The sequence below is a fragment of the Pseudophryne corroboree genome, chromosome 1 (assembly GCF_028390025.1).
Source record: "Pseudophryne corroboree isolate aPseCor3 chromosome 1, aPseCor3.hap2, whole genome shotgun sequence".
In the NCBI taxonomy this organism is placed as follows: Eukaryota; Metazoa; Chordata; class Amphibia; order Anura; family Myobatrachidae; genus Pseudophryne; species Pseudophryne corroboree.
Genome location: NC_086444.1, coordinates 363355738 through 364427762, shown reverse-complemented (window position 1 = coordinate 364427762; position 1072025 = coordinate 363355738). Strand labels below are relative to the sequence as shown.

General features: G+C 45.9%; 2 protein-coding genes, 1 long non-coding RNA gene and 2 pseudogenes across 12 annotated transcripts; 3 read left to right on the top strand and 2 right to left on the bottom strand.

Moving 5' to 3' along the window:
• The first annotated feature begins 105152 nt into the window (after nucleotides 1–105152).
• Nucleotides 105153–105271, top strand: LOC134936739 (5S ribosomal RNA; annotated as a pseudogene).
• Nucleotides 105272–181540: 76269 nt separating this feature from the next.
• Nucleotides 181541–280348, bottom strand: LOC134884382 (uncharacterized). Its single transcript, XR_010168537.1, has 6 exons — nucleotides 280058–280348; nucleotides 212370–212440; nucleotides 206052–206303; nucleotides 182744–182799; nucleotides 182581–182659; nucleotides 181541–181722 (listed from the first exon to the last, which is right to left on the bottom strand). It is a non-coding gene; the product is annotated as an uncharacterized LOC134884382 (long non-coding RNA).
• Nucleotides 275053–962932, top strand: IGLL1 (immunoglobulin lambda like polypeptide 1). 10 transcript variants are annotated; one of them, XM_063912971.1, is made up of 4 exons: nucleotides 275053–275160; nucleotides 275305–275622; nucleotides 956658–956693; nucleotides 958025–958656. In XM_063912971.1, exons 1-4 carry the CDS (start codon nucleotides 275112–275114, stop codon nucleotides 958342–958344), a joined length of 723 nt encoding a protein of 240 aa, XP_063769041.1. In that variant the 5' UTR covers nucleotides 275053–275111; the 3' UTR covers nucleotides 958345–958656. The 10 variants fall into 10 exon arrangements, with proteins under 10 accessions (XP_063769041.1, XP_063769040.1, XP_063769044.1 ...); XM_063912970.1 differs by lacking the exons at nucleotides 956658–956693; nucleotides 958025–958656 and adding exons at nucleotides 960937–960972; nucleotides 962298–962932 and having other exon boundaries at nucleotides 275054–275160; XM_063912974.1 differs by lacking the exons at nucleotides 956658–956693; nucleotides 958025–958656 and adding exons at nucleotides 953019–953053; nucleotides 954449–955083 and having other exon boundaries at nucleotides 275054–275160; nucleotides 275305–275623.
• LOC135071006 (phospholipase D A-like) lies at nucleotides 280447–297340 on the top strand. The gene is made up of 4 exons (XM_063912968.1): nucleotides 280447–280524; nucleotides 295351–295419; nucleotides 295496–295708; nucleotides 296536–297340. Exons 3-4 carry the CDS (start codon nucleotides 295525–295527, stop codon nucleotides 297222–297224), a joined length of 873 nt encoding a protein of 290 aa, XP_063769038.1. The 5' UTR covers nucleotides 280447–280524; nucleotides 295351–295419; nucleotides 295496–295524; the 3' UTR covers nucleotides 297225–297340.
• Nucleotides 962933–1023024: 60092 nt separating the features above from the next.
• On the bottom strand, nucleotides 1023025–1023143 carry LOC134940666 (5S ribosomal RNA; annotated as a pseudogene).
• Nucleotides 1023144–1072025: the final 48882 nt, after the last annotated feature.

Sequence of the window (1072025 nt, the reverse complement as noted above, 5' to 3'; positions counted from 1 at the left end):
CTAACTTTCAGAAACTGACTAACCAACAAAGATTCAGCAGCATCTGCTTACCCTGAGAAGAGGCCTTATAAAGCAGGTGCTGTCCACGCCCCACTCAGACCTCACAGACTGTGAGCACAAAAACCAGCACCGGATCCCCTGCCATGCACAGAGCCTATAACCACTGCACAGCAAAAGACCCGAACCGGAGTATCAGCTGCGCTCAGGTCACTCCGCTAGCACTTGTCTCCCGGTTGCCATGACGACGTGGCAGCACAGGGCAGGAGACCCTAACAGTACCCCCCTCTGACGAGGGGTCAAAGAACCCCTACCACCGGGTTTATCGGGGAACTGCGAGAAGAAAGAGCGTATCAGTCTGGGGGCATGAAGATCACAACTGCGCACCCACGACCGCTCCTCCGGGCCATACCCCTTCCAGTGCACCAAAAATGACAGCCGACCCCGAACCACCTTGGAGTCAAGAATCCTTTCAACAACAAACTCCCTCTGGCCACGTATCAGAAGAGGGGAAGGTCTTCCACTGGAAGAAGGATTACTAATCGCCCGTTTTAAAAGGGAACAATGAAAGGTTTTATTGATACCCAAAGAACGGGGCAGATCTAACTGAAATGCCACCGGATTGATAACCCTGGTGATCTTATAAGGGCCGATGAACCGGGGGCCTAACTTATGAGATGGCTGTCTCAACTTCAAATTCTTGGTAGACAACCAGACGAAGTCTCCTAATTTGAAGCTGCAGGGTCTTTTCCGCTTATCAAAAACCCTTTTGGTCACTAATGACACAGACACAAGGGCTTTCTTCACTTTCCGCCAAATACCTCTAAGGACCGAAACCACAGAGGAACCACCAGGCGTGGAGTCCAGGGGGTCAAAAGAATTGGCCTTAGGATGATGCCCATACACACAAAGGAATGGAGAGATCCCTGTAGCAGAGTGAGCCGCGTTGTTATAGGCAAACTCCGCCATGGACAGATGAGCAACCCAGTCAGTCTGACACTTGGAGACATAACACCTGAGGAACTGCTCCAAGGACTGGTTCACCCTTTCAGTCTGCCCATTAGACTGCGGATGGTAGCCCGACGACAAGCTGACAGAAATCTGGAGATCGGAACAAAATGCCCTCCAGAATTTGGCCACAAACTGGGATCCGCGGTCAGAGACCACATCAAGTGGCAACCCGTGGAGACGCACAACATGCAGCATAAATAATTCAGACAGGCGTCTGGCCGATGGCAGCCCAACCAGTGGAACGAAGTGCGCCATCTTCGAAAACCTGTCAACGACAACCCAGATGGCTGTCATCCCCGAGGATTTGGGCAAGTCCACCACAAAATCCATTGAAATGTGGGTCCATGGCTTAGATGGGATAGAGAGTGGATGTAATGGGCCAACCGGAACCCCTCTAGGAGTCTTATTTCGGGCACAGATGTCACATGCCCGAACCCACTGATCCACATCCTTAGCCACCGAGGGCCACCACACCGCCCTAGATAGCAACTCCCGAGTTCTGGCAATACCCGGGTGACCTGCAGACTTCTTGGCATGGAATTCCAGGAACACTCGCTGTCTTAACCTAGGAGGCACAAACAAAAGACCTACCGGAAGGTCTGGAGGAGCCTGCTCCTGTGCTCTAAGGACTAATGATAAGAGGTCCTGGGTAATGCCCACTTTAATACATGATGGGGAAACAATGGGCAACGGCTCCTCGGTGGTCTCCTGGATTGGAGCAAAACTCCGCGAGAGCGCATCAGCCTTGATGTTTTTTGACCCAGGGCGATATGTTATCAAAAAATTAAAGCGAGCAAAAAACAAAGCCCATCGTGCCTGCCTGGCATTGAGACCCTTCGCTGACTCTAAATATGCCAGATTCTTATGGTCAGTGAGAATTGAGACCACAAACTTAGCCCCCTCAAGCCAGTGTCTCCACTCCTCGAGTGCATCCTTAATAGCCAACAATTCCCGGTTACCCATGTCATAATTCATCTCGGCAGGCGAAAATTTACGGGAAAAGTAAGCACAGGGATGAAGGCGATTATCAGACACTCCCATCTGAGAAAGCACTGCCCCAATACCCATCTCAGAGGCATCCACCTCCACCACAAAAGGACGCTCTGGATCTGGGTGTCGCAGCACCTTGGCCGAAACAAATGCCCTTTTGAGACGGGCAAAAGCCGCTTTAGCCTCACAAGACCAGTGAGCAACATCCGCCCCTTTCTTAGTGAGTGCCACCAAGGGCGCCACTATAGACGAAAATCCAGCGATAAATCGTCTATAAAAATTTGCAAAGCCCAGGAAACGCTGAAGCGCCTTCAAACTAGTGGGCTGCACCCAATCCAGGACTGCCTGTACCTTGGAACCCTCCATTTGGAAACCTTCTGGGGAGATAATATATCCTAGAAATGCGATTTGCTGAACTTCAAATTCGCACTTCTCCAGCTTCGCCCCAAGCCGGTGGTCTCTGAGTTTCTGGAGGACTAAGCGTACATGCTTCCGATGTTCCTCCAGGGAATGGGAGAAGATTAGGATGTCATCTAAGTATACAACTAAGAATCTATCCAAATATTCCCTGAGCACATCATTCATGAAATCCTGGAAGACTGCCGGGGCATTACAGAGCCCAAAAGGCATCACCAAATATTCATAATGCCCTGAGTGGGTATTAAAGGCAGTCTTCCATTCATCCCCCTCTCTTATTCGGATTAGATTGTACGCACCGCGTAGGTCAATCTTAGAAAAAATGGTGGCAGTACGAAGCTGGTCAAACAAGACCGAAATGAGAGGCAGTGGGTATGAGTTTTTAATCGTGATACGGTTCAATTCCCTGAAGTCGATGCAGGGTCGCAACGAACCGTCCTTTTTACCCACGAAGAAGAACCCCGACCCAACTGGAGACTGTGAAGGTCTGATAAATCCCTTAGCCAAGTTTTCCTGAATGTACTCTGCCATAGCCTGAGTCTCAGGACGTGACAGGGAGTACAACCTGCTCTTGGGAAGCTTAGCATTTGGCAACAAATCAATGGCACAGTCATAGGGGCGATGGGGAGGTAGTACCTCTGCAACTTTTTTGGAGAACACGTCCGCAAAATCTGCATAACACCCTGGCAATCCTGGCAAACTTAGCTGCGAGAGCCTGACTGGAAGGCTCAAGCAACTCCTGAAACAATCAGTACCCCAACTAAGAATCTCCCCAGAGACCCAGTCAAATTGAGGATTGTGGGCCCTTAACCAGGGTAACCCCAACACCAATGGGGCAAAAGTACAGACAGTCACATAAAAGGACAATTTTTCAGAGTGTGTGGCTCCAATAAACAAAGAAATCTGGCTAGTGCAAGAGGTAATTTTACCTTGGGATAATGGTTCCCCGTTTAACCCACAAATCTCAATTTCCGATGCCAGGGGTACTAAGGGAACAGAGTGTTTCAGGGCGAATTGGCGGTCCATAAAAACCCCGTCGGCCCCACTGTCCACAAAGGCCTCAGTCTTGACAGTTTGACCGAGGATCTTCAAGGTCACCGGAATGATAAAAGTCTTCTTGGGAAATTCTGACTTCTGGCCTGACAGGATATTTCCCATCACCCTCAGGCCCTGAAGTTTTCCGGCTTTTCTGGGCATGATACTACCACATGACCTTTATTCCCACAGTACAAACACAACCCCTGCTGTCTCCTCCGCGTCTTCTCACGCGAGGAGAGGCGGGTAGCCCCAATCTGCATAGGCTCCTCTGAAAATTCCTCAGAGTCTGAGGTTCCCTTGGGAAGGAAGGAAATCTCAGTCTCCCTTTCAAGCCTACGCTCTCTCAGCCGTCTATCCACCCGGATGGATAACTGCATGAGCTGATCCAAGCTATCAGGCAAGGGATATCGTACCAGTTGGTCCTTTATCTGGTTAGAAAGACCTCTTCGGTACTGGTGTCTCAGGGCTGGGTCATTCCACTGGGTATCATGGGCCAACCTCCGAAACTCCGTACAGTAAACCTCAACTGGCCTTCGCCCTTGCTTAAGGATCGAAATCTGAGCCTCGGCTGAGGCCGTCTTGTCAGGGTCATCATACAACATGCCCAGTGCCGTAAAAAAAGCATCAACACTTTTAAGCGACGGACAGTCAGGCTGCAACCCATATGCCCAGACCTGTGGGTCTCCTTGTAGCAAGGAAATCACTATGCCCACCCGCTGAATCTCCGACCCAGAAGTCTGAGGCCTAAGCCGGAAGTATAGCTTGCAGCTCTCCTTGAAACAAAAGAACTGCGAGCGATCTCCAGAAAAACGATCCGGGAGATTTACTTTCGGCTCCTTAACCCCTGCAGGTGCTGCTGCTGCGGGAGCTCCGCCAGCAGCCTGGGGAGGTGTGCATTTTAATGGACAAATCATTAAATTGTCGAGTCAGGACCTGCACCTGATCGACCACCTGTTGCAACGTATTTTGAGGGGTATGCTCCATATTCCCACAAAATTTCAACAGGAGTATTAGGCTGCTGAATATGTTATGCACACCAGTGCCTGCAGGAAAGTGCTGGTGTCAGGACTGTTATGCACTCCAGTGCCTGCAGGAATGTACTGGTGTTTGAACTGTTATGCAAAACAAATGGACTTACAGACAGACTGGGGAATATGACATAACGTACACAGAAGGTGATAGGTTAACAAAATACACACAAAGTGAACAGAGAAGCCCAGAGGCTAAGGAACTGGGTATCTCCCTTGTATTAGAACTGCTCAGATGGGAAAAGCAAGATGTTGTGTTTTAATACGTAGAGAACCCGAAATGCTGTTGCTAAGGGCAACAGCAAAACCCTAAAGGGTTACCAACGGGTGTGGCAGTAAACTCCTTGGTCAGAGATGGAATGATAGACACAAGGAGAGTCTCCACAATCCTAATTCTCACTTGCAGTGCACAGGTTCAGCTTACTGCCACTAAACTGACCCCTGACACCTAGCACAGTGAGACAGGATTAGACAGGCAAGTCTTAGAATACAGCCGCAAACTTGCTAAGTTCACAGAGTAGTAACAGAACCCCAGCAAGCTAAACAACTGACTCCAGTCCTACTGCTAGGTCTGGATTGGCAGAGTGTAATACCAAATCCCCAGGCCTATTTGCAGTAAGCAACAAACAAATACAAAGCTACACAGTACTGGCTAACTTTCAGAAACTGACTAACCAACAAAGATTCAGCAGCATCTGCTTACCCTGAGAAGAGGCCTTATAAAGCAGGTGCTGTCCACGCCCCACTCAGACCTCACAGACTGTGAGCACAAAAACCAGCACCGGATCCCCTGCCATGCACAGAGCCTATAACCACTGCACAGCAAAAGACCCGAACCGGAGTATCAGCTGCGCTCAGGTCACTCCGCTAGCACTTGTCTCCCGGTTGCCATGACGACGTGGCAGCACAGGGCAGGAGACCCTAACAGTACCCCCCTCTGACGAGGGGTCAAAGAACCCCTACCACCGGGTTTATCGGGGAACTGCGAGAAGAAAGAGCGTATCAGTCTGGGGGCATGAAGATCACAACTGCGCACCCACGACCGCTCCTCCGGGCCATACCCCTTCCAGTGCACCAAAAATGACAGCCGACCCCGAACCACCTTGGAGTCAAGAATCCTTTCAACAACAAACTCCCTCTGGCCACGTATCAGAAGAGGGGAAGGTCTTCCACTGGAAGAAGGATTACTAATCGCCCGTTTTAAAAGGGAACAATGAAAGGTTTTATTGATACCCAAAGAACGGGGCAGATCTAACTGAAATGCCACCGGATTGATAACCCTGGTGATCTTATAAGGGCCGATGAACCGGGGGCCTAACTTATGAGATGGCTGTCTCAACTTCAAATTCTTGGTAGACAACCAGACGAAGTCTCCTAATTTGAAGCTGCAGGGTCTTTTCCGCTTATCAAAAACCCTTTTGGTCACTAATGACACAGACACAAGGGCTTTCTTCACTTTCCGCCAAATACCTCTAAGGACCGAAACCACAGAGGAACCACCAGGCGTGGAGTCCAGGGGGTCAAAAGAATTGGCCTTAGGATGATGCCCATACACACAAAGGAATGGAGAGATCCCTGTAGCAGAGTGAGCCGCGTTGTTATAGGCAAACTCCGCCATGGACAGATGAGCAACCCAGTCAGTCTGACACTTGGAGACATAACACCTGAGGAACTGCTCCAAGGACTGGTTCACCCTTTCAGTCTGCCCATTAGACTGCGGATGGTAGCCCGACGACAAGCTGACAGAAATCTGGAGATCGGAACAAAATGCCCTCCAGAATTTGGCCACAAACTGGGATCCGCGGTCAGAGACCACATCAAGTGGCAACCCGTGGAGACGCACAACATGCAGCATAAATAATTCAGACAGGCGTCTGGCCGATGGCAGCCCAACCAGTGGAACGAAGTGCGCCATCTTCGAAAACCTGTCAACGACAACCCAGATGGCTGTCATCCCCGAGGATTTGGGCAAGTCCACCACAAAATCCATTGAAATGTGGGTCCATGGCTTAGATGGGATAGAGAGTGGATGTAATGGGCCAACCGGAACCCCTCTAGGAGTCTTATTTCGGGCACAGATGTCACATGCCCGAACCCACTGATCCACATCCTTAGCCACCGAGGGCCACCACACCGCCCTAGATAGCAACTCCCGAGTTCTGGCAATACCCGGGTGACCTGCAGACTTCATGGCATGGAATTCCAGGAACACTCGCTGTCTTAACCTAGGAGGCACAAACAAAAGACCTACCGGAAGGTCTGGAGGAGCCTGCTCCTGTGCTCTAAGGACTAATGATAAGAGGTCCTGGGTAATGCCCACTTTAATACATGATGGGGAAACAATGGGCAACGGCTCCTCGGTGGTCTCCTGGATTGGAGCAAAACTCCGCGAGAGCGCATCAGCCTTGATGTTTTTTGACCCAGGGCGATATGTTATCAAAAAATGAAAGCGAGCAAAAAACAAAGCCCATCGTGCCTGCCTGGCATTGAGACCCTTCGCTGACTCTAAATATGCCAGATTCTTATGGTCAGTGAGAATTGAGACCACAAACTTAGCCCCCTCAAGCCAGTGTCTCCACTCCTCGAGTGCATCCTTAATAGCCAACAATTCCCGGTTACCCATGTCATAATTCATCTCGGCAGGCGAAAATTTACGGGAAAAGTAAGCACAGGGATGAAGGCGATTATCAGACACTCCCATCTGAGAAAGCACTGCCCCAATACCCATCTCAGAGGCATCCACCTCCACCACAAAAGGACGCTCTGGATCTGGGTGTCGCAGCACCTTGGCCGAAACAAATGCCCTTTTGAGACGGGCAAAAGCCGCTTTAGCCTCACAAGACCAGTGAGCAACATCCGCCCCTTTCTTAGTGAGTGCCACCAAGGGCGTCACTATAGACGAAAATCCAGCGATAAATCGTCTATAAAAATTTGCAAAGCCCAGGAAACGCTGAAGCGCCTTCAAACTAGTGGGCTGCACCCAATCCAGGACTGCCTGTACCTTGGAACCCTCCATTTGGAAACCTTCTGGGGAGATAATATATCCTAGAAATGCGATTTGCTGAACTTCAAATTCGCACTTCTCCAGCTTCGCCCCAAGCCGGTGGTCTCTGAGTTTCTGGAGGACTAAGCGTACATGCTTCCGATGTTCCTCCAGGGAATGGGAGAAGATTAGGATGTCATCTAAGTATACAACTAAGAATCTATCCAAATATTCCCTGAGCACATCATTCATGAAATCCTGGAAGACTGCCGGGGCATTACAGAGCCCAAAAGGCATCACCAAATATTCATAATGCCCTGAGTGGGTATTAAAGGCAGTCTTCCATTCATCCCCCTCTCTTATTCGGATTAGATTGTACGCACCGCGTAGGTCAATCTTAGAAAAAATGGTGGCAGTACGAAGCTGGTCAAACAAGACCGAAATGAGAGGCAGTGGGTATGAGTTTTTAATCGTGATACGGTTCAATTCCCTGAAGTCGATGCAGGGTCGCAACAAACCGTCCTTTTTACCCACGAAGAAGAACCCCGACCCAACTGGAGACTGTGAAGGTCTGATAAATCCCTTAGCCAAGTTTTCCTGAATGTACTCTGCCATAGCCTGAGTCTCAGGACGTGACAGGGAGTACAACCTGCTCTTGGGAAGCTTAGCATTTGGCAACAAATCAATGGCACAGTCATAGGGGCGATGGGGAGGTAGTACCTCTGCAACTTTTTTGGAGAACACGTCCGCAAAATCTGCATAACACCCTGGCAATCCTGGCAAACTTAGCTGCGAGAGCCTGACTGGAAGGCTCAAGCAACTCCTGAAACAATCAGTACCCCAACTAAGAATCTCCCCAGAGACCCAGTCAAATTGAGGATTGTGGGCCCTTAACCAGGGTAACCCCAACACCAATGGGGCAAAAGTACAGACAGTCACATAAAAGGACAATTTTTCAGAGTGTGTGGCTCCAATAAACAAAGAAATCTGGCTAGTGCAAGAGGTAATTTTACCTTGGGATAATGGTTCCCCGTTTAACCCACAAATCTCAATTTCCGATGCCAGGGGTACTAAGGGAACAGAGTGTTTCAGGGCGAATTGGCGGTCCATAAAAACCCCGTCGGCCCCACTGTCCACAAAGGCCTCAGTCTTGACAGTTTGACTGAGGATCTTCAAGGTCACCGGAATGATAAAAGTCTTCTTGGGAAATTCTGACTTCTGGCCTGACAGGATATTTCCCATCACCCTCAGGCCCTGAAGTTTTCCGGCTTTTCTGGGCATGATACTACCACATGACCTTTATTCCCACAGTACAAACACAACCCCTGCTGTCTCCTCCGCGTCTTCTCACGCGAGGAGAGGCGGGTAGCCCCAATCTGCATAGGCTCCTCTGAAAATTCCTCAGAGTCTGAGGTTCCCTTGGGAAGGAAGGAAATCTCAGTCTCCCTTTCAAGCCTACGCTCTCTCAGCCGTCTATCCACCCGGATGGATAACTGCATGAGCTGATCCAAGCTATCAGGCAAGGGATATCGTACCAGTTGGTCCTTTATCTGGTTAGAAAGACCTCTTCGGTACTGGTGTCTCAGGGCTGGGTCATTCCACTGGGTATCATGGGCCAACCTCCGAAACTCCGTACAGTAAACCTCAACTGGCCTTCGCCCTTGCTTAAGGATCGAAATCTGAGCCTCGGCTGAGGCCGTCTTGTCAGGGTCATCATACAACATGCCCAGTGCCGTAAAAAAAGCATCAACACTTTTAAGCGACGGACAGTCAGGCTGCAACCCATATGCCCAGACCTGTGGGTCTCCTTGTAGCAAGGAAATCACTATGCCCACCCGCTGAATCTCCGACCCAGAAGACTGAGGCCTAAGCCGGAAGTATAGCTTGCAGCTCTCCTTGAAACAAAAGAACTGCGAGCGATCTCCAGAAAAACGATCCGGGAGATTTACTTTCGGCTCCTTAACCCCTGCAGGTGCTGCTGCTGCGGGAGCTCCGCCAGCAGCCTGGGGAGGTGTGCATTTTAATGGACAAATCATTAAATTGTCGAGTCAGGACCTGCACCTGATCGACCACCTGTTGCAACGTATTTTGAGGGGTATGCTCCATATTCCCACAAAATTTCAACAGGAGTATTAGGCTGCTGAATATGTTATGCACACCAGTGCCTGCAGGAAAGTGCTGGTGTCAGGACTGTTATGCACTCCAGTGCCTGCAGGAATGTACTGGTGTTTGAACTGTTATGCAAAACAAATGGACTTACAGACAGACTGGGGAATATGACATAACGTACACAGAAGGTGATAGGTTAACAAAATACACACAAAGTGAACAGAGAAGCCCAGAGGCTAAGGAACTGGGTATCTCCCTTGTATTAGAACTGCTCAGATGGGAAAAGCAAGATGTTGTGTTTTAATACGTAGAGAACCCGAAATGCTGTTGCTAAGGGCAACAGCAAAACCCTAAAGGGTTACCAACGGGTGTGGCAGTAAACTCCTTGGTCAGAGATGGAATGATAGACACAAGGAGAGTCTCCACAATCCTAATTCTCACTTGCAGTGCACAGGTTCAGCTTACTGCCACTAAACTGACCCCTGACACCTAGCACAGTGAGACAGGATTAGACAGGCAAGTCTTAGAATACAGCCGCAAACTTGCTAAGTTCACAGAGTAGTAACAGAACCCCAGCAAGCTAAACGACTGACTCCAGTCTTACTGCTAGGTCTGGATTGGCAGAGTGTAATACCAAATCCCCAGGCCTATTTGCAGTAAGCAACAAACAAATACAAAGCTACACAGTACTGGCTAACTTTCAGAAACTGACTAACCAACAAAGATTCAGCAGCATCTGCTTACCCTGAGAAGAGGCCTTATAAAGCAGGTGCTGTCCACGCCCCACTCAGACCTCACAGACTGTGAGCACAAAAACCAGCACCGGATCCCCTGCCATGCACAGAGCCTATAACCACTGCACAGCAAAAGACCCGAACCGGAGTATCAGCTGCGCTCAGGTCACTCCGCTAGCACTTGTCTCCCGGTTGCCATGACGACGTGGCAGCACAGGGCAGGAGACCCTAACAGTACCCCCCTCTGATGAGGGGTCAAAGAACCCCTACCACCGGGTTTATCGGGGAACTGCGAGAAGAAAGAGCGTATCAGTCTGGGGGCATGAAGATCACAACTGCGCACCCACGACCGCTCCTCCGGGCCATACCCCTTCCAGTGCACCAAAAATGACAGCCGACCCCGAACCACCTTGGAGTCAAGAATCCTTTCAACAACAAACTCCCTCTGGCCACGTATCAGAAGAGGGGACGGTCTTCCACTGGAAGAAGGATTACTAATCGCCCGTTTTAAAAGGGAACAATGAAAGGTTTTATTGATACCCAAAGAACGGGGCAGATCTAACTGAAATGCCACCGGATTGATAACCCTGGTGATCTTATAAGGGCCGATGAACCGGGGGCCTAACTTATGAGATGGCTGTCTCAACTTCAAATTCTTGGTAGACAACCAGACGAAGTCTCCTAATTTGAAGCTGCAGGGTCTTTTCCGCTTATCAAAAACCCTTTTGGTCACTAATGACACAGACACAAGGGCTTTCTTCACTTTCCGCCAAATACCTCTAAGGACCGAAACCACAGAGGAACCACCAGGCGTGGAGTCCAGGGGGTCAAAAGAATTGGCCTTAGGATGATGCCCATACACACAAAGGAATGGAGAGATCCCTGTAGCAGAGTGAGCCGCGTTGTTATAGGCAAACTCCGCCATGGACAGATGAGCAACCCAGTCAGTCTGACACTTGGAGACATAACACCTGAGGAACTGCTCCAAGGAATGGTTCACCCTTTCAGTCTGCCCATTAGACTGCGGATGGTAGCCCGACGACAAGCTGACAGAAATCTGGAGATCGGAACAAAATGCCCTCCAGAATTTGGCCACAAACTGGGATCCGCGGTCAGAGACCACATCAAGTGGCAACCCGTGGAGACGCACAACATGCAGCATAAATAATTCAGACAGGCGTCTGGCCGATGGCAGCCCAACCAGTGGAACGAAGTGCGCCATCTTCGAAAACCTGTCAACGACAACCCAGATGGCTGTCATCCCCGAGGATTTGGGCAAGTCCACCACAAAATCCATTGAAATGTGGGTCCATGGCTTAGATGGGATAGAGAGTGGATGTAATGGGCCAACCGGAACCCCTCTAGGAGTCTTATTTCGGGCACAGATGTCACATGCCCGAACCCACTGATCCACATCCTTAGCCACCGAGGGCCACCACACCGCCCTAGATAGCAACTCCCGAGTTCTGGCAATACCCGGGTGACCTGCAGACTTCTTGGCATGGAATTCCAGGAACACTCGCGGTCTTAACCTAGGAGGCACAAACAAAAGACCTACCGGAAGGTCTGGAGGAGCCTGCTCCTGTGCTCTAAGGACTAATGATAAGAGGTCCTGGGTAATGCCCACTTTAATACATGATGGGGAAACAATGGGCAACGGCTCCTCGGTGGTCTCCTGGATTGGAGCAAAACTCCGCGAGAGCGCATCAGCCTTGATGTTTTTTGACCCAGGGCGATATGTTATCAAAAAATTAAAGCGAGCAAAAAACAAAGCCCATCGTGCCTGCCTGGCATTGAGACCCTTCGCTGACTCTAAATATGCCAGATTCTTATGGTCAGTGAGAATTGAGACCACAAACTTAGCCCCCTCAAGCCAGTGTCTCCACTCCTCGAGTGCATCCTTAATAGCCAACAATTCCCGGTTACCCATGTCATAATTCATCTCGGCAGGCGAAAATTTACGGGAAAAGTAAGCACAGGGATGAAGGCGATTATCAGACACTCCCATCTGAGAAAGCACTGCCCCAATACCCATCTCAGAGGCATCCACCTCCACCACAAAAGGACGCTCTGGATCTGGGTGTCGCAGCACCTTGGCCGAAACAAATGCCCTTTTGAGACGGGCAAAAGCCGCTTTAGCCTCACAAGACCAGTGAGCAACATCCGCCCCTTTCTTAGTGAGTGCCACCAAGGGCGCCACTATAGACGAAAATCCAGCGATAAATCGTCTATAAAAATTTGCAAAGCCCAGGAAACGCTGAAGCGCCTTCAAACTAGTGGGCTGCACCCAATCCAGGACTGCCTGTACCTTGGAACCCTCCATTTGGAAACCTTCTGGGGAGATAATATATCCTAGAAATGCGATTTGCTGAACTTCAAATTCGCACTTCTCCAGCTTCGCCCCAAGCCGGTGGTCTCTGAGTTTCTGGAGGACTAAGCGTACATGCTTCCGATGTTCCTCCAGGGAATGGGAGAAGATTAGGATGTCATCTAAGTATACAACTAAGAATCTATCCAAATATTCCCTGAGCACATCATTCATGAAATCCTGGAAGACTGCCGGGGCATTACAGAGCCCAAAAGGCATCACCAAATATTCATAATGCCCTGAGTGGGTATTAAAGGCAGTCTTCCATTCATCCCCCTCTCTTATTCGGATTAGATTGTACGCACCGCGTAGGTCAATCTTAGAAAAAATGGTGGCAGTACGAAGCTGGTCAAACAAGACCGAAATGAGAGGCAGTGGGTATGAGTTTTTAATCGTGATACGGTTCAATTCCCTGAAGTCGATGCAGGGTCGCAACAAACCGTCCTTTTTACCCACGAAGAAGAACCCCGACCCAACTGGAGACTGTGAAGGTCTGATAAATCCCTTAGCCAAGTTTTCCTGAATGTACTCTGCCATAGCCTGAGTCTCAGGACGTGACAGGGAGTACAACCTGCTCTTGGGAAGCTTAGCATTTGGCAACAAATCAATGGCACAGTCATAGGGGCGATGGGGAGGTAGTACCTCTGCAACTTTTTTGGAGAACACGTCCGCAAAATCTGCATAACACCCTGGCAATCCTGGCAAACTTAGCTGCGAGAGCCTGACTGGAAGGCTCAAGCAACTCCTGAAACAATCAGTACCCCAACTAAGAATCTCCCCAGAGACCCAGTCAAATTGAGGATTGTGGGCCCTTAACCAGGGTAACCCCAACACCAATGGGGCAAAAGTACAGACAGTCACATAAAAGGACAATTTTTCAGAGTGTGTGGCTCCAATAAACAAAGAAATCTGGCTAGTGCAAGAGGTAATTTTACCTTGGGATAATGGTTCCCCGTTTAACCCACAAATCTCAATTTCCGATGCCAGGGGTACTAAGGGAACAGAGTGTTTCAGGGCGAATTGGCGGTCCATAAAAACCCCGTCGGCCCCACTGTCCACAAAGGCCTCAGTCTTGACAGTTTGACCGAGGATCTTCAAGGTCACCGGAATGATAAAAGTCTTCTTGGGAAATTCTGACTTCTGGCCTGACAGGATATTTCCCATCACCCTCAGGCCCTGAAGTTTTCCGGCTTTTCTGGGCATGATACTACCACATGACCTTTATTCCCACAGTACAAACACAACCCCTGCTGTCTCCTCCGCGTCTTCTCACGCGAGGAGAGGCGGGTAGCCCCAATCTGCATAGGCTCCTCTGAAAATTCCTCAGAGTCTGAGGTTCCCTTGGGAAGGAAGGAAATCTCAGTCTCCCTTTCAAGCCTACGCTCTCTCAGCCGTCTATCCACCCGGATGGATAACTGCATGAGCTGATCCAAGCTATCAGGCAAGGGATATCGTACCAGTTGGTCCTTTATCTGGTTAGAAAGACCTCTTCGGTACTGGTGTCTCAGGGCTGGGTCATTCCACTGGGTATCATGGGCCAACCTCCGAAACTCCGTACAGTAAACCTCAACTGGCCTTCGCCCTTGCTTAAGGATCGAAATCTGAGCCTCGGCTGAGGCCGTCTTGTCAGGGTCATCATACAACATGCCCAGTGCCGTAAAAAAAGCATCAACACTTTTAAGCGACGGACAGTCAGGCTGCAACCCATATGCCCAGACCTGTGGGTCTCCTTGTAGCAAGGAAATCACTATGCCCACCCGCTGAATCTCCGACCCAGAAGACTGAGGCCTAAGCCGGAAGTATAGCTTGCAGCTCTCCTTGAAACAAAAGAACTGCGAGCGATCTCCAGAAAAACGATCCGGGAGATTTACTTTCGGCTCCTTAACCCCTGCAGGTGCTGCTGCTGCGGGAGCTCCGCCAGCAGCCTGGGGAGGTGTGCATTTTAATGGACAAATCATTAAATTGTCGAGTCAGGACCTGCACCTGATCGACCACCTGTTGCAACGTATTTTGAGGGGTATGCTCCATATTCCCACAAAATTTCAACAGGAGTATTAGGCTGCTGAATATGTTATGCACACCAGTGCCTGCAGGAAAGTGCTGGTGTCAGGACTGTTATGCACTCCAGTGCCTGCAGGAATGTACTGGTGTTTGAACTGTTATGCAAAACAAATGGACTTACAGACAGACTGGGGAATATGACATAACGTACACAGAAGGTGATAGGTTAACAAAATACACACAAAGTGAACAGAGAAGCCCAGAGGCTAAGGAACTGGGTATATCCCTTGTATTAGAACTGCTCAGATGGGAAAAGCAAGATGTTGTGTTTTAATACGTAGAGAACCCGAAATGCTGTTGCTAAGGGCAACAGCAAAACCCTAAAGGGTTACCAACGGGTGTGGCAGTAAACTCCTTGGTCAGAGATGGAATGATAGACACAAGGAGAGTCTCCACAATCCTAATTCTCACTTGCAGTGCACAGGTTCAGCTTACTGCCACTAAACTGACCCCTGACACCTAGCACAGTGAGACAGGATTAGACAGGCAAGTCTTAGAATACAGCCGCAAACTTGCTAAGTTCACAGAGTAGTAACAGAACCCCAGCAAGCTAAACAACTGACTCCAGTCTTACTGCTAGGTCTGGATTGGCAGAGTGTAATACCAAATCCCCAGGCCTATTTGCAGTAAGCAACAAACAAATACAAAGCTACACAGTACTGGCTAACTTTCAGAAACTGACTAACCAACAAAGATTCAGCAGCATCTGCTTACCCTGAGAAGAGGCCTTATAAAGCAGGTGCTGTCCACGCCCCACTCAGACCTCACAGACTGTGAGCACAAAAACCAGCACCGGATCCCCTGCCATGCACAGAGACTATAACCACTGCACAGCAAAAGACCCGAACCGGAGTATCAGCTGCGCTCAGGTCACTCCGCTAGCACTTGTCTCCCGGTTGCCATGACGACGTGGCAGCACAGGGCAGGAGACCCTAACAGTGATGCTGAACATTTTATGAAGGGCCCATTACTCAACTAATGAAACATCCAGGACCAAATATATTGATGGAATTATGGATACAGTAAGAATTATACTAAACCATAGTCCTACAACTCTAAACGAATACATTCCAGTTGACCTTGTCATTGAGGCCCCGGGGCCAGAATGTATCCAGTCTCATAATCCACCGGGTCTCTTTTTCTAACAAGATTTTAGCCCTATCTCCACCTCTCAGTGTCGGTGGAACATGCTCTATCCCAAAGTATTTTAAAGAATTAATAGTGTGATTAGCTAATTGAAAATGTCGGGCCACCGGCTGATCCACCGGTTTGCCCCCCAAAGTCAATTTAATGGCGGAACGATGAGCCGCCATCCTTTCACTAAATTTCCATGTAGTCTGTCCAATGTAGAACAACCCACACGGGCAGACTATGGCATAGACAACATAAGATGTGCTGCATGTAATCACCTGTCTGATGGTATATGTCACATTACGATTCGGATGCTTAAAATCCTTGCAGGCAATCATATATCTACACGTAGCACATTTAGGACAACGGTAACACCCAGGGGATTTTTTGTGGATGATGACATCATCCAACTCCTTCATCCCCGAGATGTCTGTTTTTACAACAAGATCACGGAGGTTAGCCCCTCTCCTAAAGGCTGTAATAGGTTTCAACCCTCTAAAAGATGTCAAATCTGGATCTGATGCCACTATTGGCCAAAGGGCTTGTGAAGCCCTACGGACAATGGGGCTAGAGGTAGAGAAATCACAAGGCCATGGAAGAATGTTTTTACTTTCTTTCCGAGGCGGATGTAACAGTTCACTCCTAGACATTTGGAGTACTCTATTTTTTTGTATCTGTAATAAAGACCAATCATATCCCCTGGCTAGAAATTTACGAATCATATTATCTAACAACCCAGGAACTTTTTCCCTGTCACTCGTGATGCGTGCCACCCGCATCATTTGTGACAGGGGAAGTCCCCTCTTAAGGGATTCTGGGTGATGACTGGATGCCATCAATAACTTATTCCGATCCGTGGGTTTAGAAAAGATTTCCGTGGAAATCACACCATCCTTTACCATAATTTTAACATCCAGGAACGTGACTTCCCTCTCGTCACACATATAGGTGAATTTGATGGGAGAAGGCAAGGCATTAATTTCTGCCATCAAATCCACGAAAGCATCCCTTCCCCCACCCCACAGCAGGAACACATCATCGATGTACCTAGTGTACATTGAGATGTTATCGGCCACCCCCTGGTCTAGGAAGAACATTTTATGCTCTTCTGAGAACATGAATACATTAGCATACGAGGGTGCGACCGATGATCCCATCGCGCACCCTCGTAGCTGTAGATAAAACTCACTATCAAACAAAAAGTAATTCCTGTACAGGGTGAGCTCTAGTAAGGTAAAAAACAACTCATGATTAAATACAGTCGTAGCCAAGTGTTTCTCAAGAAAACTCCTACTAAGGTTCATAAGGCCTTATGTGTTACCCATCCCAAAAGCCCATTGCTATATACAATACCTAAGCTCCATAAAAATCAAACTAGCCCCCCTGGGAGACCAATAATCTCGGCAAGAGATTCGTTATATCAACCAGTGTCGCAGCTCCTAGATAGTATCCTCCAGCCACTGTTGCCGGCACAGAGAACTTTTCTAAAGGACACTATTTCTTTCATACTAAAATTGCAAGAAATACGGAATGTGGCCCCAGGCACCTTAATGTGTTGTCTTGACGTTTGCAGCCTCTACACATCCATCCCCCATCAGGATGGGATGAGAGCTATGCGGAGTTTTCTTGAGAAACACTTGGCTACGACTGTATTTAATCATGAGTTGTTTTTTACCTTACTAGAGCTCACCCTGTACAGGAATTACTTTTTGTTTGATAGTGAGTTCTATCTACAGCTACGAGGGTGCGCGATGGGATCATCGGTCGCACCCTCGTATGCTAATGTATTCATGTTCTCAGAAGAGCATAAAATGTTCTTCCTAGACCAGGGGGTGGCCGATAACATCTCAATGTACACTAGGTACATCGATGATGTGTTCCTGCTGTGGGGTGGGGGAAGGGATGCTTTCGTGGATTTGATGGCAGAAATTAATGCCTTGCCTTCTCCCATCAAATTCACCTATATGTGTGACGAGAGGGAAGTCACGTTCCTGGATGTTAAAATTATGGTAAAGGATGGTGTGATTTCCACGGAAATCTTTTCTAAACCCACGGATCGGAATAAGTTATTGATGGCATCCAGTCATCACCCAGAATCCCTTAAGAGGGGACTTCCCCTGTCACAAATGATGCGGGTGGCACGCATCACGAGTGACAGGGAAAAAGTTCCTGGGTTGTTAGATAATATGATTCGTAAATTTCTAGCCAGGGGATATGATTGGTCTTTATTACAGATACAAAAAAATAGAGTACTCCAAATGCCTAGGAGTGAACTGTTACATCCGCCTCGGAAAGAAAGTAAAAACATTCTTCCATGGCCTTGCGATTTCTCTACCTCTAGCCCCATTGTCCGTAGGGCTTCACAAGCCCTTTGGCCAATAGTGGCATCAGATCCAGATTTGACATCTTTTAGAGGGTTGAAACCTATTACAGCCTTTAGGAGAGGGGCTAACCTCCGTGATCTTGTTGTAAAAACAGACATCTCGGGGATGAAGGAGTTGGATGATGTCATCATCCACAAAAAATCCCCTGGGTGTTACCGTTGTCCTAAATGTGCTACGTGTAGATATATGATTGCCTGCAAGGATTTTAAGCATCCGAATCGTAATGTGACATAAACCATCAGACAGGTGATTACATGCAGCACATCTTATGTTGTCTATGCCATAGTTTGCCCGTGTGGGTTGTTCTACATTGGACAGACTACACGGAAATTTAGTGAAAGGATGGCGGCTCATTGTTCCGCCATTAAATTGACTTTGGAGGGCAAACCGGTGGATCAGCCGGTGGCCCGACATTTTCAATTAGCTAATCACACTATTAATTCGTTAAAATACTTTGGGATAGAGCATGTTCCACCGACACTGAGAGGTGGAGATAGGGCTAAAATCTTGTTAGAAAAAGAGACCCGGTGGATTATGAGACTGGATACATTCTGGCCACGGGGCCTCAATGACAAGGTCAACTGGAATGTATTCGTTTAGAGTTGTAGGACTATGGTTTAGTATAATTCTTACTGTATCCATAATCCCATCAATATATTTGGTCCTGGATGTTTCATTAGTTGAGTAATGGGCCCTTCATAAAATGTTCAGCATCACTAGTTGCAGTCTCTTGCAACACGGGGTGCTTAAATTTAGGGAAAGTGATTCTCTGGTATAGAGTAACCTTATGCTGCTTTGTTTAATGTGATTTATGGTATTGTTGATATGCAAGATAGTTCTCTCATTTTATGCTTTATTTTGTATGCACTGCACTGGATAGTTATGTTTTTTATATTTTTCACATGTACAGGGAGCAAACTCTGATTCCGTGTCGACCCGGCACCTGGTGATGGGGAGAGCAGCCAGTTGACTTGCGTGTCACAGCGGCTGTGTCGGGCTGACCGGCATGCGCCGGGTAGTCATGGCAATGGTGACGTAATGGGCGGAAGTGCGTGGCGGCTCGGGATCCGGAAGCGGGTTGGCGTGGAGGAGACACGGTAGCGGACACGCTCCGGGGGGTATTTAGAGGGGTAAGTGCTTTATGTTTGTTTGTTTGTGTATGTTTGTATTTGGCCTGAGGAAAGGGCTGTTGCCCAGAAACAGCTGTAGCCACTGAATACAATTTTTATTGCAAATATCTGTCTCCAGTGCCGTTCATCCTTTGGAGCTGCATGTTACTTTTGGAACTGGCACGGAGCACGTTGTTGTGGAGAGCTTGTGAGTGCCGACTGTTGCTGCAAGGATATATATATATATATATATATACATACACTGTATAGTCTCTGCCTGTCCCCCTCCTTCCTGTCTCCTCCTAGCACCCTCCTCCTGCTTATCTGATATCCCTCCATGGCCGCCTAATATTTTGCCAGGCTGCGGGGACTAGGAGCCTTCGAGAACACTGCAAATCCCGGATCGCCCAGCTTGTGAGACCATGGAGCTTCCTCCCGACCTACAGGTACTGTAACACCCGACCACCTCTCCTCATTGTGCTGCTGCCGAAATCTCTCTCCTCCATGCCTCTCTCCCTTGTGCTCTGTCCCCCCATGCCCCTCCCTCCACATGCTTTTCTCTCCCAATGCCCCTCTCCTCTCTCTCACCCTCCCAATGCTCCATCTCTCTTCATGCAGTGATAAACGCAGGATTTTTAAAGGGGGGTTTCCAGATATTGAATATATATATATATATATATATATATATATATGTCATTTTTGAAAGAGGGCACTCACCAATTTTTTAAAAAGGTCAAAGGTTATTTATTACCACATCATGAAGACAGTCAATGTTTCAATCACATCACAGTGATCTTTGTCAAGACATCAGCAAAGTATTGTAGACAGCAGGACACCAAAGGCAGCATGTCCAGCCAGCTAACCTCATGTGATATTTATACCCCCATCAATCAGAGAACACCAGACACGCCCACAACCACTTCCTGTATAGCGAAAACCTTTCAATAATGCTAGCTCTGGTGACTACACACACATAACAATATCCAGGGCACAAAGTGGTGGCTATACTAATCATAACTAATAGAGCCAGTCAATCACAAGCAGCACAAAGCGGGCCAAATCGCGTAAAACGCCAAACAGGAAGTGTTCGTGCGTTCCAGCACCTGGAACGCACGCCGGGGGCGGAAGTGACGCGACTAAGACCGGACGTGACATCACGTAGTCATAGCGACCACCGGAGGCCACTGTACAGGCTAAGGGCAGCTTAATGGACATTACTCATGCGTTCCACCGCATGGAACGCACGCCAGGGGCGGAAGCGGCACACCAGAGATCAGACGTGACATCACGTCGTCATGGTGACCGTCAAAAATAAATATATAGATAACATCAATTAGAAAACAGAGCGACAAACGCTCATAGTTATAGGGAATCTATGATAGGCAAAACGCTCCAAAGCCACTGAAAGTCAAAGCCTAAGATATATAGTAAGCCAAAGGCTTCACTGGGCCGATGGCCTAAAGTGGGCATGTCTGATGTCTCTAATAATGGCGACACATATTCCAATATTCTATAACATGAGACCAAATAAAACATAGCTTTTACTATTCACATTAAAAAACAGTAATCATCCGAAGCGCTACATGGACAGCCTGCATAAGTGATCACCATAGATACGGTGTCAATCATGCAAGTGTGTCCATGAGCACCCAGGATGTGAATATCAAATACACATAAACAAAAATACGTAAATGACTCTGCTGCAGGTGCTCAAAACACAACAGTAAAGGATTATACGAATTGTTTAACCACATCTACATCCACATAGAAAACTCAATGTCAAGACAAAAAGACGCCATAGCGATTAGCTTCATTAAGACCATGTGGGGTAATCGTACCGAGCTCAAAAATCCATCTGGATTCACGTTGTTTTAATTTAAGTTCTCTATCACCGCCGCGAATAGACGGCGGGATCTGGTCAATCAACATACACTTGAGACTCGATATCGAGTGTTTTTGTTGAAGCCAGTGCCTTGCTACAGGCTTATCTGTTTTGTTCGTCTCTAGTGCCTGACGGATGGAGTAACGGTGATTGGCCATCCATTCGCGAAAGCAATGAGTCGTGAGTCCAACATAATAGAGCCCACATAGGCAGATGATAATATATATGACAAACTCAGACAGGCATGTTAGCTTGTGCTTTATTGGTATCCGTTTCCCACTATGTGGGTGTGCAAATGAAGATCCACTTGCCATTGATCGACAGTTCGTACAGTTAGGGCATCGGAAACAGCCTGTCTTTTTCGTTTTCAACCACATTGGGTTGGTCTTTTGTGGTAGCAAAGCTGGTCGCATCAATAACTGGCGAAGATTTGGTCCTCTCCGGTATGAGTGCATAGGAGGTTTTTGGCTTATCCCTTCCAATTTAGCATCAGTTGCAACTATGGACCAATGTTTTCTAATAGCTTTCTCAGCAACTTGTGCATTGGTGTCGAAGGTTGATGTAAAAATCAGTCGGCTAGAATCAAAAGAAGAGACCGGCTTTTGTGTCGAATCTCTAAATCTGCCCTTTGCTTTCTTGAGGCATCTGGAAGTGACCTTAGGTGAGTACCCTCGTGCCAGAAATCTGTCAGACATATCGTGTAGTTGCTGCTCAGCGGATTCTTGAGAAGAATTATTGCGTAATACACGCAAAAATTGAGAAATCGGCATACTTACTTTAAGATTCTCTGGATGGTGGCTAGTAGCAAACAGCAACGTGTTGCAATCAGTCTGTTTACGATATAACGTGGAGCCTAGATGATTCTGTTCACGGAAAATTGTCACATCAAGAAAGTCCATAGATTCATAGTCAATCTGATGCGTAAAACGGATAGGACTATCAATAGAATTAAGGAATTGGACCATGTCACAGAACTCACTCTTAGTACCCCTCCACAAAATAAAAATGTCGTCTATATAATGCCCGTAATAGGCAAGCTTGTCAGCAAAATTAGGGAGGATATGGGTGTTCTCGTATTGATACATGAATAGGTTGGCATAAGACGGCGCCAGATTAGAGCCCATGGCGGTCCCCGTGTTCTGGATGTAAAACTCATTCCCATAGCAGAAGTGGTTCTTGCCAAGAACCAGCTCAGCCAGGGCCAATAGAAATTCAATAGGGGGACCGGCATGCGCACCACCCCCAAGCGCCGTCCGTAATGCTTCCAAACCGGCAGAATGCGGAATCACTGTGTATAAAGAGTTCGCATCTAATGAGGCCAACCAGATATCATCAGAGATATAAGAGAACTGAGATATTTTTTCTAAAAAATCACCGGTATCCCTGATGTAACTCAACATACCACTTACTGAGGGTTGTAAAAAACTATCCACAAATGTAGCAATCGGTTGTAAAATAGAATCTCTAGCAGAGATAATTGGACGACCGGGAGGGGCGTCCAATGACTTGTGGATTTTAGGAAGCATGTAGAGAATTGGACATACAGGGTGGTCAACAGACAAATAAGTAGCAATTTTCTCATCAATCCACCCATTTTGCAGACCCATGGTAATCGTGGTATCAACCAACTTCTTAATTGTAGGCATAGGGTTAGAACCAACCTTACAATAGGTTAAAGGGTCAGATAATTGTCGGCGTATCTCGGCGTCATACTATGGCCCCGCCTTTATCTGCTGGGCAGATAACAATTTGATCATTTCTCATAAGGGACTGTAGTGCTGTCCTTTGGGATTTACTCAAATTGTCATATTAATGCTCCACCCTGTGTGTCCGCATCTCTGGTTCAGTCAATCTGAGAAAAGATTTGATGCTTGGATTTTGTGAGATAGGGTCAAAGGTACTCGGTCTGGCAAAGACCCTTTCATGTGATGGGTCAGTGCTTTGATTATTGAAGTATTCCCTGAGACTCAACTTTTACCAAACTTGAAGTGGTCAACTGACCACTGAAAGGAATCATGTCTCACTGTAGGCACTAAAGAGAGACCCAGGGAAAGAACCTCCATCTCAGTATCGGATAATACACAAGAGGATAGATTAAATACCGTGGTTAGGTCTTTGCACCCCTGCCCTTTCTTGTGTTTCCTCCTGCCCCTCCTTGTCGGGTGTTTGGGGAGCGTTTTTCGGGGGGATCCGAGGTTTTGCGGGTTGCCCGTCCTAAAAAATTACCTCTAGGTGGTCGGGAGTCAGTGAAATCACTATCGGAATTGGATTGTGATGAACTGTCGTATTGCCTATGGGATCTCGCACGAGAATGCTGAAATCTACGTGCGGAATTCCTAGGGTCTCCCTTCAGCCACCTATACACTTGATGGTTAGAGTAATCAGAATTGACAATTTCAAGTTTTTTCTGTTTAAACGCTATAAGATCACGTTGATAAGACAATACCTGATCCTTTAACTTATCTATCCAATTATCAGATTTCTCTCGTGTAAGGGTATTCAAGTGTAGAGAGTTAAACTCAGTAAGCTCTTGTCTGACTTTAGTCAACTCAACACCAACCTCCTCTATTACGAGTAATATCAGGTCTAGCGAGCATTTGTTTAATACACCACACCATCGGGTACAAAATGCCAAATTATGGTGCCCGATGGTGGGGGTATTATTAACCCTGAAGCCATGCGGTATCCTCTTATTCCGATAATAATCGGACAAGAATTGCCCATGAAGAGTAAGATCTATTTCTCTTTTCCTCAGTCTAAGAGCTTATGATAAAGATCTATTGGTGTATCATCTGACAATTTTTGGAACTCACGGTGATCAAATAGTACTTTGTCAGCGTCATCATCAGTAAGAGAGATGAGATGACTCTGTGCCAAGTTCAGAGTTTTCTCATCCAAAACATTCCCTGCTCCAAGAGACATAGCACAACATACGGTCTATAACAACATACAGCAAATAACAATATGACCACTGTGTATGTCTCAACGGAGAGTGTATGTATAATACAATAAATTCATAAATAACCGAAACCCAGAGTGAGTCCTGTATACATGGTCACAAAAACACCTAGCAGCAGAGTCACAAAAAAAGACATCTATCATAAAGACACATATTAGACAATTAAAAACATCATGTTCAAGTGAACAAACTGAACATCAGCCTAAGGGAAGCTGTCACGGTCAAAAAAGCGCAGGATACTTGAATAGACACAAGTCCACGGGTGCTGGATGACGGCAGAACCAGATATTGCCAAAGGTTTGCCAATTATAGTCCCATGAGCATCCGCACTAATCCGTAATTCAAAGGCCAACCAGATGGTGCTCAACTCCAAGGAATGGTAGATTCCAAAATACAGTCATTTTTGAAAGAGGGCACTCACCAATTTTTTAAAAAGGTCAAAGGTTATTTATTACCACATCATGAAGACAGTCAACGTTTCGATCACATCACAGTGATCTTTGTCAAGACATCAGCAAAGTATTGTAGACAGCAGGACACCAAAGGCAGCATGTCCAGCCAGCTCACCTCATGTGAACTTCCTGTTTGGCGTTTTACACGATTTGGCCCGTTTTGCGCTGCTTGTGATTGACTGGCTCTATTAGTTATGATTAGTATAGCCACCACTCTGTGCCCTGGATATTGTTGTGTGTGTGTAGTCACCAGAGCTAGCATTATTGAAAGGTTTTTCGCTATACAGGAAGTGGTTGTGGGCGTGTCTGGTGTTCTCTGATTGATAGGGGTATAAATATCACATGAGGTGAGCTGGCTGGACATGCTGCCTTTGGTGTCCTGCTGTCTACAATACTTTGCTGATGTCTTGACAAAGATCACTGTGATGTGATTGAAACGTTGACTGTCTTCATGATGTGGTAATAAATAACCTTTGACCTTTTTAAAAAATTGGTGAGTGCCCTCTTTCAAAAATGACTATTTTGGAAACTACCATTCCTTGGAGTTGAGCACCATCTGGTTGGCCTTTGAATTACGGATTAGTGCGGATGCTCATGGGATATATATATGTTATGCACACCAGTGCCTGCAGGAAAGTACTGGTGTCAGGACTGTTATGCACTCCAGTGCCTGCAGGAATGTACTGGTGTTTGAACTGTTATGCAAAACAAATGGACTCACAGACAGACTAGGGAATATGACATAACGTACACAGAAGGTGGTAGAGTAACAAAATACACACAACGTGAACAGAGAAGCCCAGAGGCTAAGGAACTGGGTATCTCCCTTGTATTAGAACTGCTCAGATGTGAAAAGCAAGATGTTGTGTTTTAATACATAGAAAACCCGAAATGCTGTTGCTAAGGGCAACAGCAAAACCCTAAAGGGTTACCAACGGGTGTGGCAGTAAACTCCTTGGTCAGAGATGGAATGATAGACACAAGGAGATTCTCCACAATCCTAATTCTCACTTGCAGTGCACAGGTTCGGTTTACTGCCACTAAACTGACCCCTGACACCTAGCACAGTGAGACAGGATTAGACAGGCAAGTCTTAGAATACAGCCGCAAACTTGCTAAGTTCACAGAGTAGTAACAGAACTCCAGCAAGCTAAACGACTGACTCCAGTCTTACTGCTAGGTCTGGATTGGCAGAGTGTAATACCAAATCCCCAGGCCTATTTGCAGTAAGCAACAAACAAATACAAAGCTACACAGTACTGGCTAACTTTCAGAAACTGACTAACCAACAAAGATTCAGCAGCATCTGCTTACCCTGAAAAGAGGCCTTATAAAGCAGGTGCTGTCCACGCCCCACTCAGACCTCACAGACTGTGAGCACAAAACCAGCACCGGATCCCCTGCCATGCACAGAGCCTATAACCACTGCACAGCAAAAGACCCGAACCGGAGTATCAGCTGCGCTCAGGTTACTCCGCTAGCACTTGTCTCCCGGTTGCCATGACGACGTGGCAGCACAGGGCAGGAGACCCTAACAGTACCCCCCCTCTGACGAGGGGTCAAAGAACCCCTACCACCGGGTTTATCGGGGAACTGCGAGAAGAAAGAGCGTATCAGTCTGGGGGCATGAAGATCACAACTGCGCACCCACGACCGCTCCTCCGGGCCATACCCCTTCCAGTGCACCAAAAATGACAGCCGACCCCGAACCACCTTGGAGTCAAGAATCCTTTCAACAACAAACTCCCTCTGGCCACGTATCAGAAGAGGGGAAGGTCTTCCACTGGAAGAAGGATTACTAATCGCCCGTTTTAAAAGGGAACAATGAAATGTTTTATTGATACCCAAAGAACGGGGCAGATCTAACTGAAATGCCACCGGATTGATAACCCTGGTGATCTTATAAGGGCCGATGAACCGGGGGCCTAACTTATGAGATGGCTGTCTCAACTTCAAATTCTTGGTAGACAACCAGACGAAGTCTCCTAATTTGAAGCTGCAGGGTCTTTTCCGCTTATCAAAAACCCTTTTGGTCACTAATGACACAGACACAAGGGCTTTCTTCACTTTCCGCCAAATACCTCTAAGGACCGAAACCACAGAGGAACCACCAGGCGTGGAGTCCAGGGGGTCAAAAGAATTGGCCTTAGGATGATGCCCATACACACAAAGGAAGGGAGAGATCCCTGTAGCAGAGTGAGCCGCGTTGTTATAGGCAAACTCCGCCATGGACAGATGAGCAACCCAGTCAGTCTGACACTTGGAGACATAACACCTGAGGAACTGCTCCAAGGACTGGTTCACCCTTTCAGTCTGCCCATTAGACTGCGGATGGTAGCCCGACGACAAGCTGACAGAAATCTGGAGATCGGAACAAAATGCCCTCCAGAATTTGGCCACAAACTGGGATCCGCGGTCAGAGACCACATCAAGTGGCAACCCGTGGAGACGCACAACATGCAGCATAAATAATTCAGACAGGCGTCTGGCCGATGGCAGCCCAACCAGTGGAACGAAGTGCGCCATCTTCGAAAACCTGTCAACGACAACCCAGATGGCTGTCATCCCCGAGGATTTGGGCAAGTCCACCACAAAATCCATTGAAATGTGGGTCCATGGCTTAGATGGGATAGAGAGTGGATGTAGTGGGCCAACAGGAACCCCTCTAGGAGTCTTATTTCGGGCACAGATGTCACATGCCCGAACCCACTGATCCACATCCTTAGCCACCGAGGGCCACCACACCGCCCTAGATAGCAACTCCCGAGTTCTGGCAATACCCGGGTGACCTGCAGACTTCTTGGCATGGAATTCCAGGAACACTCGCTGTCTTAACCTAGGAGGCACAAACAAAAGACCTACCGGAAGGTCTGGAGGAGCCTGCTCCTGTGCTCTAAGGACTAATGATAAGAGGTCCTGGGTAATGCCCACTTTAATACATGATGGGGAAACAATGGGCAACGGCTCCTCGGTGGTCTCCTGGATTGGAGCAAAACTCCGCGAGAGCGCATCAGCCTTGATGTTTTTTGACCCAGGGCGATATGTTATCAAAAAATTAAAGCGAGCAAAAAACAAAGCCCATCGTGCCTGCCTGGCATTGAGACGCTTCGCTGACTCTAAATATGCCAGATTCTTATGGTCAGTGAGAATTGAGACCACAAACTTAGCCCCCTCAAGCCAGTGTCTCCACTCCTCGAGTGCATCCTTAATAGCCAACAATTCCCGGTTACCCACGTCATAATTCATCTCGGCAGGCGAAAATTTACGGGAAAAGTAAGCACAGGGATGAAGGCGATTATCTGACACTCCCATCTGAGAAAGCACTGCCCCAATACCCATCTCAGAGGCATCCACCTCCACCACAAAAGGACGCTCTGGATCTGGGTGTCGCAGCACCTTGGCCGAAACAAATGCCCTTTTGAGACGGGCAAAAGCCGCTTTAGCCTCACAAGACCAGTGAGCAACATCCGCCCCTTTCTTAGTGAGTGCCACCAAGGGCGCCACTATAGGCGAAAATCCAGCGATAAATCGTCTATAAAAATTTGCAAAGCCCAGGAAACGCTGAAGCGCCATCAAACTAGTGGGCTGCACCCAATCCAGGACTGCCTGTACCTTGGAACCCTCCATTTGGAAACCTTCTGGGGAGATAATATATCCTAGAAATGCGATTTGCTGAACTTCAAATTCGCACTTCTCCAGCTTCGCCCCAAGCCGGTGGTCTCTGAGTTTCTGGAGGACTAAGCGTACATGCTTCCGATGTTCCTCCAGGGAATGGGAGAAGATTAGGATGTCATCTAAGTATACAACTAAGAATCTATCCAAATATTCCCTGAGCACATCATTCATGAAATCCTGGAAGACTGCCGGGGCATTACAGAGCCCAAAAGGCATCACCAAATATTCATAATGCCCCGAGTGGGTATTAAAGGCAGTCTTCCATTCATCCCCCTCTCTTATTCGGATTAGATTGTACGCACCGCGTAGGTCAATCTTAGAAAAAATGGTGGCAGTACGAAGCTGGTCAAACAAGACCGAAATGAGAGGCAGTGGGTATGAGTTTTTAATCGTGATACGGTTCAATTCCCTGAAGTCGATGCAGGGTCGCAACGAACCGTCCTTTTTACCCACGAAGAAGAACCCCGACCCAACTGGAGACTGTGAAGGTCTGATAAATCCCTTAGCCAAGTTCTCCTGAATGTACTCTGCCATAGCCTGAGTCTCAGGACGTGACAGGGAGTACAACCTGCTCTTGGGAAGCTTAGCATTTGGCAACAAATCAATGGCACAGTCATAGGAGCGATGGGGAGGTAGTACCTCTGCAATTTTTTTGGAGAACACGTCCGCAAAATCTGCATAACACCCTGGCAATCCTGGCAAACTTAGCTGCGAGAACCTGACTGGAAGGCTCAAGCAACTCCTGAAACAATCAGTACTCCAACTAAGAATCTCCCCAGAGACCCAGTCAAATTGAGGATTGTGGGCCCTTAACCAGGGTAACCCCAACACCAATGGGGCAAAAGTACAGACAGTCACATAAAAGGACAATTTTTCAGAGTGTGTGGCTCCAATAAACAAAGAAATCTGGCTAGTGCAAGAGGTAATTTTACCTTGGGATAATGGTTCCCCGTTTAACCCACAAATCTCAATTTCCGATGCCAAGGGTACTAAGGGAACAGAGTGTTTCAGGGCGAATTGGCGGTCCATAAAAACCCCGTCGGCCCCACTGTCCACAAAGGCCTCAGTCTTGACAGTTTGACCGAGGATCTTCAAAGTCACCGGAATGATAAAAGTCTTCTTGGGAAATTCTGACTTCTGGCCTGACAGGATATTTCCCATCACCCTCAGGCCCTGAAGTTTTCCGGCTTTTCTGGGCATGATACTACCACATGACCTTTATTCCCACAGTACAAACACCACCCCTGCTGTCTCCTCCGCATCTTCTCACGCGAGGAGAGGCGGGTAGCCCCAATCTGCATAGGCTCCTCGGAAAATTCCTCAGAGTCTGAGGTTCCCTTGGGAAGGAAGGAAATCTCAGTCTCCCTTTCAAGCCTACGCTCTCTCAGCCGTCTATCCACCCGGATGGATAACTGCATGAGCTGATCCAAGCTATCAGGCAAGGGATGTTGTACCAGTTGGTCCTTTATCTGGTTAGAAAGACCTCTTCGGTACTGGTGTCTCAGGGCTGGGTCATTCCACTGGGTATCATGGGCCAACCTCCGAAACTCCGTACAGTAAACCTCAACTGGCCTTCTCCCTTGCTTAAGGATCGAAATCTGAGCCTCGGCTGAGGCCGTCTTGTCAGGGTCATCATACAACATGCCCAGTGCCGTAAAAAAAGCATCAACACTTTTAAGCGACGGACAGTCAGGCTGCAACCCATATGCCCAGACCTGTGGGTCTCCTTGTAGCAAGGAAATCACTATGCCCACCCGCTGAATCTCCGACCCAGAAGACTGAGGCCTAAGCCGGAAGTATAGCTTGCAGCTCTCCTTGAAACAAAAGAACTGCGAGCGATCTCCAGAAAAACGATCCGGGAGATTTACTTTCGGCTCCTTAACCCCTGCAGGTGCTGCTGCTGCGGGAGCTCCGCCAGCAGCCTGGGAGGTGTGCATTTTAATGGACAAATCATTACATTTTTGAGTCAGGACCTGCACCTGATCAACCACCTGTTGCAACGTATTTTGAGGGGTATGCTCCATATTCCCACAAAATTTCAACAGGAGTATTGGGCTGCTGAATATGTTATGCATACCAGTGCCTGCAGGAAAGTACTGGTGTCAGGACTGTTATGCACTCCAGTGCCTGCAGGAATGTACTGGTGTTTGAACTGTTATGCAAAACAAATGGACTCACAGACAGACTAGGGAATATGACATAACGTACACAGAAGGTGGTAGGGTAACAAAATACACACAACGTGAACAGAGAAGCCCAGAGGCTAAGGAACTGGGTATCTCCCTTGTATTAGAACTGCTCAGATGTGAAAAGCAAGATGTTGTGTTTTAATACATAGAAAACCCGAAATGCTGTTGCTAAGGGCAACAGCAAAACCCTAAAGGGTTACCAACGGGTGTGGCAGTAAACTCCTTGGTCAGAGATGGAATGATAGACACAAGGAGATTCTCCACAATCCTAATTCTCACTTGCAGTGCACAGGTTCGGTTTACTGCCACTAAACTGACCCCTGACACCTAGCACAGTGAGACAGGATTAGACAGGCAAGTCTTAGAATACAGCCGCAAACTTGCTAAGTTCACAGAGTAGTAACAGAACTCCAGCAAGCTAAACGACTGACTCCAGTCTTACTGCTAGGTCTGGATTGGCAGAGTGTAATACCAAATCCCCAGGCCTATTTGCAGTAAGCAACAAACAAATACAAAGCTACACAGTACTGGCTAACTTTCAGAAACTGACTAACCAACAAAGATTCAGCAGCATCTGCTTACCCTGAAAAGAGGCCTTATAAAGCAGGTGCTGTCCACGCCCCACTCAGACCTCACAGACTGTGAGCACAAAACCAGCACCGGATCCCCTGCCATGCACAGAGCCTATAACCACTGCACAGCAAAAGACCCGAACCGGAGTATCAGCTGCGCTCAGGTTACTCCGCTAGCACTTGTCTCCCGGTTGCCATGACGACGTGGCAGCACAGGGCAGGAGACCCTAACAATATATATATATATATATATATATATATATATATATACACACACACACAAATATTCTTAGTAAGAATGCACTCACCAGGCTTTTTCAAATAGGCAAAAGGGATCTTTAATCCAGCCTCACCTAATCACAGGGTCAAGGTCTTGACCCTGTGATTATGTGAGGCTGGATTAAAGATTACTTTTGCCTATTTGAAAAAGCCTGGTGAGTGCATTCTTACTAAGAATACTTGTGTTATGGGACCCTATCTACGTTGGAGAGGACTCTGGATGGGATCAGTTCGTGATACCGGCGGTCGGAATCCCGACAGAGGGGCGAGCGCAACGCACCCCCTTGCGTGCTTGCCGCGCTGTGGGCCCAGTGCCTAAGCTACGCTCGGCACACTAATTTATTCTCCCCTCTAGGGATGTCATGGACACCCACAGAGGGAGAATATGTCAGGATTGTGCCGGTCGGGATCCCGGTGTCGGGATTCCGACCACCGGGATGCTGTCCGGCGGGATCTTGACCGCATCCCCTCTGGATTATGCACCCCAGCAGCTGTAACCATTAAATCTGTGAGTGCATCTTTACATACTAACTATATATATACCCTGAAACGTTGAAATAAAGCACGGATTTGTTTCACTAAAGACTGAGTCTGGAGTGCCTCCTTTGTTGTGGTATTTAATATATATATATATATATATATATATATATATATATATATATATATAGTGTAACAGGAGTCTTGCTAGGATGTGCTCTGCTACAAAAATCCACCAACGACTGACTCCAGGCTTGCTCAAAAACAACAAATACCTTTTATTCAGGTAGCGCAAAAACAAAAATATACATAAAACAAAGATCACTCTCTTTAGTATAAACAACCAGGGCAGTTAGGCCCTGCCTCACTCCCTTTTACTAAATAAGGAACCCTTCAGGTCCTGGCATCCTGACACTAGTGGTCCAGCCCACCGGATCCTACTGTCCCTAGCAAACCTATCACCTGGACACTAACTGCCTTCAGGAGCCCCGACTCATGGGAGAGACTCTGATTTAAACCCAGCACCCAGGTGCTGGCTGATGAAGGCTTATAGGTTTCTTGGGCTAAGAAACCTATAAGACCTGGTCTGGGCAAAATGGATGGGAACCGGGTCCATCCACACTTCCCATCCACCCCCAGGACCCTGTGTGTAGCTTACAGGTGGCCAAGTACCTCTTCTGCCACATACCCTTTCCCTCAGCTTTTCTTAGCTCAGAAAAGTGGCATGTGACATTGGCATATTTCACATTTGCCAATTATTTTGGGCTGACAAATTTTTGTGACATAACCTGGGCCCATACACCTGGGTCCCAAGTTCCTCTCCCAAGTACATACCCAAGGCCCTTTTAAATGGCCTTGGAATCTATTTCCACTAAAGGTTGGTGGCACCGACTCCCCTGTGCCACCTTGCCTTTCCCTCCACTTTGGCATAGTGGCCAAAGTGGTTGTTTTAATGGACAACTTCCCGTTGCCCACTAAACTTTCTCTCCTCTTTACCTTCCCACCTTTAGGGATGTTTCCCTTATCGGGCTACTGAGGAAGATACCTGCCTTTGGAAGAAGACGCTCTGCTGGCGTTGAAACGCGTTAGGATACAGGTGCTTATTGTTGCTAACTTCACTTGGAGCCTCATCCAGCTTTACTCTGTGCGGGAGATCAGCTATCTTCATAAATATTGCTACTACGGTATACCACTGATTACGGACCAGCCGCCGCCTGAGTGTTCATCCACCTTCTATACACACTGGCAATTGCAGGGAGGCTCAATCGGAGCTGCCCGTGGGAGCACAGGTCAGCCGCCTGCTGTTGAGAGCCCATACATTGTACCACGCAAGGTAACAGTCAACCGTCCGGATACTGCAGCCGCGTGTCAGCTATACACAGCCGCATTTCATCCAGTCCGGCGGTCACTTCAGGTACGGCTTTCCACTCCCCGTGCAGGAGCCAGCGGCTGACCGCAGCAACATTGCTCCGGGCTCTCCCCCTTGTCACAGCGGCCAGTGGTTTACCAATTATGCATTTGCTCACAGCATCAACTACATAAGTTTCAATTTTATGATATAAAAGTCTGGTTTACTACAGGATCATTGGATTAAGCTTACAGTTATCAATGATCAGGACTGTTCGGTATTCATGTGGACCAAGTGAGTTTATGTATGTCCACACAGACTTTTTCTTTTTTCTTTTAACAGATAATATTCATTTCTGTTGGTAATATTATATTTAAAGTGATATCCCTGGGGTCATAAGCTCTGGAATAGTACTAATTTGTACTTCTGTTATAAAATTAGCAGTAGGTCTACAGTTATAGAGATGTCATTCTAAAGTGTGTATTTTACTCCCGGGAGAATTGTTGTTATCATAATACATTTTATGCATTAAAATAAATGCTTTTTTATTTGATTGTCTAGCGCAACTTGGTAATTTTTTCTATCTGTTATGGGACCCTATCTACGTTGGAGAGGACTCTGGATGGGATCAGTACGAGATACCGGCGGTCGGAATCCCAACAGGGGGGCGAGCGCAACGCACCCCCTTGCGGGCTTGCCGCGCTGTGGGCCCAGTGCCTAAGCTACGCTCGGCACACTAATTTATTCTCCCCTCTAGGGATGTCATGGACACCCACAGAGGGAGAATATGTCAGGATTGTGCCGGTCGGGATCCCGGTGTCGGGATTCCGACCGCCGGGATGCTGTCCGGCGGGATCTTGACCGCATCCCCTCTGGATTATGCACCCCAGCAGCTGTAACCATTAAATCTGTGAGTGCATCTTTACATACTAACTATATATATACCCTGAAATGTTGAAATAAAGCACGGATTTGTTTCACTAAAGACTAAGTCTGGAGTGCCTCCTTTGTTGTGGTATTTAATATAGATATATATATATATATATATATATATATATATAGTAACAGGAGTCTTGCTAGGATGTGCTCTGCTACAAAAATCCACCAACGACCGACTCCAGGCTTGCTCAAAAACAACAAATACCTTTTATTCAGGTAGCGCAAAAACAAAAATATACATAAAACAAAGATCACTCTCTTTAGTATAAACAACCAGGGCAGTTAGGCCCTGCCTCACTCCCTTTTACTAAATAAGGAACCCTTCAGGTCCTGGCATCCTGACACTAGTGGTCCAGCCCACCGGATCCTACTGTCCCTAGCAAACCTATCACCTGGACACTAACTGCCTTCAGGAGCCCCGACTCATGGGAGAGACTCTGATTTAAACCCAGCACCCAGGTGCTGACTGATGAAGGCTTATAGGTTTCTTGGGCTAAGAAACCTATAAGACCTGGTCTGGGCAAAATGGATGGGAACCTGGTCCATCCACACTTCCCATCCACCCCCAGGACCCTGTGTGTAGCTTACAGGTGGCCAAGTACCTCTTCTGCCACATTCCCTTTCCCTCAGCTTTTCTTAGCTCAGAAAAGTGGCATGTGACATTGGCATATTTCACATTTGCCAATTATTTTGGGCTGACAAATTTTTGTGACATAACCTGGGCCCATACACCTGGGTCCCAAGTTCCTCTCCCAAGTACATACCCAAGGCCCTTTTAAATGGCCTTGGAATCTATTTCCACTAAAGGTTGGTGGCACCGACTCCCCTGTGCCACCTTGCCTTTCCCTCCACTTTGGCATAGTGGCCAAAGTGGTTGTTTTAATGGACAACTTCCCGTTGCCCACTAAACTTCCTCTCCTCTTTACCTTCCCACCTTTAGGGATGTTTCCCTTATCGGGCTACTGAGGAAGTCGTTTCATTATTGTCTGGGTGTTTATGACACCTGACCTTAACTAACTCTGGACTGGGGAAGGTATTTAAGTTCACTCTGGGCCTAGTGGTCACCCCGGCCCTCACTGGTCTTGGCCTATAAGGACAATTTCCACTTTTTATGGCCCAGCTCTTGGCACCGGTAACACCTAGTCTCTTCCCTGACTTTAATTGTTCTGAGGTCATGGTCCAACTTTGTCCCCACCCTTTCCCTCAGAGTGAGGCACTGGTCCTGAGTCTCAGAAAGTCCTTTCATTTGTTGAACTTTTAGTGCTTCCTTCAGTCTTTCCAGCTTTGATAACATTTTCTTCATTAACGTGACTACTTTGTCCTCTGATCTCCCATCTTTGACCCTAGTCACCGACTCCTGCTGTTCTATGACCGGCACATAACCCATTTTGATTCTCTTGTCCAGGTCTCTTATTCTACTCCGTAGTTCAGGAATCTCCTTCACTACTTCTTTTAGCTGGTTATTACTTAGGGCCAGCTTTTGGAACTCTCCCCTCAAATTTTCCAGCTCTCGTGTCTCATATAGGGAACTCTCCCTGGGTAGAGCAACCTCAGAAATGGGACTCTGCACCAATTCCTCTGAGACAGGCTCTTGCTCCTTACTTAGTGCGTCCTTTATGAACTGTCCCAGTTCAGCAATTGGATCTTGAGCCTCTCGTAGTGGATCATGTCGGGGTGCAACAACCCGAAAATCGAAATCTTGCACCTTATTGTCCACATACATGAGTGGCACTCCTTCAGAAGCAGGTTCCCGGATGACTTCGGAAGTAGACTCCTGTATTGCCACTAGCTTAGCCATGACTAGCTCACATGGGCGAGACACCTCCAAAGGTACGGTCTTTGTCTGTGATTTGTCAGAGAAAGTCTCACATGTGCACTGGATGTCCAGATCCTGGGTTTCCAAGTCCTCAACAAAAGCAATCTCCAGCTCAGATAAGACTTCCTGCTTTAGGATGGGCTCTTGAGTAGTCATCAAATTTCCATCTGTCCAGGTAGATTCCTGGGGTTCATCATTCTGCCACAGATCCAGCAGATTAGATGATTCTTGTGTTGGAGGTGGATGATCACTTGACATCAAGTAAACCTCTCCCAGCTCTATTACCGCTTCCTCCTCACTCCCTGTCAACTGAGGAGCAGCCGGGCGTCCCACATCTTCATCTCGTGTCTCCATAAACACATTTTCTGTGAGCCCCTGTGGCTGCCATGCTCCATCTTGAACAGGTTCTACTGAACTCAGGGCTTTGTTCCACTCTTCACCCAAGCTACTACGACATTCTTTTTCCAGAGAATGAGGTGGTGTTGCTTCGGAGGAACTTCTCACTGCCATCCTAGGGGTTAACAGCAAAACACTGATATCTGATGTGGCTCTCTCTTCCTGCTTGAAAAATTTCAGTGGATTTTCTGTGCACTGCCCAATAATGGCTGCAGCTTCCTCCATGCTCTGGAATGGCAATGCCAACTGAATGGACATTAGTGCCTGTAAATGCTCTACCTCTGAGGAAGGGCCCTCATTTCCACTTTCCAGGCAGATGGCCTTACTAGTGGCATAGCAGGGAGCCTTCCGGGTCTTAGGCACTGTCAGCTCTGGCTCAACTTTCCTGTTCCTTCTGGCTGGAACAGGGAATCCAGTATAGCCGGGTTCCAATACAGTATGGTACCATTCTTCCGCACCCTGCACCACCGTTGGCATAATTTCCCCCGAAGATGTCATTTCCACTTCGGCTGATAATGTCTCTGACCCAACCTTCGGCATAACGTCTTCAGAAATTGGTGTAGCTACACCTGTGTCTGAACTGAAACTAGGCATAGCAAATGGTTTTAGCTTAGAAACCTCCTCCTGAAGCTCAGCCAAGTCTTGCAACAGAGCCTTATTGGCCAGCACCAAACTCCCATATCGTGTATGGTCACAGGAGACTTCCTCTAATACAGGCCTGGCCAACCAATGGCTCTCTGGATGTTGTGAAACTACACATCCCAGCATGCCCTGCCACAGTTTTAGCATTCCCCAATAGCAAAACTGTGGAAAAGCATGATGGGACTTGTAGTTTTACAACAGCTGGAGAGCCACAGGTTGGCCAGGCCTGCTCTAATAGTCCTTGGCTATGTATTACAAAGTTTTCAGATCTGGGTTTAGCCTTTGCCAAGGTTCTCTGCAACTCTGACACCTGGCCTGAGAGCTTGGCAATCTCTTCTTTACTCTTTCCCAATTTGGTCAGACAGTCAAACAAAAGAGATTCCTTCTCCAGCTTTTGCGTTAAGGTATTCACCTGCTCATGAAGGAAATCACATTTTTCCTTAAGCTCTGCTAGCTCCTGGTCCTTTAATTGGACATTGCTTTCAAGGTCACTTATCATGTGACACAAAAAAATAGGTTCCATGCTAAAATCTTCCCCAAGATCAGGATTACTCCCCAATAAGCTCTCCACTTCACTCTCCAACTGTGGGGCTTTAATAGGGTCACATAAGTTCCTGACCTGATGTTTTAGAGCGGTCACCCCTTTTGTTTTTTTAGCATGAATTCTCTTTTTGTTACCCAATTGAAGAGACACTTCAGAATATACTACATATCGGAAAATCTTTATTCACCCTGTTATCTTTGAAAACTGTAAGTGAAAGGGAAAATAAAAATTCCTTTTTTCTTTTTTTAGCACAGATTAAGCTTTTAACAAAGCGCTGAAAGGTAGCATGTACATAGTGGTCCCAAATACCTTACACTGGTAGTGCAAATAAATAAGTTCTCCCTTCAGGCTCTTAAAACTAGAACTCAGGGACTGCTGGGAAACAGTGCCACCAAAATTTCTCTATTTAAATAGAACCACATTTATAAAAGGTTTCAACTTTGCTTGATTGGTCTTAATGAGCTAATTAACAGGGACACCAGACTCCCATTACCAGGCACAGGTAAAAATAAGCTTGGAAAATAAATCCAGTCATAAATTATCAGCTACTTGCAACCCCTTAGAGCAAATCAGCACAGCTACTTTCAATGAATGGTGCAAAGCATATAAGACAGAACAGGCCATGCACCCTGTTTAACCTCTTTGCTGCCAATGCAAACCTTTGCACCACAATCAAACACATTCAGTTTAAACAAAACATATAATTATTTTTACCCCATGGAGTTGGGTTTAACCACTACTCACAACACCCTTGGTCTGGTACTGATGCCCATGAGTTCAGCTTGGTCTGGAGTTCACTGGTATGTGTGCCGTTACCTTGCAGCTGTTGGGTCCTCTGCCACGTGTGACACAACTAGCAGAACTGTCCCTGTTCAGGCGCCATTTGTAACAGGAGACTTGCTAGTATGTGCTCTGCTACAAAAATCTACCAACGACAGACTCCAGGCTTGTGCAAAAACAACAAATACCTTTTATTCGGGTAGCTCAAAAACAAAGATATACATAAAACGAAGATCACTGTCTTTAGTATAAACAACCAGTGAGGTTAGGCCCTGCCTCACTCCCTCTTACTAGAAAAGAACCCTTCAGGTCCTGGCATCCTGACACTAGTGGCCCAGCCCTCCGGATCCCACTGTCCCTAGCAGGCCTATCACCTGGACACTAACTGCCTTCAGGAGCCCTGACTCATGGGAGAAACTCCGCTTCAAACCCAGCACCCAGGTGCTGGCTGATGAAGCAGCTTCTTGGGCTAAGAAACCTATAAGACCTGGTCTGGGCCAAATGGATAGGAACCCGGTCCATCCACACTTCCCATCCACCCTCAGGACCCTGTGCTGTGTGTAGCTTACAGGTGGCCAAGTACCTCTCCTGCCACAATATATATATATATATATATATATATATATATATATATATATAGCAATATGGCGACACTCAGAGACTTGATAAAGTGCAAAAAGGATGCTGTTTGCTGATATAAATCGCACCTTTTGCAGTTTATCAAATATACTGCTCAAAAAAATAAAGGGAACACTAAAATAACACATCCTAGATCTGAATGAATGAAATATTCTTATTAAATACTTTGTTCTTTACATAGTTGAATGTGCTGACAACAAAATCACACAAAAAATATCAATGGAAATCAAATTTATTAACCCATGGAGGTCTGGATTTGGAGTTACCCTCAAAATTAAAGTGGAAAAACACACTACAGGCTGATCCAACTTTGATGTAATGTCCTTAAAACAAGTCAAAATGAGGCTCCATAGTGTCTGTGGCCTCCTCGTGCCTGTATGACTTCCCTACAACGCCTAGGCATGCTCCTGATGAGGTGGCAGATGGTCTCCTGAGGGATCTCCTCCCAGACCTGGACTAAATCATCCGCCAACTCCTGGACAGTCTGTGGTGCAACGTGGCATTGGTAAATGGAGCGAGACATGATGTCCCAGATGTGCTCAGTTGGATTCAGGTCTGGGGAACGGGCGGGCCAGTCCATAGCATCAATGCCTTCATCTTGCAGGAACTGCTGACAAACTCCAGCCACATGAGGTCTAGCATTGTCTTGCATTAGGAGGAACCCAGGGCCAACCGCACCAGCATATGGTCTCACAAGGGGTCTGAGGATCTCATCTCAGTACCTAATGGCAGTCAGGCTACCTCTGGCGAGCACATGGAGGGCTGTGCGGCCCCCCAAAGAAATGCCACCCCACACCATTACTGACCCACTGCCAAACCGGTTATGGTGGAGGATGTTGCAGGCAGTAGAACGTTCTCCTTGGCATCTCCAGACTCTGTCACGTCTGTCACATGTGCTCAGTGAGAACCTGCTTTCATCTGTGAAGAGCACAGGGCGCCAGTGGCGAATTTGCCAATCTTGGTGTTCTCTGGCAAATGCCAAACGTCCTGCACGGTGTTGGGCTGTAAGCACAACCCCCACCTGTGGGCGTCGTGCCCTCATACCACCCTCATGGAGTCTGTTTCTGATCGCTTGAGTAGACACATGCACATTTGTGGCTTGCTGGAGGTCATTTTGCAAGGCTCTGGCAGTGCTCCTCCTGTTCCTCCTTGCACAAAGGCAGAGGTAGCGGTCCTGCTGCTGGGTTGTTGCCCTCCTACGGCTTCCTCCACGTCTCCTAATGTATTGGCCTGTCCCCTGGTAGAGCCTACATGCCCTGGACACTACGCTGGCAGACACAGCAAACCTTCTTGCCACAGCTCGCATTGATGTGCCATCCTGGATGAGCTGCACTACCTGAGCCACTTGTGTGGGTTGTAGGGAGGTCATACAGGCACGTGGAGGCCACACACACTACTGAGCCTCATTTTGACTTGTTTTAAGGACATTACATCAAAGTTGGATCAGCCTGTAGTGTGTTTTTCCACTTTAATTTTGAGGGTGACTCCAAATCCAGACCTCCGTGGGTTAATACATTTGATTTCCATTGATAATTTTTGTGTGATTTTGTTGTCAGCACATTCAACTATGTAAAGAACAAAGTATTTAATAAGAATATTTCATTCATTCAGATCTAGGATGTGTTATTTTAGTGTTCCCTTTATTTTTTTGAGCAGTGTATATTGATATTCTGGCGTCATTACTCGATGGAGGGCACCAGAGCAAGTATATACTGCTGATGAGCACAGCAAGAGAGCACACAGAGCAGGAGAGAGAGAGAGAGAGAGAGAGAGAGAGAGACAGACACACATAGGAAGTGTGAGAGAGAGACACATTGCAAGAAAGAGACATGATGAGAGAGACCCCATCAGCTTAGGTACCATGATGATGCTCCCCAGTGCACCCCTTTCATAGATAGACAGCAAAATCACCATTATTTCCCCCCACACACACATACAGACAGACCATGATCATTCCACCCCCCCCCCCCCTCCCCCTTCACTCCTTCACTTCCTGCACTCATGCTGGTCCAAGAGCATAATTTAATACAGAAAACGAGCATCTGCCTGCCCCCGGCATATTCAGACACATTGCGCTGCTGCACAGGAGTTACTGAGTCACCTCTCACCTCTGAAGCCGCAACAGTCCACGCGAGAACAGCCTGTGAGCTCCCACTACATGTCAGCAGCCACTAGCCAGCTTCTCAGCATTTACACAATGGAGGTAGCCGCTACAGCCGTGCAGGGAGCCAGCCACACTGCCTGAGGCTGAGCTCCGGGGACTGTACTATTCTATAAATAAAATAAAAAAATCGGTCAGCTTCTGCGTGATAGATCGGTGGCCAGGTGGGGTTTCTAGATACTCGGAACCCCCTTCCCCTGTGTGCGTGTATGCAAGACCTTTCTCAACATACCCCTTATCCAAAAATAGTTTTTTAATGTCTCCCACCTGATCTCTGTATACTCCCTGATATGTACAGTTCCTTTTAATGCTGCAAAATTGACTACCGGGAACACCTCCCAGCAGCGTCGGACTGGAGCATGAAGTGGGTATGCAGTGGTAGGGGCCCATGATTAGAGGTGTGGCCAGCCTCCAAAGGGGGTGTGGCCAGCCACCACAGAGGTTTGGCTAACCATTATAGAGTACCTGGTCTGGACTCCTTGATAATTTATATAGTAATTAATGCTAGTGCATGCATGATAATGTGCCAGATTAATGAAAGCAATGTCAGCAATGTACTGTAGAGAATACATCATAATCCTGTGCAGTATAAGGTAACATATGTATAATATATAATTCAAGTGCACAGTCTAGAACCTGATCCCTAGAGGAAGAGGGCCCCAGGCAGTGGGGCCTACTGGTGGTTTCCCCTGTACCCCTGTGGGCCAGTCCAAACCTGCCTCCCAGCCAATTTGGATGATGGCTACTATTAACTCCAATAATGTTCTGCCATTGTTATATGGTCTCCCTGAAATTCACAAAATTAGGTTGATCTCCCTTTAAAACCAGTGTGGCAGGGATCAGTCACATACGATCTCTCACAAATGAGCAATCTCTATTTACAACCCATTGCTTGTAAGGGTAAGGGTTACCCCTGAGGAAGTCTGGAGGAGAGAACATAGGGGGTAAGCTGGCGTTTTTTTTGCACTGCTGCGACTAGGTAGTCGCCACCTATAGGTCAGTGGCGGATCTAGACTTAACTTTTAGAGGGGACGGTTTAAGAATTATGACTCCTCCCCCTAATCATAGCTCCTCCCAGTTAGAAATGGCCCTCCCATTCGCTTCTAAAATTTCCTATTGTTGCCATTACTAATAAAATGTTGCCAGTTAGTGGAGAGAACCCTGCGCACTGGTGCTACAGACTGGCGAATCGCCATTCCTGCATGCATCTGCACATTTGTAGATCACACATGCACAATCATGCAGTCCAGATTTGGGCTACCAGTCCACTTTCAGAGAGAGAAAAGTGAAATACATTTATTTTAGCAGGAAAAAATGCTTTATATAAATACTGATTTCTTTTACTAGATCCTGTGATGGTATAAGTAATAGGACAACAATGGTACACATTATAGCACACGGTATGAGCCAAAATTCACATTATAGCACACTGTATGAGCTGAAATTCACATTATAGCACACGGTATGAGCCAAAGTTCACATTATAGCACATGGTATGAGCCGAAATTCACATTATAGCATATGGTATGAGCCGAAATTCACATTATAGCACATGGTATTAGCCAAAATTCACATTATAGCACACAGAATGAGCCGAAAATTCACATTATAGCATATGGTATGAGCCGAAATTCACATTATAGCACATGGTATTAGCAAAAATTCACATTATAGCACATGGTATTAGCCAAAATTCACATTATAGCACACAGAATGAGCCGAAATTCACATTATAGCACACAGAATGAGCCGAAATTCACAATATAGCAAAACGAATGAGCTGAAATTCACATTACAGCACACAGTATGAGCCGAAATTCACATTATAGCACACAGAATGAGCTGAAATTTACATTATACCACACGGTATGAGCTGAATTTCACATTATACCACAAAGTATGAGGCGAATTTCACATTATAGCACACTGTATGAGCTGAAATTCACATTATAGCACACAGAATGAGCCAAAATTCACATTATAGCATACAGAATGAGCTGAAATTCACATTATAGCACACAGAATGAGACGAAATTCACATTATGCCACATGGAATGAGACAAAATTCAGGGAGAGTGACAGCAGGGACATAGGGACAAGGAGAGTGATAGTAGGGACATAGGAACAGGGAGAGGGACAGCAAGGGCATACAGTAGGGATTAGGGAAAGAGAAAGGCAGCAGGGCAAGATTACCTATTTAGCAGAGGAGGTGCTGAGGATGCTGTGCGGTGGATAAGGAGGCTGTGGTTAGCATGGTGCGGAGGTGCAGAGAAGGACTGAGGGCGGCGGCGGGGCACAGTTATTAAAGCAACAAATTCAGCCCGTGAGTACAAGGAGTCGATTGTGTTCTTTCTGCAGTTGTGAATTGGATCATCACCGTGCCCGCTCCTCTGCTGCTGTGAAAATGGAGCCTGCCCCTGAACGACGTCCTGAAATGCCTACTGCGCATGACAGTGTCGCACTGGTACATCCTTGTATGTACTAATAAAGTTTTATTGTCCAGCCCTCTTCCTGTTTCCGCCTCCCTTCCCTGCATCTCCGCTTCACCGCTGTTGGTTTCTATGGTGTACAGGGTGGCTCATATGTACTAACAGCCGCTGCTCTTATTTTGTCATTCTTTGGTCTGTGCACTCCGCCACTCCAGACACAGACAGGCGTTGTCATCATTGCAGGGGCTTGTCTTAGAGATCATTGTAGTTATCCTCTTAGTTTCAGTGTTTTTTAAAGTATAATGTAAGTGTTTTTTCTTAGTTTAAAATCTACTTTGTAATCTATTTAATGTATTTTCAGTTATCATTAAATTAAGTTTAAGCTTTAGCCTTACTACCAGTAATGCTGCTTTTATTATTAAATACATTATTTGAATTAAATTTGTTCTCCTGCTTACCCCAGCCTGGGCCGAGTAACGACCATCCATCCTGGTGCCGGCATCTCCCCGCCGCCGCTGAGAGTTTGAGAGCAACTTGCAAGGGGCCGGGGCAAGCAGGAGAACAAATTTAATTCAAATAATGTATTTAATAATAAGGAATGCCTAAAAGCAGCATTACAGGTAGTAAGGCTAAAGCTTAAGTTTAATTTAATTATAACAGTGAAAATACATTAAATAGATTACAAAGTAGATTTTAAACTAAGAAAAAACACTAAAACTAAGAGGATAACTAAAATGATCTCTCAGACAAGTCCCTGCAATGATGACAACGCCTGTCTGTGTCTGGAGTGACGGAGTGCACCCGGCCATACAGTACTTCCACCCGCCCCGGCCCCGATGATCATCTGCGGTAGCCGCAGCCATGCAGCACCTCAGTGCTGTCTGCGCCTGCCACAGATGATCGTCGTGGCGGGCTCCGGGTGGAAGTACTGTACGGGTGTGCTGCCTGGCTGCGGCTGCCGCAGATGATCATCGTGGCGGGACCCGGCCATCCATCCCGGCGCCGATATCTGTAGGAGAGGCTTTCGCCCTAATCACCCCCTGCTAAATCCGCCACTTATACAGTGCGATGATCTGGCCCGGAGCCGACGTCGGGAACCCTCCCTTCAAACGGCTGGACACCTGCATTTCTCCGGACACTCCTAGGAAACGGTCAGTTGACACCCACAAACGGCCTCTTCCTGTCAATCTTCTTACAATCGCCAGTGTGATCACTTTCTTCGGCCATCCCGTTGCTGTCCTGCACTCCCCGTCGCTGGGGGGACCTCGCACCTGCGCATTGCGGTGCATACGCATGTGCAGTTCATACCCGATAGCTGCTGAGCGATAACGCACAGCAGCGATCAGGTCTGAATGACCCCCATAGTTCCACATGAACGAAATGCGTTGGGTATTGGTTAAATGCTGACTCTCAGATAAGCTGTTTTTCACTTTCTCTAATGTAATTGCTTGGCTCATAAAGCTCTCAGTTTTGTTTTACTGGTTTACACAACAGTATGTAAGTTTTTATATTTATTTTTATGTATTCTGGAATAAATTGTTGAAAAAATTCCATCGGTGTCAGTGAACTGGTGAGGATCATCCCAAAGGACAGGAGTGATAACATGTCATAATATCATGTACATGGCACGGGTTCACTTACAGCCCTCTTCTCTCTTCTTCACACACGTGGTGCTTATATATATATATATATATATATATATATATATATATATTATGAGGCTAGCAGCACACATTTGCGTTCAACAGACGGAGTGCAAGGCTCATACAGGTTACGATGTGAACAAACATAGCCAGCAACATCCAATTTGAAAAGAAAAAATGACTTGGTATTTATTGCATATAGCAATGAAAAAGTGCAATGCATTTCAAATAAAGTGCATCAAAAACATGGGAGACCGGGTTAAGTCACATTCAAGTAGCATCATGAAAACAGGAGTACTTATCCCGCAGATGTCAGGGTGGTAAAACAGTGCCAGTCATCCCACAAGGTTTAACAGCTCGACAGCTGTTTCGGTGCTGCAACAGCACCTTAGTCATGAGCATAATAAACCATTGTGGAGTCGTCCTCTATATACACATGGAGTAATCAAATCAATAGAATCACCTGTGTGTAACAAACTGCACCTGTATTCCCGTTTATACGTGACCGGAAGTGCACGCACAGGTCTGAACAGGATGTAGTATACTGTCGCCTTAGCAACATTACAACAATGCGGAAGTGACGCGACCAAACAGGTGACGCAGCCAGACAGGATGTGTCCGCCGCGTTACTAAGGTAACAGGAGAACAGGACCAATAAACTTCCCCCCGTTGCCAAGGCAACCAGAGAATGTAAACACACTGCAAAACGTAACCTCAAATACATAGTTTCTCTGACGTCCTAAGTGGATGCTGGGGACTCCGTCAGGACCATGGGGATCAGCGGCTCCGCAGGAGACAGGGCACAAAACTAAAGCTTTAGGATCAGGTGGTGTGTACTGGCTCCTCCCCCTATGACCCTCCTCCAAGCCTCAGTTAGGTTTTTGTGCCCGTCCGAGCAGGGTGCAATCTAGGTGGCTCTCTTAAGGAGCTGCTTAGAAAAAGTTTTTAGGTTTCTTATTTTCAGTGAGTCCTGCTGGCAACAGGCTCACTGCATCGAGGGACTTAGGGGAGAGAAGTTCAACTCACCTGCGTGCAGGATGGATTGGCTTCTTAGGCTACTGGACACCATTAGCTCCAGAGGGAGTCGGAACACAGGTCTCACCCTGGGGTTCGTCCCGGAGCCGCGCCGCCGACCCCCCTTGCAGATGCTGAAGATTGAAGGTCCAGAAACCGGCGGCAGAAGGCTTTTCAGTCTTCATGAAGGTAGCGCACAGCACTGCAGCTGTGCGCCATTGTTGTCACACACTTCACACCAACGGTCACGGAGGGTGCAGGGCGTTGCTGGGGGCGCCCTGGGCAGCAATGTATAATACCTTATTCTGGCTAAAAATACATCACATATAGCCCCTGGAGGCTATATGGATGTATTTAACCCCTGCCAGGTCTCAGAAAAACGGGAGAAGAAGCCCGCCGAAAAGGGGGCGGGGCCTATTCTCCTCAGCACACAGCGCCATTTTCCCACACAGAAAGGCTGGTGGGAAGGCTCCCAGGCTCTCCCCTGCACTGCACTACAGAAACAGGGTTAAAACAGAGAGGGGGGGCACTTATTTGGCGATATGTATATATATATATTAAAATGCTATAAGGGAAAAACACTTATATAAAGGTTGTCCCTGTATAATATAGCGTTTTTGGTGTGTGCTGGCAAACTCTCCCTCTGTCTCCCCAGAGCATTCCCTGTGTGTGTGCTGTGTGTCGGTACTTGTGTGTCGACATGTATGAGGACGATGTTGGTGAGGAGGCGGAGCAATTGCCGGTAATGGTGATGTCACTCTCTAGGGAGTCGACACCGGAATGGATGGCTTATTTAAGGAATTACGTGATAATGTCAACACGCTGCAAGGTCGGTTGACGACATGAGACAGCCGGCAAACCAATTAGTACCTGTCCAGGCGTCTAAAACACCGCCAGGGGCGTTAAAACGTCCTTTTACCTCAGTCGGTCGACACAGACACAGACACGGACACTGACTCCAGTGTCGACGGTGAAGAAACAAACGTATTTTCCTTTAGGGCCACACGTTACTTGTTAAGGGCAATGAAGGAGATGTTACATATTTCTGATACTACAAGTACCACAAAAAAGGGTATTATGTGGAGTGTGAAAAAACTACATGTGGTTTTTCCTGAATCAGATAAATTAAATGAAGTGTGTGATGATGCGTGGGTTTCCCCCGATAGAAAATTATTGGCGGTATACCCTTTCCCGCCAGAAGTTATGGCGCGTTGGGAAACACACCTTAGGGTGGATAAGGCGCTCACACGCTTATAAAAACAAGTGGCGTTACCGTCTCCAGATACGGACGCCCTCAAGGAGCCAACTGATAGGAGGTTGGAAAATATCCTAAAAAGTATATACACACATACTGGTGTTATACTGCGACCAGCGATCGCCTCAGCCTGGATGGGCAGCGCTGGGGTGGCTTGGTCGGATTCCCTGACTGGAAATATTGATACCCTTGACAGGGACAGTATTTTATTGACTATAGAGCATTTAAAAGATGCATTTCTATATATGCGAAACTCTGGCATCAAGAGTAAGTGCGATGTCCATATCTGCCAGACGATGTTTCTGGACACGACAGTGGTCAGGTGATGCAGATTCCAAACGGCACATGGAAGTATTGCCGTATAAAGGGGAGGAGTTATTTGGGGTCGGTCCATCGGACCTGGTGGCCACGGCAACAGCTAGAAAATCCACCTTTTTTACCCCAAGTCACATCTCAGCAGAAAAAGACATAGTCTTTTCAGCCTCAGTCCTTTCGTCCCCATAATATCTGCCCAGGGATAGAGGTAAGGGAAGAAGACTGCAGCAGGCAGCCCATTCCCAGGAACAGAAGCCTTCCACCGCTTCTGCCAAGTCCTCAGCATGACGCTGGGGCCGTACAAACAGGTGCGGTGGGGGGTCGTCTCAAGAGTTTCAGCACGCAGTGGGCTCACTCGCAAGTGGACCCCTGGATCCTACAAGTAGTATCCCAGGGGTACAGATTGGAAATTCGAGACGTCTCCCCCTCGCAGGTTCCTGAAGTTTGCTTTACCAACGTCTACCTCCGACAGGGAGGCAGTATTGGAAACAATTCACAAGCTGTATTCCCAGCAGGTGATAATCAAAGTACCCCTCCTACAACAAGTAAAGGGGTATTATTCCACACTATATTGTGGTACTGAAGCCAGACGGCTCGGTGAGACCTATTCTAAATGGAGTCACTCAGAGCAGTGATAGCGAACCAGGAAGAAGGGGACTATATGGTGTCCCTGGACATCAAGGATGCTTACCTCCATGTCCAAATTTGCCCTTTTCACAAAGGGTACCTCAGGTTCGTGGTACAAAACTGTCACTATCAGTTTCAGACGCTGCCGTTTGGATTGTCCACGGCATCCCGGGTCTTTACCAAGGTAATGGCCGAAATGATGATTCTTCTTCAAAGAAAAGGCGTCTTAATTATCCCTTACTTGGACGATCTCCTGATAAGGGCAAGGTCCAGAGAACAGTTGGAGGTCTGAGTAGCACTATCTCAAGTAGTTCTACGACAGCACGGGTGGATTCTAAATATTCCAAAATCGCAGCTGTCTCCGACGACACGTCTGCTGTCCCTAGGGATGATTCTGGACACAGTCCAGAAAAAGGTGTTTCTCCCGGAGGAGAAAGCCAGGGAGTTATCCGAGCTAGTCAGGAACCTCCAAAAACCAGGAAAAGTGTCAGTGCATAATTGCACAAGGGTCCTGGGAAAAATGGTGGCTTCTTACGAAGCGATTCCATTCGGCAGATTTCACGCAAGAACTTTTCAGTGGGATCTGCTGGACAAATGGTCCGGATCGCATCTTCAGATGCATCAGCGGATAACCCTGTCTCCAAGGACAAGGGTGTCTCTTCTGTGGTGGCTGCAGAGTGCTCATCTACTAAAGTGCCACAGTTATGCATTCAGGACTGGGTCCTGGTGACCACGGATTCCAGCTTGAAAGGCTGGGGAGCAGTCACACAGGGAAAAAATTTCCAGGGAGTGTGATCAAGTCTGGGGACTTCTCTCCGCATAAATATACTGGAGCTAAGAGCAATTTACAATGCTCTAAGCTTAGCAAGACCTCTGCTTCAAGGTCAGCCGGTATTGATCCAGTGGGACAACATCACGGCAGTCGCCCACGTAAACAGACAGGGCGGCACAAGAAGCAGGAGGACAATGGCAGAAACTGCAAGGATTCTTCGCTGGGCGGAAAATCATGTGATAGCACTGTCAGCAGTTTTCATTCCGGGAGTGGACAACTGGGAAGCAGACTTCCTCAGCACGACCTCCACCCGGAATAGTGGGGACTTCATCGAGAAGTTGTTTCCACATGATTGTGCACCGTTGGGAAAGACCAAAGGTGGACATGATGGCGTCCCGCCTGAACAAAAAACTGGACAGGTATTGCGCCAGGTCAAGAGACCCTCAGGAAATAGCTGTGGACGTTCTGGTAACACCATGGGTGTACCAGTCGGTGTATGTGTTCCCTCCTCTGCTTCTCATACCAAAGGTACTGAGAATTATAAGACGTAGAGGAGTAAGAACTATACTCGTGGCTCCGGATGGGCCAAGAAGGACTTGGTACCCGGAACTTCATGAGATGCTCACAGAGGACTCAGGGCCTCTGCCGATAAGAAGGGACTTGCTTCAGCAAGTACCATGTCTGTTCCAAGACTTACCGCGGGTGCGTTTGACGGCATGGCGGTTGAACGCCGGATCCTAAGGGAAAAAAGGCATTCCGGAAGAGGTCATTCCTACCCTGGTCAAAGCCAGGAAGGAAGTGACCGCACAACATTATCACCACATGTGGCGAAAATATGTTGCGTGGTGTGAGGCCAGGAAGGCCCCACGAAGAAATTTCAACTCGGTCGATTCCTGCATTTCCTGCAAACAGGAGTGTCTATGGGCCTCAAATTGGGGTCCATTAAGGTTCAAATTTCGGCCCTGTCGATTTTCTTCCAGAAAGAATTGGCTTCAGTTCCTGAAGTCCAGAAATTTGACAAGGGAGTACTGCAGATACAACCCCCTTTTGTGCCTCCAGTGGCACTGTGGGATCTCAACGTAGTCCTGGGATTCCTCAAATCACGTTGGTTTAAACCGCTCAAATCTGTGGATTTGAAATATCTCACATGGAAAGTGACCATGATGTTGGCCCTGGCCTCGGCCAGGCGAGTGTCAGAATTGGCGGCTTTGTCTCACAAAAGCCCATATCTGATTGTCCATTCGGACAGGGCAGAGCTGCGGACTCGTCCCCAGTTTCTCCCTAAGGTGGTGTCAGCGTTTCATCTGAACCAGCTTATTGTGGTACCTGCGGCTACTAGAGACTTGGAGGACTCCAAGTTGCTAGATGTTGTCAGGGCCCTGAAAATATAGATTTCCAGGACGGCTGGAGTCAGGAAAACTGACTTGCTGTTATCCTGTATGCACCCAAAAAACTGGGTGCTCTTGCTTCTAAGCAGACGATTGCTAGTTGAATGTGTAGTACAATTCAGCTTGCACATTCTGTGGCAGGACTGCCACAGCCAAAATATATAAATGCCCATTCCACAAGGAAGGTGGGCTCATCTTGGGCGACTGCCCGAGGGGTCTCGGCTTTACAACTTTGCCGAGCTGCTACTTGGTCAGGGGCACACCCTGGCTGAGGAGGACCTGGAGTTCTCTCACTCGGTGCTGCAGAGTCATCCGCACTCTCCCGCCCGTTTGGGAGCTTTGGTATAATCCCCATGGTCCTGACGGAGTCCCCAGCATCCACTTAGGACGTCAGAGAAAATAAGATTTTACTTACCGATAAATCTATTTCTCGTAGTCCGTAGTGGATGCTGGGCGCCCATCCCAAGTGCGGATTGTCTGCAATACTTGTACATAGTTATTGTTACAAAAAAATCGGGTTGTTATTGTTGTGAGCCGTCTGTTCAGAGGCTCCTACGTTTGTCATACTGTTAACTGGGTTTAGATCACAAGTTGTACGGTGTGATTGGTGTGGCTGGTATGAGTCTTACCCGGGATTCAATATCCTTCCTTATTGTGTACGCTCGTCCGGGCACAGTATCCTAACTGAGGCTTGGAGGAGGGTCATAGGGGGAGGAGCCAGTACACACCACCTGATCCTAAAGCTTTAGTTTTGTGCCCTGTCTCCTGCGGAGCCGCTGATCCCCATGGTCCTGACGGAGTCCCCAGCATCCACTACGGACTACGAGAAATAGATTTATCGGTAAGTAAAATCTTATTTTCTCTAACTACCAAAAGATAATACTCACTACCATGTGTATATTCGGGGATGGCCCCACAACTACAATACATACACACATATAAGGACTAAAACAAAAACAAAGAATTGGAGAACATCCAATACAGAAAAGGAAGAGCAGCATCATTATCTAATACATTAACATTAGCATACTGACACCACCATCAGGCCCACCCAGTATAATTACAGAAAGCAATTAAAGGATAGTGCCTCATTGAGACCATTAGGGCTGACAGCGTTAAGTCGGTGAATCCACATACATTCCCTTTGTAGGAGGAGTTTGTTCCGATCCCCACCTCTTCTGAGGGGCGGAATATGGTCAATCGGTAAGCAACGAAAGTCCCTAAAAGTATGTTTGTACAGTTGAAAATGCCTTGCCACGGGTGGAGTATTAGAATCCATTTTAATCATAGCCTTTTTAATGGATGATCGGTGCATTGAGATCCTCTCTTTAAGTGTACGAATTGTTTTTCCCACATACACTTTATTGCAGGGGCATATGATGACGTATATTATAAAACGACTGTCACAGTCCAGATGATGTTTTATGTCATACACAGTTCCTTGAACAGGATCCACAAACTAGTCTCCCAGGCACAAAAATTGGCAATTAACACACCCATGACATCTATATACTCCATTCTTGGGTTGCAACCAAGTGGTATTTTTAATGGGCCCTATGTCTGATTTGGCCACAATGTCCTTGATGTTTCGACTCCTTTTATAACTAAAAAGGGGATTCTTCTGACAAAAGGGTCCAATGACGTCATCAGATTGAACTATGTGCCAGTGCTTTAGGACAGTTTCACGAATATGTTTGGAAGAAATCGAGTATGTGGTAGAAAACACCAATCTTTCCATATCGCGCTTGCGACATTCCAAAACTTGATCTCGTGATAATTCCATGCAATGTGCAATGGCATTTTGAATCTCGTGTTCTGCATAGCCTCTGTTTAAGAATCTCGCACCCATTTCCTCCAAGGCTTGTGGAAGTTCATTAACTGAGGTGATTCGTACCACTCTGAGCAATTGCGATAGTAGTAATCCCCGTTTAAGAGGTTCAGGGTGAAAGCTGTCAGCCATAAGAAATGTGTTTTTGTCTGTTTCCTTCCTAAAAAATTTTGTGGAAAGAACACCTTCTCTCAAGAGGACACAAACATCCAAATAAATAATCACAGTATATATATATGGGTGTAGTATGGTATTCCGGCGGCCGGGCTCCCGGCGACCAGCATACCGGTGCCGGGAAGCCTGACCGCCGGCATATCGACAGCGTGGTGCATGCCACGCTATTTAGTCTCCCTCCAGGGGGGTCGTGGCCCCCCACAAGGAAGAAAATCTGTTGGTATGCCGGCTGTCGGGATTCCGGCGCCGGTATACTGTCCCGACAGTCGGCATACTGAAGACATACCTCCCAACAGTCCCGATTTTCGCGGGACAGTCACATTGTTTTGGGACTGTCCCGCTGTCCCACCCACGGGCCGCAGTATCCCGCGGTGGGGGGGCAGTTGGGAGGCTCTGTCTCTCGCTGCCCTGCTTAGCAGAGCAGCGGTGAATAGACGCTGTGCGCATGCGCACAGCGTCTATTCAGTGCAGACAGTGGGAGAGAGGGCATGCCAGCAGCTCATAGAGCGCTGGCTATGCCGCCTCACTGACGGAAAAGGGGGCGTGGCTCGCAATCGCGGCCCTCCTGTGACGCCGTGCCCCCTTTCCCATAGGCCACACCCCCTTTTCGGGTGCGGGCGCCCTACGATGTCACTCTTTCATGTTCTTCAATGTTGGGAGGTATGCTGAAGACCACATATATATATCATACCTCCCAACATGACCCTCTCCAGGAGGGACAGAATGCTCTGCTCCTGGACTTCCCTTATAATTTATGATTGCAATTACCTGTGCTGAAACACCCTTCTTATCCATTAACCCAGTGGTTCTCAAACTCTGTCCTCAGGACCCCACACAGTGCATGTTTTGCAGGTAACCCAGCAAGTGCACAGGTGTATTAATTACTCAGTGACACATTTTAAAAGGTCCACAGGTGGAGCAAATTATTTCACTTGTGATTCTTTGAGGAGACCTGCAAAACATGCACCGTGTGGGGTCCTGAGGACAGAGTTTGAGAACCTGTGCATTAACCTGATCAAAACAGGTGCCGGCAATCATACATTAAGAGAAAAGTCCAGAAGCAGAGCATTGTGTCCCTCCTGGAGAGGGTCATGTTGGGAGGTATGTATATATATATGATCAAAGTGGACCCTTGGTGGGTTTTAAACATTTTAGAACTGTATTACAGTATATGTTCTTACGTCAGGATGTGTGTGTTTATATACCTCCCAACATGACCCTCTCCAGGAGGGACAGAATGCTCTGCTCCTGGACTTCCCTCTTACTCTATGATTGTTAGCACCTGTGCTGAAATACCTTTCTTATCCATTAACCTGTTCAAAACAGGTACCGGCAATCATACAGAAAGAGAAAGTCTAGAAGCAGAGCACTGTGTCCCTCCTGGAGAGGATCATGTTGGGAGGTATGTGTTTATAATATACAGCATCCTTCATGATGAGGTTTTGTTACATTACAAAACTTACATTAGCAAACACTAGTTGGTGCTCTTGTACCGGTAAAAATAAAAACTTAGCATGTAGATTTCATTCTACAGAACAAAGGCTTCATCTGGCTATAGCTAAGTTGTGTGTTTATAATGGACTACTTTACTATTCAATTTACTTAAGTGCTTAAGTGCAGATGTATCTCTTAGTACAAGATTTTACGTATTTTACATATGAAAAATGTATCTCAAACAAATTGTTTATATGTTTATATATAGTTATAGTTTATATGTTAATATTACAAGCTTTGCAAGGATCACTTATTAATATAAAATGCAATATGTGATAGTGATGTGCACCGGAAATTTTTCGGGTTTTGTGTTTTGGTTTTGGATTCGGTTCTGCGGCCGTGTTTTGGATTCGGACGCGTTTCGGCAAAACCTCCCTGAAATTTTTTTGTCGGATTCGGGTGTGTTTTGGATTCGGGTGTTTTTAACAAAAAACCCTCAAAAACAGCTTAAATCATAGAATTTGGGGGTCATTTTGATCCCATAGTATTATTAACCTCAATAACCATAATTTCTCTATCGTCCTAAGTGGATGCTGGGGTTCCTGAAAGGACCATGGGGAATAGCGGCTCCGCAGGAGACAGGGCACAAAAAAGTAAAGCTTTACTAGGTCAGGTGGTGTGCACTGGCTCCTCCCCCTATGACCCTCCTCCAGACTCCAGTTAGATTTTGTGCCCGAACGAGAAGGGTGCAATCTAGGTGGCTCTCCTAAAGAGCTGCTTAGAGAAAGTTTAGTTTAGGTTTTTTTTTTTTTTTCTTTACAGTGAGTCCTGCTGGCAACAGGATCACTGCAACGTGGGACTTAGGGGGAAAGTAGTAAACTCACCTGCATGCAGAGTGGATTTGCTGCTTGGCTACTGGACACCATTAGCTCCAGAGGGATCGAACACAGGCCCAGCCGTGGAGTCCGGTCCCGGAGCCGCGCCGCCGACCCCCTTGCAGATGCTGAAGCGTGAAGAGGTCCGGAAACCGGCGGCTGAAGACTCCTCAGTCTTCATAAGGTAGCGCACAGCACTGCAGCTGTGCGCCATTTTCCTCTCAGCACACTTCACTGGGCAGTCACTGAGGGTGCAGAGCGCTGGGGGGGGGCGCTCTGAGAGGCAAATATAAACCTTATACAAGGCTAAAAATACCTCACATATAGCCCATAGGGGCTATATGGAGATATTTAACCCCTGCCTGACTGGAAAAATAGCGGGAGAAGAACCCGCCGAAAAAGGGGCGGGGCCTATCTCCTCAGCACACGGCGCCATTTTCTGTCACAGCTCCGCTGGTCAGAACGGCTCCCAGGTCTCTCCCCTGCACTGCACTACAGAAACAGGGTAAAACAGAGAGGGGGGGCACATTAATGGCTATATATATATATATTAAAGCAGCTATAAGGGAGCACTTAATATAAGGATATCCCTTGTATATATAGCGCTTTGTGGTGTGTGCTGGCAGACTCTCCCTCTGTCTCCCCAAAAGGGCTAGTGGGTCCTGTCTTCATTAGAGCATTCCCTGTGAGTTTGCGGTGTGTGTCGGTACGTGGTGTCGACATGTATGAGGACGATATTGGTGTGGAGGCGGAGCAATTGCCAAATATGCAGATGTCACCCCCCAGGGGGTCGACACCAGAATGGATGCCTTTATTTGTGGAATTACGTGATGGTTTATCTTCCCTTAAACAGTCAGTTGAGGACATGAGGCGGCCGGACAATCAATTAATGCCTGTCCAGGCGCCTCAAACACCGTCAGGGGCTGTAAAACGCCCTTTGCCTCAGTCGGTCGACACAGACCCAGACACGGGCACTGATTCCAGTGACGACGGTAGAAATTCAAACGTATTTTCCAGTAGGGCCACACGTTATATGATTTTGGCAATGAAGGAGACGTTACATTTAGCTGATACTACAGATACCGTAAAACAGGGTATTATGTATGGTGTGAAAAAACTACAAACAGTTTTTCCTGAATCAGAAGAATTAAATGACGTGTGTGATGAAGCGTGGGTTGCTCCTGATAAAAAGTTGATAATTTCAAAAAAGTTATTGGCATTATACCCTTTCCCGCCAGAGGTTAGGGCGCGCTGGGAAACACCCCCTAAGGTGGACAAGGCGCTCACACGCTTATCCAAACAAGTGGCGTTACCCTCTCCTGAGACGGCCGCACTTAAGGATCCATCAGATAGAAAGATGGAAGTTATTCAAAAGAATATATACACACATGCAGGTGTTATACTACGACCAGCTATAGCAACTGCCTGGATGTGCAGTGCTGGAGTAGTTTGGTCAGAATCCCTGATTGAAAATATTGATACCCTAGATAGGGACAATGTTTTACTGTCGTTAGAACAAATAAAGGATGCATTTATCTATATGCGTGATGCACAGAGGGATATTTGCACACTGGCATCTCGGGTGAGTGCTATGTCCATTTCAGCCAGAAGAGCCTTATGGACACGACAGTGGACAGGCGATGCGGATTCAAAACGTCACATGGAGGTTTTGCCGTATAAAGGGGAGGAGTTATTTGGAGTTGGTCTATCAGACTTGGTGGCCACGGCTACTGCCGGGAAATCCACTTTTTTACCTCAAGTCACTCCCCAACAGAGAAAGGCACCGACCTTTCAACCGCAGCCTTTTCGCTCCTACAAAAATAAGAGAGCAAAGGGCTTGTCGTACCTGCCACGAGGCAGAGGAAGAGGGAAGAGACACCAACAGGCAGCTCCTTCCCAGGAACAGAAGCCCTCCCCGGCTCCTGCAAAAACCTCAGCATGACGCTGGGGCCTCTCAAGCGGACTCGGGGACAGTGGGGGGCCGTCTCAAAAATTACAGCGCGCAGTGGGCTCACTCGCAGGTAGACCCCTGGATCCTCCAGATAATATCTCAGGGGTACAGGTTGGAATTAGAGACGGATCCTCCTCATCGTTTCCTGAAGTCTGCCTTACCAACCGTCTCTTCCGAAAGGGAGAGGGTGTTGGAAGCCATTCACAAGCTGTACGCTCAGCAGGTGATAGTCAAAGTACCCCTATTACAACAAGGAAAGGGGTATTATTCCACTCTATTTGTGGTACCGAAGCCGGATGGCTCGGTAAGGCCTATTCTAAATCTGAAGTCCTTGAACCTCTACATAAAAAAGTTCAAGTTCAAGATGGAGTCACTCAGAGCAGTGATAGCGAACCTGGAAGAAGGGGACTTTATGGTATCCTTGGACATCAAGGATGCGTATCTACACGTTCCGATTTACCCCGCACACCAGGGGTACCTCAGGTTCATTGTTCAAAACTGTCACTATCAGTTTCAGACGCTGCCGTTCGGATTGTCCACGGCGCCTCGGGTCTTTACCAAGGTAATGGCCGAGATGATGATTCTTCTTCGAAGAAAAGGCGTATTAGTTATCCCATACTTGGACGATCTCCTAATAAGGGCAAGGTCCAGAGAACAGCTGGAGACAGCTTTAGCACTATCTCAAGAGGTGCTAAGACAACACGGGTGGATTCTGAATATTCCAAAATCCCATTTAACCCCGACAACTCGTCTGCTGTTCCTAGGAATGATTCTGGACACGGTTCAGAAAAAGGTTTTCCTTCCAGAGGAAAAAGCCAAGGAGTTATCCGATCTGGTCAGGAACCTCCTAAAACCAGGAAAAGTGTCAGTACATCAATGCACAAGAGTCCTGGGAAAAATGGTGGCTTCTTACGAAGCAATTCCATTCGGCAGATTCCATGCAAGAATATTCCAAAGGGATCTGTTGGACAAATGGTCAGGGTCGCATCTGCAGATGCACCTGCGAATAACCCTGTCACCAAAGACAAGGGTGTCACTTCTGTGGTGGTTGCAGAAGGCTCACCTATTAGAAGGCCGCAGATTCGGCATTCAGGATTGGATCCTGGTGACCACGGACGCCAGCCTGAGAGGCTGGGGAGCAGTCACACAAGGAAGAAACTTCCAGGGAGTATGGACGAGTCTGGAAAAGTCTCTTCACATAAACATTCTGGAACTAAGAGCAATCTACAATGCTCTAAGCCAGGCGGAACTTCTCCTGCAAGGAAAGCCGGTGTTGATTCAGTCGGACAACATCACGGCGGTCGCCCATGTAAACAGGCAGGGCGGCACAAGAAGCAGGAGTGCAATGGCAGAAGCTGCCAAGATTCTTCGCTGGGCGGAGAATCACGTGATAGCACTGTCAGCAGTGTTCATCCCGGGCGTGGACAACTGGGAAGCAGACTTCCTCAGCAGACACGATCTTCATCCGGGAGAGTGGGGTCTACATCCAGAAGTCTTCAACATGTTAATAGACCGTTGGGAAAGACCAATTGTAGACATGATGGCGTCTCGCCTCAACAAGAAACTGGACAAATATTGCGCCAGGTCAAGAGATCCACAGGCAATAGCTGTGGACGCACTGGTAACTCCTTGGGTGTACCAGTCAGTGTATGTGTTTCCTCCTCTGCCGCTCATACCAAAGGTATTGAAGATCATACGGCAAAGAAGAGTAAGAACAATACTAGTGGTTCCGGATTGGCCGAGAAGGACTTGGTATCCGGAACTTCAAGAGATGCTCACGGACGAACCGTGGCCTCTACCTCTGAGAAGGGACCTGCTACAGCAGGGTCCCTGTCTTTTTCAAGACTTACCGCGGCTGCGTTTGACGGCATGGCGGTTGAACGCCAGATCCTAAAAGGGAAAGGCATTCCAGAAGAAGTCATTCCTACCTTGATTAAGGCACGGAAGGAAGTCACCGTGAAACATTATCACCGCATTTGGCGAAAATATGTAGCGTGGTGCGAGGATCGGAGGGTTCCGACGGAGGAATTCCAACTGGGTCGTTTCCTACATTTCCTGCAATCAGGATTATCTATGGGTCTCAAATTGGGATCCATTAAGGTTCAAATTTCGGCCCTGTCAATATTCTTCCAAAAAGAATTGGCCTCTGTCCCTGAGGTCCAGACTTTTGTCAAGGGAGTACTGCATATACAGCCTCCTGTGGTGCCTCCGGTGGCACCGTGGGATCTAAATGTAGTTTTAGATTTCCTCAAATCCCATTGGTTTGAACCATTGAAAAAGGTGGATTTGAAATATCTCACATTGAAAGTGACTATGTTACTAGCCCTGGCCTCTGCCAGGAGAGTATCTGAATTGGCGGCTTTATCTTATAAAAGTCCTTATCTAATCTTCCATTCGGATAGGGCAGAACTGCGGACTCGTCCGCATTTTCTCCCTAAAGTGGTATCAGCATTTCATCTGAACCAACCTATTGTGGTGCCTGCGGCCACTAGCGACTTGGAGGACTCCAAGTTGTTGGACGTTGTCAGAGCCTTAAAAATATACATTGCAAGGACGGCTGGAGTCAGAAAATCTGACTCGCTGTTTATATTGTATGCACCCAACAAGTTGGGCGCACCTGCTTCTAAGCAGTCGATTGCTCGTTGGATTTGTAACACAATTCAACTTGCACATTCTGTGGCAGGCCTGCCACAGCCTAAAACTGTAAAAGCCCACTCCACAAGGAAGGTGGGCTCATCTTGGGCGGCTGCCCGAGGGGTCTCGGCATTACAACTCTGCCGAGCAGCTACGTGGTCGGGGGAGAACACGTTTGTAAAATTTTACAAATTTGATACCCTGGCAAAGGAGGACCTGGAGTTCTCTCATTCGGTGCTGCAGAGTCATCCGCACTCTCCCGCCCGTTTGGGAGCTTTGGTATAATCCCCATGGTCCTTTCAGGAACCCCAGCATCCACTTAGGACGATAGAGAAAATAAGAATTTACTTACCGATAATTCTATTTCTCGGAGTCCGTAGTGGATGCTGGGCGCCCATCCCAAGTGCGGATTATCTGCAATACTTGTACATAGTTATTGTTAACTAATTCGGGTTATTGTTAAGGAGCCATCTTTAAGAGGCCCTTTCTGTTGTCATACTGTTAACTGGGTTTAGATCACAAGTTGTACGGTGTGATTGGTGTGGCTGGTATGAGTCTTACCCGGGATTCAAAATGCCTCCCTTATTGTGTATGCTCGTCCGGGCACAGTACCTAACTGGAGTCTGGAGGAGGGTCATAGGGGGAGGAGCCAGTGCACACCACCTGACCTAGTAAAGCTTTACTTTTTTGTGCCCTGTCTCCTGCGGAGCCGCTATTCCCCATGGTCCTTTCAGGAACCCCAGCATCCACTACGGACTCCGAGAAATAGAATTATCGGTAAGTAAATTCTTATTTTCCACTAATTTACAGTCTATTCTGAACACCTCACAATATTATTTTTAGTCCTAAAATTTGCACCGAGGTCGCTGGATGGCTAAGCTATGCGACACAAGTGGCCGACACAAACACCTGGCCCATCTAGGAGTGGCACTGCAGTGTAAGACAGGATGGCACTTCAAAAAAATTGTCCCCAAACAGCACATGATGCAAAGAAAAAAAGAGGCGCACCAAGGTCGCTGTGTGACTAAGCTAAGCGACACAAGTGGCCGACACAAACACCTGGCCCATCTAGGAGTGGCACTGCGGTGTCAGGCAGAATGGCACTTCAAAAAAATTGTCCCCAAACAGCACATGATGCAAAGAAAAATGAAAGAAAAAAGAGGTGCAAGATGGAATTGTCCTTGGGCCCTCCCACCCACCCTTATGTTGTATAAACAGGACATGCACACTTTAACGAACCCATCATTTCAGCGACAGGGTCTGCCACACGACTGTGACTGAAATGATTGGTTGGTTTGGGCCCCCACCAAAAAAGAAGCAATCAATCTCTCCTTGCACAAACTGGCTCTACAGAGGCAAGATGTCCACCTCCTCCTCATCCTCCGATTCCTCACCCCTTTCACTGTGTACATCCCCCTCCTCACAGATTATTAATTAGTCCCCACTGGAATCCACCATCTCAGGTCCCTGTGTACTTTCTGGAGGCAATTGCTGGTGAATGTCTCCACAGAGGAATTGATTATAATTAATTTTGATGAACATCATCTTCTCCACATTTTCTGGAAGTAACCTCGTACGCCGATTGCAGACAAGGTGAGCGGCTGCACTAAACACTCTTTCGGAGTACACACTGGAGGGAGGGCAACTTAGGTAGAATAAAGTCAGTTTGTGCAAGGGCCTCCAAATTGCCTCTTTTTCCTGCCAGTATACGTACGGACTGTCTGACGTGCCTACTTGGATGCGGTCACTCATATAATCCTCCACCATTCTTTCAATGGTGAGAGAATCATATGCAGTGACAGTAGACGACATGTCAGTAATCGTTGGCAGGTCCTTCAGTCCGGACCAGATGTCAGCACTCGCTCCAGACTGCCCTGCATCACCGCCAGCGGGTGGGCTCGGAATTCATAGCCTTTTCCTCGCACCTCCAGTTGCGGGAGAATGTGAAGGAGGAGCTGTTGACGGGTCACGTTCCGCTTGACTTGACAATTTTCTCACCAGCAGGTCTTTGAACCTCTGCAGACTTGTGTCTGCCGGAAAGAGAGATACAACGTAGGTTTTAAATCTAGGATCGAGCACGGTGGCCAAAATGTAGTGCTCTGATTTCAACAGATTGACCACCCGTGAATCCTGGTTAAGCGAATTAAGGGCTCCATCCACAAGTCCCACATGCCTAGCGGAATCGCTCTGTTTTAGCTCCTCCTTCAATGTCTCCAGCTTCTTCTGCAAAAGCCTGATGAGGGGAATGACCTGACTCAGGCTGGCAGTGTCTGAACTGACTTCACGTGTGGCAAGTTCAAAGGGTTGCAGAACCTTGCACAACGTTGAAATCATTCTCCACTGCGCTTGAGTCAGGTGCATTCCCCCTCCTTTGCCTATATCGTGGGCAGATGTATAGGCTTGAATGGCCTTTTGCTGCTCCTCCATCCTCTGAAGCATATAGAGGGTTGAATTCCACCTCGTTACCACCTCTTGCTTCAGATGATGGCAGGGCAGGTGCAGGACTGTTTGCTGGTGTTCCAGTCTTCGGCACGCGGTGGCTGAATGCCGAAAGTGGCCCGCAATTCTTCGGGCCACCGACAGCATCTCTTGCACGCCCCTGTCATTTTTTAAATAATTCTGCACCACCAAATTCAATGTATGTGCAAAACATGGGACGTGCTGGAATTTGCCCAGATGTAATGCACGCACTATATTGTTGGCGTTGTCCGATGTCACAAATCCCCAGGAGAGTACAATTGGTGAAGCCATTCTGCGATGATGTTCCTCAGTTTCCGTAAGAGGTTGTCAGCTGTGTGCCTCTTATGGAAAGCGGTGATACAAAGCGTAGCCTGCCTAGGAACGAGTTGGCGTTTGCGAGATGCTGCTACTGGTGCCGCCGCTGCTGTTCTTGCTGCGGGAGGCAATACATCTACCCAGTGGGCTGTCACAGTCATATAGTCCTGAGTCTGCCCTGCTCCACTTGTCCACATGTCCGTGGTTAAGTGGACATTGGGTACAACTGCATTTTTTAGGACACTGGTGACTCTTTCTGAGGTCTGTGTACATTTTCGGTATAGAAATGGAACCTAGATGGTATTTGGTACCGGGGACACAGTACCTCAATCAAGTCTCTAGTTGCCTGTGAATTAACGGTGGATACCGGAACCACGTTTCTCACCACCCAGGCTGACAAGACCTGAGTTATCCGCTTTGCAGCAGGATGACTGCTGTGATATTTCATCTTCCTCGGAAAGGACTATTGGACAGTCAATTGCTTACTGGAAGTAGTACAAGTGGTCTTCCGACTTCCCCTCTGGGATGCCGATCGACTCCCAACAGCAACAACAGCAGCGCCAGCAGCAGTAGGCGTTACACTCAAGGATGCATCGGAGGAATCCCAGGCAGGAGAGGACTCGTCAGACTTGCCAGTGACATGGACTGCAGGACTATTGGCTTTCCTGTGTAAGGTGGAAATTGACACTGAGGGAGTTGGTGGTGTGGTTTGCAGGAGCTTGGTTACAAGAGGAAGGGATTTAGTGGTCAGTGGACTGCTTCCGCTGTCATCCAAAGTTTTTGAACTTGTCACTGACTTCTGATGAATGCGGACCAGGTGACGTATAAGGGAGGATGTTCCTAGGTGGTTAACGTCCTTACCCCTACTTATTACAGCTTGACAAAGGCAACACACGGCTTGACACCTGTTGTCCGCATTTGTGTTGAAATAATTCCACACCGAAGAGGTGATTATTTTTGTATTTTGACCAGGCATGTCAATGGCCATATTCGTCCCACGGACAACAGGTGTCTCCCCGGGTGCCTGACTTAAACAAACCACCACACCACCAGAATCCTCCTTGTCAATTTCCTCCCCAGCGCCAGCAACACCCATATCCTCATCCTGGTGTACTTCTACAGTGACATCTTCAATTTGACTATCAGGAACTGGACTGCGGGTGCTCCTTCCAGCACTTACAGGGGGCGTGCAAATGGTGGAAGGCGCAAGCTCTTCCCGTCCAGTGTTGGGAAGGTCAGGCATCGCAACCGACACAATTGGACTCTCCTTGGGGATTTGTGATTTAGAAGAACGCACAGTTCTTTGCTGTGCTTTTGCCAGCTTAAGTCTTTTCATTTTTCTAGCGTGAGGATGAGTGCTTCCATCCTCATGTGAATCTGAACCACTAGCCATGAACATAGGCCAGGGCCTCAGCCGTTCCTTGCCACTCCGTGTCGTAAATGGCATATTGGCAAGTTTACGCTTCTCATCAGACGCTTTCAATTTTGATTTTTGGGTCATTTTACTGAACTTTTGTTTTTTTGATTTTTCATGCTCTCTACTATGACATTGGGCATTGGCCTTGGCAGACGACGTTGATGGCATTTCATCGTCTCGGCCATGACTAGTGGCAGCAGCTTCAGCACGAGGTGGAAGTGGATCTTGATCTTTCCCTATTTTAACCTCCACATTTTTGTTCTCCATTTTTTAATGTGTGGAATTATATGCCAGTATCAATAGCAATGGCCTACTACTATATATACTGCGCACAACTGAAATGCACCACAGGTATGGATGGATAGTATACTTGACGACACAGAGGTAGGTAGAGCAGTAGCCTTCCATACCATACTGCTATATATACTGGTGGTCACTGTCAGCAAAACTCTGCACTGTACTCCTCCTATATAATACTGGTGGTCCCCAGTCCCCACAATAAAGCAGTGAGAGCACAGATATATGCAGCACACTGAGCACAGATATGGAGTGTTTTTCAGGCAGACAACGTATACTGGTGGTCACTGGTCAGCAAAACTCTGCACTGTACTCCTCCTATATAATATAATGGTGGTCCCCAGTCCCCACAATAAAGCAGTGTGAGCACAGATATATGCAGCACACTGAGCACAGATATGGAGTGTTTTTCAGGCAGACAACGTATACTGGTGGTCACTGTCAGCAAAACTCTGCACTGTACTCCTCCTATATAATACAGCTGCTCCCCAGTCCCCACAATTAAGCAGTGTGAGCACAGATATATGCAGCACACTGAGCACAGATATGGAGTGTTTTTCAGGCAGACAACGTATACTGGTTGTCACTGTCAGCAAAACTCTGCACTGTACTCCTCCTATATAATATACTGGTGGTCCCCAGTCCCCACAATTAAGCAGTGTGAGCACAGATATATGCAGCACACTGAGCACAGATATGGAGTGTTTTTCAGGCAGACAATGTATACTGGTGGTCACTGTCAGCAAAACTCTGCACTGTACTCCTCCTATATAATACAGCTGCTCCCCAGTCCCCACAATTAAGGAATAAGCACAAATATTTTTGCATCAAGATTAATAAACGGAGAGGACGCCAGCCACGTCCTCTCCCTAACATTTCCAATGCACGAGTGAAAAAGGCGGCGACGCGCGGCTGCTTATATAGAATCCCAATCTCGCGAGAATCCGACAGCGGGATGATGACGTTCGGGCACGCTCGGATTAACCGAGCCATACGGGAGAATCCGAGTATGCCTCGGACCCGTGTAAAATGGGTGAAGTTCGGGGGGGTTCGGTTTCCGAGGAACCGAACCCGCTCATCACTAGTATATATAAATATATATTTATATATGCACATACATTCATACACGTACACATTTATACATATATATACATATTGGATACCTATGCAGGCAGCCCTATAGGACAACTGCTGGAAAATTAAAGGGATATTTTTATCCTAAGTTTACAAGTGGATCCCTTCTGTTGGACTTCACTGATACTTTGAAAAACTGAGGAAATGCCAACCCAATGAGCCAAGAAAAATGAATGAAATATATATCTACATGCTGGAGAAGAATATAATTCATTAGGTGGCCTATAATAAGGAATCCCAATAAACGCTATCATATTCTGGGAATAATTTTCTTCAAGTTTTTTCAACTTGGTACAACTTTGGTTCAATTAGAACTTCATACCTATTGAATACTACAGTTATTCCAATATAAACAGAGAGCTGTTATTTAGAAAACACCCCTGAAGAAGTCGATATAGACGAAACGCGTTGGGGGAAAGCTCATTATATTGTTGTTTTTTTCCTTATACAAATAATATTGAAATATACAATTGTATCTCCAATGTAAAAGAAAAGGAAAAGTTTTATGATAAGTTTTCAATCAAAATCTTTTAATAAAGAGATATATGTGATTCTAATATGGGTGTATATTTTGATTGGTGCACAAATAAAGGCTATTAGTAGCCAATCACTGTGTCATTCACAAAAGCAGCTTTCAATGAGACTCACACTGCAATGCATTGTGGGTCATATAACAATTAAACTTTTACTTATATTGGGTGGATATAAGGGTGAGGATTATTATAGTGAATTAATCCTAATGATAAGAGGATAAAATTCATAGGTTGGTTATTTTATACCATTAATAATCAGGCTATAATTAGCCTTTATTTGTGCACCAATCAAAATAGGATATGTGATGACATCATCACCTTTCCCTTTATAAGGGGTAACATCTAGTCTGGTGCTTCATTGCACAGGTACTGAGCGTCCACTGCAGATGTATAGAAGGTGAGGGAATATGGCATCATTCTGAACAAAGCTCTATTTAAATATGTAAATGTCACTATGTATATTTTATTCATGTATATTTGCAATATTGCACTTTAGTGCTTTCAATGGTTGGATATATTCACTTTCACATCTCTTTTGATTTTGTGATAGTATGTAATTAAAAGTTTATTCTTTGATAATTCATTCCAGCACTTTTAGAGTCTGGGTTTAAAGATCAGCACTTTCATTATGTCAATCAATGAAACAGCTGGACTCATTAGAGTATTATAATTGCTATGGGCCAGAATGGTAGTAGTGATCAGCAATAGAGTTTTTTGTCTTAAAAACCTCCAATAAATGTTATACCTAAAAAGGGAGGTTGTTCTTTAAATACGGTTTCATTATAAAATGCATCAATTATCCTGAGTCAAAACTGATATCATTGACTAATTAAACATCTGATAATGACCATTCACTAATTTGCCCTAAATATGAATTTATTAGGTTTCCTTTCTAAGTGACCCTTCAATACCTTAGTTTCCGAATTTTTGTACAAGTTATCTCACCACTAGGTATGTGAGGGGACATTATGATATATTTTTATTACATATATAATATGAACACTCAGTATATATGATGGGGTCAATATCTTTCCAATTAGGCCACACTGATTGTTCATCAGAAAGCCTCAGTGTTATATTGAAGTTTCCATCATGCATGTATGAACAAGTTTTGTCGCATTATACTGTTTGTATAAACTACTGTACTTCTCAGCTGCTTGAGGTAGGACCCAAGATTCAATTGTAATTTTCTTCCTTTTCATTCTGTCTGCTCTGATATATCCTTGTTCTATTATAATGATATGTTCCTCATATATTTTGATTGAATGTATTATGCATTTTTATTAAGGAACAATTATTTTTAGTTCTGATAAGATTTTTTTACAATTGTAGAGATACCCCCTGATGAAGTCTTTTGTATAAGACGAAACTCGTTGGGTTGTCTGTGTTGTGAAGCTATCTCCGAACCAACTATAAGGAGAAGGAGGAGATTGTTGTGATCCTTCAACATTTGTATTCAGCGCTAAGAGTCATACATCTTAAAGTGTGGAATAACATATCTCCTCTGTATTAATTTGAATATGTTTTTAATAAATGTTTTATGATGGAACATGTTATTATTTTTTTTTAAAAGTATTAACCAATTAGGGGTTGGAATAGTGGGAGTTGATGCAACCCCCCTGGCGCCAATTCTTCTATTGATGTGTGTGTGTGTGCATATATAATAAAATATAATATAATTATAATATATAATTATAATATATAATTATAATATAATATAATATCATAGCGAGTTCGGTTCCTCGGGATCCGAACCCCCCAGAACTTCATCCATTTTACACGGTTCCGAGGCAGCCTCGGATCTTCCCGCCTTGCTCTGTTAACCAGAACGCGCCCGAACGTCATCATCCCACTGTCAGATTCTCGCGAGATTCGTATTCTATATAAGGAGCCGCGCGTCGCTGTCATTTTCACTCGTGCTTTGGAGATTGAACGGAGAGGGCGTGGCAGCGTTCTCTCCCTGAAAAGCTCCGTAATCTGTGGTCAGTGTGCTGAAAATATCTGTGCTCAGTGTGCTGCAAATATCTACGTTCTCTGCCTGAAAACGCTCCATATCTGTGCTCAGTGTGCTGCAAATATCTGATCAGTGTGCTGCATTGTGGGGACTGGGGACCACCAGTATATATACTTTTCTATAGCTTCTATACTGCTTGTCAGGACACATGGTCACAGTTACACCGCTGTGTACTGAATTATATACAATAATTTTAAATCATTTTCTATAGCTTCTATACTGCTTGTCAGCAGGGCCGGAGCAAGGTTTCTCAGCATCCTAGGCAAAATTTCAGCCTGCTGCCCCCCCCCCAAAACCACACACCGAGTCTTAATACATACAGGATATGCAGTAAAACCCAGGAAAGAGGTTTTATCTAGTACATCCCATCCAGCTGACTCTTAAGGTGCATACACACTGGGCATAGCAGGACACTATGGAAAGCCGCTCACCCCGCCGTTCATCTACTGGTAATACCAGCGATGAAGCAGGAGCGCGCATCAGTGCTCACCGCCGGGGATTATACACTGGGCGGTTTTGAACTGAAAGCAGCTCAACACACCAAAAGTGACCTGCTTTCAGCTCAAAATCACCCAGTGTGTATGGGCCTTAAGTGGGAACTTCAGGACAGATTGCTGCTGTAATGCTACAGGCGTTCTACCCAGGGTGCACAAGAACTGCTAGACTAGGGCTGGATTAAGCCTTCAGGTGGCCCATGGCACCTTAGGGGGGGGGGGGGGGGGGGTGTCCTTCAGTGTAGTAGGACCCCTTATACTGTCTAGTACTGATGCCCCTTTCACTTTATACCACACAGTATGAGTCAAAATTCACATTATAGCACACAGTATGAGACGAAATTCACATTATATCACACAGAATGAGCCGAAATTCACATTATAGCACACAGTATGAGACGAAATTCACAATATATCACACAGAATGAGCCGAAATTCACATTATAGCACACGGTATGAGCCGAAATTCACATTATAGCACATGGTATGAGATGAAATTCACATTATAGCACATGGTATGAGCCGAAATTCACATTATAGCACGCGGAATGAGCCGAAATTCACATTATAGCACATGGTATGAGCCAAAATTCACTTTATAGCACAAGGTATGAGCCGAAATTCACATTATAGCACATGGTATGAGCAAAAATTCACATTATAGCACACAGAATGAGCCGAAATTCACATTATAGCACACGGTATGAGATGAAACATGGGGGACAGGGTGTCACACACGCAGGGAGTGTACAGAGCACTATAAGGGCACAGGTTGTCATCACACAGGGCAACAAGGGTAGGGGAGCACTGGGTGACACACACACACACACACACACACACACACACAGGCAGCGGGGGGGGCACAAGGTGTCATACACAGAGGCAGGGTCCACACACATGGGGAATGAGAGGGGGGCAGGAGGGCACAGGGCTCTCCAGCAGTCACTCACCGCCACCATGTCCAGTCAACCTTAGCTTGAGCTGCAGGGTGTCACTGTCAACAAAGGAGTCCCGCGGCGTGTATCCAGGCACAGCCCGAAGAGGAGGCCGGCAGCAGGAGGATCCGAGTGCCAGCTTCTATGCAGCCCCATGGTGACGCGGCTGCCCGGTTGAGTAATTGGAGGAATCGAGGCACTCTGCACGAGCGGCTGCTGGAGGAGGGAGGGGGAGTGTGTGTCCACCGTAACTGCTGGGGAGTAGTGTGGCTCACAGCTCCGGCACCAACCGCCGTGACTGGGAGCAGCGGTGGGAAGAACATGAGCACGATCGGCCATAGCAGGAGTTGATAAAAAAACAAAAAACTTCCTGGTCTGTGGAGAAGTGCCGGTATGCCATATCGCCGCATACCGGCCCACTTCGACCACTATATATATATATATATATATATATATATACACGCAAATAGAAAACCACAGCACTCGCCACCCCAGAAGCGGGGAACAGCAATGCACTAACCACTCAAAGGGTGGGGTGCACGTAACACAGCACTCGCCATCCAAGAAGAGGGGTACACAGCTGCATTTACCACTCACAGGGTGGGGTGCATGTAGCCCATGACCACATCGCTCTAATACATACAAACAGAGAACCCAGCACTCACCAATGTAAGCTCACTTATCCTCAACAATTCAATAAATAAATGATGGGGGTTTAGTTAGTGGATTGGCCAATGCACGGAAGCCTGCAAACCGCTCGCCGAGGTACCCCACCTTCAAGCAGGTCCTACACTATCACAGAGTCTTAAAACTTGACTACTTCACTGCTGTTACACACATCATCTGCCTGCTAGATTTAAGGTGCACCTGCCACAGACTTTATGGCTTTTAAAGGTACACTAGTCACCTTACATTGGCTTAGATAGATTGCTAAAGAACAGCTGAGACAGGTTCAGGATAATAGAGTCCACACAGGGGTGCATGAGAAAGCTAGTGGCCACGGTTAATAAGAGTTAACCATAGATTAACCCCATCATTTATACGCAAATAGAAAACCACAGCACTCGCCACCCCAGAAGCGGGGAACAGCAATGCACTAACCACTCAAAGGGTGGGGTGCACGTAACACAGCACTTGCCATCCCAGAAGAGGGGTACACAGCTGCACTTACCACTCACAGGGTGGGGTGCATGTAGCCCATGACCACATCGCTCTAATACATACAAACAGAGAACCCAGCACTCACCAATGTAAGCTCACTTATCCTCAACAATTCAATAAATAAATGATGGGGGTTTAGTTAGTGGATTGGCCAATGCACGGAAGCCTGCAAACCGCTCGCCAAGGTACCCCACCTTCAAGCAGGTCCTACACTATCACAGAGTCTTAAAACCTGACTACTTCACTGCTGTTACACACATCATCTGCCTGCTAGATTTAAGGTGCACCTGCCACAGACTTTATGGCTTTTAAAGGTACACTAGTCACCTTACATTGATTATTGAATTGTTGAGGATAAGTGAGCTTACATTGGTGAGTGCTGGGTTCTCTGTTTGTATGTATGTGTATGTATATATATATATATATATATATTTCTCTGACGTCCTAAGTGGATGCTGGGGACTCCGTCAGGACCATGGGGATTAGCGGCTCCGCAGGAGACAGGGCACAAAACTAAAGCTTTAGGATCAGGTGGTGTGTACTGGCTCCTCCCCCTATGACCCTCCTCCAAGCCTCAGTTAGGTTTTTGTGCCCGTCCGAGCAGGGTGCAATCTAGGTGGCTCTCTTAAGGAGCTGCTTAGAAAAAGTTTTTAGGTTTCTTATTTTCAGTGAGTCCTGCTGGCAACAGGCTCACTGCATCGAGGGACTTAGGGGAGAGAAGTTCAACTCACCTGCGTGCAGGATGGATTGGCTTCTTAGGCTACTGGACACCATTAGCTCCAGAGGGAGTCGGAACACAGGTCTCACCCTGGGGTTCGTCCCGGAGCCGCGCCGCCGACCCCCCTTGCAGATGCTGAAGAATGAAGGTCCAGAAACCGGCGGCAGAAGGCTTTTCAGTCTTCATGAAGGTAGCGCACAGCACTGCAGCTGTGCGCCATTGTTGTCACACACTTCACACCAACGGTCACGGAGGGTGCAGGGCGTTGCTGGGGGCGCCCTGGGCAGCAATGTATAATACCTTATTCTGGCTAAAAATACATCACATATAGCCCCTGGAGGCTATATGGATGTATTTAACCCCTGCCAGGTCTCAGAAAAACGGGAGAAGAAGCCCGCCGAAAAGGGGGCGGGGCCTATTCTCCTCAGCACACAGCGCCATTTTCCCTCACAGAAAGGCTGGTGGGAAGGCTCCCAGGCTCTCCCCTGCACTGCACTACAGAAACAGGGTTAAAACAGAGAGGGGGGGCACTTATTTGGCGATATGTATATATATATTAAAATGCTATAAGGGAAAAACACTTATATAAAGGTTGTCCCTGTATAATATAGCGTTTTTGGTGTGTGCTGGCAAACTCTCCCTCTATCTCCCCAAAGGGCTAGTGGGGTCCTGTCCTCTATCAGAGCATTCCCTGTGTGTGTGCTGTGTGTCGGTACTTGTGTGTCGACATGTATGAGGACGATGTTGGTGAGGAGGCGGAGCAATTGCCGGTAATGGTGATGTCACTCTCTAGGGAGTCGACACCGGAATGGATGGCTTATTTAAGGAATTACGTGATAATGTCAACACGCTGCAAGGTTGGTTGACGACATGAGACGGCCGGCAAACCAATTAGTACCTGTCCAGGCGTCTAAAACACCGTCAGGGGCGTTAAAACGTCCTTTTACCTCAGTCGGTCGACACAGACAAGGACACTGACTCCAGTGTCGACGGTGAAGAAACAAACGTATTTTCCTTTAGGGCCACACGTTACTTGTTAAGGGCAATGAAGGAGATGTTACATATTTCTGATACTACAAGTACCACAAAAAAGGGTATTATGTGGAGTGTGAAAAAACTACATGTGGTTTTTCCTGAATCAGATAAATTAAATGAAATGTGTGATGATGCGTGGGTTTCCCCCGATAGAAAATTATTGGCGGTATACCCTTTCCCGCCAGAAGTTATGGCGCGTTGGGAAACACACCTTAGGGTGGATAAGGCGCTCACACGCTTATAAAAACAAGTGGCGTTACCGTCTCCAGATACGGACGCCCTCAAGGAGCCAACTGATAGGAGGTTGGAAAATATCCTAAAAAAGTATATACACACATACTGGTGTTATACTGCGACCAGCGATCGCCTCAGCCTGGATGGGCAGCGCTGGGGTGGCTTGGTCGGATTCCCTGACTGGAAATATTGATACCCTTGACAGGGACAGTATTTTATTGACTATAGAGCATTTAAAAGATGCATTTCTATATATGCGAAACTCTGGCATCAAGAGTAAGTGCGATGTCCATATCTGCCAGATGATGTTTATGGACACGACAGTGGTCAGGTGATGCAGATTCCAAACGGCACATGGAAGTATTGCCGTATAAAGGGGAGGAGACATTTGGGGTCGGTCCATCGGACCTGGTGGCCACGGCAACAGCTAGAAAATCCACCTTTTTTACCCCAAGTCACATCTCAGCAGAAAAAGACATAGTCTTTTCAGCCTCAGTCCTTTCGTCCCCATAATATCTGCCCAGGGATAGAGGTAAGGGAAGAAGACTGCAGCAGGCAGCCCATTCCCAGGAACAGAAGCCTTCCACCGCTTCTGCCAAGTCCTCAGCATGACGCTGGGGCCGTACAAACAGGTGCGGTGGGGGGTCGTCTCAAGAGTTTCAGCACGCAGTGGGCTCACTCGCAAGTGGACCCCTGGATCCTACAAGTAGTATCCCAGGGGTACAGATTGGAAATTCGAGACGTCTCCCCCTCGCAGGTTCCTGAAGTTTGCTTTACCAACGTCTACCTCCGACAGGGAGGCAGTATTGGAAACAATTCACAAGCTGTATTCCCAGCAGGTGATAATCAAAGTACCCCTCCTACAACAAGTAAAGGGGTATTATTCCACACTATATTGTGGTACTGAAGCCAGACGGCTCGGTGAGACCTATTCTAAATGGAGTCACTCAGAGCAGTGATAGCGAACCAGGAAGAAGGGGACTATATGGTGTCCCTGGACATCAAGGATGCTTACCTCCATGTCCAAATTTGCCCTTCTCGCAAAGGGTACCTCAGGTTCGTGGTACAAAACTGTCACTATCAGTTTCAGACGCTGCCGTTTGGATTGTCCACGGCACCCCGGGTCTTTACCAAGGTAATGGCCGAAATGATGATTCTTCTTCAAAGAAAAGGCGTCTTAATTATCCCTTACTTGGACGATCTCCTGATAAGGGCAAGGTCCAGAGAACAGTTGGAGGTCTGAGTAGCACTATCTCAAGTAGTTCTACGACAGCACGGGTGGATTCTAAATATTCCAAAATCGCAGCTGTCTCCGACGACACGTCTGCTGTCCCTAGGGATGATTCTGGACACAGTCCAGAAAAAGGTGTTTCTCCCGGAGGAGAAAGCCAGGGAGTTATCCGAGCTAGTCAGGAACCTCCAAAAACCAGGAAAAGTGTCAGTGCATCATTGCACAAGGGTCCTGGGAAAAATGGTGGCTTCTTACGAAGCGATTCCATTCGGCAGATTTCACGCAAGAACTTTTCAGTGGGATCTGCTGGACAAATGGTCCGGATCACATCTTCAGATGCATCAGCGGATAACCCTGTCTCCAAGGACAAGGGTGTCTCTTCTGTGGTGGCTGCAGAGTGCTCATCTACTAAAGTGCCACAGTTATGCATTCAGGACTGGGTCCTGGTGACCACGGATTCCAGCTTGAAAGGCTGGGGAGCAGTCACACAGGGAAAAAATTTCCAGGGAGTGTGATCAAGTCTGGGGACTTCTCTCCGCATAAATATACTGGAGCTAAGAGCAATTTACAATGCTCTAAGCTTAGCAAGACCTCTGCTTCAAGGTCAGCCGGTATTGATCCAGTGGGACAACATCACGGCAGTCGCCCACGTAAACAGACAGGGCGGCACAAGAAGCAGGAGGACAATGGCAGAAACTGCAAGGATTCTTCGCTGGGCGGAAAATCATGTGATAGCACTGTCAGCAGTTTTCATTCCGGGAGTGGGCAACTGGGAAGCAGACTTCCTCAGCACGACCTCCACCCGGGAGAGTGGGGACTTCATCGAGAAGTTGTTTCCACATGATTGTGCACCGTTGGGAAAGACCAAAGGTGGACATGATGGCGTCCCGCCTGAACAAAAAACTGGACAGGTATTGCGCCAGGTCAAGAGACCCTCAGGAAATAGCTGTGGACGTTCTGGTAACACCATGGGTGTACCAGTCGGTGTATGTGTTCCCTCCTCTGCTTCTCATACCAAAGGTACTGAGAATTATAAGACGTAGAGGAGTAAGAACTATACTCGTGGCTCCGGATGGGCCAAGAAGGACTTGGTACCCGGAACTTCATGAGATGCTCACAGAGGACTCAGGGCCTCTGCCGATAAGAAGGGACTTGCTTCAGCAAGTACCATGTCTGTTCCAAGACTTACCGCGGGTGCGTTTGACGGCATGGCGGTTGAACGCCGGATCCTAAAGGAAAAAAAAGGCATTCCGGAAGAGGTCATTCCTACCCTGGTCAAAGCCAGGAAGGAGGTGACCGCACAACATTATCACCACATGTGGCGAAAATATGTTGCGTGGTGTGAGGCCAGGAAGGCCCCACGAAGAAAATTCAACTCGGTCGATTCCTGCATTTCCTGCAAACAGGAGTGTCTATGGGCCTCAAATTGGGGTCCATTAAGGTTCAAATTTCGGCCCTGTCGATTTTCTTCCAGAAAGAATTGGCTTCAGTTCCTGAAGTCCAGAAATTTGACAAGGGAGTACTGCATATACAACCCCCTTTTGTGCCTCCAGTGGCACTGTGGGATCTCAACGTAGTCCTGGGATTCCTCAAATCACGTTGGTTTAAACCGCTCAAATCTGTGGATTTGAAATATCTCACATGGAAAGTGACCATGATGTTGGCCCTGGCCTCGGCCAGGCGAGTGTCAGAATTGGCGGCTTTGTCTCACAAAAGCCCATATCTGATTGTCCATTCGGACAGGGCAGAGCTGCGGACTCGTCCCCAGTTTCTCCCTAAGGTGGTGTCAGCATTTCATCTGAACCAGCTTATTGTGGTACCTGCGGCTACTAGAGACTTGGAGGACTCCAAGTTGCTAGATGTTGTCAGGGCCCTGAAAATATAGATTTCCAGGACGGCTGGAGTCAGGAAAACTGACTTGCTGTTATCCTGTATGCACCCAAAAAACTGGGTGCTCTTGCTTCTAAGCAGACGATTGCTAGTTGAATGTGTAGTACAATTCAGCTTGCACATTGTGTGGCAGGACTGCCACAGCCAAAATATATAAATGCCCATTCCACAAGGAAGGTGGGCTCATCTTGGGCGACTGCCCGAGGGGTCTCGGCTTTACAACTTTGCCGAGCTGCTACTTGGTCAGGGGCACACCCTGGCTGAGGAGGACCTGGAGTTCTCTCACTCGGTGCTGCAGAGTCATTCGCACTCTCCCGCCCGTTTGGGAGCTTTGGTATAATCCCCATGGTCCTGACGGAGTCCCCAGCATCCACTTAGGACGTCAGAGAAAATAACATTTTACTTACCGATAAATCTATTTCTCGTAGTCCGTAGTGGATGCTGGGCGCCCATCCCAAGTGCGGATTGTCTGCAATACTTGTACATAGTTATTGTTACAAAAAAATCGGGTTGTTATTGTTGTGAGCCGTCTGTTCAGAGGCTCCTACGTTTGTCATACTGTTAACTGGGTTTAGATCACAAGTTATACGGTGTGATTGGTGTGGCTGGTATGAGTCTTACCCGGGATTCAATATCCTTCCTTATTGTGTACGCTCGTCTGGGCACAGTATCCTAACTGAGGCTTGGAGGAGGGTCATAGGGGGAGGAGCCAGTACACACCACCTGATCCTAAAGCTTTAGTTTTGTGCCCTGTCTCCTGCGGAGCCGCTAATCCCCATGGTCCTGACGGAGTCCCCAGCATCCACTACGGACTACGAGAAATAGATTTATCGGTAAGTAAAATCTTATTATATATACAAACACCCACTATGTAATAAAATACCAATGCTGCTCCTCACCTGTGCGGGGGGAATTAAAGTGTTCTGCGTGCTTGCGGTGACTATATGGTGCACACAGCCACCGACACTGACATTACTGTTACGATGTTCCGTCATTTTGACGGGCCGGTAACTAGTGTATTATATATATATATATATATATATATATATACACTCTGTTTGTTGGACCGGCACTCACCCTTCAGCGTTGCTTGGCTCCGGTGCCCTCTTGAAATAATGCATATATATCTCACATCGAACAAGCAGCGGCACTCGGAGACTTTATCATAGTGAAAAATCAAGTGTGAATTTTAATCCATATCACAGCAAGGCCAACGTTTCGGGGCTTATCCACCCCTTTGTCAAGGTGAGTCAAAAGTGAAATACAAGTAAAAACACATTACCTTATAGGGTGAAGAAGACCCGCCCGCGGGAACTGAAGTGTGGGTTCGGGAACGCGCCATGCTTCCGTCCCGTGTACAGGGTGCAAAGTGATGACGTCAGTCCGCAGTGACGTGGTGCATCCCCATGCCATTGGTTGCCTGTATTACCATGGCAACCTGGTCGTGGTCGCGCTGAGCTCTCCCGGCTACCCAGTCCGTGCAGGCACCCGACGTCAGAGCTTCCACTTGATCACTGCGGTACTGCAACAATCATCCAGTGCATAAAGTGAAAACTACATGCATAATTGACAGTGGACATAATAGTGTTAAAACCTAGATAACATTCAATAAGTAATATATATGTATAACTATATAACCACATGACCGTACTATGCAACAATGGAAGCAATCATAAAACTTCTTATCTGTCACTATATAAATAAAAGTTGAATCAAGAACCAGACTACTGTCTAATCTATACGTGATCCTTGATACCCCGCATCTACTGATAAAATGCAGTGGAGTGTATTTTAGATAGATGCGGTTTGGCACCATTATGGATTGATTTACATCCATCGGATCATTGACATATGAATATCATCCCCAATGCGGGGTATCAAGGATCACATATAGATTAGACAGTAGTCTGGTTCTTGATTCAGCTTTTATTTATATAGTGACAGATAAGAAGTTTTATGATTGCTTCCATTGTTGCATGCTTGGTCGATGTGAGATATATATATATATATATATATATATATATGTATATATATGTATGTCATTATTTTCCCCCTTCCAGCAACCTCTACCTCGGCTCTTATATATTTAAATTTCCACCCCCCTTCACTTTACTGAACAAATTTACTGCTCCCCCACCCTGATCCTTTATACATTTAGTGAAGTTCTTACAATTGCACGGGGAGTTCGTGCTTCATGGCAGTCTGTTTTTATGGTGCGGGGCGGGAGTATGACGGGCGTTACCACAGAGAGGAGCGGAAGACAGTTGCTATAGCAACTGTAACAATATCCGGCAGCGCTGCTTCTTACTCTATGTGCATAGAGCCGCTGCCGATGGGTTACACAGCCGCTCACACTGTCCGTGCTAAAGGGATGCTGCGGCGCGCAGCCGCCCAACTGTTATCAGCTGCCAGCACAGACAGTGTGAGTGTACGGACCCCATCGGCAGCGGCTCTATCCATATAGAGTAAGCAGCGCCCTGCCGGATATTGTTACAGTTGCTATAGCAACTGTCTTCCGCTACTCTCCGCAGTAATGCTCTTCATATTCCTCTTAAGGAGAGGAGAAGCATTCATCGGCAGCGTGAGCTGCCGCCCGCAAGTGGCCGGTGCCCATAGGCAGCTGCCTAGTGGTGGCGCTGGCCCTGCTTGTCAGGACACACATGTGTCACAGTTACACTGCTCTGTACTGATATATACAATAATTTTAAATAATTTTCTATAGCTTCTATACTGCTTGTCAGGACACACGTGTCACAGTTACACCGCTCTGTACTGAATTATATACAATAATTTTAAATAATTTTCTATAGCTTCTATACTGCTTGTCAGGACACACATGTGTCACAGTTACACCGCTCTGTACTGAATTATATACAATAATTTTAAACAATTTTCTATAGCTTCTATACTGCTTGTCAGGACACACGTGTCACAGTTACACCGCTCTGTACTGAATTATATACAATAATTTTAAATCATTTTCTATAGCTTCTATACTGCTTGTCAGGACACACGTGTCACAGTTACACCACTCTGTACTGAATTATATACAATAATTTTAAATCCTTTTTTATAGCTTCTATACTGCTTGTCAGGACACACGTGTCACAGTTACACTGCTCTGTACTGATATATATACAATAATATATATACTTTTCTATAGCTTCTAGTATTACAGTGCAGCATTTTGGTGACCAACAGTATACATCTATAGTACAGTACAGTAGGCCATTGCTATTGATATATTACTGGCATATAATTCCACACATTAAAAAATGGAGAACAAAAATGTGGAGGGTAAAATAGGGAAAGATCAAGATCCACTTCCACCTCATGCTGAAGCTGCTGCCACTAGTCATGGCCGAGACGATGAAATACCAACAATGTCGTCTGCCAAGGCCGATGCCCAATGTCATAGTAGAGAGCATGTACAATCCAAAAAACAAAAGTTCAGTAAAATTACCCAAAAATTTAAATTAAAAGTGTCTGATGAGAAGTGTAAACTTGCCAATATGCCATTTACGACACGGAGTGGCAAGGAACGGCTGAGGCCCTGTCCTATGTTCATGGCTAGTGGTTCAGCATCACATGAGGATGGAAGCACTCCTCCTCCCGCTAGAAAAATGAAAAGACTTAAGCTGGCAAAAGCACAGCAAAGAACTGTACGTTCTTCTAAATCACAAATCCCCAAGGAGAGTCCAATTGTGTCGGTTGCGATGCCTGACCTTCCCAACACTGGACGGGAAGAGGTGGCGCCTTCCACCATTTGCACGCCCCCTGCAAGTGCTGGAAGGAGCACCCGCAGTCCAGTTCCTGATAGTCAAATTGAAGATGTCACTGTTGAAGTACACCAGGATGAGGATATGGGTGTTGCTGGCGCTGGGGAGGAAATTGACAAGGAGGATTCTGATGGTGAGGTGGTTTGTTTAAGTCAGGCACCCGGGGAGACACATGTTGTCCGTGGGAGGAATATGGCCATTGACATGCCTGGTCAAAATACAAAAAAAATCAGCTCTTCGGTGTGGAATTATTTCAACACAAATGCGGTCAACAGGTGTCAAGCCGTGTGTTGCCTTTGTCAAGCTGTAATAAGTAGGGATAAGGACGTTAACCACCTCGGAACATCCTCCCTTATACGTCACCTGCAGAACATTCATCATAAGTCAGTGACAAGTTCAAAAACTTTGGGTGACAGCGGAAGCAGTCCACTGACCACTAAATCCCTTCCTCTTGTAACCAAGCTCCTGCAAACCACACCACCAACTCCCTCAGTGTCAATTTCCTCCTTACCCAGGAAAGCCAATAGTCCTGCAGGCCATGTCACTGGCAAGTCTGAGGAGTTCTCTCCTGCCTGGGATTCCTCCGATGCATCCTTGAGTGTAACGCCTACTGCTGCTGGCGCTGCTGTTGTTGCTGCTGGGAGTCGATCGGCATATATAAAGTGGCTATAGCAATAAATAATTGAGGCTGAATATTTTGATATTTTCATTTTTAACTGTCTAATCACCGGCCAAGAGTTTATATAGTATAATGTATGTGTATGTATAATAAATGTTTTATGTATAAATATATTCCTGATTTAATAGTGCTTATTTTTTTTTAAGATTTGGCTCTATTTTTCCTTATTGTGGGGTACAGTGATAATTGAAGCTGCTTACACACACAATAGCCCCTGTAGTAGCGCTGCTTATACACATAATAGCCCCTGCAGTAGCGCTGCTTATACACATAATAGCCCCTTTAGTAGCGCTGGTTATACACATAATAGCCCCTGTGATAGCGCCGTTTACATATAATGCCCCAGTGGTCAAAGTGGAAATTTTGAAGTGGGAGTATGGAAAAGTGAAGGTTGCAATTCTGCCTCTCCGGAAAAGGGGGCATGGCCACTCAAAAGGGGTTGTGTCCATAAGTATAGTGTACCACACCATATACCCCTTATACACATTATATACCACAATAGTAGGATCCCTTATACTATCTAGTACTGGTGCCTCTTTCACATTATACCACACAGTATGAGCCGAAATTCACATTATAGCACACGGTATGAGCCGAAATTCACATTATACCACACAGTATGAGCCGAAATTCACATTATACCACACAGAACGAGCCGAAATTCACATTATAGCACATGGAATGAGCCGAAATTCACATTATCGCACACGGTATAAACTGAAATTCACATTACAGCACACAGAATGAGCCGAAATTCACATTATAGCACACAGTATGAGCCAAAATTCACATTATAGCCACATAATAAGCCGAAATTCACATTATAGCACGCGGAATGAGCCAAAATTAACATTATAGCACATGGTATGAGCCGAAATTCACATTATACTACACGGTATGAGCCAAAATTCACATTATGCCACACGATATGAGCCGAAATTCACATTATAGCACACAGAATGTGTGACAGGCACAGCAGCTGGCAGCAGCAGCAGAGGGCCCAGGTCCAGCACAGGGATGCAGAGCAGGGAGAGCGCCCCTCCCAAACTGGTGCCTACCTGCACTGCATCCCTTTACTGAGCAGGTAGCGCCGGGCCTGCTTTTGGATCCTATTCTGGGGGCCGCCATCGCTGGGCAAAGCCGCCCAGCATCATCACCGGCACCTCCCCCAGTTAAACAAGCAGAAATTGCGAACGCATTGCAATTTCTGCTTGTAAGCAGAAACTGTAGAAGCCTCCTTCCAGCACAGCTTAGCTGCGCCCTCAAAAGTCCCAATGCCATGTTTGTGATCATGATGGCTGCGTGTAACATCACGCAGCCGCCGTGATCACGCCCCTGTCATGCCATTGTTTGGCTGCCTCTGCCACTGTTCGTGACGCACTGCCCCAGCAACGCTCCGTCTCCTCCCTGGAAATGGAGCATTGGCCGCCCCCCCCCTTCCCGTGACCGCCTCTGCCTGTCAATCACGTTTTCTGCAGCCCCCCCTGCACATGGGCATGCTCTGCGCATGCGCCCACATCTTTTTCTCAAAAAATATGGTTGGATCGCACACTGCGATCCAAGCTGAATCAGGCCCTAAATCCCACTATATGTATGTCTACAAAGTCCACTATTAAATGTCCGGTAAACATATTGTATAAGGTCCACTATGTAAATATCCATATTGCACCTCAAAGAAACAAAAAGAGCAAGGAGTCATTCAATAAATACTAATCAATGCATAATAAATGAATCCTGTAATAAAAGAATGAAATAAAAACAACAGTATTAAAAAAGGCCACTTGGAGGCAATGGACTATACTACGTTAAAGAAACAATGGGCCTAATTCAGAGTTGATTGCAGCAGCAAATTTGGATTTCATTCAGGCACCAGGGATTGCTCTGCCCATTGGCTGGGGGAGAGGGGTCCACCGTCACTGACTGGTCCTGTGCCTTTCCAGTTGTGGTGCCCACACAGCTCCACTCCCTCAACAAGCTGCCTCAGTGCTCTCGTCTGACAGGAGGCTGGGGCAGCGCTGCTCATCCCTCCTGCCAATTCCCTCAGCACTCTCTTCCTCAGTCTGGGCTCACTCTTATTTAACCCCTCACGCTGGCTCTACCACAGCAGTTGTCCAATCAGAGCAGAGGTGAGAATCATTCCCCCTTCTATTACCATGCTGTAGGGGACAAGCCTGCAGGCTGAATCTCTGCCTGTCCACTGGGTCTTAATGGCATTCTCCTGTGGTTTACTGCAGGTGGGGGAATCAAACCCCACAGCTGTACACACTATGCCATATACTGTATATTTATATGTTTACACAAAGTCCACATAGCTATGTATGTCCTGGCATAAAAATGTCTCCTAACTTTAATGGGGTGCCACATTCTGACATTTCATGTCTACATTCTGAAACTCTGCCTGTTGACATTTTGACAATATAGACATTTTAACTGCTGTAAATGTCGACCTAAGACCTTGTATACCGGCTGGGGACATAAAAGCAGTCATTGGGGTAGGCTTCCATATGCATTCACACAGAGTTTTAGTATTCACAGCTGAATTCTTGCATTAGCAGGCACTGATCAACCATAACATTAAAACCACCTTTTTAATATCGTGTAGGTTCCTCATAACAGCCGTAACGCATTGAGGCATGGACTCCACAAGACCCCTGAAGCAGGACCAGATTCAGGGCCACATGGGTATGGAACTGAAAATGTGGCCTATACTGAACAGAGAAGCTGTGATCAGTATTGTGTGGGTGTGGCCAGTGCTATGTGGGCAAGTAAACCCCCATACTATTAGCACTAATGTCTCCATAAATACATAAAAATAAAAAAATTGCATAATTTTGAGAGAAAACTAGAAATACTATCATAATGCTTATAATACATATAATATATGACTGACTGTGCTGCTATGATGATGAGCCTATTTTTAAGTGGTGGCCTGAAGCTGGAGGTCTATCCAGCCCATTGTTATTCTGGCCCTGCTCTGAAGTTGTCCTGTGGTATCTGACACCAAAGCAAAAGTAGGAGATCCTTTAAGTCCTGTAAGTTGCAGGGGCCCACATAGCTTGGACTTGTTTTTCAAGCACACCCCACAGATGCTTTATACAATTGAGATCTATGGAGTTTAGAGGCCAAGTCAACTTCTTGACCTCTTTGTCATGTTCCTCAGAGCAGCCTGGATTTTTTTTTTGCAGTTTGGCAGGACACATTACCCTGCTTTAAGAGGCCACTGCCATCAGGGAATATTGTTTCCATGAAGGGGTTTACTTTTTCTGCAACAATGTTTAGATAGGTGGTACATGTCAAAGTAACATCGATATGCATGGCAGGACTCATGGTTTCCCAGCAGAAAATGTCCTAGAGCATCACACTGCCTCCGCCAGCTTGTACCTTCCCATACTGCATTCGGATGTGGTTCAATAGATCTACAGTAAAAAAGATATCCAGTCAACCCCAAATAGTCAATATGCAAAAGGTCTACAGGGTCAAAGTGTTGACAGGGTCAAAAGATCGACATGGAATAGGTAAACAGACAGCAGATATGGTCAACAGGTACAAAAGGTGGTCAGGGTCTAAAGTCTGACATGAAATTGGTTAACACAAGATTTTTTTGTTAATTTTGTATGTTTCACCATATTTTACCATGCTCCAGGCAAGGTTACTATTCCCAGTCATAGTCTATGTGGATGGTAAATTATATAAAAAAAGTTGAAATATATAAAAAAAAAAAAAAGTGTGCTGACCATGTGTGTCGAATATTGTAATGTTGACCTTTTGAAAATGTCAACCTTTTCAACCTGTCCATCTTTAGCACTATCTACCTTTTACCAATCTACCTTTAAACCTTGTCGACCTTTTGCATGTTGAACATTTGGGGTCAACTTGTTGACTGCTTATCTTTTTACTGTAGCTCTATAAATAGGATATCATTGCATCCTTGTGACATCTCTTCCCCATGTAAACAACAGATATGCATCCGATCAATCCATATGAAGAAAACATTATCCATCAGACCAGCCCACCTTTTTTCATTGCTCCATAGTCCAGTTCTGATGCTCACATGCCCCCTCCCGGAGCTTTCTGTGGTGGACATGGGTCAGTATGGGCACTCTGACTAGTCTGCGACTATGCAGTCCCATATGCAGCAAGCTGTGGTGCACTGTGTGTTATGACACCTTTCTCTCATAGAAACACCAGAAGTTGGAAACCCCGCTTTAGATCTCTTCTTGTTTTGTAGCAGTCATGTACTATTTGCTACTACAAATATCCAAGAAGGTAAGATGATTCATAATAAACAGCCTCACATAATATTTTAGGTTCCATAGACGGAAGTCTATAGGTTCAAAAAGGGTTGATGGTGCTCCCCAGAGTCAGATGAATAATCTGAAAACATAGAGGAAAGAAGACTCTTTTTGGGTGGCACTCTTAAAAATTGTTGTACACACTTTTCCAGAACTAATATATATAGAAATTAAGATTATTAATATTTATTAGATATGCATTAAAAACAGGAAATCAATTGAAGTCCATCAAAGTTCAATCTTATATATTCAATAGCAGTGAAGTTTTAATAAAAACTTGCTTTATTTCATAGACATCATTCAGTAAGTATATTAGCATAGGCAGAGCCGGATTAGGAAGGGGGGCAGGGAATACGTTAACCTGGGCTTCCCCGTGTCCCTGGAATTGATTGCGCTGGTTGCCAGCCTGTCGCCGCACGCACTGTGGCACTGGTAGGCTAAAAACATAGGGGCAGATTTATTAAGCTCGGTGAAGTGATAAAGTGGAAGGTGCTAAAGGACCAGCCAATCAGATCCTTACTACCATGTCACAGGCTGGGTTTGAAAAATGACAGTTAGTAGCTGACTGGCTGGTGCTTTATCACCTTGCACTTTATCACTTCACCAGGCTTAATAAATCTACCCCATAGTCAGTTACGCGGAGACGGAGTACATCACTTTGGTAACACTCCCTCCCGGTCACGTGTCCAGTCCTCGGCTCATACCGTGCTGCCTATGAAATTATGATAGCATCTCCTGACGCCCGGAGCAACGCACCCGCACTACGCTGCACCCGGCCTCCCTGCCTCACCTGCTATATCCCAGCAGTGACAGCGGCAGCAGGAAGCAAACGGACCTGGGCACAATCTGCAGCACTGCCGGTACAGCTCCACACAGCAAGCTGCAGGCATTGACTTATGAGGATGCTGACATTGAGACAGTGTAGTAAGTGTCAGCGTACTTTTACTACTTTATTTCCACTCTCATCAAATCTATCCACCCCTCCCCCTTTCTCTCCCCCCTTCCTTTCTCCCTCTTTCTTTCTTTCTTTCTTTCTTCCTCTCTCTTCCTCTCTATATCTAGTGGCAAACATAGGATTTAGCGAGGGGGGTTTCCGTGGGTGGGTGTGTATGTATATGCGCAGGTATGTGTAATAAATATATATATATAGATATACACACACACACACACACACACACACACACATACTTACATACTTACATACATACATATGTACGTACGGAGGCAGGACGGCAATCATTGAGACTGGTAAACCATAGAAAATCAGCACAGAACGCTGAAGCTGTTTGTCAACGTTTTAGAGTTAGACTCCTTTAAAAGAGTCTAACTCTGAAACGTTGACATACAGCTACAGCGTTCTGTGCTGATTTTCTATGGTTTATTAGTCTCAATGAGTGCCGTCCTGCTTCCGTACATTTTATCTGATTCTGACAGGCACCGGAGCATGTTGTGCAGTACTAGTAAGGCGTGCCATTCATCATTTGCAGATATATATATATATATATATTTGTGTGGTCTTCTGGCACTCTGGATGATAAAAAGCAAAGATGCTGGGGTGCCCTCCTGAAATTAATATAACTGGTAATCCTCCTTGGGTCCTGTGATAGGACCTCTATTGAAGAAAAATAGGCGGCAATCCAAGGACTTATATAAAGTCAAACTGTATTAAAAAAAAAAAAATTCATGGTGCAAAAAACAACGGCCCTCATTCCGAGTTGTTCGCTCGGTATTTTTCATCGCATCGCAGTGAAAATCCGCTTAGTACGCATGCGCAATGTTCGCACTGCGACTGCGCCAAGTAACTTTACTATGAAGATAGTATTTTTACTCACGGCTTTTTCTTCGCTCCGGCGATCGTAATGTGATTGACAGGAAATGGGTGTTACTGGGCGGAAACACGGCGTTTCAGGGGCGTGTTGCTGAAAACGCTACCGTTTCCGGAAAAAACGCAGGAGTGGCCGGGGAAACGGTGGGAGTGCCTGGGCGAACGCTGGGTGTGTTTGTGACGTCAACCAGGAACGACAAGCACTGAACTGATCGCACAGGCAGAGTAAGTCTGGAGCTACTCTGAAACTGCTAAGTAGTTAGTAATCGCAATATTGCGAATACATCGGTCGCAATTTTAAGAAGCTAAGATACACTCCCAGTAGGCGGCGGCTTAGCGTGTGTAACTCTGCTAAATTCGCCTTGCGACCGATCAACTCGGAATGAGGCCCAACGTTTCAAGGCTCTACAGCCTTTCCATCAGGTTATGCATTATAGGTGAGGTGAAAAAAACAGAGGTAATTTGTTTATTGTTTTTGACCTCACCTATAATGCATAACCAGATGAAAAGGCCGTAGAGCCTTGAAATGTTGTTTTTTGCACCATGAAATTTTTTTTGAATACAGTTTTACTTTATTTAAGTCCCTGGAGTGCCGCCTATTTTTCTTCAATAGAGGTCCTATCACAGGATCCAAGGAGGATTACCGGTTTTATTTATATATATATATATATATATATATATATAATATATATCACACATTTATATATACATACACAAACTCCCACATGTAAGCCCACATACATACGTACATACATACTGTACATACACAAGCACACACACAAACCCACATACATGCATACATACACACATGCATTCATATCATACAAAAACACACTTAAACAATGTCTCCGTCTCAAAAATGTTATTGGGGTCATCAGGGGGGGTTTCCAGGTACTCGAAACCGCCCCTGTGTGCGCCACAGATATCCCTCTCTCTTTCTCTCTCCCTCCGCTCCCTCTCTGTCCATCTCCCTTTCTCTCTTTTTCTCTCTCCCTCCCCCTTTCTTTCTCTCCTCCCTCTCTCTTTCTCTCTCCCTCCGTTCCCCCCTCTCTACTTCTCCCTCTCTCTAAGTGGTCGAGGTGGTGTGTGGGTGGAGGTTAAGGTGGTGCCCCGTGGGTCCCCAGAAATGTCAGTGTGTGTGTGTGTGTGTGTATATATATATATTGATAAAGCTAAAAATTGATCTTATATAAAACCCTTTATGAGGTCTAAGAACACTGTACGCTATTTACGTATGAAGTACCGTAAGGGTACGCTCGTTGCGTAACAATCGCTTAGCCGTAGTCGAGACGCTCAAACGTCACGTTTGCTCACGGCCAAGAGATCACAGGCAGGCACGCTATTGGCTGCTGACTAACTTAATGATTCGCTGTAGCGGACGCTCGGGACCACGAGGAGATCACCAGCGGCGCTGACGCTCACAATGTTAAACCTTTAAATCTAAACCATAAACAATGCAGTATGCTGTAAAACCTTAGTGTAGAGATAGGGTGTAGATGCAACACAGTGTAACCTTATTAACTCAAAAGCTGTTTGGGCGTCACCGACGCTCTGAGAATACCTAACACTATAAGAAATACACAGATACCGTGCTCAGGGTCCAACGCCTAATATATATATTATGAATGATATACTTGCAAAAGAATTAATACAAATACAAATCATACACTACAATATAACATAGACTACCTAACCAGATAACTACACAGGAAATACAATACAATTACTATTTAAGGGAAAATAAGAGAGAAAGAGGAGAAGAGAGAGAGAGAGAGAAATTGGCCCACAATAACAAGAAGATCAATATAGTTGCGGAGAAACACTTACGCACAAGGGGAAACGATCGCATGCGCCTCGATATCCAGCTCCCGATTATCAGCAATGAGAACCGTTGAAGAGAGTGAACTGGATATGGTCGGCCTGCCTATTTATGCCCCACACACAATACAATTCAATGGTCCCTACAATCTCATTGTTCATTGGACACAGGAATTCGGCTTCGCATTATAACAAAAGGTCATAGGTTGATTCATACAGGTGGGCCGTGACTATTTCCAACAGCTCAGGTGGGAGGGAAACTGGGTTTCCCGCCGCATGGATAAGTAAGTGCAAATACAGTAAATGTTCATAAACTTCTTATGTCCATAACTATTCGCACGAGCGATTAATCCGCTTCAAACCAACACCGGAATATTGCTAATTAAATACTCTTCCGATGGGTACTAAACACCACTGTATTACTCCTGTCTGACCCTTCGTATCAAACAAAGAGGGATTTCTCTGTTCACGAACATTCTATATTAACCAAACTTTCAGAATCTATCAAAGGGACCATGATCTACAAAATACATTATATAGTGAAAATATGTAACGATTGAGTCGCACGCTACGATCACATAAACTCTACCGTAAATACGCATACCGTGCGCCTGCGGGTGCCCGCGACTGTGAGTATGCGCACGTACGGGAGAGCGTACGCATGCGCAGCACGGACTTGTGTGAGGTGCAAATATGGTAGTGTGCATAGAGATATTTTTCTGACTTTGACAGTCCACCCTTTGGCAGTCAACAATAACTGCCACCTTCTAAAACATTTCAAAAAGAGAAAAATATATGTCAGGGGTTAATACATTTACATGGTTGGGTAGGGGAGGAGAGGAGAAGGTAGGAAAAGGGTATGACCTAGTGAGATAGCAGAAGCATGTGTGTATGAATCCGTGCTTGGGGGTCATGTATCATCGTGCCGTACGTGTTTTAAATCAAGCTTCGAGGTATTGCGAAGTATACATTTGAATTCCTTCTTATCCCGTGGTACGGGTCTGTGGATGGGCTGTCAAACTTTACCGAGCTCTTTTCGGTTTTGGTTGTAACAAAATGGGGGAGCACATTTTAGTTGATGATACATGAATGGGGGAGATATGTGATTGCTGATATCTGTGCCTGTATTCCCTATCGACTATGTGTGTCATTACCTGAGGGTTGTAGAAATGAAGAAAAGACATAATTACGGTAAATGCGGTGGTATTCTATGTCAGGTAAATGGACATTCGTCGATTGAGGTCTTGTTTGGTGTCTGTTGAATGCAGTCTTCTTTGTGCTTTTGCCATAAGGTGCGAGCAAAAGCTGTCAATGTCCATAGATTTACAAGAGTGTTGAGCTAGCGTAATTTTAAAATTTCTAGGGAAACTGGGGATCCATGGCATAGTTCATCAAAAATCTGTGTATCAGGTTGTCAAAACTTCTTCTTTAATCCCTCTGTTGTCTGTATATCGGCTCATCAAATTCCTCGTCCAAGTGGGTCTTTTTACCTTGGAGGAAACGGAAAAACAGGTGAAAGAAACGGACCGTAGAAATCGCATTTTCATCACATCATTGTTTCTACATTTGGGTCATAAATCAAGTCCATTGGAATTACAGTTTCCTCACTCCTTAAACTCATTACCCTAGTACGACGATTGCACCTCATTAAAGCCTGACCGCATCTAAATATCAAACCAATTGATATGACAACACCTAAGATACATAGGAGAAATTTCCCAACATCCATTATGACTCCTTGAGCCCAGTCTCCTAAACCAGAGAACCAATTTCGCGGGTTCAACCATGACACCCAACCAGTCAGCTCATTATCTACAGCAGCAAGAGTGAGATTGTGTCTCCTGCGAAATTCCCACTTCAGTTGGAGAATATCGTCCATCTTTTGGTCTATGACCTCGACCGGGTCCTCAGGGCTATTCGTAATATATGTGCAACATTTCACGCCGTATTGTGTTGCCAGTGTGACACAATATCCGCCTGTCACTGCTGTGAGGTAATTAAGAACCATTCTATGCTGTACCAGTTCTGTTTTATAAGCTTGAAGTTCTCTTCCAGTATACCTAAACGTGTCATCATACATTTCAGTGATATTATCTAATAAATTGGCGAGCGCAGATATGTATTTATAATTCAACACTCCTCTAGCGGTGCGAGTGATATCTAACGCGATTAGAAACTGAATCCCGGTGGATTCATGGATCATGTCAGAGGCCGGATGCTCTGTTCTTTCTATCAGGTGCCGTTTAACTACGTGCTCGTAATGGGTGTGAGTATAAGGAGTTTGGGCAACACGGTGTATGTCTTTCATTTTGTCATGTGATACAGTCATTACTTCAGGCAGTACTTTTCCAATATAACACAATCCTTCAGAGTTTGGGGCAAGCCACTTATACGCCTTTCTCCCGCATATGAAATATGCATCATCGGGGAGAACATATGGGACGGAGTAGGACATAACCATATTACACACCTTCCATGTGAAATCTCCTAACCCTAATTCTTCCATCTGCTTAGTACACGTATCAGGTTGTACGATATGTGCACAGTATCCTGGTGATACCTCTCCAACTCTCGTAATCCTATTTCCTAAGGTATACCTATACCGGAAAGATTTTCCTCTACTGGCTATGTGGCGTATAAGCTCTGTATCTGTAGGCATTCTATCTGCTCTATGCGAAAAGGTCATGGTTTGATTACTCCATGACACTTCCCAATTTCCCGGCTTTCGGGGATTGGAGATGTTAAAACATAATAGGGACCTATCCAGTGGCGGATTTAGGGGGGGGGCAATCGGGCCCGTGCCCCCCCTGTCATTTGGGAACACACCCCCCCCGTGCCGCCGCCGCCGCATACGGAGATGACGGGCGCCCGCTGAGATTGTGTTACCAGCGGGCGCCCGTCTCACTGCACAGCGGCAGCCGGAGGCAGGAGCTCAGTACTGAGCTCCGGCTTCCGGCGCTGTCACTGTGCGCTATGGGAGAGACGTCAGTCATGACGTCTCTCTGATAGTGCTGAGTGACTGAGGAGCGGACGCCAGGAGGAGGACTGCAGCGGCGCGGGAACGGGGCTCGGTAAGTATGTTTTTTATTTCCTTAATGCATCTACTGGGGGCTAACTATGGGGGACATTACTACTGGGGGCTAACTATGGGGGACATTACTACTGGGGGCTAACTATGGGGGACATTACTACTGGGGGCTAACTATGGGGGACATTACTACTGGGAGGCTAACTATGGGGGACATTACTACTGGGGGCTAACTATGGGGGACATTACTACTGGGGGGCATCAACAAGGGGCATTACTACTGGGGGTCAAACTACTGGGGGCATTATAACTGGGGCATCTACTGGGGGCATCACTACTGAGGGGTCATCTATTGGGGGCAGCTACTGGGGGCCATCTACTGGGGGCATTACTACAGGGGGGTCATCTATTGGGGCAAACTCGTAGGGGGGCATTACTACTGGGGGGTCATCTATTGGGGGCAGCTACTGGGGGACATTTTTCCTGGGGGGCATCTACTGGGGGCATTATTACTGGGGGGCATCTACTGGGGGCATTACTACTGGCGGGTCATCTATTGGGGGCAAACTCCTAAGGGGCATTACTACTGGGGGCAAACTACTGGAGGACATTATTATTAGGGGGCATCTACTGGGGGCAAACTGCTGGGGGACATTATTACTGGGGGGGCATCTACTGGGGGCCAACTACTGGGGGACTATTACTGGGGGCCAACTACAAAGGTGCTAACTACTGGCGGTGTAACTACAGGGGCATTACTACTGGCGGCTTAACTACAGGGGCATTACTACTTGGGGGCTAAACTAAAGGGGGGGTAAACTACTGGGGTCATGACTGCAGGGAAATTACCACTGGGGGCATAATGACTGGGGGCATTACTACAGGCAACATTACTACTGGGGGCAATACGGGCATTGCATAAGGGGCACCACTACTATGTGGTCTATATAAGGGGCACTACCAGTACAGTGAACATTGCATAACGAGCGCTACAACTGTGGGCATTGTATAAGAAGCGCCACCTCACGCAGCCGCACGCAAATGTACTTGCCCCTTCCATGGTGCCCCCCCTATCATTTTCTTCTGGATCCGCCCCTGGACCTATCCACATGGTATTGGTGGAGCTTCAAACTAGGAGGGCTGGAGATATTAAACCTCCTGTCCACCGGTCTCCCACCCCTTAACTCAAGTACCTCCCCTAACGTTAAAGGAAATGGTACTAGCCCTGATTTGCTATGACCTTGAGGTACTTGAGAGCATACCCAACAATCTGTTTTATTTAACACACTACCCACTAAGGAGTGATAGTCACTCAATGGATGCCGGTCCATATGGATATTAAAACTGGATTGGCATTTCTTTATGCACCCATCCTCAATGACATTGTTACAGAGCCGACAGATACAGTTTTCTTCAGCTAACAATCCTTCACAATTCCTTCTATGGTCAATGCTATCGGATCGTTTTCTGATACTCGCCTTTGCTTGTTGATTATGTTGTTCTTGGAAAACTACGCCTCCATCTTTATCATCAGAACCCATTCCAGAACCTCTCTCGACCTCCATGGTACTCTCGCCGGAACAGACTGCTCTGGTCAACATCATGGTCAACAGGAAAATCCGGATCACAGTCTCTTGGGGCAAGTCCATCTTGTAGGAGGAAACGGAGAAGAATGAGAAGGGGGAAAAAATAATTTGAGGGAGAGGAGATGGGAAGTTGGAGAAAAACAATAAAAGGGAACAGGGGATCGACAACTGCTTTTGGTCTTGTGATTTTCAACGCTCAGGTGCCGCCTCAGTCCTCCTGGAACAGACACTCCAGTGATACAACCTCTACCGTCTGTTCCTTATCACGGGGCCTCTCTGGATCAGCAACCTTTTTACAGTGGGACGAATGAACCCAAGTCTCTCTCTCAGCAACCTTCAATGCTGTAGTGCTAGTCAATAAGACCTGGTATGGTCCTTCCCATCTGTCAATAAGGCAACCTGAGCGTAGAAAATTCCGTATCATTACATAATCCCCAGGTTCAATGTCATGACAATTACTATCTGGTAAATCAGGAATCACTAACTTCAGATTATCATTTTGATTCCTTAACTGTTTACTCATGTTAATTAAGTATTTTACAGTCACTTCATTGTTACACTTCAAATCATCCTGAGGGTTAATCATAACATGCGGTTGTCGACCAAACAAGATTTCAAAGGGAGACAGATTAAGAGGGGACCTGGGAGTGGTTCTGATGCTGTACAGTACAATGGGTAAAGCTTCCGGCCATGTCAATCCTGTCTCTGCCATCACTTTACTCAGTTTATTTTTAATAGTGCTGTTCACTCTTTCCACTTTCGCACTCGCCTGTGGACGGTATGGAGTGTGCAGCTTGCTATCAATTCCCATCAATTTACACATTCCTTGAAAGACATCACCTGTAAAATGGGTACCCCTATCACTTTCGATGATTCTAGGGATACCATATCTACATACAAATTCCTGCACAATTTTCTTAGCAGTAAACATAGCGGTATTTGTGGCCGCCGGAAATGCTTCGACCCAATTTGAGAAAACATCTATACAAACAAGTACATATTTCAAATTTCGACAAGGGGGTAATTGAATAAAGTCAATCTGTATTACCTGGAAAGGGCCGCCGGCAGGTGGGATATGAGATGGTTCTGTAGGTATTGCCTTTCTGATGTTCTTTCTCAGACAGGTAAGGCATGACATTGCTCTTTTACTCGCATGAGATGAAAATCCTGGGGCACACCAATATGCTCTTACCAACTTGCACATCCCTTCCTTGCCCAGATGAGTCATCCCGTGAGCTGCCTCAGCTAAACATGGAAGGTATGCTCTGGGGGCCACTGGTTTACCGTGTCCATCCGTCCAGAGTCCTGAGGACTCCTGGCTATATCCTTTTGCCTTCCAGACTGCCTTTTCCTGTGTGGAACACAAATTTTGCATCTCACACAACTTCTGTGTGTTGATGGTATTAAATACCATCAGTTGTGTGGTGTCTGTCTGTCTGGGGGTAGCAGCTGCTAATTTAGCAGCTTCGTCTGCTCGGCTGTTACCAAGTGATACTGGGTCTTGGCTATATGTGTGTGCTTTACATTTGATAACAGCCACTCTGTCGGGTTCCTGTATTGCTGTTAGAAGCCTTTTTATGTGAGCTGCATGCGCTACCGGTGTACCAGCTGCCGTCATGAAATTTCTGAGGCGCCATAGGGCTCCGAAATCATGGACTACCCCGAATGCGTATCTAGAATCGGTGTAGATATTGGCTGATTTGCCCTTAGCCAATTCACATGCTCTGGTTAGGGCGACCAGTTCAGCAACCTGGGCTGAGTGAGGTGGGCCTAGCGGTTCCGCTTCTATGGTGCCTTGGTCATCTACGACTGCGTATCCAGTACACAAGTCTCCCGAGTCTGACTGTCTATGACAACTACCGTCCGTGTAGAACGTAAGTTCTACATCTTCCAGTGGGTTGTCACTGATGTCAGGCCTTGCGGTAAAATTTTGGGTCAAATATTCCATACAATCATGTGTGTCTTCCTTTGTGTTAAATTCTCCTTCCCCACCACTCTCATCCTCCACCCTTTGTGCCTGTCCAGGCACACCTGGGAGATATGTTGCAGGATTTAATGCACTGCATCTCCTTATGGTGATGTTTACGGGGGCCATTAGTGCCAATTCCCATCTTGTAAACCGCGCTGATGAGACGTGTCTGGTTTGGGCAGAATTTAACAAGGCTGACACTGCATGTGGTGTATGAATTGTGAGGTTGTGACCTAGCACGACGTCTTCGCTTTTCGTTACTAGCAATGCTATCGCAGCAACGCTTCGCAAGCATGTTGGGAGGGATCGCGCTACCGTATCTAGCTGAGCGCTGTAATATGCTACCGGCCTGCTGGCATCACCGTGCTTTTGGGTTAGTACGCCTGCCGCGCAACCAGCACTTTCTGTTCCGTATAGTTCAAAGGGGTTCCCATAGTCTGGCATACCCAATGCTGGTGCCTGCGTTAGGCACTGTTTAAGTCTCTCGAATGCTGTCTCAGACTCGTCTGTATGCGAAATCCGATCAGGTTTGTTTGAGGAGACCATCTCCTGCAAGGGTAACGCTAGAATGGAAAACCCTGGGATCCAATTACGGCAATACCCACACATTCCTAAAAATGTTCTGATCTGCTGCTGGGTTTGTGGCAGAGTCATGTCTCTAATTGCTTGAATTCTATCAGCGGTCAGGTGTCTCAGTCCTTGTGTTAGACAGTGTCCCAAATATTTTACCTTAGTTTGGCATAATTGCAACTTGTCTTTGGAAACCTTGTGTCCTGTGTCTGAAAGATGAAACAGGAGCTGTTTCGTATCCTTCAGGGATGCTTCCAATGAATCAGAACACAGTAGTAGATCATCCACATACTGTATCAATACTGATCCACTCACTGGTTGGAAAGACTGTAAACAATCATGCAAAGCCTGGGAAAATATACTTGGGCTATCTATGAATCCTTGTGGTAGTCGAGTCCATGTGTATTGGACTCCTCTGTATGTAAATGCAAACAAATATTGACTGTCAGGGTGCAGAGGTACCGAAAAGAAAGCGGAGCAGAGGTCAATAACAGTGAAAAATTTCGCAGTGGGAGGGATTTGCATTAGGATGACAGCTGGATTTGGCACTACGGGGAACTGACTCTCAACTATTTTGTTAATCCCCCTTAGATCCTGCACTAGCCGGTAACCCCTCCCCCCACTCTTTTTAACAGGGAAGATGGGACTATTGGCAGTGCTGGACGTTCTTACCAGAATGCCCTGTTGTAGCAAGCGCTCTATTACGGGATACACTCCTAACTCCACCTCTGGCTTCAGAGGGTACTGTGGGATTTTTGGAGCTATCCTACCATCTTTTACTTGTACAACTACCGGAGCTACGTTTGCCATTAATCCAGTGTCCTGTCCATCTTTAGTCCAAAGTGACTCTGGTATCTGAGATGTCATTTCTTCTACTTGGGAGGGAGTCCTATTTGTCATAATGGTATTTGACATTAATTTTGACGGGGAGGCTAACATGTCTCGCACTTCCTGAGCGTGATTCTCAGGTATGTCCAAGAATACACCTTCAGGAGTACAATAAATGACGCACCCCATTTTACACAGTAAGTCTCTTCCCAGGAGATTAGTCGGTGCCGATGCAGCCAGCAAAAAGGAATGCTTGGTATGTAAAGGCCCTATTGTAATCTCGGCTGGTTTGCTAACAGGGTAGTGCTGGACTACTCCTGTTACCCCTATGGCTGGAATTGTCTTACCAGTGGTTCTCATGCCCACTGTCGAATTTATCACTGATTTGGCCGCCCCTGTGTCTACAAGAAAGTTTAATGATTTACCAGCTACATTGATTGCAATTTCTGGTTCACTTCCAAGGCTTGCAATCAATTTTACTGGCTGCAGATTACAGGTATGGCCACACCCCTATTGGGTATGGTGACCTCCCTGAATCCCGCTGGCAGCAACTACTTGTGATGGAGTTAATTGGGAGCTACCAGAGGCTTGCCAGTCTCTGTTCGGGGGATATCTTTTTGTTTCCCCTGTATGTGGCTCATAACTCCGTTTCTGCGGACCCTGATCCCAATGTCGTGTGTCGTGTCGTTGTCTAGGGGGTTGGTATGAGTTTCGTGAATTCCTCACTCTACAATCTCGTGCCATGTGTCCCTGTTTATGACAAGAATAACAAGTAACCACATTTGACTTACCCACAGGGTTTGGTGATATAAACAAAGGCTGCCTTGTGGTCAGGGCCTGTATACTTACTGCCATTAATTTATCACCTTGTTGTTCCCTGTGTCTGGTGATGTTCCTATCGTGATCAATAGCAGCCTCTCTCAAAGTAGCCACAGACAGACCTCGCCAACATGGTTGTGTGGTCTGTACCCTAGTCTTTAATGATTCTTTTAAACCATCCATCAGTACCGATACTGCTACTTCTCGATGGTTTATGTTTGTTTTAATGTCCTCTATGCCTGTGTATTTTGCCATTTCTGATAATGCTCTGTGAAAATACTCTGCAGCTGTTTCTGACTCCTTCTGTTTAATGGAGAATATTTTGTTCCATTTAACTACGGCTGGGAAATACTCCTTTAACTGTAAACTTATTCTTTTTACATTGTCTTTGTTGTACACTTCTGTAAGAGGTACATCCTGATCTAATCCACAGTCAGCTAAAAATTGAGCTGCGTCGACATTGGAGGGTAAACATGCTCTCAGCAATATCTGCCAGTCTTTATTGTTGGGCTCTACAGTGTTACCTAGGTCTCTGATGTATTTTTGGCTGGCAACTAAGTCTTTTCTAGGGTCAGGGAATTCCGACACTATGGTCCTTAATTCCATTCGGGAAAATGGGCTGTACATGGCAATGTTCCTAACAGGAGTGACTCCTGAAGTGTCTGTTTTCCCATTTGGAACTACTATTACCTTAACAGGATTAACTCTAACAACCTCATTCTGTGTAGATTCTACAGGCTGTGGTGAAATAGTTTCAGCATAGTGTATGGTGCCGTACTTACCCGTTGATACGACCTCACCTATCCCTCCGCTAGGGGCCTTTGTTACTAATCTCGGGGGTGGAGCTGTGCCTACTGTGGTCTCTGCTATGGTGGCTGCTAGAGAGAGCGCTGAAATTGTTGCCGATTCGTCCTCTTGATCACACTCCTGAGGAAAGTTCAAAACAGGGTACAACTTGCACGGGTTAATACTTGCATTGGTTAATTGGTTAACATTATCTTTAACATTTACACAGTTGCTAAGTGTTTGTGTGTTACACCTTAGTGCGTCATTCTCCGCAACCAATTTCTCTCCTGATATGTATGGTGGCGGTGGGGCCGTGGCTATCAGTTTCCTGATCGAGCCAGATCCCGCCGCCTGAGCCAATCCTCTCTGTATGTCACCCTCCTGTTGCCACAACTGCAAATAATCATAATGCTTGATTCGTCTCTTTGCTGATTTAATGAGACATATCCTTCTCCTTAAATTCGTTAACACTTCTGTGCTGAAGCTACCTACTCTTGGGAATTTCTCCCCGTCATGTACTGTCATTCTCTCCCATTCATCACATAAAGCTTCTGTGTGACTTCCGTATTTCTCACACATTACGTACCTTGCCGACCCGACTGGTCGGTTCACTGAATCAACCCGAACCGAGGTTGATCGCCCCCTACCTGAACAAGTGGCCCCCATAGTTCGAAGGTGTTGCTTTATTCAGCCAACCCTTACGCAAACCAAAATGTTCAAAATAGGCTGACGGTGGCGGTTTACCGAGTACCCCACTCACTCGCCCACGCCGACCAATACGACCTGATCACACTGATATAGTGCTGGCGTACTCGACCCAGGGCCCCTGCGACCTGAACCTCTATTTACTGGAACCTGCGAGGGTTATCCGAAGAACACTTACTCTTTCCAGTAACTATTGGTTGTTGGATAGTTCCTGAGTGAGCAGCGAACCTCCCTTAAAATAAAAAAATTACACAAATCACGTTAGAATGTACAAATAGCGTTTATGACCTTCGTACACAAATAGTACCGGTCAGGTTTACTAATGTACACAATTACGTGCGGTACAATCGTTCAGCACATAAGCAACTAATCTTATGTACTGAGCGACCAACGGAATCGAAAATTACGGCTGCGAATTCCTTCAGCCAGAGCTTGTATGGCCTATATGGGTGTTGCACCAACCCTTTCTTGGTGTTGTGCCTGTGGACTGTATAGCGGACTTCCTTGTCTGCTGTACCTGAACCTGCTGGTCTGCTATGACCTCCTGGTCTGTTACAGTATGACCTCCTGGTCTGCTACACTCTAATGCTCAAATTGTATGTTTTAACCAGGGATGCCTCCCTAGCCACCATGTACGTCACTTACACGCATGTACCTCACGAGAACTCGACTTTTCTTGTGGTTCAACCTCAAAATTGTAAAAACAAACACTCACTCACCACATATACACTTTTGTTTCTATTTCTATTTCTGCGCAGAAATTTTCTTTAGACCAGATGTGTTACCAATTAGGAGAAGGATCTGTTAATTTAAATTTCGAATTTAAAATAGATTTGCGCGATTTATCGCCTTGCGTTATTTACCGCGTTGCGCTATTTATCGCGTTGAAAAAAAAATTAACACTTGTGATTTGAGTTACGTGGGCGTACCCGTACGCTCCGTTGCGTAATATACGCTGCGTGCGTCGGCCCTTGGGTTGCGTACGCAAGTCTCAGTCCTTTGTTAGAGACACGTGTACGCAAAGCAAAGATCCACCGTAACACAATTTATACGTTTATCAATGTAGATGATCCTTTATCATCTACCGCGCACCACACTGACTTCGCCTTGTCTCTCAGGCACAGCTGTGTGTTTGTCTATACTTTAACTATATTACCTTTACTCTTAAACTATGAAATAGCGGCAAATCTCTCTTAGCACGTTTATCAACTATAAAACTGGCAAACAGGAGAGTGATATATGAAAATACACAAATGAAAAAAAAAAGAAATGCAGATATATATGTGTGCGTGCGTGTGTACGCAAGACAGAAAAATAAACAGTTTTAAAAGAGACTAGCGTGTTGTTCTTACCTCCGGTTCCCGGATTCCTTCAGCACCCTTTACTAAGAGAAGCAGACGCTTATCCAAACAGCACTACGAGGAATATGATCTCCCGCCCTTTGCTGCTGGATAATGTCTGCTGAAATTACCTAGTGCAGATGTGTGAAGGACAGGACGAGCCCGCAATTGATAAAGCTAAAAATTGATCTTATATAAAACCCTTTATGAGGTCTAAGAACACTGTACGCTATTTACGTATGAAGTACCGTAAGGGTACGCTCGTTGCGTAACAATCGCTTAGCCGTAGTCGAGACGCTCAAACGTCACGTTTGCTCACGGCCAAGAGATCACAGGCAGGCACGCTATTGGCTGCTGACTAACTTAATGATTCGCTATAGCGTAGCGGACGCTCGGGACCACGAGATCATCACCAGCGGCGCTGACGCTCACAATGTTAAACCTTTAAATCTAAACCATAAACAATGCAGTATGCTGTAAAACCTTAGTGTAGAGATAGGGTGTAGATGCAACACAGTGTAACCTTATTAACTCAAAAGCTGTTTGGGCGTCACCGACGCTCTGAGAATACCTAACACTATAAGAAATACACAGATACCGTGCTCAGGGTCCAACGCCTAATATATATATTATGAATGATATATTTGCAAAAGAATTAATACAAATACAAATCATACACTACAATATAACATAGACTACCTAACCAGATAACTACACAGGAAATACAATACAATTACTATTTAAGGGAAAATAAGAGAGAAAGAGGAGAAGAGAGAGAGAGAGAGAAATTGGCCCACAATAACAAGAAGATCAATATAGTTGCGGAGAAACACTTACGCACAAGGGGAAACGATCGCATGCGCCTCGATATCCAGCTCCCGATTATCAGCAATGAGAACCGTTGAAGAGAGTGAACTGGATATGGTCGGCCTGCCTATTTATGCCCCACACACAATACAATTCAATGGTCCCTACAATCTCATTGTTCATTGGACACAGGAATTCGGCTTCGCATTATAACAAAAGGTCATAGGTTGATTCATACAGGTGGGCCGTGACTATTTCCAACAGCTCAGGTGGGAGGGAAACTGGGTTTCCCGCCGCATGGATAAGTAAGTGCAAATACAGTAAATGTTCATAAACTTCTTATGTCCATAACTATTCGCATGAGCGATTAATCCGCTTCAAACCAACACCGGAATATTGCTAATTAAATACTCTTCCGATGGGTACTAAACACCACTGTATTACTCCTGTCTGACCCTTCGTATCAAACAAAGAGGGATTTCTCTGTTCACGAACATTCTATATTAACCAAACTTTCAGAATCTATCAAAGGGACCATGATCTACAAAATACATTATATAGTGAAAATATGTAACGATTGAGTCGCACGCTACGATCACATAAACTCTACCGTAAATACGCATACCGTGCGCCGGCGGGTGCCCGCGACTGTGAGTATGCGCACGTACGGGAGAGCGTACGCATGCGCAGCACGGACTTGTGTGAGGTGCAAATATGGTAGTGTGCATAGAGATATTTTTCTGACTTTGACAATATATATCTATATATATATATATATAGGAGGTTTTTAGTCCGGCACTAGTCTGTGTTCCAAGTTTTGATTAAATAGCTCAGGTGCCCTCCGGGATGAAAATCCGTATATAGCAGCAAAGGATGGCGGCACTCTGAGACTTTACTTGTAGTAGAAAAAGATAGGCTTTATTGACTCAACGTTTCGGGTCCTCTGCCCGTCATCAGGATAAAAGAGTGTACAACACATACTGTACAAACAAATTGCTCCAATTAGAAAGCTGTTGGATCTTCATCCTCGATACACTGGCTCCTAAGGGGTTGAACGAAACCCTAGGCTTGCAGTGTTTTCTATAAAGAATAATAAAAACAAGGGGCACACATGCTTTGATCCTGACATTAGCCCTAGACATACAGTTTGTCCAGGAATTATAGGACATACTCCAAATATAACTCCTTCCCTCCAGTTTGGACAGTAGGCTTTTTTCAAACAGTAGCTCTCTTTTCTTTCTAAATAAGTAACTTTTAATAATACTGTTAAATGATAAAAACAAAAGGCGACAACCAGAACTTCTTACTAGATTTTTTATCTTTTTGGATCTGCACTTACGACAACATGTGTTAAATCTTCCCTCGTACTTGCGTGACACAACAGATGTACTTCAAAAACTACATGATGTCCAACTAGATGATGACCACCTGTTGGTAACACTCGATGTAGAATCACTCTACACCAGTATCAAACATCAAATCGGCATAAAAGCAGTTAGATACTTTCTCGAAATGGCTGGCAACAATGAGTTCCATGACCTATTATTTGAACTATTGGAATTTATATTAACGAGGAACTATTTCACCTTTAACGACAGGTTCTACCTTCAAACTCGCGGCACAGCGATGGGCGCGGCCTGTGCACCAACGTATGCAAACCTGTACTTAGGCTGGTGGGAGAGGGAAATTGTGATGCATCCAAACAACGAGAAATATACACGGCATGTAGTTGCGTGGTGGCGCTACATCGATTATATCATCCTAATATGGGAAGGAGACAGAAAATTATTACTTACATTCATTGAGGAATTGAACACCAATGAGAACAATCTCAAACTCACACACCACATTAGCAAGGACTCAGTATGCTTCTTAGACCTTTTGATTTCCAGAGCACCCAATGGCCAGATAGAAACTAAGCTGTATCGCAAAGAAACATCTACAAACAGCCTCTTACATCAGACAAGCGCACACTTCCCCCCAACAGTGGAAAATATCCCTAAGGGTGAGTTCTTACGCTTGAAAAGAAATTGCTCAGATTCATCAACCTTCTTGCAGAAAAGCATGGAACTAACAACAAGATTACGGGAACGTGGCTACAGTCACAGGTCTATCAAAAAAGCCAAATGGCACACCAGCCAGACACCGAGGGACACGTTGATCTTTCCACAGACAAAAATTCACAAATCACCAGGACAGGATAACAAGCTCAGATTCGTGGGGACTTTTTGTAGAGAGTGGAGGGAGATACAGGAATCCATTAACAGGCACTGGCCAGTCTTACTTCTAGACAATGACCTAGCAGAGACCATAGGACAAAAACCTTCCATGAGTTGGAGAAGGTCCAGAAACCTTAAAGACAAACTCACCAGTAGCCACTTTACCAAGAACCCTAAAAAACAGCCAACCATCAAGGGCTCCTTCCCATGCGGAAATTGCAAAGCATGCTCACATATGGTCAAGACATCGTCTGTAATTGATCGATATGGAGAGGAAAAACCAATCAATCAATTTATCAACTGCAATGCAGTTGGGGTTGTATACTGCATATCATGTAGTTGTGATATGAAATATGTGGGCATCACCACAAGAGCCCTGAAACAACACATTTTGGGAACACATAGGCTCTGTGAGAAATGCGTCATCCGATATTCAAAAAATGAAAAAATTAACATCAGTGGCACGCCATTTTTTCAACCATCATCAGGACAATCCTAAAGAACTTAAAGCCTTTGGTTTGGAAAGAATAAGCCTAGGAATACGCGGAGGAGACGATGCAAGAATTGCTAAAACATGAATTCGAATGGACCTTCAAACTAAACTGTCTTGCACCAAAAGGCATGAATGAACACATCAATTATGGAGTTTTTATTTGATGTTCTTCAATATACTTATACTAAGGATCCACAAACCCCCCCCCCCCTCCCTTTTTTCATCTGTCCCTATCCACTTTACCTCCTTATCCAGCACTTCCACCCATCCCCTCACATTCACACACATAATTAAAACCTACATATAACAACATTATAGGCACTCCCTCTAATACCCATATTCCCTCCTTTATCAAGATCTGCTATGTCAATCTGGCATACCAGCCAACCATTCTTTTAGTTCACATCCCACCTTTACTTTCCCAATCATATAAGGCTCACACCCTTTCCCCTACTATCCTTTCCTCAATAGGACCATCATTAGCACCCCCCCCCCTTTTTCCCAGGTTTCCTCTCTCTCTCTCCCCTTTTTTCTATAAACACATCCTTCCCTTTCCTCTAAACATTTTTTTACATTTAAAATAATTACCATACCCTGATTTCTGCAGTAGCACGGTACTATCTCCTATTCACCGTATGGTTACTTAGCAACCTCATAAATAAAAATATAATCACAGGACTCTTTTTGCTCTACTATAGGGGCTGCACTCAGTTTTTTCCTTTCCTTTTTCTTCAAAATAATTAAAGATGCAACCTTGCTGAACCCGATACCCCAATATGCTCCGATTGCAATCGTATCATCGTGGCTATTAAAATTGCAATTATCCTTTTCTCCTCACCTTTAACCAGCTACTCATAGTCATAGATTTTATAGTATACACTTTAATTATTTACCTTAACTCTCAATTCTGCACAAATATCATCTTTTTATTCACCTCATGGTTACCTAGCAACTTAATAAACATAAACATAACCATGTGATCATTTTTGAACCCTAATATTGGTTGCACACAGCTTTCCCGTTTTTTTCAAAACAGGAAGTGATTTAGCCATGCTTTGCCTGTATGATGGCGTTCTGACGCCACTTCCGGTCATGGAGCTATCACTCGGAATGCGGCCCCATCGCCCGGGTTACCAAGTATGTAACCCTCTACTCCCCTTCAGGCTCACTTAGTCATTCCCAGCCCAATGTAATTCTCAACTCAGCTGCACATAAACTCAGACGTGACGGCTTTCCACGCCACTTCCGGTCTTTGAAACCGGAAGTGACGCGTCAATGTCCAGTGACGCGCCCCAGAGAAGTCCAGTGATCTAAGGACTTCCGGTCATGGAGCTAATGCTCCAATCTTGGCCCCAGCATCCAAGTCAAATTTTCATTTTCTTTTATTAATATTTAGTTTCACCAAATACTTCAAGCCATATCTAACCACACACAGGCCTTTGATATAACACGATTAGACACAACTTCCGGGTTTTGAAACCGGAAGTGATGCGCTGTATGTCTCAGAAACATCACATGATTCATTCCCTCCTTCCTGTGAATGGCCCTTACATTGAGACCACCCCTATTTTGGCCTTAAATAGACTCTCTTCCACCACTACTTCACACAGTGAACAAGCCACCTTCAGGTGAAACGGCCGTCTGTGTTAAGTGGTGCTGAACAGTGCACGGTTCAGCCCACTCACCTCCTGGTATCGTATATTTGACGAAATTTTGGTCATAAAATTATTTAATATTTGCTAAATCTGCTATTTATTATTCGATTACAGTGTTAAACGTCTAACGCTTTTTAATGTTCTTTACTTTCATTCACATACCTCAATTAGTGATATGTAATTCATACTTATCACGTATGTTTATGGGATATCTCCAACAGCTGGTTTCGGTTCTCCATTGCTGTACCTTAGGGGCATCGCTAATAGCGAAAATTTTCTGCCCACTACTGTTAGGATTAAGAATATGCAATATCTGAATTCGGATGCTGTATTATCATAAGAAACCTTAAGATACCTGTGTAATTTCACACGAATATTCAATAGGCCTAGGTAATCCGCCTCTCTCATCTACTGTCCGCTATATTTTTTTATATGACAGTGGACAGCAGAAGACGGGCCCTGAACCTATACGTTTCCTATATCTTGCTTTTTCAGTACTCTCTCATCCTGACGCCAGTCACATAACTTCTCTGCAATGCAAAAGTAACAGAGAGACTGTGCGCAATAATGGACAGCAGAAGTACTCTTTCTGGTATGTGCCAATAACCATACACCCTCTCATTCACAATCTATGTGATATTACTGCCATATCTCACTGGTTACGCCCAATCTCGCCTGATCTTGGAAGCTAAGCAGTGAATAGCCTGATTAGTACCTAGATGGGAGACTGCTAGGGAATATTAGGTGCAGTAATAAATACCTCTGTATCCATGTGAAAAGCAGAAGTGTTGGAGCAACCTTTGACCCTTACCGATTTCACATCTATATTCCTTTCTTCTTATTCAATCATTTTTTCTGATCATTGACTCATCTAGAGCTTTTCTCTTACTGTACTTGTTGATCAGAAACTTAAAAATAGCAGATTAACCTTTACCAGGATATACTATTACAATAGGCATTGGTTGATGGACTAAAATCTTAGTCAAAACTTATTATATCAAATGCCTATGTACCACATGTCGGAAATTTTTTTTTGTTATGCTGAAATTAAATTCTTAATATTTTCATCTCAGGTGTCACTGTCACCTTAAATACTCATATTATTTGGAGAATTGTTACTCCTATTTATCCCCCCCCCCTTTTTTGACTAGTGAGAATCAGTTCTCAGATCAAAGAATACAAGTGGAGAGAGGCTATAATAATTTATTATGACCTTCTCCTAAAGTATTATATGTGTGTTTATCTGTGTACCATAATTTTATCATACTCTAATTAAAAGTTAAGTCTTAGTTTTCAAGCGTGCCCCAACACAGAGTCTCTCTTTTCTTTTGAAACTTAGATTTATAAATGGTTAACTGGCCGTAGTTTCATATCAATACAGAACATTGAAGTCAAACAGCATTGGTATATTTATCTATAATATGTAAGGATTTGACATGCAGCTGCTTTGTTGCTGTTTTTAGCATTGATTTTAAACACTTTTGATGTATTTGTGTTTGTTTATATTTGTATTGCAGTTGGTGTATAGGAGCGTTGGCGTTGCTATGGTGACAGCCAACAAGCTCTGAGATCCTCTTGGACAGATGCACCCCATTTGATAACGTCAGGGGAGCGACGGAGCAGTGCTGCTGCGGCACGGACGCCCGGAGGCGGCGGGAACGGTGCGCACCCGGCTGGACGGGATCAGGTAATTATGGTGTAGGTATATATATGTTTGTATGTGTTGTACACTCTTTTCTCCTGATGACGGGCAGAGGACCCAAAATGCTGAGTCAATAAAGCCTATCTTTTTCTCAGAGTGCCGCCATTTTTTGCCGATATATATATATCTATATATATATCACAAATAGAAATGGATTCTCGTGGGAGCCAATATGCCTTTTGTATGACAATAATTAAAAGTTTTTATTGTACAGAAACAAACGATATTTATCCTAAGCGTTCGTTATTGACACAACCTTCTAAAAATTCATATAAAACAATATTACAATCTTATACATAAATTACAGTTGGATGTGAGGATTTTACAGCCAGGTGATCACAGTCAGAACTCGAAATGGATGTATCTCCAACCAGATGTTTGTGATAAGGACTTTGTTAACCAGACGTTGCAAAACCCAACGCGTTTCGTCTGTTAGGACTTCATCAGGGGTTTGGAATCAGTTCTTATAGTAGGAGTGATTACCATTGATTAGAAAGGTTTAGAATATCCAATGATTACATCCAATCACATATTCAATTCGATAAATATAATATCTATTTTCAATCAAGAATGGTGGAACCTTATAGTCTACCTCTGTTTATACATGTCACCAAACAGAGAACTTAGGAAAATTTCAAATCCTGAACGAAACTATTCCTTTTTACAGGAACAAGTGCAACCTCACTGAATCCCAACTACAGAATTCAGTGAGGTTGCACTTGTTCCTGTAAAAAGGAATAGTTTCGTTCAGGATTTGAAATTTTCCTAAGTTCTCTGTTTGGTGACATGTATAAACAGAGGTAGACTATAAGGTTCCACCATTCTTGATTGAAAATAGATATTATATTTATCGAATTGAATATGTGATTGGATGTAATCATTGGATATTCTAAACCTTTCTAATCAATGGTAATCACTCCTACTATAAGAACTGATTCCAAACCCCTGATGAAGTCCTAACGGACGAAACGCGTTGGGTTTTGCAACGTCTGGTTAACAAAGTCCTTATCACAAACATCTGGTTGGAGATACATCCATTTCGAGTTCTGACTGTGATCACCTGGCTGTAAAATCCTCACATCCAACTGTAATTTATGTATAAGATTGTAATATTGTTTTATATGAATTTTTAGAAGGTTGTGTCAATAACGAACGCTTAGGATAAATATCGTTTGTTTCTGTACAATAAAAACTTTTAATTATTGTCATACAAAAGGCATATTGGCTCCCACGAGAATCCATTTCTATTTGTAATCTACTTTTAATACCTTATCTGACAGAGGGTATTTCTTGTTGGTTTGAGACTAGAGGTATAGCGCAAGATATTAGGGTTGATTTTTTGTTTTGTATATATATATATATATATATATATATATATATATTAACCCTGCTTAGACAGGAAAAAATAGAACCAAAAACAAGTCGCCCTCTCCAATATCATAACTATCTTAGAACTTCTTTAATATCACCTCTCCATGGCCCTCATTCCGAGTTGTTCGCTCGCTGCTACTTTTAGCAGAATTGCTAATAGGCTAAAATTCGGCAGTTCTGCGCATGTGTATGCACTGCAGGGCGCACGCGCAAAGTATTTTTACACAAAACTATGCTATTTTACTCACTGGCGAACAAAGCTTTTCAATCGCTCTGCTGATCGTTGACTGATTGACAGGAAGTGGGTGTTTCTGGGCGGAAACTGGCCGTTTTCAGGGCGTGTGCTAAAAAACGCAGGCGTGCCAGGTAAAAACGCAGGAGTGGCTGGAGAAACGGGGGAGTGGCTGGCCGAACGCAGGGCGTGTTTGTGACGTCAAACCAGGAACTAAACGGACTGAGGTGATCGCAATCTAGGAGTAGGTCTGGAGCTACTCAGAAACTGCAAGGAAATAGTTACTAGCAGAATTGCTAATCTTTCGTTAGCAATTCTATGCTAAGATACACTCCCAGAGGGCGGCGGCTTTGCGTTTGCATTTCTGCTAAAAGTAGCTAGCGAGCGAACAATTCGGAATGAGGGCCCATGTACGGAGGATTTATCCATTAGATAATAATTTCACAATTTCTTATCAGCAAAACATATTTCTTCACATACATGTTACACTAGGTCAGTGCCATAACTAGGTGTGTGCCGATGGTGCGCACATGCACTGAAAGCGCACCATCAGCAACACACATTTCGACTGGCTGCCGTAATGTGTAAAAAGGGGGACTGGCTGCCGTAATGTGTAAAAAGGGGGACTGGCTGCCGTAATGTGTAAAAAGGGGGACTATATGGTGTAGTGGCGCTACTGTGCACCGTAGTATGAATTGGTATTATTTTGTGGCCACGCACTTCCCTATGAAGTCACACCCCTATATATTTTACGCGCGCCTGCGGCGTGCACTATCCCTATCTTGCATGGGGGGGGGGGGGGGCGCCAATGCCATTTATTGCACACAGCGCTAAAATGCCTAGTTACGGCACTGCACTAGATGCTGTATGGCATTTAAATATCACACATCAAAACATGATTTATGCCTAGCAAGGCTTGTGCTCATCCGGAATAATGTCCCTTAATGTCCAACAATAGTAACATGTGTCATCTGTTGCTGTTTCACAAAAAGCATCTGTCACAATCCATAGTTATGGTGTCTTTAGGCTTAAACACCAGACAGTGTGTGTGTCGGTCGAATTCGGCTGCCATCCGCGCCGTTCAAGACAGAATACCTGTTCAACCTGACCGCTGGCGTGCGTTCCACACCACTGCGCATGTCTGTGCCAGGATCCTGGCGAAGGTTAATAATACCGAAATGTTGATTGTGAAGGAGATTCTTGTGTCCAGTTATTTGAATTGAATGCCATTCCTGTGCGTGCCACCCGCACTGCTGATATATTCCTAGAATGAGAGCTACCGTACCTATATCAGTTCTTAGGAGGCCCCCATGTCTTCAGTACCCCAGGCCTCCAGGAGCCTTAATCCGACTCTGAGCATAGGTAAACAGGCAAAATCAATTCACATTACTGCCTGATTTGTCCACTTTGCAACCTTGTAAACACAATTGCAACAATGTAGCAGGATGTTTGCACACTGCAACTGCGGGCCTAATTCAGTAAGGATTGCAGATGCAAAGCTTCTGCAAATGCAATCCTTTGCAATGCAAATGCAAGAGGAGGTGCATATCACATGAAAATATGTGGATCGGCAGATTAGCTGCGGATCCACGTGTTTTGTCGGATTTGCGGCCAAATCTGACTGGTTTTAGTCCCGTTTTCGACAATGTCTCTCCAACTTTTAAAAAAAAGTTGAATTGACATTGTCAAAAACGGCCAAAACCAGTCGGATTTGCCCACAAATAGAATACTGCATTGTCGGATCCTCTCTGTCAGAGAGGATCCGACATGCATTGAATAGGGTATCCGGTCTCTAGGTCGACAAGACTTAGGTCGACAGTGTCTAGGTTGACAACTATTGGTCGACTGTAACTAGGTCGACAGGGGTTCTAGGTAAACAGGGTTTCTAGGTCGACATGTACTAGGTCGACAGGTCAAAAGGTCGACACGAGTTTTTCATTATTTTTTTTACTTTTACATACTTTACGATCCATGTGGACTATGATTGAGAACGGGTCGAGCACAGCAAGGCACCTTGCCCAAAGTATGGTGAGTGAAGCGAGCCATGCTAGGGGACGCGATGCACTTATTGGGGTTCCCGGTCACTGTACGGCGAAAACGACACAAAAAGATTTAAAAAATCATGTCGACCTTTTGACCTGCTGACCTAGAATCCCTGTCGACCTACTTACTACCAATAGTGGCCGACCTAGACACTGTCGACCTAAGTGTGGTCGACATTCAATACCACACCCATTGAATAGACCCCTATAAGTGTTTCAATACTGGGCCAATGCAGCATGACTATTAAGACCGTATACTGCATTTGCAACACAGCTGAAATACTGATACACTGACCTGACCTCTGTGCACTGGCGTATCTATAATGGGTGCAGTGTGTGCGGTGCACACAGGCCCCTGGGTCCAGAGGGGGCCCACACCGCACACACTGCACCCATTTCTTCTATACTTAACTTTCCGGCGTCCATCGGCGACTGTGTGTGGGCCCCCTCCTCTCCTGTAGCCGTCACCACAGCGGCCATTTTTCGGAGTCCTGCGCATGCGCTGTTGACTCTGGCACTGTGCCAGAGTCTCAGCGCTGAAAGCGCTAGCAGCGGCAGTGACGGCTACAGGATAGGAGTGGGCCCACACACAGAGTCTGCACACGGGTCCCCTCCTCTCTAGAAATGCTGCTGCCTCTGTGATTATCCTTTGATGAGTGCTCACCAGCGGCGTTTTAAGAGATGAGGAGGCCCGGGTGCAGCCTCCTCCATTCGGGCCCCCTCCTCTCTGCCGGCAGCGGGGAGAGTCTGAGCACTAGAGCGCTCAGACTCTACTGCACATGCGCAGATCCCCGGGAAAATAGCGTGGTGGCCATTTTCCCTGAGATTTCTCTACTGCGCATGCGCAGAACTCCATGAAAATGGCCTCTGGGCTATTTTCACGGAGTTTTAACACCGCCGTGGACGTCGCTGTGGGACTCCGGAGGGGTGAGTATTCACAAAATGGGTGCAGCGTGTGCGGTGGGGGCCCCCTCTGGACTCAGGAGCCCGCGTGTACCGCACACACTGCACCCATTATAGAAACGCCAGTGGTGCTCACACACCTGATTGATCATTTAGTGATAATGCATTGGTAAAAATGTCTGAGAAATAAATGTTTATTAGTGCTGTGTACTGTTCTCTTTCAATCACCTGTATGACTAATGATATCACAGTGAACTGATTATAGCGTTTGTCTGCAAAATCTTTAATATGGAGTTGCAACTTCTCATGACACTTTATATATGAGCCTGACCTATATTAATTAACTGCATTAGCAGTCCGATAAATAGAAATAAACTCTGCAGCACTGTTAATCTCAGAGAATTCATGTATGATGTGTATCAATTAGACTACACGGACAGCTTTCAATTGTGTCTATAAGGTCACAAAGTGGATGAATCAGGCAGTCTTAAGGGCCCCATACACTAGAGCGATAATGTCCGATTTCATCCGATTTTGGGCATTCGGACCAATATATCGGATGAAATCAGGCATTTTGGAGGTGTTTCCGATTCGATCCGCGTTCCCGTGAGCATCGGATCCTCCAGATTGAATGTGCTGCACATTCAATCATGTCTGACTTGGGGGCATGGCTGGGATCGCCCAAGATGCACTGTATGCAAAAGGACAGCATACGATGTATCTTGGGCGATCCTGCCCCCCGGGAGGCTGCCGGGGTGGTCGCCTGCGATTGCCTCCGACATGTGGTCACATAAGTGTATGGGGCCCTTTACTGTGAATTGACTTTGCCTGTTTACCTATGCTAACATACTGAATGTTATCTATGAAATAAAGGCTTTATGACTGCATGTATATGGTTATGAGAACACTGGGAGACAATCTACAGGATTAATACTTTAATTATTACTATTGGGTCCAGAATTTGTTTTTGTCATTTGTGCATTTAAACTTTAACAAATAAAACACCACAACCATTTGAAGTTCTGATAAATATAAGTTTATGTAAACCTTTACTGCTATTGAATATATTAGATTGACTCCAATTGATTTCTTGTTTTTAATGCATATCTAATAATGTTCTTCATTTCTTTTTTTTTTTTTTTTGAAAGAATATTTTATTAGGTAATGCAGAATTAGGTTACATCAAGTAAGAGAAAACAGTAGACTTATTATGGTATCTCAGCAAGATATTGTTAAACTGTAAAAAGAGTCTGCGGTCTAGTAGACATCATTAGAAATCAGTAGAGGTGTAACCTATTATAATACTGAAATAGAACATAACATTTTGTTTATGTGAAGAAAAATATACTAGTCAAAAATCTAAACAATGTGCAACAGAATGTAGGAGAAAAGGAAGAAAAAGATAACACAGAACTTTAAAGATTATGTAAAGAGAGAGACAGGAAGGTCTAGAGGGTGTAGAGAGGGAAAACAAGAGAAAAGGGGGGAAAGAGAAGAAAAGGAGAGGTAGGACATGGGTTGGGAATTACAAAATCAGAGATGTAGCCGTAAGATAAAAGTTGTGAGGGGGGGGGGGGGGGGGGGGTTGCCAGTCGGGGTGTATCACCATGCTAAGGGAATTCAGATGGTTTCAGATGGTCGACAAGGGAGGTTCGGCATTGTTATAATCGGTCCAAGGTGACCAAACGCGAATAAATTGAGTCGGGGTGTCATGTATAACTGAGGAGATTCGTTCCAATCTGTAAGTTGACCATATGGCATTAATAGTAGCAGGGATGGGAGGGGGGGCTGTAGACTTCCAGTTGCTGCAATTTGACACTTAGCAGTGTTAAGTATATGATTAACCAATTTGTGTGTGGGGCGTGGGAGATTGGGGATCGGTCTAGCTAAAAGAGAGTAAAAAGGTGAGGAGGGCATATCAAAGTCAGTAATATTTTTTATTAATTTGTGTATTTCCTGCCAATACTGGCCTATACTAGGGCACGTCCACCAAACGTGTAATAAAGATCCCCTCTGGCCACATTGTCGCCAGCAGAGATCCGAGGCATCAGGGAAAATAGCACGGAGTCGGGTCGGAACTAAATACCATCTAGTATATAGTTTATATGCATTTTCTTTAATGCGCACCGAAATTGAACATTTTGATATGGCCAGTTTAATTAGAGACCAATCGTTGGGAGTGAGAGCCTCCCCCGTGTCATTCTCCCATGCCAGTTCGTGAGATTCCTTATCGGGTTGATTGTGAGATAATAAAATCTGATAAATTGACGATATAAGGCCTTTAGATAAGTGGTGTGAGCGACAAAGGGATTCAATAGCTGAAGTGGGTGTGAGGGGAGTGCCTGAAGAGGGGCGGTTAAGTGAGTGGTAAAGATGTCGGATTTGTAAAAATTGGTAAAAAACTCTGTGGGGAAGGTTAAAGCGCGATTGTATGTTAGCAAAGTCCGGAAAGGTGTGTAAGGGAGCTATGTCCAGAAGGAACAAAATATTATGGGCAGTCCACAATGGGAAATTACAGTGTTCCATACCGGGAATGAAAGTGGGATTGTTCCATAAGGGGACCAGGAGGGGGTGAAACGAGCGAAGTTTGTAGAAACGTGTACAGTAATCCCAGATGGATAGTGTGAATCGAATTGTAGGGAGCAAAGATGAAGTTGGTGGGCGATGTGCGCGTGAGCACCATAAGAGGGTAGAAGGGGAATATACCGACAATGTGTGGGCTTCTATATGTGTCCAAACTTTCTGGTTCGGCGGGGCATGCCAATGAATACAAGAGGCTAAGTGGGTGGCTCGATAGTATTTGATAAGATCAGGTATGCCTATTCCTCCTGAGGATTGATGTTTGTGCAGTACTCGCATCTTGACCCTCGGTTTTTTGGTTGCCCATATAAAATTTGAGATGTCTCGTTGCAAGTTCTTAAGAATTGAGGTGGGGATATGAATTGGTGGCGTCTGCCACAAGTATAATAAGTGGGGTAGAACGTTCATTTTTACCGCCGCGGTGCGACCGAACCATGATATATATTGTTTATCCCACGTTAATAGGTCCGTTTTGATAGAGGCTAGCAATCTTGGGAAATTGGCAGCATATAACCGAGGATATGATTTTGTTAGATAAACCCCCAAATATTTGAGCTTTTCAGGTTGCCACCGAAAAGGAAAGTCCGTTTGAAGCAGTGTTAGATCTGAGTATGGGATGTTAATATCTAAAAATTCTGTTTTATCTGTGTTGATGTTGTAATTTGAAAGTAAGCCATAAGTGCGAGCCTCAGCAAATAAGGTTGGGAGGGAAACAGTAGGATTGGTCAATGTCAGTATTACATCGTCCGCGTATAGTGCTATCTTATGGTCCGAGTGTCCCACCCCTATACCCGTGATGTTGCTATTAAGCCTAATCCTCGCTGCGAAAGGCTCCATGACGAGGGCAAACAACAGGGGGGAAAGAGGACAACCCTGTCGGGTGCCGTTTTTAATTTGGAAGGGCTCGGAGGTGAGGCCATTAACCAATACGGAGGCGGAGGGGTTATGATAGAGGGAATTAATACCATTGAGAAAAGCGCCTCGAAATCCCATATGACATAGGGTTTGAGTCAAAAACGGCCAGGCAACCCTGTCAAAGGCTCTTTCAGCATCGAGCGCCACCACCAGGGTCGACAGCGAGCGAGTTGTCGCTATTTGAATAAGATTGATCAGACGCCTCGTGTTATCGGAAGCTTGTCTGTTGGAGATAAAGCCCACCTGGTCCGGGTGGACCAAGGACGTCAATATAGGGGTTAGACGCATGGCAAGAATCTTAGCAAAAAGTTTTAGATCAACGTTTAAAAGAGAGATAGGCCTATAATTGCCCATCTCTAGAGGGTCTCTCTGTGGTTTAGGGATAATTACAATGTTGGCCCTGGTGGTGGCATCATCAAGCGTACCGCCCTCCAGTAGTGAGTTGAAAAAGGGACGAAGCATAGGAATTAGCGAGTCTGTAAATTTTTTATAGTATAGGGCGGTGAAGCCATCAGGATCCGGTGCTGCAGAGCGGCGTAGCGATTTAATAGCTATCCTAATCTCCTCGTCAGTGATCGCTGCATTAAGGGTTTGAAGCTGAGTCACGGATAGTGTGGGTAAAGAACATGAATCCAGGTAATGGGTGAGAGAGGTGATGTCTGAAGGCGAGGAAGAGGGGCTATGTGAGAGATTGTAGAGCGATTCAAAGAACTGGCGAAATTGTCTAGTCATTACTTGAGGATCGTGGGTAGTAGTGCCGTCTAGACATTTCAGCTTAAGGATACGGTTGCGAGTGTGTTTAGCGCGCAGCTTGCGGGCTAAGATGGTATCCGCTTTGTCAGATTTTTCGTAAAAAGTTTGTCGAACCCATAAGAGAGTTTGCGCTGCCTTTTTAGATAAAATTTGCGATAGTTGCCCCTTGACAGCGAGTATCTTTAAATAAGTGCGTCTTTTAGGATGATTGTGGTGTAGATCTGTCAGGGAGACTAGTGTCTTTTCAAGCTCTAATATGCGTGCCATCTCTGATTTCTTAGATGCAGCTGACAAACTGATAAGGGTACCCCGAAGAGTAGCCTTATGAGCTTCCCACAGGGTGGGTGAGGGGATACCAGGGGTAGTGTTGAGGGTAACAAAATCCGTGAGGGCTGTGGTAATAGCCTCAATATTTGATGGTTTCAAGAGGAGGGATTCATTAAGTCGCCAGTGGCGAACGGGGCGAGGGCCCATATGAGAAGAAATTTCCAATTCGATGGCTAGATGATCTGACCATGATACAGGGAGGATCTGAGCGCCAAGAAGGGTTTGGGATGTGGCACGGTCCACAAAAAAATAATCAATGCGGGTGTGTAGGCCATGGGGGGGAGAAAAGTGCGTGAATCCTCTCGCATTGGGGTATTGTACTCTCCAAGTGTCATATAGGTCGTGGAGAGCTAATCGTGACAAGAGCGCTTTGGACGTCTTGGCATGCCTGGGGGGAGTATCAGAGAAGTGAGATCTATCCAGTTTGGGGTCCATGATAGTATTGAAATCCCCTCCTATAATGGTAAATCCCCGGGGCAGTTGGGCAAGTTGATTAAAGAAGGTAGCATAGAGGGACCTTGTTGGCTATTAGGGGCATAAACTGAGGCTAAGATAATTGGGGCATGATTGTACATACCCTTAAGAATAAGAAAACGTCCCAGTGGATCAGAAATAGAATCATGTTTAGTGATAGGTGTGTTGTGATGAATGAGAATTGCAGTGCCTCGACGCCTAGCGTTCATTGAGGAGTGAACGGCCGTGGGATATTGTTTGGACGTGAGGGAAGAATGGGGAGTTTTAAGGTGGGTCTCTTGCAACATAATAATACTAGATTTACGCCTGTGGAAATATTGGATGGCCATAGCTCTTTTGGTTGGGGAATTAAGACCGTTTACGTTAAGAGTTAGAACTGTCAACTTCATGGTGGATCAAAAGAAAATGAGCTTAGTAGCAAATAGGATCCACATTCCGACTGGCGGGAAGGGCAGGGGGGGAGAACATGAAGAAGGTTAAAGATAGTGAGAGAGGGGTTAAGAATTAGGGAAAAGAAAGGGCGATCTACTCCTATAGTGGAGTCAGGTCCAATGTAGAAAGAGGGAGTGTCGCTATGACACATCCCACTGGAGACATGGGTGAGTAAGAACAACAAAATTAGCAGTATGTGAAGCTTAGTGAACATACTAGGTAACAACAAGAGCAAGATGACCTAAGGAAGAACAAGGGCCAATATTGATATATTAACATATTAACGCCTGAGATGAGAGTGAGTGAAGGGAAGGAGAGGGAGGGGGGAAAAAAAAAATTGGGGAGGGGGGGGGGGGGATAAAAAAGGGCGTATGGTCTATCTAGAGAGCAATTATCAAACTTATTAAACTTATTACTAAGGAGCATCAAAAGTGCATAAAGAATTAACATTAATAAGATGTAAGGCATAGCTTTCTATAATAACAGAACAAATGCAATTAAGCCGGGCACCAATCCTTCGACGGCGCCGCGGGTCTGTGAGGCGGAGCAGGTTGTCGGCATATTTCTGGAACATCTTCTAGAAGACCAAACGACTTCAGTAGATCATAACCTTGGGTTGGAGTCTTAACAGCGTGAGTCGTGCCATTTCTGGTGACCAATAATTGAAAGGGGAAGCCCCACTTGTATTTGATAGAGTGGGTTCTCAAAGTCTTGGTGACATTCAGTAGATCTCTTCGTTTCTTAAGGGTCGACGGGGCCAGATCCTGAAAAAGTTGAAGTTGAGACCCAGAGTGGGAGACCGTGGAGAGCCCTCTAACAGCGGTCATAATTTGCTCTTTCGCTTTAAAGTAATGAAAGCGGAGGATAACGTCCCGTGGTGGTTGGGTCGAGGGCGGTTTGGGGCGGAGAGCCCTATGGGCCCGGTCCAAATGAAGAAGATCTACAGCAATGTCAGGGACTATGTGGAGAAAAAGGTCCTCTAAATAGGCTGGAAGTGTGTCGGCAGTTACCGTTTCCGGGATGTTACGTATGCGGATATTGTGTTGCCTATTTCGGTTTTCAATGTCCTCGAGATGGTCTTTGTATGTTTCCATTTCAGCCCGCAGATCCGTGAATTCTTGGTCCATCACGCTCTGGTGTTGGCAGATTTCATCTACCTTCTGTTCGAGAGTGTCCGTTCTGGTACCTAGGTCATCCAGTTCCGATTTAAAATCTGCGAGGGCCGATCTCATCTCTGATTGTATCGTTTTAGTAACTATGAAGATCACATCCTGAGCCGATAGAGGGGGGTCAGTATGAGAGGCACCAGCCATGGTCAGAGCGCTCTCAGCCCCAGGCGATTGTTTCGGAAGAGAACCGGCTTTTTCCCACGCCCTAATGATGCTGGGTTTGGATGGAGCAGGGGCCTTTCGGCGCTTCTGTGGCATACCGTGGGGAAAAATAAAAAATAAAAATGGAAAGTTTTACAATGCGGGATAGATGTGATGGGGCTTCCCCTGATAGAATGGCAGTTACGGTCTCATGAAGATAAATGCAATAGAAGCAGACGGCATTAATAACAACAGAAACGTGCAGCTGAGCCCTTGTTCAGGTCAGGCCATCTCGTGAGTTAAAAGTAGATCATCATCAGGCGAGTTGAAAAGAGCATATGTGGTGAGGAACCGGGCACTGTAGTATAGGAAAGGAGGACACCATCCGGGGGGGGGGGGGGCACTCAATAATTGTATCCTTAGGCAGCAGTGCGTCGACCGGGTCAAGCAGATGAGGCGTTGCCCGTGTGCGCTCCCAGTAGTATATTGGGGGTTGCGGGTTGGCTCCGGACAGCAAGGTAGTGTCCAGGGCGTGTAGATATATATATATACTTGTTTATTTATTTTTGAGTTTTGTTAATATATATATATATTCCCCTCTTCCTCCTTCTGTTTCTTCCCTTCTTCCTCACCTCCCCCTCAATCCCTTTTTTGAGGGGTCACAGGGGACACGTGCCAGGAAAGCATGTAGAGCATGGGGGAGGATGGGCAATGGAGGATGGGCAATGGAGGGGGGGGGGAGAGAGCGGGGCGCAGGGCTGTGAGTCTACCGCAGTTTCACTCACCAGTCCAGCGGAAGCACACACACAGGGTTCAATGGGGTCCCCCTGCGGGGGGTGCGGCAGGCAGTGCGGGTCCCGTGGTGCGTGGTAAAGGTCGCGTTGGTAGTGTGGAGCTTGCTGCGGCCGTCCGCCTCCTCCAAGATGGCAGCCGGACGAGCCCGTATGTCGGGTGTATGGGGGAGGCGGCGGAGGCCGGCCGGGTAGGTTAGTTGGGTCCGGCGGTGAGTGGAGCCCGTGGCCGCCGAGTGGAGAGCCGCGCCGGGTCCGGCCGAGCAGTGCAGACGGCGGTGCGGGGCCTCAATGTTCTTCATTTCTATATACATGAGTTCTGAAAGATTGTGTACCACAATTTTTAAGCATGCCCCCCAAAAAGAGATTTCTTTCCTCTATATTTTCAGACCTTTCTATCATAGCCAACTTTAACTTTTTCAGCAATTTGTGCTACAGTAGCTCTTCTGTGGGATCGGACCAGACGGGCTAGCTATCGCTCCCTATGCGCATCAATGAGCCTTGAGTGCCCATGTCCCTGCCATACGCGCACGCAGGGGGGGTTTCTGAGTACCTAGAAACCCCCCCTGGACGCCGATCCATCAGAGCTGCTAAGTAGGTGATTTTTTAGTTCCGGTGCGTATACAGTGTAAGGAGCAGCAGCTGCAGCAGCTCCCTCCTTACACTAAGAGTGAGAGAAGCTTGCTGCCGGGTGCCTGTAGGGGGAGCTGCAGCGATAGCGCGCAGCTCCTCTCAGGCAGTAGGGTACTATTGAGAGAAAGACAGAGCCTGGAGAGGGAACTGTCGTACTCTGGAGGCAGTGTTTGTGTCCAGAACTCACTCGCACACTGACTCCAGGATAGATGCGTGTTACATATGTCGAGTGTGAAGGAGACGCAAGTGGTCTAATAAAATATGCTGGTTAAATGCTATTCTGATTTCTGCAGCAGTTTTCTGTGAGTAGCCTGTGGGGGGTGGGGGCTGTGCTTCCTTTTAACGGTGTGTGTGTGTGTGTGTGTGTGTGTGTGTGTGTGTGTGTGTGTATATGTATGTATGCTGTGTGTGTGTATTCTGTGTGTATGTGTACTGTGTGTATATGTGTGCTGTATACTGTATGTGCACATGTATACTGTGTGTATACATACAGTACACACACTATACATGCATACACAGTATGCAACACACATACATACACTATGGGGTCAATTCTATTCGGCAACTTAAGAATAGCGCCAGGAATTAGCTCCCGACGCTATTCAATTCAGCTGCTAGTGACACGACAAAAGTGCTGCCTCGCGGCCGGCGCGAGGCTGATTCTGTCGGGAATCAGCATTGCCGCGGGTAGTTAAGTCGGAGAATGCCCGTTCTCCCGACAAAACTACCTGTTAAGTCGGCGAGAACGGGACATCGCCGACTTAACTGGCGCTGGATTGAATAGCGTCGGGAGCTAATTCCCGGCGCTATTCTTAAGTTGCCGAATATGTATGTATGTATGTACTGTATGTGTGCTGTATACTGTGTGTGTGTAAGTATGCTACTGTATGCATATGTACGGCAGTCCCTCACTCCTCTGACATACAAAATGATACCCTCTGTAGTACCCCTTTCACACTGCACAAATAACCCGGTATCGACCCGGCATATTGCCGGGTCGACACGGGTCAGCGTGCAGTGTGAAAGGGGCATAGCTGAAATCCCAGGTCACCTGACCCGGCAATTCAACCCAGGTATAAAGCAGTTTTATACCCGGGTTGAATACCGGGTCAGTGGCTGCGTAAACGGGCTCCCGGGTCGATGCGACCCGGGACCCGTTTACTAGATAGGGAGAGGTGGCGCGGAGTGAAGCTCATCTCCCAGCACCGCCTCCACCTCCGCCACCCCGCCGCTGGCTCCGCCCCCCCTGCTGCTATGGCAACCCGCCCGGCATATTGCCTGGTCGGGAAAGCCTGCAGCAGCTGCCAATGCCGGGTCCCACCCGGGAAGGACCTGTTTCCAATTCCTGGGTGGGATCCGGCATTGGCAGTGTGAAAGGGGTATAAATAATTGTAATCCTGGTAAAAAAGCTGGTATCAACGTTTTGGAGCCTGTAGCCCCTACATGTTGGTATGCTGTGACCTTGCATCATTAACGTTTAAAAAAAAAAATCAGAGTGCCCCTGCCTTTTTTTAACAGGAATATATATATATATATATATATATATATATATATATATATATATATATATATATAAAAGTACATTTATATACACACACATGCATAATTACATACATGTACGGAAACCCCCCCATGGGAATCCTGCGTTTGCCACTGCCTGCCGCCAGTTCACCAATTGTCCTTCCTTGGACTACTTTTGGTAGGTACTAACCACTGCATACCAGGAACACCCCACAAGACCTGCCATTTTGGAGATGCTCAGACCCAGTTATCTATCTATCTATCTATCTATCTATCTATCTATCTATCTATCTATCTATCTATCTATCTATCTATCTATCTATCTATCTATCTATCACAATGTGGTCCTGAGAGTTCACTTGCTGTGTAATATTTCCCACCCTTTATTGGGTGTCATTGTAAAGAGACAATCATTGTTATTCACTTCACCTGTCTGTGGTTTTAATGTTATGGCTGGTGTATTGTAGCAAGCAATGAAATGTCAGCAGCGAATGTATCTTGGTTCAGCATCAACCACTATTATTTGTATAATGGAATTAGTTACAGTCTCTTTAAAATGTACCAGCTACTGTGCACCGGACATTTTTCGGGTTTTGTGTTTTGGTTTTGGATTCGGTTCCGCGGCCGTGTTTTGGATTCGGACGCGTTTTGGCAAAACCTCACCGAAATTTTTTTGTCGGATTCGGGTGTGTTTTGGATTCGGGTGTTTTTAAAAAAAAACACCTAAAAAACAGCTTAAAATAAGAATTTACTCACCGGTAATTCTATTTCTCGTAGTCCGTAGTGGATGCTGGGACTCCGTAAGGACAATGGGGAATAGCGGCTCCGCAGGAGACTGGGCACAACTAAAAAAAAGCTTTAGACTAACTGGTGTGCACTGGCTCCTCCCACTATGACCCTCCTCCAGACTTCAGTTAGGATACTGTGCCCGGAAGAGCTGACACAATAAGGAAGGATTTTGAATCCCGGGTAAGACTCATACCAGCCACACCAATCACACCGTATAACTCGTGATACAATACCCAGTTAACAGTATGATAACAACTGAGCCTCTCAACAGATGGCTCAACAATAACCCTTTAGTTAAACAATAACTATATACAAGTATTGCAGACAATCCGCACTTGGGATGGGCGCCCAGCATCCACTACGGACTACGAGAAATAGAATTACCGGTGAGTAAATTCTTATTTTCTCTGACGTCCTAAGTAAATGCTGGGACTCCATAAGGACCATGGGGATTATACCAAAGCTCCCAAACGGGCGGGAGAGTGCGGATGACACTGCAGCACCGAATGGGCAAACTCTAGGTCCTCCTCAGCCAGGGTGTCAAACTTGTAGAATTTAGCAAATGTGTTTGACCCCGACCAAGTAGCTGCTCGGCAAAGTTGTAGAGCCGAGACCCCTCGGGCAGCCGCCCAAGAAGAGCCCACCTTCCTTGTGGAATGGGCTTTCACCGATTTAGGATGCGGCAGTCCAGCCGCAGAATGTGCAAGCTGAATCGTACTACAGATCCAGCGAGCAATAGTCTGCTTTGAAGCAGGTGCACCCAACTTGTTGGGCGCATACAGGATAAATAGCGAGTCAGTCTTTCTGACTCCAGCTGTCCTGGAAACATACATTTTCAGGGCCCTGACTACGTCCAACAACTTGGAAGCCTCCAAGTCTTTAGTAGCCGCAGGCACCACGATAGGTTGGTTCAGATGAAAAGCTGATACCACCTTAGGGAGAAATTGGGGACGAGTCCTCAATTCTGCCCTATCCATATGGAAAATCAGATAAGGGCTTTTACATGACAAAGCCGCCAATTCTGATACACGCCTGGCCGAAGCCAAGGCCAACAACATGACCACTTTCCACGTGAGATACTTCAATTCCACGGTTTTAAGTGGCTCAAACCAATGTGACTTTAGGAAATTGAACACCACGTTGAGATCCCAAGGTGCCACTGGAGGCACAAAAGGGGGCTGAATATGCAGCACTCCCTTAACAAAAGTTTGAACTTCAGGTAGTGAAGCCAGTTCTCTCTGGAATAAAATCGATAGAGCCGAAATCTGGACCTTAATGGAACCCAATTTTAGGCCCATAGTCACCCCTGACTGTAGGAAGTGCAGGAAATGGCCCAGCTGAAATTCCTCCGTTGGGGCCTTCCTGGTCTCACACCACGCAACATATTTTCGCCATATGCGGTGATAATGGTTTGCGGTTACTTCTTTCCTAGCTTTAATCAGCGTAGGAATGACTTCCTCCGGAATGCCCTTTTCCTTCAGGATCCGGTGTTCAACCGCCATGCCGTCAAACGCAGCCGCGGTAAGTCTTGGAACAGACAGGGCCCCTGCTGCAGCAGGTCCTGCCTGAGCGGCAGAGGCCATGGGTCCTCTGAGATCATTTCTTGAAGTTCCGGGTACCAAGCTCTTCTTGGCCAATCCGGAACAATGAGTATAGTTCTTACTCCTCTTCTCCTTATTATCCTCAGTACCTTTGGTATGAGAGGAAGAGGAGGGAACACATAAACCGACCGGTACACCCACGGTGTCACTAGAGCGTCCACAGCTATCGCCTGCGGGTCTCTTGACCTGGCGCAATATCTTTCTAGCTTTTTGTTTAGGCGGGACGCCATCATGTCCACCTGTGGCCTTTCCCAACGGTTTACAATCAGTTGGAAGACTTCTGGATGAAGTCCCCACTCTTCCGGGTGGAGGTCGTGCCTGCTGAGGAAGTCTGCTTCCCAGTTGTCCACTCCCGGAATGAACACTGCTGACAGTGCTAACACGTGATTTTCCGCCCATCGGAGAATCCTTGTGGCTTCTGCCATCGCCGTCCTGCTTCTCGTGCCGCCCTGTCGGTTTACATGGGTGACCGCCGTGATGTTGTCTGACTGGATCAGTACCGGCTGGTTTTGAAGCAGGGGTTTTGCCTGACTTAGGGCATTGTAAATGGCCCTCAGTTCCAGAATATTTATGTGTAGGGAAGTCTCCTGACTTGACCATAGTCCTTGGAAGTTTCTTCCCTGTGTGACTGCCCCCCAGCCTCGGAGGCTGGCATCCGTGGTCACCAGGACCCAGTCCTGTATGCCGAATCTGCGGCCCTCTAGAAGATGAGCACTCTGCAGCCACCACAGCAGAGACACCCTGGTCCTTGGAGACAGGGTTATCAGCCGATGCATCTGAAGATGCGATCCGGACCACTTGTCCAACAGGTCCCACTGAAAGGTTCTTGCATGGAACCTGCCGAATGGAATTGCTTCGTAGGAAGCTACCATCTTTCCCAGGATCCGCGTGCAGTGATGCACCGACACCTGTTTTGGTTTTAGGAGGCCTCTGACTAGAGATGACAGCTCCTTGGCCTTCTCCTCCGGGAGAAACACTTTTTTCTGTTCTGTGTCCAGAACCATCCCCAGGAACAGTAGACGTGTCGTAGGGACCAGCTGTGACTTTGGAATATTTAGAATCCAGCCGTGCTGTTGTAGCACCTCCAGAGATAGTGCTACCCCGACCAACAACTGCTCCCTGGACCTCGCCTTTATCAGGAGATCGTCCAAGTACGGGATAATTAAAACTCCCTTCTTTCGAAGGAGTATCATCATTTCGGCCATTACCTTGGTAAAGACCCTCGAAGCCGTGGATAGACCGAACGGCAACGTCTGGAATTGGTAATGACAATCCTGTACCACAAATCTGAGGTACTCCTGGTGAGGTATGGTAAATGGGGACATGCAGGTAAGCATCCTTGATGTCCAGTGATACCATGTAATCCCCCTCGTCCAGGCTTGCAATAACCGCCCTGAGCGATTCCATCTTGAACTTGAATTTTTTTATATATGTGTTCAAGGATTTCAAATTTAAAATGGGTCTCACCGAACCGTCCGGTTTCGGTACCACAAACATTGTGGAATAGTAACCCCGTCCTTGTTGAAGTAGGGGCACCTTTACTATCACCTGCTGGGAATACAGCTTGTGAATTGCCTCTATCACTGCCTCCCTGCCTGAGGGAGTTGTTGGCAAGGCAGATTTGAGGAAACGGCGGGGGGAGACGTCTCGAATTCCAGCTTGTACCCCTGAGATACTACTTGAAAGATCCAGGGATCCACCCGTGAGCGAGCCCACTGATCGCTGAAATTTTTGAGACGGGCCCCCACCGTACCTGGCTCCGCCTGTGGAGCCCCAGCGTCATGCGGTGGACTTAGAGGTAGCGGGTGAGGACTTTTGCTCCTGGGAACTGGCTGTATGCTGCAGTTTTTTCCCTCTACCACTGCCTCTGGGCAGAAAGGACGCGCCTTTAACCCGCTTGCCCTTATGGGGCCGAAAGGACTGTACCTGATAATACGGTGCTTTCTTTGGCTGTGAGGGAACATGGGGTAAAAATGCAGACTTCCCAGCAGTTGCTGTGGAAACTAGGTCCGAGAGACCGTCCCCGAACAACTCCTCACCTTTATAAGGCAAAACTTCCATGTGCCTTTTTGAGTCTGCATCACCTGTCCACTGCCGAGTCCATAACCCTCTCCTGGCAGAAATGGACATTGCACTTATTTTAGATGCCAGCCGGCAAATATCCCTTTGTGCATCTCTCATGTATAAGACTGCATCTTTAATATGCTCTACGGTTAGCAATATAGTGTCCCTGTCTAGGGTATCAATATTTTCCGACAGGGACTCTGACCACGCAGCTGCAGCACTGCACATCCATGCTGAAGCAATAGCTGGTCTCAGTATAATACCTGTGTGTGTATATACAGACTTCAGGATAGCCTCCTGCTTTCTATCAGCAGGTTCCTTTAGGGCGGCCGTATCCGGAGACGGTAGTGCCACCTTCTTTGACAAGCGTGTAAGCGCTTTATCCACCCTAGGGGATGTTTCCCAACGTGACCTATCCTCTGGCGGGAAAGGGTACGTCATTAGTAACCTTTTAGAAATTACTAGTTTCTTATCGGGGGAAGCCCACGCTTCTTCACACACTTCATTTAACTTCTCAGATGGAGGAAAAACTACTGGTAGTTTTTTCTCTCCAAACATAATACCCTTTTTTGTGGTACCTGGGGTAACATCAGAAATGTGCAACACATTTTTCATAGCCTCAATCATGTAACGTGTGGCCCTATTGGAAGTTACATTAGTCTCATCGTCGTCGACACTGGAGTCAGTATCCGTGTCGACATCTGTGTCTGCCATCTGAGGTAGCGGGCGTTTTAGAGCCCCTGATGGCTTTTGAGACGCTTGGGCAGGCACAGGCTGAGAAGCCAGCTGTCCCATATTCGGTATGTCGTCAAACCTTTTATGTAAGGAGTCGACACTGTCACGTAGTTCCTTCCACATAACCATCCACTCAGGTGTCGACCCCGCAGGGGGTGACATCACATTTATCGGCATCTGCTCCGCCTCCACATAAGCCTCCTCATCAAACATGTCGACACAGCCGTACCGACACACCACATACACACAGGGAATGCTCTGACAGAGGACAGGACCCCACAAAGCCCTTTGGGGAGATAGAGAGAGAGTATGCCAGCACACACCAGAGCGCTGTATAACACAGGGATCCCACTATAAATGAGTGTTTTTTCCCTTATAGCTGCTTATATTATATATACTGCGCCTAAATTTAGTGCCCCCCCCTCTCTTTTTTACGCTTATGTAGCTTGACACTGCAGGGGAGAGCCAGGGAGCGTCCTTCCAGCGGAGCTGTGAGGGAAAAATGGCGCCAGTGTGCTGAGGGAGATAGCCCCGCCCCTTTTCCGGCGGACTTCTCCCGCTTTTTCTGGAATTCTGGCAGGGGTATTTTTACACCTATATAGCCTTCCTGACTATATATGGTGTAGATTTGCCAGCCAAGGTGTATTATATTGCCCTCAGGGCGCCCCCCCCCAGCGCCCTGCACCCATCAGTGACCGGAGTGTGAGGTGTGCATGAGGAGCAATGGCGCACAGCTGCAGTGCTGTGCGCTACCTTGTTGAAGACAGAAGTCTTCTGCCGCCGATTTTCCGGAACACTTCTTGCTTCTGGCTCTGTAAGGGGGCCGGCGGCGCGGCTCCGGGACCGAACGATCGAGGTCGCGTCCTGTGTTCGATCCCTCTGGAGCTAATGGAGTCCAGTAGCCTAAGAAGCCCAAGCTACCTCCAGTCAGGTAGGTTCGCTTCTTCTCCCCTTAGTCCCTCGCTGCAGTGAGTCTGTTGCCAGCAGATCTCACTGTAAAATAAAAAACCTAAAATATACTTTCTTTCTTGGAGCTCAGGAGAGCCCCTAGTGTGCATCCAGCTCAGCCGGGCACAAGATTCTAACTGAAGTCTGGAGGAGGGTCATAGTGGGAGGAGCCAGTGCACACCAGTTAGTCTAAAGCTTTCTTTTAGTTGTGCCCAGTCTCCTGCGGAGCCGCTATTCCCCATGGTCCTTACGGAGTCCCAGCATCCACTTAGGACATCAGAGAAATCATAGAATTCGGGGGTCATTTTGATCCCATAGTATTATTAACCTCAATTACCATAATTTCCACTCATTTCCAGTCTATTCTGAACACCTCACACCTCACAATATTATTTTTAGTCCTACAATTTGCACCAAGGTCGCTGGATGACTAAGCTAAGCGACCCAAGTGGCCGACACAAACACCTGGCCCATCTAGGAGTGGCACTGCAGTGTCAGACAGGATGGCCGATTTAAAAAATAGTCCCCAAACAGCACATGATGCAAAGAAAAAAAGAGGCGCACCAAGGTGGCTGTGTGACTAAGCTAAGCGACACAAGTGGCCGACACAAACACCTGGCCCATCTAGGAGTGGCACTGCAGTGTCAATCAAGACAGGATGGCACTTCCAAAAAATTGTCCCCAAACAGCACATGATGCAAAGAAAAAAAGAGGCGCACCAAGGTGGCTGTGTGACTAAGCTAAGCGACACAAACAACTGGCCCATCTAGGAGTGGCACTGCAGTGTCAATCAAGACAGGATCGCACTTCCAAAAAATTGTCCCCAAACAGCACATGATGCAAAGAAAAAAAGAGGGGCACCAAGGTGGCTGTTTGACTAAGCTAAGCGACACAAGTGGCCGACACAAACACCTGGCCCATCTAGGAGTGGCACTGCAGTGTCAATCAAGACAGGATGGCACTTCCAAAAAATTGTCCCCAAACAGCACATGATGCAAAGAAAAATGAAAGAAAAAAGAGGTGCAAGATGGAATTGTCCTTGGGCCCTCCCACCCACCCTTATGTTGTATAAACAGGACATGCACACTTTAACGAACCCATCATTTCAGCGACAGGGTCTGCCACACGACTGTGACTGAAATGACTGGTTGGTTTGTGCCCCCACCAAAAAAGAAGCAATCAATCTCTCCTTGCACAAACTGGCTCTACAGAGGCAAGATGTCCACCTCATCATCATCCTCCGATTCCTCACCCCTTTCACTGTGTACATCCCCCTCCTCACAGATTATTAATTCGTCCCCACTGGAATCCACCATCTCAGGTCCCTGTGTACTTTCTGGAGGCAATTGCTGCTGGTGAATGTCTCCACGGAGGAATTGATTATAATTCATTTTGATGAACATAATCTTCTCCACATTTTCTGGAAGTAACCTCGTACGCCGATTGCTGACAAGGTGAGCGGCTGCACTAAACACTCTTTCGGAGTACACACTGGAGGGAGGGCAACTTAGGTAGAATAAAGCCAGTTTGTGCAAGGGCCTCCAAATTGCCTCTTTTTCCTGCCAGTATACGTACAGACTGTCTGACGTGCCTACTTGGATGCGGTCACTCATACAATCCTCCACCATTCTTTCCATGGTGAGAGAATCATATGCAGTGACAGTAGACGACATGTCAGTAATAATTGGCAGGTCCTTCAGTCCGGACCAGATGTCAGCACTCGCTCCAGACTGCCCTGCATCACCGCCAGCGGGTGGGCTAGGAATTCTTAGCCTTTTCCTCGCACCCCCAGTTGCGGGAGAATGTGAAGGAGGAGATGTTGACGGGTCACGTTCCGCTTGACTTGACAATTTTATCACCAGCAGGTCTTTGAACCTCTGCAGACCTTTGTCTGCCGGAAAGAGAGATACAACGTAGGTTTTAAATCTAGGATCGAGCACGGTGGCCAAAATGTAGTGCTCTGATTTCAACAGATTGACCACCCGTGAATCCTGGTTAAGCGAATAAAGGGCTCCATCCACAAGTCCCACATGCCTAGCGGAATCGCTCTGTTTTAGCTCCTCCTTCAATGTCTCCAGCTTCTTCTGCAAAAGCCTGATGAGGGGAATGACCTGACTCAGGCTGGCAGTGTCTGAACTGACTTCACGTGTGGCAAGTTTAAAGGGTTGCAGAACCTTGCACAACGTTGAAATCATTCTCCACTGCGCTTGAGTCAGGTGCATTCCCCCTCCTTTGCCTATATCGTGGGCAGATGTATAGGCTTGAATGGCCTTTTGCTGCTCCTACATCCTCTGAAGCATATAGAGGGTTGAATTCCACCTCGTTACCACCTCCTGCTTCAGATGATGGCAGGGCAGGTTCAGGAATGTTTGGTGGCGCTCCAGTCTTCTGTACGCGGTGCCTGAATGCCGAAAGTGGCCCGCAATTCTTCGGGCAACCGACAGCATCTCTTGCACGCCCCTGTCGTTTTTAAATAATTCTGCACCACCAAATTCAATGTATGTGCAAAACATGGGACGTGCTGGAATTTGCCCAGATGTAATATTGCTGGCGTTGTCCGATGTCACAAATCCCCATGAGAGTCCAATTGGGGTAAGCCACAGGTTCTCAAACTCGGTCCTCAGGACCCCACACAGTGCATGTTTTGCAGGTCTCCTCACGGAATCGCAAGTGAAATAATTAGCTCCACCTGTGTTCCTTTTAAAATGTGTCCGTGAGTAATTAATACACCTGTGCTCCTGCTGGGTTACCTGCAAAACATGCACTGTGTGGGGTCCTGAGGACCGAGTTTGAGAAGCCATTCTGCGATGATCTTCCTCAGTTGCCGTAAGAGGTTGTCAGCTGTGTGCCTATTCTGGAAAGCGGTGATACAAAGCGTAGCCTGCCTAGGAACGAGTTGGCGTTTGCGAGATGCTCCTACTGGTGCCGCCGCTGCTGTTCTTGCTGCGGGAGGCAATACATCTACCCAGTGGGCTGTCACAGTCATATAGTCCTGAGTCTGCCCTGCTCCACTTGTCCACATGTCCGTGGTTAAGTGGACATTGGGTACAACTGCATTTTTTAGGACACTGGTGAGTCTTTTTCTGAGGTCTGTGTACATTTTCGGTATCGCCTGCCTAGAGAAATGGAACCTAGATGGTATTTGGTACCGGGGACACAGTACCTCAATCAAGTCTATAGTTGCCTCTGAATTAACGATGGATACCGGAACCACGTTTCTCACCGCCCAGGCTGCCAAGGCCTGAGTTATCTGCTTTGCAGCAGGATGACTGCTGTGATATTTCATCTTCCTCGCAAAGGACTGTTGGACAGTCAATTGCTTACTGGAAGTAGTACAAGTGGTCTTCCGACTTCCCCTCTTGGATGACGATCGACTCCCAGCAGCAACAACAGCAGCGCCGGCAGCAGTAGGTGTTACACTCAAGGATGCATCGGAGGAATCCCAGGCAGGAGAGAACTCGTCAGACTTGCCAGTGACATGGCCTGCAGGACTATTGGCTTTCCTGGGTAAGGAGGAAATTGACACTGAGGGAGTTGGTGGTGTGGTTTGCAGGAGCTTGGTTACAAGAGGAAGGGATTTAGTGGTCAGTGGACTGCTTCCGCTGTCACCCAAAGTTTTTGAACTTGTCACTGACTTATGATGAATGCGCTGCAGGTGACGTATAAGGGAGGATGTTCCGAGGTGGTTAACGTCCTTACCCCTACTTATTACAGCTTGACAAAGGCAACACACGGCTTGACACCTGTTGTCCGCATTTGTGTTGAAATAATTCCACACCGAAGAGCTGATTTTTTTTGTATTTTGACCAGGCATGTCAATGGCCATATTCGTCCCACGGACAACAGGTGTCTCCCCGGGTGCCTGACTTAAACAAACCACCTCACCATCAGAATCCTCCTTGTCAATTTCCTCCCCAGCACCAGCAACACCCATATCCTCATCCTGGTGTACTTCAACAGTGACATCTTCAATTTGACTATCAGGAACTGGACTGTGGGTGCTCCTTCCAGCACTTGCAGGGGGCGTGCAAATGGTGGAAGGCGCAAGCTCTTCCCGTCCAGTGTTGGGAAGGTCAGGCATCGCAACCGACACAATTGGACTCTCCTTGGGGATTTGTGATTTAGAAGAACGCACAGTTCTTTGCTGTGCTTTTGCCAGCTTAAGTCTTTTCTTTTTTCTAGCGAGAGGATGAGTGCTTCCATCCTCATGTGAAGCTGAACCACTAGCCATGAACATAGGCCAGGGCCTCAGCCTTTCCTTGCCACTCCGTGTCGTAAATGGCATATTGGCAAGTTTACGCTTCTCCTCAGACGATTTTAATTTCGATTTTTGGGTCATTTTACTGAACTTTTGTTTTTTGGATTTTACATGCTCTCTACTATGACATTGGGCATCGGCCTTGGCAGACGACGTTGATGGCATTTCATCGTCTCGGCCATGACTAGTGGCAGCAGCTTCAGCACGAGGTGGAAGTGGATCTTGATCTTTCCCTATTTTAACCTCCACATTTTTGTTCTCCATTTTTTAATGTGTGGAATTGTATGCCAGTATCAATAGCAATGGCCTACTACTATATTTACTGCGCAAAACTAAAATGCACCACAGGTATAGAATGTAGATGGATAGTATACTTAATGGATGACGACACAGAGGTAGGTACAGCAGTGGCCTACCGTACTGCTATATATAGTATACTGGTGGACACTGTCAGCAAACAGCAAAACTAAAATGCACCACAGGTATAGAATGTAGATAGATAGTATACTTAATGGATGACGAGTGACGACACAGAGGTAGGTACAGCAGTGGCCTACCGTACTGCTATATATAGTATACTGGTGGACACTGTGTCAGCAAACTGCAAAACTAAAATGCACCACAGGTATAGAATGTAGATGGATAGTATACTTAATGGATGACGACACAGAGGTAGGTACAGCAGTGTCCTACCGTACTGCTATATATAGTATACTGGTGGACACTGTGTCAGCAAACTGCAAAACTAAAATGCACCACAGGTATAGAATGTAGATGGATAGTATACTTAATGGATGACGAGTGACGACACAGAGGTAGGTACAGCAGTGGCCTACCGTACTGCTATATATAGTATACTGGTGGACACTGTCAGCAAACTGCAAAACTAAAATGCACCACAGGTATAGAATGTAGATGGATAGTATACTTAATGGATGACGAATGACGACACAGAGGTAGGTACAGCAGTGGCCTACCGTACTGCTATATATAGTATACTGGTGGACACTGTCAGCAAACTGCAAAACTAAAATGCACCACAGGTATAGAATGTAGATGGATAGTATACTTAATGGATGACGAGTGACGACACAGAGGTAGGTACAGCAGTGGCCTACCGTACTGCTATATATAGTATACTGGTGGACACTGTGTCAGCAAACTGCAAAACTAAAATGCACCACAGGTATAGAATGTAGATGGATAATAGTATACTTAATGGATGACGAGTGACGACACAGAGTTAGGTACAGCAGTGGCCTACCGTACTGCTATATATAGTATACTGGTGGACACTGTGTCAGCAAACTGCAAAACTAAAATGCACCACAGGTATAGAATGTAGATGGATAGTATACTTAATGGATGACGAGTGACGACACAGAGGTAGGTACAGCAGTAGCCTACCGTACTGCTATATATAGTATACTGGTGGACACTGTGTCAGCAAACTGCAAAACTAAAATGCACCACAGGTATAGAATGTAGATGGATAGTATACTTAATGGATGACGAGTGACGACACAGAGGTAGATACAGCAGTGGCCTACCGTACTGCTATATATAGTATACTGGTGGACACTGTCAGCAAACTGCAAAACTAAAATGCACCACAGGTATAGAATGTAGATGGATAGTATACTTAATGGATGACGAGTGAAGACACAGAGGTAGGTACAGCAGTGTCCTACCGTACTGCTATATATAGTATACTGGTGGACACTGTGTCAGCAAACTGCAAAACTAAAATGCACCACAGGTATAGAATGTAGATGGATAGTATACTTAATGGATGACGAGTGACGACACAGAGGTAGGTACAGCAGTGGCCTACCGTACTGCTATATATAGTATACTGGTGGACACTGTCAGCAAACTGCAAAACTAAAATGCACCACAGGTATAGAATGTAGATGGATAGTATACTTAATGGATGACGAGTGACAACACAGAGGTAGGTACAGCAGTGTCCTACCGTACTGCTATATATAGTATACTGGTGGACACTGTGTCAGCAAACTGCAAAACTAAAATGCACCACAGGTATAGAATGTAGATGGATAGTATACTTAATGGATGACGAGTGACGACACAGAGGTAAGTACAGCAGTAGCCTACCGTACTGCTATATATAGTATACTGGTGGACACTGTGTCAGCAAACTGCAAAACTAAAATGCACCACAGGTATAGAATGCAGATGGATAGTATACTTAATGGATGACGAGTGACGACACAGAGGTAGGTACAGCAGTGGCCTACCGTACTGCTATATATAGTATACTGGTGGACACTGTGTCAGCAAACTGCAAAACTAAAATGCACCACAGGTATAGAATGTAGATGGATAGTATACTTAATGGATGACGAGTGACGACACAGAGGTAGGTACAGCAGTGTCCTACCGTACTGCTATATATAGTATACTGGTGGACACTGTGTCAGCAAACTGCAAAACTAAAATGCACCACAGGTATAGAATGTAGATGGATAGTATACTTAATGGATGACGAGTGATGACACAGAGGTAGGTACAGCAGTGGCCTACCGTACTGCTATATATAGTATACTGGTGGACACTGTCAGCAAACTGCAAAACTAAAATGCACCACAGGTATAGAATGTAGATGGATAGTATACTTAATGGATGACGAGTGACGACACAGAGGTAGGTACAGCAGTGGCCTACCGTACTGCTATATATAGTATACTGGTGGACACTGTCAGCAAACTGCAAAACTAAAATGCACCACAGGTATAGAATGTAGATGGATAGTATACTTAATGGATGACGAGTGACGACACATAGGTAGGTTCAGCAGTGGCCTACCGTACTGCTATATATAGTATACTGGTGGACACTGTGTCAGCAAACTGCAAAACTAAAATGCACCACAGGTATAGAATGTAGATGGATAGTATACTTAATGGATGACGACACAGAGGTAGGTACAGCAGTGCACTCTGCACTGTACTCCTCCTATATAATATTAATTATACTGGTGGTCCCCAGTCCCCACAATAAAGCAGCACACTGAGCACAGATATGGAGTGTTTTTCTTCAGGCAGAGAACGTATACTGGTGGTCACTGTCAGCAAAACTCTGCACTGTACTCCTGCTATAGCTGCTCTCCAGTCCCCACAATTAAGCAGTGTGAGCACTCAGCACAGATATATTATGCAGCACACTGAGCACAGATATGGTATGGAGCGTTTTTTTCAGGCAGAGAACGGATAAAAACTGGTGGTCACTTATCAGCAAAACTCTGCACTGTACTCCTCCTAACAGCTGCTCCCCAATCCTCTCCACAATTAAGCAATAAACCAATCAACTTCTACAATAAACGGAGAGGACGCCAGCCACGTCCTCTCCCCATCATCTCCAATGCACGAGTGAGAAAATGGCGGCGACGCGCGGCTGCTTATATAGAATCCGAATCTCGCGAGAATCCGACAGCGGGATGATGACGTTCGGGCGCGCTCGGGTTAGCCGAGCAAGGCGGGAAGGTTCTAACCTGCCTCGGACCCGTGTAAAAAAGGTGAAGTTCGGGGGGGTTCGGTTTCCGAGAAACCGAACCCGTTCATCACTACTAGTAACACTCTCTCTCACTGATGATTCTCTTCATTTTAGCCCATAGGGCCTCCCCTGATTTATGTGCTCTGTACCTCTCAAACCCTGTAAGGACCTATTTCTCAATTAATATTTGCAGGATTTTTTCCAGCCAAAAAAAGTTTTCGGGTGGTACCCGCAAATATTAAGTATCTCCCAAATGTATCTATGGTAGACTGCAGCAGATATCGGCTGTGATCCCCCATTTTCATTATCAGAGATATATGCTGTGACATGCTGATATATGCTGGAATGCAAAGCACTCTTCAGCGTGGCCCCATTAGTTAATGCATACCTCCCAACATGACCCTCTCCAGGAGGGACAGAATGTTCTGCTCCTTGACTTTTCTCTTAATTTGTGATTGCCATTACCTGTGTTTAACTAACTAATAGATAAGAAAGGTGTTTCACCACAGGCAGAGGTGCCGATTTATGTTTTTGCTCAAGCCTGCCGGTGAAGGGTCGGGACCTTGGTAAATGGGCGTGTCTCTCTGAAATGGGCATGGCATCACAGGAAAAGACTACCTTACACCCCAGTTTTTGACCCTGCATCAACAGACCTCGGCCACCACAGGGGAAAAAATTCCACCATATTAAGCCATACTTGCCTACCTGACCCTCTCCATGAGGGAGAAAATGCTCTGTTCCTGGACTTTCCTGGTAATGTATGATTGCCATCACCTGTGGTGAAACACCTTTCTTATCAATTAACTAGCTCGCCACAGGTGATGGCAATCATACATTACCAGGAAAGTCCAGGAACAGAGCATTTTCTCCCTCATGGAGAGGGTCAGGTAGGCAAGTATGTATTAAGCCCCACACAGTAATGCCCCCTGCACCATATTATGCCATACACCACAATGCCCGTGATACATTAGGCCAAACAGTAAAGCTTGTAATTACTTTTAAATTACCTGTTTGTTGCCAAGGGTTTCACGTGCTGGGTGTCATGCTCATTGCCAGGGGTTTCATGCGCTGGGTGTCTTGCTCGTTGCCAGGTGTTTCATGCGCTGGGTGTCTTGCTCGTTGCCAGGGCTTTCATGCGCTGGGTGTCTTGCTCATTCACAATGCTGCCACAGTTACCCGGCTACAGATCCTTTCACAAGCTGTCTCCTCTACAGTTACCCAGCTGTCTCCTCTCACAGCAGCCTGTCTCTATCTGCCTGATGTAATGTGCTGTGATGAGGACATTGCAGCATCAGAGGGACCTGTATGACAAGTTCCCGGGGCCACCAGCGTGTCTTTATGTCGCCATATAGTAAGAATAGTAAAACATAAACCAGTATGTACTGAAAGTAATTTCATTAAATGGGGCTAACCATCCCATGTTTTATATAACTGTGCCAACTGTTATCAGTGTATTTAAAGGAAATTATTTTGTCCCTGCAACGTTTGCTAACAAAGAGCCTAATCTAATGGAGTGCAGATATTCTTTAAGAAGTGGTGGCCAATCGCCTTCAAAGTGCCCAGACTTTCACACATCTTTGTCTGTAATCCTTGCCGGTCTCCTCTCTCTGAAGAACGCTGCTGACAATTAAGATATTAAAACCAACATCACTTCAAACCATCAGCACATCGGAGAGCAGAGGTGCTGATTTATGGCTACGTCAGTACCTTCAGGCGGATGGACGCGTGAGCACAGCGCAGGGTGGGTGGACGTGGGATAACAGCGCAGAGCGGGCAGACAGCGCAGGGCGGGCAGGAGCGCGGTGTGACATCAGCACGTTGCATCATGAGCTGGCCATAGGGTGAAGATGGGTGGGCTGGCTGTGCGGCCAGCCACCCACACAAGTAGTGCCTGGACCTGGTGGGTGCTTATCAGTTTCCGTGGGTGCTCGGGATCTGGTGACCTTTTAATTAATTATTCATTTTAAATGTCACGTTTTATTAAATGTGTTTATTTTTTCATTCAATCCATCTGGTTTCATTAATGAATAATTATTAGCGCGGCCTCTCCTTTCTCTATTTTGTATTTCTTGTATATTAGGACTGACTAGTCCTATTTATGTAGCAGCAGCATTAGAACCATGGGGGTAAATGTAATAGGATGTGATTGGTCAAATTCTCCTGTTTTTTTTTTAAAGTGGCAATCATTTACAGAGCAAAATCAGCCTGGTTTTCCCATGTAAATGATTGCCACTTTAAAAAAACAGGAGAATTTGACCAAAATCTCTCACTTTCTGATTCTCACACCCTATTACATTTCCCCCCATGGTTGTATTTTTTTTATCTATTCTAACTTACTGGAGTTCAGTAGAAAAGTCATTGTATCTTGAAGCCGGTCACGGATCCAATGTTATACCTGCTGGGTGCAGTCAGTCATTAATTGTTTTTATATTGCTATTGCTGTAAGGGTACTGGTATGGTGTAATACCTACGACCGTGCAAGTGTACCGCTTCTTACCTCCAATTGCGTCTCGCGTTCTGGCCACTCCGTCTCGGCTTGTCCGAACAGAATTCCTCTTCAGGGCCCCCGCCCGAGGCTCAGTCTGGGAACCGACGGCTAGAGGAGACAAGGGACACTATCACTGTGTGCTCACTCCTTCCACGCCGGGGAAAAAGTGTCACACCGGGGTGGCCGCGACGTTCACCGGTTAGGTGAATGTCATCATCGGCCCGTGGGCCTCAGTCACCCAAACTGTCACCTACTCGGCACTTGCGCACCTAGGTGGGAGCGAGCCCGCTAGGCCTAGCGGGGTCTCGCGACCAGCGCTCAACGCGGACAAGGACACACACCCACAGAGAATACTCACACTGGTACTCTTGTCAACTTGCTCGTTGCGGACCTCTGCTCCTGGAGAGAAAATGACAGCAGCCTCCCTACAAACTAAATAATGGCTAACAACAGAACTGAGCCTATCTACTACGAACTACAAACAGTGTAACTTGGTTGGCTACTCCACCTAACTTCAATCAACAGGTCAAGCAAATACAGGTTCACAGTGTGAATACAATGCAAATGAGGGTTACCTTTCCAATCCGGTCCGATGCAGGTTCCGCTACCTCGCCCCAGTAGGACAACCTCGGATACGCCCTAACTCCCCGCGGAGGTCGCCGTCCACTCCGGCACCAGGGTATAGGCCGTGCAAAACCGGACGGTGTCTCCACAGCCCCTTCCGAGCACCAATGGCGCGTACAAGATGCGAGGGTCAGCCGACCCTCCGTACCCAACCTACAATGGGCCCCGCGTGAGCTGCCACACAGCCCACTCGCCTGAGTATCCAAAGGGCAGGGCTCAGCCTGTACTAGGAACGCCTCCCCTGGTGCGACTGTCTTGGGACAAAGACCCCCAACAGAGGTTAGGATTAGGGTCCGGTGTCCCCCCTGGCCTACAGCCAGTATTCTCCCCCCTTCCCTGGCCAAACCCGAGGCAGACAAACGGTGTCCTCTTCTTCCTGACTGTGGCACAGGCCTAGCGCCTGGCTGCAGCCTCAGGCCTAGTGCCTGCCCTACTTGCCGCTAGTTGGATAACCGGGGCCTAAAGCCCGGGGTTACCTTATGTTCCTTCACCCGCGGTTTTCCTAGGGCCTAATGCCCTCTATTGATCCCCCAGGCCTAGTGCCTGATGTGCCGCTCGGGCCTAATGCCCGCCTAACTGGTGCCACAGAGAAGATGGCTTGGGCCTAACGCCCAAACCACCGTGACAGATGATCCCCAACTCCTATCTGTGCTCGGGCCTATTGCCCGTGTGTGCCCACGGGCCTAATGCCCGAACACCCGGTGTCTAGGGAGGAATTGAGACTCGGCACAAGGCCGCTTACCGGACCGTAGGGAGAGGCTGCAGTGGGGAGCTTCGTTAGCTCTTTTGCCTCCCACTCACTGCAGCACTCTCCACCGGACCTCCTGGTGGGCTTCCCGGGCTCTTCTTCTCCGGCCGCCTCGACGTCTTCTCCTCCTCGGGCGCCGCCTCTTGCTCCCCACTGCGGTCTCTTCCTTCTTCTTCCGCCTCTTCTCTTCTTCGGCCGCCGCCGCTTCTTCTTCTCTTCCTCGGCCGCTTCTTCTTCTCGTTGGGAGCTCTTCACTGCTCCAGGTCCGGCGCCGACTGACTGCTCCCGCTCCGCAGCGTCTGTTATAAGACGCTGGGAGGGGGCGGTGCTATGACGCGACGAGCCCTGATTGGCTCGTCGCGGCATGCTCCCATTGGCTGACCGGGCGCGAGTCCTGATTGGCTCCCGCCCGGCGCCACACTTGCCTAGCTGCGCCGCGATTGGAGGGGCTTGAATCCCAGCGGATGCAAGCCCCTCCGTGCCGGAACCCCGCCGCCTCTCCCTGGGTCCCGCCGCTGCCTGTCCGGGGGAGACAGAGGTGAGCGACCTCCCCCGTTCCCCCAGCCCGGCGTCCCCTCACATTGCTACAAACCATACAATAATTATACCAATTTCCCAATAACTGGGGCATTGGCCTGAGTTCTTGTACAGTGTATACGAATGATCGTTTCACCATTTCGCCGATAAATCTGGAAAATCTTACAAGCATGACTGTTTGAATCAGCTCGATTGGTCAGGATTGGCAATCTCAGCGACAATCTCCCGATATCCTGCAGTGTGTGAGCATTCTCAATAATCTGACCATATTTCCCAAGTTTTTCCATGACTACATCATCCTCATTGTGGACGCAAATTCAGAGTGGTGTGACAGAAAATCGATTACTTGGAAAAAAAAAATTGCTTATTGTATAGTTCAGATTTTGGAGCCCTCAATTTGGCAAACAATTGCCTTGATTGTCGGGGAGAACTCTGACAGTGCATACTTAGCTTAACTGGTGCTGTGGAGCATGGCTCCAAGCTACCAAAGAAGGTCTGGGTTAAACTCTATTGGGACCTAGATTGGGATATTTGATGCACTGCAAATGTCTTGCATAAACCTGAAATGAAAGATGTGAGGTTAGTGGGAGGAGCAACCACTATATATTACAGGCAGGAGCCAGTGAGCAGACAGCACAGACCTAGATGTGTGACTGACTCCTGTTACTTCCTGTGCATCATGATCAGTTTACAGAGTCTCTGTTTCCTGACTGCCAGTGTCTTAGTAGCAGGTAATAGAGGATTATGTTTATTAGCAATGCAAATAAAGAAATAAAATGCCTGAAATCAGATTACAGAACAAACTGTGTATTTCTGACATTGCTGTTTAATTTCTAACAAATATCTTTGCATACTGTACATATTTACTGTGCTCTGTTTTCTGCAGTGTCCCAGGCTCAGCATTCAGTAACACAGGATCCCCCAGTGATAACAGAAACTGCTGGAAAAAATGTCAGGATGTCCTGTACCCTCGGAGGGGGTCTTACTGTCAGTAACAACAGGGTGGTATTTATACAACAAACACTGAGCAACAAACCCAGATACATTCTGTATTATTACACAGAATCCAACAAGGGGAAAGGGGATGGGGTTCCCGCCCGGTTTGTGGGATCAGCCTCTGGTAATATAGGGTATCTGGATATCAGTGGGGCGCAGCCGGAGGATGAAGCTGTATATTACTGTGCTACATGGACTGGAAGCCAGTGACACAGTGATAGCAGAGAACAAGGAAGTAGCACAAATACTGACACTGGCTCACTGGGACTGTTCAGAGCAATGGAGAATAACCCAGGTCACCAGGTTCACAATGGTTTTATCCTGTTTTCTCTAACGTCCTAAGTGGATGCTGGGAACTCCGTAAGGACCATGGGGAATAGCGGCTCCGCAGGAGACTGGGCACAACTAAAGAAAGCTTTAGGACTACCTGGTGTGCACTGGCTCCTCCCTCTATGACCCTCCTCCAGACCTCTGTTAGAATTTTGTGCCCGGCCGAGCTGGATGCACAATAGGGGCTCTCCTGAGCTCTTAGAAAGAAAGTAATATTTAGGTTTTTTATTTTCAGTGAGATCTGCTGGCAACAGACTCACTGCTACGAGGGACCTAGGGGAGAGAAGCGAACCTACCTGCTTGCAGCTAGCTTGGGCTTCTAGGCTACTGGACACCATTAGCTCCAGAGGGATCGAACACAGGCCCAGCCTCGGTCGTCCGGTCCCGGAGCCGCGCCGCCGTCCCCCTAGCAGAGCCAGAAGCAAGAAGACGTTCCTGGAAATCGGTGGCAGAAGACTTCGGTCTTCATTAAGGTAGCGCACAGCACTGCAGCTGTGCGCCATTGCTCCCCAGGCACACCACATACTCCGGTCACTGATGGGTGCAGGGTGCTGGGGGGGGCGCCCTGGGCTGCAATATAAGTACCTTACTTGGCAAATTAACACATAATATAGCCTTTAAGACTATATATGTGTAAAATCCCCTGCCATAACTGTATAAAAAAAGCGGGAGAAGCCCGCCGGAAAAGGGGCGGGGCTATCTCCCTCAGCACACTGGCGCCATTTTCCCTCACAGCTCCGCTGGAAGGATCGCTCCCCAGGCTCTCCCCTGCAGTTCCAGACTACATAGGGTAAAAAAGAGAGGGGGGGGGGCACTAAATTTAGGCGCAATCTGTGATATATAAGCAGCTATAAGGGGTAAAATCACTGTGTAGTGTGTATCCCTGTTTTATATAGCGCTCTGGTGTGTGCTGGCATACTCTCTCTCTGTCTCCCCAAAGGGCTTTGTGGGGTCCTGTCCTCAGTCAGAGCATTTCCTGTGTGTGTGCGGGGTGTCGGTACGGCTGTGTCGACATGTTTGATGATGAGGCTTATGTGGAGGCGGAGCAGGTGCCGATAAATGTGATGTCACCCCCTGCGGGGTCGACACCTGAGTGGATAGATATGTGGAAGGAATTACGCGACAGTGTCAACTTCTTACATAAAAGGTTTGACGACATATCAGATGTGGGACAGCCGGCTTCTCAGCCCGTGCCTGCCCAGACGTCTCAAAAGCCATCAGGGGCTCTAAAACGCCCGCTACCTCAGATGGCAGACACAGATGTCGACACAGATACTGACTCCAGTGTCGACGATGATGAGACTAGTGTACATTCCAATAGAGCCACACGTTACATGATTACGGCAATGAAAAATGTGTTGCACATTTCTGATATTACCCCAGGTACCACAAAAAAGGGTATTATGTTTGTGGAGAAAAAACTACCAGTGGTTTTTCCCCCTTCTGATGAATTAAATGAAGTGTGTGAAGAAGCGTGGGCTTCCCCCGATAAGAAACTAGTAATTTCTAAAAAGTTACTAATGGCGTACCCTTTCCCGCCAGAGGATAGTTCACGTTGGGAGACATCCCCTAGGGTAGATAAAGCGCTCACACGCCTGTCAAAGTAGGTGGCACTACCGTCTCCGGACACGGCCGCCCTAAAGGAGCCTGCTGATAGGAAGCAGGAGGCTATCCTGAAGTCTGTTTATACACACTCAGGTATTATACTGAGACCAGCTATTGCTTCAGCATGGATGTGCAGTGCTGCAGCTGCGTGGTCAGATTCCCTGTCAGAAAATATTGATACCTTAGACAGGGACACTATATTGCTAACCATAGAGCATATTAAAGACGCAGTCTTATACATGAGAGATGCACAGAGGGATATTTGCCGGCTGGCATCTAAAATAAGTGCAATGTCCATTTCTGCCAGGAGGGGTTTATGGACTCGGCAGTGGACAGGGGATGCAGATTCTAAAAGGCACATGGAAGTTTTGCCTTACAAGGGTGAGGAGTTGTTTGGGGATGGTCTCTCGGACCTCGTTTCCACAGTGATAGAGATAAAAGCTTAGCTACCATTCTTAATTATAATAATGCAATTCATTTTAATATTACAAAGAGATTTGATTAAACTAGCTTGAACATATGGAAAATATAAAAGCTTGTGTTATATAACATTGTGTGTGAAAGTGAACATCTGGCACCCTGCTCTCTCCTCAGAAACAGAAAATATCTATATGTAGCTCCAGATAAGCAGAAGGACAAGGGGCATATGAAGTTATATAATTGTGTTAATCATTTACTGCCAATATTTGTGTATAAATATCGAAGCTGACCAAAATAAAGCAGATTACTTATGAGACATGCGGCTGTGTGTGTCTTTGAGTTTTTTCAGCAATACATTATGACCTGGTATCCAGAAGTGACATGATAATCAAAGGGACCAACCAGAGCTACCTAGACAGCTCTATCATTTAATGGGGGCTCGTCCGGGATGACTAACACAAGGATAAGCATCTAATGAGAGTTTCTGTGTTGGAGGCGAATTGTTCTCAGGGACTCTGATTTCACATTGGGTGAGTAAAACGATGGGACTGCAGCCATATTTTGCTCAAAATCAGACTTCTTGAGTGTAATTCTAAGTCCATTATAGAGACAATGTGCATTTATGTTTTTCCTTGAACTGTCATTATAAAGAAACCCGATTATCTTGTCACACAGCCTAGATTACTTGAATTATGTTGTATTGCGCAGCTAAAAAGTATTGCTTGTTGTAATCTAAGGCAGATACAGGTGTATTGCTTGCGCAGCTAAAGTTTATTGCTTGTTGTAATCTAAGGCATATACAGGTGTATTGCTTAGCTAAGGTGCATTGCTTGTTGCAGCTACAGTATAAAGCTAAGGCATAAGGCGTAAGGCATATTGCAGTTGTTGTCATATGTTTGTATGTTCTATATGTATGCTGAATGACTGAATCTGTGTCTATGTCTTATTAGCGCATGCGCCCACAGAACAATTGGAATAGTATACAAAGGCGTATCTAGTTTGCAATTGTGTGCGGTACAGAGGTGTACTAAGGTTAATTATTATGCAGGATTTACCCAGTGTTTTTTGCAACGTAGATAACCATCTCAGAATAGGAAAGGCATTTTAACAGAATTTGCTAGTATTGTGGGATATCATTTGGATGCTCAATTGTTGTCAGTGCATAGAAATGAACCATATCCTTTATGCTTAGCTGATTAACCTACTGATCATTTTTTATTTTTTTAAATACCAGCAGTGTCCAACAAGTTGTCAGAAAAGTTAGAAGACTGAATATGGTGTTTTAGATTGCATGTATTGTAAATGTTATTTAGTACAGTCAGACAAGTTCAGTAGAAACAAAAATAGGCTGAGAAAGGTTTGTGTCCAGACAAAACTTATAGCCAGTGATACACAGATACTTCTCGTTCAAGGACATATCCCTCTTCACCGCAGGTGGATTCGGCCACACCCAGAGGGCTTAATTACCCCAATGGGAGGGAAAGGGAGTAAGATGAAGTGCTTAGCAGAACGTGAGGGAAGGAGAGACAGAGGCTTGGAAAAGGTTCCAGGCCACAGATAGTCACTGGTTACAAAAGAAAGGTTATTTGGACACTGTAAATATATGGCTTATTGTTTCACAAGAACTGGAAGATGAAGATTGTAGGTCTAATATAATACCACCACCCAATGTTACAATAACATGTTATGCTATTTATAATGATGGGAATGTGGAAGGGGGGTCAGCCCCCTCAGCAGTATCAATGCATGCAGAATCAAGGACACATGATAAAGCAGGAGTTTTAACTCCTTCAGCAACATATGCAGAACAAATGACACCTGAAAAACGTTATGAAAATACTTTAAGTTATAAAAAAAATCCAGAAGGTACACTGGTTCTTAGGGATGTTATCCACTACCCTGAAAGAAAGTGTCTTTATTGTGGGAGATGTGTTCCGGAGGGAAGTGAAAAATGTTTCTTTTGTGGTAACTGGGTAGAGCCAAATTCAGGACCATGTGAATCACAAAATGTTAAACCAAAAACTCCAGGGATATTTAGGAGGTTGTGGAACTTTGCTAGTAGTCCTAACAGAGATCCAAGAGGAATATCTCGTAAAAATTACAATGTAATGCCTGTTAGAGTTAGTAGTCATGCTAATCCCAGACATACAACTGACAGGTTACCTGGGGCTGAAGGTTATATTGCAGCATATGTGGAGCAGGAACAATACATACCCTGGCTCCCTTCAGAGGTTATGCGTACTGTAAATGACTTACCAGATATCAGAAAAAGTCCAGCTGAATTTGAAAAAAAGATTAAACAAGTGTATCTTGTGTATAGACCGTGTTGGGTTGATTTAGAACAGATTCTTAGAGCTTCCATAGGAATAGGTGAATATAATATGCTTCTTGCCATAGCTCCTCAGGAGGCAGATAGTGATAGAGGAGAAATTAAGGCAGCTCCCTCTGAAGCTAACCGTTATACTCTAGCTTCAGGCTCACAACTGTTGTATAGAGTACAAGTCAGATGTAAGCAAATCAGAGACACTGCACCAGCTGAACCTGATCTGGTACAAAAAAACCTCAGCATAAGGGAATACTCTAACAACGCCAGACTGTTTAAGACCTGGTTCCTTAATGGACTTAGACCTGAATACAGGCAGCAGTTGTATGCAGTCCGACCTGAAGCAAATTTGATGAACATTACCTCACTAGTAGAAGTCCTAGAAGGGATTCAAGATAACGAGAAAGAAAGGAGAGATAAGAGAACTTCCAAAGCACCAGCTGTTACTATACATGTAGTGCAGGCTGCCCAGTCTAACACCAAGGTAAATAAGGTCCAAAATCAAGGTAAAGGTGTAAATAACTCCAGGCCCTACACCACAAGAAATGTGCAGGGTGAAGACATGACTGGTAAATGTTTTTGGTGCAAGGTTTCAGGTCATCAGAAGAAGAAAAGCAGAAAATACCAGACATGGCTGAAATATAAGGACTCTGTCCCAAACTTCACGGTACAACAGGAATGACTGAATCCTGCTACGGGGTCCACCTACTCAAGTGACACCTACACTGACCGCATAAAAGGTACTGTTATGCTTACTCTACCTACAGGAAACACCCTAGAATGCCTTTTGGACACTGGAGCAGCAGTCACTGTACTTAAGAAAACTGACGTCCCAGAAGAACTCTTAACCAGCCACTATGTCGATGGGACAGGACTGGGAGGACAGCCCCTCCCTCTTCAAAGAGTGAATTTGTTGGGAGCTGATATCCTTAACATCATGCAAGCTACTATTCAGTATACCCCACAAGGAATCAAGTATACCAGCAATATTCCAGCTATCATGAAGCCTAGCATTGAAGCAGCAATTGAAGTTTATCTACATGCAAGTTTTGTATGACAGCACAAAGAAAGAGGCTTCAAGCTACACCACAGAGCAAGTTGAAGAAGCAGTTTGGAAACTCAAGGCTGCCATACCATCTCCACCGGCATTGGGTCTGCCAGACTACACCAAGCCATTTACGCTTTATTGCAATGAGGAAAGAGGTCATGCACTTGGAGTCATTATGCAACTGCATGGAAGCAAGCAACGCCCAGTAGCTTATCTTTCAAACAAACTGGACAACATTATCCAAGGAGCACCCACCTGCATCAGAGCAGTTGCAGCAACAGCAGTTCTCAAACAGAAATGCATAGACATTGTGCTTAATCATGAACTGATCATTCAGGTACCACATGCGGTGACTGAAATACTACAGCAAGCCAGAACCAAGCACTTATCAGCTGCAAGACTCACCAAGTATGAAGTAGCTCTACTAAGTGCCACAAATGTCACCATCAAAAGATGCACCACCCTCAACCCAGCAACTCTACTACCAGCCCTATTGCAGGAAGAAGGAGCAGAGTATGAATCTCTAGATTCAAAAGGAGGGAGAAGAGAGACATATAATATCTCTAGCAATGGTACCCAGAATAACCAGGATGATGAGGACCACATGAACTATGGGAATGCAGAAAGTGATGAAAATATTCACAATAAAAAATTTTTTTCCCATGACTGCATGGCTCTGATGGAACAAGAGACTCAACCAATACCTCATGTCACAGCCACAACCCTTCCTGATGCACAGCACAATCTCTATGTGGATGGTTCAAGATACTATGAGGATGGGATTCCTTATAACAGGATACGCAGTAACCACTAAACATGAAGTTGTGGACTCAGGATCCCTACCATCCCAGCACAGGATTGTGGGCCAGATATGGAAAAGCAGAGGCTTCAAGAAGGCAAGTGGCGAAGACATACAACGTGCGTCACTGATCAGACACCAGTTGAGAGCTCTGCAAGGGCCACAGAAAAGGTTGCAGTAATGAAGATCCAGGCACATGAAGAAATGACACTCCTGAAACAAGAGGCAACAATCTGGCAAGATGCTGAAGCAAAGAGGGCAGCAAAATGCCCCCAGCAGATAAGGCAAGCCTATACAGTAACCATTCCAGTGCCAGACCAAATGCCTGATTATGCTACGCTGATTGAACTTCAGAACAAAGCAGAAGAGAGTGAGACAGAAGCCTGTGGAAAGAGAAAGCAACGAAACAACCAGTAAAGGTAGCCATCTACACCACACATACAGAAGTAACAGAAAGAAGCAAAGCCTCAGATGCCTGATCTACAGGATTTGACGAAATTTCAGGAACAAGCAGGTCCTAAAAAAAAAAAAAAAAAAAGCAGCATGGCAGAGAAGAGGAGCCAGACAAGAAGAAGAAAAACTGGCTTATGGAAATTAGAAGAAAATTTATACTTACCCAGAAGCTTATACCCCCTTATGTGTTAAGTCAGCCATGGACTCACACACCTGGGAAATTATCAGATTGGAAACTTAGTCACAGAAAAGATGGATAGCTCCAGAATTTTATCCAGATGCAGCCAAGTTTGTACAAGCCTGCTGGATATGTGGAAATGTCCAATCCAAGACAGAAGGTCAAGACAACCCTTGGAGCAATCCCCAAAAGTTATTTTCCATACTGCAAATTGACTATAACTAACTGCCAAAGATGTATTGATAGTCACAGACATTTTTCAGTTATTGGCCAATGGCAAAAGCTACAGCAAGATCAATAGATAGAAAATTAAGTTCAGAAGATATTTGCAGATAAGGAGTACCAGAAGTTACAGTATCAGATTAGTGAGTGTGTCACAGAAACCAGAAAGGGATGCTAAAGTGTTCTTACTGAAGAAACTGACACCTCTGTGTTCTCTAGTTTTTTTTTATCTCCCAGATTCAGGAGCAGATCTGAATCCCCACAAGCTTTAACCAGGAGATTGGGTGTATCTGGAAAGACACGTGAAAAAGTCACTTGAGCCCAGATTTGATGGTCCATATCGAGTGTTTCTGACCACGCCCACTTCTGTGTCAATTAAGGAAAGAGAAACTTGGGTTCCACTGCAATTTTGCTCACGTTAAGTTTGAACGATGAAATATGCAAACATGCAAAGGAGATTGTTGAAATAGTGATGTTTTTTAGCAAATTGCATATATCTGAATTTAAGCTGCTATTTTTGTTTCCCTTCCTTTCAGCTTGAAAGAAATTTGTAAAGTGTAAACTCAAAGAAGAAACTACAGAAGAGCTTGGCAAGAAGGAGCCGTGAGCAGTCTACCTTAATGGATATGATGTGAACGGTTCTTTACCTTCCGTGGGATACATTGACAAGCACCGTCCTATGGGAACATAGCCTTTAGCACCATTATAGCTAGACTGTTTGCTTAGTCTCTTGTAGGTAGAGTTTATGTGATGCCTTGTAGCTCAACTGTAATGTCATATTGTAATACCAGATGAACCTGTAATGTTTGATTATTATAAAATAGGAGGGAAACTGATAGAGATAAAAGCTTAGCTACCATTCTTAATTATAATAATGCAATTCATTTTAATATTACAAAGAGATTTGATTAAACTAGCTTGAACATATGGAAAATATAAAAGCTTGTGTTATATAACATTGTGTGTGAAAGTGAACATCTGGCACCCTGCTCTCTCCTCAGAAACAGAAAATATCTATATGTAGCTCCAGATAAGCAGAAGGACAAGGGGCATATGAAGTTATATAATTGTGTTAATCATTTACTGCCAATATTTGTGTATAAATATCGAAGCTGACCAAAATAAAGCAGATTACTTATGAGACATGCGGCTGTGTGTGTCTTTGAGTTTTTTCAGCAATACATTATGACCTGGTATCCAGAAGTGACATGATAATCAAAGGGACCAACCAGAGCTACCTAGACAGCTCTATCAACAGCGACAGCTGGGAAGTCAGCATTTTTACCCCATGTTCCCTCACAGCCAAAGAAAGCACCGTATTATCAGGTACAGTCCTTTCGGCCCCAGAAAGGCAAGCGGGTTAAAGGCGCGTCCTTTCTGCCCAGAGGCAGAGGTAGAGGAAAAAAGCTGCAGCATACAGCCAGTTCCCAGGAACAAAAGCCCTCCCCCGCTTCCTCTAAGTCCACCGCATGACGCTGGGGCTCCACAGGCGGAGCCAGGTACGGTGGGGGCCCGTCTCAAGAACTTCAGCGACCAGTGGGCCCGCTCACGGGTGGATCCCTGGATTCTACAAGTAGTATCTCAGGGGTACAAGCTGGAATTCGAGACGTCTCCCCCTCGCCGTTTCCTCAAATCTGCCTTGCCAACAGCTCCCCCGGACAGGGAGGCAGTGCTGGAGGCAATTCACAAGCTGTATTCGCAGCAGGTGATAGTCAAGGTACCCCTCCTTCAACAAGGAAGGGGTTACTATTCCACAATGTTTGTGGTACCGAAACCGGACGGTTCGGTGAGACCCATTTTAAATTTGAAATCCTTGAACACCTATATAGAAAAAGGTTCAAGTTCAAGATGGAATCGCTCAGGGCGGTTATTTCAAGCCTGGAGGAAGGGGATTGCATGGTATCACTGGACATCAAGGATGCTTACCTGCATGTCCCCATTTACCTTCCTCACCAGGAGTACCTCAGATTTGTGGTACAGGACTGTCATTACCAATTCCAGACGTTGCCGTTTGGTCTGTCCACGGCACCGAGGGTATTTACCAAAGTAATGGCCGAAATGATGATACTCCTTCGAAAAAAGGGAGTTTTAATTATCCCATACTTGGACGATCTCCTTATAAAGGCGAGGTCCAGGGAGCAGTTGTTGGTCGGGGTAGCACTATCTCGGGAGGTGCTACAACAGCATGGTTGGATTCTGAATATTCCAAAGTCACAGCTGGTTCCTACGACACGTCTACTGTTTCTGGGGATGGTTCTGGACACAGACCAGAAAAGGGTGTTTCTCCCGGAGGAGAAAGCCAAGGAGTTGTCGTCTCTAGTCAGAGATCTCCTGAAACCAAAACAGGTCTCGGTGCATCACTGCACGCGAGTCCTGGGAAAAATGGTAGCTTCCTACGAAGCAATTCCATTCGGCAGGTTCCATGCAAGAATCTTTCAGTGGGATCTGTTGGACAAGTGGTCCGGATCCCATCTTCAGATGTATCGGCTGATAACCCTGTCTCCAAGGACCAGGGTGTCTCTGCTGTGGTGGCTGCAGAGTGCTCATCTTCTAGAGGGCCGCAGATTCGGCATACAGGACTGGGTCCTGGTGACCACGGATGCCAGCCTTCGAGGCTGGGGGGCAGTCACACAGGGAAGAAACTTCCAATGCTATGGTCAAGCCAGGAGATTTCCCTACACATAAATATTCTGGAACTAAGGGCCATTTACAATGCCCTAAGTCAGGCAAGACCCCTGCTTCAAAACCAGCCGGTACTGATCCAGTCAGACAACATAACGTCGGTCGCCCATGTAAACCGACAGGGCGGCACGAGAAGCAGGACGGCGATGGCAGAAGCCACAAGGATTCTCCGATGGGCGGAAAATCACGTGTTAGCACTGTCAGCAGTGTTCATTCCGGGAGTGGACAACTGGGAAGCAGACTTCCTCAGCAGGCACGACCTCTACCCGGGAGAGTGGGGACTTTTTTTCAGAAGTCTTTCAGCTGATTGTAAATCGCTGAGAACGGCCACAGGTGGACATGATGGCGTCCCGCCTCAACAAAAAGCTAGAAAGATATTGTGCCAGGTCGAGAGACCCTCAGGCAATAGCTGTGGACGCTCTAGTGACACCGTGGGTGTACCAGTCGGTTTATGTGTTCCCTCCTCTTCCTCTCATACCAAAGGTACTGAGGATAATAAGACGAAGAGGAGTAAGAACTATACTCATTGTTCCGGATTGGCCAAGAAGAGCTTGGTACCCAGAACTTCAAGAAATGATCTCAGAGGACCCATGGCCTCTGCCGCTCAGACAGGACCTGCTGCAGCAGGGGCCCTGTCTGTTCCAAGACTTACCGCGGCTGCGTTTGACGGCATGGCGGTTGAACGCCGGATCCTGAAGGAAAAGGGCATTCCGGAGGAAGTCATCCCTACGCTGATTAAAGCTAGGAAAGAAGTGACCGCAAACCATTATCACCGCATATGGCGAAAATATGTTGCGTGGTGTGAGGCCAGGAAGGCCCCAACGGAGGAATTTCAGCTGGGCCGTTTCCTGCACTTCCTACAGTCAGGGGTGACTATGGGCCTAAAATTGGGTTCCATTAAGGTCCAGATTTCGGCTCTATCGATTTTCTTCCAGAAAGAACTGGCTTCACTACCTGAAGTTCAGACATTTGTTAAGGGAGTGCTGCAAATTCAGCCCCCTTTTGTGCCCCCAGTGGCACCTTGGGATCTCAACGTGGTGTTGAATTTCCTAAAGTCACATTGGTTTGAACCACTTAAAACCGTGGATTTAAAATATCTCACGTGGAAAGTGGTCATGCTGTTGGCCTTGGCTTCGGCCAGGCGTGTGTCAGAATTGGCGGCTTTATCATGTAAAAGCCCTTATCTGATTTTCCATATGGATAGGGCGGAATTGAGGACTCGTCCCCAATTTCTCCCAAAGGTGGTTTCAGCTTTTCATTTGAACCAGCCTATTGTAGTGCCTGCGGCTACTCGTGACTTGGAGGATTCCAAGTTGCTGGACGTAGTCCGGGCCCTAAAAATCTATGTTTCCAGGACAGCTGGAGTCAGAAAGACTGACTCGCTATTTATCCTGCATGCACCCAACAAGTTGGGTGCGCCTGCTTCAAAGCAGACTATTGCTCGCTGGATCTGTAGCACGATTCAACTTGCACATTCTGCGGCTGGACTGCCGCATCCTAAATCTGTAAAAGCCCAATCCACGAGGAAGGTGGGCTCTTCTTGGGCGGCTGCCCGAGGGGTCTCGGCTTTACAACTTTGCCGAGCAGCTACTTGGTCGGGGTCAAACACATTTGCTAAATTCTACAAGTTTGATACCCTGGCTGAGGAGGACCTAGAGTTTGCTCATTCGGTGCTGCAGAGTCATCCGCACTCTCCCGCCCGTTTGGGAGCTTTGGTATAATCCCCATGGTCCTTACGGAGTTCCCAGCATCCACTTAGGACGTTAGAGAAAATAAGATTTTACTCACCGGTAAATCTATTTCTCGTAGTCCGTAGTGGATGCTGGGCGCCCGTCCCAAGTGCGGAATGTCTGCAATACTTGTATATAGTTATTGGTTAACTAAAGGGTTATTGTTGAGCCATCTGTTGAGAGGCTCAGTTATATTTCATACTGTTAACTGGGTATAGTATCACGAGTTATACGGTGTGATTGGTGTGGCTGGTATGAGTCTTACCCGGGATTCCAAATCCTTTCCTTATTGTGTCAGCTCTTCCGGGCACAGTATCCTAACTGAGGTCTGGAGGAGTGTCATAGAGGGAGGAGCCAGTGCACACCAGGTAGTCCTAAAGCTTTCTTTAGTTGTGCCCAGTCTCCTGCGGAGCCGCTATTCCCCATGGTCCTTACGGAGTTCCCAGCATCCACTACGGACTACGAGAAAATAAGAATTTACTTACCGATAATTCTATTTCTCATAGTCCGTAGTGGATGCTGGGGACTCCGTCAGGACCATGGGGAATAGCGGCTCCGCAGGAGACTGGGCACAAAGTAAAAGCTTTAGGACTAGCTGGTGTGCACTGGCTCCTCCCCCTATGACCCTCCTCCAAGCCTCAGTTAGGATACTGTGCCCGGAGGAGCGTACACAATAAGGAAGGATTTTGAATCCCGGGTAAGACTCATTACCAGCCACACCAATCACACCGTACAACTTGTGATCTGAACCCAGTTAACAGCATGATAACAGAAGGAGCCTCTGAAAAGATGGCTCACAACAACAATAACCCGATTTTTGTAACAATAACTATGTACAAGTAATGCAGACAATCCGCACTTGGGATGGGCGCCCAGCATCCACTACGGACTATGAGAAATAGAATTATCGGTAAGTAAATTCTTATTTTCTCTAACGTCCTAGTGGATGCTGGGGACTCCGTCAGGACCATGGGGATTATACCAAAGCTCCCAAACGGGCGGGAGAGTGCGGATGACTCTGCAGCACCGAATGAGAGAACTCCAGGTCCTCCTCAGCCAGGGTATCAAATTTGTAGAATTTAGCAAACGTGTTTGTCCCTGACCAAGTAGCTGCTCGGCAAAGTTGTAAAGCCGAGACCCCTCGGGCAGCCGCCCAAGATGAGCCCACTTTCCGTGTGGAATGGGCTTTTACAGATTTTGGCTGTGGCAGGCCTGCCACAGAATGTGCAAGCTGAATTGTACTACAAATCCAACGAGCAATCGTCTGCTTAGAAGCAGGAGCACCCAGCTTGTTGGGTGCATACAGGATAAACAGCGAGTCTGATATTCTCTGACTCCAGCCGTCCTGGAAACATATATTTTCAGGGCCCTGACTACGTCCAGCAACTTGGAATCCTCCAAGTCCCTAGTAGCCGCAGGCACCACAATAGGTTGGTTTAAGTGAAATGCTGAAACACCTTAGGGAGAAATTGAGGACGAGTCCTCAATTCCGTCCGAATGGAAAATCAGATAAGGGCTTTTACAGGATAAAGCCGCCAATTCTGACACGCGCCTGGCCCAGGCCAGGGCCAACAGCATGACCACTTTCCATGTGAGATATTTTAACTCCACAGATTTAAGTGGTTCAAACCAATGTGACTTTTGGAACCCAAAAAACTACATTGAGATCCCAAGTGCCACTGGAGGCACAAAAGGAGGCTGTATATGCAGTACCCCTTTTACAAACGTCTGAACTTCAGGGACTGAAGCTAGTTCTTTTTGGAAGAAAATTGACAGGGCCGAAATTTGAACCTTAATGGACCCCAATTTCAGGCCCATAGACACTCCTGTTTGCAGGAAATGTAGGAATCGACCAAGTCGAATTTCCACCGTCGGGCCTTACTGGCCTCGCACCACGCAACATATTTTCGCCAATTGCGGTGATAATGTTTTTGCGGTTACATCCTTCCTGGCTTTGATCAGGATAGGGATGACTTCATCCGGAATGCCCTTTTTCCTTCAGGATCCGGCGTTCAACCGCCATGCCGTCAAACGCAGCCGCGGTAAGTCTTGGAACAGACAGGGTCCTTGCTGGAGCAGGTCCCTTCTTAGAGGTAGAGGCCACGGATCCTCCGTGAGCATCTCTTGAAGTTCGGTTACCAAGTCCTTCTTGGCCAATCCGGAGCCACGAATATAGTGCTTACTCCTCACCATCTTATCAATCTCAGTACCTTGGGTATGAGAGGCAGAGGAGGGAACACATACCCTGACTGGTACACCCACGGTGTTACCAGAGCGTCTACAGCTATTGCCTGAGGGTCCCTTGACCTGGCGCAATACCTGTCGAGTTTTTCCCAACGGTTTATAATCATGTGGAAGACTTCTGGGTGAAGTCCCCACTCTCCCCGGGTGGAGGTCGTGCTGAGGAAGTCTGCTTCCCAGTTGTCCACTCCCGGAATGAATACTGCTGACAGTGCTATCCCATGATTTTCCGCCCAGCGAAGAATCCTTGCAGCTTCTGTCATTGCCCTTCTGCTTCTTGTGCCACCCTGTCTGTTTACGTGGGTGACTGCCGTGATGTTGTCCGACTGGATCAACACCGGCTGTCCTTGAAGCAGAGGTCTTGCTAAGCTTAGAGCATTGTAAATGTCCCTTAGCTTCAGGATATTTATGTGAAGTGATGTCTCCAGGCTTGACCATAAGTCCTGGATATTCCTTCCCTGTGTGACTGCTCCCCAGCCTCGCAGGCTGGCATCCGTGGTTACCAGGACCCAGTCCTGAATGCCGAATCTGCGGCCCTCTAGAAGATGAGCACTCTGCAACCACCACAGGAGGGACACCCTTGTCCTTGGTGACAGGGTTATCCACTGATGCATCTGAAGATGCGACCCGGACCATTTGTCCAGCAGGTCCCACTGGAAAGTTCTTGCGTGGAATCTGCCGAATGGGATTGCTTCGTAGGAAGCCCCCATTTTACCCAGAACCCTTGTGCATTGATGCACTGAGACTTGGCTCGGTTTGAGGAGGTTCCTGACTAGCTCGGATAACTCCCTGGCTTTCTCCTCCGGGAGAAACACCTTTTTCTGGACTGTGTCCAGGATCATCCCTAGGAACAGAAGACACGTCGACGGAACCAGCTGCGATTTTGGAATATTGAGAATCCAATCGTGCTGCCGCAACACTACCTGAGATAGTGCTACACCGACCTCCAACTGTTCCCTGGATCTTACCCTTATCAGGGAAACGTCCAAGTAAGGGATAACTAAAATTCCCTTCCTTCGAAGGAATATCATAATTTCGGCCATTACCTTGGTAAAGACCCGGGGTGCCGTGGACCATCCCTACGGCAGCGTCTGAACTGATAGTGACAGTTCTGTACCATAAACCTGAGGTACCCTTGGTGAGAAGGGTAAATTTTGACATGAAGGTAAGCATCCTTGATGTCCCGAGACATCATGTAGTCCCCTTCTTCCAGGTTCGCAATCACTGCTCTGAGTGACTCAATCTTGAATTTGAACCTCTGTATGTAAGTGTTCAAAGATTTTAGATTTTAGAATCGGTCTCACCGAGCCGTCTGGCTTCGGTACCACAATAGTGTGGAATAATACCCCGTTCCCTGTTGCAGGAGGGGTACCTTGATTATCACCTGCTGGGAATACAGCTTGTGAATGGCTTCCAAAACTGCCTCCCTGTCAGAGGGAGACGTCGGTAAAGTCGACTTTTGGAAACGGCGAGGGGGAGACGTCTCGAATTTCAATATGTACCCCTGAGATATTACCTGAAGGATCCAGGGGTCTACTTGCGAGTGAGCCCACTGCGCACTGAAATTCATTGAGAACGGGCCCCCACCGTGCCTGAGCTTGTAAAGCCCTAGCGTCATACTGAGGGCTTGGCAGAGGCTGGAAAGGGTTTCTGTTCCTGGGAACTGGCTGATCTCTGCAGCCTTTTTCCTCTCCCTCTGTCACGAGCAGAAAAGAGGAACCTTTTGTCCGCTTGCCAACAAAGGACTGCGCCTGATAATACGGCGTCTTATTTTGAGAGGCGACCTGGGGTACAAACGTGGATTTCCCAGCTGTTGCCGTGGCCACCAGGTCTAAAAGACCGACCCCAAATGTCCCCTTTCAAAGGCAATACTTCCAAATGCCGTTTGGAATCCGCATCACCTGACCATTTTACTGGTAGAATTGGACAACGCACTTATACTTGATGCCAGTCGGCAATTATTCCGCTGTGTATCATGCATATATAGAAATGCATCTTTTAAATGCTCTATAGGCAATAATATACTATCCTTATCTAGGATATCAATATTTCCAGTCAGGGAATCCGACCATGCCAACCCAGCACTGCACCTCCAGGCTGAGGCGATAGCTGGTCGCAGTATAACACCAGTATGTGTGTAAATACCTTTTTTTGGATACCCTCCTGCTTTCTATCAGCAGGATCCTTAAGGGCGGCCATCTCATGAGAGGGTAGAGCCCTTGTTCTTACAAGCGTGTGAGCGCCTTATCCCCCCTAGGGGGTGTTTTCCAATGCATCCTAACCTCTGGCGGGAAAGGGTATGCAGCCAATACTTTTTAAGAAATGATTAATTGTTATCGGGGGGAAACCCACGCATCATCACACACCTCATTTTATTTCTCAGATTCAGGAAAACTACAGGTAGTTTTTCCCTCACCGAACATAATACCCCTTTTTTGGTGGTACTCGTATTATCAGAAATGTATAAAACATTTTCCATTGTCTCAATCATGTAACGTGTGGCCCTACTGGAAATCACGGTTGTCTCTTCACCGTCGACACAGGAGTCAGTATCCGTGTCGGCGTCTGTATCTGCCATCTGTCTGACGGCCTATGAGACGTCTGGACAGGCACAAGCTGAGTAGCCGGCTGTCTCATGTCAACCACTGTTTTTTTATATAGAGCTGACACTGTCACGTAATTTTCAACAGTACATCCACTCAGGTGTCGACCCCCTAGGGGGTGACATCACTGTTACAGACACTCTGCTCCGCCTCCACATCATTTTCCTCCTCATACATGTCGACACACACGTACCGACACCCAGCACACACACAGGGAATGCTCTGATAGAGGACAGGACTCACTTAGCCCCTTGGGGAGACAGAGGGAGAGTTTGCCAGCACATACCAGAGCGCTATATATGTATAGGGACAACCTTACAATAAGTGTCTATCCCTTATAGCTGCTTATATCTGTTATTTTGCCAAATAAGTGCCCCCTCTCTTTTTTACCCTGTTTCTGTAGTTGCAGGATGCAGGGGAGATTCTGGGAGCCTTCCTACCAGCGGAGCTGTGTGGGAAAAATGGCGCTGTGTGCTGAGGAGATAGGCCCCGCCCCCTTCACGGCGGGCTCTTCTCCCGCTTTTTTCTGGAAAACTGGCAGGGGTTAAATACATCCATATAGCCCAGGAGCTATATGTGATGTATTTTTTGCCAACTAAGGTAAATTCATTGCTTCCCAGGACGCCCCCCCCCAGCGTCCTGCACACTCAGTGACCGGAGTGTGAAGTGTGCTGAGAGCAATGGCGCACAGCTGCAGTGCTGTGCGCTACCTTATGAAGACAGGAAAGTCTTCTGCCGCCGATTTATGGACCTCTTCTTGCTTCAGCATCTGTAAGGGGGCCGGCGGCGCGGCTCCGGGACCCATCCATGGCTGGGCCTGTGATCGTCCCTCTGGAGCTAATGTCCAGTAGCCTAAGAAACCCAATCCACTCTGCACGCAGGTGAGTTCGTTTCTCTCCCCTTAGTCCCTCGATGCAGTGAGCCTGTTGCCAGCAGGTCTCACTGAAAATAAAAAACCTATTTAAACTTTTACTCTAAGCAGCTCAGGAGAGCCACCTAGATTGCACCCTTCTCGTTCGGGCACAAAATCTTAACTGAGGCTTGGAGGAGGGTCATAGGGGGAGGAGCCAGTGCACACCAGCTAGTCCTAAAGCTTTTACTTTGTGCCCAGTCTCCTGCGGAGCCGCTATTCCCCATGGTCCTGACGGAGTCCCCAGCATCCACTAGGACGTTAGAGAAATAGATTTACCGGTGAGTAAAATCTTATTTTTTTTCAACTAAGACCTCTGCAATTGTAAAATAAATGTAATATGACTGTAGCTGAACATTGTAAACCAGGTGTACTGCCAGTGACACAGTGAGATGTATTTGGCACAGCATTTACATTTCAGAGCACCTTTAAATATTTGTGGCTTATTCTCCAAAAACACTTTTTTGGGGGGGAGGGGGTAACTGCCAATAATTTGTATCCCCAAATGTATTACTGAAGGAACGCAACAGATAACTCTGATACCTGCTGTGATCCCTCCATTCCCGCCAGCAGCTGCAACCTCCATAGGTTACCAACTTCCGGAATGCTGAAGATGGCGGCAGTCCGCTGTAGCCTATGGGCTATATATCACAGATGTAGCTGGTGGAGGGTTCCCCGGAACCCTCCCTGGCAATGGCTGCCGTGCATGTGTGGTTAGAGGGACCGCGCATGCACAGTAGCCCCGGCAGCACACTGAGCACATCACAGCGATGTCCCTGGGGGTATTCATTGATATATCCCTCTAGAAGAATTGCATCCGGCAATGTGATCTTGGGCATTAATGCACCCAGATCGCATTGGAAATTACTACAGTGCATAAATTCATCCATTGCTAAATCAGATTCTACTAGGTGCTTCATCGCGCCCTACGGGCGCTCTTCACACCGTCGCAAGGGGCTACGCCCCCTTAACCCTTGCATGCCTTTCTGGGGTTCAATATTTGTGTTATATGGAGTATCACCTGCATTCCTTTGTTAGTGGTTAAATATTGCACAATGAAAGGGTGTGCGATGGTGAAGGAGGCGCAGCCCCTTGCGACGGCGTGAACAGCACCTGCAGGCCACAATGTACAGAATGTAGCGGGTGCGGGGGGTACTGCGGATGGTGTCTGTAGATGCTGCGGATGGAGGGGGGGCGGAAGTGGGGGTGGGGCCCGGATGGGGAAGGGTTGGGAGGTGCTGCGGGTGGGGGAGGAGCAGAGGAGTGGGGGATGCAGATGGGGGAGGGGTCCGGAGGCACTGCAGGTGGGGGAGGGGCAGGGGTGCCATGGGTGGGGGAGGGGCAGGTGTGGGGATGTTGCAGATGGGTGAAGGGTTCCGGAGGTGCTGTGGGATGGGAAGGGGCGGGAGTGCCACTGGTGGGGTAGGGGTCCGTAGGCGCCATGGGTAGGGGAGGGGCAGGTACGGGTGTTGCGGCAGATGGGGAAGGAGGTCCGGAGGTGCTGCAGGTGGTGGTGGGGCAGGTGCGGGGGTGCCATTGGTGGGGGAGGGGTGGGTGAGGGGGGGACCGCGGATGGAGGAGGGTGTCTGCAGATGCTGCGGGTGGAGGGGGGCAGGTGTGGGGGAGACATATAAGGGGGGTGAATGGTGGAGGGGGCCTGGAGATTGCTGGGGGTGGTGAAGGGGCGGAGGAGTGGGAGCCACGGGTGGTGTAGGGGGTCTGGACGGACTATGAGAAATAGAATTATCGGTAAGTAAATTCTTATTTTCTCTAACGTCCTAGTGGATGCTGGGGACTCCGTCAGGACCATGGGGATTATACCAAAGCTCCCAAACGGGCGGGAGAGTGCGGATGACTCTGCAGCACCGAATGAGAGAACTCCAGGTCCTCCTCAGCCAGGGTATCAAATTTGTAGAATTTAGCAAACGTGTTTGTCCCTGACCAAGTAGCTGCTCGGCAAAGTTGTAAAGCCGAGACCCCTCGGGCAGCCGCCCAAGATGAGCCCACTTTCCGTGTGGAATGGGCTTTTACAGATTTTGGCTGTGGCAGGCCTGCCACAGAATGTGCAAGCTGAATTGTACTACAAATCCAACGAGCAATCGTCTGCTTAGAAGCAGGAGCACCCAGCTTGTTGGGTGCATACAGGATAAACAGCGAGTCTGATATTCTCTGACTCCAGCCGTCCTGGAAACATATATTTTCAGGGCCCTGACTACGTCCAGCAACTTGGAATCCTCCAAGTCCCTAGTAGCCGCAGGCACCACAATAGGTTGGTTTAAGTGAAATGCTGAAACACCTTAGGGAGAAATTGAGGACGAGTCCTCAATTCCGTCCGAATGGAAAATCAGATAAGGGCTTTTACAGGATAAAGCCGCCAATTCTGACACGCGCCTGGCCCAGGCCAGGGCCAACAGCATGACCACTTTCCATGTGAGATATTTTAACTCCACAGATTTAAGTGGTTCAAACCAATGTGACTTTTGGAACCCAAAAAACTACATTGAGATCCCAAGTGCCACTGGAGGCACAAAAGGAGGCTGTATATGCAGTACCCCTTTTACAAACGTCTGAACTTCAGGGACTGAAGCTAGTTCTTTTTGGAAGAAAATTGACAGGGCCGAAATTTGAACCTTAATGGACCCCAATTTCAGGCCCATAGACACTCCTGTTTGCAGGAAATGTAGGAATCGACCAAGTCGAATTTCCACCGTCGGGCCTTACTGGCCTCGCACCACGCAACATATTTTCGCCAATTGCGGTGATAATGTTTTTGCGGTTACATCCTTCCTGGCTTTGATCAGGATAGGGATGACTTCATCCGGAATGCCCTTTTTCCTTCAGGATCCGGCGTTCAACCGCCATGCCGTCAAACGCAGCCGCGGTAAGTCTTGGAACAGACAGGGTCCTTGCTGGAGCAGGTCCCTTCTTAGAGGTAGAGGCCACGGATCCTCCGTGAGCATCTCTTGAAGTTCGGTTACCAAGTCCTTCTTGGCCAATCCGGAGCCACGAATATAGTGCTTACTCCTCACCATCTTATCAATCTCAGTACCTTGGGTATGAGAGGCAGAGGAGGGAACACATACCCTGACTGGTACACCCACGGTGTTACCAGAGCGTCTACAGCTATTGCCTGAGGGTCCCTTGACCTGGCGCAATACCTGTCGAGTTTTTCCCAACGGTTTATAATCATGTGGAAGACTTCTGGGTGAAGTCCCCACCAGTGGCGTAAGTTCGTCCCAGTCGCCCGGAGGCATGATAAATGTTGGTGCCCCCCTACATATACACATACACACACATACCATATGTAGCTATCCGGCACTAAGGGTGAACAGTAGCAGCGTGCTCAGGTACCTTTCCCAGTAGTAATATAGATACACATACAAAGTGGACGCACACCAAGTCAGTTATTACAATAAAACAGACACCAGCATACCATTATAGTACACCTACAGTGCTCCCTCACCCGCCAGCAGGTCTCGATGGAGATGCTTTGGCGCAGTGGTGTGCCGATATAATTAGTGTTCACTGTAGGATTTTTTTTACGGCAGGGTGCTGATCACGGGGAGGGATGGGCAAACTTAGGTACATACTATAATGCTTGGTGCTCCCATACCTATGGGCCAAAACATGGACAGTGCGCGCCGAAGGCGCGCTCCAAAAATCTAGCGGCGTTGTTTCATAATAGGGGCCAAACACTTTATTACAACACGGTGGTGCACCTAATACACATTGCACCAGATAGAACCTCCTACACACTGCGACAGATAGAGCACGTTATACACACTGCACCAGGTAGAGAGCACTGAGGCACACTGCACCAGGTAGAGAGCACTGAGGCACACTGCACCAGGTAGAGAGCACTGAGGCACACTGCACCAGGTAGAGAGCACTGAGGCACACTGCACCAGGTAGAGAGCACTGAGGCACACTGCACCAGGTAGAGAGCACTGAGGCACACTGCACCAGGTAGAGAGCACTGAGACACACTGCACCAGGTAGAGAGCACTGAGACACACTGCACCAGGTAGAGAGCACTGAGGCACACTGCACCAGGTAGAGAGCACTGAGACACACTGCACCAGGTAGAGAGCACTGAGGCACACTGCACCAGGTAGAGAGCACTGAGGCACACTGCACCAGGTAGAGAGCACTGAGACACACTGCACCAGGTAGAGAGCACTGAGGCACACTGCACCAGGTAGAGAGCACTGAGGCACACTGCACCAGGTAGAGAGCACTGAGGCACACTGCACCAGGTAGAGAGCACTGAAACACACTGCACCAGGTAGAGAGCACTGAGACACACTGCACCAGGTAGAGAGCACTGAGGCACACTGCACCAGGTAGAGAGCACTGAGACACACTGCACCAGGTAGAGAGCACTGAGGCACACTGCACCAGGTAGAGAGCACTGAGGCACACTGCACCAGGTAGAGAGCACTGAGGCACACTGCACCAGGTAGAGAGCACTGAGACACACTGCACCAGGTAGAGAGCACTGAGGCACACTGCACCAGGTAGAGAGCACTGAGGCACACTGCACCAGGTAGAGAGCACTGAGGCACACTGCACCAGGTAGAGAGCACTGAGATTGAAGTTTACAGCTGCAAAATACTTACAAGGTTAATTTAGCCCAGGGGGACTCTCATGTGCTTACCGGGTCCGGCGGCGCACGGCTGGGTCTGGCGGCGTGGCGGGGTACGGCAGGCAGAAAACGGCGGGTTGGTAGGGCGCACAAAAACGGGCAGGGTGGGATTCATCTGTCTAAAAAAAGGTGCAGACACCTAGCGTGAACACTAGATATATATATAAAAAAAACACAAACGCCTCATTCACTTAAACACACACACACACGTCTCTTTCACTTACACACACAAGTCTCTCTTACATACACATGCCTCCCACTTACACACACATACATGCCTCTCACTTACATACACATGTCTCTCACTTACACACACACACACACATCACTCACACACATGCCTTTTACTTGAATGCACAACTTTCATTAAAAACACACACACACCTCACTTAAAAACAAGCACACACAAAACACAGTGCTTCCCCCCAAATACACCTCTCCCCTACCCCCCACACAGTGTCTACCTTTGGCTTTCATCATCAGGCTGACGGAGCAGAGAGCTTCCCTCGGCTGGCTAGAAGAGGAGCTGTGCTCTGGAGCTCCCCCTAGCTGCAGCCAGTGCCATCTCTCCCTACAGGAGGCAGCTTCCGTGTCAGTGACTGCTCCTCCGTCCACAATAGCAGCGCAGTTCTCAGGCTGCGGGAGACAGTGGAGGAGATGCGCCCCCTTGTGGTCAGGAGCCCGGCGGCAGCCGACTCCACTGCCTCCCACAGTTCCGCCCCTGGTCCCCACTCTCCCGGGTGGAGGTCGTGCTGAGGAAGTCTGCTTCCCAGTTGTCCACTCCCGGAATGAATACTGCTGACAGTGCTATCCCATGATTTTCCGCCCAGCGAAGAATCCTTGCAGCTTCTGTCATTGCCCTTCTGCTTCTTGTGCCACCCTGTCTGTTTACGTGGGTGACTGCCGTGATGTTGTCCGACTGGATCAACACCGGCTGTCCTTGAAGCAGAGGTCTTGCTAAGCTTAGAGCATTGTAAATGTCCCTTAGCTTCAGGATATTTATGTGAAGTGATGTCTCCAGGCTTGACCATAAGTCCTGGATATTCCTTCCCTGTGTGACTGCTCCCCAGCCTCGCAGGCTGGCATCCGTGGTTACCAGGACCCAGTCCTGAATGCCGAATCTGCGGCCCTCTAGAAGATGAGCACTCTGCAACCACCACAGGAGGGACACCCTTGTCCTTGGTGACAGGGTTATCCACTGATGCATCTGAAGATGCGACCCGGACCATTTGTCCAGCAGGTCCCACTGGAAAGTTCTTGCGTGGAATCTGCCGAATGGGATTGCTTCGTAGGAAGCCCCCATTTTACCCAGAACCCTTGTGCATTGATGCACTGAGACTTGGCTCGGTTTGAGGAGGTTCCTGACTAGCTCGGATAACTCCCTGGCTTTCTCCTCCGGGAGAAACACCTTTTTCTGGACTGTGTCCAGGATCATCCCTAGGAACAGAAGACACGTCGACGGAACCAGCTGCGATTTTGGAATATTGAGAATCCAATCGTGCTGCCGCAACACTACCTGAGATAGTGCTACACCGACCTCCAACTGTTCCCTGGATCTTACCCTTATCAGGGAAACGTCCAAGTAAGGGATAACTAAAATTCCCTTCCTTCGAAGGAATATCATAATTTCGGCCATTACCTTGGTAAAGACCCGGGGTGCCGTGGACCATCCCTACGGCAGCGTCTGAACTGATAGTGACAGTTCTGTACCATAAACCTGAGGTACCCTTGGTGAGAAGGGTAAATTTTGACATGAAGGTAAGCATCCTTGATGTCCCGAGACATCATGTAGTCCCCTTCTTCCAGGTTCGCAATCACTGCTCTGAGTGACTCAATCTTGAATTTGAACCTCTGTATGTAAGTGTTCAAAGATTTTAGATTTTAGAATCGGTCTCACCGAGCCGTCTGGCTTCGGTACCACAATAGTGTGGAATAATACCCCGTTCCCTGTTGCAGGAGGGGTACCTTGATTATCACCTGCTGGGAATACAGCTTGTGAATGGCTTCCAAAACTGCCTCCCTGTCAGAGGGAGACGTCGGTAAAGTCGACTTTTGGAAACGGCGAGGGGGAGACGTCTCGAATTTCAATATGTACCCCTGAGATATTACCTGAAGGATCCAGGGGTCTACTTGCGAGTGAGCCCACTGCGCACTGAAATTCATTGAGAACGGGCCCCCACCGTGCCTGAGCTTGTAAAGCCCTAGCGTCATACTGAGGGCTTGGCAGAGGCTGGAAAGGGTTTCTGTTCCTGGGAACTGGCTGATCTCTGCAGCCTTTTTCCTCTCCCTCTGTCACGAGCAGAAAAGAGGAACCTTTTGTCCGCTTGCCAACAAAGGACTGCGCCTGATAATACGGCGTCTTATTTTGAGAGGCGACCTGGGGTACAAACGTGGATTTCCCAGCTGTTGCCGTGGCCACCAGGTCTAAAAGACCGACCCCAAATGTCCCCTTTCAAAGGCAATACTTCCAAATGCCGTTTGGAATCCGCATCACCTGACCATTTTACTGGTAGAATTGGACAACGCACTTATACTTGATGCCAGTCGGCAATTATTCCGCTGTGTATCATGCATATATAGAAATGCATCTTTTAAATGCTCTATAGGCAATAATATACTATCCTTATCTAGGATATCAATATTTCCAGTCAGGGAATCCGACCATGCCAACCCAGCACTGCACCTCCAGGCTGAGGCGATAGCTGGTCGCAGTATAACACCAGTATGTGTGTAAATACCTTTTTTTGGATACCCTCCTGCTTTCTATCAGCAGGATCCTTAAGGGCGGCCATCTCATGAGAGGGTAGAGCCCTTGTTCTTACAAGCGTGTGAGCGCCTTATCCCCCCTAGGGGGTGTTTTCCAATGCATCCTAACCTCTGGCGGGAAAGGGTATGCAGCCAATACTTTTTAAGAAATGATTAATTGTTATCGGGGGGAAACCCACGCATCATCACACACCTCATTTTATTTCTCAGATTCAGGAAAACTACAGGTAGTTTTTCCCTCACCGAACATAATACCCCTTTTTTGGTGGTACTCGTATTATCAGAAATGTATAAAACATTTTCCATTGTCTCAATCATGTAACGTGTGGCCCTACTGGAAATCACGGTTGTCTCTTCACCGTCGACACAGGAGTCAGTATCCGTGTCGGCGTCTGTATCTGCCATCTGTCTGACGGCCTATGAGACGTCTGGACAGGCACAAGCTGAGTAGCCGGCTGTCTCATGTCAACCACTGTTTTTTTATATAGAGCTGACACTGTCACGTAATTTTCAACAGTACATCCACTCAGGTGTCGACCCCCTAGGGGGTGACATCACTGTTACAGACACTCTGCTCCGCCTCCACATCATTTTCCTCCTCATACATGTCGACACACACGTACCGACACCCAGCACACACACAGGGAATGCTCTGATAGAGGACAGGACTCACTTAGCCCCTTGGGGAGACAGAGGGAGAGTTTGCCAGCACACACCAGAGCGCTATATATGTATAGGGACAACCTTACAATAAGTGTCTATCCCTTATAGCTGCTTATATCTGTTATTTTGCCAAATAAGTGCCCCCCTCTCTTTTTTACCCTGTTTCTGTAGTTGCAGGATGCAGGGGAGATTCTGGGAGCCTTCCTACCAGCGGAGCTGTGTGGGAAAAATGGCGCTGTGTGCTGAGGAGATAGGCCCCGCCCCCTTCACGGCGGGCTCTTCTCCCGCTTTTTTCTGGAAAACTGGCAGGGGTTAAATACATCCATATAGCCCAGGAGCTATATGTGATGTATTTTTTGCCAACTAAGGTAAATTCATTGCTTCCCAGGACGCCCCCCCCCAGCGTCCTGCACACTCAGTGACCGGAGTGTGAAGTGTGCTGAGAGCAATGGCGCACAGCTGCAGTGCTGTGCGCTACCTTATGAAGACAGGAAAGTCTTCTGCCGCCGATTTATGGACCTCTTCTTGCTTCAGCATCTGTAAGGGGTCCGGCGGCGCGGCTCCGGGACCCATCCATGGCTGGGCCTGTGATCGTCCCTCTGGAGCTAATGTCCAGTAGCCTAAGAAACCCAATCCACTCTGCACGCAGGTGAGTTCGTTTCTCTCCCCTTAGTCCCTCGATGCAGTGAGCCTGTTGCCAGCAGGTCTCACTGAAAATAAAAAACCTATTTAAACTTTTACTCTAAGCAGCTCAGGAGAGCCACCTAGATTGCACCCTTCTCGTTCGGGCACAAAATCTTAACTGAGGCTTGGAGGAGGGTCATAGGGGGAGGAGCCAGTGCACACCAGCTAGTCCTAAAGCTTTTACTTTGTGCCCAGTCTCCTGCGGAGCCGCTATTCCCCATGGTCCTGACGGAGTCCCCAGCATCCACTAGGACGTTAGAGAAATAGATTTACCGGTGAGTAAAATCTTATTTTTTTTCAACTAAGACCTCTGCAATTGTAAAATAAATGTAATATGACTGTAGCTGAACATTGTAAACCAGGTGTACTGCCAGTGACACAGTGAGATGTATTTGGCACAGCATTTACATTTCAGAGCACCTTTAAATATTTGTGGCTTATTCTCCAAAAACACTTTTTTGGGGGGGAGGGGGTAACTGCCAATAATTTGTATCCCCAAATGTATTACTGAAGGAACGCAACAGATAACTCTGATACCTGCTGTGATCCCTCCATTCCCGCCAGCAGCTGCAACCTCCATAGGTTACCAACTTCCGGAATGCTGAAGATGGCGGCAGTCCGCTGTAGCCTATGGGCTATATATCACAGATGTAGCTGGTGGAGGGTTCCCCGGAACCCTCCCTGGCAATGGCTGCCGTGCATGTGTGGTTAGAGGGACCGCGCATGCACAGTAGCCCCGGCAGCACACTGAGCACATCACAGCGATGTCCCTGGGGGTATTCATTGATATATCCCTCTAGAAGAATTGCATCCGGCAATGTGATCTTGGGCATTAATGCACCCAGATCGCATTGGGAATTACTACAGTGCATAAATTCATCCATTGCTAAATCAGATTCTACTAGGTGCTTCATCGCGCCCTACGGGCGCTCTTCACACCGTCGCAAGGGGCTACGCCCCCTTAACCCTTGCATGCCTTTCTGGGGTTCAATATTTGTGTTATATGGAGTATCACCTGCATTCCTTTGTTAGTGGTTAAATATTGCACAATGAAAGGGTGTGCGATGGTGAAGGAGGCGCAGCCCCTTGCGACGGCGTGAACAGCACCTGCAGGCCACAATGTACAGAATGTAGCGGGTGCGGGGGGTACTGCGGATGGTGTCTGTAGATGCTGCGGATGGAGGGGGGGCGGAAGTGGGGGTGGGGCCCGGATGGGGAAGGGTTGGGAGGTGCTGCGGGTGGGGGAGGGGCAGAGGAGTGGGGGATGCAGATGGGGGAGGGGTCCGGAGGCACTGCAGGTGGGGGAGGGGCAGGGGTGCCATGGGTGGGGGAGGGGCAGGTGTGGGGATGTTGCAGATGGGTGAAGGGTTCCGGAGGTGCTGTGGGATGGGAAGGGGCGGGAGTGCCACTGGTGGGGTAGGGGTCCGTAGGCGCCATGGGTAGGGGAGGGGCAGGTACGGGTGTTGCGGCAGATGGGGAAGGAGGTCCGGAGGTGCTGCAGGTGGTGGTGGGGCAGGTGCGGGGGTGCCATTGGTGGGGGAGGGGTGGGTGAGGGGGGGACCGCGGATGGAGGAGGGTGTCTGCAGATGCTGCGGGTGGAGGGGGGCAGGTGTGGGGGAGACATATAAGGGGGGTGAATGGTGGAGGGGGCCTGGAGATTGCTGGGGGTGGTGAAGGGGCGGAGGAGTGGGAGCCACGGGTGGTGTAGGGGGTCTGGAGGCACAGCATGTGGGGGAGGGGTGGAGTGCCGCATGTGGTGGAGGGGAAGGTGCGGAGGTGTGGTGCATTGGGGAGAGGTCTGGAGGTGCTGCGGGTACTGTACCTGCCAAAAAGGTAGTTGGAGGGTATGCAGTAACAGGGCCAGGACAGGGGTGACAGGGTCAGAACAGGGTTGACTGGGCCAGGACAGGGGTGACAGGGTCAGAACAGGGGTGACGGGGTCAGAACAGGGGTGACGGGGCCAGGACAGGGGTGACGGGGCCAGGACAGGGGTGACGGGGCCAGGACATGGGCGACGGGGCCCGGACAGAAATGACAGGGACAGGATAGGGGTGACAGGGTCAGTGTAGGGGCGGCAGGACAAGGACAGGGGTGACAGGGCCAGTATAGGGTTAACAGGGCAAGCACAGGGGTGACAGGGCCAGGATAGGGGTAGCAGGGCCAGCATAAGGGTGACAGGGCCAGGATAAGGGTGAAAGGGCCAGGATAAGGGTGAAAGGGCCAGGATAAGGGTGGCAGGTCAAGGCCAGGGGTTACAGGGACACGACAGAACACAGGGCACGGGAGAGATTGGTATTAGGGACAGAACAGTGGTGACAGACAGATGTGTCTTACCGGAGTCACTGCTGCTGGCTGCTGCTGTTCCACTCCAACCTGTTGGCATCTGCTGCTGGTGGAGACTTGGCATGGCTGACTCTCTTAGGCTGTATTCCTACTTCCTCTGCCCGTCCGCATCACTCCCCCCCTCCTCAGTCACACACCGCAGACTTCGCGCAGCTGCCGGGCTCTGTGGTAAGGTGAGACTGGGAGTGACTGGTTAGCTCCCAGGAGACGCTGATGCTGGGGGGAGGAGGGGGTCATAGCATGCACGTGGAGCGGGCCTCGCGGCTGCTGGGCACTGTGGTAAGGGGAGACTGGGAGTGACTGGTTAGCTCCCAGGAGACGCTGATGCTGGAGGGAGGAGGGGGTCAGAGCCTGCAAGCAGCGCGGACTTCTGCAGCGCTACCCGCCGGCTAAAGTGTGTGAAGGAGCTGGGCGCAACTCACTGTGGGTGGCAGCGCTGCAGCTAGCGGTGGGGTCGCAGGGGCTGGAGATAACAGAGGCAGTACGGAAAGTGCACAGCGGCTGGTGACCCAAAAAACTACAGCTAAGAAGCGTGGAGTGTGCCAGAATGTGACGCTCCTCCCTGCCAGAGAGACCCTGCTGAGTATGCTGATGTGGGGGTCAAGTATGGCATACCCCCTCACACACCCCCATACCTCCCAAATGTCCCAATTTTCGCGGGACAGTCCCATTTTTGGGGTCTGTCCCGCTGTCCCACCCACGGGTCGCAGTGTCCGGCGGTGGGGGGGGGCAGTTGGAAAGCTCCTGTACTCGCTGTTCTGATTAGCAGAGCAGCGGTGAATAGTGGAGACAGAGGGAGAGGGGGCATCAGGGGGTACGGATTAAGGGGGGGTTCCAGCAGCAGAGCCGGATTAAGGGGAGGGGGGGCAGGCGGTACGTACCGTTGGCCCCACAGTTTTAGGGGTCCCCCCGGCTGGAGTAGCTCTGTCCCAGCTCAGAAGCTCCCCGTCCTGCCAGCAACAGCGGCAGCATTGTGTTACAGTCAGCGCACGCTGCTGCGTATTGGCAGGTCTGTGGTGTTGCAGGGAGGCAGCAGTCTCCCTGCTTTCTTCTGCCTGTGCGGGTGTGTAGGGGGGAGCGACCACCTCCTCTGGATTTAGCCCTAGCTGAGGGGCCAAAATTCCATAAAAAAAAAAAAAAAAAATCCCGGAATTTGCATAATGGGGCGTGGCCTCGCGTCCCGCGATTAGGCCACGCCCCCAAACCACAGCAGGCACAGCAATGAGATAGGGCTCCCCTGTCTCAAGTACCCTGTGCCCCCCGGACTCCTAATCAGCCCCTGGGGGCATGCCAGCAGCTCACAGAGCGCTGGGCATGCCCCCTCACTGACGAAAACGGGGACGTGTGTGTGTGTGTGTGTGTGTGTGTGTGTGTGTGTGTGTGTGTGTGTGTGTGTGTGTGTGTGTGTGTGTGTGTGTGTGTGTGTGTGTGTGTGTGTGTGTGTGTGTGTGTGTGTGTGTGTGTGTGTGTGTGTGTGTGTGTGTGTGTGTGTGTGTGTGTGAAGAAAGCTCATGAAGAAAGCTGGGAGGTATGCACCCCTGCCTGTGCCATGTCCATACTATCTGCTTCTGCAGCTGCTCCTAGTGTCCTGTAGATTTGGCCAGATCTGTGACTCATTTGACTAACTCCGCCCACTGTTGTGACTCCGCCCAGCGTTAGCAAATGAATCACAAGATCACAGATCTGGGCTATTATATAGGAGATAGGGCTGATTCAGAGTTGCATGCAAGTCGGTGCTGTGGATGGGTTTTGTGATATTTCACACTGCACATGCTCAATAGCAGAGCACACACACATACAGGTGATTCCAAGTCATACTCATCTCAGTTTTCCACTTATGGCTGAATGTGTGTAACTGGGTGGGAACAGGACTTCCGCAGGAAGGCTAAGGTGAGTGAGGGCATGTCTACAGTGTGTAGTTAGAAGTAAACGATATTACAAGCAGAGTCTCTGCCTCCAACTACCACAAGCAGCTACAGTGTGTATGAAATAAGATCACTCTCACCAGGGGCGGATCCAGAAAAAAATGACAGGCGGGGCACTGTGATTGGGAAAGCGTAGTTGTGGGGTGTGGCAGTGACGTTGGGTGAGGTGAGGCGAGGCAGGTGAGACAGAGCCTTTCCTGTCATACTAACGTATATGGAAAATACAAAGAATATATTATAAATATCTTTGTATCTAATCATTTTTCTCTAACGTCCTAGAGGATGCTGGGATTCCGTAAGGACCATAGGGATAGACGGGCTCCGCAGGAGACATGGGCACTTTAAGAAAGACTGACTCTGGGCAGGGCCGTTTCTAGCCAATTTGGCTCCCAGTGCGAGATTTAAAAATGCGCCCCCCCCCCCCATTCACAAAAGAAAAAATGCGCCCCCCCCCATAGATATAAAGAGGAAAAGTATGCACGCGCCGTAGACGCGCGCGCTCCCGGCAAGGGGGCGTGACCTCATTAAAATGGGCGTGGCTTTGTTAAGATGGGTGTAGCCTCATCTGATCTCATCATCACGGCCACCACACGATAAAAAAAAAAAAAAGTCCTCATTTTACACATTACAGCAGGCACGCGACCCCATTTTACACAGCACGGCAGGCAAGTGTCCCCATTTTACACAGCACGGTAGGCAAGTGTCCCCATTTTACACAGCACGGTAGGCAAGTGTCCCCATTTTACACAGCACGGTAGGCAAGTGTCCCCATTTTACACATTGCGGCAGGCACGTGCCCCCATTTTACACATTGCGGCAGGAAAGTGTCCCCATTTTGCACATTGCGGCAGGCACGTGCCTCCATTTTACACAGTACAGCAGGCAAGTGTTCACATTTTACACATTGCAGCAGGAAAGTGTCCCCATTTTACACATTGCGGCAGGAAAGTGTCCCCATTTTACACATTGCGGCAGGAAAGTGTCCCCATTTTACACATTGCGGCAGGCAAGTGTCCCCATTTTACACATTGCGACAGGCAAGTGTCCCCATTTTACACATTCCGGCAGGCAAGTGTCCCCATTTTACACATTACGGCAGGCAAGTGTCCCCATTTTACACATTCCGGCAGACAGGTGTCCGTGTCCCCATTTTACACATTCCGACAGACAAGTGTCTCTATTTTACACATTCCGGCAGGCAAGTGTCCCCATTTTACACATTCCGGCAGACAAGTGTCCCTATTTTACACATCCCGGCAGACAAGTGTCCCCATTTTACACAGTACGGCAGGTGGTGGTGGGGGGGAGGGAGAGAGGGAGAGGGGCTGACTTACATTTGAAGCGGTTCTTCCCGCTCTTCAGCCGCCTCTCCCTCGTCTACGCAGCGCTGGCCGTCTTGGCTCCCCCTTCTCCTTCCTCCCGAGTGCCCAGCTCGGGGGGCGGGGTTTCGCGGAATGACGCGATTGCGTCGTGACGTCACGATGCAAACGCGTCATTCCGCGAAATCCCGCCCCCCGAGCTGGGCACTCAGGAGGAGAGGGGAGGGGGGTTTGAAAGTGCTCAGGAAGTGCCGCGGCGGGCGCCCCGTGCGGTTGCACGACTCGCCCGCCGCAAGAAACGGCACTGACTCTGGGTGTGCACTGGCTCCTCCCTCTATGCCCCTCCTCCAGACCTCAGTTTGATACTGTGCCTTCGTGGAGACTGGGTGCATTTCAGGAGCCCTCCTGAGTTTCCTGTAAGAAAGCATTTTTGTTAGGTTTTTTATTTTCAGGGAGCCTGCTGGCAACAGACTCCCTGCATTGAGGGACTGAGGAGAGAGAAACAGACCCACTTCTCTGAGTTTAAGGGCTCTGTTTCTTAGGCTACTGGACACCATTAGCTCCAGAGGGATCGGTACGCAGGTCTTACCCTCGCCGTCCGTCCCAGAGCCGCGCCGCCGTCCTCCTCGCAGAGCCGGAAGAAAGAAGCCGGGTGAGTATGGGAGGAAAAGACCATCTGAGGCGGCAGAAGACACTTGGATCTTCACTGAGGTAACGCACAGCACTGCAGCTGTGCGCCATTGCTCCCCTTCACCTCACACACTTCGGTCACTGTAAGGGTGCAGGGCGCAGGGGGGGGGGGGCGCCCTGGGCAGCAATATAAACCTCTCTCATGGCAAAGACATATATATACATGTACAGCTGGGCACTGTACATGTATATAAAGAGCCCCCGCCATGTTATTTAAAAATTTGAGCGAGGTGGCGGGGCTTCTCCCTCAGCACTCACCAGCGCCATTTTCTCCACAGCACCGCTGAGAGGAAGCTTCCCGGACTCTCCCCTGCTTGACACACGGTGACAGAGGGTTTTAAAGTAGAGGGGGGGGGCGCACATAATTGGCGCATATACACAAAACAGCGCTACTGGGTAAACATACTGTGTTTTTTCCAGGGTCATATAGCGCTGGGGTGTGCTGGCATACTCTCTCTCTGTCTCTCCAAAGGGCCTGGTGGGGAACCTGTCTTCAGAAAAGAGCTTCCCTGTGTATGTGTGGTGTGTCGGTACGTGTGTGTCGACATGTCTGAGGTTGAGGGCTCACCTAAGGAGAAGGGGGAGTTTATGAATGTTAGGTCTCCGTCGGCGGTGCCGACGCCAGACTGGATGGATATGTGGAATGTTTTAAGTGCAAATGTTAATTTATTGCACAAAAGGCTAGACAAAGCCGAAGCTGGGGCACAGTCAGGGAGTCAACCCATGCCTGTCCCTATGTCGCCGGGACCTTCGGGATCTCAGAAGCGCCCACTATCCCAAATAGTTGACACAGATACCGACACGGATTCAGACTCCAGTGTCGATTACGATGATACAAAATTACAGCCAAAGGTGGCTAAGTGTGTTCGATATATGATTAATTATCGCAATAAAAGATGTTTTGCATATCACTGAGCAACCCCCTGTCCCTGACACAAGGGTACACATGTATAATGGAAAGAAACCTGAGGTCTCCTTTCCCTCCTCACATGAGCTGAACGAATTATGTGAAAAAGCGTGGGAAACTCCAGATAAAAAACTGCAGATTCCCAAAAGGATCCTAACAGCGTATCCTTTCCCGTCGCAGGACAGGATACGGTGGGAATCCTCCCCTAGGGTGGACAAAGCCTTGACGCGCTTATCAAAAAAGATAGCGCTTCCATCCCAAGATACGGCTACCCTCAAGGAACCCTGCTGACCGCAAGCAGGAGGTTACCTTGAAGTCCATTTACACACATTCTGGTACGTTACTCAGACCGGCTATTGCGTAGGCCTGGGTTTGTAGTGCTGTAGCAGCATGGACAGATTCCTTATCAGCGGATATTGAGACTCTTGATAAGGATACCATTTTACTGACCCTAGGGCATATAAAAGATGCTGTCTTGTATATGAGGGATGCTCAAAGAGACATTAGTTTACTGGGTTCCAGGATAAACGCTATGTCTATTTCTGCTAGGCGTGTCTTATGGACCCGACAGTGGATTGGTGATGCCGACTCCAAGAGACATATGGAGTTGTTGCCAAACAAGGGTGAAGAATTGTTTGGAGAGGGCTTCTCGGACCTCGTCTCCACGGCTACGGCAGGTAAATCAAATTTTTTGCCATATATTCCCTCACAATCTAAGAAAGCGTCTCATTATCAAATGCAGTCCTTTCGTTCCAATAAAAGCAAGAGAGCACGTAGATCGTTCTTTCTTGCCAGAGGTAAGGGCAGAGGGAAAAAGCTGCACAACACAGCTAGTTCCCAGCAACAGAAGTCCTCCCCGGTCTCTGCAAAATCGACTGCATGACGCTGGGGCTTCCCTGAGGGAGTCCGCTCTTGTGGGGGCACGTCTTCGACTGTTCAGCCACGTCTGGGTCCACTCACAGGTGGATCCATGGGCAATAGAAATTGTTTCCCAGGGTTACAAGCTGGAATTCGAAGAGGTGCCTCTTCGCCGGTTTTTCAAATCGGCCCTACCGAAACACCCCCTGGAAAGGGAGATAGTGTTACATGCGATTCACAAATTGTGTCTTCAACAAGTGGTGGTAGAGGTTCCCCTGCTTCAAAGAGGGCAGGGGTACTACTCAACTCTGTTTGTGGTCCCGAAACCGGACGGTTCGGTCAGATCCATTTTAAATTTAAAATCCCTGAACCTTTACTTAAAACGGTTCAAGTTCAAGATGGAATCGCTCAGGGCGGTCATCTCCAGACTAGAAGGGGGAGATTTTTTGGTATCTCTGGACATAAAGGATGCATACCTGCATGTTCCCATATATCCTCCTCATCAGGCGTATCTGAGATTTGTGGTACAGGATTGTCATTACCAATTTCAGACGTTGCCGTTTGGGCTTTCCACGGCCCCGAGAATTTTCACCAAGGTAATGGCGGAAATGATGGTGCTCCTACGCAAGCAGGGTGTCACAATTATCCCGTACTTGGATGATCTCCTCATAAAAGTGAGATCACGGGAGAAGTTGCTGAACAGCGTATCACTTTCACTGAATGTGTTACAGCGACACGGCTGGATTCTCAATATTCCAAAGTCGGAGCTGAATCCTACAACTCGTCTGCCCTTCTTGGGCATGATTCTGGACACAGACCAGAAGAGGGGTTTACTTCCGACGGAAAAAGCGCAGGAACTCATGACTCTAGTCATGAACCTGTTGAAACCAAAACAAGTGTCAGTAATACAAAGCCATTCCATACGGCAGATTCCATGCAAGGACCTTCCAATGGGACCTATTGGACAAATGGTCCGGGTCGCATCTGCAATTGCATCAGCGGATCACCCTGTCCCCCAGGGCCAGAGTATCTCTCCTGTGGTGGCTAAACGGTGCTCACATTCTAGAGGGCCGCAGGTTCGGCATTCAGGACTGGATCCTGGTGACCACGGACGCGAGCCTCCGAGGTTGGGGAGCAGTCACACAGGGAAGACATTTCCAAGGACTTTGGTCAAGGCAGGAGACTTGTCTTCACATCAACAACCTGGAACTAAGGGCCATATACAATGCCCTACGTCAAGCGGAGATCTTATTTCGCAATCTACCAGTTCTGATCCAGTCAGACAACATCACCGCAGTAGCTCATGTAAACCGCCAAGGCGGCACAAGGAGCAGAGTGGCAATGGCGGAAGCCACCAGAATTCTTCGCTGGGCGGAGAATCATGTAAGCGCTCTGTCAGCAGTGTTCATTCCGGGAGTGGACAACTGGGAAGCAGACTTCCTCAGCAGACACAATCTGCATCCGGGAGAGTGGGGACTTCATCAGGAAGTCTTTGCACAGATTGCAAGTCAGTGGGGACTACCCCAAATAGACATGATGGCATCCCGTCTCAACAAAAAGCTACAAAGGTATTGCGCCAGGTCAAGAGACCCTCAGGTGGTAGCTGTGGACGCCCTAGTGATACCGTGGGTGTTCCAGTCGGTATATGTGTTTCCTCCTCTTCCTCTCATACCCAAGGTGTTGAGGATAATAAGGAAAAGAGGAGTGAGAACAATTCTCATTGTTCCAGATTGGCCACGAAGGACCTGGTATCCGGATCTGCAAGAAATGCTCACAGAAGATCCGTGGCCTCTTCCTCTAAGGCAGGACCTGTTACAACAAGGTCCCTGACTGTTCCAAGACTTACCGCGGCTGCGTTTGACGGCATGGCGGTTGAACGCTGGATCCTAGCGGAAAAGGGTATTCCGGATGAGGTCATTCCTACGCTAATAAAGGCTAGGAAGGCAGTAACGTCTAAACATTATCACCGAATGTGGCGAAAATATGTTTCTTGGTGTGAGGCCAGGAATGCTCCTACGGAGGAATTCCATCTAGGTCGTTTTCTTCACTTCCTACAAACTGGAGTGAATTTGGGCCTAAAATTAGGCTCCATTAAAGTTCAGATTTCGGCCTTATCCATTTTCTTTCAAAAGGAATTGGCCTCTTTACCTGAAGTACAGACTTTTGTGAAGGGAGTACTGCATATTCAGCCTCCTTTTGTACCTCCGGTGGCGCCTTGGGACCTTAACGTGGTGTTAAGTTTCCTTAAGTCTCATTGGTGTGAACCATTGAAAACAGTGGAGTTGAAATATCTCACTTGGAAGGTAGTCATGTTGTTGGCCTTGGCTTCGGCTAGGCGAGTTTCGGAATTGGCGGCTTTATCACATAAAAGCCCCTATCTGGTTTTCCATATGGATAGAGCGGAGTTGCGGACCCGTCCTCAATTCCTACCTAAGGTGGTCTCATCCTTTCATGTGAACCAACCTATTGTCGTGCCTGTGGCTACTTGGGACTTGGAGGATTCCGAGTCCCTTGATGTGGTCAGGGCTTTGAAAATGTACGTGACCAGAACGACTAGGATCAGAAAAACAGAAGCACTGTTTGTCCTGTATGCAGCCAACAAAGTTGGCGGCCCTGCTTCAAAGCAGACTATTGCTCGCTGGATCTGTAACACGATCCAGCAGGCGCATTCTACGGCAGGATTGCCGTTGCCAAAATCAGTTAAGGCCCATTCCACTAGGAAGGTGGGCTCATCTTGGGCGGCTGCCCTAGGGGTCTCGGCACTACAGCTGTGCCGAGCTGCTACTTGGTCGGGGTCAAACACCTTTGCAAAGTTTTATAAGTTTGATACCCTGGCTGAGGAGGACCTCCTGTTTGCTCAATCAGTGCTGCAGAGTCATCCGCACTCCCCCGCCCGTTTGGGAGCTTTGGTATAATCCCCATGGTCCTTACGGAGTCTCAGCATCCTCTAGGACGTTAGAGAAAATAAGATTTTAAACCTACCGGTAAATCTTTTTCTCGTAGTCCGTAGAGGATGCTGGGCGCCCGTCCCAAGTGCGGACTATTTCTGCAAGACTTGTATATAGTTATTGCTTACATAAGGGTTATGTTATAGTTTCATCGGTCTTGGACTGATGCTATGTTGTTTTTTCATACTGTTAACTGGGTAGTATATCACAAGTTATACGGTGTGATTGGTGTGGCTGGTATGAATCTTGCCCTTGGATTACAAAAATCCTTTCCTCGTACTGTCCGTCTCCTCTGGGCGCAGTTTCTCTAACTGAGGTCTGGAGGAGGGGCATAGAGGGAGGAGCCAGTGCACACCCAGAGTCAAAGTCTTTCTTAAAGTGCCCATGTCTCCTGCGGAGCCCGTCTATCCCCATGGTCCTTACGGAGTCCCAGCATCCTCTACGGACTACGAGAAAAAGATTTACCGGTAGGTTTAAAATCTTATTTTATAGTCAAACCTTTGGAGTAAAAAGTCTATGGCAGGTGCCTATGGATGGACATCGCAAGCCCACCATCAAATGATCTTTTGATGCGAAAAAAGAATTAGATAGAAGAAAAAAAAAATCATATGATTAGCGCATGCGCAAAAAAAGTCCTGTTTGTGCATGCGCAACCCTCTGCAGTATGGTGGCCGGGGATCGGACTTGGGGCAGGCCCATCACTACACCATCAAATGTTTACCATTAGATGGCGGCAAACATCGGAGGGAAAAACCACTACCATGACAACAAAACATCGATGGTTGCAAACCATTGTGATGTGATGTCCATACATACTCCTGCCTACCTTTTCCGCACATCTCTGATCAAAGCTCACCAAATTTCCAGCAGTATCACCTGTGTATAATGCCCACATGTACATACTGATGCACCTGTGTATAATGCTCACATGTATATACCGCTGCACCTGTGTATAATGTCCACGTGTATATACCGCTGCACCTGTGTATAATGTCCATGTGTATATACCGTTGCACCTGTGTATAATGCCCACATGTATATACCGCTGCACCTGTGTATAATGCCCAGATGTATATACTGCTGCACCTGTGTATAATGCCCACATGTATATACTGCTGCACCTGTGTATAATGCCCACATGTATATACTGCTGCACCTGTGTATAATGCCCACATGTATATACTGCTGCACCTGTGTATAATGCCCACATGTATATACTGATGCACCTGTGTATAATGCCCACATGTATATACTGCTGCACCTGTGTATAATGTCCACGTGTATATACCGCTGCACCTGTGTATAATGCCCATGTGTATATACCGTTGCACCTGTGTATAATGTCCACATGTATATACCGCTGCACCTGTGTATAATGCCCACATGTATATACTGCTACACCTGTGTATAATGCCCACATGTATATACTGCTGCACCTGTGTATAATGCCCACGTGAACCCTTTGGCTCATATATTATGTGTAAATCTGGCTCTGGTAGTAGCCAGTGCGTCCTCAGCCAGTTGCCTCAACGCACATTCCTGCTGGACGGAGGCTACAGTAGGGGGATTGAAAGATCTCTCACTTGCTACTATGCCTCTTTTAGGCTAAAAGGAGTTTAAACCATCAGAAAATGGCGTAAACTAACATGAACAAACTCTGAAAAGCTTTGCTCATAATAATGGGGACTGCGATCTGTAGTGCTAATTAGCATTCAGCAAGAGATTTTGGGGGTAATTCCAAGTTGATCCCAGCAGGAATTTTGTTAGCAGTTGGGCAAAACCATGTGCACTGCAGAGGAGGCAGATTTAACATGTGCAGAGAGAGTTAGATTTGGGTGTGGTGTGTTCAATCTGCAATCTAATTTGCAGTGTAAAAATAAAGCAGCCAGTATTTACCCTGCACAGAAACAAAATAACCCACCCAAATCTAACTCTTTCTGCACGTTATATCTGCCTCCCCTGCAGTGCACATGGTTTTGCCCAACTGCTAACAAAATTCCTGCTGCGATCAACTTGGAATTACCCCCTTTGTGAAATCTCCTGCATAAAATTATGTGGAAACTTCAGTTTCTACATCATTTTATGGTAAAAAGCTTGACACATAGGCCCTCATTCCGAGTTGTTCGCTTGCTAGCTGCTTTTAGCAGCCGTGCAAACGCTAAGCCGCCGTCCTCTGGGAGTGTATCTTAGCTTAGCAGAAGTGCGAACGAAAGGATCGCAGAGCGGCTACAAAATAATTTTGTGCAGCTTCAGAGTAGCTCTAGACCTACTCCTAGCTTGCGATTACTGCAGACTATTTAGTTCCTGTTTTGACGTCACGAACACACCCTGCGTTCGGCCAGCCACGCCTATGTTTCAGCAACCACGCGTGCGTTTTTTCACTCACTCCCTGAAAACGGTCAGTTGACACCCAGAAACACCCACTTCCTGTCAATCACTCTGCGGTCAGCAGTGCGACTGAAAAGCTTCGCTAGACCTTGTGTGAAACTACGTTCGTTGTAAGAGTACGACGCGTGTGCAAATTGCGCCGCATACGCATGTATGTGCCATTTTTTTTACCTGATCGCTGCGCTGCGAACTAAAGCAGCTAGCGATCAACTCGGAATGACCACCATAGGCCCCATAGAGTGTGAGTAAGTGCTCTATGAAACCATTACTAGCAGTAAAGTAAAGTAAAATTGTTTAATTAGAAATGTTTTGAATACCATTGCTAAAAGACAGAATTTGTCTGATTGTAAGCATTCAAATCTATATTTTATTTTAAAACACATACATTTTCTATCTGCTATAGTACTGTATATCACCACAAGTATTCTCCATTCTAAATATAAATGCAGAGCACATGGATTTATTTAATAAACATTTTCCTGTATTTAAAATTCACAAAGATCTGTCATTAACGGTGATGATGTAAAGCTACTGTAATAACTGAAAAAGTAACGTATATACTCGAGTATAAGCCGACTTTTTCAGCACTTTTTATTTGTGCTGAAAAAGCCCCCTCGGTTTATACTTGAGTCAGTGGGAAGGAGGGACACGGAGGGCATAGCGCGCACCTCTCCTGTGTCCCTCCTGCGTCTCCGGAGGCAGCGGCGGGTCTTTTAAATGAAGTACGCGTTCGTGAGCTCTGATTGGCTCACGAACCGGCACTTCATTTAACAGACCCGCCGCCGGAGACGCAGGAGGGACACAGGAGAGGCGCGCGCTGTGCCCTCCGTGTCCCTCCTTCACAAGACAGCTGGGGAGCGGGGAGGGTAAGTTGTACCTGGCACAGGGGGAGCATATTTGGCACTTGGGGCATATGGCACTTGGGGCATATGTGGCACTGAGGGGGCATATCTGGCAGTATGAGGGCATACCTGGCATTGTGGGGGAATATCTGGCAGTATAAGGGCATATCTGGCACTGTGGGGGCATATCTGGCACTATGAGGGCATATCTGGCACTGTGGGGGAATATCTGGCAGTATGAGGGCATATCTGGCACTGTGGGGGCATATCTGGCAGTGTGAGGGCATATCTGGCACTGTGGGGGCATATCTGGCAGTATGAGGGCTGTGTACGGCTAGAGCTGCATTTCCCACCCTAGGCTTATACTCGAGTCAATAAGTTTTCCCAGATTTTTGTGGTAAAATTAGGTGCCTCGGCTTATATTCGGGTTGACTTATACTCGAGTATATACGGGTAAGCCAAATAATAAAGCACATTCTTTAGAATATAAAATTGGTCCCTGGAAGTTTTTTTTAAAATCTGTGATGTTATATATTTACAATATTTTAATATATGGCAACCAGGCTTTTACGTACCTACTCTATCAGAAAACAGGTCAGGAATGCGGCAGACTTTAGGATTTTAGCCTGCACCTATAAAACTCACTAAAGCAGACTAGTAAATGGATATCCCCAGAGCAGCACAAACATACATATAGTTGAACATAGGTGTACACACGGGGGGTGCCTTGTGCGCACAGGCACCCCCTAATGTCCGGCACCTCCCCCCCCCACCCCGCACATAACGCCTGCGAACCGATCATCGCTGTATGTGTGCTGCTGTTGTAGCACTGATCAGTGCTTCTATACAAGGTATTTAAGCAACATAATAAAATGAGTGAATAAATGAGTTTCATATATTTCTGTATGTTAACTAGTGCATGTGTATGTATTATATGTGTGTGTATATGTGTATAAAATATATATATATATACAGTCTAAAATGTATTCTTTACATAGATAGATGTGTGTGTGTGTGTGTGTGTGTGTGTGTGTATATATATATATATATATATATATATATATATATATATATATAGACAAAAGAAAAGGGTTCTCTTGGGAGCTTAACCACCACAGATATCTAATTCATATGATAAAAATATTGTTTATTAAAACAACATATTACATCATTATAATGATTAACTTGTTCTTTTCATCATATAACCAGACAGTTCATGGGATGTACACTGATAAACAAATTGTATGATGACTGTAAGAATAACATCTGGTTTGAATGAGAATGATCACATTGAAGATACTCAGTTGGTTAATTAAAGCGGTTATACATACCAAAAAATGGCTTCACCAAAATATGTCAATACAAACAAAGCGTGGAATTGCTGAGAATGTATTCCTATAAAGTAGAATTACACTCCCGTTATGTATATCCATCCTTATGCTAAATGTGAAAAATTTTATAAATATGAAGTACCGTTCTGCTGAGGATAATTCTTAACAGATATAACAATAGCCCCATTAAGCAAACTAACATTGTGATATTCATAGGAGGTATAATCTATGGATACATTAATTGAGGTTCGATATAGTCTCGAAAATTAATTTAATCCACAGCTAATCAAGGTCCAATGAAACAGATGTTTCAATAAATTCACATAACCCTTTCACTATACTGAGGTGTGTCTATATTACAGAAATTCATATATGATAAACCATTATAATTTAGATCAAATCATATATGATAAAATATTAGTATCCAGATTATATCCACATGTACATGTATATGTAGATTTATAAAGGACCATGCTGAAAGATAGACTGTTCCTATACAGAATAGTAATAATCTACTGTAATAATTCATGTATGGCCAGAGTATAAGGCTTCTTGACTGAGTATACAGAAGCTTTCAATTAGAAGTGTATGTTCCCTCTTATGAGGATAGTGATCCACCTAAAAACAGTGATTTAGACAACATAAGCTCACCTTTTAGGTACTAATTGACCTTCAATTTATGGGTGTGACCGAAGTAAATCAGTAGTATATCCGTATGCTTCCTATGAAATTATGTGATACTTCATTAGGATTAGGAGTTCATTAAACCTTGTAAAAAATAAGATACCCCCAGTATTGCAACAAATTGAATAAGGGGATGTAGCAACTAAATTTAACACTCGTGGCAGACTAAATAGGTCATATATACACTTATGTAAATAAGTAAAATATTTTATTTTAATTATTTAAGAGACAGGCTCACCTTTCTATTAAATCCTATTGGACTTCAAAAATAAAAGGACAAACCAGATGGATTCAAATAGCACTATCCAATCCACTCCCTATAAAAATGGGATATCTTAATTGAAAATCAAAATGTAAACATGTCTTATTCAATTACAGACTGGATAGGATAAGGAATTTACCTGACGTAGTGTCTCAAGGTCCACCTCACAGCTATAAGTGTGATTGACATAATTTCCTGTCAAAATAATTAGGTAAATTAATTAGATTAATTAACATCACCTACAAGACCTTTTTAGACTTGATAAACCTATTAGAACTTTTATTGAATGCATGCATGAATTCTTGGCGGTATTCTTGCAGGTATTCTTGGCGGGAGCATAGTGGAACAGGCATCTTCCGGGGTTGCCACGGAGACGGACCTGCGACACAGCCCCATGAGGTCATCGGAGGGAAACGCGGAAGTGCTGCTGGGCGTCCGGACGGTCATTCTGGCACCGTTGAGCAGGTGAGTAACATAATGCACTGATTGTCTGTTTGTGTCCATGTATAAATGTTTCACTGTGGTTCAGTTAGGGTGATCAAAGCCCTGAGGACGGGGTCTATCCCCGAAACATGTCGGTGAATTAAAACTGACCAACTAATCTTTTTCATCAAGCCTGCTTGAGTGCCGCTTCTTCATTCCATAACCGCAGCTCTGTGTCATCCTACCTGGTCCCACAACACAACGCCCTCCCCTTCCCACAGTTGATCCCTACCTTCAGCCTCCTTATGCTAGTAAGGAAACAGCTCACCAGGCTTGCACTGGGACAGCCGCTTTGCGGCTTCGGCTGTCCCGGCAGACAGATCCGGATAGACGTGGGCTGAAACCACTGCTGTGTGGGGCCCCTTCCCACACAACAGGAGGGGTCAGGAGGGAGAAAGGGGGAGCTGCGCTTACTCAGGGGACACTTGTTGTTGTGGCAACCATGTATGCTGCAGACACATACTCCGGCAGCAAATCGATTTCATTGCGGATGGTGCAACCACACAGCAAGTGCGCTATGTGTGAAGCACCATCCGCACACACCTAGTTACGGCTCTGATTTCTGTCCAACGTTTTCACTTGAATTTTTGAGAGTGCCCCCACAAAGAGTCTTATTTTTTCTTTGGTTTAAATTGGTATATGTCTAACTCTGGGGAGCACCGCCAACCCTACTAACAATGATACAGGAACTTAGTTATATTTTGGGTCCTGTGACTGTCATAGGAAAGTTAAGGTAGTTGGTCCGATATATATACATACATATATATATATATATATATATATATATATATATATATATACTCTACTCTTGGCAGTATATTTACACACTGCAGTGAACTGTGGAGTGATCTAGTGTGGAATCCCATCCCCTGGGTTTTTTCTATTCTGCATAGTCTGGCAGCAGAGTCATGGTTAAGCTGTGAGAGGGAAGGTTATGATTGGGCACTAGGGGGAGGCATTACTGTTAGAGATTAGTGATACTCATCACCAGTAGTCATAGTGATGTCGATGTCACCCCCCGGACCTGGAAGATATTGCTGTAACCACTGGACAAGTTATGTAGACTACCGGGAATGTTTTGTTGACATTCTAAATATGTCGACATTTCATCAGTGTCGACATGATGAATGTCCAAGTAATATGCCAACATGCTGCATATACCACACCTAGATATGTGTTTCACTGTAAACATCTTGGCTAAACCTGAAATGAAAGCTGTGAGGCTGTTTTGCTTAGTGGGAGGAGCAACCACTATATATTACAGGTACTGTAGGTGCCAGTGAGCAGACAGCACAGACCTAGATGTGTGACTGACTCCTGTTACTTCCTGTGCATCATGATCAGTTTACAGAGTCTCTGTCTCCTGACTGCCAGTGCCTTAGTAGCAGGTAATAGAGGATAATGTTTAATAACAATGTAAAGAAAGAAAATGCCTGAAAACAGATTGCAGAACAAGCTGTGTATTTCTGACATTGCTGTATATCTTCTAACAAATGACTTTGTATAGTGTGATAACTCTATTCTGTTTTCTGCAGTGTCCCAGGCTCAGCATTCAGTAACACAGGATCCCCCAGTGATAACAGAAACTGCTGGAAAAAATGTCAGGATGTCCTGTACCCTCGGAGGGGGTCTTACTGTCAGTAGCAACGGGGTGGTATTTATACAACAAACACTGAGCAACAAACCCAGATACATTCTGTATTATTACACAGAATCCAACAAGGGGAAAGGGGATGGGGTTCCCGCCCGGTTTGTGGGATCAGCCTCTGGTAATATAGGGTATCTGGATATCAGTGGGGCGCAGCCGGAGGATGAAGCTGTATATTACTGTGCTACATGGACTGGAAGCCAGTGACACAGTGATAGCAGAGAACAAGGAAGTAGCACAAATACTGACACTGGCTCACTGGGACTATTCAGAGCAATGAAGAATAACCTACGATATGCATTAATGCACAGGTTCTCAAACTCAGTCCTCAGGACCCCACAGGTTCCATGTTTTGCAGGTCACCTGTAGATTTTTAAAATGTGACAGTAGGTGATACACAGTGCAGCTGCTGGGTGACATGGAAAATGTGAATCGTGTGGGGTCCTGAGGACAGAGTTTGAGAAACACTAATTAATGTAATTTTAGCATTTACTACTAACATTGTAAAGCCATATTTTTTTTTTTTTTTTTTTTAAAGATTTATTTATTGGGAGATCACAATACATCAATAATACAGCTTTCAACATTCACAATCCAGTACAATAAAAACTCCTATAAAAAACTTGGGAAGCATGGTACTATCAAATTTCTGTATGTGATCCATTTTATCCGTTTTTAAAGAAATGAAGAAAAAAGAAAAAACAAACGTCTGGATAGTGTAGTTATTGGAAAAAGAAATAAACATAAAAGAAGCAGAGAGTAAGAAAAAAGAGAGTTAGAGGACAGAAGGAGAACAGAGGGTAAGGAAGAAGGAATGAGGGGGGGAGGGCTGGACCCTTGCCAAAAAGGAATAAAGAATTATACAATCCAGTATATTAATTAAAAAAAAAAAAAAAACCCAAGAGGATAAATATTAAATAGCAAAAGGAGAGCTGATCCCGTGTAGGGAGATCCACGGAGACCAAATGGCAATGAATTTTTTTGAAGAGTTATTGAGGATACTCGTCATGTACTCCATACGGTACACATACCAAATGCGGGACATTATAGTGTGCAAAGTGGGAGCAGTCGATTGTTTCCAGTCCAATGCGATCTGGCAGGTGACCGCAGAGATCACATGGCGCATCAATTTGTTTTGATGTTTGGATAACGTTGGAATATCTAGTGGTAAAAGAAAATATTTAGGGTCATTTGGAATGGGGATATGTAATAGGATTGCTATGAAGTTGACGACTTCATTCCACAAGCTAGCTATCTTGGGGCAAGACCACCATATATGCATAAATGAGCCTCTAAGTTACACCCTCTCCAACACCTGTCGGAGGCATCAGGATAGATCTTACTAAGTCTGGAGGGGACATAATACCAACGATATAATAACTTGTAAATGTTCTCTTTAATCTTGACGCATATAGAGCTAGAGGCCGCATTGTCCCAGATCTCTGACCACTCATCTTCAGTGAAAGTAGTGTTGAGATCCTTTTCCCAGGCTTTTTCGTAGGGAGGTTGCGGGGACGTGGAGCCATCAGAGAGTAATGTATAGAGAAAAGAAATCAGTCCTCTAGTGGAGGAGCGTCTGAGGCACAATGCTTCAAAAGCAGATAGTGGCCTGCCAGTGAGTGTATGTTTCGTTGAAGAGTGAAAGTGTCTGATTTGTAAATATTGAAAAAAATGTTTAGTAGGTATGTGGTTATCCTGAACTTGAGAGAATTGGGGGAAATTTTTATCTTTAGAAATATCATTAAGGAACAGAATGCCTCTGTGTTTCCATGGAAGAAATGCTGTACTATGCATTCCTGGAGGAAAGGCCGGATTATGGAGGAGTGGAATAACAGGGGAGGGAGAAGGAGCCAAACTATGTTTTCTATTTGCATAGTCCCAGATTGATAAAGAACGAGATACAATCGGGTGAGAAACCACACTTTTAGGACGGTTAGGTCTTGAGATCCATAAAAGAGAGGAGATGGAAGAGAGTCCTAGCTCTGCAGCCTCAATATCAACCCAAACCTTCCCTGCTCCAGCACCGCACCACTGCACACATTGTGCTAACTGTGCAGCGATATAATATTTTCTGAAATCTGGAATACCTAGCCCTCCACCATGAGTGGGGCGCTGAAGCAGTTGTAGGCGTATTCTGGGATGTCTATTTGCCCATATGAAGCGAGCGGACTGGAATCTCAAAAATTTAAATACATAAGCCGGGATAAAGATCGGAAGAGTCTGGAAAAGGTAGAGAAGTCTGGGGAGTATATTCATCTTAACCGAATTTATCCTTCCTATCCAGGAAATGAAGTAAGAAGACCATGAGAGTAGGTCTGATTTAATCTGGTCTAAAATACGGGGGAAGTTAGCTTGAAACAGTTGGTGATGTCTATGTGTTAAAAAAATACCTAAATATTTAAGTTTCTTCTTATGCCAATTAAATGGAAAAGAGGCCTCTAGGGTTAGTTTGGTCGGTCCTGGAATATAAAAGTCTAATACTTCAGATTTTTCAGTATTGATTTTATAGCCTGAAAGTTGAGAGTAAAGGCCAATTTCAGATAAAAGGGGATGTAAAGATTGGGTGGGGTTTCCCAGAGATAAGAGTACATCGTCCGCGTATAGGGCAATTTTATGTTCAGTCGGACCAACACGTACACCCAGAATGTCAGAATTATCACGTATTCTCGCAGCTAGGGGTTCCATGACCAAGGCGAAAATTAGGGGGGAAAGTGGGCATCCTTGCCTGGTGCCATTAGTAATCTGAAAAGGAGAAGAAGTGAGACGGTTAACAGAAACTGTGGCTGTAGGGTGCTGGTATAGGGCTTTGACGCCTTGGGAGAATTTACCGGTAAAGCCCATTCTGTCAAGAACCTGGAAGGCAAAAGGCCAGGAAATGCGGTCAAATGCCTTCTCGGCATCTAGTGCAAGGATCAAAGAGGGTAGTTTCTGCTTATGTATAGAGTGAATTATATCTATAGCCCTTCTAGTGTTGTCGGATGCTTGACGACCCGGGATGAAACCTACTTGATCTGGGTGAATTAGGTGAGGAAGATAGGAAGCTAAACGTTTTGCCAAAATCTTTGCATAGATTTTGAGGTCTACGTTAAGCAACGAAATTGGCCTATAATTGACGCATTTCGTGGGATCTTTGTCAGGTTTCGGAATCACCACAATGTTTGCTTGCAGGGAGGCTGGAGCAAAGGAGGACCCATTTAAAATGCTATTGAATAAATGGGTAAGGTGGGGGGTGAGTTCATGTACAAAAGTTTTATAATATTGGGCCGTGAAGCCATCAGGTCCTGGGGCAGCAGAGGACCGCATGGACCTGATAGCAGTCGTAACTTCCTCTAGTGATACGTCTGCGTTTAGTGATGTTAGTTGTGTATCAGTAATAGTAGGTAGAGGAGTGTTCAATAAGTATGTCCGTATATTCTCTAAATCAATTGAAGGGGAGGAGGATGTCGGCAAGTTGTACAGCAACTTGTAAAAATCTCTAAATTCATCCACCATTTCTGTGGAATCATACGTAGGACCATTTAATTTTTTGGTAAAGAGTTTATCAATAGTGGTTGAAGCTTGTTTGCGTCTCAGTTTATTAGCTAGCAAGGAGTCGACCTTATCTGATTTATCGTAAAATCTCTGTCTCAGTTTCTGCAAGATGTTCGCTGCCCGATGAGAAAGTAAAGCGTTCAATTGACCTTTGAGATTGTCGATCTGGGATAGGAGCGATGCAGTAGGAGATAGTTTATGTTGGGCCAGTAAAGTAGCTATTTGATTTTCCAAAGAAGAGATTTCACGTGCTGCTTTTTTCCTCATGACAGAGGTCTTAACCATTATGTGGCCTCGGAGGGTGGCTTTATGAGCCTCCCACACAATTCCAGGGGTGACGTCTGGAGTGCCATTTTCATCAAAATAGTGTTTCAAGGTCATTTTGAGGTCAGTTAAGGTCGAAGGGTGTAGCAATAATGTGTCATCTAGACGCCATTTACGAGTGGGTGGAGGGCCCTGGAGGAGGTCTAATAGAATATACACGCCGGCATGATCAGTCCACGTAAAAGGGGATATACCAGCATCCGCAATTAAAGAGGCAGTGGATTGAGAAATGTGGAGCATGTCAATGCGTGAGTATTGCTGATGAGGGGCTGAATAATGTGTGTAGTCTCGAGCCGAGGAGTGACATAACCGCCATGAGTCGCATAAGTTCAATTGTTTAAGAGACGAGGAAAGGGTGAGAGAAGCCTTAGAAGCGGTAACATCTTTCTTAGCACCTGGAGGGCCGGATTTATCCAATGAGTGATCAATAACAGCATTGAAATCCCCACCTAGAATTATGTGACCTTGTGCAACCTTTTGAAGACGCTTAAATAAAACTTGGAAAAATTGGGACTGGTCTTGATTCGGGGCATATATAGAGGCGAGAGTGAAGGTTTCGGAACGCAGGGAGCCAATTACCACAATATAACGCCCGTCCGGGTCCGTTATTGTTTTAGAGTGAATAAAAGGAATGTTGCGGTGTATTAAAATAGCGACCCCCCTTTTTTTACAATTAGCCGAGGCAAAAAAGGTCTGAGAGTACTGCTTGCCTTTTAGTTGGGTGTGTAGGCCCGTGAGATGTGTTTCTTGAAAAAAAACAATATCTGCCTTCTCTCTCTTACATGCGCTGAGAGCCACAGTACGTTTTTTGGGGGAGTTTAGCCCATTAACATTAATTGATAGTAACTTCAGAGCCATAACTGGGTAGCAAAGAAAGGGTAAGCTCTAGATTCCTGAAAACACTGAATGCGCTGAGAAGAGGAAAAGAGAAATAAAAAATAGCAAGGGTCCAACCCAAGAAAAGAAGGGTCGAGAAGAAGGGGGGGGAAGAGAAAGGTTAAGTCTATAAAGTAGGATGAAAAAGAAAAAGAGACAGAGGGTGCCCATAAGGGCGTAAACCCTAAAATTGTGGGTCCCGATAAGGGGCCGCTGTATCAGTAATGAACAAAATGCAATCTCTACAAACAAAGGGTGCATGGGGGTGGTGGGTTTCGAAACCGGAGCGACCAGAGAACTCTGGTCCCCAATCTGTCGGAGAGTTCCAACAGAACAGCAAGATTCCCTAAACGTAGGGAAAAGATACGGTGTACTACCTGTAGGAAGGGAAAGGGTTCACACACAAAAAAATAAAAAATGAAATAATTAAAAAAAAAGGGTGTGTGGGGGAGGGGGTTACACAATACCAAGCAGCGAATTAGAACAGTTCAGGTCTGCAAGAATTCTAACCAATAACACATAAGCAGTCATACAGTAAACAGATCAAAGGCGGCCCTATAACACCCAACAACATTTTAAAGGTTAACCAGACAAGCTGAAATAACTAATATAAAATCGAATGAAATAAAGAAATGGGACTAACTGGAACCTTTATGCGAAAGTCCGTACCAAAGACTCATAGAAAACCGGTTGTCTGTGACCTGTAGGGAGAGGAAAAAAAAAAAAAAAAAAAAAGAATAAAAAAAAAAAAAAACCACGTACATAACATTGGGAGAAAAGGACGAGAAACAGCCTAGAGAGACCGGGCAGGGCCTGCGACTTGGTGGCGAGAGCGGCCCATATATAAGATCAACTGCGGGCGGAGCTAAAAAAGATATGGCGGGGTTTGTTGGCCAATAAACTTAAACAAAACAAAGTCTGAAAAATAAACCAAGTCAATGTGTTGCGGCAAGTAAGGGTAGAGGCAGAGAGCAACCAAGTAAAGTCAAGGGGGGTCCGATTCCTCGGAACGTGGACGGCCCACTCTTGTCCACTCAGCTGCTGGAGGCTTCGGGCGTTGAGGTGTAGGCGAGATCGGTGGGGTGGAGGCATGGGCGGGGTCCGGGAGCAGATCCATTTTTGCTAGTAAGTCGTGACCTTGTGCCAGAGTCTTAATCGGGTACACGACATTGTTGGCAGAGACTTGGAGGAGAAAAGGGAAGCCCCACCTGTATCGGATATTATGCTGGCGAAGAATCCTCGTAACAGGCTGAAGGTCCCTCCTCTTCTGAATAGTGGAAGGGGCCAAATCCTGGTATATTTGCAGATGCATGTCTCGGAAAGGAATAGTAGGAGTGTCTCGGGTGGAAAACAAAATGCGCTCCTTGGATTTATAGTAGTGTAGGCGGACAATAACATCTCTGGGAGGCTGAGATGCCGAGGGCCTGCTCCTTAAAGCTCTATGGGCTCTGTCGCAGAGGCAGTCCTCATCAGAAAGGTCTGGTACCAGGTGCTGAAAGAAGTCTCCTAGAAACGCCTGTAAGGAAGGGCCAGACACAGATTCCGCCACATTCCGGATACGGAGATTATTGCGGCGGGAGCGATTTTCTTGATCTTCCTGCTTCTCCTTGAGTATTTCAATTTCGTCTTGGAGCTTAGTAAGTTCCGAGTCCATGCGCATTTGGGAGCGACATAGGTCGTCGGTCTTGGTTTCCAGAGCATCGGTCCTGGAGCCCAAAGAAGCAATTTCTGATTTAAATTCCGAGACCGCCTTAGAGAGTTCTTGGTTAAAAGCGGATTGCACGCCTTCTAGTAGGCTGGTCATCACCGCCTGTATCTGTGGGTCGATACAGGAGTCAGAGGATTGGGGGGAGGAAGGCGAGTCCAGGAGGGAACGCTGTGACTGTGTGGATTTAGTTTTGTTCCCAAAAAAGTTTGTGGGGGCCGTTTGGCCTTTCTTATTTCTTTGCGACATAGCGAGGGAGGGTAGGAGGGAGAATGTAGCCTACACCTCAGAGATAGGGGGGAAATAGAGCACAGGTAGTACTTTTATACAAATAGGGGACCAGAGGGAGGTATGGTCACATTAGAAAGACATGTCGTAAGGCCCCCAGACAGAGGTCTCGTGACTAGAGCACATCCCTTAGAGAGCGCTGATAAAGGATAGCTTAGCGTCACACTAGAGGTCAGTAAGTAATTAGCGGGGCTTCAGGTGCCAGCTAAAAAACACCACTGTAGGGAGAAATAAATAGAAGCCCCACGTGTCTAATCGTGCCAAGGAGCACTAAAATGGGGCAATCTATAAGCAATAGCAGGGCAATATAATGGCCCCAAAGTGGATTTGTGAGGGATGGGCAGTAGAGGGATCGGCTGAGGGTGGGCGTCTGCAGCGGAGCTCTCAGAGGACACCAGAGATTCCTCACTACAGAGCAAGCAGGCTACGGCCACCCAGCTAGATGATCCGGTGCACGGGTCAGACAGCACACACCACCCAGTAGCCGGTTAGAGCCAGGGGACAACAGCCTTAGAATAATCTGCAGAGAAGCATGCAGCACAGGGTGCAGTACTTCTGATCCCGGGCACCAGGGATCCACAGCACGCTGTCCCCCCAGCAGATGAACAGGTCCGGAGCCCAGCTGAGAGTATGCGGGTGATGGGGATCCACAGTGCGCCCCCCAGGCAGCAGATTGTCAGAAAATCCGGTCCGGGGCCCAGCAGGGGAGAGGAAGCAGCGGCACTTCCGGTCGCGGGTGCCGGAGAACACAGCGCGCCCCCAGGGGTATAGACAGCAAAGTCCAGGGCCCAGCTAGGGAGAACAGTCGGCGGTACCTCCAATCGCGGGCATCCGGGCTCCACAGTGCGCCCCCCAGCCGGCTGATGATCCGCTCTGCAGAAGGTAGCGGTCAGCGGCACTTCCGGTCGCGGGCACCGGGGACCCGCAGCGCGTCTCCTCCGGCAAAAGGCAGATGGGACCCGGCCACAGCAGACCAGGCGGCAGGCAGACGGAGGCAGCAGGAGACCAGCAGGGCCACAGGAGAGCCGAAGTCCCGGAGCTGCGGGCCGCAGAGATCACCCGTCGGGCAGCAGGAGAAATCCAATCCCCGGCTCCAGCAGGGTGCACAGGCCTCAACCCGCAGAGACGCAGGAGGCGTCTCCCGGCTCCGAGGACCGAGACACCCAGGACACTACAGCAGCACACAGGTAAACCCAGGGCCAGGGCAGAGTACCTGTAGCGTGTTAGGGCTATATATTAGAGGACTAGCCAGGAGCTCACAAAATACACGTCCGTTCGACTTGCCGGTCAGGCCACGCCCCGTAAAGCCATATTTTTACATATTTTTGCATACATTCATTCAACTCTAACGGCTAGATGCGTCATCGCTTGGAAAGTGATAAAATGGAGAGTGAAAAAGCACCAGCCAATCAGGTCCTAACTGCCATGTCACAGGCTGTGTTTGAAAAATGGCAGTTAAGAGCTGATTGGCTGATGCTTTTTCACTCTCCATTTTATCACTTTCCAAGCGGTGACGCATCTAGCCCTAAATTAGATTCTATGGAGCTGATTCACTTTTGCGGACACATCTTGTAATTTGTAGCCGAGTGCACACAGCTATAGGTGATACCGAGTTGTACACATCTCAGATGCATCTCCACTTGCAGCTGAATGGTTGAAACTGGGTGGCAAGAGGCCCTTTGCATGAAGGCTAAGCTGAGTGAGCGCATGTCAAGTTGGAAGATAATCATACCATACTACAAGCAATGCTTCTGTCCCACACTGACACAAGCAACTACAGTATCTGTGTATAAGACAAGATCATGTCACTGCCAACAACATTTTGTCCATGTTAAATGTGAGAGGAAAAAGGTAAAACATTAGGACTGTGTCACCAGAATCACCAATAGATCATTGAGTTTGGATGATAAAGACAGGTCCCAGACATCTGTGGTGCCACAGATTAAATGGCATATTGCAGAAAATAATAATGACATGCAGTAAACAATAATAATAATAATAATAATATATACAGTATATATATATATATATATATATATATATACATATATATATATTGATAAAGCTAAATATTTATCGTATATAATACCCTTTATGAGGTCTAAGAACACTGTACGCTATCTACGTATGAAGTACCGTAAGGGTACGCTAGTTGCGTAACAATTGCTTTGCCGTGATCGAGACGCTCAAGCGTCACGTTCACTCACGGCCAAGAGATCACAGGCAGGCACGTTATTGGCTGTTAACTAAAGTAATGATTTGCTATAGCGTAGCGAACGCTCGGGACCACGAGGAGATCACCAGCGGAGCTGACGCTCACTATATTAAACCTTTGTATCTAAACCATAAACAGTGTATTGTGCAGTAAAACCTTCGTGTAATATTAGAGAGTAAATGCAACACAGTATAACCTTATTACCTTAAAAGCTGTTTGAGCGTCACCGACGCTCTGAGAATACTTAATACTATAAGAAACACACAGATACCGTGCTCAGGGTCCAACGCCTAAAATATATATTATGAATGCTATACTTGCAAAAGAGTTAAACACAATACAAGTCATACACTACAATATAACATAGACTACCTAACCAGATAACTACACAGGAAATACAATACAATACAATTTAAGGGAAAATGAGTGAGAAAGAGAAGGAGAGAGAGAGAGAGAAATTGAGAGAGATTGGCCCACAATAACAAGAAGATCAATATAGTTGCGGAGAAACACTTACGCACAAGGGGAAACGATTGCATGCGCCTCGATATCCAGCTCCCAATTATCAGCAATGAGAACCGTTGAAGAGAGTGAACTGGATATAGTCGGCCTGCCTATTTATGCCCCACACACAATGCAATTCAATGGTCCCTACAATCTTATTGTTCATTGGACACAGGAATTCGGCTTCGCATTATAACAAAAGGTCATAGGTTGATTCATACAGGTGGGCTGTGACTATTTCCAACAGCTCAGGTGGGAGGGAAACTGGGTTTCCCGCCGCATGGGTAATAAAGTGCAAATAAAGTAAATGTTCATAAACTTCTTATGTCCATAACTATTCGCACGAGCGATTGATCTGCTTCAAACCAACACCGGAATATTTCTAATTAAATATTCTTCCGATGGATACTAAACACCACTGTATTACTCCTGTCTGACCCTTCGTATCAAACAAAGAGGGATTTCTCTGTTCATGAACATTCTATATTAACCAAACTTGCAGAATCTATCAAAGGGACCATGATCTACAAAATACATTATATAGTGAAAATATGTAATGATTGAGTCGCACGCTACGATCGCATAAACTCTACCGTAAATACGCATACCATGCGCCTGCGGGTGCCCGCGACTGTGAGTATGCGCACGTACGGGAGAGCGTACGCATGCGCAGCACGGACCTGTGTGAGGTGCAAATATGGTAGTGTGCATAGAGATATTTTTCTGACTTTGACAGTCCACCCTTTGGCAGTCAACAATAACTGCCACTTCCTGAAAACATTTCAAAAGGAGAAAAATATATGTTAGGGGTTAATACATTTACATGGTTGGGTAAGGGAGGAGAGGAGATGGTAGGAAAAGGGTATGACCTAGTGAGATAGCAGAAGCATGTGTGTATGAATCCGTGCTTGGGGGTCATGTATCATCGTGCCGTACGTGTTTTAAATCAAGCTTCGAGGTATTGCGAAGTATACATGTGAATTCCTTCTTATCCCGTGGTACGGGTCTGTGGATGGGCTGTCAAACTTTACCGAGCTCTTTTTGGCTTTGGTTGTAACAAAATGGGGGAGCACATTTTAGTTGATGATACATGAATGGGGGAGATATGTGATTGCTGATATCTGTGCCTGTATTCCCTATCGACTATGTGTGTCATTACCTGAGGGTTGTAGAAATGAAGAAAAGACATAATTACGGTAAATGCGGTGGTATTCCATGTCAGGTAAATGTACAGTCGTCGATTGAGGTCTTGTTTGGTGTCTGTTGAATGCAGTCTTCTTTGTGCTTTTGCCCATAAGGTGCGAGCAAAAGCTGTCAATGTCCATAGATTTACAAAAGTGTTGGGCTAGCGTAATTTTAAAATTTCTAGGGAAACTGGGGATCCATGGCATAGTTCATCAAAAAATCTGTGTATCAGGTTGTCAAACTTCTTCTTTAATCCCTCTGTTGTCTGTATATCGGCTCATCAAATTCCTCGTCCAAGTGGGTCTTGTTACCTTGGAGAAAACGGAAAAACAGGTGAAAGAAACGGACCGTAGAAATCGCATTTTCATCACATCATTGTTTCTACATTTGGGTCATAAATCAAGTCCAGGTTAATTACAGTTTCCTCACTCCTTAAACTCATTACCCTTGTATGGTGTTTGCACTTCATTAAAGCCTGACCGCATTTAAATATCAATCCAATCGATATGACAACACCTAAGATACATAGGAGAAACTTCCCAACATCCATTATGACTCCTTGAGCCCAGTCTCCTAAACCAGAAAACCAATTTCGCGGGTTCAACCATGACACCCAACCAGTCAGCTCATTATCTACAGCAGCAAGAGTGAGATTGTGTCTCCTGCGAAATTCCCACTTCAATTGGAGAATATCGTCCATCTTTTGGTCTATGACCTCGACCGGATCCTCGGTGCTATTCGTAATATATGTGCAACATTTCACGCCGTATTGTGTTGCCAGTGTGACACAATATCCGCCTGTCACTGCTGTGAGGTAATTGAGAACCATTCTATGCTGTACCAGTTCTGTTTTGTAAGCCTGAAGTTCTCTTCCAGTATACCTAAACGTGTCATCATACATTTCAGTGATATTATCTAACAAATTGGCGAGCGCAGAAATGTATTTATAATTCAGCACTCCTCTAGCGGTGCGGGTGAAATCTAACGCGATTAAGAATTGAATCCCGGTGGATTCACTTATCAGATCAGAGGCCGGATGCTCTGTCTTCTCTATCAGGTGCCTTTTAACAACGTGCTCGTAATGGGTGTGAGTATAAGGAGCTTGGGCACCACGGTGTATGTCTTTCATTTTGTCATGTGATACAGTCATTACTTCATGCAGTACTTTTCCAATATAACACAATCCTTCAGAGTTTGGGGCAAGCCACTTGTACGCCTTTCTCCCGCATATGAAATATGCATCATCGGGGAGAACATATGGGACGGAGTAGGACATAACCATATTACACACCTTCCATGTGAAATCTCCTAACCCTAATTCTTCCATCTGCTTAGTACACGTATCAGGTTGTACGATATGTGCACAGTATCCTGGTGATACCTCTCCAACTTTAGTAATCCTATTTCCTAAGGTATACCTATACCGGAAAGATTTTCCTCTACTGGCTATGTGGCGTACAAGCTCTGTATCTGTAGGCATTCTATCTGCTCTATGTGAAAAGGTCATGGTGTGGTTACTCCATGACACTTCCCAATTTCCCGGTTTTCGGGGATTGGAGATGTTGAAACATAATAGGGACCTATCCACATGGTATTGGTGGAGCTTCAAACTAGGAGGGCTGGAGATATTAAACCTCCGGTCCACCGGTCTCCCACCATTTAACTCAAGTATCTCCTCTATCGTTAAAGGAAATGGTACTAGCCCTGATTTGCTATGACCCTGAGGTACTTGAGAGCATACCCAACAATCTGTTTTGTTTAACACATTACCCACTAAGGAGTGATAGTCACTCAATGGATGCCGGTCCATATGGATATTAAAACTGGATTGGCATTTCTTAATGCACCCATCCTCAATGACATTGTTACAGAGCCTACAGATACAGTTTTCTTCAGCTAACAATCCTTCACAATTCCTTCTATGGTCAATGCTATCGGATCGTTTTCTGATACTCGCCTTTGCTTGTTGATTATGTTGTTCTCGGAAAACTACGCCTCCATCTTTATCATCAGAACCCATTCCAGAACCTCTCTCGACCTCCATGGTACTCTCGCCGGAACAGACTGCTCTGGTCAACATCATGGTCAACAGGAAAATCCGGATCACAGTCTCTTGAGGCAAGTCCATCTTAGGAGGAGACGAAGAAGAATGAGAAGGGGGGAAAAATAATTTGAGGGAGAGGGGATGGGAAGTGGAGAAAAACAATAAAAGGGAACAGGGGATCGACAACTGCTTTTGATCTTGTGGTTCTCGATGCTTAGGTGCCGCCTTAGTCCTCCTGGAACAGACACTCTAGTGATACAACCTCCACCGTCTGTTCCTTATCACAGGACTTCTCTGGATCAACGACCTTCTTACAGTGGGACGAATTAACCCAAGTCTCTCTCTCAGCAACCTTCAATGCTGTAGTGCTAGTCAATAAGACCTGGTATGGTCCTTCCCATCTGTCAATAAGGCAACCTGAGCGTAGAAAATTCCGTATCATTACATAATCCCCAGGTTCAATGTCATGACAATTACTATCTGGTAAATCAGGAATCACCAACTTCAGATTATCATTTTGATTCCTCAACTGTTTACTCATGTTAATCAAGTATTTTACAGTTACTTCATTGTTACACTTCAAATCATCCTGAGGGTTAATCATAACATGCGGTTGTCGACCAAACAAGATTTCAAAGGGAGACAGATTAAGAGGGGACCTGGGAGTGGTTCTGATGCTGTACAGTACAATGGGTAAAGCTTCTGGCCATGTCAATCCTGTCTCTGCCATCACTTTACTCAGTTTATTTTTAATAGTGCTGTTCACTCTTTCCACTTTCGCACTCGCCTGTGGACGGTATGGAGTATGCAGCTTGCTATCAATTCCCATCAATTTACACATTCCTTGAAAGACATCACCTGTAAAATGGGTACCCCTATCACTTTCGATAATTCTAGGGATACCATATCTACATACAAATTCCTGCACAATTTTCTTCGCAGTAAACATAGCGGTATTTGTGGCCGCCGGAAATGCTTCGACCCAATTTGAGAAAACATCTATACAAACAAGTACATATTTCAAATTTCGACAAGGGGGTAATTGAATGAAGTCAATCTGTATTACCTGGAAAGGGCCGCCGGCAGGTGGGATATGGGATGGTTCTGTAGGTATTGCCTTTCCAATATTCTTTCTCAAACAGGTAAGGCACGACATGGCTCTTTTACTCGCATGAGAGGAGAATCCTGGGGCGCACCAATATGCTCTTACCAACTTGCACATCCCTTCCTTGCCTAGATGAGTCAGCCCGTGAGCTGCTTCAGCCAAACATGGAAGATATGCTCTGGGGGCCACTGGTTTACCATGTCCATCCGTCCAGAGTCCTGAGGACTCCTGGCCATATCCCTTTGCCTTCCAGACTGCCTTTTCCTGTGTGGAACACAAATTTTGCATCTCACACAACTTCTGTGTGTTGATGGTATTAAATACCATCAGTTGTGTGGTGTCTGTCTGTCTGGGGGTAGCAGCTGCTAACTTAGCTGCTTCGTCTGCTCGGCTGTTACCAAGCGATACTGGGTCTTGGCTATATGTATGTGCTTTACATTTGATAACAGCCACTCTGTCGGGTTCCTGTATCGCTGTTAGAAGCCTTTTTATGTGAGCTGCATGCGCTACCGGTGTACCAGCTGCCGTCATGAAATTTCTGAGGCGCCATAGGGCTCCGAAATCATGGACTACCCCGAATGCGTATCTAGAATCGGTGTAGATATTGGCTGATTTGCCCTTAGCCAATTCACATGCTCTGGTTAGGGCGACCAGTTCAGCAACCTGGGCTGAGTGAGGTGGGCCTAGCGGTTCCGCTTCTATGGTGCCTTGGTCATCTACGACTGCGTATCCAGTACACAAGTCTCCCGAGTCTGACTGTCTATGACAACTACCGTCCGTGTAGAACGTAAGTTCTGCATCTTCCAGTGGGTTGTCACTGATGTCAGGCCTTGCGGTAAAATTTTGGGTCAAATATTCTATACAATCATGAGTATCTTCCTTTGTATTAAATCCTCCTTCCCCAGTACTCTCATCCTCCACCCTTTGGGTCTGTCCAGACACACTTGGGAGATATGTTGCAGGATTTAATGCACTGCATCTCCTTATGGTGATGTTTACGGGGGCCATTAGTGCCAATTCCCATCTTGTAAACCGCGCTGATGAGACGTGCCTGGTTTGGGCAGAATTTAACAAGGCTGACACTGCATGCGGTGTATGAATTGTGAGGTTGTGACCTAGCACGACGTCTTCGCTTTTCGTTACTAGCAATGCTATCGCAGCAACGCTTCGCAAGCATGTGGGGAGGGATCGCGCTACCGTGTCTAGCTGAGCGCTGTAATATGCTACTGGCCTGCTGGCATCACCGTGCTTTTGGGTTAGTACGCCTGCCGCGCAACCAGCACTTTCTGTTCCGTATAGTTCAAAGGGTTTCCCATAGTCCGGCATACCTAATGCTGGTGCCTGCGTTAGGCACTGTTTAAGTCTCTCAAATGCTGCCTCAGACTCGTCTGTATGCGAAATCCGATCAGGTTTGTTTGAGGAGACCATTTCCTGCAAAGGTAACGCTAAAATGGAAAACCCTGGGATCCAATTACGGCAATACCCACACATTCCTAAAAATGTTCTGATCTGTTGCTGGGTTTGTGGCAGAGTCATGTCTCTAATTGCTTGAATTCTATCAGCGGTCAGGTGTCTCAGTCCTTGTGTTAAACAGTGTCCCAAATATTTTACCTTAGTTTGGCATAATTGCAACTTGTCTTTGGAAACCTTGTGTCCTGTGTCTGAAAGATGAAACAGGAGCTGTTTCGTATCCTTCAGGGATGCCTCCAATGAATCAGAACACAGTAGTAGATCATCCACGTACTGTATTAATACTGATCCACTCACTGGTTGGAAAGACTGTAAACAATCATGCAAAGCCTGAGAAAATATACTTGGGCTATCTATGAATCCTTGTGGTAATCGAGTCCATGTGTATTGGACTCCTCTGTATGTAAATGCGAACAAATATTGACTGTCAGGGTGCAGAGGTACCGAAAAGAAAGCGGAGCAGAGGTCAATAACAGTGAAAAATTTCGCAGTGGGAGGGATTTGCATTAGGATGACAGCTGGATTTGGCACTACGGGGAACTGACTCTCAACTATTTTGTTAATCCCCCTTAGATCCTGCACTAGCCGGTAACCCCTCCCCCCACTCTTTTTCACAGGGAAGATGGGACTATTAGCAGTGCTGGACGTTCTTACCAGAATGCCCTGTTGTAGCAATCGCTCTATTACTGGGTAAACTCCTAACTCCACCTCTGGCTTCAGAGGGTACTGTGGGATTTTTGGAGCTATCCTACCATCTTTTACTTGTACAACTACCGGAGCTACGTTTGCCATTAATCCAGTGTCCTGTCCATCTTTAGACCAAAGTGACTCTGGTATCTGAGATGTCATTTCTTCTACTTGGGAGGGAGTCCTATTTGTCATAGTGGTATGTGACATTAATTTTGACGGGGAGTCTAACATGTCTCGTACTTCCTGAGCGTGATTCTCAGGTATGTCCAAGAATACACCTTCAGGAGTACAATAAATGACGCACCCCATTTTACACAGTAAGTCTCTTCCCAGGAGATTGGTCGGTGCCGATGCAGCCAGCAAAAAGGAATGCTTGGTATGTAAAGGCCCTATTGTAATCTCTGCTGGTTTGCTAACAGGGTAATGCTGGACTACTCCTGTTACTCCCACGGCTGGAATTGTCCTACCAGTGGTCCTCATGCCAACTGTCGAATTTATCACTGATTTGGCCGCCCCTGTGTCTACAAGAAAGTTTAATGATTTACCAGCTACATTGATTGCAATTTCTGGTTCACTTCCAAGACTTGCAATCAATTTCACTGGCTGCAGATTACAGGTATGGCCACACCCCTATTGGGTATGGTGACCTCCCTGAATCCCGCTGGCAGCAACTACTTGTGAGGGAGTTAGCTGGGAACTACCAGAGGTTTGCCAATCTCTGTTTGGGGGGTATCTTTTTGTTTCCCCTGCATATGGCTCATAACTCCGTTTCTGCGGACCTTGCTCCCAATGTCGTGTGTCGTGTCGTTGTCTAGGGGGTTGGTATGAGTTTCGTACATTCTTTACTCAATCTCGTGCCATGTGTCCCTGTTTATGACAAGAATAACAAGTAACCACCCTTGACTTACCCACAGGGTTTGGTGATACAAACAAAGGCTGCCTTGTGGTCAGGGCCTGTATACTTACGGCCATTAACTTATCACTTTGTTGTTCCCTGTGTCTGGTGATGTTCCTATCGTGATCAATAGCAGCCTCTCTCAAAGTAGCCACAGACAGACCTCGCCAACATGGTTGTGTGGTCTGTACCCTAGTCTTCACTGACTCTTTTAAACCATCCATCAGTACCGATACTGCTACTTCTCGATGGTTTATGTTCGTTTTAATGTCCTCTATGCCTGTGTATTTTGCCATTTCTGATAATGCTCTGTGAAAATACTCTGCAGCTGTCTCTGACTCCTTCTGTTTAATGGAGAATATCTTGTTCCATCTGACTACCGCTGGGAAATACTCTTTTAACTGTAAGTTTATTCTTTTTACATTATCTTTGTTGTACACATCTGTAAGAGGTACATCCTGATCTAATCCGCAATCAGCTAAAAATTGAGTTGCGTCAACATTGGAGGGTAAACATGCTCTCAGCAATATCTGCCAGTCTTTATTGTTGGGCTCTACAGTGTTACCTAAGTCTCTGATGTATTTTTGACTGGCAACTAAATCTTTTCTAGGGTCAGGGAATTCAGACACGATGGTCCTTAACTCCATTCTGGAAAATGGGCTATACATGGCAATGTTCCTCACAGGGGTGACCCCTGTTGTGTCAGTTTTCCCATTTGGAACAGCTATTACCCTAACAGGATTAACTCTAACAACATCACTCTGTGTGGGTTCTACAGCCTGTGGTGAAATGGCTTCAGCATAGTGTATGGTGCCGTACTTACCTGTAGACACGACCTCACCTATCCCTCCGCTAGGGGCCTTTGTTACTAATCTCGTGGGTGGAGCTGTGCCTACTGTGGTTTCTGCTATGGTGGCTGCTAGAGAGAGCGCTGAAATTGTTGCCGATTCGTCTTCTTGATCACACTCCTGAGGAAAGTTCAAAACAGGGTACAACTTGCACGGGTTAATACTTGCGTTGGTTAATTGGTTAACATTATCTTTAACATTTATACAGTTGCTAAGTGTTTGTGTGTTACACCTTAGTGCGTCATTCTCCGCAACCAATTTTTCTCCTGATATGTATGGTGGCGGTGGGGCCGTGGCTATCAGTTTTCTGATTGAGCCAGATCCCGCCGCCTGAGCCAATCCTCTCTGTATGTCACCTTCCTGCTGCCAAAACTGCAAATAATCGTAATGTTTGATTCGTCTCTTTGTTGATTTAATGAGACATATCCTTCTCCTTAAATTCGTTAACACTTCTGTGCTGAAGCTACCTACTCTTGGGAATTTCTCCCCGTCATGTACTGTCATTCTCTCCCATTCATCACATAAAGCTTCTGTGTGACTTCCGTATTTCTCACACATTACATACCTTGCCGACCCAATTGGTCGGTTCACTGAATCAACCCGAACCGAGGTTGATCGCCCCCTACCTGAACAAGTGGCCCCCATAGTTCGAAGGTGTTGCTTTATTTAACCAACCCTTACGCAAACCAAATGTCCAAAATAGGCTGACGGTGGCGGTTTACCGAGTACCCCACTCACTCGCCCACGCCGACCAATACGACCTGATCACACCGATATGGTGCTGGTGTACTCGACCTAGGGCCCCTGCGACCTGAACCTCTATTTACTGGAACCTGTGAGGGTGCTCCGAAGAACACTTACTCTTTCCAGTAACTATTGGTTGCTGGATAGTTCCTGAGTGAGCAGCGAACTTCCCTTAAAATAAAAAAAAAAGTTACACAAATCACGTTAGAATGTACAAATAGCGTTTATGACCTTCGTACACAAATAGTACCGGTCAGGTTTACTAATGCACACAATTACGTGCGGTACAATCGTTTAGTACACAAGCAACTAATCTTATGTACTGAGCGACCAGTGGAATCGAAAATTTCGGCTGCGAATTCCTTCAGCCAGAGCTTATATGGCCTATATGGGTGTTGCACCAACCCTTTCTTGGTGTTGTGCCTGTGGACTGTATAGCGGACTTCCTTGTCTGCTGTACCTGAACCTGTTGGTCTGCTATGACCTCCTGGTCTGTTACAGTATGACCTCCTGGTCTGCTACACTCTAATGCTCAAATTGTATATTTAACCAGGGATGCCTCCCTAGCCACCATGTACGTCACTTACACGCATGTACCTCACGAGAACTCGACTTTTCTTGTGGTTCAACCTGTAAAATTGTATACAACACACTCACTCACCACATGTACACTTTTGTTTCTATTTCTATTTCTGCGCAGAAATTTCTCTTTAGACCAGATGTGTTACAAATTAGGAGAAGGATCTATTAATTTAAATTTTGAATTAAAAAAAAAATTTGCGCGATTTATCGCCTGGCGTTATTTACTGCGTGGCGCTACTTATCGCGTTGAGAGGAGAGAAAAAAAACTTGTGATTTGAGTTACGTGGGCGTACCCGTACGCTCCGTTGCGTAATATACGCTGCGTGCGTCGGCCCTTGGATTGCGTACGCAAGTCTCAGTCTTTTGTTAGAGACACGTGTACGCAAAGCAAAGATCCACCGTAACACAATTTATACGTTTATCAACTATAGAGCTGGCAAACAGGAGTGACATACGAAAATACACCAATGAAAAGGAAATGCAGATATATGTGTGTGCGTGCGTGTGTACGCAAGACAGAAAAATAAACAGTTTTAAAAAGACACTATTGTTTTGTTCTTACCTCCGGTTCCCGGATTCCTTCAGCACCCTTTACTAAGAGAAGCAGACGCTTATCCAAACAGCACTACGAGGAATATGATCTCCCGCCCTTTGCTGCTGGATAATGTCTGCTGAAATTACCTAGTGCAGATATGTGAAGGACAGGGCGAGCCGCCAATTGATAAAGCTAAATATTTATCGTATATAATACCCTTTATGAGGTCTAAGAACACTGTACGCTATCTACGTATGAAGTACCGTAAGGGTACGCTAGTTGCGTAACAATTGCTTTGCCGTGATCGAGACGCTCAAGCGTCACGTTCACTCACGGCCAAGAGATCACAGGCAGGCACGTTATTGGCTGTTAACTAAAGTAATGATTTGCTATAGCGTAGCGAACGCTCGGGACCACGAGGAGATCACCAGCGGAGCTGACGCTCACTATATTAAACCTTTGTATCTAAACCATAAACAGTGTATTGTGCAGTAAAACCTTCGTGTAATATTAGAGAGTAAATGCAACACAGTATAACCTTATTACCTTAAAAGCTGTTTGAGCGTCACCGACGCTCTGAGAATACTTAATACTATAAGAAACACACAGATACCGTGCTCAGGGTCCAACGCCTAAAATATATATTATGAATGCTATACTTGCAAAAGAGTTAAACACAATACAAGTCATACACTACAATATAACATAGACTACCTAACCAGATAACTACACAGGAAATACAATACAATACAATTTAAGGGAAAATGAGTGAGAAAGAGAAGGAGAGAGAGAGAGAGAAATTGAGAGAGATTGGCCCACAATAACAAGAAGATCAATATAGTTGCGGAGAAACACTTACGCACAAGGGGAAACGATCGCATGCGCCTCGATATCCAGCTCCCGATTATCAGCAATGAGAACCGTTGAAGAGAGTGAACTGGATATGGTCGGCCTGCCTATTTATGCCCCACACACAATGCAATTCAATGGTCCCTACAATCTTATTGTTCATTGGACACAGGAATTCGGCTTCGCATTATAACAAAAGGTCATAGGTTGATTCATACAGGTGGGCTGTGACTATTTCCAACAGCTCAGGTGGGAGGGAAACTGGGTTTCCCGCCGCATGGGTAATAAAGTGCAAATAAAGTAAATGTTCATAAACTTCTTATGTCCATAACTATTCGCACGAGCGATTGATCTGCTTCAAACCAACACCGGAATATTTCTAATTAAATATTCTTCCGATGGATACTAAACACCACTGTATTACTCCTGTCTGACCCTTCGTATCAAACAAAGAGGGATTTCTCTGTTCATGAACATTCTATATTAACCAAACTTGCAGAATCTATCAAAGAGACCATGATCTACAAAATACATTATATAGTGAAAATATGTAATGATTGAGTCGCACGCTACGATCGCATAAACTCTACCGTAAATACGCATACCATGCGCCTGCGGGTGCCCGCGACTGTGAGTATGCGCACGTACGGGAGAGCGTACGCATGCGCAGCACGGACCTGTGTGAGGTGCAAATATGGTAGTGTGCATAGAGATATTTTTCTGACTTTGACAATATATATATATGGAAGAGGAAGTCAGCGGCACTCAGCAGACGAGATGATGAATTAAAATGGCTTTATTTAAGTCCTACGCCGTTTCGGGGACTAACCCCCGTCTTCAGGGACAAATCAAACACAAGTGATAACATACCAAAAACCATATATATACCCTCCCAGACAAGCACTCATTAATGGAATCCTACTCACCTGTCCAGGCGCCGGCGGCTACAGTATAACACACTGTGCGGCATCCAGGTCACGGAGTGGTGACGTCAGCCTGCTGCGTCGAGCGGGGAGTCTATCGCGGGAACGAGAATCCCGTTGCCAAGCAACCCTAAGCTCAAGACGTCATTGAAGACGCTTCCCTCTGCTTATCCTAGCCACTCACAGGGCTCTGTCTGTCGGCGGGAGCACTGGACGGGGATTACGTCTCCATTTCACACCGTTGCTGGGCAACCACTAAACAGAAAGAAAACATAATATAATATGCTGTGCAAAGCAAAATACAAAAAACAAAAGATACCCAGCTAATCTAATTGGACAATCGTCCATAGCTACTAATACTCACAGTGTCTATAAAAAATAAGATAAACAACAAAAGATATAATAATAAAGTAATAATACTAAAAAACAAACAGATATCGGCACATAAAATACTATAAAAAATACTATAAAAAATACTAACCTAACAGTATACATGAAATATACATGAAAAATATACGAAGAAAGAAGAAAAAAGAACACTAAGGGAAATACTAATCCCCAGCTTATAACTAATGGACCTTTTGTCTAGTATGCTTGTCTTAATACGGCCAATTGACATATAAATTAAGAGCAACAAATGTACCTAAGGAAAATATCATGTAATTAATGCCCAATAAATGACATAACTGGATTCATAGAAAGCATTGGAGACCTAACGTCTCGTTAAGGCCTCGTGGTTATAAGGTGTTGAGAACATAAATCCACCTACTCTCACGTTGTAAGAGGATCTTGTTCCGATCCCCACCACGGTGTGAGGGAGGGACGTGATCTATTATAATTGCCCGCATGCTAGCCACCGTATGCCTCGCCTGTATGCAATGGCGGGCAACCGGTTGTTCACTGGAGCCCCTCTCCAGTGCCTGTTTGATGGCACTGCGATGAAGTGCCATCCGTTCACGGAATTGCCTCTGTGTTTTGCCTATATAGGCCAACCCACAGGGGCACTTGAGCATGTATATTACGTGGGTGGTTGTACAAGTCACCCGATGCTGTATCTTAAACTGCTTACCCGTCTGTGGGTGACTAAAGTGTGATCCCGTCAATAGTGTATTACAAGTTGAGCAGCCCAAACACCGGTAACATCCAACCTTAGGACGCAAAAAGTGAGATTGTTCCACTTTGGTTAAAGGGAAAACATCCAATTTTACAACACTATCCGCTATACTTTTCCCCTTTGTATAGCTTGGAAGTAACTTAGACCCCAATAAAGCTGGTAATGTGGGGTCAGAGTTCACAATCGGCCACAATTTTTTAGCCTGTTTAACTAAAGTAGGGGTGGCCGTAGTGTATTTGTTAACCCACGGGATCCTAGGAGTCTGTTGTGTAACTCCTCCTTCAGAGTCACTAAATAATAGTGATTCTCTCGTGTGGCTTAAAGCTTTTGTTTTATTGGCCTCAAGTTCTAATAACGGGTACCCACGTGCCACAAATTAACCAACCATCTGTTCCATGGTCTCTATTGTTTGTTGTGGATCAGATATAATCCTCCTAGCTCGCAAGAATTGGGAGTATGGTAGGCCCTTACGTGTAAGCGGATGGAAACTTTCATTGTGTAACACCGAATTCCTGTCAGTGGGTTTCACATACAAATTGGTGCATATAGCACCTTCTTGTACGGATATCACCACATCAAGGAAATGTATCTGAAGTGCAGAAATCTGGAACGTGAACTTAATCACACTATTGGAGGCATTATGTGCTTCCAATAACTTACTCAATGTCTGTTCAGGGCCTGACCATAAAATCAATAAGTCATCTATGTACCTCTTGTAGAGGCACATAGATGACTCAATGCTAGGGCCAAAAAGTTGTGTTTCCACTGAATACATGTATGCGTTCGCGTACGATGGGGCTACCGGGGACCCCATCGCACAACCCGCCAACTGTAAATATATGCGCCCATTAAATGAGAAATAATTACGGGTCAACAACAGGGTTAATAATTGCAAAAATACCTCCACAGGTGGCCCTAAATATAATGGGTTATCTGTGATCAACGTCCGTACTGCCTCCACACCTGCATCGTGGGGGATGCAGGTATAGAGGCTGGTGACGTCAGCGCTGCAAAGCAGCAATTGATCGGGAAGTGGTGTCAATTTTTGTAACAATAACAATAAGGCGGTAGTATCCCTGAGGTATGACGGGACTGCCTGAATACAGGGATTTAAATACACATCTAAAAAAATGGAAACTGGATGGTATAGCGAATTTCGTGCCGACACAATGGGTCGGCCAGGTGGTTGTGACAGGGACTTGTGCACTTTAGGCACAGTGTAGAATAAGGGTACTGTGGGGGAATCTACGGTCATAGCTCGAACCTGTTCTTCAGTTAGAGTACCTGTGACTACACACTGTGTTAAGAATATGTCTAATTCCCTTTTGTACTGTCCAGTAGGGTCAAAAGTCAACAATTTGTAAGTAGAGGCATCAGAAAGCTGACGATTACTCTCCGCCACATAGTCTGTTAAGTCCTGTATTACGACAGCGCCCCCCTTATCTGCATGTCGTACTACCAGATCTGTTCTTAATGACAAGTCCTTTAATGCTTGCTGTTCCTGAGTTGAAAGATTAGGATAACTCTTGACATGTGTAGCTTGAGTATAGGACTGTTCCATCATCCTAGAGAAAGTCCGTATAGAAGGGTTGTTTGTATTGGGGTCAAATTTAGAACGAGGTGCTACCTTACGTAATTTAGCAGGAACCGTAGTATCACGGGGAGATTCCTTGGTATTGCCAAAATGTTCCTTAAGGCGCAAAGTCCTATTAAATTTATAATTTTCTACCTGTGCCAAGAATGCATCTGGTTTAGTAGTTGGCACAAAGGATAGTCCTCTTGATAACACCTTGACTTCAGCTGTTGTGAGGGGGGTAGCTGATAGATTAATTACGAGATCGGTTAGCGGCGGGGGGGACGTCGTGCGTTGAATCCTCTTGTTCTGCCCCGACCGCCTCGTCCGGGTGCTGGACGGTTGCCCGATCGTGTGGCCACCCCTAAAGGGTAAGGTGCTTGAGCTGAAGTAGAGGGAGTACTGGTAGGTTCATTCTCGCTTATTGATGTACTGGAGTCGGAGTAATCGTACTGCTGTCTTCTCTGCCGGTATCTCCTCTGCTGTGTCGAGCGCTCATTAGGGGTATTAGTATTGCCCAACCACGCATATACTTTCCTCTGTTGGTAATCAAGTTGTACTTTATGAAGTTTTTCTTTTTTATACTTAATCAAATTGCTCCTATATTGCTCAATCTGGACTTGTATCTTATCAAGCCAATTAACATTGGTGTCTGCTGCCAATGTTGCTTTATGCGCTTTCTCAAACGTGAGAATTTGTTCCTTAATAAGTGCTAATTCACGTGTGGATTCCTCCACTACTAATAGCATCAAGTCCATGGAGCATTTGTTAAGTATTGCTACCCAGCGCCTGCAGAAAGGGATACTGTACCGTCCTATGGTAGGGGTATTTCGGACCCTGAATCCCCTAGGGATCTGGTTATTCCTATAATAGTCCGACAAAGTGATACCATGATACATGTAATCACATTCGCGTTGTTTTAATCTCTGCCATTGGCGGTATAATTCCTCTGCTGTGGAGGACGGTGGATCATCATCCAAATGTTGTTTAATGAGTATCGCTTGAGCCTCACTGTCCGAGTAACTATAGCGTTCCTTAGCGTCTAATTGCGCTAGTTCCCATGCTGCTTCCATATCAGAGTCTGCCACTGACATTATGCTTGATCAAAGGGCCGGACCGCTGCTGATAAAGTATCTTCCACTTAGTGTTCACCACCCAATGTGGTTTAAAACAGTGATCACACACTGAGTAAAATAGAGTGACTGTCCAGGCGTAACATATGTAAATATATGAAATAACAGAGTTCCCTTAGGTGCCTTAACCCGGAAAAGCTGGAAAATCCACCAGTGTTCAGGTGGCTTTACAACATATCCAATATAAATAGCGGTTAGGTTCGGCACTCAGATGGGTATATAGCGAAATACTTGCTGCGGTGCCCTCTGCGATCTATGTCCCTGAAGACGGGGGTTAGTCCCCGAAACGGCGTAGGACTAAATAAAGCCATTTTAATTCATCATCTCGTCTGCTGAGTGCCGCTGACTTCCTCTTCTATCTTCTATCTACGTGGATCTTGCCATAGATCGCAGAGGGCACCGCAGCAAGTATTTCGCTATATACCCATCTGAGTGCCGAACCTAACCGCTATTTATATATATATATATATATATATATATATATCCATGCAGAGGATCCGGCACTCCAACCATAAATTGTTGTAGATGCTCTGGTGCCTTCTTTGAGGGGTCTGCGCCCCAGCACATGCAGCAATCAACAGGAAGCGGCACTCAGAGACGTGGTAACTCGTGCAAAAATAAAGCAACCAAGCTTTAATGTATCATCACATCATCAACGTTTCGGGGTTGTCCCCCTTCATCAGGATAACAAGTGAGCACAAAACAAACTTTATACCTTACCCCCACCAATGGAAAATTTTCAGTATTCCCGCCAGCATCCACGGAGTCCTCCGCCACTCCCCCCTGCATACACGGCTGTTGCCGGAAGAGGAAGTGACGCGGACCACCGAACAGACTGCTGGGTGCGTTACCATGGAGACGCGGCACCGCTCGTATACAAGGACGCCGTCAGCGTTGTCACGGAAACCCGTGAACCGTAAGATGGTTAAACTAAAGCATATATCAATGCATATAACAGCAAAACCTTGCTGGCCGCATCCCGTTTACCAGCAGTGTCAAATCATCCATCTTGCAACCATATACACACACAGAAAAATCATGACAAAAACTGTAACAGTATTACAGACAAATAAAACTAATCTGCATCCCATAGAATCCGCTGCTACATAGTTGTTAATTCTGGGTCAAATTTCAAGAATAACATTCTCATGTAATAAGTTATATATAGCTTGTGACACATAACACATGCCTCAACGAATACATACAGGTGTAATTATAAACTCTATATACACTACCTACACATATATACAAGGGTATAAATTTAAACTTGAATCAAATTTACTTACAATTAAATGTTACCCCTGTAGATATTTTATATCATGTCATCCTGCGTCAGACATGTGTACCACACCAGTCTGATATGGATATATTCAGAGAAAACAGTTAACCAAAACCAACTGTTTTCTCTGAATATATCCATATCAGACTGGTGTGGTACACATGTCTGACGCAGGATGACATGATATAAAATATCTACAGGGGTAACATTTAATTGTAAGTAAATTTGATTCAAGTTTAAATTTATACCCTTGTATATATGTGTAGGTAGTGTATATAGAGTTTATAATTACACCTGTATGTATTCGTTGAGGCATGTGTTATGTGTCACAAGCTATATATAACTTATTACATGAGAATGTTATTCTTGAAATTTGACCCAGAATTAACAACTATGTAGCAGCGGATTCTATGGGATGCAGATTAGTTTTATTTGTCTGTAATACTGTTACAGTTTTTGTCATGATTTTTCTGTGTGTGTATATGGTTGCAAGATGGATGATTTGACACTGCTGGTAAACGGGATGCGGCCAGCAAGGTTTTGCTGTTATATGCATTGATATATGCTTTAGTTTAACCATCTTACGGTTCACGGGTTTCCGTGACAACGCTGACGGCGTCCTTGTATACGAGCGGTGCCGCGTCTCCATGGTAACGCACCCAGCAGTCTGTTCGGTGGTCCGCGTCACTTCCTCTTCCGGCAACAGCCGTGTATGCAGGGGGGAGTGGCGGAGGACTCCGTGGATGCTGGCGGGAATACTGAAAATTTTCCATTGGTGGGGGTAAGGTATAAAGTTTGTTTTGTGCTCACTTGTTGTTATCCTGATGAAGGGGGACAACCCCGAAACGTTGATGATGTGATGATACATTAAAGCTTGGTTGCTTTATTTTTGCACGAGTTACCACGTCTCTGAGTGCCGCTTCCTGTTGATTGCTATATATATATATATATATATATATATAAAATAATAGTGATAAATGGCGCTAAAACAAACAGTGATTAAAAGGTGCAAATATTTGTGAAAAAATAAATATATATAAATTACGTCCCTTTTATTAAGCATACTGTGCACTTCCAGTATAATTCCAGTGGCAGCTCAAAGTCCCACTGATTCACATTGGTAGTGATGATCTGTAAATAATGATAAACAAGCGCATCCTAGTGCAATAAATCAATAATCCCTGGAGAATGCAGTAAAAGTGGTAGTAGATAACACACGTACCATATAGTAATGGCATTTTTTTTGTTGCCATAAACAGTTCTAGAACATCTCTTGTCCAAATGCTTGCCAATCTATAGGATTTTGGTACCAAACCAAGAGGAAAAACAAATTATGTGGATATTAGAAATACTTTTTAATAAAAAATATCCAAACATTCATTAAGTAAACGACATGGAGCTTATCTGAAGGGGAATCAATCAGTAGTGCACACGACAGCACAGAGGAGTCCACCAACGCTTTCGTCCCACAAGTTTAACTAGGACTTCATCAGGAGTATACTCTTTGAGAAAGGTGCACACACACTGAAACAGCTGCTGTCAGGGTGGGGGTAACTATGCCCCAAGCTGCTACTAAATGCCTGTACATACTTAATACATGTAATGTATAGTTAATTGCCCTTGAGATGGCTTTTAAATCTTGCCTTTGGATAATTGTGGTTTGGAATATTTTTGGTTGTGCTGGTCATTTCATCTACGAGCTTTTTGTGGTTCCATGCTGGATTTTCAATTTAAATAAATAATTAGCTGATAACAAACAGCTAATTATTCTAAATAATTATTATAAATAGCTGATGATGATCAGCTAATTATTAATAACAATAAATTGATTAATTGAATACATAATGAAGTACAGGAGCGATGCCTAAAATAATGCATAGTCAATATTCATATTCACAGATGCAAATCTACACTTGAACTTTATTAATGTAAACACGGGAAGATGGAGTAGATGAGAAGAGTAAATTGTAATTTTATATGGAGTTGTAATTCATTCTTTGAACAATAGGTGTCATTTTGTGTCCAGCAATAGAGTTTTAAACACAACAGCAGTGCTCGTTCTAACAATGTTATCAGCAAACAAGAGTTTATTCAGAGTATTCTCAATCACAGGTCTGTAAAACTGTGATCTCCTAACAGGGTTTTACTATCTGGTGTGAAGCTGCAGAGACCGACTTTGTTGGCGAGAGGAAGGTCCTGCTTGCTTCGCTGCTACCTAGCTGTAAATACAACTCTCTACAGATGGTGCGCATATGCTCAGTGTACCCAACTTACAACTATTCCACATTTTACAAAATTTAAATAAAATATAATTATTTTAACAATTCCTCAAATATGTTTTAGTTGGGGCTTGAGTAAAACTTTAGGGGTACTAGGGCACTGACGAGAGAATGCTCCTATGATCTTAATTTTAGAGTGTCATCATGCAAGAGAGTTTGAATAGTAGGTAGCATATATTAAAGAGGCAGCCAGACACCTCCCAATACCTAAATACAATGGTGCAAAAATATACATTTTTAATATTACATATGCAAATACACTATATGGCAGACTGTATGTGAATATACCTCCTTTTTAGTGTGTTTGGTTGTTTCAGACACATCCACTGCTAACAAGTAGACAGAAATATGTCCTCCTGTTAGAGGTGCTCCAGACAACAGTAAGGCCACACACAAGCTAGAAGTATAGATTGGGACCACAGAGTGCTGAAGTGCGTCTGGATGCCAGGCAATGTTTCCTGCCTGAATATATATTGCCAATCTGTTTTGCCAGGATCCCACAGTGTCATTCAAAGGAGAGGGAAAGGGGAAGGGGGGGGGGGGGGGGGGGTCTAAGGAAGTCTCTATAATAAATCTCTATCAAATTCACGAACTTGAGCTTGGGGCAGGCATGTCCAAACTGTGGCCCTCCACCTCCAACTACATATCCCAGCATGCCCTGACACAGTTTTGCTGTCAGAGAATGCTAAAGCTGTGTCAGGGCAGCTGGAGGGCCGCAGTTTGGACATGACTGGCTTAGGGGGTTATTCAGAGTTGGTCGCAAATTTTGCTCTTTTAGCAACATCTGCGACCACTAAAATTACATGCTGGGGGCCACCCAGCATTTGTAGTACAAGCCAGTGTAATGCCAAATAAAGGCTGACACCTGCATAGGCAGGCACACTGCCACCATGTTTTTGATCACAGGAAACGTAGGCTACATCATCTGCCTCACCAAAAAACAGCCACGACACACCTGCATTTCCTAATCCACTCCCCCCCCCCCCAATGCCATGTTGCCGCCCTCGGACGCCCGCCGCCTGTCAGTCATGATGTGATCCCTTCCGGGTGAGATCACATAATGATTGGCCACACATTCGCATCGCAGCCGTTGTGCAAGTGCAGATTGGTGAAAAGTGGACGTTTCAGCAATTGCAGCGTTTGCAACTAACTCTGAATAAGGCCCTTAGCTCACAGATTGCTGAGTACAGACCCTTGGCCAAGGGAATAGCCAGATCATTGTGGCCCAGCATTATTCTGAAGGAACTGCTGCTCAGTGCTTCTCTATAGAAGCACTGAGCAGCAGTTCCTTCAGAATAATGCTGAAGGAACTGCTTTAGCATTCTCTGATAGAGACACCTTTCTGCAGTAGTTTTTTATTTTATGTCCCATAGTAGTCATGTTTCAATTTATGCCCCATAGTAGTGCCCTGTTTCATTTTCTGAGCCATAGTAGTGCCCTAGTTTATTTTATGAACCCTAGTAGTGCCGTTGTTCACATTACACTATACATTACCCCAAGTTTATATTATGCCACTTTATAATGCAGCCAGTACACTTTATGCCACACAGTGCCCCAAGTTCACATGATGTCACACAGTGCCCCTGATTCATGATACACATGTGTAAAAATCCCTAAACACTCATATTACACATGTGTTATGCAGAGAGTACGCACAAAGACACTGCAATCAGAAATGTCTTGGAAACATGTTGGGTGTTCCTGGGCATTTACTGGAAAGTAGTGTACAACAACCATGGTCCATCTTATGGGAGTGTAGCAGGTATGTTGGTGAAAGTGGTTACATACAGACATTCAGCCGCTGATATAGGTGACCATACTCTGACAGAGAAACTGCACCTGCCATAGGGTTAGTGCAAGTTTTGTTGGTGTGACCTTTGGTGTGTCCAGGTATGCATCAATTGGGATTTAGTGTCTACAGATGATGATTGTAGGTGTCTCAGTCCTTGCACATTCAGGTCTATAGATGTACACAAGGGAAGGACTTTATAGCAGCATTTGCATAAAGTCACAGACAGGAGACAATAGATGCAGCCGCAGTCACTTCTGAATCAAGCCCAATGTCCCCATTATATAGTATGCCACATTGTATTGCCCCCAGTTCATATTATGCCACATTGTTGTGCCCCCAGTTTATATTGTCACATTGTAGTGTTCCTAGTTCATATTATAGAACACATTATTGGTCAAAGTTCATACTGTGCAAAACTACATTGCCATAAGTTCATATTACGCCACATTACAGTGCCCCCAGTATATAGTATACCAAGTTACAGTGCCCCAGTTCATATTATGCCACATTGCAGTGCCTCCAGTATATAGTATACAAATTACAGTGCCCCCATTTCATATTATGCCACATTGCAGTGCATCCAGTATATAGTATACCAAGTTACAGTACCCCCAGTCCATATTATGCCACATTACAGAACTCCCAGTTCATATTTGTCAAATTACAGTGCCCCCTGTCTATAGTATACCAATTACAGTGCCCCTAGTTCACATTATGCCACATTGCAGTGCCTCCAGTATATAGTATTATTATTATTATTATCATCCTTTATTTATATGGCGCCACAAGGGTTCCGCAGCACCCAATTACAGCGTACATAAACAAATAATCAAAACAGGAAAACAGCAACTTACAGTTGAAGACAATATAGGACAAGTACAGGGTAAATAAACATAGCTACATCAGCAGATGCACTGAAATAAGTATCAGGTGACAGGAGACTATTGATTTGGTGCAGTTGAAGATTCTTAAAGCAAGAAAAAGGATAAACACATGAGGGAAGAGGGCCCTACTCGCGAGAGCTTACATTCTAAACGGGAGAGGTAGACAGACAGGGGTGACACAAACGGAGTACACAGAGAGCGTGGAACAGAGGGTTAGGATGAGATTTGGCTTGGTTTGGTGAAGAAGTGGGTCTTGAGAGCCCGTTTGAAGTTTTGTAGAGAGGTGGAGAGTCTGAGGGGGAGAGATAAGGAATTCCAATGCAATGGAGCAGCATGTGAAAAATCTTGGAGGTAGGAGTGGGAGGAAGTAATCAGAAGACAGGAGAGTTGGTGTGCATTAGCAAAGTGAAGAGGATGGGTGGGAGTCTAAAGGGAGATAAGGTCATAGATGTAAATGGGAGAGGAGTGGGTGAGGGCTTTGTAAGTGAGTGTGAGAAGCTTGAAATGGATTCTGAAAGGGAAGGGGAGCCAGTGAAGGTCTTGTAAGAGCGGAGAGGTGGATGTAGTGCGTTTGGTGAGGAAGATGAGCCGGGCAGCAGCATTGAGGATAGATTGGAGTGGAGAGAGGTATTTGTCAGGAATGCCAATTAGGAGGAGATTACAGTAGTCCAGTCTGGAGATGACCAGTGAGTGGATAAGGGTCTTAGTAGCATCCTGGGTCAGAAAGGGTCTGATCCTGGAAATATTTTTAGATGAAAACTGCAGGTTTGTGAGAGGTGCTGAATGTGTGGTTTGAAGGAGAGGGAGGAGTCAAGGATTACTCCAAGACAGTGCACTTGGGGGCTAGAGGAGATAGTCATGCCATCAATAGATAATGAGATTGTGGGAGGTAAACTTATGCGGGAGGGAGGGAAGATGATCAGCTCAGTCTTAGACATCTTAAGTTTAAGAAAGCGCTGGGACATCAAACAGAGTTGGCAGAGAGACAGTTGGAGATACGAGTGAGGAGAGCAGGGGAGAGGTCCGGAGAGTGTCATCAGCATAGAGATGATATTGGAAATCAAGAGAACTAATGAGCTTACCTAGTGAGGATGTATAGAGAGAGACTAGAAGAGGACCAAGGACAGAACCTTGTGGTACACCTACAGTTAGTGGAAGTGAGGGGGAGATGGAGTCATGAGAGTTGACAAGGAATGAACGGTCAGAGAGGTAGGAAAACAGCCAAGAGAGGGCAGTATCACGCAAACCAAAGGAGTGAAGGATTTGCAGTAGGAGAGGGTGGTCCACAGTGTCAAAAGCAGCAGAGAGATCAAGAAGAATAAGTAGAGAGTAGTGGCCCTTAGATTTAGCAGCATGGAGGTCATTGCAGACATTTGTAAGTGCAGTTTCAGTGGAGTGGAGAGGAGAGGATGGAAGCCAGATTGGAATGGGTCAAGCAGTGAGTGTGAGGAAAGAAAGGAAGTAAGGCGGTTGTAGACAATACGCTCAAGGAGTTTGGAGGCAAAAGGGAGAAGAGAGATGGGTCAGCAGTTGGAGAGAGTGTTTGGCTCAAGGGTAGGTTTTTTAAGAATAGGAGAGATGAGTGCTTGCTTGAAGGCAGAGGGGACAGTGCCTGATGAGAGGGAGAGATTGAGAAGGTGGGAAAGATGGGAACAGCGGAGGAGGTGGGAGAAGATAGGGTCAAGTGGGGAGGTGGTGAGGGGACAGGAACGAATTAAAACCATGACTTCCTCACCAGATGCAAGGGACAAAGATGTCAGAGTTGGTGAGAGGGATGGGGAGGGTTGGCAAGGGATGGGAGGAGGCTGGTTGCTCATGGTCTGGTGTGATGTGATTTCTTGACATAAGGAGTCAATTTTGGACGTGAAGTAAGTGGCAAAGTCAAGAGCAGAGAGTGAGGGAGATGAGGTGGAGGTGGGCAGAGGAGTGAGTTGAGAGTGGCAAAGAGGCGCCGGGGGGTTGGAAGACTGGGAGGAGATTAGGTTCTTGAAGTATGACTGTTTAGCAAGAGAAAGGGCAGCACTGAAGGATGAGAGCATAAGTTTGAAATGGAGAAAGTCTGCCTTAGAGCGTGATTTACTACAGTGTCGCTCAGCAGTACGTGAGCATTTTTGCAGATATCTGGTGCATTTGGTGTACCAGGGTTGAGGTGTTAATTTGTGCGGGTGAACAGTGTTTGGTGGAGCAACAGAGTCAAGAGCAGAAGTAAGGGATGCATTGTATATGGAAGTGGCTTGCTCAGGGCATGAGAGAAAGAATAAGAGAGAGAAGTGAGTCAAACATGGAGGAAAGGAATGTGGTGTGAACAGCCTCAATGTCACGCTTAGTGATGGTAGCCTTAGGAGGTAGAGATGGGGAAGCAGAGAGAGATAGGTTAAAGGAGAGTAGGTGGTGGTCAGAGAGGGGAAATGGGGAGTTGGAAAAAATAATATTTTAAACCTACCGGTAAATCTTTTTCTCGTAGTCCGTAGAGGATGCTGGGGACTCCGTAAGGACCATGGGGATAGACGGGCTCCGCAGGAGACATGGGCACTTTAAGAAAGACTTTAGATCTGGTGTGCACTGGCTCCTCCCTCTATGCCCCTCCTCCAGACCTCAGTTAGAGAAACTGTGCCCAGAGGAGACGGACAGTACGAGGAAAGGATTTTTGTTAATCCAAGGGCAAGATTCATACCAGCCACACCAATCACACCGTATAACTTGTGATATACTATCCAGTTAACAGTATGAAAACGACATAGCATCAGTCCAAGACCGATGAGACTATAACATAACCCTTATTTAAGCAATAACTATATACAAGTCTTGCAGAAGTAGTCCGCACTTGGGACGGGCGCCCAGCATCCTCTACGGACTACGAGAAAAAGATTTACCGTTAGGTTTAAAACCTTATTTTCTCTTACGTCCTAGAGGATGCTGGGACTCCGTAAGGACCATGGGGATTATACCAAAGCTCCTAAATGGGCGGGAGAGTGCGGATGACTCTACAGCACCGATTGAGCAAACAGGAGGTCCTCCTCAGCCAGGGTATCAAACTTATAGAACTTTGCAAAGGAGTTTGACCCCAACCAAGTAGCAGCTCGGCACAGCTGTAGTGCCGAGACCCCTCGGGCAGCCGCCCAAGACGAGCCCACCTTCCTAGTGGAATGGGCCTTGACCGATTTAGGTAACGGCAATCCCGCCGTAGAATGCGCCTGCTGAATCGTGTTACAGATCCAGCGAGCAATAGTCTACTTTGAAGCAGGGGCACCAATCTTGTTGGTTGCATACATGACAAACAGTGCTTCTGTTTTTCTGACTGTAGCCGATCTGGCCACGTAAATTTTCAAATCCCTGACCACATCAAGGGACTCGGGATCCTCCAAGTCATGCGTAGCCACAGGCACCACAATAGTTCATAAGAAAGGATGAAAACACTTTTGGCAGGAATTGAGGACGGGTTCGCAATTCCGCTCTATCCATATGGAAAACCAGATAGGGGCTTTTATGTGATAAAGCCGCTAATTCCGACACTCGCCTAGCCGAAGCCAAGGCTAATAACATGACCACCTTCCAAGTGAGATTTTTCAACTCCACCGTTTTAAGTGGTTCAAACCAGTGTGACTTAATGAAACTTAACACCACGTTAAGGTCCCAAGGCGTCACCGGAGGTACAAAAGGAGGCTGAATATGCAGTACTCCCTTCACAAAAGTTTGTACTTCAGGGAGAGAGGCCAATTCCTTTTGAAAGAAAATGGATAAGGCCGAAATCTGAACCTTAATAGATCCTAATTTTAGGCCGAAATTCACTCCAGTTTGCAGGAAGTGAAGGAAACGGCCCAGATGGAATTCTTACGTAGGAGCATTCCTGGCCTCACACCAAGAAACACATTTTCGCCATATACGGTGATAATGTTTAGATGTCATGTCCTTCCTAGCCTTTATTAGCGTAGGAATTACCTCATCCGGAATACCCTTATCCGCTAGGATCCGGCGTTCAACCGACATGCCGTCCAACGCAGCCGCGGTAAGTCTTGGAATAGACATGGCCCCTGTTGCAACCGGTCCTGTCTTAGAGGAAGAAGCCACTGGTCTTCTGTGAGCATTTCCTGCAGATCCAGATACCAGGTCCTTCGTGGCCAATCTGGAACAATGAGGATTGTTCTCATTCCTCTCCCTCCTACCATTCTCAACACCTTGGGTATGAGAGGAAGAGGGGGAAATACATAGACCGACTGGAACACCCACGGTGTCACTAGGGCATCTACAGCTACTGCCTGAGGGTCTCTTGACCTGGTGCAATACCTCTGTAGCTTCTTGTTGAGGCGGGACGCCATCATGTCTATCTGTGGCAGTTCCCACTGACTTGCAATCTGTGCGAAGGCTTCCTAAAGAAGTCCTCTCTTGGATGCAGGTCGTGTTTGCTGAGGAAGTCTGCGTCTCAGTTGTCCACTCCCGGAATGAACTGCTGAAAATGCGCTTACATGATTTTCCGCCCAGCGGAGAATCCTGGTGGCTTCTGCCATTTCCACTCTGCTCTTTGTGCCGCCTTGGCGGTTTACATGAGCCACTGCGGTGATGTTGTCTGACTGGATCAGAACCGGTAGGTCGCGAAGCAATGTTTCCGCTTGCCGAAGGGCGTTGTATATGGCCCTCAGCTCCAGGATGTTGATTTGAATACAAGTTTTTTGACTTGACCCAAAGACCTTTGAAGTTTCTTCCCTGTGTGACTGCTCCCCCACCTTGGATGCTCGCGTCCGTGGCTACCAGAATCCAGTCCTGGATGGCGAACCTGCAACCCTGCAGAAGGTGAGCACCCTGCAGCCACCATAGGAGAGACACCCTGGCCCTAGGGGACAGGGTTATTAACTGATGCATCTGTAGATGTGATCCGGACCACTTGTTCCGTAGATCCCATTGGAAAGTCCTCGCATGGAACCTGCCGAAGGGAATGGCCCCGTAAGATGCCACCATCTTTCCCAGGACCCGAGTGCAGTGATGCACTGACACCTGTTTTGGCTTTAATAGGTTTTTTACCAGAGTCATTAGTTCCTGGGCCTTCTCTATTGGAAGATAAACCCATTTCTGGTCTGTATTCAGAATCATACCCAAGAAGGGCAGACGAGTCATAGGAACCAACTGTGACTTCGGGATATTGAGAATCCAGCCGAGTTGCTGTGACACCATCAGCGAAAGTGACACGCTGTTCAACAACTGCTCTTTTGATCTCGCCCTTATTAGGAGATCGTCCAAGTATGGGATAATTGTGACTCCTTGCTTGTGTAGCAGCACCATCATTTCCGCCAATTACCCTGAAATTGGTAATAACAATACTGTACCGTAATTCTCAGGTACGCCTGATGGGGTGGATAAATGGGAACATGAAGGTATGCAGCCTTTATGTCTAGATACACCATAAAATCCCCCCCTTTCAGGCTGGCAATGATCGCTCTGAGCGATTCCACCTCGAATTTGAACCTTTTCAAGTATAGGTTCAGAGATTTTAATTTTAAAATAGGTCTGACCGAACCGTCCGGTTTCGGGACTACATCCAAGGTTGAGTAATATCCCCTTCCTTGTTGAAGGAGGGGAACCTTGAGCACCACCTGTTGGAGATACAATGTGTAAATTGTATTTAATATTATCTCCCTTTCTGGGGGAGAAGCCGGTAGGGCCGATAAGGAAAACCGGCGAGGAGGCACCTCTTCGAATTCCAGCTTGTAACCCTGAGAAATAATTTCTATTGCCCAGGGATCCACCTGTGAGTGAACTCAGATGTGGCTGAAGAGTCAAAGACGTGCTCCCACTGGGGCGGACTCCCTTAGCGGAGCCCCAGCGTCATGCGGTGGATTTAGTAGAGACCGGGGAGGACTTCTGTTCCTGGGAACTAGCTGTGCCCTGCGCCCTTACCTCTGGTAAGAAAGGATCTCCTCGTACTTTCTTGTTTTTCTGCGACCGAAAGGACTGCATTTGATAATGTCATGCTTTCTTAGGCTGTGAGGGAATATAAGGCAAAAGATCAGATTTACCAGCTATAGCTGTGGAGACCAGGTCCGAGAGCCCTTCTCCACACAATTCCTCACCCTTGTAAGGTAAAACCTCCATATGCCTCTTTTAGTCGGCATCACCTGTCCATTGCATGTTCCACAGGACACGTCTAGCAGAAATCGACATAGCGTTGGCTCTAGAACCCAGTAGACCAATGTCTCTTTGAGCATGTCTTATATATAAGACAGCATCTTTTATATATCCTAGGGTCAATAACATGGTATCCTTATCTAGGGTTTCAATCTCCACTGATAAGGTATCTGTCCACGCTGCTACAGCGCTATAAACCCCTGCCGACACAATCGCCGGTCTGAGTAGTGTACCAGAATGTGTGTAAATGGACTTCAAAGTACTTTTCTGCATGCTATCTGCAGGATCCCTGAGGGTAGCTGTATCTTGGTATGTCAGCGCTACCTTTTGGGTAAACGTGTCAACGCCTTGTCCACCCTAGAGGAGGATTCCCATCGTATCCTGGCCCTAACAGGGAAAGGATACGCCATGAGAATTCTTTTGGGAAACTGCAGTTTCTTGTCTGGAGATTCCCGCTCTTTTTCACACAATTCATTTGGTTCATGAGAGGGGGGAAATGTTATCTCAGCTTTCTTCCCCTTAAACATGTGTACCCTTGTGTCAGGGACAGATGGGTCATCAGTGATATGCAAAACATCTTTTATTACAATAATCATATATTGAATACTTTTCTGCCAGTTTTGGCTGTAACTTTGCATCATCGTAGTCGACACTGGAGTCAGACTCCGTGTCGGTATCAGTGTCTATTATTTTGGATAGTGGGCGTATTGAGACTCTGAAGGTCCCTGCGACATAGGGACAGACATGGGTAGATTCCCTGTCTGTTCTCTAATCTTTTGTGCAATAAATTTACCTCAGCACTTAATTCCACATATCCAGTCAGGTGTCTGCGTCGTCGACGGAGACACCACACACACACACATTTGCTCCATCTCCTCCTTAGAAGAGCCTTTTACCTCAGACATGTCGACACACACGTACCGACACACTTCACGCTCAGGGAATCCTCTTATCTGAAGACAGTTCCCCCACAAGGCCCTTTGGAGAGACAGAGAGAGAGAGTATGCCAGCACACACCCAGCGCTAATACCCCAGGAAAAACACACAATGTGTTTACCCAGTAGCGCTGTAATACTATTATTTGCTGCCAATTATGTGCCCCCCCCCCCTCTTCTCTGAAACCCCCTTTCACCGTGGATAAGCAGGGGAGAGTCCGGGGAGCTTCCTCTCAGCTGTGCTGTGGAGAAAATGGCGCTGGTGAGTGCTGAGGGAGAAGCCCCGCCCCCTCGGCGGCGGGCTTCTGTCCCGCTTAAATATAATAAAAACTAGCGGGGGCTCTTTATATATACAGTGCCTAGCTGTATATATATCTCTTTTGCCAGAAATGAGGTTTATATTGGTGTCCAGGGCGCCCCCCCTGCGCCCTGCACCCTTACAGTGACTGCCGTGTGTGAGGTGTGTGGGAGCAATGGCGCACAGCTGCACTGCTGTGCGTTACCTCAGTGAAGATCATGAAGTCTTCTGCCGCCTCTGAAGTCTTCTTTTTCTTCTCATACTCACCCGGCTTCTATCTTCTGGCTCTGTGAGGAGGACGGCGGCGCGGCTCCGGGACGAACTCCAGGGTGAGACCTGTGTTCTGACTCCCTCTGGAGCTAATGGTGTCCAGTAGCCTAAGAAGCAGAGCCTTGAAACTCACAGAAGTAGGTCTGCTTCTCTCCCCTCAGTCCCTCGATGCAGGGAGTCTGTTGCCAGCAGGCTCCCTGAAAATAAAAAACCTAAGAAATATACTTTCTGTCAGGAAGCTCAGGAGAGCTTCCTGAAGTGCACCCATCTCCTCTGGGCACAGTATCAAACTGAGGTCTGGAGGAGGGGCATAGAGGGAGGAGCCAGTGCACACCAGATCTAAAGTCTTTCTTAAAGTACTATACAAAAATAGAAGGAAGACAGTGCGCTACCACAGCTGCTATCCGGGTAAACTATAAGGAGTTTCTCCGCCCTCCACTTCCAAATAGACATAAACAAACACATAGGATACCACTGAACCAGCGCTGCGTGGAGGTCAATAAGTTCGTATTCATGCAATTTCCTTCTTTTCAACTGACCACTATTTTATTTCATTTTTATTGAATTGTAAAATGTGATTTTGTGATATTAAATTTGTTTTAATTAGAAGGTACTACACTATGTTCCTCTATATCTTCTTTTTTTTGGGTACACTGAGTCAAAAGAAGGAAATTGCATGAATACGAACTTATTGACCTCCACGCAGCGCTGGTTCAGTGGTATCCTATGTGTTTGTTTATGTCTTTCTTAAAGTGCCCATGTCTCCTGCGGAGCCCGTCTATCCCCATGGTCCTTACGGAGTCCCCAGCATCCTCTAGGACATAAGAGAAATCAGAAATATCACAACGGTGAGTGAAGACCAGATACAGTGAGCTCCCATTCACATAAGAGGGCGAGGAGGTCCACTGGGAGAGACCAAGTGAAGAGGTGAGGTTAAGGAGTTTAGAGGCAGGGGATTGTGGGGATATCGATAGGTACGTTGAAATCGTCTAGGATAATGGAGGAAATGTCAGAAGAGAGGAAGTGAAATAGCCAGGAAGCAAAGTTGTCGATGAATTTGGAGGCAATGAAAGGGGTGGTGGTAAAAGACAGCTAATCTAAGATGGACTGGTTGGAAGAGGCGTATAGCATGAACCTCAAATGTAGATAATGTAAGGGATGGTTCTGGTGGTATGAGTTGGTAGGAGTAACTAGAAGGTAAAAGGAACCCAACACCACCCCTATGGCGACCCCCAGGTCAGGGTGTGTGTGTGAATGTGAGGCCCACAGCAGAAAAAGCAGCAGGAGAAGTAGTGTCAGAAGGTGTAATCCAGGTTTCAGTAATTGCTAGTAGGTGCAGGGAGTTTGAAATGAAAAGGTCATGAGTGGGGACCAGTTTGTTACAAACAGATCTGGCATTCCAGAGGGCACAGGATAGGGAGTATGAGTTTGTGGGAGAGTATACCAAGTTACAGTGCCCCCAGTTCATATTATAGTGCTGGTGCAAGTTTCCATGGTGTTACTGATGGTGGTGGCTAAAATTAGGCATACATGCTACGATTATCTGACTGATCTACCCAATATCGGTGGATCACCTAGATAATTGTATCATGTATGCGACTGATTGATCCGAAAATATAGATCGTTCGGGGATGCTGGATTATCAAGTTGGCCACATCAGGCAGTGTATGTCCTACTGCGGCCGACCAACGGACATTTTTCCTGTTCCTTCACATTGGAAGGAATAGGGCAATGTTTCCTCCCTGGGTGCGGAGTGATGATATCACGGCCAATGCTGATTACACCCCCATATCAGTAGCCACACACATACCATGCTGGTCACACCCCAATGCGGTGGCACACAGTAGGCCATTCAGAAATTTCAGCTCCAAGCCAATGTGGACCTTTATCTGGCATTGGCAGGTAATAGAGGATAATGTGTAATAACAATGCAAATTAAGAAAGAAAATGCCAGAAAACAGATTGCAGAACAAGCTGTATATTTCTGACATTGCTGTTTAACTTCTAACAAATGACTTTGTATATTGTAAGTGATAACTCTGTTCTGTTTTCTGCAGTGTCCCAAGCTCAGCATTCAGTAACACAGGATCCCCCAGTGATGGAAAAAAGATGTCCTGTACCCTAGGAGGGGGTCTTACTGTCAGTGGCAACAGGGTGCTATTTATACAACAAACACTGAGCAACAAACCCAGATTCATTCTATACTATTACATAGAATCCAGCAAGGGGAAAGCGGATGGGGTTCCCGCCCGGTTTGTGGGATCAGGCTCTGGTAATATAGGGTATCTGGATATCAGAGGGGTGCAGCCAGAGGATGATGCTGTATATTACTGTGCTACCGTTAGGGTCTCCTGCTCTGTGCTGCCACGTCGTCATGGCAACCGGGAGACAAGTGCTAGCGGAGTAACCTGAGCGTAGCTGATACTCCGGTTCGGGTCTTTTGCTGTGCAGAGGTTACAGGCTCTGTGCACGGCAGGGGATCCGGTGCTGGTTTTTGTGCTCACAGTCTGTGAGGTCTGAGTGGGGCGTGGACAGCACCTGCTATATAAACCCTCTTCTCAGGTTAGGCAGATGCTGCTGAATCTTTGTTGGTTAGTCAGTTCCTGAAAGCTAGCTAGTACTGTGTAAACTTTGTATTTGTTTGTTGCTTACTGCAAATAGGCCTTGGGATTTGGTATTACACTCTGCCAATCCAGACCTAGCAGTAAGACTGGAGTCAGTCGTTTAACCTGCTGGGGTTCTTTTGCTACTCTGTGAACCTAGCAAGTTTGCGGCTGTATTCTCAGACTTGCCTGCCAAAATCCTTTCTCACTGTGCAAGGTGTTCAGGTGTCAGTTTAGTGGCAGTAAGCTGAACCAGTGCACTGCAAGTGAAGACTAGGATTGTGGAGACTCTCCTTGTGTCTATTATTCCATCTCTGACCAAGGAGTTTACTGCCACACCCGTTGGTAACCCTTTAGGGTTTTGCTGTTGCCCTTAGCAACAGCATTTCGGGTTCTCTACGTATTAAATCACAACATCTCGCTTCTTTCCATCTGAGCATTCCTAATACTAGGGAGACACCCAGTTTCTTAGCCTTTGGGCTTCTCCGTTCACTTTGTGTTTATTTTGTTACCCTATCACCTTCTGTGTATGTAATGTCATATTCCCCAGTCTGTCTGTGAGTTCATTTGTTTTGCATCCCTCTCCGTTCAGACACCAGTACATTCCTGCTGGCACTGGTGTGCATAACATATTCAGCAGCCTAATACTCCTGTTGAAATTTTGTGGGAATATGGAGCATACCCCTCAAAATACTTTGCAACAGGTGGTCGATCAGGTGCAGGTCCTGACTCGACAATTTAATGATTTGTCCATTAAAATGCACACCTCGCAGGCCGCTGGCGGAGCTCCCGCAGCAGCAGTACCTTCAGGGGTTAAGGAGCCGAAAGTAAATCTCCCGGATCGTTTTTCTGGAGATCTCTCGCAGTTCTTTTGTTTCAAGGAGAGCTGCAAGCTATATTTCCAGCTTAGGCCTCAGTCTTCTGGGTCGGAGATTCAGCGGGTGGGCATAGCGATTTCCTTGCTACAAGGAGCCCCACAGGTCTGGGCATATGGGTTGCAGCCTGACTGTCCGTCGCTTAAAAGTGTTGATGCTTTTTTTACGGCACTGGGCATGTTGTATGATGACCCTGACAAGACGGCCTCAGCCGAGGCTCAGATTTCGATCCTTAAGCAAGGGCGAAGGCCAGTTGAGGTTTATTGTACGGAGTTTCGGAGGTTGCCCCATGATACCCAGTGGAATGACCCAGCCCTGACACACCAGTACCGAAGAGGTCTTTCTAACCAGTTAAAAGACCAACTGGTACAATATCCCTTGCCTGATAGCTTGGATCAGCTCATGCAGTTATCCATTCGGGTGGATAGACGGCTGAAAGGGAGACCGAGGTTTCCTTCTTTCCCAAGGGAACCTCAGACTCTGAGGAATTTTCCGAGGAGCCTATGCAGATTGGGGCTACCCGCCTCTCCTCGCGTGAGAAGACGCGGAGGAGACAGCAGGGGTTATGTTTGTACTGTGGGAATAAAGGTCATGTGGTAGTATCATGCCCAGAAAAGCCGGAAAACTTCAGGGCCTGAGGGTGATAGGAAATATCCTGTCAGGCCAGAAGTCAGAATTTCCCAAGAAGACTTTTATCATTCCGGTGACCTTGAAGATTCTCGGTCAAACTGTCAAGACTGAGGCCTTTGTGGACAGTGGGGCCGACGGGGTTTTTATGGACCGCCAATTCGCCCTGAAACACTCTGTTCCCTTAGTATCCTTGGCATCGGAAATTGAGATTTGTGGGTTAAACGGGGAACCATTATCCCAGGGTAAAATTACCTCTTGCACTAGCCAGATTTCTTTGTTTATTGGAGCCACACACTCTGAAAAATTGTCCTTTTATGTGACTGTCTGTACTTTTGCCCCATTGGTGTTGGGGTTACCCTGGTTAAGGGCCCACAATCCTCAATTTGACTGGGTCTCTGGGGAGATTCTTAGTTGGGGTCCTGATTGTTTCAGGAGTTGCTTGAGCCTTCCAGTCAGGCTTTCGCAGCTAAGATTGCCAGGATGTTATGCAGATTTTGCGGACGTGTTCTCCAAAAGAGTTGCAGAGGTACTACCTCCCCATCACCCCTATGACTGTGCCATTAATTTGTTGCCGAATGCTAAGCTTCCCAAGAGCAGGTTGTACTCCCTGTCACGTCCTGAGACTCAGGTTATGGCAGAGTACATTCAGGAGAACTTGGCTAAGGGATTTATCAGACCTTCACAGTCTCCAGTTGGGTCGGGGTTCTTCTTCGTAGGTAAAAAGGACGGTTGGTTGCGACCCTGCATCGACTTCAGGGAATTGAACCGTATCACGATTAAAAACTCATACCCACTGCCTCTCATTTCGGTCTTGTTTGACCAGCTTCGTACGGCCACCATTTTTTCTAAGATTGACCTACACGGTGCGTACAATCTAATCCGAATAAGAGAGGGGGATGAATGGAAGACTGCCTTTAATACCCACTCAGGGCATTATGAATATTTGGTGATGCCTTTTGGGCTCTGTAATGCCCCGGCAGTCTTCCAGGACTTCATGAACGATGTGCTCAGGGAATATTTGGATAGATTCTTAGTTGTATACTTAGATGACATCCTAATCTTCTCCCATTCCCTGGAGGAACATCGGAAGCATGTACGCTTAGTCCTCCAGAAACTCAGAGACCACCGGCTTGGGGCGAAGCTGGAGAAGTGCGAATTTGAAGTTCAGCAAATCGCATTTCTAGGATATATTATCTCCCCAGAGGGTTTCCAAATGGAGGGTTCCAAGGTACAGGCAGTCCTGGATTGGGTGCAGCCCACTAGTTTGAAGGCGCTTCAGCGTTTTCTGGGCTTTGCGAATTTTTATAGACGATTTATCGCTGGATTTTCGTCTATAGTGGCGCCCTTGGTGGCACTCACTAAGAAAGGGGCGGATGTTGCTCACTGGTCTTGTGAGGCCAAAGCGGCTTTTGCCCGTCTCAAAAGGGCATTTGTCTCGGCCAAGGTGCTGCGACACCCAGATCCAGAGCGTCCTTTTGTGGTGGAGGTGGATGCCTCCGAGATGGGTATTGGGGCAGTGCTCTCTCAGATGGGGGTGTCTGATAATCGCCTTCATCCCTGTGCTTACTTTTCCCGTAAATTTTCGCCTGCCGAGATGAATTATGACGTGGGTAACCGGGAATTGTTGGCTATTAAGGATGCACTCGAGGAGTGGAGACACTGGCTTGAGGGGGCTAAGTTTGTGGTCTCAATTCTCACCGACCATAAGAATTTGGCATATTTAGAGTCAGCAAAGCGCCTCAATGCCAGGCAGGCACGATGGGCTTTGTTTTTTGCTCGCTTTAATTTTTTGATAACATATCGCCCTGGGTCAAAAAACATCAAGGCTGATGCGCTCTCGCGGAGTTTTGCTCCAATCCAGGAGACCACCGAGGAGCCATTGCCCATTGTGTCCCCATCATGTATTAAAGTGGGCATTACCTAGGACCTCTTGTCATTAGTCCTTAGAGCACAGGAGCAGGCTCCTCCAGACCTTCCGGTAGGTCTTTTGTTTGTGCCTCCTAGGTTAAGACAGCGAGTGTTCCTGGAATTCCATGCCAAGAAGTCGGCAGGTCACCCGGGTATTGCCAGAACTCGGGAGTTGCTATCTAGGGCGGTGTGGTGGCCCTCGGTGGCTAGGGATGTGGATCAGTGAGTTTGGGCATGTGACATCTGTGCCCGAAATAAGACTCCTAGAGGGGTTCCTGTTGGCCCATTACATCCACTCTCTATTCCATCTAAGCCATGGACCCACATTTCAATGGATTTTGTGGTGGACTTGCCCAAATCCTCGGGGATGACAGCCATCTGGGTTGTCGTTGACAGGTTTTCGAAGATGGCGCACTTCGTTCTATTGGTTGGGCTGCCATCGGCCAGACGCCTGTCTGAATTATTTATGCTGCATGTTGTGCGCCTCCACGGGTTGCCACTTGATGTGGTCTCTGACCGCGGATCCCAGTTTGTGGCCAAATTCTGGAGGGCATTTTGTTCCGATCTCCAGATTTCTGTCAGATTGTCGTCAGGCTACCATCCGCAGTCTAATGGGCAGACTGAAAGGGTGAACCAGTCCTTGGAGCAGTTCCTCAGGTGTTATGTCTCCAAGTGTCAGACTGACTGGGTTGCTCATCTGTCCATGGCGGAGTTTGCCTATAACAACGCGGCTCACTCTGCTACAGGGATCTCTCCCTTCCTTTGTGTGTATGGGCATCATCCTAAGGCCAATTCTTTTGACCCCCTGGACTCCACGCCTGGTGGTTCCTCTGTGGTTTCGGTCCTTAGAGGTATTTGGAGGAAAGTGAAGAAAGCCCTTGTGTCTGTGTCATTAGTGACCAAAAGGGTTTTTGATAAGCGGAAGAGACCCTGCAGCTTCAAATTAGGAGACTTCGTCTGGTTGTCTACCAAGAATTTGAAGTTGAGACAGCCATCTCATAAGTTAGGCCCCCGGTTCATCGGTCCTTATAAGAAAGGGTTATCAATCCGGTGGCATTTCAGTTAGATCTACCCCGTTCTTTGGGTATCAATAAAACATTTAATTGTTCCCTTTTAAAACGGGCGATTAGTAATCCTTCTTCCAGTGGAAGACCTTCCCCTCTTCTGATACGTGGCCAGAGGGAGTTTGTTGTTGAAAGGATTCTTGACTCCAAGATGGTTCGGGGTCGGCTGTCATTTTTGGTGCACTGGAAGGGGTATGGCCCGGAGGAGCGGTCGTGGGTGCGCAGTTGTGATCTTCATGCCCCCAGACTGTTACGCTCTTTCTTCTCGCAGTTCCCAGATAAACCCGGTGGTAGGGGTTCTTTGACCCCTCGTCAGAGGGGGGGTACTGTTAGGGTCTCCTGCTCTGTGCTGCCACGTCGTCATGGCAACCGGGAGACAAGTGCTAGCGGAGTAACCTGAGCGTAGCTGATACTCCGGTTCGGGTCTTTTGCTGTGCAGTGGTTATAGGCTCTGTGCACGGCAGGGGATCCGGTGCTGGTTTTTGTGCTCACAGTCTGTGAGGTCTGAGTGGGGCGTGGACAGCACCTACTATATAAACCCTCTTCTCAGGTTAGGCAGATGCTGCTGAATCTTTGTTGGTTAGTCAGTTCCTGAAAGCTAGCTAGTACTGTGTAAACTTTGTATTTGTTTGTTGCCTACTGCAAATTAGCCTTGGGATTTGGTATTACACTCTGCCAATCCAGACCTAGCAGTAAGACTGAAGTCAGTCGTTTAACCTGCTGGGGTTCTTTTGCTACTCTGTGAACCTAGCAAGTTTGCGGCTGTATTCTCAGACTTGCCTGCCAAAATCCTCTCTCACTGTGCAAGGTGTTCAGGTGTCAGTTTAGTGGCAGTAAGCTGAACCAGTGCACTGCAAGTGAAGACTAGGATTGTGGAGACTCTCCTTGTGTCTATTATTCCATCTCTGACCAAGGAGTTTACTGCCACACCCGTTGGTAACCCTTTAGGGTTTTGCTGTTGCCCTTAGCAACAGCATTTCGGGTTCTCTACGTATTAAATCACAACATCTCGCTTCTTTCCATCTGAGCATTCCTAATACTAGGGAGACACCCAGTTTCTTAGCCTTTGGGCTTCTCCGTTCACTTTGTGTTTATTTTGTTACCCTATCACCTTCTGTGTATGTAATGTCATATTCCCCAGTCTGTCTGTGAGTTCATTTGTTTTGCATCCCTCTCCGTTCAGACACCAGTACATTCCTGCTGGCACTGGTGTGCATAACAGCTACATGTACTGGAAGCCAGTGACACAGTGATAGCAGAGAATAAGGAAGTAGCACAAATACTGACACTGGCTCACTGGAACCGGTCAGAGCAATGGAGAATAACTAGAGATGGGCGGGTTCGGTTCGTCGAGATCCGAACCCCCCTTGAACTTCACGTGGTTTACACGGGTCCGATGCAGCCTCGGTTCTTCCCGCCTTACACGCAAAACCCGAACGAGGGAAAACGTCATCATCCCGCTGTTGGATTCTCGCGAGATTTGGATTCCATATAAAGAGCTGCGCGTCGCCGCCATTTTCACTCGTGCTCAGTATCAGTGCTGCATTGTGGTGACCAGTATATAGTAGTACAGTACAGTAGTCCAGTGCTGTTCTTGCTGCTCCGTGTCAGTTCTAGTATCCTGAACAGTGCTCAATATCTGTGCTCAGTATCAGTGCTGCATTGTGGTGACCAGTATATAGTAGTATAGTACAGTAGTCCATTGCTGTATCTAGCTGCTCCGTGTCTGTTCTAGTATCCTGAACAGTGCTCAATATCTGTGCTCAGTATCAGTGCTGTATTGTGGTGACCAGTATATAGTAGTACAGTACAGTAGTCCATTGCTGTATCTAGCTGCTCCGTGTCAGTTCTAGTATCCTGAACAGTGCTCAATATCTGTGCTCAGTATCAGTGCTGTATTGTGGTGACCAGTATATAGTAGTACAGTACAGTAGTCCAGTGCTGTTCTCGCTGCCCAGTGTCAGTTCTAGTATCCTGAACAGTGCTCAGTATCAGTGCTGCATTGTGGTGACTCAAAGTCCAGTGTCTTGTGCTGCATCTTGCTGCTGTAGGGTGCTGTGGTAGTGTCCTGTCACTGTGCATATGTCATCATCATTCCAGTCACAGTGGTATCTGGTAACTATCTAGTGGTATCTATTTCTCTTACGTCCTAGAGGATGCTGGGGACTCCGTAAGGACCATGGGGTATAGACGGGCTCCGCAGGAGACATGGGCACTATAAAGAATTTCAGAATGGCTGTGCACTGGCTCCTTCCTCTATGGCCCTCCTCCAGACCTCAGTTAGATCCTGTGCCCAGAGGAGATTGGGTGCATTACAGGGGAGCTCTCCTGAGTTTCTCTGAAAAAGAATTTTGTTAGGTTTTTTATTTTCAGGGAGCACTGCTGGCAACAGGCTCCCTGCATCGTGGGACTGAGGAGAGAGAAGCAGACCTACTTAAGTGATAGGCTCCGCTTCTTAGGCTACTGGACACCATTAGCTCCAGAGGGAGTCGAAACGCAGGTCTCCCCTCGCTGTTCGTCACAGAGCCGCGCCGCCGTCCTCCTCGCAGAGACGGAAGATAGAAGCCGGGTGAGTATAAGAAGAAAAGAAGACTTCAAAGGCGGCAGAATACTTCAGATCTTCCCTGAGGTAAGCGCGCAGCGGTAACGCTGCGCGCCATTGCTCCCACACACTACACACACTAGCAGGCACTGATGGGTGCAGGGCGCAGGGGGCAGCAATAAACACCTCTAATTCTGGCATTTATAAGATTAGAGGCTGCGGAGGCAGTAATTCTATAAATCCCCAGTGCCATTTTCTCCACAGAGATCTGCAGAGAAGCTGGCTCCCCGGTCTCTCCCCTGCTGAACACGGTGAAACAGGGCTGAAAAGAGGAGGGGGGGCACTTGTAAGGCGCAGTGAGTGTATTACACAGTAAATTAATATAAAAGCGCTATTATCTGGGAGATTGTTTCCAGTGTCAGTTGGCGCTGGGTGTGTGCTGGCATACTCTCTCTCTCTCTGTCTCTCCAAAGGGCCTTATTGGGGAACTGTCTCATAGAAACATAGAATTTGTCGGCAGATAAGAACCACTTGGCCCATCTAGTCTGCCCCTTTTTTTTTTTTTTTTTTAATCTCTAACCTTAATTGATCCTTATTTCTTTGTAAGGATATCCTTATGTCTATCCCATGCATGTTTAAATTGCTCTACTGTCTTAGCCTCTACCACCTCCGATGGGAGGCTATTCCACTTGTCCACTACCCTTTCTGTGAAGTAATTTTTCCGCAAATTTCCCCTGAACCTCCCCCCCTCCAGTCTCAGTGCATGTCCTCGTGTCCTATTGCTTCTCTTCATTTGGAGAATGTTTCCCTCCTGGACTTTGTTAAAACCCTTGATATATTTGAAAGTTTCTATTATGTCCCCCCTTTCCCTTCTCTGCTCCAAACTATACATATTGAGATTTCTTAGTCTTTCTGGGTATGTTTTGTGATGTAGGCCATGCACCATTTTAGTTGCCCTTCTTTGTACAGTTTCTAATGTATTAATATCCTTTTGAAGATATGGCCTCCAGAATTGAACACAGTATTCTAGATGAGGCCGTACCAATGACCTACTGTATACAGTGGCATTATTACTTCTGTCTGCTGTTGATTCCTCTCCCAATGCAGCCAAGCATCTGACTAGCCTTCCTCATTGCTTTGTTACATTGCTTACCTGCCTTTAAGTCATCTGAAATAGTGACTCCTAGATCCCTTTCCTCCTCGGTAGTTTCCAGTATAGTGCCATTAATACTATATTTAGCCTTCGGATTTTTGAGACCCAAGTGCATGATTTTGCATTTTTTGGCATTAAACTGTAATTGCCACACTCTTGACCATTCCTCTAGTCTACCTAGATCCTTAATCATTTGTTTTACCCCACCTGGTGTGTCTACCCTGTTGCATACCTTTGTGTCATCTGCAAAAAGGCATACTTTCCCTTTAATGCCATTTGCAATGTCACCAATAAAGATATTAAAAAGCACTGGTCCAAGTACAGATCCCTGGGGTACTCCACTGGTAACCTTTCCCTCCTGTGAATGCACTCCATTTACCACAACTCTCTGTTTTCTATCCTTCAACCAAGATCTTATCCATTCAATAATCCTAATATCCAATCCCAATCTTTCAAGTTTATTTAGCAGTCTGCGATGTGGAACAGTGTCAAAAGCCTTACTAAAGTCTAGATAAGCTATATCCATGGCTCCACCTTTATCCATCACTTTAGTCACACAGTCAAAAAAGTCAATAAGATTTGTTTGACATGATCTCCCCCCAGTGAATCCATGCTGTTTGGGATCCTGTAAATTGCTGGATTCAAGATAATCTACAACTCTTTCTTTTAAGAGTGTTTCCATCAATTTCCCTACTACTGATGTAAGACTCACTGGTCTGTAGTTGTTTGCCTCTTCCTTGCTTCCACTTTTGTGCAGTGGGACTACGTTTGCTCTTTTCCAGTCCTCTGGAATTACTCCTGTAGCTAATGACTGGTTGAATAATTCTGTCAAAGGTGCTACCAGCACCTCTTTAAGTTCTTTTAGTGTCCTTGGATGTATCCCATCTGGCCCCATAGATTTGTCCACTTTCAGCTTTGAGAGTTCTGTTAGGACCTTCTCCTCTGTAAATGTACTTGTGTCATTTTCCTGAATATCCCTGAAACTTAACTGTGGCCCCTTCCCCTCTCTTTCAGTAGTAAATACTGAGCAAAAGAGATGATCTGCTATTAAATGGTCTCCCTCAACAAGACTCCCAGTGTCTGTCTTTAGTTTTATTAATCCGCCTTTTGTTTTTCTCCTTTCGCTTATATACCTAAAATAAGTTTTGCCTCCTTTACCCACTAACTGGGCCATTTTCTCCTCAGCTTGTGCCTTTGCACATCTGATTACCTTCTTAGTATCCTTCTGTCTAACAAGATATATCTCTTTGTCTTCATTATTTTGTGTCTGCTTATATTTCCTAAAAGCCATCTTTTTTGCTTTCACAATATTTGCTACTTCTTTTGCAAACCACACTGGCTTCCTTTTCCTTGTGTTTTTCCTAACACTTTTGATACAAAGGTCTGTTGCCTTTAATATTGCACATTTTAATGTTTCCCACCTCTCCTGCACGGCTTCCAAGTTCCTCCACTCTACCAAAGAATCGCTTACACATTTTCCCATCCCTACAAAATCAGCCTTCCTAAAATCCAACACCTTTGTTTTTGTATGGGATGAGTCAGTCTCTGTCTTTATGCTGAACCATACTGCTTGATGATCACTGGATCCCATGTTTTCACCCACTTTTACGTCCGATATTCTGTCTCCATTTGTAAGTATTAAGTCTAATATAGCGTCTTTCCGAGTGGGCTCCCTCGCCAATTGGTGGAGGGATGCTCCCTGAAGGGAATTTAAAATGTCCCTACTTCTAGTGGAACTAGCAACAGACACTTCCCAGTTTACATCAGGAAGATTAAAGTCTCCCATGATTATTACCTCCTTTTAATGCCATTTTAGTTATGTCCTGCACCAGGTACTTGTCGAGTTCCTCTTCCTGACCTGGTGGCCTGTATATCACGCCAATACGAATACTCGACTTTTCCCCTGTTTCTATGGTCACCCAAAGGGCCTCAGTTTTTTCTTCAATACTTTGTATTAATGTAGTATTTATGCATTTTTTTACATACATTGCTACCCCTCCTCCGATTTTTCCAATTTTGTCCTTCCTAAATAAAATATATCCCGGTATAGCTATGTCCCAGTCATGATTTTCATTGTACCATGACTCTGTAATTGCCACAATGTCTAGATCATCCCTTGTCATTATTGCAATTTAGTTCTGGGATTTTATTTCCTATTCTCCTAGCATTTGCACACATAGCTTTTAGAGTTTTGTTTGTGCTTTTCCTGTTCCTAGCTATGTTCCTCTCTCTGCCTATTTTTATTTGGTTTTGATCTGAATTATCTTCTATTGCTGTGGATATGCTACCTATTCCCTTTGCCTGCAGAAACAATACCTCTGTGTTGGGGGAGCAGATTTCTTTATTCTTGCTTGGTTCACTGCCCCCCTCTGTTAGTTTAAATAGTTCTTGATGAAGCATCCAAACTGTTCAGTTAGTATTCTCGTTCCCCTTGAAGATGGGTGCAGGCCGTCACTTTTGTATAAGCTCCTATCTTGCCAGATGGTGTGACTGTGGCCTATAAATCCAAATCTCTCCTCATTGCACCATGTCCTTAGCCAAACATTGAAGTTTCTGATGCGATGAGTTCTGTCTTCCCCTCTGTGTACTGGCAATACTTCTGAAAAAGATACAGTGGTTGCCACCTGCTTCAGAGCAGTCCCTAACTCCCTAAATTCATCTTTTACGGCCATGAGTCTCCTTATAACCAGGGCCGGATTAACAATGGGGCGGATGGAGCTGCAGCTCCAGGCCCCCCATTGTAAATAGGCCCACAAGATCCAATGCAGTGCGGCCTGTGTTGACAGGAAAAAAAAAATTCCTGTCACCACCAGCAACTCACCTTACCCACCTCCCAACTGCCAAAGGTACCACCAGCCGACGTGCCGAACACCCTGGCCTGTCTGTTACTCTGCTGCCACGGCCCCCATTTGAACCCCACCCCCGGACCCCCTCGAAGCTCCGCCCATGGATCCCCCGAAGCTCCGCCCCCAGACCAGTCAGAACCATTGTCTCCTAACCAGCCTAAGCTCCGTCCACGAACTCATATAAGCCCCGCCCCTGGACCAGCCGAAGCTCCACCCCCAAACAGTCCAATGTTTCATCTAATTGAAGCTCTGACCCTGGACCAGCTTGCAGCTCCACCCCCTGACCCACCAAAGCTCCGCCCCCAGGCCCTGACCAGTTTAAAGCTTCATCTTTATACCAACCGTATCTCTGCTGTCTGGCCTGTCTGAATGAAGTTGCTGCTTCTGATGCTAAATGAAAAGGGGAAAGACCTACACTGGTGAGTAGGCTGGATCGTGGATTTCTGTGAAGAGAGCTGGGTCGTGGATTTCACAGCCGAGCAGACATGCACCTGTTCGGGTGCAGCGCACACCAGGCCTGGAGGTCACCCTCTCCCCATATTTCAGTAAGTGGTCTCTGTCAGTAAGTGTGTGTGTGTGTGTAAGTAATGTTTGTCAGTAATTGGTGTGTGTCAGTATGGGGTTTCTATCAGTAAGTGTGTTTGTGTCAATAAGTATATGTGTGTCAATGTTTTTGTCAGTAAGGGGTATCTGTGTCGGTAAGGGGTGTCTGTCAGTAATGGGAGTCCCTGTCAGTAAGTTTTATTTGTGTCAGTAAGTGGTGTTTGTCAGTAAGTATGTATGTGTGTGTGTCAATAAGTGGTATCTGTGTAAGTAAGGGTATTTATCAGTAAGAGCATAGGCGTGCGCACGGGGGGTGCCTTGTGCGCACAGGCACCCCCTAATGTCCGGCACTCCCCACACTCCAGGCTTGCTCAACATTGTGATTGCTGAACGTGCGATCGGATCCCAGCCTGCAGAACAATCCTGTGCCTCCCACTGCACTTGCTTTGCCAGCCGCCCGCCCCGCCGATAATAAATGCTGAGTGGCCGGCGACCTCACAGGGGGACTGACGTTACACAGCACAAGCGCGCCCATGCTCTCCGCCAGCCCAACCAACCGCCGGTGCTCTCGCCCAGCCCGCCTGACTGTCAGTGCTCTCCTCAAGGCCGCCCGTGCTCTCCTTCAGCTCTCCCTCTCTCTTCTGCTCTCTCTTTCCCTTCCTCTCCTCCAGCTCTGCCAACTGCCTGCACTCTCCTCCAACCCGCCCCTGCTCTTCTCCAGCCCACCTGAACCCCACCCATCCGCGGTCTCCACCCACCCCCGTGCTCTCCAAACACCCACCCGCTTTCTCCAGCCCGCCCTCCCGCCCGTTCTCTCCTCCAGCCCGCATGCCCGCCCATGTTCTCCTCCAGCCCACCTGTGCTTTCAGTCCATGCCACAGGGAGTATTCATCTCAGAGTGACGCGGAGCCGCCGGACAACACATTCTGTTGATATTGCTCAACAGAGTCTCTGTCCCTGAGACAGACAGTAAGTTACTATTCCTGATATTTTTTGGTCAATTCTGCTTTAGCCCCATTGTCTGCAGAACATAAGAAAGCCCCACTGGGAGGCACTGGAGCTTAATTGAAATAATTATTTTAATCACTATTACCCTGCTGATCAGTACTGTATTAGTAGTCCCTGGAGGCCAGGTTCCTGGGTTAATCATGGGAGCGCATAAACCTCCTCCCAGCTCCTCCTCTAACTGTGCTATGTGGATGATGTAATGCCCCCGCATGGGCCCACGCTCTCGCTCCTCATTTGCCACGCCAATGCCACTGTGGAAGAGCAGCATACCAGAGGAGGACAAATTCAATCAAATTCATTGACTTAATGAATCAGCCAGCAGTTCAGCAGTACGGTCTGTAACTGTGAGTGGTTTTATGTGAATTTCACCTCATACTGTGTGGCATAATGTGAATTTCGGCTCACACTGTGTGGCATAATGTGTATGTTGACTCTGTGAATAAGAGGCACTACTGTCAGTAGCTGGTGAGCATGAGATCATGTGTGACAAATGCTGGTGTCCTGCAGAAGAGGGGTTTGACGTGCAAGTATGGCTCTGAAGGCACATGTGTAAATTTTAAACTTGTGTAAAATTTCCCCATTACTTTTCAGAGTGGCCGACTCAAAATCAGTGTGTAGGTGCTGGGGGTGTGTGCAAGGGGTGGTGTGTGTGTGTGTGTGTGTGTGTGTGTGTGTGTGTGTGTGTGTGTGTGTGAGAATGCATATGGATCTAGGTCCACCACACTCTAGTTCCGCCACTGGGTCAGAGATAGGTTGGGGAAGTGTAAGAAGTGATAGGGTGAAGCGGCAGCTAGGACTCAGGGTTATGCAGTACTGGCCTGTAGTCTCACCATTATATTTTATTTTATTTCTCTTGGGTGTATTATATCTACTAAGAACTAGGGAGAAATTAGATTAAGCCATGTCATTTTACTGAGAGAATGTAAAATAGTGTTAGACATGTCCCTGGGCGGTGCTAGCCATGCCCAAAACGCGGTGCACCCCCTAATAAAATTAGCTATGCACGCCTATGAGTAAGAGTTGTGTGTGTTAGTAAGTGTCAGTAAGTGGGTCAGTGTCAGTGTGTACAGAGCCGGCCCTAACCAATATGATGCCCTAGGCAAGATTTTGGCTGGTGCCCCCTAGCACCGCCACTAGTTCTGCAGGAGATGCCTGGCATGAGTCAGCTGGCAGCTCTGCTAACGTAAGGTGTCTTTTGTTTATGAAAATGCATCACATTATTTGCATTACTATGTGGCTAGGATGCACATGCAGCTTCTGCTGATTAAAATGATATGCAGCATGCCTATATTCTGTGTGCGACTGCGGCTGTACCTGCATATGAAATGCTACATTACAGTGATTTCCAGGAATACACTGCAATGTAGCATTTCGTATGCAGATACAGCCGCAGTCACACACAGAATATAGGCATGCTGCATATCATTTTAATCAGCAGAAGTTGCTGGTGCCCCTAAGCATACCAAATGCCCTAGGCATTTGCCTAGTTTGCCTATGCCTAAGGCCGGCTCTGAGTGTGTATCAGTTAGTGGAATATGTGATAGTAAGGATCTGTCAATAAGTATTTGTGTCAGTTAGTAAAATGGGGAAGAGATGGGGTTTTGACTGCATTTTCAAATCTACTAACCCCCGACCGCCCACTTTTCAATGTGGAGTGTATCACCAGCTTTTACGGCAATACCCTAAACCTATGGGTTTCTAACCACATTTCTCCGCCGCTCATGCCATCCCCTCCATACCTGACTACAGGCAGCCTCCCTGTCGCAGTCCCGGATATGTTCGACATATGCAATTAGCATCGCTGCAATAGCCGGCGATGGCCCGCGATTGGCATCAGTAAATCCCGCCCTGTGTGTCAGTAAGTGGTATCTGTCAGTAAAGGGTGTCCATGTCCGAAATACTGGGTACACACTGGACGATTTATTGGTCGTTCAGTTAAACGGCCAATATATCATTTACTAATCAGCGCGTGCATACCAACAATATGTCTGTGAACAATGTTTTTCACAGACATATCTCATTGGCCCTGCAGCACAGGCGATGACCAATATATTTGCAGATATATTGGTGCATCGTGCTGTGTGTATGGCAGAACTGCTGATCACACGATAGGTCGGCCGTTCAGTGCATTACCAGGATGGGCCGGGTTATGCTAGTGATGTCCTGGAGTCCACATGGGAGCAGCAGCTTCTGCACTGTAAGGCTGGATCACACTGCCACAAAGCAGAGTCTTCAGAGAATTCAGCGACTATGGGGGTCATTCAGATCTGATCACAGCTATGCGTTTTCGCACAGTGGGTGATCAGGTACTAACTGCGCATGTGTATGCACCGCAATGCTCTCAGGCGGCGGACAACAACGGGCATCGCCGGTCAGCGACGGGATGGTGCGAAAATTCCATTACACACTTGCATATACACTCCCCCTGGAGGTGCAACTATCTGAACGCAGGACAGCAAAATTAGCAGACAAGCGATCAGATCTGAATGACCACCATTGTCAGGTGAGTTCATAGTCTAGGACACAGGGGTGGGTTGGGGGGGTTGGTGCATGTGCTGTCACCATCAAAGTGGGGGGTATGGAGTGTAGGTGCTGTGACCTTGGGGGGGGGGGGGGGGGGGTGGCTGCAGATGCTGTGACCATCTGTGGTTGCAGGGTGGAGGGGTGGGTGCAGTTACTGTGACCACTGGGGATTGCGGGGTTGAGGGGTGTGTGTGGGTGCTTTGACCATCACTGCTGGTGTGGATACTGGATAGTACCATCGAGGGTTGCAAGGGGCTGGGGTTTTTGTGAATGCTGTCACCATTAGCCAGGAAAGAAGGGCAGAGTGGTGCGAGTACTGTGACCATTTGGGTGTGCTGGGGCTATGAGCATCGCTACGGGTGTATACATTCTTGATTTTAGCAAGGTTTTGCCGTACAAAAAAAATATCCAGTTTCTAATTGTTAATTATTTAATGTCTCAAAAACACAGGTTAAAATGTAAATAAAAATTGTATTTAAAAACTTTTCCAGATACTTAACATAAACATAAAAACACTAAACATCACAATTAAGCAGTTGTATATGCCTAAATATAATACATAGGGTGGAATTCAATTGTTGTGCACGGCAACTATCAGTGTCGGGAGCCTGACAGAGCAATTCAATTGTTGCTCCATATGGGCATAAACAGCTGCCAGCGCCGGCATTTGAGAAATGTGTGCTGTTTGGGTGCCAAAACAGCTCTTACCATAGCGCCCAATCGCCCAAATAAATTGAATAGCAACAGTGGGCACCCATTAATTAATGCGCCTGAAAAAACAATTGAATTCCACCCATAGAGTTGGATCTAACTATTACATGAGATCTCCACATGCAGTTTGGATAACTAGTTTGTCCTTCGTTAAAATGTATAGTATGCAGAGAATTACTACAGTCATTTCCAAGCGATAGATGACCCTTAATAAGGGTGAGCATAGAATTTATTTAGCAGAGGTCTCGGTTCCTTTATGTCCATTAAACGTAGGTTGGTAAGTGCGTTATATATATTTGTAGTAATATCTTTTTAGTAAGAGAGCTGGTGACAGCAGCTGTTGCCTACCTAATGCTAGGTACACACTGGCTGATATATTGGCCATTCGTGGTTGCATCGGGTGTGTACCAGCGATATGTCTGCGAATAACTTCGTACACAGACATACCATGTCAACTGTCCAGCACATATCTGCAGATATATCATGCTGCATGTGCAGTCAGCTGAACACCCATACACTTGTTTCATGGGCTGCCTGTGACAGACATCCCAATTTGGCAGGCACAAGTAAATGCCCGCCAACATTTTCTTGTTCTAGCTCCACTATTAAGTGGTTGAAGGTAGACCCTTGCTATGTCCGTCATAGAGACAGCCACACCCCTTATGTAGACCACACCCACACCACATTGGTCACACCCCCACATCACTAGTCATACCGTCACAGCACTTGTCACACATCCTGCCAAGGCAGAAAATAGGCCCTTCAAAAATTTCAGCTCCAGGCCCATGTGGACCTTAATGTGGCACTGCTTATAACTATATCCCTGTGTGTGTGGGGGTGTCGGTACGAGTGTGTCGGCATGCCTGATGCGGAAGGCTCAGCTAAGGAGGAGGTAGAGCAGATGATTGTGGTGTCTCCGTCCGCAACGCCGACTCATGATTGGATGGACATGTGGAATGTTTTAAATGCAAATGTGACCTTATTACATAAGAGATTGGACAAAGCAGAGTCCAGGGAAAAAGCAGGAAGTCAATCCACGGCTTCGACTGGGTCACAGGGCCCTTCTGGGTCTCAAAAACGTCCCCTATCCCAAATAGCAGACACTGATACCGACACGGATTCTGACTCCAGTGTCGACTACGATGATGCGAGGTTACACCCAAGGGTGGCCAAAAGTATTCATTATATGATTATGGCAATAAAAGATGTTTTGCATATCACAGATGACCCCTCGGTCCCCGACACGAGGGTGCGCATGTATAAGGAAAAGAAACTTGAGGTAACCTTACCCCTATCTCATGAGCTGAACGAGTTATTTGAAAAAGCTTGGGAAACTCCAGACAAAAAACTGCAGATTCCCAAGAGGATTCTTATGGCGTATCCTTTCCCTGCACAGGACAGGGTACGTTGGGAATCCTCACCCAGGGTGGACAAGGCTTTAACGCGCCTGTCCAAGAAGGTGGCGCTACCCTCTCCGGACATGGCAGCCCTCAAGGATCCTGCTGATCGCAGACAGGAAACTACTTTAAAATCTATTTATGCGCATACGGGTGCTTTACTCAGACCGGCAATTGCATCGGCATGGGTATGTAGTGCAGTTGCAGCTTGGACAGATACCTTGTCAGCTGACCTTGATACCCTAGACAGGGATACCATTTTATTGACCTTAGGTCACATTAAAGATGCAGTCTTATATATGAAGGACGCTCAAAGAGACGTTGGGCTGCTAGGTTCGAGAGCCAACGCCATGGCGATTTCTGCTAGGCGAGCCCTGTGGACCCGCCAATGGACGGGTGATGCCGACTCAAAGAAGCATATGGAGGTTTTGCCATACAAAGGTGAAGTTTTATTTGGGGAAGGTCTCGCGGACCTAGTTGCCACAGCTACCGCGGGTAAATCTACCTTTTTGCCTTTTTTCCCCACAGCAAAAGAAAACTCCACAATATCAGATGCAGTCCTTTCGGTCGCATAAGTCCAGAAGAGGTCGGGGCTCATCTTTCCTCGCCAGAGGTAAGGGTAGAGGGAAGAGAGCACCTGCTCCGGCTAGTTCCCAGGAGCAGAAGTCCTCCCCGGCTTCTACTAAATCCACCGCATGAGGCTGGGGCTCCACTGAGGGAGTTCGCACCAGTGGGGGCACGTCTTCGACTCTTCAGCCAGGTCTAGGTTCTATCAGACGTGGATCCTTGGGGTGATGGATATTGTATCCCAGGGTTACAAACTGGAATTCAAAGAGGTGCCCCCTCGTCGATTTTTCAAGTCGGCCTTGCCAGCTTCACTCCCAGAGAGGGAAGTAGTGTTAGCTGCAATTCAAAAGCTGTGTCAACAGCAAGTGGTTGTCAGGGTTCCCCTAGTCCAACAGGGAAAAGGTTACTATTCAACCCTGTTCGTGGTCCCGAAGCCGGATGGTTCGGTCAGACCCATTATAAATCTAAAATCCCTAAACCTGTACTTGAAAAAGTTCAAATTCAAGATGGAATCGCTCCGGGCTGTGATCTCCAGTCTGGAAGGGGGGGATTTTATGGTGTCACTCAACATAAAGGATGCATACCTTCATGTTCCCATATATCCTCCTCATCAGGCATACCTGAGATTCGCTGTACAGGACTCTCATTACCAGTTTCAGATGTTGCCGTTTGGGCTTTCCACGGCCCCGAGGATTTTTTACCAAGGTGATGGCAGAGATGATGGTGCTCCTGCGCAGGCAGGGAGTCACAATTATCCCGTACTTGGATGATCTCCTGATAAAAGCAAGACCGAGAGATCAATTGCAGAGGAACATGTCGCTCTCCCTGAGAGTGCTGCAACACGGTTGGATTCTCAATCTACCAAAGTCACAATTGATTCCAACGACTCGACTATCATTCCTAGACACGGATCAGAAGAGGGTTTTTCTCCAGATAGAAAAAGCCCGGGACCTCCAGAACATGGTCAGAGACCTGCTAAAACCAAAAAAGAGTGTCTGTTCATCAATGCACTCGTGTTCTGGGGAAAATGGTGGCAGCCTACGAGGCCATCCCCTTCGGCAGGTTTCATGCAAGGACTTTTCAGTGGGACCTCCTGGACAAGTGGTCCGGGTCCCATCTACAAATACATCAGAAGATAAGCCTGTCCCCCAGGGCCAGGGTGGGTCTCCTTTGGTGGCTGCAAAGTGCTCACCTTCTAGAGTGTCACAGGTTCTGCATTCAAGACTGGGTTCTGGTGACCACGGACGCGAGCCTCCGAGGATGGGGAGCAGTCACACAAGGAAGACATTTTCAAGGGCTATGGTCAAGCCAGGAGGCTTGTCTACACATCAATGTACTGGAGTTGAGGGCCATATACAACGGCCTAAGACAAGCGGAGGATCTTCTTCGCAACCTACCGGTTCTGATTCAATCAGACGTCACAGCCGTGGCTCATGTAAACCGCCAAGGCGGGACAAGGAGCAGAGTGGCGATGGCGGAAGCCACCAGGATTCTTCGCTGGGCGGAAAATCACATAAGCGCTCTGTCAGCGGTCTTCATTCCGGGAGTGGACAACTGGGAAGCAGACTTCCTCAGCAGACACGATCTCCATCCAGGAGAGTGGGGACTTCATCAAGAAGTTTTTAGAGATAACAAGTCTTTGTGGAATTCCTCACATAGCCATGATGGCGTCCCGCCTCAACAAGAAGCTTTGGAGGTATTGTGCCAGGTCAAGGGACCCTCAGGCAGTAGTGGTGGACGCCCTGGTGACACCATGGGTGTTTCAGTCGGTCTATGTATTCCCCCCTCTTCCTCTCATCTCAAAAATATTGAGAATCATAAGACAACAAAGAGTGAAAACCAACCATACTCATTGTTCCAGATTGGCCTTGAAGGGCCTGGTATTCAGATCTTCAGGAGATGCTCACAGAAGATCCGTGGCCTCTTCCTCTCAGGGAGGACCTGTTGCAACAGGGGCCCTGCGTGTTCCAAGACTTACCGCGGTTACGTTTGACGGCATGGCAGTTGAACGCCGAATCCTAGCTGGGAAAGGTATTCCAGAGGAAGTCATCCCTACTCTGATAAAGGCTAGGAAGGAGGTGACGGCAAAACATTATCACCGTATCTGGAGGAAGTATGTATCTTGGTGTGAAGCCATGAAGGCTCCTACGGAAGATTTCCATCTGGGCCGTTTTCTCGACTTGCTACAGACTGGAGTGGATATGGGCCTAAAATTAGGCTCCATTAAGGTACAGATTTCGGCCCTGTCTATTTTCTTTCAGAAGGAATTGGCTTCTCTCCCGGAAGTCCAGACTTTTGTAAAGGGAGTGCTGCACATCCAGCCTCCTTTTGTGCCCCCAGTGGCACCATGGGACCTTAACGTGGTATTACAGTTCCTAAAATATCACTGGTTTGATTCGCTTCAGACGGTTGAATTAAAATTTCTCACTTGGAAGGTGGTCATGTTGTTGGCCTTGGCATCTGCAAGGCGGGTGTCTGAATTGGCGGCCTTGCCTCACAAGAGCCCCCATTTGATTTTCCATGTGGATAGGGCTGAGTTGAGGACTCGTCCTCAATTTTTGCCTAAAGTTGTTTCTTCATTTCATATGAACCAACCTATTGTGGTGCCTGTGGCTACGGATGACTTGGAGGACTCCACGTCTCTGTATGTAGTCAGGGCCTTAAAAATCTATGTAGCCAGGACAGCTCGGGTTAGGAAAACAGAAGCACTGTTTATCCTGTATGCAGCCAACAAAGTTGGCGCTCCTGCTTCGAAGCAGACTATTGCTCGCTGGATCTGTAACACGATTCAGCAGGCTCATTGTACGGCAGGATTGCCGTTACCAAATTCGGTAAAGGCCCATTCCACTAGAAAGGTGGGCTCTTCTTGGGAGGCTGCCGGAGGCGTCTCAGCTTTACATCTTTGACGAGCAGCTACCTGGTCGGGTTCAAACACGTTTGCAAAGTTCTATAAGTTTGATACCCTGGCTGGTGAGGACCTTGCGTTTGCTCAGTCGGTGCTGCAGAGTCATCCGCACTCTCCCGCCTGGTCTGGAGCTTTGGTATAAACCTCGAGGTCCTTACGGAGTCCCCAGCATCCTCTAGGACGTAAGAGAAAATATGATTTTAAACCTACCGGTAAATCTTTTTCTCCTAGTCTGTAGAGGATGCTGGGCGCCCGTCCCAGTGCGGACAAAATCTGCAAGGCTTGTATATAGTTGTTGCTTACATAAGGGTTATGTTACAGTTGAGATCAGTCTTTAGCTGATACTGTTTTGTTCATACTGTTTACTGGTTGCGTATATTCCAGGTTATACGGTGTGGATGGTGTGGGCTGGTATGAATCTTGCCCTTAGATTAACAAAATCCTTTCCTCGTATTGTCCATCTCCTCTGGGCACAGTTTCTCTAACTGAGGTCTGGAGGAGGGGCATAGAGGGAGGAGCCAGTGCACACCCATTCTGAAATTCTTTATAGTGCCCATGTCTCCTGCGGAGCCCGTCTATACCCTATGGTCCTTACGGAGTCCCCAGCATCCTCTGCGGACTAGGAGAAAAAGATTTACCGGTAGGTTTAAAATCTTATTTTCCAGACATTACTGCCGCGCTAATTCCAGATATATTACTGGCATATAATTCCACACATTAAAAAATGGAGAACAAAAATGTGGAGGGTAAAATAGGGAAAGATCAGGATCCACTTCCACCTAGTGCTGAAGCTGCTGCCACTAGTCATGGCAGAGACGATGAAATGCCATCAACGTCGTCTGCCAAGGCCGATGCCCAATGTCAAGTAGAGAGCATGTAAAATCCAAAAAATAAAAGTTCAGTAAAATGACCCAAAAATCTAAATTAAAAGCGTCTGAGGAGAAGCGTAAACTTGCCAATATGCCATTTACGACACGGAGTGGCAAGGAACGTCTGAGGCCATGGCCTATATGTTCATGGCTAGTGGTTCAGCTTCACATGAGGAAGGAAGCACTCATCCTCCCACTAGAAAAATTAAAAGACTTAAGCTGGCAAAAGTCCAGCAAAGAACTGTGCGTTCTTCTTAAACACAAATCCCCCTGCAAGTGCTGGAAGGAGCATCCACAGTCCAGTTCCTGATAGTCAAATTGAAGATGTCACTGTTGAAGTACACCAGGATGAGGATATGGGTGTTGCTGGCGCTGAGGAGGAAATTGACAAGGAGGATTCTGATGGTGAGGTGGTTTGTTTAAGTCAGGCACCCGGGGAGACACCGGTTGTCCATGGGATGAATAAGGCCATTGACATGCCTGGTCAAAATACAGAAAAAAAAAAGTCACCTCTTCGGTGTGGAATTATTTCAACAGAAATGTGGACAACTGGTGTCAAGCCGTGTGTTGCCTTTGTCAGGCTGTAATAAGTAGGGGTAAGGACGTTAACCACCTAGGAACATCCTCCCTTATACGTCACCTGGAGTGCATTCATCAGAAGTCATTGACAAGTTCACAAACTTTGGGTGACAGCGGAAGCAGTCCACTGACAACTTGTACCCAAGCTCCTGCAAACCACATCACCAACTCCCTCAATGTCAATTTCCTCCTTAGACAGGAACGCCAATAGTCCTGCAGGCCATGTCACTGGCAAGTCTGACGAGTCACAGTGGAGAATGATTTCAACGTTGTACAAGGTTCTGCAACCCTTTGAACTTGCCACACGTGAAGTCAGTTCAGACACTGCCAGCCTGAGTCAGGTCATTCCCCTCATCAGGCTTTTGCAGAAGCAGCTGGAGAGATTGAAGGAGGAGCTAAAACAGCGATTCCGCTAGGCATGTGGGACTTGTGGATGGAGCCCCTCATTCGCTTAATCAGGATTCACGGGTGGTCAATCTGTTGAAATCAGAGAACTATATTTTGGCCACCGTGCTCGATCATAGGTTTAAAGCCTACGTTGTATCTCTCTTTCCGGCAGACACAAGTCTGCAGATGTTCAAAGACCTGTTGGTGAGACAATTGTCAAGTCAAGCGGAACGTGACCCGCCAACAGCTCCTCCTTCATTTTCTACCGCCACTGGAGTTGCCAGGAAAAGGATCAGATTTCCAAAACCAAACGCTGGCGGTGATGCAGGGCAGTCAGGAGCGATATCTGACATCTGGTCCGGACTGAAGGACCTGCCAACGATTACTGACATGTCGTCTACTGTCACTGCATATGATTCGGTCACCATTGAAAGAATGGTGGAGGATTATATGAGTGACAGCATCACTGTAGGCATGTCAGACAGTCCGTACGTATACTGGCAGGAAAAAGAGGCAATTTGGAGGCCCTTGCACAAACTGGCTTTATTTTACCTAAGTTGCCCCCCCTCAAGTGTGTACTCCGAAAGAGTGTTTAGTGCAGCCGGTAACCTGGTCAGCGATCGGCGTAGGAGGTTGCTTCCAGAAAATGTGGAGAAGATGATGTTCATCAAAATGAATTATAATCAATTCCTCCATGGAGACATTTACCAGCAATTGCCTCCAGAAAGTACACAGGGATCTGTGATGGTGGATTCCAGTGGGGATGAATTAATACTCTGTGAGGAGGGGGATGTACACAGTGGAAGGGGTGAGGAATCGGACGATGAGGAGGAGGTGGACATCCTGCCTCTGTAGAGCCAATTTGTGCAAGGAGAGATTGATTGCTTCTTTTCTGGTGGGCGCCCAAACCAACCAGTCATTTCAGCCACAGTCATGTGGCAGACCCTGTCGCTGAAATGATGGGTTTGTTAAAGTGTGCATGTCCTGTTTTTACAACATAAGGGTGGGAGGGCCCAAGGACAATTCAATTTTGCACCTCTTTTTTTTATTTTTCTTTGCATCATGTGCTGTTTGGGGATTATTTTTTTTAAGTGCCATCCTGTCTGACACTGCAGTGCCACTACTAGATGGGCCAAGTGTTTGTGCCGCCCACTTGTGTCGCTTAGCTCAGTCATCCAGCAACCTCGGTGCAAATTTTAGGACTAAAAATAATATTGTGAGGTGTTCATAATAGACTGGAAATGAGTGGAAAATATGTTTATTGAGGTTAATAATACTATAGGATCAAAATTACCCCCAAATTCTATGATTTAAGCTGTTTTTGAGGGGTTTTTGAGAAAAAAACACCCGAATCCAAAACACACCCGAATCCGACAAAAATTCTTAAGGCAGGTTTTGCCAAAACGCGTCCGAATCCAAAACACGACCGCGGAACCGAATCCAAAACCAAAACCCGAAAAATGTCCGGTGCACATCTCTAAGAATAACCCAGGTCATCATGTGCACAATGGTTTTCTCCTGTTTTTTTTCTTCAACCAAGTTTCCAGGGCCTCTGCAATTGTAAAGACCATTGTTAACCAGATGCACTGCCAGTGACACAGCGAGATGCATTTAGCTGAACATTTACATTTCATTTCACTTTTTGTGTCCATATTTTCTTACATACATTTGATACATAAATTTATTGAGCAATAATTTAGATTCTGTGGGACTGATTCCTGGTTGCATGCAAGTCGGTATTGTGTATTTGGAAATAAAAGATACTACAAGCAAAGTATCTGCCACCCACCACCACAAGCAGCTATCTGTGTATAAAATATGATCACACTCACTGGACTTCCGCTTCCGGCCGCCTGATGGGAGGCAGCTGAGCCACAGCGCTCCACTGCACCGGCTGCTCATCTAACCTATTTCTTGGCTTTTAAGCCTCTAATACTGAGCCCACACCTCCGGAGACTGCTGGGGACAAACTGCTGCATGGAAAAGTATTTCCTGGTCATGCACAGCGGAAAAGCACATGCACAGAAGGAGATAGAGCGGCACCGCACCCAAGCCAAGATGGCACAGGACGCAGTCTCATTCCACAGGCAGCATGATATCTAGCCCCTTTAACCCATGAGGATGTCTCCCACAGGGATTATACTGATGACTTCTCTGAGGGGGAATCGCTTCCAGATTTACTAGTAACCGCTGACAATGTAAAACACACTGCAGACAGGCAGGTTACACAATGATATGGTGGCCGCAATCAAGACAGCTATCAGCCCTATGGCCCTCATTCCGAGTTGTTCGCTCGCCAGCAGATTTTAGCAGCATTGCCCACGCTAGGCCGACACCCTCTGGGAGTGTATCTTAGCATAGTAGAATTGCGAACGAAAGATTAGCAGAATTGCGAATAGAAAATTCTTAGCAGTTTCTGAGTAGCTCGAGACTTACTCCTACACTGCGATCAGCTCAGCCCATTTTGTTCCTGGTTTGACGTCAAAAACACGCCCTGCGTTCGGCCAGCCACTCCCCCGTTTCTCCAGACACTCCTGCATTTTATCCTGGCACGCCTGCGTTTTTCCGCACACTCCCAGAAAACGGTCAGTTTCCGCCCAGAAACACCCACTTCCTGTCAATCACTTCAACGATGAAAATTCTTCGTTCGGACGTGAGTAAATCTACTAAGTTTTGTGCTAAAATACTTAGCGCATGCACACTGCATACCATGCGCATTTTTGCCTTAATCGCTCCATTGCGAAAATCGTCAACGAGCAAACAACTCGGAATGACCTCCTATGTTCAAGGGGGGTCAACCGAGTTGATCATAGCTGTGCTAAATTTAGCACAGCTACAATCAGGCACTCGGACATGCGGCGGGACATCCAGCATGTCCGCCTTCCATGTCAGTGCAGCGCCCCTCCTCGCAGAAATGCAACAGCATCGCACAGTGGCGATGCTTTTGCATCTCAGGAGTTACTCCCAGCCAGCGCAGCTCCTGCGGCTGGCCAGGAGAACTTCTTTGCTGCCCCGGGTCGCGGCGGCTGCGTGTGACGTCATGCAGCCGCCGTGGCCCGCTTCCCCAACCACGCCTGCGTTGGCCGGACCGTGCCCCCTAAACTGCGGCTTAACGCCGCCGTAAAGCCCCCTCCCGCCCAGCGACCGCCTCTGCCTCAGAGGCGATCACTAGGAAATGACGGCTGACATGCGCCAGCGCACTGCGGTGCCAGCGCAGGCGCAGTTCCGACCCGATCGCTGTGCTGCGATAAACTGAAGCGAGCGATCGGGTTGGAATAACCCTCAGGGAACAAACAGCTGATATAAGGAGATTTATGGTAAGAACTTACCTTTGTTAAATCTCTTTCTGCGAGGTACACTGGATTCCACAGGGAATAACATCAGGGTGTAGAGTTGGATCTTGATCCGAGGCACCAACAGGCTAAAGCTTTGACTGTTCCCAGGATGCCTTGCAGCGCCTCCTCTATAACCCCGCCTCCGTGCACAGGAGCTCAGTATTGTTAACCAGTCCAATGCAGTAGCAGGTAAAAGAGATGATAACAGTTAGTAGCCAGAGCGAACCACATTCTCATGACAGGAGAATGTACCAGCGGCTAATGCCATACAAACCCAAAAAGCTAAGTGCGTCAGGGTGGGCGCCCTGTGGAATCCAGTGTACCTCGCAGAAAGAGATTTAACAAAGGTAAGTTCTTACCATAAATCTCTTTCTGCAGCGGGGTACACTGTATTCCACAGGGAATAACATCAGGGATGTCCTATAGCAGTTCCTCATGGGAGAGGATGCACTGTAGCAGGCGTAAGAACCCGGCATCCAAAGGAAGCATCCTGGGAGGCGGAAGTATCAAAGGCATAGAACCTAATGAACGTGTTCACTGAGGACCATGCAGCCGCCTTGCACAATTGTTCTAGGGACGCGCCACGCGGGCTGCCCAAGAAGAGCCAACAGACCGAGTAGAATGGGCCTTGATAGTAGCAGGAGCTGGAAGTCCAGCCTGTACATAAGCTTGTGCAATCACCATCCTAATCCATCTGGCCAAAGTCTGCTTAGTAGCAGGCCAGCCACGTTTGTGAAAACCAAAAAGGACAAAGAGAATCCGATCTCCTAAGTTAGGCGGTTCTCTTCACATAGATACGGAGAGCCCGTACCACATTCAAAGATCTTTCTTTGGAGGACAAAGGCAGGAACCACAATCTCTTGGTTAAGGTGGAAAGAGGACACCACCTTAGGTAGGTAACCAGGGCGAGTTCTAAGAACTGCATGGTCATGGTGAAAAATCAAAAAGGAAGACCTACAGGATAAAGGCACCCAGATCTGAAGCCTGTCTAGCAGAGGCAATAGTCAGCAAAAATAAGACCTTAAGCGTAAGCCATTTAAGGACCACAGACTCAAGAAGTTCAAACGCAGACTCTTGTAGGGCGTCCAGAACAACCGATAAATCCCAAGGAGCCACAGAAGGAACATAGGGAGATTGAATCCGTAAAACACCCTGAGTGAAGGTATGAACGTCAGGAAGAGTCGCAATTTTTCTCTGAAACAGCTACAAGGCTGAAACATGAACCTTAAGGGAGGCCAGACGAAGGCCTGAGTCCAGGCCATGTTGCAGAAATGCCAGTAGTTTGGCAGTACTGAACTTGCATGCATCAAAATTCTTAGCCGCACACCAGGTGAAGTAAGAATTCCAGACCCTTTAATAAATCCGAGCCGAAACCGGTTTACGGACTTTCAACATTATTTGCAAGACCACCTCAGAAAAAACTTTGGCCCTCAGAACTGAAGTGTCAAGAGCCACGCCGTCAAAGACAGTCGGGCCAAATCCTGGTAAACAGAGGGGCCCTGAATGAGGAGGTCTGGGCATTGAGGAAATAGAAGAGGATGCTCTATCGAGAGACCCTGTAGGTCTGAGAACCAATGCCATCTGGGCCACACTGGAGCGATCAGAAGTAGGATCCCTCCTTCTTGCTTGAACTTCCTTATTACCCTGGGCAGGAGAGACACCGGAGGGAACACGTACGTCAACATGTCCCATCCATGGAATTGCCAGGGCATCCATGAACGCTGCTTGAGGATCCCTTGTCCTTGCTCCGAAGACCGGAACCTTGTGATTGTGTCGAGACGCCATCAGGTCTACATCTGGTAGGCCCCACTCGTCCGCTAGGAGTTGAAACACTTCTGGATGAAGGCCCCACTCCCCGGCATGTACGTCTTGATGACTAAAGAGGACCCCCGGAGTGAACACTGCCGATATAGCTGGCAGATGGCGTTCCACCCAACGAAGAATCTTTGACACTTCCAACATCGCCATGCGGCTTCGAGTGCCACCTTGATGATTTATGTATGTAACCATGGTGGCATTGTCCAAACGTACTTGAACAAGCCTGTTCTTTACCAGAGGCAGTGCCAGTTTCAAAGCATTGAACACTGCCCGCAATTCCAGAATATTTATCGGGAGGAGAGAATCCTCCCTGGTCCACCGACCCTGAAGAGAGTGTTGCTCCAGCACCACGTCCCAACCCCGCAGACTGACATCCGTCATTAGGAGGACCCAGTTGGAGATCCAGAAGGAACGACCCCTGCTCAATTGTTGGTCCTGTAGCTCAGTGACAGACGAACTTCAGGAGTCAAGGAAATCATGTGAGACCCGATCCGGTGAGGCAGACCGTCCCACTTGGCAAGGATTAGCTTCTTCAGAGGGCGTGAAATGGAGCTTACTCTACCATGTTGAAAGCAGACACGATGAGGCCTAGAACTCGCATCGCCGAATGTATAGACACTCGCGGACGACAGTCTACTCGCGGACAACAGTCGACAGCGCATGCGCTGTAGACTGGCACTGTGCCAGAGTCTCTAGCGCTCAGTGCGTTAGCAGCGGCGGTGAGGGCTACGGGAGAGGAGGGGGCACACACACAGTCACCGATGGATGCTGGAAAGGTAAGTATAGAAGAAATGGGTGCAGTGTGTGGTGTGGGCTCCCTCTGGACCCAGGGGCCCGTGTGCACTGCACACACTGCACCCATTATAGATACACCAGTGCCCAGGTGCACCATGCTCTGAGCAAGGACCAGGGATGATATCTTCCAGTTGATGAGCCACTCGTGGGCTTGCAGGAATTGGGCAGTCAGTTCCAGATGACAGGAGAACCTCTGGGAAGTTCACCAGGATCAACAAGTCATCCAGATATGGCAGGATCCCGATACCCCGACGGCGGAGCAGAACCGCCATAAACGCCATGACCTTGGTGAAGATGCGTGGAGCCGTGGTCAGTCAAAAAGGCAAGGCCTGGAATTGGTGATGTAGGTTTCCAATTGCAAACCGCAGGTATTGCCGATTCGATATGGCAATCGGTATAAGTAGGTAAGCATCCTGTATGTCCAGGGATACCATGGGCTCCTAGTCCATGGGCTCCAAGGCAAGAACAATAGAGTGAAGAGTTTCCATATGGAACTTGGAAGCCTTCACAAACTTGTTCAGAGACGAGGTTGAGAATGGGCCGGGAGGAACTAGAAACAGCATTGAATAGTACCCCCTGCCTCTCTGAGCCAGAGGCACCGGCACTACCACTCCTGTGTCCAGGAGGGATTGTAACACCAAATGGAGAGCTTTTGCTTTTACCGACCCCGAAGGGATATTTGTCAAGCAAAACTGGCGAGGGGGACCCTTCTTGAAAGAAATGGCGTATCCGTGAGTGATGACTTCCCTTACCCAGACATCTGAAGTGGTCTGTAACCATACCTGAGCAAACCGTAGAGGTTGGCCTCCCACCCTGGGATCCCCCAGAGGGAGGCCCGCTCCGTCATTCAGCAGGCTTGTCTGGTTTGAAAGCAGGCTGACGGGCAGCCCAGGAACATTTAGGTTCGGGCTTAGAGGTTTTGTAAGTGCAAGCCTGTTTTGGGTACGCCTGACCCTTTGCTTTACTTGGAGGTCGAAAGGAACTAAAGGTGGTACTCTTAGCCTTCTGAACCGAAGGATTAGTACTCGGCAGACATGCAGTTTTAGCAGATGCTAAGTCAGCAACAATCTTGTTCAAATCTTCCCTTAAAGGGGATAACCTCCAAAGTTTTTTTTAGAGTCCAGATCCACAGACCAGGACCGCAACCACAGAATCCGGCGAGCCAAAATGGACGTAGTAGCCGCTTTGACCGCCAGGACACTGGCATCAGAGGCCGCCTACTGTATATAATGGGAGGCTGTGATAATATATGAAAGACACTGTCTGGCATTATAAAAAAAATTAGAAGGTAGCTCCGCTTCAACTTCTTGAACCCAGGCTTCAATAGCCTTCGCAGCCCAAGAGGCCGCTATAATGGGTCTATGCACAGCACCTGCAAGGATGTAGATAGACTTCAAGCAACCCACCACACGCTTATACATCAGTTCCTTTAGAATAGTGACGGTAGTGACAGGCAGAGTAGAGGACATCACCAGACGTGCGACATGCGAGTCCACCGGCGGCGGTGTTTCTCAATTTTTACTTAACTCTGCAGCGAGGGGATAACAAGCTAGCATCTTCTTAGACAGGAAGAATTTCCTTACTGGATACTCCTAGGATTCCTGACGTATGTCAACTAAATGGTCAGAATGGGGCAAAACTAATTTAGTGACCTTATGATGTTTGAACTTATCGGGTTTCTTAGATGTATCTGGAGGTTCAGATTCATCATCAATCTGAAGAATCAGTTTGATAGCCTCCAAGAGGTCAGGAACATCCACCTGTGAAATACATTCTGCATCAGAAGCATCTGCATCAGTGTCTGAGGGATTAGTGTATACGCCATCTTCATCGGATGAAGTATCCGCTTAGATGGCCCTTTGGTCCTAGGAAGACGAGGGTTAGGTTTTTGTTTAACCAAAGACTGATTTAATTGCTGTAACTGAGTTGACAGATTATCTGCCCATGGCGGATTAACTGCAGGGACAATATGTGGCTGTAATGGCACAGGAGGTCCCACAGGGGGCGTAAGTCTCATTACTAGTGTAGTCAGCAAATTAGAAAAAGCAGCTCAGGGTGAGTCTTGGTGTGCCACCAGCGCGGCAGGCTGAGTGAGGGGTACTGAACCCCCAGTACCTGGACCCTCAGCTGGAATATTTTCTTCACGTGCATCAGCGGCATCAGCACTGCATGACACAGGATCAACCACAGATCTCCTGCCCTGTGTAGCAGACATTATGTGTGAATGTAGCCTTAGGGCGTAACAGTACAATATAGCCAGTCACTACCTGACAAAAACACCCTATGTAGTGTGACTGCAAATGCAGAGCACAAACAGAGGATTTAAGTGGTGTATGATGACTGAAATACACAGAGAAAAATACCAAGGTAGTATATCCTGTGAGACACATATGTATATGTATATGTATATGTATGACCCTGACGCATTTAGCCCCCCTCAGGGTACAGAATATAGGGATAGTAATATGTGTGAGATACACGGAATAGGAACCACACAGCAGCTATTGGCACACACAGCCACATGTACAATGCAGAAGTTATTACAATAACAATAAAACTGCACTGGACTAGCAATACTAAGTAAAGCTATATATGTATACAGATATAACAATGCACAGTAAATACTGGATGTATATCACAGGGTACTTGTACTGAAATATCCCTGTAGTAATGCACTTTTTCTTAAATAACACTGTCTAAACGACATGTAGAATACTTACGTATCCTGTAAATGCACAGCGCTGATGAGGCAGGCGGCTTTACAGCGGAGACTATGCCCAGCAGTCCCAGATCAGCGCAGCTCTGTGAAATGGCACCCAAACGCTGACAGGGAGTGAGAGAGATGCAGCTCCAGAGCGGGAACATTTGCAGTAAATGGCACCCGGGACTGGGGGAGGGGCTACAGGTTAGAGCCTTATCCCCTCTGCTGTACTTCGCCACCAGGTACTGTGGGGCCTATATCAAACTAATTTTAGTAAATCCGACCTGTGCCCCTTGCCCTGGTGGATATAGTGGGGTCCCTGCATGGCCACAGTGTCCACACCAGCGGCGCAGTCCATCTCCGGAGACCAAGCCGGATTGCGATTTCGGTGGGTCCCATCTGGGGGACCCTCTTACCTCCTCCCTGAACTTGCGGCCATGCGATCCCGGAGAGCAGCGGCAGGTGTGTGCCTGATGAAGCTGGAGCTACTCCGCTGTAAGTACCTGGCAACCAGGGTGCAGGAACATACAGCACCACTGGGGGAGGTGAGGGAGCACTTAGTGCTGCGGCCCTTGAAGTCTTCTTTCTTCAGAAAAGCTCTTTCCAGGTTTGCCTAGCGTAGCTCTCCCTGTTAGCTGCCTGCACTGCAGGCACCAACTTACAAACTGAGCTCCTGTACATGGAGGCGGGGTTAAAGAGGAGGCGGTGCAAGGCATCCTGGGAACAGTCAAAGCTTTAGCCTATTGGTACCTTGGATCAAGATCCAACTACACCCAGATGTGATTCCCTGTGGAATACAGAAAAATCGGCAACTAGAGCAACTCACACAGAGGGTCCTTGGAATTGAGCAAAGGTTAGGGGAGACATTCGCAGATGTGGCTAACCTTAAATAGTCAATCTCTCAGAATACCAAAGATATTCTTCACCTGCATAACAAAATACAAGATTTAGAAAATAGATCCCGCAGAGGTAATCTCAGGATTATTGGTTTACCAGAGAATGTAAAGGGTCAGGAGCTATTTGATTTCATAAAGAATTCCTTGCCTGAGATGTTAAAATTTCAAGATAGGTGTTCTGACCTTATTATAGAAAGGGCTCACAGATTAGGCCCTGTGAGACCGCAAGAGGGAGCCAGACCAAGAGCTGTGACTTTTAAGCCATTACACTTCCTTCACAAGGAACTGCTTTGGTCAACGTCCCGCAAACTCAAGCAGCTTACCTGGGACGGCCATAAGATTTTGATTTTTCAAGATTATTCGGCAGAATTGTCAAAGGCCAGGAGAGATTTAACACCCCTATGCTCACGCCTTATCCAGGAAAATAGGATATTTGCTCTCCTATATCCGGAGCGGCTGCGCCTGTATAACAGAACCTCTTTTAAAGATTTTCTGTTCCCTGCGGATGCAGAAGCATACTTTACCTCAGAGAATCATCTGAAGCCGATACGTTTACATTCAGGATGTCCGACTGCGAATAATACTCCGTTACCTTTCACTGCATTTCTCAGCAGAGCCATTTTTTACTTTGACTTTGGTTATGGATAATTACTGTTATATATATTGTTCCATCGTGATACTTAACTCTCAAACTTCCTGGATTCACACCAAGACACATAATTTTTTCAGATGTGATGGTAATGTTTAGATGTTACTCCTTTCCTAACCTGTATCAGGGTAGGAATAACCTTGTTCGGAATGCCCTTCCGAGCTAAGATCTGGCGTTCAACCTCCATGCCATCCAACGTAGCCGCGGTAAGTCTTGATAAGTGAACGGCCCCTGTTGCAGAAGGTGCTCGCGAAGAGGAATAGGCCTCAGATCCTCCAGCAGTAATTCCAGAAGATCCGCGTACCAAGCCCTTCTTGGCCAGTCCGGAGCAATGAGGATCGCCTGAACTCTTGTTCTTTATTAGTTTGAGAATCCTTGGGATGAGCGGAAGTGGAGGGAACACATGCACTGACTGGAACACCCACGGAGTTTCCACGGCGTACACCACCACTGCCTGTGGGTCTCTCGACCTGAAACAGTACCTCCGAAGCTTCTTGTTGAGGAGGGAGGCCATCATGTCTATTTGAGGTACACCCCAATGACTTGTTACCTCCTCAAACACCTCTGGGTGGAGGCCCCATTCTCCTGGATGGAGATCATGTCCGCTGAGGAAGTCCACTTCCCAGTTGTCCACTCCCAGAATGAAGATCACTGACAGCGCCACTGCGTGCTTTTCTGCCCAGAGGAGGATTCTTGTTACCTCTGACATAGCGGCTCTGCTCTTCGTTCCACCCTGTCAGTTTATGTAGGACACCGTCGTTACATTGTCCAACTGAACCTGAATGGTCTGATCTTTTAGAAGATGTGCCGCTTGTAGAAGGCCGTTGTAAACGGCCCTTAGTTCCAGAATGTTTATCAGAAGGATGGACTCCAATCTTGACCACTTTCCTTGGAAGTTTTCCCCTTGGGTGACTGCTCCCCAACCTCTGAGACTTGCATCCGTGGTTAGAAGGATCCAATTCTGAATCCTGAACCTACGGCCCTCGAGAAGGTGAGAAATTTGCAGCCACCAAAGGAGTGAAATTCTGGCTTTCGGCAACAGGCGTATCCGCTGGTGCATGTGAAGATGAGACCCCATCATTTGTCCAGGAGATCCAGTTGTTAGGACCGTCCATGAAATCTTCCGTACTGTAGAGCCTCATAGGAGGCAACCATCTTCCCCAGAAGGTGAATGCATTGATGAACCGATACCCAGGAAGGCTTCAGGACATCCCGGACCATTGACTGGATCACCAACGCTTTCTCCACTGGGAGAAACACCCTCTGTACTTACGTGGCGTGGATCATCCCCAGGAAGGACAGTCTCCTTGTCGGTTCTAAATGTGACTTTGGAAGGTTCAGGATCCACCCGTGATCCTGGAGTAGTCGAGCTGAGAGAGCAATGCTCTGTAACAACTTCTCCCTGGAAGATGCCTTTATTAGCCAGCAGATCATCCAGATATGGAATAATGTTTACTCCCTGCTTGCGGAGGAGTAACATCATCTCTGCCATGACCTTGGTGAACACCCTCGGTGCTGTGGAGAGGCCAAATGGCAGCACCTGCAACTGATAGTGACAGTCTAGCAGCGCAAATGTCAGATAAGCCTGGTGAGGCCAGATCGGAACGTGAAGGTACGCATCCTTGATGTCCAGGGATACCAGGAATTCCCCCTCCTCCAGACCTGAGATCACCGCTCTCAGAGACTCCATCTTGAATTTGAATTCCCTCAAGTAGGGGTTCAATGACTTTAGGTTTAATATCAGCCTTACCGAACCATCTGGCTTTGGTACCACAAACAGGTTTGAGTAATAACCCTTGTTTGTTATGCGAGGTGGAACTGGAACAATGACATTTGCTTTTATCAATTTTCGAATGGCTTCCTGTAGGACAGCACTTTCTCTCAGTGAAGCTGATAAGCCTGATTTGAAGAATCTGTGAGGTGGGAGTTCTCGAAACTCCAGTCTGTACGCCTGGGCAATGATGTTTTGTACCCAGGGGTCTAGGCATGATGATGCCCAGACGTGACTGAAATCCCTTAGTCTTGCTCCCACCTGCCTGATCCCCAGGGTGGAAGGTCCACCGTCATGCTGAAGATTTGGAGATTGCAAATCCTGGCTTCTGCTCCTGGGAACCTGTTGGTTCAGGTTTTCTAGATTTCCCACAACCATCTCTAAAAAAAGTGGAAGGGGGTTTGGACTTTTTAACTTTTGTGGTCCGAAAGGACTGCATCGTAGACGTGGGATAAGATTTCCTAGCCGGTGGCGCTGCTGAGGGAAGGAAAGTTGAATTACACGCAGTTGCCATGGAGATCCACGCGTCCAACGCTTCCCCAAACAGAGCCTGACCTGTGAAGGGTAGGTTCTCCACACTCCTCTTGGATTCTGCATCCGCAGACCATTGGCGCAGCTAGAGTCCTCTGCGTGCCGAGACAGCCATGGAAGAAGCCCTTGCATTAAGGTGGCCAAGGTCCTTCATAGCCTCCACCATGAAACCTGCAGAATCCTGTATGTGACGTAAAAACAAGTCAATGTCACTCCTATCCATTGTGTCTAAATCCTCTAGTAACGTGCCTGACCACTTTACTATGGCTTTAGAAATCATTGCACAAGCAATTGTGGGCCTTAAAGCCACACCTGTAGCTGTGTATAGCGTTTTGAGCGTAGTCTCAATCTTATGGTCAGCCGGCTCTTTCAAAGCGGTTGAACCAGGGACAGGTAAAACCACCTTTTTAGACAACCTAGATACAGAAGAGTCTATTATAGGTGGGGTTTCCCACTTTTTCCTGTCCTCTTCAGGGAAGGGAAAAGCAATGAGAACCCTTTTTGGGATCTGCAATTTTTTCTCTGGGTTTTCCCAGGATTTTTCAAACAAGGAGTTTAGCTCCTTAGAAGCAGGGAAGGTAAGGGAGGATTTCTTATGGTCTGTAAAGTAAACCTCCTCTACCTGCTCAGGTACTTTTTCAGTAAAATGTCCCTAATGGCCTCAATCATTAGTTGCATCCCCTTAGCAAGGGATGCATCTCCCCCCTGCATATCCCCATCACCGTCCCCTATATCAGTGTCGGTATCCGTGTTGGCTTGCATTATCTGGGCAAGAGCACGCTTTATATGGTATGTTATAGGGGCCTTAGATGAGGTAATGGGAGCTGAGTACTGCAAAACTGCTAGATTGTTGCCAAGCCTGCATTACATTCTCATTATGAGATATCCTAGATTAAATCTGGGATATCATTCCCCTTATAGAATCCACCCATGGGGGTTCGGACTCAGAAGGCTGACAAGGTACAAGGCAGTCCTGAGTACATGAAAAACTCATCAGAAGAAGATACACACTCTGCAGCACAAGATACAGAGTCCCTAGATATGTTAATGTGAGAGATATAGCCACACACACAGGAAAATGTCAGGCACAGTTTCCCCCAGAGTACCTTCAGAGAGTCACAGAGTATAAGGAGCCAGCCGCACAGCGCCCCAGTAGGCAGTTAATATACTGAACTGCCAGCGCTGACTGAGTAACCTTAATAGGATAAACAGTTCCAATAATACACTCCCCCCCTGTCTGTAACACCCTGGTACCGCAAACGATAGCTGGAGTTATGTGGAGGGCAGCGCTCCCTGTCAGCGTTCTTGTGATCTGCAGGGAGAAAACGGTGTTTGTGAGTGCTGGATCCGCTCTGATGAGATGCCCCGCCCCTTGTAATGGCGCGTCTTCCCTCACTTATTGTACTATACTGGCCCGAGGTAATTTGCAGCGAACAGTTGGATAAGTCCCTGGCAACCTTCTGTGACCAGTGTAGGGTGATTGCGCTGGCTCAGGATGCCCCTTACAGCGCCGTACACAGTGTGCCTCTGAGCCCTCTGGAGCGCAGCCTGTCAGAGCTGCGCTCCCACCCTTGTGCCGCCATTCGCGCCGGCGACCCACTTTCCGGGCCGCCGGCGTTATACTTACTACTCTTCTTTCTTAAGGCTGTTAGGCAGTGGCGGCCGTAAAGCGGGAGTGAGCGGTCGCCTCGTGGGCTTGCGATCAGCACCCTCAGGAGCTCAGTGTCCTGTCAGCGGAGATAAAGAACCATTAACTTCTCAAGTTGGTTCCTACTCCCCCCCCCCCCCAAGTCCCACAAAGCAGGGAGGCTGTTGTCAGCAGCCTTCCTGTACCTAACTCTTAGAAAAACAACAAAACTAGAAAAACTCCTAGGAGCTCCCCTAGCTGTGACCGGCTCCTCCGGGCACATTTTCTAAGTCTGATAGGAGGGGCATAGAGGGAGGAGCCAGCCCACAGTATTAAACTCTTAAAGTGCCATGGCTCCCAAGGGACCTGTCTATACCCCATGGTACTAAATGGAACCCCAGCATCCTCTAGGACGTAAGAGAAAAGGGATTTCTTATTTCCGCAATTTGCAGCAATAACGAATCCTTAGTAGCTTGAATGTGTTATTACTGAGTCACTGGGAGAGGGGCCCATCCCTGGAATTAGTACAAGCAAAGTGATCACGACCGCAATCACTTTACTTTCTATTTCAGCTGCGCATATACCAATGTCCTGTGGCACATATGCCAGCCGGCAGCAGTGATCCTATAAATCCCTCTCACGAATATTCTGCTAAAGTAGCCCATAGGCTACAATGTAACACCATCCAAAGAAAGTGATAGCTGCCAAGGCCACGCTCAGGAATGTAAATACTGTACACCTGCCTAGTCTCCTCCATAGATGCTTTTTAGGTAGCTTCTGATATGAAAAATGGAAGGCCCATGGTAAATATATACCTGCTGTGGCCTTTTCATGGTACATCCAAGGGATTTTTTATATCCAGCAAATATTATATGATAAATAAGGCCCCATAGTCCTGGGAGCAAGAAAGTGCTGGCGAACATTTGCCTCTTTATAATTTGCTAGCTACTGTGTAACTCTCACACACTGTGGGGTATATTTATTAAGAATCGTATTTGTGTCGATTTTGTGGGAGTTTCATCCCGAATTGTATCGGTCGTGTTTTTTTGTAACTTTTTGAATAAATTGCATGTAATTTACTAAGCTGCAGAGTTGTCTTCTTTCGTATTTTCCGATGTCGCTGTGATTCGTATTGTCGGGCAGTGTTTTACGGGAGTGATTAGTAAAACACTGTCGGACATAACACAATGAATCCCGGACGGATCTGTAAGATCCGTGCAGGGCTTCATTGTGTACAGTATGTGAAGTGTAAAAAGTGTAAAAAGTAAAAAGTAAAAAAAAAAAAAAAAAAAAAAAAATCAATGAAAAAAAATTGCGCGGGGTCCCCCCTCCTATGCATAACAAGCCTCGGGCTCTTTGAGCCGGTCCTGGTTGTAAAAATACAGGAGAAAAAATTACTGGGGTCCCCCCATATTTAAACAACCAGCACCGGGCTCTGCGTCCGGTCCTCGTTCAAAAAAAATACAGGAGACAAAAGACATAGGGGGCCCCCCGTATTTTTAAAACCAGCACCGGGCTCCACTAACCAGAGAGATAATGCCACAGAGCCCGGTGCTGGTTGTTTAAATATAGGGGGACCCCAGTCATTTTTCCCCCTGTATTTTTACAACCAGGACCAGCTCAAAGAGCCCGAGGCTGGTTATGCATAGGAGGGGGGACCACATGCAAATTTTTCCCTTTCACACCCCTTACCACAGATAAGCATGCACGGATCACACTGATCCGTGCATGCCTATCAGAATACGGATAATGAAAGCAGGTCTATTTTTTACGATTTGTAACATTTCCCGGCAGTGTTTGGCTATTGATGGCAGTGATTGTGAATACGAATTCTTAGTAAATTACCGAGATGTATAAAATAACAGGCGTGTTTGACCGATGGTGTATTCATTCGTATTTGTGAACTTTGCCGTTAAAAAAAAATCCGAATGCCCTCATCACTGCCGAGATTTCTGTTTAGTAAATTCCCGAGATGACACTTTGAAAAAAAAAAAAAAAAAAAACTCTGTCGAAAATCGGGAGCTTAGTAAATATAACCCTGTGAATTATTAGATTTTTCACTCAGTTTTAGACCATAGGGCCTCCAATCACCCAAAAACTTAGTCCAACTGTGCCCTTAGGAGTAAGTACAATTTAGTTGAAGACTAAGATTGGATTTTAAAAGATTTTCACATTTTTAAAGGGTGAATATTTTTTTTCTGTTTTATTAAACTCCAGTTGACTGGAGTTCAGTTAAAAAGTCAGTGCATTCTGAGCCAGTAACAAAGCTAAGGTAATACTTGCTGGATGCAGTCAGCTGTTAATGCTGCTTACAGACATGTGACCCAAGAGTTTTCTGGGTTTAGTAAGCCAGCAAATTCCGTGTTTCAGCTCCGTCACTATGGTCAGCAGCAGGGTTGTGGTACCAGGACATGGGGGGTCATTCCAACCTGATCGCTCGCTGCAGTTTCTCGCAGCGCAGCGATCGGGTAGGAACTGCACATGCACTGGTGCCGCAGTGCGCTGGTGCATGGCAGCCATCATTGCCTAGCGATCGCCTCTGAGACAGAGGCGGTCGCTTGGCAGGAGGGGGCTGGGTAGCGGCGTTAAGCCGCCGTTTAGGGGGCGCGGTCCGGCCAACGCAGGCGTGGCCGGACCATTGGGGGGGCAGTCCGCGGCGGCTGTGCGACATCACACGCAGCCGCTGTGGGCCGGGGAGCGATGAGTAGCTCCCGGCCAGCACGCTAAAGTTGCGCTGGACGAGAGTGTGACAGGACGGTTCCGTACGAAAGCACTCACCGCTTTCGCGTCCCATCCCCAGTACACGGATTGGATGTTCAGGTAACATGGGACCTGGCCACATAGGGAATTCCCGCTTACCGTCAGTAACCACCTGTTACTGACTCCACCCACTGTGCTGTTGACGGGTTTATGCTGCCACCAAACTCCTAACCTGCCATGGCGTTTGGAACCAAGGTTCTGCTCTGTATGTGCCGACACGCTGCCTTACCACACCTGTGTGGTATTGACGAATCCCCACTAGTCCTCTACCGGTAGCTGGCGGAAGGCGGAATTTCGAGACGTTGGTTCACCCGGGACAGCCGGTGAACGGGGCTAGGTTTTGCATAGCCCTGTAGGACACAAGATGATGCGGTCTTCTTGAGGCAAATGGTATTTATTTGCAATAGTTCTAAAGAGAACTCTTCCCTATTGCTAGGGGAAACAGCATACAGCAAGATGTTCACAACAGAAAGTAGTTGGTATAATACACTCTGGAGGCACACAGGCCTCCTTTTTATGTCAATTTTCCACACAGTACCACAGGGGGTCATGTCCCCCCTGAGTAATTTCCATCCAATCAGGAAATCTTACAAAATACAAATAAATAAATAAAAATATTTCCTCTTTCCTGGCACATACAAAGTTTTGTATAATTTAAACTCCAATTCCTACCACCTGGGAGTTTACACTTCGCCATTGATAAATTTATCACATAGCTTCAAAATACAAATGTTTCTGTCTCATTCACATCTCCATGCAAACCCAGTGTTTGGGATTACAACAGGAAAGGCTGCAACACAACAAACAATCTTCCTTCCACCTTAGTTTGCATTTCAACGATGTTTGGCCACCAAGAGGCCGGCTAATTGACACTTACTTGTACATAGCAAGTCTGGAGCTAGGACAATTACCATACGACTTCCTATGCAAAAAGTGTCTCTCAAACTATTTTCAAGGCCTTTTTAGAAACAAAATACCTTGTACTTTCCTCATAAGTGCCCTGTCCAACAGTTTTATAACTGTCCATCATTCTCCAACTGCGCAGCGATATAACATATGACACATTATTAAACATATTTTAAATACCCGGTGCCTAGCACCCACAATACATTTAAAGATGGCGACTAGCGCCAGTGCACAGTTTAAAAGTGACGCCAAGCGCCCATTGTCCTCCCCTTCAGTGCTGCGGCCGCCATTACACGTGTGGCTGGTTAGTCTCTCCGGCCACACTCCTCTCCTCCCCCCCCCCCCCCCTCCCCAATTCAAGTGGGAAAACCAGCAAGTCATGTCCCAACGATATGGCTCCTGGTCCCGCAATCTGTTGGGTTGTAGGGGACGCTACCTGGGGGGTGTAGGCTCCGGCCTAGACAGTTCATCCATATTATGGTGGCCCGATTCTTGTGGGGACACAATGTTCAAATAGTCCACATGAAGTCCAAGTCTCCACCACAACAGTCTGTCAGATTTCCCCAAGGTAGGTAGCAGCCACCTAACAGGTGGGTAGTAAGTCACCACTGTGGGGGGCCAGTTACACGAACAGAGTAAATACTGGTCCAGTGTACACACAAGTGCCACCCAAGGTGTCCCAATTGTGGCATACCCCACCTCCCACAATAGCAGTATTCTGCTCAAACAGGCCACAGGGTGCTCCTGCCCATATGGCTCCTCCTGGCTCGGTACTGCTCCCGGTTCGTGCAGTGGCGCAGTAGTTCGTAAAACACAGTCCTGGTCAAGAATGTGCGCCATCAGCACTGGAGCGGATACCAGAGCCTCCTTCAATGACTGGAATGCCAACTCGTAAGCGGGTGCAAAGTCCACTGACTTGGGAATGCCCTTCCTAGCCATCTCTGTAAAGGGGTTCACTACAGGACTAAAGTCAATGACAACGTGTCCGTAGGGCCTTACAGGTTCTAAGGTCAGTACCAGTCTGGGTGATGTGGGCCAGGGACAGCCTCTGGTTGCCTCTGCTTTGGGCCTACCCCTGTCTCTTCCCACACGGTGCCCCAGGCACTGCACCTCCATCATTTCTATCTGGAAACTGTCCGCCCTAACTGTCAGACCTGCCCTCCAATCCTCCTCTGTCGACCTATGACTCGGGAAACCTACCCCATCACCTAGGCCTACTCTTTCCTCCTCGCCCGGTACCTGTGGCACAGTGATGGCGGCCAGACCACCAGCCTCTGGATCCTGTGTGGCATTCACCACAGGGAGGCTGAGTGTCTTCCCCGATCTACGGTGCACAGGCAGGGGATCCGCTTTGTCCACAGCAACTTGCTGTAAAGGTTCTCCTATGGGCAGAGGCCCAGAGACAACACAACCGCTGGAGTGCCCCAGCTGCCAACGCATGGCACCAGCCTTACTGTTGGTCTGAGCATCATCTGACATTCCAGACCAGGGCAAGCTCTGTGACAGGCACTTCAGGGTATGGTCTATCTCCGGGTTACTGTCCAAAGGGGTTTCGCTGGCAACCGACACCAGTTGCGCAGGAAAGTTCCCTGGGGGACCAGTTGGACACATTCCCTATCTGGTCTATCCCCTCCCACTTTCCTGGCTACCCAGTACCTTAACCCTTCCCGCCAGGTCAAACTTCCTGCCCCAACCCTGTCAAGGCCGCTGCCAGAGTGGCGCCTCATGCCTTTCGGGGATGGGTCAGAGAGTTGAGCCTCCCTAAACTCCTGCCTGTGGCCCTCAATCTCTCCTAAATTGGGACACTCTACAGGGGGATCTAGGTGGGGACTACTAGGGTCAGTCTGGTAGGGGTCAGTCACGGAAAAGTCAGTGTGGTTTCTCATACTCACCGTCGGAGTTGGCAAACCACTTGGGTCAGGAGCATCATTGGGCACCCCCACAGGATCAAACAAGCTGGAACCAACATCCTCTGCGTTGCTAGGGGACGTAGGCATACCAGAGGCAAAAGGCATGCGGTGTCGATGTACCGATCTAGTCGCTGTAATCTTTTCCTCTGGGCTGGTTGATGCTGTGGTTGGCTGTGCTGGCAGTTGTCTAGCAGCTGTAGTCTTTTCCTCTGGGCTGGGCTGTGCTGGAGTAGCTGATGTCAATGGTGGTTGTGGAACTTGACTCCGGAAAATGGCGCCAGCAAACGTGGTGAAGATCCCACCACCCAGATCATTTCCTAGGACCACATCAGTTGGGAGACCATCCATGACGGCAACTTCTCGCAACTCTGGTCCAGCTCCCCAGTCCAGGTAGACTCTTGCCATGGGAACCTCTTTCTCCGTTCCATCTGCCAGGGTGACCTTGGCAGTGCGACCCTGCAATACTGCAGCAGGATCTATAAGGTGGGGGCTCATCACAGTGATTGAGGCCCCAGAGTCTCTTAGGCCTTCCCCCTGCTGGGGTCCCACGTGGACCGGCTGCAGGTGCCTCCACATGTTGTGTAGGGGCTGTTTGGCCATGCAGGTGACTATCCGCAGAGTGCACGTTTCTCGCCACACTCCATCGGACTGACTAGAAGGGGAACAGTCTCTGTAGGCTCATCTCCACTCGTCAAACAAGTGAGCCAGGCTCCAGCACTCGGATTTGGGGCACGAGTCTGGGGTGCTTGGGATGCAGGACAGTTCATCCTCAGATGTCCGATTTTCCCACAGCCGTAGCACTTCTTCTCCAGTCGTGGCACCGATGATCTCTGATCAGTTGCAGGGATTCTGCGATGCGGTTGCTGGCCAAGAGCACCCGGGTTGGAAGATGTTTGTCGTTGGGGGTAATGAGCTGAAGAGGGGTGTCCCCCTGGTGGTACAGTCTTTTGGAGCTGGCTGCTGGCTGGGCGCTTCTGCCCGTGTGGCCGAATTGCCATATACTTTTTGGCTAACTGGGCAGACATCTTTAAGCTGGGTGGCTCCCGGTCTAGCACCCACTCCTTCACTTCTGGGGCACACCTGCGGTAGAACTGCTCCCTGCAGATCAGGTCGATCAGTGCGTCCCATGTAGTGGCTTCAGAATCCTTCACCCCCTTTACCATGTACTGCCGCAGCTGGATGGCGAACTGCTCATGGGTGCTGCTAGGATTCTTGGGTAAGTCTCTGAACTACTTCCTGTAAGACTCTGGAGTGATGAAGAATCGCTGGAGGAGGGCCTTCGCAACTTCGTCGTAATCCCCACAGTCCGCCGTGGCCACTCCTCGATAGGCCTCCAAGGCCTCTCCATGCAGAGTGGGCACAAGGTGTCTCACCCACTCCGACTTGGGTAAATCATGTAGTTTACAAGTCCTTTCAAAAACTTGCAAATGTCCATCAATGTCCCCATCACTGTCTGCAAACTTGGCAAACTGAATGCGTCCCGATCTGTGTACAAGAGCTGACAACGGCTCCCGGGGTACCACGGCCTGTGGTGCCCGCTCATCACGCCACATCTGGTTGATGATCAAGCGCTCTTGCTCCGTTGCCCTCTCTCCCAATTCCGCTAGCCGATCCACTAGGCTATCCGCACCGCCCCCCCTGGGACGTTGGGATCCTGGCCCTGCTAGGGATTGCTGGGAAACATTGCTGCTGTAAGAGGGGGCAGGGCTTGTGGGTCTCACCGGTTCCTTACGAAGGTCCACTGTTAGGCAGTCCTCTCCAATGCTGATGCCCTAAGCGCTTTCCACCCCCGCCCGGCGGGACTCCTGCAAGCTCATGAGCGCCGCCCTCATGATGCTCTTGGACGCGTTGGAAGGGATCTGCACACCCTTCTGCCGACACACGATCTCCAGATCATCCTTGGACATTCCGCTGAATTCAGCCATCTTGTGCGTTCTCCTGCGTTGCAGTTACTCCTCTCCTGAATAACTCGGCTTCTCCAATCGGGTGACCGAAAAGCCACCTGGGATTATCCCACCGCTATGCCACCAATTTCTGTGACAGGACGGTTCCGTACGAAAGCACTCACCGCTTTCGTGTCCCGTCCCCAGTACACAGATTGGATGTTCAGGTCACACGGGACCTGGCCACATAGGGGATTCCCGCTTACCGTCAGTAACCACCTGTTACTGACTCCACCCACTGTGTTGTGGGTGGGTTTATGCTGCCACCACCAAACTCCTAACCTGCTGTGGCGTTTGGAACCACGGTTCAGCTCTGTATGTGCTGACACGCTGCCTTACCACACCTGTGTGGTATTGACGAATTCCCACTAGTCCTCTACCGGTAGCTAGCGGAAGGCGGAACTTGGAGACGTTGGTTCACACGGGACAGCCGGTGAACGGGGCTAGGTTTTGCATAGCCCTGTAGGTCACAAGATGATGCTGTCTTCTTGAGGCAAATGGTATTTATTTGCAATAGTTCTAAAGAGAACTCTTCCCTATTGCTAGGGGAAACAGCATACAGCAAGATGTTCACAGCAGAAAGTAGTTGGTATAATACACTCTGGAGGCACACAGGCCTCCTTTTTATGTCAATTTTCCACACAGTACCACAGGGGGTCATGTCCCCCCTGAGTAATTTCCATCCAATCAGGAAATCTTACAAAATACAAATAAATAAAAATATTTCCTCTTTCCTGGCACACACAAAGTTTTGTATAATTTAAACTCCAATTCCTACTAGTTTACACTTCGCCATTGATAAATTTATCACATAGCTTCAAAATACAAATGTTTCTGTCTCATTCACATCTCCATGCAAACCCAGTGTTTGGGATTACAACAGGAAAGGCTGCAACACAACAAACAATCTTCCTTCCACCTTCGTTTGCATTTCAACGATGTTTGGCCACCAAGAGGCCGGCTAATTGACACTTACTTGTACATAGCAAGTCTGGAGCTAGGACAATTACCATACGACTTCCTATGCAAAAAGTGTTTCACAAACTATTTTCAAGGCCTTTTTAGAAACAAAATACCTTGTACTTTCCTCATAAGTGCCCTGTCCAACAGTTCTATAACTGTCCATCATTCTCCAACTGTGCACTGCGCAGCGATATAACATACAGTATGACACATTATTAAACATATTTTAAATACCCGGTGCCTAGCACCCACAATACATTTAAAGATGGCGACTAGCGCCAGTGCACAGTTTAAAAGTGGCGCCAAGCGCCTATTGTCCTCCTAATGGCGCCGGGCACTAGGGGTTAACCCCTTCAGTGCTGCGGCCGCCATTACACGGGTGGCTGGTTAGTCTCTCCGGCCACAGAGAGATACTCTTGAAGTGCAAAGGCATCGCCGCTATGCGATGCCTTTGCACTTCTGCTGGCGGGATGGGAGGGCACTGACATGGGTGTCCCCCCGCATGTCAGTGTGAATGATCATAGCTGTGCTAAATTTAGCACAGCTACGATCAACTCGGAATGACCCCTATAGTCTTGGGTTGTTTCCTTAATCACTTTCCTGGCATAGTCGCATCAGATGTGAACATGCCTGCAAGTACTTTATCTGACCTGGTCGCACGGGGGGGGGGGGGGGGGGGGTCATTCTGACCTGAATGCATGCTGCCGTTCATCACAGCGCAGTGATCAGGTCAGAAGTGTTGTCATAGCCCAGCGATCGCCTCTGCCTGAATGATAGGCAGAGGTGTTCGCTGGGCGGGAGGGGGTGGCACGGCGGCATTTGGCTGCCGCTGTTTGGGCGCGGTCCGGCTGGCGTGGCCGGAGTGATCGTGGGGCGGGCCGCAGCGACCATCACAACGACGAGTAACTCCCTGCCAGCATGCAGGAGCTGCACTGGTAGTGAGTTACTCTTCAAGTACAAAAGCATCACCGCTGTGCAATGCTTTTGTACTTGTGCGGTGGGGCCGGGCAGTGGCGTAACTACTGCCCCCGCAGCCCTCGCGGTGGCTTGGGGGCGAGGGGCGCCACTGACTTAGAACAGATTGACATGCGGACGAGCGTCCGCATGTCAATCTGCAGGTCTCCTTCCCTCCGCTGCTGTAAGGAGGGACACGGAGCGCACAGTGCGCGCCCCCCTGTGTCCCTCCCTGGCTCTCCGGCTGTCTAATACAGGAAGTGCCGTTCGTGAGCTCTGATTGGGTCACAAACCGGCACTTCCTTTATTAGACAGCCGGAAAGCCAGAAGGGACACAGGGGGGCGCGCGCTGTGCGCTCCGTGTCCCTCCAACACAAAGGAGGGGGAGGGGAGCAGGCACTGTGGGGGACTATCTGGCACTGGGGGCATATACCTGGCACTGTGGGGGAATATCTGGCACTGGGGGGAGCAAGCACTGAGGGGGCATATGTGGCACTGTGGGGGAATATCTGGCACTGGGGGCATATACCTGGCACTGTGGGGGAATATCTGGCACTGGGGGCATATGTGGCATTGGGAGCACAGCCCTAGCAACAAGCACTACCCCCTAGCAACGAGCATGACACCCAGTGCATGAAACCCCTGGCAACGAGCATGACACCCAGTGCATGAAACCCCTGGCAACGAGCATGACACCCTGAGCATGAAAACCCCTGGCAACGAGCATGACACCCTGAGCATGAAAACCCCTGGCACCGTGCATGGAACAAAGAGCATGAAACCCCTGGCAACGAGCAGGTAATTTAAAAGTAATTAGAAGCCTTACTGTAGAACTTAATGTGTAATGGGCATTACGGTGTGTGGCATAATGTATCACGGACATTGCGGTGTGTGTCATAATGTGTCAGGCATTACGGTGTGTTGTATACTTTATCACGGGCATTGTGGTATAATGTCTCGGGGTCATTGCGGTGTGGCATAATGTATAACGGGCATTGCGGTATGTGTCATACTGTGTCACAGATACGGTGTGTAGCATAATGTATAACGGGCATTGCGATTCCTGTCATAATGTGTCGGGGGCATTACGGTGTGTGGCATAATGTGTCGGGGGCATTACGGTGTGTGGCATAATGTGTCGGGGGCATTACAGTGTGTGCATATTGTGTCATGTGCATTGTTGTGTGTGGCATAATGGCTAAGACCATTGCAGTATGTGGAATAATGTATACTGGGCATTACTATAAGGAAGAAAAAATGACAAATAATGTAAGGGGCATGAATCAGGATTATTTTTCTTTCCTGTGGTGGCTAACGTCTGGGCATGCAGGTTGCAAAACTGGGGTATAAGGTAGTCATTTCCTGCAATGCCACGCCCCTTTATGCGAAGCCACGCCCATTCCAACGAAGCCACACACCTTTTTGGCGGCGCGCGCATATTTCTCCCTTTACTAGTGCCAATTATGGGGGGTATGGGGCCGCCGAATAATTTTTTGGCTTGGGGAGAAAAATTTCTAGTTACGCCACTGGGGCCGGGCCTGACATGCAGGGCGTCCCCCTCCCCAGTGCTGGGCGTCCCCCTCCCGCATGTCAGTGTGGATCATCGTAGCTGTGCTAAATTTAGCACAGCTACGATCCGGTCTGAATCACCCCCAAGATGCGACCAGTGTTAGCAGCGGAAGGGAAGGTTAACTTCCCTCCGCTGCTGGTGTCAGAGGGACTGGAAGGTCCCTTTGCCTCCCTGCACTCTACCCTACTAATTGCCGTGCTGCTGATCACTGCTGATTAGTCAGCACGGCAAAACCCCCCTCCAGCAGCTGCAGACAATAGCAGCTGCTGGAGAAGTGTAAATTAACACCCCCCCCCCATGTACCTGGAAGCTGTCCCGGCTTCCAAAATTAAACCGCGATGGTCGCAAATGTTTCCGATGTTCCAATGGTCGCGATGTTCCTGATCGGTGTTCCGATGTTTGGGGGGGGGGGGGGGGGGGGGATAAAAAAAAATATTTTTTCAATAAAATCATTTTGGATAGGGTTAAATGAATGTTCTTCACCTAATTCACTCATAAAAGAAACCCAACAATTTGAGTATTTTTTGGGGGAAAACAAAATCATCTGTTAAGTGGTTAAACACATACAGAAACCCCAGGATGATGTGTGTTCACGTGCAAAAAGCCTGGATTTAACTGCATGTGTGAAAGGTGTATAATTGGTTTTCTATCACTAACTGGTCACAGGTGTATTAACAGAGGAGGAGGCCTGTGCCCATCCTCTTCTGTCGGGGGCCCCTTCCTTTGTAGCCAGTGCCCATCAGCACAATAGAGTCTCAGCACTAGAGGGAAACAAACTATTGTGCACGTGCAAATCTATAGGGAAATGCGGTGGCTATTTTCCTAGTAATTTTCTTACTAAACGTGGAAATCTCCGGAAAAATGGCTGCCACGCCATTTACCAGAGATTTGCAGAGAGATGCTGCCGCAGGCGGGGGACTCGAGAGGTGAGTATTTAAAAAATGGATGCAGGGTGTGCGGTGTGGCCCCCTCCCCCTGGACATTATAGATACGCCACTGTAACTGATGCGCCTAACAATCTGAGAAGGCAGGCCTGAGGTTAATGATTAGTAGCTTAGTGGGAGGAGCAAACCACTATATATTAGTCAGGTCCCAGTGAGCAAACAGCACAGACCTATGTGTGACTGACTCGTCTTACTTCCTGTGCATCATGATCAGTTTACAGAGTGTCTGTCTCCTCCTGAGTACCTTAGTAACAGGTAATAGAGGAAAATTCTTACTAACAATGCATATAAAGAAAGAAAATGCCTGAAAACAAATTGCAGAACAAACCATGTATTTTTGACATTGCTGTTTAACGTCTAACAAATTATTTAGCATATTATATTTACTGTTTTCTGCAGTGTCCCAGGCTCAGCATTCAGTAACACAGGATCCCCCAGTGATAACAGAAACTGCTGGAAAAAATGTCAGGATGTCCTGTACCCTCGGAGGGGGTCTTACTGTCAGTGGCAACAGGGTGGTATTTATACAACAAACACTGAGCAACAAACCCAGATTCATTCTGTATTATTTCACAGAATCCAGCAAGGGGAAAGGGGATGGGGTTCCCGCCCGGTTTGTGGGATCAGCCTCTGGTAATATAGGGTATCTGGATATCAGTGGGGCGCAGCCGGAGGATGAAGCTGTATATTACTGTGCTACATGGACTGGAAGCCAGTGACACAGTGATAGCAGAGAATAAGGAAGTAACACAAATACTGACACTGGCTCACTGGGACCATTCAGAGCAATGAAGAATAGCCTAACCTATACATTATTGCAACTTTAGCATTTACTATTAACATTGTATAGTGACATTTGTATTGTATGCAATTATGAGGCGTACATACCACAGCCTTTTTTGCCTGATACACAGCTGGCACAAATTCTAGTGTTGTGGATTGGATGCACCTTGAGATACTTGTGGCTCTACATAGTAATTTCAGTTCACTTTTTGTGTGCATCTTTTGAGATGTGCGGCGGGTACTTTTCGTGTTTTGTGTTTTGGTTCTAATTCCCTGCTCGTGTTTTGGTTTTGGGTTGTTTTTGCCAAAACCACTTTTCGTGTTTTGGATCTGGATGATTTTTGGGGGGAAAAAAAAAAAAAAAAAAAAAAACATAAAAACAGCTAAAATCACAGAATTTGGGGGTAATTTTGATCCTACACTATTATTAACCTCAATAACATTAATTTTACACTCATTTCCAGTCTATTCTGAACACCTCACAATATTGTTTTTAGGTCAAAAGGTTGCACCGAGGTGGCTGTATGACTAAGCTAAGTGACACAAGTGTGCGGCACAAACACCTGGCCCATCTAAGAGTGGCACTGCAGTGGCAGACAGGATGGCACTAAAAAAACTAGTCCCCAAACAGCACATCATGCAAAGAAGATAAAGAAGTGCAAGATGGAATTGTCCTTGGGCTCTCCCACCCACCATTATGTTGTATAAACAGGACATGCACACTTTAACAAACCAATCATTTCAGCGATAGGGTTTGCCACACGACTGTGGCTGAAATTACTGATTTGTTTAGGCCCCCACCAAAAAAGAAGCAATCAATCTCTCCTTGCACAAACTGGCTCTACAGAGGCAAGATGTCGACCTCATCCTCATCCTTCTATTCCTCACCCCTTTCACTGTGTACGTCCTCCTCCTCACAGAGTATTAATTCGTCCACACTGGAATCCACCATCACAGCTCCCCGTGTACTTTCTGGAGGCAATTGCTGGTCAAGCTGTTCCTGGAGAAATTTATAATTAATTTTGATGAACATCATCTTCACATTTTGCGGAAGTAACCTCCTACACCGATCGCTGACAAGGTTACCGGCTACACTAAACACTCTTTCGGAGTACACACTGGAGGGGGGCAACTTAGGTAAAATAAAGCCAGTTTGTGCAAGGGCATCCAAATTGCCTCTTTTTCCTGCCAGTATATGTACGGACTGTCTGACATGCCTACTTGGATACTGTCACTCATATAATCATCCACCATTCTTTCAATGGTGACAGAAACATATGCAGTGACAGTAGACATGTCAGTAATCGTTGGCAGGTCCTTCAGTCCAGACCAGATGTCAGCACTCGCTCCTGACTGCCCTGCATCACCGCCAGCAGGTGGGCTAGGAAATCTTATCCTTTTCCTCGCAGCCCCAGTTGCGGGAGAAAATGGAGGAGCTGTTGACGGGTCACGTTCTGCTTGAGTTGACAATTTTCTCACCAGCAGGTCTTTGAACCTCTGCAGACTTATGTCTGCCGGAATGAGAGATACAGTAGGCTTTAAACCTAGGATCGGGCACGTTGGCCAAAATGTAGTGCTCTGATTTCAACAGATTGACTACCCTTGAATCTTGGCAAAGCAAATGAAGGGCTCCATCCACAAGTCCCACATACTTTGCGGAATTGCTCCATCATAGCTCCTCCTTCAATTTCTCCAGCTGCTTCTGCAAAAGCCTGATGAGAGGAATGACCTGACTCAAGTTGGCAGTGTCTGAACTGACTTCACATGTGGCAAGTTCGAAGAGTTGGAGATCCTTGCACAAGACGGAAATCTTTGTCCACTGTGCTCGAGTCAGGTGCATTCCCCATCCTTTGCCTATATTGTAGGTGGATGTATAGGCTTGAATGGCCTTTTGCTGCTCCTACATCCTCTGAAGCACATAGAGCAGGCATGTCCAAACTGCTGCCCTCCAGCTGTCGAGAAACTACACATCCCAGCATGCCCTGACACAGCTTTAGCATTCTCTGACCGCAAAACTGTGTCAGGGCATGCTGGGATATGTAGTTTCACAACAGCTGGAGGGCCGCAATTTGGACATGCCTGATATAGAGTGTTGAATTCCACCTCGTTACCACCTCTTGCTTCAGGTGATGGCAGGGCAGGTTCAGGAGGCAGGTCCAGTATTCGGCATGCGGTGGCTGAATGCCAAAAGTGGCCTGCAATTTTTTGGGCCACTGACAGCATCTCCTGCACGCCCCTGTCATTTAAAAATAAATAAATTGTGCACCACCAAATTAATTGTATGTGCAAAACATGGAACGTGGTGGAATTTGCTCAGATGTAATGCATGCACAATATTGGCGACTTTGTCCGATATCACAAATTCCCAAGAGAATCTAATTGGGGTAAGCCATTGTGTGATGATGTCCCTCCGTAAGAGGTTGTCAACAGTGTGCCTCTTACGGAAAGCTGTGATGCATAGTGTAGCCTGCCTAGGAACGAGTTGGCGTTTGCGAGATGCTGCTACTGGTGCCGCTGCTGTTGCTGCGGGAGGCCATACATCTACCCAGTGGGCTGTCACAGTCATAGTCCTTAGTCTGCCCTGTTCCACTTGTGCACTTGTCCACATGTCTGTGGTTAAGTGGACAGTGGGTACAACTGCATTTTTTAGGACACTGAAGACACTTCTTTTTTCTGATGTCTCTGTACATTCTCAGTATCACCTGCCTAGTGAAGTGGAACCTAGATGGTATTTGATACCAGGGACACAGTACCTCAAACAATTCTCTAAGTCCCACTGAACTAGTGGCATATACCATACGTACGTCTAACACCAACATAACTTTCAAGGCCTCAGTTACCCGCTTTGCAAAAGGATGACTGCTGTCATATTTCATCTTCCTCACAAAGGACTGTTGGACAATCAATTGCTTAGTTGAAGTAGTAAAAGTGGTCTTTCGTCTTCCCCTCTGAGATGACGATAGACTCCCAGCAGCAACAGCAACAGACGGCGTACCACTCAAGGATCCTCCGGAGGAATCCCGGTTAGGAGAGGACTCCTCAGTCTCGACAGTGACATGGCCTGCAGGACTACGGACGTTCCTGACTGAGGAGGAAGTGGACGTTGAGAGAGTTGGTTGTGTGGCTTGCAGGAGCTTGGGTACAAGAAGAAGAAGGGATTTAAGGGTCAGCAGACTGCTTACGCTCTTACCCAGAGTTTCACAACTTGACACTGACTTCTGCTGAATGTGCAGCAGGTGACGTATAAGGGAAGATGTTCCTAGGTGGTTAACATCCTTACCCCAACTTATTACAGATTGACAGAGGCAACACACGGCTTGCCACATGTTGTCCGGATTTGTGGAGAAATAATTCCACACTGAAAAGGTGGCTTTTTTGGTATTTTACCCAGTCATCACAATGGGCTTATTCATCCCACGGACAACAGGTGTCTCCCCTGGTGCCTGATTTAAACAAACCACATCACCATCAGAATCCTCATCGTCAACTTTCTCCTTAGCGCCAGCAACACCCATATCCTCATCCTGGTGTACTTCAACAGTGACATCTTCAATTTGACTATCAGGAACTGGACTGTGGGTGCTACTTCCAGCACTTGCAGAGGGCATGCAAATGGTGGAAGGAGCCACCTCTTCCCGTCCAGTGTTGGGAAGGTCAGGCATCGCAACCAACACACTTGGACTCTCCTTGGGGATTTGTGATACCATCTTAGAATGCACAGTTCTTTGCTGTGCTTTTTCCATCTTAACGCTTATCATTTTTCTAGCGGGAGGATCAGGGCTTCCATCGTCATGTGAAGCTCAACCACTAGTCATGAATATAGGCCAGGGCCTTAGCCATTCCTTGCCACTCTGTGTCGTAAATGGCATATTGGCAAGTTTCACTAGATTTATACGGCAGTACCACTGGAATTATACGGCATGATCACTGTGTTTATACGGCAGTACCGCTGGACATATGCGGCAGTACCGCTGGACTTATACGCCAGGACCATTGTAATTATACAGCAGGATCACTGGACTTATACGCCAGTACTAGATTAAAAGTTATAGAAATACTTTGTGCGCAATACAAGCAGCTGATAAAGTGTATCTCTCCTATGAGGTCTCCTCCACCCCTCACCACATGTGCATAGAAAAAAAAAAAAAAAAGGTAATTTTGGAGAGTCCACTTTGCCAGCGCTATCCGTTATTCCTTTGATCTTTTTCACTCCGTGCACTTTTCAGTATTGGAGGTACAATGTCATAAAAACAATGAAGAAAAATTGTATATAGTTAAGTAACGTTTTAATACAAACACATATACATAAATAACATAGTAGGATCAGATTTTACACAATCCTTAGGCAGCATATGAGACAGGTAGTTACCAGAAAAAACGGGAACTGTGGCCAAACAGTCCCTATCAGCGCATGTGTTCAATATGGGAAATCCGGATATACCCACACGACTCGCGATCGTAACTGCTGCTTCCCGATCATAATGCTCCGCTCACTAGCGCCACCACAGGAACACCAACGCGATTCTACCCCCGTTCTAGGGTCTTTCTCAAGGTTCAGGTCAGAATACTGATCCCTCCATAATGGTCCAAATTTAAATATCCGTGCACCAATCCGAGTCCTGTATCCGCAGCTGGACCCTATACAGAAATCACTCCTACCCCCCCCCCCCCCCCCCGGGTCCTGCTGCGCATGCGTCAAAACCCCGGAGTCCATTTCCGTATACCCGGGTTGCCATAGTAACTAAACGCCCAATCACAACTTAGGAGTCGGGTCGTCGCGTCACTTCCGGTCCCTGTGCTGTGTAAAAATACCTCTCCCGTTACTCGTTTTGACAGGTACTGCATCCTCGTTGGTTTCTGATGTTTTAAGCCATCACATGTGTCTATAACCATAAAGAAAGAAGTCCCGTAATCTATTAGTAACAGAACGGCGTAACGTCACATCCGGTGACGTAATATGTAAACATGACCATTCTATCGATAAAACAGATAAAAAAAACTATTAAAATTGCATTATATCAATAAAAAACAAGTTATGCATATCCTAACATAAAAAGTGAACATATTCTCTAAAAACCACTTAACCTCAAAATCGGAATTTAACCCGCCCGGTTTCAAAGTACTTAAGTCAAAAATAGCTTTAATTTCAGCCTTAGCTAAATGATCGGCTATGTCATTCCGCCTCCAATGACCTTTTATATGTTTAAGACCGCAGAACATTTTAATGGTTCCTATATTGCCCTGATGGTGCGTCCTAAAGTGCTCTTCTTACAGGGAGTGAGTTGTGAGTCCATTTCGAATATTACGTAAATGCTCACTGATGCGTACCTTCAAAGGTTTTGAGGTACGCCCTATATACCACAACCCACAATTGCAGCTTACTGCATAAACTACATTAGAGCTGTTACATGTAATAAAATCTTTTATTTTCCATTTATTATTATTGATGGATAATTCTGTGATTTTACTGGTCCCTGTTTGTATACCCCTGCAACCTGCACACAACCCACACCGAAAGAAACCCTTTGATCTAACGGTGTACATTGGTTTTCTCAGTGGTTGGGCACTTTTTACCAAGGTAGTTTTCAGACTTGGTGCTTTTCTAAAAATACCACTGTAATTATACGGCAGGATCACTGGACTTATACGCCAGTACCACTGGAATTATACAGCAGGATCACTGGAATTATACAACAGGATCACTGGACTAATACTCCAGTACCACTGGAATTATACAGCAGGATCAGTGGACATATACGGCAGTACTGCTGGACTTATACGGCAGGATCACTGGACTTATATGGCAGTACCACTGGACTTATACGGCAGGATCACTGGACATATACGGCAGTATCACTGAACTGGATTTGTACGCCAGTACTACTGTAATTATACGGCAGGATCACTGGACTTATATGGCAGGATCACTGGACATATATGGTAGTATCACTGGACTGGACTTATACGCCAGTACCACTAGAATTATGCGGCAGGATCACTGGAATTATAGGGCAGGATCACTGGATTTATACGCCAGTACCACTGGAATTATACAGCAGGATCAGTGGAATTATACGGCAGGATCACTGGAATTATACGGCAGGTTCACTGGACTTATACGGCAGGATCACTGGATTTATACAGCAGTACCGCTGGACTTATACAGCAGGATCACTGGACATATACGGCAGTATCACTGAACTGGATTTGTACGCCAGTACCACTGTAATTATACGGCAGGATCACTGGACTTATACGGCAGGATCACTGGACATATACGGCAGTATCACTGAACTGGATATGTACGCCAGTACCACTGTAATTATACGGCAGGATCACTGGACTTATACGCCAGTGCCACTGGACATATATGGTAGTATCACTGGACTGGACTTATACGCCAGTACCACTGGAATTATGCAGCAGGATCACTGGAATTATACGGCAGGATCACTGGATTTATACGCCAGTGCTAATGGAATCGTACGACAGGATCACTGGAATCGTACGACAGGATCACTAGAATCGTACGGCAGGATCACTGGACTTATACGGCAGGATCACTGGACTTATACGGCAGGATCACTGGATTTATAAGCCAGTACCACTGGAATTATACGGCAGGATCACTGCATTTATATGACAGTACCGCTGAACATATACGACAGTATCAATGGACATATAAGGCAGGATCACTGGACATATACGCCAGTACCACTGGATTTATACGGCAGGATCACTGGATTTATACGGCAGTACCGCTGAACATATACAGCAGTATCAATGGACATATATGGCAGGATCACTGTATTTATACAGCAGTACTGCTGGACATATACGCCAGTATCAATGGACATATACGGCAGGATCACTGGACTCATACTGCAGGATCACTGGAATTATACGGCAGGATCACTGGAATTATACGGCAGGATCACTGGATTTATACGGCAGTACCGCTGGACATATACGTCAGTATCAATAGACATATATGACAAGATCACTGGACATATACGGCAGTACCTCTGGACATATACAGCAGCACAGGGACACCACCACTGGACTGATGCAGGACAACACAGCACCACTGCAATGGACTGGACTTATACAGCAGCACTGGCCATATGGCAGCAGAGGACACCACCACTGTGACTGGACTGATGCAGCACAAGACACCACCACTGGACTGATGCAGCACAACACAGCACCACTGGACTGGACTTATACAGCAGCACTGGACATATGGCAGCAGAGGACACAACCACTGTTTCTGGATAGATGCAGCACAAAACACGGACACTGAGGACACTGAGGACGGAGACACGTTCTCTCTCTACACTCTCCAATGCCGGAGTGAAAATGGCGGCGACGTGCGGCTTCTTATATGGAATCCAAACACAGCGAGAATCCGACAGCGGGATGATGACGTTTTGCCTCGTTCTGGTTTCTGAGTCAGATCCGGCCTTGGGTGGTGAAATCCGGTAGGGTTCGGTTCTCTGAGAACTGAACCTGCTCATCTCTACTTTTCCTACATATATGTTTGGTGCATAATTTAATCCATTGCTAAATTAGATTCTTTGAGGCTGATTCAGAGTTGCATGCAAGTCGGTACTGTGTATCGAACTCTTAATTTTCACACTGCACATGACCCATAGCTGTGCGTACACATCAGGGATTTGCGGCGAGGAAAATGGCTCAAAAGGCATTGGCTAGTACCAGAGCCATATTTACACACAATGGGGTAAATTTACTAAGATGGGAGTTTTATTTAAGATGGGATGTTGCCCATAGCAACCAATCAGATTCCAGGTTTTATTTTCTAGAAGGTGCTATATAAATGAGTAGTAGAATCTGATTGGTTGCTATGGGCAACATCCCATCTTAAATAGAACTCCCATTTTAGTAAATGTACCCCAATATATGAGCCAAATGATTCATGTGGGTATTATACAAAGATGCAGCAGTATGAACTGCTGGAAACTTGGTGAGTTTTGATCAGAGATGTGCGGAAAAGGTAGGCTGCTATAGACTTTTTACTCCAGAGTTTTGACTATAAAAGTGATTAGAATAATACAAAGAAAAAGAGAGAAAAGGATAAATTGGCCCAAAACACTGGGGCCATGTCACCATAATCACCAATGAGTTTGACACCACAGATTACATTGCATATTGCAGCAGATGATGAAAATGCAGTATACTGGCTACTGGATGAATCATAATAATTAACTGGTGACAGCCATCCTTTAATTGATTCATTTAAGGGCATAATGCTGAACAGGAATGATGCCTAAAATTCTGCATATGGCTGGAGTAGAAGAGGAGTAAAAAATAATTATATTGTATTTTTGTACAGCACTGCAATTCACTGTTTTGAACAACAGGGGTCATTCCGCATCCAACAATAGAGTGTAAAACACCACTTCAATTTTCAGCAACAACAGAGCTCACTACTGTATAACAAAGTTCTCAACAAACAAAAGCGTTTATTCAGTGTATTCTCAGTCACAGGTCTCTCAGGCTGCACTATGCTACTGCTCTATAACAGGGATTTCTTTGGGGTCAATGGTCTCCACAAGGTTAACATTGGGTATGATCTGGTGGAGACCAGGACTGGCACCAAATGTGGGGATGTGTGTAGGCGCTGGGGCAGTGTGTTCGCTCCCAGCGCCAGGCTTCCAGCAGAGTGTAGAGGATCTGTGTCCCCTGTAGTTCCAGGCTATAGACAGCGCTGGGGCAGCTTGTCTGTCCCCAGCGCTGGTTGTGCAGCGGCGGCGGGTGTCCAGTGCAGGGACTGTGTATAGGTTCCCTGCACTGGACCAGAAGTGGCGATTGACCGCACCGCGGTGGCGGCGCTTCAAATTTGGCGCCGATTCAGCAGCCAATGGGAAGCGCGGCCAGGGCATTTCAAATCCGGCCCCCTCCATGAGCCAATCACGGCTCACGAAGCACCGGCTAATCATGGGCGGCCACGGTGAGCCAATCGTCGCTCGCCATGTCATAGGACCCGCCCCTGGCGACTGACGTCAGACGCCGCCGGGACGGAGAGTGGGGAGGAGGCCGCGGAGGAGCGGCGAAGAGCTCCAGAGGCCGCGGAAGAGGCTAGAAGATGCGAGCATCCAGGAAGAAGATGTCCAGCGGTGGCTGGATGCACAGAAGAGGTGGCGGCGCTGCTGGCCAGGATGGGTCAGAAGCAGAAGAGTGAAGAGGAGGACCGGAGAGGCCACCAGGGGTGGAAAGGAAGAGAGCTGATGAAGCTTCCCCCTGGTGCCTCTCTCACCTGTACAGGAAGGCCCTCGGTGAGGGCGCCTGTCACCCACCCCTCCTCCCTAGTCCATCAGGGTACGGCACTAGGCCCGTGGGCATAGTCAGGCCCCCAGCCTGTGGCGCAAGGTAGGTGGGCACTAGGCCCGTGGGCAAGATCAAGCAATAGGCCTGTAGGACAATTAGACCCTAGGCCCTAGTTCAAAGTGGGGCCCATTAGGGAATAAGGTGACCCTGGGCATTAGGCCCAGGTCACCCATTTGACACCTATGTTAGGCGGGGTCTAGGGCCGTGGGTGATGTCAGGCCCCTGGTCTGCGTGCAGTTAGGAGGCGCTAGGCCCAGTTAATAAGTGCCTCCCTGGGTGGTACTGGGCGCTAGGCCCAGGCCACGCCAACGTGCCCAAAGTAGGTAGGCCCAAAGACCTGAGCCCCGTAACGTTCTGAGCAGTAGGCCCAATTAAGCAACAAGGGGAAGTGGGCAGGTTGTGCGGCGCCCACTCCCCAGTAATTTAAAGAAAGTTTTCCCCTGTGTGGAGGAGCGGTCCAGCTCCACACACGTAGTCACAATAGTAAGCAGATAGGAACTTAAAGGGACAGCACCGTTGTATATTCTTGTACTGTACTGTGTTATTGGATTGTTGTTTCCGTGCAGGACCGAGTTTGTTTACAGTTTGTGCATAGTTGTGTTGCACCACATACACCTGAGCTAGTTTGAGGGCTCTGTTAATGAAGCTAGTGTAGCGGATGCACACTAGGGTAGCTTTCGGCCCTGCATGGCTGTTGTTTGTTTTGCCTCCTTACAGGGACCTGTAAGTGAAGAGGAAGATCCCAGTACAAGATTGGCAACGGTGAGCATCATCTGTGTCTTTCTGTCCCTCTGTCCGTCTGTCTCCTGTGCGCCGGTACAGTGAACCTTGCACGGCCGTGCAAGGTTCAGGGTGCATCATAGCGTGAGAGCGCTGTTAGGTGAAAATTGAGTGGCTGAGGCTTTGGCCTGTGATGAGCTTTTACCCAACCGTGAAGGTCACCGCCACCCCTTGGGTATCCTCTTTTTCGGTGGAAGAAGAGTTGATACTCCTTAATTGGTTCACTTTTCTTCCTAGCTCGTCTGTCATCTGCATCTGGAAGGGGATCGCCGTGTCCAGGTCCAACTGAAGGTTCCAGGTCCGTTGAAGGTTCCGTGACCTGAAGGTGAAGGTGCGGCGCGAGTTGAGCAGCAAGACTACACCTGCACGGCAGCGGGCACTGCACCCGCACCGCCACTCTCACACAAGCAATAAAGCTTGGTGAGCCTTCCAGGATGCACTGGGCTCCTCTTCCTTCATATACCACCCCATGCCCAGGCACTTCATTTTCTTTTTTGGTGCCAGCATGGAGCTGGTCAAACTGAACAGGGGCTGTACACATCAGCCCAAGCTTTTACTTTTCTAAATTTTTTTTTTTTTTTCTTTTGAGCAATGAGCATCTGGCAGTCCAGAGGATGCCAGGCCACAACACAACTGGGTACGTAATTTCGGCAGGACCCCTGGCGATACACCTTCACTAGCAGACACACAGGGGCACCCAGGGCTGCAACCAAATCACTGGGGTACAGGTAATGTGGGTTCCTGCTTGCGGGCTCCACGTATAGCGCAGTCCATTTACTGCTGGTCTGGGGAGAGGACCAGCAGCGCTGAGGTGCTCCCGGACCATTAAGTGTTCCTGCGGGCACACTAGACCACCAGGGCTGTAATGTATACTGGCGCTGGGGACAGCATAGGAGAGGTCAGAGCTTCCCCAGAGGCCCCTCCCCCAAGCCCAGGGTGCCATTCCACAGCGGTCCTCCCGCCATGGGCTGCTCCTCCCTCATCCTACTCAGAGAGATGCTGGAAGCCATTCATTGACCTCTGCAGGTCTCAGGGAGTGGTGGGCAGAATCTCCCTGTATACCTCTACCACATAGCAGGTTATACAAAGCGCTGCATCCTACCAAGTCTCTTCTACAGAGCAGAGTAGTTGATATCATTACACATTGCAGTTAAATTGTTTATTCAGCATTGTATGTGATTATGCTAGTATTGCTGCATGTTTTCACATCTCTTTACTGTCCAAAATTGCCTTCCCCTTTTCTCTCAATAGCCCTTAAAAACCGGTGTGTTTTGGGTTAAAAATTGCCACACTATACTGTATATTTTATATTGTGTGCGCACTTTATCACATACCATCACTGTTACACACTGCACATTGTCATATTTGTGAGTGTATACCGTATTTCTGCTATGTTTTACAAGACCAAGCAGACTGGGACTTCTACATTGGTAGCATGTAAAACCTGTAACATAGACATTTTAGGTCCAGAATTGTCACAGGATGGTCAGTGCACAGCCTGTCTGGTGCCCCCAGCACCTCAGCCCCTCCAGCACTGGTGCAAGAACCCCCTTGGGCATCTTTTACTACATTGCTGACAAAAAATGCTGACCATGTTGCTTCTCCACCCGTGGCTCCCTCGATGGGTATACCACAACCACTGCAGTTCTCATGGCTCCCCCTATGGGATTCCAACTGTCAGTACAGCCTGTTTATCAGCAATTGCAGCCCCCAAACTGAATCTGAATGGGAGCTGTTGAAAATAATGGGTGCACCACCAATCCTATTCCCATCAATAGTAGATACAAAGTTTAACAACTGTGATATCCCAATTCCTAATAATTTCAGCAGACATAAAGTTTCCAGCAGCTCTGGAGACAATTCCAAAAACGTCACCAGTGTCCTTAGAACAGGCATTGCTAACCTCACTCCTAGTCTACATACACAGTTCTGGCCTGCCCAGCCTAGAGCTACACCAGCGGTCCCATTTTTCGAAGAATTTAGGAGTAAATCCACGTGTTTTGTACATGTGCCTCTCATGTCTAGCTACATCATTCACCAGTGCTCTCCATTGGCATATAGTAGGTGATTCAGCTGAAAACCAAACCCTCGCTATAATAACTTTTGCTAAAGTAGTGAGGCATAGGACGTATTTATATATTGTGACTGAGTGTGTTTCTTCAAGGTCCAACCCAAACATACATATACTAGGATTTAATGCAGGAAGGGAAGGAGTGGTCAGAGTTATATCTTGCCACACAGCACTCCAAAAAATGGAAATTGCAGGGCAGCCCCATAGTAAGTGCCAGAACCCGGCATCAGCAGCCTGGCATTTGGGACAGAAAGAATTATCTCTGAGACCAGCCCTTTGCAGAGATACAGGAGTGCGATATATTCTATGTAATACATAGAAAAATACCTGCTTATATCTAATACATGGTGTAGTATATTTAAGGGATCCAATAATTTGAAGCCATTGTTCATCAGATAGGGGTCCCAGATCTATTTCCCACTTAGAACGGAGACCATTTAATTGTTCCGGGTTAAGTCTATAATTCAAATTAGTGTACACGGCAGATATATTTCCCCTTTTGGCCTAATGTAGTTAGCAACGTTTTAACAGGTGAATCTGAAATTGTCAGCGAACCATGAGGAAATTGGGCTTGTACAGCATGTCTGAGTTGGAAATATCTAAATAGAGCAGTATTTGGTATATATCATATTCCTCTTAAGTGCTGAAGAGATTTGAATATTACATCATGATACAATTGACCCACTGTTCTAACTCCCTTAATAATCCATATATTATCTAGTGATAACTGACAAAGCTCAGAATATGAATTATTAAACCACAATGGGGTATATTTATCTTGACCAGACCAATCATAAAGAGTATGTGCATATCGCAAGATCAATAAAGCCTGACGTAGCAAAGGAGGCAAACCAGTAACCGAATGGCCAGAGAGAAGAAGTTGAAGAGGAGAAAGAGAAAAAAACAGGAGAGCACTCCATCCGCTCAGGCAGAGGTGGTCATTCCGAGTTGTTCGCTCGTTGCCGATTTTCGCTATGCTGCAATTTGTTGCTAAATGCGCATGCGCGTGGTACGCAGAGCGCATGCGCTAAGTTATTTAACACAAAACTTAGTAGATTTGCTGGTGTTCGTGCTGCGCTTTTCAGTCGCACTGCTGATCATTGAATGATTGACAGGAAAGGGGCGTTTCTGGGTGGTAACTGAGCGTTTTACGGGAGTGTGCTAAAAAATGCAGGTGTGTCAGGGAAAAACGCGGGAGTGTCTGGAGAAATGGGGGAGTGGGTGGCCAAACGCAGGGCGTGTTTGTGACGTCAAACCAGGAACTAAACGGACTGAGGTGATCGCAATCTAGGAGTAGGTCTGGAGCTACTCAGAAACTGCAAGAAAATATTTAGTAGCAGTTCGCTATTCTGCTAAGCTAAGATACACTGCCAGAGGGTGGAGGCCTAGCTTTTTGCAATGCTGCTAAAAGCAGCTAGCGAGTGAACAACTCGGAATGACCACCCGAAATCCCACCATAGTCAAGTCCATCGAGGCTGTAGTTCATCCAGATAGATGAGACAATTGCGCCGCTACATAGTAAATTCTCAGGTTAGAAAGACTCACTCCCCCTGTAAATTGTGATCTATGCAATGTCTTAATAGAAACTCATGCTGGTTTATTTCCCGAAATAAATGACGACAGAACACCCTCAATTACACTGAATATCTTTTTTGGAATATAAATTGGAGAGTGGTGTAGGGCATATAAAAATTTGGGTTGCATCACCATTTTAAATAGATTAACACGGCCTAATACGGATAAAGGCCATTTTTCTCATACGTCCTAGAGGATGCTGGGGTCACATCAAGAATCATGGGGTATAGATGGGATCCGCAGGAGACATGGGCACTTTAATACTTTGAATGGGTGTGAACTGGCTCCTCCCTCTATGACCCTCCTCCAGACTCCAGTTTTAGAATTGTGCCCAGGGAGACTGGATGCACTCTGAGGAGCTCTACTGAGTTTCTCTGAAAAGACTTATGTTAGGTTTTTTATTTTCAGGGTGAACTGCTGGCAACAGTCGGCCTGCTTTGTGGGACTTAGTCAGACCTACTTCTGTGAGTTTCAAGGCTCTGTTTCTTTGGCTACAGGACACCATTAGCTCCTGAGGGTTTGATCACTAGGTACGCCTAGCGGCTCATTCCCAGAGCCGGCCGTCACCCCCCTTGCAGAGCCAGAAGTCAGAAGACAGGTGAGTAGAAGAAGAAAAGAAGACTTCAGTGACGGCTTATGAGGTACCGCACAGCGATCACATGCTGCGCGCCATGCGGGGGGGGGGGGGCGCCCTGGGCAGCATATAAACCTCAAAAATAAGACTGGCAAGAGGGGACATAGGTGCCTAGGCACTGTCCTAACCCCCGCCAGTATAAAGATTTAGTTAAAAAAGCGTACTGAAGCGCGCCATTGAGGGGGGGGGGGCTTAGTCCTCTCAGCTCACACAACTCAGCGCCATTTTCTATGCAGACATGCTGGTCCTTCCTCACACATCTGAATAAATATCAGGGTGCAAAACGGGGGGGGGGGGGGCACATGCAATATATTTAATATAAAAGTGCTGCAGGTCTGGGGCATTCCTTAGTGTTTCAGAACCGGTGATTAGGCACTGGGTTGTGAGCTGGCAATCGTCCTCTGTGTCTCTCTGACAGACTTTACTGTGGGTCTGTCCCCTATATGCCCGGTGTGTCGGTGGGTTTTGGTACACGTGTGTTGGCATGTCTGAGGCTGAGTGCTCCTCCCACAAACGGCTGTGGGAGTGACCCTGTCCGCACCGCCGGCTCCTGATGGTACTTGGTACATGTGTGTCGACATGTCAGTGGCTGAATATTTTCCCCAAGAGGAAACGATATTAGGGACACAGACGTGTGTGGGTGGCCATGTAGGCACCACCAATATTTGACTGGGTAAAAATTTGCATATCAGAAAGGGCATATATGTGTGTGTGTGTGTGTGTGTGTGTGTGTGTGTGTGTGTGTGTGTGTGTGTGTGTGTGTATATATATATATATATAAGTAAGGTTGCATAACCCTGTGTCCCAAACACAGACGTAGGAATATCTATGGAGAATGTCATGTTCATAGCTATATTTCCCTCAGACCCTTCGGGATCGCAAAAGTGTTATTTTGCACAGTTACTACTCCCTGATATCGACACGGATACTGTTTCCTATGTCGACCATAATGTTTCCTGATTAGATCCGCCAAAAAATTAAAAAAATAAGAGCATTCAGTACATGAGTAGTGCACATTAAAGATGTCACTGAGGACTCTGGCTGTTCCTGACAGAGGGGTCTATGTGTGGATATGTATATGTGTGTGTATATATATATATATATATGTGTGTGTGTATATAATGAAAGCTGAGGTATCGTTCCTCCTTCTCATGTGCTGAGAGCTCTGTGTGAGAAAGTCTGGGTCAGCCCTGACAAGATTGTTTCAAATCCTCATGAGGATTCTGATTGTTTATTTCTTTTTCCGTCGCGGACAGAATAAAGTGGGAGTCGCCCCCTGTTCTGCACGGGGCCCTGTCACAAATCCAGCGGATCGTATGCAGGAAGCTACGTTATATTCTAGTTATGTGTCCACGACTACGTTAGTTAGTCCTGCCATTACATGCGCATGGGGGAGTAGCAGTATTCAAATATGGTCGGGTACCTTGTCATCCGATGTAGATACCCTGGGGAATACTCCTTATGTTGGGTCATATCAAGGACATGGCAGCATACTTTCATGGGACTGCAAGGGATATAGGACTCTTGGGTTCACGGGCCAATTCCATGGCGGTCTCGGCTAGGAGGGCGTTGTGGATTCACCAATGCAATGCTGATGCTGACTTCAAGAAAGGGAGTCTCTTCCTTATGAAGGTGAAGCCTGGTTGGGTGACGGCCTAGTTAATTTGATCTCGACAGCTGCCGCTGGTAAGTCCGCCTTCTTGCCCTATGTTCCCTCACTAGGGATGATGACACACCATTGTCGGATGCAGTCATTTCGGCCCAATAGATACAGATTCCTCTTTCTTTGCAGGTAGAGGAGGGAGAAAAGGGAAGAGGTCCGCAACCTCTTCAAGATCACAGGAGAAGAGATCATCCTCTGTTTTCTGCCACATACACCGCATGACGCTGGGACTCTCTTGCAGGAGCCCACACTGGTGGGACCGCGTCTAAAACTCTTCAGTCAGTCCTGGAACGGACCTGGACCGGGGGCTTTTACAAACAGTGTCCCAAATACTGGAGTTTCCAGACATTTCTCCTCACCAATTTTTCAAATGACCGATTCTTTTCCGGACGTGGAGGTAGTATGCGACGCAATACAAGGGTTGTATCAGGATCAGGTCATTGGCCTGGTTTCCCCTGTCACAACAGGGAGAAGGCTTTTATTCAAGCCTCTTCGTGGTCCCGAAGCCAGACGGCTCGGTCAGTCCAATCCTAAATCTGAAATCCCTCAATTTATACTTTAAGAAATTCAAATCCAAGATGGAATCTCTCAGGGCAGTGATTTCCAGTTTGGAAAAAGGAGTTTTTTTTTCATGGTCTCAGTAGACATAACGGAGGCCTAATTACATTTTCCTCCTCATTAGGCTTACCTGAGGTTTGCAATTCAGGGTTGTCATTACCAATTTCAGATGTTGCCATTTGGTCTGTCCACGGCTCTAAGGATTTTCACCAGGGTGATGACTGTAATGATGGTTCTCCGTCGCTAGTAAGGAGTCACAATTATCCCGTACTGGGACTGTCTCCTGATAATGGCGAGGTCAAGGAACCAGTTGGTGCAAAACATTTCACTCTCCCTGACAGTTCTTCAACAACATGGTTGGCTCCTGAACTTGCTGGAAGAACTACAGAGAGTTTTTTATTCCAGAGGAAAAGGCTCTGGAGATCCAGAGTCTGGTCAAACAAATTCCGAGACCAGGAAGAGTGTCAATTCATCAATACATTCGGTTGCTAGAAAAGATGGTTGCGGCCTACGAGCCCACTCAGTTTGGCAGGTTCCATGCCAGGGTGTTCCAGTGGGACTTGTTGGACAAGTGGTCCGGTTCCCACCTACACATACACCAGAGGATAATCCTGTCTTCCAATACCAGAATCTCACTCCTGTGGTGGCTGCGCAGTTCTCACCTCCTAGAGGGGCGCAGGTTCGAGATCCAGGACTGGATCCTAACCACCACGGATGCAAGCCTCCGAGGCGGAGGGGCAGTCACACGGGGGGAAAACTTCCAAGGAAGATGGTCAAGTTAGGAAACTTGTCACCACATAAACGGTCTAGAGTTAAGGGCCGTTTACAACAGTTTTCTACAAACGAAAAGCAGAACAGCAATGGTAGAAACCACAAGGATTTTCCGCTGGGCGGAAAAACATACAAGCGCTCTGTCGGCGATGTTCGTTCCAAGAGTGGACAACTGAGAAGCAGACTTCCTAGGCAGGCATGTTCTCCATCAAGGGGGTATATTTACTAAAATTCGTATTTTTCAGAATGAGCTTAAAGTTCAAACACGAATGACATCGAATGTGTAAAAGTGCAACTTTTTGAATGGATTACGACTCATTTACTAAGCTGTCGTATTTGAAATTTTCGTGTTTTCCGATGTCGATGTCATTCGTGTTTTTCAAAGGTAGAATGCGGCCGATTTTGTAGATTTGCGGCCGTGTTATGCGTTTTTTTTACCGACTGCGTCATTTTTCGGTTACGGCAGTGTTTATCCGTTCCCGGCCGCGTTTTTTTTCTAAGTTTCGTTATTGTCACTCGTCCGTGATTGATTTGTTTCGTGATGGAGGAGTGTCTGTGCTCATTACTATAAATCCACCCCAAACCGGCCACACCTCGTGGGTTTAGTTAGTGGAGAAGTGAGAGGAAGGTGTGTTAGGAGTTGGTGAGTTGTTTGGAGTTTTTGGCGGTTTGGAGGAGGTTCTTTGCAATTGTTGAGTGCTGTACTGTGTGTGTAAGTAGTCTTGTCATACTTGTTGTGTAGTTATTTAAAAGTCTGTCTAGTTTTTTGTCTTTGTTTTTTTTAACGTCTATTGCACAGGTTCTCAAACTCGGTCCTCAGGACCCCACACAGTGCATGTTTTGCAGGTAACCCAGCAGGTGCACAGGTTTATTAATTACTCACTGACACATTTTAAAAGGTCCACAGGTGGAGTTAATTATTTCACTTGTGATTCTGAGGAGACCTGCAAAACATGCACTGTGTGGGGTCCTGAGGACCGAGTTTGAGAACCTCTGGTCTATTGTCATTGTGAGTGTGTGTGTGTGTGTGTGTGTGTGTGTGTGTGTGTGTGTGTGGTGTGTAGTGGTAGTGGAGGAGTGTGTTTACTGTTTTTTTTTCTCAGTGTTATTTGTTGTTTGTCCTGATTATGTCCCAGTCAGAGGTGAGTGTGGTGGAGGAGGTGAGTGAGAGGGAGGAGGTGAGTGAGGTGGAGGAGGTGAGTGAGAGGGTGTGGTGAGGCAGACTGAGGACACTTGCCGAAAGCGATTTTATGACATAAAGCGCAGGGTAAAGGCAAAGATGGCCAAGGAGGCAAAGTCAGCCCGACAAACTGGGGGTGGCCATCCTTTCATTGCCACATATGCTGAGTGGGAGGAGCCCGTGCGTCGCATTATTCCACACGAAGTTGTTCGTGCCACTCATGTCAGAGATTCTGATCGGCCCAGGCAGGATGGTGAGTATTGTTTTGTTTCTTCTTATCAGTGTAATTGTTTTAATGTGGGCAAAATTGTTTTTAGTGTTTGGCATATTTGTTGCATTGAGGATGTGTTGTTTTAATGTGTTTGTGTGTGAGGGATATGTATTATGACATATGAAATGTTTGTGTTTTTTTGGGGGGGATTTTCACCATCATTTACGTGATGTAAAAGGAACGATCATGTGTGCCATATGGGGCTTAGACCATACTGTATTTTTTGCAATTTGTATGTTCCCAGTTTAATAGTTTAATGTTTAAACCTATTAATATTGGCTTACATTGTCTGGTACAAATTGTTGAAGTAGTGATGTGTGTAAAACGTTGTGTTCCTAGTTGTAACCATTACCTTTATCCATTTATGTTGAATGTGCTTAGCATGGTTTTTTGTTTTCAGTATCAGATGGTATATTTTCTGCAGCTGAGTTTTGTCAGTTCTACTGTATGTATAAGTTGTAAGCATATGTGGTATTTGAATATAGCATTTGTTATGTAGTGTTTTACTGCACATTCCTTGTTTGTGGCAAACATCTATGTTGTAGTAAGCATAGGTGTTTTTGGTAAAGTAAGCAGGTGTGGTCATGTTGTTGTATTTTTAGATGTATATTATATCTGTATATATATCTGTATATTATATGTATATTATATCTGTACTTGCTGACGACAATATATGGCGGACTATTTTTAATAACAATTTTCAAAACACAGGTATGGTTTTGATTTTCCTAATGGCTACATGGCTAATGTTGATTATCATGTTGTAAATGTTTTGGCAAAAATACATACCATAATGCTAAATATTTTTCAGTGTCACAAAGAAGAGCAGCCCGTAGTAGCAGGACAAATGTTGCACAGGAGGATGCTGCTGCTACTACAGGTAAAGTATCCTTTATGTTTTTTTTAGCCAAAATATATTTTTTTTAAATACACTAATGTATTGCGTTTTTCCATAGTCCCATCCAGGCCACACCTTAGTCCGCAAATGCGCAGAGGACAACCAACATCCAGCCGCAAACACGTGGCGTTGAAAAGACCACGGCCAGATCTCCCGAGGGCCACATCTGCATCTCCCCCTCACAGACGCATCTCTACTGTGTCCTTAAGGCCACCATCACAATTACTGGCACCTTCCCCAACACGGGAAGCAGAATCCCCTCATCTGGCTGGTGAGTCCATAAAATAACACATCTGAACACTTACAAACACAGTGTACTTCTGATAATTATGTCAACGAAACAAACACACAGTAATGCAGCGTCAGTATAATTTTTTTTTCTACTAAAACAAACATTAATGTAAAGGGCTGAACACCTCCTCACTAAAGCAACCAAACTACATGAGTGCACACTTGAGGTATACAGTAATATAATGCTTATTAAAGTGCACACCATAATCTGCTGGGCAAGCTTCAGCACATGAGTATCATTGCTTATTGGGTTTTAATCTTATTATTAATATTTTCCTTGATTTATATGGCGGCACAAGGGATCCGCAGCGCCCATAACACAGTACATAATTAAATCTGCAAACCTTGAAAAGCACAGTTATACTACAGGACAAAATAGGACAGGTTTAGAAAAGCCGGTGTTAGGTGCCATCAAAGGGAGTATGGAGTATAAGATAGTTTAAAAAATTAAAGAAAAGGAACATGAGGAAAGAAGTCCCTGCTCCTGCGACCTTACAAAAAAGAAAAAAATGTTAGTCTACTATGCCATTCATGTTGTGTTTTCTGCCCCATCTTACTTCAACAGGGTTTGTACATGATTGTTTTTTTTGTCTATTCCTGATTGTCTAATGTTTTTAAATCAATCAAAACCACGAACCTAAAACAAAATAGGGTCTTCCGTTAAGAAAAATATTTGTTGTGGCTTTTGTTACAAACATATGTGTGTTATTTTTTGACAAACAGAATAATAAATGCAGTGCAATATGATAGAAGTATAAAATACATGTTGCATATTACTACAATGTTGTATTCTTATACCACACACAGATGATGACAGCATGCCCACGGACCAGCAGACACTGCAAACTGATGCCACGTTTGTTCTGGATCTCCGCCCATTACAGACAACGCAACCTAGCACGGTACCTGTGGCCCCGCCTCCACAACAAACAAGTCCGCAACCAATAATGAGCCCAAGTACACCACTGACTCAAACTGAAGAGCAGACATTTTGGGCCAACTGGGCAAACCACCAGAGGCTCAATTCAGAGTGTCTGCAAAGACAAAATCAGCTGCTGGCAAGTCTGCCACATTACATGCCACGCATAAGTCGAAATCTCAGCAGAGAACATTTGGAAACCAGTCGTGTGGCGACTTGTCTGGAGCAAATGCGGGCAGAAAACAGCACCATGATGACCACTTTACAGCGAATTCTGGATGAACAAATGAGGCAACACCAAAACTACCTGCATCTCCTTGAAAGGAACAATAGCCTTACAGAACGTCTCGGTAGAATTATAGACAATAACACGGCCTCCAATATACAATTAAATGCTACACTCACTAACTTAAGCCACAACATAAGTGCTTTACACTCCCAACAAGTGAGCACTAGCTCAGGAACTACAACTCCAATAAATACCCCAGTGACCTCCCCAATAAGGAGGTCAAGCAGATCAAGACCTCATGTCCCTGGCGCCACCTCTGAAGCCTCCAAGGCTACACGAAAAAAATAAAGCCAGCCTCTGCAGATGGCAGATGCATAAGATGGGTAAAACACTGTCTGTTGACGTTTGCAATGTACACACTTTCACACTTTAATAAACATATTTGTGGTTTAAACATAAAAATGTTGTGGATAATCGTTATTTCTACCATTTCTGAGGGTGAGATGTTAATCTTGTACTTATTGACCTTTTAAAGTATCACAATTATATGCGTAATTTTTGGTGAGGGTGCAACACATGTAAACACGCTTTTCAAAAGCAGGTCTATTTTTTCGTCTTATTTTTTTACGATTCTATCTTGAACATGAACGTAATGGACCTTTCACGGTGAAAAATACAAATACGAATTCTTGGTAAATTACCGAGTTCTACCAAATAACAGGCGTATTTGACCGATGGTGTATTCATTCGTATTTTTTTCCGTTGACTTCAAAAAAATACGAATGCCCTTATCACTGCCGAGATTTGTGTTTAGTAAATGACCGAGATGACACTTTGAAGAAAAAACACCATCTCGGTCAAAATCGGGAGCTTAGTAAATATACTCCAAGGAGAGGGGAGATCTCCTCCAAGTAGTCTTTGAAGAGGTGACATGTCGTTGGGATTTCCTCAAGTAGGAATGATGGCATCTTGTCTCAACAAGAAGCTTCAGAGTTCCAGGTCAAGGGACCCTAAAACAGGAACAGTGAATACACTGGTGACACCGTGGGTGTTTTCAGTCGGTATATGTATTCCCTACGTTTTCTCTCATTCCAAAAGTTCTGGGGTCATAAAAAGGAAATTCAAGCGAGTCTCATGGTCCCAGACTGGCCAAGGAGAGCTTGGTATCCAGATCTCAGGAATTACTCATAGGAGATCCCTGCTTTTTTCCTTTGCGCGAGCACCTGTTGCGGCAGGGGCCGTGCGTGTATTAGGACTTACCGCGGCTACGTTTGACGACATGGCGGTTGACCACCAAGTCCTAGTCCGTAAGGGTATTCCCACGGAATTTAATTCTCCACACTTATTCGGGCTAGAAAAGGGGTAACGTATAAACATTACTGCAGTATTTGGAGAAAATAAGTTTCTTGGTGTGAATCCAAGAAGACTCCTATGGCAGAGTTTTCAGCTAGGACGTTTTCTCCATTTTCTACAAGCAGGTGTGGATGCGGGCCTAAACTTGGGCTAAATTAAAATCGGCCTTAGTGGGTTTCTTTTAGAATAAATTGGACTCCCTTCCAGAAGTTCAGACTGTTGTGAAGGGCGTGTTGCACATCCAACCTCCATCTGTGCCCCAGTGGCACCATGAGATCTTAATGGGGTGTTGCAGTTCCTTCAATCATTTTGGTTTGAACCTTTAAGTAAGGAGGAGTGAATTTCCTCACTTGCAAAGTGGTCGTCAGGTTGGCCTTGGCATACGCAAGGCGAGGGTCTGAGTTAGCGGCCTGGTCTCACAAGAGACCTTATTTGATCTTCCATGAAGATAGAGCAGAGTTGGGAACTCGTCTACAATTTCTACCAAAGGTGGTTTCTTCTTTCCACATGTACCAACCTTTTGTGGTGCCTGTGACTACCGATGCCTTTGCTGAGGCTCTGTTTGTCCTGTTTGCTCCCAACGAGATTAGGTGTCCTGCTTCCAAGCAGACCATTGCGCGCTGGATCTGTGGTACGATTCAGCATGCTCATTTCGCGGCAGGATTGCCGTTACCGAAATATGTGAAGGCCCATTCTACTAGAAAGGTGGGCCCGTCTGGGGTGGTTCACCGGGGAGTCTCGGCATTGCAACTTTGCCGAGCAGCTTTTAGCAAACAATTTGGCTAAGTAATACAGTTTAATACCTTGACCGAGGTTGACCTCACGTTTGGTCATTCGGTACTGCATAGTCGGCCGCACTTTCCCGCCCATCCTAGAGCTTTGGTATAACCCCATGGTTCTTGATGTGACCCCAGCATCCTCTAGGACGTATGAGAAAATAGGATTTTAATACCTACCGGTAAATCCTTTTCTCTTAGTCCGTAGAGGATGCTGGGCGCCCGTCCCAGTGCGTACTATATCTGCAGTGATTATTTGTGGTTACACACATGTTGTGTTACGTTTCTTGTCAGCCAGGTGCTGCAATTGGATTTTAAAAAGGAATGGATACATTTCTGAATGAAAAAGCTATCCAAGGTTATAATACTTTAAAATATCAACGTGGTTAATCCGTGGGTAACATGAGTCATAGTAGCTAACTAGTCATAAAACATTATTTAGCAAGTATGTAGAATCATCACAACTTAAAACAGGTTGAACACGATGGGCAATTTGCCTCTATTCAACCTCAAATACTATGTTACTATGTTACTATGATCGGGCTCTCCACAGGATACGCACAATCTGTTAGCCCATCATCTCTGCCTCTGCTGAGCATAAAGCTTAGATCTGTCAATATGCATAGGCTCACCAACAGATTCAGGGGATTCAACAATATGCTTATAAGAATGTTTCTTCCTGGATTGGGAATGCTCTAATTATCTTTCTTATGATCTAATATCCTAACTCATAGGGAAATAAGGTCATTCAGATTGGTAGGGATAGTCCTCATAGACACTTCATCTTTAATATTGTATGCAAGGCCTTGCCAAAAGAAAATAAAGCCTGCGTAAAACTCGCCTCAACAGCTAGTGTCTGAAAATAAACCAATATTGCCATACTGACAAACTCCTCTGTTTTTGTTGTAAAAATCGAAATACCATATAGAACAGTCTACCAAGCTCGTCAAATAGACGTTTGAATGTAGAATTTCCCATAATCGTGTTAGCTATTAGGAGGGAAGCTTCAAAAATCTTGATAAAGCTCCAGAAAGGGAAGCTAAAAATTCTTGATAAATTTGGCAATGGAGATTGCATTTGCGATCAAAAATAGAAGAACTGCAGTAGATATCAGCTATATCTTGAGGCTCTCTTAATACATCAGAAATTTAATAGAAAATCATCTGAAAACTGTAGTTTTTCAGAGGTTTTCCACAAAAGGTGCTTAATAAAACAGAATAAACTATTGTGTGACAAACATAGTTACTAAACTAGCCACATCAGATCAGTGCTTACCAAATAGTAGGCTAAGGAAGGACTTATGTGCTGAAATTGTAAGCACCTGGGTCCTTCCATAAGGCAAAGGTATGTGGAGTACTGTGGGTCTAATGATCTGCTGCAATTCTAGCTGATTTCTGGAAGTCTTCTTATGTAGTATAGGACCATTATGTTGCCTTCGTGTGTCTAGGGACAGGTTGACCAGTTTAATTTCTCTGTTTAAGAGTGAAGCTATTTGCATATTTAGCCAGACAGATACTGGAACTCATCGAGATACCAGTGTATTGATGTTTCCTTACTTCTTACTGCCAAACAAAATATCACCATTTTGACATGATATATTGTTTACTAAAGAAGGACAACTGGGCTGAAAAGTCTGAGGCTCTGGAATGGAAAGCAGACCAGGACAGAATGAGTCTTTGTAGCCATGTATAAAGTGTGTATATAATGATATGTATTAAATGATATATAATGGTGTATTGTTCATGTATGCATATGTATATGGATTTATTAAGTTGTGTGGTAAAAGATGTATAAAATAGTGTCAATATAGAGAGGTAGGAACTGCTGTACATAGTATAGAGGGACAAACACTTTCTAGCGGCGCTGAAGGGGTTAAATATACATTACACGGGGCACTGTGGAAGAAGCTGGGGAAGCTTCCAGAGTGTCCCCGCGCTCATAGAGCAAGGATTCACGCAGGCAGAGCGGGAAACAAGGGGGGCCACGAGAGGCTGAAGGGGCCGCGTGCCACTAACGGGGGAGAATATAAAAAGCGCTCCCCGACGGCGGCACGGCAGTATGCTGATTCCCTTGTGAGTGTGCACGTCTGAGCTGAGGGCGCTGCTTGAGGGCTGTAGACACAGCGACAGCTGGAGCTCAGGCGCTGCGGCCAGAACAAGGCAGCCCAGGCGGCGGAGAGCGGGGCGCAGCAACGGCCGCTAGAGAGGGATACATGGCTGTGATCTCCGGGTGCCGGGCGGAAAGGCGATGGCGGTGCGGCAGTGCTGAGGCGCCGCTGAGGTGCAGACCCCCACCGTGCCCCCCAGTCAAGCAGCGGCAGAAGGCGGAGTAACCAGGTGGAAGAACTCCGGCAGCCAGTGACAGCGGAGGAAGTGGCCGGCGCCATAGCAACACTGATGCCGGTGATAGCCACTTCTCCTCCCCGTCAGAGGCGGAGTTCAGGTGCTGGAGCTCTAGTAAGCGGTGGAGGGAGTGCCTGATGGGCTGGCTGGACAAGGAGTCGGGGGAGCGTCATACAGCGGTGCTGACAAGTCGTGAGGGGCTGTAAGTGAAAACTGCCACCTACACTGCATTTAACACTACAGCTGTTTGAATACACCTAGCAATGCAGCTTAGACTGTCGATGTAATGAGCAATAGCCTCAGTAACTGTCAAATGGCTATGCTCAGTGGAATAGTATGATAATATAGAGGACATAAATAGTGCAGGACAATACTGTCAGGCTGTACAGTAAGTGTGGATGATTTGAACTGTGACGGAGCCACACACTTACTATTATATAGCTTCCTGTATCCCTCAGTATTCATGCAGAGAGGAGAGATAGTGACTTTTGTGCCACACTGAATATTTATTCTTAAATGCCATATAGGTGATGTGTATATATACTTGAATAGAACCGTGTGGCTAGAATTGAAGACATCACAGACATCACAGCACTGTCATAACCTTGTGGTAGTTAATAAGAATACAGACTACTAACAGCAAAGAACTTAGGGGGTCATTCCGAGTTGTTCGCTTGCAAGCTGCTTTTAGCAGCTTTGCACACGCTAAGCCGCCGCCTACTGGGAGTAAATCTTAGCTTATCAAAATTGCGAATGAAAGATTAGCAGAATTGCGAATAGACACTTCTTAGCAGTTTCTGAGTAGCTCCACACTTACTCGGCATCTGCGATCAGTTCAGTCAGTGTCGTTCCTGGTTTGACGTCACAAACACACCCAGCGTTCGCCCAGACACTCCTCCGTTTCTCCAGCCACTCCCGCGTTTTTCCCAGAAACGGTAGCGTTTTTTCGCACACACCCATAAAACGGACAGTTTCCGCCCAGAAACACCCACTTCCTGTCAATCACATTACGATCACCAGAACGAAGAAAAAACCTTGTAATGCCGTGAGTAAAATACCTAACTGCATAGCAAATTTACTTGGCGCAGTCGCACTGCGGACATTGCGCATGCGCATTAGCGACTAATCGCTCCGTTGCGAGAAAAAAATAACGAGCGAACAACTCGGAATGACCCCCTAAGTCAATATCTTGTGACATCTGCATAAATACTTTATTGTTTAATAATTTGGTGGTATTTTAAATGAGCAAGAAAGTGATAAGAAGAAACTGTCAGTTAAAGTATACTATATAGTTCCATCACTAAGCTGAGGGACTTGAAAGAACAGAAACAGTGAACACATCTAGTGCCTAGCATGAAATATTTCTTAACCAGGATATCTGTTTAAAGGGCAGCCCAAGTATAAATCCTGCAGAATTAGAGGAGACTTACTGTGGAAAACAATAGGCTACAGCTTCTTTTGGGGAAAATATTACAATACAAAGTTGGATCTACAACATTTCCAAGGAGTTCTTTATATAAAAGTGCAGCTTCAATAAGTTTGAAGCCTGATCTGGGAATAGATCATATTACCCTTTATGTACGGAAGTTGAACAGTTATTACTCCTAAGGGACAACCATAGATCAGAAAATACAGACTGTATGTGAAATGTATATAACTTATATTTATGCTACTGGACAGTATTAAGAGCCTAAGTACTTAAGAGGGGAGTGAAGTGGAAAGTCTAATTTATTCAAACTGAGAAATAAATTCACTGTTTACTACATATACAGCTTAAGGCCGCAAAGGGTATTGTTGGCAACCTCATAAATTGCATTGTATCACCTAAAGGGAACTTTGCAGTGGAAGTGGCTAAGATTAATGCAGTCACAGGACACTAGCTGCTACATCAGGTAGAAACTCAGCAAGGGAAGGACACAATTGTAGCAGAGTGCAGGGCTACAATTGGGCTACTAAGGGCATCCACTTACAAATGTGGCGAGTATTGAAACATCACAGCAGCAACAGCAGAGATTGATACAGTTATTAAATACCAGCTGTCAGACTACATAGAACTTCAGGAAGAGAAGACACAATTGTAGCGGAGTGCAGGATACTTTATGCAGACTGTTTCATAGACATTGCCTGCTGTTCTTTATGTGGAGAATCTAGTACGATTAAGGAGGTGGACATCATACTACATATACAACTCACCCTATGACTGAGTCTTGGTGTGGATTTATGTAGTATACTACACTGTATAAAGCACCTTTTGCTATAATAGAAAAAAAGGGAATCTAACTCAACAAAAAGTGGAGGGCTTTCTGCCCATTTAATTGTGGATGTCATGCAAGGTATTGTCAAAGTCGAAAAATATTGTAATGCATGCCCCATGTACTAACCCCATGCACATGCCCGCTGCTCGTGCACTCAGTCCTCCGTATCCGCAATTTGCGTAGGATCTCTCCGGCGATCATGCGCGTGATATGGGTATTTACGGCGGAGTTTGTGAGCGCGTAGAGGGTTATTAGAACATTACATATTTAACCCAAATAGTGCACATTGTACACATAGCCCCCTGCACCACATCAGAAAGAAATAGCTGTTTAAAATAGTAACAGAACAAAGGGATTCACCTTTACAGGATAGGAGGGGACAGAACAAGGTTACAAGGTGGTGTTTGGTATCCAGCTGTAGGGTATTTTAAGGGAAACATTCTGGTGTTGGTTTGAGAAAGATCGCTTGTTCCTGCGTATAGTTATGTGCAAAAGTAGAATATGAACATTAACTGTGTTTACTGTATATTATGTATGCGGTGGGAATCCAGAGGAGACCACCCACAAGAGCAGTTGGGGAAAGACATCGCCCACCTATTCAAATCCACCTATGACCTCTCCTGTAATGTAAATGACTATCCCTGTGTCCAATGGACAAAGAGATTACAGTATCCATTGTGTTATGTTTTGGATGAAGTGAATAAAGAGAGCCTACAGCAGGCTTAGTCAGACAGAAGGCTCACAACGCTATCTATCAGATGGCGGAGGATCGGACCGGGTTGCGCTTGCGAAACATTCTCACGTACGTACATTCTCTGTAGCCATTATTCTGTTTAGATTTACTTGTTAGCCTGTAGTGTATAAATTGTATTGTTTTATCTTTTGGAATCAATCCACTGTGGCCTTAGAACCCGGTGGTTTCAACTACAATTCAGTGTTGTGTTTTCACTTTCCTGCATGGGCTTTAAAGTAGATTTATCTGTATAAGGTGTATAAGCATTGATAAGGTGTACGCACTGCGGGTACTTTATGCCGTCAGCGCTACTTAAGGTTTAAGATATAACATCATTGCGGTACTTTGCTGTTAAGGGTTTAAAGTGTAAGCATATCATTACATTGTATCATTAACAAGGTTTAAAGGTTATCAATTGTGTGTGCGCTCGCTGTGTGTTCTCTGTACACTCAGCGCGGTGTGTGTACGCCAAGTGCGTACCACGTGCAGGACTCTGTACGCAAATAGCGTACAAAGTACGTAGCACGTGCATTCAGTCTAGCGGCCATAGCGGCTCCACGGTAATAGTGTATTTAGAGGTATAGCTTTGCGGTCTAAGATAATATCGACATTATCAGTATTCACTAGTGTACACTAATTTAAGGGCCCAGACATTGCACTTATTTTTTGAGTACCCGGGTCAATCTTACACTAATATTACGGTAATTTTTGTGTATTGCATGCAAAACAACTTGTATAGGCTCTAGAGGGGGAAATAGTGGGACAGGATTGAAATGTAATTTGCCTTACTATGTTGGTAAGAAATGTTTGCCTTCAAATACTCTTTTGTGACAAATAAATGCATGTACTTATACTTACCACGTATGTTGATGTGATTTGGAATTCCATCCGGAGATCCTGGAATGCAAACAGAAGAACAGGTATAATATTATACTGCAATGAATGTGCACATATATACGCTTATAATACAGATAGACTTGTAGTTACTATTCATTATTAAAGAAAGGCTTACCCAGGCAAGCCCAAATAATTAGCTTGGGTGGAGGCACAGATACTGAACAACCATCCCCTAGAGAGGTAATTAAGAATCTCATGTTAGAGTGTTAGGGGAGGGGTTACATCTTGGATATTTTTTTGTTAACCTATCCAAAATCAATGTGCAAGTTGCCCTAGTAAGGATTATGCCATATTGAATACAGCATAAGTTAGAGATGTGCGGCACGCACTTTTAGTGTTTTGGTTTTGGTTCTGGTTCCATGCTCGTGTTTTGGATCTGGATTGGTTTTGCCAAAACCACCCTTTCCTGTTTTTGGTTTTGGATCTGGATGATTTTTTTTTTTAAACGCATAAAAACAGCTAAAATCACAGAATTTGGGGGTAATTTTGATCCTACTGTATTACTAACCTAAATAACTTTCATTTCCACTTATTTCCAGTCTATTCTGAACACCTTACAATATTGTTTTTAGGCCAAAGGTTGCACCGAGGTGGCTGTATGAATAAGCTAAGCGACACAAGTGTGCAGCACAAACACCTTGCCCATCTAGGAGTGGCACTGCAGTGGCAGACAGGATGGCAGATTTAAAATATAGGCCCCAAACAGCACATTATGCAAAGAAGAAAAAGAGGTGCAATTAGGTAGCTGGATGGGTAAGCTAAGCGACACAAGTGTGCAGCACAAACACTTGGCCCCTCGACTTATACGGCAGTACCCCTGGAGTTGTAAGGCAGTGTCAGACAGGATGGCACTTTAAAAAACTAGTCCCCAAACAGCACATAATGCAAAGAAGAAAAAGAGGTGCAAGGTGGAATTGTTCTTGGGCCCTCCCACCCAACCTTATGTTGTATAAACAGGACATGCACACTTTCACAAACCAGTCATTTCAGCGACAGGGTCTGCCACATGACTGTGACTGAAATGACTGGTTTGTTTGCTTCTTTTTTTGGTAGGGGCCCAATCAATCTCTCCTTGCACAAACTGGCTCTACAGAGGCAAGATGTCAACCTCATCCTCTGATTCTTCACCCCTTTCAGTGTGTACATCCTCCTCCTTACAGAGTATTAATTTGTCCCCACTGGAATCCACCATCACAGGTCCCTGTGTACTGGAGGCAATTGCTGGTAAAGGCCTTCCCGGAGGAATTTCTAATTCATTTTGTGAACATCATCTTCTCCACATTTTGTGGGAGTAACCTCCTACGCCGATTGCTGACAAGGTGAGCGGCTGCACTAAACACTCTTTCGGAGTACACACTGGAGGGGGGCAACTTAGGTAAAATAAAGCCAGTTTGTGCAAGGGCATCCAAATTGCCTCTTTTCTGCCAGTATACGTACGGACTGTCTGACATGCCTACTTGGATGCTGTCACTCATATAATCATCCACCATTCTTTCAATGGTGACAGAATCATATGCAGTGACAGTAGACATGTCAGTAATTGTTGGCAGGTCCTTCAGTCCGGACCAGATGTCTGCACTCGCTTCTGACTGCCCTGCATCACTGCCAACGGGTGGGCTAGGAAATCTTATCCTTTTCCTTGCAGCCCTAGTTGCAAAAGAAAGTGAAGGAGGAGAGGTTGACGGGTCACGTTCCGCTTGAGTTGACAATTTTCTCACCAACAAGTCTTTGAACCTCTGCAGACTTGTGTCTGCCAGAAAGAGAGATACAATATAGGCTTTAAACCTAGGATCAAGCACGGTGGCCAAAATGTAGTGCTCTAATTTCAACAGATTGACCACCCTTGAATCCTGGCACCATCCACAAGTCCCACATACTTTGCTGAATCGCTCAGTCTTAGCTCCTCCTTCAATTTCTGCAGCTGCTTCTGCAAAAGCCTGATGAGGGGAATGACCTGACTCAAGCTTGAGTCAGGTGCATTCCCCCTCCTTTGCCTATATCGTAGGTGGATGTATAGGCCTGAATGGCCTTTTGCTGCTCCTCCATCCTCTGAAGCATATAGAGTGTTGAATTCCACCTCGTTACCACCTTTTGCTTCAGGTGATGGCAGGGCAGGTTCAGGAGTGTTTGCTGGTGCTCCAGTCTTTGGCAAGCGGTGGCTGAATGTCGAAAGTGGCTGGCAATTTTTCAGGCCACTGACAGCATCTCCTGCATGCCCCTGTCATTTTCCAAAAAAATCTGCACCACCAACTTAATTGTATGCGCAAAACATAGAACGTGCTGCAATTTGCCCAGATGTAATGCACGCACAATATTGGTGGCGTTGTCTGATATCACATATCCCCAGGAGAGTCTAATTGGGGTAAGCCATTGTGCGATGATGTTCCTCAGTTTCCGTAAGAGGTTGTCAGCAGTGTGCCTCTTACGGAAAGCGGTGATATATTGCGTGGCCTGCCTAGGAACTAGTTAGCATTTGCGAGATGCTGCTACTGGTGCCACTGCTGTTGTTATTGCTGCGAGAGGCAATACATCTACCCAGTGGGCTGTCACAGTCATATAGTCCTTAGTCTGCCCTGTTCCACTTGTCCACATGTCCGTGGTTAAGTGGACAGTGGGTACAACTGCATTTTTTAGGACACTGAGGACACTTTTTCTGATGTCTCTGTACATTCTCGGTATCGCCTGCCTAGTGAAATGGAACCTAGATGGGATTTGGTACCGGGGACACACTACCTCAAACAATTCTCTAAGTCCTACTGAACTAATGGCGGATACCGGATGCACGTCTAACACCAACATAGCTGTCAAGGCCTCAGTTATCCGCTTTGCAACAGGATGACTGCTGTCATATTTCATCTTCCTCACAAAGGACTGTTGGACAGTCAATTGCTTAGATGAAGTAGTACAAGTGGTCTTCCGACTTCCCCTCTGAGTTTACAATCGACTCCCAGCAACAACAACAGCCGAGCAGCAACAGCAGCAGTAGGCGTACCACTCAATGATCCTCCGGAGGAATCCCGGTTAGGAGAGGACTCCTCAGTCTTGACAGTGACATGGCCTGCAGGACTACTGACATTCCTGACTGAGGAAGAAGTTGACGTTGAGGGAGTTGGTGGTGTGGCTTGTAGGAGCCTGGGTACAAGAGAAAGAAGGGATTTAGGTGTCAGTGGACTGCTTACGCTCTTACCCAAAGTTTCACAACTTGACACTGACTTCTGATGATTCCGTTGCAGGTGACATATAAGGGAGGATGTTCCTGGGTGGTTAACATCCTTACCCCTACTCAATACAGATTGACAGAGGCAACACACGGCTGGCCACCTGTTGTCCGGATTTATGGAGAAATAATTCCACACTGAAAAGGTGGCTTTTTTGGTATTTTACCCAGTCATCACAATGGGCTTATTCATCCCACGGACAACAGGTGTCTCCCCCGGTGCCTGATTTAAACAAACCACATCACCATCAGAATCCTCATCGTCAACTTCCTCCTCAGCGCCAGCAACACCCATATCCTCATCCTGGTGTACTTTAACAGTGACATCTTCAATTTGAATATCAGAAACTGGACTGTGGGTGCTACTTCCAGCACTTGCAGAGGGCGTGCAAATGGTGGAAGGAGCCACCTCTTCCCGTCCAGTGTTGGGAAGATCAGGCATCGCAAGCACCGACACACGTGGACTCTCCTTGGGGATTTGTGATACCATCTTAGAACGCACAGTTCTTTGCTGTGCTTTTGCCAGCTTAACTCTTATCATTTTTCTAGCGGGAGTATGAGGGTTCCATCGTCATGTGAAGCTGAACCACTAGTCATGAACATAGGCCAGGGCCTTAACTGTTCCTTGCCACTCCGTGTCGTAAATGGCATATTGGCAAGTTTACGTTTCTCCTCAGACCATTTAACTTTCTTTTTTTGGGTAATTTTACTGAACTTTTGCTTTTTGGATTTGACATGCCCTCTACTATGACATTTGGCATCGGCCTTGGCCGACGACGTTGATGGCATTTCATCATCTATTTCATGACTAGTGGCAGCAGCTTCAGCACTAGGAGGAAGATGTTCTTGATCTTTTCCTATTTTATTCTCCAAATTTTGTTCTCCATTGTTTTTCTGGAGTTATATAACACAATATGCGGCACAGGAGAGCGTACCCCTACACCACACAGGGCAATCTCTGTAAAAATTATATTTGGATTAAAGGAGGATCCCTCTTACCGGACTTGAGCGTAACACATATGCCGTGGAGTGTTATGCAGCAAACTCCCGTATCAGCGGCGGCTTTGTGCTGTCCGTAGAGGTATCGTGCAGTAGTAGGAAAAGCGGACTTGAACGTATCACATATGCCGTGAAGTATTAGCCGCAGACTCCCGTATCAGCGGCGGCTTTGTGATGTCCGTGAACTGCTTACTTGGATGTGCAGCCGTAGAGACACTTTCATTGAATGGGTTTGTTTGGAAGGTCCTTACGCGTTTCTCCGCCCCTTTCTCACGGCGGTTTCGTCAGTATTAGTCTGCGGCTAATACTTCACGGCATATGTGACACATTCAAGTCCGCTTTTCCTACTACTGCACGATACCTCTACGGACAGCACAAAGCCGCCGCTGATACGGGAGTTTGCTGCATAACACTCCATAGCATATGTGTTACGCTCAAGTCCGGTAAGAGGGATCCTCCTTTAATCTGCATAACTTGCTACTGGACACTGTCAGCTGAGGACAGACGGGGGTGTAGCATAGCGCCGGGACACCATCAGATCGGCGCCCTCCCTCCATCTGTTCCTTCAAGTGTGCTTACAATTAACTCACGGAGGAAACACTGCATGTTGGCGTGCTTGCCACTATATCCTCGTGTTGCCACTAGACTGATATATCATAAGGAGATAAGTGCAGTATGAGCTAATTATATCAAGACTCCTTAACCAATAATAATAGCTTTGAATTATTGCTAAACGGACGAATATATCAATAGAGACACGGATGAGATATTTATTTATTTATTTAGTTATATGTCTACATTTCTGATATATAAATTGCACATTATTGATTTTTTTTAAATAAATTAAATGTTTTTTGATTATAGCGCTTCCTGATATATTTATTATATCTTGTCTTCATATGTGAATAAATGTTTGGTATTCCAGCAGTACCATTTTTGGGAGCAGCTATAATCATATTATAAAAACGAGCAGAACGATTGATTTTACAAGCGCTAGGAGATTGTATATATTGTTTGTATTTGGATTAAATGTTAATAACCCCTTTATTTGGAGTAAATAATATACAGCACAGGACACTACCACTGGTCTGATGCAGGACAACACAGCGACACTGTAAGGGACTTATTATACAGCAGCACTGGACATATGGCAGCAGAGGACACAACCACTGTGACTGGTCACTGGACTGACTGATGCACAGGACACTACCACTGGTCTGATGCAGGACAACACAGCAACACTGTAAGGGACTTATACAGCAGCACTGGACATATGGCAGCAGAGGACACCACCACTGTGATTGGTCACTGGACTGACTGATGCAGCTAAGACCCTGCCCGATTTTTTAAGGGCAAAATCCGCCCTGCCCTTTCTGCGGTGCCCGGCTAAAACTGCCACCCGCTTCCTGTCCTCACAGTGTCCATTCACGCTGAGAGAGCGCTTGGGGGAAGCCCAGCACCTCCGTAGGTGCTGGGCACGCCCCCAACAGTGACGCCGCCGGCCGCCCATGCCCCCTTTTATTAGCTGAGATGGCCCGCCCCTATTTAGCATGACCACACCCCTTTTTTGCCACGCGCCCTAGTGTCCCTCTAGATCCAGCGCCCAGTCCTGCCCGGATTCTAGAGGGAACACTAACTACACTACACTGGACTGAGCAGCACAAGACAGCCCACTTTCCCACCCGCACAGACACTAAGACACTAAGGACAGAGACATGTCCTCTCGCTACACTCTTACTGGACTGGAGTGAAAATGGCGGCGACGCGCGGCTCCTTATATAGAATCTAAACCCCGCGAGAATCCAACAGCGGAATGATAACGTTTTGCTCGTTCTGGTTTCCGTGTCAGGCGGGAAAACCTGAGCCGGACTTAGATCCGGGCTCGGGTAGTGAAGTTCGGTATAGGGTTCAGTTCTCTAATAATAGTATGTGCAGGTTCTGTTGGCCATTGCTTTGCTGCAATTCTGTTGGCCATTGCTTTGCTGCAATTTTCAATATCTTAATTGATTAGGGTTGCCATAATATCCCATTAATCTTTGACTATTATTTACAGTTTCTGTGGCTGATTAAATCCAGGTAAAACATAGGCTTGGATTTAGCCAGTTACATAATCTGTGTAATGCACGGCTACGATCAGTTGCTCAGACATGCGGGGGGATGCCCAGCACAGGGGTAGTCAGCCCCGCATGTCTGGCTCTGCCCCGCAGCACAAGTACAAAAGCATTGCACAGCTCCTGCACACTGGTAGGGAGCTACTCGTCACTGTCCGAGTCGCAGCACCCCCACCCCCCATGCAGTCCAGGCATGCCTGTGTTGCCCGGACCGCGCCTCTAAAATGGCAGCCCGCCCCATCCCGCCCAGCGACTGCCTGTCAATCAGAGTCTAGTGTGCATGCACAGGTCTCCGAGAAAATGGCACGGCAGTAATTTTTCCAGTGATTTTCCTGCTGTGCTTGCACAAAACATTGCACCATTTTCCCAGTGATTTCTGCAGTGCTGCTACTGCTGACGCGGGACTCCGAATGGTAAGTATTCAAATAAATGGGTGCAAGGTGTGCAGCATGGCCCCCCCTGGGGCCCATATACACCGCACACACTGCACCCATTATAAATACGCCAGTGCTACAGGTTCTTCCATATGGATGACCTTTACTACATAAAATTTGACTACGTCAATTGTCCCCTATCTTAGCTAATTTGTCCAAACAACTTATTTCCAAAAAGAAATCCAACGATAGGCACACATGTGTTTAAACTCTTGGACGCAGTTATGGAACATATGGCCTGATTCAGTGGTGGACACAACCGCTATCGCTACTGTAATCCCATATGCAGTGGCTCTGAGAAAATATGCCAAAGCCGTTGCTGCAGAAATATATATATGTATAAAGAGAAAGACGCATAATCAGTTGCACATTGGTCACACCATCAGACCTCTGCCCAGAATATCCATCACAAGTGAGCCAATAGTGATGAAGTCACAGGCTCAGCATGCCCCTGAAATGGATCGTGACACACCTGGATTTGACAAGTCACCCCGTTACCCCTCCAAATGTTCACTTCCTATCACTCACTTTGTAAATAAATCCTCACTGCATCCGCCAACGCTAATGAATTGCTGCGTGTGCTCAGTGTGACACAAACGTGTGCGCAGTACAAAAGATAATTGCTCAACTACGCAAACATCAGCATTGCATCCACCTCTGACTCAGGCTCATAGCATACCTCCAAACATTTCTAAGTTATAATTCGTGTCCTCTCACGTTCTCAAAAACAGGATGTGGCCTCACATAGAAGGGAAGTGGCCTCACAGCACCTACCTCCCATCCCCAACCGCACACCACCATTTTCATCGCTCCGGGGGAGTTCACAACACTCTTGGAGATGTGAGGCTGCCCCCAGATTCTCTCTGCACTCTGAACAGGTGTCGTGTGCATGAGCTTGGCTTCTGTACACCCGCTGCTCTTCATAGTAGATCAAGTGCTCCTTCCCCCCTCCACAACTTTCCCCCCCACACTGAGGTCCGCAGGTGGGATGACGGGTCAGTCCCCAAAAATGGGACAGTTTGGAGGTATGCCATAGTGGATAAAAAAATATATAGCACATATGTTACGGTTCTTAAATATTCAAGATCTCTGTTTAAATGGGGTATATTCATCAAGCTCCGTAGACCACTTTCTCACACGGAGATGAATGTTAGATATCGCAGAGGGATGGTCTGTAAATCAAAAATGTTATATTACTAAAATATATATTATTTTATTTTTTTAATCTACAACTGAAAGCTCAAGCCTCAAGTGTACGTGTGACATGGTGACCTTTATTGACCAGTGGAAAACAATAAGTCTCTTCTTACCAATGCCAGGCAGTATCTCCAGGGAATTGCTCATCTTATCCTGGCAAATTGGACAGAAAAAGATTGTTGATCACTGTGATAAGCAGCGATAGAAGATCTTTTATCAGACATTATTGATAATCAGGCACCTGAATCTCATTTGTCACAAAGCCGAGGAGAAAACATAATTCAGTGCTAGTGTATATGCTGTAAACTGCGGTACATTTCTCAGGAATATACATGCTACTTAGAGTGTGTGCATGTTAAGACATAACTTGGTGCAGCCTTTTCTCTCTTAATGTTTAGCAGCCTAGAACCTACAGTAGGAGCACATTTGCATAATTATTATTATTATTACATTTTATTTATAAGGCGCCACAAGTGTTTTGCAGCGCTGTACAAAGAACAGTACAGGGAGACAAAACTTAGCATTACAGTAAATAAATAACAAAAATAGAGTACAGGTAACAAGGAGTACCACAATTCTAAAAACCTAATACAGCTAAGATGTAAGTAGCAAGGGAGTAATCATCGTACTACCAGGGGCTGGTGGCCATAGATGGAGATGAGCCTTTACCAGTAGGAGAAAAAGCGGTAAAGATGTTGTGTCTAGGTCATATAGATACAGTTGTGCTCATAAGTTTACATACCCTAGCAGAATTTGTGATTTTCTTGCCATTTGTCAGAGAATATGAATGATAACTCACAAACTTTTCTTTCACTCATGGTTAGTGGTTGGGTGAAGCCATTTATTGTCAAACAACTGTGTTTACTCTTTTTAAATCATAATGACAACAGAAACTACCCAAATGACCCTGATCAAAAGTTTACATACCCCAGTTCTTAATACCGTGTATTGCCCCCTTTAACATCAATGACAGCTTGAAGTCTTTTGTGGTAGTTGTGGATGAGGCTCTTTATTTTCTCAGATGGTAAAGCTGCCCATTCTTCTTGGCAAAAAGCCTCCAGTTCCTGTAAATTCTTGGGCTGTCTTGCATGAACTGCACGTTTGAGATCTCCCCAGAGTGGTTCAATGATATTGAGGTCAGGAGACTGAGATGGCCACTCCAGAACCTTCACTTTATTCTGCTGTAGCCAATGACAGGTCGACTTGGCCTTGTGTTTTGGATCATTGTCATGTTGGAACGTCCAAGTACGTCCCATGCGCAGCTTCCGGGCTGATGAGTGCAAATTTTCCTCCAGTATTTTCTGATAACATGCTGCATTCATCTTGCCATCAATTTTGACCAAGTTTCCAGTGCCTTTGTATCTCACACATCCCCAAAACATCAGCGATCCACCTCCGTGTTTCACAGTAGGAATGGTGTACCTTTCATCATAGGCCTTGTTGACTCCTCTCCAAATGTAACGTTTATGGTTTGGACAAAAAGTTCAATTTTGGTCTCATCACTCCAAATGACTTTGTTCCAGAAGTTTTGAGGCTTGTCTCTGTGCTGTTTGGAGTATTGTAAGCGGGATGCTTTGTGGCATTTGCGTAGTAATGGCTTTCTTCTGGCGACTCGGCCATGCAGCCCATTTTCTTCAAATGCCTCCTTATTGTGCATCTTGAAACAACCACACCACTTTTTTTTAGAGAGTCCTGTATTTCAGCTGTAGTTATTTGTGGATTTTTCTTTGCATCCCGAACAATTTTCCTGGCAGTTGTGGCTGAAATTTTTGTTTGACTACCTGACCATGATTTGGTTTCCACAGAATCCCTAATTTTCCACTTCTTAATTAGAGTTTGAACACTGCTGATTGGCATTCTTAATTGCTTGGATATCTTTTTATATCCCTTTCCTGTTTTATACAGTTCAATTACCTTTTCCCGCAGATCCTTTGACAATTCTTTTGCTTTCCCTATGACTCAGAATCCAGACACGTCAGTGCAAAAACATAGTAACATAGTATCTGAGGTTGAAAAAAGACAATTGTCCATCGAGTTCAACCTATTTGTGGTCTCCTATGCATGATGATTTGACTAAAATTTCTGACTGATGCTGCTGTCAGCGTTTACATTTTATCCCTATTTATAGTAACTATAATGCATGACTATGCACCATACCCCTGGATATCCTTATCCATTAGGAATTTATCTAACCCATTCTTAAAGGTGTTGACAGATTCCGCCATTACAACTCCCTAGGGCAGGGAATTCCAAACATGTATTGTCCTTACCATGAAAAAGCCTTTACGCCGTATTGTGCGGAATCTCCTCTCCTCTAACCTGAGCGAGTGTCCACGAGTCCTCTGTGTTGATCTAACCAAAAACAGGTCCCGCGCAAGCTCTGTGTATTGTCCCCTTATATATTTGTAGATGTTGATCATATCCCCTCTTAGTCTCCGCTTTTCCAATGTAAACATGCCTAGTCTTTCAAGCCTTTCCTTGTATTCCATCGTCTCCATGCCCTTAATTAGTTTGGCCGCCCTCCTCTGTACCTTTTCAAGCTCCAGGATATCCTTTTTGTAGTACGGTGCCCAGAATTGTACACAGTATTCAAGGTGTGGCCTCACTAGTGATTTATATAACGGGAGTATAATACTCTCGTCCCTAGCATCAATACCCCGTTTTATGCATGCTAATATCTTATTAGCCTTCTTTGCTGCAGTCCTACTTTGGGTACTACTGCTTAGCTTGCTATCTATGAGGACACCTAAGTCCTTTTCCAGTACAGAATCCCCTAATTTTACCCCATTTAGTAGGTAGGTGTAATTTATGTTCTTGTTACCACAGTGCATTACCTTACACTTGTCTGTGTTGAAGCGCATTCTCCATTTGGCTGCCCATGCTTCTAATTTAACTAAGTCGTTCTGAAGAGACTCGGCATCCTCCTCTGTATTTATAGCCTTACACAATTTGGTATCATCTGCAAAAATTGACACCATGCTCTCTAGACCTTCTGCTAGGTCGTTAATGAAAATATTGAACAATAGCGGTCCTAATACTGAGCCTTGCGGCACACCACTTAGCACTTCAGTCCAAGTTGAAAAAGATCCATTAACCACAACGCGCTGCTTCCTATTATCTAACCAGTTTTTGACCCAAGTGCATATTGTGCTTCCTAGCCCTGATTCTTGTAGCTTGTAGATAAGTCTCATGTGTGGTACAGTATCGAACGCTTTGGCAAAGTCTAAAAAGATTACATCCACGTCTTTACCCTGATCTAGGTTTGCGCTTACTGTTTCATAAAAGCCAAGTAAGTTGGTTTGACAGGATCTGTCCTTCATAAACCCCTGTTGATTCCTTTTAATGACCTTATTGGTTTCAAGGAACTTCTGAATACTATCTCTTAGAATACCTTCCAATACTTTCCCCACTATAGATGTAAGACTAACTGGTCTATAATTACCTGGTTCAGCTTTACTTTACTTTTTGAATATAGGCACTACTTCCACTATACGCCAGTCTTTGGGAACCATACCTGATATAACTGAATCCTTAAAGATCAAAGATAGCGGTTTTGCCAGTTCAGAGTGAAGCTCCATTAGAACCCTAGGATGAATACCATCGGGCCCTGGTGATTTATTAATCTTTAAATGTTTTAATCGGTCACAGACTACTTCCTCGCTTAAATAAGTACCTATCAGTGTGATATTCTCATTATTGAGATTGTGCGTTAGTCCCTGAATTGGGTCCTCACGAGTGAATACTGTTGAAAAAAAACTCATTTAGTGTGTCCGCTATGTCATTATCATTTTTGCTTAAGACTCCCAACTTGTCTTTTAAAGGGCCTATACTCTCCTTCTTTAATCTCTTGCTATTAATGTATTTAAAGAATTTTTTGGGATTCGCTTTGCTTTCCTTTGCTACTAGTTTTTCGGTTTCTACTTTAGCCGCTCTTATTTCCTTTTTGCAAATTTTGTTACATTCCTTATAGTGCTGAAATGACTCTGCTTCCCCGTCAGATTTGTATTTTTTAAATGCTCGCCTTTTCTTGCCCATAAGTTCCTTAATCTTTTTGTTAAGCCACATCGGTTTATGATTTTTATTCCTTTTTTTGCTACTCATAGGAATACATTTGAGTGTATTTTTAGCTAGCAGGAATTTTAGTACCTCCCATTTCTCCGTAGTATTTTTTCCTAAAAACAAACCTTCCCATTCAATATCCCTGAAAAATACCCTCATCTTTTCAAAATTTGCTTTGCTAAAGTTTAAAGTCCTAGTTGAGCCAGTATAGGGCTGTTTATAGAAACTGATATTGAATGTGACCATATTGTGGTCGCTGTTTCCTATGGGTTCCCCTACTATAATACCTGATACCAAATCCCAATTGTTTGTTAATACCAGGTCTAAGATTGCATTGTACCTAGTTGGTTCCTCAATTAGTTGGACTAAGTAGTTATCATTAAGTGTGTTTAAAAACATATTTCCCCTAGCAGTATCACATGAATCGTTTTTCCAGTTTATCTCTGGATAGTTAAAATCTCCCATCACTACTATGTCTCCTACTCCTGCTGCTCTTTCAATTTGCTTTAACAATTCATCATCAGATGCGTTGATACCAGGCGGCCTATAGCATACACCCAATACTAACTTTTTTATTCCTTTTTTCCCGCATGCAATTTTTACCCATAATGTCTCGACAGTGTCTACAGTCCCCTCCTGAATATCTTCCCGTATATTAGGTTTTAAAAACGGCTTTACGTAAAGACACACCCCTCCACCCTTTTTATTTAGTCTGTCTCTCCTAAACAGTGTATAGCCCTCTAGATTGACTGTCCAATCATGAGATTCATCCCACCAAGTTTCAGTAATGCCTATAATATCATACTGTTTGCTTGCTGCAAGTATTTCTAGTTCACCCTTTTTACCAGTAATGCTTCTGGCGTTTACATACATACAACTAAGATAAGTATTTTCCCTTGCGTTAGGGATATCTTTCACCTTATGTAGCAAGGATGACCTGTAATCGTCATTGGTTAGTGCTTTGGTAAAATCCCTTTTAGTACCCATGTTAGTAACCTTACCGCCTGCTCTTACCCTCCCCCCAACTTCTCCCCCATTTCGTTTACTACCGCCATCCCCACTATTCTCACTGCATGACCCGTAGTTTCTTCCTAAACCCTCCCCCCAGGCTCCTAGTTTAAAATCTCCTCCAACCTTCTAACCATCCTTCCCCCCAGCACCGCTGCCCCCTCCTCAGTCAGGTGCAATCCGTCACGACAAAAGAGATGGCGCCTGACTGAGAAGTCCGCCCAGTGTTCCAAGAACACAAACCTCTCTTTCCTGCACCAATCCCTAAGCCACACATTTACCTCCCTAATCTCCCTCTGCCTCCCTGGACTAGCGCGTGGCACGGGTAATAATTCAGAGAATATTACCTTAGATGTCCTTGCCTTCAGTTTCTTTCCTAAGTCCCTATAGTCTTTCTTAAGGACATCCCACCTTCCGCTAACTTTGTCATTGGTGGCAACGTGCACCAAGACCACCCGGTCTTTGCCAGCCCCTCCCAACAATCTATCTACTCGGTCCGCGATGTGCCATACCCGAGCACCCGGGAGACAACAGACTGTACGGCGATCACGGTCCCCGGTAGCAGATTGCCCTATCTGCCTTCCTGATGATAGAATCCCCTACCACCACCATCTGACTAGGTACCTCTCTATCTTTTATCCCAACCGCGCCAGAGGGACCGCACCTCTGGATGCTAGAGGGAGCAGTCTCCTCCGGCACCGTCATTTCTTCACTATCATCCTCCGATTCCTCGTCCAATCGGGCAAATTTGTTCGGGTTTGATAGTTCGGAGATGTCGTGCCTCCCCCTCTTTTTCTTCCTTCTAACTGTGACCCAACTGGCTACCTGATCATCATCCTCTTCTACCAGTGACTAGAGATGAGCGGGTTCGGTTCCTCGGAATCCGAACCCCCCCGAACTTCAGCCTTTTTACACGGGTCCGAGGCAGACTCGGATCTTCCCGCCTTGCTCGGTTAACCCGAGCGCGCCCGAACGTCATCATCCCGCTGTCGGATTCTCGCGAGGCTCGTATTCTATCGCGAGACTCGGATTCTATATAAGGAGCCGCGCGTCGCCGCCATTTTCACACGTGCATTGAGATTGATAGGGAGAGGACGTGGCTGGCGTCCTCTCCGTTAGAATAGATAGAGACACTTGAGTTGATTTACTACTAACTTAGTAATTTTGGGGAGCATTAGGAGTACTCAGAGTGCAGAGTTTTGCTGATAGTTACTAGTGACCACCACCAGTTTTATTTATTATTTAATATAATCCGTTCTCTGCCTGAAAAAAAACGATACACAGTCACATACCATATCTGTGCTCAGCCTCAGTGTGCTGCATGATAATATCATCTATGTATATCTGACTGTGCTGAGTGCTCACTGCTCACACAGCTGAATTGTGGGGGAGACTGGGGTGCAGTTATAGCAGGAGTACAGTGCACACTTTTGCTGCCAGTGTGACTGACCAGTGACCACCAGTATATTGTCTGCCTGAAAAAGTTAAACACTCCTGTGGTGTTTTTTTTTTTAATTCTATAAACGCATTCTGCTGACAGTGTCCAGCAGGTCCGTCATTCATTATATTATATAAATATTTACCTGCAGTAGTGTTATATTTTTTTTGTTCATCTCTATCATCTTTATCATCTCTATATTAGCAGACGCAGTACGGTAGTCCACGGCTGTGGCTACCTCTGTGTCGTCAGTGCTCGTCCATAATTGTATACCTACCTGTGGTGGGTTTTTTTTTCTATCTTCTTCATACTAGTAGTTTAGGAGTCTGCTGACAGTGTCCAGCAGGTCCGTCATTATATTATATATACCTGCAGTAGTGATATATATATATTTTTTATATTATTATCATCTCTATACTAGCAGACGCAGTACGGTAGTCCATGGCTGTAGCTACCTCTGTGTCGTCAGTGCTCGTCCATAATTGTATACCTACCTGTGGTGGGTTTTTTTTTTCTATCTTCTTCATACTAGTAGTTTAGGAGTCTGCTGACAGTGTCCAGCAGGTCCGTCATTATATTATATATACCTGCAGTAGTGATATATATATATTTTTTATATCATTATCATCTCTATACTAGCAGACGCAGTACGGTAGTCCACGGCTGTAGCTACCTCTGTGTCGTCAGTGCTCGTCCATAATTGTATACCTACCTGTGGTGGGTTTTTTTTTCTATCTTCTTCATACTAGTAGTAGGAGTCTGCTGACAGTGTCCAGCAGGTCCGTCATTATATTATATATACCTGCAGTAGTGATATATATATATTTTTTATATCATTATCATCTCTATACTAGCAGACGCAGTACGGTAGTCCACGGCTGTAGCTACCTCTGTGTCGTCAGTGCTCGTCCATAATTGTATACCTACCTGTGGTGGGGTTTTTTTTTCTATCTTCTTCATACTAGTAGTTTAGGAGTCTGCTGACAGTGTCCAGCAGGTCCGTCATTATATTATATATACCTGCAGTAGTGATATATATATATATATATTTTTTATATCATTATCATCTCTATACTAGCAGACGCAGTACGGTAGTCCGCGGCTGTAGCTACCTCTGTGTCGTCAGTCACTCGTCATCCATAAGTATACTAGTATCCATCCATCTCCATTGTTTACCTGAGGTGCCTTTTAGTTGTGCCTATTAAAATATGGAGAACAAAAATGTTGAGGTTCCAAAAATAGGGAAAGATCAAGATCCACTTCCACCTCGTGCTGAAGCTGCTGCCACTAGTCATGGCCGAGACGATGAAATTCCATCAACGTCGTCTGCCAAGGCCGATGCCCAATGTCATAGTACAGAGCATATAAAATCCAAAACACAAAATATCAGTAAAAAAAGGACTCAAAAATCTAAAATAAAATCGTCAGAGGAGAAGCGTAAACTTGCCAATATGCCATTTACCACACGGAGTGGCAAGGAACGGCTGAGGCCCTGGCCTATGTTCATGGCTAGTGGTTCAGCTTCACATGAGGATGGAAGCACTCAGCCTCTCGCTAGAAAAATGAAAAGACTTAAGCTGGCAAAAGCACAGCAAAGAACTGTGCGTTCTTCGAAATCACAAATCCACAAGGAGAGTCCAATTGTGTCGGTTGCGATGCCTGACCTTCCCAACACTGGACGTGAAGAGCATGCGCCTTCCACCATTTGCACGCCCCCTGCAAGTGCTGGAAGGAGCACCCGCAGTCCAGTTCCTGATAGTCAGATTGAAGATGTCAGTGTTGAAGTACACCAGGATGAGGAGGATATGGGTGTTGCTGGGGAGGAAATTGACAAGGAGGATTCTGATGGTGAGGTGGTTTGTTTAAGTCAGGCACCCGGGGAGACACCTGTTGTCCGTGGGAGGAATATGGCCATTGACATGCCTGGTGAAAATACCAAAAAAATCAGTTCTTCGGTGTGGAAGTATTTCAACAGAAATGCGGACAACAGGTGTCAAGCCGTGTGTTGCCTTTGTCAAGCTGTAATAAGTAGGGGTAAGGACGTTAACCACCTCGGAACATCCTCCCTTATACGTCACCTGCAGCGCATTCATCATAAGTCAGTGACAAGTTCAAAAACTTTGGGCGACAGCGGAAGCAGTCCACTGACCAGTAAATCCCTTCCTCTTGTAACCAAGCTCACGCAAACCACCCCACCAACTCCTTCAGTGTCAATTTCCTCCTTCCCCAGGAATGCCAATAGTCCTGCAGGCCATGTCACTGGCAATTCTGACGAGTCCTCTCCTGCCTGGGATTCCTCCGATGCATCCTTGAGTGTAACGCCTACTGCTGCTGGCGCTGCTGTTGTTGCTGCTGGGAGTCGATGGTCATCCCAGAGGGAAAGTCGTAAGACCACTTTTACTACTTCCACCAAGCAATTGACTGTCCAACAGTCCTTTGCGAGGAAGATGAAATATCACAGCAGTCATCCTGCTGCAAAGCGGATAACTGAGGCCTTGGCATCCTGGGCGGTGAGAAACGTGGTTCCGGTATCCATCATTACTGCAGAGACAACTATAGACTTGTTTGAGGTACTGTGTCCCCGGTACCAAATACCATCTAGGTTCCATTTCTCTAGGCAGGCGATACCGAAAATGTACACAGACCTCAGAAAAAGACTCACCAGTGTCCTAAAAAATGCAGTTGTACCCAATGTCCACTTAACCACGGACATGTGGACAAGTGGAGCAGGGCAGACTCAGGACTATATGACTGTGACAGCCCACTGGGTAGATGTATTGACTCCCGCCGCAAGAACAGCAGCGGCGGCACCAGTAGCAGCATCTCGCAAACGCCAACTCTTTCCTAGGCAGGCTACGCTTTGTATCACCGCTTTCCAGAATACGCACACAGCTGAAAACCTCTTACGGCAACTGAGGAAGATCATCGCAGAATGGCTTACCCCAATTGGACTCTCCTGTGGATTTGTGGCATCGGACAACGCCAGCAATATTGTGTGTGCATTAAATCTGGGCAAATTCCAGCACGTCCCATGTTTTGCACATACCTTGAATTTGGTGGTGCAGAATTATTTAAAAAATTACAGGGGCGTGCAAGAGATGCTGTCGGTGGCCAGAGGAATTGCGGGACACTTTCGGCGTACAGGCACCACGTACAGAAGACTGGAGCAACACCAAAAACGCCTGAACCTGCCCTGCCATCATCTGAAGCAAGAAGTGGTAACGAGGTGGAATTCAACCCTCTATATGCTTCAGAGGTTGGAGGAGCAGCAAAAGGCCATTCAAGCCTATACAACTGACCACGATATAGGAGGTGGAATGCACCTGTCTCAAGCGCAGTGGAGAATGATTTCAACGTTGTGCAAGGTTCTGCAACCTTTTGAACTTGCCACACGTGAAGTCAGTTCAGACACTGCCAGCCTGAGTCAGGTCATTCCCCTCATCAGGCTTTTGCAGAAGAAGCTGGAGACATTGAAGGAGGAGCTAACACTGAGCGATTCCGCTAGGCATGTGGGACTTGTGGATGGAGCCCTTAATTCGCTTAACAAGGATTCACAGGTGGTCAATCTGTTGAAATCAGAGCACTACATTTTGGCCACCGTGCTCGATCCTAGATTTAAAACCTACGTTGTATCTCTCTTTCCGGCAGACACAAGTCTGCAGGGGTTCAAAGAACTGCTGGTGAGAAAATTGTCAAGTCAAGCGGAACGCGACCTGTCAACATCTCCTCCTTCACATTCTCCCGCAACTGGGGGTGCGAGGAAAAGGCTCAGAATTCCGAGCCCACCCGCTGGCGGTGATGCAGGGCAGTCTGGAGCGACTGCTGATGCTGACATCTGGTCCGGACTGAAGGACCTGCCAACGATTACGGACATGTCGTCTACTGTCACTGCATATGATTCTCTCACCATTGAAAGAATGGTGGAGGATTATATGAGTGACCGCATCCAAGTAGGCACGTCAGACAGTCCGTACGTATACTGGCAGGAAAAAGAGGCAATTTGGAGGCCCTTGCACAAACTGGCTTTATTCTACCTAAGTTGCCCTCCCACAAGTGTGTACTCCGAAAGAGTGTTTAGTGCCGCCGCTCACCTTGTCAGCAATCGGCGTACGAGGTTACTTCCAGAAAATGTGGAGAAGATGATGTTCATTAAAATGAATTATAATCAATTCCTCCATGGAGACATTCACCAGCAGCAATTGCCTCCACAAAGTACACAGGGAGCTGTGATGGTGGATTCCAGTGGGGACGAATTGATAATCTGTGAGGAGGGGGATGTACACGGTGATGAATCGGAGGATGATGATGAGGTGGACATCTTGCCTCTGTAGAGCCAGTTTGTGCAAGGAGAGATTAATTGCTTCTTTTTTGGTGGGGGTCCAAACCAACCCGTCATTTCAGTCACAGTCGTGTGGCAGACCCTGTCACTGAAATGATGGGTTGGTTAAAGTGTGCATGTCCTGTTTATACAACATAAGGGTGGGTGGGAGGGCCCAAGGACAATTCCATCTTGCACCTCTTTTTTCTTTCATTTTTCTTTGCGTCATGTGCTGTTTGGGGAGTGTTTTTTGGAAGGGCCATCCTGCGTGACACTGCAGTGCCACTCCTAGATGGGCCAGGTGTTTGTGTCGGCCACTAGGGTCGCTTATCTTAGTCACACAGCTACCTCATTGCGCCTCTTTTTTTTCTTCTATGCGTCATGTGCTGTTTGGGGAGTATTTTTTGGAAGGGCCATCCTGCGTGACACTGCAGTGCCACTCCTAGATGGGCCAGGTGTTTGTGTCGGCCACTAGGGTCACTTATCTTAGTCACACAGCTACCTCATTGCGCCTCTTTTTTTTCTTTTTTGCGTCATGTGCTGTTTGGGGAGTATTTTTTGGAAAGGCCATCTGGCCTGACACTGCAGTGCCACTCCTAGATGGGCCAGGTGTTTGTGTCGACCACTAGGGTCGCTTAGCTTACTCACACAGCTACCTCATTGCGCCTCTTTTTTTCTTTGCGTCATGTGCTGTTTGGGGAGTGTTTTTTGGAAGGGCCATCCTGCGTGACACTGCAGTGCCACTCCTAGATGGGCCAGGTGTTTGTGTCGGCCACTAGGGTCGCTGAGCTTAGTCACACAGCTACCTCATTGCGCCTCTTTTTTTCTTTGCGTCATGTGCTGTTTGGGGAGTGTTTTTTGGAAGGGCCATCCTGCGTGACACTGCAGTGCTACTCCTAGATGGGCCAGGTGTTTGTGTCGGCCACTTGGGTCGCTGAGCTTAGTCATCCAGCGACCTCGGTGCAAATTTTAGGACTAAAAATAATATTGTGAGGTGTGAGGTGTTCAGAATAGACTGAAAATGAGTGGAAATTATGGTTATTGAGGTTAATAATACTTTGGGATCAAAATGACCCCCAAATTCTATGATTTAAGCTGTTTTTTAGGGTTTTTTGAAAAAAACACCCGAATCCAAAACACACCCGAATCCGACAAAAAAAATTCGGTGAGGTTTTGCCAAAACGCGTTCGAACCCAAAACACGGCCACGGAACCGAACCCAAAACCAAAACACAAAACCCGAAAAATTTCCGGTGCACATCTCTACCAGTGACCCCTCCCGCAACTCCTCCACCGTTCTGTCTAAACTACGCTCGAGATTGTGAATCTCCCTCAGTCGCGTAATGGTTTGCTCTAGATCAGTTACCTGGGCTTCCAGGGCAACAGTTCGCACACACCTCGTGCAGATGTAATCACACTGGGCCGGTAGCTCCAGGTGTGCATACATCTTGCACGACATGCACTGAGTGAGGTCCTCAATCACAGCCCCTCCCATATTGTTTGTAAGGTCTAACTCCCTGTTACTCTCACAGAAAAAGCAGCAAAAATAAAAAGTAGAAGACAAGCAATCTCACTTATACAATAAATTAAGCTGGCTTATACTTATCTATCTTTGTGCGGTTCTTGGTCCTTCACTTTTATGCAGCCGTAGTACTCTCTCCTGCGGCACCTATACTCCACTTAGCAGTTGCAGTTGTTCCAGCTAACTGCACCTCCTTTTCACTCGGCTTCCAGCTCCTGCTAATAAAAAAATGAGAAAAAAAGAAAGAAAAAAAAAAAATACCCCTCACACATGCACAATCACAGCCCCTCTGCTACTCCAAGTAAGAGACCCTCTTACTCACTCACTCACAAGGTCAGCCCCTTGCAGCCTCACCAGAAGTTTAATGGTACTGCAAATGTGTGTTCCTGATTGTGTATTATAAAACTCATCTTTTTCTGTATTCTAACTCACCTTTTTGCTGTTTAAAACTCACACTTAGAAGTCCAAGCAGCACTTGGAAGAGACAAGTCCACAGAGCAAGCTCCAAGAGTCTAGTCACAGTGCAGCACTGGATAAAAGATAAAAAAAAGCATTTTGCTTCCCCCAGCACCCTGAATGATAACAGTAACCAGATTTAAATCCCACATAATAATAGAATTCAGAGATCTTCGTTACACATATTTGCGCAAATGTGTGGTTAAGCCCCAAAGCCGCATCAAGACGTCTCTGTATATTTGGGATCCGTAGCGCTATATCTAGGTGCAGGGTGTGGCACCCCAAAACACCAGCATAAGCCAGAAAGCCCAGCGTAGCATACCAGTGAAAAACTATAGTGTTAATAAATTAATATTTAGGAAGCCGAAGCTATAGAGAGGGTGATACAAAAATGAAATGTAATTAAAATAGAGAAATGGTGTTAAAAAGACAAACATTGGGGTAATGGAGGTGTGAGGTGTGGTGCCTCTGGACTGGCTGAGCTGGATGGCTTTAGTGTGGCATACCTTTACATTCTATTAACACTTTTCACTTATTAATTTTCTAACACTATTTCTCTATTTTAATTACATTTCATTTTTGTATCACCCTCTCTATAGCTTCGGCTTCCTAAATACTAATTTATTAACACTATAGTTTTTTCACTGGTATGCTACGCTGGGCTTTCTGGCTTATGATGGTGTTTTAGGGTGCCACACCCTGCACCTAGATATAGCGCTACGGACCCCAAATATACAGAGATGCCTTGATGCGGCTTTGGGGCTTAACCACACATTTGCGCAAATATGTGTAACGAAGATCTCTGAATTCTATTATTATGTGGGATTTATATCTGGTTACTGTTATCATTCAGGGTGCTGGGGGAAACAAAATGCTTTTTTTCTTGCTCAGAAATACCCCTCCCTTTTGAGCACCTGAATGATATCACTAAGCTAATTGAGCATCTACCAATATATATGTTTGTTGTGAGAGGCAGAGAGGTTTCTGCATTAGGAGGGGGTGCAGGCCCTGACATGCCACATGGAGCATTATGGGATTGCTCCAAGGTAGGTAGCTCTTAGCTTAGACATATTGTAGTAAGGAGCCATTATCATGTGGCTCCTTGCTGGTTAATCTTAGACCCAGATTGGAGTAATGGAGGTGTGAGGTGTGGTGCCTCCGGACTGGCTGAGCTGGATGGCCTTAGTGTGGCATACCTTTACATTCTATTAACACTTTTCACTTATTCATTTTTTAACACTATTTCTCTATTTTAATTACATTTCATTTTTGTATCACTTTCTCTATAGCTTCGGCTTCCTAAATACTAATTTATTAACACTATAGTTTTTTCACTTGTATGCTATGCTGGGCTTTCTGGCTTATGCTGGTGTTTTGGAGTGCCACACCCTGCACCTAGATATAGCGCTAGGGACCCCAAATATACAGAGATGCCTTGATGCGGCTTTGGGGCTTAACCACACATTTGCGCAAATATGTGTAACGAAGATCTCTGAATTCTATTATCATGTGGGATTTATATCTGGTTACTGTTATCATTCAGGGTGCTGGGGGAAACAAATGCCTTTTTTTCTTGCTCAGAAATACCCCTCCCTTTCGAGCACCTGAATGATATCACTAAGCTAATTGAGCATCTACCAATATATATATATGTCTGGATAAAAGATGCAAGGGTCTTTCAGGAGTCCAGGAACTCACTGACCTTTTATACACACACACTGATTACAAGCAAACAGATCACAGGTGAGGATGGGTTACCTTTAGTAGCCATTCAAACCCGTTTGTGTCAACTTGTGTGCATGTTATCAGGCCAAAATCTCCAGAGTATGTAAACTTTTGATCAGGGTCATTTGGGTAGTTTCTGTTGTCATAATGATTTAAAAAGAGTAAACACAGTTGTTTGACAATTAAATGGCTTCACCCAACCACTAACCATGAGTGAAAGAAAAGTTTGTGAGTTATCATTCATATTCTCTGACAAATGACCAGAAAATCACAAATTCTTCTAGGGTATGTAAACTTATGAGCACAACTGTATATAAAGTTACTGTATAGTGTGATAATGTCACAAGAACTGTCCCACAAGCAATCATATTCTGGAGAAGCCTTTTCCTTCTCTTCATCACCTCTCTTTGTCCAGGTAAAATAGAAAAAGTTCCAATATAGCTTTTATAAAAAATTATTTGGAGAAAATACAATAATCTTGAAAGTTAAGGGGTACAATAACTGGAGTTATACCTGATTTCTAAATATGAGATCCTCTTCACAGTTATATTAACTTACATCTGACCACCAATTGATGCATTCACTGTGTAATCCTGGTGAGATTCTGTAACTAGATGGACAGAAACGATACCAAGAATGTCACAGACTATGAGATATTACTATACATGGTGTAATAATGCAGAATCTGAGCTATACCATTCTTTGTTCCAGGTGCCAGTGAGGAGGACATTTTGAACCAGACCCCATTTGTGATTGGCTGTGGCGGTGAGGAAGAGGGAGAAGGGGATGAGAAAGCAGACGGGGGAGCGGCAGGCAGCGGCGCGGGGAGTGATGGGGCAGAGAAAAGTGCAGTTATCGCGATGGCGGAGGTTAGTACATCCCGCCCTGTGTCACAAGGCGGGACAGTCAGACTACAGTGTGTTTATACATCTAAGTACAAGAGTGAGACCATGGGGTAAATTTACTAGGATGGGAGTTCTATTTAAGATGGGATGTTGCCCATAGCAACCAATCAGATTCTGCTTCTCATTTATCTGGCACCTTCTAGAAGATAATACTTGAAATCTGATTGGTTGCTATGGGCAACATCCCATCTTAAATAGAACTCCCATCTCAGTAAATTTACCCCCATAAGTAATACCCCTTTCACATAGTCAAAATAACCCGGGATATTTCCAGGTCACCCGGGTTGAGGTGGAGTGTGAAAGCGCCTTAGAAATGGTATAAGTTTGTACATGGAATATCCCCAAAGTTTGTGTATATGTATTATACCAGTAATGATCAGAAAAGAGGTGCAGGGATCCCAGAGAGATTCTCAGTGTCTCCCAACCCTTCCAGAAATCTCTGGGAATTAGCAAATAACAGGTGTGCAGCCTGAAGATGAAGCAATGTATATACTGAACCGTAGCACAGTGATAACTAAGTTATGAGAAGTAATACTAAAACTTTGCCATTAAAGAGGATTGTTAGAATTGCAATTTGTTAGTACAGAACAGTGCCTTAACTAGACATTTTAGGGCTGTGTGCAAGAAACCGCATCGGCGCCCTCCCCCTCATATATACAAAACAGGGCCAGTGCGCATCGTAGGTATGCATCAAAAATATAGAGGCGTGGCTTCATGGGGAAGGAGCGTGGCCACAAAATAATACAAATTCATATTCGCTGTACAGTAGTCTCTATTATTCAAATTACGCTGCACAGTAGCGCCACTTACACTCATTACACCAGGTAGAGCCCCTTTTATACATTACAACAGGTAGAGTACCCTTTTACACATTACAGTAGGTAGACCCTCTTTTTACACATCAGGCTGACAGAGACCCCTTTTTACACTTTAGGCTGGTAGAGACCCCATTTTACACTTTAGGCTGGCAGAGTTACAATTTTTTCACATTAGGCTGGCAGAGACCCCCTTTTTTCACATTAGACTGGCAGAGGCCCCCTTTTTACACATTAGGCTGTCAGAGACCCCTTTTTACACATTAGGCTGTCAGAGACCCCCTTTTTACACATTAGGCTGGCAGAGACCCCTTTTTACACATTAGGCTGTCAGAGACCCCCTTTTTACACATTAGGCTGGCAGAGACCCCTTTTTACACATTAGACTGGCAGAGACCCCTTTTTTACACTTTAGGCTGGCAGAGTACCCCTTTTTTCACATTACGCTGGCAGAGACCCCCTTTTTTCACATTAGGCTGGCAGAGACCCCTTTTAACACATTAGGCTGACAGAAACCCCCTTTCTGCTGTGGGGTACACTGGGCTCCACAGGGAATGACATTTATGGGTATAGAGTAGGATTTTGATCTGAGGCACCAACAGGCTAAAAGCTTTGACTGTTCCCAGAATGCATAGCGCCGCCTCCTCTATAACCTCGCCTCTGTGCACAGGAGCTCAGTTTTGTAGTTGGTGCCATGCAGTGCAGGCATACAACAGGGGGGCTGCTCCAGCAGCCCTGAGAAGAGCTTTTACAGTGAAAAATGAAGACTTCAAGGGCTGCAGCAGAGGCACTGTAAGTGTTAGATGTCAGTCAGAAATCTCCTGCTGCATCTCCATCACCTCCCCCAGCGGCACTGCACACTCCCGTGCCCTGGTTCCCGGGTACCTAGAGCGGAGGCTCCCGTTTCTCTCAAGTTAGTCACATACACCACCGCTGTTCTCCAGGATCGTGTGGCCGCTCTCAGGGAGGAGGTAAGTGGGTCCCTCAGATGGGACCCACTGGAAATCGCGATCCCACGCGGCCGGTGGGAGGCGGTCCGTGCGCGCTGGCGTGGACACTGTGGCAGTACAGGGACCCCACTAGACCACCAGGGCAAAGGCACAGGTCGGTTTTGATAAAAAAACATTTATTATATAGCCCACAGTACCCAGTGGTGAAGTCCAGCAGGGGGATAAGGCTTTGACCTGTAGCCCCTCCCCCAGCCCTAGGGCACCATTTAGAGTAAATGTTCCCACCCTGGAGCTGCATATCTCTCTCTCCCTCACTCCCTGTCAGCGTTTGGGCACCATTACATCAGGGTTATATAGTACAAGTACCCTGTGATATACATCCAGTCTTTACTGTGCATTGTTATATCTATTGTGTGTATAGCTATCAGTAGTGGATCTTGCCACGGGCAAGCAGGACTTTTGCCCGGGGCGCCGCCTTCCGGAGGGCGCCGGCGCCATCCGGAGGGCGCCGGCGCCATCCAGAGGGCGCCGCACCATGGCAAGATCTGCTACTGCCCCCAGCTGCCCGCCGCTACTGCCCCCAGCTGCCCGATGCCGCTGCCCGCTGTGAAGGGAACTAGACGTGTAGCGTCTAGTTTCCCTTCGTGGAGAGGACCTTTACTGTGCGGTGCGCGATGACGTCATCGTGCACCGCACAGCATTTCAGCAGCGCTACTTTATTGAACAGGAGGTGTAACTGACCATGCCCCCTGTATGAAGCCACGCCCCTATTTTCCGCCTGGGGCGCAAAAAGCGCTGGAACCGGCCCTGATAGCTATACTTAGTACTACTTTTATTGTTAGTCCAGTGCAGTTTTATTGCATGTCATAATTTCTGCATTGTACAATGTGACTATGTGTGTGTGCATATAGCTGCTGTGTGACCTCCATTTCGTGTATCTCACTCAGATTGCTATCCCTATATTCTATAACCTTAGGGGGCTAAGTGCGTCAGGTTTATCATTTAATATAGGTATTTCACAAGATATACTCAGTGTGTATTTTTCTCTGTGATTTTTAGTCACCATATACCTCTTGAATTCCCTGTTTGTGCTGTTACACTGCACAGGGGGTTCTTGTCAGGTATTGTGCTGCTGATATTGTACTGGAGCCCTGCATTGAGCTTTTGGATATGTCAGCTACAAAGGGCAATGGTGCTGGGGCTGATCCGACATTGTGTGGTGGTGAGGCTGCAGACGCATTTAAGGAAAATATAGCAGCTGAGGGTTCAGGTTCTGGGGGATCCTTACCACCAGTGGGATCGTAGCAACGGGGGTTCAAAATGACCCATCTTGGGCTACTCTCTCCACGCTATTGAATACGCTGGTAACTAGATTAATGCCCCCTATAGGACCTTCTGTGCCGGTACAACCGGTTATGGTCCCCGCGGTTAACCCGCCATGGGCAGATCAACTGTCTGCTCAGTTACAGCAATTGAACCAATCACTGACTACTCAGAAGTCTAACCCTCGCCCGACTAAGACCAAGGGGTCCTATAAGTGGTCCTCCTCACGATCCGCCAACGTCTCAGACACCTAGTCTGATGAGGATGGCATTTAAACTGACCCCACAGACTCTGATCCTGACGCTTCTGATGGGGAATCGGTTTCACAGGTGGATGTTCCTGACTTGTTGGAGGCTATCAGGCTCATTCTTCAAATTACTGATGCTGCCCCTAAGAAACCGGACAGATTTAAACATCAGAAAGTGGTTAAACAAGTTTTACCTCATTCTGATCATTTAGTTGACATACGTCAGGAGTCCTGGGAAAATCCAGGAAAGAAGTTCACGCCTCACAAGAAGATGCTGGCTTGCTATCCCCTAAAAAAATAAAAATTGGGAAACACCCCCGCCCGTGGATTCGCAGGTGGCGCGGCTAGTGGTATCCTCAGCTCTGCCAGTAACTACCATCACGTCTCTGCAAGAACCGACGGATAAGCGTGTGGAGGGTTGTTTAAAGGTGCTGTGCATCGGCCCACCATTGCAGCGACATGGGCTGCAGAGGCTTTTGAAGCGCGGGCTCAGGAGTTGGAAGCTGAGATGTCTTCCAACGCTTCTGATCATGCTAGACAATGATTATCGTATATTGTCACAGCTTCTCATTACATTAAAGAGGCGGCTTCTGATGCCGGTATTCTGGCAGCCAAGGCTTCTACTACATCCATACTGGCTCGCAGTCCTGGTCCGTGGATCTGAACTCTGAGAAAACCCTGGAGGTACTCCCTTTTAAGGGAAACAACCTTTTCCGGAGAAGACCTCAACAAGATAGTGGCTGACTTAGCTTCTGCTAAAACAGCTTGTCTACCTAGTACTGCTCCTTCGGTACCGAAGGCTAAGAGTGCTTTCTTTCGCTCCTTTCGTCCGTCAGGGAAAGCAAAGGGTAAGGCATACCCTAAACAGGCTCACACTTCGAAACCCAATAAGCCCAAATCCAAATGGACCTGGGCTGCCCATCAGCCTGCTTCAAAGACTGACAAGCCTGCCGCGTGATGGGGCGGGCCAGGGCCGGTGCTAGGGTGTTTGGCGCCTCCCTGCAAACTATAAATTTGCGCCCTCTCCCCCATACTTAATAAAGGGATAGCAAAAATGCGAAGGCGCACACCATAAAAAGGTGTGTGGTCTCACAAGGAAGGGGTGAGCCCACACAATAGTACCCCCAATTCAATTTATGCCACACAGTAACACAATCTTATTCAATTAAACCGCACGGAGTGACCGATTCCCATTACACCACATAGTGGTAATTTTTACACATTATGGCAGACAGCGTCCCCCTTTTTACACATTACGGCAGACAGCGCCCCCTTTTTACACATTACGGCAGACAGCGTCCTCCTTTTTACACATTACGGCAGACAGCGCCTCCTTTTTACACATTACGGCAGACAGCGTCCCCTTTTTACACATTACGGCAGGATAGATAGATAGACAGAATAGATGATACTTACCATCTTTCCGCTGGCTCAGGCAGTCAGGCTCCTCGGTGCTGGCAGTTCCGGAGGCAGGGGAGAAGGAGTAGGAGGGAGGGGGACTCAGGAGCTGCAGCAGCACAGTGTAATTGGTGGTGGCGCTGCTGCAGCTGTCCCTCTCCTTCCGCATTGGCTGGCCGCCGCCACTGTGAATGCTGGGATGAGGGAAGCACATCCCAGCATTCACAGCGGTGGCGGTCAGCCAATGTGGAAGAAAAGGGACAGCTGCAGCGGCGCCACTACCAATTTCATAGCGCTGCTGCGGCTCCCTCCCCCTCCTTCCTCCTCCTTCTCACCTGCCCGGGATCTGCTCCTCTCCTCCTCCGGCACACACAGGCGGCTTGTAATGAGTCAATTTGACTCATTACAAGCCGCTGACTTGGAATGTGGGCAGTTGCGCCCTCAGGGCGACTGCGCTGTGTGGCAGACATAACTAGCACACACGTAGTTACGGCTCTGCTCGCTACTCTCGTGAGATCTCACATGAAACCCGGAGCTGGCAGCCGCCTCAGCCAGGGCCAGCGCTGTCGAAATCAATAGCTGCAGGTGTCAGAACGGTCAGTGCCTTTGACCGATCTTACATTACCAACATATTGGCGTGCTATCTTACAAACAGCAGCGCCAATAATAACAGGGTCACCCTGCACACACCACCACAGTAATACACGGAGAACCGGTATCAGCGCACATAATATGTGCTGATACAACTTCCCTCCTATATCGACGCCTCATACATTTACCCCCCTGTATCATACTCAGCTCACTTCATCCTCTATTTGTGCACCAGACACCGCCTACTCACCATCATCCTTTCATGTGCATATACAGATGTAGCCATGCTCATCGTTGTGCTTTGTGGCAGCGAAGGCGTGGCAAGTGTGTCCGTGTCTATGGACACGTGCATGCATCCATTAAAACCTATGGAGCAAACGGCAGCTGCAACCAGTCGCAGCCAGGTGCATTTGCATTACGCTGCGATGGGTATGCCCGTGTGTACGCATTGCGGCATAGATGAGCATGGCTACATCTGTAGGTGCCGACACAACAGGACAGAATGTGGTCACAAAACAACACATTATTGTGCTGTCTTTTTTTTTATTCATGTCCATAATTGCCCCTTATATATATATACACACAAACTGTATATATGTGTGTGTGTTTGTTTTTTATCATCTCCAGTTTTTAACATTTTTATATGCGAAGGGAAAATTAGACACTGACAAAATATATATACAACTCTGGTAAAAGATAAAAAATTATGATACACTTGCAACTTGAGTAATTAGGAGCAATTGCTGACAAGGATTTCGAAGAGTTAAACTCACTATTGTGTTGTAGTAATTCTTGTCGGCTGCCCTGAACTCAGTCGAGGTCCCGTGCACTGCAGCAACATGAAGAGGGGGAGGGCTCAGAAACACGAGTCACAACAGTGCAGGGAGAACGGGTTCCTTGCCTCGCAGCAGAACGAAGCAGGAACAGAAAGTAACAGGTGAAGGGTGTGTGACAGCCCGTGCGGCTGATGCTAGGAGGCGGGTGGGAGTGACGGGAGATCAGTGGGTGGGGTGGAGCTTAATTCCGCCGGCGCCGCTGCTCGTTGCCAGCAATAGCGCACAGCGTGAGCATACATTAGCAGAGTATAGCAGAGCGAGGAGAGCTCCTCTCCTGCCCGGCGCCTACCTGCTTTGCAGACTCTGCTGAGCGGGTAGCGCCGGGCCTGGGGCGAGCCTCCCTCTGGGGGATCCCAGGGTGGGGGGGGCGACTTCTAGGGTATACTCAGGAATGGTTGAAGACCACTTCCGATGCCTGAGTACGGGAAGTCGTCACTCAAGGTTATGCCGTATCCTTAAAAAATCGTCCCCCTCATCGATTTTGCCTGACAGACGTCCCTTTGGATCAGATGAAGGCAAAAACTCTTCATTCGGTGGTACAGTCCCTCCTGGACACAGGAGTGGTAGTACAGGTGCCTCTGGCTCAGAGAGGCAAGGGGTACTATTCACCGGAGTTCCTATTCCCGAAATTGAATGGGTCATCCCGGACCATTCTCAACCTCAAGTCCTTGAACAAATTTGTGAGGGTCTCCAAGTTTCGTATGGAAACTCTTCGCTCTATTACATATAGTAGTAACATAGTAACTAAGGTTGAAAAAAGACAATTGTCCATCGAGTTCAACCTATTTGTGGTCTCCTATGCAGTCTTATTATAGGACTAGTTATTTTTGCGTTAGGACAAGTTATTTTAACTATAATGCGTGCCTACGCACCATAACCCTGAATATCTTTATCCAATAGGAATTTATCTAACCCATTCTTAAAGGTGTTGACTGAGTCCGCCTGTCACACGCTAGGGGCAGCGGTTGCCGCGCTTACCCCTGCGTGTCCGCTGGTCTTCCTGGCGGTCCCTGCCTCCGGTGGTCGCCGGGTCCCGGCGTCTGGCTGACGCTTCTCCCGGCGGTTCCCCGGAGTGTGGGCGCCGCCATTACGCCCAGCGTTCATGTGGGTGTAGTGGGCGGCTGATGTCATCGGATCCCCTCTACCAATCAGAGGAAGGCGGGGAATTCAAAAGTAGACGCTGGACAGAGCCCGGCGCCTGAGTATCGTCTCTTTTAGAAGTGAACTCCAATGCTCCTGTTGCAGTGTGCCTCTCTGCAGTTTGGAATCCTGTACTTCCAGCATTCAGCGTACCTTCCTGCTGTAGAGTCTCCAGTGTTCCCAGCATCCAGTGTATCTCTCTGTATACAGACTCCCGTGCTCCCAGCGTTCAGCGTGACTCCCAGCTGAACAGACTCCAGGGTCTGTCAACAATCAGTGAGGTTCAGCATCGCTCACAAGTCCTTTGTCACTCAGTGCTCTTCAGCATCGCTCACGAGTCCACTCAGTGCTCTTCAGCATCGCTCACTAGTCCTTTGTCACTCAGTGCTCTTCAGCATCGCTCACTAGACCTTGTCACTCAGTGCTCTTCAGCATCGCTCACAAGTCCTTTGTCACTCAGTGCTCTTCAGCATTGCTCACAAGTCCTTTGTCACTCAGTGTTCTTCAGCATTGCTCTCAAGTCCTTTGTCTCACAGTGTTCTTCAGCATCGCTCTCAAGTCCTTGTCATTCTGTGAATCCCCAGCATCAACTTTGGTTGCTGTTTAGTTTTGCATGAGGAAGACCTATATTCGGCCATCTCTACTCCGGCCCAACTGTGGTTCCTCTTCTCGATCACCGGAAGAACCCCCGTCAGTCACAGTATACTCAGGCCTAGTGGACCCGGGGGATCGGAACACAGAGTCAAGCGCCATCCAAAAGCTGGCTTCCCGAGTTCAGAGTCAGGAGGCAGCACAGGGCCAGGTGATGCAGTATCTCCAGGAATTGTCCGGCCATCTGGATCAAATTCAAGCATCCCTGGCTTCAGTAGTTCCGGCTCCTGCTCTGGTATCCGCTCCAGTAGCCGTTTCCAGTAATGTCCAACCCTCGGCTGGAATCATATCACGCCTTCAGCTCCCTACGCCCTCTCGCTATAATGGGAATCCAAAGAATTGCCGTGGTTTTCTAAACCAGTGCGAGGTGCACTTTGAAGTTCTCTCACACAATTTCCCCATGGATCGGTCCAAAGTGGATACATTATTTCCTTGCTCGAAGGTCCAGCATTGGATTGGGTGTCTCCGTTATGGGAATGATCTGATCCATTGGTTTCCAATTACTCCAATTTCATTGCGTCCTTCCGAAGAATCTTCGATGAGCCCGGCAGGGCGACCACCGCTTCTTCTCACTTGCTCCATGTCCGTCAGGCTCCCGTTCTGTGGGACAGTACGTTGTTAATTTCCAGACCATTGCCTCAGAACTGCGCTTGAATCAGGGCCGCTTTCCAGAACGGGCTCTCTGACCGTCTGAAGGATGAGCTGGTCACTAGGGATCTGCCGGATCCACTAGAAGAGTTGATCTCACTCTGCGTCAAGGTGGACCTTCGCATGCAGGAGCGTGGTGGCGAACGTAGTCGGTCGGATCGATCCAGGTTCCGGCTCCCTCCTCCTAAGCAAGCGGCTGTACCGAGTCCGGACGAACCTATGCAAATTAACCGATCCCGACTGTCTCCGGAGGAACGACAGCGCCATTGTGAGGGTAAACTCTGCCTCTACTGTGGAGCCGCGGATCACTTTATCAAGTTCTGCAAATCCCGTCCGGGAAATGGGCAGGCCTAGCTTGTTCTGGAGGAGTCAAGTTGGGGGTCACGTCCAAATCTTCTCCGATGGTGGATTGTCTACTCTCTGTGTCTCTGTTTTCCAAGTCAATTGCCAAACCTTTTAATGCCCTACTGGACTCTGGGACTGCAGGGAATTTTGTTTCTCTTTCTTGTGTTCAGAGTCTGGGTTTAAAGCTACAGCCTATCAAACGACCTATTACGTTGACTGCTATCAACGGTACCAAAATATCCAATGGTCTTATTACAAGTCGCACAGAGCCAATCAAGCTGCAGGTCGGAGCTCTGCATCAAGAACATTTGGAGTTCCTAGTGATTCCGGAGATGCCTCATGATCTTGTTCTCGGGTTGCCTTGGCTCAAAACTCATAACCCCCACGTCGACTGGAAGTAGTCACAAATATTGTCCTGGAGTTCGTTTTGTCACTCTAGTTGCCTCACACCCGTTTACCCGCTCCGTGCATCTTCCAGGTTGGATGAAGAGCTCATTCCGGAGGCCTATCGTGAGTTCACAAATGTGTTCTCTGAGCAGGCGGCTGATCAGTTACCACCCCATAGACCCTGGGACTGTCCCATTGAGCTTATCCCAGGGAAGATGCCACCCCGGGGGTCGCACGTATCCCTTATCATTACCTGAGACCCAAGCTATGTCGGATTATATTAAATCTAATCTTCTTAAAGGGTTCATCCACCCCTCTACCTCCCCGGCTGGAGCAGGTTTCTTTTTCGTGAAGAAGAAGGATTGGGGGTTAAGACCATGTATCGATTATCGTGGCTTGAATGATATCACCATTAAGAATAAATACCCCTTGCCGCTAATCACGGAGCTATTTGATAGGGTTCGTGGAGCCCACGTTTTTACGAAGCTCGACTTGAGAGGAGCCTATAATCTTTTACGCATCCGACAGGGGGACGAATGGAAGACTGCCTTCAATACCAGGGATGGGCATTACGAATAACTGGTAATGCCGTTCGGCCTCAGCAATGCTCCTGCTGTTTTCCAGGGATTTGTAAATGAAATCTTCCGAGATATGTTATACCAAAGCGTAGTAGTGTATTTGGATGACATTCTGATATTTTCCAAGAATCTTGCGGAGCACAGAGTACAGGTCAAAGAGGTACTTCTCTGTCTACGAAGGAATTGTCTCTACGGCAAGATTTCCAAATGTACCTTTGAGGTCCCTTCAATTCCGTTCCTCGGCTATGTCATCTCTGGTACGGAGCTTCGCATGGATCCGGAAAAACTCACTGCCATTCGAGATTGGACTCAGCATCTCTCTTTGAAAGCAGTACAAAGGTTCCTGGGCTTTGCGAATTACTACATAAAATTCATTAAAGGATTCTCCACCACTATTGCACCCATTACTGCATTGACCAAAAAAGAGTCCGATCCAAGTCTGTGGTCTTCCGAAGCCGTAGTAGCGTTTGCCTGGTTGAAATCAGCTTTTATGTCAGCTCCGGTACTCCAACAGCCAAATTTCACAGAACCATTCTTCTTGGAAGTCGATGCCTCCTCAGTCGGCGTAGAGCCGTTCTTTCACAGTACTCAGAAAAACAAAAAGCACCTGCGCTCTGTTGCTATAAGGGGTAAATCCCCCAACTGAATTGTATAGATAAATTAAAAATTGATAATCAATATAAAGGACGGTAGGTTAAGTTGAATTAATAAATATTCAATTTAATCAAAACAATGTCTAAAAATACAAGATGTCTTTCACATAAAAACGTTTCAATAAAAATAATAAATTCATAGGTCAGGACACATTCACAAAACCCCTTCGGAGAAATATATCATACCCTAGGCTAGGATTCCCTTCCTCAGGAGTGAGGAAACTGTCTGTCAACACCAGCGAAACGCGTTGAGACGACATTGCTGGACACTTCACAATTATCCCCTATATGAAATTGGAGAATTTTCCTATAAACTTTACCCGGACGGCATCAATTGGACTCTCTCCTTTGGACACTACCACCTGCGGTGAGATTGGAGATATCCCTACCTGCATGGAAAAGCTTGCACTTTGTGCTTAAAAGGGACTTAATGAACTCCACCACTCACTAATTCATCTATCCGTCAGTGTGGACTTTATTCTGGAGGGAATCCTAGCCTAGGGTATGATATATTTCTCCTAAGGGGTTTTGTGAATGTGTCCTGACCTACGAATTTATTATTTTTATTGAAACGTTTTTATGTGAAAGACATCTTGTGTTTTTAGACATTGTTTTGCTTAAATTGAATATATATTAATTCAACTTAACCTACCGTCCTTTATATTGATTATCAATTTTTAATTTATCTATACAATTCAGTTGGGGGATTTACCCCTTATAGCAACAGAGCGCAGGTGCTTTTTGTTTTTCTTTGTATCTTTACTCTATTGGGGATATACCACCCCCTGCACCGGCGGCTTTTGACAGCGCCCTCCATTATATTCTTTCACAGTAATCTTAAGATGGGATATTGCATCCCTGTGGTTTCCATTCTCGTAAGTTTTCCCCTGCTGAACGGAACTACACTATTGGAGATCAGGAACTTTTGGCAATAAAATCTGCCTTGGAAGAATGGAGATATTTATTGGAAGGTGCTAAACATCTAATTACTATTTACACCAATCATAAGAACTTGTTGTACATCAAAACTGCCCAATGCTTGAACTCCCCGTCAAGCTAGATGGGCGCTCTTCTTCACTCGGTTCTCATATGTTATTAAGTACCGGGCCGGGACTCTCAATGCTAAAGCTGACGCTCTGTCCCGTTCCCTAACTGCCTCAGATGAAGAGAATTCCTTTGAGAAGAGTTTAATTCTCAGTCCAGTCTCCATTTCTGCAGCTCCCACTTCTCTAGGTCCTCCTCCTGGGAGATTGTCCGTACCAGTTGAATTTCGACCAAAAATACTGCATTGGGCCCATATCTCCAAGTTCTCTGGTCACCAGGAAGTCCGAAAAATGTTTGAATTTCTGCGAAGGTCTTATTGGTGGAACACCATGAGGAGGGATATACAAGATTATGTTAACTCTTGTCCTCAATGTACCCAGCACAAAACTCCTCGTCTGCCTCCTGCTGGATTGTTTCGTCCACTGTCCATTCCTAGGAAACCCTGGACCCATATTTCTATGGACTTTATTACCGAGTTACCCCTCTCCAAGGGTTGCAATACCATCTGGGTGATTATTGATCGCTTTTCAAAAATGGCACATTTCATTCCGTTGACAGGTCTACCAACGGCTCCCACATTGGCTCTACTATTTATCCGAGAACACTTTCGTTTGCACGGCTTACCTCAGGAAGTGGTCTCTGATCAAGGGGTACAGTTCACAGCGAGGTTTTGGAGGGCTCTCTGCTCGGCCTTACAAATAAAACTTAAGTTCTCGTCTGCTTACCATCCACAAACCAATGGACAGACCGAACATGTCAACCAGGATTTAGAGACTTTTCTCCATGTTTCACATGACGACTGGGTGGAGCTGTTACCCTGGGCCGAGTTTGCCCATAATCATCTGTATCACTCTTCCACTGGCGAGTCCCCATTCTTCATCAACTATGGATTCCACCCACGAGTTCCGGAGTTACCACTCCTTCCTTCTGAGGATGTTCCTGCTGTGACTTCTACTCTACGGCACTTCAGTCAAGTCTGGAGTAAGGTTCATGCTAATCTCAAAAAAATCTCTGTCCGTTACAAATTCTTTTATCATCTAAAAGTACCCGCTATGAAATTTGCTCCAAGGTTCATCGGTCCTTACCCTGTTTTGCAAGTCCTGAATCCTGTCGTCTGCAAATTGGGTCTGCCCCCTCACTTTCGGGTACCCAATGCTTTCCATGTTTCACTCCTTCGGCCCCTCATTCTAAATCGTTTTCATTCAGAGTCCCCTAGTCCAGTCTCGGTGGAGACCGAAGTTGGAACAGAATTTGAGATTAAAACGATTCTCGACTCTCGTTACTACCACAAGAATCTTCAATATCTGGTAGAGTGGAAAGGTTATGGTCCTGAGGAGAGAAGTTGGGTAAAGGCTTCCGAAGTAACTGCTCCTCGACTAGTTCGGATTTTCCATTACAGGCATCCAACGAAGCCAGGGAAGTGTCCGGGGGCCACTCCTGGAGGAGGGGGTACTGTCACACGCCAGGGGCAGCAGCCGGCGCGCTTACCCCTGCATGTCCGCTGTTCCTCCTGGCGGTCCCTGCCTCCGGTGGTCGCCGGGTCCCGGCGTCTGGCTGGCGCTGCTCCCGGCGGTTCCCCGGAGTGTGGGCGCAGCCATTACACCCAGCGTTCACGTGGGTGTAGTGGGTGGGTGACGTCATCGGCTCCCCTCTGCCAATCAGAGGAAGGCGGGGAATTCAAAAGTAGACGCCGGACAGAGCCTGGCGCCTGAGTATCGTCTCTTTTAGAAGTGAACTCCAGTGCTCCTGTTGCAGTGTGCCTCTCTGCTGTTTGGAATCCTGTACTTCCAGCATTCAGCGTACCTTCCTGCTGTAGAGTCTCCAGTGTTCCCAGCATCCAGTGTATCTCTCTGCATACAGACTCCCGTGCTCCCAGCGTTCAGCGTGACTCCCAGCTGAACAGACTCCAGGGTCTTTCACCACTCAGTGAGGTTTAGCATCGCTCACAAGTCCTTTGTCACTCAGTGCTCTTCAGCATCGCTCACGAGTCCTTTGTCACTCAGTGCTCTTCAGCATCGCTCACAAGTACTTGTCACTCAGTGCTCTTCAGCATCGCTCACAAGTCCTTTGTCACTCAGTGCTCTTCAGCATCGCTCACAAGTCCTTTGTCACTCAGTGCTCTTCAGCATCGCTCACAAGTCCTTTGTCTCTCAGTGCTCTTCAGCATCGCTCACAAGTCCTTTGTCTCACAGTGTTCTTCAGCATCGCTCTCAAGTCCTTGTCATTCTGTGAATCCCCAGCATCAATCACGAACTTTGGTTGCTGCTTAGTTCTGCATGAGGAAGACCTATATTCGGTCATCTCTACTCCGGCCCAACTGTGGTTCCTCTTCCCGATCACCGGAAGAACCCCCGAGTTCTCAACACTCCCAACCCAGGTCCGTGACACCGCCATTACTACTCTCTCAGGCAGGGAATTCCAAACACGTATTGTCCTTACTGTGAAAAAACCTTTCCGCCTCAATGTGCGGAAACTCCTCTCCTCCAACCTAAGCGAGTGACCACGTGTCTTCTGTGCTGATCTTATAGAAAACAGATCCCTCCCAAGCTCTGTGTATTGACCCCTTATATATTTGTAGATGTTGATCATGTCCCCTCTTAGGGGGAGATTCAAATGTTTGAAAAGTCATTTGGGAGTCTGTTTTTTCCTGTCTAATAGACAGGAAAAAACAGACACCTAACCGACTTTTCACACATTTGAATCTCCCCCTTAGTCTCCTCTTTTCCAATGTAAACACACCTAGCCTTGCAAGCCTTTCCTCGTATTCCAGCGTCTCCATGCCCTTGATTAGTTTGGTCGCCCGCCTCTGAACCTTTTCTAGTTCCAGGATATCCTTTTTGTAATATGGTGCCCAAAATTGCACACAGTATTCAAGATGTGGCCTCACTTGTGATTTATATAATGGGAGTATAATACTCTCGTCACTTGCATCAATTCCCCGTTTTATGCATGCTAATATCTTATTAGCCTTCTTTGCTGCACTCCTACTTTGGGTACTGCTGCATAATTTGTTATCTATGTGAACCCCTAAGTCTTTTTCCAGTACAGAATCCCCTAATATTACCCCATTTAGTATGTAGGTGTTATTTTTGGTCTTGCCCCCACAGTGCATTACCTTACACTTGTCTGTGTTGAATCTCATTCTCCATTTTGCTGCCCATGCTTCCAGTTTAGTTACGAGACTCAGCATCCCCCTCCGTATTTATAATCTTACACAATTTGGTATCGTCTGCGAAAATTTACACCATGCTCTCTAGACCTTCTGTTAGGTCGTTGATGAAAATGTTGAACAAAAGTGGTCCAAGTACAGACCCTTGTGGCACACCACTTCGTACTTTAGTCCAAGTTAAAAATGATCCATTGATCACAACGCGCTGCTCCCTATTATCTAACCAATTACTGACCCAAGTGCACATTGTGCTCCCTAGCCCTATTTCTTGTAGCTTACAGATAAGACGTGTGTGTGGTACAGTGTTGAAAGCTTTGGCAAAGTCTAAAAAGATTACATCCACCTCCTTACCCTGATCAAGGTTCGCACTTACTGTTTCATAAAAGCCAAGTAAGTTGGTCTGACATGATCTGTCCTTTACAAATCCATGTTGGTTCCTTTTAATGACCTTATTTGCTTCAAGGAACTTTTGAATACTGTCCCTTAGAATACCATCCAATACTTTCCCCACTATAGATGTAAGACTAACTGGTCTATAATTACCTGGTTCAGTTTTGCTCCCCTTTTTGAATATCGACACTACCTCCGCTATACGCCAGTTTTTGGAAACCATATCCGATTTAACCGAATCCATGAAGATCAAAAATAGAGGTCTTGTTAGTTCAGCGTGCAGCTCCATAAGAACTCTCGGGTGAATTCCATCGGGACCAGGTGACTTATTAATCTTTAACTTTTTTAATCGGTCACTGACTACCTCCTCACATAAATAAGCATTTAGCAGTGGGACATTATCTTTGTTGAGATTTTGGCCCTCATTCCGAGTTGTTCGCTCGCTAGCTGCTTTTAGCAGCATTGCACATGCTAAGCCGCCGCCCTCTGGGAGTGTATCTTAGCATAGCAGAATTGCGAACGAAAGATTAGCAGAATTGCGAATAGAAATTTCTTAGCAGTTTCTGAGTAGCTCCAGACTTACTCCTACATTGCGATCAGTTCAGTCAGTTTTGTTCCTGGTTTGACGTCACAAACACACCCAGCGTTCGCCCAGACACTCCCCCGTTTCTTCAGACACTCCCGCGTTTTTCCCAGAAACGCCAGCGTTTTTTCGCACACTCCCAGAAAACAGCCAGTTTCCGCCCAGAAACACCCACTTCCTGTCAATCACACTACGATCACCAGAACGATGAAAAAGCTTCATTATGCCGTGAGTAAAATACTTAACTTTTGTGTGAAATAACTAAGCGCATGCGCTCTTCGAACCTTGCGCATGCGCAGTAAGTGACTAATCGCAGTATAGCGAAAATCGGCAACGAGCGAACAACTCGGAATGACCCCCTTTGTGTTAGACCCATCATTTGGTCCTCTCTGGTAAATACCGTTGAAAAAAATTGTTTAGTTTGTTTGCTATGTCATTATCATTTTTGATTAAGACTCCCCTCTTGTCCTTTAAAGGGCCTATACTCTCCTTCTTTAGTCTCTTGCTGTTGATGTACTTAAAAAAAATTTGGGATTCGCTTTGCTTTCCTTTGCTACTAGTTTTTCAGTTTCTACTTTAGCTGCTCTTATTCCTTTTTTGCTTATTTTATTACAGTCCTTATAGTGCTGAAATGACTCCACATACCCCTCAGATTTGTATTTTTTTAAATGCTCGTCTTTTTTGTCCATTACTTCTTTTATATTTTTGTTAAACCACATTGGTTTTGGATTTTTATTCCTTTTTTTGCTGCTGGTGGGAATAAATTTACGAGTATTATTAGTTAGCAGTGATTTTAATACATCACATTGCTCTGTAGTATTTTTTGATTGAAACAGAATTTCCCATTCAATGTCCCTTAATGCTTCCTTCATCATGTGAAAGTTGGCTTTGCTAAAGTTTAGAGTCCTAGTTGAGCCAGTATAGGACTGCTTATGAAAACTGATATTGAATGTGACCATATTGTGGTCGCTGTTACCTATGGGCTCTCCTACTTCAATATTTGATACCAATTCCCCATTGTTAGTTAATACCAGGTCTGATATTGCATTGTACCTAGTTGGTTCCTCGATTAATTGAACTAAGTAATTATCATTTAGTGAGTTTAAAAACATATTGCCCCTAGCAGTATCACATGAATTGATTTTCCAGTTTATCTTGGGATAGTTAGTCTCCCATCACTACTATGTCTCTTACTCCTGCTGCTCTTTCAGTTTGATTCAGTAACAATTTCTCATCAGACACATTAATACGAGGCAGCCTGTAGCATAACCCCAATAATAACTTCTTTATTCCTTTACCCCCACATGCAATTTCTACGCATATCGTCTCAATAGTATTTACAGTCCCTTCTTGAATATCTTCCCGTATAACAGGTCTTAGAAATGGCTTTACGTAAAGACATACCCCTCCACCCCGTTTATTTAGTCTGTCTCTCCTGTACAGCGTGTAACCCTCTAGATTGACTGTCCAATCGTGATATTCGTCCCACCACGTTTCAGTAATGCCTATAATATCATATTCCTTGCTTGCTGCGATGATTTCTAGTTCCCCCTTTTTACCTGTAAAGCTTCTAGCATTTACATACATACAATTGAGATATGTACTTCCCCTTATGGTAGGGACATCATAATTCTTATGCAGCAAAGATGACCCGTAATCGTCATTGGTTACTGTTATTCTAAAACCCTTTTTAGTTCCCATGTTACTACCCTTGCTGTCTGATCTATTCCTCCCCCCTACTTCTCCCCCATTTTGTTCACTAACGCCACCCCTGTCCATCTTACTGAATTACCCGTAGTTTCTTGCTAAACCCTCCCCCCAGGCACCTAGTTAAAATCTCCTCCAACCTTCTAACCATCCTTCCCCTCAGCACCGCTGCCCCCTCATCATTCAGGTGCAATCCATCACGACAAAAAAGATGGCGCCTGACTGAGTAATCCGCCTAGTGTTCTAGGAACATATACCCTTCTTTCCTGCATCAATCCCTAAGCCACACATTTACTTCCCTAATCTCCCTCTGTCTCCCTGGGCTAGCGCATGGCACGGGTAATAATTTGGAGAATATTACCTTAGATGTCCTTGCCTTAAGTTTCTTGACTAATTCCCTACAGTCTTTCTTAAGGACATCCCACCTTCCACTAACTTTGTCGTTGGTGCCAACGTGCACCAAGACCGCTGGATCATTCCCAGCCCCTCCCAATAATCTATCAATGTTCTGGCATTGAAACCTGGGGATTATATGGTCTCCCTGGACATACAGGATGCTTACCTGCATATTCCCATTGCAATGTCGCATCAGCAATACCTGAAGTTTGTGGTTGGCAACCTCCATTACCAATTTCAGGCGTTACCTTTTGGTTTGACCACGGCTCCGTGAGTCTTCACCAAGGTCATGGCAATTATGACGGCTGTGCGCCGCCATCAAGGTGTCAGGATCCTACCGTACCTGGACGACTTGTTGATCCTGGCAAATTCCCCAGAAATTCTCCTACGCCATCTGGATCTGACTATCCCGTTTCTGGAAGCCCACGGGTGGCTCATCAACTGGAAGAAATCTTCCCTGGTCCCTGCTCAGAGCATGGTGCACCTGGGGGTGTTGTTGGACACTCACAACCAGCGGTTGTTCCTGTCTCAGGAGAATGTCCTGAAGCTTCAGGACAAAATTCGATGCTTGCTATCCTGTCCGCAAGTGTCGATCCTTCGGCGATGCAAGTGGTAGGTCTCATGGTGTCGGCTTTCGATATGGTGGAGTATGCTCAATTCCATTCTCGCCCTCTGTAGAAGCTGATTCTTGCCAAGTGGGACGGCCTGCCTCACTGGATCAGGTCTCAAATAATCTCCTTGTCTCCGGAGGTCCGTCTGTCCCATAGTTGGTGGCTTCAGGACCAACAATTGAGCAGGGGTCATCCCTTCTGGATATCCAACTGGGTCCTGCTGACAACGGATGCCAGTCTGAGAGGTTGAGGTGCGGTGTTGGAGTCTCTCCTCCCGATAAACATTCTGGAATTGCGAGCGGTGTTCAATCCATTGAACTTGGCCCAGAATTTAATACAGAACAGACCTGTTCAAGTACAGTAGGACAACGCCACCACGGTGGCATACATCAATCATCAAGGTGGCACTGGAAGCCGCATGGCAATGAGGAAAGTATCAAGGATTCTACAGTGGGCGGAATGCCATCTGCCAGCCATATTGGCAGTATTCATTCCGGGGTCCTAAACTGGGAAGCGTACTTTCTCAGTCATCAGGACGTACACGCCGGAGAGTGGAGCTTCCATCCAGAAGTGTTTCAACTCCTCGTGGACAGGTGGGGTCTTCCAGATGTGGACCTGATGGCGTCTCGACACAATCACAAGGTTCCGGTCTTCGGAACAAGGACAAGGGATCCTCTAGCAGCATTCGTGGATGCACTGGCAATTCCATGGAACTTTCAGCTGCCATACGTGTTTCCTCCGGTGTCACTACTGCCCAGAGTAATAAGGAAGTTCAAGCAAGAAGGAGGATTCCTACTTCTGATCGCTCCCGCGTGGCCCTTCTACGTCCACAGTGCCCAGATCTCCTAATTCAGGGCCCCTGTATATATCAGGATTTAGCCCGGTTGGCTTTGACGGCGGGGCTCTTGAAGCTTCCGTCCTGAGGGCCAAGGGTTTTTCTGAGGCGGTCGTTCAAACTATGAAAATGTGGGTGTTACACTGCGCTTACCATATAGCTTTACAAGTGGCAAATTTTAGTGAAAAACTGTATTCTAATATATACAAAATCAAGAGGAAGCATGTAAATATAAAAAAATGTTTATCTCAATCTTGATCTCAATATATTTATTGAAGATAACAGAATTGAGACCAAAACATATGTCAAGAAAGTAGATTGTGATAACTACCTGAATGCTAAAAGCAACCATCATCCAAAATGGATCTCCAACATCCCCAGGGGCCAGATGAGAAGAATTAGAAGGAACTGCTCGAAGGCAAAGGATAGTGATATCCAGATGAATCATTTGGTCAACCTATTTGAAGAGAAGGGATACAGTCACGAAAAGCTAAAGAAAGATGTAGAAGCAATCAACAACATGGAAAGGAAAGACCTCCTGACTTACAAAACCAACAAAGAAACCAATCATCATGAACTTCTGTTTTTGACTAATTACTCCAGCCAAAGAACTCTACTGGAACAGAGCCTTAAGAAGCATTGGCATATCCTTACAGCCGATGAGGAGCTAAGAAGCATTCTCCCTACTGCACCAAAAGTGGTGTACAGAAGAGTACCTACCATCAGGAACAGACTTGTGAAAAGTTACCAGAAACAGGACAAGAAAGATCTGCCCACGTGGTTAGGGAATACAACATCAGGCTTTTATGCCTGCAACAACTGTGCCGCATGTAAAAAATCAAGATGTTCTACCACCAAACCAGTAAAAATCATTATTTCAAATACCACGGGAAAGGAATTAAGAATAAAAGATCACATTACATGCAACTCCGTTGGGGTGATATATCTCATCACGTGCCCCTGCGGCCTCCAATATGTTGGAAAGACCTTTCGGAAATTATGTATCAGAATAAACGAACATCTTAATAACATTAAAAACAACAAAGAGAACCACAATGTCCCGGACCATTTTAAGATGAAACACAAGAGTGAACCCATAGATCTAAAATTTGTAGGGATCAAATTAGTGAAGAAACCTGAGAGGAGGAAATTGGGACAATCTCCTTCTGAAAGAAGAAGCACGGATGATATTCGAACTGGAAACCCTCTCCCCCAAAGGTCTTAATGCAGAAATTGACCTACATCCCTTCCTATGCGAATAATCAATTTATGATATATGTGCTCTACTAGTATGTGCTTTTACAGATACATCCCATATACACCTCAGCTCCATACATCCATTCCATTCTATGTGTGTACTAAATAATCAATACATGGTATATGTGCTCTACTAGTATGTGTTTTTCCAGATACATCCCATATACACCTCAGCCCCATATATCCATTCCTGTTTGTATGTGCACTATTTAGTTATATTCTAGGCATGTATTATATATGAGTTACCCAACATATACGTTGCTCGGATTTATCATCTTAATTGGTGGTTCCTATCTCTCAGATCTCTGCAAATTACTAGAGTCATTTTCGATTACCCACTACTTATTACTAATATTACTTTTTGTTATTTTTATTATTATTATTATTATTATTATTATTATTATTATTGTTATTATTATAACTATTTTTATTTATTTTATATATTTCTATTATTTTCTTTATTATTTTATCCTACAAAAAAAAAATCTATACAAAATCTCCAATGAAATCTCTTATAAAATCTCTTACTTTTATCTGTTTTTCCTATAAATATCCATATGCCTTGTGTCCTATGTTTTATGTTGTCTGCGTTGTTTTTGTTTTTTATTATTATTTCTGTTTCTGTCCCTACCTTATTGGTTCTTTTTAAATGAAGATACTTGCAAATAACATAAACTGGAAGTCCCGTTTAAGAAGGGGACAAAATCAGCCTCATTAAACAGCATTAACTATAGTAAGGGCGGAAGTGACGCTCCGCATGGCATCAGAGTGTGGGCGGAAATACAAGGCTCAGCAGGGATATAATCCAGGAACATCACACTGCTCAGTTATCCTGATGAAGCCTGGGTTCAGGTGAAACCGGTCGATCTCAGCACAAGTGATTCAGTCTGCCGGCAGACTCTTGGATTTCTTCCCTTTTCAGCACCAGTGACGGAGAACTTTTCTGCATACCAGGGACAATCTTTGCTCACTATGGACACCTGTTATTACAGGTTGAGTATCCCATATCCAAATATCCGAAATACTGAATATTCCGAAATACGGACTTTTTGAGTGAGAGTGAGATAGTGAAACTTTTGTTTTTTGATGGCTCAATGTACACAAACCTTGTTTAATACACAAAGTTATTAAAAATATTGTATTAAATGACCTTCAGGCTGTGTGTATAAGGTGTATAAGAAACATAAATGAATTGTGTGAATGTACACACACTTTGTTTAATGCACAAAGTTATAAAAAATATTGGCTAAAATGACATTCAGGCTGTGTGTATAAGGTGTATATGAAACATAAATACATTCTGTGCTTAGACTTGGGTCCCATCACCATGATATCTCATTATGGTATGCAATTATTCCAAAATACGGAAAAATCCCATATCCAAAATACCTCTGGTCCCAAGCATTTTGGATAAGGGATACTCAACCTGTACTGTGAGTAAAACTGCTCTCGTATACAACATTGACTTTGATTTCTGGACATAAGAAACGGATGTACATCCCAGCAAAGGGTGTTTTATAGAAACATTCAGGCACTTATACTCGTGCCTCATTCTCCAGTTAATCCATTTGAACTTTTATTATGGGGGACGAGTAAAACGCAATTCTGTGTATCTACCCCACAAAATACCATCCTTTTTTATGTTTTGTGTTTGTCTATATGTTTTGTCCTACCTGTATAGTATACCGGTATTAGGTTATTATAATCTTTTATCTTATTATTAATAAACATTTTTTTATATTTACATGCTTCCTCTTGATTTTGTATATATTGGAATACAGTTTTTCACTAAAATTTGCCACTTGTAAAGCTATATGGTAAGCGCAGTGTAACACACCCACATTTTCATTGTCTATATCGGAAGGGAGTGTGGATCCCCTCCATTTGCTTGCACAGCTGCTGCCTAAATATAGCTGGTGATTAAGCGCAGCCCTCACCTCTACCCATTCCGGTCGTTCAAACTATGTTGAAGGCCCGTAAGCCGGCATCTGCTCGGATATACCATAGGGTCTGGAATGCTTACTTTGCTTGGTGCACATCTAACAATCATGACGTTCACAAGTTTAGTACGGCCAAATTATTGGTCTTTTTACAACAAGGCCTAGATTTAGGCCTGCATCTGGCCTCCTTCAAGATTCACATCTCGGCCTTGTCAGTTTGGTGTGCTGAGGATTCAGCCTCCTTATGTGCCACCTGTGGCCCCTTGGGATCTGTCCGTGGTTTTGGAGGCTTTACAAGAGACTCCTTTTGAGCCTCTTACCTCTGCTGACCTTAAGTGGCTTTCCCTTAAGGTGTTGTTTTTGCTGGCTATTGCTTAAGCTAGAAGGGTTTCGGACTTGGGTGCCTTATCCTATAAGTCCCCCTATTTGATTTGTCACCGTGATGGGCGGTTCTTCGGACACGCCCAGGTTATTTACCCAAGGTGGTGTCTTCTTTCCACCTTAACCAGGAGATTGTGGTTCCAGCATTTAATTCTCCTGAGTTGTCTTCCAAAGAGCGGTCTTTGGATGTGGTACGGGCTCTCCGTATCTATGTGAAGAGAACTTCCTCTGTTAGGAAATCCGATTCTCTTTTTGTGTTGTTTGGTTTCATAAACGTGGCTGGCCTGCTTCTAAGCAGACATTGGCCAGATGGATTAGAATGGTGATTGCACATGCTTATGTACAGGCCGGTCGTCCGGTTCCTGCTACCATCAAAGCTCATTCTACTCGGTCGGTTGGACCTTCTTTGGCAGCCCACCGTGGTGCGACACTTGATCAATTGTGCAAGGCGGCTATGTGGTCCTCGAGGAACACGTTTATTCGGTTCTATGCCTTTGATACTGCCGCTTCCCTGGATGCTTCCTTTGGACGCCGGGTTCTTGTGCCCGCTACAATGCGTCCCCTCCAATAAGGAACTGCTTTAGGACATCCCCGATGTTATTCTTTGTGGAGCCCAGTGTACCCCGCAGCAGAAAACGAGATTTATGGTAAGAACTTTCCATTGTTAAATCTCTTTCTGTGAGGTACACTGGGCTCCACAAGGCACCCACCCTGACACACTTAGCTTTTTTGGGTTGGTATTGGCATGGCCGCTGACACCCTCTCTGGTGGTGAGTGTGTGGTGTAATTGGCTACGAGCGGTTGTCGTCTCTGGTACCTGCTACTGGATTGGGCTGGTTAACTATACGGAGCTCACTGGCATGGAGGTGGAGTTATAGAGGAGGCGGCGCTGTGCATCTTGGGAACAGTCTAAAGCTTTGAGCCTGTTGGTGCTAAATTATCCTCCATTCCGTCAGTGGCCTCACTACCACGCAGTGTGGGAGAGGCCCCAACGTCGTTGCCACGTGTAGCAGACATAACAATGCGCACAGTAATGGGCAACCTGATACAAAAAACACCAGTGATAAGCAGCCAGCTGCCGTAGTTCACTGATGGAGGAAGCAAGGAGGAGGGAGAAGCCGGCCGCGTAGTATTCTGATAGAGGGAGCCGGTCTCCGTTGTCCTCTGACAGGGAGGAGAAGACGCCATGATAGTCCTCTGATGGGGGGAGTGCGGTAGGCTGGAGAAGCCAGTCGTTGGAGTCCTGATGGGGTACCAGCTGCTGCTTTGTGGAGGGAGCGTTTGTGCCGGCTTGTTGCTATCTACTGCGGGGGAAAAGGGGGAAGGATAAGGATACTGATGGCTGAGAGGTAGTGATGGTGGGAGGCGGTGTCTGTGCTTTTCCTATACTGCCCAGTGCCCTCATAATAAATATATACCATATCAGACCATATATATATATATATATATATATATATATATATAGTGCCCTCATAAATATATACTATGCCCCAATAGCGGATTTACAGATATGCAGCCGTCGACAGAGCTGTTTTGACAGCTGTGATTGACAGGCAGAGGCAGCCGCACGGCGGGAGGGGTGTGCCAATGGCATTAGAACACTGTTAGCAGGGCGCGGTCCAGACACGCGGGCTGAGGCAGCTGCGTGATGACGCTGTGCAATGCTTTTGCAACCTTTTGAGGGGCGGGGGGGTGTAAGGCCTGACATGCGGGGCGGACTAGCCCTGTGCTGGGCGTCTCCCTGCATGTCTGAGAAACTGATCGTAGATGTGCTGAATTGACCCCTCTGTCTTCAGTTGACAGAGGAGTGACATGTACGGCCATGTATAACCTGCGCTTCTACTTCGTAGCTCACCAATGGAGACTGGTGGGAAGTGCCGGTATACCCACCTCCCTACAGACCCCAGAAGATGGAGGCACCAGCGACAGCATCATACCAGGTGACGGAGTGGGAAACATCTGCATACCTCTGCAGTGTGCCCGCCCACCACACTGCATGTCCTGGAGGTCCATTGGGATGACCAACAACAACCACTCAAGGAGGCTGATGCAGTATGGAGCATTAGCAGTTCTTAGGGGCTCTACCTGATGTAAAGTGCCTAAGGGGCTCTACCTGGCACTACTTTATGGTGCAATGTGAATTGTTATTATTTTGTGGTCACTCCCCTTCCCAATGAAGCCTCGCCCCTATATTTTTGCACACTGGCTTTATTTTGTATATGGGAGGGGGGGGGGCATTGATACTGTTGGTTATGGAGGCTGTATAGTATCATACCAATCACGATCACATCACAGCAGTGTGCCTGCAGCCTGAGCATCTAGTGCTGGCAGCATCATACACAGACAAATATATATATAAGGGCATATCACTGTTGATGGACTACAAGTCCCATTGTGCCCTCTGGGGACTTGTAGTTCTCCAATAATTGGCTTTGGCACAGATTACCCACCACTGCTTTTCCATCAGTACATGCCTGTGCTGTGTATAGTTCAGTTGGTATTGCCAACATAACTGCAGCTATTGTTGTGACTTGCTGTAAATGCAGAAGACCTACCTATCATCACTATGGTACAGTGGTGTGCAACCCGAGGATGAAGCAGACTATTACTGCACGACGTATTATGATGAAACATATCAGTATCACAATTATACATAATGATTCCAGCTACAATGAAAACACCTTCCTTTTTTACTTACTGTATCTGGAGTTTTATGGCAGGTCTCCCTGTCCCACATTCCTCTCCTGCCTGCAGCTGTAGGCAGAGCCGGCCATAGGCATAGGCAAACTAGGCAATTGCCTAGGGCATTTGATATGCCAAGGGGCATCAGCAGCTTCTGCTGATTAAAATGATATGCGGCATGCCTATATTCTTTGTGTAGCATTTCATATCCAGATACAGCCACAGTTTTACACAGTATATAGGCATGCTGCATATCATATTAATCAGCAGAAGCTGCTTGTGCATCCTAGCCACATAGCAATGCAAATAAGATGCATTTTTATAAAAAAAAGGTGCCCGACATTAACATTGAGGCAAGAGTAATGAGGACACATCTGTATCCAAGCAGAGGCAGAGGTCACAGTGTCAGTGTGAGTACTGTGTGCATGTGAGTGGGTTGGTTGTGCAGTAGTGTTCGGAATATGTGTAAGGAGCATTATCTGTGTCATGTAAAAATGCATTAATAATGTGCAACATATGTGTAAAGGGGCACTATGTGTGTCATGTGTATAAGGGCATTAATAATGTGCGGCATATGTGTAAGGGACATTGGTGGTCATTCTGAGATGATTGCAGCTGTGCTAAATTTAGCACAGCTACGATCATTCACACTGACATGCGGGGAGACACCCAGCACAGGGCTATCCCGCCCCGCATGTCAGTGCCAGCCCCCCTCCCCCCCCCCCCCCGCAGAAGTGCAAAGGCATCGCACAGCGGCGATGCCTTTGCACTTCAAGAGTAGCTCCCGACCAGCGGAGCTTTAGCGTGCTGGCCGGGAGCTACACATCGCTCCCCAGCCCGCAACGGCTGCGTGTGACGTCACGCAGCCGCTGCAGCCCGCCCCCGTTTGCTCCGGCCACGCCTGCGTTGGCCGGACCGTGCCCACGAAACGGCAGCCAAACGCTGCTGTTCTGCACCCCCGCCCAGCGACCGCCTCTGCCTGTCAATCAGGCATTGGCGATCGTAGCAGCCCGACGGCCTTCGGCCGTAGGGCATGCGCCGGCGCACGCGCAGTTCTGACCCGATCGCACCGCTGCGATAAACTGCAGCATGTGATGGGGTCACAATGACCCACATTATGTGTAAAAGGGCATTGATAAAGGTTGTTATAAAGTGTAAGGCACATTATGTTTATAAGGACATTAATAATGTGTCTCATATGTGTAAGGGGCATTACTGTGTGGAATTATGGCCCTCATTCCGAGTCGTTCGCTCGGTATTTTTCATCGCATCGCAGTGAAATTCCGCATAGTGCGCATGCGCAATATTCGCACTGCGACTGCGCCAAGTATCTTTGCTATGAAGATAGTATTTTTACTCACGGCTTTTTCATCGCTCCGGCGATCGTAATGTGATTGACAGGAAATGGGTGTTACTGGGCGGAAACACGGCGTTTTATGGGCGTGTGGCTGAAAACGCTACCGTTTCCGGAAAAAACGCAGGAGTGGCCGGAGAAACGGGGGAGTGGTTGGGCGAACGCTGGGTGTGTTTGTGACGTCAAACCAGGAACGACAAGCACTGAAATGATCGCACAGGCAGAGTAAGTGTGGAGCTACTCTAAAACTGCTAAGTAGTTTGTGATCGCAATATTGCGAATACATCGGTCGCAATTTTAAGATGCTAAGATACACTCCCAGTAGGCGGCGGCTTAGCGTGTGTAACTCTGCTAAATTCGCCTTGCGACCGATCAACTCGGAATGAGGGCCTATGTGTATAAATGCATTACTAATGTGTGGCATTATGTGTATAAGGTGCTCTACTATGTGGCACTGTGTATGGAAAGGGCACTACTGTGTCGTCTAATGTGAATAAAGAGCAATAGGGTGTGGTGTAATGTGAATAAGGAGCAATTCAGTGTGATGTAATGTGAATAAGGGGCTCCACTGTGAGGAGTAACGTTTATAAGGTAAAGTGATACTACTGTGGGATGTAATATGAATTATGGACACTATCGCATGATAAAATGTGAATAAAGTTGCAGTACTGTGTGGTGTAATTGGAATTGGGGTTACTATTGTGTGGCCATGCCCCTTGCCAGCAAAAACACACCCCTTTTTGGGCTGTGCGCCAAATGTGCGAACTGTTCCTATTTAAAATATAGGGGGTACAAACACCAAAATAAGGACTGCTATGGGTGAGGGGTGATGGTGCTGGGAAAGAGGTGCAAGGTCAGAGGCGGAACCAGCGGTAGTGCTAGGGGGCACCAGCCAAAATCTTGCCTAGGGCATCATATTGGTTAGGGCCGGCTATGGCTGTTGGGGTGCTGCTGGCCTCACATACTATCATTGGGGTCACCAGATGGGCATCTTGTATTCTTGTTGTACCCAAATCCATATGATATGCATTGTGTGTATCTATTACTGTCTAGCTTACCCAAGCTGCTCAAGGTGCCCAACCAGAACTGTGTGTGTGTGCTACTGAATCGAAAAAATGGAAGCTGCGTATCTATTGCCCATTGTGGAAAATAATAATGTGGGGACAGAGGGTCAAGGTATGAGATCATATATATATGATGAGGGTAGGCCTGATACCTAACTAACTATTTAGGTATTACTCACTTCTATAGATTAGTATATTAGTACCCCAGGCAGCAGGAGACTGTAGCAGCCTGGTAAACATACTAGCTTAGGGAAGGAGTGAGCCTTGGAACAATGGCAGGGATGCAGAATAGGTGGGGTGGGATGGTATCGGTATCCTAGCGCTTGGGATGCCGGCAGTCATAATATCGTCAATGGCATCCCAACGCTCAGGATCCTGACATATAGTAGGTAAGTTTTCTTTTCATAATCCCTAACCTTTCTAACCCTAACCCTACTTATCCGCAGCCTGACCTTAAACCTCCCCCCCCCCCCCGCAGCCTAACCCTTAGCGTCCCTGGTGGTACCTAACCATAACCACCCCTCCCCCTGGAGCCTAACCCTAACCTTCCCCCCGCAGCCTAAACCTAACCTCCCCACAGCAGACCTCTCCGCAGCCCCGGCAAACCTTTGTTCAGGATCCCAGCTTCGAAATTGCGGTTTACGTCAGAAAGCCAGCGCAAGCATTCCAAGCAGTGTCGGGATGCAGGCGTCAGGATTCCTGACTGGATCCTCGTGGAGTGGGGTATGGGTGGATTATTGATAAGGCAGTACAAACGCTTCCCTAGGGTCCAGTGGGACTACCTGTCAGCAGCCAATGCCATGTTTTAAATGCATTTTCTTCTACAACTAATGCCAACCCTTGCTACTGGGATTCAGAATTGAAGATGCGTAGCCACTAGAAGAGCAGGTGGGGCTGGTAGAAGGGACAAGAAGGTAATGAGGTCCACAAGGAACTGAGGGGCAGATGTATTAACCTAGAGAAGGCATAAGGAAGTGATAAACCAGTGATATGTGCAAGGTGATAAAGGCACCAGCCAATCAGATCCAATATGTAAATTAACAGTTAGGATCTGATTGGCTGGTGCCTTTATCACCTTGCACATATCACTGGTTTATCACTTCCTTATGCCTTCTCTAGGTTAATACATCTGCCCCTCAGTTCCTTGTGGACCTCATTACCTTCTTGTCCCTTCTACCAGCCCCTGAGTGATAGGAAGGAGCAGATGCATGGGGAGATATGTTTGTACAGGCGGAGTGATCTTTGTGTGCGGGCTGAGAGATTTATGTGTGGTGTGGGGAGAGATGTTTGTGTAGACGGGGAGACCTGTGTGCGCAGACGGGGAGACCTGTGTGCACAGACGGGGAGGCTACATGTCCGGTAGTAGAGCTGTAGGAGTCAGGGAGCAGAGCTGTAGGAGTCAGGGAGCAGAGCTGTAGGAGTCAGGGAGCAGAGCTGTATGAGTCAGGGAGCAGAGCTGTATGAGTCAGGGAGCAGAGCTGTATGAGTCAGGGAGCAGAGCTTTATGAGGGAGAATACATACGATTTACTAATGGGCGGGATCCCGGCTGTCATGATCCCGACAGCGGGATGCTGGCCACCAGTATGCCGGCAGCAGGGCGAGCGTTAGAAAGCCCCTTGTGGGCTCACTGTGCTCGCCATGCTGCGAACACGGTGGGGAAATCATTTAAAAGGATAAACCAACATGGTTTTGCCTTTGAAATGATTGGCACTTTAAAACATTAGCCTTGCAGGGTACTCGCATATGCCTGCTTCACGCTTGCTGTTTCATTTACCCATTTGTATTTTCAGAAAAAACCATTAGTGTTTTTACTCATTCTACCACGTCATATAAAATGTAACCAAATTGACCAAGAATTTCTAGAAATTGATCCAGAAGCATACTTCATTTTTTTCTTTTGTAACTCCACAAATGAATATTTTGTTGTTCTTGCTTCAACATTAATTCCCTGTCCCAAAATTGCAACCACCATGATTCCACATAAATGTTTTCACAAAAAAATGTCATCAGTCACACCTCTTTTAAACAAGGGTTTCCTTACATGTGTGTGCAGTGACATCGAAATGGGGAAGAGCAGAGTAGGTATTAATTACCCAGGTTCTTCTTCCACATTTTAATAAGACAGTGGATTTAGGAACTTTTAGAGCAGCCTACGATGATCCCCTTTTCAAACTCAGTTAGCTCCTTCCAGCAAGACATATAGGCCCTCATTCCGAGTCGTTCGCTCGGTAATTTTCTTCGCATCGCAGCGTTTTTCTGCTTAGTACGCATGCGCAATGTTCGCACTGCGACTGCGCCAAGTAATTTTGCTATGAAGATAGTTTTTTTACTCACGGCTTTTTCTTCGCTCCGGCGAACGTAATGTGATTGACAGGAAATGGGTGTTACTGGGCGGAAACACGGCGTTTTATGGGCGTGTGGATGAAAACGCTACCGTTTCCGGAAAAAACGCAGGAGTGGCTGGAGAAACGGAGGAGTGTCTGGGCGAACGCTGGGTGTGTTTGTGACGTCAAACCAGGAACGACAAGCAGTGAACTGATCGCAGATGCCGAGTAAGTCTGAAGCTACTCAGAAACTGCTAAGTAGTTTGTAATCGCAATATTGCGAATACATCGTTCGCAATTTTAAGAAGCTAAGATTCACTCCCAGTAGGCGGCGGCTTAGCGTGTGTAACTCTGCTAAAATCGCCTTGCGAGCGAACAACTCGGAATGAGGGCCATAGTTAGCAGATGATCTAATCCAGAGCCGGCCCTAAACATAGGCAATCTAGGCAAATGCCTAGGGCATTTGGAATGCCTAGGGGCACAAGCAGCTTCTGCTGATTGAAATGATATGCGGCATGCCTATATTCTGTGTGTGACTGCATCTGCATACGAAATGCTATGTTACAGTGTATTCCCAGAAATCACTATAACGTAGTACTGTATTTCGTATACAGATACAGTCACACACATAATATAGGCATGCCGCATATCACTTGTGCATCCTAGACACACAGTAATGCAAATAAGATGCATTTTCATCAGAAAAGGCTCCCGACGTTAGCAGAGCTGGCCGGGAGGTGCCAGCTGACTCATGCCAGGCATCTCCTGCTGCATAGCTTATTGAGGCAGGATGTATGAGGACACATCTGTATCCAAGCAGAGACAGAGGTCACAGTGTTAGCAGCCATGTGATTTCTGTATGTAGGTGGGTTGGTTGTGCAATACTGTTCGGCATATGTGTAAGGGGCATTATGTGTGTCATTATGTGTATAGGGCATTAATAACGTGTGGCATATGTGTAAGGGGCACTATGTGTGTAATTATGTGTATAAGGGCATTCTAATGTGTGGTATATGTGTAAGGGACATTATGTGTATAAGGGCATTAATAAAGGTTGGCATAATGTCTAGGCGCATTATGTTTATAAGGACATTAATAATGTATGCTGCATGTGTAATTACTGTGTTTATTATGTCTATAAAGGCATTACTGATGTGTGGCATTATGTGTATAAGATGCTCTACTGTGTGGCTGTTATGCGGACTACAGTGTGATATGGGCTATCTGATGGTTCTTTATGATGCTTATGCAATTACCCCTGCCCAGCAGTCTTTTAGCCTCCTGCAGCCAAAGACTTCGCCAATAGCAGCCACCTTTCCAGGGCAGATTAGCTCCACCCTGTACTCAGATGCCCCCAAGTTTTATCTATAGACAAGGCAGCTATTGGATGCTGGGCAAAGTAGGTTGCCGTATGGTAAGACATACACTGAACCCTATCTAGATACCGCTGCACTACACACAGAGAGAAATAACTGAATGCACATGAGTGCAACAATGCATAGGTTTGAATATAATAAATAATTAGCAGTGAGTTTCTAAAGGAGCTTGGTAGAGCAAGGCAAGGTACAGATAACAAGCTTACTTAGCTGCAGGAGACCCCTGGATTCCAGGCAAGGAAGGACAAAGCAAGACAAGGCAAGGTAAGGCTGGAGCTGTCTGAAAGTACTTCCAGGCTAGGTCTCACATGTGCAGTCAGGAACTCAGGTGACAGGTAATGAGCTCAAGATTCTGGCAGGACAGGGTACACAGGATTATGACTGGACTGTGTATCACCAGTGTTATAATAGCACAACTGTACAGATTCTAGATTCACCAAGGAACAGGGGCCAAACACAGGTACTATCAGGAACAATAAGCTTCAAGCTATAACTGGCATAAGATTCAAGGCAGGCTGGGTAATATTAGGAGCAATTGCCAATCAGAGCAGCCAGGAAGACTAGGCCCTCTGATGAGGAGACTCAATGCATCTGTTCAGCTACACACACACACACACACACACACACACACACACACACACACACACACACACACACACACACACACACACACACCTCCTCATTATTCTGCAGCTGAAGCTGAACACACAAGGTACCTGCAGGAATATGAAATGCACAGAGAATGCAGGAAAACATGGCCTGATAATCTGACAGACAAAACTGCACAGACCACACACACAGGAGACAGGCTGCAGTTACACTTAACAGAAACAGGTATATAAGCAAACCTGGAATGCTAACAGAAATACACCAGACTCACTACATAAAAACATAAACAGGAATGAGCCACAGCGGTGGCTCATGACGGTACCCTCCCCTTGAGCGTGGACTCCGGACACCCCATCATGGCCAAGGGGAGCTGAAAACAAAACCAGTACACTCAAGATCTCAGACGAGACTTCTTCTTTTTACATGACTCTAGTGGTCTGACCAAGGTAAGTCCCCAAACATTATCTGAACTGATGGAACCTTCCAGCAAAGGAATTTCACTGGCTTCAGAATCATAATCCGAGTTGTAGTCTATGTCCAATGGAAGGATCATGGTGTTACTCTTGGAGACAAATGGTACCGAAGAAACATGACTTAAGTGAGCATAGGCAGACTGGACAGGTACTGAATACAGTGGATCAGACTTTTTCACAACTTCACAGGGTGCAGAAAGTGAGGCAAAACCAGCAGTTAACTTCCGGATAGGAGATCTTGATGAAGATGGTTCTGTATTGAGATCACTCTGAGACTGCGAGACCTCATAAGCCTGGTTCTTGTGAACTTGACCGTTTTTGTTGGACACCAAGTTCTTGGCCGATAAACCAACTTTCAGGAGATTCAGAAGCAAGACAGACTAAGACAGACACCCCTCCTGGGGCTAATGGACTTGATACTAAGACAGACGCCCCTCCTGGGGCTATATGACTTGATACTAAGACAGATGCTTAACATGGAGCTATAAGACTTGACATGGAGACAGACACCTCTTCTGAGACTTTGGAGTCAGTTGACCCTTCAGGGGATGCAGAGTCAGATGACCTTTCCAAGGCCACAGATTCAGAAGACCCTTCTGGAACCTACCCATTAGCCATTATATCCGATGCCCCTCCTGGGGTCAGGACCTCGGACTTCCCTCCTGGGGTCGGCACCTCGGACTCCCTCGCTGAGACCGGGACGTCGGGCTCCCTCGCCGTGTCCAGGACATCGGACTCCCTCGTTGAGACCGGGGCGTGGGACTCCATAGCCGAGACTGGGACGTCGGACTCCCTCGCTGATATCGGGATGTTGACTCCCTCGCCGAGACCGGGACGTCGGACTCCCTCGCCGAGACCGGGACGTTGGACTCCCTCTCTGGGTCTATGGCTATCGAGACCCCTCCTGGGGTTATGGCCTCTGAGACTCCTTCTGGGGTTATGGCCTTTGCTGAGGCAGTGATCTTCAGAACCTCCACTGAAGCTGTAGCCTTTGGAATCTCTGGTGAGGCTATGCTTCTTGAGTCCCTTCCTGGGGAAGCAAATTCTTGGGCCCCCTTCCAGGGCTATGCCTCTCAAGTCCCATCCTGAGGTAACGGCTTCAAGAACCCTTCCTGGAATTGTGTCTCTTGAGTACCCTCCTGGAGATGCAGGTTCAAAGACCTCTCCTGGGGCGGTGCCTTTTGAGTCCCCTCCTGGAAATTTGGCATTAGCGGCCCATCCTGGGCTTGGCAGCTCAGGCACATCTCCTGGGGTTTTGCCACCCGAGACCCCTCCTGGGATTTTGCCACTTGAGACCCCTCCTGGGATTTTGCCACTTGAGACTCGTCCTGGGATTTTGCCACTCGAGACCCCTCCTGGGTCTTTGGCTATGGCGACCTCTCCGGAATCTAGGACATCAGACTCCCCATCTGGGGCCGACATCAGAGACCTCCCCCCTGGGGTTGGCATATTGGACACCCTTCCTGAGGTCAGTATATTGGATGCGGTTCCTGGATCCTGAACATCGGGCACCACTCCTGGACCCTGAACATCGGGCACCACTCCCGGACCCTGAACATTGGATGTTTTTTTTAGAAGCTGAAACATCGGATTCTGCTTTTGGAATCAAAACATCGACCACCCCTCCTGGGACTTGAAATCAAATATTTTTTCAGAAGCTGAAACATTGGATTCTATTTTTTCTGTATTAAGAGAAATAAACATAATTTTCTGATTCTCAATCCTAGAATATAGCCTTACAGGACCCCAATTCTGAATTGGAGTTCTTTTCAGAGCAGGTTCAATAACAAGTTCCTCTGCCACAGTGGAGTCTGGAACAGAACTAGACACTTGATTTGACACAACATGATACATGACAGAAGACAGAGACTTGTCACCTGCTTCTTTGCTTGCGCGACCCACAGTCCTGAATAAAGTGGCCGGAGTCCCATAATATAGGCATAAATTTAAGTTTCTGCAACGCTGATGCGCCTCTTCTGAGAGCTTTGGCCGTGGCAAACTTCTAAACCTCCACCACCACCAAATAAGAGGATTCTCTGGTCACAAAATTTTGAGCAGGAACCTCTTTAGAGATAGACGAAGTCTCAATGAACTCAGGCAGGATGAGAAAAAATTTGGTCAGGAGGCTTTGCAGCTGTTTCAATGATTGCTGCAAAATTTCCAGCCATGCTGGTTTCAAAGCACTGAAAGCAGAGTTCAGGGCTGACAGAGATTCTTGCAGGGCTTGCATGATTAGACAGAGAAATATATCAAACTAGACAGATTAAAGGCAGAGGTAGTCAGACTGAACGGTGCTGAAAATGCTGGATATTGCGAGGCTGAATACTTCCAAATAACTACTCCATCTTTGGTTTTGTTTTGTTTTTGTTATGGCTGGTTATAATGTTATGCAGACTACAGTGTGATATGGGCTATCTGATGGTTCTGTGATGCTCATGCAATTACCCCTGCCCAGCAGTCTTTTAGCCTTCTGCAGCCAATGGCTTCGCCTATAGCAGCCGCCTTTCCAGGCCAGATTAGGTCCATTCCATACTCGGATGTCCCCACGTTTTATCTATAGACAAAGCGGCTATTGGAGGCTGGTCAAGAGTAGGTTACAGTACAGTGAGACGTACACTGATCCTATCCAGATACCGCTGCACTACACACAGAAAGAAAGAAATTGTCACGATCCGGGTATCTGGACGCCATTACTTGCCTTTTAGATGCCTTCTGAAGCTGGCTCAGCGTTCCAGGGCCGGATCTCATCTGTGTTCCTGATGTCCACACTCTGCATATCCCTTTTGTCACTCTGAGACGCTGTCACAGCGGCGCCATGTTTGAACCTAGTGTGGCGTCTTCCGTCCTCCGCGGCCTCCGCCGCCGCTCCTGTGTTCCAGTATGCAGGTTGTCAGAGTGGTGCCCCATGCCTGCCGCGGCCTCCGCTGTCATCCATGTGTCTCAGTGTGCAGTTGTCAGTTTGGCGTCTCCTGTCCTCCGCGGCCGGCGTCGCCATTACTGCTATGTTTCCACATGGTTTTCCAAACCAACTTTCCCTCCAGTACTAACATGGGCGCAGCCATGTTTGTTTCAGTCACATGTTCAATCTCCACCAATCCGCTGCACTGTGAATCTGCATGATTGGCCAGCCAATGCCTGCCCTGCAGCAGGTATAAGTATCCTGTGCCTGAACCAGGAAATGGTCAGTGCTTTGAATGTCAAACCTTGTTCCAGTCTCTCTCTCCTGTGGTTGTTTCTCCAGGTTCCAGCTCCTGTCTCCAGCATCCACTACGAGACCCGCACCTGCCTTCCATCCTGCGGTGCAGCCTGACTCTGCAGCCCTCCGTGGCTATTCCAGCTTCCAGCTATTAATCCATCTGCTTCCAGTGGTCAGCTTCTAGCAGTATCCAGTTTCTTTAAAGTGCCGGTGTTATTCCAGCGGATCCCTACTTACCAGCAGTATCCACTACCACCGGTAACCTCCTTTCAACTCTTCTGTTTCTACGCTCCCTAGCATCTTACAGTATCTACTCCGTGTCTTCATCACCTGGCTGGTTCCATAAAGCATCCACTCCGTGTCTTCATCACTTGGCTGGTTCCATCCAGCATCCACTCCGTGTCTTCATCACCTGGCTGATTCCATCCAGCATCCACTCCGTGTCTCTACCACCTGGCTGGTTCCATCCAGTATCTACAACAGTCTGTTCAAGTTACCAACTACATCTATACTTCTACTGGCGTGTTCCTCGGCTATCTTCACTACTACAGCCAGGCCTGGTAAGGTTATTCCATCAAAGGACTTTAACATCTATTCCTCAACCTACCAGTGCTCTGTGATACCTCCCATTGTTATAGTGATCCAGGAACTGTATTATTTGCCATTTGCTTTTATCAACTGTGAATACTGTTGTTTCTACACGGAGTCTGTTAATAAAACTTTTATTGACTTTTAACCTGGTTGTCATGGTCACACCTTCGGGTAATCCTTCTACACTTACATGTCCAGGGGTCTGATTAAACCTCCCAAGTTTAATTTCATTTCAGCCCCTACAACTGAGGCTTCCTCCTGTCAGCCTAAACCCTCAGTTGTGACAGAAATAACTGAATACACATGAGTGCAACAATGCACAGGTTCGAATATAATAAATAATTAGCACTGAGTTCCTAAAGGAGCTTGGCAGAGCAAGGCAAGGTACAGATAACAAGATTACTTAGCTGCAGGAGACCCCTGGATTCCAGGCAAGGAAGGACAAAGCAAGACAAGGCAAGGTAAGGCTGGAGCTGTCTGAAAGTACTTCCAGGCTAGGTCTCACATGTGCAGTCAGGAACTAAGGTGACAGATAATGAACTCAGGATTGTGGAAGGACAGGGTACACAGGATTCTGACTGGACTGGGTATCACCAGTGTTATAATAGCACAACTGTACAGATTCTATATTCACCAAGGAACAGGGGCCGGACACAGGCACTATCAGGAACAATAAACTTTAAGCTATAACCGGCATAAATTTCAAGGCAGGCTGGGTAATATTAGGAGCAATTGCCAATCAGAGCAGCCAGGAAGACTAGGCCCTCTGATGAGGAGACTCAGTGCATCTGTTCAGCTACACACACACACATAGACAAAACTCCTCATTATTCTGCAGCTGAAGCTGAACACACAGGGAACCTGCAGTAATATTAAATGAACTGAGAATGCAGGAAAACATGGCCTAATAATCTGACAGGTGAAACTGCACAGACAACACATACAGGAGACAGGCTGCAGTTACACTTAACAGAAACAAGTACATAAGAAAACCTGGAATGCTAACAAAAATACAACAGACACAACATAAAAACATAAACAGGAATGAGCCACAGCGGTGGCTCATGACAGTGGCATAATGTATAGAAAGGGCACTACTGTGTGGTCTAATGTGAATAAAGAGAAATATGGTGTGGTGTAATGTGAATAAGGAGCAATTCAGTGTGATGTAATGCAAATAAATGGAACTACTGTGAGGAGTAACATATAACAGGTAAGGTGGTACTAATGTGCTATGTAATGTGAATTAGGGACACTATCACATGATTTTATTTATTTTATTTATTACCAGTTTCTTATATAGTGCAGCATATTCCGTTGCGCTTTTCAATTACAAAAACAGTTGTAGAACAAAACTGGGTAAAAACAGATAGACATAGAGGTAGGAAGGCCCTGCCCACAAGCTTACAATCTATAGGGAAATAGGCATTGATACACAAGGATAGATGCTACCTGTTGCATAATGGTCCACCAGATTGCTAGGTTCTTAATGGGTTGTATGATATGATCACTTAGCAATGCTGTAAGACAAAATATGTGAGGTTATGTGGACTGTACAGAGAGGATGTAATTGGATAGGGAAGCATAGAAGGTTATGTGGGTGGGTCTGGAATTTGATAGGCTTGTCTGAAGAGGTGAGTTTTCAGGGAACGTTTAGAGACTAGAAGTGATTCGTATTGTGCGTGGGACGGCATTCCACAGAGAGGGTGAAGCCCGGATAAAGGGGGTTATACCGACCTGATCGCACGCTGCCGTTTTTCGCAACTCATCGATCAGGTCACTACTGCGCATGCGTATGCACCGTAATGCGCAGGTGCATTGTATGGGTACAAAGCGGATCGTTGCTGGGCGATGGATTTAACAAAGAATCCATTCGCACAGCCAATCGCAAGGAGATTGACAGGAAGAAGGGGTTTATGGGTGTCAACTGACCATTTTCTGGGAGTGTTTGGAAAAACGCAGGTGTGTCCAGGCGTTTGCAGGGCGGGTGTCTGACATCAGTTCCGGGACCGGACAGGCTGAAGTGATCGCAAGGGCTGAGTAAGTTCTGAGCTACAAATTATTTTTGTACCACTCGGCTGCACATGAGATCGCACCCTTGCACAACAAATATACACTCCCCATTGGGCGGCGACTATGCGTTTGCACGGCTGCAAAAAGTAGCTATCGAGCGATAAACTCAGAATGACCCCCAAAGTCCTGTAATTTTGAGTATGATAAAAAGTGAATAAAATTGCACTACTGTGTGGCGTAATTTGAATTGGGGGAACTATTGTGTGGCCATGCCCCTTCCCAGCAAGAACACACCCCTTTTTGGGCTGAGCACCGAATGTGCGCACTGTTCCTATTTAACATATAGGGGATAGGAACACCAAAATGAGGACTGTTATGGGTGAGGGGTGATGGTGTTGGGAAAGGGGTGCAGGGTTAGCGGCGGAACAAGCAGCGGTGCTAGGAGGCAGCAGCCAAAATCTTGCCTAGGGCATCATATTGGTTAGGTCCGGCTCTGATCTAATCAGTGCCCCTGTACCCGTTTTACACCTTCACGAACATGCTGGAGGATGTCCAATCACTTTTGTCTACATACCGTATTTATGATCATCTACACATCTTCATCACGTGTGTTATTAATTTATTTTTCTAATTATACTCCTAATATTTTTAATAATGAAAGGTATTTAAATAATGTAAACATGCACATATTACCTTTATCTTTACAATGTATTATCTTTTTTTGTCACCTAATCTGTCTATATACACTATACCACTGCAGTACTTTGAAGACATACCAACACTCTGGTACACTAATAATGTTTTTTTTTCTAAGTACATTTTTTTATTTTGAGGATTATTTAAAAAAAAAAAAAAAGACAATACTATAACTGAGAAATACAATTGCAGACATAAACAGTCCATAAGGCTACAATTTCCCCATTGGGAACAAATATGACCATAATCACATATGTAGGAAAACAGGTAACATAGGGCCTAATTCAGACCTGATCGCAGCAGCAAAATGTTTCTCTAATGGGCAAAACCATGTGCACTGCAGGTGGGGCAGATATAACATGTGCAGAGAGTTAGATTTGGGTGGGTTATATTGTTTCTGTGCATGGTAAATACTGGCTGCTTTATTTTTACACTGCAATTTAGATTTCAGTTTGAACACACCCCACCCAAATCTAATTCTCTCTGCACATGTTATATCTACCTCCCCTGCAGTGCACATGGGCCCTCATTCCGAGTTGTTCGCTCGCAAGCGGATTTTAGCAGATTTGCTCATGCTGAGCCGCCGCCTACTGGGAGTGAATCTTAGCATCTTAAAATTGCGAACGATGTATTCACAATATTGCGATTACACACCTCGTAGCAGTTTCAGAGTAGCTCCAGACTTACTCGGCATCTGCGATCAGTTCAGTGCTTGTCGTTCCTGGTTTGACGTCACAAACACACCCAGCGTTCGCCCAGACACTCCTCCGTTTCTCCGGCCACTCCTGCGTTTTTTCCGGAAATGGTAGCGTTTTTTCCCACACGCCCATAAAACGGCCTGTTTCCGCCCGGTAACACCCATTTCCTGTCAATCACATTACGATCGCCAGAACGATGAAAAAGCCGTGAGTAAAATTCCTAACTACATAGCAAATTTACTTGGCGCAGTCGCAGTGCGGACATTGCGCATGCGCATTAAGCGGAAAATCGCTGCGATGCGAAGATTTTTACCGAGCGAACAACTCGGAATGAGGGCCATGGTTTTGCCCAACTGCTAACAAAGTTCCTGCTGCGATCAACTCAGAATTACCCCCATTATCCTCTATAATTAATATTCATTATATCTTCAAACCACTTTCTGAATAGGGCCTAATTTCTCACAATTTCTTTTTCTTTACCTCTTCCTTCCCACTCAAATATCACATTTTTACTCAGCAATTTTTAGATTACAGAATTTTTGTGTCACGCTTGCTCACATTATTTATACACATACTGTATTTTTTCACCACTCACCAATATGACCATTCTCCTCTAACTACTTACTTCACATTATGCGTTGCTTGTTTTACTGTACACCTCAATTATTGCAATTACAATTTTCTTATATATTACATGTTTATATATTACTACCTTTTATTATTACCTTTACTACTATAACACTTTCAGTGTCCCTATTTTATTATTCATGTTATCACTATACACTACAATGACATGAATACTTACCGTATATACTCGAGTATAAGCCGAGTTTTTCAGCACATTTTTTGTGCTGAAAAAGCCCCCCCTCGGCTTATACTCGAGTGACGCTCACCCAGTGTCGGATCTGGCGGATCAAAACCACATGTCCAGAGCTGTTCCCACCTCCCCTTCTTGCTTTGCTCTCACTTAAACCCCCGCACTCCCGACATGATGACCGTTTAGAAGATCTGCTCCCTTTACCGGCTCCACAAACCTGCCAAGGAGGCAACGGAGCTGCTGGAGACCGAAGAGAAGGTGGGGGGCGGGACTTTCACCCAGTGCAGACAAGGCTTCCCCAACCACTGGCGGATCCTCCTGTCATTTCTGATGCTTTCCTTTAACTGGCAGCATGGGGACGGGCCGCGAAATTAACCCTTGTGGTCAACTTCACCGGGAGCTTGAGCTGATCCCCCGGCACTCCCCCCTTCCACCCTACAAAGCAAGTCAATAGGCGAGTACCGAGTAGCAAACAGTTCAGGGACATGCAGGCGCCGCACCATACTTTGCTCCCTGCCAGGATTGAGCTACATCCTCCCACACAGTGCCAGATATGCCCCCACAGTTATAGAGTCATAGTCCCCACCCCCCTCCCAACACATAGCCATAGTCCCCTCCCAGTAAATAGCCATAGCCCCCACCTCCCCAAGCAATAGCCGTAGTCCCCCCAGCACATAGCTGTAGTCCCCACCTCTCCCAACACAGTCATACAGTAGTCCCCATCCCCCTCACATAACAATAGTTCCCGGCCAGCATACATAGCCATAGTCCCTTTCCCTGCACATAGCCCCTCACCTCCTCAAGCACATAGCCATAATCCCCATCCCCATCCAAGCACATAGCTGTTGTCTGCCCTTAGGACATAGTAGTAGTCTCCCCCACTCCTAGCACATACATAGCCTCCCCACAAAGCACATAGCCCTAGTCCCCACCCCACAACATCCCAGCAGACAGCCGTAGTGTCTGGCAATACCTGCTGTGCTGAGCTGCCTGCGATGGAGGGCGGAGGATCGCTCTGCAGGCAGGATCTGGCGCCAGTGTTCGGCACCGCATTAAAATACGTGAAGAAACTGAATAAAAACCTACAGCTTCCAGCAGCCCTTGCCGCCGGGATTTCCCGACAGCAAGGGTTGCTGGGAGTTGTAGTTTATTTTCAGTTTCTTCCCTGTAGTGCATTGCGGTGCCGGACACCAGCGCCAGCTCCTTCCCACTAAGTGATCCTCCATGCTCCATCCTACGCAATGCACAGGCAGCTCGGCACAGCAGGTATTGCCAAGCACTACGCTTTAAGGGATTCCACCCATTGGCCGAGGGTGGCACTGTCGGGTGGCGCCCCCTGCTCGGCTGGCGCCCCTGGCGAGTGCCATCCTGGCCAATGGGTAGATACACCCCTGCTTGCGTCTTCAAGAATTTAGCTATGCCCTCATTCAGTACCTGGGCCTGTCACAGCTCTTGATGCACCTTCCTATGTTGTCCTCTTTTCTCCCAACATCTATTTTTTATCAAGTTATGGTATGTGCATTATTTTTGTTCTTTTTGCTCAAGGATATAAACATTCATCAAACACTTAGACCTTGATCACAATACAATAACTCACCTTTATTATACTGGTCTATCATTATTCCATGTAGATTCATGGCTGCATGGAAAAGTGGCTGCAGATGAGCCCATCTCAGAATCAGGCCCGTTGTGTTCATGGGTTCACACTTACACTACTACTTACTATAGCTTTATGGCCTTGACAGTTTTTATTTTTTGAGAAACCAGTGCTAAATGCATAAAACGGAAATGATAGTATGACTATAATATAAATACAAAAATATAAACATAATACATATAACAAGTAACTATACAGTATTAAAATAAAAATACAAACCAAACTGACAACATCAACACTAGTGTTCTTTTTGAATGCAAAACTTATTACTAATTAAATGTAGCCTTGTTCTACAGCCTCACTCAGATTTACTCTCTTGCAGCAAATCATTATTATTATTATTTTTATTATTTATTACCAGTTATTTATAGCACCTGGAGGAAACCCACGCAACCCATGACCTCAGTGCTGTGAGACAGTAATGATAATGTTAGGGTACTCTAGTGCTATTTTTGTGAGATCCCTAGAGCCAGTGAGTGTCTTCCACGAAATAACAGCTCCCCGTTGGTCCCTTAGTACATGACACGTATGTAACCCTCCCCCAACCTGTCAAGGTATAGGTTACCTAATAACTGGTTGCTCACTACTTGTGCCTCCACCCAAGCTAAATATTTAGGCTTGCCTGGGTAAGCCTTTTCCTAACAATGGGTAATAAATGTATATTTATCTGCCTCATATACATATGTGCATACTTTACAATATATTATTGTACCTGTTCTTCTCTTTGTTTCTCCAGGATCGTCGGACAGAATTTCATATCACAACACATATGGTAAGTATAATTAAGTGTTGTTTTTATTACAACTAATATATTTAAAGATTAAAGGCAAAACATTCTGTCAAGCACAACAAAGGAAATACATTTTCAATCCCATTCTACTGTCTCCCTTTAACACCTATACAAGTTATTTTGCATGCAATACAAAAAATATGGTAATGTTAAGGTTGGAGTGACCCGGGTACTCATGGGAAAGAAAAATAAGTGCAATGTATGGGCCCTTAATTTAGTGTACACTGGCACATAACTGGCTTGGCATCCAATTTTATATGAGCGGCAATCCTCTACTTTTCCTCTCTGTTGGGAGTAGTTCCTTTGTTTTTAATGAGCAGATTGTGCAGCGTTATATTGATCTCATTAAAAGGTAGCAGGCAATGTCTGTGATTCAGTCTGCAAGAGATATACTATACTCTGCTACAATTGTATCCCTTCTTGCTGAAAGACTATTTGTCATAGTAGCTGTTGTCCTGTAACTGTATCTTGCTCAACTGCAGATGATGTTATGTCTCAATTACTTGACACGCTGCAAATTAATGTCCTTGCCAAATCTCTTTTGTAACTTTAAAACTATATTTATATATATAATTATCCGGGTGCTTGTGCCTCAACTTGGCTAATTGAGACTTTACTTACAACTATCTTCTTGGGTACTTAACACTGTCCAACAATATATCTTTATAAATATTTAAATAGTTCTCCCTGGCTGATTTATAAGTGTTCCTCTGAGAAAATATCTGTTCCACCTCTAAATATAACAGGGTGAAATAGTAAATCTCCTGTCCAGTCTATAAATGCTTTATGGCAGTATCCTATATTAGGACCAAGGGCTGGCAGCGTTAGGCTCGATATTTACTTCAGCCCCCTTTACAGCAAACTGCTGGCTGATTCAAGCTGTTTTATATTACAAGAGCTAGTGAGGTGTAGTTGTGTGGTGCTATGCATAGTCTCACTTACAGCTTGTAGGATCTGCTCTGCCTTCTCCCCCGACTCCTCCCTAGTGGAGGACGGTCTCTGCTGGGCTGGCCCCTTTCTGCAGGCGGCGAATCAAGAGTCTGCAGGGATAGCTTCCTCTCAGTTACTATGGAAGCGCTGCCCTCCGTCCTTCCATCTAACCGGCCGCTCCTCCTATCTGCCTCCTCCCAGGATAGCCGTCACTTCTCCCGCTGAGCCTCCACTAGGCACCAGGTACTCAGGGTGTAGGCAGTGCTGGGGGGATCTCCGCTCACCACCTCCGCTCCCAGTCGCCGCTCAGCTTTGCCCTGTATTGGCCGCGCTACTCGGTCTCCAAGCGCTTCCTCACAGTTCTCACGGCAGCGCTGGGGACACGAGTGCACTCACGAACAGGGGGAACAGCAGTCTGACCTCACCGCCGGCGGGGAGCTCTATTTATCCTCCCCAGACCTCCGGCTCGTGCGGCTCCCTTCCCGCCGGAGCAGCGCGCTATCCCATAACCGCCGCCAATCAGCTATATCTCCCCAGGCTCGCGATCAGCCTTGTACCCCCCGCTCGTGGACCTGCTTTTCCCGCCCTGCAGGTTATTACTCCAGCAGCGCGCGGACCATTTAGTGACCCCATCTGCCAATCCTTGCTGCCCTGCAGGCTATTGCTGGCCCACAAGATCTCAAGCCTACCTCAAAACACACACCACCATTTCTATATTAAATAAATTATGGCAGCAGACCACCATTACCAAGGATGACACAACCACTCCACCTCCTCACTACCATGTGTATATATATATATATATATATATATATATATTTATTCTTAGTATAGCTATTGTACATTTCCCCTTACACAATACACTCATAGGAACCCCAAACCTATTGGATGTCACATGAACTACACATTTCCCGTAATACTAACATCAACTATTATTAAGTTAAGGCTAATTAATCAATAATAAACAATATTCATGTTACACTCTCCCCCTGGTGATCTATTTATCTCTCCCTCCCAGTTAATCAGATCACCAAATATCTTCCTCCTTCCAATACCCAAAGTAGGGCCAGGTAAGTACTATACTTGGGTGAATTATTTGAGGTAAATATGCAGGTTTACCTAATTCCGGATATGTTAATATTAAAGGAGGTCTTCGTTCCCTGAATGTCCTATAACTAGGCACTTTATCCTCACCAGCATCTAAGATCCTGGATTCACTACCAGAATCCATGCTTGGGTTAACCTCAGTGTCACCTATACCCCCTTCTGATAGAAGTCCCCACTCAGATTCTAACCCACCTTCCTCGTTATGAGTATTACCGGATATATTACCATCCTTTTCCGGGGATCTGTCAGCAAACATCCCAGGTGTGTTACAATCAGATAACAAGGGAATAGAGTTATCAGCACTGTTATCATAATAAAAATATCCTGGGCCTGGTTCCCTGTCCTCAGCATCCCCATTATATCCCGCTGGAATGTCTGGAGATTGGCATTGACCTGGAGAAGATCTTAACCTATTACTATCTTTCCAATTACATCTTAAGGGTGGCTCATTTTCAACATAGTCAGGGAGACAAAGATTTTGTGAGATGGGCAAAAGATGCTGTCGGTGGTATGTAAGAACTGTTCCCTCCCCTGACTCTGACCTTAGTTTATAAACTGGTATGTTAGGTAATTTTTCAATTACCACATATGGATCAGGTTTCCATCGATAAGCTAATTTTTGTCGGTGGGGGAGTCCTAATTTCTGCACTAGAACTCGATCTCCTATTTTTAATACATTTTCTTTCACTCTCATGTCATATCTTTTCTTGTGTTACAAACCTGCACCGGCCGCGGCGGCCGCGCTTGTCCCTACGGGTGGTCTGGTCTGCCCGGCGCCTCGTTCCCCCTGGCGGTCTCCGGATTCAGTGGCGGGTCGGCGCTGCTCCCCGGCGGCTTCCCGGAAGCAGGGACGCCGCCATCGCAAGTGAGGGCAAGCAGGCGGAGCAGGTCTGACGTCACCTGCCTGCTCCGTCAATCAGGCTGGGGCGGGGAGTTTAAAAGCGGATACCAGGCAGAGATCCGGTGCCTGAGTATCTTCGTTTCTCCTTCGGAAGCTGTGATTCCAGAGCTCCCTCGTCCTGTGCCTCCAAGCATCCTGTGCCTCCAAGCTCGTCCTGTGCCTCCAAGCATCCTGTACCTCCAAGCATCCCGTGCCTCCAAGCACCTCCGTGCCTCCAAGCACCTCCGTGCCTCCAAGCACCTCCGTGTCTCCAAGCACCCCGTGCCTCCAAGCACCTCGTGCCTCCAAGCACCTCCGTGCCTCCAAGCACCTCCGTGCCTCCAAGCACCTCCGTGCCTCCAAGCACCTCGTGCCTCCAAGCACCTCCGTGCCTCCAAGTACCTCCGTGCCTCCAAGTACCCTCGTGCCTTCAAGCACCTCCGTGCCTCCAAGCACCTCGTGCCTCCAAGCACCTCCGTGCCTCCAAGCACCTCCGTGCCTCCAAGCACCTCGTGCCTCCAAGCATCTCCGTACCTCCAGGGGCCTCCTAGCACGCCCTGTACTTCCAGCACCTCAGAACCCCAATACCGCGGAGCCTCCGACATCACGGTACCTCTAATATCTCAGTACCCCAGCCTTCAGTATTTCTACGAGTCTTGTCTTACAGGAGACCGTCAAGAACTCCTCTGTGCCTCCCGCCTGCCGACGTAGTCCTGCATGAGGAAGACCTACATCCGGCCATCCCTACTGCGACCCAGTGGCGGTTCCTCTTCCCGGTCATCGGAAGAAGCCCCGAGTCCACAACACTCCCAAACCAGGTCAGTGATAGTATACTCAGGCCTAATGGACTCGGGGATTCGGAACACGGACTCGAGTGCCATCCAGAACCTGGCTTCCCGAGTACAAAGTCAGGAGGCGGCGCAAGGCCAGGTGATGCAGTACCTCCAGCAGTTGTCCGGACGTCTGGATCAGATCCAGGCGTCTCTGGCCTCAGTAATTCCGGCTCCTGCTCCAGTGGTCGCACCAGTTGTCGTTGCCAGTAATGTTCAACCATCGGCTGGTATCACTCCACGTCTTCAGTTGCCTACTCCGTCCCGCTATAATGGGAATCCCAAAAATTGCCGCGGTTTCTTGAACCAATGCGAGGTACATTTCGAGCTACTTGCACACAACTTTCCTACAGACCGGTCCAAGGTAGCATATATCATTTCTTTATTGGAAGGTTCTGCTCTGGATTGGGTGTCTCCACTATGGGAACGGTCCGATCCCATGGTTTCCAACTATACCAACTTCATCTCGTCCTTTCGAAGGATTTTCGACGAACCCGGCAGAATGACCACGGCTTCTTCCGATTTGCTCCATGTTCGGCAAGGCGCCCGTTCCGTGGGCCAGTATGTGGTTCATTTCCAGACCATTGCTTCCGAACTACGCTGGAATAATGACGCCCTGAGAGCTGCCTTCTGGAACGGTCTTTCCGACCGGCTGAAAGATGAGCTGGTTACTAGAGATCTGCCGGATCCATTAGAAGATTTGATTTCTCTGTGCGTCAAGGTGGATCTTCGGATGCAAGAGCGTGGAAGAGAACGTAGCCATTCAGATCGTCCCAGGCTCCGGAATCCTACTCCTAGGCCGGTGGCCTCACCTAGCTCAGATGAGCCCATGCAAATTAACCGCTCCCGACTGTCTCCAGAAGAACGACAGCGTCGTCGTGAGGGTAAACTCTGCCTTTACTGTGGAGCCGCAGATCATTTTCTTAAATCTTGTAAAGTCCGTCCGGGAAACGGGCAGTCCTAGCTTGTTCCGGAGGAGTCAAGCTGGGAGTTGCGACAAAAGCTTCTCCAACTTCGGACTGTTTGCTTCCAGTAACTCTAGTCTCCAACTCAGTCTCCAAGTCTTGTGAAGCCCTATTGGACTCCGGAGCTGCGGGGAACTTCGTTTCTTCCATCTGTGCCCAAAGTTTGGGTTTGAAGTTACGGCCTATCGAGCGGCCAATCTCACTGACGGCTATCAATGGGACTAGAATTGCCAAAGGTCTTATAAGGTGGCGCACGGGGCCAGTTAAGCTGCAGGTCGGGGCTCTACATCAGGAAGATTTGGAACTCTTGGTAATCCCAGAAATGTCCCATGATCTAGTTCTTGGAATACCTTGGCTAAAAAGTCATAATCCCCACATCGACTGGAAGTCGTCACAAATTCTGTCCTGGAGTTCCTTTTGTCACACTAATTGTCTTACTCCTGTCTGTCCGCTCCGTGTCACTTCCAAGACGGATGAAGAGCACATTCCGGAGGCATATCAAGGGTACAAGGACGTGTTTTCGGAACAAGCTGCGGACCTATTACCACCTCACAGGCCTTGGGACTGCTCTATTGACCTTGTCCCAGGGAAGACGCCACCCCGTGGTCGCACATATCCTCTGTCTCTTCCTGAGACCCAAGCCATGTCGGAGTATATTAAGTCCAATCTGCTCAAAGGATTCATTCGCCCCTCTTCCTCCCCTGCTGGTGCAGGCTTCTTTTTTGTGAAGAAAAAAGACGGAGGGTTGAGACCATGCATCGACTACCGCGGCCTAAATGACATTACTATTAAGAATAAGTACCCTTTGCCACTAATCACAGAGTTATTTGATAGGGTTCGTGGGGCCCGCATTTTTTCCAAACTCGACTTGAGAGGAGCTTATAATCTTATACGCATCCGAGAGGGGGATGAATGGAAGACTGCCTTTAATACCCGAGATGGGCATTATGAATACTTGGTGATGCCATTTGGTCTTAGTAATGCTCCCGCGGTTTTCCAGGGATTCGTCAATGAAATCTTTCGTGATATGCTGTATCAGAGCGTTGTGGTATATTTGGACGACATATTGATTTTTTCCAAGAATCTTGTCGAACACAGGTTACAAGTCAAAGAAGTACTACACCGTTTACGAGAGAATCATCTCTACGCCAAGCTCTCCAAGTGTACATTTGAAGTAACATCTATTCCGTTCCTCGGTTATGTCATCTCGGGGACGGAGCTTCGCATGGATCCGGAAAAGTTATCTGCCATTCGTGACTGGACTCAACCTCTTTCCCTGAAAGCAATACAAAGATTCCTGGGCTTTGCGAACTACTACAGGAAATTCATTAAGGGTTTCTCCACCATTGTTGCGCCCATTACTGCCCTGACGAGGAAGAGTTCCAATCCTAGTCTGTGGTCCCCGGAAGCCATTTTAGCTTTTTCTCGTTTAAAATTAGCCTTCATGACGGCTCCAGTTCTCAAACAACCAGATTTCGATGAACCCTTCTTCTTAGAAGTTGATGCGTCTTCAGTCGGAGTTGGGGCTGTTCTCTCCCAGTATTCCTCTGATAAGAAACTACATCCGTGTGGCTTCCATTCTCGTAAGTTCTCTCCGGCCGAACGGAACTACACTATTGGAGACCAGGAACTCTTGGCAATCAAGTCTGCCTTGGAAGAATGGAGATATCTTCTGGAAGGGGCTAAACACGTGTTTACTATCTACACAGATCACAAGAATTTGCTGTACATCAAATCCGCACAGTGCTTGAATCCTCGCCAGGCAAGATGGGCACTTTTCTTTTCCCGATTCTCGTTCATTATCAAGTACCGGGCCGGGAGTCTCAATATTAAAGCAGATGCACTTTCTCGTTCACAAGTTTCCTCTGACGAGGATGAACCTCCGGAGCGGGGTTTAATTCTGAATCCAGTTTCTGTCTCTGTTGCTTTAACTACTCCAGCTCCTCCTCCTGGAAGAATGTCCGTACCAGCTAGATTCCGCTCAAGGATACTACTGTGGGTCCATAACTCCAAGTTTTCCGGTCATCCCGGCGCTCAGAAGATGTACAAGTTTCTGCAAAGATCTTACTGGTGGAACACCATGAGGAAGGATGTACAAGATTGCGTTAATTCCTGTCCCCAATGTACACAACACAAATCTCCTCGTTTGCCTCCTGCAGGGTTACTTCGTCCTCTGCCTATCCCTGTGAGACCCTGGACTCACATTTCCATGGACTTCGTCACTGACCTGCCCTGTTCCAAAGGTTTCAACACCGTTTGGGTTATCGTTGACCGTTTTTCGAAGATGGCACACTTTGTGCCCTTGACTGGTCTTCCAACAGCACCGAAACTGGCACTACTGTTTATCCGAGAACATTTTCGTTTGCATGGGTTGCCACAAGAGATTGTTTCTGACCGAGGAGTACAGTTCACCGCCAGGTTTTGGAAAGCCCTTTGTTCGACTCTGCAAATCAAACTTAAATTTTCGTCTGCTTATCATCCCCAAACAAATGGACAAACGGAACGTGTCAATCAGGATCTAGAGACTTTTCTTCGTCTGTACCTCTCTCCTTCACAGGACAATTGGGTGGAGTTGCTGCCTTGGGCGGAGTTTGCCCACAACCATTTGTTTCATTCTTCCACTGGGGAATCACCATTTTTCGTCAATTACGGGTTCCATCCCCGTGTTCCGGAATTTCCAAGCCTTCCGTTAGTAGAGGTTCCTGCTGTAGTATCCACTCTACGACACTTTGGACAAATTTGGAGGAAGGTTCATGCCAATCTTAAGCAGGTTTCGGCTCGGTACAAGTTCTTCGCAGATAAGAAACGGCGAGCTGCACCTCAATATAAAGTTGGGGACAGGGTATGGCTGTCCACACGGAACCTCCGGCTGAAGGTGCCTACCATGAAATTCGCTCCAAGGTTCATCGGGCCCTACCCTGTGCTAAAAGTCTTAAATCCTGTGGTCTGTAAACTGGGTTTGCCTGCCCATCTTCGAGTACCTAACGCCTTTCATGTTTCTCTACTCCGTCCCCTCGTTCTGAATCGGTTCCACTCAGCACTCCCTAGGTCAACGTCAGTAGTGGCAGAAGCCGGAGCAGAGTTTGAAATCAAAGCTATTCTTGACTCCCGTTATCTTCATAAAAAATTACAGTACTTGGTGGACTGGAAGGGTTACGGTCCTGAGGAAAGAAGTTGGATTGGAGCTACTGAAGTAATGGCTCCTCGTCTGATTCGGATCTTCCACTCCAAACATCCGACTAAGCCCGGGAAGTGTCCAGGGGCCACTCCTGGAGGAGGGGGTACTGTTACAAACCTGCACCGGCCGCGGCGGCCGCGCTTGTCCCTACGGGTGGTCTGGTCTGCCCGGCGCCTCGTTCCCCCTGGCGGTCTCCGGATTCAGTGGCGGGTCGGCGCTGCTCCCCGGCGGCTTCCCGGAAGCAGGGACGCCGCCATCGCAAGTGAGGGCAAGCAGGCGGAGCAGGTCTGACGTCACCTGCCTGCTCCGTCAATCAGGCTGGGGCGGGGAGTTTAAAAGCGGATACCAGGCAGAGATCCGGTGCCTGAGTATCTTCGTTTCTCCTTCGGAAGCTGTGATTCCAGAGCTCCCTCGTCCTGTGCCTCCAAGCATCCTGTGCCTCCAAGCTCGTCCTGTGCCTCCAAGCATCCTGTACCTCCAAGCATCCCGTGCCTCCAAGCACCTCCGTGCCTCCAAGCACCTCCGTGCCTCCAAGCACCTCCGTGCCTCCAAGCACCCCGTGCCTCCAAGCACCTCGTGCCTCCAAGCACCTCCGTGCCTCCAAGCACCTCCGTGCCTCCAAGCACCTCCGTGCCTCCAAGCACCTCGTGCCTCCAAGCACCTCCGTGCCTCCAAGTACCTCCGTGCCTCCAAGTACCCTCGTGCCTTCAAGCACCTCCGTGCCTCCAAGCACCTCGTGCCTCCAAGCACCTCCGTGCCTCCAAGCACCTCCGTGCCTCCAAGCACCTCCGTGCCTCCAAGCACCTCGTGCCTCCAAGCATCTCCGTACCTCCAGGGGCCTCCTAGCACGCCCTGTACTTCCAGCACCTCAGAACCCCAATACCGCGGAGCCTCCGACATCACGGTACCTCTAATATCTCAGTACCCCAGCCTTCAGTATTTCTACGAGTCTTGTCTTACAGGAGACCGTCAAGAACTCCTCTGTGCCTCCCGCCTGCCGACGTAGTCCTGCATGAGGAAGACCTACATCCGGCCATCCCTACTGCGACCCAGTGGCGGTTCCTCTTCCCGGTCATCGGAAGAAGCCCCGAGTCCACAACACTCCCAAACCAGGTCAGTGATATCTTGTTTGCTACAGTATACCAGCTTTCCTAGCCTTTTCCTGAGCTAGCTCATGAGCATATTTTAGCTCTTTCCGTAAATTATTAATATATTGAGAATGAGTTTGTCCCGGTGCATCTCTGGATGGAAGTCCTAAAGAGACATCTATGGGCAGTCGGGCTTCACGCCCAAACATCAGTTCATATGGGGAGTACCCAGTAGATTTATTCTTAGTGCAATTATAGGCATGCACCAGATGGCATATCCTTCTATTCCATTTTGTTTTGCACATGGGTCCCAAAGTGCCCATCATGTCAAGCAGGGTACGATTAAAACGTTCTGGCTGAGGATTACCCTGCGGATGGTAAGGAGTAGTTCGGGCTTTCTTAATCCCGCAGCACAGACAAAGCTCCTTAATAATTTTTCCCTCGAAATCCCGCCCCTGGTCAGAGTGCAATCGGGCCGGTAAACCATAATGAACAAAGAACCGCTCCCATAGAGTTTTGGCTACTGTAACGGCTCTTTGATCAGAAGTAACATAAGCCTGGGCATAACGGGTGAAGTGATCCGTTACTACAAGTATGTTACATTCCTTTCCTGGTGAAGTTTCCAAGGATAAATAATCAATGCATACTAGATCCATGGGACCATTGCTCTGAAGATTAATAAGAGAAGCGGATTTAGTGGGAAGAGTTTTCCTCAAAACACAACTACCACAGGTCTTACAATAGTTCTCAATATCCTGCTCCATTAATGGCCAGTAAAACCGGTCAGTTATCAGCCCTGATGTCTTTTCTACCCCAAGGTGGCCATGCTGATCATGTAATGCATTCAAAATAGTTTCTCTATAACACTGTGGAGTAACTAATTGTAATTTGAACTTCCCCTTGGATTTAAATAATTCACGATACATTATTCCATTCCTCAGAGTCAATTGCTTAATTTGCCGCATCAATAACTTAGATGCATGTGTCAAAGAACTGACATCATCACATTCAGCACAACCAGACTCAAGATAGCGTATGACAATGGAGATATCAGGGTCATTCCGTTGATCAATGCGGATTTGGTCTTGACTTAGTTGTTTCAAACCCCCTAATTCTAATTGGCCTAACCAGCAATAGGCCAGAGGTAAAGCCTTGTCAGTAGCTCCAAGGGCACTAATACATTCCCTACTTTCTGCAACTACACATGAGATGCTAAAGCATAGTCCCTTAATGGTAGTTGCAGGAACTTCAATCCACTCAGATCTATCTATTTCTTTATCAATTCTAGATAATCTAGACAAAGAATCTGCATCTATGTTATTGATGCCTGGGCGATATTTAATCTTGAAATCATAAATAGACAAGGCAGCTAACCACCTGTGCCCGGTGGCATCTAATTTTGCAGTGGTAAGCAAATAGGTCAAAGGGTTATTGTCAGTGAACACCTCAAAACTCGCTCCATACAGGTACTCATGAAACCTATCAGCCACAGCCCATTTAAGAGCAAGGAATTCTAATTTATGTACAGGATATCTCCTTTCACTATTGGACAATCCTCGACTGATATAAGATACAGGTTGCAACTTTCCGTCATGAGTTTGATACAACACGGCACCCAGACCATCAAAAGACGCATCCACATGTAATGTATACGACAGACTGGGGTCTACATAGGCCAATACAGGAGCATTGTTAAGACTCCATTTTAACTTGAGGAAGGCCTCTTCACACGCCTGGGTCCATCTATCCCCGAACTCTTCATATGGTTTGAAATATTTTTTTTGTTTTACAGGATGTGGCAGTTGTGGTTTTACCAACTGGCGGATACCCCTTTGTCAGATCAGTGAGAGGGCGACATATTACGGAATAATAGGGCACAAAGCGGCGATAGTACCCACAAAACCCAAGGAAGGATCTTAATTCCTTTAATTTAGTGGGTCTGGGCCACTCATTCACTGCTTCAACTTTTGTTGGATCAGTAGAAATGCCCTGTCGACTCACTACATGTCCCAAATAGGTAACAGAGGGCAGGCAGAATTTGCATTTGTCCAAAGAAAGTTTAAAACCTTTCTTCAATAATCTATCAAGTACCCGGAGCAGACGGTGGTTATGTTCCTGCAGAGAGGACCCAAAAACAATAATATCATCGAGATAAACTAATACCTCACGATAATTCATATCACCCACCGTCTGCTCCATGGTCCTCTGAAACGTTGCCGGGGCACCCTTGATTCCCTGGGGCATCTTTAAAAATTCAAAGAAACCCAAAGGGCAAATAAAAGCAGTCTTCTCTCTATCATGATGACTCATAGGTATTTGGTAATACCCACTCCGCAGATCCAACACAGTAAACCACTGACTCCCTTGCAAACAGTCCAATGCCTCCTCTACCCTAGGAACCGTGTACTGATCTGGCACAGTGCGCTGGTTAAGGGTGCGATAATCAATACACATTCTAATTTTGCCATTCTTTTTACGAGCCACCACAATGGGAGAGGCATATGGACTTTCAGAGTGTTGAATAACCTCTGTTTCCAAAAGAGTCTGAAGATGCTGTCTGACATCATCGAAATCTGCAGGACCTCTCCCTGAAAGGAGTCTCATCAGTCAGCTTTATACAGTGCTCCACACCTTTTGCTTTTCCCAAATCCCATTCCCCAAGAGAAAAGACATGCTTTCGTTCCAGCAATTCCTCACATAAAATATTTCTTTCTAGCAGCCCAATGTCACTCCCCTGGAAACAGGGATTTAAGTCTTCCAGGGACATACCCTGAGCAAGAGAGGAATTTCGGTGCTCAGACTCCCCGCTCCTGTATTCCTCATAGCAAGTCGCCATCGTAAAAGCAGTCACTTCCCTACACATTTTTAAACACCAATCACTGAGGACCCTAAATAAATGAGCATTAGTCCCAATGATCACTGGCATTGTAGTTTTATCACCTGGTGATTCTGGGCATACCAGAGCAATTAGAGGTAATGACTCTGACACACCCATAAACCCTTCCGGAAACTTTATGTTAATTACCACATAACCTAAATATGGATATTTCTGTTCACTCAATCCCCAAATTACCAGTCCTTCCAGGGGCAGGATAGGGACATCAGATAAATAATGTCTATACCAATGCTCAAATATAATGGACACCTGGGACCCACTGTCCAGCAAAACAGGGCAGGGATGTCCATTTAATTTAACAACCACACGTGGAGCAGGTCCTACCATACCATCCGGAATAGAACTACTCCACTGGGTACTCCCCATTGAATCTATATCTAATTTCTGGGAGATGGCGAGGGGCCCGCCAATCTCCCTCCATCGTTTCCCTGATGAAGAGAAGTATTGGACTGAACATTAGTTCCCACTTCATTCATTCCCCAGTCTATAGAACATTCCATTGCCCTATGTCCTAATTGTCCACAGCGGAAACACCCTCTGTTTATAAAATTTCCACCTCTCCTAAAATTTCCCCTACCACTGTCAAACCCCCTAGTGGAATTACTGGAAGTAATACTGGAGGGTTCCACCCTTTTATTTAGTGCCAGAATAAGCTGGTCTATTTTCTTATTTTGTTCCACTACCAGGGTGACTAACTTGTCTTCTTTTGACCCTTGGGCCTCAGGGGAGGGTACCACCATTTTGACAGATTTGGTATGAGTCTTTTCCCTATTAGCTATTAAAGCTTCTTCCTGTGTAATTTCCTTAATTAGATCATTAAGGGTGGGACTTCCTAATAATAAAGTTGTACAACGCAACCGCTGTGCTACAGGGTCAGTTGTTAATGCTCCCCTAATTAATTGTTTCAAGCGGCTACTATCCACTTCAGCGGGAGCTAACCCTCCTTTATCTACGATTTTATGGATTAATTTATCAAGTCTATACACATACTGTGACAACTTCTCCCCTGTCTCCTGATATGTATGATGGAATCTTGCAACCAAATCACCTACGTCCTCCAATGTCCCATATGTGTATTCTAAGGCCTGAAAGTAATCTGCCACAGCAGCCCCAGGATTACTTTTTCTAGTGGCTTGAATAATTCCCATAGCGGGTCCCCGTAAGCTCTCTACTATCCTTTGTTTCTTTATATGATCAGGGCAATGCCATTCCTCAGACTGCTGTATAGCTGCCTCCCTCCAGGCCTCATAAGGTTCTTCCCCAGTAGGCACAGGAATTATTCCTCAAAAAAGCCTCAATCGCCTATAACTACCCTCATAGTGCCACCGTTCCAATTGATGTACTACTTTATCAGCTATAACCTCTAACTGGTTACCTAATCTTTCTTCAATGCCCTGTGTTTGACTACCTTCTCCCACAGCCGCGGAGTGATCTCCACTGGCCGGAGTAGACATGTCACCCACAATTAATGGTTCAGCAGCCCTTTCACTTCCATCCTTTTCAGGCCATATAATTATCCACCGGCGTTCTGGGTTAGATCTCACAGCCACCACTTTAGGAAGCAATTCAGACTCTAAATCATGACTGGTAGTTATTAATACAGCACACATCTCTCCACTTTCCCTGAATTGTTTATCAACAATCCTTGGTTGCTTCACCCCGAACAGAAACAACATCTCTGTCATAATTGTACCATCAGTGGTGTCTGTGAGATCCCCCATCAATACAAAACTCCTTTCAGGAGTTACTCCCTTCCTTATACACCAGTCAAACACTTCACTCCTGGTATATTGTGGCATTCTGGCTACTGTGCTCACTTGCCCCTGAGTATCCTACAAAATGATCTCACGCGGTGCCTCCAAATGTAACCCTCCCCCAACCTGTCAAGGTATAGGTTACCTAATAACTGGTTGCTCACTACTTGTGCCTCCACCCAAGCTAAATATTTAGGCTTGCCTGGGTAAGCCTTTTCCTAACAATGGATAATAATTGTATATTTATCTGCCTCATATACATATGTGCATACTTTACAATATATTATTGTACCTGTTCTTCTCTTTGTTTCTCCAGGATCGTCGGACAGAATTTCATATCACAACACATATGGTAAGTATAATTAAGTGTTATTTTTATTACAACTAATATATTTAAAGATTAAAGGCAAAACATTCTGTCAAGCACAACAAAGGAAATACATTTTCAATCCCATTCTACTGTCTCCCTTTAACACCTATACAAGTTATTTTGCATGCAATACAAAAAATATGGTAATGTTAAGGTTGGAGTGACCCGGGTACTCATGGAAAAAAAAATAAGTGCAATGTATGGGCCCTTAATTTAGTGTACACTGGCACATAACTGGCTTGGCATCCAATTTTATATGAGCGGCAATCCTCTACTTTTCCTCTCTGTTGGGAGTAGTTCCTTTGTTTTTAATGAGCAGATTGTGCAGCGTTATATTGATCTCATTAAAAGGTAGCAGGCAATGTCTGTGATTCAGTCTGCAAGAGATATACTATACTCTGCTACAATTGTATCCCTTCTTGCTGAAAGACTATTTGTCATTGTAGCTGTTGTCCTGTAACTGTATCTTGCTCAACTGCAGATGATGTTATGTCTCAATTACTTGACACACTGCAAATTAATGTCCTTGCCAAATCTCTTTTGTAACTTTAAAACTATATTTATATATATAATTATCCGGGTGCTTGTGCCTCAACTTGGCTAATTGAGACTTTACTTACAACTATCTTCTTGGGTACTTAACACTGTCCAACAATATATCTTTATAAATATTTAAATAGTTCTCCCTGGCTGATTTATAAGTGTTCCTCTGAGAAAATATCTGTTCCACCTCTAAATATAACAGGGTGAAATAGTAAATCTCCTGTCCAGTCTATAAATGCTTTATGGCAGTATCCTATATTAGGACCAAGGGCTGGCAGCGTTAGGCTCGATATTTACTTCAACCCCCTTTACAGCAAACTGCTGGCTGATTCAAGCTGTTTTATATTACAAGAGCTAGTGAGGTGTAGCTGTGTGGTGCTATGCATAGTCTCACTTACAGCTTGTAGGATCTGCTCTGCCTTCTCCCCCGACTCCTCCCTAGTGAAGGACGGTCTCTGCTGGGCTGGCCCCTTTCTGCAGGCGGCGAATCAAGAGTCTGCAGGGATAGCTTCCTCTCAGTTACTATGGAAGCGCTGCCCTCCGTCCTTCCATCTAACCGGCCGCTCCTCCTATCTGCCTCCTCCCAGGATAGCCGTCACTTCTCCCGCTGAGCCTCCACTAGGCACCAGGTACTCAGGGTGTAGGCAGTGCTGGGGGGATCTCCGCTCCCAGCCGCCGCTCAGCTTTGCCCTGTATTGGCCGCGCTACTCGGTCTCCAAGCGCTTCCTCACAGCTCTCACGGCAGCGCTGGGGACACGAGTGCACTCACGAACAGGGGGAACAGCAGTCTGACCTCACCGCCGGCGGGGAGCTCTATTTATCCTCCCCAGACCTCCGGCTCGTGCGGCTCCCTTCCCGCCGGAGCCGCGCGCTATCCCATAACCGCCGCCAATCAGCTATCTCTCCCCAGGCTCGCGATCAGCCTTGTACCCCCCGCTCGTGGACCTGCTTTTCCCGCCCTGCAGGTTATTACTCCAGCAGCGCGTGGACCATTTAGTGACCCCATCTGCCGATCCTTGCTGCCCTGCAGGCTATTGCTGGCCCACAAGATCTCAAGCCTACCTCCCTCAAAACACACACCACCATTTCTATATTAAATAAATTATGGCAGCAGACCACCATTACCAAGGATGACACAACCACTCCACCTCCTCACTACACATCCTCTGCCCATTTAATTGACTGTTTTGTACCTAGGCCTGTACCTACATTCTTTCCCAGTGTATTAACTATTCATCTTGCATCCTATTGTTCCTGTAGTCATCCTGCAAGATATACCAACTGCACAGTGCCTGCAAGCCATCTACATAGCGCCTGAATTCCATCTCACACTGCCTCATCTGCCCCAGCTGAGATCCTGACCAGACCTCAACTTAACCCTCTGCGCTCTCATGTGTGAAACACCAGTTCGTAACTTGTGGTCTCTAATCTATTGTGTGAGTCCCTACTGCTGGAGGTTTAAGTCCAGGCGGAAACCTAAGTACCGGTGTACGTGTAACATGAATATTGTTTATTATTGATTAATTAGCCTTAACTTAATAATAGTTGATGTTAGTATTACGGGAAATGTGTAGTTCATGTGACATCCAATAGGTTTGGGGTTCCTATGAATGTATTGTATAAGGGGAAATGTACAATAGCTATACTAAGAATAAATATATATTAATATATATATATATATATATATTAATATATATTTATTCTTAGTATAGCTATTGTACATTTCCCCTTATACAATACATTCATAGGAACCCCAAATCTATTGGATGTCACATGAACTACACATTTCCCGTAATACTAACATCAACTATTATTAAGTTAAGGCTAATTAATCAATAATAAACAATATTCATGTTACACGTACACCGGTACTTAGGTTTCCGCCTGGACTTAAACCTCCAGCAGTAGGGACTCACACAGTAGATTAGAGACCACAAGTTACGAACTGGTGTTTCACACATGAGAGCGCAGAGGGTTAAGTTGAGGTCTGGTCAGGATCTCAGCTGGGGCAGATGAGGCAGTGTGAGATGGAATTCAGGCGCTATGTAGATGGCTTGCAGGCACTGTGCAGTTGGTATATCTTGCAGGATGACTACAGGAACAATAGGATGCAAGATGAATAGTTAATACACTGGGAAAGAATGTAGGTACAGGCCTAGGTACAAAACAGTCAATTAAATGGGCAGAGGATTCACAGGACTGAGAGAGTATCCGCAGGATCTGAGGACAGGGACCACCATCTAATACAGACAAGGCACAAGCTGTAACCAGCACAGAGAGCTGGGGTGACTGACTAATAAAGGAAACACTAACCAAGGGGAAAAGCCAGCCTGGGAATGTTTAATTAATTACAAACTTTATGCAGCTGCAGTGCTGCAGGCACACAAGCTCCACTGACAGGGAGCTGCTGCTTTGCTAGTCAACCAGGGACGCAGTAGCTGAGCAGCACTCTGGTTGCCTAGTGACAGGCGGGGACCGGCAGCCCTTGAGGTCGGAAGACTCGACATCCCGGTTGCCAGACAACAAACGGAACCTGCATAGGAAGCAAGCCGCTCGGCGGTTTGTGACAGCTAACCATTGCATCATCTGTGCTGCCCATCACTTACATGATCATATAACAGCTGTTGCGACACCACACAATTAACAAGAATGATGGAAAAAGGTCCAATGAGACAATCTCGCTCCATAATAGGTCTCAGGTAGGTTTTAATCAGATTGAGTTAAGAGAAGCCCTTTCAGCAGGAGCTACTGTAACAGGAAGACTAATAGAGATTCTAAAAGCTACACACATATCGGGATTCTTGGCAGACCTACATTTTTTGGGATCTAAATCTTGAACTGTTATGTGGGCCCCTTCGCAACAGCAACAATAGGGCAACATCCAACAAGGTCTAAAGGACCTTGCTGCCCCTGCAAGGACCTTGAAGCCCAAATGGTAGAAAATTGGGTGGTGAGGTAGAATCACCTCACTGGCACCCCCCTTTCAATAATCACTTCATAGAACACCCACTTCATTAATCACCTCACAGCACTCTACCCCCCCCCCCCCCTCCCCCTTCAATAAACACCTAACAGCACACACCACTCAGTGCCAGCAAAATTACCTTATTAGACACCTTATTAGACACCTCCCGGTGTCTCACCTTTTATTGCTCCCAGCCTCTTCTTAGGACGGACCCTCTCAGCTTCCGCCATTCTGGGGAATGTCACAAAGAGAAGTTCTGCAGGCTGTTGGGAAGAATTGTAATTTAAAACGGATGCATGTTATATGCTATTTACAGAGCGCAAATCACAGAGCTAGACTGCAACTCCCAACAGCTCCCAGCAGTACTAAGTGACGCGCACCCAAGCTGTAGTAGCAGCTATGCTGTTCTAGACGCCTGGTTGTCATGGTGTTATTTGTGACAAGCTGTATTCATACAGCACATAAAAATAAGAGGCAAAAAATTCCCCCTTCGGGATTAGGGACCCTGTAGCTTAAGCTTCATTAGTTTCATAGTAGATCTGCCCCTGACTGGGATAATTTCTGGCGGTTTCTCATGCAGGAAATTCAAGAGTTCCATTTCTATCATGTTTTTAGTGGCAAAGTGGGGTTAGAGCTGTGCTCAAGGTTTGACACTGCTCTAGAAACTGACATGATTATGCAACACTTTATTGCCCCAAGTACACGATTATGATATAAATTGATCCACCTCCAATTCACTCAACTATGTCAGACAATACTGCCCCTATTTCACGTTAATATGCCACAAATTGATGCCCCTTGTCATGCTGGTGGGAGAGGTCATGTGGTCATATGGCAGCTCCTTTGTCCATCTCCACACTGGTGTTGACATGGTGGATAGACCTGCAGCATAGTCAAAGGGTGCAAGGAGAACAACTACTCACTCTGCTGAAAAAGTCTTTAGAATTTATCTTATGCAGCCTGCCCCAAAGTGACTTTGTATTTGATCATGCTGATTAGTCTGTGGCTAATTTGCTCAGTGGCACGCGGGATTTAAACAGAAACTATAGGTCCCGGCAGCCACTATTTAGTACATATAAACATACATGCTATGATGTCTGTAATATATGTGCTGGCTTATTATCCCAGGGATTGGCAGTGCTGTGTCAGCTGCCATGCAGCACCCAGGACTCAATATTAAGCTTCACTCTCATTCTAAGCCAACCCCCAGTCTCCCGTGAAACTACCCAAACTAAGTCCACCCCCAGTCTCTAGTGAAACTACCTGGGGGCGGACTTAGAAGGAGAGTGAAGCTGGATGCTGAATCCTTGGTGCCACATGGGGGCCGGCACACACAGCACTGCCGAACCCCAGGATAACCAGCCAGTGTAACACTCCGGACTATTAAAAGTACTTTCTTATCTATGCGATGTCTGCCCTGGCTGGCACAAAGGTCTGTGCACGCTGTATCCACACATCGCTCCAAGAAGTCCACTGGCGCTGATCCAACATGAAGTCTCCGGCAGCGGCTGCTGCTTCTGTTTATAATACTTAACAGCGCTGTCTTCCATTGTTTCAGTGTTTATTTTTCATTGTGCTCTCTTTTTGGTGTTTGTGCCTAGTCAGAGCTTCCCTCCAAGTCCGGACATGGACGCTGCCATCTTGGATTCCATCAGCTGATTTTCCATTGTCCAATCCTGGAGTTCCTTTCGTCAGCTGACTGCAACATCCAATGAATCCATACTGCAAAGTATAAAGGTAACTTCCTGGGATTACCAATTCATCAGTACAAAAGTCTCTATCCAGGAAGTAACAGCTCTGTGCTGAGCTCCTTCATTCCAGTGACTTTGTATGATCCAGTCTGTCCCGATTCCACTCTGGCTACCATTGTTATATGGATTTTACCTTTCTTCAATGCCGTCAGTGTTAATATTCCGGATCTAGCCCGGTGAGCACTCCAGTCCGTTCCGGTTCCATTTCAAATTCTATTATAGTTGAACTGTGTCTTTCTTCAATGCTATAGTGTTAATATTCCGGATCCAGCCCGTTGAGCATTACGTCCATCCCGGTTCCATTCCAGATGCTATTATATTTGTACTCTGTTTTTCTTCAATGCTATCAGTATTAATATTCCAGATCCAGTGCAGCGAGCACTCCAGTCCATTCCGGTTCCATTCCAGATGCTATTATATTTGAACTGTGTTTTTCTTCAAAGCTATCAGTGTTAATATTCCGGATCAAGCCCGATATTATTGTTATTTGAACTTTGTTTTTTCAGTCTAACTCGGTTCCATTCTGGTCATCATTTCTGTGGTTAACCTGATATCTTTTGTCAGCATACGGTACCTGCAGTGAATCATGGATGTTGTTCTTTAAGAAAAAGCTTCATTTATTATATTTACGTCTGGGTCAGTCACTGCTAGAACACCAACTATTCTTTCAAGTACATGCACCCAGGGCTGCCACCAGAAATTGTGGGGCCCGGGACTGAAAAAATAGGCAGCCCCCACCCCTTCGGCGCACGCACCAAAAAATAGGTGTGGCCAAAAGCTACATGGGGAATGGCCAATGAAAATGGGGGCTTGGTACACATATGGGGGGAGGGGCAGATACACATATGACCCCAATAGTGCCAGATTTACATTGCCCCACAGTGCCAGATATACATTGCCCACAGTGCCAGATTTACATTGCCCCACAGTGCCAGATACACATTGCCTCACTGTGCCAGATACACAAATACTCCCAAAGTGCCAGATATACATTGCCTCACAGTGCCATATACACAAATGCCCCCACTGTGTCAGATATACATTGCCCCCCAGTGCCAGATACACAAATGCCACCACAATGCCAGATATGCCCCCAGTGCCAGATATGCCCCCAGTGCTGATACACATGCCCCCACAGTGCCAGATATGCCCCCAGTGCTGATACACATGCCCCCACAGTGCCTCCCACAGTGCCAGATATGCCCCCAGTGCTGATACACATGCCTCCACCGTGCCTCCCACAGTGCCAGATATACCCCCAGTGCTGATACACATGCCCCCACAGTGCCTCCCACAGTGCCAGATATGCCCCCAGTGCTGATACACATGCCCCCACCAAGCCTCCAAAAAGTGCCAGATATACCCCCAGTGCTGATACACATGCCCACACAGTGCCTCCCACAGTGCCAGATATGCCCCCACAGTGCCTCCCACAGTGGCAGATTTGCCCCCAGTGCCGATACACATGCCCCCACAGTGCCTCCCCCCTCTGCTTCTCACCTGCTGCTGTGAAGGGAGTAGAGCGCAGCGTGCGCCTCTCCTACCCCTCCGTCTCCAGCGGCGGTGTCTATCTTCAATTTGCTGCCGGCCCGTGAGCCAATCAGAGCTCGCAGTCCGGCAGCCAATCAGGAGCCTTAGCTGCCGCTCCGAATTTAAGATAGCCACTGCCGCCGCCCACCGGAGACGTCAGTGCGCTCTGGACAGCGGTGGCCGGGAGCGGATCGAGCCGCTTGCTGGCCACCACTGCTGTAGACAGTGAGTCACTGTGACTCACTGTCTGCAGCGGCGGCTGCCGCCGGGAATATCCACGGCTGGCTGTGTGTGCAGCCCGGGCCCTCCACTCTGTCAGAGTGGCCGGGCCCGGGACAACTGTACACAGGGCACCCCCTTGATGGTGGCCCTGCATGCACCATACCTTGTTAAAACCTCCTCAATTCATTGATATTCCCTCTGTGTCAGCTCCATCCACAAACTCCTGTCCAAACCAACCCCAACTCTCAGGTGTGACAGCCATCCTCAGGTGTGACAGCCAGCCTTCATTGGAAGCAGCACTGATAATGCTGTATGGTAATGCAGCAGGAGGAGTCTAGTACAAGCAGATGCCTCCTGCTGCAGTAGCAATACATCCTGTGTCCCAGTATTGAATCACTGACTTACTATGGGGATGCGCAAACCCCCTGTCGCAGAGGCCAGGAAATATCCCTGGCTTCTTCTTTCCCACTAAACAGCGGTGACATGCCTTCATTTTCACAAATGGAGCCCTTTGCCGCCCCTCTCTGCGTCCCACTAACATCAGCAGACTGTCACTCACTGACAATCTGTTGCTGTCCTTCCAACATCGAGAACGGGTCCCGCACATGCGCAAAGTACCGATAATTGGTACATTGCAGCAATAGCCCTCTATATGCACTGTGGGTCACAAGTATTTACTCTGTGAAGCTGCTGATTTGAGCTTCGTAAATAACCTCTAGTGTTTAAAGTAAGAATTGCAAACAAAGTTAAAAGGTTCATTAAATAAATTTACAATTGAGGCTTCTCTTTGTTTATCGCTCCCCAAACCACAAAACCAATAACTCAAGAACTGATTTGCATAACAATGAACGTCCCTCTGATGTGAAGAACATTTAAGGAAGCACTTTGTATGTTTCAATGAAAGATTTGCACTATGTCTTGGACTCCCCTCCACGTTGTCCTTGTGGTATTTTGCACACGTAAGAAATACTGAGCGAAAAGCATTAACGTAGAGATTATGCAAACAACAATAGATGTATTAAAGCATTTAATGTTGTATATACAAAAGAGATTAGGCTATACTTATAAAAAAAAAATAAGTAAAACAGGCAGTTAACATAGTAATTCTTAATGATTTGTTTCTCTCTCCTCTAGGTTGCTGTGCGCAGTATGTGCTGACCCAGGAGACCATGATCAGTGCATCCCTGAATGAAAGAGTCACGTTATCCTGCCATTTAAATACGGGCACTATAGTAGATGAAAACTACCCATATTGGTTCCAACAGAAACCTAATCAGACAGCTAAGTGCTTAATATATAATACCAATGCATGTCCCACAGAAATTCCAGATCGATTTTCTGGTTCCAAATCCGGTAATTATGCCTATCTGACCATCTCTGCGGCGCAGGCTGAGGATGAGGCAACTTATTCTTGTCTGCTGTGGTTTAGTGGTGTAGCTCACTGTGGTTAAGGTGCTTTGAGAGATCCGACAAAAATATACTACTAACGTTTCCTGTAGTCACTTCAGCACAGCTTACTTATTTTGCATAATAAAATTATGCTGTGCTTTAGCATTTATATATTGTCATCATGATAATCTTTAATATTTATTAAATACTTCTGTAGTATGATTGTGACAATAAGCTGGTCTCGTATTTGAAGCTTAAAGCAGTTTTACAACTTCCAAGCACCTGGGAATGGAGACTAGCTATGAGGGGAGGCATTTGATATGCCAGCTATTGGGATCCCGGCGCTCACCGTACTGATGCCGGAATTCCAACAGCCGGCATACCGACAACTATTCTCCCTCTTGGGGTGTCCACGACACTCCTGGAGGGAGAATAAATAGCGTGGTGTGCGTAGCGCACCGCCGTGCCTGCAGCATGGCGAGCGCTGTGAGCCCGCAAGGGGCTCTTTTGCGCTCACCCCGCTGCCTGCATGCCGGTGCTCGGGATCCCGGTGCCGGGATCCCAAGCACCGGCATAACATACTACACCCACTATGAGACTGTTCCCTGGTTGTTGTTAAGCTATTGTAATATCACACCAAACAATGGGGTAAATTTACTAAGGCGTGAGTTTTTTAGAACTGGTGATGTTGCTCATAGCAACCAATCAGAGTCTACTTAACATTTACCTAGCTGCTTCTAGAAGATGATAGATAGAATCTGATTGGTTGCTATGGGCAACATCACCATTTCTAAAAAAAAAAAAAAAAACTCCCACCTTAGTAAATTTACCCCAGTATATAGTGGGTGATTACTATGTGGCTGTATACATATTTATAAAGCGTATATTGCATGAATTTGCTCTGCACATGCTCAGACTATAGTGCACGCAAGTGCAGTAAATGCAGAGTTGTATGCATTTCATTCGTTTCTACACTTACAACCGTAGAGGTGGAACTGGGCTGTGTTGAGACATTCTCACATAGGCAAAATTCACTGATGGTGCATTCGTGCTGTGGACCAGGGAAGCCTGGAGACAGTTGCTTGGATGCACATCCTTTCCCACTAGTATAGGGCAAGTGCACACAAATCATGATGATGACTGGTGGCAAGCCGTGCACATTTGCTACATAAGAAAAGTCTATCATATGCATCTGATAACCCCTCACTTCCAATTCGATTTACATATGCCGATATGGTTGCAAACCCGAGATGTGACAACACTACAGGCCGGATGTAATGGATAGCGAAACGGCTGGTGCTCTGAGTCTCCGGCCGAACTCCTACGTTTTTTTAAAGCAGCAAACATTTACAAGGTTTGTTTTACCTTGTAGACATTTTCTACTTTAAAAAAACATACGAGTTCAACCAGAGTCTCGGAGCTCTGGACATCTCGTAATCCATTACATCCGGCCCTACATATGCTTGAATAAATACATTTTTACTGTGTTTGCCTCTTTTGAGTAATATAGACCCAAGTTACTGTACTTCCATTTTGTATTAATTGCATCTGTATCTAATAAAAACACATACTCCGCTCTATGCATTTAGTTTGATTAAATATTTCCATAAATACAGCTCGAAGGAAGCTGGTGAACCCTTCAACATTTCCTGTATTTCGGCATTATTATGGGAGGAAACCCATCCCCATCACAATCCTTTATCACAATGTAACTGACTTAGGGGCTTGAAAGCACTGGGGTGGACCTCCATACCAGTCTAGTATTTCAGCCTGTCATGTGGTGCAGTGTCAGACTGGGACATGAAGGGACCACCAGAGAATGCAGTTGTAGGGGACCAAGCTTAAGTTCTGTTGCAGTCATTAGAAGGAGAGTAGCCAGCCACCACAGAGGGACTTGGTGAACTGTTAGAGAGGAAATGCAAAGAACAGGGCCCTTTATAAAGGAGAGGACAGGGGAGTGGCAGGACCCCCCACGGTTATTGTCAGGAGAGCTAATCATAGTGTAGTCTCCATAGAAACACACCAAGCACCCAAGTTTATCCATGATCCTGCAGTGAACAGCCTATGGCAATGATGCAACTTTTACCATCCACATACAGTTTATCCATGATCCTGCTCATCCAAGAAACTGACACCTAGAGGAGGGGGTGGGGCCCTCAAGCAGTAGGGCCCACTGGAGATTTCCCCTGTACACATGTGGGCCAGTGCAACCTTGATGTGATGCTTACATACAACCTATGGAGACCTCCGTGGCCAGGAATTAGCCTATAAATTGTAACTTCTAAATCCATCTCACCTCATTGCTACAGCAACCCTGATAATCTCATTCACATCACTCCCCCAGACGCTTTCCATCATTCCTGTGCCCTCTGGAATGCCAGATCTGTCTGTAATAAACTGGTCCCCACCCATAATCTTTTCATCTCCAATTCCTTGCATCTCCCAGCCATCACTGAAACCTGGATTACCCCCTCTGACACAGTTTCTCCCGCTGCTCTTTCTAGCTGGAGGTCTCATGAGCCCCCCCCCCCTCCGACCTGGTGGTTGCCACGGTGGTGCTGCTGGACTCCTACTTCCCTCTAGCTACTAATATCAACTCATACCCCCAGGGACCGTATTCCCTCCCGCCTTCTTCACTTACAGAACCATCCCTTACATTCTCTACATTTGAGGTCCATGCTATACGCCTCTTCCAACCTGTCCTCACCCCCTTCCACATTCCAACCGGTCATCACCCCCCTCCATCTCCCCACTTGACCCTATTCCCTCCTGACTTCTCCGCTTACAGAACCATAACTTACATTCTATACATTTGAGGTCCATGCTATACGAGTAGCTGTCATTTACTGGCTCCCCTGCATGCCCTCCAAATTCCTTGACAACTTTGCTTCCTGGCTTCCTCACTTCCTCTCTTCTGACATTATCCAAAGTGATTTCAACATCCATATCGATAACCCCAGAAAATCACCTCTAAACTCCTTAACCTCACCTTTTCACTTGGTTTCTCCAAGTGGATCTCCTCCCCCTCCCATGTGAATGGGAGCTCACTGGATCTGGTCTTCACTCACCATTGTGATCTTTCTGATTTCTCCAACTCCCTGCTCCCACTCTCTGACCATCACCTGCTCACTTTTAACCTATCTCTCTCTGCTTCTCCATCTCTACCTCCAAAGACTACCATTACTAACATTGAGGCTATTAACACCACTTCCCTATCATCCCTGGTTGACTCACTCCTCTCTCCTATTCTCTCTCTCTCCTGCCCTGAACAAGCTACTTCCCTATAAAATGCATCCCTTACCTCTACTCTTGACTCTCACCCCACCGACCACTATTCACCCTCGCAGATCGACACCTCAACCCTGGCACATCAAATGCACCAGATATCTGCAAAAATACTCACATACAGATGGAGCCTCCATTATCTTAGCTGGCTGAGGCATTAGTCACTATCGGGCATACGATGCATGCCTGGGTGCAAGGAGGTGCACCTAGTCGTAGGTAGGCGCTCCTAGTAGTAGGGAGGCGCACAGGGCATTTGGCGTTACCTTTAAATGTAATACCTGTGATCATCCACCAGATGTCACTTTTTAAAATAACCATTGCGCATGCGTGTGGTCTCCATTAAAATACAATACTGACATACATAGTAAGAACTACTTTACTGGAGCATCTCATTACGCTACAATATGCTACAGTATGTCATACAGTATATTACAGTGTACAGACGTAAATACAGTAGTATAGTTTATACAGACGCAAATGAATGTGATAAAGCCACAGTATAGTCTACTGACGTCAGGAATATGTGAGCATCCAAGTCCCGCAGAGAAATCAACAAATAAAACCAGTAGTGTATACAGACGCAAACGAACGTGTTACAGGTACAGTGTGGTCTATTGATGTTAGGGATATGTTAGCGTCCAAATCCCGTAGCCATTACGGCATAATCAAAACCAATGGGCTTATGCATCTGTCACTCGGCGACATGTCCGAGTGGTGAAGTGTGATGCTTCCCATGCTTAGAGTCCCAGGTTCGATTCCCAAAGTGCGAATACATGTAAATTTTTTCCTGACACTTTATAAAAAAAAAATATTTTTATATCTATTGTACTGTACTATACTTTCACATTCAATAGAAGTGTACACACAAGTTTTACATAAAGCAGGGCAAAGCTGCAGGAGCGTATCTACTATAAAATACACAGCGGCTACGAGGATAAGGTTCTATGCACCGTACTTTACACATACAATTTTGTAGCAGGCCAGACTCGATTGAAATGGCTACAACCCGTGACCCCTTGCCTCGTGGAAGCCCTCAGCTATCGAACCAGCGACTGCATAGGCCCTGTAAGTTGCAGGGCAATGCTGAAAGAGTGTCTGAATACCCTAGCTAAAATACACAGGGGCGATAGGTTTAAACGAGCTCTATGCAGATTACGATACACTGGACTCGATCGCATAGCAAGTTGACAAAATGGCCACTGTCCGTGACCCCCCACCTCGTCGCAGCGCTCAGCTATGGAGTGAGCAATGGCATAGGCTTTTGCAGGCTACAGGGCAATGCTGAAGGAGCGTCACAATACCCTAGCTAAAATACTGCACATTACGATACACCAGCCTTGATCACATAGCAAGTTGACAAAATGGCTGTCGCCCATTATCCCTTGCCCCATGGAAACCCTCAGCTATGGAGTGAGCGATGGCACACATTTTGCAGGCTACTGGGCAAAGCTGAAGGAGTGTCTGAATACCCTAGCTAAAATACACAGGGTTGATAGGGATAGGCGAGCTCTATGCACAATACGATACTGTACCATACCCTCCAACATTTTACACATGAAAACCAGTTCAAATTAGGAAAGGGGTCGTGGTCACATGTTTAAAAATTTGGTGTGGCCACCCCCCTTTCCTATAGTTAAATGTTTATTTGGACAGTCAAAAATCGGTACAAAGCTATTTTTGGCAGGTGCAGACCATAAAAAAAGGTACTGTACCTGCCAAAAAGGTACAGTTGGATGGTACTGTATGCAATACACCGGACTCAATCGCATAGAAAGTTGACACAATGGCTGCCACCCGTTATCTATCCCTTGCCCCGTGGAATCCCTCAGCCATGGAGTGAGTAACGACATAGGTTTTTCAGACTACAAGGCAATGCTGAAGGTGTGTAAATGGTACAGTAGCAGTGATCCCTTCTCATAAAGTACAACACAGATTCTTTATCACTGAAGATCTACAGTACTGTGTTGCTCGAACAGTTAATTGCGTCAGGATACACTAATTTATATTTATTGATATGTCTACTGGTCCTCATTACCGCTGTGTATTTTAGATAGTGGAATCAGATGCGCCTGCAGGTTTATCCTGATTTATGTGAAACCTGTGTGGCGACTTCTATTGAATGTATTACAATGGATTACAAAGAAAAAACAATTAATAAAGTGAGTGTCAGGGAAAAAAAATACATTCACACTTTGGGAATCAAACCCAGGACTCTGTACATGGGAGGCAGTAGCCCTCACCACTTGCCCACGTCACTTCATGGAAGATACACAAGCGCATGTGTAAAAGTACTGCAAGCAGCGATTCCTTCCCATTGGTGTTCATTTATGCCATTAGGGGACTTGGGCGCTCATATTGTACAAAACATACAGTGCACTGTACATACTTTAAAGTTAATGAACTACATTATTCCTTTCACACATTAGTTGCCTCTGCCTACCTATTCTTAAAAAACCCACCCTTGATCCAACCACTCTCACCTACTACTGACCCATCTCTCTCCTCACTTTTGCCTCCAAACTCCTTGAGCGTATTGTCTACAACAGCCTAACTGGCTTTCTTTCCTCCCACTCACTGATTGACCCTTTCCAGTCTGGTTTCCAGCCTCTGCACTCCACTGAAACTGCCCTCACGAAAATTGCAATGACCTCCTTGCGGCTAAATCCAAGGGCCAGATATGCCCCCACAGTGCCTCCCACAGTGGCAGATATGCCCCCAGTGCCGATACACATGCCCCCACAGTGCCTCCCCCCTCTGCTTCTCACCTGCTGCTGTGAAGGGAGTAGAGCGCAGCGTGCGCCTCTCCTACCCCTCCGTCTCCAGCGGCGGTGTCTATCTTCAATTTGCTGCCGGCCCGTGAGCCAATCAGAGCTCGCAGTCCGGCAGCCAATCAGGAGCCTTAGCTGCCGCTCCGAATTTAAGATAGTCACTGCCGCCGCCCACCGGAGACGTCAGTGCGCTCTGGACAGCGGTGGCCGGGAGCGGATCGAGCCGCTTGCTGGCCACCACTGCTGTAGACAGTGAGTCACTGTGACTCACTGTCTGCAGCGGCGGCTGCCGCCGGGAATATCCACGGCTGGCTGTGTGTGCAGCCCGGGCCCTCCACTCTGTCAGAGTGGCCGGGCCCGGGACAACTGTACACAGGGCACCCCCTTGATGGTGGCCCTGCATGCACCATACCTTGTTAAAACCTCCTCAATTCATTGATATTCCCTCTGTGTCAGCTCCATCCACAAACTCCTGTCCAAACCAACCCCAACCCTCAGGTGTGACAGCCATCCTCAGGTGTGACAGCCAGCCTTCATTGGAAGCAGCACTGATAATGCTGTATGGTAATGCAGCAGGAGGAGTCTAGTACAAGCAGATGCCTCCTGCTGCAGTAGCAATACATCCTGTGTCCCAGTATTGAATCACTGACTTACTATGGGGATGCGCAAACCCCCTGTCGCAGAGGCCAGGAAATATCCCTGGCTTCTTCTCTCCCACTAAACAGCGGTGACATGCCTTCATTTTCACAAATGGAGCCCTTTGCCGCCCCTCTCTGCGTCCCACTAACATCAGCAGACTGTCACTCACTGACAATCTGTTGCTGTCCTTCCAACATCGAGAACGGGTCCCGCACATGCGCAAAGTACCGATAATTGGTACATTGCAGCAATAGCCCTCTATATGCACTGTGGGTCACAAGTATTTACTCTGTGAAGCTGCTGATTTGAGCTTCGTAAATAACCTCTAGTGTTTAAAGTAAGAATTGCAAACAAAGTTAAAAGGTTCATTAAATAAATTTACAATTGAGGCTTCTCTTTGTTTATCGCTCCCCAAACCACAAAACCAATAACTCAAGAACTGATTTGCATAACAATGAACGTCCCTCTGATGTGAAGAACATTTAAGGAAGCACTTTGTATGTTTCAATGAAAGATTTGCACTATGTCTTGGACTCCCCTCCACGTTGTCCTTGTGGTATTTTGCACACGTAAGAAATACTGAGCGAAAAGCATTAACGTAGAGATTATGCAAACAACAATAGATGTATTAAAGCATTTAATGTTGTATATACAAAAGAGATTAGGCTATACTTATAAAAAAAAAATAAGTAAAACAGGCAGTTAACATAGTAATTCTTAATGATTTGTTTCTCTCTCCTCTAGGTTGCTGTGCGCAGTATGTGCTGACCCAGGAGACCATGATCAGTGCATCCCTGAATGAAAGAGTCACGTTATCCTGCCATTTAAATACGGGCACTATAGTAGATGAAAACTACCCATATTGGTTCCAACAGAAACCTAATCAGACAGCTAAGTGCTTAATATATAATACCAATGCACGTCCCACAGAAATTCCAGATCGATTTTCTGGTTCCAAATCCGGTAATTATGCCTATCTGACCATCTCTGCGGCGCAGGCTGAGGATGAGGCAACTTATTCTTGTCTGCTGTGGTTTAGTGGTGTAGCTCACTGTGGTTAAGGTGCTTTGAGAGATCCGACAAAAATATACTACTAACGTTTCCTGTAGTCACTTCAGCACAGCTTACTTATTTTGCATAATAAAATTATGCTGTGCTTTAGCATTTATATATTGTCATCATGATAATTTTTAATATTTATTAAATACTTCTGTAGTATGATTGTGACAATAAGCTGGTCTCGTATTTGAAGCTTAAAGCAGTTTTACAACTTCCAAGCACCTGGGAATGGAGACTAGCTATGAGGGGAGGCATTTGATATGCCAGCTATTGGGATCCCGGCGCTCACCCTACTGATGCCGGAATTCCAACAGCCGGCATACCGACAACTATTCTCCCTCTTGGGGTGTCCACGACACTCCTGGAGGGAGAATAAATAGCGTGGTGTGCGTAGCGCACCGCCGTGCCTGCAGCATGGCGAGCGCTGTGAGCCCGCAAGGGGCTCTTTTGCGCTCACCCCGCTGCCTGCATGCCGGTGCTCGGGATCCCGGTGCCGGGATCCCAAGCACCGGCATAACATACTACACCCACTATGAGAATGTTCCCTGGTTGTTGTTAAGCTATTGTAATATCACACCAAACAATGGGGTAAATTTACTAAGGCGTGAGTTTTTTAGAACTGGTGATGTTGCTCATAGCAACCAATCAGAGTCTACTTAACATTTACCTAGCTGCTTCTAGAAGATGATAGATAGAATCTGATTGGTTGCTATGGGCAACATCACCATTTCTAAAAAAAAAAAAAAACCTCCCACCTTAGTAAATTTACCCCAGTATATAGTGGGTGATTACTATGTGGCGGTATACATATTTATAAAGCGTATATTGCATGAATTTGCTCTGCACATGCTCAGACTATAGTGCACGCAAGTGCAGTAAATGCAGAGTTGTATGCATTTCATTCGTTTCTACACTTACAACCGTAGAGGTGGAACTGGGCTGTGTTGAGACATTCTCACATAGGCAAAATTCACTGATGGTGCATTCGTGCTGTGGACCAGGGAAGCCTGGAGACAGTTGCTTGGATGCACATCCTTTCCCACTAGTATAGGGCAAGTGCACACAAATCATGATGATGACTGGTGGCAAGCCGTGCACATTTGCTACATAAGAAAAGTCTATCATATGCATCTGATAACCCCTCACTTCCAATTCGATTTACATATGCCGATATGGTTGCAAACCCGAGATGTGACAACACTACAGGCCGGATGTAATGGATAGCGAAACGGCTGGTGCTCTGAGTCTCCGGCCGAACTCCTACGTTTTTTTAAAGCAGCAAACATTTACAAGGTTTGTTTTACCTTGTAGACATTTTCTACTTTAAAAAAACATACGAGTTCAACCAGAGTCTCGGAGCTCTGGACATCTCGTAATCCATTACATCCGGCCCTACATATGCTTGAATAAATAAATTTTTACTGTGTTTGCCTCTTTTGAGTAATATAGACCCAAGTTACTGTACTTCCATTTTGTATTAATTGCATCTGTATCTAATAAAAACACATACTCCGCTCTATGCATTTAGTTTGATTAAATATTTCCATAAATACAGCTCGAAGGAAGCTGGTGAACCCTTCAACATTTCCTGTATTTCGGCATTATTATGGGAGGAAACCCATCCCCATCACAATCCTTTATCACAATGTAACTGACTTAGGGGCTTGAAAGCACTGGGGTGGACCTCCATACCAGTCTAGTATTTCAGCCTGTCATGTGGTGCAGTGTCAGACTGGGACATGAAGGGACCACCAGAGAATGCAGTTGTAGGGGACCAAGCTTAAGTTCTGTTGCAGTCATTAGAAGGAGAGTAGCCAGCCACCACAGAGGGACTTGGTGAACTGTTAGAGAGGAAATGCAAAGAACAGGGCCCTTTATAAAGGAGAGGACAGGGGAGTGGCAGGACCCCCCACGGTTATTGTCAGGAGAGCTAATCATAGTGTAGTCTCCATAGAAACACACCAAGCACCCAAGTTTATCCATGATCCTGCAGTGAACAGCCTATGGCAATGATGCAACTTTTACCATCCACATACAGTTTATCCATGATCCTGCTCATCCAAGAAACTGACACCTAGAGGAGGGGGTGGGGCCCTCAAGCAGTAGGGCCCACTGGAGATTTCCCCTGTACACATGTGGGCCAGTGCAACCTTGATGTGATGCTTACATACAACCTATGGAGACCTCCGTGGCCAGGAATTAGCCTATAAATTGTAACTTCTAAATCCATCTCACCTCATTGCTACAGCAACCCTGATAATCTCATTCACATCACTCCCCCAGACGCTTTCCATCATTCCTGTGCCCTCTGGAATGCCAGATCTGTCTGTAATAAACTGGTCCCCACCCATAATCTTTTCATCTCCAATTCCTTGCATCTCCCAGCCATCACTGAAACCTGGATTACCCCCTCTGACACAGTTTCTCCCGCTGCTCTTTCTAGCTGGAGGTCTCATGAGCCCCCCCCCCCCCCCTCTCCGACCTGGTGGTTGCCACGGTGGTGCTGGTGGACTCCTACTTCCCTCTAGCTACTAATATCAACTCATACCCCCAGGGACCGTATTCCCTCCCGCCTTCTTCACTTACAGAACCATCCCTTACATTCTCTACATTTGAGGTCCATGCTATACGCCTCTTCCAACCTGTCCTCACCCCCTTCCACATTCCAACCGGTCATCACCCCCCTCCATCTCCCCACTTGACCCTATTCCCTCCTGACTTCTCCGCTTACAGAACCATAACTTACATTCTATACATTTGAGGTCCATGCTATACGAGTAGCTGTCATTTACTGGCTCCCCTGCATGCCCTCCAAATTCCTTGACAACTTTGCTTCCTGGCTTCCTCACTTCCTCTCTCGTGACATTATCCAAAGTGATTTCAACATCCATATAGATAACCCCAGAAAATCACCTCTAAACTCCTTAACCTCACCTTTTCACTTGGTTTCTCCAAGTGGATCTCCTCCCCCTCCCATGTGAATGGGAGCTCACTGGATCTGGTCTTCACTCACCATTGTGATCTTTCTGATTTCTCCAACTCCCTGCTCCCACTCTCTGACCATCACCTGCTCACTTTTAACCTATCTCTCTCTGCTTCTCCATCTCTACCTCCAAAGACTACCATTACTAACATTGAGGCTATTAACACCACTTCCCTATCATCCCTGGTTGACTCACTCCTCTCTCCTATTCTCTCTCTCTCCTGCCCTGAACAAGCTACTTCCCTATAAAATGCATCCCTTACCTCTACTCTTGACTCTCACCCCACCGACCACTATTCACCCTCGCAGATCGACACCTCAACCCTGGCACATCAAATGCACCAGATATCTGCAAAAATACTCACATACAGATGGAGCCTCCATTATCTTAGCTGGCTGAGGCATTAGTCACTATCGGGCATACGATGCATGCCTGGGTGCAAGGAGGCGCACCTAGTCGTAGGTAGGCGCTCCTAGTAGTAGGGAGGCGCACAGGGCATTTGGCGTTACCTTTAAATGTAATACCTGTGATCATCCACCAGATGTCACTTTTTAAAATAACCATTGCGCATGCGTGTGGTCTCCATTAAAATACAATACTGACATACATAGTAAGAACTACTTTACTGGAGCATCTCATTACGCTACAATATGCTACAGTATGTCATACAGTATATTACAGTGTACAGACGTAAATACAGTAGTATAGTTTATACAGACGCAAATGAATGTGATAAAGCCACAGTATAGTCTACTGACGTCAGGAATATGTGAGCATCCAAGTCCCGCAGAGAAATCAACAAATAAAACCAGTAGTGTATACAGACGCAAACGAACGTGTTACAGGTACAGTGTGGTCTATTGATGTTAGGGATATGTTAGCGTCCAAATCCCGTAGCCATTACGGCATAATCAAAACCAATGGGCTTATGCATCTGTCACTCGGTGACATGTCCGAGTGGTGAAGTGTGATGCTTCCCATGCTTAGAGTCCCAGGTTCGATTCCCAAAGTGCGAATACATGTAAATTTTTTCCTGACACTTTATAAAAAAAAAATATTTTTATATCTATTGTACTGTACTATACTTTCACATTCAATAGAAGTGTACACACAAGTTTTACATAAAGCAGGGCAAAGCTGCAGGAGCGTATCTACTATAAAATACACAGCGGCTACGAGGATAAGGTTCTATGCACCGTACTTTACACATACAATTTTGTAGCAGGCCAGACTCGATTGAAATGGCTACAACCCGTGACCCCTTGCCTCGTGGAAGCCCTCAGCTATCGAACCAGCGACTGCATAGGCCCTGTAAGTTGCAGGGCAATGCTGAAAGAGTGTCTGAATACCCTAGCTAAAATACACAGGGGCGATAGGTTTAAACGAGCTCTATGCAGATTACGATACACTGGACTCGATCGCATAGCAAGTTGACAAAATGGCCACTGTCCGTGACCCCCCACCTCGTCGCAGCGCTCAGCTATGGAGTGAGCAATGGCATAGGCTTTTGCAGGCTACAGGGCAATGCTGAAGGAGCGTCACAATACCCTAGCTAAAATACTGCACATTACGATACACCAGCCTTGATCACATAGCAAGTTGACAAAATGGCTGTCGCCCATTATCCCTTGCCCCATGGAAACCCTCAGCTATGGAGTGAGCGATGGCACACATTTTGCAGGCTACTGGGCAAAGCTGAAGGAGTGTCTGAATACCCTAGCTAAAATACACAGGGTTGATAGGGATAGGCGAGCTCTATGCACAATACGATACTGTACCATACCCTCCAACATTTTACACATGAAAACCAGTTCAAATTAGGAAAGGGGTCGTGGTCACATGTTTAAAAATTTGGTGTGGCCACCCCCCTTTCCTATAGTTAAATGTTTATTTGGACAGTCAAAAATCGGTACAAAGCTATTTTTGGCAGGTGCAGACCATAAAAAAAGGTACTGTACCTGCCAAAAAGGTACAGTTGGATGGTACTGTATGCAATACACCGGACTCAATCGCATAGAAAGTTGACACAATGGCTGCCACCCGTTATCTATCCCTTGCCCCGTGGAATCCCTCAGCCATGGAGTGAGTAACGACATAGGTTTTTCAGACTACAAGGCAATGCTGAAGGTGTGTAAATGGTACAGTAGCAGTGATCCCTTCTCATAAAGTACAACACAGATTCTTTATCACTGAAGATCTACAGTACTGTGTTGCTCGAACAGTTAATTGCGTCAGGATACACTAATTTATATTTATTGATATGTCTACTGGTCCTCATTACCGCTGTGTATTTTAGATAGTGGAATCAGATGCGCCTGCAGGTTTATCCTGATTTATGTGAAACCTGTGTGGCGACTTCTATTGAATGTATTACAATGGATTACAAAGAAAAAACAATTAATAAAGTGAGTGTCAGGGAAAAAAAATACATTCACACTTTGGGAATCAAACCCAGGACTCTGTATATGGGAGGCAGTAGCCCTCACCACTTGCCCACGTCACTTCATGGAAGATACACAAGCGCATGTGTAAAAGTACTGCAAGCAGCGATTCCTTCCCATTGGTGTTCATTTATGCCATTAGGGGACTTGGGCGCTCATATTGTACAAAACATACAGTGCACTGTACATACTTTAAAGTTAATGAACTACATTATTCCTTTCACACATTAGTTGCGTCTGCCTACACTATTTAAATTTTTACTTTATTGTTTTGTCTACGGGACTTGGACGCTCACATGCAGTAACACAGCAATTCACAAGTGGTTTAACATGTTTGTTTGCATCTGTATAAACTATTTTTTTTTACTCTCTCCGTCTGAATATTGGTCACCATCTGTGTGTACAGTATGCAGTACAGGACTGTCTATTAACATTACAGTCGTCACTGACCATTTGCCAGAGCTTGTAGATCAATCCTCCGCTATTCGATCAAAAGTACTGGATTAGTAAAGCATTAGCCACCCAGTGATGGAGATGTGTATTTCATGCTGAGTATGTAGTCGTGCCTCAACACGCCTGTCCGTGATTAAACTCAGCAACTTAAGCTATCGCCTATGGGCGACTAAACCTCAATTTAGGCGGAGAAACAGCCAAGATTATGGAGGCTCCATCTGTTCCGCTAAGCGACAGTGGAGGAAATCACGCTCTAAGGCCGACTTCCTCCACTACAAATGTATGCTCTCATCCTACTTTGCTGCCCTTTCCCCCTCAAAACAATCTTACTTCAAAAAACCCCATCTTCTCTGAATCCTCAAACTCCCGGTGCCTCTTTGCCACTGTCAACTCACTCCTCTGCCCACCCCCACCTCAACTCCCCTCTTCACACTCTGCTCGTGACTTTGCTACCTACTTCACAACCAAAATTGACTCCATTCATCAGGACATAACATCCCACCTAATCTGAGTAACCCCTCTCCTCCATTTCCTGACCCCCCCCCTCCCCTTCCCTCCTACAAACTCTGACATCTTTCTTCCCTGTATCTGTATGGAGAGGAAGTCATGGTCCTCATCTGGTCCTCACCCCCTCCAACTCCCCACTTGACCATATTCCCTCCTGCCTTCTCTACTTCCTCTCTTTTTCTGCCTGTTCCCATTTTGCCCATCTACTCAATTTCTCACTCTCATCAGGCACTGTCCCCTCTGCCTTCAAGCATGCACTTGTTTCCCCTATTCTTAAAAAACCCACCCTTGATCCAACCACTCTCACCTACTACTGACCCATCTCTCTCCTCACTTTTGCCTCCAAACTCCTTGAGCGTATTGTCTACAACAGCCTAACTGGCTTTCTTTCCTCCCACTCACTGATTGACCCTTTCCAGTCTGGTTTCCAGCCTCTGCACTCCACTGAAACTGCCCTCACGAAAATTGCAATGACCTCCTTGCGGCTAAATCCAAGGGCCACTACTCTCTGCTTAGTCTCCTTGACCTCTCTGCTGCTTTTGACACTGTGGACCACCCTCTCATCCTGCAAATCCTTTATTCCCTTGGTCTGCATAATACTGCTCTCTCTTGGCTGTCCTCCTACCTTTCTGACCGTTCCTTCTCTGTCTCCTCTCATGACTCCATCTACCCCCCACTTTCTCTACCAGTAGGTGTCCCCGAAGGTTCTATTTTTGGGCCTCTCCTTTTCTCTCTCTACTCATTAGGTTAGCTCATTAGTTCTTTTGACTTACAATATCATCTCTGCGTTCCCGATACTCAAATCTACCTTTCCTTCCCTGACCTCTCCCCTGCTCTCCTCACTCGTATCTCCAACTATCTCTCTGCTATCTCTTCCTGGATGTCCCAGTGATTTCTTAAACTTAACATGTCTAAGATTGAGCTGATCATCTTCCCTCCCTCCTGCATAACCTCACCCCACAATTTCATTATCCACTGATGGTACTACTTACTCCTCTAGCCCCCAAGTGCGCTATCTTGGAGTAATCCTTGACTCCTCCTTCTCCTTCAAATCACACATTCAGCACCTCTCACAAACCTGCCATTTCCATCTCAAAAACATCTCCAGGATCAGACCCTTTCTTACCCAGGATGCTACTAAGACCCTCATCCACTCACTGATCATCTCTAATTTGGACTTCTGTAATCTCCTCCTATCTGGCCTCCCTGAAAAACGCCTCTCTTCACTCAAATCTATCCTCAATGCTACTGCCCGTCTCATCATCCTCACCAAACGTACTATATCCACCTCCCCTCTCTTGCAGGACCTTAACTGGCTACCCTTCTCATTCAGAATCCAATTCAAGCTTCTCACACTTACCTACAAAGCCCTCACCCACTCTTCTTCCTCTTACAGCTCTGACCTTATCTCTCTTTACATTCCCACCCATCCTCTTCGCTCTGCTAATGAATGCGGTCTCACCTGCCAACTGATTACCTTCTCCAATTCCTACCTACAGGATTTTGCATGTGCTGCTCCCTATGTCTGGAATTCTCTACCTCTCCCTATCCGACTCTCCACCTCTCTACAAAATTTCAAATGGGCTCTCAAGACCCACTTCTTCACCAAACCCAGCCAACTCTCCTCCTAACCCTCTTGTCTATGCTCACTGTCTACCCCTTCTGTGTCACCCTGTTCTGTCAGCCCCTCACCTTTTAGATTGTAAGCTCTCAAGAGCAGGGCCTTCTTTCCTCGTGTGCCTTTTCTTTTCTTACTTACACTATCCATACTCCATACTCCCTTTGATGGCACCTAACCCCTGGTTTTCCGTACATATCCATATCCTATGTTGTCTTGAACTGTAAGTGCTGTTTTCTTGTTTGGTCATTTGATTATGTACTGTGTAATGGGCGCTGTGGATCCCTTGTGTCACCATATAAATAAAGGATAATAATAATAATAATAATAATAATAATAATAAAAAATAACTGGAGGCATCTACATAACAGCAATTCCTAACATAAAATGCTTCCATGCTCATTAGTCAGAACATCATTTTGGCTTGAAGATTTTCTTCTTTGTAGAACTGCTTCAACTCATTAATGTGCTTGCTTTGTCTTGCATTATTTGCTCAGTTTAGTATATCTACAGTAGGTGCTTTTTGCTCAAGGATCATATAATGCCATCATACAAAAGTGCTACCCATGTGTCCACTTATGCTCCTGAATAATTGAAAACATTAGAATTACCTTACATAAAATATATCTATCCCCCATACTCTACCTTAACTGTTGGGATCTTTTCTGTTGAGTCTGTCTCTCTCCTGTAGCAGCCAGACAGAAGTGCTCAGTAAGCAGCTGACTGTCAGGTAGGTCCTACTAAGGCTACAGCTGAGAGTGAGAAAGAAGTGGGGCCATGCAGAGACAGACAGAGCAGACGGGCTGTGCCATGCACTATATTGCTGCAGAGCATGGCTCTTGGGAGGGGTTAACTGTAGGCTGGCCCACCCTCCCTGCTCTCCGATTTTCCAGCATCGGATCGCAGCTAAGGCAGCTGCACTCTGGCTCTGGCGCTGGTATTCCCTTTGTTCCCTATAATGCTGTCCTGCCTACTAAACATCAATATTTTTGTAGAAACATCATACTTTTTTACCAACAAGTGTAAGAATTTAGTTTAATCAGTTGCTGCCATATTAATTATTGGGTTTTAGACATAATAATTACCATATCTTATTGCAGCAAATTATAAATCACCTTATTTATCAAATTCGTATTGAGGTATAGGGATTGCTGATGTGATCATCAGCTACCGTGCATGCGTGGACTATTAACCGTACATGTGCCAGCATGGAGTGATGGGGAGGGATCCAGAGGATTCCCTTCATGGTATTTTTTGCATAATGTAGCCCACAGCAGTGAGATGTGGTGAGGTTAATGGCTGGGGAGGCACTGGCTAATATTACTGCCACATTTGCACACACCACATATATGATTTGGTGGTGATGTTTGACTATAACAATGATTACAATAATACTAAGATGATATTTATACGTTATAAATATCTACTTTGTATTATTCTTATTATTTTTATAGTCAAAACCGTGGAGTGTACTGGAGTATGGCAGGTGAGGCTCTGCCTCCCCTGCCCACATGTCACTGGTACACAGGCTACAAAGGCTGCTGGGACCAATTTGCCACTTTTTAGCATGTGGACGGTAGGCTGAGTTGAGGCATGCAGATTCCCAAATTGTACTGTATGTAAAAACCTTTTACATGTACAGTATTTTTCTCATAGTTTGGAGAGGAAGTTGAAAGAAAAAAAGTGTAACTCTCTCCTTTTCATCTTTTTCTTTCTTGATTCACTGTAGTACCACATTGGAAAAAATACCTAATGGTAAAGAAGTGCATCTCAGCCTGAAAATTGCTCTATAACCTATGCTCCCCAGCATGATGTGTGTGCATTTGTGCCAAAAAAAAAAACAAAGAAAGTGCATGGTGGGTCAAAAGCAGTCTTTAATCTGTGAAGCTGCCATTCTGAGCTTGGTAAATGACCTCCAGTGTTTTAGGTCAGAATTGAAAACAAATTTAAAAGGCACATTAAATAACTCTAATTCAGAATTATTTATTTTTATTACTCCACAAACCACAAGTTAACCAATAACATGAGAAATGATTTGCATACCAAGGGAAGTTCCTCTGATGTGAAGAACATATAAGGAAGCACTCTGTATGTTTTATTAGAAGATCTGCACTATGTCCTGGACTGTTCTCCACGTTGTCCTTGTTGTGTTTTGCACACGTAAGAAATGTTGGGGGAAAGCATTATGAGAAAGTGTATACAATCAACAAAAAAGGATTTACACCTAATAATATTGAATATGAAAGAAGTATTAAGTTATATGCTACAAAAACTTTGTACAAAAAAGCTTTTATCATAGTAAAATATAACATTTTTACAGCAATTATTAATGATTTGTTTCTCTCTCCTCTAGGTTGCTGTGCGCAGTATGTGGTGACCCAGGAGACCATGATCAGTGCATCCCTGAATCAAAAGGTCACGTTATCCTGCCATTTAAACACAGGCACTATAGTAGATGGAAACTACCCATATTGGTTCCAACAGAAACCCAATAAGACGCCTATACTCTTAATATATGATACCACTGTACGTTCCGAAGGAATTCCAGATCGATTCTCTGGTTCTAAATCTGGTAATTATGCCTATCTGACCATCTCTGCGGTGCAGGCTGAGGACGAAGCAACTTACTATTGCATGCTGTGGTTTAACAGTGCAACAACACCTCACTGTGGTTAAGCAGTTATGAGACACCCAAGCAAAAATATCCTGCTAATGTTTCCTCTAGTCACTTCTGTATGGCTTACTTGTTTTGTATAATAACATTATACTCTGCTTTAGCATTGCTACATTATCATATCCTGATAATTATACAAGTATGATTATGCCAATATGCTAATTTCCTCTATGAGGCTTAAGGGACTAATGCATTGAAAATAAGACAGATAGATCTTGCATCTTTTCATACTCCACATGCTCTGGAGCATAAGTCTGCCTACCATAGGAATAGGGGATTTATTTTTATTTTTATTGTAGACATAAATCTTCCAAGAAACATTGCTGATTTTATTATAAATGACAGTAATGTTGTATCTTCAATTTGTGCAAACTACATGTGGGAAAAGTGCTGGCTCCATAGGAGCCAATGAATATTGCAATTTAGGAGTCTGCCACTAGGTGGAAATGTTACACTCCAATACAGAGACAAGCCAGCATGCTTGAACTGTCCCACAGGGGTACAGGGGAAACCACCTGTAGGCCTCACTGCCTGGGGACCCACCTCCTGCTCTAAGGATCAGGTTCTAGACTGTGCTCTTGAATTATACATCATACATATGTTACCTTATATTGTACTATGGTGTATTTTCTACAGTGCACTGCTGTTATTAATCTGTTATTAATTTGGTACATTATCATGGATGTAGCATATGAATTTACTGTATATCTTTATGAAGAGGCCCAGACGTTGCACTCCCTAATGGTTAATCAAACCAATGAGGTGGCAGGCCACACCCCTAAACATGGGCCCCTACCACTGCATTCCCCCGGTGGGCCCTATCTGCCCCAGTCTGACACTGTAAGCCAGCATCAGAACCAGGAGTTACTTTTTGGAAAGGTTAGAAAACGAGAGATACTGTACAGAGGAGAAGACTGTAGAGCTGGGTGCGGTGTCCGAGGTCTGCTGATAATGATATGATTCTAAGAGGCAAAGCATTATCAGGGCCAAATCTAGGATTTCCGGCACCCGGGGCAAGGCAATAATTTAGCGTGCCCGCCCCCCAAAAAATGAAAACATAAAATAAAATGAATAAAACATATATACAGTATATATACCAAGAACGGTAGAGGGGGTGACAGGGACGGACTCCTGTTGAAGCTAGAAGCTAGGTGGATCTACCGATTGAATACCATTAACCCCCACGGCCTTAATGAGATTATGCCGTGGAATGTCTTTTTGTGAATGTGCTCCATTTCTAGACCAGACCCTCCCCCGCTATCATGGTGCCCATTGACTTTCCCCAGAAGGGATGTGTCATATTTCTTTAAATGTTACAGTTTATGACTATTCTATCTTCTTATACTTTGCATGAGTCTTCCATCTGACATTTCCTGCAAGAGATTCCCTGCCGCCAGTGCAGTGAGGCACCAGCATTCATAATCAGTATCCAGCACCGATCACATGTCACCACACTGACATTAGTTAATTATTTTTGTTCCATTCATTTTTATATCACCCCCTATGTCGGTATGTTTCTTCACTTAAGTTTCCAGCCACTTACCTCATGTGGTGGATTTTTATTTCCATTTTTATTTTCACTTTTACCATTATCATTTTTACCTACATGCTTTAGCCAGCTCTCGCTGGTGCTCACATCTGCTGTGTGCTATTATGACATGGCAGGCACTTTTTTGACTCGAGTTCAGTGCATATCACTACCGTTGGACTATACCCGTCCTTCAAAGAGCACTAATGCCTTATCAACGGGTCCGTTACACAGTGACACGGTTCCCGTACACTTTTTCACTGGTTACATGCTGTTGCCTTTAATACAATTACCATCAGGTCCATGCCTGGCGTGCAGGGTCTCTCAATATATGTTTCCACTGCATGACCCCTCTTTTGATCTCCGGGTTTCCAAGCACAGGTACTTTAGTTATTACACTGTTTTGTCTACTCAACGCTAGCTGACAGGAGCGCCAGGCGTCTTGATTTCCCTGACAACCCGACCTCTTGTCATCAATGACGCGTATGGTGCGCGCCGGACCAGGGCTCAGGGAATGGATCCCAGAGCGGCGCTTTTCACTTGGTGGGCTTCTTCCGGGTATTTAGGTAAGTTTTCTCTTATTCACTTCATTGCTGTTTCTCCTTGACAAAGGGGTGTGCCAACCCCAAAACGTTGGATATCAGGTTTTATTTTTAATATACTAAGATTTTTGCATTAAGTCTCTGAGTGCCGCAGTCTGTTTTGCTCGTTTTATATATATATATATATATATATATATATATAAAAATGGCAGATGAGCCCGGCACTCCCCACTTCCAAAACAACGGCTCCCAGTGAAACAAGTTCCACAGTACAGTGCAGTGAAGTAGCGGCGGCACTCAAGGCAGACTAACGCGAATGTGCAGTAAAAAGTTGGTTTATTGGGCCAACATGTTTTGGGGATTAGACTCCGTCCTCAGGGCCAGACAAGCCACATGTGTCAAACAAACAGACATTTATAGACAACAGAGATAGACATTAAAGCAAACCCTACTCACCTGCTCCACGGCGCGACCGTCCGCCAGTCCATCCAGCCACACTTCCGCATCGCCTTCCTCTGATGTCACGGTGCGCCGCGTTACAGGGGGGTTCCCATAGCAACCAGCCGGAGTTAAATGGGAGCTGATAAGTAAAACAGAAAAACAAAAAAACATTGGTGCATATATGATAAACACATAGAGGTACCGAAGGAGGACGTTCATTGATTATGCCATGACTTAACATAACTCTAACACATTCGTGAATATGATACTGTCACCAATATTGGTCTCAAAACAAAGTAGAAATGAACATCAACCAGGCTGCTAATGTTTACCTATGGAACCATTAGTTGCCAATTTTCAATATTAACTATGATCATGAATATGCTTTTCAATATAGTAATCAATTAATGCTACCCAATGATACAAGATGATGATAAAGGGAATTTATGGGAAAGGAAAAAGAGACAGGAATTAAGGAACCAGAACACTTTACAGAAACCATTGTAGACCAAGGTTCTCATTAAGACCCCTGGGTGACAAAGTGACCAAAGAATATATCCACCTGGACTCCTTCTGTAGCAATATCCTATCTCGGTTCCCACCCTGTAAGGTACTGAGAACATGATCAATGAGGAAAGCCCTAATACTAGCGACGTTGTGGTTAGCTACTAGACAATGTCGTGCAAAAGGCTGATCACTAGAGCCCTTTTCATGCACTTTTTAATGGCACTACGATGTAGCGCCATACGTTCTTGAAACTGCTGAATAGTCTTGCCTACATATGCAAGACCACAAGGGCAAGTCAACAGGTATGTGTGGTAGTACATGTCAAACAATGCTTGATCTTCATTTTCTTACCCGTTAAGGGGTGATTAAAGGTGACTCCCGTGATCAGCGTGTTGCACGTGGCATATCCCAAACACCTGAAACAGCCTGTTTTTAATCTCAGAAAATGGGACTCCTGATTCTTAGTTAGGTTAGTAACATCTAACTTAATTACATAGTCTCCTATATTTCTACCTCTAGTGTGGCTAGGTAATAAGGTGGTATCGGCCAAGGAGGACAAGGCCATATCGGTTTGCACAATTGGCCATAACTGTTTGGCTTTTCTAACTGTCCTCTCTGTAGCTGTAGTGTATTTGTTAACCCAGAAAAGTTTATTTTGTGCAGACTCAGCATGTCTAGCACTTGGGCATAATGGTGGTCATTCCGAGTTGATCGCTCTTTGCCGTTTTTAGCAGAATAGCGATCAGGCTAAAAATGGGCGATTCTGCGCATGCGTATGGGCCGCAGGGCGCACGCGCTAAGTAATTTCACACAAAACTATGCAATTTTACACAGGTCCGAGCGACGCTTTTCAGTCGCTCTGCTGATCAGTGAGTGATTGACAGGTAGTGGGTGTTTCTGGGCGGAAACTGACCGTTTTCCGGGAGTGTGCTAAAAAACACAGGCGTGTCAGGCCAAAACGCAGGAGTGGCTGGAGAAACAGGGGAGTGGCTGGCCGAACGCAGGGCACGTTTGTGACGTCAAACCAGGAACTAAACGGACTGAGGTGATCGTAATCTAGGAGTAGGTCTGGAGCTACTCAGAAACTGCATGAATTTTTTAGTAGCAATTCTGCTACTCTTTCGTTCACAATTCTGCTAAGCTAAGATACACTCCCAGAGGGCGGCGGCCTAGCGTGTGCAATGCTGCTAAAAGCAGCTAGCGAGTGAACAACTCGGAATGACCCCCAATGCCTGTTCTCTAGTCATGTTTAGAACCTGTGCTTTGGATATCTCTAATTCCCTCATGGGATATCCCCGTTCAGCAAATTTCATAAGCATCCTATCCATGGCTATTATGGTCTCCTCTGGGTCAGAGGTAATACGTCGGACCAGCAAGAATTGCGAAAAAGGCAATCCCTTATAATGAAATTGGGTGAAAACTCTGATGGTTTAATAATGTGTTACTATCGGTGGATTTAACATATATCGATGTGGCCAAAGTATTGTCTTTAAGTGTAATTGTCACATCGAGGTAGTTAATGGTAATGTCATCCACCACATACGGAAATTGGACCTCATTTTGCATGTTATTATGATTGTCCCAGAGAGCCACAAGCTGCTCCCTAGGGCCCTGCCACAGGACCAATAGATCATCTATATACCGTTTGTAATAAACCACATTCAGGGATACCTCAGGGTCCAGATGAAACATTTTCGTCTCAACCTGGTGCATAAACGCAAAGTCCTATTAAGCCGATACACCTCCAATGTTATTAAAGAACAACTACAGGCCTTTGAAGTGGAGCATAAATTGAGCCTTACCTCAGATACTCACTAATTGGATCCTTAAGCTAAGTGGCCAGATGGAGCAATACCATCAAGATCTGGTTCGCTTTAAAAAGGATAAACTTAAAGCGGTACAGAGGGACTACGAACAGCGGCAAGTCTACCCATGGTTAGGAAGTACTTGTCCGCTCCAGGACCAGAGATATCCTAACCGTCGACAACAAACACGCCGACGTAGAGAGCAACAGCAGGGCACCAGCACATCAGCTAGTGATTCCAAACACGCTATTGGGATGACCCCCACATAAGATGGCCAGCTCCCTTTAGGCCAACTCCTGCAGGGAGTTCAAACCCACTCCAATCGCACTCCAGCTCCAGGCCGTGGCAGAGGACGCGGCGGTCGAGCCAGAACCAGAGGATCAAATGTTTAAAGACCTCCTCGACCCTGAAGGACCTGGTTTTCAATTTATCATCCACTCCCCTCACAGACCTGGAATATCGACATTAGCTAAAGGACTGTCCTATGTAGAGATGAGCGGGTTCTGAGAACTGACCCCCCTCCCCCGAACCTAGGAGATCCGGGCCATCCGAGCCACAGCTCGGATGTCCCTGCCTGCCCCGGATCCCCAATCGAGGCAAAACCTAAGGATTCCACTGTTAGATCCTGAGGTTTTGCCTCGGACGCTGGTCTCCATAGTAACCTATGGAAGGCCCCTGATTGGCTGAGAGAGCTGTCTGTCACGGCTCTCAGCCAATCAATGTTTCCCCATAGGCTACAATGGCCCCAAGATGGATGACCCCACAGCGCTAATAGCGCCTTCCGCACTGCCGCCACCGCCACCCGCACTACCGACACCTCCGACCGCACTGCTGACACCGCCGCCCGCACTGCCGACACTCCCACACTGCTGACACTGCCGGCACCCCTGCACTGAGGACACTTCCAACACTCCCATACTGCTGAAACTGCCGGCACCCCTGAACTCCTGCACTGAGGACACTTCCAGCACTACCGCATTGCCGACACTGCCATCACCCCTGCACTGAGGACACTGAGGACACTTCCGGCACTCCCACACTGCCAACACTACCGCATCCCTGAACTCCTGCACCGAGGATACCTCCAGCACTCCCGCATTGCCGACACTGCTGGCACTCCTGCACTGAGGACACGTCCGGCATTCCGACACTGCCACACCCCTGAACTCCTGCACTGAGGACACCTCCAGCACTCCCGCATTGCTGACACTGCCGGCACCCCTGCACTGAGGACTCTGCCAGCACTCCTGCACTGAGGACACCTCCGGTACTCCCGCATTGCCAACACTGCCAACACCCCTGCACTGTCAGCACTCCCACGCTACTGACACTGCCGGCACCCTGCACTGGAGACACTGCCAGCAGTCCTGCACTGAAGACACCTCCCACACTGCAGACACTGCAGGCACCCCTGCACCGAGGACACTTCCAACACTCCCACACTGCCGACACTGCTGGCACCCCTGATTTCCTGCACTGAGGACACCTCCAGCACTCCCGCATTGCCAACACTGCTGGCACACCTGCAATGAGGACTCTGCCAGCACTTCTGTACTGAGGACAACTCCGGGACTCCCTCTTTGCCGACACTACCGGCACCCCTGTACTACACTGCCAGCACTCCTGCACTGAGGACACCTCCAGCACTCCTGCAATTGCCGACACTGCAGGCATTCCTGCAGTGCCGACACTGCTGGCACCACCACACTGAAAACACAGCTGACAACCCCGCACTGAGGACCCTCACAGTAAGTGCACTATTGGTGTATCTAACCTGCACTGTATCTGACCTGCACTGTAACCCATGCTGTATCTGACCAACACTGTATCCGACCCACATTGTATTTGACCTGCACTGAAACCCATGCTATATCCGACCTGCACTGTAACCCATGCTGTATCTGAACAACACTGTATCCGACCCACATTGTATTTGACCTGCACTGAAACCCGTGCTGTATCCGACCTACACTGCAACCAAACTGCATTGTATTCGACCCGCCCTATATCCAACCAACACTGTGCTTGACCTGTACTGTGTCCAACCCACACTGAGTCTGACCTGCGCTGTATCCAACCCACACTGTATCTGATCCGCACTGTAGCCTGCACTTTATCCGGCCCACGCTGTATATGACCCACAATATATACAACTCACAATGTACGCGACCCATACTGTATCTGACCTGCACTTTATCTCGCACTGTATCCGACGCGCACTGTATCTGACCTTGCACTGTAGCCAACCCTCACTGTATGCAACACACTGTATCCAACCTGCACTGTAGCCTACACTGTATCCAACCCACACACTGTATCCAACCCACACTCTGACCTGCACTGTATCTGACCCGTACTGTATCTTAAACTTTATCCGACATTGCGCTGTAGCCAACGCGCACTATATCCAACCCGCACTCCGACCTGCACTGTATCCGACTTGCATTGTGTGCGATCTGCACTATATACAAACCACAATGCATTCCATCTACACTGTAAGGTAAAGCACTGTGGGGCCAAGACCAGAAATTACACCTACATACTAAATGGGGTAATACTAGGGGATTCTGTACTGGAAAAAGACTTAGGCGTTCACATAGATAACAAATTAAGCAGCAGTACCCAAAGCAGGAGTGCAGCAAAGAAGGCTAATAAGATATTAGCATGCAAAAAACGGGGAATTGATGCAAGGGACGAGAGTATTATACTCCCATTATATAAATCACTAGTGAGGCCACATCTTGAATACTGTGTGCCATTTTGGGCACCATATTACAAAAAGGATATCCTGGAGCTAGAAAAGGTTCAGAGTCGGGCGACCAAACTAATCAAGGGCATGGAGACGATGGAATATGAGGAAATTCTTGCAAGGCTAGGCATGTTTACATTGGAAAAGAGGAGCCTAAGAGGGGACATGATCAACATCTACAAACATATAAGGGGTCAATACACAGAGCTCGGGAGGGACCTGTTTTCTATAAGATCAGCACAGAGGACACGTGGTCACTCACTTAGGTTAGATGAGAGGAGTTTCCGCACATTGAGGCGAAAAGGTTTTTTCACAGTAAGGACAATACGTGTTTGGATCTCCCTGCCTGAGAGAGTAGTAACAGCGGACTCAGTCAACACCTTTAAGAATGGGTTAGATAAATTCCTATTGGATAAAGATATTCAGGGTTATGGTGCGTAGGCACGCATTATAGTTAATATAACTAGTCCTATCATAAAAATAACTAGTCCTATAAGACTGCATAGGAGACCACAAATAGGTTGAACTCGATGGACAATTGTCTTTTTTCAACCTTAGTTACTATGTTACTATGTATCCGACTTGCCTTGTATCCACCTGCACTGTATCTGACCCACACTGTAACCTGCATTGTACCCGACCTGCTTTGTATCCAACCTGCACTGTGTCTGACCCTTACTGTATCCGACCAGCACTGTAACCTGGTCAATATTTAACTGTGTGTCTCAAAGTATTCCGCACTGTCCTACGCAGGTACAGAATGTTTTTTTTTTTTGTGATTAGGGAGACTTTGGGGAGCTGCTCGACAAAATGGCTGATTGAGGTTTTACAAGGGCACAGGGTGCCAGTCATCAGTGACCCAGGGCCCCCAGGAGGGAGGTACAGACTGGGCACTGAGAATAGGCATGTGCTGGGGGCATGTGCACTTGTGTAGGGGGCATCAATGTCCACTGTTGCTGTTTTACACATGGTTTAGGTTTTTTTTTTATTTGCTGTTTGGTAACTACTTCAGAGCAATGATATTGTACACACGATTCTGATGAAATTTCTGTGTTGGATTGTTTTCTATTAGTTTGATTGGTTATTCCTAATACATTACTAATTTTTAAACAGAAATAACTGTCGTGTGTTTGTGCCGCTGCTCTGTTGCTTAGTTTAGCCAGCCAGGCTTTGGCCTATGTTGGTTGAACAATATTGTGAGGTATTAGGTGGTCAAAATTGACTGAAAATGAGTGGAAATTAATGTTATTGAGGTTAATAATACTGTAGGATCAAAATTACCCCCAAATTCTGTGACTTTAGCTGTTTTTATGTTTTTTTCAAAAATCATCCAGATCCAAAACCAAAACCACAACACAAAAGGGTGGTTTTGGCAAAACCAACCCAAAACCAAAACACGAGTGGGGAATTAGATCCTGATCCGCTTGAATGGAAGGTGGAGGTGTGTAGGCTTAATAGGACTTTAAAGAGAAAGGAGTATTTTAACAGCCGCGAAAAAGAGTCTATCACATCTACCATTCCTCCTCAGCTACAGAGTGTAGTCCCTTGTTCTCAATTCGATCCTCCCAGTTTGAATCCATCTATCCGTACCTTTACATGAATGCTGGAATGGGAAGGCAGTCAGGAAGTAACAAATTCCATACATCCTAATATGATGAAGCAAGAAATGGCTACGTTGAAGGAATTGTCTCAAAGGACTGATATAGTTATCCGTAAAGCGGATAAGGGGGGGGGGGGGGGGGTCTATAGTCATTCAGGACTTGGGTGATTATGTCAAGGAGTATACACGCCAGCTTAGTGACTCCAAAGTGTATAAGCGACTTAACAAAGACCCCACCAAAGAATATAAAAATGAGTTGGATTTGTTACTTGCTAATGCTAAGGAGCAGGGTGTCATTTCTCCACAGGTTGTTCAAGCACTCACTGCAGATTTTCCTAAAGCACCATTGTTTTACACTGTGCCTAAGGTTCATAAAACCATGGTCGACCCTCCTGGTTGACCTATAGTGTCGGCCAGAGGGTCCCTGTATCATCCTGTATCAATCTATCTGGATGTTTACTTAAACCCCTGTATACAAACCTTGTCCTCTTACATTAAGGACACTATGTCACTGTTACTCCAACTACAGATGATCGGACCCCTACCAGATGGGCTACAGTTATGTAGTGCAGACTTCACAAGCCTGTATACCTGCGTCTCCCATGATGCAAGTATGGAGGCTGTGAGGCTGCTTATTGAGAATAATACTACTTAACGGGGCCAGAGGTTTCCTTTTTTTGTCACTTTTGGATAGGGTGTTGAAGAAAAATTATTTTGTGTTCAATGGTGGATTCCTGTTGCAACTAGCTGGATGTGCGATGGGGTCAGCAGTGGCCCCATCATACGCCAGTGCATTTATTCACCAGGTTGAGATGAAGATGTTTCATCTGGACCCTGAGATATCCCTGAATGTGGTTTATTACAAACAGTATATAGATGATTTATTGGTCCTGTGGCAGGGCCCTAGGGAGCAGCTTGTGGCTCTCTAGGACAATCCTAATAACATGCAGAATGAGGTCCAATTTACGTATGTGGTGGACGATATTACCATTAACTACCTCAATGTGACAATTACACTTAAAGACAATACGTTTGCCACATCGATATATGTTAAATCCACCGATAGAAACACATTATTAAACCATCAGAGTTTTCACCCAATTTCATTACGTAAGGGATTGTCTTTTTCGCAATTCTTGCGGGTCCGATGTATTACCACTGACCCAGAGGAGACCATAATAGCCATGGATAGGATGCTTATGAAATTTGCTGAACGGGGATATTCCATGAGGGAATAAGAGATATCCAAAGCACGGGTTCTAAACATGACTAGAGAACAGACATTATGCCCAAGTGCTAGACATGCTGAGTCTGCACAAAAGAACCTTCCCTGGGTTAACAAATACACTACAGCTACAGAGAGGACAGTTAGAAAAGCCAAACAGTTATGGCCAATTGTGCAAATCGATATGGCCTTGTTCTCCTTGGCCGATACCACCTTATTACCTAGCCACACTAGAGGTAGAAATATAGGAGACTATGTAATTAAGTTAGATGTTACTAACCTAACTAAGAATCAGGAGTCCCATTTTCAGAGATTAAAAACAGGCTGTTTCAGGTGTTTGGGATGTGTCACGTGCAACACGCTGATCACGGGAGTCACCTTTAATCATCCTTTAATGGGTAAGAAAATGAAGATCAAACATCGTTTGACATGTACTACTACACATGTGGTATACCTGTTGACTTGCCCTTGTGGTCTTGCATGTGTAGGCAAAACTATTCGGCAGTTTCGGGAACGTATGGCGCTACATCGTAGTGCCATTAAAAAAGCGCATGAAAAGGGCTCTAGTGATCAGCCTTTTGCACGACATTGTCTAGTAGCTAACCACAACGTCGCTAGTATTAGGGCTATCCTCATTGATCATGTTCCCAGTACCTTACGGGGTGGGAACCGAGATAGGATATTGCTACAGAAGGAGTCCAGGTGGATATATTCTTTGGGCACTTTGTCACCCTGTTAGGGTCTCCTGCTCTGTGCTGCCACGTCGTCATGGCAACCGGGAGACAAGTGCTAGCGGAGTAACCTGAGCGTAGCTGATACTCCGGTTCGGGTCTTTTGCTGTGCAGTGGTTACAGGCTCTGTGCACGGCAGGGGATCCGGTGCTGGTTTTTGTGCTCACAGTCTGTGAGGTCTGAGTGGGGCGTGGACAGCACCTGCAATATAAACCCTCTTCTCAGGTTAGGCAGATGCTGCTGAATCTTTGTTGGTTAGTCAGTTCCTGAAAGCTAGCTAGTACTGTGTAAACTTTGTATTTGTTTGTTGCTTACTGCAAATAGGCCTTGGGATTTGGTATTACACTCTGCCAATCCAGACCTAGCAGTAAGACTGGAGTCAGTCGTTTAACCTGCTGGGGTTCTTTTGCTACTCTGTGAACCTAGCAAGTTTGCGGCTGTATTCTCAGACTTGCCTGCCAAAATCCTTTCTCACTGTGCAAGGTGTTCAGGTATCAGTTTAGTGGCAGTAAGCTGAACCAGTGCACTGCAAGTGAGGACTAGGATTGTGGAGACTCTCCTTGTGTCTATTATTCCATCTCTGACCAAGGAGTTTACTGCCACACCCGTTGGTAACCCTTTAGGGTTTTGCTGTTGCCCTTAGCAACAGCATTTCGGGTTCTCTACGTATTAAATCACAACATCTCGCTTCTTTCCATCTGAGCATTCCTAATACTAGGGAGACACCCAGTTTCTTAGCCTTTGGGCTTCTCTGTTCACTTTGTGTTTATTTTGTTACCCTATCACCTTCTATGTATGTAATGTCATATTCCTCAGTCTGTCTGTGAGTTCATTTGTTTTGCATCCCTCTCCGTTCAGACACCAGTACATTCCTGCTGGCACTGGTGTGCATAACATATTCAGCAGCCTAATACTCCTGTTGAAATTTTGTGGGAATATGGAGCATACCCCTCAAAATACTTTGCAACAGGTGGTCGATCAGGTGCAGGTCCTGACTCGACAATTTAATGATTTGTCCATTAAAATGCACACCTCGCAGGCCGCTGGCGGAGCTCCCGCAGCAGCAGTACCTTCAGGGGTTAAGGAGCCGAAAGTAAATCTCCCTGATCGTTTTTTCTGGAGATCGCTCGCAGTTCTTTTGTTTCAAGGAGAGCTGCAAGCTATATTTCCAGCTTAGGCCTCAGTCTTCTGGGTCGGAGATTCAGCGGGTGGGCATAGTGATTTCCTTGCTACAAGGAGACCCACAGGTCTGGGCATATGGGTTGCAGCCTGACTGTCCGTCGCTTAAAAGTGTTGATGCTTTTTTTTACGGCACTGGGCATGTTGTATGATGACCCTGACAAGATGGCCTCAGCCGAGGCTCAGATTTCGATCCTTAAGCAAGGGGCGAAGGCCAGTTGAGGTTTATTGTACGGAGTTTCGGAGGTTGGCCCATGATACCCAGTGGAATGACCCAGCCCTGAGACACCAGTACCGAAGAGGTCTTTCTAACCAGTTAAAAGACCAACTGGTACAATATCCCTTGCCTGATAGCTTGGATCAGCTCATGCAGTTATCCATTCGGGTGGATAGATGGCTGAGAGAGCGCAGGCTTGAAAGGGAGACCGAGGTTTCCTTCTTTCCCAAGGGAACCTCAGACTCTGAGGAATTTTCCGAGGAGCCTATGCAGATTTGGGCTACCCGCCTCTCCTCGCGTGAGAAGACGCGGAGGAGACAGCAGGGGTTATGTTTGTACTGTGGGAATAAAGGTCATGTGGTAGTATCATGCCCAGAAAAGCCGGAAAACTTCAGGGCCTGAGGGTGATGGGAAATATCCTGTCAGGCCAGAAGTCAGAATTTCCCAAGAAGACTTTTATCATTCCGGTGACCTTGAAGATCCTCGGTCAAACTGTCCAGACTGAGGCCTTTGTGGACAGTGGGGCCGACGGGGTTTTTATGGACCGCCAATTCGCCCTGAAACACTCTGTTCCCTTAGTACCCTTGGCATCGGAAATTGAGATTTGTGGGTTAAACGGGGAACCATTATCCCAGGGTAAAATTACCTCTTGCACTAGCCAGATTTCTTTGTTTATTGGAGCCACACACTCTGAAAAATTGTCCTTTTATGTGACTGTCTGTACTTTTGCCCCATTGGTGTTGGGGTTACCCTGGTTAAGGGCCCACAATCCTCAATTTGACTGGGTCTCTGGGGAGATTCTTAGTTGGGGTACTGATTGTTTCAGGAGTTGCTTGAGCCTTCCAGTCAGGCTTTCACAGCTAAGTTTGTCAGGATTGCCAGGATGTTATGCAGATTTTGCGGACGTGTTCTCCAAAAGAGTTGCAGAGGTACTACCTCCCCATCGCCCCTATGACTGTGCCATTGATTTGTTGCTGAATGCTAAGCTTCCCAAGAGCAGGTTGTACTCCCTGTCACGTCCTGAGACTCAGGCTATGGCAGAGTACATTCAGGAGAACTTGGCTAAGGGATTTATCAGACCTTCACAGTCTCCAGTTGGGTCGGGGTTCTTCTTCGTGGGTAAAAAGGACGGTTCGTTGCGACCCTGCATCGACTTCAGGGAATTGAACCGTATCACGATTAAAAACTCATACCCACTGCCTCTCATTTCGGTCTTGTTTGACCAGCTTCGTACTGCCACCATTTTTTCTAAGATTGACCTACGCGGTGCGTACAATCTAATCCGAATAAGAGAGGGGGATGAATGGAAGACTGCCTTTAATACCCACTCAGGGCATTATGAATATTTGGTGATGCCTTTTGGGCTCTGTAATGCCCCGGCAGTCTTCCAGGACTTCATGAACGATGTGCTCAGGAAATATTTGGATAGATTCTTAGTTGTATACTTAGATGACATCCTAATCTTCTCCCATTGCCTGGAGGAACATCGGAAGCATGTACGCTTAGTCCTCCAGAAACTCAGAGACCACCGGCTTGGGGCGAAGCTGGAGAAGTGCGAATTTGAAGTTCAGCAAATCGCATTTCTAGGATATATTATCTCCCCAGAAGGTTTCCAAATGGAGGGTTCCAAGGTACAGGCAGTCCTGGATTGGGTGCAGCCCACTAGTTTGAAGGCGCTTCAGCGTTTTCTGGGCTTTGTGAATTTTTATAGACGATTTATCGCTGGATTTTCGTCTATAGTGGCGCCCTTGGTGGCACTCACTAAGAAAGGGGCGGATGTTGCTCACTGGTCTTGTGAGGCCAAAGCGGCTTTTGCCCGTCTCAAAAGGGCATTTGTCTCTGCCAAGGTGCTGCGACACCGAGATCCAGAGCGTTCTTTTGTGGTGGAGGTGGATGCCTCTGAGATGGGTATTGGGGCAGTGCTCTCTCAGATGGGGGTGTCTGATAGTCGCCTTCATCCCTGTGCTTACTTTTCCCGTAAATTTTCGCCTGCCGAGATGAATTATGACGTGGGTAACCGGGAATTGTTGGCTATTAAGGATGCACTCGAGGAGTGGAGACACTGGCTTGAGGGGGCTAAGTTTGTGGTCTCAATTCTTACCGACCATAAGAATTTGGCATATTTAGAGTCAGCGAAGCGCCTCAATGCCAGGCAGGTACGATGGGCTTTGTTTTTTGCTCGCTTTAATTTTTTGATAACATATCGCCCTGGTTCAAAAAACATCAAGGCTGATGCGCTCTCGCGGAGTTTTGCTCCAATCCAGGAGACCACCGAGGAGCCATTGCCCATTGTGTCCCCATCATGTATTAAAGTGGGCATTACCCAGGACCTCTTGTCATTAGTCCTTAGAGCACAGGAGCAGGCTCCTCCAGACCTTCTGGTAGGTCTTTTGTTTGTGCCTCCTAGGTTAAGACAGCGAGTGTTCCTGGAATTCCATGCCAAGAAGTCGGCAGGTCACCCGGGTATTGCCAGAACTCGGGAGTTGCTATCTAGGGCGGTGTGGTGGCCCTCGGTGGCTAGGGATGTGGATCAGTGGGTTCGGGCATGTGACATCTGTGCCCGAAATAAGACTCCTAGAGGGGTTCCTGTTGGCCCATTACATCCACTCTCTATTCCATCTAAGCCATGGACCCACATTTCAATGGATTTTGTGGTGGACTTGCCCAAATCCTCGGGGATGACAGCCATCTGGGTTGTCGTTGACAGGTTTTCGAAGATGGCGCACTTCGTTCCATTGGTTGGGCTGCCATCGGCCAGACGCCTGTCTGAATTATTTATGCTGCATGTTGTGCGCCTCCACGGGTTGCCACTTGATGTGGTCTCTGACCGCGGATCCCAGTTTGTGGCCAAATTCTGGAGGGCATTTTGTTCCGATCTCCAGATTTCTGTCAGCTTGTCGTCAGGCTACCATCCGCAGTCTAATGGGCAGACTGAAAGGGTGAACCAGTCCTTGGAGCAGTTCCTCAGGTGTTATGTCTTCAAGTGTCAGACTGACTGGGTTGCTCATCTGTCCATGGCGGAGTTTGCCTATAACAACGCGGCTCACTCTGCTACAGGGATCTCTCCCTTCCTTTGTGTGTATGGGCATCATCCTAAGGCCAATTCTTTTGACCCCCAGGACTCCACGCCTGGTGGTTCCTCTGTGGTTTCGGTCCTTAGAGGTATTTGGAGGAAAGTGAAGAAAGCCCTTGTGTCTGTGTCATTAGTGACCAAAAGGGTTTTTGATAAGCGGAAAAGACCCTGCAGCTTCAAATTAGGAGACTTCGTCTGGTTGTCTACCAAGAATTTGAAGTTGAGACAGCCATCTCATAAGTTAGGCCCCCGGTTCATCGGTCCTTATAAGATCACTAGGGTTATCAATCCGGTGGCATTTCAGTTAGATCTACCCCGTTCTTTGGGTATCAATAAAACGTTTCATTGTTCCCTTTTAAAACGGGCGATTAGTAATCCTTCTTCCAGTGGAAGACCTTCCCCTCTTCTGATACGTGGCCAGAGGGAGTTTGTTGTTGAAAGGATTCTTGACTCCAAGATGGTTCGGGGTCGGCTGTCATTTTTGGTGCACTGGAAGGGGTATGGCCTGGAGGAGCGGTCGTGGGTGCGCAGTTGTGATCTTCATGCCCCCAGACTGTTACGCTCTTTCTTCTCGCAGTTCTCTGATAAACCCGGTGGTAGGGGTTCTTTGACCCCTCGTCAGAGGGGGGTATTGTTAGGGTCTCCTGCTCTGTGCTGCCACGTTGTCATGGCAACCGGGAGACAAGTGCTAGCGGAGTAACCTGAGCGTAGCTGATACTCCGGTTTGGGTCTTTTGCTGTGCAGTGGTTACAGGCTCTGTGCACGGCAGGGGATCCGGTGCTGGTTTTTGTGCTCACAGTCTGTGAGGTCTGAGTGGGGCGTGGACAGCACCTGCAATATAAACCCTCTACTCAGGTTAGGCAGATGCTGCTGAATCTTTGTTGGTTAGTCAGTTCCTGAAAGCTAGCTAGTACTGTGTAAACTTTGTATTTGTTTGTTGCTTACTGCAAATAGGCCTTGGGATTTGGTATTACACTCTGCCAATCTAGACCTAGCAGTAAGACTGGAGTCAGTCGTTTAACCTGCTGGGGTTCTTTTGCTACTCTGTGAACCTAGCAAGTTTGCGGCTGTATTCTCAGACTTGCCTGCCAAAATCCTTTCTCACTGTGCAAGGTGTTCAGGTGTCAGTTTAGTGGCAGTAAGCTGAACCAGTGCACTGCAAGTGAGGACTAGGATTGTGGAGACTCTCCTTGTGTCTATTATTCCATCTCTGACCAAGGAGTTTACTGCCACACCCGTTGGTAACCCTTTAGGGTTTTGCTGTTGCCCTTAGCAACAGCATTTCGGGTTCTCTACGTATTAAATCACAACATCTCGCTTCTTTCCATCTGAGCATTCCTAATACTAGGGAGACACCCAGTTTCTTAGCCTTTGGGCTTCTCTGTTCACTTTGTGTTTATTTTGTTACCCTATCACCTTCTATGTATGTAATGTCATATTCCTCAGTCTGTCTGTGAGTTCATTTGTTTTGCATCCCTCTCCGTTCAGACACCAGTACATTCCTGCTGGCACTGGTGTGCATAACACACCCAGGGGTCTTAATGAGAACCTTGGTCTACAATGGTTTCTGTAAAGTGTTCTGGCTCATTAATTCCTGTCTCTTTTTCCTTTCCCATAAATTCCCTTTATCGTCACCTTGTATCATTGGGTAGCATTAATTACTATATTGAAAAGCATATTCATAATCACAGTTAATATTGAAAATTGGCAACTAATGGTTCCATAGGTAAACATTAGCAGCCTGGTTGATGTTCATTTCTACTTTGTTTTGAGACCAATATTGGTGACAGTATCATATTTACGAATGTGTTAGAGTTATGTTAAGTCATGGCATAATCAATGAATCAGTGAGGTCCTTTGGTACCTCTATGTGTTTATCATATATACACCAATGTTTTTCTGTTTTTTTCTGCTTTACTTATCAGCTCCCATTTAGCTCTGGCTGGTTGCTATGGGAACCCCCCTGTGATGCGGCGCACCGTGACGTCAGAGGAAGGCGATGCGGAAGTATGTATGATTGCAATAGCAGATCCCATAAGTTTCTATGGGGGCTGCAAGCTTGGACCTGGTAACTTAGATGGTGTTAGCCATTGTAGCCTATGGGCTACATATTGCAAATATCTGTAGGCTCTCTCCGGGACAATAGGCATTGTTGCATGCAAGGCCTGCTGACTGCACATACATACTAGTGCGACTGGCATCTGAGGGATAAAATTAACAATCACTTTACTTTTACACATCGCAGGCATGGACTACTATCAGATCCCCTGTCCCTAAATGTAATGAAAGGTATATTCCTGCAATCTTAATGCAATAAGCAGCAAAAAGAAATTATAATTATTATTGTCAGTTCTAAAATCCAATACTTAATATAAAAAGCCCCTTTATGTCAAGTTTACAGAATATTGGGGGTAATTCCAAGTTGATCGCAGCAGGAATTTTGTTGACAGTTGGGCAAAACCATGTGCACTGCAGGGAAGGCAGATTTAACATGTGCAGAGAGAGTTATAGGCCCTACACACATGCCAATATCACTGCACGATATGAACGATCTCGTTCATTAATGAACGAGATAACGTTCATATCGTGCAGTGTGGAGTCACCAGCGATGAACGATGTGCGGCCCCGCGCTCGTTCATCGCTGGTGACATGTCGGTTGTGCATGCAGGCCAATATGGACGAGATCGTCCATATTTGCCTGCACGTCTATGGAGCCGGGTGACGGGGGGAATGAAGAAACTTCACTCCCCCCGTCACTGCCCCCCCAGCCGCCGGGTCGCCCGTCGCCCGTCGGGCACCTCGGCGGCACATCGCCTAATGTGTAGGGCGCCTTAGATTTGGGTGTTCAATCTGCAATCTAATTTGCAGTGTAAAAATAAAGCAGCCAGTATTTACCCTCCACAGAAACAAAATAACCCACCCAAATCTAACTCTTTCTGCACATGTTCTATCTGCCTCCCCTGCAGTGCACATGGTTTTGCCCAACTGCTAAAAAATTTCCTGCTGCGATCAACTTGGAATCACCCCCATTAAAATAAGAATTTACTCACCGGTAATTCTATTTCTCGTAGTCCGTAGTGGATGCTGGGAACTCCGTAAGGACCATGGGGAATAGCGGGCTCCGAAGGAGGCTGGGCACTCTAGAAAGATCTTAGACTACCTGGTGTGCACTGGCTCCTCCCACTATGACCCTCCTCCAAGCCTCAGTTAGGTACTGTGCCCGGACGAGCGTACACAATAAGGAAGGATTTTGAATCCCGGGTAAGACTCATACCAGCCACACCAATCACACCGTACAACTCGTGATATGAAACACAGTTAACAGTATGAAACAATAGAGCCTCTCAACAGATGGCTCAACAATAACCCGATTTAGTTAACAATAACTATGTACAAGTAATGCAGATAAACCGCACTTGGGATGGGCGCCCAGCATCCACTACGGACTACGAGAAATAGAATTACCGGTGAGTAAATTCTTATTTTCTCTAACGTCCTAGTGGATGCTGGGAACTCCGTAAGGACCATGGGGATTATACCAAAGCTCCCAAACGGGCGGGAGAGTGCGGATGACTCTGCAGCACCGAATGAGAGAACTCCAGGTCCTCCTCAGCCAGGGTATCAAATTTGTAGAATTTTGCAAACGTGTTTGCCCCTGACCAAGTAGCTGCTCGGCAAAGTTGTAAAGCCAAGACCCCTCGGGCAGCCGCCCAAGATGAGCCCACCTCCCTTGTGGAATGGGCATTGACAGATTTTGGCTGTGGCAGGCCTGCCACAGTATGTGCAAGCTGAATTGTACTACAAATCCAACGAGCAATAGTCTGCTTAGAAGCAGGAGCACCCAGCTTGTTAGGTGCATATAGGATAAACAGCGAGTCACATTTTCTGACTCTAGCCATTCTGGAAACATATTTTCAGTGCCCTGACAACGTCTAGCAACTTGGAGTCCTCCAAGTCCCTAGTAGCCGCAGGCACCACAATAGGCTGGTTCAGGTGAAACGCTGACACCACTTTGGGAGAAACTGGGGACGAGTCCTCAATTCTGCCCTATCCATATGGAAAATCAAATAAGGGCTTTTACAAGACAAAGCCGCCAATTCTGATACTCGCCTGGCAGAAGCCAAGGCCAATAACATAACCACCTTCCACGTGAGATATTTCAGATCCACGGTTTTTAGTGGTTCAAACCAATGTGATTTTAAGAAATTCAACACCACGTTGAGTTCCCAAGGTGCCACAGGAGGCACAAACGGGGGCTGACTATGCAGCACTCCTTTTATAAATATCTGAACTTCAGGTACTGAAGCTAGTTCTTTTTGAAAGAAAATCGACAGAGCCGAGATCTGTACTTTAATGGAGCCTAGTTTTAGGCCCATATTAACTCCTGCTTGCAGGAAATGCAGAAATCGACCTAGTTGAAATTCCTCTGTTGGGGCCCTTTCGGCCTCACACCATGCAACATATTTTCGCCATATGCGGTGATAATGAGTTGCTGTAACCTCTTTCCTGGCTTTAGTAAGCGTAGGAATGACTTCCTCCGGAATGCCCTTTTCCTTCAGGATCCGGCGTTCAACCGCCATGCCGTCAAACGCAGCCGCGGTAAGTCTTGGAACAGACAGGGCCCCTGCTGCCGCAGGTCCTGTCTGAGTGGCAGAGGCCATGGGTCCTCTGATATAAATTCTTGAAGTTCTGGGTACCAAGCTCTTCTTGGCCATCCACGAGTATCGTTCTTACTCCTCGCCTTCTTATTATTCTCAGTACCTTTGGTATGAGAGGCAGAGGGGAGAACACATAAACCGACTGGTACACCCACGGTGTTACCAGAGCGTCCATAGCTATCGCCTGAGGGTCCCTTGACCTGGTGCAATATCTTTTATAGCTTTTTGTTGAGGCGGGACGCCATCATGTCCACCTGTGGCCTTTCCCAATGGTGTACAATCCTATTGGAAGACTTCTGGAGGAAGTCCCCATTCTCCCAGGTGGAGGTCGTGTCTGTTGAGAAGATCTGCTTCCCAGTTGTCCACTCCGGGAATGAACACTGCTGACAGTGCTAACACATGATTTTCCGCCTATCGGAGAATCCTTGTGGCTTCTGCCATCGCCATCCTGCTTCTTGTGCCGCCCTGTTGGTTTACATGGGCGACTGCCGTGATGTTGTCTGATTGGATCAGTCCCGGCTGGTTTTGAAGCAGAGGCCTTGCTGGCCTCAGGGCATTGTAAATGGCCCTCAGATCCAGAATATTTATGTGTAGGGAAATAACCTGACTTGACCAAAGTGCCTGGAAGTTTCTTCCCTGTGTGACTGCCCCCCAGCCTCAAAGGCTGGAATCCATGGTCACTAGGACCTAGTCCTGTATGCCGAACCTGCGGCCCTCTTGAAGATGGGCACTCTGCAGCCACCACAGTAGAGATACCCTGGTCCTTGGAGACAGGGTTATCAGCCTATGCATCGGAAGATGCGATCCGGACCACTTGTCCAACAGGTCCCTGTGAAAAGTTCTTGTATGGAACCTGCCTAATGGGATTGCTTCGTAGGAAGCTACCATTTTTCCCAGGACTCGCGTGCAATGATGCACCGCTACCTATTTTGGTTTCAGGAGGTCTCTGACTAGAGATGACAACTCCTTGGCTTTCTCCTCCGGGAGAAACACTATTTCTGGTTTATGTCCAGAACCATCCCCAGGAACAGTAGACGTGTCATAGGAACCAGCTGTGACTTTGGACTGTTTAGAATCCAACTATGCTGTTGTAGCACTTTCCAAAATAGTGCTACCCCGACTACCAACTGCTCCTTGGACCTCGCCCTTATAACGAGATTGTCCAAGTACGGGATAATTACAACTCCCTTTTTTCGAAGGAGTATCATCATTTCGGCCATTACCTTGATAAAACACCCTCGGTGCCATGTACAGTCCAAATGGCAGTGTCTGGACTTGGTAATGGTAATCCTGTACCACAAATCTGAGGTACTCCTGGCGAGGATGGTAAATGGGGACATGCAGGTAAGCATCCTTGATGTCCCGGGATACCATGTAATCCCCCTCGTCCAGGCTTGCAATAACCGCCCTGAGCGATTCCATCTTGAACTTGAATTTTTTTATGTTCAAGGATTTTAAATATAAAATGGGTCACACCGAACCATGCGGTTTCGGTACCCCAACCCGTGTGGAATAGTAACCCCGTCCTTGTTGAAGTAGGGGCACCTTGAGTATTACCTGCTGGGAATACCGCTTATTAATTGCCTCTAGCACAGCCTCCCTGCCTGAGGGAGTTGTCAGCAAGGCATATTTTAGGAAACGGCTGGGGGGAGACATCTCGAATTCCAGCTTGTACCCCTGAAATACTACTTGAAAGAAACAGGGATCCACCTGTGAGCGAGCCCACTAATTGCTGAAATTTTTGAGACGGCCCCCCACCGTACCTGGCTACACCTGTGGAGCACCCGCGTCATGGTGTGTACTCACAGGAGGCGGGGGAAGAATCTTGATTCTGGGAACAGGCTGACTGGTGCAGCTTTTTCCCTCTACCCTTGTCTCTGTACAGAAAGGAAGCGCCATTTGACCCGCTTGCTTTTCTGAAGCCGAAAGGACTGTACCTTTGTCTGTGAGGAAACCTGAGGTAAAATTATTTCTTCCCAGCAGTTGCTGTGGATACGAGGTCCCAGAGACCATCCCCAAATAATTCCTCACCCTTATAAGGCTCTCTATGCGCTTTTTAAGTCAGCATCACCTGTCCAGTGACAGGTCTCTAATACCCTCCTGACAGAATGGACATTACATTTATTTTGGATGCCAGCCGGCAAAATATCCCTCTGTGCATCCCCCATATATAAGACACCGTCTTTAATATGTTTTTATGTTTGCCAACTAGTATCCCTGTTTGACAGGGTCACCGACCACGCTGCAGCAGCACTATCTGCAGGTCTCAGTCTAGTACCTGAGTGTGTAAATACAGACTTCAGGATAGCCTCCTGTTTTTTATCAACAGGTACCTATTAAAGTGGCCGTATCCTAAGACGGCAGTGCCACCTTTTTTGACAAACGTGTGAGCGCCTTATCCACCCTAGGGGATATCTCCCAGCGTAACTTATCCTCCTGGCGGGAAAGGGTACGCCATCAGTAACTTTTTATAAATTACCAGTTTCTTAACGGGGGAACCCACGCTTTTCACACACTTCATTTATTCATCTGATGGGGGAACAAAACACTGCCTGTTTTTTCTCCCCAAACCTAAAACCCATTTATAGAGGTGCTTGGGTTAAAGTCAGAAATGTATAACACATTTTTTATTGCCGGGATCAAGTCACGGATGTTCCTAGTGGATTGTGTATATGTCTCCACCTTGTCGACACTGGAGTCAGACTCCGTGTCGACATCTGTGTCTGCCATCTGAGAGAGCGGGCGTTTTTGAGCACCTGATGGCCTTTGAGACGCCTGGGCAGGCGCGGGCTGCGAAGCCGGCTGTCCCACAGCTGTTACGTCATCCACCCTTTTATGTAAGGAGTTGACACTGTCGGTTAATACCTTTTACCTATCTATCCACTCTGGTGTCGGCCCCACAGGGGGCGACATCACATATATCGGCCTCTGTTCCGTCACCATATAAGCCTCCTCATTCAACATGTCGACACAGCCGTACCGACACACCGCAGACACACAGGGAATGCTCTAAACGAGGACAGGACCCACAAAAGCCCTTTGGGGGGACAGAGTGAGAGTATGCCAGCACACACCAGAGCGCTATATAATGCAGGGACTAACTGAGTTATGTCCCCTATAGCTGCTGTTTTTATATATAATGTATACTGCGCCTAAATTTAGTGCCCCCCCTCTCTTTATTAACCCTTTGTAGACTGCAGGGGAGAGCTAGGGAGCTTCCTTCCAGCGGAGCTGTGAGGGAAAATGGCGCCAGTGTGCTGAGGAGATAGGCTCCGCCCCTTTTTCGCGGCCTATTCTCCCGTTTTTTATGGAATTCTGGCAGGGGTATTTACCTCATATATAGCCCCTGGGGCCATATATTGAGGTATTTTAGCCAGCCAAGGTGTTTTTATTGCTGCCTCAGGGCGCCCCCCCCCAGCGCCCTGCACCCTCAGTGACCGAAGTGTGAAGTGTGTGAGAGGAGCAATGGCGCACAGCTGCAGTGCTGTGCGCTACCTTGGTGAAGACAGAGTCTTCATGCCGCCGATTTTCCGGACCATCTTCTTGCTTCTGGCTCTGTAAGGGGGACGGCGGCGCGGCTCCGGGACCGAACATCAAGGCTGGGCCTGCGGTCGATCCCTCTGGAGCTAATGGTGTCCAGTAGCCTAAGAAGCCCAATCCGGCTGCAAGCAGGCGAGTTCGCTTCTTCTCCCCTTAGTCCCTCGCTGCAGTGAGCCTGTTGCCAGCAGGTCTCACTGAAAATAAAAAAATCTAAGACTATTACTTTCTAAGAGCTCAGGAGAGCCCCTAGTGTGCATCCAACCTCGGCCGGGCACGAAATCTAACTGAGGCTTGGAGGAGGGTCATAGTGGGAGGAGCCAGTGCACACCAGGTAGTCTAAGATCTTTCTAGAGTGCCCAGCCTCCTTCGGAGCCCGCTATTCCCCATGGTCCTTACGGAGTTCCCAGCATCCACTAGGACGTTAGAGAAATTATATGAGTACTTGTTTTGGCTTTTAGGTACTCCAAATCATCCATTGGTGAAACTTAGTTCCCACCAGTGGCGGAACTACTATTGGTGCAGTAGGTACATTGCATCATGGCCCCTGAGGACTAAGGGACCCACTGCTGCCCAGACCAGCACTGAGTTATCGCCCCCCCACCCCCCCACACACAGACCATTTAGACCAATGTCTTGCCACCTATCAGCGCTGATGATCACAGTCACATACTGCCTCTAATTAACAGACAGCTGTACATTTTTTTCTGATTCACTGCTGTTTGTGAATTTAAAGCAACAATAACCAGAGTACCTGGCACTGTCAGAGTCTACCTGACAGAGTGCCAAACTGAGGAAAGCACAAAACAGAGCAGAGGCTGCTGTGTTCCTGCCCATACCAACGTACGTGGCTCACTGTTCTCTGTCACCAACTGCCTCCCCCTGTCACCCTCTGCCTACCCTTGTCTTCTGTTGTCACCATATGCTATTTTATATGTTGACTTCTGGATCCGCTGGCCTTATGCTGTAACTCTCTGCATCTCCCCATCACACACTGCAGTGTGGCATATTGTAAGCTTGGGTTGGGGTGGAGGAGAGGGACCCAAATAATATTTTTGCACGCGGGCCCAGTACACACAAGTTCCACCACTGGCTCCCACATAGAGTTCAGTAACAATAGTATTTAATTGCCTGTGTGCACTCTCCTTGTGTAACTCCTCCTGCTTGGAGCATGACATTTCTTTACTAAATATGTCACTGGATGCATGGGGAGTAAATTTAATGGGTGCAGGGTGTGCACCATAACCCATTACATACAGATATGCCACTTCCAAGCGAACCCTGAGGGGCCCACACTGCGCTAACACATTCATATAAAAAAAAAATATTTTTTATAAATGGAGTAAAGGGGCTTAAAGCAGTATATTGCCTAGGGCATCTTTGGGGTCTTATTCATGATCTGATCCTCTTCTAAACATATTAAGTTCAAGATAAGTACTCATGTTAAAAAACAAAATCATTTATAATGCAGATAAATAGCAATTTGATGGTACAGTTTGTTAATATTGAAATTAATATTGAAGTATAGGGACACTTACAAGACTTAAGGACCCACTCCAACTAGGTAGTAGTCAGCAAAAAAAAACATACATTTTAAATGGGTGTGGTTCATCAAATCGACAGTGTCTAGGTCGACCACTATAGGTCGACAGTCACTAGGTCAACATGGATGGAAGGTCGACAGGGTTTCTAGGTCGACATGTGCTAGGTCGACAGGTCTAAAGGTCGACATGAGGATTTTTTTTTTTTTGGTGTCGTTTTCTTCGTAGAGTGACCGGGATCCCAAATTAGTGCACCGCGTCCCCTCGCATGGCTCGCTTCGCTCGCCATGCTTCGGGCATGGTGCCTTCGCTTCGCTCGGCACACTTTACCGTTCCAATCGTAGTCCACGTGGATCGTTAAGTATGAAAAAATTCAAAAAAATAAAAAAAATGTGAAAAACTCATGTCGACCTTTAGACCTGTCGACCTAGCACATGTCGACCTAGAAACCCTGTCGACCTTCCATCCATGTCGACCTAGTGACTGTCGACCTATAGTGGTCGACCTAAACATTGTCGACCTAGACACTGTCGATCTTCAGACCGGATCCCATTTTAAATAATACTAGAAATAAAATAAATCTTAGTTGTACATATTGCTAAAAAAACATGTGTAGCATGTGATGTGTCATGCGTGCAGAAGACCTACCCAACCTATTATGTGCATCACAATAAACAACTACTGTTCAAACCTTCAGTACTTTGGTACAGTTCGTTGAATCCAGCATCATGTGCTGTTAACATGTGATAGAAATATCCTTTTGTAACACTGACAAAAGGTGCAAATGTGTTGAATTTGTGAATACATGCAAAATCATAACAGATCTCACTCTGAATATCAGCACTCACTATACACATCACATGTGGTGGAACTACAGTAGGTGCACTAGGTGGCGCACATACACAATAGCGAAGTGCAATGGTGCACTGTAAGTGTGGTGAGATATATTTGGAAAGGAAGAAAAAACCCAACATATATTTATTTCTAAGGAGGGTAAAGCATCCCTTATGGTGTGAGAGCTCTAGCATACCTGGTGTGAGAGCTCTAGCATACCTGGGGGTATATTTACTAAAATTCGTATATGTGTCGATTTGGAGGGAGATTAAACACGAATGACATCGAATGTGTGAATTTGCAACTTTTTGAATTTTTTACGCCACATTTACTATGCTGTCGTATTCTGCATTTTCGTTTTTTCCGATGTCGATGTCATTCGTAATTTCGGCCAGTGTTTTACGGGAGTGAATAGTAAAACACTGCCAACATTAACACAATGAATCTCGGCCGGATCTGTGAGATACGTGCAGGGCTTCATTGTGCACCTTTAAAAAAAAAAAAATTAAGTGTAAAAAATCAAGAAAAAAATTGCGTGGGGTCCCCCCTCCTAAGCAAAACCAGCCTCGGGCTCTTTGAGCCGGTCCTGGTTGTAAAAATATGGTAAAAAAATTGACAGGGGTTCCCCCATATTTGAACAACCAACACCGGGCTCTGCTACTAAAAAAATGATGGACGAACTCCAAGCGCTGCTATGAACCGGAACTCCTTGTGTCTGAAAAACCCTCGAAGGAAACAGAATACACAATATCCTTATGGAAACTTCAGCATACGGTTATTCACTTGAGATATCCTTCAATGACTGACCTTTATTATAGGCCCTATATTCACATAAGGGTATCTTTGTCTTCTATTAAATACACCGCAATCACATCATCTATGGTATATCGCTTATTGGAATAAAGCTCACCTTTATGATAAGCCCTAGGTACATCCAAAGGTATCTTTAACGAATCCGCCCACACTGGGATCTTTCAGTGGTCTTGTAAATACATCCACAACCTCACGATAGATAAAAACTCCATCAGTCCGTTTTAGATAAAAAAATTCTGATTTTCTTTAATTTTTACAATCAATTAAAAATCTTAAAAATCCATACAGAAAATGGAGGCACCCAATAAACTGAGCCGGCAGGATCACTTCCACTCACACCCCTAAGATGGAACTAGGGGAATAGGTACAAACCAACAAGGATCAGGGTATAAAGCCAATCCGGAGGATGTCCTAGTGAGCGGTCAGATACAGCCGGGGGTCCTCTACAGCAAACACCAACGCGTTTCGGATCTCTATCCTTCCTCAGGGTGTGATGGTGGAAGTAATCCCCTCGGCCTTTTATACCCACTATCCATATCACATGACAGGTTTAGCCAAAACGATTACTCCATCCTAAAAATCATACATTTCTATATGGTTATATAAATTCTAATCTATTACCATTATGTAATCACCCACATTAAAATATGTATATAAATTAAAAACGAAAATACATCAAGATAATAATAAAAAAACCTTAATTCATATTCAATTGGTTAACACTAAAGTGAGGCTGTGATTCCATCTCCAATATTATTGCCTATAAATATAATCCTGATCCTGGATTAATATGTCCAAGTTTTAACACAGTTCATTCCACCTTCTCTAAATCCCATAAGTCTCTGCGGTTCGTTGCTATGGAAACCGCACGTGTGTCCGTTATCATTCACAGCTCAGCTGAGATCATTCACTATCATCCGGACTTCCGCCCCCTCAGAGCTTCCGGCTTCCGCCTTGCGTTCCTCATACTTTTTGGTCTGTGACACGCTTGTGCTAACCGGATGTCTTAGCTGCGATACATCACATCCGGTTTCTGGAACGCATACCGGAAGTCCATAATTTGCTGAGGTGGAACGCATATCGCTATGCCAGTCTCCCCAGTGAAGTACATGGAGAAAAATAAACATCCATTAGTTGTGTCATCTTCATACATAGTTCAAATACACAGGGATCGCTCAATACACATCATATAATATTAGAGGTAAATCGTATCAAAGAAACCATTTAGTCTCGAAATCCATATTGAGACCCCTTGGATGCAATGTTTTTAATTCGAAGATTTTCCTCATCTCCGCTCTCGCCAACCTATCCTCCTCGTCCTTCCTACGCCAATTAGGATTTATACCCATAATAGCACAGAAACTAGCAAGATGGTTAGTATCACATTTATGTGTGTTCTTAAAATGTAATGAAACATTATGGGTTTCCATCCCTTTTTTAATGTTACGGATGTGTTCGGCCATACGTACTTTCAAAGCCCTAGTAGTACGTCCAACATACTGCGATCCACAAGTACATTCGAGCAAATATACCACATATTTAGTTGAACATGTTAAAAATTCTTTAATAGGGAAAGTTTGTTTGGTTTGACTAGATGTGTACTCAGTGATTTTATTTCTCTTATCACCACAGGTTCTGCACATAATACATGTGCCACATCTATAGAACCCTTTTGATTTAATTCTAGTCTGCATCCTGGGGACAGCTATCACACTGCTCACAATATTATCCCGCAGGTTTTTTGCTTTTCTATATATAAATCTGGGCCTATCGGAAATGTATTCTTTCAATACCGGATCTCTAACGAGGATATCCCAATGTTTGCCTACAATTTTTTCCACTTGTCTATATTGGCTATTATAGCCAGTGATGAAACTCACCTCGTTATTACCTTTATTGTTTTTGTTTCTTACTTTCCTTAAACAAGAAACTCTATCTAATTCGGCTCCTGTTTCTCTGGCCTTCCTTACTATCCCTGGATCATATCCCTTCTCCAAAAATTGTTCTTGTAAAACATTTGCATGTTGTTCATAGATTTCTATATCCGTACAATTTCTTCGAACTCGATGGAACTGACTTATAGGTATGCTGCGCAGCCAATTCGCATGATGGTTGCTATTGAATTCAATAAATGAGTTACAGTCTGTATCTTTACCATAATTACTGGTTTTAATGTTCCCATCATCTATATAAATCCTTAAATCAAGGAAATTGACTTCAATTTCACTTATATTAAAAGTGAGCTGGATGTTGTATTTATTGTCGTTTAGATGTGTGCAGAAGGAGTCCAGTGAGCTACGGTCACCTCCCCACACAAATACAACATCATCAATATACCGGTACCATGACACCAGGCTGGCGCTATGCTCATGACCCTTCCATACGGAATTTTCTTCCCAAAGGGCCATAAAAAGATTAGCATAGCTCGGCGCCAGCCTGGTGCCCATTGCTGTACCGGTTAACTGTAAATAAAAGGAATCATGGAACCAAAAAAAATTATTTCTCAAAATAAGCGAGGTACCCTCCACAATAAACTCCTTCATATCCTCCTGCATATCCTGTTTATCTAAAAAGAATTTAGTGGCCTCCAATCCATACTCATGTGTTATAATTGTATATAATGAGGTCACATCTGCTGTGACTAATAAGTGACCGGGTTGCCACGCAATTTCCATAAGTTTGTTAATAATGTCAATTGAGTCTTTGAGATAAGACCGGGTGGATTTGACTATGGGTTGTAGAATATTATCTATAAACATTGATAAGTTGGACAGTGAAGAGTTCGTCCCAGCCACTATGGGTCGTCCTGGTGGTTTTTCTTTATTTTTATGCACTTTAGGAAGTGCATAAAGTACTGTTATGGACGGATTTATAATTGTAATAAACTCACAATCCTCTTTTGTTATTATACCTTTAGACATATATAGAGCTAGAAAAACTTGCAGTTTTTCTTCTGTTGCTGAACTAGGATTTCCCCTTAATTATTTTTTTTTTTTTTTAAGTGGCTTCTTCCTGTAACTGTCTAAAGATTTCTGCATTGTAATCCTCTAAATTCATTATAACAATACTACCCCCCTTATCCGCAGGCTTTACTACTATATCTTTGTTTTCTCTGAGGGTTTTAATGGCATTTCGTTCTCCCTTAGTAAGATTAATTTTCCTATTTGGTTTCAATTGAATACTCTCCAGGTCACTTTTAACAGATTTCTCGAATGCCTCAATGAAACTCCCCTTTTTATGTTTGGGGTAAAAGGTGGATTTCCGTTTTAATTTAACCTCCCCTTTCCTTTTATTTACAGTTAACCGGTACAGCAATGGGCACCAGGCTGGCGCCGAGCTATGCTAATCTTTTTATGGCCCTTTGGGAAGAAAATTCCGTATGGAAGGGTCATGAGCATAGCGCCAGCCAGGTGTCATGGTACCGGTATATTGATGATGTTGTATTTTTGTGGGGAGGTGACCGTAGCTCACTGGACTCCTTCTGCACACATCTAAACGACAATAAATACAACATCCAGCTCACTTTTAATATAAGTGAAATTGAAGTCAATTTCCTTGATTTAAGGATTTATATAGATGATGGGAACATTAAAACCAGTAATTATGGTAAAGATACAGACTGTAACTCATTTATTGAATTCAATAGCAACCATCATGCGAATTGGCTGCGCAGCATACCTATAAGTCAGTTCCATCGAGTTCGAAGAAATTGTACGGATATAGAAATCTATGAACAACATGCAAATGTTTTACAAGAACAATTTTTGGAGAAGGGATATGATCCAGGGATAGTAAGGAAGGCCAGAGAAACAGGAGCCGAATTAGATAGAGTTTCTTGTTTAAGGAAAGTAAGAAACAAAAACAATAAAGGTAATAACGAGGTGAGTTTCATCACTGGCTATAATAGCCAATATAGACAAGTGGAAAAAATTGTAGGCAAACATTGGGATATCCTCGTTAGAGATCCGGTATTGAAAGAATACATTTCCGATAGGCCCAGATTTATATATAGAAAAGCAAAAAAACTGCGGGATAATATTGTGAGCAGTGTGATAGCTGTCCCCAGGATGCAGACTAGAATTAAATCAAAAGGGTTCTATAGATGTGGCACATGTATTATGTGCAGAACCTGTGGTGATAAGAGAAATAAAATCACTGAGTACACATCTAGTCAAACCAAACAAACTTTCCCTATTAAAGAATTTTTAACATGTTCAACTAAATATGTGGTATATTTGCTCGAATGTACTTGTGGATCGCAGTATGTTGGACGTACTACTAGGGCTTTGAAAGTACGTATGGCCGAACACATCCGTAACATTAAAAAAGGGATGGAAACCCATAATGTTTCATTACATTTTAAGAACACACATAAATGTGATACTAACCATCTTGCTAGTTTCTGTGCTATTATGGGTATAAATCCTAATTGGCGTAGGAAGGACGAGGAGGATAGGTTGGCGAGAGCGGAGATGAGGAAAATCTTCGAATTAAAAACATTGCATCCAAGGGGTCTCAATATGGATTTCGAGACTAAATGGTTTCTTTGATACGATTTACCTCTAATATTATATGATGTGTATTGAGCGATCCCTGTGTATTTGAACTATGTATGAAGATGACACAACTAATGGATGTTTATTTTTCTCCATGTACTTCACTGGGGAGACTGGCATAGCGATATGCGTTCCACCTCGGCAAATTATGGACTTCCGGTATGCGTTCCAGAAACCGGATGTGATGTATCGCAGCTAAGACATCCGGTTAGGACAAGCGTGTCACAGACCAAAAAGTATGAGGAACGCAAGGCGGAAGCCGGAAGCTCTGAGGGGGCGGAAGTCCGGATGATAGTGAATGATCTCAGCTGAGCTGTGAATGATAACGGACACACGTGCGGTTTCCATAGCAACGAACCGCAGAGACTTATGGGATTTAGAGAAGGTGGAATGAACTGTGTTAAAACTTGGACATATTAATCCAGGATCAGGATTATATTTATAGGCAATAATATTGGAGATGGAATCACAGCCTCACTTTAGTGTTAACCAATTGAATATGAATTAAGGTTTTTTTATTATTATCTTGATGTATTTTCGTTTTTAATTTATATACATATTTTAATGTGGGTGATTACATAATGGTAATAGATTAGAATTTATATAACCATATAGAAATGTATGATTTTTAGGATGGAGTAATCGTATTGGCTAAACCTGTCATGTGATATGGATAGTGGGTATAAAAGGCCGAGGGGATTACTTCCACCATCACACCCTGAGGAAGGATAGAGATCCGAAACGCGTTGGTGTTTGCTGTAGAGGACCCTCGGCTGTATCTGACCGCTCACTAGGACATCCTCCGGATTGGCTTTATACCCTGATCCTTGTTGGTTTGTACCTATTCCCCTAGTTCCATCTTAGGGGTGTGAGTGGAAGTGATCCTGCCGGCTCAGTTTATTGGGTGCCTCCATTTTCTGTATGGATTTTTAAGATTTTTAATTGATTGTAAAAATTAAAGAAAATCAGAATTTTTTTATCTAAAACGGACTGATGGAGTTTTTATCTATCGTGAGGTTGTGGATGTATTTACAAGACCACTGAAAGATCCCAGTGTGGGCGGATTCGTTAAAGATACCTTTGGATGTACATAGGGCTTATCATAAAGGTGAGCTTTATTCCAATAAGCGATATACCATAGATGATGTGATTGCGGTGTATTTAATAGAAGACAAAGATACCCTTATGTGAATATAGGGCCTATAATAAAGGTCAGTCATTGAAGGATATCTCAAGTGAATAACCGTATGCTGAAGTTTCCATAAGGATATTGTGTATTCTGTTTCCTTCGAGGGTTTTTCAGACACAAGGAGTTCCGGTTCATAGCAGCGCTTGGAGTTCGTCCATCATTTTTTTAGTAGCTAGAAAAGAAGTGGTGTTCTTTGGGACGTGTTTTCAAGCTGCGGCTAGGGCGCAAGCCATTGTTTCATTTTCTTTAATTAACACCGGGCTCTGCGCCTGGTCCTGGTGCCAAAAATACGGGGGACAAAAAGTGTGTCCCCCGTATTTTTAACACCAGCACCGGGATCCACTAGTCAGAGAGATAATGCCACAGCCGGGGGACACTTATCTTGGTCCCTGCGGCCCTGGCATTAAATCACTAACTAGTCACCCCTGTCCGGGGTACCCTGGAGGAGTGGGGACCCCTTAAAACCCCTTAAATCAAGGGGTCCCCCCTCCAGCCACCCAAGGGCCAGGGGTGAAGCCCGAGGCTGTTCCCCCCATCCAAGGGCGGCTGATGGGGGGCTGATAGCCAAGTGTAAAAATGAAGAATATTGTTTTTTGTAGCAGTACTACAAGTCCCAGCAAGCCTCCCCCGCAAGCTGGTACTTGGAGAACCACAAGTACCAGCATGCGGAGGAAAAATGGGCCCGCTGGTACATGCAGTACTACTACAAAAAAAATACCCAAATAAAAACAGTACACACACACCGTGATAGTAAAACTTTACTACATACATGCATACTGACACACACATACTTACCTATGTTGACACGAGGCTCGGTCCACTTCTCCATGTAGAATCCACAGGGTAATTGGAATGTGTAGAGGTGAGGGCTGCGCTTAATCACCAGCTATATTTAGGCAGCAGCTGTGCAAGCAAATGGAGGGGATCCACACTCCCTTCCGATATAGACAATGAATATGTGGGTGTGTTACACTGCGCTTACCATATAGCTTTACAAGTGGCAAATTTTAGTGAAAAACTGTATTCCAATATATACAAAATCAAGAGGAAGCATGTAAATATACACAAATGTTTATTAATAATAAGAATTTACTCACCAGTAATTCTATTTCTCGTAGTCCGTAGTGGATGCTGGGTACTCCGTAAGGACCATGGGGAATAGACGGGCTCCGCAGGAGACTGGGCACTATAAAAGAAAGATTAGGTCCTATCTGGTGTGCACTGGCTTCTCCCTCTATGCCCCTCCTCCAGACCTCAGTTAGGGAAACTGTGTCCGGAAGAGCTGACACTACAAGGAAAGGATTTGGAATTCAGGGTAAGACTCATACCAGCCACACCAATCACACCGTACAACTCGTGATAACTATACCCAGTTAACAGTATGAATAACAACTGAGCCTCACTGAACAGATGGCTCATAACAATAACCCTTTAGTTAAGCAATAACTATATACAAGTATTGCAGAAAATCCGCACTTGGGACGGGCTCCCAGCATCCACTACGGACTACGAGAAATAGAATTACCGGTGAGTAAATTCTTATTTTCTCTGACGTCCTAGTGGATGCTGGGTACTCCGTAAGGACCATGGGGATTATACCAAAGCTCCCAAACGGGCGGGAGAGTGCGGATGACTCTGCAGCACCGCATGAGCAAACTCAAGGTCCTCCTCAGCCAGGGTATCAAACTTGTAGAATTTTGCAAACGTGTTTGATCCCGACCAGGTAGCAGCTCGGCAAAGTTGTAAAGCCGAGACCCCTCGGGCAGCCGCCCAAGAAGAGCCCACCTTTCTCGTGGAATGGGCTTTGGCTGATTTAGGATGCGGCAGTCCAGCCGCAGAATGTGCAAGTTAAATCGTGCAACAGATCCAGCGAGCAATAGTCTGCTTAGAAGCAGGTGCACCCAGCTTGTTGGGTGCATGCAGGATAAACAGCGAGTCAGTTTTTCTGACTCTAGCCGTCCTGGAAACATAGATTTTCAGGGCCCGGACTACGTCCAGCAACTTGGAAGCCTCCAAGTCCCGAGTAGCCGCAGGCACCACAATAGGTTGGTTCAAATGAAACGCTGATACCACCTTAGGGAGAAATTGGGGACGAGTCCTCAATTCTGCCCTGTCCATATGGAAGATCAGATAGGGGCTTTTACATGACAAAGCCGCCAATTCTGACACACGCCTAGCCGAAGCCAAGGCCAAAAGCATGACCACTTTCCACGTGAGATATTTCAACTCCACGGTCTGAAGCGGCTCAAACCAATGTGATTTTAGGAAATCCAACACAACGTTGAGATCCCAAGGTGCCACTGGGGGCACAAAAGGGGGCTGAATATGCAGCACACCCTTAACAAACGTCTGAACTTCAGGCAGTGAAGCCAGTTCTTTCTGAAAGAAAATAGACAGGGCCGAAATCTGGACTTTAATGGATCCCAATTTTAGGCCCATAGTCACTCCTGACTGTAGGAAGTGCAGAAATCGACCCAGCTGAAATTCTTCTGTTGGGGCCTTCATAGCCTCACACCAAGCAACATATTTTCGCCATATGCGGTGATAATGTTTTGCTGTCACATCCTTCCTAGCTTTTATCAGCGTAGGAATGACTTCAACCAGAATGCCCTTTTCCATCAGGATCCGGCGTTCAACCGCCATGCCGTCAAACGCAGCCGCGGTAAGTCTTGGAACAGACAGGGCCCCTGCTGTAGCAGGTCCTGTCTGAGAGGCAGAGGCCAAGGGTCCTCTGAGATAATTTCTTGCAGTTCCGGGTACCAAGTCCTTCTTGGCCAATCCGGAACGACGAGAATAGTTCTTACTCCTCTCTTTCTTATTATCCTCAGTACCTTTGGTATGAGAGGAAGAGGAGGGAACACATAAACCGACTGGTACACCCACGGTGTCACTAGAGCGTCCACAGCTATCGCCTGAGGGTCTCTTAACCTGGCGCAATATCTTTTTAGCTTTTTGTTGAGGCGGGACGCCATCATGTCCACCTGTGGCCTTTCCCAACGATTTACAATCAGCTGGAAGACTTCTGGATGAAGTCCCCACTCTCCCGGGTGGAGGTCGTGCCTGCTGAGGAAGTCTGCTTCCCAGTTGTCCACTCCCGGAATGAACACTGCTGACAGTGCTATCACGTGATTTTCCGCCCATCGGAGAATCCTTGTGGCTTCTGCCATCGCCATCCTGCTTCTTGTGTGCCCTGTCGGTTTACATGGGCGACCGCCGTGATGTTGTCTGACTGAATCAGCACCGGCTGGTTTTGAAGCAGGGGTCTTGCCTGACTTAAATGGCCCTTAGTTCCAGAATATTTATGTGTAGGGAAGCTTCCTGACTCGACCATTGTCCTTGGAAGTTTCTTCCCTGAGTGACTGCCCCCCAACCTCGGAGGCTTGCATCCGTGGTCACCAGGACCCAGTCCTGTATGCCGAATCTGCGGCCCTCGAGTAGATGAGCACTCTGCAGCCACCACAGCATAGACACCCTGGCCCTCGGGGACTGGGTGATCAGCCGATGCATCTGAAGATGCGATCCGGACCACTTGTCTAACAGATCCCACTGAAAGATCCGTGCATGGAATCTGCCGAATGGAATTGCCTCGTAAGAAGCTACCATCTTTCCCAGGACTCGCGTGCAGTGATGCACCGACACCTGTTTTGGTTTTAGGAGGTCTCTGACCAGAGATGACAACTCCTTGGCCTTCTCCTCCGGGAGAAACACCTTCTTCTGTTCTGTGTCCAGAATCATACCCAGGAACAGCAGACGTGTCGTAGGAACCAGCTGCGACTTCGGGATATTCAGAATCCAGCCGCGCTGTTGTAGCACTTCCTGAGATAGTGCTACTCTGACCAACAACTGCTCCCTGGACCTCGCCTTTATAAGGAGATCGTCCAAGTACGGGATAATTATAACTCCCTTCTTTCGAAGGAGTATCATCATTTCGGCCATTACTTTGGTAAATACCCTCGGTGCCGTGGACAGACCAAATGGCAACGTCTGGAATTGGTAATGGCAGTCCTGTACCACAAAACGGAGGTACACCTGGTGAGGTGGGTAAATGGGGACATGTAGGTAAGCATCCTTGATGTCCAGTGATACCATGTAATCCCCCTCTTCCAGGCTTGCAATAACCGCCCTGAGCGATTCCATTTTGAACTTGAACTTCCTTATATAAGTGTTCAAGGATTTCAAATTTAGAATGGGTCTCACCGAACCGTCTGGTTTCGGTACCACAAACATTGTGGAATAGTAACCCCGTCCCTGTTGAAGGAGGGGAACTTTTATTATCACCTGCTGGAGGTACAGCTTGTGAATTGCCGCCAGTACTAGCTCCCTGTCCTGGGGAGTAGCTGGCAAGGCTGATTTGAGGTAACGGCGAGGGGGAGACGTCTCGAATTCCAGCTTGTATCCCTGAGATACCACTTGTAGAACCCAGAGATCCACCAGTGAGCGAACCCACTGGTCGCTGAAATTCCGGAGACGGGCCCCCACCGCACCTGGCTCCACCAGTGGAGCCCCAGCGTCATGCGGTGGACTTAGTGGAAGCAGGGGAGGATTTTTGTTCTTGGGAACTGGCTGTATGGTGCAGCTTTTTCCCTCTACCCCTGCCTCTGGGCAGAAAAGACGCGCCTTTAACCCGCTTGCCTTTCTGGGGCCGAAAGGACTGTACCTGATAATACGGTGCTTTCTTAGGCTGTGAGTGAACCTGAGGTAAAAATGTCGACTTCCCAGCTGTTGCTGTGGAAACGAGGTCTGAGAGACCATCCCCAAACAATTCCTCACCCTTGTAAGGCAAAACCTCCATGTGCCTTTTAGAATCCGCATCACCTGTCCACTGCCGAGTCCATAATACTCTCCTGGCAGAAATGGACATTGCATTAATTCTAGATGCCAGCCGGCAAATATCCCTCTGTGCATCTCTCATATATAAGACGACGTCTTTAATATGCTCTATGGTTAGCAAAATCGTATCCCTGTCGAGGGTATCAATATTTTCCGACAGGGTATCGGACCAAGCTGCTGCAGCACTACACATCCAAGCTGAAGCAATTGCAGGTCTCAGTATAGTACCTGAGTGTGTATATACAGACTTCAGGATAGCCTCCTGCTTTCTATCCGCAGGCTCCTTTAAGGCGGCCGTATCCTGAGACGGCAGTGCCACCTTTTTTGACAAGCGTGTGAGCGCCTTATCTCCCAACGTAACCTGTCCTCTGGCGGGAAAGGGTACGCCATCAGTAACTTTTTAGAAATCACTAGTTTCTTATTGGGGGAAGCCCACGCTTCTTCACACACTTCATTCAACTCATCTGATGGGGGAAAAACCACTGGTTGCTTTTTCTCCCCAAACATAATACCCTTTTTAGTGGTACCTGGGTTATTGTCAGAAATGTGCAACACATTTTTCATTGCCGTAATCATGCAACGGATGGCCCTAGTGGAATGTACATTAGTCTCGTCCTCGTCGACACTGGAGTCAGACTCTGTGTCGACATCTGTGTCTGCCATCTGAGGTAGCGGGCGTTTTTGAGCCCCTGATGGCCTTTGAGACGCCTGGGCAGGCACTGGCTGAGAAGCCGGCTGTCCCACAGCTGTTATGTCATCGAACCTTTTATGCAAGGAGTTGACACTGTCGTGTAAAACCTTCCACATATCCATCCACTCTGGTGTCGACCCCGCAGGGGGTGACATCACATTTATCGGCACCTGCTCCGCCTCCACATAAGCCTCCTCATAAGCCTCCTCATCAAACATGTCGACACAGCCGTACCGACACACCGCACACACAGAGGGAATGCTCTGACTGAGGACAGGACCCCACAAGTCCTTCGGGGAGACAGAGAGAGAGTATGCCAGCACACACCACAGCGCTATATAATCAGGGATTTACACTAACACAAGGTGATTTTTCCCTATAGCTGCTTTACATACACAGTTTGCGCCTAAATTTAGTGCCCCCCCCCCCCCACCACACTTTTTTACCCTTTGAGCCTGGAAACTGCAGGGGAGAGCCTGGGGAGCGGTCTTCCAGCGGAGCTGTGAAGAGGAAATGGCGCCAGTGTGCTGAGGGAGATAGCCCCGCCCCCTTCTCGGCGGACTTCTCCCGCTCTTATAGTAATATTATGGCAGGGGATTTTTGCACATATATAGTTTTTTAGACTATATTATGTGCTGTTTGCCAATGTAAGGTACTCTAATTGCAGCCCAGGGCGCCCAGCGCCCTGCACCCATCAGTGACCGGAGTATGTGGTGTGCATAGGGAGCAATGACGCACAGCTGCAGTGCTGTGCGCTACCTTAATGAAGACCGGAGTCTTCAGCCGCCGATTTCCAGGATGTTCTTCTTGCTTCTGGCTCTGCAAGGGGGACGGCGGCGCGGCTCCGGGACCGGACGACCGAGGTTGGGCCTGTGTTCGATCCCTCTGGAGCTAATGGTGTCCAGTAGCCTAGAAGCCCAAGCTAGCTGCAAGCAGGTAGGTTCGCTTCTCTCCCCTAAGTCCCTCGTAGCAGTGAGTCTGTTGCCAGCAGATCTCACTGAAAATAAAAAACCTAACAAATACTTTCTTTACTAGAAGCTCAGGAGAGCCCCTAGTGTGCAACCAGCTCGAGCCGGGCACAGATTCTAACTGAGGTCTGGAGGAGGGGCATAGAGGGAGGAGCCAGTGCACACCAGATAGGACCTAATCTTTCTTTTAGAGTGCCCAGTCTCCTGCAGAGCCCATCTATTCCCCATGGTCCTTACGGAGTACCCAGCATCCACTAGGACATCAGAGAAAATAAGATAAAAGATTATAATAACCTAATACCGGTATACTATACAGGTAGGACAAAACATATAGACAAACACAAAAACACAAAACATAAAAAAGGATGGTATTTTGTGGGTAGATACACAGAATTGCGTTTTACTCGTCCCCCATAATAAAAGTCCAAATGGATTAACTGGAGAATGAGGCACGAGTATAAGTGCCTGAATGTTTCTATAAAACACCCTTTGCTGGGATGCAAATCCTTTTCTTATGTCCAGAAATCAAAGTCAATGTTGTATACGAGAGCAGTTTTACTCACAGTAATAACAGGTGTCCGTAGTGAGCAAAGATTGTCCCTAGTATGCAGAAAAGTTCTCCGTCACTGGTGCTGAAAAGGGAAGAAATCCAAGAGTCTGCCGGTAGACTGAATCACTTGTGCTGAGATCGACCGGTTTCGCCTGAACCCAGGCTTCATCAGGATAACTGAGCAGTGTGATGTTCCTGGATTATATCCCTGCTGGGCCTTGTATTTCCGCCCACACTCTGATGCCATGCGGAGCATCACTTCCACCCTTACTATAGTTAATGCTGTTTAGTGAGGCTGATTTTGTCCCCTTCTTAAACGGGACTTCCAGTTTATGTTATTTGCAAGTATCTCCATTTAAGCATAAACCAAAAAAGTAGGGACAGAAACAGAAATAATAATAAAAAACAACACAGACAACATAAAACATAGGACACAAGGCATATGGATATTTATAGGAAAAACGGTTAAAAGTAAGAGATTTTATAAGAGATTTCATAGATTTTGTATAGATTTATTTATTTATTATTTTTTTATAAAATAATAGAAATATATAAAATAAATAAAAATAGTTATAATAATAATAATAATAATAATAATAATAATAAATATAATAAATATAACAAAAAGTAATATTAGTAATAAGTAGTGAGTAATCAAAAATGACTCTAGTAGTTTGCAGAGATCTGAGAGATAGGAACCACTAATTAAGATGATAAATCCGAGCAACGTATATGTTGGGTAACTCATATATAATACATGCCTATAATATAACTAAATAGTGCACATACAAACAGGAATGGATGTATGGGGCTGAGGTGTATATGGGATGTATCTGGAAAAACACATACTAGTAGAGCACATATACCATGTATCGATTATTTAGTACACACATAGAATGGAATGGATGTATGGAGCTGAGGTGTATAGGGGATGTATCTGTGAAAGCACATACTAGTAGAGCACATATATCATAAATTGATTATTCGCATAGGAAGGGATGTTGGTCAATTTCTGCATTAAGACTTTTGGGGGAGAGGGTTTCCAGTTCGAATATCATCCATGCTTCTTCTTTCAGAAGGAGATTGTCCCAATTTCCTCCTCTCCAAGGTTTCTTCACTAATTTGATCCCTACAAATTTTAGATCTGAGGGGTCACTCTTGTGTTTCATCTTGAAATGGTCCGGGACATTGTGGTTCTCTTTGTTGTTTTTAATGTTATTAAGATGTTTGTTTATTCTAAAACATAATTTCCGAAAGGTCTTTCCAACATATTGGAGGCCACAGGGGCACGTGATGAGGTATATCACCCCAACGGAGTTGCATGTAATGTGATCTTTTATTCTTAATTTCTTTCCCGTGGTATTTGAAATAATGGTTTTTACTGGTTTGGTGGTAGAACATCTTGATTTTTTACATGCGGCATAGTTGTTGCAGGCATAAAAGCCTGATGTTGCATTCCCTAACCACGTGGGCAGATCTTTCTTGTCCTGTTTCTGGTAACTTTTCACAAGTCTGTTACTGATGGTAGGTGCTCTTCTGTACACCACTTTTGGTGCAGTAGGGAGAATGCTTCTTAGCTCCTCATCGGCTGTAAGGATATGCCAATGCTTCTTAAGGCTCTGTTCCAGTAGAGTTCTTTGGCTGGAGTAATTAGTCAAAAACAGAAGTTCATGATGATTGGTTTCTTTGTTGGTTTTGTAAGTCAGGAGGTCTTTCCTTTCCATGTTGTTGATTGCTTCTACATCTTTCTTCAGGTTTTCGTGGCTGTATCCCTTCTCTTCAAATATGTTGACCAAATGATTCATCTGGATATCACTATCCTTTGCCTTCGAGCAGTTCCTCCTAATTCTTCTCATCTGGCCCCTGGGGATGTTGGAGATCCATTTTGGATGATGGTTGCTTTTAGCATTCAGGTAGTTATTACAATCTACTTTCTTGACGTATGTTTTGGTCTCAATTCTGTTATCTTCAATAAATATATTGAGATCAAGGAAATTTAGAGATTTGTTACTTATTTAGCTGGTAAATTCCAGATTTTCTTTATTATTATTGATTTTATTGATGAAGCATTCCAGATTCTCTTGATCTCCATCCCATACTATAAGTATGTCATCTATATATCTAGCCCATACAATCAGATTCGGTAGGTAGGTGTTGTTGGTCCAAATGTTCTCATTCTCCCATTGTGCCAGAAAAAGGTTTGCATAGGATGTGGCAAAATTTGTGCCCATTGCGGTCCCTTTAGTTTGGAGGTAGTATTTCTCCCCGTACCAGAAATAGTTATGATTCAGTGTAAATTTTATGGCTTCTATGATGAAGTCGACCTGTTGAGTTTCTAGACCAGACTCATTAATAAGGATTTTGTGAACATTCTTGCATACTTGTTTATGTTTTATGCTTGTATAAAGTGACTTAATGTCCTATGATGCCAAGAGATATGTCTCCTTCCATTCTAATTCTCTTAGACTGGTTAGTACTTGTGTTGTATCTTTGATATAGCTTCTTTGGTTAACTACTAGAGGTTTTAAAAATTCATCGATGTAACATGAAAGTTTTGAGGTAAGGGAGTTAATTCTGGCTATTATTGGTCTCCCTGGTGGTCTCTTTTCGTCTTTATGTATTTTTCGGTAGATAGTAGACTGCTGTCCTTGGATGTTCCGGATAGAGGAATTTGTATTCTCCCTTCGTAAGGATCATATCTTTAGTTGCTTGTTTGAGAATGTTATCTAAATCTTTCTTGAAACTGTCTGTGGGATCCCTTGTAAGTAGCCTATATGTCTCTTCATCTCCCAAAAGCCTTATGGATTCTTCCTCATAATCAGTCCGGTCCATGATCACCACTCCTCCACCCTTGTCCGCCTGCTTAATGATGATATCCTTATTCTTTTCCAGACATCTCAAAGCTTCATTTTCTTTTTTGGTTAAATTCCATTTTCGTTTGGTATTCCCAACATCTGATATATGCATAATGTCTAGTTCAACGAGTCTTTGGAAGGACTTAAGGAGAGGTCCTTTCAGGTGTGTAGGGTAAAACGAGGATTGTGCTTTAAACTTTGTATGAACAAATGGATCCTGGTTGTCTCCTTTGTTTTCTGTCATCTGTGTATCATCTTTCTGAAAGAATTTCTTTAAGGTAATTTTCCTAATGAATTTATGAAGATCAATGGTAGTATTGAATTTATCCAGAAGATTATTAGGGGCAAATTTTAGGCCCTTCCGTAGGAATTCAATCTCTGCTTTCGTTAGATGGTATTTGCTTAGGTTGAAGATCCCCTTTGCTGGTTCCTTTTCTTCTGTTGTTGTGACTTTTTCTTTTTTTTCTTTTGTCCCAGATTTGATTCCTCCTCGCTTCCCCCGCAAGTTGAACTTCTTTTTCTTCTTCTTCTTTTTCTCTTTTCCTCTGAACTTGATATAACTTTTGGTATTGCGCCTGTGCTTCTGAACGAATGGTTCCTCTGGGCCAGTTCTAAAAAGCATCCAAGAATTCCTCTGTTTGATCATAATCTTCCTCTATGTTGGTGCATACTGGTTCTTCAGATGGTAGGAGTTTCTTTCTATTGTTCAGTCTCTCCATAAGGGTTCTTGCAGAAGTTTCCATAATTTCCTGTTGATCTTGCCTGCCTTTGATGAAGACCGGATGTAGGGGACAGATGGAGACATGAATCTAGAGAAAGATTTAGAGCGAGAAGGCATTCACAACTACCATGGAACAGAGACCAACAGAGTTATAAGACAACACATAGAGGGTGGAGAAATAGATCTAGGACCATATCTAGATCAGGTTCTAGGTACAGAGGGAATTTTGGAATACAAGGGAGAAGAAACAACAACTTTGAAAACAAATACAAGAAAGAGATAGAGAGAATACAGGAGTATAAGACTATGAAGAGAGATAGGGTTCCCAACCACCATACTGATGATGCAAGAAGAACGAGCTTCATCAAAGGCAGGCAAGATCCACAGGAAATTATGGAAACTTCTGCAAGAACCCTTATAGAGAGACTGAACAATAGAAAGAAACTCCTACCATCTGAAGAACCAGTATGCACCAACATAGAGGAAGATTATGATCAAACAGAGGAATTCTTGGATGCTTTTTTAGAACTGGCCCAGAGGAACCATTCCTTCAGAAGCACGGGCGCAATACCAAAAGTTATATCAAGTTCAGAGGAAAAGAGAAAAAGAAGAAGAAAAAGAAAAAGAAAAAGAAGTTCAACTTGCGGGGGAAGCGAGGAGGAATCAAATCTGGGACAAAAGAAAAAAAAGAAAAAGTCACAACAACAGAAGAAAAGGAACCAGCAAAGGGGATCTTCAACCTAAGCAAATACCATCTAACGAAAGCAGAGATTGAAGTCCTACGGAAGGGCCTAAAATTTGCCCCTAATAATCTTCTGGATAAATTCAATACTACCATTGATCTTCATAAATTCATTAGGAAAATTACCTTAAAGAAATTCTTTCAGAAAGATGATACACAGATGACAGAAAACAAAGGAGACAACCAGGATCCATTTGTTCATACAAAGTTTAAAGCACAATCCTCGTTTTACCCTACACACCTGAAAGGACCTCTCCTTAAGTCCTTCCAAAGACTCGTTGAACTAGACATTATGCATATATCAGATGTTGGGAATACCAAACGAAAATGGAATTTAACCAAAAAAGAAAATGAAGCTTTGAGATGTCTGGAAAAGAATAAGGATATCATCATTAAGCAGGCGGACAAGGGTGGAGGAGTGGTGATCATGGACCGGACTGATTATGAGGAAGAATCCATAAGGCTTTTGGGAGATGAAGAGACATATAGGCTACTTACAAGGGATCCCACAGACAGTTTCAAGAAAGATTTAGATAACATTCTCCAACAAGCAACTGAAGATATGATCCTTACGAAGGGAGAATACAAATTCCTCTATCCGGAACATCCAAGGACAGCAGTCTTCTACCATCTACCGAAAATACATAAAGACGAAAAGAGACCACCAGGGAGACCAATAATAGCCGGAATTAACTCCCTTACCTCAAAACTTTCATGTTACATCGATGAATTTTTAAAACCTCTAGTAGTTAACCAAAGAAGCTATATCAAAGATACAACACAAGTACTAACCAGTCTAAGAGAATTAGAATGGAAGGAGACATATCTCTTGGCATCATGGGACATTAAGTCACTTTATACAAGCATAAAACATGAACAAGGATGCAAGAACGTTCACAAAATCCTTATTAATGAGTCTGGTCTAGAAACTCAACAGGTCAACTTCATCATAGAAGCCATAAAATTTACACTGAATCATAACTATTTCTGGTACGGGGAGAAATACTACCTCCAAACTAAAGGGACCGCAATGGGCACATATTTTTCCCCATCCTATGCAAACCTTTTTCTGGCACAATGGGAGAATGAGAACATTTGGACCAACAACACCTACCTACCGAATCTGATTGTATGGGCTAGATATACAGATGACATACTTATAGTATGGGATGGAGATCAAGAGAATCTGGAATGCTTCATCAATAAAATCAATAATAATAAAGAAAATCTGGAATTTACCAGCGAAATAAGTAACAAATCTCTAAATTTCCTTGATCTCAATATATTTATTGAAGATAACAGAATTGAGACCAAAACATACGTCAAGAAAGTAGATTGTAATAACTACCTGAATTCTAAAAGCAACCATAATCCAAAATGGATCTCCAACATCCCCAGGGGCCAGATGAGAAGAATTAGGAGGAACTGCTCGAAGGCAAAGGATAGTGATATCCAGATGAATCATTTGGTCAACCTATTTGAAGAGAAGGGATACAGCCACGAAAACCTGAAGAAAGATGTAGAAGCAATCAACAACATGGAAAGGAAAGACCTCCTGACTTACAAAACCAACAAAGAAACCAATCATCATGAACTTCTGTTTTTGACTAATTACTCCAGCCAAAGAACTCTACTGGAACAGAGCCTTAAGAAGCATTGGCATATCCTTACAGCCGATGAGGAGCTAAGAAGCATTCTCCCTACTGCACCAAAAGTGGTGTACAGAAGAGCACCTACCATCAGGAACAGACTTGTGAAAAGTTACCAGAAACAGGACAAGAAAGATCTGCCCACGTGGTTAGGGAATACAACATCAGGCTTTTATGCCTGCAACAACTGTGCCGCATGTAAAAAATCAAGATGTTCTACCACCAAACCATTAAAAAACATTATTTCAAATACCACGGGAAAGGAATTAAGAATAAAAGATCACATTACATGCAACTCCGTTGGTTTGATATATCTCATCACGTGCCCCTGCGGCCTACAATATGTTGGAAAGACCTTTCGGAAATTATGTATCAGAATAAAAAAACATCTTAATAACATTAAAAGCAACAAAGAGAACCACAATGTCCCGGACCACTTCAAGATGAAACACAAGAGTGACCCCTCAGATCTAAAATTTGTAGGGATCAAGTTAGTGAAGAAACCTTGGAGAGGAGGAAATTGGGACAATCTCTTTCTGAAAGAAGAAGTACGGATGATATTCGAACTGGAAACCCTCTCCCCCAAAGGTCTTAATGCAGAAATTGACCTACATCCCTTCCTATGCGAATAATCAATTTATGATATATGTGCTCTACTAGTATGTGCTTTCACAGATACATCCCCTATACACCTCAGCTCCATACATCCATTCCATTCTATGTATGTACTAAATAATCGATACATGGTATATGTGCTCTACTAGTATGTGTTTTTCCAGATACATCCCATATACACCTCAGCCCCATACATCCATTCCTGTTTGTATGTGCACTATTTAGTTATATTATAGGCATGTATTATATATGAGTTACCCAACATATACGTTGCTCGGATTTATCATCTTAATTAGTGGTTCCTATCTCTCAGATCTCTGCAAACTACTAGAGTAATTTTCGATTACTCACTACTTATTACTAATATTACTTTTTGTTAAATTTATTATTATTATTATTATTATTATTATAACAACTATTTTTATTTATTTTATATATTTCTATTATTTTATAAAATAATAATAATAAATAAATAAATAAATCTATACAAAATCTATGAAATCTCTTATAAAATCTCTTACTTTTAACCGTTTTTCCTATAAATATCCATATGCCTTGTGTCTTATGTTTTATGTTGTCTGTGTTGTTTTTGTTTTTTATTATTATTTCTGTTTCTGTCCCTACCTTTTTGGTTTATGCTTAAATGGCGATACTTGCAAATAACATAAACTGGAAGTCCCGTTTAAGAAGGGGACAAAATCAGCCTCACTAAACAGCATTAATTATAGTAAGGGCGGAAGTGATGCTCCGCATGGCATCAGAGTGTGGGCGGAAATACAAGGCCCAGCAGGGATATAATCCAGGAACATCACACTGCTCAGTTATCCTGATGAAGCCTGGGTTCAGGCGAAACCGGTCGATCTCAGCACAAGTGATTCAGTCTGCCGGCAGACTCTTGGATTTCTTCCCTTTTCAGCACCAGTGACGGAGAACTTTTCTGCATACCAGGGACAATCTTTGCTCACTACGGACACCTGTTATTACTATGAGTAAAACTGCTCTCGTATACAACATTGACTTTGATTTCTGGACATAAGAAAAGGATTTGCATCCCAGCAAAGGGTGTTTTATAGAAACATTCAGGCACTTATACTCGTGCCTCATTCTCCAGTTAATCCATTTGGACTTTTATTATGGGGGACGAGTAAAACGCAATTCTGTGTATCTACCCACAAAATACCATCCTTTTTTATGTTTTGTGTTTTTGTCTATATGTTTTGTCCTACCTGTATAGTATACCGGTATTAGGTTATTATAATCTTTTATCTTATTATTAATAAACATTTGTGTATATTTACATGCTTCCTCTTGATTTTGTATATATTGGAATACAGTTTTTCACTAAAATTTGCCACTTGTAAAGCTACAAGTAGTGGCGCAGTGTAACACACCCACATTTTCAGAATCCACGGGGTACCTGTGAATAAAATTATACTCACAACAATCCAGTTGTAGATCGGTCCTCTTCTACTTGTAATCCATGTACTATGCAAAAAAACAAACCGACAAACCCGAACCACGCACTGAAAGGGGTCCCATGTTTACACATGGGACCCCTTTTGCCCGACTGCCGGGACCCCCCCATGACTCCTGTCAAAGAGGGTCCCTTCAGCCAATCAGGGAGCGCCACGTCTTGGCACTCTCCTGATTGGCTGTGCGCTCCTGAGCTGTCAGTCAGGCTGCCCACGGCAGAGATACAATGTAGCGCATAGGCGCTCCATTCTATCCAATGGTGGGAACTTTGCGGTCAGCGGTTGAGTTTACTCGCGGTCAACCGCTGACCGCAAAGTTCCCACCATTGGATACAATTGGATATCAGTATTGATCTAGTCACTGTCGACCATGTGGTGTCGACCTAGTGACTGTCGACCTAAAGACCGGATACCAGCAGTTGCAGTTTCTATGTTTGACTATTGCCTCCTATGCCTCTGGCTTAATGTTTTTGAACATAGGGGGTCATTCCGACCTGATCGTAGCTGTGCTAAATTTAGCACAGCTACGATCACTTACACTGACATGCGTGGGGACACCCAGCACAGGGCTAGTCCACCCGCATGTCAGGTCGCCCCCCCTCGCACAAGTACAAAAGCATTGCACAGTGGCGATGCTTTTGTACTTGAAGAGTTACTTGTCGCTGCCCTGGGTCGCAGCGGCTGCGTGTGATGTCACGCAGCCGCTGCAGCCCACCCCTCGCATGGTCCGGCCATGCCTGTATTGGCCAGACTACGCCCACAAACATTGGCCAAAAGCCGCCCCTTCCCGCCGAGCGACCACCTCTGCCTATCAATCAGGGGAGGCGATCTCTAGGCAACAACAGCCGTCGGCTGTCAGCCATGCACCCGCGCACTGCGACGCCGGCGCATGCGCAATTCTGACCTGTTCGCTGCGCTGCGAAGAACTGCAGCGAGCGATCAGGTCAGAATGACCCCCATAGCCGTCTGTATTAACACACCTGCAACACTCCCATAACACACCCACTGAATGGACCATTTTGCGTTTATTTCTAGTCACACTCCCAATCACTGGCCACGAGTGCCCAGCACTTTTCCACTGCATTTCTGATACTGTCTGTCCCATTCACAATAGTTCCTTTGTGCGTGCACTCTGTGTAACGCACATGAAGTAGGACTTTTTAGACATTTTCGTACAGTTGCAAAAAATCGCTCATCTAAGTGAACATCACATTTTGTGTGGATTACATGTGGCTTTGATGTAGGCCCTACAGTATAGCTCTGCGAATATGCAGTTGTCTTGGACAAAGAAAACCGATGTGATGACAGCCAGCCATCCATAACTAGCAGACATATTTGTTCACACAGCCAGCCAACATCCTGCTGCTCCAGTTTGATTATAGGGGGTAATTCCAAGTTGATCGCAGCAGGAATTTTTTTAGCAGTTGGGCACAGCCATGTGCACTGCAGTGGAGGCAGATATAACATGTGCAGAGATAGATAGATTTGGGTGTGGTGAGTTCAATCTGCAATCTAAATTGCAGTGTAAAAATAAAGCAGCCAGTATTTACCCTGCACAGAAACAAAATAACCCACCCAAATCTAACTCTCTCTGCAAATGTTAAAATCTGCCCCCCCCCCCCCCCCTCTGCAGTGCACATGGTTTTGCCCAACTGCTAAAAAAAATTCTGCTGCGGTCAACTTGGAATTACCCCCATAGTGCTGAGTTTAAAGTAGAGATCAGTGGCAGATCCAAGGGAGGATGATCAGGGCGATTGCCCTGGTAACACACACACACACACACACACACACACACACACACACACGCACGCACACTACCTGATGCCTCATCTACTTACCATGGACGAGCTCTCAGTCAGTGGCTGACTGAGGAAAGATACAGATCCAGTTGAGGAGAAGGAGGCCACCCACAGTGGTAATCTGGAGAAGTGTGTGTGTGTGTGTGTGTGTGTGTGTGTGTGTGTGTGTGTTGTTCTGATCGCTTCCACCTACGATCTGCCACTGGCATAGATGGCGAATTGGTAATCTCTAATCAATCTTTTGGATTGATATGGGATTTGTATGTCCGTATTTAATACAGTAATTAACCATCAACATAAAATCAATGTTATCTTCCTGTATGTGCAGTTGGGAGTCAGCAATGGGTTGTACAGCAGTGACGTGCGGTGAGGTCAATGACTGGAGAGGCACTGGCTAACAAAACTGGATTTACACACTCACTGTGCCCCTACACACACGCACGAGCGCACACACACACACACACACACACACACACACACACACAATGTGCTCCCATATACTGTACTCACTATGTTCCCATACACACACTGAGCTCACACACACACTGAGCTCACACACACACACACTGTGCCCCCATACACACTGAGCTCACACACACACTGTGGCCCTATACACACATATATTATGTGCTTCCATATACTCACTATGTTCCCACACACACACACACACACACACACACACACACACACACACACACACACACACACACACACACACACACACACACACACTATGCCCCCATACACACTGAGCTCAAACATACACACACACACACACACACACACACACACTGAGCTCACACACACACACACACACACACACACACACACGCACACACACACACTGTGCCCCCATACACACTGAGCTCCAGCACACACACACACACACACACACACACACACACACACACACACACACTATGCCCCCATACACACTGAGCTCCAGCAAACACACCACACTATGCCCCCATACACACTGAGCTCCAGAGCACACACACACACACACACACACACACACACACACACACACACACACACACACACACACACACACACACACACACACACACTGTGGCCCTATACACATATATATACTGTGCTTTCTTTTTCTCACTATGTTCCCATACCCACACACACACACACACACACACACACACACACACACACACACACTATGCCCCCATACACACTGAGCTCTCTCTCACACACACACACACACACACACACACACACACACACACACACACACACACACACAATGTGCTCCCATATACTGTACTCACTATGTTCCCATACACACACTGAGCTCACACACACACTGAGCTCACACACACACACACACACACACACTGTGCCCCCATACACACTGAGCTCACACACACACTCTGGCCCTATACACACATATATACTGTGCTTCCATATACTCACTATGTTCCCACACACACACACACACACACACACACACACACACACACACACACTATGCCCCCATACACACTGAGCTCACACACACACACACACACACACACACACACACACACACACACACTGAGCTCACACACACACACATACTGTGCCCCCATACACACTGAGCTCCAGCACACACACACACACACACACACACACACACGCGCACACGCGCACACACACGCGCACACACACACACACACACTATGCCCCCATACACACTGAGCTCCAGCAAACACACACACACTATGCCCCCATACACACTGAGCTCCAGCACACACACACACACACACACACACACACACACACACACACACACACACACACACACACACACTGTGGCCCTATACACATATATATACTGTGGTTTCATTTACTCACTATGTTCCCATATACACACACACACTATGCCCCCATACACACTGAGCTCACACACACACACACACACACACACACACACACACACACACACACACACACACACACTGTGCCCCCATACACACTGAGCTAACACACACTGTGGCCCTATACACACTGAGCTCACACACACTGTGGCCCTATACACACATATATGTTGTGCTCCCATATACTCACTATGTTCCCATACACACACACTATGCCCCCATACACACTGTGCTCACACACACACGCACACTGAGCTCACACACACACACACACACACACACACACACACTATGCCCCCATACACACTGAGCTCCAACACATACACACACACACACACACACACACACACTATGCCCCCATATAGACAGCTGGACTCACCATCTCTGTAGAGCTGAGACTTCCTTGTCACATGACTGCTCAGCACCAGTCATGTGACCTGTATACGGGAGGCACACACAGCATCAGCTTCTTGAGGCTTCGAGATCACTTCTGTTACTGGAGCCGAGGCATATTGCAGGTCTGTGGCGACATTCACCAGTGTGGGGGGGGACAGCAGCGCACACATACACCAGCAGAGTAGCAGAGCAGGGAGAGCGCCTCCCTGCTTTGCAGACTCTGCTGCACCTGGAGAGGGAGAGAGAGAGAGACGGACTCTGCACTAGACAAAATAAACTTCCAATGATATAGATGACTGCGCTCTAAGGGCTGCCCTTCACTGCAAGTACCAGAGAAGTGTCTCTCCAAAACACTCAAATAGCAAATCTAACAAAAAAAGAGAGCAGTACTTGCTACAAAAGGCGCCACACCAGTGAAGAATCAAATGATACAAGATACGTTCCTTTATATGCAGAATGTCCTCATATTCCTCTTGCCCTTTACCATCATGCCGTCAGCACATGTGGAGAGAACAGAGATGCACCATGTGAAGTAAAGTCAAAAATATAAATTTTTAATTACATACACATATACAACATAGAAATATTAAAAGTAGATCCCCCTTTGATCCTTAGATAGAGTAGTTAAAAGCTGTGCAATTACCAGAATTTCTGAGAACTAGTGCTATTAGTTCTCAAAAAAGCATGTAAATCATTTACCGAAACAAGCCACCCGGGTAAGCAGTCTGGGATAAATGTTCTGGTTTCCGGACAGCAATCCACTTTTCATCCACAGGAATCTGGGGTCCAAGCAGCCAACGCGTTTCGACCCACCTGCTCTGGGTCTTTCTCAAGGCAATGTAAGTTCCCTCCTGTATCTGGGGTCCTTAATAAACCCCTATTAACCAATCACACCCATCAATCCTAAAAACTGCTAATTAACCAATCCTAAGCCATCAGCCTCTTTATCTTGTATTTGTATGGCTTGAATACTTGTCCATCATAGTCCATAATACCCTCCTCCAACGTGTGTCCCTTTTCCCTCTATTCCATTGGTCACAATAATTGTCACTCAAAAACTCTCGGGATCCCCTGCGGGACTACGTCACATCCGGACATACGGCCCTCCACTTCCGGATCCGTGACGTCGTCCGTCAGCGTGCGCCACCACTGGCCTTCTTCTCACGGCGCCTCGCCCCTGGAGACACGTCCTGGTTACCATGAAGCTGGTGACGCCGATGCCGGATGTGCGTCATCCCCGGACTCTCCGTCTAGATTATTTAGCAACGTAACGTCATATCCTCTTACGTTGCTATGGATACCTACAAACAACAGCAATGTATTTTAAAACCCATTTAAAACATTAAAACCTTATTCATCTCAATAAAACATAATGAAAATAGTAAAAACTTCTTTATCTCATATGTCTTAAACTGTTATTTTACATTCCATCCTATCTAAACATATTTAACGCTTAAAATTCATAATACTCTCTTAAACGGCCCCATAATAAAGTGCATCCTAGTTATATTATGCAGGTTGATTCTTTTCATGGCCCCCTCATATAATGCATTCTTTTACAGAAACCATTTTAATTCGAAGTCGCTGTTGATGCCGTGCGGATGCAGTGTATTAAAATCAAAAATACACTGCATCTCGCACTTAGCCAAAAGGGTTGCAATATCCCTTTGGCGATGGTTACATGTAACAGCTTTCATTCCTGCAAATCTGACTATGGCTTTCGTAGAGCACTGATGGTACTTTTTAAAATGGTTGGACAAGGCATGGGTTTCTAACCCCTTTTTTATATTGCGACAATGTTCGCCTATCCGAATTTTCAATAACCTGGAGGTGCGCCCTATATAAAAGAGATTGCAAGTGCACTCAATTAAGTAAATTACACTTTTTGTGTTACAGGTTACAAAGTTATTCCAGTTGAAAACCTTCCCATTTATACAAATGGTATCTAATTTCTTTGACCCATCGTGTTTAACTTCTCGGCATCCAGCACAAGAACCACATCGATGGAAACCCTTGGTAGTAATCCTTCCCTCTCGTTTTTTGGGTGGGAGGTAACTTTTCACCAATTTGGTTTTCAAATTAGGGGCCTTTTTATATATAAATACCGGATGGGCTGGAATCACTTTGTTCAGTACTGGGTCCTTTTGTAGGATTTTCCAATTTTTCTTAAATGATTTTTCTCTATGCTGGGAACTGAAGCTAGTGATAAACGCCCACTCAAATTTCTCTTGCCTATTCTTTTTAGGTGGGTTTTTTACAAGTAAATCCTTCCTATCGATTTTCTCTACCTCTTGTATGGCACGTTCTACATATTCTGATCTATATCCATTCTTCTCAAATCTTGATTTTAATTCGACAGCCTGTTGTTTAAAAACCTTGTCATCCGTACAATTCCTTCTTAGACGTTTGAATTGCCCCTGCGGAATCGAGTCCAGCTAGTTCGTATGATGGCAACTATCATATTCTATATAGGACCTCGAATCCGTCTGTTTAGTGAAAGTTCTAGTATGTATAGACTTTTCTTCAATAAATACAGTAATATCCAGAAAATCCACTTCCTGATCTATATTAAACGTTAATTCCATGTTTAAAAGATTGGTATTCAAATATGTGCAAAATTGATCTAAATTCTCCCTATCACCTCTCCAAATGAATGTCAGTATTGTCACTATAGCCCCGCCAGGACACCAGGTTCGCTCCAAATGGGTTATGGTTTAAAACATGATCCATCTCCCATTGTCCCATGAAAATGATAGCGTAGCTAGGAGCGAACCTGGTGCCCATGGCAGTGCCTACCCTCTGGATATAAAATTCTCCATTAAAAATAAAATAATTATTGTGAAGAATAAAACGTATGCCTTCAATGATAAAAGCTTGTGTTTGTTCTTCTAAAGTGCTGCTGCCTAAATATTTCATGATGGCTTGTAACCCATCCTCATTTTTGATTATTGAATACAGCGACCTAACGTCTGCTGTAACCGTAATCATATTCTCTTCCCATTGGATCTCAGAAAGGAAATTGAGGAAATCTTTCGTGTCCTTCAGATGTGAGGGATTGTTCATAACAAGTGGTTGCAAGAAAAAATCGATGTATTCCGATAGATTAGCCATTGCTGAATCGATACCGGATACTATCGGTCTGCCTGGTGGATGGGATGCATTTTAATGAATTTTGGGCAGTAGATAAAGTGCTGGAATAACCGGGTTTGAGTTAGAAAGGAAATTCACTTCTCTCTCCTCCAATACCCCTTTGTCTCGATATTTCCCAATTAGGTCTTGTAATTCCTTAACAATCTCTGCACTGAAAGTGACAGCAGGAAACAGTCACTGCTGATTGCTGGACGCGCTGACCAATCAAATCTGTCACACTGACAGGCGTGTGCTCTGAGGTGGGATGCAGGCATGCCCCTGCCACTGAGGCAGATCTGCTGGTGCCTCTACTCTACGTTTTTTTAATGGGCTTTTCCTGCCATCCGTTTGGCCACGCCGCCTGCCCGCCCCCCGCTCAGACACTTTAACATTGTCAGCGTGAGGCAGCGCTCTCAGCTGCCTCCCACCCACAGATTCCACAGCAAATACGATTAGAAAAATGCAAAGAAGAACGTGTTATAAATATCTTCTTTGCTTTTACTTCAGTCATTATGACAGGGGAGGCACTGCCTCCCCTGCCTTCCCTGACTGCACGTCCCTGTTGTACAGTACATGCGCAATTAAAAATAGAAAAGAAAAGGTCACAACAGGGGCAGATTTAGGAATCAGGGTTGCCCTAGACCAGTGGTTCTCAAACTCGGTCCTCGGGACCCCACACAGTGCATGTTTTGCAGGTATCCCAGCAAGTGCACAGGTGTATTAATTACTCACTGACACATTTTAAAAGGTCCACAGGTGGAGTTAATTATTTCACTTATGATTCTGTGAGGAGACCTGCAAAACATGCACTGTGTGGGGTCCTGAGGACCGAGTTTGAGAACCTGTGCCCTAGACACAACAATAGCTCTCAGCTCTGGGCACCTGTAACACAAGCAGGTCTGTGGACGGAGACTTTGCAGTCTGTGCTGTCTGAGCTGGGAGTAAGGTGTGTGTTTGGTGAGCTCCAGATACTGCAGCTGCATCCAGTGCTTGCAGGGAGATTGCCTACAGGTTTCCTCCAGGTAGATGGATCCTCCTGGGGGACAGGGCCCCCCGGCGGGTGCCCCATGGTTCTGGTTCTAAAGCATCCAAAATAAAAACTCCTGGTGCCCAGACAACTGGTGCAGCTGGCCAGCCTGGTGCATCAGGAAGAAACAGAAGTATTAGCACAATTTTTCTTATAAAAAAACACTGGGTAGATAGATTAAAAAGGGGGGTAGTTTCATCCAACCCACACTGTATCCGACCTGCACTGTATCCAACCCACACTATATCCTGCACTGTATCCGACCCACACTGTATCTGACCCATGCTGTAACCTGCACTGTATATGACCAGCACTGTTTTTATAGTTGAGGAGATTTTGGGGAACTGCTCAACAAACAGGCTGATTGATTGGGGTTCATCAGTGGCCCAGCAGCCCCAGGAGAGAAATCCAGATTGGACACTGAGGGCCAGATGTATTAAGCCTGGAGAAGTGATAAAGCAATGATCAAGCAGTGGTAAGTGCAAGGTGATAACGCACCAGCCAATCAGCTCCAATATGTAAATTAACAATTAGGAGCTGATTGGCTGATGCGTTATCAGCTTTCACTTATCACTGCTTTATCACTTCTCCAGGCTTAATACATCTGCCCTTGAGATCTTTATTTTAGTATGATGCAACCAGTAAGACTATATTTGTAACATTAAGGGGTATATTTACTAATGTTCGATTTTGTATTTGAATTTAAGGTTGATTTAAATCAACTGAATTCAAAACAAATTGACAGTCTGTTTCACTGTCCAAGTCATTCATTTGCTAACATTCAATTTTGAAATCAATTTCAAAAACTCAAATTCGATGTGTGTGGATTTTGACTAGTGGTTTCTTGTTCGGTTTTGTGTGTCCATTTTAAAATCGAACATAAAATCACCTGCAAATTGAATATAAAATCTAAAGAAATAGAACAAACACTTCTTTATTGGACAAAACATGTCACATGCAAGAAGTTGCTATGGTTTCTCTAATTCTGGTTGCATACATCTCCAATGGTGGGGCGCAGAGCCGGCCCTAGGCATAGGCAAACTAGGCAAATGCCTAGGGGCACATGCAGCTTCTGCTGATTAAAATGATATGCAGCATGCCTATATTCTGTGTGTGACTGCGGCTGTATCTGCATATGAAATGATATGCTACAGTGTATTCCTGAAAATCACTGTAATGTAGAATTCCGTATGCAGATACAGCCACAGTCACACACAGAATATAGGCATGCCACATATAATTTTAATTAGCAAAAGCTGCTTGTGTGTTCTAGTCACATAGTGATGCAAATAAGGTGCATTTTCGGCAAAAAAGGTACCCGACTTTAGTATAACTGGCCGATAGCTGCCAGCTGACTCATGCCAGGCATCTACTGCTGTATGGTGTATTGAGACAAGGTGTATGAGGACAAGTAGAGGCAAAGGTCACAGTGTTAGCGGCCATGTGAGTGCTGTGTGCGGATGGGTTGGTTAAGCAATAGTGTTCGGCATATGTGTAAAGGGCATTATGTGTGTTGTGTATAAATGCATTAATAATGTGCGGCATATGTGTAAGGGACATTATGTGTATAAGGGCATTAATAAAGGTTGGCATAAAGTGTAAGGCACATTATGTTTATAAGGACATTAATAATGTATGTCATATGTGTGAGGGCATTACTGTGTGTACTAATGTGTGGCATTATGTGTATAAGGTGCTCTACTGTGTGGCGTAACATATATAAAGGCCACTACTGTGTGATCTAATGTGAATAAAGAGCAATATGGTGTGATGTAATGTGAATGAGGGGCACTACTGTGAGAAATAACGATATAAGGTAAAGTGGTACTACTGTGTGATGTAACGTGAAGAATATAATGATATAATGTGAATAAAGTTGCACTACTGTGTGGCATAATTTGAATTGGGGGTAATATTTTGTTGCTATGCCCCTTGCCAGCAAAAACAGGACCCCTTTTTGGGCTGCACAGCAAATGTGTGCACTGTTCCTATTTAAAATACAGGGGGTAGGAGCACCAAAATGAGAACTGCTATGACTGAGGGGTGATGGTGCTGGGAAAGAGGTGCAAGGTCAGAGGCGGAACTAGTGGTGGTGCTAGGGGGCACCAGCCAAAATCTTGCCTAGGGCATCATATTGGTTAGGGCCGGCTCTGGTGGGGTGCCTGTGCTGGTTTGCGTATATCTCCAATGGTGGGGCACCTGCGCCTTCAGAGGAGTCATTCTGTACATGTGCAGAACGGTCCCTGCATCATCGCACACAGTGGCATCGCTATTAGAGTTTGGTGCATGCGCAATACCAAAAATCGCTCAATTGCAATAACATTTGCACAGCATCGGCATCATAATGAAGGTTTAGGGAATAGTATGTTGTTTAGAATCAAAAATCGCCTGTCTGTTATTAGTCTATTATTTATTTATTTTTAATTTAGATTTTATTGCAAAGCTTCATACGAGACCATACAGAATATGTGAAGTAGCACAAAGAAATCCAGGAGCAATATAAAACATATAACCTGGACTACAAAATAAGTTATTTTTTAAGCATCAAATGGGATTTCAGATGTTTTGCATAGATATATACTGTAGGAGTATATAAGGACCTGTACTAAAGTTCTCAACTTTCCTATAAAGTACATGAAAGCTGACTTCTCTGCACCAGGGTGGTCTTCAGATTGACGGCCGCCGGAATCCCGACAGCCAGCATACCGACACTTTTTCTCCCTCGTGGGGGTCCACGACCCCCCTGGAGGGAGAATAGAGAGTGTGTCGTGCTTAGTGAGCCTACAAGGTGCTCATTTGCACTCGCCACGCTGTCGGTATGCCAGCTTTCGGGCTTCCGGCGCCGGTAAGCTGGTCGCCGGGAGCCCGGCCGGCGGCATACCATACTACACCCCTGCACCATGGGGGTGATTCAGACCTGATCGTAGATGTGCTAAATTTAGCACATCTACGATCAGCTTCCGTGACATGCGGGGGGATGCCCAGCACAGGGCTAGTCAGGTCCTAACCCGTCGTACAAGTACAAAAGCATTGCACAGCGGCAATGCTTTTGTACTGTAGGAGTAGCTCCCAGCTAGCACAGCTCCTGCGCGCTGGCAGGGAGCTACTTGTCGCTGCCCGGGTCGCAGCGGCTGCGTGTGACATCACGCAGTTGCCGTGGCCCGCCCCCCCAACGGTCCGGGCACACCTGCGTTGTCCGGACTGTGCCCCCTAAATGGCGGCCAAACGCCACTGTCCCACCGCCTCTACCTGTTACAGCAGCAATCAGGTCTGAATTAGCCCCCATGTCCTAGACTGTCCTCCTCCTCAAAGTTTTTTTTACTGTTCCTATAAACAGCTGTATTGCCTGGTCACTCCAGGAACACTGTAAACTTCTTTCTTTGTCATATTTCAGATTCTGTGGCTCAACTCACATGTGATTTAGGGATGGCCATTGACCATCGAGGATTTGTTATATTGGCGATGTAGAATAGTTTTGCCATCAATCAGGGAGAACCAAATGGTTCCTCACCATCGATGATAACCAGCCACTGAATATTTATTTTATTTGTTTCAAGGTGTAGGGACATGGAGCTTAGCTCCACCTTCCGACAATCGAGCGAAGCTCTGCCCCCGGGCTCTTATTGGCCCACAACATATTGAATAGTAAAGCAGGGGTGGCCATCTGTGGGTGAAACCATTGATGGTTCTCTTGAGGATGGTTTCACACCATTGATGTTACATATCAATGGCACCATCGATGTTGACCATGGATGGGTAACCCACCGATAGCCATCCCTGCTGTGATTCAGGATGATGAAATGTTAATGTCTGCTGGACAAAACCCCCATCTGTCCTTTACTCAGAGTACAGGCTCTGTAGCAGCAGGTAATTACCCAGTGTGGTTGAATTTCTGTAATCTATATACTAGTAGTGACCATTGGCGCCGAGGGTGATGGGTGCTGGGTACTAATTACACTGGTCCAGAATTGTTGAAGGGACCCGGGTCCGCACTCCGCCTCACTTCTTTCTTGACTGTCAGCCAGCTGCAGCCTCTCTCCCCAGACCAGCACATGCTAATGTGTGCTGGGCTGTGGTAAATCTAGGAAGGCTGCTTCCTCTGAGTGCAGCAGTCTTCTCTGACTGCAGTGGGGGTAAGCAATTGCACTGATCACCCCCCCCCCCCCCCCCCTCTCCTTCACCACTCCTGATCTGTCCTGCCCCTCCTCCAGCATAGTCAGGCGCCACTCCAGGGCACATTGCAGTAGGCTTTTCATGTGTGTTTTTTAAGGGGGCGTGGCCATGCTTCTTAGTTTAAGCCACACACCCTGCTTTACCAGGGCCCGGACAATCTGTATGGCCCTGGCAGTGACAGATGCATAATGCTACAAACATATGGAGAAGTGGAACAGAAATCATAGTAGCAAAGCTCGAACTGTAGTGCATGCTCAAATCACCACATGAGGTTTTAATGGAAAGATTTGTATTTCATGAAGCATTCTGAAAACATGTACATGTTATACTGTATGTACTGAGATAATGAGTTTTTTATGTACATTTGCTCTTACAGAAGTGGGCACATCAGGAGAGAACAGAAGAAATGAAAACATTTTACTTTCCACTGTCCATACTTCTCTAATTCGGGAGGGGGCTGCCAGGTTTGCTCGGGGAGGGCACTGCAAGAGGTAGTGCTAGAAATTAGGGGTGATGCAGGGCGTGATACTGTGCTTGAGACTGTGCTGGGGACGTGGCAGCACAACTATGTTATTGTGACCATGTCCCCCCACTTTGTAATGCTGAGAATACTGGCATTGTAAAGTGGGGGGCGTGGCTATGGTGACCTGATTCAGCACGAAATGCGACATTGCCCTCTGGGTCCACCAGCTTCACTCAGCAAGTGAGTCTCTGGGTAGCAAGTGGAGGCTGCATGAGGAAGACTTGCCCTCTCTTCTGAGTGGTTACCCGATTTTCGTAAACCTCCCAGACGTTCCAGAAGCATAGGTAAATATGCATTAGAGAGATTATTCAGAAATAGAGTCTAGTCTGTCATCAGTGTTGCCAAGAGTAGAAGAAAGCCATTCTACCAAGATGGCATAGCCAAGCCAAGCAATGTGCAGAGAGGGCACAGTCATTTATACCATGGTATGACTAAACCCTGTGCATCTTCCTACGGAAACCCCAAAAGATCACAGTGTCTATAACCACAACATCCAGATGGGTACCTATGGCACAATTTCTCTCTATGAACTTCCTATCTTTCACCTGATTTTGGGGGTAATTCAGACTGGATCACTGCAGCGGCAGCGATCACAGCCTGAATTACTTTGTGGAGTGCGCCTGCGCACCCCGGGAGCCCAGTGAGATGCTATCAGCATCTCACAGGTGCGATCGCCTCTGCCTGATTGACAGGCAGAGGTGGTCGCGGGGCGGGAGGGTGTGTGCCAACGGCGTTAGAAGAATGCCGTTTGGTGGGGAGCGGCCCAGATAACGAGGCTGCGCCCTTAACAACGGAGGCCTGTGCAGCCGCAGCAACCCGGGATGTGGACAGTAGTGGCCTGCCAGCGTGCAGGAGCTGTGCCGGCAGGGAGCTACTCATCAGGTTCAAATGCTTTTGTACCTGAGCGGGAAAGGAGGGGGGGGGGGGGGGCAAGCCAGACATACGGGGCGGACTAGCCCTATGCTGGACGTCCCTTCTCATGTCTGTGAAACTGATAGTAAATGGGCTAAATTTTGCACATCTACGATCAGGTCTGAATTACCCCCTATGTGCTGATATTACCATACCATCTGTTTTGTGCTATTGTATTTGCTCCCAGATTAACTAGCAGTTAGCTTTTATTGAACTATTGCATGTTGGACAATGAAAGCAAGTTTGCTTGGTTGATATGTTATAATGGAAAATGTGCACCTACTGTAAATGCATTATGAGTAAATGAACACATGGCAATCACATAAAATGTGTTACTGTCATCCTGCATATATAAATGTAACTAGTAACCACTTATATTACAGAACATTTGCATATAGCGACACACCCTTATTCTGTTGGGCTCTAGTGAGAATATAAGGACTCTTGCCAACGTTGTGTCATTGTATAAAGATTAGCTCTCTCCTTCTACACCATGTCTTGGGTTACTTTCCTTGTTTTATTATGTCATTGTTCCTGTAAGATATAAACATCTGTGCAGCCTATAACCCCAGGAGACTCTCTGGGCTTCTTTACTGTATCTGTAACTTTCTTATGTTCTTCTTTCAGATTCTGTGGCTCAGTTTACAGTGATTCAGGATGGTGGCATGTCATTGTCTGCTGGTGAAAACATCCGTCTGACCTGTACTCGGAGTGGTGGTTCTGTAACTGGGGATAACTACCCAGCCTGGTACTACCAGACACCCGGGAGTGTTCCTAAACTTGTAGTTGGAAGTTATGGTACCAGCAACCAAAACTATAAACCCTCCACAATAACAACATCAGCAAGATTCACAGGATCCATATCAGGGGGATCAGCCATCCTCTCCATTAGCAGCCTCCAGCCTGAGGATGAAGGAGATTATTATTGTACTCTCTATGCTGGGAGTGGTGTATCTCACTGTGATTCAAATAGGTGGATATGTTATACAGGAATCTTACCTATGTATACATCAGGGTGGACACTAGGGGCAGCAGTGAACAAGCTCTCACAAATATTCTCTTTACTTTCCATTCATCATGTAACCTACAGTACAATGCCTTAATGTCAAACACTCATGGAAAACCAGGGGGCGTAGGGTTTACATATTTCCAGCATGACCGTCCGAAGCACAATACCCATCAAAGTGAAGTTTAGGAAAACAGGGTATGTAACAGAATCTACTGTCCAAGGTCCATTCTGACTATATTGTAGTACAGAATTGAACCATCAGCTATTGTTCTTAAACAGGGCCAGGTGTGATGTGTTATGCTGGACCAGTCACTAGACACTAATAACAGGAAGCTGGAAGCAGTTGGAGCCCTCTGAGGTCACAAATGACTATAAAAGGTTAAAACAGGGAGTGACTGGGGGGCGTGGCCTGACGGGAAATGGAGTAGGACGTGTTCTCCTAGCTCCCCAGCCGATAACATCCTGAATATATCCTGCACCCCCTGAGTGACTGCATAAGTGGCCCTGTACTGCTTCTAAATACCTGCTGCCCGTTCTGGGCCATGTTTTAAGAGGTTACTGTGTCCGGTGTCCCTGCTGGGAACGTTAGAGGGGGTGCGCTGATCCTGCCCTGCAAGCAGCCGGCGCCATCTTGGATAGTGCTGCAGGGGAGCTTCGTCATCCGTCTCCCACCCGGCTTGCCTGACTTACCCCGCGGCCGGCGAGTGGACAGCGCGGGGGCCCCGCCGCCTGAACAGCACCTCGATCTGCAGCACTTCCCCGCCGGACGAACAGGGCGCTCGTCGCGGCCGTGCTGAAACGGAAAGCCGCCGGGCGCCATCTTGCGGTTGGCGGGCTGCGCACTCGGAGCTCCGCTATCCGCCCCTGACGGCCCTGGGTTCAATTTGAAGAAGCCGGTGCACTAACTGGAGAGCACCCCCGCTGCCTGATACAGGAGCCCTTGCACCCCTAAGAGCTATATTATCAACTGGGCTTATTGTGGGGATTTCCGGGCGCCATCTTGTGGTTGGCGGCAGGCTCAGCTCTGCTCCTGTCCACACCCCTCCTGCTGGAAGTGCCTCTTACAGGGAGCTTGGGCAGCTGGACCTGACTGGAGGCTGGGGACTGATACAGAGAAGACCTGCATTGCTCTGCCTCAGGAAGGTGCTGGCTGTTCAGGTGGGAAATTGCCTGACTCCCTGATCCTGACCACAGCTCCCAAACCCATAGTGCCGACACGCAGCAACACTATCAGGAACACTGGTCCTTTTATATATATATATATTTGTCCCGCGCCTCTTGGCCCTCACACGGCGCGCTAGTGCCTGCGTCCCCTATCTCGGCCTGCATTGCTTTGATACATAATTGGGCGTGTACGGCGGCATTGTGTTGTCCAAGATGGTGAAAGGCCGCCAACAAAACGCGGCGGCAGGCGCAATGGAGAAGTTTGTCCGTAACCCCGGTCCCCAACAACAGAGGAGGGAAACTACACAAGCTGAGTCTTCGCCCCCCTCTCCTGCATACAGCTCTGCCTCATCAGAACCGCCTGATGCTGCGTTACAAAGAGTGTTGGATGCCGTGACAGCTAGTGAGGCCCGCTTGGCTGATAAAATTGGGCAGGTGCAGTCTGATCTCTCCATTATCCATCAAGACCTACAACGGGTGAGGGAAAGGGTGGATGAGGCCGAAACCCGTATCTCCAATGTCGAGGATACTATCACTCCGCTGGGACGGCGTACTGATACTTTGGAGTCTCAGATGACTGATGTGCACAAAAAACTAACGGATATGGAGGGACGCTTACGTCGCAACAATGTCCGTTTCATCGGTTTGCCCGAGAAGGAGGAAGGCTCATCTCCTGAAGAATTTCTAGAAACATGGCTTCGGAAGGCATTTGGTTCCGATGATTTCTCACCTCATTTCACCATAGAACGTGCTCATAGAGTTCCGATGCGCCCATTGCCTCCGGGGGCTCCGCCTCGTACCTTCATCGCCAAGTTCCTCCACTTCCGCGACCGGGACACTGTTCTGAAACTCGCCCGTACGAAAGGCCCCCTAAAATGGAACGGGTCGCCAATATCGGTCTTCCCAGACTTTGCGGTGGAGGTGCAGAAAGATAGAGCTCAATTTCTGCCTGTTAAAAGGAGACTCCGGGAACTTGATTTGCCATAAGCCATGCTCTTTCCATCACGATTACGAGTGGTAGCTGATGGGGAAACCAAATTTTTTGCGACTCCTCGAGAGGCGATGGTATGGCTGGACAGACGCTTCCCGGCGAGACGGGCTCTTGCTGATCCGTGATTAATTCCTGTGACTATGGTTGCAAGAGAGTTTATGTACAGGATAAGATTATCTGCATTTCTACTGGGGGGATACAGGATGTGGAAAATGTTTAAATATCTCAATGCTGCTCCCTGAAGGTGTGAGGGTGGTGGGGGGGATAATTACCTACCCTATTTTCTATCTTGTTACTTTTCTCACGCAGACCAATCATTATATGCATATTGTTGAGATGCGGGGGAGGGGAGGGCTGGGGGGAGAGGAGGAATATATTAGTGGTCCGAATATACCCGATTGTATTTTGTTCTTAAGTCCCGGGGGGTGACTTCATATGTTTTGCCCCCTTTTTCTATTTTATGGGGGCGATTCCGTCTAACGGCTGGGGATGTTTTGTTCGTGTTTTGTTCTCTCTTTCTTAGGGCCATTATATTCTTGGCTCCACCCAGAGTATAACTGGTTGTGTGCTCTGGGTCTGAGCCGGTGTTAGGTTAGGGGATCCAAGTATGCTGCAGGTTGGGAGTAGTGTACAGGGTGGGGGGAGGGGGGAAGTTAAAAGCTACGGTTGTTTCTGGTATGGATGTTTAGAATTTGAGTGTGTGTGGCTTACGAATCTATTCATTGAGCGGTGGTGCCGTGTACTTATATGCAGAGAGGATGGGCCTGGCTGGCTGTGGGCTGCAGCCTCTATTATTACTAAAACGACCCCTCATGGTTGGACTTAGGATGTTGTCATGGAATGTACGGGGACTCAATGACAAGATTAAGAGATCTCTGGTGCTTAGACAAATTAAGCAGTATGCCGCTGATGTGATATGTCTTATGGAGACCCACCTGGTGGGCAGCAAGACCCTGGCCATTAAAAGGCCTTGGGTAGGGTGGGCATTCCATTCTACACACACTTCTGCCTCTCGGGGGGTCTCTATTCTTGTAAAAAAGACTGTTCCCTTTGTATTGGAGTCAGTACAAACGGACCCATGGGGGAGATATGTGTTTTTAAAGTGTAAGATCCACTGTACCCCTTTGCTTTTGCTGTCCGTGTATGTGCCTCCCCCGTACTCCTCCGATGTCCTGAAAAAGGTTGCAGGGTTTATGGCCTTATCACCGGGAACACCCGTGGTTTGTGTGGGGGATTTTAACAATGTGTTAGATAAAGCGTTGGATAGATTCTCAGCTAATCCCTCTGGTCCACATTCTGGTAGAAATGATTTTGCTGATGTCGTGTCGGGGCTGGGACTGGTTGATCCCTGGAGACTGAGACATCCATCTGTTAAACAATATTCATGTTTCTCACACTCCCACTCCTCGTTCTCTAGGATTGACCTGGCCCTTCTATCGAGCGATCTGATTCCTAGGGTCCGGGATAGCAAATATGAGACTAGGGGTATATCGGACCACTCCCCTTTAACATTGATCCTGGATTTTAATTGCTCTAGAGGCCAGGCAGTGTGGAAGTTTAATCCGTTCTGGCTAGTACATATGGGAGATGGCTCCGATCTGGTGGCCGCGTGGCGGGAATTTTTCGAGATAAACAAGGCTGGACAGCCTATCTCTACTCTATGGGATGCGTTCAAAGCCTTTTTGCGGGGAACCCTAATTAAACGAGTGGCTAATTTAAAAACATTTTTCAGGCACCGGGAGTCCGAACTAGAGACCCTAAGTGTTGCTGCAGAGGCACAATATTTACAGGATTGCTTGGATAGTTCCAAATCTGCATGGTTGTCAGCTCAGGGGGAATGGAGGGAATATCTAAGGGAAAAGACTCAGCATAGACTCCTCTTCTCCTCTCACGCCTTTTACGCCTCCGGGGATAGGCCGGGATCATATTTAGCCTCCCTGGCACGGGGTGAGAGATCCGCTAATACCGTGGTTGAAATAGAGGCCTCAGACAGTACCACTTTACTGCAGACCCCACAGATTGCGTCGGAATTCGTGTCGTACTATAGGAGGTTATATAGCTCTAAACTAGACTGTACCCCGATGCAATTAGAAGAATATTTACAGACTATACAGCTCCCCTTGCTGACTTGTGAGGCACATGACTTCCTCGAGGCACCTATTTCACCGGAGGAGATTGTAGCTGCGATCAACGCTGCTCCCGGTGGGAAGGCTTCGGGGCTCGACGGCATACCGTCTGAGTTATATAAACGTCATTTAGATTTTTTTGTCCCCCAATTACTTGAGTTATATAATCAGATATTTACACAGGAATCACTCCCATTATCTATGGCAGAGGCATTGATTATTGTCCTTCCGAAGCCCGATAAGGACCATAGGAAAGTTGATTCTAACAGACCTATCTCCCTTCTTCCGACCGACATTAAAATTCTGGCCAAAATCCTGGCATGTAGATTAAATCAGGTCATTACACAGCTCATACACCCAGATCAGACGGGATTTATGCCCAATAAATCAACATCCATTAATCTCAGACGATTATTTACCCATCTCCAAGTCTCCCGTGAGGCAACCTCATCCATAGTAGTATCATTGGACGCCGCTAAGGCCTTTGATTCCGTGGAGTGGGAATATTTGTGGAGTGTCATGCGCAAGTTTGGTATAGGCCCCAGTTTGATCAAATTCGTCCGTCTGATGTATTCCTCTCCCCTGGCTAGAGTGGCGGTTAATGGCTTTGTATCACACTCCTTTCCATTGTCTAGAGGTACCCGTCAGGGATGCCCATTGTCCCCTACCCTGTTTGCTATGGCCATTGAACCCCTTGCTTGTCTTCTGCGAGCGAACCCTGAGATTGTTGGATATACAGTGGGCACCAGGGAGGAGAAAATAGCTTTATACGCCGATGACATCCTACTATTTGTAGATCGATATGCTGAGTCTATGCCTAAGATTTTAGATATTATTAATAAGTTCGGATGTTACTCCGGGCTCCTGATAAATTGGGAGAAATCCTCCATTATCCCGTATCAGGGCGAGGTCCCGGCCTCCCCATTGGTTGCTCTTCCACTAAGGTGGGTGAATTCCTTTAAATATCTGGGCATTTGGGTATCCAATGACCCTCATAAATTTACTTCCCTTAATATTACACCGCAAATATCTTATCTCCGCAATAAAGTGAAGGTCTGGGGGAAATTGCCCCTGACAGTTACAGGGAGGGTTAACTTGGTGAAAATGGTTTTTCAGCCCAAACTCCTGTACATACTACAACAATCCCCAATATACATCCCCCAGAAAACTTTCAAACAGATAGATGGTTTGATGTCCTCTTTGGTCTGGGCTAGTAAACGGGCACGGTTGAAACTTACTACTCTGACCAGGCCCAAAACGTCATGGGGGCTGGCTCTTCCCAACTTTCGTTTTTATTACTTTGCAGCACAATTAGCACATCTATGGGAATGGGTTAATGATTCTGACACTTCAAGTCTGCACTCGCAGGCGGTGTTGCGGGAGTATCCCGGTGGCTCCCCACTGAGACTACTTCTATGTGGAGGCATCAAAGGGTCGGCACTACCACTTATTAAACAATATATCACTATTTGGAGGCAGGCACACCGGATATTGCAGGGACAGGGCATTGACCCTGACACTCCGCTGGACAATAAATACGGATTGCCGGAGTTGTGTCAGCTTCAAGTCAGGGAGGTGTGGGAACCATGGGGAATAACTTCACTGGGACACTTATACACTGGCGGGTTTTTTAAATCCTTTCAGCATATTCAACAGGAATTCAACGTCCCATCAGCGTATTTTTTTCGCTTCCTTCAATTACGACATGCTATGTCTGCCCAATTCCCCGATGGCCCGCCGGCGCTCACTGATTCCCCGGTCAAATTGTTGTTGCAGACGGTGGGATCCAGTCACTTAGTCTCCAAAATATATGGCCGTTTACTTCAAATGCATCATATAGACCCCCTTAGCGCCCTCAAGACCAAGTGGGAATCTGATCTAGGTCTAGTATCGGATGATATGTGGGAGGGTGCTCTGGGATCGTGCCGGCTTTCAACATCGTCTGTCAGATATCAACAAATTCAGTTGTTCGTGCTACACAGGGTATACATGTCACCTCTGAGATTGTCACATATAGGGGGATCCCATAGTTCAAAATGTCCCAAATGTGGCAGTCTGGGGGCAGACTTTTGGCACATGATATGGCTATGTCCCTTGGTGTCAATCTTTTGGGAGGAGGTTATACGTGCCATGGTTGCTACGGGTATCCCCTCTACCGTACTTACCCCTATCTCTTGTATATTAGCAACTATGGATGAGGAAGCTCTAGATCCGCCCAGTCGACGCTATGTTGTAAACCTCTGTGCTCTGGCCAAGGTTTGCATAGCCAGACTATGGATGGCTAATGAAGCCCCAGCACCAAAATCCTGGATTGCTCTGGTTAATGCCTCTGTCATGCATGAAAAATTTGTATATCTGGCCAGGAATGCGGAAAAAAAGTTTATTGCTATATGGGGAAAGTGGATGAGCTCTAGTTATTTCGCTTCACGGATGAATAATGCTGAACCCTAGATTTGTTTAACTAACCGAAATGGGTGTTTTCTGTGTGGGATCTCTGGGGTGGGTGCCCCATGGCCAGCCGGATCCAAAGACACGATACTGCCGTGACAAAGGATAATATGATGTGTGTATAATATATAGAAAATCCAGGTCATCACTGCTCTGTCGCTATTTATGACTTTGAATGGGATACATAACACCAAGCCACTCTATGCTCTCTATGTAATACCGTAAGCATGTTGTTGATTTTATTAATTTCTATTTATATAAGTGTTTAAGTCTAGTTGATTTTTGTTTGTTATGGCTGCCGTATGCAATGTTTAAATGTTAAAGCATTGTAAAAACCAATAAAAATTTATTGAATTTAAAAAAAAAACAGGGAGTGACTGGCTATCTTCTCCTATCACCAAGGGATTAATTCATACTTGCCTACCTGACCCTCTCCATGAGGGAGAAAATGCTCTGTTCCTGGACTTTCCTGGTAATGTATGATTGCCATCACCTGTGGTGAAATACATTTCTTATCAATTAACTAGCTCACCACAGGTGATGGCAATCATACATTACCAGGAAAGTCCAGTAACAGAGCATTTCCTCCCTCATGGAGAGGGTCAGGTAGGAAAGTATGGATTAATTGCATCAAGATCCCATTGTTCTCCCCTAGGACAGAGTCAGACACTGGGGCATGAGAACAGCAGGGGGGATCTCTGCATGACTCATCTCTTTTACAGACCCTCATTGAGCTCTTCCAATCAGGAGGGACTTTGGTGGTGGAAATTGGAAGGTTGTTTAAAAAGGGAATGCAAGAGATCTCCAGGGTGTGTGTGAGTTTGGCTTCTAAAAGCTACTAGTCCTGGAGTCTCAGCTCCTGCTAGTGTGCTGAGGATTTTGCCTGGGAGCATTGTGGCTACTGGATTACCAACTTTTCTCTGGATTTGCAGACTTGCTGGCTCTGCTGTATGAACACTGCCTGAAACTCCTGTGATCCTACACAATTATATTACATCCGGAAAAGAGCATGTGGGAAAGTGCTGGGAAGTCTGATGGTAAACTGCTGTTTATTGGGACCTGTTGTTCTGGAGTTAATTTCAAATGTGTTTATCTTATATTTGATTTAGAGAGCTTGTACTAAGTAAATCCCTAACAAATATATGGTTATATCTTTATCTGTCTCCTGTCTGCGTGACCTGACCCAGAAGTCCTGGAGTACACTCTGAGTTTATGCTCTAATACTCCTGGTCTTCACAGGGTAATTTACAATCTCCAAAATATACAGAATTGCAAAACAATTACAGATTTTATGTATCCTCCTCTTACATAACAAGTAACCAAACTACTTACGTTCCTGTCTTTTACAACATGTATTTCACTGATGTTGCAAAGAAATAATTATGCCAAAACAGCAGCACTACAAAAGATACAAGTGTCATCAATTAATTACTATCCTATAACCATACTTGCCTACCCTCCAGAAAGCTGCGGGAGGCTCCCGATTTTTTGGGTAGTTCCCCGCACCCCGGAAGGGTAGGTGACTCTCCTGCATCCCACATAATCCTACTCGCTTCCTAGTGAAGTGGGCAGGATAAGGATAAAACAAATACAGTGTCTGTGGCTGTCTGAAAGGGTGGGGCTAATTGCATCATTTAGCCCCACCTCTACCCACAGACCATATCGCGGTCATTTCCTCCTCTTGCGGGGGGCCTAATGACATCACAGTTCGGTCCGGTCCCCAAAGTTGCCTGCTGCGTTTCCTTTCAATGCTTCTCATGGACAGGAGACTTAAAAGGTAGGCAAATATGCATATAACGATTAACATTACCAGGGTTGGACTGCCGCACAGAGATACAGGGGAAACCCCCAATTGGCCCCACTGCCTGGGGGCCCACCCCCTCCTCTAGGGATCAGGTTCCAGAATGTGCACTTGAATTATACATTATACATATTGTTACATTAATACTGCACAGGAGTATGGTGTACAGATGGGTCCACGGTTATCTTGGCTAGTTTGCTGCGCCTAGGCACAACATGGTTTATTAACATAAACCCTTCATCTATTGTTCTTAGCTGCAATACAATACAGAGAACAATACAGCAGGGGATTAAGTCCGACTGCCCAGTCTCAGTTAATCCTATTAAAGGTCAAGATAAACATGGACCCATCTGTATTTTCTACAGTGCATTGCTGTTATTAATCTGGTATATTATTGTGCATGTGTGAGAGGGTACCCTGCGACAGCGGGGTTCACTCACCCCCGATGTGCGGCGACGGAGCGGCAGGTAGCAGGCATGGATGATCTTGTGAAAAAAACAATTAGCAGCGCTAATAGGTGTATATATAAAAAATATGGTAGGATTGGGTGCTGATATATAGTAATTTAATCGAATTTGATCATTAACACAATAATAAAACACAATAAAATATAAAATGGATTACGTAATGAATAAAAATGATTTGCTAAAAAATTGAGGGATCACAATAAACTGCCTGCTATCTGTGTAGTCCGTTCCCAATTGATATAGACTGGATAGTGCACAAATGAATGACCAACCCTGGACTGACGGCGCAGTCTGTGGGATGATGATTAGTTACCACAATTTAGCCGCTGGAGGAAATAGAGTCCCTTCAAGTTGTTTATTATGGGTCCTCACTGCATCGCGGTGTCTCCTTCATTGTCAAGGAGTGGTGGTGGTTCAGTTGGGTAGAGTGTTCCAAAAGTCCTATTATTAGGCACAATGTCCAGTCCTGGTCCGGATACACGTGGCAGCAAATTTCCAATAGGTGATAGCCCCCAAAAGCTTGGTCCCTGACGCGTTTCGCTGCAGGTCCTGCAGCTTTTTCAAAGGTGGTTTGTATGGGTGAAGAGACAGGGTTTATATACTGTGTCTAATGATTAGATCAAAAACGGCTGTGCACCCAATCCTTCCTGTTTTACAAATGACAATACAAAACTAATCAAATAAAACAAAAAAATCAAAACCTAGGACAGACTCAATATCATTTATTATAAAACGTGTATTTATCTTAACGAAAATGATTTTATATTCAAACTAATTCAGCTTGTCGTGAAATTACTTCCGGGTCAGAGATTCTCTATTATACAGTTTCTATTTTTTATTCTTTATAATAAGAATTTACTTACCGATAATTCTATTTCTCGGAGTCCGTAGTGGATGCTGGGGTTCCTGAAAGGACCATGGGGAATAGCGGCTCCGCAGGAGACAGGGCACAAAAGTAAAGCTTTCCGATCAGGTGGTGTGCACTGGCTCCTCCCCCTATGACCCTCCTCCAAGCCAGTTAGGTACTGTGCCCGGACGAGCGTACACAATAAGGGAGGAATTTTGAATCCCGGGTAAGACTCATACCAGCCACACCAATCACACCGTACAACTTGTGATCTAAACCCAGTTAACAGTATGATAACAGCGGAGCCTCTGAAAAGATGGCTCACAACAATAATAACCCGATTTTTGTAACTATGTACAAGTATTGCAGATAATCCGCACTTGGGATGGGCGCCCAGCATCCACTACGGACTCCGAGAAATAGAATTATCGGTAAGTAAATTCTTATTTTCTCTATCGTCCTAGTGGATGCTGGGGTTCCTGAAAGGACCATGGGGATTATACCAAAGCTCCCAAACGGGCGGGAGAGTGCGGATGACTCTGCAGCACCGAATGAGAGAACTCCAGGTCCTCCTTAGCCAGGGTATCAAATTTGTAGAATTTAGCAAACGTGTTTGCCCCTGACCAAGTAGCTGCTCGGCAAAGTTGTAAAGCCGAGACCCCTCGGGCAGCCGCCCAAGATGAGCCCACCTTCCTTGTGGAATGGGCATTTACATATTTTGGCTGTGGCAGGCCTGCCACAGAATGTGCAAGCTGAATTGTATTACACATCCAACTAGCAATAGTCTGCTTAGAAGCAAGAGCACCCAGTTTGTTGGGTGCATACAGGATAACAGCAAGTCAGTTTTCCTGACTCCAGCCGTCCTGGAACATATTTTCAGGGCCCTGACAACATCTAGCAACTTGGAGTCCTCCAAGTCCCTAGTAGGTGCAAGGCACCACAATAAGCTGGTTCAGGTGAAACACTGACACCACCTTAGGGAGAGAACTGGGGACGAGTCCGCAGCTCTGCCCTGTCCGAATGGACAAACAGATATGGGCTTTTTTGAGAAAAAACCACCAATTTGACACTCGCCTGGTCCAGGCCAGGGCCAAGAGCATGGTCACTTTTCATGTGAGATGCTTCAAATCCACAGATTTGACTGGTTTTAAACCAATGTGATTTGAGGAATCCCAGAACCACGTTGAGATCCCACAGTGCCACTGGAGGCACAAAAGGGGGTTGTATATGCAATACTCCCTTGACAAACTTCTGGACTTCAGGAACTGAAGCCAATTCTTTCTGGAAGAAAATCGACAGGGCCGAAATTTGAACCTTAATGGACCCCAATTTGAGGCCCATAGACACTCCTGTTTGCAGGAAATGCAGGAAACGACCGAGTTGAAATTTCTTTGTGGGGCCTTCCTGGCCTCACACCACGCCACATATTTTCGCCACATGTGGTGATAATGTTGTGCGGTCACCTCCTTTCTGGCTTTGACCAGGGTAGGAATGACCTCTTCCGGAATGCCTTTTTCCCTTAGGATCCGGCTTTCCACCGCCATGCCGACAAACGCAGCTGCGGTAAGTCTTGGAACAGACATGGTACTTGCTGAAGCAAGTCCCTTCTTAGCGGCAGAGGCCATAAGACCTCTGTAAGCATCTCTTGAAGTTCCGGGTACCAAGTCCTTCTTGGTCAATCCGGAGCCATGAGTATAGTTCTTACTCCTCTACGTCTTATAATTCTCAGCACCTTAGGTATGAGAAGCAGAGGAGGGAACACATACACCGACTGGTACACCCACGGTGTTACCAGAACGTCCACAGCTATTGCCTGAGGGTCTCTTGACCTGGCGCAATACCTGTCCCGTTTTTTGTTCAGACGGGACGCCATCATGTCCACCTTTGGTATTTCCCAACGGTTTACAATCATGTGGAAAAAACTTCCCGATGAAGTTTCCACTCTCCCGGGTGGAGGTCGTGCCTGCTGAGGAAGTCTGCTTCCCAGTTTCCATTCCCGGGATGAAACACTGCTGACAGTGCTATCACATGATTTTCCGCCCAGCGAAAAGTCCTTGCAGTTTTTGCCATTGCCCTCCTGCTTCTTGTGTCGCCCTGTCTGTTTACGTGGGCGACTGCCGTGATGTTTTTCCCACTGGATCAATACCGGCTGACCTTGAAGCAGAGGTCTTGCTAAGCTTTGAGCATTATAAATTTACCCTTAGCTCCAGTATATTTATGTGGAGAAAAGTCTCCAGACTTGATCACACTCCCTGGAAATTTTTTCCTTGTGTGACTGCTCCCCAGCCTCTCGGGCTGGGCTCCGTGGTCACCAGCATCCAATCCTGAATGCCGAATCTGCGGCCCTCTAGAAGATGAGCACTCTATAACCACCACAGGAGAGACACCCTTGTCCTTGGATATAGGGTTATCCGCTGATGCATCTGAAGATGCGATCCGGACCATTTGTCCAGCAGATCCCACTGAAAAGTTCTTGCGTGAAATCTGCCGAATGGAATTGCTTCGTAGGAAGCCACCATTTTTACCAGGACCCTTGTGCAATGATGCACTGTTTTTAGGAGGTTCCTGACTAGCTCGGATAACTCCCTGGCTTTCTCTTCCGGGAGAAACACCTTTTTCTGGACTGTGTCCAGAATCATCCCTAGGCACAGCAGACGTGTCGTCGGGATCAGCTGCGATTTTGGAATATTTAGAATCCACCCGTGCTGTTGTAGCAGTATCCGAGATAGTGCTACTCCGACCTCCAACTGTTCCCTGGACTATGCCCTTATCAGGAGATCGTCCAAGTAAGGGATAATTAAGACGCCTTTTCTTCGAAGAAGAATCATCATTTCGGCCATTACCTTGGTAAAGACCCGGGGTGCCGTGGACAATCCAAACGGCAGCGTCTGAAACTGATAGTGACAGTTCTGCACCACGAACCTGAGGTACCCTTAGTGAGAAGGGCAAATTTGGGACATAGAGGTAAGCATCCTTGATGTCCCGGGACACTATATAGTCCCCTTCTTCCTGGTTCGTTATCACTGCTCTGAGCGACTCCATCTTGATTTGAACCTTTGTAAGTGTTCAAAAATTTTTTTAGAATAAGTCTCACCTAGCCTTCTGGCTTCAGTACCACAATATAGTGTGGAATAATACCCCTTTTCTTGTAGTAGGAGGGGTAATTTAATTATCACCTGCTGGGAATACAGCTTGTGAATTTTTTCCCATACTGCCTCCTTGTCGGAGGGAGACCTTGGTAAAGCAGACTTCAGGAGCCTGCGAAGGGGAAACGTCTCGACATTCCAATCTGTACCCCTGGGATACTACTTGTAGGATCCAGGGGTCCTGTACGGTCTCAGCGCCATGCTGAGAACTTGTCAGAAGCGGTGGAACGCTTCTGTTCCTGGGAGTGGGCTGCCTGCTGCAGTCTTCTTCCCTTTCCTCTATCCCTGGGCAGATATGATCTTATAGGGACGAAAGGACTGAGGCTGAAAAGACGGTGTCTTTTTCTGCAGAGATGTGACTTAGGGTAAAAACGGCGGATTTTCCAGCAGTTGCCGTGGCCACCAGGTCCGATGGACCGACCCCAAATAACTCCTCTTCCTTTATACGGCAATACACCTTTGTGCCGTTTGGAATCTGCATCACCTGACCACTGTCGTGTCCATAACATCTTCTGGCAGATATGGACATCGCATTTACTCTTGATGCCAGAGTGCAAATATCCCTCTGTGCATCTCGCATATATAGAAATGCATCCTTTAAATGCTCTATAGTCAATAAAATACTGTCCCTGTCAAGGGTATCAATATTTTTAGTCAGGGAATCCGACCAAGCCACCCCAGCTCTGCACATCCAGGCTGAGGCGATCGCTGGTCGCAGTATAACACCAGTATGTGTGTATATACTTTTTATGATATTTTCCAGCCTCCTGTCAGCTGGTCCTTGAGGACGGCCCTATCTATAGACGGTACCGCCACTTGTTTTGATAAGTGTGTGAGCGCCTTATCCACCCTAAGGGGTGTTTCCCAACGCGCCCTAACTTCTGGCGGGAAAGGGTATACCGCCCATAATTTTCTATCGGGGGGAACCCACGCATCATCACACACTTTATTTAATTTATCTGATTTAGGAAAAACTACGGTAGTTTTTTCACATCCCACATAATACCCTCTTTTGTGGTACTTGTAGTATCAGAAATATGTAACACCTCCTGCATTGCCTTTAACGTGTGGCCCTAATAAGGAATACGTTTGTTTATTCACCGTCGACACTGGATTCAGTGTCCCTGTCTGTGTCTGTGTCGACCGACTAAAGTAAACGGGCGTTTTAAAACCCCTGACGGTGTTTTTGAGACGTCTGGACCGGTACTAATTGTTTGTCGGCCGTCTCATGTCGTCAACCGACCTTGCAGCGTGTTGACATTATCACGTAATTTCCTAAATAAGCCATCCATTCCGGTGTCGACTCCCTAGAGAGTGACATCACCATTACAGGCAATTGCTCCGCCTCCTCACCAACATCGTCCTCATACATGTCGACACACACGTACCGACACACAGCACACACACAGGGAATGCTCTGATAGAGGACAGGACCCACTAGCCCTTTGGAGAGACAGAGGGAGAGTTTTCCAGCACACACCAAAAACGCTATAATTATATAGGGACAACCTTATATAAGTGTTTTCCCTTATAGCATCTTTTTTATATATTTCTAACGCCAATTTAGTGCCCCCCCTCTCTGTTTTAACCCTGTTTCTGTAGTGCAGTGCAGGGGAGAGCCTGGGAGCCTTCCCTCCAGCCTTTCTGTGAGGGAAAATGGCGCTGTGTGCTGAGGAGATAGGCCCCGCCCCTTTTTCGGCGGCCTCGTCTCCCGCTCTTAACGGATTCTGGCAGGGGTTAAATATCTCCATATAGCCTCCGGAGGCTATATGTGAGGTATTTTTAGCCAAAATAGGTATTCATTTGCCTCCCAGGGCGCCCCCCTCCCAGCACCCTGCACCCTCAGTGACTGCCGTGTGAAGTGTGCTGAGAGGAAAATGGCGCACAGCTGCAGTGCTGTGCGCTACCTTTAGAAGACTGAGGAGTCTTCTGCCGCCGATTCTGGACCTCTTCTTACTTCAGCATCTGCAAGGGGGCCGGCGGCAAGGCTCCGGTGACCATCCAGGCTGTACCTGTGATCGTCCCTCTGGAGCTGATGTCCAGTAGCCAAGAAGCCAATCCATCCTGCACGCAGGTGAGTTCACTTCTTCTCCCCTAAGTCCCTCGTTGCAGTGATCCTGTTGCCAGCAGGACTCACTGTAAAATAAAAAACCTAAGCTAAACTTTTCTAAGCAGCTCTTTAGGAGAGCCACCTAGATTGCACCCTTCTCGGCCGGGCACAAAAATCTAACTGGCTTGGAGGAGGGTCATAGGGGGAGGAGCCAGTGCACACCACCTGATCGGAAAGCTTTACTTTTGTGCCCTGTCTCCTGCGGAGCCGCTATTCCCCATGGTCCTTTCAGGAACCCCAGCATCCACTAGGACGATAGAGAAATATATATTAGGATCAGAGTACTTCTTAGATCTAGCTTAACATAATGCAATCAGCCATCGCTTTTATGTTATGGTTCGGTTAAAAATGATATCATAATAACGTTACATATGTTGAGAGAGCAAACATTTTACATTATTGTAGTTGTTTCCGGGTTGCGGTTACATCATTTCCGCTTGATGAACCGCAAACCACGGCCTTTCAATAGGTAAGAGAGAGAGTAATCTTCGTCCGTTCAAGCGGAGCTACATAACCGGAACTTCCGGGTGCGGCATAGTGCGTCATAATGCGTCGTTTCCGGTAAATGAAACGCAAGCCGTAATCACTATAAGGAAGTGTCGGATTGTTTCTTATATGCCCCGCTGATAGATGTAATGTAAAAAATCATTCCTATAGCACTTTTGGAGCAAGAATATTGATCTTATATCTATATTACTCTTGAGGGATTTCCTCAGCATTAAAATGACTTCTGATGTGTGCTGACGTTTGTGAAGGTCTACGACAAACCTTGATCAAACATTGGTTCATTGTATTTGTAATTTCTAACATAGGTACATACATAATTATCCATTAGTTAGTAAATGCTAAAGACAAATCAACCTATGATCTAAAAAAGATAACCACTTATCATTAAATCACAGCATTTAATTCTACAGATTCATTAAGGCCGTCTGGGAAGATCGTATTCATCCGGTACATCCAAAATACCTCCTGCTTACATAGTTTAATGAATCTGTCCCCACCTCTTGAGGTATGAGGTACCGATTCAAGCCCTACTACTTTTAGACACTTTGGATCTCCATTGTGAGCTACATCATAGTGTTTAGAAACACTATGTGTTTGTATTCTCTTTAGGATATTCCTCCTATGTTCTAGAAATCTAGTTTTAAGGGGTCTGGTTGTACGACCTATGTATTTTTTCTCACATCCACATATTAACATGTATATGACATATGTTGTATTGCAGTTAATAAAACTGCCAATTTCGAATGAGGTCTCTTCTGTATTATTAGGAGAGATCTTCTTTGTTCGATTTAGTATGTGGTTACAAGTTATACATTTATTCATCCCACATTTGTGACAGCCCTTTATTCTAGGTTGTTGATAATTTTTTAGCCAGTCCCCTTTAGTAGTACCTTCTTCTCCACTTTCTTTAATATTTCTAAGATGACTAGGAGCCAGTATATTTTTCAGGGACTTACTCTTACGAAAAATAAATCTTGGTTCGGAGGTTAATATAGTAGATAATTGGGGATCATGTTTAAGAATCCCAAAATTTTTGGAAACTATCTTCTTGATTTCTGAATGTGACCTATTAAAAGTAGAGATGAATGCTACCTCATCTATTTCATCTCCTTTTCTTTCTTCCTTGGTTTTTATTTTTAGTAATTCATTCCTGTCTTTATTTCTAACTTCTACAAGGGATGTTCTAATAAGTTCAGCTGGATAACCTCTATTAAGGAATGCCTCCGACATAAATCTTGCTTGATTATCAAAGGAAGTAAGATCTGAGCAATTCCTCCTGAGTCGTAATAATTGGCTCTTTGGGATGCTTTTTTTCCAGGGTATATAATGACTGCTCTTAAAATGCAAATATGAGTCAGTACCCACGTCTTTAATAAAATTTGTAGTCGATATTTGATTATCTGTGATCTCGAGGGAAATATCAAGGAAATTCATCTTGTGAGAGTGAAAAGAATGAGTGAACGATAAATTATACGGGTTGGAATTTAAGTGAGTGACAAAAGATAAAACTGAATCCGCATCACCATCCCAAATAATAAACAAATCATCAATGTAACGGCCATAGAGAACCAGGTTCGCGTCAAAGCCGCCACCCCACACGAGCAGGTCCTCGACCTCGCCCATGTAGAGATTGGCATAACTAGGCGCGAACCTGGTTCCCATGGCCGTACCCATCACCTGCAGATAGTGCTCATCCAGAAACAAAAAATGGTTGTGTGTTAATATGAATGATATTGAGTCCAAAATGAACTGCTGATGTAGGATAGTGAGATCTCCATCATTAGTGAGTTTATTAGCTATTGCCTTAATACCTAAATTGTGTGGAATATTAGTATATAGACTTTGGACGTCAAGAGTGAGAAAACCATAAGTGTCTTTCCATATAACATCTTTAATCAGGTTCAAAAAGTGAGTTGTATCTTTGATATGTGACTTGAGCATAGACACTCGTGGCTGTAAAAAAATATCTACATAGTGAGAAAGATTAGATGTGAGGGAACCTATACCGGAAATTATGGGACGACCAGGGGGTGCAGTGAGTGACTTATGGATTTTAGGAAGGTGGTAATATGTGGGGACAGTAGGGTGTGAATTATATAGAAATCTAAATTCTTCCCTGGAGATCAGATTATTACGAGCTGCCTTATCTAGAAGGTCATATAGCTCGGAGAGATATTCAGGGGTGGGATCCCTTGTGAGAATTTTATAAAACTTAACATCCTTTAGCTGCCTGTTTGCCTCCTTAATGTAGTCAGATCTATCTTGTAAAACAAGTCCCCCCCCTTTATCAGCTTGCTTAATTATAATTGAACTGTCTTTTGTTAGTCTATGCAGGGCTTTTCTCTCCCATTTACTGAGGTTATCTGATTTCTGCGAATTAGTGGTTTTGGAACATAAGATTTTAAAATCTTCCAGGGTCGTTTTATAAAAGCTGTCAATACTGGACCCCTTTGTTTTAATTGGATAGAATTCAGATTTTATCCTTAGTTCTTTTCTCCCGTTGATGTTAAATAATGGTTGGGTTTTTAAGGGGACATCGCTAGTATTTTCTTCTAAGAGGTCTGTAAGGGCTTCTAAGGCTAATGTATCTTCTCCATCAAGAACGATGGGAAAGGCTTCATCAGCATTCTTCAATAGTTTTTGTTTAGCAAAAAAAAAATTTCTGCACAGAGTCCGAACAAAACGGTTCAGTTCTACAAAAAGGGTAAACATATTAGGAGGTGCTGAAGGGGAGAATTTCAGTCCCTTATTTAGGACTTGAATTTCATTATCTGTCAGTTTTTTTGCAGACAAATTAAAAATGCACTTTTTTTGTGTAACTTTCCTACTCCTTTTTAGTTTCTTAATGGCTTCCTTCTTTCCTCCTCTTCTTCCTCGAAACTGATATTTCTTCTTTTCCTCCCTGTTTCTTTTTGCCACTCCCTGTCTTGATCCTGAAATCTTCTTTTTCGCTGCTCTAAAAAACTGCTGGTGGTCAGGGAGCTATCAGGATGTGATTTGGGCCTTGCTCCAAGGTCACTATTCTTAGGTGTAGGGGAGATTCCTATATCCACTTTCTTAGTGGGTGACCTATGTTCAAATCTTTCTTGGGGATCTTTGTTATTATACCTCCTCATCATCTGTTGGGATCTTGGAGTGTCTACTCGACCTCTTCTGTCTGATCTGTATTGTGAAACGGGTTTATTATAGTTGTTATGTGATTCTCTGAAATTAGAGTTTTTATATTGTTTAAAAGTTCTTACATTGTCTGTTCGATAGTCTTCCACATCTCTCTGAAACTTTTTACACTTGGTCTCTAAAATTGTCTGCTCAAATTTATTTACTCTCTCTGTAACTATCATGTCTCTCTCTTTAAATTCATTGCTTTGACTATGTACCTCAAGTTTCTCCTTTAGATTTCCAATCTCTGATTCTATCATTTTTAATTTCTCTGTCCTATAATCAATTACAATTCCCATAAGGGTTAATGAACACCGATCAAGTGTAGAGTCCCATCGTTTTTGGTACTCCACATTATCATGGAAAATAGAGGGTTTAGACAACCTGAGACCCCTGGGTATTATTTTTCTGTCAATATATTTCTGCATATTGATTGTATCCAACCAATGTCTTACTTCTGATTTTAGAAGATCTTCTAATCTAAAGAAGTCTTCCTTTAAATCATCACGACTTTCCGTTTTATTTGCAAAAGGGGTCTCCCATTTAGAGAGATAGCCCTGTCGCCTATTGAGTCTGTCCGAAAAATTTGAGAAACAGCCCATGCTGCCCAATCAAGACTATGTGTCGTAGCAAAGGAAATAATCTATCAAGTATGATAAATAGATCGGGCGCTCGTAGGTGCTGTTGCTCAAATAGCTGCTGCTATAAGAATTGGGTTAGTCACCCCCAATATATACACAACAAAGAAAAAAACAATTAGCAGCGCTAATAGGTGTATATATAAAAAATATGGTAGGATTGGGTGCTGATATATAGTAATTTAATCGAATTTGATCATTAACACAATAATAAAACACAATAAAATATAAAATGGATTACGTAATGAATAAAAATGATTTGCTAAAAAATTGAGGGATCACAATAAACTGCCTGCTATCTGTGTAGTCCGTTCCCAATTGATATAGACTGGATAGTGCACAAATGAATGACCAACCCTGGACTGACGGCGCAGTCTGTGGGATGATGATTAGTTACCACAATTTAGCCGCTGGAGGAAATAGAGTCCCTTCAAGTTGTTTATTATGGGTCCTCACTGCATCGCGGTGTCTCCTTCATTGTCAAGGAGTGGTGGTGGTTCAGTTGGGTAGAGTGTTCCAAAAGTCCTATTATTAGGCACAATGTCCAGTCCTGGTCCGGATACACGTGGCAGCAAATTTCCAATAGGTGATAGCCCCCAAAAGCTTGGTCCCTGACGCGTTTCGCTGCAGGTCCTGCAGCTTTTTCAAAGGTGGTTTGTATGGGTGAAGAGACAGGGTTTATATACTGTGTCTAATGATTAGATCAAAAACGGCTGTGCACCCAATCCTTCCTGTTTTACAAATGACAATACAAAACTAATCAAATAAAACAAAAAAATCAAAACCTAGGACAGACTCAATATCATTTATTATAAAACGTGTATTTATCTTAACGAAAATGATTTTATATTCAAACTAATTCAGCTTGTCGTGAAATTACTTCCGGGTCAGAGATTCTCTATTATACAGTTTCTATTTTTTATTCTTTATATATATATTAGGATCAGAGTACTTCTTAGATCTAGCTTAACATAATGCAATCAGCCATCGCTTTTAGGTTATGGTTCGGTTAAAAATGATATCATAATAACGTTACATATGTTGAGAGAGCAAACATTTTACATTATTGTAGTTGTTTCCGGGTTGCGGTTACATCATTTCCGCTTGATGAACCGCAAACCACGGCCTTTCAATAGGTAAGAGAGAGAGTAATCTTCGTCTGTTCAAGCGGAGCTACATAACCGGAACTTCCGGGTGCGGCATAGTGCGTCATAATGCGTCGTTTCCGGTAAATGAAACGCAAGCCGTAATCACTATAAGGAAGTGTCGGATTGTTTCTTATATGCCCCGCTGATAGATGTAATGTAAAAAATCATTCCTATAGCACTTTTGGAGCAAGAATATTGATCTTATATCTATATTACTCTTGAGGGATTTCCTCAGCATTAAAATGACTTCTGATGTGTGCTGACGTTTGTGAAGGTCTACGACAAACCTTGATCAAACATTGGTTCATTGTATTTGTAATTTCTAACATAGGTACATACATAATTATCCATTAGTTAGTAAATGCTAAAGACAAATCAACCTATGATCTAAAAAAGATAACCACTTATCATTAAATCACAGCATTTAATTCTACAGATTCATTAAGGCCGTCTGGGAAGATCGTATTCATCCGGTACATCCAAAATACCTCCTGCTTACATAGTTTAATGAATCTGTCCCCACCTCTTGAGGTATGAGGTACCGATTCAAGCCCTACTACTTTTAGACACTTTGGATCTCCATTGTGAGCTACATCATAGTGTTTAGAAACACTATGTGTTTGTATTCTCTTTAGGATATTCCTCCTATGTTCTAGAAATCTAGTTTTAAGGGGTCTGGTTGTACGACCTATGTATTTTTTCTCACATCCACATATTAACATGTATATGACATATGTTGTATTGCAGTTAATAAAACTGCCAATTTCGAATGAGGTCTCTTCTGTATTATTAGGAGAGATCTTCTTTGTTCGATTTAGTATGTGGTTACAAGTTATACATTTATTCATCCCACATTTGTGACAGCCCTTTATTCTAGGTTGTTGATAATTTTTTAGCCAGTCCCCTTTAGTAGTACCTTCTTCTCCACTTTCTTTAATATTTCTAAGATGACTAGGAGCCAGTATATTTTTCAGGGACTTACTCTTACGAAAAATAAATCTTGGTTCGGAGGTTAATATAGTAGATAATTGGGGATCATGTTTAAGAATCCCAAAATTTTTGGAAACTATCTTCTTGATTTCTGAATGTGACCTATTAAAAGTAGAGATGAATGCTACCTCATCTATTTCATCTCCTTTTCTTTCTTCCTTGGTTTTTATTTTTAGTAATTCATTCCTGTCTTTATTTCTAACTTCTACAAGGGATGTTCTAATAAGTTCAGCTGGATAACCTCTATTAAGGAATGCCTCCGACATAAATCTTGCTTGATTATCAAAGGAAGTAAGATCTGAGCAATTCCTCCTGAGTCGTAATAATTGGCTCTTTGGGATGCTTTTTTTCCAGGGTATATAATGACTGCTCTTAAAATGCAAATATGAGTCAGTACCCACGTCTTTAATAAAATTTGTAGTCGATATTTGATTATCTCTGATCTCGAGGGAAATATCAAGGAAATTCATCTTGTGAGAGTGAAAAGAATGAGTGAACAATAAATTATACGGGTTGGAATTTAAGTGAGTGACAAAAGATAAAACTGAATCCGCATCACCATCCCAAATAATAAACAAATCATCAATGTAACGGCCATAGAGAACCAGGTTCGCGTCAAAGCCGCCACCCCACACGAGCAGGTCCAGATGGGACAGATGGGTCCACGGTTATCTTGGCTAGTTTGCTGCGCCTAGGCACAACATGGTTTATTAACATAAACCCTTCATCTATTGTTCTTAGCTGCAATACAATACAGAGAACAATACAGCAGGGGATTAAGTCCGACTGCCCAGTCTCAGTTAATCCTATTAAAGGTCAAGATAAACATGGACCCATCTGTATTTTCTACAGTGCATTGCTGTTATTAATCTGGTATATTATTGTGCATGTGTGAGAGGGTACCCTGCGACAGCGGGGTTCACTCACCCCCGATGTGCGGCGACGGAGCGGCAGGTAGCAGGCATGGATGATCTTGTATCCAAAGGGATCAAGCTCATCCAATCAGGTTGCGGCAGGCCCGACCTGGTGACCTCTGTGAGCCAATCATGGCTCATGGGGTGACAGCCAATTGGGGCTCGTTACATCACAGCTCCGTCCCCTCTCAGCGTCTTATTTTAGACACTGCGGAGCGGGAGAGTTCAGTTAGATGGCGGATGGGGAGCAGAGAAAAGCTCCAGAAGAACAGAAGAGCTCCAGCGGACGCGGAAGAAGCCAGAAGGCGGCGGGATCAAGCCAGAAAGTGGCGGCCATGGAAGAAGAGGCAGTGGTGGACTGAAGAGGACGGCCGCTGTCGGCGCAGGCCTGTGCAGAATCTGAGGACCTCAGAGTACTGCAGTGGTGGGAAGCAAAAGAGCGTAACAAACCTCCCCACTGCAGGCTCTCCCACAGTTCCGGGTAAGTGGCCGTGGGCCACAACCACCCTCCTTTCTCTGACGTCCTAGTGGATGCTGGGAACTCCGTAAGGACCATGGGGAATAGCGGCTCCGCAGGAGACTGGGCACAAAAGTAAAGCTTTAGGACTACCTGGTGTGCACTGGCTCCTCCCCCTATGACCCTCCTCCAAGCCTCAGTTAGATTTTTGTGCCCGGCCGAGAAGGGTGCATTCTAGGAGGCTCTCCTGAGTTTCTTAGTAAAAGTTTAGTTTTAGGTTTTTTATTTTCAGTGAGACCTGCTGGCAACAGGCTCACTGCATCGAGGGACTAAGGGGAGAAGAAGCGAACCTGCCTGCTTGCAGCCAGCTTGGGCTTCTTGGCTACTGGACACCATTAGCTCCAGAGGGACCGAACACAGGCCCAGCCTCGGAGTCCGGTCCCAGAGCCGCGCCGCCGGCCCCCTTACAGAGCCAGAAGCAAGTAGAGGTCCGGAAAATCGGCGGCAGAAGACATCAGTCTTCACCAAGGTAGCGCACAGCACTGCAGCTGTGCGCCATTGCTCCTCAGGCACACTTCACACTCCGGTCACTGAGGGTGCAGGGCGCTGGGGGGGGGCGCCCTGAGCAGCAATAGAAACACCTTGGCTGGTGAAAATACATCACATATAACCCCCAGGGCTATATGGATGTATTTTAACCCCTGCCAGAATACAGCAAAAAGCGGGAGAAAAGTCAGCCGAGAAGGAGGCGGAGCCTATCTCCTCAGCACACGGGCGCCATTTTCCCTCACAGCTTCGCTGGAAGGACGTCTCCCTGACTCTCCCCTGCAGTCCTGCACTACAGAAAAGGGTAAAGAGGGGGGCACTAATTAGGCGCAGTATAAATAAAACAGCAGCTATAAGGGGAAAAACACTTCTATAAGGTTATCCCTGTATATATATATAGCGCTCTGGTGTGTGCTGGCATACTCTCCCTCTGTCTCCCCAGAGGGCTAGTGGGGTCCGGTCCTCTATCAGAGCATTCCCTGTGTGTATGCTGTGTGTCGGTACGATTGTGTCGACATGTATGAGGAGGAAAATGGTGTGGAGGCGGAGCAATTGCCTGTAATGGAGATGTCACCCCCTAGGGAGTCGACACCTGAGTGGCTGAGCTTATGGAAGGAATTACGTGACAGTGTCAGCTCTTTACAAAAGACGGTTGTTTCTTTTATTGATATGGATATAATTTTTTAATATACAATAAATTTGTGCATTTTTGGATATCCATTGCCTTTTATCCACATATTTGACCCACATTGGGGGTTATCAATGAAGACTCAGAACCTCACCAGCTGAAAAGAAACCTTTCAAGGAACATAGGGCACTTTTGAAAGGTGAGTGCCTATTTTGAGGGACGGGTTGCTGTGATCGTGTTACTGAGATGAAAGTGTAGGAAGAGAACTCCTAAAGAAACCTTTTGATGTACATATCCCATTTGAAGGAGGTTAGTCAAAAGGTGCGGACCTGTGAAAAACCGGTGAAAAAGGATTGAGGAAGTACTTGGTGATTGGAGAAATCCTAATAGAATTTCCAAGACTGTGATCAATCTCCATTGGTCGACTGATGAACTGTAGCGCTTGAGCACCACCCCATATTGTGTATTTTGAGACAGCCGGCTACTCAGCTCGTACCTGTCTAGGCGTCTCAAAAGCCATCAGGGGCTCTAAAACTCCCGTTACCTCAGATGGCAGATACAGACGCCGACACGGATACTGCTCCAGTGTCGACGATGAAGAGACGAATGTGACTTCCAGTAGGGCCACACGTTACATGATTGATGCTATGAAAAATGTTTTACATATTTCTGATAATACAAGTACCACTAAAAAGGGTATTATGTTTGGTGAGAAAAAACTGCCTGTAGTTTTTCCTGCATCTGAGGAATTAAATGAAGTGTGTGATGAAGCGTGGGTTTCCCCCGATAAAAAACTGATAATTCCTAAAAGGTTATTAGCATCATACCCCTTCCCGCCAGAGGATAGGGCACGTTGGGAAACACCCCCTAAGGTGGATAAAGCGCTCACACGTTTGTCAAAACAGGTGGCACTACCGTCTCCTGATAGGGCCGCCCTTAAGGAACCTGCTGACAGAAAGCAGGAGAATATCCTAAAATGTATATACACTCGCACGGGTGTTATACTGCGACCAGCAATCGCCTCAGCCTGGATGTGCAGTGCTGGGGTGGCTTGGTCGGATTCCCTGACTGACAATATTGATACCCTGGATAGGGACAGTATATTACTGACTATAGAGCATTTGAAAGATGCATTTCTATATATGCGGGATGCACAGAGGGATATTTGCAGACTGGCATCAAGAGTAAGTGCGCTGTCCATTTTTGCCAGAAGAGGGTTATGGACGAGGCAGTGGTCAGGTGATGCTGATTCCAAAAGGCATATGGAAGTATTGCCTTACAAAGGGGAGGCGTTATTTGGGGTAGGTCTATCAGACCTGGTGGCCACGGCAACTGCTGGGAAATCCACATTTTTACCCCAGGTAGCCTCTCAACATAAGAAGACGCCGTATTATCAGGCGCAGTCCTTTCGGCCCCATAAGGGCAAGCGGGCAAAAGGCTCCTCATTTCTGCCCCGTGGCAGAGGGAGAGGAAAAAGGCTGCAGCAAACAGCCAGTTCCCAGGAACAGAAGCCCTCTCCCGTTTCTGCCAAGTCCTCAGCATGACGCTGGGGCTTTACAAGCGGACTCAGGCACTCCCCTAAAGTCTGCTTTACCGACGTCTCCCTCCGACAGGGAGGCGGTATTGGAAGCCATTCACAAGCTGTATTCCCAGCAGGTGATAATCAAGATACGCCTCCTGCAACAGGGACAGGGGTATTATTCCACGCTGTTTGTGGTACCGAAGCCGGACGGCTCGGTGAGACCTATTTAAAATCTGAAATCCTTGAACACTTACATACACAGGTTCAAATTCAAGATGGAGTCACTCAGAGCGGTGATTGCGAACTTGGAAGAAGGGGATTATATGGTGTCTTTGGACATCAAGGAGGCTTACCTCCATGTCCCAATTTACCCTTCTCACCAAGGATACCTCAGGTTTGTGGTACAGAACTGTCACTATCAGTTTCAGACGCTGCCGTTTGGTTTGTCCACGGCACCCCGGGTCTTTACCAAGGTAATGGCCGAAATGATGATACTCCTTCGAAGGAAGGGAGTTTTAGTTATCCCGTACTTGGACGATCTCCTGATAAGGGCAAGATCCAGGGAACAATTGGTAGTCGGGGTAGCACTATCTCAAGTAGTGTTGCGGCAGCACGGTTGGATTCTCAATATTCCAAAATCGCAGCTGATCCCGACGACACGTCTTCTATTCCTAGGGATGATCCTGGACACAGTCCAGAAAAAGGTGTTTCTCCCGGAGGAGAAAGCCAGGGAGTTATCCGAACTAGTCAGAAACCTCCTAAAACCAGGCCAAGTGTCAGTGCATCAATGCACAAGGGTCCTGGGAAAAATGGTGGCTTCCTACGAAGCAATCCCTTTCGGCAGATTCCACGCAAGAACTTTCCAGTGGGACCTGCTGGACAAATGGTCCGGATCGCATCTTCAGATGCATCAGCGGATAACCCTGTCACCAAAGACAAGGGTGTCTCTCCTGTGGTGGTTGCAGAGTGCTCATCTTCTAGAGGGCCGCAGATTCGGCATTCAGGACTGGGTCCTGGTGACCACGGATGCCAGCCTGCGAGGCTGGGGAGCAGTCACACAGGGAAGAAATTTCCAGGGCTTGTGGTCAAGCCTGGAGACATCACTTCACATAAATATCCTGGAGCTGAGGGCCATTTACAATGCCCTAAGCCAAGCAAGACCTCTGCTTCAAGGTCAGCCGGTGCTGATCCAGTCGGACAACATCACGGCAGTCGCCCACGTGAACAGACAGGGCGGCACAAGAAGCAGGAGGGCAATGGCAGAAGCTGCAAGGATTCTTCGCTGGGCGGAAAATCATGTGATAGCACTGTCAGCAGTGTTCATTCCGGGAGTGGACAACTGGGAAGCAGACTTCCTCAGCAGACACGACCTCCACCCGGGAGAGTGGGGACTTCACCCAGAAGTCTTCCACATGATTGTAAACCGTTGGAAAAAACCAAAGGTGGACATGATGGCGTCCCGCCTCAACAAAAAATTGGACAGGTATTGCGCCAGGTCAAGGGACCCTCAGGCAATAGCTGTGGACGCTCTGGTAACACCATGGGTGTACCAGTCAGTGTATGTGTTTCCCTCCTCTGCCTCTCATACCCAAGGTACTGAGAATTATAAGACGGAGAGGAGTAAGAGCTATACTCGTGGCTCCGGATTGGCCAAGAAGGACTTGGTACCCGGAACTTCAAGAGATGCTCACAGAGGACCCGTGGCCTCAACCTCTAAGAAGGGACCTGCTCCAGCAAGGACCCTGTCTGTTCCAAGACTTACCGCGGCTGCGTTTGACGGCATGGCGGTTGAACGCCGGATCCTGAAGGAAAAAGGCATTCCGGAAGAAGTCATTCCTACCCTGATCAAAGCCAGGAAGGATATGACCGCAAAGCATTATCACCGCATTTGGCGGAAATATGTTGCGTGGTGTGAGGCCAGGAAGGCCCCAACGGAGGAATTTCAACTGGGTCGATTCCTGCATTTCCTACAAACAGGAGTGTCTATGGGCCTAAAATTAGGAACCATTAAGGTTCAGATTTCGGCCCTGTCGATTTTCTCCCAGAAAGAACTGGCTTCAGTTCCTGAAGTTCAGACGTTGTCAAGGGGGTGCTGCATATACAGCCTCCTTTTGTGCCTCCAGTGGCACTTTGGGATCTCAATGTAGTTTTGGGGTTCCTAAAATCACATTGGTTTGAACCGCTTAAATCTGTGGATTTGAAATATCTCACATGGAAAGTGGTCATGCTGTTGGCCCTGGCTTCGGCCAGGCGCGTGTCAGAATTGGCGGCTTTATCTTATAAAAGCCCTTACCTGATTTTTCATACGGACAGGGCAGAATTGAGGACTCGTCCACAAATTCTCCCTAAGGTGGTTTCAGCGTTTCACCTGAACCAGCCTATTGTGGTACCTGCGGCTACTAGGGACTTGGAGGACTCCAAGTTGCTAGACGTTGTCAGGGCCCTGAAAATATATGTTTCCAGGACGGCTGGAGTCAGAAAATCTGACTCCCTGTTTATCCTGTATGCACCCAACAAGCTGGGTGCTCCTGCTTCTAAGCAGACTATTGCTCGTTGGATTTGTAGTACAATTCAGCTTGCACATTCTGTGGCAGGCCTGCCACAGCCAAAATCTGTAAAAGCCCATTCCACAAGGAAGGGGGCTCATCTTGGGCGGCTACCCGAGGGGTCTCGGCTTTACAACTTTGCCGAGCAGCTACTTGGTCAGGGGCAAACACGTTTGCTAAATTCTACAAATTTGATACTCTGGCTGAGGAGGACCTGGAGTTCTCTCATTCTGTGCTGCAGAGTCATCCGCACTCTCCCGCCCGTTTGGGAGCTTTGGTATAATCCCCATGGTCCTTACGGAGTTCCCAGCATCCACTAGGACGTCAGAGAAAATAAGAATTTACTTACCGATAATTCTATTTCTCGTAGTCCGTAGTGGATGCTGGGCGCCCATCCCAAGTGCGGATTGTCTGCAATACTTGTACATAGTTATTGTTAACTAAATCGGGTTATTGTTGTTGTGAGCCATCTTTCCAGAGGCTCCTCTGTTATCATGCTGTTAACTGGGTTCAGATCACAAGTTGTACGGTGTGATTGGTGTGGCTGGTATGAGTCTTACCCGGGATTCAAAATCCTTCCTTATTGTGTACGCTCGTCCGGGCACAGTATCCTAACTGAGGCTTGGAGGAGGGTCATAGGGAGAGGAGCCAGTGCACACCAGGTAGTCCTAAAGCTTTACTTTTGTGCCCAGTCTCCTGCGGAGCCGCTATTCCCCATGGTCCTTACGGAGTGCCCAGCATCCACTACGGACTACGAGAAATAGAATTATCGGTAAGTAAATTCTTATTTTAAGCCCCCAAGTCCACCAGGTGTCAGGCATTAGGCCTGTGGGTATAGGCAGGCAATAGGCCTGAGCGCTAGTTAGGAGTAGGGGGCTATTACACCGTATATAGTAATCTTGGCATTAGGCCAAGATGCAAACAAGAAAAGAGAAAAAAAGGGCTGTACAATCGGTGCACACACAGAGGAGTGATTTAATTATCACTTCTCCTTTAAAACTTAACTTTTATTATTATTATCGTAAAAGTAATGTAAGGTATCTTTATTTGGACTACAAATTGAGGCGAAACATAGAGGTTAAAATTATTGACATAGACAAAACATACAAAAGTGCAATGAAAGTAATAAATGTGAATAAAGATTAAAAATGTGTGTCAGCGTGTTTTATTCTAATGTCCAGACAATATGGTATTTATCCTACGTTGAGCCAGTAATCAATTTTTCTTTCATTTGTCCACACTGTGTCTACCAATGTCAATCTTACTCTTTAGTAATAAACAATAGTTTTATAGAAGCTATATTCCTGTACATACTCAGTAGGACATTGACATTTAGTATATAGGAATCTTAAATTCCTATAGTATAGGTGGTATATCGGAGAGCACAGGTCTTAATACTATTGCAATAATAATTCAGAATTGTATGTTAAGTTCAGACCAAATCACATAAATCAGTTATTGCTGCATTTAATTTAAATACAGGACGCTTTAGCCACTGTCAATTTATCGAGCAGATCATTTGCAATATTCAGTAATCATACTATTGCACTGGGGGATGTTATTATAGTGAATATAGTGAGCATTGTTTATTATATATAATCTACTATAAATACGCAATACACCATCCAAAAGAGATATATATCTCCAATAGAGGTGATGCACTAGATCTAATTCAAATGTGTAATACACCATAGAGGATATATACCTCCCTTGATATTCAGTGTCAGTACAAATTAGATATGTGATAGTTATGATAATCTGATGTTCACAAAGTTATTGTCCTTAGAGGAGAAACACCCTCATTATTTAGGACTAGTGGCACCTTCTCAACTAATCACATTCACTTCAACTTATATATGGTGAAACTTCATTATGAGGTGTATCACTAGATCAATAAATTATGCACCGCCCTTAGATGTCCAAAATCTATTAATATAGGAACGGATTTTATTTAGTCTGCATATTCATAGATAATATTAGTTTAAATGTTTATTTCATTTTTTATAGCTCACTATGGCCCTCATTCCGAGTTGATCGCTCGCAAGGCGATTTTAGCAGAGTTACACACGCTAAGCCGCCGCCTACTGGGAGTGAATCTTAGCTTCTTAAAATTGCGACCGATGTATTCTAGAGATGAGCGCCTGAAATTTTTCGGGTTTTGTGTTTTGGTTTTGGGTTCGGTTCCGCGGCCGTGTTTTGGGTTCGAACGCGTTTTGGCAAAACCTCACCGAATTATTTTTGTCGGATTCGGGTGTGTTTTGGATTCGGGTGTTTTTTTCAAAAAACCCTAAAAAACAGCTTAAATCATAGAATTTGGGGGTAATTTTGATCCCAAAGTATTATTAACCTCAAAAAACATAATTTACACTCATTTTCAGCCTATTCTGAACACATCACACCTCACAATATTATTTTTAGTCCTAAAATTTGCACCGAGGTCGCTGTGTGAGTAAGATAAGCGACCCTAGTGGCCGACACAAACACCGGGCCCATCTAGGAGTGGCACTGCAGTGTCACGCAGGATGTCCCTTCCAAAAAACCCTCCCCAAACAGCACATGACGCAAAGAAAAAAAGAGGCGCAATGAGGTAGCTGTGTGAGTAAGATTAGCGACCCTAGTGGCCGACACAAACACCGGGCCCATCTAGGAGTGGCACTGCAGTGTCACGCAGGATGGCCCTTCCAAAAAACCCTCCCCAAACAGCACATGACGCAAAGAAAAAAAGAGGCGCAATGAGGTAGCTGTGTGAGTAAGATTAGCGACCCTAGTGGCCGACACAAACACCGGGCCCATCTAGGAGTGGCACTGCAGTGTCACGCAGGATGGCCCTTCCAAAAAACCCTCCCCAAACAGCACATGACGCAAAGAAAAAAAGAGGCGCAATGAGGTAGCTGACTGTGTGAGTAAGATTAGCGACCCTAGTGGCCGACACAAACACCGGGCACATCTAGGAGTGGCACTGCAGTGTCACGCAGGATGTCCCTTCCAAAAAACCCTCCCCAAACAGCACATGACGCAAAGAAAAAAAGAGGCGCAATGAGGTAGCTGTGTGAGTAAGATTAGCGACCCTAGTGGCCGACACAAACACCGGGCCCATCTAGGAGTGGCACTGCAGTGTCACGCAGGATGTCCCTTCCAAAAAACCCTCCCCAATCAGCACATGATGCAAAGAAAAAGAAAAGAAAAAAGAGGTGCAAGATGGAATTATCCTTGGGCCCTCCCACCCACCCTTATGTTGTATAAACAAAACAGGACATGCACACTTTAACCAACCCATCATTTCAGTGACAGGGTCTGCCACACGACTGTGACTGATATGACGGGTTGGTTTGGACCCCCCCCAAAAAAGAAGCAATTAATCTCTCCTTGCACAAACTGGCTCTACAGAGGCAAGATGTCCACCTCATCTTCACCCTCCGATATATCACCGTGTACATCCCCCTCCTCACAGATTATCAATTCGTCCCCACTGGAATCCACCATCTCAGCTCCCTGTGTACTTTGTGGAGGCAATTGCTGCTGGTCAATGTCTCCGCGGAGGAATTGATTATAATTCATTTTAATGAACATCATCTTCTCCACATTTTCTGGATGTAACCTCGTACGCCGATTGCTGACAAGGTGAGCGGCGGCACTAAACACTCTTTCGGAGTACACACTTGTGGGAGGGCAACTTAGGTAGAATAAAGCCAGTTTGTGCAAGGGCCTCCAAATTGCCTCTTTTTCCTGCCAGTATAAGTACGGACTGTGTGACGTGCCTACTTGGATGCGGTCACTCATATAATCCTCCACCATTCTATCAATGTTGAGAGAATCATATGCAGTGACAGTAGACGACATGTCCGTAATCGTTGTCAGGTCCTTCAGTCCGGACCAGATGTCAGCATCAGCAGTCGCTCCAGACTGCCCTGCATCACCGCCAGCGGGTGGGCTCGGAATTCTGAGCCTTTTCCTCGCACCCCCAGTTGCGGGAGAATGTGAAGGAGGAGATGTTGACAGGTCGCGTTCCGCTTGACTTGACAATTTTGTCACCAGCAGGTCTTTCAACCCCAGCAGACCTGTGTCTGCCGGAAAGAGAGATCCAAGGTAGGCTTTAAATCTAGGATCGAGCACGGTGGCCAAAATGTAGTGCTCTGATTTCAACAGATTGACCACCCGTGAATCCTTGTTAAGCGAATTAAGGGCTGCATCCACAAGTCCCACATGCCTAGCGGAATCGCTCCGTGTTAGCTCCTTCTTCAATGCCTCCAGCTTCTTCTGCAAAAGCCTGATGAGGGGAATGACCTGACTCAGGCTGGCAGTGTCTGAACTGACTTCACGTGTGGCAAGTTCAAAGGGCATCAGAACCTTGCACAACGTTGAAATCATTCTCCACTGCACTTGAGACAGGTGCATTCCATCTCCTATATCGTGCTCAATTGTATAGGCTTGAATGGCCTTTTGCTGCTCCTCCAACCTCTGAAGCATATAGAGGGTTGAATTCCACCTCGTTACCACTTCTTGCTTCAGATGATGGCAGGGCAGGTTCAGTAGTTTTTGGTGGTGCTCCAGTCTTCTGTACGTGGTGCCTGTACGCCGAAAGTGTCCCGCAATTTTTCTGGCCACCGACAGCATCTCTTGCACGCCCCTGTCGTTTTTTAAAAAATTCTGCACCACCAAATTCAAGGTATGTGCAAAACATGGGACGTGCTGGAATTTGCCCATATTTAATGCACACACAATATTGCTGGCGTTGTCCGATGCCACAAATCCACAGGAGAGTCCAATTGGGGTAAGCCATTCCGCGATGATCTTCCTCAGTTGCCGTAAGAGGTTTTCAGCTGTGTGCGTATTCTGGAAAGCGGTGATACAAAGCGTAGCCTGCCTAGGAAAGAGTTGGCGTTTGCGAGTTGGCGTTTGCGAGATGCTGCTACTGGTGCCGCCGCTGCTGTTCTTGCGGCGGGAGTCCATACATCTACCCAGTGGGCTGTCACAGTCATATAGTCCTGACCCTGCCCTGCTCCACTTGTCCACATGTCCGTGGTTAAGTGGACATTGGGTACAACTGCATTTTTTAGGACACTGGTGAGTCTTTTTCTGACGTCCGTGTACATTCTCGGTATCGCCTGCCTAGAGAAGTGGAACCTAGATGGTATTTGGTAACGGGGGCACACTGCCTCAATAAATTGTCTAGTTCCCTGTGAACTAACGGCGGATACCGGACGCACGTCTAACATCATCTTCCTCGCAAAGGACTGTTGAACAGTCAATTGCTTACTGGAAGTAGTACAAGTGGGCTTACGACTTCCCCTCTGGGATGACCATCGACTCCCAGCGGCAACAACAGCAGCGCCAGCAGCAGTAGGCGTTACACGCAAGGATGCATCGGAGGAATCCCAGGCAGGAGAGGACTCGTCAGACTTGCCAGTGACATGGCCTGCAGGACTATTGGCATTCCTGGGGAAGGAGGAAATTGACACTGAGGGAGTTGGTGGGGTGGTTTGCGTGAGCTTGGTTACAAGAGGAAGGGATTTACTGGTCAGTGGACTGCTTCCGCTGTCACCCAAAGTTTTTGAACTTGTCACTGACTTATTATGAATGCGCTGCAGGTGACGTATAAGGGAGGATGTTCCGAGGTGGTTAACGTCCTTACCCCTACTTATTACAGCTTGACAAAGGGAACACACGGCTTGACACCTGTTGTCCGCATTTCTGGTGAAATACCTCCACACCGAAGAGCTGATTTTTTTGGTATTTTCACCTGGCATGTCAACGGCCATATTCCTCCCACGGACAACAGGTGTCTCCCCGGGTGCCTGACTTAAACAAACCACCTCACCATCAGAATCCTCCTGGTCAATTTCCTCCCCAGCGCCAGCAACACCCATATCCTCCTCATCCTGGTGTACTTCAACACTGACATCTTCAATCTGACTATCAGGAACTGGACTGCGGGTGCTCCTTCCAGCACTTGCAGGGGGCATGCAAATAGTGGAAGGCGCATGCTCTTCACGTCCAGTGTTGGGAAGGTCAGGCATCGCAAACGACACAATTGGACTCTCCTTGTGGATTTGGGATTTCAAAGAACGCACAGTTCTTTGCGGTGCTTTTGCCAGCTTGAGTCTTTTCAGTTTTCTAGCGAGAGGCTGAGTGCTTCCATCCTCATGTGAAGCTGAACCACTAGCCATGAACATAGGCCAGGGCCTCAGCCGTTCCTTGCCACTCCGTGTGGTAAATGGCATATTGGCAAGTTTACGCTTCTCCTCCGACAATTTTATTTTAGGTTTTGGAGTCCTTTTTTTTCTGATATTTGGTGTTTTGGATTTGACATGCTCTGTACTATGACATTGGGCATCGGCCTTGGCAGACGACGTTGCTGGCATTTCATCGTCTCGGCCATGACTAGTGGCAGCAGCTTCAGCACGAGGTGGAAGTGGATCTTGATCTTTCCCTAATTTTGGAACCTCAACTTTTTTGTTCTCCATATTTTATAGGCAGAACTAAAAGGCACCTCAGGTAAACAATGGAGATGGATGGATTGGATAGTTTACTAGTATACAATTATGGACGGACTGCCACGGTTAGGTGGTATAAAAAAACCACGGTTAGGTGGTATATATTATAATAATAATACAATTATGGATGGACGGACTGCCTGCCGACTGCCGACACAGAGGTAGCCACAGCCGTGAACTACCGCACTGTACACTGGTTGATAAAGAGATAGTAGTATACTCGTAACAACTAGTATGACACTATGACGACGGTATAAAGAATGGAAAAAAAACCACGGTTAGGTGGTATATATTATAATAATAATACAATTATGGATGGACGGACTGCCTGCCGACTGCCGACACAGAGGTAGCCACAGCCGTGAACTACCGCACTGTACACTGGTTGATAAAGAGATAGTAGTATACTCGTAACAACTAGTATGACACTATGACGACGGTATAAAGAATGGAAAAAAAACCACGGTTAGGTGGTATATATTATAATAATAATACAATTATGGATGGACGGACTGCCTGCCGACTGCCGACACAGAGGTAGCCACAGCCGTGAACTACCGCACTGTACACTGGTTGATAAAGAGATAGTAGTATACTCGTAACAACTAGTATGACACTATGACGACGGTATAAAGAATGGAAAAAAAACCACGGTTAGGTGGTATATATTATAATAATAATACAATTATGGATGGACGGACTGCCTGCCGACTGCCGACACAGAGGTAGCCACAGCCGTGAACTACCGCACTGTACACTGGTTGATAAAGAGATAGTAGTATACTCGTAACAACTAGTATGACACTATGACGACGGTATAAAGAATGGAAAAAAAACCACGGTTAGGTGGTATATATTATAATAATAATACAATTATGGATGGACGGACTGCCTGCCGACTGCCGACACAGAGGTAGCCACAGCCGTGAACTACCGCACTGTACACTGGTTGATAAAGAGATAGTAGTATACTCGTAACAACTAGTATGACACTATGACGACGGTATAAAGAATGGAAAAAAAACCACGGTTAGGTGGTATATATTATAATAATAATACAATTATGGATGGACGGACTGCCTGCCGACTGCCGACACAGAGGTAGCCACAGCCGTGAACTACCGCACTGTACACTGGTTGATAAAGAGATAGTAGTATACTCGTAACAACTAGTATGACACTATGACGACGGTATAAAGAATGGAAAAAAAACCACGGTTAGGTGGTATATATTATAATAATAATACAATTATGGATGGACGGACTGCCTGCCGACTGCCGACACAGAGGTAGCCACAGCCGTGAACTACCGCACTGTACACTGGTTGATAAAGAGATAGTAGTATACTCGTAACAACTAGTATGACACTATGACGACGGTATAAAGAATGGAAAAAAAACCACGGTTAGGTGGTATATATTATAATAATAATACAATTATGGATGGACGGACTGCCTGCCGACTGCCGACACAGAGGTAGCCACAGCCGTGAACTACCGCACTGTACACTGGTTGATAAAGAGATAGTAGTATACTCGTAACAACTAGTATGACACTATGACGACGGTATAAAGAATGGAAAAAAAACCACGGTTAGGTGGTATATATTATAATAATAATACAATTATGGATGGACGGACTGCCTGCCGACTGCCGACACAGAGGTAGCCACAGCCGTGAACTACCGCACTGTACACTGGTTGATAAAGAGATAGTAGTATACTCGTAACAACTAGTATGACACTATGACGACGGTATAAAGAATGGAAAAAAAACCACGGTTAGGTGGTATATATTATAATAATAATACAATTATGGATGGACGGACTGCCTGCCGACTGCCGACACAGAGGTAGCCACAGCCGTGAACTACCGCACTGTACACTGGTTGATAAAGAGATAGTAGTATACTCGTAACAACTAGTATGACACTATGACGGTATAAAGAAAGAAAAAAAAATACCACGGTTAGGTGGTATATATTGTAATACAATTATGGATGGACGGACTGCCTGCCGAGTTCCGACTGCCGACACAGAGGTAGCCACAGCCGTGAACTACCGCACTGTACTGTGTCTGCTGCTAATATAGACTGGTTGATAAAGAGATAGTATACAATACATACAACAATGAATATACTACTATACTGGTGGTCAGGCACTGGTCACCACTAGTCACACTGGCAGTGGCACTCCTGCAGCAAAAGTGTGCACTGTTTAATTTTAAATTAATATAATATTATGTACTCCTGGGGGCTCCTGCTATAACAACCTGCAGTGCTCCCCAGTCTCCCCCACAATTATTATAAGCTTTGCCTTTTATACATTGATGTGCAGCACACTGGGCTGAGCTGAGTGCACACAGACTGAGTCACACTGTGTGACTGGCTGCTGCTGTGTATCGTTTTTTTTCAGGCAGAGAACGGATATAGCAGAGAACGGATATATATTAAAATAAATAAAAGTTAACTAACAACAACTGCACTGGTCACTGTGGTAAACTCTGTCTGACTCTGCACAATCTCTCTCTCTCTTCTAATCTAATTTCTAATGGAGAGGACGCCAGCCACGTCCTCTCCCTATCAATCTCAATGCACGTGTGAAAATGGCGGCGACGCGCGGCTCCTTATATAGAATCCGAGTCTCGCGAGAATCCGACAGCGTCATGATGACGTTCGGGCGCGCTCGGGTTAACCGAGCAAGGCGGGAGGATCCGAGTCTGCTCGGACCCGTGAAAAAAACATGAAGTTCGTGCGGGTTCGGTTTCAGAGAAACCGAACCCGCTCATCTCTAATGTATTCGCAATATTGCGATTACTAACTACTTAGCAGTTTCAGAGTAGCTTCAGACTTACTCTGCCTGTGCGATCAGTTCAGTGCTTGTCGTTCCTGTTTTGACGTCACAAACACACCCAGCGTTCGCCCAGACACTCCCCCGTTTCCCCGGCCACTCCTGCGTTTTTTCCGGAAACGGTAGCGTTTTTTCCCGCACGCCCATAAAACGGCCTGTTTCCGCCCAGTAACACCCATTTCCTGTCAATCACATTACGATCGCCGGAGCGATGAAAAAGCCGTGAGTAAAAATACTATCTTCATTGTTAAATTACTTGGCGCAGTCGCAGTGCGAATATTGCGCATGCGTACTAAGCGGAATTTCACTGCGATGCGATGAAAAATACCGAGCGATCAACTCGGAATGAGGGCCTATTTACACATCTCAGCTATGTACTCATTAAATAGTTGCAAGTATTAATGTTACAACATTTGTTGCAATTATCTGCTGAGTTCCATCCCAGACATCACACAGCCTGCATAAATTTCTACTGTGTATACACAGTGTTTCAGTATTAGGCTAACATTGGAGGTCATTCCGAGTTGTTCGCTCGCAAGTGAATTTTAGCAGATTTGCTCATGCTAAGCCGCCGCCTACTGGGAGTGAATCTTAGCATCTTAAAAATGCGAACGATGTATTCGCAATATTGCGATTACACACCTCGTAGCAGTTTCTGAGTAGCTCCAGACTTACTCTGCATCTGCGATCAGTTCAGTGCTTGTCGTTCCTGGTTTGACGTCACAAACACACCCAGCGTTCGCCCAGACACTCCTCCGTTTCTCCGGCCACTCCTGCGTTTTTTCCGGAAACGGTAGCGTTTTTTCCCACACGCCCATTAAACGGCCTGTTTCCGCCCAGTAACACCCATTTCCTGTCAATCACATTACGATCGCCAGAACGATGAAAAAGCCGTGAGTAAAATTCCTAACTGCATAGCAAATTTACTTGGCGCAGTCGCAGTGCGAACATTGCGCATGCGCATTAAGCGGAAAATCGCTGCGATGCGAAGATTTTTACCGAGCGAACAACTCGGAATGAGGGCCATTGTTGCCATCTGTTTCTTGGATGTAATTAAGCAAGTTAGCAGTTGTAGCGTCTATGCATTCATCTGGGTGGTATTCAAGGTTGAGATTGAAACATTTGTTGCATCCTTGTAGAATCAATTATACCTCAGATGCTTCACAATCATGTGTACTAATCACATTACTATAGACTGCAGCTATGTAAGATCTTTCGTTATTATCACCATGTGTTGGTCTGATTGATTTAGTGTTTAGATATGGACACAGAGGCACGCTTGAACTTCAACCCTGACAAAGCTGTCAGAGTAACGGCGGAACACGCGTGTGGGCCAGCCAGTTACCACTTTACTATGTATAGTTGAATTTAGGTATTGGTGCGGAGTAAAGGCCCATATAGACGGGCCGATGCAGGAGAGATGTGTGCTGAGCGAACCGCTCAGCACACATCTCTCCCGCCGCTCATCACAGCGCGATCTGTGCTGAGCGTGCGGGGGGAGACAGGGGGGGGCACTCATTTCACCCAGCGTGTTGTGGTCTGCGTTGGGCACCGGTTCGCAAGACCTCACTAGGCCGAGTAAGGCTCACCTCCACGTGGTGCGCAAGTACTGACGACTGGGTGGCTAAGGCCTTAGGCCCAGTGATGCCACCCCCCGTTGTGTCCTCTTTCTCTCTGCGGAAAGAGTTGATACTCAGTGACTAGTGTTTCTCTTCCCCTAGCTCGTCTGTACTCCAGGACGAATTACCACATTGGGATCTCAGTAAAGGTTTCCGACCTAAAGAAGTTCCGTGTCCGGATCGCGAGAAGGGCGACTTGTGGTAAGGAGTGGAATCACACCTGCACGACAGCAGGCACTAACACTGCACTGCCACTCACATTTGGTGTAGTTGGCAGGATGGCGGGCAGCGACACGGACGAATCTCGGGGCAAGTTGCCGATTGGGGCTGCCCTGAATCATCTGGAAAAATTCGATGGCAAGAACATGCCTCTGATGGACTGGATCGAACAATTGGAAACCACGATCTAACTCTACAAGTTAACTGACTCCGTGCAGGTAGACCTAGCACTGAAGGTCCTCATTTGAAATGCTCGGAAGACAGTAAGAGTACGCCCTGCAAGACTCAAGAAGGACCTAGCAGACATATTCAAGATCCTGAAGAGTGTGTACAGAGACAAAGCTACTTCTACCACACTGAAGAAACGGGTTTTCGCTCGGGTCCAGTTTGCCAATGCACTCCAGGAATACATGACAGAGATTCAAGAGAGACAGGGCAAAGAATTGATGATGGGAGACTCAGACTCTACCCTGAGGGATCTCCTCGTGGGAGGACTTAAAAGCAGGACCCTGCAGAATTATCTCCAAGATAAGGTTGATGGCGACCCCAAACTCCCCTTCTTTCAAGTGCTGTATAGGGCACTGGAAAAGGAGGAGAATGCAGAGTTTGGCTCCGGTGTGGTGTCCTCATGACAGGACCTTGCCGCCGGAAGTGAATCCTTTGGAAAGCTGCATCAAGGAATTAACTACGACCCTCTTGTTAGTTCAGGAGGAGGTGTCGCAGTTAAGACAGAGGGTGGATCGTGCCGAGGGTCACCATCCAGACCAAGAAAAGAGAGGCTGGGACAGTGAAGAGCCATATAAGGGAGGGGTCCGTCGGAAGAAGAAAGAGCAGGCACCTGTTGGACGCAGAGAGGGAGAGGCACATTCCAGTTAGCCTTTAAGTTGGGAATGTGAAGAACAAGGACACTTTGCCCGAGAATGCCCAGCTGGGCATCAAGACAGAGGAGGGCACCAATGACCTTTAAATTAGAGTCCCTTACGGTGGCAGGACAATCCGCGGGGGTAAAGGAAGAACGAGTAGACGTCATCAACTCATCCGATTTGTTTGGTGAGTGTCCCAAGGTAGTTGCGAGATTGGCTGGATGAGACCAATGTTGCCTCTTGGATACGGAATCCCAGGTATCGACCATGTCTGAGAAGCATATTCACGAAGACTATTCCCACCTCAGAACAGTCGGGGATTGGGTGACTCTGGTAGCGGCAAACAATCTATGTAGTGGGGGTTGTGTGAATGGAGGTGGAGGAGTATGGACAATCACTCTGGAAGAAGGGATTTATGGTGGTTGCTGGGGAAGAATTTGCGCATGGGCCCGTAATCCTGGGGATGAATATTCTTTGGTGCCTGGATCAAGTCCTTGTTCAGGAAAAGGGACCCCAATTCTGGAAGTACCTTGGCGTGCAGAAACCGGTGCAGCAGGCCTTCCGGAGGGTGATTCAGCAGCATGAAGGAGTCGTCTCAGAAGGATTTTCAGGTCCCCTCAGATGGATAAAGACCAACGTTAGTCAGAAGGTGAGGATCCCAGCGCGACAAGAGGTGGTTTTAGACTTGCCTGTTCGGGCCCAACAGCGATTGGAAGGAAGGAAAGTCTTGGTAGAGCCTTGTTGGTTTGAAGAGATGGAGGCTGGGTTGCTACTGGCTCGAGCCATAGTAGTGGTGAAGGGCAGAGTGGTACCAGTATGCATCTGCAACTTGGGAGACTCGCCAGTCAAGATCCCTGTTAGGACAATCCTTGCCCAATTGGAGGCTATCCCGGAGGGTCTAATCGAACCTGGACTCGGAGTTGTTTTAAGTCCTGATGCAAAGGAGCCCTGGACGTTGACAGTGAAGGACGAGGAGAAAGAGGAGCCAACCAGTGATTGGAATGGTAGAGTCATCCTGGAGCAGTGCCTCTCGAGAATCTCCTGGACGTGCCTCTCGAGAATCTCGGTAAGATGGAAGTCGACCGGCTTGAGCGGATGTTGTGGGCGAGACAGAAATCGTTTTCACATAGTGAGGAGGTTTTTGGCTTCACCAACGAAATAGAGCACGAGATCAACACTGGGGACAGCCCGCCTATATGTGAGCGTTATAGGCAGATCCCGCCGAGGATGTACCAGGAAGTTAAAGCTATACTCAAACAGATGTTGGTGAACCAATTCATCAAAGAAAGCAAGAGTCCATGGGCCGCACCAATCATCCTGGTAAAAAAAAAAGATGGCACTATTCGGTTTTGCGTGAACTATCGGAAGCTGAATAGTTGCACCATAAGGGATGCCTACCCTTTGCCCCGAATCAAAGAGTCCCTGGCAGCCCTAGGGAAGTCTCTGTACTTCTCCACGCTGGATTTGGCCAGTGGGTATTGGCAGGTGCCTGTGGCCGAGAAAGACCAGGCAAAGGCCGCGTTTATCACCTCAATGGGCCTCATTGATTTCTGCCGAATGCCCTTCAGACTCTCCAATACCCCTGCCACGTTTCAGCGCCTCATGGAATGCTGCTTGGGTGACTTAAACTTCGAGTCAATCCTTATCTATCTAGATGACATTATCATGTTTGCCCCCATGTTGGAACACCACTTACACAGGCTGGAACAGGTACTTCGGCGGTTAGAACAGTACGGCCTTAAGTCGAAACCTAGGAAGTGTCATCTTCTGAAGTTCAGTTTGGAGTACTTGGGACATATAGTTTCCGAAGAGGGAGTGAGGCCCACCCCTGATAAGATTTCGGCGGTACAAGGTTGGAAAATCCCAAGCACTGTGATGGAAGTGAGAACGTTTCTTGGATTGGTGAGTTATTGCCGGCGATTCATCCAGTACTTTGCCAAGATTGTGGAACCTTTGCATGAGTTGCTGCGAGGAGTTGCTACCGATGCACAGAATAGGGCAGTGGCATGGGGACATTCTCAAGAGGATGCTTTCGCTCATTTAAAACAGGTTCTCACCAGAGCCCGAGTGTTGGCTTATGTGGATTTTGATAAGCCTTTCATACTGTACACAGATGGGAGTCTTCAAGGACTCGGGGCTGTGCTCTCACAGATCCAGGGCGGTCAGGAGTCGGTGATTGCCTACGGAAGCTGGAGTCTATGGGAGTCCGAGCGGAATCCCGACAATTACAGTTCGTTCAAACTAGAGTGCCAGCTGTCGTATGGGCGGTTACTGAAAAGTTTGCGGAGTACTTGACGGCCACCAACATGAGGTTGTTACAGACAATAACCCCCTGGCACATCTGGAGATGACCAAGTTAGGGGCTTTGGAACAATGCTGGGTTGCTCGGTTGGGAAAATTTACGTTCAAGATCCGATACCGGCCCGGCAAGTCAAATATGAATGCTGAAGCCCTGTCCCATTTCCCAGTGGAGCCCCCTATAGGACCCACTGATGAGGAACAGTAAGGTCAAGAGATCCTCAATCTCACCAGAGTGAATTCTGCAACTGAAGTACCCGACATGACTTGTTGTGGGGTTTTGTTACAGAAGTCTTTACTGGATTGGAGAGTAGAGCAAGAGCAAGATCTGGACGTGCGAAGTTTCCGCCACTGGAAGGAAACACTGCATGGGCCCTCGTCCCAAGAGAGACTACAACTCAGTCCATTGGGCAGGAAGCTTCTGCACCAATAGGATCGACTGGCCGTTTGAGAAGGTGTGTTCAGTCAGCAGACCTACCTCGAGTAGGAGCTTTGGAGTGAGTGGCAAATCGTCCTCCTGGGGAGCATGGCTCGAGCTCTGATAACTGAGGCACACGAGGAAGGGGCACATTTGCGAGTGGTAATGCTGCAATGGATCCACCAGCATTTTTTTTCCCCAGGATTATAAGCGTTGGTGGAGGAAGTATGCTGGATGTGTAAGAGGTGTGCCGTCACGAAGGCTGTGGAGCAGCAAGCGCTCATGCAGATGATTAAGATGAGACCCCTGGAACTTCTGATGGTGGATTTAATCTTAATAGAGGAGTCTGTGCATGGGTTTCAGTATGCCTTAGTGATGACTGACCACTTCACTGAGTTTACGGTAGTCATTCCCACTATGGATCAGACAGCTGAGGCGGTGGCCAAGGTCATTGTTTTATCCATAAGTATGGTTGCCCAGAGTGCATCCACTCAGATCAGGGTGCGTGTTTCCAAGGTAGTGATGGAGCGGCTGTGCCGTACTTACGGGATACAAAAGTCGAGAACCACACCTTACCACCCACAGGGTAATGGAGCCTGTGAGCGATTCTTTAGGACCTTGCGGCAGATGTTGAGGACCCTGGAGTCTGTGAAGAAAAGGCAATGGCCTGATTTTGTCCTGGAATTGGTATGGGTGTATAATAATCGGGTACACTGGACCACAGGTTTTTCTCCCTACTTTTTGCTGTTTGGTCATCCTGGTCGGGAGCTACAAGATTTAGATTTGTCCTTACCTGAGGGGGACGACCAATGGACACAGAGTGGATCGAGGAACAGAAGAGGCGCCTGAAGAATTCTGGTGAGGTAGCTGCCAAAAATATCGGCTCCTAGGTACATTCTAACCCTGGACGGATGTCAGGGAGATCCTTTTCAGAGGGACACCGGGTACTGGTGCAGGAGAAATGCCCAGGAAACAAGTTGAGTGAATGGTGGGAGGTGTTGCCTTATGTCGTTCAACGGCATGTGTCTCCTGACAATCCAGGCTATGAAGTCAAGGCAGAGGATGGGAGTGGACGCACCCGCACTCTACATCGAGACATGCTGCGGCCTTGTCACTTTGAAGCTTTGCCTCCCCTTGATGCGACTCCGGGGGAGCTGTTTGACCCCCTGAGAATGGAAGATGACTGGTGGGTGCCACCACCTGCTCTGCCACCCGAGCCTTTGCCATCCAAGGATGTTGAGGTGGCTGTGGATCCCACGGAGCCTGTTCCTTCCCCAGCTGTCCTGCCCAGGCGTTCTACACGTTCCACATTGGGGGTGCCCGCACCTCACTTTGCGTATCCGGACTTCGAGTGGATGTCTGCTCGCAGCTTTGTAGGGACTACAAAGGAAAAAGGGGGGAATGTAAAAGGGTGCTCTGCGTCAGCGGGGTTCACTCACCCCCAATGTGCGGCAACGGAGCGGTGGGAAGCGGGCATGGATGAGCTTGTATACGAAGGGATCCAAGCTCATCAAATCAGGTTGCAGCGGGCCTGATCTGGTGACCTCCGTGAGCCAATCATGGCTCACGGGGAGACAGCCAATCGGGGTTTGTTACATCATAACTCCGTCCCCTCCCAGCATCTTATATTAGATGCTGCGGAGCGGGAGAGTTCAGTTAGCCGGCGGACGGAGAGCAGAGAAGAGCTCCAGAAGAACAGAAGAGCTCCAGCGGCTGCAGAAGAGGCCAGAAGGCAGAGGGATCAAGCCAGAAGGCGGTGGCCATGGAAGAAGAGGCGGTGGTGAACTGAAGAGGGCGGCGGCTGTTCGAGCAGGCCTGCGCAGAAGCTGACGACCACAGAGGTGGGAAGCATAAGAGCATAACAAACCTTCCCACTGCAGGCTCTCCCACCGTTCCGTTTAAGTGGCCGTGGGCCACAATCACCTTCCTTTAAGCACCCTAGACCAACAGGTGTCAGTCATTAGGCCTGTGGGTATAGGCAGGCAATAGGCCTGAGCGCTAGTTAGGAGTAAGGGGCCATTACACCGTATATATTAATCGTGGCATTAGGCCAAGATTACTGTTCCACCGTTAGGCAGGCATTAGGCCGGCGGACACGTACAGGCATTAGGCCTGAGGGATAGTTAGGAGAGAATGGGCTAAAATTGGTGTTGGCAGTAGGCCAAGTTTACATGCCCACTGATAGGCAGGCACTAGACTTGAGGGACAAATACAAGCACTAGGCCTGTGAGTAAGTTAGAAGTATGTTTTCTGGTAAGTGATCTTGGCATTAGGCCAAGGTCACTGGGGGATCTGGTAGGCGGGCACTAGGCCCATGGTTGATTACAGGCATTAGGCCTGAGCCTCTAGTAGAGGGTGCTAGGCCCATGAGTTCGTACAAGTGTTAGGCCTGTGCCCATATAGTCAGGCCCCTCTGGCCTGTGGCTCAACTCAAGCCCACGGCCTGTGTCCATATAGTCAGGCCCCTCTGGCCTATAGTCCCACCTAGGACTCCGGCCTGAGCCACGAGGCCAAGCCCCCAAGTCCGTGTCCATACGTCTGGGCACTCAACACATGGTGGTGCAAGAACAGTATAGCAGGGCTCCACCCTTACAGGTGGGAACGCCACAGACCCCACTCCGGCCAGGTCCCCGCAGCAAGTGGGCTGTGAGGCAGCTTGCTCGAGGCCTGCTGCTGGTTTGGTGTGAAGGGCTCTTTCTGTACTCGGTTTGGGGAGGCTGTGGAGAGACATCCCCGCCCCACACGCCCCACCATCTCGTAATTCTGAAGTGGGCGGCTGTCCACGAATGGGACCCAATTTGCGCATGTGCCCAGTGGTTCAGCACAGGCGATTGCTAGCCAGCGCAAAGGGGCTAGACCATTCACCAAACCAGATTTGAAGGTAACTCATACTGTTGTATATCTCTACTGTTGTCACTTTGTATGTGTATGTTATGTAGTTGGAGACAGGTGTAGCAGTTTGTCCAAGTTGTATGTGTTCAGTACTAGTTGTCAGCCTATTTACTAGTTTGTAGGAAGGCTGCTGTCATTTTCTCTTCAGGAGCAGAGACCCGCGACAAGCAAGGTGACAAGAGTGGCTGTGTGAGTATTCCCCTCTGTGTTCGTGTTGTGGTCTGCGTTGGGCGCCGGTACGCAAGACCTCACTAGGCCGAGTGAGGCTCACCTCCACCTGGTGCGCAAGTACCGATAGGTGACGACTGGGTTTCTGAGGCCTTAGTGCCAGTGATGATGTTCACCTAACCGGTGAAGGTCGCCGCCACCCCCCATTGTGTCCTCTTTCTCGCTGCGGAAAGAGTTGATACTCGGTGACTAGTGTTTTTCTTCCCCTAGCTCGTCTGTACTCCAGGACGAATCACCGCATTGGGATCTCGGTAAAGGTTCCCAGCCTAAAGAAGTTCCGTGTCTGGAAGGCAAGAAGGGCGACTTGCGGTAAGGAGTGGAATCACACCTGCACGGCAGCAGGCACTACACCGCACTGTCACTCTCACACATGCACTAACAGTATTTACTATATATATTTATCAAGGGTCCCAGACCATGCACTAATGGTTAGCCAAGCCGCTAAGCATAGGCCCCTAGCACTGCATTTTAGCTGTCGGCTCTTCATGCCCCAGTCTGACGCTATACATTACTTACCATAAATAGTAGCTATAAAAAGTGGGCATCTTCATATTAGATTTTCTCACATCATGAAATTAAAATACATTGATTTTGGGAATTGTTGCCTCTGATCATCACAAAATATTCTGGGGCTGACAGAGTCACACAGACCTCTCTTCATGGATGCAAACAGTGAGTTTTCACATACAGAGCTTCGCTCGGCACACTTTACCGTTCCAATCGTAGTCCACGTGGATCGTTAAGTATGAAAAAATTCAAAAAAAGAAAAAAAATGTGAAAAACTCATGTCGACCTTTAGACCTGTCGACCTAGCACATGTCGACCTAGAAACCCTGTCGACCTTCCATCCATGTCGACCTAGTGACTGTCGACCTATAGTGGTCGACCTAAACATTGTCGACCTAGACACTGTCGATCTTCATACCGGATCCCGCTAAAATACACTCCCCCATAGGCGGAGATTAGTTGATCGCACCAGCAGCAAAAAGTTGCTTGGTGCGATCAACTCGGAATGAGGGCCCATGTGTACAGATGAGCGAAGCTGGTTTCTGATGGATCTCTTGCACTTAGCATGAGGATGGGGCAGGTGCACATACTAATGACAGTTGCAGCTGTAAAACCAATGGGCGGCACTGGTTTCCATTTGCACACGCACAATCCCTGCACTAACTGAACAGATATTGGTGGTCATTCCGAGTTTTTCGCTTTGTCGCCGCCCACCGGGGAGTGTATTTTCACTTTGCAGAAGTGCGAACGTCTGTGCAGCAGAGCGCCTGCAAAAACATTTTGTGCAAAACAAGACCAGCCCTGGACTTACTCTTCGTGTGCGTTGATTCTAATGTTGGAGGGTTGGCTTTTGACGTCACACACCCGCCCAGCGTTCGTCCAGCCACATCTGCTTTTCCCTGGCACGCCTGCGTTTTTCTAAGCACTCCCTGAAAACGGTCAGTTGACACCCAGAAACGCCCCTTTCCTGTCAATGTTCTTGCGTCCGCCAGTGCGAATTAAAATGTCGCTAGAACCTGTGCAAAACCACAAAGGCCTTTGTACCCGTACGTCACACGTGCGCATTGAGGTGCATACACATGTGCAGAAATGCCGATTTTTAGCCTGATCGCTGCGCTGCGAACAATGGCAGCTAGCAATCAACTTGGAATGACCCCCATTGGCTTTAGCATTAAGTAGTACAACTGGCTTCTGCTGCTGCCCGCAGCTGCAATCACATTGGTTACAGCTCAAAATCAGCCCCTTTTTTTGTTAAATTAAACAACCTCTAACAGTTGTTTCTAAATTACAAACTTATAACAGAGGATAACTGACGTAAATGCGTAGTGCATATAGTTGCCATCAGAGGTCACACACACAATTGGGTCAATCCAATTATATGCAATGAACTTGCACCCATGAGTCGTTGACTTTACGGGGTCCAAACTTGCACAAAAGTTCTCACTGCCCCATAGGGTTCTGAGCAATTTTGTGCCCATTCATGCAGAAATCAGCTCATGATGGGGGCGAGTTCTGTTACCGTTGCCAGTGTTGAAACACGGTTGCAAAAGCAACTCACACCCTTTGCAAACAATATGATTGACCCAATTAATTAATTGGAGTCTACAGTACTTATGGTACAAATTACATATTTTCTAATAATACAAAATAGTAATACCCGTGTTTGAGAGGTCACACAGTTTCAGGGCCAGATTATTAATAGAGCTGATGGGACTAAAGGTGCAAGTCCTTCTACTCAAAATAGGCCTGGAGCATCCAAATGGCACTCTGGCTAGCAAGGTGTGTGGTACAGGGGGCACAGTGTGGCATGCAATGTAAAATGGGGGCTGGAGGGTGATGTAGCATATAATGTGATATGGGGGAAAAGACTAGCATACAGTGTGTGAACTGGGGTGGTGATGTCAGGGTCGTAACTAGGTGTGTGCGAGTGGGGCCTCGCACACAGCGCACAGCCCTGGGGAGCGCACAGTCACAGCCCTGTTTAACACTGTACAGGGCATCAGAGCTCCGTACAGCTCCATTGCCCAGCTGCAGCCCGCCCCAGCACAGCAAGCCGCCTCAGCTCCACTGTACGGAGCTTCAGAGCGGAGAGGACCCGCCAACATGCCCGAGCCGCAAGCCGCTTCAGCTCCACTGTACGGAGCATCGGAGCGGGGAGGACCCGCCAGGCGCCAGCATTTCCCCGCTACAGGCCGTCTCAGCTCCATTGTACAGAGCGAGGAGGATCCGCAAGCATGCTCCAGCCGCAGGCACCGCTCAGCTCCATTGCCCAGCCGCTGCCCGCCCTAGCACAGCACAGCACAGCAGGGAGAGATGGTGTCTGTCTGTCTGTCTCTCTCTCTCTCTCTCTCTACGCTGTCTGCCGCACTGTGTAAAAAGGGGGACTGTCTGCAGTAATGTGTAAAAAGGGGGACGCTGTCTGCCGTAATGTGTAAAAGGGGCTCTTCCTGGTGCAGTGGGGCTACTGTGCGGTGTAATTTGAATAATGGAGACTACTGTGCACCGTAGTATGAATTGGTATTATTTTGTGACCACACCCTTTCCCCATGAAGCCACACCCCTATTTTTTTTGCACGCGCCTACGGCACGCACTGCCCATATTTTACATAAGATGGGGGGGGCGCCAATGCCATTCCTTGCACACAGCGCTAAAATGCCTAGTTACGGCACTGGGTGATGTAGCGTATTATGTGATATGGGGGGAAAGACTAGCATACAATGTGAACTGGGGTGGTGATGTAGCGTATTATGTGATATGGGGGGAAAGACTAGCATACAATGTGGACTGGGGTGGCGACGTAGAATATAATGTAATATGGGGGGAAAGACTAGCATACAGTGTGAACTGGGGTGGCGACGTAGAATATAATGTAATATGGGGGGAAAGACTAGCATACAATGTGAACTGGGGTGGTGACCGTGTTGGACTGGGGCATGAAGGGCCCACCGGGGGAATCCATTGGAACATGCCAACGCTTAGGGGTGTGGCCAGCCACCACAATCTTTAGAGAGTGAATGGTCTGTGCCCCTTGAAATTAGAGATGAGCGGGTTCGGTTCGTCGAGATCCGAACTTCACCTATTTTACATGGTTCCGAGGCAGCCTCGGATCTTCCCGCCTTGCTCGGTCATCATCCCACTGTCGGATTCTCGCGAGATTCGTATTCTATATAAAGAGCCGTGCATCGCCGCCATTTTCACTCGTGCATTGAAGATTGAACAGAGAGGACGTGGCTACGATCTCTCCCTGAAAAGCTCCATATCTGTGCTCAGTGTGCTGCAAATATCTGTGCTCAGTGTGCTGCAAATATCTGTGCTCAGTGTGCTGCAAATATCTGTGCTCAGTGTGCTGCATTTTGGTGACCAACAGTATATAGTTGTACAGTACAGTAGGCCATTGCTGTATCTTGCAGCTCTGTGTCACTGCAAGTATCCATTCCATATTTGTGCTGCATTTTTGTGAGCAGTATATATAGTAGTACAGTGCAGCATTTTGGTGACCAACAGTATATAGTTGTACAGTGCAGTACAGTAGGCCATTGCTGTATCTTGCAGCTCTGTGTCACTGCAAGTATCCATTCCATATCTGTGCTGCAATTTTGTGAGCAGTATATATAGTAGTACAGTGCAGCATTTTGGTGACCAACAGTATATAGTTGTACAGTACAGTAGGCCATTGCTGTATCTTGCAGCTCTGTGTCACTGCAAGTATCCATTCCATATCTGTGCTGCATTTTTGTGAGCAGTATATATAGTAGTACAGTGCAGCATTTTGGTGACCAACAGTATATAGTTGTACAGTAGGCCATTGCTGTATCTTGCAGCTCCGGGTCACTTCAAGTATCCATATCTGTGCTGCATTGTTGTGAGCATTATATAGTAGTACATTGCAGCATTGTGGTGACTAGTATACTACAGTACAATAGTCCAGTTCTGTTCTCGCTGCTCAGTGTCAGTTCTCCGTAGTAAAATGTAAAATGTGCTCAGTAAAATCAGTGCTCAGTATAATCAGTGATTGATCAGTATAATCAGTTCTCAGTATAATCAGTGCGCTGTTAGATGTGCGCCCGTTTTCCGCCATTATTGCATTGGGATTTAAACAATTGATGAAGTTATTGTGCCCCCGGTACAAAATCCCATCTAGATTCCACTTCACTAGGCAGGCGATAGCGAGATTTTACCAATTAATATCAGTGATTTATAATTAATTATTAATTACAGTGATCTTGCCAAATGATTCCAGTGATTTTGTCATTTTCTTCCAGTGATTTGGACCAATAATACCATTGATTAGAACGAATAATTCCTGTGATTTTGTCATTTTCTTCCAGTGATTTGGACCAATAATACCATTGATTAGAACAAATAATTCCTGTGATTTTGTCATTTTCTTCCAGTGATTTGGACCAATAATACCATTGATTAGAACAAATAATTCCTGTGATTTTGTCATTTTCTTCAGGTGATTTGGACCAATAATACCATTGATTAGAACAAATAATTCCTGTGATTTTGTCATTTTCTTCCGGTGATTTGGACCAATAATACCATTGATTAGAACAAATAATTCCTGTGATATTGAGGTGTTTGTGTCGCTTAGTTTAGCCGTCCAGCAACCACAGTGCACCTCTTCTTCTCTTTTCTTTGCATCATGTGCTGTTTGGGGCCAATTTTTTGAAGTGCCATCCTGTCTGACACTGCAGTGCCACTCCTAGATGGGCCAGGTGTTTGTGCCGCCCTCTTGGGTCGCTTAGCTTAGTCATCCAGCGACCTCGGTGCAAATTTTAGGACTAATAATAATATTGTGAGGTGTGAGGTGTTCAGAATAGACTGGAAATGAGTGGAAATTATGGTTATTGAGGTTAATAATACGATAGGATCTAAATTACCCCCAAATTCTATGATTTAAGCTGTTTTTGAGGGTTTTTTGAAAAAAAACACCCAAATCCAAAACACACCCGAATCCTACAAAAAGAATTTCAGGGAGGTTTTGCCAAAACGCGTCCGAATCCAAAACACGGCCGCGGAATTGAATCCAAAACCAAAACACAAAACCCGAAAAATTTCCGGTGCACATCTCTACAGTTGAAATACAGGTAGTGCATGCAAGATAATGTACCAGATTAATAACAGCAATGCACTGCAGAAAATACACCACCGCCCTGTGCAGTATAAGGTAACATGTATAATGTACAATTCAATTGCAGTCTGGAACCTGATCCATAGAGGAGAGAGGGTGGGTTCTCAGGGAGCAGGGCCCACCGGGGCTTACCCCTGTGGGCCAGTCCAACCCTGGGGGGTGAAGTTGCATATAATGTGATATGGGGGGAAAGACTAGATTACAATGTGAACTGGGGTGGCAGTGCCGTAACTAGGCATTTTAGCGCGGTGTGCAAGGAACGGCATTGGCGCCACCCCCCCACACCATACAGTGGCAGTGCGTTCCGTAGGCGTGCCAAAAATATATAGGGGCGTGGCTTTATGGGGAAGGGGCGTGGCCACAAAATAATAGCAATTCATACTACGGTGCACAGTAGTCTCCATTATTCAAATTACGTTGCACAGCAGCACCACTACACCAGGTAGAGCCCCTTTTTACACATTACGGCAGACATCGTCCCCCTTTTTACACATTACGGCAGACAGCGTCCCCCTTTTTACACATTACGGCAGACAGCGTCCCCCTTTTTACACATTACAGCAGACAGCGTCCCTTTTTACACATTACGGCAGACAGCAACTCCTTTTTTACGCTGGCTTGGGACAGGTATTAGTGAGGGACATGGGAGAAGAGGGTGTGGGTGCGAGTGGCTGCGGACAGGTATTAGTGAGTGTGAAAAACGTTGTGTATTGGATAGGTGTGTAAATCATGTACACACCTATCCAATACACATACATTTTCACACTCATACCCATCCTCCCATCCCCTCCCTCTCTCCTTTTCTTCACACTCTATCCATTCTGTTCCTTGTGCTTTCTACCGTTACCAACCCCCCCCCCCCCCCAGTTTCCCCCTTCTCTGAGCTGCCCTGTATCTCATCACATGCTGCACTTTACATACCCCCCTACACTTCCTCCATCTTCCCTCTCTCCTTTTCTTCACCCTCTATCCATTCTGTATCTTCTGCTTCCTTCTGTTACCTTCTTCGATTCTCCCATCCCCCCCCCACAGTTTTCCCCTTTCTATCTGCTATGTATCTTATCCTTTATACCATTACCATACCCCTCCCTCCCCCCCCAGTTTTCCCCTTTCTATCTGCTATGTATCTTATCCTTTATACAATTACCATACCCATCTACCCCCCCCCCCGCCACCGTTGAGCGCAGCACAACTATGATTTTTGTTAACTGACCGGTATCCTTCAGCAGCGCCAGTCACTCTCCGTCCCCGCTGATATGTGCGCCTCGCAGAGACGCTGCGGCCGGCAAGGGGGGAGTAGATGGGGGCGGAGGACGCTGGCGGGCAGCTGCAGCACTGCCCGTATAACTGTATGTAAGACAGTTATAATGTGCGGTGCGCATAGGAGTGGGAGCTGCTAGCAGCGGTAGCGTTGGGGCAGCCGCAGCAGGATGGGACAGCAGTGTGGCCCTGCGAGTGCTGCCGGACGGTCCTCCGCCCACAGCGCATATGCGCTGTGTGCAAGGCACCGCCGGCACACCGCTAGTTACGGCTCTGTGGGGTGGTGATGTAGCATATAATGTGAACTGGGTGCATTGAGTGTACCAGGCTCAAGGATTACTGTTGCTGAGCCTGAATAAAAGTGAGCTCAATTTATGTCCAAATGATTGCAGGGGAGATGTGATAAATGCAATCACCTGCTAATAAATAGTGTCATTTCTCTTACCTCATAGAGGATGCTGGGGTCCAATTTAGTACCATGGGGTATAGACTGGTCCTTTGGGAGCCACTGGTACTTTAAGAGTTTAACAGTGTGGGCTGGCTCCTCCCTCTATGCCCCTCCTACCAGTCTCAGTTTAGAAAATGTGCCTGGAGGAGCTGGTCACAGCTAGGGGAGTTCCTAGGAGTTTTTCTAGTTTTATTTTTTTTCTAAGAGTTGTTAGGTACAGGAAGGCTGCTGGCAACAGCCTTCCTGCTTCGTGGGACTTAGGGGGGAGTAGAAACCAACTTCCTGAAGAGTTAATGGTTCTCTGTCTCTGCTGACAGGACACTGAGCTCCTGAGGGTGCTGATCACAAGCCCACGAGGAAACCGCTCACTCCCGCAGCACGGCCGCCACCCCCTAACAGAGCCAGAAGAAAGAAGAGTGGGGAGTACAGCGCCGGCGTCCCAGTTAGCGGGTCACCAGTAGGTATGGCGGCACAAGGGTGGCTCTGACAGGCTGCACTCCGGTAAGCTCAGTAACACTTTCTGTAAGCACTATGAGGGGCGTCCTGAGCATGCACATTTCACCCTAAACTGGTCACTCAGCTAACAGGGGCTAATCCCGCTGTTAGCAACAAACACCTCAGGCCAGTATAAACAATTAGTGCGGGAAGCCGTGCGTCGTTGCTAGGAGCGGGGCTTCCTCTCAGAGCAGATCCAGCACTCACCAGCGCCATTTTCTCCCTGCAGATACATAGGAAAGAACGCTGGCAGGGAGCGCTGCCCTCCACATAACTCCAGCATACCTCTGCGGTACCAGGGTGTTATAGACGGGGGGGTAGTTAGTCTGCGCCAGGCTTTTATCATAATAATTGCCTACAGGGGCGCTGTGTGACTGGCTCCTTATTCTCTGTGACTCTCTGAAGGTACTCTGGGGGAAACTGTGTCTGACATTTTCCTGTGTGTATGTGTAAGTGTGTATATCCCACATTACCATGTCTAAGGACTCGGGGGGTAATTCTGAGTTGGGCAAAACCATGTGCACTGCAGGGGAGGCAGATATAACATGTGCAGAGAGAGTTAGATTTGGGTGGGTTATTTCGTTTCTGTGCAGGGTAAATACTGGCTGCTTTATTTTTACACTGCAATTTAAATTTCAGTTTGAATACACCCCACCCAAATCTAACTCTCTCTGCACATGTTATATCTGTCCCCCCTGCAGTGCACATGGGGGGTAATTCCAAGTTGATCGCAGCAGGAATTTTGTTAGCAGTTGGGCAAAACCATGGGGGTCATTCCGAGTTGTTCGCTCGCAAGGCGATTTTAGCAGAGTTACACACGCTAAGCCTCCGCCTACTGGGAGTGAATCTTAGCTTCTTAAAATTGCGAATGATGTATTCGCAATATTGCGATTACAAACTACTTAGCAGTTTCAGAGTAGCTTCAGACTTACTCGGCATCTGCGATCAGTTCAGTGCTTGTCGTTCCTGGTTTGACGTCACAAATACACCCAGCGTTCGCCCAGACACTCCTCCGTTTCTCCAGCCACTCCCGCGTTTTTTCCGGAAATGGTAGCGTTTTTATCCACACGCCCATAAAACGCTGTGTTTCCGCCCAGTAACACCCATTTCCTGTCAATCACATTACGATCGCCGGAGCGAAGAAAAAGCCGTGAGTAAAAAAACTATCTTCATAGCAAAAATACTTGGCGCAGTCGCAGTGCGAACATTGCGCATGCGTACTAAGCAGAAAAACGCTGCGATGCGAAGAAAAATACCGAGCGAACGACTCGGAATGACCCCCTATGTGCACTGCAGGGGAGGCAGATATAACATGTGCAGAGAGAGTTAGATTTGGGTGTGGTGTGTTCAATGTGCAATCTAATTTGCAGTGTAAAAATAAAGCAGCCAGTATTTACCCTGCACAGAAATAAAATAACCCACCCAAATCTAACTCTTTCTGCACATGTTATATCTGCCTCCCCTGCAGTGCACATGGTTTTGCCCAACTGCTAACAAAATTCCTGCTGCAATCAACTTGGAATTACCCCCATGGTTTTGCACAACTGCTAACAAATTTGCTGCTGCGATCAACTCAGAATTAGGCCCTCTGTGTCCTGTGCTGCAGAGTGTTTATCTTCTCCTGAAGAGTCTATTCCATGTACTCAGGACTGCAATATGCTGTCTCAGCCTTCTGAATCCGAACCCCCATGGGTAGATTCTTTAAGGGGAATGCTATCCCAGATTTCAAATAGGATGTGACATACTGAGGAGACGCAGTTTCTGAGAAAATCTGTAGAGAGTTTGAAGTTTTCAGCTCCCACTACTTCGTCTAAGAGCCCACCTACATACCCGCAAAAGCGTACGCTTGCCCAGATAATGAAAGCTGACACTGATACCGACTCTGATACAGGGGATGGTGATGGGGATATGCAGGGGGGGAGATGCATCCATTGCTAAAGGGGTGCAGCTCATGATTGAAGCCATTAGGGATGTTTTGCATATTATGGAGAAGGTACCTGAGCCTGAAGAGAAATCTTATTCTACAGTAAATAAGAAATCCTCGCTCCCCTTCCTGGATTCAAAGGAGGTAAACTTATTATTTGAAAAATCCTGGGAAAACCCAGAGAAAAAATTCCAAATCCCTAAAATAATTAATTTGCTTTCCCTTTCCCTGAAGAGGATAGGAAGAAGTGGGAAAACCCACCTATAGTAGACGCTTCTGTATCTAGGTTGTCTAAAAAGGTGGTTTTACCTGTCCCTGGTTCAACCGTCTTAAAGGAGCCAGCTGACCGCAAGATTGAGACTACGCTCAAATCACTATACACATCTACAGGCGTGGCCTTAAGGCCCACTATTGCTTGTGCGTGGGTTTCTAAAGCCATAGTAAAATGGTCAGGCACTTTACTATAGGACTTAGATACTATGGATAGGAGTGACATTGACTTGTTTTTACGTCACATACAGGATTCTGCAGGTTTCATGGTGGAGGTCACAAAGGACATTGGCCTGCTTAATGCGAGGGCTACTTCCATGGCAGTATCGGCACGGAGAGGACTCTGGCTACGCCAATGGACTGTGGATGCAGAATCCAAGAAAAGTGTGGAGAACCTACCCTTCACAGGTCAGGCACTATTTGGGGATGCATTGGATGCGTGGATTTCCATGGCGACTGTGGGTAAGTCAACATTTCTTTCCTCCGCAGCAGCACCGGCTAGGAAATCTTATCCTACGCCATCACTGAAGTCCTTTCAGACCGCAAAATTTAAAAAATCCAAACCTCCCCCCACCTTGTTTAGAGGAGGTAGGGGGAAATCCAGAAAACCTGTACCACCAGGTTCCCAGGAACAGAAACCAAGTTCTGCTTCCTCCAAATCTTCAGCATGACGGTGGACCTCCCAGCCTGGAGATCAGGCAGGTGGGAGCGAGACTAAAAGATTTCAGTCACGTCTGGGCGTCATCATGCCTGGACCCCTGGGTGACAGATATTGTTGCCCAGGGGTACAGACTGGAGTTTCAGGAACTCCCACCTAACAGATTCTTCAAATCAGGCTTACCAGCTTCGCTGACAGAAAGTGCTATTCTACAGGAAGCCATTCAAAAATTGGTACGAACAAATATTATTGTTCCAGTTCCACCTCACCTAAAAAGGGTTACTACTCACACCTGTTTGTGGTACCGAAGCCGGAAGGATCAGTAAGGCCTATATTGAACCTGAAGTCATTGAACCCCCTACTTGAGGGTTTTCCAATTCAAGATAAAGTCTCTGAGAGCGGTAATCTCAGGTCTGGAGGAGGGGGAATTCCTAGCATCCCTGGATATCAAGGATGCGTACCTTCACATTCCGATCTGGCCGCCTCACCAGGTCTATCTATGGTTTGCACTACAGGACTGTCACTATCAGTTCCAAAAATTGCCATTTGGCCTCTCCACAGCACCAAGGGTGTTCACCAAGGTCATGGCAGAGATGATGTTTCTTTTCCGCTAGCAGGGAGTGAACATAATTCCACATCTGGATGATTTGCTGATAAAGGCATCTTCCAGTGAGCGGCTGTTGCAGAGTATTGCTCTCTCAACTCAGCTGCTCCAGAATCATGGCCGGATCCTGAACCTTCCAAAGTCGCATTTGGAACCGACAAGGAGACTGTCCTTCCTGGGGATGATACTCGACACGGAAGTGCAGAAGGTGTTCCTACCACTGGAGAAAGTGTTGGTGATTAAATCTATGGTCCAGGATGTCTTGAAGCCAGCCCGGGTATCGGTTCATCAGTGCATTCACCTTCTGGGAAATATGGTAGCCTCCTAGGAGGCTCTACAGTACAGAAGATTGCACGGTTCTTCCAGCTGGATCTCCTGGACAAGTGATCGGGATCACATCTTCACATGCACTAGCGAATACGATTGTCGCCGAAAGCCAGAATTTTGTTCCTCTGGTTGGTTGCAAACTACTCACCTTCTCAAGGGCCGCAGGTTTGGGATTCAGAATTGGATTCTTCTAACCACGGATGCAAGTCTCCATCTTCTTCAAAATCAACCCATTCAATTCAGGTTCAGTCGGACAACGTCACGGTGGTGTCCTACATAAACAGGCAGAGTGGAACGAAGAGCAGGGCTGCAATGTCAGAGGTAACAAAAATCCTCCTCTGGGCAGAAAGACACTCACTAGCACTGTTGGTGATCTTCAATCCGGGAGTGGACAACTGGGAAGCGGACTTCCTCAGCAGACACGATCTCCATCCAGGAGAATGGGGCCTCCACCCGGAGGTATTTGCAGGAGTAACAAGCCGATGGGGGGTACCTCAGATAGACATGATGGCCTCTCGCCTTAACAAGAAGCTTCGGAGGTACTGTTCCAGGTCTCGAGACCCACAGGCAGTGGCGGTAGACGCCCTGGTGACTCCGTGGGTGTTCCAGTCAGTGTATGTGTTCCCTCCACTTCCACTCATCCCAAGGATTCTCAAACTAATCAAAAGAACAAGAGTTCAGGTGATCCTCATTGCTCCGGACTGGCAAAGAAGGGCTTGGTACACGGGTCTTCTGACATTACTGCTGGAGGATCCGAGGCCTCTTCCTCTTCACGACGACCTTCTACAACAGGGGCCATTCGCTTATCAAGACTTACCGCGGCTACGTTTGACGGCATGGAGGTTGAACGCCAGGTCTTAGCTTGGAAGGGCATTCCGAACAAGGTTATTCCTACTCTGATCCAAGCTAGGAAGGGGGTAACATCTAAACATTACCATCGGATCTGGAAAAAACAAGTGTCTTGGTGTGAATCCAAGAAGTTTCCTACGGTGGAGTTTCAACTGGGATGTTTTCTCCTCTTTCTGCAAGTAGGGGTGGATGTGGGCCTACGCTTGGGTTCTATCAAGGTACAAATTTCGGCTTTGTCCATTTTCTTCCAGAAATAATTGGCTGCTATCCCTGAGGTTCAGACTTTCTTGAAAGGAGTTCTGCACATCCAACCGCCCTTTGTGCCTCCTACGGCACTTTGGGATCTTAATTTGGTGCTGCAGTTCCTGCAATCGGATTGGTTCGAACCTTTACAGAAAGTGAATGTGAAGTTTCTTACTTGGAAGGCGGTCACACTGTTGGCTCTGGCATCTGCAAGACATGTGTCAGATTTGGGGGCACTGTCGCACAAGAGCCCCTACTTGATTTCCATGAGGATAGAGCTGAGCTCAGAACGCGTCAGCAATTTCTTCCGAAGGTTGTGTCGGCCTTTCATATCAACCAACCTATTGTGGTGCCAGTGGCTACTGACACCTCCATTACCTGAAAGTCCTTGACTGTTGTGCGGGCTTTGAAGATATATGTGAAGAGAACCTCTCGTCACAGGAAATCGGACGCACTGTTTGTCCTTTATGTTCCCAACAAGATTGGGTGTCCTGCTTCTAAGCAGATGATTTCTCGCTGGTTCAGGCTTACTATCCAGCATGCTTATTCTACGGTGGGATTGCCGATCCCAAAATCTGTTCAGGCCCACTCTACTTGTAAGGTGGGTTCTTCCTGGGCGGCTGCCTGGAGTGTCTCGGCTTTGCAGCTTTGCCGAGCAGCTACTTGGTCGGGGTCAAACACGTTTGCTAAGTTCTACAAGTTCTATACTTTGGCCTCTGAGGACCTAAAGTTTGGTCATTCAGTTCTGCAGGAACCTCAGCACTCTCTCTCCAATACTGGGAGCTTTGGTACATCCCCATGGTACTAAATTGGTCCCCAGCATCTTCTAGGACGTAAGAGAAAATAGGATATTAATAACCTACCGGTAAATCCTTTTCTCGTAGCCCGTAGAGGATGCTGGGCGCACGCCCAGTGCTTCGTATTCCTGCATTGTTACTTGGTTCAGTGTTGTTGGTTCAGCCGTTGCTGAATTGATCCAAGTTGGTTAGCATGGCTTTCCTTTTTTGTTATGTGTGAGCTGGTGTGATTCTCATCACTATCTGTATATTTCCTTCTCTTGAAGTATGTCCGTCTCCTCGGGCCCTGTTTCTAGACTGAGTCTGGTAGGAGGGGCATAGAGCAGTGCCGTAACTAGGTGTGTGCGAAGGGGGCATTGCACACAGCGCAATTGCGCTGCGGGCGCACCATCCGCATCCACACTGATTAGCTGCCACCAGCTGCTGCGCTGCCCGCTATAGTGTACAGTATATTAGTAGCGCTGCGCCCGGCTCCTTCCCCGCCGGAGGCAGCGCTGCTAATATAGATCACAGGCACAGCAGGCAGCGCTGGGCAATCTGTTTCTGTGAGTCTCTCCTCCGTGTGCTGCTGGGCTCTGCTCCGGCCCCCCTCCTCCTGCTCTCCTGCACTGTACACTGGCTTCCGTGTACAGGAGAGACGACGGCTGCAGCTGCTGCTTATCACAGCAAGTGAAGTCTCTCTCTCCGTCCCTCCCACCCCTCGTGCAAGTGCTGCTTATATTGTAGGTATGTGCTGCTAGTTACTACTTATTTCAGTAAAACAACGTTAAGAAATACTTTTCTTGTGTTTGGAAATTCTGGACTTTCTCTCAGTTACTTTTTAGATAAACTACTAGTGTAGAGATTTTGTAAAAAAACAAACCCCAAAACTGCATATACATTTATGTAATGTCCCCTGTAAATTTAATACATAATAATGTGTGTAAATATTCTTCTGCTATGGTATAAAACCATATATATATATTTGGAGCATTACTGTCTGGTGTAATGTGACTAATGAACGCTGCCGTGCGGTGTAGTGTAACTGGTGGATGCTACCGTGTGGTGTAATGTGACTGGTGGACGCTACCGTGCAGTGTAATGTGACTGGCGGATGCTACCGTGCTGTGTAATGTAACTGGCGGATGCTACCGTGCGGTGTAATGTAACTGGTGGACGCTACCGTGCAGTGTAATGTGACTGGTGGACGCTACCGTGCAGTGTAATGTAACTGGTGGATGCTACCGTGCAGTGTAATGTGACTGGTGGACGCTACCGTGTTGTGTAATGTAACTATGCAGTGTAATGTGGCTAACAGAGGGGGGGCAATTCTCTTTCTGGCAGAGGGCACCAAAATGTCTAGTTGCCGCTCTGGCAGTGGCGTAGCTAGCGGTGTGTGAATTATAGGAAGGGAGGGGGGGGGAGAGGTAGCATTAATTTCAAAACATGACAAAGGGGGGGGGGGGCCGTTGCGGTTACTTGCACACAGCGCTGAAAAGTCTAGTTACGGCACTGGCATAGAGGGAGGAGCCAGCCCACACTGTTAAACTCTTAAAGTGCCAGTGGCTCCCAAAGGACCTGTCTATACCCCATGGTACTAAAACGATTTACCGGTAGGTAATTAAAATTCTATTTTTTTTACTTGACAGATAGGAAGCATAACAGCAAAAGATCTGTGTATTTTGAAAAGTAAAATCTAATGTCACCATTGATTGCACCAAGCTCATAATTATTACATGAATATTATTTGTCACAGAACAGATCATAAATCAAAACTGAGCACTTGTGCTGATAGTCACTCAAGAGATGCCCACATACTGACTGGAGGAAAATTCCAAGATTTAACTCAACACTTGATGCGGTTTGACACACAAGTCTAGCACTGGGATCGGTATGGGATGCCGGTGCACAGGATTCCAAATGTCAGTATACAAACATCAGCATCCCATGCGCCAGAATGCCGGCAGGGGGCCAGCGCAACGAAGCACAGTGCGGGCTCGGTGGCGAGCTTTGCTCGCCACAGTTTCTATTCTCCCTCTATGGGTGTTGTGGACACCCACAGAGGGTGAACCACCTACTTCGCCGGTATTCAGACGACGGTATAGTACCCCTGTCTGGATCCAGGTGTCAGTATTTTATTGAGACAGCCGGGATCCCGACGGACGGTATTTTAACCGCATACCCTAGCTTCATCAAAAATATAATTCCCTTCCATAAAGAATGGTGTCAGTGAAATTATTACCATTTATATACTTATGTCACTTCTACAATAAGTCACCTTATTTCATTGGGGTATCATTCTTGTCAGGTGATCAGCAGCTAATCAGAAAGGTATCAATCCCTGTTTATCAATCGTTTGACTTACTGTTGTACAGTATATGAAAAGTGTGGAGTTGAAAAGATGTCCTCTATTGTACCATCTTCTGGAAACTACCATCGGTAAAAAGAAGAAACAAGGAGAAAACGTAAGGAAACTGCTGCCCCAGTACTAAGGGTGATGCTGATGCCTTTGCAGGTTTTTTCTCCACCTCTACCCACGGTAGTAAAAAGATGGGCTGAGTAGATTCCACAAGCTAAACAACCCTCTCCCAGAATAACAGGTTGCAGTTCAATCTTTTTATGCTAAAGTACATCAGGCCCAATCAAACTTCTGTTGTATTTAAAATGAACTTAAGTCATATTTGATTTTAAAAAATTAAACTACTCTCCAGAAATTGCTATGCATTCTAATCTTGAATTATTAAAAAATAAAAAGGTATTTTCAAAAAAACAAAAACAAAACAAAAAACACAGTGGTAAGTGGTACTGAAGGTGTAATGTGATGAGCTGAACAGTATACAGGAATGCAAAAATCCCTATGCAGCAAATTGGTTTACGTTACAGCAAAATGGCACTACTAGCAGTTCTGAAAGTAGGGTGGTACAGGGTGGTACGGAGTACCATTAAGAAGTATGGTGGTGGTACCCAGTACCACCAGCCCACCGCTGGGGCATAATTTATAAGGTGCATTAATGTGTGGGACATAAAATGGTGTCAGTGGCATAACTGTTTGTGGCATAATATGTAATAGGCATTACGTTATGCAGTATAATATGTAAGGCATTACGGTGTGTGGCGTAATGGGCATGACGGTGTATGGCATAATGTGTAATGGGTGTTACAGTGTCTGGCATAATGTGTTATGGGCATTACGGTGTGTGGCATAATGTGTAATAAGCATTACGTGTGTGGCATGATGTGTAATGGGCATTTTGTTTGGCATAATGTGTAAGATGCATTACGGTGTGTGGCATAATGTGGCTATGCCCCTATTGTTATCTAGCCACTCCCCTAGTTTCATGTGACCATGCCCGCTCATGACACGTTACCACGCCCATATTTACTATCAGTACCACTAAGAAAAAAATTCTACTTGCATCACTAACTACTAGCCACTCCTGGTAAATGATAGCTCTAGTTAATGTGTGCTCTAGATTTTAGGCAAACGTTTTGACTGCCATAAAGATAAGCCTTTTATAAGCATCAAAGCAGATTCCAGATGTTTTGCATAAAGAGTCCCTCCCTTTTTCTACAGGATTCATAGGAGTACAGTATATAAGGATCGGTATCCAAGTTCTTGTATACAGCTCAGCTGACATCTCCTGTACCATGTCCTGGACTGTCCTCCTCCTCACTGTCTCTTATGGTACCCATACACTTGTGCGATTGCCTTCGACGCGATATCTGCCCCGATTTCCCTTGAAGCTCACCTTGAGACAAATTGCATCGAAAGTGCATTTTTAGTGCATTCGATGCGCATACAATCCTGTAATTTATCTCTTGCCCCTTACAACCGGAAATCGGGTGGTATCGGATGTTCGAATTCGAGTGCATCTCATGCTGCCCAAAAGCACACCAGATTTATCTGCCAGATTAAGAAAAATTTAAATAAAGGGCTGGCCTATCTGGGGGATATATAAACAAGCAGCCATGTTATAGTCTGTGCACTTCTGTTTGCTCTGTGACTAGAGAAGTTTGGTTTATACCTGCTGTTCATTCCACATTGCTAGCTACCGTGCACTGCTTTGTTCTGCTTGCATTACAAAGTGTTTCTATTTCTATACTGCTGTGTATAGAGATGGATTCTACTTGCTATCAGGCTCTCATGTGCTACTCCGTGCTGAAGGTGAGGGGAGACAGGGAGAGGGCCCAGCAAAGGCGGAGGGAGAGATCTTGCTGCTCCAAGGAGTGGCTGCTTAAGCGACCTATTCGCTCCTACATGCCCCTCCTGGATGAGATCAGGGACAACAACCCGGATGACTACCGCAACTTCCTGCACATGAATGATGACACGTTCCAGGAGTTGCTGCGTCTGGTGACCCCCCTCATACAGAAGCGGGATACCAAATGGTGGGTTCCTATCCCTGCTGAGGAGAGTCTTGTGGGTACCCTGCGGTTCCTTGCTACTGGACAGTCGTTTGAGGTATGGGATCCGTATGTCTGCGCAGGCTTTGGGACACATCATACCTGAAACCTGCAAGGCTATTATCAAAGTGCTTCAGTACAAGTACTGCAAGGTAAGAAAATTACACCACACATTGCTTGTCGTGTAACAAAATGTTTTATTTTGCAAACTGAAATTGCGTAGAAAAAATGTGCTTTTTATTTCAAGACATAATTGTATATGCAGCCAACATGGCTGAACTTTTTTAAACAGTATAAAGTTTTCATGATGTAACACATCTGCATCATTACATTTATGACATAATAAAAATGCTATATATAGTAGATAGCTCCCCGGTTCCATCAACCTGCACCAAGTTGCATGTGTGCATTGTGCCCCTGGTAGCAGTGCCACTCAACACTGTAGTATCAAAATGAACCACATTTGTTCAGGGCCGTCTTTTCGTATGGGCTCAATGGGCTCAATGGGCTCTTGCCCAAGGGCCCCAGGAGTAAATGGGCCCTAACCTGATAGCTGAGGGTCCCCTCTTTCCAGGGGTAACAGATTTTTGAAAATCGGCCCTGGGGTACCGGAGATATCCGAATTCAAAGCAGTGGTCCCCAGCCAAGCCTGTTAATTGTTTTCCCAGCCAGGTATCTCGGGTTCTGTCTGACTTAGTATTTTTCTAAGGGAACTTTCCGAAAGCTGTGACTCTCCCCTTTCAGTTGATACTGGCAGCTTGTCTTTACTGTGCCCAGAACCAGAGATATCAGCCTTCAAGCAGCTGGTCCCTGCTCCAGCTCCACACGCCTAATATGCAGTTTTATATTTTTTGTTGGTGGATTGCTCTGGCTTCTGAAGTCTGATCCCCAAGTCCCCAGTACCTCCTGAAAGGTGGGAATCTCTAGATTTTGTTTTTTATCCCATTAAAGCTAAGAATTCTATTTCTAGGAACTGGAGATATCTGCAGTCAAGCAAGCTGCCCTAACCCCCGGAAAATGCTGAATATTAAGCCCACTATCTACCCCTCCCCTGTGTATTATACACCCCCCTACCACGCTGGAAGTCATGTACCAGGGCCCCTTCATTCAGCACAATGTCCCCTTCTACAGTTTAGTGTTCTCCTTCCCGCCCCATTTGTGCAGTAAAGGAGTAATTAGCAGAAATGACTGCTCCGGGTCCTACATGCTGAGCAGAAGATAGAACACCCCCTACCCCCCGCGGAACATCAAAGCTGTCGCTGATAGCACCCCTACCGCTGATGGGTGGGTAGAGGGGCCCCAGTGCATTGCTGTGCCCAGGGGACTACACTGCTGTTAAGACGGCTCTGCATTTGTTGCTATATATATCAAGGTTAGCATTTCCATTTGAGAAAGGTAAAAAAATGCCTATAACTTTTTTTAAATATGCAGCCAACATGGCTGACCTTTTTCGAGCAGTATAAAGTTTTCATGATGAAGCGCATGAAATTGCTTTGAAAAAATATGTGCTTTTTATTTCAAGACATAATTGTATATGTGGCCAACATGGCTAAACGTCAGAAAATAGTATAAAGTTTTCATGATGCAGCACATGTGCATCATTACATGTATGAAATTATAAAAAAAAATGCTATATATAACAACTAATGTGGTGCATTTTGATACTACGGCGTTGAGTGGCACTGCAGCCAGGGGCACAATGCACACTTGCAACTTGGGGTAGGAAGATGGCTCCCCGATTCCATCAACCTGCACCAAGTTGCATGTGTGCATTGTGCCCCTGGCTGCGGTGCTACTCAATGCCGTAGTATCAAAATGCACCACATCTGTTGCAATATATAAGTGCAGTATGATATAGGGTACAGTATGATATACAGTGTTTTGAGTGGCAGCGCTTTCAGGGGCACAATGCAAACATGCAGGTAGGCACGGCTTCAGGCTCCCCGGCACCATTAACCGGACCCAAGCTGCATATGTGCATTGTCCACCTGAAAGCGGCGCCACTAAAATGCCGTATATCATAGTGCACCAGATCTATCACAGTATATACCAGGGCAGCAGGAATGTTATATATACCAACAGATGTGGTGCATTCTGATACTGTTGAGTGGCACCGCAGCCAAGGGCACAATGCACACATGCAGCTAGGGGCAGGAAGATGGTTCCCCGGTACCATCAACCTGTCCCTAGCAGCATGTGTGCATTGTCCGCCTGAAAGCGTAGACACTCACCGTAGCATCAGACTGCACCACATCTGTTGGTATGTATAACAAGGGCACCAGTAATTGAGAATCACCCTACATTTGAAAGAGACTTGTCTCCTCCTCCTCCTCCTCTTGTCCCCCCTGTGACATCAAGGAAGTCAAAATTGTGGAGGAGTCGGTGGATGTGTGGCTGCCTTGGGAAGGGTAGCTGGTTTGAGAAGATTGGAAAGTGGGGGAATGGTGGGTGGATGGTGATGGGGGTTGACTAAAATAGGAAGGGTGGCTGGTTTGATGAGGAGGGGTTTGAGGAGGAAGGAAAGTGGAGGAAGAGTAGTTAGATTGGGCCTGTGGTTGCGGATAACTGGAATAGTAGCTGGGATGCGGAGTAGTAGATGTAGGGTAGGTGGGTGATGGTGAACTGAAGGTCAATGGGAGATGAGGAGCAGGTGCTTGAGGTTCTAGCCCATGAACGTTCCACTCTGGTGTCAGTTGTCCTGAGAGTGTTTGGTACAAAACCTGTGACACCAGGCGCTGGCACTCTACTTGCTGCTGCGCAGAAACCTTCCGCATAGTTTTGCTCACATATGATGCAAAGTCATCAAACTCATCCAGTTTCCGTAGCAGCTGTGAACGGGCCTCCGCTAGTAGAGGGTCTTCTACAAATTTTATTTTCCATGGCTTCCTCTTGCCAGTCGGTCGCTGCGGAGAGGTTGGTTCCTCTGGGGAGGTGTGTGATGAGGGCAGGGATACGGCTGAGGTCTTCTTCAGGTGCCTGTAAGGTAAAATGAAGCATATTTAGTGGATAGTCAAACTTTTTTTTTCCCTTTTACAGTTCCCTACATGCGTGGCAGAATAGCAAGCTATTGCAGAGGACTATGACAGGCACTGGAATTACCCAAACTGTGGTGGTGCAATAGATGGGAAAAGTGAGCATCACCAAACCCACCAACAAGTAGTCGGACTACTTCAATTATAAAGGCTACTTTAGCATTGTTCTCATGGCGGTGATCAATGCAAACTATGAGTTTATTTTCCTGGATGTTGGGAAAAATGGTTGTTGCATGGATGGTGGATCATTGAAAAATACGCGCTTCTATGATAGGCTCACCACCAACTCCATCCATCTGCCGCCTGTGGCTCAAACAAAGAATGGCCTGGGATTTGTGTTCATGGCAGATGAGGCCTCCGCACTGCACGAACACATAATGAAGCCCTACCCACAAAGAGTCCTGAACTACGATAGGCGCATTTTTAACTACCGCCTTTGTAGGGCCCGCAGGGTTGTTGAGAATGCATTTGGCATTCTCAGCAACCGGATCAGGATCTTCCACAAACCAATTAACATGAGGCTGGACAAAATTGACTGTGTAGTAACAGCATGTTGTATACTACACAACATGTTCCATCGCAAGGCCACGAGGCAAATGCCTTTGCTGCCAGCAGGACTGGAAGATCCCAAGCAGCCAGTGGTGACAGCTGCCGATTTGCTTTGTGGGACCACCTGCAGCAACTATACGCGGCACTGCAAGGGCAAAAGAGGTCAGGGAAAAATATAATGCCATCTTCAATGGGGAAGGAGCTGTGGCATGGCAGGAGGAATATATTAGGTAAAAAGCATTTAAAAAGCAACTTACCCCTTCGGCCTCCTCCACGTCCAGACTTCCCTCCTCGAACTCTGCCATCACCACCAGGGACTCCTTAGCAGACCTTTTCTCCAGGAGGAAGTTGAGATCTTTGTAGTACCAAAGCTGCGGCACATACACCTTGTCTGCACTGGCCCCTGACCTTTTGGACTCCTCCACCTTGCGATTCTCTTTGACAAAGACTGTCTGTAGATTGGGGGTTTTCTTTCGGACCCAGGCCACCGAGGCAGCAGAGAAGGTGGGCTTGGAGTACTCCACTATGCATGTATAAGCAGCCTCCCTCTTCTGCTTGTTGCTGTAGTCTGGTGAGGAGGTCAGCCACAGACACTCCTCCTCGCGGTATAGGCTGATGAAGCCGGAAAGAAAATTGCGGTTCTCATAGGACATCTGCAGAATGCAAAAAAGGAAAATTAAAAAACATGAAACAAATTCAACTTTTCAGGTTAAATAAAGTTTGTTTTCTAGTTACTGGTGTGAGTTATCTGAAATATGTAGTGAGAATACATTGGTGTGCAGGGTGCAGCAGCATAACGGTGGGATGTGGGTTGCAGTGGCGCAGTATAATGGCGTTTAGGGCACCGCCACATTGGGCTTGCGTAGCGCAGCATTTTGGGCAGGGGGGCCAGTATAATCGTGGGTAGAGCAGCATAATGGTGGGCAGTGGTGGTAAAAAAGAATAATAGTCATTGGTGGTCAGTGGCGCAGTATAATGGCGTTTAGGGTGCGGCTGCTGAGGCTTGCAGTGGTGCAGCATTTTGGGCAGGGGGGCCAGTATAATAGTGCAGGGGGGCCAGTATAATTGTGGGTACAGCATAATGGTGGGCACTGGTGGTAGAACAGCATAATAGTCATTGGTGGTCAGTGGCGCAGTATAATGGCATTTAGGGTGCAACCGCATGGGGCTTGCAGTGGTGCAGCGTTTTGGGCAGGGGGCCAGTATAATCGTGGGTAGAGCAGCATAAACAGTGGGCAGTGGTGGTAAAAAAGAATAATAGTCATTGGTGGCCAGTGGCGCAGTATAATGGCGTTTAGGACGCGGCCACATGGGGCTTGCAGTGGCGCAGCATTTTGGGCATGGGGCCTGTATAAATGTGGGTATAGCAGCATAAAGGGTGGGCAGTGTTGGTAAAAAGGAATAATCATTGGTGGCCAGTGGTATAGCCTGCCTACCATGTGCGGTGTTTGGGAGCTCAGCAGCGTGCTTGCAGCCTCCTCTCCAGTCATGTGCGCAGTGAGGGGAAGAGGAGTGGCCAGGAAGTCGTCTCCTGTCTTCACGTATCGCACATCGCAGTATGATAAATCGAAAGTGGTAAAAAACAGCATGCGATCATGCCTCGATTCGAGAAATATTAAGTGCAGCACATACTATCTTGAGACACGAGATTCGACCGGTGTGCCCGCGCATCGCGTCGAAAGGTACCTAAAATGTGCATACAATCCCCCGATTTCTCTCACAGATCCAGTCGAAATCGAAGGTTAGTACCGATTATCTCACAAGTGTATGGGCACCATTATTGTTCCTGTGAGATATAAACATAGTATCTTATTCAGACCTGATCACTGCTGTGCGTTTTCGCACAGCATGCGATCAGATCCTAACTGCGCCAGTGCCAGATTAAGGTGCTCATGGGCCTGGAGCTGAAATTTATGATGGGCCTATTGTGTGCTGTTGCAGGGGCGGGGGCGCTGGTGTATCTATAATGGGTGCAAGGTGTACAGTGCTTATGGGACACTGGGTCCAGGGGGACCCACACACTGCACCCATTTGATTATACTCACCGCTCCATCAGTCCGACTCCAGCTGCAGAGTTCAAATATCACTCAGAAAGTGGCAGCCGTGGCCATTTTCCTGTGATTCGTGCATGCACAATGAAGTTGTCCCAGGGAGCGCAGAGCGGTGTGTGACCAGCATGGCGTGGGGAGGGTAGTGGGAGGCTACTGATACGGGTATGTCACCAGTTGTGCATTTAATGTGTGTGTGTGTGTGTGTGTGTGTGTGTGTGTGTAGAGGCAAGTTTGAAAAATAAAGATGTATCTATTTATCAAGAAAGGTAGATATAGAGCAGTGATCGCAAAATACGCGCTATGGCGCGTTTTTACGCGCTACGGGCAGAGAGGGACTCAGATTTTAAAAGTGAGCGGGTCCCGCAGGACGCGCTGTTTTTCGCTGACCGTCGCCTTACATCCAATAGAAATCCCCAAGCCCTGCCTCACCAGCCAATAGCCGCCGGCAGCGTCTCCCAATGCAAGCGCCACCTCAGACGTCTGTCCCTCCTCCCTACCCTGCCTTCAACCCATTGAATGTGCAGCTGGCAACCGGGCGGGGACATCACGATGACGGGGCGGGCATGTTAGATGCAGGAGGGAGCCGAGGACACGGAGAGGAGCGCCTTCACCACGGACAGCCTGGTGGGTCTGCTTCAGAGAACATGAGCTGGGGCCAGCGGAACATCTCAGTGCGGTCGAGGACACCGCAAAGTATCAAGAGGTCAGAGCGCTGCGAGCAGGCTCAAGAAGAGAGCGCGGGGTCTGGGATCAACGAGACAATCTACAGTTTCACATACATGCGGGTGGCTGTCATGACTCACGAGTGATAAATAATGCGACCTGGGGGAATGGTGTTAAATCTTTCGTTTCACGAACGTGTGGGTGGGCCTTTCCTATATGTATTTAATGGCCAATACCTGCACATTATACCTGTGAGGGTGCAGTCGGGAAACTAGGTGCACTTCCTGTTACTCTGCATCTTATTCCCCCAGCGTCCATTCCACTCCCAACTACTAATGCACACATCCTGCCCCCTGCTACCACTACTGCACCTATCTTACCCCCTGCTACCACTACTGCACCTATCCTACCACTACTGCACCCATCCTGCCCCCTGCTACCACTACTGCACCTATCTTACCCCCTGCTACCACTACTGCACCCATCCTACCACTACTGCACCCATCCTGCCCCCTGCTACCACTACTGCACCTATCTTACCCCCTGCTACCACTACTGCACCTATCTTACCCCCTGCTACCACTACTGCACCTATCCTACCACTACTGCACCCATCCTGCCCCCTGCTACCACTACTGCACCTATCTTACCCCCTGCTACCACTACTGCACCCATCCTGCCCCCTGCTACCACTACTGCACCTATCTTACCCCCTGCTACCACTACTGCACCTATCCTACCACTACTGCACCTATCTTACCCCCTGCTACCACTACTGCACCTATCTTACCCCCTGCTACCACTACTGCACCTATCTTACCCCCTGCTACCACTACTGCACCTATCCTACCACTACTGCACCCATCCTGCCCCCTGCTACCACTACTGCACCTATCTTACCCCCTGCTACCACTACTGCACCTATCCTGCCCACTACCACTACTGCACCTATCTTACCCCCTGCTACCACTACTGCACCTATCCTACCACTACTGCACCTATCTTACCCCCTGCTACCACTACTGCACCTATCTTACCCCCTGCTACCACTACTGCACCTATCTTACCCCCTGCTACCACTACTGCACCTATCCTACCACTACTGCACCCATCCTGCCCCCTGCTACCACTACTGCACCTATCTTACCCCCTGCTACCACTACTGCACCTATCCTGCCCACTACCACTACTGCACCTATCTTACCCCCTGCTACCACTACTGCACCCATCCTGCCCCCTGCTACCACTACTGCACCTATCTTACCCCCTGCTACCACTACTGCACCCATCCTGCCCCCTGCTACCACCACTACTGCACCCATCCTGCCCCCTGTTACCACCACTACTGCACCTATCTTACCTCCTGGTACCACTACTGCACCTATCCTACCCCCTGCTACCACTACTGCACCCATCCTGCCCACTACCACTGCTGCACCTATCTTACCCCCTGCTACCACTACTGCACCTATCCTACCACTACTGCACCCATCCTGCCCGCTGCTACCACCACTACTGCACCTATCTTACCCCCTGCTACCACTACTGCACCTATCCTACCCCCTACCACTACTGCACCCATCCTGCTACCACTACTGCACCCATCCTGATACCACCACTACTGCACCTATCCTACCCCCTGCTACCACGTCACCTATCCTACCTCCTACCACTACTGCACCCACCCTGCTACCACTACTGCACCTATCTTACCCCTTGCTACCACTACTGCACCTATCCTAACCCCTACCACTACTGCACCCATCCTGATACCACCACTACTGCACCTATCCTACCCCCTGCTACCACGTCACCTATCCTACCTCCTACCACTACTGCACCCACCCTGCTACCACTACTGCACCTATCCTACCACCTTCCACCTCTACTGCACCCATTCTACCCCACATACCCACACAGTGCCCATTATAAACACCCCCATACTGCTAAGTATTCACACCCCCATAGTGACCATCATATGCACACCCCAATACCGCACAGTGTCTATTATACACCCCCCATAGCTCTCATATCACTCTATACACACACAGTACTCATTATACACACTTACAATGCTCATAGCACCCTCTATTACCCACACACACCTGCACAGTGGCCATCATACGCACAACACATGCCCACACAGTGCTCATAATACACCCCAACCCCCCCCAACCCCACACACACACAGCGCCTAGCATATTGGTACTCAATACCCACAGTGCCCAGGATACATCCCCCCCCATACACAGTGACCAGCATACATAAAATCCCATATCCACACACAGTGCTCAGTATAGATACAATTGCCACACCCACACAGTGCTCAGCATACACACAAACAATCCCCAAACCAAAGCAGTGCCCAGCATACGCACCAACCCCATACTCAGACAGTGCCCAGCATACGCACCAACCCCATACTCAGACAGTGCCCAGCATACGCACACACCTCGTGTTATAGCGGTAGGGCTTCAAGAAGGACACGGAGAAGCTGATCTTAAAAGTTGACGGGGAGCAGGAAGCATCGAATCCTCGGTACTGATGCCTCCCTACCCCTAACACTGCCTACAGCACTACCTGCACCTAACCCCCTACTTGCCTCCCAATACTGCCATAACTGCTATCTACCATGTTGGGTGGTCTAATGCTATGTGGGGAGGGATAAGGGGAGCTCAAAAGCATACAGTGCTATGGGACCCAGAAACTGTGAAGTAGGACCCCAATTTTTTAAAGTGAGGGGTCCCCGGGACCCACAATTTTTTCTGCTCGGCGCGATCACTGTAGAGAAGACAGACAGAAGAGTGTCACTGGGTGGGGGGGAATTAAAAAATTTTGATCGCCCAACAGAACTAATAAATTGTTTTGCTGATAGCGCATGACTGCATGATTTCCGCTCACAGCTTCTGCAAAAAATTGCCATTTCATCAGCATGCTGAATAGTTTATATGGGTTTAGCGATTTACGTAGCTAAACCCAGTGCTTTTGGGTGTGATAAGTAATGGGCGTCCACGATACTCGCTTCCATTACCGTTGAATAGTTGTAGGGCACCCAAGGACCATTTGGATTTCCCCAACTATGTTCAAGGACACAGTGCGTCTCATACAAAATACTGTTATACACATTTTGCACAACAATAGTAGGACCCCTTATACTATCTAGTACTGGTGCCCCTTTCACATTATACCACACAGTATGAGCCGAATTTCACATTATAGCACTTAGAATGAGCCGAAATTCACATTATAGCACACAGTAGAAGCCAAAATTCACATTAGAGCACGCGGTATGAGCTGAAATTCACATTAGAGCACACGGTATGAGCTGAAATTCACATTAGAGCACACGGTATGAGCTGAAATTCACATTAGAGCATGCGGTATGAGCTGAAATTCACATTAGAGCACGCGGTATGAGCTGAAATTCACATTAGAGCACGCGATATGAGCTGAAATTCACATTAGAGCATGCGGTATGAGCTGAAATTCACATTAGAGCATGCGGTATGAGCTGAAATTCACATTAGAGCATGCGGTATGAGCTGAAATTCACATTAGAGCATGCGGTATGAGCTGAAATTCACATTAGAGCACGCGGTATGAGCTGAAATTCACATTAGAGAACGCGGTATGAGCCAAAATTCACATTAGAGAACGCGGTATGAGCCAAAATTCACATTAGAGAACGCGGTAGAAGCCAAAATTCACATTATGACACATATCTACATACTCACACACAGCCACATACAGTAGATACACACACGCACACATATATATATATATATATATATATATATATATATATACATACATACACACACATACACACACTGTATATACATTTACATACAAAGTCACATATATATACACACACACACTGTCCCCACCATGACACTCCATGAGTTCCCCACTGCTCACCAGTTGCCGGGTAGCCGGGGTATCAGCATGCGGGTGCCGGGCAGCTGTGCTATGGAGCGTGAGCTGGCCACCCGGGTTGTCATCAGGCGAAAGCCGGAGATGGCAGCGGAGCTGTCAGGGGGGCGGGATCCGGAGACCTGGCATTATCAGGCCGCATGCGGAGAGCCGAACCACCACACTTTTGACAGGGCCCAGGGAAGGGAGCTGGACACTGTACTATTTCAAATCTGCCGTAGCCGCTCCTGATTGGCTACCAGTCCTCGGCTCCACGGCAGATTTGGAATAGTAGCGCTGCGGTCAGCTTGCTGCTGCGGTGGCCCGTCACCTCAGAGGGATCAGTCAGTTTCCCAGGTAGTGGTCACTGGTCGGGATGGGCAGCCCATTTGCGCCGACGCCGTCACTCGTTTCCCGTCACTCTCTCCCTCCCTGCGCGGCTGCGCCTCCTGTAAGCGTATGGGGTGCAGGGAGGGGGGCTAGTGAAGCCTTTCCGCTGCGGCTCCATATAGATTACGCCGGTGGCCGTGTTTAGTTCGGCGGTGCGACTGGAGGGGGGATCACAACTTCTGTGCAGGGGGACCGCGGACGGGCAGTAGCAGGCTGCTGTAGCAGGAAAACATTTTTTCCTGTCTGCAGCAGCAGCACAGCTGAAGCTATGGGCCTATTTTGATTGGGGGCCTGGAGCTGCAGCTCCATCCGCCCCATTGTTAATCCGGCCCTGAACTGCGCATGTGTATGCACCGCAATGCGCACGCGCATCGGACAACAATGGGTGTCGCCAGTCAGCGACAGGATGGTGCGAACATTTTATTTGCACGGGTGTTCACAAGGCGATAGACAGGAAGAGGCTGTTTGTGGGTGTTAACTGAGCATTTACTGGGAGTGTCCAGAAAAACGTAGGCATGCCCTAACATTTTCAGGGAGGGTGTGTGATGTCAGCTCTGGACCCGATCAGCCTGGTCTGATTGCACTGTGGGAGTAAGTCCTGGGCTGCGCAGTGACTGCACACAGTGGATTTTTGCACATGTAATCGCACACTTGCACAGCAAATTTACACTCCCCCTTGGGTGGCGATTTTCTGAACGCAGGACAGCAAAGTTAGCAGCCCAGCGATCAGGTCTGAATCACCCCCATACTGAATACAGTTAGATCTCCCCAGTATGCACAGTCAGATATCCCCAGAGAAATCTCACACTTCTCTTTCTTTAACATTCTCATCTTCTTGTTTCAGATTCTGTGGCTCAGTCCATTGTGATTCAGGACGGTGATATGTCAGTGTTACCTGGAAGCACCATTCGTCTGTCATGTACACGAAGCGGTGGCTCAGTAGCTGCTGGTAATTACCCAGGCTCTTTGGAGTCTTCCTAAACTTATAGTTAGCAGTGATGGAAGCAGCAATCACAACATTAAACCCACTGGCACACCAGATTGATTCACTGGATCCATAACAGTAGGATCAGCCATTTTATCGATAAGCAATGCACAAATTGAGGATGATGGAAAGTATTTCTGCATTCTAAATCCTGGTGGTGCCTACAGTTTGCACAGTGGTACACACATATAGGGAAGGGGAACAGAGATCATACATGCATACTGACACTGCAGTACCAGCTAAAATCATATCATGAGTTTTCATTGCAAACATTTGTAATTGTCACTAAGCACTAATTAAACACTTACATGAGTGGAAGTGGCAAGTCTTTTCTACTGGCCTCTAAAGCATTCAAAAGCATAGCACAGCAGTGGTTAGGCAGACAGAGATCCGCATAGGCTCGAAGCCACATAAGCACCCGGAATTTTTGTGACATTTGTTTAAGGGTAGGCAGGGCTAGCCTTAGGGATAGACAGTTGGAGTCATGTGACCCAGGGTGCCTATTAGGTTTTAGGTAGGAGGAGTATAGGCAGGGGTATATAGTCCTGAGGGAAGGCAGCCATCTTCCTCTTGCCAGTCTTTCAGGATTACAGTAAGGAGTCTTTTTATTGTGCTGGCTTGCTTCCCCCCACTGCTGCTTTTATATCCCTCTGATCTGCTTGGTATTCTCCCTGCACCATGCCCCGCCCGCGTAGACCTGCGCCCCCCTCCCCGCCGCTTAGCCGAAGCTACTCGCCCGCTCACGGCGGCTGGTTACCGCCGGCCGCGTGTGCGGGTGGTTCCCCCCCCAGCAGGGCCGCCCGCCGGAGGGAGGTTAACGCTCCCCTCGGGCGGCAGTGTCTCCCCGGCGACCGCAGTGCTCGGCCCTCGGCGCGCCCGTGGAGCCGCGTGCGCCGGGGCTCCGGCAGCGCTGTGCGAGCCCTCCTCCCTCCTCGCGGCTGCAGGGAGCGGGTCAGGTGACCCGGCGGTCGGGTCCCTCGGCCCCTCTGCGAGCCGCGTACGGCTCTCTCTCTCCCCGGCCGGCACCCCTGCGGGCTCCTGGTTGGTCCAGGATATAGTGCACAACGGGGGGATGTCAGGCGCGACTCGGGGGGCGGGGCCTGCGCTTCCCATTGCCTCAGAGGGCGTGGGTGGTGCCTTGCTCCCTCCCTCTGTTCCCCGGGTTCCCGGGGCCGCGGTGATCGGCGGGGCTCCGACGTCGGGGGCGGACGGGCAGACTGCTGGGATTCACCCGGGTGCGTTCCCGGTGTCCCAGATCCTGCTGCCGACGGCCGGTGTCTTGTGGCCTGGGGTGGTAACGCCACCTGCGGGCCGGCTCGAAGTGCGGCGACTGGAGTCCGGTCGCGGTGTTTTAGCCACTACGTTTGCGGCGATGGGCGACGGGCGCAAGCTGCGCCCACAGGTTTCCTGCCGGCGGCTTCGGCAACGGCGGCCTGGTCGGGGGCCCTCCAGTTTCCGATCATGACCTCTGGGGCGGCGGCGGGTTTCCGGGGTGGGCGGGCCTCCCTCCCTGCCCCTTATTTTCCGCCTGCGTTCGCACACGCGCAGGGCTCTGTCGCATCGTGGCCTGGCCCTACGGCCCTGGGTTGGCCCCCTTTTCGGGGTCGTACACAGGGGGGGTTTTCTCTTGGGGCCCTGCAGCAGACTCCATATTGGTCCGCGCCTTTACCACAGATTCCGTACGCTTGGCACCCTGGGTTTTCCGCTGCGGCCCCTTGGCCCCCTTCAATTTGCGCGGCCGCCGGCGGGGTGGATGCTGAGGCCTTGGCCCCGCCGGTCCCCTTTTCTCTGCCCCCCCTTCCTGTTTCCCCCCCTCCATTGCCTCCTGGTCCTCCCCTGGCGGCTGCCGGTTTTGTACCTTCCCTCCCCCCCCTGCTGTCTCCCCCTTAGGTGTCGATGGGTCGAGGGGGGTCTCTCCCCCTGGCGGTTTGTCCGGAGCCTTGACGGTAGCGGCTTCCAGTGCACCGCAGCGGAGATCATCAGCGGGACAGAACCTGCCTGCGGGAACAGGTGAAGCTGGGGGATCTCTGGTCCCTGAAGAGAGGCTCTCTGGCCCCGCTGCAGCATCCGAAGAGGCGGGCGAACCTTCTGGAACCGGTGAGATAGTTACTCCTTCTTCTGATAGTTCTTCTTCCAGCTCTTCTTCCGATACTAGGTCTTCTGGGTCCCCTAGGCGCCCGCGTAAATTAGTCAGGCTCATTGCGCATCGCATACACAGGAACGATAGGAAGGCTGAAGTCAGGGTGTCGGCGGTCGCGTCGGAACCTCCGCGTTTTAAGGAAATGGTGCACTGCGCGAACACAGCGGTCACCAGGGGTTTGCGTAAGCGGATGAGGGTTAAGATTAGGAAGGGTAAATATGTCGACATGTTCACCCTTACGGATGACATGCGGAAGGCTTTCGATAAAGCCAGGAAAGTCGGGGGCATTGGGGAAAATGCATTTCGCAATTTTTATCAGTGGCTCCGTGGAATTTTAGTGTTTACGGCGTGCTACGCCGAAACGAGGCCGGCGGAGTATCATAACGCGGTTAAATATTTATTCCTGGTGCACGAAATGTACTTGACCTCCAAGGGTTACGCATGGCGGGACTACGACGAGACGTTCCGTCGCAACCAGGACGGTAACCCGACCCTAACCTTGGGGTTTAAGGACGTTGAGGTGTGGCTGGAGGTCACGCAACATGGTAGGCCCCTCCCTATTCCCAAGGCGGTAAAGCGGTTTCATTAACGTCCTGGAATTGACCAAATGGTTGGGGGCTTACCCTGATCTCACTTCCGGGCTGTTCTTGTTAGACGGTTCCCGTCACGGTTTCAGGCTCCCCATCCCAGACTCAGTTTTCGTTGTCTCCCGTCGCAATTTGAAGTCCGCGCGCGATTTCCCTTTAGTGGTCTCCCGTAAGGTCCAGGCGGAAATCAGCTTGGGGCACATGTGCGGCCCCTTTTCCGTCCCCCCCGGTGCCCCGGCTGTGCATCTCTCCTTTAGGGGTGGTTCCCAAGAAAGCCCCGGGTCAATTCCGCCTCATTCAACATTTGTCCCATCCCCGTGGCGGATCGGTTAACGACGCCATTCCGGCGGAGTCTTGCAGGGTACGGTACCAATCCTTGATGAGGCCCTCCGTTTAGTTAAGGCGGCAGGCCCCGGCGCCCTTATGGCCAAGCTGGACATTGAGTCTGCTTTCCGCCTGCTGCCCATTCACCCGGATTCCCTTCGTTTCCTCGGTTTCCGGTTAGGGGGTGGTTTCTACGTCGACAGGTGCTTGCCGATGGGTTGTTCCGTGTCTTGTGCCTACTTTGAAAGATTCGGTTCCTTTTTGCATTGGTGCGTGGTGTTGGCCTCCGGTCACCCGGTGGTTGCCCACTACTTAGATGACTTTCTCTTTGTGGGTCCAGGGGACAGTTCGGCTTGCGGGGATGTCCTGGGTTTAGCCCAGCGTGTGTTCGACCGTCTCGGGGTGCCCGTGGCCTCGGATAAGACCGAGGGGCCCACGGTTTGCCTCAGTTATTTGGGCATTGAAATCGATTCGGAGGCCGGTTGCTGCAGGCTTCCCGCAGATAAGGTGCACAAATTGCTGGGTCTCATAGAGCAATGCCTTCTCAGCCGTAGGGTCAGGTTACAACGAGTGCAGTCATTACTGGGGTCTTTTAATTTTGCGGGCAGGATCATACCCATGGGGCGCGTTTTCTGCCGTAAACTTGAGAGGTCCATGGCGGGGGTTAGTAAGCCGCATCATACGGTGTATATTTCGCGCGAGATTAGAGAAGACTTGCAAATCTGGTCCACATTTTTGGTTTCCTTTAACCGGGAGGTGTTATGGCCAGCGGAGCGCTGTTCCAACGCCGCGTGCAACTTTTTACTGATGCTGCCAGCGGTTCGGGTTTCGGGGCTTTTTCATGACGGAGTGGTGCGCTGCGCCTTGGCCTTTGTCATGGGTTTCCAGCGGTTTCACGAAGAACTTGCTTCTTTTGGAATTGTTCCCATTGATAATGGCCGTTGAATTGTGGTCAACAGGATTGTCGGATCGGAGCATTGTGTTCCGCTGCGACAATCTGGGCGTAGTACATGCGGTTTAATAACCAACGTTCGTCCTCTCCGCAAGCTTTGCGCCTGTTGCGTTATTTAGTGCTTAAAGGCCTGAGGCACATTATTCATGTCACGGCTGCGCATGTCCCGGGTGGTGACAATAGAATTGCTGATGTGCTGTCCCGTTTTGAGTTCGGTAAGTTTCGGGAGCTGGTTCCTGATGCAGATATTGAAGGTTTAACGGTTCCACCCTTCCTGTGGAAGCTCGTTGACTAGGTGCTACGGTGGCCGGTTGCCTAGGTTTCACTGACGGATGTAGTGGCTGGGTGGCGGCAAGCGGGATCGCTGCCGCGGTGAGTGGGTCCTGCCTATGCGGGTAGGACACTGGTTCGGGGCGCGGAAGCCCGATGTCAGTTGGCTGGTTTTGCGACCTTGTTTTGGGGGAGTTCAGATGTTGGGTTTTGATTCGTTGCGCCGGTTGCGCGAACCCAAAAACGCGTTTTACCCGTCGGTTCTTGAACGGCTAGTGTTCAGGAATAGAGGGTGTGAAGTGAATTTTTAAATTTTCCTCCGAGGGGGCCGAATTACAATTGGCATCACTCACGGTCCACGGGAGGCTTTTTGAGTTTTCTCCTTCACTTGGGTTCTTTATGGGCATGTTTAGTTAAGATGCTGTACTTGAATAGTTGCTGACAGTAGGAATTTTCTTTTACAGCTGCTTTGGACATCTCGGATCAGATTTGGCTTATTTGCCATTCTTACATTTTTTGGGCGGAGAGGCATCCTATGGCGAGACGAACATGCGATTTTGTTGGGGACAAAGTGGTTAGATGGTTGGGTGTTAGAGGTTTGCGTTGGATGGGTTTACTTCGCCTGCTGTTTCGCCACGAACGAAGGTGGGGGCGGCCTGGCTGGATTGTCATTCACCTCGGGGGGAATGATATGGGTCCAGTTAAAGGCATCGACCTCATCCTGAGTATCAAGGCGGACTTGGTCGCTTTGCGAGCATCCTGGCCCTTAGTGACAGTCGTATGGTCAGATATAGTGCCCCGTTTTCACTGGCGGGGTGCTGTTCGGTTTTCGGCAATTGAGAAAGCTAGGAAGAAAGTTAATTCTGCAGTGTCAGTGTATGTGCAGGCGATAGGGGGTTTGGTTGTCAGGCACACGCTGTTAGTTCTTCACAATGTGCAGTTTTATAGGGAGAACGGTGTGCACCTTTCCCCTGCGGGTATTGGTGTGTTTTTAGAGAGTATCTTTCGAATTTTGTCAGGTTGATTTTTTCCTTTGGTTTTGGTTGGATGGCTGTCTGCGGTTTTTTGTTGAAAATCCTTGTTGTGGCGGAAAGTCGCTACCAGCCAGCGGTCAAAGTTACATAAGTGGTCACTGTGGGGCACCCCCTTTTGATAGAACAGCGAGTGTGTCCTCCCCTTGCGGGTGGACTACGGATGTTCCCTTGCGGGTTCGTCCAAGGCTCTGCTAGAGTAAGGGGGGTGAGCCTGCACAGTGCGGGTTATGTTTAAGGAGGCGGTGGTGAGTCCCCTCCTAGTTTTACTGGTTTTATTATAGTTGACTGGTGCTGGTGAGTTGGTAGCGCCTTTTCTCGCCATCCTCCAATATTTAGTTTAAATGACAGGTCATCAAACAATAAATACTAGTTTGACCTTTTAAATCTAGCAGTTGGTGTCCGTGTGGTTATTTCATTAGAGTTAAGCTAGCTAAGTGTTAAATGTTAAGGGTGTCAGAATAAAGTCGTGGGTGACTTAAGCAGCGGGTGAAAAGATGCCATGCGCATGGCATCTATTAACAATGCAGGGAGAGAGTGTGGGCAGCCCAGCATCTCGGAGACACGAACAGGGGTACCACGAGGCTTCATCCCCTTTCTGCTGAGGCTCGGCCCCCATTTTCCGGTGCATGACATCCCGGATTACCATACACTTGGATCTGGCAGGTTCTAAAATGTGACATGGAGATTTAATAAAACTCCCCTTATACTCCCTGAATTTCAAACCCTCGTTGATGATAAAATGAGGGGATTTTTCAACTTTAGACTGCTGAAGTACTATCAGAGATGGTATGGGATGCGCATAAGTCAGTGCATCATAGTGACAGTTGTTATGCTTCCATTGAAAGAAACAACAGGTAGTTGATATGGTATTCCCTCCCTTACTGGCCAGATCCATATATTAAAAAAGACTCATAAATGCACCCACTCTACTTTGATTCTGATGCAGCTTTGCAAGCTGAGAGGCGAACATCGTACTTTATTGGCCAAAAAACACAGAGAGAAGCCATTGGCTCATATGACTTGGATAAAAATGTTATGAGAAAAGCAACAGAGTTGATGCCTTAAAGACCAATAAACTGAGGATCAAAACAGCCCCTGAAGTCATTACCTCACTAAGGAATAGTACATTAATCTGTTTAACAACCAAAGTTTTTTTTTTCCCAAAACGTTTAAAGATTATTATAAGGCATTCTATTATGTTATGCCCCCTGATACTTCCTGTCACAGAAAGAGGTTCCTGGTATCTTGCAATCTGTCCACAATTAGTCAGGACACAGCCAAAAGTTGTTAGGCAGGATCAATGCTATCAAAATGAATGCCCTCACCCTTCTTTTATATATGTTCCAGATGTTCCCAGTCCATGTTTTATCTTTATCTTGCATTCAACCATTATTTGGGAAGTTTATCTGGGACAAGAAGAAACTGCAGCTTAGCAGAGTTGTTGTAATGAAATCTTCTATAGTAGAAGTCTTGGTCTCCCGTTGTTGTGGAACTACTATTAAGCATCCCAGCTTTGCCATATTGCATCCTGGCATTCTGACTTATGCGTAAAAAAGTGTGTGGGTAGTGAAACCACTTTTACCCCTGAAATGGGAATTAGCTCTCTCTAATGGGTACCTAGGATCCACATAGTAGTATTATGGCATATGCTCAACTCTTGACTCAATTTACTCTCTGTATATGATATGAGAATAGATGCTTTCACTGTCCTCATACTTCTCCCCACTATCTCCACTTTGGAGTGTTTCAAGTGGGTTAAGTTTGAGGAGACCCAGATGGGTGGATTCCCAGAAAAGTACTTCAACAAATAACTTGAATATACTGTATATAAATGTAACCCTACCCTCAGTACCTTGAACGAGAGCTGTCTATGTATTCTATTAAGGGATGGTTACCTAATAGCTGTGCCTCCACTCAAGCTATGTGTAGTATTTAACTACCGTTAAGGCTTGCTTGAGTAAGCCTGATCTCTATCCTTAGGGGATGATTCCCTTATATCATAGATATATTATCTAATATACCTGTCTCTTTCTTCCAGGATCTTCAGATCAACTTCCAGACGGACCAGACACACATGGAAAGTATAACACTTTAATGACCAGTACCAAATGGATTAAGTATACATTAACATTTCATCAATTACACATTCCCCTTTAAGTCATTCATCCATGCTAATGCTAACCCCCTGTCAATTAGGCCTATACACAGTACCTGCATGCAATACAACAAATCCTTTTTCTTTTCAAGACACCCTTAGGTGTTAGAGTGACCCGGGTACTCTTAATATGATAGTGCACTATAAGGGCCCATAAACTTCCTAAAAATAACAGCAGTTAATACAGAATGTCTGACACTATGTTTTAGTATCAACTATCAGTTCTCCCTTCAGTTAAAGAGAAAGCTGTTTGGCTCAGTCTACTTATGGTAGCGATTACTTTCTCCTATAAGGTTACTTATAGTTCCTCCTTGGCAGATAACAGAAAGTACCTATTTAGCTCATAGATAGTAACATCAACAGTTGATTACCAAGGAATCTGTATCCTTTCCTCAGTAAAAATGTTACCGTAGTTGTCCAGTATTAAACTAAACTCCTAAGAAGCTGGTATGATAAACCTTTGTTATGCTGCGTCCTTGTGTCCATTTGAAGTAGCTGATGCTTTCTATATTTCAGAGCATATATAGCTTTTCGATTCCTGTATGCCTCAAATTATTGTTGTCTCTTAGGATGAGTCTATATTAAATATATCTGCAAGAGATGGTTTCTCTTATCATAGTCACAGCGAGCTCAAATCCTTTAACTTTAAAACTAATAGTCTCTTACGTGTCAGTCCTTCTTACGGGTCCACGAATATACATATAACACAGTTGTATTAAAGTGCCACAAGCTAGTCCTTGAATCGGGATGATATTCTAATCCTTTGTGGCTAAGAGGCTTTAACATTCATCCAATGTCACTGTAGTATGGCTACCTTTAATGTCCTTGACTCTAATTCTGCTAATTCAGGGGCATAAATACACACATTAGGTGGCAGCTTTAGGGTGTTACTTTCTATTTAGCGCTGCTGAACAATGTCTCTGGCTCTCCTTTGACTGATGTGATGTTGATATATGGGGGAGCTTTAAAACTATTTATGAAGCGTTAAACAGTTCAAGTTTCACTCCACTCCTCCTCCTGTTACATATATATACCCAGTGCTTTCTACCTTCTCCTTAGCACTATGATTAAGCCATACATGGAACTGTAATTATAGGTCACTCTGACTACTGTGACCCATTACTATCCTCCTGCTTAATAGCCATTATTGCGGCCTAGCCCTGGAGTCCTTAGTCCCAATATGAAATTGACTATGTACCATAGTCACCTATGGCTTGCTGTGCTTAGTGTAGGGGTAATATAAATGGCTGGATTATGCACTCACACTTCTACGATCTAGTGATGCTGCAGCAGGATGCTCCCCCGACTCCTCCCTTACACTTACAGCCACACAGAATGGAGCCTCTGCTGCTGGTCCTGGCTTCTTTGTTGTGGCTGTCAGAGTCTGTGCCGGTAATAGGTAGGAAGGAACCCTCTCTGCCTCCCTGTCATAGGTGCGCCCTTCCAATACTGCTGGGTGAGTTGACTAGCGCTAATGCCGGGTTCTGTGAACAGTGCTGAGTCTCAATGCTGCTGTCACCACCTTTACAGTAAGGAAGCCCTGTTCTGGCTACACACACTAAGCCCCCTCCGGCCGCCGCAATGTAAACCGCTCAGCTCTAATGCGGGCGACGGCCGGAGCAGCAAAAAACTATGTCCTCTCACCAAGGGATATGCAGTCTCTCTCTCAGCTACACTCACAGCACCTCTCCACCCCTCTCCAGTAGTCACATGACCCAATCTGAGGTGATGCCCCGCCCACTGGCAATCACCCCACTAGGTGATTGACAGTTAGGAGCACAAGGACATTAACCCTTTAGATACACTGTGAAACCATAAAATAAGCCTTAATTGTATTCACCAATACATTTACATCAATGTACATACAATTACATATATGTGAACTGTATTATTTACCTCAAAACATGCATACAGTATTACAACATCCATTAACTTTTATATGAAAAATATATATGCTTATACTCCATTTTAGTCACCATATTATAACTACCTCAGTATAAGTGTTGTTTAAACCCTAAATCAGGGTTACATTTCTCCCCCTGGTGCATTGTCACTGTTTAACATCTTTAGGTGCCAATGCACCATCTACCTTACTCACTATGCTAAAATAGTATATATTCATTCACATCCATTAGCAAGCCACCTCATCTCAACCATTTTAACTGTTGGCCAAATAGGGAGGGATGGAACTACATAGCCTTCATGCCTCCCAGGGATAGTGTTCTCTGATCGTGCTGGTTTCCCTTGCTCTTCTACACCTGATTTATTGACTTCTTTTAGTACTGGACTTCGGATGGAAAATTTAAGAGATTGTGCTAGGGTAAAGTTATCATGTACCTCACTACGATTGTCACTGAGACTAGTTTCTTTCTCTGACGAAGCTTCTAAAGTTATCAAGTCTTTAGCATCTGAATTTTCCGTTTCTTGATCCTGGGACTGATTTAATCTACCATTGAATCTCGAGAGAGGTCGGTAATGTAAGGTTGTAGAAGGATGACATGGAGCTGGATCTCTCCCTTGCCATTGTTCTGAATATGCACTTCCTTCATCAACCGCTTTTTCTCGTGGTTGATAACAATAACTGTATGATTCTCGTCGGTTTGGAGCAAATCGACTCCCTTTCACTGGTACTCCACCTATGCCAGTCACATTTGCTGCATGTACACCTTTTTCCCCTTCCAACACTTCAAATTCTACTTTCTCTCCATCTCCTACACTGTACAACAGTTTTAGGGGGTTATTCTTCGTTATGGATGTCCAATGTACAAATATGTCTTCTCCGGTGTCATGCCTTTTAATGAAGCCATAGCCTTTCTTCACATGGAACCATATTACTGTGCCAGTCATTTTAAGAGACATATACTGTGTCCCTTTACTATCAACTTTATTCATAGAAGATTGTCTCAGCAATATACCATCCACTACCTCAGTCTGTAATGCTATGTCCTTAGTATCCGGTCGCATAGAAAATTCATGGATACGGTCTTCAGGACAGTTGTTTAGGAAGTTGGCATCCTTGAGTATTTTATTCTCAGATTCTAGCTGAGACAGTCTTTCTTTCATTTCTATCAGACGAATATGAGCCTCCTTTTCAGTTTCTTTACCCACTTCCAATAATTCAGACAACTCAGTTATTTTTGATTCCAAAGAATGTATATTGTCTTCCTGCTGCTGGTACATTATCAACTTTTGTTGCTCCTGATCCACTCTGGTTTGTCTTTCATCAGATGCCATGGTTTCCATCTCTCTCTGTATAAACCAAAGTTCTCTTTCAAGCTCTTTGTTCCTCTCATCAATTTTGGTGTTAAACATCTGTTCTTCTTTTAGCTTCCATCGGGTTTCATCTAGAACCTCCAACAACTGATAAATATGTTTAGACCTGTCCAGTGCTATATGTCTTATCACCTCTATCGGGGTCTGTAGATCCACTGGGCTATCTCTTCTTGTTGGTTCCTCAATGGAAGTTGGAAACAGGGAAAGCAGGTCCTTCTGTTGATCTTTTGGCAGAGCTAATACTAATTGTCCATGTTTCTTATAATCCTCAGCTATTTGCTTTAGCACAGTTTCTAATTTCTGTATACCTACATCTATCTTCACTTCCCCTGGAACTCTCTCTTTCAGTGGTAGAACATTCTTATCTCCTTTCATTCCATAATCCATGTTAGCGACCAAAGTATGAGCAAGGTTGTCACTAACACCTCCCTCACTATCCTTTAGGTGGGGATCAAGTCTGACTTTCTTGTCCTTTGATTTTTTCTTTCTCTTCTCCAACTCTACAGGGACATCTAATATTTTTTCATTTTTCACACCTAGGTTATTTACAAAAGTTCCCACAAACTTGCATGTCACCTCTTCCTTTAAGCCTGGTCCCTTATGGTACTCTTGTTTGTCCATACTTTTACATTCTCTATTGGCTTCAACTCTCCCAACTGATACAGCAATGGCTTTATGTCCAACCTTCTCCCTGTTCCTTTGCTTCTTTCCCATATTTGTATTTTATTTTTAGGGATGTGAGGACTTTATCAATAATAATTAATGGCAGCTGACACCTGTGGTGTAACAGGGCCTGAGTGTAACTTCTATCTCACGCGGTGCCTCCAAATGTAACCCTACCCTCAGTACCTTGAACGAGAGCTGTCTATGTATTCTATTAAGGGATGGTTACCTAATAGCTGTGCCTCCACTCAAGCTATGTGTAGTATTTAACTACCGTTAAGGCTTGCTTGAGTAAGCCTGATCTCTATCCTTAGGGGATGATTCCCTTATATCATAGATATATTATCTAATATACCTGTCTCTTTCTTCCAGGATCTTCAGATCAACTTCCAGACGGACCAGACACACATGGAAAGTATAACACTTTAATGACCAGTACCAAATGGATTAAGTATACATTAACATTTCATCAATCACACATTCCCCTTTAAGTCATTCATCCATGCTAATGCTAACCCCCTGTCAATTAGGCCTATACACAGTACCTGCATGCAATACAACAAATCCTTTTTCTTTTTAAGACACCCTTAGGTGTTAGAGTGACCCGGGTACTCTTAATATGATAGTGCACTATAAGGGCCCATAAACTTCCTAAAAATAACAGCAGTTAATACAGAATGTCTGACACTATGTTTTAGTATCAACTATCAGTTCTCCCTTCAGTTAAAGAGAAAGCTGTTTGGCTCAGTCTACTTATGGTAGCGATTACTTTCTCCTATAAGGTTACTTATAGTTCCTCCTTGGCAGATAACAGAAAGTACCTATTTAGCTCATAGATAGTAACATCAACAGTTGATTACCAAGGAATCTGTATCCTTTCCTCAGTAAAAATGTTACCGTAGTTGTCCAGTATTAAACTAAACTCCTAAGAAGCTGGTATGATAAACCTTTGTTATGCTGCGTCCTTGTGTCCATTTGAAGTAGCTGATGCTTTCTATATTTCAGAGCATATATAGCTTTTCGATTCCTGTATGCCTCAAATTATTGTTGTCTCTTAGGATGAGTCTATATTAAATATATCTGCAAGAGATGGTTTCTCTTATCATAGTCACAGCGAGCTCAAATCCTTTAACTTTAAAACTAATAGTCTCTTACGTGTCAGTCCTTCTTACGGGTCCACGAATATACATATAACACAGTTGTATTAAAGTGCCACAAGCTAGTCCTTGAATCGGGATGATATTCTAATCCTTTGTGGCTAAGAGGCTTTAACATTCATCCAATGTCACTGTAGTATGGCTACCTTTAATGTCCTTGACTCTAATTCTGCTAATTCAGGGGCATAAATACACACATTAGGTGGCAGCTTTAGGGTGTTACTTTCTATTTAGCGCTGCGGAACAATGTCTCTGGCTCTCCTTTGACTGATGTGATGTTGATATATGGGGGAGCTTTAAAACTATTTATGAAGCGTTAAACAGTTCAAGTTTCACTCCACTCCTCCTGTTACATATATATACCCAGTGCTTTCTACCTTCTCCTTAGCACTATGATTAAGCCATACATGGAACTGTAATTATAGGTCACTCTGACTACTGTGACCCATTACTATCCTCCTGCTTAATAGCCATTATTGCGGCCTAGCCCTGGAGTCCTTAGTCCCAATATGAAATTGACTATGTACCATAGTCACCTATGGCTTGCTGTGCTTAGTGTAGGGGTAATATAAATGGCTGGATTATGCACTCACACTTCTACGATCTAGTGATGCTGCAGCAGGATGCTCCCCCGACTCCTCCCTTACACTTACAGCCACACAGAATGGAGCCTCTGCTGCTGGTCCTGGCTTCTTTGTTGTGGCTGTCAGAGTCTGTGCCGGTAATAGGTAGGAAGGAACCCTCTCTGCCTCCCTGTCATAGGTGCGCCCTTCCAATACTGCTGGGTGAGTTGACTAGCGCTAATGCCGGGTTCTGTGAACAGTGCTGAGTCTCAATGCTGCTGTCACCACCTTTACAGTAAGGAAGCCCTGTTCTGGCTACACACACTAAGCTCCCTCCGGCCGCCGCAATGTAAACCGCTCAGCTCTAATGCGGGCGACGGCCGGAGCAGCAAAAAACTATGTCCTCTCACCAAGGGATATGCAGTCTCTCTCTCAGCTACACTCACAGCACCTCTCCACCCCTCTCCAGTAGTCACATGACCCACTCTGAGGTGATGCCCCGCCCACTGGCGATCACCCCACTAGGTGATTGACAGTTAGGAGCACAAGGACATTAACCCTTTAGATACACTGTGAAACCATAAAATAAGCCTTAATTGTATTTACCAATACATTTACATCAATGTACATACAATTACATATATGTGAACTGTATTATTTACCTCAAAACATGCATACAGTATTACAACATCCATTAACTTTTATATGAAAAATATATATATGCTTATACTCCATTTTAGTCACCATATTATAACTACCTCAGTATAAGTGTTGTTTAAACCCTAAATCAGGGTTACATAAATAATGAATTTATTGTATACTTAGCTAAGGTTATTGATCAATTCAGCAGATGTTCAATACAGCAATCACATCAACAAACTCAGGAGCACTGCCCTCTGCGTCTAGAGGTTATATTCATATTATCCTGACACTTTCTGCAGTTAGTGTTCCATCCAGGCTGAGGCATATTTTGACACAGCTTGATTCCAGTTTATATAGGCCGGAAAACCCCTGAATAAGCAATTTTACATGTACAAAGGTCAAATTACAAAATATACATAAATGCTAATAAACAGTAGCGGGTACTGTTGCCAAAATTCGAGTGTTAGAAATAACATACTGTAAATACAATGTTTAACGTGGAATATATGGATTTAAGATACAAGGTAAACAATTGTCCCAGGATTAAGAAGCAAAGATTCTTATGATGACATATGACCAACTCCAAACACTTGTCTTGATTGGTCTCATACAATCAGGCAACGGCTTTTGTCCTTTCCTGAGCTCTGTCAGAGAACACATTAAATCAGCTTGTAATATATATATATATATATATATATATATATATATACATACTTACACTATACTATACTATACTATACTATACTATACTATACTATACTATGTACTAAGTGGTCTCTCAGGTTCTGTCATCCCCTGTACCCTGTCATGGGTTCACATTGATTAAATACAGAAAGATTTGGATCTGTCTTGATAATAGGCCATAAAGCCTTAGTGGCCCTAGGAATGATGGGGCTGGCTGTTGAGAACCGTGTAGACCATATAAATTTATCATTATTAGTAGTGAGTGGTTTTGCTTGGAGTAAAGAAGATCTAGGAATATCTACAACCCATTCCTTTATTTTTGCCAAGTGTCTCCTGTCCACTCCATGCTGCTGAAATTTATCTATCACCACATCTAGTGCTTCTGGTAATTCTTCCCAATTGCTAGTTATACGTGCTACTCTTAGCATCTGGGAGAATGGTAGACCCTGCTTAAGCGCCTTAGGATGATGTCTGCTTTGTTCAAGTAATGTATTTCTGTCTGTTGGTTTATAAATGACATTTGTCCCCAAGAGTTCTTCTCTGTTGGTTACCAAGACATCCAAGAAATTAACTTGCTTCCTTCTGATGACATATGTAAATTTTATGGGTGTAGGTAGATGGTTAATAGTGTCCATCAAATTATTGAATTGTACTTAACTTCTTTTCCAGAGCATGAAGCAATCATCTATACTGTCTATCGTGTGTACCAAGTTATATATTTGTTGAATAGTGATCCTTGGAAGAAGAATTCTTGTTCTAACTTGAACATATATATACCGTATATTGGCATACACCGGAGCCACCGAGCTACCCATGGTGCAGCCTTTAGTTCGCAAATAATAGGCGCTATCAAAAAGAAAATAATTCCTGGTTAGCACCAGACGTAATAGCTGGACAAAAAGTAATTTATTGAAACCAAAGTCGCCTTGAATGTTAGTAATGAAATCCTGTACAGCCTGAAGTCCATCAATATGTGGAATGGATGTGTATAATGCACTAGTGTCCATGGTACACAGGCACATATCTTCACCAATGTTTGCAAATTGACTCAAAGCGTTTAAAAAAGTGGTGGTGTCCTTTAAATACATTGTTTCTTTGATAATGTGCAGTTGTAATAGCGCAGCCAACATTTCTACTATCGGTTGGTATAAGGACCCTCTTGCGGACACTATGGGTATTCCCGGGGGGTGGGTTCTGTTCTTATACACCCTCGCAAACATATAAAGCACTGGTACAACTGTAAATTTTGTCAGTAGCGCTTGATGTGTTTTACGATCAGTCAGACCCTCTGTCTCTGCTTGATGCAAAGCTAATGCCAATTCCTATTTAAATTGGTCAGTCGGATCTTTTCTCAACTTTTGATAAATATCAGTGTCGGCCAATTGTCGTAAGATTTCCAATTTGTACTGTATTAAATCATGTACTACGATGCTCCCACCCTTATCCACCGGGCGGATTACAATGTTGGTATCTTGTTTTAAGGACTTCAATGCCTGTGATTCCTCTGATGTCAAGTTTGCGTAGATTTTTGTCTTGGTCCCAGTATACATTTGTACTGATTCATCAAGGAGTCTGATGTAAGTCTTTATGGATGCGTTTGATAATGCAAGATCAAATTTGTTTTGAGAGTATTTCCTGACTACTGTCACTATTGGTGTTTGTACATCAATGTTATTTTTTTTTTAAAAGAATTCTCATAAACGTAGCTTTCGTACCATCCTGTATAAATCAGTTTGTCATTCGAATGCATCATGGAAGCAAGTGGGCACAAAAGAGAGTCCTTTGCTTAATAATGATTCTTCGGCTGTTGCTAAAATACGTGACGACAAATTAAAGATCAAGTTTTGTTTTTGCTTTTGTTCTGCGTTCTTGTAGATTCTTTGGGCTTGCCCGCCCCTTCTTGTTGGTCTATGATGATTTCTGCTCGTGTTCGGTTTCATACATCTAAAGGGGGTCTCTGTGTTGTGGAGGCCTTATCCGAGTCGGCTGCTACAAAATCGATGTTGCTGTTAGAAGTATAGCGATCTTTGAAACGTTGTTCTCTACGCTGTCTCCAATTAGATCTAGATTGTGATCTATAATTGCATCTAGTAGAGTTCACATGTAAGAGGTTTGTAACCATTTTTAAATAAAAGGATACCTATTGTCAAAGTCAAAAATATTACATAGAGAGAACATACAAACTGCACACATTTAAGTCGCTATACTTGCAAATATGCGCAGCGAGCACAGCAATATATGGTAACACACGCATTTACACGGACATGGCACAGAGATGGATTCGACACTTATTTCATACAGTACATAATTATAATAATATCAAGCACCAGACATCATGGAGATTTAAAATTACCTAATTAATTAATGTCATGAATGTGTATTATTTGAACAGAACCAGATACACCCGTCATGTTTACTATTGAAACAAGCAGATTGGTGTGTAGATTAATTTGATACTTGTTGTGAAGTTGTGGGACATTGCAGCGGATAGTTAAGATTATATGTATAAAAGCTAAAATCACTTTGTTAGAACAATGAATGATACAGTGAACAGGGAACTCAAGCCAACCCTTTTGGCAGTTTTCAGGGCTGAACCTGATCAGCATATACAAAGAGAATAGTGACTCAATCATGAAGGAGAGAGAGAGACCCCTCCCCCAGGGACTAGTCACAGGAAAGTAGTTCCTGGCTAGAGAAGAGGTCAGGGTTCAGTTGCTTGTGTTCTCAGAGGACAGATGTACTGTAGCTACACACAGCTACAAAGCTCTCAAAAGCATGGCTGGATCATCACCAGGACTGACCACCTTACGAAGGCTAAGTATTGAATCCACATGGCTTAATGGCATAGAATAGTTTAAATATGTGTTTGAGGTAAAGTAGTTGTGAAATGATTGGTATAGAATAGTTGGTTTGGAGATACAAATGGCTTAAGGTTAATGATGCTTGTGCAGTTGTGTGATTGTTGGGTGTTTGTGTTGATACTCTATGAAATCTGTAATGAATTGGAACAGTAGACAATCTGTAGCATAGCATTTCCTGGTATACATTTATGGATGGTGATTTATAACAGATTATAGTAGTTTTACATGATGCATCTTGCTGAAGGTTTGAAGTCAAAACATACTTCCTTTTGTTACTGTAGTCATGTGCTTGTAGCAATGGCAGGCTGATACTTGTGGTTACCTGGTGATCTGGTGTTGTGATGGTTCATATAACATGGACTGTATGCAATAAACTGAGTTTGTTTGGTATGTGAAATTGAATAAGATGGTTCTAGGAAGTTGGATTGGAATGTGGAATATAATTAGTTGGATTGGAATGTGGAATATAATTAGTTGGTTTGTAGAAGATGGCTGCTGCTGGGTGTTTTCTCCTCCCCCTTTGAACCATGTGTTGCAGTCTTTGGAATCATGGGAGTTTTTCCCAAAATGGAGTCTAGCTTCTGTCCCATGCGGTATTGTAGGGACCATTGTGTTGTTGCTGGGTGTTGTGTATATAGGGACAGCCAGCCTGGGTAAGCTCAAGTATTCTCTCCACAAAGATTCTCAGCATTGACTAACTGCGCAGCGATTGTTTCTCACATGTGTAAGTTTCTCTGCAACCATATTGTCTTTATTGTTATTATAAGCCATTCTTTCTTTCTCTCTCTCTCTCTCTCTCTCTCTCTCTCTCTCTCTCTCTCTCTCTTTCCCCTTAAATTTAATTGTGCAGCTATTGTATTTTATGTGTAGTGATTCGGTTAGGTATTCTATGTTATTTTGGTAGTGTATAACTTGTATTGTTTATTCTTTTGCAATTGAGCGTTCATTCTCTTCCTTAAAGGCGTTAGAACCTTAGAACGGTATTTGATTGATTATTATAGTGCTAAAGGGTTCTCAGAGCATCACAGCCGCTCATACAGCTTTTAAGCTAACAAGGTTACACTGCATTACATCTACACATTATCACTGCACAAAGGTTTACAGTATAAGTACATTTCTTAAGGTATAGTTATTCTAGTTTAATTCTGTAAGTATCTGCAACGCCTGTGTTCACACCCTGTGCACAGCGTCTGCTACGCTAAGGGCGTACCCTTGCGGTACTTTTTTGCGCCAATTGCGTACTGTGTCTCCAAATCTTTTAGAGTGTTTTAAATAGGATAAATATATAGGCTTTGTCAATTGAGGGCTCCTCCGGTCTTCACATATCTGCACTAGGTAATTTTAGCAGACATTATCGGTCAGCAAAGGGCGGAAAAGGTAGTATCCCTCGTTAAACCGTTTGGAGGTCGGGGATACTGCAGTGCTGACCAGTTAATTGTCTGCTTCACTTGGTAAGGAGTGCTGAGGGAATTCGGGAACTGGAAGGTAGGAACAGTACGTTATTGTCTTTGTAAATCTGGTTTTTATTTCTATTTGGTGCCAACTACACACGCAGATTGGATGGTTTGTCTGTTTAAATAGGTTTAAAATTATTTTTAATCGCTCTGCATAGCGTGATAACTAAAAGGAGCTGGCATGATGATTTTCTTTGTGACAAATGGTCTGTCCACCATTTTGTGTAAACCTCATGGGAGGTGAAAGGGGGAGGAGCAGCGGCCATTTTGGGAAGGTCAATTTTTTATTTTTTTCCCCTAAGCAGCTGATTTTCAGTTGACTCAGGAAATAATCAGCCATCCATTGTCAAAAAGAAATAATCATTTAATGAGTTTTTTTTTTAATGCATTTATTTAATCTATATCATAGTCAATCATAAGTAATAGTGATTGGTACTTATATGTAATATCTATATGCGTGTGCTTACATCAATGTATGTTATTAGATTAAATTTAGAATTGCATGTTCATTTGTGTAATTTTCACATCTCACCTTCCTGTTCGCCATTTCACAATTGATAACGTGCTAAGAAAGATTTGTTGCTATTAGTAGTTAAAGAGTAAAAGTAATACATTAAGGGGTAATTTGTAAAGCACGCACACAGCTTTGCCTAAAATACAAGGAAAGACCTGTGTGGTGCTCGTTAGATGATTACAATTAAAGATCATCTACATTGATAAACGTGTTAATTGTATTTCTGTGGACATATCTGGCTGGCATACACGTGTTTCTAACAAAAGGGTTAGACTAGTGTACGCAACACAAAGGCCGACGCACGTAGCGTATATTACGCAACGGAGCGTCCGGGTACGCCCACATAATTCAAATCACACGATAGTATTATTTTCAACAGGCGAAAAGGAGGCAACACGATAAATAGCGCAAGTCAATTTTAGTGTCCAAAATTTTAAGCTAATAGATCCTTCTCCAATTTGCAACTCATCTGGTCTAGACTGTTACTGAATGAAAGGAATTCCTGCGCAGAAATAAAATTAAAGTGTACATGTGGTGAGTGTTTGTATATATAAGTTTTTACAATTTTTGGGTTGAACCACAAGAAGTCGAGTTCTCGTGAGGTACATACATGTAAGTGACGTGCATGGTGGCTTGGGAGGCATCCCTTGTTAAACATAAATTTGAGCATTAGAGTATAGCAGACCAGGAGGTCTACTGTAGCACAGACCAGGAGGTCCGGAACAGACCAGGAGGTCTAGGTACAGCAGACTAAGAAGTCCGCTATAGAGAAAAGTAGCACAACACCAAGAAGGGTTGGTGCGGAACCCATATAGGCCATTAAAGCTCTGGCTGAAGGAATTCGCAGCCGTAATTTTCGATTCCACTGGTCGCTCCGCACATAAGATTAGTTGCTTATGTGCAGAACGATTGTACCGCACGTAATTGTGTGCATTAGTTAGTAACCTGACCAGTACCATTTGCGTACGAAAGGGGTCATAAATGCTATTTGTACACTCTAACGTGATTTGTGTAATTTTTTTTATTTTAAGGGAGGTTCGCTGGTCACTCGGGAACTATCCAACAACCGATACTTGCTGGGGACTGGTAGGTCCAACACGCCCCAGTAAGTAAAGGTTCATAGGGGCCCTAGGTTGGGTACAGCAGCTCTGAATCAGTGATTGCAGTACTGGCCAACGTGGGCGAGGAGTGAGTGGAGTACTCGGTAAACTTCGCCGCCGGCCTGCCCCGGACATCTTGGTTTTTGTAAGGGTTCGCTGAAGACCCTGATTTGAAGATCAGAGGTAGTGAAAGCAACACCTGCAAGTATGGGGGCCAGTTGTTCAGGTAGGGGGCGATCAACCTCGGTTCGGGTTGATTCAGTAAACCGGCCAATCGGGTCGGCAAGGTACGTAATGTGTGAAAAATACGGTTCACACACACAGAGGTTTTATGTGATGAATGGGAAAGAATGACTGTGCATGACGGGGAGAAGTTTCCCCGGGTAGGTAGCTTTAGCCCAGATGTGTTACAAAATCTAAGGAGAAGGATATGTCTCATTAAATCTGCAAAGAGACGGATCAAACATTATGATTATTTAAAATTGTGGCAACAGGAAAGTGAAATGCAAAGAGAGACATGGCAATGGAGAGGATTATTGTTGCAGAGAATGGCGCGATGGTGTACGATAAAAATGCACTTAGTAACTGTATTAAGAATGAAAGTAACAAATGTAATAATGTTTATAAAAATGAAAGTGTCAAAATTACAAATGTTAACCTGTGCAAGTCGCACCCCATGTTAAACTCCCCTCAGGATTACCAGCGAGAAGGTGAAACCAACACGATGTCAACACTCTACCCAGCAGTCATCATACGACACACCCAGAGGGACACGGCCAAGTTGGTAAAGGCAATAGCAGAACCCCCTAACGGAGGGTCAGGTGAGGTCGTGTCAACAGGTAAGTACGGTATTGTATGTTACTCACAGACAAATGCATCTTACACCAAAGAGTTAACACAAAATAGCATAATGGAACAAAATCCTGTCAGGGTGAACACAATATATTAAAACAAATGTACACTACAGGAAAGTAGCAGTTTAGGTGTTAATAAATGGTTTAAAGGAAGTATTAAGAACGAGTATACAAGCCTCTCTACCTAACTGGAGAAATAACTCAGTAACTGCATTAAGGAACTCTGCTGTTGGGCATGAGCAAAACATCATCAAGCACAGGGAAACAAAGAAGCCCCAGATCCCTGTGGGTAAGTCAAAGGTGAAAAGGTGTTATAATTGCCAGAAGGAAGGTCATTTTGCAAGAGATTAAGATCAAGAAGTAGACCAAATTCATATAAACCCCCTAGACAAAGATATGAGCAAAGTTATGACACACCAAATTGTAATCAGGGACCACATAGGAAGGAGTTGGGGCCGTACCTGTAACATGCAATCAGGAAAGGTGATCATTAGGACTGATAGTAAGCCTGAGGTTACAGTTAATGAAATGGGAGGTCAGTTCCTTGCAGGCACAAGGACGGCCGGCTAGACGTTGTAATTTATCTGTAAATGTTCTTTTCCCCATCTCTGACGTTCACCACAACCGCTCCAACATCACCTGACTACTTGGTCTTTGCAGAAGTCTACCAAACCCCAGCATGACCTACCCGCATCAATGTATCCTGGCCAGATACAAAGGGTGGAGTATGGAGGTGCTGGTGGGAGGGACTGCGCAAGGATACCATTGGACATGTAGATATGACAGCCTGATGATGAACGGCAGATCTGACAATGTTTTTTTTTCTCTCCTGAAAAAAAAAAAATGTTTGAAAAATGTTTTTTTCTGTTGTTGTTTATTGTTGATTTATGTGATGCATATATATATGAACGGTTCTCTCTCTCTCGTTGTTTTTTTTTCTCTCTCTTCTTTCTCATGTTCTCATGTTTTAAAGATGGTATGTCACACATCAGTTAGATAAATGGTAATGCAAGATTTATTCTCCTTACAGAAAGAGCACTGAGCTAGAAGAAATATTGTATCACCAGAATGTTTAGAAGACTGAGAGACAGCACCTTTGAGATGACCACAGAACAAGAAGAACAACAAGACTAGAGAACTAATTATCGTAACAAGTTTCTCTCCCCCTCAAACTGTTTTCCTGTACCCCCATTACAAATTTCTCCTTTTCTCCTCCTGTAAGATGGACTCGCCTCAAGAGACTGTGATCCGTGTTTTCATGTTGACCCTGATGTTGACCAGAGCAGTCTGTTTCGGTGAGAGTACCAGTGAGGTCGAGAAAGGATCCAGAATGGGTTTCTGATGACTGAGACGGAGGTGTAAATTTCCAATAGCAACACAATCACCAAGCAAAGGCGAGTACCGGAAACGATCTAGCAGCCATGTTATTTGTAAACATTGTGAAGGATTGTTCGCTGAAAAGAGAACTGTATCTGTAGACTCTGTGACAGTGTAGTAGAGGATGGGTGCATCAAGAAATGTCAGTCCAGTTTTAACATTAACATGGACCGGCACCCATTGAGTGACTATCACTCCTTAGTGGGTAAAGTGTTAAATCAGACAGATTGCTGGGTATGCTCTCAAGTACCTCAAGGTCACAGCAAGTCAGGACTAGTACCATTTCCTTTAACGATAGGGGAGGCACTTGAGTTAAGTGGTGGGAGGCCGGTGGACAAGAGGTTTAATATCTCTAGTCCTCCTAGTTTGAAGCTCCACCAATACCATGTGGATAGGTCTTTAGTGTGCTTTAACATTTCCAATCCCCGAAAGCCGGGAAATTGGGAAGTGTCATGGAATAACAAAACCATGACATTTTCACATAGAGCCGATGGATTGCCTACAGATACAGAACTTATACGCCACTTAGCCGGTAGTGGAAGATATTTCCGATATAGGTATACCCTAGGAAGTAGAACCATGAGAGTTGGAGAGGTATCACCAGGATACTGTGCACATATCGTACAAACCGATACGTGTACTAAACAGATGGGAGAATTAGGGTTAGGAAATTTCATATGGAAAATGTGTAATATGGTTATGTCCTACTCCGTCCCATATGTTCTCCCCGATGATGCATATTTCATATGCGGGAGGAAGGCGTATAAGTGGCTTGCCCCAAACTCAGAAGGATTGTGTTATATTGGAAAAGTACTGCCTGAGGTAATGACTGTATCACATACTAAAATGAAAGGTATTCACCGCGGTGCCCAAGCTCCTTATACTCACACTCATTACGAGCACATCGTTAAACATCACATAATAGAAAGAACAGAGCATCCGGCCTCTGACCTGATCCATGAATCCATCGGGATTCAGGTTCTACTCGCGTTAGATATCACTCGTACCGCCAGAGGAGTGATGAACTATAAATACATATCAGCGCTTGCAAATTTATTAGACAATATCACTGAAATGTATGACGACACTTTTAGGTATACCGGAAGGGAGCTCCAAGCTTATAAAACAAAACTGGTTCAGCATAGGATGGTTCTTAATTATCTCACAGCAGTGACAGGCGGATATTGTGTCACACTGGCAACGCAGTACGGCGTAAAATGCTGCACTTATATTACGAATAGCACCGAGGACCCGGTCGAGGTCATAGACCAAAAGATGGACGACATTCTCCAATTAAAGTGGGAATTCCGCAGGAGACACAATCTCACCCTTGCTGCTGTGGGTAATGAGCTGACCGGTTGGGTGTCATGGTTGAACCCGCGAAATTGGTTCTCTGGTTTCGGAGAATGGGCTCAAGGAATTATAATGGATGTAGGGAAATTTCTTCTGTGTATCTTGGGTGTTGTCATATCGATTGGTTTGATATTTAGATGCGTTCAGGCTTTAACGAAGTGTAAACGAAGTACTAAGGTGATGAGTCTAAGGAGTGAGGATATTGTAATTCCAATGGATTTGATTTATGACCCAACGATAGAGACAATGTTGTGATGAAAATGTGATTCCACGGTCCGTTTCTTTCACCCGTTTCTCCTTTGTTTCTTTCCAAGGTGAAAAGACATCCGCTTGAAAGAAGAATTTGACATCCGCTTGAAAGAAGAATTTGACAACCTTGTACACAGACAACAGATGGACTATGCCATAGACCCCCTTATCCCTAGTCACGTTAATTTTACGCTAGCCCAACATTTTTTGTAAGTCTATGGACATTGACAAAGCTTTTGCTCGCACTTTTGACAAAAGCCCAAAGAGACTACAGTCAACATGTACATCAAGACAAGACATCAGACAAGACTCCAATCAACGAATGTATATTAACCTCACATAGAATACCACTGCATTTACCATAATTGTTTCTTATCTTCATCTCTACAACCTTCAGGTAATAACACACATAGTCGATAGGGAATACAGGCACAGATATCAGCACTCACATATCCCCCCATTCATGTATCATCAACTAAAATGTGCTCCCCCATTTTGTTGCAACCAAAAGCCGAAAAGAGCTCGGTAAAGTTTGACAGCCCATCCACAGACCCTTAATACGGGATAAGAAGGAATTCAAATGTATACTTCGCAATACCTCGAAGCTTGATTTAAAACACGTACGGCACGATGATACATGACCCCCCAAACATGGATTCATACACACATGCTTCTGCTATCTCACTAGGTCATACCCTTTTCCCACCTTCTTCTCTCCTCTCTTACCCAATCATAGAAATGTATTTACATATGACATATATTTTTCTCTTTTTGAAATGTTTTAGGAAGTGGCAGTTATTGGTGACTGCCAAAGGGTGGACTGTCAAAGTCAAAAATATTACATAGAGAGAACATACAAACTGCACACATTTAAGTCGCTATACTTGCAAATATGCGCAGCGAGCACAGCAATATATGGTTACACACGCATTTACACGGACATGGCACAGAGATGGATTCGACACTTATTTCATACAGTACATAATTATAATAATATCAAGCACCAGACATCATGGAGATTTAAAATTACCTAATTAATTAATGTCATGAATGTGTATTATTTGAACAGAACCAGATACACCCGTCATGTTTACTATTGAAACAAGCAGATTGGTGTGTAGATTAATTTGATACTTGTTGTGAAGTTGTGGGACATTGCAGCGGATAGTTAAGATTATATGTATAAAAGCTAAAATCACTTTGTTAGAACAATGAATGATACAGTGAACAGGGAACTCAAGCCAACCCTTTTGGCAGTTTTCAGGGCTGAACCTGATCAGCATATACAAAGAGAATAGTGACTCAATCATGAAGGAGAGAGAGAGACCCCTCCCCCAGGAACTAGTCACAGGAAAGTAGTTCCTGGCTAGAGAAGAGGTCAGGGTTCAGTTGCTTGTGTTCTCAGAGGACAGATGTACTGTAGCTACACACAGCTACAAAGCTCTCAAAAGCATGGCTGGATCATCACCAGGACTGACCACCTTACGAAGGCTAAGTATTGAATCCACATGGCTTAATGGCATAGAATAGTTTAAATATGTGTTTGAGGTAAAGTAGTTGTGAAATGATTGGTATAGAATAGTTGGTTTGGAGATACAAATGGCTTAAGGTTAATGATGCTTGTGCAGTTGTGTGATTGTTGGGTGTTTGTGTTGATACTCTATGAAATCTGTAATGAATTGGAACAGTAGACAATCTGTAGCATAGCATTTCCTGGTATACATTTATGGATGGTGATTTATAACAGATTATAGTAGTTTTACATGATGCATCTTGCTGAAGGTTTGAAGTCATAACATACTTCCTTTTGTTACTGTAGTCATGTGCTTGTAGCAATGGCAGGCTGATACTTGTGGTTACCTGGTGATCTGGTGTTGTGATGGTTCATATAACATGGACTGTATGCAATAAACTGAGTTTGTTTGGTATGTGAAATTGAATAAAATGGTTCTAGGAAGTTGGATTGGAATGTGGAATATAATTAGTTGGATTGGAATGTGGAATATAATTAGTTGGTTTGTAGAAGATGGCTGCTGCTGGGTGTTTTCTCCTCCCCCTTTGAACCATGTGTTGCAGTCTTTGGAATCATGGGAGTTTTTCCCAAAATGGAGTCTAGCTTCTGTCCCATGCGGTATTGTAGGGACCATTGTGTTGTTGCTGGGTGTTGTGTATATAGGGACAGCCAGCCTGGGTAAGCTCAAGTATTCTCTCCACAAAGATTCTCAGCATTGACTAACTGCGCAGCGATTGTTTCTCACATGTGTAAGTTTCTCTGCAACCATATTGTCTTTATTGTTATTATAAGCCATTCTTTCTTTCTCTCTCTCTCTCTCTCTCTCTCTCTCTCTTTCTTTCCCCTTAAATTTAATTGTGCAGCTATTGTATTTTATGTGTAGTGATTCGGTTAGGTATTCTATGTTATTTTGGTAGTGTATAACTTGTATTGTTTATTCTTTTGCAATTGATCGTTCATTCTCTTCCTTAAAGGCGTTAGAACCTTAGAACGGTATTTGATTGATTATTATATTGCTAAAGGGTTCTCAGAGCATCACAGCCGCTCATACAGCTTTTAAGCTAACAAGGTTACACTGCATTACATCTACATATTATCACTGCACAAAGGTTTACAGTATAAGTACATTCCTTAAGGTATAGTTATTCTAGTTTAATTCTGTAAGTATCTGCAACGCCTGTGTTCACACCCTGTGCACAGCGTCTGCTACGCTAAGGGCGTACCCTTGCGGTACTTTTTTGCGCCAATTGCGTACTGTGTCTCCAAATCTTTTAGAGTGTTTTAAATAGGATAAATATATAGGCTTTGTCACTATTGAAATATAATACTGTGATGTGCACATTGCAAACCTTTGCAATAGAGACTCGTATGTATTCAGCATGAGCACACAGGACCTGAAATCGTTATACAGGAGTGCTGGATTCATTGGCTATATATATATTGGCTGTAAATTTGCACGGATTGCCCTCTGAATAAGCTTGGTGGCTAATATGGCAGAATCAGCAGAAGCAATTGATGATCATTTTAATCCGCTACTTGTACCACTGCATGATATTTTCAACTACTCTGAGTCTGATACGGACGGTATTCTGCATTGTGAACATATGGTCGATCAAATTGAATCTCTATCTAATGATATAATTTATCGTGACCTCCTTAATCTTAAAAAGCGTGAAATTGATTTCCATCTACACGGGGTCTCTCTGAGCGATTATTATCGATCTAAGCAAATCCCCAGGGTTTCAGAGTCCGCAACTGCCCGACCATTGGTCGTTTCAACCCTAATTTCTGTAAAAATTGGGTTAACATCCTTTAATAAGTGCTCTTTTGACCTGATGTTGTTGGTCATCAAGCAATCTAAGAAAGAATATCTTAATACCCAGAGCAAAATTAATGAATTTGAGTTAAAGCACTTATCTTGCCTTCAGACAGACACTGAGACTGATTGGCTTATTAAGCTTGGTAATCAACTTACTATTTATAAGAGAGACGTACTGAAGTTCAAACGGGAGAAATTACAGAAAGTGAACCTAGACTATGAGCATCATCAAGTGTATAGGTGGCTTACGGGCAGAGACAACTTCAAAGGGAGCAGAGGTCCAGATCGAAAACCCTTTTTTCGGAGGAATCGTTACCCGAAAAATGCTCTAGATACTGAATCTTCTCAAGACGGCAATAGCTCAGCCAGTGATATTGATAAAGTTAAAATTAATAAAAGGAATAAAAACAAGGAGGTCATCCCTTTAGCAGTGGCTACCAGAAAAATGGTCATAATAGACCTAGGAGATTCAATAGGAGTGGGGGCCAGAACAAACAAAATAAACCCGAGCACAAAACCACCAATGCAAACCAGGAGGAAATAATTTTTAATCTATCCTCTTATGAATTGAGTGCAAGTGAAACAAGCTTATTGTCTAAGGGACTATCATTTATACCAACAGTGAAATTCGATGATTTTAGATGGCAAGTTGAAAAATCATGTTTACATAGGCAATTCAAATTTAAAAGAATTTTTCAATAAAAAAGATGCCACTTTGGAACAGCCGGATAAACCTAAGATACCAGTGCAACTGAAGCGGCTACAATCTAAATCAAGCTTTGATCCTCCATCGAACAATGCTTCCATTAAAACCTTTGTGAGGTTACTGGATCAAGGTGTTACATCTGCATCCACAAATAGGAAACCTGTATATCCCAATTTAACCCCTCTTGAACAGGATGCTATCATGTCCTTATCACAGAATCACCAATTGGTGATTCACCCAGCAGATAAAGGGGGCGGTATAGTCTTACAAGACCTACAAGATTATATAACCGCCAACTGGGTGACTGTACGGTTTACCAGAGACTGAGTTGTGATCCGACAATTCTCTCATGAATTATGTGAAGTACTTACTTTGGCAAAAGACTCAAAATTGATTGACGATTCAATCTTTGATATTCTACTCCCTAAGTAAACAGTGATGCCGTTTTTATACAAGCTCCCTAAGATTCATAAGCGTTTGTTACCCCCGCCTGGGCGCCCCATAGTATCGGCCAGAGGTTCGCTATTACAGCCTACCTCCATCTATTTGGACTCTATATTACAACCGTTAGTCCAGAGACACTCTAATTTCTTACTTGATACCACAATGTTATTGAACAAATTGAATTCTCTTAGTAGTATTCCTGATGGAGCATGGCTAGTAACAGCTGATGTATCTAGTCTCTACACTGTTATACCCCATAGTGAGGGAATTAACTCTGTACGAGAATTCTTGTCTACATTTGGTGATTATGATCCTTTCCATGTGAATATCTTGCTACAAATGCTTGAATTGGTATTGTCTAAGAATTTTTTCTTATTAAACAACAACATATACCTACAAGTAACTGGGTGTGCGATGGGATCTTCTGTGGCCCCCAGTTACGCAAATTTGTATATGTTTGGTGCTGAGAGGACATTGTTTTTTTGACAATCCTGTGATTGCTGAGAAAATGTTGTTCTATACGAGATTCATAGATGACCTATTCTTTATTTGGCTTGGGTCTGAAGTAGAATTGAACACATTACTTGTGGAGCATAATATGTCATCCTCTCCAGTAAAGTTGACATTTGTTATGAGCCAGTCTGAGATAAAATTTTTGGACGTGAAAATTTGTTTGGCCAATGGTGAGATTAACACTACCTTGTTTTCTAAAGATACAGACAGAAACACTCTATTACGTTTCCAAAGTTGCCATCCCCTTAGCCTTAAAATGGGTTTGCCCTTCTCACAAATGGTGAGGATTAGAAGGATCAATACTGATAATAGTATGGCATCGTCACAAATTGACTGGCTCATTAGCAAATTTCTACAGAGAGGTTATCATCTAAATAATTTGTTGAGTGCTAAAGCTAAGGCGATGGCCCTGTGTAGACATGATTTGTTACAAAATGATGCTCCTAGACCACAGAGACAAAGATTGCATTGGGTTAATCAATATAATACTAGATCACCTGACATTAATCGACTATCTAAGAAACTCTGGCCTATCATCACTTCAGACAAAGAGCTAGGGCTCTCCCACACATCTCTCATGTCATGCTACTCTCGCCCTAAAAATTTGAGGGATATACTTGTTAAAGCGGATGTTTCTAATTATCAAACTGATACTAGTAAGAATTTCTTGGCTAAAAAAAGAAATGGTTGTTTCAGATGTCCCTGCAAATTTCTTTTTACGGGAGATACATTCTGTCACCCGCATTTGGGGACCAGATATAAGATTCTCCATCATCTCACGTGTGACAGCCCGTGTGGGCTGTCATACGTTGGAAAAACTCAGAGGAAATTTAAGGAGAGAATGAGCACACACCGCTCCTCTATTCTACTAGGTTTGTCAAAGGGATCAAGTGATCAACCGGTGGCTCGCCATTTCTTAATGGCTAAACACCCTTTACATAGCCTTAGGTACAGAAGGATCGACCACATTCCGTCTTTGCGGAGAGGAGGTGATCGCAATTCTTTATTGTTAAAGAGAGAGACAGAATGGATACATAGGCTGAATGTTATTGCCCCTAAAGGGCTTAATGATTTGATTTCATTCTCTAATTTTACCTAAATGTTGGGAATTCTCTGTGATGATATACAAAGTGATTCATATGTGGTCTAGTTTTATGATTGATGCATGATATGTATCGTTGCATTATGTGTGTGCAGATATAGTGTTAATTATGCATCACCTTTGAGGTATATATACCTATAAATAATTGCTCTAGGTTAGTGGCGATTGTTTATTTGGCCATTGCTGTTGCGCTGATATGTATAGTGCAGCTATATTGAATAGATGTGTTCTATATCATGCTAATGTTGCTGTGCTTATGGTATCCATGACTACTTAACCCTCACATATGACGTATTTTAGAAGCGCTGACGTTCGGTATTTGGATTAACTCAAGGTGTCTGTGCTTTTGTTTAGATGTTGCCATGCCAACTGCTGTGAGACGTGCAAGTGCGCACTGACTTCATGTTCCCGCGCCAGTGACTGGGACGGACTCCCGCGCTGGAGAACGCGGCCAATCTGTGCATGTCCACACGTATTAGGGGGGGTATAAGGTAAGCTTGTTTTGTGTATTGTGTGTATTCTTGACAAAAATCCTGTGGGGATTGAAACGTTGAATTCAGTGACCCTGGTGTCCGTGAGTTTTATTTTCTGATGAAAAACGTCTTTGAGTGCCGCACTATTGCCATCCTTTATTCATTATTTGTGAGGGCACCAAGACTGACTACAGTATTCAGGTGGAGTGCCGGGTTTTATGTGTTCTATCTATCTATCTATCTATCTATCTATCTATCTATATATATATATATATATATATATATATATAGAAATATAAAATAATATATAATGTACATACATAAATATGCATAACTCTCCTTCCTCCTACACAGCCCACAGACTCTACGAACGACTCCATGCTGCATTTCCAGCTCCTCCACCCCAGCTCAGTGTGCCTGTTTCCCCTCACCACGCTGCTCTTACCCTGGGGAGGGACTCACTTGCGCTGCACTCCCCAGTACCCAGAACCTCACACCGCACAGCAGGCACCATGTGGACTTCATACCCCACCAGAAGAGGCCGGCGCTGGGGAAAGGGAATTCTGGCCAATGGAGCTTCTGCCATGTCCAGTAACTGCTTGCAACAGAGCGGGACCCGGAAGAGCGGGTGCACACTCTCATCGCACAGTCACTGTGTGTTAGGCTCCTGTCACCCTGAGGCTGCGCCCACACCACTACAGCTCGCTGGCCTATTTGGACACGACAGCTCACTGCCAGGCACTAAGCAGCATATCCTTGGGGCCCCTCTGATTCTTGGGGTCCAGTACAGGTGTCCCCTTTGACCCCCCCTGTTGCCGGCCCTGCTGACCCTGGTATTATATACCATTCAATATTGTATTTACCTTTTAGAATACCACACTCCACCAAGGGTACTTGACTTTTTTGATATTGTACTATCATCTTGTATTCTTAACAGTAGGTTCAGCCTCATCCCTTTGTTAAGCAATACTATCAAATGCACTTTGTTTATCATGGTGCAGACCATGGTCTTGCTTCTTTGTTACATAATATTGCTTCTCATTTTTCTACACACAATATAGTTTTGTGTTAACAATGGCCCTCATTCAGCATGGATAGCAATTGTAAATAATCATGCGTGTACTGTGCACGCACAAGTGAATATACCGTCAGTGAACGCAAAAATATTATAAACACAAAAGTTGGAAACATCACCACTACAAAAGAGGCATATCAGGGTGTGGTTAAGGAGTGGCTGAATTACCATAGTGAAAGTGGGTGGTCATGTGGGTGTACGCTGACTTAATGAGGGCGTGCATACATTACCAACTGCCTACTTTCCACATATGACCCTTTATAAATTTCTGGATTAGCACCCCACCCACTGCCTCTCAGGCTTTTAAACAAGGAACCAGCACATTCTGACTGCACAAAAGGCATAGGTAAGATCCTTTCAATTATATACAAAGTCAGTTTGGCGTGAACTTTTGGGGCGTGGAGCTCCCTGGATTGCTCTGGCTGTACCACTTTGGGGCATCACCACCTTACATTTATTTTTAACACCTATATCACCTTGTTTGTTTTATATTTATGTAGCATTTTTCACATATCTTTTACACTTGTAACACTGATCAGCTAACTTCACTTTCTAACACTCTGACACATTACTGCTGCCTTCTTTTTTTTTTTTTTTTTTAACACTCATCAGCCTATTTCATTTGCCTAACACTGATATCTCACTTCTATCCCATTTCTATGTGATGCCCTGGGTAGTATGGCTGGGGTAGTTTGGGGAGCTCTGCACCCCAGAGGTGAACCCCTATAATGTTAGGGACCTGTTTGATGAGGTCACCGTGAAGTAGGTGGGCAGGCTCATATACTGGCCAATATATGCCAAGAACCTCGAAAATTATGGTTGTTATAATTTTAATGGTGTATGGTGCACCTGCACCCTTTTTCCTATATTGTAGTACTAAGTACCAGCACGATAGCACATCCCATTATAAGAAGCCAGGGTGTGCAGTCAAGGCCCCCTCTCCACAAGATAGGACTATCCATTAAGGATACAGGGGTGGAGGGGGTTGTTTCATTCATAAAGGCTAGCAGGAGGCAGAGTCAGTCTCTTTTTTTCTTGTTTTGACAGGATGTGTCTCCTTTCATTGTTTTGTGCTTTTGCATATTCAGTTAGAGAGGACAGGCAGTCTGTTATAGCAAGTACATCTTTTTTTTTATTGTGATTGCCTTACTGTTGCAGCACTCCTCACTCCTAGGTGCACATTATCGCCCTCTCAGGTGCTTTTCGTGGACAGCTCCCGTCAGCTACCTCAGGTGCATCCCCTCCCACTCCTCCTGCAGCTGTCATGACCTCCATACCTCATCCCTACCACTCGCCTCATACCCCAGCCCGCTTCCACTCAGGCCAGGCAGTGGCGAGGCCGCCTCAGTGCCTGCTACTGCCTCCCCTCCTCCGTCCCACCTGGCTTGCTCGGCGCCCTTGAATGCATGGCTGTCGCAGGCACGTGCAGCTTCAAGGGAGATGGTCTCCACCTCTCCCCCTGTCAAGGGATCTCACTGGGGCAGGTGTTCGTCAGGGGACACCAATCGGGTGGGTATGGTTGATGGGCCTCAGGTGTCTGCAACCTGGTCCTCGGGAGCTCCGTTGCAGGGGCACGCACACACACGTGCACGGACCCCTGTTTCTCTAGTTCAGCCAGATGACTCCTTTCTTGTCCATGGGCCATCCTCACAGGACACAGTGAGGGGGGGTGGCCGGGCTGGTTGCTCCAGCTACTCGCTGGGAAAAAGCTCTAGGACTGACGGCCGCAGTAGGAGCAATGGGGGTCACTGGGCCGGGTTAGTGCTGTGGGGGCTTCTGGCCAGTGTTGGGTGAGTTGTGCTGGGGAGGAGTTCAGGTGATTGGCTCCCGGCGGGTCTGGGGGTGTGCAGGGACACTCTTCAGGGTCTCCCGGCCGCATGCATCTGCTAGGATGGACGCTGGTTCCACTACCCCCTCTACCAGATGCATTAGGCGTGGCCGCGGAGCTAGCAGGATTAGTGGTGACCCCCAGACAGTTGGTACTGCGGGGAGTTCTGCTGCCACATTCGACTCTGCTGTTCTGTTATCTGCCCTTTCCTCCATTGCTTTGGCTCTCGCCCCTTGGTATCGGATTTTCCACTAAGCGCTGGTGGTCCATCATGTGGGAGTTCTGACCCCGGTGTTGTGCTGTTTTTGCAGGCTTTTCGTGATATGGGGTAGGCTGTGGGCCAGAGCAAGGGTTGCGCATCAGTGTCTGCAGGAAATAGTGGTTCCCCCGCTGTATTGCCTCTTTCCCGGCTGCCCGGCTCTGGGGCTCCACGGCTGGATACGTCTTCTCTTTCACATGCTGAGGTGGACATGGATCTGAGAAACCTTGCCAGCAATGGAGAGGATTCGTTGTCAGTGGGGTTGCAGCCAGAACCATCAGGTGAGGAGTCAGGGGAGTCTGTTGTGACTCTTTTGGGCTCTTCCTCCTCTTCCCACTCTAGGTATAGCCTGTCTTCCTATTCTTCCTCCTTCTCTTTGCTAGGGTCTTCGGTTACCAGCGCTGCCCGGGCACGAACGCATGCAGCTAAATATGCTAGGCGGGAGGCTGGTAGATGTGCAAAGCATACTAAGCGCAATCAGGTCACTGATATTTCCCGTAGGGAAAGGAAACTCCGTAATTTACCTGGGGTCATGCATTGAGACTATACTGCAGTGTTGCGTGGGCTTCGCGAAATCTGTCGCAGGAAGATTCAGAAAGGGGATTATGTTAATATGTTTGTCTTGACTGATGAGGCCAATAAGATTTTAAGGCTGCTAAAACGAAGCATGGTATCAGAGTGAAGGTCTTTAAATCGTATGATAATTGGTTGCTGGTTCTTGTGGGTTTGCCGCATGCTATCTTGAGGATCAGCCTGACGAGCATATGAACATAATAACATGATCCACGGCATGCAGTGTAAGTACACTGCTGTTGCTTCCCCTAAGTAGGGCCACCACCTCAGTCTGTGTGGAGGCCATGCGCAAATGGTCTTAGTTTCGGTTTTCAGTTGCCTGTTCAGGGGGATGTTCGTGTGGGTACTCACAGGACCCTGCTGTCCACCCATTCTTTCCCTAATGTTTTGCGCAGTAAGGTTGACAAGGAGATCAAATTGGGTTGCATCCAATTAATTGGATCTTAATTGTTTCTCCTGTAGTCATTGTTCCTAAAAAGTCAGCGAGTAAGTTTAGGCTCATTCAACATTTGTCTTATCCATCAGGGTCATCTGTTAACGATGCCATACCACCAGAGCACTGTTGGGTGGTGTAACAATAATTCAACGATGCTTTGTCTGGTGAGGAATTACAGTCCAGGAGCCCTCATGGCTAGGATCGATGATGAATCGGCTTTCCGTCTGCTTCCACTGCACTCCAACTCGTTTAGGTTTATGGGTTTTCGGATAGGAGACGAATATTTCATTGACAAGTGCTTGCCTATGGGATGTTCCATTTCCTGTGTATGTTTTGAAAAGTTCAGCACCTTCCTCCATTGGTGCGCGGAGTTTTCATCAGGGGGGCATGGGATAGCCCATTATCTGGATGACTTCCTTTATGTAGGACCGGCTGGTTCTAGGTGTTGTGGTGACCTTTTGCTAAGCTTGCGCGCTCTTTTGTCATTTCGGGGTGCCGATAGTGGATAATAAGATGGAGGGCCCCCTCTTGCTTATCATTCTTAGGGTTTCAAATGGACATGGTACAGGGCTGTTGCTGCCTTCCACAGGATAAAGTGGCCAGGCTGCGTAAGGTAATTTCACATTGTGTTGCAGTGCATAAAATAATGCTTCTGCGGGCTCAATTGCTTTTGGGTCTCCTGAACTTTGCTTGCAGGGTCATCCCCATGGGACAGCTGTTTTGTTTTAAATTGGAACGAGCCACAGCGGGTGTCTCCAGATCCCATCATTTGATCAGGTTATCTACTGAGATCAAACGGGACTTAACCATTTGGGCTTTTTTTCTCGAATATTTTAATGGTGTTCGGATCTGGCTGGCTCCTTCTGTCGATCATTTTAGTTTGCAGTTGTTTACCAACATGGCTGGGTCGTCAGGTTTTGGTTGTTACCTCTGCGGGTCTTGGTGTGTGGCCCCATGGCCACACAGTTGGTTTGATGGCAGTTTGACTAAGGACCTATTGCTTTTGGAGTGTTTCCCCATCATGGTCGCCATGGAAGTATGGGGCACGTGTCTTTGCAATCACAGCATCTTGTTCAGGTGTGATAATCTGGGCGTGGCACATGACATTTAATAATCAGCGGTCATAGTTGCTGATTGTGTTGCACTTCTTGGTGCAGTTGGTGCTGACGTGTTTGCGCTGCAATGTGCTGTTTAGGGCACAACATGTTCCGGGGGTTGATAACGATGTGGCCGATGCGCTGTCTCAGTTTCACTGGAAGAGGTTCCGGGCATTTGCTCTGGATGCTGATGATGTTGGGGTGCTCTGCCCTTCTTATGTTTATCAGGTTATTGAGCCAGCTTGGAGGGGATAGCAGAGCATTCCATTGCCCCGAGTACCCTCAGGAATTACCATCAGGCTTGAGCAGAATGGGAAGCGTTCTCCCGTGATTGGGGGCCTGCAGGTAGGAGCAGGCATCGGACGATGCGTTCTTTTATTTGGCAGCTCTATGTTTCTGGGAGATTTAGAGCGGTTGTCTCTCGATACCTTGCAGGTATTTCATTTTTTGCAAAGTTGAAGGGCGTTCCCGACTTTACAAAAAAAAAAATCTACTCATGAAGGATATGAAAGGATGGGCTTGGGTGGTTCCGGTTGCCCCAGATAGTATTCGTCCCATCGATGCATCACTTCTCCCATCTGTTCTCGGGGAGGTTACAGACATCGCTTTGTCAGCTTTCGAGGCCCTGTTATTCAAGTTAGCTTTTTCCATGGCTTACCACTACGCTTTCCATGTTTCGGAGTTGGTCGCCCCCTCCAAACAAGAGAATATGATTATGCTCCGTTCCAACGTGCGATTAGGCGTAAGGTCCTTATGGTGTAGGATTCATTGCTCTAAGACGGATCAGTTGTGCAGGGGAAAATGGGTTCCCTTGGTGCCCTCCGTTTCCCTGGACATCTGTCCGGTGGCACTAGCCATCTGCTATGTTTCAGTCCGGCCTTCCTCGTAGGGTTCGTGGCTGTTGCATTTTGATGGTTCGCTGCTTACTAAGTATCAGTTTAGCTGGATGCTGTGTTGTTGCCTTGGCAGTTTGGGCCTTTCACCTCGGGACTTCTGAACTCATTCCTTTCGGATAGGGACTGCCACAGTGGCTGCGGCTGTAGGTCTTACGGTTAGTGCGATTAAGGCATTAGTCCGTTGGAAATTGTTCAGTAATAAATAAACACTACATTAGGCCTGATCTTTTGCATTGACCTGTGCAAGTTGGTTGTTCATGTTTTTAGACTGGTTGTGCACTCCGTTTGTCTGTTTGTCTTCCCTGTCAAACCTACTCGGGGATTAGCTACTTACCGCTGCTGGCAGCGGGGGTCCGGAGGGTTTTACAATTTTTCACCTGGTCTGACGGACTTAATTCGGCTTAATGGAATCCTGATTCAGCTAATTGGCTCCAATCCTTTGTCCCTATATATTTATATTTATAGGGAAGGTGTGGGGAAAGGAGACGTGGGGAGGTCAGGAGGTGCTGGGCTTCAAATAAGGGGGGGGGGAGAAGCTACAAGTGAAAGTAATTAAAACAGATAATTGACAAGTCCTGCCAACAGCGCCACCTACCCTGCAGCGCTATGTGCAGTGGCACACTCTGCACATACGTAGTTACGGCCCTGGTAAACACTATAGTGAGAACTAAAAAAGATAGATATATATATGGCACTTAGTGACTCATACATGTGGGCCTTATTCCGATTTGTATGCTAATGCCAACGTAACTGTGATTTTGCTGCCTATGGACATGCAAAACAACGCAGGTGAAGCAGCTGTCCAGAAATGAAGAGAGATGCCCGTCGGAACCCAACGCAACATCTTAGCGTACACATTCGCTACAACACTGCAGAAGCTGTGAACATTGATCCACCAAATGAGTCTATGGTCTCACAGACTGGACACGGAAGCTATGACGCTGGCGCCATCTTTTATGTGTACAGGATCGCAGATGTCTGCAGATATACACCGTGAAGAGATCACAACACGCCCGCGTTTTAGACGCCACTCCCTGTTATCACCCACAAAACGGCCCAAGTCTGTCAATCACTTGCTTATAAATCCTCACTGTGAGCGTAGCCTTGTTCGATCGATGTGCACATTGCCATATATACATTATATACACACACGCACATGCGCTGGAGCAGTGGTGTCACTTATATGCAGCGCATGTTACATGCATCATGGCAGTCCATGCTAGTAGCACCATAACAACAGTAGTCATAATGTAAATGATAGCCTAAACAAAGTAACATGTAATGAAAGCATTTAAAACACCGTTATCTATATATGACTACCAAACCATGATATCTCCAGCTGTGATGGCACTAAAAGTCCCATCACATCCAGTTTACAAGATGTACTGGGACTTGTAGACCCATCACATTTGGATAGGCATAGGCAGCATTACAGTTACCATGAGAAGTTGGAACCCCAAGACTGCTTACTTATTCTTGCAGAGTTCTAAGACCAGAGCACAGTTTCCCAGATTGCAAGAAAACCACAGAAGGAAGTCCCAGGACCAGGCTGTCCAGTGTGGCTTAAATCACTTCTGCCAAGCCGCAGCCTACCTCTCTGCCGTGGCTGCCAGCCACCTGGCACTTGTGGGAGCTGTGGACGCTACCGTGCGGATACTGTATGCTGTACAGAGAGAACGTGCAGGCTGCTGAGAAGGGGAGGGAAGGAGGAAGGGGAGGAGCACTCTCCCTTACCTAATCCACACAGTGATGAATGTTCTGCGTCGGCAGCGCCCGCGGCCTGTGTATGATCTGTGCGGTGGCTGCCTGGAATGAGTACAAGGTCAGTGATCGTGGGACGTGGATGCACTGCTAAGGGGTGTTCCTGTGCACAACCGGACCACCCCAGTCATGATGATATACTGTGGTCCTATTTTCAATGGGGGGCCTGGAGCTGCAGATCCATCCGCCCCATTGTTAATCCGGCTCTGCCCTTCCCCCCCCCCCCCTCACTCTCCCTTCTTGTGCCTTTCAACTCCTCCCATTGTTTGTTTCCGATCCTCTTGTGTATTTCTATTGCTTAAATTGGCTGGAAGCTTGTCTCTAATAGCACGGTAATGTGCCCACTAATTTTTTTCTTTTGGCAGGTCTTCCGGTATTATTTACTTGTTAATGTTAATGTTTGCATTCCATTCTAACTTTTTCTCTCATTATTTTCCTTCCCTGTAGGATTGGTGGGTGATATTGTAGAGTGCTGATTGTTGGTCACTCCTATGTTTACTGGGCGTCTCGGTTTATGGCCTTGGATGGGGCTCCGTTTTATGCAAGCCAGTGTCGGACTGGGGCATGAAGGGCCCACCGGGGGAATGATGTTGTAGGGCCCCATGCTTAAGGGTGTGGCCAGGCTCCAGTGGGAGCGAGGTTTGGCTAACCATTACAGAGTACATGTTCTGTGCCCCTTGGTAAATGTATAATAATCCAAATTCTTGTGAAGTATAATGTAACATATGTATAATGCATAATTCAAGTGCACTAAAGATAGAGTCTGGAACCTGATCCCTAGAGGAGGAGGAGGGCCCACAGACAGTGGGGCCTACCGGTGGTTTCCCCCGTTCCCCTGAGAGCCAGTCCGACCCTGATGCAGGCTGTGCTGAGACAGTGGATAGGTGTGAAAGGTATGTGGTGGTTGGATTTGAAGGCGATACTTTTGGAAAGGGTGATGCGGCATGCTTTGCCTGAGATTTTGGTATTGCGTCTAAGTGGTAACGAACTGAGGAAGAGGTCTGTATTGGAGCCAAGTTGTTCAATTTAGGAGGATTTGACGATTATCAGGAAAGCGTGTCCATCCTGCACGTTGGTATGGTCTTTTACAAAAATGTGTGGTGGTACTGTTTTAAGTGCGCACAATTTGGCAGCTCTAATGAGCCAAGATATATGGGATCACACCTAGGGTCCCCAACAATGAATACAGAAAGACAAATTTATCTCTGGCTCATATGTGCGCCCAAATAGAAAAACAAATTAATCACAAGTGATAAATAGAAGTACTCCCCTGGTTTCATGTGTTTTCTAATGACTCCACTTGTCAGTCTTCTAGAGACGATGTTTTGACATAAAAAAGAGAACAAAACACAGGGATCCTCGTGTAATCACTAATTTCAAAGGTAAGTTTGATATTTTGAGTATTATTGTTTAAGTAGGAACAGAAAGTCTCCAGACTTTCCCTGTTTCCCCTCCAGATAAACAAAATGTTATCTATATATATCGTTACCATGATACCAGGTTCGCCCCCAGACTCTCATTCTGAGAGGGCAGATCATGGGACACACTTCCGGCGGAAGTAGGAAGGATGTCATCTAAAGATCTAAATTGGAGTTCCGTGTGATACATCCCCGGCGGAAGTGGGGCGGGCGCCATGTTGGAATTGGACGGAAGTGAGCAGTCGGCCATATCGGGAGGAGAAATACTTGACAATGGAGCAGTTCACAGGAAAGAGATCTCGCACCAAATCCCCGCCGGAAGTGGGACAGGTGCAATACTTAGAAACGGACGGAAGTGAGTCTGCAGCCATATTGGGAGGGGAATCTGATGGACTTTTAACCGGGACTATGTGTTAGTTATAAACTGCAGTAGTCAAAGGAAGGACTGTTATAGATATACAGAGGATAGGGTAGGATTGTCAATTATACACACCTGTATTACATTACCTATTATACTGGGTATAAATTGCACGAACCACAGGTCACCCCATACACCTTGACAAAGATCCCCAGAGGGTTGAAACGCGTAGGTGGGGGAACCTGTGCCACGAAAGGGACATCATCTGGAGAGGAGAGGACTCTGGGATTGCTCAAACGGGGCCCCGTTTTGTGCATTTATCAACAATTCCCTGGACAATCTCCAACCTGGGTATGCTCCCTAGAGTTTTAAAGAAATTGTGATTTTTAAAATAAAGTGTTTTATACTATCCAAAACCGGTATCATTTCACTTTACTTCGAGGATTCATTCTAAGAGGTGAATGTGGATTTCTAAAGAAGAGTAAAAGACCCACCTATCCTGCATTTTATACAAGATCCAGTGTGTGAGTGTCTCGCTGAATTGGGCATCCCCTGATTTCTTCCTCTTTGGAGTAATGAGATAGAATTGTTCATGCCTATATACAAGTAATATCTTGTGAGTTTACCATTAAAGGGGGCATCCCCTGATTTATCCTTTGATCTGACGGAATTATAAAATAGAATTATTCTCTATGTCTACATACAAGCCTTTATTTGTGAGTTCACTGTGGTAGGGGGCATCCCCTGAAAAGATTAATTTTTGACTTCTGTGCTTTTATTGTTGAAAGATAATTATTAAGCATTTTCTTCCATCTCTTACTGTGAGTGGTTGGATTTAGGGGTTAAAACCCCGATTTAAGCCATTGAACCAGTATCAATAAAGTGGTTCAATTTCATTTGATACGCGCAATTATACCTAACAGTATTACACGAGGATCCCTGTGTTTTGTTCTCTTTTTTTTATGTCAAAACATCGTCTCTAGAAGACTGACAAGTGGAGTCATTAGAAAACACATGAAACCAGGGGAGTACATCTATTTATCACTTGTGATTAATTTGTTTTTCTATTTGGGCGCACATATGAGCCAGAGATAAATTTGTCTTTCTGGTATGGTCTTTTGTTGCTCCCAGGTTATCTTGGCGTGGAATGGCGGACTGTCGGGACATTGCAAGGCCAGGAAGAAGCTTAACTCGGCTGTGGCTAAATGGGTTCTGGCTAATGGTGGTGCTGTCGTACCGCATGAGCGGATCAGATTCTGTTATCATTATCTTTTCTGGTCCGATGTGGTGCATTTGGACAGGTAAGGCTTACTTATTTTTCTGGAGGATCTCTCATTTTGGTGGTGTCTTCTGTGTGGTAGGCTTATGGTGGCGGAGCGAAGTTTCTTGGACCAGGAACTTCGTTTGTGATGGAAAAGAACAGCAGGTTAACTGTTTTAGGTCATATGTAAATTGTTTGATGATTGATTCAGTGTTGTTTGGTGTGCTCACCTTTGTTGACTGTGTATAATGGCTGGACCACCTAAACGGCGGCAGCGAAATCACCCGGACGGGTGGGTAGTCATGGTTGAAGGTTGAGTGGATACTGTTTTGTTGTTAGTTTGTTTGGTTAGGATGTTGCAGTTTTGCAGACTGGGAAATGAGTTTTAGCCGTTCTTTCATTGCCACCATTATCTAATCCCTTTCTTTACAGCTAGTTAAAGTACATAGTTATTTAAATACATCAGCTAATATTTCTCTGCCAAACCTAAGTCTCTGTGTCGTTATTTTATTTAAAGTAAAGTGTTTGTGTTATGATTCATGCACAAGGTCATTCATCAGCTGTAGAGTATCAGAATTTTTTTCACACGTAGGCCAAAAGTGTATTATTGAGAAATATTCAAAAAAATATAAAATGTTTATATGTCATCCTTAGGTTCAATTATGTGGTGAGGGACAAGATTTGTCCATATATGTTATGATTGGCAGCCACAAGCACTAGTTTTGTCTATTACATTGACAATAAATAGTTTGAATTGGTCCTGGACCAACAACCTGAGGCACCCCTGCAAGTATCCAGCGGCACCCCAGGGTGCTACGGCATACAGTTTGAGAACCACTGGTGTAAACTAATAACTTTTTTTTAACACCCATCTCTTTATTGCCTCCTTTGCCAGTGATTTCATTTTGGATGTGTTTTTTTAAACCATGTTTAAACAATAAAATGATTATTAAAAAAAAAGGTTTGCAAGTTCCTTTACTTCATAAATCTTAAAAACCACAGATATCATTACATATAGGTAATGTTTTTACTATCTTGATTTTTCAGCAAATAATTTTCATTTTTAACCCATTCTGTTTATTTAGTGAAATAAAATAAGTGAAGCCACAATTACCTTGTTCATGTACGTTACCTTGTGTTTTTCTTTGTCAGCATACCATGCGTGACTAACTTATATGTTCTTATATGTAACTTATATGTTCTACATTCAAAGCCACTTTGAACTTGCAAATCAAATTGATGAATAACAATACTATATACTGCTTGTAAACATATACATGGCCCATAACTTAAGGTGCATACCCATGGTGAGATTTTGGCTATCTTTTGACTATGTGATATGGACTATGCGATATTGGCTATGTGCGATTTTGACTAAGTGCTAATTTTGACTATACTTTAGTACTAGATAGTCAAAATTGACTTGGCTGCACAGTCTATCTAACTTTGCAATACCGACCCCGCGGGACTGTGCACCGGGATCGCATTGGTATTCTAAGGTGGCTAACACCTTGCGATTTGCACTACCTTTCCTTGCAATTTTGACTACAGTATATAGTCAAAATCGCAAGGATAAATCTCACCGTGTGTAAACACCTTTATACCAATGTCAAACATCAACACATGAAACAGTATTAAATGTCTTTAAAACATGTATTCAAAATGTGGTCAAGACATAGATTTACTGGATGAATTGATGGTAAACTAAAGGGTTTGCCTTACAAATCTAGAGAAAATTAGGGATGCTGTTGCAGCTGTTCCTGCTGCAGACAGGGCCGGCAACAAAAACCTTGGGGCCCGGTACACTGATATCTATGGCCCCCCCGCAAATTATATATAATATATCATCCTTCAGTTACATGGTGTGGGACAAGATTTGCTTCTGTTTGTGCACATATTTTATGATTAGCAGCGACCAGCACTGGATTTGCCTATAACATTGACTATAAATAATTTGAATTGGTCCTGGACCACCAATCCAAGGCACCCCTGCAAGTGTCCTGAAGCACCCCAGGGTGCCACAGCACACAGGTTGAGAACCAATGGTCTAGTGTGTACCCAACATAATTATTGCAGCTGGTCTGTGGGTTACAGCTCCCAGCTCCACTTCTGCAAAAAATGCAACAATGTAATTTGAGTGACAAGCTGCAGAGATTAACCCTTTCTTTGCTGCACAGGGATCACACAACCTCTATTCTTTGGGCTGAATTCCATGAGGAGAGAAGTTCTCGCCCTGTAAGTGCACGTATATACAGCACTTATGATACCGTTGGATTCACAGATATTTTCTTGCAATACACCAGGGGCCTAATTCAGTAAGAATTGCAAATTCTGCTGCCACTATACTGCTAATGTAGCTGGCTAGGTGCAGCGAAGTGCTGCTGTGCATGCGAAGCTGCGAACCCACTCCTGGAGCTGCAGTAGTCCCAGGAGTCCCAGCGGATGCCTGCCACCACAATACAGCGGGGTGCTGTTGTGTGCCCGGAGCTGCGGACTGTGATGCTGGGTATTGGGGAGCATTGCTGGAGTACGTGGGAGTGGGCTCAGTGCTGAAGGAGATTTATCCTCTACTCACCCCAGCCTCCAGTCATTGTGCATAATAGAACTCCGGCCAGAGGGATCCACCTGTGATATCCTAGGGAAGTTGAGTGAGTCAGTGAGGTGTGTGTGTGTTTGTTATGTGTATGTGTTATATGCATGATGACAAGACATTTTTTGTATAAAAAAATGAAAACTTTTTTTTAAAGTGTGCCCCTTTCCCTTTCTACTTATATGTGTGCCATAGGAGCCCACATCACACTGACTCATATGTCACCCTCTCCCTGTCGCCTACTGCCAGTCTCCCTGGCACCCTCTCCCTGTCACCCACTGTCAGTCAGTCACCCTCTCCCTGTCACCAACTGACAGTCAACCTCTCCCTGTCACCAACTGCAAGTCTCCCTGTCACCCACTGCCATTCACCCTCTCCTTGTCACCCTTTCCCCCACTGCATGTCACACTCTCCGTCACCCAGTGCCTGTCAATTTATACCCAGTCACAAACTATCAGTCACGTTCTCCCAGTCACCCTCTCTCCCACTACCTGTCACACACTGCCAGTCACTCTCCCTGTCACTCACTGCCAATCTCCCTGTCACCCACTGCCATTCCCCCTCTCCCTGTCACCCACTGCCTGTCAATCTATGGGCCCAATTCAGACCTGGTCACTGCAGTGTGCTTGTGCGTACATGCAGTAGCCCTGTGCTTGTGCGTACGTGCAGAAGCCGCACTGTTTTTTCGCACATCTATGATCAGGTCTGAATTAGGCCCTATACCCAGTCACACACTACCAGTCACGTTTTGCCTGTCACCCTCTCTCCCTCTGCCTATCACCCACTGCCAGTCACCCTCTCCATCACCCACTGCCAGTCACTCTCCGTCAACCACTAGCTGTCACCCATTGGCAGTCAGTCTCCCTGTCACCTACTGAAAGTCACACTCTCCCTGTCCTGTGAGGCCACACCCCTTGTAGTGGGGACACACCCCTTTTCTGGAAGCACATGTGCCAAAGGCGCACGCAAATGTACTTGCCCCTTCCATGGTGCCCCCCCTGTAATTTTCTTCTGGATCCACCCCTGGGACAAGTACAGGGTAACTAAACATAACTACATCAGCAGATGACACTGAGAAGTATCAGGGTGTCCGAAAACTGTACATATATAAAATACAAATACAGTGCTCGAAGTGGGACGGAATACAACGGTATAGCACACCAGCACCTCTTCGAGCACTGAGTCTGCCCCCGCTGCCGCATTGAGCTCTTGCTCCTATGGCCGTGAAGCCGCTCCTGACTGACTGCCGGCCCACGGCTGATTTGAAATAGTAGCGCTGCGGTCATAGGAGCCGCAGTGCCACCGACCACAACCTCCTCCTCTTTGCACCACCACCGCCCTCTCGCAGGGCTGAAACTAGGATTTTTGTCTCCTGGGGCAAGGCGATAATTTGCCGCCCCCCCCCCCAAAAAAAACACAAAAAAATAAACACAACAACAACAACATGCAAACAAACACTGTCAGACTAAAATAAACATATTATCTAAAAATTTTAAAAACAGGGGATACTATTGGACAATATTCCTCTATGTGCCCCAAATGCCCTAAGCGTCACATGCACCCCCAGCAGCATTTTCTACTACGTGCCCCCCTGTGTGTCCCTATACATTGCACTATATCACTGCACTACATTCCCATATCCACTGCACTGCATCAATATACTACATCCTCTACACGCTGAACTACATCACTACACTTACAGCGTGTCCTCTCAATGGTGTGTAGGCGGCAGCTTGTAATCTGTTGGTGCTGGGCAGGCAGCCGGTATCATAGCCTGATTAGAAACACAGCACCAACAGATCGCTTCTATAGCATGCACGGTTCACCGCACGCTAGTTGCAGCACTGCATGGCAAAGGAGAGAGTTTAAAACACTAGCCGGCATAGGAGAGATCCCAGGTACTAGAGCTCACCCGCACAGCATCGGAGCCAGCTGTGGGGAGACAGGTGTGTCAGAGACACTGCCCTTGGAGACGTCTGCTGTCTCACTGGAGCAGTACAGCCCTGCTGGTAAAAGATTTAAAAAAAACCTGTTCCTCTGTAACTCCTCGGCGCCCCCTCAAATCCTGCACCCGGGGCGCATGCCCCCTTAGCCCCCCCTAGTTACAGCCCTGCCCTCTGCCTCCTCCTCTGCTGTGAGAAACCTTTGACTCAGACTGTCAGTGAGCCCGGCAGGTGGTTTTACTGCTAGGCCACTCAGCTCTTCGGTGGTGGAGGCAGGGACATACAGAAAAGCGCCAGCGCAGCAACATGCATAATGATGGCAATACAGTATGCACCACAGGGACTGGACAAAGTGATGGGGTAAAAGGAGGGGAGGGGTTAGGTGTGGCCTGTTAATTGTTTTTCTACTTAAATTGAGCAGTAGGAGCATACACTTTAAAAAGCAACATTGGCACTGCGCCACCATTTTTTTTGTGTCACTGATACTTGTGGCCCCCTGAACCTTTGTCCCCCCTGTCACTGGGCCTGGCTGCAGTTTCTCAAGCACCCACTCCAATGTGATGACAGGCAGAAAACACCTGTAAGGAATCAACAAAGATGACATTGCAAAGAGGAAGAATGCAATCCTGATTAAAGAAGCAATGGCAAGATTGCATTCATGGATTCAAGGGGCAATATTTACTAATAATCGTGTTTGAGTCGGTTTGTGTAGTGTTTAAACTCGTTTTGTATCGGGTGCATTTTCATGCAACTTTTTGAATCCATATACGCAAAGTTACGAAGCAGTCGACTTTTATGGTTTTCGTGTTTTCTGATGTCAATGCCAGTCAGGTTTTTTTGGCACATTTACGGCCGTCATTGTTGTTTGCGTACGTGTTTTTGTTGTATTTGCTGTTTTTTTTCCTAAGTTAAATGCGGCAGGGTTTTCTTTTTCCCGCATTTTCACTTTCAGTTTCGATTTTCATCCCTGTTCGTGATTGGTTGTGTTTCAGATGTTAGGAGTGTCTGTGCGCAACCATATAAATTTGCCCCAAACCGTCCGCACCTTGTGGGTTTAGTTAGTGGTGAGGAGGAGGGAGGTTGTGCTGTGGAGGTAGGTGAATTTGTGGTTTGGTGAGGAGTGTTGGTAGCGATTTCTGAGTGTGGTATTATGTTTGAAAGCCGTCTTGTCATTCTTGTTGTCTTGTATTTTGTGGTTTTGTCTCATTTTTATTCCAAGTTATTTTTCTTTATAGTCCATTGTGTTTGTGTGTGTGTGTGTGTGTGTGTGTGTGTGTGTGTGTGTGTGTGTGTGTGAGTTGTGTAGTGATAGTGGAGGAGTGTGTGTTTTTTTTTCTGTGTTAACTGTTTAGACACACAATTATGTGTGACTCAGAGGTGGGTGAGGTGGAGGGTGTGAGTGAGGGGGAGGAGGTCGGTCAGGTGGAGGAGGTGAGTGGTAGTGAGGTTAGTGAGGTGGAGGAGGTGGGTGAGGTTGCTGCAGCAGCCTCAAGTGATAGTGACAGTCGGAGTGCTCCGCAGCCACGCACCACTACTAAGACTGGGCGGAATGTAAAGTTTAGTTTTGCTGAAAATGTGGCATTGGTGCGTGAGCTGATGAAGTATCAGAGGCAGCTATTTGGCCCTGAGTCTGCCAAGGTGCCAACACGGAGGAAGATGGTGTTGTGGGCGAAAGTTGTTGCTGCTGTCAATAGTGAGGGGGTGGTCAAGCGGACGGAGGACACGTGCCGCAAACGGTACTATGACATAAAGCGACGTGTCAAGTCCAAAATGGCCAAGGAGGCCAAGTCGGCTCGGAAAACCGGTGGTGGGCAGCCCTATATTGCAAGATATCTGGAGTATGAGGAGCCCATGCGGAGTGTAATACCTCCTGAAGTTGTCTCTGCAACCCATGTCCGGGATTCAGATCGGCCCAGGAAGAATGGTGAGCATGTGTATTTGCATTTACATTCTATGTTTTGGTTTTTTTTTTAAATGTGTGTCATGTGACATTGCATATTACTTCCATCTTCAAGTGTGTGTCAGCCAATACATTGTTTTGGTTAATGTTTTATACAAAAGCCAATGTAACATCTTACTTTATTGTATGTCATGTGTTTTTCTGAAAGATATTTTGCATGTGTAGTTTGGACTTGGTGTGTCTCTGAATTGTCCTGCAATAATGTTTTCCTTTTGGGCATTTAAAAAAAAAAAAATTGTGACTATGTTTTAGATTTAAGTGATCCATGTGCAATGTTTAAAAAACAGTGGTTGTCATGTTAGAGGCTGGAGTAGTGGAAAGTGGTTTGGAAACCACTTACATGTGTAATGTCATTATTAGATAATGTTACATTTTTAATCAAAATAACACTATTTCTTTGATAATTTTTGCTTGTATTTGTACCGTGACACCACACTGCAGTGTAATTTTAAAAAAATTGCTACATTTTGTTTTGGCTCATATAGTGGTAATGTGTGTTTGGAGTGCCACATCACAGAGCAATTTATATATTGCATCTGTAATATTTATCCTTTCAATACAAAATGAAGATGTGTGTGTTTTTTTTTTACTTGTGGCCTATGTCAGTGTCCTGTACATGTTTTCCTGTGTTGATTTTGCCATAGTGCATTTGTTTTGTTTTTCCGGTCCTTATGTTTTTTTAAATAACAAACCAAGCATTTCTAAAAGAATAAATGTTTAAAAGCATAATGGGTGGATGTATACACAATAGCATGAACATTTTTTATTTTTTTATTTTATACAGTGTTATAAAAAAGCAGTACTACTCGTCGGCCAGTCACTCCTATCACATCTGATGATGATGACGCTGCGGAAGCAGGTAAAGTGTCCATTGTAGTATAGGGTATGCTTGTAAAGGAATGGCCATAACAAAATTGCACTTTCATTAAAAGGTCCATCAAAAGAAGTATGGAGCAGCAGAAGTGGCACTTCTGTAAGACATCACCACAAAAAACCTGTGGCCGAAAAGAAAGCAAGGTCGTATGTCCCGGACCAAACACAGCAGGCTACCCCGCCATGAAGATTATCGTCCGTATGTTCTGTCCCCCCACTCCAAATTTTGGACACACCTCCAAGACGTCATCCACACTCCCCTCATCTTGATTGTGAGTATCAAACTGAAATAAATGAGAAAAAATTCAGAACGTAATCAAAATATTTCATAACCGCATTAAGTCAAAACACATCAAAAACTTAAATACTTACCGCAGTAAGTAAAAGCTGAAATGGAATCCAAGCTAAATGGCCTTGGCCACATCCAGTAAAGATATGTATGTCCACTTGAGCCATACAGTATGACATTGTGTGTAAGATGCTGCAACAAAAAAGCATGTTTTTTAATTGAAAAAGTAAGGGTGTTTTACAAAATTTCACATGTGTGTTTGAGGTAACATTGCAAAATACATATAAAAACATTACTATGTATGTTTGATCAAAGCTATAAGGTAACACATTATGTATTCCAATGTGTTTTTATGGTGGAGTATGTGTGAGGTACAATAAAACTAAAGTGTTTGCTTTCACAATTAAGTAACCAGACACATTTGCCACAAACAGGCATATGTATGTATTTAAGCTATGAGTGATGATGTTGCTAGGCAGAATAGTTGAAAGCAACAGTGAATGACATGTGTTCCATGTGTAGTGATTTGTTTAAATTTCTCAAACATATGGATAGCTAACGGAGATTTGTTTAACATTTCAGCTTCTAGTCCTGGGAACAGCATCCCTCCGCAACAACAGCAACACAGTGACATGGAGGAGACAAACATCTTAGAAATGCAGCCATTAAGGCAAGGAATGAGCCCCCCAGCACCTGTGAGTACACCACCACAGCAAAGCACACCACCACCACAACACAGCCCAACAACAACAACAACAGGAACACAAGGCCCTGATTAGGTGTTTTGGTCCATTTGGGCTAGACAGCAGGCCACTAATGAAGATTGCCTGCGTAGGCAGACACAAATGTTTGCAAGCCTACCATCTCACCTCAGAAAAATATCAAGAAATCTGAGTAGACAAAATGAACAAACAACCAGAATAGGCAACACCATGGAACTCATGCGTACAGACATTACACAGGTCATGGGCAACTTACAGCGCATAATGGCAGAACAGCACAGACTAATGGAAGAACAGTATAGACAAGACAACAGCAAAGTTATATGAACATTTTTCAAAACAATCAAAAGATTAATGAAAGTTTATTCCGAATAGTAGACAATCAAAATGCTGCTACACGTGAACTCAATGCCACCCTCACTAACCTGAATGAAACACTCAGATGCATGCACCAACAGCAAACAAGCAGCAGTTCTGGTACGACCACTCCAAATATCACGCCAGTCTCATCACCACCAAGACGCTCCACCAGAGCACGACAACATGACAGTGCTAAAGGCAAAGGGCAGGACAAGCAGCCACCAAAAAAAATGTGAAAAAAATAAAAGTTAGACATTTGTGATAAGTTAAAATAGTTAGTAAGTGTATGTTTGGCTAAAAATATATAACACTTAGCTCCGTGACAATTTTTACAACATCATTAATTATAAGTGGTACAAACAACAACATAAAATTTGTACGCACATTTATTCTTTAACATTTTTTTTTGTATTGGAGGAGGGAAATGTTGATGGAGCCGCACATACATGTTAGCAGGAAGTAAACTGACCACTTGATTTTTTTTCTAATCATTACTCTTTCTAGATTCCAATCAATCTCTTTTCCTGCAGACAATCCAAATTACAATGTTATTGATACATATTTTACCTTTCTTCTCTATACAACAGTACAAGAAGAACACAATTGAGTTGCGTAAAAAGCTTTTAATATGTTGGCTTTGAATTTTTTATAAAACATTGACAAAATGAATGTCAGTATTGTTGGGACATATTTGTGTGTGTTAAAAATTAGTAAGAATGTTATTACACATGATGCTGAAACAAACAAATATGTACTTTTAAAACAAAAATCAAAGAATGTGTATAATAATGTATATATGTGGCAAACTGTGTATTTACTTACACATCATCAAGTTTACTGCATCAAACATTAGGAAATAAATTATTCCTGATTACAGTAAGTTTGTGTGTCTTAAATATGATGGTGCATCACACATAGGGACACATGTATTCCTCAAGGCTAACATATATGTGGAGGAGTGTTTTTTGGGAACACAGGTTCTCAAACTCGGCCCTCAGGAACCCACACAGTGCATGTTTTGCAGGTCTCCTCACAGAATCACAAGTGACATAATTAGCTCCACCTGTGAACCTTTTAACATATGTCTGTGAGTAATTCATACACCTGTGCTTCTACTGGGTTACGTGAAAAACATGCACTGTGTGTGGTCCTGAGGGCCGAGTTTGTGAACCTGTGCATTAGGACGTTACACACAATGATAAAGTGAAATACTAAATGGATTATGTGGGCTTGTAAGAAATTAGCACTGCAAGTTTACGATCACTTATGCAGACTTAATGCATGCCACTAATAATATGTTGTTTTGAGTTTAAAAATACACACAATACACATGCGAAATTTGTTTTTCATAAAGCGAGGGTATGTTTGTATGTGTCAAGGAGACAGACACATTCTGAATAATGGTTTTGGCAATAAAAATGGTAAAACATCTATTTATGATTACACAATAAATGAAATAAGCAAACCAAACTTACCTTAGAAATAGCGAGTGATGAGCTCTTGCCTAACCTGCCTCCCTACATCTGTACTCCAAGTATCACTAGATGTCTCTAATTCCTCTGCTTGCTGGCTGCTTTCTTCCTCCTCTTCCTCCTCCTCCTCCTTCTCAACATGTGGCAGATGTTGTTGCAAACACATGTTATGAAGAAAGAAGCAGCAGAACACAATTTGAGTCACCTTGGAGGGACTATACAACAACAGGCCACCAGACTTATCCAGACACCGAAACCTAGATTTCAGCACACCAAAACATCTTTCTATCACATTCCCGCGTGGACTTATGTGCATGATTGTAATTGTGTTCAGCAGGGGTATCAGGTCGGGACAATGGAGTTAGAAGCCAAGAGAAACAGCCATATCCTCCATCACCTAAAAGACAGATATAGTAACGTGACTCATGTTAAGATACAGCAACACATAAGTAACACACTGTGGGGCAGATGTATTAACCTGTAGAAGGCATAAGGAAGTGAAAAACCAGTGATATGTGCAAGGTAATAAAGGCAGCAGACAATCTGTTCCTAAATGTTCATTAACATATTGGAGCTGATTGGCTGGTGCCTATATCACCTTGCACAGATCACTGGTTTCTCACTTCCTTATGCCTTCTACAGGTTAATACATCTGCACCTGTATTTGGACAAAGTATACGCAGGCCTACACATATCAAATTACATACCCAGCAGCCATCCATCTGGCATTTGTCCGTCCTCAAACTTATCAAAGAGGGATGACTGACTGAGGATGAAAGAGTCATAGCAGCCCCCAGGGTAACCAGCAACAACACTCATTATTTTGAGATTTGCATCACAAACCACCTGCACATTTGTGGACTGTTCGAAATGGCGATTAGTATATATGTGCTGCCTGCCCCTAGGTGGTCTCAGCTAAATGTGTGTGCAATCTATGGCTCCCAGCACATTGGGCATGCCAGCCAGCTCATAGAAATCTACCCTGACGGCATGCCACTGAGACTCCTGGGTAGGGAAGCAGATTGAGGCCTCGATGTGGAGCTGCAAAACAGCCAACACCTGTGTGTATATTTTAAAGAACAATAAACATGAGATTTTAGGACAGAACTGGTCACCGAGAAATTAAAACAAACAAAAAACAGAAGAGGTAGTTAGGTATACATCACCTGTGTTCAGATTCTGGAAAATGAGGGCTGTGAGATTCCTATGACATCCCAGACACAGCCTGAAAGCTGCCAGTAGCCATAAAGTGCAACACAGCCAGGAGTTTGTGCAGGCCTGAGACAGAGCGAGAGCGTGCTGTCTCAGGGTCTAGGCCCAGTTTGACAAGGTCATACAGACGGAAAATGTTGTTACGATTTAGACGGAACATCTGTATGACCTTATCATCGGACAATGCGTTCAAGTTTTAACGCCCCCTAAAAAAACGAGGCCTGCGCAGCCTCCGCGGAACCTGTACAACCTGCTGACCATGTTCAGTTTCTTGGCCCTGGGTACTTACAGGCTGATGTCTGAGTCTGAGGAATCCCACAGCACACAAAAGATCACTGGCCCACAGTCCTGCTGCCATTTCTGAGTGTAGGTGTATTGAAATGGGCCTAACATCCTTTTATAGGCAAACCAAAAAAGAGATTCCCTGGCGCTTGTATGGTCAACTATCCTGCTCGTTTTATCATAGGTGTTATGAATAAAATTTAAATTATTAATACTAAGCTGCTCCCAAATGGTACTTACTGAAATACCAGTTATAAATTAAAATACAAAAAGGATATAAATATCAGGAAGCGCTGTAGTATTAAAATAAAAATGTTTTATTATTACACAATTCTAAAAACAATTCAAAATAACAGACATATAACTTATATAGCTGTATAGTTACTTCTCTCCTAATTGTCTCCAATTGTATCCAGCCGCACCAAATCCCTTAATAGATGTTCTTTAGGGATATAAGGTGCTTATATAAACCATATGGTTTTGACGGACCGCGAGTGTCCCGTTTAAACTTATTTCCTTAAGTCTTTTACTGTCAGTCAATCAGCAGCGTGAGGATTTTAGTGGCAAGCAAACCAACATGCAGTGACTCCTCCGTTGTTACCGTTATGTGATCGCTGTATGAATGAGCTGAGGGAGGGCGCCGTAGTGGTGATGTCAGGCGCTATGCTGCACCTCAGTCCAAACAAAGTTGACAGTGTCCAGTTGTTTGCAGTGCATATCAATGGGTCAGTCTTACTGGACTTTTATATCTCACACTCGCCGTGAGATATCTGCAGTGAACTCACGTAGTGATGGTGGCTGTGTGCTGTCCGTATTCGGCTGTCCTTTTTGTAAGGCCGTGGAGACACCTTTAAACGGGTTTAGTGAAGCTCCTAGCTTTGTTTGAACTGAGGTGCAGCATAGCGCCTGACATCACCACTACGGCGCCCTCCCTCAGCTCATTCATACAGCGATCACATAACGGTAACAACGGAGGAGTCACTGCATGTTGGTTTGCTTGCCACTAAAATCCTCACGCTGCTGATTGACTGACAGTAAAAGACTTAAGGAAACAAGTTTAAACGGGACACTCGCGGTCCGTCAAAACCATATGGTTTATATAAGCACCTTATATCCCTAAAGAACATCTATTAAGGAATTTGGTGCGGCTGGATACAATTGGAGACAATTAGGAGAGAAGTAACTATACAGCTATATAAGTTATATGTCTGTTATTTTGAATTGTTTTTAGAATTGTGTAATAATAAAACATTTTTATTTTAATACTACAGCGCTTCCTGATATTTATATCCTTTTCCTTTTATAGGCATCCTAATTCAGGTGTGATTGATTTTTGAGTTGCAACACATGTAAACACGATTGAAAAAAAGCAGGTCTATTTTTTTGCCGCTTTTTTTACCGATTCGCAAAAAAATACGACCGCAATTGAGCACTCAGAAACTAACACCCAAATACGAATGAATAGTGAATTCCCGTATTGTATGAAATAACAGCCGCGTTTGACCGATGGTCTATTCATTTGTATTTCGGAACTTTGCAAATCAAACCATTACGAATAGTCCAAACACTGCCGAGATTGGTGCTTAGTGAATTCCCGGATTGGGAAAAAAAACACAAATCGGACAAACTCGAATTCTTAGTATATATTGGCCAAGGTCAGGAGTACAGAAAAGTAAGTAGGCATTTGGCCATGCTTTACAGCAGGCTGAGGGCAGAAGGGGCAGGCTTGCTGGCCCATCCTCATGTGCCCTGGCCAGTGGTGGAATAAGGACAGGACATGGGGATGGTTGGTTTGTAGTGGAGGGTCTATTAGCTAGAGTCTCAATAAGCTCCCCCGGTTTTTGCTTTAGAAGATAGGTCTCCCACATCCTGGCTTGAGATTGCTTTTGCCTTCCAGTGCCACCCTGATGGCTGCAAAGTTTTCTTCCAGGGTGGTGTAGAGATGTGCCCTGTGGGCACATCAGAGGTGCAGTCCCTGGCTGTGGACAGCGATGGGGCAGCTTGTCTGTCCCCAGCGCTGGGTGTACAACGGCGGCGGGTGTCCGGTGCAGGGATTAGACTTTTCCCTGCACCAGACTTAGAGTGGCGGCGGGATTTGAAATCCGGCGCTGTCCGCAAGCCAATCGCGGGCTCTCAGGGGCGCCGGCCAATCAGAAGCGGACGCGGCGAGCCAATCGGCGCTTGCCGCGTCACAGGCCCCGCCCCCGGCGTCTGACGTCAGATGCCGGGCGGGAGCCGAAGAGGAGAAGCGCGCGGAAGAGCGCCGAAGAACAAGCGGCTGGGACCCGGAGAGGGAAGTCGGCACGCAGAAGCGCAGAAGAGAGACCGGCGCGGAGGAGATGACGTCGGCCGCGGGAAGAAGAGCTCCGGTGGCCGTTGAAGAGGCCAGAAGACGTCGAGCTCCAGAGGAAAGAAAATGTCCAGCGGCGGCTGGACGCGGAGGAGCGGAGGCGGCGCCGCTGGCCAGGACGGGTCAGCGGCAGGAGAGGGCGCCGGAGACCCCCGGATCAGGTGAGGCCTCAGTGAGGCAACTTTCACCCCCCTCCCTTTTCCTCCCTAGACCATCAGGGACGGGCATTAGGCCCGGGGGCACAATTCAGGCACTAGGCCTGGGGCGCAGATAGGAGGTTGGGGTCAACATTCCGATTAGGTGGTTTGGGCGTTAGGCCCAAGCCACCTCGGCATCGCGGTAGGCGGGCACTAGGCCCGGGGGCACATCAGGCAATAGGCCTGTGGGGCATTAGAGGGCATTAGGCCCTAGTGTATTTTGGCCAATTAGGTGAAAATAAGGTGATGCTGGGTACTAGGCCCAGGTCACCCAACGGGCAACAAGTTAGGCGGGCGCTAGGCCCATGGGTGAAGTCAGGCCGACGGCCTGTGTGCAGTCAGGGGGCGCTAGGCCCAGTGAATAAGTGCCACCCTGAGGTGTTTAGGTAGGCAGGTCCGCTTGACCTGAGCCCCATAGAAGGAAGTGTACAGGAGGTGGGCAGGCTGTGTGGCGCCCACCCCTTTCTAGCGGTAGGTAGGGATTTAAAGGAACAACACCATTCGATGTTGTACTCTGATATGTGTGTTGTTACCGTGCAGGGCAAAGTGTTGTTTTAGAGTTTGTGCATAGTTTATGTTGCAACACCCACACTTGAGCCAGTTTGAGGGCTTTGTTAGCTAGTGTAGCGGATGCACACTAGGTTAGAGTTAGGCCCTGCACGGCTGTTTCTCTCTTTGCCTCCTTACAGGGACCTGTAAGTGGAGAAGATCGGAGTACAAGACGTAGGACGGTGAGTAACATCTGTCTGAGTGTTCCTCCCTATCTGTCTCCCTTCCTTCAGGGCGAACGGTGAGCCTTGCACGCCGGTGCAAGGTAGAATTTCCACCTGGTGCGAGAGTGCCAATAGGTGAAATTCGGGCTCTGAGGCGTACGCCTGGGATGACTCTCACCTAGCCCGAAAGCGTTATTCTTCTGGGTTCCGGAGGGCGTTTCGGTCCACAGTCAGGAGGACGGCACTCAGCAATCTCCTTCCTCCTAGGTCATTGTGTCCGGGTCCGACTGAAGAATTCCAGGTCCGTTGAAGGTTCCGGTACCTGAAGGTGAGAGAGTGCGGCGCCTGGTAAGTGGTGAACCTACACCTGCACGGCAGCAGGCACTACACGCACCGCCACCCTCTTACATTTGCACTGGAGGAGGGCTGAAAGATAGGTTGGGAATCCTCCCTCAGGCCCTCCTGTTGCATAACTGAAGAGGCCAGATTATTCTCTAAATGTAAGAAATATTATAAATTAGTATATCAATTTTTTAGTTAAAAAAAAGATCTATCTCTATATCTTTTGAAATAATATACATACGTATGATCATACACATATTGCCAAATCAACACATACATTTGTAAGTATTTAAATTATTGTCTTTGCCCCTGAATCAGATGTGGAAGCAATGAAGAAAAAGCTCATAACTTTGTAGATTGTACAAACCATGTAATAGTTACGCCTCTATATTTAATCATAACAGGTCGATGCAGGGCTTCCGTGGTAGGTGCAGCCAATTCAAGTGGTTGATTACCCACTCTCACTGGGGCACCCACTTCCAATTGGCCAACACCTACCAGAAACCTGTTTCCTCGTGACCTCCATTAATGCTTCATCTTGTGGGGTTAATGCCAAAGACTGATGGATAAACTCTCCACCATCACTCATCATTGCAAGCTATGCCCGCCTTCTTAATTTTGTCCTCAGCCTGCAGTGAAGGTCACTCCATCTGTAGAATTACAAGTATATATAATCAGATTGATTTAGCTTTTTGTTTTTTTTTTCCAGTACAATTCAAACAATAGGCCACTTACAAATCACTGCAATGCAACCCAACATTAGCAGTTTACAATATAAGGTGAATTATTTAAAAAAAAAAAAAAGTACCTTCTCTGGAGATATTTTTATTTTCTGAGCATGGGTGCTACTTTGTTGACTTCTTTCGTTATCTGTTGCCAGATCTTTATGCTTTTTCTACCCCTGACCTCTGAATCACCGTACAATCTTGCCATTGCCTCTTGTATGAGGATGTAATTTTCCTCTCTTGTGATATATGCCACCCATCTACCAGAATTAATTTGAAGGGGTGCAGAGACAAGTGGCGAAACCACCATAGGTGCAGGGGATGCTGATCACTGATGAAGTCCAAGAAGGCTAAAACTGATAGGTCAATTTCTACAAACAGAGTGGAGACACCAAACACCGGAGACCCATCAGAGCTGGACAGGAAGTAGCCGCTGTGCATTCCACAGTGAGTTCCAAGCCACTAGGAAGTACCAGTGGTGGAACTGTGAGAGGTAGTAGAGTCGGCTGCCTCTATGCTCCTGACCTCAAGGGGTCTCCCCTCCTCCACTGTCTCCCGCTACCCGATGACATAGGCGTGTGACTGGGGGTGCCTGGTGTGCACATGCACCCCCTAATGTCAGAAACCCCCCTTCCACCCACAAGCTCAGACAGACTGGGGGCCCCGGTGGTGCTTACTAGACAGTGGGAAACCACAGAAACAGTTCGCTAGCGGCATTTCAAATCTGCCTCCGGCCACCAGCCAATCGGAGCACCCCGGGTCCGTGATGTCACCACAAGGAGCCATCCTCTCTCCCTGTGAAGGCGCATGGCTGCAGGTAGCGGTCATGCTACCATGTGCTGGAGATGCTGTCAGTGGGAGGAGCCGCTACTTCTCCGAACACTTCGTTACTCCTGTAGCTAGCTGATGCTGCGGGGTTCTGCGTGACTGAAGGATATAATGCTGGGCAGCCAGAGCAGCGCTGCCCCTTGTGCTGCTGCAAAGCTCCCGGACCACAAGAGAGCAGCTATAAGAGACGCAGATAGGTGCTTACGCTGGAATGCCCCTGCTGTGCTAGCTCTTGACCTACTGTAGTTGCAGAACTCCGGGGACCTAGAAGCATGTGCACTCACCTATGAGATTTATGATCAGGCCATATGAGTGGGGTATATGCACATTGCACAGTGTCACCCTCCAGCTGCATGTACAATATTCAGTAGTAGTACTGACATACTGCATAGTATCCTCAGAGGCAACCTCATAGCAACTTGCAGCTTAGGTGCTGGAGGATGTGGGGCATCAGTAATGAGTCCTACTAGAGATATCTCTGTCGCCTGACATATGCATTTGCTGGAGCCAATCCGGGTTATACCCCCTGATATCACACTGACCTAAATCAAAATATATAAAGGAAGGGGGTGGGGGGGGGGGGGATTGCCCTGGGTGACAAAAACTTAGGGGGTAATTCAGATCTGATCTCTAGGCTGCAGTTTTTGCAGCTCTGCGTTTAGATAGTCGCCGCCTAAAGGGAGAGTGTATTCTCACTGTGCAAGTGTGCGAACGCATGTGTAGCAGAACTGCACAAACTGATTTTGTGCAGTCTCTGCGCAGCCCAGAACTTACTCAGCCACTGCGATCACATCAGCCTGCTTGGGACTGGATTTGACGTCAGACATCCTCCCTTCACATGCTCGGACACACCTGTATTTTACCAGACACTCCCTGAAAACGGTCAGTTGACACCCACAAACGCCTTCTTCCTGTCACTCTCCTTGCAAACACCTGTGCAACTGGCTCCTTCGCACAAACCCGTCACTGACCGGCGATCCCTGTTGCAGCCGTCCGATGCGCCAGCGTAGTGCGGTGCATACGCATGTGCAGTTCGGATCTGATCGCCCGCTGTGCGAAAACACGCAGCAGCGATCAGACCTGAATTACTCCCTTAGTTTCAGACGGGTGTTTGTTGTATTTTGGTTTCTATAGAGCTACTTGAAGAAACTGGATACTGAAATCGAGAGGAAGTAGTGTATTCATTAATGAATGCTGAACAGTTATAGTGTCAGCCATTTTAATGAAGGCAACCAATCACAACTAAACAACCCTAAATATTACATAGAAATAGAAAGATGCCATTGCCATCATAGGAGCCATTGTATTCAATACACGCAAGCTTCGTGTCCTCACCGTCAGGGCCGTCTTTCCGTATGGGCTCAATGGGCTCTTGCCCAAGGGCCCCAGGAGTATAAGGGCCCTAGGCTGATAGCTGAGGGTCCCCTCTTTCCAGGGGTACCAGATTTTTTTTAAAATCGCCCATGGGGAACCGGAGATATCCGACCTCAAAGTAGTGGTCCCCATCCAAGCCTGTTAATTGCTCTTCCCAGCCAGATATCTCGGGTTCTGTCTGACTTAGAGGTTTTCTGAGGGTATATAATCCAAAAGCTGCGACGCTCTCCTTTTGGTGGACATTGGCAGCTTGTTTTTACTATACCCAGAACCAGAAATATCAGCCTTCAAGCAGCTGGTCCCTGCTTCAGCTCCACACGCCTAATATGCAGTTTTAGGTTTTCATTGGTGAATTGCTCTGGCACCTGAACTCTGAGCCCTAATTCCCCAGTACCTTGTGAAAAGTGGGACTCTCTAGTTTTTTATCCCGTTCAAAGCTAAGAAATATATTTTCAGGAACTTGAGATATCTGCAGTCAAGAAAGCTGCCCTCCCACCAGAAAATTATAAATATTAAGCCCACTCCACTATCCACCCCTCCCCTACGTATTAAACACCCCCTACCCCCTACCACCCCCACCCCCTACCACCCTAAAAGTCATGTACTGGGGCCCCTTCATTCAGCCCAATGCCCCCTTCTACAATTTAGCCCCATTTGTGCAGTAAAGGAGTAATTAGCAGAAATGACTGCTCCAGGTCCTACATGCTTAGCGGAAGATAGAACACCCCCTACCACCCGCGGGACTTCAAAGCTGCCACTGATAGCACCCCCCACCCCTACCACTGGAGGATGGGTAGGGGGCCCAGTGCATTGCTGTGCCCAGGGGCCTACACTGCTGTTAAGACAGCCCTGCTCACCGTGGTAATGAATCAGCGGCTGGGACACCCTATGCTTTACCTTTCCTATGTGGCAAAGCTGTCAGCACACGTAGAGGTACACAGACGCCTTTGCGTGCAGTTGTACAGCAGATGGACCATCGTCCAGCTTGAGTGGCAGTGGTCTGATCTGCAGAGGATACAGCCGGATTTGCTGATGATTGTGGGCGTCTATACAAAGGCATAAGTACTTTTCCGCGCACTTTCAGACACTGGATAATGTTATCTATGTTTTTTGTGGAGTGTGTATTTTCAGCTGACATCGTTAATGTTGTTAGCTGGGTTGATTATGTGTTGTTATAGGCTTGCATGTTCAAGTGCCATTTTGTGTGGGATATGTGGACAGGTGTAGCACTTACAGGTAAATTAAGGCAGGGCTGATAGTATGTATCATCTTTTTTTAAATAAAATGTAAATATAATTTTCACAATAAATATAATCTATACTAGGTGCTTCATCGCGCCCTACGGGCGCTCTTCACACCGTCGCAAGGGGCTACGCCCCCTTAACCCTTGCATGCCTTTCTGGGGTTCAATATTTGTATTATATGGAGTATTACCTGCATTCCTTTGTTAGTGGTTAAATATTGCACAATGAAAGGGCGTGCGATGGTGAAGGAGGCGCAGCCCCTTGCGACGGCGTGAACAGCACCTGCAGGGCACGATGTACAGAATGTAGCGGGTGCGAGGGGGACTGCGGATGGGGGAGGGTGTCTATAGATGCTGCGGGAGGAGAGGGGTGGAAGTGGGGGTGGATGGGGAAGGTCAGGAGGTGCTGCGGGAGGGGGAGGGGCAAAGGACTGGGGACTGCAGATGGGGGAGGGGTCCAGAGGCACTGTAGGTGGGGGAGGGGCAGGGGTGCCACGGGTGGGAGAGGGGCAGGGATGTTGCGGATGGATGAAGGGTTCCGTAGGTGCTGTGGGATGGGAAGGGGCGGGGGTGCCGGGGGTCGGGTAGGGGGTCCAGAGGCACCGTGGGTAGGGGAGGGACAGGTACGGGTGGTGCAGTGGATGGGGAAGAGGGTCCAGAGGCGCTGCAGGTGGTGGAGGGGCAGGTGCGGGGGTGCCATGGGTGGGGGAGGGGTAAATGAGGTGGGGGACCGCGGATGGAGGAGGGTGTCTGCAGATGCTGCGGGTGGAGGGGGGCAGGTGTGGGGGGAGACATATATGGGGGATGGATGGTGGAGGTGCTGTGGGTGGTGGAGGGGCGGAGGAGTGGGAGCCGCGGGTGGTGTAGGGGGTCTGGAGGCACAGCGTGTGGGGGAGGGGTGGAGTGCTGCATGTGGTGGAAGGGAAGTTGCGGAGGTGTGGTGCATTGGGGAGGGGTCTGGAGGCGCTGCGGGTACTGTACCTGCCAAAAAGGTAGTTGGATGGTATGCAGTAACACGACCAGGACAAGGGTGACAGGGTCAGAACAGGGGTGACGGGGCCAGGACAGGGGTGACAGGGTCAGAACAGGAGTGTTGGGGCCAGGACAGGGGTGACAGGGCAAGGACAGGGGTGACGGGGCCAGGACAGGGGCGACGGGGCCAGGACAGAAATTACAGGGACAGGATAGGGGTGACAGGGCCAGGGTAGGGGCGGCAGGACCAGGACAGGGGTGACTGGGCCAGTATAGGGTTGACAGGGCAAGCACAGTGGTGACAGTGCAAACACAGGGGAGAGATTGGTATTAGGGACAAAACAGTGGTGACAGAAAGATGTGTCTTACCGGAGTCACTGCTGCTGGCTGCTGCTGTTCCACTCCAACCTGTTGGGATCTGCTGCTGGTGGAGACTTGGCATGGCTGACTCTCTCAGGCTGGAGTCCTGCTTCCTCTGCCCGTCAGCATCCCTCCCCCCCCTCCTCAGTCACACACCGCAGACCTCGCGCAGCTGCCGGGCACTGTGGTAAGGGGAGACTGGGAGTGACTGGTCAGCCCTCAGGAGACGCTGCGACTGGAGGGAGGAGGGGGTCATAGCATGCACGCGGCGCGGACCTCGCGGCTGCTCGGCACTGTGGTAAGGGGAGACTGGGAGTGACTGGTTAGCTCCCAGGAGACGCTGCGGCTGGAGGGAGGAGGGGGTCGGAGCCTGCAAGCAGCTCGGACTTCTGCAGCGCTACCCGCTGGGTAAAATGTGTGAAGGAGCTGGGCGCACCTCACTGCGGGCGGCAGCGCTGCAGCTAGTGGTGGGGTTGCCGGGGCTGGAGATAACAGAGGCAGTACAGAACCTGCACAGCGGCAGGTGCCCCACAAAACTGCAGCTAAGAAGCGTGGAGTGTGCTAGAAAGTGACGCTCCTCCGCGCCAGAGAGACCCTGCTGAGTATGCTGATGTGGGGGGGTCAAGCACACAGCGAGCCGGTGCCCGTCTGTTTGTACGGCATACCCCCTCACACACCCCCATACCTCCCAACTACACAGATTTTCGCGGGATAGTCCCATTTTTTGGGGTCTGTCCCGCTGTCCTACCCGCGGGTCGCAGTGTCCCGCGGTGGGGGGCAGTTGGAAAGCTCCTGTACTCGCCGTTCTGCTTGGCAGAGCAGCGGTGAATAGACGCTGTGCGCATGCGCACAGCGTTTATTTAGTGGAGACAGAGGGAGAGGGGGCATCAGGGGGTACGGATTAAGGGGGGTTCCGGCAGCAGAGCCGGATTAAGGGGGGGGTCAGGGGGTACGTACCGTGGGCCCCACAGTTTTAGGGGTCCCCCCGGCTGGAGTAGCTCTGTCCCAGCTCAGAAGCTCCCCGTTCTGCCAGCAACAGCGGCAGCATTGTGCTACAGTCAGCACACGCTGCTGCGTGTTGGCAGGTCTGTGGTGTTGCAGAGAGGCAGCAGTCTCCCTGCTTTCTTCTGCCTGTGCGGGTGTGTAGGGGGGAGCGACCACCTCCTCTGGATTTAGCCCTAGCTGAGGGGCCCAAATTACATTAAAAAAAAAAATACTAGAATTTGCATAAGGGGGCGTGGCCACACAGGGCACGATTATGCTACGCCCCCAACCCACAGCAGGCACAGCGATGAGATAGGGCTGCCCTGTCTCAAGTGCCCTGGGCCCCCCGGACTCATAATCCGCCCCTGGAGGCATGCCTCACTCACGAAAACGGGGGCCCTCCTGTGAAGCCACGCCCCCTTTTCATTGGCCACGCCCCCTTTTACCCACGCGTGTGTCCCTCCTTCTGCCTGAAGAAAGCTGGGAGGTATGCACCCCTGCCTGTGCCATGCCCATACTATCTGCTTCTGCTCCTAGTCTCCTATAGATTTTTGCCCAGATCTGTGACTCATTTGACTAACTCCGCACAGTGTTGTGCCCAGCGTTAGCAAATGAGTCACAAAGTCACATATCTGGGCTATTATATAGGAAATTTTATCCTGTGTTTTTAGACAATGCAAGAAGACAATATATGCGCCAATGAAGAAGGTGGGCCCAACAACGAAGAATACCTCCAGACTCCAATCCCCCTTGCAACCGGCCCTGGCCACTCCCTGTTAGCTCCCCCAAGCCTGTCAATAACTTGCTTATAAATCCTCACTGCGAATGTAGCCTTGTTTGATTGCAATTAAATTGCTGTGCTTGCACTTTGCAGCTAAGATGCATGTGTAGTCAGCCAATAATCGCTCAACTGTGTAAACATTGACATTGCGTACAAATCGTAATCAGGCCCTATATGCATATCATGTATGTAGATTAGTAGATTATATATATATATATATATATATATATATATATAAACAACTCCAAGAATGAACGGCACTGAAGACAAGAATATTGCACAGCAGAAATTGTATTGAAGGCTACAGCTGTTTCAGGGCATCAGCCCTTTCCTCAGGCCAAATACAAATAAGGATTTGGCCTGAGGAAAGGGCTGATGCCCTGAAACAGCTGTAGCCTTCAATACAATTTCTGCTGTGCAATATTCTTGTCTTCAGTGCCGTTCATTCTTGGAGTTGTTTGTATTTTTTCTGATCTGGCACGGAGCACGCTGCTTCTGAGAGCCTGGGAGTGCCGACTGTTTTGCAAGGGTATATATATATATATCCCGGTCGACCCAAAAAGGGGGCGTGGCCTCGTCTGTTGGAGGTGTGGCTTCCGATTGGTGGGCGTGGTCACCCGACGCCGGCCTGCTTTTCTTCACTTTGGGGGCGTGCCCAGCGCTCCCCGAGCAGCTGGGCAGCTCTCTTCTCCCCTCCGAGCACTGAATACATGCCGTGCGCACAGCATGTATTCAGAGATCACTCGCTGCTTTGCAGAGCAGGGCAGCGGGTGATCAAAGCCTCCCCCAGCTGCCCCCCCCCCCCCCCACCCTCAGGACACTGCGACTGTCCCGCTGAAATCGGCACAGTTGGGAGATATATATATATATTAGTGATGAGCGGGTTCGGTTTCTCGGAAACCGAACCCCCCCGAACTTCACCCTTTTTACACGGGTCCGAGGTAGGTTCGAACCTTCCCGCCTTGCTCGGCTAACCCGAGCGCGCCGGAACGTCATCATCCCACTGTCGGATTCTCGCGAGATTCGGATTCTATATAAGCAGCCGCGCGTCGCCGCCATTTTCACTCGTGCATTGGAGATGATAGGGAGAGGACGTGGCTGGCGTCCTCTCCGTTTATTGTTGAAGTTGATTGCTTTATTGCTTAATTGTGGGGAGGACTGGGGAGCAGCTGTTAGGAGGAGTACAGTGCTTTTTGCTGATAAGTGACCACCAGTTTTTATCCGTTCTCTGCCTGAAAAAAACGCTCCATACCATATCTGTGCTCAGCGTGCTGCATAATATATCTGTGCTCACACTGCTTAATTGTGGGGACTGGGGAGCAGCTGTATTATATAGCAGGAGTACAGTGCAGAGTTTTGCTGACAGTGACCACCAGTATACGTTGTCTGCCTGAAAAACACTCCATATCTGTGCTCAGTGTGCTGCTTTATTGTGGGGACTGGGGACCACCAGTATAATTAATATTATATAGGAGGAGTACAGTGCAGAGTGCACTGCTGTACCTACCTCTGTGTCGTCATCCATTAAGTATACTATCCATCTACATTCTATACCTGTGGTGCATTTTAGTTTTGCAGTTTGCTGTCACAGTGACCACCAGTATACTATATATAGCAGTACGGTAGGCCACTGCTGTACCTACCTCTGTGTCATCATCCATTAAGTATACTATCCATCTACATTCTATACCTGTGGTGCATTTTAGTTTTGCAGTTTACTGACACAGTGACCACCAGTATACTATATATAGCAGTACGGTAGGCCACTGCTGTACCTACCTCTGTGTCGTCATCCATTAAGTATACTATCCATCTACATTCTATACCTGTGGTGCATTTTAGTTTTGCAGTTTGCTGACACAGTGACCACCAGTATACTATATATAGCAGTACGGTAGGCCACTGCTGTACCTACCTCTGTGTCGTCAAGTATACTATCCATCCATACCTGTGGTGCATTTCAGTTGTGCGCAGTAAATATAGTAGTAGGCCATTGCTATTGATACTGGCATATAATTCCACACATTAAAAAATGGAGAACAAAAATGTGGAGGTTAAAATAGGGAAAGATCAAGATCCACTTCCACCTCGTGCTGAAGCTGCTGCCACTAGTCATGGCCGAGACGATGAAATGCCATCAACGTCGTCTGCCAAGGCCGATGCCCAATGTCATAGTAGAGAGCATGTAAAATCCAAAAAACAAAAGTTCAGTAAAATGACCCAAAAATCTAAATTAAAATCGTCTGAGGAGAAGCGTAAACTTGCCAATATGCCATTTACGACACGGAGTGGCAAGGAATGGCTGAGGCCCTGGCCTATGTTCATGGCTAGTGGTTCAGCTTCACATGAGGATGGAAGCACTCATCCTCTCGCTAGAAAAATGAAAAGACTTAAGCTGGCAAAAGCACAGCAAAGAACTGTGCGTTCTTCTAAATCACAAATCCCCAAGGAGAGTCCAATTGTGTCGGTTGCGATGCCTGACCTTCCCAACACTGGACGGGAAGAGCTTGCGCCTTCCACCATTTGCACGCCCCCTGCAAGTGCTGGAAGGAGCACCCGCAGTCCAGTTCCTGATAGTCAAATTGAAGATGTCACTGTTGAAGTACACCAGGTTGAGGATATGGGTGTTGCTGGCGCTGGGGAGGAAATTGACAAGGAGGATTCTGATGGTGAGGTGGTTTGTTTAAGTCAGGCACCCGGGGAGACACCTGTTGTCCGTGGGAGGAATATGGCCATTGACATGCCTGGTCAAAATACAAAAAAAATCAGCTCTTCGGTGAGGAATTATTTCAACACAAATGTGGACAACAGGTGTCAAGCCGTGTGTTGCCTTTGTCAAGCTGTAATAAGTAGGGGTAAGGACGTTAACCACCTCGGAACATCCTCCCTTATACGTCACCTGCAGCGCATTCATCATAAGTCAGTGACAAGTTCAAAAACTTTGGGTGACAGCGGAAGCAGTCCACTGACCACTAAATCCCTTCCTCTTGTAACCAAGCTCCTACAAACCACACCACCAACTCCCTCAGTGTCAATTTCCTCCTTACCCAGGAAAGCCAATAGTCCTGCAGGCCATGTCACTGTCAAGTCTGACGAGTCCTCTCCTGCCTGGGATTCCTCCGATGCATCCTTGAGTGTAACGCCTACTGCTGCTGGCGCTGCTGTTGTTGCTGCTGGGAGTCGATCGTCATCCCAGAGGGGAAGTCGGAAGACCACTTGTACTACTTCCAGTAAGCAATTGACTGTCCAACAGTCCTTTGCGAGGAAGATGAAATATCACAGCAGTCATCCTGCTGCAAAGCAGATAACTCAGGCCTTGGCAGCCTGGGCGGTGAGAAACGTGGTTCCGGTATCCATCGTTAATTCAGAGGCAACTATAGACTTGATATAGGTACTGTGTCCCCGGTACCAAATACCATCTAGGTTCCATTTCTCTAGGCAGGCGATACCGAAAATGTACACAGACCTCAGAAAAAGACTCACCAGTGTCCTAAAAAATGCAGTTGTACCCAATGTCCACTTAACCACGGACATGTGGACAAGTGGAGCAGGGCAGACTCAGGACTATATGACTGTGACAGCCCACTGGGTAGATGTATTGCCTCCTGCAATAAGAACAGCAGCGGCGGAACCAGTAGCAGCATCTCGCAAACGCCAACTCGTTCCTAGGCAGGCTACGCTTTGTATCACCGCTTTCCATAAGAGGCACACAGCTGACAACCTCTTACGGGAACTGAGGAAGATCATCACAGAATGGCTTACCCCAATTGGACTCTCCTGGGGATTTGTGACATCGGACAACGCCAGCAATATTGTGCGTGCATTACATCTGGGCAAATTCCAGCACGTCCCATGTTTTGCACATACCTTGAATTTGGTGGTGCAGAATTATTTAAAAAACGACAGGGGCATGCAAGAGATGCTGTCGGTGGCCCGAAGAATTGCGGGCCACTTTCGGCATTCAGGCACCGCGTACAGAAGACTGGAGCACCACCAAACATTCCTGAACCTGCCCTGCCATCATCTGAAACAAGAGGTGGTAACGAGGTGGAATTCAACCCTCTATATGCTTCAGAGGATGGAGGAGCAGCAAAAGGCCATTCAAGCCTATACATCTGCCCACGATATAGGCAAAGGAGAGGGAATGCACCTGACTCAAGCGCAGTGGAGAATGATTTCAACGTTGTGCAAGGTTCTGCAACCCTTTGAACTTGCCACACGTGAAGTCAGTTCAGACACTGCCAGCCTGAGTCAGGTCATTCCCCTCATCAGGCTTTTGCAGAAGAAGCTGGAGACATTGAAGGAGGAGCTAAAACAGAGCGATTCCGCTAGGCATGTGGGACTTGTGGATGGAGCCCTTAATTCGCTTAACCAGGATTCAGGGGTCGTCAATCTGTTGAAATCAGAGCACTACATTTTGGCCACCGTGCTCGATCCTAGATTTAAAACCTACGTTGTATCTCTCTGTCCGGCAGACACAAGTCTGCAGAGGTTCAAAGACCTGCTGGTGAGAAAATTGTCAAGTCAAGCGGACCGTGACCCGTCAACAGCTCCTCCTTCACATTCTCCCGCAACTGGGGCTGCGTGGAAAAGGCTAAGAATTCCGAGCCCACCCGCTGGCGGTGATGCAGGGCAGTCTGGAGCGAGTGCTGACATCTGGTCCGGACTGAAGGACCTGCCAACAATTACTGACATGTCGTCTACTGTCACTGCATATGATTCTCTCACCATTGAAAGAATGGTGGAGGATTATATGAGTGACCGCATCCAAGTAGGCACGTCAGACAGTCAGTACGTATACTGGCAGGAAAAAGAGGCAATTTGGAGGCCCTTGCACACACTGGCTTTATTCTACCTAAGTTGCCCTCCCTCCAGTGTGTACTCCGAAAGAGTGTTTAGTGCAGCCGCTCACCTTGTCAGCAATCGGCGTACGAGGTTACTTCCAGAAAATGTGGAGAAGATGATGTTCATCAAAATTAATTATAATCAATTCCTCCGTGGAGACATTCACCAGCAGCAACTGCTTCCAGAAAGTACACGGGGACCGGAGATGGTGGATTCCAGTGGGGACGAATTAATAATCTGTGAGGAGGGGGATGTACACAGTGAAAGGGGTGAGGAATCGGAGGATGATGATGAGGTGGACATCTTGCCTCTGTAGAGACAGTTTGTGCAAGGAGAGATTGATTGCTTCTTTTTTGGTGGGGGCCCAAACCAACCAGTCATTTCAGTCACAGTCGTGTGGCAGACCCTGTCGCTGAAATGATGGGTTCGTTAAAGTGTGCATGTCCTGTTTATACAACATAAGGGTGGGTGGGAGGGCCCAAGGACAATTCCATCTTGCACCTCTTTTTTCTTTCATTTTTCTTTGCATCATGTGCTGTTTGGGGACAATTTTTTGGAAGTGCCATCCTGCGTGACACTGCAGTGCCACTCCTAGATGGGCCAGGTGTTTGTGTCGGCCACTAGGGTCGCTTAGCTGAGTCACACAGCGACCTTGGTGCGCCTCTTTTTTTCTTTGCATCATGTGCTGTTTGGGGACAATTTTTTTGAAGTGCCATCCTGCCTGACACTGCAGTGCCACTCCTAGATGGGCCAGGTGTTTGTGTCGGCCACTTGTGTCGCTTAGCTTAGCCATCCAGCGACCTTGGTGCGCCTCTTTTTTTCTTTGCATCATGTGCTGTTTGGGGACAATTTTTTGGAAGTGCCATCCTGCCTGACACTGCAGTGCCACTCCTAGATGGGCCAGGTGTTTGTGTCGGCCACTTGTGTCGCTTAGCTTAGTCACACAGCGACCTTGGTGCGCCTCTTTTTTTCTTTGCATCATGTGCTGTTTGGGGACAATTTTTTTGAAGTGCCATCCTACCTGACACTGCAGTGCCACTCCTAGATGGGCTAGGTGTTTGTGTAGGCCACTTATGTCGCTTAGCTTAGCCATCCACCTACCTCGGTGCAAATTGTAGGACTAAAAATAATATTGTGAGGTGTGAGGTGTTCAGAATAGACTGGAAATGAGTGGAAATTATGGTAATTGAGGTTAATAATACTATGGGATCAAAATGACCCCCAAATTCTATGATTTAAGCTGTTTTTTAGGGGTTTTTTAAAAAAACACCCGAATCCAAAACACACCCGAATCCGACAAAAATTTTTCGGTGAGGTTTTGCCAAAACGCGTCCGAATCCAAAACACGGCCGCGGAACCGAATCCAAAACCAAAACACAAAACCCGAAAAATGTCCGGTGCACATCACTAATATATACACACACACACATACACACTCTCTATCTCTATCTCAAATCCAATTGTACTGGCACTCACCAATTTGCTTCAACACGTATATATTTTACCTTACAGGTAACAGATGATGGCATTCAATAGCAGCATGTTGGTAGTTGTGTCGACGTTTCGGTCCCTAAGGACCTTTTTGAAGACCAGCACAAACAATGTGTATAAACCCCCTAGCAGCCCATATTGCACAATGGACCAGCCACCCCTTATATAGCAAACATGCATCACATAAACCCCCCCTTCAATCAACCAACAGGAAGTGCCCATATTCCAGTAACAATCTAGTATATGGACATGCAGATGTAATGGGTAGCAAACCCACTTTACTTATAACATCAATAGCTCAACGATATTAGTGATGAGCGGGTTCGGTTCCTCGGAATCCGAACCCGCCCGAACTTCAGCTTTTTTTACACGGATCCGAGCGACTGCGACTCGGATCTTCCCGCCTTGCTCGGTTAACCCGAGCGCGCCCGAACGTCATCATGACGCTGTCGGATTCTCGCGAGGCTCGGATTCTATCGCGAGACTCGGATTCTATATAAGGAGCCGCGCGTCGCCGCCATTTTACACGTGCATTGAGATTGATAGTGAGAGGACGTGGCTGGCGTCCTCTCTGTTTAGAGAAGAAATAGATAGGAGAGTGAGAGTGAGACAGTGACACTTCATTTACTGGAGCTTAGGAGGAGTACTCAGACAGAGAGTGCAGAATTTTGCTGATAGTATTAGTTAGTTATACTAGTGACTGACCAGTGACCACCAGTGCAGTTTTATATTATTTAATATAATCCGTTCTCTGCCTGAAAAAACGATACACAGTGACTCAGTCACATACCATATCTGTGCTCAGCCCAGTGTGCTGCTGCATCATCTATGTATAATATCTGACTGTGCTCACACAGCTTAATTGTGGGGGAGACTGGGGAGCAGTTAGGTTATAGCAGGAGCCAGGAGTACATATTAAAATTAAACAGTGCACACTTTTTTTCTGCAGGAGTGCCACTGCCAGTGTGACTGACCAGTGACCTGACCACCAGTATATAGTATACTATATTGTATTGTGAATGTCTGCCTGTAAAAGTTAAACACACGTCGTGTGACTTGTGTGGTGTTTTTTTATTCTATAAAATAAAAAACTCATTCTGCTGACAGACAGTGTCCAGCAGGTCCGTCATTATATAATATATACCTGTCCGGCTGCAGTAGTGATATATATATATTTTTTATATCATTATTTATCATCCAGTCGCAGCAGACACAGTACGGTAGTTCACGGCTGTAGCTACCTCTGTGTCGGCACTCGGCAGTCCATCCATAATTGTATACCACCTACCCGTGGTTTTTTTTTTCTTTCTTCTTTATACATACTACATCTCATTATCATCCAGTCTATATTAGCAGCAGACACAGTACAGTACGGTAGTCCACGGCTGTAGCTACCTCTGTGTTGGCACTCGGCAGTCCGTCCATAATTGTATACCACCTACCCGTGGTTTTTTTTTCTTTCTTCTTTATACATACTACATCTCATTATCAACCAGTCTATATTAGCAGCAGACACAGTACGGTAGTCCACGGCTGTAGCTACCTCTGTGTCGGCACTCGGCAGTCCATCCATAATTGTATACCACCTACCCGTGGTTTTTTTTTCTTTCTTCTTTATACATACTACATCTCATTATCATCCAGTCTATATTAGCAGCAGACACAGTACAGTACGGTAGTCCACGGCTGTAGCTACCTCTGTGTCGGCACTCGGCAGTCCATCCATAATTGTATACCACCTACCCGTGGTTTTTTTTTTCTTTCTTCTTTATACATACTACATCTCATTATCAACCAGTCTATATTAGCAGCAGACACAGTACGGTAGTCCATGGCTGTAGCTACCTCTGTGTCGGCACTCGGCAGTCCATCCATAATTGTATACCACCTACCCGTGGGTTTTTTTTCTTTCTTCTTTATACATACTACATCTCATTATCATCCAGTCTATATTAGCAGCAGACACAGTACAGTACGGTAGTCCACGGCTGTAGCTACCTCTGTGTCGGCACTCGGCAGTCCATCCATAATTGTATACCACCTACCCGTGGTTTTTTTTTCTTTCTTCTTTATACATACATACTACATCTCTTTATCAACTAGTCTATATTAGCAGCAGACACAGTACGGTAGTCCACGGCTGTAGCTACCTCTGTGTCGGCACTCGGCAGTCCGTCCATAATTGTATACCACCTACCCATGGTTTTTTTTTCTTTCTTCTTTATACATACATACTACATCTCTTTATCAACCAGTCTATATTAGCAGCAGACACAGTACGGTAGTCCACGGCTGTAGCTACCTCTGTGTCGGCACTCGGCAGTCCATCCATAATTGTATACCACCTACCCATGGTTTTTTTTTTCTTTCTTCTTTATACATACTACATCTCATTATCATCCAGTCTATATTAGCAGCAGACACAGTACAGTACGGTAGTCCATGGCTGTAGCTACCTCTGTGTCGGCACTCGGCAGTCCATCCATAATTGTATACCACCTACCCGTGGTTTTTTTTTCTTTCTTCTTTATACATACATACTACATCTCTTTATCAACCAGTCTATATTAGCAGCAGACACAGTACGGTAGTCCACGGCTGTAGCTACCTCTGTGTCGGCACTCGGCAGTCCATCCATAATTGTATACCACCTACCCGTGGTTTTTTTTTTCTTTCTTCTTTATACATACTACATCTCATTATCATCCAGTCTATATTAGCAGCAGACACAGTACAGTACGGTAGTCCACGGCTGTAGCTACCTCTGTGTCGGCACTCGGCAGTCCATCCATAAGTATACTAGTATCCATCCATCTCCATTGTTTACCTGAGGTGCCTTTTAGTTGTGCCTATTAAAATATGGAGAACAAAAATGTTGAGGTTCCAAAATTAGGGAAAGATCAAGATCCACTTCCACCTCGTGCTGAAGCTGCTGCCACTAGTCATGGCCGAGACGATGAAATGCCAGCAACGTCGTCTGCCAAGGCCGATGCCCAATGTCATAGTACAGAGAATGTCAAATCCAAAACACCAAATATCAGTAAAAAAAGGACTCCAAAACCTAAAATAAAATTGTCGGAGGAGAAGCGTAAACTTGCCAATATGCCATTTACCACACGGAGTGGCAAGGAACGGCTGAGGCCCTGGCCTATGTTCATGGCTAGTGGTTCAGCTTCACATGAGGATGGAAGCACTCAGCCTCTCGCTAGAAAAATGAAAAGACTCAAGCTGGCAAAAGCAGTAGCACCGCAAAGAACTGTGCGTTCTTCGAAATCCCAAATCCACAAGGAGAGTCCGACTCCAATTGTGTCGGTTGCGATGCCTGACCTTCCCAACACTGGACGTGAAGAGCATGCGCCTTTCACCATTTGCACGCCCCCTGCAAGTGCTGGAAGGAGCACCCGCAGTCCAGTTCCTGATAGTCAGATTGAAGATGTCAGTGTTGAAGTACACCAGGATGAGGAGGATATGGGTGTTGCTGGCGCTGGGGAGGAAATTGACCAGGAGGATTCTGATGGTGAGGTGGTTTGTTTAAGTCAGGCACCCGGGGAGACACCTGTTGTCCGTGGGAGGAATATGGCCATTGACATGCCTGGTGAAAATACCAAAAAAATCAGCTCTTCGGTGTGGAAGTATTTCAACAGAAATGCGGACAACAGGTGTCAAGCCGTGTGTTGCCTTTGTCAAGCTGTAATAAGTAGGGGTAAGGACGTTAACCACCTCGGAACATCCTCCCTTATACGTCACCTGCAGCACATTCATAATAAGTCAGTGACAAGTTCAAAAACTTTGGGTGACAGTGGAAGCAGTCCACTGACCAGTAAATCCCTTCCTCTTGTAACCAAGCTCACGCAAACCACCCCACCAACTCCCTCAGTGTCAATTTCCTCCTTCCCCAGGAATGCCAATAGTCCTGCAGGCCATGTCACTGGCAATTCTGACGAGTCCTCTCCTGCCTGGGATTCCTCCGATGCATCCTTGAGTGTAATGCCTACTGCTGCTGGCGCTGCTGTTGTTGCTGCTGGGAGTCGATGGTCATCCCAGAGGGGAAGTCGTAAGCCCACTTGTACTACTTCCAGTAAGCAATTGACTGTCCAACAGTCCTTTGCGAGGAAGATGAAATATCACAGCAGTCATCCTGCTGCAAAGCGGATAACTGAGGCCTTGACAACTATGTTGGTGTTAGACGTGCGTCCGGTATCCGCCGTTAGTTCACAGGGAACTAGACAATTTCTTGAGGTAGTGTGCCCCCATTACCAAATACCATCTAGGTTCCACTTCTCTAGGCAGGCGATACCGAGAATGTACACGGACGTCAGAAAAAGACTCACCAGTGTCCTAAAAAATGCAGTTGTACCCAATGTCCACTTAACCACGGACATGTGGACAAGTGGAGCAGGGCAGGGTCAGGACTATATGACTGTGACAGCCCACTGGGTAGATGTATGGACTCCCGCCGCAAGAACAGCAGCAGCGGCACCAGTAGCAGCATCTCGCAAATGCCAACTCTTTCCTAGGCAGGCTACGCTTTGTATCACCGGTTTCCAGAATACGCACACAGCTGAAAACCTCTTACGGCAACTGAGGAAGATCATCGCGGAATGGCTTACCCCAATTGGACTCTCCTGGGGATTTGTGGCATCGGACAACGCCAGCAATATTGTGTGTGCATTAAATATGGGCAAATTCCAGCACGTCCCATGTTTTGCACATACCTTGAATTTGGTGGTGCAGAATTTTTTAAAAAACGACAGGGGCGTGCAAGAGATGCTGTCGGTGGCCAGAAGAATTGCGGGACACTTTCGGCGTACAGGCACCACGTACAGAAGACTGGAGCACCACCAAAAACTACTGAACCTGCCCTGCCATCATCTGAAGCAAGAAGTGGTAACGAGGTGGAATTCAACCCTCTATATGCTTCAGAGGTTGAAGGAGCAGCAAAAGGCCATTCAAGCCTATACAATTGAGCACGATATAGGAGGTGGAATGCACCTGTCTCAAGCGCAGTGGAGAATGATTTCAACGTTGTGCAAGGTTCTGATGCCCTTTGAACTTGCCACACGTGAAGTCAGTTCAGACACTGCCAGCCTGAGTCAGGTCATTCCCCTCATCAGGCTTTTGCAGAAGAAGCTGGAGACATTGAAGGAGGAGCTAACACGGAGCGATTCCGCTAGGCATGTGGGACTTGTGGATGGAGCCCTTAATTCGCTTAACAAGGATTCACGGGTGGTCAATCTGTTGAAATCAGAGCACTACATTTTGGCCACCGTGCTCGATCCTAGATTTAAAGCCTACCTTGGATCTCTCTTTCCGGCAGACACAAGTCTGCTGGGGTTGAAAGACCTGCTGGTGAGAAAATTGTCAAGTCAAGCGGAACGCGACCTGTCAACATCTCCTCCTTCACATTCTCCCGCAACTGGGGGTGCGAGGAAAAGGCTCAGAATTCCGAGCCCACCCGCTGGCGGTGATGCAGGGCAGTCTGGAGCGACTGCTGATGCTGACATCTGGTCCGGACTGAAGGACCTGACAACGATTACGGACATGTCGTCTACTGTCACTGCATATGATTCTCTCAACATTGAAAGAATGGTGGAGGATTATATGAGTGACCGCATCCAAGTAGGCACGTCACACAGTCCGTACTTATACTGGCAGGAAAAAGAGGCAATTTGGAGGCCCTTGCACAAACTGGCTTTATTCTACCTAAGTTGCCCTCCCACAAGTGTGTACTCCGAAAGAGTGTTTAGTGCCGCCGCTCACCTTGTCAGCAATCGGCGTACGAGGTTACATCCAGAAAATGTGGAGAAGATGATGTTCATTAAAATGAATTATAATCAATTCCTCCGTGGAGACATTGACCAGCAGCAATTGCCTCCACAAAGTACACAGGGAGCTGAGATGGTGGATTCCAGTGGGGACGAATTGATAATCTGTGAGGAGGGGGATGTACACGGTGATATATCGGAGGATGATGATGAGGTGGACATCTTGCCTCTGTAGAGCCAGTTTGTGCAAGGAGAGATTAATTGCTTCTTTTTTGGTGGGGGTCCAAACCAACCCGTCATTTCAGTCACAGTCGTGTGGCAGACCCTGTCACTGAAATGATGGGTTGGTTAAAGTGTGCATGTCCTGTTTATACAACATAAGGGTGGGTGGGAGGGCCCAAGGACAATTCCATCTTGCACCTCTTTTTTCTTTAATTTTTCTTTGCGTCATGTGCTGTTTGTGGAATGTTTTTTGGAAGGGCCATCCTGCGTGACACTGCAGTGCCACTCCTAGATGGGCCCGGTGTTTGTGTCGGCCACTAGGGTCGCTTATCTTACTCACACAGCTACCTCATTGCGCCTCTTTTTTTCTTTGCGTCATGTGCTGTTTGGGGAGGGTTTTTTGGAAGGGACATCCTGCGTGACACTGCAGTGCCACTCCTAGATGGGCCCGGTGTTTGTGTCGGCCACTAGGGTCGCTTATCTTACTCACACAGCTACCTCATTGCGCCTCTTTTTTTCTTTGCGTCATGTGCTGTTTTTAGGGAGGGTTTTTTGGAAGGGCCATCCTGCGTGACACTGCAGTGCCACTCCTAGATGGGCCCGGTGTTTGTGTCGGCCACTAGGGTCGCTTATCTTACTCACACAGCTACCTCATTGCGCCTCTTTTTTTCTTTGCGTCATGTGCTGTTTGGGGAGGGTTTTTTGGAAGGGACATCCTGCGTGACACTGCAGTGCCACTCCTAGATGTGCCCGGTGTTTGTGTCGGCCACTAGGGTCGCTTATCTTACTCACACAGCTACCTCATTGCGCCTCTTTTTTTCTTTGCGTCATGTGCTGTTTGGGGAGGGTTTTTTGGAAGGGCCATCCTGCGTGACACTGCAGTGCCACTCCTAGATGGGCCCGGTGTTTGTGTCGGCCACTAGGGCCGCTTATCTTACTCACACAGCTACCTCATTGCGCCTCTTTTTTTCTTTGCGTCATGTGCTGTTTGGGGAGGGTTTTTTGGAAGGGCCATCCTGCGTGACACTGCAGTGCCACTCCTAGATGGGCCCGGTGTTTGTGTCGGCCACTAGGGTCGCTTATCTTACTCACACAGCTACCTCATTGCGCCTCTTTTTTTCTTTGCGTCATGTGCTGTTTGGGGAGGGTTTTTTGGAAGGGCCATCCTGCGTGACACTGCAGTGCCACTCCTAGATGGGCCCGGTGTTTGTGTCGGCCACTAGGGTCGCTTATCTTACTCACACAGCTACCTCATTGCGCCTCTTTTTTTCTTTGCGTCATGTGCTGTTTGGGGAGGGTTTTTTGGAAGGGACATCCTGCGTGACACTGCAGTGCCACTCCTAGATGGGCCCGGTGTTTGTGTCGGCCACTAGGGTCGCTTATCTTACTCACACAGCTACCTCATTGCGCCTCTTTTTTTCTTTGCGTCCTGTGCTGTTTGGGGAGGGTTTTTTGGAAGGGCCATCCTGCGTGACACTGCAGTGCCACTCCTAGATGGGCCCGGTGTTTGTGTCGGCCACTAGGGTCGCTTATCTTACTCACACAGCTACCTCATTGCGCCTCTTTTTTTCTTTGCGTCATGTGCTGTTTGGGGAGGGTTTTTTGGAAGGGACATCCTGCGTGACACTGCAGTGCCACTCCTAGATGGGCCCGGTGTTTGTGTCGGCCACTAGGGTCGCTTAGCTTAGTCATCCAGCGACCTAGGTGCAAATTTTAGGACTAAAAATAATATTGTGAGGTGTGAGGTATTCAGAATAGACTGAAAATGAGTGTAAATTATGGTTTTTGAGGTTAATAATACTTTGGGATCAAAATGACCCCCAAATTCTATGATTTAAGCTGTTTTTTAGTGTTTTTTTTTAAAAAACACCCGAATCCAAAACACACCCGAATCCGACAAAAAAAATTCTGTGAGGTTTTGCCAAAACGCGGTCGAACCCAAAACACGGCCGCGGAACCGAACCCAAAACCAAAACACAAAACCCGAAAAATTTCAAGTGCACATCTCTAATATGTAGTAGTAAATATAATTTGTCTTGTATCAATGCTCGACTGTCACAACTGAGGGCTGGTGCTGACCAGGGGAAGCCTCAGTTGTAGGGGCTGAGGTGTACGTGAACCTTTAGCACAGATGCCCAAAGGCGTGACCAAGACAACTTTGTAAAGGTTTAAAATGTTTTATTGAACACAGTTCACTTTGCACATTGATAGTTAACGGAAGACAGTGGTACTCAGTATTATGGAGTTGTAGCACAACAGGAGAAAACACAGTTCCTTAAGTATAGGTATAGTAGGATGCTGTTGGGAGTAGTGTAACAACGTAGAGTCTTGGAAGACCTGGAAATGGAATAGTCCAGAGAACCAACAGCCATCCGCTGTATAGATGGTATGAGTAGGAACTGACCAGCAGATGACACACTGGAAGCTTGAGATGCTGGTGGAATGCTGAATGAGGTGAGTACTTGTGAACTGCCAGGGATGCCGGGTGGAACCGGCCCAGGTGGTGAGGGTGCCACGGAATCTCACGGATGTAGTGAGGTTTAGCTGATAGGAGCACCGATGGCAGAACACCGATGGTGACTGGAGATCGATGGCGGAACACCAATGGTGAATGGAGATCAATGGCGGAACACCGATGGTGACTGGAGATCGATGGCGGAACACCGATGGTGACTGGCAGAGCAGAGCATCGCTGGAAGCTGGAAGTCGGTGTCTGGTAACTGCTGGTCACAGGATGCAATGCTTGGACACTGCAGAGTCAGGCTGGACCGCAAGATGGTAGCAGGTGCGGGTCTCTAGTGAGCTGAACTCAGGAGCTGGAATACCTGGAACAATAGCAGAACAACCACAGGCAGGAGAGACTTGTATCACTGGGTTTGACAACAGAAGCACTGACATCTTTCCAGCACAGGAACAGGATATTTATACCTGCTGGGAAGCAGGCATTGGCTGGCTGATTAAGCAGAGTCTAGAGTGCAGCTGCTGGATAATTAGGTAGAGACCAGAGTGCAGCTGATAGGCTGAAAAGTAACATGTGATGTAAGCAAACATGGCTGCACCCATGTTTGAATTTGGAGGGAAAGACTGTTTGTAACTTGCATGTGAGTTTTAACCATGATGCTGCCAGAATCACAATGAAGAGACTTGAGGCAATGGGATGCAGCATGCTGCATGCAGACAGCAAAGATGGAATCCAGGCTTGGAACGCTGGAACAGTCTCAGGAGGCATTTGGAAGGTAAATACAGATGAGAAATTACCCGGATTGTGACAGCACCCCCTCCTTTAGGAGTGGCCCCAGGACACTTCTTAGGCTTGAGAGGTAATCTGGCGTGGAAAGCCTGAACCAACTTGGGAGCATGGACATCCGATGCATTAGTCCAGGAGCGCTCCTCAGGGCCATATAGTCAGAAGATCTCTTGGAAAAGGATTTACATCTGGAAACTGAAGAAAAGAAATCTAGACAGACACAGTCAGAGGCAACTTAGACTGGATTCCTAGAAGTCCTACCAATCTTTCTCTTCAGAAGCCAGACCTTTGTCATCCAAACAAGTGGACCATTGACCATCACTGAAAATAGAATTATCTTCCTGGGAGAAGACATGGCTAGGAAGAATAGTTCCACCCATAATATAGCTTGAGTCATCAACAAACTCACCTTCGGAATCTGAGTCCAAGTCCAGAGTGAGCATGGGAACATTTACATTAGTGGAGAGAAGTGCTACGCCAGACTGCACTTCACAGAATTTTGAGCTACATGACGAACCAGAAGCAGAATCAAAGGAAACGTGACCAAGTCTTAAATCAGCAGGCTGTTCTTGAACTGGTTTTGCTGTATTTCTTTCCTTGGCAACTTGGAAGTCTTTGATACCCTGATCTTGCACAGGTAATGATGCTGCGGATGAGTTTGCAATGGTCGAATTCGGACAGTCAGTCTTTGGGTCAAATTCCCGTTGAACGACTTTAATGAAAGCAGAGAGATCACTTAGTATTGGATCGTTGGAGTCAATAAGAGGAGTAGCCCACACCAAAGCTTGGCCCCTGAAAGCTTGAAGGAAATACTTGATTGCATTAGATGGAGTGATGCCATCAGTTGATTTTGACTCAATATCTGAAAGGCTAGAGCACAAAATTGGATTAAATCTCCTTCGAAGAAAACAGATGGAGAAACTTCAGATGAACACTTGGCAGACTGATCAGTATACAAAGACTTAGACTCTTGAATTAGATTGGTAGCTGGAGACCCTGGATGAGCGAATAGACACGGAGACAGACGGAAGTCTATTCTTGAGACTGGAAGATGGAAGTCCTTTATTGGGACTGGCTGACTTAAGTTCTTTACCTGGAACCAGAGGAGACAGTGCCGGACTTATGGACGAGACCAGATTGAGTCCAGAAAAACTTGAACAGGCTGAGACTGGCAGAGTCTTTGGACCTCTGGATGGAACCGGATTGGGTCCAGAATTATTGGAATCGGCTCAAACCGAAGGAGTCTTTGGACCTACGGATGGAACCGGATTGGGTCCAGAGGTATTGGAATCGGCTGGAACCGAAGGAATATTTAGACAGATGGATGGAACCGGATTGAGTCTGGAGACAGTTGAATCAGCTGGAACTGAAGGAGTCAGAGTCCGGTTAGAACCGGAATGAGTGGTATCCAAGTGTTCAGTTAGCCCTTCCCGGACCTGGGTCATGCTAGATGCCACCATGGTAACACTCTCAGAAGGCAGCAAACAGGAGTCTATGTCTGTATCTGTGGCCCTAAGAACTCCACCTGGGATCTTGGCCCTAGATACTTCCCTTGAAGCTGAAAGTCTGGAGAACCCACCTGGGGTTGATGAATCAGACACTTCTCTTAGGGTTGATAATTTCAGCACCCTTTCTGGGGTTAACAGATCAGAAATTCCTTTTTGGGTAAAAAGACTCATATGCCACTTCTAGAGCCTGAACATCAGATACCCCTCCTTGGGCTGCAGAAACGAACACCTCTCCTTGGGCTACAGAAACGTACGCCCCTCCTTGGGCTGCATAAACGAACGCCCCTTCTTGGGCTGCAGAACGAACGCCCCTTCTTGGGCTACACACTCGGAACCCCCTCCTGGGGATGAAGACACAGATGCCCCTCCTTGAGCTGGAGACACGGACGCCCCTCCCTGGCTGGAGACACGGACGCCCCTCCCTGGGCTGGAGACATGGACGCCCCTCCCTGGGCTGGAGACATGGACGCCCCTCCCTGGGCTGGAGACATGGATGCCCCTCCCTGGGCTGGAGACACTGGATGCCCCTTCTTGGGCTGGAATCACGAATGCCCCTTTTTGGGCTGCAGAATTTGACTTCCCTTTGGTGAAGAAAGTCTTATTTAATCTCTTTTGTTTCCCAAAATTGGAAATGGGGCTCCTGGTCACAGGACCCCAATTGTAGATTTGGGTTTCTCTTTGATCGACCTTCTTATTGTTCCTGACCGGATCAGAAGGAGCTGAAGATTCCACATAGGAAAGTTTGTAATTATGAATGGCGTGGTGTGGAGATCTAACACACTTCCTTGGCTTACGGAGAGAACAGTCTTTAATAAAATGATCAGAACCCCCACAGTAGAAACAGAGTTGAAACTGCATGCGACGCCCGCGTTCCTCTTCAGAAAGTCTAGACCGCGGCTTACTCCGGAACTTATCTTTACTTGGTGCAAGGGGAAATGACTTCAACATAGGGAGATTGGCAGCTGTCACATCTTTGTTCTCAGCAGACCATGGGAAGGCTTTCATGGAGATGGGAGCAGAGATATTAGGAGTATCACTGACACTTTGAAATAATCGCAACAATGCTAGAGAGAAGGTCTTGTAACTGTTCCAACAGTCGATTGAGAGTCCTTAAATATTCAAATGTATAAGCGACAGGGAACAGGGAGGACCGGGAATGATGGATGAACAGAGATCATCCCCTTAACAGGAATGTCTTTCACAAAAATGTCAGAGACCTGAAGAGGAGTATCAGGTTTAATTTGTGGATTGCTCTCAACTTCTGGCATGGCAGCCAGAACATCCTGATGCCAATGAGTAAGAAAGTTAGAATTGTTCCCAGGAGAATGAGATGGATGGTGCTTGGATGAGGGTAGAGAACTAGAGACCCTCTTTGGAGAAGTTGAATTTAACATTTTTGGAGTACATTTTTTAATTACAGCGTCACTGAAGGTCAACAAGTCCTGAAGTATAGGATCCTTTGACTCAATAAGTGAATTAGCCCATTCTAGAGCCTCTCCTCTAAAAGACAGGAAAAGGTATTTTACACTATTGACAGGAGTAATATCAGATGATAAATTACACTCCATGATGGCAAGGTATTGATTCACCAATGCATGATATTGTTCCAGATTTCCATTGAAGTAGACAGGTGATGGAGCCTTGGATGAGTTCTGTGTACTTGAAGCTTGGAAATCACTTGTAGGAACAGAAATGGAGCTAACCAGAGACATTTTTGACTGCCGAGGTGATGCATTGTCTTGAACTGGAAGGCTAAAGCATTCAGTAGGTACTGTAGTCAGTACACTGGACGCCCCTGAACCATGGAGGATTACTTGGATTCCATCCAGCTGGGTGGAAAGGTCCTGGAGACAGCGAATAACTTAACCCTGTGCAGCCTCCTGATGTTCTAAGCAGGCTGCAAGTTGTTGCATCGGGTTAAACACTTGGGCCTGGTCTCCGGCCGGATCCATTAGGTCAGTGCTTACTGTCACAACTGAGGGCTGGTGCTGACCAGGGGAAGCCTCAGTTGTAGGGGCTGAGGTGTACGTGAACCTTTAGCACAGATGCCCGAAGGCGTGACCAAAACAACTTTGTAAAAGTTTAAAATTTTTTATTGAACACAGTTCACTTTGCACATTGACAGTTCACAGAAGACAGTGGTACTCCGTATTACGGAGTTGTAGCACAACAGGAGAAAACACAGTTCCTTAAGTATAGGTATAGTAGGATGCTGTTGGGAGTAGTGTAACTCAGTAAAGTCTTGGAAGACCTGGAAATGGAATAGTCCAGAGAACCAACAGCCATCCGCTGTATAGATGGTATGAGTAGGAACTGACCAGTAGATGACACACTGGAAGTTGGAGACGCTGGTACAATGCTGAATGAGGTGAGTACTTGTCAACTGCCAGAGATGCCAAGTGGTACCGGCCCAGGTTGTGAGGGTGCTACGGAACTCACGGATGAAATGAGGTTTAGCTGATAGGAGCACCGACGGTGAACTGTGAGATGATGTTGGAACACCAATGAAGCTAGCGATCGATGGCGGAACACCGATGATGACTGGAGGTCGATGGTGGAACACCAATGGTGACTGGAGATCGATGGCGGAACACCGATGGTTACTGGCAGAGCAGAGCACCGCTGGACGCTGGAAGCCGGTGTCGGGTAACTGCTGGTCACAGGATGCAATGCTTGGATACTGCAGAGTCAGGCTGCACTACAAGATGGTAGCAGGTGCGGGTCTCTAGTGAGCTGAACTCAGGAGCTGGAATACCTGGAACAATAGCAGAACAACCACAGGCAGGAGAGACTTGTATCACTGGGTTTGACAACCGAAGCACTGACATCTTTTCAGCACAGGAACAGGATATTTATACCTGCTGGGAAGCAGGCATTGGCTGGCTGATTAAGCAGAGTCTAGAGTGCAGCTGCTGGATAATTAGGCAGAGACCAGAGTGCAGCTGATAGGCTGAAAAGTAACATGTGATGTAAACAAACATGGCTGCGCATATGTTTGAATTTGGAGGGAATGACTGTTTGTAACTTGCATGTGAGTTTTAACCATGATGCTGCCAGAATCACAATGAAGAGATTTGAGGCAATGGGATGCAGCATGCTGCATGCAGACAGCGCAGATGGAATCCAGGCTTGGAACGCTGGAACAGTCTCAGGAGGCATTTGGAAGGTAAATACAGATGAGAAATTACCCGGATCGTGACACCGACGACATACGTGTAGTATTGGCTAAGTGCCGGTACCTAGCCTTTCTCAAACACCGTGTAATAGTTTTGGCGGTATATTCTCGCTCAAGGAACTTTCCCCTCATTTGTGCAATCTGTTGCTCAGTTGATCCCGGGGTAGTATTATTACGTAACACCCACAAAAATTGGGAGATCTGCAAACTCTCCTTCAAATGGGTCGGATGGTGGCTAGTAGCTCGTAATAGAGTATTCCGATCAGTCTCTTTCTTGTAAAATGTAGACTCCAACAATCCATTATGACAAAAAACTGTCACATCTAAAAAATGTATTCTACTTTGTTCAATCGTATATGTAAAACGAATAGGACTGCTGAGAGTGTTCAGATATGTTACCATCTCATGGAACTCAGTGTCAGTGCCAAGCCACACCAAAAACACATAGTCAATATAGCGACAAAAAAATAATAACTTAGCACCAAATCTGGGTAATAGCGTTTCATATTTGTGCATGAACAAATTCGCATATGCGGGTGCCAGATTGGAACCCATAGCAGTACCGTTTAGTTGGACATAAAAGTCTTTTCCATACATGAAGGGATTTTTTCTTAAGTACCATACTTGCCAATTCCAATAGGAACTCAATTGGTGGACCATCATGGATACTATCAAACAATGCTTCTTTCAGGGCCAATAGGCCTATATCGTGTGGAATTGAAAAAGGTCCTTAGGGACCAAAACGTCGACAAAACTACGGACATGATGCTATTGAATGCCATCATCTGTTACCTGTAAGGTAAAATAAATACGTGTTGAAGCAAATTGGTGAGTGCCTGTATAATTGGATTTGATATTTATGGACTTGTTTAGCCCAGTACGGAGCACCGCCTAGTGATTCTATTTGAGCAGTGAGTGTGGATTTTATTTATATATATATATATGGAGAGAGAGAGAAATGTTGGTATGTCCAGCACTCAAATCCTAACGGCTGTATTAGCTGCGGTGCCCTCCTCATCGGGTATGGTGGCTCCACTATGCAGCAACAGAGACGTACGGGCGGCACTCAGCAGACTTGAGTCAAAAGATTATGCAATAGTCATTTTATTGACCACGGGCAGACATATTTCAGAGACTACTCTCCGTCCTCAGGGTCAATAAAATGACTATTGCATAACCTTTTGACTCAAGTCTGCTGAGTGCCTCCCGTACATCTCTGTTGCTATCTATTATATATATATATATATATATATATAATGGGATGCAGTTAATATCTGGCTACATAATTACCAAACCATGATATCTTCTGTGCTTGGCTTGTCAAAGCCTCTACAGCTGTGATGGCACTACAAGTCCCAGCACATCCAGTTGAAGAGAGGTGCAGGGACTTGTAGTCCCACCACATTTGGACAGGCACAGGCCGCATTGCAGTTACCCCAGACTGCTTACCTATTCTTACTGAGCTCCAGGACCAGTCACTTTGTCCCAGATGTATAGGACCGACAGAAGGAAGCCCCCGGACCAGGCTGTCAGTGTATCTTTAATCACATATGCCGAGCCGCAGCCTTCCTCTCTGCTGCAGCCTGGCTGTCACGTGTGGGAGGAGCGGATACTCTTTACAGGCAGACTGCACAGGTTGCTGGGAAGGAGAGAGCAGGAGGAAGTGGAGGAGCAATCTCCCTTCCTTAATTCCGCTGTGGTAAATGATCCACTCCTGTGGCACCTGCCTGTGCAGCAAGGATGTCTTAAGAGAGGAGGCCCGTGTGCACACTGCGGGTGGGCCCCGTCCTCTCCACAGCGCCGTAGGCTCCGGCAATATGCCAGAGTTTACTGCGCATGCACAGGTCTCACAAAACATGGCGCCCACAATGTTTTGGAGACAAAAATTGAACTGCGCACTGCACACATTGCACCCACAACCTATTACACTGGAAGCAGACACCTTACTGATGAAGCTATTTGCTCCTGTATAGGAAATATGAGAATTTTAACTATATGAAGTCACTTCTTTGACAATTACACGTAACTTCATATAGTTAGAATTCTCATGCTTCCTGTACAGGAGCGAATAACTCCATCAGTAAAGTGTCTTCTTTCAGTGAAGCAGGTCATGGGTTCTAATCCTGGGTATGACTGCTATGAAATGTGTGATTTAAAATAAAATACATTTAAATGTATAAATACAGTATATACATGTTTTTCAGAACACTCCACACACACACACACACACACACACACACACACACACACACACACACACACACACACACACGTATATGTATGCATGTATGTATATATATATATGTATGCACACATACTGTACATACATAAATACATACATATATTTATCTTAATATGTGAAACAGGGGGGCACCAATATTTTTCTTGCCTCCGGGCAACTGTGACAAACGTACGCCACTTTGCTGAAGACAGAAAATGCAGCTATCGTGGAGTGGCTGCAGCAGATGCTAACACACCCGACCACTGCTAAGTCTGCCCAATGTTTCAAAGGGGGATAACATTTAAAAGCAAAACCAGACTCGCCAGAAACTCGCATGTGCCTGCATGTAGCAGATTAATGCCTTTACCCCCTCTGTGCTTAAGCCTCACACACATTTATTTTGTGACTATTATTACAGTGGATATGGAATAAGAGGAAGTGGTAAAACTGACTTACAGATCTGGCCTCATTTGCTTAGCAGGGGTGTGTCTCAATGCAGCCAGGATTTATAGAGGAGTCCGAGTCCCCTCACACCACAGAGCTCCTATCTGCAAAATGTCCTGCATAACTCTCCTCCTTACTCTCATATGTACCTGGAAATGTAAGCTGAATATGTGGGGCAATAAATCAGTAGCTAATATTAAAAATAGACTTGTATCGGATAATCTAGAATCTGAATGGATGGATGGATGATTTTGTTTTATTAAGACGTTTTTGTTAAACCTATTGCTGATTATTTGCTTCCTTTTCAGATTGCGGTGCCCAGGTGACCCTGACACAACCAACCTCTGAGTCAGTCACCCCAGGTAGCACAGTGACACTGCCTTGTACACTCAGTGGGTACAGCATTAGTGATCGCACTGTGTACTGGTACCAGCAGGAAGATGGGAATAAACCCCGGTATCTACTCTATTATAATAGCGAATCTAGCAAACATCAGGGAGATGGAGTGCCAGTAAGGTTTTCTGGTTCTAAAGACACATCAAAAAATGCTGGATATTTAACCATCAAGGGAGGTTTACCAGAAGATGAAGCTAAATATTTCTGTGCTATATATCATCCTCCATCCAGCACATTGCACAGTGATATATCACTATAGGGAAGTGAAATATAAACTCTCACTGATCTTAACCAAGTGGAAAGAAAAATATCAGCATAATATTTATATATCTGTCACTCATGTTCAAGTCTCATATTTTTGTGTAAAGGAGCGTGTCACAGATGGGAGGTATGGGATTATCACGTGGCTTGGTAATGCTGCAGAGGGCTCACATATTCGCAGCATGACATACAGGATGACTCCTAGCAGAGAGAATCCATACTGAGAGTATTTTGGAAAAAAAATGCTGTGTGGTACATAATACATCAAAAGGGGTTGGGTTCGGGTGACCGCAGTTTGGGATCCCACTGGTCACCATACCGATGCTGGGATTCCGGTCTCCACATTGCCAGTGAGGGGGGCAAGCACAATGAAGCATATTGCGGACTCACTGTGCTCGCCATGCAGCAGGCTCGGTGGCTTGCTGCGCTCACCACAGGTCCTATTCCCACTCTAAGGATGTCGTGGACCACCAGTAACATAACCGCATCCCATCAAAAGCAGTGCTGTTTCTACCTGCGGGTTGAGCCATGTAATCACACAAGTTGCCCTCCATGACACCTGCTTGCTGCGATTACCTGCTCATAGCCACATTGTCTAGAAACAAACCTGATCCAAAGACATCTAGCAAGCCATGAGTCTAAAATAAATATACAAAAAAGAGGGTACTACCACCTATCCGCGCTATCCAACACAATTCATAAATGGTACATAAATATTACAGTAAAAAAATGTTCAAGCAAAGTAATGTCAATGATGGATATCCCAAACGGTATGAGGATATATATGTGATCCTGTAGAATGAGTATTCAAAGGAAAGAGTTCTTAGGAGCAGAAAAGAAGTTCCACGGGGTACACACCGTACTCACGTTGACAAAGGATTATCAATGTTCGTAAAGGTTTCTTTTTCAATCAGGAATTCGTTCGATAGATGTCCATGGAGAAAGGGCTCTTCAAAAAATAAGAATTTACTCACCGGTAATTCTATTTCTCGTAGTCCGTAGTGGATGCTGGGAACTCCGTAAGGACCATGGTGAATAGATGGGCTCCGCAAGAGACTGGGCACTCTTAAAAGAAAGATTAGGTACTATTTCTGGTGTGCACTGGCTCCTCCCTCTATGCCCCTCCTCCAGACCTCAGTTAGGGAAACTGTGCCCGGAAGAGCTGACATTACAAGTAGAGATGTGCACTTGAAATTTTTCGGGTTTTGTGTTTTGGTTTTGTGTTCGGTTCCGCGGCCGTGTTTTGGGTTCGACCGCGTTTTGGCAAAACCTCACCGAATTTTTTTTGTCGGATTCGGGTGTGTTTTGGATTCGGGTGTTTTTTTCAAAAAACACTAAAAAACAGCTTAAATCATAGAATTTGGGGGTCATTTTGATCCCAAAGTATTATTAACCTCAAAAACCACAATTTCCACTCATTTTCAGTCTATTCTGAACACCTCACACCTCACAATATTATTTTTAGTCCTAAAATTTGCACCGAGGTCGCTGGATGACTAAGCTAAGCGACCCTAGTGGCCGACACAAACACCTGGCCCATCTAGGAGTGGCACTGCAGTGTCACGCAGGATGGCCCTTCCAAAAAACACTCCCCAAACAGCACATGACGCAAAGAAGAAAAAAAGAGGCGCAATGAGGTAGCTGTGTGAGTAAGCTAAGCGACCCTTGTGGCCGACACAAACACCTGGCCCATCTAGGAGTGGCACTGCAGTGTCACGCAGGATGGCCCTTCCAAAAAACACTCCCCAAACAGCACATGACGCAAAGAAGAAAAAAAGAGGCGCAATGAGGTAGCTGTGTGAGTAAGATAAGCGACCCTAGTGGCCGACACAAACACCTGGCCCATCTAGGAGTGGCACTGCAGTGTCACGCAGGATGGCCCTTCCAAAAAACCCTCCCCAAACAGCACATGACGCAAAGAAGAAAAAAAGAGGCGCAATGAGGTAGCTGTGTGAGTAAGCTAAGCGACCCTAGTGGCCGACACAAACACCTGGCCCATCTAGGAGTGGCACTGCAGTGTCACGCAGGATGGCCCTTCCAAAAAACACTCCCCAAACAGCACATGACGCAAAGAAGAAAAAAAGAGGCGCAATGAGGTAGCTGTGTGAGTAAGATAAGCGACCCTAGTGGCCGACACAAACACCTGGCCCATCTAGGAGTGGCACTGCAGTGTCACGCAGGATGGCCCTTCCAAAAAACACTCCCCAAACAGCACATGACGCAAAGAAGAAAAAAAGAGGCGCAATGAGGTAGCTGTGTGAGTAAGATAAGCGACCCTAGTGGCCGACACAAACACCTGGCCCATCTAGGAGTGGCACTGCAGTGTCACGCAGGATGGCCCTTCCAAAAAACACTCCCCAAACAGCACATGACGCAAAGAAGAAAAAAAGAGGCGCAATGAGGTAGCTGTGTGAGTAAGATAAGCGACCCTAGTGGCCGACACAAACACCTGGCCCATCTAGGAGTGGCACTGCAGTGTCACGCAGGATGGCCCTTCCAAAAAACACTCCCCAAACAGCACATGACGCAAAGAAGAAAAAAAGAGGCGCAATGAGGTAGCTGTGTGAGTAAGATAAGCGACCCTAGTGGCCGACACAAACACCTGGCCCATCTAGGAGTGGCACTGCAGTGTCACGCAGGATGGCCCTTCCAAAAAACACTCCCCAAACAGCACATGACGCAAATAAAAATGAAAGAAAAAAGAGGTGCAAGATGGAATTGTCCTTGGGCCCTCCCACCCACCCTTATGTTGTATAAACAGGACATGCACACTTTAACCAACCCATCATTTGAGTGACAGGGTCTGCCACATGACTGTGACTGAAATGACAGGTTGGTTTGGACCCCCACCGAAAAAGAAGCAATTAATCTCTCCTTGCACAAACTGGCTCTACAGAGGCAAGATGTCCACCTCATCATCATCCTCCGATATATCACCGTGTACATCCCGCTCCTCACAGATTATCAATTCGTCCCCACTGGAATCCTCCATCTCAGCTCCCTGTGTACTTTGTGGAGGCAATTGCTGCTGGTCAATGTCTCCACGGAGGAATTGATTATAATTAATTTTAATGAACATCATCTTCTCCACATTTTCTGGAAGTAACCTCGTACGCCGATTGCTGACAAGGTAAGCGGCGGCACTAAACACTCTTTCGGAGTACACACTTGTGGGAGGGCAACTTAGGTAGAATAAAGCCAGTTTGTGCAAGGGCCTCCAAATTGCCTCTTTTTCCTGCCAGTATAAGTACGGACTGTCTGACGTGCCTACTTGGATGCGGTCACTCATATAATCCTCCACCATTCTTTCAATGGGGAGAGAATCATATGCAGTGACAGTAGACGACATGTCCGTAATCGTTGTCAGGTCCTTCAGTCCGGACCAGATGTCAGCATCAGCAGTCGCTCCAGACTGCCCTGCATCACCGCCAGCGGGTGGGCTCGGAATTCTGATCCTTTTCCTCGCACCCCCAGTTGCGGGAGAATGTGAAGGAGGAGATGTTGACAGGTCACGTTCCGCTTGACTTGACAATTTTGTCACCAGCAGGTCTTTGAACCCCAGCAGACTTGTGTCTGCCGGAAAGAGAGATCCAAGGTAGGTTTTAAATCTAGGATCGAGCACGGTGGCCAAAATGTAGTGCTCTGATTTCAACAGATTGACCACCCGTGAATCCTTGTTAAGCGAATTAAGGGCTCCATCCACAAGTCCCACATGCCTAGCGGAATCGCTCCCTTTTAGCTCCTCCTTCAATGCCTCCAGCTTCTTCTGCAAAAGCCTGATGAGGGGAATGACCTGACTCAGGCTGGCAGTGTCTGAACTGACTTCACGTGTGGCAAGTTCAAAAGGTTGCAGAACCTTGCACAACGTTGAAATCATTCTCCACTGCGCTTGAGACAGGTGCATTCCACCTCCTTTGCCTATATCGTGGGCAGATGTATAGGCTTGAATGGCCTTTTGCTGCTCCTCCAACCTCTGAAGCATATATAGGGTTGAATTCCACCTCGTTACCACTTCTTGCTTCAGATGATGGCAGGGCAGGTTTAGGCGTTTTTGGTGGTGCTCCAGTCTTCTGTACGTGGTGCCTGTACGCCGAAAGTGTCCCGCAATTCTTCTGGCCACCGACAGCATCTCTTGCACGCCCCTGTCATTTTTAAAAAAATTCTGCACCACCAAATTCAAGGTATGTGCAAAACATGGGACGTGCTGGAATTTGCCCATATTTAATGCACACACAATATTGCTGGCGTTGTCCGATGCCACAAATCCACAGGAGAGTCCAATTGGGGTAAGCCATTCCGCGATGATCTTCCTCAGTTGCCGTAAGAGGTTTTCAGCTGTGTGCGTATTCTGGAAACCGGTGATACAAAGCGTAGCCTGCCTAGGAAAGAGTTGGCGTTTGCGAGATGCTGCTACTGGTGCCGCCGCTGCTGTTCTTGCGGCGGGAGTCCATACATCTACCCAGTGGGCTGTCACAGTCATATAGTCCTGACCCTGCCCTGCTCCACTTGTCCACATGTCCGTGGTTAAGTGGACATTGGGTACAACTGCATTTTTTAGGACACTGGTGAGTCTTTTTCTGACGTCCGTGTACATTCTCGGTATCGCCCGCCTAGAGAAGTGGAACCTAGATGGTATTTGGTAACGGGGGCACACTACCTCAAGAAATTGTCTAGTTCCCTGTGAACTAACGGCGGATACCGGACGCACGTCTAACACCAACATAGTTGTCAAGGCCTCAGTTATCCGCTTTGCAACAGGATGACTGCTGTGATATTTCATCTTCCTCGCAAAGGACTGTTGGACAGTCAATTGCTTGGTGGAAGTAGTAAAAGTGGGCTTACGACTTCCCCTCTGGGATGACCATCGACTCCCAGCAGCAACAACAGCAGCGCCAGCAGCAGTAGGCGTTACACGCAAGGATGCATCGGAGGAATCCCAGGCAGGAGAGGACTCGTCAGAATTGCCAGTGACATGGCCTGCAGGACTATTGGCATTCCTGGGGAAGGAGGAAATTGACACTGAGGGAGTTGGTGGGGTGGTTTGCGTGAGCTTGGTTACAAGAGGAAGGGATTTACTGGTCAGTGGACTGCTTCCGCTGTCGCCCAAAGTTTTTGAACTTGTCACTGACTTATTATGAATGCGCTGCAGGTGACGTATAAGGGAGGATGTTCCGAGGTGGTTAACGTCCTTACCCCTACTTATTACAGCTTGACAAAGGCAACACACGGCTTGACAAATGTTGTCCGCATTTCTGGTGAAATACTTCCACACCGAAGAGCTGATTTTTTTGGTATTTTCACCAGGCATGTCAACGGCCCTATTCCTCCCACGGACAACAGGTGTCTCCCCGGGTGCCTGACTTAAACAAACCACCTCACCATCAGAATCCTCCTTGTCAATTTCCTCCCCAGCGCCAGCAACACCCATATCCTCCTCATCCTGGTGTACTTCAACACTGACATCTTCAATCTGACTATCAGGAACTGGACTGCGGGTGCTCCTTCCAGCACTTACAGGGGGCGTGCAAATGGTGGAAGGCGCATGCTCTTCACGTCCAGTGTTGGGAAGGTCAGGCATCGCAACCGACACAATTGGACTCTCCTTGTGGATTTGGGATTTGGAAGAACGCACAGTTCTTTGCGGTGCTTTTGCCAGCTTGAGTCTTTTCATTTTTCTAGCGAGAGGCTGAGTGCTTCCATCCTCATGTGAAGCTGAACCACTAGCCATGAACATAGGCCAGGGCCTCAGCCGTTCCTTGCCACTCCGTGTGGTAAATGGCATATTGGGAAGTTTACGCTTCTCCTCCGACAATTTTATTTTAGATTTTGGAGTCCTTTTTTTACTGATATTTGGTGTTTTGGATTTTACATGCTCTGTACTATGACATTGGGCATCGGCCTTGGCAGACGACGTTGCTGGCATTTCATCGTCTCGACCATGACTAGTGGCAGCAGCTTCAGCACGAGGTGGAAGTGGATCTTGATCTTTCCCTAATTTTGGAACCTCAACATTTTTGTTCTCCATATTTTAATAGGCACAACTAAAAGGCACCTCAGGTAAACAATGGAGATGGATGGATACTAGTATACTTATGGATGGACCAGCGACTGCCGACACAGAGGTAGCTACAGCCGTGGACTACCGTACTGTGTCTGCTGCTAATATAGACTGGATGATAATGAGATGAAATTAATATATATATATATATATATAATATCACTTATAATATCACTAGTACTGCAGCCGGACAGGTATATATATTTATTATGTAATGACTGATGACGGACCTGCTGGACACTGTCAGCTCAGCAGCACCGCAGACTGCTACAGTAAGCTACTATAGTAGTATGTATCAAGAAGAAAGAGAAAAAAAAAACCACGGGTAGGTGGTATACAATTATGGATGGACCAGCGACTGCCGACACAGAGGTAGCTACAGCCGTGGACTACCGTACTGTGTCTGCTGCTAATATAGACTGGATGATAATGAGATGAAATTAATATATATATATATAATATCACTAGTACTGCAGCCGGACAGGTATATATATTTATTATGTAATGACTGATGACGGACCTGCTGGACACTGTCAGCTCAGCAGCACCGCAGACTGCTACAGTAAGCTACTATAGTAGTATGTATCAAGAAGAAAGAGAAAAAAAAAACCACGGGTAGGTGGTATACAATTATAGATGGACCAGCGACTGCCGACACAGAGGTAGCTACAGCCGTGGACTACCGTACTGTGTCTGCTGCTAATATAGACTGGATGATAATGAGATGAAATTAATATATATATATATATATATATATATATATATATATATATATAATATCACTAGTACTGCAGCCGGACAGGTATATATATTTATTATGTAATGACTGATGACGGACCTGCTGGACACTGTCAGCTCAGCAGCACCGCAGACTGCTACTATAAGCTACTATAGTAGTATGTATCAAGAAGAAAGAGAAAAAAAAAAACCACGGGTAGGTGGTATACAATTATGGATGGACCAGCGACTGCCGACACAGAGGTAGCTACAGCCGTGGACTACCGTACTGTGTCTGCTGCTAATATAGACTGGATGATAATGAGATGAAATTAATATATATATATATATATAATATCACTAGTACTGCAGTCGCACAGGTATATATATTTATTATGTAATGACTGATGACGGACCTGCTGGACACTGTCAGCTCAGCAGCACCGCAGACTGCTACAGTAAGCTACTATAGTAGTATGTATCAAGAAGAAAGAGAAAAAAAAAACCACGGGTAGGTGGTATACAATTATGGATGGACCAGCGACTGCCGACACAGAGGTAGCTACAGCCGTGGACTACCGTACTGTGTCTGCTGCTAATATAGACTGGATGATAATGAGATGAAATTAATATATATATATATATATATATATATATAATATCACTAGTACTGCAGCCGCACAGGTATATATATTTATTATGTAATGACTGATGACGGACCTGCTGGACACTGTCAGCTCAGCAGCACCGCAGACTGCTACAGTAAGCTACTATAGTAGTATGTATCAAGAAGAAAGAGAAAAAAAAAAACCACGGGTAGGTGGTATACAATTATGGATGGACCAGCGACTGCCGACACAGAGGTAGCTACAGCCGTGGACTACCGTACTGTGTCTGCTGCTAATATAGACTGGATGATAATGAGATGAAATTAATATATATATATATATATATATATATATAATATCACTAGTACTGCAGCCGGACAGGTATATATATTTATTATGTAATGACTGATGACGGACCTGCTGGACACTGTCAGCTCAGCAGCACTGCAGACTGCTACAGTAAGCTACTATAGTAGTATGTATCAAGAAGAAAGAGAAAAAAAAAACCACGGGTAGGTGGTATACAATTATGGATGGACCAGCGACTGCCGACACAGAGGTAGCTACAGCCGTGGACTATCGTACTGTGTCTGCTGCTAATATAGACTGGATGATAATGAGATGAAATTAATATATATATATATAATATCACTAGTACTGCAGCCGCACAGGTATATATATTTATTATGTAATGACTGATGACGAACCTGCTGGACACTGTCAGCTCAGCAGCACCGCAGACTGCTACAGTAAGCTACTATAGTAGTATGTATCAAGAAGAAAGAGAAAAAAAAAAACCACGGGTAGGTGGTATACAATTATGGATGGACCAGCGACTGCCGACACAGAGGTAGCTACAGCCGTGGACTACCGTACTGTGTCTGCTGCTAATATAGATTGGATGATAATGAGATGAAATTAATATATATATATATATAATATCACTAATACTGCAGCCGGACAGGTATATATATTTATTATGTAATGACTGATGACGGACCTGCTGGACACTGTCAGCTCAGCAGCACCGCAGACTGCTACAGTAAGCTACTATAGTAGTATGTATCAAGAAGAAAGAAAAAAAAAAACACGGGTAGGTGGTATACATATACAATTATATATATATTATATACAATTATATATATATATATATATATATATATATTAAACTGGTGGTGATTAATTAAACTGGTGGTCAGGTCACTGGTCACACTATCAGCAACTTGCAAGTAGTACTCCTAAGCAGACAATCACAATATATACTGGTGGTCAGTGTGGTCACAATGGCAGCGTGGCACTCTGGCAGCAGAGTGCCAGCAAAAGTGTGCACTGTACGTTAAAATATGTACTCCTGCTCTCAGACTCTAACTGCTCCCCACTGTCTCCCCCACAAGTCAGATATACAGTCACACTATCACTTCAGCAAGTAGTAGTACTCCTCCTAATGCTCCCCAAAATTACTAAAGTAAATAATACTGTGTCTCTCTCTACTCTAGTAGTCTCACTCTCTATAAACGGAGAGGACGCCAGCCACGTCCTCTCCCTATCAATCTCAATGCACGTGTGAAAATGGCGGCGACGCGCGGCTCCTTATATAGAATCCGAGTCTCGCGATAGAATCCGAGCCTCGCGAGAATCCGACAGCGGGATGATGACGTTCGGGCGCGCTCGGGTTAACCGAGCAAGGCGGGAAGATCCGAGTCGCTCGGACCCGTGTAAAAAAAACTGAAGTTCGGGCGGGTTCGGTTTCCGAGGAACCGAACCCGCTCATCTCTAATTACAAGGAAAGGATTTGGAATCCAGGGTAAGACTCATACCAGCCACACCAATCACACTGTACAACTCATGATAACCATACCCAGTTAACAGTATGAACAACAACTGAGCCTCAGTAACAGATGGCTCATAACAATAACCCTGTAGTTAAGCAATAACTATATACATGTATTGCAGAGAGTCCGCACTTGGGACGGGCGCCCAGCATCCACTACGGACTACGAGAAATAGAATTACCGGTGAGTAAATTCTTATTTTCTCTGACGTCCTAGTGGATGCTGGGAACTCCGTAAGGACCATGGGGATTATACCAAAGCTCCCAAACGGGCGGGAGAGTGCGGATGACTCTGCAGCACCGAATGAGCAAAGGCAAGGTCCTCCTCAGCCAGGGTATCAAACTTGTAGAACTTAGCAAAAGTGTTTGAACCCGACCAAGTAGCAGCTCGGCAAAGCTGTAAAGCCGAGACCCCCTCGGGCAGCCGCCCAAGAAGAGCCCACCTTCCTTGTGGAATGGGCTTTTACTGATTTAGGATGCGGCAATCCTGCCGCAGAATGAGCTTGCTGAATCGTGTTACAGATCCAGCGCGCAATAGTTTGCTTTGAAGCAGGAGCACCCAGCTTGTTGGGCGCATGCAGGATAAACAGCGAGTCAGTTTTCCTGACTCCAGCCGTCCTGGCTACATAGATTTTCAAAGCACTGACTACATCTAGTAACTTGGAGTCCTCCAAGTCCCTAGTAGCTGCAGGCACCACAATAGGTTGGTTCAAATGAAATGCTGATACCACCTTAGGGAGAAATTGGGGACGAGTCCTCAATTCTGCCCTGTCCATATGGAAGATCACACGCCTAGCCGAAGCTAAGGCCAATAGCATGACCTCTTTCCACGTGAGATATTTTAGCTCCACGGTCTTAAGTGGCTCAAACCAGTGGGAGTTCAGGACATCCAACACAACGTTAAGATCCCAAGGTGCCACTGGAGGCACAAAAGGGGGCTGAATATGCAGCACTCCCTTAACAAACGTCTGAACTTCAGGCAGTGAAGCCAGTTTTTTTTTAAAGAAAATAGATAGGGCCGAAATCTGGACCTTTATGGATCCTAATTTTAGGCCCATAGTCACTCCTGACTGTAGGAAGTGCAGGAATCGACCCAGCTGGAATTCCTCTGTAGGGGCCTTCCTGCCTCACACCAAGCAACATATTTTCGCCATATACGGTGATAATGTTGTGCTGTCACGTCTTTCCTAGCCTTTATCAGCGTAGGAATCACTTCATCTGGAATGCCCTTTTCCGTTAGGATCCGGCGTTCAACCGCCATGCCGTCAAACGCAGCCGCGGTAAGTCTTGGAACAGACAGGGCCCCTGCTGTAACAGGTCCTGTCTGAGAGGCAGAGGCCATGGGTCCTCTGAGATCATTTCTTGTAGTTCTGGGTAGCAAGTTCTTCTTGGCCAATCCGGAACGATGAGTATAGTTCTTACTCCTCTCTTTCTTACAATCCTCAGTACCTTGGGTATGAGAGGAAGAGGAGGGAACACATAAACCGACTGGTACACCCACGGTGTCACTAGTGCGTCCACAGCTATCGCCTGAGGGTCTCTTGACCTGGCGCAATATTTTTTTAGTTGAGGCGGGACGCCATCATGTCTACCTGTGGCCGTTCCCAATGATTTACAATCAGCGTGAAGACTTCTGAATGAAGTCCCCACTCTCACGGGTGGAGGTCGTGCCTGCTGAGGAAGTCTGCTTCCCAGTTGTCCACTCCCGGAATGAACACTGCTGACAGTGCTAGCACGTGATTCTCCGCCCATCGAAGAATCCTTGTGGCTTCTGCCATCGCCATCCTGCTTCTTGTGCCGCCCTGTCGGTTTACATGGGCGACCGCCGTGATGTTGTCTGACTGAATCAGCACCGGTTGGTTTTGAAGCAGGGGTTCTGCTTGACTCAGGGCGTTGTAAATGGCCCTTAGTTCCAGAATATTTATGTGAAGGGAAGTCTCCTGACTTGACCACTGTCCTTGGAAGTTCCTTCCCTGAGTGACTGCCCCCCAACCTCGGAGGCTTGCATCCGTGGTCACCAGGACCCAGTCCTGTATGCCGAATCTGCGGCCCTCGAGAAGATGAGCACTCTGCAGCCACCACAGCAGAGACACCCTGGCCCTCGGGGACAGGGTGATCAGCCGATGCATCTGAAGATGCGATCCGGACCACTTGTCTAACAGATCCCACTGAAAGATCCTTGCATGGAACCTGCCGAAGGGAATTGCTTCGTAAGAAGCTACCATCTTTCCCAGGACTCGCGTGCAGTGATGCACCGACACCTGTTTTGGTTTCAGGAGGTCCCTGACCAGAGATGACAATTCCTGGGCCTTCTCCACCGGGAGAAACACCTTCTTCTGTTCTGTGTCCAGAATCATGCCCAAGAACAGCAGACGCGTCGCAGGAATCAGCTGCGACTTTGGGATATTCAGAATCCAGCCGTGCTGTTGCAGCACTTCCCGAGGTAGTGCTACGTTGACTAACAACTGCTCCTTGGACCTCGCCTTTATAAGGAGATCGTCCAAGTACGGGATAATTATAACTACCATCTTCCGAAGGAGTATCATCATTTCGGCCATTACCTTGGTAAATACCCTCGGTGCCGTGGACAGACCAAACGGCAACGTCTGGAATTGGTAATGACAGTCCTGTACCACAAACCTGAGGTACTCCTGGTGAGGTGGGTAAATGGGGACATGTAGGTAAGCGTCCTTGATGTCCAGCGACACCATAAAATCCCCCTCTTCCAGGCTTGCAATAACCGCCCTGAGCGATTCCATTTTGAACTTGAACTTCCTTACATAAGTGTTCAAGGATTTTAATTTTAGAATGGGTCTCACCGAACCGTCTGGTTTCGGTACCACAAACATTGTGGAATAGTAACCCCGTCCCTGTTGAAGGAGGGGAACCTTGATTATCACCTGCTGAAGGTACAGCTTGTGAATAGCCGCCAGCACTACCTCCCTTTCCCTGGGAGCCGCTGGCAAGGCTGATTTGAGGTAACGGCGAGGGGGAGTCGTCTCGAACCCCAGCATGTATCCCTGAGATACCACTTGTAGAACCCAGAGATCCACCTGTGAGCGAACCCACCGGTCGCTGAAGTTCCGGAGACGCGCCCCTACCGCACCTGGCTCCACCTGTGGAGCCCCAGCATCATGCGGTGGACTTAGTGGAAGCAGGGGAGGATTTTTGTTCCTGGGAACTGGCTGTCTGGTGCAGCTTTTTTTCCTCTACCCCTGCCTCTGGGCAGAAAGGATGCGCCTCTGACCCACTTGCCTTTCTGAGGCCGAAAGGACTGTACTTGATAATACGGTGCTTTCTTAGGCTGTGAGGGAACCTGAGGTAAAAAAGTCGACTTCCCAGCTGTTGCTGTGGATACGAGGTCCGAGAGACCGTCCCCAAACAATTCCTCACCCTTATAAGGCAAAACCTCCATGTGCCTTTTAGAATCAGCATCACCTGTCCACTGCCGAGTCCATAATACTCTCCTGGCAGAAATGGACATTGCATTAATTCTAGATGCCAGCCGGCAAATGTCCCTCTGTGCATCCCTCATATACAAGACGACGTCCTTTATATGCTCTATGGTTAGCAAAATTACATCCCTGTCGAGGGTATCAATGTTGTCTGACAGGGTATCAGACCATGCTGCTGCAGCACTACACATCCATGCTGAAGCAATAGCAGGTCTCAGTATAGTACCTGAGTGTGTATATACAGACTTCAGGATAGCCTCCTGCTTTCTATCTGCAGGCTCCTTTAGGGCGGCCATATCCTGAGACGGCAGTGCCACCCTTTTAGATAATCGTGTGAGCACCTTGTCCACCCTAGGGGATGTCTCCTAGCGTAACCTATCCGTTGGCGGGAAAGGGTACGCCATCAGTAACCTCTTGGAAATCACTAGTTTCTTATCAGGGGAAAACCACGCTTCTTCCCACATTTCATTTAATTCATCAGATGGGGGAAAAGTCACTGGCTGCTTTTTCTCCCCAAACATAATACCCTTTTTAGTGGTAAACGGGTTAATGTCAGAAATGTGCAACACATTTTTCATTGCCGTAATCATGCATCGGATGGCCCTTGTGGACTGTACATTTGTCTCATCCTTGTCTACACTGGAGTCAGACTCCGTGTCGACATCTGTGTCTGCCATCTGAGCTAGCGGGCGTTTTTGAGCCCCTGATGGCCTCTGAGACGCCTGGGCAGGCGCGGGCTGAGATGCAGGCTGTCCCAAGGCTGTTACGTCATCGAACCTTTTATGTAAAGAGTTGACACTGTCGGTTAATACCTTCCACATATCCATCCAATCAGGTGTCGGCCCCGTCGGGGGCGACATCACACTTATCGGCTCCTGCTCCGCCTCCACGTAGCCCTCCTCATCAAACATGTCGACACAGCCGTACCGACACACCGCACACACACAGGGAATGCTCTGACTGAGGACAGGACCCCACAAAGTCCTTTGGGGAGACAGAGAGAGAGTATGCCAGCACACAACACAGCGCTATATAACACAGGGATTTTCACTATACTGAGTGATTTTTCCCAAAAGCTGCTTATTAACACAAATTGCGCCTAAATTTATGTGCCCCCCCCCCCCCCCTCTCTTTTTTACCCTTGTTGTACTGGATACTGCAGGGGAGAGCCTGGGGAGCGTCCTTCCAGCGGAGCTGTGAAGAGAAAATGGCGCTGGCTGTGCTGAGGAAGATAGCCCCGCCCCCTCAGCGGCGGGCTTCTCCCGCTTTTTATAATGTTAATGGCGGGGTTTTTTGCACATATACAGTGTTATACACTGTATTATGTGCTATTTGTGCCAAAAAGGTAAACTAATTGCTGCCCAGGGCGCCCCCCCCCCCCCCCCCCCCCCCAGCGCCCTGCACCCAACAGTGACCGGAGTGTGTGGTGTGCTATGGGAGCAATGGCGCACAGCTGCAGTGCTGTGCGCTACCTCAGTCCCTCGTAGCAGTGAGTCTGTTGCCAGCAGATCTCACTGAAATTAAAAAAACTAACAAATACTTTCTTTTCTAGTGAGCTCAGGAGAGCCCACTAGGTGCATCCAGCTCTGGCTGGGCACAGATTCTAACTGAGGTCTGGAGGAGGGGCATAGAGGGAGGAGCCAGTGCACACCAGATAGAGTACCTAATCTTTCTTTTAAGAGTGCCCAGTCTCCTGCGGAGCCTGTCTATTCCCCATGGTCCTTACGGAGTTCCCAGCATCCACTAGGACGTCAGAGAAACTGGTGTACGATTTCCTCGGAAATATAAACAGTAGAGAGACTAATAGTGTAGTGTGTCTCAACCAGTATGTAAAATTAGATGGTGAGGGAAACTGAGGTATTCTAAGTGGTTGGAAGAATCCCAACGTACCAAACTTACGTGGGTACGTATGTGGATCCTTATATAAAGGTGTCTTTGGCGGGTGAGAAGAGTGGATACTTCAAAGGGGAATATCCTAGGAAGCAGAGTGAAATTTTTCATGGGGTACACACCGTACTCACGTAGGTTCAAATTGATTGAAGCTCATAAAGGTTTCATTTTCCGGTCGGGAGTTCGTCTAGTTGATGTCCTTTGAATGATGCCTCTTTATACCGATAAACTGTCTCCCAAGTAGAACCGGAAATATAAGCAATAAAAAGACCAATGGTGTAGTATATCCCACCAGTAAATGAGAAAATAGGTGGCGAGAGGGAAATGGAGATTATGCGGGCAATTGAAACGTACCAAACTTCCGTAAACATATGTATAGATCCTTATATAAAGGTATCTTTAACGAGTGGAGGAGATGAGGAGGAAAAAGGAGGGATCTTTAAATAAAGCGTACCCAACTCACATAAAAAAATGATGGCTGATGCTCATAAAGGTATCTTTCAGTGGTTTCTCCCTCAGGTGTTCTATTTGTCCTGAACCAGCACCAGCTTTCCAGCAAGGTATGTTATTCCAGTGGTCTCCTCCTTTCTGCTTCGGGTCGGTGACTGTCCCCGATCTCTTTCTCTCTGACGGCTGCACTCCCGTCGGGTATATGCTTGTCCCCTTGATAGCCAGAGGTCTTGGTCTCGGCACCTGGAACAAACTTCGAACAACAACCCAGAAACGATGCCCTACTTTCAATAGGAACCTCTAACGTTTTCCTGGCAGCTGTGCACAGCTGTGTTTTCTGCTCCTAAGAACTCTTTCCTTTGAATACTCATTCTACAGGATCACATATATATATCCTCATACCGTTTGGGATATCCATCATTGACATTACTTTGCTTGAACATTTTTTTACTGTAATATTTATGTACCATTTATGAATTGTGTTGGATAGCGCAGATAGGTGGTAGTACCCTCTTTTTTGTATATTTATTTTAGACTCATGGCTTGCTAAATGGCGGCGACGCGCGGCTGCTTATATAGAATCCGAATCTCGCGAGAATCCGACTGCGGGATGATGACGTTCGGGCACGCTCGGATTAACCGAGCCATACGGGAGAATCCGAGTATGCCTTGGACCCGTGTAAAATGGGTGAAGTTCGGGGGGTTCGGTTTCCGAGGAACCGAACCCACTCATCACTAGTCCAGAGGCATGAGGTGTGAGGTGTGGTGCCTCTGGACTGGCTGAGCTGGATGGCTTTAGTGTGGCATACCTTTACATTCTATTAACACTTTTCACTTATTAATTTTTTAACACTATTTCTCTATTTTAATTACATTTCATGTTTGTATCACCCTCTCTATAGCTTCGACTTCCTAAATACTAATTTATTAACACTATAGTTTTTTCACTGGTATGCTACGCTGGGCTTTCTGGCTTATGCTGGTGTTTTGGGGTGCCACACCCTGCACCTAGATATAGCGCTAGGGACCCCAAATATACAGAGACGCCTTGATGCGGCTTTGGGGCTTAACCACACATTTGCGCAAATATGTGTAACGAAGATCTCTGAATTCTATTATTATGTGGGATTTACATCTAGTTACTGTTATCATTCAGGGTGCTGGGGGAACCAAATGCTTTTTTTTTTTCTTGGGTTTGAAAAATGTCAGTTAGAAGCTGACTGGCTGGTGCTTTATCACCTTCCAATTTATCACTTCACTGAGCTTAATAAATCTGCCCCATTATTACTTATACCCACAGTTCTGAATGGGTTTTGAATGATATGTGCTGTTATTTGTCTTCTTAATACTACACTACCCTCTATGAAAAAAATCTGCTATTGCACCTTAAACATAGTTTGTTTTCTGTGAGTATGTCCATACAGGGGAAATCCCACATGAATCCTCCTGACAGAGTATGAATAATGCCAAGGGAGAGTAGTCTGGTCGCTAGCTGAGGCCAAAACAGAAGGTAAAAGCAAAGAATAGGTCAAGTGGCAAGCCAGGATATTACACAGGAGTCAGTAGAGTCAAACTCTCAGGGTACACTGCAGCAAAGCTGTGAAGCCTAATACTCTGATAACTAACCGGAGTTGCTGGCTTGATCTACATTTGATGCCTTGGAAATAAATACAATTTCTAAATAATTAAATAAAAATAAACATTTTCTCACAATGTGTTATCTCCAGGGATTGTATTTATTAGGAACATACTATTAAACAGTGCAAAAGGGCCTTACATTTAATGTGTTATATAACACAATTTGAATAAAGTTAATTTGAAATACTGTTTTATTAACACATCTACTGTGTCACATTTTAACTATTTTTTGTACAATTAATTAAAGGGGTCTCTATGACTGATTTTATGAGACTTTTGTAAGAACGTTTAAAACGTACAAGCTTTTTTCCTTTCTTTATATAATTGTGATTTAGAAGATTATTTCACATATCAAAAAACACAATGATTCATACGAGAATGGAATTCAATGGCATCTATCTCATTTCCAGTGTTGGAATATCTTTAGTGTTTGTGGTCTTCAATGGCCACGACAGATACATTTGTGGATGTATTCAAAGTGAGACTGTCACTAGCCAATGGTAACAAATGGAAATTTAGCAGTTATACTTTATAAAGCAAACATATTTATTTTAGAATGCAAAATTGGAAGAAATCCTACCGCGCCCTCTAGATTGCTACGATGAGTGTGTAGAGGGAGATGTAAAAACAATCTCCAAAAGGACATGTACAAAAAAGAGGGTACTACCACCTATCCGCGCTATCCAACACAATTCATAAATGGTACATAAATATTACAGTAAAGAAATGTTCAAGCAAAGTAATGTCAATGATGGATATCCCAAACGGTATGAGGATATATATGTGAACCTGTAGAATGAGTATTCAAAGGAAAGAGTTCTTAGGAGCAGAAAAGAAGTTCCACGGGGTACACACCGTACTCACGTTGACAAAGGATTATCAATGTTCGTAAAGGTTTCTTTTTCAATCAGGAATTTACAGCCGCCAGGAAAACGTTAGGGGTTCCTATTGAAAGTAGGGCATCGTTTCTGGGTTGTTGTTCGAAGTTTTTTCCAGGTGCCGAGACCAAGACCTCTGGCTATCAAGGGGACAAGCATATTCCCTGACGGGAGTGCAGCCGACAGAGAGAAAGAGATCGGGGACAGTCACCGACCCGAAGACAGGAGTGCAGCCGACAGAGAGAAAAAGATCGGGGACAGTCACTGACCCGAAGCAGAAAGGAGGAGACCACTGGAATAACATACCTTGCTGGAAAGCTGGTGCTGGTTCAGGACAAATAGAACACCTGAGGGAGAAACCACTGAAAGATACCTTGATGAGCATCAGCCATCATTTTTTTTATGTGAGTTGGGTACGCTTTATTTAAAGATCCCTCCTTTTTCCTCCTCATCTCCTCCACTCGTTAAAGATACCTTTATATAAGGATCTATACATATGTTTACGGAAGTTTGGTACGTTTCAATTGCCCGCATAATCTCCATTTCCCCCTCGCCACCTATTTTCTCATTTACTGGTGGGATATACTACACCATTGGTCTTTTTATTGCTTAGATTTCCGGTTCTACTTGGGAGACAGTTTATCGGTATAAAGAGGCATCATTCAAAGGACATCAACTAGACGAACTCCCGACCGGAAAAAGAAACCTTTATGAGCTTCAATCAATTTGAACCTACGTGAGTACGGTGTGTACCCCATGAACAATTTCACTCTGCTTCCTAGGATATTCCCCTTTGAAATATCCACTCTTCTCACCCGCCAAAGACACCTTTATAAAAGGATCCACATACGTACCCACGTAAGTTTGGTACGTTGGGATTCTTCCAACCACTTAGAATAACTCAGTTTCCCTCACCATCTAATTTTACATACTGGTTGAGACACACTACACTATTAGTCTCTCTACTGTTTGTATTTCCGAGGAAATTGTACACCAGTTTTTGAAGAGCCCTTTCTCCATGGACATCTATCGAATGAATTCCTGATTGAAAAAGAAACCTTTATGAACATTGATCATCCTTTGTCAACGTGAGTACGGTGTGTACCCCGTGGAACTTCTTTTCTGCTCCTAAGAACTCTTTCCTTTGAATACTCATTCTACAGGATCACATATATATCCTCATACCGTTTGGGATATCCATCATTGACATTACTTTGCTTGAACATTTTTTTACTGTAATATTTATGTACCATTTATGAATTGTGTTGGATAGCGCGGATAGGTGGTAGTACCCTCTTTTTTGTACATGTCCTTTTGGAGATTGTGTGACATCTCCCTCTACACACCCATCGCAGCAATCTAGAGGGCGCGGTAGGATTTCTTCCAATTTTGCATTCTAAAATAAATATGTTTGCTTTATAAAGTATAACTGCTAAATTTCCATTTGTTACCATTGGCTAGTGACATTCTCACTTTGAATACATCCACAAATGTATCTGTCGTGGCCATTGAAGACCACAAACACTAAAGATATTCCAACACTGGAAATGAGATAGATGCCATTGAATTCCATTCTCGTATGAATTATTGTGTTTTTTGATATGTGAAATAATCTTCTAAATCACAATTATATAAAGAAAGGAAAAAAGCTTGTACGTTTTAAACGTTCTTACAAAAGTCTCATAAAATCAGTCATAGAGACCCCTTTAATTAATTGTACAAAAAATAGTTAAAATGTGATACAGTAGATGTGTTAATAAAACAGTATTTCAAATTAACTTTATTCAAATTGTGTTATATAACACATTAAATGTAAGGCCCTTTTGCACTGTTTAATAGTATGTTCCTAATAAATACAATCCCGGGTAGATAACACATTGTGAGAAAATGTTTATTTTTATTTAATTATTTAGAAATTGTATTTATTTCCAAGGCATCAAATGTAGATCAAGCCAGCAACTCCGGTTAGTTATCAGAGTATTAGGCTTCACAGCTTTGCTGCAGTGTACCCTGAGAGTTTGACTCTACTGACTCCTGTGTAATATCCTGGCTTGCCACTTGACCTATTCTTTGCTTTTACCTTCTGTTTTGGCCTCAGCTAGCGACCAGACTACTCTCCCTTGGCATTATTCATACTCTGTCAGGAGGATTCATGTGGGATTTCCCCTGTATGGACATACTCACAGAAAACAAACTATGTTTAAGGTGCAATAGCAGATTTTTTTCATAGAGGGTAGTGTAGTATTAAGAAGACAAATAACAGCACATATCAAAACCCATTCAGAACTGTGGGTATAAGTAATAATGGGGCAGATTTATTAAGCTCAGTGAAGTGATAAATTGGAAGGTGATAAAGCACCAGCCAGTCAGCTTCTAACTGACATTTTTCAAACCCAAGAAAAAAAAAAGCATTTGGTTCCCCCAGCACCCTGAATGATAACAGTAACTAGATGTAAATCCCACATAATAATAGAATTCAGAGATCTTCGTTACACACAGGGCCGGATTAAAAATGGGGCGGATGGAGCTGCAGCTCCAGGCCCCCCATCAAAATAGGCCCACCATTATCTCCTGTGCTGCTGTAGACAAGAAAGTTTTTTTCCTGCTACAGCAGCCTGCCAGCCCAGTGACCACCCGAGGCCCCGCCCCCCGATCACGGGCCCCGCCCCCTTCCCCGTGGGGGGCTTACTTAAAGCTGTCCCGGCAGTTAGTGACTGTCCCTATACAGATTTACTTCCTGAAGCTAAAGGGACCAGTCACAACAACAGTGTGCCACTGTCACTGCCTACTTCCTGGAGCTCCTCTCTTACACTGCACCAAGCCCCGCCCCCGTGATGACCTGTGTGGCTGTGCAGACTGCAGAGCATAGTGCACTGCACTAGTGCTGCCTGTAACTGATCGCCTGGTTCGGATGATACAGCATCAGCAATCCACCCTCCAGGACCTTTGAAATAATGAGGAAAATAACAGCTTCATACTGTATCTTGTAAGTGTGTTTGTATGCATGTATGTCCGGATCCACTGTATTCATGAGTGTATGTGTGTGTGTATATATATATATATATATATATATATATACTGTATATATATAGATATATATATACTGTGTGTATATATATATATATATACATATATATCTATATATATATATATATATATATACACTAGTGCTCACTATTATTTTGTGTAGGTATTTTGGACTTCCTTCCATCTTCCCTTGTCCTTTCCCCTGTGTTCCACCTGTATCTTTCCCTGTTCTTCCCCTGTGTTCTTTCCTTCTCCCTTTTCCCTCTGTTCTTCCCCCTATCTTCCTGCCGTCTATCTCTGTTCTTCCCCCTGTGTTCCTCCTGTCTCATCCCGTTCCTGGCGACTCTTAAACTGGGTACACTCTAGCACAGTATTGTTCCGATTTGTCCGATCCGTGTTAATCAGCTGTATTGTGCAGTGTGTACGGCGATTGTGCACGCCCGTGAGTCGCATGCGAGGTCACGTGATTGGCCATGCTGCATGGCCAATCACACGACCTTGCATGTGATGAAATTAATATTAATGAGTGACGGAACAGTGAACATACCGTCACACACCAATATCTGTCTAGTGTGTACTGGCAATCTCCCGATGGCTGGGCGTGTACCCAGCCATACTGTTCAGCTGAACAGACATTCCATGTAGGATGCAGTTCGTGGCCGCTGCTGTCTTTTTTTCTTTTTTTTTTAGGTGACATTCACCAGCCGGTGTAGTGGAGAAGCCTCTGTTCAGGCCTAGGGCGGGATTTACTATAAGTTACGGGGGTTTTACCGCATTTTCCCTTTAGTAAATCCCGCCCCTAGTGAGAAAATTTAGTTGCAGGGTCCCCTGTGCACACCTCACTGTAATGGCAGTGTGAGCTGTCACCACCAAGGAGATGGGGGGGGGGGGGGCGGCAGTGTGCCTGCACTAGACTGACACGCCATATAATAAATATTTTATGCAGTGCATTATGATGTACATCTTAATGCACATGTACATCTATTTTCTGCCTTAATTTCAGATTTGTAATCTATAAGTGTAGCTTGTTGTTGTATTTAAACTACTTTCCTGTTATTAGTAGATTTTCCCAGTTTAACCAGAAGACAGAGGGCCTGATTCAGAGGTGCACGCTATGTCATTGCGCAAGAGGACAATATTTTCATTCTGCTCATGCGTGTGAGTGGCACTGCACATGCTTCCAGATGCTTACCGCTGGGAAGCACAGAAGGAATTTGGATGCAGAGACAGGCAATTTTAGTAGGCGTTCCTGGGAGGTAACGGGGGTGGCTAGCCAGATGCAGGTGTGTCATGGCCAGCAACTACATCTTTTGTCAGAGTTGCACTGGCACACATGTTCAGAAGAACATTCTGCACCTCCATAGGGCTGACGCAATATCCGATGGTGAGACTGATGTTTGTTTTGTGTGCACAGTGGCAGATTAGCACTACGGCCGGTGAGTGTCTCACTGGGAAGACCATCAGCCGTAGCATTAGCAGAAATAAGCAGTCACGGCTGCAATAGCGTGCACCTCTGAACCAGACCAGAGTAGTCATACAACTCTCTTATATTATGCATACCGATTTTCTGTGTGCACAAAGTGACATTTCATTTACAGCAGTGCTCGAAGTGGGCAGGTATACAACGATATGGTATACTGGTACTTCTTCGAGCACTGTCCCCCCGCTGGGCAGCCGCTGCATCGAGCTGACCGCGACGCTACTATTTCAAATCTGCCGCAGACCGGCATCCAATCAACAGCGGTCGCGTGGCTGCTCCTGATTGGCTGCAGGTCCGCGGCAGATTTGAAATAGTAGCGCCAGGTCATAGGAGCCAGTGCAGTGCCGCACCACCAAAGGCCGCCGACCACAGCTTCTCCGTTCTCCTTTGTTGCACCGCTGCCACTGTGCTCTGCCTCCTCCTCCGCTGCACCGCCGTCCTCTGCCTCCTCCTCCGCTGCACCGCCGCCGCCCTCAGCCTCCTTTGCTGCCCTTAGTCCTTCTCTGCACTATCTCTGAGGCCCACAGCCTCCTCCGCCCCGCGACGACCACAGCCTCCTCCGCCTCGCGACGACCACAGCCTCCTCATGCATCGCAGACCACAGCATCCTCAGCACCGCGCTGCTAAATAGGTAATCTTACCCTGCTGCCTTTCTCTCTCCCTAGTCCCTACTGTATGCCCTTGCTGTCCCTTTCTCTGTCACTCTCCCTGTTCCTATGTCCCTGCTGTCACTTTCCCTGTCCCTCTCTCTGTCATTGCCCCTTCTGTCACTGTCCCTATGTCCCCGCTGTCACTCTCCCTGAATTCTGTTTCATTCCATGTGGTATAATGTGAATTTCGGCTCATTCCGTGTGCTATAGTGTGAATTTCGGCTCATACCTTGTGCTATAATGTGAATTTCTGCTCATACCTTGTGCTATAATGTGAATTTCGGCTCATACCATGTGGTATAATGCGAATTTCGTCTCATACCGTTTGCTATAATGTGAATTTTGTCTCATACCGTGTGCTATAATGTGAATTTCGGCTCATTCCGTGTGCTATAATGTGAATTTCGGATCATACTGTGTGCTATAATGTGAATTTTGGCTCATACCGTGTGCTATAATGTGAATTTCGGCTCATTCCGTGTGCAATAATGTGAATTTCGGCTCATTCCGTGTGCTATAATGTGAATTTCGGCTCATTCCGTGTGCTATAATGTGAATTTCAGCTCATACCGTGTGCTATAATGTGAATTTCGGCTCATACTGTGTGGTATAATGTGAAAGGGGCAGCAGTACTAGATAGTATAAGGGGTCCTACTATTGTGGTGCTTAATGTGTATAAGGGGTATATAGTTTGGTAAACTATACTAAAGGACACACACCCTTTTGAGTGGCCACGCCTTCACTTTTCCATACCCCCACTTCAAAATTTCCACTTCGACCACTGATTTACACACATCGTCATGGTGCCAAGATGTGCACATATCAGTATCACAAGTTTTTCATCGCACTTCTTTCAGATGAGGGAAAACTTGCAATGCCAGCATCGCGTCCATTACTTTGAATTGAATTCCCCCCATAGGTGTCTTTGGTAATGAGACGTACCTAATGGTTTAATCCTGAGTACTGCAGTACTGTGTTTTTTAAATTTCTAGGTTAACGCAGGCTAATTGACAGGAAGCGGACGTTTGGGGGGTGGTAAATGTCCGTTTTCTGGGAGTCTCAGGAAAAAAGCAGGTGTGCCCAAGCGTTTTCAGGGAGGGTGTGTGATGTCAACTCTGGCCCAATCTGTCTTTGTATCGCACTGTAGGAGTAAGTTCTGGACTACACACAGACTGCACAGACTGGAAAAATCATTAGCTGGTGAGTGAGCTGCGATCGGATTTGCAGATGTCCACTGTCTGGTGAAGTTTTCGCACGGCGTACACATGCATTCGCACACTTGCACAGGGCGGGTTTTCATTCTCTATGGGCGGCGGCTATCTGATCGCAGACCTCTGCAAAAATGCAGAGGAGCGATAGGGCCTGAATTAGGCCCTTGTTGCACCTTAAAAGTAAAAAAGGATAATAATATTGATGTAGTGTGACAATTGGGGTGGTGGAGATAGTAGTATTGCTGTAATGTGCAGGAAATGTGCGGTATTGCTGTAATGTGGGGTTGGTATTGCCAATTGCTGTAATGTGTACAGATGGTGTGCTATTGCTGTAATGTGGACGGGCATGGTGATCTCAAATCAGGTACTCTCAGGTACAGAGTGTAACATCCAGCCCTTGTCTGATTCTATACAGATTTCTATTCACCCATTGGGATGCAGAGAAAGTTGTGCACTTGAAATTTTTCGGGTTTTGTGTTTTGGTTTTGGGTTCGGTTCCGCGGCCGTGTTTTGGGTTCGACCGCGTTTTGGCAAAACCTCACCGAATTTTTTTTGTCGGATTCGGGTGTGTTTTGGATTCGGGTGTTTTTTTTTAAAAACACTAAAAAAACAGCTTAAATCATAGAATTTGGGGGTCATTTTGATCCCAAAGTATTATTAACCTCAAAAACCATAATTTACACTCATTTTCAGTCTATTCTGAATACCTCACACCTCACAATATTATTTTTAGTCCTAAAATTTGCACCTAGGTCGCTGGATGACTAAGCTAAGCGACCCTAGTGGCCGACACAAACACCGGGCCCATCTAGGAGTGGCACTGCAGTGTCACGCAGGATGTCCCTTCCAAAAAACCCTCCCCAAACAGCACATGACGCAAAGAAAAAAAGAGGCGCAATGAGGTAGCTGTGTGAGTAAGATAAGCGACCCTAGTGGCCGACACAAACACCGGGCCCATCTAGGAGTGGCACTGCAGTGTCACGCAGGATGTCCCTTCCAAAAAACCCTCCCCAAACAGCACATGACGCAAAGAAAAAAAGAGGCGCAATGAGGTAGCTGTGTGAGTAAGATAAGCGACCCTAGTGGCCGACACAAACACCGGGCCCATCTAGGAGTGGCACTGCAGTGTCACGCAGGATGTCCCTTCCAAAAAACCCTCCCCAAACAGCACATGACGCAAAGAAAAAAAGAGGCACAATGAGGTAGCTGTGTGAGTAAGATAAGCGACCCTAGTGGCCGACACAAACACCGGGCCCATCTAGGAGTGGCACTGCAGTGTCACGCAGGATGTCCCTTCCAAAAAACCCTCCCCAAACAGCACATGACGCAAAGAAAAAAAGAGGCGCAATGAGGTAGCTGTGTGAGTAAGATAAGCGACCCTAGTGGCCGACACAAACACCGGGCCCATCTAGGAGTGGCACTGCAGTGTCACGCAGGATGTCCCTTCCAAAAAACCCTCCCCAAACAGCACATGACGCAAAGAAAAAAAGAGGCGCAATGAGGTAGCTGTGTGAGTAAGATAAGCGACCCTAGTGGCCGACACAAACACCGGGCCCATCTAGGAGTGGCACTGCAGTGTCACGCAGGATGTCCCTTCCAAAAAACCCTCCCCAAACAGCACATGACGCAAAGAAAAAAAGAGGCGCAATGAGGTAGCTGTGTGAGTAAGATAAGCGACCCTAGTGGCCGACACAAACACCGGGCCCATCTAGGAGTGGCACTGCAGTGTCACGCAGGATGTCCCTTCCAAAAAACCCTCCCCAAACAGCACATGACGCAAAGAAAAAAAGAGGCGCAATGAGGTAGCTGTGTGAGTAAGATAAGCGACCCTAGTGGCCGACACAAACACCGGGCCCATCTAGGAGTGGCACTGCAGTGTCACGCAGGATGGCCCTTCCAAAAAACCCTCCCCAAACAGCACATGACGCAAAGAAAAAAAGAGGCGCAATGAGGTAGCTGTGTGAGTAAGATAAGCGACCCTAGTGGCCGACACAAACACCGGGCCCATCTTGGAGTGGCACTGCAGTGTCACGCAGGATGGCCCTTCCAAAAAACCCTCCCCAAACAGCACATGACGCAAAGAAAAAAAGAGGCGCAATGAGGTAGCTGTGTGAGTAAGATAAGCGACCCTAGTGGCCGACACAAACACCGGGCCCATCTAGGAGTGGCACTGCAGTGTCACGCAGGATGTACCTTCCAAAAAAACCCTCCCCAAACAGCACATGACGCAAAGAAAAATTAAAGAAAAAAGAGGTGCAAGATGGAATTGTCCTTGGGCCCTCCCACCCACCCTTATGTTGTATAAACAGGACATGCACACTTTAACCAACCCATCATTTCAGTGACAGGGTCTGCCACACGGCTGTGACTGAAATGACGGGTTGGTTTGGACCCCCACCAAAAAAGAAGCAATTAATCTCTCCTTGCACAAACTGGCTCTACAGAGGCAAGATGTCCACCTCATCATCATACTCCGATATATCACCGTGTACATCCCCCTCCTCACAGATTATCAATTCGTCCCCACTGGAATCCACCATCTCAGCTCCCTGTGTACTTTGTGGAGGCAATTGCTGCTGGTCAATGTCTCCACGGAGGAATTGATTATAATTCATTTTAATGAACATCATCTTCTCCACATTTTCTGGATGTAACCTCGTACGCCGATTGCTGACAAGGTGAGCGGCGGCACTAAACACTCTTTCGGAGTACACACTTGAGGGAGGGCAACTTAGGTAGAATAAAGCCAGTTTGTGCAAGGGCCTCCAAATTGCCTCTTTTTCCTGCCAGTATAAGTACGGACTGTGTGACGTGCCTACTTGGATGCGGTCACTCATATAATCCTCCACCATTCTTTCAATGTTGAGAGAATCATATGCAGTGACAGTAGACGACATGTCCGTAATCGTTGTCAGGTCCTTCAGTCCGGACCAGATGTCAGCATCAGCAGTCGCTCCAGACTGCCCTGCATCACAGCAAGCGGGTGGGCTCGGAATTCTGAGCCTTTTCCTCGCACCCCCAGTTGCGGGAGAATGTGAAGGAGGAGATGTTGACAGGTCGCGTTCCGCTTGACTTGACAATTTTCTCACCAGCAGGTCTTTCAACCCCAGCAGACTTGTGTCTGCCGGAAAGAGAGATCCAAGGTAGGCTTTAAATCTAGGATCGAGCACGGTGGCCAAAATGTAGTGCTCTGATTTCAACAGATTGACCACCCGTGAATCCTTGTTAAGCGAATTAAGGGCTCCATCCACAAGTCCCACATGCCTAGCGGAATCGCTCCATGTTAGCTCCTCCTTCAATGTCTCCAGCTTCTTCTGCAAAAGCCTGATGAGGGGAATGACCTGACTCAGGCTGGCAGTGTCTGAACTGACTTCACGTGTGGCAAGTTCAAAGGGCATCAGAACCTTGCACAACGTTGAAATCATTCTCCACTGCGCTTGAGACAGGTGCATTCCACCTCCTATATCGTGCTCAATTGTATAGGCTTGAATGGCCTTTTGCTGCTCCTCCAACCTCTGAAGCATATAGAGGGTTGAATTCCACCTCGTTACCACTTCTTGCTTCAGATGATGGCAGGGCAGGTTCAGTAGTTTTTGGTGGTGCTCCAGTCTTCTGTACGTGGTGCCTGTACGCCGAAAGTGTCCCGCAATTCTTCTGGCCACCGACAGCATCTCTTGCACGCCCCTGTCGTTTTTTAAATAATTCTGCACCACCAAATTCAAGGTATGTGCAAAACATGGGACGTGCTGGAATTTGCCCATATTTAATGCACACACAATATTGCTGGCGTTGTCCGATGCCACAAATCCACAGGAGAGTCCAATTGGGGTAAGCCATTCCGCGATGATCTTCCTCAGTTGCCGTAAGAGGTTTTCAGCTGTGTGCGTATTCTGGAAACCGGTGATACAAAGCGTAGCCTGCCTAGGAAAGAGTTGGCGTTTGCGAGATGCTGCTACTGGTGCCGCCGCTGCTGTTCTTGCGGCGGGAGTCCATACATCTACCCAGTGGGCTGTCACAGTCATATAGTCCTGACCCTGCCCTGCTCCACTTGTCCACATGTCCGTGGTTAAGTGGACATTGGGTACAGCTGCATTTTTTAGGACACTGGTGACTCTTTTTCTGAGGTCTGTGTACATTTTCGGTATCGCCTGCCTAGAGAAATGGAACCTAGATGGTATTTGGTACCGGGGACACAGTACCTCCAACAAGTCTCTAGTTGGCTCTGCAGTAATGATGGATACCGGAACCACGTTTCTCACCACCCAGGATGCCAAGGCCTCAGTTATCCGCTTTGCAGTAGGATGACTGCTGTGATATTTCATCTTCCTCGCAAAGGACTGTTGGACAGTCAATTGCTTGGTGGAAGTAGTAAAAGTGGTCTTACGACTTCCCCTCTGGGATGACCATCGACTCCCAGCAGCAACAACAGCAGCGCCAGCAGCAGTAGGCGTTACACGCAAGGATGCATCGGAGGAATCCCAGGCAGGAGAGGAATCGTCAGAATTGCCAGTGACATGGCCTGCAGGACTATTGGCATTCCTGGGGAAGGAGGAAATTGACACTGAGGGAGTTGGTGGGGTGGTTTGCGTGAGCTTGGTTACAAGAGGAAGGTATTTACTGGTCAGTGGACTGCTTCCGCTGTCACCCAAAGTTTTTGAACTTGTCACTGACTTATTATGAATGCGCTGCAGGTGACGTATAAGGGAGGATGTTCCGAGGTGGTTAACGTCCTTACCCCTACTTATTACAGCTTGACAAAGGCAACACACGGCTTGACACCTGTTGTCCGCATTTCTGTTGAAATACTTCCACACCGAAGAGCTGATTTTTTTGGTATTTTCACCAGGCATGTCAGTGGCCATATTCCTCCCACGGACAACAGGTGTCTCCCCGGGTGCCTGACTTAAACAAACCACCTCACCATCAGAATCCTCCTGGTCAATTTCCTCCCCAGCGCCAGCAACACCCATATCCTCCTCATCCTGGTGTACTTCATCACTGACATCTTCAATCTGACAATCAGGAACTGGACTGCGGGTGCTCCTTCCAGCACTTGCAGGGGGCGTGCAAATGGTGGAAGGCGCATGCTCTTCACGTCCAGTGTTGGGAAGGTCAGGCATCGCAACCGACACAATTGGAGTCGGACTCTCCTTGTGGATTTGGGATTTCGAAGAACGCACAGTTCTTTGCGGTGCTACTGCTTTTGCCAGCTTGAGTCTTTTCATTTTTCTAGCGAGAGGCTGAGTGCTTCCATCCTCATGTGAAGCTGAACCACTAGCCATGAACATAGGCCAGGGCCTCAGCCGTTCCTTGCCACTCCGTGTGGTAAATGGCATATTGGCAAGTTTACGCTTCTCCTCCGACAATTTTATTTTAGGTTTTGGAGTCCTTTTTTTACTGATATTTGGTGTTTTGAATTTGACATGCTCTGTACTATGACATTGGGCATCGGCCTTGGCAGACGACGTTGCTGGCATTTCATCGTCTCGGCCATGACTAGTGGCAGCAGCTTCAGCACGAGGTGGAAGTGGATCTTGATCTTTCCCTAATTTTGGAACCTCAACATTTTTGTTCTCCATATTTTAATAGGCACAACTAAAAGGCACCTCAGGTAAACAATGGAGATGGATGGATACTAGTATACTTATGGATGGACTGCCGAGTGCCGACACAGAGGTAGCTACAGCCGTGGACTACCGTACTGTGTCTGCTGCTAATATAGACTGGATGATAATGATATGAAATCAATATATATATGTATGTATATATAATATCACTAGTACTGCAGCCGGACAGGTAGATAATATATTTATTAGGTAATGATGACTGATGACGGACCTGCTGGACACTGTCAGCTCAGCAGCACCGCAGACTGCTACAGTAAGCTACTATACTATAGTAGTATGTACAAAGAAGAAAGAAAGAAAAAAAACACGGGTAGGTGGTATACAATTATGGATGGACTGCCGAGTGCCGACACAGAGGTAGCTACAGCCGTGGACTACCGTACTGTGTCTGCTGCTAATATAGACTGGATGATAATGATATGAAATCAATATATATATGTATGTATATATAATATCACTAGTACTGCAGCCGGACAGGTAGATAATATATTTATTAGGTAATGATGACTGATGACGGACCTGCTGGACACTGTCAGCTCAGCAGCACCGCAGACTGCTACAGTAAGCTACTATACTATAGTAGTATGTACAAAGAAGAAAGAAAAAAAAAACCACGGGTAGGTGGTATACAATTATGGATGGACTGCCGAGTGCCGACACAGAGGTAGCTACAGCCGTGGACTACCGTACTGTGTCTGCTGCTAATATAGACTGGATGATAATGATATGAAATCAATATATATATGTATGTATATATAATATCACTAGTACTGCAGCCGGACAGGTAGATAATATATTTATTAGGTAATGATGACTGATGACGGACCTGCTGGACACTGTCAGCTCAGCAGCACCGCAGACTGCTACAGTAAGCTACTATACTATAGTAGTATGTACAAAGAAGAAAGAAAAAAAAACCACGGGTAGGTGGTATACAATTATGGATGGACTGCCGAGTGCCGACACAGAGGTAGCTACAGCCGTGGACTACCGTACTGTGTCTGCTGCTAATATAGACTGGATGATAATGATATGAAATCAATATATATATGTATGTATATATAATATCACTAGTACTGCAGCCGGACAGGTAGATAATATATTTATTAGGTAATGATGACTGATGACGGACCTGCTGGACACTGTCAGCTCAGCAGCACCGCAGACTGCTACAGTAAGCTACTATACTATAGTAGTATGTACAAAGAAGAAAGAAAAAAAAAAACACGGGTAGGTGGTATACAATTATGGATGGACTGCCGAGTGCCGACACAGAGGTAGCTACAGCCGTGGACTACCATACTGTGTCTGCTGCTAATATAGACTGGATGATAATGATATGAAATCAATATATATATGTATGTATATATAATATCACTAGTACTGCAGCCGGACAGGTAGATAATATATTTATTAGGTAATAATGACTGATGACGGACCTGCTGGACACTGTCAGCTCAGCAGTACCGCAGACTGCTACAGTAAGCTACTATACTATAGTAGTATGTACAAAGAAGAAAGAAAAAAAAAAACCACGGGTAGGTGGTATACAATTATGGATGGACTGCCGAGTGCCGACACAGAGGTAGCTACAGCCGTGGACTAACGTACTGTGTCTGCTGCTAATATAGACTGGATGATAATGATATGAAATCAATATATATATGTATGTATATATAATATCACTAGTACTGCAGCCGGACAGGTAGATAATATATTTATTAGGTAATGATGACTGATGACGGACCTGCTGGACACTGTCAGCTCAGCAGCACCGCAGACTGCTACAGTAAGCTACTATACTATAGTAGTATGTACAAAGAAGAAAGAAAAAAAAAAACCACGGGTAGGTGGTATACAATTATGGATGGACTGCCGAGTGCCGACACAGAGGTAGCTACAGCCGTGGACTAACGTACTGTGTCTGCTGCTAATATAGACTGGATGATAATGATATGAAATCAATATATATATGTATGTATATATAATATCACTAGTACTGCAGCCGGACAGGTAGATAATATATTTATTAGGTAATGATGACTGATGACGGACCTGCTGGACACTGTCAGCTCAGCAGCACCGCAGACTGCTACAGTAAGCTACTATACTATAGTAGTATGTACAAAGAAGAAAGAAAAAAAAAAACACGGGTAGGTGGTATACAATTATGGATGGACTGCCGAGTGCCGACACAGAGGTAGCTACAGCCGTGGACTACCGTACTGTGTCTGCTGCTAATATAGACTGGATGATAATGATATGAAATCAATATATATATGTATGTATATATAATATCACTAGTACTGCAGCCGGACAGGTAGATAATATATTTATTAGGTAATGATGACTGATGACGGACCTGCTGGACACTGTCAGCTCAGCAGCACCGCAGACTGCTACAGTAAGCTACTATACTATAGTAGTATGTACAAAGAAGAAAGAAAAAAAAAAAAACACGGGTAGGTGGTATACAATTATGGATGGACTGCCGAGTGCCGACACAGAGGTAGCTACAGCCGTGGACTAACGTACTGTGTCTGCTGCTAATATAGAGTCTAGACTGGATGATAAATTATTGATAATGAGATGAAATCAATATAATATCACTAGTACTGCAGCCGGACAGGTACTATATATATTTATTATGTAATGACTGATGACGGACCTGCTGGACACTGTCAGGTCAGCAGCACCGCAGACTGCTACAGTAAGCTACTATAGTAGTATGTATAAAGAAGAATGAAAAAAAAAAAAACCACTGGTAGGTGGTATACAATATTATATATATATATATTATATACAATTATATATATATATATATATATATATATATATATATATATATATATATAAACTGGTGGTGATTGATTATTAAACTGGTGGTCAGGTCACTCACGTTGCAACTTGCAACTAGTACTCCGAGTCCTAAGCAGACAATCACAAAATATATTATTATACTGGTGGTCAGTGTGGTCACAACAATGGCAGTGTGGCACTGACTCTGGCAGCAAAAGTGTGCACTGTACGTTATATGTACTCCTGAGTCCTGCTCTCAGACTCTAACTGCTCCCCACTGTCAGTGTCTCCCCCACAAGTCAGATAATACAATACACTTACAGTCACACTATCTAATCTATATCACTTCAGCAAGTAGTATAGTAGTATAGTAGTACTCCTCCTAATAATGCTCCCCAAAATTACTACTACTGTGTCTCTCTCGTCTCTACTGTGTCTCTCTCTTCTCTAAACGGAGAGGACGCCAGCCACGTCCTCTCCCTATGACTCTCAATGCTCGTGTGAAAATGGCGGCGACGCGCGGCTCCTTATATAGAATCCGAGTCTCGCGATAGAATCCGAGCCTCGCGAGAATCCGACAGCGGGATGATGACGTTCGGGCGCGCTCGGGTTAACCGAGCAAGGCGGGAAGATCCGAGTCGCTCGGACCCGTGAAAAAAAACATGAAGTTCGGGCGGGTTCGGATTCAGAGAAACCGAACCCGCTCATCTCTAAGAGAAACACCATATACTGTAGAGAATTCAGATAACTTTTGACCAAAGTGGTTTTACGTTAGGTGTGTAATTGACTATGGGTTATAGGGCCTTATTCAGCAGTGGTTAAAATACAATCGCAATTGCTTTTTTTTAAGGAATGCAGCTGCAGTTATCTGCTAATAGACATCGAGCACACCAGTACATAAGAGTGCCTTCGTATATCCATCCGACGTCGGCAAACTGCAAATATATTGGTAACATCATCGCAGATTGGGTGGTGCTGAAGCTTCTGAATGAGCCTGACCACTTCCAAATGCAGCAGCTTGCCCGACACTCATAGAGCTCTCCTGCTTATAACCACCCCTTGTCACCTCCCCCAAACGCTGCTCAGCTGTCACGGACTTTGTGACTGCTTTCCCTTGTGAGCGTGATTGCAACACAATCACCTGCACATGGGTATTGCATCTCAGATGCATGCGCAATGGCAAAAAATTGGCCAAAATGCCAGCGATCTTAATTAGCAACAACTGATGAATCAGGCCATAGCTGTGGTACCAAATTTATTGGTGCACTTTGAGAGCCACCCTGTTATATTTTTGGAATACACATATATATATATATATATGCCCCACCCTCACAACACTGGTCACACACCCCATATAAGTAGTCGCACTCCTGCGACGCTGGTTACTACTCTTGTGGAGACACACAATAGGCCCTTCGTAAATTTCAGCTCCAGGCCCATGTGAACCTTAATCTGGCACTGGTTACACATATTTGCGCAAATGTGTGGTTAAGCCCCAAAGCCGCATCAAGGCGTCTCTGTATATTTGGGGTCCCTAGCGCTATATCTAGGTGCAGGGTGTGGCACCCCAAAACACCAGCATAAGCCAGAAAGCCCAGCGTAGCATACCAGTGAAAAAACTATAGTGTTAATAAATTAGTATTTAGGAAGTCGAAGCTATAGAGAGGGTGATACAAACATGAAATGTAATTAAAATAGAGAAATAGTGTTAAAAAATTAATAAGTGAAAAGTGTTAATAGAATGTAAAGGTATGCCACACTAAAGCCATCCAGCTCAGCCAGTCCAGAGGCACTACACCTCACACCTCATGCGTCTGGACTAGTGATGAGCAGGTGCGGTTCCTCGGAAACCGAACCCCCCCGAACTTCACCCATTTTACACGGGTCCGAGGCATACTCGGATTCTCCCGTATGGCTCGGTTAATCCGAGCGCGCCCGAACGTCATCATCCCGCTGTCGTATTCTCGCGAGATTCGGATTCTATATAAGCAGCCGCTCGTCGCCGCCATTTTCACTCGTGCATTGGAAATGTTAGGGAGAGGACGTGGCTGGCGCCCTCTCCGTTTATTAATGTTGATGCAAATATTTGTGCTTATTGCTTAATTGTGGGGACTGGGGAGCAGCTGTATTATATAGGAGGAGTACAGTGCAGAGTTTTGCTGACAGTGACCACCAGTATACGTTGTCTGCCTGAAAAACACTCCGTATCTGTGCTAACACTGCTTTATTGTGGGGACTGGGGAGCAGCTGTATTATATAGGAGGAGTACAGTGCAGAGTTTTGCTGACAGTGACCACCAGTATACGTTGTCTGCCTGAAAAACACTCCATATCTGTGCTCAGTCTGCTGCATATATTTGTGCTCACACTGCTTAATTGTGGGGACCGGGGAGCAGCTGTATTATATAGGAGGAGTACAGTGCAGAGTTTTGCTGACAGTGACCACCAGTATACGTTGTCTGCCTGAAAAACACTCCATATCTGTGCTTAGTGTGCTGCATATATCTGTGCTCACACTGCTTTATTGTGGGGACTGGGGACCAGCAGTATTATATAGGAGGAGTACAATGCAGAGTTTTGCTGACAGTGACCACCAGTATACGTTGTCTGCCTGAAAAACACTCCATATCTGTGCTCAGTGTGCTGCATATATCTGTGCTCACACTGCTTTATTGTGGGGACTGGGGACCACCAGTATATTATATAGGAGGAGTACAGTGCAGAGTTTTGCTTACCAGTGACCACCAGTATACGTTGTCTGCCTGAAAAACACTCCATATCTGTGCTCAGTGTGCTGCATGTATCTGTGCTCACACTGCTTTATTGTGGGGACTGGGGACCAGCAGTATTATATAGGAGGAGTACAGTGCAGAGTTTTGCTGACAGTGACCACCAGTATATATAGCAGTACGGTATGGAAGGTCACTGCTCTACCTACCTCTGTGTCGTCAAGTATACTATCCATCTAGATTCTATACCTGTGGTGCATTTTAGTTTTGCAGTTTGCTGACAGTGACCACCAGTATATATATATATAGCAGTACGGTACGGAAGGCCACTGCTCTACCTACCTCTGTGTCGCCAAGTATACTATCCATCCATACCTGTGGTGCATTTCAGTTGTGCGCAGTATATATAGTAGAAGGCCATTGCTATTGATACTGGCATATAATTCCACACATTAAAAAATGGAGAACAAAAATGTGGAGGTTAAAATAGGGAAAAATCAAGATCCACTTCCACCTCGTGCTGAAGCTGCTGCCACTAGTCATGGCCGAGACGATGAAATGCCATCAACGTCGTCTGCCAAGGCCGATGCCCAATGTCATAGCAGAGAGCATGTAAAATCCAAAAAACAAAAGTTCAGTTAAATGACCCAAAAATCAAAATTAAAAGCGTCTGATGAGAAGTGTAAACTTGCCAATATGCCATTTACGACACGGAGTGGCAAGGAGCGGCTGAGGCCTTGGCCTATGTTCATGGCTAGTGGTTCAGATTCACCTGAGGATGGAAGCACTCATCCTCTCGCTAGAAAACTGCAGTGCCACTCCTAGATGGGCCAGGTATTTGTGTCGGCCACTTGGGTCGCTTAGCTTAGTCACACAGCTACCTCATTGCACCACTTTTTTTCTTTGCATCATGTGCTGTTTGGGGACTATTTTTTAAATCTGCCATCCTGTCTGACACTGCAGTGCCACTCCTAGATGGGCCAGGTGTTTGTGTCGGCCACTTGTGTCGCTTTGCTTAGTCACACAGCGACCTTGGTGCGTCTCTTTTTTTCTTTGCATCATGTGCTGTTTGGGGACTATTTTTTTGAAGTGCCACCCTGTCTGACACTGCAGTGCCACTCCTAGATGGGCCAGGTGTTTGTGTCGGCTACTTGTGTTGCTTAGCTTAGTCACACAGCGACCTTGGTGCGTCTCTTTTTTTCTTTGCATCATGTGCTGTTTGGGGACTATTTTTTAAAGTGCCATCCTGTCTGACACTGCAGTGCCACTCCTAGATGGGCCAGGTGTTTGTGTCGGCCACTTGTGTCGCTTAGCTTAGTCACACAGCGACCTTGGTGCGCCTCTTTCTTTCTTTGCATCATGTGCTGTTTGGGGACTATTTTTTTGAAGTGCCATCCTGTCTGACGCTGCAGTGCCACTCCTAGATGGGTCAGGTGTTTGTGTCGGCCACTTGTGTCGCTTAGCTTAGTCACACAGCGACCTTGGTGCGTCTCTTTTTTTCTTTGCATCATGTGCTGTTTGGGGACTATTTCTTTGAAGTGCCATCCTGTCTGACACTGCAGTGCCACTCCTAGATGGGCCAGGTGTTTGTGTCGGCCACTTGTGTCGCTTAGCTTAGTCACACAGCGACCTTGGTGCGTCTCTTTTTTTCTTTGCATCATGTGCTGTTTGGGGACTGTTTTTTTGAAGTGCCATCTTGTCTGACACTGCAGTGCCACTCCTAGATGGGCCAGGTGTTTGTGTCGGCCACTTGTGTCGCTTAGCTTAGTCACACAGCGACCTTGGTGCGCCTCTTTTTTTCTTTGCATCATGTGCTGTTTGGGGACAATTTTTTGGAAGTGCCAACCTGTCTGACACTGCAGTGCCACTCCTAGATGGGCCAGGTGTTTGTGTAGGCCACTTGTGTCACTTAGCTTAGCCATCCAGCGACCTCGGTGCAAATTTTAGGACTAAAAATAATATTGTGAGGTGTGAGGTGTTCAGAATAGACTGAAAATGAGTGTAAATTATGGTTATTGAGGTTAATAATACTATGGGATCAAAATGACCCCCAAATTCTATGATTTAAGCTGTTTTTGAGGGTTTTTTGTAAAAAAACACCCGAATCCAAAACACACCCGTATCCGACAAAAAAATTTCAGGGAGGTTTTGCCAAAACGCGTCCGAATCCAAAACACGGCCGCGGAACCAAATCCAAAACCAAAACACAAAACCCGAAAAATTTCCGGTGCACATCACTACTCTGGACTGGCTGAGTTGGATGGCCTTAGTGTGGCATACCTTTACATTCTATTAACACTTTCACTTATTAATTTTTTAACACTATTTCTCTATTTTAATTACATTTCATGTTTGTATCACCCTCTCTATAGCTTCGGCTTCCTAAATACAAATTTATTAACACTATAGTTTTTTCACTGGTATGCTACGCTGGGCTTTCTGGCTTATGCTGGTGTTTTGGGGTGCCACACCCTGCACCTAGATATAGCGCTACGGACCCCAAATATACAGAGGCGCCTTGATGCGGCTTTGGGGCTTAACCACACATTTGCGCAAATATGTGTAACGAAGATCTCTGAATTCTATTATTATGTGGGATTTACATCTAGTTACTGTTATCATTCAGGGTGCTGGGGGAACCAAATGCTTTTTTTTCTTGCTCAGAAATACCCCTCCCTTTCAAGCACCTGAATGATATCACTAAGCTAATTGAGCATCTACCAATATATATGTCTATTTTTCAAACCCAGCCTGTGACATGAGTTAGGATCTGATTGGCTGGTCCTTTATCACCTTCCTCTTTATCACTTCACCGAACTTAATAAATCTGCCCCAATGTCCTGGAAAATAATGGTCAATAAAGATAAATTCAGGCGTTAACTGTAATGTCCAGATACAATAGTATTGCATACTTACCTACTTTTAATTAGTGATGTGCACTGGCAATTTTTCGGGTTTTGTGTTTTGGTTTTGGGTTCGGTTCCGCGGCCGTGTTTTGGGTTCGAACGCGTTTTGTCAGATTCGGGTGTGTTTTGGATTCGGGTGTTTTTTTCAAAAAACCCTAAAAAACTGCTTAAATCATAGAATTTGGGGGTCATTTTGATCCCATAGTATTATTAACCTCAATAACCATAATTTACACTCATTTTCAGTCTATTCTGAACACCTCACACCTCACAATATTATTTTTAGTCCTAAAATTTGCACCGAGGTCGCTGGATGACTAAGCTAAGCGACCCAAGTGGCCGACACAAACACCTGGCCCATCTAGGAGTGGCACTGCAGTTTCACGCAGGATGGCCCTTCAAAAAAATACTCCCCAAACATCACATGACGCAAAGAAAAAGAGGCGCAATGAGGTAGCTGTGTGACTAAGCTAAGCGACCCTAGTGGCCGACACAAATACCTGGCCCATCTAGGAGTGTCACTGCAGTGTCACGCAGGATGGCCCTTCAAAAAAAATACTCCCCAAACAGCACATGACGCAAAGAAAAAAAGAGGCGCAATGAGGTAGCTGTGTGACTAAGCTAAGCGACCCTAGTGGCCGACACAAACACATGGCCCATCTAGGAGTGGCACTGCAGTGTCACGCAGGATGGCCCTTCAAAAAAATACTCCCCAAACAGCACATGACGCAAAGAAAAAAAGAGGCGCAATGAGGTAGCTGTGTGACTAAGATAAGCGACCCAAGTGGCCGACACAAACACCTGGCCCATCTAGCAGTGGCACTGCAGTGTCACGCAGGATGGCCCTTCAAAAAAAAACTCCCCAAACAGCACATGACGCAAAGAAAAAAAGAGGCGCAATGAGGTTGCTGTGTGACTAAGCTAAGCGACCCTAGTGGCCGACACAAACACCTGGCCCATCTAGGAGTGGCACTGCAGTGTCACGCAGGATGGCCCTTCAAAAAAATACTCCCCAAACAGCACATGACGCAAAGAAAAAAAGAGGCGCAATGAGGTAGCTGTGTGATTAAGCTAAGCGACCCTAGTGGCCGACACAAACACCTGGCCCATCTAGGAGTGGCACTGCAGTGTCACGCAGGATGGCCATTCAAAAAAATACTCCCCAAACAGCACATGACGCAAAGAAAAATGAAAGAAAAAAGAGGTGCAAGATGGAATTGTCCTTGGGCCCTCCCACCCACCCTTATGTTGTATAAACAGGACATGCACACTTTAACGAACCCATCATTTCAGCGACAGGGTCTGCCACACGACTGTGACTCGAAATGACTGGTTGGTTTGGGCCCCCACCAAAAAAGAAGCAATCAATCTCTCCTTGCACAAACTAGCTCTACGGAGGCAAGATGTCCACCTCATCATCATCGTCCGATTCATCACCCCTTTCACTGTGTACATCCCCCTCCTCACAGATTATTAATTCGTCCCCACTGGAATCCACCATCTCAGGTCCCCGTGTACTTTCTGGAGGCAATTGCTGCTGGTGAATGTCTCCACGGAGGAATTGATTATAATTCATTTTAATGAACATCATCTTCTCCACATTTTCTGGAAGTAACCTCGTACGCCGATTGCTGGCAAGGTGAGCGGCGGCACTAAACACTCTTTCGGAGTACACACTGGAGGGAGGGCAACTTAGGTAGAATAAAGCCAGTTTCTGCAAGGGCCTCCAAATTGCCTCTTTTTCCTGCCAGTATACGTACGGACTGTCTGACGTGCCTAATTGGATGCGGTCACTCATATAATCCTCCACCATTCTTTCAATGGTGACAGATACATATGCAGTGACAGTAGACGACATGTCAGTGATCGTTGGCAGGTCCTTCAGTCCGGACCAGATGTCAGCACTCGCTCCAGACTGCCCTGCGTCACCGCCAGCGGGTGGGCATGGAATTCTTAGCCTTTTCCTCGCACCCCCAGTTGCAGGAGAATGTGAAGGAGGAGCTGTTGACGGGTCGCGTTCCGCTTGACTTGACAATTTTCTCACCAGCAGGTGGTGCTCCAGTCTTCTGTACGCGGTGCCTGTGCGCCGAAAGTGGCCCGCAATTCTTCTGGCCACCGACAGCATCTCTTGCACGCCCCTGTCGTTTTTTAAATAATTCTGCACCACCAAATTCAAGGTATGTGCAAAACATGGGACGTGCTGGAATTTGCCCAGATGTAATGCACGCACAATATTGCTGGCGTTGTCCGATGCCACAAATCCCCAGGAGAGTCCAATTGGGGTAAGCCATTCTGCGATGATCTTCCTCAGTTGCCGTAAGAGGTTTTCAGCTGTGTGCGTATTCTGGAAAGCGGTGATACAAAGCGTAGCCTGCCTAGGAACGAGTTGGCGTTTGCGAGATGCTGCTACTGGTGCCGCCGCTGCTGTTCTTGCAGCGGGAGGCAATACATCTACCCAGTGGGCTGTCACAGTCATGTAGTCCTGAGTCTGCCCTGCTCCACTTGTCCACATGTCCGTGGTTAAGTGGACATTGGGTACAACTGCATTTTTTAGAACACTGGTGACTCTTTTTCTGACATCTGTGTACATTCTCGGTATCGCCTGCCTAGAGAAATGGAACCTAGATGGTATTTGGTACCGGGGACACAGTACCTCAATCAAGTCTCTAGTTGCCTCTGAATTAACGGTGGATACCGGAACCAAGTTTCTCACCGCCCAGGCTGCCAAGGCCTGAGTTATCTGCTTTGCAGCAGGATGACTGCTGTGATATTTCATCTTCCTCGCAAAGGACTGTTGGACAGTCAATTGCTTACTGGAAGTAGTACAAGTGGTCTTCCGACTTCCCCTCTGGGATGACGATCGACTCCCAGCAGCTACAACAGCAGCGCCAGCAGCAGTAGGCGTTACACTCAAGGATGCATCGGAGGAATCCCAGGCAGGAGAGGACTCGTCAGACTTGCCAGTGACATGGCCTGCAGGACTATTGGCTTTCCTGGGTAAGGAGGAAATTGACACTGAGGGAGTTGGTGGTGTGGTTTGCGTGAGCTTGGTTACAAGAGGAAGGGATTTACTGGTCAGTGGACTGCTTCCGCTGTCGCCCAAAGTTTTTGAACTTGTCACTGACTTATGATGAATGCGCTGCAGGTGACGTATAAGGGAGGATGTTCCGAGGTGGTTAACGTCCTTACCCCTACTTATTACAGCTTGACAAAGGCAGCACACGGCTTGACACCTGTTGTCCGCATTTCTGTTGAAATAATTCCACACCGAAGAGCTGATTTTTTTTGTATTTTGACCAGGCATGTCAATGGCCATATTCCTCCCACGGACAACAGGTGTCTCCCCGGGTGCCTGACTTAAACAAACCACCTCACCATCAGAATCCTCCTCGTCAATTTCCTCCCCAGCGCCAGCAACACCCATATCCTCATCCTGGTGTACTTCAACACTGACATCTTCAATTTGACTATCAGGAACTGGACTGCGGGTGCTCCTTCCAGCACTTGCAGGGGGCGTGCAAATGGTGGAAGGCGCAAGCTCTTCCCGTCCAGTGTTGGGAAGGTCAGGCATCGCAACCGACACAATTGGACTCTCCTTGGGGATTTGTGATTTCGAAGAACGCACAGTTCTTTGCTGTGCTTTTGCCAGCTTAAGTCTTTTCATTTTTCTAGCGAGAGGCTGAGTGCTTCCATCCTCATGTGAAGCTGAACCACTAGCCATGAACATAGGCCAGGGCCTCAGCCGTTCCTTGCCACTCCGTGTCGTAAATGGCATATTGGCAAGTTTACGCTTCTCCTCAGACGCTTTTAATTTAGATTTTTGGGTCATTTTACTGATCTTTTGTGTTTTGGATTTTACATGCTCTGTACTATGACATTGGGCATCGGCCTTCGCAGACGACGTTGATGGCATTTCATCGTCTCGGCCATGACTAGTGGCAGCAGCTTCAGCACGAGGTGGAAGTGGATCTTGATCTTTCCCTATTTTTTTAACCTCCACATTTTTGTTCTCCATATTTTGCGCACAACTAAAAGCCACCACAGGTATACAATGTAGATGGATGGATAGTATAGTATTATTACTTATGGACGACGAGTGACGACACAGAGGTAGGTACAGCCGTGGCCTACCGTACTGCTATATATATAATATATACAGAATAATAATAACGGACCTGGTGGACACTGTCAGCAGACTGCTAAACTAGTATGAAGAAAAAAAAGCCACCACAGGTATACAATGTAGATGGATGGATAGTATACTATTATTACTTATGGACGACGAGTGACGACACAGAGGTAGGTACAGCCGTGGCCTACCGTACTGCTATATATATAATATATACAGAATAATAATAACGGACCTGGTGGACACTGTCAGCAGACTGCTAAACTAGTATGAAGAAAAAAAAGCCACCACAGGTATACAATGTAGATGGATGGATAGTATACTATTATTACTTATGGACGACGAGTGACGACACAGAGGTAGGTACAGCCGTGGCCTACCGTACTGCTATATATATAATATATACAGAATAATAATAACGGACCTGGTGGACACTGTCAGCAGACTGCTAAACTAGTATGAAGAAAAAAAAGCCACCACAGGTATACAATGTAGATGGATGGATAGTATACTATTCTTACTTATGGACGACGAGTGACGACACAGAGGTAGATACAGCCGTGGCCTACAGTACTGCTATATATATAACATACTGTATAATAAATGGACCTGGTGGACACTGTCAGCAGACTGCTAAACTACTAGTATAAAGAGAAAAAGCCACCACAGGAGTGTTTTTCAGGCAGACAAACGTATACTGGACTGGTGGTCACTGTCAGCAAAACTGTGCACCGTACTCCTGCTATAACTGCTCCCCAGTCCCCACAATTAGGCAGTGTGAGCAGTGCACTCAGCACAGATATATCATGCAGCACACTGAGCACAGATATGGTATGGAGCGTTTTTTTCAGGCAGAGAACGGATTAAACTGGTGGTCACACTCACTACTATCAGCAAAGCCCTGCACTGTACTCCTAACAGCTGCTCCCCGTCCCCAATCCTCCCCACAATTATAACAATGTCACTCTTAGTCTTTTCTATTATGACTATAACGGAGAGGACGCCAGCCACGTCCTCTCCCTATCAATCTCAATGCACGTGTGAAAATGGCGGCGACGCGCGGCTGCTTATATAGAATCTGAATCTCGCGAGAATCCGACAGCGGGATGATGACGTTCGGGCGCGCTCGGGTTAACCGAGCCATACGGGAGAATCCGAGTATGCCTCGGACCCGTGTAAAAAGGCTGAAGTTCGGGGCGGTTCGGTTTCCGAGAAACCGAACCCGCTCATCACTACTTTTAATGTCTCCTCTCCAGGAGTAGCCCGGAGAGGAGAGACTGCAGGAGACTTCAGGAGGGCTATGATATCATCAAGCCCCGCCCCCACATCCGGAAAACACTGCAATTCATGGATCCGCGGGCAGAAGGCAGGGCTAAAATGGCGCGATTCGCGTCATTTTAACCCCTTCCCCACTCCACGGACCCGCGAACTCAGGAGAGTGTTACGTTCGATTAACTTACAAGGAAAAGCCCATATCTAATCACACTGTGGTTCGGACCGCTGCGGCCGCTTACATAAACAATAGCCCCTAAGATGTGTATGCACGTTGCGGATACGCGCCGACACGCTGTGCGCACAATGCAGCGACACGTGTGGCTGAATAGACCTTATTCCCCAAACAAGAATGGAATGCGACACCAGTAGTTAAATGTTATGTTGTGGTCCAACGCATCAACAATATTTACTCAAAATTTACAAGTATAAAATACAACAATATTACAGAGCAGAGCTACAACAAATAGTACATACGTTTGTTCGCAAGCGCTTCCGGATCCAGGTCTCAGTCAGTCTTAGCAAGATGACCTCCAGAGAATAGACTGGTGCCTGGTCAGGGAGCCTCTTTTTTATACAATGGGTCCAAAATACAATACAAAGGAAATGTAAGTAGTTCTTCCATAGGTCAAGGGGCAGGTCATTTACAGTACATGAGGGGTCATAGGTTGGTTTGAATGTGTGGGCAATACCTTGTCCAGGTGTTCTTGCAGATCTCCACCACCGGGTTCCCGCCGAATATCATGAGTAGTAGAGGATGCTGGGGTCCACTACATGACCATGGGGTATAGACGGTTCCGCAGGAGCCATGGGCACTCTTAAGACTTTTCAATGGGTGTGAACTGGCTCCTCCCTCTATGCCCCTCCGAGACGGACATTTCGGACAACTCCTGTTTTTGTAATATACTTTTTAAATAAATTGGTTAATTACCTCAATTCCTGTTCACTGTAATATTGTTTCATGTTTGTCTTTATTCTATAAATATCTCCAGGGTTGAGCAACCCCAGTATTACTGGCTGAACAGGAATTGATTTGGTCAAGCGATTGGACAATTTTGTATGTGTTTGTTTTATGTAGCGTGTGTCTGCAAGGGATTGGATGTGCAACTGCACACTGCATGCTGCTGGTTATTTTTTTCTGGGGTACAGGTAGCTTCATATAGTTAGAAATCTCATAGATTTTATGTGGGTGTGGGATGTTGCAGGCGCCAAACCCACCCCCCCTACCCACTGGCTGCCCGGCTGGAAGCCAGCACTGGTCCCCACGTCGCCAGGTGCGTCCACGTGGTATGGCGCGTCATCACGGGGCGACGCGAGCGACAAATCAGGGGCCGCCACATCACTCGGCCCAGAAGCCCCTGCAGGGGGGTATGTAAGGAGCGGCGTGGAAGAGGAAGGAGAGTACTGCACGTGGAGCCCAGCAGGAAAAGGATGTCTGCTGCTGCTGCTACTTCTCCTCGGGTTGCTGCTGCGGTTTGCCCTGGTATCCCTGCTGTCCAGAGTTCGGCTGCTGCTGCTGCATTTGCCACTAGTGCTGACCCTGCTGTTCGGTGATCCAGGAGGTAAGCCCTGAGTGAGGCTCCCTCTCGGTATTGTTGGAGCACCTCCAGCTCAGGACGAATAAAAATCCAAATTATTATGGGGAATGTGTCAGATAGCTGGTTCGTAAGTATATAATTAATTAGTACCAATTTTTGAGCTTCGGTGCAGGATATACTACATTACTATATCCCTCTCGGTATTGGCATATTGTGTTTCACTGTATTCTCAAAGACCGTAGTTATTGTGTTTCATTGTATTCTCATAGACTGTAGGTATTGTGTTTCACTGTATTCTCATAGACCGTAGGTATTGTATTTCATTGTATTTTCATAGACCGTAGGTATTGTGTTTCATTGTATACTCATAGACCGCAGGTATTGTGTTTCATTGTATTCTCATAGACTGTAGGTATTGTGTTTCATTGTATACTCATAGACCGCAGGTTTTGTGTTTCATTGTATTCTCATAGACTGTAGGTATTGTGTTTCACTGTATTCTCATAGACCGTAGGTATTGTATTTCATTGTATTTTCATAGACCGTAGGTATTGTGTTTCATTGTATACTCATAGACCGCAGGTATTGTGTTTCATTGTATTCTCATAGACTGTAGGTATTGTGTTTCACTGTATTCTCATTAGTGATGAGCGGGTTCACCCTTTTTACACGGGTCCGAGCCATACTCGGATTCTCCCGTATGGCTCGGCTAATCCGAGCGCGCCCGAACGTCATCATCCCGCTGTCGGATTCTCGCGAGATTCGGATTCTATATAAGCAGCCGCGCGTCGCCGCCATTTTCACTCGTGCATTGGAAATGTTAGGGAGAGGACGTGGCTGGCGTCCTCTCCGTTATTGTTGAACTTGATTGTGCACTATTGCTTAATTGTGGGGAGGGCTGGGGAGCAGCTGTATACTATAGGAGGAGTACAGTGCAGAGTTTTGCTGATCAGTGACCACCAGTTATCCGTTCTCTGCCTGAAAAAAACGCTCCATATCTGTGCTCAGTGTGCTGCATATATCTGTGCTCACACTGCTTAATTGTGGGGACTGGGGAGCAGCTGTATTATATAGCAGGAGTACAGTGCAGAGTTTTGCTGACAGTGACCACCAGTATACGTTGTCTGCCTGAAAAACGCTCCATATCTGTGCTCAGTGTGCTGCATATATCTGTGCTCACACTGCTTTATTGTGGGTACTGGGGACCACCAGTATATTATATAGGAGGAGTACAGTGCAGAGTTTTGCTGATCAGTGACCACCAGTTATCCGTTCTCTGCCTGAAAAAAACGCTCCATATCTGTGCTCAGTGTGCTGCATATATCTGTGCTCACACTGCTTAATTGTGGGGACTGGGGACCAGCAGTATTATATAGGAGGAGTACAATGCAGAGTTTTGCTGACAGTGACCACCAGTATACGTTGTCTGACTGAAAAACACTCCATATCTGTGCTCAGTGTGCTGCTTTATTGTGGGGACTGGGGACCACCAGTATAATATTATATAGGAGGAGTACAGTGCAGAGTTTTGCTGACCAGTGACCACCAGTATATAATATATAGCATTACGGTACAGTAGGCCACTGCTGTACCTACCTCTGTGTCGTCATTAAGTATACTATCCATCTAGATTCTATACCTGTGGTGCATTTCAGTTGTGCAGTTTGCTGACACAGTGACCATCAGTATATATAGCAGTACGGTACGGAAGGCCACTGCTGTACCTACCTCTGTGTCGTCATTAAGTATACTATTCATCTACATTCTATACCTGTGGTGCATTTTAGTTTTGCAGTTTGCTGACACAGTGACCACCACTATACTATATATAGCAGTACGGTACGGAAGGCCACTGCTGTACCTACCTCTGTGTCGTCATTAAGTATACTATCCATCTACATTCTATACCTGTGGTGCATTTTAGTTTTGCAGTTTGCTGACACAGTGACCACCAGTATACTATATGTAGCAGTACGGTACAAAAGGCCACTGCTGTACCTACCTCTGTGTCATCATTAAGTATACTATACATCTACATTCTATGCCTGTGGTGCATTTTAGTTTTGCAGTTTGCTGACACAGTGAGCACCAGTATACTATATATAGAAGTACGGTACGGAAGGCCACTGCTGTACCTACCTCTGTGTCGTCATTAAGTATACTATCTATCTACATTCTATACCTGCGGTGCATTTTAGTTTTGCAGTTTGCTGACACAGTGACCACCAGTATACTATATATAGCAGTACGGTACGGAAGGCCACTGCTGTACCTACCTCTGTGTCGTCATTATGTATACTATCCATCTACATTATATACCTGTGGTGCATTTAATTTTGCAGTTTGCTGACACAGTGACCACCAGTATACTATATATAGCAGTACGGTACAGAAGGCCACTGCTGTACCTACCTCTGTGTCGTCATTAAGTATACTATCCATCTACATTCTATACCTGCGGTGCATTTTAGTTTTGCAGTTTGCTGACACAGTGACCACCAGTATACTATATATAGCAGTACGGTACGGAAGGCCACTGCTGTACCTACCTCTGTGTCGTCATTATGTATACTATCCATCTACATTCTATACCTGTGGTGCATTTAATTTTGCAGTTTGCTGACACAGTGACCACCAGTTTACTATATATAGCAGTACGGTACAGATGGCCACTGCTGTACCTACCTCTGTGTCGTCATTAAGTATACTATCCATCTACATTCTATACCTGTGGTGCATTTTAGTTTTGCAGTTTGCTGACACAGTGACCACCAGTATACTATATATAGCAGTATGGTACGGAAGGCCACTGCTGTACCTACCTCTGTGTCGTCATTAAGTATACTATCCATCTACATTCTATACCTGTGGTGCATTTTAGTTTTGCAGTTTGCTGACACAGTGACCACCAGTATACTATATATAGCAGTACGGTACGGAAGGCCACTGCTGTACCTACCTCTGTGTCGTCATTAAGTATACTATCCATCTACATTCTATACCTGTGGTGCATTTTAGTTTTGCAGTTTGCTGACAGTGACCACCAGTATATATAGCAGTACGGTACAGAAGGCCACTGCTCTACCTACCTCTGTGTCGTTAAGTATACTATCCATCCATACCTGTGGTGAATTTCAGTTGTGCGCAGTATATATAGTAGTAGGCCATTGCTATTGATAGTTACTGGCATATAATTCCACACATTAAAAAATGGAGAACAAAAATGTGGAGGTTAAAATAGGGAAAGATCAAGATCCACTTCCACCTTGTGCTGAAGCTGCTGCCACTAGTCATGGCCGAGACGATGAAATGCCATCAACGTCGTCTGCCAAGGCCGATGCCCAATGTCATAGTAGAGAGCATGTAAAATCCAAAAAACAAAAGTTCAGTAAAATGACCCAAAAATCAAAATTAAAAGCGTCTGAGGAGAAGCGTAAACTTGCCAATATGCCATTTACGACACGGAGTGGCAAGGAACGGCTGAGGCACTGGCCTATGTTCATGGCTAGTGGTTCAGCTTCACATGAGGATGGAAGCACTCATCCTCTCGCTAGAAAAATGAAAAGACTTAAGCTGGCAAAAGCACAGCAAAGAACTGTGCGTTCTTCTAAATCACAAATACCCAAGGAGAGTCCAATTGTGTCGGTTGCGATGCCTGACCTTCCCAACACTGGACGGGAAGAGCTTGCGCCTTCCACCATTTGCACGCCCCCTGTAAGTGCTGGAAGGAGCACCCGCAGTCCAGTTCCTGATAGTCAAATTGAAGATGTCACTGTTGAAGTACACCAGGATGAGGATATGGGTGTTGCTGGCGCTGGGGAGGAAATTGACAAGGAGGATTCTGATGGTGAGGTGGTTTGTTTAAGTCAGGCACCCACGGAGACACCTGTTGTCCGTGGGACGAAAATGGCCATTGACATGCCTGGTCAAAATACAAAAAAAATCAGCTCTTCGGTGTGGAATTATTTCAACACAAATGCGGACAACAGGTGTCAAGCCGTGTGTTGCCTTTGTCAAGCTGTAATAAGTAGGGGTAAGGACGTTAACCACCTCGGAACATCCTCCCTTATACGTCACCTGCAGCGCATTCATCATAAGTCAGTGACAAGTTCAAAAACTTTGGGTGACAGCAGAAGCAGTCCACTGACCACTAAATCCCTTCCTCTTGTAACCAAGCTCCTGCAAACCACACCACCAACTCCCTCAGTGTCAATTTCCTCCTTACCCAGGAAAGCCAATAGTCCTGCAGGCCATGTCACTGGCAAGTCTGACGAGTCCTCTCCTGCCTGGGATTCCTCCGATGCATCCTTGAGTGTAACGCCTACTGCTGCTGGCGCTGCTGTTGTAGCTGCTGGGAGTCGATCGTCATCCCAGAGGGGAAGTCGGAAGACCACTTGTACTACTTCCAGTAAGCAATTGACTGTCCAACAGTCCTTTGCGAGGAAGATGAAATATCACAGCAGTCATCCTGCTGCAAAGCAGATAACTCAGGCCTTGGCAGCCTGGGCGGTGAGAAACTTGGTTCCGGTATCCACCGTTAATTCAGAGGCAACTAGAGACTTGATTGAGGTACTGTGTCCCCGGTACCAAATACCATCTAGGTTCCATTTCTCGTGGCAGGCGATACCGAAAATGTACACAGACCTCAGAAAAAGACTCACCAGTGTCCTAAAAAATGCAGTTGTACCCAATGTCCACTTAACCACGGACATGTGGACAAGTGGAGCAGGGCAGACTCAGGACTATATGACTGTGACTGCCCACTGGGTAGATGTATTGTCTCCCGCAGCAAGAACAGCAGCGGCGGCACAGGTAGCAGCATCTCGCAAACGCCAACTCGTTCCTAGGCAGGCTACGCTTTGTATCACCGCTTTCCAGAAGAGGCACACAGCTGACAACCTCTTACGGAAACTGAGGAAGATCATCGCAGAATGGCTTACCCCAATTGGACTCTCCTGGGGATTTGTGACATCGGACAACGCCAGCAATATTGTGCGTGCATTACATCTGGGCAAATTCCAGCACGTCCCATGTTTTGCACATACATTGAATTTGGTGGTGCAGAATTATGTAAAAAACGACAGGGGCGTGCAAGAGATGCTGTTGGTGGCCCGAAGAATTGCAGGCCACTTTCGGCATTCAGCCACCGCGTACAGAAGACTGGAGCACCACCAAACATTCCTGAACCTGCCCTGCCATCATCTGAAGCAAGAGGTGGTAACGAGGTGGAATTCAACCCTCTATATGCTTCAGAGGATGGAGGAGCAGCAAAAGGCCATTTAAGCCTATACATCTGCCCACGATATAGGCAAAGGAGGGGGAGTGCACCTGACTCAAGCGCAGTGGAGAATGATTTCAACGTTGTGCAAGGTTCTGCAACCCTTTGAACTTGCCACACGTGAAGTCAGTTCAGACACTGCCAGCCTGAGTCAGGTCATTCCCCTCATCAGGCTTTTGCAGAAGAAGCTGGAGACATTGAAGGAGGAGCTAAAACAGAGCGATTCCGCTAGGCATGTGGGACTTGTGGCTGGAGCCCTTAATTCGCGTAACCAGGATTCACGGGTGGTCAATCTGTTGAAATCAGAGCACTACATTTTGGCCACCGTGCTCGATCCTAGATTTAAAACCTACGTTGTATCTCTCTTTCCGGCAGACACAAGTCTGCAGAGGTTCAAAGACCTGCTGGTGAGAAAATTGTCAAGCGGAACGTGACCCGTCAACATCTCCTTCTTCACATTCTCCCGCAACTGGGGGGTGCAAGGAAAAGGCTAAGAATTCCGAGCCCACCCGCTGGCGGTGATGCAGGGCAGTCTGGAGCGTGTGCTGACATCTGGTCCGGACTGAAGGACCTGCCAACGATTACTGACATGTCGTCTACTGTCACTTCATATGATTCTCTCACCATTGAAAGAATGGTGGAGGATTATATGAGTGACCGCATCCAAGTAGGCACGTCAGACAGTCCGTACGTATACTGGCAGGAAATAGAGGCAATTTGGAGGCCCTTGCACAAACTGGCTTTATTCTACCTAAGTTGCCCTCCCTCCAGTGTGTACTCCGAAAGAGTGTTTAGTGCAGCCGCTCACCTTGTCAGCAATCGGCGTACAAGGTTACTTCCAGAAAATGTGGAGAAGATGATGTTCATCAAAATGAATTATAATCAATTCCTCCGTGGAGACATTCACCAGCAGCAATTGCCTCCACAAAGTACACAGAGACCTGAGATGGTGGATTCCAGTGGGGACGAATTAATAATCTGTGAGATGGGGGATGTACACAGTGAAAGGAGTGAGGAATCGGAGGATGATGATGAGGTGGACATCTTGCCTCTGTAGAGCCAGTTTGTGCAAGGAGAGATTGATTGCTTCTTTTTTTGGTGGGGGCCCAAACCAACCAGTCATTTCAGTCACAGTCGTGTGGCAGACCCTGTCGCTGAAATGATGGGTTCGTTAAAGTGGCAGACCCTGTCGCTGAAATGATGGGTTCGTTAAAGTGTGCATGTCCTGTTTATACAACATAAGGGTGGGTGGGAGGGCCCAAGGACAATTCCATCTTGCACCTCTTTTTTCTTTAATTTTTCTTTGCATCATGTGCTGTTTGGGGACAATTCTTTTGAAGTGCCATCCTGCCTGACACTGCAGTGCCACTCCTAGATGGGCCAGGTGTTTGTGTCGGCCACTTGTGTCGCTTAGCTTAGTCACACAGCGACCTTGGTGCGCCTCTTTTTTTCTTTGCATCATGTGCTGTTTGGGGACAATTTTTTTGAAGTGCCATCCTGCCTGACACTGCAGTGCCACTCCTAGATGGGCCAGGTGTTTGTGTCGGCCACTTGTGTCGCTTAGCTTAGCCATCCAGCGACCTCGGTGCAAATTTTAGGACTAAAAATAATATTGTGAGGTGTGAGGTGTTCAGAATAGACTGGAAATGAGTGGAAATTATGGTTATTGAGGTTAATAATACTATGGGATCAAAATGACCCCCAAATTCTATGATTTAAGCTGTTTTTTAGGGTTTTTTGTAAAAAACACCCGAATCCAAAACACACCCGAATCCGACAATAAAATTTCTGTGAGGTTTTGCCAAAACGCGTCCGAATCCAAAACACGGCCGCGGAACTAAATCCAAAACCAAAACACAAAACCCCGAAAAATGTCTGGTGCACATTCTCATAGACTGTAGGTATTGTGTTTCACTGTATTCTCATAGACTGTAGGTATTGTGTTTCATTGTATTCTCATAGACTGTAGGTATTGTGTTTCATTGTATTCTCATAGACTGTAGGTATTGTGTTTCACTGTATTCTCATAGACCGTAGGTATTGTGTTTCATTGTATTCTCATAGACCGTACGCATTGTGTTTCATTGTATTCTCATAGACCGTAGGTATTGTGTTTCATTGTATTCTCATAGACTGTAGGTATTGTGTTTCACTGTATTCTCATAGACCGTAGGTATTGTGTGTCATTGTATTCTCATAGACTGTAGGTATTGTGTTTCATTGTATTCTCATAGACCGTAGGTATTGTGTTTCATTGTATTCTCATAGACCGTACGCATTGTGTTTCATTGTATTCTCATAGACCGTAGGTATTGTGTTTCATTGTATTCTCATAGACTGTAGGTATTGTGTTTCACTGTATTCTCATAGACCGTAGGTATTGTGTTTCATTGTATTCTCATAGACTGTAGGCATTGTGTTTCATTGTATTCTCATAGACCGTAGTTATTGTGTTTCATTGTATTCTCATAGACTGTAGGTATTGTGTTTCATTGTATTCTCATAGACTGTAGGCATTGTGTTTCATTGTATTCTCATAGACTGTAGGTATTGTGTTTCATTGTATTCTCATAGACTATAGGTATTGTGTTTCATTGTATTCTCATAGACGGTAGGTATTGTGTTTCACTGTATTCTCATAGACTGTAGGCATTGCTTTTTACTGTATTCTCATAGACTGTAGGCATTGTGTTTCACTGTACTCTCATAGATTGTAGGTATTGCGTTTCACTGTACTCTCCCATCCGGTAAGTATTGTGCCTCACGTTGCTTCCATATACTGTAGGTATTGTGTGTCGCTGTATTTTCCTCTATTGTATTTCCTGTGCGCCAGCGTTCTGCGGTATTTCACCACATAGTGGTTAGTGTGTTGTAGATTGGTCAGGCCGCAGGCATCCCTTAGGCGCTAGGCCGCAGGTACCTAGCCTAGGTCCCCCCCGCGCGTTACTTCCCAGTCAGGCTCCCCTTGAAGGTCAGCTGCTAGCATGCGAAGTCCGGCCGGTGGCCGGGAGCCGCTCGCTCCTGCCCGTCACCGCGCGCCTCCGCCCGCTGTGTTTTTCCTTGCAGATTTCTGTCCTAGGTACCGGAAGTGCGACCGCTCGTCACGCAAGAGGACAAGATGGTGTCGGGTGAGCAATCCTGTGTTCCTTGTGTGTTACATAAGTTTGTCACTCCATTTCCCACCCCTCCCCTATTCATGGGTGTTTCCACCCAGGGTCGCACCGGGTGCTTCCGCACCTCACGGGCACCCAGTCTGAGGCCACAAGTGCCAATGATGACCCATCATTGAGCTCGCCCGGGGTTGTCCTTCTGGCTACAGTCGTCAAATGTGATGGATATTGGCAGATTTAAACAATTGGCGACTGTAGCCAGACATTTTCTTCAGGTACATGGCAGTCGAAGCCAGGACTTGAAAATCTTTGGACTAGAAAAAGCTACCTTGGGCCTACGAGGGGGAGACATCACTTCCACGCTTCAGAGAAAAGAAAGCAAGTGGATATTTAACCTAGGAACCCTGATGCCCAAGGGTTTAAATGAGAACATCAGCTACAGTGCCTTTTTTTTAAGTATAATATTTTTCCGTTAGGAATTTTTATTATCCCTTTTTCTTTTTTCCTCTTTTATTCTTCTTTTTTCTTCATTTATCAATGTATCAGTGATAATATCACCAGGATGGATTAAGCTTGTTCTATTTAGGCTTAGACTCATGAATTATATGGGATTAATGTCCCAGTTTTAGTCTTTAGATTCTATAGTTTCACTGGGGAACATATTATATGAGGATGGACTGGGTTGATAATAATAAAAAAAAATATTTTAGCACTGTGTTTAAGGCACTTTGGGGGTCATTCCGAGTTGATCGTTAGCTGCATTTGTTCGCAGCGCAGCGATCAGGCTAAAAAACGGCAGTTCAGCGCATGCGTATGCGGCGCAATGCTCACGCGTGTCGTACTGGCGCAACAAACGATGTAGTTTTGCACAGGGTCTAGCGAAGCATTTCAGTCGCACTGCTTGCCGTAGAGTGATTGACATGAAGTGGGCGTTTCTGGGAGGTAACTGACCGTTTTCAGGGAGTGTGCAGAAAAATGCAGGCATGCCAGAGGAAAACGCAGGCGTGGCTGGGGTAACACAGGCGTGGCTGGCTGAATACTGGCCGGGCTTGTGACGTCAAATCTGGAACTGAAAGGTCTGAAGTGATCGCAAGCGCTGAGTAGGTTTTGAGCTACTCTGAAACTACGTAAAAATATTTTGTAGCCGCTCTACGATCCATTCGTTCGCACTTCTGCTAAGCTAAAATACACTCCCAGTGGGCGGCGGCATAGCGTTTGCACGGCTGCTAAAAACTGCTAGCGAGCGATCAACTCGGAATGACCACCTTTATCACATTGGGGGTAATTTTGAGTTGATCGCAGCAGGAACTTTGTTAGCAGTTGGGCAAAACCATGTGCACTGCAGGGGAGGCAGATATAACATGTGCAGAAAGAGATAGATTTGGGTGGGTTATTTTGTTTCTGTGCAGGGTAAATACTGGCTGCTTTATTTTTACACTGCAAATTAGATTGCAGATTGAACACACCACATCCAAATCTAACTCTCTCTGCACATGTTAAATCTGCCTCCCCTGCAGTGCACATGGTTTTGCCCAACTGCTAACAAAATTCCTACTGCGATCAACTTGGAATTACCCCCATTGCTTCTTCACATCATCACTTTTTTACACATTACTTCACTACATCTGTCCTTCACACAATGTCATTGTCCTCATAATTTATTCCTCTTCTACAGTTACATCGACATACCATCACACAAGAGATGAATAATTGTTCATCATTAGCACACATCACACAATGGGGGTAATTCCAAGTTGATCGCAGCAGGATTTTTGTTAGCAAATGGGCAAAACCATGGCCCTCATTCCGAGTTGTTTGCTCGTTGCCGAGTTTCGCTATATTGCGATTAGTCACTTACTGTGCATGCACAAGGTTCGCAGAGCGCATGCGCTTAGTTATTTTACTCAAAAGTTAGGTATTTTACTCACGGCATAACGAGGATTTTTCATCGTTCTGGTGATCGGAGTGTGATTGACAGGAAGTGGGTGTTTCTGGGCGGAAACTGGCCATTTTATGGGTGTGTGCGGGGAAAAACGCTGCCGTTTCTGGGAAAAACGCGGGAGTAGCTGGAGAAACGGGGGAGTGTCTGGGCGAACGCTGGGTGTGTTTGTGACGTCAAACCAGGAACGAAACTGACTGAACTGATCGCAGTGGCAGAGTAAGTCCCGAGCTACTCAGAAACTGCTAAGAAATTTCTATTCGCAATTATGCAAATCTTTAGTTCGCAATTCTGCTAAGCTGAGATTCACTCCCAGTAGGCGGCGACTTAGCGTGTACAAAGCTGCTAAAAGCAGCCAGCGAGCGAACAACTCGGAATGAGGGCCAATGTGCACTGCAGGGGAGGCCGATATAAGATGTGCAGAAAGAGTTAGATTTGGGTGGGTTATTTTGTTTCTGTGCAGGGTAAATACTGGCTGCTTTATTTTTATACTGCAAATTAGATTGCAGATTGAACACACCACACCCAAATCTAACTCTCTCTGCACATGTTATATCGGCCTCCCCTGTAGTGCACATGGTTTTGCCCAATTGCTAACAAAAATTCTGCTGCGATCAACTTGGAATTACCCCCAATATGCATTCCACACAATAACAATTTCCCCCCCCCTTTTTGTCTTTCTTTTCAATAGTTATTTATCTCTCTCACCTCATCCTAGCGCATAACTACACCCATTCCACCCATATTTATTTCTCTCACCGTATTCCAGCATATGACTGCCTTTAGCGGCAAATGAATCTACTTAGGATTTAGATATTAATATTTAGCCATAAAGGGTTATAAAGTAAGATCAATAGAAATCATAAACCCTAATTACATTAGATTTTGAATGTAATCACGTAACAACAAAAGGGTTACTATTCACTAATAAATACAACTAAGAATATCGATATAGTCATACTATAGCCTGAATTAGTAATATCTAAAAATGGTAGGGGTTAATGAATGAGATCTCTTATCAATTTCAAGTTAACACACGCAGCCGCTGCGGACCAGGGAGCGATGAGTAGCTCCCGGCCAGCACGCTAAAGCTGCGCTTGTCGGGAGCTACTCTAGAAGTACAAAGGCATCGACGCTGTGCGATGCCTTTGCACTGCTGTGGGGGGGGGGGGGGGCACTGACATGCTGGGCGTCCCCCCGCATGTCAGTGTGAATGATCGTAAGCTGTGCTAAATTTAGCACAGCTACGATCATCTCGGGATGACCCCCTATTCCCACTAAATGCCATACTACAGAATAAATAGGATTGTAATACCTGCCGGTAAATACTTTTCTCTTAGTCCGTAGAGGATGCTGGGGACACCATTAGAACCATGGGGTATAGACGGGATCCGCAGGAGACATGGGCACTTTAAGACTTTGAAAGGGGTGTGAACTGGCTCCTCCCTCTATGCCCCTCCTCCAGACTCCAGTTATAGGAACTGTGCCCAGGGAGATGGACATTTCAAGGAAAGGATTTATTGTTAATCTAAGGTGAGATTCATACCAGCTCACACCTCAACCATGCCGCAGAACATGGCATTCAACAGAACACAGGCCAACGGCATGAACAATTTGCAGCAACAGGCTGACAATAAACGTAGCACAACATATGTGTAACCATAACTATTAACTATTAACTGCAGATACAGTACGCACCGGGACGGGCGTCCAGCATCCTCTACGGACTAAGAGAAAAGGATTTACTGGTAGGTATTAAAATGCTATTTTCTCATACGTCCTAGAGGATGCTGGGGACACCATTAGAACCATGGGGTTATACCAAAGTTCTAGAACGGGCGGGAGAGTGCGGACGACTCTGCAGCACCGATTGACCGAACTTAAGGTCTCCATCGGCCAAGGTGTCAAACTTGTAGAACTTTGCAAAAGTGTTTGACCCCGACCAAGTAGCTGCTCGGCAAAGTTGCAATGCCGAGACCCCCCAGGCAGCCGCCCAGGATGAGCCCACCTTCCTAGTGGAATGGGTCTTCACTGATTCCGGTAATGGCAATCCAGCCGTGGAATGGGCCTGCTAAATCGTGTTACAGATACAGCGCGCAATGGTCTGCTTAGAAGCAGGACACCCAACCTTGTTGAGAGCATATAGGACAAACAGAGCTTCTGTTTTCCTAATCTGAGCCGTTCTGGCGACATAAATTTTTAAAGCTCTGACCACATCCAGGGACTTTGACTCAACAAAGGCGTCAGTAGCCACAGGTACCACGATAGGTTGGTTTATGTGGAAAGAGGAAACCACCTCTGTAAAAATTGCTGACGTGTCCTCAACTCAGCTCTATCTTCATGGAAGATCAAATAAGGGCTCTTGTGAGACAAGGCCTCCAACTCAGACACACGCCTTGCAGATGCCAAGGCCAACAGGATGACCACTTTCCATGTGAGGAATTTCAACTCCACCTTCCGTAAAGGTTCAAACTAGAGATGAGCGGGTTCGGTTCCTCGAGATCCGAAGCCCCCGAACTTCACCCATTTCACCCATTTTACACGGTTCCGAGGCAGCCTCGGATCTTCCCGCCTTGCACGGTTAACACGAACGCGCCCGAACGTCATTATCCCACTGACATATTCTCGCGAGATTCATATTGCATATAAAGAGCCACGCGTCGCCGCCATTTTCACTCGTGCATTGGAGATGATAGCGAGAGGACGTGGCTGCGTTCTCTCAGTTTCTGTGTTCAGTGTGCTGCAAATATCTGTGCTCAGTGTGCTGCAAATATCTACGTTCTCTGCCTGAAAATGCTCCATATCTGTGCTGCATTGTAGTTGTGCACAGTATATAGTAGGAGGACAGTGCAGAATTTTGCTGACCACCAGTATATATATAGCAGTATGGTACAGTAGTCCATTGCTCTACCTCTGTGTCGTCAAGTATACTATCCATATCTGTGCTGCATTGTAGTTGTGCGCAGTATATAGTAGGAGGACAGTGCAGAATTTTGCTGACCACCAGTATATAATAAGATTTTAAACCTATCGGTAGATCTTTTTCTCCTAGTCCGTAGAGGATGCTGGGGACTCCGTAAGGACCATGGGGTATAGACGGGCTCCGCATGAGACATTGGCACTATAAAGAACTTTAGATGGGTGTGCACTGGCTCCTCCCTCTATGCCCCTCCTCCAGACCTCAGTTAGAGAACTGTGCCCAGAGGAGACGGACAGTACGAGGAACAGATTTTTGTTAATCTAAGGGCAAGATTCATACCAGCCCACACCATCCACACCATATAACCTGGAATATACGCAAGCAGTCAACAGTATGAACAAAAACAGCATCAGCCAAAGACTGATCTCAACTGTAACATAACCCTTATATAAGCAATAACTATATACAAGCCTTGCAGAAATACGTCCGCACTGGGACGGGCGCCCAGCATCCTCTACGGACTAGGAGAAAAAGATTTACAGGTAGGTTTAAAATCTTATTTTCTCTTACGTCCTAGAGAATGCTGGGGACTCTGTAAGGACCATGGGGATTATACCAAAGCTCCAGACCGGGCGGGAGAGTGCGGATGACTCTACAGCACCGATTGAGCAAACATGAGGTCCTCATCAGCCAGGGTATCAAACTTGTAGAATTTTGCAAAAGTGTTTGAACCCGACCAAGTCGCCGCTCGGCAAAGCTGTAATGCCGAGACGCCTCGAGCAGCCGCCCAAGAAGAGCCCACGTTCCTAGTGGAATGGGCCTTACCGAATTTGGTAACGGCAATCCAGCCGTAGAATGAGCCTGCTGAATCGTGTTACAGATCCAGCGAGCAATAGTCTGCTTAGAAGCTGGAGCGCCAACCTTGTTGGCTGCATACAGGATAAACAGTGCCTCTGTTTTCCTAACCCGAGCCGTCCTGGCTACATAAATTTTCAAGGCCCTGACTACATCAAGGGACTTGGAATCCTCCAAGTCACCCGTAGCCACAGGTACCACAATAGGTTGGTTCATATGAAACGATGAAACCACTTTAGGCAAAAATTGAGGACGAGTCCTTAATTCCGCTCTATCCACATGGAAAATCAGATAGGGGCTTTTGTGAGACAAAGCCGCCAATTGGGACACCCGCCTTGCAGATGCCAAGGCCAACAACATGACCACCTTCCAAGTGAGAAATTTTAATTCAACCGTTTGAAGAGGTTCAAACCAGTGAGATTTTAGGAACTGTAACACCACGTTAAGGTCCCATGGTGCCACTGGAGGCACAAAAGGCGGCAATATGTGCAGCACTCCCTTTACAAAAGTCTGGACTTCTGGGAGAGAAGCCAATTCCTTCTGAAAGAAAATTGATAGGGCTGAAATCTGTACCTTAATGGAGCCTAATTTTAGGCCCATATCCACTCATGTCTGTAGAAAGTGGAGAAAACGGCCCAGATGGAATTCCTCAGTAGGAGCATTCTTGGCTTCACACCAAGATACATACTTTCTCCAGATACGGTGATAATGTTTCGCCATTACCTCCTTCCTAGCCTTTATCAGAGTAGGGATGACTTCTTCCGGAATGCCTTTCCCAGCAAGAATTTGGTGTTCAACCGCCATGCCGTCAAACGTAACCGCAGTAAGTCTTGGAACACGCAGGGCCCCTGTTGCAACAGGTCCTCTCTGAGAGGAAGAGTCCACGGATCTTCTGTGAGCATTTCCTGAAGATCTGAATACCAGGCCCTTCGAGGCCAATCTGGAACAATGAGTATTGTCCGCAAGCTTTTTCGTCTTATGATTCTCAATATCTTTGAGATGAGTGGAAGAGGAGGGAACATATAGACCGACTGAAACACCCACGGTGTCACCAGGGTGTCTACTGCTACTGCCTGAGGGTCCCTTGACCTGGCACAATATCTCCGAAGCTTCTTGTTGAGGCGTGACGCCATCATGTCTATTTGAGGAAGTCCCCAATGACTTATCTCTGCAAAAACTTCTTGATGAAGTCCCCACTCTCCTGGATGGAGATCGTGTCTGCTGAGGAAGTCTGCTTCCCAGTTGTCCACTCCCGGAATGAAGGCTGCTGCCAACGCGCTTATGTGATTTTCCGCCCAGCGAAAAATCCTGGTGACTTCTGCCATTGCCGCTCTGCTCCTTGTCCCGCCTTGGCGGTTTACATGAGCCACGGCTGTGACGTTGTCTGATTGAATCAGAACCGGTAGGTCGCGAAGAAGATTCTCCGCTTGACGTAGGCCGTTGTATATGGCAATCAATTCCAGTACATTGATGTGTAGACAAGCCTCCTGGCTTGACCATAGTCCCTGAAAGTTTTTTCCTTGTGTGACTGCTCCCCATCCTCGGAGGCTCGCGTCCGTGGTCACTAGAACCCAGTCCTGAATGCCGAACCTGTGACCCTCTAGAAGGTGAGCACTCCGTAGCCACCACAGGAGAGACACCCTGGCCCCTGGGGGACAGGCTTATTTTCTGATGAATTTGAAGATGGGACCCGGACCACTTGTCCAGAAGGTCCCACTGAAACGTCCTCGCATGAAACCTGCCGAAGGGGATGGCCTCGTAGGTCGCCACCATTTTCCCCAGTACACGAGTGCATTGATGGACTGACACTCTTTAACAGGTCTCTTACCATGTTCTGGAGTTCCTGGGCTTTTTCCATTGGGAGAAAAACCCTCTTTTGTTCTGTGTCCAGAATCATGCCTAAGAAAGATAGCCGAGTTGTTGGAACCAACTGTGACTTTGGTAGTCAGAATCCAGCCATGTTGCTGCAGCACTATCAGGGAGAGCGCCACGCTTTTCAGCAACTGATCTCTCGATCTCGCTTTTATCAGGAGATCGTCCAAGTACGGGATAATTGTGACTCCATGACGGCGCAGGAACACCATCATTTCCGTCATTAACTTGGTGAAAATCCTCGGGTCCGTGGAAAGCCCAAACGGCAACGTCTGAAACTGGTAATGACAGTCCTGTACAGCGAATCTCAGGTACGCCTGATGAGGGGGATATATGGGGACATGAAGGTATGCGTCCTTTATGTCCAGTGACACCATAAATTCCCCCCCTCTAAGGCTGGAGATAACTGCCCGGAGCGATTCCATCTTGAATTTGAACTTTTTCAAGTACAGGTTTAGGGATTTTAAATTTAGAATGGGTCTGACCGAGCCATCCGGTTTCGGGACCACAAATAGGGTTGAATAGTACCCCTTCCCCTGTTGAACTAGGGGAACCTCGACAACCACTTTTTGTTGACACAGTTTTTGAATTGCAGCTAAAACTATCTCCCTTTCTGGGGAAGAAGCTGTAAAAGCCGATTTGAAAAACCGGCGAGGAGGCACGTCTTCGAATTCCAGCTTGTAACCCTGGGATACAATTTCCATTGCCCAAGGATCCACGTCTGACTGAACCCAGACGTGGCTGAAGAGTCGAAGATGTGCCCCCACCGGCGCAGACTCCCTCAGTGGAGCCCCAGCGTCATGCGGTGGATTTAGTAGAAGCCGGGGAGGACTTCTGCTCCTGGTTACTGGCCGTAGCAGGCAGTCTTTTCCCTCTACCCTTACCTCTGGCGAGGAAGGAAGAGCCCCGACCTCTTCTGGACTTATGCGACCGAAAGGACTGCATCTGATATTGCAGCGTTTTGTTTTGCTATGGGGAAACATAAGGTAAAAAAGTAGATTTACCCGAGGTAGCTGTGGAAATCATGTCCGCGAGACCTTCCCCAAATAAATCCTCACCTTTGTAAGGTAAAACTTCCATATGCTTCTTTGAGTCGGCATCACCCGTGCATTGGCGCGTCCACAGGGCTCGCCTAGCAAAAATCACCATGGCGTTGGCTCTCGAACCTAGCAGACCAACGTCTCTCTGAGTGTCTCTCATATATAAGACTGCATCTTTGATGTGACCTAAGGTCAATAAAATGGTATCCCTATCCAGGGTATCAATGTCAGCTGACAAAGTATCCGTCCAAGCCGCAACAGCGCTACAAACTCAAGCCAACGCTATTTCCGGTCTGAGCAAGGCACCCGTATGTGTATAAATTGATTTTAAGGTAGTTTCCTGTCTGCGATCAGCAGGATCCTTGAGGGCTGCCGTGTCTGGAGACGGTAGCGCCACCTTTTTGGACAAGCGCGTTAACGCCTTGTCCATCCTGGGTGTTCCGGAATGCCTTTCCCTTTCTTGTCTGGAGTTTCCCAAGCCTTTTCAAATAACGCGTTCAGCTCATTAGATGGGGGAAAGGTTACCTCAGGTTTCTTTTCCTTAAACATGTGTACCCTCTTGTCAGGGACAGAGGGGTCATCTGTGATATGTAAAACATCCTTTATTGCAATAATCATATAATGAATACTTTTGGCCACCCTTGGGTGTAACCTCGCATCATCGTAGTCGACACTGGAGTCAGAATTTGTGTCGGTATCAGTGTCTGCTACTTGGGACAGGGGACGTTTCTGAGACCCTGAAGGGCCCTGTGACACAGTCAAAACCATGGATTGACTCCCTGTTCTATCCCTGGACTCTGCCTTGTCCAATCTCTGATGTAATAAAGACACATTTGCATTTAAAACATTCAACATATCCAACCAATCATGTGTCGGCGTTGCTGATGGAGACACCACAATCATCTGCTCCACCTCCTCCTTAGATGAGCCTTCCGCTTCAGACATGCCGACCCACGCGTACCGACACCCACACACACTCAGGGATATATCTATATGGAGACAAATCCCCAATAAGGCCCTTTGGAGAGAGAGAGAGAGAGTGTGCCAGCACACACCCAGCGCCAACTGACACTGGAAACAAAATTCCCAGATAAAACAGCGCTTTTATATAAATATATATATATATACACTCACTGCGCCAATTAAAAGTGCCCCCCCCCCTCTTTTTTGCCCTCTGTCCCCGTGTTCAGCAGGGGAGAGTCCGGGGAGCCAGCTTCTCTGCAATGCGCTGTGGAGAAAATGGCGCTGGTTAGTGCTGGAGGATCAAGCTCCGCCCCCTCAGCGGCGGGCTTCGGTCCCGCTCAAATTTCCAATACTGGCGGGGGATTAATAAATATACTGCCTCCGCAGCCTATATATATGTTAGCCAGTCCCTAGAGGTTTATTATTGCTGCCCAGGGCGCCCCCCCTGCGCCCTACACCCTTCATTGCCCGCTATGTGTGTTGTGTGAGGAAGCAATGGCGCGCAGCGTTACCGCTGCGCGTTACCTCAGTGAAGATCTGAAGTCTTCTGCCGCCTTTGAAGTCTTCTTTCTTCTTATACTCACCCGGCTTCTATCTTCCGGCTCTGTGAGGAGGACGGCGGCGCGGCTCCGGGACGAACGGTGAGGGTGAGACCTGCGTTCCGACCCTCTGGAGCTAATGGTGTCCAGTAGCCTAAGAAGCAGAGCCTATCATTTAAGTAGGTCTGCTTCTCTCTCCTCAGTCCCACGATGCAGGGAGCCTGTTGCCAGCAGTGCTCCCTGAAAATAAAAAACCTAACAAAATTATTTTTGAGAGAAACTCAGGAGAGCTCCCCTGTAGTGCACCCAGTCTCCTCTGGGCACAGGATCTAACTGAGGTCTGGAGGAGGGGCATAGAGGGAGGAGCCAGTGCATACCCATCTAAAGTTCTTTATAGTGCCCATGTCTCCTGCGGAGCCCGTCTATACCCCATGGTCCTTACGGAGTCCCCAGCATCCTCTAGGATGTAAGAGAAATATATATAGCAGTATGGTACAGTAGGCCATTGCTATTGATATATTACTGGCATATAATTCCACACATTAAAAAATGGAGAACAAAAATGTGGAGGGTAAAATAGGGAAAGATCAAGATCCACTTCCACCTCGTGCTGAAGCTGCTGCCACTAGTCATGGCCGAGACAATGAAATGCCATCAACGTCGTCTGCCAAGGCCGATGCCCAATATCATAGTAGAGAGCATGTAAAATCCAAAAAACAAAAGTTCAGCAAAATTACCCAAAAATCTAAATTAAAAGCGTCTGATGAGAAGCGTAAACTTGCCAATATGCAATTTACGACACGGAGTGGCAAGGAACGGCTGAGGCCCTGGCCTATGTTCATGGCTAGTGGTTCAGCTTCACATGAGGATGGAAGCACTCATCCTCCCGCTAGAAAAATGAAAAGACTTAAGCTGGCAAAAGCACAGCAAAGAACTGTATGTTCTTCTAAATCACAAATCCCCAAGGATTGTGTCGGATGCGATGCCTGACCTTCCCAACACTGGACGGGAAGAGGTGGCGCCTTCCACCATTTGCACGCCCCCTGCAAGTGCTGGAAGGAGCACACGCAGTCCAGTTCCTGACGAGTCCTCTCCTGCCTGGGATTCCTCCGATGCATCCTTGAGTGTAATGCCTACTGCTGCTGGCGCTGCTGTTGTTGCTGCTGGGAGTCGATCGTCATCCCAGAGGGGAAGTCGGAAGACTACTTGTACTACCTTCAGTAAGCAATTGACTGTCCAACAGTCCTTTGCGAGGAAGATGAAATATCACAGCAGTCATCCTGCTGCAAAGCGGATTACTCAGGTCTTGGCAGCTGCGGTGGTGTTAAACGTGTGTCCGGTATCCACCGTTAATTCACAGGGAATTAGAGAATTGATTGAGGTACTGTGTCCCCGTTACCAAATACCATCTAGGTTCCATTTCTCTAGGCAAGCGATACCGAGAATGTACACAGACCTCAGAAAGAGTCACCAGTGTCCTAAAAAATGCAGTTGTACCCAATGTCCACTTAACCACGGACATGTGGACAAGTGGAGCAGGGCAGACTCAGGACTATATGACTGTGACAACCCACTGGGTAGATGTATTGCCTCCCGCAGCAAGAACAACAGCGGCGCCAGTAGCAGCATCTCGCAAACGCCAACTCGTTCCTAGGCAGGCTGCGCTTCGAGTCACCGCTTTCCATAAGAGGCACACAGCTGACAACCTCTTACGGAAACTGAGGAACATCATCGCAGAATGGCTTACCCCAATTGGACTCTCCTGGGGATTTGTGACATCGGACAACGCCACCAATATTGTGCGTGCATTACATGTGGGCAAATTACAGCACGTCCCATGTTTTGCACATACATTGAATTTTGTGGTGCAGAATTTTTTTCAAAAACGACAGGGGCGTGCAAGAGATGCTGTCGGTGGCCCGAAGAATTGCGGGCCACTTTCGGGATTCAGCCACCGCGTGCTGAAGACTGGAGCACCAGCAAACACTCCTGAACCTGCCCCGCCATCATCTGAAGCAAGAGGTGGTAACGAGGTGGAATTCAACCCTCTATATGCTTCAGAGGATGGAGGAGCAGCAAAAGGCCATTCAAGCCTATACATCTGCCCACGATATAGGCAAAGGAGGGGGAATGCACCTGACTCAAGCGCAGTGGAGAATGATTTCAACTTTGTGCAAGGTTCTGCAACCCTTTGAACTTGCCACACGTGAAGTCAGTTCAGACACTGCCAGCCTGAGTCAGGTCATTCCCCTCATCAGGCTTTTGCAGAAGAAGCTGGAGAGATTGAAGGAGGAGGTAAAACGGAGCGATTCCGCTAGGCATGTGGGACTTGTGGATGGAGCCCTTAATTCGCGTAACCAGGATTCACAGGTGGTCAATCTGTTCAAATCAGAGCACTACATTTTGGCCACGTGCTCGATCCTAGGTTTAAAGCCTACGTTGTATCTCTCTTTCCGGCAGACACAAGTCTGCAGAGGTGCAAAGACCTGCTGGTGAGACACTTGTCAAGTCAAGCGGAACATGACCCGTCAACAGCTCCTCCTTCACATTCTCCCGCAACTGGGGCTGCAAGGAAAAGGCTAAGAATTCCGAGCCCACCCGCTGGCGGTGATGCAGGGCAGTCTGGAGCGAGTGCTGACATCTGGTCCGGACTGAAGGACCTGCCAACGATTACTGACATGTCGTCTACTGTCACTGCATATGATTCTGTCACCATTGCAAGAATGGTGGAGGATTATATGAGTGACCGCATCCAAGTAAGTACGTCAGACAGTCCGTACGTATACTGGCAGGAAAAAGAGGCAATTTAGAGGCCGTTGCACAAACTGGCTTTATTTTACCTAAGTTGCCCCCCCTCCAGTGTGTACTCCGAAAGAGTGTTTAGTGCAGCCACTCACCTTGTCAGCAATCGGCGTACGAGGTTACTTCCAGAAAATGTGGAGAAAATGATGTTCATCAAAATGAATTATAATCAATTCCTCCGTGGAGACATTCACCAGCAATTGCCTCCAGAAAGTACACAGGGACCTGAAATGGTGGATTACAGTGGGGACGAATTAATAATCTGTGAGGAGGGGGATGTACACAGTGAAAGGGGTGAGGAATCGGACGATGAGGAGGAGGTGGACATCTCTGTAGAGCCAGTTTTTGCAAGGAGAGATTGATTGCTTCTTTTTTGGTGGGGGCCCAAACCAACCAGTCATTTCAGTCACAGTCGTGTGGCAGACCCTGTCGCTGAAATGATGGGTTTGTTAAAGTGTGCATGTCCTGTTTATACAACATAAGGGTGGTTGGGAGGGCCCAAGGACAATTCCATCTTGCACCTCTTTTTTCTTTAATTTATCTTTGCATCATGTGATGTTTGGGGCCAATTTTTTTTAAGTGCCATCCTGTCTGACACTGCAGTGCCACTCCTAGATGGGCCAGGTGTTTGTGCCGGCCACTTGGGTCACTTAGCTTAGTCATCCAGCGACCTCGGTGCAAATTTTAGGACTAAATATAATATTGTGAGGTGTGAGGTGTTCAGAATAGACTGGAAATGAGTGTAAATTATGGTTATTGAGGTTAATAATACTATGGGATCAAAATGACCCCCAAATTCTATGATTTAAGCTATTTTTGAGGGGTTTTTGAAAAAAAAACACTCGAATCCAAAACACACCCCGAATCCGACAAAACATTTTCAGGGAGGTTTTGCCAAAACGCGTCCGAATCCAAAACACGGCCGCGGAACCGAATCCAAAACCAAAACACAAAACCCGAAAAATGTCCGGTGCACATCTCTAGTTCAAACCAATGTGACTAAAGGAATTGCAACACCACATTAAGATCCCATGGTGCCACTGGAGGCACAAATGGAGGTTGGATGTGCAACACGCCCTTCACGAAAATCTGAACTTCTGGAAGGGAGGCTAATTGTTTCTGAAAGAAAATCGATAAGGCTGAAATCTGAACCTTGATTGAGCCCAATTTTAGGCCCGCATCCACACCTGCTTGTAGAAAATGGAGAAACCGTCCTAGGTGAAACTCTTCCGTAGGAGCCTTCTTGGATTCACACCAAGACACGTATTTTCTCCAAATACGATGGTAATGTAGAGACGTTACCTCTTTTCTAGCCTGAATAAGTGTGGGGATGACTTCACTGGGAATACCCTTATGGGCTAGGATTTTGCGTTCAACTGCCACGCCATCAAACGTAGCCGCGGTAAATCCTGTTACATGCACGGCCCCTGTTGTAACAGGTCCTCGTGTAGAGGAAGAGGCCAGGGATCTCCTATGAGTAATTCCTGAAGATCTGGATACTGAGCCCTCCTTGGTCAGTCCGGAACAATGAGGATCGCTCGGATCTTTGTTCTTCTTATGATCTTTAGAACTTTTGGAATGAGAGGAAGTGGAGGGAATACATACACCGACTGAAAAACCCACGGTGTCACGAGAGCATCCACTGCAAGCGCTTGAGGGTCCCTTGACCTGGAACAATATCTCTGAAGCTTCTTGTTGAGACGAGAAGCCATCATGTCTACTTGCGGAATTCCCCAACGACCTGTCACCTCTGCGAAGTCTTCTTGGTGGAGGCCCCACTCTCCTGGAAGGAGATCGTGCCTGCTGAGGAAGTCTGCTTCCCAGTTGTCCACTCCTGGAATGAAGATTGCTGACAGAGCGCTTGTATACTTTTCCGCCCAGCGGAAAATCCTTGTGGCTTCTGCCATCGCCGCTGTGCTTTTCGTTCCACCCTGACGGTTTATGTACGCTACCGCTGTTACATTGTCCGACTGGATCAGTACAGGCAGATCTCGAAGAAGATGTCCTGCTTGCAGTAAGCCGTTGTAAATGGCCCTTAGCTCCAGAACATTTATGTGGAGACAAGTTTCCTGACTTGACCATCTTCCTTGGAAGTTTTCTCCCATTGTGACTGCCCCCCTCCCAATGGTCACTAGGATCCAGTCCTGTATTCCGAACATGCGCCCCTCTAGGAGGTGAGAGCTGTGCAGCCACCATAGGAGTGATACCCTGGTCTTGGAAGACAGGATTATCCTCTGGTACATGTGTAGATGGGACCCGGACCACTTGTCCAACAGGTCCCACTGGAACACTCTGGCATGGAACCTGCCAAACTGAATGGCCTCGTAGGCCGCAACCATCTTCCCCAGCAACCGAATGCATTGACGGATTGACACTCCTTCTGGTTTCAGAATTTGTTTGACCAGACTCTGAAGTTCCAGAGCTTTTTCCACAGGAAGTAAGACTCTTTGTAGTTCTGTGTCCAATATCATTCCCAAAAACGACAACCGCGTCGTCGAAATCAACTGTGATTTTGGCAAGTTTAGGAGCCAACCATGTTGTTGAAGAACTGTCATGGAGAGTGCAACGTTTTGGACCAACTGGTCCCTGGATCTCGCTTTTATCAGGAGATCATCCAAGTATGGGATAATTGTGACTCCTTGCTTGCGAAGGAGAACCATCACCTCCGCCACTACTTTGGTGAAAATCCTCGGAGCCGTGGATAGACCAAACGGCAACATTTGAAATTGGTAATGACAATCCTGAATTGCAAATCTCAGGTAAGCCTGATGCGGAGGTTAAATGGAAACATGTAAGTAGGCATCTTTTATGTCCACCGACACCATAAAATCCCCTTCCTCCAGACTGGAGATCACTGCTCGGAGAGACTCCATCTTGAATTTGAATCTCTTTAGGTAGAAATTCAGGGATTTCAGGTTTAGGATTGGTCTGACCGAGCCTTCCGGCTTCAGAACCACAAACAGGCTCGAATAAAAACCTTCTCCCTGTTGTGACTTAGGAACCTTGACAATCACTTGATTTTGACGCAATTTTTGTATTGCGTCGCAAACTACTTCCCTGTCGGGAAGAGAAGCTGGTAAGGCCGATTTGAAAAACTCCAGCTTGTACCCTTGGGATACTATTTGTAAAATCCAAGGATCTAGGTTCGAACAAACCCAAAACTGACTGAATAGTTTTAGATGGGCCCCCACCGGTGCGGTCTCCCGCATAGGAGCCCCAACGTCATGCAGTGGAATTGGTAGAAGCCTGGGAGGACTTCTACTCCTGGGAGCCTGACAAGGCTGGAGATCGTTTACCTCTTCCCCTTCCTCTAGTAGCAAGGAAGGAAGAACCCCGGCCCTTTCTGAATTTGTTGGGCCGAAAGGACTGCATCTGATAATGGTGCGTTTTCTTTTGTTGTGGAGGAACATAAGGTAAAAAGGATGACTTACCCGCGGTAGCCATAGACACCAAATCATCAAGGCCGTCTCCATATAAGGCCTTACCTTTATATGGTAGAGATTCCATACTTTTCTTGGAGTCAGCATCAGCATTCCATTGGTGAATCCACAACGCACGCCTAGCTGAGACAGCCATGGCATTGGCCTTTGATCCCAAAAGACCAATATCTCTCGCAGTTTCCTTAAGGTATGCTGCAGGGTCCTTGATATAACCCAGCGTCAAGAGGATGCTATCCCTATCTAGGGTATCTATATGAGATGACAAGTTATCTGCCCACTTTTCGATAGCACTACTTACCCACGCAGACGCAATGAGAGGTCGGAGTAGTGTACCTGTGGTCACATAAATGGACTTCAATGTAGTCTCTTGTTTACGATCCGCAGGATCCTTAAGGGCCGCCGTGTCCGGAGACGGGAGAGCCACCTTCTTAGACAAACGAGACAAGGCCTTGTCCACAGTGGGGAGTGACTCCCACTTTTCCCTATCCGTCGAGGGGAACGGATAAAATGCCATAATTCTTTTGGGAATCTGAAACTTTCTGTCAGGACCTTCCCAAAATTTTTCAAATAGCGTGATCAGTTCATGAGAGTGAGGAAACGTTATCTCAGGTTTCCTTTCTTTATACATATAGACCCTTTTATCAGGGATAGCTGGGTCCTCAGTGATATGTAACACATCTTTAACCGCCACAATTATGTACTGAATGCTCTTTGCCAATTTTGGGTCTAACCTGGAATCGCTATAGTCGACACTGGAATCAGTCTCCGTGTCGGTATCAGTGTCTGCCAATTGGGCCAACGTACGTTTTTGTGACCCTGATGGGACCTGACTTTGGAATAACATATGTTCCACAGATTTCTTCCATGCCTGGGTCTGAGACTCAGACTTATCTAACCTCTTACTAATAAGAGCCACATTAGCATTCAAGGCGTTCAATACATTTACCCAATCAGGTGTTGGCGGTGCCGACAGGGTCACCCCCGCAGCCGTCTGCGTCCCTAATACAGCCCCCTCCTGGGAAGAGCCTTCAGCCTCAGACATGTCAACACTCGTGCACCAAACACTCACAAACACACTGGGCATATAGGGGACAGACCCACAGTAAAGTCTGTCAGAGAGACACAGAGGGGATTTGCCAGCTCACAACCCTGCGCTGAAAAAACAGGTCTGAAATTGCCAAGACAATGCCTCAGACCTATAGCGCTTTTATAATATATATATTTGCACCAATTATATGCCTCCCCCCTCCGTTTTTCACCCCTGTACTTGTCAGTGTGTGTGGATGACCAGCGTCTCTGCAGCTTGTGGAGAGGAAATGGCGCCATGAGCTGTGAGGAAGAAGCTCCGCCCCCGTCATGGCGCGCTTCTGTCCCGCTTTTTTCAATATTTATACTGGCGGGGGTTGGGACAGTGCCGCGGCACTAATGTCCCCGCTTGCCAGTGTGCTTATGAGGATTTCAGCTGCCCAGGGTGCCCCCCCCCCCGCGCGCCCTGCACCCTGCAGTGCTGTGTGAGTGGGAGCTTGGCGTGCAGCGTCTGCCCGCTGCGCGGTACCTCTGCAAATGCCGTCACTGAAGAGAAGTCTTCTTTTCTTTGGTTACCCACCTGTCTTCTGACTTCTGGCTCTGAAAGGGGGTGACGACAGGCTGTGGGAGCGAGCATCTGAGCGTACCCAGCGATCAAACCCTCAGGAGCTAATGGTGTCCTGTAGCCAGAAGCAGAGCCCTTGAACTCACTGGAAGTGGGTCATACTTCTCTCCCCTAAGTCCCACGAAGCAGGGAGTCTGATGCCAGCAGCCTCCCTGAAAATAAAAACCTAACAAAAAGTCTTTACAGAGAAACTCAGTAGAGCTTCCCTTAGTGCGTCCAGTCTCACTGGGCACAATTCTAAAACTGGAGTCTGGAGGAGGGGCATAGAGGGAGGAGCCAGTTCACACCCCTTTCAAAGTCTTAAAGTGCCCATGTCTCCTACGGATCCCGTCTATACCCCATGGTTCTAATGGTGTCCCCAGCATCCTCTAGGACGTATGAGAAATGCACGTTGGAAGTGGACCAAAAACTATGCGGAAGCATTCTCAGAAACAAAAAGATTGATTACATCTGATAAAATCCTTACTCATTTTGATCCGAAACTACCCATCAGAATGGTGTGTGATGCCTCACCATACGGCATTGGAGCAGTGTTGTCACATCAACTAAGAGATGGAAGCGAGAAACCAATAGTTTTTGCTAGAGATGAGCGGGTTCGGTTTCTCTGAATCCGAACCCGCCAGAACTTCATGTTTTTTTTCACGGGTCCGAGCGACTCGGATCTTCCCGCCTTGCTCGGTTAACCCGAGCGCGCCCGAACGTCATCATGACGCTGTCGGATTCTCGCGAGGCTCGGATTCTATCGCGAGACTCGGATTCTATATAAGGAGCCGCGCGTCGCCGCCATTTTCACACGTGCATTGAAATTGATAGGGAGAGGACGTGGCTGGCGTCCTCTCCATTTAGATTATAAGAGACTGAGAGAGATTTACTGGAGCTGACTAGGAGGAGTACTGTTACTGTAGAAGTGTAGAGACTGAGTGGAGAGAGTTTACTAGTGAGGACAGTGCAGTTTACTTTATAATCCGTTCTCTGCCTGAAAAAAGCGATACACAGCACACAGTGACTCAGTCACATACCATATCTGTGTGCACTGCTCAGGCTCAGGCCAGTGTGCTGCATCATCTATTATCTATATATAATATTATATATATATCTGTCTGACTGCTCAGCTCACACAGCTTATAATTGTGGGGGAGACTGGGGAGCACTACTGCAGTGCCAGTTATAGGTTATAGCAGGAGCCAGGAGTACATAATATATTATATAGTGAGTGACCACCAGACACACAGTGCAGTTTATTTAATATATCCGTTCTCTGCCTGAAAAAAGCGATACACACAGTGACTCAGTCAGTCACATACCATATCTGTGTGCACTGCTCAGGCTCAGGCCAGTGTGCTGCATCATCTATATATATTATATATCTGTCTGACTGCTCAGCTCACACAGCTTATAATTGTGGGGGAGACTGGGGAGCACTACTGCAGTGCCAGTTATAGGTTATAGCAGGAGCCAGGAGTACATAATATTATATTAAAATTAAACAGTGCACACTTTTGCTGCAGGAGTGCCACTGCCAGTGTGACTAGTGACCAGTGACCTGACCACCAGTATATATAATATTAGTAGTATACTATCTCTTTATCAACCAGTCTATATTAGCAGCAGACACAGTACAGTGCGGTAGTTCACGGCTGTGGCTACCTCTGTGTCGGCACTCGGCAGCCCGTCCATAATTGTATATACCACCTAACCGTGGTTTTTTTTTCTTTCTTTATACATACATACTAGTTACGAGTATACTATCTCTTTATCAACCAGTCTATATTAGCAGCAGACACAGTACAGTGCGGTAGTTCACGGCTGTGGCTACCTCTGTGTCGGCACTCGGCAGCCCGTCCATAATTGTATATACCACCTAACCGTGGTTTTTTTTTCTTTCTTTATACATACATACTAGTTACGAGTATACTATCTCTTTATCAACCAGTCTATATTAGCAGCAGACACAGTACAGTGCGGTAGTTCACGGCTGTGGCTACCTCTGTGTCGGCACTCGGCAGCCCGTCCATAATTGTATATACCACCTAACCGTGGTTTTTTTTTCTTTCTTTATACATACATACTAGTTACGAGTATACTATCTCTTTATCAACCAGTCTATATTAGCAGCAGACACAGTACAGTGCGGTAGTTCACGGCTGTGGCTACCTCTGTGTCGGCACTCGGCAGCCCGTCCATAATTGTATATACCACCTAACCGTGGGTTTTTTTTCTTTCTTTATACATACATACTAGTTACGAGTATACTATCTCTTTATCAACCAGTCTATATTAGCAGCAGACACAGTACAGTGCGGTAGTTCACGGCTGTGGCTACCTCTGTGTCGGCACTCGGCAGCCCGTCCATAATTGTATATACCACCTAACCGTGTTTTTTTTTTCTTTCTTTATACATACATACTAGTTACGAGTATACTATCTCTTTATCAACCAGTCTATATATTAGCAGCAGACACAGTACAGTGCGGTAGTTCACGGCTGTGGCTACCTCTGTGTCGGCACTCGGCAGCCCGTCCATAATTGTATATACCACCTAACCGTGGTTTTTTTTTCTTTCTTTATAGTCATACTAGTTACGAGTATACTATCTCTTTATCAACCAGTCTATATTAGCAGCAGACACAGTACAGTGCGGTAGTTCACGGCTGTGGCTACCTCTGTGTCGGCACTCGGCAGCCCGTCCATAATTGTATATACCACCTAACCGTGGTTTTTTTTTCTTTCTTTATACATACATACTAGTTACGAGTATACTATCTCTTTATCAACCAGTCTATATTAGCAGCAGACACAGTACAGTGCGGTAGTTCACGGCTGTGGCTACCTCTGTGTCGGCACTCGGCAGCCCGTCCATAATTGTATATACCACCTAACCGTGTTTTTTTTTTCTTTCTTTATACATACATACTAGTTACGAGTATACTATCTCTTTATCAACCAGTCTATATATTAGCAGCAGACACAGTACAGTGCGGTAGTTCACGGCTGTGGCTACCTCTGTGTCGGCACTCGGCAGCCCGTCCATAATTGTATATACCACCTAACCGTGGTTTTTTTTTCTTTCTTTATACATACATACTAGTTACGAGTATACTATCTCTTTATCAACCAGTCTATATATTAGCAGCAGACACAGTACAGTGCGGTAGTTCACGGCTGTGGCTACCTCTGTGTCGGCACTCGGCAGCCCGTCCATAATTGTATATACCACCTAACCGTGGTTTTTTTTTCTTTCTTTATACATACATACTAGTTACGAGTATACTATCTCTTTATCAACCAGTCTATATATTAGCAGCAGACACAGTACAGTGCGGTAGTTCACGGCTGTGGCTACCTCTGTGTCGGCACTCGGCAGCCCGTCCATAATTGTATACTAGTATCCAATCCATCCATCTCCATTGTTTACCTGAGGTGCCTTTTAGTTGTGCCTATTAAAATATGGAGAACAAAAATGTTGAGGTTCCAAAATTAGGGAAAGATCAAGATCCACTTCCACCTCGTGCTGAAGCTGCTGCCACTAGTCATGGCCGAGACGATGAAATGCCAGCAACGTCGTCTGCCAAGGCCGATGCCCAATGTCATAGTACAGAGCATGTCAAATCCAAAACACCAAATATCAGTAAAAAAAGGACTCCAAAACCTAAAATAAAATTGTCGGAGGAGAAGCGTAAACTTGCCAATATGCCATTTACCACACGGAGTGGCAAGGAACGGCTGAGGCCCTGGCCTATGTTCATGGCTAGTGGTTCAGCTTCACATGAGGATGGAAGCACTCAGCCTCTCGCTAGAAAAATGAAAAGACTCAAGCTGGCAAAAGCAGCACAGCAAAGAACTGTGCATTCTTCGAAATCCCAAATCCACAAGGAGAGTCCAATTGTGTCGGTTGCGATGCCTGACCTTCCCAACACTGGACGTGAAGAGCATGCGCCTTCCACCATTTGCACGCCCCCTGCAAGTGCTGGAAGGAGCACCCGCAGTCCAGTTCCTGATAGTCAGATTGAAGATGTCAGTGTTGAAGTACACCAGGATGAGGAGGATATGGGTGTTGCTGGCGCTGGGGAGGAAATTGACCAGGAGGATTCTGATGGTGAGGTGGTTTGTTTAAGTCAGGCACCCGGGGAGACACCTGTTGTCCGTGGGAGGAATATGGCCGTTGACATGCCAGGTGAAAATACCAAAAAAATCAGCTCTTCGGTGTGGAGGTAATTCACCAGAAATGCGGACAACAGGTGTCAAGCCGTGTGTTCCCTTTGTCAAGCTGTAATAAGTAGGGGTAAGGACGTTAACCACCTCGGAACATCCTCCCTTATACGTCACCTGCAGCGCATTCATAATAAGTCAGTGACAAGTTCAAAAACTTTGGGTGACAGCGGAAGCAGTCCACTGACCAGTAAATCCCTTCCTCTTGTAACCAAGCTCACGCAAACCACCCCACCAACTCCCTCAGTGTCAATTTCCTCCTTCCCCAGGAATGCCAATAGTCCTGCAGGCCATGTCACTGGCAATTCTGACGAGTCCTCTCCTGCCTGGGATTCCTCCGATGCATCCTTGCGTGTAACGCCTACTGCTGCTGGCGCTGCTGTTGTTGCCGCTGGGAGTCGATGGTCATCCCAGAGGGGAAGTCGTAAGCCCACTTGTACTACTTCCAGTAAGCAATTGACTGTTCAACAGTCCTTTGCGAGGAAGATGAAATATCACAGCAGTCATCCTACTGCAAAGCGGATAACTGATGCCTTGACAACTATGTTGGTGTTAGACGTGCGTCCGGTATCCGCCGTTAGTTCACAGGGAACTAGACAATTTATTGAGGCAGTGTGCCCCCGTTACCAAATACCATCTAGGTTCCACTTCTCTAGGCAGGCGATACCGAGAATGTACACGGACGTCAGAAAAAGACTCACCAGTGTCCTAAAAAATGCAGTTGTACCCAATGTCCACTTAACCACGGACATGTGGACAAGTGGAGCAGGGCAGGGTCAGGACTATATGACTGTGACAGCCCACTGGGTAGATGTATGGACTCCCGCCGCAAGAACAGCAGCGGCGGCACCAGTAGCAGCATCTCGCAAACGCCAACTCTTTCCTAGGCAGGCTACGCTTTGTATCACCGCTTTCCAGAATACGCACACAGCTGAAAACCTCTTACGGCAACTGAGGAAGATCATCGCGGAATGGCTTACCCCAATTGGACTCTCCTGTGGATTTGTGGCATCGGACAACGCCAGCAATATTGTGTGTGCATTAAATATGGGCAAATTCCAGCACGTCCCATGTTTTGCACATACCTTGAATTTGGTGGTGCAGAATTTTTTAAAAAACGACAGGGGCGTGCAAGAGATGCTGTCGGTGGCCAGAAAAATTGCGGGACACTTTCGGCGTACAGGCACCACGTACAGAAGACTGGAGCACCACCAAAAACTACTGAACCTGCCCTGCCATCATCTGAAGCAAGAAGTGGTAACGAGGTGGAATTCAACCCTCTATATGCTTCAGAGGTTGGAGGAGCAGCAAAAGGCCATTCAAGCCTATACAATTGAGCACGATATAGGAGGTGGAATGCACCTGTCTCAAGTGCAGTGGAGAATGATTTCAACGTTGTGCAAGGTTCTGATGCCCTTTGAACTTGCCACACGTGAAGTCAGTTCAGACACTGCCAGCCTGAGTCAGGTCATTCCCCTCATCAGGCTTTTGCAGAAGAAGCTGGAGGCATTGAAGAAGGAGCTAAAAGGGAGCGATTCCGCTAGGCATGTGGGACTTGTGGATGCAGCCCTTAATTCGCTTAACAAGGATTCACGGGTGGTCAATCTGTTGAAATCAGAGCACTACATTTTGGCCACCGTGCTCGATCCTAGATTTAAAGCCTACCTTGGATCTCTCTTTCCGGCAGACACAAGTCTGCTGGGGTTGAAAGACCTGCTGGTGACAAAATTGTCAAGTCAAGCGGAACGCGACCTGTCAACATCTCCTCCTTCACATTCTCCCGCAACTGGGGGTGCGAGGAAAAGGCTCAGAATTCCGAGCCCACCCGCTGGCGGTGATGCAGGGCAGTCTGGAGCGACTGCTGATGCTGACATCTGGTCCGGACTGAAGGACCTGACAACGATTACGGACATGTCGTCTACTGTCACTGCATATGATTCTCTCAACATTGATAGAATGGTGGAGGATTATATGAGTGACCGCATCCAAGTAGGCACGTCACACAGTCCGTACTTATACTGGCAGGAAAAAGAGGCAATTTGGAGGCCCTTGCACAAACTGGCTTTATTCTACCTAAGTTGCCCTCCCACAAGTGTGTACTCCGAAAGAGTGTTTAGTGCCGCCGCTCACCTTGTCAGCAATCGGCGTACGAGGTTACATCCAGAAAATGTGGAGAAGATGATGTTCATTAAAATGAATTATAATCAATTCCTCCGCGGAGACATTGACCAGCAGCAATTGCCTCCACAAAGTACACAGGGAGCTGAGATGGTGGATTCCAGTGGGGACGAATTGATAATCTGTGAGGAGGGGGATGTACACGGTGATATATCGGAGGGTGAAGATGAGGTGGACATCTTGCCTCTGTAGAGCCAGTTTGTGCAAGGAGAGATTAATTGCTTCTTTTTTGGGGGGGGTCCAAACCAACCCGTCATATCAGTCACAGTCGTGTGGCAGACCCTGTCACTGAAATGATGGGTTGGTTAAAGTGTGCATGTCCTGTTTTGTTTATACAACATAAGGGTGGGTGGGAGGGCCCAAGGACAATTCCATCTTGCACCTCTTTTTTCTTTTCTTTGCATCATGTGCTGATTGGGGAGGGTTTTTTGGAAGGGACATCCTGCGTGACACTGCAGTGCCACTCCTAGATGGGCCCGGTGTTTGTGTCGGCCACTAGGGTCGCTAATCTTACTCACACAGTCAGCTACCTCATTGCGCCTCTTTTTTTCTTTGCGTCATGTGCTGTTTGGGGAGGGTTTTTTGGAAGGGACATCCTGCGTGACACTGCAGTGCCACTCCTAGATGGGCCCGGTGTTTGTGTCGGCCACTAGGGTCGCTAATCTTACTCACACAGCTACCTCATTGCGCCTCTTTTTTTCTTTGCGTCATGTGCTGTTTGGGGAGGGTTTTTTGGAAGGGACATCCTGCGTGACACTGCAGTGCCACTCCTAGATGGGCCCGGTGTTTGTGTCGGCCACTAGGGTCGCTAATCTTACTCACACAGCTACCTCATTGCGCCTCTTTTTTTCTTTGCGTCATGTGCTGTTTGGGGAGGGTTTTTTGGAAGGGCCATCCTGCGTGACACTGCAGTGCCACTCCTAGATGGGCCCGGTGTTTGTGTCGGCCACTAGGGTCGCTAATCTTACTCACACAGCTACCTCATTGCGCCTCTTTTTTTCTTTGCGTCATGTGCTGTTTGGGGAGGGTTTTTTGGAAGGGACATCCTGCGTGACACTGCAGTGCCACTCCTAGATGGGCCCGGTGTTTGTGTCGGCCACTAGGGTCGCTTATCTTACTCACACAGCGACCTCGGTGCAAATTTTAGGACTAAAAATAATATTGTGAGGTGTGAGGTATTCAGAATAGACTGAAAATGAGTGTAAATTATGGTTTTTGAGGTTAATAATACTTTGGGATCAAAATGACCCCCAAATTCTATGATTTAAGCTGTTTTTTAGTGTTTTTTGAAAAAAACACCCGAATCCAAAACACACCCGAATCCGACAAAAAAAATTCGGTGAGGTTTTGCCAAAACGCGTTCGAACCCAAAACACGGCCGCGGAACCGAACCCAAAACCAAAACACAAAACCCGAAAAATTTCAGGCGCTCATCTCTAGTTTTTGCAGTGCCGTTTCCTGCGGCGGGCGAGCCGTGGCACTTCCTGAGCACTTTCAAACCCCCCTCCCCTCTCCTCCCGAGTGCCCAGCTCGGGAGGCGGGGTTTCGCGGAATGACGCGTTTGCGTCGTGACGTCACGACGCAATCGCGTCATTCCGCAAAACCCCGCCCCCCGAGCTGGGCACTCGGGAGGAGGGAGAAGGGGGAGCCAAGCCGGCCAGCACTGCGCAGACGAGGGAGAGGCGGCTGAAGAGCGGGAAGAACCGCTTCAATTGTAAGTCAGCCCCTCTCCCTCTCTCTCTCTCCACTTGCCTGCCATGCTGTGTAAAATGGGGGCACGTGCCTGCCGCAATGTGTAAAATGGGGACACTTTACTGCCGCAATGTGTAAAATGGGGACACTTGCCTGCCGTACTGTGTAAAATGGGGGCACGTGCCTGCCGCAATGTGTAAAATGGGGACACTTGCCTGTTGTACTGTGTAAAATGGGGGCACGTGCCTGCCGCAATGTATAAAATGGGGACACTTTCCTGCCGCAATGTGTAAAATGGGGGCACGTGCCTGCCGCAATGTGTAAAATGGGGACACTTGCCTACCGTGCTGTGTAAAATGGGGACACTTGCCTGCTGTAATGTGTAAAATGAGGACTTTTTTTTTTTTATCATGTGGTGGCCGTGATGATGAGATCAGACGAGGCCACGCCCATCTTAACAAAGCCACGCCCATTTTAATGAGGTCACGCCCCCTTGCCGGGAGCGCACGCGCCTGCGGCGCGCGCATACTTTTCCTCTTTATATCTATGGGGGGCGCATTTTTTCTTATGTGAATGGGGGCTGGCACAGTGGCGCACCCAGGGGGGGGGCACCCAGAAACCCCCCTCCAGCAAAAAAAAAATAATATTTTTTTTTTTTTTTAGCTGCATGAGTATTATTAATGGCTGTCTAGCGTCCTCTGCAGCCTGCTGTCATCCTGGTGGCACTTGTAAGTGCTTAATAAAAGTTTACTTTATTTTAATTATAGTACATATATATCCATGTGCATACATATATACACACATGTATATACATACATATAAACACACACACATATATGATATATATACATGCGTATATACGTGTACTGTATGTGTATATATAGATATATATATATATGTATGCATGTTTAATATGCTATGTGTATATGTATATATGTATTGTATGTATATATATATATATGTGTGTGTGTGTGTGTGTGTGTGTGTGTGTGTGTGTGTGTGTGTGTGTGTGTGTGTGTGTATATATATGTGTGTGGAGATAGATAGATAGATAGATAGATAGATAGATAGATAGATAGATAGATAGATAGATAGATGCATACCTCCCAACTCTCCCGATTTTCGCGGGACAGTCCCATTTTTTGGGGACTGTCCCGCTGTCCCACCCGCGGGCCGCAGTGTCCCGCGGTGGGGGGTGGCAGTTGGGAGGCTTTGTCTCTCAGGGCCAGATGTACTAAGCCTGAAAAGTGATAAATATCACTGTGATAAAGCACCAGCCAATCGGCTCCTAACTGTCATTTTTCAAACACAGCCTGTGACATGACAGTTAGGAGCCGATTGGCTGGTGCTTTATCACAGTGATATTTATCACTTTTCAGGCTTAGTACATCTCCCCCTCACTGCCCTGCTTAGCAGAGCAGCCATGAATAGATGCTGTGCACATGCGCACAGCATCTATTCACTGGAGTCAGAGGGAGAGGGGGCATGCCAGCGGCTCACAGAGCGCTGGGCATGCCCCCTTAGTGACGAAAATGGGGGCGTGGCTCACGATAGTGGGTCCTCCTTGAAGCCACGCCCCTTTTATTAGGCCACACCCCTTTTCCGGAGCGCGCGCGGCTTCGCCACGCGTGTGTCCCTCCTTCCAGATATGAAAAGATGGGAGGTATATGTATATATACATACACAGACACACTAGTTTTACGGACCCAGCATATACTGGGTCACCTCAGTCCCCACCCCAGTGCTTGGCTTCACCCAGTTCTGGAAAACCCCCCCCCCCCCCCCCCATGCAAATCCTGCGTTTGCCACTGTGGCGCATTTTTAAATCTCGCACTGGGAGCCAAATTGGCTAGAAACGGCCCTGAGTTTTTGTTTCATAGTCCTTTACAGTAGCAGAGAAGAATTATGCTCAAATTGATTGAAAGGCTTTAAGTTTAGTATGGGGAGTAAAGAAATGTCATCATTATTTGTGGTGTCGCCACATTGATCAAATAATTGAAGCCGGAAGGCAAACTGACTGTACATCGACAGCTGGACATAGCCAAACTAGTGTTGTGGGGGTTTATGTATACCCCTCTGGGACTGCTACAGAGACTGTTCCTGACACTAAGGAGAAAATGTACCCCTCTGGGTCAGCTGCAGAGACTGTTCCCAAGCCTGCTATGGAGTCACCTGAGCATGAGGTTCCCTTAGTAACAGCAACTGATCCTGAACCTTCTAGTGTGATATCGGTGGAGCAGCCAGTCACTCTGGTATTTAAACATTGTTACCCAGACAGAGCTCATAAGGCACCTCAAAGGCTTGATTTGTAGCCTTCTGGGGTGACGTCGTATACATTTCATAGTGCTAACCTTTTTCTATGTCTGCATTTATCTAAGTTGGGAGGAGTGGGGTGTATATGATTCCCATTGCTGTATATGTATTCCGGTGAAAGGTTACAATGGATCTTATTTTGTGTTTGTAATAGTTGGTGTATGAATATTTATTCTGTGTCTCTTAGGGATGGCCACCAGTGTGGTTGCCATTGATGGTTACCATCGATGGTGATATGGAAAGTAACCATAGATAGCTGCGAACTATGCAGTGGATAACCATCAATGGTTCCCTCTATTGATGGGCATCTCTGTTTTTTCACTGACTGGCCCATGGGCCAATCAGAATATAGGGGCAGTGCAAAAAAAAAAAAAAAAAAAAAATATATATATATATATATGGTTATATATTTGGTTATACCTTTCCATCGAGGGAGGGAAACCATCTGGTTCTCCCCCATCGATGGCAAAAGTATTCTGCATCGGCCGTAAACCATTGATTATTTTAAATCATCAATGGTCGATGGCCATCCCTAGTGTCTCTGGCTTCCTGCAGTTTTTTTGTAAAGAAGCATGCAACACTCACTGGGGTATATTTACTAAAATTCGTATTAGTACCGATTTGGAGGGAGATTCATCACGAATGACATCGACTGTGTGTATTTGCAACTTTTTGAAAATGTTACGCCTCATTTACTAAGCTGTCGTATTTGTATTTTTCGTGTTTTACGATGTCGATGTCATCCGTGGTTTTGTAAGGTAGAATGCGGCCGATTTAGTGGTTTAGCGGCCGTGTTATGAGGTTATTTTTACGACTGCGTCACATTTTGGTTACGGCAGTGTTTGTCCGTTCACGGACGCGTTTTTTTCCTAAGTTTCGTTTTTGTCACTCGTCCGTGATTGGTTTGATTCGTGATGGAGGAGTGTCTGTGCACACTACTATAAAAACGCCCCAAACCGTTCGAACCTCGTGGGTTTAGCTAGTGGAGAGGAGAGAGGAAGGTGTGTCAGGAGTTGGTGAGTTGTTTGGAGTTTTTGGCGGTTTTGAGGAGGTTCTTTGTGATTGTTGAGTGCTGTACTGTGTGTGTAAGTAGTCTTGTCATACTTGTTGTGTAGTTATTTAAAAGTCTGTCTGGTTTTTTGTCATTGTTTTTTATTTCACGTCTATTGTCATTGTTTGTGAGTGAGTGTGTGTGTGTTTGGTGTGTGGTGTGTAGTGGTAGTGGAGGAGTGTGTTTACTGTTTTTTTTTCTCAGTGTTATTTGTTGTTTGTCCTGATTATGTCCCAGTCAGAGGTGAGTGAGAGGGAGGAGGTGAGTGAGGTGGAGGAGGTGAGTGAGGTGGAGGAGGTGAGTGAGAGGGAGGAGGTTAGTGAGGTGGAGGAGGTTAGTGAGGAGGAGGGGGAGGTTGTTGCTGCGGCCTCCAGTGATAGTGATGGTGTTGTGGCTCCGCAGCCACGCACCACTACAAAGACTGGCCGCAATGTAAAATTCAGCTACGCTGAAAATATGGCTTTGGTGCGGGAGCTGATGAGGCATCATCGGCAGTTGTTTGGCCATGATGCTGCAAAGGTGTCGTCACGCAGGAAGAGTGTTCTGTGGGGGAAGGTAGTTGCGGCTGTGAATAGTGAGGGTGTGGTGAGGCGGACCGAGGACACGTGTCGTAAGCGTTTCTACGACATAAAGCGCCGTGTCAAGGTGAAGATGGTCAAGGAGGCTAAATCAGCCCGCCAAACCGGGGGTGGACACCCCTTCCGTGCATCTTACCGTGATTGGGAGGAGCCTGTGCGTGCACTCATTCCGCCAGAAGTGGTTGGTGCCAATTATGTCCGGGATTCGGATCGGCCAAGGCAGGATGGTGAGTTTTTTTTATAATTTTAAAATTTAAATCAACATCTGTGCTTTGTCCTTAGTTGTCTGAAATGTCTTCGAGCTAATTGTGGTTGTCAGTTTGTTCATTATTCTAATGTGTTGGTGATGTAGTGCAGGCCTGGCCAACCTGTGGCTCTCCAGCTCTTGTAAAACTACAAGTCCCATCATGCCTTGCCACAGTTTTGCTATTAGGGAATGCTAAAACTGTTGCAGGGCATGCTGGGATGTGTAGTTTCACTACATCTGGAGAGCCACAGGTTGGCCAGGCCTGATGTAGTGTTATTCTCAATTATGTATTTATTAAACCTTTGTATAGTTGTTTTTTTGTGGTTGCCTTGTCCTTTTTCTGGTGTTTTATGCCAAAAGTAAATGTTTGTATGTGTATTTTAAAGAATTTTTTTTTTTAATACATTTTATAGCATTTATGTTTATTGTGTGTTGTTCTGGGTTGTCCTTTGTGTGCTTCATGTGTTTTTTCAGGCATATTTGGTTGTGATGTTTCCAAGTTTTCGCAGATATTTGTGGCTAGTGTTTTATTGTTAGCATCAAAATTTGGGTGCTTAGCGTGCCATATTGTGGTTGTGTCAAGCTACGACGTTTTGGTTTTAAGTAGTTTTTTTTTTACAATTATTTGCGTTAGTTTATGGATTAAATTGCAAATTTGAATCAAATTTAAATGATACACACCCAATGAAGTCAGGCAGAAAAGCATAAGCATTGTTTAGTTTACTTCTCATCAGGTACCACATATGTTTACATCACAATAAGGAATTTGCATAAACATATCAACAAAATAGTATGTTCATAAGGACATTCTTCATATTTCTACAGTACGCCAGAGAAGCAGCACAGCCAGGCCACATCCCACACTGCCAAGAGATGCAGATGGTGCCAATGCAGGTAAGATTTTACTGTAAACACATATTCTGCAAACACATAGAAACACAAAATGTTAATGTTTATCTTATCACATAGGCTCTTCTTCGGCAAATCCCCCTCCACAAAGGCGCCCATCACAGGGCTCGGTTACTGTGGCTACGAGGCCACCCAAGAGACGGCGTCTTGAGGCAGAAGCTCCAGCACCAGCATCACCACCCCAACGGCGCATCTCCGCAGTGTCGGCCATGCCACCACTAGCTCTATTGGCCAGCCCACAAAGTGAGGAGCCACAATCCCCTTAGTTGTCTGGTGAGTAAACATAACAATTACGTGGAAATAAGTTAACAAACAGTGGGGTAGATTTATTAACCTGGAGAAGGCATAAGGAAGTGAAAAAACACTGATAAAGGTGATAAAAGGTGATAAAGGCAGCAGTACAAAATAAACACAAATGTTAATTTACAAATTGGAGCTGTTTGCCTTGTGCCTTTATCACCTTACACATATCACTGGTTTTTCAATTCCTTATGCCTTCTCCAGGTTTATACATCTGCACCACTGTTAGTGCAGAGCAAAAAATTTAACACAAATGACCAGTCATCCTTGCAATAATCAACAACAACAAAAACAACAACAACAACCACATGGTGTTAAGGTATTTTTAGATGGTTAATTGTCAGATGTGATATTGGCCATATCAACACATTTGTTTGACATAATTTTTTCCGACAATAACCAACATAAATGTTAAGTCTCATCCAATTGTTTGGCATGGCCAACATCACCAGTTCTAAACATAGGGCACCTTAATACTTTTTCACCCATTGTTAATGTGTACATTTTAAACCACTATATTTGTTAACGTTTTGGGCAGACCACTGACTGGCTTGAACAATGTATGAGTGTATTGGTCAACACATTTATTGTATTGTGTGTGTTGTTCCAAAGGAAGCTTCATACCCAATATGTAAATGTAGTAATTTGTATTTGTTAGATTTCTTCGTGTTTAAACATTAATTATGGCTCAGAATCCAACTATTCCCACAAACTTTAAACAAATGAGTAGTGAACGTTAGAAGGCACATATTTTAAAAAAAAAAGGTGAACAACATAGTTAAGTTGAGGCCACAATCTATTTAGCAATTACAACATTAATATTAAGAAGTAATGCATGTTGACGTAAAGCTATAGTAAGACCAATGCTACATAGTTACTAAATAGTGGCTGTCTTCAACCCCATACAGACCCACCCATCATCACCGAGGATGCCCAGCAGGAACGTGACCAGGAGACATTCACACTCCACCTGCAGCCCATCGATCCGACCCAACCAACCACGCCGCAGGACATACCCCAACCACCCCAAACATCACACAGCCCCCAATTGACCACAACACAAGAGGACACACAAATGGGCCCTGAGTTTTTAACCCGTTGGTCCACACAACAGGCGCAATACTGCGCAAGCCTCAACACCCACAGCCAATACCTGTCAAGTCTGCCCCATCATCTGCCTAGACTGAGTCGCAACTCAGGCAGACTTATAGTGCAGGTGGGCAGAATCGCAAACTCCATGGAGCAGATGAGGGCAGACAACAGCCAAATGCAGTCAAACCTCCAACGCATCTTGGATGAACAACATCGGCAGCAACAATTACTTATCCAGATCATCCAACATAACCAAATGATAAATGAGAACCTATCACGAATGATAGCAAACAACACTGCCGCTAATACGCAGCTCACAGCAAGCTTGAACAATTTAAGTCAAAGCCTAAGTGTGTTGGCATCACACCATGTGACATCGAGCTCGGGGACAACTACACCAAGCCACACCCCAGTTCAATCCCCAGTTCGACGCTCAAGTCGAACCCGCACCAACGAGCCAGCACAATCCTCGGCACCCAGCACACACAAAAAAACACAAATAATAATGTGTGCACAGAATATGGTGACCAATAAAATGTTTTGTTTTTGTTTTTTCATAAATTTGTGTGTTAAAATAAAAAAATTGTTAACACGGAATATGTGTATTGTTTAATTGGCTCCACAAACCACCTCCACATTAGTGTCTTGGGCCAGATGTGTATTGGTATAAATATATTGCCTGCCCCTAGGTGTCCTCAGCTCAACGTGTGTCTAATCTATGGCACCCAGCACATTGGCCATGGCAGCAAGATCACATAAAGCTACCCTGACTGCATGCCACTGCGACTCCAGGGTAGGGAAGCAGAGATAGGCATCTATGTGGCCATCCAAGACATCCAAAACCTGAGTGGACATTCCAAAATTAAAGGTGAGTGCCATGACCTGTAATCAATACAATACTGTGTTCTATTACAGAAGCACCACTTAGACATAGACGTGTATGTATGTTTTAACTCACCTGAATTACATATTTCTAAAAGGTGGCCTGTGAGATACTAATGACATCGCTAGTCACAGCCTGGAAGCTGCCAGTAGCCATAAAGTGCAACACAGGCAGAAGTTTGTGCAGGCCTGAGACAGAGCGAGAGCGTACTGTCTCAGGGTCTAGGTTCAGTTTGACAAGGTCATACAGAGGGAAAATGTTATTTACATTTAGTGTGAGCATCTGTATAACATGTTCATCAGCAAATTTGTTATGGTTTAAACGCCCACTAAAACAACAAGCCATGGCCAACCTACGCGGAACATGTACAACCTGCTGACCATGTTGATTTTCCTGGCCTGGGTTTATTGTAGCCTCATGGAGCAGTGTCAGGTATCCCCCAGCAAACAAGACAGCAGTACTACACACAGTAGCAGCCTTTTCAGATTGAGAGTGATGAAAAATGTGTTGGGGCCCCTTTTAAAGGTCCAAAAAGTCAGGTGTGACTGATGTAGAATTGGAAACACATGTAAACACGCTTCTCAAAAGCAGGTCTACTTTTTTTTAGGCTTTTTGTACGATTAGTATTTTTACACGGCCGCACATGCATTTTCACGCAAGAGATTTCAAATACGAATGGTTAGTAAATGACCGTGTTCAATACCTAAACAGCCGCATTTGACCGATGGTGTATTCATTCGTATTTTTACTACACAGCCGTAATAACAATACGAATGCCCTCATCACTGCCGTGATTTGAGTTTAGTAAATTCCCGAGATGACACTTTGAAGAAAAAACACCATCTCGGTCAAAATCGGGAGCTTAGTAAATATACCCCACTGTGTCTTGTTTACATGAAAACGCTTATTGAAATATAAGTCACAGACTTAACAAAGGGGACTACTCGTAGAATAGAGCTTCCAGGAGATTAGGTAACTATGAACTAAGGAGTCAAGTAGGCCTCACTGGTAATACTGGCCAGCATTAGTAAGCATCGACAGTCGGCACTGCATGCATACACATGCGCACTGCTCCTGGTGCAGTCTTGCATGTGCAGATTCTTTGCAAAATGTAGAAATATAAAAAAATTAAAATATAGAAAAATATTTAATACTGTTTCAAGTAGAAAACTATGTTATTTTAATAAAAAAAAGCATATTTTCTCTGTACTGTATCTGCTGTAGCCAATTTTGAAAAAAAATGGCGGTAGCATAGAATGACAGTCAAAAGTACAAGTATGACAATTGTATTTCTTAAACATGCAGTAACTACTATAGCTGTGGCAATAAACTATATGGCAGAAAACTATATTCTGAATATATATCACCTAATGTGTTAATTTGCCAATAGAGGCGTGTCTCAGCTCAGAGGATATATAATAACACTACGGGTGATTACACATCAGTGTCTCAGAGAGCAGCTGTGTCTCATCATGTACTGGTCTACTGTCATCCTTGTTCTCACCTCTTTCTGCACATGTAAGAGACCTCGGGAGTGAGCTTCCTATATAACTTGTACAACATGTTGTGTGTTATTATGTCATATTTCAATTTTCTATTCTCCTCATGTTCTATTGGGCAGTATGTTCTGAATCAGCCATCTACCATGTCTGCAAAGCCAGGAGAGACTGTTAGAATAACATGTGCAGGAGAGAAGCTGACTAGTAAATATGTATACTGGTTACAACAAATAAGTGGCAGTGCCCCTCGTCAGCTTATTTATGAAGATAAAGAGAAGGCATCAGGCACACCGGACCGGTTCTCTGGGGAAAACACTAATGATGTGGCCACTTTAACCATCTCTGTAGTTCTTCCAGAGGATGAGGCTGATTATTACTGTTATACATGGGATGGTACAGCAGGCGCACAGTGTGACACAGAAATAGAGAAGTAGCAACAAAACCTGCTTGTGCTGTAACTACCATAATTCTTGGCAGCAGCTAACATAAATCTTTTCAAGATATTTACTACATAAAAAAAATAAGAATTTACTTACCGATAATTCTATTTCTCATAGTCCGTAGTGGATGCTGGGAACTCCATAAGGACCATGGGGAATAGCGGCTCCGCAGGAGACTGGGCACAAAAGTAAAGCTTTAGGACTACCTGGTGTGCACTGGCTCCTCCCCCCATGACCCTCCTCCAAGCCTCAGTTAGGATACTGTGCCCGGACGAGCGTACACAATAAGGAAGGATTTATGAATCCCGGGTAAGACTCATACCAGCCACACCGATCACACCGTACAACCTGTGATCTGAATCCAGTTAACAGCATGATAACAGAGGAGCCTCTGGAAAGATGGCTCACAACCACAATAACCCGATTTTTGTAACAATAACTATGTACAAGTATTGCAGACAATCCGCACTTGGGATGGGCGCCCAGCATCCACTACGGACTATGAGAAATAGAATTATCGGTAAGTAAATTCTTATTTTCTCTGACGTCCTAGTGGATGCTGGGAACTCCGTAAGGACCATGGGGATTATACCAAAGCTCCCAAACGGGCGGGAGAGTGCGGATGACTCTGCAGCACCGAATGAGAGAACTCCAGGTCCTCCTCAGCCAGGGTATAAAATTTCTAGAATTTAGCAAACGTATTTGCCCCTGACCAAGTAGCTGCTCGGCAAAGTTGTAAAGCCGAGACCCCTCGGGCAGCCGCCCAAGATGAGCCCCTTTCCGTGTGGAATGGGCTTTTACAGATTTTGGCTGTGGCAGGCCTGCCACAGAATGTGCAAGCTGAATTGTGCTACAAATCCAACGAGCAATAGTCTGCTTAGAAGCAGGAGCACCCAGCTTGTTGGGTGCATACAGGATAAACAGCGAGTCAGATTTTCTGACTCCAGCCGTCCTGGAAACATATATTTTCAGGGCCCTGACTACGTCCAGCAACTTGGAGTCCTCCAAGTCCCTAGTAGCCGCAGGTACCACAATAGGCTGGTTCACGTGAAACGCTGAAAACACCTTAGGGAGAAATTGAGGATGAGTCCTCAATTCCGCCCTGTCTGGAAGATCAGATAAGGGCCTTTACAGGATAAAGCCCCCAATTCTGACACGCGCCTGGCCGAGGCCAGGGCCAACAACATGACCACTTTCCATGTGAGATATTTTAACTCCACAGACTCAAGTGGTTCAAACCAATGTGACTTTAGGAACCCCAAAACTACATTGAGATCCCAAGGTGCCACTGGAGGCACAAAAGGAGGCTGTATATGCAGTACCCCTTTTACAAAACGTCTGAACTTCAGGAACTGAAGTTAGTTCTTTCTGGAAGAAAATTGACAGGGCCGAAATTTGAACCTTAATGGACCCCAATTTTAGGCACATAGACACTCCTGTTTACAGGAAATGCAGGAATCGACCTAGTTGAAAATTCCTCCATCGGGGCCTTACTGGCCTCGCACCCCGCAACATATTTTCGCCAAATGCGGTGATAATGCTTTGCGGTTACATCCTTCCTGGCTTGATCAGGGTAGGGATGACTTCATCCGGAATGCCTTTTTCCTTCAGGATCCGGCGTTCAACCGCCCTGCCGTTAAACGCAGCCGCGGTAAGTCTCGGAATAGACAGGGTCCTTGCTGGAGCAGGTCTCTTCTTAGAGGTAGAGGCCACGGTTCCTACGTGAGCATCTCTTGAAGTTCCGGGTACCAAGTCCTTCTTGGCCAATCCGGAGCCACGAGTATAGTTCTTACTCCCCTCCGTCTTATAATTCTCAGTACTTTTGGTATGAGAGGAATAGGAGGGAACACATACACTGACTGGTACACCCACGGTGTTACCAGATCGTCCACAGCTATTGCCTGAGGGTCCCTTGACCTGGCGCAATACCTGTCCAATTTTTTGTTTAGGCGGGACGCCATCATGTCCACCTTTGGTTTTTCCCAATGGTTTACAATCATGTGGAAGACTTCTGGGTGAAGTCCCCACTCTCCCGGGTGGAGGCCGTGCCTGCTGAGGAAGTCTGCTTCCCAGTTGTCCACTCCCGGAATGAATACTGCTGACAGTGCTATCCCATGATTTTCCGCCCAGCGAAGAATCCTTGCAGCTTCTGCCATTGACTGCTTCTTGTGCCACCCTGTCTGTTTACATGGGTGACTGCCGTGATGTTGTCCGACTGGATCAACACCGGCTGACCTTGAAGCAGAGGTCTTGCTAAGCTGAGAGCATTGTAAATGGCCCTTAGCTCCAGGATATTTATGTGAAATTATGTCTCCAGGCTTGACCATCAGCCCTGGAAATTTTTTCCCTGTGTGACTGCTCCCCAGCCTCGCAGGCTGGCATCCGTGGTCACCAGGACCCAGTCCTGAATGCCGACTCTGCGGCCCTCTAGAAGATGAGCACTCTGCAACCACCACAGGAGGGACACCCTTGTCCTTGGTGACCGGGTTATCCGCTGATGCATCTTAAGATGCGACCCGGACCATTTGTCCAGCAGGTCCCACTGGAAAGTTCTTGCGTGGAATCTGCCGAATGGCTTTGCTTCGTAGGAAGCTACCATTTTTCCCAGAACCCTTGTGCATTGATGCACTAAGACTTGGCTCGGTTTTAGGAGGTTCCTGACTAGCTCGGATAACTCCCTGGCTCTCTCCTCCGGGAGAAACACCTTTTTCTAAACTGTGTCCAGAATCATCCCTAGGAACAGAAGACGAGTCGTCGGAACCAGCTGCGATTTTGGAATATTAAGAATCCAATCGTGCTGTCGCAACACTACCTGAGATAGTGCTACACCGACCTCCAACTGTTCCCAGGATCTTACCCTTATCAGGAGATCGTCCAAGTAAGGGATAACTAAAACTCCCTTCCTTCGAAGGAGTATCATCATTTCGGCCATTACCTTGGTAAAGACCGGGGTGCCGTGGACCATCCAAACGGCAGCGTCTGAAACTGATAGTGACAGTTCTGTATAGGGATGTGCACTTGAAATTTTTCGGGTTTTGTGTTTTGGTTTTGGGTTCGGTTCCGCGGCCGTGTTTTGGGTTCGACCGCGTTTTGGCAAAACCTCACCGAATTTTTTTTGTCGGATTCGGGTGTGTTTTGGATTCGGGTGTTTTTTTCAAAAAACCCTAAAAAACAGCTTAAATCATAGAATTTGGGGGTCATTTTGATCCCAAAGTATTATTAACCTCAAAAACCATAATTTCCACTCATTTTCAGTCTATTCTGAATACCTCACACCTCACAATATTATTTTTAGTCCTAAAATTTGCACCGAGGTCGCTGGATGACTAAGCTAAGCGACCCTAGTGGCCGACACAAACACCTGGCCCATCTAGGAGTGGCACTGCAGTGTCACGCAGGATGGCCCTTCCAAAAAACACTCCCCAAACAGCACATGACGCAAAGAAGAAAAAAAGAGGCGCAATGAGGTAGCTGTGTGAGTAAGCTAAGCGACCCTAGTGGCCGACACAAACACCTGGCCCATCTAGGAGTGGCACTGCAGTGTCACGCAGGATGGGCCTTCCAAAAAACACTCCCCAAACAGCACATGACGCAAAGAAGAAAAAAAGAGGCGCAATGAGGTAGCTGTGTGAGTAAGCTAAGCGACCCTAGTGGCCGACACAAACACCTGGCCCATCTAGGAGTGGCACTGCAGTGTCACGCAGGATGGCCCTTCCAAAAAACACTCCCCAAACAGCACATGACGCAAAGAAGAAAAAAAGAGGCGCAATGAGGTAGCTGTGTGAGTAAGATAAGCGACCCTAGTGGCCGACACAAACACCTGGCCCATCTAGGAGTGGCACTGCAGTGTCACGCAGGATGGCCCTTCCAAAAAACACTCCCCAAACAGCACATGACGCAAAGAAGAAAAAAAGAGGCGCAATGAGGTAGCTGTGTGAGTAAGCTAAGCGACCCTAGTGGCCGACACAAACACCTGGCCCATCTAGGAGTGGCACTGCAGTGTCACGCAGGATGGCCCTTCCAAAAAACACTCCCCAAACAGCACATGACGCAAATAAAAATGAAAGAAAAAAGAGGTGCAAGATGGAATTGTCCTTGGGCCCTCCCACCCACCCTTATGTTGTATAAACAGGACATGCACACTTTAACCAACCCATCATTTCAGTGACAGGGTCTGCCACACGACTGTGACTGAAATGACGGGTTGGTTTGGACCCCCACCGAAAAAGAAGCAATTAATCTCTCCTTGCACAAACTGGCTCTACAGAGGCAAGATGTCCACCTCATCATCATCCTCCGATATATCACCGTGTACATCCCGCTCCTCACAGATTATCAATTCGTCCCCACTGGAATCCACCATCTCAGCTCCCTGTGTACTTTGTGGAGGCAATTGCTGCTGGTCAATGTCTCCACGGAGGAATTGATTATAATTCATTTTAATGAACATCATCTTCTCCACATTTTCTGGAAGTAACCTCGTACGCAGATTGCTGACAAGGTGAGCGGCGGCACTAAACACTCTTTCGGAGTACACACTTGTGGGAGGGCAACTTAGGTAGAATAAAGCCAGTTTGTGCAAGGGCCTCCAAATTGCCTCTTTTTCCTGCCAGTATAAGTACGGACTGTCTGACGTGCCTACTTGGATGCGGTCACTCATATAATCCTCCACCATTCTTTCAATGGTGAGAGAATCATATGCAGTGACAGTAGATGACATGTCCGTAATCGTTGTCAGGTCCTTCAGTCCGGACCAGATGTCAGCATCAGCAGTCGCTCCAGACTGCCCTGCATCACCGCCAGCGGGTGGGCTCGGAATTCTGAGCCTTTTCCTCGCACCCCCAGTTGCGGGAGAATGTGAAGGAGGAGATGTTGACAGGTCGCGTTCCGCTTGACTTGACAATTTTCTCACCAGCAGGTCTTTCAACCCCAGCAGACTTGTGTCTGCCGGAAAGAGAGATCCAAGGTAGGTTTTAAATCTAGGATCGAGCACGGTGGCCAAAATGTAGTGCTCTGATTTCAACAGATTGACCACCCGTGAATCCTTGTTAAGCGAATTAAGGGCTCCATCCACAAGTCCCACATGCCTAGCGGAATCGCTCCCTTTTAGCTCCTCCTTCAATGCCTCCAGCTTCTTCTGCAAAAGCCTGATGAGGGGAATGACCTGACTCAGGCTGGCAGTGTCTGAACTGACTTCACGTGTGGCAAGTTCAAAAGATTGCAGAACCTTGCACAACGTTGAAATCATTCTCCACTGCGCTTGAGACAGGTACATTCCACCTCCTATATCGTGCTCAATTGTATAGGCTTGAATGGCCTTTTGCTGCTCCTCCAACCTCTGAAGCATATAGAGGGTTGAATTCCACCTCGTTACCACTTCTTGCTTCAGATGATGGCAGGGCAGGTTCAGGCGTTTTTGGTGGTGCTCCAGTCTTCTGTACGTGGTGCCTGTACGCCGAAAGTGTCCCGCAATTCTTCTGCCCACCGACAGCATCTCTTGCACGCCCCTGTCGTTTTTTAAAATATTCTGCACCACCAAATTCAAGGTATGTGCAAAACATGGGACGTGCTGGAATTTGCCCATATTTAATGCACACACAATATTGCTGGCGTTGTCCGATGCCACAAATCCACAGGAGAGTCCAATTGGGGTAAGCCATTCCGCGATGATCTTCCTCAGTTGCCGTAAGAGGTTTTCAGCTGTGTGCATATTCTGGAAACCGGTGATACAAAGCGTAGCCTGCCTAGGAAAGAGTTGGCATTTGCGAGATGCTGCTACTGGTGCCGCCGCTGCTGTTCTTGCGGCGGGAGTCCATACATCTACCCAGTGGGCTGTCACAGTCATATAGTCCTGACCCTGCCCTGCTCCACTTGTCCACATGTCCGTGGTTAAGTGGACATTGGGTACAACTGCATTTTTTAGGACACTGGTGAGTCTTTTTCTGACGTCCGTGTACATTCTCGGTATCGCCTGCCTAGAGAAGTGGAACCTAGATGGTATTTGGTAACGGGGGCACACTGCCTCAATAAATTGTCTAGTTCCCTGTGAACTAACGGCGGATACCGGACGCACGTCTAACACCAACATAGTTGTCAAGGCCTCAGTTATCCGCTTTGCAACAGGATGACTGCTGTGATATTTCATCTTCCTCGCAAAGGACTGTTGGACAGTCAATTGCTTGGTGGAAGTAGTAAAAGTGGGCTTACGACTTCCCCTCTGGGATGACCATCGACTCCCAGCAGCAACAACAGCAGCGCCAGCAGCAGTAGGCGTTACACGCAAGGATGCATCGGAGGAATCCCAGGCAGGAGAGGACTCGTCAGAATTGCCAGTGACATGGCATGCAGGACTATTGGCATTCCTGGGGAAGGAGGAAATTGACACTGAGGGAGTTGGTGGGGTGGTTTGCGTGAGCTTGGTTACAAGAGGAAGGGATTTACTGGTCAGTGGACTGCTTCCGCTGTCGCCCAAAGTTTTTGAACTTGTCACTGACTTATTATGAATGCGCTGCAGGTGACGTATAAGGGAGGATGTTCCGAGGTGGTTAACGTCCTTACCCCTACTTATTACAGCTTGACAAAGGCAACACACGGCTTGACAAATGTTGTCCGCATTTCTGGTGAAATACTTCCACACCGAAGAGCTGATTTTTTTGGTATTTTCACCAGGCATGTCAACGGCCCTATTCCTCCCACGGACAACAGGTGTCTCCCCGGGTGCCTGACTTAAACAAACCACCTCACCATCAGAATCCTCCTTGTCAATTTCCTCCCCAGCGCCAGCAATACCCATATCCTCCTCATCCTGGTGTACTTCAACACTGACATCTTCAATCTGACTATCAGGAACTGGACTGCGGGTGCTCCTTCCAGCACTTGCAGGGGGCGTGCAAATGGTGGAAGGCGCATGCTCTTCACGTCCAGTGTTGGGAAGGTCAGGCATCGCAACCGACACAATTGGACTCTCCTTGTGGATTTGGGATTTCGAAGAACGCACAGTTCTTTGCGGTGCTTTTGCCAGCTTGAGTCTTTTCAGTTTTCTAGCGAGAGGCTGAGTGCTTCCATCCTCATGTGAAGCTGAACCACTAGCCATGAACATAGGCCAGGGCCTCAGCCGTTCCTTGCCACTCCGTGTGGTAAATGGCATATTGGCAAGTTTACGCTTCTCCTCCGACAATTTTATTTTGGATTTTGGAGTCCTTTTTTTACTGATATTTGGTGTTTTGGATTTTACATGCTCTGTACTATGACATTGGGCATCGGCCTTGGCAGACGACGTTGCTGGCATTTCATCGTCTCGGCCATGACTAGTGGCAGCAGCTTCAGCACGAGGTGGAAGTGGATCTTGATCTTTCCCTAATTTGGGAACCTCAACATTTTTGTTCTCCATATTTTAATAGGCACAACTAAAAGGCACCTCAGGTAAACAATGGAGATGGATGGATACTAGTATACTTATGGATGGACGAGCGACTGCCGACACAGAGGTAGCTACAGCCGTGGACTACCGTACTGTGTCTGCTGCTAATATAGACTGGATGATAATGCGATGAAATCAATATATATATATATATAATATCACTAGTACTGCAGCCGGACAGGTATATATATTTATTATGTAATGACTGATGACGGACCTGCTGGACACTGTCAGCTCAGCAGCACCGCAGACTGCTACAGTAAGCTACTATAGTAGTATGTATAAAGAAGAAAGAAAAGAAAAAAAACACGGGTAGGTGGTATACAATTATGGATGGACGAGCGACTGCCGACACAGAGGTAGCTACAGCCGTGGACTACCGTACTGTGTCTGCTGCTAATATAGACTGGATGATAATGAGATGAAATCAATATATATATATATATAATATCACTAGTACTGCAGCCGGACAGGTATATATATTTATTATGTAATGACTGATGACGGACCTGCTGGACACTGTCAGCTCAGCAGCACCGCAGACTGCTACAGTAAGCTACTATAATAGTATGTATAAAGAAGAAAGAAAAAAAAAAACCACGGGTAGGTGGTATACAATTATGGATGGACGAGCGACTGCCGACACAGAGGTAGCTACAGCCGTGGACTACCGTACTGTGTCTGCTGCTAATATAGACTGGATGATAATGAGATGAAATCAATATATATATATATTATATCACACTAGTACTGCAGCCGGACAGGTAGATATATTTATTATGTAATGACTGATGACGGACCTGCTGGACACTGTCAGCTCAGCAGCACCGCAGACTGCTACAGTAAGCTACTATAGTAGTATGTATAAAGAAGAAAGAAAAAAAAACCACGGGTAGGTGGTATACAATTATGGATGGACGAGCGACTGCCGACACAGAGGTAGCTACAGCCGTGGACTACCGTACTGTGTCTGCTGCTAATATAGACTGGATGATAATGAGATGAAATCAATATATATATATATTATATCACACTAGTACTGCAGCCGGACAGGTAGATATATTTATTATGTAATGACTGATGACGGACCTGCTGGACACTGTCAGCTCAGCAGCACCGCAGACTGCTACAGTAAGCTACTATAGTAGTATGTATAAAGAAGGAAAAAAAAAAAACCACGGGTAGGTGGTATACAATTATGGATGGACGAGCGACTGCCGACACAGAGGTAGCTACAGCCGTGGACTACCGTACTGTGTCTGCTGCTAATATAGACTGGATGATAATGAGATGAAATCAATATATATATATATAATATCACTAGTACTGCAGCCGGACAGCTATATATATTTATTATGTAATGACTGATGACGGACCTGCTGGACACTGTCAGCTCAGCAGCACCGCAGACTGCTACAGTAAGCTACTATAGTAGTATGTATAAAGAAGAAAGAAAAAGAAAAAACCACGGGTAGGTGGTATACAATTATGGATGGACGAGCGACTGCCGACACAGAGGTAGCTACAGCCATGGACTACCGTACTGTGTCTGCTGCTAATATAGACTGGATGATAATGAGATGAAATCAATATATATATATATATTATATCACACTAGTACTGCAGCCGGACAGGTAGATATATTTATTATGTAATGACTGATGACGGACCTGCTGGACACTGTCAGCTCAGCAGCACCGCAGACTGCTACAGTAAGCTACTATAGTAGTATGTATAAAGAAGAAAGAAAAAAAAACCACGGGTAGGTGGTATACAATTATGGATGGACGAGCGACTGCCGACACAGAGGTAGCTACAGCCGTGGACTACCGTACTGTGTCTGCTGCTAATATAGACTGGATGATAATGAGATGAAATCAATATATATATATATAATATCACTAGTACTGCAGCCGGACATGTATATATATTTATTATGTAATGACTGATGACGGACCTGCTGGACACTGTCAGCTCAGCAGCACCGCAGACTGCTACAGTAAGCTACTATAGTAGTATGTATAAAGAAGAAAGAAAAAAAAAACCACGGGTAGGTGGTATACAATTATGGATGGACGAGCGACTGCCGACACAGAGGTAGCTACAGCCGTGGACTACCGTACTGTGTCTGCTGCTAATATAGACTGGATGATAATGAGATGAAATCAATATATATATATATAATATCACTAGTACTGCAGCCGGACAGGTATATATATTTATTATGTAATGACTGATGACGGACCTTCTGGACACAGTCAGCTCAGCAGCACATCAGACTGCTACAGTAAGCTACTATAGTAGTATGTATAAAGAAGAAAGAAAAAAAAAAACCACGGGTAGGTGGTATACAATATTATATATATATTATATACAATTATATATATATATATATATATATATATTAAACTGGTGGTGACTGGTGGTCAGGTCACTGGTCACACTATCAGCAACTTGCAAGTAGTACTCCTAAGCAGACAATCACAATATATATTATACTGGTGGTCAGTGTGGTCACAATGGCAGTGTGGCACTCTGGCAGCAAAAGTGTGCACTGTACGTTATATGTACTCCTGAGTCCTGCTCTCAGACTCTAACTGCTCCCCACTGTCAGTGTCTCCCCCACAAGTCAGATAATATACAGTCACACTATCTATCACTTCAGCAAGTAACTACTAACTAGTACTCCTCCTAATGCTCCCCAAAATTACTACTGTGTCTCTCTCTACTGTCTCACTCTCTTCTCTATAAATGGAGAGGACGCCAGCCACGTCCTCTCCCTATGAATCTCAATGCACGTGTGAAAATGGCGGCGACGCGCGGCTCCTTATATAGAATCCGAGTCTCGCGATAGAATCCGAGCCTCGCGAGAATCCGACAGCGGGATGATGACGTTCGGGCGCGCTCGGGTTAACCGAGCAAGGCGGGAAGATCCGAGTCGCTCGGCCCCGTGTAAAAAAACATGAAGTTCGGGCGGGTTCGGATTCCGAGGAACCGAACCCGCTCATCCCTAGTTCTGTACCACAAACCTGAGGTACCCTTGGTGAGAAGGGTAAATTTGGACATGAAGGTAAGCATCCTTGATGTCCAGAGACACCATGTAGTCCCCTTCTCTTGAATTTGAACCTCTGTATGTAAGTGTTCAAAGATTTTAGATTTAAAAACGGTCTCACCGAGCCGTCCGGCTTCGGTACCACAACAGTGTGGAGTAATACCCCTTTCCCTGTTGCAGGAGGGGTACCTTAATTATCACCTGCTGGGAATACAGCTTGTGAATGGCTTCCAACACTGCCTCCCTGTCTGCTTGTAAAGCCCCAGCGTCATGCTGAGGGCTTGGCAGAGGGGGAGAGGGCTTCTGTTCCTGGGAACTGGCTGATTTCTGCAGCCGTTTCCCTCTCCCTCTGTCACAGGGCAGAAATGAGGAACCTTTTGCCCACGTGCCCTTATGGGAACGAAAGGACTGCGCCTGATAATACGGCGTCTTCTTATATTGAGAGGCGACCTGGGGTAAAAACGTGGATTTCCCAGCTGTTGCCGTGGCCACCAGGTCTGAAAGACCGACCCCAAATAACTCCTCCCCTTTATAAGGCAATACTTCCATATGCCATTTGGAATCCACATCACCTGACCACTGTCGTGTCCATAACCCTCTTCTGGCAGAAATGGACAGCGCACTTACTCTTGATGCCAGTCGGCAAATATCCCGCTGTGCATCACCCATATATAGAAATGCATCTTTTAAATGCTCTACCGGCAATAATATACTGTCCCTATCTAGGGTATCAATATTTTAAGTCAGGGAATCCGACCACGCCAACCCAGCACTGCACATCCAGGCTGAGGCGATTGCTGGTCGCAGTATAACACCAGTATGTGTGTAAATACATTTTAGGATACCCTCCTGCTTTCTATCAGCAGGATCCTTAAGGGCGGCCATCTCAGGAGAGGGTAGAGCCCTTGTTTTGACAAGCGTGTGAGCGCTTTATCCCCCCTAGGGGGTGTTTCCCAACGCACCCTAACCTCTGGCGGGAAAGGATATATGCCAATAACTTTTTAGAAATTATCAGTTTTTTTATCGGGGGAAACCCACGCTTCATCACACACCTCATTTAATTTCTCAGATTCAGGAAAACTACAGGTAGTTTTTCCTCACTGAACATAATACCCCTATTGGTGGTACACGTATTATCAGAAATGTGTAAAACATTTTCCATTGCCTCAATCATGTAACGTGTGGCCCTACTGGAAGTCATATTTGTCTCTTCACCGTCGACACTGGAGTCAGTATCCGTGTCGGCGTCTGTATTTGCCATCTGAGGTAACGGGCGCTTTAGAGCCCCTGACGGCCTATGAGACGTCTGGACAGGCACAAGCTGAGTAGCCGGCTGTCTCATGTCAATCACTGTCTTTTGTAAAGAGCTGACACTGTCATGTAATTCCTTCCAGCAGTTCATCCACTCAGGTGTCGACCCCCTAGGGGGTGACATCCCTATTACAGGCAATTTGCTCCGCCTCCACATCATTTTCCTCCTCATACATGTCGACACAAACGTACCGACACACAGCACACACACAGGGAATGCTCTGATAGAGGACAGGACCCCACTAGCCCTTTGGGGAGACAGAGGGAGAGTTTGCCAGCACACACCAGAGCGCTATATATATATACAGGGATAACCTTATATAAGTGTTTTTCCCCTTATAGCTGCTGTATTGTTTATACTGCGCCTAATTAGTGCCCCCCTCTCTTTTTTAACCCTTTCTGTAGTGTAGTGACTGCAGGGGAGAGCCAGGGAGCTTCCCTCCAACGGAGCTGTGAGGGAAAATGGCGCCAGTGTGCTGAGGAGATAGGCTCCGCCCCTTTCTCGGCGGCCTTTTCTCCCGTTTTTCAGTGTAATCTGGCAGGGGTTAAAATTCATCCATATAGCCCTGGGGGCTATATGTGATGTATTTTCGCCAGCCAAGGTGTTTTTATTGCTGCTCAGGGCGCCCCCCCCTAGCGCCCTGCACCCTCAGTGACCGAAGTGTGAAGTGTGCTGAGGAGCAATGGCGCACAGCTGCAGTGCTGTGCGCTACCTTGGTGAAGACAGGATGTCTTCTGCCGCCGATTTTCCGGACCTCTTCTTGCTTCTGGCTCTGTAAGGGGGCCGGCGGCGCGGCTCTGGGACCGGACTCCATGGCTTGGCCTGTGTTCGATCCCTCTGGAGCTAATGGTGTCCAGTAGCCTAAGAAGCCCAATCCACTCTGCACGCAGGTGAGTTCGCTTCTTCTCCCCTTAGTCCCTCGATGCAGTGAGCCTGTTGCCAGCAGGTCTCACTGAAAATAAAAAACCTAAAGCTAAACTTTTCACTAAGCAGCTCAGGAGAGCCCCTAGTGTGCACCCTTCTCGTTCGGGCACAAAAATCTAACTGAGGCTTGGAGGAGGGTCATGGGGGGAGGAGCCAGTGCACACCAGGTAGTCCTAAAGCTTTACTTTTGTGCCCAGTCTCCTGCGGAGCCGCTATTCCCCATGGTCCTTACGGAGTTCCCAGCATCCACTAGGACGTCAGAGAAACAAGGTTATAAAATCTGTTACTAAACTAATAATAATAATAATGATAGGGATACAGTATAGACAGGGCCATAACTAGGTGTGTGCGAACTGTGCCACCGTACATAGCGCTGCAGGGTAGGAGGCACTGTTAGCAACACTTGTCAATTATCTGTTTTAATTACTTTCACATGCAGCTCCCCCCCTTTTTGTAGCCTAGCCAATCCTGACCGCCCATGTCTCCTACCCTGACCCCTTCTGTTGCTAATACCTCTAGAACATTTATAAACTTTACTTGAGAGCTCTTTGTTATTCAGTCACACTAACCTTTTTTACATTTCAAGATGCTGACATTACCGGGATTCAAACCCATTGCCTATGGCATTGCAGTCAGACACTCTATTCATTGCGCTATCTGCCCTTGCATAGAGAGGTAGAGAATTCTAAGCTAGAGAAAAATTCTAACTATTTGAAGCTTACCTTGTACTTTGTGGGAAAAAAAAATATCAGCATTGCAGCTGAGCAGATCTATGTAGTGTGTGGCTGCAAGAGATTGGATGTGTGACAGACTACATAGATCTGCTCAATTGCAATGCTAATTCTTTTTTTTTTTTTTTACAAAGTACAAGTAGCTTCATATTGTTAGAAATCTCATAGTTTGTATGCAGGATCAAATAGATAAATAAGTAGGGTGTATCTTCTAAAAGATAATAGCTAGAATCTGATTGGTTGCTATGGGCAACATCTCCACTTCTAAAAACCCACACTTTAGTAAATATACGCCAATGGTACAGAAATGTTGTGTGAAGAATAGGCAAAGTAAAGTAATAATGTGTTCACATAATTGAGACATATTCAGAAGGGAAGCAGCCACAGATACACCTGTCAGGAGGTCTATGTTTTACCGGTATTAGATGCCTGGTACAAGATCGGTGCTGCTGATAATGATGATGATGATGACGACTTGACAGTGCTAACAAAAGGAAATAAGTAATTTTAACATATAAAGTAAAAGTGGCCTAAGCTTCAGTGCTTTTAGTCTGGGCTGGTTGTGGCAATTGCTGAGGGCCGAACAATAGGCTATGACAAGCTGGAATGGTCACACTACAACTGGGATGCCAGCAGTGTGAGGATCCCCAGGAGATCATCCCCTGTCATAATGCAGCACAGCTCCAACCTGTTTAGCTCAGGGCTGAATTCGCAAGGGGTAGGCATACTCATGGAAGCCAGATCATGCTGGCTCCTAAGCAACTACACGTGTCAGAATTCCTTGGCATCCAGGTCCTGCAGGAACCTATACTGCCAAAGATAGTTAAAAAAAAATACAAAAACCATCAAAACAGTGAAAAATAAAAAAAAATTGTAAATTCATGGTGACCGTATTCCAGCAGACTTCTCGATAGCTAACCAATAAAGTGTGGCTTTTCTCTGACCGATCAGAACATAAGAAAGCCACTCTGATTGGTTAGTAGTTGTTAGGTCCCACATGGGGTCTAATCAGAATTAGCCAAATTGATACAACATTGGGGGTAATTCAGACCTGATCTCTATGCTGCGTTGTCTCACAGCCTGCAATCAGGTCCGAACTGCGCATGTGTATGCACTGCAATGCGCAGGCACGTCAGACGACTGCATCGGGCATCAGTACATAGCGACGGGATGGTGCGAAAAAAGCCATCGCACGGGCGATCGCAAGGAGATTTACAGGAAGAGGGTGTTTGTGGGTGGCAACCGACCATTTTGCAGTAGTGTCCGGGAAAACGCAGAAGTGACCAGGCGTTTTGAAGGAGGGTTTCTGACGTCAGCTCCAGCCCCGATCATCCCAGCGGCTGAGTAAGTCCTGGGCTGTGCAGAGACTGCACAAACATCGGTCTCCAACGAATATGATCGCACACCTGCACAAAGGTAATACCCTTCCTCTGTAGGCGGCGACTACCTCATTGCAGGGATGCAAAAAAAGAACCCTAGCGATCAGGTCTGAATCACCCCCGTAGTTCATTGATAAAGTAAATTGTATCATGAAGTGGCATAGCCAGCTTTTGCCAGGAGGCGGATCAAAGATGAATAAAATAGGCACCTGAGGCCCAAGGGTTTAAAAATCCAACATTGAAAATTGTACAATATGCCCTTTTATGCAATATTGAATGGTGTTACTAATCTTTTTTCAACCAGCTAAAGAGGTACTTATTTCCTTGTGTCCTCCAAACATTCCCTTGATATACTGTACACTGCAGTAGTTATATCCAAATAGTTTTATTAAGAGCTTGCCTATAGCAAATCTCAGTGACCAACATGCAGACTGTGGACCTGTGAGAGCGAGTGCAGTATCAAATACACATGCAAACCAAAATCAGCATACATGGGTTCTGCACAGGACAATGCAGATACCCACACATGTCCAATCCCCTAACCAGAGTAGGGTGTGTATGCAATCACAAGCAACACTGCAAGGAAGAGCACTTGCATTTAACAGCGCTATCAAAACAGAAACTACAGATTGTTCGTTTGCTGTCTGCATACATCAGTAGGTTTTCTCATATACTTTGATCAATGATTGCTCTAATGGGTATTTGGACAAAATAAGCTAACTAATTAATGGACATAATACATCAAGAACAGCTGTAATCAGGGCCAAAAAAAAATACAAATATATATATATATATATATATATATAGAATAAAAAATAAAAAAAAATAAAAAAAAATAATTAATAAATAAACAAATACAAATTAAACAATAATAATAAAAATAAAATTATTTATATATATATATATATATAACTATATACACACACATAAAATTAATTTAAATAAAAAAGAATTACAAAAAATAAAAACACCACAACTGTAGGCTCTGCCCTTTCAGAATACTGTTTGTTATTCAAAATCCGCTGGGTGCCGCCTATATTGCTATATATATATATATATATATATATATAGTCTTCCTATGACCGTCACTCCACTTTCACATCAGAAATACCTGGGTGCCATACCATGTATCAAACAGAACTTCAATAGATGCAGATAGTAACAGGCGGCACTCCCCGGGTTTGAGTGGATTCACAGCTACACAAGCCATTAAAGACTTGTGTAGCTGTGAACTCATTCAAATCCGGGGAGTACAGCTTGTTACTATAGGGGGGGAATGCTGCTATACTGGGGATACTGGTTTTCAGGAGTGCACATTTATTGGGCAAAAGGCAGCGCAGTGTTTACTGACCCCTCTCCCCCCTTCCTCTTCAGTGCAGCGTGCAGGCTTAAAATAGTGATGCCCCAGTGCCCCAGCACGCACCTTCCTTTATTGTTGGGTGCGCTGGGGTTCGCTCCCGGCCGCCGGTCTCCCGCCTCCATCCTCTCTACAAGCGTCTCAATGCGTGCGTGTGACGTCACACGCACAAAGCTTCAGCCGCAACCCGGAAGCGCCAGAAGCCTCTGCTGCCGGCACCTGACAGGAGACAGCGGAAGCCAGCAGGTGTATCGCCAGCAAAGTGCAGCACCACAACTGGCCTCCTTGGCGCCCCCTACATCCCAGCACCCGAGGCACGTGCCCCCCTAGCCCCCCCCCCCCTCCTAGTTGCGGCCCTGCTGTAATTGCTTTGATAACCATGTACCTCATACCTTAATTAGTTTATTGTGCGTTATTGTGCGAATTGTTTTTATTGAGAAAATGTTGCAAAAGCCAAAACAGACACTGAAATATTGATGTTACAGAACATTTCAAAACAAAGTTCCAAGAATCAAATGGAATACAAAAAAGGAAGTACATCAACAGCACAACTTTTGACATAATTTTTTTTATAAGCATAGTATAATAGGAACGGTAAGGTATACCGACAAGTAAACCCATATAGGAGGAGAGAGAAAAAAGGAAAAGAAGAAGAAGAAGAAAGAGAAGAGAAGAGAAGAGAAGAGAGGGGGGCCACCACGAAAAGTTCAAGAAATTAACTCCCAGATTGAGGATGCAAATAACATTCATCGTATGTAAACATAAGAATAGTAATGAAACAATTTAGGAGCATAATAAGCACAATTCCAAAGTAACATTGTGCATCATTATAAAACATTTATTCCCCTAACCCATGATCTGAGACTCTCTAGTGGGTGTTCTTGTCATTGTGTCCATTGTCATACATTTATAGTATAAACATTCACACTACATTGGGTTTGTCATTGATGTTGTTAATTGTTTTCTAGATATACAGATTTGCAGTAAACTATTGTTAGTGCCTATAGCATAAATCTTTCTGTTTTGTATATCTTATGGCATTAATACTGCCACGCAGCTGGTACCATGGTGGTCATTCCGAGTTGATCGCTAGCTGCATTCATTCGCTGTGCAGCGATGAGGCAAAAACATTTCACTTCTGCGCATACGTATGCTGCGCAATGCGCACGCGTGACGTACTATTGCAACGAACAATGTAGTTTCACACAAGGTCTAGCGAAGCATTTGAGTCGCACTGCTGGCCACAGAGTGATTGACATGAAGTGGGCATTTCAGGGTGTCAACTGACCGTTTTCAGGGAGTGTTCAAAAAAACACAGGCATGGCTGGGCGAATGCAGGGCGTGTTTGTGACATCAAAACAGGAACTGAACAGTCTGAAGTCATCGCAAGCGCTGAGTGGGTATTGAGCTACTCTAAAACTGCACAAAAAAACTTTGCCGCCGCTCTGCGATCCTTTCATCCGCACTTCTGATAAGCTAAAGTACACTCCCAGTGGGCGGCGGCATAACATTTGCACGGCTGCTAAAAACTGCTAGCGAGCGAACAACTCGGAATGACCACCCATGTACGATATGGGCAAAACCAAGTGCGAGCATATTTCTTTTCTGTTTTGTTTCAAAATGTTACCTACTACTGTCATGGCTGCTTTCAATTAAGGCTATAAAAGGCCATCACAATTATATAGTTACTATCAAATTTGAAAATTTGTGATAATTCTAGCAATTGTTATGTAAGCAGCCAACATTCCATATACCTTTTACCCCTAGCTGGAGGATGGGCGCACGGGTCTCGGAGGTTGGCGGCATGCTATGGTGCAGCGGCTCTGGGCTGCTGCATGCTTACAGGCAGATGGCTTCAGTGCCGTAACTAGACATTTTAGCGCTGTGTGCAAGAAACAGGCATCGGTGCCCCCCACCCCCCAATATTTAAAACAGGGCCAGCGCGTGGCAAAAATATAGGGGCTTGGCTTCATGGTGAAGGGGCGCAGCCACAAAATAATGCCAATTCATATCACGCTGCACAGAAGTCTCCATTATTCAAATTACGCCGCACAGTAGTGCCACTTACACACATTACGCCAGGTAGAGCCCCATTTTACACATTACAGCAGGTGGAGTCCCTTTTTGCACATTATGCCAGGTAGAGTCCTTATACACGTTACTACATGTACAGCCTCTTATACATGTTACGCCAGGTACAGTCCCCTCCAATGCCTGCCAATACACTGCTATGCCTACACGACACACAGAGCAGCCCACACGAAGGATGCCTCTCCCACTACGCAGCGCTGCCTGCTGTTAACTACACAGTGGCCAGTGCTGCACCGTTCACATACAGATGTAGCACTCTATATAAACATAGTATCTGCTAAGAACATAGTAATTTGTACATCTCTATATTTTAATTATAAATACTTATGAGAATTGTATGTATTGTATGGCAGCCTGAACGCACCAGTAGGAGATACTATGGTACTGAGGAGGCTTTGTGGGATGCTTCCAGAGACCATGCGCAGAGTATGGGGGACCCATGCGACAGAGGTGGGAAAAAGGGGTGCCATGCGGCCACTCTCAGTGGAATATATAAGTACCCCCGGCTGTTACAGAGACCAGACTGCAGCTCCCCTTGAGTGCGCTTACATCCCTCTAGCTGCCTGCACTGCTAGCAAGAGAGTTAAGCTGTAAACCGCAGCAGCAGCAGGAGCTGTGGGGGATAGTGAATATAGAGCTGGGCAGCAGCAGCACGTCCTTCAGGGAAAGGCTGGCGGCGCTGGTACCTGTGATAGCGCTGGGAAGCTGGTCCCCTGGGCGGCTGTCACGGCGGCATCTGCAAGAGAGACCAGTAGAAAGCCGCTCAGGTAGCTGATGAGGGGAGAGCTGAGCTGGAGCAGTGAGCAGAGCACCTGAAAGTGAAAGCAGTATTGAGAGACCAGCCAATCCTGGGCCAGCTCTTTGTGGCTAATTGGAGGAATGACAGCCTGAGACGGGGACAAAGCAGCGCTGCAGCAGTGAGGAGTTTCCGAGATTGTAAGTGTGATCTATGGCGGGTGGGTGGCCACTACTAGTGAGGGGCGGGTGGCCTTGCGGGTTTTGCCAGAGGTTCTGCGCCCCCACAGTGCATATGCGCTGTGTGCCAGGCACCGCTGGCACACCCCTAGTTATGGCCCATGCTATGAGGCCCCTTCCAAAGCTACTGGTACTTGAGCAGATCTATGTAGCATTGCAATTGAGCAGATCTACTGTATGTAGTGTGCAGCCACACATCCAATCCCTTGCAGCCACACATTAAATACAGTAGATCTGCTCAGCCACAATGCTGATAATTTTTTCACAAAAGGTAAGCTACAAATAGATTTGTCTATCTTAGAATTATCTATCTTTCTATGCAAGGGCAGATAGCTCAATGAATAGATTGTCTGACTGCAATGCCACAGGCAATGGGTTTGAATCCCGGGTATGTTAGCATCTTGAAATGTAATAAAGGACAGTTTGACTGAATAAATATGAAATCTTAAGTTGAGTTCATGAATGTTGTATAGGCGTATTAGTGATAGAAGGGGTCAGGGTAGTAGAAAGCAGTGGTCAGGAGATATTAGGCTTCAAAGAGGAGTAAAGCTGCAAGTAACAGTAATTAAAACAGATAACTGACAAGTGCTGTCAACAGCGCTCCCTACCCTGCAGCGCTATGTGCGGTGCCCCTTCCGCACACACCTAGTTACGGCCCTGCTCCCGGTCTGTGCTCCTGGCTATTGGAACAGCCGGAGAAGCGGGTTGAGGCGATGGAGTGGCCGGAGGAGCTGGCGGTGGTCAAGCCCCGGGCGGGTGCGACAGTGCGGCTCTGGGCAGTTCCGGGTTGCATGGCCTGCCAGGAAAGTTGGAGGTCACGGCCGGTGATGTCATCGGTGGTGGCCGCAGCTGGGATTCTACATGGAGGAAGGAGGTCTGCTCAGCAATGGGAGGAAGGAGGACTGCTTGGCAAGTGTTATGCACACCAGTGCCTGCAGGAAAGTACTGGTGTCAGAATTGTTATGCACTCCAGTGCCTGCAGGAATGTACTGGTGTTTGAACTGTTATGCAAAACAAATGGACTCACAGACAGACTGGGGAATATGACATAACGTACACAGAAGGTGATAGGTAACAAAATACACACAAGGTGAACAGAGAAGCCCAGAGGCTAAGGAACTGGGTATCTCCCTTGTATTAGAACTGCTCAGATGGGAAAAGCAAGATGTTGTGTTTTAATACGTAGAGAACCCGAAATGCTGTTGCTAAGGGCAACAGCAAAACCCTAAAGGGTTACCAACGGGTGTGGCAGTAAACTCCTTGGTCAGAGATGGAATGATAGACACAAGGAGAGTCTCCACAATCCTAATTCTCACTTGCAGTGCACAGGTTCAGCTTACTGCCACTAAACTGACCCCTGACACCTAGCACAGTGAGACAGGATTAGACAGGCAAGTCTTAGAATACAGCCGCAAACTTGCTAAGTTCACAGAGTAGTAACAGAACCCCAGCAAGCTAAACGACTGACTCCAGTCTTACTGCTAGGTCTGGATTGGCAGAGTGTAATACCAAATCCCCAGGCCTATTTGCAGTAAGCAACAAACAAATACAAAGCTACACAGTACTGGTTAACTTTCAGGAACTGACTAACCAACAAAGATTCAGCAGCATCTGCTTACCCTGAGAAGAGGCCTTATAAAGCAGGTGCTGTCCACGCCCCACTCAGACCTCACAGACTGTGAGCACAAAAACCAGCACCGGATCCCCTGCCGTGCACAGAGCCTATAACCACTGCACAGCAAAAGACCCGAACCGGAGTATCAGCTGCGCTCAGGTTACTCCGCTAGCACTTGTCTCCCGGTTGCCATGAAGACGTGGCAGCACAGGGCAGGAGACCCTAACAGTACCCCCCCTCTGACGAGGGGTCAAAGAACCCCTATCACCGGGTTTATCGGGGAACTGCGAGAAGAAAGAGCGTATCAGTCTGGGGGCATGAAGATCACAACTGCGCACCCACGACCGCTCCTCCGGGCCATACCCCTTCCAGTGCACCAAAAATGACAGCCGACCCCGAACCACCTTGGAGTCAAGAATCCTTTCAACAACAAACTCCCTCTGGCCACGTATCAGAAGAGGGGAAGGTCTTCCACTGGAAGAAGGATTACTAATCGCCCGTTTTAAAAGGGAACAATGAAATGTTTTATTGATACCCAAAGAACGGGGCAGATCTAACTGAAATGCCACCGGATTGATAACCCTGGTGATCTTATAAGGGCCGATGAACCGGGGGCCTAACTTATGAGATGGCTGTCTCAACTTCAAATTCTTGGTAGACAACCAGACGAAGTCTCCTAATTTGAAGCTGCAGGGTCTTTTCCGCTTATCAAAAACCCTTTTGGTCACTAATGACACAGACACAAGGGCTTTCTTCACTTTCCGCCAAATACCTCAAAGGACCGAAACCACAGAGGAACCACCAGGCGTGGAGTGCAGGGGGTCAAAAGAATTGGCCTTAGGATGATGCCAATACACACAAAGGAAGGGAGAGATCCCTGTAGCAGAGTGAGCCGCGTTGTTATAGGCAAACTCCGCCATGGACAGATGAGCAACCCAGTCAGTCTGACACTTGGAGACATAACACCTGAGGAACTGCTCCAAGGACTGGTTCACCCTTTCAGTCTGCCCATTAGACTGCGGATGGTAGCCTGACGACAAGCTGACAGAAATCTGGAGATCGGAACAAAATGCCCTCCAGAATTTGGCCACAAACTGGGATCCGCGGTCAGAGACCACATCAAGTGGCAACCCGTGGAGACGCACAACATGCAGCATAAATAATTCAGACAGGCGTCTGGCCGATGGCAGCCCAACCAGTGGAACGAAGTGCGCCATCTTCGAAAACCTGTCAACGACAACCCAGATGGCTGTCATCCCTGAGGATTTGGGCAAGTCCACCACAAAATCCATTGAAATGTGGGTCCATGGCTTAGATGGGATAGAGAGTGGATGTAATGGGCCAACAGGAACCCCTCTAGGAGTCTTATTTCGGGCACAGATGTCACATGCCCGAACCCACTGATCCACATCCTTAGCCACCGAGGGCCACCACACCGCCCTAGATAGCAACTCCCGAGTTCTGGCAATACCCAGGTGACCTGCCGACTTCTTGGCATGGAATTCCAGGAACACTCGCTGTCTTAACCTAGGAGGCACAAACAAAAGACCTACCGGAAGGTCTGGAGGAGCCTGCTCCTGTGCTCTAAGGACTAATGATAAGAGGTCCTGGGTAATGCCCACTTTAATACATGATGGGGAAACAATGGGCAACGGCTCCACGGTGGTCTCCTGGATTGGAGCAAAACTCCGCGAGAGCGCATCAGCCTTGATGTTTTTTGACCCAGGGCGATATGTTATCAAAAAATTAAAGCGAGCAAAAAACAAAGCCCATCGTGCCTGCCTGGCATTGAGACGCTTTGCTGACTCTAAATATGCCAGATTCTTATGGTCAGTGAGAATTGAGACTACAAACTTAGCCCCCTCAAGCCAGTGTCTCCACTCCTCGAGTGCATCCTTAATAGCCAACAATTCCCGGTTACCCACGTCATAATTCATCTCGGCAGGCGAAAATTTACGGGAAAAGTAAGCACAGGGATGAAGGCGATTATCAGACACTCCCATCTGAGAAAGCACTGCCCCAATACCCATCTCAGAGGCATCCACCTCCACCACAAAAGGACGCTCTGGATCTGGGTGTCGCAGCACCTTGGCCGAAACAAATGCCCTTTTGAGACGGGCAAAAGCCGCTTTAGCCTCACAAGACCAGTGAGCAACATCCGCCCCTTTCTTAGTGAGTGCCACCAAGGGCGCCACTATAGACGAAAATCCAGCGATAAATCATCTATAAAAATTCGCAAAGCCCAGGAAACGCTGAAGCGCCTTCAAACTAGTGGGCTGCACCCAATCCAGGACTGCCTGTACCTTGGAACCCTCCATTTGGAAACCTTCTGGGGAGATAATATATCCTAGAAATGCGATTTGCTGAACTTCAAATTCGCACTTCTCCAGCTTCGCCCCAAGCCGGTGGTCTCTGAGTTTCTGGAGGACTAAGCGTACATGCTTCCGATGTTCCTCCAGGGAATGGGAGAAGATTAGGATGTCATCTAAGTATACAACTAAGAATCTATCCAAATATTCCCTGAGCACATCATTCATGAAATCCTGGAAGACTGCCGGGGCATTACAGAGCCCAAAAGGCATCACCAAATATTCATAATGCCCTGAGTGGGTATTAAAGGCAGTCTTCCTTTCATCCCCCTCTCTTATTCGGATTAGATTGTACGCACCGCGTAGGTCAATCTTAGAAAAAATGGTGGCAGTACGAAGCTGGTCAAACAAGACCGAAATGAGAGGCAGTGGGTATGAGTTTTTAATCGTGATACGGTTCAATTCCCTGAAGTCGATGCAGGGTCGCAACGAACTGTCCTTTTTACCCACGAAGAAGAACCCCGACCCAACTGGAGACTGTGAAGGTCTGATAAATCCCTTAGCCAAGTTCTCCTGAATGTACTCTGCCATAGCCAGAGTCTCAGGACGTGACAGGGAGTACAACCTGCTCTTGGGAAGCTTAGCATTTGGCAACAAATCAATGACACAGTCATAGGGGCGATGGGGAGGTAGTACCTCTGCAACTTTTTTGGAGAACACGTCCGCAAAATCTGCATAACACCCTGGCAATCCTGGCAAACTTAGCTGCGAGAGCCTGACTGGAAGGCTCAAGCAACTCCTGAAACAATCAGTACCCCAACTAAGAATCTCCCCAGAGACCCAGTCAAATTGAGGATTGTGGGCCCTTAACCAAGGTAACCCCAACACCAATGGGGCAAAAGTACAGACAGTCACATAAAAGGACAATTTTTCAGAGTGTGTGGCTCCAATAAACAAAGAAATCTGGCTAGTGCAAGAGGTAATTTTACCTTGGGATAATGGTTCCCCGTTTAATCCACAAATCTCAATTTCCGATGCCAAGGGTACTAAGGGAACAGAGTGTTTCAGGGCGAATTGGCGGTCCATAAAAACCCCGTCGGCCCCACTGTCCACAAAGGCCTCAGTCTTGACAGTTTGACCGAGGATCTTCATGGTCACCGGAATGATAAAAGTCTTCTTGGGAAATTCTGACTTCTGGCCTGACAGGATATTTCCCATCACCCTCAGGCCCTGAAGTTTTCCGGCTTTTCTGGGCATGATACTACCACATGACCTTTATTCCCACAGTACAAACACAACCCCTGCTGTCTCCTCCGCGTCTTCTCACGCGAGGAGAGGCGGGTAGCCCCAATCTGCATAGGCTCCTCGGAAAATTCCTCAGAGTCTGAGGTTCCCTTGGGAAGGAAGGAAATCTCAGTCTCCCTTTCAAGCCTACGCTCTCTCAGCCGTCTATCCACCCGGATGGATAACTGCATGAGCTGATCCAAGCTATCAGGCAAGGGATATTGTACCAGTTGGTCCTTTATCTGGTTAGAAAGACCTCTTCGGTACTGGTGTCTCAGGGCTGGGTCATTCCACTGGGTATCATGGGCCAACCTCCGAAACTCCGTACAGTAAACCTCAACTGGCCTTCGCCCTTGCTTAAGGATCGAAATCTGAGCCTCGGCTGAGGCCGTCTTGTCAGGGTCATCATACAACATGCCCAGTGCCGTAAAAAAAGCATCAACACTTTTAAGCGACGGACAGTCAGGCTGCAACCCATATGCCCAGACCTGTGGGTCTCCTTGTAGCAAGGAAATCACTATGCCCACCCGCTGAATCTCGGACCCAGAAGACTGAGGCCTAAGCCGGAAGTATAGCTTGCAGCTCTCCTTGAAACAAAAGAACTGCGAGCGATCTCCAGAAAAACGATCCGGGAGATTTACTTTCGGCTCCTTAACCCCTGCAGGTGCTGCTGCTGCGGGAGCTCCGCCAGCAGCCTGGGAGGTGTGCATTTTAATGGACAAATCATTAAATTGTCGAGTCAGGACCTGCACCTGATCGACCACCTGTTGCAACGTATTTTGAGGGGTATGCTCCATATTCCCACACAATTTCAACAGGAGTATTAGGCTGCTGAATATGTTATGCACACCAGTGCCTGCAGGAAAGTACTGGTGTCAGAATTGTTATGCACTCCAGTGCCTGCAGGAATGTACTGGTGTTTGAACTGTTATGCAAAACAAATGGACTCACAGACAGACTGGGGAATATGACATAACGTACACAGAAGGTGATAGGTAACAAAATACACACAAGGTGAACAGAGAAGCCCAGAGGCTAAGGAACTGGGTATCTCCCTTGTATTAGAACTGCTCAGATGGGAAAAGCAAGATGTTGTGTTTTAATACGTAGAGAACCCGAAATGCTGTTGCTAAGGGCAACAGCAAAACCCTAAAGGGTTACCAACGGGTGTGGCAGTAAACTCCTTGGTCAGAGATGGAATGATAGACACAAGGAGAGTCTCCACAATCCTAATTCTCACTTGCAGTGCACAGGTTCAGCTTACTGCCACTAAACTGACCCCTGACACCTAGCACAGTGAGACAGGATTAGACAGGCAAGTCTTAGAATACAGCCGCAAACTTGCTAAGTTCACAGAGTAGTAACAGAACCCCAGCAAGCTAAACAACTGACTCCAGTCTTACTGCTAGGTCTGGATTGGCAGAGTGTAATACCAAATCCCCAGGCCTATTTGCAGTAAGCAACAAACAAATACAAAGCTACACAGTACTGGTTAACTTTCAGGAACTGACTAACCAACAAAGATTCAGCAGCATCTGCTTACCCTGAGAAGAGGCCTTATAAAGCAGGTGCTGTCCACGCCCCACTCAGACCTCACAGACTGTGAGCACAAAAACCAGCACCGGATCCCCTGCCGTGCACAGAGCCTATAACCACTGCATAGCAAAAGACCCGAACCGGAGTATCAGCTGCGCTCAGGTTACTCCGCTAGCACTTGTCTCCCGGTTGCCATGACGACGTGGCAGCACAGGGCAGGAGACCCTAACAGCAAGAAGCAGCCAAAATGCAGTGCCGCTCTCCTCGCCGGGAGAGGAAGCAAAAGCGGGGTAAGAGGACTGGAGCCCTGTAGAGACTAAAAAAGTGTGGCTATAGCCCCCCTCTGCCCAGTATCTTCCTTGCTAATGTTTGTTCCCTGGCTAATAAAATGGCCGAACTGCTACTTAGAGTCTCTGGCAGTCACCTTATGAGCTCCTGCTCTGTTACTATCTTAACTGAGACTTGGCTAACTCCCAGTATTGCGGATCAGGGGGTTCAGCTCCCTGAAAGAACCTTATTTAGGGCTGATAGATCTATGGACTCTGGGAAGTCTAAAGGCGGGGGACTATGCATTTATATTAACAACAATTATTGCACTAACTCTGTGGCTTTGGATAACTATTGTTCTCTGGAACCAGAATTTTTAATGGTGAAGTGCAGGCCTTTCTATCTGCCACAAGAGTTGTCTGCAGTTATTGTGACTGTCGATTATATTCCACCTCAAGTCGACGCTAAGGCTGCCTTGGAAATCCTATACAATGCTATTTCTAAGAGACAATAGGCTTACCCAGATGGTCTAGTCCTGGTTGCTGGGGATTTTAATAAAGCAAATTTTAAGTCTGTTTTTCCAACATTTTTACCAAAGTGTATTTGCTCCGACGCAGGGTGAAAATACCATAGATCAGGTCTATTGCAATGTTAAGGAGGCTTATTGTGTGCCCTCAGGTTGGTCAGTCAGATTATTTTTCATTGTTTCTTGCCCCAAAGTATATGTCCCTGTTTAAATGCTCAAAAGCAGAGAGTAGAACCGTTTGTGTATGGCCTAGGGAAGCACTGGCTAAATAACAGGATTGTTTTGAGTCTACCAATTGGGAAATATTTATGGCTATGTCTGTGGAGGACTCTGTTGCAAATGTTAATTTATTGCCATCTTCTGTTATGTCTTATGTTAACTGGTCAGGGGCGCTGGAATATTTTGAGGTGGGGGGGCGTAGTAAAAATGACATTTGGTACTCCCTCCCAGTGCGGGTGAGCGGCGCTTACCTCCGTGGCAACTCCTGCTGTAAGATCAGTGTGCTACCGCTGTCTGCTATGCCCCATGTCCTCCTTGCCGGCCCAGCTCTTCTCAGATGTATTACTGGGAGGAGGCGGGGTTGTCCCAGCATGCTCAGCATGGCCACGCCTCCCTCCCAGTAATGCATCAGTGAAGAGCCGGCTAGGAGGACATGGGGCATAGCAGGCAGCGGCAGCACATTTTACAAGAGGAGTCGCCTGAGGGGATCCGGGGACAGGGCCGGCGACAGGGGGGGTCAAAGGGGACAACTGTACTGGGCCCCAAGGATCAGAGGGGCCCCAAGTATATGCCGAGAAGTGCCCGGCAGGGATGTAAGCCATCTTGTCCAAATAGGGCGGTGAGCTGGAGGCGGTGTGGCTGCAGCCTCAGAGTGACAGAAGCCTCTCACAAACATAGTGACTGTGCACCCGCTCTTCTGCGTCCTGCTCTGTTGCAGGCAGTTACAGGATATGGCAGCAGCTCTGCTGGCCAGGATTCCCGTGCCCCGTACCGGCCTCCTCTGTTGCGGTCTGCTGTGTGGTGTTCGGGTCTGGGAAGTGCAGCACAGGTGAGTTTCTCTCCAGGGTAAGAGTGGATCAGGCTATATTCCGGCACTCACCCCTGCATGTGTCATATGGTATGTTAACCCCGGTGCCCTCAGTTTCACACTGCTGAACGGCAGTGTTATTTACACAAAATCACCCTGCTGCGCATACTTGCCTACCTGACCCTCTCCATGAGGGAGAAAATGCTCTGTTCCTGGACTTTCCTGGTAACGTATGATTGCCATCACCTGTAGTGAGCTAGTTTATTGATAACAAAGGTGTTTCACCACAGGTGATGGCAATCATACATTACCAGGAAAGTCCAGGAACAGAGCATTTTCTCCCTCATGGAGCGGGTCAGGTAGGAAAGTATGCAAGTGCTGCGGCACTCAGAAAAGAAAAACAATGAGGCAGGTCTCCTGGTCAACGTTTCAATGTTCACACATCCATCCTGACAAAAATGTGTGGACATTGAAACGTTGACCAGGAGACCTGCCTCATTGTTTTTATTTTCTGAGTGCCCCAGCAGGGTGATTTTGTGTATGTATATATGTATGTATGTATATATATATATATATATATATATATATATTTATAAAATCTGAGGGGGCCCCAGAGATATCACTGTACAGGGCCCCGAGATTTCTGTTGCCGGCCCTGTCCGGGGGTAAGCGCTCCCCCCTCATCCGTGCCTGCGCCTCCATCTCATTTGGGGGGGCATGCTGCCCCCTTGCGCTCCCCCCATTCCGATGCCTATGTAACTGCTGTATTAGTAATGTCACCATAACAAAGGCTGCTAAGCAGTTTCCTAATGTGAAGCTGTGAATGAACGGATAAGTGCATTCTCTGCTCCGTGCTAGGAATCATGCTTTTAAGGCAAAGTGATCCTCTTGTGTATAAAGAGGCTAGATTAAATTTTAAAAAAGGGATTATTAAAGCTAAAAGAGTTTACAGCTAAGATTGAATCATAGTTTAATAACGAGCATGATTCTAGAAGTATGTGGAAGGGAATTCACAGTTTGACTGATTTTAAAAGTAAATCCCAATCTCTAGGTTTTCCTGACAGTTCCTTGTTGGAAGAGCTGAGCAATTTTTATGCTAGATTTGAAAGGAGTAATACTTCTATTGCATGTAAACTACCTCATTTGGGTAATACTTCTATTGCATGTAAACTACCTCATTTGGGTAATACTTTTATTGCATGTAAACTACCTCATTTGGGTAATACTTCTATTGCATGTAAACTACCTCATTTGCTAGTTCTCTTCGAGAGTGTGGTTAGAAATAGTCTACTAGGTGTTTGTATTAGGAAATCGCCTGGACCTGATGGGATTCCGGGGAAAGTGCTGAAGGGGTGTGCCAGTGAGTTGGCTCCAATTTTTACTTATACTGTATTCTTAATTTTTCCTTAGCAACATGTACAATCCCAGAATGTTTTAAGTCTACTGCTGTCATTCCAGTTCCTAAAAGTTCGAAAGTTACTAATTTGAATGACTTTCATCCTATTGCTCTGACCCCTCTTATAATGAAGTGCTTTGAGAGGATTGTATTGGCACACATAAAAGTAAATTGCCTGCTGTATTTGATTACCAACAATTTGCCTACAAGAAAAACAGGTCGACGGAGGATGCTTTATTATCTGTGGTTCATTCTTCGCTTAGTCATTTAGAAGGGCCAAATACCTATGTTAGAGTGCTCTTCTTTGATGTTAGCTCAGCTTTCAGTACTATTCTTCAAATTACTTTGATATCCAAATCACAACATTTGGGATTGTCTGTGACGTAATGCAACTGGATTTTAGACTTTTTAATCAATAGGCCCCAACAAGTTAAAATAGGTAATTTATAGAGATGACTGAGTTCAGTTCTCAGAGAACCGAACCCCCCCCCCCCCCCGAACTTCATGATCCGAGCCAGGAACAGAGTCCGGCTCGGGACTTCCCACCAGACTTGGATCCCAGAACATGGCAAAACGTCATCATCCCACTGTTGGATTCTCGTGGGTTTTGGATTCCATATAAAGAGCCACGCATCGCCGCCATTTTCACTCCAGACTTTGAGAGTGAGGGAGACAGACCTCTGTCTCTCTGTGGGTGGTGGCGTTGGGTGGGGTCAGTGTGCTCTCTAGGGGTGCTGTCCTGTCACTGTGGTGTCCCTGTGCTGTTAGGGGTGCTGTCCTGTCACTGGTATCATGTGCTGTTAGGGGTGCTGCAGCTGTACATGGGTGTTGCTGTCCTGTCACTGCTGTACAGAGGCACTGTCCTGTATGCTGTAAAAATACAGGGCTGCTGTGAGAATACAGGGGTGCTGGCCCTGTACTGTATGCTGTAAAATTACAGGGGTGCTGTTGTAAAAATAAAAGTACACTGGCCCTGTCTTGCATACTGTAAAATTGCAGGGGTGTTGTTCAAATACAGGGGTGCTGGCCCTGTCCTGTAGGCTGTAACAAATACAGGGGAGCTGCTAAAATAAAAGTACACTGGCCCTGTCTTTTATACTGTAAAATTACAGGGGTGTTGTTCAAATACAGGGGTGCTGGCCTTGTCCTGTATAATGTAAAAATACAGGGTGCTGTGAAAATAAAGGTACATTGGCCCTGTCTTGTATGCTGTAAAAAACAGGGGTGTTGTTGTTAAAATAAAAGTACACTGGCCCTGACCAGTATGCTGTAAAAATAAAGGGGTGCTGTTAAAATAAAAGTACACTGGCCCAAATACAGGGATGCTGGCCCTGTCCTATATGCTGTAAAACTACAGAGGTGCTGTGAAAATAAAGGTACACTGGTCCTGTCTTGTATGCTGTAAAAAAATACAGGGGTGCTGTTGTTGAAATAAAAGTACACTGGCCCTTTCCTGAATGCTGTAAAAATTCAGGGTTTCTGTTGTTAAAATAAAAGTACACTGGCCCAAATACAAGGGTGCTGTTGTTAAAATAAAATTACACTGGCCCTGTCTTGTATACTGTAAATTTCTAAGGGTGTTGATCAAATTGCGGGGTGCTGGCCCTGTCCTGCATGCTGTAAAAATACAGGGGTGCTGTTGATAAAATAAAAGTACACTGGCCCTGATCAGTATGCTGGTAAAATAAAGGGGTGCTGTTAAAATAAAAGTACACTGGCCCAAATACAGGGGTGCTGTTGTTAAAATAAAAGTACACTGGCCCAAATACAAGGGTGCTGTTGTTAAAATAAAATTACACTGGCCCTGTCTTGGATACTGTAAAATTACAGGGGTGTTGTTCAAATACAGGGGTGCTGGACCTGTCCTATATGCTGTAAAAATACAGAGGTGCTGTGAAAAAAAGGTACACTGGTCCTGTCTTGTATGCTGTCAAAAATACAGGGGTGCTGTTGTTGAAATAAAAGTACACTGGCCCAAATACAGGGGTGCTGTTGTTAAAATAAAATTACACTGGCCCTGTCTTGTATATTGTAAATAGGGGTGTTGTTCAAATAGCGGGGTGCTGGCCCTGTCCTGTATGCTGAAAAAATACAGGGGTGCTGTTGTTAAAATAAAAGCACACTGGCCCTGTCTTGCATGCTATAAAAATACAGGGGTGCTGTGAAAAAGGTGCAATGTTCTGTGTGCTGTAATAATAAAGGGGTGCTATCCTGTGAAATGGAGAACAAAAATTTGGAGGAAAAAATAGTGAAAGATCATCAACCACTTCCAGTTCCTAGTACTAGTGCTGAAGCTGCTGATGCCACCAGTCATGACATTGATGATGCAATTCCCTCAACGTCATCTGCTAAGGCTAATGTCCAATGTCATAGAGGGCATGAAAATCCAAGAAGCAAAAATTAATAATCAGAAAAAAAAGAAATTATCTGATTAGAAACAAAAAATTGGCAATATGACATTCATGACACAAAGTGGAAAGGAAAGGCTAAGGCCTTGGCCTATTTTCATGACTAGTGGTTCAGCTTCTAATGAGGATGGAAGCCCTCCTCCCTCTCAAAAAATGAAAAAAATAAAAGCTTGTTAAAGCACAGGAAAAAACAACTGTGCATTCAGGGATATCACAAATCCCCAAGGAGAGTCCAAGTGTGTAAGCGGTTGGGATGCCTAGGCCTGACCTTCCCAAGAGTGTATGGGAAGAGGAGGCTCCTACCACCATTTGCACGCCCCCTGCAAGTGCTGGGAGGAGCACCGCCAGGCCATTTGCTGATATTGAGATTGAGGATATTGCTGTAGAGGTACACCAGGATGAGGAGAATATTGGTGTAGCTGGCGCTGAGGAGGAAGATGATGATGAGGAGTCTGATGGTGATGTGGTTTGTTTGAATAGGGCACTAGTGGAGACAGTAGTACATGGGATGAAAAAGCCCATTGTCATGCCTGGGCAAAACACCAAAAAAGCCATCTCTTTGGTGTGGAATTATTTCTCCACAAATCCGGACAACAGGTGTCAAGCCATGTGTTGCCTTTGTCAATCCATAATAAGTAGAGGTAAGGACGATAACCACCTAGGAACATCCTCCTTTATACATCACCTGCAGTGCATTCATCAGAAGTCATTGTAAAGTTCAGAAACTTTGGGTAATAGTGTAAGCAGTCCACTGACACCTAAATCCCTTCTTCCTGTTGTACTCAAGCTCCTGCAATACACACCACCAACTTCCTCAACGTCAATTTCCTCCTCAGTCAGGAATGTAAGTAGTCCTGCAGGCCATGTCACTGGCATGACTGACAAGTCCTCTCCTATCCGGGATACTCCGGAGGATCCTTGAGTGGTACGCCTACTGCTGCTGCTGCTGTTGTTGCTGCTGGGAGTCAATTGTCATCCCAGAGAGGAAGTCGGAAGACCACTTGTACTACTTCAACTAAGCAATTGACTTTCCAACAGTCCAACAGTCCTTTGCGAGGAAGATGAAATATGACAGTACTCACCCTGTTGCAAAGCAGATTACTGAGGCCATAACAACTTAGCTGTTAGACGTGTGTCTGGTATCCGCCAATGGTGCAGTTGGATTTAGACATGTGATGGACATGTCCCCAGTACCAAATCCCATCTATATTCCATTTCACTAGGCAAGCGATTCCCGAACTATACAAGGACATTAAGAAAAGTGTCCTCAGTGTCCTGAAAAATGCAGTTGTACCCACTGTCCACTTAACCACGAACATGTGGACAAGTGGTGCAGGGCAAACTAAGGACTACATGACTGTGACAGCCCACTAGGTAGATGTATTGCCTTCCACAGCAACAACAGCAGCAGCACCAGTAGCAGAATCTCACAAACGCCAACCCATTCCTATGCAGGCTAGCGCTGTGTATAGCCGGTTTCTGTAAGAGGCACAATGCTGACAACCTCTTATGGAAACTGGTGGACATAATTGCACAATGGCTTACCCACTTAGACTCTCCCGGGGATTTGTGATATCTTTCAACTCCACCAATATTTTGCGTGCAATACATCTAGGCAAATTCCAGCCCGTCCCATGTTTTGCACATACAATTAATTTGGTGGTGCAGAATTTTTTGAAAAACGACAGGGGCGTGCAGTAGATGCTGTCAGTGGCCTGAAAAATTGCGGCCCACTTTCGACATTCAGTGACTGCGTTCCGAAGATTGGAGTGCCAACAAACACTCCTGAACCTGCCCTGCGATCACCTGAAGCAAGAGATGGTAACGAGGTGGAATTCAACACTCTATATGCTTCAGAGGATGGAGAAGCAGCAAAAGACTATTCAAGCCTATACATCCACCTATGATATAGGCAAAGGAGGAGGAATGCACCTGACTCAAGTGCAGTGTAGAATTATTTACATGTTGTGCAAGGTTCTCCAACCCTTTGAACTTGCCACACGTGAAGTCAGTTCAGACACTGCCAGCTTGAATCAGGTCATTCCCCTCATCAGGCTTTTGCAGAAGCAGCTGGAGAAATTGAAGGAGGAGCTAAGACAGAGCAATTCCGCAAAGTATGTGGGACTTGTGGATGGAGCCCTTCATTCGCTTTGCCAGAATTCAAGGTTGGTCAATCTGTTGAAATCAGAGCACTACAATTTGGCCACCGTGCTCGATTCTAGGTTTAAAGCCTACGTTGTATCTCTCTTCCGGTGGACACAAGTCAGCAGAGGAGGAAAGACCTGCTGGTGAGAAAATTGTCAACTCAAGTGAAATTTGACCCATCAACAGCTCCTCCTTCATTTTCTCCAGCAACTGGGGCTGCGAGGAAAATAATACAATTTCCTAGCCCACCCGCTGGCGGTGATGCAGGGCAGTCAGGAGCAAGTGCTGACATCTGGTCCAGACTGAAGGAGCTGCCAACAATTACTGACATGTCTACTGTCACTGGATATGATGCTGTCACCATTGAAAGAATGGTGGAGGATTTTATCGGTGACAGCATCCAAGTGGGTATGTCAGACAGTCCATATGTATACTGGCAGGAAAAAGAGGCAATTTGGAGGCCCTTGCACAAACTGGCTTTATTTTACCTAAGTTGCCCCCCCCACCCCCCACCCCCACCCCTCCAGTGTGTACTCTGAAAGAGTGTTTAGTGCAGCCGGTAACCTTGTCAGCGATCAGCGTAGGAGGTTACTTCCACAAAATGTGGAGAAGATGATGTTAATCAAAATTAATTATAAATTCCTCCAGGAAGACCTTTACAAGCAATTGCCTCCAGAAAGTACACAGGGACCTGTGATGGTGGATTCCAGTGGGGACGAATTAATACTCTGTGAGGAGGAGGATGTAAACACTGAAAGGGGCAGGGATTCGGAGGATGAGGATGAGGTCGACATCTTTCCTCTGTAGAGCCAGTGTGTGCAAGGAGAGATTAATTGATTCTTTTTTGGTCGGGGCCAAAACAAACCAATCATTTCAGCCACAGTCGTGTGGAACACCCTGTTGCTGAAATGATTGGTTTGTTAAAGTGTGCATGTCCTGTTTATACAACATAAGGGTGGGTGGGAGGGCCCAAGGACAATTCCATCTTGCACCTCTCTTTTTTCTTTGCATTATGTGCTCTTTGGGGCCTAGTTTTTAAAACTGCCATTCTGTCTGACACTGATTCCTAGATTGGCCAGGTGTTTGTGCCGCCCACTTGTGTCGCTTAGCTTAGTCATCCAGCTACCTTGGTGCAACCTTTCGGCCTAAAAACAATATTGTGAAGTATGAGGTGTTCAGAATAGACTGGTAATGAGTGGAATTTTTTTTTAAATTGAGGTTAATAATACCGTAGGATCAAAAATACCCCAAATTCTGTGATTTTAGCTGTTTTTATGTTTTTTCTTCAAAATAATCCAGATCCAAAACTAAAAACCGAAAGGGTGGTTTTGGCAAAAAAAAATCCAGATCCAAAACTCAAACGGAGATCAAGATCCAAAACCAAACCTGAAAAGTATCCGCCGCACATCTCTAGAAGCCCCTTTTATTTTTTTTGTGTACCCATGATTGCATCCCCCAGGGTAAAACAAATTCTATCATCAAGTTTGCTGATGACACTACTGTTGTGGGGATCATCTCGGACGGTTATGAGAGGGCGTACTGTGACGAAGTTGAGTCCTTAGTCAAATGGAACAGCAGCAATAACTTAGTCCTGAATCTGAAAACAAACAAAGAGATAACTGTGGATTTCAGAGGATATCTGAGTTGGTTCCTTTAACTATTTATATCTTGGGTACTGATATTTCAGACGACTTGTCTTGGGCTACTAATATTGCATGTATTGTGAAGAAAGCCCAGCAGTGCATATTTTTCCTTAGGAAACTGGGCGCTGCAAACTTATCCAGGGCAAATTTGGTTAGGTTTTATCGCTGTGTAATTGAAAGTGTGTTGACGTATTGTACAGTATTATACTGTAGTTTGGTATGGCAACAGCACCAAGGGTCAGCAGAAGCTACTGGAGCGTGTTGAACATATAGCTATAAGCATTATTGGCTGTAAGCTACCGCCAATCGATAATATCTATGTTGATAACTGCCTCCGCAAAGGAAATAGCATTGTACATGATTGTTATCATCCTAACCATTGCATCTTCTCTCTTCTTCCATCTGGCAGACGTTTCAGGTGTATTAGAACAAAAACATCTCATTTTAAGAACAGTTTCTTCAAATCTGTTATCGTTATTTTAATTTGACTGGTGATTTATAACTTTTATGTGACTGTCCCAGATTTTTATTTTGTTGTTCTTTTTAACAATGACAATAAAAAAAATATCTATCATAACCTGGAAAATAGTTGATAGTCATTGAATGCGACATAATTCTAAAAGTCTATGCTACATATTTTAAACTCCAACTGACTTTATCTAATGGCTAGGATAGCTCTAGGAATTAGTTGCTAGTCCAGTAAGTTGAAATCCGAGGTTGGATCACCAGGCGATTTTTATATTTTTCATTATTATTATTTCATTGTTATCATTTCAAAGTTATTATTTTAGATCTATTTTAGTTTGTTGTATGATGATGATTTAAGTCTACCCCTTAGAAAACTACTAAATGTTTAAATTTGAAAATAGTCTGATTTTTATGGTTAATTAGCAAATTATTAAAATTGCATTCTCTATACCATCCAACATAAGAATAGAAATGAATACATGGTTGCACTGCAGATTTTTTGGGTTTAAGGTTAAAAAGATGATTTGTTGGGGATTGATCGGGATGGAGACCACCGCTCACACATACCCAACCCGTTTGATTAATGGGTATTCTATTATATTTTACTTTTTTTGTTTACTATGGTCAATTTGGTCATTATTTGTAAATGTTTCTGTCCTGTAGCAAGCCACACCCATGCTTTTATTAACTGAGTAACTACAATATACATTTTATATTGTCTAGTATTGTAACAAAGCTAATTCTTTCTCTTTTTTAAACACAGATGTAACATTTGTTTTATTAATTATATGAGATTAATGTTCACCTGAACAGTCTACAATTTCATTGGCCATTTGATTCTTAAATACAAGGACTGGGAAAGGCGTATCATTACAATTCAAACTTTTTGAATAAAATACAGTAAAATAGCATAGAAATTATTCAAGGTCTTTGTCATGTTGGCCCTGTCTTCTCCCCACGGAACACTAGGAAGTTGGTGGGTTGCAGGAGATCCACGCACTCTTCCGGGGGTTAGTGGAATAGATTTAGAATAGGGAGTTGTCCGGAGCTTCCGGCAGTGTAGGTAACTGTCAGATCTGTGGTTATGTCTGTCCCCGGAGGGGGCACTAGTGGGTCAGTGGTGGTGCGATGGAGAAACCGAGGAGGCTGTAAGAGATTCCTGTGCATGTGCGCAATGATGTTTAATAAATGCTCACGAGTATAAACAGTAATTGAAGCAGATGAAAACTTGAGATGAATGGTACAAGAAATGCTGACAACGATGAAATAAACAGTCACAAGTATTTAGCCGGTCTGGAAACCAGTGCAGTAATTAAGCAATGAAATAAAGGCAATGAACTAGTCTAGAAACTAGTATAGCAATCAGATGGTGATCACCAGTGCCGTAACTAGGCATTTTAGCGCTGTGTGCAAGAAACGGCATTGGCGTCCCCCCCAATGCAAGATAGGCGCAGGCGCGCAAAAAAATATATAGGGCGTGGCTTCATGGGGAAGGGGCGTGGCCACAAAATAATACCAATTCATACTACAGTGCACAGTAGTCTCCATTATCAAATTACGCTGCACAGTAGCGCCACTACACCAGGTAGAGCCCCTTTTACACATTACGGCAGACAGCGTCCCCTTTTACACATTACGGCAGACAGTGTCCCCTTTTTTACACATTTCGGCAGACAGCGTCCCCCTTTTTACACATTACGGTAGACAGAGTCCCCTTTTTACACATTACGGCAGACAGCGTCCCCCTTTTTAACACATTACGGTAGACAGCGTCCCCTTTTTACACATTACGGCAGACAGTGTCCCCTTTTTTACACATTACATTGCGCTCACTTAACTCACCAGTCTCCAGAGCTGTCCTACTGCCTCTTCCTTGTTTCCTGTCTCCCCATTCTCTCTGCATCGCAGCAGTGTACTCTCCATCGTCAGCGCTGGCTGCTGTCCTCTACTGCAGACAGCACTGTCCTGTGCCCGCTGCCCAGAGCCGGATTAAGGCTATAGGGGGCCCGGGGCACTTCAGACAATGGGGCCCCTAATAAAGAGGCAGGCAGATGAATTATATATATATATATATATATATATATATAGCGGTCACAAACGAGGCGGCACTCAGAGGCTGTCACAAATTCTTGTAATAGTGCAAACAGAGAAATCAACGTTTCGGGGACCAGTTCCCCTTCTTCAGGATATCCTGAAGAAGGGGAACTGGTCCCCGAAACGTTGATTTCTCTGTTTGCACTATTACAAGAATTTGTGACAGCCTCTGAGTGCCGCCTCGTTTGTGACCGCCATATCCTGGGGGGCCTCACCAAAGCTCTCCACGGAGGAAGGCACCGGAGCGAGACATATCCCTGAGTGGATATTTGGAGTGCCGGGGCAATAAGGTACTATATATATATATATATATATATAGTGGTCGGAGTGGGAATTTTGAAGTGAGGGTATGGAAATTTAAAGGGGTAAAGTTTCCACTCCAGGGTGTACTGTTGCGCACGTCAAAGGCACGTGCGCTGAAAAAGGGGCGTGTCCTTAAGAGGCACTGGATGAGAGGGAGGACACTTGGCGGAAGAAGGACGGAGGGGGGTGGGGGCATTGGGTGGGAGGAGGACATAATAGGGAGAGGGACAGAAGAAGGGAGGGATGCTGGGTGGGAGAGAGACATATTGGGGATTGGGACACTGTGTGGGAGAGGGTTGCAGTGTGGGAGAGGACGCAGGGTGAGAGGGGTGTGTGCAGGGTGAGAGGGGGGTGTTCAGGGTAAGAGAGGACGCAGGGTGAGAGGGGGGTGTACAGGGTGAGAGGGGACGCAGGGTGAGAGGGGACGCAGGGTGAGAGGGGGGTGTACAGGGTGAGAGAGGATGCAGGGTGAGAGGGGACGCAGGGTGAGAGGGGGGTGCACAGAGTGAGAGAGGATGCAGGGTGAGAGGGGGGCGTACAGGGTGAGAGAGGATGCAGGGTGAGAGGGGGTTGTGCAGGTTGAGAGGGGGTGTACATGGTGAGAGAGGACACCCGGTAAGAGGGGGTTGTGCAGGGTGAGAGGGGGGTGTACATGGTGAGAGAGGACGCCCGGTAATAGGGGGTTGTGCAGGGTGAGAGGGGGGTGTACAGTGTGAGAGGGGGGTGTACAGGGTGAGAGAGGATGCAGGGTGAGAGTGGGTTGTGCAGGGTGGGAGAGGAACATAGATATACGTATGATGATTTTGATTTTAAAATAAAGCCTACCAGACCACTAGGTGCCCTGCATTGCTCTAGCGGCGGCAGTAACTGGGTGCACCGTGCACCCCGCAATGTGGGAGCCCGGTGGCGGCGGCAGGAACAAGGAGTGAGCACCCCAAGTGGGAGCCCGGCAGCAGCAGGGACGAGAGCCGCCGCATCGCACGTGGGCGGAGCTACAGCAGGGATGGGAGCAACTTCTATAAGCGCAGCAGGCTGGCCACTTCCTCCGCCTCCTGCTGCGCTCAGCTGCCCCGTCCTGTCTTCTATGCGGCGCTGGCGGCTACGAGTTTGCCTGCCAGTGCCGCAGGGATCCGGGAGTGCTGCAGCTCGGATCGGTGAAGATCCGACCTGTGACAGCTGACAGGGGCGGCGTGGCATTCTCCATCTTCAGCGCTGCCTGCTCTTCTCTACTGCAGGCAGCGCTGTCCTGTGACTGCTGCCTCTCCCTCTGCCTCCAGTGTCCCGGGGGGTGTTTTCCACGCTGCTGATTTAACACCGGCATTGGGGGGAAAGGCGGCGGAGATGTATATATATATTACATTTTGTTTGTGGCTGGATGCGCCCCAGCTCACACTGCGCTGTGTGCAAGGCACACAGCGCACATACCAAGTTACGGCACTGGTGATCACTCCCACAGTTGGTTTGGAAACCAGCAACGATACGCCACACAGTCAGTTTGTAATGCAAAGTCCACAACCAAGCAAGGTTAAGCAGGAGACAACTTGAAACACATATGAAGTGGTTGTATTAAGTGCCAGATGCCATAGCACAATGCTGAATGCAAGTTAACCATACACAGGTGAAGATAATGAACAGCACCTTAAGACAGTCTCTTACTGTAAAAGGTGGAGGCTGACTGTAGCAGAAGTTAGAGCTAAAGTAAATGCTGGGACCTGTAGTTCCACGGGAATACTGGAACCGGGAGATCACTTGGAGATGCCAGTAATAGGAGATCACTGGAAACAGGATATTGAAGAATGGAGATTGGAACTGGAAACTGGCAACTGGAGATTGGAAACTGGAACCAGGAGACGCTATGCAGCAATGCGACGCATTGTCCAAGGTGATGAGACTGAGCCGATGCTCTGGACTTATACCTTCTGGTTGGCAGTCATTGGATTCTTGGATCATGTGAACAATAACAGCGCAGGATTGGGTACTCTCCGGTCAGCTGACCGCAAGTGTCATGGCGGCGCCCATGCTGTGCAGATGGCCAGACCACAGGAGGGCACCCGTAGAATGGACTTCAGGGTTTCACCACAATAGTGGGTACTGCGCTTCGCAGACAGGATGCTCATACAGCCGCAGACTGGGGCCGTGACCTCCGGAGGCCTGCACGCCGGTAAGTGAGACATTACTGAATGCTGATTCCTGACAGTACCCCCCCTTTTATGGGTGGGCTTGGAAGAAAATAGTCTATAGAAAGCTTGGACTAACCGTGGAGCATGGACATCAGTGGCGTTAACCCAACTCCTCTCCTCAGGAACATACCCGGACCAGTCAATCAGGTACTGTAGACGACCATACCGACAACGTGAGTCCAGGATCTTCTCAACCTCGTACTCAACACCCCGATGAGTTTGGATTCTTGGAGCTGCTGGAAGAGCTTTTTGAAAATGGTTAAGAATCAGGGGTCTAAGGAGAGAGATATGAAATGAGTTTGGGATTTTCAAATATGGAGGCAATTTCAGCTTATAAAACACTGGATTAATCACTCGTTCAACTGGAAACGGACCAATAAATCGCGGAGCAAACTTCATAGAGGGAACTCTAAGGCGGCGTTTGCGAGTAGATAACCAAACTTTATCACCTGACTTTAAACTGGGAACTGCTCGTCTTTTCCGATCAACAAAGACCTTGTACTGTCGAGATGCTTTCTTGAGAGAAAGATGAATCTTTGCCCAAACCTAAGAGAACTGCTGAAGAGCTGAAGTGGCTGCAGGAACATTGACAACTGGAAGGTCTTGGAAATCTGGAACTCTGGGATGTTGGCCGTAAACTGCAAAGAATGGAGTAGTATTGGTGGCTGTATGGTAGCAGAAGTTATGAGCAAACTCTGCCCAAGGCAATAAATCTACTCAGTCATCCTGTGATGAGGAAATATAAAGTCTCAAAAAGGTTTCAAGCTCTTGGTTTACCCTTTCGGTCTGCCCATTCGTCTGAGGGTGATATGCTATAGAGAATTTGAGTTTAACTTGTAATGCAGAGCATATGGCCTTCCAAAATCTTGCCACGAACTGATCACCACGGTCAGATATAATTTCCGTTGGGAGTCCATGTAACCTGAAGATTTCACGTAGGAATATTTGTGCAAGCTTTGGAGCAGATGGCAATCCCATAAGTGGAACAAAATGGGCCATCTTTGAGAACCTGTTAACCGCTACCCAGATGGTATTATACCCTTTGGAGGGAGGTGAGTCTGAGATGAAATCCATTGACAGGTGAGACCAGGGACGACTTGGTATAGAGTTAGGTAACAGTTGACCAGCAGGAGACTGATGAGGAATTTTGTGCTGGGCACACTTGGGACACAAAGCCATGAAATCCTGAATATCAGCTTTTATATGAGGCCGCCAATAGGACTGAGACAAAAACTTATAAGTCTTTAGGACCCCAGGATGTCCGGTAAACTTAGAAATATGAACCCACGACAGCAGATTCAGGCAGAGCTCAGGAGAAACAAACATCTTGCCAGGAGGCGGAATAGGAGACACTTCTGTGTAAGCAAACACTATGGGATCGAGAACTTGAAGAGATTCTTGTTCAGAAGATTCCTCCATGGAACTCATGGAGCGTGACAAGGCATCTGCCTTAGCATTCTGAGAACCAGGGCGGAACTGTAACTTGAAATTAAAACGAGGAAAGAATAAAGCCCACCTTGCTTGATGAGGATTTAAACACTGCGCTGTTTCCAATAAAGAAGGCTCTTATGGTCAGTGAAGATGGTAATAGGGAACTTTGTGCCCTCCAGTAGATACCTCCACTCTTCCAGGGCCAGCTTGATTGCCAGGAGCTCCTGGTCACCGATGGCGTAGTTTATCTCAGCAGGTATAAATTTACGGGAGAAAAACCCACAGGGATGAGTCTTACCATCGTCGCTGGTTTGGGACAACACAGTGCCAACACCATCTGTTGAGGCGTCCACTTCCAACTCAAAGGGTCTGTTGATATCTGGTTGCTGTAACACAGGAGCTGAAATGAAAGCTTGTTTAATCTTTTGGAAAGCAGCCAGAGCTTCTTCTGACCACTGAGAAGGATTTGCGCTTTTCCGTGTGAGGCAAGTAATTGGGGCTATCAGGGTAGAGAATCCTCTAATGAATTTTCTATAATAATTTGCGAAGCCAATAAAACATTGAACAGACTTGAGCGACGTAGGAAGAGACCAGTTCTCTATTGCTTTCAATTTAACAGGGTCCATTCGAAGATCTGAACCAGAGATTATATACCCGAGGAAGGGCATCGAAGGAGCTTCAAAGGTACACTTAGACAACTTCACATAAAGATGATTCTGTCGTAAGCATTGAAGGACCTCTTTTACCTGTTGACGATGAGAGGCTAAATCTTGAGAGAAAATCAGAATGTCGTCAAGATAAACTACCACGTGTTTATACAGAACATCTTGAAATATTTCATTGACAAAGTTCTGAAACACAGCTGGGGCATTACTTAATCCGAAGGGCATCACAAGATACTCATAGTGGCCGTCACGGGTGTTAAAAGCGGTCTTTCACTTATCGCCACTCCGGATTCTAATGAGATTATATGCCCCATGAAGATCTAATTTGGTAAAGATACTGGCTCCTTTAATTCTGTCAAACAGTTCCTTAATTAACGGTAAGGGTTAGCTGTTTTTGATGGTAATTTCATTTAATGCTCTATGATCAATACAGGGACGTAGTCCTCTGTCTTTCTTTTTCACGAAGCCCCTGCTGGAGATGAAGAAGGACGAATGAATACTTTTTGTAGATTCTCTTATTTATTTTCACTCATGGCTTGAGTTTCAGGAACGGAAAGAGGATATGTTCGTCCTCTAGTAGGCATTCTCCCCGGGATCAGGTCGATGGGACAATCCCATTTCTGATTGGGAGGCAGTACATCAGCGGCCTTTTCACTGAAGACGTCAGTAAATCTGTAATCTTCTTGAACGCTCCTCAGGAGTTAAGCGGGACCTATTTACTTGCATAAGCTCATCTGTAGTGAAGGGAGAAGGTAGTACTTGAGGCATAACTCGGTGCTTGCGAGGATCACCATGAGAACGTTCTCTTGCTCTTTCGTGTAAACGCAGATCCAACTTTACACACAAGGAAATTAATGATTCTAATTGCTCTGGGAGATGTCGGGTAGCCAGATCATCTTTTATACGATCAGCGCAACCGTGCCAGAATGCCGCAACCAGCGCTTGATTGTTCCACTCAACCTCTGACACCAATGTCTGGATGACATACTGTCCCATGGTGCGTGTTCCCTGGCGAATCTGAAGGATATCAGAGGAAGCTGATGTTGTACGCCCAGGCTCATCAAAGATATGTTTAAATGCAGCTACAAAGTCTGTGTAGTTGTTTAGCAGTGAATCTGCTCGCTCCCATAATGGGGAAACCCAATTCAAGGCATGGCCAGTCAGGCGAGACACAATGTACACAACTTTGGTTCTGGGCGTCAGGAAATTGTGCGGCAGCAATTCAAAGTGAACTTCACATTGGTTCAGGAATCCACGACAGGTTTTAGGATTGCCATCAAATTTACTTGGTGTAGGAAGATGGAGACGAGATCCTAAACCAGGATCAGCTGGAGAGCCTGAAGCTGTGGCACTGGAAACTGGAGCTGGAGTCGCTGATACAGCTGGAACAATAGAACTTGGCAGAGATTGTTGTAAAGTATCCAACCGAGAAGACATCTCTTGTAAAAACTGTATGATCTGCTGTTGTGCAGCCTCTGTACCATCGAGTCGTGAGATTAAGTTCTGAAGAGCCCCTGCTCCCACACTCTGACCACCATCCGGGTCCATGGACCTTGGACAAACTGTCAGATATGTGGTTATGTCTGTCCCCGGAGGGGGCACTAGTGGGTCAGTGGTGGTGCGATGGAGAAACCGAGGAGGCTGTAAGAGATTCCTGCGCATGTGCGCAATGACGTTTATTAAATGCTCATGAGTATAAACAGTAATTGAAGCAGATGAAAACTTGAGATGAATGGTACAAGAAATGCTGACAACGATGAAATAAACAGTCACAGGTATTTAGCTGGTCTGGAAACCAGTGCAGTAATTAGGCAATGAAATACAGGCAATGAACTAGTCTAGAAACTAGTATAGCAATCAGATGGTGATCACTCCCACAGTTGGTTTGGAAACCAGCAACGATACTCCACACAGTCAGTTTGTAATGCAAAGTCCACAACCAAGCAAGGTTAAGCAGGAGACAACTTGAAACACATATGAAGTGGTTGTATTAAGTGCCAGATGCCATAGCACAATGCTGAATGCAAGTTAACCATACATAGGTGAAGATAATGAATAGCACCTGAAGAAAGTGTCTTACTGCAAAAGGTGGAGGCTGACTGTAGCAGAAGTTAGAGTTGAAGTAAATGCTGGGACCTGTAGTTTCACAGGAATACTGGATCCGGGAAAACACTTGGAGATGCCAGAAATAGAAGATCGCTGGAAACAGGAGATTGAAGACTGGACACTAAAAACAAAGGAGAAAGCGCTGTCCACAATAAAGAATTTATTTAAAAATTTTAATAATTCACATAAAACCATCTAATAATTTTCAATGTATACAATTCACTATGAAATTGATTTTTTCAATAAACATCTGAGTATTCCAAATAGCCCGGCTACTTAATATATCACAACTGTGCACAGTGGAAACACTTTCAATAGGTAGACACACTCTATTGCAACAATTGTATCTTTCTACCCTACACAATACTCCACAGTAATATAGCACTTTCACTCAATAAACAGCCTCCTAAAATGAATAATGCAAGTTCACTGATAATTCACAGTCCCAGACGTATCTGAAGGAAATATGGTCACAGTTATCCTTGTTATTAGACCATAGCTTTTATAATCCTCCCGCTGGAACAATTCTTAACGTGATGTTATTAGTATCAGTGTCCCTTGGAAACACGCTATAGTGATATAATTATATACACACTGCCACTGTTATGTTCTCCTCTCTGTGAGATCTTAAAGACAATTAGGAGGGAGTTCCGACGGGCGTCCCCGTCTGATACTAAATGACACAGGCAGTTGATTCCTAATGAAAGCGTGCTTAGACCATGGGGAAATTAAGCCGTACTGAAGCCGTAAGCACGGCTAGTTTCACCCGTCCAGTCCACAGCAGTACTTCACACCAGACACCCGTCTCCGTCCCGTGTAGCGTTTGGCTGCTACACTTGTGCTGGGGATCTTTGCGGCTCACTCTTTCGTGTCAGGACCGCATACACCGCTGATGTTTAAAGCGGTTTTCCCGGAGCTGATTACCAAGGACAGTTGGGCTGGTGTCTGCGCGCTGCTTTCCCAGGCTTGTTACAGGTGTTCTGCTGATACCGGAGGCTCAAGGCTACTTGAAGCACTGATGTCCACACATACAGGAGCACTCTTGACGCATTTCTCAGCCTCAAAACAAATGGCTGTTTCCTCAGAAGTATACACTCCCCTTCCACCCACTGCTATTTATCCCCACAGATGCATCAATCATTAATTAATTGGGTTACTTGCATTCATTAACCCTTTCACCTTGAGGTTCCTTATTATTTATAAACTGACACAGTAAAATTACATAGTATGGTATTATTTAAAACATAAAACGTAATTTAACTTCATTAGCATGTTATCTAAATATTTTATCCCAGATTTATCATAACTGACACACATAAAACATCATCAAGGATCCCTATTTCTATATAATGTGTTATATTATAATATATTAAAGCATCTTCTTTGATTATTATTTTTACTAATTATTATTTACTTATATCACAATCCCTATAAAAAATAAAAGTAAAAGGATAATGAAAAAACAGGCTATGCATAAGTTATATATTATAAGGTATAGACAGACTCAATGATAACAACAATTATTAACTATTAATAATTAATAATATGATTATTATCAATATGTATTATATTTATATATATCGATTGGATATCTTTATCCTCATAATTCTCACAGAGACATTATTAGTAATATCATATGATAATAACAAAGGGCTAAAAAAAGGAAAAATAAACAAGGGAAAAAAAGCAAAAAGAAAAAGAGAGAAAACACGAGAGAGAAACCTTAAGTTTGTAACAATGCTTCAATTTAGATTTTATTAAGCGAGATGATCCACAGCCAACACTAAATCAGTAATTGAGAACCTCAAGTATCCATTAAAACCCTCTTCTAATATAACCTGACATCTAACATTCTCATATGATTCATTAATCTATTCTCCTACTAAGGGTTTTAATGCTGACTCGTTCAGAATATACCTCAAACCCAACCAATTATGCCTTAATGACTCTATTTCTAATTAATTTTATTTTTATTTATTTATTTTATTCTATTACTCATCATCCTCACAGGATGCTCTCAGTGAACCCCTATTTCTAACTAAATATTAGTGCAACCCACCCACCAAGTGTATAGGTATATATAAGTCACAAGTGACACACCCTATATGTTGTTTAATTCGATAGTATCATTAAGACCATAAGGTACCAGCGTTCCTAGCCTGAAAATCCAATACGCTTCTTTTTTACATAATTCTCAATATCTATCCCCTCCCCTAATAGTAGCTTTGATCTGTTCTATCGCTTTCACTTTTAAATCCCTTAGTCCACTTTTCTCGCAATTCGATAAATGTCTTGGTAAACTGTGAATTTTGGAATTATTCAATACTCCTCTCCTGTGTTCTAAAAACCTGACATTCAAACTGCGAATGGTACGACCTACATACTGGATTCCACATCCACATGTCAGAACATAGATCACATAAGAGGACTGGCAATTCAAGAAGTCCTCTATTGGGTAGGTATTACCATCTGTATATGCAGTAGTCGTAGTGCTCCTATGTTCTGCATGCGGACACGTTAGACATCCATTTCGTCCACATTTAAAAACCTTTTGGTTTTGGAGGTAGCCAATTTAATGCCGTACTTTGTCCTAGTTTTTCACCTGATCCATTTTTTTGTAACATACTAGGTGCCAGTTTTTGTTTTAAGTTTCTAGATTTCCTAAAAACTACCTTCCTTTTATCTTCCAGAGGGGGGGCTAGAAATTTTTCATGTTTTAGCAGTAACATATTTTTCTCTACAATAGATTTAATCTGTTGTGCTGCTGAACTATATTGAGTTATAAATGACAGGGAACACTTCTTAGAACTCTCCACGGTTTTCCTAGGGTTACTTTCCCCCAGGAGTACCGTCCTATCTATCTTCTCAACATCCTTAATTGCTCTTTGTAGCAAATCATCCGGATATCCTTGTTCTATAAAAGCCTTATACATTGAGACTGATTATTTTTCATAAACATCCTTTTGGGAACAGTTTCTCTTTAAACGGAGAAACTGTCCCTTCGGGATGTTTTTTTTCCATTTCTTATGATGGCCACTACGAAAATTCAGATACTTATTGCAATCTACACTTTTCGTATAGGTTGACGTACATATCCCGCCGTCCACAATGCTGACCGTTAAATCTAAATAATTTATAGTAGAATCACTAAAAGTGCTCGTGAATTTCAAACCATAATCATTTGTATTAAGGTGCTCAACAAACCTTGTGATGGAGTCAAAATCTCCATTCCAAACAAAAAACAAATCGTCTATGTACCTACCATAGAGGACCAGGCTCGCCCCGAAGTCGCCACCCCAAATGAGGCGCTCCTCCAGATGCCCCACATAGAGATTAGCAAAACTCGGGGTGAACCTGGTCCCCATGGTGGTCCCATGTGTTTGTAAATAATAATGTGTGTCAAACAAAAAATAATTGTGAGTAAGTATAAAATTAATGGCAGTTAAAATAAATTCACGGGATGATTCTGACCGTGTTGTATCCTGTTTTAAATAATATTCAACAACGGACAGCCCTGTGGAGTGCGGGATATTGGTATAAAGCGCCTCAACGTCACATGTGAGGAGTTTATATGTGCTCTTCCATTCTACACTTTCCAATTTTTGTAGGAAATGTGAAGTATCCCTAATATGGGATTTTAAGGATCTTACATGCTCCTGTAACTGCACATCAACATAGGCCGACAGGTTTAATGTCATTGAATTAATTCCCGAAATAATCGGGCGTCCGGGGGGGTGCTCGAGGCACTTATGCACCTTTGGTAGATGGTAGTATATCGGTGTTACCGGATACCGATTAAATAGAAATAACCACTCTTCTTTAGATATCACATGTCGTTCACTTGCCTTATCTAACAAATCCTTCAATTCCATCTGAAACTCCACCGTAGGATTACAGCAAAGCTTCAGATAGAATTTATCATTATTAAGCTGTCTCCAAACTTCCTCTAGGTAATCTTGTCTATTTTGTATAACAAGCCCCCCCCCCCCCCCCTTATCTGCCTGTTTGATAATTATGTCCCTGTCTCCCATAAGTCTTTTTAAAGCTTGCCTTTCTTTTTTTGACAAGTTATCCTTACTTTTAATTGAACCCGGATTTTTACACATACTTTTAAATTCTTCTAGTGTTGATGAATAGAAGCTTTCCACAAATGGACCGTGATATTGAAGAGGATAAAAGTTCGATGGATTCCTAAATACTCTATTTTGTGCTACACTAGCATCATAAATTTTTTCAATATTGGATTCATCATTCTCCAGCAGTAGGGATTCTAAAATCTCTAATGGCACCTGATCATTTTTTATCTAAAATAATAGGTGATCCACTAATCCCTTTCTTCTGTAGATCTTTTATCGCAAAGTACCTTTTCCTGCTGAGTGTTCTCACACATTTATTGAGATCAACAAATAGATCAAACAGATTAGGTTTCATCACAGGGGCAAAACTTAACCCTTATTTAATAGTGATATTTCCTCAGGGGAAAGGGATTTGGAGGATAAGTTGAATATACCCTTTGGTTTTAATTCCATCGGGAATTTTTGCTTGGATTTCTGGCAGTTTCTTCCGCCTCGGGTTCCCCTTTTTCTGTATCTCTGTCTCTTTTTTTGTTGTTCCACTTGGCTGTGTCGTACTCCCCCCTTACCCCTAGGGGTGGTGTCTGTAATGGGGATCTCTGATGATTCGTCTCCCTGTTTCTCCCTAAAAAACGATGCTGTCTAATTTCATTGGGCATGAAATCCAATGACTCCTCTATTTCGGTACCTCTCAGCTTTTCAAACCTATTCTTATGCTCATAATCCCCCCATGAGGTTTTTCTATATTTTACAAAATCCCTTGTACTTCTTATGGGTGTATAGTGTCTCCTCTGACCCCTTTGATATTCATGGGGTCCTCTCTGATTTCCATTAAACCATTAATCCTTTGAGCACCTTAATACAAATGATTATGGTTTGAAATTCACGAACACTTTTAGTGATTCTACTATAAATTATTTAGATTTAACTGTCAGCATTGTGGACGGCGGGATATGTACGTCAACCTATACGAAAAGCATAGATTGCAATAAGTATCTGAATTTTCGTAGTTGCCATCATAAGAAATGGAAAAAAAACATCCCGAAGGGACAGTTTCTCCGTTTAAAGAGAAACTGTTCCCAAAAGGATGTTTATGAAAAACAATCAGTTTCAATGTATAAGGCTTTTATAGAACAAGGATATCCGGATGATTTGCTACAAAAAGCAATTAAGGATGTTGAGAAGATAGATAGGACGGTACTCCTGGGGGAAAGTAACCCTAGGAAAACCGCGGAGAGTTCTAAGAAGTGTTCCCTGTCATTTATAACTCAATATAGTTCAGCAGCACAACAGATTAAATCTATTGTAGAGAAAAATATGTTACTGCTAAAACATGAAAAATTTCTAGCCCCCCTTATGGAAGATAAAAGGAAGGTAGTTTTTAGGAAATCTAGAAACTTAAAACAAAAACTGGCACCTAGTATGTTACAAAAAAATGGATCAGGTGAAAAACTAGGACAAAGTACGGCATTAAATTGGCTACCTCCAAAACCAAAAGGGTTTTTTAAATGTGGACGAAATGGATGTCTAACGTGTCCGCATGCAGAACATAGGAGCACTACGACTACTGCATATACAGATGGTAATACCTACCCAATAGAGGACTTCTTGAATTGCCAGTCCTCTTATGTGATCTATGTTCTGACATGTGGATGTGGAATCCAGTATGTAGGTTGTACCATTCGCAGTTTGAATGTCAGGTTTTTAGAACACAGGAGAGGAGTATTGAATAATTCCAAAACTCACAGTTTACCAAGACATTTATCGAATTACGAGAAAAGTGGACTAAGGGATTTAAAAGTGAAAGCGATAGAACAGATCAAAGCTACTATTAGGGGAGGGGATAGATATCGAGAATTATGTAAAAAAGAAGCGTATTGGATTTTCAGGCTAGGAACGCTGGTACCTTATGGTCTTAATGATACTATCGAATTAAACAACATATAGGGTGTGTCACTTGTGACTTATATATACCTATACACTTGGTGGGTGGGTTGCACTAATATTTAGTTAGAAATAGGGGTTCACTGAGAGCATCCTGTGAGGATGATGAGTAATAGAATAAAATAAATAAATAAAAATAAAATTAATTAGAAATAGAGTCATTAAGGCATAATTGGTTGGGTTTGAGGTATATTCTGAACGAGTCAGCATTAAAACCCTTAGTAGGAGAATAGATTAATGAATCATACAGTATGAGAATGTTAGATGTCAGGTTATATTAGAAGAGGGTTTTAATGGATACTTGAGGTTCTCAATTACTGATTTAGTGTTGGCTGTGGATCATCTCGCTTAATAAAATCTAAATTGAAGCATTGTTACAAACTTAAGGTTTCTCTCTCGTGTTTTCTCTCTTTTTCTTTTTGCTTTTTTTCCCTTGTTTATTTTTCCTTTTTTTAGCCCTTTGTTATTATCATATGATATTACTAATAATGTCTCTGTGAGAATTATGAGGATAAAGATATCCAATCGATATATATAAATATAATACATATTGATAATAATCAAATAATTAATTATTAATAGTTAATAATTGTTGTTATCATTGAGTCTGTCTATACCTTATAATATATAACTTATGCATAGCCTGTTTTTTCATTATCCTTTTACTTTTATTTTTTATAGGGATTGTGATATAAGTAAATAATAATTAGTAAAAATAATAATCAAAGAAGATGCTTTAATATAATATAATATAACACATTATATAAAAATAGGGATCCTTGATGATGTTTTATGTGTGTCAGTTATGATAAATCTGGGATAAAATATTTAGATAACATGCTAATGAAGTTAAATTACGTTTTATGTTTTAAATAATACCATACTATGTAATTTTACTGTGTCAGTTTATAAATAATAAGGAACCCCAAGGTGAAAGGGTTAATGAATGCAAGTAACCCAATTAATTAATGATTGATGCATCTGTGGGGATAAATAGCAGTGGGTGGAAGGGGAGTGTATAATTCTGAGGAAACAGCCATTTGTTTTGAGGCTGAGAAACGCATCAAGAGTGCCCCTGTATGTGTGGACACCAGTGCTTCAAGTAGCCTTGAGCCTCCGGTATCAGCAGAACACCTGTAACAAGCCTAGGAAAGCAGCGCGCAGACGCCAGCCCAACTGTCCTTGGTAACAGCGGTGTATGCGGTCCTGACACGAAAGAGTGAGCCGCAAAGATCCCCAGCACAAGTGTAGCAGCCAAACCCTACACGGGACGGAGACGGGTGTCTGGTGTGAAGTACTGCTGTGGACTGGACGGGTGAGACTAGCTTACGGCTTCAGTACGGCTTAATTTCCCCATGGTCTAAGCACGCTTTCATTAGGAATCAACTGCCTGTGTCATTTAGTATTAGACGGGGACGCCCGTCGGAACTCCCTCCTAATTGTCTTTAAGATCTCACAGAGAGGAGAACATAACAGTGGCAGTGTGTATATAATTATATCACTATAGCGTGTTTCCAAGGGACACTGATACTAATAACATCACGTTAAGAATTGTTCCAGCGGGAGGATTATAAAAGCTATGGTCTAATAACAAGGATAACTGTGACCATATTTCCTTCAGATACGTCTGGGACTGTGAATTATCAGTGAACTTGCATTATTCATTTTAGGAGGCTGTTTATTGAGTGAAAGTGCTATATTACTGTGGAGTATTGTGTAGGGTAGAAAGATACAATTGTTGCAATAGAGTGTGTCTACCTATTGAAAGTGTTTCCACTGTGCACAGTTGTGATATATTAAGTAGCCGGGCTATTTGGAATACTCAGATGTTTATTGAAAGAATCAATTTCATAGTGAATTGTATACATTGAAAATTATTAGATGGTTTTATGTGAATTATTAAAAATTTTAAATAAATTCTTTATTGTGGACAGCGTTTTCTCTTTTGTTTTTAGTGTGCTAGTCTATTGGGATTCAACAACCCATATTGAAAGCAGCAGTCCATAATTAAGGAGAAGTAAAAAAACGTCATTAATGTTTGGAAACCAGAATAACTGGCACAAATATTAGCATAGCGCTTTCATTTATTTTTTAGGTTGTCTGTTTGGATTGAAGACTGGAGACTGGAGATTGGAACTGGAAACTGGCAACTGGAGATTGGAAACTGGAATCAGGAGACGCTATGCAGCAATGCGACGCATTGTCCAAGGTGATGAGACTGAGCCGATGCTCTGGACTTATACCCCCTGGTCGGCAGGCATTGGATACTTGGATCATGTGAACAATAACAGAGCAGGATTGGGTGCTCTCCAGTCAGCTGACCGCAAGTGTCATGACGGCGTCCATGCTGTGCAGATGGCCGATATACAGGGGAGCACCCGTAGAATGGACTTCAGGGGTTCACCACAATAGTGGGTACTGCGCTTCGCAGACAGGATGCTCATACAGCTGCAGGCTGGGACTGTGACATCTGGAGGCCTGCACACCAGCGCGCCAGTAATTGAGACATCACTGAATGCTGATTCCTGACAGTAACTATGAACTAAGGAATCAAGTATGCCGAACTGGTAATACTAGCCAGCAGTATTTACAGCAACAGTCAGCACTGCATGCATACATATGCATACTGTTCCTGGGGTCCAGTCTTGCAGGTGTAGATTCTTTGAAATTTAGAAATATAAAGAAAAAAAAAGTATCACAATTGTCCATCTTCATACCTCCCAACATTGTGTACGAAGAAAGCGGGACTCCAGTTCAAGCGTAGCAGCTCCCGCCCAGAAAAAGGGGTGTGCGGCCTCTGTAAAGGGGGCGTGCCTTTGCGGTAATGCAGCAACAGCGAGCTACGCCCCCATTCTCCATCACTATCGGGGCATGGCCAGCATTCTGTGAGCTGCTGGCCATGCCCCCAGTCCCTCTTGTCTCCGTGAATAGACGCTGTGCACATGTGCACAGCGTCTATTCACCGCTGCTCTACTATGCAGAGCAACGAGTGACAGGAGCCTCCCAACTGCCCCTCCCCCACCGCGGGACATTACGGCCCGCAGGTGGGACAGAGGGACATTCCAAAAAAAATAGGACTGTCCAGCAAAAATCGGGACAGTAGGTATGCTTTTTAAATATGCAATAACTAGCTTTCCCATGCTTTGCTGTCACATCAGAGTCCCTGAGATTCCTGGTGATGGCCAGCACATCCTGCTAACAGGGCCAGATAAACAATGGGGTGGATTGAGCACCAGCTCCAGGCCTTCACATAACATAGGCCCATCGTCATGGCAGCATGATGAATACTAGCCACCAGCTGGCCACATGGTCGGACATTAATCATAACTATTAATATTGCATTTATATTTTTATAACAAAATTATGCAATTTTTTATATTTTGATATATTCAGGGAGACATTGGAGCTGATAGTGTAGGGGATGTACATACCCACATGACTTTCACCACACTCACACAGCACAGATCACATCTCCCCAGTTTCTCACAATAGGCCTTGAATAATTTCAGCTCCAGGCTCATGTGGCTCTTAATCCGGCCCTGCCTGTTGACATTGATAATGGGAGAATGTGGATTTAGGGTTGCCATCTAGATGCCTATTTTCCAAAGGGCATCACATAAAGCTCCACATATAGCTGTGGTAATAAACTATATAGCAGAAAAATAAATTCTGAATATATATCACCTAATGTGCTCATTTGCACAAAGAGGCGTGTCCCAGCTCAGAGGATATATAATAACACTGCGGGTGATTACACATCAGTGTCTCAGAGAGCAGCTGTGTCTCATCATGTACTGGTCTACTATCATCCTTGTTCTCAGCTCTTTCTGCACATGTAAGAGACCTCGGGAGTGAGCTTCCTATATAACAATTCCTGATTGTTCTAGTAACTTGTATAACACTCTTTATACAACAGGCCGTGTGTTATGATTTCATGTTTCCTATTTTCTATCCTCCACAGGTTGTATTGGGCAGTATGTTCTGAATCAGCCATCTAACATGTCTGCAAAGCCAGGAGAGACTGTTAGAATAACATGTGCAGGAGAGAAGCTGACTAGTAAATATTATGTAAGATGGTTTCAACAAATAAGTGGCAGTGCCCCTCGTCAGCTTATTTACAAAGATAAAGAGAAGGTACCAGGCACACCGGAGCGGTTTACTGGGGAAAGCACTAATGATGTGGCCACTTTAACCATCTCTGGAGTTCTTCCAGAGGATGAGGCTGATTATTACTGTTATACAGGGAATGCTACAGCAGGCTGGCGCACAGTGAGACACAGAAATAGAGAAGTAGTAACAAAACCTGCTTGTGCTGTAACTACCATACTTCTTATAATTCTTGGCAGCAGCAAAAGTACATAAATCTCTCTAAGATGTTCACTGCATAAAACACAAGGTGATAAACTTTGAAATTAATAATAAATAATAATAGCGGGAGATCAGTTTTATGAGATGTCTTCTGCATAGACTAACATTGGACCAGTTCCCAAATTTCTGTTATTCAAAAACTACCAAACTAGAAAACTGCACCAGCCAGAGATGGACATAGGTTTCTTTCATTTGTGTAAAATTTGCATTTCTGCAGTGTACATGGTCACAAAATACTAGAGATGTGCACCGGAAATTTTTCAGATTTTGTGTTTTGGTTTTGGATTCGGTTCCGCGGTCGTGTTTTTGATTCGGACGCGTTTTGGCAAAACCTCCCTTAAAAGTTTTTGTCCGATTCGGGTGTGTTTTGGATTTGGGTGTTTTTTTTCAAAAACCCCTCAAAAACAGCTTAAATCATAGAATCTGGGGGTAATTTTGATCCTATAGTATTATTAACCTCAATAACCATAATTTCCACTCATTTCCAGTCTATTCTGAACACCTCACACCTCACAAATATTATTTTTAGTCCTAAAATTTGCACCAAGGTCGCTGGATGACTAAGCTACGCGACCCAAGTGGCCGGCACAAACACCTGGCCCATCTAGGAGTGGCAGTGCAGTGTCAGACAGGATGGCACTTAAAAAAATTGGCCCCAAACAGCACATGATACAAAGAAAAAAAGAGGTGCACCAAGGTCGCTGGATGGCGGTCGCTGGATGGCTAAGCTAAGCAACCCAAGTGGCCGGCACAAACACCTGGCCCATCTAGGAGTGGCACTACAGTGTCAGAGAGGATGGCAATTAAAAAAATTGGCCCCAAACAGCACATGATGCAAAGATAAATAAAAAAAAAAGAGGTGCAAGATGGAATTGTCCTTGGGCACTTCCACCCACCATTATGTTGTATAAACAGGACATGCACACTTTAGCAAACCCATCATTTCAGCCACAGGGTCTGCCACATGACTGTGGCTGAAATGACTGGTTGGTTTGCGCCCCCACCAAAAAAAAGAAGCAATCAATATCTCCTTGCTCAAACTGGCTCTACAGAGGCAAGATGTCCACCTCATCATCATCCTCCAATTCCTCACCCCTTTCACTGTGTGCATCCCCCTCCTCACAGATTATTAATTTGTCCCACTGGAATCCACCATCTCAGGTCCCTGTGTACTTTCTGGAGGCAATTGCTGGTGAATGTCTCCACGGAGGAATTGATTATAATTAATTTTGAAGAACATCATCTTCTCCACATTTTGTGGAAGTAACCTCGTATGCCGATCGCTGACAAGGTGACCGGCTGCACTAAACACTCTTTCTGAGTACACACTGGAGGGGGGCAACTTAGGTAAAATAAAGCCAGTTTGTGCAAGGGCCTCCAAATTGCCTCTTCTTCCTGCCAGTATACATACGGACTGTCTGACATGCCTACTTGGATGCTGTCACTCATATAATCCTCCACCATTCTTTCAATGGTGACAGAACCATATGCAATGACAGTAGACGACATGTCAGTAATCGTTGGCAGGTCCTTCAGTCCGGACTAGATGTCAGTTTTCGCTCCTGACTGCCCTGCATCAGCACCAGCGGGTGGTTTTGGAAATCTGATCCTTTTCCTGGTAGCTCCAGTGGCGGGAGAAAATGAAGGAGGAGCTGTTGACGGGTCACGTTCCGCTTGACTTGACAAGTGTCTCACCAGCAGGTCTTTGAACATGTGCAGACTTGTGTCTGCCGGAAAGAGAGATACAACGTAGGCTTTAAACCTAGGATCGAGCACGGTGGCCAAAATGTAGTGCTCTCATTTCAACAGATTGACCACCCATGAATCCTGGTTAAGCGAATGAAGGGCTCCATCCACAAGTCCCACATGCCCAGCGGAATCGCTCCGTTTTAGCACCTCCTTCAATCTCTCCAGCTGCTTCTGCAAAAGCCTGATGAGGGGAATGACCTGACTCAGGCTGGCAGTGTCTGAACTGACTTCACGTGTGGCAAGTTCAAAGGGTTGCAGAACCTTGCACAACGTTGAAATCATTCTCCACTGCACTTGAGTCAGGTGCATTCCCCCTCCTTTGCCTATATTGTAGGCAGATGTATAGGCTTGAATGGCCTTTTGCTGCTCCTCCATCCTCTGAAGCATATAGAGGCTTGAATTCCACCTCGTTACCACCTCTTGCTTCAGATGATGGAGGGGCAGGTTCAGGAGTGTTTGCTGGTGCTCCAGTCTTCGGCACGCGGTGGCTGAATGCCGAAAGTGGCCCGCAATTCTTCTGGCCACTGACAGCATCTCTTGCACGCCCCTGTCGTTTTTAAAAAAATTCTGCACCACCAAATTCATTGTATGTGCAAAACATGGGACATACTAGAATTTGCCCACATGTAATGCACGCACAATATTGGTGGCGTTGTCCGATGTCACAAATCCCCAGGAGAGTCCAATTGGGGTAAGCTAATCTGCGATGATGTTCCTCAGTTTCTGTAAAAGGTTGTCAGCTGTGTGCCTCTTATGGAAAGCGGTGATACAAAGTGTAGTCTGCCAGATATGGAGCTTTTCAGGCAGAGAACGTAGCCACGTCCTCTCCGTTAAATCTCCAATGCACAAAAATGGCGGCGACGCGCGGCTCTTTATATGGAATACGAATCTTGCGAAAATCCGACAGCGGGATGATGACGTTCGTCCTCGTTCGGGTTAACCGAGCAAGGCGGGAAGATCCGAGGCTGCCTCGGACCCGTGTAAAATAGGTGAAGTTCGGGGGGGTTCGGATCTCGACGAACCGAACCCGCTCATCTCTACAAAATACAGTAGCATGCGCTTGCGTCCATATGCAGACTGGCCCGCATCTTACACCTGCTACTATTTACACTTAGGGGGTCATTCCGACCCGCGGTTTGCGCTGCGGTGCGAACGGATCTGGAATGCGCATGCGCAGCGGGCACACTGCAGACGCGCATCGTTACCCCGGTGACAGGGGTCGCCGGGTTACGTTGTGCTATACGAAGAAAGCGGTCGCAGAGCCGACCGCAAGAAGATTGACAGAAAGAAGGCGTACCTGGGCGGATCCGGACCATTGTTGCCCGTTTTCAGGGAGTGGACAAGAAAACGCAGGCATGTCTAGGAGAAGGGAGGGTGGATGTTTGACGTCAAAGCCGGCTCCAGCATCGCAGAGATCGATGCACAGGGTAAGTATGTCCAGGGCTAGTCAACTTCTGCTTGAAATTTTTTTAGCTTAGTAGGGCTGCACAAGCGATCGCAGCCCTGCTAAGCTAAAATACACTCCCCCATGTGTACTAGTTGATCGCGGCAGCAGCAAAAAGTTGCTGGCTGTGATCAACTCGGAATGACCACCTTAGAGAGACATAATGGGACAGCGAAGGGGTGGGGAAGTGTATGACAATCACAGTAACAATGTGATCACATAATTGCAACCTATTCAGAGCGGGAAGCAGCCACAGAAACACCTGAATCTGTCACAGATGCTAGACATCTGGTACAATATCTGTGCTGTTGCCTTTGATGACTTAGCAGTTCTAAAAAGTAAAATATAGGCCCTCATTCCGAGTTGTTCGCTCGGTATTTTTCATCGCATCGCAGTGAAAATCCGCTTAGTACGCATGCGCAATGTTCGCACTGCGACTGCGCCAAGTAACTTTACTATGAAGAAAGTATTTTTACTCACGGCTTTTTCTTCGCTCCGGCGAACGTAATGTGATTGACAGGAAATGGGTGTTACTGGGCGGAAACACGGCGTTTCAGGGGCGTGTGGCTGAAAACGCTACCGTTTCCGGAAAAAACGCAGGAGTGGCCGGAGAAACGGTGGGAGTGCCTGGGCGAACGCTGGGTGTGTTTGTGACGTCAACCAGGAACGACAAGCACTGAAATGATCGCACAGGCAGAGTAAGTCTGGAGCTACTCTGAAACTGCTAAGTAGTTAGTAATCGCATTATTGCGAATACATCGGTCGCAATTTTAAGAAGCTAAGATTCACTCCCAGTAGGCGGCGGCTTAGCGTGTGTAACTCTGCTAAATTCGCCTTGCGACCGATCAACTCGGAATGAGGGCCATAGCCTGAGCAGGTAGTGCACATGCCAAAAATATCCAGAAACATAAACAACAGCATTTATTAGAAGAGAAAGACTCCCACTTACAGTATATAACCACTTTTATACATTTATTTTATACATAGAGGAGCGTTTTCAGTCATATACTGCTTTATTATAGTGCCGCTGGTGGAACTATAAGTGCAAGCATACTCATGGAAGCCAGAACATGCTGGCATCTGTAGAACTGCAAGTGTCAGAGTCCCTTAGCATCCACAAATCCATTGTGACCCTCTTCCAGCAGTCTTTGCAGTAGCTACCCAATAAATTGTGGCTTTGCTCTAGTCGATCAGAGCATGAGAAAGCCACTCTGATTGTTTAGTAGTTGCTAGACCCCACATGGGGTCTAATCAGAATAAACTAGATTGATACAACATACAGTAGTTCACAGATAAAATAAAATGTATCATGTAGTGGCATAGCCAGCTTTTGCCAGGAGGGGAAGACAAATTAAAAAAATAAGCACACCTAGGGTTACCACCTCATCCCTTTAATTCTGGACACATATTAATTACACAGGTTCTCTGGCTGTCTGACTTCAAGACTCCATTTCATCTGGTTTTAATCAGCCACAGAACCTGTGTAATTAATGTATCCAGAATTAAAGGGATGAGGTGGTAACCCTAGGTGTGCTTATTTTTTTAATTTTTGTTCCCCTGAGGTGGTAACCCTAGGCACACCAGGCCCAAGTGTTTGAAAATACAAAATTAAAAGTTGTACATTAAAGTGGTTGTAGTTGCATATCATTATCGTAAGTTTATTATTTTGTAATTGTAACCTTTTATTCTTTGTGAAGGGGATATTCACTTTGGGAGCAAGTCTGATTTTTCTTAAAATCATAATTATGGGGAAAAATCACCAGGATTTGCTCTAGCACCCTTGCAGCACCACCTCCCCCTCCAGCCCCACCCCTACCCGCTAAAGGCCCCCATCCTCTAGTGCGATATTGCCTGTTTTTATGCGATTGAGACAAATTGCTGAGATGGATTGCATGAAAAGTGTCACATTGCATGTTCTTTCTGCAACGGGGTACACTGGTATTCCACAGGGAATAACATTGGGGTGTAGAGTTGGATCTTGATCCAAGGTACCAACAGGCTAAAGCTTTGACTGTTACAGGATGCACTGCACTGCCTCCTCTATATCCTCGCTTCTAGGCACTGCAGCTCATTTTGTAAGTTGGTGCCTGCAGTGCAGGCAGCTAACAGGGAGGGCTGCGCTAGGCAGCCCTGAAAAGAGCTTTTCGGAAGAAAGAAGACTTCAAGGGTCGCAGCACAGGCACTGGGTGCTATATGTCATTCTGACATATTGTGCTGCGGCTCCCTCACCTCCCCCAGCGGCGCTGTATACTCCCGTGCCCTGGTTGCCGAGTACTTACAGCGGAGGCGCTCTGGTCTCATCAGGCACACACACACCGCCGCTGCTCCACAGGAGCACGTTAAAGGAGGAGGTAAGAGAGTCCCCCAGGCGGGACCCACCAAAATTGCGATCCGGGACGTGGTCTCCAGAGATGGACCGCGCCACTGGCATGGACACTGTGGCCATACAGGGACCCCACTATATCCACCAGAGCAAGGATCACAGGTCGGATTTACTAAAATCCGCTTTCCATAGGCTCTGTAGTACCTGTTGGTGAAGTCTAGAATAGGGGAAAGGGCACTGACCTGTAGCCCCTCCCCTAGCCCCAGGCGCCATCTACAGCAGATGTTCCCGCTCTGGAGCTACATCTCTCTCTCTCTCCCTCACTCCCTGTCAGCGTTTGGACGCCCCCTTAAGTATAATGCCTGTAATATTAGCATTACAGAGCAGGGGTGTGACTTAAATGATGCAACATGGTAATCACGCCCACGTACCACCTCCACCCCCTCTGCTCATCATAACCCTGCCCTGACCCCCTGCTGAGCCGACCTGGCTGCTCTCTCCGAAGAGAGCAGCCAGGATGTCAGTAAGCAGGGTGGCACTTGCCAGGGGCACCAGACGAGCAGGGGGTGCTGCCCGAGGGTGCCACCCTCTATCAATGGGTGGAATTCCTTAAGCCATAGTGTCTGCCAATACCCGCTGTAACAAGCTGCCTGTGCATTGCCTGGGATGGATGGTGGAGGATCGCTCAGCAGGCAGGAGCTGGTGCTGGTGTCCGGAGCCGCAATGCACTACAGAGAAGAAACTGAAAATAAACTACAACTCCCAGCAACCCTTGCTGTCAGGAACTCCCGGTGGCAAGGGCTGCTGGGAGCTATAGTTTATTTTCAGTTTCTTCACGTAGTTTGGTGTGGTGCCGGACATCCCAGGCAGCTCGGCACAGCAGGTATTGCCAGACACTACGGCAATCTGCTGGGATGTTGTGGGGTGGGGTGGGGACTAGGGCTATGTGCTATGCTGTGTGGGGAGGCTATGTGTGTGCTGGGAGTGGGGGAGACTACTACTATGTGCTAAGGGCGGACTACAGCTATGTGATGGGAGGGGGATGTGTACTATGGCTATGTGCTTGAGGAGGTGAGGGGCTAAGTGCAGGGAGGGGGACTATGGCTATCTATGCTGGCAGGGAACTATTTTATGTGATAGGAGGGGGTGGGGAATACTGTATGACTGTGTTGGGAGAGGTGGAGGCTACGGCCATGTACTGCGGTTGACTGCGGCTATTGCTTGGGGAGGTGGGGGCAATGGCTATTTACTGGGAGGGGACTATAGCTATGTGTTGGGAGGGTGATGGGGAATATGACTATATGACTGTGGGGGCATATCTGGCACTGTGGGGGCATATGTGTATCTGACACCGTGGAGGTATATCTGACACTATGAGGTCATACAGTTGTGCTCATAAGTTTAGATACCCTAGCAGAATTTATGATTTTCTGGCCATTTGTCAGAGACTATGAATGATAACTCACAAGCTTTTCTTTCACTCATGGTTAGTGGTTGGGTGAAGCCATTTATTGTCAAACAACTGTGTTTACTCTTTTTAAATCATAATGACAACAGAAACTACCCAAATGACCCTGATCAAAAGTTTACATACCCCAGTTCTTAATACCGTGTATTGCCCCCTTTAACATCAATGACAGCTTGAAGTCTTTTGTGGTAGTTGTGGATGAGGCTCTTTATTTTCTCAGATGGTAAAGCTGCCCATTCTTCTTGGCAAAAAGCCTCCAGTTCCTGTAAATTCTTGGGCTGTCTTGCATGAACTGCATGTTTGAGATCTCTCCAGAGGGGCTCAATGATATTGAGGTCAGGAGACTGAGATGGCCACTCCAGAACCTTCACTTTATTCTGCTGTAGCCAATGACAGGTCGACTTGGCCTTGTGTTTTGGGTAATTGTCATGTTGGAACGTCCAAGTATGTCCCATGCGCAGCTTCTGAGCTGTTGAGTGTGTAGCCTATATCAGGCTATATAATACAGATATATACATATAGACATGGAGGTTATAAATTGATATAAATATATTTATTAATGAAATTCATATGTGGGAAATAGCTTTTATATATATCTGTTTGGATAAACAGTAGGGTAATGTGTGCTTTTATTTATGCCTGTATGTAACATAGTTATAATTCATTTTTCATTTGTATTTATCTATATATATATTATGTATAAAATATACAAGAAATATAAAATATATTTAATATGTGGGGTATACAGAAGGGAGTGAGAGGTGTGGTGTGGTGGTGAGGAGACAGTGGATAGCTGTGTGTGCTGTGATTTGCGGGCTGAGTGCAAAATATGCATGAGGCTAAGTATAATAGCTGCCAGGTAGTTGGTACCGTGTGCAAAAGGGTCACCTCGCGCAGGTAAAGGAGGCCGTGTGCAAAGGAATAGTGGTCACCTCGTGCAGGTAAAAGAGGCCGGGTGCAAAGAAATGGTCCCACGCGCTGTTAAGAGGAGAGCGTATAAAAGACGCTCCCCGCCGGCGGTCAGGCAGACTGCAGATCCCCCTCTCAGTGCTCGCACCCAGGTCTCCAGCGCTGCTAAGAGCTGTAACACTGTAAACATTACAGCGGCGGCAGGAGTAGCTTGGGGTGCGCAGCCAGAGAGGGCAATTGGAAGGGATAGATAGATATTGCGCCAGGAAGCTGCTGCTGACCGACCTTGTTGTCGCTGAGGTGTCAGGTGGAGAAGCGGAGATCGCGCCAGGAGCCGCCGCTGTGATGTCTTGCCGACGGTGATGTTCGGGTGAGCGGCGGTACGCGGCTAGATCCATCGGAGGTGACAACATGGCGCCATGGCAACACTGACGCCAACGGCAGAAATAGCTTACCCTTCCCTCTAGAGGCAGAGCAGAAGCAGAGGCCCAATAAGCAGTAGAGGGGCGGAGCCTGCCTGACAGTTGCTGATCAGAGGAGGAGTCGGGGGAGCACTCAGAGCAGTACCGTTGTGCTGTGGATATGTAAGTGAAAAAACAAAGCTACCACTTACTTAACACTATGCACAGCAGACAGTAATAAGCTGAGGAACATTTAACTTATACTAGGATTGAAGCAGCAGCACTAAGCAGTGACCATAGACTATTAAGGCAGCAGTTTACATATATAGAGAGCATAGCGGGTAATAGCCACTCTATACTCATAGTGCTTTTCTCTGGTAACACAGTATTAGGGTAGTGCCCTGGAGAAGTTGAACACCCTGCATGATTCCAGTGAGTGGGGGTAATATGAATATATGAACTAGTCAAATAATTACCTCTACAGTTACTGACTGTCTCTATGTAAACTGCATAACTTTAATACCAGTAAAGGGGAAAGAAAGCCGGCAGTACCTGGATAAGTACAGTGAATTGATGTACTGTAAAGAGTACCAAATATTCTTAGGAGCCCGTGGGACCCAAGTAACTGTTATTATCCCCATGACATCATATGAAACTTATTAAGGTATTTACAGCATAGAGCCAGGAGATAAAGACAATGAAACAACCAAGATTGTCAATATATTTCGTTTAATACCTTTACTGAGAACATCGCTTAAGAGACAGTTTAAAACAAAGCCTCAGAGGAATTAAAAGGACATTTATATGGTAAAAGTACATGGGAGCATTGTTCCGCATAAGAGACAAAATCACCAGAGATAAACTTCACAAAGGAGTTGGATATAATATTGTGTAGATACAAGCATATTTTTATTGTGGAAAAGAGATAGCCAACTTGAAGGAATAGATACTTTCTATTTAGCTAGAGAAAAGGATACATAAATGACATTCTACAGAACAGAAATTGCAACAGTAACATTCTACCTTGAGCTGAACAATTCATCAACATATTGAAAGCCACTAAAGGAAAATGTTATTATTTCAGTGTAATGTTAAATTGTTATTACTTTTGTGAATTTTATGGGCCCTAATAGTGCACTATCTATTGCATTAAGAGTACCCGGGTCACTCATTTATTGAGGTTTAAACCATATAGTTTTTTGTATTGCATGCAATTAAATTGTATAGGAAGGTGGGGTAGCTAGGAAACAATATATTTGAATATACATATATATGTGTGTGGGATGTGTTATCTTTTATTAAAAATATTATACTTACCATCTGCTGTCGCTGGACGTTGATTGAAGAACTGGAAGAAAAAAACAGGTACATGAGTAATATGTATTAATTGACATTCATCTAGAGATAACATAATCACTATAATTTACATACTAACAGAATTCAGGCATCCCAGGCAGCCTGTTGTCAATCAATAGCTTGGGTGGAGGCACATTACTAGATAGAGTAACCATCCCTTTGGTGAGAGATTTAGCACCTATAGTTAGAGCGGTAAAGGGCGGTTACATTTGGAGGCATTGCTGCTGAGATTACGATCTTAGTAAAAATGGAAAATTTAACAGGAGAGGATATATACACTTGGTGTATGCAAAAAGAGAAAAATCCAAAAAAATGTATAGCAATAGGAGGGAATTTCTCTGAATTTTCAGATGAAGAAGTCATAAGAACAATTATAGACAAATTATATGGGGTCAAAAGACCTAAAATTGTGGATAAATGGAGAGAGGAAATAGCCATATTAATAGAGACTGAAAGGGAACTAGACCCATGTATGATACCAATAATGATAATGGCAAATGAGGAAATTGGGAGGAGGTGGTATATTATCTGGCCTAAGAGGAAAGATGAGGAAGCTAGTAATGCACATATATCCACTTCTAGGGATACCCCTGAAAGGGAAAATGCACATAGTAATACACAAGGAAATGGTGCAAATGTAGATGGGTCACAGTTTGAGACGATGGTAGATAGAGTAGTTACCCAGTTAGGACGCTGGCACTATGAAGGGAGCTACAGGAGATTACGAATATTTTCGGGGATGGTGCCTGTACCACTGGGTGAAGAAACGTACGAATCGTGGAAGGAAGCTGCTGTTCAGCAAGCTGAGGAATGGCAATGCCCTGATCAAATAAAAAGACAAAGAGTGGTTGAAAGTCTAAGGGGACCCGCCATGGGAATAATACAGGCAGCTAGACGAAGTAATCCTCAAGCTACTCTTGAGACGTATTTCGAGGCTCTAGATTATGCCTATGGTACGTTAGAAGATGTAGGGGATTTAACATCTAGATTACATCATACGTTTCAGGAACCTGGAGAAAAGTTAAGAACGTACTTAATAAGATTGGACAAACTTTTATACAAGATAGTAAAAAAAGGTGGAATTACACGGGATGAAGTGGATAGAAGCAGAATGAAACAGTTACTGAGGGGAGCATTGACAACTGATTCTGTGGCCCAGAAATTTAGATGCTCAGGAACAAGGGAACCTACTCTTACTTTTAATGAATTGTTAAAAGAAATAAAGCAGGAAGAAGTACTAATTGAAATGAGAGAAAAAACCATAAAAAAAGTTAAAGTTGTTCAACCCTCTGCAGAAATAAATCCTTTAGAAGATAAAATAGTTAAAATGATAGAGGAGCAAAATAAGAAAATAGAGCAATTTATATCCTCTCAAAGTAGCCGAAACTCAGGAAATTCTTCTCAGAGGAGTAATAACAATTCATCCGATCGAGGTATTGGAAGGGGAAATTCTTACAACAATAGAGGAAGAGGATGTTTTAGATGTGGTAGAATGGGACACAGAGCCTATGAATGTAATGCTAATACTGATGGATCATCTTCAAGAACTCCTGTAACCCATTATAACGCACATCGAGGAAATTCTACGGGGCAGGGAAACGAACAGGGGAGGACTGTGAACCCCACACAGTCCCCCTAGAAGTCAGCTACTGTGCAATGGGGAATTCCTGGTGGAACGGGAAAGTGCCAGAGGGGTTATTGGGGCCTACCCCCATAGTTCCTGCATCTATTAATGGGAATAATTGTAAGGTACTATTAGATAGTGGATCCCAGGTGTCTATAATTTTTGAAACATGGTACAATAATCATATATCAAATGTACCCATACAACCCCTCAGTGGGCTAGTTATCTGGGGATTAAGTGTTGAAAAATATCCCTACTTGGGTTATGTACAAGTAACCCTTGAATTTGATAAGAAAACATCCGAAGAGTCTTTAAAAGTACCTTTTATTGCTCTTATATGTCCTGAAATTCAGGGAGAAAGAAATGGACCCCCTGTGATTGTGGGGACTAACACTCAGTTATATCAAGCACTATCAAATTGGTGCCAGGATGAAGATGGACGAGTTGAGGATGTAGGACATACATTGCCAGTGCAACCAGAAATAAATTTTAGCGAAAGTAGGGACGAATTTGATGTTTGTTTCCAGGAAAGTGACATATTAGAAGAAGACAAAACCTTTTTAATTAAGGAATTAGAATGTAGGAAACAAGCCTTTTCAACGGGAGAATGGGATTTAGGAGAAGCAAAAGGAGTAGAGCATGGCATAAAGTTAAATGATACAAGTCCTTTTAGAGAGCGCTCCCGTAGGATAGCACCTGCGGATTTTGAAGACGTTCGGTTACATCTGAAGGGATTATTGGAGAACCAAATCATTATAGAGTCTCGTAGCCCATATGCGTCTCCAATTGTAATAGCAAGGGAAAAAAATGGAAAAATCCGTATGTGCGTAGATTATAGAACATTGAATTCTCGAACTGTACCAGACCAGTATACAGTTCCTAAGATTGATGAGGCATTAGATTGCTTACAGGGGAGCAGGTGGTTTTCTGTACTCGACCTAAGGAATGGATTTTATCAGGTCCCAATGTGCCCAGAAGACAGAGAAAAAACAGCATTTATCTGCCCATTAGGATTCTTTGAATTCTTGAAGATGCCGCAAGGTATAAAAGGAGCCCCTGCTACTTTTCAAAGGACTATGGAAAAAGTTATAGGGGATATGAATTACAGAGAAGTTATTGTCTACCTAGATGATATTATTGTTTTTGGAAATTCGCTTGCTGAACATAACTCCCGTCTATTAAAAGTGTTGGATAGATTAATAGAGGGAGGATTGAAGCTATCCATCGATAAATGCCAATTATGTAGGTCCTCTGTGAAATATTTGGGACACATTGTAGGGAGGGAAGGGGTGTCAACTGACCCTGCCAAAGTGGATGTAGTGAAGAATTGGCCCCGTCCAACTAAATCGAAAGAACTCAGGTCTTTTTTAGGATTCTGCGGTTATTACCGCCGTTTTGTCCCAAATTATTCTAAAATTTCAAAGCCTCTCACTGATTTGACTAAGGGTTATCCTCCAAATAGTAAAAAGAAAGCCACTAAAGCAATTTCCAACCAGTGGTTCAAACCAAGTGAACCATTTGGAAATAGATGGGACCAAAAATGTGAAATAGCTTTTCATGCTTTAAAAGAAAAACTGACTGGTGCTCCAGTCTTAGCATATGCTGATCCATCCCTTCCATATGTGCTTCACACAGATGCTTCACAAGAAGGAATAGGAGGGGTATTATATCAGAAGTACCAGGGTGAACTGAAACCTGTATCTTTTACTAGCCGGGGCCTTTCCATTAGTGAAAGAAATTATCCTACACATAAGTTGGAATTTTTAGCTTTGAAGTGGTGTGTAGTAGAAAAATTCCATGACTATTTGTATGGTGTACCTTTTGAGGTACACACTGATAATAACCCCTTAACATATTTACAAACAACAGCAAAACTCGATGCTACCGGACACAGATGGCTTGCAGCATTGGCCTTATACAATTTTTCTTTAAAATATAGACCAGGAATTAATAACATTGATGCTGACTCATTATCTAGGATCCCCAACCAAGGCAACAGTGATGTTGAAGAAGAATGGATTGAAGTGCCTATGGGAGATGTGAAAGGAATATGTCATCAAATACAAATTGGAGAAATGATGCCGAGGGAAATGTTAAGTTCTTTGGGAGCCACTTCCAAAGCTCTTCCATTATCATACTGCTGGCTGAGTAATTTGGAGTTAGAAGGATTGCCAAAATTTAGGAGAGGTCAAATACAAGCTGATCAAAATCAAGATCCAGACATAGGAGAAGTAATAGTAAAAATGACACAGAGTCGGGATTATAAGCCCTCGTTAGTTACAAAAGAAGCTAAGTTATTGGAACGACAGAAGAACAAGTTATTATTAACAAATGGGCTATTATATCGTGTAACAAAAAAACAAGGAGGAAGTGAAAGGAAACAGTTAGTTCTGCCTAAAAAGCACAGAAATACAGTGATGAAAGCTTTGCACAATGACCATGGCCATTTAGGGTATGATAAAACTTTTAAGTTAATATCTGATAGGTTTTATTGGCCAGGAATGAAGGAAGAAGTAGAAGACAATTGTAAAAACTGTGGAAATTGTATAGTTCAGAAAACTGTAGTCAAGCAAATTGCCCCTTTGGTAAATTTTAAAAGTAATGGGCCTTTGGATTTGGTATGGAGGATGCAGAGGAGGCAGTAGGATACAAAGAAAGAGAAAAAAAGCGAGATTTAAGAACGTGAGCCCAACTAATATATATAACCTGTCCTCCACACAAATTAATGAGTCTGAGTCCCAACTATTAGCGAAAGGTCTCAAATTTGCCCCCTCCAGACCACCTGCCTTTTTTAATCTATTTGTGGAACTCAACACTTACATACGTACTCTAGCACGTAAGAGATACTTTGCTACCAAAAATCTTACAAGATGCAAACAGGATGGGTCACCCATTCTATTGGATGATCAGGATAGAACGAGTCTCAATATGTTGGAATCTCTCCTTCTTGAGAATAATTCATCTACTTCTCCGGCACAAATTTATAACCAAGATCGTATTAATAAGCGTACCCATATTTTTAGGAACAAATCCCAATTTTTTCCACTTCACCATAGGAGTCCACCTATAGATATATTTTACAAAAAGACAATTGACGACTTTAATAAATTATGTAAGAGGGAGATGAAGAAACTCAAGTATAGACAGAATTTGTCTGTTCAAGAGAGACTAGCTCTGCAGAAACTGGCAAATGACCCCTCCCTTGTCATTAAGCCGGCAGACAAGGGAGGGGGAATTGTCATTCAGAACACTGAGGATTACCTATCTGAAGCTTATAGGCAACTTGATGATGGTATTACCTATGTCAAGCTGTCTTCCAACCCCACGTTAGACTTTCAGAAATTGCTAACTACACTGGTTAAGGGAGCCTTAGATGGTGATGTTATCACCAAGGAAGAATCCAGATATTTAGTTCCTACCCATCCTATTACTCCCACATATTATCACTTACCCAAGATTCACAAATCACTCACTGCACCTCCTGGACGTCCCATTATTTCTGGTGTTGGGTCCCTCACATCTAATTTATCTCACTTTGTTGATTATGTTTTACAGCCACTAGCCACTTCACTCCGTTCTCACATTAAAGATACTACTTTTTTTCTAAATGCTATTTCAGATATCAAATGGAAAAGTTCTTTTTTTTTCATGACCTGTGATGTACAGGCATTGTACTCTAATATCCCACACCATAAAGGTGTTGCTATTATAGCTGAATTCCTTTTGAAAACAGATTACATTGATCCAGCACTACAGAAATTTATACTGGATTCAATTGTATTCATACTCTCACATAATTATTTTGTCTTCAACAAATCGTATTATTTACAGGTCCTCGGGACGGCCATGGGGACGAGGTTTGCGCCGAGCTTCGCCAACCTTTACATGGGTGCCTTTGAGGCCCGCCATGTTTGGGGGCGGGACCTCGGCGCGAGCCTCGTCTACTATGGCCGTTACATAGATGACCTGTTTTTTATTTTTGATGGTGACATTTCCTTATCTCCTCACATTATTAATACATTTAATGACAATAATTTCAATTTACGGTTCACTGGCACTGCGCACTTATCTTCCATTTCTTTTCTTGATATTTCTCTAAATATAGCAGAGGATAGAATCACTACCAAAACTTTCCGTAAGGAGGTAGACACTCTGAACTTTATTCACTATCAGAGTTCACATCATAAACCGTGGCTTAATAATATCCCTTTTGGTCAGTTGAGACGCATTAAGCGTAATTGCAGTGATCAACTAGATTATCAGTCACAAGCGGACGAGCTCTCATCATCCTTTCAGAATAGGGGTTACCCAGCAGAATTAATAAAAAATGCACGGGAGAGGGTAGATGCTTTGGATAGAAGGGACCTGTTAGTCTCTAAAAACCACTGCTCTAATTTTGACCCAGATCAACCACACTTTATGTCCCAATACAATTGCTCTTCGGTTAAGATCAGGAACATCATTCGGAATAATTACCCAATTCTCCTTACAGATCCAGTTCTTAAAACTCAATACACTCCATCAGTTATTTTCAAGAAATCTAACAGTTTGCAACAACATCTTGCTCCCAGTCTATTCATAGACAAGAGAAATACCGATACTAATGAAGCTCAGGCTAAATGTAATTTATGGCTATCCAAAACCTCAGGATGCTATAAATGTGGTGCGAATCAATGCTTAACCTGCTCCTACATTCAGAATAACATAAAACATTTTTTCTCTACGGACTCTCTGCAATTTGAGATACGTTCATTCATCAACTGTAACAGCACCTTTGTTATCTATTTGTTGGTCTGTAAATGTAATTTAATATATGTCGGCAGAACGACACGAAAACTAAAGATCAGATTTCTGGAACATAGACGCAATATTCAGAAAGGTCTTTTGTTCCACAGTGTCTCGAGACATTTTCTTGACAAACATCAGAAAAATCCGGAAGACGTGAGATTAATAGGTATTGAAACCATTAAACCGACAATACGGGGAGGGGATCGATACAGGAAATTATGTCTGAGAGAGAATTATTGGATTCACAAACTAAGAACTCTCATGCCTGAAGGATTAAATGAGTGTATTGAATTCGACCTACCCTGATTCTTTCATGCTATCACTTGTCCAATTCTTTTACCTTCTTAAGGGGGGTACTCACGGAGCGATATTCTAAGCAATCTGACTAGATTGCTTAGAATATCGGCAGGATCGCTCCGTGTGTAGCCCCCTCGGCGATAGCGATGCGCGGCCCCGCACATCGCTATCGCCGCTGCTAGATTGGCCTGCATGCAGGCCAATCTAGCGGGTCGCTCACTTCACCCGCTGGGTGAAGTGAGCGGCCCCCCCGTCTCCCCCCGCACGCTCAGCACAGATCGCGCTGTGCTGAGCGGCAGGAGAGATGTGTGCTGAGCGGTTCGCTCAGCACGCATCTCTCCTTGATCGGCCCGTGAGTACTGGGCTTTAGCTATCTGTTTCTATTAGATAACATTGTTCAAATTTACATACATCTGACCATTGTCTGTGTCGGTCCTGTTTAATCAATGGTTAGTGAATATCATTGGTCTGATATACTGATTTATATATATATATATAAAAGGAGGGCAGTTATATTTAGACATCTTGAGGTTATCTAATTATTTGTCAGTTTTTTCAGATTTTTTTATTTATATATATTTTTTTATTTTTATAATTTTTTAATTTTTTATTTTTATTTTTTTATTCATTTTTTTATAGATTTTTTCATTTATTATTTTTCATATATATTTTGTTCGGTCACTCACCTAGTGGTTGGTTGAGTTTATGTAAATAACAATATGTGAACATAACATAAGAGGTGAATGCGCACAGTGCTAATATGTATGACACAGTGGCGCATTTGGTTTAACTGTTGAACTCGGAAGATTTGAGTTCCCAGGTTCGCATCCAACTTAGGATGATACAGACAATATTATATACCTTTTTTATTTTTTATGAGCGTATTTTTAATATATTTCTTTGATCAGATATATTTATAATGCTGATACTTTTTTATTATCTTATTAATGTGACTTAGATTGTGCTATATTTACTGATTTAATTATATATTGATTGGATCAGAAAGAGAGGGATATTTAATCCAATTCCTGAGATGATTGTCTGATCTGAGTATCTTATGTCACATCAATTACATTTAAATCACATAAAGCTAATAAGAGTGGTCGATTTATTATAAATCAATAGGGACTGTGAAGCAAGTCGAGTATGCCATGTTTTATTAACAAATACAAATATTGCAGCATTGTTAAAAGAGCCAACGTTACTGAGTAGTTAGTAATCAAATACTGATTTTTGACAGCTGTACTCTGAACAGTTCAGAGCTTAAATACCGCACACTTTGGATGCAGGAAATCACCTTTGAAAAAGTCACGTGGAGCGTGACTAAACGCGTTAGGACCTGCCTCTTCACACACCTCGCACAGGTGTCTTTGACAGCACATCCATCAGATTTCTTGGACGGTCATATCCCTGATGCTCCACTACTAACAGCGGCACCAACGGATCCCGACACTCTCAGCCAGCCCATTGCACACGGCGCGGCTGTTTCTCTCCGCTGCATAGCGATTGTGGGCAACGCAGGACATCTGACCGGGGACGCCCGGTTCATTGACCAGCCCACCAGAGAGGTAACCACTTTATACGGGTGCTTTATTATTCACTATATCTGGAACTGCATCAATGACACGGACTTTCCAGTGTTTGTACAGCAGCTAACATCAGCAGCTGTGGATATAGACTGTCTCCTTGATTTTCAATACCCACATATCGGAAGATTACCGGCTATCAGACACCCTGTGAGAAAAGTTGTGTGTTTACTATTTTAATTATTTTATCCTTAGTCATTGGTACCAATGAATCTGACAACAATAGTTTTACAATAAATATCTTTTTATCTACGTTGGCTCTTTTCCCTTGTTATATTTCTGACATACAGCGCAGCCGTTTTTCATGCTTTTATTATTAACAAATGGGCTATTATATCGTGTAACAAAAAAACAAGGAGGAAGTGAAAGGAAACAGTTAGTTCTGCCTAAAAAGCACAGAAATACAGTGATGAAAGCTTTGCACAATGACCATGGCCATTTAGGGTATGATAAAACTTTTAAGTTAATATCTGATAGGTTTTATTGGCCAGGAATGAAGGAAGAAGTAGAAGACAATTGTAAAAACTGTGGAAATTGTATAGTTCGGAAAACTGTAGTCAAGCAAATTGCCCCTTTGGTAAATTTTAAAAGTAATGGGCCTTTGGATTTGGTATGTATGGATTTTCTGACACTAGAAGTAGAGTCAGGAAAGAAATGCCACATATTAGTGATAACTGATCATTTTACCAGATATGCCCAGGCATATGTAACACCAAATCAAAGGGCAACTACGGTGGCAAACACATTATGGAACAAATTTTTTGTTCATTATGGTCTTCCAAACAGACTTCACTCTGACCAAGGTAGAGAGTTCGAAAGTAAATTAATAAAAGAGCTTTGTATAGTTTGTGGAATAACTAAATCAAGGACAACCCCATATCATCCACAAGGCGACCCCCAACCTGAGAGGTTCAACAGAACCTTGTTGGATATGTTGGGAACATTAAATCCCCTTGATAAAAAGTATTGGAAAAGACATATTGACCGTTTAGTACACGCATATAACTGTACGCAAAATGAAGCCACAGGGTATTCCCCCTACTACTTGATGTTTGGTCGTGAAGCCAGGCTTCCCATAGATGTATGTATGGGAATATCCACTAGTGACAAGCCTGCTATCTCTCACATAAAATATATAAAGAAGTTAAGGGAGGAATTACAGGAGGCTTATGATATAGCTGAATGTGCAGCCAGGAAATTGGGATTAAAAAATAAGACCAGAAATGACAGGAGAATACGCAACCATGAGTTAGTTCCAGGGGATCGAGTCTTACTGAGACATTTAGGGACACCTAGAAAGTTTAAAATTTCAAATAGGTGGAGGGAAGATCCTTTCGTGATTGTTGAGAAACTTTCAAACTTACCTGTATATAAGATCAAGCCTGAGACAGGAGAAAACAGGATACTGACATATCATAGGCAGCATCTATTACCTATAGGGAAAGAAGTTCGGTTAGAAGGACTTGAACTAAATGATACTATCAGCACAACTAATGAAAGAATGAGAAATAGAAATGCAATACATAATGAATTGAGTATTGTAGATGAACTAGATGATGAGCCAGAGATACAAGGGTATTATTATAAGAATGAATGTTTGGGTTTTGATCAATTTACTGATGATCATATTACTGAGGGTCCTCTAGGACATGTGGAAAGTAAAATCCAAAAACCCGATGATAATGATCCTTGGGAAGAAAATCTGGAATATCATAATACTGAAAGTAGGAGAGTATCAGATAATTCTGATAGATCTTCGCATCCTTATAGCGAAATAGAGGAGGAACAGGTGTGGGATAGGCCAAAAAGGATGTGTCGGCCCCCTACTATACTTACATATGATCAACTAGGGATACCATGTACTATACCTAGGGTGACACATGCTAACACTGTATCGTTATGGCCATATTTTTAATGCTTACTTGATTAAACATGAGACAGGGAGAATTTAAGGTGTGAATATATATAATAAGGTGGTGATCCAGATAATAATATATTGGATCACCAGGGGGAGATTGTAGCCTATATCAGGCTATATAATACAGATATATATATATATAGACATGGAGGTTATAAATTGATATAAATATATTTATTAATGAAATTCATATGTGGGAAATAGCTTTTATATATATCTGTTTGGATAAACAGTAGGGTAATGTGTGCTTTTATTTATGCCTGTATGTAACATAGTTATAATTCATTTTTCATTTGTATTTATCTATATATATATTATGTATAAAATATACAAGAAATATAAAATATATTTAATATGTGGGGTATACAGAAGGGAGTGAGAGGTGTGGTGTGGTGGTGAGGAGACAGTGGAAATAGCTGTGTGTGCTGTGATTTGCGGGCTGAGTGCAAAATATGCATGAGGCTAAGTATAATAGCTGCCAGGTAGTTGGTACCGTGTGCAAAAGGGTCACCTCGCGCAGGTAAAGGAGGCCGTGTGCAAAGGAATAGTGGTCACCTCGCGCAGGTAAAAGAGGCCGGGTGCAAAGAAATGGTCCCACGTGCTGTTAAGAGGAGAGCGTATAAAAGACGCTCCCCGCCGGCGGTCAGGCAGACTGCAGATCCCCCTCTCAGTGCTCGCACCCAGGTCTCCAGCGCTGCTAAGAGCTGTAACACTGTAAACATTACAGCGGCGGCAGGAGTAGCTTGGGGTGCGCAGCCAGAGAGGGCAATTGGAAGGGATAGATAGATATTGCGCCAGGAAGCTGCTGCTGACCGACCTTGTTGTCGCTGAGGTGTCAGGTGGAGAAGCGGAGATCGCGCCAGGAGCCGCCGCTGTGATGTCTTGCCGACGGTGATGTTCGGGTGAGCGGCGGTACGCGGCTAGATCCATCGGAGGTGACAACATGGCGCCATGGCAACACTGACGCCAACGGCAGAAATAGCTTACCCTTCCCTCTAGAGGCAGAGCAGAAGCAGAGGCCCAATAAGCAGTAGAGGGGCGGAGCCTGCCTGACAGTTGCTGATCAGAGGAGGAGTCGGGGGAGCACTCAGAGCAGTACCGTTGTGCTGTGGATATGTAAGTGAAAAAACAAAGCTACCACTTACTTAACACTATGCACAGCAGACAGTAATAAGCTGAGGAACATTTAACTTATACTAGGATTGAAGCAGCAGCACTAAGCGGTGACCATAGACTATTAAGGCAGCAGTTTACATATATAGAGAGCATAGCGGGTAATAGCCACTCTATACTCATAGTGCTTTTCTCTGGTAACACAGTATTAGGGTAGTGCCCTGGAGAAGTTGAACACCCTGCATGATTCCAGTGAGTGGGGGTAACATGAATATATGAACTAGTCAAATAATTACCTCTACAGTTACTGACTGTCTCTATGTAAACTGCATAACTTTAATACCAGTAAAGGGGAAAGAAAGCCGGCAGTACCTGGATAAGTACAGTGAATTGATGTACTGTAAAGAGTACCAAATATTCTTAGGAGCCCGTGGGACCCAAGTAACTGTTATTATCCCCATGACATCATATGAAACTTATTAAGGTATTTACAGCATAGAGCCAGGAGATAAAGACAATGAAACAATTAAGATTGTCAATATATTTCATTTAATACCTTTACTGAGAACATCGCTTAAGAGACAGTTTAAAACAAAGCCTCAGAGGAATTAAAAGGACATTTATATGGTAAAAGTACATGGGAGCATTGTTCCGCATAAGAGACAAAATCACCAGAGATAAACTTCACAAAGGAGTTGGATATAATATTGTGTAGATACAAGCATATTTTTATTGTGGAAAAGAGATAGCCAACTTGAAGGAATAGATACTTTCTATTTAGCTAGAGAAAAGGATACATAAATGACATTCTACAGAACAGAAATTGCAACAGTAACATTCTACCTTGAGCTGAACAATTCATCAACATATTGAAAGCCACTAAAGGAAAATGTTATTATTTCAGTGTAATGTTAAATTGTTATTACTTTTGTGAATTTTATGGGCCCTAATAGTGCACTATCTATTGCATTAAGAGTACCCGGGTCACTCATTTATTGAGGTTTAAACCATATAGTTTTTTGTATTGCATGCAATTAAATTGTATAGGAAGGTGGGGTAACTAGGAAACAATATATTTGAATATACATATATATGTGTGTGGGATGTGTTATCTTTTATTAAAAATATTATACTTACCATCTGCTGTCGCTGGACGTTGATTGAAGAACTGGAAGAAAAGAACAGGTACATGAGTAATATGTATTAATTGACATTCATCTAGAGATAACATAATCACTATAATTTACATACTAACAGAATTCAGGCATCCCAGGCAGCCTGTTGTCAATCAATAGCTTGGGTGGAGGCACATTACTAGATAGAGTAACCATCCCTTTGGTGAGAGATTTAGCACCTATAGTTAGAGCGGTAAAGGGCGGTTACAAGTGCAAATTTTCCTCCAGTATTGTCTGATAACATGCTGCATTCATCTTGCCATCAATTTTGACCAAGTTTCCAGTGACTTTGTAGCTCATACATCCCCAAAACATCAGCGATCCACCTCCGTGTCTCACAGTAGGAATGGTGTACCTTTCATCATAGGCCATGTTGACTCCTCTCCAAATGTAATGTTTATGGTTGTGGCCACCAAAAAGTTAAATTTTGGTCTCATCACTCCAAATGACTTTGTTCCAGAAGTTTTAAGGCTTGTCTCTGTGCTGTTTGGAGTATTGTAAGTGGGATGCTTTGTGGCATTTGCGTAGTAATGGCTTTCTTCTGGCGACTCGACCATGCAGCCCATTTTTCTTCCAATGCCTCCGTATTGTGCATCTTGAAACAACCACTTTTTTTCAGAGAGTCCTGTATTTCAGCTGAAGTTATTTGTAGATTTTTCTTTGCATCCCGAACAATTTTCCTGACAGTTGTGGCTGAAATTTTTGTTGGTCTATCTGACCGTGATTTGGTTTCCACAGAATCCCTCATTTTCCACTTCTTAATTAGAGTTTGAACACTGCTGATTGGCATTCTCAATTGCTTGGATATCTTTTTATATTCCTTTCCTGTTTTATACAGTTCAATTACCTTTCCCCGCAGATCCTTTTACAATTATTTTGCTTTCCCCATGACTCAGAATCCAGACACGTCAGTGCAGCACTGGATGAAACATGCAAGGGTCTTTCAGGAGTCCATAAACTCACTGACCTTTTATACACACACACTGATTACAAGCAAACAGATCACAGGTGAGGATGGTTACCTTTGGTAGCCATTCAAACCCGTTTGTGTCAACTTGTGTGCATGTTATTATCAGGCCAAAATCTCCAGGGTATGTAAACTATTTGATCAGGGTCATTTGGGTAGTTTCTGTTGTCATTATGATTTAAAAAGAGTAAACACAGTTGTTTGACAATAAATGGCTTCACCCAACCACTAACCATGAGTGAAAGAAAACTTTGTGATTTATCATGCATATTCTCTGATAAATGGCCAGAAAATCACAAATTCTGCTAGGGTATGTAAACTTGTGAGCACAACTGTATCTAGCACCATGGGGGCATGTGTATCTGGCAATGTGGGGGCATATCTGGCAATGTCGGGGCATATCTGTCACTGTGGGAGCACATGTGTATCTGGCACTGTGGGGGCATATCTGGCACTGTGGTGGCATATGTGTATCTGCCACTGTCAGGGCATATCTAACATCCGCAGCATGGGTGACCCTAGTTGCTGCGATCACAATCTAATTGCGATGACATCGCAATTAGGTTGCGAACGCAGCACTGGGCAGAACTTTGCATCCTGGGCGGCCTTGCCCTGTGCTGGGATGCCCCCAGCATGCAATCCTATGCATTTGCAGTTTTGCTAAATTGTTCATCATTATTAATCATTTATTCCCCTAATCCATGTGCAGAGACACTCTAATCAGGGGTTGTTTTTGTCATTGTGTTCAATGTCATACATTTATAAACATTAACGTTACACGGAGTTTGTAATTAATATTGTTAAATTGTTTGCTAGACACACAGATTTGCAGTCAATTATTGTTAGCGCCTATAGCATAAGTCTTTCAGTTTTGTATATGTATATGGCATTAATACTGCCACGCAGCTGGTACCTTGTACAATATTGGTAAAATCAAGCACAGACATATTTATTTTCTGTTTTGTTTCACAACTCTGCCTATGTAACAACCCAGTGATGTAATGAGTTACCTTTTCTTCTTATCACACCTGATTAATTTCTCTACTGCATCTCAAATTCTTCAGTGAATATTGGAAGGATGAGGAGATGAATTCAAGTTCGGAGAAATCACACAAGGGCTTTAAAAAAGAGGGCTAATTTTTTTGGTTGAGAAAACTGTTCTAACTCGTTGAATGTCCTCAGAAGAATAGGTCAAATACATGGGTGCAGCTGAGTATCGATCACTGAAGTAAATCCTCCTCCCGTCTCTACCTAACAGCGCAATGTGATGTGATGATGTCATGCCGCACACATGCCCCAGCTCTCTCTCCTCGTTGTGTGCCCACAGTGTTCCTCTAAGGAGGAGAGGAGGAATGATGACAATTTGACAGACAATCGGTTGTTCAGCAGAGATACAGACAGAGTGCTGTCACTGTGTAAGTAAGTGACATTAAGTTGTAATAACTTTAAGTAAACTGCTACAGCTGAGCCTGCTTCTAAAAGAGAGGGGGCCTGCCAGGGGGAATATACAGTACAGTGTATTATTAATAATAATGTATTATTATTAATTATATTACACAGTATATTACCGTATAAACTCGAGTATAAGCTGACTTTTTCAGCACTTTATTTTGGGTTGAGGCTAGATCCAAGTGGCCTAAGGGACCTTTTCCGTCAAAGGGAGGAGCCACGACACAAGGGGGAGCCGATAGGCCAGCGGGACAGTTGCTCTACTATCCCCGCCACCAACTATTACCTTTAGTAATTAGGTGGCGAGCGAAGCGAGCCACCAACCCCGAAGCGTGGCGAGCGAAGCGAGCCCGCGAGGGTACTTTTTGGGTACCCTGTTCGGCCGTAGCTCCTCCCCCTGGTGACGTGTCTCCTCCCCTAGGTACGTCACAAGGTCCCTTCTCCCACTCCGATATAGAACCAACCCTTTATTTTGTGCTGAAAAAGCCCCCTCGGCTTATACGCTATTAAATGAAGTACCCGTTCGGGAGCTCTGATTGGCTCACGAACCAGCACTTCATTCAACAGACCCGCTGCAGCCGCCGGAGACGCAGGTAGGACACAGGAGAGGCGCGCGCTGTGCCCTCCGTGTCCCTCCTTCACAAGACAGCGCAGGAGCGGTGGAGGGTAAGTTACCATATACCTGGCACTGGGGGAGCATATTTGCCACTTGAGGGGGGGGGGGGGGCATATGTGGCACTGAGGGGGCATATCTGGCAGTATGAGGGCATATCTGGCACTGTGGGGGCATATCTGGCACTATGAGGGCATATCTGGCACTGTGGGGGAATATCTGGCACTGTGGGGGCATATCTGGCACTGTGGGGGCATATCTGGCACTATGAGGGCATATCTGGCACTGTGGGGAAATATCTGGCCGTATGAGGGCATATCTGGCAGTGTGGGGGCATATCTGCCACTGTGGGGGCATATCTGGCAGTATGAGGGCATATCTGGCACTGTGGGGGCATATCTGGCACTATGAGGGCATATCTGGCACTGTGGGGGCATATCTGGCAGTATGAGGGCTGTGTACGGATAGAGCTGCATTTCCCACCCTAGGCTTATTACTCGAGTCAATACATTTTCCCAGGTTTTTGTGGTAAAATTAGGTGCCTCGGCTTATATTCGGGTTGACTCATACTCGGTATATACTGTGTAATATGAGTAATAATAACACATTATTAATAATTAATATACATTTCAAGGGATTAGGTTATAATATATGGTGATAAAATATAAAAATAACATTAAACAGATTTTAGTTGTGTGTGTGTGTGTGTGTGTGTGTGTGTGTGTGTGTGTGTGTGTGTGTGTGTGTGTGTGTGTGTGTGTGTATATTTATATATATATATAGCAAAGTCCATGTCCACCTGAGCTGTTGGAGTTACAGGAGAGCACGGGTAGCCAGCACACCAATTAACATGCAATTAATAAGCTTTTAATTCCATTTATAGCAGCAATGCTTAGACATAGTGTTCAAAAAAGATCACAAAAATGCAATCAGTAATCCGGGTATAGCATATTCACCCATCATTCTTTCAGGATATAGTTTAGAAAACCATCAGTCAACTAATACCGCTTTCAGATCGCAAATGCCGGATCCCACCCGGTAAGAGAAACGTGTACTTACCGGGTGGGATCCAGCATTTGCTCTCCTTTGCTGGCTTTCCGACCCGGGGGGGGGGGTGCAGCAGCAGGGGCGGGGGTGGAGGCGGCGCTGGGAGATGAGCTCATCTCCTGCGCCGCCTCTCCCTATGCTGTGAATGGGAACCGTGTCGCATCGACGCGGCTCCCATTCACACTGCACCTGACCCGGTATTCAACCCGGGTATAATCCTTCTTTTATACCGGGTTGAATTACCGGGTCAGACGACCCGCTAATTCTCGCAAAGTGCTTTCACATCGCACACTGACCCGTGTCCGATACCGGGTTATTTGTGCGATGTGAAAGGGGTACTATTTGTTTCGGTGGTAACAGCAGCTTCATCCTGGGCTGCTTATCTTGGACTGTCAGCAGAGCCTATAAATACCTGCACTAGTTGGAATACAAGCCAATCAAAAAACTGAGACAATTAAACATTCAAACAGTGTGCTCAATTAGTTGACCATATATGGACTTCTACAACACACACCTCTATAACATGTGACCACATTTAGCCGCGTCATTACCCACATATACCAGCGCCAATGGGGCTATATTAACAACATGTGTAACCCCTCACCTGTCTGCCCACCACATCACCGGAAGTGGCGCAGCCAGCGTCCGTGATACAGAAAAAACTTCTAGGGCACTGAGACACATAATGCGGCGGGTTGATTCTATATCGGAGTGGGAGAAGGGACCTTCTGACGTATCTAGAGGAGGAGACACGTCACCAGGGGGAGGAGCTACGGGCAAACAGGGTACCCGAAAAGTACCCTCGCGGGCTCGCTTCGCTCGCCACGCTTCGCTCGCCACATGATTACTAGAGGTAATAGTTGGTGGCGTGGATAGTAGAGGAACTATCTCGCTGGCCTAGCTCCTCCCCCTTGTGTCGTGGCTCCTCCCCCTGATGGAAAAGGTCCCTTAGCCCACTTGATTCTAGCATCTACCTAATGCGGCGTGCATCACTGGAAGTGATGCACGAAGTGATGCACGCACATGTGACCACATGGTTGGCGGAAGTTCCCACTTTGCCAACCAATTACGCTGAACAGACACAGGTGGGGACAGTTAATGCCAACCACCCCGCTGTGTCAATCACCGCAGGTGGCGCAATGCATAGTACAGTAAACTAACATACATAATAATTATACATATGGGACAAGTTAAAAAACATTGGCTATGCACTTGATAAGTAATGGTTATCCATATTGTTATAACAAGATATTTCATAACATATAGGAATACCATGATATTATCCAAAATTCTAGATAAAAAGTAGTTGTAATAGTAAACAACCTGCAGATCATTATATAACTATAGATAAGCTTAAAACCTTATTGCAGCAAAAAAATTCACTCCAACAAGTTCCACAGCAAGAAATTCTCCTGCACAGCCAACCCCCACATGACAAAAAGACAGTTATAACAATGAAGAAAAAGAACTCCTCATTAAGACCAGATGAGATGGGGCCATACTCCGTGCCGGCGCTAGCCGCTCAGCAAGATCTGCAAAGCAGGGAGGCGCCTGGCAATAAAGGCGCTCTCCCTGCTCTGCTACTGTACCTTGCTGATGCGCAGTGTTGGTGCCAGCTGCTGCAGCCTGCGCCTGTCACACCGTGTGACAAGCAGAAGCGGTGCCGGCAGCATGAACACAGGATCTCCTCCTGTGTCAGAGCCGTCCCCCTTCCCTGTCCGTATTGCTCCTCCCAGCTGTACATCTCAAGCTGGAAGGCAGGAGTGTCGTCCCCACCTCCTCTCTTCCCTCCCCTCTCACAGCAGTCTTCAGCACCGCCCCTCCCCTGAGTCCCCACTCCCCTCTCATTAATGGTGGATTCAGGACCAGGTAGAGAGAAAGGGCATATTAGTGTGCCTGTAAAGTTACATTTTACTGTGTGCTGGAGTGGGGGGAAATCAAAGTGAAATATTACTGTGTACTGGGTTGGGGGGGGGGGGGGGGGGGAGACACTGGTATGTTACTGTGTGCTGGGGTGGGGAAGATAAAGTGAAATATTACTGTGTACTGGGGTGGGGGGAGCTAAAGTGAAATATTACTGTGTACTGGGGTGGGGGGGACTGGTATGTTACTGTGCGCTGGGGTGGGGGGGAGATAAAGTTAAATATTACTGTGTACTGGGGTGGGGGGGACATTGGTATGTTACTGTGTGCTGGGGTGGGGGGGGAAGATAAAGTGAAATATTACTGTGTACTGGGGTGGGGGGGACACTGGTATGTTACTGTGTGCTGGGGTGGGGGGAAGATAAAGTGAAATATTACTGTGTACTGGGGTGGGGGGGGAGATGAAGTGAAATATTACTGTGTACTAGGGTGGGAGGGGACTGGTATGTTACTGTGTGCTGGGGTGGGGGGGAGATAAAGTTAAATATTACTGTGCACTGGGGTGGAGAGGAAGATAAAGTGAAATTTTACTGTGTACTGGGGTGGGGGGGACTGGTATGTTACTGTGTGCTGGGGTGGGGGGGAGATAAAGTGAAATATTACTGTGTACTGGGGTGGGGGGAAGATAAAGTGAAATATTACTGTGTACTGGGGTGGGGGGGAGATAAAGTGAAATATTACTGTGTACTGGGGTGGGGGGGGGAGATAAAGTAAAATATTACTGTGTGCTGGGGTGGGGGGGAGATAAAGTGAAATATTACTGTGTGCTGGGGTGGGGGGGGGATAAAGTGAAATATTACAGTGTACTGGGGTGGGGGGGAGATAAAGTTAAATATTACTGTGTACTGGGGTGGGGGGGAAGATAAAGTTAAATATTACTGTGTACTGGGGTGGGGGGAAGAGAAAGTGAAATATTACTGTGTACTGGGGTGGGGGGGAGATAAAGTAAAATATTACTGTGTGCTGGGGTGGGGGGGGAGATAAAGTGAAATATTACTGTGTACTGGGGTGGGGGGGAGATAAAGTGAAATATTACTGTGTACTGGGGTGGGGGGAAGATAAAGTGAAATATTACTGTGTACTGGGGTTGGGGGGGGATAAAGTGGTAAGTTACTGTGTGCTGGGGTGGGGGGATAAAGTGGTATGTTACTGTGTGCTGGGGTGGGGGGGGATAAAGTGGTATGTTACTGTGTGCTGGGGTGGGGGGGATAGAATGGTATGTTACTGTGTGCTGGGGTGGGGGGGAGAAAATGGAATATTACTGTGTACTGGGGTCGGGGGTGGGATAAACTGGTATGTTACTGTGTGCTGGGGTGGAGGGGATAAAGTGGAATATTACTGTGTACTGGGGTTGGGGGAGGATAAACTGGTATGTTACTGTGTGCTGGGGTGGGGGGTAAACTGGTATGTTACTGTGTGCTGGGGTGGGGGGGATAAAGTGGAATATTACTGTGTACTGGGGTCGGGGGGGATAAACTAGTATGTTACTGTGTGCTGGGGTGGGGGGGATAAAGTGGAATATTAGTGTGTGCTGGATAAAGTGGCATATAATGTGTGCTGGGTGGTGGTGGTAGTGTAGTGTGTGCGGGGACTGGGCTGCAGGGTAGCTGTGGTGTAGCGTGTGGGGAGGGGGGATTAATTGCTTAATTAGTCATTGTGGGGAGGTAGATTAAAAAAAATCCCTTATAAGCCATGTCTCGCACAGCCTTATCAGGGCTAATTGAATAGCCCCCCGGAGACACAGGGGCAGAAGTATTAAGCCTGGAGAAGTGATAAAGCAGTGATAAGTGCAAGGTGATAACGCACCAGCCAACCAGCTCCAATATGTAAATCAACAGTTAGGAGCTAATGGGCTGGTGTGTTATCACCTTCCACTTATCATTGCTTTATCACTTCTCCAGGCTTGATACATCTGCCCCACAATTACCCGCGATCAATGACTGTGGGTAATAGGATACCTCCATATGTTGTGTAAAGGTCATTAGGACTGACAGATTTTACTTATGGACTACAGGGCTGCATCCCCCCAGTAAAATCTGCCACCCGCAGGGACTGCCTAGCAGTGGCAGTGACTTACTGTACCATAGGAAGTGTTTCTCTTCATGGGACTGTAAGTCCGGACTTATGTTCCTATTTTTTTTTCATTTATGTTAAATGCAGTTTCTTCACTGCCTGCCACCCGCTGCCTCTCCACAACCGTCACCTCTCTCTCCTGTCACCGACTCACTCTCATCCTCTCACCATCACCTCTCTCTCCAGTCACTCTCTCCCTGTCACCCCCCCTCCCCATCACCCCTCTCTCCTGTCACCCTCTCCCTGTCATCCATCCCTCTTCCCGTCACCTCTCTTTCCTGTCACTCTCTCCCTGTCATCCAACGCTCTCCCCATCACCTCTCTCTCCTGTCACCCTCTCCCTGTCACCCACCCCTCTCCGCATCACCTCTCTCTTCTGTCGAACTATCCCTGTCACCCACTAATTCTCACCCTTTCCCCATCACCTCTCTCTCCTGTCACCCACTGATGCTCACCCTCTCCCCATCATTCTCTATTTTCAACCTCTGCATGTCACCCTCTCATTGTCACCTTCCGCCTCTCACTGTTGCCCACTGCCTCTCCCTAGCTTCACTCTGTGCCCGTCTCCCACTATCTCTCACTGAAATTACCCTCTCCCTGTCACCCACTGACATTCCTGTTACCCACTTACTCCCACCCTCTACCTGTCACCCTTTCTCTCCTGCTATCCTCTCTCTCTCACACACCCGTGATCCATACGATCGCATGGTGTGTGCGCTCCCACTAACCGGATGCAGCTAGTTGCAAGTGCAATGTGGCTGCTTGTGGGTAGGATGAGAGCGGAGTAGGAGGGCGCAAAATTTAGAGTTTGTAGGAGGGCGCCGAACACCCTAGCACCGGCCCTGGCCATACTGTTCAATTTGTAAATCCACTGACATTCTCGTTGCATTAGGAGTTTGTGTCTATCCCCGTCCCTTTGAGCGGTGGAATATGGTCCACTGGCATAAAACGGAAGTCACGTAGAGTATGTTTTTCATCAAAAAAAGTGCCTTGCTACAGGTGGTGTGCTGGCATCTGTACCCATTTGTGCTTTCTTAATTGATGAACGGTGCATACCTATTCTCAATTTGATTATCATTATAGTTTTTCCCACATACATTTTGTTGCAGGGACATACAATAGTATATACAAAAAATTTAGATTCACAGTTCAATCTGTGGCGAATCGGATAATCAGTGCCAGTTATTGGATGACGAAACTGGGCTCCAGTTAGCATATGCGAGCAGTTCACAGATTTTGAGCATTTATAAGCTCCCTTCTGTAATTTCAACCAGCCCAAACTTGTCGCTGCAGTGGGACTAATTATTATTATTATCATTATTATCATTATCCTTTATTTATATGGCGCCACTGTTATGCACACCAGTGCCTGCAGGAATGTACTGGTGTTTGAACCGTTATACACACCAGTGCCTGCAGGAATGTACTGGTGTCTGAACAGAGAGGGATGCAAAACAAATGAACTCACAGACAGACTGGGAAATATGACATAACGTACACAGAAGGTGATAGGGTAACAAAACCAACACAGAGTGAACAGAGAAGCCCAGAGGCTAAGAAACTGGGTGTCTCCCTAGTATTAGAAATGCTCAGATGGAAAAAGCAAGATGTTGTGTTTTAATACGTAGAGAACCCGAAATGCTGTTGCTAAGGGCAACAGCAAAACCCTAAAGGGTTACCAACGGGTGTGGCAGTAAACTCCTTGGTCAGAGATGGAATAATAGACACAAGGAGAGTCTCCACAATCCTAATTCTCACTTGCAGGGCCCAGGTTCAGCTTACTGCCACTAAACTGACACATGGACGCCCTGCACAGTGAGAGAGGATTATGCAGGCAGGTCTGAAAGTACAGCCACAAACCTGCTGGGTTCACAGAATAGCAAAAGAACCTCAGCAGGCTAAACGACTGACTCCAGTCTTACTGCTAGGTCTGGATTGGCAGAGTGTAGTACCAAATGCCCAGGCCTATTTGCAGTAAGCAACAACAAAATACAAAGCTACACAGTACTGGCTAACTTTCAGGAACTGACTAACCAACAAAGATTCAGCAGCATCTGCTTAACCTGAGAAGAGGCCTTATAAAGCAGGTGCTGTCCACGCCCCCCTCAGACCTCACAGACTGTGAGCACAAAAACCAGCACCGGATCCCATGCCTGTAACCACTGCACAGCAAAAGACCCGAACCGGAGTATCAGCTGCGCTCAGGTTACTCCGCTAGCACTTGTCTCCCGGTTGCCATGACGACGTGGCAGCACAGGGCAGGAGACCCTAACAGTACCCCCCCTCTGACGAGGGGTCAAAGAACCCCTACCACCGGGTTTATCAGGGAACTGCGAGAAGAAAGAGCGTATCAGTCTGGGGGCATGAAGATCACAACTGCGCACCCACGACCGCTCCTCCGGGCCATACCCCTTCCAGTGCACCAAAAATGACAGCCGACCCCGAACCATCTTGGAGTCAAGAATCCTTTCAACAACAAACTCCCTCTGGCCACGTATCAGAAGAGGGGAAGGTCTTCCTCTGGAAGAAGGATTACTAATCGCCCGTTTTAAAAGGGAACAATGAAATGTTTTATTGATACCCAAAGAACGGGGCAGATCTAACTGAAATGCCACCGGATTGATAACCCTGGTGATCTTATAAGGGCCGATGAACCGGGGGCCTAACTTATGAGATGGCTGTTTCAACTTCAAATTCTTGGTAGACAACCAGACGAAGTCTCCTAATTTGAAGCTGCAGGGTCTTTTCCGCTTATCAAAAACCCTTTTGGTCACTAATGACACAGACACAAGGGCTTTCTTCACTTTCCTCCAAATACCTCTAAGGACCGAAACGACAGAGGAACCACCAGGCGTGGAGTCCAGGGGGTCAAAAGAATTGGCCTTAGGATGATGCCCATACACACAAAGGAAGGGAGAGATCCCTGTAGCAGAGTGAGCCGCGTTGTTATAGGCAAACTCCGCCATTGACAGATGAGCAACCCAGTCAGTCTGACACTTGGAGACATAACACCTGAGGAACTGCTCCAAGGTCTGGTTCACCCTTTCAGTCTGCCCATTAGACTGCGGATGGTAGCCTGACGACAAGCTGACAGAAATCTGGAGATCGGAACAAAATGCCCTCCAGAATTTGGCCACAAACTGGGATCCACGGTCAGAGACCACATCAAGTGGCAACCCGTGGAGGCGCACAACATGCAGCATAAATAATTCAGACAGGCGTCTGGCCGATGGCAGCCCAACCAGTGGAACGAAGTGCGCCATCTTCGAAAACCTGTCAACGACAACCCAGATGGCTGTCATCCCAGAGGATTTGGGCAAGTCCACAACAAAATCCATTGAAATGTGGGTCCATGGCTTAGATGGAATAGAGAGTGGATGTAATGGGCCAACAGGAACCCCTCTAGGAGTCTTATTTCGGGCACAGATGTCACATGCCCGAACCCACTGATCCACATCCTTAGCCACCGAGGGCCACCACACCGCCCTAGATAGCAACTCCCGAGTTCTGGCAATACCCGGGTGACCTGCCGACTTCTTGGCATGGAATTCCAGGAACACTCGCTGTCTTAACCTAGGAGGCACAAACAAAAGACCTACCGGAAGGTCTGGAGGAGCCTGCTCCTGTGCTCTAAGGACTAATGACAAGAGGTCCTGGGTAATGCCCACTTTAATACATGATGGGGACACAATGGGCAACGGCTCCTCGGTGGTCTCCTGGATTGGAGCAAAACTCCGCGAGAGCGCATCAGCCTTGATGTTTTTTGACCCAGGGCGATATGTTATCAAAAAATTAAAGCGAGCAAAAAACAAAGCCCATCGTGCCTGCCTGGCATTGAGACGCTTCGCTGACTCTAAATATGCCAAATTCTTATGGTCGGTGAGAATTGAGACCACAAACTTAGCCCCCTCAAGCCAGTGTCTCCACTCCTCGAGTGCATCCTTAATAGCCAACAATTCCCGGTTACCCACGTCATAATTCATCTCGGCAGGCGAAAATTTACGGGAAAAGTAAGCACAGGGATGAAGGCGATTATCAGACACTCCCATCTGAGAGAGCACTGCCCCAATACCCATCTCAGAGGCATCCACTTCCACCACAAAAGGACGCTCTGGATCTGGGTGTCGCAGCACCTTGGCCGAGACAAATGCCCTTTTGAGACGGGCAAAAGCCGCTTTGGCCTCACGAGACCAGTGAGCAACATCCGCCCCTTTCTTAGTGAGTGCCACCAAGGGCGCCACTATAGACGAAAATCCAGCGATAAATCGTCTATAAAAATTTGCAAAGCCCAGGAAACGCTGAAGCGCCTTCAAACTAGTGGGCTGCACCCAACCCAGGACTGCCTGTACCTTGGAACCCTCCATTTGGAAACCTTCTGGGGAGATAATATATCCTAGAAATGCGATTTGCTGAACTTCAAATTCGCACTTCTCCAGCTTCGCCCCAAGCCGGTGGTCTCTGAGTTTCTGGAGGACTAAGCGTACATGCTTCCGATGTTCCTCCAGGGAATGCGAGAAGATTAGGATGTCATCTAAGTATACAACTAAGAATCTATCCAAATATTCCCTGAGCACATCGTTCATGAAATCCTGGAAGACTGCCGGGGCATTACAGAGCCCAAAAGGCATCACCAAATATTCATAATGCCCTGAGTGGGTATTAAAGGCAGTCTTCCATTCATCCCCCTCTCTTATTCGGATTAGATTGTACGCACCACGTAGGTCAATCTTAGAAAAAATGGTGGCAGTACGAAGCTGGTCAAACAAGACCGAAATGAGAGGCAGTGGGTATGAGTTTTTAATCGTGATACGGTTCAATTCCCTGAAGTCGATGCAGGGTCGCAATGAACCGTCCTTTTTACCCACGAAGAAGAACCCCGACCCAACTGGAGACTGTGAAGGTCTGATAAATCCTTTAGCCAAGTTCTCCTTAATGTACTCTGCCATAGCCTGAGTCTCAGGACGTGACAGGGAGTACAACCTGCTCTTGGGAAGCTTAGCATTCGGCAACAAATCAATGGCACAGTCATAGGGGCGATAGGGAGGTAGTACCTCTGCAACTTTTTTGGAGAACACGTCCGCAAAATCTGCATAACACCCTGGCAATCCTGGCAAACTTAGCTGCGAGAGCCTGACTGGAAGGCTCAAGCAACTCCTGAAACAATCAGTACCCCAACTAAGAATCTCCCCAGAGACCCAGTCAAATTGAGGATTGTGGGCCCTTAACCAGGGTAACCCCAACACCAATGGGGCAAAAGTACAGACAGTCACATAAAAGGACAATTTTTCAGAGTGTGTGGCTCCAATAAACAAAGAAATCTGGCTAGTGCAAGAGGTAATTTTACCCTGGGATAATGGTTCCCCGTTTAACCCACAAATCTCAATTTCCGACGCCAAGGGTACTAAGGAAACAGAGTGTTTCAGGGCGAATTGGCGGTCCATAAAAACCCCGTCGGCCCCACTGTCCACAAAGGCCTCAGTCTTGACAGTTTGACCGAGGATCTTCAAGGTCACCGGAATGATAAAAGTCTTCTTGGGAAATTCTGACTTCTGGCCTGACAGGATATTTCCCATCACCCTCAGGCCCTGAAGTTTTCCGGCTTTTCTGGGCATGATACTACCACATGACCCTTATTCCCACAGTACAAACACAACCCCTGCTGTCTCCTCCGCGTCTTCTCACGCGAGGAGAGGCGGGTAGCCCCAATCTGCATAGGCTCCTCGGAAAATTCCTCAGAGTCTGAGGTTCCCTTGGGAAAGAAGGAAACCTCGGTCTCCCTTTCAAGCCTACGCTCTCTCAGCCGTCTATCCACCCGGATGGATAACTGCATGAGCTGATCCAAGCTATCAGGCAAGGGATATTGTACCAGTTGGTCTTTTATCTGGTTAGAAAGACCTCTTCGGTACTGGTGTCTCAGGGCTGGGTCATTCCACTGGGTATCATGGGCCAACCTCCGAAACTCCGTACAGTAAACCTCAACTGGCCTTCGCCCTTGCTTAAGGATCGAAATCTGAGCCTCGGCTGAGGCCGTCTTGTCAGGGTCATCATACAACATGCCCAGTGCCGTAAAAAAAGCATCAACACTTTTAAGCGACGGACAGTCAGGCTGCAACCCATATGCCCAGACCTGTGGGTCTCCTTGTAGCAAGGAAATCACTATGCCCACCCGCTGAATCTCTGACCCAGAAGACTGAGGCCTAAGCTGGAAATATAACTTGCAGCTCTCCTTGAAACAAAAGAACTGCGAGCGATCTCCAGAAAAACGATCCGGAAGATTTACTTTCGGCTCCTTAACCCCTGAAGGTGCTGCTGCTGCGGGAGCTCCGCCAGCGGCCTGGGAGGTGTGCATTTTAATGGACAAATCATTAAATTGACGAGTCAGGACCTGCACCTGATCGACCACCTGTTGCAACGTATTTTGAGGGGTATGCTCCATATTCCCACAAAATTTCAACAGGAGTATTGGGCTGCTGAATATGTTATGCACACCAGTGCCTGCAGGAAAAGCAAGATGTTGTGTTTTAATACGTAGAGAACCCGAAATGCTGTTGCTAAGGGCAACAGCAAAACCCTAAAGGGTTACCAACGGGTGTGGCAGTAAACTCCTTGGTCAGAGATGGAATAATAGACACAAGGAGAGTCTCCACAATCCTAATTCTCACTTGCAGGGCCCAGGTTCAGCTTACTGCCACTAAACTGACACATGGACGCCCTGCACAGTGAGAGAGGATTATGCAGGCAGGTCTGAAAGTACAGCCACAAACCTGCTGGGTTCACAGAATAGCAAAAGAACCTCAGCAGGCTAAACGACTGACTCCAGTCTTACTGCTAGGTCTGGATTGGCAGAGTGTAGTACCAAATGCCCAGGCCTATTTGCAGTAAGCAACAACAAAATACAAAGCTACACAGTACTGGCTAACTTTCAGGAACTGACTAACCAACAAAGATTTAGCAGCATCTGCTTAACCTGAGAAGAGGCCTTATAAAGCAGGTGCTGTCCACGCCCCCCTCAGACCTCACAGACTGTGAGCACAAAAACCAGCACCGGATCCCATGCCTGTAACCACTGCACAGCAAAAGACCCGAACCGGAGTATCAGCTGCGCTCAGGTTACTCCGCTAGCACTTGTCTCCCGGTTGCCATGACGACGTGGCAGCACAGGGCAGGAGACCCTAACAGCCACAAGGGTTCCGCAGCGCCCAATTACAGAATACATAAACAAATAATCAAACAGGAAAACAGCAACTTACAGTTGATGACAGTATAGGACAAGTACAGGGTAAATAAACATAGTTACATCAGCAGATGACACTGGAATAAGTATCAGGTGGCAGAAGACTGCTGGATGTGGTGCAGTTGAAGATTATTAAAGTAAGAAAGGATAAGCACATGTGGGAAGAGGGCCCTGCTCGTGAGAGCTTACATTCTAAAGGGGAGGGTTAGACAGACAGGGGTGACACAGATGGGGTACATAGAGAGCGTAGAACAGAGGGTTAGGATGAGATTTGGCTGGGTTTGGTGAAGAAGTGGGTCTTGAGAGATCGTTTGAAGTTTTGTAGAGAGGTGGAGAGTCTGAGGGGGAGAGGTAGGGAATTCCAAAGAAGTGGTGCAGCACGTGAAAAATCTTGGAGGTAGGAGTGGGAGGAAGTAATCCGTAGGCAGGAGAGTCGGCGTGCATTAGCAGAGCGAAGAGGACGGGTGGGAGTGTAAAGGGAGATAAGGTCAGAAATGTAGAAGGGAGAGGAGTGGGTGAGGGCTTTGTAAGCGAGTGTGAGAAGCTTGAAATGGATTCAGAAAGGGAAGGGGAGCCAGTGAAGGTCTAGTAAGAGAGGAGAGGTGGACGTAGTGCATTTGGTGAGGAAGATGAGCCGGGCAGCAGCATTGAGGATAGATTGGAGTGGAGAGAGGTATTTGTCAGGAATGCCAGTCAGGAGCAGATTACAGTAGTCCAGTCTGGAGATGACCAGTGAGTGGATAAGATTAGTAGCATCCTGGGTCAGAAAGGGTCTGATCCTGGAAATATTTTTTAGATGAAAATGGCAGGTTTGTGAGAGGTGCTGAATGTGTGGTTTGAAGGAGAGGGAGGAGTCAAGGATTACTCCAAGACAGCGCACTTGGGGGCTAGAGGAGACAGTAGTGCCATCAATAGATAATGAGATTGTAGGAGGTGAGGTTATGCGGGAGGGAGGAAAGATGATCAGCTCTGTCTTAGACATGTTAAGTCTAAGAAAGCGCTGGGACATCCAGGAAGAGGTAGCAGAGAGACAGTTGGAGATACGAGTGAGGAGAGCAGGGGAGAGGTAGCAGAGAGGAAAGATAGATTTGGGTGTCATCAGCATAGAGATGATATTGGAAACCAAAAGAACTAATGAGCTTACCTAGTGAGGACGTATAGAGAGAGAAGAGAAGAGGACCAAGGACAGAACCTTGGGGTACCCCTACAGTTAGTGGAAGTGAGGGGGAGGTGGAGTCATGAGAGGAGACAGAGAAAGAATGGTCAGAAAGGTAGGAGGACAGCCAAGAGAGGGCAGTGTCACGCAGACCAATGGAGTGAAGAATTTGCAGTAGGAGAGGATGGTCCACAGTGTCAAAAGCAGCAGAGAGATCAAGTAGAATAAGTATAGAGTAGTGTCCCTTAGATTTAGCAGCATGGAGGTCATTGCATACTTTTGTAAGGGCAGTTTCAGTGGAGTGGAGAGGATGGAAGCCAGACTGGAATAGGTCAAGCAGTGAGTGTGAGGAAAGAAAGGAAGTAAGGCGGTTGTAGACAATACGCTCAAGGAGTTTGGAGGCAAAAGGGAGGAGAGAGATGGGTCGGTAGTTGGAGAGAGTGTTTGGATCAAGTGTAGGTTTTTTAAGAATAGGAGAGATGAGTGCATGCTTGAAGGCAGAGGGGACAGTGCCTGATGAGAGGGACAGATTGAGAAGGTGGGAAAGATGGGAACAAGCAGAAGGAGAGAGGTAGCGGAGGAGGCGGGAGGGGATAGGGTCAAGTGGGGAGGTGGTGAGGGGACAGGAACGAATGAGGGCCATGACTTCCTCTCCAGATGCATGGAAGAAAGATGTCAGAGTAGGTGCGAGGGATGGGGAGGGTTGGTAAGGGATGGGAGAAAGCTGGTTACTGATGGTCTGGTGTGATGTGATGTCCTGACGTATGGAGTCAATTTTGGATGTGAAGTAAGTGGCAAAGTCAAGAGCAGAGAGTGAGGAAGGGAGACGAGGTGGAGGTGGGCAGAGGAGTGAGTTGAGAGTGGCAAAGAGGCGGCGGGGGTTGGAAGACTGGGAGGAGATGAGGTTCTTGAAGTATGACTGTTTAGCAAGAGGAAGGGCAGCACTAAAGGATGAGAGCATAAGTTTGAAATGGAGGAAGTCTGCCTTAGAGCGTGATTTCCTCCAGTGTCGCTCAGCAGTACGTGAGCATTTTTGCAGATATCTGGTGCATTTGGTGTGCCAGGGTTGAGGTGTTAATTTGCGAGGGTGAATAGTGGTTGGGGGAGCAACAGAGTCAAGAGCAGAAGTAAGGGATGCATTGTATGTGGAAGTGGCTTGTTCAGGGCATGAGAGAGAGAGAGCATAGGAGAGAGAAGTGACTCAAACAGGGAGGAAAGGAATGTGGTGTCAATAGCTTCAATGTTACGCTTAGTGATGGTAGCCTTAGGAGGTAGAGATGGGGAAGTCGAGAGAGATAGGTTAAAGGAGAGCAGGTGGTGGTCAGAGAGGGGAAATGGGGAGTTGGAAAAATCAGAAATATCACAGCGGTGAGTGAAGACCAGATCCAGTGAGCTCCCATTCACATGGGAGGGTGAGGAGGTCCACTGGGAGAGACCAAGTGAAGAGGTGAGGTTAAGCAGTTTAGAGGCAGGGGATTGTGTGGGGATGTCAATAGGGATGTTGAAATCGCCTAGGATAATGAAGGGAATGTCAGAAGAGAGGAAGTGAGGAAGCCAGGAAGCAAAGTTGTCGATGAATTTGGAAGCAGTGCCAGGGGGGCGGTAAATGACAGCATGGGCCTCAAATGTAGAGAATGTAAGGGATGGTTCTGGTGGTATGAGTTGGTAGGAGTAACTAGAAGGTAAAAGGACCCCAACACCACCCCCATGGCGACCCCCAGGTCGGGGTGTGTGTGTGAATGTGAGGCCCCCAGCAGAGAGAGCAGCAGGAGAAGTAGTGTCAGAGAGCGTAATCCAAGTTTCAGTAATGGCTAGTAGGTGTAGGGAGTTGGAAATGAAAAGGTCATGAGTGGGGACCAGTTTGTTACAAACAGATCTGGCATTCCAGAGGGCACAGGATAGGGGGTATGAGTTTGTGGGAGAGATGAGAATGAGATTATCAGGGTTGCTGTAGCGATGAGGTGAGATTAACTGTGAGGGCAGGGATGATGAGAGAGTAGTGATGGTGCGGGTGCCTGAGCTGGGAGGGGAAACTGCAGGAGGTGGGCAGGAAGGGAGGTCGTTGTGATGTGGATGGGGGTATGGGGAGGTGACAGGGAATGGAGAAAGGGAGCAGGGCTGCGTTGTTGGGTAGCAGGACCATGGGGCAGAGGTAAATGAAAGTGGGGTAACAGGATAGGAGGGGGAAGGAAACAGAGGGATGGAGGGGAGACAGAGGAGGAGGTGTAGGAGACTAGGGTGGAAGGATAAAGATACATTATTAGGTAGACACTGAGTGATGTGGGGAGTATAAGAAAGCCTTGACATAGTGTTAAGTAGGTAAATAGGTTGAGGGAAAGTGGAAGTAGGAGAGGAGACTGTAAGGGAATCAGAGTAGAAGAATTGCAGAAATGCAAGTGAGAAAAGCAGTGTAGGCTCAATGGGTGTAGATTTAGTATGAAATGAGTCAAAAGCGTAGATAAAGTGGGTGCAGAAATGTATTTGGGCTGTAAGAAATGAAAGGATTGTGAGAGGGTTAAGAAGCAATGGTAATTCTGTTAGATTTTTAAAGTGTTTGTAGATGAGAAGATGAACTCACAATTGTCCCAAAGAAGATATTTGTGATCCTGATTATGGATGGAAACCAGATCTTACATATGTTCTTTTCTGCAAATGGGTTGCATAGTGTTCACAGAGTGTTAGTTGGAGGGTGATAAATTTGCATATGCAGTTGATATTGATAAGTAGTTCATCTGTTGTTGTTTGATGTTTTCTTTCAGTTTTTCGTCCAGTTGAAGTCCAGGCTAAGTCCAGGCTTTGATATTAAAATTATATATCTGCTCCCTTTAAGCCTCCTCCCTTAGAGTCCTACACCCTGGATCAATCAGCCAGGCTTAATCAGCCAGGTATACTCTAATATGAACTAACATTAACATGTGTAAGGTATAGGTTCACTGATTAAAACCCCACCCATTGCCCAACACCCACTGGTGGGCAATAAAGCTAAAACAAACAAATAATGATATGGGAGGAGGACATCCCAAATTCCCCAAATATCTAACAATTAAACAGGCTTAATTCTGCACAAAACAATAACTCCAGATTATCTAAGCAAACAGACACTGTAGAGTATAGTATCCTAGATCACTGTGCAACTGCTGAGAGTCGTAGTAATTATTTTGATTACTTAAGCAAACAGACACTGTAGAGTATAGTATCCTAGATCACTGTGCAACTGCTGAGAGTCGTAGTAATTATTTTGATTACCTAAGCAAACAGACACTGTAGAGTATAGTATCCTAGATCACTGTGCAACTGCTGAGAGTCCTAGTAATTATTTTGATTACCTAAGCAAACAGACACTGTAGAGTATAGTATCCTAGATCACTGTGCAACTGCTGAGAGTCGTAGTAATTATTTTGATTACCTAAGCAAACAGACACTGTAGAGTATAGTATCCTAGATCACTGTACAACTGCTGAGAGTCGTAGTAATTATTTTGATTACCTAAGCAAACAGACACTGTAGAGTATAGTATCCTAGATCACTGTACAACTGCTGAGAGTCGTAGTGATTATTTTGATTACCTAAGCAAACAGACACTGTAGAGTATAGTATCCTAGATCACTGTGCAACTGCTGAGAGTCGTAGTAATTATTTTGATTACCTAAGCAAACAGACACTGTAGAGTATAGTATCCTAGATCACTAATATCCAAATATGTTATCCGCTCTTTCAGATTTCTACTCCGCCTGTAACAGAACAAAGGCTGTTGTTGACATGATGGTCCCAATATTGGGTCTGATTGAATGATGTGCCAATGCCTCAAAATCGCTGCTCTAGTTAGTCCTGAAGTTACTGAATATGTACTGGAGAATGGTAATCTCATCTTTTCTGGTGCCCATTCTTCTTGTTTCATAAGGGCATCTCGGTCCAATGCTAAACATTTATTTATTGCTGCTGACACCGCCTCTGGCTCATAACCACGTTCTAGAAATTTTTATTTTCAGGGCCTCAGGTATTTGATTCCTGTCGGACGTGATTCTAACCACACACAAGGCAGTTGAGAGAACACATTTCAGGCCTGACCTGCGTTCACTTTAAGATCTTAGTTCTGATAAGGGTCTCATCAAACCCTCCTTTGAAGCTCTGTGTCTGTAACAAGATACATACTCGCCAAGCCAGTACTAGTCTTCTATTTGTCCTGAGAAGACATTTACAACACATGATACAATACAATGGATTACATACAGTACTTAATATGGTTTTTATGGATACAGAGAGGAAGGGGATACAATATGCTTCCCTGAAGCATTGTCTGCCTGACTTATCAAAGAGAGGTTACCTTGACACATAGCAGAGTTCCTGCTGGGAAGGGCAGTTAGCATGACCTTTTCGCACAGGATTTATACATAACCACACACAGGGCATTTGCAGAGATTGATCAATACAATATTATTTGCAGTTATACACGTTCTGGCGTCAGAATGACGTCCAATCATGACAAAAGTCTTGTTTTTACTGGCTATTGACTCTGCTAGAAGGCTGTTGGACTTGGGCGCATTGTCCTGTCATCCACCCTTTCTATTATTTCATCATGACCGGGCAGTTCTTGGAACGCGACCAGGTTATTTACCTAAGGTGGTGTCATATTTTCACCTTAACCAAGAGATTGTGGTTCCGGCCTTTATCTCTCCTGCTTTGTCCTCCAAAGAGCGGCCTTTGGATATGGTACAGGCTCTCCGTATACATGTGGAAAGGACTGCCTCTATCAGGAGGTCAGACTCCCTTTTTGTCTTGTTTGGTTTTAACAAACGTGGCTTTCCTGCGAATAAGCAAACCCTGGCCAGATGGATTAGAATGGTGATTGCACAAGCTTATGCGCAGGCTGGACTCCCAGCACCTGCTGCTATTAAAGCCCATTCTATTCGGTCTGTTGGACCTTCTCCGGCGGCCCCCCTGTGGCGCGTCCACAGAACAATTGTACAAGGTGGCTACGTGGTCCTCTGGGAACACGTTCATTAGGTTCTATGCCTTTGATACTTCTGACTCCCAGGATGCTTCCTTTGGACGCCGGGTTCTCATACCCACTAAGGCATGTCCCCTCCCTTGAGGAACTGCTTTAGGACATCACCCGATGTTCCCTGTGGAAACTAATGTAACCTGCTGCAGGAAAGGAAAGTTATGGTAGACTTGGACATTGGATTCCACAGGGCGGCCACCCTGATGCACCTAGCGTCTATGGGTTTGTATGGAATTATTCTCTGGTCCCTTCTCCTGTTGTGAGAATGTGGTTCTATGTGACTAACATCTACCTTCTCTCTTACCTGCTCCTGCATTGGACTGGTTAACGAAACTGAGCTCACAGTGCCTGGAGGCGGGGTTATAGAAGAGGCCCCAATGCATACTGGGACAGCCTAAGGCTTTAGCCTGTTTGTGCCTCTGGATCAAGATCCACTCTACACTAGATGTTTCTCTGTGCAAACCAATGTACCTCGCAGAAAGAGAAGAGTTAACAATAGTAAGTCTACCATAACTCTAATTTTTTGTTGCCATCAGAATAGCTCTTCCATATCCTCTAGCAACAATTTTTTCAAATGTCTCATCCATCTGTTTAGCTCCAAGGTCTGCATTACCATTAATTCTTCTAATTCTCAACATCTGTGAGTATGGCAGTCCCATTTTTAAACTCTAGGGTGACAACTTTTGTTGTGCAATAATGTATTTCTGTCCGTGCTCTTTGTGTAGGCCGTTGTGGTTACATAACCATTTTCAACATCTAGAAAAGGCAAACAGTTCCTGCTCATGTTCATAGTTAATATAACTGCCGCTGGTGACAAATTATGTGTCGCAATTAATTCACAAAGTTCCACCTCAGTGCCAGTCCATATTAACATCAAGTCACCAATGAACCTGGTATAAAACATAATTTTTGAAGAGACATCCGTGTTCTGAAAAAACAGCTCTTCCTTGACAATGAACATATAGAGGTTGGCATAATCTGGTGCCACGTACAGTATATATATATATATATATATATCAGATAGCGGTAGCCAATATCGGGTATACTTCACATGCTGGATATTGGTAAAACGGGCATGCTGCTGCAGGTGGCAATGGAGGGATTGCAGCAGATATTGGAGATCTGCTCCGCTCCCTCCTTCATACATTTGGGGGATACTTAATATTTGCGCCTAACCTCCAAAATCAGGGCCAATATGTGGTGAAAGACATGCCCAATAGGTGGTATTAGTAACACCCAATAGGCGGTGTTAGATTAGACACGCCCCTCCAAGCATGCTCCCCCTAATAAAATGTGCTGCACATATCTATGTCCATTACAATACATTGCCTGGGTTAAATAGATAGAAAGAAAAGCTGTCTGTTAACTCAATGTTATACCTAGATTATACAGGCTAGCTTTTAAATTAGCTCTGTTTCTTGCTCCTTGTGAAATTAAGCCTGGATGCCCCTTTCAGCTGGCTATTTAAATTGTTTCAAAGATAATTGAAGCTCCAGATACTTATACACTGTCTCTAATCTGCCTTAAGATGGGTACACTACACACTACAGGATGTATGTACCCAGTAACATTAAAGGCGACGGGACCCGACGGGGGGCGCCATCAGGAAGTGTATACACACTTGCCGATGCCGGCAACGATGGAGAGATGGGAGAAACCATGCAGCATGTCCCTCGGTAGTGATGTATTCTGTCAGCCCTGCAGGGCCGACGGAGGATGTCGCTGAGGTCGGGGGGGGGGGGGGGGGGGGACGACAAAATACCAACTACTAGGTATGAGAATCAAGCAAACATGGGATTTTAATTACCTACCGGTAAATCCTTCTCTCGTAGTCCATAGAGGATACTGGGGTTCCATTTAGTACCATGGGTATAGATGGGTCCACTAGGAGCCATGGGCACTTTAAGAATTTGATAGTGTGGGCTGGCTCCTCCCTCTATGCCCCTCCTACCAGACTCAGCCTAGGAAACTGTGCCCGAGGAGACGGACATACTTTGAGAGCAGGATATAAAAGGATAGTGGTGAGATTCCGAACCAGCACACACAACAAGAGGAAAGCCAAGCTAACCAAACTTGAAACAGGAACAGCAAAGACTGAATCAACAATACTTCACCAAGTAACAGTGCAGGAAGAACGAAGCACTGGGCGGGCACCCAGCATCCTCTATGGACTATGAGAAAAGGATTTACCGGTAGGTAATTAAAATCCTATTTTCTCTTACATCCTAGAGGATACTGGGGTTCCATTTAATACCATGGGGAAGTACCAAAGCTCCCAAACCAGGTGGGAGAGTGCTGAGATTCCTGCAGAACTGATTGACTAAACTGAAGGTCCTCAGAGGCCAAAGTATCGAACTTGTAGAACATAGCAAACGTGTACGAACCAGACCAAGTAGCTGCTCGGCAGAGCTGTAAAGCCGAGACACCCAGGGCAGCCGCCCAGGAAGAACCCACCGACCTAGCAGAGTGGGCCTGTACAGATTTTGGACATGGCATACCTGCCGTGGAATAAGCATGCTGGATAGTGAGCCTGATCCAGCGTGCAATGGACTGCTTAGAGGAAGGGCACCCAATTTTAATGGGATCATAAAGAACCTGTCTACCTCAGGTAATGGTTCAAACCAGTCCGATTGGTGGAACAACAGCACCAAATTGAGATCCCAAGGTGCCGTGGGAGGCACAAAGGGAGGTTGGATCTGCAGAAAACCTTTCAAGAACGTCTGGACCTCAGGGAGAGAAGCCAATTGTTTCTGAAAGAAAATGGATAAGGCTGAAATCTGGACTTTTATGGAGCCCAGACAGAGGCCCACATCCACTCCTGCTTGCAGAAAAAGCAGGAATCGTCCCAGATGAAATTCCACCGCAGAATAATTTCTGCTCTCACACCAAGAGATGTATTTCTTCCAAATACGGTGGTAGTGTTTAGATGTTACCTCCTTCCTGGCTTGGATCATAGGCAGGATAACCTTGTCAGGGATCCCTCTCCTGGCTAGAATCAGTTGTTCAACTTCCATGCTATCAAACTTAGCCACGGTAAGTCTTTACAGACGAACGGGCCCTGTTGCAGAAGATCCTCGCGAAGAGGTAGAGGCAACGGATCTTCCAGGAGCATATCCAGAAGGTCTGCATACCAGGCCCTTCTTGGCCAGTCCGGAGCAATGAGTATTGCTTGAACCTTTTCCCTTCTTATTCTTTTCAGAATGCTTGGGATCAGAGGAAGTGGAGGAAACACGTACACCATCTGATAGACCAGGCATTCCCAACCACGGTCCTCAAGGCACACCAACAGTGCAAGTTTTAGTGATTTCCAGGCTACAGCACAGGTGACTTAATTAGTAGCTCAGTAATTTTGATTTAACCATCTGTGCTGCAGCCTGGATATCACTAAAACCTGCACTGTTGGTGTGCCTTGAGGACTGTGGTTGGGAATGCCTGCGATAGACCCATGGAGTCGTCAGAGCGTCTACCGCCACTGCCTGTGGGTCTCTCGACCTGGAACAATACAGCTTGAGCTTCTTGTTGAGACGAAGAGGCCATCATGTTGATTCATGGCTTTCCCCACTGACGTTTCAAGCACCTGAACACCTCCGGGTGAATGCCCCACTCCCCCGGGTGCAGGTCATGTCTGCTGAGGAAGTCTGCTTCCCAGTTGTCTACTCCCAGAATGAAGACCACTGACAATGCCACTGCGTGTTTTTCTGCCCAGAGGAGAATTCTTGACAACTCTGACATTGCTACTCTGCTTTTCGGTTCACCCTGTCACAGTGTCTGACTGGACCTGAATGGCGTGATTTTGAAGAAGATATGAGGCCTGCAGAAGGGCATTGTATATGGCCCTGAGTTCCAAAATGTTGATTGGAAGGATGACTTCCTGACTTGACCATCTTCCTTGAAACTGCACCCCCTGGGTGACTGCTCCCCAACCTCTGAGGCTTGCATCTGTGGTTAACAGAATCCTATTCTAAATTCTGAACCTCCGACCCTCGATGAGGTGAGAAGAGTGTAGCCACCACAGAAGGGAGATCCTGGCTTTTGGAGACAGATGGATCGTCTGGTGCATGTGAAGATGCGATCTGGACCATTTGTCCAAAAGATTGAATTGGAAGGGTCTTGCATGAAACCTTCCATATTGAAGTGCCTCGTAAGAGGCCACCATTTTCCCCAGAAGGTGAATGCATAGATGCACCAATGTCCGGATTGGCTTCAGGGCATCCTGATATCATCGACTGTATTACTAATGCCTTTTCCAACAGAAGGAACACCTTCTGCGACTCCGTGTCCAGTATCATTCCCAGGAATGGAAGCCTCCATGTTGGCTTTAGGTTAGATATCAGAAGGTTCAGAATCCACCCGTGATCCTGGAGGTGTCTGGTTGATAAACCAGTGCTGTCCAGCAACCTCTCCCTGGACGGCGCCTGTATCAGAAGATCGTCCAGGTACGGAATTATGTTCACTCCCTGTCTGCAGAGCAGAAACATCATCTCTGCCATCACTTTGGTGAACACCCTCGGTGCCGTGGGGTGACCAAATGGCAGGGCCTGGAACTGGTAGCGACAGTCCTGCAGTGCAAACTGTAGATAAGCCTGATGAGGCGGCCAGATCGGAATGTGAAGGTACGCATCCTTGATGTCCAGAGACACTAGGAATTCCCCTTCCTCCAGACCTGACATCACCGCTCTCAGAGACTCCATCTTGAATTTGAACACTCTTAAGTATGGGTTCAACTATTTGAGGTTCAGAATCGGCCTTACCTAACCGTCCGGTTTCGGTACTACAAACAAGTTGGAATACTACCTCTCGGTTTGCAGATGAGGTGAAACTGGAACAATGACCTGAGTCTGTATCAGTTTTTGAATGACATCCTGTAAAGTTATACTTTCCTCTTGTGAAACTGGTAAGCCTGATTTGAGGATTCTGTGAGGTGGGAGTTCTTGGAACTCCAGTACCCCTGGGAAACAAGATTTATGACCCAGGGATCCTGGCACGAACTTGAGCAGATGTGACTGAAGAATTTTCGTCGGGCTCCCACCTGCCAGTCTTCCAGGCATTGTGGTCCACCGTCATGCTGGAGGCTTAGAGGAAGCAGAGCCTGAGCTCTGTTCCTGAGAACCGGCAGTTGCTGGTTTGCATGGTTTACCTCTTGCGCTTATGTTGGCTGTAGTAGCACCTCTGGATTTGCCCTTTGACTTGGCCTTCCGAATAGGACTGTAAACTTGAAGCTGAGTAAGTCTTCCTGGCTGGGGGAGCTGCGGAAGGAAGATATGTAGACTTACAGGCAGTAGCTTTGGAGATCCATTTGTCTAGTTCTCCAAATAAGGTCTCTCCTGTGAATGGTAGACCATCAATTCCTTTCTTGGAGCTGGACATCACATCCTTTTATCACCTACAGTAAGAGAAAAGCTTGGATGTCTGATAAAGGAACTTTGTAACTCTGATTTGGATATCTACACAAATGGACCTGAGCTTTTAATCGGACTCTTCGGATTCCTTAATCAAGCTGTCAACAAGGTCTTATCTCCAATTCAAGTTGGTAATTATTCCATCTCGCTTGCTATTTGTTCCTGGACTGTGGCTTTACTCACTAGAGGAAATTGATGGTGAAAGATCCAGCCATATTTTAACTATTCATCATTTCTTATGAAGTAAAATTATATGCAATGCTATAATTGGCCCACTTTTATGAATTTTTATAATGTTGCAACACTGGATTATCATGTAATGTATTAATAAATGTGAATATATTTTTTAACATATTCAGCTCTCTAGCGCCAGTTTTTCAATTCCTTTTTATTTTGTTCAGAGGGACTGACTATCCCAACAATTACTGGCTGCTTCCAATAAAGCAGCTCACGATCAGTGCCAGGTAAATTACTTAGTGGAAAAAATGGAAGAGAGTGTGGGCGCTAGTGAAATAACTTGAAGACACTTGAAAAAAACTACTACACAATTGTCTATAGGTATTTGTCAATAAATTACACCTGTTCCCCGGACTGCAGCTACTAAATTGAGTTTGCTATATCTCAATATTGTACAAGAAAAAAAGGGGGGTGTTTAAAGAAGCACCATCCATAAAGAAAAAGGTGTCATTATTTGATTTATTCAATAGATCACATATGTATTGACATACCACAAATATTAATCGCAATATCCCTCCCAGAAATAAACATGTATTAAGCAATTAAAAAGGTCACATGCATTAATAACTGATTTCAATTTATCCAATGATAACTGAACAGCTGTGAATATATAACCAGGAGGAAAAGCGCTTTTCAAAAATTAAAATGAGTAAAAAATGAAACATTAAAAATAATAAAAAGTCTATATTTATAACACTGTCCAATTAGAGACAACACTGCACCAGTCTTTTTTAGTTCCACAATGGGCTTGAATCAGACTCTTTATGATAGGAATTACAATGTGGCAAGCATTTCCAGGACAGTTCAATTTAAGCAGATTCCTGCTTCAACAGTTCCATATGTTAAGATACCCCTCACCTGTCATTTAAAGATGAATACAGGTGAATTGCTGTATAGGGGTTGGAAATCTCCTATGCAGGAGTGATGTACTTTAAGTTGAATGGAGCCGTGGTTAGCAGATGTCTGTAAGTGCCCTGTTTTCACGATTTCTTGACCCTGCACCCAGAGCCACAGCAAAGGCTTTCAGCGCTCCGTACTGACAGCCGGCGTCAGTGCAGCAGCATGAGCAGACCAGTGAACACAGGTGGTTCTCAGTCATTACATACAGATGCGGCTAGCTCCGTCATTCCAGCTTCTTACAGATATCTGCATTGGCCGGACCACGCCCCCTAAACGGCAGCTTAATGCAGCCGTCCATCCCCTTCTCGCCCAGCGACCACCTCTGCCTCAGAGGCGATCGCTAGGCAACGATGGCTGGCATGCGTCGGCGCACTGCGGACCTGACTCATGCGCAGTCCCGACCCGATCACTGCGCTGTGAGAAACTGCAGTGAGTGATTGGGTCGGAATTCCCCCAAAGTATACTAGTAATCGCTCCCTCCCTGCTATGACCCCCTGGTACCACTGAGGTCATTTGTAGTCACTCCGGAGGAGCTGCACATCCCTGTCAGTCAGCGTATGTGTCCACTGCAGAGGGAAAATGGCGCTGGTGAGCTGCTGGATGCGCTCATAGTGAAGCCCCGCCCCTTCAATGGTGCGCGGTCTTCCCGCTTTTTTATACTTGCTGAGGTAACCTAGTGCTTAAAATGGAGTAGGCAGATAAGGCTGTGCAGGAGTACTGGACAGTGGTGAATTTCCCATTAGTCACGTGCCTAGGGGCGGCACTTGTTGGGGGGCACTTGGATGCTTGTGTTGTTACTGTCAGCCCAAAATGTACCAGTAACTGCAAAATTTTTCCACTCTACTGTACCATAGCCATCACAAGTTGAATGTAAATGAGTAGTACATGCACACATAGGTGCCGATTCCGTGGGTGCTTCCGGGCCCGAGCAGCCATGGCAAAATGAGGAGCACCCACGGAACCAGCCGCTGCCGCAGTAAAGTTACCGCTAGCCCCCGCAGCCTCTGCTGTGGATTGAGACTTGCTTTGGGCTGCAGAAGTACTTCCATCCATTGCAATGTAATAAACCCCACCAAAAAGGCCCGCCGCCAAGGAGGAGACAGACGCTAGAGGTCATATTTGACCTCTAGTGCTTGCCTCCTTGGTGGCTGGCCTTTTAAGAGGGTTTATTTACACTGCAATAGATGGATGCACTTCCTCAGCCCCCAGCGTATCCCAACCTACTGCGGGGGCTAGCGGTATACTTACTGATGCCTGCACCCACCCTCCCAAACTTTACTGGGGCAGCAGCCAGGAGACCCCAGGCAATGCACATGAAACTCCTGGCAGCTCGCAAGAGACCCCTGGCAATGCGCAGGAAACCCCTGGCAACGCACATGAACCACTTGGCAATGCACATGAAACCCCTGGCAATGCACAGGAGACATCTAGCAATGCGCATGAAACACCTGGCAAAGCGATGGAACCCCTGCGAGCATGAAACCCTTGACAACGTTCATGAAACCCTTGGCAAAGAGAATGAGACCCCTGACAACAGGCAGGTAATTTAAAAGTAATTAGAAGCCTTACTGTGTGGCATAATTTGTAAGGGGCATTATTGTGTGTGGGGCATAAAATGGTGTCAGGGCCATAACTGTATATGACAACATGTGACAAATGCATGCCGGAATGGATCCGACTTTAATTGAATATACCCCTATGTCTGTGTTGCCTGAGTGTCCGCTTTAAGACAATCCCAATTAACTGTAGAAATGATCCATTATTAAAAAAATTCTTGTACTTTAGACAATGTGAACTGTAAATACAGAAAGGAATAGAACATTGCGAGCATTTTTATTTTATAAACGTTTAATGTTTTTTTCTTTTTCAAAGTATACAGTACAATATCCTACAACAGAAGAGTTGAAGTTGTTAGAATGTATGTTACATCATGTAATATATAGTCTAAAGACTGCACCATCTATCATTTGCATACTCCATTGAAATATATTTGCATAATGAATGAAGAAGAAAGTTAAATTGCTCACAATGATGTTGGCCTAGTCATAGCTTCAGCAGAACCTGTCATCCGTCTCACAATGATTTGGGCTCCAGTTCTTGTATTATTGATGACACATTTTTCCTGTAAGTACAACATGGATGGGGAATAGAAATTGCTGGGAGATACCAAGAAACTAAGGGGGTAATTCCAAGTTGATCGCAGCAGGATTTTTGATAGCAACTGGGCAAAACCATGTGCACTGCAGGGGAGGCAGATATAACATGTGCAGAGAGAGTTAGATTTGGGTGGGGTGTGTTCAATCTGCAATCTAATTTGCAGTGTAAAAATAAAGCAGCCAGTATTTACCCTGCACAGAAACAATATAACCCACCCAAATCTAACTCTTTCTGCACATGTTATATCTGCCCCCCCTGCAGTGCACATGGTTTTGCCCAACTGCTAAAAAATATCCTGCTGTGATCAACTTGGAATTACCCCCTAAAATCACTAAAGCAGAGCTTCCCAAACCCGGTCCTCAATGGATAACCAAGCATGGGCACCATTGACTTAATTAGTACCTCAAGCAATTTGATTTAACCGCCTGTGCTTAGACATGGATATCCTTAAAACCTGGACCATTAGGTTACCTTAAGGACCGAGTTTGGGAAACTGTGCACTAAAGTGTTTTATTAATTGTATTAAGGGAATTGAATAGGGAATTATATGACTTGAATACCAGTGTATACTACATAAAAAATGATTAGAAAGAAACATGCCTAGAATAATTACTAACACACATGAACTCTTTAAATGTTGTTATATATGTGTAATAATATTAAGTTTATGTTGTACAGCATTTGTTCCAAATAACTTTTAATAGAAATGTGAACTCTCATAACAGATGGAAATTTTAAACCTGTCTTGGTCCAGCCGTCTTCTACAGCAGTCACAGCGGGGCTAGACGCTCAGATCTCCTGTTCTCTGATTGCTGGAAAAAGTTTTGACATCTACAGAGTTATCTGGCTGCAGCAAAAGTCTAACAGTACTGTTATACGAATGGTGTACCACTATAGAACAGGTAGCACACAGGGCATTGGACCTAGCATCCCTAACAGGTTCTCTGTGAAGGATGATCTGTCCCAAAGAAGTTGGTATCTGGTGATCACTGGTGTGCAACCCGAGGATGAAGCAGACTATTACTGCACAACGTATTATGATGACACATATCAGTATCACTGTGATACATAATGATTCCAGCTACAATCAAAACACCTTCCTGTTTTTTACTTGCAGTCACAGATACAAGTACTAGAAATGAGCAGTTACTTACAACACATCAGCAAACATACTGGGGTTGATTCAGATGCTATACCTACTGGGGTTGATTCAGAGATGGACGATAGCGTAGCTGTCTTTTTGCTGCATTCACAACTTTGCCTTTATGTTTATGCGCCCGACAATTATTTTCATAGTGAGACACCCACTTTCTGGGACTCAAATCCATCAGTTGCACCATCGAAACTTGCACCGGTCCTATGGTATACACAGTTTTTCCGTCTGAATATGGTGTCCTGTGTGAGCAGTTCTATGTCTTTAGACGCAGTCTGGCTTTCCACCCCTTCTACATCCCAGGAATTCCCACTGAAATTCACTCTCCCTGTGTCCATATTCGTTCTGCATCTCTGAATGCTGACTATAGTGATGCGTATGCAGTGCAACTCAAACGTACAGTATGCATAGACTGAAAACATCATCCGTTTGCGTTAGACCAGGGCCTGGGTACTAGGGGGGCATGGCCAAATTGGGGAGGCTTCGCCACGCCTCTTCCCCAATTTTTTTTTTAAAGTTCTATGGACTGGGAATGGAGGTGGATTTGTCCCCCTCTGCCAGGGGGTAGATCCAGTGAGGATGGGGGCATCAATGCGATTCCATCGCCCCCATACATGTTACACTTGTAGGGAGAGAGAGGAGACTGCTGCTGCTCAGTGTCAGCAGTCTCCTTGGTCCCTCCACAGCCCAGAACACAGCAGCGTGTACTAAGCAGGGGAGAGAGTCCGCTGTGTCAAAGTCGGAAAATATTGCAGTACACACATCACGTACAAACTACACACAGATGGCCTCCCTGCGTGCACTTGTTCTGTCGTGCGTGCGCATATCCGCAATTTGCGTATGGTCGCTCCCGTGGTCCTGCGCATTAGCGCGTGGTATGAGTATTTACGGTAGAGTTTGTGAACGCATGGAAGGCTATCAAAACACATTACATATTTAATCCAAATAGTGCACAATGTACACATAGTATCCCTGCACAATATCAGAAAGTAACAACAGTTTAAGTGGTATCAGAACAAAGGGATTCACCTTTACAGAATAGGAGGGGACAGAACAAGGTTATAAGGTGGTGTTTGGTATACAGCTGAAGGGTATTTTAAGGGTAACATTCCGGTGTTGGTTTGAGAAAGATCGCATGTTCCTTGCGGATAGTTATGTGCAGGAGCAGAATATAGATGTATTTACTGTACATTATGTATGCGGTGGGAATCCAGAGGAGACCACCCACAAGAGCAGTTGGGAAAGACATTGCCTACCTACTCAAACCGACCTATGACCTCTCCTGTACTGTAAATGTGCATTCCTGTGTCCAATGGACAAAGAGATTACAGTATCTATTGTATTGCTTTTTGGAAGAATTGTATAAAGAGAGCTGCAGCAGGCCTGGTCTGACACAAGACTCACAAAGTTATCTATCAGATGACCGAGGACCGGGCCGGGAAGTGCAAGTGAATCTACTCACATAGGTACCATTGAATGTAGCCATTTACTCTGTTATATTATATTGTATTGTATTGTTTTTATTGTAACCCCTTTTAGCAATAATCCACTGTGGTGTCGGAATCCAGCGGTAAAATCACAATTGGTGTCGTGTCTTCATTGCCCTGCTAAGGTTTAAAGCGTATTTTCATTGCATTGCATAACTGTTCAGGGTTTGTGGTGTATCTCTGGGTGTGTACGCGCTGTGAGTACTTTGTACCGTCAGCGCGGCATTTGTACGCGAAGTCCGTACGCAGTATGGGACTTTGTATGCTAATAGCGTACAAAGTGCGCAGAGTGTGTGTTAAGTACAGCGGCCGCAGCGGCTCCATGGTAAAGTGTATTTAAGGTGTGTTTAAGGTATAGCTTTCTTTCCTAAGGATTATCAGCATTATCAATTGGGGCTCTCCGGTTTTCCACATACTTACTACCTAACAGGTCACAGCAGACTCAATCTATCAGCAAAAGGGTGGACAGAAAGTATCCTACGTATCCTTTTCTTGGTCGATGGATGCTGAAAACCCTGCTTGATTGCTGATTAGATGGTGTCTGCTCTGTATGGTTTGTAGAGATGCTGGTAGAACCCGTAAGGTAAACAGGAAAAAAGCTATTTAAAATCTGTGAAACTTTTTTTGGCGCCAAAACCGTACACAGCACCCATACTCTTTGCATACTCTCTCACATTGTTGCCATAACATTCAGATTGCTAGATTCATTTAGACTTGTGTGAAACTGGAGATATTTGTTGCTATATAGTTAAAAAAATAAAAAAAATATTTAAGGAAGTAAGCGTAAAGCACAAACACAGTCTGGCCTAGTTGTAAAGGTTTATACAGAAAGAAACTGTTGTGTTTAGTGGGCAATAGTAGTTTTATTGCTCACATTTATAGAAGTTGTGTGATCTGTTTTATTGCTTACGCACATTGGTATACGTGGTACAGAACGTGAGGACAGCGTACAAAAACGTGCACGTAGCGCAAGGCCGCACACGTGGCATAGAGGTAAGCACGGTTGCGTAATTACGCAAGCTTGCGTAGGGTTGTGCACGCATAATAAAACCACACGATAGTTTCGCTTAGTTAAAAGGCGGGACAGTAGCCACGCTACAAAAGCACCAAACCACCCGGTTTCTAAAGAAATTTAGTATAAAAACAAAATTTAGTATAAATAATTTTATTAATTGCCTCTGGGGGTGAAGCTTCCAACTTGAATGAATAATAATTTTCTGTACAGAAAAATAAAGTGTATTTGAGTGAGCGAATGCAGGAGTGAGTAAATACTGAACCCAAGAAGTGAAGTGGTCTAGGTGGTCTAAGCTAGGTGATCTAGGTGGACACACTGGGTTAGTAGAGGCCCGGTGGCGTAGTGTTCGCAACCCTGCATTATTAACTAGGTGGTCTTAGTGGACTGAGTGGTATCCCATACAACTCTTAGTGGTCTGAAGTGGTCTAGGCTAGGTGGTCTACAGCAATCGTAGGGCATATAGATAACTAGTATCTATAGGCTGTGCTATTGCATCACATGTCCGTTTGTTCTGCACAGCGCAACGTGATATTATTGTGTCATATGCACTGTGGAAGAGCATACGCAGACGTGATTGTATAGACAAAGGGGTTTTTCTTTGATAACTTCTGGAAATCTCCCTGGTGGGCTTCACTGGAAAGGGTGAAGCCCACCCTGCTTTTCACCCTACAAACAATTCCAGTTGAAAGATACCAAAAAGGAAATTTTCACTGCCTCTCTCAGGAAAATATTCCAAACAGAACTTCCACCGAAAGAAATTACGGTGTAAGGTCTGATAGGAGCCCTAAGTTGGGTACATTGCGATCCGCTACCAACAGTGTATCGTTGTACTGGCCAGCGTGGGCGAGAGCGAGTGGAAGGCGCTCGGGTATACTTCCACCGTCTACTTATATTGAGTATTTTGGTGTTTGTGGGATTTTTTTTTAAATTATTAGAAGAGACCCACAAATATGGGAGCCAGTTGCTCAAGTAAGAGACGTTTAGACAGGGTTCAGGCAGAATTGTGGCCAAAAGGCTCAGCAAGGTTTATCATGTGTGAAAAATATGGTTCACACACAGAAGTTTTATGCAATGAGTGGGTATGTATGACTAACAATGATAGGGTACCATTACCTAGAGTGGGCAGCTTTGAACCAGAGGTATTACAGAACTTAAGGTTAAGGATATGTCTGATAAAATCCAAGAAACAAAGGATTAAACATACAGACTGTTTAAATTTATGGCAACAGGAGGGGGATATGCAAAGGGAATTAGCTCGCGCAGCAGGTTCCACACCTAGCGGGAAAACAATGGCGACCGCACCACCACCACCACCACCATATATTGTTGGGGAGATAATGGCTACAGGCAATGATACATTGGTACAGAATAGGAGTGTAATTGCAAAATGTACTAACGCTAACCCTTGCCAGTTGTACCCTGTTTTAAATTTTCCCCAGGACTGCGAACAAGAAGATGAGCCCAGCACGATATCGGCACTCTCTCTAGCAGCCACCATACAAGACACTCAGGTGGGCACGGCCCAACCAACAAGAGCAGTAGTCAGGCCCCCTAGTGGAGGGATAAGTGAGGTCGTGTCCACAGGTAAGTACGGTACCATACATTATGCAGAGACAATAGCACCTCACATTGTAGAATCAAATCAAAATGATGTAATTGAATTAAATCCTGTCAGGGTGATCGCAGTCCCCAATGGGAAGACTGACGCTCAGGGAGTAACTCCCGTCAGGAACATTGCCATGCATTGTCCCTGGTCCCGGACAGAATTAAGGTCAATTATGTTAGAATTTCCCGATCCCAGAAAAGATCTAGTCGCTTGCCAGAGGTTCATTAAAGAGTTAGGTAACGCCACTGAACCCACAAACAAAGACTGGCGAACAGTGCTACGGGTATGTTTACCCTCCAATATTGACCCAGCGAAATTTAGAACTGATTGCAACTGAGACGCAGAAGTACCTCTCACTGATGAGTACACTCAGTAGAATATACGACAAATCAGTCTGCAATTAGGAATATTTTTCCCTACTGTTGTCAAATGGAATAAAATCTTTTCCATAAGACAAAAGGAAAGTGAAACGGCATCCGAATATTTCCATTGAGCACTGCAGGAAATGGCTAGATACACTGGGATCGAGGACATTAGAGACAATGTACATCACAGGGAGGTAGCTGTTTCAGTATTAATGGACGGGTTGAAGGAGGCACTCAGAACAAGGGTACAGACCTCTCTACCAAACTGGAGAGGGATCTCGGTGGCTGCATTGAGAGAGTCCGCTATCGAGCATGATAGGAACATCATTAAACACAGGGAGTCACAGGGGGAAAAACTGATGACGGTAAGTATACAGGCCCTTACGGCAAAACCCCATCAGCCGAAAACCCGGACCCCTGTTGTTTGGGACAGACCTAGAACATGTTACATTTGTAGGAAGGAAGGGCATTTTGCCAAAGACTGTAAGAGTAGTAGAGCGTATAGCCAAGATAGACCCCTAGACAGAGAATACGAACCACACTACTACTCACATAATTGGGATCAGGGACCACATAGGAGAAGTTACGATCCACATGCAGGGGAAACAAGGAGGTACCCACCAAGGAGAGATGGGCAGACCTCCGGAAATTCTCAGCTACCTCCCCCACATATCGTAGCTGCCAATGCGCTGCGGGAGGGTCTCACCACACAATAGGGGTTGGGCCACACCTGTAGTCTGCAGCCAGTGAAGTTGATTACTAGCCTTGGTAGTGAACCTGAGGTCACGGTTGATGTAGCTGGTGTACCATTACCTTTTCTTGTAAATACAGGGGTGGCCAGGTCAGTGCTAAATTCGACTGTAGGTATAAAAACCACGGGTAAAACAATTTCGGCAATGGGAGTAACAGGAACGGTGCAACACTACCCTTTGAGTAGACCGGCAGAGATTGCGATAGAGCCCCTGCAGACCAAACACTCTTTTCTGCTGGCTGCATCGGCTCCGACTAATCTGCTCGGCAGAGATTTATTGTGTAAAATGCGGTGTGTCATATATTGTACTCCTGAGGGTGTCTTCTTGGATATACCCGAGAATCACGTTCAAGAAGTGCAAGATATATTAGACACCCCTCAAAGGCTAATGTCGCACTCTGCTGTTATAGACAAGTGTCCATCAAAGGTAGAGGAAATGATCTCACAAATACCGGGTTCCCTTTGGACCAAAGATGGACAAAACACTGGATTGATGGCGAATGTAGCTCCAGTAGTAGTGCAAGTAAAAGATGGTAGGAAAGCTCCAAAAATCCCTCAGTATCCTCTGAAGCCAGAGGTAGAATTAGGAGTGTACTCCGTCATAGAGCGGTTGCTACAACAGGGCATCCTAGTCAGGACGTCCAGCACTGCCAACAGTTCCATCTTCACTGTAAAAAAGAGTGGGGGGAGGGGTTACAGGCTAGTGCAGGATCTAAGGGAGATAAACAAGATAGTTGAGAGCCAATTCCCCGTAGTGCCCAATCCAGCTGTCACCCTCATGCAAATTCCCCCTACTGCGAAATTTTTCACTGTTATTGACCTCTGTTCTGCTTTCTTTTCTGTCCCTCTGCACCCTGACAGCCAATACCTCTTTGCATTTACATACAGAGGAGTACAGTACACCTGGACTCGTCTCCCCCAAGGCTTCATTGACAGCCCGAGTATTTTCTCCCAGGCCTTGCATGACTGCTTACAATCCTTTCAACCTGAGAGTGGATCAGTGCTAATACAGTATGTCGATGACTTATTGTTGTGTTCTGATTCACTTGAATCGTCCTTGAAAAACACGAAACAGCTTCTGTTTCATCTTTCCCAAATGGGACACAAGGTTTCAAAGGATAAGTTGCAGTTGTGTCAGACCAGGATAAAATATTTGGGACATTGCTTGACTCAAGGACTTAGACACCTCACCACTGATAGAATACAGGCGATTCGCGACATGACTCTACCACAAACGCAGCAACAGATCCGCACTTTCCTTGGAATGTGTGGGTACTGTCGAAACTGGATTCCAGGGTTCTCTATACTGGCTTTACCTTTGCAAGAAATGGTCTCTTCAAACAAACCAGAACGGGTCTCGCACATAGATGAGTCCGAACTGGCATTTGAGAGACTCAAACAGTGCCTATCACAGGCACCTGCATTAGATATGCCAGATTATGGGAAGCCCTTTGAATTATACGGTACAGAAAGTGCAGGGTGCGCGGCAGGAGTTTTAACCCAGAGACATGGTGACGCCAGCAGGCCGGTAGCTTACTACAGTGCACAGTTGGACACTGTAGCGCGGTCTCTCCCCACATGCTTGCGAAGTGTTGCAGCGATAGCTTTGCTAGTAAGTAAAAGGACACAACCTGACCATCCATACACCTCATGCAGTATCAGCCTTACTGAACTCCGCCCAAACCAGACATGTCTCATCTGCTCGGTTTACAAAGTGGGAATTATCACTGATGGCCCCTGTAAACATCACCATTAAGAGATGCAGCTCACTAAATCCTGCAACTTACTTGCCAAGTGTGCCTGGACAGGCACAAAGGGTGGAGGAAGTTGCTGAGTTGGTCGCCCTAACCAGAGCGTGTGAATTGGCCAAGGGTAAGTCAGCTAATATATACACAGATTCTAGGTATGCCTTTGGAGTGGTGCATGATTTCGGGGCCCTATGGTGCCTCAGAAATTTCATGACGGCAGCTGGCACACCTGTAGCGTATGCATCCCACATAAAAAGACTTCTAACAGCGATACAGGAACCAGACATAGTGGCTGTTATCAAGTGCAAAGCACATACTTACAACCAAGACCCAATATCACTTGGTAACAGCCGGGCAGACAAAGCTGCTAAATCAGCAGCCAGCACCCCCATACAATCGAACATCACATCACTGATGACATTTAACACGATCAATACACAACAATTAATTGAAATTCAAGATTTGTGTTCTCTACAGGAAAAGGCAGTCTGGAGGTCAAAGGGATATGGCCAGGAATCCTCGGGACTGTGGACAGGTGGACAAGGTAAGCCAGTAGCCCCCAGAGCATATCTTCCAAGCTTAGCTGAGGCGGCACACGGTCTGACTCATCTGGGTAAAGAGGGTATGTGTAAGCTGGTGAGAGCCTACTGGTGTGCGCCAGGATTCTCTTCTCATGCAGGTAAGAGAGCAATGACATGTCTTACTTGCTTGAGGAAGAATATTGGAAAGTCAATAACAACAGAGCCATCCCATATCCCTCCGACAGACGGCCCTTTTCAGGTAATACAAATCGATTTCATACAGTTACCACCCTGTAGGAATTTAAAATATGTGTTAGTTTGTATTGACTTATTTTCAAATTGGGTAGAAGCGTTCCCTGCTGCCACAAATACTGCTACGTTCACTGCAAAGAAAATTGTGCAGGAATTTGTGTGTAGATATGGTATCCCTAGAATAATTGAAAGTGATAGGGGTACCCATTTTACAGGTGAAGTCTTTTAGGTCATGTGCAAACTGATGGGAATTAATAGCAAGCTGCATACTCCATACCGTCTACAGGCGAGTGCGAAGGTGGAGAGAGTGAATAGCACTATTAAGAACAAGCTAAGCAAATTAATGGTTGAAACTGGATTGTCGTGGCCAGAAGCTTTGCCACTAGTGTTGTCCAGCATCAGAACCACTCCCAGGTCTCCCCTTAACCTATCACCCTTTGAAATCCTTTTTGGTCGACAACCTCATGTAATGATAGACCCCCCAGGATGATTTGAAATGTAATAATGAAGTGACTGTGAAATATTTGGTTGGGATGAGCCAGCAGCTGAGAAATCAACAGAGAAATTTAAAGCTGGTGATTCCTGACCTATCGAACAGTAATTGTCATGACATTGAACCTGGGGATTATGTGATGATTCGAAATTTCTTACGCTCAGGTTGCCTCATAGACAGGTGGGAAGGACCATATAAAGTCTTGTTAACCAGCACAACAGCATTGAAAGTCTCTGAAAGAGAGACGTGGATCCACTCGGCCCACTGCAAGAAGGTCGCTGACCCGGAAAGAACTCGTGACAAAGAGCAGAGTGTAGAGAATCTCGTATCACTGGAGTGTCTGTTCCGGGAAAGTTGAGAGGCAGGACTGTTGAAGGGCATCTGAGCACAGAGAGTAACAAGAGCTAGAACGGTTGTCGTACCACTTTCTTTTTTTCACCTCCCCCTACATTTTTTCCTTTCTTTTCTCCTTCTTATTTTCCTTTTTTCCCCTAACGAAATGGATCGATCACAAGAGACTGCGTTTCGGGTTCTGTTAGTAATTCTGGTTTTGATAAGGACAGTTTCTTTTGGTGAGGGTCCCAGAGAGGTCGAGCAGGGATCTGGAATGGGTTCTGATGGCAAGTACGAATTTGTAGGATCTCAGGATCAGCACATCATTTTGGTAAAGGCTGGCATCAGTAAGCGCTCTGGTAGTCATGGAGCTCGGAGGCACTGTGAGGGGTTATTGTCTGATGAATATTGCATTTGTAGGAATTGTGAGAATATAGTTGAGGATGGGTGCATCCAGAGATGTCAGTCCAACCTTAATATCGACATGGACCGTCATCCGTTGAGTGATTACCACTCACTAGTGGGTAAGGTCTTAAACCAGACAGAATGTTGGGTGTGCTCACAGGTACCTCAAGGTCAGAGCAAGTCAGGATTAGTACCATACCCTTTAGCAATAGATGAGGTACTCGAATAACGGGTTAGGTGACCGGTGGACAAGAAATTCAATATTTCTAGGCCCCCTAGTTTGAAGCTCCACCAGTATCATGTAGACAGGTCCTTATTGTGTTTTAATATTTCCAATTGCCGAAAACCGGGAGATTGGGAGGTGACGTGGAATAACCAGACAATGACCTTTTCACACAGAGCTGATAGGATACCCATAGACTCTGAACTTGTACGCCAAATAGCCAACAGTGGGAGGTATTTCCGGTATAGGTATACTCGTGGAAGCAAGACCATGTGGGTTGGAAAAGTATCGCCAGGGTACTGTGCTCATATCATCCAGCCCGATACTTGTACTGAGCAGATGGGAGAACTAGGGATTGGTTTCTTCACTTGGAAAGTTTGCAATATGGTGATGTTATATTTTGTCCCCTATGTTCTCCCAGATGATGCCTATTTCATATGTGGGAGGAAGGCGTACAAGTGGCTTGCCCTGAGCTCAGAGGGATTGTGTTATATTGGGAGAGTACTGGCAGAGGTCATGACCATAACCCATGATAAGATGAAAGACGTTCACCGCAGTGCTAAGGCTCCTTATACTCATACTCACTATGAACACATCATCAAGAGACACCTCATAGATAGGACAGAGCATGCAGCCTCTGATTTAATCCACGAATCCACCGGGATTCAATTCCTTCTCGCATTAGACATCACCCGTACTGCCAGAGGAATTATAAATTATAGGTATATCCATGCGCTAGCGAACTTGATAGATAATATCACTGAGATGTATGACGACATCTTCAGGTATACGGGAAGGGAGTTACAAGCTTACAAGAATGAACTGATTCAGCACAGGATGGTCCTAAATTATATCACAGCCGTGACAGGTGGGTACTGTGTTACTCTGGCAACTCAATATGGGGTGAAGAGCTGTACTGACGACCCAACGGAGATTATCGATCAAAAGATGGACGATATCTTGCAGTTGAAGTGGGAGTTCAGGAGGAAACACAACCTTACCTTGGCGACTGAGTAATGAACTGACCGGCTGGGTCTCATGGTTGAACCCACGAAATTGGTTCTCAGGTTTAGGAGAGTTGGCTCAAAATGTTATTATGAGTGTAGGGAAGTTTCTCCTTTGTATCCTAGGAGTCGTCATAATTATTGGTTTTATATTTAGGTGTGTTCGATTTCTGACGCGGCGCAAGCACGGCACAAAGTTGATGAGTCTAAGGAGCAAGGGCGCTGTTATAGCAGCAGATTCAATTTATGACCCATCCATAGAGACCGTGTTATGATAAGGATTGCAAATTAATTTCATGGCCTGTTTCTTTCACCCGTTTTTCTTTTGTTTCCCCCTCTGCCCAGATACATCCATCCGGAAAAGACATCAGCCCTACCCAAAATGTTTATATGAATGTATTTTAGATATGTGTCTTATCTTCATCTCTGCAACCTCCAGTTAATGGCACACGTAGTCAACAGGTGATATCCACATACTAGCACTCACATATGTTCCCCCTCCATGTATCATCAAATAAATGTGCACCCCATTTGTTGGAACAAGAAGCCGAAAAGAGCTCGGTAGTGTTTGTTGGCCCATTTACAGACCCTTAGTACGGGATGAGAAGGATTTAATGTATACTTCGCAATACCTCGTAGCTTATTTAGAACATATACGGCACGATGATACATGCCCCTCAGACATGGATTCATTCATACATGCTTTTTACTATCCCACTAGGTCATACATTTCCCACCTACAACTCTCTCCGATCATCAAAGCTTCTGTAGATATTGTATAGATATTTTTCTGTTTAGTGATTAGATAGTGGCAGTTATTGGTGACTGCCAAAGGGTGGACTGTCAAAGTCAAAAAATATTGCAGTACAAACTACACACACATGGCCTCCCTGCATGCACTTGTTCTGTCGCGCATGCGCATATCCACAATTTGCGTATGGTCGCTCCCGCGGTCCTGCGCATTAGCGCGTGGTATGAGTATTTACGGTAGAGTTTGTGAATGCACGGAAGGCTATCAAAACACATTACATATTTAATCCAAATAGTGCACAATGTACACATAGTATCCCTGCACCACATCAGAAAGTAACAACAGTTTAAATGGTAACAGAACAAAGGGATTCACCTTTACAGAATAGGAGGGGACAGAACAAGGTCATAAGGTGGTGTTTGGTATACAGCTGAAGGGTATTTTAAGGAGCAGAATATAGATATAAACTGTATTTACTGTACATTATGTATGCGGCGGGAATCCAGAGGAGACCACCCACAAGAGCAGTTGGGAAAGACATCGCCTACCTATTCAAACCGACCTATGACCTCTCCTGTACTGTAAATGTGCATTCCTGTGTCCAATGGACAAAGAGATTACAGTATCTATTATATTGCTTTTTGGAAGAATTGTATAAAGAGAGCTGCTGCAGGCCTGGTCTGACACAAGACTCACAAAGTTATCTATCAGATGACCGAGGACCGGGCCGGGAAGCGCAAGCGAATCTACTCACATAGGTACCATTGAATGTAGCCATTTACTCTGTTATATTATATTGTATTGTATTGTTTTTATTGTAACCCCGTTTTAGCAATAATCCACTGTGGTGTCGGAACCCAGCGGTAAAATCACAATTGGTGTCGTGTCTTCATTGCCCTGCTAAGGTTTAAAGCGTATTTTCATTGCATATCATGACTGTTCAGGGTTTGTGGTGTATCTCTGGGTGTGTACGCGCTGTGAGTACTTTGTACCATCAGCGCGGCGTTTGTACGCGAAGTCCGTACGCAGTAAGGGACTTTGTACGCTAATAGCATACAAAGTGCGCAGAGTGTGTGTTAAGTACAGCGGCCGCAGCGGCTCCATGGTAAAGTGTATTTAAGGTGTGTTTAAGGTACAGCTTTCTTTCCTAAGGATAGAAACATAGAATTTGTCGGCAGATAAGAACCACTTGGCCCATCTAGTCTGCCCCTTTTTTTTTTATATTATTTTTATCTCTAACCTTATTTGATCCTTATTTCTTTGTAAGGATATCCTTATGTCTATCCCATGCATGTTTAAATTGCTCTACTGTCTTAGCCTCTGATGGGAGGCTATTCCTCTTGTCCACTACCCTTTCTGTGAAATAATTTTTCCGCAAATTTCCCCTGAACCTCCCCCCCTCCAGTCTCAGTGCATGTCCTCGTGTCCTATTGCTTCTCTTCATTTGGAGAATGTTTCCCTCCTGGACTTTGTTAAAACCCTTGATATATTTGAAAGTTTCTATCATGTCCCCCCTTTCTCTAACGTCCTAGTGGATGCTGGGGACTCCGTAAGGACCATGGGGAATAGACGGGCTCCGCAGGAGACTGGGCACTCTATAAGAAAGATTTGGTACTATCTGGTGTGCACTGGCTCCTCCCTCTATGCCCCTCCTCCAGACCTCAGTTAGATTTCTGTGCCCGGCCCGAGCTGGTTGCACACTAGGAGCTCTCCTGAGCTGCTAGAAAGAAAGTTTAAAATTAGTTTTTTTATTTTACAGTGAGACCTGCTGGCAACAGGCTCACTGCATCGTGGGACTAAGGGGAGAAGAAGCGAACCTACCTGCTTGCAGCTAGCTTGGGCTTCCTAGGCTACTGGACACCATTAGCTCCAGAGGGATCGACCGCAGGACTCGTCCTTGGTGTTCGTTCCCGGAGCCGCGCCGCCGTCCCCCTTACAGAGCCAGAAGCATGAAGATGGTCCGGAAAATCGGCGGCAGAAGACATCAGTCTTCACCAAGGTAGCGCACAGCACTGCAGCTGTGCGCCATTGCTCCTCATACACACTTCACACTCCGGTCACTGAGGGTGCAGGGCGCTGGGGGGGGGGGGGGCGCCCTGAGCAGCAATAATATCACCTTGGCTGGCAAAAATAACCACAATATATAGTCCCAGAGGCTATATATGTGGTAATTACCCCTGCCAGAATTACAGAAAAAAGCGGGAGAAAGGCCGCCGAAAAAGGGGCGGAGCCTTCTCCCTCAGCACACTGGCGCCATTATTCCCTCACAGTTCCGCTGGAAGGAAGCTCCCTGACTCTCCCCTGCAGTCTACACTACGGAAAGGGTAAAAAAGAGAGGGGGGCACTAAATTTGGGCGCAGTTTAATATAATAAGCAGCTATAAAGGGTCATAATTCAGTTAGTCCCTGTATTATTATAGCGCTCTGGTGTGTGCTGGCATACTTTCTCTCTGTCTCCCCAAAGGGCTTTTGTGGGGTCCTGTCTCCTTGTAAGAGCATTCCCTGTGTGTGTGCGGTGTGTCGGTACGGCTGTGTCGACATGTTTGATGAGGAGACTTATGTGGAGGCGGAGCAGATGCCTATTAATGTGATGTCACCCCCTGCGGGGCAGACACCTGAGTGGATGGATTTATGGAAGGAATTACGTGCAAGTGTCGACTCCTTACATAAAAAATTTGACATGCCAAATGCGGGACAGCCGGCTTCTCAGCTCGTGCCTGCCCAGACGATTCAAAGGCCGTCAGGGGCCCTGAAACGACCACTACCTCAGATGGCAGACACAGATGTCGACACGGATCGATGCAAGTGTCGACGACGATGAGTCAAATTTAATGTCCACTAGGGCCATTTGTGGCATGAATGAGGTGTGTGAAGAAGCGTGGGCTTTCCCCGATAAAAAATTGGTGATTTCAAAAAAATTACTAATGGCGTTCCCTTTCTCATCAGAGGATAGGTCACGTTGGGAAACTCCCCCTAGGGTGGATAAAGCGCTCACACGTTTGTCTAAAAAGGTGGCACTACCGTCTCCGGATACGGCCGCCCTAAAGGAACCTGCTGATAGAAAGCAGGAGGCTATCCTAAAATCTATTTACACACACACTGGTGTTATACTGAGACCAGCTATTGCCTCAGCCTGGATGTGCAGTGCTGCTGCTGCTTGGTCAGATTCCCTGTCGGAAAATATTGACACCCTAGACAGAGACACTATGGGGTATATTTACTAACATTCGTAATTCTCCCGATTTGGTGGGAGAATAATCACGAATGACATCGAAAGTGTAAAACTGCAACTTTTTGAATTTGTTACGACTAATTTACTAAGCTGCCGAATTCTGCATTTTCGGGTTTTCCGATGTCGATGTCATTCGTTTTTTTAGGCAGTGTTTTACGTGAGTGACTTGTAAAACACTGCCGACTTTAATACAATGAATCTCGGCCGGATCTGAGAGATCCGTGCTGGGCTTCATTGTGCACTTTGTTAAAAAAAATAAAAAAATTTAAATGTTAAAAAAAAATTGCGTGGGGTCCCCCCTCCTAAGGCAAACCAGCCTCGGGCTCTTTGAGCCGATCCTGGTTGCAGAAATATGGGAAGAAAATGGACAGGGGTTCCCCCATATTTAAGCAACGAGCATTGGGCTCTGCGCCTGGTCCTGGTTCCAAAAATACGGGGGACAAAAAGCGTAGGGGTCCCCCGTATTTTTAAAACCAGCACCGGGCTCCACTAGCTGGACAGATAATGCCACAGCCGGGGGTCACTTTTATACCGTGCCCTGCGGCCGTGGCATCAAATATCCAACTAGTCACCCCTGGCCGGGGTACCCTGGGGGAGTGGGGGCCCCTTCAATCAAGGGGTCCCCCCCCCAGCCACCCAAGGGCCAGGGGTGAAGCCCGAGGCTGTCCCCCCCATCCAATGGGCTGCGGATGGGGGGCTGATAGCCTTTTTGTAAAAGTGATTGATATTGTTTTTAGTAGCAGTACTACAAGGCCCAGCAAGCCTCCCCCACATGCTGGTACTTGGAGAACCACAAGTACCAGCATGCGGCGGAAAAACGGGCCCGCTGGTACCTGTAGTACTACTACTAAAAAAATACCCAAAAAAAGACAATACACACACACCTTGAAAGTAAAGTTTTATTACATCCATCCACACAAACATACATACATACTTACCTTATGTTCACACGAGGGTCGGTCCTCTTCTCCAGTAGAATCTATGGGGTACCTGTTGAATAAATTATACTCACCAGATCCAGGGTACCAGGCTCCTCGGATAATCCTTTTGTAATCCACGTACTTGATTAAAAAAATAAAACGGATACCCGAGCCACGCACTGAAAGGGGACCCATGTTTTCACATGGGTCCCCTTTCCCCGAATGCCAGAAACCCACTCTGACTGATGTCTAAGTGGGTTTCTTCAGCCAATCAGGGAGCGCCACGTTGTAGCACCCTCCTGATCGGCTGTGTGCTCCTGTACTGTCTGACAGGCGGCACACGGCAGTGTTACAATGTAGCGCCTATGCGCTCCATTGTAACCAATGGTGGGAACTTTCTGCTCAGCGGTTGACCGAAAGTGACCTCACCGCTGACCACAAAGTTCCCACCATTGGTTACAATGGAGCGCATAGGCGCTACATTGTAACACTGCCGTGTGCCGCCTGTCAGACAGTACAGGAGCACACAGCCGATCAGGAGGGTGCTACAACGTGGTGCTCCCTGATTGGCTGAAGAAACCCACTTAGACAGAAGTCAGAGTGGGTTTCAGGCATTCGGGGAAAGGGGACCCATGTGAAAACATGGGTCCCCTTTCAGTGCGTGGCTCGGGTATCCGTTTTATTTTTTTAATCAAGTACGTGGATTACAAAAGGATTATCCGAGGAGCCTGGTACCCTGGATCTGGTGAGTATAATTTATTCAACAGGTACCCCATGGATTCTACTGGAGAAGAGGACCGACCCTCGTGTGAACATAAGGTAAGTATGTATGTATGTTTGTGTGGATGGATGTAATAAAACTTTACTTTCAAGGTGTGTGTGTATTGTCTTTTTTTGGGTATTTTTTTAGTAGTAGTACTACAGGTACCAGCGGGCCCGTTTTTCCGCCGCATGCTGGTACTTGTGGTTCTCCAAGTACCAGCATGTGGGGGAGGCTTGCTGGGCCTTGTAGTACTGCTACTAAAAACAATATCAATCACTTTTACAAAAAGGCTATCAGCCCCCCATCCGCAGCCCATTGGATGGGGGGGACAGCCTCGGGCTTCACCCCTGGCCCTTGGGTGGCTGGGGGGGGGGACACCTTGATTGAAGGGGTCCCCACTCCCCCAGGGTACCCCGGCCAGGGGTGACTAGTTGGATATTTGATGCCACGGCCGCAGGGCACGGTATAAAAGTGACCCCCGGCTGTGGCATTATCTGTCCAGCTAGTGGAGCCCGGTGCTGGTTTTAAAAATACGGGGGACCCCTACGCTTTTTGTCCCCCGCATTTTTCGAACCAGGACCAGGCGCAGAGCCCGATGCTGGTTGCTTAAATATGGGGGAACCCCTGTCCATTTTTTTCCCATATTTCTGCAACCAGGATCGGCTCAAAGAGCCCGAGGCTGGTTATGCTTAGGAGGGGGGACCCCACGCAATTTTTTTTCAACAAATTAACACTTTCCCACCCCTTCCCACTGATATACATGCACGGATCTCATGGATCCATGCATGCCTATCCAATCACGGCTCAAAAAAGCAGGTCTGTTTTTTTTTAGCACTTTTTTACGAGTTGTATTTTTTCACGGCAGTGGTTTTTTTTTTTTTTTTGCTTTGCACTTCTTAGTAAATGACCGAGATTCATATCTAAACAGCCGCGTTTTGACCGATGGTGTATTCATTCGTATTTTTATTCTTGGACTTGCAAAAAAATACGAATGGCCTCATCACTGCCGTGATTTCTGCTTAGTAAATTCCAGAGATGACACTTTGAAGAAAAAACGGCATCTCGGTCAAAATCGGTACCTTAGTAAATATACCCCTATATTGCTAACCATAGAGCATATAAAAGACTCGGTCTTATACATGAGAGATGCACAGAGGGAGATCTGCCGGCTGGCATCTAGAATAAGTGCTTTGTCCATCTCTGCTAGGAGAGGCTTATGGACTCGGCAGTGGACAGGAGATGCAGATTCTAAAAGGCACATGGAAGTTTTGCCTTATAAGGGTGAGGAGTTATTCGGGGACGGTCTCTCAGACCTTGTTTCCACAGCAACGGCTGGGAAGTCTGCATTTTTGCCCCATGTCCCCTCACAGCCTAAGAAAGCACCGTATTACCAAGTACAGTCCTTTCGACCCCAGAAAAACAGGCGCGGAAAAGGCGGGTCTTTTCTGTCTAGAGGCAGAGGAAGGGGGAAAAAGCTGCAACACACAGCCGGTTCCCAGGACCAAAAGTCCTCCCCCGCTTCTTCCAAATCAGCCGCATGACGGTGGGGCTCCACAGGCAGAGCCAGGTACGGTGGGGGGCCGCCTCAAAAATTTCAGCGATCAGTGGGCTCGCTCATGGGTGGATCCCTGGATCCTTCAAGTAGTATCTCAGGGGTACAAGCTGGAATTCGAGGCGCCGCCCCCCCGCCGTTTCCTCAAATCAGCCTTACCGACGACTCCATCGGGCAGGGAGGCTGTGCTAGAGGCCATTCACAAGCTGTATTCCCAGCAGGTAATAGTCAAGGTACCCCTACTTCAACAAGGCCGGGGCTACTATTCCACACTGTTTGTGGTACCGAAACCAGACGGTTCGGTGAGACCCATTTTAAATTTGAAATCCTTGAACACTTACATAACAAAATTCAAGTTCAAGATGGAATTGCTCAGGGCGGTTATTGCAAGCCTGGACGAGGGGGATTACATGGTATCCCTGGACATCAAGGATGCTTACCTGCATGTCCCTATTTACCTTCCTCACCAGGAGTACCTCAGATTTGTGGTACAGGATTGCCATTACCAATTCCAGACACTACCGTCTGGACTGTCCACGGCACCGAGGGTGTTTACCAAGGTAATGGCAGAAATGATGATACTCCTTCGAAAAAAGGGAGTTTTAATTATCCCATACTTGGACGATCTCCTTATAAAGGCGAGGTCCAGGGAGCAGTTACTGGTCGGAGTAGCACTATCTCAGGAGGTGCTACAACAGCATGGCTGGATTCTGAACATTCCAAAGTCACAGCTGGTTCCTTCCACTCGCTTACTGTTCCTGGGGATGATTTTGGACACAGAACGGGTACCTCAAAGAAGGTCGGGATCGCATCTTCAGATGCATCAAATGATAACCCTGTCTCCAAGGACCAGGGTGTCTCTACTGTGGTGGCTGCAGAGTGCTCATCTTCTAGAGGGCCGCAGATTCGGCATACAGGACTGGGTCCTGGTGACCACGGATGCCAGCCTTCGAGGCTGGGGAGCAGTCACACAGGGAAGAAACTTCCAAGGACTATGGTCAAGTCAGGAGACTTCCCTACATATAAATATTCTGGAACTAAGGGCCATTTACAATGCCCTAAGTCAGGCAAGACCTCTGCTTCAAAACCAGCCGGTACTGATCCAGTCAGACAACATCACGGCAGTCGCCCATGTGAACCGACAGGGCGGCACAAGAAGCAGGATGGCAATGGCAGAAGCCACAAGGATTCTCCGATGGGCGGAAAATCACGTACTAGCACTGTCATCAGTGTTCATTCCGGGAGTGGACAACCGGGAAGCAGACTTCCTCAGCAGACACGACCTACACCCGGGAGAGTGGGGACTTCATCCAGAAGTCTTCCTACTGTTGGTAAACCGTTGGGAAAGGCCACAGGTGGACATGATGGCGTCCCGCCTCAACAAAAAGCTAAAGAGATATTGCGCCAGGTCAAGGGACCCTCAGGCGATAGCTGTGGACGCTCTAGTGACACCATTGGTGTACCAGTCGGTTTATGTGTTCCCTCCTTTGCCTCTCATACCAAAGGTACTGAGAATAATAAGAAGGCGAGGAGTAAGAACGATACTCGTGGTTCCGGATTGGCCAAGAAGGGCTTGGTACCCGGAACTTCAGGAAATGATATCAGAGGACCCATGGCCTCTACCGCTCAGACAGGATCTGCTGCAGCAGGGGCCCTGTCTGTTCCAAGACTTACCGCGGCTGCGTTTGACGGCATGGCGGTTGAATTCCGGATCCTAAAGGAAAAGGGCATTCCGGAGGAAGTCATTCCTACGCTAATAAAAGCCAGGAAAGAAGTAACCGCGAACCATTATCACCGTATTTGGCGAAGATATGTTGCGTGGTGTGAGGCTCAGAAGGCCCCAACAGAGGAATTTCAGCTGGGTCGCTTTCTACACTTCCTACAGTCGGGAGTGACTATGGGCCTAAAATTGGGTTCCATTAAAGTCCAGATTTCGGCCCTGTCGATTTTCTTCCAGAAAGAACTGGCTTCACTGCCTGAAGTTCAGACTTTTGTAAAGGGAGTGCTTCATATTCAGCCCACTTTTGTGCCTCCCGTGGCACCTTGGGATCTCAATGTGGTGTTGAATTTCCTAAAATCACATTGGTTTGAACCACTTAAGACTGTGGATCTGAAATATCTCACGTGGAAAGTGGTCATGTTATCGGCCTTGGCTTCGGCCAGGCGTGTGTCAGAATTGGCGGCTTTGTCTTGTAAAAGCCCTTATCTGATTTTTCATATGGATAGGGCAGAATTGAGGACTCGTCCCCAGTTTCTCCCTAAGGTGGTATCTGCTTTTCACTTGAACCAACCTATTGTGGTGCCTGCGGCTACTGGGGACTTGGAGGATTCCAAGTTACTGGATGTAGTCAGGGCCCTGAAACTTTATGTTTCCAGGACGGCTGGAGTCAGAAAGACTGACTCGCTTTTTGTCCTGTACGCACCCAACAAGATAGGTGCTCCTGCTTCTAAGCAGTCTATTGCGCGCTGGATTTGTAGCACTATTCAGCTGGCGCATTCTGCGGTAGGCTTACCGCAGCCTAAATCTGTAAAAGCCCATTCCACACGGAAGGTGGGCTCATCTTGGGCGGCTGCCCGAGGGGTCTCGGCTTTACAACTTTGCCGAGCTGCTACTTGGTCAGGGGCAAACACGTTTGCAAAATTCTACAAATTTGATACCCTGGCTGAGGAGGACCTTGAGTTCTCTCATTCGGTGCTGCAGAGTCATCCGCACTCTCCCGCCCGTTTGGGAGCTTTGGTATAATCCCCATGGTCCTTACGGAGTCCCCAGCATCCACTAGGACGTTAGAGAAAATAAGATTTTACTCACCGGTAAATCTATTTCTCGTAGTCCGTAGTGGATGCTGGGCGCCCGTCCCAAGTGCGGAGTGTCTGCAATACTTGTATATAGTTATTGCCTAACTAAAGGGTTATTATTGAGCCATCTGTTGAGAGGCTCAGTTATATTTCATACTGTTAACTGGGTATAGTATCACGAGTTATACGGTGTGATTGGTGTGGCTGGTATGAGTCTTACCCGGGATTCAAAAAATCCTTCCTTATTGTGTCAGCTCTTCCGGGCACAGAAATCTAACTGAGGTCTGGAGGAGGGGCATAGAGGGAGGAGCCAGTGCACACCAGATAGTACCAAATCTTTCTTATAGAGTGCCCAGTCTCCTGCGGAGCCCGTCTATTCCCCATGGTCCTTACGGAGTCCCCAGCATCCACTACGGACTACGAGAAATAGATTTATCGGTGAGTAAAATCTTATTTTCCCTTCTCTGCTCCAAACTATACATATTGAGATTTCTTAGTCTTTCTGGGTATGCTTTGTGATGTAGGCCATGCACCATTTTAGTTGCCCTCCTTTGTACAGTTTCTAATGTATTAATATCCTTTTGAAGATATGGCCTCCAGAACTGAATACAGTATTCTAGATGAGGCCGTACCAATGACCTATACAGTGGCATTATTACTTCTTTCTTTCTGCTGCTGATTCCTCTCCCAATGCCGCCAAGCATCTGACTAGCCTTCCTCATTGCCTTGTTACATTGCTTACCTGCCTTTAAGTCATCTGAAATAGTGACTCCAAGATCCCTTTCCTCCTCAGTAGTTTCCAGTATAGTGCTATTAATACTGTATTTAGCTTTAGGCTTTTTGAGACCCAAGTGCATGATTTTGCATTTTTTGGCATTAAACTGTAATTGCCAGACTCTTGACCATTCCTCTAGTCTACCTAGATCCTCAATCATTTGTTTTACCCCACCTGGTGTGTCTACCCTGTTGCATACCTTTGTGTCATCTGCAAAAAGGCATACTTTCCCTTTAATGCCATTTGCAATTTCACCAATAAAGATATTAAAAAGCACTGGTCCAAGTACAGATCCCTGGGGTACTCCACTGGTAACATTTCCCTCCTATGAATGCACTCCATTTACCACAACTCTCTGTTTTCTATCCTTCAACCAAGATCTTATCCATTCAATAATCCTAATATCCAATCCCAAACTTTCAAGTTTATTTAGCAGTCTGCGATGTGGAACTGTGTCAAAAGCCTTACTAAAGTCTAGATAAGCTATATCCATGGATCCACCTTTATCCATCACTTTAGTCACACAATCAAAAAAGTCAATAAGATTTGTTTGACATGATCTCCCCCCAGTGAATCCATGCTGTTTGGGATCCAGTAAATTGCCAGATTTGAGATAATCTACAACTCTTTCTTTTAAGAGTGTTTCCATCAATTTCCCTACTACTGATGTAAGACTCACTGGTCTGTAGTTGTTTGCCTCTTCCTTGCTTCCACTTTTGTGCAGTGGGACTACGTTTGCTCTTTTCCAGTCCCCTGGAATTACTCCTGTAGCTAATGACTGGTTGAATAATTCTGTCAATGGTGCTACCAGCACCTCTTTAAGTTCTTTTAGTATCCTTGGATGTATCCCATCTGGCCCCATAGATTTGTCCACTTTCAGCTTTGAGAGTTCTGTTAGGACCTTCTCCTCTGTAAATGTACTTGTTTCATTTTCCTGAATATCCCTGCAACTTAACTGTGGCCCCTTCCCCTCTCTTTCAGTAGTAAATACTGAGCAAAAATAATCATTAAGATGATCTGCTATTAAATTGTTTCCTTCAACAAGACTCCCAGTGTCCGTCTTTAGTTTTATAATTCCGCCTTTTGTTTTTCTCCTTTCGCTTATATACCTAAAAAAAGTTTTGCCTCCTTTACCCACTGACTGGGCCATTTTCTCCTCAGCTTGTGCCTTTGCACATCTGATTACCTTCTTTGTCTCCTTCTGTCTAACAAGATATATCTTTTTGTCTTCATTATTTTGTGTCTGCTTATATTTCCTAAAAGCCATCTTTTTTGCTCTCACAATATTTGCTACTTCTTTTGCAAACCATAGGATATTTCAGCATTATTAGCTGCCACTGAGCAATGTATGCAATCTGTCCCTGCACAATGGTTACTGACCTGGGACTCACTAGCTGGCCCGGGTAAGTATTATTTCCCCGCCCCCCCCCCCCCCCTCCTCAGCGTTCCTGCGTGCGACATCACCACTGCCCTACAGATGAGACAATATGCAACAAGCGAGCAGCACTTTCAGGAATCTGTAAAGGATGGTTTATAAACATGTCACATCAAAGAGTAATAAGTATTGCATCCCCTAATCTGAATATTTTATATTCCCATCATTTAAACTTTTATTGCACCCGGGGGCAAATTTAAGGGTAAGGCCACCCTCATGCACAACCTTATCGGTCTCTCCCCATCATGTCACTTACCCCTTCTTATTGGGACCTAATGATTTCAAGGCAACACTAACCTCACCCCCCCTCCACCACATTTTACTGACCATTGCCCCTTTCTCCCTCATTACAGTTACAAATGACAAAAAGAATCACCTGGCCTTATCTGTTCATTGGACTAGAAGGGCTCTCATGCAAGTGAGCATGCTGTGCCACTCCCCCTTCCAGCATGTATCAGCCCTAGGCAAGTGCCTAGTGGGAAATCCACCGATGATTGCTCCAAGTTAAGCTGTGCAAGCTGAATATGTCTCCAGACTCCTTTTACCTTATTTTGCTATCTAAAAAGAAGTATTGGGTGGGTTGTGTGTAAGAGTAAACTTCAGGCAGGGGCTGGTTGGCAATTTTAAGCCTAGGGGGCAAATGTATGAAAGTGGTCCTGGCTTTTCTACCTGTGTACAGCAAAGGAAAAATGGGGGTGAACCAAGCACACGCAAGTACAAAAGATGCAGAGTCATACGGATTTCAAGTGCATCTTCACTTGTAGCTGAAGGAGCATAACTGGGCTGTAATAGACAATATATAAGTATATAAAGTTCAGTGAGGGGGTGTTTTTGGAACAATGGGCCATAAAGTTTTTGTAAGCATACATATGCCTGTCTGAATGTGCATCTTCTGTAACAGGTGTAGGCTGCTGGGCGCTCATGATGACACATCTTGGATGCAATTACTCCCCGCCTCTTATTGCCTATATTCTGGCATTAATAACGCCAGTATACAGGGTGTGTTGAGTGGTTAGAGGGGGTTTGGTATGCGTGACCGGCGGTCAAGAGAACGCCGGTCATTGTACCGATGCCGGAATCCCAGCTTGGTTATATTCCCACTCTATGGGTGTTGTGGACACCCACGAGTGGGAATAGTCACTGTTATTTGGCATGCCGACTGTCGGGACTGTAAGGGGGATGGATTCCGGCATCGGTATTGTGACCCCCATTACAGGAAGTTCCTGGAAGCTCACCCTTTCTCACTGTACAGCCACCACTCCCAGCAGCTGTCCCGGCAGCACTCTCACCCAGGCTGCCTGTCAGCAGAGCCCTAGCTAAACATTTTACCATGCAGCGCAATCATAACATACAAAAGGAGATGGCGCTGAACAAATAGGGAATGTAGTGACCATATGAACAAATGAAGTGTCTTAAAAGTTAAAATGCATTACACATAACATTAAAACGACATATACTACCCGTGAGGGTGCACGTCTCCACTAATTTGTCTCAAATATGGTGAAACATACAAAATTACACAAAAACACTTAAGCATTTTGGTTCAGATTCGGGTTGGTCTAAAATCGATAACAAAATCAATAATCATTGGGGGAAAAAATAGTTAAAATCAAGTAAATGTTGCAATCCAAAACCCAAAATTTGGATTTAAAATCTGAATTGCGAACCGCAGGAAGATCCAAAACAGGATTTGGTTTAGATCGGATCACCTCAGAGGAACCAGACTGGGTTTTGGTTCACTTAGGATCTACTAAATTCGGGTGGATTCAGATTTCTGCAGAATTGAACCGCACATCTCTGTAAAAAATATAATTATAGCAAATTATGCAATTTCAATTGCTTTTATTTACAAGTTGATAGTTGACATTTAAAACATATGGGCCAGGGGCACATAATGTTCCATCTTCACTCCCCTCCTTATGAAAAGCTGGCTACTCCACTAAGGGTTGGGTATGCGTGACCGGCGGTCAGGAGACCACCTGTCACCTTACCGACGCTGGGATCCCGACATCGAGATGTCCGGAGGGGGGAGGGGGTGGGGGGGGGAGGTGGAGGAGGAGTCACAGGATCTATTCCCACTCTATAAGTTGGAATAGTCCCTGCTAGTCGGCATGCGGACTGTCGGGATTGTAAGGGTGCAGGATGTAGGTCACATAACTATATCCCCAATAATCATATGTTCTTTTGGTGCAGATCTAGGAACCCTTGTACAAATAACCAGGGCCACCCCAATCATTATGCCGGGTATGCGGCTGCATAGAGGACCATATTCAGAAGGGCGCCTGACAATGTATAACCATCGCTTACTTGGTCACCCTACTGCATGCCCATACCCTCCAACATGACCCGCCCCACTAGGTACAAAATGCTCTGTTTCTGGACTTCCCTCTTAATTTATTATTGCCATCACCTGTGAAGAAACAGCTTTCTTATCATTTAACTAGTTCAACACAGGTGATGGAAATCATAAATTAAGAGGGAAGTCCAGAAAGAGAGCATTTTGTACCTAGTGGGGCGGGTCATGTTGGAGGGTCTGCATGCCCCGGACACTGACATACTCCTCTGACAGGCTGTGCTGCTGATCAGAGACAGTTTGGCAGCAGCCAGTAATATGCATTGCAGAAACTGAGGTCTCTGTGTTTTGTCCCTGCAGTCTCTCAATGGGGGTAATGGGAGAGAGCATGGCTGAGGCAGCAGCTGGGCTGGGAGTTGGAGATGGAGGAACGCTCCCACAACAACCCCTATTCAGATTACCGGCCTCCCCAGCCCTCCCACAATGCCAGGGAACGGATGGAGACAGCAAAGCCTCTGGTGATGAGGAGCTGGAGCTGCTCATTTGACAGAGATTAGAAGGTATGTGCCTATGCATGCATACCTCTTATAGGTGTGCGCAGCACTTTTTATTTGGGGGGGCATGATTGGAGGGGTATATCTAGCACAGGGGTGTATCTAGGGGCCCAAGCGCCCCTGGCAAAGTAAGGGCCTGGCGCGCCCCCCCCCCAAAAAAAAAATTTGAAATAGGGGGGCCACACCAACTGCGTCCCACAAACGCTGCCAAACATTGCTATTTGGGACTCACTGTCAACGGGAACCGGCTGGTAGCAACAGCAGACAGGAAACCAAGCAGCATTGGATCATGAACTGCCCAGTGAGGTGCGGCGAGGTCAGTGGCTGAGGAGGCACTGGCTAGTATCAGAGTCAGAGTTACATACACATATATGAATGGGTGTGTTAGGAAATGGTGATGTTCGGGATGCTGGCGGTCAGATGACAAACTGCGACATCATGATTTTTAGAATGCTGACAGGGGACAAAGTAATTAATTTACCCCTCCTCTGCCTCCTACCCTAACCACCCTGGGTAGGTGGCTAGGGCTAAAACCCAGGGGGGGCAGCTATGGCTAATTGCAGGGGGTGGATGCTAAGACTCACATCCCATATGAACCGTAGGGTTCATGTGGGCATTAAACATCGTTGTACATATTTTGTTACCCTATATATGTTATTTATAGTAAAAAAAACCTGGAGAATACTCGAGTATAACAGGTGAGGCTCTGCCTCCCCTGCCTACCCTCACTGGATCAGTCCACCCCCCCCCCCCCCCCCAACCTCCGCTATCAACAGACTTCTATAGGCTAGCTAACCTGCCTGCCCCAGACTATGTGTCATGGTGTCCCACCCACCCCAGGCTATGGAACATCTCAGTTTAACATAATGCTATGTGGCGCAAGGCATGGCGTTGGTCACTCTTATTAACCTCTGACCTTTGCTTTTTTTCTTTGACCCAGATTGCATGCTTTTTCCTGCAGTTTGTGTTTTAATTTAATAAGTGTAGTAAGTACTTGGGATTAGTATATTTACTGACCCCTTTATATCCTACACTACATCACTGACCTCTCTACACCCTACACTACATCACTGACGCCTCTACACCCTACACTACATCACTGACGCCTCTACACCCTACACTACATTGCTGACCCTTCTATAGGTTACACTACACTGTAAAACATCACTGTACTACCTCTCTGCACTACATCAGAGACAGAGAAATACTGCGATAAATAAGACAAAGGGTACAGTGGACAACAGACACTGACACGCTAGACCAGTGGTTCCCAAACTCGGTCCTGAAGGATCCCTAACAAGTCAAGTTTTCCAAGTCACATGGCATGTGTACTGTGTATCACCAACTGCCACATTTTAAAAATCCACAGGTGACCTGGAACTGTTGAGTACCGAGTTTGGGAACCACTGCAGTCTAGACAGAGGAGAGAGTTTAAGGGGTACATTTACTAAGCAGTGATAAGAGCGGAGAAGTGAGCCAGTGGAGAAGTGCCCATGGCAACCAATCAGCACTGAAGTAACATCTATAATTTGCATACTATAAAATTATACAGAGCTGCTGATTGGTTAATGGGGAAATTTCTCCACTGGCTCACTTCTACGTGTGTGTGTGTGTGTGTGTGTGTGTGTGTGTGTGTGTGTGTGTGTGTGTGTGTGTGTGTGTGTGTGTGTGTGTGTGTGTGTGTAGGGGTGGAGGTAGGTGTCTAGTAGTGAGTGGTAGGATAGGGAAAAAATACTTTAAGCAGCCTTAGAACTGAGTTGGGAAACTGGTGCTGGCATTGTAGTGTCGACATAAGGACTGTTGACTTGCTGACTACATTCAACAACCCACTATTAGTATAACAGCTGTAACTATCTCCCTCTAAGAGGACGGAGGTGGGTGCAATTACATTTGGGGGTGGTTCAGTGAAATGTGGCAGCTCAACCGGCAATCATATGCACTGGAAAAATGCCGTACTGTACAGCTCTCTCTTATTAACCACCCAGTCTTAAAAGCAATAAGCATTTTAAACTTTTTGATAAAGCTTATTAGCATCTACAGCACGCTGCAGATGCTGGGAGATGTAGTTCTCCTTGTCAAAACAATTATGAACAATGTGCACCCCTCCCCTGAAAACTCTCTAACACACATTACCCTCATACGCACAAATCTAAACACAAACATACCTCCCCCACTGACAACTATTACCACTCCCACACTGACACCTCCATCACGCCAATCCCCCCTTCCCCCCCTACACACTGACGCCTCCATCACACCAATCCCCCCTTCCTCCCATCCATGCTGACACCTCCATCACGCCAATCCCCCCTTCCCCCCTCCACACTGACACCTCCAATACACCAATCCCCCCTTCCTCCCCTCCACACTGACAGCTCCATCACACCAATCCCCACTTCCTCCCATCTGCGCTGACACCTCCATCACATCAATCTCCCCTCCACACCGACACCTCCATCACACCAATCCCCCCTTCCTCCCCTCCACACTGACACCTCCATCACACCAATCCCCCCTTCCCCCCCTCCACACTGACACCTCCATCACACCAATCCCCCCTTCCTCCCCTCCACACTGACACCTCCATCACACCAATCCCCCCTTCCTCCCCTCCACACTGACAGCTCCATCACACCAATCCCCCCTTCCTCCCCTCCACGCTGACACCTCCATCTCATCAATCCCCCCTTCCTCCCCTCCACACTGACACCTCCATCACACCAATCCCCCCTTCCTCCCCTCCACACTGACACCTCCATCACACCAATCCCCCCTTCCTCCCCTCCACGCTGACACCTCCATCACAGCAATCCCCCCTTCCTCCCCTCCACATCGACACCTCCATCACACCAATCCCCCCTTCCTCCCCTCCACACTGACACCTCCCATATACACATGCCCCATTCCCAATACTGACAATTCTCTCAGCCCCCCCCCCACACACACACACACATACTGTGCAGTGCAGAAGAAACGATTATTGTTATGTGGATAGTATTACTGTAATGATGGGGGGGTCTAAAATGTGGGATATTTGCAGGTATTGATGTACTGTGTATGTCACATACACAGATCTCCCCTTCCTCCCTTGCCCACCAACAGCTCCCTCACAGGCTCACACACATCCATCGCCCACCCTCTCCATACTGACATCTTTCTCACTCCCCACCTACTTCCCACCCACACAAATCCCCTCCTCCACACAGACAGCTGTCACGGACTTCTTGGGACAAGGACTCACCATGGTGTCTCAGCACTTCAAGGGGTCTATCCATCAGTCTCCAGCCATAGTCTCTCCTCCTCCCGCGATGTGATTCCTTGCAGGCACCCCCAGTAATCCTCCTCACACTGCCCTGGTAATCATGGGCCTAGGCCAGATCTCCGCCTCCAGGGGGCGGGGCTAACTGCTTTCAAAGGAACAGAGGAGGAAGGGAGTGACTCGGAGGTGCAGGAGCTGAGGGGAGCGATATGTTCAGCTGTAGCAGAAACTGCAGCAGCCAGGACTTTAAGTCAGGACTCGGCAGCACACAGCTTCTGTCTCCTCCCCTTGCCGCTGATTAAACTCCCTGTAAGTTGTGCAACCTTTGCTTCACTCCCTGCCCATCCGGACTGCTCTATCACTTGGCTGCGGGTGGCACCTCCGGGCGACGCCCCCCTTCTACGGGCGCCCCTGGCGAGTGCCATCCTGGCCAAATGGTAGATACGCCCCTGGTCTAGCACCACCCATTGGGCGTGACTAACACCACCCATTGGGTGTGTCTATCACCATATATTGGCACTCATTGCAAACTAAATAATATAGGGAATTTGATTTAAGAATCTCTGCACATGAAAAAATAAATAAAAAAAGAATAGAAGGGATAGATATATATATATTAGCTGAGCCAAGCAGTCAGTAGTTTACTGAGTGCAGCTATAGGTGCAGTCAGGAAACTACTGAATGCTTGGCTCAGCTAGTATATATATATATATATATTGTCAAAGTTGAAAAATATTCCAGTACACACATCACGTACTAACAACACACACATGCCCGCTGCGCGTGCACTTGTTCCGCCGTGCATGCACATATCCGCAATTTGAGTATGGTCGCTCCCGCGGTCCTGCGTGTGGTATGGGTATTTACGGCGGAGTTTGTGAGCGCATAGAGGGTTATCAAAACATTACATATTTAATCCAAATAGTGCACATTGTACACATAGCCCCCCTGCACCACATCAGCAAGTATCAACAGTTTAAATGATTTAAGGACTAAGGGATTCACCTTTGCATGATAGGAAGGGACAGACTACGGTTATAAGGTGATGTCTGGTATCCAGCTGTAGGGTATTTTAAGGGTAACATTCCGGTGTTGGTTAGAGGAAGATCGCATGTTCCTGCGTATAGTTATGTACAGAAGTAGAATATAGATATAAACTGTATTTACTGTATATTATGTATGCGGCGGGAATCCAGAGGAGACCACCCACAAGAACAGTTGAGAAAGACATCGCCCACCTTTTCAAATCAACCTATGACCTCTCCTGTAATGTAAAGATGCATCCCTGTGTCCAATGGACAAAGGGATTACAGTATCCATTGTATTGCTTTTGGAAGTAGTGTATAAAAAGCCTGTTGCTGCCTGGCCGGTCAGAAGACTCTTAACGCTATCTACCTGATTAGCGGAGGACTGGACCAGGAGGCGCATGCGAATATTCTCACGTATGTACATTGACTGTAGCCATTTACTCTGTTGTATTGTAGTGTATAAATTGTATTGTTAACCCCCTTCCAGATATATACTCTGTGGTGTCGGAGCCCAGTGTTTAACTACAAATCGGTGTTGTGTCCTCTTTTCCCTGCTAGGGTTTAAAGTGTATTACATTACCTAACTGTATAAGGTTTGAACGTGTATTGATAAAGTGTGTACGCGCTGCGGGTACTTTGTACCGTCAGCGCTGCATAAGGTTTAAGGTGTAACATCATTGCAGTGCATTGCTGCATAAGGTTTAAAGTGTAATAGCATTATTGCATTGCATTGCTGCATAAGGTTCAAGGTGTAATATCATTGCATTGCATTACTACTAAGGTGTAAAGTATAACTCTGGGTGTGTGCGCGCTGTGTGTACTTTGTAACCCCAGCGCGGTGTTTGTATGCTAAGTCCGTACACGGTACGGGACTCTGTACGCAAATAGCGTACAAAGTACGTAGAGTGTATATTAAGTCTAGCGGCCGCAGCGGCTCCATGATAAAAGTGTGTTTAAAGGTATAGCTTTATGGTTTAAGATAATATCGACATTATCAATTGGAGGCATCGTCCCGTTTTTGCTCATACCCGCAGCCTAGTAGGTTAAAGCAGACTTTATCAGCAAAGGGCGGACAGGTATCCTGCGTGAACCTTTTCCTGGCCGTAGAATACACTGGAAACCCTAAGTTATTGCTGATTAGATGGTGTCTGCTCTGCATGGTTTGTAGGGATGCTGGTGAGACCCGTAAAGTAAATACGCAAAGCTATTTTAAAATCTGTGAATTTCTATTTTGGCGCCAAATGCGCACACAAAACAAGCATACACCTGTACTTTGTATTTGTATACCTGCTCGTATTGTTGCCATAAATACTGATTACTAGATTCATTTAGACCTGTACGGAGAAATTTGTTGCTATTTAGTTAAAACATAGACTAAATATTAAGGAAGTAAACGTAAAACACAAATACAGTCTGGCCTAGTTAAACAGGTTTATACAGAAAGAAACTGTGTTGTGTTAAGTAAACGATTATAGGTAATATCGCTTACATTTATAGAAGTGTGGGATTTGTACTATTGCGGATGTACGGTTTTTGTACACGTGTCTCGGACAAAGTACAGGACTGCGTACGCAACGTAAAGACATACGCACGGTCGCGTGTTTACGCAACGTGCGTAACGGTACGACCGCTAAGTACAAATTACACAATAGCATTGTTTAGTTTAGGGGCAGAACAGTAGCCACGCTACAATAGCACAAATTGCTCGGTTTCCAAAATTTAGTTTAAATAAAACCTTTTTTACTGTATTACCTCTGGAACTAAGGCTGTTTATCTGAATGAAAGTTAATTTTCTGTACAGAAAAAAAAAACAAAGTATATTTGAGTGAACGAACGTGAGTGTGCAAACATAATAAAGGTGTTGTGGACCCAGGGAATTCGGGATCCCGTAGAAGTGGTACACCAGGTGAGTGGAGTCTTGGTGGCGTGAGAATAGCTGGCTCACGTTAATATAGATTGAAGTACAAAGGAGCAAGGTAGCAGAGTACCTCAGACCAGAAGGTCAGTGAGGTTTAGAGTACCGCGGCCCAAGAGGTCAGCGAGGTTTAGAGTACCGCAGCCCAGGGGGTTAGCGAGGTTTACCCATATAGGCTTGTTTTTGATACGCTCCGGCTGATGTGTCGCAGCCTGAAAAATTGATTCCATTGGTCGTACGGCGGATAAGTAACAAGTAGCTATACGCTGTGCGATTGGACCGCGCGTGAGTGGGTGCAATAGTTAGCGCAACGTGATACTCTTTTTACGAGCTTTGCATAAAATCACGGGATCATTAGCGCTGAACATAGCATACGCAAGCGTGATTTGTGTATAATAAAAGTTTAGGGAGTTTTCGCTGGTCTCTCTCAGGAAATCTCCAACAACATATATTTACTGGAAAGGGTAAGTTATTCCCAGATACTTCCAGTGAATAGAGGTTACACAGGGCCCTAGGTTGAGTACATTGCCTGCGCTATCGACAGTGTATGGTAGTACTGGCCAACGTGGGCGTGAGTGGGTGAGAGAACTCGGAGAACTTTCACCGTTGCCTTATATTGAGTATTTTGGTTATTTTTGTTGGATTGGCCAAAAGGACAATACCTGCAAAATATGGGGGCCAGTTGCTCAAGTAAGGGACGTTCAACCAGGGTTCAGGTTGACATTCCGCGGCCCAGGGGGTCGGCGAGGTACATAATGTGTGAGAAGCATGGACCACACACAGAAGTTTTTTGCAATGAATGGGAACGTATGACTGCGGAAGATAGGGAACCATTCCCTAAGGTAGGCAGTTTTGAACCAGAGGTATAGCAGAATTTAAGGATTAGGATATGTCTGATAAAATCCCGAAAGCAAAGGGTCAGACACACGAACTGTTTAAATTTATGGCAGCAAGAGGGCGATATGCAAAGGGAACTAGCTTACGCAGCCGGTTCCAAACCTAGCAAGAAAATGATGGCAACCGCACCACCACAACCGTATATTGTAGGGGAGAAAGTGGCTACAGACAATGGCATATTGGTATCCGATAAGAGTACAGTTGATAAATGCACTAACGCTAACCCTTGCAAGTTGTATCCCATTTTAAACTTTCCTCAGGACTGCGAGCAAGAAGATGAGCCCAGCACGATATCGGCACTCTCTCTAGCAGCCACCATACAGAACACTCAGGTGGGCACGGCCCAACCAGTAAGATCAGTTGTAAGGCCCCCTAGCGGAGGGATAAGTGAGGTCGTGTCCACAGGTAAGTACGGTACCATACATTATGCAGAGACAATAGCACCTCAGATTGTGGAGTCAACTCAGAATGATGTAATTGAATTAAATCCTGTCAGGGTGATCGCAGTACCCAATGGGAAGACTGATGCTCAGGGAGTCACTCCCATCAGGAACATTGCTATGCATTGTCCTTGGTCCTGGACAGAATTGAGGACAATTATGTCTGAATTTCCCGATCCCAGAAAGGATCTAGTCGCAGCCCAGAGGTTTATTAAAGAATTAGGTAACGCCACCGAACCCACAAACAAAGATTGGTGAACAGTGCTACGAGTATGTTTACCTTCCAATATTGACCCCACGAAATTTATTACTGATTGTAAATTAGACACAGAAGTACCTCTCACTGATGAGTACACTCAGGAGAATGTACGACAGATCAATCTGCAATTAGGAGTATATTTCCCTACTGTTGTCAAATGGAATAAAATCTTTTCCATAAGACAAAAAGAAGGTGAAACGGCATCCGAATATTTCCACCGAGCACTGCAGGAAATGGCTAGATACATGGGGTCGAGGACATTAAGGAAAATGTACATCACAGGGAGGTAGTTGTGTCAGTATTAAAGGACGGGTTAAAAGAGACATTAAGAACAAGGGTACAAACCACTCTACCTAACTGGAGAGGTATCTCGGTGGCTGCATTTAGAGAGTCCGCTATCGAGCACGATCGGAATGTAATTAAGCACAGGGATAAGCTGATGACAGTAAGTATAAATGCCCTTACATCCAAACCGCATCAGCCAAAACCCCAGACCCCTGATGGTAAGTCACGTTTAGTAGTATGCTATAACTGTCGGAAGGAAGGACATTTTGCACGGAACTGTAGTTATAAAGGCACACATAAGGTATATCGACCCCCTAGACCAGGATATGAACCACATTATAATACACATGATAGGGATCAGGGATCGCATAGGAGAAGTTATGAGCTGCATGCAGGGGAAACAAGGAGGTACCCACCAAGGAGGGACTGGCAGACCTCTGAAAATTCTCAGCTATCCCCCTCACATATTGTAGCTGCCAGCGTGCTGCGGGAGGGTCACAATATACAATAGGGGTTGGGCCACACCTGTAGTCTGCAGCCAGTGAAGTTGATTGCTAGCCTTGGTAGTGAACCTGAGGTCACAGTTGACGTAGCTGGTAGATCACTACCTTTTCTTGTAGATACAGGGGCGGCCAGGTCAGTGTTAAATTCAACGGTAGGTATGAAAACCACGGGTAAAACAATTTCGGCAATGGTAGTAACAGGAGTAGTACAACACTACCATTTGAGTAGACCTGCGGAGATTACGATAGGGCCTTTGCAGACCAAGCATTCCTTTTTGTTAGCTGCATCGGCTCCGACTAATCTACTTGGGAGAGATCTATTGTGTAAAATGGGGTGTGTCATATACTGTACTCCTGAGGGTGTATTCCTGGATATACCCGAGAATCACGTTCAGGAAGTGCAGGATATGTTAGACACCCCACAAAGGCTAATGTCACACTCTGCTGGTATAGATAGGTGTATATCCAAGGTAGAGGAAATGATCTCACAAATACCGGGATCCCTCTGGACCTAAGATGGACAAGACACTGGATTGATGGCGAATGTAGCTCCCGTAGTAGTGCAAATAAAAGATGGTAGGATAGCTCCAAAAATCCCACAGTATCCTCTGAAGCCAGAGGTGGAATTAGGAGTGTACCCAGTCATAGAGCGCTTGCTACAACAGGGCATCCTAGTTAGGACATCCAGCACTGCCAACAGTCCCATCTTCCCTGTGAAAAAGAGTGGGGGGAGGGGTTACAGGCTAGTGCAGGATCTAAGAGGGATAAACAAGATAGTTGAGAACCAATTCCCAGTAGTGCCAAATCCAGCTGTCATCCTCATGCAAATTCCCCCTACTGCAAAATTTTTCACTGTCATTGACCTCTGTTCTGCTTTCTTTTCTGTCCCTCTGCACCCTGACAGCCAATACCTGTTTGCATTCACATACAGGGGAGTACAGTACACCTGGACTCGCCTACTCCAAGGTTTCATTGACAGCCCAAGTATTTTCTCCCAGGCTCTGCATGACTGTTTACAATCCTTTCAACCTGAGAGCGGATCAGTATTAATACAGTATGTAGATGACTTACTGCTGTGTTCTGATTCACTCGAATCGTCCTTGAAAGACATGAAACAGCTTCTGTTTCACCTTTCTAATACGGGACACAAGGTTTCAAAGGATAAGTTGCAGTTGTGCCAGACCAGGGTAAAATATTTGGGACATTGCTTGACGCAAGGCCTTAGACACCTTACCGCTGATAGAATACAGGCGATTCGCGACATGACTCTGCCACAAACCCAGCAACAGATCCGCACTTTTCTTGGAATGTGTGGGTACTGCCGAAACTGGATCCCAGGGTTCTCCATACTGGCCTTGCCTTTGCAAGAAATGGTCTCTTCAAACAAACCAGATCGGATCTCGCACACAGATGAGTCCGAACTGGCATTTGAGAGACTCAAACAGTGCCTATCACAGGCACCTGCATTAGGCATGCCAGATTATGGGAAACCCTTTGTACTGTACGGTACGGAAAGTGCTGGGTGTGCGGCAGGTGTCCTAACCCAGAGACATGGTGATGCCAGCAGGCCGGTAGCTTACTACAGTGCACAGTTGGACACCGTAGCGCGGTCTCTCCCCACATGCTTGTGAAGTGTTGCAGTGATAGCTTTGCTAGTGAGTAAAAGCGAAGACGTAGTCTTAGGACACAACCTGACAGTCCATACGCCTCATGCAGTGTCAGCCTTACTGAACTCCGCCCAAACCAGACATGTCTCATCAGCACGGTTTACAAGGTGTGAATTAGCACTAATGGCTCCTGTAAAAATCACCATAAAGAGATGCAGCGCACTAAATCCTGCAATTTATCTGCCGGGTGTGCCTGGACAGGCACAAAGGGTGGAGGATGAGAATGATGGTGAAGGAGGATTTAGTGCAGATACTGACACGCATGATTGTATGGAATATCTGAACCAGACTTTCACTGCAAGACCCGACATTAGTGACAACCCACTGGAAGGCGTAGATTTTACTTTTTACACTGACGGTAGTTGCCACAGACAGACGGACTCGGGAGACCTGTGTACTGGATACGCAGTCGTAGATGACAGAGGTATCATAGAAGCTGAACCCCTGGGCCCACCGCACTCAGCACAAGTTGCTGAGCTGGTCGCCCTAACCAGAGCGTGTGAAATGGCCAAGGGTAAGTCAGCCAATATATATACAGATTCTAGGTATGCCTTTGGAGTAGTCCATGATTTTGGGGCCCTATGGCGCCTCAGAAAATTCATGACGGCAGCTGGCACACCTGTAGCGCATGCATCCCACATAAAAAGGCTTCTAACAGCGATACAAGAACCAGACAGAGTGGCTGTTATCAAGTGCAAAGCACACACTTACAACCAAGATCCAATCTTACTTGGTAACAGCCGGGCAGACGAAGCTGCTAAATCAGCAGCCAGCACCCCCATACAAACAGATATCACATCACTGATGATATTCAACACCATCAACACACAAAAATTAAGTGAAATGCAAAATTTGTGTTCTCCACAGGAAAAGGCGGTCTGGAGGTCAAAGGGATATGGCCAGGAGTCCTCAGGACTATGGACAGGTGGACAGGGTTGGCCAGTGGCCCCCAGAGCATATCTTCCAAGCTTAGCTGAGGCGGCACACGGTCTGACTCATCTGGGTAAAGAGGGTATGTGTAAGCTGGTGAGAGCCTACTGGTGTGCGCCAGGATTCTCTTCTCATGCGGGTAAGAGAGCAATGACATGTCTTATTTGCTTGAGGAAGAATATTGGAAAGTCAATACCAACAGAACCATCCCATATCCCGCCGACAGACGGCCCTTTTCAGGTAATACAGATTGATTTCATACAGTTACCACCCTGTAGGAATTTAAAATATGTGTTAGTCTGTATTGATGTGTTTTCCAATTGGGTAGAAGCGTTCCCTGCTGCCACAAATACTGCTACGTTCACTGCAAAGAAAATTGTGCAGGAATTTGTGTGTAGATATGGTATCCCTAGAATAATTGAAAGTGATAGGAGTACCCATTTTACAGGTGAAGTCTTTCAGGTTATGTGCAAACTGATGGGAATTAATAGCAAGCTGCATACTCCGAACCGCCCACAGGCGAGTGCGAAGGTGGAGAGAGTAAACAGCACTATTTAGAATAATCTGAGCAAAGTGATGGCTGAAACTGGATTGTTGTGGCCAGAAGCTTTGCCACTAGTATTGTATAGCATCAGAACCACTCCCAGGTCCCCCCCTTAACCTATCACCCTTTGAGATTCTTTTTGGTCGACAACCCCATGTAATGATAGACCCCCAGGATGATTTGAAATGCAATAACAAAGTGACTGTAAAATATTTAGTTAGGATGAGCCAGCAGCTGAGGAATCAAAACAAAAATCTAAAGCTGGTGATTCCTGACCTGCCAAACAGTAATTGTCATGACATTGAACCTGGGGATTATGTAATGATTCGAAAATTTCTACGCTCAGGTTGCCTCATTGACAGGTGGGAAGGACCGTACCAAGTCTTACTAACCAGCACGACAGCATTAAAGGTTGCCGAAAGAGAGACTTGGGTCCACTCGTCCCACTGTAAGAAGGTCGCTGACCCAGAGAGAACCCGTGACAAAGAGCAGAGTGTAGAGAACATCGTATCACTGGAGTGTCTGTTCCGGGAAGGTTGAGAGGCAGGACTGTTGTCACGGCACCTGAGCGCGGAGAACAACAAGACCAAGAGGCGGTTGTCGCACCAGTTTTTCTTTTTTTATTATTTTCTCCATCTCCCACTACCCTCCTTCTCTCCTTCCCTTTTCCTCCCCCTTCTTGTTTCCTTTCTCTTCCCTTAACAAGATGGACTTACCCCAAGAGACTGCGTTCCGGGTTTTCCTGTTAACCCTGTTGTTGACCAGAACAGTCTGTTTCGGTGAGAGTCCCAGAGAGGTCGAGAAAGAATCTGGAATGAGTTCTGATGGCGAGGACGGATTTGTAGAATTCCAAGAGCAACACATCACTCGAGCAAAGGCGAGTATCAGAAAACGATCTGGTAGTCAGGGAGCTCGGAGGCACTGTGAAGGGTTATTGGCTGAGGAAAATTGCATTTGTAAGAATTGTGAGAACATAGTTAAGGATGGGTGCATCCAGAGATGTCAGTCCAGCCTTAATATCAACATGGACCGTCATCCATTGAGTGATTACCACTCCCTAGTGGGTAAGGTTTTAAACCAAACAGAATGCTGGGTGTGCTCACAAGTACCTCAAGGTCAGAGCAAGTCAGGATTAGTACCGTACCCTTTAGCAATAGATGAGGTACTCGAATTACGGGGTGGGAGACCGCTGGACAAGAAATGTAATATTTCTAGGCCCCCTAGTTTGAAGCTCCACCAGTATCATGTAGATAGATCCTTACTATGCTTCAACATTTCCAATTACCGAAAACCAGGAAATTGGGAGGTGACATGGAATAACCAGACCATGGCCTTTTCGCATAGAGCTGATAGGATACCCATAGACTCTGAACTTGTACGTTAAATAGCCAACAGTGGAAGGTATTTCCGGTATAGGTATACTCAAGGAAGCAAGACCATGTGGGTTGGAGAAGTCTCACCAGGGTACTGTGCTCATATCATCCAGCCTGATACTTGTACTGAGCAGATGGGAGAACTAGGGATTGGGTTTTTCACTTGGAAAGTTTGTAATATGGTAATGTCATATTCTGTCCCATATGTTCTCCCCGATGATGCCTATTTCATATGTGGGAGGAAGGCGTATAAGTGGCTTGCCCCAAACTCAGAGGGATTGTGTGATGTTGGAAGAGTGTTGCCAGAGGTCACGACCATAAACCATGAGTAGATGAAAGACGTTCACCGCAGTGCTCAGGCTCCTTATACTCATAATCACTATGAACACATCGTTAAGAGACACCTCATAGATAGGACAGAGCACGTAGCCTCTGATTTGATCCACGAATCCACCGGGATTCAATTCCTTCTCGCATTAGACATCACCCGTACTGCCAGAGGAATTATAAATTATAGGTATATCCATGCGCTAGCGAACTTGATAGATAATATCACTGAGATGTATGACGACACCTTCAGGTATACGGGTAGGGAGTTGCAAGCTTACAAGACAAATGATCCAGCATAGGATGGTCCTCAATTATATCACAGCCGTGATGGGTATGTACTGTGTCACTTTGGCAACTCAATATGGTGTGAAGTGCTGCACGTATATTACAAACAGCACTGACGACCCCACAGAGATTATCGATCAAAAGATGGATGATATATTGCAGTTGAAGTGGGAGTTCCGGAGGAGGCACAATCTTACCCTGACCGCTGTGGGTAATGAGCTGACCGGCTGGGTCTCATGGTTGAACCCACGAAATTGGTTCTCAGGTTTAGGAGAGTGGGCTCAAAATGTTATGAGTGTAGGGAAGTTTCTCCTTTGTATCCTGGGAGTCGTCATAATTTTTGGTTTGATACTTAGGTGTGTTCGAATTCTAATGCGGCGCAAGCACGGCACAAATTTGATGAGTTTAAGGAGCGGCGGCATTGTTACAGCAGCAGATTTAATTTACGACCCATCCATAGAGACAATGTTATGATAAGGATTGCAAATGAATTCCATGGCCTGTTTCTTTCACCCGTTTTTCCTTTGTCTCCCCCTTTGCCCAGATACACCGATCCGGAAAGACATCGACTACCCCCAAGAATGATTACGAAAATCTTATGTGAATGTATTTTAGATATGTGTCTTATCTTCATCTCTACAACCTTCAGTTAGTGACACACATAGTCGACAGGTGATATCCACATATATTAGCACTTACATATGTTCCCCCTCCATGTATCATCAACTAAATGTGCACCCCATTTGTTGGAACAAGAATCCGAAAAGAGCTCGGTAGTGTTTGTTGGCCCACTTACAGACCCTTAATACGGGATAAGAAGGATTTAATGTATACTTCGCAATACCTCGAAGCTTATCTCGAACATATACGGCAGGATGATACATGCCCCTCAGACATGGATTCATACACACATGCTTTTACTAGCCCACTAGGTCATACATTTCCCGCCCACACCTCTCCTCCTACCATCCAATCATCTGTAGATATTGTATTGTATATTTTTCTGTTTAATGTTTAGATAGTGGCAGTTATTGTTGACTGCCAAAGGGTGGACTGTTAAAGTCGAAAAATATTCCAGTACACACATCACGTACTAACAACACACACATGCCCGCTGCGCGTGCACTTGTTCCGCCGTGCGTGCACATATCCGCAATTTGCGTATGGTCGCTCCCGCGGTCCTGCGCGTGGTATGGGTATTTACGGCGGAGTTTGTGAGCGCATAAAGGGTTATCAAAACATTACATATTTAATACAAATAGTGCACATTGTACACATAGCCCCCCTGCACCACATCAGCAAGTATCAACAGTTTAAATGATTCCAGGACTAAGGGATTCGCCTTTGCATGATAGGAAGGGACAGACTACGGTTATAAGGTGATGTCTGGTATCCAGCTGTAGGGTATTTTAAGGTTAACATTCCGGTGTTGGTTAGAGGAAGATCGCATGTTCCTGCGTATAGTTATGTGCAGAAGTAGAATATAGATATAAACTGTATTTACTGTATAATATGTATGCGGCGGGAATCCAGAGGAGACCACCCACAAGAGCAGTTGAGAAAGACATCGCCCACCTTTTCAAATCAATCTATGACCTCTCCTGTAATGTAAAGATGCATCCCTGTGTCCAATGGACAAAGAGATTACAGTATCCATTGTATTGCTTTTGGAAGTAGTGTATAAAAAGCCTGTTGCTGCCTGGCCGGTCAGAAGACTCTTAACGCTATCTACCTGATTAGCGGAGGACTGGACCAGGAGGCGCATGCGAATATTCTCACGTATGTACATTGCATGTAGCCATTTACTCTGTTGTATTATAGTGTATAAATTGTATTGTTAAGCCCCTTCCAGATATATACTCTGTGGTGTCGGAGCCCAGTGTTTAACTACAAATCGGTGTTGTGTCCTCTTTTCCCTGCTAAGGTTTAAAGCGTATTACATTACCTAACTGTATAAGGTTTGAACGTGTATTGATAAGGTGTGTACGCGCTGCGGGTACTTTGTACCGTCAGCGCTGCACAAGGTTTAAGGTGTAACATCATTGCAGTGCATTGCTGCATAAGGTTTAAAGTGTAATAGCATTATTGCATTGCATTGCTGCATAGGGTTCAAGGTGTAATATCATTGCATTGCATTACTACTAAGGTGTAAAGTATAACTCTGGATGTGTGCGCGCTGTGTGTACTTTGTACCCCCAGCGCGGCGTTTGTACGCTAAGTCCGTACACGGTACGGGACTCTGTACGCAAATAGCGTACAAAGTACGTAGAGTGCATATTAAGTCTAGCGGCCGCAGCGGCTCCATGATAAAAGTGTGTTTAAAGGTATAGCTTTATGGTTTAAGATAATATCGACATTATCTATATATATCAATATATATATATATGTATATATATGTGAAAAAAAAAACAATTAAAAAGAATAAAAGGGCTACTTCTTTTCTTTTTAATTTTTGTTTTCATGAGTGCACCCATCTAATTTTTATTTTATTTGTAGATCTCATTCTTTTCTTTATTTTGTTATTCACCATATTTGGCCAGGCCAGCCAGGGGGTAGAACAAGTATCTCCTATATATTTGCCTTAATCTGTGACTCTGTGCTCGTAACGCTGGGCGGAGTCACAGAGATGGGCGGAGTCAACTGCATCTGCTGCAGGGAGCTACCCCATACCCAGTGCCAGCAGCAGTCAGGTGCAAGACCCTACCTTACAGTATAGGAGGTGAGGATGGCCATCAGCTGCCGGCTGCTGTGCCTGTCCTCCCCCCCCCCAATCACCTGTGACAGCGGGCTGTGTGCTGTGCAGTGCGGGACCCGAAAAGGGGGCGGAGCCATGGCGTCACGAGGAGGTGGAGCTACGCGGAATAGAGGGGCGGAGCTACACGGGACCAGACAGCTGAACAATGGTGGAATCAGCATTGCAGTGACGGCCAGCCAGACTTGGTAAGTGGAGGGTGAGAGAGAAATGTGTGTGTGTGTGTGTGTGTGTGTGTGTGTGTGTGTGTGTGTGTGTGTGTGTGTGTATATGTGTGAATTGTGTGTGTGTGAGGTATGTCTGTGTGTGCGCACTTTATGGACGCCACTGCTGGGGGGGCCATTACATGCAAGGACGCTACTAATATAGGGGGGGCATTACGTATAAGGACGCTACTACTATAGGGGGGCATTACATATAAGGACGCTACTACTATAGGGGGGGCATTACGTATAAGGACGCTACTACTATAGGGGGGGCATTACGTATAAGGACGCTACTACTATAGGGGGGGCATTACGTATAAGGACGCTACTACTATGGGGGGGCATTACGTATAAGGACGCTACTACTATGGGGGGCATTACGTATAAGGATGCTACTACTATAGGGGGGCATTACGTATAAGGACGCTACTACTATGGGGGGCATTACGTATAAGGACGCTACTACTATAGGGGGGGGCATTACGTATAAGGACGCTACTACTATGGGGGGCATTACGTATAAGGATGCTACTACTATATTGGGACATTACGTATAAGGAGGCTACTAATACTGGGGGGCATTACATATAAGGACGCTACTACTGGGGGGGGCATTATGTATAAGGACTCTATTACTTCTGGGGGGCATTATGTATAAGGACGGTGCTACTACTACTGGGAGGGCATTACATGTAAGGATGCTACTACTACTGGGGGGGCATTATGTATAAGGACGGTACTACTACTGGGGGCACATTATGTATAAGGATGCTACTACTACAGGGGTGGCATTACGTATAAGGACGCTACTAATACTGTTGGGGGGCATTACATATAACTGCTACTACTACTGGGGGGGCATAACGTATAAGGATGCTACTATTACTGTTGTGGGGCATTACATATAACTGCTACTACTACTGGGGGGGCATTATGTATAAGGACACTACTACTATTGGGGGGGCATTATGTATTAGGACGCTACTACTACTGGGGGGGTATTATGTATAAGGATGCTACTACTACTGGGGGGGGCATTATGTATAAGGATGCTACTACTACTGGGGGGGCATTATGTATAAGGACGCTACTATTACTGTTGGGGAGCATTACATATAACTGCTACTACTACTGGGGGGGCATTATGTATAAGGACACTACTACTATTGGGGGGGCATTACGTATATGGACGCTACTACTACGGGTGGGGCATTACGTATAAGGACGCTACTACTACGGGTGGGGCATTACGTATAAGATTGTGCTACATTGTGGCGTAATTTTAAATGGGGGTACTATTGTGTGGCCATGCCCCTTAGTTGTGAGACCACACCCCTTTTCCCGATGCACAACAAAGCAATATGGGAGGGCGCAAAATTCATAGTTTGCAGGGGGGCGCCGAACACCCTAGCACCGGCCCTGGCCTCCAGTAGCAAAAGTACACCACGGCCACAGACACTATCTGCAGGGAGGGGAACAGCGCTGATATGGAGGGTACTTGCAGGCAGCGAGTCGCCGCCCGCAGCTCCTCTCTCACCTACACACCATACCTGCCGCCTGACACCCACACCCCAGGGAGAGGGCGCTAGCTCAGGCACCGCTAGATCAGCATCTGCAGCATACAGACAAGGGCTGCCATGCTCAGCGGCAAGCGGTGCGGAGCATGTGCAGCGGGACAGCGTCAGGACGGGACACGCACTAATCAACATTGCTGCTGGGACGGAGCTCCCTCCGTCTGCAGCCTAAGGACGCGCGCCACACCTCTCCAGGGAAACACCATGCCTGCCCGCCCACAGGGCTCCGGACGCTTACCTATGCTCCGCGATCACAGCAGCTGACGCTGCCATGCAGGATGGAGGAATGACACCCGTCAGACGGGGCGGACAGTGTGCGGCGGAACGGGGCCAGGAAGGAATGCTGACCACGACCCATTGCTGCTGGGTCTGAGCTCCCTCCCTCTGCAGTCACCATCTCACAGCAGCAGCCTGGAGGTTAGTGGCCACCACGACCCGCACATCCTTACCTCACACATACCTCACATATACCTCACATACCTCACACATGAGAGCAAAGGTACACACACTGTGACATCACACCTGTAGCCCACCCCTATATCTGCTAAGTACTCCCCGTCACTATGCCCTGTCACCCTCATCCTGCTCTCTAACTGCCTGTCTGTGTACTGGCCTTCACCCCTCTTACACCATCACCAACCCTCACTAACTACCACAGAGACTATGTGCACTGATATCTGCCCCTCCACCACCTGCAGCGCCCCTGGACCCCTCCCCATCCCCCGCAAACCCCCGCACCTGCCCCTCCACCACCCGTGGCACCCCCACCCACTGCGCCTTCGGACTCCCTACCCCACCCGCAGTGTCTTCCAAACCCCTCCCCCATCTGCAGCAGCCCCTCCCCCATCCGCCACACCCCGCATCTGGCTCTCCCCCGCCCGCTGCACCTTTGGATCCCCTACCCCACCCACGCAGCAGGCCCTTCCCAATCTGCATCGCCTACACCATTCGCAACAGCACCGCACCCGCCACTCCCCCACCCACGTTACCCCCGCATCCACCCCTCCCCCACCCACCGCGCCCCCTGGACACCTCCCCCATCCACTGCACACCCGCACCCACCCCTTCCCCATCTGCAGCGCCTTCGGAACCCCTCCTCCATCCGCAACAGCCCTGCAGCTGCCATCCCCCACCTGCGACACCCCTGCTCCTACCCCACCCACAGCGCCTTAATACCCCCTCCCCCATCCGCGGTCCCCACTCCCCAAACCCCTTCCTGTTGCAAGGGACTACGCCCCCTTCACCATCGGACGCCCTATCATTGTGCAATATTCAAACACTAACAAAACTAGGAATGCAGGTAATACTCCATATATTGAACCCCAGAAAGGCGTGCAGGGGTTAAGGGGGCGTAGCCCCTTCCGACGGTGTGAAGAGCGCCCGTAGGGCGCGATGAAGCACCTAGTTGTTTATATACATGAAGTTGTCTCCGCCCCTTTCCCCCTCCCCCTCCCCCAATAAAAATGACAAAAAATAAAAATAAAAAAAAACGAGATCTGCGGATGCACTCAGGAAAAAAAATTAAATAAAAAAAAGAAAAGAAGGGTTACATAAATATATTCCTCAAGAGTGCACTGTGCACACTGCACCCACAGATCAATTTTTTTTTGGTTGGGTAACTATCATAGATGTACTGCTGTACAATACATATATACTACATGATTTTATTCCCCATGGCTGGCCTGGCCCCCTCTCTTTCCCCTGCAGCAGAAACAGCTGCACGCCTGGCTGCAGCACACAGTGAGCTGTCTCAGTGACACAGACATAGAGAGTCTCACCCTCTGCTGATCTGTCTCAGGCTCACACCGGCGGTGACTCTGAGACCTCCTGAAAAGAAACGCTGCCTGGGATGGGCCTGTGGCGGGGGGATAGAGGCACAGTGACAGACAGCAATGAGCAGCTCTGCTGCAGGCTGGGCTCGGCAGCATTTTGCGGTCTGCGGCGATCATCTCTGATGGTGTGACTGTGTACACACGGTGAGATATTTTCTTACAATTTTGACTATATAGTCAAAATCGCAAGAAAAGTTAGTGCAGATCGCAAGGTGAAAATCACCTTGTGATCCCGATGCGCGGTCCCGCCAGGTTGGCATCACAACAAAAGATAGACTGTGCAGGCAAGTCAATTTTGACTATCTCTATAGAAGAGATAGTCAAAATTGACACTTAGCCAAAATCGCACATAGTCAGTATCGCAAGTACATAATGAGTGTGCTTGCGATACTGACTGTGTGCCAACCTAGCCCCTGTTGCATAGTGAGAATTGGGCACTCTCTCTGCTGCTTTAGCAGATATGGTGTGTGTGGGGTGTCTGACATTAGGGGGTGCCTGGTGCACGCCTATGATACCTCCCAAGTGTCCCGATTTTTGCATTTTTTAGTGGACTGTCCCGATGTCCCACCCACGGGCCACAGTGTCCCGCGGGGGAAGGGGGGGGGGCAATTGGGAGGCTCCTATCACTGGCTGCCCTACTTAGCAGTGCAGCAGTGAATAGCATGGCTGGATGGAAACATGCATGCTGTCCTATGTACATATAGTACATTAATTTCCCTGTGTGTACGTATGTTACATACAGCTGTCTGCCAGTAACACTGTGTTGGGAGTGTGGGGCTAGGACAGATGGGCGCAGAATAATGTTTTAAGCACCTCACTGGCCACACACTTGGGGAAGGGGGTATGCTGGGCCCCTCTACATACTTACCTAGTTTTGAAAAAGCATTCAGGTAGATTGTGAAAGTAATTATTATTATTACCAGTTACTTATATAGCGCATATTCCTCAGCAGTGGCGGTTCTTGCCACGGGCAAGCGGTACTTTTGCCCGGGGCGCCGCCTTCCGGAGGGCGCCGGCGCCATCCGGAGGGTGCCGCACCAGGGCAAGATCCGCCACTGTGCCCCCCTGACGTCATCGCGCACCGCACAGCAAAGGTCCTCTCCATGAAGGGAAACTAGACGCTACAGTCTAGTTTCTCTTTGTGTAGAGGACCTTTGCTGTGCGATGCGCGATGACGTCATTGCGCACCGCACAGCATAGTGGCACAGACACTAGGGGTCATAATTGACCTCTAGTGTCTATGCTGTTCTATGGGAGAGACGTAATAACGTCTCTCCCATAGATCGAAGAGAAGAGAGAGGGGAGAAGAGCGGTGCCGCCGGCGGAGGGGGTCTGGATCAGGAACGGGGATGGTAAGTATTCTTTTTATTTATTTATTTTCTTGCAGCGTTGTGACCACGCCCCCAATTGAAGCCACGCCCCCATATTTTGCCCGGGGCGCCACAAGTCTTAGAACCGGCCCTGTTCCTCAGCGCTTTACAGAGAATATTTGGCCATTCACATCAGTCTGAGAGGCATGTAATAAAATGACTTACATCCAAATGTAAATGAGTTCGAAAGTTAGTAACATCTACTCATTAAAGAAAAGACACTGATATTTTGCGGGATTTGTTTCTGTATTGTGAGAAACCTTATTTAAAATGCATGTAGCAGGTGATTTAAGCCTGGAGTCAGGTCGACCACTATAGGTTGACAGTCACTAGGTCGACAGGGTTGGAAGGTTGACAGGGTTTCTAGGTCGACATGTGCTAGGTCGACAGGTCAAAGGGTCGACATGAGGTGGGTTTTTTGTTTTTTTGTGTCGTTTTCTTCGTAGAGTGACCGGGAACCCCAATTAGTGCACCGTGTCCCCTTGCATTACCGTTCCAATCGTAGTCCACGTGGATTGTTAAGTATGAAAAAGTTCAAAAAAACAAAAACTCATGTCGACCTTTTGACCTGTTGGCCCAAGCACATGTCAACCTAGAAACCCTGTCGACCTTCCAACCCTGTTGACCTAGTGACTGTCGACCTATAGTGGTCGACCTAAACATTGTCGTCCTAGAAAGTGTCGATCTTCAGACCGGATCCCATATATATATATATATATATATATATATATATCCAAGTATGGTCGCACTCACATCAAAGTTCATCAACTTATCCACTGGGGTAGCTCCCACGAGGTCCAAAGCCAACTCTGAACAACCACATATAGAAACCAGAATAGAGGAGTACTCACCAGAAATTTTGCACGTAAAAAATGTAATTCATACTTAACAGCATGGTGTCTCAAAATGTTATTTCATTCATCAACGTTTCAATCCAATCTGGATCATCATCAGGATGCACAACAAATGCAGCAAATACAGCCCATCTCAGCTGCCCATGTTCACCGGTATCAAAAGGTTTATGCCTGACGGGCCCCCTAAAATATCCCAGACGATTTCAAATAATGGCGCCAATCATCTGCACCAATCATCATAAGATTAACCCATAATCTATGCAGGGGGACACAGTGTTAATCAGTCTTATCACAAAGTATAATATCAACCCAGGTGGCCAGAGAAAAACCCTCTTACTGGATGGTACTCACCGGCGAATTCGGCGCCCGAGCACCCTCTCACAGTGCCTGTAGCCATAGGCAAATGCAGAGGGGGTTTCCGGTTGCACGGAAACCCCCCTCCTCTTGGCAAGTGGCTCAAATGATTACAACAATGGTCATGGTAAATAATACTATTACTAGAACTGCTGCCACATCATGCAGTTTTTGGGACAGCAGAGCTGCTGGACATGCCCAGACAGGGCTGTAACTAGGTGTGTGTCGATGGTGCCTTGCCCACAGCGCAACTGCACTGAAGGCGCACCATCAGGCAGCACACCCCAACGTATGAGCGTTTTAATGAGTGAGGGCGTAGTGAAAGTCACGCTGTCCGCTGGCGCCTGTGTCCTGCCGCTACCTCGGTAAGGTACGGGGAGCGGTGGCGCAGGCATCATTTGGTATTACACAGCACAGTCCCCTGTGCGGTAATTCTGCCAGTGAGAATCGCCACTGCTGAAAAGGAGAGGGAGCGCTACTGAAACCGCCAGCTGCCGTATATGACCCACCTCTGCTGATTCCGCCTTTTAGACCCACCGCCGCATCAGGAATGGAGAACGAGTGGGTGCATCTGTAGAACAGTGTCTGCGCCTGGCAGGTCTGGATGCCGGATCGCCCCCACAGGTGACAAAACACACACACACTCCCTGCCTAATGTGACACGCACTGTTCCCGCCTAATGTGACACACACACACACACTCTCCCTGCCTAATGTAACACACAGTCTCCCCAATGTGACACATACACACACTCCCCCTGCCTAATGTGACACACACACACACACACACACACACACACACACACACACACTCTCCCTGCCTAATGTGTAGAAAAAAGGGGGCTCTGTTGCTGTAATATATAACATAGGGGACCTCTGCTGCCTAATGTGTAAAAAAGGCGGACTCTGCTGCTGTAATGTGTAAAAGGGGGACTATACCTGCCTAATGTATAAAAGGGACGCTACCTGCTGTACTGTGTAAAAGGGGGACTATACCTGTCTAATGTGTAAAAGGGGATTCTACATGCCGCACTGCATAAAACGGGGACTCTACCTGCCTAATGTGTAAAGGGGGACTCTACCTGCCGTACTGTGTAAAAGGGAGCTATGTGGCCACGCCCCTTCCCCATGAAGCTTTTCCCCTATATTTTTGGCGCACGCCTACGATGCGCATCAGCCCTGTTTTGTATTTGGGGGGGGCGCGCTGATGCTGTTTCTTGCACACAACGCTAAAATGTCTAGTTATGGCACTGTGCCCAGATGCCTAGTCGTAGCAGCTTCTTCTACCAAGTTTGCTGTGTGTGTGGATCTGAGTCCTCAATCAGTGCACTGAACCAGAGTGTAGCTATCAGGAAGAAGAGACAGGAGCCTTACCATGAGGTGGAAGAATGTGTTCTTTGAAAGTGCAGTACTGGTTCTATTATGTTTGTGTATTTATTTATTATGGTATGTTTAACCTTTTTCTGACCACTTATTTATATTATTTAAGTATGTTTGATACAGCCTATACTAGAGACCATCTATAGGGTTAAATATAAATACTGTATTCCATAGAGTATACAGTGTATAAAAAGACCAATGTTCAGAGTCGTTACTAGTTTCTTCTACCGCTCCCCCAGACTCCTGCACTTGCTCCAATGTTCCACAGAGTGGGAAATTGTGGACTGCATTTGGAACCGCCCCCCCCCCCCCTCAAGAAATCCTGCGTTTGCCACTGCCTGTAGCCGGTGTGCGTTTCACCGCTATCCGGTGGAACGCATAGCATATCGTGATGGATGCAGCTATGCATCTACTTCACTTCCGGCAGACGTGTCACCATAACAACGGTGTCAACATACATCTCCACTCATTTCCAGTCTATTCTGAACACCTCACAATATTGTTTTTATGCCAAAAGGATGTAGCGAGGTAGCTGGATGACTAAGCTAAGCGACACAAGTGGGCGGCACAAACACGTGGCCCATCTAGGAGTGGCACTGCAGTGGCAGACAGGATGGTAGATTTCAAAACTAGGCCCCAAAGAGCACATAATGCAAGGAAAAAAGGTACAAGATGGAATTGTCCTTGGGCCCTCCCATCCTCCCTTATGTTGTTTAAACAGGATATGCACAGTTTAATAAACCCATCATGTCAGTGACAGGTAGTCCTCCTGGAAAAAGCTCGCCAAGTTCTCCGAATCATAGCTACACGTAGCTACAAACATACTACCTCCAAATTTGATGACTTTTCACATTATGAGAAGAAGCAAGAGGAAGAGGACAGTGTCAAGAAGATTATTAAAAATTAGAGAGTCATACGCAATCAGGAACAACACACAGGCTTTCACTTCCACTCCTATTTTGGTGTGGAACAGAAAGGACTTTAACCAAGGAAATGTATAATTACCACATTACTAGACAAACTGAAAAACTAGGGGCCAAAGCCTCCGAATTTGTACCCCCTTCTCCATTTTCAGGGATTACGATAATCTCAGATTTAATGCTGGGATGCAAATAAACTGGTTAATACCACAGGATCCAAATTGGATATTTTCACCTCCACGGAGTCTGGAGACTTATTTTGTGAAAATCTTGTGGGTTTCTTTTTTTCCATTTTTTAGTTGCATTTTTATTTACATATTTTGTGGCAAATGCCTTATTTGCTTTTTTCACAGCTCCCAGTTACACGCATGTAAGCATACCTGTGTATCCCAGTTACACGCATGTAAGCAAACCTGTGTGTCTGTATTGTGTTTATTTTATTCATATTTTATTTTTAAATAAATGAAGAAAATGAAGTAGGAGATGTTGCCATGTCACGTTCCGCTGGATTATGATTCTGTCTCTTCTGAGTCTGACTGACTTTGGCCACAAATGTGGTCTCTCCCCACTTTATTGAAAAGCACTTAGTCAAAATTGCAATTTCCATTTTCACCTTTGCAGCTATATGTTTTCATAAATCTGGATGTGATGTTGAAGCTTGTTTCATATTCTGCTCTAGACTTTAATTTAAACCTAGGATCAAGTACAGCAGCACCCCTGGAATTATATGGCAGTGCCTCTAGATTTATACAGCAGATAGGCAGCACCCCTAAACTTATACAGCAGATAGGCAACACCCTGGACTTATACAGCATAGGCATCACCCCTGGAGAATTACACAGTACAGCAGACAGGCAACAGCACGCCTGGATTTAAATGGCAGGGGGGCAGCACCCCTGGACTGATAGGGCAGAGGGGCACCACCCCATATAGGGCAGCATCCATGGAATGATGTGGCAGACAAAGAAAAGACGTTAAGATGGAATTGTCCTTGGTCCCTCCAAACCCACCCTTATGTTGTATAAACAGGAAATGCCACTTTAATAAACCAATTATTTCAGCGACAGGGTCTGCTACACGACTGTGCTGAAATTATTGTTTTGTTTGGGGGCAGACCCTGTCGCAGATTCCATCTTGAACGTCAAGCAATTAATCTCTCCTTGCACAAACTGGCTCTACAGAGGCAAGATGTTGTCCTCATCCTCCGATTCCTCACCCTCTTCAGTGTTTATATCCTCATCCTCACAGAGAAATAATTCCACACCGAAGAGGTGGATTCTTTGGTATTTTGTCCAGGCATAATAGAATTTAAATATACAAACAGATAAAAGCGCATATGAGATAGACAATAGTGTGAATAATTTGAGACAATGGTAATTCCACCCATAAACATAAAAATGATATCACCAAAACAGTAGATGGCAATTTGTCGCTGTAATTCTGATGATGCCCCATAAATAGGTCACAGATGGAGATATGGTATTCTCAAATTGCTGGTGGCACATCTGTAAGAGATGCCTCTCCTTTTCACATGGACTCAGCGGTCACATGTATATGGAAGAGGTTAAAAAAGCAAATAGTGCAACAGTTTTAATTACAGGTTGCACTTACAACAAATAGACTTGGTAACAGCATGTAACAAAATCCCACAATGGGAAGATAGCAGCAGCTGAAGGACCCAGAATTTCCAAGATGTTACAATGAAATACTGATTCCCCAGTCTTGATGGAGAGATCAGCACCAGCACAGTCCGTACAAGACAGCACAGCAAAAGGAGGATCCAAAATAACATTTTGGATGTGTACATCTTTCGTCAGAAGCGTGGTGTAGGCTCTAGGGACAAAGTATATATACCTAAAATCCATGATGACACCGGGGTCTTCGGCAAGCTGCTGGAATGTAAACATATGCTTGCTGGTTAACTGGAACAATCTCCGGATTAATGGAACGTCGTTGGAACGCAAAATGACGAACTTCCAGAAAAGTGGAACGCAAACGCCATCTTGGTTCCGGTTTCAAGACTTTCTGTGCAGGCACAGACAAATGAGGAAACCGATTAGTGGTAATACACTATTGGCTATCTCATATGTGCTTTTGTCTGTGTGTATATTTCAATTACATTTTTCCATTTTTGAGTAATATGGATGTTTACTTTATTTACAGACTTTGAGCTGCACTTATGGTATTATTGCGCACCTTTATCAGTATTCCTATTTGTGTTTATTTTGCCCAGGCATGACAATGGGCTTTTTCATCACATGGCCAACAACTGTCTCCACTGGTGCCTTATTCAAACATACCACATCACCAGGGGCGGAACTGCCGGAGACGATGGAGTCTTTTGCCGCCGGGTTCCTATCCTGAAGGGAGCACCTCCCCGTGCTGTGTCCTTCCTGCTTTTACAGAGGAGCATCAATCGTCATAAGTGGTGCTCCAGTCCAATCCAGTGACCTGGACTCAGTGTTCGTCACCAAACATGCGTCTGCGACCCTGACTGGGTCTGGCAGAGGAGCCAGAAGCCGGAAAACAGTGCGGTATGCAGGTCGGGTGTGCAGAGAGGAGAGCGGACGGGAGCCAGAAGAGCAGTAGCAGATGAATGTGGTAGAATGCTTCCTGCACTGAAGATCGGTTGTAACAGAAATGGCAACAATGTTGCTTCTACTAAAAGTATCTAGTAATCACCCACCATCTGTCTGATCTCAACCTCTACAGAAATATTCATGTTAATGTCGAGAATATAAGAATCTGTATACTTGTATTTATAGTTTGCCATGTTATTTACCGTTGTCGTATTTTTAATGTATTTGGGCTATATATATTTATGTTATATATGTAATCTATTGTGTGTAGTAAATGATTATGTTAAACACTATACCCATGTATTGTGGCTGTGATATATTTAAATACTGTTGGTATATCTCCTAAATTAAGAGTCTGAATGTCAGCGGGTGCGCTGAGTTTATTGAAATGTGTATTGATTCGTTTTTAAATATTTTCTTTAAAAAATGGAGCCTTCTCCGGGTGTCACTCTGGATGAGGAGGAGTGGGAAGAAATATGGAGTAATGTGTCCTCTAGCTCTATCTGTGTTAGGATTAAGGAGAATGTGTATAAACTGTTATATCGTTGGTACTACGTACCCTCTCGTTTGAAGGCAATGTACCCTGACGTTACGGACGGCTGCTGGAGGGGGTGCGCTTCTTAGGGGACGTACATGCATATTTGGTGGACCTGCCCGAAACTCGTACCTTTATGGAAGGAAGTAGTCCGACTTCTTTCGCTCCTATTCTCCACCCCAATCCCCTTGGACCCTAAATACTTTCTTCTGCCTCTAGAACTCTTGACTTTAACTAAACATCAGAATAAGTTATTACGTCATGTGGCTACTGCCAAGACATGTCAAATTGCAAAGGCCTGGAGTTTGCCCTCCTCACCATCCCTACAATCCGTTGTCGCTCATATTTGGTACGTTTAGAAGATTAAATATATGACCAGTGTCATTAGACAATCCCCCAGGGCGTTTGATAAGGTCTGGGCACCCTGGCTCATTTCTCAAAATTCCCACTCCCCATTCTGTAGCTAATTATGCTACGCACCCTTATTTTTCTGTTGGTTGCCCAGACCCCGCCACTCGGATCCCCCCCCCCCTCCTCTTCTATCTATTTCCCCTTTTGCCCTCTATTTTGTCTCTTCCTATCTTTGTTTTCCCTGCTCTCTCACTCCCCTAGGCTGGTTGGCCACACCGTAGACCTAGAGGACTTTTTCTTCTCTTGTTCTATCTCTGTCGTCTCACTTAAAAACTAAAAAAGGTTTACTCATTTGAATGTCATATTATTGCTTTGTTGTGTACCATGTTGTAATATGTTGTTTCTCTTTGCTATTGTAACACACTGGCATTGTTTATCACTGTAAATCGACCAATAAAACTTTATAAAAAAAATGGAGCCTTCTCAGACCTATAATTTGTGGAACAGCATAATTAAAATTGTATGGATGCATTTTACCAGCCACTGCCCGGTTCTTAAAACCGTGTTTTAAACTGATGTAATATTGTGATTGGTCGAATGAGCTATATAGGGTTAGGGCATACATGCCCACTTTCCAGTAGGGGGCAGCCAGGTCGGCACAACAGGGGTTATGGTTCTGTGAGAGGTGCGGCTGCGGTGTGATGGTGCCTGCTGCCGTGCAGGTGTAAAGTCGGTACTCACCAGGCGCCGCTCTCTCTCACCTTCAGGTACCGGAACCTTCAACGGACCTGGCAATCTTCAATCGGATCCGGACACGGCGATTCCCTCTCGGAGCTGACCGACGACCGAGCTGAGGAGAGAATAGTTTACCTTAAAGGGGGTATCGACCCTTCTTCCACTGGAACAGGGGATACCCCAGGGGTGACCGCGACCTTCACCGGTTGGGTGAAAGGTCATCACCGGCACAAAGCCTCAGCCACCCAGATTTCACACACTCGCGCTCTCGCACGTAGTGTGATGAAAAGGATTCTCACGTCCGTGAGCAATCCCGATTCCGGCGCTCGGGGACAGACAAGGGACAAACGCACACAGATGTTACTCACCGTCAGTTTCGCACTGCGAACGTCTTCTTCTCTTACAGGTCCCTGTAAGGAGGTAAACAAACAAGCAAACAGCCGTGCAGGGCCTAACTCTAATCTAGTGTCACACCCTATACTAACTACAACGGCAGAGCCCTCGAACTAGCTCTGTGGGTGTGGTGCAACAAAACTAAACACACTTAACGAGCTCACACTTTGCCCCGCACGGTAACATACATCACGATACACAATGCAAGCGACGGTACGGTCCCTTTAGTTACCCGACTCAGAACACCCAGTAGTGGGGGCCGCACAGCTCACCCACCTACCGTACTCTCTTCTTGGGGTCTCAGGCTGAGCGGGCCTGCCTACCTAACACCTCAGGGTGGCCTGGGCCTAGTGCCCAGTGCCACCTTTATTCACCTCGGGGGTCTTATTCACTGGGCCTAGCGCCCCCTAGCTGCACACAGGCCGGAGGCTTGACTTCACCCACGGGCCTAGCGCCCGCCTAACTTGTTGCCCGTTGGGTGACCTGGGCCTTGTGCCCAGGGTCACCTTAATATTCCCTAATTGGCCAAAATACACTAGGGCCTAACGCCCTCTAATGCCCCGCAGGCCTATTGCCTGATATGCCCCCAGGCCTAACGCCCGCCTAACTGTGCCGCTTCGTGGTGGCTTGGGCCTAATGCCCAAACCACCTACTCCAATGGTGACCCCCAAACTCCTATCTGCGCAACAGGCCTAGTGCCTGAATTGTGCCCCGGGCCTAGTGCCCGTCCATGGTGGTCGAAGGAGGAAAAGGGGAGGGGGTGAATGTTGCCTCACCGAGGCCTCACCTGCTCCTAGGAACTCCAGCGTCCTCTTCTGCCGCTGACCCGTCCTGGCCAGCGGCGTCGCCTCCGCTGCTCCGCGTCCAGCCGCCGCTGGACATCTTCCTTCAGGAGCCCGACCGCTTTCCTCTTCTTCGCGCTCTTCCGCGCGCGCGCTGTCTTCGGCTCCCGCCCGGTGTATCTTCTCCTCGCGCTCCTGCGCGCCGTCCTGTCTTCAGGCTCCCGCCCGGCGTCTCTTCTCCTCGCGCTCCTGCGCGCCGTCCTGTCTTCAGGCTCCCGCCCGGCGTCTGACGTCAGACGCCGGGGGTGGGGCCTATGACGCGGCGAGCGCCGATTGGCTCGCCGCGTCCCTCTCTGATTGGCTGCCGCTCCGGGAGCCGCGATTGGCTCCCGGAGGGCGCCAACATTTAAGCTACCCCGCAGCCTCCGGTCCGGTGCAGGGAAGAGGGTAATCCCTGCACCGGACACCCGCCGCTCCTGCCCACGGACAAACGCTGGGGGCAGACCAACTGCCCCAGCGCTGCCCCGCACACACTTCCGCAGGGGACACAGATCCCCTGCGTGCTGCTGATGGGATGTGTCTCGGGGGACCGGACACATCTCCACATTTCCCCCCCCCTTTTTCCTTTGTAGTCCCTACAAAGATCTCCACGCCGTCCATTGTCCGCGGGTCAGGGAATTCCGAGGTCCCTCCGGCGAGGTTGTGTTCAAGGGTCCAGCCCGGACAGGCTGTGACCCCACATCCTTCCACCTCCAGCTCCGGGTTCCTCTTCTTCGTTCCTCCTGACCTCCATCGGTGGATCCTCTGGGGAAGTGGCATCTCCCCACGGTCGCTCAACGTGGGCCACCAAGGGGAATCTTCCTCCACGGGGACAGCAGTCCCCCACTCCTGGCCTTCCAGATCGTCTGGGATATCGTCCCTGTCTTCAGGGCGTGGTACCGACCACCACCCAACAGCGGAATCCTCCGGTGCATCCATTTCCTCCCGGGCGACAGCCATCATATGTCGAATTTCCTCGTGGGGCATCTCCAAAGGTCCTGTGTCTTCCTCTGGAACGGGTCCTCCCACGGCATCACGATCCTGTCCCCGTACGTCCGTCCATTTCGGCACTCCCGGCAGGTACTCTTGCTCCAGGACTATCTCCTCCTCTTCACGGAGGGCATTCAACTGGGAGCATGACTCCACCCGATCCTGCCAGTCACTCTCGTCGGCGCTTCCGATGCCAGAGTCGTCCTCCATCTGTTCTGGGAGGGATTCGTCGGCGGACAGCTCACCGTAGTCCGAGTCCTCCTCCACCGATACCTGGACTAGGGGACTATTTTCCTCCTCAGCGTACTTAGTCCTTTCCGCTGGCACCTCTGTTTCCTCAGCGTACTCCTTCGCTTCCGCTGGATTCTTTACTTCCTCAGCGTACTCCTTAGTTTCCGCTGGCATCTCTTGGTACCCAGGACACTCCTGTTCCACACGTCCTGGTCGTGGATGGTTCCATCGCGGGGAGATTCCGGACATCTCCGTCACTGGGTCTTCACGCTTTTCTTCGCAGCGTGGTCTCTTCACCTCCCAGTCGTCCACCTCCGTCTGATGCGGGAAAGGATTCTGCCTTACTGGGGTCACTTTCTTGGGACAGAGTAGGTCCGCGGCATCTTCCCAGGGGCACTCACTGGCCGCATGTCCTGGTCGCCGACACTTCCAACAAGGGAGGGCCACTGCCACCTTCTCCAAGACGGGTTCCTGGTCCACCTCCTTCGCTGAGGAATCTCCACCCGTTGGTTCTGGCTCAGAGGAAATGGGCACCTGCGAACTAACTTCAAGCAGGGTCTTCCGCTCCATTTCCCTGGTTTCCTCCTCCCATCTCTGGGCGCGACCATCTGCAATCATCCGGTCTTCATTCCACGGACAATCGGGAAGCGCATGTCCTCTCTCCTCGCAGAGCGCACACACAGGCTCTGCAGCCACCCGGTCCCAAAGCTGCTGACGAGATTCCGTCAGCTGCTTCACAGTGGCCTTGTAGTCCGTCCTGTCTTCCGTCCATGGGCATTCCAGGAGCCGATGTCGGGGATCCCCACAGCTTTCACACCGGGGATCAAGCTCGTCTTCGCTCAACTCTTCGTCCCAGGGACAGCTGTTATGCTCATGCCCGTAGTTTCCGCAGAGCAAACACCAGGACTCCTTCTTCACTTGGCCCTGCTGACGTCTTCGTTCCGCTTCCTGGACCACCTTCTTTGGGGACGTCTCTCGCCACGTACACTTGTCAGCAAAGTGCCCCGTTTGCCGACATTTCTTGCAGGGCCTCACAGCGGCCTTCTTGCGCCCCTTCTCCCGGCGCTCTTCTTTTCCACGCTGGACCGACCGCTGCACTATCTTCAGGAGGTCTGCCCCAGACACCATCACCCAGTCGCTCTGGTCCGCACGCGTCCGTGGGTGAGTCTGTTCCAGAGCCATCTGCAGGGAGGTCTTCTTGGTGGCGTTCCACATCGTGTCCGTGATCCGGTCTCTCTGATCCTGCCGACTACGCCAAGTGTGAGAGGTGCGGCTGTGGTGTGGTGGTGCCTGCTGCCGTGCAGGTGTAAAGTCGGTACTCACCAGGCGCCGCTCTCTCTCACCTTCAGGTACCGGAACCTTCAACGGACCTGGCAATCTTCAATCGGATCCGGACACGGCGATTCCCTCTCGGAGCTGACCGACGACCGAGCTGAGGAGAGAATAGTTTACCTTAAAGGGGGTATCGACCCTTCTTCCACTGGAACAGGGGATACCCCAGGGGTGACCGCGACCTTCACCGGTTGGGTGAAAGGTCATCACCGGCACAAAGCCTCAGCCACCCAGATTTCACACACTCGCGCTCTCGCACATAGTGTGATGAAAAGGATTCTCACGTCCGTGAGCAATCCCGATTCCGGCGCTCGGGGACAGACAAGGGACAAACGCACACAGATGTTACTCACCGTCAGTTTCGCACTGCGAACGTCTTCTTCTCTTACAGGTCCCTGTAAGGAGGTAAACAAACAAGCAAACAGCCGTGCAGGGCCTAACTCTAACCTAGTGTCACACCCTATACTAACTACAACGGCAGAGCCCTCGAACTAGCTCTGTGGGTGTGGTGCAACAAAACTAAACACACTTAACGAGCTCACACTTTGCCCCGCACGGTAACATACATCACGATACACAATGCAAGCGACGGTACGGTCCCTTTAGTTACCCGACTCAGAACACCCAGTAGTGGGGGCCGCACAGCTCACCCACCTACCGTACTCTCTTCTTGGGGGCTCAGGCTGAGCGGGCCCGCCTACCTAACACCTCAGGGTGGCCTGGGCCTAGTGCCCAGTGCCACCTTTATTCACCTCGGGGGTCTTATTCACTGGGCCTAGCGCCCCCTAGCTGCACACAGGCCGGAGGCCTGACTTCACCCACGGGCCTAGCGCCTGCCTAACTTGTTGCCCGTTGGGTGACCTGGGCCTTGTGCCCAGGGTCACCTTAATATTCCCTAATTGGCCAAAATACACTAGGGCCTAACGCCCTCTAATGCCCCGCAGGCCTATTGCCTGATATGCCCCCGGGCCTAACGCCTCCCTAACTGTGCCGCTTTGTGGTGGCTTGGGCCTAATGCCCAAACCACCTACTCCAATGGTGACCCCCAAACTCCTATCTGCGCAACAGGCCTAGTGCCTGAATTGTGTCCCGGGCCTAGTGCCCGTCCCTGGTGGTTGAGGGAGGAAAAGGGGAGGGGGTGAATGTTGCCTCACCGAGGCCTCACCTGCTCCAGGGAACTCCAGCGTCCTCTTCTGCCGCTGACCCGTCCTGGCCAGCGGCGTCGCCTCCGCTGCTCCGCGTCCAGCCGCCGCTGGACATCTTCCTTCAGGAGCCCGACCGCTTTCCTCTTCTTCGCGCTCTTCCGCGCGCGCGCTGTCTTTGGCTCCCGCCCGGCGTATCTTCTCCTCGCGCCCCTGCGCGCCGTCTTGTCTTCAGGCTCCCGCCCGGCGTCTCTTCTCCTCGCGCTCCTGCGCGCCGTCCTGTCTTTAGGCTCCCGCCCGGCGTCTGACGTCAGATGCCGGGGGCGGGGCCTATGACGTGGCGAGCGCCGATTGGCTCGCCGCGTCCCTCTCTGATTGGCTGCCGCTCCGGGAGCCGCGATTGGCTCCCGGAGGGCGCCAACATTTAAGCTACCCCGCAGCCTCCGGTCCGGTGCAGGGAAGAGGGTAATCCCTGCACCGGACACCCGCCGCTCCTGCCCACGGACAAATGCTGGAGGCAGACCAACTGCCCCAGCGCTGCCCCGCACACACTTCTGCAGGGGACACAGATCCCCTGCGTGCTGCTGATGGGATGTGTCTCGGGGGACCGGACACATCTCCACAGTTCTAGCATATGGTGGCGGTACGGAGGAATGGAGATGCGATCACTTCATTGCAGCCCCGTTCCCCGCTCTACAATGCCCACATTACTTTTCCTCCATATGCGCTGGCTGCGGGGGTGAGTTGGCAGCCAAGGGGGATGATGCAGGAGACTGCGGAGGAAGGTGGTGGGTGTAAACCAGCTCCAGGAGACCTGCCTACTTTACTGGGCTGCCAGGAGTGGCACCCGATTTTCGGGAGAATTCCAGCCATTCCGTGAGAGTAGGCAAGTACTATATGTTTAGGGTTCGTTAAGGAGATTGTGTTAGGGCAGAGCCACTGTGGGGGGTCACCATCATCTCTTTTGCCTCCGGGCACCTGGTATGAAGTTACGCCACTGCACATCACAATCAGAATCCTCATCGTCAACTTCCTCCTCAGCACCAGCTACACCAATATACTCCTCATCCTGGTATACTTCTGCATTGACATCCTCAATCTCAATATCAGCAACTGGACTGGCGGTGCTCCTCCCAGCACTTACAGAGGGCGTGCAAATGATGGAAGGAGCCTCCTCTTCCCATACAGCCTTGGAAAGGTCAGGCATAGACATCACAACCGCGGACACACTTGGACTCTACTTGGGGATTTGTGATTAGGGAGGCCAATCCCGGGATCGGGATCGGCGGGATCCCGGGATTTGGGCCCAAAAATGCCGGGATTTGAATCCCGGGATTGGAGCATCCAATCCCGGGATTCACGGGATTATACTGCGCATGCGCGGCGGCGGGAGGGTGGGTGTGTAAGTAATAGTACTTACTCATTTAGGCGGGCAGCAGCCATGAACAAATTGAACGCGCGCGGCACTTCAAATGTAGCGCTGGCCGCCAGCCAATCAGAGCTGGCGGACCGGCAGCAAATCAGGGAAGCTGCAGCGGCCGCTTCCCTGATTTGCTGCCGGTCCGCCAGCTCTGGTTGGCTGGCGGCCGGCGCTTCATTTGAAATGCCGTCGCCTTCAGTGTGTTAATGGTTGCCGCCCATCTAATAGTAAGTACTATTACTTACACACATGATCCTCTCTCCCTCTGTGCAGCCTCCCGAATCCCGGGATTGAAAAAATGGCCCGGGATTGGCCTCCCTATTTGTGATATCTCTGAATGCACAGTTGTTTTTTCCTGTGTTTTAACAAGCTTTATTATTTTAGTTTTTCAAGAGGGAGGAGGGCTTCCATCTTCATGAGAAACTGAACCACCAGTCATGAACATAGGCCAAAGCCTTAGCCTTTCCTTGCCACTTTGTGTCGTGAATGGCATATTGCCAATTTTACGTTTCTTAACAGATTAATTTTTCTTCTTGGATTTCACATGCCCTCTATGACATTGGGCATCGGTCTTAGCAGACAACGTTGATGGAATTGCATTGTCAATGTCATGACTGGTGGCAGCAGCAGCTTCAGCACTAGTACTGAGTCCTGTTGGAGAAAGAGTGCTATATAAATAAAATTATTATTATTATTATTATTATTATTATTATTATTATTATTATTATTACTAGGAACTGAAAGTGGTTCCTGATCTTTCACTATATTTTCCTCCAAATAAATAATCTCCATTTCACAGGACAGCACCCTTTATTATTACAGCACACAGAACAGTGCCCCTTTATTTTCACAGCACCCCTGTATTTTTACACCATACAGGACAGGGCCAGTGTACATTTATTTTCACAGCACCCCTGTATTTTTACAGCATACAAGACAGGGCCAGTGTACATTTATTTTCACAGCACCCCTGTATTTTTACAGCATACAAGACAGGGCCAGTGAACATTTATTTTCACAGCACCCCTGTAGTTTTACAGCATACAAGACAGGGCCAGTGTACATTTATTTTCACAGCACCCCTGTATTTTTACAGCATACAAGACAGGACCAGTGCACATTTATTTTCACAGCACCCCTGTAGTTTTAAAGCATACAAGACAGGGCCAGTGTACATTTATTTTCACAGCACCACTGTATTTTTACAGCATATAAGACAGAACCATCAACCCTGTATTTTCACAGCACCCCTGTATTTTCACAGCATACGGGACATGGCCAGCACCCCTGTATTTTAACATCACCCCATCATTTTACAGCATACAAGACAGGGCCAGTGTACCTTTATTTTAACAACAGCACCCCTGTATTTTTACAGCATACAAGACAGGGCCAGGGTACCTTTATTTTCACATCAACCCTGTATTTTTACAGCATACAAGACAGAACCAGTCTACTTTTATTTTCACAGCACCCCTGTAATTTTACAGCATACAAGACAGGGCCAGTGTACCTTTACAACACCCCTGTATTTTTTACAGGACAGTGCCCCTGTACAGCACAGTGACAGGACAGCAACACCCATGTACAGATGCAGCACCACTAACAGCACAGGACAACACAGTGACAGGACAGCATCCCTAACAGCACAGGACAACACAGTGACAGGACAGCATCCCTAACAGCACAGGACACCACAGTGACAGGACAGCAACACCCATGTACAGCTGCAGCACCCCTAATAGCACAGGACACCACAGTGACAGGACAGCACCCCTAACAGCACACAGGACAGCACCACTAAAGAGCACACACTGATCCCACCCAATGCCACCACCCACAGAGAGACAGAGGTCTGTCTCCCTCACACTCCAAGTCCTGCGTGAAAATGGCGGCGACATACGGCACCGTATATGGAATCCAAAACCCGCAAGCGACTGCGGGATGATGACGCTTTGCCTCATTCTGGGATCTGAGTCTTGTGAGAAGTCCCGAGCTAGCCGTAGTGAACCCCCGAGCTGGACTCGGTTACCGGCTCGGATCGTGATGTTCAGGAGGGTATGGATCTCTGAGATCCGAACCCGCTCATCTCTAATAAATATATATAAATTAATATTACAGTAAGTGGAAATCAAATGAATAGATTGAAAATCCAGTCAATTTTGAATATGAAGGGTCTTTATGAGAGATGAGCGGGTTCGGTTCTCAGTGAACCGAACCCTACCGGACTTCATGTTACGAGCCCGGGTCCGAGTCAGGCTCTGGTTTTCCCACCTGACTCGGAAACCAGAACGAGGCAAAGCGTCATCATCCCACTGTCGGATTCTAGCGGGATTTGGATTCCATATAAGGGGCCGCGCGTTGCGGCCATTTTTACTCCAGTATCGGAGAGTGTAGTGAGAGGGCGTGTCTCCGTCCTCAGTGTCTGTGTGGGTGGGAAAGTGGGGTGGCGATTCTAGTGCTGTCTTGTGCTGCTCAGTCCAGTGTAGTCAGTGTCTTATGCTGCATCAGTCCAGCCAGTCACAGTGTTGGAGTCCTCTGCTGCTATATGTCCCCAGTGCTGCTGGCTGCTGTATAAGTCCCTTGCAGTTTTGCTGTGTTGTCTTGCATCAGACCAGGGGTAGTGTCTCTCTTGTGCAGCATCAGTCCAGTGACCAATCACAGTGGTGGTGTCCTCTGCTGCTATATGTCCCCAGTATTGCTGTATAAGTCCCTTGCAGTTTTGCTGTGTTGTCTTGCATCAGACCAGGGGTAGTGTCTCTCTTTTGCAGCATCAGTCCAGTGACCAGTCACAGTGGTGGTGTCCTGTGCTGCCATATATCCAGTGTTACTGGCGTATAATACCAGTGATATTGCCGTATAATTCCCGTGATATTGCCATATAATTCCCGTGATACTGGCGTATAATTACAGTGATATTGCTGTATAATTCTCTGTATACTGGCGTTTAATTCCTGGGATACTGGCGTATAATTCCTGGGATATTGCTGTATAATTACAGTGATATTGCCATATAATTCCCGTGATACTGGCGTATAATTACAGTGATATTGCCGTATAATTCCTGTGATATTGCCATATAATTCCCGTGATACTGGCGTATAATTCCTGTGATATTGCTGTATAATTCTCTGTATACTGGCGTTTAATTCCTGGGATACTGGCGTATAATTCCTGGGATATTGCTGTATAATTACAGTGATATTGCCATATAATTCCCGTGATACTGGCGTATAATTACAGTGATATTGCCGTATAATTCCTGTGATATTGCCGTATAATTCCCGTGATACTGGCGTATAATTACAGTGATATTGCTGTATAATTCTCTGTATACTGGCGTTTAATTCCTGGGATACTGGCGTATAATTTCTGTGATATTGCTGTATAATTACAGTGATATTGCCATATAATTCCCGTGATACTGGCGTATAATTACAGTGATATTGCCGTATAATTCTCTGGATACTGGTGTATAATTCCTGTGATAATGCCATATAATTCCCGTGATACTGGCGTATAATTACAGTGATAATGCCGTATAATTCTTGGAATACTGGCGTATAATTCCTGTGATATTGCCGTATAATGACAGTAATATTGCCATATAATTACCGTGATACTGGCGTATAATTACAGTGATATTGCCGTATAATTCCTGTGATATTGCCGTATAATTCCTGTGATACTGGCGTATAATTCCTGTGATCCTGCCGTATAATTACAGTGGTACTGGCGTATAACTCCAGTCCAGTGATATGATCTCATTAAAGTGGAAAGATAACCAGCAATCATTCAAGAGAGTATTCAGTGGAACCTTATATATAACTTATAAAATCAGTGATTAAAGTTTGTTATCAGAGTGATCTCCCTTAAATTATTTTAGTTTACAGAAACTCGGGACCATATATCCATCAAATGTTCTTAAATGACATTCTTATGTATAGTAGTCAAGAAACATTAATGTCAATAATTTATTAATAAAGTTTTGTATGCGGATCCCCCAATACATTCTGAATTATGTGATAATTAATTAGATATACAGTAATAGAAGCAACTACTAGGTGGATTGTGTTGGTGGTGTAAAGGATGTAGCAATATAATACCTAATGTCCCATGATGCTAGTGTTATTGAATTAGAGACCTTTATGATGTAGTCCCTTTACGACCTGATGTTCCATATATGGATGGAGATGCACCTAGCACAGTGATGGCTAACCTTGACACTCCAGCTGTTGTTCAACTATACATCCCAGCATGCCCTGCTACAGTTTTGCTATTTTGCCATGCTAAAACTGATGCAGGGCATGCTGGGATGTGTAGTTCAACAACAGCTGGAGTGTCAAGGTTAGCCATCACTGACCTACCATATCCCTCTTACACGGGATGGTAACACCACAATAAAATATATAATAGATCACAGTATTAAACATAGACACTCTGTATAAAATCTCCGGCAGATTCAATAATGACTACATGCAATCAAATTATATAATTTGTGTGCTAATATCGGGTAAGTATTGTGTGTGTGTGTGTGTGTGTGTGTGTGTGTGTGTGTGTGTGTGTGTGTGTGTGTGTGTGTGTTTAGGTAAGTATTAACAGGTAAGTATAAAGTGTCTTAACGGAAGGACAAAACTGAGTTACTAAAAGTGAAGTGACAATCAATGAAGGTGAAAATACCATAAAGAATGCAATAGATCACAATACTTCATATTGACACTATCAATAGGGTCTTCCACTCTGGATAAGGTCTCAAATAGTTTAATGTGTGTGATTATATAAAGTAAGTATTAAGTGTGTGTGCAGTAGATAAATATGGAAGGTAATTATTGGGTGTCTTAATTAAAAGGGGACTGAATACTATGCTAAAAGTAAAATTACTGTTAATCAAGATACAGATGTGACAAACTAAATGTGATCGACTCCTAACTATCCGTAGGAGAATTATTTTAAAAAACACATGGATAAACTGACGAGGGAGAAACGATTAAAAAGCATTGCATCCCCCATAGAAACCTGGGGGGCAGTGGCTGCAGTCAGGAATGGAGAAATTGATGCCGATATTGGAGATATTTGTTGAGATCCCTCCTTCACATGTGTTGGTATTGCCTTACCGGTGGTGGGAGGGGGGCGAGCGCAACATAGACCCTTGCGGGCTCAGTGGCGAGCGCAGGATCTATTCCCACTCTTTGGGTGTCGTGGACACCCACGAGTGGGAATAGTTCCTGTTAGTCGGCATGTCGACTGTCGGGATTTCAAGTGGGCTGGATGTAGGCGTCGGTATTCCGCCAGTCACATAACTACATCCCCTTCATACATTTAGGTGATGCCAAACAGTTGCAGTTACCCTGCAAAATGGGTGTTTGCTGAGAACAAGCCACAAATATTTTTATAAAAATGGACCCTTGCTCTCCTTTTACTGAAACACTATGCATCTAAAATGCTTATTTAATAAACTCTTTAATTTTAAGCATTATTTATGCAGTAATTGTATATTTTTCTTCTTGGAGCTATTTTTTTCTACCAATAACCAACTGACAGGGTTTTAAAATAAATGTCCAAAGCTCATTTAAAATACACAAGGGGTGGCATAGTTATCCATCTATGGTCTGCAAATACCATCTTAAAAATGGCAATATCTGTCATCCCATATGAGTTACATAATATTGTAAGAGGTCTCTATAGGAGTCCCCCAGTATCCTGGAATAGTCGGCTCATATGCATCAGGATGGGTGTTTCCAACTTTGATCAATACAATTGTTAAATATCTAAGTGCATAGGGAATATAATTTATTTTATTCATACAATACACTCGCATATGTAATAGGTATACAGCTATATCCATCATATATTAAGGCTAACCCTCCATCCACTTTGTTAGATAGATGACCTTTATACAGACATTAGTTCACTAATCAGATACATGTACCTTTAACACAGTTTAGCTGGCTCATTGGGGTAAATTTACTAAGGTGGGAGTTTTTTAGAACTAGTGATGTTGCCCATGGCAACCAATCAGATTCTACTTAACATTTATCAAGCTGCTTCTAGAAGATAATAGATAGAATCTGATTGGTTGCTATAGGCAACATCACCAGTTCTAAAGAAAACTCCCACCTTAGTAAATTTACCTCATTGTGTGTAATAGAATTGGAATTAGCACCAAATAAGGCTAATCAGCTTCTAGCTGGTACCTTGTCCTAATATGAGCATAACATTGTACTCCATGAAATCAGTGGGAGTGTTATAAGAATTGGGTGTAACTGAATATTATAAAACCAAATGAATCGCCATGTTTTTGTCTGTTGATGTATTTGACCCGGGCTGAGAACATGCTGTCTATCAAACAATTGCTGGTCAAACAGTGTATTTGGAAAGTTATATTTCTTCTGGATGGCTGAATACACACTTGCTGGTAAATGCAGAGCATAGGCACAGGACTGTACCAGTTCCATGCTCTTATCCTGCTCAGAACTGGTGCATAGATCACCTCATATGTACCTACTCTCCTTGTATGGCCGAAAGGCTGACAAATTTGGGTGGGGTTCCTGACCGCTGGCAGAGAGGGCATGTTTTCCAGAGCCACCCGCCACAACTTCTCTAGTAAAGTGGGAGTACAGTGGAGCCACAGTGACGCTGTCATTTCACCACACTCCTAGTGCTGCCCACTTTTGTTTGGCTACCACACCCCCAGTACCAACCTGGCTGCTACCTTTCAGAGGGGGCAGCCTAAAGGTTGGCAAGTGTAGATCAGCCTCTTTTGCAGAACGGAAATACTGTAGCAATGTTCTTTTCTTATGCAAGGAATGTCCCTGTAAAAATGTGCTTTCTCCACAACTTTATATTATTTCACTAATCTCATTCCCAAAATTGAAATTGAAATATTCTTTGCGCACTTGCCCTGTGTCAGCTATTTTTGCACTTTTACACTTTTACATGGTGTTCAGTATGTTTTTGTGTCGGAAGTAGGGGAGGAGTACACAGCATCCACCCTCATCACATTTACATAGATTTCCCAAATCTCACCCCTGCCTATATTTAAGGAGCAGGGGAAGAGTAAGACAAACCAGAGATCTCTGCCGCATTCATCTTTATCATGTTCTGGGCTGCCCCATTCATCACTGTTATCCTCTGCTGCACACGTAAGAGGGGAAACAGGGCTGTGAAGTATTATGCTCATCGATGAATCTGAAATCAGGAATCATTGTACAACTAAAAGATATCTTAATCCAGCAAATGTATTCTATTGTTTTGCTGTTCTGAGCTGACATTTGTCCATGTTTTTGTGTTTCAGATTGTGCTGCTCAGTCCTCTGTGACACAAACACCCTCTGTAACAGCCTCCCCTGGAAGCACAGTGACAATCCCCTGTGTAGTAAGTGGATTCAGCATAAGTGACCGCTATGTGTACTGGTTTCAGCAGAAGACAGGGAATAAACCTCAATATCTTCTGTGGTATGACAATGACAGTAACAAGAACCAGGGCACTGGGGTTCCTGATCGGTTCTCTGGATCCAAAGATACCTCAAAGAACACAGGTTATTTATCCATTAAAAGAATTGTGTTAGAAGATGATGCAAATTATTTCTGTGGTATGTGGCATACTTCTGGTACAGAGTACCACACTGATTCACTGTGATAGGGAACTGAGACATGTAGTACTCTGCAAGGCAAGTGACTAGATGATTTACACTTGCAAATTTGAATAGATCAGATCTCAGTGATCACAATTATAGAAATTATATACAATACTTGGGGAAGATTAAGGAATATTACTGGCATTCTGTCTATGTCTTCTTTTTTAAGAAACACAAATATTTGGTAGTTAATTAAACATTTAGGGACTGACGTAGAGTTGTTGGCAAAATGGTCATAAATTCCGGAAAGGGAATAACAACCCAGAAATATATTGCATCCCCCCCTAAAGGCAGATCCATACACATCTAAACAATGTATCATCATCATCACCATCAGCATGTACGCTGAGTTGGGATACAGTATCGCTCATATCTGCCACAGATGGTTGGGCAAGGCATAGTGGTAGAAAAGGAGGGCTGCATCACCTGGGCCATAACTAGGGTAGTGCAGACAATGCTTAGCCCACAGCACATTTGCCCTGTGGGCACACCATCTGCATCCAACCCCATTGACCGCCTATTCCCCCACAGCTCCCCTGTGTGCTCTGCAACATCTGCCATCTATCACCCACAGCCCCAAGCTCCCACTCTTGTCCAATCAGAGGGCAGCATTGGTGAGAATGATGGCTGGCTGTGCCAATCCAAAGCCCTTTCTTTCTCCCTTTGCAACACGGACATCAGGGACATGGCTGTTACTGCTGCCAGCCGTGTTACCAGAGCCGGCCCTAACCAATATGATGCCCTAGGCAAGATTTTGGCTGGTGCCCCCTAGCACCACCGCTAGTTCCGCCTCTGACCCTGCACCCCTTTCCCAGCACCATCACCCCCACCCATAGCAGTCCTTTTTTTTTTTCCCCTACCCCCTGTAATTTAAATAAGAACAGTGTGCACATTTGTCCTTACACATATGCCGCACATTATTAGTGCCCTTATACACATAATGACACACATAGTGCCCCTTACACATATGTTACACATTATTAATGCCCTTATACACATAATGACACATGTAGTTCCCAGCGTGAGTCAACTGGCAGCTCTGCTAACGTCGGGTGCCTATTTTTTATGAAAATGCATCTTATTTGCATTTCTATGTGGCTAGGATACACAAGCAGCTTCTGCTGATTAAAATGATATGTGGCCTATATACTGTGTGCGACTGTGGCTGTATCTGCGTACGAAATGCTACACACAGAATATAGGCATGCCGCATATCATTTTAATCAGCAGAAGCTGCTGATGCCCCTAGGCATACCAGATGCCCTAGGCAATTGCCTAGTTTGCCTATACCTAGGGCCGGCTCTGCGTGTTACTCTACCTCAGGATTCATCTCCCCCATATGCTCTGCACCCTCTGCAGTGTCTGAGGAGGGACTGGAGCACAGAAGCTGTATTCAGCAGCAAGTAATGTAAGCAGCAACATAGCTGCTCTGTGGGGGTTGGGTGGGGGTGCTGACACACACACACACACACACACACACACATATACATACACACACTACTCACTGACACTACATCCTGCTCTCACACACACACACACTGCTCACTGACACTACATCCTGCTCTGACACACACACACACACACACACACACACACATTGCACACTGACACTGCACCTTGCTCTCACACAAAGACACACACACTGCTCACTGACACTACACCGTGCGCTCTCACACACACACACACGCACACATATACACACACACTGCTCACCAACATTACACCCTGGGGGAGGGGGGGAGGAGGAAGAAGAGGAGGAATGAGGTGTAAGGGCTCAACCTGGCATAATGTGTATAAGGGGTTCTACAGTGATGCAATGTGTATAAGGAGCTCTACTGTGTTGTAACATATATAAGGGGTAATATTGTGAGTAACGGATGCTACTGTGCTGTGTAATGTGAATAACAGACACTACTGTGTTGTGTAGTAACAGACACTACTGTGAGGTGTAATGTGAGTAATGGACAGTACTCAGTAGTGTGCAGTGGGGTGAGGCAGAGCCATTACTAGCATACTAAAGCTTGTGCCAGAGTTTTGACTGTATAAAGTATATGAAAGATACAAAGAATATGTTAGAAATATCTTCTTTGTATTATTCTATTCATTTTTATAGTCAAAACTCTGGAGTATAAAGTCTATGGCAGGTGAGCATATTTTTCTGCACATCTCTGATCAAAACTCACCAATTTTCTAGGAGTTTATACTGCTGCACCTGTGCATAATGCCCACATGAAGCCCTGTGCTCATATATTGTGTGTAAAACTGGCTCTGGTGCTAGCCAGTGCCTCCTGAGCCATTTACCTCTCTGCATGTCCCTGACACTACTGAGCGGTGTAATGTAAGTAAGGGACGCTACTGTGTGATTTAATGTGAGTAACGGACACTACTGTGAAGTGTAATGTGAGTATCAGATGCTACTGTGCGATGTAAAGTGAGTAATGGACGATACTGTGCAGTGTAATGTGAGTAACAGACACTACTGTGAGGTGTAATGTGAGTACTTGACGATACTGTGCAGTGTAATGTGAGTTATGGACACTACTGTGTGGTGTAATGTGAGTAACGGATGCTAATGTCAGGTGTAATGTGAGTAATGGGCGATACTGTGCGGTGTAGTGTGAATAACGGGTTAAGACTCGCAGAAATCACCAACAGATCTTCTTGCCTATAATACCTGTTTTTCCCATAAGGCATAATGTGCCTACCGTTACTGAAATGCATCCAGGACTTACGCCACAGGTGGCAGTGCGAGCGTAACCTCGGAGTGACCCGATTTAATACCGATAGTGAAAGACCCAAAGACAAAAGAGAAAAGGGGTGGCACTATTAAGTGAGACTAGAGTGTGAGGTTGAGGATGGGACAGGAGTAACAAGGTCTAGAATGCAATGGGAATAGGAGAGCATACGACAGGGAGAGCTCAGAACCAGCAGGTGGTATACTGGAACTGGTAGCACAGGAAAAAGAGAACACTGCAATAAGTAGATGGAAGGTAGAATTAACAAGGAAAGCAAACTATCAGTCATGACAGATTGAGCAACTGGCATGGGACTGGACACAGGAACTAAGCAGGCGATGTTAGCAAGGTAACCAGGCAGAGGGATCCACAAGCTAGTACTAGAATCATCTGACAAGGGCTCCTGCTGCAGCCAGAAACTATGACCAGCAAGAAATGAGAGGCAGACACAAGCTATAAAGGACCAAGAGTGAATGAGAGATGTTACACAGCCAAGCCTCCTCCTAATTAAGAACTCCCAACAGCTGATCTTCAGCACGTCTTCAGGCACTCACTGACACCTCCTGATGGAAGTTTCCTAGCAACCATGGCGGCCGTGAAGTTCAGGAGTATCCCGGTCGCGTAGCAACGTCCGGACGCTGTGAGCCACGAGCCCCAGCTTTTAACAGTACACCCCCTTGAGGAAGGGTGTACTTCATTAATGAATCTTGGGAATGAACAGATGACCAGATGGAGACTCCGCAGGAGCTTGGTCCTGCATTGATAGAACTCGAGAGGCTACATTTTGTGTTAACCCCACAAAAATAGCAGAGGAGAGCACAATTGGAGATTCAGATCCCTTGGAATCTTGACCCAGCAGGAAACTACGAAACAAGGCATCCACCTTAATAATTTTAGATCCCGGTCTGAAGGTGATTATAAATCTAAATCTAATGAAAAACAGGGCCCATCATGCCTGTCGAGGCTTCAGTCTCTTAGCAGCCTCAATGTAAACTAGATTTTTGTGGTTGGGGAACACAGTTATTATGCGCCGCACCTCCTCCAACAAATGGCACCAATCCTCATAGGCCCACTTTATCGCCAACAGCTTCCGGTTCCCAACATCATAATTCCTCTTTGATGGGGAAAACTTCCGGGAAAGAAAAGCACAAGTATGGACCTTTCAATCCTGAGGATGCTTTTGCGAAAGCACTGCTCCTGCTCCCACATCCAAAGCATTCACCTCTACCAGAAACGTCAAATTCGGGTAAGGGTGATGAAGGACTGAAGCTGAAGTAAATCGCCTTCTTAAGCCTTTCAAAGGTCAACACTGCCTGTTATGACCAATGCTGATTGTCCACTCTCTTCTTAGTAAGCTCCACGATGGGAGCCACAATGGTAGAGAAGGAGCGAATGAAACATCTACAGTAATTGGAGAACCCAAGAAGGCATTGGACAGCCTTGAGGTTAGAGGGACAGGTCCACTCCAGAACTGCCTGAATCTTCTTTGGGTTCATAGAAAACCCTTTAGGGGAGATGACATAACCCAAGATGAACACCTAGCCCACCTTAAATTTACATTTCTTCAATTTAGCATACAACTTATGCTCACAAAGCATTTGGAGAACCATTCTCACTTTGTCACATTGCTCCAACAAGGACTTGGAGTAAATGAGAATGTCATGTAAATAGATGATGACAAAATGGCCAAGAAACTCCTGAGAACCTCGTTGATAAAGTCCTGGAAGATGGTCGGAACATTTAACAGTCCGAATGCCATAACCAGATATTCATAATGCCCCGTATGAGTGTTAAATGCCATCTTCTATTCGTCACCCTCTCAAATCCACATAGGGTTGTAGGCCCCCTTAAATCAGTTTTGGTGAAGATACAGTAACTGCTTCCTGAAGTTGGTCAAACAACACAGAGAGGAGGGGAAAAGGATAGCAATTATTCACAGTGATCTTATTCAAGGCTCTATAATCAATACAAGGTTGCAAAGACCCATCCTTTTTGGTTACGAAGAAGAATCCAGCTCTCACAGGAGATCTGGAAGGGTGGATGAATACTTTGGCCAGACTTTCCTGAATGTATTGGTCCATGGCTTGAGTCTCAGGAATGGACAAGGCATACAATCTTCCCTTGTGTAGTTTCGTCAAGATGTGGAGGGAGAGTGTCCGCCTCCTTCTTAACAAAAACATCCCCGAAGTTGTGATATGGCTCAGGAAGATTCTTAAGATTGTTCTGAACTGATTGGATAGGAAGGTAGAGACAGCGAGCCTCACAGACAAAGCTCCAGAGGATAATCTCACCGGACTTCCAGTCTACTACTGGGTTGTGTTCTCTCAACCAAGGTAGTCCAAGGACCACAGAAGCTAGTGGGCAATGAATAAGGAAAAAACATAACTTTTCTGAATGAAGAAACCCCACAGAAAGAAGTAGAGGCAGGGTATGAAACAAAATTTGTCCATGGGTTAGGGAGTTGCCATTAAGACCACAAACAGAGACAGAAGACTATAAGGACTCAAAAGGAATATTAAAAGATAAAGCAAAGGTGAAGTCCATAAAATTCCCTGCAGCTTCACAATCCAGGAAAGTGAGTGAAGGGAACTAAAATAGAATTTAAGGGAGTAATGGTAGAGATACCCAAGTGAACCCCTCTGACTTCACTCAGGCAGTCTTTTACTGGTCTTTTAGGGAAGACACCAACAAAATGTTTTTATTGTGGGGTACAAGGCCAAAGACCTTTTGCCCACCTTCGCTTCTTCTTATCAGACGTCAAGTGACCCCAAGCTGCTTGGGTTGGGGTTGTTCCTCCTGAGCTTCAGCACTGGAAGGATGGGCAGGGAGTACTGTAAACTCCCTCTCATGTTTCCATTCATGGAATTGGCGATCAACCCGAGAGCATCCAAAGACTTAGATGGTGAATACTGCACAAGGCAGTCCTTAATCTGCTCTGAAAGGCCAAGTCAGAACTGACTCTGAAGAGCCCCATCATTCCATCCAGAATATACAGCCCACCTTCTGAATTCAGTGCAGTAGGACTCTGCACTCCTATGGCCCTGCTTGAGGGAGCAAAGATGAGCTGGATCATCATACAAAAGGCCCATGGCTGAAAAGAAAGTATCAATAGAAGATAATGGCTCAGACCCTGCAAGCAAACCAAACACCCAAGTTTAGAGATCCCCCCGGAGTAAAGAAATTAGTATCTTAACTCGCTGGACTTCGGAACCAGAGGAATTTGGTCTGAGGTCAAAGTATAATTTACCGCTCTCGCAAAAATTAAGGAATTGTTCCCTGTCTCCAGAAAACTGATCTGGTAAATTGACCTTCGGCTCTCTACTCCCAAGAGAGGAAAATCCCGCTCGAATAGTATTCTCCTGTGCTGCAACATTCAAGGTAAGCTCCTGAAGTTCAGGCTTTGGATTGGAATAGCCAGGGCTTGTGCCGGGCTCTGAGTGAAAGGATCCATAATGACTTTGGGAAGGAAAAGAAAAACTATGACCTTCTTAGCTGTTTTGGATGGTCATAAATGTTATGATTGAAAATTCTTCTTTCCGAAGGGTCCATGGCCTCTGAAGATCTTCTGGGCAGCGACCTTTGTACACCCCGGGATAAGACTTGCAGAACCCACCAGCAGGTCTTCTTGCCTATAAAAGACACTTTTGCCATAAGATGTGATGTGCCTACCAGTACTGGGATGCCACCAGGACTTACACCCCTTTTGGTAGTGCGAGCTTAACCTCAGAGTGATCCAAGTCAATGCCAATAGTGAAAGACCCAAAGAAGGTAGAAGCTGTTCAAAGACAAAAGACAAGAGAAAGGGGGTGGTACTATTGTGCCAGGGAAAAACAGGGTGATCCAAAGAAGTGAGACTAGAGTGTGAGGGCGAGGACGGGACAGGAGTAACAAGGTCTAGAATGCAATGGGAGTATGAGTGCACACAACAGGGAGTCACTGTAACCAGGCACTCACTGATGCCTCCGGACAGAAGTTCCCCGGCACCTCTGTTCCCTAGCATCCCCCGCATCGGCTCGGCGTCCAGGTTGCCATGGAGCCAGCGGCTAGGGAGTGGAGGTTTGGGAATGTCCTGGTCGCCTAGCGATGCCCGGACGCTGTGAGCCATGGCTTGTAACAGTAATGTGAATAATGGACACTACTGTGCAGTGCAAGGTGAATTGGTACTCTTCTGTGGCCATGCCCCTACCTCATGAAGCCACGTCCATATTTTATATATGGGGTAGGAGAGGACGCCAATTCTATTTCTGGCACAAGGCACCAAAATTAATAGTTACGGCTCTGTGCGTCACCATTTCATAGCAACTAGCTGGTACACTTTGCAGGTTCATTGTTTGGTACTGTATTATTGAGAATTTGCTGCTGATAGGATGGACCAAAGTTTTAGCAAGAAAAACATATGAATCTTTTAGAGACTTTGACTGAGAACGATACATAGAAAGAACAGTATGCAAAGCAGAGGGAAGATGCATAGGGTCATATGTGCATACTACTCATCTATATATTAAAAAACAAATGCAGTACATGACACCCACACAGTAATACTTTTTTTTGCAAATGCTGGGCATAGCATTTATGATGCTGGATGGGTGTGGATAATTAGATCTACACAAAAAAGGTTTATAGTCAATAGGTCTACCACAAATGGTAGACATACATTAGGTTGACAGAGTCAAAAGGTCGACATAGAATAGGTAGATAGTAGAAAAGGTCAACATGGTAAAAAGAAGTCAACATGGTCAAAAGGTCGACATGGAAATGGTAGGCACAAAAAAGGTAGACACAATTTTTTTTGTTTATTTGGGGTGTTTTGTCAGTTTTCTACCACAAACAAGCCCCATTAGTGTACTTTGTCCCCTTGCATGCTTCTGCTACCGCTGCGATCAGCACAGGCTACTATTCTCAATCGTAGGCCAAGTGGATGGTAAAGTATGAAAAAGTTGAAAAATAAATAACATTTCTTTAAACTATACTTGTGTCTACCATATGTGTCGACCATTGTCATGTCGACCTTTTGACCATGTCGACCTTTTGACCCTGTCGACTTAATGCATGTCTACCATTAGTGGTAGACCTATTGACTACCTTTTTAGTGTAGATCTGGATGCCATGCTGGCTACACTCAATTGATCCTACCACTATGCATAGTAGCTGAGTAACAGAATCCATCTCCAGTTTGGCCAGATACATTGGTGACCCTACTTCCCATTTTCACATTTTTTTCTTTTTACGTTGCTACACTGTCCCATCGGTTTGCATTTGTGTTCTCTAACAATTTTACGGATTTGTCAAAATATTTTTGACTTAAAACAATTACAACACATTAAGAAAAAAAAAAAAACTATTTCATTAGAACAGCAGTACTTAACCAGTGGTACGTGTACTGCTGGTGGTACGTATACAAGCGTCAGGTGGTACTCCGAGCTTACCCATATGAGACTGATTCTCTGCTTTACAAGACTGAGAATAAGAGGGAAAGGGAGTAGCTGACTTCGGTGTCATGTGACCACAACACAGCCAGAGAAAGAGCGGACAATGCAGTGCATTCTGCAATTTGCAGATGTGTACTGCTGCTGTTGAGGTAACTGTATTCAATTCTGTAGCATGTGTGTCAACAGGGCCGGCCCTGACTAATTTGGCGCTCTAGGCAAGATTTTAGCTTATGTCTCCCCGGACATAACTTTATACCCTCCAAATGTACATTTTTGGCAGGTACAGTACCTTTTTTTATGGTCTGTACCGATTTTTGTCTCTCCAAACTTCCATTAAAAGTATAGGAAAAGGGGCGTTGTCACGTCTCCTTTACCGTGACCACGCACCCTTTCCTAATTTTTACCGATTTTTATGTTTAAAATGTTGGAGGGTATGTAGCTTATGTAGTACGGGCACTAGCCCCCCCCCCCCCCCCCCCCCATCCTAGTGCATGGAATATATCACTTGGAGGGCCTAATACCCAGATATCGCTGTCATGGCTTAGTGTCAGGAATTTAACACCGGGGCCGCAGGTATGGTGTCTGAACTTTATCTAGCCTACAGGTTCTATCTGGTTCCCATGGACCTAGTAGTCTAGGGTGATAAAAGGAGTAATAGGACCTTGCCTGCTCTGTAATATAACAATTATTATATTATGACCATTAGGGCGAGATGTGCTAACGCCAAAAATACCACCCAAGTTGGATTAGGGTGCTGCGCAGGGGGAGCTGCCTGAGAAAATGAATCAGCAGGCTTACAGAAGTCACAAAACCGAGAGGTCTCTCACAGAAGTCACAAAACAGAGAGGTCTCTCACAGAAGACACAAAACAGAGAGGTCTCTGTCTGGCTCTGTGTAAATTTTGTTTTGCACTTTTTATACTGTATGTAAATAGCTTCTATGAAGCTTTTGATCTATCCTCAATGCTGCAGCCCGGCTCATCTTCCTCACCAAATGCACTACATCCACCTCCCCTCTCCTACAAGCCCTTCACTGGCTTCCCTTCCCTTTCAGAATCCAATTCAAACTTCTCACACTCACTTACAAAGCACTCACCCACTCCTGTCCCATTTACATCTCTGACCTTATCTCCCTTTACTCTCCCACCCGTCCTCTTCGCTCTGCTATTGCACGCCGACTCTCCTGTCTCCTGATTACTTCCTCCCACTCCTATCTCCAAGATTTTTCACGTGCTGCTCCATTTCTCTGGAATACTTTACCTCTCCCCCTCAGACTCCCCACCTCCCTACAGAACTTCAAACGGGCTCTTAAGACCCACTTCTTTACCAAACCCAGCCATATCTCATCCTAACCCTCTGTCCCATGCTCGGTCTACCCCATCTATGACACCCCTGTCTGTCTGCCCCTCCCCTTTAGAATGTAAGATCTCACGAGTAGGGCCCTCTTCCCTCATGTGCTTATACTTTTCTTACTTTAATAATCCTCAACTGCCCAAATCCTGCAGTTTTTTGGCCACCTTGAAAGTTATCTCTATGTCGTCTACTGGTGTAGCTATGCTTAGTTACCCTGAACTTGTACTATATTGTCTTCAACTGGAAGTCACTGTTTTCCTGTTTTGATTATGTGCATATGTACTCTGTAATTGGGCGCTGCGGAACCCTTGTGGCGCCATATAAATAAAGGATAATAATAATAACAACCTTTTTGCCTGCAATTCTCACAGTACTATCACACAGAAAGGTATACAGAAAACAGATATGTATTTTGGTATAGGATAGACATCAATAGGGAATGGAGGAGCACAAATTCCGAGGGGATGCAGTTAATTTACAGACTTCAGGATCCCGGCGGTCAGGAGACCTACGCCATAATCCCGACAGCCAGCAAGATGCCGCCGGTCAGACCAAAGCCCCGAGTTCCCACTTGGGTGGTGGTCCACACCACCACGCAAGGGAGAATATAAAGCATGGCGAGCACAGCAAGCATTGCACAAAGGACTCGCTGGGCTCACCACTGGGATTACGGCTGTCTGGATTACGGCTGTGACACCGCCAGGATCCTGACCACCGGTATTACATACCTCATCCACTCTGAGAAATGCCTGGAAATTAATGTTATTGAGCTCATCAACAGCTGATTGGCTGGTACTTTATCTCCATCCACTTTATCTCTGTCCAAGGCTTAGTAAATAGACCCCTTAGTGTGGATATGCAAAACTGTGCAGTATTTTTCTTACTGTAACCTTAACTGAGAGCATGACTATCTTAGCAAAATTCTTAACATGAGAGCTGGCTCGGGGGCCATTCCAGTGTGGTAGATGCATGAGGGTGTCACCCCATGTGATGGCATGACACACATAAAGCCCAGAAGAGAAAGGTGACTGAGATGTGCCCTGCATTTTTCATTGCAGTGAGGTATCTCCCTAAGCACCCAACAAGGTGGGACAGGTGGCAATGTTGCTGTTGAGGAAGCGACAGTTCTGCTTCACCAGACTTGCAACCTGGACAGGGTTCACACACCACTTATTATGGCCAGGGCCATCTTAACAGTATTGTAGGCCCTGGGCAAAGCAATTCACTGGGGACTCACCCACCCATTCACAGGAATTAATAAAAAAAAATCTTAACATGCCCCTACTTTGGTCCCACACTGTCTATCCACATGTTTCCATACAGTAAATCGCTGTCAGCACTCTGTTTGGTAGCTGGCAGGTGGCATCCACCAAACAGCAAGATAACAGCCATTTGCTGTCTGACTGCCAGCTGGGAGGCAGGTAGAGAATGCTGACTGGCTGTACTGATTGTAGGTACTAATCAGAATGGCTTGGCAGCATTCTCAACCTGACTCCCAAAAAGCTTCAGAGGTAACAGCCAGGGTGGCCAATGCACCCCTGCACAGCTGGCACTGCTCAAGGGGCCCTAAAATCATGGCACCCTGGACATCTGCCAGTGACCCTGATTATGGCCCTGTCCAAGAGTGGTGCTTTATACCAGCTATTGCAATGTATATTTGCTGGGCATCCGCTTCTACATATATATGCAGCATTGCATCCGGCTCTTGACTGCAGCCCTGTCTAACTCACTCTCTCCATTTCCATCTGGTCTCATCTATAAGGAGAAATGTCATGATAGCTCTCCACACTCCTACAGTGATGTGCAGCACATTTAAAGTGAGTGAATAGCTGTGTCTGTTGGGAGTACAAGCAAGGTGGCAGAGTCCTGGCACACTTAAATGTTAGACACTGTGACAGTATCAGTGAGTGGGCGAGAGCCTCAAGAAAAGGGGGGCATTATTACTGTGTGGCTTAGTTGTAAAGGGCACTACTACTCTGTGACATAATGTGTAGAGGCTTTATTATTGTGGGAATAATGTGTAAGGGGCTTTACTACTGTGTGGCATAAGAATAATGTGTAACGTCTATAAGTGTACTACTGTGTGGTGTAACATGTATACGGGCACTACCACTGTGTGGTGTGATGTGTATAAGGGATACTACTGTATGGCATAATGTGTATAAGGGGCACTACTACCGTGTGGTGTACCTTGTATAAGGGGCATTACTATTGTGTGGTGTAATGTGTATAAGGGACACTACTGTGTGATATAATATACCATATAATATACCATGTGATGTAATGTGTATAAAGGTCACTACTACTGTATGGTATAATGTAAATAAAAGGCACTACTACTGTGTGGTGTAACATGTATAAGGTTTACTACTGTGTGGCAGAATGAGTATTAGGGGCACTGCTGTGGGTCATAATAGGCAATAAGCACTACTAGGGCCAGATTAACAATAGGGCAGATGGAGCTACAGCTCCAGGCCTCCACATAAAAATAGGCCTATCATCATGGCAGCATGATGATCACTAGCCACCAGCTGGTCTCATGGTCCGCTATATATAATAACTGTTAAGACTGCATTTCTATTTTTATCATGAAATGATGCAATTTTTTTAATAGTTTTACATATTTATGGAGACATTGAAATTGATAGTGTATGGTACATACATGCCCACATGGCTCTGGCCACACCCACAGCACTGATCACACCTCTCACAATAGGCCCTTGAATGTTTTCAGCCCCAGGCCCATGTGATTCTTAATCTGGCCATTGGCACTACTACTGTGTGGTGTAACATGTATAAGGGGCACTACTGTGTGGTGGAATGTGTATAAGGGGCACCACTGTGTGGTGTAACATGTATAAGGGCCACTACTACTGTGATGTGTAATGTGTATAAGGGGCAATACTACTGTGTGGACTAACGTGTAAGAGGCACTACTGTGTGGTGGAATGTGTATAAGGGGCACTACTGTTTGGTGTAACATGTATAAAGGACACTACTACTGTGTGGCATAATGCAAATAAGGGGCTTTACTGTGTGTTGTCATTTATATAAGAGATACTACTGTGTGGTATAATGTGTATAAGGGGCACTACTACTATGTAGTATAATGTGTATAAAGGGCACTACTGTGTGGTGTAATATGTATAAGGGGTACTACTGTGTGGTATAACTTGTATAAGAGGCACTACTGTGTGGTGTAACATGTATAAGGGGCACTGTCATGTGGCACAATGTGTTTAAGGGGTACTGCATGTAGTGCAACATGTGTAAAGGGCACTACTATTGCGTGGCATAATGAAAATAAGGGGCTCTACTGTGTGTCGTAACATGTATATGGAGCACTACTGTGTGCTGTAATGTGTATAAGGGGTACTACCGTGTGGTGTAATGTGTATAAGGGTTATTACTGTGTGGTGTAATGTGTATGAGGAATACCACTGTATGTCATAATGTGTATAAGGGGTACTACTTTTGGGCCACAATGGGTAAGGGGCACTGCTAGCACTACTACTGTGTGGCATAACATGTATAAGAAGTACTATTGTGTGGTGTAACTTGTATAAGGGGCTCTGCTGTGTAATGTAATGTGTATAAGGTGTACTACTGTGTGGTGTAACATGTATAAGGGGCAACTAACGTGTGGCATAACATGTATAAGGAGTACTACCAGTGGCGTAACTAGAAATTTTTCTCCCCCAAGCCAAAAAATCCTTCGCCCCCCCCCCCCATACCCCCCATAATTGGCACTAGTAAAGGGACAAATATGCGCGCGCCACCAAAAAGGGGGTGTGGCTTCGTTGAAATGGGCGTGACTTCGCGTAAAGGGGCGTGGCATTGCAGGAAAAGACTACCTTATACCCCAGTTTTGCAACCTGCACGCCCAGACGTTAGCCACCACAGGAAAGAAAAATAATCCTGATTCATGCCCCTTACATTATTTGTCATTTTTCCTCCTTATAGTATACATTATTCCACATACTGCAATGGCCTTAGCCATTATGCCACACACAATAATGCACATGACACAATATGCACACACTGTAATGCCCCCGACACATTATGCCACACACCGTAATGCCTGTGACACATTATGACAGGAATCGCAATGCCCGTTATACATTATGCTACACACTGCAATGCCCCTGATACATTATAGCACATACAATGTCTGTGACACAGTATGACACACACCACAATGATCCTGAGACATTATACCACATACCGCAATGTCCGTGATACATTATGCCACACACCGTAATGCCCATTACACATTAAGTTCTACAGTAAGGCTTCTAATTACTTTTAAATTACCTGCTCGTTGCCAGGGGTTTCATGCTCTTGGTTCCATGCACGGTGCCAGGGGTTTTCATGCTCAGGGTGTCATGCTCGTTGCCAGGGGTTTCATGCACTGGGTGTCATGCTCGTTGCCAGCAGTTTCATGCTCTTGGTTCCATGCACGGTGCCAGGGGTTTTCATGCTCAGGGTGTCATGCTCGTTGCCAGGGGTTTCATGCACTGGGTGTCATGCTCGTTGCCAGGGGTTTCATGCACTGGGTGTCATGCTCGTTGCCAGGGGTTTCATGCACTGGGTGTCATGCTCGTTGCTAGGGGGTAGTGCTTGTTGGTAGGGCCGTGCTCCCAGTGCCACATATGCCCCCAGTGCCAGATATTCCCCCACAGTGCCAGGTATATGCCCCCAGTGCCAGACATTCCCCCACAGTGCCAGGTACATGCCCCCAGTGCCAAATATACCCCCCCCCAGTGCCACATATGCCCCCTCAGTGCCTGCTCCCCCCAGTGCCAAATATTCCCCCACAGTGCCACATATGCCCCCTCAGTGCCTGCTCCCCCCAGTGCCAGATATTCCCCCACAGGACAGGTATATGCCCCCAGTGCCAGATATTCCCCCACAGTGCCACATATGCCCCCTCAGTGCCTGCTCCCGCCAGTGCCAAATATTCCCCCACAGTGCCAGGTATATGCCCCCAGTGCCAGATATTCCCCCACAGTGCCAGGTATATGCTTCCAGTGCCAGATATTCCCCCACAGTGCCAGGTATATGCCCCCAGTGCCAGATATTCCCCCACAGTGCCTGCTCTCCCCCCCCCCCACCCCGCTCCATTGTGTTGGAGGGACACGGAGCGTACAGCGCGCGCCTCTCCCGTGTCCCTCCTGGCTCTCCGGCCGGTCTAATAAAGGAAGTGCCGGTTCGTGAGCCAATCAGAGCTCACGAACGGCACTTCCTTTATTAGACTGGCTGTGCGCTCCGTGTCCCTCCTTACAGCAGCGGAGGGAAGGAGACCGCAGATTGACATGCGGATGCTCATCCGCATGTCAATCTGTGCAAAGTCAGTGGCGCCCCCGCAGCCCCTCGCCCCCAAGCCACCGCGAGGACTGCGGGGGCAGTAGTTACGCCACTGAGTACTACTGTGTGTCATAACATGTATAAGGGATACTACTATGGGGCATAATGTGTAAGGGGCAGGGCCGGTTTTAGACCTTGCAGAGCTCAGGGTGACAGTTTCCTTTGGCACCGCTCTCACTATATTAAAAAAATGGACCGTGCACAACAAAGGCCCCTTATACACATTATACCACAGAAGAGCTGCTATGGAAGTAGCTTTGAGGTGAGTACAAATGAGAGGGGTGAAGACAAGAGAGGAAGAGAGGGGGTTGTGGACAAGAGAGAGAGTGGAGTGTGGACAAGAGAGAGTGATGCAGACAAGAGAAACAGGAGGTGCGGACAAAGGAGAGTGGGGTGCGGACAAGAGAGAGAGGAGGTGCGGACAAGAGAGAGAGGGGTGCGGACAAAAGAGAGGTGGTACAGACCAGAGTGAGAGGGGGGGTGCAGACAAGAGAGGGGGGTGCAAACAAGAGACAAGAAAGAGAGGGGGAATGTAGGCAAGAGAGAGAGAGGGGTGCAGACAAGAGAGAGAGGGGAGGTGCAGACAAGGAGTGGGGGATGCGGACAAGAGAAAGAGGGGTTGTGTGGACAAGAAAGAGGGAGGGAGCGAGAGTCAGCCAGGGTAAATATACAACCGCACTTACCCTGGTGGGGGGCTGGCTCACAGAACTCCTATCCCCCAGCTGATAGTGGGCTCTTCGAGGCTGCTCCTGTCTCCCTGCAGTGCTGATGCTGCTGTGGCCAGGATCTGGGACAGCCTGGGTCATGAGTTTCTTCCTCAGGGCCAGGGAATACTGTGTGGCGTAATGTGTATAAGGAGTACTACTGTGTGTTGTCATGTGTTTAAGGGCCAGTACTATGTGGCATAATGTGTATAAGGAGTACTACTGTGTGGTGTAACATGTTTAAGGGGCACTACTACTGTGTGACATAATGTGAAAAAGGGGCTCTACTGTGTGGCATAATGTGTATTACGGGTACTACTGTGTGGTGTAAAATGTATAAGAGATACTACTGTGTGGTGTAACGTCTATAAGAGGCACTAGTGGCATAATGTGAATAATGGGTACTACTGTGTGGCATAATTTGTAAAAAGCGTACTACTGTGTGTTGAAACGTGTATAAGGGGCACTACTGTGTGGTGTAATTTGAATTGGGGGTATTATTGTGTATCCACGCCATAAAACCAAGACCCTTTTTTCAGGAATTTACTCATTTTTGAATATTTCCATCCTACAGTATTCTGAGTTGAATGATACTTGCCCAGATCTGCCTAACCATGAAATTAGCATTTTAGTGCGGCATCTGGGCGATAACCATGCAATAGCACAGAGCTGTTTTTTCTTGTGGGAATGTCATGGCCATGAGTTGTGGATATGGTGTAAGGGAGGCCTATTTCAGACAGATCTTTTGCACCATGCATGGGGCTGGTACATGTACTTAAACTAGGTACTGTAATAAATTAGGCTTCCGCAGCTTCACACAAACATGGCCACTTTACATAATCCTCTATTCATGCAAATACAGCATATGCTTTCATTTTCATTAACATGATTGATATCAGGTGCGTAACACACAAAAATTGGTTTCCACTGCAATATTTGGGGAGGCCAGCAATACATGTTCATGTCATCCGGAGGACCCTGCTCCAGAGAGCAGCTTATGCATTGTACAGTGAAGCCAAGAAGAGCAAAGCAGGGTTCTCTGTAGTGGACATATCGGCACCAGTCGCCACCGCACTCCATAGGAACTTCATTCCAAGGGCGTAGCTACCATAGGTGCAGTGAGTGCAGCTGCTATGGGGCCCCGAGCTAAGAGGGTCCCACCTTCCCTATCAAAGTTACTTGTGTTATATACATGTTTCACTATTGGGAGATATATAGGGGTCCTTAGAAACTTATGCCCTGGGGACTATATTATATCTAGTTATGCCCCTGGACCTGCTCATTGTAATGTGATATAAAATGAACTGGAGGGCATTATTGTGTTACATAATATGAATCGGGGCACTAATGTGGTACCATATGAAGTATGAACTGGAGGCACTATAGTGTGGAATATGGACTGGGGGCACTGTAATGTGGCATAATATAAACTGGGGACACTGTATTTCATATTGTGAATTGGGGATACTGTGTGGCATAATATGTACTGGCAGCCCTGCAATGTGACACATTGTGATATAGTGTCACTATGCTTCATAAAATAAACTAGGGCACTACTATGGGGCATAACATTAACATTAAGTTCAGAAAATGAACCAGGGTTCTATTATGGTGCAGAGACATGGGCATAACAATAGTGAGTGCAAGGGGTGCCATTGCTATGGGACCTAGAGGCTTAGTGGGGCCCGAACCCAGGTTAAAAAAGTTGTATAATAACTTCCCAGATTTGCCTGCTAAGCAGTTGGGTTTGTTCTATTGCCAAGCCTGAATTGACATTACATTTCCAGTGAGAAGTGTGTGTAGTGGATGTTACAGTATCTCTGTAACGTGTCATAATTTGAACTGGTGACACTCTAATGCTGCACAGTATGAACAGGAGGCACTGTAATATGGCATCATATGAACTGGGGTCACTATGTCATAATGTGAATTGGAGGTACTTTGTTGCATAACATGTACTTGCAGCCCTGCAATGTGAATATAATGTATTATAGGTTAGTACGATGATTCATAAAATAAACTAGGGCACTACTATGGGGCATAACATTAACTAGGGTTCTACTGTGGTTCAGAAATGAACTAGGGCACTATTATGGGGCATAGAATTAGTAACTGCTGTGGATAGGTGTCTCTCAAGAAACATTGGGACAGGGGCCCCTTCAAAATGTTGTTATGGGGCCCACAATGTTCTGACTATGCCCCTGCTTCATTCCCTTCAACCTCTGGTATTCTGCCAATGATCCATGCAATTTTGTCTGTAGTTCCTATTTAAGGAAACTGTGAAGATCCTAAAACTGAAGTCCTTTGGCGGAGTTTATATTAATAAAACCTGTTGGCAGACAATTATTGCAACCTATGTGTTATCCCTTCCAAAGCCACATCTATCTTATCTGCTCATCTCTGCCAGGCCTTCCACTCAGTAGAATATTATAACACTGGGCCTAATTCAGAGCGGGTGTGGGTTGATAGATAGACAGTGTCTAGTTAGACAGTCAATAGATAGACACCAAGGCCCTCATTCCGAGTTGATTGCACCAAGCAAATTTTTGGTGCTGGTGCGATATCAACTAATCTCCGCCTATGGGGGAGTGTATTTTAGCATAACAGGGCTGCGATCGCTTGTGCAGCCCTGATATGCTAAAAAAGTTTCACACAAAACTAGAGTAGCCCTAGACCTACTTACCCTGTGCGATGGATCCAGCGAGGATGGGCCCGGCTTTGACGTCAGTCGTCCGCCCTCTGTTTGCCTGGACACACCTGCGTCTTGCTTACCACTCCCCGAAAACAGCAGCAAACGGTAGGTTGACGTCCCGGAACGCCCTCTTGCTGTCCATCTTCTTTGCGGTCGCCGCTGCGACCGCTTTCTTCTCTGTAAGCGTTGTTGCCCGGTGCATGCGCATTCCAGACCCGTTCGCACCACAGTGAAGAATCGCTGCATGCGAACGGGTCGGAATGACCCCCCCCATATGTTAGACAGACATTAGGTCAACAGGGTCAAAAGGTTGACAGGGTAAAAAAGTCAACATGAAAAAGGTAGACAGCACAAAAGGTCGACAAGGTCAACAGGTCGACAGGGTCAAAAGGTCGACATGAAAATGGTCGAAACAAAAAAGGTAGACATCATGTTTCTTGCATTTTGGGGGTTTGTGTGGATAGTATTGTCATCTGGGACCCCCAATAGTAGAAAGGCATACCCAAGCGGGACTCGCTGCGCTCGCCACAAGGTTTATAACCAACTCTATGCCCACATGGATAGAGAAGGTATGAAATAATCCATGTTAAATTTCAAATGTTACATTTAAAAAAAAAAACTAAAAAAAATGTCTATCTTTTTTATGTCGACCATTTCCATGTTGACCTTTTGACCCTGTCGACTTTTTGACCCTGTTGACCTTTTGTACTGTCGACCTTTTGACCCTGTCGACCTAATGTCTGTCTAACATATGGTGTCTATCTATTGACTGTCTAACTAGACACTGTCTATCTATCAAACGGATACCATTCAGATCTGATCGCAGCAGCAAATTTGTTAGCAAATGGGCAAAACCATGGGCCTAATTCAGATCTGTTCGCTCGCTAGCTATTTTTTGCAGCGCTGTGATCAGATAGTCGCCGCCTATAGGGGAGTGTATTTTAGCTTTGCAAGTGTGCGAATGCATGTGCAGCCGCCTTGTGCAAAAACAGTTTGTGCCGTTTCTGAGTAGGTCTGACCTTACTCAGCCGCTGCGATCACTTCAGCCTGTTCGAGGACGGAATTGATGTCAGACACCCACCCTGCAAACGCTTGGACACGCCTGCGTGTTTCCAAACCGTGCCTGAAAACAGTCAGTTGACACCCAGAAACGCCTTCTTCCTGTCAGTCTCCTTGCGTTCGGCTGTGCGAATGGATTCTTTGTTAAATCCATTCGCTGAGCAATGATCCACTTTGTACCCGTATGACGTGGCTGCGCATTGCGGTGCATACGCATGCGTAGTAGTGCCCTGATCGCTGCGCAGTGAAAAATGCTAGTGAACGAACAGATCTGAATTACCCCCTATGTGCACTGCAGGGGGGGCAGATATAACATGTGCAGAGAGAGTTAGATTTGGGTGTGTTGTGTTCAAACTGAAATCTTAATTGCAGTGTAAAAATAAAGCAGCCAGTATTTACCCTGCACAGAAACAATATAACCCACCAAAATCTAACTCTTTGCACATATTACATCTGCCACCCTGCAGTGAACGTGGTTTTGCCCATTTGCTAACAAATTTGCTGCTGCAATCAGATCTGAATTAGGCCCACTGTTGCCATCTCAGATTAATGCACATCATTTGATTTTCTTATTCCTTTAATGATTTGTTTTTGCACAATGCATGGCGGGAAATGCCTCTTTATCTCTGCTGCCCCTAGACACAGGCCTTCTCTCGATACTGCTATATCTGCCTTTGGCTTAAGCAAGAGCTGGCATTTTGGCCAGCAAATGTAATTCAAGATTTTCCGGGTGACACCTCCATAACGCTGTGTGTTATTGGATAAGAATTGTCTAGTATAGAGTGACAACAAATACCAAACCTGTAAAATCATCCAAAGTACCCAGACAGATCCACTTCATATGACTGCTCTGCTAATGGTGCATAACTGTCAGTTCCAGCTGTCAGTTCTCTATCTCTAGAGTTATGTCTGACAATCACTGAGAGCTAGTCCATGTACAAAGGGAGAACGTGTAACAACCAAGAGGACCCAGCTGAAAGATCTTCACATCTGTAATGTTTTTTGAACTGACATCAGAAGGTGGCCCAGGACTTCTATGGATTAATAGTAAAATAAATCCAAACATAATGCCTTCTAAGTGGTTGCAATTATGTTTTAAAAGGATGACACAAATCAGTACTGTACTGTGATAGGACTGAGAGATGATAGCTACAGCACAGGCTAAGTAAGGTGAGTAACAATGTTTAAACTGTCTGCTATAACTGATACTATTTATGGACAAATATACAGTATGTATCAAATTTGTTAACCCAGTTTACATATTGTACTTTGGACCAGGTGGCTCTAGCTACTATACACCACTGCTTGTGCCCAAATCCTTTACATTACATCCATCCAGAGGTGTAGCTAGGCGCTATGGTGCCCGGAGCAAGTGTATGTTTTGGCAACCCCTCCCCTGTACAGAATTGGGGGCCTAGCCAACATGTGGTGGCATGTTACATTTGAAAAGAAACAATATTTAAAAATCCTAAATTGTTGACAGTGTCGGTTCTAGACCTTGTGGAGCTCAGGGTGAAAGTTTCCTTTGGGTTCCCCCCATGTTTAAAATAGGATCAGTGCATGGAATAGCAGTACGGACAGAGTAATGGTTAACTTTACTGCCTCACAGCACTTAGATCATAGGTTCGATTCCCACCATGGCTCTAACTGTGTGGAGTTTGTATATCCTCCCCATGCTTGCGTGGGTTTCCTCCAGGTACTCCGGTCTCTTCCCACAATACAAAAATATACTGGTAGGTTAATTGGCTCCCAACAAAAATGAACCCTGTTGTGTGTGTGATAATTAATATAGATTGTAAGCTCCCATGGGGCATGGACTGATGTGAATGGAAACATTTTCTCTGTAAAGCGCTGCGGAATATGTGTGCGCTATATAAATAATTGGTAATAATAAATAAATAAATAAACAATGGCTTACTTGGGAAAGTGAGTAGCCATAGAATAGTACCAATAAACATTACACCGCACAGTAGTGTCTGTTATTCACATTATATCACACAGTAGTACCCATTACACATGTTATGCCGCACAGTAGCGCCCCTTATACACATTACACTATGGTTGAGTCCCTTATACACATTAGGCCATGGTAGAGCCACTATGTAAGTAGCTGTATTTAACTATATACTTGTTTAATTGAAATAAATTAAAAAGGGAAGGGGGTGGCGGGCGGCAGTACGCCCTCTAACTTTTTTGGCCCCTGGAGCTCGCGCTCCACTGGAGCCACTCTCACTATACCCCTGTATCCATATCTTACTTTAGTAAATGCCACCTTCATTCTCATGCACACTCCCAGTAATGTATAGTCTGTTGCAGCTACTTAGCTGTGACACAGTGTAGGGCAGGGCCGGATTAAGCATTGGGAGTGCCCGGGGCACTTTAGACAGGTGGGCCCCAGTGGAGGGGGCAGGGGCTGTATATAATTGTGCATACCTCCCAATACAACCCATTCCAGGAGAGACAAATGCTCTCTACATGGACTTCCCTCTTAATATATGATTGGTGTCATCTATGTTGAACTACAGTATTTAATTGATAAGAAAGGTGTTTTAACACAGGTATTGCAATCATAACTTAAGAAGGAAGTCCAGGTAGAGAGCACGTTATCCCTCCTGGAATGGGTCATGGTGTGAGGTATGGATTGTGTATATTAAATGTAGCCCAATGGTGTATGTTAGATTTTAACTAATAGTTTAATAATGCCAGGGTGCTGTTTATAGCTCCACCTAGTTGAAAGATATCTATTTTATAAAATGTTCTTGTAGTGGAACAAAAACAACTTACACAACCTTAAAACACACATAAAAATAAAATCTATAATTTATCTTGTCACATCAAGAATAGCAGCAGCCTCTGTACTACTTACACACTGGGACAGGACTCAGGAGGACTCTCTGTGTGTGTTTCTCTCTAGACCCTCATTAAATAACAAGTTATACAGGACTCAGACACCCAGGTGTGGAGAGAGCTGTAAGTGACACAGGGAGCCCCCCCCTGTGTCACTTACAGCTCACTCCACCACACTATCTCCCCTCTGGTCAGAAAGTTCCGTCAATAGTTCATGAAATCTGATACTTCTGTGTCTCTACCTGCACTGTATACTGTCCTGCTCACATTCTGGCTGTCTGGATTGCTGCTGCATTAGAAGAAAAGCTACCGATGTCAGTGTGCTCTGGGCGGGGGGGCCCCTGTCAGAGGGGGGCCCGGGGTACAGTATGCTCTGCATCCCCCCCCCCCTTAATCTGGCTATGGTGTAGGGCTGGGACATGTGTATTTGGCCACTTAACGCTTTTTAAGGAGAATAAAGCAGTGTGGCTAATGGCATTCCCGTCAACCTTTCTTCCATGGACTCCAACTACCACTCAGAGAGAGTTCACTAAACATAAGACATTTTTAAAGTTAACTATGGAAATACTAGCTAACGCCATCTTTATCTGCATCATCTGTTTTTCCTCAATGAACTTTCCAATAACCATTGTCATATTTCCTGTCCCAAAACCAACAATGTGCTTTGTTGAGGTGAGTCACATGTGGTCAGCTGGAGCTAGGTTATGTGCACTGGACAGCCGAAGTGGCTCTGGATTGCAGATGGGATATTGGAATGTATAACAAATGAGCAATATGTGAGCTGTAGTGCTTGGGTATCATTTGGGGCTTTGCAATATGTACTGGACAAAAAGATAGACACTTTGGGTTGTGCTTCTACAGTACATTAGATATCAGAAAAGGCTCTAGATTGTATATTAGACACCAGATAATGATTATATAATGTATTTGGACATCTTAAAAGTTCTTTATTGTATACTAGTCATCTAGTAAGCTCTGCATTATATTTTGAATGATGTAAGTGTATTGCATATATTTTACTGCGTATGAACAATGATATACTGACCGTCAAATCATCACTGACTAATAGATCAACCCTCTACAGTATAGTAGACAAGACAGTGCCAGCAAATTAAGCTCCATGAACCTGTCTCTGCCATATATCTTGGTGATGTCACCACCAGTGTTTCCCTATAGAAGTGAGAACACCTGGCCCAAGTAATCTCTGTTGCTAGTTTGATGGGGGTAATGCAGAGATGAACATAAGTCAGTTTTACAGGTGTATCCTGCAAGGTTTTTGCATTGTGCATGCTCCAGAGCTAAGCTTACACAATTACGGGTGATGCTGGGTTGTACGCAAAGCAGTGCCATCTTCACTTTCAAGGAAGGGGGAGTAACAGGGTATTTGCACAGTGTCTATGGAATTTCAGGCTTTGCAGAGTTGTGTGTACATGTAAAGAAAGAGTTGTGTGTACATGTATCTTATCTCCCCCCCCCCCCCATGACAGGGCAGTAAAACTGTCTTACTATTGTGGCTTAGGAACAGAATTTTAATTGGTAAAATATGGATTTTTTTTTACTGCAAAGCAATCCCCATGGGTTTCTATGAGGGTTGCTATACTGCCAGATTTACCAAGAATAAATGTAATTAAATATGACGATGAGATGAACTGAGCTACCATATGTCACTTTTTTTCCTTTTTTTTTAAAGTGCAGTTTTGTTAAAATGTAGAATGTTATTTAATCTGAATTATCTATAGTGCATACCCTCCAAAAGTACCATTTTAGCAGGTACAGTACCTTTTTTATGGTCTGTACCGATTTTTGGCTCTCCAAACTTCCATTACTTTACCCATGGCCACGCCCCCTTTTCTAATTTGTACGATTTTTATGTGTAAATGTTGGAGGATATGATAGTGGATGTATTGGCACCAGTCACCGCCGCTGATGGAATGGAGTGGTTTTACTGTATGACATTATGAAAAACAAGTGGTGTGACTTTTAAGGAAAGACCAAAAGTCCTTTATGTTTTAAGGTACAGTAAAGTTATTGAGTTTCTAAAAGACTGAACTTTAGCAGATGGTTTTGGAAAAAAGATAAGGAAATTATTTCCACGTTTCCCAAAGTCAAGCTGAACAAAAGACTATGGCCCTCATTCCGAGTTGATCGCTTGTTATTTTTCATCGCATCGCAGTGAAATTTCGCTTAGTGCGCATGCGCAATAGTCGCACTGCGACTGCGCCAAGTAACTTTGCTATGAAGATAGGATTTTTACTCACGGCTTTTTCTTCGCTCCGGCGATCGTAGTGTGATTGACAGGAAATGGGTGTTTCTGGGCGGAAACACGGCGTTTTAGGGGCGTGTGGATGAAAACGCTACCGTTTCCGGAAAAAACGCAGGAGTGACTGGAGAAACGGGGGAGTGTCTGAGCGAACGCTGGGTGTGTTTCTGACGTCAATCCAGGAACGACAAGCACTGAACTGATCGCACAGGCAGAGTAAGTGTGGAGCTACTCTAAAACTGCTAAGTAGTTTGTGATCGCAATAATGCGAATACATCGGTCGCAATTTTAGGATGCTAAGATACACTCCCAGTAGGCGTAGGCTTAGCGTGTGTAACTCTGCTAAATTCGCCTTGCGACCGATCAACTCGGAATGAGGGCCAATGTATATTCAAAGAAAAGTTGTCTTTTAAAATGTGAAAATAACTTCTGTATATATTCCACATTATAAATATGTTTGAAATATTTGACCATAATTGTTATAGCTATAAATTATAATTTACAGTTGTAAAAGCTGAGTTGTCCACATATATATAGATTGTAAGATTGTAAACTTGTCTATGCCTATATGTCTATAGATTATAAGCTTGCGAGCAGGGCCTTCCTACCTCTATGTCTGTCTGTCTTTGCTCAGTTTTGTTCTATAACTGTTGTTCTAATTGTAAAAGCGCAACAGAATATGCTGCGCTATATAAGAAACGGCTAGTAAATAAATAAATAAATATATGTGAATTAGTATGCACAGTTGGGAAATTGTTCCATTTTTAAACAATATCTGTTCTGCACAGAATATTCTGTATGCCTCTTCCCAATTCAACTGTAAAATAAAGAACCAGCCCTACCTAAGTACCATTATTTAAAAAATACCAGTATGGGGGGGGGGGGGGGGGGCGTGGCCTAGCTTGTGAGCTGTGAGGTGGTGTTTTTGGAGAGCTCCTGCCAGATTTGATTCTCTGGTCGATTAAAAAGTGCCCCAGGGGACCCTCGCCCCCCCATATCCTCAACTGCTGATTACCTTCAACATCTAGAATCAGAGGGTCTGGGATGCGGAATCGGGGGATCCTTTTAAGGGTCGCTGCGGGTTGCGGCCCTCCCCTCCATTTGAAGCCAGGGACTGCAGCACGCTCCCCTACTGACCGGAAGTGAGGCCGGACGGGCCGCTCGGCGGAGGGGCTCGGGAGAAGAAGCAGCTACCCTGAAGAAGAGGGACGGAGCGTTACCTGCGCCTACTCTCCTTGGGACCCGGCGGCTGTGGTCGGGATCGAGTGAGGTGAGCGGTGCCTGTACCCGCGGCTGTCTCCCCCTGTGACTCAGCGGCTCGCAGTTTGCTCTGCCGGGAGCTGGCGGCGGCGCCCTGAGCGACCGGTGGGCTCCACCCCCCCTTCCCGCTTGCTTACCTTACAGTGCCCGGGGCTCCGGTGCACATTAAAGTGTTCGGCTAGCTGCAGGAGCCTGTCCACGGCTGTGGGCAGCTCCATAGGCGGTGCAGGCGGGGACGGCTGCTCCCTCTGCCGCTGGGCGGCTGTGAACGTGCCTGTCCTCTCCCTGTGCTGGCTTGGTTGTTCAGCACAGAGGTACATCTGTAAACCAGAATACACTATATACACAAGCCCCCTGGTATCTGTATTTCTATTTGCTCAGGGCTGCTGCTGGAATCCCTGCTACATTCTACACACAGTAGCCTGTGTTTATGTATCCCACTGAATTCCCTGGCATATCTGGCACCTAGGTATTGGGTCTATCTACACTATCTGCAACCTCCTGCCTGGCACTTCTAATTGTTAGCCCCTTCAGCTGCGGAATTGGGATTCTCTATCTCCGGGGTTATCTGCCTTCTGAATTTAGATCCCCTATGCAAGGAGATAACTGGGGATGGATGGAAGCTCTCAGGAATCTGTGCTGATACTGCTGAGCTGAGATGTGACCTCCTCTGTATTATGTCCTTCTGGTGCCTCCCTGCAATCATCTAGCCGACACATCTCTCCACACGACACGGTCGCTCTTGTGTTGGATTGAGACCCGCTGTACCCCTTTTCTACTGTATTTGAAGTCTCTCTTGAAAAGTGCGACGTCATGCCTCCGAAGAAGCATAAAGCCTCCAAACCGGTCTCTCAGGTCGCCTTTTTTAAGCCTTCTCCATATCGCAACAAGCCTCAAGAAGCTGGAGTTCCTGCGACTGGCACGACACCCTCGAACATGCTGCCCTCTCCTCTGGCGTCTGCATCCCCCCCCTTCCGACTCCCCCTCTTCACCGCGTCTAGAGGATAATGAGGCTTTAACGGTGGGCAGTATGAAACTCCTGCTACATCAATTTAAAGATGAAGTTACATCTGAGTTCAGAGCCATGTTGAAATCCTGCCAGAGCTCTATTGAAGATTTGGGTGAGAGGACCGGTCAACTGGAAACAAAAATGGGCGAAGTGGTGGGCTCACATAATTCCCTTATAGACTCTCATGATACCCTTGAGGGTGAAGTGGTTGCCCTACGGGATAAGGTTGCGGATTTGGAAGATCGCTCGCGCAGGAACAACCTTAAAATCAGGGGGGTTCCTGAATCGGTCTCCAATAGCAGTCTTCATGACTATACTATAGAGTTTTTCAAGAAACTACTGCCCTCTGCCACTTCCTCGGATCTGCTTATAGACCGCATACATCGACTCCCGAAGTCCCGGAGTGCTCCAGAGGGATCGTCCAGAGATGTTCTAATGAGGGTCCAATTCTAACATATTAAAGAGTCTCTGCTCAAAGCGGCTAGACCTTCTTCTGACTCAGCAGAGGCGTTAGGCCAGCTTCAACTATTTGGAGACTTGTCGCAATACACCCTTATTATGACGCTCTTTCCAACCTGTTACCGTAGCTCTTCGGAAGGCTGGCATTATCTATAGATGGGGTTTCCCCACGCGTCTGCTAATTTCCAGAGATGGTTCCACTATTGCTGTTTCCTCGGTGGAGGAAGGTATGAGACTTCTTCGTAAATGGAATCTAGGGGGTGATCGCGGGTCCGGCTCTCCTGATCGCCGACTCCAGCAGGACTGGTCGACGGTTGAGAACTAGAGACACCCCTGATACACCTATCTACTAAGAACGACCTCCGATCAGCTGAGGTTACTTTTCAGAGATGTGTTGCTGTAGAGACTGCTGCTGTTAATGAACGCTTGACTTCTAAAATTGCGTTTGTTCTGTGGTTTTAACTCTCCAGGTTGGACAAATATGCGCAGTTGGGAACTTGGTTTTAGGAGCCAAGATACACGCTCTGCCTTATTATGTTTTGCTGCAGATTTTGGATTAACCTGCTTATTCTAGATCTTCGTGATTTTCCTAAGATAGCATGTTTATATAGTTTCACATTTCTATGATCTGTGGGTCGTGTGGATTTTTCTTTCCATTTTTTCTTTTTTTTTCTTTTCTTTTCTTTTCTTATTATATGTTAAGATTCACAACCATCGGCTGGTTGATTGCGGGGGGGTTGGCCACCAACCTCTCTCTTTAGTTTTGTGAGGCGCTGGATGTTTTGGCGCCTTACTATGGCTCTGTATCTCTACGGGCTCTGTTTCTTTACTTTCTTCCTATTCTTTCTCCTGTCTACCCTTGTGTGTTCCCCTTTTGTGTCTTGTCTCCCCCAGGGCTTTGTTTTCACCATATCACAATGTTCAAGGTACGATATTCTTCCTGAATGTATTTGTTTGGCTCAAAAGGTCGTTCTGCTTCCCAATTTAATTAGATATGGTCAAAATAGTCTCACTGAATGTTAAAGGATTGAACTCCCCTCAGAAGCGTAAACTAGCTCTGTCCTCTTTTTATAAAATGAAGGCAAATGTGGTGGCACTTCAAGAAACTCATTTTAAGAAACTAGACCCCCCTAGATTCCAGGATAGCCATTTCCCTACTTGTTATATGGCTAATGGCCCCACAAAAAAGGCTGGGGTGGTGATAATATTTTCCCTGAACCGCTCCTTTACCCTAGAATCTCAAATTGTAGACCCTGAGGGTCGGTACCTCATATTGATATGACTACTTGAGAACGTTATGGTCACTTTAGTTTCCTGTTATGCACCAAACACTGGTCAGCTTGCGTTTTGCAAGAAATTATGTTCCTTAGTACAAAAGCACACTAAGGGGGCCGTTCTGATTTTGGGGGATTTCAACCTAGTTGTTGATCCTGTTATGGATAGATCTCGCACTACTGGAGGATCCCTCCCCGTGAATCAGACTCTCAGGGGTGGGGACACTGGCCTTCGCCATTTACTAGGTGAATACGATCTTTACGATGCATGGAGGTCCAAACATCCCACTGTGAGAGACTACTCTTTCTATTCGCATGTTCACGCCTCGTATTCTAGAATTGACCTCGTTTTGACAAATAAGGAAACTCTGACAGCCATACGAGAAATAACTATTTTGCCAATGACTTGGTCAAATCATTCCCCATTGAGGGTAGTGTGGGATCTAGAGACCTGCAAAGTTTCTCCAGGGCCCTGGAGGCTGGGGAATTTCTTACTCAATCATCCCGAAGCTTCTCTCGCTATACATCACTCTATACAGTTATACCTAGACACTAATAGACCTGAGGATACCTCGATCTTTAATAACTGGTGCTCTTTTAAGGCTGTAGTTCGGGGAGTGGCCATTCAAACAGCTTCTAGGCTTAAACGCTCTCACTTACTTGAGTGCACGATGGCTGAAAGAGAGGTTGCCAGACTTGAATTGCAGCATAAAGCTGACCCTCGAAATAGATCTGTTCTCAGGCTATTATTAGCTGCTAGGGAAAAGGTCAACATGTTTTCCCTTCGAGATGTACAACGCAATATTGCACGACTGAATCAGAGGTTTTATATACTTGGGAATAAAGCGGGTCGCCTTTTGGCTCGGAAGCTCCGCGGTAGGCGAGCTAGGGCCAGAATCCACCATGTTTGCTCCTCCACGGGATCTAGAGTGTCGGACCCTTATGATATTGCAAACACTTTTGCAGAGTATTATTCTCGACTATACTGTTTAAAAATCGGACCCGACTACCCCCCAACCCAGTGCAGCTGATATCCAGTCCTTCCTAAAGGGACTCTCCCTCCCGATGTTGGACTCCGCGGCCTGCCTGTCCCTCAGCTCCCCATGGACATTAAAAGAACTGGAAGGGGCTATTGATGGTCTCCCGAGAGACAAAGCCCCTGGCCCCAATGGCTTCCCTTCTAATTTCTACAAATCATTTAAAGCTGACCTGGCCCCTGTGCTGCTGTCTGTTTTTAATGAGGCGTCAGCTGTTGGGAGGTTTCCGGGGGAAATGTTTGAGGCACAAATAGTTGCTATTCCTAAACCTGGCAAATCCCCTGCAGCTGTCCAAAATTACCGTCCCATAGCTCTGTTGAATACAGATGTCAAGCTTTTTGCAAAGCTTATCGCCAACCGACTATCCCAGCTGCTTCCATCTCTCATTGCTGCTGACCAGGTTGGCTTTGTTCCAGGTAGGCAGGCCCCGGACAACACTCGTAGAGTATACAACATAATGGAATATTGCGATGTGCATAAGACGCCCCTCCTTATTTTGTCATTGGACGCCGAAAAGGCGTTTGACAGGCTCCATTGGGGATATTTGAGAGCGGTTCTGGACAAATTCGGTTTTGCTGGGGGGTTCTTGGACTCTATATTTGCCCTGTACTCTGCTCCCTCTGCAAGGGTGTTTGTCAATGGATGTTTGTCAGGTAGATTTGATATCTCGAATGGCACTAGACAGGGCTGTCCCTTATCGCCCCTTATATTCGCCTTAGCTATTGAGCCTCTAGCCGAAACCATTAGGTCTGAGCTCAAAATTACGGGTCCAGAGATAGGAAGTCTGACGCACAAAATCAGTTTATTCGCTGACTGTTAGGCGCCGAGGGTCCGCCCGTCAGTGCGGCCCGGCGCCTAGCAACTAGGGACGCCGCAGGCAGACAGCCGCCGGCTCCCTAGCAACGCTAGACGCCGGGCGCACGGAGCCGCTTAGACCATAGCAACGGGGACGCCACTGTCGGACCGCGTTCCCCGTTGCTAGGTCTAATTAATCAGGTCAAATTGTATCCTGGCCGTGCGGAATTTGTCATCTATTCCTGGAGTCCTACCGAGCACCTTTAACATCCTGTGGTGTTCGTGAGTCGCGGCGTAGCCGTGTGTTGCGGCTTGACCGCTTACTATTTATTATTTAGTTTTATTGTGTTCCGGAGCTTTTGCGGAGGATTCCGCTCCCACAAGTCCACTCTGGTATCCAGCGGTGCTGGATAGGAGTAACGGATCAGTGGATCTTTGGTTGTCCTTTTCCCTGGCGGTTTTGTCCGCACATACTTTTGGTTAAGTTAGATAGCTTGTAACCCCTGGCCTGGTTGCTTAGTCAGAGGGCCCCTTGTTATCACCCTGTCTCGGATTTCCCTTTGTCTCCCATTAAGACCTGAGGGGGCATCGGGGTTGGGCAGACATAATCCGCCCTTCGAACGCGGCTGCCATGGGCTCAAGCAACCATAGTCTCGCAGGGGATTTCTGATAACACGGGCGAAACAACGGAGTTAGGGCGCCAGGGGTTACTAGGCTTCCCTGTTCCCGTAACCAGCATATCTTTCCAGTACTCAGACCTCTGCCATAAGATCTCATCTGGTCTGGAGTACGGGAATCATAACATTAACACCGGCCATACTAAAATTTTAAATTAACAGGAGTTAATTTTTTCCCTTATTCAGTTGGGAGATTTGTCAGCCTCATGAATCCCACCGGTGTTGGGCCAAATCCGGGCCAGCTTTTAGTTAGCCAGATTCAAGAGCTTACTCAGATGGTTCAGGATCTGTCCCTTCGGGTGAGGTCACAGGAAGATCTGTTACGGACTTCCCCGAGGGTCATTCCTGAACCAAAAATGCATCTGCCTGACCGTTTTTCTGGGGATAGAAAGCAGTTTTTTAATTTTAAAGAGTCTTGTAAACTGTATTTTCGTTTAAGACCAGTCTCCTCAGGTACGGAATCTCAGCGGGTAGGAATTATTATTTCTCTGCTACAGGGGGATCCTCAGACCTGGGCTTTTGGTTTAAAGACAGACGATCCAGCTTTATTGTCTGTAGACGCCTTTCTGGGGTCCTTAGGGCTTTTGTATGACGACCCTGATAGAGAGGCATCCGCCGAGAGTCAGTTGCGTGCTCTCAGACAGGGTAGGAATCCCGCAGAGATTTATTGTACGGAGTTTCGCCGTTGGTCGAACGACTGTGGATGGAATGACCCAGCCCTGCGCAGTCAGTTTCGCCTCGGCTTATCTGAGTCTATAAAAGACAGTCTCCTTCAGTATCCCGCTCCTGAGACTCTCGATAAACTCATGGAGCTCTCTATTAAGATTGATCGTCGTCTCAGGGAGCGGAGGGCTGAAAAAGGAGCATCTGTCGGGTCTACTCCTTATGTTTTTTCCATTCCTGTGGACATTGAGGAGCCCATGCAGATAGGCCTCTCCAAACTGTCTCCTGAAGAAAGAACCAGAAGGCAAAATTCTGGTCTTTGTTTATACTGTGGGGGTAAGGGACATTTTGCCTGTAGTTGTCCGAACAAGTCGGGAAACGCCTCGACCAAGTGAGTTGTGAGGGGGTTCACTTTGGTTTACAGCTTATCTCCTCAAATAATTCACTGTTAGTTCCAGCTAAAGTTTCCTTTGGCAGCCTCTGTTCCTCGGTCTCGGCTTTTGTGGACAGTGGAGCTGCAGGGAACTTTATGGATTTAACATGGGCCAAGGCCTTAGGTATTCCTCAGTTAGCCTTGGGTAGGTGTATCACCATGCATGGTTTAGATGGGAGTCCCTTGTCCAATGGGGTTATTTCTCTCTGTACACCTTCTGTTCTTCTTTCGGTAGGAGCTCTGCATTCTGAAAAGATTGAGTTTTTCCTTACCCATTGCCCAGCAGTTCCTGTGGTTCTGGATCACCCTTGGCTGGCCTTTCATAATCCCATCATTGATTGGCAGTTGGGGGAGATCTTACAATGGGGTACCATCTGTAATAAAGAATGTATTACGCTTCCCATCAGAATTGCTGCTGTCATTCCCGCACCCATTCCTGTGGAATACCAGGATTTTGTTGATGTATTTTCCAAGGGCAATGCGGATATTCTGCCTCCCCATAGGCCTTATGATTGTGCTATTGAGTTAATTCCTGGTGCCACTTTGCCTAAGGGAAGGTTATATGCATTGTCCGGACCTGAAACTGTGGCCATGAATGAGTATGTTAAAGAAAGCCTAGGGAAAGGATTTATCAGGCCATCTAAATCCCCTTTAAGTGCAGGCTTCTTCTTCGTGGAGAAGAAGGATGGATCACTCAGACCTTGCATTGACTTTAGAGCCTTGAATAAAATCTCAGTAAAGAATACTTACCCTTTGCCGCTGATTTCTGTCCTCTTTGATCAGCTACGTTCGGCTGTGATTTTTTCTAAGATTGACCTAAGAGGAGCATATAACCTCATCAGAATCAAGTCAGGGGATGAGTGGAAAACGGCATTCAGTACTCAGTCAGGCCACTATGAGTATCTGGTTATGCCATTCGGCCTGTCCAACGCTCCGGCAGTTTTCCAGGATCTCATTAACGATGTGCTCCGTGAATTTCTTGGAAGATTCGTTGTAGTCTACTTAGACGATATTTTGATATATTCTGACTCTATAGAACAACATGTTACCCAGGTGCGTCAGGTTCTAAAAAAATTACGTGAAAATCACCTATATGCCAAGCTGGAGAAGTGTGAATTTCATGTCACGGAGGTATCCTTTTTAGGGTACATTATTTCCCCTCGGGGATTCTGTATGGAACCAAAGAAGCTCCAAGCCATCCTTAGTTGGGCGCAACCCACCAATTTAAAAGCAAATCAGCGCTTTTTAGGGTTTGCGAATTACTATAGAAGATTTATTCACTCTTTCTCTGACCTAGTTGCTCCCATTGTGGCACTGACTAAAAAGGGAGCAGATCCTACCAACTGGTCACGTGAAGCGGAGTTGTCTTTTCAGGCCTTGAAACAAGCCTTTGTCTCAGCCCCTGTCCTCAGACATCCCAACCCAGAATTGCCTTTCATTGTTGAGGTCGATGCCTCGGAGGTTGGAGTAGGGGCTATCCTGTCTCAGAAGGATCCGGATTCCCTGGAATTACATCCTTGTGCCTTTATGTCCAGGAAATTCTCATCTGCTGAATCCAACTACGATGTTGGTAACCGGGAATTACTGGCTATTAAATGGGCTTTCGAGGAGTGGAGACATTGGCTTGAAGGAGCCACTCATACCATTTCGGTTTTGACTGATCACAAAAATCTTCAATACATTGAATCAGCTAAACGGTTGAATGCCCGGCAAGCTCGTTGGGCTTTATTTTTTACTCGTTTCAAGTTCATTATCACCTTCAGGCCAGGTTCCAAGAATACCAAGGCAGATGCCCTGTCACGCAGTTTTCTTCCAGTTCAAGACAACAGTCCTGTTACTCCCATACTTCCGTCTTCAGTCATTCGGGCAGGCCTCACACAGGATTTATTTACCCAGTTGAAGCAGCTTCAACATCAAGCTCCTGGTAATACTCCTGCTGGTCGTCTTTTTGTCCCCGAGTTTTTGAGAGCAACGGTTTTGACGGAGTTTCACGATAGCAAAGTTGCCGGGCATCCGGGGATCGCTAAAACTTTTGAATTAGTTTCCCGCTCGGTATGGTGGCCTGGTCTTTCCAAAGACATTAAGGAATTTGTTTTTTCTTGTCAGGTCTGTGCACAGCATAAGGTTCCCCGTTCCTTGCCTATCGGTCAACTTTTGCCCTTGAATGTTCCTCTTAGGCCATGGTCTCATATTTCCATGGATTTTGTGGTGGACCTTCCTCTGTCAGCCGGATGCCGAGTCATATGGGTGGTAGTGGACCGTTTTAGCAAAATGGCCCATTTTATTGCTCTTCCCCGATTGCCATCTGCCCAGGGATTGGCAGTCTTGTTCCTCCGCCATGTTTTCAGACTCCATGGGTTACCCACTGATATTGTTTCTGATCGGGGTCCACAATTCATTGCACAATTTTGGAAGTCTTTTTGTGCCTCATTGAAGATGAAATTATCTTTAACGTCTGGCTACCATCCCCAATCCAACGGGCAGACTGAGCGAGTCAATCAATCATTAAAACAATATTTGCGTTTGTACTCGGCCAAACTCCAAAATGACTGGTCTGAGTTTCTTCCGTTAGCAGAGTTTGCTTACAACAATGCCTGTCATTCCTCCACCAATGTATCTCCATTTTTTACAGTTTTTGGTTTTCACCCCAGAGCTAATTCCTTTTTTCAACATTCCTCTGTCTCCTCACTGACCTTGACCTCTCATCTCAAACTCATTTGGAGAAAAGTGCACCTGGCTCTCAGAAAAGCGGCATTTCGGGAGAAAAAATTTTCTGACAGGCTCCGGCGGCCGTGCACTTTTAAAGTTGGAGATAGGGTATGGTTGTCGACTCGCAACATTAAACTTCGACAAACCTCAGCCAGATTGGGTCCTAAATTTATTGGACCATTTCATATTATCAAAAAAGTCAATCCAGTGGCTTTCCGGTTACGGTTACCAAAAACTTTACGGATCGGAAATACCTTCCATTGCTCCTTGTTAAAACCATATGTTTCGTCCAGTAAATTTCCTCGCAAGATCTCTCAGGGGAAATCACCAATAGACGTACAGGGTCAGCAGGAGTTCTTAGTGGAGAAGGTTCTCGATTCCAAGTTGTCCCGGGGTCGGCTTTATTTTTTGGAACATTGGAGAGGTTATGGTCCAGAAGAAAGGTCTTGGGTCCTGGACGAGGATCTCCATGCCCCGAGGCTCAAAAGGGCATTTTTTCGAGAATTTCCTCAAAAACCTGGCCTTAGGGGTTCCTTGACCCCTCCTCAAGGGGGGGGGTACTGTTAGGCGCCGAGGGTCCGCCCGTCAGTGCGGCCCGGCGCCTAGCAACTAGGGACGCCGCAGGCAGACAGCCGCCGGCTCCCTAGCAACGCTAGACGCCGGGCGCACGGAGCCGCTTAGACCATAGCAACGGGGACGCCACTGTCGGACCGCGTTCCCCGTTGCTAGGTCTAATTAATCAGGTCAAATTGTATCCTGGCCGTGCAGCATGCAGCTGCACGGCATAATTATGATTACCCTGTCTGGATCCGGATTGGAGGGTTTCCTAATAAAAGCACTCTCAGGACTTCTCACAGACGCCGGTGTTAGCTTCCTGTTGGCTGTGTCAGTTACAGAGAGTTTCCAGTCCTGCTCAATTCGGTTGTTCCTGTCCTCAGTGATCCAGTACTCGGAATTTGTCATCTATTCCTGGAGTCCTACCGAGCACCTTTAACATCCTGTGGTGTTCGTGAGTCGCGGCGTAGCCGTGTGTTGCGGCTTGACCGCTTACTATTTATTATTTAGTTTTATTGTGTTCCGGAGCTTTTGCGGAGGATTCCGCTCCCACAAGTCCACTCTGGTATCCAGCGGTGCTGGATAGGAGTAACGGATCAGTGGATCTTTGGTTGTCCTTTTCCCTGGCGGTTTTGTCCGCACATACTTTTGGTTAAGTTAGATAGCTTGTAACCCCTGGCCTGGTTGCTTAGTCAGAGGGCCCCTTGTTATCACCCTGTCTCGGATTTCCCTTTGTCTCCCATTAAGACCTGAGGGGGCATCGGGGTTGGGCAGACATAATCCGCCCTTCGAACGCGGCTGCCATGGGCTCAAGCAACCATAGTCTCGCAGGGGATTTCTGATAACACGGGCGAGACAACGGAGTTAGGGCGCCAGGGGTTACTAGGCTTCCCTGTTCCCGTAACCAGCATATCTTTCCAGTACTCAGACCTCTGCCATAAGATCTCATCTGGTCTGGAGTACGGGAATCATAACACTGACGACATTTTGCTTTGTTTGACCCATCCTACCACCTCCCTTCCTGCCCTCCATTCTATTCTGGACCGATATTCCAGAATTTCCTATTATAAGTTAAACACTTCCAAAACGGAAGCCTTACCACTTCACACTCCACCACGTACTGTTGCTTTGCTCAAAGACAGATACCGTTATGCTTGGCAGGGGAGATCTATCAAGTATTTGGGTATCCATCTATCTCTAGATGGGGATTTATATGACTGTAATTATACACCCTTATTAAACGCATTTGAAAAATTAATTAAAGAATGGTCCCTTCACGAACTTTCCTGGCTAGGACGTATCTCTGCAACTAAGATTATCCTGCTCCCTAAACTCTTATACCTGTTTCGGGCTATCCCTCGTAGTTTTTCCAAACCACTTATTATACGGGCTAACAAAATTATTTCTCACTATATCTGGAAGGGGTCTAGGCCTCGCATTGCTAGGCAGGTTTTGATGTTACCCAAGACTGTTGGAGGGGTGGCCTACCCTAACTTAGAAGGGTACCACACCGCCTGTGCTCTCAGTTAGGCTCGAGATTGGTTCAATATGCACAACCCCAAACCGTGGGTCCTCATCGAACGATCTTTCCTCGGTCCCGTAGACTTGAGGGATCTCTTTCTACTGCCCATTCATAGCGTACCAAAATGGAAAGGCACAGGGGAAGCGATTAGAAATACTCTGAAGCTTTGGCACACGGTTGTTGCTTCTGACCCGACTATTTAGTTGCCGTCGGCCGACTTATCACTTAGAACTATCGCTTGTGTCATACCTAACCTAGCGTTGAACGCTTGGATAGATATTGAAATTGTGCATTTGAGGAATCTCTGTTTGGAAGGTCGTTTAGTGACCTTCTCTAGCTTACAAACCCGTTCAGGTATACCAAAGCAGGATTTTTTTAAATACCTGCAAATACGTCACTGGCTCCATTCCTGTTCTGATAGGTTAGTGGGCCCCGCTCCGCTCCCTACTTCCCTACACTCTAGACTGTCTTCTCCTGCTCATGGAGGTGGGATTTCTAAATGGTATCAATATATTGTGCTTCTGACTAAACAGGGTAAGACTCCCTCACAGCTGAAATGGGAAAAGGACCTTTCTATTGTCCTCCGAGAGGAAGAGTGGGACTCCATATCCTCACGGTGCTTTAAGATTTCTAGATGCCTACAACATTCTGAAATGTATTATAAATTATGCCACAGGGCATACTTTACTCCGCAGCGGCTTCATAGCATCTGGCCCTCGGTTTCTCGGCTTTGCTGGAGAAATTGCGGCCTTGTGGGTAATATTTTGCATATCTTCTGGGAATGCCCGGCTTTGCGGCCGCTGTGGACTGAAGTGTTCTCTCTATTGCGGGAGGTGCTGGGGATGGAGGTACCAATGGATCCTTTGTTTGCTCTATTTCATTACTCGACGTTTGATTTACCGCTACGTGACAGTTATGTGGCTGGTCATGTCCTAATTTCCACCAAGGCTGCAATTGGATAGCTGTGGAAATCTCAGGCGATACCCACCATCCACTCTATTATTAACAATACCCACAAGCATTTCTTATTTGAAACAGCAGGAGGGATATACTCAAGGTCCCCTGCTCTGGTGCTGGAGGGATGGTCGAAGTGGGAGCATAGGTGTGCGCAGCACATTTTATTAGGGGGTGCACCATCGGAGGGGTGTGTCTAGCACCGCTTTTTGGGCGTGTCTAGCACCATCTATTGACGGTCAACGCAATATAAAATATCCACCCTTGTACCAATCCTAATAAAGCAGATACATTGTCAGATGTTGTGGTGTGCACCAAACAAACATCCCTGATGGCACTCACTGCAATTACACTGCTCCTCCTCAGCCTGGTCTGGCTCCCCCTCTCTTTCCCCTGCAAGCTGCAGCAGCTTACTTACAAGTCAGTAACTCACTGACACTGACAGTCGCAGACTAGTACTGCTGCTGCTGCTGCTGCTGGGAAAACGAGTGACGTGTCAATGCTGCTGCCGACCGCCTGCCAGTATTGAATTTGTCTTCCTAAGAGGAACGCTGGCTGCATGCTGATCCTCATCAGTGGCTGGCATTGGCATAGCATAGAAGGAGAGAGGTGGGCATGTGGCGGGTGTAGCAGGTGGGCGTGCAAGCATGTTTTTGTACATGGAGGTGGAGCCGAGAGTTTGAAAGCCGGTGGCAGTGGCACCCTTGATTAACCCAGGCGTCCGGTCAGTAATGCAGTCCTGACAAGGTGCAACGCAGAGGGGACAGTAATCAGCCTGCTCGGCGATCATTGCATCAGGCATGTGAGATTGGGGTGCCAGACATTAGGGGGTGCCTGTGCGCACCAGGCACCCCCCCTGCACACACCTATGAGTGGGAGGCATTCCGGGAGCGGTGTGGACTTCCCCTGATCATTACTTCCTCTGCAGATATGTCACAAATACTTTCCCCACACCCTGATACTACCTGATTATGTTGGGCTTTCTTACTTTCCTTTATATTTCACTGTTCGATTATGCCGTATTAGGAACTTGGCTAGAGTTGAACCTGGCCCGTCTCTTTATGTTTCCCTATCTGTGTCACTGTTTTGTCTCTCTTCTTGTCTCTCTTTTGTCACTGTACTATCTGTTGTTTTCTTTGCTCTTTATTTGTTTGTTGCCAAATTGGGTAGTACACGATTTGCAAATTGAACAATCTGATGTACAATTATGGTGTTATGTTAATCTTTACTGGTTGTTCAATTCTATAACCCTTTTTTGATACTTATGTATTGCGTACTATTGCTTTTGGTTTTCTGTTTGTTTAAAACCCAATAAAAACTATTATACAAAAAAAAAATACCAGTATGTATGTATGTATGCAGCTTACTCCCCGGCTAGGGTGACCAGGTCCCCTGACCGCCGACATCCTGGCCAAATTCCATCTAGATGTCTCCATTAAGGGAACTGCAGAAGAATTCTGTCATCCACTTAACTATAAAATGTTGGTACTCATTCAGGAGTGTATGGGGATGCAATTAATAAACTATTAAGACACCATAGGTTTTGAGTCATATCCTCTATAACTACAGAAAGTATAGGTAAATACAATAAATATATGTAATTAAACAGATGCTTTTTAATAACGTATACACACTTTCACCTACTCTAGCTACAAAAAATGGTACATCTTCTCTTTTTAATATTGTTAGTCCAGTAACCAATTTTACGTGGATTCAGCTCTGTGACCGCTCAATCTTAGCTAGGTATTACAGTAACGGCCACAGGTGTATCCTCTTACAACTATGCTGTTTGCACTTTATAGCACAAGGTGCCTGGCATGACTTAGATGCTACGCAATGGGTAGCGATTCTAGCACTTTCTTAATCTGAATTTTGCATGTTAATCGAATTGTGGCCACAAACATGTGCACATTTGCTTGTAGTGTCCTAGGTACTTAGGATGGGTATTTTCATTGCAAAGGAATTGATATAAAGTTGTAGATTAAGTACAGAATACGTGGTATGATACATGGCATTGGACCTATGTCTTTTGCCTTTTTACCCAGATTAATGCACAAAAACTACATGCAGTGCCAGCGTCAGTATTCTGGGCCCCTTACATTGTGCTTTTATTGCATTTGAATATGATGCATATTTTGTGAAACAGTTTGGTGTGACGCTCGGTGCAACTAAATTGCAATGTCTGTGGTGCACCAAACTGGCCTATTTAGCATGATTTGATGATACGTGTATATGGACATATATGTACGTAATCTTATATATTCAATAAAAATTGCAGACTATGGTCCAGCTAGACTGAATCTAGTTTGCCCCTCTCTGCAGTGTACACTGATTGGTCCAGCTTCATAGCTGGAAAACAGTTGTCAACAGGTACAGTAAGTCATTTGTATTTTTGTATGATTTCATATGACTTCTAATTAGTTATCTAGTACTAAAAAAATAATTATATGGGACATCAAGTAAATATTCTAGTCACGCTGTACAAGGCCATTTGTCGATCCCATTCATATTCTAATCATCTCTACTGCTGAAGAAGCAGTTGAGAATACATCACAATATATGTCTGTTTCTTGTTCATGGAGAATTTATTATACAGCACTAATGTTTACGTTGTTACAGGCTTCTCAGTACAGTGGTATTTTGTCTATATTACAAAGGTTAGGCATAATCATGTTTGTAATAAGACACCTGCATGTTATGAGTCTAAATTGTATGAACCATTACATGTTTGTCAACCATGACATGGTTTTTGAACGGGGTTATACTACAGTGTTCATCTTCGGAGATGGGACCAAACTGGATGTTACTTGTAAGTACAATATCACTACTTTTTATTAATGTAACTATTGTTCCAATTCTTTGTTTTGTCCAGATATTTATAATAGACAAGCTGTAGGTAAAGAATTTAATGTTTATCTTGGTATCTGTGCAGCCTTTATAGAAATGTTGTATTTTAGGTATTTGCCAAAATGAAATAAAAAGTTTCATTAAATTTGTGTTATCTAAAAATGTATTATAACTGTTTCCATACTCACATTCAGTGTCATACCACAAATTCTCTATTCTAATATAAAATAGACTGTCGTACTGATATTTTCTGTATATTTTGGATGCATGATGTACAGTATCTTAAATAACTTACTTATATTTACAATTGTGTGCATTAATGTTTTCAATCATGTAGAGCATCTAGCACTTAAAACTACTAAGAAATGTAAAAACTGCACTTAAACAAGAATTGCCTTGTCAAATAAGCCCCATATAGATTTTATAAATCATATACTGTATTTTGTTTGCAATAATAATCATAAATGTTGTAAGTACATACTGTATACAGTATATGGGAGACGAACCAGTGCAAAATCTATATGGCACACTTCTATTTGCTGTATTGTCTTTATCTTAAATTTAACTTAAATTTAAATTTAAATTATCTTTAATTTATACTTAATTTTATAAGATTCTCATATGTGAATACAATAATGTGAAAATGATTCCCAAAATTCCCAATGCCAAGAACATTTTATTTAAGATTTAGTGCAAATATATTTACTGTAACACTTAAAAAAGCTTTGAAAAGACCTCTGTAAAGTGATTTAGTGTGCATAATTTATTATTAATGACACAACTGCTAACATCATTAATTACATTCAGCCTTTGATTTCCACAAAAAGCCTGTGAGTTTTTGACTGTTGTTTTGCTAAATTAGATTCAACTGTAAACTTTGGTTCATACAATATGAGATATGCTATACACATGAGGACTAGAATGTAGTTAATATAAAAAAAAATATGTTTTGCATTTTATATTACAGTGTACAAAAATAAATGGAATCTATTAAATATATGAATAAGTCTCTAGAAAATGAAACAATACTTAAAATATCAGTTTAATATGAATTACTACAGAAGATTGTTTCTTTGTGTTATTATTTCTATATATGTTGAGTGCTAAATATGAAAGTAACAAATTCATAACTTATATTAAAAACATGAACATTTTTAGAAAAATAATATTATGTAGATTTACTATTGTGTTACTATAAATATTTTTTATTCTAACTAGTTTTCATTAGACTGAGGGGTCAGTTCAATTACTCACAAGTTGGGTCAAGGCATGAGCAAGTGCAGCTATATAAAGTACTTACGATACTTCCGAGTTTGCGGATTGTTTGCAGCACCAAAGGGCTGCATACATATATCCACGAGTCCGGGCCATGAGGGCGGTGAGTTGTGCTGCCATTGGCAATGTTTTACCATGACATTATGATGGCTTCTTGACCCCTTGTGGCTAACTGAATTGACCCCAAATTATAATTTAGTCTGCACTTTGTGATTCCCAGCAAACTATTATTGACAATGGCTACAAGTACTTACATTATATCAGTGAACAATTATCTCTCAATTATAAGTATTATTGCACCATAATATTCACATCTGTTGTATTGCTAAAAGAAACATAGTTAACTGGTGACATATATATGTAAATATATAACAAAATGTAGATGAGCTAAAAAGATTGTTTACATTATCATTTTTAAATCATCGCTCAAGGAGAACTCTAAAAAGCTCAAATTTAAGGATTATCCCATGTGAGTACATGTGTGATGATTGCTTGTCCAGTCACTTATATTGTTTCACCAGTGTATAAGCCATAGTAGATGGCCTGGTGGAGATACTGTACATAAACAGGGATGGCCAGCTCTTAAATAAAACAATTTCATAGGATCACCATCTCCAACAGTAATCCCCACATGTCATATAGGCTCCACTACTCCCAGCAATGTTTTTATGTTGTGCAGAACAGTAGGTATTGCAGTTTTTGCACAGCACTCAGTCATTGTGGTGGATGTTTGGAGATGGAACCAAACTTAACATCCTCAGTAAGTATTCTAAAGTTTCTGTAAACATTTATGTACGCATTACTTAATTTGTATCTTGATTCTATATTAGTACATACATGCCATACATTTCATATTTAATATGTCCTATATTATATCAATATATTAATATTTAAGATGGATATAAATTAAGTTTGGTTTTTGTTTCTGAGCTTAACTATTTCTGAGAGAAATAAAGGGTGTTTTTTTTAGAAAACATAACAATGAACTTTTATTGATCTTTCTCTATGTCCACTTTATGTTCTTATCAAATTTTTCCACTAAATTGCTATGTATTATAGCATCTGCATTTGTATTTCGGTTCCTGACCTTTCTGCTGTTTCATTAGACAACTGGATACATTTATGTTTATAGATATTAATGCAAATTTTACAACAAAGTCAAAATGGCCATACAGTAGTTTATATTTTTAAAACTGAAATATAATTATCAGATAATGATTATATTCCCTTATTTTAATTTCTTTTATATATATATATATATATATATATATATATATATATATATATATATATCTGACAGCGTTGTTAATGAAAAACGTATTAGTGAAAAGTTTTTCTGTCAAACAAAACTGTACTGTATTACTACTACAAATGTGGTCGGAGATTCTGACCTCCAATTATAGTTGAAGGTCAGAATCTTCAACCCCATTTGATAAATATCATTCTCAGGCCATGTTTAAAGGTCTCCTTATAGAAGTATATGTATATGTGTCTCCCCTACTTTTAAACCAGAAAACACTGAAAACTTGATATGTTGAAAGTACTTAAAAACCAGAGCAAGACGCCCAGATCTAGATAAGATGATGGCAGATCAGTCATAAGTGGAGACTAAACTATTGATAAAACTGTGTTAAAACTTAGAGCAATACAGTTCCAGATATCACTGTTTAGTAATTGTGTCTATATAAACATAGTAGCTTAAGTGTGTATTTAATTTTGTTATGTGATATGCAGTTCATTAATGTAAAAAAGTTGCTCTTATTCTAAGATACGGATTGTCATTCGCATTTTTTTTTCAGTATAAGTATGTCCTTAATTACCTTTAAAGGACCATATACTTTGTTTTACAGCTTTTTGTTCTATTCAGACCAGATCATAGTATTTAATATACTGGGCAAATAGCATCAATGTGTGAAACTATAGTCATTGATAATTATCTACTGTATTCACTATCACTCTGGTTAGGTTACACAGATGTGACTTTCTGCAGGCACATACTGTAACATCAAAACCTGAGTGTACAATAGTACATGAACATTGCATAACCAGCAGTATGGAAGTGTATATTGTTTCTGGTTAGCAGAGTTATAATAATGATATTATAATTACTGCATCTCTACGCGTCTGTATGTGAGTGAATAACTAGTAAGGTCCAGTTGTACTAAGCCTTGATAAGAGATAAAGTGGAGAGTGATAAACTACCAACCAACCAGCTTCTGTCATTTTTCAAACAGGGCCTGTGATATGGCAGTTAGGAGCTGATTGGCTGGTACTTAACCACTTTCCACTTTTTAAAGCTTAGTACATCTGTCCCTATTGTTAAAAGTAAGGTGACAGTAAGCTGCATTCACAAGTCTCCTCATTGACTGCCTGACATCTGCCTGTATCCCTTTCCTACATATATTTCTAGTAGTAACTGCCAATTCTACTGTGTAGCTAGGTCATTGTTCATATTATAGGTACATACTGTAGGTAATAGTAATCTTCATAAACATTTTCAAAAGGTAAACCATAACTTACTGATTTTAGTCATGTCTAACAGTAACAACAATATACTGTATAACAATTTTATGATGTACCCAATGGTTTTATTCCAAAAAGTATTTCAGCTATGCCTAAGTGACTGACTGATTAATAAAAAATAACTGAAAAATATTGGGGAAAAAGTGAAAAAAAAATTCTGTCAACCATTGTTCTGATATTATTTTCTTTTACTCAGTTTAAGTGTTTTCTTTATCCAACAGCTGGTGAAGTGAAGCCCCCCTCTGTGTTTATCTACCGTGCATCTGAGGAGGAGATGAAAACAAACAAGGCCACCACAGTCTGTGCTATGAGTGATTACACCCCAAACACTGTGACGGTGGAGTGGCAGGTGGATGGAGTGAAGTGGACAAATGGAGTCCACACCTCGATGGTCAGCAAGCAGAAGGACAACACGTACATGCAGAGTAGTCTCCTCACCATGTCCAGCTCTGAGTACACAAAGCATAATGATATCTCCTGCAAAGTGACACATCAGGGCAAAGACATTGTCAAGACAGTGAAGAGATCAGAGTGTGTTTAATGTTCCTCCCTTCTTCTGTCTAATCCTCTAGTGACCTGAGTTCTTAAGATATCTGTCTTCTCAGTTATGGGGATCATACTATGTCTGTAGATGTCTCTGTCTCTTAAAGCAGAAGATATTATAGCTTAAATTGTCCCTTATTCACAGATTATCTTAATTTAAAATTCTTGCATCTTCTATATTCTTCTTAAATCCCTGTAAGAGTTCACATAGCCCAATATGTGCATGAGCCATATCTTGTTCCTTTTCTGTGTCACATTGTCTTTGTGAGCCAGTCAATAAATAATTGTATCTTTATCAAGTATTTGTTGTCATTCTGTGTGAAGCTTTTAAGTATAACCCATCATACTATATTATGCATATTTAAATCATTCATTATACAAACCATTACTAGGACATTGAAATCAAATGTTTATAGTTAGATTCATCCCCTACATAGACAGCGGTGTGCTGACGACGTTCTAGATCTAGTAACATTTACACATGATATGGAAACATTCCACATAACATATAATGAAACATTCACCTCGAAGGTATCAATGTTGTAAAATGAATATATATAGGAATAATAAATGCTGTGTGGCGGCCATGTTCCTTGAATTATATATTATGCCTTCAAACTGGGTAAACTGGCTTTAGAATATAGAGGAATCAAGTTTCTCTATCTCTGGATACATATCACTTTAGTTATCAAAACATATAGTTTCCATTATTGATGGAAAAATATTACACGGCATAATTCAATAAGGTGATGCCTAAATAGCTTGTTTCCCAAACAGCTTTCTAGTTACAGTTACACTCTGTACATAACAAGCCATAAGTGTGCCACATAGCTGGAACTGATATGATGATAATCTGACGTGCTATAGACGGGTGTTAAGCCTGAAAGCTCTTTGATTTTAAAAATGACAAGTACAATTATTCTATAATATTCTGTAGACAAATGCTGCTATGTTTTGCAGGTACTTAGTCACTTGTAAAGAGAATCACTACTTTCCCTGTCAAAATAGTAACAAAGGGATCTATTTACTAAGCCCTGGATGGAGATAAAGTGGACGGAGATAAAGCACCAGCCAATCACCTCCTACCTGCCATGTCACAAGCTGTGTTTGAAAAATAACAGTTATGAGCTGGTATTTAATCTCCGGCCACTTTATCTCCGCCCAAGACTTAGTAAATAGACCCCTAAATGTGAAAACAAAGCACATTGCAGATACTGTATTTAGCGGCATAATAGTTCAGCATCAGCAGTACGCAATGTGCTGGCCCGAATCCTGAGCACATGACATCATGATAACTTGAGGACACTCCAAGCTGCTATACAGATGGCAGGGTGTGTGATGCGGTACTGCTGCAGAGGTGCTGGCTCCATAATGCTGTTACAGGCACCCCTCTAGCCAGAAGCAATGGATGCAGGGCAGTGACTGTGCAGACCCAGACTGCCCTGCCCTATGTGCGATGGAATCTCTTGCACACCCCCAGTTACAGCCCTGGCTGTAATAAGGAGCTGGCTCTGACATGGTTTTAGTATTACATTATGATAAGCATAGGACTGAAAAGCAGCACATTGGTAGCTGATATTCTAAATATTAAGTTCAACAGAGACATTCAGACTCTATAGGTGGCCTTTCTAGGAGGTACTGAATGAAGCGTTTTGTGCCATAACACATAGCAATGGTCTGCTATCTGGGACCCAGACATTTCATTTTCATTATTTAGCTTTTCAGCAGGTTGAACAAGGGCACCGTTTTATGGTACCCACGTCCAATTCTACTTTAGCAGCATCACAACTTAGTAAATTATGTATTTATTTATTTATTTATTATCAGTTTCTTAAATAGCGCAGCATATACCAGTGCACTTTACAATTGGAAACAGCAGTGAGAACAAATCCGGGTAATAACAGATAGACATAGAGGCCCTGCTCGCTAGCTTACAATCTATAGGAAAATAGGTATTGATACACAAGGATAGGTGTTATCTATTGCATAATATTATTAGAAAACATTATTGCATAGATCACATTAGAAATAACGATAGAGGTTAGCTAAGACTGGCATGAACATACTTTGCTTACTCTACATTTGTCTTCTTATGTCAGTAATGCTCTGTGGACTTTACATCAGATGACCTGATTTTTCAATAAACCTATAGCAATGTTAATAAACATGACTGACTTAAAAATGATTTCAAGTCTACTGTATTAGGAAGGAGAAGTAAGGTATCACAAAGTTATCCAGGGGAACTAAAGCACTAATGTAGTAGGTGTGCCACATGCATGAGATTAACAGTCTATATTAATCTACTCTACTTCTAACCTACAGTAGAACCCACATTAGGATTCCAAGCAAACAATTATCTCCACTAGCTAGTAGCTACTGTACAGGAACTTGTATCATTGGCTAAATACCTATCAAGACATTCTAATATTATAATTCACTATGCTTAAGAACAATATGGATTTACATAAAAAAATGACATTCAAATAATAATATGATTTAAAAATGGGTTAATGACCTTAAAAATGAATCAAGTTTGTTTTTTCATTCTGTTGTAAAAGTAGCCTTAAAAGATGCAATGTTGAGGCTTATTCTGTTTGAGAATGTGTGATAATTGCTGAGCCATCACTCAGATTAAGTCACCAGTGCACACACCCAATAAAACAGCCACGTGGGAGATATATCGGGCCTGAATCAGAGACACACGCAAACTGCACAGTGAAGCAATTATTTGTTACTAGACATGTGCAAAACAATTCTGAAAAGCCCTACAGTTATGAGAGTGTCATGGGCATGTCAGTGAGTTCTGCTGCATTGTCAGATGCATAGCCGCCATAGAGGATGTGTTCAGTGGTGGCGAGAGGTGGGGGTAGCGGGTACTAATTACCCGGGCCCAGGCTTCTTGAAGGAGCAAGGTGGGGGTCCAGGTATGTGCACCCCTGACCCGCCCCCCCCCCCCCCCCCCACACACACACACACACACAATTTCCCCTTACATGTCAGCCAGCAGCCACAGACTCTTTCTCAAGCCCGGCACACGTTGCCGTGTACTTGGCTGCTGTAGGTGTAGCAGTCTCCTCTGGGGTGGCAGGGAGGTGAGTGACTGCACTGATCATGCCCCCTCCCTGGAACTGATCCTAGCTAAAGGGGAACATAATGTCCCATTGCAGATCAGTGCTATTTAGCGGTGCATAAAAAGTATTTCCTACACTTATTTTCTCTTTAAAGCGGGCATTGCCAACCTCAGTGATTAGACCCCTTCATACCCGGGGCCTGGGAAATCTTTCTACAACCCTGGCTGTTTTCAGATGGAGAAACTGCACCAACCATAAGGCAGTTGCATGTGTTAATGGTGCACGCAGTAATGTGCCAATGGTGAACTGTCCGGAACCACCCGCGGTGTTACTGAGAACAGGGTCGCAGAAAGTGGGCATCTCAGTGATTGCACATTCAGGCGCACGTTAGTACACAAGGGGAATGCTGACATTAGCATTTCCATTATTAATGCACCCGCGACTCCGCCAACAGACGCAAGACCAGGAACAGCAGCATCCACCTCTGAATCACGGCCATTGTGAGAGGAATGGCAAGTTCTATGATAAATGATTTCAGAGGTTTATTAAGACAAGGGTTTAACAGTTCTGCCTGTCATCCTCACATATGACAGAGTGCCAGCAGTATTATATGTGCCCTACAGCAGAACACATTGCAGTTTTTGTACAGCTATAAATCACTGTGATGGATTTTTGGAGCTGGAACCCAACTCAACGTCATCAGTAAGTACTATACATACCCAAATTCAGTTCCGTTATGTCATAACTTCTTAATTTGATTCATGTTTTGCACTAACAGTCACATTCCATAAAATGTTATGTTATTTTATCCATACCTTAAATATATCCATTCATATAATAGTCTTTCTACCATTCTGTTAGACATATTTCTGTATACCATTCTATCTCATGTTTTGACACAATATAATAAGGTGCAAATCTTTGAAAAGTAAACTCTTAAAATAAATGAAGCGTTGCGGAATAGCTACTTGATATTTTACATTAATTACATTTTTTTACTTAGATTTTTTTTTTATTCTTTTTCCAAACACCATGTAATTAGCATAAATTAAGTCAATTGTTTAGATAGTAGAAGATCTTCATTTAAATTATTTTCTTGGAACATAAAAGTTATTTATCTCAGACATTATTCATAGAATTCAGTTTATTTAGAGCTATAAAGAAATGATTTATGAAATGAATTCAACAGATTTTTCAGATTATGATCTAAGAGTAATATAAATACTTCTAGATCATCACGGCCAGTACAGACATTAAACTGTTTTTGCTTTATGGCAAAAACACATCTACAACATAAAACACTGTACAATTCAGTAGCTCAACATGAAAAGTGTCGCACTAGGGAGTAAAGAGTTTAACTTGTGTCACTCTGCCATATAGACATTGTGCCGAGGTTACTGTACAAAGACACAGAAGTGTGAGAGCTGTGAGCATAATAGGGGCTGACTGTTATTAGACTAGACAGTCTCATGTTAACTTATGATGCTACAGTATGAAGTCATTTAGTATCTAAAATACTATTTTGACAAATTTCAGTGAGCGCTATTAGACATTACAACACAAATGTATTAATGGTAAAAAAGTATAATAAAACATAATGCTATTGTCGACAAATTTCAGTGAGCGCTATTAGACATTACAACACAAATGTATTAATGGTAAAAAAGTATAATAAAACATAATGCTATTGTCAAGACTAATGCATATATATTGAAGAAGGTACTGTGTATGTATCTGAGGTTGTCTCCTTATACAGTATGTGTATTATTATCCTCATTGTAAGACCATTATTTATAGTAGATTTTTTACAGTGCATGATTATAATAACTGGCACAATTATGTGGCACAAAGTTTGAGAGATGTATTTAGCTGTTTCCAGGGTAATTGGAGTAGTAATGTTTAATACCTGCATCTGTTATGGATCTAATTCATATTCTTATAATTATTAATTTGACAAAATCATTTCTTTGCATTTTTGTGAGTAAATGACAAACCAAAGTAAAGAAAAAACAAACAGAACTTAAAGATGATATTAGACTGCACTTCCTCATTCTATGTCCAATTTATGACTGTGCCCATTTATCTCTCATCCAACAGCTGGGGAAGTGAAGATCCCCTCTGTGTTTATCTACCGTGCATCTGAGGAGGAGATGAAGACAAACAAGGCCACCACAGTCTGTGCTGTGAGTGATTACACCCCAAACACTGTGATGGTGGAGTGGCAGGTGGATGGAGTGAAGTGGACAAATGGAGTCCACACCTCGATGGTCAGCAAGCAGAAGGACAACACGTACATGCAGAGTAGTCTCCTCACCATGTCCAGCTCTGAGTACACCAAGCATAATGATATCGCCTGCAAAGTGACACATCAGGGCAAAGACATTGTCAAGACAGTGAAGAGATCAGAGTGTGTTTAATGTTCCTCCCTTCTTCTGTCTAATCCTCTATTGACCTGAGTTCTTAAATTACACTTCTTTCCTATTATGGGGACCATATTATGTCAGTAGATCTCTCTGCCTGTTAACGCAAATGATACTATAGATTAAATTGTCCCTTTTCACAGATTATCTTTATTTAGAATGTTTGCATTTTCTATATTCTTCTCACCTCCTCTTCCATCAAATCCCTGTAACAAATCACATAGCCCAATATCTGTATGAGCCATATCTTGTTTCCTTTCTCTGTCACATTGTCTTTGTGAGCCATTCAATAAATAATTGTATCTTTATCAAGTATTTGTTATTATTCTGTGTGAAACCTCTAAGAATATCCCATCATACTACAATCTGCTTTTATACGATGCATTCTGCATTATATCATGGTCACAACCATTCATGATCCAAACCATTAGTGAGACATTGAAATAAAAATGTTTATAGATAGATATTTACTGCATTCATCCTCTATAGATAGTGGTGTATAAATAGTTTGATGTCTTCGAACATCTAAAAACTGTATGAAATGGGAACATCCTGCAACATAACACATAGAGACATTACGGTATCAAAGTTGTAAGATGAATATATATATATATAAATAATAAGGACAGTGTGTGGGTCAGGTACATTGAATAAAACAATAACTCATCAAAGTATGTAACATGGCTTTAAATATCTATCAGTAGCAGTGAAAACAGTTTACCAAAAGGCCATAGAGTAATTAGGTTTATCCACCTCTAGGCACACATCATAGTGATTATTGTAGTGTACAATGTCCCATTTGACAAAGAGAAAGATTCTGTGGTATACTCAGTAATAACGGGGGTCCATAAATAACTGGTTTCACCACTATGTCAATCCCCTAATCATACACAGCAAACCATTGTGACCCTCGGGTCGGCTGTGCAGTAGATTATTTTATGAATGAACAAGATCCTTCACCCCTTTGGTTCCTAACTTAACACAAATACATTGTCCATTCAATTTTGTTTGTACACTCAGTACATTGTATCCTCTAGATAGAACGGATCTATGCTTTGTAGCTACTAAGCCACTGGTATCAAAAATCATCTCTTTCTATGTCAGAGTGATAACTAAATGTGTAAATTAGAGCATATATCACATAATAATGAGCTGGCAGTGAAATGCTTATGGTACTGTGATCTTCCATGGCCAGTCCTATAATCATAAATACAGTGCTAGTGAATAGTTGCTTATAGGCAGCTAATGCTCTAAATATGCAAAACATTCATCACAAATATTGTCAAGAAAATGATAGAGTTGAACGTAAGTCTGTACTTTTACTCTGCAAATGCTCCAGAACCAAAGTGTATGCAACTAATGGGCGATGCAGAGTCGTATGCAATAAAGACACACCTCCTCTTCCATTGGCATAGCTGTAACTGCGCTGTGACAGTATGTTCTCAGATAGGGTCACCTGTCCACCAAGCCCAGTAAAACTCTGTATACCAGCGAATATACACATTTAGTTCCATGCGCACAATGTAGCAGAAGTTATGGCTGACATGCGGTCAGCTCTGCATCGGCCCCGTGTCACAAGAGATGTGAGAGACCTGCTGTCTGGCACTAATACATTGTAGTTAGCAGTTTTCCCTTCAGTTGCCTGAAGCAGAATACAGTTTATGCTACCAAAATGTGATACTGCCTTAGCAACATTATAAATTCCACATTAGACGCAATTATGGCTAGATCTCCATAGATACAAGGCCAGGTGTTAGATAAGACTGGCATCAACAAACATTTAGATTAGTCTACCTCCAATTCCAGCTCGCCATCAGATGCCAGTAATGCCCCAGGTATGCAATACCAGAAGACCTAGTTTTTGTATTACGCTGCAGCACTGTGGTATCTATTTGGAGGTGGAACCCAACTCAACATCATCAGTAAGTACTACATTTACCAGAATCACATTCATTACTGTCTGCACTTTAACTTTTATTTAAAATTTCTCTACTAATCTCTACTCTATATAAAATTCTATTTATCTAGTTGTATTGCTACTTTAAATGTATACATGACTTTAACAGTTTATACACCTTACTGTACTGTATGTATTTTTCCTATATACTAATCACTGTATTACTTTGGCACAATACTGAACAATATCATGCGCAAAACTTTGAAAAGAAAACTCTTAATATAAATGAAGCGCTCAAGGATGGCTTCTTGATGTGTTACATTAATTACATTTTTCTATGTATATTGATTTTTTGAGTCTTTTTTTCCAAACACCATACAATTAGCAGAAATGAAATCAATTGTTTGGATAGTTATTATTTAATAAAAATACTTTTGCTGAAAAGTTTGACAATGATTTATCTCAGACTTTATTTATACAATTCAGTTTATTTAGAGCTAAATTGAAACAATTTCTGAAATTATTTCAATAGATTTTCTAGACTATGATATGAGAGTAATATAAATTCTTCTAGATCATCACGGCCAGTACAGACATTAAACTGTTTGTGCTTTATGGCAAAAACACATCTACAACATAAAACACTGTACAATTCAGTAGCTCAACATGAAAAGTGTCGCACTAGGGAGTAAAGAGTTTAACTTCTGTCACTCTGCCATATAGACATTGTGCCGAGGTTCCTGTACAAAGACACAGAAGTGTGAGAGCTGTGAGCATAATAGGGGCTGACTGCTATAAGACTAGACAGTCTTAGGTTAACTTATGATGCTACAGTATGAAGTCATTTAGTATCTAAAATACTATTTTGTCAAATTTCAGTGAGCGCTATCAGACATTACAACACAAATGTATTAATGGTAAAAAAGTCTAATAAAACATAATGCTATTGTCAAGACTAATGCATATATATTGAAGAAGGTACTGTGTATGTATCTGAGGTTGTCTCCTTATACAGTATGTGTATTATTATCCTCATTGTAAGACCATTATTTATAGTAGATTTATTACAGTGCATGATTATAATAACTGGCACAATTATGTGGCACAAAGTTTGTGAGATGTATTTAGCTGTTTCCAGGGTAATTGGAGTAGTAATGTTTAATACCTGTATCTGTTATGGATCTAATTCATATTCTTATAATTATTAATTTGACAAAATCATTTCTTTGCATTTTTGTGAGTAAATGATAAACCAAAGTAAAGAAAAAACAAACAGAACTTAAAGATGATATTAGACTGCACTTCCTCATTCTATGTCCAATTTATGACTGTGCCCATTTATCTCTCATCCAACAGCTGGGGAAGTGAAGATCCCCACTGTGTTTATCTACCGTGCATCTGAGGAGGAGATGAAGACAAACAAGGCCACCACAGTCTGTGCTGTGAGTGATTACACCCCAAACACTGTGACGGTGGAGTGGCAGATGGATGGAGTGAAGTGGACAAATGGAGTCCACACCTCGATGGTCAGCAAGCAGAAGGACAACACGTACATGCAGAGTAGTCTCCTCACCATGTCCAGCTCTGAGTACACCAAGCATAATGATATCGCCTGCAAAGTGACACATCAGGGCAAAGACATTGTCAAGACAGTGAAGAGATCAGAGTGTGTTTAATGTTCCTCCCTTCTCCTGTCTAATCCTCTATTGACCTGAGTTCTTAAATTACACTTCTTTCCTATTATGGGGACCATATTATGTCAGCAGATCTCTCTGCCTGTTAACGCAAATGATACTATAGATTAAATTGTCCCTTTTTCACAGATTATCTTTATTTAGAATGTTTGCATTTTCTATATTCTTCTCACCTCCTCTTCCATCAAATCCCTGTAACAAATCACATAGCCCAATATCTGTATGAGCCATATCTTGTTTCATTTCTGTGTCACATTGTCTTTGTGAGCCATTCAATAAATAATTGTATCTTTATCAAGTATTTGTTATTATTCTGTGTGAAACCTCTAAGAATATCCCATCATACTACAATCTGCTTTTATACGATGCATTCTGCATTATATCATGGTCACAACCATTCATGATCCAAACCATTAGTGAGACATTGAAATCAAAATGTTTATAGATAGATATTTACTGCATTCATCCTCTAGAGATAGTGGTGAATAAATAGTTTGATGTCTTCGAACATCTAAAAACAGTATGAAATGGGAACATCCTGCAACATAACACATAGAGACATTACGGTATCAAAGTTGTAAGATGAATATATATACAGGTTGAGTCTCCCTTATCCAAAATGCTTGGGACCAGAGGTATTTTGGATATAGGATTTTTCCGTATTTTGGAATAATTGCATACCATAATGAGATATCATGGCGATGGGGCCTAAATCTAAGCACAGAATACATTTATGTTACATATACACCTTATACACACAGCCTGAAGGTAATTTTAGCCAATATTTTTTATAACTTTGTGCATTAAACAAAGTGTGTCTACATTCACACAATTCATTTATGTTTCATATACACCTTATACACACAGCCTTAAGGTCATTTAATACAATATTTTTAATAACTTTGTGTATTAAACAAAGTTTGTGTACATTGAGCCATCAAAAAACAAAGGTTTCACTATCTCACTCTCACTCAAAAAAGTCCGTATTTCGGAATATTCCGTATTTCGGAATATTTGGATATGGGATACTCAACCTGTATATAAATAATAAGGACTGTGTGTGGGTCAGGTACATTGAATAAAACAATAACTCATCAAAGTATGTAACATGGCTTTAAATATCTATCAGTAGCAGTGAAAACAGTTAGATATTTACTGCATTCATCCTCTATAGATAGTAATGTATAGATAGTTTGAGGCCTACGAACATCTACCAACAGTATGAAATGGGAACATCCTGCAACATAACATTTAAAGAGAAATTCACCTCAAGCCATCAAGGTTTAAGATAAATATATATAAGAAAAATAAAGGCTGTGTGTGGGTCAGGTACATTGGATGAAAGAATATCTAATCAAAGTACGTAACATGGCTTTAAATATCTATCAGTAGTAGTGAAAACAGTTTACCAAAAGGCCATAGAGTAATTAAGTTTATCCACCTCTAGACACACATCATAGTGATTATTGTAGTGTACAATGTCCCATTTGACAAAGAGAAAGATTCTGCGGTATACTCAGTAATAACGGGGGTCCATAAATAACTGGTTTCACCACTATGTCAATCCCTTTATCATACACAGCAAACCATTGTGACCCTCGGGTCTGCTGTGCAGTAGATTGTTTTATGAATGAACAAGATCCTTCACCCCTTTGGTTCCTAACTTAACACAAATACATTGTCCATTCAATTTTGTTTGTACACTCAGTACATTGTATCCTCTAGATAGAACGGATCTATGCTTTGTAGCTACTAAGCCACTGGTATCAAAAATCAGCTCTTTCTATGTCAGAGTGATAACTAAATGTGTAAATTAGAGCATATATCACATAATAATGAGCTGGCAGTGAAATGCTTATGGTACTGTGATCTTCCATGGCCACTCCTATAATGATAAATACAGTGCCAGTGAATAGTTGCTTATAGGCAGCTAATGCTCTAAATATGCAAAACATTCATCACAAATATTGTCAAGAAAATGATAGAGTTGAACGTAAGTCTGTACTTTTACTCTGCAAATGCTCCAGAACCAAAGTGTATGCAACTAATGGGCGATGCAGAGTCGTATGCAATAAAGACACACCTCCTCTTCCATTGACATAGCTGTAACTGCGCTGTGACAGTATGTTCTCAGATAGGGTCACCTGTCCACCAAGCCCAGTAAAACTCTGTATACCAGCGAATATACACATTTAGTTCCATGCGCACAATGTGGCAGAAGTTATGGCTGACATGCGGTCAGCTCTGCATCGGCCCCGTGTCACAAGAGATGTGAGAGACCTGCTGTCTGGCACTAATACATTGAAGTTAACAGTTTTCCCTTCAGTTGCCTGAAGCAGAATACAGTTTATGTTACCAAAATGTGATACTGCCTTAGCAACATTATAAATTCCACATTAGACGCAATTATGGCTAGATCTCCATAGATACAAGGCCAGGTGTTAGATAAGACTGGCATCAACAAACATTTAGATTAGTCTACCTCCAATTCCAGCTCGCCATCAGATGCCAGTAATGCCCCAGGTATGCAATACCAGAAGACCTAGTTTTTGTATTACGCTGCAGCACTGTGGTATCTATTTGGAGGTGGAACCCAACTCAACATCATCAGTAAGTACTACATTTACCAGAATCACATTCATTACTGTCTGCACTTTAACTTTTATTTAAAATTTCTCTACTAATCTCTACTCTATATAAAATTCTATTTATCTAGTTGTATTGCTACTTTAAATGTATACATGACTTTAACAGTTTATACACCTTACTGTACGGTATGTATTTTTCCTATATACTAATCACTGTATTACTTTGGCACAATACTGAACAATATCATGCGCAAAACTTTGAATAGAAAACTCTTAATATAAATGAAGCGTTCCAGGATAGCTTCTTGATGTGTTACATCAATTAAATTTTTCTATGTATATTGATTTTTTGAGTCTTTTTTTCCAAACACCATACAATTAGCAGAAATGAAATCAATTGTTTGGATAGTTGATTATTTAAAAAAAAAACTTTTGCTGAAAAGTTTGACAATGATTTATCTCAGACTTTATTTATACAATTCAGTTTATTTAGAGCTAAATTGAAACAATTTCTCAAATTATTTCAATAGATTTTCTAGACTATGATATGAGAGTAATATAAATTCTTCTAGATCATCACGGCCAGTACAGACATTAAACTGTTTGTGCTTTATGGCAAAAACACATCTACAACATAAAACACTGTACAATTCAGTAGCTCAACATGAAAAGTGTCGCACTAGGGAGTAAAGAGTTTAACTTCTGTCACTCTGCCATATAGGCATTGTGTTGAGGTTACTGTACAAAGACACAGAAGTGTGAGAGCTGTGAGCATAATAGGGGCTGACTGCTATAAGACTAGACAGTCTCAGGTTAACTTATGATGCTACAGTATGAAGTCATTTAGTATCTAAAATACTATTTTGTCAAATTTCAGTGAGCGCTATCAGACATTACAACACAAATGTATTAATGGTAAAAAATTATAATAAAACATAATGCTATTGTCAAGACTAATGCATATATATTGAACTATGTATGTTTCTGAGGTTGTCTCCTTATACAGTATGTGTATTATTATCCTCATTGAAAGACCATTATTTATTGTAGATTTATTACAGTGCATGATTATAATAACTGGCCCAATTATGTGGCACAAAGTTTGTGAGATGTATTTAGCTGTTTCCAGGGTAATTGGAGTAGTAATGTTTAATACCTGTATCTGTTATGGATCTAATTCATATTCTTATAATTATTAATTTGACAAAATAATATCTTTGCATTTTTGTGCGTAAATGACAAACCAAAGTTAAGAAAAAACAAACAGAACTTAAAGATGATATTAGACTGCACTTCCTCATTCTATGTCCAATTTATGACTGTGCCCATTTATCTCTCATCCAACAGCTGGGGAAGTGAAGCCCCCCTCTGTGTTTATCTACCGTGCATCTGAGGAGGAGATGAAGACAAACAAGGCCACCACAGTCTGTGCTGTGAGTGATTACACCCCAAACACTGTGACGGTGGAGTGGCAGGTGGATGGAGTGAAGTGGACAAATGGAGTCCACACCTCGATGGTCAGCAAGCAGAGGGACAACACGTACATGCAGAGTAGTCTCCTCACTATGTCCAGCTCTGAGTACACCAAGCATAATGATATCGCCTGCAAAGTGACACATCAGGGCAAAGACATTGTCAAGACAGTGAAGAGATCAGAGTGTGTTTAATGTTCCTCCCGTCTTCTGTCTAATCCTCTATTGACCTGAGTTCTTAAATTACACTTCTTTCCTATTATGGGGACCATATTATGTCAGTAGATCTCTCTGCCTGTTAATGCAAATGATACTATAGATTAAATTGTCCCTTTTTCACAGATTATCTTTATTTAGAATTTTTGCATCTTCTATATTATTCTCACCTCCTCTTCCATCAAATCCCTGTAACAGATCAATAGCCCAATATCTGTATGAGCCATATCTTGTTTCCTTTCTGTGTCACATTGTCTTTGTGAGCCACTCAATAAATAATTGTATCTTTATCAAGTATTTGTTATTATTCTGTGTGAAACCTCCAAGAATATCCCATCATACTATTTTCTGCTTTTATACAAGCATTATATCATGGTCACAACTATTCATTATACAAACCATTAGTGAGACATTGAACTCAAAATGTTTATAGATAGATATTTACTGCATTCATCCTCTATAGATAGTGGTGTATAGATAGTTTGAGGTCTACGAACATCTAAAAACAGTATGAAATGGGAACATCCTGCAACATAACATTTAAAGAGAAATTCACCTCAAGCCATCAAGGTTTAAGATAAATATATATAAGAAAAATAAAGGCTGTGTGTGGGTCAGGTACATTGGATGAAAGAATATCTAATCAAAGTACGTAACATGGCTTTAAATATCTATCAGTAGTAGTGAAAACAGTTTACCAAAAGGCCATAGAGTAATTAAGTTTATCCACCTGTAGACACACATCATAGTGATTATTGTAGTGTACAATGTCCCATTTGACAAAGAGAAAGATTCTGCGGTATACTCAGTAATAACGGGGGTCCATAAATAACTGGTTTCACCACTATGACAATCCCCTTAGCATACACAGCAAACCATTGTGTCCCCCAGGTCTGCTGTGCAGTAGATTGTTGTATGAATGAACAAGATCCTTCACCCCTTTGGTTCCTAACTTAACACAAATACATTGTCCATTAAATATTGTTTGTACACTCAGTACATTGTATCCTCTAGATAGAACGGTTTTAGAGAGGTAACAGTTTTCCCTTCAGTTGCCTAAAGCAGAATACAGTTTATGTTACCAAAATGTGATACTGCCTTAGCAACATTATAAATTCCACATTAGACGCAATTATGGCTAGATCTCCATAGATACAAGGCCAGGTGTTAGATAAGACTGGCATCAACAAACATTTAGATTAGTCTACCTCCAATTCCAGCTTGCCATCAGATGCCAGTAATGCCCCAGGTATACAATACCAGAAGACCTAGTTTTTGTATTAGTCTGCAGCACTGTGGTATATATTTCGAGGTGGAACCCAACTCAACATCATCAGTAAGTACTACATTTACCAGAATCACATTCATTACTGTCTGCACTTTAACTTTTATTTAAAATTTCTCTGCTAATCTTTACTACAGACATCATACTACATTCTGCTTTTATACGAACATTATATCATGGTCACAACTATTCATGATACAAACCATTAGTGAGATATTAAAATCAAAATGTTTATAGATAGCTTTTTACTGCATTCATCCTCTATAGACAGTGGTGTATAGATAATGTGATGTCTTCGAACATCTACAAACAGTATAAAATGGGAACATCTTTCAACATAACATGTAGAGACATACGGTATCAAAGTTGTAAGATGAATATATATAGGAATAATAAGGACTGTGTGTGGGTCAGGTACATTGGATAAAACAATATCTTATCAAAGTATGTAACATGGCTTTAAATATCTATCAGTAGCAGTGAAAACAGTTTATGAAAAGGCCATAGAGGAATTAAGTTTATCCACCCCTAAACACACATCATAGTGATTATTGTAGTGTATAATTTCCAATATGAAAAAAAGAGTAAGATTCTGCGGTATACTCAGTAATAACAGGGGTCCATTAATAGCTGGTGTCACCAATCTGTCTATCCCCTTATCATACACAGCAAACCATTGTGTCCCCCAGGTCTGCTGTGCAGTAGATTGTTGTATGAATGAACAAGACCCTTCACCCCTTTGGTTCCTAACTTCACACAAATACATTGTCCAATCAATTTTGTTTATTAAGTACACTCAGTACTTTGTTTCCTCTAGGGGATGTAGTTATGTGATCGACGGTCAGGAGACCACCGGTCACAATACCGACAAACATTTAGATTAGTCTACCTCCAATTCCAGCTCGCCATCAGATGCCAGTAATGCCCAGGGTATACAATACCAGAAGACCTAGTTTTTGTATTACGCTGCAGCACTGTGGTATATATTTGGAGGTGGAACCCAACTCAACATCATCAGTAAGTACTACATTTACCAGACTCACATTCATTGAGTCTGCACTTTAACTTTTATTTAATATTTCTCTACTAATCTTTACTCCATATAAAATTATATTTATATAGTTGTATTGCTACTTTAGATGTAAACATTACTTTAACAGTCTCTACACCTTACTGTACTGTATGTATTTTTCCTATATACCAATCACTCTATTACTTTGGCACAATACTGTACAATATCATGCGCAAGACTTTGAAAAGAAAACTCTTAAAATAAATGAAGCGTTCCAGGATAGCTTCTTGATGTGTTTAATCAATTACGTTTTTCTATGTATATTGATTTTTTGAGTCTTTTTTTTCCAAACACCATACAATTAGCAGAATTGAAATCAATTGTTTGGATAGTTGATTATTTTAGAAAAACATACTTTTACTGAAAAGTTTGACAATGATTTATCTCAGACTTTATTTATACAATTCAGTTTATTTAGAGCTAAATTGAAACAATTTCTGAAATGATTTTAACAGATTTTCTAGAGTATGATATGAAAGTAATATAAATTCTTCTAAATCATCACGGCCAGTACAGATATTAAACTGTTTATGCTTTATGGCAAAAACACATCTACAACATAAAACACTGTACAATTCAGTAGCTCAACATGAAAAGTGTCGCACTAGGGAGTAAAGAGTTTAACTTCTGTCACTCTGCCATATAGGCATTGTGTTGAGGTTACTGTACAAAGACACAGAAGTGTGAGAGCTGTGAGCATAATAGGGGCTGACTGCTATACGACTAAATAGTCTCAGGTTACCTTATGATGCTACAGCGGTTCCCAAACTGTGTGCCTAGGCACCCTGGGGTGCCTCAGAACACTAGCAGGGGTGCCTTGGATTGGTGGTCCAGGACCAATTCAAAGTATTTTTGGTCAAAGTAATAGACAAACCAAGTGCTTGTTTCTGCCAATTATAAAATATGAGGACAAAAAGAAGCAAATCTTGTCCAGCACCACACTAAAGAAACTAAGGATGAAACATAAACATCATTTACTTATTGTTTTCTAAAATTCTCAATAAGAAACTTTTGGTCTAGGGGTGCCGTGAAAAAATAAGATTTTACTTACCGATAAATCTATTTCTCGTAGTCCGTAGTGGATGCTGGGGACTCCGTCAGGACCATGGGGATTAGCGGCTCCGCAGGAGACAGGGCACAAAAATAAAGCTTTAGGATCAGGTGGTGTGCACTGGCTCCTCCCCCTATGACCCTCCTCCAAGCCTCAGTTAGGATACTGTGCCCGGACGAGCGTACACAATAAGGAAGGATTTTGAATCCCGGGTAAGACTCATACCAGCCACACCAATCACACCGTACAACTTGTGATCTGAACCCAGTTAACAGTATGACAACGTAGGAGCCTCTGAACAGACGGCTCACAACAAGAACAACCCGATTTTTTTGTAACAATAACTATGTACAAGTATTGCAGACAATCCGCACTTGGGATGGGCGCCCAGCATCCACTACGGACTACGAGAAATAGATTTATCGGTAAGTAAAATCTTATTTTCTCTAACGTCCTAGTGGATGCTGGGGACTCCGTCAGGACCATGGGGATTATACCAAAGCTCCCAAACGGGCGGGAGAGTGCGGATGACTCTGCAGCACCGAATGAGAGAACTCCAGGTCCTCTTTAGCCAGGGTATCAAATTTGTAGAATTTTACAAACGTGTTCTCCCCCGACCACGTAGCTGCTCGGCAGAGTTGTAATGCCGAGACCCCTCGGGCAGCCGCCCAGGATGAGCCCACCTTCCTTGTGGAATGGGCCTTGACAGCTTTAGGCTGTGGCAGGCCTGCCACAGAATGTGCAAGTTGAATTGTGCTACAAATCCAACGAGCAATCGTCTGCTTAGAAGCAGGAGCACCCAGCTTGTTGGGTGCATACAGTATAAACAGCGAGTCAGATTTTCTGACTCCAGCCGTCCTTGAAATATATATTTTCAATGTCCTGACAACGTCCAGCAACTTGGAATCCTCCAAATCGCTAGTAGCCGCAGGCACCACAATAGGCTGGTTCAGGTGAAACGCTGACACCACCTTAGGCAGAAAATGAGGACGCGTCCGCAGTTCTGCCCTGTCCGAATGGAAAATCAGATATGGGCTTTTATACGATAAAGCCGCCAATTCTGACACTCTCCTGGCTGAAGCCAGGGCCAGTAGCATGGTTACTTTCCATGTAAGATATTTCAAATCCGCCGATTTGAGTGGCTCAAACCAATGGGATTTGAGAAAATCCAAAACTACATTAAGGTCCCACGGAGCCACTGGGGGCACAACCGGGGGCTGTATATGTAGTACTCCTTTTACAAAAGTCTGGACTTCAGGAACTGAAGCCAATTCTTTCTGGAAGAAAATCGACAGGGCCGAAATTTGAACCTTAATGGACCCCAACTTGAGGCCCATAGACAATCCTGTTTGCAGGAAATGTAGGAATCGACCCAATTGAAATTCCTCCGTGGGGGCCTTCCTGGCCTCACACCACGCAACATATTTTCTCCAAATGCGGTGATAATGTTGTGCAGTCACCTCCTTCCTGGCTTTAACCAGTGTAGGAATGACCTCTTCTGGAATGCCTTTTTCCCTTAGAATTCGGCGTTCAACCGCCACGCCGTCAAACGCAGCCGCGGTAAGTCTTGGAATAGACACGGTCCCTGCTGAATCAGGTCCCGTCTTAGAGGTAGAGGCCACGGATTTTCCGTGAGCATCTCCTGAAGTTCCGGGTACCAAGTTCTTCTTGGCCAATCCGGAGCCACGAGTATCGTTCTTACTCCCCTTTTCCGTATAATTCTCAGTACTTTGGGTATGAGAGGCAGAGGAGGAAACACATACACTGACTGGAACACCCACGGTGTTACCAGAGCGTCCACAGCTATTGCCTGAGGGTCTCTTGACCTGGCGCAATACCTGTCCAGTTTTTTGTTGAGGCGAGACGCCATCATATCCACCTTTGGTTTTTCCCAACGGTTCACAATCATGTGGAAGACTTCTGGATGAAGTCCCCACTCTCCCGGGTGTAGATCGTGTCTGCTGAGGAAGTCTGCTTCCCAGTTGTCCACTCCCGGAATGAACACTGCTGACAGTGCTATCACATGATCTTCCGCCCAGCGAAGAATCCTTGCAGCTTCTGCCATTGCTCTCCTGCTTCTTGTGCCGCCCTGTCTGTTTACGTGGGCGACTGCCGTGATGTTGTCCGACTGGATCAACACCGGCTGACCCTGAAGCAGGGGTTTTGCCAGGCTTAGAGCATTGTAAATCGCTCTTAGCTCCAGTATATTTATGTGAAGAGACATCTCCAGGCTTGACCATACTCCCTGGAAGTTTCTTCCCTGTGTGACCGCTCCCCAGCCTCTCAGACTGGCATCCGTGGTCACCAGGACCCAGTCCTGTATGCCGAATCTGCGGCCTTCTAACAGATGAGCACTCTGCAACCACCACAGAAGAGACACCCTTGTCCGTGGCGATAAGGTTATCCGCTGATGCATCTGCAGATGCGATCCGGACCATTTGTCCAGCAGATCCCACTGAAAAGTTCGTGCGTGGAATCTGCCGAATGGGATTGCTTCGTAAGAAGCCACCATCTTTCCCAGGACTCTTGTGCATTGATGCACAGACACTTTTCCTGGTTTTAGGAGGTTCCTGACAAGTTCGGATAACTCCTTGGCTTTCTCCTCCGGAAGAAACACCTTTTTCTGAACCGTGTCCAGAATCATTCCCAGGAACAGCAGACGTGTTGTCGGGGTCAACTGAGATTTTGGAAAATTCAGAATCCACCCGTGTTGTTGCAGCACTACTTAGGTTAGTGCTACTCCGTCCTCCAGCTGTTCTCTGGACCTTGCCCTTATCAGGAGATCGTCCAAGTAAGGGATAATTAATACGCCTCTTCTTCGCAGAAGAATCATCATTTCGGCCATTACCTTGGTAAAGACCCGAGGTGCCGTGGACAATCCAAACGTCAGCGTCTGAAACTGATAATGACAGTTTTGCACCACGAACCTGAGGTACCCTTGATGTGAAGGGCAAATTGGGACATGCAGGTAAGCATCTTTTATGTCCAGGGACACCATAAAGTCCCCTTCTTCCAGATTCGCTATCACTGCTCTGAGTGATTCCATCTTGAACTTGAATTTTTGTATGTACAGGTTCAAAGATTTCAGATTTAGAATAGGTCTTACCGAGCCGTCCGGCTTCGGTACCACAAATAGCGTGGAGTAATACCCCTTTCCCTGTTGTAGGAGGGGTACCTTGACTATCACCTGCTGAGAAAACAGCTTGTGAATGGCTTCCAATACCGTCGCCCTGTCTGAGGGAGACGTTGGCAAAGCAGACTTTAGGAACCGGCGAGGGGGAGACTTCTCGAATTCCAACCTGTAACCCTGAGATACTACCTGCAGGATCCAGGGGTCCACCTGTGAGCAAGCCCACTGCGCGCTGAAATTCTTGAGTCGACCCCCCACCGTTCCTGAGTCCGCTTGTAAAGCCCCAGCGTCATGCTGAGGGCTTTGCAGAACCCGCGGAGGGCTTCTGTTCCTGGGAAGGAGCTGCTTGCTGCCCTCTCTTACCCTTTCCTCTGCCTCGGGGCAGATATGACTGTCCTTTTGCCCGCTTGTTCTTATAGGACCGAAAGGACTGCGGCTGAAAAGACGGTGTCTTTTTCTGTTGGGAGGGGGTCTGAGGTAAAAAGGTGGATTTCCCGGCAGTTGCCGTGGCCACCAAATCCGATAGACCGACGCCAAATAATTCCTCCCCTTTATACGGCAATACTTCCATATGCCGTTTGGAATCCGCATCACCTGACCACTGTCGTGTCCATAAACTTCTTCTGGCAGATATGGACATCGCACTTACTCTCGATGCCAGAGTGCAAATATCCCTCTGAGCATCTCGCATATAAAGAAAAGCATCCTTTAATTGCTCTAAAGTCTGTAAAATACTGTCCCTATCCAGGGTATCAATATTTTCAGTCAGGAAATCCGACCAGACCACCCCAGCACTGCACATCCAGGCTGAGGCGATGGCTGGTCGCAGTATAACACCAGTATGTGTGTATATACTTTTTAGGGTAGTTTCCAGCCTCCTATCAGCTGGATCCTTGAGGGCGGCCGTATCAGGAGACGGTAACGCCACTTGTTTTGATAAGCGTGTGAGCGCCTTATCCACCTTAGGGGGTGTTTCCCAGCGCGCCCTAACCTCTGGCGGGAAAGGGTATAATGCCAATAACTTTTTTGAAATTAGCACTTTTCTATCTGGGTTAACCCACGCTTCATCATACATCATTCAATTCCTCTGATTCAGGAAAAACTACAGGTAGTTTTTTCACCCCCCACATAATACCCCTTTTTGTGGTACTTGTAGTATCAGAGATATGCAAAGCCTCCTTCATTGCCGTGATCATATAACGTGTGGCCCTACTGGAAAATACGTTTGTTTCTTCACCGTCGACACTAGATTCAGTGTCCGTGTCTGGGTCTGTGTCGACCGACTGAGGTAAAGGGCGTTTTACAGCCCCTGACGGAGTCTGAGACGCCTGGGCAGGTACTAACTGGTTTGCCGGCCGTCTCATGTCGTCAACTGATTTTTGTAATGTGCTGACATTATCACGTAATTCCATAAACAAAGCCATCCATTCCGGTGTCGACTCCCTGGGGGGTGACATCACCATTACCGGCAATTGCTCTGCCTCCACACCAACATCGTCCTCATACATGTCGACACACACGTACCGACACACAGCAGACACACAGGGAATGCTCTATTGAAGACAGGACCCCACTAGCCCTTTGGGGAGACAGAGGGAGAGTTTGCCAGCACACACCCAAGCGCTATAATATATATGGGAACAACCCTATATAAGTGTTGTATCCTTATAGCAGCTTAAATATAGTAATATCGCCAAAAAAAGTGCCCCCCCTCTCTGTTTTACCCTGTTTCTGTAGTGCAGTGCAGGGGAGAGTCCTGGGAGCCTTCCTCACAGCGGAGCTGAGCAGGAAAATGGCGCTGTGTGCTGAGGAGAATAAGCCCCGCCCCCTATTTCGGCGGGCTCTTCTCCGGAGTTTGTGAGATCTGGCAGGGGTTAAATACATCCATATAGCCTCAAGGGCTAAATGTGATGTATTTTTAGCCATAAAAAGGTATTATACATTGCTGCCCAGGGCGCCCCCCCAGCGCCCTGCACCCTCCGTGACCGCTGTGTGAAGTGTGCTGACAACAATGGCGCACAGCTGCAGTGCTGTGCGCTACCTCAGGAAGACTGAAAAGTCTTCTGCCGCCTGCTTCTGGACCTCTTCCATCTTCGGCATCTGCAAGGGGGGTCGGCGGCGCGGCTCCGGGACCGGACTCCATGGCTGGGCCTGTGTTCGATCCCTCTGGAGCTAATGGTGTCCAGTAGCCTAAGAAGCCAATCCATCCTGCACGCAGGTGAGTTGACTTCTCTCCCCTAAGTCCCTCGATGCAGTGAGCCTGTTGCCAGCAGGACTCACTGAAAATAAAAAACCTAAAAACTTTTTCTAAGCAGCTCTTTAGGAGAGCCACCTAGATTGCACCCTGCTCGGACGGGCACAAAAACCTAACTGAGGCTTGAGGGTCATAGGGGGAGGAGCCAGTGCACACCACCTGATCCTAAAGCTTTATTTTTGTGCCCTGTCTCCTGCGGAGCCGCTAATCCCCATGGTCCTGACGGAGTCCCCAGCATCCACTAGGACGTTAGAGAAAATTCTGATACTCTAGAGTGCCGTGATTCAAAAAAGTTTGGGAACCACTTTGCTACAGTATCAAGTTATTTAGTATCTGCAATACTATTTTGACAGATTTCAGTGAGCTCTATTAGACATTAAAACACAAATGTATTAATGGTAAAAAAAAAATGATTAAAAAAACATAATGCTATTGTTAAGACTAAGGTTGTCTCCTTATACAGTATGTGTATTATTATCCTCATTGTAAGACCATTATTTATAGTAGATTTATTACAGTGCATGATTATAATAACTGGCACAATTATGTGGCACAAAGTTTGTGAGAGGTATTTAGCTGTTTCCAGGGTAATTGGAGTAGTAATGATTAATAATTGTATCTGTTATGGATCTAATTCATATTCTTATAATTATTAATTTGACAAAATAATTTCTCTGCATTTTTGTGTGTAAATGACAAACCAAAGTTAAGAAAAAAAACAAACAGAACTTAAAGATGATATTAGACTGCACTTCCTCATTCTATGTCCAATTTATGACTGTGCCCATTTATCTCTCATCCAACAGCTGGGGAAGTGAAGCCCCCTCTGTGTTTATCTACCGTGCATCTGAGGAGGAGATGAAGACAAACAAGACCACCACAGTCTGTGCTGTGAGTGATTACACCCCAAACACTGTGACGGTGGAGTCAGAGGCAGAACTCTGGGAGGCAACAGAGTCACCTGCCGCCGGGATCCTGCTTTGATGGGGGGCACCTCCATGTGTTCAGCGACATTAATCAATTAAGTTAATTGACAGCAGCCGGTATCTCTTCCGTAGCCGACTTCCCCACTGGCCACTCCACCTTACAAATCACACCCTCTTTATTATAGATACAGTGGAAGCAGACAACTTACTGATGAAGCTATTTGCTCCTATAAATGAAGCATGAGAATTCTAACTATATGAAGTTATTTCTCTGACAATTACAAGTAACTTCATATAGTTAGAATTCTCATACTCCCTATGCAAGAGCAATTATCTCCATCAGTAAGGTGCATGCTTCCAGTGTAAAAGCTTGTGGGTTCTAATCCTGGATATGACACTTGCAAATTAATTGTCAGAGAAATAATCAGCATTGTGACTGAGCAGATCTATGTAGTGTGGCTGGACCCCTACATAGTTCCGCCTAGTTGCAACGGTTTTGTAGTAGCTTCGTATAGTTAGAATCTGCAGGCTTGCTATGCAGGAGCAAATGTGTGTGTGTATATATAAATATATATATATATATATATATATATATATATATATATATATATATGGGGGGCACCAAAATTTTCCTTGCCTCCGGGCAACTGGGACAAACTTACGCCACTGGGTGGAGTGGCAGGTGGATGGAGTGAAGTGGACAAATGGAGTCCACACCTCGATGGTCAGCAAGCAGAGGGACAACACGTACATGCAGAGTAGTCTCCTCACCATGTCCAGCTCTGAGTACACCAAGCATAATGATATCGCCTGCAAAGTGACACATCAGGGCAAAGACATTGTCAAGACAGTGAGGAGATCAGAGTGTGTTTAATGTTCCTCCCTTCTTCTGTCTAATCCTCTAGTGACCTGAGTTCTTAAATTACACTTCTTTCCTATTATGGGGACCATATTATGTCAATAAATCCTCTGCCTGTTAAAGCAGATAATACTTTAGATTAAATTGTCCCTTTTTAACAGATTATCTTTATTTAGAATTTTTGTATCTTCTATATTCTTCTCACCTCCTCTTCCATCAAATTCCTGTAACAGATCATATAGCCCAATATCTGTATGAGCCATATCTTGTTTCCTTTCTGTGTCACATTGTCTTTGTGAGCCATTCAATAAATAATTGTATCTTTATCAAGTATTTGTTATTATTCTGTGTGAAACCTCTAAGAATACCCCATCATACTACATTCTGCTTTTATACGAACATTATATCATGGTCACAACTATTCATTATACAAACCATTAGTGAGACATTGAAATCAAAATGTTTATAGATAGAGATTTACTGCATTCATCCTCTATAGATAGTAATGTATAGATAGTCTGATGTCTTCGAACATCTACAAACAGTATAAAATGGGAACATCCTGCAACATAACACGTAGAAACATTCAGCTAACGGTATCAAAGTTGTAAGATGAATATATATAGGAATAATAAGGACTGTGTGTGGGTCAGGTACATTGGATAAAACAATATCTTATCAAAGTATGTAACATGGCTTTAAATATCTATCAGTAGCAGTGAAAACAGTTTATGAAAAGGCAATAGAGGAATTAAGTTTATCCACCTCTAGACACACATCATAGTTATTATTGTAGTGTATAATTTCCCATTTGAAAAAATGAGAAAGATTCTGCGGTATACTCAGTAATAACAGGGGGTCCATTAATAGCTGGTGTCACCAATCTGTCAATCCCCTTATCATACACAGCAAACCATTGTGTCCCCCAGGTCTGCTGTGCAGTAGATTGTTGTATGAATCAACAAGACCCTTCACTCCTTTGGTTCCTAACTTCACACAAATACATTGTCCATTCAATTTTGTTTATTAAGTACACTCAGTACTTTGTTTCCTCTAGGGGATGTAGTTATGCGACCGACGGTCAGGAGACCACCGGTCACAATACCGACCCCGACATCTTGACCCCTCACAATCCCGACAGTCGGCATGCCGACTAACAGGGACTATTCCCATGCGTGGGTGTCCACAACACCCATAGAGTTGGATTAGAGTCTGTGGCGAGCGAATCTCACCACCGAGCCCGCAGTGGTGAGTGCAGTGAGACCGCAAGGGGCTTCGTTATGCTCGCCCTTCCCTGCCGGCATTCTGCGTCTGGGATCTAGGAGTCGGGATGCTGACCGCCGGGATCCTGGCAGCCTGCATACTGATACAAACCCATCCTCTAGATAGAACGGTTTTATGCTTTGCAGCTACTGAGCCACTGGTATCAAAAATCAGCTCTTTCTATGTCAGAGTGATAACTAAATGTGTAAATCAGAGCATATAACATAATAATGTGCTGGCAGTGAAATGCTTATGGTATGGTGATTTTCCATTTTCACGCCTTTATGATAAACACAGTGCTGGTATATAGCAGCCTATTGGCCGCTGGTGACAGAGTTGAACGTACAGTAGGTCTGTACTTTCACTCTGCACATGCTCTGGAACCAATCCGTACGATCCGGCAATGCAGAGTCATATGCAATAAAGTCACACCTCTTCTTCCATTGACATGGCTGTAACTGAGCTGTGACATTGTGTTTTCATGTAGGGAATGTTTCCTGAGAGGGTTCCAATGGAACTGCAGCCTATGCAGTGTTTCACTGAAGCATAAATACGCTTGTTATTAAATGTAATAGGGCTGGTTCAAGTGCTCACTGATGATGATGAATATAAAGCCAAGTGCACAGATAGAAGTGGCCTGGCCACAGAGATCAGTACACTCTGTATACCAGCTATTTTGCACATTCAGTTCCATGCGCACAATGTGGCAGTAATTATGGCCAACATGCGGTCAACTCTGCATCGGCCCCATGTCACAAGAGATGTGAGAGACCTGCTGTCTGCCACCAACAAATTGTAGTTAATGGTTTTGCCTTTCAGTTGCCTGAAGCATAATAGAGTTTATGCTACCAAAATGTGATACTACTTTAGCAATATCATAAATTACACACTAGATTCAATTATTGCTAGATCACCATAGATACGAGGCCAGGTGTTAGATAAGACCGGCATGAACAAATGTTTAGATCAGTTTACCTCCAATTCCAGCTCGCCATCAGATGCCAGTAATGCCCTAGGTATACAATGTCAGAAGACCTAGTTATTGTATTACGCTGCAGCACTGTGGTATATATTTGGAGGTGGAACCCAAGTCAATGTCGTCAGTAAGTACTACAATTACCAGAATCACATTCATTTTTGTCTCCACTTAATTTATTTCATATTTCTCCACTAAATTCAGTTCGTATAATATTAGATTTATCTACAGTAGTTTTATTGCTACTTTAAATGTATGTATTACTTTAAAAGCCTCTACACATTTCTGCATGTCATTTTCCTGTATACCAATGTCTCTATTACTTTGACATAATTGGACATAACATGCAAAATGCTGAAAAGAAAACATTTATATTAACTGATGTATTTCAGGATAGTTTCCTAATTGTTTGCGTGTAATTAAATGATACCAACTGTTATTAGTTGACTTTGTAAAATGATTTTGCTGTAACTGTAATGGCTGGATAACTATTGCCTTCTTATAATATTAGAAATATCAGTTTATTTACAGCTATAGTGAAATTATTTTTACAGATAATGCTGTTTGAGAGTAATATAAATTATTATAAATTATTATTCTACATAGTCACTGCCAGTACAGATATTAAGTTGTTTATGCTGTGCAGCAACACCCACAGCTACAACATAAATACTGTACAATGCAACAGCTCACCTTTTCATTTGTGACTCTAGAACAAATAGATTTCATTCTGCCACTCTCAATGTGTAGTTACTGCTATGTGGACAATATTATTGTGCCAAGGTATTTGTACAAAGGAGTAGAAGTGTGAGTGCTGTGAACAGTGGTAAATTTCCCATTAGGCATTTGAGGCACGTGCCTATGGATGGGACTTGTTTGGGGGCGCCACATGGATTCTTGTGTTGGTAATGTCAGCCCAAAAAGTACCAGTAACTGCAAAATATTTCCACTGTACTGTTCCATATGCCATCTTAAAAGGAGTGTAAATGGGTAGGACATGCACATACTGCCCTTGTAAGCTGTCCTACTTAGTAAATATGTATACATAATTTAAAAAAAAATCATAGTGAATTTTTCTTTATTATTCCATTATTATTAAATTGACTATCATCAATAACCAATCAATAAAAAATTATACAATTAGGCAGGCAGGTGGTGGCCGCTACTGTTGTGCCTAGGGGTGCCCTCACCCCTAAATCCGCCCCTGGCTGTGAGTAGATTAGATGATCATTACTATATGCCTGGTGACAATTTACCTTATTAACACTACAGGATCAAGAAAATTAGTTTTTAGAATTCTATTTTGATAAAAAGTCATTGGAAGCAATTAAACATTACAAAGCACAGTTGTTAAAACGGATGAGTAACAATAGATATATTTGCTATTGCCAAGATGTAGTCACATACTGTATATCCTTGGAGATATACATTTCTGAGGTTGTCTCATTATATAGCGTTTAGTATCCTTATTGTAAGAACTTCATTTATAGTAAGTACACTGCAATGCCTGACTTTGGCCCAGATTTATCAAGCCATGGTGAATGATAAATTGCACGGTGATGAAGTACCAACCAACCAGCTACTAACTGTCATTTTTAAAACACAGACTGTGACAATGCAGTTAGGAGCTAATTGGCTGGTGCTTTATCAACGTGCAATTTATCACTCGCCAAGGCTTGATAAATATGGGCCTATAACATTTATGTATCACTGTTGCTGTGAGATATTGCTGTGAGGCATTTAGTGGTTACTTGGAATAGAAATGTCCAGATCCTGTGTAGTAACATAATTACATTTATGCTGTGTTGTAAAACAACACAACTACAATGTAAATAACTGTATACTACAACAGCTCACCTTTTAATGTGTCACTCTAGAACAAATAGTTTTCATTCTGTCACACTACCAGTGTTGCTATGGGAACAATATTATTGTGTGTTGTTCCCATAGCAATATTGTGTATTATTCAAGGAAACATAAAGGTATGACTGCTGTGAGCAAAACAGACAATCATTACTATATACCTAAATAGTGTCAGTTTACAATATTGATGATACAGCATCAAGTACTATAATTTTGCATTTTTCAATTCTTTTTGTGCCTACAGTCAGTGGGAGCCATCAATCATTGAAAGTAAATGTATTACAGGTTGAGTATCCCTTATCCAAAATGCTTGGGACCAGAAGTATTTTGGATATCGGATTATTCCATATTTTGGAATAATTGCATACCATAATGAGATATTATGGTGATAGGACCTAAATCTAAGCACAGAATGCATTTATGTTTCATATATACCTTATACACACAGCCTGTAGGTAATTTTAGCCAATATTTTTAACAACTTTGTGTATTAAACAAGGTTTGTTTACATTGTGCCATCAGAAAAAAAGCAAATTATACTTACCGATAATTTCATTTCTTCAAGATACTTCATGGCAGCCATTACTCTGGGGATTGTATCCATCCTCCTATAATTAGACAGGTAGTTGTTTTTTTTTCAGCAGCTAAGTACCGCCCACTCTGGGTATAAAGCGACCCTCCTCTTCCTCCTCCCTAGTCTTTTGAATGTCTCCTTACTGACACCTTCTGTGAAAAAAAACTTAAGGGAGGGAATATCATAGGCTGCCATGAAGTATCTTGAAGAAATGAAATTATCGGTAAGTATAATTTGCTTTTTTCTTCTGCGTTCCTTCATGGCAGCCATTACTCTGGGATATACCAACGCTCAATACAGGGAGGGTAACAAATTAGAAAGACCACGGTTTAATGCTGAATAGTAATAACTATTTATTCCATAACCCTTTCAAGGACTTGTTTCCCAAAGTGGGAGTCTCCAACATGCAGCACATAATGACTAGAGAACGTATGTATAGATGACCAGGTAGCTGCTGCGCATATGTCTCTTGCCGACACTTGAGCCTTCCTAGCCCAGGAAGCTGCCACCGCCCTTATAGAGAGTGTGCCTTTAGTCCTCCTGGAACCTCCCGATCACTTTCCTCATACACAAATGTTAGCAGTTCTCTAATCCATCTGGAAATGGTTTGCTTAGTAGGCATGTCACCTCTCTTTGGTCCTGAATGCAGCACAAACAGGTGTTTGGTCTTCTGAAACTCCTACACGCTCTCCAGATAAAATTAGATTGCTCAGGTTAAATCTAAATTGTCATCCTTTCTTCCTCCCTGTTCTGTGGTTCCGGATAAAAGGACGGCAAGACAATTTCCTGACCCGAATGAAATTCTGAAGAATTTCTAGGTAAGAAAACTCGGATTAGTTCTAAGAACCACTCTATCCGGAAGGAAATTTAAATAAGGTTCTTCTGACTACAGGGCTTGTAGCTCACCAACTCTCCTGGTCGACATAATAGCCACTAGAAAAGCCACTTTCCATGTAACAACTTTATTGAGATCTCCTGTATTGGCTCAAAGGGTGGCGCCATTAAGGCATCCAACACCAAATTCAGGTCCCATGGTGCAAGGATTAACCCAACTCTAGGGCGTATCCTCTTTATTGACCGACAAAACTTTTTTGTTAAATCGGCCTTCGACAACCTTCGGTCAAGGAACACGCTGAGTGCTGCTATTTGGACTTTGATAGTTGACACTGCCAGACCTCTCTCGAAGCCCTCGAACAGGAACTGTAACACGTGAGACGTATCTGCTTTCTGAGTGCCAAAATCTGAACTGGCCCTGGAAATAAAATTTCTCCAGACTCTATAATATGCACTTGAAGACCCCTTCTTCTTTGCCTGAATTAGCAAATCGAGGGCCTGCTCGGACAGGCCCTTTTTCCTAAGTAACTGCCGATCAACTTCCATGCCGTCAAATGAAGCTGCTGAAGGTTCGGATGTAGCAGCGGCCCCTGGTGTAGCAGATCTCTCCTTAGAGGTAGTCTCCAAGGTCCTTGTTCCGCCATTCTCATCACTGAGGGAAACCAAACTCTCTTTGGCCATAAGGGAAGAATTATTATGACTTGTGCCTTCTCTTCCCTGATCTTCTTTATTACACGGGCAATCATTGGAAACGGGGGAAACACATAAGCCAGTCTGAAATTCCATGGAAGAGAGAAGGCATCTACTCCCCCTGTTCCTGGTAGATGATAACGGGAAAAAACCAGGGACATCTTCACATTGATATGTGTGGCCATCAGGTCTACTTGAGGCTGTCCGAACCTTTGAACAATGTCCCAGAACATTGCCTCGTTTAATTCCCATTCTCCTGCTAGCACTTGTTGTCTGCTGAGGAAGTCTGCTACCAGATTTCTTTTGCCTGGAACATGCAGGGCTGACAAGGACCAAAGGTGGCTTTCCGCCCACTGAAGTATCCTTGACACTTTCACCATTAGTGCTTGACTCTTGGTGCCTCCTTGCCGATTCAGATAGGCCACCACCGTTACATTGTCCGAAAACACTTTGAGATGGTTCCCACATAATTGATTCCGGAAAAATATTATCGCATTCCAAACTGCCCTAATTTCTCTGTGATTTGAAGATAGTCTCTTCTGTCTCTGATTCCATAGGCCTTGGCAACTTTGCTGCAGCAGATTTTCTCCCCAACCTACTGCGCTTGCGTGTATTGTTAACACTAGACACTGATGTCCAGCCAAAGACGTGCTTCTTTCTATCAGCTCCGCTTCCAACCACCAATCTAGGGACCGCCTTGTCTCTTGACGCAACCCTATCTGATAGTTTAGAGAATAACCTTTTCAACTGAACCGGAGAATGTCCATCTGTAGTTTCCTCATTCTCCATCTCGCCCAAGGGACTATATCTATGGTGGACGCCATCATTCCTAATAGACTCATCGCTTGACGTAACGTCACTGTGCTGCACCCTCTTACCAGAACTGCCAGCTCCTGTATTTTTCTGCATCTCTCTTCCGACAGACTTATTACATAGCTGCAAGTATCCAGTTGTACTCCCAGAAACTGAATTTTTTGTTCTGGTTCTAACTGGCTCTTCTCCCAGTTTATCAGCCAGCCATGATTCTGAAGAATCTGTAATGTCTTGTCCAATGCCACCATCACCTCTGCTTCCGATCCCTAACATATTAGCAGATCGTCCAGATATGACCAAATTGCCACCTGTTGATTTCTTATGACCGGCAGGAGTGATGTAAGGACTTTCGTGAACACCCTTGGTGATGTCTTTAGACCAAACGGAAGGCAAGTAAACTGAAAATGCTTTCCGAGCCCGCAGAATCTTAGATACTTTCTGTGATAACTGGCTACAGGTACCTGAAAAAAAGCATCCTTTAGGTCTATGGACCCCATAAAATCTTTTCTCCTTACCCCTATCAGAATTGACTTTAGGGTTTCCATATAAAATTTTCTTGTTTTTATGAATCTGTTTAGGCGTCTGAGGTCTAGAATAGTTCTGAACTCCCCAGGGGTTTTTTTTTTTTTTTATTAGGAATATTCTTGAGTAGAATCTGCTTCTTATCTGGAACTTTGGGACAACCTCCACTGCCTTTGCTCTGATCAATTTCTTTAAACTGTCCCTTAGGGCTTCTAATTCTGGAGCCAGAGAAGGTGTTTCTGATACCAGAAAATTGTTGTCATCTGGAACTACCGAAAACTCTATTCTGTAACCATTGGCTATGACATCCAACACCCACGTATCTTGAATTGACTCTCTCCAATGACTGCTAAATTCCAGAAGTCTGCCCCCTACTGGAATGGAGTCCAGAACTCCACAATAGTTATTGTCTGCGACCTCTTCTGTAGGACTGACGAAAGGATTGACGATTTGTCCCTGACGAATACCTGCCAATGTAACCATGACCTGGCCTATATCTCCTGGCCTCTTTAAATTGTTGCCTGGAGTAGGGAACAGGAAATCTATTCCTTCTATCTTGAGGTTATTTTGCTGATTTACCTCCTGATATTTTCTGTATAATGGCTTACAATTTATTGCCAAATAACAATGATCCTTCAAATGGTAAAGACACCAGTCTATTCTTGGAAAGGATATCTGCTGCCCACGGTCTAAGCCACAGAGCTCTCCTTGCCATTATTCCTGCTGCCATAGACTTTGCAGCAAAATTTAGAACATCTAAGGATGCCTCACACAGATATTTTACTCCTTTCATATAAAAATTTTTCAACAGACATTACCTTGACATTTTCTCCTCTAAGTCTGTAGACATTGCTGACCCCAGACTCTTAATGCTCTGGATACTGAAGCAACTGCTACACCTGACTTTAATGACACCGCTCAGGAAATACGTAGCTTTTTAGGGCACTTTCCATCCATTTATCCATACCGTCCCTTAGAACTGCACCATCCTCCAACAAAATAGTAGTCTTTGAAACTACCTCAGCAACTGCAGCATCAATTTTAGGTACCATATACCAGTTTAAAACCTACTCATCCTCAATAGGAAACATACGGTCAGTCTTTTTAATATTACCAAGCCTTTTATCAATATTTTGCCACTCTTAACTGACAATGTCTTTAATGCTTTGTGAACTAGAAACTCCTAGTTTTTTTTTTGTTTTTTTTTAACACTCTGCAAACAGTACATCTTTATCACCACATTTTCCTTCAGGCTCTTTATAATTCATAGTCTTATAAATATTCTTTAACAGACTGTCCACCAATTGAAATGTGAATTTCCTATACTCCTCCTGATACTCGTCATCATAACCAGGGCCGGATTAACAATGGGGCTGATGGAGCTGCAGCTCCAGGCCCACACTCCAAATAGGCCCACCGCATCTGCAGAGCTCCGTGCTGCTGTAGATAGGAAACAAATGTTTCCTTCTACTGCAGCCTGCCTGCAGTGTCCTAGGCCCCGCCCCCTTCCAGCATCAACATCTTCCCCCATCGCTGCGGCGCCCGTGGATCAAATGCCGCCCTCCTGCATGGAGCGTTGCAGTGAAAGTCTTTCCTAGCCCTTCATGTGCCGCATACGGACGGGGACTGCTTCCTCCTTCGCGCCACGTGTGACATCACAAAGGTACCGCCGCGCCACTACTGTGTAGTGTGCGCACAGCCACAGACTTCACATTCACATCACAGCACAGCAGTGATGTACGTTTGCTGCTCCGTGAAGGCGGCCCGGCGTCTGATAACCCTCTGTAATGCAGTGACTGAGGTGAGCTGTCCGGGCTGCTGTCTGCCTGGCTGCTGCTCCTGCTCTAGCCTCTTAATAATATGATACAGTATGCTGAGGACAGGTTGATGAGCTGTTTGATAAAGCTACAGTATATATATATGTATATATATATATATATATATATATATAAAATAAAAAAAATCTAGTCAAAATATAATATTAATTATAATTATATAAACAAAACATGTATATAAATATATATATAGTGTCTGTATTATAGTATGCAAAGCATATTATACATACATGTACAGGTGTATATATATGCAGAGATGTGTGTGTGTGTGTGTGTGTGTGTGTGTGTGTGTGTGTGTGTGTGTGTATGTATGTATATATATATATATATATACAGATACATATTACCGGCACTCCTTAGGGTGGCTATTGCATTTCTGTGCTGGTTGCCCTCACAAACGGAAATAGATAACATCAAGTGGTGCGGCACTCCAGACGAAAAAAATTTCTCATAACGGCAGTGTTAGCAGCTGCTAACACTGCCGTTATGAGAAATTTTTTTCGTCTGGAGTGCCGCACCACTTGATGTTATATATATATATATATATGTGTGTGTGTGTATATATATATATATATATGTGTGTGTATATATGTGTGTATTGAAGTGTGGCGGTTTATATATATGTGTGCGTGTCGAAGTGGGGCGGTGTGAATATATATGTGTGTCAAAGTGTGGCGGTGTTTATATTTCTATACGTGTGTTCAGTGCTCAAAGTGGGCCGGTATACACCGGTATGGCTTACTGGCACTGCAAGCACTGACAGTGAAGACCCCTGCCGCATCTTTTCAAATTTGGTGCTATTCACGTGCCAACTGGAGCTCTCGAACCGGCAGCTAATGAGGAGCGGCCGCTCCTGATTGGCTGCCTGTCCGCAGCAGATTAGAAATAGTGGCAGTCTTAGGAGCCGCACCTAAGGCCGCCGACCACAGCCTCCTCTGCACCGCAGACGCCCACAGCTGCCTTCTCTGCACCGCTGCGGCCCAGGGCCTCCTAATCCACCTCACCGCTCACCACAGTCTCCTCCACACCGCTGCAGATGCCCCCAGCCTCCTCCGCAACGCAGACACCCACAGCCGCCTCCTCCACCACCCACAGCCTCCTCATCCTCTGCACCGTCGACCACAGCTTCCTCCGCACCACTGCTGCTCATTAGGTAATCTCTTACCCTGCTGTCTTTCTCTCACCCTAGTCCCTACTGTATGTCCTTGCTCTTTCTGTCCCTGCTGTCACTCTCCCTGTCCCTGCTGTCACTTTACTTGTCCCTACTGTCACTTTTCCTGTCACTCTTCCTGTCCCTGCTGCCACTCTCCCTGTCCTTATGTCCCTGCTGTCACTTTCTCTGTCCCTATGTCAATCTCCCTGTCCCTGTTGTCACTTTCCATATCCCTATATCACTCTCCCTGTCCCTGCTGTCACTCTCCCTGTCCCTGCTGTCACTTTCCCTGTCTCTATGTCCCTGCTGTCACTCTCCCTGTACCTGAATTTTGTCTCATTCAGTGTGGCATAATGTGAATTTTGTCTCATTCAGTGTGAATTGTGGCTCATACTGTGTGGCATAATGTAACCTGTGGCTCATACTGTGGCATAATGTGAATTTTGTCTCATTCAGTGTGAATTTCGGCTTATACTGTGTCCTATAATGTGAATTTTGGCTCATACCACGTGCTATAATGTGAATTTCGGCTCATACCGTGTGCTATAATGTGAATTTCCTCTCATACTGTGTGATATAATGTGAATTTCGTCTCATACCGTGTGGTATATTGTGAATTTCGTCTCATACCGTGTGATATAATGTGAATTTCGTCTCATACCATGTGGTATAATGTGAATTTCGGCTCATACCGTGCGCTATAATGTGAATTTCGGCTCATACTGTGTGCTATAATGTGAATTTTGGCTCATACTGTGTGGTATAGTGTGAATTTCGGCTCATACCGTGTGGTATAATGTGAATTTCGGCTCATACCGTGTGGTATAATGTGAATTTCGGCTCATACTGTGTGCTATAATGTGAATTTCAGCTCATACTGTGTGCTATAATGTGAATTTCAGCTCATACTGTGTGCTATAATGTGAATTTCGGCTCATACTGTGTCACCTTAATGTGAAAGTTGCACCAGTACTAGATAGTATAAGGGGTCCTACTATTGTGGTGCATAATGTGTATAAGGGGTATATGGTGTGGTAAACTACACTTAAGGACACGCCCCCTTTTGAGTGGCCTCACCCCGGCGCACAAAGTTACAGCCTTCACTTTTACATATCCTCACTTCAAAATTTCCACTTTGACTATTTCGTGTGTTTAAATGGGGCGGTGTGTGTGTGTGTGTGTGTGTGTGTGTGTGTGTGTGTGTGTGTGTGTGTGTGTGTGTGTGTGTGTGTGTGTGTGTGTGTGTGTGTGTAAAGAACTGTACCGCCACTTTGATATCTGATTTGAAATATAAAATAAAAAATAATATTGGGTCCCTCAGGATGCATTCTGGACAGTCAGCAGCGCTGTCCTATCAGTCGTGCACCAGAGGAAGTGGAGGAGACCAACAAGAGTGTGCTTTCCAGGCTCCCACCCTCCTCTTATCTTCTTCACTGCACAGGATATTTGATTCTATGGAGCCTGCTGTGTGGCTTGGGGCTGTCAGGCAGGGTTTGATATACTGAGGGAAAGCCACGGTGCTCTATTTTTGAAAGCAGAAGAATACACATTAGGGCACAGGAGGACTGACAGCCACTATCTGTCCAGCTGCAGAGTGCAGCATCAGCCTCTTGCCCTCTCATCTGCCCCACGGCTCACCTCCACCTCTGTATTCAGGATGCAGGGCCCTGGATGGGAGTCTGCCAGTGTCAGCAGGCCCCTGAGAGGGTAGCAGGGAGTAGGAGGACTGTGTTGAGCAAGGCATGGAAAGAGGGAGAGGTGCAGGGCTGAGTAATTGAAGAACAGAGTTAGTAATACAGAGTTAAGCACACCCTAAAAGTGAGGGAAGCAGGGAGTGAGTAGTTTATGGGGAGAGAGGGTAGCAGGGTACTAATCACATTCTTTGTTTACGGCTCATTTGTGGTGTGAATGCTCCGTGAGGCCTAGGGGAGGGAGATTGAGGGGGTTGAAGGTAGGTGGGTAGCTATGCAATTCATGATGCTAGCCACACCCCACAGCACTGGTCACACACCCATATCAGTAGCCCCACCCCCTGTTGCGACACACAATAGGCCCATCATAGACTTCAGCTCCAAGCCCATGAGGACCTTAATCTGGCACTGATCATAACTACAATCATGTGAGACTGAATCCTCCACTGAATCAATGCTAGTCAAAGACCTAGACCTTTTACTTCCCTGCAACTCAGACAGCTGCTGCTTGGTAACAAACGAGCTCTTCATTCACTCTTTCAGATTCTGTATTTGTCTGGACTGATTAGAGTCACTGGCCTCATTTCTAGTGCAATCTTCACAGAATTTAGTATTCTCCACAGAAGAGAAGATTTTATCACAGGCAGCACACTGAATTTCCTTGTGCTTCTTTTTAGTTTTATACATCCTCTTCTTAGTTGGAGGCACACTATAATACTGGTATCATAACCTACTCTAACACTATATTATATAATATAATATAACATGTATATATGCCCTCTATGAGGACTTACCTCTTTAGGGCAACAGTTGGCTTTGGGGAAGAAGGCTCCTCCATGATATTGCTGCTGGTATGCACAGGAACCTGCCCAGCCATTCAGGGAGACACTGCAGTCTGAATCTCTGTGTGCAGTGCCATTTTTTTTTATTTTTTTTTTAAACAGCTCCTTATCATAGAGCTGCAGCACTTGTGCAGAGCTTCCCTCTAATCCTCCAGGGATGCCTGCCACCCAGCACTTCCGCCCGCCAGCCGCCACTGTCGAGCGCTCCCTTCCGCCCGCCAGTGCGTCCCTTCCCCTAGCCGCACTTCCACCCACACCACGGAATGGGGAGAACGCAAGCACAGGGGGAAAATGGTATGTGCACTATGATGCGGCGATGCAGAGAGGCCTCTATACAAAAGCAGGCTGCGGGCAGACACTTTAAGTTGTTTAGTGGGGACTTACTCATACCGCCCCTAGCACACTTTGCCACTCTTCCCAGGGAGCCACCCTCTTCCAGTATAAAGCAATAACCGCAAACTGGGAATATTAGAGGTAAGCCTAAAAAAATTAAATAAAAACAAAAATAAAACAACAAACACTACTCTTCTCTAATAGGAGACAGGAAAAAAGACTAGGGAGGAGGAAGAGGAGGGTCGCTTTATACCCAGAGTGGGCGGTACTTAGCTGCTGGAAAAAAAAAACTACCTGTCTAATTATAGGAGGATGGATACAATCCCCAGAGTAATGGCTGCCATGAAGGAACGCAGAAGAAACAAAGATTTCACTATCTCACTCTCACTCAAAAAATTCCGTATTTCGGAATATTCTGTATTTCGGAATATCTGGATATGGAATACTGAATCTGTAAAAGCAAAGAGTGACAAAGACCATTTTGCTGCTGCCAAGACATATGTAATATGTATACACATGTGTGCTTGAGAGTATACATCTCTGAGGTTGTCTCATTATATAGAGATTGAAGAATTGTAGTAAATATTTAGAAGCACCTGACTATAACCGGCATATTTATGTATAACTGTTGCTGTGAGAGATATTTAGCTGCTTCCTTGCTAAATTAATGAAAATGTCCACAATCTGTATATGTTGTGGATTATTTCATATTCTTGTGTCGGGTTGGGTTTGGGTGACCAGTGGCCAGGAGATCGCCAGTCACCATACCGACACTGGGATCCCGGAAGTTAGTTGGCCAGCAGGGGCAGAGTGCAACAAAACTGTTGCGGGCTCGGTGGCTCACTGCGCTCACTGCAGGTTCTGTTCCCACTCTAGTCCCAGTTGGTTGGCATGCCGTCCAGCGGACTGGTAACTGTTCGGGATCCTGGCATCAGTATAGTGATCGGCGGTCTCCCGACCACCGGTCATGTAACTGCATCCCCTTGTGATTACTAATTACAAATAGTTCCTCTCTGCATTTTTATCTATAATTGACAAACTAAAACAAAAATTAATAAACTCTAAATATTATATCAGACTGAATGTCCTCATTCTATGTCCAGTTTATGACTGTGCCCATTTATCTCTCATCCAGCAGCCGAAGTGAAGCCCGCCTCTGTGTTTATCTACCATGCATCTGAGGAGGAGATGAAGACAAACAAGACCACCTCAGTCTGTGCTGTGAGTGATTATACCCCAAACACTGTGACGGTGGAGTGGCAGGTGGATGGAGTGAAGTGGACAAATGGAGTCCACACCTCGATAGTCAGCAAGCAGAGGGACAACACGTACATGCAGAGTAGTCTCCTCACCATGTCCACCTCTGAGTACACCAAGCATAATGATATCTCCTGCAAAGTGACACATCAGGGCAAAGACATTGGAGGTCATTCCGAGTTGTTCGCTCGCAAGGCGATTTTAGCAGAGTTGCTCATGCTAAGCCGCCGACTACTGGGAGTGAATCTTAGCATCTTAAAATTGCGAACGAAGTAATCGCAATATTGCGATTACACACCTCGTAGCAGTTTCTGAGTAGCTTCAGACTTACTCGGCATCTGCGATCAGTTCAGTGCTTGTCGTTCCTGGTTTGACGTCACAAACACACCCAGCGTTCGCCCAGACACTCCTCCGTTTCTCCGGCCGCTCCTGCGTTTTTTCCGGAAACGGTAGCGTTTTTTCCCACACGCCCATAAAACGGCCTGTTTCCGCCCAGTAACACCCATTTCCTGTCAATCACATTACGATCGCCAGAACGATGAAAAAGCCGTGAGTAAAATTACTAAGTGCATAGCAAATTTACTTGGCGCAGTCGCAGTGCGGACATTGCGCATGCGCATTAAGCGGAAAATCGCTGCGATGCGAAGATTTTTACCGAGCGAACAACTCGGAATGAGGGCCATTGTCAAGACAGTGAAGAGATCAGAGTGTGTTTAATGTTCCTCCCTTTTCTGCCAATTCCTCTAGTAATATAAGTTCTTAAGTTACGCTTCTTCTCTGTTAGGGGGACCATATTATGTCAATAAATGTCTCCTGTTCTTAAAGCAGATGCTAGATTCAATTTTCTCTTGTTTGCAAATATTAATTTTATTTAGCATTCTTGCATCTTCTATATTCTTCTTACTCTTTCTTCTGCCAAAAAAATGTCTATAAGGGCAATATCTGTATGAGCCATATCTTGTTTTCATTATGCGTCGCATTGTCTTTGTGAGCCATTCAATAAATAATTGTATTATTATCAAGTATTTGTTATTAGTCAGTATAACATATATTTAAATTCAATCTCTAAGTGCATTATATTATATTATGCTTATTTACTATCACTGTATCAAGGTGAAAATCAGCCATCACATAAACTATACTGAGTCAATTCAAATGTTCATAGTTAGATATTTACAGCATTCACCTGCTACATACAGTACAGTAGAAAGCTGTATGCTAATGTTTTCTGTCTTCTAATATCTATACGGCATCAATGTGAATATATACAGAAATTATGAATGCTGTGTGTGGGCCATGCACCTTGGATGAATGGCTATAAATGTCCAGATATTAATAGTGAATAGGGTTGGCAAACAGGATATAGAGGAATCATACGTATTTCTCCAGCTCCTGACATACTTCATATAGTATTTTATGACATTTAGAAAAGTTGAAAGGTTACATGGTATCCTTCAGCAATAATGGTTATCCATAAACAGTTGGTGTCACTACTCCTTTACAGTTGCAATTTGAGTAAGTAAATATAGGGGATCATTCCGAGTTGATCGCGCGCTAGCTACTTTTAGCAGCCGTGCAAACGCATAGTCGCCGCCCGCAGTGGAGTGTATTTTCGCTTTGCAAGTGTGCATACGCATGTGCAGCCGAGCGGGACGAAAAAGTTTTTTGCAGTTTCTGAGTAGCTCTGGACTTACTTAGCCCTTGCGATCACTTCAGCCTGTCCGGTCCCGGAATTGACATCAGACACCCGCCCTGCAAATGCCTAGACACACCTGCGCTTTTCCAAACATTCCCTGAAAATGGTCAGTTGCCACCCTCTTCCTGTCAATCTTCTTGCAAACGGCTGTGCGAATGGATTCTTCGTTAAATCCATCACCCAGCAATGATCCACTTTGTACCTGTACAACACACCTGCGCATTGTGGTGCATACGCATGCGCAGTAGTAACCTGTTCGCTGCGCTGCGACCCCCTATGTCTCAGCATTTACCGCAAATAAGCAGCACTTGTTTCAAGCACCTGTATTAGTGAGCAATTGTCTCTTAAAACATTATATATACAGCATTATTAAATAATAATCAATAAAAGTAACAGATAATATAAAAAACAGAGCCAACTAATAATATGATAGTCAAATAAATGGGTTGATCACTTGAGCAGATAAATCACTGCTTTTTTATATATTTATTTTTTATTTCCATCAAGAAGTACCCCCAGGTAAATATTTTACCATTACTGAATAACAAATACAGGTATGTTTAAGACTCAAAGTAATCTCCCCCACCCCCAATCACTAGATTTAATAGCTAGGCAGCAATAGAGGGAGTACTTCAAAGCAATTAACATGCCCACATGTTACTTGAACCTCTTAAAGGGTGGTTATTCATGTAATTTCTTATTTCCCACTGGTTGCTTATTGATACATCATCAGTATTACAACAACATAGTACATGCAGGGGCGTATCTACTCATTGACCAGGATGGCACACGCCAGGGGCGCTTGCAGAGGAGGGGGCGCCACCCTGCGGTGCCATCCTGGCCTGACACCCTCTTTCATGTGATAGCGCCGCTGCTGTATTAGGGCACTGCTCTGTGAGCTGTGCCTGCAGTTTAATGTGTGGAGATGTGCCCTGTATTGCAGGGCACATGGAGGCTGCAGTGGTGGAGTGCAGGGGATCTGCGCCCCCTGCAAAGTGCGGTGTTGGCCGGCGCTGGGGTGGTGTGTTTGTCCCAAGCGCCTGCCAAAGTACGGCGGTGTGCAGCGGTGCGGAAGCGGTAGCGGCGCTTCAAATTTGGCACCGATTCGGCAGCCAATTGGAAGCGCTGCCCGCAGCATTTCAAATCTGGCACCCTCCGCGAACCAATCATGGCTTGTGGGGCAGCGGCCAATCATGGGTGGCCGGGCGAGCCGATCAGTGCTCGCTGCGTCATCGGCCCCTCCCCCGGCGAGTGACGTCAGATACCGCCGGAACCAGGAGAAGAAAAGAGGCCGCGTGGAAGAGCGGCAAAGAGCTCCAGAGGCCAGAAAATGCCGGGAGGAAGAGAGAAGATAGGTGCCGGCGTCTTGATGAAGAAAAGAGGAAGCGACATCGCTAATCTGGACAGGCCAACGGCAGAAGACAGAAGCTGAGGACCGAAGAGGCCACCGGGGTGGAAAGGGAAAGAGTTAATGAAGCTTCCCTTTGGTGCCTCTCTCAACGGACAGGTAGGCCCTCGGTGAGGGTGCCTGTCACCCACCCAGTGTCGGACTGGGGCACACCGGGGAATGCCGTGGTAGGGGCCCATATTTAGACGTGTGGTCAGTCTCCAGAGGGGGTGTGGCCAGCCGCTACATTGGCTTGCCTAACCATTAGTGATTGCATGGGCTGGGCCCCTTGACAGATATATAAATACTGCTAGTGCTAGTGCATGCATGATAATGTGCCACATTAATAACAGCAATGTCAGCAATGTACTGTAGAGAATACATCATAGTCTTGTGCAGTATAATGTAACATATGTATAATGTATAATTCAAGAACACAGTATGGAATCTGATCCCTAGAGGAGGAGGGCCTCCAGGCAGTGGGACCCACCGGTGGTTTCCCCTGTACCCCTGTGGGCCAGTCCGACCCTGCACCCACCCCTCCTCCCTAGACCACCAGGGATCGGGCATTAGGCCGTGGGTACAGTCAGGCCACGGGCCTGTATGCGCAGTAGGCGGGCACTAGGCCCAGGGCCAATAGCAGACATTAGGCATGTGCCTGCTATAGAGGGCATTAGGCCCTAGTTCAAAGTGTGTCCCATTAGGGAATAAGGTGAACCTGGGCATTAGGCCCAGGTCACCCATCTGGCCACTATGTTAGGTGGGCGCTAGGCCCGTGGGTGATGTCAGGTCTCTGGCCTGTGCGCAGTTAGGGGGCGCTAAGCCCAGTTAATTAGTGCTCCCCCCCGTTACACAGCGCCCGCTGTCACCATTCTGATCATCCGTATTTCATGCAGCCTGCAGCCAACTAGCGCCTTCTGTTGGCTGGCGCTGTATGCGCTTGCGTAGTTGGCGTAACGGGAAACTGTCCCTGCACTCCCCCCCCCCCCCCGCACCTTAACCCTAAGTCCCCTGGGGATCACCTTAACCTAACCACCCCATCCCCAGTGTTGTACTTACCTGGTCTGCTGTCTGTACGATTGGGATTCCAGTGTCAGTGTTCTGTCCCCTTTTGGGATTCCGACGTTGGCCTTCCATTGTGTGTCGGGTTTCTGGCGCAATTATGTCGTGCACCGGGATCCCGACCGTCGGGATATTAACCGCATCCAGCTGTGTGTACTGGGGAAATAAATTCCATGGTGGCCACTATGTGTACTGAGAGGTAATATGGTGCAAGGCACTTGTATACTTAAAGGTATTATGGGGATGTTGTGTATACTGGAGCACTTGCCCTGCTGCCGGCATACTGATTGCCGGGACGCCGTTGTCGGTAAACTGACAGCCAGCATCCCGACCACCGGTATATCATACTGATCCCGTACAGAATGCACCATATTCCAAAAACATAGTGCGGATGGGGGGGCAGTCTCTTACTTTGCCAGGGAAGCTCAGAACCCCAGATTCACCCCTGAGTACATGCAAAATATGTCGCTGTTTGTACTAGAAAAGAGCAGGTCTCTGTATTTGTTTGTAGGATGCATTTCTGCAGTTAAAACCATGTGCCAATTACAGCAGTGAATGGTATTAAACAGAGCAGGAGGCCTCCAATACAGAGGAAAAGATAGATAGCAAAACAGATTTCTGCTGTCCTCGACTGTGGTTGTCCTCACCCTGATGTGGGATCACATTGCAGGGAAGAGAGGCATCCCGGTACAGGAATGAGAGAACCCACTGAGGTACCTGAAGTGGACAGAGTGACCTGTGTGCTGCATGTGTTAAGTCTTAATAAACATGCATGGATGGCTGCTGCATCCGTCAGGGTGCCCGGTCATATGTTCTCCACAGACCCTGAAGTCACGCCCACTGATGACGCACACGATTCACAGTAAGCTTAGTCACATCGGAGCCATGCTTACACTAAACCCAGATTTCCTTTTAAGGAGTCAGGGGGTGTGTGACCTGTGTCTATGAGGTGGGAGTCTGCGATCCACCGTGCAGTTCCCTGATGTTTGTGAAACTGCACATTCACATGACCCAATCTGCGAATGTCAGATATGTGATCACCTCTGCCTGAATGACAGGCAGAGGCGTTCATGGGAAGGGACAGGGGTGGGGGCAGCCGGTGTTGGGGAAAATGGGAGCGCGTTGCCCCCATTTTCCGGGAGTGGCAAGGCCAAAGACTGCAACGCTGTCACAGTTCCTTGGCGTCGCTGGCTTCCCTGCGACTGCAAGTCTGAGTAAGGTCAGACCTACTCAAACTGCAGTCGCAGATGAACATCACGACCGATTCAGAGGTGGACACAGAAGCAGTCACGGCAGCATCTATTGGCAGTCACTCATTTGCAGATTTATGCAAATGCCGCTATAAAGCCCTTCCTAGTGTACATCCGTGCATATGAAGGTGCAAGGACTGAGAGATGCATTACACACTGTAAGACTTATTGGTTCATCTTTAGTCACACCATCAAAACTTGCACAAGTCCTATGGCAGGTGTAGTTTCTCCATCTGAGCATGTGAGCAATTGAGCATTTGTGTACGAAACAACTTTCACCAAAACACCCACGACACTCACATAACATGCCCATAAGACAGATCATCTCTGTGCATATGCTAAGCCACCTCCCTGCCACTGCCCAGGAATGTCCACTACATTTTGTGGAAATATCTGTGTGCAGGTGGCAGTGGTATGACAGACTGCATGTATGTACACACCAGCAGATGCCCCCATTCAATGAACAGCCCAGTTCTTAACCAGTAGGATTGTTTATTCAGCAGTAATGTGAAGTGTATAGCCATACTCACAACTATGTTGTCAGCGTCCGGAGTCTTACCGGTACGCTGGGGCCGCGGGGCTGGCTTCCTTGGCGATGTACGGTCAGCGGCGGAGGTGGGCTGCTGCGCCGGATCCGTGGGCAGCAGTAGCGGTGGTGAGGGGGTCCGCTCGTGGCGGCGGGACGTCACTACAGTGGGTCGCTCTTGCTGAGCCGTTGCTTGGAGACCAGGGGCAGTGAGCAATGTGGCTTTGCAAAAAGGTCTGCATTACTGGGCGCCGCCATGTTGGAGACCAAGTTTTGAGCATAGTTCCTGTTTCCTGTTTCTTCCAGCCAATCCAGGGGAAGCTCTCCCTATAAAAGGGGGCTGGCATAGGACAGGGATGCCAGTGCTTCAAGTTACAACCCTGTTGTAGGTGCTTTAGCCTGTGCTCCCAGGATTCCTGCTGTATTCTGGTTCCTCCTGATCCTGTTCGGTCGGTTCTCTGTTGCTGCTGCAGCCCTGCCGTTTCTACCCTGCTACTGCCTGTGGAAGCGCTCCTGGAAAACCCGGTCCAGTAAGACTCTTTGGGCACAGTCGGCCCCGGGTCTTCTGCTTCGTCTTTCAAGCCACACTCCACAGATCTCCTTCACCAGCCACGCCTTTGTACCACCGACCACAGCCTGCAGATTATCTTCAGCCTCGTTTTCCAAACCACAGTCCACAGTCCTTGTCTCCAGTCACGTTTTCAACCATCATCCACAGTTCCACAGTTCATCATCTACAGTCTCGTCTTTCAAATCACAGTCCACAGTTCTTCGCCTCCAGCCACGTCTTTAACCATCGTGCTCCAGCCTCGGTTCTCTACCTCAGCCCTTTACATAATAAATACTTTCCATTGACTCTCAAACCCCACCTACGTTCTTCATTGCTCAGTGTCCCATGCGAAGGAACTATATCCAGCCCCCTCATCTGGTTCATTCACAGCCTGCTACCTCCTCGGGCAAATCTCAGCTGCCGGATCCTCAAACTCTGCTAGACGTGACATATGTTTAGACTCTCATGCATGGAGTGGAGCTTGAGCAGAGCATACAGGCCAGTGGCTATATGAGGGTAGCAGTGCAGGGTGCAAGAGGCACCACCGGTAATAAGCAGGGTCTATCTGAGCCAAGTGGAATACACCTGTCTTCCACTGTGGAGCTCTAACACAGTAACCAGTGGCGTAACTACTGCCCCCGCAGTCCTCGCGGTGGCTTGGGGGCGAGGGGCTGCGGGGGCGCCACTGACTTTGCACAGATTGACATGCGGACGAGCGTCCGCATGTCAATCTGCGGTCTCCTTCCCTCCGCTGCTGTTAGGAGGGACATGGAGCGCACAGCGCGCGCCTCTCCTGTGTCCCTCCCTGGCTCTCCGGCCGGTCTAATAAAGGAAGTGCCGTTCGTGAGCTCTGATTGGCTCACGAACCGGCACTTCCTTTATTAGACCGGCCGGAGAGCAAGGAGGGACACGGGAGAGGCGCGCGCTGTGCGCTCCGTGTCCCTCCAACACAAAGGGGGGGGGCAGGCACTGTGGGGGAATATCTGGCACTGGGGGCATATACCTGGCACTGTGGGGGAATATCTGGCACTGGGGGCATATATCTGGCACTGTGGGGGAATATCTGGCACTGGGGGCATATACCTGGCACTGTGGGGGAATATCTGCTACTGGGGGCATGTACCTGGCACTGTGGGGGAATATCTGGCACTGGGGGCATATCCCTGGCACTGTGGGGGAATATCTGGCACTGGGGGCATATGTGGCACAGGGAGCACGACCCTAGCAACAAGCACTACCCCCTAGCACTGAGCATGACACCCAGTGCATGAAACCCCTGGCAACGAGCATGACACCCAGTGCATGAAACCCCTGGCAACGAGCAGGACATCCAGTGCATGAAACCCCTGGCAACGAGCATGACACCCTGAGCATGAAAACCCCTGGCACCGTGCATGGAACCAAGAGCATAAAACCGCTGGCAACGAGCATGACACCCAGTGCATGAAACCCCTGGCAACAAGCATGACACCCTGAGCATGAAAACCCCTGGCACCGTGCATGGAACCAAGAGCATGAAACCCCTGGCAACGAACAGGTAATTTAAAAGTAATTAGAAGCCTTACTGTAGAACTTAATGTGTAATGGGCATTACGGTGTGTGGCATAATGTATCACGGACATTGCGGTGTGTGTCATAATGTGTCAGGCATTACGGTGTGTTGTATACTATATCACGGGCATTGTGGTATGTGGTATAATGTCTCAGGATCATTGTGGTGTGTGTCATACTGTGTCACAGACATTGTATGTGCTATAATGTATCAGGGGCATTGCAGTGTGTAGCATAATGTATAACGGGCATTGCGATTCCTGTCATAATGTGTCACAAGCATTACGGTGTGTGGCATAATGTGTCGGGGGCATTACAGTGTGTGCATATTGTGTCATGTGCATTATTGTGTGTGGCATAATGGCTAAGGCCATTGCAGTATGTGGAATAATGAATACTGGGCATTACTATAAGGAGGAAAAATGACAAATAATGTAAGGGGCATGAATCAGGACTATTTTTCTTTCCTGTGGTGGCTAACGTCTGGGCGTGCAGGTTGCAAAACTGGGGTATAAGGTAGTCTTTTCCTGCAATGCCACGCCCCTTTACGCGAAGTCACGCCCATTTCAATTAAGCCACACACCCTTTTTGGCGGCGCGCGCATATTTGTCCCTTTACTAGTGCCAATTATGGGGGGTATGGGGGGGGGGGCGCCGAATAATTTTTTGGCTTGGGGGAGAAAAATTTCTAGTTACGCCACTGACAGTAACATACGCAGAAGCATGGTCAGTGGTCATCTTGGTTCGGGAACTAAAGCCTCCCTGTTAAACATAGTGTATGAGCAATAGCGCGCCCCAACTTCAACACCCCCCTCGTTACAAGCTTCTCTTTTCCGTGGATGTCCCAGCACTTTCTTAAACTTAACATATCTAAGACTGAGCGGACCTTCCCACCCTCCCTCACAACCTCACCTCCCATAATTTCATTATCCCCCAAGTGCACTGTCTTGGAATAATCCTTGACCATTCCCTATCCTTCAAACCTAACATTCAACACCTCTCACAAAACTGCCATTTTGATCTCAAAAATATTTCTAGGATCAAACCCTTTCTCACCTAGGATGCTACTAAGTCTCTTATCCACTCACTGGTCATCTCCAGACTGGACTACTGTAATCTCCTTCTATGTGGCACTGCTGCAGCTCGGTTCATCTTCCTCACCAAATGTGCTACGTCTACCTCCCATCTCTTACAAGCCCTTCACTGACTCCCCTTCCCTTTCAAAATCCAATTCAAGCTTCTCACATTCACTTACAAAGCCCTCACCCCTCTCCTCTCCAATTTACATCTCTGACCTTATCTCCCTTTACACTCCTACCCATACACTTTGCTTGGTTAATGCATGCTGCTTCTTCTGCCTGATTACTTTCTCCCACTCCTACTTCCAACATTTTTCACATGCTGCTCCCTATCTCTGTAATTCTCTACCTCTCCCTATCAGACTCTCCACCTCTCAACAAAACTTTAAACAGGCTCTCAAGAGCCATTTCTTCTCCAAATCAAGCCAGCTCTCATGCTAACTCTCTGTTACATGCTCACTGTTCTATACCATCTGTGTCACCACTGTCTGTCTGTCTGTCTGTCTGTCTGTCTGTCTGTCTGTCCCTTCTGTAAAGAATGTAAGCTCTCATAAGTAGGGCCCTCTCCGTCCTTGTGCCTTTCCCTCTCTTACTTAAACCATCTTCTACTCTATATTCCCTTCAACAGCACCAAATCCCTCAGGTTTTTGCTGCCATAATACTTATTTCAGTGTAATTTGCTGATGCAGATATGTTTATATACCGTCCTATATTGTCTTGAACTGTAAGTCACTGTTTTCCTGTCTAGCTTATTTATTTATGTACTCTGTAACTGGGTGCAGCTGATCCCATGTAAATAAAGGATAATATCTTGTAAAAAAAACAAATGAGGATAAGACATGCAAGAAAAAATCAACATTCAAAGTGGCTTTAGTCCATATTTCTTGGAGGTGATATCAGTAAGACTCCTCTTACTGACTGCATGGAACATATCAATAGTATATTTTCTCCCAAACTCAGGACTATTGTCACTTTCACAGTTGTCAATGTCTTTCACACTTGTGACACTCAAATTTCTTTGCCTATTTTAGACTTCCACCACAGTCGGATCTTGACTTTGGTTTCTGGATGTCTTGAGGTTCTCAGAACACAATATTTGTGAACTCCTCATCATATCTCTTAGGTGGCTTTCCGATGTTTGATCTTGCAGAAATTCTTTTCAGTTTTTGAATGTATACACTGGTAGCTTCTGGCTCAGATATGTCTCCAGCTGCTGAATATACAGTGAAACATACTTGCTCTGTGTTTCAATTTCAGCTTTTCTGTGATTTGTGCTGTTTCTTTAAATATGACTTGACATGCTTTCTGGCATTTGGATTTCAGAATCTTTCACGGAAATAGCTAAGCATGACGCACTTCATGGACTTTCAACAAAGCTTTGCATCTTCTTTCTTTTGGTATGTGGACAAAGGCAGTACTTTCAAAAGTTGTGAGATGCTTTACCTTGGTTATCTTCCTAACAACACTTCAACAGGTGTTTTATCTTTTAATTAATTTGACGGGCGTGGGGTATATACTTGATAAGTAGTGGTTACTGTATGTAAGACTGGAGTTAGTTGTGTCTTTTTGAAAACTTATTCAATGAGCCACAATGCTCCAATTAACTAGATACACAAAATAATAACAATAATATGCCGTTTACATAAAGTGATTGATTGGAACATAAATAATGAATGCATAAAAAATGAGTATATGGAAAAAATAGTCAATAGTTAATAGTAGTTCTGGGTCATTGAGAGCTTATTGCCCCTCTATACAGTATACAAACTCCCATTTCCAGATACTTTAATGTCCGTAAAGTTCAGGAAACCAACGGTGAGTGTACTTGTGGAATGCAGCATTGGATCATCTGCATGAACATCAGCATTCAGCGTAATCCTCTGGTTACTCAGGAAAGTCATATAATTCATGCTTCCGAGGTCAGTGAATCTGCGTCCTGGCCTTGGCACACCCACAAAATTTATTTATTTACTTATTTTATTTATTAACAGTTTCTTATATAGCGCAGCAAATTCCGTTGCGCTTTACAACTGGACACAATTAGAAGACAAAACCGGGAAAAAACAAACAGTCATAGAGGTAGGAGGGCCCTGCTCGCAAGCTTACAAAATGCAGGCGACCCTCTCCCATTTTTCTTAAAGCTGGCCATCATCGCCCCTTCTCTGCCTCGAAATGCCCACCTCATATCAGTAATGCTGCAGCAGCTTAGATCAGCACATGTGCAGTATAGATCCTGTGCATATGCAGATTGACAAACATCAGAGATTTATTATTATTATTATTATTATTATTTATTAACAGTTTCTTATATAGCGCAGCATATTCCGTTGCGCTTTATAATTGGAACAACAGTAATAGAACAAAACTGGGCAAGGACAGACAGACATAGAGGTAGGAAGGCCCTGCTCGCAAGCTTACAATCTATAGGGAAATAGGCATTGATATACAAGGATAGATGCTACCTGTTACAAAATGGTCCACCAGATTGCTAGGTTCTTAATGGGTTGTATGATATAATCACCCAGCAATGTTGTCCAAGTGTCAGGAGGGTGTGAGAGTAAAGAAAGACAAGATGTTATGTATACTGTACAGAGAGGATGTAATTAGATAGGGAAGCACTGAAGGCACTGACGTTTGCGTACATCTCTGAATTCGACCCTTATTACCCATGATGGAATAGAGAAAGTATAGCTTCACAGTGTTAGCAATAAATGTAGTTTTTGCATTATCACTTTAATGTGATGAAGTGATAAATAAACAATAGTTATTAATACATGTGAAGAATGTACAAAGGTGGTTCATTAAGTAAGGTAACAAGACCTCTCATGTGTGTTATGTTCTCAATTTCGTTCTAATTCCCGCCAGGCCAGAGCAGGTAGACCACTTGTTCCCCCACGGCCATTAAACTTCCCCTCATATCAGTCATACTGTCCCAACATCAGTTATAAGAAGATGGGGCTGGCGGAAACAAAGTCAAACATTGAGGTGCGTTGTATGATCAGAAGTCTGCAGTTGAAATTCATTGCCAACTTGTCGAGGTGTAAGGATAGGGTCGGACTGGCCCACAGTGGTACAGGGGAAACCACAGGTGGGTCTGACTGCCTGGGGGCCCACTACTTCCTCTAGGGATCAGGTTCCAGACTGTGCACTTGTATTATACATGGTAGATATGTTGCATTACACTGCACAAGTCTATTGTGTGTTTCAAGCCTCTGTAGGGGTTGGTCACACCCCCTTTGTAGGCTGCCCACACCCCCTAAATATGGGCCCCTATCACTGCATTCCCCCAGGGGGGCCCTTCATGCCCCAGTCCGACACTGTGTACAGAGATAATGTCATGTCACATAAACAGGTTTGGGTTTGGTGCACTGCCATTGATAATGGCAGGACAGACGTTCAAGAAGAGCAGTATTCCGGACAACCAAGCATGTCCACCACAGGCAGTGCATTAAGCCCAAACCTGTTTCCATGACATGACGTTATCACTCTACACCTGCCACGTTACAAATAGAAATTTCAATTAAATTATATAGATATACTATAGCAGATCAGGAATTGGAAGGGGCCATCTTTAAAGTTTCAGGTACTGCCACTAATGAACTGTACCCCACATTTGGGCAGAAGCAGAACAGATGTTTCCACGATTAGGAGCAACCGATTAGGTAGTGCTCAACTTAAGGTGAGTTACATGCAGCTTGATTTTACGTAAACAGAAACACAAAAATGTCCAGTGTTCAAGAGCTAAATATAGTATGTGTAACCTGCTCCCAATAAAGAGGTGACACAAAATCTTAAATAACAATAAAATAGAATTTGGTGCACTCAAGGTCACCACTAGCAACCTTGAGCGCACCAAATTCTATTTTATTAATTTTACTTAAAGTTTAATGGTATTCGGCTGCTAGATCTATACTGTCTAGTTAGACAATCAATGGGTCGACAACATATGGTCAACATGCATTAGGTCGACAGATACAAAAGGTCAACAGGTTCAAACGGTCGACATGACAATGGTCAACACACCAATGGTCAACACTTTTTTTGAGTTTCTTATGTTTTCCCAATATTTGCTTGATTTACTATCCATGTGGACTACGTTTGAGAATTGTAACCCGTGGCGAGTGCAGCAGTAGTGGAACATGCTACCTTGCCTGAAGAGTGGCATGGAAAGTGAGCCTGTGAGGATCTACAATTGTACTGATGCTTGTCATAGAGCATGAAATATACAAGATTCCCCCCCCCTAAAAAAAAAAAAAAGTGTGTCGACCATATTTTGTGTCGACCATTAGCATGTCAACCTTTTGACCATGTAGGCCTCGGTTCTTCCCGCCTGACTCGGAAAACCCGAACGAGGCAAAACATCATAATCCCGCTGTCGGATTCTCGCGAGATTCGGATTCCATATAAAGAGCCGCGCGTCGCTGCCATTTTCACTCGTGCATTGTAGAGAGAGCGAGAGGACATGGCTACGTTCTCTGAGTGGAAAGCTCAATATCAGCTCAATATCAGTGCTCAGTATCTGTGCTGCATTGTGGTGACCAGTATACTACAGTACAATAGTCCAGTGCTGCATCTCGTGCTCAGTGTCAGTTCTAGTATCCTCATCAGTGCTCAGGATCAGTGCTCATTGTTTTGTGCTGCATTGTGGTGACCAGTATACTACAGTACAATAGTCCAGTGCTGCATCTCGCTGCCCAGTGTCAGTTCTAGTATCCTCATCAGTGCTCAGGATCACTGCTCATTGTCTTGTGCTGCATTGTGGTGACCAGTATACTACAGTACAATAGTCCAGTGCTGCATCTCGTGCTCAGTGTCAGTTCTAGTATCCTCATCAGTGCTCAGGATCAGTGCTCATTGTTTTGTGCTGCATTGTGGTGACCAGTATACTACAGTACAATAGTCCAGTGCTGCATCTCGGTGCCGAGTGTCAGTTATAGTATCCTCATCAGTGCTCAGTATCACTGCTCATTGTCTTGTGCTGCATTGTGGTGACCAGTATACTACAGTACAATAGTCCAGTGCTGCATCTCGCTGCCCAGTGTCAGTTCTAGTATCCTCATCAGTGCTCAGTATCACTGCTCATTGTCTTATGCTGCATTGTGGTGACCAGTATACTACAGTACAATAGTCCAGTGCTGCATCTCGCTGCCCAGTGTCAGTTCTAGTATCCTCATCAGTGCTTAGTATCACTGCTCATTGTCTTGTGCTGCATTGTGGTGACCAGTATACTACAGTACATTACTAAAAGTCCAGTGTCTTGTGCTGCATCTTGCTGCTGTAGAGTGCTGTGGTAGTGTCCTGTCACTGTGCATAGATCATCATCATTCCAGTCACAGTGGTATCTGGTATCTATCTAGTGGTATCTAATTCCAGACATTACTGCCGTCTAATTCCAGATATATTACTGCCATATAATTCCACACATTAAAAAATGGAGAACAAAAATTTGGAGGGTAAAATAGGGAAAGATCAAGATCCACTTACACATAGTGCTGAAGCTGCTGCCACTAGTCATGGCAGAGATGATTCAATGTCATCAACGTCGTTTGCCAAGGCCAATGCCCAATATCATAGTAGAGAGCATGTAAAATCCAAAAAACAAAAGTTCAGTAAAATCAGATAAAAATCTAAATTAAAAGCATCTGAGGAGAAGCGTAAACTTGCCAATATGCCATTTATGACACGGAGTGGCAAGGAACGGCTGAGGCCCTGGCCTATGTTCATGGCTAGTGGTTCAGCTTCACATGAGGATGGAAGCACTCATCCTCCCGCTAGAAAAATGAAAAGAGTTAAGCTGGCAAAAGCACAGCAAAGAACTGTGCGTTCTTCTAAATCACAAATCCCCAAGGAGAGTCCAATTGTGTCGGCTGCGATGCCTGACCTTCCCAACACTGGACGGGAAGAGGTGGCTCCTTCCAGCATTTGCTCGCCCCCTGCAAGTGCTGGAAGGAGCACCCGCAGTCCAGTTCCTGATAGTCAGATTGAAGATGTCAGTGTTGAAGTACACCAGGATGAAGATATGGGTGTTGCTGGCGCTGAGGAGGAAATTGACAAGGAGGATTCTGATGGTGAGGTGGTTTGTTTAAGTCAGGCACCCGGGGAGACACCTGTTGTTCGTGGGATGAATAAGGCCATTGACATGGCTGGTCAAAATACAAAAAAAAATCACCTCTTCGGTGTGGAATTATTTTAACAGAAATGCAGACAACAGGTGTCAAGCCGTGTGTTGCCTTTGTTAAGCTGTAATAAGTAGGGGTAAGGACGTTAACCACCTCGGAACATCCTCCCTTATACGTCACCTGGAGCGCATTCATCAAAAGTAATTGATAAGTTCAAAAACTTTGGGTGACAGCGGAAGCAGTCCACTGACAACTAAATCCTTTCTTCCTCTTGTACCCAAGCTCCTGCAAACCACACCACCAACTCCCTCAATGTCAATTTCCTCCTTAGACAGGAACGCCAATAGGCCTGCAGGCCATGTCACTGGGAAGTCTGACGAGTCCTCTCCTAACTGGGATTCCTCAGATGGATCCTTGAGTGGAACGCCAACTGCTGCTGTTGCTGCTGGCGCTGCTGTTGTTGCTGCTGGGAGTCGATTGTCATCCCAGAGGGGAAGTCGGAAGACCAACTGTACTACTTCCATTAAGCAATTGACTGTCCAACAGTCCTTTGCGAGGAAAATGAAATATCACAGCAGTCATCCTGTTGCAAAGCGGATAACTCAGGCCTTGACAACTATGTTGGTGTTAGACGTGCGTCCGGTATCCGCCGTTAGTTCACAGGGACTTAGAGAATTGCTTGAGGTAGTGTGTCCCCGGTACCAAATACCATCTAGGTTCCACTTCTCTAGGCAGGCAATACCGAGAATGTACACAGACGGCAGAAAAAGAGTCACCAGTGTCCTAAAAAATGCAGTTGTACCCACTGTCCACTTAACCAGGGACATGTGGACAAGTGGAGCAGGGCAGACTAAGGACTATATGACTGTGACAGCCCACTGGGATGATGTATTGCCTCCCGCAGCAACAACAGCAGCAGCAGCGGCACCAGTAGCAGCATCTCGTAAACGCCAACTCATTCCTAGGCAGGCTACGCTTTGTATCACCGCTTTCCATAAGAGGCACACAGCTGACAACCTCTTACAGAAACTGAGGAACATCATCACAGATTGGCTTACCCCAATTGGACTCTCCTGGGGATTTGTGACATCGGACAACACCACCAATATTGTGCGTGCATTACATGTTGGCAAATTCCAGCACGTCCCATGTTTTGCACATACAATGAATTTGGTGGTGCAGATTTTTTTTAAAAAAAGACAGGGGCGTGCAGGAGATGCTGTCGGTGGCCCGAAGAATTGCGGGCCACTTTCGGCATTCAAACACCGCTTGCCGAAGACTGGAGCACCAGCAAACACTCCTGAACATGCCCTGCCATCAGCTGAAGCAAGAGATGGTAACGAGGTGGAATTCAACTCTCTATATGCTTCAGAGGATGGAGGATCAGCAAAAGGCCATTCAAGCCCATACATCTGCTTACGATATAGGCAAAGGAGGGGGAATGCACCTGACTCAAGCACAGTGGACAATGATTTCAACGTTGTGCAAGGTTCTCCAACCCTTTGAACTTGCCACACGTGAAGTTAGTTCAGACACTGCCAGCCTGAGTCAGGTCATTCCCCTCATCAGGCTTTTGCAGAAGCAGCTGGAGAGATTGAAGGAGGAGCTAAAATGGAGCGATTCCGCTAGGCATGTTGGACTTGTGGATGGAGCCCTTCATTCGCTTAACCAGGATTCACGGGTGGTCAATCTGTTGAAATCAGAGCACTACATTTTGGCCACCGTGCTCGATCCTAGGTTTAAAGCCTACATTGTATCTCTCTTTCCGGCAGACACAAGTCTGCAGATGTTCAAAGACCTGTTGGTGAGATACTTGTCAAGTCAAGCGGAATGTGACCCGCCAACAGCTCCTCCTTCATTTTCTACCACCACTGGAGCTGCCAGGAAAAGGATCAAATTTCCAAAACCACCCACTGGCGGTGATGCAGAGCAGTCAGGAGCAAGTGCTGACATCTGGTCCGGACTGAAGGACCTGCCAACGATTACTGACATGTCGTCTACTGTCACTGCATATGATTCTGTCACCATTGAAAGAATGGTGGAGGATTATATGAGTGACAGCATCACTGTAGGCATGTCAGACAGTCCGTACGTATACTGGCAGGAAAAAGAGGCAATTTGGAGGCCCTGCACAAACTGGCTTTATTTTACCTAAGTTGCCCCCACCCACTTCCCATCCAGTGTGTACTCCGAAAGAGTTTTTAGTGCAGCCAGTAACCTTGTCAGCGATCGGCGTAGGAGGTTACTTCCAGAAAATGTGGAGAAGATGATGTTCATCAAAATTAATTATAATAAATTCCTCCGTGGAGACATTTACCAGCAATTGGTTCCAGAAAGTACACAGGGACCTGTGATGGTGGATTCCAGTGGGGACTAATTAATACTCTGTGAGGAGGGGAATGTACACAGTGAAAGGGGTGAGGAATCGGACAATGAGGAGGAGTTGGACATCCTGCCTCTGTAGAGCCAGTTTGTGCAAGGAGAGAGTGCTTCTTTTTTGGAGGGGGGCCAAAACAACCAATCATTTCAGCCACAGTTGTGCGGCAGACCCTGTCACAGAAATGATGGGTTTGTTAAAGTGTGCATGTCCTGTTTATACAACATAAGGGTGGGTGAAAGAGAAAGGGGGTGAGGAACTGCGCTATTTCTGCACACAACTCCCTCTAGCTGGTTGCTGCTGTACAACACCGTGTGGGTACACTACAAAATCCCACTAGGCATGTAATCCATGATAGATGAGGTTTTTAGCGCATCCATAAATATTATGCTCTATAAAAAATGTCCACAATGAGACAGTAATTGTGAATAAATTAACAATTTATTTGCATAAAAATCTTCATTAAAATACTGTATCAATTTGATAAATGTGTGCAACGGTGGGTGTATGCTATTCCTATAATCCCTCCCTAGTACCGGTACACAGAACAAACATGTAACACATAGACAAACATGTATATACCCTGTGGGCACACTGCACGGGCGTTTTACCCCACTGGTGTATGCTACTATGAATGACCTTATATCTCAATGGTCTTTGATCTTAAAAATGAGGTTTAGTATGGGCTCTGTAACCTGTGATTTTCGCATATAAGCAGTCTCTGCAGTGTTATGACTCGTCTCGTCACTGAAAACAAATGTCCCTGTGAGTAGGGCAATGCTGGTTCTTGAGTCCTGTAAATAATGTCCCCGCTGGCAATAGGAGCAATAGGTCAAGGATTTGCCCTTAGCCTACCTCAATTTCAGTTGCTGCTGTGTGGGTGTCCTCGTTGGTGGTGTAGTGGATGAATCTGTAGTCTGCCGGCAGACTTCCGTAGCTCCGTGTTCCCGTCTGTGCAGTCTCCGGAGCCGGATCGATTACTCCGCAATCAACGTGTTTCGCCTGTCAAAGGCTTCCTCAGGATGGCTGCGTAATCGATCTACAGTCGTCCACTGTATTTATCGCTGCTGCTACGCTCTGTAACTTCCGCCCTTTTGGTATTAACATTTATCAAAACATCAAAAAGGAGACTGCCGAAGCTTCAAGCCAGTCTCATATATTCGATTGATCAGAATTCAGCTATTTCCTATGTTTCTAACTTTCAAAAGGAAGGTGAAAACAGCAAGATCCTGCCAAAAATGGACCTCATGTGTCAAACACAAACGTGAAATACAGATACGGGTAAGCTGTCCATACAGATTCACACAGGAAAAAACTCTCCAAACAGACAGCCAGGGGTACTCCAGTGTCCTTGCAAAGGACACTGGAGTACCACTGGCTGTCTGTTTGGAAAGTTAGTGTTTGACACATGAGGTCCATTTTTGGCAGGATCGATTACGCAGCCATCCTGAGGAAGCCTTGACAGGCGAAACGTGTTGATTGCGGAGTGATCGATCCGGCTCCGGAGACTGCACAGACGGGAACACGGAGCTACGGAAGTCTGCCGGCAGACTACAGATTCATCCACTACACCACCAACAAGGACACCCACACAGCAGCAACTGAAATTGAGGTAGGCTAAGGGCAAATCCTTGACCTATTGCTCCTATTGCCAGCGGGGACATTATTTACAGGACTCCAGAACCAGCATTGCCCTACTCACAGGGACATTTGTTTTCAGTGACGAGACGAGTCATAACACTGCAGAGACTGCTTATATGCGAAAATCACAGGTTACAGAGCCCATACTAAACCTCATTTTTAAGATAAAAGACCATTGAGATATAAGGTCATTCATAGTAGCATACACCAGTGGGGTAAAACACCCTTGTAGTGTGCCCACAGGGTATATACATGTTTGTCTATGTGTTACATGTTTGTCCTGTGTACCGGTACTAGGGAGGGATTATAGGAATAGCATACACCCACCGTTGCACACATTTATCAAATTGATACAGTATTTTAATGAAGATTTTTATGCAAATAAATTGTTAATTTATTCACAATTACTGTCTCATTGTGGACATTTTTTATAGAGCATAATATTTATTTCCTTGCTCTAGCAAGGGATGCGCTAAACACCTCATCTATCACGGATAAGGGTGGGTGGCAGGGCCCAAGGACAATTCCATCTTGCACCTCTTTTTTTTATTTATCTTTGCATCATGTGCTGTTTGGAGACTATTTTTTTAAGTGCCATCCTGTCTGACACTGCAGTGCCACTCCTAGATGGGCCAGGTGTTTGTGCCACCCACTTGGGTCGCTTAGCTTAGTCATCCAGCGACCTCGGTGCAAATTTTAGGACTAAAAATAATATTGTGAGGTGTTCAGAATAGACTGGAAATGAGTGGAAATTCTGGTTATTGAGGTTATCAATACTATAGGATCAAAATTACCCCCAAATTCTATGATTTAAGCTGTTTTTGAGGGGGTTTTTTGAAGAAAAAAAAACACCTGCATCTGACAAAAATTCTTAAGGGAGGTTTTGGCAAAATGCGTAAAAATCCAAAACACAACCGCGGAACCGAATCCATAACCAAAACACAAAACCCGAAAAATGCCTGCTGCACATCTCTACTGTCAACCTAATGGCATGTCAACCATATAGTGTCAATCTATTGACTGTCTATCTAGACAGAGTAAATCTTCTATACTGTACCATATCCAGTTTAACAAGGATGTAGTAAGCAAATCAACAGGATTGGGGTCAGTTACCTAACAGAAAAATATAGTTTTCTATTTCTAATTTAAAAGTGCAACCTCACATAGACACAGCAGCAGATCAGAGAATCCGACAGGTGGTATCTATTTACCCAGGACACCTCCAACTGCATTAGCCTATTATTGCACAGCACTACAGAAGTTTCAGTGGCTGTGCATCCATCTCTGAATCAGGCCCAATTGCAACCAATTAGATTCTAGCTATAATTTTATAGAATGTAGTAGATCAGTGTTTCACAAGCCTGGTCCTCAAGGACCCCCAACAGTTCATGCTTTCCAGGTACAAGTTTGGGAACCACTGTACTTGATAATTGATAGTTAGGTGTTGCTTTGGGCAACACCTCCACTTGTTCTGTTTAGAAAGTTTGATAAATCTCCCCCTTAGAAGGATATGTTAGAGGTATCAGGAATAAGGGTGAAATATGTGTGCTCCATCAACTGGTGTTCTCTATCTGACCAGGAGAACACTACCTCTTTAATGAAATCAGCATTTGTAGGTACCTTAAAATCTTTGGCAAATATGATTTGGTATTAGATTATGATAGACTCTAACAAATTGTATAAGGGAATATAAAATAGGTAAAATAGGGTCACTCTTCATTTCTCTGTGAAGGAATCCAAAAATTTCAGAATTTCTGAATCTCCCAGACTTTTTGTTTTGGACAATTGACACAAGATTACAAGTAACAGTTGCCATTTTTGGGTAGATTGGTGGCATGACTGGATAGCATAGGACATAGGGGTAATTCCAAGTTGATCGCAGCAGGAAATTTTTTAGCAGTTGGGCAAAACCATGGCCCTCATTCCGAGTTGTTCGCTCGGTATTTTTCATCGCATCGCAGTGAAAATCCGCTTAGTACGCATGCGCAATGTTCGCACTGCGACTGCGCCAAGTAACTTTACTATGATGAAAGTAATTTTACTCACGGCTTTTTCTTCGCTCCGGCGATCGTAATGTGATTGACAGGAAATGGGTGTTACTGGGCGGAAACACGGCGTTTCAGGGGCGTGTGGCTGAAAACGCTACCGTTTCCGGAAAAAACGCAGGAGTGGCCGGGGAAACGGTGGGAGTGCCTGGGCGAACGCTGGGTGTGTTTGTGACGTCAACCAGGAACGACAAGCACTGAAATGATCGCACAGGCAGAGTAAGTCTGGAGCTACTCTGAAACTGCTAAGTAGTTAGTAATCGCAATATTGCGAATACATCGGTCGCAATTTTAAGAAGCTAAGATTCACTCCCAGTAGGCGGCGGCTTAGCGTGTGTAACTCTGCTACATTCGCCTTGCGACCGATCAACTCGGAATGAGGGCCCATGTGCACTGCAGGTGTGGCAGATATAACATTTGCAGAGAGAGTTAGATTTGGGTGGGTTATTTTATTTCTGTGCAGGGTAAATACTGGCTGCTTTATTTTTACACTGCAAATTAGATTGCAGATTGAACACACCACACCCAAATCTAACTCTCTCTGCACATGTTATATCTGCCTCCCCTGCAGTGCACATGGTTTTGCCCAATTGCTAACAGAATTCCTGCTGCGATCAACTTGGAATTACCCCCATACAGGGCCGGTTCTATGATTTGTGGCGCCCCGGGCAAAATATGGGGGGCGTGGCTTTGATTGGGGGCGTGGTCAGCGCGCTGAAAGAAAAAATAAAAATAAATAAAAAGTATACTTACCATCCCCGTTCCTGATCCAAACCCCCTCCGCCGGCGGCGCCGCTCTTCTCCTCTCCTCCTCTCTTCTGTTCTCTTCGATCTATGGGAGACACGTTATTACGTCTCTCCCATAGAACAGCATAGACACTAGAGGTCAATTATGACCCCTAGTGTCTGTGCCACTATGCTGTGCGGTGCGCGATGACGTCATCGCGCATCGCACAGCAAAGGTCCTCTAGACGAAGGGAAACTAGACCGTAGCATCTAGTTTCCCTTCATGGAGAGGACCTTTGCTGTGCGGTGCGCGATGACGTCATCGCGCACCGCACAACTAAGGTCCTCTCCATGAAGGGAAACTAGGCGCTACGCGTCTGGTTCTCTTCAAAGCGGGGGGGCACAGCAGGGCACTACGGGGGGCACAGTGGCGGATCTTGCCCTGGTGCGGCGCCCTCCGGATGGCGCCAGCGCCCTCCGGAAGGCGGCGCCCCGGGCAAAAGTACCGCTTGCCCGTGGCAAGAACCGCCACTGCCCCCATAGTTAAGGCATGATCAAGGTGAAGCTGGAGTGTTTAGAACTGTTCACCAGTTCATGACTGGGTTACATGTCCTATTAATAATCCCTGTTTTAGTCAAATTTTTGTACAAAAATGAGACATTTCACTAATGACTCAAGCCCTTTCATTTTAGAAATACAGGTTGAGTATCCCATATCCAAATATTCCGAAATACAGAATATTCCGAAATACAGACTTTTTTGAGCGAGAGTGAGATAGTGAAACCTTTGTTTTTTGATGGCTCAATGTACACAAACTTTGTTTAATACACAAAGTTATTAATAATATTGTATTAAATGACCTTCAGGCTGTGTGTATAAGGTGTATATGAAACATAAATACATTCTGTGCTTAGATTTAGGTCCCATCACTATGATATCTCATTATGGTATGCAATTATTCCAAACTACGGAAAAATCCCATATCCAAAATACCTCTGGTCCCAAGCATTTTGGATAAGGGATACTCAACCTGTAATTGCATTGTTTGGCCCATCCAGAGTGGAACTTATCAGGACTAATTGCAAATAGTACAAAGTAACAAAATACAGATATATTCCATTGAAATGAAACAATTTTTTTCTTATTACTTGCATGCGTACCTACACATTATCCCTACATTATGTACAGTAAAAGGATTGGCAGCTCAAAGACTGGCATGTCACCCAAGATACACAGGGTACAAAATGCAGAGTAAGTGTAATCCCTGGAGACTTGTGGGTGATGACTGTACTAGAGGTGCAGGTGGACCCATGTCCGTGTCACAGGTGCACAGTTTCAGTTTCTTGACATGGGTGTCCCTTCTCTGGTCTTCTCTCAACTGACTTTCTTGGTTTCTAGCTCAATGGAAATTAAAACCGTTGTTTCACTACTAACTCTTCTATTATGCACTAAACCCTTACAAATGAAACACAGCTGGGGTATCTGCAATGATTCAGTTATGTTTCTTCAACTGTAAATAGGACATTTGGTGAAAACCTCATTCTAAGACATAGGAGGAGATGTACCAAGCCTTGGAGAGTGCTGAAAAAGAAGAAAGATCAAGGGGTCTATTTACTAGAGATGAGCGCCTGAAATTTTTCGGGTTTTGTGTTTTGGTTTTGGGTTCGGTTCCGCGGCCGTGTTTTGGGTTCGACCGCGTTTTGGCAAAACCTCACCGAATTTTTTTTGTCGGATTCGGGTGTGTTTTGGATTCGGGTGTTTTTTTTTAAAAACACTAAAAAACAGCTTAAATCATAGAATTTGGGGGTCATTTTGATCCCATATTATTATTAACCTCAAAAACCATAATTTCCACTCATTTTCAGTCTATTCTGAATACCTCACACCTCACAATATTATTTTTAGTCCTAAAATTTGCACCAAGGTCGCTGGATGACTAAGCTAAGCGACACTAGTGGCCGACACAAACACCTGGCCCATCTAGGAGTGGCACTGCAGTGTCACGCAGGATGTCCCTTCCAAAAAACCCTCCCCAATCAGCACATGACGCAAAGAAAAAAAGAGGCGCAATGAGGTAGCTGACTGTGTGAGTAAGATAAGCGACCCTAGTGGCCGACACAAACACCGGGCCCATTTAGGAGTGGCACTGCAGTGTCACGCAGGATGTCCCTTCCAAAAAACCCTCCCCAATCAGCACATGACGCAAAGAAAAAAAGAGGCGCAATGAGGTAGCTGACTGTGTGAGTAAGATTAGCGACCTTAGTGGCCGACACAAACACCGGGCCCATTTAGGAGTGGCACTGCAGTGTCACGCAGGATGTCCCTTCCAAAAAACCCTCCCCAATCAGCACATGACGCAAAGAAAAAAAGAGGCGCAATGAGGTAGCTGACTGTGTGAGTAAGATTAGCAACCCTAGTGGCCGACACAAACACCGGGCCCATTTAGGAGTGGCACTGCAGTGTCACGCAGGATGTCCCTTCCAAAAAACCCTCCCCAATCAGCACATGACGCAAAGAAAAAAAGAGGCGCAATGAGGTAGCTGACTGTGTGAGTAAGATTAGCGACCCTAGTGGCCGACACAAACACCGGGCCCATTTAGGAGTGGCACTGCAGTGTCACGCAGGATGTCCCTTCCAAAAAACCCTCCCCAATCAGCACATGACGCAAAGAAAAAAAGAGGCGCAATGAGGTAGCTGACTGTGTGAGTAAGATTAGCGACCCTAGTGGCCGACACAAACACCGGGCCCATTTAGGAGTGGCACTGCAGTGTCACGCAGGATGTCCCTTCCAAAAAACCCTCCCCAATCAGCACATGACGCAAAGAAAAAAAGAGGCGCAATGAGGTAGCTGACTGTGTGAGTAAGATTAGCGACCCTAGTGGCCGACACAAACACCGGGCCCATTTAGGAGTGGCACTGCAGTGTCACGCAGGATGTCCCTTCCAAAAAACCCTCCCCAATCAGCACATGACGCAAAGAAAAAAAGAGGTGCAATGAGGTAGCTGACTGTGTGAGTAAGATTAGCGACCCTAGTGGCCGACACAAACACCGGGCCCATTTAGGAGTGGCACTGCAGTGTCACGCAGGATGTCCCTTCCAAAAAACCCTTCCCAATCAGCACATGACGCAAAGAAAAAAAGAGGCGCAATGAGGTAGCTGACTGTGTGAGTAAGATTAGCGACCCTAGTGGCCGACACAAACACCGGGCCCATTTAGGAGTGGCACTGCAGTGTCACGCAGGATGTCCCTTCCAAAAAACCCTCCCCAAACAGCACATGACGCAAAGAAAAAGAAAAGAAAAAAGAGGTGCAAGATGGAATTGTCCTTGGGCCCTCCCACCCACCCTTATGTTGTATAAACAAAACAGGACATGCACACTTTAACCAACCCATCATTTCAGTGACAGGGTCTGCCACACGACTGTGACTGATATGACGGGTTGGTTTGGACCCCCCCCCAAAAAAGAAGCAATTAATCTCTCCTTGCACAAACTGGCTCTACAGAGGCAAGATGTCCACCTCATCATCACCCTCCGATATATCACCGTGTACATCCCCCTCCTCACAGATTATCAATTCGTCCCCACTGGAATCCACCATCTCAGCTCCCTGTGTACTTTGTGGAGGCAATTGCTGCTGGTCAATGTCTCCGCGGAGGAATTGATTATAATTCATTTTCATGAACATCATCTTCTCCACATTTTCTGGATGTAACCTCGTACGCCGATTGCTGACAAGGTGAGCGGCGGCACTAAACACTCTTTCGGAGTACACACTTGTGGGAGGGCAACTTAGGTAGAATAAAGCCAGTTTGTGCAATGGCCTCCAAATTGCCTCTTTTTCCTGCCAGTATAAGTATGGACTGTGTGACGTGCCTACTTGGATGCGGTCACTCATATAATCCTCCACCATTCTTTCAATGGTGAGAGAATCATATGCAGTGACAGTAGACGACATGTCCGTAATCGTTGTCAGGTCCTTCAGTCCGGACCAGATGTCAGCATCAGCAGTCGCTCCAGACTGCCCTGCATCACCGCCAGCGGGTGGGCTCGGAATTCTGAGCCTTTTCCTCGCACCCCCAGTTGCGGGAGAATGTGAAGGAGGAGATGTTGACAGGTCGCGTTCCGCTTGACTTGACAATTTTCTCACCACTAGGTCTTTCAACCCCAGCAGACTTGTGTCTGCCGGAAAGAGAGATCCAAGGTAGGCTTTAAATCTAGGATCGAGCACGGTGGCCAAAATGTAGTGCTCTGATTTCAACAGATTGACCACCCGTGAATCCTTGTTAAGCGAATTAAGGGCTCCATCCACAAGTCCCACATGCCTAGCGGAATCGCTCCGTGTTAGCTCCTCCTTCAATGTCTCCAGCTTCTTCTGCAAAAGCCTGATGAGGGGAATGACCTGACTCAGGCTGGCAGTGTCTGAACTGACTTCACATGTGGCAAGTTCAAAGGGCATCAGAACCTTGCACAACGTTGAAATCATTCTCCACTGCGCTTGAGACAGGTGCATTCCACCTCCTATATCGTGCTCAATTGTATAGGCTTGAATGGCCTTTTGCTGCTCCTCCAACCTCTGAAGCATATAGAGGGTTGAATTCCACCTCGTTACCACTTCTTGCTTCAGATGATGGCAGGGCAGGTTCAGTAGTTTTTGGTGGTGCTCCAGTCTTCTGTACGTGGTGCCTGTACGCCGAAAGTGTCCCGCAATTTTTCTGGCCACCGACAGCATCTCTTGCACGCCCCTGTCGTTTTTTAAATAATTCTGCACCACCAAATTCAAGGTATGTGCAAAACATGGGACGTGCTGGAATTTGCCCATATTTAATGCACACACAATATTGCTGGCGTTGTCCAATGCCACAAATCCACAGGAGAGTCCAATTGGGGTAAGCCATTCCGCGATGATCTTCCTCAGTTGCCGTAAGAGGTTTTCAGCTGTGTGCGTATTCTGGAAACCGGTGATACAAAGCGTAGCCTGCCTAGGAAAGAGTTGGCGTTTGCGAGATGCTGCTACTGGTGCCGCCGCTGCTGTTCTTGCGGCGGGAGTCCATACATCTACCCAGTGGGCTGTCACAGTCATATAGTCCTGACCCTGCCCTGCTCCACTTGTCCACATGTCCGTGGTTAAGTGGACATTGGGTACAACTGCATTTTTTAGGACACTGGTGAGTCTTTTTCTGAGGTCCGTGTACATTCTCGGTATCGCCTGCCTAGAGAAGTGGAACCTAGATGGTATTTGGTAACGGGGGCACACTGCCTCAATAAATTGTCTAGTTCCCTGTGAACTAACGGCGGATACCGGACGCACGTCTAACACCAACATAGTTGTCAAGGCCTCAGTTATCCGCTTTGCAGCAGGATGACTGCTGTGATATTTCATCTTCCTCGCAAAGGACTGTTGAACAGTCAATTGCTTACTGGAAGTAGTACAAGTGGGCTTACGACTTCCCCTCTGGGATGACCATCGACTCCCAGCAGCAACAACAGCAGCGCCAGCAGCAGTAGGCGTTACACGCAAGGATGCATCGGAGGAATCCCAGGCAGGAGAGGACTCGTCAGAATTGCCAGTGACATTGCCTGCAGGACTATTGGCATTCCTGGGGAAGGAGGAAATTGACACTGAGGGAGTTGGTGGGGTGGTTTGCGTGAGCTTGGTTACAAGAGGAAGGGATTTACAGGTCAGTGGACTGCTTCCGCTGTCACCCAAAGTTTTTGAACTTGTCACTGACTTATTATGAATGCGCTGCAGGTGACGTATAAGGGAGGATGTTCCGAGGTGGTTAACGTCCTTACCCCTACTTATTACAGCTTGACAAAGGGAACACACGGCTTGACACCTGTTGTCCGCATTTCTGTTGAAATAGTTCCACACCGAAGAGCTGATTTTTTTGGTATTTTCACCAGGCATGTCAACGGCCATATTCCTCCCACGGACAACAGGTGTCTCCCCGGGTGCCTGACTTAAACAAACCACCTCACCATCAGAATCCTCCTGGTCAATTTCCTCCCCAGCGCCAGCAACACCCATATCCTCCTCATCCTGGTGTACTTCAACACTGACATCTTCAATCTGACTATCAGGAACTGGACTGCGGGTGCTCCTTCCAGCACTTGCAGGGGGCGTGCAAATGGTGGAAGGCGCATGCTCTTCACGTCCAGTGTTGGGAAGGTCAGGCATCGCAACCGACACAATTGGACTCTCCTTGTGGATTTGGGATTTCGAAGAACGCACAGTTCTTTGATGTGCTACTGCTTTTGCCAGCTTGAGTCTTTTCATTTTTCTAGCGAGAGGCTGAGTGCCTCCATCCTCATGTGAAGCTGAACCACTAGCCATGAACATAGGCCAGGGCCTCAGCCGTTCCTTGCCACTCCGTGTGGTAAATGGCATATTGGCAAGTTTACGCTTCTCCTCCGACAATTTTATTTTAGGTTTTGGAGTCCTTTTTTTACTGATATTTGGTGTTTTGGATTTGACATGCTCTGTACTATGACATTGGGCATCGGCCTTGGCAGACGACGTTGCTGGCATATCATCGTCTCGGCCATGACTAGTGGCAGCAGCTTCAGCACGAGGTGGAAGTGGATCTTGATCTTTCCCTAATTTTGGAACCTCAACATTTTTGTTCTCCATATTTTAATAGGCACAACTAAAAGGCACCTCAGGTAAACAATGGAGATGGATGGATACTAGTATACAATTATGGACGGACTGCCGAGTGCCGACACAGAGGTAGCTACAGCCGTGAACTACCGTACTGTGTCTGCTGCTAATATAGACTGGTTGATAAAGAGATGTCGTAGTATGTATGTATGAAGAAGAAAGAAAAAAAAACCACGGTTAGGTGGTATACAATTATGGACGGACTGCCGAGTGCCGACACAGAGGTAGCCACAGCCGTGAACTACCGTACTGTACTGTGTCTGCTGCTAATATAGACTGGTTGATAAAGAGATGTCGTAGTATGTATGTATGAAGAAGAAAGAAAAAAAAACCACGGGTAGGTGGTATACAATTATGGACGGACTGCCGAGTGCCGACACAGAGGTAGCCACAGCCGTGAACTACCGTACTGTACTGTGTCTGCTGCTAATATAGACTGGTTGATAAAGAGATGTCGTAGTATGTATGTATGAAGAAGAAAGAAAAAAAAACCACGGGTAGGTGGTATACAATTATGGACGGACTGCCGAGTGCCGACACAGAGGTAGCCACAGCCGTGAACTACCGTACTGTACTGTGTCTGCTGCTAATATAGACTGGTTGATAAAGAGATGTCGTAGTATGTATGTATGAAGAAGAAAGAAAAAAAAACCACGGTTAGGTGGTATACAATTATGGATGGACTGCCGAGTGCCGACACAGAGGTAGCCACAGCCGTGAACTACCGTACTGTACTGTGTCTGCTGCTAATATAGACTGGTTGATAAAGAGATGTCGTAGTATGTATGTATAAAGAAGAAAGAAAAAAAAACCACGGTTAGGTGGTATACAATTATGGACGGACTGCCGAGTGCCGACACAGAGGTAGCCACAGCCGTGAACTACCGTACTGTACTGTGTCTGCTGCTAATATAGACTGGTTGATAAAGAGATGTAGTAGTATGTATGTATAAAGAAGAAAGGAAAAAAAAACCACGGGTAGGTGGTATACAATTATGGATGGACTGCCGAGTGCCGACACAGAGGTAGCTACAGCCGTGAACTACCGTACTGTGTCTGCTGCGACTGGATGATAAATAATGATATAAAAAATATATATATATATCACTACTGCAGCCGGACAGGTATATATATTATATAATGACGGACCTGCTGGACACTGTCTGTCAGCAGAATGAGTTTTTTATAGAATAAAAAAAAAAACACCACACAAGTGAAGTCACACGACGAGTGTTTAACTTTTTCAGGCAATCACAATATAGTATACTACTAACTATACTGGTGGTCAGTGTGGTCAGGTCACTGGTCAGTCACACTGGCAGTGGCACTCCTGCAGCAAAAGTGTGCACTGTTTAATTTTAATATAATATGTACTCCTGGCTCCTGCTATAACCTATAACTGGCACTGCAGTGCTCCACAGTCTCCCCCACAATTATAAGCTGTGTGAGCTGAGCACAGTCAGATATATAATATATACATAGATGATGCAGCACACTGGGCTGAGCAGTGCACACAGATATGGTATGTGACTGTCTTGTACTCCTGGCTCCTGCTATAACCTATAACTGGCACTGCAGTGCTCCCCAGTCTCCCCCACAATTATAAGCTGTGTGAGCTGAGCACAGTCAGATATATAATATATACATAGATGATGCAGGCATGCAGCACACTGGGCTGAGCAGTGCACACAGATATGGTATGTGACTGAGTCACTGTGTGTACCGTTTTTTTCAGGCAGAGAACGGATATATTAAATAAAACAACTGCACTGCTGGTGGTCACTGTGGTCAGTCACTAAACTCTGCACTCTCTTCTACAGTATCAGCCTCAGGTCAATCTCTCTCTCTCTCTCCTAATCTAAATGGAGAGGACGCCAGCCACGTCCTCTCCCTATCAATCTCAATGCACGTGTGAAAATGGCGGCGACGCGCGGCTCCTTATATAGAATCCGAGTCTCGCGAGAATCCGACAGCGTCATGATGACGTTTGGGCGCGCTCGGGTTAACCGAGCAAGGCGGGAAGATCCGAGTCGCTCGGACCCGTGAAAAAAAACATGAAGTTCGTGCGGGTTCGGATTCAGAGAAACCGAACCCGCTCATCTCTACTATTTACTAAGCCTTGGATGGAGATAAAGTCGCTGGAGATAAAGTACCAGCCAATCATTTGAAAAATGACAGTTAGGAGCCGATTGGCTGGTACTTTATCTCCAGCGACTTTATCTCCATACAAGGTTTAGTAAATAGACCCCAAGTACCTAACTGCTATTGTTTAAACAAAACCTGTTTCATGACAGTTACAGTAGGCGCTGATTGGCAGGTACTTTACCTCTCTCCACTTTATCACAAGGCTTAGTACATCTCCCCCTTATGATACTCTGCATTGTCATTTAATCACACTGCTGTGTTTATTTCTATGTGTTTATGGTGCTACCGTGCAGCGTTCAGAGCTATAAAGATGGAGTCACAGTGTAGGTGATTGAATCTTATAGAAATCTGTGCAATTATTTACTTTCTTTCAATTGATAAATAAATCATACCAATGTCTTATTATGTTTCTGTCTACAAGTTGTAAAAGCAGCACACAGTAGTGCATCCAAAACAAGTACAGGCAGGGTTGGACTGGCCCACCAGGGCACAGGGGGAACCACTGGTGGGCCTTACTGCCTAGGGGCCCTCCCGCTTCTCTAGGAATCAGGTTCCAAACTGTACACTTGATTTATAAGGTACATAAAATTTATGTTACATTATATGGCACAGGACTAAGGTGTATTTTCTACAGTGCATTGCTGCTAGAAGTCAGCTAGTGCACCTCCGCTAACGATTGCTGACAGTGTGGTATCGCTAATGAACTCCTTCAAGTTTCTAGGGACCACAAAATCACGGGATCTTAAATGGGGTCCAACGCTGATGCCACTGTTGGGAAAGCGCAGCAGAGGTTGTTCTTCCTCAGGCAACTAAGGAAGTTCAACATCCCACAGAAGCTTCTGCTCCTCTTCAGGCTCCAAAAGGTGGTCAGAACCGCAGAAAAGATCATCGGGGCCGACCTTCCCTCAGTCCAGGACCTGTACCTGTCCAGAGCTAAAAAGCAGGCAACGAAGATAGTAAAAGACGAGCTACACCCCGACCACAGCATGTTTAACTTGCTTCCTTCAGGCAGGTGTTACAGGGCCATCCCCGCCAGGTCCACCAGAAGCCTCAAAAGTTTCTTTCCCCATGCGGACAGCATGCTGAACTCCTGAACATTGACTGACTAGATGTACATGTAACTAACTTGTGTCACTACGGTATGCCTATCTGTATGACTTTACTTGCCCCCCCCCCCCCCACCACCACCACCACCACCACCACCTGCTGCTTGTCTGTTACCTACTTGGCTGTTGTATAGCAAACCGAAGACAAATTCCTAGTATACGCAAGTATACCTGGCCAATAAAGCTGATTCTGATTCTATTAATATGGTACATTACCATGCATGCACTAGCACTATTAAATATATCTATATATATATATATATATATATATATATATATATATCTCAAGGGTCCCAGCCCATTCACTCTCTACTGGCTAGGGAAACCAATGTGGTGGCTGGCCACACCCCCTCTGGAGGCTGGTCACATTCCTAAACATGGGCCCTTACCACTGCATCCCCCGGTGGGCCCTTCATGCCCCAGTCCGACACTGAGTACAGGCATGGGTAGTATTATCTGATTCCGGATTAGGGGTGGGATGTAATGGATTCCGAGTACGCTGGAGGTGAGGGATGCTAGCCGATCTCGGACATTTTTTTAAAGGGGCAATCACTTATAAGGCAAAACTATGAGATCGGCCGGCATCCGCACCTCCGGTGATCTCGGACTCCATTACATTCTGTCAAATGTTTTATTTTGTATGGAGTAACATCCCCAACCCAAAACATATTTATCCACTTAAATGATATGGTCATATGGGATGTGACCACAGCCAGAAGAAATTTCTCTGACACGGTCGCATCCCATGCAATCATGTCCTCCTCTCTGACACCAACATCATATGGCAGTTTTGCCCCCAAGAATGCTGTGCGTACTGCTTCCTGGAGCCGTGCACTGATTAATATCAAGAACTGAAGTTCCTCTCAGAGCACTATTTGATGATCCCTGCACTCCAAGTTTAAAGAGGGAGTTTGTGGCCCCCCTGAGACTCGCTCCACTGTGCTCTACATGAGGAAGAGGGATATTGCCTCTGGGGTGGGGATATATAGCCAATAGGGAGTTAATGTCACAAAGTGATTTATTGACACTGGTGGAATCTATGACACAGAAAGTGTATTGCAACTGAGGGAGGTGGGGTATTTTTTCAGTGAGGACCTCTGGACACTGGGGTGGAGAGATTGGCAATCGTATTACTTGCAGATATATTACCACTGGTAAGGGGAAATGATACAATAATGACATCTGTGCACTGAAAGGGGTGACTTAAATATTTTAAAAGGTTCTTTAAAATATGTTCTTGATTTAATTACATTTAAAAAAAATGATTAAAAGTGATCACTGATTTTTCCCTACTCTGCCCTGACTTTCCCATCCTTATAATAACTATATGATGATGCAAAATAACAAATCAACACATTTTCCTTTTTTTGTTTTTAAAATTTCCAGATAACAGGTTTTCGGATACGAGTTCCTCTACCTGTATATAACATGAAGCTTTATTCTGACTATTACAATGGTTTGTGGCTATGTTTGTCCATATTATTATGCAACAAAGAAGGAGAAAAGAAGACTCTTTTGTGGGTGCACTCTTATATTTTATTTATTATTTATTAGCAGTTTCTTATATAGCGCAGCATATTCGGTTGCGCTTTACAATTAGAACAACAGTTATAGAACAAAACAGGACAAAGACAGACATAGCGGTAGGAAGGCCCTGCTCGCAAGCTTACAATCTATAGGGAAATAGGTATTGATACACAAGGATAGATGCAACCTGTCACATAATGGTTCCCCAGGTTGCTAGGTTCTTAGTGGGTTGTATGATATGATCACCCAGCAATGTTGGAAGACAAAATGTGAGGTTATGGGGACTGTGCAGAGGGAATGTAACTGGATAGGGAAGCATTGAAGGTTATGTGTGTGGGTCAGGAATTTGGTAGGCTTGTCTGAAGAGGTGAGTTTTCAGGGAACGTTTAAAGGTTTGGAGACTAGAGGAGAGTCTTATTGTGCGTTGGAGGGCATTCCACAGAGTGGGTGAAGCCCGGGTAAAGTCCTGTAATTTTGAGTGGGAACAGGTAATACATCTGGATGAGAGACGCAGATCTTGTGCAGAGCGGAGGGGTCTGGTAGGGAGATATTTTGAGATGAGTGAGGAGATGTATGATGGTGCAGTTTGGGTAATAGCCTTGTATGTAAGTAAAAGTATTTTATATTTGACACGGTAGAATACCGGTAACCAATGGAGGGACTGACAGAGCGGATCAGCAGATGAAGAACGTCTGGCGAGGAAGATTAGCCTCGCAGCTGCATTTAAAATGGATTGAAGTGGTGAGAGCCTATGTTTGGGAAGACCAGTAAGGAGTCTATTACAATAATCAATGCGGTAGATGATGAGTGCATGGATCAGAGTTTTTGCAGTGTCTTGTGTAAGATAAGGGCGTATTTTGGATATGTTTTTGAGGTGCATGTAACATGATTTAGAGACAGATTGAATGTGTGGAACAAACGACAGTTCAGAGTCAAGGATGACACCTAGGCAGCGAGCTTGTGGGGTAGGGTGGATAGTTGCATTGTCAACAGTTATGGCAATATCAGGTTGGTAACTACCCTTAGCTGGTGGGAAAATAATTAATTCTGTTTTGGAAAGTTGAGTTTGAGATGGCGAGATGACATCCAAGATGAAATGGCAGACAGGCATCCAGTGACACGAGCCAATACAGATGGTGATAAATCTGGGGAGGATAGGTAGATTTGAGTATCATCAGCATACAAATGATACTGAAATCCGAAGGAGCTGATTAGTTTACCAAGAGAGGAGGTATAGATTGAGAAAAGCAGAGGACCTAAGACTGAGCCTTGCGGTACTCCAACTGATAGAGGTAGAGAAGAGAATTTGAAAGTATCAGAAAGATAATCGTCAAAATTTAATTTTTATTAGTAACACAAATAAAACACATAGTAGTTGAATATAAGGATAAAGAAATAAAAGAAAATAAACAACGGAACCGATAATACTGATATTGATGTCCAATAGTGGTTCCAAACTGTCTGGGTAAAGTCAAAATTTCAAATATAAGGTAAATCCATAGATTTGTCTCAACTAACTGCCTGAAATGTATGTTCGTGGACTGTTACAAATTCGTGGGTACTTGGAGCCTCAGTGATGGTTATGATTGTGAATTAAACGTGGAAACCTGTAATTACCCTGATGCCGGTGTTGAAAATGGAGATAGAATGAAGACTGAATGAAGAAGAGATGAATCTGCTGTCAGTGTTAGACACTGAGCCTGACCGTCCGAAATCTTCTACTAAACCGAGTATTCCTCAAGAGTCTCCCACTCGAGTACTGACTCGGCCCAACACTGCTTAGCTTCCAAGATCAGAAGGATTCGGGCGTTTCCAGTGTGGTATGATAGTAGAAAAAGTAACCAATAATTTTGCTCTGGAATCACTGATGAGAGTTCATGAATATCATCAAAAGTAGTAAGAATAGTGCTGGAGAGGAAAAATGGGGGATCTGCTGCCAATGTTAGACTGGGGTAATTACCACTGAATCAATGGTGAGAGTCCCGAAAATTTAGTAATAGTTGGAAAAAGAAGAGAAAGTGTAGACAAAATAGCTTTATCAGGAAGAAGCTCCCAATGAAACAATGATGACCAAAATAAAGGAGAATAATGGCTGCTTAACCTGAGAAAAGCTCCCAAAGATGTAATTGCTGAAATATAAGTTGATATATATAATACAAGATATCAGATATAAATATCAAATAATAATAAATGTGGTCACAAATAAATCACTGGAAAGTAGCCATTTATGAATCAACAAAGAAACACTGTAGCTAGAGTCAGTATACAGATGCTGTTAAAAAATGAATAACAACAATGGTAACGTTTTTAATACTATTAAGAGGCTGCGACTATAATGGAGCAACCCTAAAGCTGGAATGAGAATGATATCCTAAATCCAAAATTGCTGTAATGAACTGTCAATAGTAAATATGTCTATCTAGATTAAGGAGACTACGGCCATGATGTGCCAGGTATGGGTTAAGTATTTCCAGCAGTAAAAAAACTGTATATAGCAGTTAGGAGCATTAAGAACGGGTAACACAGTGTCTATTTGCAGGAGAAAGATGGACTGGGGGCATGACAGAGCGCTGGCCATGCCCCCACAATGATGAAATGAGAGGCGTGGCAGGCGGTCGGTGCATTCCCACGAAGCCACACCTCCTTTCTGCGATGCCATGCCACACACCGTTTTCAGAGAGGAGTCCTGACTCTGTAATAATAAAAGCTGGGAGGTATGAAGTTCACATGGAGGAATCACTCTGAAGACTCCAACATTGATTTAGAGAGGCTTGTGCCTCATATTAATAAGGTGGGTAAGACTGCATTATAAATAATGTGTTATTTATTTGTAGATGTAAAAGTACTATTTTTTCAAATAAATACAAATATCACTTGTCTTCCATTCAAATATAATCAAATTGAATCTGCTTTACTTTTATGGACCGAAAGAAAATATCACTTAAATGATGTATATAGGCCACCACAAACAAACTAATAATTTAGAAAGTATCATCTGGAGGAACCAAGATGCTCCCAGCCTATCAGAAGTGCTGCTGATCGTCAACATCATCATCAGTGAGAATATTGCACCATGGGTCAAGCATCTGGAAGATATACACCTCCTTATGGGTCTGTCATGACCTAAGTCGCACTTGCGAGACGACGCCCTTACTGAAGTCAGCCTCTACTTGCACGCCCCCTAATAACCATGTTTTACCTCTTTAAGTGCCGTACGCATAAAATGCAGCCAAAACTACATATGGACAGAAGTGTAAGACTTCTTTGTTAGTAAACACAGGCCCTCATTCCAACCCGATCGCATGCTGCACTTCCTCGCAGCGGTGTGATCGGGTCTGGAATGCGCATGCGTGGAGGCATTGCCCAGCGACAGAAGTCTCCGGGCAATGACGCTGACAGCAGAGAAAGCGGTCGCAGCGGCGACCGCAAGAAGATTGACTGCAGGAAGTCATTCCGGGGTGTCAACTGACTGTTGGAGTCCGTTTTCGGGGAGTGGCAAGAAAAACGCAGGTGTGTCCAAGCGAAGGGAGGGCGGACATCTGACGTCAAAGCCGAGCCCATCATCACTGGATCTGTCGCACAGGATAAGTATGTCCAGGGCTGGTCTTGTTTTGCAGGAAACTTTTTTAGCATAGCAGGGCTGCACAAGCGTTCGCAGCCCTGCTATGCGAAAATACACTCTCCCATAGGCAGAGATTAGTTGATCGCACCAGCAGCAAAAAGTTGCTTGGTGCGATCATCTCGGAATGAGGGCCACAGTACAATAGCAGCCTCCGTAAGGTTTCTTTGAGGGCTGCTAAATTGTCAGATTTTCCATGCTCCGGCTTGGCCTGTACAGGTAACACATCTTCAGGCCATAATAATCTACTTTTTACCTGGGGCCTGTTGGAGTTACCGGCTCCTGCTCCCCCCTCCCATTCCCTGTTGTAGACAGCGGCAGACAGCCACTGTGTGCTGCGCTGGGGAGAGAGACAGCTGCAGAAGCAGTCACTCCTTTCTTTCTGCATGATGTGTGGGTGGGAGGGGAGGGTGATTGATCACACCTGTCCACCATTCACCAGCAACCAGTTCCTATCAGTCCCCATGTCAGCGCCCCCCTGAGCGGCACTTGCACCTTCTTTGCAGCCATACAATAGTTCACATTTTTTTATATTCCCTAAGGGCGAGTGGCTGGTCACACCTCCGTGCATTGGCCAAATCCCTAGTACCCCTCCCTCCTACATGGACCTGGCGCCCCTGGCATAACTATCAGCCCCCACTGACGGATGAGCAGGTACACGATCACACATGCACAGTATGCTCACCGAGTCCTAATCTGGAAGCAAAGTGATAGCCGTAGTTTCCAACTCTTCACCTGGGCAGGTCTTTTATGGAAGATCTGTCCCAGCACCCCACTATAATAAATGCATGCTGTATGCACTTTGTGAATTGGGGCGCAAGTAACACCTTACACACACAATATAAATGCAGTTGTTAAATACACCTTAAAATTGGTTTACCAAAAATGAATATACAGTTCAAGTACAGAGATAATGGTTTTGTAGGTATACAAGGCACACATTAAATTAAAATAATATTGAGATATCAGTGGATAATGTCCCTGGCATGTACAGGTGTCACTTTTCTGGCAACCCTTGTTCTAAAATTATCAGCACCAAACTTGTGAACCATTGAGGACCTGTCATGCGTGGCACAAACAAAACCAAGAATAAGAACTGAAACCTATACGCTGACAAGAGAGTCACAATCTAGAGAGAAAGATGCACCTGCTGCAGGGTGTATTCAAATCATTTCCAGGAATAACTCTCTCAAGGGAACGCCAGTCATTTCATTGATTCGGGTATTAAATGTAATACATTTATATTATTGATGCTGAATTACATATGTTTTTTCTCAGTAGCTTGTTAATGGGGAAGTATTGATCCATCTTTATGCTAACAGATTAAAATATAAGTAATTATGGTCCCACATGACACATGTGTAACCAACATAAATCACACACGCACACCTGGTCATGATTGCATAGATCTGTCTATTCTTTAGGACACTGAATGATCCCAAATATGCAATGACCATCACCTGACCAGAAATCTGCCCAATGGAATTCGATCACATTGAATGTACTGTAAGAATATTTACAGATGAGAATAATCCCACTGGCTCAGGTATTCAGATGACTCGCTGTTTTGGTACAATCATTTCATGTTTGGCCAACTGGTTTGCAAATATTTTACAATTAGAGCCGTCTCCTACTCAGCAACTGTCTATACCTGCATCTCCTCTCACTCATTACTGGTCATCTCTTCCAACGGCTGGCTGCCCCTAGTAGGACGCCGATTACTCCTATGCTTCCTTACATCTCAGGTGTATTGTGTACTGACAATTGTGGTGCTAATTGTTACCTGTGATCTGTTTTAGTTTTGCAGTTACTGTAATGTAAAGTTCTGTGTACCCTGTATTGATCTACTGTGTGCCCTATGTACGGCACTGCAACACACTTGTGGCACCTTATAAATAAAATGTCATAATAATAATGGTTCAAATAAAAACATATTTTACAATGTTTAATGTAAATCTGATCCAGGTCTAATTTGTGTCACTTTTATAGATTTTGTTTTTTAAAATAGTGGTTCAGTAAATAAGGTAACAAGATCTCTCACTGTGTAAATAATTTCAACTCGTACATGTATGTATAATCAACAGTATGACCGTGGTACAAATCAGTGGCGGAACTAGCGAGCGGTGGGCCCAGGTGCAACAAAATGCTTTGCCCCCCCCTCTCATCCCAACCAAGTCCACTCCCTCACCTCCAAATTAGGGATTCTTTGCATGCTCCCGTAATATACATACACATATATATATATATATATATATATATATTATTTAAAAAAGGGATTGCTGGCCACACAGGTGTGTGTGTGTGTGTGTGTGTGTGTGTGTGTGTGTGTGTGTGTGTGTGTGTGTGTGTGTGTGTGTGTGTGTGTGTGTGTGTGTGTGTGTTTATATATATATATATATATATATATATAGTAGAGTAAACCCGGCACTCCACCTTGTAAGTTACTGGTTCTGGTGCACTCACATAACAGGATGCAAACAGTCAATGGTGCGGCACTCACAAACTCTTGGTAAAGAATCACAGAAACTAGCAGTTTGGCTAACATCAATATATATACACAATACTCAGCGGCACTCAGGGATGCAAAGTACAGTATGACATAACAGGATAGAGATACACATACGGATGGGATCCGTTCAGGTTTAGGATGTGGATGTGTCCTAGATTTAGGATGTGGAGAGGGGGGTGATTATTTGGATGCAATGGGGGAACTGTGCTGGAGAGGATCTGGTGAGGGTGAGCTGCTCAGGGCCAGGGAAATGGATACCTAGCAACAGTGCCGTAACTAGACATTTTAGTGCTGTGTGCAAGAAACGGAAACCCCCTCCCAACCACCCCCCCTTTTATGTAAAACAGGCGCGCACAAAAAGTATAGGGGCGTGGCTTCATGGGGAAGGGGTGTGGCCACAAAATAATACCAATTCATATTACGGTGCACAGTAGTCTCCATTATTCAAATTACGCTGCACAGTAGCGTCACTACACCAGGTAGAGCCCTTTTTACACATTACGGCAGACAGCGTCCCCTTTTTACACATTACGGCAGACAGTCCCCCTTTTTACACTTTTACGGCAGACAGCACCCCCTTTTTTACATATTACATCAGACAGCGCCCCCTTTTTATACATTACGGCAGACAGCGTCCCCTTTTTACACATTACGGCAGACAGCGTCCCCTTTTTACACATTATGGCAGACCGCGTCCCTTCTTTATCACACATTACGGCAGACAGCGTGCCCTTGTTATCACACATTACGGCAGACAGCGTCCCCTTTTTATCACACATTACGGCAGACATCATCCCCTTTTTACACATTACAGCAGACGGAGTCCCCTTTTTACACATTACGGCAGACAGTCCCCCTTTTTACACTTTTACGGCAGACAGCACCCCCTTTTTTACGGTGCACAGTAGTCTCCATTATTCAAATTACGCTGCACAGTAGCGTCACTACACCAGGTAGAGCCCTTTTTACACATTACGGCAGACAGTGTCCCCTTTTTACACATTACGGCAAACAGTCCCCCTTTTTACACTTTTACGGCAGACAGCACCCCCTTTTTTACATATTACATCAGACAGCGCCCCCTTTTTACACATTATGGCAGACAGCATCCCCTTTTTACACATTATAGCAGACAGCATCCCCTTTTTACACATTACGGCAGACAGCGTCCCCTTTTTACACATTACGGCAGACAGTGTCCCCTTTTTACACATTACGGCAGACAGAATAGATAGATAGATAGATAGATAGATAGATAGATAGATAGATAGACAGACAGACAGACAGAAAACACAGACAATACTTACTCTATCCCCGCTGGCTCAGGCAGTCAGGCTCCTCGGTGCAGGAAGATGCTGATCCCGGGCAGGGGAGAAGGAGGAGGAGGGAGGGGGAGGAGTGCAATGTAATTGGTGGAGGCGCCGTTGCAGCTGCCCCTCTCCTTCCACATAGGCTAGGGGAAGCGCATCCCAGCATCCCAGCGTTCACAGCGACGGCGGGCAGCCTATGAGGAAGTGGCGCCACCTGCTCAGCTGGCGCCCCTGGCAAGTGCCATCCTGGCCAATGGATAGATACGTCCCTGCTCCTTGGCACTAATTTCTTCTGTGCCTGGATAGATGCCGTGGTATACCCTCGGAACAAATTCTTAGACAACTATGGGGACTATGTGGAAAAATAATTTGTATCATTGGCGGAACTACCACCAGTGCAAGCGGTGCATCGCACTGGGGCCCGCCACTGTGAAGAGGCCCAAAGCTGCAGCGGCGCCTCCACCAATTACATAGCGCTGCAGCAGCTCCCGAGTCCCCCTCCCTCCTCCTCCTTCTCCCCGTGGCTGTGTGTGTCCCTGCGCTCTCCTCCTCGCGGCCCGAAGTGGCAGGCAGGATGTAATGAGTCAGTTTGACTCATTACATGCCACTGGCTTTGAGCCTCTTCACAGTGGCGGGCCCCAGTGCAATGCACCGCTTGCACTGGTGGTAGTTCCGCCAATGGCACTTGCCAGGGGCGCCAGCTGAGCAGGGGGCGCCACTTGACAGTGTCACCCTCGGCCAATGGGTGGAATCCCTTAAGCCATAGTGTCTGGCAATACCTGCTGTGCCGAGCTGCCTGTGCATTGCCTGGGATGGAGGACGGAGGATTGCTCAGCAGGCAGGAGCTGGCGCTACAGGGAAGAAACTGAAAATAAACTTCAACTCCCAGCAACCCTTGCTGTTGGGAGCTCCTGGCGGCAAGGGCTGCTGGGAGCTGTAGTCTATTTTCAGTTTCTTCACGTAGTTTGGTGCGGTGCCAGACACTGGCGCCAGCTCCTACCGGCTGAGCGATCCTCTGCCCTCCATCCCAGGCAGCTCAGCACAGCAGGTATTGCCAGACACTACGGCTATCTGCTGGGACTACAGCTATGTGCTGGGAGGGGCATGGGGACTTTGGCTATGTGCTTGGGGAGGAGAGGGGCTATGTGCAGGGATGGGGACTAAACCTATCTATGCTGGCAGGGAACTATTGTTATGTGATGGGAGGGGGTGGGGACTACTGTATGACTCAGGAGAGGTGGAGACTATAGCTATGTGCTGGGGGGACTACGGCTTTTGCATGGGGAGGTGGGGGCTATGGCTATTTACTGGGAGGGGACTATGGCTATGTGGTGGGAGGGGGAGGGGGACTATGACTATATGACTGTGAGGGCTTATCTGGCACTGTGGGGGCATATGTGTATCTGGCACTGTGGGGGCATATCTGGCACTATAAGGGCATATCTGGCACCAAACAGCACCAACTTCACCCCACCACCATCTCCTGCAATGCAATTTGCAGTCCATTGTCCCACCCCTGTCAGTTGCAAAATAAAAGAATAAAAAAATTAGCTGCAATAACAAAAAATTAAAACAATCACCTGGCCTTGTCAGCCTGCTTTGCCTCCTCTAGGCATGTGAGGCGCCTAGTAGGAAATGCACCACTGGTTATGCACAGTGCCCACTGAGATGTCCAGTTAATCAGCAATATCACTAACTGAAATGTCCTCCTGAATCAGACCTTCAGTGCAGCATGAATTGTCATCTGCGGTGGATGTAATTGGCCGGCCGGATTGCTGCTCATCGTGAACGCCTGTCCTACTGTTTTCAAAGGCTATGAACAAAACCCAAACCTGTTTCTGTGACATGACGTTATCACCATACACCTCTACATGTTGGCGACGAATTTCAGCTGCTGATGTGCCCTTTAGATGCAGGAATCTGATCACATTACGAACCTCAATATTTGACCATGTTTCTGCCAGCCCCACTACCTTACAACTGATGCTGGGACAGTATGACTGATAAGAGGCTCAGACTAATGGCTGTAGGGGGAAGCAGTGGTCTATGGGGATCATTCCGACCCGATTGCTCGCTGCAGTTTATCGCAGCGCAGTGATCAGGTCGGATCTGCACATGCGCGACCGAAGGCCGTTGTTCCCTAGCGATCGCCTCTGCCTGATTGACAGGCAGAGGCGGTCGCAGGGTGGGAGGGGGTTGGAGGGCAGCGTTAAGCTGCCGTTTAGAGAGTGCGGTCCGGCCAATGCAGGCGTGGCCGGACCATTGGGGGGGTGGGCCACGGCGGCTTCATGACATCACACGCAGCCGCCGCGACCCGGGCAGCGAGGAGGTTCTCCCGGCCAGCCGCAGGAGCTGCGCTGGCCGGGAGTTACTCCTCAAATGCAAAGGCATTGCCACTGTGCGGACTAGCCCTGTGCTGGGCGTCCCCCCACGTCTGAGTGCCTGATCGTAGCTGTGCTACGATCAGCTCGAAATGACCCCCTATATGCTCTGGCCTGGTAGGAAATAAGAGTGAAATAGAGAATACTACACATGTGAGAGGTTTTGTAACATTACTCATTGAACTGCCCTTGTATTAAAAGATAAGTTTGTTTAAAATTATTTATTTTTTTAAAGAATAATTTGTTTCAAAATTCTGAAACTTTTACAGTATGACATTACTAATGCTGATACATTACCTGCAAAATACAGTTGCTCACAAATACTAAACAGTAACTAAGGGGTCTATGTAGTAATGTAGATATGGAGGAAAGTTACATTTGTTCGGAAGGTAGACAAGCAAAAAAAAAGGGGCGAAGAGGGTAATAAATATGGGGCACCAAATCTCTCCTAAAACTGAGCAATGCATCCATGCAAATTATTACCTAGAAACCTAAATATTTTGTTCATACAATATACAAAAAGTTAAGAATAAAGGTGCATGTACAGTAAGGGGAATACAGAAAAAGTTCGAAAAACACTTCAACTGTAAACATTCAGATCCACAGTTCCTGAGATTCAAAAACTATAGAACATGCTGTACTTAGAGAAAGAGGCAGGATCTACAAAATAAACTGTCTGGAGAGAATCGTGTTGAATTTTACAACTAAATAGTAGTAGTCCCAAATGGTCATAATCAAAGTTATGAGACTGCCCCCTTTTGATAAATGGTTTCATTCTTGAACGAAACAGGTTTTTATGTACCTGTATAATTGTAATATATTTTTATGTATATTTTAGGTTTTACATTTATTTATGTATTTATTTATTTATTATAGATAACTGCAATTTCACCTTATTTCCCCAAATGTATATCACATCAAAGATGGCTCCCTTAGATGCAGGGGCTGACTGGGCAGGGGTACAGGGTGCCATCTGCCCCCCGGGCCAGTGCAATTTAAGTGCTCCAGGGCCACCTAACTGCAGATTCCCTGGGAAAAGCTGGGTCACTTGCTTGAGTCTGCCCCCCAGGCTGAAAGTTGCCAGCCAGCCCCTCCTTGGATGCACTCACATCATTAAAATGGGGCCAAATTCATGTGAAATAATATACCAACACATGAAGTTCCTACACATGCAAACTTCAAGCATGGTACACACACAGTGACACAAAGAAACACACACACACACACACACACACACACACACAAAACACACACAATATATGAACCCTTTAATAGATTATTTGGTTTCTTTTTTTTATTTAAATGTCTACAGTGTTTAAAGTGTGCTCCTGTTTATTTCAACTAATGCAATAAATGCAGGTGCCTGCACTGTCTGAATTATAAGGAAATCAGAACTAGAGATGTGCAGCTGGCACTTTTCGTGTTTTGTGTTTTGGTTTTGGTTCTAATTCCACTTTTGTGTTTTGGTTTTTGCATGGTTTTGCCAAAGCCACCCTTTTGGGTTTTGGTTTTGGTTTTGGATCTGGATGATTTTTTTAAAAACCATAAAAACAGCTAAAATCACAGAATTTGTGGGTAATTTTGCTCCTACGGTATTATTAACCTCAATAACATTCATTTCCACTCATTTCCAGTCTATTCTGAACACCTCACAATATTGTTTTTAGGCCTAAAAGTTGGACCGAGGTGGCTGTATGACTAAGCTAAGCGACACCTGGCCCATCTAGGAGTGGCACTGCAGTTGCAGACAAGATGGAACTATTCAAAAACTAGTCCCCAAACAGCACATGATTCATAGAAGAAAAAGAGGTGAAATTAGGTAGCTGGATGGCCAAACTAAGCGACACAAGTGTGCGGCACAAACATCTTGCCCATCTAGGAGTAGCACTGCAGTGTCAGACAGGAAGGCACTTTTCAAAAACTAGGCCCCAAACAGCACCTCATGCAAAGATGTAGAAGAGGTGCAATGAGGTAGCTGTATGACTAAGCCAAGCGACACAAACAATTGGTCCATCTAGGAGTGGCACTGCAGTGACAGACAGGAGGGCAGATATTTAAAAAAAGGCCCCAAACAGCACATGATGCAAAAAAGAAAAAAGGTGCACCGAGGTTGCTGTATGACTAAGCAAAGTGACACAAACAATTCCAACTGGAATTATACATCCAAATCACTGCAATATCAGTATCACATATGCAGTATGCAATATCACAGGAATTATACGCCAGTATCACGGGAATTATATGACAGTATCACAGGAATTATACGCCAGTATTCTGAGAATTATACGGCAATATCACAGGAATTATACGGCAGTATCATAGGAATTATGGGGGTAATTCCAAGTTGATCGCAGCAGGAAATTTTTTAGCAGTTGGGCAAAACCATGTGCACTGCAGGGGAGGCAGATATAACATGTGCAGAGAGAGTTAGATTTGGGTGTGGTGAGTTCAATCTGCAATCTAAATTGCAGTGTAAAAATAAAGCAGCCAGTATTTACCCTGCACAGAAACAAAATAACCCACCCAAATCTAACTCTCTCTGCAAATGTTATATCTGCCCCCCCCCCCCGCCCCCTGCAGTGCACATGGTTTTTCCCAACTGCTAAAAAATTTCCTTCTGCGATCAACTTGGAATTACCCCCTATATGCCAGTATCCCGAGAATTATACGGCAATGTCACAGGAAGTATACGTCAGTATTCCGAGAATTATAAAGCAATATCACAGGAATTATACAGCCAGTATTCCGAGAATTATACATCAATAGCACAGGAATTATACACCAGTATCACAGGAATTATACGACAGTATCACGGGAATTATATGGCAGTATCACAGGAATTATACGCCAGTATTCCGAGAATTATACAGCAATATCACAGGAATTATATGGCAATATCAGAAGGATTATACGCCAGTATTCCGAGAATTATACGGCCATGTCACAGGAATTATACGCCAGTATTCCGAGAATTATACGGCAATATCACAGGAATTATACGCCAGTATTCCGAGAATTATACGGCAATGTCACAGGAATTGTACGCCAGTATTCCGAGATTTATACGGCAATATCACAGGAATTATACCGCAATATCATAGGAATTATACACCAGTATTCCGAGAATTATACGGCAATATCACAGGAATTATACGCCAGTATCACGGGAATTATATGGCAATATCACTGGAATTATACGGCAATATCACAGGAATTATACACCAGTATCATGGGAATTATACAGCAATATCACGGGAATTATACGCCAGTATCACAGGAATTAAACGCCAGTAACACTGGATATATGGCAGCAGAGGATACCACCACTGTGAATGGCCACTGGACTGATGCTGCACAAGACACTACCCCTGGTCTGATGCAAGACAACACAGCTAAAATGCAAGGGACTTATACAGCAGCCAGCAGCACTGGGGACATATAGCAGCAGAGGATACCAACACTGTGACTGGCTGGACTGATGCAGCATAAGACACTGACTACACTGGACTGAGCAGCACAAGACAGCACTAGACTCACCACCCCACTTTCCTGCCCCCAAACAGACACTGAGGACGGAGACACGTCCTCTCAATACACTCTCCGAGACTGGAGTGAAAATGGCCGCGACGCGTGGCTCCTTATATGGAATCCAAATCCCGCGAGAATCCGACAGCGGGATGATGATGTTTTGCCTCGTTCGGGTTTCCGAGTCAGGTGGGAAAACCCAAGCCTGACTCTGAACCGGACTCGAATGGTAGGGTTCAGTTCTCAGAGAACCGCTCATCCCTAAGTATAATAATATAATAGTACTGTACAGTAAATACTGCCAAGGAGACTTTGGCTATCCACTCATTGTCAGTGGACATATGTTAAGCCACTCCTGTGACTATATATAATACATTTTCACCTTGGCAGTATTTACTGTTAATTAATCTTATACAATTCTGGTATTTATATATTTTTATTTAAAAATACTTGATCTTGATTGTCACACTATATCTTATATGATCGTAAATAAAGGTTAATTTTTATTGTCTCATTGTTTCATAAAGAGTGCCCCAGCACAGAGTCTTTCTTTTTTCCTCCTTAATTTTCAATTTTTACTGTATGCATAGGCAATATTAAATGTATCACTCTTAATACTTGATACATTATTACGGGAACCGTTCAGGATCCTCACGGTTGGGATCCCGGCAATAGAAATACAGACAATGGAATCCTGATACTGCTCTGAAATGCCAGTGCCGGCATCCCAACTGGGATCACAATCCCGGCGCCAAAATCCCGACAGCCGGGATCCCGGACCAGTGACTGCTGGGCCGCCAGAGAGATAAGCCGTGGGGGAAGGGGGGGGGGGGGGTTAGGTTTAGGCTGCGGGGGGAGTGTTAGGGTTAGGCTGTGACGGGGTAGGTTTAGGCTGCGGGGAGGGGGGTTAGGTTTAGACTGCTGAAAGGGAGGGTTATGGGGCCATTGGGGGAAGGTAAATATACTTACCTTGGCCCTGTCGGGATTCTGAACATCGGGATACCGCGGCACCCCGACCGCCGGCATTTCAATCCCAACCCATGATTACCTATATTTCTATGCATATTGTTTTCACTGTAGCAAAAATATTACTTATCTTAATTCAATTATATATTTTACTTTGCTTAAAATGTTGCAGATTCATATATTTTGAAAATACTGTATATACTGCTTATTCTAAACAATGTTTAGTCATTTGTACAGTAAATCTAATGTATAAAAATGAAAATTTGTCCTTCTGTCCTTTTGTCTTTCTATACAAATCCCCAGTTTGCAAGCGAAGATCGTGAACTTTTACATACGAGCGTATTAAAACACGGTGGAGGCAACTAAAACCATTTGAAATCCCTTGCACCCCTAGGGTGGCAGACAGCAGCACAGAGTGTATCAGGAGACAGCATAACTCCGGAATTGCTGGAGCAATGTGCTCAAAAATTGGTACACATATGCCCTACAATCTGGGAACAAACACTGTGGAAGGAAGACACCCCTAGCACCCCTAGGGTGAGGCAGCAGCACTGAGTATTTCAGCAGACAGCATAACTCTGGAATGCCTGCAGCAATTCCCAACAAACTTGGTACACTCTGGAAACAAACACTGTGGGGGTCAGACACCCCTAGCACCCCTAGGGGTGGGACAGAAGCACAGAGTATGTCAGCAGACAGCAAAACTGTGGAAGGCCTGGAGCCATTTACACCAAACTTGATACACCTCTGACTTACAAGCTGGGAACAAACTCTGTGGAAGTTAGGCACCCTTAGCACTCCTAGGGGTGGGACAGCAGCACAGAGTATTTCGGGAGACAGCATAACAGTGGAATGCCTGCAACAATTTACAACAAACTTGGTACACATATGACTTACACTCTGGAAACAAACACTGTGGTGGGCCAACTATAGTCTGAGCACAGACTATATCAGGACATGAATGATATGTCAGTGATGACAGGGCTCCATGTGACAGAGCTAGTGATATGATGTGAGGAGGGGAATACAGGAGGCACAAACCCACACACTGAGAGTTATATAGTGGAAGTAGCACGGTCTCCCAGCAGCACAGAGTACATCAGGAGATACATAATGTGCTGCGCTATATAAGAAACTATAAAAAAAATTGATAATTTCACAGGGGCACTGACATGATGTGAGGAGGTGAATGGAGGCAGCAGGAAGCCACAGACTGAGAGATGTATAGTGGGAAGAGCAGGGTCCCTTGGGGGACCAAAAAGGGGTCCGGCCACTACACTAAGTGCTTCAGGGAAGCAAGATATGCCTATATACTAGATCTCCAACCAATGTAAATTAACAGACAACCATCATTCTAATTTACCATCCTCATGCCGTAGCGAAGCACGGGTATTCAGCTATCTACAATGTTATTTATACTGTGTTTTTAATATTTACATTTATTTTTGTAAACAGACATTCTTAAAATCCCGGCCAACGCCGGGTACTCCAGCTAGTTACAAATAAAATCAAGCATGATTTACACTGAGGATTAAACTTGTACTGTTTACAGATATAAGAATTATGGATATTAAATGTTTCAGAAAAGTATTACACTTACACAAGGGCCCTCATTCCGAGTTGATCGCTAGCTGCCATTGCTCGCTGCGTAGCGATCATTTAAAACAACGGCAAAACTACGCATGCGTATGGGCCGCAATCAGTAGCGGATCTTGCCACGGGCAAGCAGGACTTTTGCCCGGGGTGCCGCCTTCCGGAGGGGCCAGTACCATCCGGAGGGCGCTGCACCATGGCAAGATCTGCCACTGTGCCCCCCGCAGTGCCCCGCTGTGCCCCCCGCTTTGAAGGGAACCAGACACGTAGCGTCTAGTTTCCCTTCATAGAGAGGACCTTTGTTGTGCGGTGCGCGATGATGTCATCGCGCACCGCACAGCAAAGGTCCGCACCATGAAGGGAAACTAGACGCTACGGTCTAGTTTTCCTTCATGGAGAGGACCTTTGCTGTGCGGTGCGCGATGACGTCATCGCGCACCGCACAGCATAGTGGCACAGACACTAGGGGTCATAATTGACCTCTAGTGTCTATGCTGTTCTATGGGAGAGACATAATAACGTCTCTCCCATAGATCGAGGAGAGGAGAGGAGAGGAGAGGAGAAGAGCGGCGCCGGCGGAGGAGGTCTGCAGCGGTCTGGATCAGGAATGGGGATAGTAAGTATACTTTTTTTTCTTTTCTTTTTTTCTTTCAGCGGCGCTACAGGGGGCACAAATGGGGACGTAACTGACCACGCCCCCATTTGAAGCCATGCCCCTATACTTTGCCCGGGGCGCCACAAGGGCAAGAACCGGCCATGGCCGCAATGCACACGCGCGGCGTACGGGTACAAAGAGCATCATTGTTTTGCACTGCTTCTAGCGACGATTCCATTCGCATAGATGATCGCAAGAAGATTGACAGGAAGTGGGAGTTTCTGGGTGTCAACTGACCGTTTTCTGAGAGTGTTTGGAAAAATGCAGGCGTGTCCAGGCGTTTGCAGGACGCGTATCTGACGTCAATTCCGGGGCCTTCATCGCAGCAATCATTGCACAGAATGAGTAACTACAGGGCTGGTCTTGTTTTGCACAAAATGTTTTGTACCGCTCGGCTGCACAGGCATTCGCACTCTTGCTAAGTGAAAATACACTCCCCCGTGGGCGGCGACTACGCGTTTGCATGACTGCTAAAAGTAGCTAGCGAGCGATCAACTCGGAATGAGGGCCAATGTACATAAAAATGTTTACATGCTTATATTATTTTTTCTTTAATATTTTTGAACATGTCTGAGAAGGTGAATGCTATGTAAAAAAAAAATTTTAACAACAAAGAAAAAGATAGCAACATAAAGCAAACAAATATGCACAACAAAATATTTGTTTTACCTTGATGTGAGTCAACTCATTAAACATGTTTTTTCGCATGTATAATACACTATGGGGGTAATTCCAAGTTGATCGCAGCAGGAATTTAGTTAGCAATTGGGCAAAACCATGGCCCGCATTCCGAGTTGATCGGTCGGTATTTTTCATCGCATCGCAATGAAAATCCGCTTAGTACGCATGCGCAATATTCGCACTGCGACTGCGCCAAGTAATTTAACAATGAAGATAGTATTTTTACTCACGGCTTTTTCATCGCTCCGGCGATCGTAATGTGATTGACAGGAAATGGGTGTTACTGGGCGGAAACATGGCGTTTTATGGGCGTGTGGATGAAAACGCTACCGTTTCCGGAAAAAACGCAGGAGTGGCTGGAGAAACGGGGGAGTGTCTGAGCGAACGCTGGGTGTGTTTGTGACGTCAAACCAGGAACGACAAGCACTGAACTGATCGCACAGGCAGAGTAAGGTTGAAGTTACTCAGAAACTGCAAAGTAGTTTGTAATCGCAATATTGCGAATACATCGGTCGCAATTTTAAGAAGCTAAGATACACTCCCAGTAGGCGTAGGCTTAGCGTGTGTAACTCTGCTAAATTCGCCTTGCGACCGATCAACTCGGAATGAGGGCCCATGTGCACTGCAGGGGAGGCAGATTTAACATGTGCAGAGAGAGTTAGATTTGGGTGTGGTGTGTTCAATCTGCAATCTAATTTGCAGTATAAAAATAAAGCAGCCAGTATTTACCCTGCACAGAAACAAAATAACCCACCCAAATCTAACTCTCTCTGCACATGTTAAATCTGCCTCCCCTGCAGTGCACATGGTTTTGCCCAATTGCTAACTAAATTCCTGCTGCGATCAACTTGGAATTACCCCCAGTGTTTATTTATAGTCTCAAAGTATTCTATGCTGCAAATGTATTAAGGTTGCATACACACGGTGAGATTTTGGCTATCTTCGATATTGACAATGCGATTTTGACTATGTGTGCATTGCGACATTGGCCATGTGCGATTTTGGTTATGGCTGATTTTGACTATACTTTAGTACTACATAGTTAAAATTGACTTGCCTGCACAGTTTATCTAACCTTGTGACACAGACCTCGCGGGAGTGCGCATCGTTATCACAAGCTGTGTACACATGGGCCCTCATTCCGAGTTGTTCGCTCGCAAGCTGCTTTTAGCAGCATTGCACACGCTAAGCCGCCGCCTACTGGGAGTGTATCTTAGCTTAGCAGAATTGCGAACGAAAGATTCTCAAAATTGCGAATAGAAATTTCTTAGCAGTTTCTGAGTAGCTCGGGACTTACTCTGCCACTGCGATCAGTTCAGTCAGTTTCGTTCCTGGTTTGACGTCACAAACACACCCAGCGTTCGCCCAGACACTCCCCCGTTTCTCCAGCCACTCCCGCGTTTTTCCCAGAAACGGCAGCGTTTTTTCACACACACCCAGAAAACGTCCAGTTTCCGCCCAGAAACACCCACTTCCTGTCAATCACACTCCGATCACCAGAACGAAGAAAAAACCTTGTAATGCCGTGAGTAAAATACCAAACTTCTTAGCAAATTTACTTGACGCAGCCGCAGTGCGAACATTGCGCATGCGCAGTTAGCGGAAAATCACACCGATGCGAAGAAAAATAACGAGCGAACAACTCGGAATGAGGGCCATGGTGCGATATGTGCTAACTCTCCTTGCGATTTTGACTAAATAGTCAAAATCACAAGGATAAATCTCACCGTGTGTATGCACCGTCCTTTACCCTAACATTTTCATTTTATATAATATGCTGATAAATATTGTACCACAAATCATCATTTCACAGTGATATGATATTATGAATGATTTAAGGTAGGCGTATCTAAATAATATATAATGCACTCAATGCACATTTACACTCTCTCAAGATTGTTAATGCTTTATTTTTCTCTATACAGTCACAATGTATAATATTGTGAATATTGTACTTTATTACATATTCATATTGAACAATATTTTGATTATTTTGTTACGTTTCTGAGCTATAACCTTCTAAATAATATCTCTCTATATGTTCCAAAGCATTACATTCTAAATAATGTGTCTCTTTCTATACTAATTTTACTAATACATAATATTTTGAACTATACATACTCATCTCCTATTTTAGCAATGTATACTGTAAGAACAACATTATACTTTGTACCATGTTCACAATGCACAATACATTGGATATTCTAAAATAAAATATAAGCATTATAAACACTGTCAAATTCTGATCACTATTATATTATATATTTCACTATATGTTCCAGTGTATTATTTACTAAATAATGTTTTCTACATTTCCCAACATCTGATGAACAATATATATTTGATATACTTTCCACATGTTCCTAACATATAATATTCTGATAATATGTATTTTTACATATTCCTAATAAATAATATTATGAACAATAATGCAGCAACTTCTGCGTTTTCCAATATATATTTTATAGATGCTAATCTGCATAGCCTAATGTATAAAACCATTCAGAATAATGACCAAAAGTCAATTTACTTGTCTCAGACAGGGTGGCATATGTACTAAGCCTTGTAGAGAGATAAAAATAAAGGGGAGAGAGATTAAGCACCATAACTGCATATCCTACAATCTCCACTGATAATTCCAAATTAACCCTAAATTTAATAGGTTTATGCTATATGGATCATAAGGTATTCCCTACAAAGATAATCATTATTCCAATACTTCCCTAATTCCCTAAAGAGAAGGAAGAAACATACTGTACGAGTGTCACCCTTTTTCCCATTCCTTCTAACCCACAGGAAGCCCTCCCTAGATGCTCCATGCTCCAACAATCCATTAATGGGAAATACAAATTTGATATTGTGATAGGATCTAGAGCTGAACTACAGTATTCCTCCAGCACAGATTACCAGAACACATTAGACATTTATTTTACATTACAAACACAAGCTTAAACTGTGGCCTCCCATCAGAGGTGGTAGAGGCTAAGACGGTACAGCAATTTATCACCCCACGGCACGTCACTGATTTAAACATGCTTGGGATAGGCATAGGAATATCCTTACAAAGAATTAAGGTTCAAAAAGGGTTGAGATTACCTATAGGATAAAATAAGGGGCAGACTAGATGGGCCAAGTGGTTCTTATCTGCCGTCAAATTCAATGTTTCTATGAGAAAGGTAAACTACTTCTAACAACAGAACACTAAACACTGATAGTCATAACATTAATAAATACTGGCTGCATTTTGTAGTAGTCACTCTAAATAAGAGTATCCTCTGGCCAGTAGTTACTACAGTAAGTGACTTGTGCTTTCTGCTGACCACAAGAATAGCACCTACATGACAACTTACACTATAGCAATAGTTATGGTAATAAAGTAGCATTTAATTATTAATGAAAATATACCTATAATAATAATGATGATTATTGTGGTTTTCCAACTTTGTAGCATTAAAAGGAAGGTATAATACTTCTGTTATTAATACATTGTCACATAATTTATGTGCATAAGGTTCAAAAAATAAACACAACCGTGGACATGACAGTCTTATATTGCCCACTAGTGGGCATTACTTGTTTTGCACAATCATTCTTTTCAACAGCATAATTATAGCAAATTAAAGGAAACATAAAAAAAAATATTTAAATATATTATGATGACTTGCTGTCAAGAACCCTACCAGCACCACCTGTGGTGCGCGTGTCACTTGACTCATGCGCAGATACGACTCCGGGTCCTAAATCCAGAAGTTATATCATCGCAAAGGACAGCTCTTAGCGCAAGAGCTGCCTTTTGTCATTTTCTGCATGCATATGGTGTTAGTAAATGCCGATATGCATGCAGAGAGTGGCGGTATGCAACGCAAGAAAATGCAATGCTTGCTGCAGCCCGCCCCCAGTCTCCAATAAGCTGGGATCACTGTATGAGTCCAAGTCCAGCAGATGTGGTAGAAAATGTTAACATTCAGAATGTCAAAACCAGAATGTTGACATGAATGTTATATTGAAATATGACATGTCAATATGCAAATCTTGACATGGTCATAATGTCAACATTATGCACGTCGACACTCAGCATATCGACATACCTTTTTCTACGATTATAGCCCTAACCCTAGCCCTAACTGCAGCCTAACACTAAGCCTAAATCTAACACTAACCCTAAATCTGTAATGTTAATATTGTGACTGTTGACATTCACAATGCCGACATAAATGTCATGTTGACACTCAGAAGTCAACATTCTGAATGTCGACATAATGCCTACATACAGATTCAAGTCTGTCAGCATGTCTGTAACTAGCGGTGTGCGACCAGTGTCATTGTCCAGGAAGCAGGGCCCAGGGGACAGCCACACTGCCACCCCCTGGCACCTGCATTCTGCTTGCCAGGCACCCTGCAACCTGTACAGCCAGCCAGGGTGTCCAAAGGATGTGCCTGTAACTCACCTTACAGCTGATAGAGCCACCCAGAGCCTCATTAGGATGGTTCTGGCTAGGAGCAGAATCATCATGTGATCAGTTGCTGGGACAGACTCTAACCTCTCCATCCACTGCTTCTGTTGTGTAAAGTAACAGAGGATGGAGGATTGGGACTGGTGATAAATCAGGCAGCAGTACCTAGGCGTCTGAATGCCCCCATCATCCTTATACTAATTTTTGCTTATAACTTTGCCAACCGTGCTGTATTGGGCATATTATTGAGGACCCTGGGGGTGATTCAGACCTGATTGTAGATGTGCTAAATTTAGCACATCTACAATCAGCTTCCTTGACATGCGGGGGGACAACCAGAACAGGGCTAGTCCACCCCGCATGTCAGGGCCTCCCCCCCCCTCTCCCCCCTCCCCCCCCCCGCACAAGTACAAGAGCATCGCACTGCGGCGATGCTTTTGTACTGGAAGAGTAGCTCCCTGGCAGGGAGCTACTCGTCGCAGCCTGGGTTGCAGCGGCTGCGTGTGACATCACGCAGCCGCCACGGCCTGCCCCCACAATGGTCCGGCACGCCTGCGTTGCCCGGACCGCACCGCCTAAATGGTGGCTAAATGCCGCCGGCCCACCCCCTCCCGCCTGGTGACCGCCTCTGCCCGTCAATCAGGCAGAGGCGATCGCAGGGTTAAGACAGTCGTCGGTGCCGGTGCATGCGAAAACGATTAGCCCCCCTGTAGAAGGTGGGTTAAGGTACATTAGGAGAGGTGGGGTAAACAGACTTAATTGAGGAGGATGAGACTGTGCAGTAACATTGGTAGGAGGGTAGAGGTGCTGGTCAGGAAGGATGAGAGAAAGGGATACATAAGAGGGGTAATAGGGTTATAAGGGAAAGAGGAGGGAGGACTGAGAGGCAAGATGTGAGACACTAAAAACATGGGGCAAATTAGAAAATGCAATGAAAGTATGACATGAGTTTGAGTGCAGAGAGGGAGCATGACGTGAGTTAGAGTGCAGAAAGGCAGCATAACGTGAGTTAGAGTGCAGAGGGAGCGTGACATTAGTTAAAGTGTAGAGAGGGAGCGTGACGTTAGAGTGCAGAGAGGGGGCGTGACGTGAGTTAGAGTGTAGAGAGGGAGGCATGACCTGAGTTGGTTCCGGTATGAATGGTCGACCACTATTTGTCGACATTGGCATGGTCAACATGGACAAATTGTCATCACGTGAAAATGGTTGACACATGACAAGTCAATACAGTAAAAGGTTGACATGGATTTTTGAACTGTTTTGGTGTCATTTTTTCCGTAACATGACCAGGAACCCCAATTAGTGTACCGCGTCCCCTTGCATAGTGAGCAAGCTGCGGGCAAGGTGCCTCGCTCCGCTACCGCTGTGCTCAGCACAGGTTACTATGCCCAATCTTAGTCCACGTGGATGGTAAAGTATGAAAGATTTAAAAATCTAATTTTTTTTAAAAAAGCCATGTCGACCTTTTCATGTGTCGACCTATCACGTGTCAACCATTTTCATGTGTCGACCATGTGTCCATGTCGACCAATAGTGCTCTATCTACTAACTGTCGACCTAATGACCGTCGACCATCCAAACGGATACCACCTGAGTTAGAGTGTAAAGAGGGGAGCATATGAGTTAGAGCATAGAGAGGGAGGCATAAAAAGAGTTAGAGCTTAGAGAGGGAGGCATGACGTGAGTTAGAGTGCAGAGATGGAGCATGATGTGAGTTAGAGTGTACAGAGGGAGGCATGACCTGAGTTAGAGTGTAGAGAGGGAGGCATGACCTGAGTTAGAGTGTAGAGAGGGAGGCATGACCTGAGTTAGAGTGTACAGAGGGAGGCACAACCTGAGTTAGAGTGTAGAGAGGGAGGCATGACCTGAGTTAGAGTGTAGAGAGGGAGGCATGACCTGAGTTAGAGTGTAGAGAGGGAGGCATGACCTGAGTTAGAGTGTAGAGAGGGAGACATGACGTGAGTTAGAGTGTAGAGAGGGATGCATGACCTGAGTTAGAGTGTACAGAGGGAGGCATGACCTGAGCTAGAGTGTAGAGAGGGAGACATGACCTAAGTTAGAGTGTAGAGAGTGAAGCATGACCTGAAGCAGAAACAATAAAAAGGGGTCATTACCACATGGAGTCCATCAGCTCCAAACAACATGAAGGCAGTGTTGCACCAAGCAGTCCTATGCACAGTATGACTTTGGAGGGAGATGGGATTTTCTAAAACACTAGTCATATCCCTCCATGACCTGGCCATGACCCCTCCACCTGGGAAAACATAATATTATTCCATTTTAAACTACCCTTGAACATTGTTCTGTTTATATATGAGTTTCTCTATACACACTATACCAGTGAAAATAAGGTTAGTAAGGAAGCTTTCTCCCACTATGGTATCCAGAGGCAGATTTAGACCTCAAGGGGCCCTAAGCAAGGCACTGATTTGGCACCCCCCTTCTTCAGACAATACCCCATCCCAGTCAGTAAGTGTATGCAGTGTCGGACTGCAGCATGAAGGGCACACCGGGGGAATGCAGTGGTAGGGGCCCTTGTTTAGGGGTGTGGCCAGTATCCAGAAGGGGTATGGCCAGCCACCACATTGGTTTGCCTATATATAGTAAATACTAATCTGGTACAGTATCATGCATGCACTAGCAGTAACAGCAATGTATTGTAGAAAATACACCATAGTCCTGTGCAGTATAATGTAAAACATGTATATGTATATAAGTGCACAGTCCGGAACCTGATCCTTAGAGGAAGAGGTGGGGGGGGGGGCAGTGGGGCCCACCAGTGGGTACCCCTGTACCCCTGTGGGCCAGTCCAACCTTGAGTGTATGCCAAGTCCCTTATTCACGTTACACTACACAGTAGTACCCCTTATACACATTACGACACACAGTAGTTCCCCTTATACATAATGCCCACAGTAGTAGTGTCCCTTACACACATAATGCCAACAGTCGTATTGCCGCTTACACACATAATGCCCACAGTAGTTGTGCCCCTTATGCACATAATGCCCACATTAGTAGTACAGCTCACACACAAAATGCCCACAGTAGTTGTGCCCCTTACACACATAATGCCCACAGTAGTGCTGCTTACACACATAATGGTCACAGTAGTTGTGCCCCTTACACAAATAGTGCCCACAGTGGTTCTTACACACATAATGCCCACAGTAGTTGTGTCCATTACACACATAATGCCCACAGTGGTTGTGCCACTTATACACATAACGCCCACAGTAGTTGTGCTGCTTACACATATAATGCCCATAGTAGTAGTGCCATTTACACATATAATGCCCATAGTGCTCCTTACACACATAATGCCCACAGTTGTTGTGCCCGTTACACATATAATGTCCACAGTAGTTGTGCCGCTTACACACATAATGCCCACATTAGTAGCGCCGTGTATGTACATAATGCCTACAGTAGTAATGACGCTTACGCACAAATTGCCCAGAGTGGTTGTGCCGCTTACAAATATAATGCCCGTAGCAGTAGTGGCCCTTACACATTTAATGCCTATACTCCTCCTTACACACATAATGCCCACAGTAGCTGTGCTGCTTACTCATAATATATAATACCCAGAGTAATTGTGCCACTTACACACATAATGTCCACATTAGTAGTGCTGCTTACACACGTAATGCCCACAGTAGTAGTGTCGCTTACACACACAATGCCCACAGTAGAAGTTCCACTTACACATATAACTCCCACAGTGGTTGTGCTGCTTACACACATAACACCCACAGTGTTTGTGTCACTTACACATATAATGCCCATTGCAGTAGTGCCACTTACACATATAATGTCCACAGTGGTAGTGCCGTGTACACACATAATGCCCACAGTAGATGTGACCCTTACACCTGCCCCTGAATCCTGAAGCCAGAGGCAGAAGCTCCCTGCACAGAAAAGGAGCCAGGAGGGGAGAAAGACTGCTGCTGCAGTGTGATTCATTGCTCAGTGCCGCTGCCTACCAGTGGGACAGGAGGCACCGTGACCAGGAGACAGGACAGGAGGCACCACTGTGCTGGGACCGGGAGAAAGGACAGGAGGCGCTGACAAGCACCTAACCTCCCATACCCCCCTCCTAAACCCCCTACACACTGATTGTGGAGCTTTTTGCTCAAAGCTACAATGGCAGAGCTGGCAGGCACCAAACCTCCCATACCACCCCTCCCCAACTTCCTACACACTGATTGTGGAGCTCTATTGCTCCAAGCTGCAGTACCACTGTCAGCACCTCATTCTCACCTTTCCATACCCCCCACTCCAGCTCACTCACACACTGATCCTTGAGCTTAGTACAGTAGCTCCAACTGTAATGGCACTAGAACAAATGGAAAAATAGTGTGGGCGCTCAAAAAGAAGAATGTTGATACAGCTGCTGGTTTGACAAATATACAATTTATTCTTAAAAAGATTATTAAGATAAGTGTGATATTACTTTAATACATAAAATACGACATAGGAACATTTAAATGCTAGAGAGTACTGTCCTTTCAAAATAGACTCGGACTTGCTGGGGGAATGGGCATAGCCATGCCGCCTAGAGTTGGACAAGTTCCTCCAGTATCCTGTCCCAGCTTTCAATGGCTTTGCAGCTCCCCCTCTGTCTCCTGCAGAATCTGCACGGTCAGTCGGACACACAGCGCAGCAACTTGGGATGTGATTTTGCTATGTGATGTGAGTATATAAGGGTGTGTATGAAACAGGACACTGGAGTATGCCAAAATGTGTCTTTATTTCATGAGTATGGAAACTAACATGGCCACCAATAGTACGTCCTGAACATCGGTGTGGTTTCGTTAATCACGGTCATATCCCATTCACACCAAAATCCTGGTCCAGCCCATGTCACTGAACACACATTTCAAGCCGTGTCACTGTGACTTGAAACCCATTCACACCGCAGGCTGGACCCTAGTTATTGCTGGGGCATCATCTCCGTGTGCCGGTGAGCCTCCTCTCCATAGGGTGTTAACGGGACCTGGCTTGGATGACCCGGGTCCCCCGTTCACACTGCCCAGCAACCCGGTCCTTCCCATGACCAACCCTGCTCACTGGACCTAGGTTATTTTTATGGGGTCCTTTCACACTGAGCAGCAACCGAAGATAACCCAGCATTAACAATGGCAATAGAGGAATTAATATAGGTACAGTATTCTCCACATTAAACCATGGGGTATATTTACAAAGATTCGTGTTTTTGCCGTTTTGAAGGGTGTTTGAACTCGAATGGTATCGGGTGCATTTTACTGCAACTTTTTGAATCCTGATACGATCATTCACTAAGCTGCCGAGTTTTGCACAATCGTTTTTCCCGATGTCGATGTGATTCGTAATATCAGGCAGTGTTTTACGGGAGAGATGAGTAAAACACTGCCTGAAAAAACACAAGGAATCCCGGCCGGATCTGTGAGATCCGTGCAGGACTTCATTGTGTACCTTAAAAAGTTGATTAAAGTCTTAAAAAATCTGGTAAAAATTGCGTGGGGTCCCCCCTCCTAAGCACAACCAGCCTCGGGCTCTTTGAGCCGGTCCTGGTTGAAAAAATATGGAGAAAAAAATGACAGGGGTTCCCCCATATTTAATCAACCAGCACCGGGCTCTGCGCCTGGTCCTGGTTCCAAAAATATGGGGGACAAAAAGCGTAGGGGTCCCCCGTATTTCTGAAACCAGCACCGGGCTCCACTAGCTGGGGAGATAATGCCACAGCCGGGGGACACTTTGATATCGGTCCCTGCGGCCGTGCCATTAAAACCCCAACTAGTCACCCCTGGCTGGGGTACCCTGGAGGAGTGGGGACCCCTTCAATCAAGGCCCCCCCCCTCCAGCCACCCAAGGGCCAGGGGTGAAGCCTGAGGCTGTCCCCCCCATCCAAGGGCGGCGGATGGGGGGCTGATAGCCTTGTGTGAAATTGTGAATATTGTTTTTAGTAGCAGTACTACAAGTCCCAGCAAGCCTCCCCCGCAAGCTTGTACTTGGAGAACCACAAGTACCAGCATGCGGTGGAAAACCGGGCCCGCTGGTACCTGTAGTACTACTACTAAAAAAATACCCCGATAAAAACAGGACACACACACCGTGACAGTACAACTTTATTACATACATGCACAGCAACATACACACATACTTACCTATGTTCCCACGAGGCTCGGTCCTCTTCTCCATGTAGAATCCTAGGGGTACCTGTGAAAAAAATTATACTCACATAATCCAGTGAAGAATCCGACCTTTAAATAATCCACGTACTTGGCAAAAAATAAAACGGAAACCCGACCACGCACTGAAAGGGGTCCCATGTTTACACATGGGACCCCTTTCCCCGACTGCCAGGACCCCCCTGACCCCCCTGACTCCTGTCAAAGAGGGTCCCTTCAGCCAATCAGGGAGCGCCACGTCATGGCACCCTCCTGATTGGCTGTGTGCTCCTGTAGTGTCTGTCAGGCAGCACACGGCACAGATACAATGTAGCGCCTATGCGCTCCATTGTAGCCAATGGTGGGAACTTTGCGGTCAGCAGTTGACCGAAAGTAACCTCACCACTGACCGCAAAGTTCCCACCATTGGCTACAATGGAGCGCATAGGCGCTACATTGTATCTGTGCCGTGTGCTGCCTGACAGACACTACAGGAGCACACAGCCAACCAGGAGGGTGCCACGACGTGGTGCTCCCTGATTGGCTGAAGGGACCCTCTTTGACAGGAGTCAGGGGGGGTCCTGGCAGTCGGGGAAAGGGGTCCTATGTGTAAACATGGGACCCCTTTCAGTGCGTGGTCGGGTTTCCGTTTTATTTTTTTGCCAAGTACGTGGATTATTTAAAGGTCGGATTCTTCACTGGATTATGTGAGTATAATTTTTTTCACAGGTACCCCTAGGATTCTACATGGAGAAGAGGACCGAGCCTCGTGGGAACATAGGTAAGTATGTGTGTATGTTGCTGTGCATGTATGTAATAAAGTTGTACTGTCACGGTGTGTGTGTCCTGTTTTTATTGGGGTATTTTTTTAGTAGTAGTACTACAGGTACCAGCGGGCCCGGTTTTCCACCGCATGCTGGTACTTGTGGTTCTCCAAGTACAAGCTTGCGGGGAGGCTTGCTGGGACTTGTAGTACTGCTACTAAAAACAATATTCACAATTTCACACAAGGCTATCAGCCCCCCATCCGCCGCCCTTGGATGGGGGGGACAGCCTCGGGTTTCACCCCTGGCCCTTGGGTGGCTGGAGGGGGGGACCCCTTGATTGAAGGGGTCCCCACTCCTCCAGGGTACCCCAGCCAGGGGTGACTAGTTGGGGTTTTAATGGCATGGGCGCAGGGACCGATATCAAAGTGTCCCCCGACTGTGGCATTATCTCCCCAGCTACGCTTTTTGTCCCCCGTATTTTTGGAACCAGGCGCAGAGCCCAGTGCTGGTTGATTAAATATGGGGGAACCCCTGTCATTTTTTTCTCCATATTTTTTCAACCAGGACCGGCTCAAAGAGCCTGAGGCTGGTTGTGCTTAGGAGGGGGGACCCCACGCAATTTTTTTTCCAGATTTTACATTAAACAGACCCTTTCCCATAGATAACCATGCACAGATCTCACTGATCCGTGCATGGTTATCCAAACTCGACTGGAAAAAGCAGGTCTATTTTATTGCTGCTTTTTTTAACGAATCGGAAAAAAGCAGACCCGCACTTGAGCACTCAGAAACTCACACCCAAATACGAATGAATAGTGAATGCCCGTATTCTATGAAATAACAGCCGCGTTTGACCGATGGTCTATTCATTCGTATTTCTGAACGTTGTCATTCAAACCATTACGAATAGTCCAAACGCTGCCGAGATTGGTGCTTAGTGAATTCCCGGATTGGGACTTAGAAAAAAAAACACAAATCGGACAAACTCGGATTTTTAGTAAATACTGGCCCATGTAAGAACAAATGTGCAACATAAATGAATAACTGATTAAAAAATGTGCAATAAATACAGAATTAATTCTTCAGAATTAACTTCACAGTCCTTCTAATAATAAGCTGTATCCTTAAATATACTCTTTGTGCCAACATCTTTCTGCAGACGTATTCACCCAAGCACAGTCATGATCTCCAAACTCTTTGTCTTAGGGAGTTCCACTACCAAAAGAGTTTATATTGAACAAAGGGGTCTATTTACTAAGCCTTGGATGGAGATAAAGTCGCTGGAGATAAAGTGTCGTCCAATCGGCTTCTAACTGTCATTTTTCAAACACAGCCTGTGGCATAGCAGTTAGGAGCCGATTGGCTGGTACTTTATCTCCAGCAACTTTATCTCCATCCAAGGCTTAGTAAATAGACCCCATAGAGAGAGTAAAATCTATAGTGTAAAATCATTTAATAGATGAAATAACATGCAGATAAAACAAAACTGGCAGTAGAACACAGATGCAGAATGGACTCCTACCGATTCCATGTGAGACATAAAGCCTCAATATAACCATAGGTTAGCAGGTGGAACAACCCGGGTACACCAATCGTCCTCAATTTCAGCCCTGGTAGTCAACAGCTCCTCCACCAACACGTTTTGACCACTGTCTTTTTCAAGGCGAGGAGGCACTAAACAGGCCATGGCATTTAAATCCCTTTAGCCAATCACAGTATTTCATTGTATAATACTCATAAAATGTGCATAAATACCAAATAAAACATTCCCATATTCTAAATAGTGAAAGACGGAATATGAGATTGTTTTATTTGGTATTTGTGCACATTTTATGAGTACTGTATACTCAAGTACTGAGAACTGGGCTGTAATTGTGGACAGTTGGTGTACCCAGGTTGTTCATCTGGCAATTCGCACCTCTGGCGATCTCAGACGCCTCTACATCCCGCCCCATATGTCTGACTGGCATATTATATGACCGTGTATGACCAGCAGAAGCGCCATGAGGGGGATGCAGGTAGAGTACTAATTACCCGGGCCCAGGCTTTTTGGAGGGCAACAGAGGGTGCCAGGGTCAGCTGCTAAAGGGGACATTGTCAACATTTTTGCCACTGTCCCTCCTTAAAGATGAGACACGTACGTTCTCCACATCCCAGATATAACGAAAATGAGGGAAGTGAACGATAGAAGAGCTGCAGTTGTGCAACCCAGGAGGAGTGGAGCTGGAAATATACAGGCCAGAGACATTTGTAGCGTCAATGCCAGGCGCGCATGCTGGGAGGGTTTTCCGAGTACCTGGAAACTCCCCCTTGCACCGATCCATCGGCACTGCTGACCAATTTTTAGACATTAGGAAGTGCTCAGGCAGGCTTACCTAACGCGGCAGGTGCATTGCCTCCTCAGTCACGTTGACACTGAGAGCCTGAGGCTGGTTGCTGGCTGCATGTATGGGGAGCAGCAGTGGAAGCGCGCAGCTCCTCCCGCCCCAAGCAGTGATTGGGGCTTTCAGGCAGATCCCGCTGAACCAGTGAGGCAGTCTTCAGCAATCCTAATTAACCTGTGAGGCAGCCAGGTATACTGTATGTCAGGGAGGGAGGAGGGAAGGGGGGGCAGCAGCGGCCGGCAGTCTATAATAAATTATTCTGGTTGGGCGAGGCACCCTGTCCAGATTACCGCAGCAGAGTAATTAGTATGTGGATGGGTGCAGGGTTATGGGATCTGTACTTTCTGTTACGGGGTGTATGTATGCTGTCTCCAGGGCTGTTTTTAGGCAATTTGGCTCCCAGTGCAAGATTTAAACCCCCCCCCCCCCGCTCCCCCATTGCCATAAAAAAATGCGCCAGCCCCACCCCCGTAAATATAAAAAAGAAAGAAAGGGGGCATGGCCTTGTTAAAATGGGCGTGGTCTCATTAAAATGGTCGTGCCTTGTTTGGAAAGACTACCTTACACCCCAGTTTTGACCCTGCACCAACGGCCACCACAGGAAAAAAAATAAAACATTCTACCATATTAAGCCCCACACAGTAATGCCCCCTGCACCATATTATGCCACACACTGCAATGCCCTTGATACATTAAATCCCCATTTTACACATTACGGCAGGCAAGAGTCCCCATTTTACACATTACAGCAGGAAAGAGTCCCCATTTTACACATTACAGCAGGCAAGTGTCCGCATTTTACACATTACAGCAGGAAAGAGTCCCCATTTTACACATTACGGCAGACAAGAGTCCCCATTTTACACATTACGCAGGCAAGAGTCCCCATTTTACACATTACAGCAGGCAAGTGTCCCCATTTTACACATTACGGCAGGCAACTGTCACAATTTTACACATTACGGCAGGCAAGAGTCCTCATTTTATACATTACGGCAGGCAGTGTCCCCATTTTACACATTACGGCAGGCAAGAGTCCCCATTTTACACATTACGGCAGGCAAGAGTCCTCATTTTACACATTACGGCAGGCAAGAGTCCTCATTTTACACATTACGGCAGGCAAAAGTCCTGTTTTACACATTACGGCAGGCAAGAGTCCCCATTTTACACATTACTGTAGGCTAGAGTCCCCATTTTACACATTACAGCAGGCACCTGTCCCGATTTTACACATTGCGGCAGGCAAGAGTTCCCATTTTACACATTACGGCAGGCAAATATCCCAAATTTACACATTACGGCAGGAAATCCCCATTTTACACATTGCGGCAGGCAAGAGTCCCCATTTTACACATTGCGGCAGGCAAGTGTCCCCATTTTACACATTACGGCAGGCAAGTATCCCCGTTTGACACATTAAGGCAGGCAAATGTCCCCATTTTACACATTACGGCAGGCAAGCGTCCCCATTTTACACATTACGGCAGGCAAGAGACCCCATTTTACATATTAAGGCAGGAAAGTGTCCCCATTTTACACATTACGGCAGTCAGAGTTCCCTTCTACAAAGTGAGAGAGAGAGAGAGAAAGAGAAAGTTATACTTACGTTTGCAGTGGCCCTCCCGCTTCCTGCTCTTTGGCCCGCGCCGGTACGCCTCTCCCTCCTCCTATCTTGCTGGCAGGCTTCCTGGGCGGTTCCGCCTCCTCCCCGTCATCAGTACTCCGCACGGGGGGTGGAGTTTGATGTAATGATGCGTTTGCGGAGTACTGATGACGGGAAGGAGGGGGAGCAGCAAACTGAGCTACCTAGAGCCGCGGCGGGCGCCCTGTGCGAATGCATGCCTCGCCCGCTGCAAGAAACGGCTCTGGCTGTGTGTGGATGTGTGTGTTGTAAGTAGTGATAAGCGGATTCAGTTTCTTGGAATCCGAACCCCCCCGAACTTCACCCATTTTACATGGTTCCGAGGCAGACTCGGATCCTCCCGCCTTGCTTGGTTAACCAGAGCGCGCCCGAACGTCATCATCCCGCTCGCGAGATTCGTATTCTATATAAGGAGCCGCGCGTCGCCGCCAGTTTCACTCGTGCATTGGAGATGATAGGGAGAGGACGGGCAGCGTTCTCTCAGTTTCTGTGTTCAGTGTGCTGCAAATATCTGTGCTCAGTGTGCTGCAAATATCTGTGCTCAGTGTGCTTGCAAATATCTGTGCTCAGTGTGCTGAATATATCTACGTTCTCTGCCTGAAAAACGCTCCATATCTGTGCTGAATTGTAGTATAGGAGGACAGTGCAGAATTTTGTTGACCAGTGACCACCAGTATTATATAGCAGTACGGTACAGTAGTCCACTGCTCTACCTACCTCTGTGTCGTCAAGTATACTATCCATCCATACCTGTGGTGCATTTTAGTTGTGCACAGTATTATATAGTAGGAGGACAGTGCAGAATTTTGCTGACCACCAGTATATAATATATAGCAGTACGGTACAGTAGACCACTGCTCTACCTACCTCTGTGTCGTCAAGTATACTATCCATCCATACCTGTGGTGCATTTTAGTTGTGCGCAGTATTATATAGTAGGAGGACAGTGCAGAATTTTGCTGAACACCAGTATATAATATATAGCAGTACAGTACAGTAGGCCACTGCTCTACCTACCTCTGTGTCGTCAAGTAAACTATCCATCCATACCTGTGGTGCATTTTAGTTGTGCGCAGTATTATATAGTAGGAGGACAGTGCATAATTTTGCTGACCACCAGTATATAATATATAGCAGTACGGTACAGTAGTCCACTGCTCTACCTACCTCTGTGTCGTCAAGTATACTATCCATTCATACCTGTGGTGCATTTTAGTTGTGCGCAGTATTATATAGTAGGAGGACAGTGCAGAATTTTGCTGACCACCAGTATATAATATATAGCAGTACGGTACAGTAGGCCACTGCTCTACCTACCTCTGTGTCGTCAAGTATACTATCCATCCATACCTGTGGTGCATTTTAGTTGTGCGCAGTATTATATATTAGGAGGACAGTGCAGAATTTTGCTGACCACCAGTATATAATATATAACAGTACGGTACAGTAGTCCACTGCTCTACCTACCTCTGTGTCGTCAAGTATACTATCCATCCATACCTGTGGTGCATTTTAGTTGTGCGCAGTATTATATAGTAGGAGGACAGTGCAGAATTTTGCTGACCACCAGTATATATATAGCAGTACGGTACAGTAGTCTGTTGCTCTACCTCTGTGTCGTTAAGTATACTATAAAAGTTCAGTAAAATGACCCAAAAATCTAAATTAAAAGCGTCTGATGAGAAGCGTAAACTTGCCAATATGCCATTTACGACACGGAGTGGCAAGGAACGGCTGAGGCCCTGGCCTATGTTCATGGCTAGTGGTTCAGATTCACATGAGTATGGAAGCACTCATCCACTCGTTAGAAAACTGCAGTGCCACTCCTAGATGGGCCAGGTGTTTGTGTCGGCCACTTGGGTCGCTTAGCTTAGCCACACAGCTACCTCATTGCACCTCTTTTTTTCTTTGCATCATGTGTTGTTTGGGGACTATTTTTTTAATCTGCCATCATGTCTGACACTGCAGTGCCACTCCTAGATGGGCCAGGTGTTTGTGTCGGCCACTTGGGTCGCTTAGCTTAGACACACAGCGACGTTGGTGCACCTCTTTTTTTCTTTGCATCATGTGCTGTTTGGGGACTATTTTTTAAATCGGCCATCCTGTCTGACACTGCAGTGCCACTCCTAGATGGGCCAGGTGTTTGTGTCGGCCACTTGGGTCGCTTAGCTTAGCCACACAGCTGCCTCATTGCACCTCTTTTTTTCTTTGCATCATGTGCTGTTTGGGGACTATTTTTTAAATCTGCCATCCTATCTGACACTGCAGTGCCACTCCTAGATGGGCCAGGTGTTTGTGTCGGCCACTTGGGTCGCTTAGCTTAGTCACACAGCGACCTTGGTGCACCTCTTTTTTTCTTTGCATCATGTGCTGTTTGGGGACTATTTTTTAAATCTGCCATCCTGTCTGACACTGCAGTGCCACTCCTAGATGGGCCAGGTGCTTGTGTCGGCCACTTGGGTCGCTTAGCTTAGCCACAAAGCTACCTCATTGCACCTCTTTTTTTCTTTGCATCATGTGCTGTTTGGGGACTATTTTTAAATCGGCCATCCTTTCTGACACTGCAGTGCCACTCCTAGATGGGCCACGTGTTTGTGTCGGCCACTTGGGTCGCTTAGCTTAGTCACACAGCGACCTTGGTGCACCTCTTTTTTTCTTTGCATCATGTGCTGTTTGGGGACTATTTTTTGAAGTGCCATCCTGTCTGACACTGCAGTGCCACTCCTAGATGGGCCAGGTGTTTGTGTCGGCCACTTGGGTCGCTTAGCTTAGTCATGCAGCGACCTTGGTGCAAATTTTAGGACATAAAATAATATTGTGAGGTGTGAGGTGTTCAGAATAGACTGGAAATGAGTGGAAATTATGGTTATTGAGGTTAATAATACTATGGGATCAAAATTACCCCCAAATTCTATGATTTAAGCTGTTTTTGAGGGTTTTTTGTAAAAAAACACCCGAATCCAAAAAACACCCGAATCCGACAAAAAAATTTCAGGGAGGTTTTGCCAAAATGCGTCCGAATCCAAAACACGGCGGCGGAACCGAATCCAAAACCAAAACACAAAACCCGAAAAATGTCCGGTGCACATTACTAGTTGTAAGTAAGATGTGTGCATGTCTCTGCATATATACAGATGTGTGTATGTGTGTATATATATATATATATATATATATACATTCCACTATATATATATATATATATATATATATAATTTTTTTATTTTATTTTTACACTGTATATGGGTTGGGTATGGGTGACCAGCGCTTGGGATCCATACCGACGCCGGATCCCGGGGAGTAGAAGGCTGGCAGGGGGGCCAACACAAAGCCCCTTGCGCTTGCCACAGGTTCTATTACCACTCTATGGGTATCGTGGACACCACGAGTGGGAATAGTCTCTGCTAGTTAGCATGCCAACTGTCAGGACTTTCAGGGGGTGGTATGCAGGGCCGGTTCTAGCCCTTTTTGCACCCTGGGCGGGAAATAGGGGTGTGGCTTCGTACAGGGGGTGTGGTCAGTACAGCAGAGTAGCGCCGCTGAAATGCTGAGCGGTGCGCGATGACGTCATCGCGCACCGCACAGCAAAGGTCCTCTTCACGAAGGGACTACGCGTCTAGTTTCCTTCGTGGAGAGGACCTTTGCTGTGCGGTGCGCGATGACATCATCGCGCACCGCACAGCAAAGGTCCTCTCCACGAAGGGAAACTAGACGCGTAGCGTCTAGTTCCCTTCACAGGGGGACACAGCCGGGGGACACAGCGGGCAGCGGGGGGCACAGCAGTAGCAGATCTTGCCATGGTGCGGCGCCCTCCGGAAGGCGGCGCCCCGGGCAAAAGTCCTGCTTCCCGTGGCAAGATCCGCCACTGGTGGTATGTATGAGCTGGTATTGTGACCGGCGGTCACCTGTCAGGAGACCAACGTTTACATAACTACATCCCCTGTATAACTACATCCCCCCAGCCCCGTGAAAATCCTGCATTTGCCACTGAATGCCCCCTTGTTCATGTCGACCTTTTGTCCATGTTGACCTTTTGTCTATGTTGACCTTAGGTGTTTTGACCAGTTGGTGTTGACCTAAGGTGTGTCGACCTTTTTGGTGTCAACCTGGAGTCCCAGAACCACCCTCACATACGTAAGTAACAAGTTAAAATGAGGAGGTTTAAAAATCTTGATACAAACCACATTATCAATATAAAATTTTACTCTCAGTCTAAATTTCTATTTCAATGAATGTGTTTAGTTTAGGCTGTAAAATGATTTTCCACATGAATACAAGCTGTAATTTCCTTATGTAATTAAGTGCTGCTCAAAGCTGACCTCATTATTAAAGTTTACAGCTAAGGTCAAGAGCAGAACAGTGGTTAACTGCTTTAATGCTATGGGGACCAATAGGTTTTAGCACACCAACACAGAAGTTAGGGATGTTATGAAGAACTGAAGGGGTTATTCCAGGCAGCATTCCTCCGTGCTGTAACAGCAGGTAAAGCCGACCTCCTCTGAGTCATGTGAGCAGAACTGCACTGCCTGCAGCAACAGCCATTAACCTCTCATCTCATCAGCCTATTAGTAAAAACTAATTAGTAGTTTCATCTTAATTGCCAATGTAATTTGTTTGTCAGTCACCCATAATTTAGGTCTGAGGCTTGTTTTTTTCTTTCTTGTCTGGTCATATAGGATACAGTGACGTGTAATAATGTAACCATGGGCTCTATTAGTTAAACTATTGGTACTTAGTACATGGAAACACATAGCTTAACTGGAAATATAGTATACTGATATAACTGAAAAAAAATATAACAAAAAAAATCTAATCAAAGCATAGTTGTGCAAATATAATACAAGTAAAATATGGGAACTTAGGGCCTGATTCAGCATGGATCGCAAAAGCAAAATCTTTTATCCAATGGGCAAAACCATGTGCACTGCAGGGGGGGCAGATATAACATTTGCAGGGAGTTAGATTTGGGTGGGTTATATTGTTTCTGTGCAGGGTAAATACTGGCTGCTTTATTTTTACACTGCAATTTAGATTTCAGTTTAAACACACCACACCCAAATCTAACTCTCTCTGCACGTGTTATATCTGCCCCACCTGCAGTGCACATGGGTTTGCCCATAAGAGAAAGATTTTTATTTTGTAATCCCTGCTGAATCAGGCCCTTAGGGCAGTATGTAATTACCCACGATAATTGGCCGCAGGTAATTGCTTTGCTGGGGGCTATCCTATTACCCCCAATAAGCCAGCACTAGCGGCCGCGTATCAGGGATTTAGTTTCACCTGCCTCAGGCAAGCAAAGCTAAATCCCTGATAAGTGCACTGAACCGGTGTGTTTTTGCATGAAAAACTGTTTTTTATGGGAGATCTAATAGGATCCTCTGTAAAAAAAAAATAGGTGAAATAGCTGGAAAAATCACGAATAACTCCAGTTTTACGCTCTCGATGTTTCAAACATATATTTCTCCTAGCTGCAGAGCAACAATGACATTCAATTAAAGCCCAGCAAAGCAATACAGCTTTATAGACTGAGTAGACAAAGTATGTTCTCTAATACCGCTTTTATACTAAAACTAGGTGATTCATCGCGCCCTACGGGCGCTCTTCACACCGTCGTAAGGGCCTTAACCCTTGCACGCCCTTGTGGCGTGCAATATTTGTATTATATGGAGTATTACCTCCAATCATAATTGTGTGAGTGGTTAAATATTGCACGGACAAAGGGTGTGCGATGGTTAAGTGGTCGTAGCCCCTTGCAATGGAGTGAACAGAGCACGCAGGGCCTGTTGAATCACCTAGTAGGTGCTGTGGTTGGGGGAGTGGCGGGTGTGGGGGAGACGTGGAAGGGGGAGGGGGTGCCGTGGGTAGGGAGGGGTGGTTGTGGGGGTGTCGCAGGTGGTGGAGGGGCTGGTTCGGTTGTTCCGTGGGTGGAGGAAGGGCTAGGGTGTTGGTGCAGCGGGTGGGGTCCAGAGCCACTACGGGTGCGGAGGTGCCGCGGGTGGGGGAGGGGCAGGTGCGGGGGTGCTGTGGGTGGGGCCCGGAGGTACTGCGAGTGGGGGAGGGGCGGGTAATGCTTCTCCTGTTTCTCCTCCTGGAAGCAGCTAAGCTGCTGTCCTCCCTTTGGCAGTGGCTCTCCCGATGACTAGCACAGGAGCCAATCAGCCAGTCACTATTGTTAGTGCTGGTGTCCCTACGCGCCGCATTACAATGACGAAGATGCACTCAATAAACTACGGTCCCAGCAGGCCTTAGGGCCGGAATGCTTTGGCGCTAAGGGCTGCTGGGGGGTGTAGTTTATTTAGTGCGTCTACTTCCCTGTAATGTGGTGCATTGGGACACCGGCGCTAACAATAGTGACTGGCTGGCAGAACTGACTGACTCACTGAATCAATGTAAAAGGTGAGAGTGCTGTGCAGTGTCAGTGACACTGCACACCCTCTGCACTGCACAGCACTGTCACCTTTTACATTGATTCAGCATCCAGACATTACCCTCCGCAATATCACCCTCTCTATCCATTACATTAGGCATCTCGGGGCTTCCAGGCCGGCAGCCCAGGTGCTGTGTTGTGGAGTCAGGGCCTCTGGGGATCTGGGCGCAGCTGTGGCGGGGAGGCACTTTTGTGACATCACGCGCAGAGGAGACTCTGAGTCTCAGAGAGTATGCATGCAGGGAGGGCCATGAAAGCCTTCTGCTGCACCGCTTTCATACACATCTATGCCGGTGGCCGCAGCAGCTTTTGTTCCACCTGCTCCGTAGCTAGGGAATGGGGATTGTTGATGCCGGAGGGGGCAGGAGGGCTGGCAGCAGGACATAGGACACTGCAGTAAAAGGATTTTTTTCCCCCTATCTACAGCGCAGAGACTTGCTGCAGATGCCATGGCATACCCTCCAGCTGTACCTTTTTGGCAGGTGCAGTACCTTTTTTTCTGGTCTGTACCGATTTTTGGCTCTCCAAGCTTCCATTGAAAGTATAGGAAAAGGGGCATGGCCACGGGTACAGTGGTGTGGCCACGCCCCTTTTCCTATACACACCACACCACTGTACCCGTGGCCATGCCCCCTTTTTGAATTTGTACAGATTTTTATGTGTAAATTGTTGGAGGGTATGTTGCTGCAGATGCAGTGGGCCTATTTTGGGGTGTAGAGCTGGAGCTGCAGCTCCATCAGCCCCATTGTTAATCCTGATCTGGGAACACACAGCAGCCAAAGGGCAGAGCCTCCCATTGGATGTAACCTGTGTGGGAGGGCGTTTTTCGCCCAATCAGCTGTGGATTGGGTGTGATAGACCTGCTGCTAACCCAATGAGAGCTCCTAGCCACGCCCAGCGTTATACACAGAGGCACAGAGTCACAGATCTGGGCTATTATACAGCAGATGACGGGTGCAAACCATCAACAAACACCTTTCAGACAGCGGCGTGACCCTGCATATTGCCAGGTTGGTGATGTCACCACTGACATGTGCGGATGCTGCGCTTGAAGATAAAATGATCTCCATGCCCCAATTCTTCTCTATACCGTGAATGGGTCCCGGGTCGCATAAACCTGGGTAACCTGTTAACACTGCACCGCTACCTTCCCAGGACCAACCCTGCAAGCTACTCGGGTTAATCCTTTTACACCAAGCCACTTTCGAGTAATCACAAAGCTAAACTAAAATAATTTTAGATAACATTAAATTCATGTTCTTCACCTAATTCATTTATAAAAAAAATCAACAATTTCTGAGCGTTTTTTGGGGAAAAAATGTGTCAGTTAAGTAGTTAATATTTATTCCTGTGTGGTTAAAGTCGCAGCCCAGCTTCTCTTGTGCACCGTGAGTGGTGTTTTGCTGCATCTGCAATGCAGCAAAACATGCTACACTACATCTCTTACGGCCCCCATACACTTATACAATATGGCATACAATCATGCGATTTCGATTGCATCTGTGTGATCAATCGCATGATTGTATGCACATATTGTGCACCATGCAACGCGATGCTCGGGCACGCCGGTCGAATCTCGCGTCTCAGGATCTTATGTGCTGCACTTAATATTTATCGCATCGCAGTGCGATCGCATGTGTTTTTAAACACATGCAATATATCGCACTGCGATGTGCGATGGGCACAGGCTGCTCCCACTCGGCGGTGACGTGCCCATCACGTGATTACCATGCTATCTATCGCATGATCGCATGGTAATCACTTTGGCAGTTCAGGTGCAATTTCATCGCACCTGAACTGCTGGTGCGATGCCTCGAGATGTCGCGTTGCGGAGCATCGCACAAGTGTAGGGGGGCATTAGACCCGGGTTCAGTCATATTGGGTGAATTAAGGCTAGGACAAATTTGTAACTGTAGTTGGGCTCACCAGTGTTTTTTTGTTTTTTGATTAGGGTGTATTATTATTAAACTGGTAAAATCAGTAGAACATACTTTACCAGAAAAGTGCTGTTTACACGTCATTTTAGTTTTATTATACATATTTAATTTTAATATCAATATTTTTTTTGAGAGATATCATTAGTAAGCAAAAAAGGATTAGCTCGGCAATCAAAGCAAAATAAATGTTTTGGTAAAAAATGATTTGGTTTTGCCGTGTTTTCTGCTAATAAAAACGGTATAACATTGCATCACAAAAATGAAGTCATGGGGGATGTTACAGATGTGGAACACAAGTGAAGCCATGGGGCATCTGTGTAGCTGTGCACACATTTTTACTGAACAAAGGGGGTAATTCCAAGTTGATCGCAGCAGGAACTTTGTTAGCAATTGGGCAAAACCAGAGTGGTCATTCCGAGTTGTTCGCTCAGTAATTTTCTTCGCATCGCAGCGACTTTCCGCTTATTGCGCATGCACAATGTTCGCACTGCGACTGCGCCAAGTAAATGTGCTATGAAGTTTAGTATTTTACTCACGGCATTACGAAGTTTTTTCTTCGTTCTGGTGATCGTAATGTGATTGACAGGAAGTGGGTGTTTCTGTGCGGAAACTGGCCGTTTTATGGGAGTGTGTAAAAAACCGCTACCGTTTCTGGGAAAAACGCGGGAGTGGCTGGAGAAACGGAGGAGTGTCTGGGCGAACGCTGGGTGTGTTTGTGATGTCAAACCAGGAACGACAAGCACTGAACTGATCGCACTGGCAGAGTAAGTCTCGAGCTACTCAGAAACTGCACAGAGAAGTCTTTTCGCAATATTGCAAATCTTTCGTTCGCAATTTTGAGAAGCTAAGATTCACTCCCAGTAGGCGGCGGCTTAGCGTGTGCAATGCTGCTAAAAGCAGCTTGCGAGCGAACAACTCGGAATCACCCCCCATGTGCACTGCAGGGGAGGCAGATATAACATGTGCAGAGAAAGTTAGATTTGGGTGGGGTGTGTTCAATCTGCAACCTAATTTGCAGTGTAAAAATAAAGCAGCCAGTATTTACCCTGCACAGAAACAAAATAACTCACCCAAATCTTACTCTATCTGCACATGTTATATCTGCCTCCCCTGCAGTGCACTTGGTTTTGCCCAATTGCTATCAAAAATCCTGCTGCGATCAACTTGGAATTACCCCCATAGATACTTACTGCTCTGTACACATAGGGGGTAATTCCAAGTTGTTCGCAGCTTGGAATTACCCCCATAGCTCACTATGAAAACATATGGGCCAATATTTACTAAGAATTCGAGTTTGTCCGATTTGTGTTTTTTTTTTCTAAATCCCAATCCGGGAATTCACTAAGCACCAATCTCGGCAGTGTTTAGACTATTCGTAATGGTCTGATTTGCAAAGTTCCGAAATACGAATGAATAGACCATCGGTCAAACGCGGCTGTTATTTCATACAATACGGGCATTCACTATTCATTCGTATTTGGGTGTTAGTCTCTGAGTGCTCAAGTGCGGGTCTGTTTTTTTTCCATTCGTTAAAAAAAGCAGCAAAAAAATAGACCTGCTTTTTCCAGTCGAGTTTGGATAACCAAGCACGGATCAGTGAGATCTGTGCATGGTTATCTATGGGAAAGGGTCTGTTTAGTGTAAAAACTGGAAAAAAAATTGCGTGGGGTCCCCCCTCCTAAGCATAACCAGCCTCGGGCTCTTTGAGCCGGTCCTGGTTGCCAAAATACGGGAATAAAAATGACCCCCGTATTTTAACAACCAGCACCGGGCTTGGCAACAAAAAAAAAACGCATACCCGACCCAGACGGACTGAAAGGGGTCCTATGTTTACACATGGCACCCCTTTCCCCGAATGCAGAGACCCCCCGTGACTCCTGTCACAGAAAGGTCCCTTCAGCCAATCAGGAAGCGACACTTCGTGGCACTCTCCTGATTGGCTTTGCGCGTCGGAGCTGGTAGACAGCGCATCGCACAGCTCCCTCCATTAGTTTCAATGGTGGGAACTTTGCGGTCAGCGGCTGACCGCGGGTAACCCCACCGCTGACCGCAAAGTTCCCACCATTGAAACTAATGGAGGGAGCTGTGCGATGCGCGTCTGACAGCTCCGACGCGCATACAGCCAATCAGGAGAGTGCCACGAAGTGGCGCTTCCTGATTGGCTGAAGGGACCTTTCTGTGACAGGAGTCACGGGGGGTCTCTGCATTCGGGGAAAGAGGTCCCATGTGTAAACATGGGACCCCTTTCAGTCCGTCTGGGTCGGGTATGCGTTTTTTTTCTCCAAGTACGTGGATTATCATAAAAGAACCGGACACTGGATCAGGTGAGTATAATTTTATTTTCAGGTGCCCCGGACGTCGACATTGGAGACGAGCCCAGAGTCGGCGTGTCAACATAGGTAAGTATGTTTGTCGCAATGTATGTAATAAAGTTATACTTTCACTGTGTCTATGTCCTGTTTTATGACCTTTGGGTATTTTTTTTGCAGTAGAACTACAGGTACCAGCGGGCCCGTTTTCCCCCCCGCATGCTGGTACTTGTGGTTCTACAAGTACCGGCTTGCGGGGGAGGCTTGCTGGGACTTGCAGTTCTTCTGCAAAAAACAATATTCTTACATTTTCAACAAGGCTATCAGCCCCCCATCCGCAGCCCTTGGATGGGGGGGACAGCCTCGGGCTTCAGCCCTGGCCCTTGGGTGGCTGGGGGAGGACCCCTTGATTGAAGGGTCCCAACTCCTCCAGGGTACACTGGCCAGGGTATGACTAGTTGGGTATTTAATGCCACGGCCGCAGGGCGCTGTATAAAAGTGACCCCCGGCTGTGGCATTATCTGTCCAGCTAGTGGAGCCCGGTGCTGGTTTAAAAAAATACGGGGGACCCCTACTCTTTTTGTCCCCCGTATTTTTTGCACCAGGACCAGGCGCAGAGCCCGGTGCTGGTTGTTAAAATACGGGGGATCCCCTGTCATTTTTATTCCCGTATTTTGGCAACCAGGACCGAGGCTGGTTATGCTTAGGAGAGGGGACCCCACGCAATTTTTTTCTGATTTTTAACGACTTTAAACACCTTTTTAAGGTACACAATGAAGCCCTGCACGGATCTCACAGATCCGGCCGGGATTCCTTGTGTTTTGTCAGGCAGTGTTTTACTCATCACTCTCGTAAAACACTGCCTAACATTACGAATCACATTGACATCGGAAAATCCGAATTGGGAAAAGTCGTCAGCTTAGTAAATGATCGTATCTGGATTCAAAAAGTTGCAGTAAAATGCACCCGATACCATTCGAGTTCAAACACCCTTCAAATCGGCAAAAACACGAATCTTTGTAAATATACCCCCTGGAGTATATTTACTGCAGATCTGCCTGCAGGATTTAAAAGGACAATGACATTAGAAAACATACTTACCTACTTTGTGGCTGCTCCATCCGGGAGGGAGCAACCAGGTCACACAAGAGGGGGCGTGGAGGAGGCGGTACGGGGGCATGGTGATGAGTTTGCATCATCATAGCCACGCCCCTTCTCTGTAATGCCCACAATATTGGTATTGCAGGGCAGGAGGCGGGGCTACGATGACGCAAATTAGCGCGATCGCATCATCGCCCCGCCCCTTTTTTCTGTTTAACTGGCTGAAAGTGGTGGGGGGCGTGGGGAGCAGCGGGAGGAGAGCGTGGTGCGGCGGGGGGGCAAGTGGGATGCGGGAGACTTGCCCCCTTCCCCGGGGGGCCGGGAGTGCCACCCTAATATCGGGAGCCTCCCGGCCTTTCCGGGAGAGTGGGCAAGTATGATGTAAAACCAGGAGTATTTTATAAGCATATCCTATGATGTTAATTTTATGTCAGCGGTGTGCGATGGAGTTTAGTCCACAAAGTAGATAACTTAAACAGTGATTCATTTACTAACTGGTAAAAAGCTAGTGCAGAGTAACACAGGGTTAAACAGTATACAGCATGTACACAATGCAGTATCTCCAGGTGCAGACAAGAGCATGTGAGGTTAATGCTGGATGGTGTTGCACACATCCATTTATACATGTACAGTATATAATCACAAGTGGTGCAAGTATGCGGGTACGCTCGGGTACGGAGTACCCTTAGGAATTTGGCACTGGGTACTCAGTACCACCTGAGACAAACTTTGCACCCATGACCGCCGTTACCACAATTATAATGTTCAACAAAGCAACAAGACCATGGTGCTTGGCAGCATGACGGCGCCTCCCACTTTGTCAGGGTTACGGGGCATGACAGTGACGTCATGGTGTCACATCACACTTCCTCCTCTGGTGGCTGTGGCTGGCGTGAAGAGCGGAGCCTGATTGCACTTTTCCGCAGCATCCCTTGCTGGGAGCAGCAGTGCAGCTGTTTCCATTCACTCGGCTCGTTTAATGCATCAGCATTGAGCGACTTTTGTTCTTCACAGGCTGGGCTGCTGGGCGTGTCTCTGGCATCACTGTGTGGGGTAATTCATTTCTACTATAATGTGGACACTACTATATATTTCTATTATTATAGGGGTATTACTATATATTTCTATTATTATGGGGGTATAACTATATATTTCTATTGTAATGTGGAAATAACTATATATTTCTGTTATACCAGGGGCACCAGTGCCGTAACTAGACATTTTAGCGCTGTGTGCAAGAAACAGCATTGGCGCCCCCCCCCCCTAAAAATATAGGGGCGTGGCCACAAAATAATACCAAATTGTATTATGCTGCACAGTACTTACACACATTATGCCAGGCAGAGCCCCAGTCACACATTATACCAGGTAGTGCCCGTCACACATTATACCAGGTAGTGCCCCATTTTACACATTACTCCATGTAGAGCCCCTGTCACACATTATACCAGGTAGTGCCCCATTTTACACATTACTCCATGTAGAGTCCTCTTTTACACATTACGGCAGGTAGAGTCACAAATGAGAGGGGGTGGGAGAGAGATGGAAGGGAGAGAGAGATATGGTTGGGAGGGAGAGAAACAGAAAGGTGGTAGATAGAGAGACAGCGAGAGTGGGGAGAAGGAGACAGAGAGAGTGGAACACATGGGACACACACTCTCTACCTATGTGAGGTGGCAGGGGCCCCCGGCATCCCCTGCGCTTTGCCCAGCATTCCCTGCATGGCTCCGGCCCAGGCTGGTGCAGGGACACTGCTGTATGAGAGGGGAGGAGTGAGGCGGAGCACACATGGAGACCGAACTGCGCTTCCGGCTATAAGGTACTTCAGCAGCTGTGCATCCGGCAAAAGAGCAGCGTGCAATGCTACTGTTATAGCGGGCAGTGCTGCAGCTAGCAGTTGTCATGGCGGACATCTCAGCTACAGAGGCGGATCAACATGGGGACAATAAAGTAAATAGGAAGGTAGGTATCCAAGACCTGCAACCTGGGATTCCAGACTCATTGTAAAGAATTCAGTGTACTCATTTCACCAAGTTAATAACATAGCAAGCCACTGCCACTTCACAGAAAGAAGGCTTAATAGTAAACTGACCAGAGAGTCAGGGGAGCCTCCACTGATGGTAAAATCACTGGAAACTGGGAGGCACACAGGAGGCAAGGGGCTTGGGGAAACGGGGCCAGCTCCAGCTGACAGCAGGGAGAAACAATCTGCTGGGGAACAAGATCTCCCAGCACTTTCCAGAGAGAAGGGGGGCAGCTAAAGGGAATGAGGGCGGTGGGTCAGTAATGGCCACGGGTACTGTGAGCCGCAGCCACAGCAGCCTGGGGTGTGCCGAGGTGGAGGGGAGGGAGACAAACAAACAGAGAAGGTCTCGACAAACCTACACCAGAGTCCTCTGGAGGTCCGGAGCGGGAGCCGTCGCGGCCGAGACAGAGCACAGCTTCACACATCAGTGACTCTCTGGCTGCTGCCGCTGCCCGTTCTGTCCACAGGTGGGGAGATGGAGAGGGGAGGACTGAAGGGACCGGCATACGCAGCTCCTCTCTCATTACCGGAAGTTGCGGCTCCGGGTGCCTGCTTTCAGTGGTAATTGAGTCTCCAGCTTCAGATGGCGGAACAAGCAAGAACGGAAGGTATATCCCCCGTCTCCGCGGCTATTGTACCCCAGCTGGCGGTTGTCAATTAGGGCGGATGGTGCGCCCACAGCATAAGTGCGCTGTGTGCTAAGCACCATTCGCCCATACCTAGTTACGGCCCTGAGGGGCACTACTACAGTATATTTCCTGTTATAATGGAGGCATTACTATATAATCCTTTGTTCCCCACATTCAATCTGTCTCAAGATCATGTTACATGCATCTAAAAAACATATCCAAAATACGACCATACCTTACACAAGACACTGTTAAAACTCTAATCCACGCTCTCAGTATCTCCCGCATTGATTATTGCAATAGTCTCCTAACTGGTCTTCCCAAAACGAAACTCTCACCACTACAATCCATTCTGAATGCAGCGGCGAGGCTTATCTTCCTCGCTAGACGTTCATCGTCTGCAGATCCACTCTGTCAGTCCCTCCATTGGTTACCTGTACTCTACCGCATTCAATATAAAATACTTTTACTCACACACAAGGCCATTAACCAAACTACACCAACATACATCACTTCGCTTATCACAAAATATCTCCCAACCCGACCTCTTCGCTCTTCACAAGACCTGCGTCTCTCATCCACACTCATTACTCGCTCCCACTCACGACTGCAGGACTTTCATCGGGCTGCACCCACTCTGTGGAATGCCCTACCACGCACAATAAGACTCTCCTCTAGTCTCCAAACCTTCAAGCGTTCCCTCAAAACTCACCTCTTTAGGCAAGCGTATCAAATTCCAGAACTGCCTACATAACTTTCATAAACCTTCCTATCAAATTGCATCCACTCTGTACAGTCCACACATATCCTCACATGTCTGTTCATTCTATGCAATAGATAGCACCTTTCCTTGTGTACATACGCCTATTTCCCTATAGATTGTAAGCTTGCGAGCAGGGCCTTCCTACCTCTATGACTGTTATCACCCAGTTTGTTATTGTTATTTCAAATTGTAAAGCGTAACGGAATTTGCTGCGCTATATAAGAAACTGTTGATAAATAAATAAATAAATAATGCTTTTTTAAATTGGGGGTATTACTACATATATTTATTATACTGGGGATATCACTATATATTTCTATTATACTGGAGGCATTACTATATATTTCTAGCCTTGCCTCCAGAGTGCAAAGAAAAGGGGCTGTGTCCCGTGGCAACGTCGCTAGTGCTATGTAGCCACGCCCCTTCACAACACATGACCATGCGCATTTTCCACCACTCAGTACCACTGGGAAAATATTTCTACTTGCACCACTGATAATCACAGTGGTGTCAGCAGGATGTATGATACATATCAGTGGTGACACAGTGGTAGTATTGGGTCTCAGCTATAGCATATAATCTCTGTTGCCAGGGGTGTAGCGAGGGCGGCTCTGGTGGAGCACGAGCTCTGGGCGCCGAAAATGTTACAGGGTGCATTGTTGTTGAGGTATTGAGGGATTTTCAGGTTGGGGGGGTCAGTTTTGGTGCATTATTTTCATTGAGAGTTTGGGGGGTTTGAAGTCTGTGGTGGGGTCACATTTGGGGCAATATTTTCTTTGAGGCATAGGGAGATTATCAGATCTGTAGAGGTCTGTTTTGGAGAATTATTTTCATTGAGAGATTGGAGTGTTATCTGGTCTGTGGGGGGTCACATTTGGGGCATTATTTTCATTGAGGGATTGGGGGGTTGTGAAGTCAAGTCATTAAGGGCATGTATAGTGTTTTTCATTTATATGAATTAAACAAGTAAATAGTTTAAATACAGCTACTTTCATAGTGGCTCTACTGTGGTTTAACATGTATAAGGGGTTTTACCATGGCATAACATGTATATGGGGCTCTACTGTGGTGTTACATGTATATGCAGCTCTACTATGTCATAACATGTATAAATGGCTCTACTGTGGTGTAACATGTATAAACAGTGATACTGTGGTGTTAACGTATATAACTGGCTCTACTTGGCGGAACATGTATAAGCAGCTCTACTGTGGTGTAACATGTATAAGCGGCATACTGTGGAGTAGCATTTATAAGCAGCTCTACTGTGTGGTGTAATGTGTATTAGGGGGATCTGCTGTATGGTCTAACATGTATAAGGTGCTCAACTGTGTGGCGTAGCATCTATAAGGGGTTCTACTGTGTGGAGTAACGTGTTTAAGCGGATTTACTGTGGTGTAACATATATAAGGGACTTTACTGTGTGGCGTAACGTGTATAAGGCCTCTACTGTGAGGCGTAATGTGTATAGGAGGCTCTACTGTTTGGCATAATGTGTATAAGGCGCTCTACTGTGAGGCATAATGTGTATAGGGGCTTTACTGTTTGGAATAATGTGTACAAGGGGCTCTACTGTGTAGCATAATATGTATAATGGGTACTACTGTGTGGTGTAATGTGAATAACAGACAATACTGTGCAGTATAATGTGGACTGGTACTATTCCATGGCCATGCCCCTTCCCCATGAAGCCACCCCCCTATATTTTTGTTGCGTGCCTTCAGCACGCATTGTCCCTATTTTAAAGATGGGGGCACCCAAAGTAAACTTTCGCCCTGAGCTCCACAAGGTCTAGAACAGCCCTGTCACCAATTTAGGACTTTTATATATTTTTTTCTTTTCAAATGTAACATGCCACCACATTGTTGGCCAGTCCCCTAATTCAGTACAGGGGAGGGGTGGGCCAAAACATACCCTTGCTCCGGGTACCATGGCACCTAGCTACACCTCTGTCTGTTGCAGAGAGACACTATAGGGTTCGTCCTTCACCATACAGGATCAGAGAAGACCCACAAAGAGCCATGCATGCTCAGAAGCGCATCTCCTTAGAGTCGGGGATCGTGCTTCTGGCATTCTGGGTTTATAGTGACCAGACGGAAGAGGAGACAGTGCAGAGCACTCTTGTCCAACATATTTTGCATTTATTAGTATTATTGTCTTTAAATCCGAAACCGGAACCACTGACGAGTGGAAGGTTTTAGTAAATATACCCCAGCAGAGCCGGCGGAACCCGCTCAGCGAAGGGATGCAGTGCAGGGAGGCGACAGGCAGGAGAGGCGCTCTCCCTGCTCTGCATCCCTGCACTGTGCGCTGTTGTTGCCGGCTGCCGCTGCGCCTATCACTCACTGTGCAAGCAGCGGCAGCCGGTAGCCTGGATCGCAGAATTTCTAGTCCCCCCCACTCCAGCCCCGCCGCTGATGTCACCTCCTCCTGTCCTGTGTCAGTGATGTGGTGCTAGCAAGGGGAGGTGTGGGGGCGGGACTGACCAACTAAGGACGGCTTCGGGAGCAGAGAGCTGCAGTTACTGCTGACTGCAGTACTGCCAGGAGCCACTAGATGACCCCATATCCATGGAGCCATCTCATCACCTGACAGGACTCAGGAACAAAAGAGAGACTGCCCGAGACCAGTACAGAGGAACTAAGTGAGTTTACTTTTTATGAACTTTTTATGAACTAAGTGAGTTTACTTTTTTATTCTATTGATGGTTACTGTATCAGAATGAGTCATGGTAGAGGTGTCAATAAATTGGGAAAATTTGTTTAGGCCTGACCAGATATCATAATAATGTTGTTTCACTCTGGTACACTGCATTGACTCATCCACATCACTAGTGGGTCTCTAGGAACAGGTCAGTATATTCCTGGCAGCAGCTGCAGCACTAGTA

Bases quoted from the DNA above. Each gene is read 5' to 3' on its own strand.
- IGLL1 (XM_063912970.1), top strand. From the start codon at position 275,112: ATGATCAGTTTACAGAGTGTCTGTCTCCTCCTGAGTACCTTAGTAACA. The intron at 275,161-275,304 runs GTAATAGAGGAA...TGTTTTCTGCAG, and splicing joins CCTGAGTACCTTAGTAACAG to TGTCCCAGGCTCAGCATTCA. The intron at 275,623-960,936 runs GACACAGTGATA...CAGCACTGTGGT, and splicing joins TACATGGACTGGAAGCCAGT to ATCTATTTGGAGGTGGAACC.
- LOC135071006 (XM_063912968.1), top strand. From the start codon at position 295,525: ATGCGCAGAGGACAACCAACATCCAGCCGCAAACACGTGGCGTTGAAA. The intron at 295,709-296,535 runs GTGAGTCCATAA...TACCACACACAG, and splicing joins AGAATCCCCTCATCTGGCTG to ATGATGACAGCATGCCCACG.